Below are 974,452 nucleotides of genomic sequence, written 5' to 3' on the forward strand. Positions count from 1 at the left end.
GAACGCAATTGATTGAGTTGAAAACCATTGAAACATGTCAGTCCTAGTTGCAATTAGGAGTGGAAGTCCCTTTCACAGCTCTACCTAACTGCGATTCGGAGTGGGCGGGTAAACCTATTTCACGAATTAGAAATGCTTTCCCAACTCGCAAAATAGATTAAGTACTTATCAAAAGCAATTTTGCGGGCTTAAACCTGCAGATTTGCAAATCACCGGTTTACAACCACAAAGTGGCTTTGGTCCCCCGGCCTTCTCTTCTATCCCATGCGGCGGAACTGAAATGTTCCAGTTTGTGTGCAACACTTACATATCCTGAGATTCATTGTGATTCTCTAAAGTGACAGTTGACATAGGTTTCAAAATGTATTGAAAGAGAATGGACCTTGTAAGATTGTTCTTACAGGCAAGACTCCACTGCGGTCTCATCAGCGAGTTCTGGATGCAGGTGATAAAATAATTTCTTTCTAAAGGTCACAGATTCGCTTGATACCTGAATCTGCTTGCTGGCTGAATGTAAGTGGAAAGCATACTTTCTGCCACAGCTCAAAAAGGAACAGACTGGTATTCAGCAGAACCAACCAAATGCAGTGCACAGGCGTTCAAGCAGCTAATCTTCGAGTGTTCAGTTTGTTTATAATGTTAGTGTGTAAACTTATAGGCCTGTCTCACTAATGAGTATCATAAGCAATTAGCTGCTACAATCACCTGCATTACTTTTTCATCCACCATCTAATTGTGTTTGACCTTCATCAGAGTCTTGTGTTAAATCGGTGTTTTCTAGTTAGGAATGAAAAGCATTTTGTTTACATCGTTAAGCATTTTATAAGTGAGCTATCTATCATTGAACATATAACAGGACTTGCATACCCTTGATTCACATGAATAAGGCCATATCTGTGACCTATTGCAGACAGTTCACAGGAATTACATTATTCTTTTGAATGACATATTTCAGGGAATGTGAGGTATAGAAAGTGAGTTTCTGAGTCTGATGACCTTCTCACCAGTTGGTCTGCCTCCTTGTTCGGTAACTATGACAATCTCTCTTAATAGTCAAAACACACTTTCCAATCCAATCAATCCCATACCTTCACTGGCCTCGTACCCATGAAACATAAAGCAAACACACATGAGGTCACTGCCTGCTGAACCCATGGCGACGGCTGTCAGTAAAAGATTTCTGCCTTTGAGGCTCTACCATCGGAAACCATACATTTCCATGAGTCTAGTAGAGCAAGGGAACCAGGAGTTTGGCAAAAGGAGCATCTGCCTCTTTTTGGAAGAAGAACCACACCCCCACCTCTAAATTACCCCCACATTCTCAGCAACTAGCTGTCCATTGTTAGCTGAGCATTACAAAGAGGATGAGGTTAAACCACCACATAGGTACAGAAAACTCACATTAGAAACAGATATAAAAATGGAAGTCTTTGATATATCAGAACCTTTTTAGCAATCAAAATCAGTTACTTTTTTCATCATTTTACTACTGACAAGTAACTGGCATACTCTCGTACGTATTAAGTGTTAGAAAGGATAGTTATCTAAAAAGTAAATGTTGGGTTCTCTAAATTAGATAAATAAAATAACAAAGCACTGTACTAAATGCTTGACCCAGATAGCAACTTACCTGCACACTAGTGAATTTGTTCCAATTACTTTTTTTCGTTGTTTCTGAAAACTCTCACCGCCAGTTGCTCCCATTTTTTGCTTCAGCTTTCCATTTTCACAGATAAACAAAACACAGAGTCATGTCCTTTTAGCAACTTGCACCATTCCCTTCCCGAAACCTGCTAAACTCCTTGCTGCAAGAAAGTAATCTCTGTAAACCAGGAACCTTTTGAAAACAAAAACAACTCAACTCCCCCCGTAACAACTTTTCACTAAGTTATACCAGATTTTTGAATTCTTTTTTTTCTTACAGTTTATCAAATCAATTGCTTTTGGCCTTTATACAGTTCAATAAATATTTCCTTCATGACAAAAGCATGTCTGTCCTTTTACTAAACCATGAAATATAAAAATATAAATGACATATTCTTGTTGATTACGATTTACAATGCTAACCTAGAATCTGGTGACATTTACTGTCATCTATAATTCCGCACTAAATGCAAGGTCACCAAAACTATTATAGGTGCACAATTTGCACACCAGGCAAAATAGCACCCAAGTTTCTGAATTAGGCAACATTATTTGATACATTTCTGATTAGGCTCATAAATGTTCTGCACGTGAATGTAACTTTTTAAAATATATTATTTCATTAGATAAAATGCAACATATCAGTATCATGACAAAGTGAATAGGTCGTCTCAAAATTACATCAGTCGCAGATATGTAACATAACAGTATATAAACTCGAGATCAGCGATACTCTGAAGCTGATAGAGAGGGATCAACCAGTCCAAAGTTGTCCCATCATTTACCCCATATTTTTGAATTTTTGTGTGGGCAAACACAAGCAAGGTAGATCAGGTCCTTTACTTTTGCGCACCAATCCATGGCAGCTTTCTAGATCCAGATATTGAGGGCTGATCCGAGTTCCAGTTATGAGCTATTGGCCTGAATATGGGTATGGCGCAGCAGGGTTGGCACATGGCTACCTCCGCTGCGCCAAACGTGCACAAGGATCGCCAGCCGTATTACGGGTTGAACTCGTGTAACAATAGATCAACTCGTAATACGGTTGGCGGTCCTTTGCCTTTCCCATGGTGGTCGCTGGAAAACAGGCACCGCAATGTGAAAGGCAAAACATGTTTCAGCACCGCATAGACGGTGACATCCATGACGTGCTGGAACTTTGTGGGGATACGAACAGGGGGCACATGTTGTGCCTCCCTGAATGTATCCTCATGGCAGGGGGCACATGGCGTCCCTGTAGGGCCCACTTTGTTACTCCACCACCAGCCTTTTCATGGCAGGACACCCGCCATGAACTGCTAGCAGTGGACAAATTTGTAATATGCTGAGCAGGGCTGCGCCAGTCCCCGCTCAGCAGATTGTGCTGTGGAGCAGCTGCGCCACTGCCAGGGAACGACTATTACCTGGCGCTGCCGGCGGTCCACCACTGATACGACTTTGAAAGTCGTTATCAGCTAGAAGGTGGACCGCCACCCCTACTCCACTGTGAGTCTGGCGGTTTCAAGACCACCAGACATGTAATGAGGCCGTATGTCTATTTTGGCTAAGGGGGTTGCAAGGCCCACAAGAACTCGGTCTCCCAAAGGCACTTCTAATCCCTCTAGGGTACCCAGCAGGGTGAATCTTGGCCATAGCTCCACCAGTCACTTTAGCACTCAAGATAGTACAGACTTTTTGGAAGTCAAATATGTCTTGATTTCAGGGCACAGCCATACCAAGTGATATAAATCTGCTTGAGCCTCATGCAGCAGAAGCTATTTGGTGAGGCTCGTCTGTTAGCCTGCCACAATCTGCGAGGCGAGGTGTTAGAAATGCAAAATGCAGGATAAGTTTTAACCTGGATGAAATGGCAAGTGTGCCTGGGCACATTCGTGCATCTATCCAGTCTGCTTCGTCTAGTTGTCCCACCTAAGCATGGGCGAATTTTGCGAATCTCGCGTTCGCGAATTTTGCGGATTTGCGAACTCGCAATTCGCAAAATCCGCGAATTCTCGCGAATTTGCGGATTTTCTTTTTTTTTATGTTCGCGCGGGTTTCTGCCAGTTCGCGAGGGTTTTGTACAATTTCGCAAACGCGAACTTACCTGTCGGGTCGCAAGTTTTGCGAACTTGTTGTTTCTACGTGTCCAACCTGTTTGGGACACTCTGCTTCATCACTGCCACTCTCTGTCACCACTGCCACTCTCTCACTACTCATGCCACCCTCTGGCCCACCCATGCCACCCTCTGTTTCATCACAGCACCCTCTGGTTGTCCAGTCAGTGTACATTATTGTGGCAAAGCAAAGCACACCTTCCCTGCCTCAAGTGACCTGAATTAATTTGGGGCTGATTAATGTGTCACAGAATATTTTTTTAGCTGGCACCTGCTTCCTTAGTGCTTACTGATTAGTGATCTTTTGCACTTGCTAAGTGCTTTCATTGTTGCAAAATTAGTTACAACACCTGCCCTGCTCCAACTGACAATAATGAATTAGGGGCTGATTAATGGATTTGAACTTCCAGCCTGGCTCCTGCTTGTCTCCCTTAGCTGTAATTCAGGACCTTTGTGGCATATGTGTAACTATTCTGAGGTTCAGAGCAGGGTCACATAATAGTTGCAAGTAGGCAACTGAACTCTGGAGGGGCCCCTCAGGAAGCACTACAGGAAATGGCTACTAATGATGAGCCTGAACTTTTGAACCTGGTAAGTAGTTTCAGTTTTGCTAAGATCGTATTTCTGCAATTTAGCGCTTATTCGCGGGGCGCGAAGTTGTACTGGGAAGCCGCGAACTCACGCGAACAGTGCGAGCAAGCCATAAAATCCGCTGCTCGCGGATTTGCGGATTTTGCGGGAGATTCGCGAATCTCGCGGATTGCGAATTTACCGAAAATCCGCAAAATCCGCGAGCGAAACGGATTTTCCGCCCATACTTAGTCCCACCTATGTTTCCAATTTCTATTTAAGTGCTGTGAATCCGTCCAGCATGTTTATAACGAGGGATTTGTTAAGTTGAGAAATCCCTTTCTTACCCAAATCTCCCATGAGAAGTTTAGCTTCTAGGGGACTGAACTCCGGCAGCCTATCATTGATCACTAGGAGTTGCGATGCCCAGTAGTGCAACCTTATGTTAGCCATTCCCAAATCTCCATCATAGGTGTATTGGCAGCACTTGTTCAGGGCAATATGTGGGGAGGCGTCCTGCCCAGAGAAAAGTGCGTATCCTACCCATGAGTTCATGAAACCATGGCATCGGAATAGGCGATGGGCGGTGGGCGCCATTTTAGGTGTGGCTGGGGGGGCGCTCTAGTCGCGCCGGCCCCCCGCCCTCCTCACACTCCATATAATGTGCCTCCCGGCCAGACGGCGCAGCGGGCTGGCGCAGCGGGCGCGCCGGATGCGCGCCGAAGCCGCGCCTAAGCCAAGCCCGTCTGCGCCCGTCTGCGACCGGACACGGCCCAGGGCCCCAACCCCTGGCACTAATGGCAGAATCACCTGGAGTAGGAGTGATTTAGTAAGTTTCTCCTCTCATACATGTACTCCTTGCCACCATAGCATAAGGGTTGGGGAGAATGAAGGGTGAAAACACTGCCAATTCCGCTTCCGTACAGTGTTGGCAGATTCCAGGGCTAGTTCCCCTTCGATGTCCTGCGGCCTGATTAACGCAAGGTCGCTTAGCTGCCATAAGCACGATGTATACGACCTCCTCACTGATAAACATCCCGATTTGCTGTTTATCACTGAAACATGGTTGGAGGCAAACTCCGATCCCGATATTGTTCAGGCCTTACCAGACGACTACCAGATGGTGCGCCTGGACAGACCTGTAGGCAGAGGAGGAGGTATTGCGATTGCCTTTAAACAGCAATGGGCCTGTAAACTTGAACCAATCAATCTGGCAGGATGTGAGACGGGTGTTTTTACCATAAAGATTGATGGGAGCATGACTAAAAAGGGACTACTAGTCTACCGCCCACCAGGACCTATGTCCAGATTCAAAGGCAGTCTTTTAGAGTGTGTCACAGAAACTGCGATCAGGAGGGACAAGTTCCTGCTGCTAGGTGACTTAAATACACACCTGGAAGACTTATCAGATAAAGGAGCGGTGGAGTTCCGTGATGAACTTCACACCCTACAGTTAGAGCTGAAGGGGCAGCTTCCTACACATAATCATGGGCACTTGCTAGACCCAATATTTGCTAACTGGGAGGATGTCTTAGTTGCTCCCCCAGTGCCCCTGCCCTGGACAGATCACTTTTATGTTCCATTTATTATCTATTTGCCCAAATATAAAGCTATCGTCCCTACCCCACTCAACTACTCTCGACGCAGGTGGGCAAAATTCTCCCTGCAAGAGTTTAACAAGGCTCTTACTGTGGAAGGACCCCCTGGAGGCAATGAAGTGGCGACGGCAAATAAATTGCTCAATGACCGCATCACGGCTGCCCTCGATTGCACAGCCCCATTGGGTCGGCCAACAAAAGGTGTCCACAGACAAAGAACAGCTCCCTGGTTTAGTGAGGCGCTGCGCCAAAAGAGACTGCAAACGTGCAGAAAGACAGTGGAGAGTGGCGTATGATGTCCGGATGAAAGAGGCCTATCTCGCAAAGAGACGTACTTACCACAATAAGATCCGGACAGAGAAGGCCACATACTATGCCGACAGAATCCAAGAGGCAGAGAACTCCGCCAGGGAACTGTTTAGCATATATAAATCCCTGGCCACCCCAAAAACCTCCACTCAAGGCGAAGATCACTGAGTAGCAGCATGCAATCAAATTGCCAATTACTTTGGGGACAAAGTGTCGAAGATTTACTCTGCTTTTCCCAATATACCACCTGCAGCGGTAGTGCCAGCAGAGTCTTCAAGAGATGAAGCCGATCAAAATCTGTTACTCAATTTCACCACCCCCTCATCGGTGGACTTAGTTAAAATATGCAGATCTGTTAAATCTGGCTCTCCTCGAGATCCCGCCTCACCAAAAAGGTTGGGAGACAGTCTGGAAACACTCGAACCCTACATCAGACACCTGATGGATATCTCCTTCTGCTCCAGCTCCATACCTGGGGACTGGAAACAGGCTGTGGTGCTTCCCCTCCGTAAGAAGCCCAACATTAGTTGTGAGAAGCTAGACAACCTTCGCCCCATCTCCTTGCTGCCTTATTTCTCTAAGGTAGCGGAGAAGGTGGTAAATAAACAACTAATGAAATTTGTGGAAGAAAGCAACCTTCTTCATCCTACCCAATTCGGGTTCCGGCCCCGTCATTCCACGGAGTCTGCCCTTCTTAGGGCTACCGAAACACTTAGGCAAGGGGCTGATGAGGGACAAACAATGGCCTTAATCCTCTTAGACCTCAGCGCGGCGTTCAACACTGTAGCACACTCCATCTTGCTACAGTGTCTGAACAAAGGCGGGGTGAGAGGGGCAGCGCTGAAATGGATCTACTCATTTCTCACAGGCCGAAGTTTCCAAGTGAGGCAAGGTGATCATTATTCGGAGCGAATCTCTTTGGATCAGGGGGTGCCGCAGGGGTCGTCCCTGAGTCCGACACTTTTTAATCTTTATGTTGCCCCGATTGCCACCTTAGTAGAGAGTTACGGCCTCCGAATGGTGTCTTACGCCGACGACACGCAGTTGGTCATCTCCCTGTCGCGTGCGCCCGGTCCTTCGGCGGACATCTTCAGAGCTTGCATGCAAGATCTTGCTGCCTGGATGTACGCCAATTGCCTCAAGCTCAACGGAGGCAAGACCGAGGTGCTGGTAGTGGGGGGAGACCAATTGGCGTGGACGTCGGCATGGTGGCCGCCTTGCTTAGGTCCAACACCCATCCCTTGCCAGAAAGCAAAGAACTTGGGCATTTGGTTTGATTCTGACCTTACCTTTGCCCCCCAGATTATTCAGGTGGTTGGATCATGCTTCGGGACTCTCAAAAGTCTTAGGAAGGTATTGAAGTTCTTACCTATCAGAGCCCGTCAAACCCTGGTACATGCACTAGTCACGTCAAAAATGGACTACGGCAATCTTCTCTACTTAGGGACCCTGGAGAAGAATCTGAGTCGTCTACAGGTTCTACAGAATGCCGCGGCCCGACTAGTGCTCAGACTACCCAGAAGAGCTGCGTCCATAGCGGCCCTCTGGTCTTTGCACTGGCTCCCGATTAGAAGCAGGGTAGAATTCAAGGCACTATGTATGTGTCACCGGATTATCCATGGGAGGTCTCCTCTCCCGCTAAAAGGGCTGCTGACATCCTACGAGCCGTCCCGCTCCCTGAGATCTTCTGGCTCAGGACTCCTAGTCGTTACTAAGGTGTCCAGAGCTCGGATGGGCGGAAGATCCTTTAGGCACCTTGTAGCTGTTAGATGGAATAAGCTACCTACGGCGTTGCGATTGGAATCATCAGAACCACTCTTTAGAGCTAAGCTCAAAACGACATTATTCGCACAGTAAGGTGTTCCGCATGTGTAAGTTCCAGTAAATTCTGCTCCTCAGCGCGGGGACACGCCGCTGTGCGTCAACAAGCGCTTTATAAAACCCCCTAAATAGAAATAGAAATAGAAAGTTTTGCAAAGCATATAGAAATCTTGGGGCACAACCATCTTGAGTGCCACCCTTCCCAGCCCTTGTAGGGGGAGTTGGCTCCAGTTTTGAAAGTCTCGTTTCATTTGGACCACAAGGAGAGTAAGATTAAGACTGCAGGTAAAGCTGGATTCCAGGGCTGTGTGGATGCATACATTTTGGAAGCTCAACTTGCGTTTGTCAATTAGTTACCATTGCATCTCCACAAATTGTAATCAATGATTTTGTAAAGTTCACCTGGAAGCCTGACAGTTCCCCATATGGGTTACCCTTACTTGAGAATACTCACATGTTCTTGCTTGGACTCATTTACGCAAGTCATGGTAAATTGTACCCTCCTCTTGCTGCTCATAAGGACCCTTTACGCTGGTTATTTCATAAGTTGTTCAAATATGTTTTAATTTGTCTTGAATATTTCGGTCAATTTTGTATTTCCATGCCACACCACTTTTCTTTCATCTCTCTTTCCTTATTTTCATATATCCACGTACCCTTTTCTATCTGCCAGTTGTGTAAGCCACACTCACCCAAGATGGCCGCCATAATTGCCAACCATCCACAACACATGACGCAGCCACAACTAACGGCGCGCCCGATCACGTGAGCGCCCCTCCTTCCATAACTAACTCTCGCACTCTCCGCCGGCTCACCGCCGATCCTGGCAGTAGACCCTCCGCTCCCCAACCTGCCGATCCGGGCAGTAGCGATCCGACACCCATCTCACAGTAAGCACGCTGCACGTGTGCTCACAATACCTTCATCCTTGAGCCCGACATGCCCTTGATACAACCATTTGTATTTTAGATTCCCTCGGGCCGGCTCATCTCAACCCCCGACCCGTCCAACTCAATGGAATCCTATTTATCTTCAATCATTGTGTAGCGGTTCGGCACCCACCTCACGGTAAGCGTGCCGCACGTGTGCTCACGCTACCTTCATATTTGAGCCTGATATGCACTTGATACAACCATTTGTATTCTAGATTCCCTCGTGGCCGGCTCATCTTAACCCCCGACCCGTCCAACTCATGCAGTCATTACCAATTGGAATCACATTCATTGTGTAGTGACCGAGCATTTTCCTTATAGGTGAGAATGCGCATCCTTTAGGCTCATTATTGACACCGTTGTTCCATCTATATCTCTTCTTATGCCCAAGTTCCCTTCCATCCCCAGCAATTCCGCCTCAAACCCCTAAACCTTGGTGACATCAGCCCTCGCACTCGCCCTCGAGGTGAGTCTCCGTTAATTAGGCACCAAGGTACTTTTACATCTTGGATGCTTGTTTTAAAATCGGCGGCATGTACTTTTTAGAATTTTTGAGGCACCACAACTTCCATTGCATGACTCAATACGGCCATCTGGTTGACGTCTTATTTCACCACGTTAATACGAATGCTTCTTTTCATGACTGCAAGCCTTCCTGTCTTTCCTTATTCTCTCGAGCACCAGAGGTTAAGCTGCTTAGCAAGTGATGTCAATTATATAACTTGCCTTTGGATTAACGCAACAGCATTGTTCCCAGCCATGTTTCATATGTTTTTTATTCTTCTCATGGTTATTACTTGCCATTGGTTGAATGCGACAACATTGTTCCCAACCATGCTTCATATGTTTTTATTCTTCTCACGGGTACCACTTGCCATTGGTTGAATGCGACAGCATTGTTCCCAGTCATGTTTCATATGTTTTTAATTCTTCTCACGGTTATTATGCACTCGTGTCAGATATGTTTAAGAATTGCTCACCAAATCACTAGCACATTGTTTCCAGTTTTGGAGTTCTCATGTGTCAATCCTTGTTCTAATACCTGACATCTTACTTCCTACCTCCCTCCCCGTTCTTCTAATTTACAGGCATTGTTAATTTTCAGGCGTATGTAAATCTCCGTCCTGATGATGATCTATGTACCTCGTTATAGATCGAAACATCGTCGACTCCTTTAGACTGAGTGCATGTTAAACACATTTGTTAAAACTTGTACATTTTTGTCTACGTCTTTACAAAGCTTGCCCTCATGATTCATGTATTGGCGATAAGCACTTTTTTGTGCCTGAAAATGTTTTGTGTAAGTGTTATTTTCTCTTTGTTTTGAACCTTGAAGGATACAGGATTGTGTCCCACTCTATTACGCTCTTTCTCGAACTTTAGCACTGATTGTTTATATCTATTAAATCATACCATGAATGAACCAATATAGCACTGATTCTGGTCTATATTTATTGTTCGTTAGAATAATTCATTGAAGGACCCACTGTTCTCAATAATTAGTTCGCCATATAGAATCAGGATATGTATTTCTGTGTTCCTGACTCGTGGGGGTTCGATAAGTATAGTAGGACATCATCTGTGTATAAAGCAATGCTGTCCTAATCAAGTCTGCTCCAGGCCCAGCCTCTGATTTGCGTGTCACATCTGATTAGTCTAAACACACAAGATGATGGACGGAATGTTGCACAATGGCAAAACATTCACCCCCAGTCACAGATCTGGGTTTAATCCATTGTTATTTTGCTCACCCAGCCACCCCAATTCAGACATGGCCATATGCAAATCAGACTTGACCCTGTGCCTCATGGGAACAGTCCAGCCTGAACTGCCAAGCTATGTCTTTCCTGGACCGGAATCAAGCATTCTAGGACCAGTTTCTGGATATCAGCCATCTTCAGCCAGGATAGCTTGACTCCAGTGGTCTAGTGAGCACGGACTCATGTCTGGGCATACCCTTCCCACATAGGGTGAACAGAAAAACACACAAGATGATGGACAGAATGTTGCACAATGGCAAAATATTCACCCCCAGTCACAGATCTGGGTTTAATCCGTAGTCATTTTGCTCACCAAGCCACCCCAGTTCAGACATGTCCATATGCAAATCAGACTTGACCCTGTGCCTCATGGGAACAGTCCAGCCTGAACTGCCAAGCCATGTCTTTCCTGGACCGGAATCAAGCATTCTAGGACCAGTTTCTGGATATCAGCCATCTTCAGCCAGGATAGCTTGACTCCAGTGGCCTAGTGAGCACGGGACCCACGTCTGGGCATACCCTTCCCACATAGGGTGAACAGCAAAACACACAAGATGATGGACGGAATGTTGCACAATGGCAAAACATTCACCCCCAGTCACAGATCTGGGTTTAATCCATCACTATTTTGCTCACCAAGCCACCCCAGTTCAAACATGGCCATATGCAAATCAGACTTCTCCCTGTGCCTCATGGGAACAGTCCAGCCTGAACTGCCAAGCCATGTCTTTCCTGGACCGGAATCAAGCATCCTAGGACCGGTTTTTGGCTATCAGCCGTCTTCAGCCTGGATAGCTTGACTCCAGTGGCCTAGTGAGCACGGGACCCACGTCTGGGCATACCCTTCCCACATAGGGTGAACAGCAAAATACACAAGATGATTTTTTTTTTGTAAAGTAATTTTTATTGTAGGCATACAGCGCTCAGACCAGGAGATACATAGTCATGACATTTCTGCGACACGTTATCATCAAACATTCTTCATCATGAATCTATACCCACCTGTGGACCCACAACCCGGAGGTCGGTCGGCAGCAAATGGTCGATCTGAGTGTTGTCTGATTGCAAAGTTTAGGATCAGTTGTTTTCGCATGAAAGTGTGGATGTCTACTTTTCTGTCCTAACTTATCTAAACTATGGAACCCCTTCCTTACCCCGTCCCTATATAACTCCATTCCCCTCCCTCCCCCTCCCCCTCCACCATCCGCTCATAGGGTCTTGTGTTAGAATATCCTAGGGTGTGGCTTGAAACCTGCCATTATCTAATTTTGTGCTACGCTTGGTAATGCTTGGGTGCCATTCCCGTCTGCACTGAGGGTCTCCTCGTCTTCCGTGAGCATGGTATCTCTGAGGGCCTCCCAGGCTGTCGCCAAATCTAACGCTCTAGAGTCAGGGTTTCTACGCGCTAGCTGGTATCTGTGCGTGCTGTCGCAAGCTGCCCATTTGAGGAATTCGTTGTACCATTTCCTGTGCGTTGGGCCTGTTTTCGCCTTCCGCTGTCTGTTTATCTCCCTTTTGGCTATCATCAGTCCCATATCCACGAATTTACTGGAAGTTTTGTTTTTGGGCGCGTGAGGGAACCAATGCAGAAGGCAAGCCGCCGAGTCGAAGTCGATGGCTCTTTCCGTAACCTCGTTCAGGGTCTCTCCTGTGGCCTGCCAATACTCTCGGAGGGACGGGCAAGACCATAGCATATGTTCCAGCTCCGCCCCTTCCGTTGTGCAGCGAGGGCACACCGACTCAGCCACCCCAAAAATATTTCTTCATTCTGCCTGGGGTCATGTAGGCCTGTGCAGCACATAGTAATGTATGAGCTGAAATCTCGCGTTCCTCGTACTGTTGCGGGCTCGACGCACAAGCCGGGCCCAGGTCGTGTCAGGAATATCTTTTCCCAGATCAGTTTCCCATTTGGTCGTCAGCGTCGTGAGGGGCAACAGGTTTTCACGAAGCATTCTTGAGTACAGACATGTCACCGCCTTAACCGTCCCCGCTGCCATCATAGTATATTGGCAAACCAGTGACGTCTCGGGCTCCGTTAGGCCACCGCCCCAATGCGCCTGCATCGCCCCGACCACAGCCGAGTGCAGGAGGAATCCTCCTCGTGGTAGGTCAAAGCGTTCTAGAATGTCCTGATATGAGAGAAGCGTCCCATTCTCATAGAGGTCCCCCACAACTTGTACACCTGCTTCTTCCCATCGCTGCAGTTGCGACCAATCGCCCCTGTGGGGTAGCGCCGTCAGCATGCCCAGGGGAATTTCCGGGGCATATGGATGCCTTTTTCCAGCTCGACGTTGGAAGCGATTCCAGGCAAGCCGGAATGTCCGCTGCTCAAGTGTCAGGTCGCGGGTAGCGATCTTCTGCTGTAAGGCTATATAAGCCAAGACGTGTCTCGGCGTGCCTCTAGTCTCCTCACCTTCCGGGCCTCGGTACACTCTCGCCACCTCTTGCGTGAATGTCTGCATTTGGGCGGCCAGATAATAAAGTTCAAAGTCTGGTACCGCTAACCCACCCTCATCCTTGGGGCGGGTGAGCGTCGCCAGCACTACTCTGCACCTGCCTACCTCCCACAGGAACGAAGTCAGCTGGGATTTGAGTTGGCGGAAAAAGGAGCTGGGGATCCAGACCGGGAGTGTCCGAAAGTAATATAACAATCTTGGTAGAGCAACCATTTTTAATAGGGATATGCGGCCAGCCACAGAGAGCGGGAGCGTAGCCCAAAAGGCCATGTTGCCCCTCAGAGCTCGCATGCACCTACCGACGTTACCCTTGAACATGTCCGCGGCCGTGTGATATATGTGCACTCCTAAATATTTAAAACAAGTCGGTTCCCAGTTTAATGTGGGTCGATGGTCAGGACGATCGATGTCCCTCTGTAGTGGAAATACACACGTCTTTGCCCAGTTGACCTTTAGGCCTGATATTACACCAAATCGCCCCAGCAATCCTTCTGCTCCCTCAAGCGCGGTTGTCTCATTTTCCAGAAATAACAGCAAGTCGTCGGCATACAGTGATATGAACTGCTGCCCATCTCTGCTATCTATGCCCTCAAAATGTCTTCCCGTTCGGGCCTCAGCCGCTAATGGTTCAATCGCCAGTGCGAACAATAACAAGAAGCAGCCCTGACGGGTACCCCTCTCCACCGGGTATTGCTGCGAGACCAGAGGCCCTATCCACACCTTTGCCACTGCCGCCGAGTATAGGACCCGCGTCCACTTAATATACCCTTCTCCGAGTCCAAAGCAGTCCAACACTTGGACAAGTAGTCCCACTCTAGGCTATCGAAGGCCTTTTCGATGTCTACGGATAAGACTAGGGACACATGAGACCCAGCCTGTGGGCTCTCTAGCAAACGTGTTAGCCTCCTGATGTTAATCGTCGTGTTTCGGGCGGGGATGAATCCATTCTTGTCTGCGTGTACTATGCCGGGCATATGCTGAAGAAGTCTAGCTGCTAATATGGAGCTCAGTATCTTATAGTCAGTGGTTAGCATGGAGAGCGGCCTGTATGATGCAGGGTTACCACTGTCCCTTCCCGGCTTCAGGAGCGGTATCACTAGCGCCTCCCACATTGATTGGGGAGGTGGCCCAGTGCCATCGCCTCCTTGTATATTGTCTGGAGTCTTGGCTCTAAGATGTCTATATATTTACTGTAAAATTCAATGGGAAGCCCGTCTAACCCTGGCGTTTTGTTGCGGGTCATTTTTTTGATCGCTCCCCTGATCTCTCCCAGAGTGACGTCTTTCACCAAATCTTTCGCCTGTTCCTCATCTAGTTGGGGCAATTGAAGGCCGTCCAGGAAGACCTCGGTCTCATTCTCCCGGTCCTCCTGTTCGCTTTTGTACAGGGTCTCATAATATCTCTGGAAGCTATCCAGTATCTCCGTTTGGGAGTAACAGGTGCGGCCCACTTCATCCTCTATAGCTAGTATAGGGGAACTACGCTTCATGGGGTTCGCCAACCACGCTAGCAGCGTGCCGGCTTTGTCTCCCGCTACGTGGGTTCTAAGCATGTACGCTCGGTGGTCAAAGGCACGAAGTCATTCCACCTCCACCGCTACCGCCTCCCTAGCCGTGCAAACCTCCTCTTGGAGGTCAGGACGACCAGGCCACTTCTTCTCTGCCTCTCGCAACTTGGAGTCTGCCTTAGTGATATCTTCCAGCAGCACCTTCCTCGCACCCACGTATTTTGTTATACATTGGCCCCTCACTACCACTTTGAACGCGTCCCATTCTATCGCTCTGGTGGCTGTCGTCCCCTCATTATCAGTGAAATATTGGATTATACCCTCCTCCAGTGCCCGTGAAATACCGGGTCCTCGAGGGTCTCTGGTCTTAGTTTCCAGGTCGGCACTCGGGGCACCGCAGTCACCCAGGCCAAGTTAATGAGCAGTGGGTTGTGGTCCGAGATCGTCCTCGAGAGGTACTCCGACCAGGTTGCAAGGAGCAAGGAGTACGGGATGCCCTCTGTCCGGAGCTCCTTTTTGAGCGATAGGAAGGAGGCCCGCAATCGCTGCGTCTCAAAGGTGAAGTCAGGGTACAAGGTGACTCTGCTGTTCGCCATTTGAAACGGACCAGTGTCCCGAGCCCTCTGTAATAGGAGGTCCCTGTCCCTATAGTGCAGTAATTTAGCGATAATCGGTCTCGGTGGTAGGCCTGGTTTTGGCGGACCGGAAGGAACCCGGTGCGCACGTTCTGGAGTGAAGAAGGGCGACAGGCCCTTTGGTGCCACCACAGTCTTGAGCCAATTATCAAGGAACTCTACCATGTCCTCCCCTTCCTCCTTTTCCGGCACTCCTACGATGCGGACGTTGCTTCGCCGACTCCTATTTTCAGCGTCCTCTGCTCGCCTTTCAAGGACCTGGATCCAATCCATTAGTTTACTTTCCAAAGTCTTATGCGCAGGAGCCAGATCCTGTAGAGTGTCTTCAACCTCTTTGACCCGATCCTTGAGTTTGTCGTGGTCCGCTCGTAGGAGGCCTAGTCCCGAGACCACTTGCGCAATATCCTGTTGCAAAGTATCTTGCGTGGCAGCTATGGCTTCCAGGATGCGGTTCTGCAGCTGCTGTAGCTCAGAGGGTCCTGCAGGGTCACCTTCCGCCATATCTGAGGCCTCCGCTCCCTCGGTTTTCCCCTTCGGTTTCACCATGTTTCTCAGCCACCTTTTTCAAGTGCGTCCGCGGCCCCCGATCACGAATCAGATCATCTGTCGATCTCCTGACCTTGTCATGGGCGTTGGATCCTAGGTGTGGGACCTCCGTTTTCTCTGCCCCTCCCGTCTTTGGAGCGTCTCTGGATTATCCCCCAGCTCTCTAGACCGCTTTGGGTCTGTGGTTCGCTATAAAGCTCTGTGGGTCACCCGGGTCGGTGGAGCAGCCGCTCTCCTGGACGTCTCGTCCTCGGCAATCCGCACCACTACTCTGCTCTTCACTGGTTGTAGGTCCTCTGCTCTTCGCTGGTTGTAGATCCGCACGTCTTTGGCCTTCGTCCGTCTACATGACTCAGTAGCTCAAGTCAAACCGCCATCTTGTCTAGCCTTTGTTCTCGGAGTAGCCGGCTCGGTGGGCAAGTTACCCTTTCGACATTCGCTCGGGTTCATCCCCGGGCTACCAATTCTTGTTCGGCGACGGTATTTAGAGTCGGGGTTCCGGTTCTTTCAAGGGGAAAGGTGGATCCGTAGCCGGTCAGCTTTTATCACACCTCGGCCGCCATTTTGGGAGCGTCTTTGTTTCGTTTCGTTTTGAGACGGATCAGTGCTACAGCTTCAAATCTCCCTCAATCGGCTCCGTTGGTGGATCTCCGTGCTCCCTTTGAGTTCATCTACCAGAGCCCCCGTTTTTCCGGGGTCGTCGTGGGTTTTTTAGCCCCGATTTTCAGGATATTTGTGGGGATCGGGCGCGGAGCTCCGAGCTCACACCGCCATTCCCTCCGGCGTCCAAGCCACGCCCCCAAACACACAAGATGATGGACGGAATGTTGCACAATGGTAAAACATTCACCCCCAGTCACAGATCTGGGTTTAATCCATCGTTATTTTGCTCACCAAGCCACCCCAGTTCAGACATGGCCATATGCAAATCAGACTTGACCCTGTGCCTCATGGGAACAGTACAGCCTGAACTGCCAAGCCATGTCTTTCCTGGACCGGAATCAAGCATCCTAGGACCGGTTTCTGGCTATCAACCGTCTTCAGCCAGGATAGCTTGACTCCAGTGGCCTAGTGAGCACGGGACCCACGTCTGGGTGTTGTATCGGGTTCCCAAGGCCTACATGTTCCGAAGATAACCCACATACATTGGAAGAACTGTTGGCACGGAAACTGTAAAAGTCAAAGAACAAGTTTATTAAGACCCCATGGGGTGGTGGTACACTCATACAGCACCCTTCGGTAATGCAAGAGGTATCACACCGAACATCGGTGTGACCCCTTCTTTTATACAATTCTACAGGTAATAAAACGAACACGCGGCACAAAGTTACAGAACATTGTGTACATATAAGGGCATGTTTTGGAATACTGCCAGCTCATTGGAGGGTTTCAAACCCACTGGTCAGTTTGCGGCACATTCCTTAAGGAGTGACTGGTCAGTGTGAACTGCGCATGTGTGAGTTTGACCAATACTAAAAATAGCCTGTTGCTGGGCAGACTCGAGTGGTCAGTGGAACGGACAAAGGACTAAAGGGCACGCTGGCCACGAGGCCGCTCATGATATAAGATGGCCGCCACTACATACAAAATGGCGTTTCTACGTATAGCTAATTTAAGCGGGAAACGTGTAGCAAAGCTAAGCGCTAACCCAGCCATCGTCAAAATACGACAGACGACCCTTTTAGCGTTTAGCTGAAGCTACCTCATAGTGGACATAATCGGGGTGTTCATCTTCTATATCAATTAGCATTATTTGTGTTACTTCTTTATGAAGCATCATTTTGTCATGAGCAAGAGCTCGTCTCGATGGTACACAGACTGATAAACACATAGAACATAAAACTGGGCCACATTGGATACATAAGCAAATGAAGAACAGAATTCCCACAATGATACATAGAATCGTTAACAGTTTCCATCCCCAGGTGGTGAGTATTGACCAGAACCATCCTGACAGAGTCCAAGTACCATTATCTGGATGTATTTCAGCTGCTATCTTATGTAGTTTAGTGATAGCATCATATACAGACGGTGAATTATCAGGTATAAAGACACAACAGCTACTTCCGATAATTCTACATGCCCCCCCACGGTCAGCTAACACTACATCCAGAACCATCCGGTTCTGGAGCGCAACAATTCTAGAAATCTGTACTTCTTCAGTGATATTTCCAAGTGCAATTGCAGTATCATTAGCCACAGCCTCAACAACACGGGTTAGTCGTCGGATCTTTCGACTGTTCAGAGCTGCCCCAACGAAGGAGAACAGACCCAAATTAAAGTCCACATACTGCTGCAAAGTAGTGTCCGTTTGATCTATCTCATCCAAAACAACAGAGCGTTTGTCACGGTTTAAAACAAAGTCATGATATAGGATGTAATTATTGTGATACATTGGTGGGGCAATGAATACAGGCGGTAATACAAAAGACACGTAGCAAGTGCCTGACCATCCCAAAGGAAGCTGGTGATAACCCTTCGTTCCACAGATGAAGTAAGTATTTCGGGATGTCACAAACGATATGCCAGTAAGGCTATCAAACGTGAGTGTGGTGTTACAGTCACTTTTCCCAACAGAAATTACACCTTTATTACGTATACATAGGTCTGCTTTAGTAGCAATAACATTAATAACATGTGCATTCGATACATTGACATTTCGCTGGTTGCTGTAAATTCGTGAAGCAGACACATTATCAGGGCGGTATTCCTCATATTCAAATCGAGTACCCTCAGCTTGTGGATACCCATCCCGGTCATGATGACACAATTTATTCAAACGAAAAAGCACTCCCCCTTTTGTGGGCCATCTCAAAGTAAAGAGGAGAGTATAAAATGCATTGCAGGATCCATTATGCGAAAACGGGAGAGGAATGAGTGGAGTACCCCCTTTCTTCTGGTGCCCAGGCAACATCCCACACACCCAGCAATTTGAGGTATTTGTCATATTGTGTGTATGATGTAGGATCTGAATAAAGCTATTGTTCAGATAAGTCTGTCGGTGCTGTTCTTCGTGATAAGGCAGGGTGAAATGAAAATGTTCAGATGGAGCCGGGGTAGTCGGCAGCAAATGTTCGCATGCAGGCACCACAAGTTCAACTACCCAGGCTATTACAGCAATCACCACAATAGTCAGGACAAAGAGAATGGCACCCAAGAGTCTCTTATCTCGTGATGCTGATGATGCCATAGTTTTGAAAAGTTTTTGCAAAATCTCAAATAGTTCGAATTGGTCACAAAGTTTCACATACACATGCGTGTATACCTAAAAAAAGGAAAAATATGGTGCTGAACTCCGAGGTAGCCGTTGTTTTCTTCTCCGGGCCAAGACGGGTGTCGCTACACTGGCAGAACTGATCCCCCCCCCTTGGAATTCCCGGTTTCCGTTTCACAAACCTGGAGCGGTAACCAACCAGTCATAATAAAAAAACAAAAAGAACTCTTCTTATCGTGGCCGTAGATTATAACGCTCTCGTCCAGAAGCAGTGTGGTCCGGGAAGGCTCCCTCAACTTCGGCCGACGTCACAGCTGGGCTCTTCTCTTTTTCCAAAATCTTTTTGTAATCGGTGAAACACAACAGGATTTGCCAGATCAGGAGAAACACGACGGCAGTGGGTTGAATGTATCCACCGCTTCCTGTTGGTCACTCGTACAGCTGTCCGAGTGGCGAGAAGGACTTGCTCAGGGCCACGCCACCTCGGTTCCAAGCTATTCGTCCTCTCGAACGACCGAATCATCACGAAATCCCCAGGACGAAGATCATGGCCCTCTCCAGTAGAGTTGTCAGGGAGCGCTTCTCGAACCTGTTGATGAATAGAAAGCAAATCATTTGTTAATCGTGCCAAATAGTCGTTCATCATTACACAAGGCACATCATGTATCAATCGGCCTTCCGAACACCACTTCATATGGTGTGAGGCCCGTTCGAGAATGGGGTATTGATCTGAGGGAGAGTAATGCTAGCGGTAAGGCATCCGGCCATTTTAATGACGTGGACGCCACGATCTTAGCCAGTTTTAATTTCAACGTGGCATTGTACCGCTCAACCAGACCTGCCGACTGAGGGTGGAACACAGCATGGAACTTCTGCTGAATCCCTAACCCCTTCAACACATATTCCACAATTTTCCCGACAAAATGAGGCCCATTGTCGCTCCACAGATATTTGCATATTCCAAATCGAGGGAAGTACTCCTTGAAAAAAACCTTAGCTGTTGTCAAAGCAGTATTGTCTTTCGTGGGGAAAGCCTCAACCCATTTACTAAAAGCACATACCACCACTAAAACATACTTCAGGTTATTACAGCGCTCAAGCTGGATATAATCCATTTGGAGTACCTCGAATGGTGCGGAAGGTGGAACGAATCCTCCTTTCGGAGTATGGGTCCCCTTTCCAGGATTGTGCTGCAAGCATATCAGACAGGTCTGCACTACTCTCTTAGCAGTATTAGCAATCTCGGGATGCTCCCAAACTCGTGTCAACAGTCGAGTGATTGCAAGAGCCCCCACGTGTGCCAACCCATGTGCCATTTGGACCATCACCTGCAAGTAAGCTGCAGGCAATTTCCATTTCTCCATATCTTTGCTTCTCCAACACCCTTCATCATCTAGCACCCCATCTACTGCCCATGCCGCAAGTTCAGCTTCAGTAGCTGACTTTTGAATATCTAATATCTCAGCTCTAGCATCATTCCATCGTTCAGCTTGGGACTTTGTCACGTACATGGGGGAGTCAGTTCGAAACATAGCCGTTTGTCTTGCTATGCTATCCGCAAAGGCATTTCCCTGACCCACTTTATCAGTGATCTTCTTATGGGCACTACATTTTATGATCGCTACCTTCTTCGGACAAAGCAACGCGTTTAAGAGATCACGCACCAGTTCTCCGTGCATAATGTGTTCTCCATGAGAGGTCAGAAACCCACGTTCTCTCCAGAGTAGCCCAAAATCATGCGCTACTCCGAAGGCATACCGGCTGTCTGTGTATATGTTCACACATAAACCAGCGCTCAATTCGCAGGCTCTTGTTAAGGCTATCAGCTCTGCTGCCTGAGCCGATTTCTGTGGTATTCTAGCTGTTTCCACCACTGTCTTAAGTGTCGTGATCGCATAAGCTGCGGAAGTCGTGCCATCTGGCAGCCTTAAACACGATCCATCGACCCACAGTTCCCCATCCACATCTGGAAGTGGCATATCCTGTAAGTCGATACGACCCTTTGTCTGTTCCTCGGTCAGGAAAACACAGTCGTGATGTTTTTCTTCCTGACCCTCCTCGACCGGATAGGGCAAAAAAGTGGCAGGGTTCAAAGTAGCACATCTTTTCAGTGTAATATGTGGCGCCAACAGTGTAAGCTCATATCCTGTTAACCGTGCACTCGTGAGATATTGGGTTTTCGTTTGGTTTAACAGGGCATCTACTGCGTGAGGAACTAACACCAACAGTTTATGTGATAACACTATTCCCTCACTCTGTCGTATGGCTACTGCTGTAGCTGCTACCGCTCGGAAACACCCAGGCAATCCTCGTGCTACAGGATCAAGAATGGCAGAGAAATACGCACATGGTCTCTGCTTATCCCCGTGTAATTGCACTAACACTGACAACGCGCACCCATCATTCTCATGCACGTACAATGTAAAAAGTTTCGTGTAGTCTGGTGTGCCTAACACAGGTGCAGAACAAAGGGCCTGTCTCAACTGTTCAAAAGCATTCTGACATTCATCTGTCCATTCAAGGGGCATTGGTGTAGTTTTGGACAGTAACGCTAGCAAGGGCTTTATAATGTGCGAAAACCCCATGATCCATTGTCTACAAAAGGACGTCAACCCTATGAAGGCACGTACATCTCTCTGTGTGCGGGGGACTGGTGTGTCTAAAATTGCTTGGATTCGATCTGATGTCAATGCACGCCCCTCCTTAGACAAAAGATGACCGAGGTAGGTCACCTTGGGTCTACAATATTGAAGCTTTTTCTTGGAAACTTTATGATTGTTCTGTGCCAGAAAAGAAAGCAGCGCAATCGTACTTTCTTCACATTGTGCATAAGAGTCAGCGGCAAGCAGGAGGTCATCCACATATTGGATAAGGACAACCCCCGACTGCAACACAAAAGAACCAAGCTGTCTTTTCAAGGCCTGGCTGTAGATACTCGGACTCTCAGTGTACCCTTGAGGAACACGACAAAATCTATACGATTTATTATTGAACGTAAAGCCAAATAGGTATCTACTATCGGGATGGACAGGAATAGAAAAGAAGGCATTCTTCAAATCAATTACACTAAAGGTCGTAGCCGTTGGTGGTACCATCGTAAGCAAAGTCGTAATATCAGACACCACCGGGTATTGGGGAACGACAATTTTATTGATCTCTCTCAAGTCAATAATAAACCGATAAATTTTGTCGTCAGTATCTCTTTTCAGAATCGGCAGAATAGGACTATTACAAACATTGTAAGAAACCTCTTGTACCACCCCAGCCGCAATCAGATCTTGGACAATGTGTGTCAGGGCAATTTCTCCTTCCTTCGAAATCTTGTACTGTGGCACACGTGGCAAAGAAGCCCCTTCCTTAACAGTTATGTGAATAGGTGGAATACGCATCTCTCCCACATCCGTGTCTGAGGTCGCCCATAACGTGTGCGGGAGAGAGGCCAAAGCTGAAATATCTTGTATGGTATAGAGCCTATTTGGGTCAGGATAGTTGTCATTGAGAATGACACGCACTCCCTCCGGAGCGCACCGTATCGTTGCTCGAAAATATTTAAGCAAATCAATGCCCAAGATATTATCTGGGGTGTAGGGCGATAACAAAAATTGGCCAAAACTAAAAAATTTGTCAAGACAAAGCGCTAAGGGTTTTGACAATGGGCTAGGGGAGGGTGTGCCATGGAACCCTACACATGTAATCATTTCGCCAGACAGGGGAGCCCTCGGAACCAACCTTTTAGACAAAGCGCTACGGGTAGCTCCGGTGTCAACTAGGAATTGATCAGTAGAACCCAAAATACCCGCTGTTACATATGGACCCTCCTGATCTACAGGCACTTCAATTGGTTCCGCACCCCATCCTACGCAGTCCTATGCATGTACATAATCCTGGTGTTCCACATTCTCACTTTCCGATATCTGATATTGGTTTCGTCTATCGAAAGTATTTCGTTCATCCTGGCCACGGCCCCTGCCCTCAACCCTTCCACGATCACTTCCGCCACCTCTTGCTCCCGTATAACCTCCTCTCGACCTACCACTTCCTCGACCACGCTGACTACGCTGCTCACGAAGTACCGGACAATCATCAGCCCAATGCCCAAACTCCTTACAATAGGCACACTGATCCTCCGCTATATCCGTACGACCATACGACGTAGTACCTCCACCTCGCCTTCCTCTATCACTCCCTCTATACTGAGTCCCACGGACCTGTGCCAACATCACCTTCGTCTTCAATTCCTTCGCTTTCTTATCAACACTTTCTTTAGCCTCTATCTCCTGCCGCTCATAATACTGAGCCATCGTTAACAAAGACGCAGGGGTCACCGTGGCCCAGGAACTTTCACTCGATTTCAATCGTTTTGCAATCTCCGGTAGGAGATTAGCCACATACTTATCTACGAACAAATGCCGGCCCGTATCGTCTGTTAAAGATTGACCACTGTAATCATGGAATGCCTCCTCAAAGCGTGTAAAGAAATCTGAAACCGTTTCATCGGGCTTTTGTTTGCACGAAGTTAGCATAGTCCAATCGATCTTTTTAGAAGGAACAAGCGTTTTTAATTTAACCAAGATAGCCGCCGGAAGGTCTAAAATCAACTGACAAGGCTTACATGCCGGTTCCCTATCTAAATCGGCAGCATTTATTTCTTTCCATGTTCCCCCCAATATTGTTTCATCATTATTTTTACGAATTTGCCTCCACATATCAGGTGGAAGAATTAACCCAAAAAACAAGTCTATATCAACAAGAGTCATCACACAAGACGAGATAGCCCCTTCCACCCCTTCATAAAATGCCGCTGGATTTTTTCGAAGATCAGGTAGAGAATTTTTCAATGCCATAACATCTGCTCTATTCCAGGGCGTGTACACCCAATTGTATACAAAATACCCCTTCGCATCCTTAGACAATTTATCCTCATCTGTACCTTGCCCTTTAGGAGGGACATACAAAGGTGCGGCTTCACGCATAGGCATAACATGCAATGCAGAACTCTTATCTGAACCCCGGAGAAAACACTCCTTAATCTGCTTGCTATTCTTCGACTCGGACTCCTTTTGCCTCCTTTTTCGCTCCTCCCGCAATCTGGTTGTTTCATCCCGCAGCTGGATCAGTTGCTTGAAAAGGTCGTCAACATCTGAAAGAGCAAATAAACCTTTATCCAGATTCTCACGATGTACTGACACAGATTTAGGTTCTAACGTGTCTGAAAGGTCACGATACGCGGCAACAACTTCATCCGCCCAAGTAGACAAGAAATACATTAATTCAAGGTCCGACCACTTACTCCTCTCCGCAATCACCTCATCCTGAGAAACACATTTCTTATTCACTTTACGAGCCCAACTACGTAAATGTGCGGACCTCTCCGTAGTAAACCTGAGAGCAGATATACCCTTCTTTTCCGACTTATCCTGCCCATCATCACCCGAATCTTCAGCTGGAGCCGTCGGCGAAACATACGGAGGCGGTGACCGATCTAGCAATGAAAAATCATCAATTTCATTATTAAGGACAGGATAAAGCGGTCGACGAATAGGGAATTGACCCGTCGTTTGCAATTTACGTTCCCGTTCCTCCCTCTCTCTTTTCTCCTGAACCTCTTTTTCCTCAAGCTGTAAAGCCTTATCCCGAGCAGCCTTGCGCTGCTCTTTGTCCGCCAAGGCAACTTCACGTTTCATTCGCTCACGCACCGCTTTCTCCCACATTTGCACACAATCAAACATGTTTTGTCTAGACCTGCGTTGAAACAGACATTGCTCCACAAACTGTACTTTTTGCAAATCGAACGACCCATGTAGTGGCCATTGCAATTCAGGATCCGACTTGGTGTACTTGTGCCAGAGTTTACTGTACATTTTAGGGGGAAGGCCATGTTTAATGTACATTTCGCGATTTGGTGTTCCCTCTGGGGGAGCCGGCTGTGATTCTGCTAACCTAATTGTGGTACCATTTCCAAGACAGCACATCCCTCGAAGCGTGCTAAAAACAGGCATGTTCAAAGAGTATCACGAAAGCGTGACACCGTATAAAAAAGGCACTTACAGTACTTCACACAAATGTGCCGCTCAGAGGAAAAAACAAAGTTAGAGAAACATCTCTACATGCCTGCCTATGTGAAGTGCACTACACATATAGATTCAAAGTTCACAAATTCACAAATTCACAAGTTCACAAATGTTAGCTAACTCAAATCAAAGTCATAGGTCACAAAATTTCGGCAAGCGTCCGAGGACTACCTCACCGATCACAAATCATAGAACTCCAGTAAGCGTCTGCAGACTACCTTACCGATCAGAAATCTTACCCAAAATCTCAAAGGTCCAGATTCCAACTGCCAAGGTCTTTTAATCGAATCAGCCAAACGGCACTTTATCCAGCAACACAGACGATTGAAACTCAGTCGGAGACCGGCGCCACCTGGAAGGTCAGATCGAAAGGAAAGGAAAAAACACCGTGGGAGCCAAGACTCGGGTCACTTAGTGGCAGCGCGCGTCCATGGCGAGTGTCCAAACCTTCGTCACGACCTCTCCTTCGGGCATCCGAGTCGCCGATGAGTCCCTTCGTGGTCGCCAATTTGTTGTATCGGGTTCCCAAGGCCTACATGTTCCGAAGATAACCCACATACATTGGAAGAACTGTTGGCACGGAAACTGTAAAAGTCAAAGAACAAGTTTATTAAGACCCCATGGGGTGGTGGTACACTCATACAGCACCCTTCGGTAATGCAAGAGGTATCACACCGAACATCGGTGTGACCCCTTCTTTTATACAATTCTACAGGTAATAAAACGAACACGCGGCACAAAGTTACAGAACATTGTGTACATATAAGGGCATGTTTTGGAATACTGCCAGCTCATTGGAGGGTTTCAAACCCACTGGTCAGTTTGCGGCACATTCCTTAAGGAGTGACTGGTCAGTGTGAACTGCGCATGTGTGAGTTTGACCAATACTAAAAATAGCCTGTTGCTGGGCAGACTCGAGTGGTCAGTGGAACGGACAAAGGACTAAAGGGCACGCTGGCCACGAGGCCGCTCATGATCTAAGATGGCCGCCACTACATACAAAATGGCGTTTCTACGTATAGCTAATTTAAGCGGGAAACGTGTAGCAAAGCTAAGCGCTAACCCAGCCATCGTCAAAATACGACATGGGCATACCCTTCCCACATAGGGTGAACAGCAAAACACACAAGATGATGGACGGAATGTTGCACAATCGCAAAACATTCACCCCCAGTCACAGATCTGGGTTTAATCCATCATTATTTTGCTCACCAAGCCACCCCAGTTCAAACATGGCCATATGCAAATCACACTTGTCCCTGTGCCTCATGGGAACAGTCCAGCCTGAACTGTCAAGCCATGTCTTTCCTGGACCGGAATCAAGCATCCTAGGACAAGTTTCTGGCTATCAGCCGTCTTCAGCCAGGATAGCTTGACTCCAGTGGCCTAGTGAGCACGGGACCCACGTCTGGGCATAACCTTCTCACATAGGGTGAACAGCAAAACACACAAGATGATGGACGGAATGTTGCACAATGGCAAAACAGTCTTTCAAGGGGAAAGGTGGATCCGTAGCCGGTCAGCTTTTATCCCATTTTGGGAGCGTCTTTGTTTCGTTTCGTTTTGAGACGGATCAGTGCTACAGCTTCAAATCTCCCTCAATCGGCTCCGTTGGTGGATCTCCGTGCTCCCTTTGAGTTCATCTACCAGAGCCCCCGTTTTTCCGGGGTCGTCGTGGGTTTTTTAGCCCCGATTTTCAGGATATTTGTGGGGATCGGGCGCGGAGCTCCGAGCTCACACCGCCATTCCCTCCGGTGTCCAAGCCACGCCCCCAAACACACAAGATGATGGACGGAATGTTGCACAATGGCAAAACAGTCACCCCTAGTCACAGATCTGGGCTTAATCCATTGTTATTTTGCTTACCAAGCCACCCCAGTTCAGACATGGCCATATGCAAATCAGACTTGACCTTGTGCCTCATGGGAACAGTCCAGCCTGAACTGCCAAGCCATGTCTTTCCTGGACCGGATTCAAGCATCCTAGGGCTGGTTTCTGGCTATCAGCCATCTTTAGGCAGGATAGCTTGACTCCAGCGGCCTAGTGAGCAAGGGACTGATTAGTCTGGCAAACGGCTCAATGGCCAGGAAAAAGAGAAGGGGCAACAGAGGGCACCCCTGCCTTGTACATCTATGAATAGGGAAGTGGTTTGAAATTCACCATTAATGTTCACCTGGGCTGAGGGTCTCGTGTATAAGAGCTTAGCATATCAGAAAAATCAGGCCCTGAAGACCATGCATTCAAGAACTTTATCCAGAAAGTACCAGTCTATTGAATCAAAGGGCTTTATAAAATCCACCAGGAGGAGGGCCCGATAATCTTGAGTGCTCTGGGCACGAGCCAGTGCCACTTGGAGGTGTCGGATGTAAGGTCTTGTGGTTCGTCCTGGTATAAACCTGCATGTGTCTGGGTAAACCAGATCCAGAATGATTTTGGCTTATCTACGAGCCAGTATTTTTGTGAACATTGTCATTTCTAGATTGATCAGTTATATAGGTCCGATGGCATCCCTGTTTGTGGAGAACCACTATGGTGGCCCGATCCAGCTCAGCTGGGAAATTCCCGCCTCCTGAGCTTCTTTGTATAGAGCAAAGAGAGGGGTGGTGGTTAAGTGATGCCTGAATTTACAGTAATATTCAATGGCGAATCTGTCTGGGCCTGGAGTTTTCCCAGATTTCAGACCAGAAAGGGCTTCCCAGTTTCTTTGGCCTATAGGTGAACATCAAGGTCTCTTTGAGCTTTCTAGAGAGAGATGGCAGTGGAATATTATTAAGTATGGACCTATCCCATCAATATCTAGAAATGACTGGGAGGAGTAGAGGTCTCTATCTATAAGCAGCGAACAGTGTCACAATGTCTGTGGTGTTAGCATGCCTCACCCCTTGTTTATCCAGGATATAAGATGTGATCCTGGAAGTCTGATTCTGAGTGGCCAGTCAAACGAGCAATTTACAGAACGTATCTCTGTGGTCGTAAACTCTACTCTGCAATGCCCTTCAGCATTGATGAGCCTCCTCAAGGGAAGGTGACGCAGTGACTCTCCATCTAGGGTCAACTCCTGTTGAAGCATCACTGCTGGCATTACCTGGCATACTGTTTTTTGGCACCATTATCCAGATTTCCAACTCTGTCATATGGACTAGTTTCTTCTGCTCCCATTTGTGTATGAAGGCTTTGGCCTTCCCTCCAATCGTCGTCTTCCCGGCTGCCTACAACGTAGTTTTGGAGGAGCCCAAACCCTGATTAATGTCGAAGTAAACCTGGTGTTCTGTGGCTAAAAATTCGGTACATTGGTACTCTGTTAGATACCAGACTTTGAGATGCCAAATTGGCTGCAATGTCCCAGTTGGTGCCCCAGTTCGCAATAGGAGAGGGGAGTAGTTTGAGATTCCACATGGAAAGATCTCCACCACAGAAACTGTAGGGCATCTGTTGCTGGAAACTGGATTAGGTCAATATGTGATAGGGACTTGTGTGCTGCCGAGTTGGGAAAGTAAAAAACACAGTTGATGGACAGAATGTAGAACAATGTCATACATTCACCCCAGTACAAGGATCTGGGCCTAAATCAATCGTTTTTTTGCACTCCACACCACCCTGGGTTAGACACTGGCTATATGCAAATCAGCTCTGACCCTGTGCCCCATGGGAACAGTCCAGTCCGAACTACCAAGCCATGTCTTTCCCAGACCGGAATCAAGCATCCAAGGACCGGTTTCTGGCTATCAGCCTTCATTCAGCCTGGATAGCTTGACTCCAGTGGTGTGGAGAGCCTGGGACTCACGTCTGAGTATACCCAGCAGACTCGGGGTGAAAATTGCAAAAGACACAGTTGATGGACAGAATGTAGAACAATGTCATACATTCACCCCAGTACAAGGATCTGGGCCTAAATCCATCATTTTTTTGCACTCCACACCACCCTGGGTTAGACACTGGCTATATGCAAATCAGCTCTGACCCTGTGCCCCATGGGAACAGTCCAGTCCGAACTACCAAGCCATGTCTTTCCCAGACCGGAATCAAGCATCCAAGGACCGGTTTCTGGCTATCAGCCTTCATTCAGCCTGGATAGCTTGACTCCAGTGGTGTGGAGAGCCTGGGACTCACGTCTGAGTATGCCCAGCACACTCGGGTGAAAATTGCAAAAAACACAGTTTGTCTGAAGTGGGGTGGCAGAGTGGGCTAAAGAACGGTGATGTATTAAACCCAGATCTTTTGACTGGGTGTGAGTGTTTGATTGATTCAGATGCTCCGTCCATCACTACCCCTTTTTGTACCGCTTTTGGCTGCCATAAGTGTGGCAGGGTATGCTCAGACGTGAGTCCCTTGCGCACTTTGCCACTGGATTCAAGCAAGCCGGGCTGAAGACGGCTGGAATGCCAGAAACCGGTCCTCGGAAGCTTGTTTCCGGTCCAGGGAAGACATGGCTTGGCAGTTCGGGCTGGACTGTTCCCATGAGGCACAGGGTCAGACTGATTTGCATATAGCCATGTCTGAAGTGGGGTGGCACAGTGGGCTAAAGAACGGTGATGTATTAAACCCAGATCTTTTGACTGGGTGTGAGTGTTTGATTGATTCAGATGCTCCGTCCATCACCACCCCCTTTTGTACCGGAGTTGGGAAAGTATGCATTGATATGTGGGTCACAGATTCTCCAGGCATCACAAAGGCTCATGGATGACATCCATGATGACAGCACTTTTGCGTTGTTTAGTCTGGATATCATTGGGGTGGATGTTGTGTCTTTAGCTGGGTTTGGTACAGCATTAAAGTGAACCGCAATATATCAGGTGGGAGGTAAAGTAAGGCAGAACAAAATGCCTCTAATGTTTGTTTAATTACTTGGAGTGGGACGTATATGCTCATAAAGTTGAACTGTGTTTTATCCTGGGTCACCATGATCTCCATGTATCGAACCTGTGTATTTGACAGTAGTGGCTCCTCCATTGTGGCGGTGGAGCATTGCCTCACTGCTGGAGCCTGCAGATAAAACATGTAAAATAAAATAATAATAAAGAAATTCATAAAACTGATATATTAGCATTTAATTTTACAATATGAAGCTGGAGCCAAGGCTATAGGGCGGGGTCTGACAGAAGCAGGAGGAGTGATGAGAACAGGGCACAGCAAGTGCGCATGACAGTTTGGCTGGCTGACTTAGGACGGCCAAACCGACATACGCACTTAGCTATCTCCATGGTGTTGCATGGAGGGCTGTTACACATAGCACAATTAAATACTGAGAATGGAATCAAAAAGGGGAGGAAAAACCAGGGAAACAAATTGTTTAGTAACAAAGAATTGTATTTTAGTGAATATACACATTTGACATATTTAGCTTCATATAATTAAACATATGGAAGGCACTGCGTTACATTGAATGACATGTAACCTGTGAGATACTGTGCACAAGTGCTCGTGAAGGATTGTGACGGCGCAAGTGACACAGAAGAAAGTATGTACAGCGATAGGAGGGGGCGCAACAAAGAACAAGTGAAGGTAAAGTTTACATAGTTGGAACACCCAAACAATAAATAGTAATAAACATAAATGTAATCAAGTAGGGTGTCCTTGTTGGATGGCGCCGAGAATTCTGCTGTAAAAAGTCGATGACGTTTCAGCCTGTTGAGGTATTTAGGCCATCATCAGGACCAGGTTACTTATTTATAAGGCAGTGGCGAGCGGGTGCACTGTCAAGAATCCAGGTGGGATGTGGTAGAGTTCCAGGTGGGACCTGCGGAGGTTCCATTTAGGGGACGTAATTGGAAGTCCCAAGGCGGAAAGGGGGAAGCGCTCACAATCGCGATAACCTAAGGGCTGCAGTTCAAGTTATTTGGAAATGTCAGCATGGGGCACGGAGTGACGAATCACGGGGCCGGCAGAAGTCAGGCACGCGATTGTGAGCGTTCCCCCTTTTCCGCCTTGGAACTTCAAATTACGTCCTGCCAAATAGAACCTTCTACAACTATGCCAATGGCCCTTTAAGGGAGACCGACATGTGAGATCAGTTACCCACACAGTTCCACTAGCCAGTCTTTGCAACAGATTCTGGTAGGACATTTTCTTAGTTCGGAGGCAAATGTTTTCCTTTTTCGTGCAGATTGATTTTGTGTGTTCAACAATCACAAACTTCACATAATTGTTTTAGCTCCAGAACAGATGGCCTGAAGTCTATTCCTTATGCTAGCCTAAAAAAGCAAGGGCCTTACCAAGCTGGATCTTAAGGTGGGGTACCGTAACAGTTGAGAAGGAAGTATTTGATATTTTCCATCACTCCATGTTCACAGAAAACAAAATGGTGTAGAGTGCACAGCCATATGTCATACAGCCTCTTTAGCCTTTATAAATAATATATTTTGATGCAAGCCTGTCATCCAGCTTCTGGTGGATTACGATTTTAAAGATTGCTGATAGAGCTCTGATTTCCATGGTTTTTGATTTGAATAAATATAGGAAGAAGGAGTAAATTCTGAGCATGCAGTGTTCTATTCTTAGTTTTATCACCATTTGGGCCAGATGTAGGACGCCAAATAGCGATTGCAAACGTCGTAATTCACAGAATTTTGGCCTTTGCGATCACAATTTGGCTTTGAGCAATGTAGGTAAGATTAATCCTACTCGCAAAATAAAGAATCGCAAAAATTGAGATTCCCTATTTTGCGATTGCATTTAAGGAATCGCAAATTGTGAATTCTTAAATGCAATGAAGTAGCACAAAAGAAAGTGCACTTTAGCATTAAGGAATCGCTAATTACCACCAACTTCAAGTTGGTGGTAGTTAGCGATTTCCTTTAAAAAAGCACTTTTTAGCGTTTTTTAAAGTGCCATGTGGCACACATTCATGCCCTTAGGGCATGTATGTGCACCACATGTGCACACATGCACATTTCAGGGGTGCAACAGGGTGTCCTTTTGGAACCATTGCACCCTTAAAATTGCACCCGCAATTTGCGAGTGCCTCTTGGTTACTCGCAAATTGCGGGCGCAAATCCTATTCATTCCTATGTGCCTCTTGGCCCATAGGAATGAATGGGATGGAATTCCTTGTTTGCAAATCTCAATTTGCGATTCGCAATTAAGGAATATTAAGGAATCGCAAATATTTTTTTGATTCATACCTACATTCAATTTAGCGAGTACTTAATAGCGATTTGATAAAAATCGCTATTAAGGACTCGCTAAATTGAATTTACCTACATCTGGCCCATACTGGTTTCTTTGGGGTGAAGGCTTTAGTTCCTTGGCACCTTGCTATTAGAAACTGCACATGGTAGATTGCTCGACGCTGAATATATGGTGGATGCTCACCCGTCTAGTCAGAGTTAACCCTCTGTCCTCTATGAAGTGCAGTCATAAAAACCAAACTTTCTTTGGGGCTTACCTCTGTGAGGGATTAGGAAAACAGAAGACACAATAACTCAGGATCGAGGAAGCAGAAATAGACAGGGTAGCTACAGCAGAGCAATCACAGTGTGCAATATATTAAGAAGAAAATTACATCCTTACTTTGAGGTTCACCTATTGCTTCTGTGGGTTCACTGTAGGTGTAGATCTGAAATCTTTCCCTTCGAAGTAAACAAATCCTAAAAAGCTTGGCAGTGCATAGCTGTATGGTGACGAACGCGTGTCTCAATCCTTGCATATCTGGTGTCAGCAGCAGTTTTAACAACACAGTAAACCTGAGAGGGAGGAAGGGGAGTCACAGCAGCACTCGGATCGCTTCCTTCTGAAAGTAAGTAGCTCGTCTCCAGGGGAAGGGCGTCATTTCCAGCAACATTGTTTCTCTAATTTGGGGAGCATCTTTGTCTGTGATGTTAGTAATCATGGGTGCTGTCTTACAATGGGATTCATCCTGTTTCCAACATTTATACTACCTCTTTAATTGTGTTAATAATTTTGAGATGACCAGGCGGATTTCCCACCTTATAGGCCCCTTGAAGTGCCTGTGGAAACCACTTCATTGTGGTTCATGGAGTCTTTTCCGAAGGCACATTTCCCATCCTTGTGTGGCTGTACTCCCACGACCTCATTGCCTCCACATGGCTGCCAAATATCGTCATCCTTAATGTGCGCGTGGCCACCCTGTGTTGATAAAACACTCAAAACATGTGAGCTGTAGGAAGGCCATGGAGCAGAATCACTCAGACTGGTAAATTCCAAGACTATGGCCACCTTCTTTTTTTGTCTAAGTTTGTTGCATATAAATCCATATGTATTTCTTGGCTGACTGGCAGGCTTCTGTTTCTTGCTCCTTTGAGATATTTGGATCTAGAGCGTCATGTATCAAGATGCACGTTCATTGACATCCTTCCTACTTATAATTTTGTAGTGCACCATAGTACAGAGTCAGAGTGTCCAGGGATCATGTTTAAAAACATATTTTGTATTGGCCCAACATACAGTCTTCAAAGCTCTGCTAAGGCGGAGGAGCGTCGCCCCACTGCACTTTGAGCAGGAAAAATAAAATGGTAATAAAGCAGTTATTATCATTTTATTTTGTGCAGGTTTGGGGCTGGGTTAGGGGCGGGGCAGGAGGCACAGGAGGAGGAGTGGTTTGCATACTCCAAGTGCGTAGGACTGCTTGCCGGCTGTCTTGGCCCGGCCAAACAGTCATGCACACTTTGCATGTTCCCTACCAGGATGCATTACACAGTCTGGTGGGGAACATGCCCTGGGCCACAGTGCCATATCTGAGCGCTGATCTATGGCGCACAGACCAGTCACAACTCTCCATTCCAGCATTGTGATTGGCTTAGGAGAGCCAATGACAGCGATGCATTGCAGCATTGTGATTGACTATGGGGAGCTTGGGTGCTTCCTGGTTCCGGGACTTGTCTGAGAAGCGAAGGAGAGATGTAGCTGGCAGGAAGAGGTAATTGGTATTTTTTATATTTTATTTTGTCCCCCCTCATTCCCTGCCAGCCGCTACTGATTCTTCTCATGTTCTTCCTATGTTACAAAATAAAAGCTTTTTATCTCTCAGTGTCTGTAAGATAGTTTTGTAGATTCTTTAAGTTTAAATATATTTATTTATTTATATGGTGTACATACTGTCATTCTGATTGCCCATAGGCACCATGAGAACTGAGCATGACATAACGAAAACATTAAAATAAACTAGGGTGAACTTGACCCAAAAGGGAACCGTGTGAAAATCTCCTCTGCACACTAAGATCATGGCCAAACAGAAAGGTTTTTAAAGCTTTCCTGAAGAAAAGATGACTGGAGATCAATATAAAGATACCTGGTAATGTGGTCCACCATCTTGGACCCAGTGCAAGAAATCTTTCATTATCACTCCTGGAAAGGTTTTATTGTGTAACCCGAATAAGGCTGGCATGACCCGAGGTCAGTGAAATTATTGACACATAACTGTGAAGCTTGTCCTTATACAAAACAGGTGTTTCTCTATTGAGGCATTTACTGTTAAAGACATTCAACCTATAGTAGCACACGTTTTACCTGATGACCAGTATTATGTTATGTTATGTTATGTCATATTATGTTATGTTGATTTGCAGAAGCGCAAGTGTCTCCGAGCTCTTGAGCAAGAGTAAGACGAGTGGTCCCCACAAGGTTATTCAAATAGCTAGGTCTTCAGTTTCTTGTGGAATTCAGGAAGTGAGGAGAATGCTCTGATGTGCTGAGGGAGTTTGTTCCAAGTTGTAGATGCAATGTAGGGAAACTTGCCACCTCCTGCTACACGTTTGCAAATGTAAGATGTGTGTGCAAGTTAGAGTGAGGCTGAGCGTAGATGTCTGGTTGGATGGTGGAAGTGTATTTGGCTGTTCAGGTATGCTGGTCCGGTGTTGTGCAAAGCATTGTTTGTGTGTGTGAAGAGTTAGAACTGCCAGCATTTGTAAATGGGGAGCCTGTGGAGATCTCTGAGGTGAGATAAGATGTAGGGTGGCGGGGGAGCCTGAGGATGAGTCTTGCCACATTCTGGATGGTCTGGAGTCTGTTTGTGAGATGCTTGGAGATTCAGCATAGTGTGTGTTGGCTTAGTCATGTCTGAGTGATAATATGATGGTTTGTCTGGTGCCAGTGTAATTGTAAAATTCTTTGAGTGAAATTCTATCTTTAGAGTGTTAGCTCTAAAGATCAAAAAGGCTACAATGTGTTGGATCGCTTGATGCTAGGCTATTTGGTAGGCTGGCAGTACAACTGATACTATGTTGAAACCCAGTTAATTTTTGGATCAGTTACCAAATCTGGGCCTCCTTGGGAGTATTGATATATTGAAGCAGTGAGGAATTTCTAAAAAATTTTCAGAAATCTATCGAATGCCAGGCTTGGGAATACCAACACTACCTAGCCGTGCCTCATTTATCAACCACCATATACTCCATGCCCCTTTATTTCTCTAGTCTATGTTCTTCCCTTTTTCATTGCTTTGTCACTGTTTTCCTATATTTTTCTTCTTCTGTCTTTCTCCTTTTTCTGTCTTTCTGTCTCTGGGACAAAGAGTGAATATAAAAATGAGGTCCTTGTGCCCAAAAATGAGTGCCAGTGGGCCCCACCTGCAACCACCGGATTTGATTAAACACTGAATATGAGTACAATCTTGAGCTGCCAGGGAGAGCCTGGACTACAGCTCCGAAGTTGGTTTCAGAATCCCAAATGACCCCCAAATTACAAGACATTGCTGGTAAAAGTTGTATTAAATCCAAAGAGGACAGGCAGAGATAGCCACTGAACCAATCACGTGACGAAGTCCTATCAGAAGCACCAAGGGGCATATCAGCAAGAACCTCGTTAAAATTATCGCCGTTTTAGTGGCAGGAACCTGCCGCTAAAACGGCAATAATGGGCTTGCTAATATGCGTTATAGAATTCCAATAGAAGCCCAGGTTAGATGTGCAGGATTATTATCAGGGAGGGAAGTGTTCATAATATCTCTGAAGTGAAAAGTGTACCATGATGAACCAACAACACTTATTTTCAGTGTCTGAACAGAAAACACAGCAGCTGAGCTGACATACAGTATGGTTACAAAGGAATCAGTAGGGAAAGCAGCGGGGAGTGCTATTAATCACAAGAAGGCTTTTTTGTGAATAAAAACATATGTTTTTTAAAAATCTGTTTTTTGAGATTTTATCAAAAACATGGTAGAATTATAACAAATATTACTGACCATTACACTTCTGCATTCATCATCCATGTGTAATCAATGTACATTAAAAAGAGATTCTGCGTCCACACCTCGCAACCTGAAGGGGGGAGAACACTCAGACAATAAAAACATAAGTTAATCTTGTACGATATTCACAAATAACACATTTGTGTACATTTGTTCAGTGGTAAGATTCATTTCTGAAATGTGAAGCTGAACACAGGCCATTCTTTGAGATCTAGTTGTATTTTTTAAATTATTTGGTTTATTACACTTAGCTTGTTGCCTCTGGATCCTTAGTGATCTGGACCCCTACATTCTTATTTCAAAAGTTACATATGTATTAAGTGCTGCAACTAAACGCTTCATTTTTGGAAACAAATCCAAGTTTATAGTTTTGGAGAAAAAAAATCTCAATCGTGAAAATTAAATTAAGATAACCGAATTGGAAGTATAGTTTTGGGAGGATTAATATTGTTAAACTTTATCTAGCTACTGCCTACAATAAACAAAAAGTCACAGTCTTGAGAGAAAGTCAGTAATGGAATGTTGGTTACCTTCTGTCGTTGGTCACTACTGACTTCCTGTCAAAGCGCTTGCTTAAAGAAAGATACCTCATACCATATGTTAAGACACCGGCAGGGCACGAAAAGGATCTCTGATGTACCTTTTTGGGGTCTTTCTTTTATTCCATGAACCCTATACTACTGACTAGCACACATGCCTGTTGGTGAGCGGTGAGAAGGGGATCCTGAATGTTGTTATACAGAAAAGCATAAAGACTGAAATATAATTTTTTCTTTATTTCTTTTTATCGAAAATTAGCCACAAAGTGAATAGAATAAGCAACATTTAATCGGTACATGTTCACAGTTACGAATCTTACATATGGCAAGACAAACATCAGTTTTTAGTATTGCCACCTTTATTGATTGCATACCTGGTGCATCTCTGCCCTCATTGCTCCCCATATGGGGAAACTCCATCAAGCGGCATGCAGATCATCCCTCTGCTTTTGTTCAATCCCCCCAGATCTTTGACCACTTTTGGAACACCCTTTCAGCTTTCATCACCAATCCATATCGGCCTCCCAGTCTCGATACCTAGGCCCTGTCACCACCATCCATTTCCTCAGGCTATTGTGTTTCGCAACCATAAAACTTAGAGTGACCCAAGTTCTTTCTCTTACCGTAAGGTCAGTCTTCCCCCAAATGTTTAAGAGAGACCATTGGGGCGAGGCCACTTTTTACTTCCCACACAGTGTTAGCATCTGTGATATAATTTTGTCCCAGAATTTCTGAATTGCTGGGCAATCCCACCCTTGATGTTTTAAAGTTCCCACCTGTCACACATCCTGAGGCACAGTGGTGAGCCGGAGATGCCCATTTTAACTAGTGCAGTACTTGTTTAGTGTGTTCTATGCAAGATCTTTAATCTAAATCAGGAGTGTATGGCCACCTCCCGAGAGGACGCAAGTGCTTCCTGCCACTCATCATCACTCATGTCTCTGAGGTCATCCACCCATTAAGCATGTATTTTCCCCAGAATGTCTGGTGAATTATTTACTATTTTCCTATATGTTAGTGATATTGTTTTTTCTCTCTCTTAACTAGTCAGGTAAGAGCCTATCTTCTAGGGGGAGGAGGCCGAGAGCTCTGTGTCGCTAGGAATGGCACTTTGTAGTGCGCTCCGTATTTGGAGATATCGAAACATTTCACCTGAGTCAAGTTCATAGTCCCTCTGAAGGTCTATAAAGGGTATAATCTTCCCTCCCGCCCATAAGTCACCGACCTTAGAGAGACCGATGAGGTCCCACTTATCAAAACCAGGTTGCTTTGCTTACAGTCCAAGGTGTACTGAATCCCGACGTGGAGTAGCCATAGTGATTTTATCTTTCCACCCCATTGCCACTGATGCTGTGTGCCATAGCGCAATTGTTGTCGATGTTGGTGTGTGTCGTGGTGCACTCTTTTTTCTACCATAGAAAGCTCTGTGATGGTTCATAGGTTCCATATTATATCTGTCCATTCTAAAGGCTGGTTTCGTTTACGGCAAATGTACCCATTGATTTGTTACTGTGAGTTGAGCTGCCCAATAGTAATATTGTATTGCCAGGAGGGAGATTCCTCCGTCGTAACAGCTCTTTGAATGTTTAGTCAGTGCTATTTTGGGGATACTACTATCCCAGAAGAGTGTTTGTATCTCTGATTCTATAGCTGGTAAATACTTGAAGGGACTGGGTATGGCGTGTTCTGTAATAATTTTATATAGGGAGGCTTTACCCAATAATGACAGGGGAAGTGTCTACCAATGTTGCACTTCTTCTTGTAGTCAATGCAAGGGGGGAGCTAGATTGCATTCGTAAAAAACTACTGGGTTTGTTGGGACCTAAATTCACAAGTATTAAAACACTTTAGTTACTCTGACAGTGATGTCATTTAAGATATCATCAGTGATGTCATCAGGCATGTCACTGACCATGTCATGAATGATGTAATATGTGACATCATCATCAGTGGATTGCGGGCACACATGTTATAGTTGGTACAACCAACTATAACGGAGGAATTTCAATGTTTTTGTACAAGTGAAATGTCCAGCTAACTATAACACCCCTAAAACCTATGGTTTTTTCAGTGAATATATATATACTGGGAATGCACTGCTCGTTGCTAACTACCAAACGAAAACACCACACACCTCAATTCCACAATCATGCAACTCACAATTCTCGGGATGCACACATTACAAACTCACATACAACATGCCAAACAACATGCCCACCTACCAGACACAACAGCACAACTTACTATGCTAACCTGGACTAGCCATGTACATTAGCCATCAACGACATGGCACCTCAGCCACACAATAGCAGATTGTGGGGAGAGATGAGAACTAGGCATGTGCGAAGGAGGCAAGTGACTCATGAATGAGAATGTACACAATGCCAAGTGTGGCGTGGATGTTCTGGACAGACTGCAGTATGCAGACCTCAGACATGTCCATGTCGACATATACTGCTGGTGTTTGGAGTACAGTGGACAGTGGAAACAACCATGTTACCTCAGCCAGTGGGGAAGATCGCGGAAAAGTAACTTGTCATGTACCCCCTGAAAGCGTGAGCGGAGTGGGCTGGCCGGGCATACGCCAGGCTAGCGTAGGGGTGTGGATAAAAAGCACGTCGCTCTGGGCGTGGTTCTCTTCCGGAATGGCCAATGTGTCTGCCAGGGCGGCGCCTTTCACGATGCCGTGAGCGATGTTGCTTGTGCTCCTGTGCGCCTACTGCACCCTAGGCCTCTGGTCCCCAGACCAGTCTTGCCTGCCCCTGCACACCCAGGCCTCACTGCTCACTTACTGACAGTGGTGTGTGTCAAAGAGGGCCCACCACGTGCCGGTGCAAGCTCCAAGACCAAGGCCCGCAACCTTGGTGGCCTCTTCTGACCATCACGGCCTCCGTGACACAGGCCGGCAGTACTCCTTTCTCGTTGACGTACTCCACCTCTGCCTCCGGCCTACACTGGGGTCTAGTAGGTAACACATTTGGAACTGAGTCTTGATATCATTATGGCCGAGTTCATATGTCACTATACTCCCTTCGATGTGGTGACACCAACTCTGTGCATACCATTCAAACCAAACTGGTCTGTGGTCCCTTGCTGACCACTGCCTCCGGCCTACACTACGGCTAAGTAGGTCACACATTTGGAACTGAGTCTTGATTTCACAATGGCAGAGTACATTTCATTGTACGCAAGGAGAGGAGTAAGAGGAAGATGCAGTTCAGTCCGGAGTGAAAAAGGATCATCTTAACGGAGGGGATCGAACACTACCAACAACTGCTCTGGTGCCACTAACTCTGTGTTTTGCAAGTCGAAACGTGGCTGTGGACCCCTGCTGAGAGCTGCCTCCGGCCTACACAGTGGCCAAGTAGGTCACACATTTGGAACTGAGTCTTGATTTATTTATGGCAAAGTTCATATCATTGTACAGGCCTCGTCGCAGGTTGCATCTCCTTTCAACCCTGGTGCCACTGACTCTGTGCCCCGAAATTTATGGAGACTCTCTGGTTGAACTTTAGTGGCATCTAAATCTATGGCCTGGGGGTTGTCTTCATCATCATGTACCTGATACTGACTTGGTGGTAAAAATGAGCATGTATCATTATACTCCTCCATTTGCCTGTTTTTGCCAGCTTCTGCCCTCTGCATTATGCCCTGGAAGGACACCTTGCACTGTCCCCTGAAACACTCCGCGACATTCACCTTCGACATCAACGAGGACCCGCTCAGCTCGCGTGGCCGTACCTTAGTGCACCGCAAGTCACCGTCCCGTGGGGGTGTGCCTGTGCCGGCTGTAGTGCATCCAGGGCCACTAACTCTGTGCAGCTCAAGTATTGGACCCTGTCTGATTGAATATTGGATGGCCTTTTGATTGATGGCCTGGGGGTCATCAATGCCATGTGTCTGTGGCCCTGCGCTGTCCGATGCCTCCGACCTCAACTGCGGGCCACCAGGTCTGGCACATCAAATAGAGTCCTGACCTGCCTGGACATCGCATCACCGCAGGATGCACACTGCACTTCTGCCAGGACCATCTCCAACCAACAACTGCCAGAGTTGAAAGATTCTTACTATCAGTTTATCAGAGTTGCTCACCCCTGTCGTGGATGCCATTATCAGCTTGATACCCTGCTCAGCTCTTCAGGTGCCACTAACTCAGTACACCACAGCTCATGGACCATTTCTGATTGAGTTTTGTGCTGTGGACAGCTCACGCAGCAATGTCACCTTGTGTGGAAGACCTGAGATGATGATGAGGAAGATGATGCAGGTGTAACACACTCCACTGGAGCTGCAGCACAAATATCCCGAAGGGACACAATCTTAGACGATGAATTTATTCACATGAGTAGGCTCAACTCTGGTGCCCCAAATCAGTGCATTGCAGGTCACGGACCCTTCTGATTGCATATTGGGTGACCTCTGTACTTGCTTTGTCTACCACCATGATGTTTCGCAGTTATTTCTGTTATACTGGTGTTTTCTGTTTCTGCTTTAATAGTGATCACTGTTCAAGTCGTTGCAGCACCAACCACTCCATGAGGGCTGGCTTACACTCACCCCACACATCCAGCACAGGTGTCACTGTACATGTGACCCTAGCAATAAAGGGGCCGGGCGCACGTACCCGTAGCCAGTTCCACAAACTATCTGAGTGTGTCCCTATGTTCATAATGTATGCATGAGGGCCCCGGACCCTTCAACATTACATTGTGCTGTGCACACCGGATGCAACCATGCCACTGCAGGCAGCTGGTAAGACCTTGAACATGTTGCTTTGTCATCCCCCACTCAGTACGTAAGAGGAGTGGACTGGGCTGGCATATGCAAGTCCAGCATGGGTGTGAATGATTATACCGAGGCTCTGGGCGTGGTTCAGTACTGGAAATGTGCAAATGCATGTGTCTCTGTCGCAGTGTGGGTCTCCGTTGGGAATGTGAGTGGACTTTAACACCCATGTATGTGATCTAGTTGGGCTTCCATGAGGTCGAATCCCACCTACACCTGTTCGGCCACCACCTTCTGGCAGACTAACACCTGGCCTTGTAATGAGATGTGTGCTTCGGTGAGGTGCTGGGAGCCAGCCACAGTGGTGGGTGCTTCCTGCTGTATGGTCTGTGTAGGGGGTGGGGTCTCCTCCATGCAGCTGGGCTGCCCTGCTCCTGGAAGTGGGTTTCTTAGGATGTCCATGAGCTGTTGTCGGTGTCAAAGGTGAGGAGGTCCTCTTCAGCATCACTGATGAGTGGTCTGGTCTGCTCTGCTGGCGGTGTTGTTTGTCCCTCTGCAATGTGAACGGGAGATGCATTTTGACATTGTGTTGACTTATATGTTGATGCATTGTTCAAGTTTACATACAGACTGCATGACAATGTACATTGTGACTGTTTGGGAGGAGCTGACTATTTGATGCGGGACAGTGGACATTTGGAGTACATCATGTGAGGATGTGAGGTTGTACACGTATTTATTTATTTATTTATTATTTAATCTTATAAGGTGCACAGCTACTAAAAAGGTTTCCCGTCGCAGACAAAAAGGGAAAAAGGAACAAGTTTGAAGGTCAAACAGCCAGGTTATAATTGTTCACGAACAGTTTTTAACTGTTTACGAACATTACCGAAAACAGTTTCATTTCTAAGAGGTGGAGGGAGAGAGTTGCACAGAAGAGGACCCAGGTAAGAAATGGACTGACCACCCATTCGTGACAGTCTGATCCTAGGAACTGAGAATTTGGCCTGAGTAGAAGAGCGAAGAGAGCGTGATGTTATATAAAGATGGACGATGTATTTTAGGTACAGGATGTTGCCGTAATCCAGTCTGGATGTAATAGGAGCCTTGACCACAGTTCTTTGGGTGGAACTTGGCAACATCCAGAGGATTTTTCTGAGCCATTTAAGGATGGCGAAGCAGATAGATGCCACTTTCACTGCTTGCTGCTTCACTGATAGTTGGTCGTCAATGATAATACCCAGATTGCGAACTTGAGTGGTGGGTTGAGGGGGAATTCCCATTTCAGACGGTCAGTGCTGAGGACCCCAAATGTCCTTGTTATTTCCCAAAATCAGTTCCTCTGTTTTTTTGCCTTTAAGTTTTAGTGAATTGGCTTGCATCCATCCAGCAATTTTCTTCAGACCAGTCTGAAGAGATGATGTCTTAGATGCCCTGTCCGCAGATAAGGAAAAATTATTTGGGTATAGTCCTCATATGAAAGAATTGACAGCGTACATTTTCATCTACCAGTTTACTGCTATGTCAGATGTGATTGGCCAGTTCGTACGCACAAGCGGACCCAGTTATGTCATTTGTGCTCTTGGACGGTTTTTGTACTCTTGTGCATTGTTTGTCTGCAGATGTATTGTTGACGTCAGGGGGTGTTTGTGCATGTGGATGTGTCAGTGTGACCTGCTCCTTTCCGGATGTGGTCTACACTCAGCCACCTCATTGCCGTGCACAATGTAATGATGATTGTACTGCAGCCATGCTAATTGTCATGTAGTGTCACTTGCATTTTCTGTGTAGCTCACAAATACGCATCTTTGCTGGGTTTCGCATGTGTGCATGTGTTGGTTGTGAGATTGCTGATGTGTGAAGTGGTGGGACCCCTTTGGGCACATGGTCGACGGAGACCTACTTGGTCAATCAATCAGTGACACTTATAAAGCGCGCTACATACCCGTAGGGTCTCAAGGCGCTGGGGGGGGGGGGGGGGGGTGCCGCTACTGCTCGAACAGCCAGGTCTTCAGCTTCTTCCTGAAGGAGAGGTGGTCTTGGGTCAGGCGCAGGTCGGACGGGAGGGAGTTCCAGGTCTTGGCGGCCAGGTAGGAGAAGGACCTTCCTCCTGTAGTCGCTCTTCGGATGCGGGGGACGGCGGCGAGGGCGTGGTTGGCTGATCGGAGGTGGCGTTTGGGAGCGTAGAAGTTGACTCGGCTGTTGAGGTAGCTCGGGCCTTGGTCGTGTAGGGCTTTGTGTGCGTGGGTGAGGAGGCGGAAGGTGATTCTCTTGTTGATGGGGAGCCAGTGAAGGTCTCTGAGATGTCCGGAGATGTGGCTGGATCGTGGGATGTCGAGGATGAGTCTGGCTGAGGCGTTTTGGATCCGCTGGAGTCTCTTCTGGAGCTTGGCGGTGGTCCCGGCGTAGAGGGCGTTGCCGTAGTCCAGTCGGCTGGTGACGAGGGCCTGGGTGACGGTCTTCCTGGTCTCTGTGGGGATCCACCAGAAGATCTTCCGTAGCATGCGTAGGATGTTGAAGCACGCCGAGGAGACGCTGCTGACTTGCCTGGTCATGGAGAGGGAGGAGTCCAGGATGAAGCCCAGGTTTCGTGCATGGTCTGTCGGTTTGGGTGCGGTGCCCAGGGCGGGAGGCCACCAGGAGTCGTCCCAGGCGGAGGGAGAGGAGCCCAGGATGAGGACCTCCGTCTTGTCCGAGTTTAGTTTCAGGCGGCTGGTCGTCATCCACTCGGCTACCTCTTTCATCCCTTCGTGTAGGTTGGCTCTGGCGGCGGCGGGTTTGTTGGTCAGGGAGAGGATCAGCTGGGTGTCGTCGGCGTAGGAGATGATGCTGAGGTGGTGTTTGCGTACGATGGCCGCGAGGGGGCTCATGTAGACGTTGAAGAGGGTGGGGCTCAGGGATGATCCTTGGGGGACGCCGCAGATGACTTCGGAGGCCTCTGACTTGTACGGTGGTAGGCGGACTCGCTGTGTTCTTCCGTCGAGGAAGGAGATGATCCATTCCAGCGCCTTGTCCTGGATTCCGATGTTGCTGAGGCGCCGTATTAGGGTGCGGTGGCAGACTGTGTCGAATGCCGCGGAGAGGTCTAGGAGGATGAGGGCCGCTGTTTCTCCATTGTCCATCAGGGCTCGGATGTCATCGGTGGCGGCGATGAGGGCGGTCTCGGTGCTGTGTTTGGCTCGGAAGCCGGACTGTGAGGGGTCGAGGGATCCGTTCGTCTCGAGGAAGGCGGCCATCTGCTTGTTGACGGTCTTCTCGATGACTTTGGCTGGAAACGGGAGAAGCGAGATGGGGCGGTAATTCTTGAGGTCGGTGGGGTCCGCTGTTGGTTTCTTGAGTAGAGCGCTGATTTCGGCGTGTTTCCAGCTCTCGGGGAAGATGGCGGTGTCGAAGGATGTGTTGATGATGTCTCGCAGGTGGGGTGCGATGACAGCGTCGGCCTTGTTGAAGATGTGGTGAGGGCAGGGGTCGGTTGGTGATCCGGAGTGGATGGAGTTCATCGTGCGGATGGTGTCTTCTGTGCTGATCGGGGTCCAGGCGTGGAGGGTGGTGGTGGGGGGGGGTGGCTGGTCGGTCGTGGTGTGCGTTGGTTGGTTGTTGAAACTGCTGTGTATGTCTGTGATCTTGTTGTGGAAGTATGAGGCGAGGGAGTTGCAGAGGTCTTGCGATGGGGTGATGTCGTTGTTTCCTGCGTTGGGGTTGGAAAGCTCTTTCACGATGTTGAAGAGTTCCTTGCTGTTGTGTGCGTTGTTGTCCAACCGGTCCTTGAATGCTGTTCTCTTGGCGGCGCGGATCAACTTGGTGTTTGTATGTGTGCTGCAGTGTGCCACCGGGATCAGGGACATGATACTGGGTCATTGTGGGTGTACAGTGTGCTATGCATAATTGTGCATGTGTACCATTGTGCCGATCTCCCCCTGTCCCCCCAGTTCCTGGTCATTACTCACCCTGTTGATGTTGTGTCAGGTCATATCGAGCTGTGTCCGGACTCCCAACTCCTTGCACCATCTCCACATTGATGACTGTGGCCACCATTTCCTTCAGCTCCTCCTGTGGGGCAGGACTCCCACCTCCAGTCGCCGTTGCTGCCTTCCTGTTGGCAGCGGGTTTATGCTTGGTTTGGCTTTTCACATCATGCCAGCGCCTCTTGACCTTCTCCATTGACCTCCTCTGCACTCCGACAGCATTCACGTTGTTCATGATGGACTGCCATCTTTCCGTTTGTGTCGCCAATGTCACAGTGGAGATGACATACAGTTGTTAGTAGTGTTCTATCACCTCCGTGCCGATGATCCGGTTTTCTGTGGATTGCAACCCTGTCTTACTTTTCCTCTTCTCTTTTGCCTTCCACGACACTGAGTTTCCTTTCTGGTGATCTGTGGGGCTTGTGGGGTTCGCGTTAACCTCTGCACTCGGTCCGGGTGCATCCATGGTGCTACGCAGTTTATTTTTTTCCCTTTCCTTTTGCTTTTATTGTGCATTTTCCCGCATGACGCGTGGGAATTGCAGGCCTGTCGCTGGTTATCGCTGATTTTTGTATCGCGATTGGCCTCATCGCGACTTTTTTCACGTTCATGTTTTGCGTTTTTTTGGCATTGCGTTGATTATAACGCTGTCATTTGACACAGTATCGTGGGACTATCGCATGGTACCTCCCTGTTGAGAATACAATGTTAACATGGCATTATTTTTCTACGAAAGACCGCGATGGGAAGATTTGCTTTAAGCTAATTTTGTGATAATTATCACACGTTCTTGAGAATATCCCCCATTTTGTTCTGAAGATCTATTTAACTCTGGAGGTTATTCAACGAAAAAACAAATCTAACAGGGCACACTTTAGTTCCAAATATATGTGAACTGGATTCCGTATTGCCCCACTTGTACAGCACACTTTGCAGACACTGTCCCTTCTTATTAAGAAATCCCACATTTCACCTTCATTTCTAGATGTGATTTCTCACCATAAATCAGAGTGACTTAAAAAACACCAGCAAGTGTTTTCATATAGCAGTTGCTGCTGCAGCAATTTCCTAGCACTGCTAATGACATAATTCCACAGCTACATCTTTGTTGATCACGGAAGGATGAAAGGCTGAGCTGGTGTGAACATGATTTAAAGAGTAGATCTTCAACTAATGCCCACCTTTCTGTAGAGGGTGCATTACTTTTCTTGCTTTTTCTACCAGCTGGCAATGTAAACTTTAAGGGTCCGATTATGATGTTGGGCAGATCGCCACTGACAGGCCATAGGTGGCTGTCCAAAGGACATCAGAGGCTGCAGTCTGACCGCTGCATAATGATGCGGTTGGTTGAAGTGCATTGGGTGGGGGGGAATATATGATGGAATCCCGTAAGCAAAAATCCCTCAGACCATGACTCCGCATTTATTACAACGCGGAGCCATTACTCCGCAATACTATCACTCCTCAAACTTTTACCCCCCATATAACTTTACCACGCATGCCTTTACAACGCAAAGGCATGTGTGGTGAAGTTATATGCGGGGTAAACTTAGTAAATGTACTTACCACATATATATATATATATATATATATATATATATATATATATATATATATATATATATATATATATATTTTTTTTTTATTGTACCTAAATTGAAATAGATAACTGTTCCATGCACTGCAAAAAATGTGAACCATTCGTCAAAGCCTATAACGGGATCGTTGTGGGCTTTGCGAATCAATGGCACTGTCTAATTAGGCAACCGAGAACATAACCACTAAACACAAATGACCACGAATACTTGAATAATTGAATCAGATAACAGATTCCTAATATTATTTGAATTATGTAAATGATCATGTTGAATGAATAACATTATGGTACTGAGTGTTATCGAAATGATTGATGCAATGCTGCACCTAACCCATTATAAGATGGCCGCCACAAGTAATGATGTAATTACAAGCCTTGTGCCATTTTTTATGTTTATCTTTTTAGAACATGTGACAGGCAGTCACCATGGTTTTATTTAAATCACCAAACAAACAAGTACGAGTTTACACTGACGAAGGCGGCAACGCCGAAACGCGTCTGTAAGCTTGACTAACTGCTAAAAGTTTCTGCGATTAAACAACTTGGCAAAACCACCCTGTATTGCCTTTGAGTGCTCTTTATCTGAAAAACGAATCCCGAGGATTGTGGGGTTTGGCGTTGTCAATATATATATATATATATATATGTATATATATATATATATATATCCAATAACCACTCTCTACGTGATTGATATCCAACACCAAGAAGACGAGAGAGACGGACTCTTGAATTCAATAGCAGCCGATGTAACTTTATTTGTTTTTTCTTTCTTTCAAGTGCATTGCTGTGCCCTCCACCAAATGCGTTTCGGCGATATGTACATATCTATATACCTAATAATGCATATGTATATAAATATATATGTATATATATATATATATATATTTTACATTTATATATTTTTACAAATATTTTATATATATATATATACATATATTACCTACTGGCGGCCGCCAGTAGGTAGTTATAGTTAGGATTGTTTTCCATAGGAAATCCGCAACATTCTATTGGGAATAACTTTGGGACCGGTTGAGGAATCTGCCTGTAATTTTCCTTAAATTTGCCTTGCTGCGCTCCGCTCCTTCCCTGAAAGTTTAGGGGGGATTCATCAACCGGGGGCCGAGATAAAAGGGGGGTCCCAAAGCTTTTTTTCCCCATGTTAATTTCCATAGGGCGGTTGGACTCACTTTTAGCCCGAACGGCAAAATGGATTTCCACAAAACTTGGCAAAATTGTAGGGACTGGTAGCCCCATGTGCCTTTGCTATATCTCAAGATATGTGCTCCAGTGGATTTTGAGTAATTCAGGTTAAAAAAATATATATCTATAAGCGCTCCCCGGTACGCGCACCGGGGCACGCTCCAGCGCGCTATGCGAGTTCGCGAGCGGAAAGCTGATTGGCTCTCGGGTGTCTGTCAACATTTCAAACAGTCCAGAGCGGCCGCCATCTTGTGTCTCGGTAGGATCGAGACACAAGAGGTGGCAAAAACAAAGGGGGAAATGACCAAAAAGGGGCAGGGTAGAGCCACCCTGGCCCCTAGGTTTGATGTGGGGGCCATAAAAGGGCCCGCGGGGCAAAAAAATATATATTTTTTTTCGATTTGCGCGTGGGGAGCGCCCGGTACGCGCACCGCGGAGCGTACCGGGGAGCGTACCATGGGGAAAAAAGAATGACAGAGTTTTTAAAAAATGTAGCATTTTTTTATAAATTGGAGGTAGTTCTAAAAAGAACTGTTTTTTTATTTTTTTTGTTGTTTTATATTTTTTTATTGTTTTTTGGAACATTTTTTACTTTTTTGGGCTTTTATGAACAATTTTATATTTTTTTTGTAATTTTTATGGGGACAAACAAAAAACAGGGAATTGTAAACGGCTCAACTGGAGCAAAAAAAAACAGGAAAAAATGAAGGTTTGTTTTTGCACTTGTGGTTGTCTTCAGCACGGTTAATCAGTTTAATACATTGCTCTCCATAGCAAATTGTAGTCCCGCAAAATGTACAAACTATTTTAAAATCTCCAAACTGGGGTTGGATATTTGGGACCATCTCCCTTGTCTCTGGACCCGATGGAGTGGGTTGTTTACTTTGGGAGGTTCTGGGAGAAGATTGGGGAGGGTTTCTGGTCAGTTCTCTGACCTCTGCCGCAGCATAGTTGTTGGGTGCCGGCGTTGCATGTGGCGAATCATAGTGTTGTTGCCAAAAGAATACTTTTTGGCAGGTTTCCCCCTGGAAAGTCCGGTCCCACAGATCAGACAAGTAACTTTGGGAGCATTAACTTTCTTTAGGCCCCTTGGGATTTTAAAAAACTCCCAGACAGTGTGCTCCTTTGGCTTATAGGGGGTATTATCTTCAGGCAGGACCCGCCTCTCCTCCTCCTCCTCCTCCTCCTCCTCCTCCTCTTCTTCTTCTCCACCACTGTGGTGTTGTGGTGGTCCTTGTGGTGGTGGTGGTGGTTGAGATGCTCCTGCTGCTGCTGCTACTGTAGCCATTTCTCACAAACAGGTCTTCCTCAGTAAAAGAACAAAGTGAGAATGAGGAAAAAAGGTGGGGACTTTCATCATTTGGAAAAAAAATAATGTTCTGAACCAATGAAAAGTGTTATTTTCAGGTCACATGACCTGACGCGCTTACGCTACGCACCCCGGGGCGCTTACGTAGCGCGATTGTATGCGCACAAGTGCTTCCGGGTGCGCTTACGCCGTGCGTATCACGCGGACGCAGCTACGCGATATGTCACGATGATGTTTTCGTTCGCGGCAATAGCGCTAACAGGACGCTCACCGGTACGCGCACCGGGGCGTGCCGCAAGACTGCGCTTTATGGTGCGCACACCGGTACGTGCACCGGGAGCGCTCCAGGGCAAAAAAATAAAAAAATAAAAAACATGAACAATATACATAAAAAAATAGTATTACATAAATATACAATATAGGATTCATTATAAAAAATATTACATTTGACAGCTATAGAAATTTGCTATTAAAAAACCTTTGAAATTCACAGGAAAAAACATAGGTTTGAGGCCCTATATATAGTTAGGAATTAGCATTTACAAAACCTATGAAATTCACTGAAAAAACCATAGGTTTCACACCAGTTATAGTTAGGAATTAGCATTTGAAAAACCTATTAAATTCACTGAAAAAACAATAGATTTGACACCAGTTATAGTTAGCTGGAAATTTTACTGACATAAAACCATTGAAATTCCCACATTATAGTTAGTTGGACACACTATAACTTGCGCGCCTGCAATGCACTGCTGATGACGTCACATATTACATCACTCATGACATGGTCAGTGACATCACTCATGACATCACTGATGACACCATCCTTGTGACAGAGTGACAGACCTCCTTTCAGTGTAATGCAACCCTTGAAACACATATTCAAAAATAGAAACTAAAATGTTCAAAAAAATTGAGATACCCATACCAGTTACAACAACCAATTCAGTAATTCCACCATCTATATACACATCCACTCATTCACCAACAGTTCTATATATTCACTAATACATATACTCACTCATCATATGTAGTGATACGCCTATACAACCTGTTACACACCGACAGTCATCCAAAAGTTACTCACACACATACTCACACATGCAAATAAACTATTGAACATCCATTTATTTGCATCTACAGCTATACACACACTACCACCTTACTTCTAAGGAAACTTACACATACTTACTCTCTTAAACAATCACTTATAGAAACACATACTTATTTAAACAGGAACTCTTACAATCTCTCACTCTCACATATACTCACTTATATACATCAATACTCACATATACTAGATTATAACATATGTAGTTACTGATAAAGACACTAGTGAGACAGTCATTCACTCACTAACACACACATATACACACTCATCCACCCATACAGTCCTGCACATATGCTGTCTTCAAAACACATACAAACAGTGAGTCAGTCATTGATGCATCTATGTGCTAAGTAACATCCCCACCAAACCATACAGACACTCATGATACTTTAAAAAAATCTAATAACCCATATACACACACATGTAGCTACTCACCAACCCATGCAGCCACTTATATACAAATTGAAACACTGATACAAACATTTAAATATTTAAACAATACTCTCTACTATATGTATTCACTAAGATACACTTAATAAGCCAGTTAACCAATCAAAAAATGTTTTAAACATCCATTAAGACACTTATTAAAACATTTATTCTTCCATTGACCTTTACATATACATATATAAAACATATTTTTCAGAAAGACACACATTCACTGGATGGTGTCATCAGTGATGTCATGAGTGATGTCACTGACCATGTCATGAGTGATGTAATATGTGACGTCATCAGCAGTGCATTGCAGGCGCGCAAGTCATAGTGAGTCCAACTAACTATAACGTGGGAATTTCAATGGTTTTATGTCAGTAAAATTTCCAGCTAACTATAACTAGTGTCAAACCTATGTTTTTTTCAGTGAATTTAATAGGTTTTTTAAATGCTAATTCCTAACTATAACTGGTGTGAAACCTATGTTTTTTTCAGTTAATATATATATATATATATATATATATATATATATATATATATATATATATCCACACAAACACCCAGCGTTCGCTTTCAATGGTCTCCGAAAGTAAAGAACACAGGAGCCGTGGCCTCGATAAGTGATGCAGTTTTAATGCAGATACAACGTCCGACGCGTTTCGGAGTAAGCCTACTCCTTCATCACGGGCCATAGTAGGCTTACTCCGAAACGCGTCGGACGTTGTATCTGCATTAAAACTGCATCACTTATCGAGGCCACGGCTCCTGTGTTCTTTACTTTCGGAGACCATTGAAAGCGAACGCTGGGTGTTTGTGTGGATTTAAAGGGGGTGGCTACCCCTGCCGTGAGCCCGCCGACACAGAGGCAAAGGACCAGCCACAATCCTGTGTTTATATATATATATATATATATATATATATATATATATATATATATATATATATATATATATATATATAATATTTTTAAATTACTCTTTTCACCCTAAAAACTAATTCCACCCTGCTCCCTTAAAATACCCCAGCACCCCATAATCCTAACCCGCCCTTACTCCTTAAAATACCCCAGCACCCTAAACACTAACCCATCCTGACCCTAGAAATACCCCTGTACCCCAAAACCTAGCCCTGAACCCTAAAAATACGCCTAAACCCAAAACCCAAACCTAACCCTGAACCCTATAAATACCCCTGTACCCCAAAACCCAAACATACCCCTGAACCCTAAAAATACCCCTGTACCCCAAAACCCAAACCAAGCCCTGAACCCTAAAAATACCCCTGTACCCCAAAACCCAAACCTAGCTCTAAACCCTAAAATACCCCTGTACCGCAAAACTCAAACCCAGCCCTGAACCCTAAAAATACCCCTGTACCCCAAAACCCAAACCTACCCATAAACCCTAAATTACCCCTGCACCCCAAAACCCAAAACCTAGCCCTGAACCCGAAAATACCCTTGTACCCCAAAACTCAAACCTATCCTTCAACCCTAAAAATACCCCTGTACCCCAAAACCCAAACCTAGCCCTGAACCCTAAAAAGACCCCTGTACCACAAAACCCAAACCTACCCATAAACCCTAAATTACCCCTGTACCCCAAAACCCAAACCGATCCCTAAACTCTAAAAATGCCCCTGTACCCTAAAACCCAAACCTACCCCTGAACCCTAAAAATACCCCTGTACCCCAAAACCCAAACCTACCCATAAACCCTAAATTACCCCTGTACCCCAAACCCCAAACCTACCACTGAACCCTAAAAATGCCCCTGTGCCCCAAAACCCAAACCTAGCCCTGAACCCTAAAAATACCCCTGTACCCCAAAACCCAAACCTACTCATAAAGCCTAAATTATCCCTGTACCCCAACACCCAAAACCTAGCCCTGAATACTAAAATACCCCTGTACCCCAAAACCCAAACCCAAACCTATCCCTAAACCCTAAAAATACCCCTGAATCCCATAACCCAAAACCCACCCTGAACCCTAATAAAACCCCCTACTCCCCAAACCTTAAACGTACCCCCTTAATCCTAAAAAATACCCAAGCCCCCCCAAAACCAACCCTATAATCTAAAAACTAACATACACTAAAAATACACTGTGCACCCCATAAACCAAACCAACCCTTAAAATACCCCTGAACCCCTAAAACATATACCCCAACACCCCCAAACTAAAACCATATACTTACCTTAAACTTAAATATTAAAAAGATATACTTTTACCATTCATGCTTTTACAACGAATTTCGTTGTAAAAACATGCGTGGTAAAAGCATATAAAATGTAATGGTATGCGTTTTAAAAGTATCGCGGAGTAATGGTACTTGCGTTGTAATGGTATGAGGAGTAAATGCATACGGAGTGAAGGTGTTTTACCGGTGGAGGGACTGATCGACACCTCCGTCAGGCTCAAGAAGCCAGTAGGAGCGTCTGTTGGAGAGTAATACCTTACAATGGTGGGGGTGCCTGCGGAGGCACTGCCGCAGGGAATCCGATGGCCATTTTCTCTCTGCCTTTGGATGGCGGTCCGACCGCCATGCAAAAGCAGATGGAATGGGACGTTGGGGGCCCCTAGCAGGACACCCGTCCGCTGTGGGCCTCCCCAGTAGAGCTATTCTGTTTTCTCTGCTGCACAGGATCATTTGGTAGGTTGATGCCAATCAAAGATAATTAAATTCTGGAAACAGTGCACCATTCTGGGTGCTTTCATGGCTACCTGTTGATACACAACATGGCTACCGAGGTGGACACAATAAGAATCAAATAAGTTGATATGAGAAGTACTAAATGAAATTGTGTAACACTTTCATGTTCTGTGTGAGTAAGAATCAGTCTCTTATGATGGTACCACTCAACACATAAAGCAATTGCACCTCTTTATTGGTTTATTCCAACAAACGTGTACAGTGCAAGAGTATCTCTTGCCATTTTAGAACATTTTAAAGAAAATTAAAAGCAAGCATTGTAAACTTGCCTGCAAACTTGAATTTAGGACCCCTCTTGATTTGTGGTCTGCTGCTGAAACGTTTGATTCAGATTGTAGCCGGGTCTGGTACAGCAGGATCTTGCAGGTGCAATTATATGTTCTTCCTGGGCAGATCATTATAAAACTCTATTGAAATACAGAAGCTAGTGAGTGAGTAGGTGAGTGTAGTAGACACTCCACGAAGAAACTACCAGTCAAGACCATAGAAACACCAGCACTTTCAACATGTCATTACTTTTAAATTGCATTTCATTAGAACTAAACTCATGCGAAACGGCAGCGCACCAAAAGCAGGGTAGAATGTCATCTTTAAGCCTGATTCACAAAGGTAAACGTACACGTTTTTGTAAGTTTACAATAGTTTGCTATTCGCAAAGGTATTTTACAAGTAATATTTGTACGACTGCCGAGTCTCTGCACATTAAAAGATGGGATAGTCCTATCCTTTGAGACCCTGCATGCGTCTCTCAGTTAGCATTAGATGTTTTTGCAGCCCCCAATGCTAGTGGTTCATTGAACTTTGCAAGAGGTTCACATAAATAAAACCATCCTGGTGGGCATTTTTTTTCGTTCCCACAGCTTTTGCATAGGAGCCAGAACCATTCCAACCCACAAAAAAAAACTGTGTTGAAGTTTTCTTCCCACAGATAAATCCGAACCCTTGCCCATTGACTTCCACCGTCGGTTTCTCACCTGAAATCTGAAGGGTCTCTTTATGGGAGCATGAGAACCATGCCGAGCACTGGATTACTGGCCACGGCCCAAGCCCCCCAACTTCTCATACCCACCCGAGAAGCAATTGCATTATTGGATGTGACACTCTGAATGGTGTTTTCTTCAGGATATTCTTTACCTGTCTTGTTGCGTTAAAGTGGGGACACGCAAAGCAGCAGAGAAGTGGGCAGCGAGGGAGCCGGGGGGTGATGTGGGCCGCACACAATACCAGGGCTGGTCTCGCGGTCTGAGCGCGCGCACGCCCGCCGAGGCCGCGCGGATCCCTCTGACAAGAAAGAGTTGCGAAGAACAACTCTCAATTGTTCCCTGTCATCTTTAAATGAGTGTCAAAGTAGGCAGGGGGGCTTTGACCGTTAACCGAACAATTTAGCTCGTCCGTTGTCAAGTAGGCCCCGCCTCCCCCCAGCTTCTCGGCTTAGCCCAGGCCTGGGTCTCCCATAAATGGGCCAGCGCGCCTGCTTTGTGCTCCGACTGCCCAGTGTGAAATCCGCAGTGACGTTAAATGTTTTATAATGAATAATTACTCAAAAAGAAATTGGGAGTATATGTGTTGCGGATTGTAGTGCTTTATGGCTCTGCACTTTGCGCACTCAGATGTTGTCCTTCTCAAGCACCAGGATTGTCGCAGGGAGCCTTTGTGCAAATGCGATTCCACGGATTAGCCCGAATTTTTGCATTCCAAGCAGATATCAAAGGCCTGCTTTGGCATTGGCAAGGCTTTTTTTTCCACTACACCAAAATGGCATCCACGCAGCCCCTCGGAGTATTGAAAGTTTGGTCTCTAAAGGAATGTTTCAACGCCGAAGATTTTCTCACTTTCTTTCTCGCCCTTTTGATTTTTGAAAATGGGGTGCTTCGACTTGACCCCCTGATTTTCTCAAGGAATAAGTAGCCAGGTTTTAACAAGTTCATGAAAGCGACAGACAACAGGCCCCGAGACCCGTTCACATTTTCCCTCGACTGATGATTAACCTTAAGGCCACGGTTAAATTTCCCATCGATTATTTTGGGCTTTGAAAGATGTAGTGCTGGAATGTGCATGTCCAAAATGTTTGATATGGGGCTCTTTTTCTTTCATTGATTGTTGACATTTCCTAAAACTTTGCAAAGTTCTTGCACTGTGAATGCCTATTTACTTCCACCATGTTCGTTAAATGTATAGAACTCTTATCATTTTATTTTATCACTTAACTGTAATGCTTTATTTTGTGTTTTATTTTTCTTGTTTCTATTTTACTTTTTCATAATGAGGCTCTTGGTGTCTTAGATCTGCTAAAAGATGCTTATGTTGAAGGAAAATACACAGAAGTATCAGCATAAAGTTTGGGCTGAATGTAGGAAAATTGATGTGTGACTCGTACTTACAGGTAGAATTACTATGCCAAAAATAGTACAGTCGTGGCAGCTAAAACAACATGGATTCATGCTGTTGGGATAGTGATCATTGCATCAGAGTTGCAATGCGGTCCTCATTTACAGGATTTTGGCGTAAGGCAGCGCATCAAGGCACCTTGCTTTGCTGCCCCGCGCCAGAGTGAAAGAGCAGGAATGTAATGTTTTTATGCAATACAATGCATACCTGTCTTTCCCCCCTGCGCTGGTGCCGTTTCAGCAGCCTAGCGCCAACGTAGGCACCCTTGCATCACGGTGCAAGGTGCCTCCGTTGTGTGCATGATTGTTTTTGAGCATTTTTTTCCTGAACAAAAACATTCCTCAGAGGCATTTTCCTCCTAGGTGTGCTGCAGAATGGGGCACACATAGGAAAATATGAAGAAAAATAAAGATATTGGGGCATATTAATGAGTTCTGGCGCATCTCTGCAAATCACCATGGATGCGCCAGAACTGATGCGTCATGCAATTCCCTCCTTGCGGCACCACAGATGCGCCGCATTTACAATGCGGCGCACCATGATGCAAGGAAGGGCAGATGTGTGACGCATCTTGTGGTGTACGGGCGGCGCATTCCTGGAGTAGCGTCGCAAGTGCGACACAACTCCTGCAATGTACAGAGGCCACCCATACATAACGTGGTGAATCACTCCTTACGCCTGCTTCAAGCAGGCGTAAGGATTTGACGCAGCAGCGTCGTAAAACTGCCTCAGTGAAATCTTGTAGGTTTCACTGCGTCAGTTTTACGGGGCTTTCCTACGAGGGAATGCCCACCCTGCGACAGAACGCCCACATGAAACCTGACACAGGTTTCATGTGGCGCAGGGCTTTACAACGTGACGCATCTGCCTAGATGCGTCACGTTGTAAATAGGTTGCAGGGATGCCCAACATTTCCGCGCCGTTGCGTCACGCAAATGCAGCGTCAACGTGGCGCAAGTCCGACATAAATCTTCCCCATTGCTCCTCGTTATGCATCACCTTGGGAGGCATAAGGATTTGGCTCTTCTCCAGGTTTACAAGATTTTGTTACTCTGGGGCAGTGTCAAAATCCATGGGTGTTGCATGGGAAAACCCACCGCAATGTCCATTGAACACTTCCCCGGCATAGAGTAAGGTGAGGCAGTGATTTGTGCTGCGTTGCCTTACTCAAGATTTAGAAGGCCACTCAAAGCCATGCAGGGTGGCTTTGAGTGGCAGGGTATGCTCAGACGTGAGTCCCTTGCTCACTTTGCCACTGGATTCAAGCAAGCTGGGCCGAAGACGGCTGGAATGCCAGAAGCCGGTCCTCGGAAGCTTGTTTCCAGTCCAGGGAAGACATGGCTTGGCAGTTCGGGCTGGACTGTTCCCATGAGGCACAGGGTCAGACTGATTTGCATATAGCCATGTCTGAACTGGGGTGGCAGAGTGGGCTAAAGAACGGTGATGGATTAAACCCAGATCTTTTGACTGGGTGTGAGTGTTTGATTGATTCACCCTGACGAATTTATTATACCCTGACGTCTTTATCTATATTTCATAAGGTGATATCCTATTCCTTAATCAAGGTGATGGAAAGCGACCACAGCCAGCAAATTATCGACATCAACATAATATGTCCAAAATCTAAATCTTTCCTGACAATACCTGGAGAAATCTGTTCTGTTGATTATACAAAACGAACATGGAAACCTACAGACACGGACAAGATCACTGCAAGGGCAAAAAAGCTGGTGATGGAATGCATGGTCAGAAAAAGTTTAAATCCCATTGAACAATGGGAAAACTTTACACACAAAGTAGTCACTAATAACATACCATCTGTTATCACCCAAGAAAGGAAAAGTTCATATTGCAAAAAAGGGGAAGATGCAGTAAATATTATCTTTTTACCTTATGCTATGAGGAAACTTAGAAGTCAACGAAACAGACTGAGAAGACACCTAAAGTGGACTCCGTCTAACAAAGATATACGAGCCTCATTGGCGAATATCAATTGTAAACTAAGGAAACTGATATGGAATGAAAAAAACAAAGCAAAACAGGACCTATGGACAAAGATATTTCATGCAAGCTCAATGGCAAATTCAAGGGAGTTCTGGAGACTTATTAATGGCTTATCTAGACCAAAGAATCTGGGAATTGGATCAAGTTTATCCGAAGAAAAATGGGTAACTTTTCTACAAACTCATCTCAATCCAAACCAACAATCTTTGATACAACCTAAAGTCGAAAGTTCTCTAATAAAGAATTGCAAAGAAGGAGAGAAAGACGTGACTATAACACCTAGCCAAGTGGCAAGATTGATAAAAAAACAAAAAGATGGCGCCTCTGGGCCGAATGGCATTCCCTTTGCATTATTTAAAGAATCGCCCGACTTCTGGTCTGATCATCTTACAGCTGTTTTTAATGATGTGGTCCTGAGAGGGGAAATACCAACCTCGTGGAAAGGTTCGCTTATATATCCGATATTTAAAAAAGGCAACTGGCAACAGCCAGAAAATTACAGTCTAATTACCTTACAGGATTCAGACGCAAAGTTGTTTGCCAATATCCTTCTAATGAACTTAACGGAGTGGGGAAAAGAAGTGCAGGTAATACCCCCAAACCAAACAGGATTTGTCAAAGGCCTTGGTACAACAACAAATCTTTTAATCTTAGCAATATTAATTGAAAAGGCAATAATTGCAAATCTACCTTTATATTTGTGTTTTGTAGATTTTAAATCTGCCTTCGACTGTGTTGATCGCGAGCTTCTTTGGATCAAGCTTGCAAAACAAGGAATTCCAGTCAAGCTTTTAAAAATGATTAAACTTTTGCATTCTGATACCTGGGTTAGAGTGAGGAGGGTAATGGCTCAACAGTAACTAAAATTATTCCAACATCGAATGGGCTTAAACAGGGCTGTGTGTTAGCTCCCCTACTTTTTAACTTATTTTTATCCGACCTCACCTCTGACCTTAATGATATCAACGCCCACCCACCAAGGCTGGCTCAAACTCCAATATCAAACCTGCTATATGCGGATGATGTTGTTCTAATGAGTTATACAAAGGTGGGGATGCAACGACTGATCGACGGCATATCTAAATACTCCAAGGAAAACGGTATGCACATTAATGACGCAAAGACTAAAATGATGGTAATCACCAAAAATGTTCGATTAAAGCATGCGCATACCTGGTTTTTGGAAGGTAAAAAACTGGAACAAGTAAATGATTACAAATACTTGGGAGTATCTTACTGTGATAATGGAAAATTCGTCCATCAGAAAAGTGAAATTACAAGGAAAGCAAACTCCATTACCGCCGCATTTAGATCTATCCAGAAATCCATTGGAGATTTGTCTTATTGCCCCCTATTAAAATCAATATCAGCTAAACTCTTGCCTTCCCTAACATATGGGAGTGAGGTGCTCAATGGGAGCGATGCAGAGATTATAAATACTTCGGTAGCAAAAGCCTATCGTCATTTATTTTCACTCCCTAAGAATGCCTCACAATCACAAGTAAGGTTGGAATTTGGTCTGAACGACCAATCTTGTGCAAGAAAAGGAAACATAAGGAAGGTGTGGAACAGAATAAAAAATGATTATGACAATGAAATGTCCCGCCTTCTTTGGCAAGAAGTAAGAACCAACTGTTCCCTAACTATTTTTGCCTATTTAAAATCTGCAATCAAGGACTATGGTTTAGCTTCTATTTGGAACAACACGGTTACACAGGAGAGCTTCAAAAAGACCGTAAACAAAATCACGGACTATCTTTCTTTGATAAAGGACAAAAATAATTTCACTAAAAGACACCATGCGTGGCCAATAGTAAATGGTTTTAAGAAAAAGAAGATCCAAACCTATTTGGAAACATCATGGACCAAAAAAAATAAACAAATCTTTATGAATGCTAGGTTTGGTATCTTTCCAGGCTCATGTCATTTGGCACCATGGAAAAGACCTGAAGAATTCGGGGCGTGTACGCTTTGTAAATCGGGTCAAGAAAACATCATACACCTAATGTGCCTTTGCCCGAACCTGGAAGTCGAAAGAAAAGCTGTACTTAAGAAACTATTTAATGAACGTGGTATAAGGACCTGTAGACAGGCTTTCATGGCAAGCTTAGATCCCGAAGACCTAGCAATTAATTCAGCATTTGTGAAATTTCTTATATTGGCCAAGAATAAGTTGGACGCTTGTGCTTGAATTTTGTGTAACTACTCTCAAGATGATTAATGGAATAGTTTTAATGGGTCAGAGTACTTTTTATTGTTTTATGAGTATTTGAATATAAGCGATGCATCAATATTTAAGTATTGTAAAAAAACATTTTATATCTATTTTGTAAGATTTTAATTAATCAAACAAATAAATAAACATGAAACATGATTGATTCAGATGCTCCATCCATCACCACCACCTTTTGTCTCGCTTTTGGCCGCCATAAGTGTGGCAGGGTATGCTCAGACGTGAGTCCCTTGCTCACTTTGCCACTGGATTCAAGCAAGCCGGGCTGAAGACGGCTGGAATGCCAGAAACCAGTCCTCAGAAGCTTGTTTCCGGTCCAGGGAAGACATGGGTTGGCAGTTCGGGCTGGACTGTTCCCATGAGGCACAGGGTCAGACTGATTTGCATATAGCCCTGTCTGAACTGGGGTGGCAGAGTGGGCTAAAGAACGGTGATGGATTAAACCCATATCTTTTGACTGGGTGTGAGTGTTTGATTGATTCAGATGCTTCGTCCATCACCACCCCCTTTTGTACCGCTTTTGGCCGCCATAAGTGTGGCAGGGTATGCTCAGACGTGAGCCTCTTGCTCACTTTGCCACTGGATTCAAGCAAGTCGGGCTGAAGACGGCTGGAATGCCAGAAACCGGTCCTCGGAAGCTTGTTTCCCGTCAAGGGAAGACATGGCTTGGCAGTTCGGGCTGGACTGTTCCCATGAGGCACAGGGTCAGACTGATTTGCATATAGCCATGTCTGAACTGGGGTGGCAGAGTGGGCTAAAGAACGGTGATGGATTAAACCCAGATCTTTTGACTGGGTGTGAGTGTTTGATTGATTCAGATGCTCCGTCCATCACCACCCCCTTTTGTACCGCTGTTGGCCGCCTTAAGTGTGGCAGGGTATGCTCAGACGTGAGTCCCTTGCTCACTTTGCCACTGGATTCAAGCAAGCCGGGCTGAAGACGGCTGGAATGCCAGAAACCGGTCCTCGGAAGCTTGTTTCCGGTCCAGGGAAGACATGGCTTGGCAGTTCGGGCTGGACTGTTCCCATGAGGCACAGGGTCAGACTGATTTGCATATAGCCATGTCTGAACTGGGGTGGCAGAGTGGGCTAAAGAACGGTGATGGATTAAACCCAGATCTTTTGACTGGGTGTGAGTGTTTGATTGATTCAGATGCTTCGTCCATCACCACCCCCTTTTGTACCGCTTTTGGCCGCCATAAGTGTGGCAGGGTATGCTCAGACGTGAGACCCTTGCTCACTTTGCCACTGGATTCAAGCAAGCCGGGCTGAAGACGGCTGGAATGACAGAAACCGGTCCTCGGAAGCTTGATTCCGTTCCAGGGAAGACATGGCTTCGCAGTTTGGTCTGGACTGTTCCCATGAGACACAGGGTCAGACTGATTTGCATATAGCCATGTCTGAACTGGGGTGGCAGAGTGGGCTAAAGAACGGTGATGAATTAAACCCAGTTCTTTTGACTGGGTGTGAGTGTTTGATTGATTCAGATGCTCCGTCCATCACCACCCCCTTTTGTACCGCTTTTGGCCGCCATAAGTGTGGCAGGGTATGCTCAGATGTGAGTCCCTTGCTCACTTTGCCACTGGATTCAAGCAAGCCGGGCTGAAGACGGCTGGAATGCCAGAAACCGGTCCTCAGAAGCCTGTTTCCGGTCCAGGGAAGACATGGCTTGGCAGTTCGGGCTGGACTGTTCCCATGAGGCAAAGGGTCAGACTGATTTGCATATAGCCATGTCTGAACTGGGGTGGCAGAGTGGGCTAAAGAATGGTGATGGATTAAACCCAGATCTTTTGACTGGGTGTGATTGTTTGATTGATTCAGATGCTCCGTCCATCTCCACCACCTTTTGTACCGGAGATAATATTATGACACATTTTCCTTCATATGATGAACCTCTAGCTTACATAATTGAAAAGAGTGTTTACTGCAGATGCTGGTACATTTGCAAGTTTTTGAAGGTGAATATCAGTCCAGAATGTTGACGGAGATATTATTATAGCCTTATAGCCTGCCGAAGAGGATTTTAGCAGGCATTAAAGGCCCGCTCCAGCGTCAAAGGCCTGAGCCAAAAGCTAGGGCCTTTACCAAGGGAGCAGGCCTTTGAAGGCCAGTATAGCCCAGCTACGGTGGCTATAAGGCTTTTAGAACATTCCACCACTAGAGGGCGGAATGTTCCAACAAATAAAGCATAGACCTCATGGAGCCATAGGAGAATGCAATCCCGTCTGGCTCCGTGAGACATTTGTTTACACCGAAAGCTCCATTAGAAGCTCGGTGCACTCCATTGTTTTCAGTGGAGTTCCCAACATTCCAATGTTCTTATTTTTAAAAGAGACCTTGATGTGTATCATATTTCCTGCATATTACCTCAAGTGCCTTCCTGAAGAATGAGAGGATATTCAGAAGTGTAAGGTTACATATGTTTATATAATGAAGAGCGGTGATGAGTTTAATCATAATTAGTGCTCCCGGTTTTATGTTATTTCTCTTTTTGACATTTCCGTCTGTATTTATCCATATTTATTTTTTGCTAATTTTATCTGTATTTCTCCCTATTTATTTTGGGTTTTGTGGAAACGAAGCTGAAATTAGTATATTTCTACATTTATTTAACTTGTAAATATGCACTCATGCTTGAATGCCTGCCAGGTTTCAATGTTGTAAACCCCCACAGAAGATAAATCAATTCACTGCTAAGAAAATATGCATATTTCACTATCAACTTTGTGCATATCTATTGCTGTTAAAGCCTTTTTATTACAATTCCTTTCTTTTAACCCCCTTACCTATCAATCCACACAGCAATTGGCCTGGCAGTCATGGCAGACAGAATGTAGAATTACTCAAAAAGCAACCCAATTTCCGATTTTATCCACATTTAAAAATAAATACACACAAGAAAATGAATGTTTTCTCTCTGCATTTATCTGTAAAAATCTGTAAAAACTGAAAACAGGGAGCCCTTATCATAATTGGGATAAAGTGAATCATTAGAATTAAATAATAAGAATAATTTTACAGCGGGGGAAGTAGTATTGCTGTGATTCAGCAGTTTCAAGTTGGGGAGCAAAAGCCAGTGCTGTTTACCTGCAAGGACGCAGGGTGGCAGAGTGCAGAGTTTTAGGAAGTCCAATGAGCTGCTGATTAGTGTCTTGTATGGCAAAAAGATTGGAAGATGTAATATACAACACAGTAAACCACAAATAATTATTAAAGAGGATGAATATATTTAATTAAACACCCCAAAACTTACCATTCAAAATTGAATAGCAATTACAACACACCCATTCCTACAAATATCTCTGATAGTTTGAAGGTGTCAAAGACTTGGTCCAAAACCAAAGTTCCAGCCAGAGAGTGGGTCACTAGGCACTGATGTATGGGAGACCAGTTATTGCTCCAACTAGTATACAAAGTCAAATTGTTCTGGCTGACTGCTAGAAAAGAGCTAGCACTGAAAATAGATATCCGGAGTAAAGCAAACGTCAATGGTTCCATTCAAGCTAGTTGCGGGTATGGGTGGAAGCGGTACTTACATATCTTAAAACAACAATATCGCTGGAAATCTAAGGGCTGGAGACCTCATTCAAATGAACTTGAAACCAGAGCAATCAGCCTTAGCTAGAAGTATACTTGCAAGGACCTAGAATGAATGAAAAATAAATGTTTACGCCCCTATCAGGCTGTAAAACAGAGTGCACCAACTACATAAAGTAATAGAATGGTAAGGGTAAAGTCAGGGTAGTGCATTCTGACCACGCTTACTTTACTCAAGGACCTTCTGCAGGTCGCTGATATTTCCATAGGCAGTGGTCACCATGGTTCCTCTCCTGTTCACCACAACCATCGTACACGGCTGTAATGACATATACAACTTGCCTCCCTGGCGTATGTTTACGACAAGTATCAGACTCTTCAGATAGATATCATAGGTACAGACCTTTAACTTCTAGCTAGCTTGGACTCATCTACAGGACATGTTGAAAGGTATGGCCTATCCCATAGCATGACTGCAGGCAAGAGTTAATGTTCTGTCTTTATCACCTAGAATGGCAAATATCTTCTTCAGTTTCTGAGGGCTGCCTCTGTTGGTGAACATTTTCAATCTGGTTTATTGCACAATTTCACACAGCAAATCCTGCACTAGCATCCCACTGCTCTCCTCCATATGTATGATTGGTGAACTGAATCTTTTCCCAGTAGCCTTACATGCAGTGGTGGCTGGTGACTTTTCAAAGTGGTGGGGCATAAATATAAGGGGCAAGTTTGACTTAGTGAGAAAGCATAGTGAGGGAGGCTGATGGACATTAGGGAGATTTGGGGGGTCCTTGCTCATAAAACATTTGGAAGAAATTGGAGGAAATGGCGTTCTTCAAAGGTAGAATTCGGTGTGGCTGGTGACTTTTCAAAGTGGTGAGGCATAAATGTTAGGGGCAAGCCTGACCTAGTGAGTGACCATAGTGAACAAGGCTTAAAGACATTAGGGAGATTTGAGGGGTTCTCAGTCACAAAACATTTGAAAAAACTAGAGGAGGAAATAGCATTCCTCAGAGCTAGAATTGCCACATTTGCATCTCCGCTCTTGTATAAACTGGACCATCATCCCTAAAATTCCCATCTTGGTTGCACCATCAGATATTCACCAGACTATGACCCACAGAATGTCTCTTTGGTGCAGCCTCTCTGTTCTGGGCAAATACCCTAAAATGCCCTTTGGCATGCCATTTCGAGTCAACATTGGACAATCAAACATACAGCGGCCCTCCTGTGTGCCCTCTCTAGTCTGCATGGAATGCCTGTCTCGTGTGTGGCTTCCCAGGGCTCCACTGAACCATCTCCTCAGGGAGGCACTCAACCATCACCCACAGTAGGCCCGTTTCTGTGCACCCTCAGGTTTTCACTTGACCATCTCTTATTAAATCCCCCTCTGGTGTTCTCTCCAGTCCACAGTCCTCTATTGTCAGCAGAGATTAGATAAAGAAGGGCTTTATTTATGGAGACCCCTGAATCAGGCAAATGCAGAAATGTATACTCTTGTTTCTCTGTTTGGGGATGGAGTGAGGCTGGGTGACAGGGTTCAGCTATCGAAGCAGAGCAGGCATTTTATTGGTGAATCTGCATTTGTTTTGGAGCCTGGGGTTTTGACCGATAACCATCATCCGAGTAAAAATAAGGATGAATAATTATAAATAATAACAGTCTCTTTACATAATAAACACTGACTTACTTCTCTGAGGGCAAACCAGATGGTTTTCTGAATAAACCCAATGTTGTGAGCCAGCAGCAGCTCCCGCACAATTTGAAATTCATAAACTCTGAGAGTGCGAGCCCATTGTGAAGGCCGTGCAGGAGAAGTTAATCATCGGTAGTCCCGGTCATGATCCTTGTAAAACTGCAGACACAGACTCTGAAGCGAAGCAAGGAAGCTTACAGGAGCCTAATAATGCTAGGCCCCAGCATCATGGGCCTCATTTATGAGGCCGTGCGACACTTTTACGCCGCCGGTGCAACACTTTTTGTGACGCACCAGTGGCGTAAAAAATGCGCCTTGTTGCGCCATATTTACAAAGTGACGCATCTAGGTAGATGCGTCACTTTGTAAACCCCTGCGCCACATTATACCTGCACCAGATATAATGTATGCAAGGGGGGCGTATTGACGCAAGAAAGGGTCATGGAAGTGACGCAGTGAAATTTATGAGATTTCACTGCGCCACTTTTAGGACTCAAATGCGTCAAAATCTTATGCCTGCCTCACAGCAGGCATAAGACTAACGCAGGCGCTTTCACATGGGGATTGTCCCATGTGAAAGGACACTTTGCTGGAGTTGCGTCACTTTTGTGACACACTCTAGCAATGCGTCACTTTTGCGCTTACAGATACGTCAGAAATACTGATGTATCTGTAACTCCTTGCGACATGATGCGTCATGCTGTAAATATGACGCATCATTGGTGTCGCAAGGAGGGCGCAATGAAAAGTGACGCATCGCTGCTTTCACGCAGCGATGCATCACTTTACATAAATGAGGCCCCATGTCTTTATAATCACTGACACTTAACCATTACTTTGTATCTCGATTGGGTTTTCACACTGGGATGACAATTTAAAAGACAGTTTATCATGGGTATAATTTTCTGCTCGAAAATAAACAAATACTGGCAAAGCATATGAATATGTTTGACCATGGCAAGCAGTCGTGGCCGGGCCGGCATTAAGGGCGGGTGGAGGAGGGGGTGGAAATGGAATTGTCGCGGCAGAGGGGATGGGGGGGGGAGGTGGGATAAATAATAAAATTTACCTTGGCTTCCCACTTTTCTTAAGACCCGAGACTGCTGACTCCCGACTCCAGCTGTCCTGGATTTTGAATTTGTCTGGGCTCGTCGCGGTGGAGGGCTCCCCCTCCACCGCAGCAGCGCTGTGATTGGTGCGGCTGCTACCCCACCAGCGTCATTTTCTCTCTGGATGCTGCAGCATACAGAGAGAACAGGGAGAGTGGGCAGTGTTACTGGAGGGCAGGGGGGAGTGGCCTGTCCACTGTTGTTAATACTGTCTGTTTGGGCGGCCTCGGGCTGCCCAAACAGACAGTATTAACAACAGTGGGCAAGCCACTACCCCCTGCCCTCGAGTTACACCGCCCACTCTCAACCAGGAACTACTGCTTTCTCGCCGTCCGAGAAGGCAGAAACAAATGGTAGTTATTATGGTAATAACTACCATTTGTTTCTGCCTACTCGCACGGCGAGAAAGCAGGGGGGCGGCGCCTAAACGCCCCCATAAAGGAGCCGCCACTGCTTACAGGCTTTACAAACTAAGGGCCTGATTTCGAGTTTGACCCACGGATTTAGTATTGTCACCATGGTGGGGTACCTTACTCCTTCCATGGCTAGGATACTCCGCCTGCGGAATATAGAGATGTCATTCTGCCCGGTAGACATATCATGCATCTATAGGAACCGCTCTTATGGCGGTTCCGGTATATGCATTGAAAGTTTTCTTTTAGGAAAAAAAAATTACCTACCTCTCCATCGTAGATTCCTCCCATGGGCAGAAAGATATTTTGTAGTTTTCACTGCTGTCACCTCCAGGTTTTACCTGATGGTGATGGACAATGAAAACTGTTCATGTGTTTGGCCTCACTAAAGAGGGCGGGCAGACGCATGGTAAAACCTATAATGCCCCTTACTCTGTCAGGCCATCTGAGGTGTATAAACATGGCACGGCATGGGCTGAAGCACTTTGAGCCCTTTGAGCTCAATGTTGTTGCGCGCCTCATAGCTACCACGAAGTGATTAGTGAAAAAGAACCAGGTAGTATGTTTCCTAGATACTACCCATAAAATATGGACCAATAGCTTCTTTAATTCATCCTTGTTCTTTTCGCTGGATCTATGTTCTCTTCAGCTTCCATGCATCCCTCGTTTCCTGTAATTACTTGTTGAACATTAGGCTGAGGACAACCACATTAATCACTTTTCCGACCGACAAGAACGTACAATTAAGACCTTACAAAAATATTTAAAATGACAGGCCGTGTTTGTCAAACCGTTCCTGACTATTTAAGTGTAGTATTTTTTATTTTTTATGAACTCTCTTGCCTCCCTTTGTTGGAGCATAGATGGTGCTTTTAAGAATTTTAAAATTGTATTTGATTTTGTGTCCATTTAGACCAATATCACATAAATGAAATTCCAGAATCAGATCTCAACCGTAGACCTTAAGCACCTTACATGCACATAATTGATCCTTACCGAAAGGTGATCTACAAGAACGAACTTTGTTATTGAGTTAGATACACCTCAACAGGTATGAATGTGACATTTAGTCTAGCATATTTTTACTTGTCTTGCTTTGATTACTTCTGTAACCATGGCACACAAAATCCCAACAGAGACCAAATTTACATTTGACATCTTTATAAACACAGGGAAAGATTTATTAAGGTTTTGCCTCAACCTTGTACCACGTATGGGGAAGTGCGACGCAAAACCTAAGTGAGATTTATCAAGCCACGCAAAGTCACCTTGCCTGGCCCCGCATGGCTTGATAAATATAGAGTAGCACAAGGCAGTGCAAATCGCTGCCATGCGTTACTCTGCCCCATCTTTATTTCTCCTAATTTTGTCCTCTTTCTATGTGTGTTACAGCATACAAAGAAAGAGAAAAATGCTTCTCAGGATAGTTTTTGGGCAGGAAGGTGTCCCTTGCTACACAAAACAACCCAGCTTACATCACAGGCATCTTTGCACCATGGTGCAAGGGAGCCTGTGTTGACGGTAGGCAGCCAAAATTGCACCAGCATAAGGAAAGGACAGGAATGTGCCATATGATGTTAAATACGGAGCATTCCTGCCCTTTCTCTTTCATGTAGTGCAGCACTACAAGATGACTTTTTGCGTTTTGCTGTGTGAAAGTATGGTAATTATGCCCCACAATATCATACTTATATGGCATGGCCCTAAAGTGCTTTCAAATTAAGGATATACACACATCCCAGCTCCTCTTTGCAGGTAGTCTTGCTAAGTAATTTTACAATTAGTTCATTCAATGTTGTGGTTAACGAATATAATAGACTTTTAATAGCTAATCTATTTAAGAAAACAGCAGATTGGAATATTTTCCTAAATGAGTGAGAAGTAAAAGACCCCGAAGACTGCTTTGTACTGGGTGGTGATGATATTCTAGCAAGCACATACACCCCGGTTGCCATAGGAAGTATGTTCTATGATAATGTTTCAGCCAAAGTAGCTGAATGTGCAGACACACCAATGGCATTGGGGGTGGGACGGAACAATAAGGGAGCTTGTTGAAGACATTCTGAATATAGTTCGTACCCACCGCTTCCTATCTCGGTCACGAAGAGAGTGGCTAAAACCTAAACGAATGGTGAAAAACTGGAAGCTGGAGGACATATGGTGCACAGTAACCCCAGAGGCAAAGCATTCTTCTCCTCACATTCATTGACTTTATGCTTGTCTTTAACCATGTACAGCCCTCTGGTGCCTTTTGCCAGGTTCGCACTTTGGAATTACATGCTAACATATATACATTTTTCATATTATGCACACATGCACAAACTACATATTAGATTGATTAAATTCTACATCATTAAGGGAATGCTGCCTTTGGTCTCACACACTGAGGGCCTCATTTACAAGGCCCCTAGCAGCACTTTTGAGCTGCCAAAGCGTTAATTTTGTAAAGCTCTGGTGGTACAATGTGCCGCAAAATATTTACAAGGCCACGCAAAGCCACTTCACATGGCTTTCCATGACCTTGTAAATATGTGCCCCTTTCATGCAGTGAGAAAAGATAAATTCCCTTTGGGTAGATTAATGTAATCTAACCATCATTCAATTAATATACCACATATAAACCAGGTATTACACTCGTCCAACTCACTTGTCCACCATACAGAAGATTGAACCATATGAAACAAGGAATAACAATAAACACTAAAATTAAAAACTTATATATTCATTTATTAATCTTAAAAAGTTGTTGTTGTCAGAAAAAAGAACCACACAATCAATGTACATTATACCACATAAACACTGAAACAAAGTTTGTTTAAAAATTATTCTATAACACGCATTAAAAAGAGAGTAAAGAAAAACATAGACAAGTACAATATGTCTTTTGTTGTGATCTTATCTAGGACCCTAATTAAATATTCCCGATTTATGCCCTTATGTGGTTATAACAAATCATACCCTTATAAAGGCATAAGAATCAAATCCACATTTAGTAATAGCCAATGCAAACCAAATACGGCAAGGCTACTTCCTTAGACTCCTAGAGAACACAACGAGTTCTTTCAACAAACCAAACCTCCAGCAACATGGGAATTCCCCATGCTTTTGTTTTGATTTGTCCTAGAACTCCTGCGAGCACTGAAAGAACGGCCAGTTCTTAGTGACATCTTTTATTGACGTCTTATGTCCAACCTTAGGTCAAACACTGCACCTTCCAGGTATAAATATACCAGCGTTTGCCTTAAGCAACACACGGTGGTGTGGAGCAGAGCGGCTATCTACTTATCCGAAGCCCAGCTGATGCGAGTGCCGAAGGAAGCCGTCCCTCCCATTTGACGCACTGAGAAAGACGCTGTCTTTTTCTCCTGCAGAGAAAATCCAGCTCCAGTGTTTCCAGTCACCCTTGCGGGTTACTGGGAAATCGAGTCCTGAGAGCGAGATGCAAGACCTCCTCCATTCTAAAACCACGGTACGGAGCTGATTAGACCCTTAGAGAACTCTTGAGTCAGATTCTTGGCTAAAACTAACTTAACTTAAACTGCAGCTCATTTACTCTCTCCTGCGTACTAGGCTTAGGTTAGGTACACCGGGGTAGGCGTATTTAGAAGCACCAGTTGAGTACGTTTAGTCAAACTATTATCATTGTATGTAACTGTATATATTTTATACCTTTCAAGTATCAAATGGCTCAGAAACCATATCAATGCTTTTACAGTATTATTTCATAATACTCTTTTACTGTACGCACTTTACTTTATAACAAGTATTGCAATTGTGGCAATTCATTTCTCTTGCATGAGAAAGAATTCCCCACACTAATAGTGTGCGATTCCTATAACTGTGTCCAGTCTTACAATGAATATTTACAGAACTGGGTTCAAAACAACTACAAAGATGCAAAAGGTGGCAAAATCAAGCATAAAATGCTGTGGGAACAGGTAGTTCTTTTACAAAAAGAACTACAAAAGACTCACGTGATTCATACACTGAGTCATCAACGTGATGGCGTTCACATTGCAGGGAATTCATTGGCTGACGAGGTCGCGAAAGCAGCTGTACAAACGGCTTCCGTAGCTGCCATTACTCGGTCAAAAACAAAAATAGACAGCGAGATAATGCAAGCTGTCAGTGCTTCAGTAAAAGACAGAGGTAAGACACTCACGAAAGGCTTTCCAGTAAAGTACTCATACAAAACTGATGCGAACAACGTTCCGTTTGCTCAAATCCCTGGAGTGGGGGATAGAGCAATTCCAAACAATGAGCACAGGTTAGGACTAATTTTAGCGGCACAAGAAGGTCTCGCCTCTGCACACGCTGGTGTTTCCGCCACAGTATCATTATTAAAACAGAGAGATTGGTGGCCACGAATGAGAAAACAGACTAGGAACTATGTTCTAGAATGTGAAATATGTCAGAAAATGAAAGTGTCAACGGTGAAACGACCAGCGCAGACGCCCCTTCTAATCTCAGACAAACCATTAGCATGTGTTTACCTGGACCACTGTGGTCTCTTACAAAGGGACGGCAACTATAAATATATCATGGTCGCAGTGGAGTCCTGTACGAGATTCATTTGGATGTGGCCCCAGGGCTCGGCTGACGCCAGAACTGTTATAAAAGATTTGCGAGTCTTTATCAGCACATACGCAATTGGCATGCTACATTCTGACCAGGGTCCTGCGTTTAGCTCTCGGGCTTACAAGGAGGCCATGGCCAGCATGGGCATTGCATTGCAGTATTCTAGTCCATTCCATCCCGAGGGAAATGCGGTAGTGGAGAGATAAAAACGGGACATATAGCAATCTATTACAGCAAGGGTATTAGGTTCGGGTGATGGGTGGGTCAAACATCTAATAAGTGTCCAACGTAGTCTTAATAATATGCCAAGAAATTCTCTGGGAGGCATCAGTCCGTATGAACTTTTATTTGGTACCAGAATGATCATTCAGGACTTGGATTGTCAGACTTCAGTGGTGCAACAGAAAGCCTTTGATATCAAAGATCGTTTGGCTGTTTTACAGGACTTAAATGAAACAAGAAAAAGTCTGAGTAACGAAAAGCTAAAGCCAGCTACCACTGAAGAAAAACCACCTGTCCCAGCAAGACCTGTCTGTATTCTAAAGATTGGGGATCTGGTCAGAGAAAAGATTGCGGTGAAGAAGGAATTTGGGCCTTCTTACAGAAAAGCAGTACCTGTCTTAGCTGTCAGCGGAACAAGATCAGTTGTACTACCGCCCCTTGCTGGAAAAGAGGAGAACCGAGTTGTATCAATCGACCTGGTGAAACCACAATCATGTGGCCAATAATAAGTAGTAGGCCCAGTGGACTCCAAAGAAATAGTAGAAGACCAAATCTTGCTACAATCCAAGAGGTTCAAACTGAGAGACTAATCACATTTGACAAACCTGCAGTGATTAAAAAAGGACTATGCAACAAAGCCATGGAACTTGTGCCTCTTGAAACCCAAATTGCAACAGTTCAACAAGAAACACCAGTTTACAATGATGTAGCCTCGGACTATACAAATGTAACAAAAGAAAATGCAAAGATCAATGGAAATCCGTAAGCAATCCCACCAATTGACAGAACTGCATCTGGCTACTTTATCAACTTTGATGATTTTTCCGATGATCCAAGTGAACATGGACACAAGCCAGCAACAAAAACATTCAAAGAAAAACTCATAGAACTCTTTCATCAACTCAGAGAAACATATCTAAACTCACAATGGATTAAATTATGGATTGTGTTAGGAGTACTTTTCCTCCTTCTATGGCTCATCTTGGTTTTGTGTTTGGGTAGATTTATTGATGGAAAATATAGTACAATGGACACAGCAAGCCAGAACATCAACTTGGTCCTGAAACCACACAGATCATCACACATCGAAAAAAGAGAACTGTCATCAGTAAACATCACAGCCATCCCTATACCTGGTGGTATAGCATGGGACAAAACTGACTATGAAATTTATGGCCCGGTTGAGCTCTTGAAATATCCACACCAATTTAAGATTTCTTTAAGTGACTTTGTATCACCTAGTAGTTTCTCTGATGATTGGGATTTAGAAAATATTAATAATATGATGTCAGATTTAGAAATGTCAGCAAAATTTACAGCACATGAATATTTACAGGGTTCATCGAATTATGAGGAAATGTACTGTTTCAACCACTTTGGGCATCATTATCTGCATAAATCTGCAAATCTTAGAAATACTTTCAGTTATAATCAATTGGAACACTGTCCAACCCCGCCAAAAGGCAGCTCAAAAACATGTTTATGAGAAAATGTCTACATTTGTTGTTGAATTTTGTAAAAATAACATTGAGACAAAAACCATCTGGGGTACAAAAGATTGGCCGGTACAAGATGTAGAAGCATTGTTTAGAGCCTGCATGATCCCAGAACAAATAATGTTCCTGAATGACACAATTCAGCAAACAAGCTGTCTTGGTTTAGCCAAGAAAAAAGATTTAAACAACCCGTCTTTACCAAAGCCAATGCCTGATAGAAACACCACTACAGATGAGGGGTTAGACGTGGCCTATATTTTAAAACAAAACAGAACACTTCCTAACTGGAACAAATGGTTGATCTGGCCCACAGACACTAATAACTGTCATGATAGATTCCTGAACAAAATACAGGGGTTCAAACAGAACAGGCCAGACCCAAGATATTCCCAGAGACAACATCCAGGGATAGTTACAACATACAGGGTAGGAAAACTATGCCTTTCGTGGCTACAGAGATCCACACTTCCCGAAATTAAGCAACACTTAACTTTACTTAAAGAAGGTGCTGACTTGCGAGATTTCATACTGGGACCTCGCAAATAGCGTCAAAAACGTTTCATATACGCCGGTATATACGCAGCATACAATGAAGCTTGGAAATTAAATCCAATTGAAACTGCTGAAAAAATTTGGAAAAAACACTTTCTGTAGTGGACAATGGGTTAACGACTCTGTCCTCCAGAATCTATTCACTGGACAGCATTGTATCATCTCCTATTGATATAATAGAACAGGTTATGATAATGTTACAACATGGTCAGTCCCAATTGCGTTCTATTGTACAGCTAGGCTGGACGTTACAAAACCTGCGTTCAGGTCACGTGCCATGGCGTCTAATCAACATAACGTCATTATTTTCTATCTTTAACCTTACTGATAGACAAATCTTGTTGGCACAGAAAGGAGCAGACTATACGGTGCTAAGCATTGAAAAACTTGAGAGATTACCATTGACAATGTCAGAAAGACCTGTCATTGAATGGATAATACATGGCACCATTACAATCCCGATAACGACTTTTCAGTTTCAATACTGCCAAGAGTATATACCAGCAGGCCTGTATGAAAGGTTGGGTAAAGGATACATCAAATCAACCTGGAATTTACCTTTTACACATAGATGTTGGAGTGGGGGCAAGAAAGAGGTATTTCTTAGTGGTACTAATTGTAAAACATCACTGAGTGGTACACTCCTATGCAAAGGTATAAACTTGCATGGATCTTGCAAAGGTTCATCAAACAACCTTTCATGTCATCTGCACGGTACCCCGGCTACACAGATAGAGACATTTTTCAGACATCTTTCCAACGGTAGCTACGTTATATTAAGTGACCACAGCTGTTGTGGCATGATGCCAGGAAAACCCTATCTCGTAAGCGTTACTTCCAGGGTCATTTGTTGTATGCAAGTATTGTATCCAAACAGCAATCCAGACATGGAGGCGGCATTGTGGCCTTCTGTAAATATCTCTTCTATTCGAATTGATACTTTAAGCAGAATGAAGTCTATTCTTTTACAGACAACTGTGCCTTTAACCTCGTCCAAAGAGACGTATGACCTGCAGGCTGCAAGGACAGCAGCAGAGATACATACCCTATTATCAACAAACTGCCCCGTGCATTTCGTAGAAATGTTAAGCCAAATTTTAAACATGTCAGATACCAGTGGCATCGCACATGTATTTAAGACAATATTTTCAGGACTGTTAGCACCTTTTGAAACGGTTCTGGGCATCTTCCCGAATTTTGTGCACTCTCTTTTCGGTGGCCTGCCTCTTATTTTGGGACTCGTAGCAGGAATTTTATTTTTGTTCCTTCTGCTCCGATATGGCAAGCCAAGTCCCAGACAAAACTCAGGCTACGATGGAAGAAACGATCCTAGCAATACGATACCGAGACAGTATCACAAAGGTCCTCGGATTGGCCCGGCTAAGAGATCTGAATACAACCTGGTTTCTTTCATTCAGACCGATCTGGCAAAATTGCATCTTACCTGTGCTTCGATGTCTGCTATGCGGGGAAGAATGAGTGTTGGACGTCTGTCTTACACTACCATCAACAGTACCAATGGATGTCGACGCTTTGCTTTGTTCGGTAACGACTCACGCAATGTGTTGTCCCCAGCGGCTACCGATTCGGATGACGGAATTCGTAGAGACTTCACCATTACGATCAGGTGGCGGTGAAGTACGGAATGAAAGCGGCACCACACAGGTACAACCTTCTGTTGGCCCAACTTTCACCTACTGTGGTAAACGTGTTTTTTGCTGGTCTATCTGAGGTAATGTTTTCTCTTAACAACGAGAATAACAACTGAAATAGCGAGCACACAGCGTTCCCTAAACTTTGAATTTGGCCTTCAGTTTTTTTAAACAACACTGCTAAAAACACTTGGAACTATTTTTTTCCCCTTGAAAGAAAAATTATTTTTCCCAAATTCCAAAATATTTACCTTTTTTTGGCACAAGGTACTCTGCTTAAAGTAGAACTATTCTTAGAGAACAGAGCTTCTATTCCTAGAGACTCTAGAGACAATATTTTGAATCAACCTCTAGCACACTTACAATCTTGTATGAAAATGGGATGAAATAGTCTCGACCTTCTCTTCTGTATTAAGAGCCATTTCATAAATGTAATTTTCACAGTTCATTCAGCTGATATTTATATTTGCATTATCTGAATGATACCACTGCTTGAAGGCGTACAGTATAATACTCATTTTCGTGTATCTATACCATTTCAAATGCATTTGATGTATTTTGGGGTGGGGTGGAAAACACATGCATATCTATTTGTTTATATATTGCTTAATATTTAGTAATGATGGACATAATACGTGGAGTGGGCGTTGTGATCTTATCTAGGACCCTAATTAAATATTCCCGATTTATGCCCTCATGTGGTTATAAAAAAATCATACCCAAATAAAGGCATAAGAATTAAATCCATATTTAGTAATAGCCAATGCAAACCAAATACGGCAAGGCTACTTCCTTAGACTCCTAGAGAGCACAACAAGTTCTTTCAACAAACCAAACCTCCAGCAACCTGGGAATTCCCCATGCTTTTGTTTTGATTTGTCCTAGAACTCCTGTGAGCACTGAAAGAACGGCCAGTTTTTAGTGACATCTTTTATTGACGTCTTATGTCCAACCTTACGTCAAACATGGCACCTTCCAGGTATAAATATACCAGCATTTGCCCTAAGCAACACATGGTGGTGTGGAGCAGAGCGGCTATCTACTTATGCAAAGCCCAGCTGATGCGAGTGCCGAAGGAAGCTGTCCCTCCCATTTGACGCACTGAGAAAGACGCTGTCTTTTTCTCCTGCTGAGAAAATCCAGCTCCAGTGTTTCCAGTCACCCTTGCGGGTTACTGGGACATCGAGTCCTGAGAGCGAGATACAAAACCTCCTCCATTCTAAAATCAAGGTACGGAGCTGATTAGACCCGTAGAGAATTCTTGAGTCAGATTCTTGGCTAAAACTAACTTAACTTAAACTGCAGCTCATTTACTCCCTCCCACGTACTAGGCTTAGGTTAGGTACACCGGGGTAGGCGTATTTAGAAGCACCACTTGAGTACGTTTAGTCAAACTATTATCATTGTATGTAACTGTATATATTTTATACCTTTTAAGTATCATATGGCTCAGAAACCATATCAATACTTTTACAGTATTATTTCATAATACTCCTTTTACTGTATGCACTTTACTTTATAACAAGTATTGCAATTGTGGCAGTTCATTTCTTTTGCATGAGGAAGAAGACTGCTCAATAAATAACACCTTTTATTGAAAACGCCTGTCTCTCTATTTCTCTGCACTCTGGTGAAACTAAGTATGCACGATTGACTGAGTGAAATAGCTATCAATTGTTTTCACACGACTCTGGAGATATACTCCTTATTCTGGGGGAGAAAAGTTGTCATGTTTATGCGGTTGTCAGGAGCTGAATCCCTTTTTGTCTAAACAGGGAAGTTCACTCCTCCCTGTTCATTCGAGAAAGTTTCTAGTGACCTCTGAGCTAGCTGGCAAACCGAAATTAAGTCTAACATATTCAATAGAGACCTAGTCGACCTCAGTCCTACGTCTAAACTATCGTTTATGTTATTCCAATGCGCAGAGCCTATGGGAAAATAGGAACTACACTACACTTTGGGTATTACACATCCGTCGTATACCAATATCTGAAGCATGGAACTCAGTAGTTTGTAGTTGATTCTCTAAACCATGCTTGTGTTGACGGATTGTGTATTAAATTTAAGGGTTCGACGCGTTTTAACGGGTGAATTTATATTTCCATCTTTTTGAAGACAAATATTATAGACTCTCTGTGATTGTTAAAAATATTTGTAGGGTCACCTGTATAATGAAATACAACAATGATATTCCTAAACTAAAACAAAAATTCAACGCTAAAATTGCAATTGAAACATTAGTAAACAATTCAATTTAAACTTGCCAATTTGTCAATTTAGCTTTATTCGATTTTGTTTGTACAAATCATAAAAGCGTACAATTATAAAAAACATACAGTTAAAACAAACTTAACAAGGCCCACAAAAGCTTGTTCCTAAAATGTGCATACCTCATTCATAATGGAAACAGCTTTACACAATAATTGAACAGTTGTATATTCTCACTTTCTTGCCTTTACATTAGTATCGCCCTCCCCGAGGGCTGCTAATAGAAGTCACTGTAGCGTAGCATGTCAAGACGGTTAGGTGCAGGGGGGTTGCTATTGATCGTTCTCCAAACAGGTTTATCAATAGCATAGGTGTAGCCTGCCCCTGGTCCAGGGGTAATGAGGGTAAAAGTCATAAAGGTCCCTAGTATGTATCGGGCCATCTACATCTTGCCGGTACCAAGATTGGAGGTACGAAACAATGTTTCTGTTACAGAATTTTACTAAGACCAGATCCCCGACGATGTCCTTTCGGAGGGAACCTAACCAGCCCACCCTTCTAACAGCTAGTATTCTACCATTAAGTGCAGCAGGCAGGGGTCTATTCCTAGATAACCAGTGGGTAACTTTGTTCTGTAATTCCTGTTGGGTTTCAGTTTTCCCCTGGCTGATTGGTGGGACCCCTGATAGAACGTAAACAAACGGAGCAGCCTCTGGTGGTAAATGGATATGAGGTGCTATGTTTGACCCTGAACTGGCGATGTTGCACTGTGAGAATACACGATTTGATAGAGGATGGGGGACCTTTGGATCTTGTATATTGGGAACTGTGGCCTGAGTCTGGGCATTAATGCCAAGTACAGTTGGTTTAGGGGGTTCCAGAGGCAGCAGATGGAGGGGATTGTCTAGTATATACCTGATTTTTTATGGGGGCCAGGTTAGTGTTGATCGTGGTTTCTAATATCGTGAGTCTATCCCCCAGAAGGTCGATTTTAGCCATCAATGGTGAAATGGCGGAGTTAATTAGCCGTTCGATAAGGGTCAGTAAGGACGACTGTGAGGGCGATGCTAAAGGATCTAACCCTCCCACGGTTTCACCCGGATCAGGAGTTGGAGGGGAAGTAGTCGCAGACAGCAAGGAGTTAGAAGACAGTTTGGGATTTTTGGAGAGTTTCCCATTTTGATTAACTATCTTGCACTTCCTTTTACCAGACGGGGGTTGTGCAGTTGCTATGCTCCTAGCGTCTACAAGGTTAATTTGGGGACGTTCATACGAACTGTTATTCGGGTTTTGTGGACCAATTGGGGCGCTAATGTATTCAGGGCTACTTGCCGCTAAGGTGTACTTAGTACCACACAGACTGTTTAGTTTGTCTAGCCCTGTTAAGCTATTCCCATAATCAAAAGCAGATACGCATGAATTAATAGTGGTTATGCACTCGGGAGACTGTATAAGTTAGTTAGCTCGGGAAATGAGCGGGATTGCTGTGTGGGCTTAATTCCTAATGAGTCTTGTATCCCTTTTGGAGAGTCCCTATGTGGGATAGCTTTATTAAATGCCCCCTTTCGTGACATCGTGATTACCGGAGAATATAGAGTCAGTTGATAATATTAACTCAAACAGATGACAAACGACAAAAGGTACCTTGATTGGTATGATAAATAGTAGGTAAGAGTTGGCAGATAAGCGTTTTTGACCTCTTTCAGATGGAAGCAAGGGGGGTGGCCCATCCCGTCCTTATCGGTCCTCTGAGGGTCACAGAGCGCCCTCCCTTTGCCCGGCCTTACCCCGGCGCTGCCCGCGCGCTCCTGCGGCGTGGAGTATCACATTGAATTTAAAGCGCCTCCTGGCGTGTATTCCCCGGGAGCGGGGCTGCAAGGGCACTTGGGAAATGTCGTTTTGCCCCCTCGGCCCCCCACCCCTCTGCGGCCGAGGTCAGAGTGGAAAGGCTGCGGCGGCAGGGAGAGACCGGGTGCGGCGGTGGGCTGCCCAGCACAAGAACAGGTCACAGAAAGGATTTCCCCATCCGGGACACGATGCAGCAGGTAGGCAGAGTTGTAAGATACTGGATTAGTTCCCCGCTTTGCCGAGTATCACGTTGATTTTAAAGCGCCTCCTGGCGCGTATTCCCCAGGAGCGGGGCTGCAAGGGCACTTGGGAAATGTAGTTTTGCCCCCTCGGTCCCCCCCCCACTGCGGCTGCGCTCAGAGTGGAAAGGCTGCGGCGCCAGGGAGAGACCGGTGCGGCGGTGGGCTGCCCAGGACAAGAACAGGTCACAGAAAGGATTTCCCCAGCCGGGACACGATGCAGCAGGTAGGCAGAGTTGTAAGATACTGGATTAGTTCCCCCTTTTTTTAGGCTTCCTTCTATGTAGGAAAGCCCGGCACAAATTAGTTAGCAACTGGACTTCATTGCCACATTCGCTGCGAGTGAAGCCAGTGTCAATTCATTGACAAGACCGGAGGCTAACGGATTATGCATTTAAACTTAAATTTCCTTCATATATTAGACCTAAGACTTTCAGAATACAATTTTAATCAAGGCTCTGAATATTGATATCAACTGATCATCCACAACTTTATCTAGCACGACTGTAAGGTTAAAATGAACACCCCACAAAAACAAATCTTTGTAAAGTGCTCTGTCTTGTTCCCTCCCTTGGAAACAGCTGTCAAAACAGTACCCCATGTTCAATATGGCACCCCGCAAAACAAATCTTTGTTAAGAACTCCGGCTTGTTCCCTCCCTTGGAAACAGCTATCAAAACAGTACCCCATATTCAATATGGCACAATCTTCTCCCAACGTAAACCAATTCTCATTGGGAACTCACAACTCATTCCCCTCTACTCACATTCTTGTTGGACTACAACTAGCACTCTTCCAAACCCTTCAGAGAGTCCCAACGCGACACCTCACCTCTTTATCGTAGGAGAATGACACTTTCCATACTCTGATTCATCATTTGTTCGGAATGTCGGGGTAAACCTCGCACAATCGATATGAATATCACTGCAATAAAACTATGGGCAAATAAAGATAAGCTTTGTTACACTTATACTTGAATAATATAGCCCTCATCTCTGCACAATAATAAAGCATAATAAAGCAGGGCAGAATCAACCTCACCTTCGTATTATGCCTAAGGTCTTTAGCGAGGGTCCTGGTTAAAATGATAAGTCCAGAACTCCCAGGTTAGTGATGTTGCGCCCGCCACAGAGGAATACGGAGAACACTGCGTGAAAGGGGCTTTTCATGGGTGTTGCTGTGGGTGTTCTTACGTAACACATATGGAATTTAAAGCATTCCCAGACTTATGAGGATTTGTAAACCTGGGAATGCATCAGATTTTATCACCGCCCTAGGGGTGGCAATAGGGAGGTGCAACAAGGAAAAACATCCTTACCTCTCCTCGTTTTTTCCTCTTTCCATGTGTGCTACATTGCACACATGGAAAGAGGAAAACACCTCTCATGGAACAATCAACCCTACAATACAGACACCCAGGCCCCGTGGCACAAGGGTACTTGTGTTGAGTCCATTTTGAGCCAGCGCAGGGAAAAAGGACAGGAATGTATGCTATCTCATAGATATAGCGCATTTCTACCCTTTTCTTTTGACGCAGGGCAGCATAGCAAAATTCCTTGCGGCCCTGCCCTGCCCTGCGCCCAAACTTCGTAAATGAGGCCCTAAATTTGTAGGCAGGAAATATTCCAACCATAATCTGCTACTGTAAAGTGGGAAAAAAATAGGACAGTAAGCCCTTCTTGGAATCAGGCAACAAAGCTGAGTGACTTCTTGCCAGGCTGATTTAGACACAATGGAAAGCTATTCCCATTACTAAACTAAGCGATGACACAGGACGAGTAAAATCACCCAGAAACATAATAAACACATCTTCCATAACTACTATGCTACAATATGCTCAACAAATGAAGAAGCACAATAAAGGAAGTTGGAGAAATACCCAGAGGATACTCGACTGACATGCTTGACTCCTGAACAAAGACAAGATACTAACGGACTGGTAAGGCTGCAGGAATTATGAAAAGCTGTGACGAGTCTGGCACAGGGCAAGCACTGCGGTCAAATGCACTGCCAACTGAATTCTATAAAACGTATGTAGGAAATTGGGTTACTGGTTGGGGGGATGAAACTCTACTCTAGCACCAACCACAATTCTTGTCAGGGTGAAACAAATGCAAACCTCAAATTAACCTATGCTCAACTCTCTTATAACATACAACAGACAAAGACAATATGAAGTCAATTGAGTGACCGTACGTTACTACCACCCAGATAGGGATACAAGTTTAATGTGGATATGCTAATATTATGCCAATTAAATATATTGTCGACATGCTGCTATTGTATTACTAATATAAATGTGAATAGCTGGAGGGTAAACAACCCTTTATATCCGTGAATGAGACCTTGTGACGCCTATATTGCTCTTGTAGAATATTGGTGAAAAAAACTCAATACAATGGTAAAAACAAATTGGAATACTAAGCTCCTCTGCTCGAGAGACCAACACATGAGCCCGTATCAAAACATCCTCTATTTGAAGCCCCAGCCGGCCAACCATTTCAAACTTGTGAGGGGCGCATACTATTAACACCTTCGCTGCACCGCGAATTCCACAGCGGTGCTGGGACATTCCAATCTCAAGCGTGGCTCGGACGGCCCCTGTCCGTCGTGCGCACATGCCCTCCACAGCTCATGACGGTCGGGGGCCGTCATGAGCACGGAAGAGGTTAACAGACATTAACTAAGTGACATGTCTAGTGCCCCCAAAATATTACACAGTTCTGATACAATGTTATCCTTAGCATATTAATTGCCTCTTCAGTTGCACCCAGCAGGCATTGTGAATGCAATGTTATGTCCCTGTAGTATGGTGCATGTTGAGATGACAGATTTCTAGGTATGAGTTTGGATTATAGACCATAGATTGAACATCACTCATAAAGATGTTCCCAAATGTATCGTCCTCTATTTCATGGGCAATAACTACATCTGCAGAGATATGTGTGATTCATGTTTGACCTCTGCAAACCAAATCTTCATACTGGCAATCACAATAGAAAACTGTGCAGTGTGATGATCTCTGTGACACAAGGTCATAATGCACAATGTCAAAAGTTCCCTTGAGTCAAATAAAGAACAGGTTCACATAAACATAACTCAAAATGCAAACAGTACAATCATATATACCACCAAGAATATAACAGATTAAAAATCATTTATTATGAATACATTGTAAATAAAAACAATATAATTGGGCTAACTAATCTAATGCCCTAATCTAAAATACATAAAACAAAACAAGACAATCAATTATGACCTGCACAATTGAAGCTAAGGACAAAAGGAGTAAAACATGAAAATTGTTAAATACAGGTTGTACATATGGACTCCGTTATATTTTCCATCGATATTTTGCTACTGCAGCATCTGATGCTGATGTTTTACTCCTTCTGTTTTATGTATTTTAGATTAGGGCATCAGATTAGTTAGCCTAATTATATTGTTTTTATTTACAATGTATTCATAATAAATGATTTTTAATCTGTTATATTCTTGGTGGTATATATGATTGTACTGTTTGCATTTTGAGTTATGTTTTTGTGAAACTGTTCTTTATTTGACTCAAGGGAACTTTTGAAATTTTGGGTTGTAATAACCCCATTTCCCTTGACTAGCTTAAGGGGTACCTCTCTCTTTTCACACACAAGGTCATAATGACCAGGTAGAATGGAATTATTTTCAGTCAACCTCTGTTATCTGCTATGTAAAACCATTTCAATGATCAAGCTTATCATTAGCCCATTTTTCACTTTATTTTTCATTTTGTTTTGCTTATTGCACTCGTTCACCTGTAAACAATCACAAATACCTACACAATCAGCCTTTTTCTTCATTTGCATTACCCCAGTAAAAGCTGAATTATTAGCTGTGCCCGTCGTCTTCTAAGGTCCACTTCTATGCACTAGGTAGATATATGAGGAAATGCAGTAGAACTTTGAATTGTATTAAAGTCAGTTTTCTTCTTCCCACTTTAATCGATATGTTTTATTTGGGCTCGTAGTTGTTTGGCAGTGTCTACCGGCCACTTGGTGCAAGATGTCTGCTGTTTGTAAATGCAACACTTTGAAGTGGGAGAAAAATTAAATGATGAGTTTAATGGAATCCATATAAAAATAAGGTTAATGCTTCCATTTAATTTTCTCTCATTTCAAAGTGCCACATTTACAAACAGCAGGCATCTTGCTCCTAGTGGTTGGTAGACACAGTGTCATATTTATAACTAAAAAGTACAACCATTTGTTTAAGTGGGACACATTTAAAGTTCAGAAAAATGTATCCCATTATGAACATTTCTGTAGAACATTTTTCTGAACTCTAAATTTTTACCATTTAAAAAATGGTTATATATTTCTGTAATATATGTAATTGTGCCATATGACATGTTCTGTGCTACAAGTACATACAACACATGTGCTTATTCACTCATGCACATATATCCCATTTATACGCTTACAGGTTCACATATCCCCAAAGACAGCGCTCTCACTGACACACACATATGGCAGCCCTGTCACAGTGCCCCTAGTCAAAGTACTTTGTTCAAACCATGGTATTTGGCTCTATGGACATCAGGCTTAAAGTCAATGAAGCAGGGCATCGGGGTATATGGTAACACATCGGGAGTGGCTTGGCTTTCAGTAGCTGACAAGGACTTTCACTGATCAGAAGTAGCTCTCAGTACAGAAATGATCGTAGAACCCTGCTCTATACTGATGATTTTTACATTATTGTCACAAATGTGTGAGCGTGAAAGATTAGTAGAAACTGAGGGATAGGTCTACAGTCTGAACCTGTAAAATGTTTCTAAAGTGAAGGATAACTCTGCTGTCTTCGACTAGAAGCTATAAGATATGTTTGAGTTTATTGTCTCCTTTCTCCATTCCAAGTAGATTCATATTGATACTATATGACTATGAGAGATATGCATTTTTAAATTACAAGAGGACCTGTCCGATTACATAGCTAGATTATTTAAGCTGGCTGTAAAACCTTCTACTTCTAGGGATATTTACGTGTGAAATTATACCGAAGAATGTAGCCTTGAGCCTCAGTTTCTGCAATATGTTCTTGAGAGTGAAATCCCTAAACACTTCTGAGATATGTTGCGTTCACTTGGCAGGCCATAAGGCATTATACTAGTTCAAAACATATGACATTGTAGTCAATGACTTTGGAAAAATGTTCTGTAAAAGTTAGCATTATATAATTTTTTACTAAATGTTCTTGGGTCCATCCCTTCAACCCCGCCAATCCATCCATATGTTCAAGCCTTCTCGTTGTACACACTCAGTCTCATATTTATCAAGATTTTGTGCCACCCCTGGGCCACGCAAGGAGACTCAAGGGTGATGCAAAACCTAAATGAGATTTAGCAAGCCACACATGGCCACCTTATGTGGTTTGATCAATCTAGAGCAACACCAGGCAGCCCAGATTGCTGCCTTGCATTACTCTGCAGCATGGAGGCATGCCGTGGGTGGAGCATGGGTGTTTCTACACATCCCCCATGCATTCTGACACATACCCAGATTTACGAACGCTGGTAGTGATGTAAATATATAATTTACCGTCGTAATTTCTATGCAGGTAGGTACTTGATCAATAATAACTCAATCAGAAAGAAAGAAAACAGAGTCCGTGGTGTTAGAGTTCTTAGGGGTTTTATTCCTTAAAAAGGAATGGTCTAGACCAGGATATCATATTCTTCCCACCACAGGGGTGGAAGAAGGGATAGAGAGAGCGCGCTACATTTTATTGACAGTACATAGCTTATATACTTAATTCATGACATGGAAAACAGTACAGTAGGCGTAACAGCTGAGAGAAGACAAGATAACAGTAGCCACGTGTTACTAGTACGTAATCAGAAGGCGTGGACTAGGCGTGCGCTGGAAACGTCACAGATAGGTGTCACAAAAGGGGTGGCACTAAACAGAAATGTTGCAATGTCAGCAGAAATCGGAAAGCTTGGATGCGCGCGCAGCTGCATGACGTGTGATAAACGTGAAACTGGAGGGTGCAGGGGGCTTGACATTTGTACTGACGGAAAGAGACAGAAGTCTGGCATGTCAGATCAACTTGTGCTTCTATCATATCTGATATCTGGTGTTTAGGAACTGAGCTATCTGGGCGGAAAGGTCTCTGGGGCAGAAGTTATTCTATACTGACTGTGAGTGCGTGTATAAGCGCCTGAGTGTCTGTATGAGAAGCGTGGGGGCATGGGCCTTCCATGGGAGCATGGAAACAGAAGCTATGAATTACTTGCACTGAGACATGTTGGCCCTTTGGCCCTGTAGCTGAGGGGATGTTTACTGAAGCTAGCAGGCAGGAATGTATTTTCGAGGAGCAGAACAGATAACTCGAAGGTTATAGTCAATCTTGGCAGGCAGCAGGCTGAGCTGAACGCGTTGGGTCGCGCTAGAAGTAAGGCAGAGTTCACGGGTACGGGGGCAGCCTGGGCAGCCTGGCCTGAGGCTCCCAGAGTCAGAAGGGAGAAAAAGCTCGATGGCAGATATTCTGGGCCTACTTTGCCAGAGCTGAAAAACATGTAGAATACACTACAAAAAGACGTTGGCATAGTATACTTAGGAACGGGCTATCCAACCCATTCAGGGTGGGTCTGAAAGAGGACATGTTGACGTTGGACGCAAATGTATTTGCGTCTTCATAGCTGGTACAGGAGGGAAGTTACATGCACTTTAACTCGTACATGGAGACGGTGGGGTACACGCTAGGGAACACAACTTGACCAATATTTATATTTCCTCATTCCCTCCTTGTTCCCTACGGACCCTTCATGATATATCAATCATCATAAATTGATCAGTTTGTTCTTGTAACATAATTTGTTCGTCTCTCTTCCGTTGTCTATTTGAGAGAAAACTGGAATGTTCAATGCATGATGTGGCACACAGTCCACATATCGCCGGCCCACACTGTAGGCACAGGCAGCAGCTGAATACTATGACAAGGCCAAAACCTAGGAAGGATAGGATCTTCCATCCCCAAGCAGTTAACGTTGTCCAGAACCAACCGGACCAAGTCCAGGAGCCAGGATTCTGATGTATCTGATTTGCAATTTTATGCAGACGGGTAATAGCTTGATATACAGATGGCGCGTTTTGTGGAATGAAAACACAGCAACTTGACCCGATGACCTTACAGGCTCCACCTCTATCTGCCAAGATGACGTCAATAACAAGACGATTTTGAAGGACAACAACCCGCATAGCAGATTGCTCCTCTGTTAGGTTACCTAAGGCGGAGGCAGTTTCATGTACTACAGCTTCAAGTGTTCTAGTTAATCTACGTATTAATTTACTGTTTTGGACGGGGCCTAAAAAGAAAAAGAATCCCTTATTAAAATCGGTGTACTGTTCCCATGCCGTTTCTGTATAGTCGACAAGCGGAAAATCTCTTCGGAGTCTATTCTTTACTAGATTTGTGTTTCTGTGGTAATCAGGCGGAGCTAGAAAAACAGGTGGCAGAAGGAATGCAATATAACAAGTACCATCCCAATCTGGAGGCAGACGTATGTATGCGGTGTGACCACAAACAAAATAAGAGTGACTGATAGCTTTGAAGGACGATTTACCATGATCACTGAATTCGACCACAGTAGTGCATTTACTATGACCTAAGTGTACTGAACCTTTCTTTCTGACACATAGTTTACCAGTAACTGGTAATACTAGCATAGCGGGCAGGACTGGTGCAGCTTCGGATTCAACAGTAAGGATCATGAGGCTAATTGTGTAATTACCTAATCCATATACTTCATTTTCTAGATCAGTTCCTATTCGAGTGGGGAGTCCCTCCTTATCAGGGTAACAGACGTCGAGCAGGACTAAGTTCAAGTTTCCCCAAACCCAGCCCCCATCGAAAACAGCAATATCAGGATCTAAGGAATTAATTATTTTAAACCATGCCCCACAGGAGCCATTGTGAGTGAATGGGTACGGAAAGAGGGGCAGAGCTCCCTTGTAATTCTGGTAGGGAGGGAGTCGGCCGCATATCCAGCAGTCTGTAGCATTGTTAGTCTGATGGGAATGATGCAGCATACTGATGAATGTGTTGTTGCGCAGCGCAAGTCTGTAGGAGAGTTCGTGTGGAGGTAACTCGCTAAAAGAGTGTTCAGCAGAAACATTATAAGCATATTGTCCATTCTTGAAAATAGGGCAGTAGATAGGGAGAAGTACGCTTGCAACAATTATCAGAATACTTAGAAAAAACATGATTAATAATGTCACTATACAGTGACTACGTAGTGATTTGCAGTATGTACGTTTCTTGAACTCTCTCTCTCTCTCTCTATTTCGATCTAGGGGATACATGTCAGAAACTATTTAACCGATTCACCTAGGGGAGGACTTAAACAATTAAACTGTCTGACTTGCTAGATCGAAGCTTGAGTCTGTATTCCTCTTGAGCAGTTTTCTCTCGTTTGGAAACTTCAAAGTCACTGGGCTCGATACAGTCTTTGGAAGGGGTGGATGAGCCTGGGTCGGATTTCAGTTCATTACACAGCTTAACATGGCTCATGTGGACCCACCCCTTCCTGCCCTCAACCTTCACCGCTGTCCTCGTAGTAAGTAGAACGGTCTTCGGCGATTTCCAGCGGGGCTCCAACGGACTTTTCCGGTCGAAGTTCCTGATAAGGATCAGATCCCCTGGACGGACATCGTGTGGCTTTACATCGGTGTTGTCAGGGAAGGCAGCGGCAACCTGTGAACGACATGATTGGAGTGCAGACATCAAGGAGGCAAGGTAATCTGTCAACATATTGCAATCAACATCGGTAATTTTTTTAGGAATGGGCGTCCCCCACATATTCGGTGGTCTACCAAAGACCACTTCGTACGGGGATAGTCCTGATCTTGAATGGGCAACCATTCTCATGTAGAACAGTGCCACTGGCAGGGCGACTATCCAGTCGACCCCTTTCTCTTGACATATTTTAGCAAGACGTGTCTTTAGTGTCTGATTATGCCTTTCTACAAGGCCTGCGGCTTCGGGATGTCGGACACAATGGAATTTCCACTGATATCCTAGCAGCAAGGAAACCTGCTTCATTAATTCGGATGAGAATGGCTGACCGTTATCTGAGTACACGACACGAGGCATGCCGTACCGTGGGAAGAATTCACGAACCAGCTGCTTGGCAGTGGTCGGAGCAGTATAATCTGGGACTGGGTAGGCTTCGGTCCAACGGGACAGTGCACAAACAACTACGAGGACATATTTAAATCCTCGACATCGGTCCATCTGGATATAATCCATCTGGAGGACTTCAAAAGGATGATCGGGAGGATGAAATCCACCTTGCTCTACAGGGACGCTTTTACCTGGATTGAACTGACAACAGATCATGCAAGTACGCACTTTCTGTTTTGCTGCTGCTCGTAAGTGTTTATTGCTCCAGAGATTCTGTAAACTATCTAACATTGCTTTTTCTCCTAGATGTGCTGGGCTATGTGCTGTATTGATTATGACTTGAACCATAGAGTCAGGGAGAAACCATGTAGATTTTCCCTTCGTCATCCAACCTTGATCTGTCTGGATCCCTCCTAGTTCGATCCATTTCTTTATTTCATCTGGGGTAGCATGTGTCTGAATATCGATAACATCTAGTGCGGGATCCCTAACTGTCATGCAATTTGTTGGTCCTATTGTCTTTGTCATGTCAGTTGTCTGAGTGTGAGTCAATGCTGTATGTTTCGCTGTCTGATCTGCCAGGTCATTACCCTGGGAAACAAAATCTGTGACCTTAGTATGTGCTTTACACTTCATGACGGATATGCCTGAGGGCAGATGTATTGCTTCTAACAGTGCTTGAATGAGGGGACCGTGTTGTATCTTGGCACCATGAGAGGTCAGGAAACCTCGTTCTTGCCATAACATTCCGAAGTCGTGTACGACTCCGAACGCATAACGGGAATCAGTGTATATGTTAACATTTCTGTTCTTGGCTAGTCTACAAGCTCGGGTCAGAGCAATGAGCTCTGCTGCTTGAGCAGACAGTGTGTCAATACGATGTGTTTCTTTAACTTCAGTTTCAGTGGTCACTGCATACGCGGCCACTAATTCTCCTGTACTTGTTCTCATGCATGAACCGTCCACATAAAGTGTCAGGTCTGGATTTGTCAGTGGGACATCTGTTAAGTCTCGTCGTGGCTTTGTTACTGCATTAATGATTTCTATACAATCATGCGGGGCTGGATCTGTCATAATTGTAGGTAACAGTGTTGCGGGGTTCAGAATGCTGCAGCGTCTGATTTCTATGTGTGGCTGGAATAACGTTAATTCATAACCTGTCAGTCGTGCTATAGTCAAGTGCTGAGTCTGGGTTCTGTTTAAAAGAACCTCAACAGAATGTGGAACTTGTACGGTTAACTGATGGCCTAAAACAATTGAATCGCTCTGTCTGATTGCTAGTGCTGTTGCTGCTACTGACTTTAAGCACGCAGGGAGTGCCTGGGCTACTGAATCCAATGTACTTGAAAAATAAGCGCAAGGCTTATGTGAACCTGCTTGATCTTGGGTGAGGACAGACAACGCTGTACCATCACGTTCTGTAACAAAAAGTGTAAACGGTTTGCTGTAACATGGTGTTGCTAAAACTGGCGCTTGGCATAATGCTTTCTTTAATTCCTCAAAGGCTTGTGTATGTTCCTGAGTCCAAGGAAGGACAGTCGAGATTGCTGCCTCCTGCGTTGTTAACTGAATGAGTGGTTTAGCTAGAAATGCATACTGAGGAATCCATTGTCTGCAGTACGAGGTGAGGCCTATGAAGGCCCGCACTTCTTTTTGTGTCTGCGGTTGTGGCATATTTGCAATTAACTGAATGCGATCGGGAGTGAGCTGTCTCCCCACTTTGGACAGCAAGTGACCCAGGTACACAACTTGCTGAACACAGAATTGTAGCTTCGAAGGAGACACCTTGTGTCCCTTGTCTGCCAGAAAATGTAAAACTGTCAGTGATGCTTGTTCACATTCGGGTTCACTTCGTGCGGTGATCAGCAGATCATCGACGTATTGCAGTAATGCGGTGTTAACTGGCATTGTGATACAATCAAGTTGTCTTTTCAGTGCTTGGCTATAGATGCTGGGGCTTTCTGTGAATCCTTGAGGTGCGCGTGAAAATTTGAAACTGCGTCCATTTAAACTGAATCCGAAGAGATATTGGCTCTCTGGATCAATAGGCACGCTGAAGAAGGCGTTCTTGAGGTCAATTACAGTAAAGAACGTTGCTTCTGAATCAATAGCAGTCAATAAGGATGAGATATCGGGAACCACAGGGTACTGTGGAATAATGCATTTATTCAGTTCTCGAAGATCAATCACCAGCCGATATACTGGCGGTGCATTGGGATCAGTACGTTTAAGAATCGGAATAATGGGTGAATTACAGATATTGGAGTCGGTCTCTACGACCACTCCTTGTGCTATAAGCTCTTCAATGATTTCCAGTAAAGCCACTACAGCATCGGGTGGTAACTTGTATTGTCTGATTCGGGGTAGTACAACTCCTGTTTTGAGTGTAACACGGTATGGTGTGATATGCATACAACCTACATCAGTTGGGCCTTTTGCCCACAGGTGTTCTGGTACATTTTTCAATCTGACATCGAATTCTCGCAAAACATAATGACCCTTGAAATCCCGTAGAAAGAGTCTAACTCCCTCCGGGGAACAGCAGATTATAGCTCCTAGAGCCTTCAATGTTTTAATTCCTAACAGATTTTCTGGACATGATTTTGTAAGTAACAAGTCTGTAACAAGTGATAATGGACCCACAGCCAGGGGGACTGGTTCTGATACTTCATTTACAATGGGCTGTCCTGAAAAGCCAAGGGAAACATTCTGTGAGCCTGAGAGGGGTGCCCCTGGGACTTCATTATGACTTATTGTGGTGCGGCTTGCCCCTGTGTCAATTAAAAACTTTCTGTCTTTTCCCAATACTTGACTGTGTACATAAGGACCTTCTTGATCTACAGGAATTTCAATAAGAGGCAAGCCAAATTCCCTCTCTAGGCTGTTTCATGTATATCGTTGATAATCAGGGTAAGCGGACTGGGCATACTGGTACATCTGTTGTGAAACTTGCTGGGACGCGGCAATGGGCTGTGGCTGTGATACCGCTACTGTCTGTGCTGGAGGTGGAGAAGCATGCATAGGCTGTGTATTCTGTGTATTCTGTGAAGACTGATGCTGGTTATGGTCTTGTCTAGGCGGATGCGGCCTTTCCTTAGTTTTACCTGTTGCTATGTTATGTTTCAGAACGGGGCATTCATGTACGTAGTGACCTGGTTGCTTGCAGTAGTTGCATGTCCCTTTAACGGGAGCTGCGGCGTGACCTGTCTGGGTCGTACCTTTTCTATTCCCGTCGGTATGGACCGACTGGGCTACTAACATTTTCATTTTTGTGTCTTTCATACGTTTCTGTTCTTGATCCTGTTCTTCTCTAATTCTATTCTGATGGTATTGTAACATTTGTAACATCTGAGATGGCGTATTTGCTTGCCATTTACTCTCCACCTTGTATACACGATTCTTGACTGCTAACAGGGAATTCTCGACTAACTTTGATACAAAAAGATGCGGGTACGATTCGCTACTTGGTTTAAGACCACTATTAATAATAAAACATTTCTCGAATCTTGAATAAAAGTCACTAGTATCTTCGTCGGGCTTCTGTTTACATGCTGATATTGCATCCCAGTCTTCTTTTCTAGTTGCCAATAATCTTGGCAGAACCTGTACTATTAAACCTGGTAATGCTTTAGTTTTGTCCCCAAGGCCTACCCCTGGGACCCGTTTGTTCTCTTCATCTTCTATTTCTGCCCATGCAATCTTTGTGTCTCCCACCTCCCATTCTTTTTCCTTTAGTTTCTCGTAGATGCCCGTGGGCAGTAGTACTTTTAACATTTTCATGATATCATCATATGTGTAATCCCCCATCAGTAACATGTCTTTAAGCTCTCTGTGGAAACCTGCAGGGTCTTTATCATGGCTCGGGACTAGTTTCTTCATTTCTAACAGTTCTAACTTGGTCAATGGCGTGTGTACATATACACGCTTCAAGATATTGTCCGTACCCATAACTGGGTGTACTTCTCGTAAGGGGTTCTGACTTTCAATGCCACCCAGGCATTGCATGTGATACGTTTTTCTTTCTGGGGGCGGAGCAGGAACATATTCAGAGCTTATGAAAGTGTCATATCTGCGGCGTTGTTCTAGAATTATTTGAATTAATTTGGTACTTAGACCTCTCCATCTATCCATGAGTAGCGCTTCTAGTAATTCGGGTAAGGGACCTGGATCCGAATGCTGATGTCTATACTTTATGAGAAGGTGCTGAATCATGTATACACCTGCTAATTTCTGCTCGTCTGGGGAGAGGTTCAGAAATGTCTGCGCTACTGTGTCATCATTATATATGTCTGGATTTTCGGCCCATGATATGGCTGACCGGGCTAGTTCTTGTTCATCCATAGAATTCAGTACATGGTACCCTACTCGATCTCGAAGCCTTTTATCAGTTTCCTGGAATTGATGCTCAGCAGAATTCGGGTTGGTTAAGGCACAGAAAAGAACTCTCTTACTTTCTGGACGGATGCCTTTCCTAAGGTAATTTCCTTTACCTACATATGCTATAGTGTCTAGAGTTTCTTCTGGTTCTTCACATTCTTCTTCCCCCTCGGAGGAAGCCTTCTCTTTCTCTTTTTGGTGTATTTCTATCACTGCTTTTCTAATTTTCTTGTACATACTAGCTATGCAAGTCCCCTTATCGTGTTTTCCTTCAGATATATTCTGACCCCACTTGGTTAATGCATCTAATTCACTCTGGTCGGTCCCAGGCCTATCTCGTTCTCTTATTAGGCAATTTATGAAAAAACGTAGTATCTGTGCTTGAATGTCAACTTTCTGACGCTCCATGGCATCCTTAATACTGTCGGGGTCTTTCCCAGTCTGAATGAACTCATATATTTTATCTAGGCGCTCCTTCATTCCTGCATAACACAGCAGGGAATCAGTAGCAGATCTTAACCGTAATGATGCCATCACCATTGTATCGTCTTTGCCGGGTACTGGATCATATCTGCAAACTGAAATGGTTTCTTTAAACACGTCAAGACGGGGTGATTTGAACGAAAAAGGATTCCGCAAGTCCCCTAGCGGTAACCTGCGTGTCGGTGGCGGGGTGTGAAGACCCCCGGTAGCACCCCCTGAGGTGGAAGCTTGAGCATTAGTTCTTTGTGGAGTCTGTACCTGAACTTGGATGTGTCTTTTAGTGGGATCAGGTAGAAGTGGTTTCGGTGGATCAGTTTTAGGTACGGGAAGCGGTGGAGCTGGTGGAACAGGGGAAACCTGTCGTGATACTGGTAGAATATGGTTTTGGGGCGGGTTACCACCCCCACCCCCGTCGTTAGGCAGGGCGCGGACAGGCAGATTGGTGTAAGCGGGTGCTACATCCTCTAGATAGGAATTCAGGAATATGTCTTTAGTGGTCCTATGAGTTACTTTAGTTGGAACCAATGGGGGCGGTAGGTCTTTCGGTATTTCTGAAATGGCCTCAGGTGAACCCTCGGCCGCGAGATACATACCGTTTACGAGATTATTTCGTGCGCGGTCTATCTGTTCAGTTTTTACTCGGATCCCCTCGGTAACTAGTTCGTTTTCTTGGGCTTTCTCTGATTCTTTAAGTCTATCTTCTCTACGTAATGTTCTTTCAGCACGTTTATGTGATTCCTTACGCCAAAACTCTATGGCGTCCTTCTGAGATTGTCTGGCTTTCTTTTTCCATAATGCCTCCTCTACCTTCATGATGCACTCGGCATCCCATGTTCCGGTAACGGGCCATCTGTGTCTTTCGTCTAGATGCTTGGTATAGTCAGCCCATAAATCGAGGTATAATATGGCATCTATGCCATGCTTGTTGTACATAAAGTTACCTGGGGTGTCCCTAGGGGGGATAGGAATTTCTTCCTCTAGTATCCCTTTCCTAGTTCCTATCTGCTTTAACTTGTTGAAAAACGGCATCTTGTTTACTTGGTACTGAATGCTCGATCCTTGTTACTTAATACTGAATACGGCTAGTTATACAAGAAAACATAAATGCACATTAGGAAACAGTCACACTCATACCACGACATTAATCACATGAAAAGACATTTTGAAAACATATATGACTACACCCTATATCGGATGTACTGCTAAACAGCACAGATACACTGCTAAAGCGGTGCAGAACGGATGTACTGCTAAACAGTACAGATACACTGTCTAAAACAGTGCAGACCGGACTTGTGTACCCAAACCCGTCTAGATACGTCCCAGCGATGGTACTCACCGGGAAGCACGGAAACAGAAGGCCTCGGAAAACTCGACTGGACTCGATACTTCGGAAAACTTCGGAAAACCTCGGAAAACTTCGGAAAACTTCGGAAAACTGGTGGGCCTCTTGACACCTCGGACCTTACTTCTTTCGGCTGGGCTCTGGTCGGGATCCTCCGCACTCCTCACCGCCTCGTCTGGGTACTGATCGTAATCTTCGTCACCTCCGTGGGCCAGAGGGAGATACAGGAAATCCTGCCAGTACGCGTAGTTTCCTTCTAGCTGATGGCAGGGGACAGAGTTTACAACGCACCAACCGGCGCGTGAGGTGCGGGAGGGGTGCCTATTCGGGCGCCAAAATGATGTAAATATATAATTTACCGTCGTAATTTCTATGCAGGTAGGTACTTGATCAATAATAACTCAATCAGAAAGAAAGAAAACAGAGTCCGTGGTGTTAGAGTTCTTAGGGGTTTTATTCCTTAAAAAGGAATGGTCTAGACCAGGATATCATATTCTTCCCACCACAGGGGTGGAAGAAGGGATAGAGAGAGCGCGCTACATTTTATTGACAGTACATAGCTTATATACTTAATTCATGACATGGAAAACAGTACAGTAGGCGTAACAGCTGAGAGAAGACAAGATAACAGTAGCCACGTGTTACTAGTACGTAATCAGAAGGCGTGGACTAGGCGTGCGCTGGAAACGTCACAGATAGGTGTCACAAAAGGGGTGGCACTAAACAGAAATGTTGCAATGTCAGCAGAAATCGGAAAGCTTGGATGCGCGCGCAGCTGCATGACGTGTGATAAACGTGAAACTGGAGGGTGCAGGGGGCTTGACATTTGTACTGACGGAAAGAGACAGAAGTCTGGCATGTCAGATCAACTTGTGCTTCTATCATATCTGATATCTGGTGTTTAGGAACTGAGCTATCTGGGCGGAAAGGTCTCTGGGGCAGAAGTTATTCTATACTGACTGTGAGTGCGTGTATAAGCGCCTGAGTGTCTGTATGAGAAGCGTGGGGGCATGGGCCTTCCATGGGAGCATGGAAACAGAAGCTATGAATTACTTGCACTGAGACATGTTGGCCCTTTGGCCCTGTAGCTGAGGGGATGTTTACTGAAGCTAGCAGGCAGGAATGTATTTTCGAGGAGCAGAACAGATAACTCGAAGGTTATAGTCAATCTTGGCAGGCAGCAGGCTGAGCTGAACGCGTTGGGTCGCGCTAGAAGTAAGGCAGAGTTCACGGGTACGGGGGCAGCCTGGGCAGCCTGGCCTGAGGCTCCCAGAGTCAGAAGGGAGAAAAAGCTCGATGGCAGATATTCTGGGCCTACTTTGCCAGAGCTGAAAAACATGTAGAATACACTACAAAAAGACGTTGGCATAGTATACTTAGGAACGGGCTATCCAACCCATTCAGGGTGGGTCTGAAAGAGGACATGTTGACGTTGGACGCAAATGTATTTGCGTCTTCATAGCTGGTACAGGAGGGAAGTTACATGCACTTTAACTCGTACATGGAGACGGTGGGGTACACGCTAGGGAACACAACTTGACCAATATTTATATTTCCTCAGTAGACCTGGGAATCCGGCAGAATTGTATGCTTACCCACCATGGCACAAGGGTTCCTGCGCTGGCGCGAGGTAGCAGTTTGTGCACCGGCGCAGGCAGAGAACAGGAATGCGCTGGATAATGTTAAATACAGAGCATTCCTGCTCTTTCCCTTTCATTCAGCGCTGCGCAAGAAGGTGGCTTGCTGTGCTCTGTCGCGTGAAAAATTGATAAATTTGCCCCTTGGTGTAATTCGTCCAGGCTATTTACAGCCGCACTACTACGCCTGTCTCAAAGTTGTCCAGCCACCATAGCTTCTACTAACTAGTTCCTTCAAACACCACAGCTGGACTGCCAGCAGCACCCAGCCCTGGCAACCTGCTCTCCTGCCCAGGTAGCGGGGGAGGTCGGTGGGGGGAGAGCAGGGGTGGCCGTGCTAGTGACAAGCACTGCTCCCGCTTTTCTTAGAGGGGGACGATATTGCAGTACTGCTGCAAAACCTGCCCCCAGTAACAAAACAGGCCTCCACGGGTCCAAAACCTACCCCCAGTAACAAAACCGGCCTCCACGGGTCCAAAACCTGCCCCCAGTAACAAAACCGGACTCCACGGGTCCAAAAACCGCACCCAACCATTCAGGCCCAACTGGAAAACACCCAGTGGCCGCTATGGCCAGTCCGGCACTGCAAAGAACTATGAAGAGACAGGATTTTAACTTGTGGCGCTTTACAAAAACGCAGAAGAAATAAACAAATAAAAAGCCTACGTAAATCTTATCTCCCACATTCCCTCACTACCCAGCATCATATTGCGCACCCCCATTTCAATTGGTGCTCTCACATTGACAATTGTAGACGTCTTCACTCTGTGTATTCTGTAGTGAAGTAGAATTAATTCACTATACCATATGTTAATCTAAAATGCTGTCTGGCGACGTATTTGACCTTCACAACAGTGCTCATATTTTAAATCTAAATTATTTGTATTTTTGATGCATTAACCGAATACTGGAACAAGTTCGCGGTTAACCTACGTTTAAGCAGTTTCAAAACTTAACCTATGCTGCCCTCTAGCGGACAAAACATACAACAACTCTTCTAAATCTACTCATGAGTTTTCAAAATACTGCTCTGTCCTTGCTAAAGCGCACGTTGATATAGCTTTTCAATCAGTTTTGTACACTGAGGCCCAGATTTATGGGGTTTTGGCATAGGGCTGTGTCAGGCTGCATCACAAGGAAAGGGCCGGAATGCACCGTATCCATGCAATACAGCACATGCCTGTCCATTCCCACTGTGATAGCGCCGTTTTGACTGCATAGCGCAAACGCAGGCACCCTTGCACCACGGTGCAATGCTGTCTGCATTGCAGGCAGGATTGTTTTTGTGCAGGAAGGGGCACCTTTCTCCTCTTTCTATGTGTGCTGCTGCAGAATGCAGCACACGTAGAAAGGGGAAAAACAAGGAGAAATTAAGATATTTCTCCTCATTGCACCTCCTAAGGGGAGGGCTTTTGCACATCCTTAGGTTTACAGGCTTCTGCAAATCTGGTGATGCATCAAAATCCATGGGTGTTGCATGGGGACACCCACCGCAACGTCCATGGAACGCCTCTCTAACACTCAGTGAGGCAATGCAGTGATTCGCGCTGCTTGCCCTACTCCATATCCATGAGGCCATTCAAAGCCATGCAATGTGGCTGTGCATGGCCTCATAGATGTGGTTGAAAAGTTTGCGCTGCCGCTGTGTCACTAAAATTGATACCACATCGGTGCAAGCCTCTCACAAAAATGCCCCTGAAAGTGCACGTGGAAGTAGTAGTCTGTTCTACGCGCCCAAATAAGGCTATTGCTCCTGCATTTAAACATGGAAACCAGGGGACAAGTCCTAACAAATATTAGTGTGTGTGGGGAAATGAGCATAAATAACTCTTGATACCATATGTAATGTGCCATAATATTTCCGCTCTCTTAAAATGGAACTGACCTACTTTACAAAAACAAGTTACCATAGTCACTCAGAAGTTTGAAAAGACCAAATTTTTGGTTTGAGCCCATAAATTGTCTAAATTATACTATATTGAAACAGGGAAACTTGCTATCACATCTTTATGCTGCCTTAAAATCAAAACATCAAACAAATGTGCTAAATGTATTTTTTTGACCATATAAACCTGCTGTTGATACACATCTCTTTTCTGTTGGTGTTCGTTATCCAGCTCCATTGCACAAAAGCACTGCACACGTTTTGAACTTAAGGCAATAGAACTTTTAATGGAGTGACATTCCTTGACATTGAAAAATAAACCCCTGCGTGGCCTCACTCATAAATAATGTGGTTTCTACCAGCAGAAGGAAGGGTTTAAACACCTTTATGTGAGATTACACACATACAGACACTTATTTTCGAGGATTTGGTGTAGGACAGTGTAGCAAAAGTTGTGTGTAGGGAGCTACCCTTTCTGGCAGGAAAAAGATTGGGTCAACAATCTTATAAAAAACGGGGCTCCTTCTCCTGAGTTCAATACATCATAGGTGGTGTTCAGATCCCAAAGGGGGACGTTTGCATCAATGGGAGGGATTTAAATGTTGCACCGGTTACCAAATTTACAACTAAGTGTATGTGGGGTACCATGAAAAACATGAAACAATTTTTATAGAAACATTTTTCATTCATTTATTTAAAAACATTTTTTATAAAAACATAAAACAAGAAAAACATGAAAAACAGTGTAGCAAGCCACCTTGCTGTGCTGCCCTAGGCCAAAGTGAAAGGGCAGGAATTCACTGTATTTATGCTATGCAGTGCATGTCTGTCCTTTATCCCAGCACTGGTGCCATTTAGGCAACCTGCAAGAGTTCCTATGTTGTTGGCAGGATTGTTTTGTGCAGGAAGGGGCACATTTCTGCACAAAAACAATCCTAAGAGGTGTTTTCCTCTTGCTGTGTGTGCTGCAGACTTCAGGACACATAGAAAGAGCAAAGAAGGAGGAGGAATGAAGATATTCTCATTTGTTGCGCCTCAGCTCGGGAGGTTAAGGATTTGGTGCTTCCCCTGGTTTACATGATCTTCCAAGGGTGTTGCATGGGAAACCCACTGCATACGCTCACAGAACGCCTCTCGATTGCAGAATAAGGCAACACAGCAATTTGCGCTGCTTTCCTCACATCATACCTTTGAGGCCATCAAAAGCCACACATAGTGGCTTTGCGTGTCCTCATAGACATGATTTTGTAGTCTGCGCCGCCGGAGTGTCCCAAAATGTGACACTCCAGCAGCGCAGGGGGCTCGTAAAAAAACCTCACAGAGTTTGCAAATCCACGCAGCTTCAGTGTTGGGGCACAAGATGTCACTTCTGGGTCTCCTGTAGCCTTGGGTAGGAGGAACTGTGCCACTCTCTTTCAAATAGTGGGGGGACCCCAGGGCTGTCCTAATAGCATCATAGGCCCCGGGACAAAGCAGTGCACAGGGCCCTGCCTACGCAACCACTCACAGTAATAAAAACGTTTAACGGAAAATTAGTGTTAAATTCTGGTCTGCATGAGGCCCCTATGCTCATGGGAACTGCCCGGCATGCCCATGCGTTAAGACGGCACTGGGGACCATGTACATTCACTTCCACCCCGACTTGTGCCCTAATGCAAACAAATAACAGGCCAGTTGATGAATACATGGAACATGGCTGTTTAATTGGGACCCGAATTGTAATTTTCAAAGTGAATATTTATTTTTGCCTAATTAATGATCTGATGCTTCTGGTTTACTGGCTTTATAAACCTATGAACACATTTTTTTGTTTTATCAGACCAGTCTGTGTAAAACTTGCAGTGGCCTCGGAAGTAAGAATTGATGGTTTCAGCTCCTCTCTGCGGAGACTCTGTCTCACCAGCTCGTCCAACACCACAGCATTTCAAGGCTCCAGATGTTTAAATTTAGAAAAAAAGAGTCCAACTCCTGCTTTGATGGTAGAAAAAGGCAACACTTGAAACGCTTCATATAGAAAGGTAATATCAATTTTGTAATTCTAACACTTAAACAGTGAAGCACATATGTTGCTGTAAATGTACCTGTAATACACCTGTAATACATCTGCCCCGGGTGTCAAAGAGAGTGCCATGCTTCATCATACAGTGTTGTCTACAGTAGTTCCAAGAAATCACACTGCTAAATTCAATTGATGGAACTCAGGGACAGATTTTCAAAGAAGTCACGCAATGCAGCGCAGCAGCCAAAAATGCTGTGCTGCGTTGCATGACAGGGAGGGAGCAGGAGAGTGCCATATCTACAGAGATAGGGCTCGCCCCACTCCCTAGCACCATGCGCCAGGCTCACACCTTAGCACCATAGCGCTAAGGTGCGTGCCTGAGTCTATCATAGGTTTTATACAAGAAGAGTACCCTGCCTGTACAAAATACTATGCCTAGACAAGTACAAACACTTTTCCCACTATGTATGTGTGCTGCACAGGGCAGCATGCATGCAAAGTAGGAAAAGATAGGAGAAATTAAAACATTTCTCCTGTTAATGTCTCCTTTCATATGGGGGTAACGTTTGGCGCTAAACCTTGTCTACATTGTTTGTAGTTAGGGTTTTCCATCAAAAGGCCATGGGTGGTTGCATGGAACGCCCATGTACCAACCTTGTAATGCCCCCTTGGTGCTAAGTAACGCAAAGCAATGGTTCACTCTGCTTTGTGCTACTTGTAGGGTACTTTCCAATGCAAAACAAGATTTGCGCTGGAAAGTAAATGGGTAAAAACATTTTGTGCTGGTTAGCATCACTTTTGTGACGCTAACCCAGTGCAAAATGTAGGAAAATCTACCCTCAGAGTTAAAGACGTAGGGGAAGTCACTACTAGTCAGATGGTGGATTCAAGACCAAACCTGGTACCCAGCCATTGAGCATCGTTATGTGGATTAATGAACCTCCTGCTGAAATCAAGTAAGCAATCAGCTGGTCAAAAACTCAAATCCCAGGGTGTGGCAGTCAAGCCATGTTACCCTTTCATCATTGACAAAATGAGTTCCAGTGATCCGGCTCGCAGTAACACATGTTCTATACTGCGCTGCATGGTGCACGGATTAAGCAGAAAGCGCTATATGAAAATAAGGACCAGAAGAATGAAAAAACTAGCCACAAAAAGAGGGCGCCAACTTTTTGAAACCACTCTTTACTTTTTGGATGCTACCTATGTACTAATAGATTGCATCGTAAAATGTCCTGTTACGGTGGGCTGCAGGACCACCACCTAATGAATATTGGTTTGGTAGATAACTATTTCCGACCCCCGGTACTTGACTGTAAACACAGGGATGGTGGCCTGCAAGGAACAGTAGATCACTGCGTTTGCATTTTTAAATGGGATCTTTTTTTTTTGTTAAAGCACCCCATGTTCCTTAACGGAATCAGTGCTGCTTTAAAAAAAAAAAAACTTGAAAAAAAATGTTTCCATGTTAGCGAAATATCAGAGGGAATAGGTAGGTATCCCCTGGATCCACTGCTTGAAGGTGGGCAGGCTGAAGGTGATATGGGCCAATATTCAATACACGGAAGGTGTTATAGGTCTTACATGCAGTCCAGACACATTAGGGGAATCTCAGAAGTATTCCACAACCAAGGCTGGAGTAACAGGATAGATAGAGGGATACAAAAGATGTGAAAAGTACCCATCAGCCCACTCAGTAGTGGAGGCTCGTCATTTGGGATTTTCAAATGTAGAAAGTTGGTGTCCAACCAGCACTACCTTCAGTGAATACTGAGGCTAGCATAGGACCCAAAGGTTGAGCTTTCAACCTGAACAAATGACAGCACAAGTGGCTGAAAAAGGGGCTTAGTTGCAGTGCTCAAAGATGTGAAAAAAGGAAAATGATCCAAGTGATTATAAAAATACCTAACTTGACGTCAATAAGAAAACTTTATTGGGTGTGCCCGTCAAGATGGTATGGTTAAAAACAGAGTGATAATAGCAAGAAAGATGATTAGCTATTTACCCGAGATGTTATCTGGTCAACATGTTTCAGCCTGTAAAGGCTTTCGTCAGGACCTACGTATCACTACTGCAACACTTACTTTGTAATGTGTAAAAAAAGAAAGAATAATCTTTTCAAGGGTGGTGTATCCCCTCCTGTTAGAAAAAAGAAACATAAGACAATATTGCATAAAACAAAATGCAAAGCGTAACTGAAAACCCATACAGTGTCAATCACACACGTATGGAACATTCACACTATTCATATTGTAGTCACTTACCCAACTTTGTGGGATCAGGAGCCTCACCTCACCTGGCGACAGCTCAGGCTAAAGGAGGCCACGCACTGAAAATATATACAAGATAAAAGTAAAATTATGTTCATCATACAAGCAGTCTATTTACCAGAACACCATCAGACTAAGGTAGTTGTTGGCCATGACCATTCTCTAGTAGTAAGAATGTGTTAACCTAATACACATCTGAGAGTTTTCTTACACCCATTGGGATTATATGCAATCTAAATGGCGGTGTGTATCCTTGATGCTTATTCAAAGAACTGTTTTGTTTTTTGTAGGTGACATACATAGCCAAAGGTATCAAAATCTGTGTCGTCTGTCGCATAAACTAACTACTTAGCAAGCAGTCATGTATCTCACAAAAAGCTCAAGGTTAGTCCCAATTTGTTACAAAAATAATATGCAACTGAGCAAACCGTCACGTATCTCACCACAAGCTCATGATTATCCTCAATTGGTCCTATCTAGGGTAGAGAGTATGTAAATACCTATGTACAAAAATCTGGTATGCTTAGGGAGAGAGTGTACTCCTGGATCTTAGACTCCTTACCCACGAAGAAAGCATTCACTTGCTAAGCGTTTTACCAAAAAGCCACTGCAGCGCTTTAAACCCCTTAAGAAAGGAAGAAAATCACACCCATAGTAACCCTGTCTGTCCACCTACCTCTCCGTCGTTGCCTCTGGCTTGAACTGAGCCGAGGGGGAGGTGGTGTATCAGCAGAGCCTGCAAGCACATAAAGGTGCGTGGCGGACCAGAGAGGGACACGCTTGCTGTCTCCTTTCCTATTGGATCATTACCACATAAGAATTCGACCAATCAAATCAGGTCACCGCACCCGCCGGCTGCTACACCGTACGCGATGTAAAAACATGCTTTTTGTCAGAGCGGACCATGTAGAGAACTTACAGCCAAATCCGCCCATTGGTTCCTAGTCTGCCACATGAAACAGTCAATGGCAGTATATACGTTTCCTGCGCGCAGAAACACACCTCCAGACCCTAGGCCGACCCTGATTGGTCCAGGCCGATTTAACCGGATGTGTTTATAAATGTCGCTGTAAAAAGTTGACACAACTCCGCTAACTTGGCGGGCTGTTTCCTCACTGGATGGAGCATTCCGATTGGTTTCGTCCCACTTGTGTGGACAAATACAAACGCTGCCTAGGGCAGTGCACGCGCTGACTGGAAAATCAATGCGCTGCCTAGAAAAGAATACCAGAGGTCAAATACATCAGACCAACACATATAAGTACACAACCAGACATAAAAAAAATTGTTTGCATGTTTACCGACCATTCATAATGTTTATATGTAACCGAGTCTACTGAGGTGCCTATAGCGTGTGGACGTGAGTAACATCCTGTACTCTCCTCATGTCGATTTTACTTCAAATTAAGGCTACCTGCCCCGATTGGTTTCAGATCCTGTCAGTAATGGCAGAATATGTTTGCTGAAAATAATCATTCCGCATTTCACAGTATCTGTGTGGGCCTACAGCCAGAAGGCATGCCTAAAGTGACACACTTGTAGCGGTGACACAGTCAGGTGTGAATCATAAAACTGTGTTCACCCAGGTCTTGGTTCAAGAGGCTTTAACAGCTCATAACTTGCTTATTTTCAGCAAACATATTCTGCCATTACTGACAGGATCTGAAACCAATCGGGGCAGGTAGCCTTAATTTGAAGTAAAATCGACATGAGGAGAGTACAGGATGTTACTCACGTCCACACGCTATAGGCACCTCAGTAGACTCGGTTACATATAAACATTATGAATGGTCGGTAAACATGCAAACTATTTTTTTTATGTCTGGTTGTGTACTTATATGTGTTGGTCTGATGTATTTGACCTCTGGTATTCTTTTCTAGGCAGCGCATTGATTTTCCAGTCAGCGCGTGCACTGCCCTAGGCAGCGTTTGTATTTGTCCACACAAGTGGGACGAAACCAATCGGAATGCTCCATCCAGTGAGGAAACAGCCCGCCAAGTTAGCGGAGTTGTGTCAACTTTTTACAGCGACATTTATAAACACATCCGGTTAAATCGGCCTGGACCAATCAGGGTCGGCCTAGGGTCTGGAGGTGTGTTTCTGCGCGCAGGAAACGTATATACTGCCATTGACTGTTTCCTGTGGCAGACTAGGAACCAATGGGCGGATTTGGCTGTAAGTTCTCTACATGGTCCGCTCTGACAAAAAGCATGTTTTTACATCGCGTACGGTGTAGCAGCCGGCGGGTGTGGTGACCTGATTTGATTGGTCGAATTCTTATGTGGTAATGATCCAATAGGAAAGGAGACAGCAAGCGTGTCCCTCTCTGGTCCGCCACGCACCTTTATGTGCTTGCAGGCTCTGCTGATACACCACCTCCCCCTCGGCTCAGTTCAAGCCAGAGGCAACGACGGAGAGGTAGGTGGACAGACAGGGTTACTATGGGTGTGATTTTCTTCCTTTCTTAAGGGGTTTAAAGCGCTGCAGTGGCTTTTTGGTAAAACGCTTAGCAAGTGAATGCTTTCTTCGTGGGTAAGGAGTCTAAGATCCAGGAGTACACTCTCTCCCTAAGCATACCAGATTTTTGTACATAGGTATTTACATACTCTCTACCCTAGATAGGACCATTTGAGGATAATCATGAGCTTGTGGTGAGATACGTGACGGTTTGCTCAGTTGCATATTATTTTTGTAACAAATTGGGACTAACCTTGAGCTTTTTGTGAGATACATGACTGCTTGCTAAGTAGTTAGTTTATGCGACAGACGACACAGATTTTGATACCTTTGGCTATGTATGTCACCTACAAAAAACAAAACAGTTCTTTGAATAAGCATCAAGGATACACACCGCCATTTAGATTGCATATAATCCCAATGGGTGTAAGAAAACTCTCAGATGTGTATTAGGTTAACACATTCTTACTACTAGAGAATGGTCATGGCCAACAACTACCTTAGTCTGATGGTGTTCTGGTAAATAGACTGCTTGTATGATGAACATAATTTTACTTTTATCTTGTATATATTTTCAGTGCGTGGCCTCCTTTAGCCTGAGCTGTCGCCAGGTGAGGTGAGGCTCCTGATCCCACAAAGTTGGGTAAGTGACTACAATATGAATAGTGTGAATGTTCCATACGTGTGTGATTGACACTGTATGGGTTTTCAGTTACGCTTTGCATTTTGTTTTATGCAATATTGTCTTATGTTTCTTTTTTCTAACAGGAGGGGATACACCACCCTTGAAAAGATTATTCTTTCTTTTTTTACACATTACAAAGTAAGTGTTGCAGTAGTGATACGTAGGTCCTGACGAAAGCCTTTACAGGCTGAAACATGTTGACCAGATAACATCTCGGGTAAATAGCTAATCATCTTTCTTGCTATTATCACTCTGTTTTTAACCATACCATCTTGACGGGCACACCCAATAAAGTTTTCTTATTGACGTCAAGTTAGGTATTTTTATAATCACTTGGATCATTTTCCTTTTTTCACATCTTTGAGCACTGCAACTAAGCCCCTTTTTCAGCCACTTGTGCTGTCATTTGTTCAGGTTGAAAGCTCAACCTTTGGGTCCTATGCTAGCCTCAGTATTCACTGAAGGTAGTGCTGGTTGGACACCAACTTTCTACATTTGAAAATCCCAAATGACGAGCCTCCACTACTGAGTGGGCTGATGGGTACTTTTCACATCTTTTGTATCCCTCTATCTATCCTGTTACTCCAGCCTTGGTTGTGGAATACTTCTGAGATTCCCCTAATGTGTCTGGACTGCATGTAAGACCTATAACACCTTCCGTGTATTGAATATGTATAGTTGGGGGACAAGGTGCATGTAGGTCTATAACAATAATTCCCCTTGGGCCCTATTCTACTCTGTAGTTTTGTGTGATATGGGCCAATATCCATCTACAATATTTTTAAATCATGTCTAGGAATGGTATATATGTGTTAAATGTTGAACAGGGAAAGGTATCATATAAGCTCAATGTCACTTGCTGTTGCAGGAAAAAGTGGTGCAAGCAAACCACATGCCGCTGAACATGGAGGGGGCACTGACGGCCCGTGAGCTAGTTGGGGTTCAGGACTTTCTCCTCTTGGATTCCTTCACCAGTGATGAATCTTTTCTGGACAACCTACGCAAACGTTTCAAGGAGAACCTCATCTATGTAAGTCTGTCCTCTTCCTTAACATCTTTGAGGAATACTAACCTTTCTCCTAGAACCAAACCATGTTGATTCTGGACTTGCTGTAAACCTCCCAGTAGCTCTGAAGACAAAGAAACAGGACTTCATTAATTGGCTTTGAGATAACGGAGGGATCAGTGTTTAGGCCCTAAGTAAGAGATGGGAGTACATCTGTGCTGAGATTCTGGGTCACCAGAATGTTTACAAGTTAAACACCACAGAATGAGGAATAATTGTGTGGGTCCAGTGGTAAATGTGTGTGTGGGGGTAGTGGAATGCGAGATATTGGGCAGGGGTGGGAAAGGTGGTGTCAGGAAGGGGAGACGATTAGATGGTAAGGATTTTATCCTCCCTCTGTCCTTTGAAGGAGGTTATTCAGCACTCCCACAAAGCAATTTTTCAAGCCAGATTTTAAGGGCAGTAAATTCAGGTCAGTTGTTTTCTGTACCTAGCAAACCATCTGGGTGTGGGAAAAGTGACCCACTTAGGATTGAGTGCAGCGAACCACACAGGAGTTCTGCTGTGCTCCTCTCATAATTACTGAGACCTGATGCACAGAGTTGTACCCGAGTTCGCTGAGCCCAGGAGTGCTGTTGGAGAGTTGCTGGGACCCTCAGAAGGCAAGTTATCAACCCAGGAAGGATTGGCCTGTGACCACGACACCGGGTGACAGGATTTCACACAGACGGAGAGGACTAACTGTTTTTGAGGTCCTTGCTGGTTCCCCTGACTAGCACCCTGCCAGAGTTGATTGCCCCAGGTACTTCTAACCGACCGCATGGACACTTACCTAAGTTGTCCTTGAAAAAGTTTCTATAAGGTTAGAAGTACGAAAATAAGAACAATGATTACCTAGGGAATTCCTAATTATGATTTTTTTGTGAATTGCAATTAGGAAATCGATATTTCTAATATATAAAACTCTTTTGAGTTTCTTTCGCCATTCATAGTGGGTAGCAAACAGACCTACTATATATAAATGAGGCAGGTCGCAATTTGTGACCCACTGGAATTTGCTGCCATCATTTGGATGTTGGCCTGCTGACCACCATGTCTCTGATTGCTTTTAAATGGAGAAATATTTTTTTTTAAATGCAGCCCTTTTCCCTTGAAGGAAAACGGGATGCATTTACAAAAGCAAAATAAAGCTTTGAAGTTTCATTGGACCACTGTCTGCTCTTAAAAAATATTTTTTCAACCATTCTCAAAAGGGACGAGGCCACATGGGGACCCCTTCCCATTGGCAAATGGGTTACCACCAACTTTCAATTGGCAGTAAATTGTGATTGTTTCGCAACAGAATTTTGCTCGCAAAACATTAGTACATGCCATTCCAATTCGCTATTAATAGGGGACGCCCTCAACACACCGCTTCCAAATACAGAATCGCAAAACCCAAATTGTGATTCGGTAACTGGTAACTGAATCGTGCATAGGGCTATGGACATCACAAAAAGCATTTTGCATTTGCAAACAGTCTGATTAACCTAATTAGGCTGTTCAAATGCTTAAAACATGTTCCTCTGTGTAAGCCTCGCTGCTCAGTGCCACAGCTACCCAGAGTTGAGTTAGGGCTTTAAGGATGAAATGTACCAGACCTAAAAGGGTTGGTAGGTATATTACATGATGAGGCCACGCAACAACACCATATAATACACCACTTTTCCTCATGTTGTATATTTGGCTTGCAAGAAGTATCCTTTGTGTTTAACTCCATAAATATAGTGTAGTTTCTTTGCCACTAATCAATGTTTAATAAATGACTAATCAATTTTATCTGTCACAGCCCATGTCCTGTGAAATCAATCGTTAGAAAATGAATGAAGTATTTGACTTAAGAACATTCAAAATTGATTTTTATTTTTATGTTTCTCTCTCTAGACTTACATTGGAACTCTTTTAGTGTCCGTAAATCCATACAAGGATTTTGGCTTATACACACAAAATCAAATGGAGCTTTATCATGGGGTAAACTACTTTGAACTGCCGCCACACATGTAAGTATATAATTGAACCTATGTCCAGCTCATAGTAGTAAACTGATTAATATGTAACACTTCAATACAGCAAATCTTTCTAATTTGTGTGCCGCAAATGTATATTTTTATTGAAAAGCATCGGTATAAGTGATCATCCAAGTTAATCTTCACAAGGAAATTTGCATACACAAAATGTGGCTGCAGATTAAGGGCCTGATGTATGAAATTTCCCTTTGCAAAAAGGGTCGAAAATGGCACATTAACTTTTTGGAAATGGAAAAGGATTTTATGCCAATAGGTCAAGTAAGCAAAATTATGAATTGTAGTGAGTCGGAATCCAAACTACCTCAGCAATATTCAGCAGGAGGGTCGTAAATTGTGGCCCACTACATTTGAATGCCATCACAGGGATGGTGGACTGCTGGAGTCATTTCTGTGAACACATTTTAAATAAGTGCACCGTTTTATCTAACTGTAGATGGTTTCTGTTAAAGAAAAAGTGGCCGCATTTAAAATTAAAAGGTTATTTTTTGTTTATTTGAGAGTTGGAAGTGGTCTTGTGGACCACTGCCTACTCCCCAACAATCTTTATTTTTTAATAGTCACAAAGGGGAATTTGCAAAAGAATTGACACCTCTTTTGAGGTGTTGGTAAAATGTCAGTGCTTTGCGATTGGACTTTAGTCACAAAACATTGAGAGATACCTTAATAAATCTTTGGATGGGACAAAAATCAAAATAGGGCTAATAAAGCGCACAGATACTGCAAGGAGTGTCCCGTCAATGCAGGTATGTAGACCTCTGATCCTAAATGTATATGTGAGGGGACTCAAACAAAAAGGCTTCTTTAAAAAGCCAGATTTTCAGGCTTCGTTTAAAGGAGCCCGCATCCTTAATAGCACGCATATGCCGAAGGAGAGCATTCCAGCCAGCAGCGTTTAGCACAGACAAGGAGGATCCTCCACAATTCCTCCTCCTTGTCTTAGGCACCACAACCAGCAATGAGTCAGCCAAACATAGGGTTCTGGAGGGGAGATAGTGAAAAAAAACACTTAGATAAATATTTAGGACCTAGTCCATAAAAAGCTCTATTGGCAAGGACCGGTCCCTTAAACTTTCAGCCAATGTAACTACAGAAACGTTCCTCAGATGTAAGTAGGAGCCTAGCTGCAGTATTCTGCACCAACTGTAGTCCCTTGGGTGGATACAAAGGGAGGCCCCAGTAGAATGGATTGGCATAGTCCTGCAGAGAGGGTACAAGGGTATGGACTACCATCTTCTGACAAGAGGCCGGAAGAAGCAACAGAAACTTCCTCAGGAATTGCAGGAGGCCAAAACAAGTTCCAAGTGTAGTCTCCACTTGCTCTTTGAAGAAAAAATTACAATCAAATCTCACTCCGAGATTCTTCACTATCATAGTGGGGCATTGGAGGAAATAGAGAAAAAACTTGACACAATCTCACCACCCTACAAAGGGGGTGGGATATCCAAAGACCAGTACCTCTGTCCTGCTTGTATTGCACTCGAGGTTGCTGTGGCAAATCTACTGAAACACTGATGACAGACAAGCTTCAAATCTGCGTTGGGCGCTAGTGATGTTACCATCCCAAGTTACAATAATGTGTGTGTTGTCAGCATAAGAGATGACCTGACCTCCAAATGATTCCACCAGTGTTGCCAAAGTGATCAATGTCGGACTCAAGGCAGAGCCCTGGGGAACTCTGAACTCAATGGACTTAGAGTCGGATGCAAATGGTGGCATCAACACCAGCTAAGATGTGATAGATAGAAAAGAATGCATCCAGGCCGAGGCGGTCCCACCTATGCTGATGTCCTGCAAACGTTGCATCAGGATAGGATGGGAAACTGTATTAAATGCCGCCAAAAGGTCTAAAAGCAGCGTAGCCATTTATTACTGTTATCTAATGCCATTTTAATGGTATCCAAGAAACTTGACCCGAAAAGACTCAGTGTTGCAACCGGGGCAAAAGCCCATTGTGAGGGAGGTAACAACTGGTTGGCGTCGAGAGAGCTAGAAAGCTGGATATGAATCAATTTCTCAAGGATCTTAGAAAAGGCCAGTAGCAAATACATTGGCCTGTAATTAGCTAGGACAGGTCATTCTACCGAAGGGTTTTTGAGTAGTGGATTCAACCTGGGCGCCCTAAACACACAACATCCAAATAGGAATTCAGCATTGATTTCTAAACCTATTTTGTGATTCATATATAACAAAAAGCCATTTTGCAGATCCAAAACCTGTGATTTTGCGAATTGCAGGCTCTGCCACCGAAATTGTCTTTGTACTTCAAGCCCTAAAGATGCTAATTATAGTGTCTAGAAATGGGAACAACATTTCTCTTTCCCAACTAGTAGACTGCATAGGAATTCTCCAATCCTCATACTCCTAAAACAGCTAGCAGGCAACTTTTGTTCTGAGAAAATCCAGTAAGAAGCATTCACATCTAGCACCATGGCTTCAACCATAATATATTTTCATCATAATTGATGACAAAGTCACCTTTTTATGATGATCTCTTGATTCTGTAGAAAAGGAACTCCTAAGAAATTATCAATCAGCCTGTTTGATCCTCTAGTCAACAGTGACTGATCGATGCTATCAATTGGGAACACAGCATCCATACTCCAAGATGCGAAACTCTTAAAAGGAAGCAAAGTCACATTTTCTGCTCTGTCCATACATAGAAAAAATCTTTTCCAGATCATTTATTCACTTGTTTTCTTCGTAAATCTTAGAGCTCCAGAAAAACAGCCTCTTCCTACCTCAGATGATGAGGTAATCCCAAGGAATGATATATACAAAACTCAAAAAGGCTCTTTGTCTTCTAGGCCACTTTGGTGCAGTTGGTTCTGTGTCCAAGCAAACACCAGTCACATGGATAGTTCATGCATTTGTAGTATCCAAATGGTAACGGGCAATGTGTAGGAAGGTGTAGGCATTTATTGACAGTGGGCCATATGTATCAACATCCCGTTTTGCGATTTCTAAATAGCGATTTTTAAGGAATCGCTATTCAGAAATCGCAAAATGGTATGTCTGTAGAAATTCGCTTCTTTTTAGCGTTTCCTTAAAATTCCTTAATTGCGATTAGCAAATTGCTAATCGCAATTAAGGAATAATTTCCCATTAATTTCTATGGGCCAGGAGGCCCATAGGAATGAAGGGGAAATTTGCAATTCCTTAAATGCAATCGCAAGATAAGGAATCGCAAATTTTGCGATTCCTTATTTTTCAAGCAGATTCCCTTGATGCATACCATTAGTCCAAATTGCTTTCGCAAACGCCGAAATTCTGTGAATTTCGGCGTTTGCAAAGTCAATTTAGCTTGATACATATGGCCCAGTATCTCTGAAATCCTGAGTTGGACAGAAACAAGGGTGCCCGAATCGTGATTTTTAGGTGTGCTGTAAGGCTGCACCATCAGGGTCTTCAATTGACACATATTGATCAGATAAAACATGGCATTATATGTCAGTAAAAAACTGTTCGAAATTTGAATTTATATGTAGAATTTGGTGGGGAAACACTAAATTTCATGACAATTATGTATTCCTAAGGGGGACACACTGCAATAGTGATGACATTCTGTATCTCAGAGTTTTATAATGCTGCACAGTCCGTCATTTCGAGTGTAGAATTACTGATGTGGAATTCCCAGTTTATGAGAAAGGTTGTGTATGCAGAAAACTGCTGATACATCCCCTGGTGAGGCACTCCGGGTGTGCTCAATAATATGATTCACGTGTTTGAAGATTTAATTCATTTATTCTTCATTGATTTATCAATTATTTTTCATTTGATATTGATAGCATATCAAAAACAGCGTAAATTCGTATGGTTGCTAGATGAACTTCTCTTCAATGCATTTCGGGCAAAACTGCCCTTGGTCACGAAGCGCTGTGGAGGAAGGCAAAGGGAGGTAGGTGAGGGGGGTTCAGGGGATAACAAATCCAGTCTTACTTGTGCTATCAGTGAAAGAGTATCCAAGTGGGTTGGCTAGTGCTCGGTTGTTCAACGTGAAGGTCAGGGAAGTGCTAGGGATTTTTAACGCGTGAAGTTAAAAAGCGATGCGCTTGGTCGGTTGGCGTATAGCGTGGTCAAATGATAACAGGAACTTACTTCATCGTAGCGCGTAGCAAAGACTGCTGTTCTGGCTGCTGTAAAGACGCTGTTGGCAGTGTTTGTAGGTGGGGGCTAATAATGCCGTGCGTTGAGGCGGCGCGGGTTAGTGAACATAAACGAAGGACTAGGGAACTTAGGTGCGGCCATCTTGGAGTGTGTTGTGGATTACGCGCTGGGATCAAATGTGGGGGTTGTGAGGAGTCAACAACGAGCAAAGTAAACATTTACATTGTCATAAAGATACAGATAGTACAAATGTTAAAGATAACAGCTGTATTCAATGCGGTCGTTGAGGCCAAAAGGCTTCAAAGTCTGTAATCGGTAACTCCATTCACATTCTCTTTTTAGCAATAGTTTATGATTGTCAATGCCTTCACTTTTTGTTAGGATTTCCAGTACAATAAATTTCAATTGTGCAATGGTATGGGGTGATTCAGCAAAGTGCATTGCGATGTTGGATTTCTCAACTTTCAACCTAATGTTGGACTTATGTTGCACAATTGAAATTTATTGTACTGGAAATCCTAACAAAAAGTGAAGGCATTGACAATCATAAACTATTGCTAAAAAGAGAATGTGAATGGATTTACCGATTACAGACTTTGAAGCCTTTTGGCCTCAACGACCGCATTGAATACAGCTGTTATCTTTAACATTTGTACTATCTGTATCTTTATGACAATGTAACTGTTTACTTTGCTCGTTGTTGACTCCTCACAACCCCCACATTTGATCCCAGCACGTAATCCACAACACACTCCAAGATGGCCGCACCTAAGTTCCCTAGTCCTTCGTTTATTTTCACTAACCCGCGCCGCCTCAACGCACTACATTATTAGCCCCCACCTACAAACACTGCCAACAGCGTCTTTACAGCAGCCAGAACAGCAGTCTTTGCTACGTGCTACGATGAAGTAAGTTCCTGTTATCATTTGACCACGCTATACGCCAACCGACCAAGTGCATCGTTTTTTAACTTCACGCGTTAAAAATCCCTAGCACTTCCCTGACCTTCACGTTGAACAACCGAGCACTAGCCAACCCACTTGGATACTCTTTCACTGATAGCACAAGTAAGACTGGATTTGTTATCCCCTGAACCCCCCCTCACCTACCTCCCTTTGCCTTCCTCCACAGCGCTTCGTGACCAAGGGCAGTTTTGCCCGAAATGCATTGAAGAAAAGTTCATCTAGCAACCATACGAATTTACGCTGTTTTTGATATGCTATCAATATCAAATGAAAAATACTTGATAAATCAATGAAGAATAAATGAATTAAATCTTCAAACACGTTGTGAATCATATTATTGAGCACACCCGGAGTGCCTCACCAGGGGATGTATCAGCAGTTTTCTGCATACACAACCTTTCTCATGTTCCATTGGTGTTTGGACGGATAACACCACCCTTGAGTGCACCCAGAACCTTGTTGAAACTTGCTCATAAACTACTTTCAGCCTTAGCAGTGCACCACCTGTTCTTTCTTTTTGTCAATTTGAATTCCCAGTTTAGTCATCACTAGTATAGATACCTATAATAGAGAACTACAATTACAGAGAAGACGTTTCCATCTCTCTAACTAAGGAAATGCCACACCACAAAGTTCAGTAAAGTTTTTTGCTGAATGTAGTAGATCACATATCTGACCAATTCACAGTAACCCTAGTTTAACTCCAACATTAGCTAATAACCTTTTTGTGATTTGGCAAGTGTGTTTAAAATGCATGTGATCAAATCCATGTGATATCTGAGGATTTTGGGAGGTTTTAGAAGAAAGAAACTCAAATAAACACCACATCTCTAACCTTTATAAAAACTATCATTAAGCAACTGGCATGTCAGACGAGAACTTCTACTGAGAAAAGTCATGAGAGAAAGAAAGTAGCAGGACGGACATATTAGGATCACCTTATTTGGATACCAGAAGAGGATCATGCAACTGATAGCCTACATGCCTGAATCTTTCAAGCATGTTTGGTAACAGCTTTGAAAGATGTTGATGAAAATGTAAAAACAGGGCAAAATTATATACACGTTTGTTGAGAGTGCATTGATATTCAGATTTACTGACAAGAACTATCCGAAAGCAGATGGCAACACAAAAGTAATAATACGTGGAGATTATTAAGGTAATGGCGTAGCACCCACAAGCTACAATTAAATGCAAAAGAGTGCTACCTACAGGATATATCAGTGATTAACTAGTATTGACATAAGAATTTCCACCCATCACACATTTTTTGTACCAATGAGCATTTCAGAGTAAGAGGGCAGACCTAAAGCATGAAGCCTCAGCTTGTAGACCCAGTGATTTAGGCGACCCACAGAGAATACGGAAGAATAGTTTCCCAATGCCTGCTCCTTTGAACCTTCTCGACAATCTATTGGAAGGCAATCCTCCTACTTTTCTGGTTTGGATGCATCAAGGGACACTCACACCATTGCTTTCTTTCAATAGTTTCCCACATCTGCACCCATGCAGCCAAGGCCAAGCGGCAAAAAGTAGAGCTACACTTTGTTTTTGTAACCCATAAGAGATATATGATCCCAAGTTCTCCTTATGCCGTCATCGAGCAGCTCAAGGACTTCCCTAATCCCCGAATGCCTGTGGAATCATGTTGATGAGTTTACATTAGACAAGGATTTTGAAAACAAATCCACTTTTTATTTGTAGTGAATTTCTTACAATCACAAATATTTGATCGATCATTATTTTCCAATGAAGGGCAGGATTCAACTATAGACACTGAGGTCACCGCAACATGAGATGATGCTGTGCATTCCATAGTTTTTTATGTGCCTATGCCATATTCTGCATGGCTTAGACTAGTTATGTAATTGATGGAAATATAAAATGTAATATTTTGTCTCTGTATGTCGTTCCAACCTGTAGCTATGCCATAGCAGACAACGCCTACCGGGTGATGTGCACTGAACGCAACAACCATTTCTTCCTGATCTCCGGGGAGAGTGGAGCTGGAAAAACAGAGACATCGAAGAAGATCCTCCAGTACCTGGCAATGGTGTGTCCCACCACCCAGAAACTTCAAGTGGTCAGGGATCGGCTTCTTCTGTCCAATCCAGTGCTGGAGGTAATTGATGAGGACGAGACCTTATAATGCCTGAAGAACAGTTTCTATTGTTGAAATGCAGTACTTAATGTGAAGTGTCTTCAGGTTCTTTGCCTTTGGCTTCTTCAAGTTTATAACTACATCTAATATGTCCACAATTTACCATTTGTACTCTTTATTCATGTTTTTTAAGGTCCATCATTTGTAGGCCTAGATAATTATCCAATTAAAAATATAAGATTGCGTGTGAACTTTTGTAGTGAATATGTGCATGGAATGGCAGATTGTGTATTGCAAACCTCAGACACTTTAGACAGAGTTATATGTGACCACGCAAATTGTTATGTAAGTACAAAGGGATTGTAGGACTGCTGATTTCTTGATTTTTGGAGCCAGCATTATTTGGTATTGTGCATACCACTGGCTGCGGCGACACAGACGGTTCTTCATTTCATGGGTTTTCTTCTGCGTCCTGGCGCTCTTTCTCTCTCAGCTGGTCAGAGAGCAACAGGAGTGCAAGCTCCTCTGCTTGCTGTTTGATAAGCATTGGGTTGCTGGCAGGATGCATGTGCGAATACATTGCAGCTATGTATTGTCCAATGGCCCTCATCCGCTTTTTTCTCCCCCATAGTGTATGTTGGAACCTGCTTCTTTCAGACTCATTGATTTCCTACGGAGGCCTCCATACCTTTTTTCTCTAAAATGTTTTGCTATATCACGCTCCATTTTCTCTTCTTTCCCCAACTTAGATAATTTATGCAGCAACTCTGTGGTTTTAAGCCAGGTTTGGCTGCCACCTGCCATTTGCAATGGGTGAACCACATAATTCTTTGTTTCCTCCTTGGAGAGCAGTTATCTACCTCTGCTTTGTTTGCCACCATAGCTACGAGGTCATTTAACAGCGGTCTCCATTGCATGAATAATACTGGGACCCTATCTCTTAAGAGATGCCGTATTGCTTCATTTGGAAGAAATGGTTGGACGTCAATCTCATTGTCCCCGAGCAAGAAGTATGTATATGCTCCACTACTCAACCATTTCCCCCCTACTTCCTGATAACCTGTTTCAACCAGATTGATATAAATGTCCAGGGAAGGGACTTCAAGTGTCCAGCGGCAAATATATTTCTGGGAAACAAACATTCCAGAGAATCTATTGCACCATTATGTGATATTTGCTCTCTTGGGACTGATTTCCCAACATCCTGTTGGACCACCGGTTTAAGCCAGTCTACCTTTCTGGGCAAAATGCTGATGAATAACTGCACCCTGGACTAAAGTTGAGGGACCTCATGTCAGTCTTTCCTAGTGTCTCAGTTGGTTGCACAAGTGAGAAAAACCTAAGAACTTCTGTGGGTGCAATATGTTGCAGTCTCAGACAAATAAGGTGTGTTGTATTTATTTATTTATTAAGCAACTTGTATCGCGCAAACTAAACCCGAAGGTGTCAAGGCGCCTACCAAAACAGATCAAAAAGTTTTCAGAGCACCACTAAAGATATGCACGTGTAAAAAGGTGGGTCTTTAAAGCAGATCTAAAAGCTTGTAGAGTGGGGCGGGACCTTACTTCCAGAGGGAGAGCATTCCACCATTTAGGGGCCAGGTTAGAAAAGCCCTTGCCTCCCCATCTTGTTTTCCTAACACGAGGCACAGAAAGAAGAAGTTTATGAGTGGAACGAAGATTCCTGCCGGGGTTATACTGAGACAGGATCGATCCAATGCCTGTCGGGCTAGTTTTAGCTAAGGCTTTGTACACCATGCACATGGATTTAAAAAGGATACGGTCCCCAACGGGGAGCCAGTGGAGCTGCTTCCGGGCTTCGGTGGCAGAGGCACGTTTAGGTAGGTCAAGAACAAGTCTCGCTGCCGCATTCTGGACCACCTGCAAGCGCTGTAGCTGACTCTTATTCAGTCCTGCGTACAGCGCATTGCAATAGTCCAGCCGAGAGCCCAGAAGTGCGACGACAAGTTGCTTTCTTGCCTGGAGTGACAAATAGTGCCTGATTTTCCTTAGGATGTGGATAATCCCCCAACAGGTCGATACAGTCCTATTGACCTGTTGGCACATACTCAGGGTGGGGTCGATCATAACCCCCAGATTTTTTGCTGAGGAGGTAGGATCGGGACATACACCCAGCGAGTTCGGCCACCACTCAGCAGACCAGATCTTTTCCTTTCCTCCGAATACCATCACCTCCGTCTTCTCCCCATTCAGTTTTAGTGAATTGTGAATCATCCACTGGCCGACTGCCTCCATACAAGATCTAAAATTGGCGGCAGTCGACGAAACTGACTGGGAGAGAGAGACTAGGATCTGGGTGTCGTCCGCATAGGAAACTACCTCCATCCCAAAAGATCTAATAAGTCTGGCAAGGGGGGTCACATAGATATTAAAAAGGGTAGGACTAAGCGCTGACCCTTGAGGGACCCCACATTGCACAGACAGGGATGGAGATAGAAACGATCCCAGCATGACCCTTTGCCCTCTATGGTCGAGAAAAGAGGAAAGGAGTCCCAGAGCTGACCCGCGAACCCCAATCTCCCTCAGTCGAGATGTTAACACCGAGGGGGATAGGGTGTCGAAGGCAGCTGTGAGATCTAGAAGGATCAGGAGGGAGGTCTGTCCCTCATCAACCCTGGTGCGGATATTGTCCAGCACTATGGTGAGGGCTGACTCGGTGCTATGTTCCCTCCTGAATCCATGCTGGGAAAGATCCAAGCAGCCCGAGCTCTCCACGAATGCAGCCAGATGTTTGTTCAAATGGGCTTCTAGCATCTTCGCGGGAGCCGGGAGCAGTGAAATGGGGCGAAAGTTTTTTAATACCCCAGGGTCCAGAGAGGGCTTCTTGAGCAGAGGTTTTACTATAGCATTCTTCCACTGCTGGGGAAAAATGCCTTCCTTCATCACCCTGTTCATGATGTCAACCAGTGGGGGAAGGAGGGATTCTCTGCACTGCTTGAGGATCTTTAGCGGGCAGACATCTAGCGGAGAGCCAGATTTGGTTTTGTTGAGCAGGATCTCAAGATCCTGACAAGAGAGAGGAGGAAAGGATTCCAGATCCTGAGGTCGAGATAGTTCAACGTCATCAGGCTCAGAAAGAGCAGGCACCAGGGGCACGGCGGTAAAGGGTCTTTGAGCCTCCAGGGCAGTGTAAATGTCCGCGATCTTAGACTGGAAGAAGGCAGCTATCTTGTTGCACAATTCCTGTGAGGCAACCACAGGGTCAGGGGTCTGGAGGTAGGTAAGGGAGTCAACTATCCTAAAAAGTTCTCTAGGAGATGAAAGTGAGGAAGTGAGAGCCGTAAAATATTCTTGCTTGGTCTTAATCACTTCCAATTTGTAGTTTTTAAGCAGGACCTTATGAGCTTCTCTATCCTTAGGGACCCAGCTAGAATGCCATAAGCGTTCCTGCCTCCTTACTTCCTGTCTACGAAGCCTTAGTTGTTCTGAAAACCAGGGAGCTGAAGGTCTTTTCCTAGCAGAGTAACAAGACCTAGCTGGAGCCAGCTCCTCTAGGGCCTCCGAGATAGTGTTTTCAAATTTAGAGACCGCTGTGGAAGCGTCCATCTCCCGAGTAATGGACAGACTAGATGTCCACGGATGGAAAGAATCTTCCCTGATGTTTTTAAAGTTCATTCGCACTTCCATAGTGCTCGAGGCCCTTCTAGCAGAGTCCCGCGTCAGATAGGTCATATTGAAGGGAACGGCCAGATGGTCCGACCAGGAGAGATGGAAAGGGTTGGTAACTGTCAGCCTTTGATCATTAGAAAAGATTCCATCAAGCGTGTGCCCCGCTCGATGGGTTGGACCTTTCACCAGTTGGGTGAGTCCACAGGCTGACATTACTTCCAACAAGGAAACAGTGTCATGAGCCTCCAGTAACTCTAGGTGAAAAGTGAAGTCACCTAGAATAGTGAGATTTTGTCGGCCGAAGTAGGGTTCCAGAACCTGCATTAGTTTCAGCCCAAAACCTGCTCTTGGGCCGGGGGGGCGGTAGACCAAAATCCCATTAAATGCAGGGTTGGAGGAGTCAGATAGGGAAAAATATAAAACTTGAAACACATCCTTAGGGTCAGAGAGAGGTATAGTATGGCAGTGGAATCTGTCCTGATACAGAATAGCCAGGCCACCACCAACACAGCCTATTCTGTCATGTCGAGTTAAGCAGTAGCCCTCAGGGACCGCTTCGACAAGATCAGGGCCGGAAGAGTCTTTCGCTCAGGTCTCCGTGATAAACACCCAGGATGGTTTCTTGTCTAAAACAAGCTCCTTAAAAACAATGTTATTCTTAATGAGCGAGCGAGCATTAAGGAGAAGACAGGTTTCGCTCGGCCTTTTAAGTGCCGAGGAAAGGCAGGGCTCCGGAGGAGCAGGAGGGAAAGGGAACTTAGGGTCATCCGCATCTCTCTGAAAGCAAGCTCAGCCAGGACGTGTAGAGAAGTCTTCAGGTCTGTACCGATGAAAGCATGGGGCAGGTATGGGCTTAAGCCGCAGTACATCCTGTAAGGAATATTTCAATACATAGGCGCCTACCTTATCCTGACCAGCAGTCCAGCCATCCAGCCCGTCCTCAGCGCGGACGGGCGCAGACGGGCTGGACTCTGGCGTGACTCCGGCGTGGCTGCGGCGATCACGCTGCGCGCACACGCTGCGCGTCATCGCGCTCGGTTTAAGTAGAGCTCTAGCCAGTCCTCCTGACTGCTAGAGCGCGGGAGTGTCCTGCGTTTCCTGCGCCTACCCAATATGCGCTCCGAAAATCGTCAGCGCGAGGGACCGGGCCGCCAAAGTAGCGGTGAGGGGACCAATTTAGAATGCAAGTGTGAGCACAGGGAATTTAAAAACAAGGTAAAACGCTCCTAAATGCAATATTAAATTAAAGACAAAAACCGGAGTTTTTAAAATATCAGGTAGTCAGCACACGAGCATAACAAAGTAGCGCTCGCCAAACAGGAAGATCCTTCGCTCTACCTACTTTTAAACACTTCCCGGCATCAGTCTCTAGCCAGTCCTCCTGACTGCTAGCTCCTTGTTTATCGACCTTGGCCAATCCTAGATCCTGCTCAGTGAATGAGGTTGTTAAAAGAAAGAAGGCTCGACGTCAAAGAGCAAGATCATGACGTTTTGCTATCTCAGTGCATTGACCCTCCCTACATTCTGGAGCACATTAGTCAACGTTCTCCGAGTCAGCAGTCCTGACTGAGTCCTTCTCTCCAGTTGACTGCCAGGAAACCTCTTGGTGGAAGTGACCTCCAACAATGTAGCAGCATGCATCCACAGAGTACGTTACTGCATTTCCTTCACATCTGCACTAGATCTGGAAAGTAGTCCGTACCAGAATCTCTGCTGCAGTGTTATGGGTTTATTTATGAGCCCTTGCGTCACTTTTGCGCCGCCGGTGTGTCACTGTTTCTGACGCATCAGGGCTTAATAAATGAGCCTTGTTGCACCATATTTACAAAGTGACGTATCTACCTAGATGCGTCACTTTGTAAACCTCTGCGCCACATTATACCTGCGCCAGTTATAATGTATGCAGGGGGACGTTCCGATGCAAGAAAGGGTCATAGAAGTGACACAGTTAAATCTGTAGGGTTTCTCTGCGCCACTTCTAGGATGCAAATGCATCAAAATCTTACGCCTGCCTCTTGGCAGACATAAAACTGATGCAGGCACATTTCACATGGAACTTGCCCATGTGTAATTACCCATTGCTGGAGTTGCGTCACTTTTGTGACACACTCCAGCAATGCATCATTTTTGCACCTGCATATACGTCAGAAATACTGACAGATCTGGAACTCCTTGCGACATGATGCATCATACTGTAAATATGACGCATCATTGGTCTCGCAATGAGGGCACAACGAAAAGTGATGCATCGCTGTTTTCTCGTAGTGATTCGTCACTTTTCATAAATGAGGCCCTTAGTCTCTAGCCTAGACCCTTGAGGAGCACATTCGGGTCCCAGAGCTTCCTCTTCTCTGGACGCCAGTGCTTCTGCTTTGGGAAGATAGACACTGCTTAAGACAGTTTGACATTTCATTATAGCTAGATCTGACTCTATACTTACTGCATCCCTAAAACCCAAACTTGAGATTGGAAACCTGCTGTTAGACCACTTTAGTCCAGGCTTATTCATTGAGCCTTGGTTACCAGTACCACGTGAGAGATTGAGAGACAGTCCTATGTCTTTCTGAACTTCTTCCACGATCTTCTGGGATTCTCAGTACAACTCTCAAAAGGTCTTCCTAGCCAGAAGTTCAACCGCTATCACTCCCTGTGCACAGACTATGACCAGGATGAATGCAAATTCACATTCAACTTACGGAGCGAAGCGGCTGAACGGAAACTGCTGATATCTTGAAACCTCATTGCAAATGTGGCATGTCTAGGGTGCATGTAGATGTGGCCGACATTTTGGACCTGAAGCCTGAGGCCCAGGGGAAACTCATGGGATGAGCATCACTCATCCGCCACAACTTCTATTGGCTGTCCAAAAAATGATTGGCTGTGTTCAGTGAATCTTCCAGTTGTTGACGTTTATGTTTCTACTCTATGGAAACAGATACAAAATGTGCAATCTCAAGTGCTATGTCAGTAATAGTAATAGTCAGTGCTCTGATTCTCTCTTCCTGGTCTTAGTTCAAATAGCTCTCCTCCAGTCCAGAGGAGCTTCACCTTCGATCCTTGAGCGTGTATTATATTTCTAGATGAAGGATAGTGGTGAGCCATCTTTTGTGTCACCCCCATCTTTTAAGGGGGGGGGGCAGAACCTAGAGAAAAGTGGGCTTGAAGAACATTTTTGCATCCACAGCAGGGTGACTGTTGCTAGGGGTGGCATTACAACAGGGGCTGTTGATGGAGTTATCATTATGACAACATTACACATGGAGTTGATATTGCTGCATGTGATGATGCCATCAATAACCAAAAGAAGAGAGGATCAGAGAAATGAATACTAAAGACCATTCTCATGAAAATTATGACTGACTTTTTCACCAACCACAGTTTATTTCATCCAACTCTTTAAGGAGCGGATGCATGTTGCGATGTTTGATATGAAATAGATTTTTTTGTAGGTCTTTTGACTTACAGCTGGTGGTGGAGAAGGAAGTTTCAAATTAGTGAATAGAGAGGCAGACACTGTAATTCAAAATCAAAATCCGATCTCTAACAAGCACAGTGATTAGGAATATGAAACTGGCATCCTATCATTACATGACCATATCATGCAAGATGCCACTGTCACTCTAGCATTCACCAGATGCCAGATTGCACGTTTTATGCCCTGGAATTCATAATCACTTTAAGAGTTTAGTGGTTTCTCAAGCTTTCTTTAGTGAGTTTGCCTACATGATAGTATGTGTTTCATTATTTCTGACATCTTCATTGAAAGTTTGCAAACCTTTATTGAGCAGCAAAATACATATTGTACTCCTTGTATGAATGTATAACACTAGTCACCTGTCTTAATATGAATCAGAGAGACATTTGGCAATGCATTTTTTGAAACATCTTTACAGTGGTTGGTTTGATTTGTCAAAACAGAACACATGCTTCACATGTTGACATGTAAATACTTATAATTGAACATGTTTTCATACTATTTTGCAGAATCAAAAATGGAGTTTATCTCAGTGTGCCTGGTCTCTAGAATAGGGTGGAATAGGCTATAGGCGTATTTTTAGACTTCGTAAAAACTCGTGGAAGATGTAGGGAATTTTTGAATGGATATTAATAGGATATAACCACTTTTTTCCTAATAGGCTTTTGGCAATGCAAAAACTGTGCATAATGACAACTCCAGCAGATTTGGAAAATATATGGACATTCAGTTTGATTACAAGGTAAGCCAGTCATGATGATGGAGACTGTTAACAAAGCAATCAAGAATGTAAGTGATGTGTAAAGAAAACAACCTTTATCCTTCTGGCACTCAAAGTAACATCTGCCTTTGAAATGAGGATAAGCTTGAATTGTGCAGGGTTAGGTAAGAGCTTTTGATTGAGTGTATATGCGGCTTGATGGCTTTCTCTCTGACAGCGGCCTGTCCCAATGATAGTTAAAGTCCCCCACTACTAGGAGGTGTTTATATCTGGATCATAAATCAGACAAGATATGAAATGAAATGAAATGAAAAAGAAATTTCTAAAGCGCACTGCGGCCAAGCGGATTCCTGGCGCTGAGGAGCACATCAGAATCTACAGAGGAAACCCAAGGAGATTAGCCGGGGAAAGCCTGAAGGAAAAGAAAAGTTTTAAGAGCTTTACGAAAGTGAGAACAAATAGGGATAGAGCGAATGGAGAGAGGGAGATTGTTCCAAATCTGGGGGGCCAGCACAGAGAATCGGGTGCCCCCGGTGCGGGATTTGCGGAAACGGGGGACGTGAAGGAGAGAAAATGAAGAAGAGCGGAGGGTACGGCTGGGGGCGTGAGAAGAGATAAGTGAGTTGATGAAAAGCGGGGCAGAGCGAGCGTGCGCCCGAAAGGCCAAGCAAGCTAGTTTGAAATGAGACCTGAAATGAACCGGGAGCCAATGGAGGGTTTTGAGGGCAGGGGTGATGTGGGAGAATTTAGGGAGACGAAGGATAAGGCGGGCCGCCTGGTTTTGGATGGCCTGGAGACGGCGAGTTTCGTAGGCAGGAATATCTACGTACAAGCCATTTCCATAATCCAGGCGGGATGTAATGAGGGCTGTGATGATGGTTTTAAGAGCATCCACAGAAAAGAACCGGGAGATCTTACGGATTAAACGGAGGGAAGAAAAACAAGAAGACACGACGGAACTGATTTGGGCATGCATGGACAGATCATTGCTGATCTTGATGCCCAAAGTCCGGACAGAGGAAACAGGGGAGGGGGGAGGGCCAAAAGAAAGGGGCCAATGAGCTGAGGACCAGGGATTAGACGAACCACCAGTGAGGACGAGCTCTGTCTTATCGGGATTGAGCTTCAAGTGATTGAAGCTCATCCACTGGGAAATGAAAACAAGAGTGGAACAAAACTTAGGGAGAGAGTCAGCTGGGGATGAAAGATCAAAGACGAGCTGGAGGTCATCTGCGTAGTTGTACACAGAGACCCCCAGCTCGAGAAGAGAGGAAATGAGGGGGCGGATGTAAAGATTGAAGAGAAGTGGGGAAAGGGAAGAACCTTGAGGGACCCCACAGGTGACCGGAAGAGGGGGAGCAGAAAAGACAAGAGTTCCAGAAAGCCCTCATTAAAGTCTGGGGTAGATCTGGGGGGACGGTATACTACTGTTAGTAGAAAGCAGGACGATTAAATTAATATTAAAAATTAATTACTAAAATATACTTAAAAATACTTAAATTAACTTATAATATTTAAATAATTAATGAAAGTTATAAAAAAATAAATAAATCATATTTGTTAAAACATATATATATAGTAACATAATATAATTAAATAATATCTAATATTATTACCGTACAATAGCGGAAGTGTAAAAATTACTATTCCCACTCCAGTAGGTGCAACAGTAGGGAAAGCGTTGGATAGCGAAGGGGTAAAAATTACTATTCCCACTCCAGTGGGTGCAACAGTAGGGAAAGCGTTGGATAGCGTAGGGGTAAAAATTACTATTCCAACTCCAGTGAGTGCAACAGTAGGGAAAGCGTTGGATAGCGTAGAGGTAAAAATTACTATTCCCACTCCAGTGGGTGCAACAGTAGGGAAAGCATTGGATAACGTAGGGGTACAAATTACTATTCCCACTCCAGTGAGTGCAACAGTAGGGAAAGCGTTGGATAGCGTAGGGGTAAAAATTACTATTCCCACTCCAGTGATTGCAACAGTAGGGAACGTAAATACTTCATATATTATTTAAAAAAAAATATATATATATATATATCAGTACCAATCCCATTCTTGCAAGAAAAACGGGCCGACACATGCTCGGAGCTCTGGCAGCAGGCTTTTATTCAAAATTTAAGCGCACACAGAGTGTTCAGTGGAAACGCTTGGCAGACGCGTTTCAGCCTGTCGGCTTTCTTCAGTGCCCAGTTCCATCACGTACAAGTTGTTACTGCTGAGGGCTTGTTTAAGTAACATGGGTGATCCACACTGATTGGTCTGTTGATGTTAGCCCATCCTCCTCAGTTTTGTCGGGCGCTACTCCATGCCGGGATTTCTCGCATACCACCGAGAGTGGATCGTACAGTGAGGATCCAACTTCTACTAGCCCAGTGGCTTCCCAGTCATACCGGCAGAGGTATGCAGTGATATCCCGCATTACATGGATCCCAAACAAAAGTCACTCCTGTCACAGACTCCTAACGCAGCACACGACTGCGTCCTCCCTCCCCGCATGTCTTCTCGACTCAGGTGAGTGTCCTTTTCAATGCGGGGGGGCGCCGCCCTGTATTTTCATACGATACCAGGATATATATATATATATATATATATAAAAAATTAATCAAAGGTAATTACCAATTCAATATATTATAATAATTAATCTATTAAAATTACTAATTAACATTAATTATTACAATTATTTACCTATTAATACAAATTAATTACAATTGAACAATTAATTATTTAAACATTAAAAATTAATTAACAATTACTTCAAATTAAATAAATTTAATTATTTAATTAATTATAAATAAATTAATTCCCACCCTATTCCCCTATAAACCCACAATCCACTACAGAAAATAAATTAGTAAAATTAACATAATTAGCAATTAATCAATTAAATTAAATGAATTGGCAGTTAAAATTTTATTAAATACCCATAAAAACATACTTAACAATTAATTCTAAATAAATACCAATGGGGCGTGGCCAAGATGGCGGGCTGAGAGGTCGCACTTGCCGAGTGCTCCCGGGCCCCTGAAACCCTGCACCGCTCGTAACCGCTGATTCCCCCCCAGATCATGCGGTGATTGAGCCTGGAGACCCCGGTGGCGGTGCGGAGCGATCGTTGAGCCTTGATTGCCCCTCCGGAGGTGCGATTCAGACCGAAACAGCTTGGAGCGGAGTCCGCTGGGCGGCCTGTGTGTGAGCCGGGAGCCGCGAGACCTCCGGGCCTGGGATCCTGACGGTGTGCCCTGCCGCCTGTGAATGGCCCGCTGAAGTACCTGTGCCGTGGTGTCGGCGTAGGAGTCGAAGGGGACTTCGCGAGCGGAGCGGAGCTGACCGAAGGTGGTTGATGTGAGCGGAGCTGCACGGAGGAGTGAAACAGAGGCGGAGCCGGCATTGAGTTGCTACGCAGGTCCGAGGCTTGAGGGTGCTCGCCCCGTGAGGCCGCTACGGTCCGACACTGGTTGTGGAGGAGTGGTGTTGTGCCCCCAGGACAGATATTCCCCCATGATTGCCGGCCCCGGCGGCCTCTGCCCCGCGAGTTTGCCCTCCGGCTGTGTTTCTCGCCACTGGACTTGAGAAGAGGGTAGGCCTCACTCCTTGGGCGTTGGCCTATTGATAGTAACGGGCGGCCATTTTGTGGATTCCGGCCCGGCTGCTCGGCCCTGCTCGGGATCTCTGTGTGGTGGTGTTCCCTGACCGGTGTGTAGCTGCTATGGCCCTGTTGATCTCTTTTGCCGAGCGTCGTCCACCGGGGCCCCCTGTGCAGCCAAGATGTCGAACGCTAGGGGACAAAGGAGGGGTGATCGGACCTTGCCGGACATGTTTGGACGCGGTGCCCTGCGTAGCGTGTGGAATTTTAGTTTACGAGCTGAACATCATCTGCGCCAGCTTGTCACCCATGTACAACGTGCACGACAACCATTTTAGGTATCATGGTCTCCCTGTCCACGATCGATCGCCAGCGCGCCCCTCTGACCCGGCAGGCATCCTCCGCGCACCCTGGCTCCCCCACCCTCCCTCTCATGAGCATAACCCTTCTGCATGACTCTGTCCTTGGGAGTCACGCCTGCGCCTGACCAGCATCTCCTCTCCTCCCATGAATGCCCCTCTGTTGATAAACCTTCCCTCCACGCTCGATTGTCCACGCGGCATGAATACCACTCCTTTGATGACCCCTTCCCCCGTGTCCAGCTGTCCACACAGGTCCGAGGCCATCGCTTAAACCGGGAGGTATCATTTACTGCCCCTTATTGTATGAAGTCACTCTTCTTCAAAGGACCCTCTATTGATCAAGACCTCCCCACCCCCCGGGATATGATCAGGCGCACACATCCTAAGACTCGGCGGAATACACAGCTGCGTGATGACCCCCCTCCTCTTATCAGCAGGTTGAGGACCTCTATTGTGGAGGTATATGGGGGTGGGATTGACACGAGGATTACGGGGATGACATTTTCCTTACTTCACAATGTTCTGATTGTAATAAAGAAAGGTCACATGCCATAAACCAGTGTATAAGAGGCCAGGCCTCCGAGAGGCTGTTAGAGCACCTCGAGACGATACCTTGTTGTCTGATCTGATGTGTTCTGCTCCGTCGGAATAAAACTTCTGTTTCCTGCCTTCTGGTCTCCGGCGCCTGCCTCATTGCTTGGTAATTTAAATGGTACAAAGGCGGTTAGCGCCGGGCAAATCTTGAAAAAGGTCATAGCCCTACCCTTATTCAACAATTGGCGTCCCAAAGCGTGGGGCCCATCAGCGACACGTGGATCCAGTGGGAGAGGTCCCGACGACAGAGTGAACGACTGCAACGATCGGTAGAGCTCGTGTCCGATAGACCCTCGTCTGGCAGCCGATCATCCGACCTTCACTAGTTCCGAACAGACCTCTCTCGAGTGATCTACGGTCCTGACTGGGAACCATCAGGAGTGCCACGAACATCACGAAGAAGAGAGGATGATCGGGCGCTGGATTCGGAAGACAGGAAACCGTCCATGCGGTCCGGGTAAGGTCGTGTAAACACGACAAATTGAGAAATGATTGTTTGGTTTGGATAATACTAGTATTACGCTTTGTTGATCCCTCTGGAGATTCACCGTCTGCAAACGGAGAAACAACAGGCTCTCTCTTTGCAAACAGTGAAGGATAGGTAACGCAGACTATTGTCCCCATTGTAATCCGTCGTGCCTATCTTCCTCCCCCACTGTTTTCCCGAACTGTCGTTCGTGGATTGTTGTCTGGAGATTCTCTGTCTGCAAACAGGGAAGAACAAGGTCTCTCTTTGCAGGTAGAAAAAGAGTGGGTAACGCAAAACTTTTCGTACCCACTTATTCTCCCCACTGATTGTTTGATTGACCGAACATTGACTGTTCGGTATTGGTTCTTTTGAGGTATTCACGGCCTACAAACAACGTAGAATAGAAATATTCTGTCTAGTCTTTGTCTGCCGTGATAAGGTAGGTAGTGCAGACCTTTGTCCCCGTTGTAACCCGTCATGCCTATCTTCTCCCCACTGATTGGTAGCCTGTACAGCCCGGACCGCTTATTAGAGATGAACCATCCAGCTCCACTGGAGGGAACCCCTAATAAGGACATGTTCACTAAGCATGGACTAGTCGCTATAGCTTATACTAAGCTATGGCATAAATATACAAAGAAGAACCCCGAAAGTCAGTGGCCACTGATAGGTTCCTTTGATGAAAATAAAATAAAAACATTGGAAATAGCGCTCCAGAAAAATAAGACCACGCCCACTATGCTCGATAGTATTGGCATGTGGCGCAAAGAAACGGAACAACGACAGAAAAGAGAAGAAGCAAAAATAGGGAAAGAATTACGAAAGGCAGCCCACCTAGCCGCCAAGCAACTAGAAGAAGAAAGAAAAGAAAGAAAAGAAGCTGCACAAAACCAAGAATCAGGGTCGACAGGTCAATGTCCTGTTAGGACCCCCTCTACGCTCTACCCTGAATTGCCCTCCAAACAGCGGGCGAACGATGAGTTACTGCTAGGTCCCCCAATCATCTACATGCCCCCTCCATATGCTCCCTGCCAACAACACCTGCAGGCCCTGAGTACGAGTGAGAACGGCCTTAGCGCTAGTGCACCAGCCCTCACGGCCTCCGCACCAGCCACATTAGCAGCACCAACAGATGCCCCCGAGGCTAGCGAGCACCCACCAGCCAGATCAAATAGGTTGAGCAAAGATGAACGGGATGGGATTGACAAAATAGCAAAGACACTAGTGGAACGAAGGGAGAGCGAAGAGTACACAATGAACATGTATAACTCGCATGCCGATAACCACAGACGGCATTTCATTTTGCGATTCAGCTACCACACCCTGAACGCATATGAAGATAGGTATCAAAGTAAGGGCCCGCTAAACTGACCACACTGTATAGGAAGATTGATGTTGGAGATGGGACTGAATGTGAGGCGACGGAGCTCTTCATGCAGACGCTTGAGGTCTTCCGCCACCTCACAGAGCAAAAACCAGAAACCAAGGTTACAGTCCCTGAAACGACCTCAGTAGAAGTAGCCAATACTATGATGCCCATCAGAGAAGCGGCCCCTTACTGGATCCCGCCACGTGGCCAGGGAACAAGCGATGATATTAATCACGCAGATGCAAAAGGGAGGGTTGTGTACAATTGGGTTTACCAACCATGGGACCGACAAGATATCCTAACCTTTAAACAAACTCTGCCCGATTTAAGAAAGAACCCAACAGCATTCTATACCGAATTAGGCACAGCCTTGGGTTCGACAATAATGACTTTAGCGGACATTGACTTGTTTTTCGGGTTATGCCTGCCAGCTGACGTGTGGAAGCAAATCCGGAAGGCTGACCACACGGATCTGTTTGGACATACCTGGGACCAACTCAGTAAACTAGATAGACAGCGAGAGCCTGGAAGGAAACCAGTAAAGGACATATTAGAACTCCCAGACAAATTAGTTCAGAAGTTAAAGACACTGATCCCAGAGAAAAAGGTAGATTGGTCGATAGTCACGGCCTGTCGACAGAAACCCCAGGAAGATGTGTCCGAATATTTCTCCCGATTCGAGACAGTGTTCTCCGACTACAGTGGCCAAGACATGACCACCGCAACCGGACAGCACCTGTTTGTACAAAATTATGTAAAGGGCTATCACAAGAGGTCTCCCAAAAACTGCAGACGAGTGAGAGTAGTTGGGGGGCCTCCAAACCCGCAGCTATCCTTCAGATGGCTCAGTATTACGAGCACCAAAAGAATGAGAATGATAGGGCGTCCGAGAAAAAGAAGAAAGATTTAAAAGAAAGGGTAATGATAGCCCAGATACAAGGTATAGCGGTAGGACGGGAACACCAAAGGGGGAACTACCAATCGACCACCCCCAGAAATCTACCTCCTAAAGATCACACCCCAACACCACACACTGGACGTAGAGACATTAGCAATGACCAATGCGCCTTCTGCAAAGGATTCGGCCATTGGAAATCCGAGTGTCCGGTTCTGCTAGAGATGAATAGAAATAGGGACCCCAGGGATGTGGCAGGTGGTCAGAGAAACAGAGGACAAGGACGAGGGCACACAAACGACACCAACAATGACAGATCAGGGAGATCGAACACATTTGACCGCCCGACAGAACCAATATCAACTATCCGATGGTGAGAATGCCCCTGATTTTGCATAGGACTGCCAGGGGCAAGGGAGGGATCCAGTTGAGCTCTGTGTTGACCAGCAAGGTCCTTATGTCACCGCTAAGGTCCTGGGTACAGAGTCTCCATTCTTGGTAGACACTGGGGCGACACGTAGTGTGTTATCAAAACGACTGATTCCAAGGGCACCCTTGTCTGGCTCACACATTACGTCGATAGGTTTCGATGGAACGCCCTCCACTAATCCCCTGTCCGTGCCTATCACCTTTGACCTAGAAAACAACACCACTGACACGACATTTCTGCTCTCCTCCAACTCCCCTGAGGCCATTATGGGCATTGACTTACTGAAACATTTTCGAGCTACCATTAGGTGTTCCCCAGATGGAATCCGAGTCATCCTGTACGACAACCCAGACATACCCAAATCCTGCCCTGCACGGCACATGTGCTCCATAACTGATGCTGACCTATCCTTGCTCGATACCCTGCCTCCGTACCTATGGGCCAAAAATGACTCTGATGTGGGACGAATGATGATTGACCCCATTCATATAACTGTAAGACCGGACGCTATGCTCCCGAAACTCCCACAATATCGGATATCGCCCGAGGGCGAGAAGGCACTGGTAGCGATCATTCAGTCTCTGGTAGATACAGGAGTGGTTGAAGAGGTGGTTAGCAACGTCTGCAACAGCCCAATCCTACCTATTGTTAAGAAGCAAGGCGAAGGAGATAAGAAAGCATACCGCTTCATTATCGACCTGCGAGAAATTAACAAAGTGGTTGTACCCCAATACCCCGTAGTCTCCGATATCACCACCATTCTGACCCTCATCCCGTCCACTGCCACCACCTTCACTGTTATCGACCTTAAGAATGCGTTTTTCTCTATCCCCATCCATCCAGACAGCCGTTATCTCTTCGGCTTCACTTTAAAATCCCGCTCGTACCGATTTTGTAGAGCTCCCCAGGGGTACACTGAAAGCCCCAGCATTTACAGCCAGGCCCTCAAAAGACAGCTGGATGCTTTCCAGCTACCAGATGGAGTGGTGTTGATTCAATATGTCGATGATATCCTTTTGGCGGCCGACACCACCCCACTTGCAATCACAGCCACTGTCCAACTCCTACACTTTCTTGCGGAAAATGGCCATAAAGTTTCCAAAAAGAAATTGCAGTTCTGCCAGCCACAAGTGACATACCTAGGCCATCTCTTGTCCAAAGAAGGGAGGAAACTCACACCCGACCGAATCCAGACCATCCTAGACACCCCCATCCCAAAGACACAAAAACAAGTCCGCTCCCTGGTTGGCCTAACATCTTTCTGCAGACAATGGTTACCCAATTTCAGCCTCATTGTAAAACCCCTACTTGCCCTGTTGGCCCAAGATGCCCCCTTCCCGCTCCCTTGGACCCCTGAATGTCAAGCATCCTTTAAGGAATTACGAGATGCACTCTGTTCAGCACCCGTCCTAGGAACCCCGGATTACTCCAAACCCTTCTCCCTCTTCACCCACGAAAGGGAGGGGTGTGCATTGTCTGTCCTGACTCAATCAATTGGTCCTAAGCAGCGCCCTTGTGCCTACTTCTCCGCCACTCTTGATCCTGTAGCCAGAGCTTTGCCTGCCTGCCTTCGAGCGGTAGCTGCCGCTGCCGTCTCTATCCGTCAGAGCGAAGGGATCGTACTTTCAAACTCTCTGACCGTGTTAGTACCCCATGCTGTCGACACCCTTCTGAACCAAACCAAGACTCAACATCTGACTAGCGCACGACTGACAGGGTACGAATTGACGCTACTTGCACCCCACATCACACTAAAGAGATGCACGACTTTGAATCCGGCCACATTGTTGCCCCTACCTGAAAATGACCCCGACGTTCCCCCCATACACGACTGTGTGACCCTCACGGACGAACAAACTAGGAGTAGAGTTGACCTCCGAGATACTGCTTTCACTGACCCCGATGGAGAGCTATGGGTAGACGGCTCATGCATCAAACTCCCAGATGGCACCACTTCAGCTGCCTATGCAGTTACGACAGCCTGAACAGTAGTTGAGACAGCCTGCATCACACAACGATCTGCCCAGGCAGCAGAGCTGATAGCCCTCACACGAGCATGCCTCATAGCCACGGAGACCACCGCGAACGTATATACAGACAGCCAGTATGCCTTCGGGGTGGTTCACCATTTTGGGCTCCTGTGGAGGGAGAGGGGATTCCTGACGTCCCACGGCACCCCTATCCTCCACGGAGATCTAGTCTCCGCCCTGATTGAAGCAGTTCTCCTCCCCAAACGATTAGCTGTGATCAAATGTCAGGCACACAAAAGGGTGACAGACTTAGTCGGACAAGGGAATGCACTGGCTGACATCACTGCACGAACCACAGCTGAGAATATGACGGTGACACGCATGTATGTGACCAGGTCACAAGCAGAGAAATGGACTAACACAAGGGAAATGATCAGAGACATCCAGTCGGCCAGCACCCCTCACGAACTGACTAAGTGGGCCGGGGTGGGTTTGAAGGATGATGAGGGCTGCTGGCGAACAAAAGATGCAAACAAATGGTTGCTACCTGACTCATACCTGATCCCCATACTGACAATGGCTCATTCCCCCACACACATAGGATCTGCACCCATGATCGAACTCATTTCCAAAGTCTGGCACAACGACAAAATCCCCGACTCAGCCAGGCGCCTAGTCCAACAGTGCCTTATCTGTCTGCAACACAACCCCGGGAAAGGAACTGTGGTACCCCGGGGAGGGTTTGGGATCCCCAATCACCCCTTTGAGGTCCTTCAAATGGACTACATCCAGCTAGAGAGATGCCAAGGCTTGAAGTATGTACTAGTCATCGTATGTGCCTTCAGCAAATGGGTAGAGGCCTATCCCACCCGTGACAACACTGCCATGACTACTGCCAAAGTACTACTGAAAGAATTCTTCCCTCGCTATGGCCTTTGTCGAATTTTATGGAGCGACAATGGCCCCCACTTCATAGCAGAGGTTATCCAACTGATCCTAAAGGGATTGGGGGTGAAACAGAGATTTCACGCAGTCTTCCACCCCCAATCCGCCGGCCTGGTGGAACGCCATAATGCCACACTGAAGTTGAAATTGTCGAAAATAGTGGCCACCACTGGACTTAAATGGCCGGATGCCCTCCCACTGGCATTGCTATCGATGCGCTCCACTCCCACCAAACACCATTTGACCCCCTACGAGGTTGTATTTGGGCGACCGATGAACCTCTGGACTTCTCCCAAACCAACCTCTATTCATGAAGTCCCGGACGTCCTACTATCTGATTACTTGTGCAAGTTAACTAAAACATTGTCTGTCATTCATCAACAGGTGCAGCAGGCCATCCCCGATGCTTCCAGGGGCCCCGGCCACGACATCCAACCGGGAGATTTCGTTCTAATACGAAACTTCCAGCGGACCAAGAGTCTGGAACCCCGGTGGACGGGCCCCTGGCAAGTGCTTATCACCACCCGGACAGCGCTTCGAGTGGAGGGGAAGCGGCACTGGCTGCACGCACACCACTGCAGGAAGATCTCCTCGACCCTGGCCACGACAGACAACGTCAACACCCAAGAAGAGCTCCTGAACAAAGATCTACCAACATTGAACTGTTATCCCGATACTGAGGCACTTGAACTTGCAAAATTCTCTGACCCCACTGTGCCAACCAGAGAAGGGTATTTCCTGCGTCGAAAGGAGGGAGCTTCGGCTAAGTAGGCCACGGACTAAGTAAAATCTCAGAACGGTGACCTAAACGCAACCAAGGGTTACCGGGAGAGAAGCTAAACGAAGTCTGTGGTTCTGCCCGCTACCGAGCCCCTTGAAGATGATGGAAGCGCCAGATAAGAAGATGATGGAAGCGCCAGATAAGAAGATGATGGAAGCAACAGGAAATACCCACTATAGAAATCCAAAGACTGACAATTTGCACAAATCAAAGACAATCGCCATCTTTATTGTCTTCCTCTTCTGCCTCCTCCTCATGACCTCCTTATGGCTTCTGGAAGAAAGCACACCGGCTCATGAGGCATTGCTGCCCACTGCACAACCAACCCCTATGAAAGAGCATCACCTAATATCCCTGTCGCCTCAGCTCCGAGAAAGGCACAGGGAATTTTGGAACAATTCCTTCGTGCAACTGTTGCACCAACACAACCTTGCTGCAAATGCTACGAACTGCTGGATCTGCGGGTTGCTCCCGCATGCCACTGGACACTCCATCCCCTTCATCCCTTCTCCTTTCTCAGTTCACGGCTCCTGCCTCCCCTGGTTGATCCTCATGCAAGAGAGCCACAAGGACCACGCCACTTCCAGCCAGACAGTGTCGCACTTCTACTCTGGGTTCTGGCTGAACAAAACCGGAAAGACCTCTGCTCCCCTGTGTCCTGCGCTCACAGGCGCCACCTTCCTTAAAGACATTCCAGCCAAAGAACGTGTTGAATTACAGGTACTCCACAATCCAGCTAGATCCACCTTCTCTCATCTGCAAAAACAAACCACCGCCACTCTGACTGTGGCTCTGTCTGTTATCAATGTCACAGGTCTTGTGTGTCTCGAAGGCCAGGGAACACAGCTGGTGGGTCGCAGTTCCTGCCGGGTCATCAGAACATTGGACTCAGTCGACCCCCCTTCCTTTGTTGCTTCTCCGAACATGTACTTTGTGTGTGGCACCAAAGCTTACACCTGGCTCCCGAAAGGTTGGAAGGGTATCTGTTACATTGCCTTCGTTCTTCCCCCCACGTATGTAGCCCCTGCCAACCATCACCGGCAGAGGCGTGCAGGTGACATTGGACAAGCCGACTCCACTGGAGCACAGTTCCTAGATGCAGCAAAGGGACTTGTTCCCCTGTGGGGCCCAATGGCAAATAGCTGCGCTATCCGACACCTGACCCAGGCAGTAGAAACAACGATCAACATTACGGCTGGCATCCTCGCTAACAACACGGCTGAGCTTCAGGCGGTCCGCCTTGTGGCCCTTCAAAACCGCCTTGTTCTAGATGTTGTTCTAGCCGATCGAGGAGGAGCATGCCGCATCATCGGATCCAGCTGCTGCACCTACGTGCCAGACAACTCGCCTTCAGTCTACAAGGCAATTGAACACCTTCACAGACTTTCCTCGGAGGTTCACCAAGAACAAGAAGGATGGTCGCTTGGGAGCTGGTTTTGGGACACTTTGAAGGGCTGGGGTTGGAAGTTGTTTTCCTTCGTACTGATACCTGTTGTAATATTATGTGGGTGTTGTTTAGGTATTCAATGTCTGCCATCTTTGTGCAGCTTCGTTTCTAACTGTATGTGCCCAAAGACTTTGGACCTCCGAAATGAGCACATGAGTCCCCTCTATGAAGTAGAAATACGTGGCCTTATGGGGATAAATCCGAACTGACAAGTTGGCGAGACATGTTAAAAGGGAGGACTGTGGAATTTTAGTTTACGAGCTGAACATCATCTGCGCCAGCTTGTCACCCATGTACAACGTGCACGACAACCATTTTAGGTATCATGGTCTCCCTGTCCACGATCGATCGCCAGCGCGCCCCTCTGACCCGGCAGGCATCCTCCGCGCACCCTGGCTCCCCCACCCTCCCTCTCATGAGCATAACCCTTCTGCATGACCCTGTCCTTGGGAGTCACGCCTGCACCTGACCAGCATCTCCTCTCCTCCCATGAATGCCCCTCTGTTGATAAACCTTCCCTCCGCGCTCGATTGTCCACGCGGCATGAATACCACTCCTTTGATGACCCCTTCCCCCGTGTCCAGCTGTCCACACAGGTCCGAGGCCATCGCCTAAACCGGGAGGTATCATTTACTGCCCCTTATTGTATGAAGTCACTCTTCTTCAAAGGACCCTCTATTGATCAAGACCTCCCCACCCCCCGGGATATGATCAGGCGCACACATCCTAAGACTCGGCGGAATACACAGCTGCGTGATGACCCCCCTCCTCTTATAAGCAGGTTGAGGACCTCTATTGTGGAGGTATATGGGGGTGGGATTGACACGAGGATTACGGGGATGACATTTTCCTTACTTCACAATGTTCTGATTGTAATAAAGAAAGGCACATGCCATAAACCAGTGTATAAGAGGCCAGGCCTCCGAGAGGCTGTTAGAGCACCTTGAGACGATACCTTGTTGTCTGATCTGATGTGTTCTGCTCCGTCGGAATAAAACTTCTGTTTCCTGCCTTCTGGTCTCCGGCGCCTGCCTCATTGCTTGGTAATTTAAATGGTACAAAGGCGGTTAGCGCCGGGCAAATCTTGAAAAAGGTCATAGCCCTACCCTTATTCAACAAGCGGAAGGAATCAACCCGCCACAACCTCCCCGGCCCCGACCAGGGGCGCTGAAGGCGGAGAACCCCCGGTGACACGATCATTCCTTGAGTCGCTCTTCAGCTCCTTGCGGGAGGACTTTCAAACGATGAAGCAAGAGGTGGCCGGGGAGGTCCGCGAGGTACGGAGAGAGGTGGACTCCCTGGGGTAGCGGGTCAACACCGTGGAGGAGGCTGGTCACTCCAGAGACGAGGAGATCACCCATCTGCAGCAGGAGGTCCTGCGGCTGCGGGAACAACAGATTGAGCTGAAGGCCCACGCCGAGGACCTCGAAAATCGATCCAGGCGGAATAACATCAGGGTCCGTGGCGTTCCGTCCGGCGAGGAGGGTGAGAACGTGACGGCATACTTGGAGGGCCTCTTCCGTGCAATTTTGGGGGAGTCGGAAGACTTTCAGGTCCGCATCGACAGGGCGCACCGGGTGGGTCGCCCCCGCAGAGCCACAGCACCCCCCCCGGACATCCTGGCCTTCTTGCCGGACTTCCCCCTGAAGGAGCGGATCCTCCGCGAGGCGCGGAGACAGCAGCCTTTTCGATTCCGAGACCACCCGGTGGCCCTGTATCAGGATTTATCTACGGTCACGCTGCAGAAGAGAAAATCCTTCAAAATCGCCACGGACTTCCTCCGGGAGCAGGGGACGCAGTATTCTTGGGGTCACCCTTTCCGCCTGATTTTTAGGTGGAACGAGACACTGCACCAGCTCCGGTCCCTCCGGGACGTTTGCGCGGTGTTGGGCCTCACTGCATCTGATACGGACACCCCTGCGCCCCGCCGCAGGCGAAGCACTCGAGACGGCTGGCAGCAAGCAGGGGGAAGGCGCTCCCCAACGCCGGAGCGACCGGGATCGCCCACGATTCGAGCGGACATGGCGGCCGCCATCCAGGAGGCCTCCAGAGTGGCGGCGACTGGCGAAGTGGCCCTGACGGCCTGAATTTACTCCGGGGGGAGTCTGCACTAGCCTTTCTTATTGCAGGTGCGGGGGTAATGGGGGAGGGTGGGGCAGGATGGCGAGTGCAGGAGGTGGTGGCTGGACGTCCACTAGACTGACTTTCCACGGCCTTGTCCGATACGGACCGGACTGGGACAATGTCTTCTTTGCAAAGTTTGAGAAGCGGGGAGTGGGAACGGGAACGGCGGGGGGATGTTTTGAGTTTGGGGGCTAGTGAGGGGATTGGTAGTTGGGGGTGGTACAGATTCGAGCGTTTGGGGTTCCAAGGGGAGGGGGGGTTCTTCTAGTTGTGGGGGGTTGGGGTCGGGGGACTGTATTGTGCCATAGAGATATCCGTGGTTGTTGTGCGTTGAGGCTTCGTGAGATGGCCTCTATGTTTGCTTGCTGGGCTTTGCCTATCTGTGTGTGCTCCAATGATTCCCCTCCTTGATGGCTCTTAAAGTGGTCACTCTAAATGTGAAAGGGTTGAATAATCCGGTTAAGAGGCGGGCGGTAATGTCTCTGTTGGAGAACTCCCAGGCCGATGTTTGCCTGCTGCAAGAGACCCATCTGCTGGCTAAAGACTGTTCCAGAATGCGTACCCCCAAATTCCCTACGCAGCTTTTCTCCTCTAGCGCCTCTAAAACGGCAGGGGTGGCGCTCCTGTTCTCTAAAGGGTTCAGGGGGGAGATCTTACACAAAGTGGCGGAGCAGAAAGGGAGGCTTTTGGCATATAGGATCAGGGTGGGGGGTTTAGTACTGACTGTCGGCTCTATCTACGGCCCCAATGACCACCAGGATCAATTTTTGCACAGGGCACTGGAAGATGTAGCGTCCACCTCTGATACGCACTTAGTGCTGGGGGGAGATTTGAATCTAGTTTTCGACGCGGCTATGGACAGGTCTGTGCAGCGGCGCCACCAGTTGGGTGAGCTCTCGGGCTCAATTCGCACTCGACTTGAGGAGCTGGACATGCATGACATGTGGCGCCACCTCCACCCCACTACCCGCGCGTACTCCTACTTTTCACATGCACACAAGTCCTATCCGCGACTGGACCATCTACTTGTGTCGGGTCCGATGCTCGCTTTAGCCTCGAACGCTGATATGGGGGTCCTCTCTCTTTCCGACCACGCGCCGGTGGAGGGTACTTTCAATCTGCCCCCGGTGGCTCGGCCGAGAGGGGTCTGGCGGCTTCGGGACACGCTATTGCACAGACGGTCGACAGTGGACCAGATCCGCGCGGCCATTGTGGACTTCCAACGCGTGAACGATAATGACGATACCTCTCGCGCGACGCAGTGGGCAGCCCTGAAGGCTGTGCTCCGGGGCGAATTCATAGCTATTTCCTCGGCGGAGAACAAGGATCGACAGCTCAAGAGGGATGAGCTCACCCAGCAGGTGCGGGAGCTGGAGCAGGTTCATCATAGAACGGGGGCCCCCAGGGTCTGGAGACAGCTGAAAGCTGCCAGGAAACTCTTGGCGGCCCTGGACACGGACCGGGCGGAGTACGCGATGCTTCGTCTGAAGCACAAGTATTACACCGGCGGCGATATAGATGCGGGCGGCTCTTGGCCAATAAGCTTAGGGTGCAGCACCAACAGCACCGAGTGAAGGAGCTGGCTGACCCGACCGGAGGTTCTGTCACGGCAGATGAGCAAATAGCGGACGTCTTCCGTAGATTCTACGCAGACCTCTACACTGGTGAGGCCCCCTCCGCCCAAGCGGAGGCGGAATATCTAGAGTCGGTACCGCTCCCGTCGTTAACGCCGGATCAGGCTCAGTATCTGGAACGAGACATTCGTATCGAGGAGGTGGTCACGGCGATATCCCGGCTCAAACCGGGCAAGGCCCCGGGACCGGATGGCTTTATCCCTCTGTTTTATAAGACCTTCTGTCAGGAGCTGGCGCCTTTGCTGACCCGCCTTTTCAACACCTTCGCGGAGCCGGGTGCCATTCCCCCCAAATTTCTTCAGGCCACGGTCTCAGTGATCCCGAAACCGGGCAAGGACAGGACCGCCTGTGGATCCTACCGTCCTATCTCGTTGCTGAACACGGACTTGAAAGTGTTCACCAGTATATTAGCAGCACGCCTGGCACTTCATCTCCCGGGCATGGTTGACTCGGATCAAGCGGGCTTCGTGCCTGGCAGGCAAACAGTGGACAACACAAAGAGGGTGACTCATATTCTTGAGAAGGCCTCCAGGATACCCGGGGAAAGGATGCTCCTCTCCATAGACGCGGAGAAGGCCTTCGACAGGGTGCACTGGCCCTACCTAGAGAAGGTCTTGGGCAAGTTCGGGATAGGCGAGAAGTTCCGTCATCTGATTTTCAGCTGCTACCGGTTCCCGTCCGCGGTGGTCCGTGTGAACGGAGGTAGCTCCCGGCCCTTCGCCATAGAACGGGGTACGCGACAGGGGTGCCCACTGTCTCCTTTGCTCTTTGCCCTTTACATGGAGCCGTTTGCTCAAAGGGTTCGGCAGAACCCCGACATCGTTGGTGTCAAGATGGGCGAATTTCATCATGCGATTAGCCTGTACGCAGATGACGTCATTCTGACGCTCGATGACCCGCGGAGGTCACTGCCGGCTTGCATTGCAGAATTGGACCTCTTTGCCGAGGTGGCGGGCTTTAAGGTGAACCTCGGGAAATCAGCCGCCCTCAATATTTCGCTCGCTAGTGCCACCAGAGCGGAACTACAGAGACTTTACCCTCTGAGCTGGTCCAAGGACCGGATTCCGTATTTAGGGATCCTGTTGGCGCCCTCCCGCCCGGCGATGGTCACGGCCAATTATGCGGCTTTGAGCACGAAAATCAGAGAGGAACTGGGTCGGTGGGATAAGGGCACGTTGTCGTTGCTAGGTAGGGTGGCCGCAGTGAAGATGACCCTCCTGCCTCAGGTGCTATACCTGTTTAGGGCGTTGCCGCTCCAGCCCCCCACAGGGTGGCTTGCGGAGACCCAAGCAGCCATTGCACGGTTCGTGTGGCAGGGCCGTAGACCACGGATCAAGAGGAGCATCGCGACGCTGGCGCCCGAATCTGGGGGGCTGGGGATACCGGACTTACGGAAATATTTCCAGGCCGCCCAACTCCGCTATCTGGTGGAATGGAGCCGGTGGGAGTCAGACAAACACTGGCTGTTCCAGGATCAAGCGGTGGCGGGCAGGACATTACAGGAGGTCCCTTTCTTGAAGCGGGCTCATCGACCCCCTAACCTTTACGCATCTTTCGTGACGCGTGTCCCGCTTCGGGCGTGGGACTCAGTGGCTGTTGGGAATGAGCTTACTACTTATCCCTCTCCCTTTACGCCGCTCATTGGCAATCCGGACTTCGGTCCCGGCACGGAGCACGGTGCTTACGATCGCTGGCGGGCGGCCCGCTGCTGCACTTTGTATCATCTATACGGCCCGAGGGTTTGCCGAATGGGTTGATGTATCCCCTCAGGTCTAGGAGGGGCAGACAGATTGCGATTGCTCTGGGGTCAGCGGTGCAAAACATTCTCATACACTGGCGCTCCACCACACTCCCCACTGTTGTCGGCTGGCTGCATAGATTGTGACATGTCCTTGGCATGGAAAAGATGTCCTTAGTCGCCCTGGGGGATACTGATGCTTTTGAGGAACTGTGGGCGCCCTTCCATAGTCTGTTGTGTTCTGAGTTTCGGGAGATCACCTGTCCTAGATATCTTAGGTTGTTACGGCTGACACCGCCACCGGATCCGCCTGTCTGATTGGTCGGGGTTGGCATTGCATAGCAGGGATTACTGGAGGGTCGTTATGAGGGGAGAGCAGAAGGTTATGGCACAGTACAGGGGGTGGGTTGGGGTGTGGTAGTTTTGGGGTTTTTTTTTTTTTTTTTGTTTTTTTTTTTTTTAAAAACCTTTATTGGTAAAAAGCACAGTACACAGCGTCTGCCCACAACCCCTCAGGGCCGGCCGCTATGACATATAGGAAAAGGATAAAGCAGAATCAACGGAACAGAACGCCATTAGAGCAGTCTATGAGCAAAGCGTATTGTATGTAATATGGAACAATAGCATAAGGATATAAAAAGGTTTAATTTTATAATTTTGTCGAGTAAGATTCTAAAACTACAAAACAAAAACGAGTAGAAGCCAATCAGTGACCAGGATAGCTATTATCATTTGAGGAGCATCCGGAAGGAATCGTGTTAGAGAAAGGCATGCGACAGAAAAATAAATGACCACTATATGTGAACCAGGATCAATCGATATGTCACATGAAGAGAGGATACAATAAACTCCCCGATAAGACTGAACCCCGACCCCAAAGGAAGCGAAGAGAAATAGAGAAAGGAAACAGAAGAAGAGAAGAAAAAGAAAGAGGGCCATAGAAACAAAGAGAAAACATAAAACACGTCCCATCCCCCCACCCTGCATACCAGCGGAAGGCCACGGCCCACCCCCCCCCCATAGGCATGCCTGTCGCCCCAAGAAACCCCCAAGTGGGAAAGAGAGTATTGAGAGTGAGAAGAGCCATCCCACCCTCCAACTCTCAGAGAGGACAGGGAGGAGCTAGGTTCCACGTAATCTCGGTCACCACCGGTCCTATAACCATCCCTCACTTAAAATACCAACTGCATAAGAGTAGTAGCAAGCAAAAGTGCAGGTGGGGAGAAACATATCCAGTATACGAATAAATCAGACAAAGAACAGTCACATCATAGTCCCCACCCGTCGATGCATCCATTACCCTTAAGAAATCACCGAGGACCAGCAGAAATTCCCGAGACCACCATCATATATCTCCAGCCGCCCGATCCCGGGCCCCGCGACCAATACAGTACTCATATTCACTATCCCCGGCAGTCCATAAGTATCCCAGCAGTGCGAGCAAAGACAGACCGTGCATAACAGGAGACAACATCAGCCCTGACCCCTGCGATGTGAAGTTGCGGCATAGTCCAGCTTCATGGTAGACATCATGGAAAAGGCGAGCGAGCAAGGTGTAGTAGCATACATCAGTCCAACTATGCTAGTGTTCCGTCAGCCATAGCAGCATCCAACCATCCGGAAACCATAGAGACAATGTCAGCCTTGTCCCCGTCGATCTAGCCCAACAGTGAAGTCCGGGCGGGTAGCGGCCATCTTGAGCGAGGAGCGCAGATGTAAAGACCGCCACCGAGTCAAAAACCCCACAAAGAAATTTGTCCCACGTAGCGCCAAACAGTCAGAAGCTATCCAATAAGGATAGAACCCCAGCAACAGTACTTGAAGGCCGACCAGCCAGGGCCACTGCAACAATCCTCCGGCAGAACAGGGTGGCACCCCGGGGGGCCCCAAGGTGGGCACAAGGCAGGTCGACCCCCACAAAATCTCCAGCCCGAGGGCAGGGTCCACTGCCACACGCCCCAGCACATCCAGGGTGGGGGGCACGACAGCCGATTCAGCCGGGGGGTTCCACGTCGCTACATATGGCCGAGCGCTCGGGACATCACCACCAATCACCGGGTGCAGCTGGGCTAGCGAGGGGTAGCAGGCAGCGCTAACGTCCGAAGGCTCTCCAGGCGGTACAGCATCCAGACGGTCACTTAGGTCTCGTGCGCTCGCTCTAATGAGTGATCTCAGGTCGCATAGGGCATGTAAAACATCTGCAGGCAAAATGGGTTTCTCGGCAGCAGAGTCACGTCCCCGGAGGGCGCCGCCATGTTGCCGTCCGCTGGGGCGTCCGCCGGAGTCCATCCCGATGATGAAGCTAATGATGCTATGAGGTGGCGCAGTTAGGACGGGTCAACGCTACAGGGCAAACCCCAGCTGTCCAGATGCTGCCAAAAACTGCTCACATAATGGAAGCGACCCATGCAGGTCTCCAGAAGCCACGAGCCAGGATACAATGTCTCAAAGAAGATGGCGTCTACCGCAGCGCCAAGGATCAAGGACTCGCACAGCGCCGATCTCGAGCCGGGCAAAGGATACAATTTGGCGCTCGCTACAGTTTCAAAAGCGAACAAGGAGGCATAGAGGCGCGGAGGGTCGGTCGGCAAGGTGTATCGAGTATTGCAACAGTGTCTCGCCAGCCGCCGATCCCTCCCGCTGCAGGCTGTCTTTGTTAGTTTTGGGGGTTTTGATGGTTAAGTAGGTTTTTGGAGCGGGGATGATTCCCCAACCTTCCCCTTTTCCCCCCCCTTTCTTTCCCCCCCCTCTTTCTTTTTTCTTCCTCTCCCCTCCCCCTATTCCTCTTTCCATCCCCCCCTCCCCCCGTTATTTGTTTGTGACCACAGGCGCACAAGCTGTGTTCCTGAGTCGAATGGTGCCTATTGAAGAGATGTAACTGCTTTGCTGTATCTACTGTATTGTACGCATTGAATGTGCGGCTCCTGTGGTTTACCTTTTTCTTGCCCTGTTGTTTCCTACCTTACCCTGCTTCAATAAAATACTTTAAACCTAAATAAATACCAATAAATAATTGTACATATTTAATTAATTATAATTAAATTACTTCCCACCCAATTCCCCTATAAACCCACAACCCGCTACAGAAAATAAATTAGTAAAATTAACATAATTAGCAATTAATTAAAATTAATTGCCAATTACAATTTAATTAATTACCAACTATAAATTAACAATTAATTAAAAATTAATACCAATAAATACATTTACATATTTAATGAATTATAATTTAATTACTTCCTACCCTATTCCCCTATAAACCCACAACCCGCTACAGAATTAAATTACGCAAAAATTAAAAAACACAAAATTCATTCTTTTAAAATAAATTATAACATAAATACACACTTTTCACACATATAATAACATAAAAAACACTATAAAAAATTCGATATTATTAGAAATTCGATAATTTTATTAAACTATATTATATACTTCGATATTTTAAATTTCTATATTTTTACCATTCGATATTACATTACTTACCTTAAAAACGATATTTTTGTTGTCTATATTCTGTCCATTCGATATTTTGTCCATTCTATATTTTAAACTCGATATTATGTCCATTCGATATTTTGTACTCAATATTTTGACTGTTTGCCATATTTCACATATTGTGTTCTTGAAGTTCCAGGGCTTCTACTCACCTGTCCTTCCTCTACTATTCTTATTCTTTCTTTGGACCTTCTTCCCTCTGCAGGTAGGTTTGTCTCCTTGTTGTGTTTCTTTCCCCGATATGCCCTGTGTTTTTAAACACGGTAAGACAGGTGACAATCCTATCTGCAGGTAGTAGACCCCTTTGATCACTATCTGCCTCTGTGACTCTTGGCTTTCTTTTAGCTTTTGACCTTCCTACAGCTACAGGTAACCCTGAAGGTCTTTTCTCCACTGAGCAGCTTGTGGTTCTCCCTGCAATTCCAAACATCCCTGCAACCTGGGCCTTCAGATCACTTGGTAGTTCCTGGGCAGAGGACTTTCTGCAGTTCCTGTCCACAATGCATCTGTAGATACCATTATTACCTGTGCTGCCTCTTCTGAATGTAGCCTTCCAGCAGCTCGTCACCTTACTGCAGTCAGTCCTCCATCATCACTGGCTTGTACCTGCCACCCAGCAGTTTTGGACCTCTTTGCAGCTTCTGGGCTCATGCTCCCTTTAGCTCTAGACCACTGTGTTGCTCACGGTTCCACATATGCACCTGTACTGAGCCTGCAGTTGCTTTCTGCTTCTCAGCTCTAGGTCTCTCTGATGCTCTGACCCCTCCCAGCTGCCAGGTTGAGGGATCTCTGCTACTCCTCATCCACCCCCCACATCAGTTTTTCTGAGATTTCCTGTCAGTCTATATGAAGTGGAAATAACTACTGTTGCGTTTCATCATTATACATTCATGGCTACAAGCACCAGAAAGCAAAGTTAAAACCAGAAGTGGATGATCTATTGATTCATGACTAAGAGTACCTTGAGACTGCCAGTCTTATCCTGACATTTTTAGGTCTTGGCCCAACAGAAATTCCAAATCCAGTGATGCTATGTCCCTTCCAGTCATTGCTATGTGATTTGCAGCTGTGTAATTCTGTCAGTGAACCTGAGATCCACCCCCTGCGGCACTGATTTTACGTATCCGAGTGGTATTGGCGCTCACTTTTGTACTACTAATTCAGGGTCGAGCGGTGTGGCGCTATAGAGAGTTTGGAAGATTTGTGCTAAATCGAGCTGACTCCTACGTACACAAATAGACCAAGGCAGGCCAGACAGAGCACATGCCACTGTACCTGTTGGAAATCTTCCTTGGGTTTGAGCAGAGAAGATCCATCCCATGCCCACGGACTAGCTGCCAGCCTGACTGGCTCTCAGGTTCTCCAAGGCCTCTCCTGTGGCCCAGCAAGTCTTAGAGCTTCTCAATAGCTTCAGAAATGTGTGCTCTACCATTTACAACCCTCCGCAGCCAGTCGCTTGTTGAATAGTGGGAAGCATTCCCCAAGGAAGCTTTCATCTAATTGGCAGGCCACAACAAAGTTTACTGCAGCATGTCTTTGCGCCGGGCATTATGAGGTTAAACATGGAATTATGAGAAAGCTGAATGTTGACACTTCTCACCTGCAAGCCAGACCTTAATTCTTTTTGAGACCTAGCAGCCAAAGCCAAAAGAAAGATCAGTCATATTTTCGGCGCCCAGACTCATGAAGATTCCCCATTGAAGTATTTCTCACACCGCCCTCCACAAAAGCTTAAAAAAAGATGAAGAGCAAAAAGTTCAAGTCTTCTGACCAGGGCCCTCTCTTCTTTAACATTTCACTACCAGTTATGCTGCCTTACAAATAGTCTTAATTTGTTTGAGTGTTATTTTTCTCTTTTGATGCCTGCTTGAGCTGCTACCTTCACTCCCTGTACCATTTTGGGGCCCTTATAACTCAGATAAACTAGGTTGCTTTGTTTGCTCTCTGACTTTAAAACACTAAAGATCAAAGCAGAGCTCACCCCAACATGGTCGAGGATGGTTGAGTCCCTGGCTCTGCTCTGACTTTAATCCAGAGTAGGATCCCCATTCAGAAAAAAGACCCACCTTCAACGGGAAGAACCAAGCAAAGATTTGGTGAGGTATACCTGGGATGGCTAGGACTCTGCAGGAGTCAGACTTTGCAAAAGGAATGTATTAGGAGAAGATGCCTAAGCACTGCTAGTTCTGATCACCTAAGGACAACAAGAGAGCAGAGGAGCGGATGTATCCTAGATTTATATCCCAGACCTAAGACTACCAAGGTGACTTCTCGGTTCGCAGATTTATCTTTGCGGCTAGCAAAACAATTGCTGACAAGATACTGGAAATCCCTGCGGGTCCCATCAGTTGCTCGGTGGTGGGAGGAGGTTGCACTTTGGAGACTGATGGAGAGTGCTGCAATTTGTCGCAAGGAATATAGAGGACTATGTAAGAGGCCGATATCTCTGGAATGGGATACTCTATTGGAAACAGTTAAAGTGCAGGACAGCGAAGGGGACAGTGTACACTAGAGCCAAACAACATCCTAATACCTACATAATGGGTCTGCACTAGAAATGCCGCCCCCCCTCTAGTGAACTCTACCATACTTTACCTTCTCGTCCATCCATGGTTGTTCCTACCCATGTTCTGGGTGGGTATACCTACCTACCTTGATGCCATACATGTCTCATACACTTTAAGGGGCAGATTTACCAGCCCCATGCAACACTTTTGGGCTGCTGTTGTGTGCCCTTTTTTGTGATGCAGCTGCTGCGTAAAAAATGTGCCTTGTTGCGGCCCGTTTACAACGTGACGCATCTAGGGAGATGCGTCACCTTGAAAAGCCCTACGCCACATTATACCTGTGTCAGGTATAATGTATGCAGAGTGGGCGTTCCCACGCCGGAAAGCCTAGTAAAAGTGATGTAGTGAAATCTACACGATTTCACACTGCCACTTCTAGGACGCCACTGCGTCAAAACCCTACGCCTGCTTGGAGCAGGTGTAAGGGGTGATGCAGTGTATTGGGAATAAGCATCCCCATGCATTGCTGGAGTTGCTTTGTGCCTGCGACACGACTCCAGCAATGCGTGACGTTTGCTCCAAGAGATGCATCAGAATTTCTGACACATCTGTCAATCCTTGTGCCATGGTGTGTCCATTGTAAATACGACTCATCCATGGTGGCACAAGGGTTTCGCATGGAGGCACAGGTAAACTGACACATCTGTACAGATGCGTCAGTTTCTTGTAAATCTTCCCCTCAGTGTTTTGCATTGACCACAACCCCACAACAGCACATTAATGTTAGGAGGATGGCAGACAGTAGTTTGGAAGAGAGAAGAAGGATTTGGGTTATATTGGCAAGACATGTATGTCTTGATGGAATAGAGATACTTCTCAATCATATTACGTGTACTAAAATGCTCAAGTGATACGTCATCTATCTCAACCTCATGTATGTGGATATGGATTGTAGGTATAAAAACTGCAGTAAAGCGTGTGCGATAAAAAAGATGGACAACTAGGAGAAGTAGGAAGAGGCTTCAGATGAGGCTGAGGCAGGGAGAGAAGAAGTCCAGCTGGCTGCAAGAGGTGAGTCCCGGGGGGTGAGAGATTTGATAGACCGCCAACAGTGCACTGTGATCAGCGCATAGTAGATGGGAGGTCTTGGAGAGAGGCAACGCCCAATGAAGGTGACCCTTCAGAGCTTCAAATTAAAATGGAAATGAGGGGCGTAGAGTCAGTGAATTGAACAGAGTGGGCAAAATCAAGGCGGAGTAGACGATGATAGACCCATACGCGCACGTCTGCAATCCAAAAGCACCAATGCTGCAAGCAATGGAGAGGCTGGGGCAAGAAAACCGCAGGTACACAAACATGTAGAGTAACTTCAATAGAGGGACCGTAACTGACAGTGACAGGGCATTCATAGAAAAGAGTTCATTCAGGAATCTGGGTAAACGCCATTGGCAGAATTAAGAAGCAGGAGCCCAGATTCTTAGAACCCCCTTATTAAAGAAATTCAGCTGCAAGAGAAATTAACCAGTGTACTTAACCAAATAAAAGGAAATACAAAAGCGAAGGAGAGGAGTCTAAAGAGACAATGAAACTCGATTTGAATAGGTCGAATACATGAATAGCGAAGTGAACTAAAGAGATAAAGCAAAAGGCATAATAGATAAAGGGAATAAGGGGAAAAGGAGAATGCAAACAACATATGTGGAGTGGTTTTCGGTTGTCCCCGGCCTAGCAAGGAAAACGACAGATACAGTAACTGGGACCAAAAGCCACCGCACGATGGAAGCTGGGAGAAATAAGAGAGCTTTGACTATAAAAGACCTGCTGCAACAAGCCCAAGCCCAAGCTTCCAAAAAGTTGGAAACCGTCAGAAGGAGAAATAAAAGAAGTAACCGAGACAGTCAATAGCACTGTTGTGTAAGGAGAGCGACTCACAACAATTCTCCAGCTGGTTTGTTAGACTTGGCACGTGCTAACAATGGAGAAAAATGATAAACATCAACCAAATAGTTAAATAGTTCTCCAAACTATAGACACCTCTAACAAGACCCTTCAACATAAGGAATACAGTTGCTTCACACCACTCAGACTTGAAGTGCTGAACCTGTCAGAGGAAGATCAGTGAAGAAAGAAGGGTATTCAAGAGGGGATAAGGAGTGAGAACAATCCTGGAAAAGGTCAAAGGAGTGTATGCAGGAGAATTACAAGCCAGTCTTTAAGAAAAAGTAGAAAGGTCATAGACATTGAGCATAAAGTACATGAACACCGAGGTTCTGAGTGGCAGGGGAAGGGTATGATATTATGTCTTCAACAAAGCAAGTAATGTCTGAGTCCGGCATATGGATATAAGTGCAGCATTCCAGAAAGCATTGTATGTAATATATATCATTATACGAACAATGAATACAAAGAGTTTCATATAATAGATTTAAGATCATTCGAATTGCTATTTTGTGACTTTCTCTTCCAAAATATTAACTGAAGCACAAACTTGTGCCCCAGACAATGGAAGTGACCAACCATAATTATGGTGACTGTGCAGTGTATCAATGTCATTAATTATTTTTTAACTCATTCAGTTGGCGAGCACTTTTGCATGGTTGTTACTGTAAAAACAGGAAAGTATTTCGGTGTCTAGAGGGTGAATAGTCAACGTCGACATGTTTGTTGTTTACTGGAAATACGTGAAAACTTTATTTAATCTAAAAGATCCCTTGTTTCTTGCAGGATGCTCCGGCAGGTGGACACATCCTGAGTTATCTGATAGAGAAGTCCCGAGTTGTCCATCAGAACCAGGGAGAGCGGAATTTCCACATCTTCTACCAGCTGCTGGAGGGAGCAGACGACAAGCTGATGACTTGGCTGGGACTGGAGCGCAATTCCCAGAAGTACAGCTATCTTATACAGGTTGGAATCATTCATTTGATGATAACTGGTGGTGCTGGGAGTTAGGACCCACTTTGTGCTGCAGCAGGGCGTGTAAGAAAATGATGCCCAAGGCATTTTGAATCATCCTGCAGCTTTTGGGTATTTAGACTGCACTAATGTTGCTTGTATATTTTATTCAACAAAATACTCATAAGGCTAACTTTTAAGAAACCTGAAAAGCACAAGCGTTTCTCTTGTGGCCAATGAACTTTACATATTTTAACCTACAGTTTTATTCCATTTTATAGTTTGTAAGCATAGCAAAAATTTCGATTTGACTTTTAGGTCCCGATTTCAATGTCGGATGGACTGGAGTCCGTCCAACATCGCTCTGGAAATGGAACCGAATGACCTCCATTCGTCAGTTCCAGTCTAGCTGTTAGGATGCCACAATCCTATACTTTGCCATGGGAGCATGCATTCAGCAAGGAATGCATGCTCCCATAGCAAAAAGCAAAAAGCAGCATAGCAAAAAGCAGAGGTGCCGTTCATACCTGTACCCCGTGGCAGGCACCTAAACAGGTGTACTCTAGGCTGTCATTCGGCAGCCCTGCACCCATGGGGGCCCTGCTGGTGGCCTCCAAAGCTGTTTCCTAATGCCTTTCTGTGCCAGAAAGGCTGGCACAAAAAGGCAGTGGGAAACTGCCATCATAATCCCTCGGCCAGAAAGAGCCGGCCGGGGGATTACTGCAGGGTTTGTGGATGGCGGACGGGCTCTCTGAGCCCGTGGGAAGCCATTCGGAAATCTGACTCAGATTCCCTTCTGACCGAACCCATCTAAATGGCTCGGTCTGAAGGGAATCCGAACAACAGATTAGGATGCAGGCAGGAGGGCTCCGACCGACGGTTGGAACCCTTCCTGTCCGCATCTTTATCGGGTCCTTATAACAATGTGTGGATACAATTATTTCAATACTTTTACAACTGGTAATTAATTAAAAGTACTAAACTGAGCCTTTTCCCTTCACTCCCTCCTCTCTTACATTCATTCAATTGCAATATTGGCACATAATTGTCACTCTAATAAACTCGAAAATCTTGAGGCCTGATTTGCAGATCCTGTGAGGTACTGCCAGTATTTAAAATCTATCACCCCAGGGTTCAGGATTTATTGAGTAAGATACATTGCACCTATTCCACATTTTTTTTCCCTTTAATGGGGATTAACATGCAGATGTTGGTCACTGCGCCAAAACCAGCATGCTCTGGTAATTATCGGGCCTTTGTCAACGTTAAATTCCTGGAGGTTGACCTGCCTAATTTTGACGGGGTACAAACTTTATCAAAGCTGGTAATGCTGGGTTCAATAAACATAAAACTCTTAAATCCGACCCCTGCACAACCAAAGGTTTGTACAAGGGTCAATCAATCAATCAATCAATCAGCAGAATTTGTATAGTGCGCTACTCACCCGTAGGGTCTCAAGGCGCTGAGGGGGGGGGGGGGTCGCTACTGCTCGAACAGTCAGGTCTTGAGTTGCTTCCTGAAGGAGAGATGGTCCAGGGTCAGCCGTAGGTGAGTGGGGAGGGAGTTCCATGTCTTGGCTGCCAGGTAGGAGAAGGATCTTCCTCTGACGGTGGGTTTGCGGTAAGCATGAGCGAATTTTGCGGATCTCGCGTTCGCGAATTTTGCGGATTTGCGGATTCGCAATCCGCAAAATCCGCGAATTCCCGCGAATTTTTTTTTTTTTGTGTGTTCGCAATTGTTTCTGCCAGTTCGCGAGGATTTGGTACTAGTTCGCAATTGCGAACTTACTTGTCGGCTCGCAACGGTCGCGACTATGTTGTTTCTACGTCTGGTTCATCATCACAGCCTCCCAGCACCCTCTGTTTTACCACTGGCACCCTCTCTTTGACCCATGCCACCCTCTGTTACATCAATGCCACCCTCTGGTTCATCATCACTGTAGAAGATGGGGGGGAAAAGCAAGCCCACCTGCCCTGCTTGAACTGACATGAATTAATTTGGGGTTAGTTTATTAACAACACCTGCCCTGCCCCAACTGACAATAATGAATTAGGGGCTAATTAATGTGTCACTGAAAGAATTTAAAGTTCCAGCCTGGCACCTGCTTGTCTGCTCCTTTAGCTGTAAATCAGGACCTTTGTGGCATACAGTTAAGGTCAGAGCAGGGTCACACAAAATAGTTGCAAGCAGGCAACCGAATTCTGGAGGGCCCCCTCAGGAAGCACTACAAAGAATCGTTACAAATCATGAGGTTGACCTTTTGCACCTGCTCATTGCTTTTGCTTTTGCTGAAATCGTTTTTCGTTTTTTTTCGCGCTATTCGCGGGGCGCGGCGTCGTGCGAAACCAACCGCAGAAGCCGCCAATTCGTGCGAATGAGCATTTTATTTTTTTTGCGGCTTGTTGTTTCGCGAGTTTTTTTGCAGTATTCGCAAGCCGCTTGCAGCGCAACACGCGAATTTACCCCAAGGTCGAGTACGGGCGCGGCCATTTTGTTTGCGTGACGTATTTCCGTTTCCACCCGCTATGTATAATCTCGCGCAGTAAGCGCATTGCGAGTAGAGGTTCGCACGAGATCGCGCGGAAAATCTAGAGGTTCGCACGAGATCGCGAGGAAAATCTCGCGCGAACATACTTTCGCGCCTGTGAACGGGCGCCGGCCATCTTGTTTTTCATTCATTTCCTGTGTCTGGGCATGGTGTTTAATCCTCTTGGTATCTTTGCCATCCTTTGCTTGTTTTCAGTTTTTTTTTACGATTTTGCTTCTTATCTATCCCTCTCTTTTCCTAGCTGTATATTTTTGTCTTTTCTGCTATTTTTCTTTACTTTTAAACTACTTTTTAAAACTCTTTTCTTTTCTTCTTCCCTATCCTATTCTTTCTTAATTTTCTACTTCTTCCTACCTTACCTGCCCAGACCATGGTCAAGCCAGGCGCCGTGAAGCTGCCCAGGCACTTGAGGGCCGCAGCGGCGGCGGGGAGTAGTGCTGGACCCAGTGGCAGGACAGCATGCGGGAGATTGAGGGGGGAGCAGGTGACGCGACGGGAGATCTTCAGCCCGGAGGAAGTGGGCGCGCTGGTCTACTTCGTCCAGCGCCGCCTGCCCAGGACCATCGCGGGAGGCGGCAGGATCGCGGCCGGCGGCTACAACATGCGGGAGCGCCGGAAGCGGTGGGAGAAGGTGTGCTGGGCCATATCCCACCTCTACGGGGTCCAGCGCACCTACAGCCAGGTCACCCATCGCTGGACGGACCTCCTGGACCGCGAGCGCGACCTGCTGGACCAGCTCGGCTTGGAGATCCCCGGGCTTGGTGAGTAGTAGTAGCCATTTAATCACTCACTACTATGATGTTTTCTCCTGCTCTGTGTTGTTGTATTGCAAATATTTGTTTTTTACATGGAGCAAGCCAATAATGCCGCTGATGACGATTACATTGTAGTTAAATTATATTTCAAAATCTTCTGTGCATTTCAGGTGCACTGCTCTCCTTCTCAGTGGCGTTGCTACTATGCTTATTTGTTTTCTATTTTGTGGTCTCATTGGCCTGAGTAACAATTATGTATGAGTGTACTTTACAGAACTGCGTAATGCTAGACACTAGGGGGCAGATTACATTTACAAGCCCCTTGCGCCACGTTTACGTTGCCTTGCGTGACGCAACAGCGGCGTAAACGTGGCGCATCCCTGAGAGTCATTTACAGCGTGACGCATCTAGGGAGATGCGTCACGTTATAAAGCCATGGGCCTGCGCCACAATGGGTGCGTTCCTAGTATACAGGGTGGGCGGTCCTGCAGCTGTGCGCCTCGCAAAAGTGCCTGCGTGAAATCTACAAGATTTAACGCAGGCACTTCTGCGACGCTGCTACGTCAATTCAATTCCTTATGCCTGCTTGAAGCAGGCGTAAGGACTGACACAGCATGTTAAGTATTGGGTGGCCCTGAGCATTACTGGAGTTGCATTGCGTTGGCGACGTGACTCCAGCGATGCGCCGCTCTTACGTGACGAGATACGTAACGCAAGTGCCTACCCTTGCGCCAGGGCGCGCCGCATTGTAAATGAGGCGCATCTGCCGTGTCGCAAGGGTAGTTTTGCGTGACGCATTTGATCTGGCGCATCTCTGGAGATGCGCCAGAACACGTAAGTAAGTATGCCCCTAAGGGGCAGAATTGCAATTACCGTCGCATCCCTGCAAAGTAGCAGGGATGCGCCAGTAATTGTGCGGCCCGCTACCACCACCAAACATGGTGCGCCGTATTTGCAATGCGGCGCACCATGGGCCCAAAACGTCACCGAAGCTTTACTGCTGGAGTTGCGTCGCAACGATGGCGCAGCTCCATCAATGCTCTGGGGTACCCTATCTCCCCAATGCTGGGTCAAGCCGTACGTCTGCTTCAAGCAGGTGCAGGGTTTGTGTGACGCATCATTGTCCTAAAGGTGACTGATTGATATTTTGTAGATTTCCCTCAGCCACTATTAGGATGTGTTCCAGCGCAGGAATGCCCTCCCTTGCGCCGGAACGCCCCCTGATGGCGCAGGGCTTTATAACGGGATGCATCTCCCAAATGCGTCACGTTGTTATAATATTATACGCCGCACCATGGCGCCCTTTTTTGTTTAGCTGCTGCGTCACAAAAGTCACGCAAGAACGGCGCAAAAGAGCCGCAAGGGCTTAAATCTGCCCCTTCCTTTGTACCCCTGACAATAAGAAAAATAGTGGCGGTGGATTGATAGTTTGACTATTTAAATGACTGGTAATGTAGCAGGCAACTGTTAGTGTTGTCACTGATCTGACTGAAATCACAATGGAGTTTGTCTGTCACTTTGCGTCTTGCCTGCGGACTGCTGCCTGCCAGTCCTAGGTGAACGTTTCAGTACTTTGTTTAGTGAGTTACGTGACTTTCGAAGTCACAGGTCCGCAAATAAATGAAAAGTAACCATAATCAATATAATTTCGCGGAAATATTTTGTTATTGTTCTTTTGAAATGTTTGATTTGGTTGACATTGACAAGCAACAATCATCCATGTTTTCTGTTCTTTCTTTCATGTTGTACGTCAGCTCCCCCCAGGGGCGAGAGGAGGACACAGGAGCAGCAGGCGGCGGATGCTGTTCATCAACAGGGCCAGGATCGGGCAGGCGAGGGCTCCTCTGCTGGCCCCAGTAAGTTTTCATTTTAGACTAGTACCTATTTTTCCTAGCGTTCCTCATTTGACTTTTTTCAAAATTGTCTTTGCTCTTCTTGTAGACTGTATCTAAATTCTTATCCTGCCTCTACTATGACTCCCTGTGGTATTACTAGATTATTCTTATTAGTCTGTCTGTGTAGCTAACTAAGATTGCATAGTTGGCGAAACTCCCATGATTCTAGTCAGCAATAGCTCTATCAACTTAGTGCAGTCCTCTGGGATTGTCCATAATGTCTTTTGAAGTGTTCTATCTGGACTCATGCTTGCAAAAATTGCAAAACCTTTCGCTCAGTCACTCTAGTCTGGACCAAAAAACACAGATTGTATTTAAGTTTAAAAGCTTTATTAAAAGTAAACACATTTATTAAAATGAAGTCATAATAAAACTAAACGTTTAACTGATAATGGAAAAGTGGTTAGTGCTGACGATTAATTGAAGACATTTCTTGTGGTCGAGCCGAGCTCTCACCTGGTTTCAACTTGATCTTGTTGTTAGAAGTCCATCTTCTGTCTGTGTGGAGAAAAATGGTGCGTGTTAAAAAAACAGCCTTCATCAGTTGTGCCAAAAAGTGCAGCAAGACAACCTTCCCTGGAAAAAGGGACATTTTTTTTAACTTTAACGTAGACAGTCACAAATTACATTGTTTTCACATGTCTTCATTCCTAGACCAAATACTAGTGACTAGTGAGTGCTTTATTCTAACATTCTTAAATGTACTTTGTAGGTGGAACATCTGGTGGCGGGGCCAGTGTGGAGGTGGTGGTGCTCGACACGGAGGCGGAGGGCGATTCTTCAGGGGAGGAGGCGGCGGCTGTGAGAGTTGAGACGGTGGTGGTGGCGGCCAGAGGTAAGCTCTTATATATTCCTTACTTATTGAGATTGAAGACTAGCTGGGAAGGCAAGAATATGAGATGCATGGCTGGGTGAATGATGAAGCAATGATGGGTGGAAGGACAACAGCCTGGGTGGGTGACACAGAAACTGTATGTGTCCATATACCTGGATCATGCTACTATCTGACTCTTAGATAGCATATGTGTATCTAGAGCAGGGGTACTCCTAGTACGGCCCGCGGGCCGGTGGTGGCCCGGCAAGCCTTCCTTGGCGGTGCGCAGACCTTGCAGACAATCACTGCTCCCCCGGCCCCCACAGAGCAGAGGCTTTTTTGTATTTCACCTGTTAAAGGTAGAATTCTGTTAGAAAACAGTCACAGAACCTCCCTTAACAATCCGTTCAGGCAGTAATCAGCTGACCGCACGGGCGGCCGAAGAGTTTAGAGCGGCTTTACCTGAAGACGCGTGAAGTCCGTCTACCGCCAAGGACAGAACACGGAAGCGCTCCCCACTGAGCCTCAGGGGGGGGGGGGGGGGGGGGGGAAGGTGATAGTCCACAGGAGACACGATAGAAAAGCATGCAGAGCGTCCGCTCTCATGCCGGTGCAGAACAGAAACCAGAATAACGCGCAACAGGAAGCGCGTCTGTTCCCCAGATAAACTTCCTGCAAGTCTCCCGCCTACTCATGGGAAATGTAGTTTCATAGTACGGTAGGCGCTTAGGGGCTGCGTAACCTGACAGAAGGTATAGTAGATAGAAAAGGAGAAATTGATTTTTTTCTAGGTGTCCCCTCACTCACCAGGGTTGCCCCTTGGTGACATGCTTCATCATTGGGGCCATCCCAGTCCTCTACGGCCTGGGGCGTGCTGCGACTTGCGAATTACGTAGGAGCACTTACAAATGACTATGTGTGGTGCAGATGTGATAGTGGAGTGGACTAAGTGATGTGTTAAGGGATCAATTTAGAAGCCTAGAGAGAGCCAAGAAATGCAGTCACAGTCAGAGAAAAAGGCAAGGGATACTGTATGTATGTGGTTGTAGTGGTCCTGTTGGAAGTGGTAAGTAAGTTGCCTGCAGAAAAAAAATCCTCCTATTAGCGGCACTCCTCCATTGCAGCCGACGCTTCGTCCATCGATGTTGGTCACCAGAAGACACCCTGTAAAAAAAAGCACAGCATAGACAAACAATTGAACATAAACAATTCTTTGGGTACAAACCTATCCATCAATCTTTGAAAGTGCATGCACTACTGCATGCATGTCAGTGAAAAGTAAGTAGTACATTCGAAAACTGTGGAAGAAAGAATGCAACAGTAAAGGGCCTATGTGTAAATTATTGATAACGATATTCAACATAAGGTCTCTGTAGCCAGATACCCGAGAGCCTTGCTGGTCACTATAAATCCATTCACAACAACACTCAGTGGGGTTGGTCTGGAAGGTAGAGTAGATAGAAAAGGAGAAATTGCTTTTTTTCTAGGTGTCCCCTCACTCACCAGGGTTGCCCCTTGGTGACATGCTTCATCATTGGGGCCATCCCAGTCCTCTACGGCCTGGGGCGTGCTGCGACTTGCGAATTACGTAGGAGCACTTACAAATGACTATGTGTGGTGCAGATGTGATAGTGGAGTGGACTAAGTGATGTGTTAAGGGATCAATGTAGAAGCCGAGAGAGAGCCAAGAAATGCAGTCACAGTCAGAGAAAAAGGCAAGGGATACTGTATCTATGTGGTTGTAGTGGTCCTGTTGGAAGTGGTAAGTAAGTTGCCTGCAGAAAAAAAATCCTCCTATTAGCGGCACTCCTCCATTGCAGCCGACGCTTCGTCCATCGATGTTGGTCACCAGAAGACACCCTGTCCACTGCCTGCCTGATGCTGAATTGTGGCTCGCTACTGTGAAGCCTGACTCCATCCTTTTTTCCCCATTGCAGAGACTGAAACCCGGCCTGTAATTATTCAATGAAAAACAGGAAGTGATATAATATTACAACACCACTGATAAATAAATATAAGGTATGTAGGCTGTGGAGTGCAAAAAGTCACAATTTGTTTTTCCTAGTAGACAGTACAATATTTTTGAAAGTGCGTACTCTGAGTCACCTTTTGAAGGATAAATAAGTATGGGCAAATTAATGTAGCGGATCTTGCCCCTCAAGCTAGGTGTACTGTAAACTGTGTTTTAGAACAAAATTAGATCTTCCTAGCAGTGCTCCCACCCAGACCCTTACTAAAGCCAGTCGCAAAAATGTAGAAGACCCCCAATCAAATCTCAAAAAACGAGGCCTAGCAGAAAACTGGTGACAAAACTTACTTTGAAAGTAAAAGTAGGCCGAAGTACCCCCTTCCTAATTACCCATTACCCACCGTGGATTGCATTCAAACCACTTGCAAGCAACCAAGCAAAAGTAGCCATAGCCAGCATCGCTCCAAGACTCGAAATCCCCCCCACTCAAACACATGCAATAGAAATACTGCTAACCCTAACGAACCCTAAGTTAAGAATAGTGGCAAAGGCTTTCTTTAACTATGCCAAATCCCCCCTTTCCCACCATGGATTTTCTTCAAATGACTTGCAACCAAAATTACACATTCTCACGAGTGCTCTAAGACCCCAGAACTCAGTTGGAAAAATCTAGAACACCCCGAAACACATGCAATCCTGCTGCTAGGGCTAACCCTAACGAACCCTAAGTTACAAAAAGTGCCAAAACTAAAGGCTTTTCCGCGCGGATTTTGTCCCAACCACTTCTACCCGGTATTAGACCTTCCCAGGAATGCCCCAAGACCGGTATTAGAGCTTCCCAGCAATGGCCCCAGAGCCGTCAACCCAGGAGAAAACGAGTAGAAGACCCCCAAACAGCCAAAGAGCAAAAGTACAAAAATGGGGACTTAGTCAATTTTTCACAAATTTCCCAAATCACTCCGCGCGCGCTCTGCAGCTAGGCCCTAAGTCCCCTCTGCCACCATGGATTTGCTTCAAACCTCTAGCAAAGTAAAGTATATATAGCCAGCAGTGCTCCCAGACCACGAAACTCACCCACAAACACCAGGAAGCCCCCCAAACAGGCCCCCGAAAACGCTACATAGAGCAAAATGTCAGAAATAGCAAAAAAAAATATCGGCCTGGATTTTGTCCCAACCACTTCTACCCGGTATTAGACCTTCCCAGGAATGCCCCAAGACCCGTCAACCCACCCGCCAAGAAGCATAACACCCCCAAACAGGCCAAAAGCTAAATCTCATACTTGCAATATTTCTGGGCCTTCGGTCCAAACGCGCTGCGTAGCTAGGCCATAAGTCGGGGTTGGCACGACGGATTTCCTGAAAAGCAAATGCAATCAAGATTAGAGTGTCCCAGCAGTGCTCCCAGACCACGTAACTCACCCACAAACACCAGGAAGCCCCCCAAACAGGACCCCCGAAAACGCTACATAGAGCAAAATGTCAGAAATAGCAAAAAAAAATATTGGCCTGGATTTTGTCCCAACCACTTCTACCCGGTATTAGACCTTCCCAGGAATGCCCCAAGACCCGTCAACCCACCCGCCAAGAAGCATAACACCCCCAAACAGGCCAAAAGCAAAATCTCATACTTGCAATATTTCTGGGCCTTCGGTCCAAACGCACTGCGTAGCTAGGCCATAAGTCGGGGTTGCCACGACGGATTTCCTGAAAAGCAAATGCAATCAAGATTAGAGTGTCCCAGCAGTGCTCCCAGACCACGAAACTCACCCACAAACAGACGGAACCCCCCCTAAGAGCACCTCAAAGGCAAGCAAGTCATCAAAAACACACAAAAATTTCCGCCTCGGATTTGGTCCAAACCACTTTTAGTGCTTCCCAGCAATGGCCCCAGACCCGTCAACTCACCTGCAAAGAGGTAGAACAACACCCCCACAAGTGCTGAGTCTTTCTTCATTGGGCGTAAACCAGCCCTCTGCTTTGATGGAAATAGGAGTCTGGAGGAGGAGGATAGAGGAGCATGTTCTTCTGAACTTGTGAACCTGAGGAATGCAGACTGCGGCACCTTCAAATAAATTAGCAAACAAGTGAAGACAGTTCTGCTGATGGGCTTGTTTTTGTGATTATCTGATTAAAGTTTGAATTATATTAACTGTGCACAACAAAGAAAGACAGACACACAGGAATAAAAGTGAATAAGGATGAAAAAGAAAGTTATTGATTCGTTGTCTCATTTTCAGGGCTCGAAGTCGGTATCACGGTCCAGGAATAAGAATAAGGCTTCGTCATCATACTCTGCAAATTCAGACAGGGAGAGCTCAGTGTCACCTGACAGAGTAGAAATTCCCTCATCTATGTTGCTGGCCACCTCCTCTTCATCCGGCACGCTCTCTCGTACTCTGAAATCTGGTGGTATGAGGTGCTGATTCATCTTGATCATTGTTAACCTCTCCACATTTTTGGGCGAGAGGCGGCTCCGTTTGGGAGTTACAATCCCACCAGCCGCACTGAAAACCCGTTCAGAAGACACGCTTGCGAGTGGGCAAGACAAGTAGTTTAAAGCCAGGTTGGTGAGCTGTGGCCACAATTCTTTTTTCCCATGCCAATACGCCAATGGGTCAGAATTAACATAGACCTCTGTTGAGTCATTCAGATAGTCCTTCACCATCGACTCAAGGTCCTCATCCAAGGTTCCTCCACTTTGCTTAGCTCTTGCTGTGCCTCTGACCTTTTGAGAACCAAACCCACGCAGAGCTAGCCAATCCTCTTCAGCCTCCAATGTTTCTGTTGTCTTTCGTGCAGATGATCCGGTTGCCGGTGTCTTTAACGGCTGAGAGGTCACTTGTGCCACAGCCACAGGTGCAGAAGTGGATTGTTTTGACTGGGGATGGCCTGCTGATGTACTGCCATTTCCTTCAATTTCCAGCCGTTCTGTTTCAAACTTCTTGGCTGACAAGGCTAGCCAACGTTTGTACTTTAGAACATGTTCATCATCAAAAGGAAAGAATGCTTGGCCTGCCAGCGCCTTTTTGTAGCGTGGATCCAGAATAGTAGCACAAATGTAATGCTGTTCTGAGTGGATCTTTTTAAGACGTTCATCACCTTGTAGGAGCTCTAATAATTGCTCGGCCAGAAGCAAAGAGTCTTGGTTTTTATCTTTTCTAAACACAGAACACACCTCCTTCAGTTGGTCCTCCAGCATGTACAACAATGGGATAGCTTTTCCCAAATTAGAGTCCTCCTTGCTGACTGCACGCGTGAAGAACTCAAAAGGACGAAGCATGCGTGTCAGGCTTTCAACTATGTTCCATTGCGGCCCACCCATCCTCAGCTCCTCTGCACCCTCTTTAAAGAAATATTGATCGAGTTCCGTATACTGCTCATACAGACGCTCAAGCATGTAGAAGGTTGAGTTCCAACGTGTTACCACCTCCTGGATGAGTGCTTTCACTGGCATTTGATGTTGATATAGCAGGCTCCTCAGCTGCTTCCGGGCCTTAAAAGAATGGCTGAAATGCTTGCACATTTTTCGGCAGGTGTCCAATACACCGTACGCTGCACTGCCTTTATTACCCAAGAATTTTTGGACAACCAGGTTTATACAGTGCGCCAAACACGGCACTCTGAAATAGTAACCGTCCCTCATGGCCTTAACTATATTGGAGCCATTGTCCGTGGAAACATAACCAACCTTGCGTTTTAGTGGGGACAGCCAGTTAAGGACCTTTGTGTTAAAGACATCCAAAATGTTTTCTGCTGTGTGACGTTTCTCCAAACCAAACATGGATAGTGTTGCATGTTTCCGAGCACCTTTAAAAACAATGTTAGTGTCAACACCTGAGTTTAGCTTTGCTTTAGCCCCTGAAAAAGAGACCCAGTGTGCAGTGATGCACATGTAATCAGCGCCTGCGCCACTGGTCCACATGTCTGTTGTCAGATGTATAGTGTGAACAGCACTCTTCTGCAAAGCTGCCCCAATCAACTTCAGAACATCTTCATGTAGTGCTGGAACCGCAACTCGTGCAAAATAGAACCGGCTAGGAACCTTCCATTTAGGGCAGAGCGCTGTCACTAATTCTAGAAAACCAACCCCTTCTACAAAAGAAAAAGGGAGAAGGTCCAGAGCTAGCATTTTAGCCAGCTTAGTGTTATACAGACGGGTCATTGGGTGGTTGCGTTCATATTGCGCTTCTGTAAACAACATCTTTTTAATGTTGCCCTGGACCAAGGATTTACGGGATGATGATGATCTCTTCGACCCAGTTACGCTCGCTGATGAACTTTTCCGCATTGATGTCTCACTCTCTCCCACACTCTTAGTGTGGCTCCCATGGGGTGTGCTGCTGACAGGGGAACTGGGTTTAAGTGAAGTGTTTGAATCGTCTTCTACCTCCTCGTCATCACCAGATGAAAAAACAACGTTTTCATTGCGTGCAATTGCGGCTTCCTTGATCGTGTGTAGGTGCGCAAACCATTGGACATCGTGCGTTCTCCTAAGATGACCTCTCTGGCCTCCGGTACCATAGTTGGAACCCAACTTACCACGACTAACTCGAAGCTTACAAATGCTACAAATGGCTATGTTTTCATTTTTTGGGCAAACACTAAAGAAGTCCCAAACTGGAGACTTGAAATGTCTTCGGGGGGCGGAGGAGGCGGCGATACTGGTGGTGGTGGTCCTGTTGCTAATGCCAGATGAAGTGGAGGATGTGGATTGCCGAACTTCAGTACGTTTTGCACTTTCACCACCACGAATTGAGGTCGAGGACGAGGTGGGTACCTTCTTGCGAGGAAGAAATATGGAAGCGGTAGGTTTTGGTGTACTACTTAACTCCAAATCTTTTGATTCCATTTCCATTGCCTCCTCGCCGACATCATCATCACGCTCAGCAGCTTCTCGGGATAGGGTCAAAATGTCTCTTTGCTGCATGCCCGGTGGGGCTACAGTGACCTTTGTGATGACTGGCTCGTCGTCATCGTGAGAGGCTTCATCACCAGCAGTATCTGTCACTTCTTGTTGAGCCTCATCACACTCCATAGGTTTGAGTTTTTGGACGACCTTCCTTTTACGCTTAGGTACCGGTGTCAGATCATGGTGTGCCTCACTGTCAGACCGCAGTTGTGGTTCCCAAGACAGATCACTTGCATCAGAAGGAGGTGGGCTTGAAGAAGATGTAGACACCCCCCTTGATCTTTTCCTTGCTAGGGATGTGGAAGACAATGAATGATCATCAGGAGGAGTGGCTTCCAATGATACCTCGGCTTCATTGTCGATTTCCAAATGTGCCCCTACTTCGGGAGGAACAACTATTGTGGGCACTTGTGAACCTCCATGCACCTTTGCTTGCGCATCTCCTTTTGCTGCCTCTCCTTCCACATGTACTTGGGCGTGTACTTGCACATGGTGTTGTTGTTGCGGCTGTGGTTGTTCAACACTTGTCAGATGAGTTACAACAACCTGTGTTGATTCAGGGACATTGCTGCTACTTTCTTGCGATGAGCCAACATCACTGGTCGATGGTGATTGGAGAAGTACACTGACTGCCTCTGAAGCACTCAAGGGCTTTGACTTAAGTTGGCGTGGTGGTGGAGGCACTGAACCCAATGGAGCAGGGGTGCTGCTCCCAGCTTGGTCCCCAGCAGATCCTGCTGCTGCAGGCGTACTTTTTTTTTTGCTCCCAAAAAAAGTGGCGGGTGGCACACCAGCCTCCTTGGTAACTTGCTTCTTCTGCTCCTTACTAGCAACTTTCTTGCTAGAGGAGCTACGGAGAACTTTCTTTGGGGGCGGGGCCATCTTCTTCAGAGCAGGTCAGAAAGCAGGCCGCAGTTGCACGAATTGTAGAGTTGTCTGAGGCCAGACGTGACGTCGCGTGACGTTATGCTGCACACACACACCGCTGCAGGACTTCTTCCAGGCACTGGTGGTTCTCTTGAGTCTTGTGCACCTAAAAAAAATGGAAGACAGAGGAACATCAGTTCAGTTATAGAGCACCAAAAAATCGAAAAACACTGCAAAATCAGCACAATCCCAATCCATCCATGCCCTCCATAATGTTTAAATTCAAGACAACCCACAGAAAGACTAGGCCCATGCAAGACTCACTACCCCTGGGCATAAATAAAGGTTGAAAAGTAGGCAAAATGGTTGGAGGCCTAACAACAAAGCCTGCATTTAAAATGGCCACTTGCCTGCCAGCACATGGCCAGTGCCTGTAGCTGCACTCAAAATGGCCACCAGCCACATGGCATGTCCCTCCCCATGAACACCCCCAAAAATCGAAAAACACTGCAAAATCAGCACAATCCCATTCCATCCATGGCCTCCATGATGTTTAAATTCAAGACAGCCCACAGAAAGACTAGGCCCATGCTAGACTCAAATACCCCTGGTGAAAAGGCCACAAGTACAGGCCCAAAAAACGAAAATCACTGAAAAATCTGCACAATCCCATTCCATCCATGGCCTCCATGATGTTTAAATTCAAGACATCCCACAGAAAGACTAGGCCCATGCAAGACTCACTACCCCTGGGCATAAATAAAGGTTGAAAAGTAGGCAAAATGGTTGGAGGCCTAACAACAAAGCCTGCATTCAAAATGGCCACTTGCCTGCCAGCACATGGCCAGTGCCTGTAGCTGCACTCAAAATGGCCACCAGCCACATGGCATGTCCCTCCCCATGAACACCCCCAAAAATCGAAAAACACTGCAAAATCAGCACAATCCCATTCCATCCATGGCCTCCATGATGTTTAAATTCAAGACAGCCCACAGAAAGACTAGGCCCATGCTAGACTCAAATACCCCTGGTGAAAAGGCCACAAGTACAGGCCCAAAAAACGAAAATCACTGAAAAATCTGCACAATCCCATTCCATCCATGGCCTCCATGATGTTTAAATTCAAGACAACCCACAGAAATACTAGGCCCATGCAAGACTCACTACCCCTGGGCATAAATAAAGGTTGAAAAGTAGGCAAAATGGTTGGAGGCCTAACAACAAAGCCTGCATTCAAAATGGCCACTTGCCTGCCAGCACATGGCCAGTGCCTGTAGCTGCACTCAAAATGGCCACCAGCCACATGGCATGTCCCTCCCCATGAACACCCCCAAAAATCGAAAAACACTGCAAAATCAGCACAATCCCATTCCATCCATGGCCTCCATGATGTTTAAATTCAAGACAGCCCACAGAAAGACTAGGCCCATGCTAGACTCAAATACCCCTGGTGAAAAGGCCACAAGTACAGGCCCAAAAAACGAAAATCACTGAAAAATCTGCACAATCCCATTCCATCCATGCCCTCCATGATGTTTAAATTCAAGACAGCCCACAGAAAGACTAGGCCCATGCACCACTCACTACCCCTGGTCAAGGCCCCAACAACAGGTCAAAAATCGAAAAACACAAAATTTTACAAAAAAAAAAAATCAAAAAACACAGAAAAATCAGCACAATCCCAATTCATCTATGGCCTCCATGATGTTTAAGTTCAAGACAACCCACAGAAAGAATCAGTCCACCCACCACTGAGTACCCCTGGGCAAAAGGCCCCAAAACAGCCCAAAAATCGAAAATCCCAAAATTTTAGTTGCAGCAACTGTAATGCCCCAAACAAACTTACTTGTAAAATTTCTAATCCAACAGTGATCCAAAGAAAGTCAAAAAGGCCTCAAATCCAAAGATCCAGCAGCATCCACAAAAAGTAATCCTTCCAGGTCCACATCCAAATGAAAAGTGACCAGGAGATGGACAAAGCACTGGGAGGAGCCTGCTGAACAGGAACAGGAAGTTGAAGACTATGGGGCACTTCCTTCCTCCCACCCCCCTGCCCCCCTCCCCAAAATGGACTCCTCGCTAAAAAAGTGCAGGCAAATGTCAAACTAAGGAGTTATTCACATAAAAATCATCATTTCTAGAAGGTTTATGCTGCTTGCTGGTGGATTTCTTGTGCAGAATTGCAAATTTATATTTTCGCTCGCCGCATCTCAAATCTCGCAATTGCGAAGTACCGCGAGACGTGATCTCGCCGTACTCGCGTTGACAAACTATCGCTGGCAAGCCGCGATGACGTAATCGCGCTCGCCAATTCCCGCGGGATCACACAGCAAGAGCCAAAATGGCGCAGCACTCGCAAACTATCGAAAAAAACAACTCGGCAAACGATGATAAACGCCGCGCGCCGCAAAAATTGTATCACCAACGCCGCGCGCCGCCAAAAAAATCCGCTGCGTGCGAATTTGCGGATTTTGCGGGAAATCCGCAAATCTCGCGGATTGCGGATTTCCCGAAAATCCGCAAAATCCGCGAGCGTAACGGATTTTCCGCCCATGCTTAGTTTGCGGATTCATGGGACGGAGGCGAGGGCAAGGCTGGCAGATCGGAGCTGGCAGGTGGGTGTGTAGAATGTGATGCGGCTATTGAGGTACTTCGGGCCCGTGTCGTGGAGAGCCTTGTGTGCGTGGGTGAGGAGTCTGAACGTGATCTTCTTGTTGATGGGGAGTCAGTGCAGGTCTTTCAGGTGGGCAGAGATGTGGCTGTGGCGAGGGATGTCCAAGATGAGTCGTGCTGAGGCGTTCTGAATGCGCTGGAGTCTTTTCTGGAGTTTGGCTGTGGTTCCAGCGTAGAGGGTGTTCCCGTAGTCCAGACAGCTGGTGACGAGGGCCTGGGTGACCGTCTTCCTGGTTTCGGTGGAGATCCATCAGAAGATCTTTCGGAGCATGCGCAGGGTGTTGACGCAGGATGATGAGACGGCGTTGACTTGCTTGGTCATTGTGAGGGAGGAGTCCAGGATGAAGCCCAGGTTGCGTGCGTGGTCCGTTGGCTTGGGTGCGGTGCCCAGGGCAAGGGGCCACCAGGAGTCGTCCCAGGCGGAGGGAGATGGTCCCAGGATGAGGACATCCATCTGGTCTGATTCAGTTTCAGGCGGCTGATCTTCATCCATTCCGCGACGTCGTTCATTCCTTCCTGGAGGTTGGCTTTGGCGGTGGCGGGGTCGTTGGTGAGGGAGAGGATCAGCTGGTTGTTGTCGGCATAGGAGATGATGTTTAGGTTGTGTTGGCGTGCGATGGCTGCGAGAGGGCTCATGTAGACGTTGAAGAGGGTGGGGCTGAGTGAGGATCTTTGCGGAACGCCGCAGATGACTTCGGTGGCCCCGGATCGGAACGGGGGGAGGCGGACTCTCTGGGTTCTTCCATCGAGGAACTAGATGATCCACTCCAGGGCCGCTCCTTGGATTCCGGTGTTGCTGAGGCGCTGTATCAGGGTGCGGTGGCATATGGTGTCGAAGGCTGCTGAGAGGTCCAGGAGGATGAGGGGAGCAGTTTCCCCATTGTCGAGCAGGGACCTGATGTCGTCGGTGGCTGTGATGAGGGCAGTCTCGGTGCTGTGGTTTGCTCGGAAACCGGACTGTGAGGGGTCGAGGACCATTGGTCTCAAGGAAGGCGGAGAGTTGTCTGTTGACGGTCTTCTCGATGACTTTGGCTGGAAAGGAGAGGAGCGAGGTGGGGCCGAAGTTCTTCAGGTCCGTGGGGTCCGCGGTGGGCTTCTTCAGGAGGGCGCTCAGCTCGGCATGTTTCCAACTCTCTGGGAAGGTGGCGGATGCGAAGGAGCTGTTGATGATGTTCCGGAGTTGGGGTGCGATGATGGAGTCGGCTTTGTTGAAGATGTGGTGTGGGCATGGGTCGGTAGGGGAGCCGGAGTGGATGGTATTCATCAGGCGGGTGGTGTCTTCGGTGCTGACAGGGGTCCAGGTGCTAAGGGTGGTAGTGGGGGGCGCTGGTTTGGTGGTTGGGTGTGTGGTCAGCGCGCCAAAGCTGTTGTGTATGTCGGCGATCTTGCAGTGGAAGAACGAGGCAAGTGAGTCGCAGAGTTCTTGCGAGGGTGTGATGTCGTTGTTGCAGGCGCTGGGGTTGGAGAGCTCTTTTACGATGCTGAAGAGTTCCTTGCTGTTGTGGGTGTTGTTGTCCAGTCGTTCTTTGAATGCTGTCTTCTTGGTGGTGCGGATCAGCTGGCGGTCATGTGTTCTGATGTCTGGTCATGGCACCAGGCTTTCTCGAGGGTGGGGCAAGTTTTCTTGGAGTTTTTGAGGTCGTTGGAAAACCACAAGGCTTTCCTGCTGCCGGGTCTGCTGGGAGGATTCTTCAGTGGTGCGAGTTCGTCGGCGCAGTTGGTGAGCCACTGTGTGAGGTTGCGCGCTGCTTCGTTGGGGTCCGTTGTGTTGGTGGGAGGGTTCTGGCTGAGGGCGGTAGTGAGCTGGTCAGCGGTGATCTTGCTCCAGTTTCGGCGGGGAACCTGTTGCGGGTGGTGGTGGGTAGTGGTTCTCCTGAAGTTGAAGTGGACGCAGCTGTGGTCTGTCCAGTGTAGTCTGGTTGAGTGGCTGAAGGAGATGTGCTTGCTGGAGGAGAAGATGGGGTCGAGAGTGTGGCCGGCGTTGTGGGTGTTGGTGTTCACCAGTTGCTTGAGTCCGAGGTTGTCCAGCAGGGCGGTGATGTTGCAGTCCTTGTTGTTCTCCAGGTGGAAGTTGAGGTCCCCTAGGAGGATGTAGTCTGTGGAGGTGAGGGCGTGCGGACTGACGAAGTCTGCGATGGCTTCGCTGAATTGTGTGCGTGGTCCCGGGGGTCTGTAGATGAGGGTGCCTCTGAGGGTGGTCTTGGGGTCGGTGTGAATCTGGAAGTGAAGGTGCTCGGCGGCGGTGAGGGTGCCGTCGGAGTTGGTCGTGATGCGGATGGTGTTTCTGTGGACGATGGCGATGCCTCCTCCAGTTTGGTTGACGCGGTCCCTCCGGGTGATCTTGTAGCCATCCAGGATGGCTATGGCGATGTCGGGGGCTGAGGAGGCGTTCATCCAGGTTTCTGTGAGGCAGGCGACGTCTGGTGATGTTGTGTCGAGGAGGTTACAGAGTTCGACAGCGTGTCTTTGGACGGAGCGGGTGTTGAGCAGGATGCACTTGAGGTGGTTGTTGCTGGAGCTCGGCTTGGCGGGTGCGGTGCAGGTTCGGAGGCAGGTGAATTTGCAGGCTTGGCAGGTGAAGGGTACGTGGGTGCGTTTCGGGGTGGCTCGGTAGCAGGCGGGGTTCCGGCTGGCGTTGAGTGCATGGAGGGTGGCGCCGTCGTAAGTTCGACGGCTGCGTTGGCATCGTTGAGGGCCAGGGGTCCTGGCGCTGGGCGCGGTCCAGGCGCGGACGGGTGCAGACGGGCTTGCCTTTGGCGTGCCTTTGGCGCACAATCGGTGCGTCCGCTACGCTCGTCCGCTGTGCGGTCACTTCGTGGTCTCCATAAGTAAGGAGCCGGGAGGGAGGAGCAGCTGGGTGGCGGGAGCGGGGCGGCGAATGGGTTGGAGGGAGGCGGGGCCGCAGGGAGGCAGCGGTGGGAAAATCAGGCGGTGGGCGGCTCAGCAGCGGCTGGGTCGTCCAAGACGGCAGCGGCGGCGGGATCAGCTGGGCGAGGAGGCAGGCTGGGAGACAGCAGCACGTGGGGGCGACCTAGCCAAGAGGCAGGGTCAACGGTCGCTCCCTATGCCTGAACGCAGCCCGTATAAGTAAGGAGCCAGGAGGGAGGAGCAGCTGGGTGGCGGGAGCGGGCAGCGAATGGGCTGGAGGGGGCGGGCCGCAGGGAGGCAGCGGCGGGAAAATCAGGCGGTGGGCGGCTCACCGGTGGCTGGGTCGTCAAAGGCGGCAGCGGCGGCGGGATCAGCTGGGCGAGGAGGCAGGCTGGGAGACAGCAGCGCATGGGGGCGACCTAGCCTAGAGGCAGGGTTAACGGTCGCTCCCTCACGCAGCCCCCTTAAGTAAGGAGCCGGGAGGGAGGAGCAGCTGGGTGGCGGGAGCGGGGCGGCGAATGGGCTGGAGGGGGGCTGGCCGCAGGGAGGCAGCGGTGGGAAAATCAGGCGGTGGGCAGCTCAGCGGCGGCTGGGTCGTCCAAGGCGGCAGCGGCGGCGGGATCAGCTGGGCGAGGAGGCAAGCTGCGAGACAGCAGCACATGGGGGCGACCTAGCCTAGAGGTCAGGGTCAGAATTTTCCAGGGCACTTGTAATCAGGCCCTTCGTTTCTCATTCTTAACTATTGACTATGACATTTGACTAATAATAATACTAATACTGCTGGTAGTGTGATATCAAAGCGGTACAAAAGGGGGTGGTGATGGACGGAGCATCTGAACCAATCAAACACTCACACCCAGTCAACAGATCTGGGTTTAATCAATCACCGTTCTTTAGCCCACTCTGCCACCCCAGTTAAGACATGGCCATATGCAAATCAGTCTGACCCTGTGCCTCATGGGAACAGGCCAGACCGAACTGCCAAGCCATGCCTTCCCTGGACCGGAAACAAGCTTCCGAGGACCGGTTTCTGGCATTTCAGCCGTCTTCAGTCCGGCTTGCTTGTATCCAGTGGCAAAGTGAGCAAGGGACTCACGTCTGAGCATACCCTGCCAACTTATGGTGAACAAAGTGGTACAATAGGGGGAGGTGATGGACGGAGCATCTGAACCAGTGTGATATCAGCCATGAATCCAGGTAAAATGAGTACTGACAAGTCAATACTACCAAGTGTGGTTGAAGGGTCGAACTATTGTGTAGTCCAGATTTTCAGTTTCATGTAGGCAGTTAGTCACTGTTAGGTTTGAATTCTTAACCGTAATATGGGTCTTTTGCTGTCAGACGTATGGGCAACTGTTTCCAGATCCACAATGTCACCACACTTCTGAAATAATTGGTAGGCAAGGGCGCTCGAGAAGCTGCCACCTTCTCATGAGGAAAAAAGAACAAAGATGGGTGAAGGCTCCAAAGGCTTGAAAAAAACCAAGAATGCGGAATCCAATAGAATTAGTCAGGAGCGAGTAGTCAAGTTCAGCAAGTGGAGGGAGCAAGGAAACAAGTAAATGCAGGGCTGACTTTCGGGCAGTGCGACCGGTGTGGCCGCTCTGGGTGCTGACCTGTGGAGGTGGTGCCGACCTCAGTGGGTGGTACTGTGTTTAGCAATAACTTGTGATTTTAGAGATGAGGTCACTTTTGCCCGGTGACAGTGAGTGAATCCAAGGAGGCGGTCAACGGCTGTGGGGGTGCAAAAAATGATTGTCGCACCGGGCGCCATTAGTGCTAAAGCCAGATGTGAGTAAAGGTACACACTTTTATTGAGAAGTGCTCTACAACCAGACTGAAGCCATTATATAGTAAAAGAACAGGAAAAGGAAAGGACAACAAACACCTCATGATAGGAAACACAAAGGGTTGGGAAAACTAGAAGGAAGTCAAGGAAGAAACAGCCATGATAGAAAAGAAACAGGAATGAAAACTTGAACAGAACAATTCCTGAGCTTCTTAAAAAGGCCACAGCAAATCCTCAGGTAGGTGATTGCTATTTTCGATTTGGACGACCACGGGGCAGCACCTAGGTACCCAGGATCACATGGGAAGGTATCCCGTGGTGAATGAAACTCACAGCCCGCAACTACAGACTTTATGCAATGTTTTCTGATACCTAGAAACTACAGGACCACGCAAAATATTGTAGTTCTCAGGGGCCCAGGTGGCTGAGACGCTGTAATTGCAACAGTCACTTAAGTAAAAATATAGCCATGGTTAGAAACCTTGTTTGCAGTCCATATGGATAGGGTGATAATATATGGGGAGCGAATACTAAGCTATCCTACTTTTCTCTGTAGCATTGCTGAGACACAATAGAATATAATGCTGTAGATGGGTGTGTGTGTAATCCTGAAGTGCAAATGCCCAAAGTCTCCATTCCTCTGGTGCCACTAAGAAGTAATCCAGTGAGAGGGACCATGGCTCACCACCTACTGCCATGACAGACCAGAACACTTCATAAAGAGGTTATGCACTCAAGTTGCTATTCACAAACTGCATTTTGTAGTATGCTTGTAGTAGTACCATAGTACTACAAACATGCCACAAAATGCAAGGGCCTATTCACAAAGGCAACTTATACTTTTGAGTAATTTACTTGTGTAATATACTCTTCCTTTTTTAATTAACCTTACTATTTTTGGCTGTTCATAAAATCCAAGGGTAAAGTTACTCAAAAGTGTAAGACTAAATTAAATGTGTACATTTCTCAAAAGTGTGAGTTACCTATGTGAATATCCCATGTAAACTCTGGAGATCTATTCCGAGCATTCCACCTAAAGAGCACCAGATCATTTCATCTAGATTAGCTTGGCCAGACGCTCCATTCTCTACTGTTAAAAATGTTGGAGGTGAGAGCTCATAAACATCAAAAAACAAGTGCTTATATTACTGCTATTTTCAAGTTCATGGTAAAGATTCAAAGATGAAGTTCAGGCCAACTTTAAATGTCAAAATATCAAACAAATGAGTAAAAATGTGAGCATGCACAGTGTTGGTGTTATTCCAAAGTTGAAGCAAGGGGATTGGATGTGTGCTATACACTTGGGAGACAGCACTTTCGCATTGTAATTATACTGAAAAACAAGTTGCCTTCTTCTTCTTCTATAAAGATTTTTATTACAGCAGAGCATATGGTTCAAGATACATTATGTACTAAAAAACAGTCATCAATAATCAATAAGGCAGCTTTTTTAAATAAAGCAGCTAAGCTTATAGTCATCCACAAAACAAAGTGCAAAGTGCAAAGTGCAAATTCATCTTATTACATAGCAGCAATGAATGAAAAAAAGTTCCTAATACACTTAAAGTGCAAAATCGCCGTACAAAGTGGAAATGTGCAAATGTATCAAAATTTAAAGTGCAAAAATACAAACAAATTCCTAACATGCCTAAACTGCAATGTCAATAAAGTGCTCTTGCCTACTTATTTAATACTCCTAGACTGTAATTTGATGAAAATGCAAATGTCTCTTAATAAAAAGCTGCTACATTGGTCTACCACTTCCAGCATTATGAAGTCTCTTAATCTTCTCTAATTCTTTAAAAAACTTCCAATTTTTTTTCAAATGTTTTTGTCGCTCCTACCCTCATGGCGTAGGTTTCTTCAAATCTTTGAGTCCTTTTCATTTTATTAAACCATTGCAGGTGGGAAGGGGCTTACCTAGATCTCCAATTTTTAAAATTAGGGAGCAAGCTACCAAGCTCGAAATAAATATAAAAGCTTTTTCTGCTTCAGATATCATTATTTTCCCTTTACAAATTCCGAATAAAAGCGACTTCAGCCTCAATCTGAATTCTCCTTCCAATTGCTTGCTCAACATCTGAAAAGACTGTCTCCCAAAAAATCCTTAACCGTGGGCATGAAAAAAAGGTGTGGTGCCACCCACCTTCCCCATCTGTTTGACATCGAAAACACTTGTTTACAACTCCCGGTAATCTTTTACTTAAAGTAGCAAGTTAGGTAAGAAAGCCATCGTGATAGGAAGGCCATCCTTTTATAATTGGCAGCTCGCAATGCCTTTCTTCCTAAAAAACTGACCGACTCCCACTCCTTCCCTGACAGCCTACATCCTGTCTCCGGCGTTATTTTCTCCAGGTGATTGTTTATCACAGGGGCTTGTCCCAATATATGTAGCAATCTATACCAGTTTCCTATCCCTCTTATATTGGCCTCATAAAGGGCTACCACGAGATTGGGGGAATCCAGCATACCACTAGTGTTTTTTAACAAAGAAACAATTCGTAAATATTAAAGAAAGGTCGGGTTCCTATGGCTCTCCGTCCTTGCCAATACTTCCTGACAGGAAATCGGACTATTTTGTATTATAAAATGCCCTAGCTCAGACAGTCCAGAACCTTCCCAAATATTTATATGTTTTAGTTGTAGCTGGAGACAGAGACTAGCACATTCTCTAATTTTTAAATACTGGAGACCCGACGAGCTAATCCTTTTATAAAAGGACTGAAGTCTGGAAGAATTATCTTTTAAAATGTTATATTGTGTTTTTTTGGAAGTTTTGAAGTATTTAGAAATACTGGAGTTGTTGATCCAATTTCCTGTATCATTTTATCTAATAAAAAGCTGTCTCTGGTAAATTTGATCCTATCAAGCCAGATACTAAATCCAGAAATGCAGCCTCGTAGTATGTTCTTAAATGCGGCAATGCCAAACCACCTTGTTCTATTGGTAACTGTAACACATTTAGTTTGACCCTTGGAGCTTTCTTACCCCAAATAAATTGCCTGAATAAAGTTTCCATTTCCCTGAAATATGACTGATTTATTTTTATTGGGACATTAGAAAATAAAAAGATTAGTAGCGGAGGTATGGACATTTTAATCAGTGACACTCACTATGGATAAGGGGAGTAATGTCCATTGCTCTAATAGTTTCTTTATCTTACCCTTCATTCTCAAATAATTTAGTTCAAATAATTGCTGAAACTGTGACGATACATATATCCCGAGATACCTTATAGGATCAGTTTTCATCACTTGTGGTTTCAGACAAGGTGGAAAAGCATTCAGGGCAAAAACCTCTGTTTTATTTTGCATTCATTATGTACCCGCCTATTTTTTCGAACTCAGAAAACTCCCTCAAGACATTTTCAAAATTCACTCTATCTGGAGTTAAATACTAAATGATGTCGTTCGCAAATAATTTAAGTTTATCCATATTAAGAATCGGTGATTGGATAGCAGCATTATTCTGTATCTTTAAAACCAAAGGTTAAAAAAAGGGTAAAAAGTAAAGGTGAAAGTGGGCAGCCCTATCTGGTCCCGCGATTTATTTTGATGGTTCCTGCACAATTTGCATTTATGATAACCTTGTCAGTAGTCCCTGGTAGATATTACGCAACATATCCACCACTTGTGCGGGAAACCCAAACCGGCCAAGGGTAGCAAACAAAGTTCTCCAGCTCACAAGGTCAAAAGCTTTTTCTGCGTTGACAGTGCTCGCTGGGATGGAATTTGTGCTAATGTAATCCAGGGCATGTATTAAGAACTGTGTATTTGTTGCCATTGATCTGCCCGTTATAAATCCAGTTTGGTCTCTATGTATTACATCCTGTGAAGCTTTTAGAAAACGCTCTGCCCATACCTTCATCAAAAGTTTACAGTCAGAGTTCAAAAGGCTAATAGGCCTATATGAATTCATGTCTTCTGGATTTTTATCCTTTTTAACAAAATACACAATTATTGCTTCCTTAAACACAGCTGGAACCGAACCCCCCTCTCTAACAAAATTAAATAGATTTTCCAAAGGGATAGTAAGTTCCTTAGAAAAAACCTTATAAAACTCAATGGGGAAGCCATCCTGCCCACAACCTTTGGCCCCAGCTGTTGTTTTAATAGCGGCTAAAATTTCACTCATCTCCACTTCCCTTTCTAAATCGCCAGTCTGATTCTCTGAAAGCTATGGAACACTCATATTTTTAAAACATTCCTGGATTTCCTCGTTGTTAGACCTGGCACCTTGGCGTGAGTCTCCCTTCCACTTTTTCTGATGTGCCTCCGATGTTTTGCTGGTTTTCCAATACTCAGGGCACTGCGCCACGGCTGATCCGTGCCGCAGTGCAAGTGCTCCCTACTGTAAACTGTACATACGATTGGTATCCCTGATTGGTGCATTGGATTTACTGTTAGACCCTAGTAAAGCGCACGAGAGAGTGCCGGGGCTTGTAGATGCCAATACTGCTGGTGGGCCTGCAGCGCTGGTTGCGCCACCCACCAAAGCAGCCGTAAAGATGTGTCTGGGAACTGCGACCGCAGAACCCGCGTGCGGTCTCGTACTGTCACGCTAGCTGGGCAAGTGTCCCCACTTGCCAGCACCGACCCTTCCCTTGACTACATATTAGCCACCCCTATGGTAGGCCTGCGGGCAGGGTGCGTTGTAGGTGTAAGGTAGGACAAGCCCTGATGTGCGTGGCATGTCCTGGTAGTGACTTACCACGAAGACCGTATTTCACTACTGAAGGCTACCTGCTCCATTAGGCCAGACTGAGCTGCGAGGGTTATTACACCCTATAATCCCCGCAGGCTCAAGGAGCATGGTAGTGAGTCATGTTTAGTATGCCTGAACTCAGGATAATGAGATATTTCTTGTAGGCAAGTTTATTTCAGTATCCTGGGTTTGCAAATGCTACTTTTAGAAAGTTAGCATTTGCTTGCTTAACCATTTCAGTTGCCTCTGCCAGTATGTGTATCCGACTGTCTGGGATGTGTGAGTGACAGGGCTGGAGGGATGACAGGTGGTGAATGCGCAGATTACCCCTTAGTGGGAGGTAGGAGTGCCTCTTGACTCGAACTGTCACTGTGCGCGGCCACCACAATGCTGGCTCCACCCTCCTGGGGAGCGGCGGATGACTCTGCCGGCACCTGGCCCAGGAAGGGCGAAGCCCCATCAACAAGGTACTCTGGCCACCCCTGTCCGGACAATGCTGGCTCCACCTCCTGTGGGGCGTCTGATGTGCCTGCCCCTCACACTGAAAGCAGAGGCCGGAGTACACCCGCCGGGGTACTCCAGAACTGAGAGTGGCTATGCAAAGGCCCCCCTGGCCTGCGAGAACAAAAGAATTGGCCTATAAAAGAAGGAGCCCTGCTCCTTGAAAGTTAGATCCGGTTTGGGCCACAGAAGGACTCTGCCCTACGAGAAGGACCGTGAGAGACAAGGAAGGGTGCTGACTCTTGCCTGTGTCTGGTGCCTTGCTGCTGAAGGAGAGGAAGACAAAACGACTACGAAAAGACTTTTGTGCTACTTGTGCCAAACTCTGCTGAAGAGATCTCCAAGGGCTTGCAACTGAACTTGCCCCCTGACCAGCCTCCCAGGACCAGTGGACGCTACCCCCTCGGAAAGCGACTGCGGGTGCTGACCATCGCCGCAGCACCGACGGAGGAATCTCCTCTAAGGCATCCACACCCTCCCGACCACCGTGACCGGGGCCCAAAGCAACAGCGGAAGCAAAGTAAGGACCAGCAGCCGCTGGCCCGAACACCGTGACCCCAACTGCACCGGGAGCCCGAGAGCAAAGCAAAGGAGGACCCGTCCGGTCCGAGCTATCGAGGTGACTGCATAGCGAGCAGTCACTCACCTGCAAGGACGGACAGCTGCCCTACGAGAATCCGCAAGGTCGGTAGCCTGCCCGACAGCCCAGCTGTGAGCCCACAGCTGCACCGACATTTGGCTGGGTACGTCCTGCACTTGGGGACCGTACTGCCACTTGTCACCGCTGCACAGCCGCCGTCTCCGAGGTCGGAGCGGGCGACAAGGAGAGGACCGTGCCGCCACAGAGCACCGCTGCCCCGGACGACCAGTGACCTGCTCGGCCGAAGAGCCGCAACGATCAGCGACACCGGGAAGGCAACGCGACGTGGGACAGATCCCCTGGAAGCCGCCGGCTCCACAAAGAACTTTGGTTAACGCCGGCCTACGGACCTCAAAAGAACTACGATAAGAACTGTGGTAACCTGAATCTAATAACCTGCAACCGTCTTCATAAAGTTATTGACTGTATTCACAAGCCTGCTTAAAATCTATATAAAGATATATATTTTTACAAGAATACAGTCTGGTCTCGTTGTGTGGTGGGTTGGTTGTAAAAGTGTACTGTTGCAAGTGTTTAACCCTATGTGCCCCAAAGATTAGCCTACGACTGCTTAAGCCACACTACCTAGAGGGTAAGCAGAGGTTGTCTGGAAGGTAACCCTCAGCCCTGACGAGGAAGAGAGAGTCCCTGCTTGTCGCTAGTGTTGCACTGCGCCAACTAGAGCCTCCCCCTTCCTACATTGGACGCAGCGGTGAGGATTTCGAATTTACACTTGCGATAGTTATACCTGAGCTTCTGACCACTACACAAGGATTACGGTACAGTTACTAAACCACAGACTTTGCTTTTTGAAAGAAGATTCCGAGTGCAGAAGCCATGCCGGGCACAAAGAGCCTGGATGGAGCAGAGTCCACGACCTCCGAGGTGTTGGAGGTAGAGTGGGACCCCGCCAAAGTGGATAAATATTCCAAGGACGAACTGAAATTCTTTTGCAAGAAACTCAAAGTTCCGCACGCTGGCTGCAAAAACAAAACGCAGCTCTCCAAGGCCCTGAAAGCCTGGATAGAGTCCCGAAAGACCCCGGAAGAGCAAGACGTCCTCGCCGAGCAGAATGCAACGGAGGAGCAGAATGCGCTTGGGGATCTGATCGATCTCGAGCGGCAGGACAGCGAACACAGCTTTGGAAAAGGCCTGTCGCCAGAGGAGCTGGCGGACAGGAAGGAAACCCGGAATCACGAAAGAAAGTTGGCAGAATTGAAAATCCAGCTGGAGCTTGAAACAAAAAGAATGGCGCTGGAAGAGCGAAAGCACCAGATGGATTATGAGGTTAAAATGAGGGAGATAAGTCTCAAGGAGAGAGACTTGGATCGTCCTCCCTCTGGTGGCAGCACATCGCCAGTGCAGGTAGAGTCGAGAGTGCATATCCCGAAGGACGTAGTCAAGGAGTTCTTTAAGGGGGATGACATAGGACAATGGTTTAGGGCATATGAGGTAGCCATGTCCTCCCACCGGGTCCCTGACAAGGATTGGGGAGCGGGGTTGTGGGGAAGGTTCCTTAGCGAAGGGAGAGATACCTTGCTAGATTTGCCCGTTGAGAATCAGAGGTCCTATATCCACATGAAAGAAGCTTTGTTGAACAGGTACGGGCTTACCCCTGAAATGTATAGACAGAAGTTTAGGGGATGTACTAAGCGGCCTGGGAATACGTATGTGGAGTATGTGACTTACTTTTGCAGAGCGCTGGATGGTTGGGTGAAAGGTAACAAAGTTAATGATTTTCAAGGTCTCTTTGATTTAATTGCATGGGAGCACTTGTCTGATCACTGTTTTCCTGAGTTACGCCAACACCTGATCGATAGCAAGCTGTCCAACCCGAGGAAGCTTGCTGAGGAGGCGGACCGCTGGCTCAGCACCAGGGTCCACAAGGGTCCCGTGGGAGATTCCGCCAAGAGTGGGCAGGGTCCCCAGCAGAAGAGTGGGGGGACAAAGGGGGAAAACAAAAAGGGTTCCAAAAAGGCCCCCAAAGTAGTTCCCAAGGGAATCCGCAGCAGGGTTCTCAGCCTCCCCCACCCCCGAAGCAGAATGGGGCCCCGACAGGTAAACCTGTTCCAAAGGGGCCCTTCAATTGTTTCAAATGTGGCGAGCCTGGGCACATATCCAGTGACCCCAAGTGTCGCCTATTTGGAAAACCCGCACCCACTGGTGCTCCGCCCCGACAAGTGACTAGCGTTCACCTGGGAGAAGAAATGATGGTCCCGGGGGGTGGAGATCCCGTTCACATGACCCTGGTCTCGCTAGGAGACAGTGAGATGATCCCGACAAGCTACCTGCCCTCTAACACTAAGAAATATGGGCAGGTGGTGATCATCAATGGCAAGGAAGCTGAGGCTCTTAGAGACACAGGAGCCAGTGTGACTGCAGTGAGGCAGCACCTGGTGTCTCAAGAGCAGGTTGTACCCCATGCCTACTGTAGGGTTATCAACGCTGATAATTCTGAGAGTCAGTGTCCGATGGCTCAAGTTCCCTTCGAGTGGGGGGGGGTCTCTGGTACTCTGCAGGTCTGTGTGAGAAAAACCATGCCTGTTGACTGTTTGCTAGGGAACGACTTGGAGCACTCCCCTTGGGAAAAGGTGGAGAAAGCGACTCACCTGCGGATGGTGGGTCTGCCTGACTGGGCGTGCGTGACCACCCGGTCGATGGCAGCCAGTAAGGGTGATCGAGAGGTCCTGGGGCCTGATGGAGAGGCCCAGGAACCGGCCTTAGGGAGAAGGCGCAGGGGGCGCGGGAAACCGGCCCCGGAAGTTCCTACGGTCCAGGAGGAGGCAGACCTTGAGGGGGATGCCCTGGAGCCTACAGGGGAACAGATCGCCGAACTGGGGGACCTGCCTGAGCTGACCCATTGGCAGCAAGAAGGAGGACCCTCCAGGGAGGAATTCTGCAGGGAGCAGAAAGAATGCCCTTCTCTCGTGGGTATGCGGCAGCAGGCTGCAGACCAGGCCAATGGTGTTCAGGCCAAAACACATTACGTGTACTGGGAGAACGACCTCCTGTATTCGGAGCCTAAGGCTGCTGAACCTGGGTCAGCCCGTGTGCTGGTGGTACCCCAGAAGTTCAGAGCCTTCCTACTGGGTCTGGCTCATGATGTGCCTTTAGCAGGACATTTGGGGATGGACAAGACCTATGACAGGCTTGTCACCCACTTTTACTGGCCCCAAATGCATAAGAGTTCAGATGCTTATTGCAGAACCTGTCCGACTTGCCAGGCAAGTGGGAAGACGGGAGGGAAGAACAAGGCTCCCCTCCAACCCTTCCCTGTGGTCGGTACGCCATTCCAGCGAGTGGGTATTGACATCGTTGGGCCTCTGGACCCCAAGACAGCCATGGGCAACAGGTTCATCCTGGTCTTGGTGGACCATGCCACCCGGTACCCTGAAGCCATTCCTCTGAGGACAGTGACGGCTCCCGTGGTGGGGCGTGCACTGATGGGAATTTTCTCACGAGTAGGATTCCCTCTAGAGGTGGTGAGCGACAGCGGGACCAATTTCATATCGAAGTATATGAAGTCCCTTTGGCAGGAGTGTGGCGTAACGTACAAGTTCACTACACCCTACCATCCCCAAGGTAACGGGTTGGTTGAGAGATTCAACCGAACCCTCAAAGGCATGATCATGGGCCTAGAAGGTCCGATGAGGCGTAAGTGGGACGTCCTCTTACCGTGCCTGCTGTTTGCATATCGCGAGGTACCACAGAAGTCCCTAGGGTTCAGCCCCTTTGAACTGCTGTACGGCCACCCCGTGAGAGGACCCCTGAGTTTGGTAAAGGAAGGCTGGGAGCAATCTCCCAGGAAACCTCCCCAGAATGTATATAGCTACATGCTGGCCTTCAGAAACCAAACCAGACGCTTCAGACAACTTGCCGAGGCAAATCTGGAAGCGAGCCAGGAAGAAATGAAGCGGTGGTACGATCAGAATGCCACTCTGGTCGAGCTTCAGCCTGGACAGGAGGTGTATGTCCTGGCCCCAGTGGAGCCCTGTGCCCTTCAAGATAAGTGGACAGGACCATTTGAGGTTGTGGAGCGGAAGAGCCCCGTGACATACTTGGTGGACATGAAGACGCCCAGGAACCCTTTGCGGGTCCTACATGTCAACCGCCTCAAGCCCCACTTGCGAAGGTCCGAAGTGGGCATGTTGTTGGCAACCGATGACGGAATGGAGGAGGAGTCAGAGCCTCTTCCTGACCTCTTGGTGGCCTGTGAGAAGGATGGGTCAGTGGATGGAGTTAACCTCTCACCCTCCCTGACCGCCGAACAACAGGAGGACTGCCGCCAGTTGCTGGGACAGTTTCCAGACCTGTTCTCCCTGGTTCCGAGTGTCACAGATTGGTGCGTCCATGATGTGGACACTGGAGACAGCTTACCGGTGAAGCACAAGGCTTACCGGGTGACTGACAGGGTACGGGCCTGCATCAAGGAGGAGGTCTCCAAGATGCTTGCCCTCGGGGTGGTTGAGTCTTCCAGCAGTCCTTGGTCCAGCCCCGTGGTCTTGGTTCCGAAGGCTGCTGCGCCGGGAGCCACACCCGAACTCCGGTTCTGTGTGGACTACAGAGGACTCAATTCAGTCACGAAGACTGACGCGCACCCCATCCCCAGAGCTGACGAGCTCATTGATCGGCTAGGGGCTGCCCGGTTCCTCAGCACGTTTGATTTAACGTCTGGGTACTGGCAGATCGCCTTGACCGATGGGGCAAAGGAGAGGTCGGCATTCTCTACCCCAGATGGGCATTTCCAGTTCCGGGTTATGCCATTTGGAATGAAGAATGCCCCTGCCACCTTTCAGAGATTGGTCAACCAGGTGTTGGCTGGACTGGACGAGTTCAGTGCCGCCTACCTGGATGACATCGCGGTGTTCAGCTGCACCTGGCCCGAACACCTGCGACACCTCTGGGAAGTGTTGATGGCCCTGCGCAGAGCAGGCCTCACAATCAAGGCAAGCAAGTGCCAGATTGGGCAGGGTTCAGTGGTGTACTTGGGACACCAAGTTGGGAGTGGCAAGGTAGCCCCCTTGCAGCCCAAAATCGAAACCATCCTGGCTTGGGAACCCCCCAAGACCCAGACTGCAGTGAGAGCCTTCCTGGGGCTCACTGGGTATTACAGGAGGTTTGTCAAGGGCTATGGCACGATTGTGACCCCCTTGACAGAGCTGACTTCGAAAAAGCAGCCCAGGAATGTGATTTGGACTGACACCTGTCAGAAAGCTTTCGACACCCTGAAGACTGCCATGTGCACGGCGCCCGTGCTCCTGGCCCCCGATTTCTCCAAGGAGTTCATTGTGCAAACAGACGCTTCAGAGCATGGTGTAGGGGCTGTTCTTTCACAGATGACTGAGGAGGGCTTTGACCAACCCGTAGCCTTCATAAGTCGGAGGTTACTGCCACGGGAAAGTAGGTGGAGTGCAATAGAGCGTGAAGCATTTGCTGTGATCTGGGCGCTGAAGAAGCTAAGACCCTACTTGTTTGGGTCTCACTTCCGAGTTCAGACGGACCACAGGCCCCTCAGATGGTTGATGCAAATGAGGGGTGAGAACCCGAAACTGTTGAGGTGGTCCATTTCTCTACAGAGTATGGACTTTACGGTGGAACACCGCCCTGGCACCGATCACGCCAACGCTGACGGTCTGTCCAGATTTTTCTGCCTTAGTGATGTGGAACTCCCTGGGGAAGGGTAGTTCCCCCCACATTTCAGCTGGAGGGGACACATGTTAGACCTGGCACCTTGGCGTGAGTCTCCCTTCCACTTTTTGCTGATGTGCCTCCGATGTTTTGCTGGTTTTCCGATACTCAGGGCACTGCGCCACGGCTGATCCGTGCCGCAGTGCAAGTGCTCCCTACTGTAAACTGTACATACGATTGGTATCCCTGATTGGTGCATTGGATTTACTGTTAGACCCTAGTAAAGCGCACGAGAGAGTGCCGGGGCTTGTAGATGCCAATACTGCTGGTGGGCCTGCAGCGCTGGTTGCGCCACCCACCAAAGCAGCCGTAAAGATGTGTCTGGGAACTGCGACCGCAGAACCCGCGTGCGGTCTCGTACTGTCACGCTAGCTGGGCAAGTGTCCCCACTTGCCAGCACCGACCCTTCCCTTGACTACATATTAGCCACCCCTATGGTAGGCCTGCGGGCAGGGTGCGTTGTAGGTGTAAGGTAGGACAAGCCCTGATGTGCGTGGCATGTCCTGGTAGTGACTTACCACGAAGACCGTATTTCACTACTGAAGGCTACCTGCTCCATTAGGCCAGACTGAGCTGCGAGGGTTATTACACCCTATAATCCCCGCAGGCTCAAGGAGCATGGTAGTGAGTCATGTTTAGTATGCCTGAACTCAGGATAATGAGATATTTCTTGTAGGCAAGTTTATTTCAGTATCCTGGGTTTGCAAATGCTACTTTTAGAAAGTTAGCATTTGCTTGCTTAACCATTTCAGTTGCCTCTGCCAGTATGTGTATCCGACTGTCTGGGATGTGTGAGTGACAGGGCTGGAGGGATGACAGGTGGTGAATGCGCAGATTACCCCTTAGTGGGAGGTAGGAGTGCCTCTTGACTCGAACTGTCACTGTGCGCGGCCACCACAATGCTGGCTCCACCCTCCTGGGGAGCGGCGGATGACTCTGCCGGCACCTGGCCCAGGAAGGGCGAAGCCCCATCAACAAGGTACTCTGGCCACCCCTGTCCGGACAATGCTGGCTCCACCTCCTGTGGGGCGTCTGATGTGCCTGCCCCTCACACTGAAAGCAGAGGCCGGAGTACACCCGCCGGGGTACTCCAGAACTGAGAGTGGCTATGCAAAGGCCCCCCTGGCCTGCGAGAACAAAAGAATTGGCATATAAAAGAAGGAGCCCTGCTCCTTGAAAGTTAGATCCGGTTTGGGCCACAGAAGGACTCTGCCCTACGAGAAGGACTGTGAGAGACAAGGAAGGGTGCTGACTCTTGCCTGTGTCTGGTGCCTTGCTGCTGAAGGAGAGGAAGACAAAACGACTACGAAAAGACTTTTGTGCTACTTGTGCCAAACTCTGCTGAAGAGATCTCCAAGGGCTTGCAACTGAACTTGCCCCCTGACCAGCGTCCCAGGACCAGTGGACGCTACCCCCTCGGAAAGCGACTGCGGGTGCTGACCATCGCCGCAGCACCGACGGAGGAATCTCCTCTAAGGCATCCACACCCTCCCGACCACCGTGACCGGGGCCCAAAGCAACAGCGGAAGCAAAGTAAGGACCAGCAGCCGCTGGCCCGAACACCGTGACCCCAACTGCACCGGGAGCCCGAGAGCAAAGCAAAGGAGGACCCGTCCGGTCCGAGCTATCGAGGTGACTGCATAGCGAGCAGTCACTCACCTGCAAGGACGGACAGCTGCCCTACGAGAATCCGCAAGGTCGGTAGCCTGCCCGACAGCCCAGCTGTGAGCCCACAGCTGCACCGACATTTGGCTGGGTACGTCCTGCACTTGGGGACCGTACTGCCACTTGTCACCGCCGCACAGCCGCCGTCTCCGAGGTCGGAGCGGGCGACAAGGAGAGGACCGTGCCGCCACAGAGCACCGCTGCCCCGGACGACCAGTGACCTGCTCGGCCGAAGAGCCGCAACGATCAGCGACACCGGGAAGGCAACGCGACGTGGGACAGATCCCCTGGAAGCCGCCGGCTCCACAAAGAACTTTGGTTAACGCCGGCCTACGGGCCTCAAAAGAACTACGATAAGAACTGTGGTAACCTGAATCTAATAACCTGCAACCGTCTTCATAAAGTTATTGACTGTATTCACAAGCCTGCTTAAAATCTATATAAAGATATATATTTTTACAAGAATACAGTCTGGTCTCGTTGTGTGGTGGGTTGGTTGTAAAAGTGTACTGTTGCAAGTGTTTAACCCTATGTGCCCCAAAGATTAGCCTACGACTGCTTAAGCCACACTACCTAGAGGGTAAGCAGAGGTTGTCTGGAAGGTAACCCTCAGCCCTGACGAGGAAGAGAGAGTCCCTGCTTGTCGCTAGTGTTGCACTGCGCCAACTAGAGCCTCCCCCTTCCTACACTCGTCCTCCACTAAATGCTCAGTAGAATACAACCAACGAAAATGGTCCATGAAAGCTTGCGAGATATCGCTACTATCAACTATTTCTAAGCCAGTCAGAGGGACTAAAATTTTCGATAATATAGCTGATTCCTGCTTTTTTCGAGTAGAGTTTGCCAAGAGTTTTCCTATTAACTGGCTTTCCTCATAGTCCTTCTGTTGAAATATCTGTGAATTACACAGTTATTCTAAAATAAAAAACTCATTTAACGCTATTCTTGCCTGTTCGTATTTATTTGGAATCAATCAATCAATCATCGCATTTATATAGCGCACTACTCACCCAGAGGGTCTCAAGGCGCTGGGGGAGGGGGGTCCGCTACTGCTCGAACAGCCAGGTCTTGAGTTGCTTCCTGAAGGCGAGGTGGTCCTGGGTCAGGCGGAGGTGGGTGGGGAGGGAGTTCCATGTCTTGGCGGCGAGGTAGTAGAAGGACCGTCCCCCTGTGTTGGCTCTTCGGATGCGGGGGACGGCGGCGAGGGCGTGGCTGGTCGATCGAAGCTGGCGTTTGGGAGCGTAGAAGTTGAGGCGGCTGTTGAGGTATCCTGGGCCTTGGTTGTGTAGGGCTTTGTGTGCGTGGGTGAGGAGACGGAAGGTGATTTTATTGTTGACCGGGAGCCAGTGCAGGTCTCTCAGGTGTCCGGAGATGTGGCTGCGACGGGGGATGTCCAGGATGAGTCGTGCTGAGGCGTTCTGGATCCGCTGGAGTCTCTTCTGGAGTTTGGCGGTGGTTCCGGCGTAGAGGGAGTTGCCGTAGTCCAGACGGCTGGTGACGAGGGCCTGGGTGACCGTCTTCCTGGTCTCCGTGGGGATCCACCGGAAGATCTTACGTAGCATGCACAGGATGTTGAAGCACGACGAGGAGACGGCGTTGACTTGTCTGGTCATGGAGAGGGAGGAGTCCAGGATGAAGCCCAGGTTGCGTGCGTGGTCTGTTGGTTTGGGTGCGCTGCCTAGGGCAGGGGGCCACCAGAAGTCGTCCCAAGTGGCGGGTGAGGATCCCAGGATGAGGACTTCCGTCTTGTCCGAGTTCAGTTTCAAGCGGCTGTTCTTCATCCATTCGGCTACCTCTTTCATCCCTTCGTGAAGGTTGGCTCTGGCGGTGGCGGGGTCGTTGGTAAGGGAGAGGATCAGCTGGGTGTCATCGGCGTAGGAGATGAGGTTGAGGTTGTGCTGGCGTGCGATGTCTGCGAGGGGGCTCATGTAGACGTTGAAGAGGGTTGGACTGAGCGAGGAGCCTTGAGGAACGCCGCAGATGACTTCGGTGGCTTCAGATCTGAACGGAGGGAGGCGAACTCTCTGTGTCCTTCCGGCGAGGAAGGAGATGATCCACTCCAGTGCCTTCTCCTGGACTCCGACGTTGCTGAGGCGTTGTACTAGGGTACGGTGGCAGACAGTGTCGAAGGCCGCGGAGAGGTCGAGGAGGATGAGGGCCGCTGTTTCTCCGTTGTCGAGCAGCGCTCGGATGTCATCGTTGGCTGTGATCAGAGCGGTCTCGGTGCTGTGGTTGGCCCGGAAGCCAGACTGTGAGGGGTCGAGGGATCCGTTTGTCTCAAGGAAGGCAGCCAGCTGCTTGTTGACGGTCTTCTCGATGACTTTTGCAGGAAACGGGAGCAGCGAGATGGGGCGGTAGTTCTTGAGGTCGGTGGGGTCGGCCGATGGTTTCTTAAGTAGGGCGCTGAGTTCGGCGTGCTTCCAGCTCTCCGGGAAGGTAGCGGTGTCGAAGGAGTTGTTGATGATGTCCCGCAGGTGGGGTGCGATGACAGCGTCGGCCTTGTTGGAGACGTGGTGGGGACAGGGGTCGGTCGGAGATCCGGAGTGGATGGAGTTCATCATGCGGACTGTGTCTTCGGTGCTGATCGGAGTCCAGGCGCGGAGGGTGGTGGTGGGGGGCGGTGGTTCGGTCGTGGCGTTCGTCGGTTGAGTGCTGAAGCTGTTGTGTATGTCCGCAATCTTGTTGTGGAAGTAGGAGGCGAGGGAGTTGCAGAGGTCTTGCGAAGGGGTGATGTCGTTGTTTCCGGCGTTGGGGTTGGAGAGCTCTTTGACGATGTTGAAGAGTTCCTTGCTGTTATGTGCGTTGTTGTCCAGTCGTTCCTTGAATGCAGTTTTCTTGGTGGCGTGGATGAGTTAGTGGTGTTTTCGGGTGGCGAGCTTGAGGGCAGTCATGTTGTCCGGTGTTGGGTCTCTGCGCCATGTTCTCTCGAGGGCTCGGCAGTTCTTCTTGGAGCTCGAGTTCGTCGGTGAACCATGGGGCTTTCTTGCTACCGGGTCTGCTAGGCGGGGTCCTCAGGGGGGCGAGCTCGTCTGCGCAGTCGCTGATCCACTTCGTGCGGTTGGTGGCTGCCTGGCTAGGGTTCGTTGTGCTGGTGGGAGGGTTCATGCTCAGGGAGGTCGCGAGCTGGTCGGCTGTGATCTTGTTCCAGCTCCTGCGTGCAACCTGTTGCTGGTGGTGGTGGATCGTGGTCCTTCCGAAGCTGAAGTGGACGCAGCTGTGGTCCGTCCAGTGGAGTCCGGTGGCGTGGCTGAAGGCGATGTCCTTGCTGGAAGAGAAGACGGGGTCGAGTGTGTGTCCGGCGTAGTGGGTGGGGGTGGTCACCAGTTGCTTGAGTCCGAGGTTAGCGAGGTTGTCCAGCAGGGTCGTGGTGTTGCGGTCGTTGTTGTTCTCCAGGTGGAAGTTGAGGTCCCCTAGGAGGATGTAGTCAGCGGAGCAGAGGGCGTGCGGGCTGATGAAGTCGGCGATGTCTTCGCTGAATTGTGTGCGTTGTCCCTGGGGTCTGTAGATGAGGGGGCCTCTGAGGGTGGTCTTGGGGTTGATGTGGACCTGAAAGTGTAGGTGCTCGGCGGTTGCGAGGGTGTCGTCGGTGTGGGTCGTGATGCGGATGGTGTTCCTGTGGGTGATGGCGATGCCTCCTCTGGTGTGGTTGATGTGGTCCCTTCGGATGATCTTGCAGCCGTCTGGGATGGCGATGGCGATGTCGGGCGCTGAGGAGGCGTTCATCCAGGTTTCCGTGAAGAAGGCGACGTCTGGGGCTGTGGTGTCGAGTAGGTTCCAGATCTCGATGGCGTGCCTGTGGACGGAGCGGGTGTTGAGCAGGATGCATTTCAGGTGGCTGCTGCTGTTGCTCGTCTTGGTCTTGGTTGGTGCTGGAGTAGTGCAGGTCCGGAAGCAGGTGAACTTGCAGGAGTTGCAGCAGAAGGGTCCGTGGGTGCGTCTCGGGGTGGCTCGGTAGCAGCCCGGGACCCGGCCGGCGTTGAGGGCGTTGAGGGTGGCAGCGTCGTACGTACGGCGGGCGGGCTGGGGTCTGCGGGGACCAGGGGTCCTGGCACTGGGCGCGGTCCAGGCGCGGACGGGCGCAGACGGGCTTACCTGCACACTGCGCGTACGCGTGGACTCCGCCATAAAAGGCGTAGTGGGGGGGTGGAGCGAGGGAGGGGCCGCTGGGAGGCGGGAGCGGGGAGGTTAATCAGGGGCGAGCAGAGGGAAGAGGGGGCGGACCGCAGGGGGGCAGCGGCGCGGAGGGGGGATGTGAGCGGCGGAGGGGTGGGGGTAGGATCGGCGGGAAAAAAACAGCGGGAAAGCGGCGGAGCAGCGAGGGGGGAGGCCTGAGGGCTGACCCTAGCAGGCGGCGGGCAGGGGGCAGGGGCAGGGGTCGGGTCGGCAGTAGGGTGACCTTGCCCCCGGGGACCGTGCAATGGCAGGGTCGGGGGTCAGGCAGCCGGCAGCAGGGGGGCCAAGCACGCGGAACGTGCGAGGCTGGCCTGGGGCTGGAGGCAGGCAGCAGGGGGACCAGGCAGGTAGGCAGCGGGAGGCCCTGGCACACGGGGACCGTGCGGCAGGAGGAGCGACCAGAACTGCAGTTGAAGAGCATATTCCTGGTCCACTTCTGATTGTAGTTGAGCTATCTTACCCCTCTGTGTACTGGACTGGGCCACCATATAAGCTACTATCTGTCCACGGGCTGCTGTCTTAAACCCTCCCCAGACAGAAAATGGGGTGGCGGTATTCTCATTAACCTGGAAATATTCCAGGATACATTCTCTAAATCCTTTGACCCACCCCTCATTTTGTAAAAGGAGACGATCCAGCTGCCACCTGAGACGTTCCTTTCTATCTCCCCCAAGTATAATTTCCAGCCCCACATATGCATGATCTGAGAACGGACTACATCCTATACCGACGTCTTGAATCTGAAGGGATTTGGAAATAAGAAAAAAATCTAATTGAGACGCCATATGAAAACGGTGCGTTTAGCAAGTATAAAATTCCTTATCTACATTTGCTTCCCTACATGAATCCACTAATTGGTATTCTTGCATAATGGCTCCCAGTATTTTTTTGTGTTCGGCTTTAATTGTTTTTTATTTTTATTCAAGGTATCCTTTCTAATGTCTTGTATAAAATTAAAATCCCCACCAACTATTACCTGCCCTGAAACTCCTATCAATAAATCATAGATTTTTACCCGAGGTCCTGTGTCATCTGAAATAGGACCATAATAGTTTATAAAATGTAACGTCTTCCCCTGTAGCTTGGTTACCACCCATCTCCCATATCCACCTCCCATGTGTATCTTTATGAACTTCTAAAATTTCCCAGGGAAGTTTACTTGAGAAGTAAATTGCTACACCTCTGGCTGCAAGACCTGAAGATGCAAAAAACACTTTGGAGAAGACTTTAGGTACAAAAAGTTTAAGAGAATTGGACTTAAAATGCGTCTCCTGCAGAAACAGAACTTGGGGATTTAATGAAGATAGCCATCTAAAAAGAGCGCCGTATTTCTTCTTATTTAATATTCCATTTACATTCGCTGACAGGATCTTGCATTTAGTAGTTTCCATAATTAACTATTCCTAGCTTATTTTTTCAACCTTCATGAACCTCCTGCTCCTGCTCTTTTCTCTGCTGTGCAACCCCACCCAAAAAAGCAACAACCACCCCCTCAAAATGTGGAAAAACCCCTAACAGCCACGCTATCCACATTCCGACCCTCCTGTCTAGCCTAATGGGTGTCATGAAATTACACCACAAGTGACCCCACGGACCCTGGGACCCTCCCCAACAAAGCATCAACATATTCAATTCACTACCTAGCTAACTTGGATTTTGGGAACGAAAAGAGAAAAACAATTCCCCCAAATGTAGATTTAACCAACAACTCCTCACCATATTATGGGTCTAATTAATCAACAATATTATCTCCACCAGATTATATTCCCTCAGCAGTATCATGGAGCCCCTGTAAGAGGGCATCCAGCCTTGCATGGGAGAAAGAGATATTGCCATTAGCCCATCTATCCATTAATAATTCTACAAGAGCTAGACCCTCCTGACATCTCCTTTAGCAGGGCTTGCGCCTCTTCTACATCTGAAAACATGAAAAATGTCCCTTTCACTAAAACTTTGACTACCGACTGCTGAGCGATTGATGCTTGTGCACCCTGAGCTTTAAATAAATGAAGAACTTTAACAAATTATTTTCTCCTCCGTGCTGTTGCCTTCTTATGGAGTACCCATTCAATACCAACAGCACAGTCTATCTATTTAACATCACATCTTGCCCACAGGCATTTTTCAAATGTGTGGCAGAGAGTGCAGTGCACCTGAGATGACAGAAGAAATTTACACAACCACATTTTGATGAGCCATTGATCCATGCCAACTTACATCCAAAACTACTCCAAGACTTTTTGATGACAACCAACATTTTGCAAAATTTGTGACTCCAGACAAACATTCACAAATTGAGATCTATTCTGGTATGCATAATTTGATACCTGTGTACAATTCTAGAAACAATGGAACAAAATCACAAAAGGCATTGAGGAGTACGTAAGCTAGTGCTCCAGTTGTACCATTTCACACATTACCGAATGGAAAGCAAAAGAGTCTAAGGGAAAAATTGATGACTCTTCCAAAAAACTATTTATTGATTGTATTAGAAGCCAAAGCTGACCATGCCTTAAAATCAACCCTAAAGAGTATGGAGACCAGTCTAGCAATGTATGCTCCAAAATTTATGTCAACTGCCAAAGACCACCTTGCCTACAAAGCCTGGATTGAGCAACAATCAGTCTTGAAACATATTTTAATTCCATATCACACTGAAGGCATCTTAGTGAACTGATTAGGATTTTGCTGATGCACAGAGAGCTCTATAAAACTTAGAGTAAACTGCTAGTTTAAAGATTCTGAAATCCCAATAGTTGGCCCACAGCAAAGGAAAGTCAGAGTCTGACAAAAAACGCCTTTCATGCTTTGGATGGAGATTCATTTTTTCTGTGGACATCTATCCATACCCATATGTACAGACAGCGAACTCCCAACAAAGACGATTGTTTTCAATGGCAAGGGGCAACATGCGCCAGTGGCTAAGAACTTGGCAAGATAAAATGTGGCATCAGCAGAAACATGTATCTATCAACTAGATCACTCAACATTTCTACAACATCTGATACTGCTATGTCCATCATTTGAAGCGATTGCAGAAAAGAATATTATCTACAAGGTGACAGGAAAGGGTGTAAAAATCACACAAACTGCACTGCTGTTCTTTCTGTGTAGCCAATACCCATCTGTGAGAGGCATAGTGGGGCCATTTCTGAATGTAATTTGAAACCATTTTCAAGATTCCACAACAGCAAGTGATGTCATTTAGATATTGACACATACTCCAATGTGAAATACAGGGAACTATAAAATGTGGGCAATGTGATACGGTCATGAAATTCCAGGTCAGAATCTAGATTGGCTACTTTGAGAAACTGTCCCTAACAGACATTTGTATTGCCACTAATATGTGAACATTTTCTTTTTTGTATTATGTTGTTTTTAATAAGTTTTATATGCTCGATTTTGATACTTTTATTAATTTTAAAGCAACCATTAAATAAAATATCAAACATATAAAAATATTATAATGCCATTTGATTGTAAGCTCCCTCCTTCCTTGCTAAAATCATTTTATATTTCTACATAAGTCCGACTGTCATGTTATCCTCTTTGTTCTTAAACCCATCCTGTCAAGCTGAGCGGTCTCGTCATATATCAAATGTGAATAGAACTCTTGGGTATTAATTCCAAAGAAAAATGCATCACTTCAAATTTTCTTTTGGCTTTGCCTTTTTAAAGGCATTTTCTCTCGTAATTTTTTGACTTTAAAATCATCTCACATGAAAATTAAAAGTTAATTTAAAGAAGAAGCGGATTAGTTATTATTTAAGAATCTTATAATGAAGCCCATTGTGACTTAGCTCTTGCATTCATTTGTGCACTATATGGAATAAGCAGAACTTCCATATTTCAATTCAACTTTCTAAAAAACTGTTTTGAAATAGTGTACATGCTCCATTCACTCTGTTAAGGGTTTAATCTACCCTCTAAATACATTTGTGGAGGTCAGACATAATTGTTGTTCTTTTATTGTAGTCCTCCGAGCACTCAATATTATCAAAAAGAGTCTTTATATAGTTTTCACTATTTTATTGTCCAATCTTCATTCAAATCAAAATCCAAATTTCCATCAAACGATTGCTTGCAGCCAACGCGCGCTTCGTCAAGTCCGTATAGGACAATTTGACTTCTTCAGGGCTGCAACCCAAATATATACAATCAGTCTCATTCCTCCAAATTAAAAAACACATAGCAAAACAATTTATACATTGTCCGCATATTACAGTAAATCATTCAGAATAAGTGTTGATCTAACCTAAGTTTAGGTCCAGTATATAATTACTGTGTTAACACATTAATCTCACAAGAAGGAATATATTTACCAAAAACCTGATCTTAATATTAATCAGAAAAAAGCATATTTCTAACCATCAAATTACATACGAGTCATGTATACAAAGTAATAGGTTTAAGACTGTGGTTCCCGATAACGCCAATAGTTAACAGGTCACATGTAAATAACTCACCTAACTAATTGTAAGTGTCTACCCTTGGCCCATCCAGGCGTGGTTTCTTAGAAATAGATCAGTTTCCTTTAATACAAGTTCTTATGTATATGCCAGAACCTATAAAAAATATGTAGTCATATTGTCAATACTAAATGAGTAGCATTAGATAAGTTTTGCAAGATTGGCAACACATATTGGGTCCAACCTATTCAATTGTTTCCTAGTCAGTATATGCACTCACCATATAGTGGCGGAATTATGGTATATATCTCCAACGTATATACTTCTGTCCAAAGTCCTCACTTTTAGTCCAAATATCAATGTTTTATTCCAAACAAGTCCTAAAGTAGATTAATAGCTGTGTCAGTATTATCAGTAGGTATATATCAGTCTCTACAAATTATTTAGCCCAGTACATATATTCGCTGTGTGTGCCTCACCTTTCACTCCAGTATCTATGCATAGGCGTATATTTTATCATGTATCCTCTAATATCCTCTGTGTTTACAAGAATCTCCAACACGAGTCCGTGTCTAATAAAGAAAAACGAAGGAGTGCAACAATAAGTCCTGTGTCCACCCCAGTGTTTAGTCCTAAAGTTGTAACAGTATCACTACAATACGTCTGTTATGCTCACCGTTAGTCGATTCGAAGTGTTCTCAATCCGGCGTTCCGCGCGGACGCCATCTTTAAGTGGCAATTTATAGTAATGTTAACGGGCGACATCTTGTAGTGTCTAAGTATACTCGCAAGATCGGCAAATAAACTAATACGGTCATAGTCTCGCCATAGCCTAGATATTGCCTCAAGTCATTGTTTTATACTGATACTGATAGTCTAATATGTATTTAGAGAGTTCCAACTTCGGCGTTCGGTACGAGCGCCATCTCGTAATAACAAATGGATTTATCGAAGTGGGCACCATCTTGTAATGTCAAGGTGTACTTGTAAGAGTAGCTTTGGGCTAAACGAATCATAGTCCCTCCATATTAAAGTAGACACACATAACGACTATGTACCTTGAGTTATCAGTCATAATGAAATACTAATCATTTTGGCAAACTCCTACCCTGCATGGCAAGATGCATCTTAATGTTTCTTTCTTGTCCTGTGAACCGCTGGGGTCCTCAGGTTAACCACAATCTTTTCCCTTTGTTTATCAAAATTATGCATTGTCTAACATGTTTGCTTGTTCATAGCATGAGACATAACAGAGAGGCGGTGGGTTCAAAATTATTATTTTCAATCTCACTTGTATTCTACCCTTAGTGGAGTACTAAATTATGTACTCACTCATAATCTCTATCCTTTCTTTTTCAATAGAGTGTACAGTGTTTTGAGAGAAAGTAGTGTAAACTAGACATAGAACAGAGGCATAGGCACCAACATTGTTAACTACAGTTTTCACTCTACTGTTCATAATCTTACCTCAATTTCCAAGATAGAACTCATACTCATGATCTACATTGAGACCACATTCAACCGCTTTCAGTCTGATTAACCAGAGTACTTCTCGTTTCCTCAGTGTTAATACTCTGTTACCTCCTCGTGGGTCAGGTTTTATGTGGTCAATTCCATGGTAGGAAAAAGTATGTTGATCCTTAGTTTCAAAGTTCTGAATTATATGCGATGCAATCGGATATCGTGTGTCACCATTCTTCAATGCTCTATAATGTTCAGCAATTCTATCTCTGAGCCTTCTCTTGGTACTCCCTACATAGATTTTACCACATGTACAAGAAATCACATAAATCACATATGTTGTGTCACAATTAATGAACATGCCAATAGTATATTTACCAGAGTTATTGTATTCAAAGCATAGTACCTTTTTCATTGCCCATCTACAAGATATACATCTACCACATTTGTAGAAGCCCTTAAAACTGTTCAACCAGTCAGTTTTATTCTGTTTAGTCGGGTAGCTTGGACTTAGCATGTTCTTTAGAGTCGTTCCTCTCCTAAATGTCACACTAGGTCTGTCATAGATGTATAGTTTTAGATCGTCATCTATACAAAGCAGGTGCCAGTGTCTGTTCAGAATAGTAAATAATTTAGAGCTGTCAGTTCCATAGTTAGTTATTAGTCTTACTTTCTGGTCAGTTGTTCTACCATCTTTACTGTCTCTTACCAATGTAGTTTCTCTTCTCACCTTCTTCACTCTTGATACAGCTTTGGTAATCACGTTCTGTCTATATCCTCGATTAAGGAATCTAGATGTCATGTCTGCTATATTGTGCTCAAACTCTCTATCCGTTGAGCAATTACGTCGAGCTCTGATTAGTTCCCCATATGGTATGGCTCTTTTTTGATAATTAGGGTGACAGCTCTCGGCATGTAAGATTGAATTACAGCTTGTAGGTTTTCGATACATCCGACTATGAATCTTTGCTCCCTCCACATGTAGCTCCACATCCAAGAAAGTGATCCTCTGCCTATCATAAGAGGTTGTAAATCTCAAATTATATGTATTGTCATTCAAGTAGTCAAAGAAACCTTTAAGTTTCTCTACTGTGCCCGTCCATATCATCAGACAATCGTCAATAAAACGACCCCAGTAGTGTATGTATGGCGTCCATTCAGTTCCCTCAGGGCCCCAGATTCGCTCCGCCTCGAACCAACCCATAAACAGGTTGGCAAAAGACGGAGCAAATCTAGAACCCATCGCTGTCCCAAGTCGTTGTCTGTACCACTGGCCATCAAATAAAAACACATTATTTTCCAATACCAATTTAGTCATTCGTAAAAGCATTTGAGTGTGATCAAACATTTCAGCTGGTCTTGCGCTGAGAAAGTGATCCAAAGCACGTATACCCATATCGTGATCAATGATGGGATAAAGGGATACCACATCCAGTGTAACCAATAACATACCATCTTCCCAAGCAATATCTTCAAGTAGATTCAGTATATGCTTAGTGTCTTCAATGAAGGATGGTAAGTTATAGACATATTGTCTCAAGAAACAGTCAATAAATTCAGATAATCTCTCCGTCGGGCCACCAATGCCGGAGACAATGGGCCGCCCTGGCGGTTTGTCCCGGCATTTATGGACTTTAGGGAGAGTATATAAACACGGTGATCTAGGTGTGCTCAACATAAGGTAAAGGTATTCGTCATAATCTAACAGTGTTTGGTCATACCATAGTTTGATTTCACTGTTAATTTTAGCAATTATGTCCGGAATGGGGTTGATAGTCAACTTCTCATAGAACAAAGTGTCATTGAGTTGAGAGTGGACCTCGTCATTATAATCAGTAGTATTTAATACAACTATATTCCCACCCTTGTCTGCACTACGTATCGTTATAGCTTTATTGTTCATAAGCTCACGTAAGGCTTCTCTTTCTCCAATCGTAAGATTATCACGTAGTACCCTAGTATCACTACGTCTGGATACATCAGTTACTTTGTCTATATCTGTGCAGACCATCTTAAAGAATGTGTCAATGGTGTTCCCTGGAATCAGTTGTGGAGTCCATTTTGATTTCACTTTCAATCCACTCCCTTCCCTCTCAAATCTCGATATCTCAAGATCATCAATGAGTGTCTGCATTGTAACTGGATCATCTTCCCTTTCAGTAAGTGATAAAAGAAGCTGAGTATCCTTTAGTTCCTGTATCGTGATTTCACTGAGAACTTTATTAGAAGATTGCTTATCTTTTACAGGTACATTGGCAAAGTGTTTCTTAATTTTAAGGTTTCTAACAAATTTAAAGAGATCTATTTTGATCATACACCAGTCTAAATTTGTTGCTGGACAAAAACCCAAACCTTTTTTTAAAACAGTAACCATATTGTCAGATAATTCACAAGAAGATAGGTTGATCACTTCTATGTCACATGCAATGGGTTCATCATTCATTGTCATTCTTTCCATGATCTCAGGCTCCTTATTCTTGCGCCTGGATCTCCTACCCCCCCTACTGCCTCTCCTTGTCTTTTTGCTTGTGTATCTCGATTTCTCATCTCTAAGTCCCGATTCCCCTTCCTTAATCTCTGAACCTCCCCAAAAAAAGTAGTATTCTCTGTAGTCGGGACTACCTCTGGTGCATCTCCATTTTCACTGCTTGATAACACTGAAGATGCATCAGTATCACTTACAACAGGGGTGCCGCCACTCGTTGTATTTGAGGAAACCTTTTTTACCAGATAATCGAATCTTCTAGCAAAGGTGTAGACCCGTCCTGTACTATAATCTCTCTCATCTCTTTTAAGTTTATGTGCTTTCCTTTTCTTAATCTCCATCTGCAAATCGTTCAGTTTCTCATCCAGAACCAAATAATTCTTAACAGTAAGTTCTGGTAGGTTCATCTCTTTTATCTCATCCTCAATTTTACTTATTTCCACAAGTAGTTTCACTATCTTTCTTTCTGCATTATCAATAAGGATCTGTATAAGATTGCGTGAACTGTTGTTCAGTTCTTTCTCCCCTATATCATATAAATCTGGTTCCAAGTCCTCATATGTTGGTATTATATGTGATCTTAAGCCACGTGGAATCCTATTCAGTGTTAGATATTGTTTTAGGGTAGCAGCATCCCACCATTTATTTAGCTCAGTACGTTTTAATAATTCTAGTTTCACGAATTTGGCTCTTAGACCTTCTTTCTTTGTAGCTGCTGGGGGCCAATAGCTTTCTTGATGGTACCTCCCGCAGCCAAATTCCCAAACAGTGTCTCAGCCTCCTTATCTCTATTCATTATTAAACCTCAGCGGCAGCTCTCTCACCATAAATTATAGACAGAAATGGTAACGGCTAACAGGAGCGCACAGCACAAAGTCAATAATTGTTGTTCTTTCCTACCTTTTTTGTTATCTGTTCTCAAAGTCATATGTTGATTTTTTTTTTCAGAACAAGCTTTATTGTCATATCAGGAAAGATTGCACAAACATTTCACAGTACTCCGAACCCCGGAGGAGCAATGAGCAGAAAATCTAGGTATAGAGATTAGCAATCAATGCAGAATACAACGGAAATCAGTTTTGTCGAAGAACCCCCCAAACCCACCCCCCCACAGAAACAACCCTCCACCCGGGTCCCCCCTAACCCCAAACACGATGTCGGTCCATACTCGATAATACAGTCTATATACATATGGCAGTACCCTCCTACCCTCGCCCATCCAACAGTTGCTCACCGACAGCATCCTGTTGTGCCGGCGGCTCCAGCCACAGTCCCCTATATTCCGCCCACCTCTTCCAGATTTTGAAATGTTTCTTAGGGCAGCCTCGTGCCACGAACACCGGGCGTTCCAAACTTATATAGTAGTCCAATCCCTGTTTCCAAGCCTCTATCGGGGGGGCTCGAGTATTTTTCCAGGCACGGGCCACATCCCTTTTAGCCACCACCAGGCCTAGGAGTAACAAGTGTCTTTTATAGATGTTGCCTCCCACCTGCTCCAGAACATGCAAGAGACCTAGCTGTGACGTACGGGGGAGTGTCCAACCCAGCACCTCATCCAGACAATCCCAGATCCGCCTCCAAAACCCTGCTAATGCCCCGCTAGACCACACCGTATGCACAAATGTGCCCACCTCACGGCCACACCTCAAGCAGTCAGAGGAAGCAATCAGACCAGCACTATGCAGTTGCTCTCTTGTGTAGTAGGCCCTATGCAGGTATTTAAACTGAATAAAGCGTAATCGCACTGCAATAGCCGTCTCCCTTGGGGCTGCCAGGGCCTCTCTCCAGCTTTCCTCATCTAACCGGAGGCTACCATTATGCAAATACTTTTATTTGCTGCCCAAACATGCAGCCCTTTAAAGAATACTATTACATCACAATAAATAGAACTTTAACACATAACAACTAGGATGAGCAGGCTCCTATCTTCCTCTTTTGTTCGCTGCTCTGACACAGATAAGTACTACCTTCTAATATAGCATTTTAACTTATTTATGAATATTCTGATATAATACATGTATTTTATGAATTTCTATGATTACTAAATATCCTTTTACTTGATCAACATTTACCAAGAACACTACTTTAATATCGTTTATTTCCATATTAGATGTCCCAGTCCAATTTATGGTCGGGATTAGCCTTTCCTTAGGATTAGTCTTCTTTATATCACTTAACTAGAGATTAGTTTCATGGTAAGTATTAGTTTGTAGTTCTGTTACCACGTTATTGTTGAACTCTGTATGGTGAGTATTAGTAAATTGTAATAGTACATTGCTGCTTCATTGTTGAACTCTATATGCCACAATAAGGACCCCTAAATGTTTTTCATAGCGTAGACCTTGTCATAAAAAAAAAAAAAAAAAAAAAAAAAAAAAAAAAACGGATATCGCAAAGAAAATTTGGTATTTCTGTTGGGAGCACAAAATCACCCTCAGGGCAGATACATTCCCGGTTCGTTGAATCTGAGAGCAGACTGGAATTCACGTTTTCTTCACGATTCCAGCGATTGGATGCTGAATCCCAGATTCTTTCATCTAATTCAAGAAGTTTGGGGCCCAATCCTGTTAGATTTATTTGCCAGCCGGTTGACGAACCAAGTTCAGAAATACTTCAGCTGGAGGCCTGACCCAAACGCGTCGGGAGTAGATGCCTTTCTCCAACCTTGGGAAGGGACGAAGGGCTGCTACGCCTTTCCTCCTTTCTCAATGATTCAGAGATTGTTGTGGAAAGTGAGACTCGAATCATGCAACATAATTCTGGTGACTCCCTTTTGGAAATCCCAAGTATGGTTCCCCGGTGTAATGGAACTGGCGATAGACTTCCCATGGTTAATCCCTTCTTGCCCGGGTCTTCTAATAGGCCCAGACGGAGAAGAACATCCTTTAGTCTTGGAGGGCAAAATGAACCTTCTTGTTTGGAAGATATCAGGGATTCAGGGAGATATTCTGAACTTTCGGGAGAAGCTAAAAGCTTACTGGAAGAATCATGGGCCCCTGGGACCAGAAAGAGATACAGAGGAATTTGGAACAAATGGTCTGGTTGGTGCCTTGAAAGGGATTTGGATCCCGTTCAATGTCCTTTACAATACGTAGCTAATTACCTCGCTCATCTTTTTGAGTCAGGTCTTTCTTTTAGAACCATCAACTGTTACAGGTCAGCCATCTCTTCAGGTCATTGTTTGATTAATAACCTTGCTATCGGAAGTAATCCACTAATTAAAAGGGTCATGAAGGGTATTAGACTTAGGAGACCTCCTAGAGCTCGCTATGAATCCCTTTGGGATGTTAATCTTATTTTTAACCTTTTCATGTCCTGGCCTGTTAATCAGTTACTTTCCCTTAAAAGAATTTCTATGAAATTAGCAACCCTATTGTGTTTAATTTCCTTCAGGAGGGTGTCTGATATTAAAGCTCTTGATCTTTCCTACAGGTTTTATTCTTCTGAAGGTGTTCATTTCGATATTTGGAAAAGAACGAAAACAATGTCAGAGTCTGTCTTCTATCCCTTCTTTCATGAATGTGAAAAATTGTGTGTTGTTAATTGCATGAAGTGTTATGAAAATAAGATTTCAGTCTTTAGACCTCTTGGATGTGATCAACTACTTTTATCTTTTGTTAGACCTTTTAGGCCAGTGTCATCAGCAACTTTAGCAAGATGGATACGCCTGATTATGCATGAAGCAGGTGTAGATCTATCTAGGTTTGGTGCTCACTCTTCTAGAGGTGCAATGGCTAGCAAAGTCTTTTGGGCTGGAGGTTCTCTACCCGAAATACTTAAAGCCGCAGATTGGTCTAATGCAAGTACCTTCTCGAAGTTTTACTTGAGACCGATAGAACATGTTAGCGGTGCAGCTTTGTATGGCTTTAAACATGCATAATGGTAGCCTCCGGTCTTGTAATGAAATGTCGATTCTCCAATTAACATGAAGAGAGAATCTTGATTTCATTAAAGACATACGGAGGCTAACATTATCCCACCCTCCTCTCCCTGAGAGGTTTGGGTTGATTAATGTCAAATGTTTTTTTCGTATTATATCTGAAAACATGATATTTTTCTCTTACCTTTTTCACTATATGATATTTTTTTGTTCCTTCTCAGATAACAATCTTAAGGAATAATTGTTTCGATGAAATTTCTTCAGTGTACTCCTGTGTCATCGCAGCCCACGAGGAAGATAGGAGCCTGCTCATCCTAGTTGTTATGTGTTAAAGTTCTATTTATTGTGATGTAATAGTATTCTTTAAAGGGCTGCATGTTTGGGCAGCAAATAAAAGTATTTGCATAATGTTAGCCTCCGTATGTCTTTAATGAAATCAAGATTCTCTCTTCATGTTAATTGGAGAATCGACATTCCCCTACATCTCTTTCCCGGTGTGTATCACTTACAACGCAACTTTTACGTCGCATTCCGTTACAACGCAGATTTTACAACGCTGGATCCATTACATCGGATGCCATTACAACGCATGGCATTACATAGCAGATGCTATTACAAAGCATACCATTACATCATACCATTACATCGTAAGTATATAAATTTATTTTTATTTTATTTAATATTATATAATTGATTTAATTATTATTAATTATAAAAAAAATATTTATTTATGTTTTTAAATATTATAAATTAAATATATTAATTTAAGTAATTTTTTAAATAAGTATGAGAATAGGAGTATATGTTTTGGGGTACTGAGGTATATGTTTTGGGGTGTTTGGGTATTTTTAGGTTTTAGGTCAGGGTTTGGGTTTTGGGGTACAGGGGTGTTTTTAGGTTTTAGGTCAGGGTTTGGGTTTTGGGGTACAGGGGTGTTTTTAGGTTTTAGGGCAGGGTTTGGGTTTTGGGGTACAGGGGTGTTTTTAGGTTTTAGGGCAGGGTTTGGGTTTTGGGGTACAGGGGTGTTTTTAGGTTTTAGGGCAGGGTTTGGGTTTTGGGGTACAGGGGTGTTTTTAGGTTTTAGGGCAGGGTTTGGGTTTTGGGGTACAGGGGTGTTTTTAGGTTTTAGGGCAGGGTTTGGGTTTTTGGGGTACAGGGGTGTTTTTAGGTTTTAGGGCAGAGTTTGGGTTTTTGGGGTACAGGGGTGTTTTTAGGTTTTAGGGCAGGGTTTGGGTTTTGGGGTACAGGGGTGTTTTTAGGTTTTAGGGCAGGGTTTGGGTTTTGGGGTACAGGGGTGTTTTTAGGATTTAGGGCAGGGTTTGGGTTTTGGGGTACAGGGGTGTTTTTAGGTTTTAAGGCAGGGTTTGGGTTTTGGGGTACAGGGGTGTTTTTAGGTTTTAGGGCAGGGTTTGGGTTTTTGGGGTACAGGGGTGTTTTAGGGTTCAGGGGTAGGTTTGTGTTTAGGGATAATTAAATTATATTGACCATTTTTAAATTAATTAAAATATATTTAATAAATTAAATTAATTAAAATATATTTAATAAATTAAATTAATTATTTTACATTAATTACATTTTTAAATTAAATTAATTAAATTAAATAAATTATTAATATTAATTTAATTTAATTACAATTTTAAAAATATGTACATTAAACTAATTTCATTATTTTAATTTATTTAAATTAATTACAATTTTTATTAAAATTACATTTATTAAATAGATATTATTTTATTAAATTAAATTAATGACTATTTTAAAATGTATTTTAATTAAATTGTTTAAATAAAATTAATTAAATTAACTTAATAACATTTTTAAAAAAAGGTATACTTACCTATACTTACGATGTAATGCCATGCGTTGTAATACCATCTGCTATGTAATGCCATGCGTTGTAATGGCATCCGATGTAATGGATCCTGCGTTGTAAAATCTGCGTTGTAACGGAATGCGACGTAAAATAACGCGTTTTACTGACACCAATCCCTCTTTCCCATATAGATCTTAGTCTGTCCAGGGAGGAGGAGCAGTGGGTAACGAAGGATTGATAGATACGGGATTTTTTTTTATCTTCCAGTTCCCCCATGAACAACTTGGCTTCCAAGGGGCTCAATTCTGGTAAGGATTCCAGACCCTCCAGGGCAGGGGAGATGGTGTGTCTAAACTGCAGATATTGAAAGAATTGGGAGTGCGGCATATCATATTCATCCCTCAGAGCCTGGATTGACTTAAGAGTCGTCCCCCTCATAACATGTCCCAGCGTTGAGATCCCTATAGCGTCCCAGCCTCGGAATCCCCACAACGCCGCTAGAGCCGGCAAACGGCCATTGTGCCACAGGGGAGTCCCCCGCGTCAGTGTATTCCACCACCCCATACGGCCCAGCGCCCTCCGCCACACCTGAAACACCACCTGTGTGACCATCGGAAGGTTCTTTCTTTTGGCCGCCGAGTAGAGGAGCTCGTGCAGGGTATCAGGATCCATCAGGTACCGCTCCAGGGCATACGCCGGGTCGTTGCGGTCACCGTACCACCATTCGTTTATCACCAACAGGTGGGAAGCTTGGTAATAAGACAAAATATCTGACGATGCCAGGCCGCCACAATATGTGGACAAGAAGCAGGTGCGAAGTGCCACCCGGACTGCGCCCCCAGCCTAGAGAAAGCGACCAATCGCCGAGTTGACCTGACGGAACCATTGTGACGCAACAGGGTATGGATGATTTTGTAGTTGATATAGTAGGCGCGGAAGGGCTACCATCTTAAATATGGCGGAACGGCCATAGATATTGAGGGGCATGCGGGACCACGTCTTCATATCAGAACGAACTTTGTCCCACACCGGAACGATATTGCGTTCCCACGAGAGTCCTGGTATATCCGACAGGAATACCCCGAGATATTTAATGCCCCCGGCTGCCATCCGGAGGGCCGACGCCCAATCGAAAAGCGCCGCACCATCGCCTATAGTCCATAGTACAGATTTCTGAATATTAAGATAGAGCCCCGAAACCTCACCAAAGATCTTCATTATTTCAAGAACTCTTGGGCCCGACCTGTTAAGGTCAGTGAGAAAGAATAACACATTGTCCGCATAAAGAGCAATCCGGTCCGATGGCCCAGAGTCCCACTCGAACCCTTTCATCTGCGCATCCATGCGGACCCACGCCGCTAGGGGCTCCATGGCAAGAGCGAATAAATATGGCGAGAGACGGCAGCCCTGGCGGGTACCCCGTCCTATAGGGAATACCTCCGAGACAGCCCCCGCCACCCGAACCGACGCCGTCAAATCGGTATACAGTAACCGAACGTAGGAAAGAAAGTGAGGCCCAAGATTCAGCCGCGACAGGAGTGCCTGCAGGTAGACCCAGCTCAGGGAATCCAATGCTCGATCTATATACGCTAGCAGCAACGCTGCTTGGGCTCCGGTAGCTTTCATCATTTCGAGAGCAACTTGGGCTAGTCTGATATTGTGTCTAGTAGCCCTGTGGGGCATAAACCCAGCCTGGTCTGGGTGGACCAGGGTGGTGATTAGTGGGAGAAGGCGATTGCCCAGGGCCTTGGCGAGTATCTTGGCTTCCGTATTTAGTAAGGAGATAGGGCGATAGGATTCGTGGCGATCTGGGGGCCTCCCCGGCTTGCAAAAGACCACTATCTCGGCGTGCCTCCAATCTCCCGGTAGGCGGCCTGCCTCCCTTGCAGCCTCCAATGCCCTCTTATAGGGCGCCCCTAGCTGAGTATGATATTTTTGAAAGAACTCACACGGGAACCCGTTAGGCCCGGGGGCCTTCCCTGCATTCAACTCTCCTAAGGCCGTTCCCAGTTCCTCCGCCAATAGAGGAAGCTCAAGGCTAGCACGCTCAGCATTGGAGACTCCACGCGGCGGGAGATCTGCTAAAAATTTGTCAACCTCCGCCTCCGGAAAGGATTCCCTGGGGGAGTACTGATCCGCAAGATAGCGAGCAAAGCTGTCGGCAATCGCCTTAGGGTCTAAAAGGGAACCACCGGCTCCATCCCGTAGGGCTGGCAAAACCGGAGCCTGAAGCGCGTCCTGGCACAACCTGTATAGCATGGTGCCCGACTTGTCCCCCCACTGGTAAGTTCTGCTCTGTGTCGCAAGCCACACCTGGCGTGATTCCTCCAGTTGCAGGGAAGCAACATCCCGCTGCGCCTGCAATAGCCGCCGAACACCCTCGCCCTCTCCGGCTTCTGCACAGGAGCTCTCTAGGGCACGCACCTGGTCCGCAGCCCTCTCCAGCTCCGCGCTGCGCAACTTACGTGCCCTCGTACACCAGGCTATGTCCACTCCCCGGAGTGTGGGTTTCAAAGCTTCCCAGAGGGTCAAGTCGTCTACCCCCGATCCTGCATTATCAGACCAGTAGTGGGCTATCGCCTCCCGCATGTGGGATTGATACTCATCTTGCTGAAGGTGCCAGGTGGAGAGGCGCCATCGAAACGGCTGCCGTCTCCGATCTAGGCGGATATCCATAGTGATTGGGGAGTGGTCGGAGAGCCCACACGGCAATACGGCCGTTGATTCTATCCTTCCTATCATTAAGCAGGGAACAAACAGGTAATCCAGTCGTGAGAAGGAGCCATGCACCGCTGAGACATAGGTGTATTCCCTACTATATGGATGTTGATAGCGCCAGGCATCCATCCAACCCAAGCTCGGCACCATATCACACAACTTCGTAGACGCAGTCAGCAGCAACCCACCACCCGGTCGAAAGCGGTCCAACGCACCATCCATCACATCGTTCCAGTCCCCTTCAACCGCCGCCAGGGCATCCGGGATCTCAGACCACACAGCGAACAGTTTCTCCACCAGGGACCACTGCAGCGGGGGGGGGCATACACACTCCCAAAAACAACAGGCTCCCCATCAATCGTTCCCTGGACAAACACATATCTACCCTGGGCGTCTACCCACTGTGTTGAGTGTATATATGACACCATCCGATGTATCAATACCGCAACTCCCCGGGACCCTCGGACAAACCCTGCGTGGTACACCTGTTGATAGCCAAATCGTTGTAGACTAAGAGTCTTGGTTCCCAGGAGATGGGTTTCTTGTAGCAAGAGGACATCTGCTTTCTTCCTCTTCCCCTACATTAGCACAGCGCCCCTCTTATTTTATCGAGCATGCCCCGAACATTTCAGCTCATGACCCGTAGCGCCACCCTGGGGAGCTCCGGAACTGGGCCTCTATCCGCCATCAACCGAGCTCATGTATATTCGCCTGAGCATATGGAGGTGAGTCTGCCTACAATCTAGTAATCGAACCTGCTGGACCATCGTGTAGCAATAAACATTCCCCGAGTACCCCAAACACCCGCTGTCTCCCAAAGCCCCATCCCAAACCTGGGCCAAACTCAACTCCTCGAACCCCCACCACCCCCCCCATACCTCAGCAACATTGAAGTATCTGTTGCGGTGTGGGCGAGCCACCACCCCCAACCGGAGGTCAGTGGCCACCGGCTCCAATGGATACCCATAACCCAACCCCACAACCTCTAACTAGACCCTTAAGGGGTCGATTACCACCCGTAGAAACCCAGGCGACTAGTGACCTGAGGCAAATGTCCACCCTAAATTCCCCCCCCCCTTTCACCCAACATCACATATCAAAATCCATATCTTTGTTCAATGACGTCGGTGTGTTCCGGGGACACCTGTATTCCTGGCTGGGCGACTATGGGCCACCCGCCGATCTCACCCATTACATCAAGGAGTGGTGAGCCCCCATTCACGGATCCACAGTCTGATTGTCCGAAGAAGCGGTCCCTTCCGCAACAGTTTTCTTAGCGGGAGAGCGTTTGGTAGAGCGGGACCTCCAATTACTTCTACTCCAAGATCGTCTATGTGTATACTTCGGCGCCGTCGAAGAGGATGAGTCTGAATCCCGAGCCGGCGGAGTGTGCGGCCGACCCGAACCATCTCATCCGTCCAGTTGAACACTTCCTCCGGAGAATTGAAAAAGAGAGTGCGGGACTGATAGATCACCCGCAGTCGGGCTGGATATAGCAGGGCATACTGGATCTTGAGGCCTCTCAGGCGGGCCTTGGCATCCGCGAAGGATTGTCTTTGGCGCTGTACCAGCTTCATGTAGTCCGGGAATATTAGGATCCGTTGGTTCTCACACATGAGCGGTTCTTTCAATCGGGCTTGTTTCAGGATAGTGTCCCGGTCGTGATAGTTGAGTAACTTGGCAATCACCGCTCGCGGTCGCTCCCCGACTGGCGGTTTAGAGGTTAACGCCCTATGGGCTCTCTCGATAACGAAGCAGCGGGAGAGGGACTCCGATGGCAGCCAGCCCTCTAGCCAGCGTGTGAGAAAGGCCTCCATATCTCCTTTTTCGCAGTCTTCCGGGAAGCCAACAAAGCGGAGGTTATTGCGCCTAGCCCGCCCCTCTGCATCCTCCACTTGGAGCGCTAGGCCCTTCTGAATACCCTCCATGGCAGCTACCTTTTTTTTTAGAGTCACGACATCGTCCTCCACTCCGGTGATCCGCGTCTCAGCCTCCGTGATTCGGGCCACAGCATTGCGTAAGTCTTGGCGCAACAGAGTCACGTCCGCACCAACACCCCCAATCTTTGCGTCGAGAGTGTCCCTGGACTGGGTAATGGCCGCCAAGAGCGTTGCATTATCTGGCCCCTTGGGTGGGGGGCCCCCGGAGGCACCAGCCGCTCCTCCTGCACCAGTAAATTTGTCCAGAGTAGCCTGTTTTGAGACCCCGCTGCCGCTCCCGCCTCTGGTCATGGCTGACGAACGGCGGGGGCAAGATTACGAAGACACCGCCTCGTGGGCCCACCGCAACACTTCCTCCACTCAAGGGGGCCCCCTCCCCTCCAGTCGCCTCACCTAGGCCCCAGCCGCCAGGCCCCGGCGCACCAGGTTCATAAGCACAGGCAGGTCGTCCACGCAATCCAGTTGCACTTGGGCCCGTGCTGTCTCTCCACACCCCTAGGCGGGATCCGCGGCACACACCAGGCCGCGCAGACAAAAGACCAGAGTCTCCCCGCTTCCCCAGTACACCCTGCTCAGGGATAAGGGGGCGTTGCACCCGTTCCGCAGCACAGGCAGGGGGGGCTCCTCCCAGGCAAGCACGCTGTGGCCCGACCCGACCACCGAGGCCCTGTAGGGATCTGCCCGGGCAATGAGGGGGACCAGCCACCTGCGCCGCAGCGGCCCAATCCGCCGCGGCCCGACCTGACCGCCGAGCCCTCTGGACTAGCTTCACCACACCAATAGCACCAAAATGGGAGCAGGCTACCTTGTCTCGGGGCAATGTGTTGCGTGGGTCCTCCGCCCAGCCCCGGTCCAGCCGGGCCCGGCCTCCGGGCCTCGTCCTAGGCCCCAGGCGTTGTGTCAGGGTCGTCTGGGCCTGCCGCCAGTGCCAGCGAGTCTCCCGATATCCCGTAGGGAAAGGCAGGCCCCACCTTCACCCAGCCCAGCTGGCCGCCTGTGCTCGCCGCGTCCTCGGGGTGCCTCAAAAATCGAGGTCCCGTCTTCAGCGTGCGGAGTAGGCCTCACCACCTCCGGGGCTCGCCGCGCAGCCACACAACCTCCGATGCCGCCAGGACTGTCAGGGCGGCTGTCGGATGTCTTCCGCCACCTAGTCTATCGCTGGGGAGGGTCAGATAAGGGGGCAAGGCAGGATGATATGGCCAGGAGAGTTGCGGCAGGACGGAGCTCCACTAAGCCGCGTCCGCCATGCCGGCTGTCATAGCCACGCCCCCTCCATATGTTGATTTTTAATTATAAATGCATTGTGAGAAGTTGGCCTGATATATGATGCTCACTAGTTCTAGTGATCACCTTGTATCAGTCCAAACAACCCTTATGGTGATTGGTTGTAAGTCAACCTTATAGACCAGCTTTCCTAGTAGCGTGGACAAAAGCAGTCTTTAGGCTAAACTCTTTATGGCATGTGAAGCCAGCTGTTTTACCACATATAACCTTTGAATACCAAATGAAAAGGACACCACACAGGTTGTTATGAAAATAAACAGTTATTTATTAACTAACATACACCTCTGAATTCTTTATGAGGTCAGAGGGCTAGGCACATGACAAACTCTTAGGAAAAATACGTTTAAGTTGCACGATTTACAATGGTGCCCTAGGGGCAAGACCAACCATATACTAAATAAATGGAATGTGAAAGTCAATTAAAGGAATGGAGCTGTCCAGAGGTTGTAGGATCGCTGGGACCACGCTATACTAACTTGAGGTAAGTAATAGGAGGCCCACGGAGCGCGTGTGCAGAGTGTGAACTCACACGCGAAATGCGTACAAACGTCTATGGACATTACAGTTTAAAGAAAAGGTCAGTACGGACGTTCCTGACTAGATAGGACTGAAACAACAATGGGACTGGACACTAGGAGAGTCAAGCTACCCTTGAGCACCAAAATGCTCGTGTTACCTCACCCACAGGCTGCGGGTGCATAGGTGCGAAGTCGTGTCGGGTTTCCGCGTCGAAGTCTATGGAGCCTTGAAGAAAGATGCTGCAGGCGACCAGGAGGAAGATGTCCGGTGCAATCCAAGGGTGGATTGGTGAAGAGAGGAACCTGAAAGCAGAGGGGACAATGTTCAAAGTCACTAGCCAGTGACTGGAGTGGAACCAGGAGTGGAACCAGATGTCGTCGTCGCGATCAGGTGAAGGTGGACGCTTGTCTCTGCAGCCACGTGGACCAGGTGATGTCTTCGACGACCAGGATGGAGGCACGAGCTGTCCCACGCAGTCTCTCGCTGTCGGCAGTGTTGTCTCTGGATTCGGGTTCAACAGGCCTTGGCAAAGGCAACCCACGTGGTGAGTGGAAACGGCGTCTGGAGTGGACCAGGAGGGTCCGGGGTGCTCCTCTTTTGGAAGGGAGCAAGGGCCAGTCTGGAGCAACCAGACCAGCAGCAACGTTGTTGATGTTCGTCGTCTAGGAGGTCACTAGCCAGCCGGCAAGTGACCAGACAACGCGTCGAGCAGCAAACAGGCAGAAGGGCCCCACGCAAATCTTGTGGATGCTGGAGGGCTGATCTTCGATGCAGGAGCTGCTCGGGGTCGGGGCTTCTCAGTCCCCAAAGCACTTGGACGAGGATGCCTCGGAATTCGTGCTGGAGCGAAGTGCTGCTTCTTTCAAGATGGCCGGTCCCACGTGTCTCGTCGCACCCACTGGTCTCAGCTCTGCTGCAGATGTGGGTTGAGGTCGGAGAGGTCTGGGAATCCGGGTCTCATTGGGCTCTGAAGTCTGGATCCTTTGCAGGAAGACGACAAAGGGAAGTCACGGTATGCTGATGGTGCCTGCAAATGCAGGGTGAACACTCCTTGCCCACAAGGGAGATTCCTTCTGTCTTCTGTGGAGCAGAACGTCGAGGTCCAGAGTTTCTTCTTGTGAAGTTGATCTGGATAATCTAATTTGGAATGGGACCAGCTCCTACCTTTATTCAGCTAAAGGGGGCTGCACTACGACTAGGTCCCTCCTCTGGGTGGGACCAGGAAGGGGGGTGGTTACACCCCCTTTCCTTTGTCCGGTCTTGCGCCAGCTCTGGGGCTGGAGTGCCCCAGGAACTGGTTTGGACTGGCATATGCACAGGGACACCTTGTGTGCCCCAGGCATGTCTCATTCCTTTCAGCCCTGTCCTACCAAATACCCAAAATCCTGTCTGGGGTGGTGCTAGCACCTCCCAAGGCAGGAACCCCTTTGTCCGAGCCTCCCTCACTGAAAGGACTCCCAGCAGCAGGAGGTCAGACTTGTGTCTGTGGTGGCAGCATCCATTTTGTGATGCTGAGGCTCGAGTTAACTTTAACCGGGGTTCACAGTTACATACATGTCGTGTCCCTCTAGAAGAGTGGAATGCTACCCCCGTCGCCAGAATTGGCGAGGGGGTAGTATTCCAATTTGTATGACACCTTACTCGACATGTTTTGATAATGCTATACCAAAGTTAGCATTTGACCGCGAGGTTCATAATGCACTTAAGAGTATATGGTATGCGTTATCATGGAACAGCTATTAGGACTTGGTTCCGCAAGCTGCAAACGGGCTCAGCTCATGCCAGAGCACCATCTCACATAATTCCAAGCACTCTGCCTTCAGGATTGTTAAGGCCTGCCATAGGAGTGACTGATAGGAATATATGTGTCCATTTTAGGGTTAGACATAGAGATACTATATCTAAAGCAAAGGGTGATTACACCACCTTGCCCCAGCTGTCGTGCAGCCAGTTGTGTCAGATTTGGATGGCCAGCCAGGGGTGGCATAATACATGCTGCAGCCCCTGGTAGGCCCTGGGTACACCTATGCCCTGGATACCTAAGGTATACTATACAAGGACTGATAAGGTGGCCCAGTACCAATTGGTAAATGCACCTAAGGTACATGCTTGACAATTTAGAGAGAGAACAGCTAGGCTGTGGGTCTGATTAGCAGGCCCACAGCCAGGGAAAGTCGTAAACCAGTGAAGCAAAAAGCAAAAATCGGGGGTGACCATAGGATTGCAGACCCTACTCTCCTACATGCATCTCCTGTGCTCCAAAAGTGTAATGGAATGATAATGCTTTCATCTGCTCCTTTTAACATTCCTTACAGTCATTACCATCAAGACTGTGTTCCTTATAGCCATTTGTTCGGCAAGGAGTGTGAATAAGCTTTAGGCTCTTTGTGTCAATCCATCTTACACTTCCTTTTTTTCCAGACAAACTGGTTCTGCGAACATGGGCATTGTTCCTGCCAAAGGTGTGACACCATTCCATGTTGGTCAAACCATCACTCTGCTGGCGTCCTATGACCGGCCTGACCCCTTTAAGGAGGAGGAAAGACTTCATTACTTAGACCCCAAGAAAGCACTGAACTTTTTGTGGGGTTCTCTGGAGTGAAAAAAGGTAGAGCAGTGCCGAGGAAAGCAGCTCCCACTGGATCCTGATCTGCATGAAGATTTTGCTATGCACTGGCCAAAATGTAGCCTCAAGAAAAACTGTGTGCTTGTTCTGCCAGGGCCAAAACTGCTATTACGGTGTTAGCATACTAAGTCCCTGTCCTAGACATTTGCCAGGCTGCTACGTGGGCCTCCCTCCACATGTTCACACAACATTACCACCTGGAAAGTCAGGTTAACCGGGAGGGGCATTTTGTCTGCTCAGTCTTGTAAGACTTTATGTTTAAGTCCATTCACAAACCCACCTCTGAATGGGTATTACTTTAGTATTTAATCAAAAGGTGAGGAATCTGTGACTAGAAGTCTCTATCAGAAGAACAAGTTACTTACCTTAGGGAACGATCTTTCTGGTAGAGACTCTAGCCGTGGATTTATCACTAGCTCTTCCCGTTCTGTGATTGGACTCTATCAATTAATAAAATCCCAAGTCTAGGAATCTACACACTGTCTACCAGTACCAATTCGCTTTTGGGGCTCTGTGTCTGGTGGCACAGACCTTCTCAAAAAACAACTGATGTCAATGTGTGGGAGTGTTGCCTATATAGGCCCCACATATCATTTCTGGAACAGTGTAAGTGTGGAGCCACAAGGTGCCACTTTCTGGCATACAGAGGTACTGTGGAAAAGGTTCCAGATCCAGTCCAATCAAACTCTTAATAGGAGCTAAGAGGGAATAAGGAAAGGGTCGCCCTCCACTCAAAACCTGTAATTCAACAACAGACCCAGTCCAGCGGCGTCAAGGTATATCAGTGACTCTAAAGGAGGGTCAGTCAAAATATACTGCTACCACACGCTCTCTTATACACTTTGTAAGGAGGTGATGCACTATACTCCACCCACGTTAAAAGACACACCTGTTCTCCCCGACAGTACCACAGAACAATGAATATTGTGACCCAAAAGAGTTGGTCGCAAGAGTCCACACCATAGTGTTGGAATGAATTCTTAATAGAAAAAATGTGCGAGAAGCAAGTGACGCCTCACGGAAACACCACCAACGGGGTAACTGGTATGTAATTTCCAGACAAGCCCCTGTCTCATCATTGGTAGTCGCTTGCTTCTCAAAGAAAAATAAGAAGAAAGCAAGGAGTGTCCAAAACAAACAACAAAAAATGTGACAAACAGTGGAAAGCAGAAGTCTCTGCTGGTGACAAACACAAACATAAACACGTGCCTAAAAATACAGCACACAATTCCCTTAACCAACTTTATTCATAGGGAGGTGATTATATGCTGTTTGTATTAAAAAGGCTGGTAGCTGTTCATGCATACCATTACCTAATGCCAGTGCCGACATGTTTCACTGCTATAATACCTTAAGAAGTTTCATCAGGGCTGCACTCATATGCTGCCACTCCACTTTTGGACACTAGTTCTGTTATGCACCGGAGTCAGCCAAGTTAGTCATACCTGCCGCTCCAGTATCAGAAAGGTAACAGGGTACTCCAATAGTAAGTTTTCCCCTTCACTTAGTATTAAGTTTTCGTAATGACATCGGGAAGACGCTTTTTCGCCACCGTGCAGCAGCCTCCTTACAAAGTGTATAAGAGAGCGTGTGGTAGCAGTATATTTTGACTGCCCCTCCTTTAGAGTCACTGATATACCTTGGCTGGACTGGGTCTGTTGAATTCCAGATCCAGTCCGACACCTGGGGAATGTTCATAAGGTGAGGAATCTGCAGCTAGAAGTCTCTACTAGAAAGAGCATTAGGGAAGGTAGGTAACTTGTTATTTTTGTCCATTTTGGGGATTAGACCGCTGACAAAAATACTGATAAGCATTGATTTCAAAAGGTTTGGAAAACACTGAGAAAGTACCACTGAAATCCCTAAAATATAACCACTGAAAAGAATCTACATATACACTTTGTACAGCTCAAGACGATCTACAGAGGGGTGGTCTCTATCCTTCGAAGAGTTCTACAATCTTCAGTGCTGCTGCACACACACATCACAAAAGCAATGTTTTTTTGGAAGCAAACAGGGAGGTGGACAAAACAGCATAGCATTTCATGAAAACAGAATACCTGCCATCAGATCAGTGGAAGAATATGACAAGTGAAAGCTAATATAGACATGATCTTTCACAAGTTGGGAAGACCAGGTGTTGGACTTGACCGTGTTTGGTGTCTAAATAATTATAATTTAAAACCTTCTTTAATGGTAAAGTCACATTTTAAGAGACAATTCCTAAAATGCCACTTTTAGGAAGTAGGAGGCATTTTCTTGTCCCAACTATTTGGTGCCTGCAGCCTGTATCCTGGGTCACATGACTAAGTGTAGCTGGTAGTTGGTCTTTGTGTACTACTCTCAGATAGTGAGACAAAGAAGGACTTGGTGTTGGCAGGATGAGCCATCTCTGACTTGATAGGGGGGCATAGCTGTCACCTACCAGACTTGTACAGCATAAAGACTCTGCTTCAGTACACACACAAAGGATTTCCCTCTAGTCTATGGTGACCCCCAAAAAATCTGGGCCAGACCCCTGCCCACACCACGTGTTCAACAAAGCAGACACCACCATCTCACCCCAACTACGAAAGGTCATCAACATCTCCTTCAACTCAGCAACATTTCCGGAAAGCTGGAAGCACGCCAAAATCTATGCCCTCCTCAAGAAGCCCAAGGCGGACCCCAAGGACCTCAAGAACTTCCAGCCCATCTCCCTACTCCCCTGAAGGTCATTGAGAAAATCACCAACATACAGCTGACCCGCCACCTCGAGGACAACAACATCCTAGACCCGTCGCAATCCGGATTTAGATGGAACCACAGCATCGAGACAGCCCTCATTGCCGCCACAGACGACATCCGACACCAACTAGACAACGGCGAAACCTCAGCCCTCATCCTCCTGGACCTGTCAGCCGCCTTCGACACGGTCTGCCACCACACACTAAGAACACGCCTCCAAGAAGTCGGAATTCGGGAGAAAGCCCTGGACTGGACCACTTCCTTCCTCTCTGGCAGAACCCAGAGAGTCCGCCTCCCACCCTACTCATCCGAAGCAACCAACCTCATCTGCGGCGTACCTCAGGGCTCATCCCTCAGCCGATGCTGTTCAACATCTACATGGCCCCCCTCGCACAAGTGGCCCGCCAACACGACCTGAACATCATCTCCTACGCCAACGACACCCAGCTTATCCTCTCCCTTACCAAGGACCCGCATACCGCCAATACCAACCTCCACGAGGGTATGAAGGCCGTCGCCGAGTGGATGAGGAGCAGCCGCCTGAAGCTGAACTCGGACAAGATGGAAGTCCTCATCCTCAGCCCTACCCCGTCTGCCTGGGACGACTCCTGGTGGCCGACAACACTAGGAACAGCACCAACGCCCGCGGACCACGCACACAACTTGGGATTCATCCTCAACTCCTCCCTCTCCATGTCCAAGCAGGTCAGCCCCGTCTCCTCCTCGTGCTACAACAACCTCCGCATGCTTTGCAGTATCTACAAGTGGATCCTGATCGAAACCAGAAGAACGGTGAACCAAGTCCTAGTCAGCAGCCGGCTGGACTACGGCAACGCACTCTACGCAGGAATCCCGACCAAACACCTACAGGGACTACAACGCATCCAGAACGCCTTGGCCCGCCTGATCCTCAACCTCCCCTGATGCAGCCACATCACCCCCCCCCCCCCCACCGCAGAAACCTTCACTGGCTCCCCATCAACAAGAGGATCACCTTCAAGCTCCTCACCCACGCACACAAAGCACTCCACAACTCCGGACCAGCCTACCTGAACAACAGACTCAACTTCTACACCCCTGCCCGCCAGCTCCGCTCCGCCAGCCTCGCCCTTGATGCCGTCCCACGAATCCAGCGTACCACCTCCGGAGGCAGATCCTTCTCCTTCCTCGCTGCTAAGACCTGGAACACCCTCCTCACCCACCTGCGGCAGACCCAGGACCTGCTCAACTTCAGGAAGCTCCTCAAGACTTCGCTCTTCGAGCAGTAGCAGCAGCCACTCCCCCCGCCCCCTCAGCGCCTTGAGACCCTCACGGGTGAGTAGTGCGCTTTACAAGTTCTGTGATTGATTGATTGATAAGTTAAGCCTGACTGCTTATGTGTCAAGTTACAAGGGAGCTCCTGGTTAATTTGGAGTTCGCTTCTGTTTCACCCTGACAAGAAATGTGGTTGCTGCTTGAGTAGGTTTTCACCCCCTCAACCAGTAACTCAATAAACAACACCAGGTCTATCAATCAGGGATTTATAGAGCACCACAAATCACCTGTGAGGATCTCAAAGCACTGGGGTAGCTATCTGCTTTGTTGTCATTTGAAAAGCCAGGTCTTGAGTCCTTTCCAGAATTCCCTGAGCATTGGGGCTGGATTTTTGTGGCTGGGAAGGTCGTTCCAAGCTTTGGTCACCAGGTGTGAGAACGTGCGTCCTCCGATGTTGATTCTGAGGATCCACGGATCTTCTGGATCTGAGGAAGAGGGAGGCATAACATAGGTGTCTGGTCGGTTGGTTGAAGGTCATGCATTTCTTGATGTATGCTGGTCCTTTTGTGCATGGTTTTGTATGCATGATTCAACATGTTGCACTGCATCTCTTCTGGATTGAGAGCCAGTGGAGCTTCTTGTGGTGCGGTGGGATGTCGGTCCATCTGGGGAGGTCGAGGATGAGTCTTGCCGCTAAGTTTTGCATTATCGGCAGTCTCTTCAGGAGTGCAGTCTAGACCACTATGAAACCAAAACCAATAGAAAATGCCAATACTTTATCAGCAGACATTGGCAACCTTTGATGAGTGAGGATGCCTTTTCGATGACATGGTGTGGAATCTTTCCCTACACCTTTCTACTGTTTACCGTCATTGCAAGGACGATTGCCGAAAGGAAACAAGAACCAAGCGGCATGATATTTATTGCCCTGGCATTGCTGAGATTATTGCTACTCAAATCACTTCGATCTGCCAGAAGCCTGCTTATTCCTTTGAAAGGAATATGGTCCCTGAGCACAGTGGTGTAACGAAACTTGAGGGGCTTTTTAGACCATGGTACTGCTCTAAAGGGGGCCCCTGTGGCTCAGGAGTTACGCCGCACTGCAGGGGCTGCGGGTGGCCTTTATTACTCCACCGCGGAAAACAATAGGTTCCCCCATGTGAATAGTTTATGACTGTAAATTCGCGAGCGTTCGCAGATTGCGAATTTACCGAAAATCCGCAAAATCCGTGAGCGGAACGGATTTTCCGCCCATGCTTAGCCGTCACTCTTCAGATATAAAATGGTGCTTTTAGTTTTATATTGACAAGTTAAAATATCCAGCTGCGGCCCATGCAGATAAGAACGATGGGGCGGTGGAACCGGCTGTAAGATATTTCGATGGATGATAATGAGGGAAAAATAAATAAATAATGAATTTTCCCTCTTAATCGTCCGTCGAAATCCCACCCTACCCGGCCCCACTGCCCCACCAATCTTACCTGCAGGGACCACGGCTGAAAATTTCCAGACTGACAAAGCAGTCATTTGTTTCTATCAGTAATCCAGAAAAGTGTCATCCACTGTTCAAACAAGGCAGACAGCTGCAGCTATATCTTTCTGTCTCACTGAAGCTAATCAACCACTAAGGAGTAACGTTTTAGCACACTCAACATTTGTCATAGGAGCAATAGCAGCACTTTTTACAGATGCCTCTGACCAATATCTGCAGGGTGACCACCTTCAAGAACCACCATACATTCATACATTCATGAGGCGCTACTTGTCAAGCATGAAGAATGCAAGCGACTCAGCAGTGGAAAAAGCAGAGCTTTTAAATCTTTTCTGTTATGGTGAGCCTGCGTTCTCTTCTACTGCCTTGTGTTCTTTCTTTGTTTCCGCTTATTATTCTGAAGCAAGCATATGAATTCCTGAAAGATTCAATGCTGGAGTTACCTGTAACTTCACTTCCCCAGAGTTACTATCTTTTCGTAGATTCACACACAAATCCTCCCAACCCCTTTTCTCACTGTTGGCTGGTGGGGAACAGTGGCCTCGGAAAAAAATAATAATAAAAAAGACTTACTTGCTGGTCACCGGTCGCCAGCCACCACCTCCCCTCCGTCCCACGCAGGAAACAGGAAGCACCCAGGCTCCCAGACTCCCCTAGCCAATCATAACACTGCTGTCACCAGCATGACAGCAACATTGTGATTGGTCTAAACGCCATGGTTCGGCGCTCCAACAGGGGGTGGGAGGCTGGGCATGTGCTAAGTGCGCATTGAGGTTTGACCGGCCCAAGACGGCCGGCCAAACCGTCATGCGCACTTAAGGTGCAGCAACCACTCCTCCTCCCTCTGGCGTCACGGGAGCCCAACCCCGCCCTGCCTAGCCCTACCCTACCCTGGCTGTAAGCTCAATACTAAAAATAAAATGTTAACAGCATTCTTCAACCTTAGTGGAGGAGTCGCCTCTGTCTTTTCTGAAGCTCAATGTATTGAATTTATATTCACTTGTCCAAAAACTCTCAGGCACCAGAGCCTCTAGTGGGAGTTGAGTACTAAGCCCCTTCCCCTCATTTGCATGATTTTTTGTTTTTCGAAGTGGCTCAGCAGCTATTCCTATGGCAGATTAGTTTATTTACTACGAAATACTATTTAAGGACACCAGAGCTTCCTACCTTGACAACTGGGATCACTGAACGATGGAGAAATTAAGTTAAATGTAAGTAATTCGTTTATTACAAATTAAGCCATAGTGTTTGCTATAAGTGAAACTGCTTGAAATATGATTATAGGACTCACATGCAAAACAGTACAACCATGTACAGGATTACACATTATTGAATGTAGGATTTCAATATTAACTTCCTACTAGAACTGATATGAATGAAGAAACCTTTTGGATAGATTGTTTTTTCTTTTCTCTATTAGGGTCGATGTGCCAAAGTGAGTTCCATTGATGACAAGAATGACTGGAAGACCGTTCGCAAAGCCTTCTCAGTTATAGATTTTAGCGAAGCAGACGTTGAGGTATAAAATGAATGTAATTATAACTTTGGGAAGTGCTGCAAATATAAATGTGTACGTTGGCTCTGATGCCACAATGTTGTGTGCTATTGCTCATTAACTAATTCTCTTTTCTGAAGCCACAGCTGCAATGGATGTCGTTAAGGGTTCTATTTGCACTTATATATTTGGTTATTTGTATTTGAATTTGATTTTTTTTTGGAATTTTTAACAATTTGTAGAGCGCACATTCAATAGGCAGTTTCTTGGCGCTATAGGATTTCAGAACTGGGGAGGATGTCGGGGGCTATGGGTTAAAAGCTTGCTGGAACAGAAAGGTCTTAAGGAGTTTACGAAGCTCGGTGTAGGAGGGGGAGGATCTGACGGAGGGGGGAAGGGAGTTCCAGAAGGTGGGCGCAAGTACTGAAAATTTCTGGAAGCCAGATCGTTTTTTCTTGAACCGGGGTATAACTAACAGGAATTTGGTGGAGGAGCGTAAGTCTCTGGCAGGACTATAGTTGGTGATAGCAGAATGAATGAAGGCCGGGGCAGTGCCCGCCCGGGCTTGGAAAGTAAGACAGCCAAGTTTGAAGAGGGCTCTTTGTTTAATTGGCAGCCAGTGAAGGACCATGAGAAGGGGGGAAGAGTGATGATATTTCGATAGGCCATGCACCAGGCGGGCTGCCTGGTTCTGCACCAGTTGAAGACGTTGAAGTGCATAGGCGGGGGCACCGTTATAAATGATGTTCCCGTAGTCGATCTTGGATAAGACCATGGCCATTACAATCAATTTAAGTGCAGAGGTAGAGAAAAACCGGGATACTTTCCTAATAATACGTAAAGTAAAAAAGCAAGAAGAGACAACAGAACTGATGTGGGTGTGAAGTGTCAGGTGGTGATTGAGTGTAATGCCAAGGGTCTTAACTGAGTGAGAAGGGGTGGGAGGAAGACCAAAAGAGGAGGGCAAAAAGAAGGCGACCAGGGGTTGCCACTGCCTCCAGTCAGAATCAGCTCTGTTTTATCCGGGTTGAGTTTAAGATGGTTTGCGTTCATCCAACCCCGGATAAACAGCAAAACGGACCGGAAGCTAGTGGTACCTAGTGAAGAGGAGGAGAAATTAAAAATAAATTGGAGGTCATCAGCATAGTTTTAGACTGTGACCTCCATTTGTTGAAGAGCAAAAATAAGAGGAAGGATATAGAGGTTAAATAAAAGGGGGGAGAGAGAAGAGCCCTGGGGGACATTTCACCCTGCTAGGCGGGGCCGAAAATTCAGCAAGGTGGAAAGCCTGAGTACGGCCATCCAGGAAGGAACCTATCCAGGTTAGAACCTGCTCCCCTATGCCCGCCGCCTTGACACGGGACAGAAGAATGGAATGGTCTACCGTGTCAAAAGCGGCGGACAGATCCAGGAGGACCAGGGTCTGGGGGATGTTAGTATCGAGGCCCTCCCTGAGATGGTCCATGACTGAAATGACCACCTTATCAGAACAGAATGGCGGGGGCGGAAGCCCGCCTGGCAGGGAGCGAGGTAGTTGCTGTTCTCTATAAAGGAGCTGAGCACCTGGGTGACGTGGGACTCTGCTACCTTTCCCAGATAAGGGAGAAGGGATATAGGGCGGTAATTTGCCGGGGAAGAAGGGTCAGCCCCTGATTTTTTTAATATAGGAAGGATTATGGCGGTCTGAAAGGAGGCCGGAACGGTGCCAGAGATAAAGCAATTATTCAGGAGAGTGAGGACGGGGGATGGGCATGCAGAGAAAAACTGAAGGAGGATGCGTGCCGGGCCTATGTCTAGTGGGGAGCCTGACTTGACACGACTGAGTAGAAGGAGCAAGGATTCTCTAGTGAGAGGAGGAATGAGAGTGAGGGAGCGGTTATTATCAAGGGGTGGGGGGAGGGAAGGTGAGGGGAGGGGGGGGGGTGTTGGCTTTAATGAGGGCTATCTTTTCAATAAAAAACTTGCTAAGCGAGTCGCATACGGCCTGAGAAGGGGGAGTATTGGGTAGAGTTCTGTCCGATGATGCCAGCTCGTGGACGGTGGAAAAAATCTCACGAGGCTGGCTTTCTGCAGATCAAATGCGCCCAGAGAAGTATTCGGTCTTGGCTGTCAGAATAGCTACTTTGTATTCATTGAGTACGGTGATAAAGTGTTGTCTGCGGATGGGGCAGTATACTCTTCTCCAGGTTCGTTCGGACTGCCTTAGCTCTAATGTCTTGGCTTTGAGGCCAGGGTTGAACCACTTGTTGGCATTGTGGGTGCGGTTGATGGTGATCCGCTTCAAGGGAGCCACTGGGTCGCAGGCTTTGGTGAGCCAACTATCTAAGGTGCTAGCCTGGGAGTGAGGATCCGAGCCCGAAAGATCTGGGCAGGTGGCAATTAGCGAATTACAAAGAGAAGGGAGATCGACTTTATGCCAATTTCTAGCCCAGGTGTTTTTGGGGCGAGAAAGAGATGTTTTATGGCTCAAATCCAGGGAAAAAGCAAGCAAGGAATGATCCGACCAGGGACATGGCAAGATAGTAGGGGTGGAAATTGGAATGTTAAGAGTCCAGATCTGATCAAGAATATGGCCCCGGATGTGGGTGGGGCCTTGAACGTGCTGAGTAAAGTTAAGGCTGAGGAGCAATTGAGTGAAGTCTTTAGAGATAGTGTCCTTGGCGGGGTCAGTAGGCCAAAAGTTAAAGTCTCCCAGGACAAGGACAGAAGCACTATTGACTACCAGGGTGGCCAGTAAGTTCTGAAAAGCGGAAAGAAAGCCAGGGGATGGCTGAGGTGGTCGATATGTTAATGCACAAGTAATTGGGGTCTTTAGGGAGGTGGATCGTACTACAAGGCAGTCGGCTGCTGGAAGTGTGGGCCAGGGCAGTATCTGAAAATGAAAACCCTTGCGAGCAATCAGGGCTACCCCGCCTCCTGCTCTGTTCTCGGGTCGATCGGCACGGAGCATGGAGTAGTGTGGCGGGAGGGAGGCCAAGACGCTAGGCAGGGAGTCAGGTCTATACCAGGTTTCGGTTAAGAACAGAAAATCTGGCGAATTACAATCCAAAAGGTCAAATATTTCAGTTTGGTGCTTGACGGCTGATCTCGTGTTGAGAAGGAGGGCAGTAGTGGGAGGAGAGGGGGGGCGGACGTGATGGACATGGGAGAAGCAATACCAAGCTTTTGAGCATGGGACAATATAGCAGGGTTCAACGGCCAGTTCTTTTTGAAGGAGCACAGTTGTTCAGAGGTATAAGTTAGAAATCGCACATAGTGTTGTGCCCCGTGTCCCGGTCGGTCGCGGACGGGCGCAGATGGGCTTGCCTTAGGCGCGCAATCGGCGCGCCCGCTGCGGGACCGGAAAATGCACATTTTTATAGAGGAAAGAAGGTGGTGATGGGGGCGTGGCCTCCCGAAAAAGGGGCGTGGCCTGTGTGGGCGGCGGGAATGGCGGCAATAACAAGGTCCTGCGGCAGCGTTAAACTCCGCTGCGCGGTGTAATTAAGAGCGTGGGGGCGCCCAGGGCAAAGTAAAAAAGTAAACAGGTCATTTGTGACACCCAAAGTATTAAAATCATGCAGGCCTACTCCCGGCTTCCGCCTCAGGAGAAATCGCTATCAGCGTGGCGCTTGTAGTCAACGCCTTAAGTAGTGGTGATGGAGGGCGTGGCCTCTCGAACGGGGGGCGTGGCCTCTCGAAAAAGGGGCGTGGCCTGCGTGGGCGGCGGGAATGGCGGCAATAACAAGGTCCCACAGCAGCGTTAAACTCCGCTGCGCAGTGTAATTAAGAGCGTGGGGGCGCCCAGGGCAAAGTAAAAAAGTAAACAGGTAATTTGTGACCCTCAAAGTATTAAAATCATGCAGGCACGTGCCAGGTATTTTTTAATTCACTTTTTTTCACCTCACCTCACTCACATCTTGGTATATAACACACACCCCCACACATAGTTCACTTCAAGTGCTCCTGCGTATTCGCGAGTCGCAGCACGCCGCATCCCGTAGAGGGGTGCGAAGGCCCCGATGATGAAGCATGACACCAAGGGGCCTGTTGGTGTGTGAGGGGCATTTAAACAACACTGTGTGTTCCCCATCACTCTAGGGATCACTATCACTTGAGTGGATTCCACTTTGTTTATGTATATGACTTGGGAGACTGAATCCACTGACTCTCTCTCTCCCCCCTCCTGTTAAAATATGTCACTTCCAGCACCAGCACCAGTAGGAAAGAATCTGGCGGTGCTGATGAATAATGACTTCATTAGCATGCCTTTTTTGAACTAAAGGTTCACCTGCGATTTACCATTACTCTCTGGCAGTGCAGGACTTTTGTGGCTGTAGTTATGGGTAACACCAGCTGTGATTACTTGACTGAGCTTACGTAACAAGTGGAAAAATCTAAAGATTGAAAACGTGGCAATATGTTTAAATACAACTTTCTCAAAGGGAACAGCTTATTATTGTTGAAAAACAGCATTGGCTTTCAGTTCAAACATGGGTAAGGTTTAAGAGCCAAACTACAAACCTTTATCTATGAATATTTGTGTCTTACTCCTATATTAGTTACAAATTAGTCATGAATAGCCAGGCCTGCTTACAAGCATTTTCTGTGGTTAGTAGTGTCTTCGTCCAGACTTATGCATGAGTTACTCATAAATGTCAAGGATTAACCCAAGCTTACTCACAGGAAATTCAGTTTAAAATGGATGGGAAAACCACATGTAAGAAAGGACTAAAACTCAACCGTTCGTGGAAAGTATTCTGTGAATCAGGGCTGGATACTCAAAAATTGACATTTGAGGCAGGAGTTAAGCACAAGTACTCATGGAAAAAGCTTTCTGAATCCGGCCCAAAGATGCTACCACTGGCACAATGGCCTTTTATGAAATAGGATCCAGGTTTTTTAACAAATCAATTTCATTTTGTCCGAATGATGGCAACCACCAAGCAGGGCATCAAAATTGTGCATTTTAAGGAAGATATATCCAGGTCAGTCATAATTTTAGAGCATCTTTGCAGCTGCCTTCGACACAATCAGCCATGCTTTATTGGTGGATAGATTGAGGACATTGGCATTGAAGATCTTGTTTTGAAATGCGTCAACTCTTTTCCTCCTGATCGTTCATAGACCACTTTTCTGCAACCACTTTTCTCCCTCAATGCTCAGTTCTTTCCTCATTACTGCTTAATACCTATAAGCTCCCTTTGCCCTGTTTGTTATGCTTCAGAAAAGGAGACCACTCTTACCCAGTCCAAAGATCAGGGCTTGATCCATCACCGTTTTTTAGCTCACTGCACCATCCCAGCTCAGAATCTGGCTACATGCAAAGTAGTCTGTTCCTGCCCCAGTGCATGATGGGAACAGGGCAAACCAAACTACCAAGCCAATTCTTATACTGGGAAGGAAACAAGCTACCGGGGACCGGTTTCTGGCATTTCAGCCGTCGTCGGCCCGGCTTGCTTGAATCCTGATGGTGCAATGAGCAAGGGACTCACATCTGAGTATACCCTTCCACGCTTATGGTGGACAAAATGATTCAGAAAAGGGGGTGGTGATGAACAGAGTGTCTGAATTAAGCAGACCACTCTTACCCAGTCCAAAGATCAGGGCTTGATCCATCACCGTTTTTTAGCTCACTGCACCATCCCAGCTCAGAACCTGGCTACATGCAAATTAGTCTGTTCCTGTCCCAGTGCATGATGGGAATAGGGCACACCAAACTACCAAGCCAATTCTTATACCGGGAAGGAAACAAGCTACCGGGGACCGGTTTCTGGCATTTCAGCCGTCGTCGGCCCGGCTTGCTTGAATCCCGAGCTAAAAAACGGTGATGGATCAAGCCCTGATCTGTTGACTGGGTAGGAGTGTTCTGCTTAATTCAGATACTCTGTCCATCACCACCCCCCTTTTCTGAATCGTTTTGTCCACCATAAGCGTGGAAGGGTATGCTCAGACATGAGTCCCTTGCTCACTGCACCATCAGGATTCAAGCAAGCCGGGCCGAAGACGGCTGTAATGCCAGAAACCGGTCCCCGGAAGCTTGTTTCCTTTCCAGTATAAGAATTGGCTTGGTAGTTTGGTCTGCCCTGTTCCCATGATGCACTGGGCCAGGGACAGACTAATTTGCATGTAGCCAGGTTCTGAGCTGGGATGGTGCAGTGAGCTAAAAAACGGTGATGGATCAAGCCCTGATCTTTTGACTGGGTAGGAGTGTTCTGCTTTATTCAGATACTCTGTCCATCACCACCCCCCTTTTCTGAATCTGTTTGTTATGCTACTTGGGTGCAACGACATATACGCCAATCGCATGTTAATGTTATCAATACCTATAAAGCGCATTGTGACGCAACGGATATCCTGGCGCTAAGATACATATGCCCTACCATTGTAAGTGTAGTGGGAGAGACAATGTTCCAAGGAACTATTGGAAGACAATGAATTATATTCTGGGATAAAGCCAGGTCTTTATTTTCTTCCTAAACTGCAACAGGTCTTCCATTTGTCTCAAGTCAGTTGGAAGTTTATTCCAGAGTCGTGCCGCTGCAATAGTAAAGGCTCTTCCTCCCGATTTTGTTCTTCGGAACCTGGGAACTTTCACCAATTAAGCTGAGGAAGAGTGAAGACTGCGAATAGGGACATACCATTCAAATTTGTTCTGCAGCGGTTCAGGCCCCAGAGCGTGCAGAACTTTAAAAACAATACAGAGAGACTTAAATTGAATCCTCTGTGAAACTTGAAGCCAATGAAGCTCCATAGTGCCTGGGCGACTGATGAGCGTCGTGACCTCATTAAAGCTAATTTGGCCGCCATTATGTGGATTCTCTGGAGGCTACCAATCAAATACCTTGGGAACTCTAGCAGCAGTGCATTGCAATAATCTAGCCTACTCATGATGACACTCCTTACTATCAGTGCTCTAGCCTGAGTTGGTAACATTGGCAGAATATTCCAAAGCACTCTGATAAGGGTGAAGCAGCTCCCAACTGTCTTATTTATTTGAGCTTCTAGACTCAGCCTATCATTGAAACTGACTCCCAGATTACGCACCGTCTCAGAGGGTATCAGTGGTGTGACCGTGTTGATAGGCCAGAAGCCAGTTGGGAGTAAGAGTGGAACTTTCTCAACTGCACAGCATAGAATTTCTGTATTGTCACTGTTACATTGCAGGGAATTATTTTTAAGCTAGTGTGCAGTGTCCTGCATATAGTCATGAAAAATTTCCAATGATATCGATAGATTCCACTCCAGTGACAAGATACGTTGGGTGTCAACTGCATAGTTCACAAGATTGATGTTATGCGACTTAATGACAGCAATCAGAGGGCTCATGTAGACAGTAAATAATATCGGACTGATTGCACACCCCTGAGGAACTCCGTGCCGGACATCAGTAAAGTCTGATTGGTAAGGGCTACTGCCTGATGTCTGTTGGTCAGGTAAGATTGTAACCACTTCAGTGCCATGCCCTCCACCCCAAATCCCTCCAGCCTCTCCAAGAGGACCTCATGATTAACCATATCAAATGCGGCAGACAGGTCCAGCAGAATCAATATAGCTGACTGCCCCCTGTCTGCTCGCATTCAAAGGTACTATTCAACCTGACCAAATTATAAGCATCTGTATTGTAACCTGCTCATACCCATGACACTTTGGCTAGTACTCTAACCACTCTGCATCATTGATTGCACTGAGGGTTCTCAAACTAAATTCCAGCCGGGGCATTTACAAACTAGAATTCCATCACAAGGCCTGATCTTATGGGTTCCCTTCCACTCCCCTCAACTATCGCTCAAAATCTACCTATCTGCATTGACTCAAATCTCTCTACAGGATACCAGATTTACAAACTTGTAAAGTCTGGCATCTGGAAAATTAAGTCACTGAGTACAATTCTGCCATGCATTGACCTGGTAATGTTAGTAGCCCTGATCCAGTCCTTCCTCAACTGTGCAAATTCCATTTTCCTCGGTCTTCGCAACAAGTCATTTACGTAACTCTGGCTGGTACAGAATGCTGTAGCTCACTTCCCAGCTAGCACCAGACATAGAGACTGTATGACTCCTAAACTCTGAGGTCCTCACTGGTTGCCTTTTGTAAAGTGTGTGCTTGTCAAAGCCTTGGTAGAGGTACATTAGGTAATCCACAATTCCTCCATCTTTTTCCTGGCTCCCAAATTCCGGCTTATGGTCCCAGCGTGACCATTTTGTTCTATTGGGCAAATGGCTCCTTCAAGTCCCTGTGTCGTAAACAGCCTAATTTGGGGACTGGGCCTACACAATTGTGCCTTCCAAAGAATGGTACAAACACCCTGCGCTTCGACCCCTAAGCCTTCCCTTACGGTTTTGGTAAACCAAACAAAAAATTTAAATTTGATTTTTAACCAATGAAATGATGGAGTTGCTTTTCTTGTATTTTTGGATTTTTTTTTAACTATAAATCAACTGTAACTGTTTTTGCTCACAAGGCCTTTAGATATGTTGTGCCTGTCTTTAGTGCCATGAAGCTCCTGTATACATGCAGGTATGAGTAAATACTAAATACATAGCATAACACCAATAACAACAATTACCAGTGATTGTGCTTCTGGTTGGTTAGCTAAAGAAGATTAAGTGATCACACACAGTTGCAGACCGGAGACGTTTCAACTCATGGGCAAAGATGGTAATTGCCCAGCGCCCCCACTTTCCTAGGGGCTCCTGGCAAAGTGATGCTTCGCTCAGCTTAGCTCACCTCTTTACATTTCTTCTACTCAATCACTTTTTCCATGTCTGTCTACCTCTATCTATCCCTCACTCTTTCTCTCTCTACCTAGTGTCATCTTAAGGATTTTTGAAACACTGGGCAAGACATTCTTCGGATGTTTTTGTGTGTGACCTTATTTCTGAAAGTTTAAGTATATTTCAATATTGCTTCAATTAGCATAAAATGTGCAATGACGTTCAAGATTGTACCGAAGAGGTAGACCCTAAATGTGTCTAGCCCACGGCCCAAAAGCCTTTAAGATGACACTGTTGTAGGCTATTTTTGCTATATCTTCCATATCCATTTACTATTAAGCAAATCACTAAATAGTTCTGTCCTAAGCCATTGTAGCACAAAACGATCTTTATAACAACCTCATAAAAATTATACACCAACCTACTAAATAATAAGGCCTAATAGTCATCTGTGTTCTCTCCCAATGTCCCCTCCAAAGGAAAATCTGTACTCTGTTTGGGCAAAAAACATATTTTATCACTATTTGAGTTCAACTGATTTTAGGATCCCATTCTGTATGATAGTCTTTGATTTCAATAATTTCGAGAGTTCACATCTAGGAGTAATCCACCGTAACCATTGCTTTGGAGAACCTAAACTAAGAACTTAAACATCCTTAGATATGTTTTCACAATGTAAATACCTTATTTGAAGTTTTCTTTTGGGTTTTTCATAGTGTTTTAAACATTTTTAATGCCCATACAAAAAGAGTGGTGTATGAAATGTTTGGGCAAAATCTCACTTTTGTGTTTGAAGTATTTTTTTTTTAATAAAAATGCCCGCAGACATACTAAATAAAGAAATATTTTGGTTCTGTTTAATGCAAATAAATATTAAAAAATGTACATTCACATCTTACAAATGTATGAACTTAGCACAGTTGCTAGTTCACAAGTACTTGAGTTTGAACTTTTCAGTTCCAGGAAATGTCGTACACACTTGAACATTAAACTGTGCCATTAACACGTTCATTGATGTTCATTATGGGTTTAACCATAGTTGTGGGTTGTCTGTTTATCCTTTTTTGTGATTATGTGAATCTATATGTTTTCATGACTGCTTTTCTGTTGTCTGGCCACAGCATCTATTCGGAATAATTGCCAGTGTTTTGCACCTGGGTAACATTCAATTCAGTGAAGATAACCATGGGCGTGCCATCATCACCGACGGCAGCCAGATAAGATGGATATCTAAGGTATTTTCTGTCATACTTATTTTATTTATTTGCATAGCAGAATTCCTGTGTGGTATTCCTTCATTCAGTATACCTGCCATTGCTTGTTGGACACTAACTGGAACAGCTGTGCCTATAGTAGTTTTTAAAGAGAATGTAGGTAGGCTTGGGCTAGGTAGGAAAGCAATCCAGAGTATAGTGTGCTCTTCCTCCAGTGCCCTGATTTAAGGCCTAATTACGATGTTGGTGGGACCGCGAGCTACAAGGCCGTCGGTGGAGGTCCCACCGACATACAAGGCATCGGTCCAACAGCCACATTTGGATGCAGGCAGTCGGACCATATTGTCGGGGGAAAAGGCTGCTGCCTCCAACAGGATCCACAAATATTGTTTGAGGCCTACCATGCTTTTAATGAAGCATGCACTTCAAGCATTAGTACTTGAAAGAGGTGTTCTAAATTGCCACTGATTTCTATAACTTTTCTCACAAAAATGTGCTGTAAAAAAAAATGACGATACACTTGCATTGTGCTGCTAGGATTAGGTGCCACACTCAGTTATCAAGTTTCATAGGAAGGAAGAGTTCAAATGAAGGAACATTTTGTTTGAGTTTATTGCCCAGTTTTGAGAGCACTTCTATGTAGCAAGGATTAGTAAACTCAATAGATCCAGTATTTGCAACCAGCTTTTTGGCTGTGTCAATGCTTGTTTTGTTTTGTCATGGTTTTTCTATAACTATATTATTGAGGGCGCTGCCGGATCCTCCTCGGCAGCAAAAACTATTGTGCGAAAGCAAAAATAATGTTGGCAGTCCTTTGCACTAAAGGGAACAACTTTGTGACCGGATGTGGTCCTTGTGAAGTGACGTGAGTCACACTAAGGATAACCCATAGAAGGAGTGGGCTGACCCATTGCCCATCCTTGCTATGTGTATGATGTATATATATATATATATATATATATATATATATATATATATATATATATATATATATATATATATATATATATATATATTTTTTTTTTCTTTTGGAGAATGTGTTTCCATAAAGGTCCCTGCCCCTCCAAGAGTAGCGCGTGCCCAGGTGTGGATGATCCCGGTAACATCAACAACGATAATTTCCAGTGTCCATTGAACAAGGCAGACTGGTGTTGAAACGTGTAGAGCGCGCTGCTCATTAAACTACAATCTGCAATTTACCTGCCGGGAGTGTGTGTGCTTTTTCCTTTGGGAACTGGAATCAAAAGGGCTTCGCTTATAACTGAAAAGAAATAATGTGGTCTTATGTAGCGGAATTATATTTATGCAGCCATTTTAGCTACTATCTTAAGATGTTATATGGCAGCTTTTGTTAAAACTTCTTACCAGTGTTCACAACGAGGGTGTAATAGTTTCACAAGTCTGGACTAAAACTTCAGTGAGCACACTACTTTGGACACTTGCCTACTTGTCATAACTGCTGGCATGTGGGTCAAGGACATGTACCGGCCTGTAGCTTTTTGCTGCTCTGCATGTTTTTACTGCCAAGACAGCGGCAGTCTCCCCAGAATTTGAAATTTACTGCAAGGAGATAAATTAGTTTCTTAAATAAGTTTTTGAACTTTTTCATTAGACCTGATTTAGAAACTATACTTTGCACAGTGCAGTAATTTAACGGGCCGCTTCTCCTGCTCTTTCATGGTTCTTCATGCAAGCCCAGTAATAGGCTTGGACATTTACAGAATTGACTGATGGGAATTTTACATTGCAGACCGAAAGGATTTGATACGGTCACAAGCTCCCTGCCCTTTCATTGCATTTTTAATGGCAATGCATAAACGGTGTGTGTGTATGTGTGTGTCTGTGTGTGTGAATGGGTGCGTGTGTGTATAGATCTATATATCTAAATATCTATATACATATATATATATATATATATATATATATGTATATTTACATTTTTCATTTAAAATTCGCAAGTGTGTACTCAATCATATTATCACACAACCATACTTTGCAAGTACGTTTGAATTTTATTCCACAGGAAATATCTATCTATCTATCTATCTATCTATCTATCTATCTATCTATCTATCTATCTATCTATCTATCTATCTATCTATCTATCTATCTATCTATCTATCTATCTATCTATCTATCTATCTATCTATCTATCTATCGTTCAAAGATAAGATGGGGGTCCCAAAACTCGTTTAGGCACCAATGCTTGTTCCATAGACTTTGTACTCACAATTAGCTGCAAAACGCCCATTCGGTGTTTGATGAAATTTGGCAGGATGACACATTATAGGGTGAACATGATCCTTTTAGGTACGACACGTAAAATGATCCTTGGTGTGTACATGATCCTTTAGGTACTCTGTACAGTGATCCTTGGTAGGCACATGATCCTTTAGGTACTCGGTAAAATGTACAGAGTATCGCAGTACTCCTATTTAAAAATATTTTTTACAAATATAGGGGCATATTCTCAAGGAGTCATCGCAGAGTTAACAGCACTTTATCGCGGCCAAAGTGGCAATAATTTTATCACCCCATTCACAAGCTGGTGCTAACAGCCCATATCACCAGTTTACCTGCAATAGCAGCGGCAAAAAGCATTGCCACAGATGACCCCGTCAACTAACGCTAATGAGATGCAGAGTAAGCGTTCCCATACCAAAAGCCGCAACAACATTCTCAAAGACCAGACAGATAGGCGATAAGAACCCAAAAAATGCGATAAGGCACATTAGCAGCAGGAAATTAACACCTTCTCTGACCTGGTGTAAAGTCGGACGACTGCCTGCACCACAAAAGGGAGACCAGCCCAGAGCCACACTTGAAGAACAACATATGCCATGGAGCCAACGAACATGCAGCGCGGAGCCCCAAGAGGGCAACAACACCCACTGCCACCACCCCCAAGATCCACCCCCCGGACCAACACTGAGGCAGCACAGACAAAGACAGCGACCCTCAGAAAACGCAATAACCTCACAGACCCAACACCAGAGAATGTCACTGCCCACCACAGGCACAAAGGAACAACCAACCATCCTCCGCATCCTGACCAACATTGTTCACAGGCTGACGGTACCAACACAGCGGACAACCAACTGCCCACCTCAGACATAGCCGCTGGCCGTGCTGCACGTGTTGGCCTCTGGTACCCTCCAAACAACAACTGCCTGAGTCGGAGGAGTCACACAGCCACCCCAATCCAAGTCCCTCATAACGGTCATGGAATGCCCCATCAGCTCGGTATGCCACTCTCTATATTACCCCACACTGCGCAGGAACAGCTGGAGACCAAGCAAGGCGACTACACCACAGCTGGCTTCCCACACGTGTCAGGGGCAATTGACTGCAGCCATGTCCTACTTGTGCCCCCTGGCAACACTGCACACAATAACCTCAACAGAAAGCGCACGTATCCCATCAATGTGCAGGCAATAGTGGACCACCCGGGACTCTTCACCAACATCGACGCCAACCACCCAGGCAGTATGCATGATCCCTACATCTTCCAACAGTCCATTATCAACCAGCGCCACCAGGACGGCACCCAAGGAAATGCACTGTTCGTTGGCAAATACCACATGAACACACCACACACCACACACCTCAACTCCATAATCATGCAACTCACAAGATCAGGAATGCATACATCACAAGCTCACATACAACATGCCACACAATATGCACACCCACCAGAAACGACACCACAACTTACTGTGGGAACCTTGGCCAGCCATGTATATTAGCCATCAATGGCATGGCACCTCAGCCACACAATAGCAGAATGTGGGAAGAGTTGGGGACCAGGGATGTGCGAAGGAGGCAAGTGACCCATGAATGAGAATGTACACAATGCTAAGTGTGGCGTGGATGTGAGGGCCAGACTTCAGTATGCAGACCATACACATATCCATGTCGACACACACACAGCTGGTGTTTGGAGTCTAGTGGACAGTGGACACAACCATGTCACCCCAACCAGTGGGGAAGATCACGGCAATGTAGCTTGGTATGTTTGCTTGAATTCCCAATTTGTCTGCCAGGGCAGCGCCTCTCAAAACTGCCACGAGGCCGACGCCGTTGCCATGAGTGGTGTTGCCTGCGATCCTGTGCGCCTGCTGCACCCCAGGGTTCCGGTCCCCGAATCAGTCTTGCCCGACCCTCCGCCCCCAGGCCTCAATGCCCACCTGCAGACACCGGGGTTTGTCGAAGAGGGCCCACCATGTGCCGGTGCAAGCTCCAAACCCGAGGGCCGCAACCCAGGCAGCCTCCACAGACCATCACGGGCTCCGCAGCATAGGGCCGCAGTACTCCTTTCTCATCAACGTACTCCACCGGCATACCCAGCAGACAAGTATGTCACACATTTGGAACTGAGTCTTGATTACGCTATGGCAGAGAACATAATTCATGGCAGAGGTTATATAACTATAGTCCCGTAGATGTGGTGCGACCAAATCTGTGCATAGCATTACAACCACACGTGTCTGTAGGCACACGCGGAATACTGGCCTCGGCGTACGCTGCGCTCGAGTAGGTCCCACAATTGGAACTGGGTATCGATATTTCAATGGCAGAGTACATATCATTGCACGCAAGGAGAGGTGTTTGAGGATGACGCTTTGCAGTCAGGATGAAAAAAGGATCATCGTTACGTAGGTGAACAAACACTACCGACAACTGCCCTGGTGTCACTAACTCTGTGCATCGCGAGCCAATGACACATGGCTGTGGGCCACTGCTGACAACTGACTCCGGCCTACACTGCGGTCAAGTAGGTCACAGAGTCTTGATTTAGCAATGGCAGAGTTCATATCATTGTACCAACATCATCGCAGACTGCATCCCCTCTCAGCCCCAGTGCCACTAACGGCGGACTAACGGAGTTGCTCACTTCTGTCATGGATGCTATCATCTGCCTGATACCCTTCTCAGCTCTTTTGCCCCAACCTCAGTGCACTGCAACTCACGGACACTTATGTTTGCATTTTGGGTGACCTCTGTACTTGCTCCGGCTACCACCATGATGCTTCGCAGTTGTTTATGTTATGCTGGTGTTTTCTGTTTCCATTTTAATGGTGATCACTGTTCAAGTTGTTGACAGCACCAATCACTCCATGCAGGCTGGCTTACACTCACCCCACACACATCCAGCACAGATGTCACTGTACATGTGGCCCTGCCAATAAAGGGGCTGGGTGCACATGACCGCAGCCAGTTCCACATACTATCTGCATGTATCCCTGTGGTAATGTTGTATGCATGAGGGCCCTGGGCCCTACGACATTACATCGAGCTGTGTACAGTAGACGCAGACATGTCACCTCAGGCAGCGGGTTAGAGCTTGGACATGTAGCTTTGTCGTCACCCACTTAATACGCAAGAGGAGTGAACTGGGCCGTCTTGCACAGAGCCAACGTGGGTGTGTGACTAATAATTGTGTGCCCCTAGGCGTGGTTCTGTACTGGGAATGTGCACCTGCATGTGTCTCTGAGGCAGTGTAGGTATCATTTGTGGGTTGTAGGTGGGTCCTGAAGGATATTAGACACCCGCGTATGTGATCTGGTTCGTCTTCCATGGGTTCGGGCCTCACCCGCACCTGTTCGGCCACCTCCTTGTGGCATTCTGACACCTGGCATTGGGATGCCATGTGTGGTTCGGTGAAGTGTCGGGAACCAGCCGTGCTTGCAGGTGTTTCTTGCTGTGTTGTTCTGTTGCAGGGGCTGTGTCCTACTCTATGTAGCTTGGCTACCCTGGTCCTGGTGCTGGGTTGCGTGGGATGTCTATGGGCTGTTGTAGGGCGTTGGTGTGGAAGGTGTGGTGGTCATCTCCGGCATCACTGATGAGTCGTCTGCTGTGCTCTGCTGGAGCTGTTGTATGTCCCTCTGCAATGTGAAGGGGAGATGCATGTTGACATTGTGTTGACATGTATGTTGGCGCATTGTTCTTGTTTACATGCAGATGGTATGACAATGTACATTGTGACTGTTTTGAAGGTGCTGGATTTAGATGCGGGACAGTGGACATTTGGACTACATGACAGATGTGAGGTTGTATGCATACATTTCCATCTGACAGTTTCATGACAGGACATGATCAAGGTTAATTGTGGGTGTGCAGTGTGCTACATATCATTGTGCATGTGTGCCATTGTGCCCATCTCCCCCTGTCCCCCCTGTCCTTGGTTGTTACTCACCCTGTTAATGTTGTGTCAGGTCCTTCCGAGCTGTGTCCAGACTCCCGCCTCCTTGCACCATCTCCACACTGATGACTGTGGCCTCCGTTTCCTTTAGCTCCTCCTGTGGCGCAGGACTCCCACCTCCTGTCACCATTGCTGCCTTCCTGTTGGCAGCGGCTTTATGCCTGGTTTAGATTTTCATATCATGTCAGCCTCTCTTGGCCTCCTTGACACTCCGACTGCATTCACGGTAGTCTAATTGTGTGTCATTTGATGGTAGTGTTCTGTCATCTCCGAGAAGCTGATCTGCTTTTGCTGTGGACTGCACCCTGTCTTCCTAAATGTAAATTGATACTTGTATAGCGCACTACTCACCCGCAAGGGTCTCAAGGCGCTTGTACGAATACCGCTGTGGAACCCATCCTGGCTTTCCCTGTGAGGCGTCCACTCCTGGGCACCCCCAAGGTGGAGGCCAGGCATCCTTAGTGTTGTGGGGGCTGTTGTGGAGATTAAGCAAGCTATTGTCCAGAGTTGCAGAGTGGGACTCCATGATTGGAAAAGGCACAGAGGCGAGAATTATCAGGTCCGTGGAATTTTGAGCCCAAGACCCGCTGAGGCGGGGAATTGAACCCTGGTCCCGGGCTAGACCTCTGCATCAGGGTCTGCCGCTCTAACCATTGAGCCACACTTCTCCACTTCCTCTGCCTCTTCTCCTTGGCCTTCCCTGACCCAGTTGTTACTTGCTGGTGGTATGTGGGGCTTGTGGGGTTCTCGTTGGCACCAGCACTCAGGGTGCATCCATGTTGCTATGCACTTTGGTTTGTTTTTGGTGTGTTGTTTTTGTTGCTTTTATAGTGCATTTTCCATCCAGACGCGTGGGATTTGCAGGCCTGCCGCTGGTTTTAACTGCTTTTTGTATCGCAATTGGCCTCATCGCAAGTTTTCTTGCGTTCGTGTTTCGCATTTTTACGGCATCACGTTGACATTATCGCAAACAGGGGGCCTATTGCATGGTGCCTCGGTGTTGTGAATACTTAGTTAACACATCATAATTTTCCCATGATAGACTGCAATGTTGAATGTTGTGTTAAGTTACTTTTGCAATGGTTATCACATATTCTTGAGAATATGCCCCATAGTGTACTACCGTATATTTTCAATTATTTACATACTTAAATCTTCACAAAAACATCTACGTAGTACTGTGGTAATACATAAAAATTGCCTTGCTACTTAAATATTTTTTTTTTAAAGGAGCAGTTCTCCCTACACTCATGAAAAAATAAATGGACAGTTATGAATACATTTATCTAACTAGTATCACTTTTATCAAGTAGTCAGGGCCGGACTGGCCATAGAGGGCACTGTCATTTTCCCAGTGGGTCAGAAGGGTGAGGCCTGATTTTGGACCTGTGGGGGCCAGTTTTGTTACTGGGGGCCGGTTTTGCAGCAGTGCTGCGATATCGGCCCCCTGTAACAAAAACCGGGAGCAGTGCTTTTCACTAGCACCCACCCACCCCCACCCCCTCGCTCCTGGGCCTGTCGAGCACATTGCCAGGGCTTTTTTCTGCTGTTCCCAGTCCAGCTTTGAAAGTGGTAATAGGGAGAGAACAAATATAAAAATTAATACTTACCTATATATCAAGCCTTAACCCAGAACGCACCGAACATTTGCAGAAAACTACACTGCTGCCTTTTACGCTTTGTAAAGACAGTCATTAGCCGATCAGATACTGCCTTGATATCAGCATGTACTGTGGTATATAAGGCCAACATACGTCAGTACACCACAGTACAATATATTACTTGGGGCCTTATTGAGAGTACGGCAGTGCTGGAGCAGGACCGCCCGCACCGCCAAACCCATTTAAAACCGCCTTCAGATCAGGAGATTTTCCTGCCTGCCGGGGGGTTATTTGGTATTCCCAAGGGCAGTGCCTATGAATAGGCACCACAGAGGAATGTCAAAGGCAGTGCCTGCACGGCATGGACTGCTGCAGTCCATGGCGTACAGGTGCTGTTGTGCATGCACACAAGGGGCACATGATGTGCCCCCCTGTGTGCATCCCCATGGCGTGAGGCACACAGGGGACTCTGCAGGGCCCCCTTTGTTTCCTCACTGCCACCCTTTTCATGTCAGTCGCACCACCATGAAAACGTGGTGGTGAAGAAGCTCGTAATATGGTTGGTGGGGCTGCAGCAGCCGCATCAAGCCTATTGCGGGCTCAATACTGCTGCACCACCATCAGAGAACTCTTATCCCTAGTGATTGGGGTGGCCCCAGAGTGGCCCGATTTCCCTGGTCATAATGGGGCAGTCGGAAGACTGCCACCACTGTGCTCCCGCAAGTCCTGATAGACTCGTAATAAAGCCCTAAGTATTTTACACTTATAACTTTAACACTACTTTCACTGTTTACACCTACTATGACACATTAGCATTTATACCTTATAATCTCAATATCTGCCCCATTAGATCTATATCATTTCTCTTACTTTCATGATTCGTCTGTTTCAAGTACCACACTCCACTCTATTACACTCCACTCTGTGACACTCCACTGTACGCTACTCTTCTTTACGCTATTACACTCTAAGCCACTATACTACACTGCCGATATGTACAAAAAGAAATTGCATTACTCCTGGACCAATTCACATTGCATATTGTTAAGGAATGTACGATGGCCTGTACAAAGGCATATATGCGGTCGCAAATTAAGATTTATACCGAGTAGAAACCGCAATTTGCGATTACCAAAATAGGAAGTCACAAATAGGGATTTCCTATTTGCGATTTCCTAAGCACATGTACAAAGAATTTTCTAAAAACGAAATTTCATTTAGGAAATGCTATTACCATGGTAAACTATCCGATGGTAACCAGGTGCAATTTAAAACAAGCATTTGCTTTGCAGTAGGTCTCGCATTAGTTAAATTCAGAGCTGTTGGCTTTGCAAATGGAAAAATAATACGGCAGAAAAACAACTTTTTTTTAGGACTATTTATTTTTTATTCATTGACTTTTTATAATCCCCCACTTCTCGGGATCGAGGACAATGGCAAGAACAAACCACGGAAACAATTGTACTTCTATGTTCTTGTTTAATAATCACAAGTACACATAGAATAAAGAAAACAAAATAGAAAGAGCGATAAAAGTCTCGCAACCCAAGGTCTCTCATACGTTACCCATCAGCCGTTGGCTACTAGTTATTAGAGCCGGGATCCAACCGTCCTCTGCATGGACACCGGTCTCCTGTAGGTATCCGCACGTCGATCGAACACTTTCATGAATTCCTCATGAAACGCACCCCAATCGCATAGGATGGGGTCATCCCTGCTCACAAGAGGCACCGCCCATTGAGCCGCGTTTCCAGCGAGGTACGAAATGAGAAAGGCCACTCTGGCCTGACTCGTGGGAAATGCCTTGGGCTTGCAGGATAAATGTAATGCCACCTGAGTCATGAACACCTGAACAGTCTCGGGGTCTCCGCTGTACCGTTCCGGATTGGCTAGGGGAACAGTCACAGGCATCTCTACTACTACCGCAGGGGCGGTAGGCACGGTGGCGTTTCCTGCATCAAAGGGATTCCTCTGTGTTGCATCAAACCTGGCCTTTAGATCCGCATTCTCCTGCCTGGACGCCGCGAGCTCTACTTGGACGGCTGCCAAGGCTGCCACCACATCGTCCAATGTGGCCATGTCCTTTCTGCCTCAATCGGGAGACGATTGAAATGTTAAGGTCGAATATTATGTAATCCCCCACTTCTCGGGATCGAGGACAATGGCAAGAACAAACCACGGAAACAATTGTACTTCTATGTTCTTGTTTAATAATCGCAAGTACACATAGAATAAAGAAAACAAAATAGAAAGAGCGATAAAAGTCTCGCAACCCAAGGTCTCTCATACGTTACCCATCAGCCGTTGGCTACTAGTTATTAGAGCCGGGATCCAACCGTCCTCTGCATGGACACCGGTCCCGGTGTCCGGCCAACAGAGGACACTGTGCAGAGAAACGGCCGAAAATGCCGTTCGAAAACGACTGATGGGGGAGCACGCTGAGGAGTCCTCTGTAATCCTCAAGGCCTTGGGAACACCAGACCAGGTGCCCTACCGAAGGGTTCAGTAAATAACCGAACAACCCAAAACAGAGACGCAGCAACCACCTCCTTTGGTGGGCGTCTCTGTTCCAGTCCGTCTCGGGAGCGTAGAAACCAACGCTCGACCAAGACTCCACTGATGCAAAGTGAAACGAGCAGCCGCTCGTTTCCGGGAAACTATATCGTAGTTCCAAACTGCGATACTTACTCCAACGTCGAACTTAGACACAGCTCCTTGTTCCCGTGAACACAGAACAAGCGGGACACAACGGACAGCCGATCAGGAATCAAAATATTCGACAATGTCCCTTCGGCCCATGCGCCTTAAATACTCATTTCCGGGTGCGTGACGCACACGCTTGGCATGCCGGATCTTGCAGTTCCTGAGCCTTCCGGGCTGTGATCTGTCTTCTGTACTGAGGTAGAGTTCAGCGCTCACCCGCGCCACGTAGATCTTGACACTTTTGTAGTAATGGCGGTATGCCGTGCGGCGTGTCACCATTGTTACAAAAATAAATATATAGAAAACGAAAGTTGTTTGTTTATTGGAATGGGTAATTCTTATATTTTTACTTGACGTTTGTTGAAATCTTTTATGTGCCAAATCTTAGCTTAGCTCGTGTTTTGGCTTTAAAGCCAAGCTAAACTTGATACTGGCTCCCTCTCTGTATTCGCTGGCTTGCCCACCTAGGTCTTGGATATTGCAGCTCTGTGACGTAGTATTCGGGCTGGGAGACTGACACACAGAAATCCACCTCAGACTGAAATAGCACCTCTACCAAAACAAGGCAAGAAAAAAAAGCATTCTGGCTCCGTTAAATAAATAAATAAATAAATAAATAAAGTTGCATGACGAGCGCTGCTCTATGCTGTTTGAGAGGTGAGAGGGGTGTTCTTTGCAGGTAAGGCAAGAAAAAAGAAATCAAACGGGTGCTATTAATAAATAAATAAAGGTGCACAGCAAGCTCTCTGAATGCTGCGTTGGAGATGGGAGGGAGGTGCTTTTGAAGCAAGGCAAGATGGGCACTATATTAAATAAATAAAGGCCACAGCGATCACTGCTCCATGCTATTTGCTCTTTGAAGGTAAGCGAAGAAAAAAGTAAATCATATGGGCGCTGTTAATAAATACAGGTAGAAAAGAGCAAGATTTACAGCCCTGTTTACAACAGACCTTTGAAAACCACGAGCACTGGTAGAAAATAGTGCTCACAAACTGACACATGTAACAGGCGCAGTTCTTGAAAATGGGAGGAGCTTTCAAAGCCCATATCCTATATACAGCATGCCTCGCAGAGACAGTGCAAGCGCTGCCTAGGCGAGACCTAAAAAGCACCCCAAAATGCATTTATTAATGTGCCATAGAGGGCGCACTTGACAAGAGGGCATTGGAGCACTTTGTAGGATCCGCACTTACCTTTGCATGTAATTAAGGGGGGCTGAGGGCCAAAGGTACCAATAGTTTTGCATACCTTAAATCGTGATTTCCTACTAGGAAATCGCAAATTAGGAAATGCAAAACCATTCATACATACGGCCCTTATGCACATGGGTATGAATGGATTTGCATTTCCTAAATTGTGATATTCTGCTAAGAAATTGCAAATTAGAAATGCAAAACCATTCATTGGCCCTTAGGCTGATAGATATAAATGGTTTTGCATTTCCTAAATTGCGATTTCCTAACAGCGATTGCGACTCCATAGGAATCGTTATTAGGAAATTACAATTTTTTGTACATTTCAATTTGCATTTCTTAAATAGCGATTTCTTAGGATTCACTATTTAGGAACTGCAAATTGGAAGATTCATACATATGTTTCTAGGTCAGTAGACTATACCCTACTGCACTATTAGCTAAGCAACTGTATGCCACTCCACTGTACGCTAATCCATTGTACGCCACTCCACTCTACCACACTCCATTCTACACCACTACACTCTAAATCACTAAACTGTATGCTATTACACTGCATGCCACTCCATTCTATGACACTGCAGTGTTTGCCAGTTCACTGTAGGCCGCTCTACTATATGTACTCCACTCTACGCTATTTCACTCTACGCAACTCCACTCTATTCCAGTCTATGCTACTCCACTCTATGCCACTCCAGGGTACACCACTGAACTAAATGCTATTCCACTGTACCCTACTCCACTGTATGTCACTCCACCCTACACCACTTCAGTATATGCCACGTCACTCTACGACACTCCACTGTAAGGTATTACACTCAACGCCACTCCACTCTTTGCCGTCCTACTCTGTGCCACTCTAATGTATGTCACTCCACTGTGTGCTACTGCAGCCTATGCTATTCCACTGTACAACACTCCGCTCAATGTCAATACACTCCACGTTATTCCACTATATGGCACTTAACTGTACGCCACTCCACTGAATGCCAGTACACTGAACGTTATTCTATCTACACTACTCCACTGTACGCTACTTTACTGTATGCCACTCTACTCTACAGCACTTCACTCTACACTACTGCAGTATAAGCTATTCCGCTCTATGACTTTTCACTCTACTCTATGCTATTACAGTGTACGACCCTCCACTGTATGCTACTCCACTCTACGCTAATCCACTGTACACAACTCCACTCTACGACACCACACTAAACTATTCCACTCTATGACACTCCATTCTATGACACTCCACTCAACGTCACTCCACTCCACTGACCCCACTATACTGTATCTCAGTCCACTATAGGCCACTCCACTGTATGCCATTTGATGATAAACAACACTACTGTACGCTATTCCACACTATGCAACTCCACTCTATTTTACTCCCCTGTGTGCTAAACCACTGTCTGCCACTGCACTCTACCACACTCCACTTTAAGCCACTCCACTCTCAATCACTCCACTGTACTCCACTCTACTCTTCGTCAATCCACTATACACTCTCCACTGTACATATCTGCACTCTATGCCACTTCACTCTACGATATTCCACTGTATGCCACTCCACTCTACCAAACTCCACTATATGCCACTCCACTGTATATTTTTCCACTGCACGCTACTGCATTGTACACCACTACACTGTATGCCATTCTACTCTGTGCTATTCCACTCTACTGCATTCCACTCTACACCCCTTCACTCTACACTATTACACTCTAGGCCTTTCCACTCTACACTAATTCACTCTACACTATTTCACTGTAAGGCAATCCACTGTACACTACTAAACTCTATGACACTCCAGTTTACACCACTCCACACCATGCTATTTGACTCTACCACACTCCACAGTATGTTATTCCTCTGTATGCCACTCCACTCTACGCAATTATATTGTACGCATCTCCACTCTACGCTATTCTACTGTATGACAGTCCACTCTATGCCAATCCACTGTATGTTATTTCACTGTATGGTACTCCACTGTATGCTACTAATCTTTAGAACACTCCAGTTTACAATTCTTCACTCCACTCTACACTATTGTAATGTACTCCCCTCCACTGTATTCCACCAGACTATAAGCTATTCCACTCTATCCCACTCACTTTACACCACTCCAATGTATGCCACGCCCCAATATGCTATTCCATTGTACACCACTCCACTATCCAGCACTCCACTCTACGCATCTCCACTATACCCTATTCCACTGTATTCTATTTCAGTCTACACCACTCCGGTCTTCCCTATTACACTGCGCGCCATTTCACTCTACCCCACTCCATTGTATGACACTACAGTCAACACTATTCTACTCTACACTACTCTACTCTACGGTACTCCACTGTATGACACTTCAGTCTATGACACAGCACTCTATGCCACTCTCCTGTGCGCCTCTCCACTCTAAACTATTGCAATGTACCCCACTCCACTCTACGCTATTCCACTATACACTACTGCACTTTAAGCTATTACACGGTATGCCACTCCAGTTTACAACTCTCCACTCCACCCCATTACACTCTAGTATTGTACGTCACTCCACTGTATGCCACTAGACTCTACACTATTCTGCTGTACCCCATACCACTTTACACCACTCCAGTGTATAACACTCTACTATCTGCTATTCCAGCCTATGCCACTCCACTCGCCCATACTACCCTATGCATCACACCATTTTAAGCTGTTTCACTGTACGCCACTCGACTCTACACCACTACACTCTACCCTATTCCACTGTATGCCACTCCACTCTACACCACTCCACTCAATGCCACTCCACTCTACACCACTACATTCAGCACTACTCCACTCTACACCACTCCACTTTAAGCTACTCCACTGTATCCCAATGAAGTTTATGACACAGCACTCTACCACTCCACTGCATGCCACTCCACTCTAAACTATTAAACTATACACCACTACATTCTACCCAACTGAAGTGTACCCCACTCCCACTCCACTCTCCGCTACTCCACTATACGCTATTCCACTGTACGCATCTCCACTCCTTGCCACTCCACTCTGCACTGTTTTACTGTATGCCATACCACTCTACACCACTCTACTGTATGCTACTACACTGAACGCTAATCCACTCCACTCTACACTACTCTACTGTATGCCGCTTCACTCTATGGCACTCCACTGTACAACACTAAACTCTATGCTATTCCACTCTACGCCACTCCACTCTGCGCCACTCTACACTATTAGGCTGTAAGCAACTACACTCTACCCCACTCTACTGTAACCCACTCCACTCTACAACAGACCATTCTAAACTATTCCACTTTCTGCCAATGCAGTCTATGCCACTTTCATTTTCACCATTTTAGTCTGTTCCACTGCACTCTATTCTACGCCACTGTACGCTATTCCACTGTACTGAACTATTGTACGCACTCCACTCTACGTTAATCCATTTTAAGCCACTCCCATCTAAGCCACTCCATTATACGCCACTACAGGTCCCTATTCCACTGTACGCCACCCCACTATATGCTACTGCACTCTATGCCACTCCACTGTACGCTACTCCACTCTACACCATTAAACTCTATGCTATTACTCTCTACAGCACTCTGTTGTATGCCAATCCAGTCAATGCCACAACAATCTACTCTACTCCAATGTACGCTATTCTACTGTATAGAACTCCAGTGTATGCCACTTGACTCAAAACTATTACACTTTGCGCCACTCCACTCTATTGCACTCCAGTCTATCCTACCCCACTGGATACCACTCCACTGAACACCACTGCAATGTACGCCGCACCACTTTACAGAATTCCACCGTATGCCACTGCATTATACCACACTCCACTGAACACTACTCAACTCTACTGTATTCCACTGTACAACACTATACTTTACCACACTTTACTCTGTGATACTGTCCTCCACTGGACTCTGCCACACTGCACTTAACTGCACTCAAGTCAATGGCACTGTGTACTATGATTTGAAACACATTTATATTTAAAAAAATTTAAAATGACATTTAATAAAAAAAACAAAGGTAAAAGCTGAGATAAAGTTTGGAAAACGTTATTCTTTCTACACAACCCAATTTACACTGCACAAACGCTAGAATTTCTATAGCTATAGCTTAAGTTTCTAATTTGAGCATCGTCAGTTATAACTTACATTTATAATTTGGTATTTGGACAAAATATCGAACTATAAAAATATCGAGTTTTTATTATTGTGATACATAATGTTAAAGCACAGGACAAACAACAAATTAAATTAAAACGGGTGAAAAACAAGGAGACCATCCAGGATGCAAAAAACAAAATGGGAACTGGAAAGATGGGAAACCCTCAAACTAGCACTCTCCAATAAATATCTGAAGACCTTCTAGGCAATAGTTAGTTCAGTTGGCACTGAAGGGAAGCCAGCCATTGTGCTGAATATAGCCTCTGAAGCTAGGGAGAATCACTTCCTGTCCCTAAACACCGATAAGGAAGCTGCAACGGCAAATGTCAAACTCTGAATAACATCTATTGAGATTCCTCAGGAGGTGGGTACAGGGATCACTATGCCGGAAGTTTTAAATGCCATTAGTAAGCTTTCTTGAAACAAATCACTGGGTCTAGATAAATTACCTGGAGACCTATTTTGGGAGGAGCCCAAAATTTGGGGACCATATTTGGGGACCCTATTTAATTCCGTCATGAACGGCATGGATCCCCCTGTCACTTGGCTTGGGGCAGAAATAGTCCCAGTCCTTTAAAAAGGTTGTCCTCTTTTACCTACCAACTATAGGCCGATTAACCTAATCAATCTCACCCAGAAACTCTTTGATCGGGTATTCCTTGAACGTCTCCAGCGATAGATGGATGAAGAAGAGATCCCGAGTCCCTACCAAGCCGGCTTTAGGAAAAACACCTCTACTGTCGAACAAATATTCAGACTCCAACTTCTCTTCTGGAAAATGATGACAATAGAGGGTGGCAGTCTCTATTCAATATTTGTTGATCTGAAGTCAGCTTTCGATCTTGTACAGAGGGACAATCTCTTGGACGTACTCATAAAGTTGGGAATTCCATCTTTTCTCCTTTGTATCTTAGTGAGGCTTCAATTAGAAAACTTTGCCCAAGTGAGGTACGGGAAATTTGGCAATTGAACTCCCCGCTTTCCTGTTAAAAAAGGGGCACGTCAGGGTTGTGTCCTTGCACCCAGTTTATTCTGTCTATTCATCAATGGACTTATTGATCAACTTAGAAAGGTCAAGGACAACAATGCCTCTAGGCTTGCCTCTGGCAAGGTCCCAGCGATGATGTTCACTGATGACACCATTCTTCTATCGAAGACGCCCATGGGGATCCACTACATTCTTGATAGCTTTGATACCTTTTGCAAGAATAGGGGCTGGAGATCAATACAATAATGACCAAATATAAGGTCTTTAACCCTGACAGCAAGTCTCGCTCCAACCCATCTCTGAATAGCACCTTGCTTGAAAGAGTGCCCGTTTTTGATTACTTGGGCGTTAACCTGACAGAGCATTTTGAATTGGGGCAGCAGATTACTAAATCAAGCATTTAAACCAGTGGGGTCAATAGTTGAAATCTATATAACACAAGCAAGGGGTGCTACACTGTATGGGGCAGAATTGTGGGGGCACTGCTCTACTATCAGTTTGAACAAGGTAGAGAACAACTTTATGAGGCAGCTGTTAGTTTTCGCCCCCAGCACCTCCCTCACCCCTTTACATCTGGAGTTTGGCATTAGGCCCATCAGCGAAGAGATCGCACTTAGACCCTTAACTTTTTGGCAGCTATGGGTGACCCCAGAATTGGCCACCTATTGATCGTAGCTTAGAGACTTCCTGAGCTTCACAGGCACTACAAAAATATCCTGGCTTAAGCATATAAGGGACCTTTGTACCAAACTGGGTAAATTAGATCTATGGAGATCACCCGAGGAATCCTGTCCATTGATCACACGGTTGGGTGAGATCCTACCGAACATATAAACTTTCAGCCACCCAGGAAAGCTCGTCTTGCGGACGTTTGGCAGCCGATTACTTGCAAATTAAAGACGAGTATAGCCTGGAACCTTTCCTGGATGACACCCAACCAAATATGGCCAGGAAACTGGATGCGCAGTTTTGACTAGGGACCCTACCGCTCCACGCCTTTACAAACAAATGGTACAATACCCACTCAGTGGATGCCCTGCTTTTAATTGTAAGGAAGAGACAGAGCTACATTCTCTTTTCTTCTGTCCTGCCTATACACCACCTCAGCAGTGCAGGCTCATCCAAATATGTAGGAATCTAGGTTTTGTCCACTGCGCTGTGGCATTGAGAGTCTTAAAGTATGACACGCATGCCCCCATTGTTTTTGCCGTATCTCGTTTTTTAAATTTAATGTGGTATGCACTGCGGACCTTTCTAAGCTAATAATTATGATTGCAGCATTTTAATCCCATTTTTCTTTCATCCTACTCTGGTTTTATTGCCTCAATTTTAACAGTTTTTTGGCAATGCATTTTTGATCATGGTTTTTTAACAGATGAATGTACTGTACCTTAGTACCGGATCGGGACCAGGTCCAAGAAGAGTCAAAAATGCACTTTACTATGGTCAATACGTTTTTAAATGTACACCTTTTTTTATTTGGAACGTCATGTATTATCCATTATTCAATTGTACATATTTCTTGTATTTTTATGACAATGCAATTTTTATGGTCTTTTAGATCGAAATAAAGTTATTGAATGGAATGGATACATAAATATCATGATGCATAAATATTGTTTACAAAAATATCGATTTGCTAAGATAAGTAATATCACTGTGAAAAATATTGTTAATATCATTTACAAAAATATAGTTGTAAAGAATTTAGTTTTTTTAACAATTTTTATGTATTTTAGCTTATATTCTAATTCAATATGTTATTAATTGTTTGTGTAACTGTTGATAATGTTTTTTTAATAGTTTGTACTTTTTAGTTATATATAATGTTAATTTAATTGTTAATTGTACTTTATAGTATTGTAGTGGGTTGTGAGGTTTGGAGGGGGTACAGGGTGGGAAATGTATTAATTATAATTAAATAATAATTCATTTTGAATTAATATTAATTATTTAATTGAAAATTAATTATGTAAATAATACATTTTTTAAGTGAGGTTTTTTGGGTTTGTAGGGGTAAAGGGTGGGAAGTTAATTCAATATAATTGATTAATAATCAACCATTGATTTATTATTAAGTGCTTAATTGATAATTAATTATGTAAATTGTGCAACTATATTTTCAAAATATATTTTAGGTGTGGGTTGTTAAACTTATAGGGGCAAAGGTTGTGAAGTTCATTAATTATAATAAATTAATAATACAATTTTAATTAATTTTGTATTATTCAATTGATCATGAGTTATGTAAATTGTGTAATTATGATATTTTTCAAGTTATATGTTTACGTGCAGGTTGTTTAGTTTGGAGGGGAATAGGTTTGGAAGTTAAGTAATAATTAATTACTAAATAATTATCCATTGTAATTGAACTATTTAATGTATTTATAATTATGTAAATTATTTAATAATTATTGTTTTTCTGTTATAGATCCGGTGAGTTTTGTGTTTGAAGGGGAATAGGGTGTAACGTTATTTATGTAATAATACATACAAAATTAAGTATCATTTATTAAAAATGGTTTCATTTATTACTTATTATGTTAGTTGCATTATACTTTGTTTATTTCAATTATATTTTAATTGTTCGGTGTTATGTTTGTGGGAAAATAGTGTGGCATTTTAATTACATTAAAAATATTAATTTAATTGATAATAATTATTAGAAATTGTAATAATTATGTTTTTTGTTTAGTTTTTTGAATTTATATTTATCATTTTTATATTAAGAATGTTATATGTTATTTGTTTGAAGTGAAGTACTTTCTCTCTAGTGCAGCACAGAGTGGAGTGGGAATAGCAAATTTTACTCCTTCAGAGTCCAACTTTTTCCCTTCAGTTGTAGCTTGGAGTGGGAATTGTAAATGTAATCCCTCTGATGTCCAATGTTTTACCTACTGTTGCACAGACTGGAGTGGGAATAGTAAATTGTACCCCTCTGGTGTCCAACGCTTTTTCTACTGTGACACAGATTGGAGTGTGGATAATACATTTTAACCCTCCGGTGTCCAACTCTTTCCCTACTATTGAACAGACTGGAGTGGGAATAGTAAATTGTACCCCTCCAGAGTCCAACGTCTTTCCCTACTGCTGTCTGTATTGCAGTAGAAATAGTATATTAATTTTTCACTGTTTAAATATATGTGATATTATTATTTGTTTAATTTGATAGTATTTTATAATATTTGTATATACATATCTCTCTTTATATATTACTTTTTAAAAATATTTTTGGTAAATGTATTTTTTCTTTTATGTTTGCATATATATATATATATGTGTGTGTGTTTTATAGTAAAATGATCTTTTTTTAACAATAGTATTACGTTATATATATGTATATATAAACATATCTATTTATTTGTATATTTAGAATAAAATGTAATTACATTTATGTATTTCACATTATAGTAATGTGATACATAAAAATATTTAGTATTTTAACCTATATATTTGGTTTAAAAATCGATATTTTGGTCTTTTTATTGGAGTATTGAACAGTGGTGGAGAGTGGGGTAAAGTATTGTAATGTGGTATACAGTGAAGTGTAATTGATTGGAGTCACATAGGACAGGGTGCAATAAAGTGTCATTGAGTGGTGTGTTATGTTGTAGAGTAGAGTGGCATGGAGTGGAGTAGAGTGGCCTGGCTTAGCGCACAGTGGAGTAAAGTGTCATAGGGACCGATTACGATGGCGGGCGGACAAAGTCCGCCTGCCACAGTAGCGGAATGCGGGACCATCTGCAAAGGGTGCGGCGGTCCCGCACCTGCAATCAGGTTGCCACTGCCACCGTGGCGGTGGCATCCCCTATTCCCAGCACCGCCCGCCACAATGCTGGGAATGCACGATGTGCATTGGCATGCACAAAGTGACAGGCACCTCACAGTGCCTGCCACTTTGTCCATACCAATGCATGTGCACCCCAACACTCTGGGAGCCCGCTACAGGCCCCCAACAGCAAGGGCAGTGAGCTTTTCCATGGCTGCAATGTCGCCATGGAAAGGAGAGTGACCGCCTGCATAGTAATATGGATGGGGGAGTTCTGCAGACACCGCCACCATATTAACCTTGTTTTCTGGCGGAAAAACGGCAGACGGTCTTTCTGTCTGCCGTGGACCCCCCAGCCATCATAATATGGCGACGGGTCTTTGTTGTCTGGATGACGGGCGGATCGCCGGGCCGGCGGTGACCACCGGCAGGGGCGATCCATCCACCATTGTAATCGGCCCCTTAGAGTGGAGTGAACTGTTATACAGTGGAGAGGCATGGCATGTCATAGTGTCTTGGAAAGTGTCGTTGAGTGGAGTAGAGTGTTTTGCCACAGAGTGGATGGTAGTGTTGTAGGCTGGAGTGGCATGGAGTACTGCAGAGTGAGGTACTGTGTGGTAGAGGGGAGTTTTATTGAATGTCGTACGGTTGTGTGGCATAGAGTGGTGTGGTGTAGAGTAGACTAGAGTGCAGTAGTGTGTCATAGAGTTGTGTGCAGTAAAGTGGGTTGGAGTGGTATAGAGGGAACTGCATGGAGTGTCGTACAGTAGAATTGAGTGTTGTACTGTGGCATAGACTGAGCTAGAGCCCTCTACAATTGCATAGACTGGAGTACACTGTTGTACAGTGAAGTGCTATAGAATGGAGTATTGTGTGGTAGAGTGGAGGGGCATACAATGCTGCTGAGTGTTGTAGAACAGAGTAGAGAGGAGTGTAGTTAGGGAGAGTGAAGTAGTATACAGTTGAATAGCATGAAGTGGAGTGGCCTGTAGTGGAGTGGAGTAGAATGTAGTGGCACCCAGTCAAATACTGTTGAGTGGAGTGTGGTACGTGGAGTGACGTGTTGTACAGTGTTGTAGAGTGGAGTGGCACAGAGTGGAATAGCATACAGTGGAGTGGTGTGTCATAGAGTAGAGTGGTTTGTCGTAAAGTGGAGTGGCATGCAGTGTCTTATAGTGGAGTGAACTGTCATAGAGTGGATTTGCATGTCATGGAGTGGAGTGAATTTTCATAGAATGGATTGTTATGTTGCACAGTGCAGTGGAGTGGTGTGCCGTACAGTTGAGTGTTGTGACTTATAGTGGAGTATCATCTTGTACAGTGAAGTTTGAATTGATGTAGTGTGAAAATGGTTGAACAGATGAATTTAGCAGGAATGTAGAATTTGGTGTGCAGGGTAACGCAAGGCAGAGGCTTGAGCTGGCATTTCTCCTGATTTCCCAAGCAACGCAGAGCGACACATAATGGCCTTACTCTACTTGGTATACCGCATTGCCCTTGCCATACCATGCATGACGCATGGGTAATGCAATAAAATGATGAATATGTCCCTTAGTGATATTTTGTGCCATGTAATACTGCATTAACTTTGTGGTAAACCACAGTACATACCGATGACAAGGCAGTATATAATTTGGTTAATGTCTGCCTTTACAAAATTAAAAAATGTAAATATTATTTCTAATACACTTTAGTTGAGTTCTGGGTTAGGGCCTCAAATGTAGGTAAGTAGGTTTTATTAAAGTGATGATGCATAGGGAAGTGTATTTAAATGTTATCTATATATTTTTTGAGATAGTTTATGTAGTAGTGCTGTTTTTCCTAGCAAATACGTTTAAATAAAAAGTTTTTAAGTAGTGCAGTCATTTGTAGGAATTACCCCAGTACTGAATATACTTTTTGTATACTTTTTGTACAGCATTAAACAAACAAAACATTGAAAATACACTGTAGTAGATTATATTTGTAAAATATATTGGATTACAGTATTTTTCAATTATTTTACATATGTTTTTTTTTGAGTGTTTTAAGTACCACAGTACTTCCTAGGTAGTACGCTGGTACCCCAGAATATTTATAAAAACATAGAAACCTATCATTATTTTTCCCAAACAATTACTGCTTCAGTAAAGTGGTAATAGGTAGGGAAAAGTTATAAAACCTAATACTTGTCTACATCTAAACCTCTAACCTAGAACACAGTCAAAATGTGATTAAAGCAACATGGTTGCCTTTAACTTTTGTAAAGGCATCCATTAGTCAATGACTTGTCCTCCCATGTACTGGAAAATTACTGGAACAACAGATATCATTAGGTTTAAATGCTTTATAACATAAAAAATACTTACCCTACTTACCTGTAACAACTAAAAGGATCATCTGCAGACCATAATCTAATAATCCTGCCAAATTTCATGGATATCCGAGTCAGTGTTTGGCCGCAAGCTTTAGTACAAAGTCTGTAAATAAATGCATTCATGTGAAAACGAATTTTGGGACCCCCTTGACCAATCTCTATGAAACGGTGCATCGTCTGCCAATGTATAGAAAGAAATAGGTCTGCAAAATTTCGCAGAGGTTCGTCAAACAGCCACCACATTATTAGCAAGCAAAAATCTGAGGAATTCCTATCTCTGGCAACCCTAACTATAACTACAGAGTGGCTACCACCACTCTGTAATGTTTAGATATATAGATGTGTATATAGTAATTCTTAGTCATTCAATACTATAATCCAGCCTAAACTTGCAGATTATAACTAGCCGCAAATTGACTTTTCTAAATGTCTACACCAAAATAGGACGAGATGATCCTAACTGCATGCTTCTATCCTGTTAGTTGCTAGGTGTTCCACTGTCAATTCTACAAGAAGCCCTGACGCACAGAAAGATTGAAGCCCGGTCGGAAGAGGTAAGATGCAATTACAACTACTAAACTGTTGCATATCAGTCACACCTACAACATGTTATGTGTGGTCTTTGATGTCATAATGTATTAGAGCAAATGTGTAAAATGTGAAGCTTACATTACCAAAGAGGTTCTACCACCACAACCACTACTAACCGCTAGTAATGCATTGTTGAAGATTGTGTGCCACAATATAATATACAGAAATAACAATTGACGTAAATAAATTTAATTTACAAAACTATTGTCCCACTGAATGTAAATGTTCCTTTATTGACTCAAATTGAGCAATCTTTATTTATACTTAAACTTAAATTAGTTTCGCCAATTTTATGTCAGATGGTAGTCTGGTACCACGCCTGGTTGATAAAGTTAGACACCTTAGGGAAGGATGTGGTGCATGAGCAATTTGTTCCAGAATAAGGCTGTAGAATGCACACTGATTTCCCACCTTGTCGCTTATTTTTAAACCTTATCACTATTCATACCATGATATTTGTTAACTATTAACCATGCAGCTCCCTGAATGAATTATAAAGTCCTTCTCAGGGGCTCCTAGGACTTTACAAAAAGACATGTGTCTTGCTTGTGCCCATATTCTTGTATCTTACTCTGTAGCTGGGGGAGAATCAATTGCATTGTTTGATAGCTTTTCTATAGCCTTTTTCTCTAGCCCTTAACATGGTCCCAAAACTCTTTAAGTAGGGCAGTAGTTGATTTTCAGTTTGCAGTGTATTGATTATGCTCTTGACTAATAGTGGCATGTCTTGGTGTTATACATGCTACCCCAAGATGTTAACCTGTAAGGCAGGATGTCAATGGACGGTGAACAATAGTTTTGCCCGCTGTACATACAAACCAGAGTGACTTGCATTCTGTGAGGCTTTTGGGAATAGCAAGGTCTTGATTGCTTTTCTGATTTTTATATAGCTGTTGATTATTCTTATCGCCTTTGGGATCTTCAAGCAGTGCTTACGTTTGTACAGGAAAGGAGCTGCCAATGCATGCAGGAGAAGAGCAATATTTGAACTAAGCTTTCTACTTTGCTGTATAGTTTGAGCTTCAACGGAAGAAGGTAGAGCTCTACACCTTGATTGCTCAGTCTGTGATACAGAGCACTTGGAGGAGATTTTTTTCGCTCCTGTTTAAAGGTGTTGGGCTTTGCAGGCCGGATGATGTCTGTTTTCACCTGTTCAACTCTAGGACTTCTCTGGTAGCCTTTTTCCGGATTAGTTGTAGTTCATTAATTAGTTTTTCTGAAATTCCAATTTGAAGGCCATTTGCATCTTCAAGGCATGGGGGATAGAACAGCTATTGATGCCTAAATCTGTGCGGTTGGCCTAAATAGAGGTAGATACGTGATCTCCAGATAAAGAAAGTGTCTCTGGCTACATTGTTAACGATTGTGTGAAAGTTGGGAGTACAATGTCACACCAAGATTTTTTACCTACTTTGATGTGATGTGCCAATCCTAGTTGAGGTTGGTACTCTATTTGGGGGTCAAAGTGCCACCAAGTTGCATGGTTGAGAAGCTTTATTTGTCTGAACTAAGTTTAGGATGATTCTTTAACATCCATCGGACTACTCTTTAAAGCCTGTCACCTAGGCCGGAAGAACTACGGTCTACATTTTTTCAAGTTTTAAGGTGATATGGGTATCATTTGAATAGTTATAGCTGATGAGCTTGCAGATGTTGACAAGATCAATAAGTGGTGTTAGGCATACGCTAAAGAGTAGGGAAGCATTATCGAGTCCTGAAGCACTGGGCAGAAGTGTGTTAATATAACAATTTGAGCTATGCCATTTAGTTAGGATTTTATCCAGGTGAGGATGGTTCCTTCAATGTCTGTGTCTACTGGTCTTTGTAAGAATAGTGGATGGGCCACAGTTTAGGATATTGATGATGGGTACAGTGCTTTGCCTTCATTCTGATCTGCAGTGTTCTTGGGTTTGCCCAGGTGGAATGCTGATTCAATACTTTGTATTGGTCTGCATTCATTTAACCATCAGGCAGGAGTTTGTTTTGTTTATATGAGTGATTAGAAAATTCAGTATTTTCCATGGGCTTAGCTAGGGACAGACTATTGGATATTTGTTGGTAGCTAGAGAGGTTGGATTTATTGAGTCCCAGCTTCTTTAGTATGGGTTTAATTTAAGATGTTTTCAAGTTGCGTGGGAACTCTTCAGTTGATAGAGAGGTGTTGATGATTACTTAGTTTAACATAGAACAGTAGGTTTAGCATGAGATCATTCTGCTTTTATAGCATCTATTAAATTGTTGGTAGCGCTCATAATTAGCAGGTTGTAGGACTTCAATGTAGACTGTGATTTGAGGGTTGCATTATTTGGCAAGGTTTCATGATGAGGTCATTAAAATGGTCGTAATTTCTTAATCCTAAATAGGAGTACCTATGTACTTCCTCCAGCTCTTCCTCATTTAACCACTAATACCTGCAATACTTAACTCTGCCAAAAGTCATATGATATGATTTTGATTTATATTTAGGAAGTTGGTCAGACTACAAGCTTGTTGCTTGCTTAAGTACCATTGCAAAACTATGCATATCTGATCAAGCAGCTCAGTGTTGTGGGTAGTACACTGGGATTTTCCAGGGCTCAGTGCCCAGCATAAGTTGTTTAGCTTCACACTGACCCTTTATTTCCCTACAATTTGCATGCTTTCTTTTTTTAATCATACAAGTGCTCAGGTCTTTGTATATGGGTTTGGAGTCCTTGTATTGTTGCCTTGGATAGTGATCCTCTTTTCAGCCTAATTCAAGGAAGCATATGATTGATGGAAAGAAAGCCAGTTTTAAAAAAGACCAGTATATAGCAAGTCAATTTTTACAAATGGCCAGTTCTGTTAATTAGTGAGCAGCAAACAGTTTTGCATGGTGGACAAACCCAATCAAGGCCAAGATAATTATATTATTGACTTATATCCATTCCATTCAGATTCAGACAAGCCATTTGAGCTTGGTACCAGAATATCACACCCTAAATATTTTTTGACAAAAATAGCATGTCCTAAATATTATTTACAAACTTTTTGGCCAACTGAAGTTAATATTAGGAAATCTACACCAATGGAGCAGTATATGATAGTTAGGCCACAATACTTATGCCACACAATGTTTATAGTAGCAAACAGTTTAGTGAAAGGGTTTGCAAAACTATGAGCCTTTAATAATGTAAATACTCCATGACAATCTTCTTGTGGAGGGAACCAACACCGAGCCTCTCCATGCTTATGGCACTGCTCGTGTGTTGCAAACTACCTTGCACGTTGTCTGCAGAATAGATGTTCAAACTCTATATTATCGAGTTAGAGCTACACTGGCCCTACTATCCAGTTTGACCACTATAGAGATTTTAGGGGCCTATTTACTAGGAAACTGTTGGAGCGTGGCGTTAAGCCTAAGAAGGCTAATGACGCGCTCAGACAGTCTCCAAACACAGGGATGGCCATATTCATAAGAATAGGGTGCACCCCTGCCTTTCCATTAGCGCTTAGGGTCCCCCTTCCATCAAATAAACAATCAAGAATGGCGAATTGGAACTTCCATGTGTGCTGTATTATGCAGAACACATAGAAGTTGCAAATCGTCATTTGTTTGTGTATGTGCAGGAAGGGACAACTTAGCATTTCTCCTCCTTTTGGCAATGTTTCTGGGTCAAAATTTTGGTGCTGCCTCCTATTTACGCCCACCACAACACCCATTGCCCACTCTTTTCACGCAAAGTATATCGTGAAAGGGTGCCTTATTTACAAGGCGGGATTAGGCCACGGTAAGTGGCTTAACACTGCCTTGTAAATAATGCAAAGCCCCTATCGCCACAGAAACATCGATAAAAGTGACGTTCCTGTGGCGATAGGGGCTTGTAAATATGACAGTGAGTGCCTTTACTAGTGGTTCTAATTCAATAATAAAAAAGAGCCATAAATTCCGACTTTTTATTTCTTTAACAAGTGTAAGGAATTTTTGGGGATTGCAGCACTGGTTGTGACATCCTGTCTGGAACATGACTAACACAAGACTTCCAGCTGGCCATTTGCAGGCTCGAAGAGCAGTTTAACTACAGGCCTACCTTTTCCTTTTAAAACAACTGCAAGGTCTGACTTCCCCCTTATATAGGTATAAATCACCCCTATGGCAGGCCTATTAAGGCATAAGACAGGGTGCAACATTTTCCACAGGCAGAACATGTAACTTTAGATGTTTTAACAGTTAAAATACGGAACTGTCGTTTTTACTGTGAAAAAGCTTGGCTGACCAATTGGCTAGCACAAAGTTACATGCTGACCCCTCAGCTGTGCTAACTCTGGAACGGTGCAACCAAAGTGGGTCACCCAAGGTATCTAACATCTCATTACATCAAGCCCGGCTTGCTTCTTAGGTCAAAAGTATTGTAACCCGCTGCAGTGTGCAACTTTAGCAATGTTGCCACTTGGTTGCCTTCAGGCCCCTGTGCCCATACTGGCTGCAGTCGGGGTCCTGTAGCTGAGTCAGCTTTCTGCTCTCATGGACCCTCCTAGGGAGATGTGCTGGCCATTCCCAGGAATTGTACAATAGGGGCCTGTTCTAGAAAGAGGTGTAACCTCGCTTCTGCAGGAAGCCACAAAAGGTGTTGGCCAAAAAAGGTGAGCTTCAAACGAGAATCTCACATACATGAAGTTTGAACTAAAATACACATAAAAACGAGAGACAAAAACAAGTGACAACTTTAAATCATCATAGCCAAGTTAATTTGAATTAATCAATGTTATTGAAGTATGTGAATTCTTTTGTGATTAGACTTCACAGTTCCTCGAATTTAACAATAAAAAACAGAAGCATTGACTTGTTTCGGTGGGCAATATTCATTTAAACCACCTTCTTCAGGATTCTTAATCTTAATGTCTCTCTCAATTATACCTTAATTTAGTATATGCCTGTATTAAAAGAAAATATATACCACAATATTGTATCACTCACACCGTAAAACAAGAGGATACACATTACTTTCATGACAGCCTAAACATTTCTAAAAAGACTTTCAGTATCCATTATATACGGGGTATCAGCTACATGCATCAAGGTATTTAGGAGTCGCAAACGGTGCAAATCAGTAAATTCGGCCGTTTGCGACTCCTAAATATCTTTTGTGGATGCATCAAACATTTTTCGGAAAATCGCTATTTTTAGCGAATTCCAAAAATGCGATTGCTTTTAAGGAATCACAAATATGTGATTCCTTAAAAGCAATGCATGATTGCATTTTAAATTGCGAATTCGCAATTAGGGGGTGCAAATTACCACGAGGTTGAACCTCGTGGTAATTTGCGAAAAAGTTTAAAAATGCTTAAAATTGCATTTTAAACACTGTAATGTTACAGACACGCATGTCCTTAGGACATGTGTGTGTGAAACATGCACTTAAAAATGCATTTCAGGGGTGCAGGGGGGGGGTCATTTGGACAATTTTTACCGAATCGCAAGGATTATGCGAATTCTAAATTGCGATTTCGCAATTCCAATTGATTCCTATGGGCCAAAAGGCCCATAGGAATCAATGGGAAGGCATTGACATTCTGTGAATTTCTATTTGCGATTCGCAAAATGTTAATGTATTTCATAGGTGCAGGGGGGGGTCCAAATGACCTCCCCTGCACCCCTGAAATGCATTTTTAAGTGCATGTTTCACACACACATGTCCTAAGGACATGTGTGTCTGGTACGGGTAGAATAAGTAGTCTACGTTTCGACCCTGTGTTGGGTAGGGAAAGTTACCCTTACATAACGGGTCTTCCTCAGGACAGAAGGTTGGAGTGGGCAGATTGCCTCCAGGACCCCATTGTCGGGTTTCCCTGGAACCTCGTGTAAACTTGCTATTACAATCGTCTGTGCTCTAGGTTGGTGTCACGACTCAAGGTGTAGTTTGGTAGGTGGTAAAAATATCAGTGCTAAGGACGACTGTTCGTCTGAACAAAAACGGGAGACTCGGCAGATAGCTCAGAGTACCTCTGGACGGCAAATATTGCACAGGAATATTGCTCTAATTTGTGCCCTTGTTTTGTATCTCTTGCTCTGCTCCGTGCCTCTGCCACCTAGTTTTCTTTCTTTTTCTCCCCAGCAATCATTTCCCACTCTCTCACCTACCACACCCACTGCAACACTGCCCACCACCCCCTGTACTCCTCTCTGCTCCCAAGACCTATTTATTGGTGGCTGCAGGGCGGACCAGCCATTAGGCAAGTTCCGCCTTGCCCTAGGACTTACTTGTGAGACTCAGCTCCAGGGCTATGTCTCCCTCCAGGTCAAGCTCTCTCTCTCTCTCTCACTCCTCCTCAGGATTGCTCTGTGCTTTGTTCCTTACATCTGTGCTGTGATTTGCGCTATCTCTCTCTAGTACCCTCTGTTCTTATGACTTTCTTCTTCTCTAGCCCTGTGTTCTGCAGTCTCAACTGTTATTATGCATGTGTGCTTTTTTTGTGACATCTGTCTGTTTGCGACATTTGTCGTTTTGTGTCTCTTGCTACGTTTCTGAGCTTTTTTCTGCAGTTTTATGCCTCTTGTTTCATGCCTCATTGTGCCCTTTGTTTTATGCCTCCTCGCTCTGCTCCGTGCCTCTGCTGCCTAATTTCTTGCTCTTTTTTCTGCCTCAGCACTTCTTTTGCATATCTTCCACTATCCCTCTTCCTGTCCCCCTAGCAAAAGCCTTCCAACACCCTCAGTGCTCTTCCGGGACCAACCTATTGGCGACTGCAGTGCAGACGCACCACTGGAGTACAGAAGGCGTGATGAAGGGAAGCCCATCTGCACCCGTCCATGCCTGGTCTGCACACACCGCCAAGAAGTCTGGTCCTTCTCCCACCATCTCTTACTCTGCTGCAAACTCCTCTCCCTCAACTCCATCCGCACTCTACTTCTGCACCATACAACACTCAAGGGACATTCTCTCGAGCTTCCAGAAAACACTCATGCATCTCCTCACTCTCCCGACTCCTTCACTGACAACATCCATCACAGCCCTCTCTCAATCACACACAGACCACCTTCTCACTCACCAAAGACACCACAGAGATCTGGGCCCCACACGACCACAGCCAGGACCAGTTCATTCTCACAAAAATATGACTGCCCAGGGCCTTTACACCGTACATCACCACAGCCATTCCCACTGGCTACAAGATCCCCAGACACGACCATCGGCAGAGTCGCCATCACTTTCAAAGACACCATCAGCTGTACCACACACACACTCACCTGCTACTTGGAACAACTCACGTTCAAACTACACCTCACTGCACACTTCAGTCTACTCCGAACCCTAATTTCCAGACAACCAGGACCTTGCACCAACTTCGCCAGCAACATTATGGACTTGGTCACACCCCTAATCATAGACTTAAGCACCTTCATCCTCCTCCGAGAACTAAGATTTCACCCATAAGATCACACTGACCCAAACTCGACATCCCTTGTAGAATAATCAGCAACCTTGGCCTATTTTAGCACTTTACCTGACCCACTCATGCACTGGACATCTCCTAGACCCCAATTTTGACCTCCTCAGCAACATCACAGTCGGCAAGTCATTACTGAGGACTCGGACAGACCATGACCTACTCAGTTTCAGCATCACTGTCCCAAAATATCTCAGACCTAGTACCACCACCATGTCCTACAAGCTGGGCTGGTAAAAAAATCCCAGAAGAGAATTAGACTTCCGGCCTTTCCAAGCACCAGCCTGATAACACCAGCAGTCTGCCAAAAGCTGTCAGAAACTTCAGCAGCTAGAAATCTGTATGCGCCTACACCCTGGCTCCTCTCAAGCACAACACAACTGCAAGAACCTGCCCAAAAGCCAGTGGTATACAGAGGAACTCAGGCTGAGGAAACGTCACTGCAAGCATCTGGATCGCCGGTGGAGAATGAGCCAAGTCACCTCAGACAAAGACATCTTCAAATCCGTAATGAGATGTTACCACCAACAGATCCGGAACACCAAGTGCCCAACACTATGCCAGCACTAACAGCATGCCAGCACTAACAGCAGTAAGGAAATCTTTGCCATCATTTTCCCGTATCTGCAGCCATCTCCAACAATATCACCCCCTCACGAGACCTCTGCAACAAGCTCTTGAAATAATCCTTCTATAATAATATCACCTCCATATTCGACTCTCAACCTGACCTCCTCACTCTCACAACTCAGCGTCTTATCTTAGAAGTAAAATGGAGCCTGGCATAAGGGCCAGTCGTCACCACAAATTTGAGTTCTGCTACCATGAAGTCCATCTACTCGGGGCCCCAGCTCACCCATGCCAATACCACTCCTTCATCGAAAGACTCCTACCTATCAGTGAATCACTCACACTCATTCTTAACGACTCCTTTAACTCAGTCACATTCCCTGATGCCTGGAAACACGCCCTGTCAATCCCCGGCTCAAGAAAACCTCTGCTTAAACACCGCGCTTGCCAGCTACACACCGATATCCCTCCTACCATACCTGGCCGGGGTCTTAGATGAGCTTGTCAACAGATGCCTCATCGATCACATCAGAAAACACCAACTCCTCGACACCATGCAGACTGGCTTTTGCTCCAAACACCGTACAGAAACAGAACTGATCATCACCACTCATCACCACTGCAGATGAACTTCGCTTGATACTTGACAGAGGAGATATGGCGACAATCATCATTGTGACCTCTCTGCAGCATTTGGCACGGTCTCACACCCGATTCTCATCCGAAACAACATGAGTTTGGCCTCTAAGGACCCATGCGCCACTGCTCCATCCTGACAGATAGAACCTAGGCTGTCATCCTAGCGCCTTACTCTTTGGAAGCCTGCAAATGTATCTGTGGAGTGCCTCAGCGTATGTCCCTCAGCCCCACTGCATGATCCCTCTGGCCAATGTCATCCTCCCACATGATATCAACATTCTCTGCTACTTTGACAACACACATCACAAACTCTCACTCTTAGACATTACCCCAACCCAAGTAACAAGCTAATCTCCTGTATCACTGAAGTCGCCAATTGGGTAAAATTCAACTGTCAACACCCACAGAACAGAAGTAGTGATCTTTTGCAAGAACACCTTGCCATGGGGATCCAACTGGTGGCCAATGGAACTCGGCCCCACATCCATCCCGAGCACCCATGAGAAGTATCTGGGGATCATCAATGACAACAAACTGGACATGACCACACAGATCAACCCCGTCACAGTGTCTGCTTCCACACCCTAAAGTCACTTAGGAAGATCTTCCGATGGATCCCAAGCAAAATCATAGAAAGCGGTCACCAAAGCTGCTGTCACCAGCAAGCTGGATTACAGGAACACCCCCTACACCGGAAATAGCAGTCAACTCACCAAAAGACTACAAACCATCCAGAACGTGGAAGCAGACTTATCATCAACCTCCCAAGCAGAACTCACATCACACAGCACCTCAGAGAGCTCCACTGGCCCCGATACACAAACAAGCTCAGTTTGAACTCCTCACTCACACATTCAAGGCACTACACAATTTATGCCCACCTACCTGAACAGTTGCATTTCATTCCACCAACCGCCCAGAGATCTCCACTGTACAAGGATTTCTACTAGCACACATCCCATGAAAACACAGAAACAGGTCTGAAAGCCGAGCCATCTCGTACATCAATCCTAAAGCATGGAACAACCTTCCACAATGAATCAGAGCCACCTCCTCTCATTTTGGATTCTGCATGAAGCTGAAGCCCTGTCTTTTCAATTAACCTCCACTGCCACAGGCTGTGCTAGGCAAACACACCTACTCAACATCAGATTACCTTTGTGGGGGATTTTTCACTTTACAAATACACAAAATATAACATAACCAAAGGAAAATCATCCAGGTGTGTGATATTCACCTCCCTCTTATAACATATATATTTGTAGAATTTCTTTTATGACTTGGACCCATATCACCTCTTCAAATTATAGACATAATGTTCCCTCCTTAATGCAGTGAACATCAGATTTTCTTTTTTATTTGATAACATTCTTAAAGACCTGCCTACTTTAAATCTTCACTCACCAGTTCTCCCTGCTATTCGTATACCTATCCCGCCTCACCAGGCTGCCCTCATTTTCGTATTTCTACCACATGCTTTTTTACGTTGATTATCCTACTTAGGCCCTGTTTATGAGTTTGGTGGTCTGGCTGCCGGGCCGCCAAGCTGGCAGCATCTCGACTGTTGTATTAGGATACTACTGCTAGGCTGGGGGTGTGTCGTCGACGGCATGCTTTGGCTCATAAAGAGAGTCTGATGCACATGCCAACGCAGTGCAGCGCCACTTGCAAGTCGGGAACGCTGGTTTCATGCACCATGTAGTCAATGGCACACAGTGCGCGCACAACAGTGCTAACATAGGTGGCACAATATGTGCCCCCAGCCAAAATTCCCAATGGGCTAAAATGCCCTTGGGCCCTATTTTGCCCCTCGTCTTTCCCCCGACCTTTTCATGGCGGGGTCCTGCGCAATAAAAAGGTTGGCAGAAAGGCAGGTTGTGATCACCACGGTGGTACAGGCATTGGCACCGCCTCTATAGACTGCCACTTTCCACGCTGCTGCCACCACAGGATCCAAGATCGTGGAGGTGGTCTTGTGGCACACCGACCACACTCCCGGTAATCAGGCGGTCAGACTTCCGAGGGAGCAGCGGTCGAACCGGTAACAATGGTGCAGCAGTCCTAAGACTGCCGTACTCCTCATCATCAAAATAACTTTCATATTCAGGCCCTGAGTCTAATGAAACTGGTTTCAGACCGAACACACTCTCCCACTTGATTTCTTTCAACTTGATGGCATCCCCCTGAGTCAAAGACCCATACATTGGGGGAGATCACCATTCTCCACTTGATCATAAAAATGTGGCTAAATATGCCAAAGTTTTCGTCTTCGGTGAATTATACTTCAGAAGAAAATAATAATGATTTTCCAACAACCCAGAATTGGAGCTAGGAATTGTTTGGTCACAGAGAGATTCACCATACTGTAGAAGGAATGTGAGAAGCCACTAATTAAGGCCTTCCCACATACATCTATCAATTTGGTTTCAAAACTTACGTCGTGGTTATACTAGCCATTGTTATGTTTCATGATTTGTGGGATTTTCAGCAACTTATCGCAACATCTTGGTGCAGACATTTCCATTAAATATTACAACATTTTACCATATTGAATATTGAGATTGCCACTAAATACGACAACTTTAGCACATTAAGTGGGGTTCCATATTGGCCACTCCACTATTATGTCTATTCCTTGTGAGATAGAAACATTTACCCATATTTGCCTATTATACATTACTAGTATGTAATACCTGAGATAATATCCAACACTTTAGTTGTACCAACCAAGAGATCGCCCGTCGAACAACTAGTCTCACCTTGAATTGACCAGCCAAGTTTCTTTTACCAATGTTAGAGACCAATGTTAGCGGCATAATACATTTGTTTCTTGCACTAGCCCCACTAGCCACAACCATTTATCATGTCACTATTCAAATCAAACATTTGTCCACTATTTATTCAAAAGAGATTCCACAATAGTCAGGGCCTTGACTTGTAAGTTTGCAGAAAAAAGAACATTGTACAAGAGTTTACCCAGAAACACGAATGTAAGTAATAGGAGCCATGCGAGTTCACTGAACAGACCTTAAGTGTATTGAAGACGGGATTGAGACCCTGGGGAAGGTTTACCATGTGGAACCCATAACAAGAGACAGGTATTGACTTTAGTAGGATATGATGAAGACCTTCTTTTTTATGACTACAAAATATAACAATGTCTAAGCTTATTAGTGAGCTCAAGACATTGTAATTTGTATAATTTTAAAAGTGCAATACTTGTTTTATCTTTGATGTGAAATAAGCCTATGCATCTTTGCAGCTCAGCCTGTAGTTCTGGAAAAGGCCAGACGTCACCTTGACCTATGGTCCCTGTAGTGGGCACGGCAGCACATGCACCCTATCTTCTCCTATCATGCAGAGTTTCTCCAGTATCATGATTCAAGAAAGAGGCTTTCTAAGGTACTGATTTAAATATTCATTGGCAAAGCCAGTAGGTTTCTCTGTTAGGACTTGTTGGCTTTGCCAGAGCAGAGGTTTTAGTGATGCTGTGCATCATCCCCGATGCTGTGAAGCGTGACTAAAGAAGAATAAAGAAACTGATGTTAGCAACAGCTTTGAGGCGATAGCGAGTGGTTTGGGGCCCACTTTGCATGCCAGCGATATTTATCGCCAATGACATGCAAAGTGGGCGTACTCAAACTGTTAGCGACTGAAAACAGTTGCTAACATCGCTATCGCCTATTAGCAAGGCAGGCGTAGCGATGGAAATATTTGCGCTAAGCGCGAATAGCTCCAAAAACTAACCCCTGCTCAGACGAGTTCTTAGCCATTATATCCAATGGGAGGTGGATATAATGGCTAAGACCCTGTTAGCGATAATGCGTGAATATCGCTGTATTCTCAGCGATATTCACGGATTTCGCCGCTATCGCCGGGAATTTTATCGCTTTTGAGATAAATGTTGCTAATAGCAACGTTATCTCAGCGATAATATCCGGCGATGATTGGCAATAGAAAAATTGTCGCTAAGCCTATTTAGCAATAATTATCGCTAGTTGTTGGTAATATGCCCCCTAGTTTTTTTGCTTTCTTGAGTGAAAAGTAGAGACGCCATCTAGTTGCCTTCCGGTACACAGACTGCATCAAAAACAACAGAAGTCGAACAAAAAAATGGCTATGACCTTGAACCCCTGATGAATCAGTACATGAAGCTAGGGTGTTCCACTTTAAAATCATCGGATGAGCTTCACGCTGACTCCTGGCATTCATTATGTTTAAACTAAGTTGAAAAGCGGTCAAAAGAAAATAACTATTTCTCTAAATCAAAACATTCCTTAAATGCAATGTATCAAACAAAAAATATTCAAAAAATGCCATTAAGGATTCGCAAATTACCACCAACTTCTAGTTGGTGGTGATTTGCGAATTATTTTCAAAATGCAGTTTTTCCAAAAAACAAAAGGTGCCATATGACGCCCATACATGCCATTAGGGCATGTATGTGCGCCATATGCCCCCAAATGTCTTTTTCAGGGGTGCAGCAGGGTGTACTTGAGACACCCCTGCACCCTTGAAAAAATTCCTAATTTGCGATTAGTTAATTGCTAATCGCAAATTGCACCTTCATTCCTATGGGCCTCCTGACCCATGGAAATGAATGGGTAATTTGCGATTAGCAATTTGCTAATCGCAAATTAGGAATGGTAAAGAATCGCTATTTAATAGCGATTTTGTACATACATACCGTTTTGCGAATTCCAAATAGCGATTCCTTAAAATTCGCTATTTGGAATTCGCTAAACGGTAGTATGATACATATGGCCCCAGTTCTCTAAATCAAAACATATAAAACGCCCGTTAAATGATCGCCTTTAAAATCCTGTTTGGATGGTAAAGAATAAAGTTGTTTTAATCACTTTATGCTAGATCAACCTACATCCATTGGATTTCATCCTTGAAAATCTTGTATGTAAGCTTGAAGCTTGCTGTGAGAGTGACGTAACAATGAGAGAGGTTCATCACCATAGAAACGCACGCATTCTAAGCCCTGCTGTCTTATCAGCTGTCCGAGGCTCCCCATCTTCTACTATCTGCCCTGACCATTGAGCGGATCCCCTAGCAGGGGAAGAAAACGAGGACCCGAGCGGCACGGGTACGACATTAAGATGAAAGGCGTGGATCCCGAGAGGGTAAGGGCCAACCACTTCCCGGCCAGCTGCGGAACCCGTGCCAAGTTTCGAAGTCGACGTAGAGCGCTAGGGCCCCTGCTGTGGTACCCACTTCTCTCAGGATGTTTCACATCTGTTCAACTCGTGGACAAAATGCGAGGTATATTTACAATGTATGCTCGAGGGTGAGTGATCTCTCATCTCTATTGCTTTTGTCTCAGTTTTTCATAAAATAGAACAGACCTTAAATGTGCACCTGTTTAAAACGAAATGTACAATGATAAAAAGCCCGTGTTATTTGACATCGAGAGTGTGAAACTGACCTGCAATTAAGCAAGCAGACCAAAGATTTGAAGAGCATTGGCCTCAGCGACGGCCCGTGGAGGGAGTTACGGTGGGGCAGGAGGGTGGGGAGGGGGAGGGGCAGGGCGGAGGTTGCTAAAAACCGGCATATGGATAATTGCAGGTAAGTAAACAATTTAATTAATAAAACGAATTTCGTAGCTCGCACTGCATTGCATTTTGCGATGCAAGGCGCACTACGAAATTCGTTTTATTAATTAAATTGTTTACTTACCTTCAATTATCCATATGCCGGTTTTTAGCAACCTCCACCCTGCCCCTCCCCCTCCCCACCCTCCTGCCCCACCCTAACTCCCTCCACGAGCCGTCGCTGATTGGCCTGCTGATTAAGTAGGCTCTCCTCTGGTGCTATGTACGGCCACTGTGGGACACGTGCTCCAGTCAGCCTTGGGAAGGGCAGGTAAGAACAGCATCATTCCAAACAGGCCCGGCTCCAGGAATTTATGTTTGGGTGGGCCAAGGGCGCATTTGGGTGGGCCACTGCGGGCTCAATGTGTCGCTTCTGGAGGCAGCCTACAAATTAAAAAAACTGTACTCCTGCGTGTGATAGAAGGGGATAACAGGAGATTCAGGGCCCTCCATTATTTTCCAAATCTCTTTCTAATCGTTATCACTCTCAAAAAGTGTTTTGATCCCATGTAAGGTCCTTTTGATGGGCAGAGGAGGTTTCTGAGGTGGGAGTATCAGGCAAGTAACACTACTCAGCCTGCCTCGTTGCCAGCCTTCAGAGAGAATATCTCTTCATTATTACCTCCATCTGACCCCAGACTCTGCAGTACACTCCCTTCCAGGCCTGATCATCAATTTTCTACAATCTCTCTACCGTGCACCTTAACTCACAGCTAACCTTGGTCCCCAGCCCCATATCAGGCACCACCTGGTTTCATTCTCCATAATCCCACTAAAAAGATTTGTAAAATCACCTTCAAACTGAAAACCCTGAATATAAGAGTAAATATAATTAGCACACACTTTAAACTATGTTACACAGTGGCCCTAATGACCCAACTGCTAATTAAATAAGCAAAAACATTACAGGGTCTATTATAGCGCCGGTGCAAAAGTATTTATTGGTGTCCCACCACTGACCTCTTACTCGATAGACAACTTTACTACCACCCTCCAACAGTGCACTTCATCTCTCCTTAGCCCCTTTCATTCATGACCTCCTCATCAGACTCCCTCAATACCTGCCCCCCACCAGTGTCCCTCATCACTCCAAAGCCCCTCCCCATGACCACCTCCTCAGACTCCCACACAAATACCCTCCACCAGTGCCCCTCATCGCTCCATAACCCCTCCCCCATTGACCTCCTCCTGAGTCCCTCACTGCCACCCTCCACCAGTGTCCCTCATCGCTCCAAAGCACCTCCCCCATGACCTCATCGGATTCCCTCATTGCCACCCTCCTCCCAGACTCCCCCACTACCACCCTCCACCAGTGCCCCTCATCACTCCGTAGCTCCTCCCCATGACCTCCCCCTCCTCGGATTCCCTCATTGCCATCCTCCAACACTGGCCTTCATCTCTCCGTAGCCTCTTCCCCTCATGACCTCCTCCTCAGACTCCCTCCCTACCACCCTCCACCAGTGCCCCTCAGCGCTCCATAGCCCCTCCCCATTACCTCCTCCTCAGACTCCCTCTCTACCACCCTTCACCAGTGTCCCTCATCACTCCAAAGCTCCTCTGCCTCATGACCTCCTCCTAAGACTCCCTCCCTACCACCCTCCACCAGTGCCCCTCATCTCTCTGTAGCTCCTCCCCATGACCTCCCCCTCCTCGGACTCCCTCATTGCCATCCTCCAACACTGGCCTTCATCTCTCCGTAGCCTCTTCCCCTCATGACCTCCTCCTCAGACTCCCTACCTACCACCCTCCACCAGTGCCCATCACTCCAAAGCAATCCCCTCATGACCGCCTTCTCAGACTCCCTCCCTACCACCCTCCACCAGTGCCCCTCATGCCCTCCTCCTCAGACTCCCTCCCTACCACCCTCCGCCAGTGCCCATCCCTCAAAAGCAACCCCCCCTCATGACCGCCTCCTCAGAGTCCCTCCCTACCACCCTCCACCAGTGCCCATCATCACTCCAAGCAACACCCCCTCATGATCTCCTCCTCAGACTCCCTTCCTACCCCTTCACCAGTGCCCCTCATCACTCCAAAGCAACTCCCCCTTATGACCTCCTCCTCAGAATCCCTTCCTACCACCCTCCACCAGTGCCTCTCATCACTCCAAAGCCCCTCCCCCATGACCTCCTCTTCAGACTCCCTCCCAAACAACCTCCACCAGTGCCTTCCATCTCTCCGTATCTCCACCCCTCATGATGCCCCCTCGGATTCCCTCATTGCTACCCTCCAACAGAGCCCATCATCACTCCATAGCCCCTCTCTCATATGCATTTTATTTCTTGTATAGCGCTACTCGTAGTGTAGGGTATCACAGTACTGTACATCACACACACATTATGCAGACACAATGATTCATAAAAGTACCAAATCAGCCTATAGGGAATGTCACATAAGCTAATGAAGATTACCAGGTGTAGGAATCACATCCCATCCATGCTGCTGGTGGCAATATGTATTAAGAGGGTTGGGTCTGGAGAACCACAAACACAGGATTTAAAGCATACCCTAGTGGTTGGCTGTACTGATTAGAAATTGTATCTGCCCAAACTCTGTATTGCAACATTAGAATAATGAAATACTGGGAAAATTCGAAGTAACTAGCAATACAAAAAAAAATCTAATTATACCATTCTGGTTTGTATACACGTCTTTGATCACACTGTCCTATGTATCAAAGGATCTCTGTGACAAAGGCAGTAACCCACTGAGCTATCCACGTTAACTACAGTTCTATTGCATTTAAATACTACAAACCAAAAAAAAAGAACGCTCTCCAGCAAGATCAACAATCCCCAAGGTTATTTGGACATTTAGTTGTCGTGCATCCTTGCAGAACCACTCTTGAATGATACCAACGATTTAAACACACGATGTAAATGAAATATACAAGGCGTTCTAAGTATGTCTTTCTCACAGATTTAAAAAACATAATAGCCACACATTCTCTTACCTGCTCCTTATGAACTCTGTCACAGCCGGATCGGGTAAACAAACAGCTCAAGGGGTCAGGAAGGTCAGGAAAACGAAACGGCAAAACAAACTCCTCTTTACCAGCAGAAAAGAATTAATTATCCACAAATCCAGTTCCAACGAAAGGCTTTGTCCCCTTCGCAGTGCCCCTAATGTACCTGCCTGAGTCGGCGGGGACACAGCCCACCTGCCTAATAGGAGATGCGTGATTGGGGGTGCGAGCCCAGGCCCAATCACGCAACTCCTAAAGAAAGATAACGTTCGAAGGACGTTTTAACTTGCAGTGGCCATATTCTGCTGGCCTTGCTGACGTCACTGCCAGGGCCAAGGGTTATGTTTGGGTGGGCCAGGCCAAAGTTTGGGTGGGCCCGGCCCACCCGGCCCACCCTCTAGAACCGGGCCTGATTCCAAATAACTCAAATCATAGGGTAAGCAGCCGCGACCCGTGCAGGTAAGAATGGTGGGGCAGTGGGGCCAGGTGAGTGGCATTTGGACAGATGACGACAATGGGAAATTAATGATTTATTTAATTTTCCCTCGTGGTCGTCTGGCGAATCCCCCACCCAATCCGGCCCACCGCTCTTACGTGCACGGCCATGGCGAGGGTAAGCCACGTGTCTTCCCTCTTGTGTTCAGTCTATAAAGGATCCCAGGGGGATATTTACAAGGAGCTTGCGCCAACCGTGTCATTTTTTTAAAGCATTGGCAGTGCTGTCATTGCTCCTTATTTACACAATGAACCATTTAGGCTGATGCATCACTTTTTGTCGACCTGCGTCGTTTTTTTTTCTTTCTTCAGAATTTGCTGTGTCCTGTTAGTTTTAATATATACAAGGAAGGCATTCCCACCTAAAACCCCCCACCCGCAATACTGCAACAGCGGTATTTATGACTTTTCCCAGAGTGGCTGCTGGGCTTGAGATTCGTCAAAATTCCTACGCCGCTAGGGGCATATTTACAACAAAAAGACGCAACGCGGCACCGCAAGCCAGCTTGCCGCACTGCGCCGTAAGGAAAGTGTAGGATGCGTCGAATTTACAACAATACTGCGCATCCCTGTCCTTTCCTTTGGAACACCTTCCTGCACAAAAACAATCAATGGATGTTTTTCCCTCCTTCTATGTGTGCTGCAGATTGCAGCACACATAGAAGGAAGAAAAAGCAAGAAGATAGATATTACTCCTTATTACGCCTCCCCTGGCGTAGGCTTTTGACTCATTCCCAGGTTTACAAGTCCTTGTAAATCTGGAAATGCATCAAAATCCATGGGTGTTGCATGGAAACACCCACCGCAATCCCCATGGAACGCCTCTTTGACACAGAACAAAGCAACTTGCCCTGCTTTGCCGTATTCCATATCTACGAAGCCATGAAAAGCCATGTAAAGCAGCTTTGTGTGGCCTCATAAATATAAGTCTGCGCTCTGCTGCTGCGTCAAAAAAATTATGAAGGGGCATTGCAGGCTCCTTGTAAATATGACCCCCAAAACCCAGGCGTAGGAATGACGCATTGGCTATTTCAGAGGAATTTGACCAGCTGAAGTGGCTTGAAACAGGGTAATCTGCAATTGCGATTCTCATATTTACATGACTAGAGAATCTGGATTTCATTAAAGACTCGGAGGCTGACATTGTGCATACAACTTTAATGCAGATCCCAGCAGCCGCATCACAATAGAAAGTTCCAAATGGAACAAAGGCAACAGCTAAAAGCCATGAGCCAACAACACACAGCCTCTTTTAAATGAGGACAACAAGGAAGTTAAAGTTCAAAGATCAAATGTTGAAGTGGAGAATCTTCGGAATCTTCGGAAAACCGCAGAACTTGAAACTTGACTGAAGAAAGTCAAAAGGAAGAAGTCAGGAAGGACTTAGGCAGTGGCGTAACAAAACTTGAGGGGGCCTCCCTGCAAAGAATATGGAGGGGCCCCCCCATGCTCCGGATTTAGTCAGGAGCTCTCAGGTCAGGGGCCTGCTGCGCGTGCACCAGTGGCTGCCGGTGGAGCCCAAAAGTGGTAGAACGAAAAGCAGACATCCAAGCCGAAGGAGCAAGTGAGTACAGCAAGCACACCAAAGTAAAAGAGGAGTGCCCAGGGCTGTCCTTCCCAAGTCAGCCCCCCAACCACTCAAATCTCAGCTCCAAACAAATTCAGTCATTTGTCTCCAAAACATCAGCCCGTCGGCCCATGAAAGCAGACACGCCCTGCCACCAAACACTAGCTTTGCATTTTTGAAAAACAACCCAGATTCCCTAAATCAAGAAGTCATCTATTCTGTGAAAAAGTTCAACCACTGGCATGAACCACTGCAACACATGGATAGACTCTGCCCATAACATCTATGTGTCATAGCCGCATGTCATATGCGCCAATCCCATGTCAAGAACCACCACCATCAAGCCGAAGCTAGCACGAGGGCTGTGCACCACCTCGCAATCAGACAGGAACCACCACTATTATGCCAGGGCCCGCGTTCCACCCGGCCGGGGCACCACCATACCATGGGTGAGCACATTGGGCTGACATGTATTACCACCATGGCAGGGCCAACACTATGTCATGTCATTCCATCTATCAAGTACACAATCATGGAACATCGCTAGTGTTGAAATGGGGCAACTCTGCAGAATCTCACGAGCGGCCGCGACAAGCTCCCCTCTCTAGCCAGTGATAGCCCTTTCCACACAAAGGCATGTCGCAGGCACTATGGAAAAGAGAGAACAAGACATGAATGGCTTCCTTGTCTGTCTCTAACAGTCTACCCACTCCCGCACAGCCCCCCCACAGTACACAAGGACACCCACATGTCCCCTGTACCCCTCCACAGGTCAAATGCATATCAACCATCCTGGAATGGCTACCCACCTAGAAAAGTAAGGAAGACATCACAGAGAACAAAAACAGCTTGACCCATATGCGCGATGCAGGGTCTGCAATAGGCTATGGGGCACTGGCGCACAGCTCCCTGCAGGACAGCCGAGGGTCACGACTTCAGAGCCCACTGCGTTTACTCCCTGCCCGTGCCAATTCATGGTCTATGTCGTGCAACCCCATCTACGCCCTGAAGTATTTCATTGTCTCCCATTCACCACTGTCCACCCACTGTATTTACACCCTGTATTTCATTGTCTCTCATACACCGCTGCCCATCCACTGTATCCACACACCGCAGCATCTCACTGACTCTCATCCACCACTGTCCACCCACTGTACCTACACCTCACTGTCTCCTACACCGCCGTCCTCCCACTGTATTTACACCCTGCACTTCATTGTCTCTCACACACCGCTGTGCAGCCACTGCATCTATACCCTGTATCCCATTGTCTCCCATACTCCGCTGTCCACCCACTGCACCCACACCCTGCAGCACCCAATTGTCTCTAATACACGACTGTCCACTTCATGCACCCACACCCTGCATTTCATTGTCTCTCATACACAACTGTCCACCCGCTGCATCCACATCCTGCAGTGCCTCAATGTCTCTCATACACCACTGTCCACCCACTACATTTACACCCCTTCGTATTTCAATGATTTCTTCATGTCTCTCTTTTCTCAGCCTCCACTAGCCATCTTGGAACAACAAAGTCACAATAAACTACAGCAAAAGAAACATACTTTGGCACAGTCAATAGCTCTGCAACCAACGTCAGACCCATTGGCTTTGCCAACGCTTATTAGATATGACATCCCACATGGATCCTCCCCTTCCGACCCACAATGTCCTTCCCTTCCCATGTGTGTCCCACTCTCTCCCATATGACTCCGGCGACAGTTTGCTACACTCCAGGCCCATCCACTTCCCCGAATATATCTCTATCATTCTTGGCACACTGTTGCTGCTCTGTGGGCTCACTCCACGGCCCACTAGACTTTAACCACCAATCCATAACATGCTCTCTATTGGATTCCTCTACAAAAAACATTACCAATTTCAACACAAAGAAATAGAATTCATAGGAAAATAACACAAAACAAAAAATGCACAGCATGGGCGGAAACCGAGTACCCAAAATACATTCACAAAAAGAGAAAATGAAGGCTCTGTGCTGTGGAACCAGGGAACGACCCTCCCCAACTCCATAGCACTCCGGAGGCCCCCAAAATGTGAGCCTCTCAGCCAAGCTGGAGACAGTGGCGTAGCACGAGCCCCACGCGCCCTCATTTACGGAGGTGAAAATGGCCCCCTGGCTTCTGCCCGGTTAATGAGAGACAGCCACCGTCAGTGTGCCCCCTCCCATTTCCAGGCTCCGATGCCACAGCATTTGCTGCATCATTGGCATGCACGCCCATGGCCAGAGTTCAAAAGTAAACAAAGGGCTGATGACAAAGCGAGTCAACAACACTAGGCAGGTGCCTATGGTGACAGCACCAGACAGCGCCACATTGACACCAAAAGCATCAAACACCACCAATCTATTCCAAGGAGGGAGCAATAAACAAAAAATATAATTTTTCTGAAGGCCCCAGACAGTCCCGGACCTGGTCTCAAGCGTCGCTCAAAAGTGTGCAACAACCACAGACATGCTCTCCCCTCCTTTGCAACTGGGAAGACCACCGATACAAATGAAATGCGGCACAACAGCCAGAGATGCTGGTCCTGGAACTGGGGGGGGTCACACTTGAGTGTCAGCATTGGCCCAACATCCTGTGACACTGGGCAAACCACCCAATATCCCTGTGCTTAAAAAACAAGTGTTTCCTGTGTAATGTAACCGGCGCTCATGCAAAGCGCTCCAATACCCTGGGGGCGAGCCAGTGGCACATTAAACCACCAAAAAAACCACTGTCATTCTCTACACGCACATCCACCCCCAAACACTCTTGAGCCACTTTCCTTCAATATCTTCTGTGGAGACCTGGGAACGCCTCCATGTTCACCATCAGCATCGGGGGCACTGCTGGGCAGGCCGCTGAGAAATACTACGCGCCATCCAGGGAGACGCTCCAACTCAAACAAATGTGAGGCCAATTGTATTTCCAATGCCAGCCCCGCTCACAGCAGAAGGCAAGGCAGGGGCAGGGCAAGGCTAGCCAGCCATGGGCTGGTGGGGCCAGCAACAAATCAATTCAAATTATTTATGGCCAGTGACGTACCTCGGTCTTCGGACAGTACTGCGTAGTAGGAGCGTGGCTGGGTCCTGGGATGCCACACCTCAGTCTCCCTCACGCACACTTTAAAATGCGCCCGCGCTCAATGCGCATGTCATCATCATGGCCAATACAATCAGGGCATTGGTCACCTCACCAGCCCTGCCCGCCCCCACCCCGAACGCGCAGAAACACCCTGGCCTGACCCACCGTTTAATTATAAAAAGAGGCGACCCCGGCCGGGCCCGCACACCACCCAATCAAGAGACTCAGAGGCCGGGCTGGCCGGCGGGTACCCAGAAGTTGTTGCGCACCACCATCTAATTATTGAAGAGTGCGGGCCGGCTCGTCCGTCAGGATCATTCTACTCCAGCCCCCACGCCAAACTGAACCCAACAAAATAAAAAAAGCCTATGTAGCGCTGCAAGTCGCTTCATGGCACACCCCTGAAATATTGATAAATCAACTCCGGCAAGCTTCATAGCGATTTTAATCCATCTAGCAATAGAAGGGGAACTAATACCCTTTTGAGGTTTAACAAAAGAGATAAGCAGTTGACTAACACCAACTGGACGGAGTCCAGACATTCTAAGGTCATATTCTTTCATGCACTCGACAACACAGAGTTTAGGATGAAGATCGAATCGTGGGTAAAAAATGGAGTCAGACATGGTTTTAGTACGACTATGAATATCAAATTTAACGCCAAAAACATTGTAAGAACGATAGGAAATATCCAGAGAACGGATATCTGAGGATCTTCTGCAAGAAACTAGGCATAAAAGGGTAGCAAGTTTAATAGAAAGAAACTTCCTGTTGAGGAGAGAATTAGAAGGCCAATTAGTAAAGAGACGAAGAATCAAATTAATATCCCAAAGTATGTCATACTTGGGTCTAGGGGGTCTTTTGAGACGAATACTCTTCATGACCCTACAAATGATAACATTTTTTCCAATGGTTTTACCATTAACGAGGGTATGACTCGCAGAAATTGCCGACCTAAAGCAATTATTGGATCTATAACTTAGTCCCCTATCAAATTGTTCGACTAGAAAATTAGTCACGTCAACGATTGGAGCCTCCAAGGGATCCAGGTCCCTTTCCAGGCACCAACGAACCCAAATTTTCCAGATTCTATTGTATCTGTAATGTGTGCCTGGTGCCCAAGACTCCCTGAGGAGAACTGAAGCTGAGTCCGAAAGTCCTGAGATTTCGTTAGATCTCCTGACACCTTCCAAGCAAGAAGAGATAAAGTCTGATTGAGAATAAGGGGATGAATTCGACCGTCTGAATCTATGAGAAGATCCTCCAGAGACGGGATTACAAAATGAATGCTGCAAGTTAGTTCCAGAGTAGTTGGAAACCAGGCCTGGGAGGGCCAGAAGGGAGTTATCAAAGTGAGGAGACATTGTTCTTGTCTCACCTTCTGGAGCACTCTCTGAATCATCGCAAAAGGGGGAAAGGCATAACCCCGGACATCCCTCCAGGACTGGAGGAAGGAGTTGAATGCTCGAGCACCCGGGTCGGTCATCCAGCTGAAATAATCTGGAAGTTGGGAGGTGAGTCTGCTCGCAAAAAGATCCACTTCTAGAGGGCCCCAAATGCACATCCCCTCAACAGATAAGTGCACACATAAGATAGGCAGCACAGTCAATCACACAATACATACCATTAATGACTTATGTCACATATATGTAGGCATCGTGGTACACACAGCGGTCGCCACTATGCAGTTATAGTTCAGACCATGCTTCCATACGTAAAAGCAGAAAAGCATTTAAGCATGTTTTGTTTTCCTAATTACTTTGGCACGGTTAATGAATCTTCATGAAACATTCCCAAAACAAATGTTCTTTGTGTAGGAAGTCCAAAAATCCAATAAAAATGAAGAGGCGTAGACCGCGATTAGTAACCACGTGTTTTAATATAGCATACATGTCTGTTCGCCAATAAGTACAGGTAAAGAATCCCTAACCCCCCAACAATAACAATTGTTCCACCTTCCAAGCATTTTAAAAGCAAACACACTCCAGGTGACACGAGACAGCCACGAGCTATGACAGAATGTCACGCTCGTGTCCAGTCGTGTCACGATGCAATATTCCCAGCATTTTGCACTCATCTCCTAACTGGAAAGTTTCAGGGGGATCCATCAAGCAGAGGCCGAGAAAAACGGGGGGGTCCCAAAACGTGTTTTCCCCATTAATGTTTCCTTAGGAAATTAAACACAGCTACAGCCCAAACTGCTCAACAGATTTACACCAAATCTGGCGGATAGTTAGACCTTGGTCCAGAAAGAGTGCTTTTCTTGATTTGGTGTAAATTCTTTCAGTAGTTTTTGAACAATTAATGCTCAAAAACATTGTTTCGCCAAACTGCATGCTTTGCGTCTACTCCCTCTCATGCCACTCATTGCTCGTCCGGACCAGTCCGGCTTTATCCCTGGCCGCGCGACCGCCCATAATCTCCAGACCATCTTCTCAGTCCTCCATCAAATCAACCCAGCGCTCCCTGCTTGATGCCACCAAGGCCCTTTATACCCTGGAATGACCCTTCCTTTTTTTCCTTCTTCCCCGTCTCGGCTTCAGTCCAGTCTTTTTACGCAAAATTCTCCTCCTGTATACTCCTCCCACTGTCCGTCTGCCTAATATCTGACCCCATTCCCATCGGGCGTGGCACCCATCAGGGGTGCCCACTCTCACCCCTGCTATTCGTGATCGCGTTGAAGCTACTGGTGGCCAGACTCCGCCAACACCACATCCAGAAGGGCATTGGATTTGCGGCACAAGCCCTCTTGGTATCCATGTACGCGGACGATATCACTTTATATCTTCGCAACCCCCAAGAAAATCTCAGACCGCTGGTGCACGAGATCATACAGTTCGGAGGTTATTCGGGCGTACAGGTAAACTGGATTAAATCAGTCCTCTTCCCTCTCACTGATGCTACCATGCCATTTACACTGAACTACCCCTTCGTATGGGCGACGGGCCCCACTCGCTATTTAGGATTGTGACTGAATAGGGATGTGGACAAACTCTGGAGGGCTAACTTCGGTCGTGCAATGGACTGGCTCGAGTCCAAGAGTCCAATATAGAGCCGACTGCCAATTTGGGCTCGTGCGCAATGAAAAGGTTGGCAGAAAGGCAGGTTGTGATCACCACGGTGGTACAGGCATTGGCACCGCCTCTATAGACTGCCACTTTCCACACTGCTGCCACCACAGGATCCAAGATCATGGAGTCGGTCTTGTGGCACACCGACCACACTCCCGGTAATCAGGCGGTCAGACTTCCGAGGGAGCAGCGGTCGAACCGGTAACAATGGTGCAGCAGTCCTAAGACTGCCGTACTCCTCATCATCAAAATAACTTTCATAATCAGGCCCTGAGTCTGATGAAACTGGTTTCAGACCGAACACACTCTGCCACTTGATTTCTTTCAACTTGATGGCATCCCCCTGAGTCAAAGACCCATACATTGGGGGAGATCACCTTTCTCCACTTGATCATAAAAATGTGGCTAAATATGCCAAACTTTTCGTCTTCGGTGAATTATACTTCAGAAGAAAATAATAATGATTTTCCAACAACCCAGAATTGGAGCTAGGAATTGTTTGGTCACAGAGAGATTCACCATACTGTAGAAGGAATGTGAGAAGCCACTAATTAAGGCCTTCCCACATACATCTATCAATTTGGTTTCAAAACTTACGTCGTGGTTATACTAGCCATTGTTATGTTTCATGATTTGTGGGATTGTCAGCAACATATCGCAACATCTTGGTGCAGACATTTCCATTAAATATTACAACATTTTACCATATTGAATAGTGAGATTGCCACTAAATAAGACAACTTTAGCACATTAAGTGGGGTTCCATATTGGCCACTCCACTATTATGTCTACTCCTTGTGAGATAGAAACATTTACCAATATTTGCCTATTATACATTACTAGTATGTAATACCTGAGATAATATCCAACACTTTAGTTGTACCAACCAAGAGATCGCCCGTCGAACAACTAGTCTCACCTTGAATTGACCAGCCAAGTTTCTTTTACCAATGTTAGAGACCAATGTTAGCGGCATAATACATTTGTTTCTTGCACTAGCCCCACTAGCCACAACCATTTATCATGTCACTATTCAAATCAAACATTTGTCCACTATTTATTCAAAAGAGATTCCACAATAGTCAGGGCCTTGACTTGTAAGTTTGCAGAAAAAAGAACATTGTACAAGAATTTACCCAGAAACACGAATCTAAGTAATAGGAGCCATGCGAGTTCACTGAACAGACCTTAAGTGTATTGAAGACGGGATTGAGACCCTGGGGAAGGTTTACCATGTGGAACCCATAACAAGAGACAGGTATTGACTTTAGTAGGATATGATGAAGACCTTCTTTTTTATGACTACAAAATATAACAATGTCTAAGCTTATTAGTGAGCTCAAGACATTGTAATTTGTATCATTTTAAAAGTGCAATACTTGTTTTATCTTTGATGTGAAATAAGCCTATGCATCTTTGCAGCTCAGTCTGTAGTTCTGGAAAAGGCCAGACGTCACCTTGACCTATGGTCCCTGTAGTGGGCACGGCAGCACATGCACCCTATCTTCTCCTATCATGCAGAGTTTCTCCAGTATCATGATTCAAGAAAGAGGCTTTCTAAGGTACTGATTTAAATATTCATTGGCAAAGCCAGTAGGTTTCTCTGTTAGGTCCTGTTGGCTTTGCCAGAGCAGAAGTTTTAGTGATGCTGTGCATCATCCCCGATGGGATGTATGATGTTAGCACGCACACTTTTACCACGCATACCATTACCACGCATTTTTTACAACGCAATACCTTTACAACGCATAGTGCTTTGGGTGCTGGATAGTGAATAGTTTAATTTACTATTCCAACACCAGTCCCCGTGGGCACTAGGGAAGGTTATTGGATAGTAAATTAACCTATTCACTATCCATTCCCTATGTCAGATCGCCCCAAAGCGCTATGCGTTGTAATGGCATGCGTTGTAAAAGATGCGTGGTAATGGTAGTGCGTTGTAAAAAGTGCGTGCTAAAGGTTGTATACCTCCCCGATGCTGTGAAGCGTGACTAAAGAAGAATAAAGAAAAGCCCATGTCATGATTGTGTGCGTCATTTTGTAGGGGCTCTGACCACGCATGTGCGAGCCTACCCAATTATTTGTTTTCTTTTTTATGTACTGATCTGAGTTTTTTGAAAGCTCATGGAGGTAAGCGACACGGGGGATGGGAAAGCAACATAGTGGCATGAATGCAGGTAAGCAACATGGAAGGCACAAGTAGGGACAGAGAAAACAAATGGACAAGAGGGGGAAATGTGGAGCGTGGTAAGGGGAAGCATAAGAAGCATGTGGGTGGGCAAGAAAAACATGAGAAAGAGACAGAAACATGGAGTGCAGAGGGGGGAAGAGAAGCACACTAGGAAGACACCTGGAAAACGTATGCACTCTCGTGGAGTGCTTTAAACAGAAGACAAATGTAGCTTCCTAAAAGTGACCAGAGGAAGGACACAGGTACTTTCTAGTGCTTCAGTGGAGGCACAGATGCAAGATGGACAAGACAAGCCATTGAATAAAATTCAGGGAAATGAGAGCGACAGTAACGCCAACCTATTGTAATGCAATAGGAGGGCTACAAGTCCCTTTATGTTCTTGGCAAGCCAGCAATATGTCTTTGGCAACCAGACAGCTCCACTGACAGGTAGACTCAAGTTAAAAAAGAAGATGCAGTAGTGCAAAGGAAGCTTTCTCTTGATACACTTGTTACAGGAGGAGAAGGGAATCCAGAGACAGAGCCTCTTCTTCGATCAGGCTGGCATGACAGCAGCTCACCATTCACAAAATTAATCTCATGGAGGACATTCAAAGGGGGAAGGGTGACTTCAGGAGCAGCTGGTATCTGTTCTCATTGCCACTTGCTCCCCTGCTGGAATGAAGTGCATTGTTTAGACATGTTAATGCACCTAACACCTTTCCAAGCCCTTTCTCCTCTGGCTCCTCTCCTCTATTGTCAGTTGCTATATACTTGGTTAAAACAGTGGTATATGCATTAGCATGTCAATACACTGAATGTGAGATGCATTTGTGGGTCGAATTAAAATCCATCTCCCATTCAATGTTCTAGATTTTTCTTCTGTGAACTGTCCCTTCTCCTTATCATGAGTGTCAGCTTGGGGTCAATTATCTTACTCAGAATATCACCCCACTCATTTTCTCATTTCACAAACAAATGCAATCTGTTGATTCCACATTCCTGATGCCGTTCATCTCAACTAAATTGTTTGCCTCCTTCTTCTTCATATTGAGATCTTGCACGCATTGTAAATCAACTACGGTTTTCATATGAAAGTGATTGTTTCATGTTATTAATGCTCAGTACAGTGCTTAATTTGTAAAATATGAAGTCCAGATGCTCAAATGTTTGTCGGAGGCCACACCCACGTTTCCCTGGCTCCACCTACTTCCTCTACTGGCTCCACCCGCTTATTTTATAGGTACTGCTAAAAGTAAGATTTAATACCCGATCTGAATTGCAGCAAGGGAGCCTTCCTCATAGTAAGGTTTTGATAGGAGGTCCCAAACTTACACATTTGAAAAAGAAACTTCAATTTAATTACTTTTGGGAATAGGAATAGGAGGCCTAAAGTATTATAGAAAGGTTTTGTTGCAGGCCACTCTAGAGAAATATTTTTACTCCAGAGCAAAACAGAGTACATTTTCAGCATGACCTTGTCCTAAAAATTACAAATATAGCTCAAAGGTGTTGAACAATCACAGACATGTAATGCCCTGTTTGGGAGAATAATGTAGCGGTACTTTAATAAAGGGTGATGATTCAGCTCAAAACATATGATTCAGACATTCTTAATGTGCAAATGGGTGCAATACCTGATATTTATATGTTTCTCTCGTCGTCTTCATTGCTTGATTTTTCTCGTAAGACAGTGTCATTCAAAGTCCTTGTTATGACACTCATAATTACACTGAATAGACTGAAATTATGAAAATGGCACTCATAGGAATCTGAAACCTTGGCAGCTATGCGGCAGGAGTCAGTGTCACTGGGCGAAGGGTGCACTGCAAGGAGGACAGAAGGACTTCACAACCTGGCAAATGAAAATCTCCACCGTCAGCCCTGCTGCCAAGAGAAGAGCACTTCCTTCCAGGCCTGACTGTTCCCTATTTACTCATCCCCAACCTCTGCTGTGAGGCAACCATGCTGCTTCTGCCCCTTTCATTTGATCCCACACTGGTAGCGTGTGGCAAACATGTGGAAAGAAAAATGAAATCCATATTGTTGAATATACTTTTATAAATTAGGTATTGATGGGCTGAAGGGAGCAGCACTGTATGAGAACAATATGTGGAATATGAGATGTGTTTTTCTCTTGAGTCACTTGTTATACAGCATTAACTCACTGGGGTAGTCGGGTTGGAACTTGGAAGTCTGTTACAGACTCATGGCTGTGACTGACTTCATTTAGTATCGGTCCCCTCTCGAGCATTATTTTTCTGAAAGCATCACTACATCACACTGGTGTGTGCCACGCGGTGTGATTCACTTCTGTGCTTTTCACGTCCTTTCAGAGATGTCTGTCTGTGATTGTCCAAGTAAAGTTCAGTGGCCCAACGTTTAACCTATGTGATTATTATAAGCTTTTCCTTGAATTCAATTAAGCAAAAACATTCTGTTTTCATGGTTAAGAATTCGCATTCACCCAGACCCCACTTGTTCCTTGAATCAGGAGTTGGAAGGGCCAGAATTGTCTATGGATTTTTTTATATGAATGTGTTTTTGCAGATTTTAATTTATATCGATGATTTTTGAATTTTGTTTTCTCTGTCAGAGAGATTGCTAGGTATTAACAACCACAAGGCTTGGGGACGACGGTATCATAGAAATAAACTTTCAACTGGCGCATGCCACCATATTGCAATGCACAAGCACACACACAGTGATGAAACGCAATGAAAAACAGTACATTTTTATGAATAAGTATTAGGGGTTAGGTTAAAGGCCCTGCTCGTCCTGCCTTCTCCTGGCCAGGGGCATTGCAAGTGCTCACGGTGCCCGGCGCCGCAGATATGATTCCTAAGGGCAGGCTTTTCACTTAATACCAAGTAAGTCTGTTTATTACCAAGCAGCGTTGGTTTGTCTACTTACGGTTACTGGTAGGTGGTGCTGCCTTTCTTAATAAGCCTGCTGCAGCCTACCCTCAACGTCGACTGAACTTCTGGTGACTCGTGGGGTGCTTGTGTGCCCGGGCGTGGCATTTTGAAAAAGATCTACGCTCACTGCCTCATATCCCCAACCCCCGGAAGAACCGTGGGGCATATCAGCAACAAAGTGGCGAAGAGAGGTGTTAGCCGCCTTGGCTTGACGCCTCTCTTCCCCACTTCTGAAATGCTAGGCTGCACCATATTACCAAGGATATGGTGCAGCCTAGCGTTTCCCCTTGCGATGGCGATAAGTTTTATAACTTAACGCCAGCGCAGGCAGGGAAGGTTTGTTTATGTACAGGAAGGAGTTCCTTCCTGCACATAAACAAAGCTTAAAGGCCATTTTGTAACTTACATGTGTGCTGCTTTATGCAGCACACATGTAAGTTACAAATTGGCATTTTTAACCCCTTCCATGCTGATGACGGCTGGGAGCCGTCATGGCACACAGTGCTCGTGTGCTGACCCAAGTGGTTAATAAGAGGTTTGTTTATGTACAGGAAGGGATACCTTCCTGTACATAAACAAACCTTGTCATTTTGCTTTTTCCATGTGTGCTGCACAAGGCAGCACACATGGAAAAAGCAAAAACGAGGAGAAATGAAGCATTTCTCCTCGTTTCGCCACCTTAAGAACAGGTCTGACCTGTTCTTAAATTCGTTATCATTCTCATTGCCAAGCTTGATAATAGGTGGTAGCGTCGAAGTGAATGGGTGTTGCGGTGGAACGCCCACCGCAACACCCACTCCACGCCCCCTTTCACAATGAGTTTATCGTGAAAGGGGCCCTATTACCAAGGCAGCGTTAAGTCAAGTTAATTGACTTAACGCTGCCTTGATAATAGGGCGATGCAGATATCGCCGCGTTAGCGGCAGAAAAGCTGATAACGCTGGGTTAAGGGGCTTGTTAATATGCCCCCAAATCCCGCCCAATCAGTGTCCCGCCTACCGGTAACACGGAACTAAGGGCCTTAGGCAAATTTACATTTGGATATGGTTGAAACTTTATATTATTGGCTCTCACTGCTGCAACACTCTTCACAAGGAACTCTGGAGACGAACACCACTATTTGTGGTGAGTCAGTTAAGTAATTATATTTACTTTGGCACAATACTATTTGATGTGCAGACGCCAGGTTTAGACCCGGCCCCGAGAAATAAGTGCCAGTGCTAAGCACCGGAAAGCACTGGCCACATGGACCTTAAATAACACATTGCTTTTGATTGGCACTTCTATCCTTTAATCCTTTAATTCACTTTCCTACCCACACTGAAGCACCAATACCCCACCCTCCTTTTTCGATGGAACTATGGCTTAACAAGTCATCCCATCACAAGATTGCGGCAGCTATGCACTTGCGGTATTTTATTCGCCATCAACACAGTGAAAACAAGAATGGGAGAATGAACATCGTTTTTTGTAACTCAATTCAGTGCTCCACTTCCCGGTTAGGTAATCTTAGAGAGGCGGAGAGTGAGGCTTCAGGGATGCGGCCAGAGCGATCACCAGTGCTTGAGATTAGTTCAAGTATTTCATCCATTACTTTGCTTTTTGATTGCCCTAAGTGACAGCTCTGTCAAGACGGTGGTCCCGTGCTCACTGTGTCCCTGAAACCAAGCAATACCTGGCTGATGAGAACTAAATTGGGCAAACTGGCACTGGGTTGCTTGCGTTCCAGTTCATGGAGGACATGGCCTGGCAGTACACTCTAGACGGTTTTGATTGGAGCAGAGTCAAAATTGATTTGGAAATGGCTGGGTCCTGACTGAGGTGGAATGCTGTGCAAAATTCTAATGAATTGAGATGCGGCCCAAGTGATAACCGGCACCTGAGATTAATTTGAGCATTCCACCCATCACCTTTAGTATGCTTTAGTTTGTTGCCCTTAGTGGGATGGGTACGCCCAGACGTGGGTCCTGTGCACAGCACACTGTGTCAATGGAGCCAAACTACACCCTGGTTGATGAGTCTATAACTAGGGCACACTGGTCTTGGGTTGCTTGTGCTTCGGTTCAGGGAGGACCTGGCCTGGCAATTATGTCTGGACTGTTCCCATTAGAGCAGAGCCAAGGCTGATTTACATACGACTGGGTCCAAACTGAGATGGCAGGGTTTACAAAATAACGACGGATGGGTAAATATCAGTGACTGATAAGCATTCATTCATCACTTTCTGTATGCTTTAGGTTTAGGGTGAAAAATAGAGCAGTCGCTAAATCGAATAATTCCAGGGCACTAAGGGGCATATTACCAAGCTTGGCGATATAAGATTATCGCCGCTTTAGCGGCCGTTTTCGGCTGCTAAGCGGCGATAATTACATCGCCCTATTAGCAAGCTGTCGCTAACTGATGTTAGCGACAGCTTTGAGGCGATAGCGAGTGGTTTGGGGCCCACTTTGCATATCAGCGATATTTATCGCTAATGACATGCAAAGGGGGCGTACCCAAACTGTTAGCGACTGAAAACAGTTGCTAACATCGCTATCGCCTATTAGCAAGGCAGGCGTAGCGATGGAAATATTCGCGCTAAGCGCGAATATCTCCAAAAATGGGAGGTGGATATAATGGCTAAGACCCTGTTAGCGATAATGCGTGAATATCGCTGTATTCTCAGCGATATTCACGGATATCGCCGGGAATTTTATCGCTTTTGAGATAAATGTTGCTAATAGCAATGTTATCTCAGCGATAATATCCGGCGATGATTGGCAATAGAAAAATTGTCCCTAAGCCTATTTAGCGATAATTATCGCTAGTTGTTGGTAATATGCCCCCTAGTTTTTTGCTTTCTTGAGTGAAAAGTAGAGACAAAGTATAGCTAGGGGTCAAAACAAATGATGCATCCTGAGTGAAAACCTCCTGTAGTGTGAGTGAAAAAGGGATGAAACTAGGCTAGTCGTGTGTTGTGAACAATCACACAACTAGTCCCACAATGCTGTGAGAAAAGTTCCCATCAGTCACCACACGGATCCGCCCTTCATCATCTGGGATTCCCTACTCACAGGGATGATCGTGGGACCCGTTATGGATTGGCCAGATGTCTAAGCCTAATCCTATATATGGTACTCACTATGAGCGAAATACCAAATATGTATTGTAGTGACTGAAAAGCAGTGCTAAAAAGTGAGGTGCAAAGTGAATTGAGTGCAAACAGAGATATAAAATTAGGTAAAGAAGAGGGAACCACTTTATTCCAATCCTCTTCAGTCCTAAGAATAAGAGAGTGCGTAGTGGACTCAACAAATAACCACTATACTAGATGAAAGGTCACAGCATTGTGGGACTAGTTGTGTGATTGTTCACAACACACGACTAGCCTAGTTTCATCCCTTTTTTCACTCACACTACAGGAGGTTTTCACTCAGGATGCATCATTTGTTTTGACCCCTAGCTATACTTTGTTATGATACATGTTATTTGGGATAATAGCATAGGCTGGTCGTTAAATTAGTCCCTTAGACCCTCACCCCACATCTTTTTGTTCATGAAAAGTAGAGACGCCATCTAGTTGCCTTCCGGTACACAGACTGCATCAAAAACAAACAGAAGTCGAACAAAAAAATGGCTATGACCTTGAACCCCTGATGAATCAGTACATGAAGCTAGGGTGTTCCACTTTAAAATCATCGGATGAGCTTCACGCTGACTCCTGGCATTCATTATGTTTAAACTAAGTTGAAAAGCGGTCAAAAGAAAATAACTATTTCTCTAAATCAAAACATATAAAACGTCCGTTAAATGATCGCCTTTAAATTCCTGTTCGGGTGATGAAGAATAAAGTTGTTTTTTAATCACCTTATGCTAGATCAACCTACTTGTACGTAAGCTTGAAGCTTGCTGTGAGAGTGACGTAACAATGAGAGAGGTTCATCACCATAGAAACGCACGCATTCTAAGCCCTGCAGTCTTATCAGCTGTCCGAGGCTCCCCATCTTCTACTATCTGCCCTGACCATTGAGCGGATCCCCTAGCAGGGGAAGAAAACGAGGACCCGAGCGGCACGGGTACAACAGTAAGATGAAAGGCGTGGAGCCCGAGAGGGTAAGGGCCAACCACTTCCCGGCCAGCTGCGGAACCCGTGCCAAGTTTCCAAGCCGACTTAGAGCGCTAGGGCCCCTGCTGTGGTTCCCACTTCTCTCGGGATGTTTTACATCTGTACAACTCGTGGACAAAATGCGAGGTATATTTACAATGTATGCTCGAGGGTGAGTGATTTCGCATCTCTATTGCTTTTGTCTCAGTTTTCATAAAACAGAACATGTACACGTTTAAGGCGTGTACCTATTTAAAACGAAATGTAGAACGATCAAAAACGCCCGTGTTATTTGCCATCGAGAGTGTGAAACTGACCTGCAATTAAGCAAGCAGACCAAAGATTTGAAGAGCATTGGCACTGCTGATAAAGTAGGCTCTCGCTGGTGCTATGTCCCGCCACTGTGGGACACGTGCTACAGGCAGCCATGGGAAGGGCAGGTAAGAACGGCATCATTCCAAATAACTAAAATCATAGGGTAAGCAGCCGCGGCCCGTGCAGGTAAGAATGGTGAGGCAGTGGGGCCAGGTGGGGGGTATTTGGACAGACGACGAAGGGAAATTCATTATTTATTTAATTATCCCTCGTGGTCGTCTGGCGAATCCCCCCTCCCCCCAATCCGGCCCCACCACTCTTACCTGCACGGCCGAGGGTAAGCCACCTGTCTTCCCTTTTGTGTTTAGTCTATAAAGGATCCAGGGATATATGTACAAGGAGCTTGCGCCAACTGTGTCATTTTTTTTAAAGCATCGGCCGTGCTGTCATTGCTCCTTATTTACAAAATGAACCATTTAGACTGATGCATCACTTTTTGTCGGCCTACGTCGTTTTTTTTCTTTCTTCAGAATTTGCTGTGGCCTGTTAGTTTTCATACATACAAGGAAGGCATTCCCACCTAACCCCCCCCCCCCCGCAATACTGCAACAGCGGTATCTATGACTTTTCCCAGAGTGATGCATCTTCAGGAGGCAGGCTGCCGGGGTTGAGATTCGTCAAAATTCCTACGCCGCTAGGGGCATATTTACAACACAAAGACGCAACGCGGCACCGCAAGCCAGCTTGCCACACTGCGCCGTAAGGAAAATGTAGGATGCGTCAAATTTATAGCAATACTGCGCATCCCTGTCCTTTCCTTTGGAACACCTTCCTGCACAAAAACAATCAATGGAGGTTTTTTCCTCCTTCTATGTGTGCTGCCGATTGCAGCACACGTAGAAGGAAGAAAAGCGAGAAGATAGATATTACTCCTTATTACGCCTCCCCTGGCGTAGGCTTTTGAATCATTCCCAGGTTTACAAGTCCTTGTAAATCTGGAAATGCATCAAAATCCATGGGTTTTACATGGAAACACCCACCGCAATGGCCATGGAACGCCTCTTTGACACAGAATAAAGCAACTTGCCCTGCTTTGCCGTATTCCATATCTACGAAGCCATGAAAAGCCATGTAAAGTAGCTTTGTGTGGCCTCATAGATATGGGTCTGCGCGCTGCTGCTGCGTCAAAAAAATTATGCTGGGGCATTGCAGGCTCCTTGTAAATATGACCCCCAAAACCCAGGCGTAGGAATGACGCATTGGCTATTTCAGAGGAATTTGGCCAGCTGAAGTGGCTTGAAACAGTGTAATCTGCAATCAAGTCACATCCCCTCAACAGGTAAGTGTACACATACGATAGGTAGCACAGTCAATCACACAATACACACCATTATTGACTTATGTCACACATATGTAGGCATCGTGGTACACATAGCGGTCGCCACTATGCAGTTATAGTTCAGACCATGCTTCCATACGTAAAAGCAAAAAAGCATTTAAGCATGTTTTGTTTTCCTAATTACTTTGGCACGCTGATGAATCTTCATGAAACATTCCCAAAACAAATGTTCTTTGTGTAGGAAGTCCATTAATCCAATTAAAATGAAGAGGCGTAGACGGAGATTAGTAACAACGTGTTTTAAGATAGCATACACTTCTGCTCGCCAGTAAGTACAGGTAAAGAATCCCTAACCCCCCCCCCCCCAACAATAACAATCGTTCCACCTTCCAAGCATTTTAAAAGTAAACACACTCCAGGTGACACGAGACAGCCACGAGCTATGACAGAATGTCACGCTCGTGTCCAGTCGTGTCAGGATGCAATATTCCCAGCATTTTGCACTCATCTCCTAACTGGAAAGTTTCAGGGGGATCCATCAAGCAGGGGTCGAGAAAAACGGGGGATCCCAAAACGTGTTTTCCCCATTAATATTTCCTTAGGAAATTAAACACAGCTACAGCCCAAACCGCTCAACAGATTTACACCAAATCTGGCAGAAAGTTAGACCTAGGTCTAGAAAGAGTGCTTTTCTTGATTTGGTGTAAAACCTTTCAGTAGTTTTTGAACAATTAATGCTCAAAAACGTTATTTCGCCAAACTGCACGCCTAATGTCTACACCTTCTCATGCCACTGATTGCTAGTCCGGACCAGTCCGGCTTTATCCCTGGCCGCGCGACCTCCCATAATCTCTGGACCATCTTCTCAGTCCTCCGTCAAATCAACCCAGCGCTCCCTGCAGTGGCCCTTGATGCCACCAAGTCCTTTGATACCCTGGAATGGCCCTTCCTTTTTTTCCTTCTTCCCCGTCTCGGCTTCAGTCCAGTCTTTTTACGCAATATTATCCTCCTGTATACTCTTCCCATTGTCTGTCTCAGATTTAATGGCCTAATATCTGACCCCATTCCCATCGGGCGTGGCACCCGTCAGGGGTGCCCACTCTCACCCATGCTATTCGTGATCGCGATGGAGCTACTAGCGGTCAGACTCTGTCAACACCACACCCTGAGGGGCATTGGCTTTGTGGAACAAGCACTCTTGGTATCCATGTACACGGACAATATCACTTTATATCTTCGCAACCCCCAAGAAAATCTCAGACCGAAGGTGCACGAATCATACAGTTCAGAGGTTATTCTGGCATACAGGTAAACTGGATTAAATCAGTCCTCTTCCCTCTCACTGATGCCACCATGCCCTTTACACTGAACTACCCCTTCGTATGGGCGACGGGCCCCACTCGCTATTTAGGATTCTGGCTGAATAGGGATGTGGACTAACTCTGGAGGGCTAACTTCGGTCATGCAATGGACTGGCTCGAGTCCAAGATTCCCTTACAGAGCCAATTGCCATTGCCGCTAACCAGTCTTATAGCGATTGCAAAAATGGTAGTCCTCCCGTAATTTTTATATTTATTCTTGAACATACCGGTTCCCCTCACCGCCCTATTTTTTCCGCAGGGTCCGCTCGCTGATCATCTCTCTTATCTGGGCAGGCAAGCAGCCTAGGATTGCGTATGACATTCTAACTCTTCCGATGTCGTGGGGAGGCCTCAGCGTCCCTAACTTCAAACTCTATGCAATGTGCGCCCAGGCAAGCTTTCTGCATTTTTGTCTTCTTTCCAGTCCTTTCCAACCACACATGGTGGTCGAGGCGGATCTTGCTGCTCCGTGGCTGCTTACCACAGCCCTGTTCGCCCCGGTCAAACTCCCTCGCACAGAAATTGACACGGTCGAGACCCTACCCTGAGCTTGAGAGGGCCTTCGCCATTTCTCCGGTCTCCCCATGCTTTCGGCAAACATGATTCCAATTGTTCGACACCTGGTCTTTCCTCCTCTTCAGCCCTCTGGCATGGCTAAACACGCCACCTATCTGGGGTTGAATACAGTAGCAGATCTCTACCCCGGGAACACATTCTACTCTATCGCTGACAACTCTGGTCCCATGGACACCCTGCTCTTTTATCAGTTACAGGAAATTTTAAGTGAGCTACACACTAAGTTCCCTCTGGCCCCTCCCTCGATGGCCGCTCTAGACATTTTGTACTCATTTCCCCCACCTCGAAAGTTGGTAAATAAACTTTACGCGCTCATGCTGGCGGCCACCCCTATTTCCACTGACTGTGCTCGTATCGTGTGCGGCGAGGATCTCGGTGTCAACATATCCCAAGCTGACTCGCTGTACTGCTGTAACCAGACAAAGTGACTGTTCCCAAATTATCGCTTGCACCTTATACATTTTAAATACTTGCATAGGCTTTATTGCACTCCCATTCAGCTGTACAAGCTGGGTCTTATCCCCAATGACAGATGCCTGCTCTGTTCTGCTTCTGTGGCAGATTTCTCTCATCTTGCCTGGTTATGCACTAAAGTCTCCACTTACTGGTGTGAGGTCTGTACTGCCATTTCAGAGAACACCTCCTCACCGGTTCAGCCTGACCCCCGCTCTGCCTTTTAGGCTTTGTAACATTTTGCCCTGACACTTCTCGCCACCTGATTGCCATGCTGCTTGTCCTTGCGCGGCGTAGGGTCTCCATATGCTGAGGTTGCAAACCTGCACCTATGTTCGCTCATTGGCTCGAGGATGCATCGCGCTGCCAGACCAGCACCTCCCAAAGCCTGGCTACCTCTCCCCGCCGGCACTCCGCCCGCGGTGGGTGCCGGTGTAGGAGTTCACGGCCTCCCCCGTCTCTAATGCTCCTCAGTTGGTCCCGCTACCTCTCCCGTAGCCTGTGCGCCTCCTATCAATCACGGTTCACTGCCCTGTTGTGCCTATATAACATCTGCAATGTTATCGCCATCTGATGTTTGGTGCTATTGGTCTACCTCGTTATTTTCCATTGTGGCCATGTGCATGGTGCTCTGTCTTGGTGTAAATATGTAACTTGTCTATGCAATCTTGTTAATAAAGGTTTTTGGAAAAAAAATGCTCAAAAACGTTGTATATATATCACATTGCTGAGCTAACAGATCTCCTGCAGCTACCACACCAACAATGTGGCGGCAGCCAACTTAGGACTCGGGACTCTGTTCAAGGTCCAAAAACAAACACCCACAAAAAAGGCATATGGGGCAGGGTAGAGTTACCTGTGGTGGGGTAAAACATGCTTTCTTTTTTTTTAAATATTGCTGCGAATTTGCTGTGGATCCACAAACTTGTAACAATTAAAAAAAAAATCTCATGTCAAACCTGCTCCTCTCTGGAGGGCAGAGGCCGGGGGATCGGTGCAGTTTTAAATTAGGGGAGGGTCCCATGCCCCCTCCCCAAGCCTTAAAGAAGCCCCAGAGACCCCATCCCCTAAGGCTGCTTGTTGGACTTGGCCCTTTCGGCAGGTTCACCCCTAAAGATTTTGCCTTTTATGTGACCTGATATTAGTAGTTTTTGGCCTCTGCGCACTGTAGCACTGTGGCCCAGTGTGAAGTGCGTGCGCACTGTGAGTGCGTGTGGTGAGATTGGCCTGCCCTCCCATAGGAATGCATGGGGGATATGTGTGTCCCTGGTAATTCCTAGTATGAGAGGAGTGCAGGGGCGAGTTTAGTATGTGCAAACCTGTGAGAATAAGTGCTGCGCAATGGTGTGCGCAGATGTATGTTGACTGGTGGAGAAATGCCTCTTTTAGAAGTTGGCATTTCTGTGTGCGGTGTCTGCCTGCCTGATGTGCATTGCATGTCTGGCTTGTGATTGACAGGGGCTGGATGTTGTGGTTGGCTCCAGGAGCCAGGATGAGTCTGCCCAGTGGTAAATATGGGACATCTGCATGTAGATGGGAGGGAGGAGTTGCACCTGGGACTTGAATAGGGCTGTGCCTTCCCTCCACCTGACAAAGGAGAAAGGAGCTGAGCACAACAAAGTGCTCCAAAGCTCCTCTATACCAGTTCTAACTGGTATCCCATCCCTGTGCTGTGTCACAAAGGAAAAGGGTGTATAAAAGAAGGGGCTGTGACCCCATGAAAATGTTCTGTTGTGCTTGTTGTTAATTTGGGGGGAACTCTCTGCCAGGAGGAACCGCCGCAGCACCCAGCTGCTGTTTTCTGGGGGTCCCTACGTGCTTGGTTGCGCTGTGCTGTGGTCCCCCCACACCAAGGACTTTTTGTTCTGGCCTTTTTGGGGGCGCTGCTGGAGCTCTGGCTCCTGGCACCTTGTGAAGCACCGCATCTTGTTTCTCCCAGGACGGGGAGAGTGCTGGGGCCCTGCAGAGTGGTGCTGCCTTCCCAAGTGGGGATTCCCCCGTGCTGTTGGTCGCTTTGCGGGAGCCCAACCCACATATTTTCTGCTTTTCGGTTTGTTTTGTGGGCGGGAGCCCACCCCACGTACTTGATGTTTTTTAAAATACCCCTAGCGGGTGCCCACCCTGCAAGTGACTTTATTTAAAAATTGAGGAAAATGAAATTTTACATGGCCAATGTGTCCCCTGCGTGTACTCCAACGTTTAGTGTATGTACATGTCATCCATGCATTTTCCCTCTATGACCTACAATAATAATGCCTCTGCATTTACGTCCCACATTAGGATGTCAGTTACCAAGTCTTCCATGAAAGAAACGTTAATTCTGCACTGAGGCCCATGTTGCCCATGTGTTTGCATTTTGCACTTTTAATATAGAGATGAACCCATTTTGTGGCTCAGCCTGAGCCAGCCTCTGAATTAGGGTTTTCATGCATCCAGACACTCTGAGGGCTGCAGCTACGTATCCCTGACCTCTCACATACTTCTGGCTAAGCCGAGAGGGGCCCAGCCCGGGGTGCCAAGACAGTATTTTGCACAACAGTTATCTGCTTGCTCTACAGAATCACATTCCTGCCTGGTGAAGAAGGTAAACAGAACCCGTCTGCAGAGATAGGGCCTAGCCTTTTCTGTCTCCGTTCAAGTGATTTACAGAGCTCGCATCCATAGAAAGCCCAAGGCCCCCACGCAATGAACGAAGAAATATATGCCCACACTAGCTCTTAGTGATGAGCGACCTTTGCTTCAGATAATACATCCCCGGACATAAGATATCAGATAATACCAGACGTGCTGGTCGTCCTGACACTGAAGGCCTCCCTACTAGACTGAAAGTCAGCTCCCCCCAGCTTCCCCCAGTTACACGTCAATTGCACGTCATGACCAAGTGCGCACACAAGTAGGGTGAAGTTCAAGCTGGCCATGCGACCCCCCTTCAGGTATCCACCCACCTATGACTCACCTATGACTCCTCAAGTGTACGCCCACATGTACGCCCTCATGCACGCCCACATGCTCTTATCTCTCTCTTTCTCTTGCTCTGCCTGGAGCGCTCCTCCTTCTCTATGCAATTTAATGTATAAATATTGTACTCTGTGAATAAAGTTCAGAAGACCCTTCCTGAACCTTAGTGGTGATGGAACCGATTCTCCCCTAACTCGAGTTATTGAAATAAAGCCCTTTTGAATCGGACACCACGGACTCTGCCTCTCATTTAATGCATGACCCTTTGTTTATTTATAGAAATTATGACAGGGTAATACTTTATTTACCACATAAATCTGGCGCCCGAATAGGCACAAATCCCCTTCCCCACGCGCCGGTGATGTAGGTCCAGCCCTTGCCCCCTTCTACAGCCGTGACGGACTTCAAAGTGTACACGCCAGCGGGACTTCCCGCTTACTCCCTTAGGCCCGCGGAGGAGGACGGACTGCGACCAGGCATCCACACGAGGCGGTGAGGATCGCGGATCATCCCAACCAGAGCCCAAGCCGTGAGAGAGCAAGGTCCGAGGTTTCCGAAGGTCCACCTGTTCCGAGGCGCATGCGCAGTATCAAGTTTCCGAGGCCTTCAAGTTCTGCTTCCCGGTGAGTACCACTATGGGGAACGCATAAAGTTCAAGACGGGTCCACTTTCGTGGACACGGTAAAGACGTGTTTCGTTCACACGGACACGGTAAAGACGGGTTCACTAGCGTGAACTCGGTAAAGACGTGTCTCTTTACGAGACCGGTATGGTTGTACTGTATTCCAGTGCATAAAGTTAACTGTTTTCAAGTACATGTTTTTCAAGTCTATGTATCAGTTAAAATGTATTGTTTCGTGTTTTAGTGTTGTAGTGTGAATGATTGTTACAGTCAGACTATTTTGTTGTGTATTGTGTTTTCGTTAAGTTAGTTTCAACATGCCACTGTTTTCAAAGTTACGTCAGATAGGGACCAGAAAAGGGATACTAGAAGAGCCAGTTAACATCCCGCCTAGAGACACACCTGGTCATTACATGTATAATAAGCATGGGTTAGATGCCGTATTGTATTTAGACTTATGGGTAGATTACACCAAGGATTTAGAGGAAAAGTACAGATGGCCTGCCTCAGGAACGTGGGATTCTGAATGCATTATGAGAGTAGAGGAAGCGCTATGGAAAAAGAAATCAAGACCCTCTCAGAAAGATGCCATTGAGTTATGGCGCAAAGAGTCACATAGGAGAACAGAGAAAGAATTCCACCAAGCAGAGAGAACTAAACAAGCAGCGGAAAAAGCCAAAGAAAAAGAACTGCGGGAGGAGGGGGAACGGGTCAAGGCAGAACAGGCTGATAGAGAAAGAAATGCCGTCGTTGCTGGTATTTATCCCGTCCTCTCAGAAGAACTGGCTAGAGTGACCCCCTCAGAAACACCCCGTAGATTGCGTACGCCACCACCTGTACCCTTTAGAGTACGTAGAACAAAGCCAACAGCATCAGAGGCTTTTATTTCCTCCTATCTAGAAGAGCCCGCACCGGACTACGCAAACGCAGATTTCCCTCCGCCCCCATCAGCGGATCAGCTCCCACAGCTTCAGCTCCAGCAGGTCGTGAAAGGCGACATAGGGCCCGGGCCGTAGGGGGAGGGGGGCCACCACCAACGTCATCAACGCCATCAACGCCATAGAAGTTTACTGTAGATGTAACAATTTCACGTTGTATATACGATCCAGTACCAGGAAAGGGTTCAATGCTTGTGATTTCACTAAGATTAAGACAAGCCGTCGACTATTTGGTCACACTACCTGACATGAAAGAACACCTAGATAAAATATACCGTTTCATTAGAACGGGGGAGGGACCCGAGTGTATAGAACAGGCCATGGAACACAGAAAGGTAGGGGTTAAGAACTACATTCTCCGTTTTATGATTAACTGCCTGATCAGGGAACAAGACCAAGGAGAAGGGGATGTAGAGCATGGTTTGATAGAATGGAGTGATAACATAGTTGCCGGTCGGCATGATAAACAGGGACAGACAGATAGCATGTACAAGAAAATACGAAAGGAAATAATAGCAATACACAGAGCAGAGTCTGACGAGAAGTTTGAGTCATCAACGGAAGAGTTAGAAGTGGAAAACGAGGCAAAGGACAAAATACATTATGTAGGCAAAGCACGACAGTTTGACAGGCCCAAGTGCCTCGACTACCGTAAACAGGGCCAGGCTATAAAAGAAAGATATTCTCTTGAAAATCTATTCCAAGCTACTGAAAAGGCACTGAAACGACGGATAGAGAGCGAGCGATCTCACACCCCACACAAAATGGAGTTGGCCCGGTCAGCCACCCAGTGGTTGTCCAATTCTAATATATATAGCAATGATATAGTGGCCTAAACATTCTTGAGCCTTCCGCCGAACGAACAGCGTTTGGCCGGTATTTACATGGTCCAACATTTAATAACGTTGTATGAGCATCAATATTCCGATCCCGGTCACTTGTATAAATTACTGGACGACATCATTCTAGAAAGATGGACAGGCCTGGGTACTGATTTAATTAACGTCATCCTGGACCAACGACATAAGTACTTAAATTCCCTAACCACATGCATGCTTCCCGCCCCACACCACGACAGAAAGCACCTATACATAGACAGACAGAAGCCCCTACGAGAGGTACATCCCGTCAAAAATGCAAACAATGAGCTTCAACGGGTGTATGTTTACACCCCCTTGACGAAATTAGAAATATTGGAAATGAAAAAGATGCTGCCCTGCCATGATAAAGACCCGGGGGGGTTTCACCGAGAATTAAAAGACATTCTCCGCATCGGTGATTATACGTATACTGACATTCTGAAACTATTGAAAGTACTATTGCCTGCAGGTATTTATGAAAATCTTAAGGAAAAAGACTGGGAGGTGGGAGAGAAAAAGTTGAGTTGGACAGAATTGGAAACAGAGGATAAAGCCAGGCTTCCGGGGGTTGGTCTTGGTGACAAAGCTAGAGAACTACCTGAACTCCTAATACAGGTTTTGCCGAGACTATTGATTACTAAAAAGGAAGATTGGGATGCTATTTCAGCCTGTAAACAAAAACCAGACGAGGACACAAGATCTATTCTAGATTCGAGAAATGTTTTGCTATTAATAGTGGCCTTAAGCCCGGTAGCGAATCGTATCCACATCTTTTTGTGAGCAAATTGGTAGAGAATTCCTTACCCCAGATCAAGAACAGAGTACTGAAGGTTGAGAGTACTTGGCAAGCAAACAGCCCTTCACAAATGTTGCAAATGTTACAATATCACCAGAATAGGATTAGAGAAGAACAGGATCAGGAAAAGAGACGCCTGAAAGAGACAAAAATGAAGGTGCTGGTTGCCCAAACAGTACCGGGAAACACGAACAGAAATGGCACGACACCTGTTAAGGGGAACTGTAATTATTGCAAACAACCTGGTCACTTTGTAAAGGATTGTGCTGTCCTGAAACACAATATAGCTACAGGCAAGACAAAAGAACAACCACATCCTCCTAGGCAGAATAGCACCCCACAGAATACACAACAGACAGTAGCGAATTTTCCACCCCCACCACCGCCTGTTCATGCCGCACAACAAATGTATCAGTACACGCAGTCAGACTATCCAGAATACCAAGCATTCTCATGAAAAAGCCTTGAGAGGGAAAATGGCTTGCCCCTTATTGAGGTTCCTGTAGATCAAGAGGGTCCCTATGTACATAGTCGTGTATTGGGACAAGACAGAAAATTTCTGATTGACACAGGGGCGAGCAGAACTACCATCAGCCATGACGAGGTTCCAGGGGCACCTCTCTCGGGCTCACAGAATGTTTCCCTGGGATTTTCAGGAAAGCCTATTGTTAATGAAGTCTCGAACCCAGTCTCCCTCGGGGTTGCTCCACTGTCACGTACCACAGACTTGCTACTTACTAAATCATGCCCAGAAAACTTACTTGGTATAAAGACATTGAAAGAACTAGGAGCAGTTATTTGTTGTTCTCCGGAAGGAGTGCGATTGTTCTTACGTGATTTCAAGGGACATTATGTGTTGAAAGATTTTGATGACAGACTCCAGAATGTACCACAGCACCTATGGGCACAAGGTCCGACTGACGTAGGTTACATGAACATAACACCACACCGTGTCACTCTCAAAGCAGGAGTAGTACTACCACGAATACGACAATACAAGTTACCACCTGATGCGGAAGTGGCCTTATTGAAAATTATTGACAAACTCATTGCACATGGGGTGGTGGTGGAGACTGACTCGAATGTATGTAACTCACCTGTCATTCCTATCCTTAAACGATCAGACCCTAATGCACCACCAGTTTACAGACTAGTTGTTGACCTTCGAGAATTGAACAAATGCGTAGTCCCACAATACCCAGTGGTCCCAGACATTTCTTCATTACTGACTGCTATTGATTCTGAAGCATCGTTCTTTACAGTAATTGACCTGAAGATTGCCTTTTTCAGCGTTCCAATCCATCCAGATAGCCAGTATCTCTTCGGATTCAGCTTAAGTGGACGCAGTTTTAAATTTACGAGAGCTCCCCAAGGTTTTACAGAGAGTCCTAGCATTTACAGTCAAGCGTTGAAAAGACAACTGGACAGTATTAATATGCCTTCCAACACTGCACTGCTTCAGTACGTTGACGACATCCTGATTACAGCACGTTCAGAAACAGACTGCGAACATGCATCACTGACAGTTTTACACTTTCTGGCAGACAAGGGGCACAACGTGTCCCCTTCAAAGTTACAATTCTGTGCACAGCAAGTGGTGTACCTTGGACACTTGCTGTCCAAGAGGGGTAGACAGCTGACACAAGAACGTATTCAGTTAATTGCTAACCTTTCACAGCCCAAGACACAAAAGGAAGTACGGGCCTTCATTGGTCTCACTTCATACTGCAGGCAGTGGATTCCCCAGTATGCCTATCTAGCCAAACCACTCATACAGTTGACAACACAGGAGGCAGCGTCTTCGACTGTCCTCCCTTGGACACAGGAACACACCTTGGCATTTGAAGAATTAAAAAGAGCTTTATGTCAAGCGCCAGTTTTAGCGACTTCTTGTTACAGCAAACCTTTTATGCTTTTCGTAACTGAACGAGATGGAACAGCATTATCTGTCCTCACACAAGATCAAGCAGGAAAACACAAGCCTTGTGCTTATTTTTCTAGTACACTGGACCCAGTGGCCCAGGCTCTGCCTGCGTGCCTGAAATCAGTTGCAGCAACAGCCCTAGCTATAAGACAAAGTGACTCCATAGTGCTGGGACACCCCCTGACAGTACAGGTTCCGCATGCAGTGGAAGTTCTCTTGAACAGGACACAGACACAACACTTGACTGTAGCGAGACTGACAGGATATGAACTGACGTTATTCCAACCACACATAGAGATCAGACGATGTAATATTCTGAACCCTGCTACACTTTTGCCCTCAAGTACAGTAGACACCGCACCACATGACTGTGTGGAAGTAATGAACACAGTGACGAAACCAAGACAAGACCTGACAGATGTTGCACTGCCAGACCCTGGCCTGACACTCTATGTAGATGGTTCATGCATGAGAACGAGCACGGGACAATTAGTGGCAGCATATGCCATGACCACTGCTACTGAAGTCATAGAGACACAAAGAATAGACACACTGTCAGCACAAGCAGCAGAACTCATCGCTCTGACACAAGCCTGCATAAGAGCTAAGCACTTGAAAGTGAACATTTATACAGATTCACAGTATGCTTTTGGCGTAGTTCATGATTTCGGAGTTCTCTGGAGGGAAAGAGGTTTCTTGACCTCTCATGGTGCCAAAATTCAGCACGGCCCGCTTATTCAGGCCCTGTTAGAAGCAATACATTTACCTGCAGCCATAGCTATCCTGAAATGCAAAGCACACACCAAAGTTACAGACATCATTTCCCAGGGTAATGACCTGGCAGACCGAACTGCTAAACTTACAGCCCAGACACCAACAGACACGACAAAGACAGAGGTACCATTACTGACAAAAAGTATGACAGTCAGGGATCCTTCTCAGGATGTACTCGACATACAGACACATGCCACTTCAGATGAAATAAAGAAATGGACTGAACAAGGAGGGGTCCAGACTGACCAAGGTTGGATGACTAAGGGCAAAGCTACATGGTTTCTTCCAGATTCCATGGTACAAGTGATCATAAACACAGCACATAGTCCAGCACACTTGGGAGAGAAGGCAATGATAGACAGCTTACAGAATGTCTGGTTTAACAAGCACCTACGTGCAGCGGCGAAACAAAAAGTACGAACTTGTATGATCTGTTGCCAGTTCAATCCAGGTAAAGGCATTCCGGTGGAACAAGGCGGATTTCATCCTCCTGACCACCCTTTTGAGGTTCTCCAGATGGATTATATCCAAATGGACAGATGTAGAGGTTACAAGTATGTCCTGGTAGTTGTGTGTGCACTATCTAGATGGACAGAAGCGTATCCAGTCCCAGATTATACTGCTGTGACAACGGCCAGGCAATTGGTGCGTGAATTCTTCCCTAGATACGGATTTCCCCGTGTCGTGTACTCAGACAATGGTCAGCCTTTTTCTTCTGAATTAATGAAACAAGTGTCCCTTCTAATAATAATAATAATAATAATTCCTTTATTTAGATATAAAACATATCTTTAAAAGATTGCACAAATCACATTGTGTACAGTTTTAAAAATAAAAAATGATTGAAAGAGTAGAAAAAAATTCAGCTGGCTTGTTAAAATCCACCTAGCTCCCAGCTCTTTTCCCGCCAGCTCAACATCCAGTGTCTTTATTTGAAAGTTTTTCCCAAATCACATTATGTACAGTTTTGTGAGAAAAAAGATTTAAAGGGGAAACCAGTACAGACATAAATAGCATTAAAAAGAATTTAAAAAATAAATAAATAAATAAATAATAGATTAAATGAATAAGAATTTAAGCTGTTTTATAAAAGGTGACCTGGTGTGTCCCAAACATCTCCCATCGTATTCAATTGCAAAATCAAACCGTAGAGGGTACGTACGACAGAGTTTCGTTTGGTGTTATTAGCCCCCTGGTCAGTGGGAATTCTGTTACAGAACATTAATTAGTCAGAAGGACCAGTGGCAATGCCGTGGCAGTTTTCTTGATGTTGAGGTAGCGATACGCTTGTTGAATAAATTTGGCAATTTTTATATTTAAAACAGTATTGTCCGTGCACAAAGCGGCAATGATGGCATGCCTGCAGGTCCGGACCCCCAACCTGTTCCATTCTAACCTGAGCATGGACCTGCGTTGGGAATTAAAGGTGGGGCAGATACAGACCACGTGCATAATTGATTCTATCGCTAACCCACATCCTCTACAGGTTGTGTCCCCCTCTGTGCAGCGCCAGGTGGGTAGATTTTGAAGAAAGCGCCAGTCCCCCATTCTTAGGGCGATAAAGCAGCGTTTTAAATGGAGTGAAAAAGTGGTGGATAAATACTTAGCTGCGGATACTTGTTTGTAGGAGTTTACTACTGCCCAAGAATGGCTGCGTTTCGTGAGGAGGGCTTTATCTGTAGCGAGAGATATCGATCTCACACATTTTTTAATTGCATTTTTAAAGGCACACTGGCTGGGATTGAGGGCCCAGAGATCAGCGGCTGACATCTGGTGTATATAATCCTTCAGGAGACAGCCAAATGATCCTCCTGGGTTACTCTCATAAATTTCTTTCCAGACTAGAAATTCTAGTGTGCCAGATTTGGCCTGTCTTAGTTTGTGGCAGAGCTTGAGATATGTACCAAGGTTCTGGGAATCGTAATTTGTTAGCCCTAACTCTAATCTAATCTGTGCTGGGGATGCAGAGTTTGGCAGATGGAGTACTTTTTTGTAAATTTTTGTTGTGTATTTATTTAAGACAGTGTTCATTTTACCTTTGAAGGTCTCTATACCATATGATAATGTGGGGCCGATCTTTGCTCTTAGGACTTCTAATAGAGGGAAAAGGGTTGGGCCCGAGAGTTTCGCCGACAGCTTGGACAATGATACCATTAGTGCTGAGGCTTTGGCTGCAATCACGTTACTCTGCTTTACAAAATTACCTCTGGAGTCCAGGTGGACGCCTAGGTATTTGTATGATTGGCCAGTACTGAGGCTTGTTTTATTTAGAGACCAGCCGCCACCTCCATAACGTTTCTTGCCAAAGGGGACGATCAGGGTCTTTTTCATGTTGACTTCTAGTTGATTAATCGTCGTGTATTGCATCAGTGAGTCAAGGAGCCTTTGTAACCCTACCCTTGTGAGGCTGAACAAGGCCAGATCATCGGCATATAAAAGGTTACATAATGCCGTGCCTCCTACTTTGGGCGGGTGGCTGTTTACTTTATCTAGGGTGCTTGACAGGTCTGCTATGAAAAGATTGAAGAGAAGGGGGGCCAGCACGCATCCCTGCTTAACTCCTCTTGAGGTCATGATTTTTCGCGAGAGATGCGTGCCGGACCCTAGCTTCACTCGAACCCAGGTATTAGTGTGCAGTTGGATAATGGGATTTAGGATTTTGTCTGGAATTCCCCACCGCCTCAATTTTTCCCAGAGTAGCGCCCTGGGAACCCTGTCAAATGCAGCTTTAAAGTCGACGAAGCAGCAAAATAATGTCCTAGATGTTAAAAAGGCTTTGTCGATGATGGTAGAAACTGCTAATAGGTTTGTCATGGTTCCCGAGTTGGCAACAAACCCGGTTTGGTTCAGTGGAATCAGGTTGTGGTCCTTTACCCATTGCCCAAGGTCCTCCAGAATAAGCCCGGCATAGTGTTTCGCCTCTATGTCTAGCAGGGCAATTAGTCTGTAGTTTTTAGGGGCAGCGCGAGATCCAGTTTTGTGAATAGGGTGGATGATTGCGCCACGCCATGAGTCCGGGATTGTTGCTGTCCTCAGGGTGTAATTAAATAGGGCCGTTAGCTCCGAGGACCAGAAGGGAATGTCTGAATTAAACAGCCTCTGTGGGAGGCCGTTCGGGCCTGGTGCTCCGTCTTGTCTCCCTTTTGTCACTGCTTTGATGACTCTTTCTTCAGGTAATACATATTCCACAGTGGGCTCTTGTGCTGGGGCTGAAGGGGTGCTCGATGTTACACTAGCACAAGTGCCATATGCACTGAGTGGACCAGAGTGGCCCGAATGATCTTGAACCTGAAAGTGGACCGTTAGATATGTTGCCCATTCCCCTTCCTGAATATTTGCTGAGCCTGAGTTTGTCAGGTTTTGATTGGTGCGGTTCACGAGTGCCCAAAATTTCCTTGAGTTTTTTTTCTTGCTCTCCCACACCAATTCGACCCAGTATTGAGATTCCTGCGCCCTTTTTTCTTGGATAATTGCCCTCCTGAACGCTTTTTGGGCTTGTTGGTAGGTTATGTGGTAGACGCTGTTCCCTGGAAATTTTAAGTATAACCTTAGGGCGTTGTTTCTCGTTTTCTTTAGAGTCTTTGTGTCGGTGGAAACTGTGAGCTCGGCTGATGGAGTGCGGCTTAAGCCCTGCACTGTTGCTGGAAGACTCTTAATCAGATGTTAGCAGAGCAGCGACCATTTCACTGTTGGGTTGGCGTCTTCTTCAGATCTGCCTTTGATAAAGTCCTTGCTTATTGTTAGGATGTTCTTGCTGTTGTTCTCGCTCCATTTGAGACGCTTTAGATTTTCAGTATATATTCCCTTATAGGTTACGGGCGCCGTATTGTGAAATTCTATCTTTGTGTTAAAAGTGATGACCTGTGGCCTGTGGTCACTTTCTGACCGTGGGTGGATGCTGAAACAGTCCAGGTTAAATAATAGTTCTGAGTTGCTGATGGTGAAATCTAGATATGATTTTTTGCTTCCATTAGACCAGGTCCAATTTGGGGGGATGTCACCGGTTGACCTTCCGTTCATAACCAGGTAGCCTGCATTGTAAAATCTCATCACGGAAAGCTCACCCAATTTATTGGGAGCTTGATTCAAAGGTTTAGTTTGGGTCATGGCCTCGATGATGTTAGTCAGAGCAGGCCCTTCCATGTCTGCGGCTTTCCCCTGAAATAAGTTGGTATTGAAGTCCCCCGTCACAATGCGATCCGAGTTGGGATGTTCTGTGGCAAGATCGTTCATGATTTCACTTAGACGGGCCAGGTGGTCTTTTTTGGTTCGAGTACTGGGGTTGATGTAAACATTTATGAGGTAGAGTGGGCGCTGCTTCCTCCACAGGTTGATTTTGACCCCTAGTAGCCAGTCTTCTTTAAATGAAAGGTGATTGAGTGTGCCTTTTAGGTTGTTGGAAATATATGTAGACAGACCGCCTTTAGGGTGACCGTAATGGCTGTCCCTTAGTGCCGGCGTCCGAAATTCCATGTAGCCTGCGATGGGGCGGCCCTCTGTGGCCCAGGTTTCCTGTAGTGTGATTGCTTCGTGTTTACATAGGAAGGTCAGAGTGTCATTGTTAGAGGTTTTTTGATGGAGCCCACTGATGTTCCATGAGCACAGTGAAAATAGCGACGGCCCCTGTCTGTTGTCTTTTTTTACCTGTGATTCTGCTACTGGGTGTGGTTTTCCGGGGAGTTTGTATTTATCCTCCTGCTTCCCGGCCACGGATGGTCAGTTTGCGTTTTTTGAGGACAGGAGCGCTGGCAGCCACCCCCAGCCTTGGCTTGGGTCAACCTGGGTGCCTTCCTTTTTAAATGGTTTGAAGTGAGCTTCTGGTCCTGACGCGTTTTTTAGGATGGAGTAGGGCCTTGCTAGTACTGTTGGTTTGGAGGCGGTCGGTTGTCTGGGTGGCGTTAATCTGTTGAGCAGGGAGGTTGGGTACCCTGGCGTGAAATATAGGTACACTCTAATTCCCCAGTTTCGCAGGATGGACTTGTGTTCCAAAAAAGCTCCTACCCAACTGGCCGATTTAAAGGTCACCACAGTGGCCTCAGACGGTTGATTGCCTCTGGGAGGGAGGAATTTGATGGAATCTATGCTGTCCGTTGACAGCGCCGCAAGTCCTGGGATACCTTCCACGAGTTTTATCAGATTCGATCTGTTAAGAATGTCATGCCGACCCTTGGATTCATATTCAGGAACCAGTAAGATCTGGTGGCCCGGTGGGTCGTTTTTTCTCCCGTCCGATGCATTTGGAGGCAGATTGTCCAGTTTTTCGGGTAGTGCAACTGGTTTGGTTTCGCATATCTGTTGTGTCAGTCTTTGAGGGGCCATTTTCAACGATGGGCTGTAACTAGTCGGGGTTATTAGATTATTGCAAATGGTTTTAGAGAAGTTTGGTCTTGGGGTTATATTGTCCGAAGCGGATGAGATTGAAGCCATTTGAGCTTTGGGTTTCCCTGTTGTCATTATGGGCCCAGTTGCACTTGTGTTATCGGAGGTCGTCGTTATGCTTACTGTAGGTACGCCATGGTTGTCAGTTTCTGAGTCTGGATTTGCAATGCTTTGATCCTGGTGACTCCTCGCTTGTTGTTGGGTGGCTGTCACTGAGGGGTCTCCATTGTTATTTGTCGTGGGCGATAGTGCACTAGTTGTAGTGAGAGATTTTTTATTTTCTGTTTTTAGAAAAAGAGGGAAGAGTTTCTGGTGGACCACATTGGTGCTTTCCCTGAGTTTGTTTCTTTTTTTACGCTGGCGTTTGCGCTCTCTCTTACTGCATGCTGGGGGGAGCGGTGGGGGAACTTCCACTGTTTGAGCGGTCTGAGGCGCTGGACTAGCTTTTGGCTCGGTCACAGCTTGGTCTGGGCCAATTGTAGGCCCAATTAAGGTACATGACGGACCATTGTCGTCTGTCAATTTTGGTTGTAGTTGGCCGTGGTGGCTCTGGCCATCTCGGGTGAGGTGTTGTTGTTCTTGCTGTGAAGGTGAGGGAGGTGTAGTATTAACGTTTCCTCCCCTCATCAGCTTCACTTCCCTTATGACAGTAGACAGGCATTCTGGGAGCAGGGAGAGAGAGTCTATAATTGGGGAGCAGCAGCAGACTGGTTGGGAGAGTTTTGCGGATGCTTGTGCCCTTAAGATTAAATTGTTTAGTTTATCCAGTTTGCTGTCGATCCCGGACGTAAATAAAGCCAGGGTGTTTAATAAATCCACCTGCACCTCCAGTTTTACCGAATGGTAATTTAGTGCGTTAACAGTTTGTTGTAGAGTCTGGAGGAGTTGCGGCCAAGCGCTGGTTGCTATGTGTTCTTCGAGGTTAGACTTATCATTTGGGATGTGCCTGGGAGAGTTTTGATTAGTCTTGAAAAAAAGAGATAAGTCTGAGATGAACTGATCATTCGGTTCGGGCAGTTCTGGCTGATTTTGCAGTGAGACCTTTGTTAATCCAGGTGGCGAAAATATCATGTGCAGGGGGCTTAATACTGGTGACGCAATAGGAGTGATTGAGGTTGGTGATGCTGAGGGTGGTTGGCTACTATTGAGAGGCACAAAGTTGTCTTCCTTGTGTATTTGCGCCGTCGTTGTTTGTTGGTGCAAAACCAGTGAGGGCTCCATTGGGATCACCAGACGGATATTAGGAGGCTGTGTTGGAACTAAGCAGGCCCTTGTTGTGCACAGGGTACCTTCCGGCTGAGTTTGCGATAAGTGAGATGATCCTTTGTCCTCTGCTGGGGGTGAGGAAGAGTTGCCCTGGGTGAAATGAGTATGTTGAGAGTTTTTGCTGTTAGCAATAGAGGTTTCGTCTTTTTCCTGCTCCCTCGAGAGATTGTTATGGGTAGATCCAAAGACGTAGACTTCAGATGGTTCCGTCGCCTTTTTGGTTTCAAATGCCCAATATTGCAGGGAAGCCAATTGGGTCAGCCCAGATTGAGCCGGGGTTATAGGTGTGGATGTGGTCACCTCCAGAGTTTGAGGGTCTGATTGTGACAATGTGGCGTTCTTCTAAAGTAGTCCCGAAGGCTTAAGGGTTTTGGTCTATGGTTGGCCTCGTTTGATGCCTCGGTGGCTTCAGGGTGATTGGGTTTCTTTCGCTTGACTGGCGCCGTATATTTCCTGACTTTTCCGGACCTCATATTCCACGATGTAATTAGGGTGTGATCAGACTCCTCTGGGTACTCACGGCCCAGGGCACAAATGAACTGGGCCGGGCTTATGGTCGCTCACAGTAGGTTTTTCTTTTTTCAGCGTGGTTTTCTTATTAAAGTCTAGCCACCGTGCGTTATGTCTGTGCAGTCATAGCTATGTTTATGAATAGCTAGTGGCACCCCCCTGCTCACCTAATCCAGCCCACCCTAGGCCCCCCGACCCCACCCAGCCTTGACCCCACCAGCTGTCGCCTCACCCCTCCAGTTCAAGCTAAAGCCTGAGGAAAGCAGCGCAGTGTGATCTCAAAGCGCCGAGCACGCTTAGAGGGGGTAATTGCAGTGGAGCTGGCAGAGCCTGGCCGAGATGGTCGGGACCCGGGCGGGCTCCGGGGTAGAGAGCAGGGGGAGCAGCCCCAAGACTAGTGATCCCCTGCAGCTGTCCTGGGTGGTGAGCGAGGAGGTGGGGGATAGCTGAGACTAAGGGCGCGGGTGGTAAAGTCACGGGTGAGAGCCCTGTGGGAGCGCTAAGCCACAAGGAGTACAATAAACAGGAGAACTCGGGGGAGATCTGTGCGCGAGGGGCTCTTTGCGCCAAGCAACTTCGTGTGGTTGAGGGGGGGCGCGTGATAGAGAGCCGCCAGGCGCCTACACACCTTGTGTCCCTTCTGTTAGGATATAATTGGAAGTTTCATTGTGTACGACACCCTGAAGCAGCAGGCCTTGTTGAAAGACACAATCAGACAATTAAGACAAAACTTGCAAAGATCTGTGCAGACAAAGGCGTGGATTGGATGGTAGCCTTGCCGGTTGCCCTCTTTTACATGCGTATGGTAGCTCATTCCAGAACAGGCCTATCTCCATATGAAGTGGCTTTCGGTAGACCGCCGAACATGTGGGGTACGCCTATGCCTAAGAAAATAACTGATGTTGACAGTAATATGCTGACAGATTACCTGGCTTCCTTGATGTCTGCACTACTCTCTTGTCATTCACAGGTTGCCGCCGCCTTCCCTGACAACACCCAGGTCAAGGAGCACGCCATAGTCCCTGGTGATTTCGTGTTCGTCCGGAATTTTGATCGATCAAGCCCCCTTGAGCCGCGTTGGAAAACACCGAAATTAGTGTTACTGACGACGAGGACAGCCATCAAGGTCGAAGGAAGAAAAGGATGGCTCCATGCCCATCATTGCAAAAAGTACTTTGGAGACTCTGGAACTTTGGTAAAGAACAATGGCATTACAGACTTTGAGCCCCCTTTGCTAGAAAAGACTCCACAGCAAGAATACAGGTCCAAGGTACGATCTAGAAAGTCAGAGAGCGTTTAATTGTTTAAGTCCACTAGGTGGTGAATCGGTTAGGCAAGTTTCTGACATGTATAGGATCGCGGACCATAATAGTAAAAAGAGCAAAATGAAAGAGAAATACTGCAAGATATTACGTAGTAGATGTATAGTAACTCTGATTTTTATGTCTCTTCTCTGCATCACTATAATCTGTATCAGCTTAATACTACATGTTTTCTTTCCTCCTATCTCTTCACATATACACTCTTTCATTAATGACACCGTAGAGCATACATTTAGTGATCTGCCACCCCATGAACTGTCATATCGACTAGCACTGCGCAACAATACTTTCATTCGAATGTTGCACCGTTCTCATCAGACCAGCAATGCGACAGATTGCTGGGTATGTGGCCAACTCCCACCTTATCAGAAAACGAAGGGAGTTCTGCCCCTAGTCCCTTTTCCGTTCTCCCACAATGGTTCGTGCGGAGCATGGTTTGCCTTAATGTCATCAATAGACGGAAAGTCCACAGTTTACCAGGGTGACTGGATATGGGGAAACTTGAATAAAGTAATGAATGAGGTATGTTTTCCAGACGAAGACGGACTTCCCCAAAGGAAGGGATCCGATCTAGAAAATGAAGAGTACGAGCAAGGAAATGCTTCCCTCAGTTTTATAATGCTAAATGTCCAGCCCAAGCAAAATGCAGGTCCACCGTTTATTTCAGTCCTACCAGTAAAAGGCGATTTGTGCGTTAGAAAGAAAGGATCAGTACATATGGGACACAGTGAATGTAATACTGTAGTAGAGTTTACTGATAAAGGAAAGTCTTCTTTCAAAGCATCTCGCCATACCTATTTCATTTGCGGTCAGACAGCCTATGTACATCTGCCCTTAGATTGGGGTGGAACATGTTATATATCGTTCCTGCTGCCCCCCGTCTTTCTAGCCCCATCCAATTATCATGGAGATTCACGACTAGAGCATGTTAGACACAGGAGAGAGACCGATTCCTCCGTGATTGATCAGACAGAGACAGCCTGGGAGCAATATACAGATTTCAATAGAGGATTCTTTTTCTTCATAGGTCCCGTCCAAAACAGTAAACTCATACGCAGGTTAACAAGAACTCTGGAAGCAGTAGTGAATGAGAGTGCATCTGCTCTGGCTAACTTGACCCAGGAGAAGTCCGCCATGAGACTTGTTGTTCTTCAGAATCGCCTTGTTCTTGACGTCATCCTAGCAGATTGGGGAGGGGCTTGTAGAGTGATTGGCTCCAGTTGCTGCGTTTTCATTCCAAATAACGCGCCATCTGTGTACGCAGCAATAACAAGGCTCCACAAGATTGCTCACGAGATACATCAAGACCCAGGCACATAGACTTGGTCCAGTTGGCTCTGGAGTGTAATATCGGCATGGGGATTGAAAGTGTTGTCGTTCCTGGGAATGATACTGCTTATGATATTCGGCTGCTGTCTCTGTCTACAGTGTGGCCCGGCGATTTGCGGCCTGTGTGCCACTGCCTGTGTCCCACATCCACGTATACAAAGGATCAAAGATGAACAAATGATGCTGTATGATCAAATATACGGTCTCATGAAAATAGATGTGTCCTGAAGGGTACAGTAGGGGACAAGGAGGGAATGAGGAAAATGAAATTTTACATGGCCAATGTGTCCCCTGCGTGTACCCCAACGTTTAGTGTATGTACATGTCATCCATGCATTTTCCCTCTATGACCTACAATAATAATGCCTCTGCATTTACGTCCCACATTAGGATGTCAGTTACCAAGTCTTCCATGAAAGAAACGTTAATTCTGCACTGAGGCCCATGTTGCCCATGTATTTGCATTTTGCACTTTTAATATAGAGATGAACCCATTTTGTGGCTCAGCCTGAGCCAGCCTCTGAATTAGGGTTTTCATGCATCCAGACACTCTGAGGGCTGCAGCTACGTATCCCTGACCTCTCACATACTTCTGGCTAAGCCGAGAGGGGCCCAGCCCGGGGTGCCAAGACAGTATTTTGCACAACAGTTATCTGCTTGCTCTACAGAATCACATTCCTGCCTGGTGAAGAAGGTAAACAGAACCCGTCTGCAGAGATAGGGCCTAGCCTTTTCTGTCTCCGTTCAAGTGATTTACAGAGCTCGCATCCATAGAAAGCCCAAGGCCCCCACGCAATGAACGAAGAAATATATGCCCACACTGGCTCTTAGTGATGAGCGACCTTTGCTTCAGATAATACATCCCCGGACATAAGATATCAGATAATACCAGACGTGTTGGTTGTCCTGACACTGAAGGCCTCCCTACTAGACCGAAAGTCAGCTCCCCCCAGCTTCCCCCAGTTACACGTCAATTGCACGTCATGACCAAGTGCGCACACAAGTAGGGTGAAGTTCAAGCTGGCCATGCGACCCCACTTCAGGTATCCACCCACCTATGACTCACCTATGACTCCTCAAGTGTACGCCCACATGTACGCCCTCATGCACGCCCACATGCTCTTATCTCTCTCTTTCTCTTGCTCTGCCTGGAGCGCTCCTCCTTCTCTATGCAATTTAATGTATAAATATTGTACTCTGTGAATAAAGTTCAGAAGACCCTTCCTGAACCTTAGTGGTGATGGAACCGATTCTCCCCTAACTCGAGTTATTGAAATAAAGCCCTTTTGAATCGGACACCACGGACTCTGCCTCTCATTTAATGCATGACCCTTTGTTTATTTATAGAAATTATGACAGGGTAATACTTTATTTACCACATAAATAACCCCCTAGCCTGTGCCCACCCTGTAAGTGACTGTATTGTAAAATAACGGGAGCCTACCCCGTATAAAGGAGATCACCACTGCAGCCCGGGCCAACCAGGAAGTAAGGCAACCCTTGCTGAGACGTGGCCGGGCTTGACCAAGAAAAGCAGGAAGAGGACGGGAGCCTACCCCGTGCTCCTGGGACCAGAGAAGAAGAAGCAGGAAGCGGACGAGAGCCCACCCCGTGCTCCTGGGACCAGAGAAGAAGAAGCAGGAAGTGGACGGGAGCCCACCCTGTGCTCCTGGGACCAGATAAGAAGAGGCTGGGAGCAGACGGGAGCCCACCCCGCGCTCCGGTGCAGAGAAGAGGAAGCTGGGAGCGGGCGGGAGCCCACCCCGCGCTCCGGTGCCCGGAAGGAGTGAGAAGAGCATGGCGGGGTGAGCGTGACCTCCCCGTGTCAAAAGGGGAGAGCCCCACGTGTTGCTGAGCCCACCACAGAGTCCTGCCCAGAGCTGAGTTGCCAGCATGAGAGGGAGGAAGCCTGCAGAGCCCTGTGAGTGGGGACTGAAGGGGGAACTGTGTTAGCCCTCCCCAAGCACTGTGAGAGCCCGGTGAGTAGGGCTCAGTGGTGCAGTTGTTAGAGGGGGCGTTGGGGCACATTGTCGGTGCTGCCCTCCGTAGTCCCTCTAGAGGCACTGTGGTGCCTGTGCACATTTTTCCCTACAGCTGCCCCGCTGGACAGTGGGCAGCTGCAACGGTTGGCTAGTCTTGGGACTCTTCAAGGGCACAGTTAGTGCCATTGCCATCTTTCCTTAGGTAAAAGAGAAATGGGTAACCCAGTTGACCCTTGTAGGCTTGGGCAGTAAGCAATAAAGGTAAAGGATAGCTACAAGGAATTTTGTTTGTTTCTTAATTTTGTAGAATTCTTAGGTTAGTTGTCAAAGATCTAACCCCAATGTGTCCATAGGACAACACTCAAGCTCTTGTATGCTTAAAGCAATCAATACCAAGCAGGAAGATGGAAAAGAGAAAAACAAGGAACACACACACAGGAAAATGATTTTCAAAAAAGGTATTGTATTGAACAAGTCAATGGATTAATATACGGGGATAAGAAGAACAAATCAATGTTAGCAAAAATGTTATGGACAGACTTTTGCACAAATCAACATGTCAGTTCATAACAGATCATCAGCTCCCTTGATTGATGAAAGAAAACCAAGTCCAATGTTGTGCGATGGTTTGCTTTTGATGTAGATGAAATGCTTTGGAGTGATGATAGGGTCGACGTTTCGGTCTTGTTAGCTGAAGTCTATAAGACCATCATCAGGACAGAAATTGTTTTTGCAAAAGATGCCCCTATGCAGTTGTGTAGAAATTATTCAGAGAATGCGAGTCGCTTGCCTGGACCTCAACAATGGGCTCTGATCTCTAGTGATTCAGTGTTGGTACGGATCTTTTGTATCCGAGTTCAAGCCGCCAGAGTTAAACGCACTTCTTAGTTAGTCGGCATATTCTATCGCAGGATCCATAACCGCAGGCGGGTAAGGATGGACCCATACCCGCCTGCGGTTACCGATCCTGCGGCTTGAACTCGGATACAAAAGATCCTGATGATGGTCTTATAAACTTCAGCTAACAAGACCGAAACGTCGACCCTATCATCAACTCCAAAGCATTTCATCTGCATCAAAAGCAAACCATCGCACAACATTGGACTTGGTTTTCTTTCATCAATCAAGGGAGCTGTTATGAACTGACTGACATGTTGATTTGTGCAAACGTCTGTCCATAACATTTTTGCTAACATTGATTTGTTCTTCTTATCCCCGTATATTAATCCATTGATTTGTTCAATACAATACCTTTTTTGAAAATCATACAAAATTAAGAAACAAACAAAATCCCTTGTAGCTATCCTTTATCTTTCCTTAGGGGCAATTGGTGTGAAGAGCCCCAGAGTGGGCCGAGAGGCACTGTAGTGCCAGAGCTTGTTTTTACCCAGTTTTCAAGTTGCCCTGCGAGAGCGCAGGCAGCGGTAACGTTTGGGGACACATTTATTTTGATAGAGTCCCAGTGGGGGACAGATTGCGCCAGTGCCCATCTTTGTGATTACACAGCTGCCCAGAAATTAGTGGGCAGCTGCCACATTTAGGCTTGGGCATCGGCTCACTTTACTTTTGCTGCATGCGCATCCAGCCCGGACATTGGGCATTTGAGCCCCTGTGAGAGGCCGGGTGGGCTGGGGCCAGGTTCAGTGCATTGTGCCCCTGATTGGACACACTGTTTTTATGCCTTTATGACCTGATCGATGCCTCTAATGATGCTTATGAGGTTAGTGAGTAATATGGTTATGCTAATGGTTTTTAGGCCCTATATGTTTTATGCCTGAGGTGATAATGCTGAGGTCAGATCTTTACCAGTAGCTACTGGTTGTGTGCTATTTTTGTTTACTGGTTGTGCTCTACATCTATAATTTGTGACATCTCCATGACTTATGTTTAAAGGCTCACTGTTCAGAGTTCAATGTGTGAGAAATATCTATATCAAGGACAAGGATTTTAAATCTGTGCGGTAAGCTATCGGAGCAACTACCCTAGTTTCTTCTTAGGTGGCTTCAGAAAGGTTTTCAATTGCTTTTCTTAAGGTCCAGAGATCTCCATTCGAGTTGTCTTTCTGACTTGGAGGACCACATAGGTGTTCAGCCTTTCATCACCAGATTATTGAAGGCTTTTTGGTTGTTGAATCTTCCATTGAGAGTCCTAGTTAAACTGTGTAATTTATTGTCCTGTTTCATAAGTTGCTATCATCTCTAAACATTTCAAATGTGCTCGGCCCCAATCTACTGCTTTTAATATCAATCACATTTATGGAGCATTTACCGGGTGCCTGCAGTTTCATATCTGCAAAAGTCCTGGGATGCCTTTGTTGGAAGGTCTGGTCCTCCATTCTTGTGCAAAGCATTGTTATGGTTTCATCTGAAGCAATTGACAAGCACTCCCAACAGGTGAAGGGGGTGAATTTCTGGGACTGCATACTAGAAAGGCGTCTTGGAACATATGGAAAGTTCAGGGGAGAATTGTGAGTGTGACTCATTGTACATTTCTCAAATGGTTGAAGGGATCACAGTCTTTCAGTGGTCACTGGGACAAGTTGCTGGTCATAGAAGCATGCTATCCAGCAGGGATGGGTAGTCTCCATTTGTACTTGAAAGGTCACAATATGGGTGGCGGTATCACGGAGAGTGGCTCCTGGTGTACCCATGAAAGATGTTTGCTTGATTGATTGAATAAATTAAAAAAGATATGTAAAGCTTAACAACCTGAATGTCGTCAAGGCACTGATAACAGTTAGTCTTCAGAAGGGAGAGAGAATCAGAAGGAGCTAGCTGACTGCCCGTTACAGAGTAAAAAGCCAGGTCTTTAAAGTCTTGTGAAATAAGGCATGAGATTGAAGACTGGAAATCGAAAGCAGAAGTGAGTTCCACAGCTTGGATGCAGCAACTGAAAAAGCTCTACCTCCCCATCTCGATTTCCTATACCTAGGAATAATTAGGAGATGTTAGCCCGAGGATCGCTGCTGTCTGGAGGGAATGTAATGTTGAAATAGATTCCTGAGTTGTTTAGGGCCCATGTTGTCCAGGGCTTTGTGCTTGGCTGTAGCATCCACACTGCTGTCCCCGTGCCATTGAAGACAACATAGTGCTGCTACTAAGGTGGAATGCGCAGTGCTTCATGCCACTTTACAGAGTGTGTCTCTCGTGTCTTGTGTGCATGTGATGTTCTTATTTGTGATACTTGTTTAAAAATTGCTACAAAGGCCTCTTCTGATTTCGACTCGTAGAGTAGATACAAAGGACTCTTGATATCTACTCGTGAAGTAAGCTTTGTGACAGTAGTGATAGACGACAGAGTAATGTCTTGATTGCTCATTTTCCCTTTGTCTACACGTTTCTTATAAATGCCTACTAGTTCGGGTGTTGGACTAGAAGCAGATATAATATTCTATTAACTTCCTCTTTTTGGAGCCCATCATAAAGCAGATATGTGTAAGCTTGGCCCAGACGAGGAGTGAAACTCTGTAATAAGGCAATTCAGCACAATAAAAACATTGTTTTATGTATTTGGTGGCATGCTTGTCCAATTATTTAATACAGCTTCAGAAAGATTCAGAAATAAATAGAGTAAGCTAATTTGGGGGCGTATTGCCCTGAGAGGGAATGCAAACCTCTAAACATAACCCTAACTGGTGAAATAGTGCTTTATTCACTATTATTTTTAGGAGATGCCTGCATTATAAAGTTGTACATTATTGCACGTGAACTATTATATATAACGTTATTCGTGAAAGTTTTGTAAAGAAAGTGTAATACAAAATAATGTTCCCGACTGACTAGCATCAGTGTTAATTGGGTTAGCTTTTTTATTGGGGCTAAAAAATAGCTTTTTGTCCTGGAGGTCCTGGAGGTCGAGCCAGTCAATGATGCCGCGATCCGAAAGGTACAGAGTCCATTACTACAATCTCTGATGTTCTATGAAGATTTACGTGCTGGTCACAGTCCAGGTTGCAGCGGGAAGCTTTCTGCTTCAATAAATCTGATTTTACCATTGACGGTAATTGATTGTGGACCTGGGATCTGAACTTCTCTCATCCGATAGAGGTGACTCCTTACAAGAAGGGATAAGGTAGATGCAAAGGGTAGTGTCTGAAAGCTTATACTGATACTGCGTATGTATGTTTGATCATGCCAGACTAATGGGGTGTATTCAATTATCTTCAACACCCACATGCGTGCATTCATGTGTACACACGTTCATTCATGTGTGTGTGCGCCCGCATGCACTGAAGACGCCATGTGATTGTTGAAAACAAACAGGCACTTAAACTATTGGTTTTGAGGACGGGGCAGAGGAGGGAGGGTAAAGTCCTCGATATCGAGGGCCTCATTTATGAGGTTTTGACATAGGACAGGTCAACAAGGATTGCTGCGCTGCCCTATGTCAAACCAAAAGGGCAGGCAGTGGCAGAGCAAGGGGGCGGGCTGAGTTTTGGGGCGGAGGGCTCCCCCTCTTACCTGCGGCCGTCTGTCGGCAAACACAGGAACCACCAGCACCCTCGCTCTTACATTCGGCCACCATGGGTGGCAAAAGCAGGGACCGCCACGGGTGGCACAAGGCATAGCTATGCTACTGAGGACAGGAATGCACCATATCTTTGAGTTATGGTGCACAATGGGCTTCCATGTGCCAATGCTGGCATCCTTGCACCATGGTGCAAGGGTGCCCGCGTTGCGTGGCTAATTGATTTTGAGCGGGAAGGGACACCTTCCTGCAAAAAAACATCAATTCAGGCGATTTCCTCTTTCTCGTGTGCTGCAAAATGCAGAACACATAGAAAAAGGAAAAAACAAGAAGAATTGATAACGGTTTTCCTCGCTGTGCCTCCCTAATGCCACCCCTGGGGTGGCGTTAGAATCTGACCCATTCCCAGGTTTACGATTTCTCAAAAATCTGTGATTGCTTCAGATTCTATCCACAGCAACACCCTTGGAACGCCCCTGTCACGCAGTGTTCTGCTTGATAAGGGCACGTATTTAAAAGGCCATCAAAAGCCACTAAAAGTGGCTTTACGTGGCCTTGTAAATATGCCTGGGCACTTTGTGCCACCGGAACGTCAAAAAAGTGACATCCTGGCAGCGCAAAGTGCTCATAAATGAGGCCCAGAGTTTTTATGCACATGATGACCACATTATGAAGGCCAAACTATTGTTGTTAAATATCCATATTATGAACTGGCAATCAGTGATGTGGTTTATGGCCCTGAATAGGTATGCTGAAGAATATGTTTGCTGAAAGCACCCATTTAAAGGAAAGTATGAGGGATATGCTGATACTACGTCACATTTGAGAACTATCTATTTTTGGTTGTTCATTTGAAAAATACATTGAAAATGTATAGGAAAAAATAGACTCAAAAGTACTGCCAGAATATCAACATTAAATAATTATTCCATTCCAAAAGATTTTACTTCCATAAAATGTGTAAAACTAGCCAAATCTGCTTTGCACTTCTAGTTGGATTAGGATATGTTCCCATATTTCGACAATCCTACCATATTTGAAGGGCATGTTACCTTAAGGGCGAAACTGGAAACTTCTTACAAATATATTTTTTTATGAATAAACTTAAATGCATCCCGTTTTCCTTCAAGGAAAACTGTCTGCATTAAAAAAAAATCTGCTTTATTTAAAAGCGGTCCCAGACATGGACGTCTGCTGAGCCCAGCAGGCCACCATACCTGGGAGGGGGGCCAGCCATTCCCACCGGGGTCGCAAATTACAACAGCCTCATTAATATTCATGAGACATGCAATTTGCGACCCCCTTGGGAATCACAAACAGTGTCTCAGACACTGTTGTACATTGGTAATTGCGACTCGCAAATTGCGTCTCGGTATTTGTCGCAATTTGTAAGTCGCAATTATCAATGGTCGTACATCTGTCCCTTTGTTTGTAGCCTTCTAACTAACTTGAAAGTGAATGGCAATGGATTGCTGAGAACTTATTTTCAATTTGTGATTTGTATTAATTGACATAAGATACTGTCACATATCTTTTGGCTTGTAGTATTATATTTATGACATCATCATATGCACTTTTTGCTTCTAAAAAAATAAGAAAAACCTGTCCTCTTTTTAATCTGACAAATACAAAGAAAATGTTCTTCATGTGTTTGTTTGCTGCAGCTTCTTACACCTTTGGATGTAGAACTTTCGTATTATGCTCGGGATGCTGTAGCAAAAGCAATTTATGGAAGGACATTTAACTGGCTGGTCAACAAAATCAATGGATCTTTAGCCAACAAGGTGAGTGAATGAAGAATGCATAAAAGTTGGCATGTCAAGGAACCTGAGAATCTTTATCGAGGTAGTCAAGGAAAAATGAGGATAATTGTTATTTTACACTAAAGTTGTGATGGTAGTGTTACTTTTGACATTTTCTAATACATTTACTACTCAAGAAACGTAACAGCTGTGGGCACAAAATGAAATATTTTTAATATATAGTCATCCAAGTTTGTCAACACAACAGTACAAAAGGTAAAAACATTCAAAACATTTTCAAGTGCTTCATTGATCTGACTTTTACTTTCAGTAGAGCAACAGGATTCGTAATTTTTAAATGTGACAAGTTTTTGGCCAACCACTCAAAAATGGGGTTCGCTTCACTTTTTACAAATGCCATTCCTTCATCTTCTCGACGCTAAAACAAGTCTTAACCCTTTCTGTGCTGGTAACGGAACCACTCTGACACCAGCCATGTACGCGCTGTGCTGGTGACGGAGTGGTTCCGTCACGGCGCGGCCGCCCCGCCCACGATAGCGCGATTCCGCACCTGCGTGACGGTTTTATGGAGCGGGCGGGGCCGTGACGGAACCACTCCGTCACAAGCACAGTGCGCCCGTGGCTCGTGACAGAGCGGTTCTGTCACGAGCATGGCCGCGGCCAAGGGGTTAAACACTTCCTTAAAAATTCAAAAGATTCTCACTCCGAGGGACACTAAAATTACTCACGGTTCTGACGTTTGGCCTATTTCTAATTTTACTCCTGGCTCATGGCGATAACAGAATGCGTGTGTTTTTTTTTTAACAATACCATTGCTGTTTCATTCACTTTCACAGTGTGTTCAAATTGAACAGCTCATTTGCTTTTTATATGTAAATAATCTTTAGCAGATAAGCCATTATGTGCAACATTAAGGACCTAATTTAGATCTCTGCGGCCAGGTTATTCTGCAGCATAGTGACGGATATCCCATCTGCCGAAATATCAATACGATAATGGGATTTATATTTCGGCGGATGGGATATCCGTCACAGTTCTGAGGGAGTAACCTCTCTGTCAAGATCTAAACCAGGCCTTCAGTGGAGGATCTGAGGGTAACACATCTTAACAGTGATTTTTGCATGCTGGGTCTGAAAGAAATCCTCACATAGTGGGAACCAGATAACATTGCTGACAAATTGTGACTAAATCTATTGTATTCCCTTAACATGCCACCATGAGAGAATTTGCAAGGCTACAGTTAAACTTTCCACCTGGCAGACTAAAAATGTTCAGTTTCAGAGTGAATGTTCATATAGCCACAGCATTCAGTGATTTCCTGAAAGCCTCACTCGGTTTTTTGGTCTCACCTAGAGATTGCTTTAGCTGACTGTTATTGAAAGACCTTTTGTGAACAATGGCAATTCTTACAGGGAGCTTTCAGTCAGCCCATAGCTTACCATTGGTTGGTTTGCTTGTCAATCTAATTTGATCTATTCTTATTCCATGACTTTCCTTCCTCTTCTTGTATTTATACCTCCTCGGGTACATACTTTGCCTGCATTTTGAGTACAAGACTTCTTTCCTTACCCAGCTTACATTCAGGGAGTTAATTTTTAGGTCTCACTTAAGGAAAGCTTTAGCTGTCTACTGAGAGTCTCATGACATCACCAACACACATATACAAAATACGGGGCTTATTTACACGTCCCTTGCGCTGCGGGTACGTCACTTTTAATATGGGAAAAAGTGAAGCACCAGCGGCACAAGGGGCATGTAAATAAGACCTCACACACTTACACACAAACATACATACACTGAATGGGGTTTTTGGACAGAATCTTTCAGCCACTAGCTACTGATGACAAAATAAGCATTGACAAAGGCAACATTCTGCCAGCCAATAATAGACCTATTAGCGTTACCAATGATGGTTTCTTTTTCTTTCAGCTCTCCATGTGTTTTCTTATCCCCTCCAGTGTGTGCTGCTTCACTGGTCATAGTACCACTCCCATGGGAAATAACCTCTAGGTTTCTTTCTCCATCTAGTCTGTTGCTTCCCCCACCTCTCCCCTTATCGCTGTACTTTTTTTTCATTTCTCCCCTGAGGTCCTCCTTTGCTTTTCCACCACTACCTGCAGGCTGTTGATTCCCACCACTCGTTGGCATTCAGTTGCAGTCTCTCTCCTGTTGATCCTCTGTCCGTTCTTTTCTGTTTTTTCCCATTTTTTTTTTGGAGAAGGGCTGACACAATCAAGTCCGTTCACTGATTACTAGAAAACAGACATTTTCTCTCTTTTCCTGAATCCTCTCCTTCCTATTGTTGTTTTTGTCTTGTTTGTGTGGGTCGCAGGTTGTGCCCCACTTGGTAAATTACTGTCACTACAAATATTGTTCAAATAAACTCTGTCCGGCTGGACAAAGAACATATTGCCTTTTTAGCATATGTTGATTACGTCACCAGTATTCGTTTTCTAGGGACCCTTGTCTTTAGTAGCAATTTTCTACTAGGCCGCTGCTTTCTTGATATTGTGCTTTTGAGCAGTGCACTTTTTCATTAGTTTAATTCACCACTGTCAGATGTGTGTCTGCCATCTTAGAACATAGAATTAAAAGAAAAATTGATTGCCTCAATTATGATGCATATGTGTAAATGCGTGATGAAACATGAACATGTGCATCTTCATACTGGTACAAACAAAGTAAAAAAAATGGTCATCATGTGTGGTGTAGTGTGCGTACCGATACATGGTCATGTTTGAGCTGCCATTTTTGTGTGTTTGCTAATACAGTTGAGTACCAGCAACAACCTTTTTTTCCGACATTGAGCAGTGTTTGTCCAAGAAATTGACATTGCCAAAAGGTTGGCAAACACCTTTCTAAGGCGAGACCTTTTGTCTTTACTAATGCTTGTTTGCTGTATAATACAATTGTGTAATCTATTTCTGTAACCAACTGGTTAAAATTCTGAAAATATTGGCGTTATTTATGAAAGTGAAAAAACACTGGGGCATATTACCAAGGAATAGCGATAATTATCGCTATGCATGGTTAGCGGCTAAAAGTATATCGCCGCGCTCCGACAATTTTTATCGCTGAAATACCTTTATATTATCAAGGTTTATTTCAAAAGCGGTAAAAATCCTGCGAAATGCATGAATATCGCAGAAAAATCAGCGATATTCATGCATTATCGTGACAATGCTCTTAGCCATGTTATCCACCTTTATTGGATAACATGGCTAAGAACTGCTCCGGGCAGGCGTTAGCTTTTGGAGATATACGTGCTTAGCGTGAATATTTCCAAAAGTAAGGCTTTGTTGATAATTGGAGATAGCGATATTAGCGACTGTTTCCAGTCGCTAACATCTTGGCAAGCCCATTTTGCATCCAATTAGCGATAAATATCGCTGACATGCAAAATGGGCCCCAAGATGATCACTATCTCCTACTAGCTGTCGCTAACTGGTGTTAGCGTCAGCTAGGTAATAGGGCGATAAAATTATCGCCGATTTAGCAGGAAAAGGTCCCGCTAAGGTGGCGATAATGGCCCTTGGTAATATGCCCCACTGTTTTCCTAACGTTAGCCCTTTAAATAAATCAGCAGCTCATTTCGTTTTCTAACTAGTGGACAAATACAAAAATATTGAATAGTTACAGTGTAAATCAAAGCCCTATCTCACTCTAACCATTCTGAGAGTGAGAGGCTTCTGGTACTGTGCCCAATGTTCAACCTGCAGCGTGTTTTGTGTCAACCCTAACACCCCTCCTCCCACTTGGGCTTCAGACCGTTAGACTCCTTGCCTCACACACCAGTCCTAAGAGATGGACGCATGCTCTGTGCAACCAAGGAAGGTCAGAAGATAGGAAAACACTCTTATGAGAGTGACAAAGACCTACAACGAGTGAGATAGACAATTGGAGGTGTTTTTTTCTAGCACAACCAGTACAAGCCCAAGGCCCCCAAAGTCCTTACAAGAGCAGTGGCTGTTTGTGGAGTTAATGAGATGTGGTGGATGGTTTGCAGGTCTAGGTGTGATCCTGTGTACATCTGACACAGTCTAGTCACAAACCAAAATGAACATAGTATGGAAAACAACGTAATTTCTGTACGAACCTGATCTGTTTTTAAATAAATGAACTTTTTCAATGATTTTTGGACTACCACAAGGGGGTCTTTTTATGTCTTTGCCTTTCAATATGTGAGATATTTATAGAGTATTAGGTTTCTCCAAAGGTTAATACCCGACTAATCAGATCATTAGAGGTGGTGTTTGACTGTGTCTTGAGGAAAGCAAGACACCATCTTCAAATCAAGGCAAGGGTCTAGTTGTTATCAGCCTGAGAGACCATCACAATTTCAGGTTTAAAAGTTCCCATCACTCTGCCTGATGACATTCATAAAGAATTTGTAAAGGAAGTGGAAGAGGAGCTGACAATTATAGAGATCCCTTACGATTTATGTGGTCTAGACAATCCTATTCCTTTGAGCAAGGCGACCGAGGAGGAGCAAAAACAACCAATAATTTAATAGGAACTGCTGCATAAATTAAATCACATTATCCCCATTCATGAGACAATTTACCTTTCTCGTTGGACACATATGACAAGCAACAGTACTTAGGGCCTGATTTAAAGTTTGACAAACAGGAGTCGGACGATATTTTCGCTGGCCCCACTAGCTCTGCCACCAGGAACCTTATGCCCGTGAAGTTGGGCCTGTTGGTGTAAAGCACATCAGACCGTCCTACCTATTCGGAATGGATGGTCTGTTGTACTTGGTTTACTCTTCAGAATTGCCATTACAAGCATAATAGCCCTAAAGTGAAAAATTGAAAATTATCCCTACTGCCTAAGTGAATACTTTAGGAGTTTTCTTATATATAACAAAAAAGGTTGTTCAATGGCTGCATGAAGCATGGTTGCCACTGAGAAAGCATTCAGTTTCTTAAGAGGAGCTACCATGGGTAACTGCTCCTCTGAAGGCATATAGATTTCTGCCAGATCGGCAGAATATTCGAAACATTGCAGGCATTTGTCTTCCAGGGTAGCTGAGGTTGACATCTCCAATCCCCTGGCGAACAACTGACCATTGCCAATTTCTAAATTGGCCCTTTAGTACGAAGCACCGGCCTGAATCGATCTAGTTTCTCTGATTATTGCCCTTACTGTTCAGGTATTGTAACCACCTCTTCAGCATCATCTTTCTATTTAACCTATGCACACGCCCTTGCACAAGAGTGCAAGGGTGTGGGTGTGTGTGTGTGTGATTCCAAACACAAGTTTCATAATGACAGGGTACCCTTAAAATACAAAATACTATCCTTGTACATATTTCAAAATTGCCTTTAGGCACACATGCAAAGTTTGAAATATTTGGAAAGAAAAACCTTTTCTCCACATTAATCCTGCCTCCAGGAGGTATACATTTTTGGTGCAAAGCCCTGTTTATTTTTTTGTAATACAACTTTGCATCAAATTCAATGGTTGGTTGCATGGGAGTGCCCATATACCTCCAATGAACCCCCCCTCCCCCTTGCCGCAATGTAGAGCAAAGCCTTACTTTGCAAAACTTAGGGATATTTTCCAGTGTAAAACAAGTTTTGCTCTGGAAATGTATTACCAGTTCATCACTTTTCACCTGTTAGTGTGTTAGTAAAGTTGTCCACAGTGTTATTCAATTCACTTCCTGTTGCTGAAAAAGTCAGGAGAGTCATGTCCTATTCTATATTTCGGACACCTTCAAAAATATATCAGATATAAAAAGGTTTAAGATAATCACAGCAAAGGGTTTAGTAGGCCTCATGTTTCAAGGGAATTTCTTCTAAACTCAAGGCTTCAAAAATGTCTACTAAACCAAGGAGGATTCTGAGGTCCATGCTTCCAGTTCTGAGTGTTGCCTTGCAACCAACCACAAGAGTGCTTGCCAAGGTCCTGGCTGAGGTGTCCATCCAACTCAGTGAATTTGAATTTGAATTTAAAATATTTCTATAGCGCGGCGTTCACCAGACGGTTTCTTGGCGCTTTTGGGAACATGGACTGCAGAAGCAGAGGGATAAACAGAAATCGATTCAGAATTGAATTCACAGTGGAAAAGCTTGGCTGAACAAAAAAGTCTTCAAGCCCTTACGAAAGAAAGAATAATCTTTGGCCAGACGTAAATGGGCAGGAAGGGAGTTCCAAAAGGTGGGTGCCAGAAATGAGAATTTGGACCCACCCCATTTTTTTCTCTTAAAACGGGGAACCTGTAGGAGAGCTTGGGACGAGGACCGGAGCTCCCTAGTGGGAACATATTCCTTCAACAGGGCGGAGATAAAAACAGGGGCAGTTCCCTGGCGTGACTGAAAGACCATACAGCCCATCTTAAAAAGAGAGCGCTGCCGGACAGGCAGCCAGTGTAGAGCCTTTAGAAGTGGCGTGGAGTGATGAGAGCGGGAGAGGCAATAGACTAGCCGAGCCGCCTGATTCTGCACTAGCTGGAGTTTTCTTAGACTGTAGGCCGGGATGCCGTTGTATAGGGCATTGGCATAGTCCAACCGGGAGATCACAAGGGCAGACATGATTAGTTTTAGTGCCAGAGGGGAAAAGAAACGAGAGACAGTGCGGATAGTGCGGAGAGTGAAAAAACAAGAAGAGACGACAGAGCTAACTTGTGAATGAAGAGTGAGGAGGTTATTCATTCTTATGCCAAGGGTCTTGACGGTAGGGGAGGGAGTGGGAGAGGGACCAAAGGAAGAGGGCCAAAAGGAAGAAGTCCAGGGACTGGAGGAGCCACCCGTGAAAACCAGCTCGGTCTTATCTGGGTTCAACTTCAAATGGTTGTGGCTCATCCAATCCCTGATGAAAATCATAACAGTTTGAAAATTAGAAATAGAATGAGGAGAGGAAGAAAGATCAAAGACGAGCTGGAGGTCATCTGCATAATTATATACAGTGACCTCCAGCTGCTGGAGTGCAAAGATGAGAGGGTAGATATACAGATTAAACAAAAGAGGGGAAAGAGAGGAGCCCTGGGGAACACCGCAGGTGATCTTAAGGGGAGTTGATGTGAAATCCCCCAGCCGGACTGCCTGGGTGCGGTCCCGCAGGAAGGACGAAAGCCAGACCAGGGCTGAGCCCCCGATTCCCGCCGCTCTGATACGTGAAAGCAAGATGGAATGGTCCACCGTATCAAACGCGGCGGAAAGATCGAGGAGTACCAGAGCCTGGTGTTTGCCCTGGTCCAAGCCCTCCCTGAGTTCGTCCTGGACCGACACCACAACGGCTTCAGTCGAATGCCTGGGCCGAAATCCCGCTTGACAAGATGCCAAGCCGCCAGTTGCTTCCACGTGAGCACTGAGTACCGACGTGGTATATCGCTCAAGCACCTTGCCTAAATAGGGTAGCAAGGAGATGGGCCGATAGTTGGTTGGGGAGGATGGGTCAACACCAGGTTTTTTTAAAATCGGTACAATAGAGGCCGATTTTAGGGCGGGAATTACAACCCCTTGTGCAAGAGAGCTGTTAAGGAAGGTAATCGGGGGCTGAGTGCAGACTGAGTAGATCCGTTGAAGGATGTGGGCCGGACAAATGTCGGCCGGGGAGCCCGATTTTACCTTGGGAAGTAATCTCAAGAGAACTTCTTCCGTCAGAGGGGGAATCGAAAGTAAGCAGGATTGAACAGAGGGGGGAAGGGGATCAACATAGCTAGAGGAGGGGGGGGGATGTTAGTCTTGATCTTAGAGATTTTGTCCAAAAAGTAATGATTCAGAGAATCACACAGGGCTTGGGTAGGAGGGAGGTTGGGGCTGGTCCTATCCGAAAAGGCCAGCTCATTAACGATATTGAAAATTTCTTTCGATTTATTCTCAGACGCTAAGATTTTGGAAGAGAAGTGAGCAGATTTTGCTTCTAAGATGGATTTTTTATATTCCTGCAATAGTGCAAGGTAGCGCGTTTTCTGTACTGGGCAATACTTCCTTCTCCACAGTCTCTCAGCTCGCCGGAGGGACAGCTTTTTTTCCTTTAAATGTTCGTTAAACCACCGGTTTGCCTCCTTAGGTCTTTTGGTCGATATCCGGCGTAAAGGGGCTATTATGTCACATCCCTCCGTGAGCCAGGAGTCAATCGCGACAGCTTGTGAAGAGGATGGTAAGCCAGCCAGATCTGGGGAGGAATTTAACAAGGAGGATGATAGGGCGACAAGGTCGGCACGATTCCAACTTCGTGCCCAAATGTTTTTTTGTGGCAGAGTCTTAGTGACAAGATTAATGTGGAGGGAAAAAGAGATGATAGCAGTGTGCATGCTGTTGGCATCTTTCTTTACCTGGATGATTTTTCAATCCAAACGCCAAATGAGCTTTTGGCTGAAGAATATCTGCACAGTACAGGATAGAACACCAGTGACGTCTGCGTCTGTCTCCAGAAATGGAGTGCACTTGAGAAACTTTTAGTGAAAAACTACTGGTCAACAACTCAAAAAGTATCTGCAGATTAAATCTTCAGACCTTAGGATGGCCAGGAAAGTCCTACAATCATTCCTGTTTAGGACTAAGGGATTGAACATGCACAAGCTAGGTGAAGTACCCTTTGATCGCCTAGTCCAACAAATCTGAATATATTTTTTTTCCATCTCATTAATCACAGTTCTGTACTCACAGCTCAAGCGGACTGTGTGAAGCATTACTCTCCCTATACCAACATGGTCCAAAAAATGCAGATATCTGAATCTGCTACACACGTGATGGCAACGCTCCATCATGCCGACGGTTCAGGAAAATGTCTTGGCTAATTACCATGCTCTGATCATTCACCATGATCCAGCTAGTTAAATCACAGCACCTGAAATGGCACCTAAAATTCCAGAATATAGACATCTACACTTACCTAAGGAGTCTATTATGTTGTTATGTTAGTCCATGGTGGAATGTGCGGGGAGGACATATCTAAAAAGCAACATTTATTTTATTTTGAATGCTTCAAAATTATCATCAACTACTGGTAATTCATCTACATAAGATTATTGCTTATTTTCAACAGCTAGCACAGGTCCCTCTCCTACTGTCATTTACCAAGGTTCCCTTATCACCTATTTCAAACTACTGAAGAGGGAGTACAACATTGTCTTTGTTCTTAGGTTGCTAGTAGCCGAACGACATCCTTTAGGGATGAAATTGAAAGTATCCTCTTTAGAACTAACCTACGCTTTCCTGGAACATGAACTGTGTTTTGCCTCATTCAAAACATTTCACTATTGCAAATTTCAGTATCTCTCTTGAAAAAAGTCGTTCATGGTTGCCTTCGCATCAGCTAGATCTAAAGGACAAAGCAAAGGACTAAGTGTTAGTGACACTTTCACACCATTAACAGATAGAGTAAGGGTTTATTGTCATACAGCAATAAGGATCATGCTTGTCCTTCGCCAGCCGCAGAGTAACCAACTCGAGTGAAATCACACGTCCGCGACATTCTACATTGCGTTACTTGAAAAAAGGACCGTATAGCGCTGAATAGAACAGCACCATAAAGAAACCCAAGTATATCAGAGTCAAATATTCCTGCTCCAAGTGGCATCTCATATTATAGCCAACTAGGTGATATTCAAGTCAACTTGACTGTTTTTTTGCCCAGCTGGAAATCTTCTAGCGAGATATCTGTACACTTTGGGTGCCAAAACGGTTCTGAGATATTATATGCAGATAGAATTAATGACTGTCGATCTATAAATCAGTTGTTTGTAGCATATGGTTATTCCAATATGAGGAAGAAATTATAAAATCAAGGTATAGCTCGATGGATTACTTCCTGTATTAAGGAACTAGAGACGTTGGTTCCAACTACATCCCGCAAACAAACATCTTTTCAATAGATTTGCAGGGAAACGGCCATTACAACGAAGCCTTTGCAACGAAATCGTTAACCACGCAAGCAGTACAACGCATGCGTGGTTAACACGAAAGCCTTTACCACGCATACCTTTACTACGAGGTTTGTAGTAAAGGTATATGTCGTAAAGGTAAAAAGTAAAAAAAGGGGGGCTTGGGGGGGTCTCCCCCCCAAAAAAGAAACTCACCTGAAGTCACGTCGGGTATCAGCGTCGTTTAAGAGAAAACGGAAAATAAACTTCCGCTTTCTCTTAACGACGTATGACGTCACCATGCTAGTAATTGTGGTAAATGTTATGCGTGGTAAACGAATTCCGTTGTAACGCATGCGTGGTAAAGGCATGCGTTGCAACGGAATTCGTTGGAACGTCATATATTCAGATTTCCAATCAGCACCTTGGAAGACGCAGTACGCATTTGCAGAGCACAATTGCCTTGAAACAAATCCAAGAGCTGATACGCAGATAGGGTGCTCTGTGCTGAATACAACATTTTGTTACATGCTCACATTCCAATCTTCAGAGGTAAGCAATGCTTTGTATATCTAATCAAAACCTGCACATTCTTGAAAGATCCTGTACAGGAGAAGAAAAAAGTGTCTTACCTCTAACTACTGTCAGTTTTCAAAGGTATCTTTTAATCTTTGATACGGTCACATGTTATGTTAATTGTTATGTTAATTTAATTTGTAATGTGCCTGAATCACTCCAGATGAGGTATCTCTGCGCAATGAAACACATCGACCTGGCATTGTAAGCCGCTTAATGGGTAGAATTGTACACCACATGCTACTAGGCTTTCAGCACTTTGGAGAAAGTAACTGAAGCCCGTCCACATACTGACTGAAAGAAACAGCCACAACAATGTGGGTGAGCTCTAAATATGGGATATAAATATGGGAATTGTTTTATGTTTTTCTGAAACTAACGTGCACTTACGTACCAAGAATTACCAACCGGGAGACCAATACTATTCAAATCATGTGAGCCTAGAAAACATACCATCCTTGGAGCTCTGTAGTTATAAGTAAGCACATTTTGTTATCTGGGTTGATTTCCTATCTATTAATATTTCCTTTGACAATTAGGGTAGGGTTCTCTGTAAGATTTAAGATGCTTCTCACTGTGTAACCCTCTTAATATTGTATTTCACAGGACCCACCAAAAACGAATGTAATTGGACTGCTCGACATTTATGGATTTGAAGTTCTGGAAACAAACAGGTAAGTTTGTCATTAGTTATCAATTGATGTTCTCGTAAGCCCGTCTAGCAAGGATCTAGCTATCACATCTAGCATTCAATACGATGTCTTATCTGCAAACAAACGAAAAGCTCAAATTGATACCCTATGTTGTTTTTATCCATTGCAATGAAAGTTATTCAGGGTAATATTCAGCCATCTTTAAATTATTCTAAGCTAAGTGATTACCATGGAAAAAAGCATAGTATCTCACACTACTGTACAAGGCAGACTTTGAAATGGAGACAGTAGTTTGGAGGTTCCAGTGTTAACTTACAATGTAAAATGTTAGTCTTTGGCCTCCAGTCACTAGTGTAGGTGTGGATATGTAGGATGTGTTTACTCAGAGCTGATTGGGTCACTAGGCGCAGGTCCTCAATGTGGCCTCCTGTGACTACACAGAAATACTGTGCATGCTCTGCGTCTGAATATTTATTAGTTCTCCGACTGAGTTAAGGTGACTGAATGATGACTTGCTAGAGTCAGCAGGCTCTGCCTCCTCTGTGATACATGCCATTATTGTTGAATGTCATGTACACTTGCGTCACTGGATCTTCTTTGATAGTGCATACTCATTGATCCTCTGCATGAGCTAAGAGAAGGGATTGTAAATTGCTGGGACCCGCAGACTTTTTTTTCTCCATGCGCAAGGCTGAAATTGGTACAGTCGGCTCCAAAGGTCCCTTAGTACATATATTATGAGAGTTTCTAAAATTATACATATATATCTTTTTAAGAGGTAATACATATGAAGCGGCTGAATGACTAATAGACAAAAAGTGATGTTTACTACTTAATTTGTATATTCTTTAGTAAGAAAAACCTGACTTTGGTGGGAAGAGAAAGTGCACATAGTCCATGATTCATCTCTGAAAACCGACAAGTCCTTGCAGTATTTTACCAAATGAATATGTGGGTGCCTAGTAGTCAATTGTACTTTAGAATTTGTCAATTCCCCATCATGGGATTTCAACATGTAATAACCAGCAAAATAATTTAGTGAATCTTGAAACATATTATAGAAAAGTTTTTCAAAATACAATTATAATTTAATAACATAATAGCAACAATCAAACATTTGCATATTTTTTACATAGATTTGCAACTGAGACTGATCAGTTAGTTGAGTGCCTATCCCTTTAAGACCACTAGCCCTTCAGACCCATATTATATTGCATCAGTCACAGGTCTTTTAATCAGAGTTTGTGTCTAATCTGAACACCATGGTGTGGAAAATGGTGCACACTGTAAGGGGATTAAAATGAAAACTTTCATAGAGAGGCACGGAAGGAAAACATCTCCAAGATATTTGGACCATAGTTGCACTAGTCCATCTCTTTCACCTGCCAGCGTCTTGAGATCTGCATTCGATCAAAGAAAGAGATTGGAAGCTGAGCCTCATTTTCCTCCTACTGAAATAACGAATGCCAGGGCCGGACTGAGAACCAAAACCGCCCCTGGAAAAGTGCTTGGCCGCCTCCTCCCCTCCCCCCCGGGGGCATTGGGGGTGCCACTGCGCTCTTTGCCAGGGCCGGTTTTCGGACGATTTTGTTACAGGGCCGATTGCTGCAAAAACGGCCCTGTAACAAAAACGGCCCCACCCATGCGGCGCACCGGGGGATTGCCCGGTGCCCGCTACTGCTAGTCTGGCCCTGACGAATGTGTCAACTTTTCTCCTATTCTGACCTAAAACGGGTAGTAATTGTCCCAACTTCGGTTGTGACATGTACAGCGTCAAGGCCACCATCAACACTGATGCACCTTTTTACACTGGCTCTGGTCATCCTCAGCATTTCACTGATCCTTGAGTAAGCCTTAGAGATTGATAGAATCACGTTTAACCTCAATTCGTATTACCCTGTTGTTTTCATTGTGGATGCATTCTTCAAAATCGAGGCACTGGATTATAATGCTCTAATTGCAGAGGTACTATCCGTGTTACACCACCTGAGAAACTGAGTTTCAAAAATGTAACAGCAGAGGATATTATAGACTCTGCCCCTGCATTTCTAGCACCAAAGCTGCTAAATGTATCAGATGCAAAGGTCATCCTCCTCTTCTCCTATGATACATGGTAGGATTGAGTAGAGCATTTGTGTAGGTGTAAACACCCCACGCAGGAGAGACCAGCTCAGAATTACTTGTCCTCCTGAGCCAAGAGTTAATATGGGACTCGCAGTATCTACTGGTCCTCCTAACATCAGTGAAAGAATCATAAAACTATCCCTTTTTGATTAAACTTTGTATTTCAGGAGAATTTTCAGGACAGTGAAGAGCTCTTTGTTAGCTTTGTCTAATCTACACCAATTAGAACATCAGTGATCTTCGAATCTTTGGTGCACACTAAAAGTGAAAACTATCTTTAGCATCATTTGTTCTAAAGCAGGTGACAAACTATTCTTACCCCACCTTGCCCCAGCAGGGCATGCCTCAGAGACATGAAATACACTACACTGCTTCCTCTGATAATCCTCTATCTGTAATAGACCACATGGTCTATTACAAATAGAGGATTATCCAGTAATGGTGGTAGTTTTCAGCGATGAAGAAAAGATGAGCATTGGAGTCTTCCTCTCTTTCTTCAGCCCACCACACTTTCTTCTCTGGAAAAAGCAAACAGATTGGAAGTAGGTTAGTTCCAATGGCACATTGGCCCTCTGGGCAGTTAGTTCCAGTAATTTATACCTATGGAACAACATGGTTAATTATACTTAGCATGACCTTGATGAACGCAGACAAGAAGCCATTATGTTTTCACTGGCCAGTGGTTTCAAATCATATCATTAAAACATTTACCAATATAGTAGATCTTGCAGCAAAAAATATGGAACATGGATTTTCTTTTTGCAGTTTCACAATTCTATGTCAGGACCAGAGGCTTCAGATTATGCTTATATCTTCTTTGCTGATTTTATTCACAAACTCACAGCAGCCAAAAAGCAATAACATCAGCCGTACCACAAGGGTATGGGCGAAACAAAAGAACATGTCCATAAACTACAACTCCCATGAACACCATAAGGCAGTCCATAATGTAGTCCTTTCTTAGTATCCACTGCATCTAGGTAAGGCATCCCTCTCATGACCACTTCCTCTTTCTTCGCTGCTTCGCAGCCAGTTAAGTGGTTTTACATATTTCTCCTCAATTTAGATACGATTATTGTGCATAATTGAGGGTTTTCTTGATATTTTCTTGTATGGTTGGTATTGGGGGGTGTTTTATGGTGCTCCGTTTTCTTTTCAGAGCCTGTTCAAGCCGCGGGACATTCTTTGTCCTTACGCGACTTTGCCTTGTTCATCGGCCACTAGGGGGAGCCAGAGCGTCTCGTTCTCCTCGGCGTGCGTTTGTGGTCAGGGGACCGCACTGAGGAGAATGTTTGTGCCTGGCTTCCCCTGTCATCCCACCGGAACGCTCAGCCTTGAGTCTGTATAGCCCCCACTGCTTTGCAAACGTACGCCCCGGTTGGGGTCAGTATTGCGGCTTGACCGCGTTGCCGCCTGCGGGCGAAAAAAAGGCACTTTTGCGGTTTTCTGTTAGGAGGGCCTGCGCGCTAGTGGGTTGAGTGCCCCCCTTATTCCCGGTTCCACTGGGCATTAATAGTTAGCAGCCTCGCTCTGCTCCTTAGATCTTGGTCAGGCTATAGCCTGCTGCCCTGCTCCTCAGGCTGATTCTCTGTTTTTTTCCATTTGAGGTATTGTGGTCAGCGCTAGACCCCTGGTGGGATGGGGGATGAATACTATGAGGAGGAGGAGTCGCAGGGCTACCTCAATGATAATGAGTTTTACCAGGCTGTAGACAGCTCTATTTATAGGTGCGTCACTGAGATTGTTGAACCTATGGAGGATCGTCTCTCGGCACGCATAATACAAGAGTGCGAGAGGGTGACCCAGGCACACCTAGGGGCTCCTACTGTACCTGCTGCAGGGGGTGATCCACCAGCTCCTAAAAGACCTTGTAAAGAAGGGGTGTCGAGTGGGGTGCAGGGTGTGGACAGGGACGCCTTTGAGAGGTTGCGCGAAGCATTCCTGGCTAAGGCAACCGAACCCGCCCCTGTGCCCTCCCCGGCCCCAGGCCCTTCGGGATCCACAGGGATAGCTCCTTTGTCTTCTGGTCCGGCCTCTCCAGTGGACACTGACAATGACGATGGGTCGGTGCGTTCTTGGCGGCTTTCGGGCTCTGCCGCTGAACTTCCACAGGATAGTTCAGGTATGCTAGACCCGGATGAAATTATGCATCCGCAGTCAGCAGCCTGGACCCCTGGGGAGAAGGTGGCGAAGTTACGATAAGATAAGCTCTTGGACGCCATAGGCCCGATAACAAAAATTCTGGACATGGCTGAAGAGGCGAAAGTGTCTGGGGCAGCCATTTCCCCTGAGGTCCTCTCAAACTGGGCGCAGAGAGTGGTGGTTTTCTTGGGAAACGCGAACTGCGCGTTATCAACAGAGTGCAGGAGGTCCCTCCTGATCAAGTTAGACCCTAAGCTGGGGGATCTGGCATCTTCCGAGGCAGGGGCTGTGGCCCAGGGTGGTCTCTTTGGAGATCCATTTATAAGAGAACTGGGAAAATTTGTTAATACCTTCACGTCCTTAGATAGAGCCCAATCGAGTATTAAGAAGTTCTTCCAACAGCGTTTCTCCAGGGGGGCCGGTCCCAGAGGGGGCCGCGCGACCGGCTGTGGTGGTCAGCAGGCGACCAACAGATATCAAGGCTCCGGGCGAGGGCAGTATAACTCCTCCCAAAATTACAACACCTTCTATCCAACCAGAGGACAACGCTTCCGTGGCCGTGGTGGATTCAAGAACGCTGCCGGAAATTCCTCCAACGGTGAGTGTTATCTCGGCGGACCAGGTCCGTGTGGGGGGGCAGTTGGCCTTGTTCCCAGAGGCTTGCGCCGCTATCACGGCGGACGCCTGGGTCTTACAGACTATAAGGGGTTTCCACATGGAGTTTTACGACCAGCCCCGTCAAGTCAGGCCTCCTCCTCCTATCGTTTTCTCTTGCGCAGATGCACGACTGGTCGATGAAGAGGTTTCAGACCTGCTTCGCAAAGGCGCCATTTGTCTTTCGACTCGACATCCAGCGGGATTCTTGAGCAATTTGTTCCTGGTGGACAAGCAGATGGCGGAAAGCGTCCGGTAATCAACCTCAAGGAGTTCAACGGTTGGTTAGTCTTCCGCCGAACTTCCGGCTTCAAGGGGATCCATCTTTTGAGGGATGTGTTGTTGCCCGGCGATTGGATGATCCGTCTGGACCTCAAGGATGCGTACTTGGTGGTTCCCATTCACCCTCCACACCGGCGTTTTCTGCCGTTCCGGTGGAGAGGTCAGGTGTACGAGTTTACCGCCCTTCCTTTCGGGCTTTCTTCAGCCTCTTGGTGTTTCACCAAGCTCAACCGCCCTGCGGTGGAATTTTTGCGGAGCCAGGGTATCCGGATGATAGTCTATTTGGACGACATCTTGATCCTGGCACAGTGTCCCATGCAGTTGGATCTTCAGCTTCGCCGGGCGATTTCCTTGCTCCAGGGTCTTGGGTTTGTGATCAACAGCGGGAAGTCCGTTTTGGTTCTGTCCCAGTCAGTGGTGTTCCTCGTTTTTTCTGTGGATTTGGTGCCATGCACCCTGAGCCTTCCCTCCAGAAAATTAGGGAAGATCCGCCACATTCTCCGCCAGACAATCTCACGATCGCATACCTGTCTCCGTCAGATTGCCCGGGTGGTAGGTCTCCTGTCCTCCTCCATCCAGGCAATCTTTCCTGGGCCCCTGCATTACCGGGCCCTTCAATGCCTCAAGACGCACCATCTCCGGCGGTGTCTGACTTACGATCAGGTGGTTCCCCTCTCGGACGAGGTGAAGGAGGAGATGGCCTGGTGGCTTGCACATATGGAGGCTTCAGAGGCCGTTCAGCCACTCGAAAATCTGCGGGTCCAGCTTCCACTTACTGGAATTTTGCAGGTGCCGGGAATGCCAATCCACTACCTGATTGTCTTGACCCGGCAAGTATTCCGCCGTCACCGACACCTGGTGCGCAAGGCAGTAATTCCAAAAGTCTTTCTCCAAGTCTGAAAGAGCCTTAGAGCGAGTGCCATCCAAATGGTTGACATAGCGCACAGCGGAGATATTGTCCATGCGAAGCAAGACGCAGGAGCGAACTGTGTCCTTGGTCCAGCAGCGAACCGCGAAGGACCCGGCCAACAGTTCCAGACAATTGGTGTGGAGCTGCTGCTCCCCGGACGACAGGCGCCGCCTGTGGAAAACTCTCCACAGCGGGCGCCCCAGCCAGCCCGGCTGGCGTCGGACTCTATCACTAAGTCTGGGACAGGGCCGATGATCGCTTGGCAATTCCAGGTCCGTTCTCGGTGGACCTGTTTGCGTCCCGTCTGGATTGCGGAGGCCACGGACGCCTTCCTCCAAGACTGGAGTCGACAGACGTCCTATGCCTTTCCCCCATTCTCGATGGTACTGAGAACGGCCCAGCTTAACCGCCAACGGGTGGACTTGGTCATGGTGACTCCCTGGTGGAGGTCTCAAGTTTGGTTTCCGGTTCTTCTGGAACTTTCTTGGGATTCTCCAATCCTACTCCCCCGGTTTCCGCAACTTCTCTCAACGAAGACGGGGAGCTCCATCACCTGCTCACTCATCAGAGCTCTCTTCACCTCATGGGGTGGAGGCTTTCGGGCGACGTTGGTCGCTCCCGGGCCTTGTGAGACCAGCTGAGAGTTTTCTCTCCAAGGCCTGGGTCAGCAGCATGACTAAACGTTATTGCTCTGCCTGGAATAGGTGGTCACGTTGGTGTCTTTGACGGGACCTGGATCCCTTGGTCGCAGGCGTCGTTCCTACGTTGAATTATTTGGCAGAATCAGCTTCGGCTGGCTTGGCCTATCGTACTATCAATGCAATGCGATCAGCAATCTCGGCGGGCCATCAACCGGTGGCGGGGGTGCCGATTGGGGAACATCCTTTTGTTTGTCGACTCCTGCATGGAATTCGACTTTCTCTACCCCCGGAACCGCGTTACTCGATCCTTTGGGATGTTAACCTGGTCCTTAACCCGTTTTTGTCGTGGCCGCCGAACAAGTATCTGTCCTTGAAAGAGCTTTCGGCAAAGTTGGCAATGCTTTTGTGTCTGACTTCATGCAGACGAGTGTCGGATGTACGCGCCTTGGATATCTCGGCAACGGTTTTTTCCCCGGATGGGGTAGTCTTCACGTTGGGGCGTCGCACGAAGTGCGCTTCAAGGACGATTTCTTACCCATACTTCGTGGACGTTCCCAAACTGTGCGTGGTTCAGTGTTTGAAGGCTTATGAGGACTTGACCTTGGAACTTTGCCCTCCGGGCGAACGACAGCTGCTTATAGCGCTGCGGAAGCTGCACAAGGCTGTCTCTTCTCCCACCATTGCCAGATGGGTACGGTGGATCATGCAGGAAGCAGGCATTGACACAAGGCAGTTTGGTGCTCATTCGGCTCGAGGGGCCATGGCCTCCAAAGCATTCTCTTTAGGTGCCCGGTTGGAGGACCTGATGCGTGCTGCGGACTGGTCCTAGGATTCCACCTTTAAGCGGTTTTACTTCAAACCAGTCATCGATATTGCACATTTTGTGGTGAGTAAGCTTTAAACTAGCATAATCTGAAGCCTCCAGTCCTGACATATAATCGAAATTTGCCTAGCTTTGTAACGGTAAGTTTCAATTCTATTAAGGACACGGAGGCGAGGATTATCCCTCCCAGGCTACCTGCGGAGATATCCCGCCCGTATTGCAGTAAGTACCCAGGTTTTCCCGTCCTATGGTGATGAAACTTGAATGTTGTGCATTGTTTGATCTTTGAACGCTGGCAGTTTTTCCCTTTCACTGCTGACGCTGTGGTGTTTTTTGTTGGAAATGATGGCGTCAAGCAAGACCAGTAAGGAAATGGCGTGACTCACGTGAAGAAAGAGGAAGTGGTCATGAGAGGGATGCCTTACCTAGATGCAGTGGATACTAAGAAAGGACTACATTATGGACTGCCTTATGGTGTTTATGGGAGTTGTAGTTTATGGACATGTTCTTTTGTTTCGCCCATACCCTTTGTTCTGTGGTAGGGTTGATGTTATTGCTTTTTTGCTGCTGTGAGTTTGTGAATAAAATCAGCGAAGAAGATATAAGCATAATCCTCGCCTCCGTGTCCTTAATAGAATTGAAACTTACTGTTACAATGCTAGGCAAATTTCGATTCATCCACCTAAGAATGAAGTTCAGCAGAAGATTATAGACCTGCCTGGTAAACTTGTCTTTTTCAGAAAAATACCTTGTTTGAAGTACAAGCAGTTGGGGCTGTCCAAAAGAGAGCCTAGAATCAGACACACTTATAGCAGGAGACCTAGAAAGGACGAAGACTTAATTGAATCCTCTGTAGACAGAAGAAGCATAATTTTCAAAAACATCAAATTCCACTTTTTCAAAAGGAGCAAAGATATCAAAGACCAAGGTGTTTTGCAAGAAAAGGAAGCAACAGTGACTACTTCCTACATTTTCTACTACTCTGTGCTATGATGGGATGGGTGACTGTTAAGAAATCAATTTCGTCCAGTCTTGAACACTATGTGTTCTTAGTCACTATATATTATCCAGAACGGTTACATTCTACATTTCCTAGCTTTGCCGCTACAAACACATTCAGGACAGCGGTTATCTGAATTTCCACTTATTTCACCAACAGTAAAAGGACTATGCAAAGTACAACAGATAGGCAACAGAGAAAGTTCTAAGTTACCACCAAAAAGAAGAGATATTCTCAAGATATTTCCTGGTACAGCCACAAGATTGTGACTTCGCCTGGATCTGAAATGCAGCAATATAGTTATCAGTAAGGAGACTTATTGAATATTTGCTCCGGTGCAAATAGTTCCTTCTATCCCAAAAAGAGAATGGCTATTCGCAATAGATCTCTGTGAAGCCTATCCTACCTTCAGGGAACGCTATTTAGGAAATACTAGAGGTTCCAAGATGAGTTTTTGCTTTATTGTTGTAGGGCCTCATATTGCAATCTGAATTCTACCCTGAGATTCATCTCCAGTTACATGGCGTTGGTGGCACCATAACAAAAATTTCACTAGTTAACATATGTTAACTAAAGACACTGGTACCATACCTAACTGCCTTTTCTGCAATGACAACAAACTCTTCATACATACCTGGGAGGGAAAATGAACTAAGAGTTTATATTTACAACAATGAGGGAAATATGTGATAAAGTGGTGGTTTTCTGTCTCCAGTACATCTTCTACTTTAGCTGTTTGTCCGACGACTTTAAAAGTCATAGCTGGGACATCCCTATAGAAATCCACAGTCCTCCAAACTCTATTCCAGCCAAACAACATTTATATGGCAATAGTCTCAGAATTACTGCTTTATTGTCTTCTTGGCTTCTGCAGCTTCTGCTAAACACAACCCCAATCATTGACTTCAGTGCCAGGATGCCTGAACTACCATTTACATTCCGGAATACCTGTAGACAGTAGAATTCAAGCTATTAGTGCACCAATTAATCTAAAAAGATGGTCACAACATGGACCAAAGATCTGTTGTTGGCATTCAATTATGCTATTTTTGTATCCAAATATTAATGTGGTGTGATAATTTCCTGAAACGCCTCAAACCAACTTTGTTTGAAGAATATCATGCTTGACACTGGAACTGCAAAGTACGGTGTGACTTCTGTTGTTGCTTGTGCCTCAGCCACTCACAACATTTGAATCACTAAAGATGCAGAACAAAAGAAAATTAAAATCTGACACCAAACAAGAAATAACTTGTTCTCATTACCCTTGCTGTGTTTTGAAAAGTTTTCTAGATAGTTGAGACCTAGTGATGCAAATATGCCTTGCTGAAAAGTAAAAAAGTGTACATTTTTCGTTTGTATATTTAATGACAAGTAAAGCTCCTCAACCTTAAAAAACTAACAAATAAAGTACACAGTCACTAAAAAATGTTTACCATTCATTCAATGAGCCATTTGTTTTTTTGCACATCTATCTTTAAAATACCTGTCACTCTCATCTACATTTTGGAGTGGTCCAGATATCTGTCTCTCTGGCTGGTTGAATGTAGGACATTGGTTTACTGGTTGAGGTGGGTGAACCCCTACTCGAATAGCAACCACAATTCCTGTCAGGATGAAACACAAGCAAACCCCAAATTGACCTGTGCTTAAACCTCTGGTAGCTTGCCACAAAAGCAGTTACGCTTAACTTAGAGGCAATATGTTAAGTATTTATGCAGCACTTCAAACAGTATTCAAGTGAAAACACAACACAAGAAATATCTCACATCGATTTAGAAAAATAAAGTTTAATTTAATAAATTATTTGAGACCAAACAATATAAATCCAATCAATGGAACCGGAACTGATGTATACAGTTTTAAAGATTTAAGTGAAAATAGTGCTTAGAACCACAGAGGGCCAACTGTGGTTATCTGGTCGCGCCAAACCAGGACAAAATCATAAGTTCAGGCTGACCGTGATGCAGAAACAGAGACTAAGTTAGGCCAGCTGAACAAAGTACCTTAAATTCTGGTTGTGGAGAATTGCAAGATCCTGCATCAAAGATTTGTCGCGCAGCTGCAGTTCTGAGAAGCTGAGGGTTGCAATGTGTGATTAGAAATACATCCAATGAAGCCTTCAATGGGGCTTAGAATGCAATGCCCTGCGGCGTCGTCGAAGATGCTGTTGCGGAATGCTTGCAATGCAAAGTACGGTTTCAAGGGTGCATCGCACCGCTACGATTCCGATGCAGAGCTGCGAAGAGATGGGTCACGCTGTGTCGGTTCTGCCTAACAGATAACTGCTGGACTCGCAGAGCACCTTCAGGCCCATTACAAAAGTAAGGACTGGTGTTTCACCACTTGGGAGGGAAAGACTAAAAACAAACAGAATACAGGTGCCGAGGTGAAAGTGATTGGAGTTGTTTCTGTCCCTGAGGCTCTGATCATAGGACAAGCCAACTAGCCCTTGTAGTCATGCTGGCGGCCTTGGATTCAAGGTGCAGGTCCAGCGCTCCTCACTCAGACAGCAGGGCAGCAGAGTAGCAGGACATCAGAGTAGCAGTCCTTCTTGCAGCAGAGCAGCACAACAGTTCTTCTTCTGAGTCTTCCACAGGTCCAGATATGTACTAAAGAGTTGGGTCTGATGGTCCAATAATTATACTTGGTGCCAGCTTTAAAATAGGAGAAGGTTCTGGAGCTGTTCACCCCCAGAGATGCATGGAATGTCCTGCCTTCTTGTCCTGACTTCAGCTTGTCTGGGGGCACAAAAGACCATGTAAGTTAGTTTGTGATGTGTAAATGTAGAAGGTGACAGCTCCTCCACATATCAAGTCAGTAATGATTCACCCTGCCAACACATATTACCCTTTTATCTCACTGCCTGGGTGTAATACTCAAAGACCAACTGTCAGCTACACCTAGTCATTTGACCCAGGATACAGGCTGCAGGCACCAAATGGTTGGGACAATAAACTCCCAACTTTCTAAAAGTGTCATTTTATGAATTGTGACTTAAAATCCAACTTTAACACAAAAGAGGGTTTTCAATTACAATTCTTTATTTCCCAAACTCTATGTTCCTACATGCTCCCATTTGTAAGTTATCACTTATTAAAGGTAATAAGGAAATCCAATGTTATCCTTTGGAGCTTGGGGGTAGGCCTTTTTCAATACCAGGACATGTAAAACTTAAAACTAAAAGTGCATGTCCCAATGTTCAAATACACTGCACCCAGTCCTTTGGGCTGTTTAGGGCTGATGCTAAGGGTGATTTAAGTGTATGGGTTATTTATATGTATTAGAACGTTATGTTTAGTCCTGGCAAAAGGTTTATTTTGCCAGGCCCAAATGGCAGTTTAAAACTGCACACACAAGCTGCAATGGCACACCTTGGGCATGTGTAAAGGCCTACATGTGTGGGTGGCACATTAAGTGCTGCACATCCACTGGTAGCTTTTAATTTAGGGGCCCTGATGAAATATAGTACCACTTTATTATGGACCTTTAAGTAAATGAAATGTGCCAATGGGGTGTAAGCTAATGTGACATTGTTTTAGGGAGTGAGCATACGCACTTTAGCACTAGTTAGCAGTGGTAAAGTGCACAGAGTCCTAAGGCCAACAAAAACTAGATCAGCAAAAATAGAGACGTAAGGAAAAGTAAGGCTAAACGTTTAGGGGAAGACCACCCTAAGGTTGACTAGTCTAACACTGAAATTTCACAATAACTCTAATTACTTCAGGAAAGAACCTAGAACATAAAAATGAGATTGCAATCACTTTTCTTTTTCAATATGTGAATCGTGAAAAATGTTAAATCTTTACCTCAAGTCACAGAATAACTTAAAAGTACACCTGAATGGATTGTAGATTTACAGACAATATGCAAGTGTATCCTTTACTCTCTGTCCAGTAAAAAACACTCACTCCTACTCTTTACTGAAATAACTTTCCAGTGGGAGAAGTGACCTTCAAAAAGTCTGTGAATAATATTAAACTGACAGGTTTGCAGGTGTTCATTAACGTCTACAACAGTACTACCTCAGAACCCTCACCTACCTTACACCTTGTCACAAATGTGTTACAACAGAGAATTGTCTGCTGTAATAAGACCAGTCAGCAGGTGGAAACGTCTGCTGATCTGTGCAGAAAAATCACACGTTCATGCTCAAACACGGTGGTGTATTCTAAATGTGTTGAAAGATTCTCCCTCCAAAAGTGGGCCATGTTAAGCCTAGAAAACATAGAAACACAGAGATGAAACATGATATTTCGAATTTCTGTCAATTAAACCTTGCACAGTTGTTGCTCTAATCATAACTGCACAAAGGTACATGAATACCTCACATGTTTAATCCAAATAAAAAAGCTATCAATTAATGAATAAAATATCGTACACATGGAGTGACCAGAGACATTTTAAGTCATGGGCAATTGCCCAGGGGCCCCACGTGCAAGGGCTACCTGGGAAAGTGAACTCTCTCTCTGTTGGACTTGGCCCTTTTGGCAAATTCACCCCGAAACTTTTTGCATTTTCCTAGCCTGTTTCTGTAACCTGGTGTTGGTGATTTTAAGCCTGTGCACACTTTTTCACTGTGGTCCAGTGTAAAGTGCGTGCGCTCTCTGTGTATGTGTGGTAAGAGTGGCCTGCCCTCCCATAGGAATGCATGGGGATATGTGTGTCCTTGGTAGTTCCTGATGTGTGGGGAGTGCAAGGGCGAGTTTGGTATGTGCGGACTCATGAGATTAAATGCTGCGCGATGATGTGTGCAGATTTATTGTGTCTAGTGGAGAATTGCCACTTCTAGAAGTTGGCATGTCCGTGCAGTAAATGTGAATGGACTGTCTGGCTTGTGATTGGCTGGAGATGGCTGGTGTGCCTGGCTCCAGCAGTCAGGATGGGTCTGCCTGGTGGTGAATGGGGAGATCTGCATGTTGATGGCAGGGAGGAGTTGAACCTGGGAGCTCAATAGGGCTGTGCCTTTCCTCCACAATGCTGGCTCCACCCTCGGTGGTGCGTCTGATGTCCCTAGCCTGGCCAGTGAAAGGGAGAGAGGGGCTGAGCAAAACAAAGTGCTCAGGAGGTCCCCTGAACCAGTTGTAGCAGATTCACCCATTGCCTGCACCCTTTTAAACAAAGGAAATGTGTGTATAAAAAGGGGCTGTGACCCCATGTAAAATGTCCAGTTCTTGGTGTGCTGTTCCTGAATGAATGAAATAAAATGAAAAAGAATTTCTAAAGCGCATGGCTGCCCTTGAGCGTCCCAGCGCAACGTGTACACACAGACAGACCTCCTCTGAACCGCATCCAGAGATGTTAGTCATTCTGGGGGAAAAGGAACGTTTTCAGAGATTTTCGGAATCTGGTCAAGCTAGGTTCTTTCCTCATTGATGTTGGGAGGGAGTTCCATAGCTGACCCGCATTTATTGAAAAGCGGCGTCCTCCGGTCCTTGCTCTTTTTGTTCTCGGGATAGCTACCAGGTTTTCCTCGCCAGAGCGGAGCGTTCGTGATGATTTGTAACGGCGGATCAGATCTCTGAGGATCGGAGGGCCTGTGCCTTGGAGGACTCTGAACACTGTACAGAGCGCTTTGAATTTCACTCTCGCTCTTATGGGCAGCCAATGGAGCGCTTTCAAGGCCGGTTTCTCTGACGTTCTTCTGGGTGTATTCGTCAGCAGTCTTGCGGCTGCATTCTGTGCCCTCTGGAGCACGTTCAGGGTGTATTCCGGTGCAGCCAGGAAAAGGGCGTTGTTATAATCCAGTCTTGACAGAATAAGGCCCTGTACCAGCAATTTCCTGGAGTCTAGTGGGAGTAAGGGCATAACTTTCCATATTGAGCGTAGCCGCCCATAGCAACACCCTGCGGTTTTTTCCTGCGGGGCATGCTGCTGGTGGGGCCCAGGAGGGAGCGCCATGGGGGCTGCCTCCCTGCTGGAGGGCCCTGTGTGCTGGCCCCTGGGCCCTGCCTTGCCCCTTGATACCTAAAGGACTTACTTGGAGCTCCTAGCGTCTTGGAAGCTCTTTGCTTAATTTCTCTTTTAGGAAGGACTTTCCTCTTTGTAGCTGAGGAGGAGCATGGGCTTTGCCGTGCGATGCTGCTCTTTGCCGTGAAGAGAGGCTTCCACCTTGGGGATTCCCCTGGGATGCCGCCATCGGGCGGGTGCCCAACCCGCTGATTTGTTTGGAGTTTTGAGTGCAGGTGCACACCCTGCCTTATGTCCGCCTTTAAGTTAATTTAGCAGTTCTAGCGGGTGCCCACCCCGCGTCATGACTGCTATTCTGATTTATGTCTGAAGCGGGTGACCAGCCCGCTTCAAAGGAGATCACCGCCGTGGCCCTCGCACAAAACCAGAAGCCAGGCCCGTGTCTCCTGACTGTGGGCGGGGCCTGGAGTGTCCCAGTTCTGCTTCCCCCTGCCAGGGGGATGCTGTCCCACGCCGCTTTGGGCGCGAGGGGAAGAAGGGGGACGATTGTAGCACAGGGCTCCCAGAGGTGAAAGGAAGCCCCGTGCCACAGAAGAGGTGCTGCTGCGTTGCCCGGGTGAGGAGGAGACGGCCGGGGAGAAGCCGCACCGAGCCTCGCGGGCTCCGCTCTAAGCCCCGGTCTCAAGATGGTGGACCGGGTAAATCATCACACAGACGAGGAGGGGCTCCCATGAGTAGGGAGAGCCCCATGTGCCGCCACAACGAGAGGAGTCGAGACCGGAGCACACGAGGAGCCCAGCGAGTCTCCAGAGCCCAGTGAGTGAGGGCTTCTTTCTTTGTTGTGAAGAGGCCCCCGAAGCACCCTGTGGGTGCTTGCCTGTGCTAGGGGGGCATTTAGGGCGGCCCGGATGGCAGTGGACCGCCCCAATATTTGCGTTATCTCCCGAGCCCGAGGGCTCCAACGATGGCCCCATTTATCTAAAGGGCCCCGGTGGGGGTCCCGCGGGCCAGAGGAGCCCGTGTTGTTGCCCCTGAGGGCTCCAGTTCTAGGGGGAATGTGTATTTACAGAGCCTACGTGGCTCCAACGTTTGGGGCTATATCTGAGTATGTAAGGAGCCAGTGTGCTCCTGGGCACAGTTGATTTCAGAGCCAGAGGGCTCCAACGCTCCACAGTTTGGCGCCACTGTTCCAGAGCTAGATGGCTCCACCGTGAAGGGCAATTTAGGAGAGAGCCCCTGAGAGGGCCAGAGGTGGCACAGTGGTGCCAGTCCCTCCCCAGCTGCGCAGCACTTAGTGCCAGCTGCAATGTTTAATCCCTGTTGTTGTTTTCAGCTGCCCAGCAAGTAGTGGGCAGCTGCAACGTTTAGGTTTTGCGCAGTGGCGCACCCTTGACCTTCGCTGCATTGGCAGCACGCCATGACATTCTGGACACAGGGCATTTGAGCCCCTTCTTGGATGGCCAGTTGGCCAGGGGGGACTTGTAGAGGTATAGGCTCTAAATGTGGTGCTAGGAAATGTATTGTGTATAGTATGTTTTACGCACCCTGTGTTTGATACCTCTAGAGATGGTTTAGGCCTATGAGGTTGTTTTACCTATTTAGGTTTGTGTTAGTGAGACTGTACTTCACTGTGTGATTTACGCCCCTAAATGTGAGTTATACTAGTGAGGAGATGGCATAATGTGTTTATGCAGGTGAGGTTGGCGCAGGATGAAATTTGCGCCTGATGTGACTGTGCATACTGTAAAGTAATGTTACAGGTTGAGGTGGAGTACAGTGATTAACAGTGGCTACTGGTTCTAGGTTTATGATCTATTTTTACTTGTACCAAATTCTGCTAAGTGTTGATCCTGACAGTGGCCCATGTGGCCCTGTCCTGTGTAAATAATCCCTTGTGAATATTGCCCGTGCCAGTTGGCACAATGTATATTGTGTGATTACTATCTGATGTGTTTTGAGAATACAAAGGCTATTTTTATATAACCTTGTGTGGAGTTCCTTTTGTAGTGTAGCTGGGATGTTGTTGCTGTGTGCGTGCGCAAACGCTTTACACATTGCCTCCGGGATAAACCTGACTGCTCGTGCCAAGCTACCAAGGGGGTGAACAGGGGTTATCTTTGGCGTGTAACTCCCTTGCCCTGACTAGAGTGGTGGTTTCTGCCTGGCTTTGGCGCAAGCCTGAGCCAACCAGAAATCCCATTTCTAACACTCTCTATCTCACTTCTGTGTATTTCTGTTCCTTAATATACATAAAACACATATCTCAATAATGTTAGAAAAGATGAAGCTTGAATTAGCAGACAATGGGCAATAAAATACAAAGTTGTGCCAAACAGGGGCCACCAAAATATTTCTTGCTTAGGGCCCCCAAAATCCTTACACTGGCAGTCACTCCTGTCTGAAAGAGAATACACTTCAATACATCTAGGCTTGCAGCTTTTTCTCGCAACATAAGATCAGCTGCAGCAAGCTTGCACGCAGTGCTTTTATAGATCTGAATGTATGGTGAAATAGTACAATTTACAGCTGGGTAAATTAGCAGTTGAGCATTTTCTAAGATAAAGAAAAACGTACTTTTAAAAACCTACAGTCTATTTGATCGGAGGTAAAAAAAAAAGCCTCCTTTTCCAGAAGCATCTGAATTCTAATCTCTTCAGTGAACATTTGGTTAAAAAAAAGATAGTGCAGTGGATTGGATCCAAGTAGTAGATTAACTTTATTCTTCTTTTAGAGTTTTATGTTGGAATGAGTCAGGGATGGAGCAACCTCCCACTCCACACCAGATCCTCCTTCTCTCTTCTTAAAATGTGCAAGAAGCTGAAGACCTGGCTTTTCAATTAACCAACCTACCCCAGGCAGGGCTAGGCACACACACCTGATTGGCACCAGGTTACCCTCGTGGGTGACAATGCGCTTTAAAAATACACATCACATAACACTCACTTATTACTTACTGCCCAGGCACTTCTTTATTCAGTAAATCACTTATTCCATCAATAAGTGTCTCATTCATACTGGCTCACCCATTTCATCATGAAGTTGCTTGCACATTCGCCCCTTCACTATATTGTAAATATTTAATGTGATCGTTGTCGTTCTTAACATGGGCCAGAGCTGATGCCAAGTGCAAGTAATGAGTAAGAGCAATTGACACCCAGTGTTACAAATTTTCAGGATTCGTATCAGAACATGTGCGAGCAGAATGTTATAAAAAATATATAATTCACATCAGCCTTCCCCTCCCTTGCCCTGTGGCTCCCACTTGTAATGGAATGATTGTAGCAAGCAGAAGCTGTTGGTTGTGAAACCTCTATTTCCCTTGGCAAGATCTTGCCCTCCAAAGGAGCAGAAAAATGGGCTAAGGATTTTGGCAAGTGAGAAGGAGAGTCATAGGCTGAAATCATTTCCAGGACAGAATATTGGAATGCTCATGTCAAATCAATGGGGCTAACACCTTAGATTCATTCCTGTTCTCTCCTCAATAGTTTCAACAGACAGGGTCAGGTCAAGGTCCTTTTCATCTAGTAGTTATCTGTTCAGGGTCACCCTGCCAATTGGAAGGCTTATTTCTTGGGAAATAACTAGAAATATTCTACAACTCACAGAGCCTTCTTTAGCATCTTTTTACCTGTGGTTGTCTGCTTTTCATCTGCTTCTTGTCCGAATGCTTCTGATGTTTACTATTGAGCAAGATGCCGCCTTGCATGATACGACAACTGGTGCTCTTACTATGCGATGTGGGTTATCTAGTAAGAAGGACACACCAGCCACTTCTTGTGTCTTTGCCGACAAATGTGGGAAGGGAACCGATGGGTGAGGTTTTGCTCTGGAATAATAGGGTGTGAGGTTACACTGACAAGGTCTAACAGGAAGCGCTGAAGTCTTGGCATTTATGCGTGGAAAACTGGAAACAATGATTTTGCATGTGAGGTTTCAGTACAGCTTTGGAAGTACCAGAGGTGCCAGAGTGTATGGCCTACCAGGAACAGCAGAAGTGCATTGCCTTGCTGTGGAGACAGACTGGCTGCTGGTGCATGACTGCTGAAATCTATGTATTACAAATGACCTGTTTGTCACCTGGAGGCTACTGATAACCGTATTATTCTTAGTTGTGTGGCAGTAATTGATCACCTGCAGCATGGGACCACAAATGCAGGACCTAGTAATTAATAGCAATTATTCCCATAGCTGCAAGCAATAGCGCTTAATTATTTCCTTACTTGGAGGGCTGTTTAATTGGTTAATTTCCAGGTTTTGCCAAATTGAATTATCTTTTCTAGACTTTCTTTTTTTCACTGGTCATTATGTTGTCATAGCACTAATAAACACTCAGAAACCTATACATTGCTGTTGTGTTTTAAGTAATAATACCTTGGTGGGAACTTAATTTCCACATAGTATCTTCCTTCTTCATAATAACAAAACACATGATTGTTTTCAACGATTAACAATACTGTACATTTATTTTTTAAACTCCTCCTCACCAGCTTTGAACAATTCTGCATCAATTACTGCAATGAGAAACTTCAGCAACTGTTCATAGAAATGACTCTGAAGGCTGAGCAGGAGGAGTATGAGATGGAAGGAATAGAGGTGAGAGATGAATTCTTTAGTTTATCTGTAAGCTGTTACTATAAAGTGCACATTTACACTTCCACAGAGCCCATTTGCTGCCCACTTCCAGAATTCACTTGCAGCACCCAGTGCTTATTCACTTTACAGCTTCCCACTGATTTCCTTGACAATTCCAGTTCCTAGATAGCAATCACTGTTTACCAAAGTTGCCTCCATAGTTCCATCCCTATATTACCAACATTTTTCGGAGCTCCTTTTTCTACTGATCCACTCTTCATAAAGCTTTTCCTGTCCTCCCTCACATCATCACTGTCAGCTCCAGTGCAAGAAGGTAAATCAGAATTACGAAAACACTCAATTTTGGTGATTAAAAAATTAAGGAGTATATTTACAAGGGGATATCGCCACCAGAACGTCACTTTTAGCAACGTTCTGGTGGAGATATGCCCTTCTCCATATTTACAAAACGGCGTTAAGCCACTTTTTGTGGCTTAACACCGCCTTGTAAATAGGTTCACTTTAGGCGCATCACTTTTCGTGAAAGGGGCGTGCAATGGGTGCTGCTGAGGGCATTCCACTGCAACACTCATTGCCTTTGACGCTGCCCCAGATTTACAAGGATCTGTGCATCTGAGGCAGCGCCAAAAACTAACGCCATGCAAGAGCAGGAGTTAGAAAGGTGAAACAAGGAGCAATACTTTTATTTCTCCTTGTTTTTGCTTTTTCTATGTGCACACATAGAAAGAGCAAAATGCTAGTAATGATTGTTTAGGTGCAGGATGGTGTCTGCTTAGATCACTTTGTACCTACACAATGAAACAAATATGATACATACTTTCTCTTCCAAACCATACTTAAAGCAAGAGTCCCTCAAGGCTCAATCATCTCACCCATGCTTTCAACATCTATATGAAAGTATCACCAAATCTGATCAATAGTTGTGACTTCACCTGCTATATCTACGCAGATACTTCTGAAATAGTAAAACCCATAGGACATTATGACGCATCTTCCAGCACTTAGTATCCCCTTACAAGGTTCAAGCTACTATCTATGTTGTACTATCAACTGGATTACTCTAAGGGCCTGTATCATGGCTCACCTTTGTCAACTATGAGAAGATTACAGACAATTTAGAATGCTGCTGCAAGGCTATTTCTACATGTAAACCAACAAGCACATATCTCCCCTGCCTTGAGAATTCTACACTGGTTATCAGTTGCCATGAGATCCACCATCAAGCTGTTGGTATCACACATAAAGCAATAAATGACAAATGATCACTATTTATCAGGAAAGAATCAACAAATGCATACAACAAAGGAACTGCACTCAAGAATGACTTCCTGCCTCAAAGTTCCTACAAAGCGGTACAAAAGGGGATGGTGATGGAGGGAGCATCTGAACTAATTAAACACTCACACCCAGTCAACAGATCTGGGTTTAATCCATCACCGTTCTTTAGCCCACTCTGCCACCCCAGTTCAGACATGGCCATATGCAAATCAGTCTGACCCTGTGCCTCATGGGAACATTCCAGCCCGAACTGCTAAGCCATGCCTTCCCTGGACCGGAAACAAGCTTCCTAGGACCCGTTTCTGGCATTACAGCCATCTTCAGCCAGGTTTGCTTGAATCCAGTGGCAAAGTGAGCAAGGGACTCACGTCTGAGCACACCCTGCCAACTTATGGCAAACATAGAGGTACAAAAGGGGGTGGTGGTGGACGGAGCATCTGAACCAATCAAACACTTACACCCAGTCAACAGATCTGGATTTAATCCATCACCGTTCTTTAGCCCACTCAGCCACCGCAGTTCAGACATGACCATATGAAAATCAGTCTGACCCTGTGCCTCATGGGAACAGTTCAGCCCGAACTGCCAAGCCATGCCTTCCCTGGACCGGAACCAAGATTCCTAGGAACGGTTTCTGGCATTACAGCCGTCTTCAGCCAGGCTTGCTTGAATCCAGTGGCAAAGTGAGCAAGGGACTCACGTCTGAGCATACCCTGCCACCTTATGACGAACAAAGCGGTATAAAAGGGGGTGGTGATGGACGGAGCATCTGAACTAATCAAACACTCACACCTAGTCAACAGATCTGGGTTTAATCCATCACCGTTCTTTAGCCCACTCTGCCACCCCAGTTCAGACATGGCCATATGCAAATCAGTCTGACCCTGTGCCTCATGGGAACCGTCCAGCCCGAACTGCCAAGTTATGCCTTCCCTAGACTGGAAACAAGCTTCCTAGGACGGGTTTCTGGCATTACAGCCGTCTTCAGCCAGGTTTGCTTGAATCCAGTGGCAAAGTGAGCAAGGGACTCAAGTCTGAGCATACCCTGCCAACTTATGGCGAACAAAGTGGTACAAAAGGGGGTGGTGATGGACGGAGCATCTGAACCAATCAAACACTCACACCCAGTCAACAGATCTGGGTTTAATCCATCACCGTTCTTTAACCCACTCTGCCACCCCAGTTCAGAGATGGCCATATGCAAATCAGTCTGACCCAGTGCCTCATGGGAACAGTCCAGCCCGACATGCAAAGCCATGCCTTCCCTGGACCGAAAACAAGCTTCCTAGGACCCGTTTCTGGCATTACAGCCGTCTTCAGCCAGGCTTGCTTGAATCCAGTGGCAAAGTGAGCAAGGGACTCACGTCTGAGCATACCCTGCCAACATATGGCGAATAAAGAGGTACAAAAGGGGGTGGTGATGGATGGAGCATCTGAACCAATCAAACCCTCACACCCAGTCAACAGATCTGGGTTTAATCCATCACCGTTCTTTAGCCCACTTTGCCACCCCAGTTCAGACATGGCCATATGCAAATCAGTCTGACCCAGTGCCTCATGGGAACAGTCCAGCCTGAACTGCCAAGCCATGCCTTCCCTGGACCGGAAACAAGCTTCCTAGGACCGGTTTCTGGCATTACAGCCGTCTTCACCCAGGCTTGCTTGAATCCAGTGGCAAAGTGAGCAAGGGACTCACGTCTGAGCATACCCTGCCAACTTATGGCGAACAAAGTGGTACAAAAGGGGGTGGTGATGGACGGAGGATCTGAACCAATCAAACACTCACACCCAGTCAACAGATCTGGGTTTAATCCATCTCCGTTCTTTAGCCCACTCTGCCACCCCAGTTCAGAGATGGCCATATGCAAATCAGTCTCACCCAGTGACTCATGGGAACAGTCCAGCCCGAACTGCCAAGCCATGCCTGCCCTGGACCGGAAACAAGCTTCCTAGGACCGGTTTCCGGCATTACAGCCGTCTTCTGCCAGGCTTGCTTGAATCCAGTGGCAAAGTGAGCAAGGGACTCACGTCTGAGCATACCCTGCCTACTTATGGCGAACAAAGCGGTACAAAAGGGGGTGGTGATACACGGTGCATCTGGACCAATCAAACACTCACACCCAGTCAACAGATCTGGGTTTAATCCATCACCGTTCTTTAGCCCACTCTGCCACCCCAGTTCAGACATTGCCATATGCAAATCAGTCTGACCCTGTGCCTCATGGGAACAGTCCAGCCAAACTGCTAAGCCATTCCTTCCCTGGACCGGAAACAATCTTCCTAGGACCGGTTTCTGGCATTACAGCCGTCTTCAGCCAGGCTTGCTTGAATCCAGTGGCAAAGTGAGCAAGGGACTCACGTCTGAGCATACCCTGCCAACTTATGGCTAACAACGCGGTACAAAAGCGGGTGGTGATGGACGGAGCATCTGAACCAATCAAACACTCACACCCAGTCAACAGATCTGGGTTTAATCCATAACCGTTCTTTAGCCCACTCTGCTACCCCAGTTCAGCCATGGCCATATGCAAATCAGTCTGACCCTGTGCCTCATCGGAACAGTCCAGCCCGAACTGCCAAGCCATGCCTTCCCTAGACCGGAAACAAGCTTCCTAGGACCGGTTTCTGGCATTACAGCAGTCCTCAGCCAAACTTGCTTGAATCCAGTGGCAAAGTGAGCAAGGGACTCACGTTCAGCCATGGCCATATGCAAATCAGTCTGACCCTGTGCCTCCTGGGAACCGCTTGGCAGTTCGGGCTGGACTGTTCCCATGAGGCACAGGGTCAAGGCTGATTTGCATATGGCCATGTCTGAACTGGGGTGGTGGGGAGTGCAAAAAACGAAGGATTTAGGCCCAGATCTCTGTACTGGGGTGAATGTATGACATTGTTCTGCATTCTGTCCATCAACTGTTGTTTTTGCATTTGTCACCCCGAGTGGGATGGGTATGCTCAGACGTGAGTCCCATGCTCTCCACACCACTGGAGTCAAGCTATCCTGGCTGAAGACGGCTGATAGCCAGAAACCGGTCCTAAGATGCTTGATTCCGGTCCAGGAAAGACATGGCTTGGCAGTTCGGGCTGGACTGTTCCCATGAGGCACAGGGTCAAGGCTGATTTGCATATGGCCATGTCTGAACTGGGGTGGTGTGGAGTGCAAAAAAACGATGGATTTAGGCCCAGATCTCTGTACTGGGGTGAATGTATGACATTGTTCTGCATTCTGTCCATCAACTGTTGTTTTTGCATTTGTCACCCCGAGTGGGATGGGTATGCTCAGACGTGAGTCCCATGCTCTCCACACCACTGGAGTCAAGCTATCCTGGCTGAAGACGGCTGATAGCCAGAAACCGGTCCTATGATGCTTGATTCCGGTCCAGGAAAGACATGGCTTGGCAGTTCGGGCTGGACTGTTCCCATGAGACACAGGGTCAAGGCCGATTTGCATATGGCCATGTCTGAACTGGGGTGGTGTGGAGTGCAAATAAACGATGGATTTAGGGCCAGATCTCTGTACTGGGGTGAATGTATGACATTGTTCTGCATTCTGTCCATCAACTGTTGTTTTTTCAAAGTTCCTACAGGCAAGACAAAAACATAGGTGGAACATATTTCTCTGTTCAAGCGGTCAAACTATGAAATTTACTAACCTCACACATAAGAACCACGACAACCATCTTAGATTCAGAAGATTAGTTAAGAACTGGCTCTTCTCCAGACAACAATTATACGCAAAACACAGTAGTGCACCACAACAGTATTCTCAGACATGACCAACTCTGTTTCCCACAGTATAAAGATGAAGCTGTGGTTATACATGAGTCATTGTACACAACTATGCTTCCTGTTATAAACTGATGCAATTTTCACTCTAATTATTTTCTTTTGTGTACACCAATTATATGTTTGCAAGTACAATTTTCTGGGCTGTGAGGGATTTGAAACATCATAGACGTTGTGGGTGGGGAAGTTGTGAATAATTGGGTGCATTGTAATAATATGCCATGGGATTCAGGACTCTTTAGACTTCGCTCTTTTTGAAGGACCAAGTTACCCATGAGTGATGAACCTGTCAACTTAGCTGAACACAAGCCCATATTTCTGTGTACCTATGATGTGTTGCTAAGAACTTGTTTATTTTCTAAAAATATATATTTTTAAAACAACATTACTCAACTGTGTGCAAGACCAGGAATAGTGAAGATCCCCTAAGCAAATTATTGGGGTGATGGAAGCCCGCTACTGGCTAATGGAAGTAGCGGGCTGAAGAGGTCCATCTAAAATAATTTAAAAAAAAACAGTTAGTGAAAGAGAAGCACGTATATCGCATCACTCTGGGTGTCTCTTGGCCGGTTAGAGCAACTTATTATAATTGTTTTTCGCTGTTGTTCTCACTAAAATCACAGTGATCTCATCTGTCATCTGCAGAGTTGAGAAGGACTGAAACTGTCTAAACTGCTCTGATTTTCATTTGTTCCTTGGTTGAGTGTCCCTTTCTCCTTTAGTGGGGACGAATTTATGGTTAGAAAGGAGGGTTTGGGTAAGAAGTATCTCAGCATTTTACATCAGTTCTGCCCATTTTTCCGACCGCCCGTGGCACAGAGACTACATGGCCTTCAGTTGTACCCTTGCTTCAATGCGCCAGACCATATGCCAGGGTTCTGGTTTACACCTATTAATACATTTCCGTCTGCCTCCTTTTGTGAATCTGGCCTTTGTATTCATGGTCCTTTCTGTACAATATATTTTCCCCAATGGTACACTCAAACAAATGCACGTTTCTTGTGACCTCTCCCCCCCCATTTCTAAAATGATGGAAACTACCATCAAAGGGTTTTAAAGGGCTTTATTAGAATAATTTCTATATTGTTTTTTTTTTAGAAATGTACGAAATGATGTCACCGTCGCTGCTCGCTCAATCTTGTGTTATTACCAGGTGTCCAGGAATCTCATCTTAAAGTTTTGCTAATGCAGTAATTGTTTATAGAGCGAAGCAGTGTGCAGTGTAGCTGGGAGTGATTTGGCCTAGTGTGCGCCAAGAAAATACACAACCTAAAGCATCATCAGGGGATGGCATAAGGGCAGGATCAACGTGATCGTCGGCACAACCGCATAACTGAGCTCTGGCCCCTGACATCCTGCAACGCTCTCTTATCTATTTCTCTATTTCTTGACTTTTCTATCTTACTGGTGCCTCTATTTTAAGCAGTCTCTTTGCTCTAAATGTTTCAGTTTCCCTGGCTTTCCTATCTCTGCCTGCGTGCCTTTGATTTTTTCCCTCATTCTCTGGGCTTTTTTTGCCAATCTTTTTCTCCGTTTCCCTATTTCTTACTTTCTCCTTCTTTGCTCCTTTGTATGTTTCTCTGCCTCGTTCTTGTACAGACTGTCTGTTTTCTGTGCTTTGTCCACAACTGTGCTGACAATGGAAAGCCTGTACTTTGGCAACCCACACATGTATGTGGGCTTGTGTGATGGTTAGGGTGTGGGGCAGAACATGGATCAGTGAGGAAGGGTGTAGTCCTAAGTGGGAGTAAATATATGTCCATCTATTGTCCGCCAGTACATAATATGCATTATTTTACACAGTGTCCCAAATAATTGGGAAGGAAAACTAAGTGTAATCTGTTTTATTTGTTAGGTCACTAACAAATGTTCCGATTGCTCACTCGTGTTAGCCACTGTACCTGCCTTTGGGAATAGGTAAGGCTGAGTGAGCATTTCCTGGATATGAACTTGTTGACCTGCTGACCTCCACTTTCTCCCAGCAGTGAACGCTCAGCTCACTGAGCTATCCCGCCAGTTCACAGTTTGTAAACTGTGGTCACAGGTTTCTGTTCTGACACAGTAATTAACGGCCTGTTGAAGTGTTTGCATTCTGTGTGAGACAGCAAAGTGGATAAGTAATCACTTACTAAGATCGAAAAAATATGCTTGTTTCATCTGTTATATAAATCCTATTATTAGTGTAATTACACACATTGCCCACCAGACCTTACATATACACACAGTCTCTGTAATGATAGCATATACGAGTATTTATATAGCACTTTTCCCCTTTATGTATGCATCCATGTAGGGTAAACACGACCCGAAGGTACTGGAGTGCTTTACATGAGCATCGCTTACATTTCACAGGGATACTTAGTGAGCACTTCATGAGAATGCCTGTGCAGCCCTCTTCTCTGCGCCCAGGCATGTAAACACACCACCCCTGTCGTTGTATGGAAAGACCCCCTTCCAGGTTTAACCCTCCACGACCTCCCCCCTGCTTCCACGACCTCCTTCGTGAACCCCACCCCACCCCACCCTCCTCCCTTATATTTATTTATTTGTTTATGGCATTTGTAGAGCGCTCTGCAACCCTACGGGCATCCTGGCGCTAGGTACATATAGCTGAGAAACCTGTAGAACAGAAGAGGACAGTGGTCAAGGTGCTAATCAATTAGATTTTTGGGAAGAGCCATGTTTTAACCTTTTTCCGAAAGGCCATCAGTTCGTTTGTTTTCCTGATGTCAGTAGGGAGGTTGTTCCATAAATGAGCTGCAGCTATACTGAAGGCTCTTCCCCCACAGGTGGCTTTCTTGATCCTAGGAATGCTGATAAGGTTTAAAGATGAGGATCTAAGAGAACGGATGGGCTCATACCAGTTAAATTTATTTTGGAGTGGTCGGGGGCCTAGCCCATGAACTGCCCTGAAGACAATACATAAGGATTTGAAGCAGATCCTCTGGTGTATAGGCAGCCAGTGGAGGTCGGCCAAGGCAAGCGTGGTAGAAGATCTTCGTTCTCGAGAGAGTGCCAGTTTAGCTGCAGCCGCCTGGATACTTTGAAGTCTGGAAATGAGATAGGCAGGGGATTCCAGCAAAAGCGCGTTGCAGTAATCCAGGCGGCTGAGGATGGTGCTCCTGACTATGTTAGCTCTGGTCTGAGGGGGCAGGAGAGGTAGTAGCTTTGGCAGTCCTCGCAGTAAGGCAAGGCAGCTGCTGGCCTGCTTGTTGACGTTGGTCTCTAGGCTCAGGCTGTTGTTGATAGTGACTCCGAGATTCTTTACTGATTTCACTGGGGTAGGCGAGTCTCCTAACAACTGAGGCCAAAAGTCAGTAGGTAGACGTTTGGGGATTCTTCCTACCAGACAGTGCAGTGTTTCAGTTTTGTCACTATTAAGTTGTAGAGAGTTCTGGTTTAACCAGAGTGACATTTCTAGCATGCAAGTGTGGAAGGTCTCCAGTGAGTCCTTTTCATTTCCATTCACGGACTTTAATTTTTATTTTATAATTGTTGGGGTGTCTTTATGTAGTTATGTTATGTTAATTTTGCTTGTATAGCGCATGGCTACCCCAGCAACGGGGCGTCCCAGCGCTTATGGACATAACAAGAAATACAAGAACGCGGCCAGTGAGAGAAAGCTAGATAGAGGAGAACAGCCAAGTTTTAATCTGTTTTCTGAAGAGCATGTGATTCGTGGTAGCCCGAGCTTTTAGGGGGATCGAATTCCATAGCGTCGGGGCTAGGTATCTGAAAGAGCGGCCACCAGCTCTACTTCTCCGGATTTTGATTGTGCCAGCAAGAGATAGATCTGCTTAGCGGAGAGTGCGCGTGGGGGCATAAAGAGTGCAAAGTCCCTGCAGAGTTCGTGGACCGAAGCCATACAAGATTCTATGAGTAATGCATAATGTTTTAAATTGGATGCGCTGTTTTATAGGCAACCAGTGCAGGCGTCTAAGAATCGGGGAGAAATGGCAGGTTTTAGGCAAGGCAAACAGAGTACGGGCAGCCGCATTCTGAGCTCTCTGTAGTCTGTTAATCACTGTCAGGTTAGAGCCCAGCATAAGAACATTGCAGTAGTCTAGATGGGATAAGACTACCGCCTGGACTATGACCTGACGAGTGGAAGGCTCAAAGAAGCCAAGAATGGGTTTAAGAGCACGCAAACGGCCATAGCAGGTGCCCGCCACTTTTTTGGCATGTGACTCTAAGGAGAGCGAGCTGTCCAACATCACACCCAGATTTTTTACTCCCTCCTTAGGAATAGTTGGAGGTCCTAATATGGAGGGCCACCAATTATGGCTCCAACTCTGGGTTTCCTTGCCTATGACAAGTACCTCTGTTTTGGAGGAGTTTAACTGGAGACAGTTCTGGGACAGCCAGTTAGAAATGGCCAAGATGTCTTCCTGGAATTTGATTTGGTCTAACTCAATGTCCTTGGAGATAGTGAAAACAAGCTGAGTATCGTCAGCATACGATACCAGCCTAATTCCACGATCTCGAGCCAACACTGCCAAGAGGCGAACATACACATTAAACAATGTGGGGCTAAGCGCAGAGCCCTGCGGGACCCCACACTCCACAGAGTGCCTACTGGACGAGAACGGCGGGGCATGCACCTGAAAGGAACGGTCTGATAAAAAAGACGCGAACCAGTCCAAGACACTCCCTCTGACTCCGATCTCCCACAGTCGCTCTAACAAGATCCTGTGGGAGACCGTGTCAAAGGCCGCACTCAAGTCCAGCAGAATCACAAACGAGGTCCCGCCCTGGTCCTGCACCTCCCTTAGGAGTTCCGTGACCGACAATAAAGCCGATTCCGTACTGTGTTTAGCACGGAAACCATTCTGAGACTCGTCCAGAATTCCATTGGACTCCAGATGAGTGGTCAGAATGGAGTTCACATGAGCTTCCATAATCTTAGCAAGATATGAAAGTAGGCAAATTGGCCGGTATCTCTCCGGCCTAGCGGGGTCTAGCATTGGCTTCTTCAGGAGGGTAACTACCTTGGCATGTTTCCAGGATTTGGGGACAGCTGCTGACTGAAGGGAGTTATTAATCAGCATTAGCCCCTCCCACAGAATGGTCTCCTGGAGGGCTCTAAATAGATCAGGTTTTACCGGATCATCCGGGGAACCCGACTTAATCCTGGAGGCCAGAGATTCCATCTCTATCAATTCAATAGGTGGTAGGGTTTGAAGCGGGCACAAAGAAGAAATAGGACCTAAGGTGGGGCCAGGATCCGTAGTATGGCCGTCGGAGTGTAGAGAGTTATAAATCCCTTTTATTTTGTCCAGGAAGAAACAGGACAGCTCTTCGCACTGTGCATCAGATGCTATCAAATTACCTGGACCTTCCGGGGCCTTGGTCAGATCCTTCACTAATGCAAAGATAGTTTTGGAGCGGTTAGTAGTGGGGTTGATCAAGTCAGAGTAGTACTTTGCTTTGGATGCTTTAATGAGTTTGTGATATTCTTTAGTGGCAGATATAAAGTTGGATTTAGCCACATAATCATATGATCGTCTCCAAGTATGCTCCAATAGCTTACATTGCCTTTTTTGTCTGCAAGAGCCTCGGAGTACCAGTGATGGGATTGCACACGCTTAGGCCTTGATAATTTGATAGGGATGAAATGGTCAAGTGATTCATTTATCCATTCCCTATAGGCTATGTCGGCCTCGTCGATGTTATTAGGCCAGACTGGGCAGGATACTTTCAGTCTGGTTTCAAACAGGCCATTATCCAGCTTATTCCACGGGCGTCTCCACCGTAAAGGGGGAGGCGCATCCCTGCAGCCGACTGGGATGTCAATTGAAATAAAGACTGGAAAATGGTCGGTCCAGCTAAGGGGGCTAGGAGTAGTGATGTTAACTTCCTGGATGTTAGTGAATACTGGGTCCAGAAGATGACCTGCCTGATGTGATGGCCCATTGACCAGCTGAATCAGCTGGCATGCCTCCAGGTCACCTAGAAATTTTTGAATAGAGGGTGCGTCACGGTGCTCGAGGTGAAGGTTGAGGTCCCCCAACACAGTGAAGTTTGCTGATCGAAGAGCTAGCGCTGAGATGAGCGACACCAGTGAGTCCTGAAAGGCACTCACTGGCCCAGGAGGGCGATATACCAGCAAACCCGTAAGGGTAAAAGTGTCAGAAACCCTCACCTTAAACGTCGCACTCTCACAATTAGTTACACATGTGGGGTTGAGAGTACAATTATATATACTTTTAAAAATTATTGCAAACTCAACCCAAACATATTGGAGTGCTGTACATGAGTAACACTTGGGCACTGACCCACTGTGGTAACCACCATGACTGATCCAACTCTAGTAGTAAACAAGCATTGGCAAAGCTAATAGATTCCGCCTTTGGAAAATCTATTGTCTTTGTCACTGTTTTTTACATGGTCATAGCTGCCTGGTTTTTGAGGTCCATAAGGGATGTGCAACTCCAGTCCATTATTTATCTTTGAGTTCTGGAACTTGTAGTCCTGCTTTATAATGGAATATACATGACTACAAGTCCCAGAATTCAAATAAAAATCTGGACTGGAACCACACATCACACTTGGACCTGGGAAACTTAATAGCGCTGCATTTGAAAAGAAAGAGCTATGACGGGGCAGTAGTGACTGGGTCTCGGTGCTTTTTTCACAGTGCTTTTTTTACTTTCAGACATGACATGTCTAAAAAATATTGACAAAACCTATAGATTTTCCATAAGCGAACCTGTTGACTTTGCCAGTGCTTGTTTAGTCATGTCATTCAACTGACAGGCACACATGACCACTACTTACAAAGACAACGTATTACTCCCCTTTCAAATCCATTACCGTCATTCATTCCCTACTCTAAATTCTACTAAAGACACAAGAGCACAAACCTAACACAACAAATGCACAAAGAAAAGAAAAGAAAAATGTACTAATCTACTAACCTCTATCTTGAGATCCAAAATAGCATGCTTCTCACCGCAAAGTGCTTTTTTTGTATTTATTTTCAATATTTTTAGTATCTTCACTTTATTACATCAATGGTACATCAGAATGGTAGTGAAAAGAAAAGAAGAGTAATAATTAGTAAAAACTAATTAAAACAAAATATCACAAGGTAAATAAGCAAAGAGAGAATGAGCCTAGCCCCAAATCCAACTTGACACTTCTTGTTTGACCCCGAAACCAAAAACCAGCATCCATTAAAAGGGGTAAGGCCCCTGAACAACACTTCAACGCCTTGTCAGGACTAGTAAGTGCTGTATAAATGCAATTTACAATTAAAAAATGTTCAATAGCAATGAGATTTGGAAAGGTGTTCAGGGAGTGAAACTACCATTCTGCTAAAGTAACAGAAACAAATGCACCATGCTAGTAGGTGGCACCAATGAATCGCGCCCAAACGCAGCCAAACGCCGTACGAGATGACAGCAGAAAGGGCAATCTGTCAGAGTTGATATTCCCAAATGCTGAATTCCCATACTTGAAGTAAAGCTGCCTACCCAAAGATGTAGCAGAGCAGGACACCCCATTAGGGGCTTTAGTACGAGTACGGCTTCGGAACATCCACCCTGACTAGTGAGGATGGTCTGATATCCATTGATCAATGGCCCAATGAAAGTTGGCCCATCAGTCAAGGGTTTTGGCCAGCAGAACCATGTGTCTATGCAGTCGGACACATGTTGATTACCCTGGCTCTGAGTAGAGCGGTGGAGCAGGGAGTTCCATTATGTTTTTGGCAGAGTTTACTGTCCACCAAACTCTAAATAGGCACCCAAACCTTGGTCAGCCATTTAAAAGCTGTAGCATTCGAAGCTGTGAGTCAGTAGGGAGATGATACACTCTCAGGGAGATATTGGAAGCTGCCGGCTACAACTAACAATCCCTGGCAAAAATGCCTGCAAGTGATGCTCATATCGATTGAGCTATCACCATTCACCTTAAGATGTCACTAAGCGAAACTCAGAATGACTTAAAAATGTGCCTTGATGGTGCATCAATATAATGAATGTTTTTAAAAACCTTTGTTCAGTTCAGAGACATTTCTGGATTATAAATGGCATATTCTATGTTAGATCATAATTTAACTTAACTAGTATCATAATTGGGAACTTCTTGATTCAGAGCAGCATACTGGATCATTCACACATGCTTTAATATATCTCAGATTTGATCTCTGTATAGTGCAAGCCGTTGATTTACCTGTAGTTGAAGTTGAAAAAAATGCATATGTTTTCACTTTTGGAGAAAATACCTGAGAAATTCATGTTATGCATGACCCCCTCTTCTGTGTGATTACAGTGGGAACCAGTGCAGTTCTTCAACAACAAGATCATTTGTGACCTGGTGGAGCAGAAACACAAGGGGATCATCTCCATAATGGTAGGAACATGATAAACGTGACACGCTTTGTTATTTGACAGTATATTCAAATTGACAGTGTTAAAGTTTAGTTTAAAAACCTTATGTCTAGTGCTTCAGTGTTTGAGGAGGTAACACTATACCAGGTAATTTCTTAAACAGCTTTTATTTCTATTACTTTGCAAAGTCAAGTTCCACACTGCTGAATAGGGGATAATATAGTAATACCACATATGTGACTTTCATGAGCTCAAAAACACAGAATCTTGTGGGTTTCCTTACAAAAATCTTGTCACTAAGTAACTGCTCATCTTTCAAGATTTGTTAATGAAAAATCCCTGGGTGCAAAATTTGTGAACATCTTGTTATTCTGATTTGGGCACGGACCTATGTCCAAATTCGGATTGCTAGGGCTCTCAGAATGTGGATTCAAGACAATTATTGTGCAATGTAATTTGAAAACGATTCAAATCATACATAAGAATATATGGTCAACTTGCAAATATTTCCTGCATACATCCCACTCAATTAATGGGTGCATACTGATTGCTTAAACCTAAATATACATCTTGTCCACAAGCCCATAGCAACTAAACCTGGGCGGAGTTCGTGGAGTTCTGCTCCGTGAAGTGCAAAAAAAACACTGCCATGCTACGCAGAGCTCCGCAAGCAGCGGAGTTTCTTTAAATCAATGCAGTTCGCGGTGAATTACAGTGCGAAGTGCGTGTCCGCACTGTGCAGTCATCGCAAACGGTACCATGCACAGCGCAAGCGGGTGCTGCTTCCTTTCTGCCGAGTAGACTTTTACTCGAGAGGCAGCGTTCTCAACGTGATCGGGCGGTTTCTCAATGCGAGAGGTTGTGATCATACACGACATTTCACAATAAGAAATCTGACAGCCCACGTTGAGAAATCTCGCCAGGAGGTTAATTTTCCACGCTTGCTTTCACCAACTAGATGTTGATGATCGCAAACGGGGTAAAATCTCGCCAGGAGGTGGATTTTCCCTGCTCTCCAACTTGACGTTGATGAACGCAAGCAAGGGGAAAAAACTCTGCTATCCATAGCAGAGTTTTTGGGAACTCCATGAGCCCCGCGTAACGCGTAGTGCAGAAAGCTCTGCAAACTCCTCAAGCGGAGCAGAGTTCACTGCCCAGACTTAATAGTAACTTGATATGGCTGCCCTGTTTTCAGCAAATTGGTACAATTATATATATTTTTCTTCTAGGTATCCCCTTTTTAGATTACATGTGGTGTTAATTATTTTGGCGTAAGTGACAAATATAGAACGCATGCTTGTTTAATGTCACTTTTCATTGCAATGTGATAATCAAGTTTGCTTGAGTATATACACAGTATATAATCAGAGTTGCATTCTCTTTTCTAAAATAACTGTTAACAAGTTGCAAACAAAATGTCATGGAACCTGATAATTGAATTTCTTGTCTATTATTATTTATTGATAATTAAAGGAACACGGTTTCACAGAATGAAAATAAGCAAAAGGGCTTAGGCCTGTTTTCTGTTAAATGTTTATTGTGAAAGTTTCACCACTGATCAGATAATGGTATATAAGTTAGGAGCAGAGTTGGAAGTGCTAGAGAGAACTTCATGCCAGCGGACCGAGACAAGACACGCTATGCAGAATCACTTCACCTCCTTTTCCTGAAGACTAACAGGAGGCCCATTCACCCTTTACTTGCTGAGGATTTATAAGCCTTGTTCCCAGCTCAGATGAGACTAGAAGACTATGCTATTATATTGAACAGTGGCTTCATTGTTTGAGGCTGGTATGAGACTGTGAACAATCTTTGGATTAGGCTTTCCTTTGGACCTGAGTCTAGTTTAGCAAACCAATTATGGTATAGGGAATGTAAAATAAATAAATAGATGCAGCCACTTACCTTGCGCTCGCCGCATCGCTGAGTCAGCGATGCGGCGAGCCCACGGTAAATGGTTTTATTTATTTATTTGACATTCCCTATCCCGTCATTTGTCACTTTCATCTCCGACCCACCACTCTTACCTGCACGGGCCACTACTGCATATCCCTGGTTGATGGACCCTCAGTAGGTTTTGGAAGACATATGAGGTAGAAATAGCCATATGTAAGTAAGGCTCAACATGGAACTAGAAGGGTTACCTTCTTCCTGAAGAAGAAAACTTTACAAGCAGAGCATCAGTGGAATGAAAAACAGATTAATCCAGAGAGACAGCTTTTGAAGAAGAAGGGACTCAAGGACTCTGATAATAGCACATTAGTCCCTCCAGTTGAAGAGGATCCAAGCTTCCGAAGATGATCAGCAAAACTCTGCTGGCAGAACCTCCAGATTATCACTTTATCCTACTAGACAGGCATATGTCATTAGGAACTGGGGACCGTGGAAGAACTGACATTTCTTTAAACAGATTGTCTTTGTTTAACACCTTGGCTGCTAGAGGTTCGCCCCCCCCGTGCTGAACTATGAGTCATCCCCATTGTTCATGACGAGCTCAGCTCGTCATCAGCACAGCTCAACCGTGCCTCATGACAAGCTGAGCTCGTCATGAGCATCGAAGGGGTTAACCACCAAGCTAAAGAAGTCCAAATAGCCTGAGAAGCTCTGAGGTTAATGTTGTTGACCCGTGAATGGGCCTGGATGAAATGCTCTAGAACATTCAGATGGGATTAGACACATGGAACTAAGAAAGTCAGGGCCACCATGAAAGCTAGAAGCCATAGTCTGGACTGCCCTGGAGCCCCTAGGCTCCAGGGCAGTCCTGGGAATTAAGTGCACATTTCTGAAAAGAACACCTCCACCAGGAGCCTGATATGCCCTGAGGTTGATGGCATAGACCTGTGAGGCAAAAGCCTAATTGGCCAGGATGAAATGTTCTAGGACTTTCCTATGGAATTGGACCCATCCGGCCAAGATTATCATGGCCACCATGAGAGCCAGACGCCATGGCCAGGACTGCACTGGAGCCATTAGGAGATGAACAGCACACATTTCTGAAAAGAACGCCACCCCTGTTCAAAAGTGGGTGCCAATGAACATCAAAATCTGAGAGGGCAGTAGGTTTGACTTATTTGTGTTGATCAGAAATTGGAGAATCCGTAGAGGTTTTGTAAACTCTTACACGCCAGGTTGACATCTTTCTGAGCTTTGGAAAAACAATCAGCAATAATCTCCCTGTCATCTAAATATGGAAATACTCTGACAACCTATGAATCCAAAACAGCCATGCAATACTTGATAAAAACACGAGGAGCTGAAACCATAGCAAAGGGTATACTAAAAGATGATAGTGAAAATCTCCCACAGTGAACCTCGAGTACCACTGATGACTGGGATGGATGGAAATATGAAAGTAACATGAAAAGCAAAAGGTAATCCCCAGGACAGATAAGTGTCAGAATGGACTGTAATAGTGTCTTTTTGAAAGGCAGATGCAGGATGTACTTGTTGGGGTCCTTGAGGTTTAGAGTGGGCTAATAATCTTAATCTGGTATTTTTACCAAAACTAGAATCAAATACATTGAAATGCCACAGTGTATGCTGCTGTGCCACATCCTTTGAAGAAGTATAGAACTCCGGTATAGAATCCACTTTTCCTAAGAGCTTGTCGGAACCTGCTTTAGCGGTTGTAATCTTATGGGCAAAAATGAGCACCTACTTCATTTGACACAATTGAAAAAAAGTTTGCTGACAAGGCTGAAACCCTTCTGAATGTGGCTCGTCCCTCCGCATTCCTTGGAAGGTATGATAGACCCATATGTGATTCTTTATATAAAGATATGCTGGTGACTTCCCCTAAATAAGTGCCAAGACATCTAGGAGATTTTGCTTGAAGGTGTCCAGTGAATTGACTAGTGAAAAAACAGATGTTTCCAATCTAGTTGCTCGTGGTAATTCCCAAACTATTTCCCTGTGTCATACATCCTGCTTACTTTTGATGGGATTGAAACCTGATACCCAACAGAAGGTCATGAACCTTTACATTTCCCAGATATTTGAAGTTTGGAGATCGACTCATGGCAAAAACAATGCAGAAGGCTGAGGCAAATATCATAAAACAAGTCTGACTTAAGAAGTAAATTGTTCATAAAACACACTATGAATCATCTGAAAAAACATTCTCTTTTCCGATGGTTTTACCAATTTTCTGGTTGTAGCATCAACCAGAGCATGAAAAAGTCTTACCAGGCATGGCAGACCAAAGGAAGAAAAGGTCTCCAACCAATAGTTGAACCAGGTAAACCCATTCTCAGCGACAAACAACAACCCCTTCATTCATCCCTCTTTGAAAGTCCATGATGGGAAAATAATCTCTAAAAGAAAGATAAAGCCATGCAAGAACAAGTTTGTGCTAAATATTGTGCAAAAGGCCTAAACCTAGAAATCCATGCCACTTCCACCAGCTGTTACACCCAAAAACACACAAACAATACTTCGAAGAACATCTACTTAGTGAAGTTCACATCCTGTTACAGAAAAAGGAATAGAACCGATTCAATCAAGTGGAAATGGTTACTGGATATAGCCCATGTGAATTCCTGGTTGAGAGGGAAGGGCCAGTGTAGGAGTGCGACCCATTTAGGGCTTAACAATAGCAAACACGTAAGTCAAAAATAAGACATTTATGTAGTTGACCTTACACCCACCAGATCCTCCATTAGCTCCACAAATAGCCCTGTAAGCGTTCAATAGATCATTTCCAAATATCAGTGGCAGAGCAACATCATAAATTCATACGGTTAATGATAGGGATCAACAACTACCAATACAAAGTCCTGCTATTCATCTGAAATCAATGCTGCATTTATTCTTGTAACAGTGGTGGTGGCAGTGAGTCTAGAGAGAAGAAGATTTACATTTATCCTTATCTTAATAACTTTTTCAAAAAGCAATCTTCTCTATCAGTTGTGCAAAATCTGGGACTCCTGATTTACCTTATCAAGTCCCTTTCAACTTCAGTTTAGAACATTCATGATAAATAAACACAATATGACAGAGGAGAATAATGTTCTACCTGAAAGAAATGTCTTTCTCTCCAACCTAAGCACTTTTCTCTTTTTTTTGGTTTATTAAACCAATTGTGTACAAAATATTGAAAAATCCATGCATTGGTACAATTAAGCATCAAACTGTCAATTATATACATTTACATACATCAAGTGAGTAATCATCCACAGATACAAACTATAAAGTATACCATATTTTACATCTTGAAAAGTACATCTATATATGGGCACGTCTGTAAAATATTCAATCTGCCCTATAGAAACCAAACCTTTTCCCTGAAGTAATCAAAGAGCAAATTGTTACATACCAGCTAAATGTGCAATTTCTTGCCACCCATTTATAGTTTTCCAGACTTTCAAAACTAATGTGAGCACTTCCCAATAGAGATTCACATCTACTTCCTTCTGTACTCCCTTTGCAAGATAAATAGTAAGTTTTCCCCATGATTATATGAACCTGAGGCCGATCTAAAAATTTCCAGAGGACCAATTAAGCCAAAACCTGGGAAACTAGCAAGACAAACTGAGCCTGTCTCTGGTGGCCCCTCACGTGTTACATGGAAGTGCCAGCGCAAAATAGAGTAACGGGTTTTCCTTTCCATCATGAGTTTCCATATTAGATAATAATTATATACGTATCCTTGATGGGATAAGTAGCTAATATGGAACAGCTCCAGATGCAAGGAACCTGACCTTCAAAGAATCCTCATATCACATCAAACACTGCAAATTTAGCACAGTCTAACTTGGCCTTCATCAAGACTACAGTTGAAATTCTTTTTTCTTTGTCTTTTTCAGAACACCATTACTTTTGTCTGTTGTATATTGATTCTTAGATAGTTTGCTTTAAAGTAGTATTGACTAAATGTAACTAATGAATGTTGCAAACCAATAAGTGTGAGATCAAACAAGACAGTATGTTCACCATGATACAAAGTTTGAGGGAGCTCTTTGTGCAGTTGTAATGGAAAGCATCTCATATGCCCTAGTGGCTTGGGTGCATCAGAAGTGTAGATGGCAAATCATAGAGTTGCTAGAATACATTGTTGGCTCATCTTGTTGCGTGTCATAATTACTTGAGACAGTGTTCCATTCTCCGCAAGTTGGTTATGCTATTGTACTTTGCTGCTTCTTTGTAAAATGCTATGCATTATGATGTTTTATGTACAGCATGCTAGTACAGTGTAGTCTTGTGCAATGTAAGGAACTGCCTCTTTGCATGATCACCACCAAAGTTTTCTACTGATGCTGCTGTTTTTTTTACTCTGAGAGTACACTGAGGTCTGCTAACCCGACATCAGTGCCAGTGCTCTGACCCTAGCAAATGTATGTGTGATTGACCTACACCCATTTGGTATAATTTTACTTACTTATAAGTCCCTAGTATATGGTACCAGTGGTACCCAGGGCCTGAATGTTAGAGTGTCTCACCAAGGCTGCAGCATCTATTGCGCCACCCTGGCTGTGGCAATCTGAAAACATGTCTCCCAGCCTGCCACTGCAGACTGTCAGAGCAGTTTCAAACTGCTAATTTGACGTTGCCATTTAACCTAATGGCAAAGCCCAAACCTCCCTCTTTAATATATACAAGTTACCCCTACAGTAGGCCTATCGAGTCCTAAAGAAGGGTGCTGTATATTAAAGAGTAGTACATGTATTTTTATAATACGTAAATGTTAATTGCCCCATTGATGAGTGCAGAATTACACACTAGCTACCGAGCTGTGCTAGCTTCTGAATGGGACTACTAAAGTTGATACTTCAAGGTATCAAAATTATTATTACATGAAACCTGACTTGATGCCCAAGTCAAATTTAATGTAACTTTGCTGCAAGAAATGCAACTTTTAGAAAATTGTCACTCTGTTGCCCAAAGCTTCCTGTGACCAGTTGCAGATGTGGGCCACAAGACAGCCGCCTGCCCTCCTGGGGAGAAATGTGAATGACTTCTAGAAGTATGAACATTAGAGGCATGCCTTTAGTAGAGGTGTTACCTCTCCCTGGCAGGAACCCACACAGGGTGTAGGCCCAAAATATGATCTTCAAAGGGGAAGCCTACCTTGAAGGGCAGATGGTAAGGACACTACTCTAGGGTGGCCTTCCAGGCTCCACACACAGAGAGAGGGGTGCTGCCATCTTGGGAGTGGTAAAAATAGTGCACTCTGGGATAGTTAGATGCCACACATTGCAGAAAGTCGACACCTGGCGGGGAGGGCCCTAGAAGCCCATTGGCTAGTGACCACTACCTCCCCTGAGGCCACTTTCTGGGCTTACATATGGCACCCCTGACACCCAGACCTCAGAGCACATCTGGACTAGAGAGATGACTAAGAAGGACTGCCCTGCTGTTCCCTGGACCTGGCAAAGAGAGGCTGCACCGAAGACTGGACTGCACATGCTGATTCTTGGACTAGGAAAGAGGGACTGTGCTTGTGGTGTCTGACTCGTGGAAAATTCACCACAGAGCCCCAGACAGAAGAGGTGAATTCCAAGAGTCAGTTGACTAACTTCCTGTTAAAGCACTAGGGCCACAAAAGCTGAATAGGCCAGTTCAGGTCCGTCAGTACCCACAATTGCATGATCGCCACTAACCGCCGATGTACAGCTCAGAAGACCGAGTCCTAACACTCAAAAGTTGCACAACAGTCTGCCTGATCTTTGAGAGTCATTAGAGTGTAGTTTGGTTTCCCAAGATGGACATTGGCCTTCACAAAAAGAAAATGCTGGTTCTATGACTGGAGACCAGTAGTCCAGTGGCAACTGGTCATTTGCTGGACCAAAGAGGACTTCGAGGGACATTGATCTCTGTAACCAAAGTTGCCCCACCTGGACTGTGGACTGAGTAGTAGCTCCAGGGAGACCCTTGTCCACCACACAGCATCCTCAGGATCTTACTGCATCTTCATCATCCCCAATCCTTGCATCAGGACCTCTCAATTGAAGTCTATGGTGGCTGGCCCACAGCACCTGAAACTGGACTTGTGACCGCTTTGGTGCCAATGTAACTGTCCTACTACCCCTTATTGTCCCCCCTGACCTTTCCCTTGTTGCATTTTGTTGCCCAGAGTGAGCTGGAGTAGACAAACACAACTCTTTAAAAGTTTTGCAAAGTTTCCGAACTTTATGGTTACCAATCCTTCTTTGCACTTTTGAGTAAAAAGCTAAGATTGACGTTTTACTTACAAAAAGCTATATCTGGAACCCCAGGTGGATTTCGTTCATTTTGGTGTCTAAAATTCATAAAGTTTAACTAGTGTTATAAATTGGTGGTGGATTTCTTTCGCGATGCATGACTTTATTAGTATGTTTTTTGGTTCTAAATGATTTACACTTGTTCATTTGTTTAAGCCTGACTGCTTGAAGTCACAGATCTTAAAGGTGTAGCTAGGGTTTCGCAAACAAACCTGACTGGACCCAAGTTGGTGACGTTACTGCATTCCACAGTGAGGTCTCACAACCACACCATATAATACTTCCTCAAATGCATTATATAAGAATGCTGAATTAAAGAAATGAATTAATCATTCCAATTATTAGTCAAATAAATAGAACTGGAACAAGCCTTCATCAGACCCCATATGGTTTTCCTATTAAGTCAAATTCTTTTAATGTATGTATACAAGAGATATTGGGACCTTCTTTTAATTTGCATTTTTTCCACAAGCAATTTCAGAAGAACTAAAAAGAAGCGGTATGGTGAAGTATTTAAGGATTAAGATTTTACTAGTAGGTGAAAATAAACTAACTTTAAACTCAAATGATTTATACAACAGTGGATCTACTACCACCTTGAGGTGCAACTTTTAAAGAATGCTGCCCATTTAATTAATTTCCGCCATTTCACTGGATATGTGGTCTAAAATAGAAGGAAAAGGGTTGTGACAGGTCTTCCGTGTGTATATAGTTGTTTCATGATTCAAATTGCGTTTCTTTTAAGAAGTTTCTTTCCAAAAAGACATTATCATATTCAGGTCCTCCTGCCAGCTCCCCCTGAAACAGTTCTCCTGTCCAGCTTGCCTGCAGCCTGCTGCCCTCTGCTGTGTGTCTACCAGCTGCCTTCTCTTTTATGCCTCCTCTGCTCGTTTCTTGCTCTGTTTTGACTTTTCTGCTTATTTTTCTCCCACACGTTTTGCCTTTTCTGCCAATCTTCTGTCCTCTGTTTTACCCTTTTCTTCGTTGTTTTGCCTTTTCTACTCATTTTTCTGCCCTCTGTTCAGCCTTTTCTGAACTCTGTTTTGCCCTCTTCTGCTCTATTTTGCCTTTTCTGCTAGTTTTTCTGCCCTCTATTTTGCCTTGTTTGCTCGTTTGTTTTTCTGCCTTCTGTTTTACCTTTTTCTGCTTGTTTCTTCCCTCTTCCCCCCGTGTCCTCAAAACCCGTTGCAGGGGGAGCTGGCATGACGGAGATCACATACCCCAGCACCCAGATACCTGCAGGGGTCATGTGCCGCACTCACAAATGCTGATTGCTTGATTGATTGATTCACTTAAAGTGACCATTACACAGGCATGTGCAAGAAAGATATATTTGGCTGAAGAGAGATTTCTGTTTGTAGAAGTCGTCAAGATCCAACAACCGAGTGGGTAGCTTTATTATTTATGAATCCAATCAAGATCCTCATGGTGTAGGACTGGCTTACAAGCAACTAGTCTTCCTGACATACATTTGGTCATGTTGGTTCTGTTTGCATACTGGGTTCCATAGATACTATGTTCTCCATGGATGTTTTCAAAATGGATCTGTGACTGGTGTCTATTGTGCAATCCCTAATTTGTAAAATTATAAGTAACCAGGCTCGAAAGTTTTACTCAGAAACCTGCCATGCACTGCTGAATGTTGGTGTGCTGATAACTGAGGCTAACTAATCTTGATTTCACCTAATCCCTCCTTCATTCGCCACCATCCTCTCTCTGCCCTTTTATCACAATCTTGTAGTTTCTAATTCATCCCAACTTTCTCATTATCATGGTTATTCTGTGCTTACCTTCCTCCTTCCTTCTTCTTTGCTGCCTTTCTCTCTCTTGTTCTGGGTCAAAGACTGATGATGAAAAGTAAGTATCATTCCCACAACAAGCATTGGCAAAGCCAATAGGCCCAGCCCATTGAAGAGCTATTGACTTTGCCAATGTGTTTTAGCCACATTGTACACCAGAATGGCTGCTGTTCAGCTTTGCTATAAAGTTAGTGGCATAAAGGACAGTACATTGGAGTGGATTGGCATAGAGTGGAGTATAGAGTCATAGAGAGGAGTAGAGTGTTGTAGAGTAGAGTGGCATTGAGTGGAGTAGCGTAGAAAGGAGTGTCATGGAGTGGCATTGAGTGGAGTGGCATAAAGTGGAGTGGCATAAAGTGGAAGAGTGGAGTAGATTGTCAGACTGGAATGGATTAAAGTGTTGTAGAGTAGAATAGAGTGTTGTAGAGTGGAGTGGCGTAGAGTGGCGTGGAGTGGAGTGGCAAGAAGTGGAGAGGAGTGGTGTAATGAACAGTGGAGTGCTGTAGAGTGGCGTAGAGTGCAATGTTGTAGAGTAGAGTAGAGTGGCGTACAGTGGAGTTGTGTAGAGTGGAGTGGCGTAGTGTGGAGTAGACTGTCTAGGAGTGGCATAGAGTGTCACAGAGTTGAGTGGCGTAAAGTGGAATGGAGGTGAGTGGAGCAGAGTGTCGCAGAGTGGAGTGGTGAGGAGTAGAGTGTCACAGAGTGGAGTTAAGTGTCGTGGAGTGGAGTTCTGTGGAGTAGAATATTGTAGAGTAGAGTGTTTTTTTAAACAGCTTCCTTCCTTGTTTTCATTAAACAATCAATATTCTCTTACAGTTGTATCCAGGCTATCCAATGTATTACATCATTTATTACAGCATAACTATTTTTGTGATACGTGTTCAGGTCAACTTTTCACGCAGTGCTCCATAACTGTAGAGATCATGAATCCAAACTCCCAACTCCTCCCCTCCCCCCTTATAGCAGCTTTCTTTGTTCAGTGCTTTGTTAGGTACTTTAGGTGCCTTTTTGATAGTCATCATTCTCTTACGGCTCAGGCTCCTTCCCATTTTTTATTTTTGGTTTCTTACTGATTATCACTAACTTGTTCTTCTTGTCTTTGGGTGTTCCCTTATTTCCCGTTGCTCCCCCTCATTCACATCTTACTGTGTGGGTGGGGTTAGTCCCACTACCTCTTGAATCATCATCCACCAAGCTTGCAGCACCTCTGGCAGTTTCTCGCTTTGTCTAGTTTCCTCATGTGTTCCTCCTCTGCCATTGACCATTCCTTAAGGTCTGCCCTCCACTTATCTATAGCTGGGCCCTGTGGGGTTAGCCAGTGTATTGCTCTTCACCTCTTGGCTATCGTGAGCCCTAAATTCAGAAAACGTCTGCCAGTTTTACGTTTTGGATTTCTGTGTATCAGTCCCAAGAGACAGCTCCTTATTTCTAGTGTTACCTTCCACCTCATCACCCGTAAAGAGGAAGCAGAAGTTTCTTTCCGTTTCCTCTTATACGACGCAGATTGCCTGCACATCTCGACTTCAGGTTAGGGGTTTTTTTTGGGGGGGGGAGGAGCCTCCCCGACCCCCCTTTTTTTAATTGTACCTTTTAACACACATGCCTTTACTACGTGCCTTGTAGTAAACGTATGCGTGGTAAAGGCTTTCGTTGTAACCACGCATGCGTTGTAATGCATGCATGGTTAAGGTTTTCGTGGAAACGGCCGCATTGTAGTGGCCGTTTCCCATCGACACCTGGGACATCTTGGGTCTTGCGGTTTGTTTATAGTGCACAGTCATCTGGGGAAGAGGTACGTCATATGTACAATGTTGTATTGAATATGCTTAAATCTAGGACATAGTGAGACTTTACGGACTTCCTTGTGTATTCTTTCCAGTCTGCCTGCGTCAGTGGCTGTTCGTTGCCAGTTTTTCCACCACTCTTCTACCCTAAGGGGCTTGCTTTGTTTATCCTCCCTCAATGCTCTATATAAGTGGGTTACAAATGTATGCCCCCTGCCATTGAGATCATTATTATTAGGGTTTGTGTGTGTTCTGGGGCTTCTGGAAATGTCTTCCAGAGCTGACGGACCGTGGCTGCTATTTCTGGGTCCTGCAAGAATTGCCCTTTGCCTAGCGTGTTTCCATCGCATCTTGGTATGTTATGAACTTGCTTTTAGGATATAGGTCTGTCAACATTTGGCCGCCCCCTTCTTTCCATTTCTTGACCGTCATTTTCTGCTCTACCTAGGCAAACTTTGCTATGGTCCAGACATCTGCGTCTGATGGTAGGGCACTATCTTAATGACGTTCTTACCATCCTGTCCCATATCTTTGCCATCAGCCGTACCAGAGGGGGGAGGGCTTCCTGTATGTCCCTTCCTTTCATAAGCAGTGCCCCCAGTTGCTGCTTGCCATATGTGCTTGTGAGCAGGGTTCTCTCCCAGGAGAGGTTTGTGTCTAGCCATGGTATTGCATGCTGTAACTGTGATAATAAGTAACAGAGCTCCAGGTCCGGGATCTTTATACCCCCTCTATCCCACTGCCATTTCATTACCTCTAGTACTACTCTGCAGCGCTTCCCGTTCCACAACAGCAGTGTTACGAGCACATCCAATTCCGTTAACAGTTTTCACAGAATTTCGTAGAAAGAGCCCTGCATGACATAAAGGCATAGACAGAACTACCCTGTTGATCAGTGCTCCTTTGCCCATCAGGGACAATTTCAGTGTCTTCCAAAATTGTACCCTTCAGTGTAATCCGTTTACTATCCTTCCTATATTCAGTTCGTAAAAAATTATCTTCTTCTCTGGTGATGTGTATGCCCAGGTACCGGACAGTCTCTGTTGCCCAGAGGGGCTCTAACTGTGGGAGCTGAGATGTCGTAAGTCCCTCTGCTTGTCTTAACATGTTCAGCTGTGATTTAGACTTATTGATTCGCAGACCCAAGGCTTCTCTACATTTTTCCAGCGCTCGGATAAATATTGAGGTAGAGTGCGTCGAGTGACACTACATGCTCCATCTGGCCGATTTTTATGCTGTGTCCCTTGAGTACTGATCTTAGGTAACATGCCAGTGGCTCCATTGCAATGGCAAATATCAGTGGTGAAAGCGGACAGCCCTGACACATCCCTCTATGGAGCGTCATACTTTCAGACACATTTTTGTGTACAAGCCTTGGCCCTGGGTTTTGTATAAAATAGTTTTACCTGTTTGATAAATTGAGGGCCCAGGCCCGTTTTATGCAGTACTAGCCAAATATTTTCCCATCTAAGAGTTGAAAGCTTGTTCGATGTCGAGAAAGGCCAGAGCGCATTCTTCTGAATCCGCGTCTAAGGTCTGCATAACATGTACAAGCCTGCAGATGTTCCTTAGGGTATTTCTGCAGGGTATAAACCTGACTGGTCATTGTGTAAGAGTTGGTGAAGATATGGGAGGAGTCTGCTCACTAGAACATGGCTTATGAGCTTCAGATCCACATTCAGCATGGATATTGATCCATACACGTTTGGTAGTGTCGGGTCCTTCCCGGGCTTAGGTACTACCACTATGAGCACTTCCCGCATTGAGCTCGATAGCTCTTTCTTCTCCCATGCCTCTGCAATTACCTCTAGCAGTCTATCCGCTACCTGTTCCAGGTACTGCTTATAGAATTCTGCCGTGAGGCAGTCCATGCCTGGTGACTTTGCTGTTTTCATGTGTATGATCGCAGTTTTCAATTCTATCTTGGTCATTGGTGCACCGAAGGCTTTGTGGGCTTCTAGATCTAATCTGGGTGATACAATCCCTTCAAGGTAAGTTTGTATGTTCAGGGTGTGTTCGGCTTTTTGGGGTTTAGTATATACCTTGTTTAAGTGTGCTGCGAATACTGCGTTAACTTTGTGTCGCGTGTGCACAAGTTTCGTCTGTCTATCACAGTTGTAATCCCTTGCAATTATGAGTTCAATGTCAGGCGTACGGTGGGCCTGTCTAAGAGTCGGTCCCAGGAAATCCCTGTCATCCGTATTTGGAGCATATAGGTTGTGCAGGCACATGCTATGCCAATCTGGACTACCCTCTACCATGACATACCTCCCATTGGGGTCCTGGCAGGTCCTTTCCTTTTTAAAGGGGATTCCTGGAGTCACCCATATCAATGTACCCCTGACATATCCTGAGTAAGACGTTGCGAAGATCTGTCCTAACCAACTTCTTTGGACGTATTTAAGACTATCACCCCATTGATGCGTTTCCTGCAGGAATGCAATCAAGACCCCATATCTTTTTAGGTAAGCTGCTATTCGGTTGTGTTTGACAACATTATTTAGCCCTGGGATATTCCATGTTATAAACTTGTTGTTTTGTTCTTGTCCCTTCATGTCACTGAATCATCACTAGGTTTCCCTCTAATTCCACAGAAGGTTCTTGTCCAGAGCCGTGCCTACCTGTGACTTCCCTGTACCTTGTCCTCTGCGTAGCAGAACACACCTTATTTCTGCTGGTTTGTAGCTTTTCACCATAACTGTAACATCCCAACTCCCCTGTCCCATAGTCAGAAGTTCCACATTCCCATAGCTCAACAGATGGCCTAAGGACCGGTTACTCTGCCCCAAGCCTATCTTAGCCCTCCCCCTCCCTAAAATCTCACCCATGTCTTTTTCAGAACAAAGGATCGATCCAGTTCTAGTCCAATTAAGTAGTCTTTGCTATGTGACCAGACCACCAATCACCGTGCTACCCTGCAGGACCACTTGGGCTCAGCAAGGCCATACATGTGTACTGCAGCTGGTGGTGGAACCCAGCATTACCACTCCTTCTTATTTCCCTCTTTTCAAACCATCCCCCTCCTCTGGCTGAGATGCTGTCCGCACAGTCTCTGCATAATATGTTCCCCATTATTCTTGTCTACTCACAAGACATTGATGCAATCTCTTACCATTCCCAGACCCCAAATGCAGTGAATATGTGCTTGCGGGTCCCCCCTTACTCTTCTGGGGTTCCATCACTCTGAGTCTGGGTCTCTTGTGCCAAGCAGAGTGGAGAATACTGGGTTTGTAGTGGAATCATTGCCATTTCGTTCCCTAAAGTTCCATCCATGCCAACCAGAGTGAGCCCTGTATCTGGTACTTCTTGTGGAGTGGGTCTCCTATCTTCTGCATTTCGGCCCTGACCAAGTTGTCGTCTGTGTCTTTTCCACTGCTCACGCCATCCTTGGTTCTGGTCTGGTCCAGCCAGTCCTAGAGAGTCCATTCACTCTATTGCATCCTGAGGTGTTTCATGCAAGTAGACTCCACCATCACATTGCACTCGGAGCCACGCAGGGAATATATCAGGCTGTATTTTATATAATGTTCAGCAGGCGCCGTTTGACTCCCAGAAATCCATTTTGGAAATCTTGCTCTTTCCTGGTGTAATCAGGGTATATTTGAATAGCGTGATCTTTATCTTGCGGTGGGCCATTAACACGGATATGCTGTAGTATTATGTCTACCCTGGACTCAGTGGGGGCCAGAGGTCCCGGTTGCTTTTTCTATAGCAATAAATTTGGAGAGTGTGATATTGTCGAAGGCCGCGCTGATACAATTTTCCAAGAATAAGTCCCCAGCCGGCCGTTCTGCTTTTTTGGGAAAACAAATAAACCTAAGGTTGTTCCTCCTTGATAACCCTTCAGCATCTTCCACTCTGGACCTCTTCGCACAGTATCACCACCTCCTTTTCAGAATTCATGACCCTTTCCACTAGCTTTCGAAGATCTAGGCATAAGTGGTTTATGTCCATCACTATTGGATCCATCTTCGTCTCCAGTGCCACTCGGGAGTCTCTAATGGTCTCCAATATTTTCACCTGGTCCTGTGCTATAGCACCTTGGTTGGTCGTATCTTCCAGGTTACTTATCATCTGTTCTGTTGATCCAGGACCTGGGACTGTATATTGTACAATTTTGTTAGCCTACCCCCCTCTCGATGGCTTATCTTTAACCATTGTCTGTTAGGGTATGTTTGAGACTGAACGTTCCTAGGCATCATTGTAATCTTCGCTGTGTTTCTCTGCCCTATTTAGTGATCTATGTTGCTTTTGGCAATGGGAAAATAAGGGGGGTGGGACCCAGGCCCTCTTCATAGGCTCACGTTTTCTCTTTTGTGAAAATTCCATGTGGTCCACTCTGGACACTGCTGCACTGAGTCTTACTATTGTTGTTACGCTCTATGCAACTGTCACGGTGGGGGGCTTCTTAAGTGTTCAAATGTTGCCCACTGCATAGAGTCCATAAGTCCTGGTTGGAGACTATTTAGTAGGCCTCTGGGGGGTACAGTCCTCCTCAGCCTTCTTGTCCGCCCTCCCCAACTGCAACCGCTTCTTGTACCTTGCTGCGTTTACTGCCAATGTGATCTCTCATCGCTGCAGCTTTGTGCGTGCCGGTATTTAAACTTTCCTTCCGGTTGTTTTTTCTTCGGTCAGTTTTGTTTGATATATTCAGGCCCAACTTCTGTCCCAGCAATCGCTCCCGCCTCTGCTCCTCTGGGCGCTTCTGGAGCGTCTCTACTCACGGAGGGGATGCTTTGGGCCTTTGAAGGGCCGCACTTCTTCCCGGCATGTTGTTCTGTAGGCATGATGCATTCCACACCCAGGCAGGCCTGCTCGCGCTCAGGCCGCTCGCGTCCCACTTTGTAGTTGCATCCCATTGGGAGCTTCCACCAGTCTCACGACTGCGTCCACGGTGGCCAGGTTCTCTGTGCATGTTGTGGGTGCGGCAACTGTTCTAGCTCTTTTATGGGTTGTGGTGCAGGATTTCTCAGTCTCCACGGCCTTTGGCGGCGTTGGAGCCTGGTGGCGCCATAACAGCATCAGGCATGCCGCTTACCTCTCGCTTCCTATAAGGTTTTGTTTTTTGCTGTTTCTCGACAGCGGCCCTCTGTTTTTGTTGTTGCTGCATCTCGATGGCTTCTGACAGCTTTTTATGTGTTTTTATGCCGGTTCTGCCAGGATGTGTGCAGGATTCGGTATTTAGGGGCAAGAGCTCCGCTCAAGCACAACTACCCAGCGGTCTTGTCAGGCCACGCCCCCCTAGAATGAAGTGTTATAGAGTTGAGTAGAGTGATGTAGAGTGGAATAGCATAGAGTGGAGTATCATAATGTTGAGACGAGTACAGAATTGTAAAGTGGCATAGAGTGTCCTAGAGTGGAGTGGCGTGGAGTAGTGTTTGATAGAGTGGAGTAGAGTGCCATAAAGTGGAGTAAAGTAGAGTGTTGTAGAGTGGAGTGCCATAAAGTAGAGAGGTGTAGATTAGAGAGGCATAGAGTAGAGAGGCATAGAGTGGAGTGGTGTTGAGTGTCATGGAGTGTCATAGAGTGGAGTGGCGTAGAGTGGAGTAAAGTCGCATGGAATGAAGGGGCATAGAGTAGCATGGAGTAGAGTGTTATAGAGAGGAGTGTTGTAGATTGGAGTGCAGTGGCATAGAGTCAGTGGCATAGAGGGGAGTATAGTGTCCTAGAGTAGAGTGGAATAGGGTGAGATATAATGGAGTTGCAGAGATGAGTAGGGTGTATTGGCATAGAATGGAGTCGCATAGAGTGGAGTGTTACGGTGTGGTATAGAGTGGAGTGATGTAGAGAGGAGTGTCATGGAGTAGTGTAGAGTGGAGCAGAGTAGAGTGGCATAGAGTGGAGATGCATAGAGTTAAGTGTTGTAGAGTAGCATATCATAGAGTGGAAGGGCATGGAGTGGCAAAGAGTGGAGCAATATAAAGATATAAAGTGGAGTAGAGTGGAGAAGAGTAGAGTGGAGTGAGGTAGAGTGGTGTAGAGAGGTGTAGAGTGTCGTAATGTCGAGTGGATTATAGAGGAGTGGCATAGAGTGGAGTATGCATGGTATGGTAGCGAACTGCCATTACGGACAATACATTATCAATGGAAATCACCATTATATTTGCACGGACATACAGTTTTACTGATAATATTATACAGCGCACAAAAGATAATGAGTGGAAATCGGCGTCACCTAGTTTATTGATTTTTTTTATCATATTTAAATATTTGTCTACACCACACTTCAGAATTACCAGAAATTAGCTACATTTGCGCTTTCCTAATTCTGATATATTCTGAAATATGTGTACAGTTATTTTACTGGCATTTAAACTTTATTATGTGTTAAAAAAATAACATCCCACAACCTTCCTTTTTAACCCCCAGTACCCAGCAAGATTTTCACATAAATTCTCTCACTTTGCAGTCAGAGGACGAAAAGTAAACACCAACCACCTTTAGAAGACAGAGACTAACATTTGACCTCTGTCTTTGAATGCACAATAAATGTGACAAGATAAAAACAAATGGTAAAGGCCTGTTTCTTGCTCATTCACTTCTGAACTCCAGGATTGTTACTTTCGGGGTGCCTCAGGGGGAACATCCATTACCACGCGTTTTTTACACCGCATTACCATTACAACGCAGGCTTTACAACACAAGTCCTTACCACGACTTGCGCTGGAGGGCTCTCTAGGCTAAGGAATAGTAGATTTACTATTCCAACACCTTCCCTACTGTACATAGGCTGGTGTTGGAATAGTAAATCTTACTATTCCTAAGTCCAGCACCCGTGGTAATGACTTGCGTTGTAAAGCCCGCGTTGTAATGGCACCCGTGGTAAAAGCCTGCATTGTGTTGACATACAACCGTGCCTCAGCACCTTCAGCCTCCTACTTTATGTATTTATTTAGAATTTTATATTCCGCAACAGCTACCCGAAAGGGTCTCCCGGCGCATACCATGGAGCCATAACACGAGGGATCCTAGAAAAATTATTTATCGAACAGACAAGTTTTCATCTGTTTACGAAAACTGGAATAGCTTGTTTCATTCCTAAGTGAAATAGGAAGGGAATTCCAGTATGTTGGCCCTAGGTGTGTAAAGGATTTCCCTCCAATGCGAGCTAGCTTGTAATTTGGGAGCGCAAAGCGTCCTTGGGAGGCTGATCTGAGATTTCCTGATGGGATGTAGGGTGTGACCAGGGAGTGAAGGTATTTGATGACTGTCCCAACTTTGATTTTATGCATGTAAGTGAGTGCTTTAAACTTTACTCGATTTTCTATCGTTAGCCAGTGCAGTTTTCATCGAGATAGATTCTTTTTTAGGCACTTTGCATAAAAGTCTGACTGCTGCATTTTGGGCCATCTGTAGCCTATGCGTTATTTGTTTGTTTGAGCCCACGTATAGGATGTTTCTGTAGTCTAGTCGGGAGGTAATTAAGGCATTGACTATAGTTTTATTTGTTGTTTCTGGTAGCATCCAACTGATTTTTCTCAGCCATTTGATGATGGAGAAACAGGTGGCCGCGACTTTTACTGATTGGGCCTGCATGCACCAAGGTGTCATCCAGGAGTACGCCTAGGTTACGTACGTGAGGTGCGGGGGTAGGGAGAGTCCCCATTTTGTCTGGCCAATGTTGTGTGCTCCAGAGGTTTTTTTGTTTACCCAATATGAGCACCTCTGTTTTATCTCCGTTTAATTTAAGGAAGTTGGATTGCATCCAGGCTGCAATGTTGGTGAGTCCTGTCTTGAGTGTAGAGGTGTCATTTGGGTTTTGTGCAGATAATGAGAACATGATTTGGGAATCATCTGCATAAGAAAAGATTACCAGACCAGATTTCTCTGCCAGCGCTGCCATGGGTTTTACATAAAGGTTAAAAAGTAATGGGCTCAAGATGGAGCCTTGAGGTACTCCATGAGCGAAGGAATGTGTTTTGGAGCAGGCTTTTTGGGAGAAGACTTGAAAGGTTCTATTTGAGAGGAATGCCTGGATCCAATTGAGAGCTGCTCCACCTATACTGATTTTTCTCAGTGTGTTTAAGAGTACCGTGTGTGAGACGGTATCAAAAGCGGCGCTCAGATCAAGCAGAATGAGCGCCACTGTTTCTCTTTTATCCAAATTCTGGCGGATAGTCTCCGTGGCACCTAGGAAGGTGGTTTATGTCGAGAAGCCCGCCCTAAAACCTGACTGAGAGGGGTGAAGTAAGTGATGCGTGGCTACATATTGCGTCAGATGAATGTGTATGTGTTTTTCCAGGACTTTGGACAGAATCGGCAGCAGAGATATGGGACGATAATTTTTAATGTCATCGGGATCTGCATTAGGTATCTTTAGCAGTGGGTGAACCATGGCATGTTTCCATGTAGGGGCACACATGCCATGAGTCCAGTTTCAGCATCTAAGGCATGGGCGTGAAGTTAAGGAAGAGAATTGTTTAAGTTATACTTTTAGTAATGAGTACCGACCAAAATAAAGAAGCTCAGAGACAGGACTTTGTTCCTCTTAAGCATGCAAGATTGATTACTGCTAGTGGCAGAGATAAGGAGATTCAGTCAAGCAGAAAGATAGGAAGCAGGAAACCTTTTCTAGGAAATACATCACATTTACTGCTATGAACTAACATAAGGAAGACAAATGAAAACACATTTACTAACACAAAAATGAAAAAAAGAGTTCCCAGAAAGAGAGCAGTCGTAGAAAATCACAAATCGCAGTGAAAGTGATAGGAAACAGGCTATGCTCCACAGGGGGGGGGCAAGGACATGCTGGACAGCCTAAAACATATAAAGCCAGCAAACCTAAAGCAACCAAATGTGAGTTACAAAACTCAAAGCCAATGGTGCGCAATGGGCGAAATACATTCCCAAGGATTCTTTCGGCATGTCCCCGCTATGTCTTTGAAACCCGACAAGAAAAAAAGAGTTCCAAGAAAGAGAGCAGTCGTAGAAAATTACAAAGAGGCAGTGAAAGTGGTAGTAAACATGCTATGCTCCACTGGAGGACAAAGACACGCTATGTCTTTGAAACCAGACAACTGTGCTATCTGGAAGATTTGTGCTCAAAAGAGTCTTGATGAAGCAACTTTCTCAAATCAAGCACTGCCATTGTGTGCCTTCAGAAGAGGGTGAGTGGCCATTTTTGGCACCCTCCTCCCTTCACATTCCTATATTCTTCTCATTTCCTTTGTGACTGGAAATATCTGTCAATTGAGGGGCATAGGAATGGCTGCACCATTTACGCATCATGTTGTTGATAAAGGTTACAGACAGTGTCACTGTGATACTATGGGACTCAAGTAGCATTCTGCGCACTGTAACAGCATCAAAATAAGTTACAAGCTTTCCACTCAGGGAAGACAATTTCTGCGTTAAAAAATCTGTTGATAGAATACTGTACCTACCAGAACTAACATGACCAAAGGTGGATAACTTAAAAAGGATTAAATGGCACTATGTCTTAGCATGACAGAAATAAGTGAATAAAAAAATATGAGTACTCAACAGCATGCCCATGAGTATGAGCCTTTTCTTCACAATCTGCGTTTCAAAATGGAGAGCACTGTCTCTTTCGCAAATTTGCACTACTTCTCATAAAGCACATTCTTTACTGTCAGAATAATTTAACAAAAGATCCTTTCATCTTTGCTGTTTAAGGATGAAGAATGCCTACGGCCGGGAGAAGCTACAGATCTGAGTTTCCTGGCAAAGCTCGAGGAGAAAGTAGGAGACCATCCTCACTTCCTGACGTACGCATGTATACTTTGCAAATCTTACACAAAAAGTGCCCTGCAGTAGTGATACAACATAGTAGGTCTGCTCCATGTACCATGAAGTAACAGATTATTCAAATGGAAAAACCCTACTTTCTAGTGACTTTAGATTGTCAGTGCAAATGTGTTTCCTACGTACACACACATTGACACTCAACTTCCCTTTTGAGGCATGAGAACTGACCCCCGCCCACCACCCCTCCAGAAAAGTTGATCATTACAAAATAGACAATGAGATCTTTTACGAAAATGTTGCTTTAGAGACATTTACCTTGTAAAATAATTTATGGTGAATTTTTTTTGGTCTTGGTACATGATATGAGAGAGTTACAAACTAGTGTTTTCTATGTTTCCTAGTTCATTTGTTCAGCTCATCTGGGTAAAGACAACATTGACTAATTGAATGTAAAATGTTCGCCAACCGAAAGTAGTTTGAAACACAACGATATTCCAGCATGCTCTGCCAGTTTTTAATTTTAATAGGAAATATTGTAGTACTGAGGCAGAAACGATTAAAGCATCGATAAAGTTTATGATATTAGAGGGTAGTCTATATACTCTTATAAAACGAAACATCACAGTTAATTTAATTTGAATGTTCACCCTCTTTCTGCATTGCCGGTTAACTTGTATATCACAAAACATTCAGGGCATGTGATATTGTATTTTTTTTATTTGTTATTGAATGAGTAGATCTGTTCTTCATTTCGAGAGTGCTACGTATATGAAATAATAATTACCCGCAACAACATTAAATATTTACGTACTTTATCTGTCTCATAATGTTAAGCTGTGCATGCCAAAATGTTCAATATAAATTCATAGAATTTGAATGCCTAAAATAATAAATTTGCAACCTATGTCATTAACAATTCAGTTGCAGTTTTTTCAAGGGATAACATCCTTAAACTCTAATGGCGTGATGACAAAGATTCTCATACAGATATTTCCTTACCAATCCTTGGAATCCCTGGCTGACTAGATCTCTTTAGTCTGCAAAGAAGTGTAAAGGGAAGTTCTCTATGTTCATACTTTTAGAAATGTTTCCAAGGGCCATTCACATCTCAATCCAAAGGACCACTGACTACGAAATGCAGTTTAAAGATTTATTACAAAGCCAAAAATAACTGAACATACAAGCACCTCAGCAAGAGGTTTAAGAATAAAACCGGCACTAATACAAACCTAATCCTACGCAGAAGTCTCAGACGACTTAAAATAAAGACCAATGTAGGTTCCAAAAGCATTAGACAAGCAATAACAGGTCCCACTGGAAGTCTCGACTTCATCTGTTCCAAAGGGAAAGAAAGGATTAGTCTGTCCCTACACTAACTCTATGATGACATCCCTACATAACATACCTCCCAGGCAAGAGAAAAAGGTGTCAGCTGTGAAGGCTCCCTATGAAGCTCATTCACTTTTTCCAGGTAAGTAGCCCAAGCTACCGAGCTCGTTCTAAGATGCTCCTTAATTTCTCCTGCCTAGCTCCCACTGAGACCCCTATCTAACTGCATTTCCAATTGGACTACCTTAGACAGGACTCAGTCTAACTCCAACTGACTCTAGCCCTAACTCTGATTGCGACTGACTGTCCTCCCTTGGGGCGCTTTCCCTAATACAAAACCCCAAAACAGTAGGCACGCCCATGGCACACCTCCTTCAGGCAGGTGCAGCCCCTCCTACTTTTCCAGCACAGATTCGTCTTCTTCCAAAAACCGTTGCTGTGTCCTTGGGTCCCAGGCACCTTCTGCGCCAAATGTTGCATCTCTACATTCCAGTGGACTCCCATTCGTTCCTACTCCTACCAACCTAACTCCTAAAACAATGGATTATTCTACCTAACGAGCTACGTGGCCTTGCACCTGCAAAAGAAATCCATGAGAAACAATCTTACACACGCTCTAAGTTACATTTCGAATTCAACTGTGAAAAGGAGCCTTTTCCCAAGGGATAACATTCAAAACTGCATCTCCGGGTATGCTAAGAAAATTACTGTTAGGCCTCTGCTGGCAATCTCATGTATCAGGCCTTTATACTTTTTTTTTTGTAAACATTTGTATTATTTTCAGCATGAGAAAACAGGTACAGTACAAGCATGTCACTGTCAAGCAAAAGGCCTCGCACCCCCCCACACCTCCCCCCACATATTCTAAAACAATTCAGGTTCCCCTCAATAATAGACAAATACATTTGTATTGATATTCGATCACTACTTTCCTAATGTACATTCTCTTGAGCTCGAACGGCTCTTCCTTGTGTATGTATCGTAATTACAAACCGACGGCCTGTCTCATAATCTTCAGGCCTTTATACTTTTAAATGCATTTCTAAAACAACAACATAAGCAACACATTTAAAGCATTCTAAAGCAATATTTCATTACACTCTTAAACTTTATTCCTTCTCATGTTAACATCACGTATTTCTTTAATGGGCAACCTACACGTGCAACTCTAATATGGCACGTTCAAATCTAATGCAAGAATTTAAACATGAAGCAATAATTTCTACGTTATTTAAGACACATTCTCGAACATGGCACTACATTAATCTTTAGATGATATAAGCACACAACTACATATTGCACTGACCCCCGGCCTAATACTACATTATAAATCACACAATAATATGGTCCTCTAAATATGCGGGTGCTGACTACCAGTGATTATGATGCATCCCTACAATTTTAAAAATAACATGGCGCTCTATCAGTTGTGACTACGAGTTTGGCAGTCCTCCTGTCGGCCCGCCACACCCACACCGACAGGAGGACCGCCAAGCCTTTAGCGCATACGCCCGCCAGAATCCAAGTGTAATCCATGGTGGGCAGGCAGTACCGGGGCGGTCTCACTGCAGTGATATGTTACACTCATAGGAGAGCATATGAGTGTGACAGAATTCTGCCGTGAGAGCGCCGAGTGCACGTTCCTGCACAATGTGGCATGCACCACATTGTGTATGCCACACCATGCAGGAACAGGGGTGCAATTCCAGGGGGGGAAAGTTCACCCCCAGGCCCAGGAGAGGCAGGGGGCCCTTTTAGAGCCCCCTTGGTTCCCTCGCCACTATCCATTTCATGGCAGGCTCACCGCCATAAAATAGGTGGTGGACAGGCAACTTGTAATATGCTCAGCGATGCTGCAGCGGCACTGCCAGCATATTAGTGCCCCTGACTGCTGCGCCACTGCCGTGGGATCTGATTCCGACAGACACAGTGGTCCTGTGGCAGTCTGATCTCCACACTCAAAATACAGTGGTGGTGGTGGTCCTACCGCCGTACTCCTAATAAGGCCCTAACTATATCTGCCCATAGGCAAATTTCCCGAAACATTTTTTAAAATCCAGATTTCAACTCATAATATGCCTGAAAAAGTATTAGTATGCATCAGTGGCAGCATTTACTTCATTTTTTTTTTTAAATAGAAATTCAAAAGTTAGTTTTACCCCAAAACTCAATTTAATAATAATCAAAAATGGGTTTCAACATATAGCAGTTCAACTGCCATCTTTAACTTTCCCTTTAATGCAGAGAAAAAAGTGAAAATATAAACCTAGCGATGCAGCCATCTGCGTGAGGCTGTTATGTGGCCGATATGCACCTCTAAAGCCTGGGCTCAAAGTGAGGCCTTTGTATGGTGCAAAAAGCAGGGTTTGCTGTGCTATGGAGGTAGAGAATTGAATCGCGCCCCCTTTGTGTATGCATTCTCAGGCTGTAGCCTGGCTTCAGTTTCTTGGCACTGCCACCTCAAATGTGGTGGTGAAATTCTTCTTCTGTGTCTGATTTAGGTGGCTTGGAGAGATGGGCAACCATCCCTGTGATTGTGTCTCCCCCAACGACGTTTTTTTTTGTCTTGGTTCCAGGGCAGTCGTTGTTACTGGACAGTATCCACAGTGGGGTTTATATTTATGTTTTATAATGGTTATTAGCATTGATAATTTCCCACTCATGTCCTTTGATCTCACACTACTGCACTCTAATTGAATAGGCAAATGATTTTCTTTGTACAATTAACTCTGCGAAGATAGTAAGGCTGGGCAACCAAGTCCAGCTCAGGAGCCAGTAATTGGCTTGGAACACAGATACAGAATCATATAGTCATCATAGCACCTGGTTGCTTGTGACGTGAGCATTATATACTATTCAAGGGGGACCAGTAATGACACCGGGAAGACTGCATAATCAGTGTTTCATCAATGGGATTGGTGACGTTGGAACTGAACTTATCACCTACAGTAAGTAGCACAGGTTCTAAACTGTGGAGGCCCTTATCTGTTAAATAGCTGCCTACTGTGAACATTTGTTTATATGTATGAATGTATATGCTATTTCTCCTGCCTCCTGTCCATAATACATGGGTTCCATAGTCAGAATTGGACCTAGGTTATTCTGGACACAGAGGGAACACAGTCACCAAAGATATTGATTGGAAATGGGTTAAGACAGGGGTGTGTCTTGGCTCCGTTGCTTTTTTCCTTTTTTATAATGGATTTGCCAGCCATTCTGAGAACGGTGCGGGGTACAAGCCCAAAAATAGATGGGAAACATATTGCATGCATGCTTTATGCAGATGACTTGGTGATTGTGGATCAAACAGAGATAGGTCTTCAAAGAATGCTCAAAATGTTTGGTCAATACTGTAGTCGTAAGAAGTTAACAGTACACTTGGAAAAACTAACATTCTGTGCTTCAGCAAAAAGAGGAAGAATTTGAGCTGGTTCCTAGGCTCCATAAAACGGGAGATAGTTAAGGAGTACAAATACCTAGGAATCTGGTTTGAGAAATCTATGAAGTGAAATGTACACCTGGATGCACTAAGAATTCAGGCCCTATCTTCGGTTAGTGGCCTGAGGACATTTAATAGACCTATGGAGAAATGACAGATAGACCAGTTCTGAAAGCTTATGCGGCTATGGTACCTCCTCAGTTCTTATATGGTGCTGGATTGCTATTCTTAAATGTTAAAAGGAAGTGGGATGGTGAAGAAGGGAAATGCGTAAAATAATTGTCCCTACCCAGACCCTCCAGGATCTAGGCAATAATATTAGAAACTGGAATGGTTTCATGGGAGAAACCGGCAAGCATGGCACTAATAAGATTCTTGAAACGCCTGGGCTGTGAAGAGTAGCAAAAGGTTTCCGTTTGGTGAACATATAAGACCCTACAGAGTGAAATGAAGTGGGCAAAGGGGGTCAGAGAAACAGTTGCTATCGTGGGCCATGATAGGCAATACCTGGAAGGGATAAGATCTTTATGTTACATGATTAAATCCTGGCATAACGGTCAACAGTTCCCATATATGGATTTACTTCCCAATCATTGGTTTAGGAAAGAACTATTGAAAATAAGGATTGGGATTAATCCATGGTATGTGAATGATAGGATTCAGAGGACCATGACTGACCACAAATGGAAGTGTACCTGTAATCTAGGCACAAAATGCGATATTTCTCACATCTTTCTTTGATTGTCCAACTGTTCTTGAAGATTGAAAACTGTGGCTACGACCAATCTTCCCAAAGTAGGAGGTTAGGACTCGTGCACAGTGGATATAAAGATATTCAACTGTTTTAGATATTTGTAACAATTTTAATTAATCATACAATAAACTTGAACTTAAACTTGATTGTTGCACGGGCTTAAGACTTGTTAACTGAAATGCACTCACTAGATGTAGCATGTGCAATAGTGAGGTTTATGCTTGAAGTTAAAAAAGTTAAAAAAAATATGTAGAGTGGATGTTTTATCACTGGTATTGATTTGATGAAATGTACTCCAGTTTTTATAAATGATACTTGGAATTTGTATAATTGTTATATAGAATATACTTTTAGAAGATTTTTTAATGGATTTGGAGTTTTATACAGGTGTTATATAGTCTATAGCTTGAGATGATTTTTAAATGGAAGACTGCCAAGTTTAAGGATCTAAGGTCTAAATGAACAATCTTTTTGACAAAATTGCAATTTCTATAGCGTGAACCTAGCCAAATGGCAACATTTCAGTCAGAGAGGGCACCTTCAGCTAAAGAGCTCAGAGTTTGTGCCCTTCAGAGTAGTCTTTCCTGCTCTCTAAAAGTGAATTGCTAGGCCCAAATAGTACCAAAGCATCCATTCTTCATTGGAGGTGGACAGCATTGGTTGCGGTTCCTGGAACCACTCCAAGCAGAGGAGACATATAAAATCCTCAGGACTTGAGAAACCACTCCCCGCAGTCTAAAGTTCTGTCAGTTTGGGTCACCCAAGATGGAGCTGAACCTCCATCCTAATCTACTGGTGTGAAACAGAAGAGAGGCCTCAGGGCGAAGCCTAAACCCTTCTCTTCTGCCCTTTTCTTCGCACCTTAGAGCAACAGATTAACCGACTTCGTCTTTTTTATTTACAGCTCCAGATCAGTCGAAGAGCCAGGGCTTGAGTTGTTTATGATATTATTCAAGCCTGGTCAGACCGAAGCTTATGTCCTAAAATCTCAGACAATTACTGAATGCAATATGGAGAAAGCTAGACATTGGTGCATACTTGGTGGCTGGGGCCAGGCTATTCCAATTTTAGGACTGAGATGACAAGCCAATTGATGGATTTTACACTGGAGGGATACCCACCGCACTCTCTCATGACAATATAGGGAGGACCCCATAACGAAATAGAAACAGCCACTGAAAAAAGCTGTGTTTAATAAGAATGTGAGACAGACTAGGTAACTGCACAAGGAAGGAAGACAGGAGTGGGGGAAATTAGTTGATTGTCTCAGTTCCAGGGACGGGATACGGTTAATGACGAGGATAGTTTTGTTTTAGTTAACATATATGTTGTTTCCAGATACTGGTAACTGTTTTTCTTTCTAAGTAATATCTCAATGTGAAAAATAAAATGATGACTTTCCAGTCTTAAAACATTTTCTCCAAGATGCTCATACTTTCTCTTGTTTACTTTTGTCTAGCCGGAAACTTGCAGATCCAACAGCTCGAAAAACAATTGATTGGGTTGATTTTCGACTTATCCACTATGCAGGAGAGGTAACCTACTGCGCAGTAGGTGAGTGGAGTAATATATGTGAAGTGAGTTTAGAAGAGAAAAGTAATTCTGACAAAGTTCTTCGTAAAAGCGACCTGAATTTTGCATTTCTTGAGTTATCCAGTTTTCATAGTTAAGTTAGACAGTATTTAGCAAAATACATTTTAACAGGTTATTTTCAGAGCAGACAAACAAGAAGAGAACAATTTAGAATCTGAACAATTCACGTATAGTATGTACTAATAAAGAAGTATGTAAAAGAAGTATATAAGATTTATACTTCGGAAAAAAGAAATGCTCATTTGAATTATACCTTTATAAACTTAGTCATCATCATCATCAAAAATATATTTATTTAGCCTAGGCCATAAAAGCTAAACAACATCATCACAGTAAATACACAGATTTTCCAGGAGGATCATTGTTCGGCCATTAAAGCAAGGCAACATAGTCAAAATAAACACACAGATACGTATTCCAGGATGATTAACAAGCATAACGTTTCCTGATAATAATTGCCACTCTTATAAAATTTAGTAAAGCATGACAAATAGGTATTGAGTTTAAACACTGCAAAAACACAAGTGCTTCCTTATGGCGCAAGAAAGAATGCCGTGGTACTGAGTATAAAGGACAGAAGAGAATTATATGGCTCATGCTTTGCGTGAACCCATTATTACAGCAGCAGGGGGAAAGATCATGCTGCCAAACCCCGGAAAATGGGAAGGCAAATTTAAAATGCAACATACATAACCTTAAAAGAGTGAGATAGTAGCGCTGGCTAGGGTCTATAATCAATACCCCATAGGGTTCCAGACTCTTTGTGGTTGACACCGATGAATGATTTATTATTGTTTTTTTAGCATGGGCTTTCTCAATACGAGTATTCATAAAATAATCCCCAAAATACTTTTTATCAGTTGTTACGAGCTAATTATTACAAGGTGTTTGAATAGTTCTGGCAGCCCAATGTTCACAAAGAGGAAAGGCACGGAATATGATCCACCCCATCCTGTGACAGACAATCAGAAATACAAATTCTAGCAAGTCCTTCCTGCCTCTGGGGTCCCCAACATTTAATCCATATCAACAGGAGAGCAAGGCCAAATAAGTCCTCCAGAAAAGTCATGCCTAGTTCATCATGGCACATGAAAGTGGCGGACCACCTGGAACAATACATGTATGAAGCGATTTTGAGCTCTTTGGAGGATTCCCATATTAGGGTTGCCCCGTAAGCCAGTGCCATAGACCCTCACTTAAATGCATTTACTTTTATCTAAGGCCAGCATCTCAGGAACTGGTTTATGTATTAGGCTGCCAGCAAATCTAAATACGGACTCCTTTTCTGTTAAAATACTGTTTTCTAGAAATCGAATAGATGAAGAACAAGGAAGTATGGAGGGATGAATCTCAAATGTATTCCCGGTTAGGGCACAATTAATTACCCTACCGTTACTATTTAGTTTTACACAAAAAATTACAAATGATTTAGTTTCACACACATGCCATTGAACCAGTCTCTGACCCACAAATCATTTTAGCAATACATTGATCAAAAGACATACAACAATATATACAATGACCAACATAAAACATACAAATGTGTGTATATGTACACACAACACAGTTTCTCCAATACCCTAACAAGAAATTAGAAACACTAGTGTTCACCCATACTATCTGGGTGATACACTTAGCCTTCTAGCACACGAGGTACCACATCCTTTCAGAAATGTGCTTCTAAATAATTCAACACGTTTGCATTAGTGGTGACACACAAAAATACCTTTGACAGATGTGCTCTAAAGAATATCTAAATAGTTAAATGATTTTACCTTTGATAAAAGAGAATCCCACATAGCAAACTATTTAGATTTCATACTAGGGCTGCCAAGGGTCATTATATATGATTTTATGGAATTAACTTGCAAATCCAGGTCATTCATAAAATATAACAATCATTTGAAAAGAAGCTGTTAGCCATTTGCTGTACGATGACAAATGAAGCATCGTCAGCATAGAGCAGGATAGTGCTTAAGTTATGGCCCATTCGTGGGATGTCCTTTCCATTTTCCAAAACTCAGTAGCTTTTAAGCCCCTTTTCCACAACTGAAAAGGTGACGATTTATCTTCTTTATGAAAATAGACAGATAGAGGCATACCCTCATCTTTGTAGGTTGGTTGTTTCATAACCTGTGGACACAAAACAAGAAAGGTCAGTCTCTGTCTTATGTAGTTGGTTCTAAGCACTACTACCAGGGAAGCATAAGTTATGTGAAGAGTCCGTTAGTTCAGTTTTGTAGACTGCTTGGACTAGATAGCTCCCATTTCAAATTAAAGACAAACCACTTTGAAGCACTTACACTGAAAGCCAGCCAAGACCAGCAGTTACACTTTGAAGTAAAAATATTTCCTTCTTGGCTATCTCATCGTACATGGCATCTAACTATTCAAGCCCAAAAGCTACATGAACAGCATTTAAAACAGTATCCATCCACTTATATTTGGGGAGTTTTCCTTTTATCATTTAGTGATAAATTCCACCCCTGTATCTCAGTTTAGGATCTCTCCTAACACATTATGTTAGATAGACCTTGTTGTAATCATGAACTAAATTCAAATGTCTTAATATATGCTTAAAATAACTTTACTATTCTTTTGCTGCAGCTGTGCTGCACAAGACATTGAAAGACTGCTTAGCTACTGTCTAGGAGGAATCTTTCCCAAGTCCCCGACTTTGCGCTTGGCAAAAAATGTTCTTAACATCATGAAAGAGAAAAACAAGCAAAGTATTTCTAAAACATTAAAGAAATGCAACAAATGTAACATATATTTGCATTGCACACCTCTCACAGGGCAATCATTAACTAAAAAATATAATTTACAAATTAAGTGAGCAATATGATTAAGAACAAGTTTCTCCTCCTCTAACCCCTAAGTAAGATCTTTTACCTTCTGCAAACTTGCGAATTAACTACGCTGACCCTTGATGTGACCCTTTCACAAGTTGATTACTGCAATAGATGTTATCAGTCGTGGCCGTTGCAGGTAAGCATGGTGGAGCCAGAACAGGGTGAGGGGGTGAAGTCCGCCAATGACAGTTTTATTTATTTATTAATGTCCCCTATTTCGTCATCTGTCGACTTCTCCCTCCCTAACCCCGTCCCACCTCCACCCTGCCCAACCGTCCCACCATGCTTACCTGCACCAGCCGCGACTGGATGGTATGCAGAATGCTGAGAAGATTTAAATATATTAAACTGGCCTTGAATTGCCTCAAATGGTTTCCAGTCAAATACAGTGGTGAATGTATAAATCTTCGTTCTTTCAACAAGGCCTTTCATGGTTTTGCCCTAGGTTTGTGTGAAGTTACAAAGTACTGGAACCCGCAGCTTACTTTTTAAACTTCACCAGTTTTATGAACTGAGTAGTTTTTTAAGAATGTGCACCTTAAAAGGGACCCTTCCCTGCTCCATGAACATGCCACTATGACGCAAGGCTGCCAGTGCACCGATCAGCATCCTTTCACCATGGTTGCCGTGTGGTGAAAGTTTGAATGTGGGACATTCAGCAGTGGGGAAACAAGACGTGGCTGAACAGTGGCTTTTAAGATCCTTGGAGTGACAGCAGATAAAAACAATTCTCTGAAGCCGATGTTCCATCCATGTTGAACAGGACATCCAGCTGCAGGGCATCTAGCTTGGTTAGTGAAGTGAATGTAGGGGCCCGATTTAGATTTCAGTGAATGGGTTACTCCGTCACAAGGGGAACTTATATTCCATCCGATGATATTTAAATGCCATAATATCCTATAGGATTTAGATTTCGGCGGACAGGGAATCAGTTCCGGTTGTGAGGAGGAACCCCTCCGCTTTTACCTAAATCAGGCCCTAAGCCTTGAGTGAGCTCATGGAACCTAACCTTCCTCAGTGAAGTGCAGAATTTCCCCACTACCCCAATTTCCGAGACGTAAGTATTCACTTCACCCACCCCTTCTCTGTTAACAGGTTTCTAGCTAAATGGTTAGTCTGTAGTTTGAAGTTTATTGTGTAATTACTTAAAACCATTAGAATGCACAAATTAAAACATATAGCGCAGGATGTTGATCAATTAAAAATAAAAAGGCTATTAATGCAGTCTTTAAAATCATACTGATGGGAGGGTATATAAGCAACCGGCGCTGACTCTATGATTAAAAAATTAAACAATAAAAGTCAGTGCTGACAATTAGTGGTGTTGAATGTTCTAGAAAGAAATAGTCCTTGAGGGTAATGTAATTGTGTGTAGGGGCTCATCAGTATTTTAGTAGCTCTCTGCATGTTCCATTTTGCCTTTCAAGAGTATGCATGTTTGATGTATAAATTTGCCAAAGTTGGACATGTTCTTCACTATGTCCACGGTGTAGAGTTGGCAGATAGCATCCTTTGCTGTCAAAGTGCCCAGTTGGAGAGGTATGGGTCTAAGATGGATTCAACTGGCTTGTCGTAAAGCCGGACAGCATAACAGTATGTCTGCCAAGGACTCACTTTTGTAGTTGCATAAAGGACACTCTGTGATGTCTGAGACTGCTTTCCAAGTTGTATATAGTTCCTTTAAGGGAAGCAGATGTAATCGTGCAGCTAAGATCCAGGTCTTCTGCCAGCATTCCCGGAAATGCCTGTTGTGCATAGTTAAGTGATGGTAGTAGTTTGGCCTGCAGTACTCTTCCAATTGCTGTGGTTGTTGGACTATCTAAGGTGGCGTATAACTTGCAAAAGGCGTGCTTGACCATCTTTCCTTTCATCCACATTTTATGTACATGAATGAGGGGCGGCCAATCTTGTTTAGCCAGACACCTAGATATTTGTAACTTTGTACACATCCAGACTCAAAGTACCAAGACACCACTTAAAGTGCTTTTTTTGTGTGGCTACCGAAGATCACCATTTTAGATTTGCTTGCATTAGCTGCCAGCTTGTTCTTGATATTGTATTCTGACTGGGTATTGAGGGCTTTTTGGAGGCCTATTTTAGTGTGGTCCAAAAGAACTCTCTCCACCCACCAGTCATCACTCCACCACATCCTCCCCCTGTCATGGTCTCAACAATATTGCCTCCTGGATGCATGACAACAAGTTAAAATTAAACGGAGGGAAAACTGAACTTCTCCTATTTGGCAACAATCCTGCCTTATGGGGACCCTCTCACTGGCCTGTTCAAATGGGCACCCCACCTAACCCTTCGAAAACAGCCCGTACCCTGGGAATAATATTTGATGACCAGCTGTCCATGAGACAACATGCCGTGAGAGTCTCTTCCATTTGTATAACCATCCTCAAATGGTTGAGGAAAATCACCTGGATGCTTCCTTTGGACACCCAGAAAACCGTAGACCAGGCGTTAATAACATCTCGCCTGGACTATGGTAATGTTCTCTTTCTGGGAGCGGGCAAAGAGGTAATCCGTAAATTACAAACGGTCCAGAACATGGCAGTCCGTCTATTGTGTAAATTACCTTACACATCCTCCACATCCCTGCACCGTCGTAGCCTCCATTGCCTATGCATTGACAGTCGCTGTAAATTCAAGGCTCTCTGTCTTATACATAAAATTAACACTGGCAAGGCCCCTCAGTATTTGAGATCTCTAATTCTTCCGTACCAGTATTTGAGATCTCTAATTCTTCCGTACCTTCCCTCCCGCACTCTTCGTTCATCCAGTCAACATAAACTTCAGATCCCTAGGACGAAGAGAGCCAGAATGGGTGGTCGATCTTTTGCTTTTCTGGCACCATCCCTGTGGAACTCTCTCCCTTTGTCTATTCGGATTGAACCCAACTATCTAAAGTTCCGAAGAGATGTAAAGGCTTGGCTTTTCGATCAATAATCTATGCGACTGTACTCCTTCCTTGCTGGTTTAGCGCCGGGAAACCTCCGGGTAGCTGTGCGCTCTATAAAATTAAATATAAATAAATAAATAAATAAATAAACTAAATCAGCGGCGTACTGCATTAGTTGAATTTTGTTGTTTCCAATTTTTGGAGTGACGAGCAGGGCCGGTCTGGCTACCGGGTGTTTTGGCATTCGGCTGAGCTGGGGACTAATTTCGTTGATGGAGACCTACGTGTGCTTCAAAATAAACAAACAAATTTTGTTCAGCACACGCAGGTCCCCATCAACGAAATCAGCCCCCAGCTCGACAACATGCCAAAACGCCCGGTAGCCAGTCCGGCCCTGGTGGCGAGGGAGGCCCCCTGCAGTGCTGGCCGTTTACAGATTTAATAGTAACTGTGCCAATACACAGCCCTTCTTTAGCCCCCGATCTGTGGCAATATTTTCCATGGTAGAGTCCTTTGAGAGTTAGATCCTTGCTCAGGTTCTTGAGTACTGAGATCTGATGGCTCGCAGTTGTTTCGGGCAGATGTTCCACCCCACCAGTTTCCGTCTAAGGATGTTACAGACTACCCCGTCAAAGGCTGCAGAGTAGTCAATGAAGCAGGTGAAAATGGGAGGGGAGCGGCGGGCTACTGCTTTTTGGGCTAAATATGACAGGATTGTGATATTGTCTACAGTTGAACCCCCTGGTCTGAACCCGGTCTGGTAGAATGGAAAAAGACCTTCAGTGTGTACCTAATCCGATAGATCCTGCAAGAGCGTACTTGCATAGGCCTTCCCCTCGATGTGCAGCAGTACGATTATCCGATAGTTCTTTGGGTCAGTATTTCTGCCTTTTTTTTAAAAATCGGTTGCAGCAGTGAACCCCTCCAAGAATCTGGGACATCCTCCAAAAGTCTGCATTCCGCATACATTGAAAGGTTTGAAGACCAGAATGTTATGTCCTCCTTAAAGAGGGAGCCGGACAGACCATTAAGGCCTGGGGCCCCATTTTTCCGCATCATTTTTAGGACCATGCATACTGCTGCCTCTCTTGGAACTATGGGTTCCACAGGGGACCTGGGGAGCTCAGCTTTTGTGTTTTCTAATAGGCTCGGCGGGGCAGCTCCATTTGCATAGATGGTTTTCTGGTCGTTAATGTATAGTGACTTCATGTGCACTACCCAGGTCTCCGCTGGCACTGAGTTCCCTCTTTTGGAGGATCCATGGATTATGTTGTGTAGATATTGGCAAAATTGCTGTGACTTGTTTGGTGACAGAAGTTCAAAAATCTCTTTCCATTTATCCTTGGTTGCTTCCCGCTTTAGTTTCCAGACGAGATGCGGGTGTGTCTTTACTGCTGAATACAGCTGCTTTTTAGAGGCTTTAGTTTTGATTTTGTTTGTAGGCCCTTTGTTTAATTTTTAATTGCTGCGCACTTAGGGGCTTATTAGGATGACGGCACCCTAGCGATGCTGGGACCGGCCTCCAGCGGTGCGGCGGTCCTGCACCGTCAATTAGGATGCGACCGCCACCCTAGCTGTCACATTCCGCATCATTATCATTGGGGCGGGTGCTATTGTAAGCAGCACCCGTCCCAATGTCAATGAGGCATGATGTGCATTGCCGTGCACAACGTGACAGACACCACACGGTGCCTGCCACCATGTGAATGGCAATGAAGGGGGTACCATAGGTACCCCCCAAGTGCACGCCCCCACACCCTTGGGGGCCTGCAACAGGCCCCAAAAACAATTCCCGACAATCTTTTCATGGTGGTATTGCCGCCATGGAAAGGCCTTGTCTGCACGTAAACATAATATGGTTGGCGGTGGCTGGAAGGCATCGCCACCATGTTATGCCCCAGGTCCGGCCGGCCTGCAATTGTACCGATTGCCGACCGGCGGAAAAGCAGCGGACGGAGTTTCAGTCCGCCGTGGTACCCCCGCCATGCTAATGTGGTGGGGGGTAAATCATGTTGTGATGGTGGGTAGATTGTATTGTATTGTATTGTGGCATACTTATATAGCGCAACCTGTCACCACCAAGGGCATCCTGGCGCTTTGACCCGTACTCAATGAAAACAGTAGCTCAGCCTATCCTAGGAAAAAGATGAGTCTTTAAAGCCTTTCTAAAGGATAGGAGATCTCCAAGGCTTCTCAAGGATATAGGCAGAGAGTTCCAGAGTTTGGCTGCCGCTACTCTGAAAGAGCGGCCCCCCATCCTCACTCTCTGGAATCGTGGGACTACCAATAGCCTGGATGACGAAGAGCGTAAGGCTCTCGATGGACAGTACCAGGCAAACATTCGCCGCAAAGGAATGGGGCCCAGATCGTGAATAGCCCTGAACACAATACATGCTGCTTTGTAGCGCACCCGAAGATGAACTGGCAGCCAATGAAGTTCTCGCAGTGCTGCCGTAGAAGAACTATGGTAAGGGCGAGAAAGGGCGAGTTTAGCAGCGATGTTTTGCACCCTTTGCAACTTGCCCAAGAGTGTTACCGGGGCCTCCAGAAGTAGTGCGTTACAATAGTCAAGTCGACTTAGGATGGTACAACGCACTACTTCTGGTCTGGCTTGCACAGGGAGGAGAGGAAGGACCTTGCGCAGCATACGAATCAGCATCATACATGTTGACGAGATCTTATTCACATGTAGATCCAACTGCAGGTTAGGCCCAAAAGTGACGCCTAAATTGCGCGCTGATTGTGCCGCAGACACCGTCTCTGAGAAGGACGGAGGCCAGAAGTCCACTGGGAGGTCGCGAGGAATTTGATCAGTGGAGCAATGTAAAACCTCCGTCTTAGTTCCGTTGAACTGTAACGAGTTCAGCCGGAGCCATTCCGCTGTCGCCTGCATGCACCGATGAAAAGTCTCCAGTGTGACTGCGTCCTGTCCCTCCAGAGAGAAGACCAGCTGGGTATCATCTGCATAATTAAATGCAGAGATACCGAAGGTTTTAATGAGCTGGACCAGGGGGCGGAGGTAGACATTGAAGAGTATGGGGCTGATGGCCGAGCCCTGAGGTACTCCTTGTCCCACTCTCCGTTCCTCCGAACTGAAGGGGGGTAATGAAACCCGTTGCTGACGGCAGTCCAAGTAGGAGATTAACCAATCCCTGGCCTTGTCCCTGACCCCGCATTCCTCCAGCCTAGAAATCAGGGTGGGATGGCTGACCGTGTCGAACGCGGCCGACATGTCGAGCAGCACCAAGAATGCTGCCCGACCACTGTCGACTCGCGCCCGCAGGTTGTCTAACACGGTCACCAACGCGGATTCCGTCCCATGTGCTGGGCGGAAGCCGAATTGCGTCTCATCCAACCAGCTGTTCCCTTCTAGGAAACTGGACAGAGCACGGGTGACCAGCTTTTCCATAATTTTAACCGGAAAAGGGAGCAGGGAGATTGGCCGGTAGCTAGATCCGCCCGCCAATATAATTACTCCCTTAGTTTGATCTGGGGAACTGGTCCTAGGGTGTAGGTTGTCATGCTTGTTTTGCTGTGAAGGGTGCAGCCTCGGAGCAGCGTGCCCAGTTCTAGTGCAAGACTTTCCCATTCACCTAGGAAAGTCAGCATGTTATTCCCATTTGACCAGCCAGTCCATGTAGATTTCCATGAGTTGAATTTGTTGATGGTAGTCTTCATCCATTTTATTCTCCTCAGGAGTCTGTGTTGTTTCACTGCAGAGGGGCCTGATAGTGTAGTGTTTCCCGCTGTAATCTGTAGGCGCAGCAAAAGAGCTGCATGATTGCTTTCTCTCCGAGGGAGCATTTCATAGCTTAGCATGGCTTTGCCTAATTGCTGTCTCAATAGGATGTAATAAATAGTTGTCTGATTGTTGTAAGTGGGTGAATGGACTATTCCCGGCTCAGGCAATGTACATAAAAAGTTTGATGATTTCAAATTGTGTGTTTGAATGGAGGATGTTGAATCTCCCTTGGCTCCCAGTGGCGCTGCTGTCGGAATTCCATTCCCCTAGGTGGTGCATAATGAAATCCCCAAGGATAATAGTTTCCAAGGATGCATATTGTGTTATCAGGATTTCAATCTGCTTGATCAGCCAGGTAAGCTTATCATTGGATCCTTGGCCATGGGGATTATAGTATACATTGATTAATAGTAAGGGTAGTGGTCCTTCAACACACTTGAGCCCTTTCAAGAAGCGTTGGATTAATGGATTGGTAACGTGAGCACTCAGGCAATGCCCGAGGGGTAGGTGCCGAGTTCCAACAGTGGGTTGCTTTTTGGAGCAGCAAACTGGGGGCGGATTTGAGTGGTGTCGCTGTTGTTCGGATACAGCCAGCGGCCCAGTGAGTGTGTGAGTGGCCTTTCTGGAGACAGATGGGCGCTCATTACCTCACGTTTAGCAACAGGCAGAGGTGTCACTTTCTTTCTCTTGCAGGGCCGGCCCATTAATGTATGCATACCTAGCTGGGCAGGGTGGCCTGAGCAGAAGTGGCCTCACTTGTTTTCAGTCACCAGTGTAAACTAATCTGTGCATTATTTTTGTATCTATCCCAACCCCCTTTTATAAAATTTCACTCATGCAGTGTTTTTTAAGGAGAGGGAATCTGCAAATGTGGGCCACTTTTTTTTAGCGTGCCCGGGCAAGTCGGAAGTGCTTTCTATTTCTGTAAAAGACAACTTTAGAGAATGCTTGATATATATGGAGATGCCCCCAGAAGGTCTCCCGAATAGATTGGTTTTGAATGATTGCTGTTGATCCTTTATGCATTACTACACCATTCATCCGATCGCCATGAAACCTTGGGAAGTTGTTGAGTACACTCCCGATAAGGTTTCTGGCAAAAAAAAAAAAAAATTGTTAAACGTTGTTGAGTACACTCCTGCGAAGGTTTCTGGCAAAAAAAAAAAGAAAAATTTGTTAAATATCGGCCTCCCAGGGCCCTCATAATCTTTCCAATCCGGAACTTTTACAGTTTACGGTGCGACACGCTTTTTCAATGACCATCAACAAAACACAAGGACAATCGCTGCAAGTGTGTGGACTAGATTTGGAGAATCCGTGCTTCTCACATGGACAATTGTATGGGGCCAGCTCACGCGTCGGAAAACCTTCTGATTTATTCGTCTGAGCACCAGACGGAAAAAAACAAAACACAGTGTATCCACAAGCACTCGAATAAATAAACAGAATTAAAACAACACTTTAAAATGTTTTCCATATTAAAATGAATAAGTTTCAATAAAAATGACACAATGTAAATTGAATGTTATCACAACAAGTTTCCTTAAATGTCCTTTCTTCTGAGATCGCAGCAACGCGCGACGGGTAAGCTAGTTTACTATATAAACGAAGGCTCCTTCCTTCCGTCTGGTGAGGAGACGATGGAAATGAATATTCACCTCCCTCTGTGAGAGGTATGTCCCTTGAAGGTTTTCTTAGGAGTCATAAGAACACACTTTATAAGCCTCATTTGAGAGACAGGGAGACAAAAGTGTATTGTTCCCGGCTAAAAAGGAAAATTACGAAATGGATTATTCATCTTAAAATGCCACTCTGGATTTTCAGACAGCTTCTACCTGTCACTCTAGCCATAAAGCAAGAGTTTCGGAGGTGCCTAGATCACAAATAAAGCCGGTATGGAGGAACCTATGGCCTGGCCATTGCTAGCCAGTCTCCTCTGATACCAGTGCCAAAGCGTCTTCCTCCAACTATAACCTAGGCTTCTCTAAGGCCATTCAGATCATCCACTACCAAGATGTTGAGTCCAGTGACCTCAGCCTTATGATGCTTGGACATGGCGTTGACCCCTTGGAACTCACGACCCATAGTAAAGTCAAGTCAAGTCAAATAATTTATATAGCGCACTACATACCCAGAGGGTCTCAAGGCGCTTGATGGGGTGGGGAATTACTTGTCGAATATCCAGGTTTTCAGTTGCTTTCTGAATGCTAGATGGTTCTGAGTGAGGCGAAGGTGAGTGGGAAGTGAGTTCCAGGTTTTAGCTGCCAGGTAGGAGAAGGATCTTCCTCCCATATTAGTCTTGTTGATGCGAGGTACAGTGGCAAGGGCTTGGTTGGAGGAGGGTAGCTGGCGGGGGGGGGGGGTGTAGAAGGAAAGTCGAGTGTTGAGGCATTCGGGTCCAAGTTCGTAAAGTGCTTTGTGTGCGTGGGTTAGGAGGCGGAATGTTATCCTCTTATTGACGGGGAGCCAGTGGAGGTCTTTCAGGTGACCAGATATGTGGTCGTTACGCGGGATGTCTAGTATGAGTCTGGCTGATGCGTTCTGGATGCGTTGGAGTTTTTTCTGAAGTTTTGCGGTGGTGCCGGCGTACAGGGTGTTCCCGTAGTCTAGGCGACTCGTGACCAGTGCGTGGGTGACCGTTTTTCTGGTTTCGGTGGGGATCCAGCTAAATGTTTTTTTGAGCATGCGAAGAATGTTGAAGCAAGATGATGAAACAGCGTTGACTTGTCTGTTCATCGAGAGAGAGGAGTCCAGGATGACGCCTAGGTTCCGTGCGTGGTCTGTCGGGATGGGAGCTTTTCCAAGGGCCTCTGGCCACCAAGAGTCATCCCAGGCGGAGGGAGAGGTACCTAGGATAAAGACTCCTGTTTTGTCAGAGTTCAGTTTCAGACGGCTGTGCTTCATCCACTCGGCAACTTCCTTCATTCCTTCATGTAGGTTGGTTTTGGCGGTGGTCGGGTCTTTGGTGAGTGAGAGGATCAGTTGAGTGTCATCAGCGTAGGAGATGATGTTGAGGTTGTGTTGGCGTGCGATGGTTGCGAGGGGGCTCATGTATACGTTGAAGAGGGTGGGGCTGAGTGAGGATCCTTGTGGAACTCCGCAAGTGACTTCAGTGGCCTCTGACTTGAATGGTGGGAGGCGGACTCTTTAAGTTCTTCCGGCAAGGAACGAGGAGATCCATTCCAGTGCTTTTCCTTGGATTCCGATGTTTCTGAGGTGTTGTAGGAGGGTGCTATGACACACTGTGTCGAAGGCTGCGGAGAGGTCAAGGAGGATGAGGGCGACTGTGTCTCCATTGTCCAGTAGAGTACGAATGTCGTCTGTTGCTGCGATGAGGGCGGTCTCAGTGCTGTGTTTGGCTCGGAAGCCGGACTGTGAGGAGTCGAGGGATTTGTTGGTTTCGAGGAAGGCGGCGAGTGATGGAAGACTACAAGACATCTATTGCTTTAATTCCTTTCATAAAAGATGTTTTGAGACATCTGTATTTCAGCGATTTCTTTTCTAGCAAATAAAGACATTTTGGGGGAAAATACTTTTGGCGCCATTGCACAGTATTATTCTCCCACCCATTACACCAGCAAGATGCTACTTCACCTGAAATCTGTATAGAAATTAGCGAGAGACTTTGAGAGAAACTTTGCAAAGGTTTTGTCTTTTTTTATTCTAAATGAGGGACAGTACTGCATACATTGAACGTTAAAGAACTCCACACAATAATATTGACAGAACAAAAACATTTAGAATCTAAGTCAAAATTATTTTTCTGGCTTTTGGATGCACAGTTTAAGCACAGTAACTGTCAGAACAGCATTTTGACTTTCCACGTAGACACTACTTTATATTCTTATCACAGCATTTTAGATCCAGTGTTGTAGAAGAAAGTTACTTACCTGTGATTTTTTTATCATTGCTATCCTAGTCAGCCTGCGTATAACCCACTCGCAAGCCTGATGTAGTATAATATGGTAAGTGTGTACCACACTTCATTCACTGCTAGAAAGAAAATGGCTTCAGGAACGGGCCTTAAAGTCTTTACATTCAATTGGCTAAGAGATAAATGAGGCCACAAATGGATTGGATGTGCTGCATTGTTTAATGGTGTTTGTGTTTTTTCTCCTCAAACAATGTTAAGCGTTCATTTAGGATTACCCTTCTCATCAACGGGAATGTTCAAAGCATGTGACTCAATGAATTGTACCAAGCCAAGAGATCTTATGTTACAAGAAGTTAACTTTTTATGTTCCTGCAGATGGTCTTGGAATTGTGGATGGCTGCCAGAAAATTTTCCTGGCTGGTCCTAAAATTGTTATCTTTTAGAGATATTTACCTTTAGACAATTATATTCATTGGGTCAAGTGTTTGTTTAATTATATTAGGTAAATAGGGTTGGGGACAGCAGGAACTCTTGAGGAATCCTAAAGTCCACCTTGCATGAAGAAAATTCAAACACAACAGACACAGCCTTTCTTGATTTTGACTGAGAAACAAGTTAAACCCTTACAAGTGAGAACTATTAAGGACACTGACTGACAATATGCTATTGAATAAGATTTTTTGGTCTGGTGTGCCAGATGCAACATATATGCTGTCCTTGATCTACACACTTCAAAATCATTATTGGATACGTTGACAAAGGTGCTCTTGGTAACATGCTAAAGCTGTAACATTGATTAACATTAGAATCAAATGTTTCCTGTAGTTATTCACCTACTTTCCTCTAGGGAAGCATCTATGTGGATAGCATCTCAGCAGTAGATGTAAAACTGCTGTGAGTGCCAGGATCCAAATTAACCTCCTACAAAAGCTTGTAACTTTTTCTATTTTAAGGGTGTCTGGAATAGCATATAGCTTCAGGGAGGTATTGATGAATTCAGTATCCACTGTTTTAGTTTATCCTAAGGTTTCTAAACATCTATCCCTGGATGCGGTCAGGGGGTATGTTCTGTATGGGGGAGGGGCAAAGTGAAAAATCTGCAAACTCAACTTTCTGCAAGCTACTGACTGTTAGTCATGATGGACCTGTTGTAAATCAATTTACATTTATCACTCATGTCAATGCTATTGGTGACATAGAGTATTCAGTGATACTCTTCTCTGTCTGCTTACATGATGATTGTGTTCATATTGTTACAATTTTCTCCAATACGATCACATATTCAATAGAAATGTGATTCCCTGTTCAGCCATTCTGGAGCAAGCTAGGTGCAAGTGCCACATTTTAAGAAGTTTTACCCACAATATGCAAATGTATTGCACTATGCAATGTAGCTTTTTTTGCCCTGTAAACGTTTGTTTGCACTCAATGAGAGACCACCGTAAAATTAAGACTGTCAACACAGCAATAAAGAGTCTTTTGGCTGATATGAAGATTCTTAAAGGGGCCATCCAGTGCAGTTTAAAAAAAAGTTCTCTTTAACTGGTCCTGCTCCACTAACAATTGCAAACAATACCCATCCCAGAATGACTCTCATATCACTTCATTCACCACCCTATACTCACCCCCTTACTTGGACTCATTAAATTGCGTATCTGGATCAAAACATCTCCGCTAAAGAGCTCATAGTCCCGTCCGGTATTGCAGCGTTGGCCTGACGAGGCGCACCCAATGATGAAACATGACACCCCACCAGGTGTGTGAGGGCACTTTGATCTGACCACACGGATCCCCTTTGATCTGTATGGCCAGATTATCGACTTCACTTGAATAGGGTCAAATTGGCCCTTCCTTGAGGAACTACTACCCCCAATGCTTTTGCTTAGGTTTCAGACCTCTTCTGACATCATTCACTGGATGACCCCTTTAATATTCGTTATGTTTCAACAAATTTCAATTATACACTTATAGTAGAGCTGAGCCATTTGATCAGTTTAGATATATCACATTGCGTGTGGTACTATTAACATCATCTATCATTCGATTTCTAATTAGAAATTAGAATATTACACCCTTGATCATCATGTGAGACATGTATAGTTCTATGTTATGCTATTAGGCCATAGGATACTCATGTGCATGCACTAACAAACCTTCTGGCATCTAAATACTTGAACGTGTCTGTGTCAACACTTACAATGTCAACCTTTTTGCAGGATTTCTCGAAAAAAATAATGATCTCTTGTACAGAAACCTGAAGGAGGTAAGACTGATAAACATGCTGCTTCATTTGTATTGAGTAAGCTTGCTTTGCAACAATAATTTCAATGGCTTCATATTTGGTAGTTATTTTATTAATATATGGCTCAAGGGACCTCGCATTTATGGTATACCACATCCCATTGAGATCCAATCTTTAACACGATTTAGCACTGGAAAGGCACTTACAGGCCCCTGTCAATGCTACCCGTTGTTTCAGGTGTTTCCCCGGTGTGAGTTATTTAGTATGAGAACATGGTATGTATGCCTATAGTAAACACGATGAAAAAGAGAGAGAGATGGAAGTAACTGGGAATAACTGGAAACCTAAAGTTGAATTGTTTGATGACATTAAATGGCCATAATGCATGCAATCTGGCATGCATGTTTATACAGCATGAAAAATAGGCAAGGATTTATAGAATTCCTACCTTACTACTATTAATGAGACAGGAATGCTTATTTGAATCCTAGCGAATGGACGTGGATGGAAGCCTGGCGAACAGCACACCCCGTCTCTGTATAAATGATTGAATTCACACTACCAACATTTAATTATTGTTGCCTATGTTCCTTAAAGGGATACAGGGTAACTAAGTACATTTGTGGTATGATGCAGCAGTCCCATAGTCTGCTATTTTCCTCAGCCGATACCTGAAGCTGACAGCTGATACCTGAAGGTGACATTGACACAACAGAACCGGTGTCTAATGTATAGCTTACACTTTGTGAATGATGGTTTGAAAACAAGAGTTTGTGACTGCAGGGAAGGCCACAGAATGTCACAGACCATTGACACATTTCCTTGTTAGTCATATATACCACAAGATTTGTTTGAAATTTGCCAGAAAATGTTATGCAGACTTGTTTTTTGTACTCACAAAGCCTGCAATTTAGCCCATTTCAAGACATGCAAGTGCAAAATCATTTTGTTCATCTCCAGGGGCTTATCATGATCCTATTCTCTCCGCTGTGTGTACCCAAACGGAGTCTGAACATCTCTTTCTCCCATCTTCAGCACAACGCTAAAAACCTCTAAGTTTGTGCATGAGCTCGGAAACACAGGGCAGTAATGTGAAGGGAACTCACACAGAAAAGAACAATGAAGTACTAATGATAACAAGCTTACATCTCTATATGTATGAGTCTCATCACCTTTAAGTTGCCATGGATCATTTTAATTAGGATGTTATGGGGTGCTGAGGTGCCACCTCAATGAATGTGATCACACTACGTAACAATCATTTTATCAGGACTGCTGGATAAAAACAACAGTAACCATGTTTTCAGCTAACTTTTGAGGAGCATTAATTTTGAGGACCCTCTGGTTGTCTCGCCTTTGTGTTTGCCACATGAATGTTGTTGGAAGATGGTTTATTGGTGGGGGTAAGTATGCACCTACCATCAGTAATACGGCCACAGACAGAGGACCCTCTGGTTGTCTCGCCTTTGTGTTTGCCACATGAATGTTGTTGGAAGGTGGTTTATTGGTGGGGGTAAGTATGCACCTACCATCAGTAATACGGCCACAGACATGGTACTAGGTTCTGAAAAGGGTCTCAATAAATGAGTTCCTTGCTAAACACTTAGTAGCTGTAAGGAAAAGTTCCCAGTGCTGTAGTACCAGAATGTGCAGCAGGAGCAGTCATTCAAAATGCAAATCTGTATTCCAGCAGGGCAGTCTTCCTTCTTCTTGCAGTTTCTGGCAAAAGAACTGAGAGACTATGCAGCTCTAATATATTTATCCTCAGGTCCTGTGGATCAAGCAGAGGAGCCCCCCTGACCAGAGGGGCTCAGGGGGCCTCCAAGTCCCAGAAAGCACTGCTCTCCCAAAATACATGATGGCTGAAATTCCAGCAAACCAGTAAGCGCTAACTAAACCAACCCACAGTGTGGCTCATTGCTATACCTATCCTCCCCCTACCATCTGAAAATTTCATCCGTAAGCGTGTTATCTGTCTGGGGCACATGGGACAGGGTAAATAGGCCTGCATTCCTTGCCTGTCCTCTTCTCCTTTGAAACCTTGTGCTAATGACTCCTCCCCCCTGCTCTGTGATTCCTGTGTAGCAGTGGAGCTCTCTCTCCAGCAGATATTATCTCCATGTATAGCCATTTATCACCTAATCAAGGCAACCTGGCTAATCCTGTTAGAGCTGACCAATCAGGGAAGACTGCAGGAAGGCTAGATTTTGGCTTACAGACAAGAAAGTCTTACAACTCCTTTTCTGTGCACGTTTTGATAATTCAACAAGGGAAATCTGTTGGATTTATCAATCCCATTCTTGCAAGTCTTTGAATGATATTTAATTTCCTTCCTAGCAATAATTATGTGTTCATTATATTTTCCATAGTCTTAATATTTTAGGTCCAAAAAGTGGCTTTTTATATTTGTGATAGGTGAAAGGAGAAGGTGTACTGGCGAAAGAAAGTGGGTTCAGTTGCTTAAGTGAACAATCACTGGAATCAACTACCATAGTGCATGCAAGGAACTCCAAATGTATAGGTGCAACACCATCAACTCTACCTGGTTCTCTGATGTATTTTGTTATTGGATGTAACACCATCAGACTATGAATACTTGTTCAACTTTACTTAATCCCTTTGCACAAACCCAACATTATATGTAGTCAATTAGGGCCACATTATGTTCTTGCTGAGGCTCAACATTTTGTCCACTGTGCAATATGATGAATTTTTATATTACTGAGATTGGCCCTGGCAGTACTGGGATCTATACTGTTAATACCATGCATTTCCTGGTAATTATAACAGGTATCTCATAAGTGATTTCCTTCTGGAGAAAGGTTTTTGAATTCCTGGTAGAAACAGTGCTTGTGCCAGTTATTCTCAAAGTATTGGAGTAAGATCTATGTAGGGCAGAAAGAGCTGCAATTTATGCCACGGCTCAGTGTATGATGTGTAACTACTGATCTCCAGACAGCACAGAAAGGCCCTGAGGGTCACTTACACTGAATGGATCAACCACTCTATGTGAATTTCAGCTGGCCTATTTTTTAAGCAAACATTTGAAAAACATTCTCTTTGTCAAAGCGCATAGAATGAAATCATGATATGCACCTTCAAGCCCCCTTTAACCTCATCTGTCTACTTGCCACCAAATAGCTACTTTATTTACAATTACCTCCTCTTTGTTATCTCCATGGTTGTATGCAACCATTTGAAAAGGATGCTGCCACCTCAACTGCCCCTCACCTTACCCCTTTTAGCCTGACTCTATCCCCTGTCAGTAAGCACCACACAGTGAGGTAATGCTACCTCTGTGGTAGTTATGCTTTAGAAAATTTAATGTTTTGCAGTTCACATTTGTAACAGAACATTATTGAGTATGCAGCCGAGAGCTGAATTGCTCTAGTGGCACCTTCAAAAAGGTGCCACTAGAGCAATTCAGCTCTGATGCCTTTTTTGGCAGAGGAGGAGGGGTTATTGAGCAAAGCATTGAGATCCAAAATATCATTGAGAATTATCCTTTGCACAATCTTTACTGGATGATCAGATGGTTGTGTGTCCAGGAGCCACTGTTAACTGGGATCTTAGTTGTTCTTTCTTCTTTTTAGGTATTAATAAAGTCTAAGAACTACATAATAAGAGACTGTTTTCATTCATCAGAGTTGGACAACAGAAAAAGACCTGATACAGTGAGTAACTTTTGATAAGCTTTTAAATTTTTTTGTACATATTTTGTCCTAAGCCCATTACAACTACCGTAATACCTGGCAAGAAAATAAAACAATGCCCTTATTCAAAAGGGCCTTTCAAGATTTAGGACTACTGCTACAGTTTCTTCTGTAGGCAGTTCTGGGTGAAAAAAGGAATCCGGCCACTGTGGTGGGACCCAACATTGTCTAATGACGGTGATGTACTCCATGCCATCAACTGTAACTCCCATTAGGATTGCTTGATCAATGCCACCAATAAAAACATTATAACTTAAAAAAAATAGAAATGCTATTGTTATGCATCCCGTCTCTTTTAAAAAGTTAAATTCCCTATCTCTTTACGAGATATGTTCAGCCACAAAACTGAAATGATAATGTTATCTGCGGCAGAAGCAGGGAGTCTTGAAGACTGAGCATTTCTTGACAGGCCTCCAGTAGAGCTTGACTAAACAGACAGATATGCTGGTACTTCTATTAATTCTGAGGACAAGATGGGTGGAGGTCTGTTGATAAGAAGTAAAAGAAGTCGGGCGTAAATGGTGTCACATTACTCAAGTCAACTAATGATCAAAACATGCACAAGAGTGCCCTCGAGCATCCTAACTCCTTTAAGATCCTTAATCCTTACTCATATTCAGCATCAACAAATGGGTGATCATTAGCTAGTTGACATGGGCTTCAAAGGAGAGACCAGAGTCAAAGATGTTTCTGAGATTGCGAGTAGTGTCAGTCGGAGTGCAGCAGACACAAAGAGAGTCGGGCCACCAGTGAGAAGTCCAGATAGCAGCACTGATAAAATTGAGAAATTTAGTTTTATTGGTGTTCAGTTAAAGAGAGTTGTCATTAACCTATTAAATGACTTGACAGATACACTGTTAAAACTGAATCGGAAGGGAAGAAAAGTCATCTTGCAGGCTTAGGATGATTTGAGTGTTGAAAAAAATTGAAGATCTAGAAAGTTTTGAGTAGGGAGCTACCCTTTCTGACAGGAAAAGGATTGGGTCAACAATCATACACAATACAGAGCTCCTTCTCCTGAGTATAGTAAATCGTGAATTAAGTACATCCCTAGGGGGACGTTCTCATTAAGAAACAAGGGATTTGCAGTATTGTACGGGTTACCAAATTTACAACTACAACAATCTATTGGACCCACAAGTACTATAGAGACCTTATGCACACGGACAAAACTTTATGTAAAATGTCATTATTTTATTTTATAAAGGTTAAAAATTCATAGTAACACAACAAATACACTTTCAATTTTTGTAAAAATATACACTCAAATGTTTAAAAAAATAGTAACGAGATTAAAAAATGCTGTTATAGCACTAGATACATCAACATATTAAAACATCACATTTATTAGTCAAACAATGATAAAGGAACAAACTGTCGACGCGGCATTTCGGTGCCTTTTGTTTTATTCTTGCACCTTCTTCAGGACTCCCCCCGGTGTCCCACAAAAAGCAGGGACACCGGGGTGGAGTGTTGAAGGCCAATAATATAGAAGAAACAACGAGAGACGTACATATTAGAACTAAAGAATCCTGACCAAAACAGAGCGATAGAATCGCCGCGTTTACAGAAAGATCGATCGCCCAATTCAAAATGGCGACTGTGAACGAAGTCCATTTTGTAAAACCGGGCTTACCAAAACGGCTTGAGTAACAAAGTGGAGAGAAACCCTGAAGTAGCAATGGGAAAATTAACATTAAAAAACACTACAACAAAGGGAGAATTTAATTTAGAGAAATCCCATTCAAAACAAAAATGACATGCACGAGATGATAAACGATCATACATCCAGTCTCTATAAATAGAACCGAATGATTATAAATCATTGAAATAGTAAACCTTGGGTAGAAAACACGCCATATAAACTAAATAGGCTGGCTGGTAACACAAATATAAACAAGTAGACACATTACAAGATGGCTGCTCTAGATTTGAAAACAAACCAACTAACTAACAGCAAACAGACACCAGGTGGAAAGAATTAACCAATTAACAAAGGTATATAACCTAGAGACAGGATGAATGTTAACTAGTTCCAAAAAATCCGGAGAAGAGGAAGGTGCCACGCAGTTCAGCTACCAATATCAAGTGAGTAAGATAAAAAGAGGGGGCTCTACTTAGAAAGAGAATAGGCTACAATATAATTTTCCCTTTCTTATCTATTTGTGTTCCTAGAGTTGTCAGCTAAATTTTAAAAAAAGCTCCAACTAAGACACTGCAGAATCTAAAGAATTGGACAAATAAGAGAGTGAATTAATCAGAAAAGTAACTCCTTGTCTAACCAGAAAGGTAAGATCATTACTACAAATACAAAATAGAGCATCAAGGAATACTAGAATGACCTAAATTAAAAACAGGAACTGTCTCTTAGATAAAGCAGCCAGAAAGACAGAAGAAAAAGAAAAGGTAGCTCCCAGAGGCGTCCTTCCCACCACGTAAAGGGATATGGAAAGAGGACCGGTAAGAACTAAGAATATCAACATGTCTTACCGATACATGGAAAAGAGTAGTATTATAAAAATATGTCTCTTCCCAATTAGGATTGAAGTGGGTCTCATCCATATAAACAGAGTGATAACCCGAGAAAAAAGCAACATATAAGGTAAACAACCAGGACCATAGGTCTTATGAACAACCACATAAGATAGAATCAATAATTAAATGAAAAAGTTTCTCTTCCAGCACAAACAAAGAGACATTGTAAAGAGCGGATAGAAACAGGCTCATAGACAACAGATCCAGGATATTAAATCACCTGGGTAAGTTAATATGTGGAGGGGACTGCAGAGCTAATAAGGTAACATGGTAAACAGTCCTTTATGTTAATTAAACAAACATCCAACATGTATCTAGAGTATAAGTCCTTGATACATATCCTTGATATAAATCCTTGTGTAAATATGCAGCAACATGGGGCAGGGGACTGCAGAGCCAATAAGGTAAACAGTCTTTGATGTTAATTAAACAAACATCTAACATGTATCTAGAGCATAAGACCCTGATACATGTCCTTGCTATAAATCCATGAGTAAATGTGCAGCAAACTAGAGATGCATTTAGAACAATATAAATGAACTTTGCATTGTAATGTGTGAGGGTTACCAAATCTTAGGGCAAAACTGAATAGATGTAGCAATCTAAGTGCATTTGATGTCATAACGGAATGGGACCTAATGAAATGTACTGTGATCTTTGTAGATGTGACAATACAGGGAACGAGTCCTGAAGAAGGTGCAAGAATAAAACAAAAGGCACCGAAACGCCGTGTCAACAGTTTGTTCCTTTATCATTGTTTGACTAATAAATGTGATGTTTTAATATGTTGATGTATCTAGTGCTATAACAGCTTTTTTTAATCTCGTTACTATTTTTTTAAACATTTGAGTGTATATTTTTGCAAAAATTGAAAGTGTATTTGTTGTGTTACTATGAATTTTTAACCTTTATAAAATAAAATAATGACATTTTACATAAACTTTTGTCCGTGTGCAAAAGGTCTCTATAGTACTTGTGGGTCCAATAGATTGTTGTAGTTGTAAATTTGGTAACCCGTACAATACTGCAAATCCCTTGTTTCTTAATGAGAACGTCCCCCTAGGGATGTACTTAATTCACGATTTACTATACTCAGGAGAAGGAGCTCTGTATTGTGTAAGAAAAAAATTGAAGGCCATAGGCAGAATCAGGTCGGCAAGTGGAGCAACATACAGGTTGAAGTGCAAGGGGCTCAGGCAAGATCACTGAGGAACGCCACAATTGTTGGCGTTAAAGGAGAGGATCTGTCCCATAGAAAACACCTGCATCTGAGTTACAAGAAAAGAAGCAAACCCAATAAAGCACCGGGTCTTGGAGGCCAGCAGCAGCAAGATGGGTAAGGAGAATGTCATGCGAGACTGTGTCAAACGCCTCTGTCAAATCGAGGCAAATCAAGACCACAGTGCCCCCAGAATCCAGAGTCCTCCTCAGCAGAGGTAGTAAGCGCGGTTTCTGTGCTCTTACTAGAACAAAGACTCAATTGATGTTTGTGCAAAACAGAGTGGGCTTCAGTATATATAGAAAGGTGAACAAACATATTGTCCAAGGGCCCTAGCGAGAGTTTCTTCAGTAAGTTATTAACAAGGACAGGTTCCCTAGAAAAGGGAACTTCCTCTGTAGGGGGGATTAGTTACAGAATTATAGTAAACAGGAGCCATAGACAGCGTAACAAATGTAGTAATCATGGAAGGACGGGGAACAAAGGGGGAGCCAAATGAGATATCCTTGATTCTGAAGGTAATGCCATCCATTTTATCCAGGGTGACTAACAGAGGACACAAAGGGTAGACCAGAAGGTAGATTGAGGAGTAAAAGAGCTCAGAATCTGCTAAGCCTTAGTGTGAAAAAAGTCAGAGAGAGCTTAGCACAGCTGTTGAGACTTGATTCTCCTTTGTTTATTTTTAATGTACAAGGGGCCAGATGTAGGTAAATCCCATTTACCGATTTTGAAATACCGATTTTTACCGATTCGGTATTTCAAAATCGGTAAATGGGATGTAGGTACTAACATCTGGATTTTTTACCGATACCTTGAAATTCGGTATTTACCGATTCGGTAAATACCGAATCAGTATTTGCTATTGAATCCTATGGGCCTTGAAGCCCATAGGATTCAATTCAAATACCGATTCGGTATTTACCAAATCGGAAAATACCGAATTTGTCAAGGGTGCAGGGGGTGTCACTTTGACACCCTCTAGCACCCCTAAAACGGGCATGTGTGCAATGTGGCACACTGACATGCCCTAAGGGCACGTCTGTCTGTCACATGGCACATGTGTACATGCACAGATGTGCATGTACACAGGAATCGGTATTTTACCATGGATTTGTATTCCATGGTAAAATACCGATTCTGAAAGCCATGTGCCAATGGAAAATTGGCTACCCACATATCATTTTTGGTAATATGTGCACCTACATCTCCATAGCCCTTTACCGATCGGAAACGGCCGAAAATCGGTATTTTCGGCCGATTCCGATCGGTAAAGGGCTACCTACATCTGGCCCAAGATCCCTTAATCCACATTTGATCCAACAATGACCTTGTGGCAGCCCAGCCTCTTAACCAATGGCAGTGCCAAAACCTATGGAACTATACTGCTGGCTCCATGCGAGAGTAATTTGGAGAGAATATAGCCCTGCCTTAACCATCAGCACCTTTTTACTATGACAAAGATCGCAATGCCAACCTTCATCTCTACACTTGTCCCATTTTGTGCATTACTGCAAAGGGCTATATATATTGTAACCATGCTGTTCCACATGCTTAAAGTGAATTTGGATAAGGAGTAGATAAACTTCAATAGGTTGAGTACAACTTAATTCCTGATATGCATCCAATTGAGCACACATAGTGGATGCTTTTAAACTCAGCTAACCCCTGTACATGGACAATACTCAGATTTCACCTTGTGTGCTTCTATGAAAGGCTGCCATGATGAGAGTCATAGTACATTACCAACATTAAGTTTAGTCTCATTACCATGATTGGACCGCATCCTTCCCAAACCCAGCTTGCTGGGCATTTCACTTAATTAAGCATAGCCATGTATACTGGTGAAAAAGTCTGTCAGGGGAGAGAGTTATTGTCAGATTTCTGCTGAAATATTCTCCACCAATGGAGGCTATAGATCCTGTCGCTTTGTCAGAGAAACAATCACCAGCATGTTGGAGTGCTTTAGTTCCCCTCTGAAACCTAATAAATTGGTGTGAAATTACTTCATCTCCTTAATGGAGTTTGGGGACAAATGATATTATACAAAATAACGTACATATTATTTTAAGTGTTATTAAACAAATGTTCTTAATGTGTTTCATAGGTTACTACTCAGTTCAAGCACAGCCTGGCAAGTCTGATAGAAATATTGATGGCAAAGGAGCCTGCCTATATCCGGTGTATCAAGCCAAATTCTGCCAAACAGCCTGGTAAGAGATTCATCACTCAGTCAAATGCTACATGTGTTCTCCAGTTTCACCTATCACCTACTTGAAGCTGATATGTTCTACTCTTTCCGATCCTCTCACCTTGTCTCCAGTTCAGAACATCCAATTGTCTCACAGCCATCAAGCTTTGGATGACTCTGACCCCCCTGCTAAACTCCACAAAAACAGAGCTTACTTCCCTACCCACATATCCAATCATATTCTCAGCCCAACATTCCCCCTGTTAATGTAATGGCCAAATATTAATTCATCCCTTATGATGAAATCCTCAACTTTGCCACAACCACCCTAAACAACTTTCCTGAAGATCTCACACCTTCATATAAAGACTTTGCACCTAAGGGCCTATTCACAAAGGTGAATACACACATCTGGATTTGCTCACATGTATGTTTACTTGTAAACCTAGGTGAAAGTGTCAACTTTTTGATATTCTCCATTTCAAAGTGTAGATTTCCATTTAAGTGTGTACTTACATGTCTCTGAATTTCCTAGTGTAAAGTTACCCCCTGTAACTTTTCACAGGTGGTTGAGATTTGCCCCACTGTGGTGGAGATCTTAGTATAGGAAAGTATTGGGAAATAAGTTATTAATTAAAACATATATTTAACATATTTCAATGTAACATATCATTATACAATAAATTCAAATACACATTTAACCTAAAACTAATAAAACAAAAAATCACAGCCAATTAACTCTTCAAACAAATGTTCACGAAATATTTGAATCATTTAGATAAACTTTGTATTCTATTACCATTTATTTTAAAAAAAAAATCCCACCCTTACTAGCACTTTGTTAATTATTATTTAGTATGTTTAATAAAACTGTGTTTAATTAATTATAATTAATTTCCAATGTTTAAAAAAACTTTTTAATTAATTATTATCCAATGGTAGAATATAATGTAATGTTTTAGTGTGTATATATGTACACACATATATATTACCTACTGGCGGTCGCGAGTAGGTAGTTATAGTTAGGACCTAGCTTCCATAGGAAATCCGCAACATTCTATTGGGAATAACTTTGGCGCAGGTTGATGAATCTTCGCTAATTTCTCAAAGAAGATGGCCCGCTCCTTCCCTGAAAGTTTTGGAGGGATTCGTCAAGTGGGGGCTGAGAAAAGGGGGGGTCCCAAAACGTGTTTTCCCCATGTTATTTTCCATAGGACGATTAGACACCACTACAGCCCGTACGGCTGAACGGAATTACACCAAATTTGGCAGAGAGGTAGAGTTCGGTTCGCAGATTACCCTTTTGCTTAAATTGTGTAAATTCCTCCAGTAGTTCCTGAGAAAATTGAAAGAAAAAAAATATATATCTATAAGCGTGCACCGTACGCGCACGGGTCTACGTACTGTGTGCGCACCACACAAGTATGTACGCGGACCTTCGCGTGCGCGACCTGCATGCTGATTGGCTGCCAATGTCTGTCAACACTCCAAAACAGAAATTGTGGCAGCCATCTTGTGCCTCGGTAGACTGAGGCACAAGAAAGCAGAAAAACAAATGTGTAGAACTCAAAAAGGGGGCAGGGTAGAAGCACCCTGACCCCCTAGGCCTGCTCAGGGGGTCTCACAAGGACCCCCAAGGCAAAAAATAAATTAAAAAAAATTCGAAAAATAGCGGGGTGCGCGTACCGTGCGCTCACGGGTACGCGTACGTACGCATACGGTACACCTACAGTGCACGTACATTTCTGAGAAAGCTGCATGCTCATTGGCTGTCAACACTCCAAAGCAGGAAGTGTTGGCGCCATCTTGTGCTCAGTAAACCGAGGCACAAGAAAGCAGAAAAACAAACGTGTAGAACACAAAAAGGGGGCAGGGTAGAAACACCCTGACCCCCTAGGCCTGCCAAGGTGGTCCCACAAGGACCCCCAAGGCTCAAAAACCCAGTATGGTTTTTTAAAATTACCCCCCAGGGGGGCCAAATCGCGGGGGCATAGTGATAAAGAAGTGTGGGGGTGCCCAATCCCCCCCACACTGCCCTGGGGACCGCTGCCCTCCGGGGCAAAGCAACGCAGCCCCCTGGCGCATACTGGAGGCTCCTGGTGGGCTAGTTGGCCCCCAGGGACCCCCAGTAAGCAAGGGGGATTAGTTCTCTCTCTGCAAACGCGCCAGGGGGCTGCGTTGCAGAGAGGTGTAAAAGGGGCATAGCCTCATTACACCTCTCTGCAATGCAGCCCCCTGGCGCATACTGGAGGTTCCAGGTGAGCTAGTTGGCCCCCAGGAACCCCCAGTATGCAAGGGGAATTAGTTCCCCCTCTGCAAACACGCCCGGGGGCTGCGTTGCAGAGAGGTGTAAAACATTTTTTTTCAATTTATATTAAAGATATGTAATGTAATTTAACAAATAATATATCTAAAAATAAATAATTTATAATAATGTAGTAAATCAGTATAAAAAAATATAACAATTATTATATTTAACAATTATCATTTAAAAAACCATTAAAATTCACTGAATAAAACATAGGTTTCAGCCACGTTACAGTTAGGAATTACCATTTACAAAACCTTTGAAATTCACTGAAAAAACCATAGGTTTCAGCTACGTTATAGTTAGGAATTTGCATTTAAAAAACCTTGCAAATTCACTGAAAAAGACCATAGGTTTCACACACGTTATAGTTAGGAATTAGCATTTTAAAAACCTTTGAAATTCACTGAAAAAACCATAGGTTTCACACCAGTTATAGTTAGCTGGTCATTTTACTCATACAAAACCTTTGAAATTCCCCCATTATAGTTAGTTCAGCTAACTAGAACTCGCGCGCCCACAATGCACTGCTGATGACATCACATATTACATCACTCATGACATGGTCAGTGACATCATTCATGACATCTCAAATGACATCACTGATGACATTATCCTAGTGAAAGAGTGGTAGACCTCCTCTCACTCTAATATAATCTTTGATACACACATTCAAAAATAGAAGCAAACATTTTCAAGAAAATGGAGATGCCAATACCAGTTACAACAACCTATTCCAACATCTTCTTCCACTTCTACTCATTCACCAACAGTTCTATATAGTCACTCATACATGTACTCAATCATCATATGTACTCATACACCTATACATCCTGTTACACACCGATACTCATCCATAGAAATACTTACACATATACTCACACATGCAAATAAACTATCAAACATCCATTTACTTGCATATACAGCTATACATACAAACATACACATACTGACTCTCTTAAACTATCACTTATAGAAACATATACTTAGTTATACAGGAACTCTTCAAATCTCTAACTCACATATATACTCACTTATATACACCAATACTCACATATAGTAGTTTAACACATATGTACTTAGTCATAAAGACAGTATTGAGACAGTCATTCACTCACTAACACACCTATACGCACACTCATCCACCCATATAGTCCTGCACACATGCTGTCTTCAAAACACATATAAACAGTGAGTCACTCATTAATGCATCTATGTGCTAAGTAATATCCCCCACCAAACCATATAAACACTCAGACACTCGTAATGATACTCAAAAAACCAACTAATAACCTATATAGACACTCATGTAGCTACTCACAACCCATGCAGCCACTTATTCAAAAAATTTGTGAGACTAATACAGATATTTACATATTTAAACATTACTCACTAACGCTTGTATTCACTAAGATACAATTAATCAGTCAGTTATTCAATCAAATTTTTTTTTTAAAAAGTCATCTATTTAGACACTTACTTGCCCATTTATTCTTTCATCGACCTTTAGATATACATATATAAAAAATATTTATTTTTCAGAAAGACACACATCCACTGGATGATGTCATCAGTGATGTCATCAGTGATGTCATTTGAGATGTCATCAGTGATGTCATGAGTGATGTCACTGACCATGTCATGAGTGATGTAATATGTGACGTCATCAGCAGTGCATTGCGGGCATGCGAGTTATAGTTAGCTGAACTAACTATAACGGTGGAATTTCAAAACTTTTGTATGAGTAAAATGACCAGCTATCTATAACTGGTGTGAAACCTATGGTTTTATCAGTGAATATATATTACCTACTGGCAGTCGCCAGTAGGTAGTTATAGTTAGGTTTTTTTTCAATGTTAAATCTCAAAATTCTATTTGGAATAACTTTGGCGCCGGTTGACGAATCTGCCTGAAAATTTCCTCAAAGTGGCCTCGCGGCGCCCTGGTCCTTCCCTGAAAGTTTGGGGGGGATTTGTGAAGTGGGGGCTGAGATAAAAGGGGGGTCCCAAAACGTGTTTTCCCCATGTTAATTTCCATAGGGCGGTCGACCTCACTTTTAGCCCGAACGGCTGAATGGATTTCCACCAAACTTGGCAAAATTGTAGGGACTGGTAGCCCGATGTGCCTTTGCTATGTCTCAAGATATGTGCTTCAGTGGATTTTGAGTAATTTAGGTTAAAAAAATATATATATCTATGACAGCGCCCTGGTAAGCGCTCCGGGCGCGCCACGCGACTTGCGCGCAGTAAGCTGATTGGTTCTTGGGTGTCTGTAAACATTCGAAACAGTCCGGAGCGGCCGCCATCTTGTGTCTCGGTAGGATGGAGACACAAGAGGTAGCCAAAACAAAGGGGGAAATGACCATAAGGGGGCAGGGTAGACCCCCCCCGATCCCCTAGGTTTGATGTGGGGGCTATGAAAAGGCCTTGCGGGGCAACAAAAAAAAAGAATTCGATTGTCGCGGAGGGAGCGCCCGGTACGCGCACCAGGGAGCGCACCAGGAAGCGCACAACAGAGAAAAAAGAATGCCAGAGTTTAACATTTTTGCCAATATTTTATAAATGGGAGGTAGTTCTGAGAAGAACTTTTTTTTTAATTCTTTTTGTTGTTTTATATTTTTTTTATTATTTTTCTGAACATTTTTTTATTTTTTGTGTTTTTGAACAATTTTATATATTTTTGGGGTTTTTTAAGGGAACAAAAAAAAACAGGGAATTGAAAATGGCTCAACAGGAGCAAAAAAAAGAAAAGAATTACTGTTTTCTTTCCTTGCTGCATTGGTGGTTGTCTACAGCATTATTTATTAAGGTGACGCTAAGTTCACCATAGCATAATGTTTTGCCACAGAAAATGCAAAGAAATTTGAGCTTGCCAAATTTTGGCTGAATATTTGGCACCATTTGGCGTTCTTCAGGACCAGAAAGTGAGGGTACAGAAGAGGAAGTGCTGGCAACAGGGGGTAGGTTGTTCCGAAGTTCCTGGACTTCAGCCTGGGCCAAATTATTGGGATGCCACCTCTCCATGTGGCGGATCATGGTAAAATTACCAAAATAATATTTCTTAGAGGGATTGCCCCTGGAGAGAACTTTGTCACAAATAAGACAGGTGACTTTGGGGGCGTTCACCTTTTTTTTGGTCATCTGGAAAAGAAAAAAATTGCCAAATGAAGTGCACTTTGACGTGCCTTTGTCTTGGTTCTTCTGGGAGGAAGTGCCTTCGTTGTTGATCCTCCTCCTCTTCTTCCTCCTCTTCTTCTTGTCCTCCAAGAAACTGTGGTGGTGGACCTTCTTTTCTTGGTGGTGGGGGTGGTGGTGGGGGTGCACCAGCTGCAGCAACAAGTGATGCCATTGTTTCCTCCAAAATAGCTCTTGCTCTCTCAATGAAGAAAGTAAGAATGAGGAAAAAAGGAGGGGGCTTTCATTATTTGGAGAAAAAAAATGATGAGAACCAATGAAAAGTGTTATTTTCAAGTCACATGACCCGATGCGCTTATGTTACGCGCTCCGGCGCGCTTACGTTACGCGCTCCGGGCCGTGCCGCGGAGTGCTTCCGGGTGCGTTTACGCAGCGCGTCAAAAGACACATCACGCGGCTACGCAATACGCCATGCTTACGCGACGTGTCACGATGTTGTTTTCGATCGCGACATTGGCGCTAACGGGACGCTTCCCGGTTCGCGCACTGGGGCGCTTCAAAATACTACGCTTTCCGGGGCGCTCCCTGGGAGCGCTCCAAGACAAAAATTATTTTTTTTTAAAAATAAGAAAAAAAAAATTAAAAATTGAAAGGACTGGTAGCCCGATGTGCATTTGCTATGTCTCAAGATATATGCTCCAGTTGTTTTTAAGAAAATTAACTTTTAAAAAAATATATATTGGGCTACTTTGGGCTTTATATATGTTAGAGCCCAAATGTAGCCCAAATGTAGCCCAATGTAGCCCAAAGATGGCCACCAGAGACAAAAAAATACAAATGTAGCCCAAATATCAGCCAGATGTAGCGCAACTATAGCCCAATGATAGTATGTACCAGAGTGTTCTAAAGAACAACTAGAGCGGTAACAGTCTTACTTATAAAGTGAGACTTTTAGTTAGGAATTAGCATTAAAAAAAACTTTGATATTCACTGAAAAAACCATAGGTTTCACACCAGTTATAGTTAGGAATTAGCATTTAAAAAACCTATTAAATTCACTGAAAAAACCATAGGTTTCACACCAGTTATAGTTACCTGGAAATTTTACTGGCATAAAACCATTGAAATTCCCACGTTATAGTTAGTTGGACTTACTATAACTTGCGCGTGTAATGCACTGCTGATGACATCACATATTACATCACTCATGACATGGTCAGTGACATCACTCATGACATCACTGATGACCCCATCCTTGTGACAGAGAGACTGACCTCATTTCACTGTAAAGTAACCCTTGAAACAAATATTAAAAAATAGAAACTAACATTTTCAAAAAAGTGAAGATACCTATACCAGTTACAACAACTAATTCAGTAATTCTACCATTTACATACACATCCACTCATTCACCAACAGTTCTATATAGTCAGTCATACATATACTCACTCATCATATGTAGTGAGACACCTATACATCCGTTAACACACCGACAGTCTTCCATAAGTTGCTCACACACATATTCACACATGCAAATAAAATATTGAACATCCATTTTTTTGCACATACAGCTATACACACAATACCATCTTTCTTCTAAGGAAACTTAGACATACTTACTCTCTTAAACAATCACTTATAGAAACACATACTTATTTAAACAAGAACTCTTTCAATGTCTTACTCTCACATATATTCACTTATATACACCAATACTCACATATACTAGATTAAAACATATGTAGTTACTGATAAAGACACTAGTAAGACAGTCATTCACTTACTAACACATACATATACACACTCACTCACCCATACAGTCCGGCACATATGCTGTCTTCAAAACACATACAAACAGTGAGTCAGTCATTGATGCATCTGTGTGCTAAGTAACACCCCCACCAAATCATACAGACATTTATACTGATACTAAAAAAACCATCTACTAAGCCATAGAAACACACATGTAGCTACTCACCAACCCATGCACCCACTTATACACAAAGTGAAACACTGATACCAACATTTAAATATTGAAACAATACTCGCTAATATATGTATTCACTATGATACACTTAATAAGCCAGTTAACCAATCATTAAAAAAAAAAAACATCCATTAAGACACTTATTTAAACATTTATTCTTCCATTGACCTTTACATAGACATATATAAAACATGTTTATTTTTCAGAAAGGCACACATTCACTGGATGGTGCCATCAGTGATGTCATGAGTGATGTCACTGACCATGTCATGAGTGATGTAATATATGATGTCATCAGCAGTGCATTACACGCGCAAGTTATAGTGAGTCCAACTAACTATAACGTGGGAATTTCAATGGTTTTATGCCAGTAAAATTTCCAGGTAACTATAACTGGTGTGAAACCTATGGTTTTTTCAGTGAATATATATATATATATATATATATATATATATATATATATATACATATATATATATATATATATATATATATATATATATATATATATATATATATATATATATATATATATATATATATATATATAATCCAAGGATCGCCTCACGGCAACAAACATATGCGCACTCAGGAATCCATATTTAGCATCAAAGGTTTATTCACAGGTTAACACGCTACGCGTTTCGACACCAATGTGTCTTGAATGCACTCGTAGGTATGTCCTGAAAATTTCAAACGGTATATACAACCGTTTCAGGTGTTGTCATGCTAAGGATTCCCCCACTTCTATAAGTGGTTCCTGGGGCCGCTTATGAGTACCGGATAGGTATTTAATTATGTTGCTGGCAGACTCAAAAAACCACGTAGTGGATTGCGGTTTTAAACTGAAATGTACATAGTCTGCGAGGCTACAACCGCCCGTGTCCCAGCCCGTGCCTCGATCCCGTGCAGTTAAGGCTTCAGAGAACAGACAGTCGCGGCGTGCAACTGCTCTTCCCTTAACCCCCACCGGTGGGAGATCGAGGGCTTACCTTGCCGGTCGGGTCGGTTGTCTTCTATCCGGTTTTCAAGCAAAGTCACGTTCACTCCTTGCCAGACTGTAATCGTGCGGCCGGCACTGAATCCCTCAGTTTCAATCCAAAGAAGAAGCACTGGGTCCTGCTGGGATTCTTCTCCCGGGCCAGGTGGCGCAAAGAAATCGGCGGACCACAGAGAGCCGATATCATATAATCCAAGGATCGCCTCACGGCAACAAACATATGTGCACTCAGGAATCCATATTTAGCATCAAAGGTTTATTCACAGGTTAACACGCTACGCGTTTCGACACCAATGTGTCTTGGACATTGGTGTCGAAACGCGTAGCTCTCTGTGGTCCGCCGATTTCTTTGCGCCACCTGGCCCGGGAGAAGAATCCCAGCAGGACCCAGTGCTTCTTCTTTGGATATATATATATATATATATATATATATATATATATATATATATATATATATATAGCCACAGATTTCTTCTTTCCACGTTAGGTAGAGTAAAGACCACGGCACAGCAACAGATGGATTTCAGCGCTTTATTTACACACCAGTGCAAAAGATAACGTGCATCAAATGGACGGTCTACGCGTTTCGGCTCCTGCCTTCCACTGGACCATAGAGTCCCTGGGTCTAGACCTTACTTATATAGTGCAAATAGTGTAAGTACCCTCTACCATTTCCATGGTCATCTAGACCAACCCAACCCAGCATGGTGTATATACATGGCAAGTACATGTTAAAAGGCATATACACAAATATGTACAATCAACGTAAAGTACATTAGTCAAAATCTATGACCATATATAATAAAGTATTATAGCGTTTCATGGTCTGTTTTACATATCATTGCGCAAATAATTGTAAAGGTATATACATAACTATGTACAATTAACGTAAAGTACCACAAAGTTTTATGACCATACATTCAAAATAAAGTATTATCAGGTTTCATGGTCTATTATTACATGTCAATGCGCAAATTTAGTGTAAAGTACCCCTTTGTAAAGAACCGAAGATTTTTATGAAATAAAGTATGTACAAAAAATCATTATTTACATTTAGATCCATCCCCTGTAAGAGTGTTAATTTGGAGGATCACTTGAGTTAAAGATGGTTATAACTTGTGGAGAAACAGTCAGTTTCTAAAGTTTTGCGAGAAGAGAACTTAGGTCTTTAAGCTTAATAAGTTGTTGCAAAGTTCACAATAAAGTATCTACAGTATATCTACAGGAATGAATTCCAAAACAGTATAAAACGTCATTATCAAGGTACCACATTACCTGTCGTATATAGCTTAATATACCATCTCGACCAACCTTACTGTGCAAACAACCATAGTTCATGTGAAGTACTTATATTTCCAGCTTTTTCTCTTCTAAACATCCAACTATTATTGAACTATAAACCATCATTCCTTCCATTCATTATCTTCTCAGGAGGGGATGCTAGGATTCTAAATGATTTATCGGTTCAGAATCAATTAATCATAACATGTACACATTCCAGTATCAAGGGGACAACATTTTCCACATTATTAAGGGTTCCACAGGTTTGAAATCAAAGTGTCATTGAATTATCTTAAGATCAAAAGATCAAATCACAGATGTACATACAGTTCGGCATCCAAATTATGACCAAACGGTGCTTCAGTTCCCATACTGAGTATCATTCTCGATTCTAGGCGTCTTAATAGTTGTAACTGGTCACCACCTCGTTCTGGAAGTTTGCACAGTTTTATTCCAGAATATTTCAAGAGGGTGGTGTCACTCTGGTGGTGTTGTGCAAAGTGTGTGGCCATTGGGTAACACGGGTCCTTGTTTTTTATCGCCCTCAGATGTTGTAGTATTCTCAACTTGAGTTTATTTACAGTGCTCCCAATGTAGTATTTGCCACAGGGGCATTGAAGTCTGTAGATTACACACTTAGAATCACATGTGATATGGTCATAAATGGTTTCTTTTCTGCCATCTTGTAGTAGATAAGATTTGATGTTCACCCCATGTTCACAGGCTTTACATTTATGGCATTTCCAGAAGCCAGGTGTTGTAAGCCATCTCTGTTTTTTCTCCTCCCGCACTACTAGATGACTTTGTGTTAGGATGTCTCTCAAGGAGGAGGTTTTCCTGTATGTTATGCTGGGATGTTTCGTCAAACTCTCATTTAGGGTGTTATCCAAACGAAGAACTTGCCAATGTTTTTTGTAGGCTTTTCTCATTTGTGGACTTTGATTATCATAATCAACTATCAGTCTGGTTATCTCACTGCTCTGATCAGTTTCCTGTTCTTGGTTTCTTCTGAGTTTCTTATTTTTTGGGGACAATAGTTCTTCTCTTTTCTTCAGGTGCATCCGGCTTTTTGCAATGGTGATGACCTCCATTGGGTATCCTCTTTCAAGGAATCTGGAACCCATATTCTCTATTTCTGCATTCAAATCATTTTCCTCGGAGCAGTTTCTTTTTGCCCTTAGCATCTGACCATAAGGGATGCTCCACTTCAGTCTTGTCGGGTGTCCACTGTTAGCATGTAAAATGCTATTGCATGCTGTTGGTTTTCTGTGGATTTTCGAGCAGAGTTTATTATTCTTAACAAAAACTTCTACATCGAGGAATATTAGAGAATGAGAGTTGATCGTCGATGTGAACTTTAGACTGAATCGATTGTGGTTCAGAGATTCAGTAAATGCTTTCAATGAGTTCTCATCTCCGTCCCATATGACGAATAGGTCGTCTATGAAACGACACCAAAGTTTAATTTTTGGCCCATCCGGGTTCTCATCATCTCTCTTCAGCACCTCACTTTCCCATTGCCCCATCAGGATGTTCGCGTACGTGGGCGCAAAAGATGTCCCCATTGCTGTCCCCTGCTTCTGGAGATACGTCTCCCCCAGGAACAGAAATGCATTATGGGTCAGGCAGTATTTGAGCATCTCCAGTAACATTTGAGAGTGTTCTAGGAAATTTACAGATCGTGTCATTAAGGATTCTTTAACAGCCTCAATACCATCCTCATGACGTATTGAGGTGTAAAGTGAAGTGACATCGATGGTTGCCATTCGATAAGTTGATTTCCATACAACTGTGGATATTCTCTGCAAAAAATCCATGGTGTCCCTTAAAAAAGAAGGTAAGCTGGTCACATAGTTCATCAAGAATATATCTATAAATCTGGAGGTGGATTCCAAAAGGGACCCTATTGAGCTCACAATGGGTCTCCCTGGTGGATGGTCTAGTGACTTGTGAATTTTTGGGAGGAAGTATATGGTTGCCATTATTGGGTTGTTGGTCTTAAGGTAACTATATTCATCAAAATCCAGTAGACCCCTATCCTTCCAGGTTAGTAATATCAAATGATATTCATTAGTCCACTCCTCCATTGGATTAGTGCTCAATTTTTCATAATGTTCCTGGTTAAGGAGTTGTCGATTTGCCTCCTCAATGTAGTCCTTGACATTTTGGATAACGAGGTTGCCCCCCTTATCAGAAGATTTTATAATTATGGACACATCATTTTTTAAATCCATCATTGCCTTTTGTTCTTCCGAGGAGAGATTATGTTTTTTAGTTTGTCCGTTTTTTCTGGTTATGTTTGAGATTTTCATTATTTCCTCAACCATAAGCTCTTGGAACAAGTCGACTTTGTTGCCAGGTGGTAATTGTGGGCAAAATTTGGAATTCCTTTTTAGACCGCTGTTCCCACTCATGTTGGTCGGTAGACCAATGCCTTCACAAAAGTTAATTTCCATTTCCGGTGTAATAGTATTATCCTCTTGGCTACAGGAGGGGATTTCTTTGATCGATGTCAGGGTTATCATAGCAGTTAAATCCTTCTGTGTAACTGTTGATATAGTTTGTGTTTGAGATACACGGGCTTTCTTGATATTCCGATTTCTTTCAGCAAAGTGTTTCTTCAGTTTCACCTTTCTGCAGAATTTGTAGAGGTCAATGCGTGCGTTCGGTACGTTCATAGATTTTGTCGGGCAAAAGGAGAGACCTTTATTTAAAAGTTTTAGATGGGTGTCCGAGAGTTGTTTATTTGATAGATTTACCACTATGTTGGGTACGGACAGTTGTTTTTTGACTTTTATTTTGGTTTTCCTTTGCCTCGCTTTGCTTTTACTTCTTTTACCACCCCTTCTGGTTTTTGGTTTGTCGGGGGTTTTTTTGGTGGACGTTGTTCCCTCCCCCAGGCATTGGATCTTCCTCTTCCTCTTTGTCGCGTTATCATGTGTGCCAACTTGATCTCCCCCTGAAAATCCAATGGCGTTGTGCTCTGTTCTCCCTCAACTGAGCTTATATATATATTCACTGAAAAAACTATAGGTTTCACACCAGTTATAGTTAGCTGGTGTGAAACCTATGGTTTTTTCAGTGAATTTAATAGGTTTTTTAAATGCTAATTCCTAACTATAACTGGTGTGAAACCTATGTTTTTTTCAGTGAATTTCAAAGGTTTTTTAAATGCTAATTCCTAACTATAAGTCTCAGTTTAGATGTAAGACTGTTAGCGCTCTAGTTGTTCTTTAGAACACTCTGGGACATTCTGTCATTGGGCTATATTTGGGCTACATCTGGCTGATATTTGGGCTACATTTGTGTTTTTTTTTGTCTCTGATGGCCATCTTTGGGCTACATTGGGCTACATTTGGGCTCTAACATATATATATAGCCCAATGTAGGCCAATATATATTTTTTCAAAGTTAATTTTCGTAAAAACCACTTGAGCATATATCTTGAGACATAGCAAAGGCACATCAAGCTACCAGTCCCTACAATTTTGCCATTTTTTTTTCTGTATATTTATATATTTTTTGAAATTTTTTTTTGCCTTGGATGGCTCCCGGTGCGCCCCCGGTGAGCGCCCCGGAAAGCGTAGTTTTATGAAGCGCCCCGGGGCGCGCACGGGGAGTGTCCCGTAAGCGCCAATATCGCGAACGAAAACATAATCGTGACGTATCGTGTAGCCGCGTCCGCGTGATACGCATGGCGTAAGCGCACCCGGAAGCACTCGAGCGAATACGATCGCGCAACGTAGGTGTCCGACGCGCTTACGCAACGCGCCCCTGGGCGCGTAGCGTAAGCGCGTCGGGTCATGTGACCTGAAAATAACACTTTTCATTGGTTAATAACAGTTTTTTTTTCACAAGTAGGGAAACACCCCACCCATTTCCCTCACAACCTGTTGTCTGTTCCTGCAAAAAAATCTAATTCAACCATGTCTGGTTCCCAGAACCCTTCCCAGGACCAGTCCTCAGACTCTTCGGATGGATTCCTGCCTGAGGCCCCCCACAGAGAAAAGTGAAGGACCACTTCATATGGAAGTTTTTCTCTTTTCCAGAGGGGGAGAAAAAATGCAATGCAGCCAAAGTCACCTGTAAAATTTGTGACACTGTCCTATCACGTGGGGATCCCACCCAGAAGTATAGTTTCGGGAGTGCTACTTTAATCAGGCATGTTGAGAGGAGGCACCCGATTAATTATGCACAGGAGAGCACCAGGGCCCTGGCTCGCAATCCACCACCCGATGGCCCCTCCACTTCCACCGGAGCTTCAACATCATCGGTGAGAGGAAGACCAGCAGTGATGATCCCAAATATTCAGCCTGTTTTTGCAGATATTACAATTCGTTGTAAGCAGTGTGACCAACTGCTCTGTTATGGGGAGCAGAGCATTGAGCTGATTGTTAGAAAGAGAGAGGAACACCGCTGCGCCCCTCAGCCCTAATTTTTCCCCTTTTTTTTGCTCCTGTTGAGCAGTTTTGCATTCCCTAGTTTTGTTTTTGTTCTGAAAAAAATACCCAAAAAATTTAAAAGCGTTCGGAAAAAGTACAAAAAATGTAAAAACTAAAAAAGAAGAAAAAAACCAGTTCTTTTTAGAACTACCTCCAATTCTCCAAAAAGAGCTATATTCCTTACATATTGTGTTTTTTTCAATGAATGTGTACTGCATAACTGTTTGGATGAAATGACTGAATGAAAGGGAGAAAGAGACTGATGGAACAAATGACAGAAGGGGAGTGAGTAAAGGTGAGTTGATTACAGTGAGGAATGCAAGGTGAGTGAGGGTGAGTGAAGGGGGAGTGACAGAGTGAGAGGATAGAGGGAGTGAGGGTGAGACAGAAGGAATGAGGGAAGAGGAGTGAGAAAGTGAGAGGACAGAGGGAATGAGAGAAGGAGTGAATGAAGTGGAGTAAGGTGAGTGAGAGAAGAGGAATTACTGAGGGAGCGAATGAAGGGAAGAGAGGGGAGAGGGGAAGGGAAGTAAAGCAGGGGGACTGAAAGAAGGTGAGTGTGGGAGTGGAGTGAGAGGAAAACAACAATTTAAGGGGCAGATTTATAAGCCCCTTGCTCCACTTTTGCGTCACGTTTAACATGAGAAAAGTGACGCAAAAGAGGCGCAAGTGGCTTGTAAATCTGCCCCTAAGTCTCTACATGTAGGTACTTAATAAAAAAAAAACCAACAAAAAGATTTTTTTTAAAACAGCTACATTTTTTTAAACTGTAATTCTTTTTTCCCCATGGTATGCTCCCTGGTATGCTCCCCGGTGCGCTCCCCGGTGCGCGTACCGGGCGCTCCCCCCGCGAAAATCTAAATTATTTTTTTATTTTTTTGCCCTGCGGGGCCCTTTTATGGCCCCCACATCAAACCTAGGGGGTCAAGGGGGGGGGGTCTACCCCGCCCCATTATGTTCAATTCCCCCTTTTTTTTGCCACCTCTTATGTCTCGATTCTACTGAGACACCAAATGGTGGCCGCTCCGGAATGTTTGGAATGTTTACAGACACCCTAGAGCCAATCAGCTTTCCTCACGCAGGTCGCGTAGCGCACCTGGTACGCGCCCCGGTGCCGTACCGGGGCGCTGCCATAGATATATATATTTTTTTGAACCTAAATTACTCAAAAACCACTGAAGCACATATCTTGAGACATAGCAAAGGCACATCGGGCTACCAGTCCCTACAATTTTGCCAAGTTTGGTGGAAATCCATTCAGCTGTTCGGGCTAAAAGTGAGTTTGACCGCCCTATGGAAATTAACATGGGGAAACACGTTTTGGGACCCCCCTTTTATCTCGGCCCCCGCTTCACGAATGCCCCTCAAACTTTCAAGGAAGGGCCGGAGCTCTGCGAGGCAAATTTGAGGAAATTTTTAGGCACATTCGTCAACTGGCGCCAAAGTTATTCCAAATAGAATTTTGAGATTTTGCATTGAAAAAAATCCTAACTATAACTACCTACTCGTGACCGCCAGTAGGTAATATATATATAATATATATATATATATATATATATATATATATATATATATATATATATATATATATATATATATATATATATATATATATATATATATATATATGTATGTGTTCTGACCTCTGTTTTGAATCTTTCTGCTTTTTTCCGACTTTTATTCTGCCTCTTTTTGCTCATTTCTTATGCCGCAAGCAGGGAGCTGTGTTAAATAGCTGTTGCCTGCTTGCAGGAGCTGTGTTTGGATCTGATTCCCTGCACGCATACCTGTGCCTAATATGTTTTATTATCTTACCGCAGATTCGCAACCCCATTGTACATTCATGGCAGAACTAAAAAAATGTGTTTTTGCCCTGGCAGGGTCCCTCTGGGACTCCACCCCAAGAGGCCTCGGGGGTCAGGGTAGGCCTACCCTGCCCCTTTTCTTTATTTTTACTAAACCAAGTCCCAACTCTTCAAGCAGGAAGTGTTGGCAGCCAATCAGATTCAGCATGGGAAATATGATTCTTATAGATACATAGGATCCACATCCCTATATGTACAAATTTGAATTCCTTTTAATAACTCTGCAACTACTGAACGGATCTACTGCAATTCGGAAAAAAGTTCACTTTTTGAACCAACAGCTACCATTCTGCCAAATTTTGAGTAATTTTGTTGAGTGGTTCAGGCTGCAGTCGTATCTAAAATTCCTATTGGATACTTTTGTGATTTTGTGAAGATTCGTCAAACGGCGATATAGGTAAGTAAAAAAAAATGCTTTCCTATGGAAGCATGGTCCTAACTATAACTACCTACTGGCGATATATATCCTTCATGGAACTAGTTTCCATCCTGTCTCACTAAAGCAAAATGTACCGTATGGGGAATTTTTACGGATGAAACAAAACCGTTCAGAACCAACGGAAATAAAAAACAAATTTGAAGAAACCAAACAACGTTTCATCAAAAGAGGATATAGTTTAAAGACTATAAATTGTGGAGAACAAAGAGCCAGAAAAAAGACAAGAACAGACACTCTAATTGACAATAACATGGAAAAAGTAAAAAACGTAGAGGAAAAACCACGTCTCATCCTAACTTACTCCAAAGAAAGTGTACAAATCAGGAAAATTGTGACAAAATACTGGAGCGTGCTAAAGAAAGATCCGGCAAAATGATTGGCGACGCACCCTTGATCTCGTATAGGAAAGCCCCATCCCTTGGAGACACCCTAGTCAATAGCCACTTTATTGACAAAAAAGAGGAAACCTGGCTACAAAAAAGACAAAAAGGATTCACCAAATGCAAAGCATGCAAAGTTGGGAGAAATGTAAAATCTCTTCATGATCCAAAAGGACAAATATTTGAAATCAAAAACAAGATCACCTGTGAATCACACTATGTTGTCTATTTGTTAGAATGTGACTGTGGCAAACGCTACATAGGGTCTACCATTTGTGCTCTTAAATGTTAGAGGACATTAGAGCTATACAAAACAAAGATCAAACCTATGCTATAGCGAAACACAAGAACAAAACATGGCAAAATATGAAATACTCAGGGATTGCAATGGTGCCAGAACATGAGAGGGTAGGAAATCTACAAAAACTGAGACGCTTAGAATCGAAGCTTATAATCAGATTTAAGACCAAGGTCCCGAACGGATTGAACGGAGACGAGGAACTGTATGTACATTAGTAACAATTCACCAACATGCCCAACTATATCAGTAAAAACTGTGAATGATGTCCCCTTTTTTCCATTAATATGCCGAGGAGATTTAACAAAAACTGTGCAAAATCAAAACTGTTATGATACACAACATGCAACCGACATGACAATTCTATAACAAACAAATCCAATTCATAGTGATAGAAATAATATATGGATTTGAATAGCACAATAAGAACTTTAATATTACGAGAATAATTTTCTTTGCCAACACAATGTAGACTTGTAGGCCCACTTAGTACATTATTTTCAAAATGTATAAATATCTTGTGTCAGCATAATATTGAATTGAATGAAATATATGCTTGTCATAATAACCGCAATTATCTTGCATCATGAATGTCAGTATCGGAGTCCTAAATCCTAAACAAACCTATAAGCCATATAACAAAATTTCATCCATAGCACTTAGCTATAAATAAACAATAAAAACACAGGGTACATTTTATATGTACACCTCGTTCCTAAATACACGGTAATGGGGCACTCAAAGGCCGCAAAGGCCGGAGAGGAATTGACATAGGCGTTAACCTAATCGCCACTAAAAACATCAAACTTGGCCTCACGCTTGTTCAAGGACATCGATAAGGCTTTAACCAAGCCGAGTTGAAACTACCTCACCCACAATGCCTCTTAATTGTCAAAGTGGAGTGTTGGGTATAAATAATTGAAACTAAAGACGGACTTGTAACTACCGTGATCAAGAACAGTTTTGTTCGAAACGCGTAGGTGAAGGAAGTATTTTGAGCTGGAATAAATCGCTTTGAAATTTACCCGAGAAGAGTGCGGCGTCATTATTTTTGCTGCAAAATAAAACAGTCCTTGGCTCGTCGCCGGCACCAGCTGAAAAGTCGCTCCTCCTTGGTAAAGGACGTTTGCTGTCAAATATATATATATATATATATATACATATATACATATATATATATATATATATATACACACTACCGTACGGCCATTCTGATCGCTTTTCAGTTTACTCTGTGCCATAATTTGACCACACCACAGAGGATGCATAGGTGAAAACCCACGTTCTTTGACCCCAGTGATATTTTAGTGAGTAATAAAATGCAACAGGTATGCATTTTAAATCACTCTTTGGATAGCAAACACACAGCAGGTAAAATAGTAAAAATAATGACATGTTTTAAAATAATTAGTAGACTGTTAAAGAGAGGTTAAATAGCAGTCCCTAGGAGTCATGAGTAGTTCTTTAGGTCTAACTGCAGTTGCTACCCCAAACTAACTGTTGCACTCTTCTTGACCATTGTTGACTAAAAAACAATTTAGTCTTTTGTTATCATGAGTAATTGTGTAGTGGAATCCCAGGTATACTGTGAATTGGTGATGGCAATCACAATGTAGACATGACATGATATCATAAGGTAGACACATGTAACACATTTGCTTCTGCAAGGGGAAGGGAATGAACAGTTGTTGTGTAGTTCCTATATTACCTATACAGGATCTGCACGTTTGGATAACATGAATTGTGGGTTTGGTGGTGGACTGATTCTTTGTGCCCCCACCGGATACGTTGACCTGTCTGTATCAGCTAGCTCACAGTGCCACTGGAATCTCCTCTTAGCGGGGAGAGAATAGTTTCTGGCAACCCCAGAACATGACAACCCTGATCCCCCAGGATTGTGGAAACAATATACTACCTTTCGCTCAGTCAGTCACTCGTGCTCACCTATTTTGTCTCAGAGATACACAGAATAAACAGTCTGGGTGTTTCAATTAGTATTTATTGAACAGTTGTTATTTTAGTTTAGAGTAGATGAGCTGCAACAACCATTAGACAGTAGTAGAGATAAATGATTAGCAGTACTACGAAAGTAAAGGGATGGTACAGTTCTACCATTTTGCAATAATCATGACTACATACAAGTATATAAAACACATGATAAAAGGGCCTACTCCTACTATGTCTCCCTAACTAGATGTACCTAAATATACCTAAATGTACCTAGCATCTGTGTAGGTGTTATGCGAAGAATCCCTCCAGGATCCAGTCAACCCCATTACCTGAGAATGAGAGAATATGGGACCCCATCCTGGTCTCAAGTTGGACACCCCGTGAGGCATGTTAGACCATTGCGAGCTGGATTGTCTGCATGCAGGAACCTCAGCGCGTCTGGTCAGTGTGTCAGCCGAGAACGTAGGGTCTCCTCTGTCTTTCTAAGCAAGACATGATGTATGTATACCCATAGGTCTCCCCAGGGGTCCTAACTTGCTGTATTACTGTGTCGGCCTAAAGGATGACGTCGGGCCTGAACTTTATACAGGGATATTATACAGGAGATGGTAGTCCTGCTTTGCTTCCAAGAAACCTCATGCATAATGTATGAGATTCGAACTAGGGAAAAACCTGCATTCTGAATGCAGTGTTATATATAGGTAAAAGGTCAGTGCCTAAGAACCGTTATGTATGTAATGTAGAGAAGAATTTGGGTGAAAGGTTGCGATTTTACCTGCACCTATATAAGGTAGCTATATGGAATACAAAACAGTCAGTACCATTATTTGTTTGATGCTTTATAATGTCAAAATGGTTTGATATGAACAGTGAGACATTTTACTATAGCATAAAGGTTATTTATGTTGCTGTATCAATGAAGTAAGTTGCTTTTGACAGTACTCACCTTAATCCATTTGTAATAGCCTCCATTTCGTAATGGAAAGGCGCAGTCATTTTGTGACTCAGCCCAGCCGGTGCAATTTTGGGAACTTATTAAGGGTGTGTCGAGTTGATTCTCCATCAAAATGTGACAGATATCCTGTACACTATATTACAAGTGGCATAGGCTATCGAGTACTTGAAATACAGTCATACGGGTCATCTGCTACGTTTGTGATGGAGTATACCACCTGCAAAACTGTAAATAAGGTCTTTAGGTGAAAATGACAGGTGGAAGTGACCTGCTATCACATACCTAAAATAACCACATTCTTCATCTTTACCTTGGTTGCTGTGCTCTGTTATGCTATAATTTAGTAAAAGTGGTGTACGTGTATTTTAGTTTGTTTTTGTTGTTGCTTCTATGCATAAGAATATATTGTTATACTGTGTCAAAAGTTATTTCCCTCTATCTATTCTCAAACACTATATATTGTTGTGCCTGTTTGTAAAATGAGTGGGTGCAGTTGTCAGGTGGAACTTAGGCAGTCTAAAGTTTTTAGTTGAATTTCCTGTCTGTGGAATGGTGAAGTCAAAAACTGTGACTAGATGCTTCACTTCAATCAAAGACTTGTTGTCAATTGCTTTGTTTGCTTGACTACTGACTGTAGGTAAATTTGATGATATTCTGGTTCGACACCAGGTGAAGTATCTAGGACTCATGGAGCATTTGCGTGTGAGGCGAGCTGGATTTGCCTATCGTCGAAAGTATGAACTGTTCTTACAAAGGTAAGCTCTTGAGTTATCAACTTTTATGATGGGTTTTGCAAGAAATGGGGGAATTTGTGTTGGTCTTATAGACGTGCATACGGTTTCACAGTGAGTATAGGAATGTATGTCAGCCAAAGGGAATGTTTAGTGTGATTGTCCTAAAAGAATGGTTTAGAAGCCCAATCAATAATTGGCACATGGACCCAATTTGCATTTCTATTGCTGCATATTGTCATGAAATACATATGATGTTCAGCTACAACCGCGCTTAAATGAACAAGATTATTTCTGACGTCCATACTGAGATTTGTAACCTAATCATGCTCCAGCAGACCTGTTTTCTGATGGGAGGCAACAATAGCTCTATGATACTATGCCTCCACGGTGTTTGTACATATAATATGCATACGTATTTGGAAGCACTGTTACAACTTTGACTCTTATTCAGACAAAACATTCAGCTAGTGCAGTTCACTTACAATAGGTTGGATATGGTCTTAGAATAGACTGTGTTGTGTTCTTTATGTACAAATTGAATATATAAATAAGTTATTGTTTCTTTCTATTTCAAGTTCTGACACTGTTGGTTTGTATTGCAACCTAACAAGCCTTAAATACTAGGACTCCTTGGCAAAGAATACTTTCAGTATAACTGCTAATTGACGAATCAACCACCTTGAGTTTAAGAAAAATCCATCTAGATTAAAAATAAATTCTAAGATGTCCACTTCTACAAGTTTTGAATACATTTTTATACAAAGTAAAATGGTCCAATTTAGAAGAACATTATTTTCAATGACAATTCTTACGTATATATGAAGTTGTCTATTTAGCTTTCATAACTTTCTACTCATATATGTTTAACCAGCTATGAACATTGGAAGATAACTCAATTGTGTTTTCTTAAGTTGCAGTTAACTTCAAACTGTTTACAAATATTCCATCCCAATGAAGACAGATTCTGTTCATTTGAGTCTCTGAAATTATTTATGTGATACCAAATTTGTCAGATGTAGGTTTAGGTCCAGGGTAAGCACATGTAGAGTATGGTTATTGGTAAAGGTGGCATTTCGATGACCAAAGGCAGACATTGGAAAAGTGTGGGTTCCATGCATGTTGAGGGCACTGTACTTACCTCAAAGTTTGGGATGTCAATCACTGAGCCAAAGCCATCTGAAATGGTGGCCAATTAACCACTCTAGATTGGGCAGCTGATCTGCAACCTGCTTTCACCAGATGGCAATGCCTAGCTGATAAGGAATTATTTATTTATTTTTGACATTTTTAAAGCGCACTGTTACCCGAAGGTGTCCTGGCGCTGACCGATCGCTAGAGGGCGCGGGCGGGGGAGTTAGCGTGTAAAAAGCCATGTTTTAAGGGCCTCCCTAAAGTCGAGCAAATCGGGGATCTGTCTGAGGCTCAAAGGCAGCGCATTCCATGCCTTGGCTGCCCCCAGGGATAGACTTCTGCCTCCCCAGTGGACTTTCCTTACTCTGGGGACTACAGCCAGCCCCTGCTCGGCTGATCTTAACGCTCGCACTGGCATGTACCGCTAGAAGAGAGGGGTCATGCATTGGGGACCCAGGCCATGCAGCACCTTGAAAATCACGCAGAGTGACTTAAACACGATTCTTTTGCAAACTGGGAGCCAATGCAGCTTTACAAGTTCCTGAGAAACTGAGGCGAACTTGGGGGTGCCCGTAATCAGACGTGCTACTGCATTCTGCAGGATTTGAAGTTTATCTAAAAGTCCCTTCTGGGCATTCAGTAGCAGAGTGTTGCAGTAGTCCAACCGGGACATCACCAGTCCGGTCACTACTGTCTTCTTATGTTCCACCGGCAGAAATGGCAGGACTTTACGGATGGTTTTAAGCATGTAGTGGGTAGCCGAGGACACAGCACTGATTTGTGGCCTAAAGGTCAGAGAGTCGTCCATCAAAACACCCAGATTTTTTACCTTTGCCACCGGAGAGGGGGGAGACCCCATTTCCTCTGGCCACCAACGCGGGGACCAAAAATTGTCTCTTGACCCAAAGAGCAGCACTTCTGTTTTTGCAGAATTGAACTTAAGGCAGTTTCCTGCCATCCAGTTGCTCACCTCCTGCATGCAGCATCTGAACCGATCTGCTGTGCTGTCCAATTCTCCCGGACGCAGCGACACAACAATCTGCGTGTCGTCAGCGTGGGATGTAAGATTAAATCGGAAGGATCTAATCACTGGGGCCAGGGTGGAGACATAAACATTAAAAAGAGTCGTACTCAGGGATAAACCCTGTGGGACTCCGCAGGGAAGCACAAAAGGCTCAGATTCGAAGTCCCCCAAGGCCACCGACTGAGTCCTGCCGGATAGGAAGGCTTTCAAGATGTCAAGTGCCTTTCCCTGAATCCCACAGGCCCTCAATCGGTCCACCAGTAATTTATGGTGGACCGTATCGAAGTCCGCTGACAAGTCCAGCAGGATCAGGGCGGCTCTGCCCCCCGCATCCAGCACCCTTCGAATGTCTTCGGTTGATTTAATCAGCGCCGATTCTGTGCTATGTCCCACCCTGAATCCGTGTTGAGAAGAGTCCAGCATCTCTCCTGATCCCAGGAAGGTGCTAAGCTGTTTGTTTAGTATGCCCTCCATGATTGTAGCTGGGAGGGGTAGTCTGGCGATGGAACGAAAGTTGTTCAAGTCGGTTATGTCTAGGTTGTTTTTTTTTAGAAGGGGCAAGATGGAGGCTTGTTTCCAGCGCCGGGGAAATTCCCCCCTGTCCACCGTGACATTGAACAGGGGGGTGAGTCCTGAAGCGATGGTGGCGGGGGCTAGTTTAGCAATCGTGGCGGGGCAGGGGTCATGAGGGGAGCCTGATTTTATCCTCGTTAGCCGACTCGATACCTCCTCCTCGCTCATGGGTGAGAAGTTCTCTAGTATATCAAGTTTCCTGTTGGTCTCGGGTTGCATTTATGGGGTAAAGTCTGAGGCGTTGATCATGATTTGGCTGTCCAGGGGATGAAAGATCTTCTCTACCTTACTCAAAAAGAAATTAGCTAGGTCTTCACATTGTTGGCGACTAGGTGGTATCTCTACTGGTTTGGGGGCTGCCAAGGAGGAGATTGTGTTAAATTATTCCTTCGGAGAGTTATTTGCTTCTTTGATACGTTTCGAGAAGAACTCACATTTAGCCTGGCGGATCATTTCCTTGTAAGCTCTCAGCTCTGCATTGAGCAGTTTTTTATCCTCTTCCCTATAGTTTTTCCACCACAATCTTTCTCATTTTTAACAAAGAGTTTTGTGGTCGCTAATTTGTTCTGAGAACCACGGGGCGGAGGGGCTTGTGCGAGTGGAATGATGGATGGTTGGGGGCGCCAATTGCAAACAGGTGGCATCCAGCCAGCTCGTGTAGTCAGTGGCTGCTTCCTCCACATTTCTAGAGGTGGGCATTAAAGAGGATTTCAAAAGGCCCTCCAATTTCTTGCCTTCTATGTTTTTCCATTTCCTAATCCTTTTGGGGGGGATTTCGGCCTTGCTGGGTCTGGTAGGGGGGGATAAGGTAATGTTGAAATGGACTGCCGCATGGTCCGACCAAGAGACCGGCTGGACTGCCGAGACCTCTAGGTTAGGATGGTTTGAAAAGATACCATCCAGGGTGTGCCCTGCCTTATGGGTCGGGCCGCTGACTAATTGTTTTATCTCCACCCCATGTAACAAATCCAGGAGATCCTGAGTGTCTGGGTCTGAGCCATTCTCTAGGTGAAAATTAAAGTCCCCTAGTAGCGTGAAGGAGTTGGCACAGATAGCTTCTTCTAACAAGCTACTCAAAGCTGAGAGGAAAGGTGCTTTAGCCCCAGGCGGTCTGTAAAGTAGGCAGCCTCTAAGGGTTTGATGGTCAGAGAGGATGAAGTTGAAGACAAATGCTTCATCTAAATCAGTTATGCCAGGCTTCACTATCCCTCTGAGTGACTTATGGTGTATCATGGCCAGCCCTCCGCCTTTCTTCCGTTCTCTGTTCAGCGTGAGACAGACATAGTCCGGAGGAGTGGCAATGACAATATCTGGGCCTGATGCTGCATCTGTCCAGGACTCGGTTATAATAGCAATCTTAATCTTAGAGTCCTGAATGAGCTCAGCCAGTTCAGTGCTGTGTTTTACCAGGGATCTGGCGTTAAGTAACATGCATTTAACAATGACCGGCTTTTTTTCCTCTGTCGTAATATGCGAGGCCGTGGGGGGTGGTAAGGATTGCTAAAGTACCTTGAGAAGGGTCTGCTTACAGTTGTCACAATAATCAGGGAGGGACTGCGGGTCATGTTCCATTGAGATGTTAACGCAGCCTTTTGTATCAGTGTAACCGCCCATCGTCAGTAAGGTATTGCAGTTGTAGACCTGCCGCGGAATGGATTTTAGAACCATCTGACCAGGGGTTCCGGCCCTAGGCACGGGTCCGGCGCGGACGGGCGCAGACGGGCTTGCCTTTGGCACGCCTTCGGCACGCCGCCGGCGCGCCCGCTGCGCCCGCACGCTGCGCGGACGACTGATGATAGTCATATATAGTGGAGGGAGGGGGCGGGTCTTTCCAAACAACTAGACCGTTACCCCTGACTGGTCCACGTTTGGCGCCTAGGAAAGTAATCCCTTTCTAGCCAGGCAGGTGGGGAATGCATTGAGTAAACAGTTTCCCTGCCTGGTTATTTCCACCAAACTTTCCACAGGAGCATCATATGGAAATATTTGTGTCCAGGGGAAATGTGTTGTATTGTCAGTTGAAGGTTGCTTCTAGTGGGAAGAATCCCTTTCGGCCCTCTTGCCAGATGTAAATGTGGCTCATCAGAATCTTTCCATGCAATTGTGGGCTCTTTACCGAAGGCACGCCTAAGGCAAGCCTGTCTGCGCCGTCCGCGCCTGGGCCGCTCCCAGCGCCAGAACCCCTGGACCCCTTGAACGCCACAACGCCAGACTCCACTACAACGCCAGCAGCCTCCACGCCCTCAATGCCGGCCTAAACCACACCTGCTTCCAGGCCACCCCGAGACTGACCCACGGACCCTTCTCCTGCCACACCTGCAGCTTCACCTGCGGCAGAACCAACAAATCTCCAATGACTGGACCCAACCACCTCCGCTGCATACTCCTCAACACCCGCTCCGCACGCAAACACGCAGTCGAGCTCTGGGATCTGCTCGACACCTCCGCCTCAGACGTGGCCTTCCTGACCGAGACCTGGTGGAACGACTCCTTGGCGCCTGACATAGCCATAGCCATCCCGGACGGCTGCAAGATCACTCTCAGGAATAGCCTCGTCCACAAGTCTACCCTCAAGGTCGCCACCCACGCAGACTACCCCCTCAACACCACCGAACACATACACTTCCGGATCCACACCGACCCCAACACCACCCTCAGAGGGACACTCATCTACAGACCCCCCGGACCGTGGTCTCAGTTCAGCGACTCCATCACCGACCTCGCCAGCACCCACGCACTCACCTCCATGGACTACATCCTCCTCAGGGACCTGAACTTCCACCTCGATGCCAACTCCGCCACCCTGATCTACAACCTTGCCAAACTCGGCCTCAGACAACTCGTCACCGCACCCACCCATGCCGCCAGCCACACGCTGGACCCCATCTTTTCCACAAGCACCCACGTTGCTTTCGACCACACCACCGAACTCCACTGGACCGACCACCACTGCATCCATTTCACCTTCAAGAAACCAACCACGCACCACCGCACCTAACAGCTGCCTCGCAGCTGCTAGGGAAAAGTCACCGAAGTACAGCTGATCACCACCCTTGCCCAGAACCCACCCAGCGACCCCACCACCCCAGACACCGCAGCCCGCAACCTCAGACAGTGGATTGACGACTGCGCCAACACCCTCGCCCCACTCAAGAAACCCTCCAACAGCCACGCCAGCAAGAGAGCCACCTGGTTCACCGATGAACTCCAGACCTCCAAACGCGCATGCCCGAAACTGGAGAAAATATGGCTCCACGAATGCACACCGGACAAACACGCAGCCCACAAGGACGCCACCCGCAGACATCACCACCTCATCAGATTAGCCAAGAGATCCTCCTTCAAAAACCGCTTGGATAACAACGCACACAACAGCAAAGAGCTCTTCAGCGTCGTAAAGGAACTCTCCATCCCCAGCGCCAATGCCAACGACATCCCACCCTCACAAGAACTGTGCGACTCACTAACCATCTTCTTCCATCGCAAGATCGCTGACATCCACGACAGCTTCAACACCACGACCGCCCGACTACGCCAGACTCCACCTCCCCTGAGAACACCACCAGCGCTATCCGCCTGACCTCCGGGTCCTACGTCAAAGACAACGAAACACGCAAGGTCATGAACTCCATCCACTCAGGGTCTCTGTCAGACCCGTGTCCACACAACGTATTCAACAAAGCAGACGCAGCCATCGCACTCCAACTACAGAAGGTCATCAACATCTCCTTCAAAACAGCGACAATCCCGGAAAGGTGGAAGCAGGCCGAAATCAATGCCCTCCTCAAGAAGCCCAAGGCGGACCCCAAGGACCTCAAGAACTTCTGGCCCATCTCCCTGCTCCCGTTCCCAGCAAAGGTCATCGAAAAAAATCGTCAACAAGCAACTGACCCGCCACCTGTAAGACAACAACATCTTGAACCCATCTCAATCCGGATTAGGATGAAACCACAGCACTGAGACAGCCCTCATCACCCCCACAGACGACATCAGGTGCCAACTAGACAACGGCAAAACATCAGCTCTCATCCTCCTGGACCTGTCGGCCGCCTTCGACACGGTCTGCCATCGCACTCTAGAGACACGCCTCTTAGAAACCGGAATCCAAGAGAAGGCCCTTGACTGGGCCACGTCTTTCCTCTCCGCAGAACCCAGAGCGTCCGCCTCCCACCCTTCCAATCCGAAGCTACCGACATCATCTGCGGCATCCCCCAGGGCTCATCCCTCAGCCCGACACTGTTCAACATCTACATGGCCCCCCTCGAACAAGTGGCCCGCCATCACAACTTCAACATCATCTCCTACGCCGACGACACCCTCACCAAGGACCCACACACTGCCAAAACCAACCTTCACAAGGGAATGAAGGCCGTCGCCGACTGGATGAGGAGCAGCCCTCTTAAGCTGAACTCGGACAAGATGGGGGTCCTCATCCTCGGACCCACCCCCTCAGCCTGGGATGACTCCTGGTGACCAACCACACTGGGAACAGCACCAACACCCACCGACCATGCACGCAACCTCGGATTCATCCTCGACTCCTCACTTTCCATGTCTAAGCAGGTCAACGCTGTCTCCTCCTCCTGCTACAACACCCTCCACATGCTCCGCAGGATCTACAAGTGGATCCCGACCGTAACATGAAAAACTGTGACACAGGCCCTCATCAGCAGGAGACTGGACTAAAGCAATGCACTCTACGCAGGAATCCCAGCCAAACACCTTCGACGACTACACCGCATCCAAAACGCCTCCGCCTGACTGATCGTCAACGTCCCCCACAGCAGCCACATCACCCCCCACCTGAGAGACATACACTGGCTCCCTGTCGACAAGAGGATCACCTTCAAGCTCTTCACCCACGCACACAAAGCACTCCACAACGCCGGACCAGCCTACCTGAACAGCAGACTCAGCTTCTACAACCCCACCCGCCAGCTCTGCTCAGCCAGCCTCGCACTCGCCGCTGTCCCCCGCATCCAACAAACGACCTCCGACGGCTTTTCTTCAAGACAATTGGGTTCTTGTATGTTCTGCCTCCTCCATCCACAACACAAAAGTAATCTACATGAGTCCTGAATGCCGGTAATAACGCATGTGATGTTATGCTATGTTATATTATATGACTGAAGCTAGTGCCACGCTTTAGTCTTTGCCCAATTGTTAACAGGCTAAAGTTCATTTAAATGGTAGGTAGAGAGTGTGGCTGAAAGCTAATTTAAATGGGAAATGTTTAATGTTGTATGTTAGGATCCTAGAATTATTTTGTGTTGTGTACAAAGAAGGTGTATGATACTGTGCTTTTTGGTAGCTTGTGAGAGGAAATAGGACACATGACATACATACCTGGTGAATTATTTGTGCCTTGAGCCTGGTAAAGACCACTAATTATTTCATATGTCCAAGAAAGTGAGGATGGCAAATAAAGGACAAAGGGCCATATTATCAAGAAAGGGCGATACATTATCGCCGCTTTTATCGGCAGAAAACTGCTGCTAAAGCGGCGATAATGGGCTTGATAATAAGCCCTTGTGAATTCCCATAGAAGCCCAGGTAAACACCAGAACCTGGGCTTCTATGGGAATTTACAAGTGCATATTACCAAGCCCATTATCGCCGCTTTAGCGGTAGTTTCCTATCGATAAAAGCGGCGATAATGTATCGCCCTTGTTTGATAATATGGCCCATAGATCTGTCTATAGGGGAAAGATTCTGTTGTTGGGATGAAAGATTTTGATGGTAAGAACGAAATTGTATCATGAGGCAGAGGAGAGCTAATAATAGATACTGGTCTGTGGATGTGGAAAGCTTCTGTTATTGGCCAAAAGGTTCTGTAGTTAAGAATAAAAATGGTTCATTTGGGGAGGCATTCCTTTTCCAAGGTTTGGATCAGGACCATGATTACCAGAATCACCACAAAGGTAATTTCTCAAACGTGCTTTATGTTTCAGTTTTATGAGGAAGTCATTGTTGTTGTAGCCAGTGGCAGTAGTTTAAATCTGTTGCAATACCTCCTGAGAAATAGTCATTCAATCTGCTAAGCCAACTTCTAATCAGACAAGTAGGACTTTTAAGCGAATGAGCTTTGGGGAGTATAAAGAATATTATTTGAATGTGGTTGTCCTAATTAACCTTTGATTTTTTTCATTACATGAATTTGGTGATCGATCCAACGTAGTCTTCTAATCAGTGGTGGATTTTTAATGAGCTCCTGTTAGTAGTTTATACCTCTTTACATGTCTTTTCTTTATAACACTACAACTGTTTTTTTACTGTTTTTTTTTATGATGTCAGAGGTGGTAGGTTGGTATTTGGGCTTAGGTGTACTCTGAGACTAATCTTTATTTGCAGCCATTAACATATGGGTTAAGTTATGTGCCTCTTGAGGATTTTTATGAACTGTCATGTTGTGTAGTTCTTCCCTTGGCTGCTCGTAGACCCATGCATTTTCCAAAATGTGATCTTTCATATCTCAAATACTTGACTATTCTCCGTCGTCAGGCTGGGACTCTTCGGTAGACAAACTTAATACAGCAATGTTTCCGTACACTTACATACCATTGAAAATGCCATAGACTATAATGTAGTCCATGCACCTCAATGTGCTACCCAACTTTGGCCAATAAGGTGGAGAGACACAGAGCCACCAACTCCTCCCTGAGCTGCTCAGAATTTCTACCAAAGTCAAGATTATAATAAGAGAATTCCCATAACTTTGCAATTCACTTGATAGTGATGTTTTCCCTTTAACCTTTTCGCTGCTAATGGCGGAACGGTTCCGTCATGAGCATCGGTCAAGCTGTGCTCATGACGGAACCGTTCCGTCATGACCACACCCATTTGCATGGGGGCCCAGCACCAGAGGAAAATATCCATTGCAAGGATGAGGTTAATTTTTTGTTTTTCCATTCCAGCCCCTGGGACTTCACCTATCTCTGCTTAAAAGAAGAAAATGCTGTTTTAGTGCCTTTTGGGCGATTGCTTTAGCTCTTGAAGTCTTTCTTGTGGCTGACATTCCCTCCAAGATTAGAGCCTTATTTAAGCCTTGCCTATCCTATCAAGCCAGGCAGATCTAACAAGACAAGCTTTGCAAGAAATGCCTGCTGTGCCTTCAGTGTTCAACTCATGTGGCTGATGAATGAAAAGTTTGTGAGATCTTCAGCAATAACATCTCCAAAGCCTGAGACACAAGATCTCTTCATCTTCAGAAGAAAATATCTCTAAAGGCAGACTTCTTATGCAGGTATTCAGGCCACAGAAAAAGTAAAGAAATCGAAGACTATATCGATGTCTTTTCAATCTTCTGACTTCATAAACTTCTAACTTCAAAACTTTCAACCATTGACTTTGGCGACCTTTAGTAAGTCTACATATACAAAAAAACTATCCAAGGCCACTAATGCTTCTTTGATCAACCAACTGTCTACACCTGCCATCAAACATACCTGACGAGGGTACCTTCATCAATAAAACACTGATAGTTTGCACTGGCATGTCAATATAGGCACCACAATTGTCAGATTGAAGCTTAATAATTCAGAGATATGCATGACCCCATTGATAATCATTTCGTTGATGACAACTTCATTAATGACACCACAGGGGATGGCTGCATCGTGGCCAATTAGATTTCTTTGATGTCTCAGAGTCCTTTGGACTACAGCATGTTCATTTAGACCATTTCAACAAATCAAATGACATTGGTGTAGACCCCAAAGATCCTTGAAGAGCACTCTTCAAGTCCAGAGACATAGAAAATTAAGGCTTTTTATTGCCATGATTCAGATGGTTCACAGGATGATGCACAAGATGGGGAAGACCAACATCAAGATTCAGTTTACTCTCATGATTTGGATATTTATTTGATACCCAGTGATTCTAATGATGACTATTCCTATTACCGACCATTGTGTTACACTAATCAGTCAGGGTTTCCACCTCTTCCCTTAGTCATGGGCCCAGAAGAGTTATTGCACATTTTATAGCATATCCTGACGCCCCCGTCTTCTCAAGCCGCATATTCCCCTCTCCAAACATAACAGTAGGAGGAAAAGTACAGGGATTGTACCGTGGATAACATCCTGCATGGTCACGCAATAGAACTTTGTGCCAGGGCTCCTCGAACACTACTGAGAAAATAGCACCATCTACATATGAAGACCTTAAAGGTGATGAATTTAAATTATCTTCGGAAAACGGCTATTCAGCCTTTACCAAAAGCCCAGTGCAAACAGGGATTTTATTCATGTGTTTTTGTATGCAAAAACCCAGGAGAATGGCATTTAATTCTAGACTTCAGGATACTCATAAGGTTTATTAAGAAACAGTCCTTCAAGATAATTTCCCTCCTTGATTTTCTATATCACATCAACATGATCGACATCCTAGCATCTCTCTATTTGGTGGATGTCTATTTGTATGTACTGATCCATCGGAAACTCAAGAAGGTTCTTCAATTCAATGGTCATCCCCTGCAGTTCAGGCCAAAACTCAGTGTACTTTTGGTATCAAGAGTCTTCACCAAATTCATATCTCATGTGAAGCACACTCGTGGCAGCTGACTGTAAGGAAACTCCCTACCTGCATGGCTGACTTTTCATGGATCCGTTTTCCGGATGCACACACCAGGTAGTAAGCATCACCACACATCTGTCCAGAAGCTGGTTGCAAGTCAATCAATGATTGTCATAAGTCAACAGACTGTGATCCTGGGCTCTTGCATCTGCACAGCTGTCCTGAAAACTTATCAATCACAAGAAAGAGATGACAAACTAACATCACTTGTGCAGGTCCTCAACCTTTATTCTTTGGACCCTCAATTTCATCCTACCACAGGTGAATCTTTCTAAGGATTTGGAGCCCTGCTACATGATCTGTCCACCAGGGGGCTAAATTCTCCAGAGAAGACACAACTTCACTTCAATGTCCTAGAACTGAGGGTAGTAAGATTAGCACTGAAAGCCTTCCTACCCACCATTGCTAGTTAGAGGGTCTTCATCACGATGGATAAAATGAAACTCTCCACTACTTAGGAAAATAAGTCAGGACAAAATTCCAGCTGCTGTCACAAGAAGCTCATAAAACCTAGCATGGAGGCATTCAATGTCAAACTGTCAGTGGAGTATTTTCTGGGTCTGCAGACTGTACTGACATATGCTCTAAGTAGGCACAATTGGGATTCCTATAAGAAGGAAATTAATACGAGATAGCTGAAATTTATTTTTAACTAGTGGGGCACAGCCCTCCCATGTCTGTTTGTCACTCCCCAAAATGCAAAAAGCCCACTCTTCACAATCAGGTTGGTAAAACCCAGCAACACCGGGAGAATCTCTGTCAATTTCTTGGTCAGGAATCTTTGCATATGCGTTTCCTTCAGTCTTTCTCCTCCCACAACGTCTCCAAAAAATAAGAAAGAGAAGTTAAGTCTGATTCTGATAGCATAAGCTTGGGTCAGGCAGTTCCGGTACACAGATGTTTAGCATCTGTGCGTCGACATTCTGATTCAGTCCAGAACAAATCCTTGACTACAGACCAAGGATCATGGTAAGATTATGCTTCACAATTTGCAATCATTTCACCTGACTGCCTGGCTGCTAAAGACTTAGGGCTTGCAAATGTATTACAGGTGTCATAGCATATAAACATTAGTAATACAGGTTACAGGATATACGTCGTCACGTTTGTGATGGAGCGTCCAATACGCCAAGATCTAACTCAGACTGTTAGAGTATGGCTCTTTCAACATTCAACCTGATTACCAGACCATCCTGAAAGTAATTTGAACAACCTCTTCAAAAACTTGTTTCTTAAAACGGAAAAGATCTTGCTTTTGGGTGGCAGATCATAATCTGGACCCCTTGGACATGTCAACCAGATGATATAGTGATATATTTATTGCATCTTCTGAAATCTTTCCTGGTGTATGCATCAATTTGTGCTCATTGGCTGCTGTCTGAGGGAATCTGAAGACTCCATGAACTCTATTTCTTTTCTCTATCAGGGTAGTCTAGGCATTTATGAAAGGCATAGTTCAAGCTTTTCCCCCAGTAGCAACACAGCCATTGGTCTGGGGATCCATATTGTGCTAGGTGCTGTCATTTGCCTTTTTGCCAACCTTCTATTCAAATGTTGTCAAGGGAAACAGCCACTCTGGTGAGAATTACATCATCCAGGGGAAGTGGAGCACTCCAAACTTTATCTGTTCAGCCTCCATATCTGACATCTAGAGTCACTCTTTCAACAAACCCACACTTTATGTTTAAGGTTCCTTCACCCTTTCACCTAAATCAAAACAGCGACTTCAGTCTTTCTTTTCCTCAGCCTGCGACAACGCTGAAAGGGACCTATTCTTTAACATTGTCTAAAATGCTATACTGACAGAACTACGCCATTCAGGGAATTGGATTAATTGTTTGTTTCCTTTTACGATGTAAACAAAATACAGCTAACTGAGTGTCAGCATGCATTTTTTATGCCATAAACAATCTTAAGCCTTCTCAGGAGCAATGCTAGCGGTCACTTCAATAGAGGTGTGATGGTGACAGCTGCACTGTCTGCAGGAGTGCAGATTTATGAGATGTACAAGGCAGCGCCATGGGAATCCATGCAAACATTTCAGTACTGTTACTGCTTCAATTACCAGACTGCATAAGAAATTGCATTATTATGCGTATGCATGCAATGTCTGTCCTGCTATGGCAATCCTTATTGCAGCATGAGAATCTATGAAAATCTAATGTTGGTTATGAGGCATCTCATGAATATTTGACTAGCTAAGAAAATCTGAGCAGCTCAACCGATGCAGGGAGTTCGAGTTCTGTATGTATCCCTCCTACTCATTGGCCAAAGTTCAGGTCACACAATGGGGTGGATGGACTGCATATAGTCTATGGCCTTTTCAATTTTATTCAATCATATGGAAATGGTGCTGTATCAAAATTGACTAGTGAGGGTTCCCAGACGAATGACAGGAAATATTAAAGCATATTGCCCTATGCAATATACCAAAGCTAGAGAACTGTGGGTACTGGTAAGTACATGTTCCTACTTACTGTACTGTGTCTAATGATGTGTCTTTTTAGATACAAGGCTTTGTGTCCAGATACATGGCCCAACTGGCATGGCCCCCCAGAGGAGGGAGTGGAGAGACTTGTGAAGTATGTTGGCTACAAACCTGAAGACTACAAAATGGGAAGGTAAAGCTACAAGAAAGAGAGATAAAGGTCTTTAAGCTTAAGATAAATCATGACAACCCTGCTCACCACACTTCTGTCATAGGTGAAAAAGCTACACAATGTCAAATATTAGCTGGAAGACACCCGGGAAATCATGTTTATGAATGAGATGTTAACTCTAGCGCTTTAAAGTCACAAAGAAGCTAACCACACACTTATTAGATTTTTTTCAAGTGAAGGTTAACCATCATAACACACATTATGAAGAGCCAATCACATACTGATTGTCCAAAAGAGATTTTTACATTTAGCAGCCTGTAACTGAAGCAGCACATGCCCAGTCAGATCTATTTATACTAATTCACTATCTAAGATACCAAACCGGATATACTTTTTCAAGCTCTATTCCATTTTCCTGAAGCATTACTTTAACAGTTGATGCCTTTAAAATGGATATTAATCCCCATTTTAAAGGCACAAAACAGAGTGTCAGGTCCACAAAGGAACCTGATCTTCCCTTAGCATGATTGCAGAGGCAGAGGCAGTCTCCTGTGGCCTTCTGATAACTGACAAAACGATAGATTCCTGCCAGTAGGTCAGATAACCACATGCAAAGGTTTCAGGGAATATACAATAAACTAAAACAAAGACGGTAAAACAATATAGAGTAAATAACTAAGAAAGACACCTTGCGCATTCAACTACAGAAAAAATAAAAGTAGAAATCACTCACCTGACTCCCAATCTCTTGCAACATTGTTACATCAAGCTTTTTAGCCCTTAAATGGTTTTAGGGCCACATGCATCAAAGTCCGGTTTTGCCATTCCTTATTTGCGATTTTTAGGGAATCGCAAATAAGGAATCGCAAAACGGGATGCATGATTTAAATCGCATAAAATTTGCGATTCGGTAAAAATCGCAATTTTTACCAAATCGCAAATATTATGCGGATTCCAATTTGCGATTTCGCAATTCCCATTGATTCCTATGGGCCAAAAGGCCCATAGGAATCAATGGGAAGGCATTGACATTTTGCGAATTTCTATTTGCGATTCACAAAATGTTAATGCATTCCATGGGTGCAGGGGGGAGGGGGCCAAAGGACCCCCCCCTGCACCCCTGAAATGTATTTTGAAGTGCATGTTTCACACACACATGTCCTAAGGACATGTGTGTCTGTAACATGACAGTGTTTTAAAATGCAATTTTGTGCATTTTAATGCATTTTCGCAAATTACCACGAGGTTCACCCTTGTGGTAATTTGCACCCCCTATTTGCAAATTCGCAATTTTAAAAGTAATCATGCATTGCTTTTAAGGAATCGCAAAATTGCGATTCCTTAAAAGCAATCGCATTTTTGGAATTCGCTAAAAATAGCGATTTTGCCAAAAATGCTTGATGCATCCCAAAAACCTATTTAGGAATCGTAAACGGCCGAATTTACCGATTCGCACCGTTTGCACTTCCTAAATAGGTTGATGCATGTGGCCCTTTAAGAAATCGCTATTTTTATAGAGATTTCTTGATGCATTGCAGTTTGCAATTCCTTAATTGCGATTCCTTATTTTTCGCAATTAAGGAATCGCAAAATGCAAAATTGATGCATGTGCCCCTAGGTCACCACTAGAAATGGACCTACTTGCACACAAACGATAGTGCTAATACTCTGGGTTTCAACACCACTGTAGAGCCCCTTACCAAAACCTACATGATTTATCTCAGGTCCTGGTGTCCTGTGTCAAGTTCTGATGCCAAACGGAGCCTAATTCTAAAACGTAGGTATGCATTCCAGTTGAAGGAAGTCTGGATATAGAGTATTGCAACCACCAGCTTTTCTGGAACTGTTGTGAAGCATTGAGAAAGAGAAGTAGGAGGTATAAATACCCAGGATTCGAAGATACCAGCTGAAAAGTTTCTATTTTGCGAGAGTTCACTAAATGTCACAAAAGGATGATAACAGGCACCTGGAAGGAGCAGATAATTTACAACTCTTTTGGGGTGGCCTGGCCTAGAATGGAAAGTAAGGAAGGTGACTAGAAACAAATGAGTCCTTCTTTTGTTGAAGAATACTTTAACACATGAATGTACACAAATGGCATTGCATAAGGTCTTATGGACAGGGGGCCATGTGCTCAGAATAGCACAAGTGTGCTTATGATGATGCTACTCCAACCCTCTGACATCACATCCTGACACAGGGATAGTCCTATGACGTGCAGAAACGTGTGGCTATGCTTCATTGTACCTTATTTTTGTATATTTAATATAGATTATTTACCATGTGTGACCTAAAAGATTTGGAAGAATATTCACTGTTCCAGAGACACTCTCCCGTTCCCAAAACCATCACCTTTGTCACTTTCTGCTCTCTAATCCACAGACATCAGAATGTGCCAGTAGAAAAGGCAGTCCAGTGTAAGTATAATCTTAGGCACTTCCTGTGACCAGAACTACAGATCAATATATTTACCCATGATATGAATCGACACATTGTAATACTGAGGATCATTCTGTTGCTCTATAGTTCTACTGCATTGAATCCTTCACAGATTTGACATTGTTTGATAGCCACTTAATTTTCTGGACAGCTTAAATGAACTTTTTACCATCTTCATTTTATTGCTACTGGTGACAGCACTGCCGTTGACGAGAACACCATCAACAAAGACTCTGTCAATGACACATCTGTCAATGACAACGCTGTTGACAAGGACACTCTTGACAAGGACAAAATCATTGATGGTGAAGGCACCATCAATAACCATTCTGACAGCTACCCCACCTACAGGGTTGAAAAAACATGTATGTTTGGCTGAAATATGTATATATACAACAGCCCTATTTTTATTGCGTATTCTATCTCCACTATTAAAAATGTTATATACATTTTTTATAAATAATTATTTTTAGGTGAAATAAAAATATGTTACTGTAAAATGTAAATCCATGTTTGATTGTGAAATTCTCATTAAAAACCAATAAATTAACAATTGTATATCAAAACATGCTTCTAATTTCCAAACAATACCAAGAAAACCTATAAAACCTAAATAGTTACTTTAAAGATCCATAAAATGCTATCCTTATTTTTGATGTATTTTATAAATTATAATTAAATGCAATAAGAATTTAAATTACATTTTTGAAAATAAACATGTTGAAAATGTAATTATTAACAAATAAAGCAATACCTACCCATTTCTCAATAAATTATACAGTATACACATGAATTTCAAAACAAGCAATAAATGTAACTAAGTCATAAACCCTAATTATTTAGAAATAATACTTTGTTTCTTCAGTTTTGGCTTCTTGGAGATAAAGATACTGAGTACAAAGACTTCTCTTAAAGCAACACCAGAATCCAAAGAGAAAAAACAATTATGTATCATCTCAAGAGCTACAGACTTACAGAATCTGGACCAGTCAGGGCTCACCACGCTCATTATCCTGTCTTATAAAACAGATTTTATCTAAGAGTCCTAACGAGTTGATCCTGCAGACAATATAAACTGCATGTTCATGTTACTGCACTGAAAAACCTTTACAAATATATAGCAGGACTGTAGGTTCCGTGGTTATGAGTTGGGGTGGGCAGGAAATTCCGCTCCGCCAGTAGAGTTTGTGGACTTTTGCCCACTTTGAGTATCGCGGAGTTCCAGTGAGTGAGAATTTGCATCCCTTAGTGTGAATTTTGGGCACTAAAAAATCTAACCAGCAAGATTTTCTCAACGCCAGTAGTCATAGCATGTCGTGACCATTCACGTTGGGAAAGCTGCTGCTCGGGTAGGAAATCTACTTGAGAGGCAGAATTAAGTAGCATACTCTGGCATGCCAAATGCTGCTGTTCAAGCCAAATTTATAGTGCGGAACAAGCTCCCGGCGCTAAAGATCAGCATGAGCATTGCAAAGTGCCGAATTACACCTGCTTGCTTGTAACTCCGTGGAGTAAAATTCTGCGAACTCCACCCACCCCTAGTTATGAGAAGGGATTAGTTCTGCACTTGCTGTGGTTCTGTACTGAATTCAATTCTGAATTCCATATGCTTCTTAAACCTATGTTTATTTTTACAACAGGATTTTCACTTGCTCAGAGGCCCTTGTTGGTACTTAAATATTCAGCTAAGTTGTGGCTCAGTTCTACTTTCGCCTACACCTACCCCTCTGAATAAAAGGAATTAATGGCTTTGACCAACGGGAGTGGACAACCCCATTTAGCTACTTTGTGCAATAATATCCAGCAATAAATGCTGTCAAAGGCCTGTTAAAGTTAACACAACAGGGAGATGCCAAAAGGTAAGATGGAATTGTATTCCATGTAAGACAGCACTGCGATGTTGTCAATGGTGGAGCACCTCTATCTAAATCTGGGTTGATAGTAAGGTATGATTTTGTTGCTTTCAACCCAATTCTATAGTTCACCTAAAAGAATTCTTGCATAAACCTCTGCTTCAATATCCACTAAGGGAATTAGTCGCAATAGTTGGCTGGGTCCGATTGATCTCTTTTTTGTAGATAGGGTGTAGAATGGACCCAAGTCAGGACTAGGGAACTTGGGAATCCTGGAATGATTGGTGGAACAGATGAGCTAACCAGTGTGCCCAATACTCAGTGTCTACTCTGAAAAGGGAGCTTGGTAAGCCAATGGGACAATGGGTCACCATTTACTCTAAATGATTGTATAGCCCTCATGGTATTGATTTCGGTGCTCAGTTTAGCAGAATAGTCATATTTCTCAGGTTGGAGTGTTGGCTGGCTGGTGGAAGTCAATTGCCCCGTTTTGAGCGGATTAGAGTGATTTTATACAATCAATCCATTTTTATTTGTGGTACCCCATTTCCCCTTGAATCCAACTTTTTTTCTAGCCTAATAGTCTGTACAATGTCTGCCATTGTCCCTTTTAGAATGTATTTTTTTCTTCCACATAGTGAGACGGTAAAGCAGTGTTCATAATTTGGGGAGCTGCCCCTTTGTGAATTTGTATCTTAGTGCATATTTTCTGTGGATGTGTAAGGGTCGTTTTGAATCTCTTTACTTTGGTAGAGTACCAAGGATTGGGCTTGTAAGCCCTATTTTTCATGGTGATGAGATGACCAAGCCTGATTGTATTCTGAAGTTGATTGTATATAGAAGCTATGATTGTTTGCCAAGTACTAACAAAATATTTCTCATTTGTGAAGTAGATAAACAGTTTGCATTTGCCATCAACACTTGCTATGTTTTGAATTTGTCTGGTGAACCTTTGCTCCATTCTATCCTCATAGAGAGAGTGTCAGAGTCATGACAGTCAGGGTAGCCTATCAATTAAATATATGGCTGCGGTATATCCAGACTGAATGACGCGTCCTGGGGCAGTTTGTCACTTTTCTCTCATTGTAAAAAACTGAATATAGAACATGTAGAACTAAGCAACACTGAAGTAAAAATATAATTGTGTGGACACACCCCTTTTTGTGAAGGGGAGGTCCTCTCCAGGGAGATTGCACACCTGAAGAGTTTTTAACCAGGTAATGTTGTATGAGGCAAAACGATCAGCATCCTTTTGCCATAGTACGGAAGAACCATTTACAGAGGAGCCCTTAGAGCCCACTTTGGTAAGATTAAAGTCTCCTGTTACAATGATTTTGTGTGTTGCTGGATCGCGGATTAGTTCTGCTATAGTGTCACAAAGGTTCTCTGTTTTGTCAAATGGGAAGTTCAGGTAGACATTGATGATAAGAATTGAGGATAGAAAGGACAATTTTGTGTTATACTGTTGTTAGTCCACATGTTCAAATAACTAAATAATCACATATATTAGAAACTGTCAAATATATTTAAACACATATGTCACAATAGTAATACATTAGTTCACCAATGAATTATTATTAAATAATGTTAGTGTAGTGTAGTTCCTACATTCCCAATAGGCTCTGAGCATTGGAATAACAAACTATAGTTTAGACGTAGGACTAAAGTCGACTAGGTCTCTATTGAGTATATTAGACTCGGAGGTCACTAGAAACTTTCTCGAATACACAAGAAGGGATTAGTTTCTGACAACCATATAACATGACAACTTTGTTCCCCAAGAAAAAGGAATATATCTCCAGAGTCGCGGAAACAATAGATGTCTATTTCACTCAGTCAATCGTGCATGCTTCGTTTCACCAGAAGTGCAGAGAAATAGAGAGACAGGCGGTTTCAATAAAAAGGTTATTTATTGAGCAGTCTTCTTTCTCATGCAAGAGAAGTGAATTGCTACAATCATAATACTTGCTATGAAGTAAAGTGCGTACAGTAAAAAGAGTATTATGAAATAATACTGTAAAACAATTTATATGGTTTCTAAGCCATAAGATACATGAATAGATAAACTACATACAATGATAAATAATGACTAAAAGTACTCAACTGGTGCATCTAAAATACGCCTACCCCGCTGTACCTAACCTAAGTCTAGTACAAGGGAAGAAGTAAGTGAGGTGTATCTTGAGTTAAATAGTTTCTGCCAAGAATCTATCCAAGAATTCTCTAAGAGTGTAATCCGCTCCGTACCTTGGTGATAGAATGAAGGAGGTATTGTATCGCTCTCTCAGGACTCGATCTCCCAGTAACCCGCAAGGGTAGCAGGGAAACACTTGAACTGGATTTTTCGGCAGGAGAAAAGACAGCGTCTCTCTCAGTGCGTCAGGGGGAGGGTCGGCTTCCTTCGGCTCTCGCATACAGCAGGGCGTCGGGCAAGTAGTTGTCGATCTGCTCCAAAACCACCGTGTGTTTTGCTAGGGCAGATGAGGGCACATTTATACCTGGAAGGTGCCGAGTTTGACGTAAGGGTGGACATAATAACGTCACTAAGAACTCGAAGTTCTTTACACACTCCAGGAGTTCTGGGACAAATCAATACTGAAGCAGGGGGAATTCGCGTACTGCTGAAGGCTGGTTGTCTTCAAGAACTCGTTGTACTCTGGGAGCTTAGTGGTGTATTTGGACTGCATTGGCTGTGTCTAAATATGGTCATGATTCTTATGCCTATATAACGGTATGATAAGTTATACCTATATAAGGGCATGAATCGGGAAAATTACACTAGAGCCCTAGCTATACGTTACAACACCCACTCCACGTAGAATGTTCATCTTTACTAAATACTAAGCAGTTATAAAATTTCTAAGCATGTGTTTTACAATCCCACCCCAAAAATACATAAAAGGCATTTGAAATGGTTTGTACACGAAAATCGAGTATTGTACTGTACGTTTTCTAAGCAGTGGTATCATTCAAATAATGCATATAGTTTTTGCATGTGAAATGCTGGCTGAATGATTCACAAAAATTACATTTAATTACATTTATGAAATGGCTCTTAATGCAGAAGAGAAGGTCGAGACCATTTCATCACAGATTTATATAATACTGTACATGTACTAGAGGCTAAGTTTAAATATTGTCTCTAGGTATCAAAACATAGAAATCTTGTTCTCTAAGAATAGTTCTACATTAAGCAGATTACTCTGTGCCAAAAAAAAGTAAATATTTTGGTATTGAGAAAAAAGAATTTCTTTGTAGTAAAAAATAGTTCAACATTTTTAGAAGTTCTGTTTATCAAAACTGAAGGCCGAAATCAAAGTTTGGGGAACGCTGTGTGCTTGTTTCTTAAGAGTTATTCTCGTTGTTAGGGGAAAACATTAACTCAGATAGGCTGGCAAAGAATTCATCTACCACAGAAGGTGAAATTTGGGCCATTTCCGAAAAAGTAGAAATAGTGCATATGTGAGATGCCTTACCGTCAGCGTGATCTGGATCAGTAATGTTCACAGAAAGTTGTACCTGTGTGCCGCTTTCATCTCGTACCTTACCGCCACCTAGTCATAATGGTGAGGCCTCAACGAATGCCGTCATCAGAATTGGTAGCCGCTGGGGACAACACGTTGCATGAGCCGTTACTGAACCACGCAAAGTATCAACATACATAGGTACTGCTGATGGAAGTGAGAGACAGATGTCTAACACGCATTCTTCTCCGCATAGCAGGCATTGTAGAACAGGTAAGATGCAATCTTGCCAGATTGGTTTGAATGATAGAAACCATGTGGTATTCAGATCTCTTAGACGAGCCAAGCCGAGGACCTGTGTTATCCTATTTCGGTACCGCAGTGCCTGGATCGCTTGTTCCATGGTAACCTGGGTATCGCTGGTGGCTGGACTTGCCATATCTGAGCAGAAGGAACAAAAATAGAATTCCTGCTACGAGTCCCAAAATGAGAGGCAGGCCGCCGAACACGGAGTGCACGAAATTCGGTAAAATGCTCAGGACTGCTTCAAAGGGTGCTAATAGTCCCGAAAAAATTGTCTTAAAACATGTGCAATGCCTCTGGTATCTGACATGTTTAAAATTTGACCTAACATTTCTACGAAATGTACGGGGCAGTTTGTTGATAATAATGTATGTATCTCTGCTGAGGTCCTTGCAACTTACAGATCATACGTTTCTCTAGACGAGGTAAAAGGCACCGTTTTTTGTAAACGAATGGCTTTCATTCTGCTTAATGTATCAATTAGAATATAAGAGATGTTTAATGAAGGCCAAATCGTTGCCTCCTTGTCTGGCTTGCTGTTTGGATACAATACTTGCATACAACAAGTGACCCTGGATGTAACACTGATGATATAGGGCGTTCCTGGCAACATGCCACAACAGCTGTAGTCACTTAACATAACGTAGCTATCATTGGAAAGCTAACTGAAAACAGGTTCTATTTGTGTTGCTGGAGTGCCGTGCAAGTGGCAAGAAAGATCATTAGATGAACCCTCACAGCTCCATGTAAATTAATTTCTTGACACAGAAGTGTACCACTTAGTGATTTTTCACACTTTTTTCCACTAAGAAATACCTCTTTGTTACCCCCACTCCAACATCTATGTGTGTAAGGTAAATTCCAGGTCGACTTGATGTATCCTTTACCCAACCTTTCATACAGGCCTGCTGGTATATACTGTAGGCAGTATTGAAACTGGAATCTCGTTATTGGTATTGTTATGGTACCATGTATTATCCATTCAATGACAGGTTTCTCAGAAACTGTTAATGGTAATCTTTCTAGTTTTTCAACGCTCAGCACCGTTTAGTCTGCTCCTCTTTGTGCCAAAGAGATTTGTTTATCTGTAAGGTTAAAGATAGAAAATAATGACGTTGTGTTGATTAGACGCCAAGGCACATAGCCTGAATGCAGATTTTGTAACGTCCAGCCTAACTGTACAATAGAACGTAATTGGGACTGGGCATGTTGTAACATTAGCATATCCTGTTCTATTATATCAATAGCAGATGATACAATGCTGTCCAAAGAATAAATTCTCGAGAACAGAGTAGTTAACCCATTGTCCACTACAGACAGTGATTTTTCCAAATTAATACGATCAATTTCTCGTATTTTTTCAGCAGTTTCAATATGCGTTAATTTCCAAGCCTCGTTGTAAGCAGCATATATACCGGCGTATATGAAACGTTATTGACGCTGTTTGCGAGGTCCCAATAAGAAATGCCGCAAGTCAGCTCCTTCTTTAAGTAAAGTCAAGTGTTGCTTAATTTCTTGTAGTGTGGATTTCTGTAGCCATTCGAGGCATAGTTTTCCTACACTGTATGTTGTTATTATCCCTGGATGTTGTCTCTGGGAATATCTTACGTCTGGCCTGTTCTGTTTGAACCCCTGTGTTTTGTTCAGGAATCTATCTTGACAGTTATTAGTGTCTGTGGGCCAGATCAACCATTTTTTCCAATCAGGATTAGTTCTGTTTTGGTGTAAAATATGGGACACGTCTAACCCCTCATCTGTAGTGCTATTTCTATCAGGCATAGGCTTTGGTACAGATGGGTTGTTTAAATCTTTTATCTTAGCTAGGCCAAGACAGGTTGTTTGTTGAATGGTGTAATTCAGGGACATCATTTGTTCTGGGATCATGCAGGCTCTGAATAATGATTCTAATCCCTGTACTTGCCAATCTTTGGAACCCCAGATTGTTTTTGTTTCAATGTTATCTTTCCAGAATTCAAAACCAAATGTAGACAGTTTTTCATAAAATTTTGCAGAATATATCAGTTTAGTATTTGTCAACATATTTTTCATTCCTGTCTTATTCAAATTTTTTAAATAAAACGTTTCTGGATCTGTGACATTAAACCCTGAGAAGTATGGAAATTTCTCATAAAATGTTTTCGAGCTGCCTTTTGACGGTGTTGGACAATGTTCCCATTGATTATAAGTTAAAACATTTCTAGGTTTTGCAGATTTATGCAAATAGTGGTGCCCAAAATGATTAAAGCAATGCATTTCTTCATAATCAGATGAACCTTCTAAATAATCATGATTTGTAAACTTTGCTGACATTTCTAAATCAGACATCATATTATTAATAGTCTCAAAGTCCCAATCATCAGAGAAACTGCTCGGTGAGACAAAGTCACTTAATGAAACCTTGAACTGGTGTAGATACTTCAAGAGTTCAACCAGGCCATAGATGTCGTAATCAGTAGCGTCCCATGCTACACCACCAGGTATAGGAATGGCTGTGATGTTTGCTGATGACAGGTCTCTTTTTTCAACATGAGATGACTTGTGAGGCTTTAGGACCAAGTTGATGTTCTGACTTGCTGTGTCCATTGTACTGTATTTTCCATCAATCATTCTTCCCAAGCTTAAAACCAAAATGAGCCAGAGCAGGAGGAAAAGTACACCTAACACAATCCACAATTCAATCCATGGTGAAATCAGATATATTTCTCCTAGTTGATGAAAGAGTTCTGTTATTTTTTCTTTGAGTGTCTTGTTTGCTGGCTTTTCTTCATGTTCACTAGGATCTTCAGAAAAGTCATCGAAATTGATGAAATAGCCAGAGGCAGTTCTGTCAATTGTTGGAATTGCATCAGGATTGTTATTAATCTTTGTAGTTGCTTCTTCCTTTGTCATATTAGTATAGTCTGAGGCTACATCATTGTAGACAGATGTTTCTTGACGAACTGTTGCAATTTGGGTTTCAAGAGGCACAAGTTCCATGGCTTTGTTGCATAGTCCTTCTTTATTCACTGCAGGTTTATCAAATGTGATTAGTCTCTCAGTTTGAACCTCTTGAATTGTAGCAAGGTTTGGTCTTCTGATACATCTCGGGAGTCCACTGGGCCTACTACTTATTATTGGCCACATGGTTGTGGTTTTACCAGGTCGATTGATACAACTCTGTTCTCCTTTTTACCAGCAAGGGGCGGTAGTACTACTGATCTTGTTCCGTTGATTGCTAAGACAGGTACTGCTTTTCTGTAAGAAGGCCCAAATTCCTTCTTCACCGCAATCTTTTCTCTGACAAGATCCCCAATCTTTGGAATCCAGACAGGTCTTGCTGGGACAGGTGGTTTTTCTTCAGTGGCCGTTGGCTTTAGCTTTGTGCTACTCAGACTTCTTCTTGTTTCATTTAAGTCCTGTAAAACAGCCAAACGATCTTTGATATCAAAGGTTTGTTGTTCCACCACTAAAGTTTGACTATCGAGGTCTTCGATTATCATTCTAGTACCAAACAAAAGTTCATAAGGAGTGATTCCACCCAGAGAATTTCTTGGCAGATTATTTAGACTACGTTGGACACTTATTAGATGTTTCACCCACCCATCACCCGAACCTAATACTCTCGCTGTTATAGATTGCTTTATGTCACGGTTTTTTCTTTCCACTACCGCATTACCCTCAGGATGGAAGGGACTAGAGTACCGCAATGCAACGCCCAAGCTGGCCATGGCCTCCTTGTAAGCCTGAGAGCTAAACGCAGGACCCTGGTCAGAATGTAGAGTGCCGATTGCGTATGTGCCGATAAAGACTCGCAAATCTTTTATAACAGTTCTGGCGTCAGCCGAGCGCTGGGGCCACATCCAAATGAATCTTCTCTTTTTAGTTGTGGGGTCGCATTCGTCCGTAGGGACGCCTGCATGTAGACAGTCTAATGCTATCTAACAGAGGTGTCTGGGCTGAACTGACTGTGCTATTGTCAGTCTCCCGGTCCGGTTCATGACTGCGATCTCTGTTGCAGTTTTGACAATCCATTGCAAACTTATAAATTTGCATGCTCATTCCCGGCCACCAGTACTTCAGTTGTAATTCTATTAGGGAAGTTAAAATCCCTTGGTGCCTCAGACCCACTCCCATGTGTGCTTCTTGAATCAAGAAAACTCTCCGCTTCCTCTTTGGAATTACTCTGTCCCCCACTCCAGGGATTTGAGCAAAAGGAATGGAGTTTGCATCAAATATGTATGTATTTCCGAGTGGATAATTTAGAGATAACGCCGCATAATTGCCTTCCATTGAGACTTTTACTGCTAATAGCGTTTCACTGTCTATTCTTTTTTTAGAACGCTTAATTGTAGCTACGGAAGCCGTGTAGACGGCTGCCTTTTCGGCTTCATCAGCCAATGAAATCCCTGCAACATGAACGCCATCACGTTGATGACTCAGTGTATGGATCACGTGAGTCTTTCGTAGTTCTTTCTGTAAAAGAACTACTTGTTCCCAAAGCATTTTATGCTTGATTGTGCCACCTTTTGAATTGTTGAAACCCTTTTGAACCCAGTTCTGCAAGTATTCATTGTAATACTGGACGCAGTAATACGAATCGCACACTATGAGTGTGGGGAATTCGCGATCAGCATTTTCAACCGCCATCTTTAATGCCTGTAGTTCAGCTCTCTGAGCTGAACAGTTTCTGAGTGATTGAGTTTTAGTGACCATAGGTCGGAATTTACCTATGCGCCAGCGACCTTTTACAATCGCACATGCCGCATTGTATACTTGTTTTTCCGCAATCCAATGTTGCGCAGATCCGTCTGTGTAAATTACGCAGACATACTGTTTGAGAGGCAGAATTTTGGTCGGCAGAGGAAATTCGTGTTCATATTCTAGATATTCTAGTTCTTTCATATTGAGATCAAAAGCATGTTCAACATCTGTTGCAGCAAGAGAATTAACCCATTGTATCCATCTTGGATGTAAAGCTTTAGCATTTGGAATGCTCGCTCTTGTGTAACGACTGATATGCGTTTTCCCTGTGCGAGGGCTCTTTCTTTTGCTATAGCAGTTTGAACCGCTGTCAGAATTTTCTCAGTTGAAGTGAATTTTATTTCAGCTTGTGTGTACAAGTGTGATTTGTAAGGTATTGGTACCGTTTCACCTGCGTTATAGGTCAGGTACGTGAATCCGCATCTTCCTGGGATGACCCGTATTACAAGGTTGCGTACGTTTACGCGTGTTTGCAGTTTTGTTTTAGCTAACATGTCTGTTTGTATTGAACATAAAATTTCTGTGTGTTTATGAATCCAATTAGTTTGTTTGAAATCAGGTTTTATTAATTCGTAGAGAGGTTTAACCCTCTTTGCGTAATTCAGAACGTAAGTTCTTCCAAAATTCAGGAAACCTAGAATTGATTGTAAGTTTTTCAGCGTTTTTGGTGCTTGGAGCAGCGCACATTTCTCTAAGAAATTGTCTGCTAGGCTTTTCCCTTCACTTGATAAATCATATCCTAGAAATAGGACAGTGAGGTGGGCAATCCGTGATTTTTTAAAGTTGAATTTGTACCCTTCAATCAATCAATCAATCAATCATTGCATTTATATAGCGCACTACTTACCCAGAGGGTCTCAAGGTGCTGGGGGGGGGGGTCTGCTACTGCTCGAACAACCAGGTCTTGAGTTGGTTCCTGAAGGCGAGGTGGTCCTGGGTCAGGCGGAGGTGGGTGGGGAGGGAGTTCCATGTCTTGGCGGCGAGGTAGGAGAAGGACGTCCCCCTGTGGTGGCTCTACGGATGCGGGGGACGGCGGCGAGGGCGTGACTGGTCGATCGAAGCTGGCGTTTGGGAGCGTAGAAGTTGAGGCGGCTGTTGAGGTATCCTGGGCCTTGGCTGTGTAGGGCTTTGTGTGCGTGGGTGAGGAGACGGAAGGTGATTCTCTTGTTGACCGGGAGCCAATGCAGAACTCTCAGGTGTCCGGAGATGTGGCTGCGACGGGGGATGTCCAGGATGAGTCGTGCTGAGGCGTTCTGGATCCGCTGGAGTCTCTTCTGGAGTTTGGCGGTGGTTCCGGCGTAGAGGGTGTTGCCGTAGTCCAGACGGCTGGTGACGAGGGCCTGGGTGACCGTCTTCCTGGTCTCGGTGGGGATCCACCGGAAGATCTTACGTAGCATGCGCAGGATGTTGAAGCACGACGAGGAGACAGTGTTGACTTGTCTTGTCATGGAGAGGGAGGAGTCCAGGATGAAGCCCAGGTTGCGTGCGTGGTCTGTTGGTTTGGGTGCGCTGCCTAGGGCGGGGGGCCACCAGGAGTCGTCCCAAGCGGCGGGTGAGGATCCCAGGATGAGGACTTCCGTCTTATCTGAGTTCAGTTTCAGGCGGCTGTTCTTCATCCATTCGGCTACCTCTTTCATCCCTTCGTGAAGGTTGGCTCTGGCGGTGGCGGGGTCGTTGGTAAGGGAGAGGATCAGCTGGGTGTCGTCGGCGTAGGAGATGATGTTGAGGTTGTGCTGGCGTGCAATGTCTGCGAGGGGGCTCATGTAGATGTTGAAGAGGGTTGGACTGAGCGAGGAGCCTTGAGGGACCCCGTAGATGACTTCGGTGGCTTCAGATCTGAACGGAGGGAGGCGGACTCTCTGTGTCCTTCCGGCGAGGAAGGAGATGATCCACTCCAGTGCCTTCTCCTGGACTCCGACGTTGCTGAGGCGTTGTACTAAGGTACGATGGCAGACAGTGTCGAAGGCCGCGGAGAGGTCGAGGAGGATGAGGGCCGCTGTTTCTCCGTTGTCGAGCAGTGCTCGGATGTCATCGGTGACTGCGATCAGGGCGGTCTCGGTGCTGTGGTTGGCCCGGAAGCCAGACTGCGAGGGGTCGAGGCATCCGTTCGTCTCGAGGAAGGCGGCCAGCTGCTTGTTGACGGTCTTCTCGATGACTTTTGCAGGAAACGGGAGCAGCGAGATGGGGCGGTAGTTTTTGAGGTCGGTGGGGTCAGCCGATGGCTTTTTGAGTAGAGCGCTGAGTTCGGCGTGCTTCCAGCTCTCCGGGAAGGTAGCGGTGTCGAAGGAGGTGTTGATGATGTCCCGCAGGTGGGGTGCGATGATAGCGTCGGCCTTGTTGAAGACGTGGTGAGGGCAGGGGTCGGTCGGGGATCCGGAGTGGATGGAGTTCATCGTGCGGACGGTGTCTTCGGTGCTGATCGGAGTCCAGGTGCGGAGGGTGGTGGTAGGGGGCGGTGGTTCGGTCGTGGTGTTCGTCGGTTAAGTGCTGAAGCTGTTGTGTATGTCCGCGATCTTGTTGTGGAAGTAGGAGGCGAGGGAGTTGCAGAGGTCTTGCGAAGGGGTGATGTCGTTGTTTCCGGCGTTGGGGTTGGAGAGCTCTTTGACGATGTTGAAGAGTTCTTTGCTGTTGTGTGCTTTGTTGTCCAGTCGTTCCTTGAATGCAGTTTTCTTGGTGGCGCGGTGGCTTCAGATGCGAACCCAAGTATAATGGTGTTCACTCTTTTCAAGTGCCTGTCCAAATCATCGTCTGTTAGATAGATGTCATCGACATAAGATAATGCCTCATCATCATACATTTGTAGTAACTCTGTTACTCTGGTTGAAAATAATCCTGGGCTATTCTTGAATCCCTGGGGGAGACGGCAAAATTGCCTCTGGGCCCCCATTTTGAGAAAGCGGTCAAATGCCTGCTTTCTGGTGCAATGTGTTGACAGAAGAAACCATTTGAAATATCTAATGTCGTTTTATATTTTTTGCGCACGATGTTCTTCATCAGTGCTGCACTGTGTGAATTTTGTACTGCAAATGTTTTACAACAAGAGTTTAAGTGTCTGTAGTCCAATACTAGACGATATGAATTGTCTGGTTTGGAGACAGGAAACAAAGAATTGTTCATTTGTGAGGTGCATGTTTCAATCACCCCCTGGTACTCAAGTTGCTCTAAGATCTCCCTGACTTGTTTTTTAGCTTCTTGCTTAACAGGATACTGCCTTTGTGCAGTAGGTTGATTTTTTAACTGGATTTTATGGTGAGGGGATTCCTCATCCCATCCTACATGATTTTTATATAATGCAGGGGCTTGGGCCACTGCCCATTTTCTTGCATATGTGTATTTTTTATGTATTGGCATATGATTTGAGAAGGCAGGCATAATTATTTCTTCGCCATGTGGGCACGCCCTAACAAATTCAGGTGGCCAGTCCTTCTCTGCTATCATAGCCTTTAGATAGCTTCTCCCAAAAGAGAGTTCTTATTTTCCTAGTTATGTCCCCTTCTATATGCAATGTTATTTCATATAATTTATGGGGTACACTAACTCTGGTGTCTGCAGTTTCCACCTGAATGTACTCATTCGTGTCCACTGTCTCCAGAAGATTCAGCAGGAGCTATGGTTACTTCTGCTGCGCTGTCTAGCATTGTTTGGGCCCACTCGCGTTCTTGAGTTGTGTCCTCAGGATCCTCGGCATGTTTTATCTTTATGCTTGCTACCTTCTTTTTTGAAAATTGAGATTTTTTACTTTGGTGAGCGGGTTCCTTGTCTTTGGACTTGACGCGCTCTTCTTTTTGTTCTGACCGTCCTCTTCTTTCCGATTTCTGTGAGGAAGTCTGAAAAGATCGAGAGGGACGTGTATCAATATCTTGATATCTGTCAGGTTTTTCAAATTATCCCTATTTCTAAGGTTGTATCTTTTCTCAGAGGGCTCCCATTGTGGAGACCTACCCCCCCCCCCCCGGTTCTGGAGATCTATCTCTCCGTTGGGAAGACCTTCCTCTGGACTGAAACTGTTTCTCTTTAGAAAAAGTCTGTCTGATAGTTTTCCATTTCTTTTTAGGAGTAATTAAACTATTTTTAATAGAAGTTTTTTCAGGATTTTCTGTTAGTTGTGATTTTAGTGTTTTCCTACCCAAACTATCTCTACCTAATTCTTCATAGGATTTTTCAATTATTCTGGCAAGTTCAAAAGGCTGGTCTGCTATTTCTGTTTCTTTTCATTTTTGGCGGATCGCCACAGATGCTGCTTCTCCTTTTATGTTGGCTAGTAGTATAGCCGAGACTTGCTTAAAGTCTTTCAGTAATTTCATACCTAGATTTAAAGCAGGCTCTGGACCGTATTCATTTGGAATCTGTATTAATATGTCTGGTATAATCGCCATAGAAGGAACACCATGTGTTTTTGTGTAGATTGAAGCAAAGACTGTTCCCCAAGTGTCACAGTCCTCCACATGTGGTGCAATCCCCATTGGTAAACAGATTGTCAGAATTCTGTGTTTTTCATGAGGTGTCTAATCAGGGAATACTGCCTCTATTTGAGTAATCTTTTGAGCCAGCCAGAACGGAATTTGTTCCCGTTTTGCGGGTCATTTACCAATGACTGATTGTATAGTATGTGGTGTAATTTTGTTTGTGTTCCCCTAGTGAGGGTTGTGTTGTGGAATTTTTATAGCAGGTTGGACAGTTAAAGTCCGCATGACATATTGGACCAATTGTCTATGTATTTTAATTAATTGTTTTAATTGAATTAATAGTTCTCTGCCTGACATTTCTTCAATGTCAGGATGTGGTGTAAAGCTGGCTAGAACCGGCCATGTGGCTCCTGGTCTACCTAGTGGACCGAGCCTGGTAATGTGATTTTGATGTTTTAGGGCGCCATTAAACCAGAGCTGATGCTCCTGGTAAGTTAGTGGAATTTCAACCTCCTCGAAAGGAATGTATTCCGCTGGAGTTTCCCCTGCTTTGTAGTAGTGGAACTCGAGTGTCACAGCATTTGCTGCTGGAAAAGTTATCCACGAATAGAATACCTCTGTCTGCCGATATTCATGTGCCTCTACCACAAATATGACTGTACCACCTCTCGATAATACTCCACTATTTATTAGTTTGTAAGTTACACTCTTTCTTACATTTATCGGGATGATTATTGCATCCCGATCATTAAACCCTGTAACGTCTAAACCCGGTTGATTCGCATCTACTGCAGCTCCACCGGTTGCGTTGTTGTCGCCGTTAGTTGACATTGTTTAATGAAAGTTTGCAGAGCAAGTTTCAGGGAAACAAAGATTAGGTGCACAATATTTTGGAACACTGTATCCTTCAATGTTGAATAAACCAAAAACTAATGCATAGGATTCTCGTCCTATTTAGTTCTGGCGGATACTAACCTTTTACCCACTCCAGACGTCTATTGGAGTTTTTACGGAAAAAGGGGTCTGTGTGAAAAGCACGACTGAGTTACTCTAGTATCTAGCTTTAAATTATCGCCTTACCAAACGTTGGGCGCCATGTAGTGTAGTTCCTATATTCCCAATAGGCTCTGCGCATTGGAATAACATAAACGATAGTTTAGACGTAGGACTGAAGTCGACTAGGTCTCTATTGAGTATATTAGACTTAATTGTGAATGCCAGCTAGCTCAGAGGTCACTAGAAACTTTCTCAAATACACAAGAAGGGATTCGTTTCTGACAACCATATAACATGACAACTTTGTTCCCCAAGAATAAGGAATATATCTCCAGAGTCGCGGAAACAATAGATGTCTATTTCACTCAGTCAATCGTGCATGCTTCGTTTCACCAGAAGTGCAGAGAAATAGAGAGACAGGCGTTTTCAATAAAAAGGTTATTTATTGAGCAGTCTTCTTTCCCATGCAAGAGAAGTGAATTGCTACAATCGTAATACTTGCTATGAAGTAAAGTGCGTACAGTAAAAAGAGTATTATGAAATAATACTGTAAAAGTATTTATATGGTTTCTAAGCCATAAGATACATAAATAGATAAAATACATACAATGATAAATAATGACTAAAAGTACTCAACTGGTGCATCTAAAATACGCCTACCCCCGTGCACCTAACCTTAGTCTAGTACAAGGGAAGAAGTAAGTGAGGTGTAGCTTGAGTTAAATAGTTTCTGCCAAGAATCTATCCAAGAATTCTCTATGGGTCTAATCCGCTCCGTACCTTGGTTATAGAATGAAGGAGGTCTTGTATCTCTCTCTCAGGACTCGATCTCCCAGTAACCCGCAAGAGTAGCAGGGAAACACTTGAGCTGGATTTCTCGGCAGGCGAAAAGACAGCGTCTCTCTCAGTACGTCAGCGGGAGGGTCGGCTTCCTTCGACACTCGCATACAGCAGGGCGTCGGGCAAGTAGTTAGTCGATCTGCTCCAGAAACCACCGTGTGTTTTGCTAGGGCAGATGAGGACATATTTATACCTGGAAGGTGCCGAGTTTGACGTAATGGTGAACATAATAACGTCACTAAGAACTCGAAGTTCTTTACACACTCCAGGAGTTCTGGGACAAATCAATACTGAAGCAGGGGGAATTCTCGTACTGTTTAAACGTTTCCTCAAAACCTGTTCCCTCATTCTGTTCCATTTTCACCACTTTCCTCTTCTGACTATATTCTGTCAAATATCGTTTTTTTAATTGAAAATCCCCTAAACTCTCTTGCAACTCCCAACTGCCCGATCTCTGACTGAACCAAATAAATCCCTCTGTCACACAAAAGCATTGCATTCATCCCCAAAACATGGCTGCTCCCTTTTCCTTAGTTTAATATGCCTTTTCCATACTTCCTAAAATCACTGCTGTACGTCAGATTTGTTCGCCATAAGTTGGCAGGGTATGCTCAGACGTGAGTCCCTTGCTCACTTTGCCACTGGATTCAAGCAAGCCGGGCTGAAGACGGCTCAAATGCCAGAAACCGGTCCTCGGAAGCTTGTTTCCGGTCCAGGGAAGGCATGGCTTGGCAGTTCGGGCTGGAGTGTTCCCATGAGGCTAAGGGTCAGACTGATTTGCATATGGCCATGTCTGAACTGGGGTGGCACAGTGGGCTAAAGAACGGTGATGGATTAAACCCAGATCTGTTGACTGGGTGTGAGTGTTGGATTGGTTCAGATGCTCCGTCCATCACCATCCCCTTTTGTACAGGTACGTCAGATGTCAATCTACGGTGACTTTCCATTGTCAAAAACAAAATACCTTCTTCTCCCGAGGCTACCTCGAGTGCAGACGCGGACATTTTACCCTCTCAAGCCTAGCGCGCGTACTGCCCTGCCTGAGGCTCACATCCTTTGCCTCGTGCGGCAGACACACGCTGCCAACGGACTTCGTGTGCATCAAACAACTAACAGTAGGAGCCTCTTACCAGTAAGCCTAAACATTAACTTAGCTAAAAGTCCTTTGCACGCATAACGCCTTCTGCCTCATTAAAATGTTGCCATGAAACACACAATATCCCCTGCACATACAAGACTTACGTTCCTTGCCTTTTCATCATATTAAAACCTTCAGAAACATTAAAACTCAAAGACTCTTAACCCCAAACAACCACATACTCCAGTCCATTCATACCCTGGCTCATTTAATACTTAAATCCACAATATTAATCTCAAATCTCTCATATGCAAATTACGGACAAAAGAATGTACTTATCTGTGTATGAGCAGCAACAAAAGATGGAAGATGGCAACTTGTGTAGGATTTAATGCATGTTCTACGTTCTTAGAGTTTTAGAGTTTTTGATGTATTCTAATTCATTGTTGTTTATGGGAAGCAATAAAGGATTATGCATAATATTGGCCTCCGGACCTTGCCATGAAATGCTAAGCATTCCATGCTTTCCAACTGTAAAAGTGATCACAAAGCATTTGTGAATTCCCTGACAAACTTCAATTGGTGAGGTCCGCCCCTTAGCCATCTCCTTTCCATTGTGACTGGTAAGGCTTTGCAATGCTTGCATTCTTCTTCTTACTGCGCTTACGAATTGCACTTCACCTTTGTGTACTGCAAATTCAGACTTTACGTTCACAAAGTAATTGGTACTAGCGTCTTGATATAAATATAAACCAGTCTCATTATACTATTCATGTATAACCATCTTTCATCACCTGCAATGTAGTTCTAATGACACTTTCAGAGGTGCTCATTAAAGTTAGGTCCAAATCCAGTCTTCACGATAATCACATTCGATGATTTTGCAAACTGTGGAAACTCACTTACACAGCAAGTGATCAGTCTGAAAACTTGGCTTGCACCTGGTACTGGTTTCACATTTAAAGTCTTATGAATGGGATTTTTAAGGTAACTACTTACAATGCAATGTAGTTAAATGTAGGCACAATGCATGTACCTAATTTGAAAATTAAGAAAATCTGACATGGATCCATGCAACATGGACCTATACTGAACACCTGTGAACCTTTTGGGGCATATTTACAAGCCCCTTGTGCTGCCGGTGAATCACTTTTTTGATGCACCAGCGGCACATTGTGGTGCTCCATATTCACAAGGCCACATAAAGTTACCCTGCGTGGGTTTTCATGGCCTTGTAAATACAGCTCCTTTTTACACAGCACTTTGCGTGAAAGGGGCGTTCCAAGGGTGTTGCTGTGGGTATCTGCCATATTCCCAGATTTACAACATTTCATAAACCTGGGAATGCGTTAGAATCCCATGCCTCCCCAGGGGAGGTGTAAGGAGTCACAACGAGGAGAAATACTCATATTTCTCCTTGTTTTGTCCTCTTTCTATGCGTGCAGCATTCTGAAGCACAAATAGAAAAAGGAAAACACCTCACATGATTGTTTTTGTGCAGGAACGTGTCCCTTCCTGCACAAATAACATAGGGCCAGATGTAAGACCATGACAATTTGCGACTCGCAAATTGCTCTGAATTATGAATCACAATTTGCGTGTCGAAAAATGGCATCTACAACAGTGTCTGAGACACTTTGCAATTCCCAATGAGGTTGAAAATTGTATGCTCATCAATATTAATGAGGCACTCGTAATTTGCGACCCCATTGGGAATGGCTGGCCATCCCATTGATGGTGGCCGGCTGGGCTCAGCAGACCTCCATGTCTGGGACTGCTTTTCAATAAAGCAGTTTGTTTTTGTGAATGCATCACATTTTCCTTCAAGGAAACGGGATACATTTACCAAAAAAAATAAACATTTTCGTTCCAATTTTTAAGGGCAGCTAGTGGTCCCTGGGACCACTGCCCGCCCCATAAAAATATATTCCCCTGCATTTGCATAGGGGAAGGGGTCCCGGGGGACTCCTTACCATCTGGGAGTGCATGACCACCCTCATGAAGAGGGCAGTAAATTGCGAGTGTTTTGTGACCGCAATTGTAGTCACAAAGCATTCATAAATGGGGTAGATAGTCGCTATTAAGAAGGGACGCCCTTGAAACGCCCCTTCCTAATAGCGAGTAACGATTCCTATTTAGCGAGTCGCAAAAAAATTGGGACTCAGTAAATAGGAATTGTACATGGCCCTATTCAATTTTGCATGCGCAAACGGGTAGCTAACCCGTTGGCGCATGCAGTTTAGGGCTGTTCATCTGGCCCAATGTCCCCTAAAATGCAGACACCCTTGCATCATGGCACAAGGGCGCCTGCATTGGCACATGGCAGCCAATCGTGCGCTAGTACAGATGAATCCACAGGGATACGACATACTTTTGTAAATATGCAGCATCCCTGTGCTTTGAAAGTGACGCTGCGTGGCGCATACAAATGGCTGGCGGTACCACGCTGCGTCACTTTTTTGTAAATAAGACCCACTGTTTTTTAAGAATTTTAAGGTACCACGTTTCTTCTTCACACAAGGCACCATGTACAAAGCGCTACATAAAAAAAAGAAGTTATTATTATCATTATTTTTATTTCTGGGGACACGTGCAATGTATTGCCAGTGCTAAATGGTATACAACCTTTAGCACGCATTTTTTACAACGCACTACCATTACAACGCAGGCATTACCACGCATACCATTACAACGCATTGCGCTGCGGGGCGCTCTAGGATAGGGAATAAGTTTAATTTTCTATCCAACACCTTCCCTAGTGTCCACGGGGACTGGAGTTGGAATAGAAAATTATACTTACCACTATCCAGCACCTCTAAGCGCTATGCGTTGTAACGGTATTCGTTGTAAATACCGCGTTGTAAAGGTATGCGTGGTAAAAGTATGCGTGGTAACGTCATACATCCGTGCTAAATGTGAGCTAAATGATTGCCGGTGAAGCTCACCGGCACTCATTTTATGGGACCAACACTTATTTTTCTGCATTAGACATTTACAGTGAACTAGAGAGGGAAAAACACACAAACCGACAGTCGGAGGTGGAGTAAGACGGAAAAACCAGCAGGAACCAGCAGGAATGGGGTAAAGGGACTAGTACTAGATTCATGATGCATGAGATTAATTTAATACTACATAGCATTGGTAGGGCCGCTCCGAAATCTATTTGCACCGGCTGCGGGGTAGGGCACTGGCACTTATTCTTTACAAATCAAGCACTCCAGTTAGCAAATCATCTTGTACGCTAATGTGTTTTGTGGCAAATTGTTTTCACTCTGATTCACATAAGTGCGGTGTTGTCAATGAATAGATATGCATTTTTCTAATCAATTTGCTATGTTGTTTGTGTATTTGACTGTAGGACAAAGTTATTCATCCGCTTCCCTCGCACACTCTTTGCCACCGTGGATGCATTTGAAGTGAAAAAGCATCACCTAGGTACAATGTGCTTAATATTCTTCTGCAAATCAACATGAGATATTTCAAAACGATTTTTTTTTATTTTCACAGTGGCAGTTTGAGGTACTGATGGTTCTTGTCCAGCAGAAGAATCTGTCATTATTGTTACTGTGTTTGTTTTGGTCGCTCTCTTGACCAGTGTGATCGTTCTGTTGACCAATCTGAGACAATCTAAACCCAAGGAATGCACCTGACTTCTACTTTGTGCAGCTAAGCAAGTGGCGGCGTTCTTTTGTGAGAGTTTACAGAGCTGTTGAGTTGCAAACATTCTTAAATACTGATATTTGTAGTAACTCCTGTTCTGCACATATCTCTAGTAATACAATAAAAAGCGCATCCCTGCTAAAAAGCACATGTTTGGGAAAAATGGGCAGTAGATATCAGGACATGTAGATGTTGGTGCGGAATGACCAAAAAATCCTATTATTGGGGAAGATCTCATAACTTGGTGGAATTAAACACATCTGACAAATGTGCACCAATGACTGGCCAACTTTTAATGAGGGCCTTCATTGAGTGTGATGATATGTATTCACAAAAGGAGGCGCAGGGCTAGGAATTCTACTAAAGCTAGAGCTTTACAGCACAGTGTCCACAATAACATAGAATGAAATCTGGAAGGTGCTAATAGCATATGTTGTAGAATGTGTTAGATTTTCTACAATGCAAGTTTGCACAGATGTGAAGATGAGCATCTAGAAACTATGCAAGAAATATGTTTTTAAAACTTCTCTAGATCATTACTTGCAACACTGGAATCCTCTAAAAACATTAGTGGGGAAAAAGGGATCTTATGCTGCATTCGCACACTGGGGATTTCCTGTCACTTGAAGTTCTACCCTGGTTGGGGAGGCTTCCCACAACAGGGAATCACCTATGTGTAAATGAGGAGTAGCTACTCTTTACCCACTGCACTGCTGGTCTAACTAGAGCCCTGAGCTGTAGTGGAGAAAAAACCTCCGCAGACAGCCAATGTTCAATTTTCTGGCAGTGGAATTTTACACTCCTTCTGGATGTGACACCTCGCTGCAGGTACTCAGCGGTAGTGCTTAGCCTGTAAAGAGTGCTGGGATCCAAAGATTTTCTCAGGAGCTGCCATGACACTCCTGAATGCTTGGGTTACTGGGTTACTTGGGTTGTTGACATCCAAAGCTCCCTTGCATTAATTCTACCTAATGCTTCTTTCTTCCACCATCCTCCTTTCCTGGTCTCTTTATCTCACTCCTGCAGGATCTTTTAAAACCTTGCTTTATTTGCTTTCGCAAACTGAAAAATTTACCAATGTTATCCTTACCTAAGATGTCAGAGGCACTCATAAATTATCTTATTGGTTGTAAAACTTCTTTTATCCAGACCCTAACAGAATATGTTTTTCTGTGCTACCTGTATGATATTTAAATCTCTGTAGCGTCAAAACTCCAGGCTATTCACAAAGGTAAATTTACATGTGAGTAAATCTCCATCTGTAAAGTTATCTTACACTTATGAGTAATTTTACTACTAGTCACCATTTACTAAAGATATGTAACTCAAAATTGTAACCTTCAAGACCCTACCCTCTGAAATAGGGAGTAGCGTCAATAAAAATGGCAAATACAAATGTAAAGTTACATAATAGTAGTGACTTTACAACCGTATTTGACACTTGGCAGAGACCACTGCAATCAAGTCAGAAATCTCCCTGCGGTAAAATATAGGGAAATTAATAAAAGATTATTAAAGTTGAAAAATTTATGAAAAAAAATGTTTGTGTTAAATTTTAATAGTAAGTGATATATTTATGTATGTGTATATATATATATATATATATATATATATATATATATATATATATATACATACATATATGGATATAGATATATATATAGAATTTTGTAATGTTATATTTTAAACCACCCTAACGTAAAATCCTTATATTTATCATTTACTAAAAGTTACTAGAAGTTATGTATACAAATAATTTAATGTACTTTTTATAAAAATATAAAGATATATTTATTTTTAGAATGGATAAGGTGAATACATTATTTAACTTAAAATAATATGTATGTATAATTTATATTTCATTTTTTAACATTAAAATAATTGTATATATATTTTAAACAAACAATAACATTATTTAATGTACAAAAGACAGGGTGGTGGCTGGGGAAATCGGCGCACCCACAATACTGGTACAGAGTAATTTACTGAAATTATTGATATCTCAATGTCCATATATCTTGGTTCGTGCTCAGGAGGAGGGAGAGCCTCCCAATCTTCCTTGACTGGAAAAGAAAACTTATGATCAATACTTAATTAGAATCTCTGAGCACTCAATAAGTCAATAAATCGTTATACTTGAAGTAGCCACTGTCCTCTATTCGAACATCCAAACATTTCACATTGCTGTTTATCAGTTAAGATCCATGCAAAGACGTGTTTCGTCTGGATTTACTTTTAACAAGACTTTATCAGCGCGGAAACAAAAAGATAATGGCATCGTAAGGAATGGGGACAGATCATGTAGTATCAAATGGGGTGGGATATTAGATATATCCAGTCCCATCACCAGGGTACATCACCCTAATTGTGCCATAAACGTCCCTTTCAGAGTTTTGGCACAGATGTGAGTCTTGTAATATGAAGCTGATCAAAGAAGGTAAATTAGGCAAAAGGTAAGGAGATCAGTAAAATTATAGTGTTGAAAGTAGTCCAATTTGTGTGAGTTTGACTTTCAGTCACCGTTAGTACCATTAATTCCCAATTGTGTCATATATGACTCTAACCGCATGCTACTGAGTATTGATTGGCCCCAAAGGGAAGAGCGTACCATCAACGTAATCTCTATGTACCTATAAGATGTATCAGGTACTTTATCCTATAAGTGTCCAAATATCTGAAAATTAATAGAAATCCTAATCATATACTATTACGAGGTATGTATCTTTCGATCCAAATTATTTAGCATTAATGCTTCACTTGCCAAATGCAGCAAACAACTGTTTGAAAAGAATATATGGTGTGTTGTCAGTGCATCTTTATCTCTTAAATAAAAATAATGGCACTGTTTAAGTACGGGCCAGTCAAAGCCTTGTGTCCCTGACGTCTCCTGTAAAGTTAAAATAACCATAAGAGAACATAAATAAGCTTGTCCTTCTCCGAGATTAACTTGTTCTCAACTATATAACCTTTAAAATACTTCTACTACAATTATTCTAAGCTCTTACCGTGGGAAAAGGTCGTAGATCTAAGGTCCTTGCTTACAATTCTTTAGATGGAGCCATTATGTATGCCGAAGAATCCTAATACTAATTATGCCAGTGATCCCCCTAAGTGATAAGATAAATCCATGATTGAATCAAGAAAGAAAGAGACAGAAAGATGAGACATAGTAATTGAATAGTAGTGAATCTGCTCCATCCTAGATCTAGATGGACAGGTGTTACATTCAAATCAATAGGCATACAGATTACTACAGATTACATCCCTTATTTAGGGTATATACAGTAGTACAGTAGTATTGAGTCCCTTCTCAAACCAAATAGGCAAAGATTACAGTACATTGAGAACAATACATATGTACATAGTAATTAGGGAATAACCTCTATTTACCATATTTCCCATAGTCGTATATCGAAGTTGTGAGTCTCATGATCTAAGTCAAAACAACATTATTGCATACTAAATAATAACATTAACCAACACCACTGATACTCACATGAAATACATATTCAATATATCCGGAGAGTGGCTTCTAATGACCAACAATGATTTCAAACATGATCTGGAGCACAATACATGCAATATGTCATTTACTATGAATTTCAGTAAGCAAAAGATTCAGTTCCTTGATGTGCAACTCTACATACACAATCAACAACTCAAAAGCAGGATGTACAGGAAAGAGACTGCATGTAATGCAGTGTTACATGTGAGCAGTGCCCATCCAAGCCATCAAATAAAAGCAATACCATTTGGCGAGATGGTTAGGGGCAGGAGGAACTGCAGTTGCGATTTTGAATATCTAATGAATCTGGAGGAAATCAAAAGTAAATTTAAGAATAGAGGTTATGGCAAGAACGAAATCAATAGATCCTTTAATATAGCAATCATACTGGATAGGGTAGCCACGCTTTCAGACAACCCCAAAATGAAAAATAGGCACAAGGACCTTTATGTCCTATGGGAGTAACACAGGAGATCTAAGTAGAATATTGAAGAGACACTGGTGTCTAATGACTGGTGACAAGAACATTGCATCATATATTACAACAAAACCAAGTATAACATTTCGTAGAAGTATAACACTAGGCAGACTCATAAGCCTGAGTTACCCCTCACAGACAAAGAAAGATAACTTGCTAACAGCACGGACAAGAGGTTAGTATAAGTGCAGCAATTGCTCAATGTGCAGACTATCTAGGGGGAACTGTTGGAATTTGCATATAACCAAAGCTAAACGTTTGTGATCAAGACTAACATTAAGCAAGAACATAATGTTTGGATTAGGAGTTTGAATGATCTTATTAGTATATTTGTTATGTAAACCCGGTTACAATTGGATTATTGTTGGTTATTAGAAGCCACTCTCCAGATAAAATGAATATGTATTTCATGTGCCGATCAGTTGTGTTGGTTAATGTTAATATTTAGTATGCTCTAATGTCGTTGTGACTTAGATCATGAGTTTCACAACTTCAATATATGACTCTGGGAAATATGGTAAATAGAGGTTATTCCCTAGATACTATGTACATACGTATTGTTCTCTATGTATTGTAATCTTTCCCTATTTGTATTATCAAGGGACTCAAAACTACTGTACTACTGTATATACCATAAATAAGGGGTGGAATTTGTAGTCATGTGTATGCCTATTGATTCGTATATAATGCATGCCAATCTAGAGCTAGGATGGAGCGGATTCATTATTATTCAATTACTATGCCTCATCCTTCTGTCTCTCTTTATTTCTTAATTCAATCATGATTTTATCTTATCACTTGGGTGGATCACTGGCATAATCAGTTTTAGGATTCTACAGCATACATAATGACCACATCTAAAGAATTGTAAGCAAGGACATTAGATCAATGACCTTTTCCCACTGTGAGAGCTGAGAATAATTGTAGTAGAAGTCCTTTAAAGATGATATAGTTGAGAATGAATTAATCTTGGAGAAGGACAAGCTTATTTATGTTTTCTTATGGTTATTTTAACTTTACGGGAGACGTCAGGGACACGAGGGCTTTGACTGGCCCTTAGCTTACACAGTGGCATTATTTTTATTTCAGATATAAAGCTGCACTGACAACACACCATATATCCTTTTCAAACAGCTGTTTGATGTATTTGGTAAGTGAAGCATTAATGCTAAATAATTTGGATTGATAGATACATACCTCGTAAAAGTATATGATTATGTTTTTTAAAATTTTGAGATATTTGGTTACTTATAGGACAAAGTACCCAATACAGCTTATAGGTACACAGAGATTACATTGATGGTAAGCTCTTCCCTTTGTGGCCATAGAATACTCAGTAGCATGCAGTTAGAGTCATCTATGACACAATTGGGAATTAATGGAACTAATGGTGACTGGATGTCAAGCTCACACAAATCGGACTACTTTGGACACTATAATACTCCACATTTCTCATCTCCTTACCTTTTGCCTATCTTACTTTCTTTGATCAATTTCTTATTACAAGACTCACATCAGTCCCAAAACTCTTAAAGGGATGTTTGTGGCACAATTTGAGTGATGTACCCAGGTGATGGGACTGTCCCCATTCCTTATGATGCTGTTATCTTTATGTTTCAGCCCTGATGAAGTCTTTTTAAAATTAAAAACAGATGAAGCACATGTTGGCAAGGATCTTAACTGATAAACGGCAATGTGAAATATTCGGATGTTCGAATAAAGGACAGTGGATACTTCAAGTATAATGATTTCTTGACTTATTAAGTGCTTGGAGATTCCAATTAACATTATTTAATGTATTTTGAAAATTATTTCCTATGGGGTTTTACATAAATTATGTTCCATGGGGGAGTATTGCAGTACTTGTGAGTGGCCATGTGTGTCGCTGGACTCACTCTACATTTACATTTGCAACTGTTTTGTGTCTTTTCAGCTTTAGTAACTTTATAAGTGCAGGTTGTGAATAGGCAGGGACGTACACTTTTGTAGGTGGGTGAATGTCCCACAGTAAACTTTTTCCTAGCTCTTTCTTAACCCATCCTTACTCTTTCCAAAACCCCTACCCATTAGCTGTAAATCCTTCCAATTTTCCAGAAACTCCCCTGTCCCTCCAACATTTACTTCAAAAAAAGAGTACCTACGTTTGCAGAGACTCCAGACGCAGTTGGGTGGATTTTAATGCACATGAAAGAAAGTGAGGTGGAGAACTCCACATGCCAGTGTGTGAATAGCAGTTTGTAATATGTTAGTATACTCATGTAGTACTACAAAACATACTACAAAATGAAATATTTGAATAGGATGCAAAAAACATTGTATAGCATTTCAAATCCTACTAGTGTAGATATTTCCATGAAAATTTGCATAAGAAGCATTAATTTTGCAATGTTGTTTGGCGTTTACTACTTTGTCCACACATCTCTTCACTATACAGTTTTAGAGGTCTCAGGGAACCTAACCGTTGTGTACCCTGGCCCCTAGAGTGTTGTAATGTAATGTAATGTAAAAATTACTTTTAAAGCGCAGCTAACACCTAGCGGTTTCTTGGCGCTCGAGCAAACAGGGGGGAGACAGTTCACAACACATAGGCATTAGCAGAAAGCATTACGAAACAAATAGGTTTTAAGAAGAGATCTAAAACGTACATAGGGAAAAACGAGTCTGATGTTCAGAGGAAGTGAGTTCCAAAAGGAAGGGGCCAGAAAAGAGAATCTAGAACCTCCATGTTTCTTACGTTTAAAAACAGGGACCTTGAGTAGGGCAAGGTGGGAGGAACGAAGATTGCGGGCAGGAACATAGGGGTGCAATAGTGAAGAAATGAAAGAAGGGCTCAAACCAGCAAGGGACTTATAAATGATGCAGCCTAGCTTGAATTTGCACCGCTCAGACACGGGAAGCCAGTGAAGGGACTTTAACAAGGGGCTGACATGACGGTGTCTGGGCTGATGGTAAATGAGGCGTGCAGCTTGGTTCTGAATTAGCTGCAGCCTCTTCATCAAATAGGACGGAATGCCTACATAAAGTGAATTGGCATAGTCAAGTCTTGAAATGACTAACGCCAGCAGAACTAAAGTAAGTGCTTCAGTGGTCAAAAAACGGGCTATCTTCCGGATCTTACGGAGCTGAAAAAAACTAGAAGAGACTACAGCATTAATCTGGGGCTTCATCGTGAGATCGCTACTGATGATAACGCCCAGACTTTTTGCTGAGTCGACTGGATTAGGGGGAGAGCCCAGGCTCGCCGGCCAGAAGGTGGATTTCCATGGGTTGGCGGCACCCCCGACAAGGACCAATTCAGTCTTGTCGGGGTTGAGCTTCAGATGGTTAACCCCCATCCAATCGCTGATGTGGCAGAGGGTGGACTGAAAGGTGTGAATAGACTCCGCCGAACCATCGATGTTAAAAATCAGCTGAATGTCATCCGCGTAATTAAACGCGGTGACATGATTGCCTCGTAGAGACCGGATAAGAGGGGTCAGATAAAAATTAAAAAGAAGGGGGGTAAAGAGGAACCCTGCGTGACTCCACAAGTTAAACCTACCCTGTAAGCGATAAACTGGGAGAGCCGAACCGCCTGCCGCCGATTGGACAAGAAGGAGCGAACCCAGTCCAGAGCGGTGCCCCGGATGCCCGCCTCCTCGACACGGTCGACCAAGATATTATGGTCGACCGTGTCAAAGGCGGCCGACAGATCCAGGAGCACCAAAACCTGGCTGGTGTTAGAGTCCGCTCCTCTCCGCAGTTCTTCCATAACTGAGAGTATAACTGACTCCGTAGAATGGGCGGGTCTAAAACCGACCTGTTGGGAGTCAAGATATTGGGAGTGCTCAATGAAGGAGCTCAAGGTGTTGGTAACATGAGACTCCAGCACTTTACTAAGGTAGGGGAGGAGGGAGATGGGGCGAAAATTACTCATAATTGTCGGGTCTGCCGTGGGTTTTTTTAAAATGGGCACGACCTCGGCCACCTTGAAGGAACTGGGAACCGAACCAGAAGACAGGGACGAATTTAAAAGTCTCAAGGGGGGGGGGGCGGGCAGGCTGTAAAAGCCTCACGCAGAATCAAAGGATGACAGCAGTCAGTCGGGGACCCAGAGGTGACCTTACTTAACAAGATTGAAAGCTCATCCTCTGAGATAGGGGGAATCTGAGTAAGTTGCTGCGAATTAGGAAGGGACAGAGAAAGAACGGACCCAATGGAAAGAGGGGGGCTGGCGAGAGAGATGCTCTTTTTAATGTTAGCAATTTTATCCACAAAATACTGATTAAGGGAGTCGCAGAGCGCTTGGGAGGGGAGAGGTTTGATGGTAATCCTGTCCGGATTTGATAACTCCTCCACTATGGAGAAGATGTCTTTCGTTTTATTCGCGGAGTTAACAATTTTTTGTGAAAAATAGGAGGTTTTAGCAGATAAAATCACAATTTTATATTCTTTGAGCAGGGACCTATACCGCAACTTCGTGTCAGCAGCGTAACCTCGCCGCCATTGATGCTCAGCCTGCCTAAGCTCAAACTTTAGAGCTTTAAGGTCTTCAGTGAACCACTTTTGTGCATCATGTGGACGTTTAAGCTTGATGTGTTTGAGCGGGGCCACCACATTACTGGCTGATACAAGCCAGTACGTAAGAGCTGAGGCTTGGGTGTCGATAGAGTCAATAGAGTTGGCTGCGGGGGGGGGGGAGAAATTTTAAGTAGATCAACAAATTCACCAAGATCGGCCCTATTCCAATTCCGGGCTTGAAAGTTGCTCTGCAGAATACTGCTGTGACAGGGGGTAACTGTGAGGGAAAAAGAAATTATAAAATGATCTGACCATAAGCAGGGGGAAATAAGGGGAGCCGAGATCTCCACATTAGAAGTCCAGACCTGCTCCAAGACATGACCTTTAATGTGAGTCGCGGTATTTATATGTTGGCAGCAGTTCATACCAGATAAAAGATCCGAAAACATAATGGAACAGGCACTCTCCTTTTCATCAAAAGGCCAATAATTAAAATCTCCTAAAATTAGGATATTAGAGTTATTAATGATAAGTTCGGAGAGCATCTCACCAAACAGCGTTAAAAAGTTAGGCATAGGTTGAGGGGGGCGGTATGCTAATACACAAATCAGGGGAGTGGCTGAGGATTCCAGTCTCAGCACGAGATAATCAACCAAAGGAATACAAACCGTAGTTAGTGAGGAGAATCTGATAGAGGATGTAATAATCGCTGCTACTCCTCCACCGGGCCTATCAGAGGCTCGGTCTGCTTGCAAAATATAGTAGCCAGGAGGGATAGCCGCAAGAATATCTGGGGTGGAATCAGCATTGAGCCAGGTCTCAGTCAACAACAATATGTCGGGTTTGTTGTGGGCACACCAAGGCTAAAGGAATAAAACACTTTGCAGACCAGCAACTCAATCTATGCATTGGGCTTCTTCTATTATTTGTGAATGACATCCTTCTGTAGAGCAGCATCAGTGGTACATTAAGACTATTGTAGACCGCTGAATTAAGGTACCATCACAAATGAACAAACGAGGGCTTCAAATTCCAACTAAATGATTATGGGCCTAATTATGATGTCAGGCGGACTTGCATCCACCTGACACCGTATTGGCCTGGAACTGCCCGACTGTAGATCAGCGGTTCTGACCTCACAATTTGGATTGGTTGGAAACATCCATTTTGCTATGGCAGCTTGTGCCGCAGAAGGAAAAGGCCTGCAGCACAAAGTGCCATAGCAAAATGGATGTTTGGAAACATCCCTGCTCCGAGTGGCAGGCACCACATGGTGCCTGTCACACAGTGCAGGGAAAAGCCCCCAGTCTCCTTAGCAGAGGGCCAGGGGAAAGAGGGCCCTGCTAGGAGGCCCCAAAGTCTCTTTCCACTTGCCTTTTCATCATGGAAGGATGGCCATAAAAGGGCAGACAGAAAGTGCCATCATATTCCCGACAGCAGAGCCGAGCATGGTTCTGCATTAATTAGGGGATTATGGTGCCTTCCAACACACCGACACGATCCTTGAGCTCGTCAGAAGTGTGTTGGAATCTCCCCGCAGGTTTCACTCCGACTGCCATCATCCTCATATGGCGGTTGGACTGAAACCCACGATGTCTGGCGGAAAGCCTCTAACAGCTGGTGTGAGGCATTCCGCTCGACATCGTAATTAGGCCCCTAGTTGCTGAGGGAAAAGAGCACCCAAAAGCGAAAACATAATTTGCCCTGTGACACCTCAATTCCCTGCACGGAAGGTATGTGGAGCAGAGGAAATGTGTGGTGTGCAGACGTTTATGGAAAATTATCCTTTTTGACAGTATAGTGTTTGCTGTATTACCCATATTATTGAGCTTATATGACCTTTGAAAGTGATACAAGCTAGAGATGCCAGCATGAGAGGAATCCTTTCTGTGGCCTGTCTTGAAAGAGTGCTCTGCACAGTAAAGGGTAAAGATCACTCCAGCTCACCAAAACATTCCAGACCTTTTTTTACCAATTCTGTGAGCTCTGGTCTGAGTTTAGTTGAGAAAGTTCATTTAACACACATGAAGATAATGATTTGTTAAAGGAGAGCCCAGGGTATAGGCTGCCTCCTGTCACAAAAGCAACATACTCAAAGCCAAAGCTGAATCTGACTGCTGCAAAGTCGCCAACTAAGTAGTGATTGTTTCTGTTTTGTGCACATTTGTGAGCGCACGTGTGTGCTTGTGCAAATCAATCCGTTTGACTGAGATCAAAGATGCAACACTGTTCTTTCAAATCCGAGTGAATGCCTACATAAAACAGTCTATTTTTGTTTGTAGTTTCCAAGATCCAGGCCAGATACAAAGGATGTCTAGGTCTCCGAGCATTTCGGAAGCAGAAAAAAGCAGGTATGCCTCAAAAGCTTCTGTATATTTCTACATGTATTTGAAGCATTTGCAAGGAGCTATCAGCTGATCTTCCATTTAATTTCTTCTTTAAAATATTGCTGGCTGTCCTGTTGCCAGTTTTTTTTTTTATTTACATGGTTATAACCCATATTGCCATGCATTAATCTAAGTATGTTGGAAATGGTTGACTGTTGTTTTTACCTCTCTTCTTAGAACATTTGTGCCAAAGACAATTAATCTAATCACCCAGAGGGGAGCGGGCACAACAGTGATGGGCCAGGGTTTCTGTACATGTCCCACAAGTGCCAAATATGAGAAACCTTTCATAGACCCTTTCAGCATGTGCTGTTTTTCGCTCTTGCTTGAAAGCTCCGTTGTCCACAAGTCCAATATATACAGAGTGACCTTTGACTCACTTGTCTTTTAGCCAACTTCGAATATTTCTCTCTCACTTCATGCTTATGGCTGTTTAGTTTATCATTTCTCTTCTTATGGAGAGCTTTCATTGCTATGCATGGAGGATTATTTCACCTTTCCAAAATACACAAAATAATCACACATTACTCTTTGATGTGTTGTATGCAGAAAGCAATTATTTTTGTTTTGTTTTGCACTGCAGCAGACTTTAAAAAATGTTAGCGAGTACTGCAATATAAGCCAGACCTATTTGCTTTGCCAATACTTGTTGTACACTGTTCTTGAAATATGTTATTTATTTGTCTAGTACAGAGTTTCATGCAGCACAACTCGTTAACATTTGATCACTAGAATGGGCTAGGATAAACAGTTGAAGTAGGGCTGCCCAAGAGCGGGACGGTGGTAAGATGGATGTGATGCATAGTTTAGAACAAGTGCTCCTTGATCTCTGCCCTTCTAGTCACAAGTCTACCATTGAACGCCAGCTTTGAATTGGAAATGATAAGGTTAGCTTCTCACATTGGGTTTAGGATATAAGGCACAAATTGGCTAATCATTCTAATAGGTACCAGTTGAGTGCTTTCACAGTCAGGTCAGGTCTTTCCAAAGATTGAAGAGTAGTTTATCTATCTGTTGCTTTGGCCTGTACAAACTCCCTATGACCTTTATTAAAGCCTTGTGTAGATAACGGTACAGTAGTTCCGCTACCCCATCACTAACTACTTAATGCTAAAACTGTTTCAGCAGTACGCCCTGAATGGCCATTTGAAGAATTCTTGCTTCTACTATTGTAGCCAACCTCTTACCATCTGTGTATTTGTTTTGATTTTTTTTTTACAAAGGTTTGCTCCTACATCCTCATTTACGAGATGAAATTGTGAGGGATCAGCTGAATAATCGTGCTAGTAATTTAGAAATTCAAGAAAATTGTTAATTGTTGGTGAACCAACATTACATAAAGCTATTACCATTGCAAAGAAAATGGAAAACTCCACCCTCCATCACTGATTTGGAGGTTTTGAACCATGATAGGAAAAAATAAACTCTTTCAAAGATGGAAAGTAACCCATTTAAACCACAAGAGATAAATGGAATTGGAAACAAGAATGCTTTGTATAAGGAAAAAATAACTTGAAAGATCTGAAGAAAAAATTCAAGGTGAACATTTCAGGTGTGGTAGTTGTAAACATTTTGCTACGTCAAATATTTGTCCTGCTTTTAAGGTTAGATGCTATTGATTTTAAAAAGTCAGTCATTTTTCAAGAGTAGGTAAACCTGTTACAGATGAGAATTTTTTTTATTTGGTAAGACATTTAACACTGAACAGATGATTGAGGAGAATTCTTCAGAGGATGATGAAGTGATGGTAGACAGTGAATCTAAACTTAGTGAAACTAATTCAAGAGTTGATATTATTCATGAATGTATTTTACACATTGATCAGTTTTATAACCCCTCTTTATGTAAAGTAACAATCAAACAGGAATGGATGTTGCCGTGTAGGCAGACTCTTGTTCACTGTACACATATCAATTGATAAATGTCTGTACATAAGATTGTCTGGTATGAAATTTGAGTGCACAAAAGGTACTTCAGTGGGTTACTGTGGAGAAAAAACTACCTATATTGGGGTGTTCAGATGCTTCCATTGAATTTAAAAGCAATTCAACTGTAGGAAAAATATATGTGGTGGAAAATGGAATATTGTTTGGTAACAGAAAAGATTCAACATTATCTTGGATCCTAATCACCCAGACACAATTGTAGTTGTGAGCATAGCAGAAAATGACAAGTGGAGACTTGAATTTCCAAATGTATTTCAAAACAAATTAGGGAATGTGAAGGGATCTTCTCCTCTGATTATTTTTAAAGAAGGAACTATACCCAAGGTTCAAAGTAGGAATGGTTCCTTTAGCTATAAGAGAAGCATTGAACGCTGAGCTGAATAAGCGTTGTGATGATGGTATCATTGAACCCTTAGAATCATCAGAATGGCTTAGTCTGATCAGTATCAGGGTCTCGACTAGCACCGCCGACGCGCTCAGCACCGCCGAACACATGCACTACCTGATCACACAGACCCTAACCCCACCCTCAGAGGCACCCTCGTCTACCGACCACCGGATCCCGTCCTCAGTTCAGCGACTTCATCGCCGACTTCATCAGCACGCACTCCCTGACCTCCACCAACTACATCCTCCTCGGAGACCTGAACTTTCATCTTGAGAACAACAACGACAACAACTCCACAACCCTGATCGATAACCTCGCCAACCTCAGACTGAAGCAACTCGTCACAACGCCCACCCACACCTCCGGCCACACGCTAGACCCCATCTTCTCCTCAAGCCCACACGTCTCCATCAGCCACACCACCGAACTCCTCTGAACCGACCACCGCTGCATCCACTTCGCCTTCCAGAAACACACCACACACCACCGCACCCAACAGATCCCCCCCGCTGCTGCTGGAGCAAAATCACTGAAGATCAACTACATGCAAACCTCGCTCTCAGCCCACCCACCGAACCCTCCAACACCGACGATGCTGCCCACAGCCTTAGACGCTGGATCGAGGACTGCGCCAACACCCTCGCCCCGCTGAAGAAACCCCCCACAGAGACACCAGCAAGAAGGCCAGCTGGTTCACCCAGAACTCCTTGCCTCCAAGTAAGCCTGCCGGAAACTATAGAAGGAATGGCACAGTGAACAAACTCCGGACAGCCATGCAGCACACAAGGACGCCATCCACAGCCACCACCACCTCATCAGGGCGGCCACGAGGACCTCCTTCAAAGACCGCCTCGACAACAACGCACACAATAGCAAGGAGCTCTTCAACATCGTGCAGGAACTCTCCAACACCAACGACATCCCGCCATCGCAAGCCCTGTGCGAATCCCTCACCACCTTCATCCACCGCAAGATTGCAGACATCCATGACAGCTTCAACACCCAGACAGCCTCAACAGACAAGTACATAACAGACCCTCCGCACACCATCGACCACGACCCTCTGGTAAGCTGAGCCAGCGTGAGCGTCGATGACACCATCAAGACCATGAGCACAATCCACTCCGGCTCTCCCTCAGACCCATTTCCACACCACGTCTTCATCAAAGCAAGCAGCTCCATCGCACCCCACCTGCACAACGTCATCAATCTTTCCCTCGAGACCGCGACCTTCCCAGAGAGCTGGAAACATGCCAAGATCAACGCCCTACTCAAAAAATCTAAGGCAGACCAAAGAGACCTTAAGAACTTCTGACCCATCTCTCTGCTCCCCTTCCTGGCCAAGGTCATCGAGAAAATCATCAAAATACAGCTAACCCGATACTTCGAAGAAAACAGAATCCGGGACCTTCCCAGTCAGGGTTCCACAGCAACCACAGCCCTCATTGCCCCCATCGACGACATCAGGACCCTGCTGGACAACGGTGAGACCGCACCACTCATCCTCCTAGACCTTTCCGCCGCCTTCGACAACATCTGCCACTGCACTCTACGCACACGCCTCCACGCCGCAGGGATCCGAGACAAGGGTCTGGAATGGACCACCTCCTACCTCTCCGGCAGAACCCAGAGCGTCCGCCTCCCCATTCCATTCCAAAACCTCAGAGATCATCTGCAGCGTACCCCAGGGATCCTCCCTCAGCCCGACACTGTTCAACATTTACATGGCTCTGCTCTCACACGTTGCCCAACAGCACGACCTCAACATAATCTCCTACGCCGACGACACTCAACTGATCCTCTCCCTCACCAAGGACCCCATTACTGCCAAAGCCAACCTCCACGAAGGAATGAAGGCCGTCACCGACTGGATGAAGATCAGCCATCTGAAGCTGAACTTGCACTAGACAGAGGTCCTCAGCCTCGGCTCCAACCCTTCAGCCTGGGACGACTTCTGGTGGCCGACGGCACTGGGGGCAGCCCCGACACCCACCGACCACACAAGCAACCTGGGAATCATCCTCGACTCATCGCTCTCAATGACCAAGCAAGTCAACTCTGTCTCCTTCTCCTGCTTCAACACCCTCCGCAGGCTCCGCAAGATCTACAGATGGATCCTGACAGATACAAGAAAGACAGTCACCCAGGCCCTCGTCAGCAGCAGACTCGACTATGGAAACGCCCTCTACGCGGGAGCCCCGACTAAGCTCATCAAACGACTACAACGCATCCAAAATTCCTAAGCATGACTGATCCTCGACGTACCAAGACACAGCCACATCACCCCCCACTTGAGAAACCTGTCAACAAGAGGATATTCTATAAGCTCCTCGTTCATGCACACAAAGCACTCCACAAGACCGGAACAGCCTACCTCAACAGACGGCTCTCCTTCTACATCCCCAACCGCCAGCTATGCTCCGCCGACCTCTCACTCGCCGACCTCTCACTCGCCACCAACCCGCGCATCTGAAGAACAACCACCGGCGGGAGATCCTTCTCCCACCTCGCCGCCAAGACATGGAACACCCTCCCACTGAGCCTACGACAGACCCAAGACCTGCGGACCTTCAGGAGGATACTCAAGACCTGGCTGTTCGATCAGTAGCGCCCCTCCTCCTCTCCAGCGCCTTGAGACCCTCGCAGGTATGCAGTGCGCTTTACAAATGATTGATTGATTGATTGTTCTTGCACGCAGAGAACATGGAGTTGTACGTATGTGTGTCGATTATGTGATTTAAACAATAGCATTTGGGTGTACCTGCATACATTACCAAACATAAACCACATGTTAAATACTCTTATGGAAGGCAAATGTTTTACAACATTAGATTTGTCAAAGGCACACCACCAAATTGTACTGCAACCAGATAGTATACATCTAACGTCATTTGTAACACCACAAGGAGCCAATACATTTTGAGGATACCTTTTGGTTGGAATAAGCCTCTGCAGTTTTTCAGAGGGTGATGCAGAAAATTGTAAGCTGGTATACAGTTGTTACAGTGTTTCATGACAACATGCTGATTTATGGCAAGGATACATTGGATCATGATATGATCATGATATGATTCTGATGCTAGTTCTTGAAAGACTGCAAAATGTTGGTTTAATGATTGGAATGGAAACATTTAAATTTGCTGAGGTTGTGTATTTGGGCCACATAATAGGAGCAGAGGGGATCAATCCTATACTTTAATTAATATAGGCTATTGAATGTGCTCCCAGTCCAATTAGTAAAGAATAATTGAAGTAATTTTGAATTGGCAGAGTAATGTGGAAAGTTTGTAAGTCATTTTGCTGCCATTACAACTCTGTTAGAACTGGGGTTTCTTGTTGGTAGAGATGTGCACCCTCTCCAAGCAGGAACCACCACTCTAGTCAGGGTAAGCTGGATACACACTAAGAGAGAATCTGTGCTCACCCACCGGTAGCTGGAACCGAGCAGTCAGGCTCATCTAAAAAGGCAATATGTAAAGTATGTGTGCAACACACACAGTAATACAATGAAAACACCCAAAAAAATACTCCACATAGGATTAGAAAAATAGATTATATTTTTCTGAGTAAGACCAAAATAACAAAACTCCAATAGGAACTTTTTAAAAATTAAAACAAAAAGTAGCGCTTAGACGAAACTAGCGCTTAGGGGTTACTTGAGGTCATGCCGGGACTGGGGTAAATCCAAAGTCCAGGCTGACCGCAAAGGAGAGCTGGCTGTGTACAGGACTTATACAGGTCTTGCTGTAAAAGTACCTGAGATGGAGGGAGCATCGACTTCGAACACTCCGTGCATTAGTTCCGATCCACGCAGAAGATGAAGGCTTCGTCAATGAACCCCTTTACGATGCAGGCACTGCATCGTCATTGAGCTGCACTGTCCGTCATCATCAAGCTGTGCAATCCATCAAAGTGATGTCCTCGATCAGCTCCTGCGTTGGCATCGAAAGACAATGCATGAGTTCCAATTGTTGTAAAGTCATCACTGTGTCAATTGTGGCACCACTTGGCAGGGCAGGATTCACAGATGTCAAAGTCCATGTGCTGTTGCAGAGTTTAAGGAAGTCTTTGATGGCCCTGGGACTTCAGACCAGGAGGCAAACCAGCAAGCCCTTGGAGTCACTCTGGATTCAAGTTAAACAGATCCAGTCCTTGTCTTCAGCAGGGCAGAGATCAGCAGGTAGCAGAGAAGCAGTTCTTCCAGAGCAGCAGCCAAGAAGAGTGGTAATCCTTGGAGCACAGCAGTCGGTACTCCTGGCAGAGTTCTTCACATGTCCAGTAGTGTACGGTCTTTGTAGGGTCAGGGCCCCAGTACTTGTACCCAGTTGGGATGACTTAAAAGCAAGCCCTTGAAGTGCATGGGCCCCCTTTTGTTCCCAGCCTGGCTCCAGACTATCAGTAGGGGGTAACCAGCCCTTTGTGGGGAAACAAAACACTGTCTATTTAGGTGTAAATGTCAGCTCCCGTCCTCTCTTCCTGCCCAAGAAGAGCTATGGGAATGCAGATTAATGCAGATACATTCTCTGTCACAGCCACCCTTCCTGTGTTTGTGGTTGTATAGAGGGAAGTGTAGCTGTCACCCACCAACAGACATGTATTGGAGGCAGGCTGCAATGTACACAAAGCAGTAAGAGCATAGAAATATCCACTTTCTAAAAGTGCCATTTCTAAAATGGTAATATTAAATCCAACTTTACTATTAAAGAGGATGTATCATTATTATTTCAGAGATATGAAACATGATACAGCCACTCCTTTCTAATCCATAATTACAGCTTAAAGGTGTATTAAGGAATTCCCAATGCTATCCTATGACAGTAAGCCTCACAGTAGTGAAAAATGATTTTAGCTGTTTGGCACTACCAGGACAAGTAAAATTTAAAAGCAAACGTCCTACCTTTTAGCTACACAGCACCCTGCCCCTAGGGCTACCTTAGGGGTGACGTGTGTGTGATAAATGGGGAGTTTAAGGCTTAGCAAGTGGTTTTAAATGCCAAGGCGAAGTGGCAGTAAACTGCATACAGAGGTCTTGCAATGGCAGGCCTGAGGCGGGTTTGAAAGGCTACTTGTGTGGGTATCATAACCAGTACTGCAGACCCAATAGCAGCATTTAGATTGCAGGCCCTGGGTACATGGTATACCACTTTACAAGGGAAGTATGAGTAAACTAAATATGCTAATAGATGCCACCATGTTCAGGGGAGACGCACATTTAGAATATATGTCGATACTTCTCAAACTAAAACAATGCATACTTTTACAACGTTGTTTTTAGTTTGCAAGTGCCATTCCAATGCATTTTTCTATAACGCATGCCATTACTTCGAAAGTGCTTAATTTGTTTTTTAAATAACCTCAACACTATGTTAATTTCGACATCCATATACACTACCCTACATAACACATACTCTACAACACTACCCGAATCCCTCAAACATTACCCCCAGCACGACCCGCCCCTTCCCCCAATCCGGTCCCTACATGCAAACACTACCCTACACGACCCCCCAACACTACCCTAAACCCTAAACCACTACCCCAAGCATGACCCTACCCCAGTCCACTTCCTACACTGAAACACTACCCTGCACGACCCCCTGACACTACCCTAAACCCTAAAACACTACCCTACACTACACAAACACCACTCCACAACAGTACCCTAAACCACTACCCTTGTAAGACCCTCCCCCTTCTTCCATTCCAGTCCCTACACTCAAACACTACACTGCACGACACCCCTGACACTACCCTGAACCCTAAAACACTACCCTACACTACACAAACACCACAACACTACCCTAAAACCTAAAACACTACCCCCTGCACAACCCTACACTCAAACACTACCCTGTACGACCCCCTACACTACCCTGAACCCTAAAACACTACCTTATAATGCACAAACACCACACACTATCCTAAACCCTATAACACTACCCCCTGCCCGACCCTATCCCTTCCCCTAGTCCGCTCCCTACACTCCAACACTACCCAGCACAACACCCCTGACACTACCCTACACTACACAAACACCACAACACTACCCTAACCCCTAAAACACTAACCCCTGCACGACCCTCCCCCTTCCCCCAATCCTGTCCCTACACACAAACACTTCCCTAAATGACCCATGACACTACCCTTAACCCAAAAACACTACTCTTCAAACACAAACCCTTTAAAAATACACAGCCCCTCTTACCTGTCTCTCCTCGGTGCACATCCCTTGTCCTTGGCTGCAAGCGTTCTCAATCAAAGGTGGTGAGGACAGCAGAAGTGCCCAAACAGCCCCACGCCAGCGCTTAGGCGCCTACAGATCCGCCCCAGGCACCTGCGCCTGTCTCCTACTTGCTCCAGCCACGCCACTCAAGGCCTCACCGCTCACCGGTTATCCAGGTGCATGGGATTTGCATGCATGTAAAATGTGCGTAAAAGTAGCGAAGAAATCAGGGAGCACTGATGCAAAACCCCCAGACAAAATGGCACACACAAGCTGCTGAATAACTGAGGAATAGAAATAGAAGATTGCATGGCTCCAGGACAGGTTTTGGATATTGCCAACGGGAAAACACAGGCCGCAGGGGATATTCAGAGGCCGCCTCCGCCCCACTGCCGTCATCGCTGCCTTGCTGCCTCCTCGGGTGCTCTGCCCTCTGGGCGCCAGGCTTTGGTTAATGCCTCTATCCAATGGACTAGGCCGGAGGGGTCGTCACTCCAATTCCGGGCGCAGCCAACCAAGAGTATACATGCATTACAACGCTTGCGTTGTAACAGCGCATACGATATAATAACATGCGTAGTAAAGGCTATGCATGTTACAGCAAATGCGTTGTTACACTTGCGTTGTAATGGTATGTGAAGTATAAGTCGCGTGCTAATGGCTGTTTACAGCACATTTACTTTAGCACTGGTTAACAATGGTAAAGTACTTAGAGTCCTAAAGGCCAACAAAAAGGTACAGCAAAAAGTGAAGGTAAGCAGGCAAAACATTTTGGGGAAGACCACCCTAAGGATGACAGGTTTCACACGTTTCCCCCAGCTGAAAGTGGGAAGATCTATCCGACCTCTAGGGAGTTCTCATCACTTAGGTGGAAGAACATGGATATACCACCAGCATTGGTGTGGTCTACCCCTGGTCTGTGTCCCACCCTGAAGTCTATAATATATAGGAAAATGGACCACTTCAACAGTTTTGGATTCTCACCCCTCATTTGCATGAGCCACCTGAGGGGCTTGTGGTCAGTCTGAAGCAGGTGAGTGCAAAGCAGGTATTGCATCAACGTCTTCAGTGTCCAGACCATAGCAAAGGCTTCTTTTCCTATAGCACTCGATGTTTGTTCCTGGGGAGAAACCTTCTGGAGATGAAGGCTGCAGGGTGGTCTGGGCCCTCTTCATTTAGCTGGGATAACACTGCCCCTATGCATTGTTCGGAGGCATCTGTCTGAACTATAGAATCGTGTGAGAAGTCAGGGACTGTGTGCACAGGGGCTGTGTACATGGCCTGTTTCAGGAGTTCAAATGTTTTTAGGCATGTCTCTGTCCAAATCACATTCCTGGGCTGCTACTTGGCAGTCTGGCAACAATGGTACCATATTCCTTGACAAAATATTTGCAGTATCTAGTGAGGTCCAAAGAATTCTCTGACCTCAGTCTGGGATTTGGAGGGCTCTCAGGCCATGAAAGTCTCTATCTTGGCCTGGAGAGGCAACACCTTACCTCTGCCCACCAGGTATCCCAAGTATTTCACAGACCTCTGCCCTATCTGGCCCTTGCTGGCCTTGACAGTCAGGCCTGCCAGTTGCAGATCCTAAAGCACTTCCTGGTGATGGAAAGGAGGTCCTTCCAGCTGCTACTGAAGACAACTATGTCAACCAGGTAGGCAGCTGAGAAGGCCTCCATACCAGCAAGGACCTGGTTCAGCAACCTCTGGAAGTTGGTAGGGGCATTCTTGAGTCCAAAGGGCATCACATAAAATTGGTAGTGGCCCTCTGGAGTGTAGAAGGCTGAGCTCTTCTTTGCAGCTTCTATTAGGGCGGTCTCCCAGTACCTTGATGTAACATCAGAGTTCCTTAAGTACTTATCAGCCCCTAACCTGTCAAAAAGTTCACCAGCCCAGCCCCTTCCTCTCAATCACCTCAAAAGGCCCAGTGGGTTATGGAACCAGTGGAACCATGGACCCTCCAGGAGAGTTGGTTCCTGGAGGGCCCATGGTTCCACTGGTTCCATAACCCACACTTTTCTGCCCCGACTGCAATTCCACAGTGGTATAATTTTGGTATTAGCACTTTTTCATCACTGCCTGGCTGGTTTCTAAGTTGCCTGAAGCTTGCTTCCAAAATGCAGCCATTTGGCTCCTGAAGACCAAGATGTAGCTCACTGCATCCTGGGAAATCTTCCTGGGAGTTTGTCACCATCCTTCCCTGACCAAACTCAGGGGTTCTTTGGCAGGGTTCCCATACAGAATCTCAAAGGGCCTGACGCCCACTCCCTTCTGTGGTACCTCCCTGTAGGCAAACAACAGGGATGGCAAGAGTATTTCCCACTTATTCTTCAGGGCCTCAGATAGGCCTCTAATCATGCTCTTCAGGGTCTTGTTGATTCTCTCAACAAGCCCATTTATTTGTGGATGGTAAGGAGTGGAGAACTTGTAGGTTACCCCACAATACTTCCACATTGAATGCATGTCTACAGATGTGAAGTGTGTGCCCCTGTCAAACACAACTTCCTTGGGGAAACCCACTCAAGTACAAATTCCGACCAGGGCCTTTGCCACAGCAGTTGCCGTCATGGTCCTCAGAGGGATTGCCTCTGGGTACCTAGTGGCATGATCTACCAGAACCAGGATAAAGCTTTTGCAGTCTGGAAATCCATAGGTTCAACAATGTTGATGCCCACCTGCTTGGATGACAGGCAAGGGATTAAATGGGGCTGTATTCCTCTGTCCTGCCTTCCCACTGGCATGGCAGGTCACACAAGTCCTACAGAATGCATCTGAGGAATTTTTGATCTTAGGCCAATAAACGTGGGGGGTAAGCCTTGCTAAGCTGGCGGGAGCAATCTTTTTGCACAACAAACTCTGGCTTTGCCAGGGGCGCATTGATCTGGGTCTGCCCATGGGTCACTTTTCAACCGCTGAGGTCAGAGATGGATCTTGAAGGGTGCTATGTTCTGGTGGAGGATCAATTGGTTGGCAGGGAGATTCTTTTGGGAAGTACATATGCCCCCAAGGAGATGTCAGACCATGCCCCTTTGTACACCGTAGACCACATCAAGCATTTATGCACATTACCGTCACTACTATCAGAAACCCCTGATGCCCCAGCAACTGTAGTGTCCAGTTTACCTGAGCAATTAGAAAAGCTAAAGAAAAAACAGGTTAGATTACAATTGATGGTACTTATGCTAACGGATTATCTTAAATCCGGAGTGATCCCACTTGGCTTACAGGTGCGTAACATCCCTGGCATATTTACAGATAATCCCAAGTATATCACAAACTTCAGTCATATCGGGACCACTTGTTCAAGACAGTGGCTAGCACTTGGCATTGATATTGCTACAGAGACATTAAAAGCATTAGAGACAGAAATTGCTGATCTACTTAAACAAATTAATGACTCCGACCCCACAGCTGAATGCAAAAAGTTGCTAGAACAAGTAGACAAAACAGTAGCTGACTACTATCGCATTGAACAGAATAAAAATCAAATAAAATCAAAAAGGATATTAAAAATTACAGTGCCGAGTCCACTTACCCATATCTGAACAAAGATTTCTACACCAACAGACCCTACTTCAATCCCCAGAATAGACCCTGGGGTCGCTTTAATAAACGACAAAATATAGTGGGGTTTTCAGACACCTCAGAGGACTCATCTGATAATTCAGATCCAGGTGAGGGAGGAAGTAACCCTAGAAGAGGGCGCGGAGGAGCACAAGGCAATAATAATTTTTTATCCAGAGGTCAGCCAGGCACCCCACAGAGAGGGAAGGCCAAGAAAACCAGGAAGTGGTTCAACGCTCCTGGAGAGCGGAGGACCCGCAACAACTTTTATCAGTGGTAGCATCCACACCACATAATATGACTGAAACACTACCAATTTTTAACCTATCTAACCACATCTTACAGCATTCAGAATTGGAACTCCTGAAGAAAGGGCTCTCTTTTGTCCCTACGGTGCGCCCTAACTATATGGAATTGCAAACGGAGCTTCTCCGTTTCTTCAGACTGGTTCGGCTAAAAGCATTTTTTCAATTACATCCTACGCCTGAACCAAATCGTAACACCCCATTCTGCCCCCCTTCCACCTTCCTACCAACGGCGAGTATGATTCCGCCAGAGGTCATCACGTTCGAAAAACTAATCCTTAAAGAACTCGAGATATTGGAAAAGAAGAAATTGTTCATTCCTTTCAATATTCCCAAAATTGAAAAGGAGGCAATAGACTCACTTAGATCTAACACCGACTTAATCATCAAAAGCGCGGACAAGGGTGGGGGCATTGTCTTGCAAAATATTGACACATATAAAGATGAGATCAACCGCCAGTTGAGTAACAGGGAACACTACCTGAGACTGGGCAGCAATCCAACGGCTGAATTTCCGCCCCTATTTAAGAAAATTACCACAGATGCCAGAGAAGAGGGTTTTCTCAGCAAAAAGGAATATAACTTCCTTAATGTGAAGTATCCACGGCTCCCTGTTATCTACACCCTCCCTAAAGTTCATAAGAGTCTTGAGAATCCACCGGGCCGACCAATAGTATCGGCCTGTGGCTCAATTTTGGAACCGTTAGGGTCCTATGTGGATTTTTTCATCAAGGACTTTGTGCCTTCCACATGTTGTTACGTCCGTGACAGCATGGAAATGATTCATCTTGTCGAACATCAGCCTTTTGACCCCAACAATCAAACGCTCTGTACCCTTGATGTAGAGTCGCTCTACACCAATATACCCCAGGGAGCGGCTCTACGGGTCATTGAGAGAACACTGGACTCTAGACCACGTCCACACAGAGTACCGACAATATTCATACTTCAATTACTAGAAATATGTCTTACAAAAAATTTCTTTGTCTTTGACGGGGCATTCTTCCAACAGATAAAAGGCACCTCGATGGGAGCGATTTTTTCCTCCCCATCTGGCAATTCTGTATATGGATGCATTAGAAACGGGCACAATCCTAGCTGACACCAACCCATTCAGAACCAGCATTGGGATCTGGCGTCGCTATATAGACGACATTTTCCTAATTTGGAATTCGGACAAGGAAATTCTGAATTCATTCCTACATTGGTTGAACAACAACTGTGACAATCTGCAGTTCACTCTCTCACACCATAACACTGAGATACCATTTTTAGATCTCACAATTTATGATGAGGAAGGCGAGTTATTAACTCGCCTTTACAGGAAACCAACAGAACGGAATACTTTACTGAGATACGACAGTAACCACCCCAAAGCTCTAAAAGACTCACTTCCCTACTCGCAATTCCTCCGGATCAGACGAAATTGTTCATCAAAAGCTGATTATTTCAGGGAGGCAAATGTCCTGTGTTTGAAACTTAAAGCAAGAGGTTACCCTAGCAGAATAGTGAGAAATGCCTCAAAACGAGCATGGTACTGTCCGAGAGAGACCCTGCTCCAACCAAAAACTAGGACAAGTTCTGAAAGAATAGCCTGTGTCACAACTTTCTCTCCAATCTCAAATAGAATCCGTAAAACCATTCTGCGACATTGGCCAACCCTAAACTCGGGTCAACTAACGTTTGACAAACCCTTGTTTGCATTCAAAAAAAGTAAAAACATAAAAGACCATCTTGTCCGAGCAGCCCTACCTGCACCACCCCCAAACAATACAATTGAGTCAAACTGGGGCTTGCCACCACTTAGAGGTCATGCTAAATGTGGTCAATGTATTGTGTGTGATTTGACACTGGAGGGGCGCACTTTTAGTCACAATAACATCACAATCCACATGAAAGATTTCACGAACTGCAATAGTTACAATGTAATTTATGCGATTTTATGCCCTTGCCCTCGTATGTATGTAGGGCAAACAACACAAAAAATAAAAACAAGGATAAGCCAGCATCGGAGTCGTATAAGATGTGGAACCCTAAACGCCCCTTTGGTTGAACATTTTGCCAACATGAATCACACAGCAGATGACCTGAAGTGGACCATCCTGAAGTCCGTCAAACTACCACAGAGAGGTGGTAATCTGCAGCAACTGCTTAACCGGGAGGAATTGAAATCCATCATACAATTCAATACCATTCATACAGGTCTCAATCGGAGTGAGGATTGGACTACACTACTGTGATTGGACTAATGAACTGTGGTAACACTTTCACGTAACTAAGAGAGAGTAAGCTTCAAAAAACTGTACTGTTCAAAGATGAAACCCATCAAATGGGCACAACGTTTAACAGGAATGCAGGACATGATATATAAAACAAGAACAGATTTGGGCATAGACTATTTTAATGCTGTTTTATTTTTGTCACTGATCACTCTTGTTGTCACAATGTCACTGTCACCCTTGATATGCCCGCGCACTCCCACACTCCCATGTTCGGTTCGCTCAGCCGTCTATTCCAAGATGGCGGCCACCGACGACACTAGCCTTTCCAAGATGGCAACCGCCGTAATAGTCACGTGACCTATGAGGGAGTATACAACACGCTCCCTAGCACTGGCCACAGCATGGAAACCGGCATTGACCGAGTATCCCGGGCAGAGGCGAGTCTCCATCCAGACTGAGTAAGTACACCAGTATGCGTTCTCCCCTTTCAAACCGTGGCCCGCTCTGGAGCTGCGTTCTGATAAGACCTCCCTTCCTTATTTCAGCGCCTGAACGCCAAATCGGTGGCGCCCCATGTATGGACAATGCTGCCTACACTTTAAAAAGCCCACATCCCGCTCTCATCAAGAGTAAAAGGTAGGTCCCCCTGCACCTTTTCCACTATAGTCCGGAGCATCCTGGCCCCGTATTTTGAAAGTCTGGATAAAACCTTACTCCCGCTTATATTTTCAGCTTAACCAATAAAAGACGCAACCAAAACAGGTTACGAGTGGCAATTCGTAGAATCCACTAATGCGATTGGACCTTACCAAGGACCACTACGACAGATAACCCCCTGGTACGTTCTGAATAGGTTTAACTTTTTTCACTGCTTGTTAAACAGGCGGACCCGTAACCTAATTCCAACTTAAATCTTGCCCCCAGCCTTGTGTGACATTTACCACAACAACTTGGGAATCGTAGGAAACCTCCCATGTGAGGCTCCTCACCTCGAACAACAGAGGTATGAACTTATTTTACCAGTGGGCACACTGAGTGATCCCATTCCACATATTCACCCCTAGTCACATAAATAGTGAAATCGACTCAATATTTGCACTATCACGGCACAATGAGAATTCCATCTCCCCGTTGGAACAACCACTATCACCACACAGTCCTTTGGCGCAGGAACTCACGCATGCCACTGCGATTCCGAGTATTGTGAAAACTGTTTTGTAATGCTCCAGTACCAGGCACAAACACCCTGCACCGGTTCACGCACTGCGAATCCGAGTGTGATACAAAGTTGGCAGACATGTGTAAACTACTCCTTAAGTTTTTTTTAAAAACATTCTCTTCTCTCGTTTCTCCTAACAGGCTTTATTTTCATTCAGGCATGCTTTGTTTATTGTTAAAGTCCTGATGATGATCCCATGTATCTAGTTGAGCATTAGGGATCGAAACGTCGACACCCATGAGTGGGTTCACACTCACAGCATTGTTAAATGAGATTGTGTACACTCCACTCCAGGCGACACTGCTATTGATCCTCGATTCATTTACAGTGCCCTGTCCTTGCTCTTTTTTCCTTTGCCTGAAAAAACACCCTTTCACCTTACTTCTATTTTTCTCTTTTCCTCTTTTGGTACGGCACAGGCTTGTGTCATGTTATCCTAAATGTATTGAATATTTTTTGACATTGTTCTTTGAGAATAAACTCCTTTCCCGGCTGGGTTAGGAAACCTAAAATCGTATAGTACTCCATTGTGTTCCTATACTGTATTGCATTTATGTTTGAATAAGCTAAGCACCTTTGTTTCATATAACCCAATGTAGTGCAATCATCATTCCTCTCTCGTCTCTCCATTACATTTATGAATTGGGCCCATATACTGTGGATTCTTGGTGGTGATTTTACCTGCGTTTTAGACCTGAGTTTGGACTACTCATACCCGCCTCTTCCAACATCCCCCGTGGTTACCTCAGTAGTCCAACTCACACAATGGCTTCAACACTGGTCTTTATTGGATTGTTGGATATCACTCCATAAGGTTACTAGGAACTATTCCTACTACTTTGGGAAGACCTTTTCCAACCATAATCCCTTGCAGATGCAATTAGCATGGGGTGCGGTGCGGCCGCTGGTCCTTTTCTGGAGACTGCAGCCTGCTCTTTTGGAGGACCAGGTCTTCCGTGATGCCACAGACTAGACCATATCCCAATACCTGGTTGAAAACCGGGGTATATAAAAAAAAAACAAAGGGATGATAAACGGAGTGTTGAACATTGCAAGCACTCACCTGCAGTCAACTGATCGGGGTTTAATCCATCATCATTCTTTAGCTCACTCCGCCACCCCCGTTCAGACATGGCCATATGCAAATAAGTCTGACCTTGTGCCTCATGAGAACAGTCCAGCCCGAACTGCCAAGCCATTTCTTCCCTGGACCGGAAACAAGCATCCTGGGACCGGTTTCTGGCTAATCAGCCGTCATCAGCCAGGCTAGCTTGAATCCAGTGGCAAAGTGAGTGAGGGACCCATGTCTGGGCATACCCTGCAAACTTAGGGTGAACAAAGAAAAACCAGAGGGATGATGGACGGAGTGTTGAACATTGCAAGCACTCACCCCCATTCAACAGTACATCCAGTACATCTTCTTCCAAATGCATTGATCGGGAGGCAATGAAGGTGGTTAAAGGGCCTTTGCATTCACACTGTAGGGCTGTCTTACACAGAGAGCTCTTACATGTTTTGCCCTCACTGACTCTTCTAGAAAATGATGCTTGCTCAGAACTCACAAAGCAGAGGGCTTAAATGGAGGCTCTGGGTGAGCATCCCCGACTTCTTGGGCAATTGCTCCATCTTGATTTTTATGCATATCAGGCCATGATGCATGATGATGGAAACAAATATACCGCCTATTGGCTCGGGTTATTGCGCAGGGCCAACCTGACATTGGCCATCATAGTGGTCAGGACCCATCAGGGGACACTGGCCTTGGATCAGGTGAACATCCATGAGGCATTCACAGCACATTATCAAGCCCTATATGACCCTCCAAATGTGGACTGGCTTGGTGCCATGCGCTTTTTTGGACTTGCCGACCCTAACAGAACTCTCTCCATTAGACAGGCATGAGCTCAATTTTCTTCTCACTCTGCAGGAGTTTAGGGGGACCATCAGGGAAACAGCGACTAACAAAACCCTCGGACTTGATGGTCTCCCAATCTAATTTTATAAGACATACAAACACCACTTGCTGCTACATTAGTGGAATAATTTCAGGACGCCCAGGAACGTTGCTTTCTCCCACCCACACTGTGTGAATCGTTGATAGTATCCCTCCCTAAACCAGACAACGACCTGTTAGATCTCATCTCTTATCAGCCATTATCCATGCTGGGCATGTACTATAAGATCGTAAGCGAATCCGGATCACAATTGTTTTGTGCCTTGGAGATCCACTACCTTAAACATTCATTGGTTCCACTAAGTGAAGGCAGTCTCCAATATCCACTGGCCATATGCTGCATGCATTGTGCTGGAATTGGAGAAAGCCTTAGATACAGTCAACTGGGGGTATCTTACTTGGAACTAGCAGCCTTTGGCATCACAAACCAGCTACATGGCCTAATCCGGCTTTTATATACCAAGCCCACGGCATGAGGTGGCAAATACATTTCTCCTTCCTTCCAAATGAGCAGGGGGGTGTAGCAGGCATGCCCGCTGTCCTCCATGCTCTTTGCTCTGGCAATGGAACACTTGGCTCAGAGGCTTCGGCACCAGGGCCTGGCCTGGAGCATTCCTCTGCAAGATAAGATGCATGTTGTTTCACTATATGTGGATGAAGTCCTCATTTACATCCGTGTCATCCGGGAGGGAATTGTTGACATCCATGCCATATTTCAAGAATTCCCCATTGCCGCTGGGTTAGGTGTTCTGTCTGTTTCCCTTACACCCTGATGGCCCTCAACAAGATCTGCTAGTGGACTTACCATGACTGCGCCGGGAATCTCGCACTTTTCGCTATCTGGGAAGTAATATCTATCATGCAGCCCAAGACCTAATAAATGGTAACCTAACCCAAGCCAGGGCCTCGTTGCACCCCGGATGACATTCTGGAGCACCTTTCCGCTCACAGTGCAAGTTAGGATCTCACTATCGAAATTGGTAATGCTCCGCCGGCTACTTTATTATTTTCATAACCTCCCAGTCCACATCCCAAAATCTAAATTCCGTTCATTACACTCTGCACTGGGTAGCTTCATTTGGAATGAGTGAAGGCAGCGAGTTGCAGTCTGCAAATTACAACTACTAGTCGAGAAGGGAGGGCTAGGGGCTTCACATTTTTAACATTACTTGGCAGCGCAACTGCAGTGGCCAGCTGGCTCGCTGGCGGACCTCCTCACAGAGGAGCTCAGCTTTCCCACACTTGATTGACCGCATAGTTTGATTCACAGGCTTGTTCTATCCCAAGCCAAACTCCCACACAGTGCCAATGGGTTACCAAAGATAGCACATAACAGCCTTCAACTCGTACTGCCCCGGTATTCTCCGGAATTCCAATAAATTCTATAACCCAGTTTGCTGAACAGTTAAGCAGAGTGGGGATGGAGGCCTGGGAGACAGCCAGTGTCACTACACTTGGGGGCATATGTACAAGCCCCTATCTCCACCATAACATCACCTATAGTGACATGGTCGCGACAGGCGTTGCGCCTTATGTACAGGGCAGCCTTAAGCCACTTAACGTGGCTTAATGCTGCCTTGTACATAAAGCCCCCTTTCACGCTATGGTTAGCTTGAATGGGGCGTGCAGTGAGTGTTGTGGTGGGCGTTCCACCACAACACCCATTGTATTTGACACTGCCCCCTATGTACAAGGGTGGGGTACATAGGAGGCAGTGCCAAAATTAAGACCAGGAAAACTCTGGTCTTAACTTGGTAAAATGAGGAGAAATGCATTATTTCTCCCCGTTTTTGCTTTTTCCAGGTGTTGTGCCTTGTGCAGCACACATGGAAAAAGCAAAATGCCAGGGTTTGTTTATGCACAGGAAGGTGTCCCTTCCTGTACATAAACAAACCTTTAGAAAAAAAGTTGTCACTTTCATGTGTGCTGCATGAAGCAGCAGACATGAACCTGACAGAATGGCATTTGAGATTGTGTATGTGCAGGAAGGGACACCTTCCTACACATAAACAATCCTCCCCTGCATGCAGACACCCTTGCACTCTGGCTAAACTTAGCTCCATCGCAGGGGGAAACACAAGGCTGCCCCATATCCTTGTAAATATGGTGCAGCCTTGCATTTCAGAAGTGGCAGAGAATGTCGTTAAGCCAAGGAGGCTAACGGCATGCTCCGCCACTTCCTTGTACATATCACCCTTGGTGCGTTATTCCAGGACAGAGTGCTCATGCCCTATGATCGCTTGCATGAGGGCTGGCCATTTTCAAGCCTATGTTAGCCTATTGGCTGGACTGGAAAACTTGTGGGGCATAACAGATATGGTACCTGACCAACATCCATTATTGCACACGCTATATATAATGGGCAGCAGGCGTAAACTCATAACATGGTTCGTACAGGCCCTTACATATACTACACATGACCCACATACACAGACCCGCAGATGTTGGGAAGGTGTTGTAGGTAGAGCCCTGACACGCAAGGAATAGGAAAGAGGGCTCCATTAACCCAGGAAAGTCCCAATATATTCAACATAACATTCTTCGCAGAGCGTTCCTTACCTCAGTGTCCCTCCAGCTAATGTTCGGGAGCTCTTTCACATGACCGCACTTACAACAGCAGAGGGGTGATATAGGACACATGTTCTGGAAATGCCAGGCTGCCAGTATGCTATGGGATGCAGTTTCTGATGCAAACAGCCAGGTCTTGAGTAGCCTCCTGAAGGTCAGCAGGTCTTGGGTCTGTCGTAGGCTCAGTGGGAGGGTGTTTCAGGTCTTGGCGGCGAGGTGGGAGAAGGATGCCTGCCGGTGGTAGTTCTTCGGATGTGAGAGACGCTGGCGAGTGCAAGGTCGGCGGAGCGCAGCTGGTGGTTGGGGATGTAGAAGGAAAGTTGTCTGTTGAGGTAGGCTGGGCCGGTCTTGTGGAGTGCCTTGTGTGCGTGGATGAGGAGCTTGAAGGATATCCTCTTGTTGACGGGGAACCAGTGCAGGTTTCTCAGGTGGGGGGCGATGTACCTGTGGCGTGGTACATCGAGAATCAGTCGTGCAGAGGCGTTTTGGATGCGTTGCAGTCGTTTGATGAGCTTGGTCGGGGCTCCCGCGTAGAGGGCGTTTCCGTAATAGTGTCTGCTGCTGACAAGGGCCTGGGTGACTGTTCTTCTTGTATCTGTTGGGATCCACCTGTAGATCTGGCAGAGCATGCGGAGGGTGTTGAAGCAGGAGGAGGAGACGGCGTTGACTTGCTCGGTCATGGAGAGCGTTGAGTCGAGGATGATTCCCAGGTTCTGTGCGTGGTCGGTGGGTGTCGGGGCTGCCCCCAGTGCCGTCGGCCACCAGGAGTAGTCCAAGGCTGAAGGGTTGGAGCCGAGGATGAGGACCTCCGTCTTGTCCGTGTTCAGCCTCGGGCGGCTGATCTTCATCCAGTCGGCGACAACCTTCATTCCTTCGTGGAGGTTGGATTTGGCAGTGATGTTGTCCTTGGTGAGGGAGAGGATCAGTTGAGTGTTGTCGGCGTGGGAGATTATGTTGAGGTCTTGCTGTCGGGCGAGGCCATGTAGATGTTGAACAGTGTCGGGCTGAAGGAAAATCCCTGGGGTACGCCGCAGATGATCTTGGAGGCTTCGGATCGGAATGGGGGAGGTGGAGATGATGAGTACAGGCCTCAGCAAGGCCTGCGAGTGCGAAAGGGTTCGCCCATCGGTACACAGAGTCCTCAGACTACACAAGAAATTGGCACGGAAACTGGAAATACAAAAACATAGTTTAATAAACCTTTAAAGGTGGTACTACAGCCCACACAACACTCTACAGTATTGTACAAGGTAGCACAAAGAACTCAGACATGCGGTCCTCTTTTATACACAAAGAAGGGGCTCATAAGTGGGTGGTTACAGCTCAAAGCATGATTTACAACCATATATGGACATTTCTCGAACATTATCGATACATGGGTGGAGTTAACGGTTCTTGAGACCCGCCGAATGCACATTCCAATCTTCGCTAATCAGAAACAGTTGTGACTCCTACTGGGCATGCGCTAGAAACGCAAAGAACTATTTATAGCCTGTTGCTGGGCAAACTTCAGGGGTGACAATCAGTGAGGTAGGACTTGTCTCGTGGCGAGCACATGGCAATGTATAGCATACAAGATGGACGCCAGAAAACAAAATGGAGTCTGGCCATATTTCAAGTACGAGCGGTAAAACTAGAACAAAGACATGATAGCATGTCTTCAGCAAATGCTTAATACTATCGCTGTTTTATTTACAACAGACAACCCTTTCAGCATTTGCTGAAAACATTCGGTTTCCTTGGATAATCTAAATACTCATCATTTATATCGATGCTCATCACATCAGCTATCTCTCTAGTTATAGTTTTCTTATGGGTAGCTTCTGCAACAGATTGTTTATTAGGCACACAAAATGAGACACATAAAGAGCATATCATTGGACTACATTGAATACATACACAACATGTGAATAATATGGCAACAATTATGCATAGTCCAGTGAGAACCTTCCAACCCCATGTAGAAATCAAGGTCCAAAACCACCCAGAAAAGGTCCAAGATCCATTTTCAACATGTATATCAGCTGCAATCTTATGTAATTTGTTAATGGCTTTATACACAGAAGGAGTATGATCGGGGATAAAGACACAGCAGCTGCTTCCGATAATTCTACAAGCTCCACCTCTATCTGCTAACATCACATCCAGAACCATCCGGTATTGCAGTGCAACAATCCTGGTAATTTGCAACTCAGTAAGATTCCCAAGAGCCGCAGCGGTTTGATTGGTAACAGCTTCCACTACTCTCGTTAATTGTCGTATCGTTATCATCGTATTTTTCTGCTGTTCAGAGCAGCTCCCACAAAGAAAAACAGTCCTAAATTGAAATCTATATACTGTTGCAGACTAGTGTCTGTTTGATCAATGTCATCTACAGATAAAGTTCGTTTGAATCTATTTACAATCACATTATTCAATAATTTCCAGTCTTTGTGATATGAGGCAGGTGCCAGGAATACAGGTGTCAATAAAAACGATACATAACATACTCCAGACCATCCGGCTGGTAATCGATAATAGCCTTTGTTCCCGCATACAAAATAGGTGTTATGAGAGGCTAGGAAAGTACTATTATTAAGGTCATCAATATTCAATACAACAATACAATCACTAACACCTACAGGAATATGGCCTACACTCTGTACACATAAATCTGCTTGTGCTTGGGCCACTGAGATCACAAACTCCTCTTGTCCAACAGTGGCTCTAGTGTTCGTGAAAATATAAGGTGTCGATTTATTGTCCGGTCAATACTCTTCCCACTCCCATATAGTTCCGTTGGCTTGTGGATAACCTTCTTTATTTTGATGACATTCTTTATTCAGTCTGAAAAGCAATCTTCCTACTGTAGGCTTTCTCGAAGCAAAAAGCAAAGTGTACCATGCTCTACAAGAGCCATTATGAGAGGAAGGAAGAGGTATGAAGGTGTTCCCCCTTTCTTTTGATGCGCGGGCATCATCCCACATATCCAACAATCTGTAGCATTTGTAGCAATGTGGGTATGATGCAACATCTGGATGAAAGTGTTATTCAAATATGACCGCAGATGTTTCAACTCTTGATATGGAAGTGTATAGAAAAAGTGCTCATCAGGGACTGGAGTGGAAACAACATATAGCTCACGGGCAGGAGCTTTATCCTCGACAAACCACATGACTGTAGCGATGACTGCTATGATGATAATGAACCCTACAGAACCAAAAATCTTCTTCTTATCCATTCGAACAAAAGTACACAGTATCTTCCTGAAACTAAAGTGTTGTCAGAACTCTTACCCCATAGGTAGCCGTTGTTTTCTTCACCAGCAGGCCAAGACGGGTGTCACTACACTAATGCATGGCTGATCCCCCCCTTGTCTCATTGGCTCTCCGTTTCACTGACCTAGGGACCGTTCTGACAACTTCTCACACAATTGCAGATTCTTTTCTTGGTCGTAGATTGTATATTCTTGATGCAGGGATCGGCTGGTCCGGGAAGAACTCCTCAGATTCGTTTGGTACCACAGCACGGCCTCTTTCCGTAGTCAGGATATCTCGATGGTCGGTCAATACCGCAGGCTCCACCAGGTCAGGTTGTACTTTTCGGCAATGAACGGAATGAATCCAATTTCTTCGATTGGTCACCCGCACTGCCGTTCTTGTCGCAAGAAGGACCTGTTCAGTACCGCACCATCTCGGCTCCAGACTGCTCGACCTCTCGAAGGACTTCACCAGAACGAAGTTACCAGGTCGGAGGTGATGGCCTTCTCCTGTGGACCGGTCAGGGAGTGCTTCTCGAACCTGTTGATGAATGGAAACCAAGCTATCAGTTAATTGTGCCAAATAGTCATTCATTAAAACACAAGGTACATCGTACACTGAGCTTGGTTTGGGCACCCCCCATATGTTAATAGGGCACCCAAAAACGATCTCATAGGGCGTTAGGCTCGTCAGAGAATGCGGTACTGATCTGATAGATAATAATGCCAAAGGCAAAGCATCTGCCAAGTCAGAGAAGTAGAAGCCTGTATTTTCGCTATCTTTAACTTCAGCGTGCCATTGTACTTTTCCACCAAGCCTGCTGATTGCGGGTGTAACACTGCATGAAATTTTTGCACAATGCCTAGTCCCTTCAGGACATACTTAATAACGTCCGCCACAAAATGGGGCCCATTATCACTCCACAACAATCTGCAAACACCGAAATGAGGAAAGAATTCCTTCAACAGCACCTTAGCAGTAGTCATTGCAGTATTATCCTTCGTAGGGTATGCTTCAATCCATTTGCTGAATGCACAAACTACAACCAGGACATACTTCAGATTATTGCAGCGTTCCAGCTGAATACAATCCATTTGCAATACTTCAAACGGTGCAGTGGGTGTTGCAAATCCTCCTGCTGGAGTTCGTGCCCCTTTTCCTGGATTGTATTTAAGGCAAATCATGCAGGTCTGTACTACTCTCTTAGCCGTGCTAGCAATTTCTGGATGCTCCCAAACTTGCGTAAGCAATTGTACAATTGCCGAAGCTCCAACATGTGCTAGCCCATGTGCTATCTGAACCATAGGTTGTACGAAGGCTGTAGGTAACTTCCACCTATCCATCTGCTTATTCTTCCAGCAGCCTTCATCGTCCAATTCTCCATCTTTGGACCATTGCTCTTGTTCTTTCTCAGTAGCAGTCTTTTGCATCTCTAACACCTTTTCCCTAGCATCATGCCACCGCTCAGCTTTTGAATTTACAACATACATTGAAGTGGAGCCAGGCTGCATCGCAGTTTCACGTGCTACTCGATCTACAAAAGCGTTTCCGTGTCCCACTTTGTCACTTTCTTGTGTGCACTACATTTCACTATAGCTATCCTTTTAGGATAGGTCAGTGCAGTCAAAAGATTTTGTACCAATTCTCCATACATTATCTGCGCTCCATGTGATGTCAAAAAGACCCTTTCCTTCCAAAGCAGGCCAAAATCGTGCGCTACTCCGAAAGCATAGCGGCTGTCCGTATAAATATTCACACATAATTCTGCACTAAACTCACATGCTCGTGTCAACGCTATCAGTTCTGCTGCCTGAGCTGATTTCTGCGGTATGCGTGCTGTCTCCACTATTGTGTGTAGCGTAGTAATTGCATATGCTGCGGAAGTAGTCCCATCTGGTAACTTCAAGCAAGACCCATCCACCCACAGCTCTCCATCCACATTTGTAAAGGGCGTATCTTGCAAATCAATACGACCCTTTGTCTGTTCCTCAGTCACAAAGACACAGTCATGTGTCTCTTGCGCCTCAGGCTGAGTCGCTGGGAAAGGCAACAACGTTGCTGGATACAGTGTTGCACATCTCTTCAATGTAATATGAGGAGCCAACAGAGTTAGCTCGTATCCTGTCAGACGAGCAATAGTTAAATGCTGCGTCTTTGTCTGATTCAAAAGGGCATCCACAGCATGGGGGACCAACACCAACAGCTTATGAGATAACACAATCCCTTCACTCTGGCGTATTGACATAGCTGTTGCTGCAACTGAGCGAAGACAACCAGGCAGTGCTCGAGCAACAGGATCAAGCATCGCCGAGAAGTATGCACAAGGGCGCTGCACTAACACTGATAACGCGCATACATCTCTCTCATGCACATACAAAGTAAAGGGCTTGGTGTAATCAGGGGTGCCTAACACTGGTGCTGAACAAAGGGCCTGACGTAATTGTTGAAAAGCATTCTCACATTCATCTGTCCAGGGAAGGGGGACTGGAGTATCTTTTGTCAAAAGGGCTAACAGTGGTTTAACTATGTACGAAAACCCTAATATCCATTGCCTGCAAAAGGAGGTGAGACCCAGAAAAGCTTGAACATCTTTCTGCGTGGAGGGTGCTGGTGTGTCTAAAATAGCTTGAATACGATCTGGTGTAAGTGCACGCCCCTCCTTAGACAAAAGGTGACCTAAGTAGGTTACCTTTGGTCTACAATATTGCAGTTCTTTTTCGATACTTGTGATTGTGCGATGCCAAGAAGGCAAGTAAAGACAATGTACACTCCTCACATTGTTCGGGGGTGTCGGCTGCCAACAAGATGTCATCGACATATTGCATAAGCGCCACACCTTCAGGTAAAACAAAAGAATCCAACTGTCTCTTCAGCGCTTGACTATAAATGCTGGCACTCTCAGTATAGCCTTGAGGAACTCTACAAAATCTGTACGATCTATTCAAAGTGAATCCGAAAAGAAATCGGCTATCAGGAAGAATAGGGATCAAAAAGAAAGCGTTCTTCAAGTCTATAACTGAGAACGTTGTTGCAGTTGGCGGGACCAGAGTAAGAAGTGTCGTATTGTCAGAAACCACTGGGTATTGGGGTATCAAATCGATAATAAATCGATAAATCCTAGTATCAGTGTCTTTCACCAAAATCGGTAGTATAGGGCTGTTACACACATTGTATGGGACTTCTTCAACAGCCCCTACTTTAATCAGATCCTGCACTATCTGTATTAGCGCCTCCTCCCCCTCCTGTGAGATTCGATACTGAGTCAGGCGCGGCAACATCGCTCCCTCCTTTACACTAATGTGCACCGGAGGAATGATCATCCATCCCACATCAGTATCCGAAGTGGCCCACAAGGTATGAGGTAAAGAGGCAAGTGCAGCATCTTCTTTAATCATATACACCCTCTCCATTGTCGGATAATTGTCATTTAAGATGACACGTACTCCCTCAGGGGAGCATCGTATCGTAGCCCAAAAATGCTTGAGCATATCCAGGCCCACAATGTTATCAGGCGTGTTCGGGGAAAGCAAAAATGGACATGGTGCAGCAAATTGATCTACATAAAGTGCAAGAGGTTGTGATAGTGGGCTAACAGAAGGCGTTCCATCGAACCCTATTGACGTAATTGTTAAGCCAGACAGGGGAGTGCTCTGAACCAATTTTTTAGACAAAGCGCTACGAGTAGCCCCTGTTTTTACCATGAACCATTCAGTAGAACCCAAAACATGTGCTGTAACATAAGGACCCCTCTGATCTACTGGCACTTCAACTGATTTCTTACCCCATCCTACGCAATCCTATGCATACTGTGCATCATGCTGTTCAGGAGGTACATAATCAGACATTTGATATTGATTTTGTCGATCAAAAACATTGGACCCATCTCGTGGTCGCATATTAGATTCAAACCTAGCTCGATCATTCGTGTTGCCCCTAGGGCCTGAAAAACCCCCTCTACCCCTCATGGATCCCTGCCCACGCTCTTGCCGCTGTGCACGCAACAATGGACACTCATTCGCCCAATGGCCTTTCTGCCTGCAATATGCACATTGATCCCGGGCCAAGTCAGTACGGCCCGAAAAAGAACCAGGGAAATTCCGACCGCACCTTTCATTACCTCTACGAGGCGGCCCGTACACTTGCGCTAACATAACCTTCGTTTTTAAATCTTCAGATTTCTTTTCCTCACTACCCTTCACATCTAATTCCTGACGCTCATAATACTGAGCCATCATCAAGAGGGATGCTGGCGTCGAAGTCGTCCAGGAGCTTTCGCTCGCTTTTAATCGAGCTGCTACTCCCGGTAATAAATTCGAAACATATTTATCAACAAAAAGATGTGGACCCGTGTCGTCCGTAAGCGACTGGCCGCTAAAATCATGGAAAGTTTCCTCAAATCGTGTAAAGAAATCTGAGACTGATTCAACTACTTTCTGTTTACATGACGCTAACATAGTCCAATCAACCTTTTTAGGGGGGGATAAGCGTTTTTATTTTAGTTAAAATAGCAGCGGGCAGATCTAAAATCGACTGGGGTGGTTTCTGGGCAGGTTTCCTCTCCCTATCCTCATCCTCAAGATCCGCCCATTTAACTTTAAATGTCTGAAGATCATCTACCTTTTGTATAGATCTCCACATATCTGGGGGTAATATAAGCCCGAAAAACAAGTCAATATCGGTCAGAGTCATAGTACAGGAATTTAAAGCCCCCTCAACTTCCTCATAAAAGGCGGCGAATTCTTTCGTGGATCAGGTAATGCAGCTTTTAACGCCATAACATCTGCTCTATTCCAAGGAGTATAAACCCAGTTATAGATGAAATACCCTTGAGCATCTGCTGACCCCCTATCCGTACTAGTACCCGCTCCTTTTGGAGGGACATACAAAGGTACTGCCTCCCGCATCGGTTTAACATGCACTGCATCAATCTTATCTGAATAAAAGATGGATGACTGCTTCCCGCCGCCACTCGGATTCATGTTCTCGTCGCCGGCTTTCCTTTTCCGCGCTTCATCCCGTAGCCGGAACATCTCATCCCGCAACGCAAATGTCCGTCGAATCGCATCAGGCACCTGAGAAGGAAGAAGAAGACCTTTACGTAATTCTTTAGAATCAGCTATCACATCATCTGGTTCAAGAACATCGGAATATTTCCGAAAAGCTGTTACTACTTCATTAGAAACAAAGTCAGTGAAATACAATTTCTCCCTATTTTTCCCATGTTGCAAGTTCTTTCAATAATTCTTAAAGGGAGACAGCATCTTTGTTGACCCGATAAGCAATCTTACGGAGATCAGCCATACGATCGTCCGACAACATGGACCGCGTATCCACTTTCTGTCCGGCGGTCTATAATCCTGATCTCCTCCTCCCGGAGCAGACGGGCCGGCGTACGGAGGTGGGGATCGATCTAGTAACGAACAATCATCGTCAGATTTATTCAGGACAGGATAACGAGGCTGTCGAACAGGATACTGGCCAGATATTTGCAACCGACGTTCTTTCTCTTGTTTCTCTTCTAATTCCTTTGCTTCGCGCTTTTTCGCCTTGTGCGCTCTCTCACGCTCACTCTTACACTGCTCTTTCTCAATCAGTGCCTGTTCACGCTTCTCACGCTCTCGTACCTCTTTTACCCACATACGTATACACTCAAACATATCTTGTCTCACTTGCCCCTTACACATACACTGCTCCACATACTCAATTTTCCGCAGATCAAACGATCCATACATAGGCCATCGCAACTCAGGATCCTTTTTGGTATATTTCCTCCATAATGTGCTGTACATTTTGGGGGAAAGACCAAATTTCACATACATGTCCCTATTCAGCGTCCCTTCCGGGGGAGCCGGCTGTGATTCTTCAAGTATCAACCGGTCACTTCCAAAACAGCAGCACCACTTACGAAATGCGCTAAAAACAGGCATGTCTAAAAATAGTCCAAACTATGCAATATTATAATTAAAATGGCACTTAACGTTGTGCCGCTCAAATCCAAAGATCAGGAGAAATATCTCCACATTGCCTGCCTATATGAGTTGCAACACATATATGAATATCACCAAACCAAACAATATGACTAGTCACCTCAAACAAACAAACAAATTAGTCGGGGCAAGCGTATCCTAAAACTGCCTTGCCAATCAAGACTGCCAAAGGCTCGCAGCAAGTACCGTACAACAATTCTAAGAGCGTCCAGATTCCAACTACAAAGTTCCGATTTCGCCCAAACGGCCACTATGCGGCAAACCGACATAAGAGGTCTCAGTCGATGACCGGCGCCACCCAGATGGTCAGATCGGAAGGGAAGGAATAATACCTCCGGATGCCAGGACTAAAGGCGCCGCTGGCAGTGATCATGTCCCCAGCAAGGTTCCAATCCTTCGTCACGACCAATCCTTCGAGCATCCGAGTCGCCGATGAGCCCCACGTGACGGGTACCAATTAATGAGTACAAGCCTCAGCAAGGCCTGCGAGTGCGAAAGGGTTCGCCCATCGGTACACAGAGTCCTCAGACTACACAAGAAATTGGCACGGAAACTGGAAATACAAAAACATAGTTTAATAAACCTTTAAAGGTGGTACTACAGCCCACACAACACTCTACAGTATTGTACAAGGTAGCACAAAGAACTCAGACATGCGGTCCTCTTTTATACACAAAGAAGGAGCTCATAAGTGGGCGGTTACAGCTCAAAGCATGATTTACAACCATATATAGACATTTCTCGAACATGATCGATACATGGGTGGAGTTAACGGTTCTTGAGACCCGCCGAATGCACATTCCAATCTTCGCTAATCAGAAACAGATGTGACTCCTACTGGGCATGCGCTAGAAACGCAAAGAACTATTTATAGCCTGTTGCTGGGCAAACTTCAGGGGTGACAACAAGTGAGGTAGGACTTGCCTCGTGGCGAGCACATGGCAATGTATAGCATACAAGATGGACGCCAGAAAACAAAATGGAGTCTGGCCATATTTCAAGTACGAGCGGGAAAACTAGAACAAAGACATGATAGCATGTCTTCAGCGAATGCTTAATGCTATCGCTGTTTTATTTACAACAGACGCTCTGGGTTCTGCCGGAGAGGAAGGAGGTAGTCCTTTCTAGAACCTTGTCTCGGATCCCTACGGCATGGAGGCGTGCGCATAGTGTGCAGTGGCAGACGGTGTCGGAGGCGGCGGAGAGGTCCAAGAGGAGGAGGGCTGCGGTCTCACCGTTGTCCAACAGGGTCCTGATGTCGTCGGTGTGGGCAATGAGGGCAGTCTCGGTGCTGTGGTTGCTGCGGAACCCTGACTGGGATGGGTCCAGGATTCTGTTTTCTTCGAGGTATTGGGTTAGCTGTCTGTTGACGATCTTCTCGATGAACTTGGCCAGGAACAGAAGCAGAGAGATGGGCCGGAAGTTCTTGAGGTCTCTTGGGTCTGCCTTAGGTTTTTTGAGTAGGGCGTTGATCTCGGCATGTTTCCAGCTCTCTGGGAAGGTCGCGGTCTCGAGGGAGAGATTGCTGACGTTGCGCAGATGGGTTGCGATGGAGCTGCTGGCTTTGTTGAAGATGTGGTGCGGGAATGGGTCTGAAGGGGAGCAGGAGTGGATTGTGCTGGTCTTGATGGTGTCATCAATGCTCACGTTGGCCCAGGCTAGCAGGGGGTCGTGGCCAATGGTGTGCGGAGAGTCTGTTGTGTTGATGTCTGTTGGGGCTGACTGGGTGTTGAAGCTGTTGTGGATGTCTGCTATCTTGCGGTGGAAAAAAGTGGCGAGGGAGTCACACAGGGCTTGCGACGGCGGGATGTCGTTAGTGTTGGAGCTGGGGTTGGAGAGTTGCTTCAGGATGTTGCTATTGTGTGCGTTGTTGTTGAGGCGGTCTTTGAAGGAGGTCCTCTTGGCAGTCCTGATGAGGTGATGGTGGTTGTGGATGGCGTCCTTGTGGGCTGCGTGGCTGTCCGGAGTCTGTTCACTGTGCCATTTCTTCTTTAGTGTCTGGCACGCTCGCTTGGAGGCTAGGACTTCTGGGGTGAACCAACTGGCCCTCTTGCTGGTGTCTCTGTAGGAGGGTTTCTTCAGCGGGGCGAGGGTGTTGGCTCAGTCGTCAATCCAGCGTCTGAGGCTGTGGGCAGCATCGTCGGTGTTGGAGGGTTCGGTGGGTGGGCTGAGAGCGAGGTTTGTGTGTAGTTGGTTTTCCGTGATTTTGCTTCAGCAGTGGCGGTGGATCTGTTGGGTGCGGTGGTGTGTGGTCGGTTTATGGAAGGTGAAGTGGATGCAGTGGTGGTCGGTCCAGAGGAGTTTGGTGGTGTGGCTGAAGGAGACGTGTGAGCTTGAGGAGAAGACGGGGTCAAGCGTGTGGCCGACAGAGTGGGTAGGCGTTGTAATGAGTTGCCTCAGTCCGAGGTTGGCGAAGTTATCGATCAGGGTGGTGGAGTTGCTGTTGTTGTTCTCAAGGTGAAAGTTTAGGTCTCTGAGGGGAATGGAGTGGCTGAACTGGGGTCGGGTCTGGGGCGCTGTAGACGAGGGTGCCTCTGAGGGTGGGTTTGGGGTCTGTGTGGATCTGGAAGTGCATGTGTTCGTCAGTGCTGAGAGTATCGTCGGTGCTGGTTGAGACCCTGATTCTGTTCTTGTGGACGATGACGATTCCTCCTCTGACTCCGTTGGTGCGGTCTCTGCGGGTGATCTTGTAGCGTCTGGGATGGCAATGGGGATGTCGGGTGCGGAGGAGTTGTTCATCCAGGTCTCTGTCAGGAAGGCGACGTCCGGGGATGAAGTGTCGAGCAGGTCCCAGAGCTCGATGGCATGTTTGTGTGCGGAGAGGGTGCTCAGTAGGATGCATTGGAGGTGATTGTGGCCTTTCTTGGTGGCAGGTTTGGCGACTGAGGCTGGTGTAGCTGCAGTTCCAGCAGGTGAAGGGGCCCTGTGTGTGTTTTGGGGTGGCTTTGAAGCAGGTGTGGGTCCATCCGTTGAGAGCGTTGAGTGTGCTGACATCGTAGCGGCGACGGTCATCGTGGGGACCAGGGGTTCTGGCGCCGGGTGTGGTCCAGGTGCTGACGGGCGCAGATGGGCTTGCCTTTGGCTCACCAGCGGCGCGGCCGCCATATATGGGAGGCGGGAGGGAGGAGCAGCTGGGAGGCAGGGCAGGGGCAGCGAATGGGCGGTCAGGGGGGTGGGGCCGCAGGGGATGCAGTGGCTGGAGCGAAAGCGGTGAGGGGCGACGAAGGGAATAGAAGGCAGAAGGGCACCAAATTATGGGGGCAACAAGGGAACAGAAGGCAAAAACGGGCACAGAATTACGGGGGCAACAAGGTAACAGAAGGCAAAAACGGGCACAGAATTACAGGGGCAACAAGGGAACAGAAGGCAAAAACGGGCAGAGAACACAAGGGCAACAAAGGGAACAGAAGGCAAAAACAGGCAGAGAAACATGGGGGCAACGAAGTGAACAGAAGGCAAAAACGGGCAGAGAACACGGGGCAACAAAGGGAACAGAAGGCAAAAATGGGCAGAGAAACACAGAGGCAATGAAGGGAACAGAAGGAAGAGAGGGCACAGACCAAATACAGGCACCGGGGGAAAACAAACAACTGCAGTCACAGACACCAAAATAACAATAAGGCAATAAAATAAAGATACAGATGATGATACAAACCTACACCCAACCACTGGCCACCAGGGATGAGGCGCAGGTGGTAGCCTGCGGTTGGAGGAGGGCCTCGAACTTCCTCAGCAGCGGCGGCTGGGGCAAGGACACACAGGCGGTGCTGTGCGGATGGGGAGCGACCTACCTAGCAGGGACAAGGATTTCAAAAATGTGTGTGTTTGGGTGGAGTAGGTCCTAGGTGCGTAGTTCACCAGGCCGAGTCCTTAGGTCCCCGGGCTGAGTCCCACAGCAAGGCGTCCTTTCAAAGATCACTACTTCGATCTTGTCCTTGTTGAGTTTGAGTCAGTTGTGCTTCTGTCATGCATGATCTGAAGTTTTTCCTGGTGTTGGGCGTTTTTTCCATGAGAAATAATATCAGGTTTGTGTTGTCGATGTAGCTGTGTTCATGAAGTTTGTGCGGATGGAGCTGCCAGCGACGTTATGCAGATATTGAAGGGGGCTGTACTCAGTGAGGAGAGGATTTTGGGAGCTTCTAAGGAGTAAGGAGACATTTTGACTGTGTGTGTATTTCTGGTAAGAAAAGTGCACACCCATTGTAAAGTTGTATGATCATGATGGGATGGGAGACTGTGTCAAAGGCTGCAGAGAGGTCTAGGTCTAGTAGAATGAGGACTGTAGTTTATTCTCAATCGAGGATCATTTGGATGTCATCTGTTGCTGCTATGATGGCTCTCTCTTTAGTGTGTTCTGTACTGGGCTGGTGGTTGGCGAGGTATCTTTTGATTGCTTTCTCTAGAACCTTGGCTGGGTATAGAAGGAGGGAGATCGGTCGGCAGTTTGCAAGTTTGGTTGAGTTTGCTGAGGGCTTTTTCAGGAGTGTGTTGACAACTACCTACTTCCAGGAAGATGGCTGTGTTGATGGAGGTGTTGAAGATTAGGGTAAGCATTTTGCTGATAAAGATTGAGTCTTTGCATGGTGGGGGCAGGGGGCAGACGGGGACCTGGAGTCGATGGCCTTCATGATTATTGTGGTTTTCTCTGTGGTGATAGGGTTCCATCTTGTCTCTGTGTTTTTGTCTTTTACTGAGAGACCTTTTCTGAGGATGAAGGAGTCCAGTTGTAGGGCGAAGATGGCTGTGATTTTGTTGCATAAGTTTGACAGCTCATTGCACAGTTCTTGGGTTGGTGTGATATTGCTGGTAGTTGATGCAGGTGTGGTGACGTCCTTGATGATGGAAAATGTATTTTACTGTTGTTGATGCACTCAGCTAGGGCTTTCCTTTTGGTGTCCCAGATTTACTGATGGTAATGTCTTTGGGCAGATTTTAATATTGCCTTGCCTGATTCTTCTTGGCTTATTCTTCATCAATCAATCAATCAATCAATCAATCAATCAATCATCCATTTGTATAGCGCACTACTCAACCGTGAGAGTCTCAAGGCGCTGAAGGGGGGAGAGGGGGTAACAGCTACAGCCAGGTCTTGAGATGTCTCTTGGAGGTCAGCAGGTCCTGGGTCTGATGCAGATGGGTGGGGAGGGTGTTCCATGTCTTGGCGGCGAGGTAGGAGAAGGATCTGTCGCCAGTGGTGGTTCTGTGTATGCCTGGGACAGTGGCAAGGACGAGGTTGGCGGAGCAAAGCTGGCAATTCGGGCTGTAGAATGTGAGACGCTTGTTGAGGTCTGCTGGTCCGGCGTTGTGGAGTGCTTTGTGAGCATGGGTGAGGAGCTTGAAAGTGATCCTCTTGTTGATGTGGAGCCAGTGCAGGTCATTCAGGTGGGCAGTGATGTGGGAGTGGCTGGGGTGACGAGGCGTGCAGAGGCGTTCTGTATACTTTGAAGTTTTTTCTGGAGTTTGGCCGTGGGTCCAGCGTAGAGGGCATTGCTGTGGTCCAGTCTGCTGCTGAGGTCGGCGTGGGTGACCGTCTTTCTGGTTCCGGTTGGGATCCATCTGTAGATCTTGTGAAGCATGCGGATGGTGTTGAAGCAGGAAGCCGAGACGGCATTGACTTATTGGGTCATTGCGAGTGAAGAGTCCAGGATGAACCCCAGGTTGCGTGCGTGTTCGGTGGGCATCGGCCCGTCTCCCAGCGCGGCCGGCCACCAGGAGTTGCCCCAGGCGGAGGGGGAGGAGCCGAGGATGAGGACCTCCGTCTTGTCTGAGTTCAGTTTCAGGCGACTGTTCTCCTTCCAGTTGGCGACGGCCTTCAGTCCTTCGTGGAGGTTCGTTTTGGGGGTGGCGGGGTCCTTGGTGAGTGAGAGGATCAGTTGGGTGTCGTCGGGGTAGGAGATGATGTCGAGGTTGTGCGAGCGGGCGATGTTGGCGAGTGGAGCCATGTAGACATTGAAAAGGGAAGGGCTAAGGGATGGCCTCGGGGCACGCCTATAGATGATCTTGGTGGCTTCAGAGCGGAAAGGGGGAGGCGGACCCTCTGGGTTTTGTCATTGAGGAAGGAGGTCATCCAGTCCAGGGCTTTGTCGCTGATTCCTGCATCGTGGAGGCATGTGTGGAGGGCCTGGTGGCAGACGGTGTCGAAGGCGGCCGAGAGGTCCAGGAGGATGAGGGCCGCGGTTTCACCGTTGTCCAGCATGGTCCTGATGTCATCGGTGGCAGCGATGAGGGCAATTTTGGTGCTATGCTTGCTGTGGAATTCCGATTGGGACGGGTCCAGGATGTTGTTCTCTTCGAGGAAGTGGGACAGTTGCTTGTTGACAATCTTTTCGATGACTTTCACCGGAAAGGGAAGAAGGGAAATTGGTCAGAAATTCTTGAGGTCCTTTGGGTCCGCTGTGGGTTTCTTGAGTAGGGCATTGATCTCAGCGTGCTTCCAGCTTTCCAGGAAGGTGGCGGTCTCAACGGAGCTGTTGATGATCTTCTGGAGTTGGGGTGCGATGATGCGATTTGCTTTGTTGAAGATGTATTGAGGGCAGGGGTCGGATGGCGAGCCAGAGTGGATGGTGTTCATGGTCTTGATCGTGTCGTCGTTGCTGACATGGGCACAGGAGAGCCGGTGGTTGCTGGGGCCGGGGGGTTCGTGCGTCTGCAGTGTCGGTGGCTGTGGGGTAGGTCTGGGTGTTGAAGCTGTCGTGGATGTCTGTGATCTTGCGGTGAAAGAAGTTGGTTAGGGAGTTGCATAGGTCTTGCGACGGCAGAATGTTGTTGGAACTGGAGCTGGGGTTGGAGAGCTCCTTCACGATGTTGAAGAGCTGTTTGCTGTTATGAGAGTTGTTGTCGATGCGTTCCTTGTAAGAGGTCCTATTGGTGGCTCGGATGAGTTGGTGGTGCTTGCAGCTGGTGTTCTTTAGGGCTGTGTGGTTGTCCGGTGTCTTTTCATGGTGCCACTTTTTCTCGAGTCATCTCGGCTCTAGTTGCTTGCAGTGCTATTAGGTCATCCTGAGTCAGTTTGTGTACTAGCTGACTTTCTCGCTTCTTTGCTTTTTTTCCGGGTGACCAGGCTGTTGTCACAAGCAGTGATCAGTTGTTGAATTTGTTGATTTCGCTTGATAGGTGGCGTGTGTTTTTTGGTTCGGTTTTGTGGAGGGCGAAAACCCATCCATCTCTGATAGTTTGCTCCAGTGTCAGCAATCAGGGCCACTCACTGAGTTTCTTGTGTATTGGAATGTTGATTAAGAAGCTGAATATGAAATGGTCCATGGTATGATCAATCAACTATCATAGTTGGCAGGCTCTGATAATATTATGTTAGTGGGTGTAATTATGATGAGGGCAATGGAAACTGAGCAGTTTCCCTTGACACTGTGGGTGTGTCATGCACGGGTACGGAGTAAAATGTTGGTGTCAATGGAGCCCCCAGTGCTCCTTAAGCAGTGGTGAGATGTGCTTTTGGAAAGAGAAAAATAATCTGATTTTGAAAGCGCGGACTTGACTCCAGGAAAATCCCTACGAGAGATATCATAGATTGATGTACCCAGGGTTAACTTAAAGGCAGTTGGTGGTCGCTCCTTTTGGTGGTAGTAGCTATGAAGAATTATTTGGCCCATTTCCTTTGTCAAGAGCCGTATCTGTCTAATTTTCATAAACATAGCTATTCCTAATATATCATTGTTGTAGTGGGCTTTTGTTTTTGTTTTCCTAGCCCTAGCATGTTGGCAGGATGGGCTAAGGTTTTTGTGTTGTACCATTAGGATACCATTGTAGGGAGAACGTGTGTGCTAAATAAATTCATACCCTTACAGAATCTAACCTAACCTAGATGATAGCTATAGATTTGTTTTAGAATTGTTTCAGATTAGACACAGTGAAATTATCATGACTCAAGAGTTCGAATCGTACTTTTCTGTCATCTGCACCAAATTCTGTTGCTGGCTGGAACTGTGGCATGGCTGTGTTTGCAGTAAACAGAGGCTTTTGGCCGGTATGTGCAAAGAAGTTGAAAGTGGCACACACGATCAGTGCATCATCCAAGTCAAGTCACATGCAAACTCATTTTCTCAAACTTGGTTAAAATTCCATTGTCTATCAGCCATGATAAAACTTTTAGGCCTTGCCTATAAAAGCTTTCAGTTGTCTGTTTGCAAAGACCTCTTATCTGCCAATAGCATGCTATTGTGACTTTACTGTTACTCTCATGTGCTTGCTTTTTAGTTGATAGGTTTGCTTTCTCCTCTTGTGTTTGGCCCTTCCTTGTAGTGTGTCCTCTTTACCACCCTCTTGATTAGATGTATTCTTCCATTGCTTGTATTCAAGGAACTACGTTTTTCTTTTCTTTCAGCACTGCATGAGACTGCATGCATTTTGTGGCTCTCTTCCTTATTTGGTGCTCTCCCCAAGCACTTGCCTCCCCATGCGCTCAGTGTTGCTCGATCACCCCCACCAAGGTGCCCTGGTTGTCCATTACAGTTCCCTCCCTTGCTTCCCTTTCTTCCCTTTTTTTCTTTTTATTTGCCTTCCCGTCCCTGCCTAGCCTCAATCTCCTCCATTGTTAATTTGCACCATGCCTACTCCTTGTTGCTTCACCCCACCCACTCCTCCATTGTTCGCCCTTATTTATTGGTATTTAAATACCTTCTTTTTTTGGGGAGGCCCAGCAACTGCCATTTGTTGTTGTACCGGTCTGCATTACCAAAGCAATGTTGCACAAGCAAAGTTTAATTTTCTTATTTAGCAAGCCAACTCAGTCTAAAAAAAATATTTGCACACACAGCCATGGCTGTGACATTACACCTTTTTCTTTCTGTTTTGTTTTTTCCAATGCTGTGCATCAAATCAAATAGGTCAAAAAAGGTGTGACCTATTGACTTGCAAGTACTTGTTTAAAGTAATGACACCTTAAATCATGAACTTCCCTGTAGGAATATTTACTGCTTTGACCTATTCAATTATTACATTATTTCTACTTGCAATTTAGGACAATTTGAAGATGTTATGTTTTTTACAAACTGGAAATATTTTTTTCAATTGGCTATAGAAATAACCTTTTTTTATATTTTGTTATTAAAATTGTATTGTTGGACGTGTTTTCATTTTTTAGATTCTAGTTATTTTTTCATGACTACATTAGAGCAAATAAAATATACTTACCTATTGTCTAAAAGAGACAACATATTTACCAAATATAACCATTTTTGTTTCTGCCCTTTTATAGCTATAAAATTAGAAGCCTGCTGGAGAGGAGTATTGGCACGGAGGGAGGCCAGGAAGAGGGCATGGGCCGTGGAGACAATCAAAAAGTAAGTTTGGGCATTTGAAAAGGGGTAGTTTAATGTTTGGCATTATAATTAGAATTGGTGTGGGACACTGAGTGGTAGGAATTTTGCAGCTCCCTGCAGATTTCAGAAATTTCCCATACAGATATAGTGAGGAAAATGCATGCATTTAGCTTAAGTTTGATGCTTGCAGGACTTTCTGAATAAGAAAACCTGGTAGGATTATTGCAAGCTTCAACACTTTGGATTAGTCAGGGTCTCTTGCTTTCAGAAATGCCCAGATTCGTAGTGTTCCCTGGTAGCCGAATGAACAAATGATAGATTTATAGAGCATATGACTACTCAACAGAGTGTCTTGGTGCTGGAATGCCCAAAATCTGACCACAACAGCTGCCTGTAGCTAAGGCAAAAAGATGGGTTTTAATGTCGTCCTAAACCAGGAGAGCAGCTGGGTGTTGTCCGCATAAGAGATTGTGACCATTAATAGGATTCAATGAGATTAGCTAGAGCGGCCACATAGATCTTAAATTATGTTGGCTAAAAGAATAGCTCTCTGGCACCCCAAATACTAAGCTGTTTTCTAAGTAAGCATATGAAACCAGCTAAATGTCCTGCTCTCTCAATTGTCCCGAATAGTGCAGCCATTCATGATGGCAAGTCAGTGGAAATTCAAATTATTCCCTCTCTTCTGGCCCATAGGTCAGAATTATGTCCAATATAGTCCAAATATCCTTTTGCTTGCCATGGGGATGCTCTAGACCCTAGGATGGCAGGAAGACTGTTGGGGCTGTAGGAATGAGTGTGCAGCATGATGTAAGGATGGGTTGGACCCCATCCAATTCAAAAGAAATAACCCTTTCCTCCTTCTTTGAGACAAATTGGGGGTAAATTATCCGAATTTCCCTCCAGCTGGGCAGAAAGACTATTGACTCATTATCGGGTGGGAATATGGCCTGATGCTGGCTTGCTCCATCCTATTCATTTAAAAATACCTTATGTGGCATAGTGGGTTTTCTATGCCCCATCCCCCAGGGGAGGAGTGGGGCAAATTGGGGGTAACATTCTCCACTGTACACACTGATTATCACAGTGGCATTAACCAAGAACTCTTGATGAAGGGGAAACTCTACCCTCATATTATGAATTAATTTCTGTAAAAGAAAATCCTTCCGGTCCTTGAAGGTGAGCATTCTTCAGCCACTAGTTGCTCTGAGCCAGCCCCTTTCAGACATTACTTTGACAGAATGTATAGATCCACCCAGAGGAGCATTTCTCTCTCAGTGTTATGTTGGTAGCTATTAGATGTATTATCCCACTTCCTCAGTTGTGTTTCCATTGCAGTGCAAGAGGATCAGCTGCAATCAGCAGGGAATAGGTGCTTCAGTGCAGAAGCCATTTGAAAATAGTTTCACCTTAACAGAAAAGTAATTGAGTTGTTAACCAAGGCTCCTTGTAATCTCAGTATGATGTTACTCCACATTTTAACAGTGATTTCATGGCTCATTAAAGATGACAATAAGATATGTCCTATCGCCGGGTGACACAACAGCACTGGTGTATTTTCTAAGATACAGTCCTTACTAACTGATATGTTTCCTCTTAAACCTATAAGATAAAGCAGTGGGTTCACACTACAGAAATCTGGGTGAAATCTGCTGATCACAGTTTTAGTAACTGTCTAATATTATATATATATATATATATATATATATATATATATATATATATATATATATATATATATATATATATATATATATATATATATATATACATACATATGTATATACATATGTATAACACACACTGGCGAAGGCAGCACGCCGAAACGCGACTGTGTGAGCCCCTTCCGCAAAATAAATCTAGCGTGACTGATATGTACCCTTCGAGTGCTGTATTATCTTCTTTGTAAATGAGGAGGAATTGGAGCGCTGAGCCTGTGCTTGGCTGGAACTTTACAAGGCTGGAAAGGACGAAGGTGAACAAACAATGCAGACCGTCACTGAGAGCTTACCACCGCGGAAATCGAGGCGGCTTCGGAACAGACAGCGGGGGCTAAGAAAGCCCTCCTCATCCCATACAGCAGCAGAGCGGCGTGATGTGTTGGCAGCGGTGTCCACGCTATCGATTACACAGCAGTCTCCATCGGTGGACGACATGTAATCGGAGAAGGATAACGCCCGGTCCGACTCTGGACACTCTGAAATGGACAGCGTGCACTTACCGAAGGACACCCCAGAGACGGCTGAGGGGATGCTGGATTAAGGGTGGACGGACCCGCAAAGCCGATTAAATTGTGGACTCAGAGCTGTGATGGACTTCCTGAGATGACTTGCCAAGGGAAGTTGGTTGTATGCATGACGATGGGGGCGGGAGGGGAGAGCTTCGGAGGGCACTATTTAATTGGGCTCAGGGAGTCGGAGAGGACTATCAGAGTAGGCGACCACCAGTTGGCTGCCAGTTCCCCCTCATCGCCCTTAAGGCATGCCCGCAGTATCTGCTGGAGGGCTTTGAGTTGTGTTGAAAGTTGTCTTAGTTTGGATGGGAACTAGATGGTAGTTGCTAGGTCCTGTTCTTAGGGGGGGGGGGGGACAGGGGACATATGGGTTGAAATTTGGGAGGGATTGTAATTGATGCAGATGCAGAGAAGATTTTCAGGGAGGAGATGGGAGAGATGCACAGGATATTGTGGGAGAATGGGTGATTCGGCTACCTTGCGATGTATAACCTGGATTGTGAGGGGACTTAACACCATGACACGACGACATAAGTTCCACGCCTATCTGGTTAGGAGAGGGATACACATTGCACTGCTCCAGGAAACACACTTGACAAAGGCTGAAGGGGTGGCGCTACAGCGTAGGTGGAGAGGCCAAGTGTATAACACCACATACTCTGTGTATGCCAGAGGAGCACTGATTTGGATTAGGGCAGGGGTCCCTTTTCAGGTGACTAAGCAGACGATAGATCCTGAGGGCAGGTTTGTGGCCATTGAAGGGAAACTAAGAGGGAGAGACGCTGCCTTCTGTAGTGTATATGCACCTAACATTGACCAGCTGAGCTTTTTGGCGAGAATGTCTGGGTCTCTGGCGCGCTATTTTGCAGGTCTACTAGTGATGGATGGCGATTTTAATTCCATAACGGACATGTCCCTGGATAGATCGCATCCGCCCCTGGTGGAATCCCTGGTACACCGCTTAACCAAAGGGAGGCTAGACTGGCAGACGCGATGGGGGTTGGCGGACGCCTGGCATGCACAGCACTCGCAGGACCGAGACTACTTCTATTTTTCGGGCATACATGAACTGCACGTAAAACTAGACGTTGTTCTGTGCTCCCCAGTAGTGATGCCGGCCATAGCGCTGTCTAAATATCTGACCAGAACTATATCAGATCATAACCCTTTACTGATCACCTTGCAATGGAAGCCTGGAATTTCGTGCGTCCCTACCTGGAAATTGCGCCCTGAAATGCTAGACGACCCCTTTTTCATACCGCATTACAGGAGGGGATTACTCAGTATTTTGCGGAGAATGCTAGAACGACCGCGTCAAGAGCAACTGAATGGGATGGCTTCACGGTGGTTGTTAGGGGGCTCTGCATAGGAAAAAACATGCAGGAGTACGGAAAGTACTCCTAATCGATTTGGACAAAGCTGACAATGCACTACGAGAGGTAGAGCTGTTACGGCCTGGCCGCCCAGAGCTACAAGAAAAAGTTAGCGCGGCGAAGAGAGCAGGCGCAGCAGAAGTGGAACGCTTGCGTAGTTTTGACCATAGAGCCTACAAGGTGAGGGCCCACGCAGAAGGTGAAAGAGCGGGGACCCTGCTGGTTTGGTTGGCCAACCCTGCAAAAAGAAGTTCCCCCATAGTAGCCTTAGACAGAGCGGAAGGAGAAGAGATCCACACCCAGAATGAGATTCTGCAGCGCTTTACACACTACTATGAAGCTCTTTACAAAAGCAGGGTAGATGTCTTCGTCAAAGACCTACACTTACCAGAGCTAGACCAAGAACAGGCGAAAGATTTGGGAAAGGACATAGAACTAGGAGAATTTCGAGGTGCAATTAAGCGTATGGCCCACAACAAAACCCCAGGATTGGATGGGCTGCCCATTGAATTTTATGTGAAGTATGTTGACCTATTAGCACCGAGACTCCAAGAAGTCTACAAAGAGGCGAAGGAATCAGGACAGCTACTGCAATCTATGCGGGAAGCATTAGTAATACCGCTGTTGAAACCAAGGAGAGAGAGCAGGGATACAGCCTCTTATAGATCGCTATCGATGTTAACCACCGACTACAAAATATTGAGCAGCATCTTGGCGACCCGATTGTTACAACACATGACCACGCTAGTCCATAAAGACCAAGCTGGTTTCATACCAATGCGAAACACGACCACGAACATCCGGCGATTGGTGCGCCTGTTGGGGGAAGACCACCTGGAGGCGCAACAACCAGTGATACTATCGGTAGATATTGAGAAAGCTTTTGATAGCTTAGAATGGGAGTATTTATATAAAGTGTTAGGACGATTTGGCCTGGGAGACGATTATTTACAATGGACGAAAGTATTGTATATGTCGACGATGGCCAGAGTGAGAGTAGGAATGTTGATATCCTCGCAATACCCGGTGGAAAGAGGGACGAGACAGGGGTACTCGCTATCCACATTGCTCTTTGCCTTGGCAGTGGAACCCTTCGTGGTCACGATCCAAACGGGAAACCACTACAGAGGATTGAGGAGTAGAGATGGTCATCACTACATCTCACTATACGCAGATGACCTGCTGCTCTTCCTTGAAGATGCTGACAGTGCAATGACAGGAGCTGAAAGCTTGCTTTCGGACTTTGGGGAAATCTCAGGATTGAGAGTGAACTGGTCCAAGACATGTTTGTTCCCGGCACGACAGGGGGAAACCCAACCCAACATGATGCGAGCAGTGCGATGGGAACCCACCTATCTGAAATACTTAGGAGTGCACATCTATCACGAAGGGGCAGACCTGCTCGAAGGGAATGTAGGCCACAGTGTGAGGGCCCTGAAGGGCAGCATGGCCTTTTGGGCCACCCTCCCACTGTCAGTGACGGGCCGCATAGCACTATTAAAAATGATAGCGCTACCTAGGTTTTATATTATTTTAGAACGCTACCAGTGTGGATACCTAGCTCTACTTTTAAATCACTGAAATCGCTGACAGTGTCTTTCCTCTGGGGCACGGGACGGCGCAGAGTAGGGCAAGCAACGCTCATAAGACCTAAGGCTGAGGGAGGGCTAGCGGTCCCAGACTTCGAGTTGTATTATTTAGCAGCCCAACTGCAGATATTCACACAAGAAATAGCGCGAGAATTTAGAGGACCAGAACACAAGAGAGATGGTGGTATCCCTCGCCACGTACTCTCGTTCATAGCGTTACAGCAGAAACTAGACCTTAGAGGTCTGACACTGGAAGAGAAAACACGCAGACCGGGCTGGAACCGCCCCCAACGCAGGCCGGGAGTATTACACCCGTATGCACCCGAGCTCCCCCTTGGGATGGTGACAGCGTTACCACACGGAGGCGACTGGTCGCAATTGCAGATTTGGGAGGAGGCGGGAGTCCAAATGCTTGGGAGACCTATACGAGGGTGGAATGATGTTACCCTACCAGACACTCCAAGACAGGTTTGATCTACAGAGAAGGGATTTCCTGCTACATGCAGCATTAACAAGAGCGATACAAGCACACTGGCGGGAAGGGTTGATGGAACCTAAGACAGCGATGGCCTGCCAATATGCTATGATGGCGGCAGGGACCTTCAAGGCGGTCATGTGTCTATATTCCAGAATGCTCAATGAAAGATTACCACTTCTAGACACTCTGAAAGAAAAATGGGAGGTAGATTTAGGGAAAGAGATCCTGAGGCGGCATGGGAGAAGATAGTGCGAAGAGCCTGGAAAAGCACGAGAAACGCAAGATTCCAGCTAGTGCATTTCAATATTCGTCACAGAGCATATTTGATGCCAGAGAAAATCAAGAAATACTTTAAAGTAGAAGATGCAGCGTGCCCCAGATGCATGAGAGCTGGGGTGGAATTAGAACATATGGTATGGTCCTGTCCAGCGATAGATCTCTATTGGAAGGAGGTGGGGGATACCCTAAATGCGATAACAGAACGATGGCTAGAATTTGATACGGCCATTAGTATTTTACACTGGTTCCCTCACACATCCAAGAATAAGATCACAAGTAAGTTTGTGGACATGGGGCTTATACTGGTGAAGCGAGAAATCATGAAGCACTGGAAGGCAACAGCGGGTCCCAGCAGAAATAGGTGGAAGAGCGAGTTCCTCAAGTGGGCCAGTAGCGAAAGCGCGTTACGTTACCAGATGGCGCATAGGCAACACAATGAAAAAGCTCTAGAATCAGCGATGGCATGGGAAACCTTAGTGCAGGCTCTACGGGAATATGAGACACAAGATGATGGAGTGGAGTAGATCACTGACTGAGAAATGGCCCCGGGACATGAAAGGCGCATCGAAGTAGAATAATACACGTTCACTCCTGTGCACACATATTAGGAAGACCAGACATAATTGCGCGCATCAATGACGGATTTGGGGAGGAGCGAGGGGGAGCAGGGTTTTGATAGAAGTAAGTAGAGTTTTTTTTTAAAAACTTTGTTTAAATTGGTACATTGATTGTAAGAGTTAATGCATTTCCATGACACGTCACTATGGCTGAGACAGCAAGTGTCATGTAACAGTCTATGTATGTCTTGTGCAGAAAACCAATAAACCACGTTTAAAAGAAAAAATAATCAGTGATGTCACTGACCATGTCATGAGTGATGTCATATGTGACGTCATCATCAGTGCATTGCGGGGACGCGAGTTATAGTTAGCTGAACTAACTATAACGGGGGAATTTCTCTGGTTTTGCACGAGTGAAATGTCCAACAAACTTTAACTTTCCCTAAGACCTATGTTTTTTTCAGTGAATATATATATATATATATATATATATATATATAGGTGTCATGTGATTAAGGCCCCACGAGGGCTGAAACGCGTAATGGCGGCGGTGCAGGGCACAGAATAAAGAATACAGTACTGATATTTGGGTTTGCATCGTCTTTTCGGCGATAAGAAGTTTGAGACGAGTTTCAAAGAGATATATATATACCAACAACAAAAAAACAAAAGCAAAATGGAGAAAGAACAAAAAGGAGTAATAGACAACACTGTGATCAATTTATCTAATGTTACTCTATCCAAAGCAGAAGAGCAATTACTGGCTTTGGGTCTCAACTTTTGCCCAGGTGACAGTTTTAATTATGCCAGAACACGCATTGATGTTTACTGTTTCATCAGGAAATTAAAACTAAAGAAATTCTTTGCACTCAAGACATCTAAAGACATTGAAGATGATAACGTAGCTGAAGGAAATGAAAGTGTACCTGCTATTAATTTAGCAGCATCGGATATTCACCAACTACTTTTGGTACATGATTTGGCAGATGGTTCGGACAGTTCTGAAGAAAATGAACAAGATCAAGCAACCCAGGCACGACTGCGCAGAATAGACCACGTCCAAGAGGGGGCTGGGCTCAGCCCCTTCAAACCTAAGTCTAGTTTTGTTCCAATTATGCCGAAGGACAGCATTGATGTGTTCCATGATTTAATCATTAATGATCTCAAAAAATTAAATCATACTGTCCTCAAAAACAGATGTGAAAGGAATTTGTTTTTTAGAAGAAAGGCATACTTTGATTTGGTCAAAAAATTGGAAAACAATCAAGAGGTGGTGGTCAAAAAGTCTGATAAAGGCGGGAACCTAGTTTTGTGGCCTAGGAAAGAATATGTAGCCGAAGCATCTCGCCAATTGAATGACGTGAATTGTTACGCCAAGTCTAATATGAAGGAATATGAAAAGGCTAAATCTGTTTTACACAAAATGTTAGCATCTTGGAAAAGACAAGGTTTAATTTCCACAGAAGAATATAAATATATGCTAATAGAGTTCCCTGTGATACCCGTGTTGTACCTAATTCCCAAGATTCATAAAAACGTGGTCCCTATTCCTGGAAGGCATATAATATCGGCCATCAATAGTATAGGAGAATATGTAGGCCAGTATATCGATTTCTTCCTACAGGGCTTGGTGATGTCATTACCTAGCTATGTCAAGGATACTGGCGATTTTCTGCAGAAAATCAAGAAGCTCCCATGGTCTAATAATTTACTTCTTATCACCTTAGATATAGAAGCTTTATACACGTCCATAGACCACACGCAGGGGCTCTCTTCAGTTAAATATTTCTTGGAGACACGGTCCAGCACATTATATGAGCACAACAAAATCTTACTGCAGCTTATCAATTGGTGTCTGAACAATAATTATTTCTTGTTCGACAAAGATCTGTACAAACAAATGGGAGGAGTGGCGATGGGGGCCTGCTTCTCCCCCAGCTATGCATGCTTGCATGTTGGCTGGTGGGAGGAGCAGGTCCTTAAGACCGCCTTTCTAGAGGAATACAACACCCACATCAGATCTTACCTGCGGTATATAGATGATGTGTTCATTCTGTGGGAGGGTACAGAAGAGGAAGCTACATTGTTTGTGAATGAGATCAACAAAAATGATTTAAATCTAAGATTTACTTCCCACATAGAGAGAAAAGAAATCGAATTTCTCGATGTCAAGATCTTTGTACACAATAATAACCTTGAGAGTACACTCTATAGGAAGGCGACTTCCGGTAATATCACTTTGCACGCCACCAGTTCGCATCCCAAGCACCTCATTGCTAGTATCCCATATGGAGAAATCCTAAGGATAAAAAGGATTTGTAGCAATGAGGAGCAATTTGAAAAGTGCAAATCTGATTTGATAATCAGATTAAAAGATAGAGGATACTCTACCAAAATAATTAGGGAGGCAGAGGAGAAGGCCAAAACTAGATCTAGAAGTAGCCTTTTCACAGAGGAGCAATGCCCTAATACTGCCTGTGCTGATAGCCTAGTTCAGACAACTGATACTCCTAGGTTGATCACTACATTCAACAGAGAGGAACGTCAGATCAGGTCTATTATAAACAAACATTGGCCTGTAGTACTGACAGACAACATCCTACAAAATAGGATAGCTGCCAAACCTGTGATCACCTTTAGAAGAAGCAGCACTATGGGCAGTAGATTGGATAGAGTATCCCCTGAAATTAAGAAAGTCACTACCTGGATGCCAACTAAGAAAGGTTTCACCAAATGTTCTACGTGTAGAGCGTGCAAATTTGGATGCAACATGACCTCATATCATACTCCCTTTAAGATCACTTCCAACCCAATAACAGGCAATTACAATTGCAAGACTGAATATGCTGTATATGTCCTGACGTGCACCTGTGGGCTACGCTACGTGGGTAGCACGAAGCTACAGGTGCACGTCAGGATTTTGCAGCATATTAGGGCCATCCTACACAGCGACGCAACATACCCCGTTGCCAGACATTTTAAGAAAGTGCATGCTAACAACATTAACTGCCTTTCTTACTATGTAATTGACGCTGTCAACAAAAAGAGGAGAGGGTGCAATAGAGAACGCCAACTCCGGCAATTAGAGACCAAGTATATCTTGGACTTAGATTGCAAATGGCCCAATGGTTTGAACACGACGGAAGACATGCGGAGTTTTCTGTAATACTAGCTAGATACAGCATGGTCTTAACACGTTGGTTCTAACACCTCAGTCTTGTAAATATATGAATTTGTCCTTGTAAATAGAACATATGTATATAGCATGTACATATATAACTTTCCCTCATTAAGAATTTCTCTTTTTTATAAACAATGAAATTTAATTAATTGTTTTTTATAATCAAATGTTTTGGGGATTTTTAAGACATTACTAATACCTGTATTATCCAGGAATCAATCAACATTTATTCTTGTGGTTAACGGTAGATTAGACCCTTCAATCAAATTTGATTATTTTGAGAAATTTGCACCATTTTTTGCACTAGCACTTTACTACTTTGTATGGGATGCACTAATAAGCACTTTTTGAAACCTCTCCAAACTTATAGACTATGTAATGTGTATAAACTAAAGAAACTGTTCTATAGTCTAATCACATCGTATAACAGTTTAGCTTTTACAGGGTATTTTGATAAAACGGATTTAACCGGTTATTTATTTTTCCCTGAATTACTGCTTGTAAATATGGCGATAGATAAAGGTCTTTTGCCTTTTTGTAAGAAGATATTTTAATTGACATGAACTATAACTATATTTATTTTTTATAAGTTCTGTGGCATATTTTAACAAATGAAATCCAAGTTACAGATTACTTGTATAAATGTGTTAAATATGTCAAAAGTAATATGCCTTTCTACTAGCGGTAACATAGATATAAAAGAAGAAAGCTACAATATACAGTATTTTTTCTATGTTTTTACACATGTGGTCTGTGATGCAAACAGTGGGAGGGGTGCTTTTTGCACTTTAAATTAAAATCATGGTGTATGCAACTTTGTGACACGTGATCAAGGGCTTACGGGCTTGAAACGCGTTGTGTTGGGTCACTGAATAAAATACTGCCCACTTGAAAAACTCCGGAGGTCTGCGTCTCTTTCCTCGCCTGACTGCCGCTGGGAGAACTCAGGAAGTGGTTTGAGGGTTTCCAGATATATATATATGTATATATATATATATATATATATATATATATTCACTGAAAAAACCATAGGTTATAGACCATATATAGTTAGGGATTTGCATTTACAAAACCTTATTTTACTCGCATAAAACCATTGAAATTCCATATATAGTTAGTTGCGCTAACTATATATCGCGCACCCGCAATCCACTGCTGATGATGTCACATATTACATCATTCATGACATGGTCAGTGACATCACTGATGACATCACTGATGACATCTCAAATGACATCACTGATGACATCTCAAATGACATCACTGATGACATCACTGATGACATCTCATTTGACATTACTGATCACATCACTGATGATATCATTCATGTGATAATACGATGAACCTCTTCAGACTCTAATATAACCTTAGATACAATCAGTGTAAACAGACACTCACAGACTGTCACTCATCCATGGAGTTACTCACACACCTAGTCAGTCATGCAAAGAATCAATCACACCTCCATTTCCTCAACTATACAGTTATACAAACTTTACTTATTCAAACATATACTAACACATATTTACTCTCTTATACAATCCCTGATACAAGTTCACAATGATCCATACAGCCACTCACACATTCACTGGCTCTTATGCACAGTTATTTATATATGTCAACTCTCACATGTACTGTGTTTTACATATGTACTTACTTTGACATGTAGCACTGAGATATCCATTCACTCACCAATACACTCATGCACACAGTCAACCGCCCATACAGCTGTTTCCACATGCACTTTTGAACCCATACATCTAGTGAATCCACTGCTCACACATCTATGCACAGAGTCATACACCTCCCAGCCACCCACACACACACTCAGTCTCCCATACAAATACTTGGGCAACCAATCAATAACCCATATAGTTACTCATATAGCTACTTATCAACACATGCAACAGTTTACAGAACAACAGACATAAGGATGCACAAATTAAGACAGTTTAGTCACTAACCCATGCACTCAGTGAGACACATTTAATCACTCACTCATACAGTCAGTCATGCACCTACTAAATCCTTCATCCAGACACTTATACATCCACTCATTCTTCAATATGTAAGACATATTTACACTTTACAGAAACATACAGTCACTGGATGTTGTCATCAGTGATGTCATCAGTGATGTCACTGACCATGTCATGAATGATGTAATATGTGACATCATCAGCAGTGGATTGCGGGTGCGCGATATATAGTTAGCGCAACTAACTATATATGGAATTTCAATGGTTTTATGCGAGTAAAATAAGGTTTTGTAAATGCAAATCCCTAACTATATATGGTCTATAACCTATGGTTTTTTCAGTGAATTTTCAAGGTTTTGTAAATGCAAATTCCTAACTATATATGGTCTATAACCTATGGTTTTTTCTGTGAATTTCATTGGTTTTTTAAAAGCTAACATCTGTAGCTGTAAAATGTATTCTTCTTTAAATCTTAAAATATATTTTAGATGTTTATTAATCTTTTTTTTTTTAATATTTTTTTTCTTCGCTTCTAGTTCGCGAACCGGGAAGCTTTCCGTTAGCTCATCTTGATGCCGCGACCTAGTCCGCGAACCGGTCAACGTTACGTTAGCGGAACTGTGACGCGTCGCGGAAGCGCGACGTATCACGTTGTCGCGTAATGCGTCTAATGACGCGCCGCGTTAGCGCTCCCGGAAGTGCTCCGGACCGCGAACCGGAAGCGATCCGGGACGCGGCGCGCACCGCGTAACGTAAGCGGAACAGGTCATGTGACTTGTTTATCAAACTTTTCATTGGTTCATTTCACTTTTGGTTTCCAAATGATGTATGACTAGGTCATGTGACCTAAAAATAACACTTTTCATTGGTTCTGAACTTTTGCTTTTCCCAAATCATGTAAACCCCTCCTTATTTCCTCACTCTGACTTTCATCTTGGTGAGAGAAAGACCATTTACCTATAATTGAGCAATGGCTTCTGTACTTGCTGCAGCTGGTGGACCCCCACCACCACCTCAACCTCCTCATAAGAAGAGAGGACCACCAAGTCAATTTATCTCCAACAGAGAGGAGGAAGAGGAGGAAGAAGAAGAAGAGGATAGAGATCAACCACAATTTATCCCGGAGTTGCCACGTGTTTCTAAGAGAAAAACAAGTTTCATCTGGCAGTTTTTTTCCATCCCTCCAGGGGAGAAGAAGGTGAATGCGAAATATGCCACCTGCCTCATCTGTGATTACAGATTGTCTAGAGGCACAGAGAAGAAATATAGTATGGGCAACTATACTATGCATCGACATATGACCAGGTGGCATCCCTTAAACTACAGCCGGGCTGAGTTAAGGGACCTACAAGACAATCCCCCGACAACTCCTGTGGCCAGATCTACCTCAACAATGTCTTTGACAGGAAGAGAGGCACAGGAAACTGTGCCAAACATTCAACCAAATTTTAAACATATGAGGTTAACTTGTATATATTGTGGTGCTATGCTGTCGTATGGGAACATGAGCATCAACTTGATTAATATGGTGTTCGAAAACCATAAGTGCCCTAATGCACCCAAGCAGTAATTTTTTTTTTGCTCCTGTTGAGCCGTTTTCAATGCCTGTTTTTTTGTTGTTTCCCCTCCATAAAAAACACAAAAAAAACATAAAACTGTTCTAAAAATACAAAAAAATCAAAAAATGTTCAGAAAAAACAAAAAATATATATAAAACAACAAAAACAAAAAAAAAAGTTCTTTTCAGAACTACCTCCCCTTTCAAATAAAATTGCTAGAATGTTTATCACTCTGGCAAGCTCTATTTCTTTTGGTTCGCTTCAAGTTCGCTGACCGGTTCGCGAACTGTAAGCGAACTAAAAAAATATTTTTTTTAAAAAAAGAAGAGTTAGTATAAGGGAAGTAAACAGAGAATAATGTAAAAAGAAAGACAGCTATAGAGAGTAAATGAGAGATAGTGTCAGTGACATCATCAGCAGTGCATTGCGGGTAAAAAGAGTAGAAAACATTTACCTTATAATTCTTGTTACCTTTTTAAAATATTTTTTCATACTTTCAATCTGTAAAACAGAGAACAAACATTTCCAAAAATATTAAAACATGTATTTAAAAATTAGAAAAGACAAGGGAAAAGGTTCAAGAACAAACAGTTTTTCAACAACTTTGACATTTACAGAAGTCTCTGCTTCTCTACGTCCCCTACACAATCCTAAATATATATATTTAAAAAAAACTGTATCTTGATGTTGATGAACTGAGGCCTATTTTGGAACATGGTGCTTTTTTTGCACTGCTAATGTCTCACAATAGTGATGCAATTGCAGCGCAAAAAAGATGTAAAGCCATCATAAAATTGTGTCTAACATTTTAAATGATTGTTTCAGGATGCAAATAAGATGTGTGCTTTCAACAGCTTTCTTTGAGGTGAGGCCTATTCATTTTTTTTTTAAAAAAAACAGTACCCAGAAGTACAGCACTGTAAGGATTAAAATTGACACTTACAGAAGACTCAGTTTCTCCATATCTACTTCACATGTCTAAATGTATATCATAAGTACAAAAAGCAAAACATTAATTATACATGTTAAATGGTTTATTTTTGCTGTTCTCAGAATGTATCAAATTTCACTTAAATCAGTGACTTGAAGGTATTCATCATGTAACAGCGGGAAAAAAAAACACAATCAAAATGATTGTGTTTAAAAAACCCATTCAAAATAAGAAATCTGAATTCAAAACTCCTTAAAATTAACTTACTTTCAATGACGTCGAAGGATGTCCTATGAACAGCGTCCACTGTGTTGTGCTATAAATATTGTCAGCCCGCCACTTTCTGAAAGAAAACCTCCAACGATTCGAAAAATATGCTACATACAAGAAAAGACTTCTCACATTCTACCACATGTTTCCACTTGGCCAAATCATGTTGCAGCTATTCACAAGTCTTGTAATTCTTCCAATCAAATCCCGTCATTTTGTTATTTGTCATGAAGAAATGACTAAAAATGTCCTTGAGACACATGAAAGTGTTTTCTGGAATGCCCTAGCACCATTTTTGGGACACTATTAACATGGCTAGGTAACTCCCATAATCAAAATCTAAATTTGCCAAGCGCAAGTGGGAGCGTATTTACAAGACACTTGCCCCAAGAGGAACACTTTACATTTTAAAAGGAAAACATAACATCTTAGACACTCAAATACCTTATAAATATGGCTCAAAACAACCTATGAAGCTCTAGCAGTACATATCCAGAAATGTAATTGATTTCTTAAATCGTTTTTAAAAGCAACATATCTGTTTCACCTTACATAACAGACCATGGAATGGGCTCCATGTACCACAATAACTTGTGTTACTGCATGCCAGAATGTTACACCAAATATGCAATTACAATTTCTCTATGAAACTAATTCTATTACTATATCACTAGAGACAAAACCACATTTTAAAAACACAGCTTTCTTCATCATTTTCTCCTTAAATCATACTATTCTCTATCTAAATTAAATAAATCTTTTCTCACCTTAGCAAATATTTTTTGAGTTTTGAAAACAGTCTAAGAAATACACCAAATTGTCTTCAGCAGAAGAAAAAGGATGCACTCCAAAGGCTGCAGCTATTGAAAGCACAGAAATACAGATATTCATTTCACATATCTCTCATATTAGCCAATCATACCTCTTCCCTCACTTTTTTCAAATCAAAACCCTTCCCCCCTCTGCCCTGTCTGCCTTGTTTCCATAGCAACCACCTCCTGGAAGACCTCTCATGTTTGCAAATTCACACAACAATGTTTCAATTGAACTCTGAACTCTCAGTGCACCTGCGTATCCAGTGCAATCTTTCATTAAATGTTTCTTCCTTGACCATTCAAATTACATGTTTCAAAGAACACATCCATGCACCCTAACTTTCTGTTTTCAGAAATGGAAATGCACCAATCACTGCTAATGAATCATTAGCATTGTAAATCCACAGTTTTTTTTCTTTAGAAACTCCTACTGTTTCAACTGCCCTTTCATTACCACACTTCATCTGACTGCAGAACAACCTTCTCCCACCATGTTTAAGGTCTGGATTGTTGGACATAGTTACATCCACTGGGCTCAAAGGTATGCTGAGAACAGAAATTTACCTAACCTCAATTTACAAGATGTGGAAATTAAGTGGTTGGGCCAAAGAGGATTAAAATGTCACCAATTGATACCATTGGTGAAAACCTTTATGCATTTGCCAAAACCTGACCTGTTAATTGTGCACTGTGGAGGTAATGATTTGGGCACTTTGACAGGGGTAGGTCTAGAAATGCTTTTAAAGGACACCTTTGAGCAATTAATGGCACTTTTTCCTCAAACTGCCTTGGTATATTCCAATATATGCCAAAGACAGAAATGGAAGTGGTCCAACCAATTTTGTCCACAAATTGAGAAAGCGAGGAAGCATGTAAACAAATCTGTTTCAGCTTTCATGAGAGACCATGGAATGGGCTCTCTGTACAACAATAACTTGCGTTACTACATGCAAGATATCTACAGAGGAGATGGAGTTCACTTCTCAGATGAGGGCAACAGAATTTTCATTCTGAATTTAAGACTGTGCATTGGTACCTACTTATAAGTACCTAAATGTACCATAAACCCAAAAGCTCTTCTCAGAGCTACCCTTCATCTGATCACTCACAATTATTATTTTTTTCTAACTTTTTTCATTAATTTTCCACAAAATTCGCTCCCCGGGGCGCTACCCGGTTCGCGAACCGAAAGCTAACCTCGCGGAATTTTTTAAAAAAATGTTTTTTTCCGCACATATAAGCCTCCTCAGCCACCCTCAGAAAACCTAGAGGGTCAAGATAAGTCTACCATGACCCCTTCTACCCATTCTAAACATTATTTGCCCTCCATCTTGTATCTTAATGCGACCGAAACACAAAATGGTGGACTCCCGTGACGCTTAAGGTTCGCGAACCGGGCCGCTTCCCGGAAAGCGGTCCAAAAAAAAGGTGGGAAAGTAATTTACAGAAAAACGACTAGAGACACTCTCACCAAATATAGATTAGCTCATACTACATAACAATCCCTTCCATTCTCACAAATTTCATTGAAATTTCATTTAGCCATTTAGCCTGTAGACCTCTCCAAGTACCGTGAGGTAAATTACTTCACAAAACACATCTGAATTGTTGGAATTGACAACCAATGAAAATGTTACTTTCATTTTCTACTTTTATTACCTGACATTTGATTGGTTATATACCTGTATATATATAAAGGGAGAGAAGGAAACACAGCCATTTTGACTACTACTTCTTGTTGTACCTCCTATTTCAATAGCTTCAAAAAACTTCAACTTCTTTGTGAAGGTAAGTTATAATTTAATATATTGTGCACTATAACTTAATATAGTAGGCTTTTTCTGCTAGATATACACTATCCCTCTGTAGTAGTAATGTATTTAGATAGACTTCTCTGTTATAGTTATGAATGGAGTAAGGCTTGTCTTGGTTAAATCACATACACTTTTTTATAGTCCTATTTCCACTCTCATACTATACACTGCCAAAAGATAACTTCACTGATAAAAACTGCCTATCTAAAATTAATCCCAACAGTGCCCTATCTCTACTAATATATATTTTTTTAATCCAAATTTCAGGCAAAATGGAAGGCGAGCAGCAAGTTTCTTTTGAGATGGACCTGCAAGAGAGCAGCCAGGAATTAATTGAACAAATTGACATGGAATTTATGGATGAAAGCTTGGATAATGAACTGCTGCAATGTGTCCAAGCAGTAGATGTCCTCCTTGCAAATGAGGACATTTTGCAACCTCACAGATTGCAAACAATATTTCAAGAAAATAATGACATTTCAGACACTGAAATGTTAGAAAGTTTAATAAATTATGAAAAAGAATCAAAATAAAAAAAACACTTTAAAAAAAAGAAAACAAAAAAAACAAGAAAAACAACAAACAATTAACATACAGTATTAGAAAAGTCTTTCATTCTTTTATCCATAAAGTTCGCTGCCCAGAACGCTTTCCGGTTCGCGAACTTGGCGCTTACCACGCAAAAAAAATTTTTTTTTTTTTTTTTTTGGACCCTCCTAGGCCCTTTTAAAACCTCCACATAAAACCTAGGGGATCAACGAGGATCTACTATGCCCCCTTATGGTAATTTCCCTCTTTGTTTTGGCCTCCTCTTGTCTCTCGATCCTACCGAGAGACAAGATGGCGGCCGCTCCGGACTGTTTAGAATGTTGACAGACACCGGAGGGCCAATCAGCTTCGCATCGCAAAGTTCCGATACGCGAAAGGTTCGCTAACCGGATCGCTGCCCGGAGCGCTGTTACAGATATATATCTTGATTTAAACGTTAATTTCTCAAAATCCACTGAAGCACATATATTGAGACCTAGCAAAGGCACATCGGGCTAACAGTCCCTACAATTTTGCCAAGTTTCGTGAAAATCCATTCAGCCGTTCGGGCTAAAAGTGAGTCCAACCGCCCTATGGAAATTAACATGGGAAAAAGGCGTTTTGGGACCCCCCTTTTTTCTCGGCCCCCCCTCCACAAAACCCCCCCAAATTTTCAAGGGCTGCTCAGAAACAAAATGTGCCATTTTCCTGAAAATTTCAGCCAATTCCGTCCACAAACGCAAAAGTTATTAGGCATAGAATTTTCAGAAATCCCATAGGGAAAAAATCCTAACTATATATACCTACTGGCGACCGCCAGTAGGTAATATATATATATATATATATATACAGATAGATAGATAGATAGATATAAATATATACAGATATAGATATATATAGCTAAATATAATAATTTTCTGTCTCACCAGAATCAGTTTTCCTGCAGATCGGTAGGCAGCCTTTTCAGATATACTTTTTTACAAAAAACATGAGTTCTAAATAAATAAAAAACTTGGAGAAAGAAAATGAAAATACAAAAGCCTAAACACAAAGACAAACCTCACACATACTCCTACACTTATTTCTATGTGTTCCCATTCTTACTGGTATTAATGCTTTTTTGTACTTCTACTTATGCCAGCTCTCACTCCTACTGTTACTAGTAATTTCTCTTACTTAGTCCTACTATTGATGACATTCCAATCATTAACTCCTTTTGAACAATACACGACAATACACTAAAGAACAACAAAAGCTGCAGCATATTTTCCTCCGAAAAGACTTTTTATGCAGCAGGGGAATCCAAAGATGTAGGTACATTTGATCTCACTACAAGCCCTACTCAGGTTCATGTTAAATATCAATTTGAAAATGAGGAAGAACACCAGTATGGAAATAACCAAGAGGACCATGGCAGAGATTATGAAGGTGAAAAGGAGGATACTCACTCAGGTTATGATTAGCCCAATAATGACTGTACATCTCTCACAAACATTATGGGGAACCATAGTAGTGTGTTTAGCCGACAGTGAGAGTCCTGTGAATCTTGTAGACAAACTTCGACAGACAAATTTCATTATTGATGTCATTTAAACAATATTTCCACGTTCCTCTGATTCTGTAAGACACTACCAGAAAAGACAACCCATCAACATCTATTGTTGCACTAAAAGCAGAGTCTGTCTATGATTGACAGGGAGAGGTTGGATACTATCCCCAAATCCATTCAGAATTTTACTCTAGGCTTTTTCTTGTACAGAAAATATCTGGAGTGGTGACTCAATTTGCACCTGAGGCAGCTCGACAAGTATTGACAAAAACAATCATTCAGGATGTTTATGCTGCGAGAAGCCTTCTTGCTACCCAAAAGTGGCAAGCACATACATTTGATGGATTAGGAGGATACCTACATGTGTATTCCAATTAATCCAAAATACTGCAAATACTTGCAGTTGGAAGTAGCCAGAAGCCTTTATCATTTAAGGGTGCTGTCCTTTAGCCTCAAGTCAGCTCCAAAGATTTTTACTAGCTACAAGGGCCCTCTAGCACCATTTCTAAACTAAAAAAAAGGCGCCACATCTTTCACTACTTGGACATTTGGCATGTGATACTCATCATAAATTGCAGAGTCTTCAAATGATGCATGCCTGAATCTTTTTCTAAGTCAGAGCCTTTCACTCAACCTGGTCAGTGTTACCTTGAACTTTCCAAATGCAATATGTTCCTGGAAATGATCCTGGACATAAGAGGGAATCCAATAGTTTCTGTACCTGCCTTCAGGAATCCAGGGTGCTGAAAAGAGTGATAGTGCAGACTTTTAGGCCCCTCCTAGGAATGATGTCCTATGTCTGTTGATTGCTAATAGCAGGCTCAAAATGATTGCTCACAGTAGGTTTAAAATGCGGCCTCTGCATGAGGAATTGCTTTAGGCATTCCTATCGTTTGAAAATAGAATCTCAACCAAAATCAGAAATGTGTCCAAATGGAGAAAAAATGGCATCAAACATGACCATGTGATTACATTTTCAGCCAGATGCAGCTCATTTCGTAATGACAACTGATGCATCTCTATAAGGATGGAGCATTCACTTGTAGACTCTGGAATCCTTAGGCCTTTGGTCAGAAACAGAAGTGCAACTTTACATAATCATGCAGGGGCTCAAAGGTCTCTGACAAGACCTCCTTTTTTTGTCCCAAGCTTGAGCAATTCTTTTTTTTATTTGTGAGAATACGCAGGACAACTACTATATTTAAAGAAATGTATCAGTGGTGTCATCGGGATCTTAATCTATTCAGAGCACACTACAACAGAAATCGGTGGCACCCAGGTTTGAGGGGAGAATTTCTTTTCACTTAATAGTTGAAGATCTTCTCATATAGTTTTCCACCATTTTACCTCCTTACAAGAACTTTCGGGAAGATGAAATAGGATCAATGCTGATTCTCATTGCTCCGGCATTATACACCAGTATTGGTTTAGTTCTCCTCCATTAGTCAGAAGCCCCAAGAATTCACCAGGACAGTCAACATGATCAGATGTTGAGAGAAAAAAGAAGGTGCATGGTGTGGCATGCATGCCACACCATGCAGAACAGTGCAGTTGATGCTAACACAGCAGCGGTCTGCATGTTAGGCTCTCCCATGAGCCTCACATGCAGACCACCACTGTACCGTCCACCCTCCATGGATTACAATCATAATCTGGTCGGCAGGCACACCAGGGCCTTGGTGGTGCTCCAGCGGACGGTGCGGTGGCGACACCGCTGGGGGACTGCCAAAGTCGTAATAAGGCCCTTGGAGTTTTTATGATCAGATATGTCTTCACAGGGCTGAGCTGAATTAAATCAAGCTACGGCACTTTCAGCAATTACAGTTTACCAAGAAGCGGTTTTGAGTCAGGTGCCATTCCAAAGGTTTGCATCCTGTAACTTTGGAATAATTTCAGGTACTTCCATACCTAATGGAATTAGCCAAATCTGACCTCAAGCAAGCCTCTGTTCATTTAGTTGTAACAGCAAGATTTCACTGTTCTTCGGATTTAACCTATTTATGAGCTCTAGAATCATCAAACAATTCATAAAAGGACATTTCACAGCATTTTTTACCAACACGTCGCGTCTACAGCATGAGGCTTGATCAGAATTCTTGCTCAATTAATTATAACCACCCATTAAGTCAGTCCATAGAAGAAACATTTAAATTGTAACATGGAAAGCAGTCGCTTATTGGCCATGACATTAGTAAGACTACTAAGTGAGCTCCAGGATTTTGCTGTTGAAGAATCTTTCTACAATTTCAAAAAAACAAACAAAGGTGTACTGCATGCTAATACAAAATTCATTCCAAAAGTGGCAACAGATGCCCAAATAAACAATTTCTGTGAATGTCTGCGTTTTTGTAGTTCAAAACGTTAATGTTGTCACTGATATATTCACCTAACTATAACGTTACTTTAACCTTTGGTTTTTTAGTGAATACATATATATATCTTATCTTATATAAATAAAAATGTAAATGTTCGTTTGTTCAAATTTGCAAATCTTCGAAAGTTCTTTACCGATTGCTTTGAAATTTTGACACAACGTTGGATTCGCATAGGGACTTGTTTTTATATACACAACGTTGGATTCCAATATGCACGTGTTTTTAATCGAAAGCCCAAACAGACACATAAAATGTTTGTTCGTTCAAAATGTTAAATATCCAAAAGTTCTTCACCGATTGATTTAAAATTTTGACACAAAGTTAGAGTCGATTAAGCACGTGTTTATATATACAAAACATGGGATTAGAATATGCGCGTGTCCAATATGCGGGTGTTTTTAATCGAAAAGCAACCAGACCCTATCGATTTCGTTGCTGCGCAATAACTACAAGGGATGCATAGAGACAATAGTCTACATATATTAGGATGGACAGTTGGTGTCAGGATGGCAGACCGGGAAGTGGGTGGAGTGAGGGGGGAGGAGTTGGTTCACCTTGTAACATTAAGAAAGGACGAATAGAGACAATAGTCTACATATATTAGGATGATAGGCCGAACAGACCCTATCGATTTCGTTGCTGCGCAACAACTACAAGAGACGCATAGAGACAATAATCTACATATATTAAGATGGACAGTTGGTGTCAGGATCGCAGACCGGAAAGTGGATGGAGGGAGGGGGGAGAATTTGGTTCACTTTGCAACATTAAGAATGGACGCATAGAGACAATAGTCTACATATATTAGGATGAACAGTTGGTGTCAGGATGGCAGACCGGGAAGTGGGCGGAGGGAATGGGGAGGAGTTGGTTCACTTTGCAACATTAGCGCGTGTTTATATATACACAACGTGACAATAATCACAAAAACATATTGTGTGCCCACAAGCATTGTGAAAAAATTAAACATATTAGAAGCGTGCGCTTACTCTTTTCTTTCTCTTCCATTTAACCAGACTGAGCCACAGCAACACGTGGCAGGGTACAGCTAGTATATATATGTATATATATATATATATATTATTGTCAATTACTTTCTTGTCAATGTCTCCGCACTCAGCAAAGCGGGTGGTTCGGCTAAAACACCACCAACACTCCAAATTGCTCACCTCATATGTCAGTTTTTCTAGCAGAACATTTGAGCATAGGATTACCACAGTGCTACCCATGTTTATTAGATCTTATTTACAGAATCCTACAACATTTGCTGAATAAACTCTACACTTCAACAATGTTTGAAATTGAGTTTGGATCGAACAAAGATCAGAGCAGATTAGACCAACTGTTTGTGGCTTTCGACCCCCCCCCCCCCCCCCCCCAAAAAAAAGACTGATTATCTACACACATGTCATAGCTAGAATTATAGCTTCTACAATTAAATTCAGTCATTCCAAAACGGGTTGTCTGTCTTTGTGTCAGTTCATTCCACAAGAAGTGTACCTATATATTTTGGCATCCCAATAGCCGATATCTGCAGAGTTGCGACATGGTGACACTATCTAAATAGATAGGCGTCTAGGGCTTCAGCTGTGTGGCAGGTAGTCCTTCAAAATCTATTTCACTTCTTTACTAGGATATGCTAAATTAATGTTTCAACTGGCATTTGAATATGATGAAATTTGATACTGCTGGATATTCTGATTCAAGCAAAGATCCAGTGCAAGAGAAAAATGGTACTTAACTGCAACTAAAGGTCTCCCAACAGCGGTATCTTTCATAGGTTCACATATAACTTGCTCTCCTTCCCAGTCAGAGGGTGCCCATACTTCCTCCTTTAATCCCTGTGCTATATGACATTTTAAATATGGTAGCTTTGGGGAAATGGAGATCAGTCTGCCTGCACCTCATTGGCTGGACTTTAGGACTTTTCTAAGTAGGTAAATGGGACATTAAAGCAAATTATTATGTCTGTGCAAAATATATATTACTGTTAATGTATATATTGTTATGTGACTCCCAGCTCAACAACGGGGAATGAAAGATCAATAAAGAAATAGCAATGCTAGTGAGCTCTGTAATTACTGGTTATTAACTTTTTTCTTACGCCTACATTTTCTTTTGCCTATTCGTACACTTACTCTTATTTAGTTCTACTCACCCATAATTATTCGTAGTTATTGCCACTCTTTTAAGATGTTCTTATAGTCTCCTGGCAGATTTAAATATCTGTGTTTCAAGAGTTTAGGAGTCAGGTTGCTAATCTCAGTGATCGAAGATCAGGATGCAGGATTTGAACCACAAACTTGAAAGGGTGATCGATCTGAATGGCAGTCTCTTGTGTGGACTCTTGATAAGTGTAGAAGGTTGGTGCACCACCACTGCTGTAGCCACTTTGGAGCTATGATAATTCTTGTTTTATCAATTAGTTTGATGATTACTAACTTGATCAACAGAATAGCAGCTAATATATGAACAAAGTTTTTTCTTTGACCAGTAGATCAAAAGAGAATTCCCCAGAAATCCTGTATGGTAATAGCTGAATGCATAATATGGGCATTTCATTTTGTCTGCATTTGCAAAAAAACTGCTGTCTGGAAAATCCCAATTATTTGATACAGAATCATAATTATCATCAGTTAGGCTAGTAGATAATTTTTTGCACATGAGGAAATCTGGTAGGCGAACTGCTATGATGTACAGGGTCCTTGCAATCAACCATCTCCAAATTGTCTATGTTTCGAGAGACAGAATTCTGGATCTTGTGCCTTCCCTTTTGTAGAGGTAATGCATTGTTGTAGTGTTGTCTGACTGAATAAGGTGGGAAGCTGGGTAGCAACGAATTCAGGATCAAATGAATCACCCTCAACTCCAGGAGGTTCATGTGGTAGTTTTTTTTCTTTCTACGACCACACACCTTGAATCTGAAGATCATCTATGTGCACTCCACATCCCAGGATAGAATGATCTGTCACAGTGGTTCCAGATGCCACTTCTGGCTGAAAAGGGACACCCTTCAGGCTGAATTATCATCACCACCACAGGAGGGCATATACTGTAGTCACTTGTCCACTCAACTGCCTTAGAGTTGACACAACTGGTTCTCCAGGCACCGTTGCAATGGCGTTGTCTGCAGATGATGATTTTGGACCAGAAAAAGGAGAAAGCCATTGAACCCAGGATCAATGAAATATGACGAGTTATCAGACTCTAACACTTAGGAAATACAGAACAAAGTCTCTGAATTAAAGGATACACTCATGATGTTTTTGTGTCTATGCATACTCCTAGGTAATTGATGGACTGTACTGGAGATACGGTAGCAGTTGCTGACTTTTAACAAAAGCCAGTTTAGATGATATTGAGAATATTTATTTAAATGATAGACAAGGATTTTGAATTAAACCTCAGACAATAGTAATTGTCCACAACAGCATTTGATATTTTAACCTTTTGACTTCTTTGAACCCACACTGAATCATTACTGGAACCTGGGGATCCCCAGTGACCATTAATGGACGCCTTGGTACTCGGCCAAACTAATTCTACTATTTGACCTCAAAATACTACACAAAAAATACAGATACAAGTATACATTAAACAAATTCACACATAATTAAAAGGCGAAGCGACATGCTAGGCTCTAATATATCACTTTATTTTTTTTGCTCCTTATACATGTTCTCTTTTTGTTTGGGTATTAATTGAGCAGCCACCAAGCCATATTATATTCAGTTTGATGTATTTTAGCAGCTGCCATGAATCAAGAATGCCAACTTATTTTTTAGTCTCCAATTTCAAATTCATACACATTTCTAGAACATTCAAATATTTTAGTTTTACATTTTCTTCTTTGTTTATTACCCTCTATTAATTTGCTGATATTATTTAATTTTCTAAACAGTCTCAGACCACCTGAGTAACATCGGAGACTCTCAGGTCTCCATGGTCCTTAGTTTAAGAACTGTTGCTCTACAATATTCAGTGCTATTCTGTCTATTGTAATCTTTTCCCACTCTACCAGAGGATTATTGCTACTTCCCTCTATCATAGTAGCGAATGGAAGAAGCGGAAGATGAGAGTAACTGTTAGGATTGTTTTCCCACAGTCACTGATGAATGCTGGCTGCCTTCCCTTTCATAGCTTTTCACGGTTAAAACGTTTTCTGATGTTGTTGTTGATGGCACTATTGGGGCAACTGAGGGACTTGAACCCTCTGATGATGGACCTGTCTGTCATAAGTCTTAAAGATATGCCTTTCATAATCCTTACACTTCTCGAAGCCAGCTGCTTTTAGTGTTTTCAACTCTGCTTTTTCTGCTGCATTTTTTGCATGACCTCCACACAAAGTTGTTCCAGAGAAAGGAAGATTTAAAATCTTTTGTTGAGCCTCCAGACTTAAGCCTATGGGACAAGCCACAAAGGTAGGCAGCAAGCCATACTATAGCAAAAGCCATAGGCGTCTGGGTCGATACCATCAGCATTCACACTAATGACTTGGTTAGATACTTTCTTGACCTCTTGGAGTACTTCTGCGAAGTCCTGCCTGTCCTCTAAAGGTATTTGAAACAAAGAAGAAGTGACCCCACTATCCAAAAGATGGGGTACCAAATACAGTATGTTTACAAAGTACAGATTCTCTTGTATTCCAACTCATAAAAGGTCAGTTTTATCACATTCAACCATACAGAGTGCATTCACATCAACTCACAAGCCATAAACCAATTATAACCAAACAAAAAGCTTTTTATAAGTATCACAAAAGTTAATTTATTAAAACCAAAATTAATATTATAAAACACAATAATCTGAACCAATTGTTTCTAAAAAGGTTAAAAATATATTCCAACAGATTTATGCATATGACAATTGAATTTCACTATACATGGGAAACAAAAACAGGTGGCACATTAAAAATCATCATAAACTTGTTAATTCGATTGAATCAGTTCCTTTGGTGTCTATTAATCCTTTTATAATTAGGCTCAAACGTTCCTCAAATTTAGCAAAATTAATAAAAAGGCGTTGACTTGTATCAGTGGGCTGTGTGCTTCTAAGCCACCTTCTTCAGGACTATAAATCTTATTGTCTCTCTAGCACAATATCATGTATACCTTACAATGGTGCTATTAAATCATGAAGAGATAAATTCTCAATTGCATTTCATACTTTATGTGTAGGGTCTTCTTGTTCCTTAAAAATGTTGATTCTAGGACTTTGAAGTTCACTGGAGTATCCAGCAATATACAGCTAATGGTCCTGTATTTCTGTACACATATCAATAAATCAGGAAACAGGCCAGTATGGATCGAGGTCACCAGTGTATGATAGCCCTCTAGTGATGATGCTCTTCTCCCCAGAGGCTAATCAGTCCTCCGTCTAATTTAAAAAGATTTCAAATTTCCCTTAGTTATCGAATTATTCTCCCAGAGTTTTCCACGGGGTTCTTGTGGGAAATGAATCCTCAGCATAAAAAAAACTTATGGCACCGCTCCGCAATAGGAAGAGGTTATAATTTGTTTATGGGTTCTGAGATGATGTGAATGCCCTCTGTATGGTTAAATGTGGTAAAACTGATCTTTTATGAGTTGGAATCCAAGAGAATCTTTACTTTTTACACATAATGTCCTCTTAAGGTATTCTGTCTTGAAATTGTGAAGAGCCTCCCACAGAAAGATATCATTTTGTCCAAGAGCAACAATGGCACTGGCTGTTTCCATAGCATCAACACTACCTCAGAATCCATCATTCTTACTCTCCTTCTCAGGAGGCACTCATGATGTGGGATGGTGTTTTCTTGTTAATTTCACTATGACAGAATCAGGACGAGGAACTGTATGCAGAAAAAGGTGGTCCTACTCCAGAGGATTGTACTGCTTTTGAGCCATGAAGGTGTAAACTTAGCTGAAGCTGGAGTTAGGAACAGCTCCATTGCAGATTCAAGATGTCATGGAACCAATGGCAGCAAAGGGAGAGCAGAACATCGAGGATGTAGTATCGCAAAGATCACTGAAGATACATTACATCATCGTAACTGGAAGATTAAGTTTGTTGGCCCCTCTCACCAAAATCTCATGAAAGGTGCAGATGTCATCAACAGGCAGCCAATCCATAAGAGTTGGAGAGTAGTAACAAACTGAGGAACATATAGTAAAGTAAGTGCAATGAGAGGATCTCAACAGTCATGAGATCTGTGCTGATTCATTGACCTTGAGCAATGAGTAGATCTAGAATGATGCCTAGACCGATGATGTGAAGGAGTCTGACAACCAGAATGGTGATGTTTATGTGTGCGTATACATATATATTTCCCTGAAAAAAACACTACGGTTTTAAAACCAAAAGGGTTTTGATATTTCCCTGTTTTACATAACTGACATAACTATAACATGCACGGTCATAGATTTATTGCAATATCAGTACTGTAACATATGAGTTCATAAGCAATGTATCATAACAGTGCAAGCGATAGTTATGTCAATTATGTATGACTGGCAAATAACAATGCTTTTTTTGTTTGAAAACGCTAATGTTTTTTCAGTGAATTTCTATGCTTTTTTAGCATAGTTTAAAATCTTAGAACCAGTCAATCAATCAATATGTTAATTTTGGGGTTATACTCCACAAAACAAACAAATAGACAAATACATTTAAAAATACATTCATGAATGCAAATATTTTAAAACCATCATTATGACTTGATTCGCAAGTTCAGAAAAAGTGGTGGAATCCACCTTCTCCTAGTGTGATTATAGGATGAACAAAATACAAATTATAGGCCAAAGAAAAACAAAATATGATATTTTCCAATTCATATTACAAGTCAAAGATTTGTCAGTAGAATCACTGTGACCTTCCCATTAAAAGCTATTAGTTAACCAGTTCCATATCTGAACTTAACATAAAGGGCCTTATTATGACTTTGGCGGTCTTGGAGCGGGGCTACCACAACACTGAACCGCTCTAAGACTGCCACTGCCCAAAAAAACAGCCACTGGATTACACATTTTTTTGTCTCTGGTGGGTGGTTCTTTGGCGGTCCCACTGCGGTACCTATGAAAAAGGCACCACAATAAGAGAGTCAAAGGCAGTTCCTGCAGGGCATGGACTGTCAAGTCCAATCCCTGCAGGATCTGGGGGTGCATGCATACAGGGGCACTCCATCTGCCCCCCTGCATGCATTACCTGGTGCAGAGGCAACACCATGAAAAGGGTGGCAGTGATGAAACTCCTAATATGCTTGGAGGTGCTGCAGCGGCACTGCCAGCATATTAAGGGCCTCAGACTGCTGCAAGTCCACCAGCGGTCCGTGATGGCTGGCGGCAGCAGCGGTGCCATGGCAGTCAAACCGCCCTACTTGAAATAGGGAGGTAGGAACCCCACCATGGGTTTGGCAGTCTATCGGACCGCCAAACTCATAATAAGGCCCAACCTATGTTGCCCTGCTGGGAGGGATAAGTTCCATAAAACATGGGGTTAGCTTATGAGCTAAAAACTTGTCCATTAGGCTACTGCTCCTCACAGAACGATGACAGTGGTGATTTACGTGATTCCAGAAAGCATCAACTGCTGTCTCCCACTCCCCTCTCCAATCCTCTGGTAATCAACAAAGGATCATGACGGACAGTTTCTAATGCCATGTTTATCAGCCAGGATTTTCCATGGGCAAGTCATCGCAACTTATGATCTTTACATACAATCAAAATAATTTCAACACTTTTCCTGTAAGAACAAAGCTCTGGTGTGGACCATTTTCGAATACAGAAGATAAGGGGTCTAAGAGCTATCAAATCCCCAATCCTCTTTAGCCCAAGATCAAAATACAATGGAATAGATGGAGTACCTTGGTGTAAATTCAGCAGGGATCAGTCTCACATCAGGACAGATCAGAAGTGTTGATTGTTCACCTTATTTCTGTGCCAAACAGTACAGATGTTTGTGCATTGGCTCCTTATACCTCAAAAGCCGGCGATAAAGACCAAGAGGTTGTTGCTCTGTACATTTCCCTAATGGATGATGCTCTGTGTAGCAGTAGTGCTTTGTTCTTTTGCACGTGGACTTTCCACAAATGTGAATTATAAATCCTGATCCCCAGATATTCAATCTTATCTGTCCTATACAACAAAGGTCCACTCGTCCTCACTCCCCTTCTGAAAGATATCTGCGCCCCTAAAGTCATACATTTTAAGTTTTGGCTACATTAACATCCAAACCCCTAAGGTCACAAAATCTATGAATTTATCAAGTGAATTCTACAAGCCCATAGGGTACGAGACATATGAAGGGAGCCATCTGCAACTAGAAGTGCATGGACAGGGTTGCCATACAATACAGGAGCATCATGAACACTGTTGTTTAAGAAGTCTATGGCATCATTTATGCAGAAAGACTACAAGGTTGAGGCTTAAACACAGCCCTGTCTTACAACGTATTACAGAGGGATATGGTCAGTTATCTCTGAATGCTTATCCCACTTCTCTTGGGACTATTAATCTTCATGGAGCCAAATTATAACATCTAGAATATTTAAAGATAAGCCCATTGAATTGAGGGTGTCCTAAAGTTAGTTCCTAGGGACAAGATCGAAAACAGCCCCCATGTCATCCAAATACAAATGTTCCTTTATTAAATTAAAAACTTGATTGGTAGTACTGGTTGGTTCTGCTCCTAAAACCCACTTGATAAAACCTGTGTCTCTTTCATCCACTCTGATATCTTGGCAAATATTTTCTGTAAATGATCTTTCAGGCTAATTGATGTACAGTTCACTGGTGCGCTCATTTCACTTTTCTTAAAAATAGGTATAGTTTCTTCCCCACAGCAATACTCAGAAATGGTAGCTCCATAAAATATGTTATTAGACAACATATGTATGTATGTGCCCATTAGTTCCAGCTCTGAGCTAAAAAGATCCCCCAGAATTTAGGCTGGGCCCAGAGTGTTTCCTCTTTTTACAGTTTCTATTGCTTTACAAGTATCAGACAGTGAAAATCAAGGAATATTGATTCCTAGAATCAGAACTAGAAGACGGGACACTAATTCTAAATGGCTTCACTCATGCCATTGGAATAAAGGTTTACAAAATAGTTTTCCCAGATTTGAGACTGTACATGATGATGTGTGGCGCTACTGCGATTCCTTCTCCCATGTGCAACAATGTGCCAAAAGTCTGTGTTATCATTACTTTTAGCAGCTTCAAGAAGATTTGTCTAATTGTCTTCATCCCAATTCCTCTTACTGACATCTAGGACACCTCTGTAATTGGCTCTTTTTTCTTTAATAACATAAGGCGTGGATGAGTTTATTGCCGACACAAGAGCTGTTTTAGCCTTTCAACAATCACTGGTACACCATGGGTATGACCTCCATGGTGAAGGAAGGGAAGTTCTAGTCATTTTTGTACATAACTCTTTTAAAATGGCAACTAAGGGAGGAGGCCAAGATGGCGGACTGAATAGACGTCTACCTGAGTGGCTACCCATCTTAGTCCCCTTTAGCACCCCTTTTGCAGCTGAATACACCCCACAGGCACCTCAAGCCCTGGCTGCTCTCGTGGGGCATCTCACGGCCGTTCCGGTGTGACCGGGCACTTAGCTGCAGCCACTCCGGGACCTCCCCTGGCTGAGAGTGCAGCGCCTGGACCGCGGAGAGGGGAAATGGCGCCGAGCCCGCCAAGTGATTGCGGCTGTGCCTCTCCCTGGTAGCGGACCAGGATCCACCAAATACCAGAACCGCCCGCGATCCCTACCCGCTGGCCTGGAAGCGGGAACAAGAAAGGGCGGCTGGCGACGTCCGCTGCCGGCGGTGCGGAACTAACAGCGGAGAGGGGCGGAGCCAGCCGGGAGGAGCAGAAATTGAGGCCCCGGCTCCGTGCCTGCAAGGGAGCTGGCTGGCAGTCCATCTGGTGTCTCTGAGGACAGAGTGACGCAGAGACCGTACCTGGGGGGCACGGAAGGAGAGCCAGCCGATCCACAGCCCTGAGGGCCCCCATAAAGGTGAGGAGAGCCGCGTGGGGCCGGTGGAAGCTGAGGGCTCGGGTGGCACAATCGAGCCCCCGGCGTTGGGCCTAGCAAGGCCTTGCTCGCGCAGAGCAGCAGTGCACAGGTCGCGGAGTGACACGGAGCGGGGGAGGCCCGGGGGCCAGAGCGCCGGAGCCCACGCGCCCAACCACTGGAGCTGCAATGTGGCGCCCCCGGGGGCTGCAAGTTGAGAGGCCTTGGTAGAGTGGCCAGCAAACAGCCGCCGTGACGGGGCGGAAGACGCCATTTTGAGGAGTCTGCCTGCGGGACGGTGGTCCCTGGTGGGCGTGCAGCAGCACACAGAGACCACCACAGCAGGGAGCCGGGGGCCTTGCTCCTGTCAGAGCCCCGGCGGAGAAGCGGACTAACTGCGAGACACCCATCCTCTGGACCTGTCCTGGCCAAGCCCTTCCCCAGCTAAGAGATTGATGCAGGGGTAAGGCGGAGATAGGCGGCGCCCCAAGACGACGGACACCACGCAACAGAACCGTCCCTCGGTGGCCGCTGGGATCAACTATACAGGCGCTGGACACCCAAGCAGCGCAGCGGAGCGACACACAACCAGGGAGGACCGCACCAGAGCCGACGCCGGCACACACCGGAGCCCCAGGGGCCTGAGCAGCCCACACGCAGAACCAGAGGTGGCGCAGTGGACATCATGGCGAGTCTCAGAAAGAAAGGGGACCGCACGCTCCCGGAGATGCTCGCGAAGAACCAGGCCAGGCCTGACAAAGGGCCGCTCTCCCCCGAGGTCCCGAAATCACAACCAGCTCCCTCTGAAGAAAATAAAATGAAAATGGTTTTTGTAGAGTGCACATAGCTGCCCTGAGGCGTCCAAGCGCTGAGACTGATAGAGAGTACGGATTTAATTGAGATAGTGAGGACCCAGGGGAAATTCTACTTATTGACCAGGAATGTTTTTAGTTGCTTACGAAAAGAGGTCAGTTCCGAGTTGGATCTTAAGTATTGTGGAAGGGCATTCCACAGTTTGAAAGAAATTAAAAGAGAAGGAGCGGCCTCCAGCTCTTGTTCTCTTTATTTTGGGCACTGTGGCCAGAGTGGCATGGGTTGAGCGCAGCTGTCTGGTTGGGTGATAAGGGGTGATTAGGGAGAGATTGATTGCTGGGCCAGTAGCCCAGAATTCCTGATGAGCGAGACAGAGAGATTTGAAACTGATTCTCTCCCTAATGGGGAGCCAATGTAGGCTTTTTAGTCCGGATTTAACAGATAACCTGCGTGGAATTTGCAATAATGTCCGCGCATCACAGTTTTGAATTGTTTGCAATTTACGCAAGGTAAAATCGGGTGCTCCTAGATACAGGACATTCCCAAAGTCCAGATGGGATTGGATCAGGCCCTGTATCACGTTCTGTTTTGCTTCGAAAGGTAGCAAGGGAAGGATCTTTCTAATAATTCTGAGGAGACCAAAGCAGGTGGCAGATAGTCTGGTTGCTTAGTATTCAAATGACAAAGATCTATCTAACCAGATTCCGAGGCTCTTGATAGTATCCTTGGGTGCCGGTGGTGGGCCCAGACAGGCTAGCCAGATCGAATCGATGGAGGCTGGAGCGAGCCGACCTAGCAACATGAGCTCAGTCTTGTCTCCATTGAGTTTGAGACAAGACTTGGTCATCCAGCTTTTGACCCTCTCCAGACAACCCGCTAAATCCACCCTGGCCGAGGGGCTGTTCTCTTGGGCCAGAGAGACCACCAGCTGAGTATTGTCCGCGTAGGTAATGATCTTAATCCCATATGGACGGACGATCTCAGCCAGCGGTCTCATGTAGACGTTAAATAAGGTCGGGCTCAGCGATGAGCCCTGAGGGACACCGCAGCCCAGGGGTTGGCTGGAGGAAATGGCATTCTCTTCATATACCTGGAAGGTTCTGTTTCTCAAATAAGATTTAAACCATTCCAGAGCTCGGCCAGATATTCCTATATCCAGAAGACGTTGCAATAAGGTACTGTGATTAACAGTGTCAAATGCAGCGCTCAGATCGAGGAGGATGACTGCCACCGATCCTCCTCGATCTAAGATTTTTCTGGATTCCTCCGTGACCGCCAGCAGAGCGGTCTCCGTCCCATGTTTGGGGCGGAAACCCGTCTGTGAGGGGTCCAGCAGCTGGTTGTTCTCAAGAAAGGATGTTAGTAGGCCATTTACATATTTTTTTAAGATTTTGCCAGCCCAAGGAAGCAAAGAAATCGGGCGATAATTGTTGAAATTATTGGTGTCCAGATTAGGTTTTTTAACAAGAGCCCGCACCATGGCCTGTTTCCACGCCAATGGAACGATACTTGAAGAAATTGATGTGCTGAGTACTTTCAACATAGTAGGAAGAATGGTACGGGTAAAAGCGACCAGGGTACGGGGAGGAGCAGGATCACTGGGTGAGCCTGATTTCACCTGCGTCATTAGAGTGGCAAGTAGTTCCGAACTCAACGGGGGAAATTCGTCTAATAAAGGCGGTTGATAAGCATGGGCGAATTTTGCGAATTCGCTATCCGCGAATTTGCGGATTTGCGAATTCGCGATCCGCAAAATTCGCGAATTTGTGCGAATTTGCAGATTTTTGTTTTATTGCGTGTTCGTGGGATTTTTGCGTGTTCGCTGGGTTTTTTGCGTGTTCGCGGGGCTTTTTGCGTCTTCGCGAGCCGCTTGCATAGCGAAGTTACCCATGCAGTCGTTTATGGGAGAGGGAGGGAGAGAGAGATAGATAGATAGATAGATAGATAGATAGATAGATAGATAGATAGATAGATAGATAGATAGATAGATAGATAGATAGAAAGAGAGAGAGAGAAAGAGAGGGAAAGAGAGAGGGAGAGAGAGAACGAGAGAAAGAAAGAGAGGCCGGATCTCTGAAGGGCCAGATTCCTGAGTTGCCCCTACAGAACATACAGCTTTTTATTTTTAGCAAAATGCATATGAAAATTGTGCTGTAAAGGTCTCTTTTAGTTTAACCCCTCCTGACAACTCAAAATGGGTGTATTTGCCATCCTCTCCCTTCTTCCTGTTTTTTATATCTGTAAGTGCTTCCTGATGAGGTTTAATTCCTTGGACAGGTGCCTTGTTGCCTACTTGTAACTATTCTCTGACCCTGCTTCAAGGGTCAGAGCAGGGTCAGAGAACAGTTGCACGTAGGCAACGAGGCGCCAGGAAGCAATTAGCAGCAGGTGTCCAAGTTGAAGTTAATTTGTTTGTAACCCTTTTGTAAAAGGTTACAAAGAAATTAGGTTCAACTTTTGCACCTGCTGCTGTAACCCTTGCTTGGCTGAAAATTCGTCCCCGCTGATTTGCGGATTTTACCGCGATTTCGCGAGATTCGTGGATCGCGAAATCGCGTAAAATCCGCAAATTCGCCCGTGAAACAGATTTTACGCCCACCCTTAGCGGTCGATTGCAAGTAGCTTCCTGTGAGGAAGAGAAAGATAGGTCCTCAGGAATGATCATCAGATCCGTGGTCGAAAATTAGGAGTATATGAGATCGATTTTACAGAAAAAAAATTCCGCCAGATCCTCACACCGGGATTGGGGGTTGTAGTCAATTAGTGGCGGTGGTGGAAGTTTAGTGAGGCATTTCACGATCTGATAGATCTCTTTAGAGTTGGAACAGGCTTCAGAGATTTTGTGTGTGTAATATATCGATTGGGCAGTCTTTATATCACTTTTATAGGCTCTGATAGCCTCTTTGTAAATGGTTTTGACCAACTCAGCATACCCCAAACGCCATTTCCTTTCAAGTCTTTTGCATTGACACTTTTTCTCCCGGAGCTCAGCCGAGCACCAGGGGGCGGTGATCCTAGGTCGTTTTAGGGCAGTTTTCCTAATAGGGAGGGTGGCATTGAGAGAGTTCTTTATCTATTTATTAAATGTGTCATTAGCTATCAGCGGGTCCTAATTGATTGATGGAGTTGACATTTCTAACTCGTGTGTCCATTGGTCCAGCTGCAGTTTTGACCAGTTGCGTGCTTCCCGCACTCCAGGTGTTAAAGCCGGAATTTTGTGAGTCTCCCACACGAGGGGAATCAGCAAATGATCTGTCCAAGGAAGGGCAATCGGGGGATATGCCTTCAGATTAGGACAGTTGCTGAACACCGGAACTAACAGGTGTCCTTTCGTGTGTGTAGGGGATAAAACAAGCTGGGTCATCTGTAGAGCGGAAAAGACTCCGATTAACTCTCTGGCAATGTTGTCAGTTAAGTCATCAAAATGAATATTCAGATCGCCTAGTAGCGTATAGTTGGCTGGGGAGGAGGCAAGATCTGCGACCGTTGGAGACAGTGAGGCATAAAACTGTTTTGCAGGGCCTGGTGGACGATAGATGAGTGCCCCTGTGAAACTCATGTTGGGAGAAAACTCAAGACAGAAAGACATGCTTTCACAATCCGTGAAGGGGTTAGGAAGGTATCAGCAGGCATAGTGATCCTTAAATATGACTGCTAAGCCGCCTCCCTTCTCGTTGGGTCGATCATGCCTCACTATTTGATAACCTTGCCCCAAGGATTGAACTAACTCAGGTTCCGAATACAGAGATAACCATGTTTCGGTAAGAAAGACTACGTCCAGTTTAAGTTCATCGAGTAGCAAAGATATTTCTATACAGTGCTTAGGTAGGGACCTACAATTTAGAAGGTACATTTTAAATATTTGTTGTTTATCCAAAGTGGGCACAGGTTTGAGCTGGGCGTTACAATGCAAGCACTGCATAGGCATATTTGAGGGATAGTAAAGATGTTGACAAATCGCTTTAGCCTGTGTTCTTAACCTTCTCAATTCAATAGAAGTGTAGCTCTTAACAGTCCCAGTAAAAGATACAGGGGTTGTGGCCCTGGCCCCGTCCGGACGCGGACGGGCGCAGACGGGCTTGCCTTTGGCGCGCCGCCGGCGCGCCCGCTGCGCCTCCGAAATGGGGGTACCATTTTATAGTGACGAGGGCGGGAGTGGCCAAGCACTGGTCTGCTCGCCGTGCTCCTCACTCAAGATGGCGGCCGTTGGGCAATTTTTAAAATCAATCGCAATGTTCTGCTCACGGTCCCGGCTTCCGCCTCAAAACCACACAATTCTCACACACATGCACACTGTCAATCGGAGTACGTGGGATTTCTGGGTATTTTTATAGTGACGAGGGCCGGATTGGCCGAGCACTGGTCTGCTCGCCGTGCTCCTCACTCAAGATGGCGGCCGTTGGGCAATTCTGCCGGCTCGAGTTGGTCAGGCACCGCAGGTAAAGGAGGTAGCCCAATATTTGGTCAGAGTGTCGAAGGGATAGCCAAAGGTTAATTAGAAACAAGAAAGTGCAATTTTTAAAATAAATCGCAACGTTCTGCTCACGGTCCGCCTCAAGACCACACAATTCTCACACACGTACACACTGTCAATGCCCATCACCAAATCCTTTTTGGAGTTGTCATTTAACTCCCTCAGGGAAGATTTCAAATCACTGAAACAGGACGTAGCCGGTGAGGTCAGGGAGCTCAGCCGGGACGTAGAAGGCCTTGGGGAGCACGTGGTCGCTATTGAAGACGCCGACCGGGCCCGGAGTGAGGAGGTCGAGCAGTTACAAAAGGAAGTCCTACGGATCAAAGACCAACACCTGGACCTACAGGCCCACGCGGAGGACTTAGAAAACTGGTCCCGTCGAAACAACATTCGGGTCCGGGGGGGTCCCTCTTCAGACAGAGGGGGCAGACATCACCGGCTACCTACAAGACCTTGTCAGGGACTTACTGGGAGAATCCCCAGTCTTTGGCATCAGGATAGACAGAGCACACAGAGTGGGCCCCCCCGGCATTCATCTGGCCCGCCTCCGGACATTCTGGCCTTTCTCCCTGACTTCCCACTCAAAGAAACAATCCTCTGCGAAGCCCGGCAGAAACAACTGCTTCATTTCCGCGGCCATCCCATTGCTCTGTACCAAGACATTTCAGCGATCACTTTGCAGAAACGGAAGGCATTCAAGGTAGCCACGGACTTCCTTCGTAAACACGAGATTCCGTATTCCTGGGGCCACCCGTTCTGACTTATTTTCAAATGGAATGGAGCCCGGCAGCAGCTGCGCTCGCTCAAGGACACATGCACGTTGCTGGGCATAGAGGTAGCGGAGGAGTCTTCACCATCGAGGCCTGCACTGGGACAAAATCTGAGACGGCTGGCACACGGTCGGCCGCAGACGTTCCTCGAAGTCACGCTTGAAGCCTGAAGCCCACATCATCTCGCAGGAGAGAGCTACGGCCATCCTAGAGGTAGCCAAAGAAACAGCGACCTCTGATTGATTCTGTCCCTGTGTTGATCTGACAGGACTGGGACTCTGGACACACACAGTTGGGGGGTTGGGGACCGGGTGGTGGGTGGCAGGACGGGGCTTTGAGGTCTAGGGGTGGGGTTAGGGGAGGGGGGAGGTGGGGCAGGGCAGTTGACAGGGGGGTTTGTTTTTTGGGAGGGAGGGGTCCTCCTTGTCCACCTATTTTTGAGTTCCCCTTTTCTTTCCCGCGCCTTGTTCAGAGCCATGCAGGTCCTGCTGATTACACATGATATCCCTCCAACTAAAAATACTCTCTCTTAATGTGAGGGGACTTAACAACCCTATCAAGCGTTGGGCAATACTCTCCCTCTTAGAGCACTTCACAGCAGATATCTGCCTCCTACAAGAGATGCATTTGCTGCCGAAGGATCACCATCGACTTAAGTCGCGAGGCTTCCCCATGCAGTTTTTCTCGTCCTTACCTAAGAAGGTGGCGGGAGTAGCGATTTTAGTGTCCAAGGGCCCGATGTAGGTGGCCAATACCGGTAGGAAACAGCCGAATTCGGCCGTTTCCGACCGGTATTTGCCTTTTGAGATGTAGGGGACCTTTTTTTCACCGATTCAGTATTTTACTGATTCGGTAAAATTACTGAATCGGAAAAATACCGAATCGGTAAGTTTACCGAGTTTAAAAAATCGGGATGTAGGTGGGACTACTTTCAGTCCCACAGGCCCTTCAGATTCGGTATTTTAACACCCAATCCAATTGGGTGTTAAAATACCGAATCCAGGTGTGCATGCACATGTGTGCATGCACACCTATGCCATGTGACAGACAGACATGCCCTTAGGGCATGTCTGTGTGCCACATGGCACACAAGCCAGTATTGGGGGTGCTAGAGGGTGTCAAAGTGACACCCCCTGCACCCTTGCAGAAATCGGTAATTACCGAATCGGTAAATACCGATTCGGTAATGCACATTGATTCCTATGGGCTTCAAGGCCCATAGGAATCAATGGGGGATACCGATTCGGTATTTACAGAATCGGTAAATACCGAATCTTACAGATTCGGTATTTACAGATTCTGAAATACCCACATCTCCCCCCCTCCAATTTACCACTTCTTAGATACCGAATCGGTATGATTCGGTATTTAAGAAGTGGTAAATTGGAGTTTACCTACATCGGGCCCTAAATCCTTTATCGGTCAAGTTTTGCATAGGGAGGTAGAGATCAAGGGCAGGTAGTTGGTACATCGCTTTCTGATTGCCGGACACACAATTTTAGTGGGCTCCATATACTCACCTAACGAGGGTCAGGAAAAATTCCTACACACGGCCTTGGTGGCAGCCACAGCTAACACCCACCCACATTTACTACTAGGGGCGACCTCAACTTGGTATCCCATAACACGGCGGATCGCTCCTGCCAACGCTAGGGCAGGTGGGATCCCTCTCCAGTGCGGGGAATGCACACCTTTCAGACTTAGGTCACGTCGACCTGTGGAGGCACTCCCACCCACACTCCACGGCATACACCTATTACTCAGCGGCTCACAAATCCTACGCTAGGCTTGATTACCTCCTGTGCTCCTCACAACTGGTGCTCTGAGTGAAGGATGTTGACATCCTCCCGGCCTCCCTGTCGGATCACTCCCCGGTAATAGCCACCCTCCTCTTTCCAGCCGCGCCTGCCCCGCCTCGGCATTGACGCCTTCGGGATGCCTTGCTCCAGGACCCTACCATAGTAGAGTGGTAAAGCCGCCATCACCCAGTTTTTAACTTACAATGCCAACGTCGATACCCCTGAGGCTACACAGTGGGCTGCGCTCAAGGCGGACCTGCGCGGAGAATTCGTCTCCATCGCCACAGCCAACAACAGAGAACGCGCTCAGAAGAGAGCTGAAATAGCCCAACGCATAGCGGAGCTGGAACAGATGCACCAACGCACGAGGGCAGCTCGGGCATGGCGGCAACTTTGCATGGAGAGAAAGATGTTGGCCGCCCTAGATCAGGACACTGCGGAATATGCAGCCCTCCGCCTCCAGCATGCATATTATAGTGGGGGTGACCGCTGTGGGAAACTATTGGCGAGCAAGTTGAGAGAACAGCGCCAAAGGCAGGGCATAAGGTCCATACAGACCTGACGGGGAGACCTCGCAGTCGACGGGGCTGACATAGCCGCAGCCTTTGGAGAATTTTACGAAACTCTATATGCAGGTGTGGCGGGGTAGGCGGGACACGGGGAGGAGCAAGAGGAACTGACACCGAGCCCTTAAGGGTGCTTTTAAGAGATGGCTTTATTTTCATAAATACTCTTCTCTGGCGGCTTGTAAGTCTCTCTCTCGTGAACGCCGCTTGATCCGTTTTGGTGTTCTTTAATGGTTCCAGTCTGTGACCGTTTTGGACACGTTAAGCCCCAGGTATAAGTTCTCCGGAGTGGTAGGATACTCTCACAGCGGATGGTGCCAGGGAACAGAGAAGAGAAAAACAAAAGGAACAAAACACAAGTATTAGGACGGTCGTCCTGGTTTCGAGACTCGAAAGGGGCCGGGAGTGAAGGAAACCGAGTGTTCTGGTATCTTTCCTTTACAGAGGCAGTGCGATACATGCTCGTGAGGGGAGGGGGTTTGCAGGCTCTTTAGGGCTATGTACAACTATGTACAAAGTAGTTATTCCAGACAGGTGTGCTTAGGAAGCAGGAGTGGTACATTGTCCCACCCAACCCGCTAACTTGCCCCGTACCTGTTGAAGACACGCTCCTCCTGTGGGAACGTGGCAGGGCGACGCTTGGGGTCGTTGGCCTCCTGTCTTGATGTTACTGCCACTGTTGTCCAGGCCGCCCGCTAACTCTGCTTCGTCCTCCGCTCTCTCTTGACTCGCTCTCCTCTCTTCTCGCTCGTACTCCTCGTACTCCGCCTCCAGGGAACCGCCGTCCGTCTTCTTCCTGATTCCGTCCTCTTTTGACGGGTCCTGCGTGACGTCAGCGAAACTGGGAGGAGTCTCGTCCGGCTGATATCCCCAATTAAAGGTGCCAGTGTCTTTTCCTTCTTCCCAACTCCATACCGCTTGATCGTCCGGAATCCATTCAGCATCTCGGGGAGGGTCAGACTGTTGAGAGGGGACAGAAGTGGCTGAGAGGGGAACGGCGGACCACCATTCCTTTACCATGTCCGGTCCCTCTGGTGTATGGCCTGCCCCGTCACATACCCCCCATTGGTTTCTCCCAATCGGGGAGAGGAAAGACTCGGGAGAGGGAATCAGCGTTTTGTGATGTACAGTAAAGGCATAGGGCTGTAGGGATAAGAACCATCTAAGAACCCCTGGATTGTGACCCTGGTTGTTATACATCCACTTCAAGGGAGCATGGTCAGTATACAGGATGAATGGCATCCCCTCTAAATAGTACTGTAACTTCTCAATGGCCCATTTAATTGCAAGGCACTCCCGCTCAATTGTGGGGTACTTGCATTCTTGTGGGAACAATTTGCGACTAGTGTAAAGCACTGGGTGTTCTAGTCCATCCTTCCCTATCTGTGACAATACCGCCCCAATGCCCACATCCGATGCGTCGGTCGCTAGGAGGAATGTTTTGCTGAAGTCCGGGGATATTAAGACAGGTTGGGTAGTGATCGTCCGCTTCAGGTTCTCAAAAGCGGCCGGAGCCCCCTGGGATGGGTGCAGGAGTTCTTTGGGTCTGACGTCCTTTCGAAGAAAATTTGTTAGGGGGCAACCAGCTCCGCGAATCTGGGTATGAATCGAAGGTAGTAACCAATCAGGCCGAGAAAGGCTCTCAGGTCTCTTTTATTGTGTGGAAAGGGTGTTCCTTCGATGGCTTTTACATTCTTGGTCTGTGGTGCGATTCTCCCGTATCCCAACATATACCCCAGATACTACACTCAGTGAAAAACGGCTCTGGACTTTTTCGCGTTTACATGTAGTCCGGCCTGTTTCAGGGCTGTTAGGATGATGGTCAGATGGCGTAGGTGGTATTCCCATGTCGGGCTATAGACAGCTATGTCGTCCAAGTATGCTGAGCTGAACGACAGGTATGGTTTTAATATGGTGTTCATGAGGCGCTGGAAGGTGGCAGGTGCTGCATGAAGTCCGAAAGGAAGTACCGTGAACTCGAATAGTCCCTCGTCGGTTATGAAGGCGGTTTTCTTCCTGTCTTCTTCACGGAGGGGCATCTGCCAATATCCCTTTGTGAGATCCAGAGTGGTGATATATACCGCATCCCCTAGCTTCTCGATTAAATCATCGACCCTCGGGATGGGGTACGCGTCAAAGGTAGATATAGCGTTAAGAGCTGTGATATCCATGCAGAAACGCTTGGATCCATCAGGCTTTGGGACCATGACTATTGGGGAGGCCCAACTGCTGTTTGAGGGACGGATAACCCCAAGGTTTAACATATCCCGTACTTCTCTTTTCACCGCCTCTCTTCTGGCCGCTGGTATTCTATACGGCTTTTGCTTCATCATTTTACCGGGGAGGGTTTCAATGTTGTGTTCTACCAGAGTTGTTTTCCCAGGTAAATCTGAAAATATGTTGGAAAAAGGTAATAGGGTCTTCTTCAGGTCGTTCTTCTTCTGAATGGACAGTTCTTCGTTTACAGCCATACTGTCTATGGTGGAAGATGCGTCAGGTCGAGTGGGTATCAAGAGGTTCAGACCTTTGGGAAGAGGTCCAATCCATTGCTTTAATAGGTTAATGTGGTAACATTGTTTTTTTGTAGGCATCAGTTGTAGTCTGTATGTTGTGTCACCTATCGTATCCGTTAACTTGTAGGGTCCTGTCCATTCATTCTTGCCTTTGCTGGAGCTAGAGGGCAAGAGGAGCAGCGCCCAGTCTCCCCCCTTCAGTCTTCTTAGTTTCTTTCCTCAGTCGTAATTTTTCTTTTGTTTGTTCCTTTGTTGTTCCAGGTTGGAAAAGGCAAGATTTCTTAATTTACCTACTTACCATTGACGCCGAAAAGGCCTTTGATAGGGTGCACTGGCCCTACCTGGAACAGGTGCAACATTTCGGCGTGGGAGAAGTTCTCCGCAACCGTATACTGAATTGCTCTGGCCGGCCCAATGCCACGGTCCGTGTCAAAGGGCACACTTCCCTGCGCTTTCCGATTGGCAGGGGAACCAGGCAGTGGTGCCCACTCTCCCCTATCCTTTTTGCCCTATACATGGCGCCATTAGCGCAACGGGTCAGGCGACATACCCTTATCAAGGGCATCCCCTTTGGCGGCGACGTGCACATGATCAGCCTCTATGCGGATGATATATTACTCTCCCTCACTGAGCCGATGCAATCGCTTCGAGCGCTTTGTACCGAACTCCATACCTTTGCGTTGGCTTCCGTGTTCAAAATTAACATTGAGAAATTGGAGGCCCTCAATATCTCCCTATCGCCGGAGACAGTCATCGAGGTACAAGGCGAATTTGATATGCATTGGTCAAGTACCACAATCCCCTATTTAGGAGTTCTGCTGGGCCCAACCATCCCGGCCACTGCCGAAGCGAACTATGCCAGGCTCCGCTCGCGCCTCCGTGACGAACTCCGGAGATGGAAGCACCACTCTCTCTCCTGGCTGGGGAGGATAGCAGCCACCAAGATGACTCTGCTACCCCAAATCCTTTATGTGTTCCAGACTCTTCCTCTGCGCCCACCAGCAGGTTGGCTTCAACGAACACAGTCCGACTTGGCGCGCTTTATCTGGAATGGTCGCCGTCCACGCTTCAAACATGCGATCGCGGTTCTCCCGCCCGCTCAAGATGGAGATGGGGTCCCCGACCTCCTCTTATACTATCAAGCGACACAACTTCGCACCCTAGTAGAATGGCACCAGTTGGAATCGGGCAAGAACTGGCTTGTTCAAGATCAAGCCATTGCGGGCATGCCTCTTCAGGGGGTTCCCTTTCTCCCCAGGTGCCACCGTCCCCCCAACCTCTACGCATCGCAGGTTACGAGCACCGTCTTGGATGTGTGGGACCGAGTGGCTGTCCAACACGAGCTCACGTCGTTTCCCTCCCCGATGACTCCGCTTTTTGCTAATCCCGACTTTTCCCCGGGCTTGGACTCCAAGGCATTTGCAGCCTGGAGACGTTCTCCCTGCAGAGCCCTGGGGCATTTGTTCAACCGAAATGGTATCCTCTCCTTTCAACAGGTGAGGGAGGACTATGGTATACTGGAGTCCGATCGCCTACCCTATTTGTAGGTCCACCACTGGGCACTGCAGCCGGAGGTCAGACCAGGTGCACAGCGTTTCCTCACCCCGTATGAAAAGTGGCTGGTAACCCGCTCCTCCGATAAGAAACTGATCTCTGACCTGTACCAACATTTCCTCCTCACAACCACCTATACATACAATGCGGGTAGGACCAAGTGGGATCGGGACTTCGGGAGATCACTCACACACAAAGAATGGGGCGGCATATATCATAGGGCCAGACACTCTGCGTACCACACAGTCCTCACTGAAACTTTGACCAAAGTGGCCACCTACTGGTACCATACACCTGAATGCCTACATCACTGGGACCCCCGCATCAGTGACCGCTGCTGGAGAGGGTGTGAGGAGCTTGGCACACTGGAGCACTTACTTTGGAGCTGTGACCGTTTGCAATCCTATTGGGGTACGATTTTGGTTGACATAGACTCACATCTTGATACCCAACTTCCTAAATTCCCCGCTTACATTCTGCTAGGACTCCCTAATGCTTTGATGTACCCTTTGAAATCTTGGAGGGGGAGGCTCATAGCGATTGCTCTAGGGGCAGCCATGCAGAACATCCTGGCACATTAGAGGACCACGCAACCTCCCCCGCACACAGGTTGGCTCCATAGGCTATGGATGGTACTGGGTATGGAGAAGTTGTCCTTGGCAAAGGCGGGGAGGGGAGAGGGGTTTGCAAAACTTTGGTGGCCCTTTTTAACTTTGCTTAAAGGGGAGTTCAGGGAACTAAGCTGCCCTCGCTACTTGCGTCTGCTGCGCCTAGCAGATTCCACGATCGAGGCACAGAAGGCTCCGAAGCGCAAGGGCAATGTGCAGAGCTGATGATCGGCTTACTGCCTTTCCCTCATTGGCTTGGTGGATCCCTTTTCCTTTTTCTTTTGCTTTGTGGACAAGGGGGGGGGGGTGGACAATGCTTCCCCTTCACAGGGGCTCTACAAGTCTTGCATTGTCGTTATTCTCACTACTGCACGCTTTCGTTTGTGTTAAACATGAAGAGTTCGGCATTGTTTCACCTGATGGGGAAGCGTGGTCTGTATGTTTTTTTCCTGTTTTGAAAACTCAATAAAAGATTTAAACCATAAAATGGCAACTAAAGATTTGTGAATCTCATTGTTCAGTACAGCAGTAATCTTGCAGGACCAACCAATAAGATGCATGCTTTGATGCTTTTTCCTGCGGGACACCCACAGCACCAAATATTTATAACATATTAACCCAAGAATTTCCTCATTTGTCTGCAAAAAAATAAGCAACTTGTGCAGTATGTGATGCTGCTTTACATGTTTTTCTATTGATATTAGGCATAAGTGATAAAATCGCCTGGAGATCACACCCACCAGTGCATTTCAATGAACATTAGTTATAAATTATTCAAATATTGTACCATTTGATTGTCTTCTTGTTTAGATTTATAAAGGGATTCATCAACCGAAAGAACCCGGCCGGACCCGACAATGCAGGCTTCATAAGTTTCATGCAATACACCTATCTGTCGAAACTGAAGGATAATCTGCCAAAGAACGTACTTGATAAAAGATGGCTGGCGCCTCCCGTGGCCATGGAAAAGGTGAGTCCTGCTACATGGCACCTAAAAGCTCCCTCATATTTGTTTTCTCTTACTCATCATTGAGCACCAGTGATGTAACAAGGATGCCATGAACTTCAATGCAATCAAGAAAAATGGCCCTCTGCATGTCTGAACCTGTTCTTCTGGCAACATGTTAAAATAACATATGGGAATCTTGCACATTTTAGAACATAATTTATTTTAAGACTTAACAAGCTGCTCTGAAGAAACTCTAATGAAATATTTTAATATTTATAATTTTCAGAGTGAGCCTTACTCTCCACCTGGTAGTTTATATACTAGGGTGTGTTATAAAATGTAGTTTCTAGGTTTTACTGGCAGATCCAATAATCTTGGCACGTAGCTTAACGTGGTTTCATTTTTAAAAGTGTATAAAAGCACATTTCTACAGTTGTATGCCCTGCTTCTTTCAATTTTTCTCCCTCCACCCTCAATCAAAGCTAAATGGGAAAATTAAAATGTACACATATTTCACAATCTTGCACCTCAAACCATAGACTTATCTGTAATGTTACACTGATTTTGTAGGGTCAGCAGCTTATATCTAGTGATTTTATATTTATGAAAACATACCACTAAAGATCCTGCAGTGTCCTCACATAAGCCATTAAACAAGTACCATAGCAGCAAGTCAGTGTCTTCTGGCACTGAGGAAATGCTGCCATAACGTAGAGTAATACATTCTCTCATTTGTTCCCAAAACTAAGCTTGCTGTATTTAACAAAAGTTAAAATTGTCCACAAACATAAGCCTGCCATTTTATGAAAATTCAATCTGCGGGTTCCAGAATAACAGCTGTTCCTTGTTTTCCAGACATACACATATTTCTTCTCCTGACTATCCAAAACGTTTGCCCAAAAATACCAGATCTTCCACAAATTCTATCTTATCTTCTTAATCAAGTGGCCAAATGCACCATTAGCTGACTTGGAAATATACTGTTTTCCAATGCACCCCCATTATTTGTGAAGGTTAAACTTCACATTCACATTAAGGCTGTACCTATCATGGGTTACAGTCATTTGTCAAAGGTGATGATAGTATGCCATAGATGATAAGGAAATGTCAAGGATTGGCACTAGATGAAACAGACACAGAAAGAACCACAACAAGCCAGGGAGAGGCACCCAATTACAGTTAGGTGCCCCATGCAAGTAAGGGTCATGTATGCCAGAAGGGGAACCAGAAGGCATATGCCTGTGCTACTCCTCATATGCAGGGATAACCAACATATGTACTGGCATTGCCACCCCGCAGGGTCAAACACAGAAGAGGTTACACAGCGACGACATCAGCGAGACCAGGATCCCACCCTGTCTTGCGTGTGAGTGAAGAAAGCGGCGCGGGAGCCCACCCCGACCGCCGCAGAAGAAAGAAAAAAAGCATCTGAAGATCACTGGTAAGCCGACTGAATGAGCCGAGTGAGCGCGAACATCGAGCAATTTGAGCGCGAACTCTCGCAAGATTCCCGGCAGCCATTTGCCAGGGCCAATCAGCGCGAGGGAAGATCGGGCCGCCATTTTGAAGTCAGGCAACACTCCGATTGGTACCGAAGTCTCGCGAGAACACCGGTGGCCATCTTGAAGTCAGGCAAATGAACCAATAAGGGAGCAGAAATGAGCGGCGGCCCTTTTGAAGTCAGGCAAGAAAGGAAAAAAGACATGAGAGTGCCGAAAAGAGCACCAAAAGAAGAAGAAAAAGCCACAAGGCAATGCAAGTGAATAAATAAGAACAAAAAGAAGACAAAGAGGGAAAAAAAGCAGATGCAAACAAAGAAACATTGAAATAAAAGAAGGAACAGAGAAGAATAGGGAAACAACAGAGAAACAAGTGCCACCAAGAGCACAAAATGAAGCAAGATGACAGAGCAAAGAAGTGAAAGGCAGAGCGCCCAATATCGCAGACCTCTCCCATTCAACCTGTCAGAGCCGCAAGTGGGTATAAGATGGGAGAGATGGGTCAGGAGGTTCGAGAGGTACATGGAGGCCACAGATGTGACAGAGACCAAACAACTGGGCCTGTTCCTCAACCTAGTGGGTGATGAAGTAGAGGACCTATTAGTGACCCTACCACAAGAAGAGACATCGACGTACAAGGGACTTTTAAAGTGCCTAACAAACAAATTTGATTCGCAGAGGAACATTGATTTTGAGCGATAGAACTTCACAATAGCGTTTCAGCACACGGACGAATCGGAAGTTAGTAACTCACTGCGACAAGTACGACAACGAACAAGCAATTCGCCTGCGCATCATTGAGGGATGCTGTGACACGGACTTCCGTGCGAGAATCCTGAAGGAACCGACCTCACTGGAAAAGATCCTGTCACTAGCAAGGGCCGAAGCAAGAGCTACAGCGCACGCAAAGCAAATGGAGCGAGGAAAAGAAAGGCGAGTTGAACAAGCACACCGCATGACAGAAAACAGCCACGCAAGCAGCTGGAAAAAAGGGCAAAATGAACAGGTGACAAGGAAGCAACGCGAATCGACCTGCTACAGATGTGGACTTGAGTTTCCACACAGAGGCACGTGCCCGGCATTTGGCAAAACATGCAGGAAGTGCAACAACAGAAGCAACCATTTTGCCAGTGTATGCCAGGGACTGCAATTCAGAAGTGAAAGAGGAAGAACGGGAAGCCCGTGAATGACGCGAGCAGACATGTCAACATGTCTAAACAGCATACAGAAGCTCCTCACTAAGAGTCAGGAGAAGAAGTGGAAGAAGAAAAAGTAGAACGACTCTACCTCATGTCCAACGCTGCTGCCATGTCCACAGATGAAGGCCGAAATCAAGAAAGCATCTGCCTTGTGGACAAGAACACGATAAAGAAGACAGAGTCTGTGACCATAGACGTAGGACCACACAAAGCAAGGTTTGTCCTAGACAGCGGCGCAACATGTAACATCATGTGTGTGTCGGAATATGAGATGATGGAGGTGAAGCCAACGTTGAAACCGTCCAGAGTTGAGGTATTCACATGGAGTTCAAGAAAGCCAGTGACAAACATGGGAAATTCACAGAGAACCTGACATACAAAGGTAAAACGATAAAAGAAGAGATTCACGTGCTGAAGGGTGACATTCCAGCACTGTGTCTACTGAGCAACATCACAGCCCAGGTGATGGGCCTCGTCAAAATGACATAAAACATGTCAGAGAAGGAAAGCATCTTGAAAGAATATCCAAAACTCCTACAGGGGCTAGGGAAGTTAAAAAGGCGCCAAATAACACTGCACATCGATGAATCAGTCAAACCAGTAGCTCAACACCACCGGCGAGTGCCAATACACCTGCAACCGCAGGTAGAAGAAGAGATTGAAGCGCTGCTCAAGCAAGACATCACGTTTTCCACACACCTGGGTCTGTTCCGATATAAACGGTTGAGTTTCGGAATATCGTCTGCTGCTGAGATTTTTCAGGAAACAATAAGACAAGTAATAAGGCCAGTGAAAAATAGCCTAAATTACAGTGACAACATTCTGGTGTTCGGCAAGTCAGACGAGGAGCGTGACAAGGCATTGCGAGATGTGTGTTCCCAACTAGAACAGGCGGGGTTGACGCTGTGTGAAGTGTGAACTAGGGCGAGACAAACTGGTATTCTGTGGCCACATCTTCTCCAAAAAAGAAATGCGGCCAGATCGCAGCAAAGTGGACACGCTGGACAGAGCGAAACAGCCAGGCGACGTTGCAGAGGTGAGGTCATTTCTTGGCCTTGCCAGCTACTGTGCAAGGTACATAAAAGATTTTGCCACAGTAAGTGCCCCCCTGCGAAAACTGACAAAGCAGGGCCAGAGTTTCACATGGACAGAAGAATGCAGCAAAGCATTTGAAGAGATCAGGCACGCCGTGACAGCAGTAGATCACCTGGCATAGTAGCTGCCAGCCCAGTGGGCTTGGGGGCAATACTGGCACAACACAGACCAGGCAAAGACTCACCAAGGTGTGTAGTGGCCTACGGAAGCAAGAGCTTATCAGACGTCGAAAACACATACTCTCAACCGGAGAAAGAGAGTCTGGCAGTAGTGTGGGCATGTGAACACTACCACATGATCATCTATGGGAAACCCTTCACAATATTCACGGATAACAATCTATGGAAATCCAAATGCAAAAATACCACACCGGATAGAGAGGTGGGGAATATGGCTAATGGACTACAATTTCAAAATAATACACAAACCAGGAAAGGAAAACAACCCGGCTGACTACATGTCAATGCATCCCCTGCTACACGCATCTGAGGCAACCACAATGGCAGAGGAATACCTAAATTTTGTACTGAAACACAACACACCGGCGTCAATAACAATGGAAAAACTGGAACGGGAAACGAAACAAGACCCTACCATGCAAGCAGTACAGAAAGTGACAAGACAACAAAGGTGGAGGCATGTCAATAACAACAGCATCCTGGAAGAAGGAGTAATACAAGAAGAACTTTTGGCGTTCAAAAAGATTCATGAAGAGCTCTCTGAAACCGAAAATGGAATAATGATGAGAGGAACGAGAATAGTGATGCCCTGAACGCTGCGGAGACAGACGATAGAGCTAGTGCATGAATCACACAGAGGAATAGTAGCAACCAAGAAAATGCTACGGGAAAAGGTGTGGTTCCCGGGACTTGACAGCTTGGTTGAAGCAACTGTCATTCACTGCCACATTTGCCAAGTGACGGGGCCGCCATCCAAGTCGGAGCCACTTCAGATGTCTGAACTCCCCAAAGCAGTATGGACAGTATTGGCGGCTGACTTCTATGGGCCCCTGGAGACAGGAAATTACCTGTTGTTGATAATAGACAAATTCTCCAGGTTTCCAATTGTAAGACAAGTAGCGACAACCTCGGCAAATGCAACACTACCAGTCATGGACGATGTTTTTGCAGCATGGGGCTCACCGCAGACACTAAAGACTGACAATGGCCCGCAATTCTCAGGAGAAGAGTTCAGAAAAGTCATGGAATTCTTAGGTATCCGTCTTTGGAAAATAATGCCTCTCTGGCCACAAGCGAATGGGATGGCCGAAAGATTAATGGGAACGATCAAGAAGGCGATACAGCGAGCAAAGATAACACAGATATCGATAGGGCAGGCCCTATGCCAGATACTGAGGGACTACCGGAACACTCCTCACAGCTCACAGGACGGTGCCCCGCAGAACTGGTGCTGGGGCGCTTGAGAAGGACAAGGCTACCACAAATGGAAGCGATGATAAGCGTGGAGCGAAGCAACATAGCTGCCAGAGACGAAGAAGCGAAAGCCAAAATGAAGGCATACGCTGATCGCAGGAGGCACGCCACTAACACAAAAATAAAAGAAGGAGACACAGTGGGAGTGCGGCAAAGACAGCTGCGGAAATCAGATAGCGCGTTCTCAAAGGATCCACTGACGGTGATGGAAGTGAGAGGACCTATGATAACAGCATCAGCAGGGCGATATCACATCACAAGAAACAGATCACATTTCAAAGAATTAAAGGCAAAAGAAGAAGAACAGCAGGCACCAGCACTGGAGGAAGTCAAATAGGAGGAAGGAGCACAAGTGGACAACAGAGAGACACAGCCGAGAAGGGAGTGCAAGAAACCACAGAGACTGATTGAAGATATGTGAAGGGACGGAGGCCTGTGAGGATCTCTCTCTCTCTCTCTCTCTCTCTCTCTCTCTCTCTCTCTTTCTCTCTCTCTCCTCTCTCTATCTCTCTCTATCATTACTTCTCTATTAGTGACCACAGGCAGCGTCACAGGAAACATTGTTTTGCAACAAGGGGGAGATGTCGTGCCCAGACAGTGGGCGCTAGGACCCTGGGTCTGGGGCAAAGGGAAGGAGACACCAGACACCACTTCCGGTCAGGGAGGAGGGCGGGGACGGAAGATGACCAGCAGGGCAAGGGGCAAGACGTGCATAGATACTGTACCCAGAGAAACAATAAAGGTACCTTAATACCAGCCACCGCGTCCTGTGATCCTTGGGGCTCTAGGATACGACACACACCAGACAGACAGCCACAAACTCACAAACATGTTGGTACACACACACATATATACTCTTCCAAACAGCCAGACACATTCACACGCTCTATCAGACAGCCAAACTCAGAGACATACACACACACTCATGTTCACAGACACACACTTACCACACAGCCAGACATTTAAACACACACACACAATTTACCTGCTACCCAGCCAAACACACAAGTGCTAGCACATATGAGCAGAGCATGATTATTACCTCTGACACCAATTATATATATTTTATTGTTAACTATTAAAATATTTCTCCTCAGCATTTGGTGCAAGTGCATTTAATATAGCACAATACATTTGTAGAATATATAAATCGCTGGTAAAGAGCAATTGTTAAATACAAAGATGATTGCCTTCATGTGCAAAGTACTAAAGGTTCAAATAAATGTGTTTTAAAAGTAACACAGGGTGTTACAATACAAAGGTAACACTGGCGGTACATACAAGGGTTACTACTGATCACAGATATTGGCAAACTTGGCCCAAGGGCATTAGAGCCCCTAACTTGAGCTGCAGATTACATTGCACATTCTTGTTTTCTAGTCACATTCAGATTAGGTGATTTGCCCAGAATCATAGAATGTTGCGGTGAATGTTGCGGCGAATCCTCACCACAAACCTAGTTCTCTCACCCAAAGTTGCCAGCTCTGGCCATTGGGCCATACCTCCTACTAGGAACATGAAAGGAGTTGGTAGTCAGGAAATACCTCAGTAGTATTCATTACTTTGTGTTCAGGTCTTCCTCAACACAATCCCTACTCAGTGAGATCTCCATTTCTCTGCCAGAAATAGTTCATACCATAGCTTAATTTAGAAATAAATCAAATATAGCTGATTTTCTCTTCCTGTAACTAAAATCTCTACATATTGTTGCCACCCCAACAGCTTTTCCAATATCAATAAAATATTAACAATACAATATATCCTTTCTGGTTGCCTCTCTGAGCAAAGCAGGACTGTGACAAGGAAGAGCTGAACTTGGAGTAATGATGATTATCGGTAGGTATCCGTGATACTACCTCCTCGTCCATCTTCTCATCCCAGTCCTTTCTGGATTAGATAGTACCCAAGCAAAACCAAGAGGCCAACTGAAAATACCAATTTAAACTTACATGATGGTAGATATACAACATTTATTTTCATCTCAGATCAGTTCACTCAAGCATTGTGATGGACTGCCGCAAAAACTTTATCACCAAAGATAACTGAAACCCGTATGCCCCACCTGTAAATGATAATAGTACATAAATGGGAGGCCCAAGTAGCTGCCATGTCAATATGCTTCAGGAAACTCCCTCTAATATAGCCTAAGAAGCCAACTTGCCACTTGACACCCTCCTCTGGACTGGACCTGGTAAGAACATATCAGAACTCAAATTGGCCAGGATAATGGTTTGCTTTAGCCATGTGCTTAGTGCTAATGAAGGCTGCAAACCCTGGCCAGACAATCTAAATATGACAAATAGAGGCTACACTTTCCTGAAAGATGCTGGCTTGTGACATATACAGACAATGCTCTATGCAAATCAAGATTGTGTAACCTCTTTTTTTGGGGGGAGCGGAAGGATTAGGAAAATAAAGCAGAAGAACCAAGTCTTGAGGTACATTGAAGTCTGATGAAACTACTTGCACAAAAGAAGGCTTCTGTCTGAAGATAACCTTATCTGCAAAGCAATAAAGAAAAGGATCAAAACAAATCAAAGCTCCTAAATCTGCGATTCCTTGACCTGGACAAATAACAACCAGTATAAGCACTTTATAGGAGAGAAACCTGAGGTCTACTGAACCAATTACTCAGTCAGTGGAATTTGTAAAGTTCCTAAAACCAATGGAAGGTCTGAAAAAGAAATGGGACCGTAAATCACTCGGAGCTTAAGCAAACAACCTCTTGGTGGCCTGGAAACCAAAGGATATGATTTCTAAATGCATGGTTTCCTAAAGGCTCAAATGACTGCCCATTGACTATGCAGTATTGAAACTGCAAGCCTCAAACCAATCAAATCCTGCATGAAGTCGAGTCCTTTTCAGGAAACATTCACAAGGGGATAGGAGGTTTGACAAAGCCTCATGTAGAAAGTGATCCCCAATGCCTAGCATAAACGTTTGAGATAGTAGAGAGTCTTTGTCTATTGAATCGTGATGACCAGATACTCACAACATACTAACGCATGAAGGTTTAACTTCTCAAGCTCTAAACCGCCAGGTGAAGTCTCTCCAGAGAAGGTTTGGTGCTAATAGAGGTGATGGCTACGTAGAAAGAAACCAACAGGAAATGACTGATAATTGCGAAAGAAAAGGAAACCAATTTCTCCAGGGCCAAAAAGGGGCCACTAGTAAAATTTTAAACCAATCTAATATTACTTTCTGAATCACCTTGGGAATCAGAGGCACTTCTGAAGCTGGAAAAAGGCTACAGCAACCAGGTACCTGGCAATTCTACTTGGTGGCAAAGAGGTCCAGCCAAGGGGTCATAAACTTCTGTGATAAATGCTAGAAGACATTTGGATGCAGATCCTTTGTAAGCGATGATGGAACAAATTGGCTCAGATGGTCTGCAAGCAAGTTCTCTCTTTAGGGATGATATACTTGTTTTGGAGAAAGAGGTTGATGCTCCCCCAAAGACAAATGACCTGGGTCAACTGAGATAGGGCTGAAGCACCTGTTCCCTCCTGGCACTGGAGATAGCTCTTGACCACCTGATGGTGTGTGTGAATCAACTCGGAGTGATTGACAATCATTGGAACAGAATGAAGCAATGTTAAATACACCACCTTTAACTGTGGGAGTGCGGAGAAGAACGGATAATCTCCTGCTTAATGACTCTTCCTGGAGCCACCATTACAGGTTAATTGTTCCCTTTGCCAGTATGAGAACATGAAGCAAGTAATCCTGAGACATCAGAGGACAGAACCACAACAGAAGACAAACCAGAGGGTAAATATGGAGACAAGACAAAGGAAAGATCAATACTATAAGAACTATGCCCCCCTGAACCACCAGCTATTCCCTGGGTGGGGAAAGAACACATGGTTTGAATTTGGAAGGGATTGAGGAAGCAACGGGTGGGAGTAGGGTAAAACAAAGGGGCAACACAGGAAGAGCAGAGTCTCATCACATCATCTGTGTAAGGATACAACACATCCAATGTAAAAAGCATTGGTGAGAGAGGTATGCATCATACACTTCATTGACAATACTCCATTACCATGTATACATCAACACAATGAGCATTATATGTCAGCATCCTAACAATAATAGGCCAAAACACCCACCTTTATGCATCCAGAAGCCATCATATGACATCGGGCTCTCATTCACCCACTATCTTATGGGACTGTGTCCCCATCATATTATGTCTTCAAAACCACTAGTATACACCCATACACCTCAATCGGACAAGCAGACCCACCAACATACCTCCATACACTCACCACCAAATGCCTACACAACCACCATTATACACCTACAAAGGTGCCATTATTTTCCAACACACCTACCTTTTCATATTCAAATATGCACCATCGTACCTGTGCACATTAACCGTCATACTCCCACACACCCACCATATGTGAAAACACACCGGCCATCATGCATCCACAGAGCCACCAATTGCCAATGTTCTACAGTGTCACTCCAAGAACATAGTCATTATGTGATACAACCTTCTACACAGTTAAACATTATCAATAATGATCTCAAATACATTTCATTTGAAGCTTTCTCAATTAATGGGATGGGTGGGAGTCAACTTAGTATGGTCAAGTTGGGAATCAAAGTGAAGGTAACAGTGGTGACTTCTCAGCTAAGCGAGAGAAGCATCGCCCCACTGCTTGTTGAGCAGTTCAAATTAATATAAAATGCTAATAACAAGAAGTTATTATCATTTTATTTCTCCACTGGGCTGTGTTGCACAGCCCGGTGGAGAACATGCTCTGACTCCCAGGTACTGCCTGAGCAGCCAATCTGGCCGCTCAGACCAATTACAACGCTGTTTATGCAGCGTTGTGATTGGCTGGGAGAGTCCAGGAGCCTGGGTGCTTCTGGTGCTGCAGAGGGAGGGTGGAGGAGAAACATGCGGAAAAGAAGGTATGTTTCTTTTTTATTTTTTTCATCCCTCCCACCAGCCCCACCTCCCCCATTCCGAGGCAGCGGCCATTGGGTAAACACTTATGAATTTCGTGGCTTTTTCGTTTTTGAGGTGAAGGGACTGAAAACAGGTTCACATTATTTACATACATAGTAGTCAACACCTTTACTTGAGATATATATTCATAGCAAGATGGCAGGCAGCAACTGACAACCAAAACGCAGAGACGTTTCATTTCTTGAAATAAACTGTTTGGAGACTATATATATATATATATCTATCGTAAAGACTCTCCATGAAGCCTGGTTCTGTCCACCAGACAGGGAAGGTGCAAGGAGTGGGTGCAAGTCCCACTTTTACATCCAATGAGCAGTGTTTCTATGTATATAAATATATATAAATATATATATATATATATATATATATATATATATATATATATATATATATATTATATATATATATATATATATATATATATATATATATATATATATATATATACATATATATATAACAGAATTCAAGACTTGTAAATAAACTGAGCACCGCAATACTTGTAGTCCGTGCCCTCTTCTTTTTAGAAGATTGTTGCATTCACAGCGCGATAAGCAAGTCCATCCAATCAAGAGATGAGTAAAAATACATTTTTATTTCCAGCAAGCAGCCTAATGTAGCAGCATCACGCATTTCAACCTTCACAGGGACTTGATCATATGCAAATTTGAGGATCAGTTGTACTTGATTTTAAATACACTTAGATCATAGTCACGGAGGAAGGACACTGTAAGCAAATGGTAAACTCGAAAAAGAGATTCGAAAAAGAGGTTCGATTTTCTTGTTCTTATTCACAGTTTCGGACCAAGAAACACCTCTTTCAACTGGTACTCTTATTCTATTCATTGCTGTTGCATTTATTTAAAGAAATGTTCGAGTTCGCAAAGTCTCAGTCCCAGTAACTCTCATATAAGGACTACCATGTCCATAATGCATAGCTACTGTACTCCAAAAATGCGGCATATCGTCCTTCTAATTTACACTCATTACAGATTTCTGCCAGAGTAGATAAACTTAAAAACAAAATTCCCACCTTCTCTTGCCTCAGATACGTAGCAATGTAGCAGCATAACGCGTTTCGCCTATTGGGATGCCTGCTGGAAATACTTATTTTTACTCACCTCTCGATTGGATGGGCTAGCTTATCGCGCTGCGAAGACAGTGTGATTTACATATGCTATATATATATATTGAACCTACGGAGGCGGCGCAGCACAGGCGATCTCACAGGCGTACCTGCACAAGGCGACTCACTCCACTTCTTGCTGCACCCGCTCCGCGGGTGCTGCTTCGCCCAGGAGTGTGTGGGGTATCACTACTACACTACAAGGAGGAGGACCAGCAAGGCAGTCAGGGCGAGAAGCTCGGCGGGGCTGCGAGCGTGCGGGGACTCCATCAACCAGGAGTCCCTGCGAGACCAGGGATACCAGCATCCGGTCCGCTCTCCCTGCCGGCCCGCCCCCTGCCCATCACGGCCCTATAATATAGCCTCTAACTCCCGCAGCGCGGGACGCAGCTCGGGGCGAAGACCGGGCTAAGAGCGGGCCGTTTGAGGCCGTTCGAGGACGGAGAGGACTGGACTGGGCCTTCCTCTTTCGTCCTTTTCCTGATATTCCTTTGTCTGACTCCTCATCGGCAAACCACTCTACCACCTTATCTCCACTGTTAAGCTAGGGGGTTGCCCTGGTGGTTGTAATTAAGTCATGTGCACCAGGTTAACACGGAGTAAGGCCGCCAAGGATCGCCCGCCAATCAATGGTCCCATGGATGATTTTATTACCCGTACTAACTTAGCCATAGACCAAGAAATTTCTAAGCTTCAGACTTGTGTCTCCCTGGAATTGGCAGCTGCTAGAAGATTGTCCCAGGTAATCGAACTGTCTAAAAAATCCTCCCTGGGCCACATAGCCACTGCGGTTACCCCGGAGCGTCCAGCCATCCCCCATTGTGTAGTCACACAGGTTGATGTTCACCACACCCCGATTCTTCCCCCTCTTTCCCCTGCTTTAGAACCACCGACCCAGAAAGGCGAAGTGAACCCACCTAACGTTTCTCTTAAACAGGATGCTTGTTTCAATTCCCCCACCCCTGTAATGCCTTCACCTGGGTGTATTACAACCAAGGACAAACAACCTAAAAGGAAACGCAATTCTGGGTCTGCTTACTCTCGTAAGAAGGCTAAAATTGCGGTAGCACAACAGTTGAAATTGATCAACGTTCCGGTATCCAATGCTATAGGAGGGTGTGTTTCTAGGGAACAGCCACAACGTGAGGGAGCCAAAGAAGGGGCAGATACTGCTTCTTCTCCCATCATGACAGATGACGCAGGCTTACATGTTGAGGGTCTGGAAAGGAATGATGGGGAATTCATAGGTTTAGTTTGGGAAACTCTTAAGAAACTACTTTCCCCCCTCGATCTTAGACTGTCACGCATTGAGAATAACTTGCTTGAGATGGAAAAGAGCATCTCTCGGCCTGAGAAGTCTAGAAAACCAAGGCCTTCCTGTAGTTGTCCCATCACCTCAAGTCCCAATATCACAAGCCCCGCAACCTCACCCTCCAGTACCAGCTCTTGTACGGCCGGTTCCCAAACCGCGGACCGTGGGTGTGGATCACATTACCACCGCCCCTAAACCCAAGGCTCCCAAGCGCCCCATTCCTCACCCATCAGTTAATCCCAATGCAGCCGTCCCATTTAGACCCCCTCCCAGAGACGTGGCTCAACAACCAACTCAGGGCCCTCCTGTTAAGAACAATTTTAGAGGGGGCTATATCGATCTCCCTCCAGAGGCCAATGATTATGTGGTTGTGTTGACGGGCGTCCCCCAGATTGGAAATGGTCAACACGAGAACCACTGGTCTCTGAAGAATAAGATAATGCATTGGCTTAATGTGAATAGACCAATTCCCAATGGTCGAAGAAGCAGAGTTCTGATGGTACGTAGAATTCCCTGGGTGGGTCCAACAAGGAAAACCAGTTCCCGGGACTGCATAGTGGTGACCTTTGAGGACCCACATACGGCACACCACATTTGCGCTTGGCCCATCGGTGAAGGTTCTCTTGTTATACCTAGGCCATTGTCCTTTTTTTATCCTCCACGCCTAAACATTCACGGGAAGATGATTGGTCACTAGTACATCACCATATATGGAGGAGTCACCCAAATATCCATCAAGATTTCCCCTTAAACTGGAATGGTCTCCCTACCTCAAATAGGTTTGGTGGTCTTGAGGAGGTCGATTGACGTCCAAGGCAATCTGCCTTCCAAGCAGCGGAAAAAGCACCATCACCGCAGGTCCTAGGGCACACAGAATCCCTTTCTGTGTTGATTGAACCTACTGCTGCTAGTCCCCTAGGTCCAGGAAGAATGCTATATGCCTTGCCCATAGAGGGGGGATTGAACACTTCACGCACTTTATATTCCCAAGTCGTTGTGGAAAGACTGGATTCACCTCGTATGATTTCCTTGTCACCCATCCAGAATGTCCCAATAGTTACGAAGTTGACTGGCGTAGCAATGCCTCTCAACCATCATCAGATCGAGCCACCGCAAAGGTTAAATAGAGCAGCTGCGGGGGTGGCAGGCCCTGTGTCCAATCTGGCTATACCTGTCAACCCTTCAAGGCGGATTACCCCAGCCAAACCCTTGATAAAGATTATAAGCTGGAATGTGGCAGGGCTTGCCCGCAACCTTGATATCCCCGAATGGAACGCCTTTTTGGACCCTTATGACATCTGCCTCTTGCAGGAAACCTGGTGCCTAGAACCCAGGCACAGAGTAGGCTTCACAACCTACTTTGTCCCTGCTTTCCAACAACACGGACGCAAAGGTCGCCCGTCTGGAGGCCTTCTTATATGGGTCAATATCGCGCTAGGTTTAAGTGTAAGCCAAAAGACCACTCAATCTCCTGACCTTCAGAGGATAACCATATCATGCCCAGGGGGAAGGAAGTTAGAAATTTTTAACCTTTATTTAAGTGGGGCCAGGGGTGGGGTATCATCTTTACCCTCTACAGGATTAAACAGTGATATAGCCGCCTGCAGTATCGATTCTTATGTTCTCCTTGCAGGCGACTTCAACTGCTGCTTCGAACCATTGGCTAGGGAGGACATTCTGGACACTTGGGATGAGGATACAAGGAGAGGTATCCCCACCCTGACCCTAGATCCGATCCTCAAATGGACGCAGAGTGCGATAGACATCAATGCACTCTGCATGGAACACGACCTGAGATCAACTAATGGGCGATCCAACTCGGATTCTATGGGTGCGCATACCTACAACAGGATGGGATACACCTCCAGAATAGATTACATCATGCTGAACTACAATCTGTGGTCATTCCACCATGACATGGAGGTTGTAGCGTCTTGTGATAGTGATCACAATCCTCTCTCGTTAACCCTCACCCCGCCTTGTCAGGCTGGGAACCGAACCAAGTTTGCCCACAAGTGGAAAACCTCCCATGAACTTGTACCCTCAAACTGTGGTAGGCGCCTAAAGTGGGCTAAAGCAGCAGCGGATGAGGAAAGGATGGCTCAAGCAGGGACCATTATGACAGCAGTAGGGTCGCACCTCGAAGCCTTAGGTGCCACCAGCCAAGTTGTTTTACCGATATTTACAGGAACTATTGCGGCACTAAGTGATCTGTTTACTATACCCCAATCCAGTGCAAGGGTTGTAGTGAAAGGTGCTTCTAGGGCAAGAGATAAGTGGTATTCCTCCAAATGTCGGGTTGCTAAGGGGGAACTCATTTCTGCAGTGAAAAGCAAGGATCCAGGCAATATCAGACTTGCGAGGAAACTCTATAAAAAAATTGTAGCTGAAGCTAAGGAGGCTCATGAATACAGTTTCTGGTGGGAGCTAGTGGAGGCAAGCACTAGGAAAGATTCCAAGGGGTTTTGGGATCTGTTGAGAGCCAGGGACAAGTCTCTTGATCTTCAGCTCACCTGTAATATCCCTGGTGATTTCTGGTTTGCCCACTTTTCCAAGCTATACTCTGTTCCATGGGGGGCACCTCAACCAAGCATGGATTTTCTGGCCAGTTTCCCAGCCGATACTTCATTTAATGACTGCCCCTTCAGCACAGAGGAAGTTGAAAGGGCAATCAGCTGCATTGTAACCAATAAGGCTGCAGGCCCTGATGGAATTCCGGGTGATCTGTTGAAGAAATATCCATCATTATGGAGCAGATTAATTGCCTCACTCTTGAATGAGGCCTTGCTGGGAGGTTCTCTCCCTGACTCATGGAGGGGCGCAGAGGTCGTCCCCATTTTTAAGAAAGGCTGCCGGGACGACCCAGCTAACTATCGCCCTATCAGTCTGCTTGACTCAACACAAAAGGTTGCGGGTAAAGTGGTACTAGGTAGAATCATGCAGTGGGCTGAAGAAAATCAGGTTTTGTCAGATGTCCACGCAGGTTTTAGAACAGGGACAGGCACCATTGAGCAGACATTTCGTCTCCTAATGATATATTGGAAAGTGGTTATGCTGGGTGTGGGCAGTTTGTATTTAGTCTTTATAGACTTGCGAACTGCCTTCGACCTGGTCCCACGAGCCCAATTGTGGAATGTCCTCAACGGGTTGGGTATACCCCCTTATTTGTTGGCTTTGCTCATAAAGTTTCACGATATCAACTTCGCTCAGATCAGATGGGGTACCCAGGGGGAAAAAACATCTCGTATCCCTGTAGATAGGGGCGTCCGCCAGGGGTGTGTGCTTGCCCCCACTCTGTTTTCTCTTTATGTTAACGGAGTGGTGGAGCATCTGCTTCAACATCTGTCAGATGCACCATCCTTGGCTGGCAGGAAAGTTCCGACGCTCCTATTTGCGGATGACACCCTCCTAATTTCAAAATCACCAGCAGGTATCAAAAAGTTGCTCTCTAGTTTTAAGGCCTTCTGCGACAACAAGGGCCTGTCTATAAATATAAGCAAGACCAAATTCCTTGTCCTTAACCCCCCCAGGAAATCTGTTGTCCCTCCTGCTTTAGACTCTGTCCCACTCGAAAGAGTCAAAGAAGTTGACTACCTGGGCATTCGACTCTGTGACACTATGAGTTGGAAGGCACACCATCAGAAGGTGTTTCTGACCCATAAGAGGGTCGCAGGGGCCCTGCTCAAAGAACAACGTGCCTCATCTTTAAAACCTATTGGGGCACTATTAGACATCTATAGAGCAAGGGTGGTGAGCGCAGCATTGTACGGTGCGGAACTGTGGGGTGTACAGAGAGTTGACACCTTATCCCACCTCGAAAACAACTTCCATAAAGATCTTATGAAGTTACCCCACAGCACCCCTACAATCCCCCTCTTGCTAGATGCAGGCACACGCCCAATTTGCGAGCAAGCCATGTTACGCCCCCTCTTATTATGGGCCAGGATTTGGAACGTCCCTGAACTGTATAGCTATGCAGATGCCCTAAGTGAACTACTATCTCTATCAGGTTGGCACAAGGTAACCTGGCTCAGGGAGGTTAAGCGGCTTCTCTATGAGCTGGGTTTAGGAGATGCCTGGGTCAACAGAACAGCACCCTCAAAACAAATGCTAAAGAAGGCTTACTGGTTATGGGTGGATAACGAGAGATTGTGCAACCCCAAAAATTGTAAATCTGTTGCTCAGTTCCTGCTAGTTAAGGAGCTCCCTTTTAGAGAACCTTATCTGGACTTAATCCACAACTCGGGCGACAGATCATTGTACTTTAAATTTAGGGTGGGAGTACTTCCCTTAGGGTTGCTAACTTCCACCTGGAAACCACCATTCCAAACCATACCTTATTGCCCCTTCTGTGACTCAAGGGTTGAGTCTATTGCTCATTTGTTGTTTGAGTGCCATGCGTATACGGTGCCCAGGCTGAGATGGTTGAAGCCTTTATGTAGGACCCTGGGCACTAGATCACATTTGGAAGCCCTACGCATATTGCGCTCAGATGCCCGTCCCTTCTTTGCCTGCTGTATGGCTACATTTCTGGGCTGGGCTTGGCGGATAAGAACTGCAAAGAAACAGTTGTTACAGTAATGTGCTTTTGCCTGTACCGGCTCTTAAAATTCTTAGTTAATAATTTACTCTTTTTAAATGCCACTGTTGATTTGTAGGCTTTTTTACATTGTGCAATTGTTGAATTGTGATTTTATTGATGTAATGCATTGCTTTTATGATATGTTTTTATATAAAAATAAAGCTTACTACTACTACTACTAAAATATATATATATATATATATATATATATATATATATATATATATATATATATATATATATATTTATAACTTGTCGCACAGAGTTTGCTGTCTGTGTATTAGAGTGTTCATGCAAACTCAGATACGTAGGCAGTACCAAATTGCAAGCTTTTAATCCCATATTTCAACATTTGAGAGCCATAGTGAAATCGGATCACAGTTACCCAGTGGCTAGACACTTCAAACATGTAAACAACAATGACCTAAAAGAACTGAGTTATTTTTGACATTGATACAGTGCCTAGATCACTCAGGGGAGGTAACACAGAGAAGAAGCTCAGACAGTTGGAGTCTCACTATATACTAATACTTGATACAAAAATGCATAATGGTCTTAACACTGGGGAGGAACTGCGCTACTTTTTATAAGTGTATTATTTACTAACTGTGAGCTGTATCTGTATTTTACCCATTTTTTTCGCTCCATATTAATCCGAGGTTTTTAGCCGAGTTTTTAGATGAGGTTTTACTATTGGTTTTATCTGGAGAAATCCGGTTTTAACCTCTGGGTTTACCAGTCTTTGATATGGCCGAGGCCGGGACTTTTTATGGTCGATTTTGGAGAGGTGTTCCATAATGTTTTCACAGGGTTTCTAATATCAGTCATAAACATGTCTCTCTCTGGTTTTAATACTGTCAATTATGTTTTCTTATATGATTGTACTTATAAAATGTTTTGCACTGGCTAAATACGAGGGGCAACTGATGACAATATTAATGATGAGGACTATCCATGGCTTTATGATATCTGTTAGTTCTTACATGTATATAAAGCATCTCAAGTCCTTCTCTGCAAGATTATTAACAGATATGCTGTTTTAATAACTGGTGATTAATCAGGATTGAATTTTATTATTTTTGCGCTAACACTTTATTATTCACTTTATTTATTTGCATTCTTGCACAATGTAATGCCCAACAAAACAATCAATACGAGTTGCATGTTATGTTATGTTATGTTACATAAATTTGTAATGCGCACTGCTGCCCCAGCTAAGGGGCGTCCAGGCGCACGGCAGGTAAAAATGCAACACCACAGGAAACAGGACAGAAGGGAGAAAGGTAAATTAATTAAAACAAAACGGTTTTCAGGGCTTTACGAAAAACCAGCAGATCGTCTAACAGTCGCAACTCTACAGGAAGAGAGTTCCAGAGCTCGGCTGCTCTGACCCGGAAGGAACGGCCACCAACCCGGCACAGCCTGTACCGGGGAACCACAGTAAGTGCCTGACCCAAAGATCTCAAGGGCCGAGTAGGCACATACCATGACAGAAGGTCCGCAAGACTGGGGGGACCTGCTCCCTTCAAAATCTTAAATGCCATACACAGCACTTTAAACTGAATTCTGGCCTTGATAGGCAACCAGTGCAGTGATCTCAAAGTGCTGGAGGCAGAGCAAGTACGGGGAAGGCCAACAATAGCTCTCGCCCCAGCGTTCTGGACGCGTTGGAGGCGGGTGACCTCAGCCACGTTGGACCCAACCAGAAGAGAGCTGGCATAGTCCAGGCGAGATAACACTGTAGCCTGGACTATCAGCTGCCTGGTACGATGGTCAAAAAATTTCAAAACCGGGCGAAGCGATCGTATGATACCAAAGCAGCAGGCTGCAATTTTCTTCGTATGGCCAACATAGCTGAGGGAGGGATCCATCCATACTCCTAGGTTCTTTAATTCCGTGACCGGGAGGGGGGCCGGCCCCATCTCCGAAGGCCACCATCTGTCCCCCCAAAGCTCCGATCTCTTACCTACGATCATGATCTCTGTTTTCTTAGCGTTGAGCTGGAGACAGTTGTTCTTCATCCAGCTCGCCACCGCCCTAAGCCCGCTCTGAAACCTGGGGGCATCCCGGTCCGCATCCCCGCTGATCGTAACCGCTAGCTGAGTGTCGTCAGCATATGAGACCATAGTCATGCCCCATTGCTTGACGACCTCAGCCAGCGGTCTCACGTAGATATTAAACAACGTGGGACTCAGCGAGGATCCTTGCGGCACCCCCTGTTTCAAAGGATGGAATTGGGACTGGAACGGTGGGACAGCAACGCTAAAGAAACGATCGTCTAGAAAAGACCGGAACCACTGGAGGGCAGATCCACCCAGCCCAATCTCCTCCAGGCGATGCAACAGGATAGGATGCGAGACAGTATCAAACGCAGCGCTCAAGTCCAATAAGACGAGCGCTGCTGTCTGGCCCGCATCCATCACCGTGCGCAGATGTTCAGCCATGGAGAGGAGGGCGGTCTCCGTGCTGTGTCCAGCACGGAACCCATTCTGTGTGGGATCCAAGATGTTAGCATGGATAAGGTGAGCCGAAAGAGCTTTGTTGACATGGGCCTCCAACACTTTGGTCGGCCACGGAAGTAAGGAGATGGGCCGATAATTTTCAGGCTTGTCTGGATCCAGAGACGGCTTCTTCAAAATAGGAGAGACCACTGCCCGCTTCCAGCTAGCAGGTACCGTGCCTGATTCCAAAGAGATGTTAATCAGGGAGTGGACCACGGCCCGTCCCACAAACGACGGCTCCCTAAAGAGAGTCGCAGTAAGTGGATCAGCGGGGGACCCTGATTTGACCTGCAGAGCCAGAAGGTTAAACCCCTCAGGTGTCAGCGGGGGCAGCACGTGCAGGGTGGGATCACCATAGATGTTAATCGGGGTCTCAATTGGAGGCTCTGTACAAGGGAACGTCCGATAGATGTTTTGGACCTTTTCCAAAAAGAAACAAGCAAGAGCCTCACAGTGAGTGGTGGAGCCAGTCGTAGTAGTACAGGCACGCTTTGCCAGGAGATCCTTCATCACTTTAAAGATGGTTTTAGAGGGGTTAGAGCTGTTGCCGAATTCAGCAGCATAATAAGCAGCTCGAGTTTGGCAAACAGCCCGATGGTAAGCTTTGACGGAGGCGAGATAGATAACCTTTTTACCGGTATCGTACGCCTTCCGCCAAGCCCTCTCTGCTCGCCTACAACTACCCTTGAGTGAACGAAGGGCGCCATCGTACCACGGGCTGGAATCCCTAGAGCTGACTTTACAGGCGGTAAGAGGAATAAGGGCGTCAAGCGCTTTGGAGATCCAGGAGCAGAACTTCTCGTAACCTGAATCCACCGACAGCGGAAGATGTAAAGGCTCCTCGGCGAGGACCCGGTGTAAGTCCTCCAGCCGTAATTTACTCCATTGCCGCCTAACAACCAGCTTAGCCGGAGGAACAACAATTATTTCCGGCAAAGGGGTACGAATGGAGACCAGAGAGTGGTCCGTCCAGCCAAGAGGAGTGATGGCGGAGACAGCAGCGTCTGCCAAATTAGTGAAAAAAGGATCTAAAGTATGGCCGCCTATATGAGTAGGCTGTCGGACCAATTGCACCAGTTGAAGGGCCTCCAGGTCAGCGAGAATACCGCCAACCGAGGGGGAGGTGAGGTTCTCAAAGTGTAAGTTGAGGTCTCCCAAGATCGAAAAATTAGGGCAGCCTACTGCCAAGGAGCTAACCATGTCGGGGAGGGCCGCTCTAAACGCCACATCACTCCCAGGGGGGCGATAAACCACCATCCCCGAGAGTGTGAACTGAGGGGTGACCGAGATTTTAAACACCGCACTTTCACATCCCGCAATGGTCAGACCAGACCAGCTACCAGTAAGGCCAGGTCGCAAAGCCAACGCAATACCCCCTCCCCTGGTAAGTCGATTAAGGGTAAAAACCGAAAAATCAGAGGGAAAAGCCAAGTTGATAATGGCCACATCGTCATCCTTCAACCACGTCTCGGTGATGGCTACGATGTCCGGGGCCTCTTCCTGTATCAGGTCATACACGGCCTGATAATGCAGCACCAGAGACCTGGCGTTCAGGCTGAAGATGCGAAGGGAGTGCACGGCGGGGTTTCCACTAAGAGAAACCACCGGATTTTCGTGTGAGCTCAGGGTAGGGGGATCCAAAGACCACCTTCCACACGCACAGTGAAAGGGGCCCGCTAGTGGGTGTATTGGGGGAAGGGTACAACTCACAATTGAGCGTCCTATACCCCGCAGAGTGTCGCCAGAATACACCAGCATGGTAACAAGAGCCAAGACTAACTCTCCTGGATCCCAACTGCCCGCCGCGCCCAGCGCGTCCAGGCGCGGACGGGCGCAGACGGGCAGGACTCAGGCACGACTCCGGCATGCGACGGCGTCCCAGCTGCGCGTTCCCGCTGCGCGGGAAAGAGCAACTTTAAATAGGCGCCGGAATGGAGGGAGGAGCGCGTGGACGCTCCAAGATGGCGCCCGCCGAGGAAGCGAGTTCCCAAGCCAAGATGGCGCTGGTCGCCGATCCACTCACAGTCCCCGGACCACCCACAGAACCCGGGCCCACCGAAAACGGTGGTGAAGATTCCTAAATTAAGTGCAGGTAAGAGGGGGGGGGAGAGCCCAAGCGGAACACAGTTAAAAAACAGACAAAATGCGAGCAAAGCAAAAACGCGCTAAAAGCGTCAAAATAATGAAGATAAAAGTATCAGCGCTTAAAACCGCAGCGCGGTAAATTGCCACCTAGCATATTGTATAAAGTTGAATTGTTAGAAGTGTTTCTTCTAGCTCAATGCTTTAAGAAAAGACGGGCAAAGTGTATGCTTTTTTTTCACCATTTGCACCTATATTTATTGCTGATTGGCCCTGGGCACGTCATGTGATCAAGACAGTGTTTTACTGTCGAAACGCATAATGCTGGGCACTTTCTTTCAAAAAATGCTGGGCACTTTCTTTCAAAAAATACTGCTGAAATCAATGCAATAAACGTCACTGAAAAAAAATCAACATGCTGTGGTCCGTACCTGCTTCTTGGAGGATCCCGGGCAGAACAGGATTGTGGAAATATATATTTATGGTAAGAACAAAGGTCAGAAACTTCCAGAGGAACCAAGATGGCGGATTGAAGCCGTATCACGAAGGAGGCAGCAGGTGGAGGCTCCCGTAAACCCAAGCCATGAGAGTCAGCTTTGAGTTATGAGAGCAGAGCGTTTTTTGTTCGGCGCTATAAATTGAAGTCGGTTAGCTCTCAGCTACGGAAAACGGAGAAAAGCAAAAAAAATGTTTTTTTTGTTTTTTTTTAAAGTTGCAAACTTTTCTGGGGCTGGCTCTGTGAAAAACATTTACCGACGAATGCTCTGGATCCCTGAGAGATGCCACCTGCGGTGGCTGGAAACCTGGAAAGCAGCGAGCCTCCGACCACATCTTTCCTGTTGGTTCAAGGAGGCGGGCTTCGCCCAGATCACAGCTGCTCTACATCGGAGCCGAGAGTCAAGCGGGAGTGCACCGCGGCCGGAGCTTCCAGGGCACGGGTGGACGCAGAGTCTTGGGATGGCTCCTAAATTAAATACTAGAACCACTCGGGCAGAGAAAGCAGCCAAAGTGGACTCACCAGCGCTGATACCAAGGGGAATGCCGGGTGATTTGGCCACAACTGCTGAAGTGATTAAAGGAACTGGAAACGCTACGGCTGCGGGTAAGCAATTGATAAGACCCCCGCTGTTTGTAACCAGCCCTGTACTTCAGTTAAATGCTGGTCTAAATGCCACATCACAACTTAAGCAAGCGGCTAGCAATACTGCCTCCAATGAAGCGAGCGTCACCAAAGTGCACATTTGGCAAACGGACAGATAACTGGTAATAAAAATGTAATCAACCAAGGCAGTCTGAATAAAACACACTTATCAGACGATATGGCAGATATGTTAGATACTCAGACTCATGGCTCAACTAAAGTACTGGATTTGATCGTCAGCAATGAACTTATGCCTGTCTCTGTACTAGCAACAGCTGCTAATATACACACACTGGCTCAAGAGATTTGTGAGGCGGAGAAACTCGAGTCTGACAATCAAAATGGCTCCGTCCCTGAAGATATCATTGAGGATGAGATAGCCCTGGTCACCAACTTGGCAGAACAAGACCTAATGCCCTCTGTGGATGGAACTGAAGGAAATCCAGAGGCTTTAAAAACTGCTGCTTCCCTGGTGATTATAAATAATTATGGGAAGGAGGATCAGACCATAGATGCTACAGACATTATTAATGCTTCGGATAATGGAGCACTACTTTCAGAAGGGGCGGCTGAGATTGAAGAAAACTCAAGCACTGAGTATGAAGAGGTACTTGATGACGAGGAAGAGCTGCATACTGTAAAGACTGGATTGGGAGCAGCTAAAGTCCTGGGCCTTAAAAAAGGAAAGTCTAAAAACAAAACAAACTTAAAAAGGGCTCTAGTAAGATCGTATCCCCGGCTAATACCTTCAAAAAGAACAATAGGGATGAAAGCCCCCTAAGAAAATGGATTCAAGCTAAGGGGGAGGTTAAGACAATGGCCCTGAGGCTGTCGGGGGCTAACCCGGTAGATGATGTATGTTTAAGAAAGGGGGGGCTCCTTCCTCTAGTTTAGAGAGCCCGACTTCCTCAGCTCTTATCACGGACAAAGAGGAGCAGAGGGTAGAACCTGGATATTATACAATGGATGTTACTCAAAATTTAGCGGTAGAGATTGGGTCACCAATGCCCAGTGACACGGATCCTGCTTCCATTAATGCTATAAATTGTCTTGCTGACGCCCGATCAGCCTCTGATATAATACAAGAACCAGCTTGCCAAACTTCCTCTGTAGATTTAATATTGAAAACACTTATGGATCAGAGACAAGAGGGCCAACTCCATTTTTTACAGTTGAGAGAAGATAATACCAAGATGCAGAACTTGTTGGTAGAGCTATCTAGTAAACTTGGAGGTGTCACTCAAGAAATCGAAGAATTGAAGCAGAGTAGTGGATGTAGAAGAAGGGGCTACTCACACCAAATCCCTAACTCATCAACATACGGAACGCATAAACACTCTTGAGATAAAACTGGAGGATATGGAGAACTGCTCAAGAAGGCAGAATCTACGATTATTCGGAATTCCGAAAGGGGTGGAAGGTGCTGACCCTAGGGCATACGTCGTCAAGCTGTTCCAGAAGGCTTTTTTGGATTTGGCAGATTGGGATTGGGACTCTCAATTGCAACGAGGACATAGACTGCCTTTAGTACAACGGAATAAAGATAGTAAATTCCCACGCCGCTTGTTGATCTACTTTATTTACAACAAGGGGTGGTGAGGGACAGAGTCTCTGAATAAAGCAGAAAACTCTCACCCAGTCAAGAGATCAGGGCTAGATCCAACACCGTTTTTAGCTCACTGCACCATCCCAGTTTCAGAACCTGGCTGTATGCAAATTAGTCTGTTCCTGTCCCAGTGCATGATGGGAACAGGGCAAACCAAACTACAAAAGCCAATTCTTACACTGGGAAGGAAACAAGCTCCCGGGGACCGGTTTCTGGCATTACAGCCGTCTTCGGCCCGGTTTGCTTGAATCCTGATGGTGCAATGAGCAAGGGACTCATGTCTGAGTATACCCTTCCACGCTTAGGGTGGACAAAAATATTTACAACAAGGGGTGGTGAGGGACAGAGTCTCTGAATAAAGCAGAAAACTCTCACCCAGTCAAGAGATCAGGGCTAGATCCAACACCGTTTTTTAGCTCACTGCACCATCCCAGTTTCAGAACCTGGCTGTATGCAAATTAGTCTGTTCCTGTCCCAGTGCATGATGGGAACAGGGCAAACCAAACTACAAAAGCCAATTCTTACACTGGGAAGGAAACAAGCTCCCGGGGACCGGTTTCTGGCATTACAGCCGTCTTCGGCCCAGTTTGCTTGAATCCTGATGGTGCAATGAGCAAGGGACTCATGTCTGAGTATACCCTTCCACGCTTAGGGTGGACAAAAATATTTACAACAAGGGGTGGTGAGGGACAGAGTCTCTGAATAAAGCAGAAAACTCTCACCCAGTCAAGAGATCAGGGCTAGATCCAACACCGTTTTTTAGCTCACTGCACCATCCCAGTTTCAGAACCTGGCTGTATGCAAATTAGTCTGTTCCTGTCCCAGTGCATGATGGGAACAGGGCAAACCAAACGACAAAAGCCAATTCTTACACTGGGAAGGAAACAAGCTCCCGGGGACCGGTTTCTGGCATTACAGCCGTCTTCGGCCCGGTTTGCTTGAATCCTGATGGTGCAATGAGCAAGGGACTCATGTCTGAGTATACCCTTCCCCGCTTAGGGTGGACAAAAATATTTACAACAAGGGGTGGTGAGGGACAGAGTCTCTGAATAAAGCAGAAAACTCTCACCCAGTCAAGAGATCAGGGCTAGATCCAACACCGTTTTTTAGCTCACTGCACCATCCCAGTTTCAGAACCTGGCTGTATGCAAATTAGTCTGTTCCTGTCCCAGTGCATGATGGGAACAGGGCAAACCAAACTACAAAAGCCAATTCTTACACTGGGAAGGAAACAAGCTCCCGGGGACCGGTTTCTGGCATTACAGCCGTCTTCGGCCCGGTTTGCTTGAATCCTGATGGTGCAATGAGCAAGGGACTCATGTCTGAGTATACCCTTCCACGCTTAGGGTGGACAAAAATATTTACAACAAGGGGTGGTGAGGGACAGAGTCTCTGAATAAAGCAGAAAACTCTCACCCAGTCAAGAGATCAGGGCTAGATCCAACACCGTTTTTTAGCTCACTGCACCATCCCAGTTTCAGAACCTGGCTGTATGCAAATTAGTCTGTTCCTGTCCCAGTGCATGATGGGAACAGGGCAAACCAAACTACAAAAGCCAATTCTTACACTGGGAAGGAAACAAGCTCCCGGGGACCGGTTTCTGGCATTACAGCCGTCTTCGGCCCGGTTTGCTTGAATCCTGATGGTGCAATGAGCAAGGGACTCATGTCTGAGTATACCCTTCCACGCTTAGGGTGGACAAAAATATTTACAACAAGGGGTGGTGAGGGACAGAGTCTCTGAATAAAGCAGAAAACTCTCACCCAGTCAAGAGATCAGGGCTAGATCCAACACCGTTTTTTAGCTCACTGCACCATCCCAGTTTCAGAACCTGGCTGTATGCAAATTAGTCTGTTCCTGTCCCAGTGCATGATGTAGTGCTTGATATAGTTAGCATGTCCAGCTAACTATAACATGTGTGAAACCTATGGTTTTTTCAGTGAATTTCTAAGGGTTTTTAAAATGCTAATTCATAACTATAACGTGGCTGAAACCTATGGTTTTTTCAGTGGATTTCTAAGGTTTTTTAAATGCTAATTCCTAACTATAACGTGGCTAAAACCTATGGTTTTTTCAGTGAATTTCAAAGGTTTTGTAAATGATATTTTTAAATGTATTAATTGTTATTTTTTTATACTAATTTACTACATTGTTTTGAAGTATTTATTTTTAGGTATTTTATTTTTTAAATTACATTACATATTTTTGATATAAATTGAAAAAAAAATGTTTTTAAAGTACTGAAATTGTAATATTTTTATTTTTTATATTTTTTCAATTTATATATATTTTATATAGCAGGCAATGATATCCTATGCAAGGAAATTCAAGTTACTGGTAGGTACAGTTACATTTACTTTTAAGGAACTGTAGTGATCTGAAAGATGCAGCACTGAGGTCTCTCCAGATAACAGGTGAGTAAATCTGAATTCGTAGTTCGGCTGATTTTTGAGGAATTTTTTAAACTTCCAAAACTCCACACTCAGAAGAATGCCATGCCCCTTTTTACAACTCGCTGCAACACAGCCCCCTGGCGCATTTGCAGAGGGGCAACTAATTCCCCTTGCATACTGGGGGTCCCTGGAGGCCAACTACCCCACCAGCAACCTCCAGTATGCACCAGGGGGCTGCGTTGCAGAGAGGTGCAACTAATTCCCCTTGCATACTGGGGGTCCCTGGGGGACAACTAGCCAACCAGGAACCTCAAGTATGCGCCAGGGGGCTGCGTTGCAGAGAGGTGTAATGAGGCCACACCACTTTTTACACCTTCTAACGAGGCACAAGATGGCTGGCAACAATTCCTGATTTGGAGTGTTGACAGCCATTTAGCATAACGCTCGTGCTCGGGAAGGTACAGAGTACAGTACAGAGTACGGTACTTCATCTCTAGATATATCTATGGTTTTACTTTTCTCAGGAACTACTGAACGGATTTACACCATTTAACAAAAAGCGTAATCTGCAAACCAAACTCTATCTTTTTGCCAAATTTTGTGTAATTCCGTTCAGCAGTTCAGGCTTTATTCGCGTCTATAGGTCCCAATGTAAAATTGCATGGGGAAAACACATTTTGGGACCCCCCTTTTTTCTCAGCCCCTGCTTCACGAATCACCCCGAAACTTTCAGGGAAGGAGTGGAGCGGAGCAGGCTATTTTCTTGGAGAATTTCGTGAAGATTCGTCGACCGGTGCCAAAGTTTTTACCAAATAGAATGTTGCGGATTTCCTATGGAAACTATGTCCTAACTATAAATACCTACTGGCGACTGCCAGTAGGTTATATATATATATATATATATATATATATATATATATATATATATATATATATATATATATATATATATATATATATATATATATATATTACCTACTGGCGGTCGCCAGTAGGTATATATAGTTAGGATTTTTTCTCTATGGGATTTTTGAAAATTCTATGTCTAATAACTTTGGCGTTTGTGGAGGGAATTGGCTGAAATTTTCAGGAAAATGGAACATTTTGTTTCTGAGCAGCCCCTGGCAATTTGGGGGGGTTTCACCAAGGGGGGGCCGAGAAAAAAAGGGGGTCCCAAAACGCGTTTTTCCCATGTTAATTTCCATAGGGCGGTTGGCCTCACTTTTAGCTCGAACGGCTGAATGGATTTGCATGAAACTTGGCAAAATTGTAGGGACTGTTAGCCCGATGTGCCTTTGCTAGGTCTCAATATATGTGCTCCAGTGGATTTTGAGTAATTTAGGTTCAAAAAAAGATATATATCTGGGCGGAGCCTAACCACACATCTGATCTGATTGGCTGTCAGCACTTCATCCAAGAAGTGTTGGCAGCCATCTTGGGACCAATATACATGATAGCACCTCATTAAAAAGCATTGTAGTTAATAGAGGGTTTTAGGACTTTAGTTACATTATAAATCATTTGTTGATGGTACCATACTCGTTTTAGGAATTGTGGTGGGTTCTAAGGTGATTTTACCATGTGAAAAAACCTTCTGCTGTGATATCATGAATATTGTTTGAAAGAAAACTAATATCTCATGATTTTCCCACAGTGGTTTGGAAGGGGATCTATAAGCTAAACTGAAAGCATATTTTCTGTAAATTCACATTATCTTTCTCAGTCATGTGAAAATGAAGTCTGACATTCTCAGTAAAACATGTACATCCAACAAGGACAGAGACTGTCAGTTGATTCCTTTGTGTTCTACTTCAGCCTCCTAGAGTGTTCTAAAGAACAACTAGAGCGCTAACAGTCCTACTTATTACAAAGGTATGGCACACCTGAAGCCATCTTGATTGGAATAAAGTGGTAACTCTTAAAACATTTAATTTAAAAAGAAACAACATGAGGGGGTATATTTTGCCATAGAAAGTATGATTCGTGCTGCAGAATGAAAAATTAGGGCACATTTTGAGTGACTTCTCAAATCCTTTTCTATTTCATTAAAACATTCTGACATGCAGTCTCCCAAAATGGCCACCAGAGACAAAAGAGCCCAAATGTAGCCCAAATATCACCCAGATGTAGCCCAAGTATAGCCCAATAACAGAATGTCCCAGAGTGTTCTAAAGAACAACTAGAGCGCTAACAGTCCTACTTATTACAAAGGTATGGCACACCTGAAGCCATCTTGATTGGAATAAAGTGGTAACTCTTAAAACATTTAATTTAAAAAGAAACAACATGAGGGGGTATATTTTGCCATAGAAAGTATGATTAGTGCTGCAGAATGAAAAATTAGGGCACATTTTGAGTGACTTCTCAAATCCTTTTCTATTTCATTAAAACATTCTGACATGCAGTCTCCCAAAATGGCCACCAGAGACAAAAGAGCCCAAATGTAGCCCAAATATCACCCAGATGTAGCCCAAGTATAGCCCAATGACAGAATGTCCCAGAGTGTTCTAAAGAACAACTAGAGCACTAACAGTCCTACTTATTACAAAGGTATAGCACACCTGGAGCCATCGTGATGGGAATAAAGTGGTAACTCTTAAAACATTTAATTTAAAAAGGAACAAAATGAGGGGGTATATTATGCAATAGAAGGTATTATTAGTGCTGCAGAAAGAAAAATTAGGGCACATTTTGAGTTACTTTTCAAATCCTTTTCTATTTCATTAAAAAATTCTGACAGGCAGTCTCCCAAAATGGCCACCAGAGACAAAAGAGCCCAAATGTAGCCCAAATATCACCCAGATGTAGCCCAAGTATAGCCCAATGACAGAATGTCCCAGAGTGTTCTAAAGAACAACTAGAGCTCTAACAGTCCTACTTATTACAAAGGTATGGCACACCTGAAGCCATCTTGATTGGAATAAAGTGGTAACTCTTAAAACATTTAATTTAAAAAGGAACAAAATGAGGGGGTATATTTTGCTATATGAATTATGATTAGTGCTGCAGAAAGAAAAATTAGGGCACATTTTGAGTGACTTCTCAAACCCTCTTCAATTTCATTAAAAAATTCTGACATACAGTCTCCCAAGATGGCCACCAGAGACAAAAGAGCCTAAATGTAGCCCAAATATCACCCAGATGTACCCCAAGTATAGCCCAATGACAGAATGTCCCAGAGTGTTCTAAAGAACAACTAGAGCGCTAACAGTCTTACTTATGACAAAAGTATGGCACACCAGAAGCCATCTTGATTGGAATGAAGTGGTAAGTCTGAAAACACTCAATTTAAAAAGGAACAACATGAGGGGGTTAATTTTGCCATAGAAAGTATGATTAGTGCTTCAGAAAGAAAAATTAGGGATCATTTTGAGTGACTTCCCAAATCCTCTTCTATTTCATTAAAAAAATTCTGACATGCAGACTGAAACATGCACTTTGAATACCAGCAGCAGACGTCCCTGGTGAGCAGTAGCTTTACTACAGTGATCTAATGTGCAACTAGAGTGCTAACATTCAGAATTTATGGCAAATGTGTGACACATCTGAATGCCTTCTTGATGGAACCAAAGTAAACAAGCATTGAAAATGCAATAGATCTCGCCCTCGTTTAAGTTAAAGCCATTCTGTTTGTAATGAGGTGGCTTTTTAGCTTTGCTTTTATTAGTGTTTTTTCAACTTTCATGTAAATAACATGCATCTGTATGCATATAAGTATATGTATGCATGCATTTATGTTTGTATTTATATAGATATACAGATGATATATGTTTATATATGTATGTATATATATATATTCACTGAAAGAACCATAGGCTATAGACCATATATAGTTAGGAATTAGCATTTACAAAACCTTGAAAATTCACTGAAAAAACCATAGGTTATAGACCATATATAGTTAGGAATTAGCATTTACAAAACCTTGAAAATTCACTGAAAAAACCATAGGTCATAGACCATATATAGTTAGGAATTCGCATTTACAAAAACTTATTTTACTCACACAAAACCATTGAAATTCCATATATAGTTAGTTGCACTAACTATATATCGCGCACCCGCAATCCACTGCTGATGATGTCACATATTACATCATTCATGACATGGTCAGTGACATCACTGATGACATCACTGATGACATCTCAAATGACATCACTGATGACAACATCCAGTGACTGTATGTTTCTGTAAAGTTAAAATATGTCTTACATATTGAAGAATGAGTGGATGTATAAGTGTCTGGATGAAGGATTTAGTAGGTGCACGACTGACTCTATGAGTGGGTGATTAAATGTGTCTCACTGAGTGCATGGGTTAGTGACTAAACTGTCTTAATTTGTGCATCATTATGTCTGTTGTTCTGTAAACTGTTGCATGTGTTGATAAGTAGCTATATGAGTAACTATATGGGTTATTGATTGGTTGCCCAAGTATTTGTATGGGAGACTGAGTGTGTGTGTGGGTGGCTGGGAGGTGTATGACTCTGTGCATAGATGTGTGAGCAGTTGATTCACTAGATGTATGGTTTCAAAAGTGCATGTGGAAACAGCTGTATGGGCGGTTGACTGTGTGCATGAGTGTATTGGTGAGTGAATGGATATCTCAGTGCTACATGTCAAAGTAAGTACATATGTAAAACACAGTACATGTGAGAGTTGACATATATAAATAACTGTGCATAAGAGCCAGTGAATGTGTGAGTGGCTGTATGGATCATTGTGAACTTGTATCAGGAATTGTATAAGAGAGTAAATATGTGTTAGTATATGTTTGAATAAGTAAAGTTTGTATAACTGTATAGTTGAGGAAATGGAGGTGTGATTGATTCTTTGCATGACTGACTAGGTGTGTGAGTAACTCCATGGATGAGTGACAGTCTGTGAGTGTCTGTTTACACTGATTGTATCTAAGGTTATATTAGAGTCTGAAGAGGTTCATCGTATTATCACATGAATGATATCATCAGTGATGTGATCAGTAATGTCAAATGAGATGTCATCAGTGATGTCATCAGTGATGTCATTTGAGATGTCATCAGTGATGTCATTTGAGATGTCATCAGTGATGTCATCAGTGATGTCACTGACCATGTCATGAATGATGTAATATGTGACATCATCAGCAGTGGATTGCGGGTGCGCGATATATAGTTAGTGCAACTAACTATATATGGAATTTCAATGGTTTTGTGTGAGTAAAATAAGGTTTTGTAAATGCGAATTCCTAACTATATATGGTCTATAACCTATGGTTTTTTCAGTGAATTTTCAAGGTTTTGTAAATGCTAATTCCTAACTATATATGGTCTATAACCTATGGTTTTTTCAGTGAATATATATATATATATATATATATCCGGTCATTGGCAGCAAGGTGTTAAATAGACCACTCGTCACTTTTAGGAGATCAGTATCCATGGCCAGATCCCTAGTTAAAAACACTTTGGAACCTCAGATGTCTAACACCTGGAAGGCCCTGGGTAGGGGTTTCAAAAAATGCTCGCAGTGCAAAGCATGCAAGCATGGGATCAACAAGACCAAATATACTGTCCCTTTTTCAGAAACCCCCAGAGAGATTTCAAAGCGCCTCAACTGCAAAACAGACGATGCAGTCTATGTGCTGGAGTGCAGTTGCGGGCTCCGGTATGTGGGTAGCACCCGCCTGCCGGTCCATCAACGTGTGCTTCAGCACATTAGAGCCATCAAGAACAAAGATCAGGCCTATCCGGTGGCTAGGCATTTTGAATCAGATCACAATTCTAATCCAGTTCATCTCACATATTTTGCAGTAGATACAGTTTGCCCATGAAAAGAGGTGGCAATCGAGATGCGAGGCTTCGTTTACTCGAAACCAGATATATTCTGGAAATGAATAGTAAGCAACCGCATGGGTTAAACGCAACTGAAGATTTGTATACGTGTCTGTAAATGATTAGGACCACTTTATATCTTTGTGCATATGCTTCTAACTTGAAGGAGGAGACTTGATAATAAGACTCAGTCGCAGTGTTAAAATTACAACCCGGTTTAGGATAGCATATAGCTCTGCTATCTAGAGGCATATTAAAAGTAATGTCATAGATAGTGTGGTTACAGATAATTTGAAGTAGGGATTTTTCATACATGGAATGTACATATATATATATATATTTTTTCGTTTGTGCTAACTGCTCTGTCTGCGACAAATTCATTCTAAAGTAACATGTGTTTCAGTAATATATACTGCCTTTTCTTTCTGTATGTATTTTGAGAGCAACATCAATCAAAAAGTCTAAGGCAGCCTATTATGCAGGACAAATTTTAGGGGCGAAGAATTCGGCCAAAGAACTCTTCGGTATCTATAAGTCCCTGACCACTGTAAATTCACCTGCAGATCCGGAGAGTTGCTCAACGGAGTCTTATGACCGTATTGCCAAATATTTCTCTACTAAAGTCGAGAAGATCTACTCGACTTTCCCTAATCCCCCGACAGGGGCTGAATTTGAGGTAGCATTGGAGGGCATGGAGATGGCAGGGCATCTTACAAACTTCCGCACCCCCTCTTCTGAGGATTTAGTTGTGGTGTGTCGCTCTGTTAAATCAGGGTCCCCGTGGGACCCGGTGTCCCCCAAACGCTTGGCGGACAGCCTGGAAGTACTGGAGCCCTATATAAGGCACTTCCCGGACACCTCCTTCCGATTGGGAAAGTTGCCTGAGGGGTGGAAACAGGCGGTGGTGCTCCCGCTCCGGAAGAAACCCCACATAGGCTTCGAGGTATTAGAAAATCTGAGGCCCATCTCACTCCTGCCTTTTCTGTCCAAAGTGGCGGAAAAGGTGGTTAATACCCAAATTATGAAGCATGTGGAAGAGACGGGATTGCTCCACACGACGCAGTTTGGCTTTAGGCCACGCCATTCTACCGAGTCCGCCCTTCTTATGGCTACGGAACATCTGAGAGAGGGTGTGGATGCAGGCCAAACTATGGCCTAGATCCTGCTAGACCTCAGCGCGGCGTTCGACACTGTAGCACACAACATCTTGCTACAGTGTCTGAACAGAGGCGGCATTTCCGGTACTGCGCTGACATGGATCCAGGATTTCCTCAAGGGGAGAAGCTTTCGAGTAAGGCAAGGAGACTGCTATTCAAAGGGGGTTCCTCTGGGTCAAGGCGTGCCTCAGGGCTCGTCATTGAGCCCAACCCTTTTTAATATGTATGTCGCGCCTGTTGCCTCGATTGTGGAGAGCCATGGTCTCCAACTGGTTGGTACCACTGACAAAGGCAGTAGCCGAAACGCGTCTGGTGCTCTGAGGGTCTAAATAAAACCTTTGATCCTCCTTCCGTGAGTGCTGTCTCTTCTTTGGGGAAGACGATAAGAAAGTAGCCACGATAATAGCGGGGCACGTCCCTCGCAAACAAGCACCCGTGCTAGAGTGCATAGCCCGGCGGAACAGAGAAGCAACAATATATATATATATATATATATATATATATATATATATATATATATATATATATATATATATATATATATATATATATATATATATATATATATATATATATATATATATATATATATATATCCAGCTCAGTGGGGTGTCCAACAGATTAGCCGGCACACAGACGCAAGGAGCTTTTCCCAGAGGGTGATTGAAGGACAAAGCGCAGTGATACCGCACCTTCCCAGCCAACATGAATTCTTATACAAAGTTGTCCAATCAGGACTCACAATAGCATTTAAATGCCTGGGAAGGTACGGTATCACTGCGCTTTGTCCTTCAATCACCCTCTGAGGAAGAATAAATTCGAAATGCATCAGGGTGCGGGACGATGCTTTTAATGACTGGCTTCACATGACTGTTGTACTGAATAAAGCTTTTGGGGAAAAGCTCCTTACATCTGTGTGCCGCCTAATCTGTTGGACACCCCACTGAGGTGGATGTATTTGCGGCCGTCCTGCCTGCACGATGAGCACCACCCCCGAAGAAACGGGGGCCACGAGGCTCCTAATCTTGAGGGACTTCGCATATGGGACGTCAGGGCATGGATTTAGCAGTCATGTTCGCCGGGGCTCATTCTGAGTCTCAAATTGCAGAATATTGTTAGCGCAACCATCGGAGAATTTAATCACGTACTACACCTCCCAGAAGCCAACATGAATTGTTATACAAAGTTGTCCAATCAGGACTCGCGATAGCATTTAAATGCCTGGGAAGGTGCGGTATCACTGTGCTTTGTCCTTCAATCACCCTCTGAGGAAGAATAAATTCGAAATGCATCAGAGTGCGGAACGCTGCTTTTACTGACTGGCTTCACATGACTTTTGTACTGAATAAAGCTTTATATATATATATATATATATATATATATATATATATATATATATATATATATATATATATATATATATATATATATATATATTACCTACTAGCTATCGCCAGTAGGTATATATAGTTAGGATTAATTCCCTATGGCATTTCTGAAAATTCTATGTCTAATAACTTTGGCGTTTGTGGACGGAATCGGCTGAAATTTTCAGGAAAATGGCACATTTTGTTTCTGAGCAGCCCCTGAAAATTTGGTGGGGTTTCGTCAAGGGGGGGGCCGAGAAAAAAGGGGGGTCCCAAAACGCGTTTTTCCCATTCATTTTTCCATAGGGCGGTTGGACTCACTTTTAGCTCGAACGGCTGAATGGATTTGCACGAAACTTGGCAAAATTGTAGGGACTGTTAGCCCGATGTGCCTTTGCTAGGTCTCAATATATGTGCTTCAGTGGATTTTGAGAAATTAACGTTTAAATCAAGATATATATCTGTAACAGCGCTCCGGGCAGCGATCCGGTCCGCTTACTTTTCGCGTTTCGGAACTTTGCGCGCAGAAAGCTGATTGGCTCTCCGGTGTCTGTCAACATTCTAAACAGTCCAGAGCGGCCGCCATCTTGTCTCTCGGTAGGATCGAGAGAGAAGAAGAGGTGAAAAACGAAGGGGGAATTTAATGAAAGGGGGCAAGGTATCCCCCTCTTGACCCCCTAGGAATGTTGTTGGGGTTATTAAAGGGTCCCGTGGGGAAAAGAAAAAAAAATGATTTTTCACGGTAGAAGCGCTTCACGGGCCGCGAACTGGGCCGCAAACTGGTAGCGAAACGGGAATTCGCCATTTTGTGCTTCGTTAATTAAATTACTAGGTATAAGGGGGTGCGGGAGACGTATCCTAATCCCCTATGTTTCCTGAGGGTGGCTGAGGAGGCTGATATATGTTGATACATCTCTTCCAGCGGCTGTGCGTGAGCTTTTTTTTTTTTTGCTGCGTGACAGTCCGGAGCGGCCGCCATCTTGTCTCTCGGTAGGATCGAGAGAGAAGAAGAGGTGAAAAACGAAGGGGGAATTTAATGAAAGGGGGCAAGGTATCACCCTCTTGACCCCCTAGGAATGTTGTTGGGGTTATTAAAGGGTCCCGTGGGGAAAATAAAAAAAAAAATGATTTTTCACGGTAGAAGCGCTTCACGGGCCGCAAACTGGTAGCGAAACGGGAATTCGCCATTTTGTGCTTCGTTAATTAAATTACTAGGTATAAGGGGGTGCGGGAGACGTATCCTAATCCCCTATGTTTCCTGAGGGTGGCTGAGGAGGCTGATATATGTTGATACATCTCTTCCAGCAGCTGCGCCATCTTGCCTTTTTTCCAATGCCACAATTTTGTCGTGCACGGCAGCCATTTTAGATGCCAGGCTGGTCCCAGGCTATCACCTACCCCTGCGGATGTAGTTTATGGCCCCAGCTGTAGAGAATTCAGACATGCCAACCCTCCCGATTCAGGCGTGTGACTACTGATTTCAGTGCTAGTCTCCCGCCTCCCGATTTCTGCAAGCAAAAACCCGGGGGCATATTACGAACAACTAGCGATAATTTTTGTCTCTAACTTGTTTAGAGACAAAAATTATCGCCGCACATCGGCGATTTTTATCGCAGATAAACCTTGCTATTATCGCAGAAAAGTCAGCGATATTCATGTATTATCGAGCAAATGCTCTTAGCCATGTTATCCACCTCCCATTGGATAACATGGCTAAGAACTGCTCAGGGCAGGTGTTAGATTTTGGAGATATTCGCGCTTAGCGCGAATATCTCCAAAAGTTGGTAATAGGAGATAGCGATGTTAGGGACTGTTTCCAGTCGCTAACATCTTGGCACGCCACTTTGCATGTCATTAGTGATAAGTATCACTGACATGCAAAGCGGGGCCCAAGATGGTCGCTATCTCCTTTTAGCTGTCACTAACTGGTGTTAGCGACAGCTTGGTAATAGGGAGATAATTTTATCTCCGCTTTCATGGCTTTTAAAGCCAAAAAATCGGAGATAAACCCCCTTGATAATATGCCCCACGATTCCTTGGGGGTTTCAGCTGACAGGGCTTGGTATTGTGTTACATGGTAATTTTTCCAGGAAACGTCAGAGGGTCGATGCAGGGGTTCTAGAAGAGGTGATAAACCATTTAAGCCTCATGAACAAGCGCATGGTCTTTTAAAGATTTGTGAAGTACTCGGGGCGGCGGTGTGTGTGTGCCCTCTTTCAGGAGCGGGCGGGGGGGCACTGCCAGCAACTTGCCAGGTCAGGTAGTGTTCAACACGTGCATCACCCTTTCTCTGCCTGCTATTGCGCTCCATGCTTCGGAAAGGTAAGAAAAAGAACGTGCATTTGAGTTTGAAATATCCGATCCTGCAGCAGCACACTTCCAAAGCCCACACATGACAATAACCCGATTCAAGGCCCTATTCACCCGTTTTAAAAAAAATAGATAACACTCCAACAAAGTAAGATTATAAAACTTTATTAACTTTTAACTATAATGAACGGAACAAAAACTAAAAACATTTAAACATTTTTCAACTCAAAAAGCAACAATGGTTAGAAGCTGTCTTTTGTGCGAATAGTCCCAAGGCAGCACAACGTGCAGAGTTCTGGACGGCACCCAGGTGATGTTGCCTGGGTGCCGCACTGGTTTTGGGATCCTACAATGCAGCACAGAAAAACAGCGTGGGGCGTCCCGGGTGGTGCGGGGGGAGGCCTCGTCAGTAGCGGTCTGTTGTGCGAATAGTCCCAAGGCAGCAGAACGCGTTGAGATGTTGATGGGACTGTGTCCAGTGTCCCATGGCTGACACAACATGTACGACAGGCACCCAGGTGATGTCCAGTAAACTGCCGCACTGGTTTTGGTATCCTACAATGCTGCTCCGAAAATTGGCGTGCGGCGGCCCGGGGGGGGGGGCGTGGGGGAGGCGGCGTGAACGGGCCTCCCCAGGTGGCGGCCATCTAGCTGAGTTGCGCCCGCTCTTGCGGCTACAGCGTCTCGCTCACCATGTTGTTGAGTTGCTCCCACTCTTGCAGTGCAGCGATAGGCGGCTGCCACATGGCTCTTAAAATGGCGGACGGCTCCTCGGTTTTGGGCCTGGTCCACTGAAATGGCCCTGGGACACCTTGGAACTCGGACGCTTGCCTGTTAGGGCTTGGGCTCCATTCTCGAAAAGCGTCCCCTCAGCCGTGAAGATTCTACAACAGTCTTGGGGGCCCCCGACTCCCGCAGGCTTCCGGTGGGGAGCGGCTGCCATGATTGCTCGCGGAATGACCACGACGGAGCCACGAGATGGTGGTGCTCTCATGCTGACGCCAGCTTCAGTCTGAATGATCCAGAAACAAGGTGGGGCTTTCATCGTTTGGGAAAAAAAAATGTTCTAAACCAATGAAAAGTGTTATTTTTAGGTCATATGACCAAGACTTCCATCTTTAGGAAACCAAAAGTAAAATGAACCAATGAAAAGTTTTATAAACAAGTCACATGACCTGTTATGCGGCATAGGGCTACAAAAAGCGTAGAAAATCCGTTGCCACGTGAGGCGGCGTCAGTAGCGGACCGATGTGCGAATAGGCCGAAGGCAGCACAACGGGCCGAGATCCGGATGGCACCGAGGTGGTGTCCAGCAAATTGCCGCACTGGTGTGGCCATCCTACAATGCTGCGCCGAAAGACGGCGTGTCCAGCTGAGTTGCGGTCACTGTTGCGGTACAGTGACTCGAACGCGCCGAGATCCGGATGGCACCGAGGTGGTGTCCAGCAAATTGCCGCACTGGTGTGGCCATCCTACAATGCTGCGCCGAAAGACGGCGTGTCCAGCTGAGTTGCGGTCACTGTTGCGGTACAGTGACTCGAACGCGCCGAGATCCGGATGGCACCGAGGTGGTGTCCAGCAAATTGCCGCACTGGTGTGGCCATCCTACAATGCTGCGCCGAAAGATGGCGTGTCCAGCTGAGTTGCGGTCACTCTTGCGGTACAGTGAGTCGAACGCGCCGAGATCTGGATGGCCCCGATGTTGTGTCCAGCAAGTTGCCGCACTGGTGTGGCCATCCTACAATGCTGCGCCGAAAGTCGGCGTGGGGTGCCCCGTTGGCTTATGAGGTGATGTCAGTAGTGGACCGATGCGTGAATAGGTTGGAACCAGCACAAGGCGCCAAGATCCGAATGGCAAGTTCTGGATGTTGAGTGCCATAGTTGAGAGTTCTGAGCAGTGCTTGTAAGACTATCTGAAGTTTATTATAAGAATCAGAGTAAGTTGAAGACTGTCTGAAGCTTATTTGCACCTTTTGCAGCTTCACTATTGCCCAAGGTGGTGTCCAGCAAATTGCTGCACTGGTGTGGCCATCCTACAATGCTGCGCCGAAAGACGGCGTGTTCAGCTGAGTTCCGGTCACTCTTGCGGTACAGTGACTCGAACGCGCCGAGATCCGGATGGCACCGAGGTCGTGTCCAGCAAGTTGCCGCACTGGTTTGGCCATCCTACAATGCTGCGCCGAAAGTCAGTGTAGGGTGCCCCGTTGGCTTATGAGGTGATGTCAGTAGTGGACCGATGTGTGAATAGGTCGGAACCAGCACAAGGCGCCAAGATCCGAATGGCAAGTCCTGGATGTTGAGTGCCTCAGTTGAGAGTTCTGAGCAGTGCTTGCAAGACTGTCTGAAGCTTATTTGCACCTGCTGCAGCTTCACTATTGCCCTGGTGTGGCCAAAGGTCGCACATGACATAGGCGGCCGGCTCCCGAGGTCCGGCGGAACTTTTTTCCTTTTCCTTTCTGCTTCTTTTCCTACAATCCGTTTCATCTGAAGACACGACCAGGTCCCTGAATGTGTGTAGGGGGACGCTATTGATTGAATGAAAATGGCGGCTTGACACAAAGCTGACTCAAGCGTTACTGTTGATGCTATACAGACAAAAATTGGTTTTCAGTTTGTACATTCTTCATGTTTTTTTTTTCCATCCAAGTCTGATTGAGAGTTTGTAGAAAAATGGCTTCAGATTTTCCACATACTACTCTTCAACATTCTTCCTAAATGTAACAATGTGAAACTCACTAGGAGAACGGCTGTTTCTGTTTCCTTTCAAAATGCTGCCAACAATATTTTCTGAATGGAAGACACCATCTTGTAGCATAAAGGGCCGAAAGGGGTTCTGGTCTGGCCGATGGTTGGTGGAGACATTTTGACTATATCTTGGACCTGCCCGGCCTCGCCCAAAATGGCGCAGGTATAAATGGGACTCGTAACTCCTTGCCCGCAAATGTTTATCTAGAAAATGTTATTGTAAGTGGCCCTGTCGTATTTTAATTACAAAATGTACGTCCACCGATTCCGCAACTGTTAGACACCTTTGTTCTTGCAACCTAATGGCCCGCTCGTTACGTTCTTCTACAGTGTAAATGTCTCCTCATCATATACGATTTCAGTTTGCTCCGTGGCCGGCCCACGTGGTTATAGGCCCGTATTTGTATACTGACATTTTCACAATAAAGGTTTTTAAAACAAAACACGGTAGTAGTATTTACATTGGTAAAGTTTTTACTTTTAGTCACTGTTTTCGAATCAGTAAAAGGCAAGTGAAATAAAGCAGTCCAATTACATGACGGATAAAAGGTATAATATGTAGGAACGCAGTAAAGATAAATGGTCAAGGGCAGTTGTGTTTTTCATGTCTGCAACATAAAGTGATCGATAAGAATCTGATAATCAGGCGTATCGGCGACTAAGACAGCAGGCCGAATCTCTTTTACTCAACGGCTCCGTCATGGAAGGAAGAAACGCCCTTTTTCTCGAAAAAGAAATATATTTTACTTGCAAGACAGTTGTAAATTTTCCGGGAAAGTACATTAGCCTGGAATATTATAACATATGTTTGAAAAAAAAATATTGTTCGAAAACAATAAAAAGCGTAATTTTTAGGTCATATGATCAAGCTTTTCATCATTAAATTAACAAAAGTAAAATGAACCAATGAAAAGTTTTATTAACAAGTCACATGACCTGTTATGCTTACGTTACGCGCTGCGCGCCGCGCCTCGGATCACTTCCGGGTGCGCTAACGCGGCGTGTCATATAACGCATTACGCGACAACGTAGGTCAAGAATATAGTCAAAATGTCTCCACCAACCAGCGTTCGGAACACAACCCCTTTCAGCAGTCCAAAAAGTTCTGTTAAATGACAACAGAGGGGACAGGCAACAAGAACCATCAGTCAAAGAGGGGAGGGCAAGTTCTTCTCTTCCGGGTCATGTTGGGGCGCTACCGGAACTAATCGAATTGGTAGTCTACAGTGTTTCCGGATGTTTCAGACTAAAGCTGGCGTCAGCATGAGACCACTACCATCTCGTAGCTCCGTCGTGGCCATTCCACGAGCAATCATGGCAGCCGCTCCCCACCAGAAGCCTGCGGGAGTCGGAGGCCCCCAAGACTTTTGTAGAATCTTCACGGCTGAGGGGACGCTTTTCGAGAATGGGACCCAAGCCCTATCAGGGAAGCGTCCGAGTTCAAAGGTGTCCCAGGGCCATTTTAGTGGACCAGGCCCAAAACCGAAGAGCCGGCCGCCATTTTGAGAGTCCTGTGGCAGCCGCCTATCGCTGCACCGCAAGAGCGGGAGCAACTCAACTACATGATGAGCGAGACGCTGTAGTCGCAAGAGCGGGCGGTAAACAGCTGAATGGCGGAAGAGGCACAGTGTAGCAAAAGCGGGCGGAATGGCAACTGAAACGGTAAAGGGGCGCCCCACTACAGCGTGTCTTCAGGTCAAACGGATTGTGGGACAAGGTTCAGAATTGAAGAGTCATCAAAAGGCAAAAAGTTCTGCCGGACCCCGGGAGCCGGCCGCCTATGTCGGGGGCGATCTCAGGCTACACCAGTGCTATAAGACTTGGGGAGGGTGTCGGAGCCAAGCGTCTTCTCCGAGTCCATGGCCATCACACCGCCCCTAAGGGGCCTCCGTCAAGCTGTTTAGGAAGGTAACATATCACATTGTTTTCTAATGCAGTCAGGTCCACAAACGACACTCACTTACTTTGAGAATAGTGAAGCTGCAGTAGGTGGAAATAAGCTTCAGACAGTGTTACAAGCACTGCTCAGAACTCTTAACTATGGCACCCAACATCCAGAACTTATGCCATTTGAGAATGGCAGTGACATCGAAGCAACTCAGGGACCAAAACCATTAACGTACTTTCACGTATGAAAATCTTACTTGGGGAGGGGGCAGGAGCGAAGCGCCCCCTCCCAGTCAGCGCCACCACACCGTATGTTGAAAATTTGAAGCCATCGTTCTACAAAGTCAACCAAACTTGGATTGAAAAATCTAGAAAAATGTACAAACTGAAAACCAGTTTTGGTCTGCATAGCATCAGTAGCAACGCTTGAGTCAGCTTTGTGTCAAGCCGCCATTTTGATTCAACAAAGCACAGGCATTGAAAAAGGCTCAAACTCAGAACTCTGAACTATGGCACCCAACATCCAGGAGGTTGCCATCCGGATCTTGGAGCCTTGTGCTGCTTTCGACCTATTCACACATCGGTCCACTACTGACATCATCTTATAAACCAACGTTATGTAAATAGTTTTTTAATAAAATGTTTTACCCTGTTTCTTTGCTGGTGTGTTGTCTATATTTTTAATATTTGCATAGGGTTTGTCGTTATTTTGTGCGGGATGGGTGATGGAGCCGAGCTGTCTTGCAGCCCTCATGGTGTGGAGCTCAGTTCATCTCACTATTTTCGTATTTCTCATGAAGGGTTGTTCCTAATATTTCTATTTTAGCGAGGTCAAAAAGAGATCCAATTAGTGGCCTACTGATTTTGCTCGATTACTTTTATTTTTTTACACGATTTTTCACTATCTGCAAAGACTAAACAGAGTATTGCGACTTTGTGCTTGTTTGTAAATAGAGAATGATCTAAAGAGAACCAATTCTAAAACAGTAAATGCTTGGACAACAATCAATCAAATGGAGAGACAAGCAGGCACGACGGATTACAACGGGGGTAAAGGCCTGCGTTAACTACCCTTCAGTATCTGCAAAGAGAGAGTACTACTAAGACAAAAGAGGGGAGGGGGGGGGGGGGGGGGTGCAGCGTTCAAAGCACATCAGCGTGCATAAATACGAAAATGTTTTTATCTATCACGTACTTGACATTTTAAAGCTTTTCATATTTGCTATTAAAAAACCAATGAAATTCACAGAAAAAAACATAGGTTATAGTGGATATATAGTTAGGAATTTGCATTTACAAAACCTTGAAAATTCAATGAAAAAACCATTGGTTTTAGGCCATATATAGTTAGGGATTTGCATTTACAAAACCTTATTTTACTCGCATAAAACCATTGAAATTCCATATATAGTTATAAGCGCTAACTATATATCGCGCACCCGCAATCCACTGCTGATGATGTCACATATTACATCATTCATGACATGGTTAGTGACATCACTGATGACATCAATGATGACATCTCAAATGACATCACTGATGACATCACTAAAAACATCTCATTTGACATGACTGATAACATCGCTGATGATATCATTCATGTGATAATACGATGAACCTCTTCAGACTCTAATATAACCTTAGATACAATCAGTGTAAACAGACACTCACAGACTGTCACTCATCCATGGAGTTACTCACACACCTAGTCAGTCATGCAAAGAATCAATCACACCTCCATTTCCTCAACTATACAGTTATACAAACTTTACTTATTCAAACATATACTAACACATATTTACTCTATTATACAATCCCTGATACAAGTTCACAATGATCCATACAGCCACTCACACATTCACTGGCTCTTATGCACAGTTATTTATATATGTCAACTCTCACATGTACTGTGTTTTACATATGTACTTACTTTGACATGTAGCACTGAGATATCCATTCACTCACCAATACACTCATGCACACAGTCAACCGCCCATACAGCTGTTTCCACATGCACTTTTGAAACCATACATCTAGTGAATCAACTGCTCACACATCTATGCACAGAGTCACACACCTCCCAGCCACCCACACACACACTCAGTATCCCATACAAATACTTGGGCAACCAATCAATAACCCATATAGTTACTCATATAGCTACTTATCAACACATGCAACAGTTTACAGAACAACAGACATAATGATGCACAAATTAAGACAGTTTAGTCACTAACCCATGCACTCAGTGAGACACATTTAATCACTCACTCATACAGTCAGTCATGCACCTACTAAATCCTTCATCCAGACACTTATATATCCACTCATTCTTCAATATGTAAGAGATATTTTAACTTTACAGAAACATACAGTCACTGGATGTTGTCATCAGTGATGTCATCAGTGATGTCATTTGAGATGTCATCAGTGATGTCATCAGTGATGTCACTAACCATGTCATGAATGATGTAATATGTGACATCATCAGCAGTGGATTGCGGGTGCGCGATATATAGTTAGCGCTTATAACTATATATGGAATTTCAATGGTTTTATGCGAGTAAAATAAGGTTTTGTAAATGCAAATCCCTAACTATATATGGCCTAAAACCAATGGTTTTTTCATTGAATTTTCAAGGTTTTGTAAATGCAAATTCCTAACTATATATCCACTATAACCTATGTTTTTTTCTGTGAATATATATATATATGTATATATATCCCAACACTCAGTAACTCCTGAAGATCCTCAACCAGAGAGGCGTAGAGCATGCTGCTAGAGGATCACGCCAGTAAAATGCAATAGCCAATGTCCACAAATAAAAACGCTCTCTCAAGACCAGTTGAAATGTGCTAAAGTTTCCTTATTTGAGCAGCATCTCCTGACATGTTTTCGTCTTACTGAGGCCTTGATATATTAACTGCACAATGGTGGTCATCATAGTGAAGTTATAGTGGGATCAGAGTTTCCATAAGAAGAATGTTTTTCTTTTGCTAATAACTTTAGTGCCATGTGACGAATCTTCATGAAACGTTCCCACAAAAAGGTCATCCACCTCAGCTCCTTCCTGGAAAGTTTTGGGGTGATCCATTAAGCAGGGGCCAAGAATAAGGAGTGCTTCCAAACGTCATTTTTCCATGTTAATTCCCATTGTTAAATGGAGTCCCGATGTACCATAAGTGTAAAAAACACAGAGGTCTGTGATTGGCCAAGTGGACTTTTTCTTCGTCATCCTTTACAGTTCTGTAGGACCGATACCAGTACCAGTCTTGTAATAACAAGCCACAACTTCAAGAAAAATTTTGCAGCTGCCATTACAAGACACAAGAACTCAGTCCCTTTGTTCTTAAGTATTTTTTTTAAAAAGATATAAGGGGGCATGGTAGGAATACCCTGATCCTGTGGCACTTGAGGGGGCTCAGATGGACCCCGTATCCCATCCCCTACAGGGCAAACAAAACAATTCATGTCTCGGGTGCCATAGTACTCCCATGAGAGCCAACGTGGCCCTCCAGTGATGTACCATGGGACTCACAAGCTGCACCCCCATGATATTACAGGGCCATGCAAGCTTCTGTAAGTGGAGCTTGTACATTCCTGTGGTACCTTGTAGGTGACGCTTGTGCTGCCGTACCACGTGACTGTCTCAGTACTGTGAAAAAAAAGAAATATGCTGGGTGGGGGTCTATTGAGGTTTCTTTGCAGGTTGTTTAGCCATCCCTACACCATGCACAGTTGAAGGCCATGCGTGACAGTGGATTGGGAAACCACAGGGTATTGTGGCAAAACCCATGCTGTGCAATTTTGAACGTCCTGCATGGAAGGGGGTTAGACATTAGTGGGTAGTTGGGCACAGGGTCTGGCTATAGGCCATGCCCTTCTGCCAGTCTCTCACTGCACACAGTCAAAGGCCACTGTGCATAGCGGGAGGTGGCCTCTGTGGCAATACTATGCACTCCCAAAGGCTCTGCATGGAACGGGGTGGGCACCTCTGGGAGGTTGAGTACAGGAATTGCCTGTAGATCAGGTCTTCCATCGAACCCCCCACTGTGAATGGCCAAAGACATGTTGGGAGTTGACCTCTGCAGCCAGGCCCTGCAGCCAACCCCACGCCATGCACGACCAAAAATTATGCACAGCGAGCACTTGGGGGTCCACTGCGTGTTTGGTGCAAACAGCTATATGTGCACAGCATTGGAGAGTCTCCAGAGGGGTGTTGTTGGCAGGGCCTGGCCAGAGGCCCGGCACCCTCAGCCTGTCTCAAGCTACACATAGGCTGGTCAGGCCCTTCTGGCACCCCTTACTGTGCACGGCCAAAATCCATGGGCCACAGGGGGTTGAGCCCCGCTGAGGGTTTGCCACAGACCAGTCCCTGTCACCAACTTCCTGCTTAGCAAGGCCAACTCCATGTGCGTGGGAGGCAGGGCTACAGCTGTGCAGCCAGGTCCCTCTGTGAGGCTAACCCACTACTGTACATGGTAAAGGTCATGCAAAGTGAGTGAAGTCCTTTAGACAATCCTATGTTTCGCATTGCCAGAAGAGGTTGTACCAGGCCCGAGGCAAACCCTATGCTGCATAAGGGCTAATGTATACAAAAAAACAAATAGTTCTAGCAGGATACATGTAAAGATACAATTTGCAAGGAGAACAATTGGCTGTCAGCACTTCATCCAAGAAGTGTTGGCAGCCATCTTGGGACCAATATACATGATAGCACCTCATTAAAAAGCATTGTAGTTAATAGAGGGTTTTAGGACTTTAGTTACATTATAAATCATTTGTTGATGGTACCATACTCGTTTTAGGAATTGTGGTGGGTTCTAAGGTGATTTTACCATGTGAAAAAACCTTCTGCTGTGATATCATGAATATTGTTTGAAAGAAAACTAATATCTCATGATTTTCCCACAGTGGTTTGGAAGGGGATCTATAAGCTAAACTGAAAGCATATTTTCTGTAAATTCACATTATCTTTCTCAGTCATGTGAAAATGAAGTCTGACATTCTCAGTAAAACATGTACATCCAACAAGGACAGAGACTGTCAGTTGATTCCTTTGTGTTCTACTTCAGCCTCCTAGAGTGTTCTAAAGAACAACTAGAGCGCTAACAGTCCTACTTATTACAAAGGTATGGCACACCTGAAGCCATCTTGATTGGAATAAAGTGGTAACTCTTAAAACATTTAATTTAAAAAGAAACAACATGAGGGGGTATATTTTGCCATAGAAAGTATGATTCGTGCTGCAGAATGAAAAATTAGGGCACATTTTGAGTGACTTCTCAAATCCTTTTCTATTTCATTAAAACATTCTGACATGCAGTCTCCCAAAATGGCCACCAGAGACAAAAGAGCCCAAATGTAGCCCAAATATCACCCAGATGTAGCCCAAGTATAGCCCAATGACAGAATGTCCCAGAGTGTTCTAAAGAACAACTAGAGCGCTAACAGTCCTACTTATTACAAAGGTATGGCACACCTGAAGCCATCTTGATTGGAATAAAGTGGTAACTCTTAAAACATTTAATTTAAAAAGAAACAACATGAGGGGGTATATTTTGCCATAGAAAGTATGATTAGTGCTGCAGAATGAAAAATTAGGGCACATTTTGAGTGACTTCTCAAATCCTTTTCTATTTCATTAAAACATTCTGACATGCAGTCTCCCAAAATGGCCACCAGAGACAAAAGAGCCCAAATGTAGCCCAAATATCACCCAGATGTAGCCCAAGTATAGCCCAATGACAGAATGTCCCAGAGTGTTCTAAAGAACAACTAGAGCACTAACAGTCCTACTTATTACAAAGGTATAGCACACCTGGAGCCATCGTGATGGGAATAAAGTGGTAACTCTTAAAACATTTAATTTAAAAAGGAACAAAATGAGGGGGTATATTATGCAATAGAAGGTATTATTAGTGCTGCAGAAAGAAAAATGAGGGCACATTTTGAGTTACTTTTCAAATCCTTTTCTATTTCATTAAAAAATTCTGACAGGCAGTCTCCCAAAATGGCCACCAGAGACAAAAGAGCCCAAATGTAGCCCAAATATCACCCAGATGTAGCCCAAGTATAGCCCAATGACAGAATGTCCCAGAGTGTTCTAAAGAACAACTAGAGCGCTAACAGTCCTACTTATTACAAAGGTATGGCACACCTGAAGCCATCTTGATTGGAATAAAGTGGTAACTCTTAAAACATTTAATTTAAAAAGGAACAAAATGAGGGGGTATATTTTGCTATATGAATTATGATTAGTGCTGCAGAAAGAAAAATTAGGACACCTCCTTCCGATTGGGAAAGTTGCCTGAGGGGTGGAAACAGGCGGTGGTGCTCCCGCTCCGGAAGAAACCCCACATAGGCTTCGAGGTATTAGAAAATCTGAGGCCCATCTCACTCCTGCCTTTTCTGTCCAAAGTGGCGGAAAAGGTGGTTAATACCCAAATTATGAAGCATGTGGAAGAGACGGGATTGCTCCACACGACGCAGTTTGGCTTTAGGCCACGCCATTCTACCGAGTCCGCCCTTCTTATGGCTACGGAACATCTGAGAGAGGGTGTGGATGCAGGCCAAACTATGGCCTAGATCCTGCTAGACCTCAGCGCGGCGTTCGACACTGTAGCACACAACATCTTGCTACAGTGTCTGAACAGAGGCGGCATTTCCGGTACTGCGCTGACATGGATCCAGGATTTCCTCAAGGGGAGAAGCTTTCGAGTAAGGCAAGGAGACTGCTATTCAAAGGGGGTTCCTCTGGGTCAAGGCGTGCCTCAGGGCTCGTCATTGAGCCCGACCCTTTTTAATATGTATGTCGCGCCTGTTGCCTCGATTGTGGAGAGCCATGGTCTCCAACTGGTTGGTACCACTGACAAAGGCAGTAGCCGAAACGCGTCTGGTGCTCTGAGGGTCTAAATAAAACCTTTGATCCTCCTCCCGTGAGTGCTGTCTCTTCTTTGGGGAAGACGAGAAGAAAGTAGCCACGATAATAGCGGGGCACGTCCCTCGCAAACAAGCACCCGTGCTAGAGTGCATAGCCCGGCGGAACAGGGAAGCAACAATATATATATATATATATATATATAGATATATATATATATATATATATCCAGCTCAGTGGGGTGTCCAACAGATTAGGCGGCACACAGACGCAAGGAGCTTTTCCCAGAGGGTGATTGAAGGACAAAGCGCAGTGATACCGCACCTTCCCAGCCAACATGAATTCTTATACAAAGTTGTCCAATCAGGACTCACAATAGCATTTAAATGCCTGGGAAGGTACGGTATCACTGCGCTTTGTCCTTCAATCACCCTCTGAGGAAGAATAAATTCGAAATGCATCAGGGTGCGGGACGATGCTTTTAATGACTGGCTTCACATGACTGTTGTACTGAATAAAGCTTTTGGGGAAAAGCTCCTTACATCTGTGTGCCGCCTAATCTGTTGGACACCCCACTGAGGTGGATGTATTTGCGGCCGTCCTGCCTGCACGATGAGCACCACCCCCGAAGAAACGGGGGCCACGAGGCTCCTAATCTTGAGGGGCTTCGCATATGGGACGTCAGGGCATGGATTTAGCAGTCATGTTCGCCGGGGCTCATTCTGAGTCTCAAATTGCAGAATATTGTTAGCGCAACCATCGGAGAATTTAATCACGTACTACACCTCCCAGAAGCCAACATGAATTGTTATACAAAGTTGTCCAATCAGGACTCGCGATAGCATTTAAATGCCTGGGAAGGTGCGGTATCACTGTGCTTTGTCCTTCAATCACCCTCTGAGGAAGAATAAATTCGAAATGCATCAGAGTGCGGAACGCTGCTTTTACTGACTGGCTTCACATGACTTTTGTACTGAATAAAGCTTTATATATATATATATATATATATGCTGCAAAAGCTCGCCTCCGTCTCCACACTTGAGACCAACAGCCACACACCAGCAAAGACGAGGTAGACCCAAATTTTCGTGCTTCTTCTTTTATTTTAGCTTAAAAGTGCAACCATGTCCGCCACGACGCGTTTCGGCAGATCCCTGCCTTGATCACATGACAACAGTGTCGTGGGATACACCTCCTTTTAAAGTGCAAGTGCGTATAAATGGACATAGAAAAAATACTAATTTACAGCTTTTTTCATCATTTTCATAGTGTGGTACGTAAAATACAGAAAATATTTGTAAAATACATTTGCTGAGGTTTCAGCCTTAGAAAGTGTTATTGGTATAATACAATAGGGTAATGTTTGCTGTATTCCAAATGTCCATTCACTAAATACTATAGTGCATCACCGTGAATCTAGAGAAATTAAAACTAAAACATTTTTCAAAAACGTGATAGAAAGAAAAACTCTTTGTTCGATAAACAAAATTGATAACCTATGTGCATAACGAAAAAAAAAAAATTTTAAGATTTTATATATACATACAGGTACCTTTCCAAAAAGCAGTTCGAAAAAATGTTATTTCTAATCTTATTTTAGACAATTACAAGGAAAATATCATGTACACATCTCTCACTCTCAAAGGGTTTTAACCAAATAAATAAATGCAACTCAATACAAATATCCAAATGAGTGTTTCCCACAATTGATCAACCTTCACCAAATTTCATAGACATTAGTGCTTGATCAATCCACTCATGATTTCATTAAAATTGCATAAATAATTAAAATCCCTTCTGGAGTATCAAAAATATATACATACATATCTACTTTTATCGCCGTGTAAAATCCATTATTTACAATACAAAGTCAATTCATTAGATATTTACAATCAGGAACAAATGAGAATTCAAACTATTACGTCCTAATATGATAAACTGATGAAGACTGTGCAAATTGAGCGCTATTTCTTGTAAGCAAATACTATCCAATACTCATTCTAAAAATGTGTACAGATCTTCCGTCATGTTGAGACCTTTTGGCTGCTTAGAATCTAAAGTCAGGATATAATGTGTCTCAAGCCTACGAAGCATGCCTTCCCTATCCCCTCCTCTTCTCTGCACGGGGACTGTGTCTATGATGTAATATCTTAGGTCTTTCAGATTTCCACCATGGACTTCATGGAAGTGTCTTGCCACGGGATAATTAGGGTCGTTGTTGGTGATCGCCCTAATGTGTTGTAAAATCCTCTTGTGGCTTGGAAGCTTGGTACTGCCTACATGTTTTAAATTGCAAGTGCACTCTAGTACGTATACCACAAATTCAGTTTTACATGTCAAGTGAAACTTGATGTTTTGTGGTTTAGAGCTGAAAGCTGTTAAGTAGGAAGTTTTGTTCACCCCAAAAGAACATGCTTTGCAGCTGGAGCACTTGTAGAACCCTTTACGTGCCAGGGACAGACCTGTGCTGTCCTTGTATTCTGGACTGCTTCTTACCAGCACATCCCCCATCGATGTTGCTTTTCTGTATGTGATAGAGGGGTATTCAGGAAGAGAGTCTCCTATGACTGGATCCTCTTTTACAAGATGCCAGTTGCGTTGGATGATTTTTCGCAGTTCCCTATGCTGGCGGTTGTAGCTCATAATTAATCTGGGTGCCTCATTAGACATAGTTGTGCTACTGGTGTCCTCTACCGTCTGGATTTCTGCGTTTTGTAGGAGTTCCTCTCTGGATTTTAATCTTGATTTGGCCATTGCCGCATCAATTGCTTTAGCACTATAGCCTCTCTCCAGGAACCTACACTTACTCTCCTGTTGATGCCTCCTGAGTTCCCCTTCATCGCTGCATATTCTACGTAACCGCAGCATTTCCCCGTAGGGAATGCTGTGGATTAGATGGCTGGGATGTGCACTACTGGCATGTAACAGGGTGTTCCCTGCAGTTTGCTTTCTGTACAGGGTGGTCTTTATCTTGCCTTCATCAGTTTTAACTAGGACATCCAGGAAGGAAACTTGCCTATCACTTATGTCAGATGTAAAGCATAAGTTGAGGTCATTAACATTGATGTTATCTATGAAGGTCTGCGCCTCCTGTTTACTGCCCTTCCACACAATGATCAAGTCATCAATGTACCGTAGGTAAGATATTATATTCTTGGTGCAGATGTCATGATATTTCTCCCCGAGGACCAACTCCTCCCACCAGCCCATGAACAGACAGGCATAACTGGGGGAGAAGCTGGCCCCCATGGCGACACCCTGAACCTGACGGTACATTTGCTTATTGAAGAGGAAAAAGTTGTGTTCCAAACAAAACAAAAGCATATCAATTAACATTTTGTTGTGCATTGTAAATTCAATAGATCTTTTGGATAAAAAGTATTGTACAGCCTTCACCCCATCTCTATTACGGATACAAGTGTATAGTGAGGAAACATCCAGGGTTATTAAATGATATCCTGTTTCCCATTTAACCTTGGCTATTTTTGATAGGAAGTCCCCCGTGTCTTTCACATATGACTTTAGCTTATGCACGTGTTCTTGTAAAAAAAAGTCTATATACTGTGAAAGATTTTCAAGGGGTCCGTCACATGCCGCAATAATTGGTCTTCCTGGGGGTGTTTCCTTATTCTTGTGTATTTTGGCTATGAAATAAATTACTGGCGTACGTGGGTATTCTTTCTTTAGGAATTTGAACTCCTCCATGTTCAAAAGTCCCAAACTTTTCCATGCCAGTAGTTTACTAGCCAATTCATCTTGCATCTGTTTGTATTTGATGGGTGAGCTGTGGTGGTAACATTGGACGTCGCTGAGCTGTTTGTTTGCTTCAGTGAGGTATTGTGAAAGAGGCCACAGCACAATGTTTCCTCCCTTATCCGAGTTTCTTATTACCACTTGATTTTCATTCTTTAGTTTTTCCATTAGATTATCATATTGAATCTGTTCCTTTGTCCTTCTTTTCTTGGTCATTTGAATCTTAGTGTGTAGTTTCTTGACTTGCGCGACCACTGTATCATTGAAAACATCAATTGAGTCTTTAGTTGTAATCGGTACAAACTTAGATTTTCTTTTGAAAGGTGTATCCGGTTTCTTGTTTGCCAGACTCCTTGTTTGTTGTGAACTGAGAACTGGAAAATCCTGGGAGCTTTCCGCATTTTGTGACTCCATGTTGTTTTGGGAAACATTACGGGTATTTATTATTCCTTGTACAGATGTTAGCAGCTCATAATCTTCCGCTGCCAAGTTTATATTGTCTGCCGCTGGATCTTCTTGTATACACTTGTTTTTTGATTTGTTTGTAGGTTATGTCTTATGAAATTTTCGAAGTTTTAATTTACGTATGAATTTGAACACATCGGCCCTGGTTTTTGTATAATGAAAATTGCTTTCAGGGCAATACGATAGACCCAATGACAGCAGCTGTTTCTCCGCCGCAGTCAAATCAAAGTTCGCTAGGTTTATTATCGTATTGGAATCTGTGTTCATTTCTTGTACTTCTACGTTTTTGTCCCCCGTTTGTTGTTCCAAGCACCCCTGCCCCGCCCCCCTCGCTTTGTTGCGTTTCCTCTGGGCGGCCCTCCGCTCCCGCCTGCTCCTTGTCCGTTTTTTGCCGGTTGTTGTTTGCCTGCTGAGCGTAAAGTATCCCGCCTTGTCTTGCTGATGTACTCTAGCTCCTCACCCATTGTTAGTGTTGTGGCATCTTCATCCTCATATTCGGATCCGCTTTCAGTGTATACACTAGAGCCTGATGCCGAAGATATTTCTGTTTGAGATTCTCTCTCCGGTTGTGCAGAGCTGGAGGGCTGCGGATTTTGGCACGTTTTCTCAGTGTTTGGTTTTCCTGATTTGTTTTTTCTCATGGAGTCATATTTCCTTGAAAATGTGAAAATCCTTCCATTTTCATAGTCCTCTTTGTCCCTTCTAAATTTGTATGATTTACGGTTTTTTATTTTGTCTTCTTCCTTTTTCAGTTTGCGTTCCATTTCCTCCTCGAATTTCACTTTGGAGGCTTGTGGGTCACTCATTGTTTGGATCTCGCTGCGCAGTGCATCTATTTTCAGAAGGATTTCCCCTCTATCAATTTCTGCATGTTTCACTAATAACTCGACTAGTTTCCTCGAAGAGTCTAGGTTGCATTGCGCCCATTCCGCCATTAATACCGGATTCGGAGTGTCATACGTGGGTGCTATCATTATTCTTAACCCTCTGGGAATTCTGTTTACCTCTAAGTATCGGCTGAGGGATTTCGCTTCCCACCATTTGACCATTTCGGTGCGCATCAGTTTTTCGAGTGCCTTGTATTTGTCTTTCAAATCTGTACCCTCGGGCACGGTTTTGTCTGCGCCTGGGGTCTTGCTTTTTGGTCTTGTTGTTTCATTTGAGAACAGCTCCTTTGCAGCGTTCTCACGATCCTTTACTGTTGCCGCTGACATGGTTGCACTGACAATCCGCTTGTTTGTTAATTTTCACCCGCCGCGTGATGGATGGCTTTAGAAAGGCTCGCTAATTATCAGCTCCCCCCTCGCTCTCCAACTGCTTGTGCGGGTTACTTGTTTAGCACGTACCTCCCACCTTCCGAACCATGTCGGGTTGCCCGGTACCTGATGAGGTTCGTTGTCCGCCTCCGCCGTCCTACACTCGCTCCTCCGAGCTGCGCCAGACTGCTTCACGCGGACGCCTTCCTCTCCTCGGACCTCGGCAAATGCTTCCACCTCAGAAGGGGGTTGGGCAGGTTTCCGTTTCCGGTGCTTTCCGAAAGGACGCCTTGCTCCACGGGACTTCGCAGACACTCGGCTACCGCTGCTTCTCCTCTTTCCGCTCAACCACTTGTTGGGAGGGGGTCCACGTCGCTGGGAAAAGCAAACCAGCGAAATATGCTGCAAAAGCTCGCCTCCGTCTCCACACTTGAGACCAACAGCCACACACCAGCAAAGACGAGGTAGACCCAAATTTTCGTGCTTCTTCTTTTATTTTAGCTTAAAAGTGCAACCATGTCCGCCACGACGCGTTTCGGCAGATCCCTGCCTTGATCACATGACAACAGTGTCGTGGGATACACCTCCTTTTAAAGTGCAAGTGCGTATAAATGGACATAGAAAAAATACTAATTTACAGCTTTTTTCATCATTTTCATAGTGTGGTACGTAAAATACAGAAAATATTTGTAAAATACATTTGCTGAGGTTTCAGCCTTAGAAAGTGTTATTTATATGTATATATATCCCAACACTCAGTAACTCCTGAAGATCCTCAACCAGAGAGGCGTAGAGCATGCTGCTAGAGGAGCACGCCAGTAAAATGCAATAGCCAATGTCCACAAATAAAAACGCTCTCTCAAGACCAGTTGAAATGTGCTAAAGTTTCCTTATTTGAGCAGCATCTCCTGACATGTTTTCGTCTTACTGAGGCCTTGATATATTAACTGCACAATGGTGGTCATCATAGTGAAGTTATAGTGGGATCAGAGTTTCCATAAGAAGAATGTTTTTCTTTTGCTAATAACTTTAGTGCCATGTGACGAATCTTCATGAAACGTTCCCACAAAAAGGTCATCCACCTCAGCTCCTTCCTGGAAAGTTTTGGGGTGATCCATTAAGCAGGGGCCAAGAATAAGGAGTGCTTCCAAACGTCATTTTTCCATGTTAATTCCCATTGTTAAATGGAGTCCCGATGTACCATAAGTGTAAAAAACACAGAGGTCTGTGATTGGCCAAGTGGACTTTTTCTTCGTCATCCTTTACAGTTCTGTAGGACCGATACCAGTACCAGTCTTGTAATACCAAGCCACAACTTCAAGAAAAATTTTGCAGCTGCCATTACAAGACACAAGAACTCTGTCCCTTTGTTCTTAAGTATTTTTTTAAAAAAGATATAAGGGGGCATGGTAGGAATACCCTGATCCTGTGGCACTTGAGGGGGCTCAGATGGACCCCGTATCCCATCCCCTACAGGGCAAACAAAACAATTCATGTCTCGGGGGCCATAGTACTCCCATGAGAGCCAACGTGGCCCTCCAGTGATGTACCATGGGACTCACAAGCTGCACCCCCATGATATTACAGGGCCATGCAAGCTTCTGTAAGTGGAGCTTGTACATTCCTGTGGTACCTTGTAGGTGACGCTTGTGCTGCCGTACCACGTGACTGTCTCAGTACTGTGAAAAAAAAGAAATATGCTGGGTGGGGGTCTATTGAGGTTTCTTTGCAGGTTGTTTAGCCATCCCTACACCATGCACAGTTGAAGGCCATGCGTGACAGTGGATTGGGAAACCACAGGGTATTGTGGCAAAACCCATGCTGTGCAATTTTGAACGTCCTGCATGGAAGGGGGTTAGACATTAGTGGGTAGTTGGGCACAGGGTCTGGCTATAGGCCATGCCCTTCTGCCAGTCTCTCACTGCACACAGTCAAAGGCCACTGTGCATAGCGGGAGGTGGCCTCTGTGGCAATACTATGCACTCCCAAAGGCTCTGCATGGAACGGGGTGGGCACCTCTGGGAGGTTGAGTACAGGAATTGCCTGTAGATCAGGTCTTCCATCGAACCCCCCACTGTGAATGGCCAAAGACATGTTGAGAGTTGACCTCTGCAGCCAGGCCCTGCAGCCAACCCCACGCCATGCACGACCAAAAATTATGCACAGCGAGCACTTGGGGGTCCACTGCGTGTTTGGTGCAAACAGCTATATGTGCACAGCATTGGAGAGTCTCCAGAGGGGTGTTGTTGGCAGGGCCTGGCCAGAGGCCAGGCACCCTCAGCCTGTCTCAAGCTACACATAGGCTGGTCAGGCCCTTCTGGCACCCCTTACTGTGCACGGCCAAAATCCATGGGCCACAGGGGGTTGAGCCCCGCTGAGGGTTTGCCACAGACCAGTCCCTGTCACCAACTTCCTGCTTAGCAAGGCCAACTCCATGTGCGTGGGAGGCAGGGCTACAGCTGTGCAGCCAGGTCCCTCTGTGAGGCTAACCCACTACTGTACATGGTAAAGGTCATGCAAAGTGAGTGAAGTCCTTTAGACAATCCTATGTTTCGCATTGCCAGAAGAGGTTGTACCAGGCCCGAGGCAAACACTATGCTGCATAAGGGCTAATGTATACAAAAAAACAAATAGTTCTAGCAGGATACATGTAAAGATACAATTTGCAAGGAGAACACTCCACTTTACAGTGAGGGAATCTCTCCATCCTTGATGCCAGACCTATAAGCTGACTGCGTTTTGTTCCCACGAGATGGCTGGCATAGATTTGAGGACAGTGGACGTGACCCAAGCAGTTTTGCTAAGCTGAGCAAGGGGCCATGGTCCCCGGAACCTGTAGAATCACCTGCAATGGCCGGACTTCAGGCGCCTGAGAGCACTTCCTGTAGAATAGGTCTGTTTGTTTCATACCTCCATTATAGCGAATGCGTTTGTACACACCCTTGCCCAGTCCTGAAGAGGTCTAGAACAAACAAGTCAAAATGCGTTGGCCACAACTTAAGGAGCCTACCAGACAGACCACTAAAAAAGCTACAATTCAATTTAGTAACATTGATCTAAATATTCAGAGGAATTTATAAACAACTCTTTGAGCTGGTCTTTTTTGCTTTGGGTGGTCTACCTGCTAACTGTACCAAACCTCTAAATATAATCCATTTAGCAAGCATTGTGCACTATTTTTAATACTATGATTTTGCTGTAAAATTGTCTTTATTTGCACAAAAACCTTTATCTTTTCTTTACCATTTGACTTTTTCTGTTTAGGCTTAAGGTAAAATGAAAAAACTTTGCTTCATGAATGTGTGTTGTCTCATTCTGTAGAATACAACATCCTGGCCAATATATAAAATATTATTTTGTTTGAAAGTATTTAAGTAAAAATCTAAAAAAAACTTTAGCAATAACAAATGAATAAGTTCTTTTTGGTCAAATTGTATCTTTAAATGTATCCTGCTAGAGCTATTTGTTTTCTTGTATACTGTTGATGTGCAGCCTAGGCTCTAGAACGTGATATGGGCTCAGTCCTAATTTATTTCAGTGTATACCCCTAAAGGCCATGTGTTGCAATGGGTTGGGGCCTGCAGCCAACCCAATGCCATGCTTGTCCGAAGGCCATGTGCAGCAGGAGGTTGGGCACCCATGGGGAGTGCGGCACAGCCAACCCAAAGCCATACATGGCCGAAGTCTATGCATTGCGGGGGTTGGGCACCTGCAAGGTGTTGACAGCAGGGTGTGGCCACAGGCCATGTTGCTAACTCCAAATAATGCATGGCTGAGGGCCATGTGCAGTGGTGGGTTGGCCATCCGTGGGGGTTGAGGTGCAGAACCAGGCCCTGCAGCCCATCTCGCATTCGTATTCGTATTGCCAAAGTGGTAGGGAGTTAGTCTCCCGCAGGGGGTTGATCGCAGAGTCTATCCACCTGCTAGCCATGCACAGCTGGGGGTTGGGGACCTTTGGGGGTGAGGGGTATGGCCTGGCCACACCCTGGCCATGCACAGTGGGATGTTGAGGGCCAGTGGGGACTTCGCCACTAGATTTGGCTGCTGGTCAAGCCGCGCGGCCAACCCCATACTGCTCATGGCCCAAGTCTAAGTGTGGCAGGGGTTAGGGGCCTGCAGAGCAGTAGGCAAAGGGCACAGCCTCAAGCCAGAATCTACAGCCAACCCCATGCTGCTCATGGGCAAAGGCTATGTGTGGCAGGCGTTAGAGGCCTGCAGGGGGTAGGTGCATTGCCAGTGCCCAAGCCAGGCCCTGTGGTCCGCTCCAAGCCACTCATGGCCAAAGGCCATCTGCGCTAGGTAGTTAGCTGCCCACAGGAGGTTAGGTTATAGTGCTTAGCCAGAGGACAGGTCTCAAGGCCAACTGCCCACTTGGCATGGCCAACATTTGGGTGCAGTAGGAGTGGCCTCCCACAGTGGGCTGACTGCAGGGTCTGGCTGTATGCTCGCCATCAGTGGTAGCGTTTCCGGGCTTGAAGGGAGTTTGGGGCACGGCCAGCCCCGCTGCATATGGTGAAAGACTGTGCGTCAAACCCCACACCGCACCAGGCCAAAGGCAATGGGGGTTGGGTATCTGTGGGTAGTTGGGCACAGGACTTGACCTGTGTCAAGGCTATGAGGCCAACCCGAAGCTGCACATGGCCGAAGTCCATTCGTGATAAGGGATTGGGTACCCGCAGGAATTGGGCACAGGGCCAGCCTAGGTATTACGACGAAATCAAAACTGTACATAGCAAAGCTGATTGTGATTAGAAAGACAAATTACAGGCAAAGCTAAAGCTGTTGAGAAAGGAAAAAAAGTTGAAGCAGATCGGAAAGGAAAAAAAGTGAAGGTCCAAGCTGAAGCCGGGAGCATCAGCGGGCAAGCAAGAAACAGTGGGGGACCATTCAGTGGAAAAAAAGAGTGTGCCAAGCACGATAAACAAAGCCAAAAGTAAGGGGACATGTAACAGGAGAAGTCCCAATGAAAATCAACACACCCAAAGGCGGGATAATGAGCAGTGTTTCACGAATGAAAATAAAAAGCAATTTTGACAGGCACAGGATGGAACAAATGGAAAGCGGTGGGCATGGTCTATGCCTTCAAACTGGATACAGCATGCCCAGCAGAGCAGCTGATGCACACTGCTAGACTCGATCTAAAAAGGATTATGAAGAGTGTTTGGTTGGAGAATCCTCCTAAAGCAAAGTATATTTATTTATGGGATGTGTCCAAGGTGTTGAAGGAAGTTGAAAGAAGAGGAGGTAATGTGTGTTTGATGTGATGTATCAGAGAGTATGAGAGAAGGACCGTGAGGTTGAGATGTTCTCAGTTGCTGATTTTCTTTTCGACAACCTTTTAAAGCGGTGTTTGCACCTCCTTAGGTTAGGTGGATTTAACAAGTAATGAAGATGGCATGGATTGATGTGAGTGTTTTTGGGGCACATCCGGGAATGGGAGCTATGGCAAGTAAAGCTTTTTTGTCAGGAAGAAGTTTAAGTAGCATAATGAAACCAATAGATTTAAAAGTTCTTATTCTAAAGCTGTAGTAAATGCTGTACAAATAGTAATAGATGAGCCTTAAACACTCATAATATTAGCCTCTGAGCCTTGCCATAAAATGCGGACTGTCCTCAGTTTTATTGTTTAAAGACATGCAGGCTAATATCCCTCACAAATGTTATTCCTATCCCTATTGATGTGTTTTCCAGGACAAAGTTAAGAAGATGGGTTCAGGGAAGAATATTGGCTATATGAGAAACATATGCAGGATTAAAACATTTGCAGTTTTTATAGTTTTTTCTTGAGTTTGGACTATAAATAATTTGCAGCACGAAAAGAAGGGATATGACTGCGGGTTCTGTGGTTATATGCTTGTTCTAAAGAGTTCTAGAAGGTTTACAGAAGTTCTATTACAGTTCTACTTTCTTTGTTGCTGGTGTGTATGAGGGTTATATAGTAGATAGCACATAATATTACCCTCTGTGTCTTTAATAAAACCATGATTTTCTTCCCATTAAAATTGTGGAAAATCTGCATATTTGATGAAATGTCCAAATTGTGTGGCAAGTGTGTTCAATCCATGATTTTGTAGAATCAGAATAGTACAATTCCTCTGGCCCTCTCCATTTTCAGTTGATTATTCATTAATCTATTTATTCATGAACTGTAAACAAAACCTGAATATTCTAATTCTATTTCCTACCCATTGCTAGCTGCATCTTCAATAGAACAGTTTCAACAATCTCTCCCTCACACAGAAACTGTTTTTAACAACACAAAGTGTTTTCTAAAATTCTACAATCTCAAGTACAGAATTACCTATTGCTTACTTTTTGTATTGCATTCAAACAGTATAGCTGAGTATTCCACTTATTTTTTAATACAATTCATCTGTTTGGGAAAAAACATTTTTTTCAAGATAACTATCTCCAAATAAACAGGCAATATATAAAATGCATGGATTGTGGTGACATTTACACACTGCTTGGCCTTCGGTCTCATGGTTTATCATGTCACTGGAGCTTTTGAGTTGCATTATTTGGCCATATTACACATTTGTCCATTATATATATATATATATATATATATATATATATATATATATATATATATATATATAAAACAAAAAACAGTTCACTCTCCAACTTCCATCCGGTGAATAGAGAGACACAAACCACAGGAAGGTATGGCTTGATTTAGTTTTTATTCCTCAAGAATGACACGTTTCGGACAACACTAGTCCTTGCTCACATACAGGGAGATGAAATTCGCCATGTTTTAAATATGCTTAGTTAGTCACCACGTGACAAATGAATATAGAAAAAATACTTAAACTATATTTTGCAGCTCACATTTCATAGTCTGTTTTCCAATGTTGACTTGTCAGTAACTCATGTTGGTTTAGCACAATTACAATCATGGTATATTAATGCTTGAATATTGTGATAATTATCTACATAGTATTACACACATAGAGAGAAAAGAGGGCAAAACCATGTAAAAGCATTTGGCTAAAGACCTGGTTAAAATAATGCCTTCTAAAAGCGATAAAAAGCATATTAAAAGCCTCCAAGAGTAAAAACAGAAGCTATCTAACAGTGCTTGATACCAATTGCAGCTGCCTCATTTGCAAATATCGCAACAAATCATGTAAACCATCGACCTGTGCAAAATGTTACTCAATATTTGGGACCCTAGTTGGAACATCTTTCCTGTATAATACTTTGTACACAAATTGATCACTATTTTAAGTGTTTCCAATAGGTCAATCTGAGTTTCATTTAAATTATGTCTGCATAAAATGCTAATACTCAAATTCCCACTGTTTCCATAACAAAAGGGAAATAGAAAGAAGATCGTTTAGTCTGAACATACAGATGTTTAAAAATTTGCAAATGAGGCGATAAATAAAGTGCAATATGCTGAAAAAAATTGCTTCTATAACTTTACTGGACCAAATAAAGTGCAAGTGCTACCTAAAAATTGGAAAAAACTCTGTACACATGGTAAAATGGAATATCATAATAAGACTTTGATTGGGAAGCGTAAAGCACAAATAATTCTATGCATAATGCATAGAGTTGCCTAAGTAGTAGAGAAAAGATAATGTCTGGTGGGTCATAATCTTAAGAAGAAGAGGAGATCATTCTTCAGAAAAGTAAGGCTATAATAAAGTAATAGCCCCAATCATGAGTTAAATGGCTCTATAAGAAGTAATGTAAGTATTGTTTAACCCGTTGGGAGCCTTACTGTCCAATTCCAGAATGGTTCTTGATTCCAGTTGTCGCAGCTTTCTTTCCCTGTCACCATCCCTGCGCAGTTTGGGTACAGCTTTGATGACATAATATTGTAAACACTTAAGATCATTGTTGTGTTCAGATTTAAAATGTTGTTCGACAGGGTACATAGGATCATTATTTACAATTGCACGTAGGTGTTGCAATATTCTGACATGCACCTGCAGCTTGGTACTCCCAACATATCGCAAGTCATAGGTGAATGTCAAAACGTAGACTGCAAATTCCTTTCTGCAATTAAAATTGCCCTTGATGGCAATCGCAGTGGGGCTGAATGGGGTAGAGTAATGGGTAGTATTAACCCCAAATTTGCAGGCTCTGCAGGACGGGCATCTAAAAAACCCTTGTCTAGTAGAAAGCCACATATTGGAAGTAGTAAGTTCTGGACTGCTTTTCACAACTTGTGACCGCATGGATGGACCCTTCCTAAATGTGATGGTAGTTTGGTCAGGGAGTCTTGGAGCTAATACTCCATCTGTCAGTATTATAGGCCAATTATGTTTCATTATAGACCTAATTTTCCTCTCTTGCTTATTGTCTGTAGTAATAAGCTGAGGTGCATCATCTTCCAATATTGACTCACTGTCTTCTCTTGGTTTAGGCACGAGAGATTCTCTTGATCTAATATTAACCTTTCTCACTGCCTCCTGCAGACATTTTTCATGGTATCCTCTCATTCGGAATCTGTTCAGTACCTCTTGGGTACATATATCCAAGTCCTCCTGATTGCTACAGATTCTCTTGAGTCTTAGAAGTTCCCCATAAGGGATGTTATTGATTAGGTGTTTGGGATGTGCACTGCTTTTTTATGTAAAGTAGTTGCTATTTTTCAATCTTTTACAAACACCCTAACTAACATCTGAGAAGTCAATACTTTCTTTGTTGAACTGAGAGGTAAACCTTAGATTGGCCGTATTTTGGTTTATATTGTCAATGAAATCAGTGGCACTTTTGACATCACCCCGCCACACAATAAAAATGTCATCAATGTATCTTAGCCAGTGTAGTACAAGATTGTCATATTCCAATGAGTGTGTGCGCCTGAGGACCTGCTCCTCCCACCAACCAACGTGAAGATACGCATAACTGGGAGAGAATCAGGCCCCCATCGCCACTTCTCTTCTATGAATGTATACATCGTTCTCAAATACAAAGAAATTATTATTTAGACACCATGTGACTAACTCAATCAACAATTTGTTATGATTGTAACACTCCGCTGGTCTGGTGTCAAGAAAGTATTTGACTGCGTTTAGACCAGTACCATGTTCAATCTATTTTATACTAATATAATAAAGAAAGAGCCCAAACCTTTGAGGCGGGTAATCTCAGGAACCACAGCACCAATCACAACACCCAATACAGCGTTGGAAAGGGCAGTTGCAGCAGAAGGACATAGGGTAAGCAGACGCCCACCATATACATTTAAAAGGTAAAAGAACTGTGCCAGCAAAGTAGTCCCTTGTGGGCGTGTCTGCATTGTGCTGTGGGCGTGTGCTGGGGGCATGACAAACGCTGGGGTCGTGTGGTACATTCCGCCCTTCATGCCATGTCTCATATCGTGTGCTGTGGGTGTGTGCTGGGGGCGTGGGCGTATGCGGGCGCAGGATTACGGAAAAAAAAAGTGAGCGCTGTGCCCAATATTTCATTGTTTTTTCTTCCCAGGTTCTGTACATTCCAGCTCCGGGTGTCCACCCTGCTCCTTTTAAATACCCCTGCACCCCATAATCATAACCCACCCTTACTACTTAAAATACCCCAACACCCTTAACCACTAACCTATCTTAACCATATAAATATACCCTGTACCCCAAAACCCAAACCTATCCCTAAACCCTAAAAATACCCCTGTACCCGAAAACCCAAAGCTTGCCCTGAACCCAGTAAATACCACTGTACCTCAAAAACAAAACCTACCCCTGAACCCTAAAAATACCCCTGTACCCCAAAACCCAAACGTACCCCTGAACCCTAAAATAACCCTGTACCCCAAAACCCAAATCTACCCCTGAACCCTAAAAATACCCCTGTACCCCAAAACCCAAACCTACCCATGAACCATAAACATAACCCTGTACCCCAAAACCCAAACCTACCCGTGAACCCTAAAATACCCCTGTACCCCAAAACCCAAACCAACCCCTGAACCCTACAAATACCCCTATACCCCAAAATCCAACCTTAGCCCTGAACCCTAAAAATACCCCTGTACCCCAAAACCCATATCTATCCCTAAACCCTAAAACTACCCCTGTACCCCATAACTCAAAACTTGCCCTGAACCCTAAAAATACCCCTGTACCCCAAAACCCAAACCTATCCCTAAACCCTAAAAATACCCCTGTACCCGAAAACCCCAAGCTTGCCCTGAACCCAGTAAATACCACTGTACCTCAAAAACAAAACCTACCCCTGAACCCTAAAAATACCCCTGTACCCCAAAACCCAAACGTACCCCTGAACCCTAAAATAACCCTGTACCCCAAAACCCAAATCTACCCCTGAACCCTAAAAATACCCCTGTACCCCAAAACCCAAACCTACCCATGAACCATAAACATAACCCTGTACCCCAAAACCCAAACCTACCCGTGAACCCTAAAATACCCCTGTACCCCAAAACCCAAACCAACCCCTGAACCCTAAAAATACCCCTATACCCCAAAATCCAACCTTAGCCCTGAACCCTAAAAATACCCCTGTACCCCAAAACCCATATCTATCCCTAAACCCTAAAACTACCCCTGTACCCCATAACTCAAAACTATATCTAAACCCTTAAAATACTCAAACACCCCAAAACATATACCTCAGTACCCCAAAACATATACCCCTATACCCATACTCACCTAATCCAAACATTAAAAAAAAAGTTTTTACCATTCATGCATTTACAACGAATTTCGTTGTAAATGTATGCGTGGTAAAAGCATATAAAATGTAATGCCATGCGTTATAATGGCATTGCGGAGTCATGGTACTTTCGTAATGAAAGTAGGCGGAGTGATGGTATGCGGAAAGAAAGTTGCGGAGTAATGGGTTTTTACCCTTCCCCGGTAAGTACACTGGTGGCACGGCGGCCCATATCTCCAGCAACATACTCATATTTTTTCACCACCGATTTGAAAAATGCACAGGTCTCTCTCATTGATGGAGCACCGACATACACTTTTTGACACTTCTAGAATTGCGAACTTTAGAGCTGGGGAGCTACGTTCGAATCTCGGCATCAGCTCAACATCCTGTGATTCCAGACAAATCGCTTTGTCACCCCGTGCCTACCACAAATGAATGTGTTCTTCTGTAATGTAAATTGTGCTCTTGCCATGTTGTCGAGTTCGCGCTATATAATTTTGCAAGGAAAAATAAAGTAGGGATACTCGAGTTCACACACTACTGAACGCGCACTCTTAAGTGCATCAGCAGTGCACTGTGAATCGGAGCGTTTCACAGGCCTGTCACAGATAGGAAATGGTATCAAAACGAAATCCCACAAAACAATATACTACTGGCCGGCAGCAATTCATACCCGGACAACGTCGGGCCGGGCTGCTAGTGCTTGTATAAAGCGATTCAATATCGAGAGTGATAAAAATCAGATCTTCTGCCCATATGATATTTTAACATTACATAAGAAAATCTCCGGTATTCTTCACATATGTGGGGAGTTTTTTTACTAAGTTTTGTAAAAAGAAGTCCACATATTCCGTCGCATGCTCGCCAATACTGCATATCGCTGATATAATAGGTCTGCCAGGTATAGGTGAACAGTTCTCGTTAATAGATAGATATATTCTCAGTCTGTGTAGTCCCAGACTGCTGCCCATCTCTTGAAACTAATTTCGCTGTGTGATATGCTCACCCTCCTGAGTGGTCACAGACGTTTGCCAGGTGAAGGCAAATGTGATGCTTCAGCACCAAGTTTCCTATAATTCATAAAAAGCTGAAGAAAACCCTATTCAAAGAAAACTGCCACTGGCTTAAGAGTCCAACCTTGACCACCCCCTGATGTATGTGCACAAGGGACATACCCTTAGTTTGGTGCTCTGGTGTTCTCACACTCAGATCACATTCTGCAAATACCTACAGATGCATAGATTCATGTGAATAAGATTCAGCTTTCTCACTTGATTTCTGCATCACCATAGTGTCGGCTGCCCAGTCCGTGCTTTGGTGTTTGCTGATGATAATGCTTTCGACTTCATGTCTCATGTGTTTTCCGTCTTGATTTTCTAGAAGTCTACACTGAACATCTGTTCCACCTCTTCATGGGTATCAAAAGTATGCTGTCTTTCTCCAATGGTGGAATTGTTTATCATCAGGCATAGCACTCCATCTCAGCTCTGGACCCTTGTATGAAACTAAGTGTGTCAGAATTTGTTAATTCCTAACATCACACAACCTCTCAGAACTCCTTTGCAGAGACCTCACTATGATAAGCAGAGTGTGGTCAATCGTAGATCGGCCCACGTTTACACTGCAACTCCTCAGAGTGACTGTTCGATGACTTTCTATTGGCAGTTGTAGATCCTCTTAAGTACATGCTTAAAAAAGTCAGGCAATCATCATGTTTTCTCCTTCAGGAACCCTAAAAACAAGCACATTTGTAGCTCTCAGTTTATTTTCCAATCACTCTAGTCCTTGTATGCCAAATCTTCACTCAACACGTGAAGCTTCTCCAGTCCTTGCAGTGCTTGCTGAGTTAAATTTTTTCAATGCTTAGTTTGCCCCCTGTGAGTAATTTTCCTTCCAGCTTCGTCTTTCATTTTTAATATATTTTTATGCATGGAATCTGCAGTCTTTGCACTAACGTAATTTTGTCTCCCAAGGATCGTGAATGCGAATGCCCTCGCCCTCAGTTCCCCTTTGCAATAAGTTGATTTCTAATCAGGAGCAGCTCCTCTGCTAAGGCGGTGGAACATCGTCCCATTGCTCTTTGAGCAGGAAAAATAAAATGATAATAACATAGTTATTATTATTTTATTTTTCTCAGGCTTGGGCTGGGTCAGGGCGGTGTCGGGGTTTCGAGGCACAGGGGGAGGAGTGGTCTGCACACTCCAAGTGGGTATGACTGCTTGGCCAGCCGTCCTGGCCCGGCTAAGTCATGTGCACTTTGCATGATCCCCACCAGGCTACATTACACAGTCCGGTGGGGAACACGCCCAGGCCCCCAGTCCACATCTGACCGCTAATCCACGGTGCTCAGACCAATCACAACGCTGCATTGCAGCATTTTGATTGGCTTAGAAGAGCCAATCACTATGCTGCATTGCAGTGTTGTGATGCAGCATTGTGATTGGCTAGGGTGGCCTGGGTGTTTCCTAGTTCCGGAGAAGCCGAGGACAGACGTGGCCGGTAAACAAGGTAAGTGGTTTATTTTTTTTAAATATTTTGATGCCACCTCCCCCCCCTCGGCCCTCCACCCTCATTTCCTGCCAGCCACTACTGTTTCTAATATCAGTGTACCTCCTCAAGGAGAAAAAATACTAAATTCTCCTAAGCATGACTGTCTTTCTCAGTACAGCCTTGACATCAATGAATGCGAGGCATGCCAACCTGTGCCATGGAGGATCTCCCGCCACTCAGCTTCCTCAACACCTCCTATATTGTACCAGTATCACCTGCTGACCTCATTTCAGAAAGTGATCAGCCTTCAGTCAAAATGCTGTCTTTGACTGTGAGGATCTCTTACTCCATACCCTTTGTGCAGCTAATTTGAAATTCTATTTTTTTATGTATTGTTTATAATGTTCATCTGTTCCAAGATAAAGAATGTTGCGTTTACACATAAAATTAAGGAACCTGAAATCCACCTTGAAACAATATAAATATATAAAAAATACAAAAAGATTGATTTCCAAGATGGACACCTGGCAGCATTGGCAAAGCCAGTACATGTAGTAGTGAAGCGTTGCCAATGCTTTTTTTCTGTATTTGTTTCATGGATCTCTGGCACCTCACCCTTTTCTTATTTGGAAGATATCCATGAGCCCTTTTAAGCATGCTTTTGGTGAGAGTGAGGCCGCTTTGCTTGTTTCATGTAAGTGTATCTATAAGCCAGTGAGTCGCTAGTGCATAGTTTACTAATTATGTTCTTTTGGTTCTTGATTCCAGTTATTGGTTTTGGGGTGCATGGTCAAGCACATGTGGTATTGTGGAACTTGGTCTCCTTGGAGTTTTGGTGAAAGTTATGGCCGATTTCGTTGCTGTGTACATAGCTTTCAGTTGCTAAATACAGATATTTGTATCCCTATGTGTAACATAGTGGCTCCATCTTCACTATTTTCGGCAATTTAGCCTTTGTTCCATGAGGCCAATAATGTAAACGAGGCCTACATCTTTATGAATTCAATAACATACCCACGATGGAATACTATGATTACAAGTGAGTAACATGTTGTTAATCATAGTCTAAATTCAACGAGAATTTGAATACCCAAACTTATTTTATAGATATTTGTCACAAATGATTGCATTTTGTCCTTCTTTCATCGTGCAATTAACCATTGAGACCTGTAATTTCTAGGATATTCCTTCTGAAGTCTTCTCTTTTCACTTTATGTAGACATCCGAAATACTACACAAGCTTTGCATTAGAACCCTGGTGCGAAAATACTGTCGAGGAATTACACCACAGAAAGTACTTCAGGTATGTTTTTTGCAACACGTAGGTCATTTTTCTGAGTAAAAGCTTTTAAAATATATATGTTTTATTTAGTTTTTGTAGGGTTTTTAATTGCACTTTAATCACATTTTTCCAGCTGCCAAAAATGTACTGTTTAAGTATCCATAGTGGCGCTAACTGAGAACTGGTGATCTGAGTAGAATTTACACTATATATTAACATTGCAAATGGAGGAGGCTAAAGTAAACAGACTTAGAGATGGTTTAAAAACGACATAACCAAAATCTAAATAAAATATACATAGACTCTTCAGGACAGAACTGCAGAAAGAGTGTTTAGCATACAAACCTCTCATAAAGTAAGAGCACTGTTAAAAAACAAAAAGTACCTACTCAAAGGGCAATTACATAATGAATGTGAAGGAAACTGAGAATGTAAAATATGTTTACCTTATGATACCTTGTTTTTCTTTTAACTTTCTAGATGCAGCAGAAAACAGTGACAAGCAATATATTCAAAGGGAAGAAAGATGGCTACAAACAGAGCTTAAATAAGCCATTTTTAGACACCAGGCTCAGTAAGCATTCAACGTAACCGAGCATTATTTTGCGTGGTGAAAGGGTGTTTTCGAAGAATTGACACTGAACCATTTCTGCATATTTCATATTTCCATGTTATATTGGTGGCTATGTACTCTATGCCTTTCTTTCCTTAGCTTGTCAGTAAATTGGAGGCTGTCAGCCAAAATGTAAAGGGACGAGAAAGGTATGGATCATCAGACAACGTACTGGCAAAAATGTTATCCATACCATAGGTAGTTAGAAATTAATATTCTTTGAGTGTTTTTTTTCGACATGAGCAACTGCTCATCAGATATGTGGAATTACTGCTCTCACTACTGCCGCTAGTGACAGTCTGAGAGTAGCAAAGATGCAGACCCTGATATCAAAGTCTTTCCTCGCTTTTTCTCTCATCTCCATTTTATGTTGTGGTTTGTGTTGAGATTCATGCTCCACTGTTTATAGTTGAAGTCAGTCTTCTAGGCCTTTAGATGTCCTTGAGTGATTCCACAAAGGAACAAGCAAAGATTCTGAGCAACCAAACCTTGGCCATTTACAAACTTTCCTCTGATCCTTTTCAAGCTTGGAAATTATCGAAATTACTAAATTGAGCAAGAAATTGGAACACCCATAAATTAGCTGGCGGTATTAGAGAAGGGGTTTCAATATTATGAAAAATATTTTCCTCATGGATATTTGTTTTTGAGGGCAAGATGGCTGCCGAGACGCTGTAGGGGGAAGTCGCACCCTACCTTGCTCCTGATTGTGGCTCAATGAAGTGAAAGAATGCTCATCCAGTACTTTACATTGCTTAAGGTTTCAGGCGGCACTATATTCTATGCATAGCGCTGCATTTCGAAGCTCCAGTTGATGAGATGTTTGTAACTCTGATAGACTGGCCCACGACATTTAAAGATTTGGCTTACGTTAAAAATCTGAGAAAAGGAAGAAATCTTTTCGAGTCCTTCACATCTTTAATCTCAAGGACATTTCAGGCGGGTCGCCTCTATTATTCTACAGCGATGGCGCCCAAGATCTACCGTACTAACAACAAAAGTAAGGACTTAGCCCCCACCGACGAGGAATGGTCTGAAGATGGTCCTGGATCCTCGGCTACCAACTTGAGAGCAAAGTCGAGGAGTAAAGCCCAGCTGAGGCGGGAGGCGGCGAAAGAGGCAAAGGAGGCTAAAGCACGAAAGCTGAAAGAAAGAGAGCTGACCAAAGCAAGCAAAACGGAAGGCACCCGACCCGGTAAGGGTCTCTGCAAGGGAGTCACAGACCCGAAGTTGCTGGAAGCGATGGGAAAAGAACCTGCTCTACGGCAGACCACAATAGTGGAATCGTTCCTACCTGCACCTGGAGTGGTGGTGGAAGTATCGGCGGATATACCAGTGGGGCAGCAGGCATCTCTCGTTCCTACGCTGGCGGTTCTGTGTGGGGACAAGCTGGGCCGTGTGCAGTTGCAAAGTTCTGCGGCGGCTGGCGCCAATGAAGGTGTCAGTGAGGATGCGGTGCGCGCTGAGATTGCTGGCAGCCTGGCGACGCCTCCTACGGGAAGTGAGGTTACAGAAGCAGAGGGAGCGGATGTCCTTTCAGCGGCTGCAGCAGGGGGCGGGCCTACGATTTTAAAGGGCCAGGAGCCTGAAGGTGAGACAACAACAAAAAAGGTAGGAAATAAAGATGCAGCGCCACCCCCAGTTCTATACATAACTAGAGATTCTGGTCCTAGAGCAGAGGGCAGTTTCATGAGCGAGGGTGTGACTGCGGCCCCCTGTGGGAACAATGGAGGAATGCAGGATACGCAGGATGTGGGAAGGCAGACACAAGCTCAAGCACATGAGGTATTGGATCCTTTAAAATCATATAGTTATATCTTAGTGGATACAAGTATGACCAGTGGCAACGTGAAACATATGCAAAGTATTCCAGATCCATCTTTGGCATCTCCTGGTGAAGATATCTTTTTCACTGGGAATGTTGAAGCAGATAATGAAGAAGATGAGGAGGAACTAGATGGAAGCGAGACAAGCACTGCGGAATCTTCTATTTTAGATTCAGAATTGGGCATTTCAGATTCTGTGGTAGGCTCAGGTTCAGAAACTGACATATCCGGACTCGGGAATGTTTCGACCATCTCGGACAGCGATACTGACTCAGTGGCACATGAGACAGTACAAAGAGTGGTAAGACCAAAAATTAAAAAAAGTTTAAGAGAGGAGCACAGGAAGTCAAAAGATAACGACTCTGCATATACGGGTAAAACCGGTAACCCAAGCTGCAGGAATGAACCTAAAGCACCTCGCAGAAGACAAGTGAAACCAGTTGCAAAAAAATTAATTTGGGATAACACAGCAGAGCATGGAATAACTCAGACTGGAGTATCTGTGAACACGGAAACAAGGGTTCAGGAGTTTACCTCTCATGGAGCTGAGGGGGACTCTGAAAGGGGCACCTCAAATTTTGAACTCTTGTTTTCAACCTTAAAGCAAATCCAATCTGAGGCACGTGCTGAGAGTCAGAGATCAAGCAGGAGGGCCAGGCATGCAAATAGAAAGATACAATCCTCTCTGCAGAAGGTCAACAAAATGTACGAGGATATGGTTGGGAGGGTATCTGAGCTTGAGGTCAGAACAAGCAAACTGGAAGATGATTTCGTTAAGATGAAAGATGCTGGTGATGATAAGGATAAGACAACTGCTGATATGCTCTGGAAGTTAGAGGACTTTGAAAACAGACAAAGGCGAAATAATATCAGATTAATTGGAATTGAAGAGGGGAAAGAGGCGGGGGATGTTAGAGCTTTTGTTATTGATTTGTTGAAAGGCGCATTCCCTGAGTTGGCCTCATGGGATTGGGAACATGAGATTCAAAGAGCGCACCGATTTCCGCTGACACGAAAGGATCTGCAGGGCAAGCCCCGGGCAATATTGCTTTACGTTGGTAACTTTCTTCTGCGCGAAGAATTAATCAATAAGGCAAAACCACAGGCTAAACGTTCTTATAAGGGAATCGAGTTTTTTGCCCGCCCCGATTTCTGCCACGCCACCGTGGAAAGAAGGTGGCGGATGAGACAGCTCATTACCCCATTTCAAAATATAGGCTATGAGGCTTATCTTTTATTTCCGGCACGTTTGAAAGTTGGATTGGAGGGTAGCTTCAGAGTTTTTCATTCTGAAATCATGGCGCAAGAATATCTCACTTACTTGAGAGAGAATAGGGGACGTCAAAAGCCTTCACGTGGTTCTTTGGAGGTCCAAGACATACAAGCTGGACCTGTCAAAAATATACCCCGTAAAAAGTAGCATACTCTGTTAGAAACAAGAATGAAAAGAAAAGCAAGGCAGCAGGAGCAGTCTGATCTCTAAACCCCCCATAGTAGTGTAGTTAACTACTAACTCCCTTATATATATTATTTTCTGCAATATATTTATTCACAAGAGTTCTTTTTTCTGCTCCTCAAATTGGTGATATGCCTTTTAAAAGTGTAAAATCTTTAACCAATTGGGTAGAAACTACTGCTAAAAACTATGAACCATGGAAAAAAATGACTGGCTTTGTTTCTATGTTAGTGAGCATTCTGAACAATGTATATAGTTAAGGAAAAATCAGGGAGGGGAGGGTGAGACAACCCGGTGGCAAACGTCAGCCAGACATAGGTCTTATGGACCTATTTGCCTGTAGGGGGGGAGGGACCACGAGGGTGGGACGTCTGGGGTGGGGGAGGGAGAATTCAGGGACAGGGCACAAGGGTATTGTAATTTGTAAAGGTAATGATGGGCATATGATGGAAAAAGTGTTTCAGTGGCAGGATGTCAAGGAAGGGAGTATTGAAATTAAGTTCCACGCATCGAATGTATTAGCTGTACTGAAGATAAATTTTGTTAAAATAATGACATGTGAGCAGGCGGTCAAAGGTTTTGGGAAAATTAGCAATGACACTTAGGTTTGTAACATGGAATGTGTGCGGCTTAAATGATGTCCAAAAGAGGTATAAGATAGGCGCTCGATTACGCCAGATGAATGTAGACTTTATTTTTCTGCAAGAAACGCATATAATGAGTACCCAAGAGTTTTGTTTGAATCAGATGGGATATCAACTCATAGTTAGTTCTAAACAAGGTGCTAAAAATAGAGGAGTTGCTATTTTGTCAAGGAGTAAAAACTTGATAATAGGGAGAAAATTAGAGGACAAATGGGGAAGATGGGCCATGGTAGAGATAGAGATAGATGGGGTCTGGACGACGATGGTGTCAATTTATGGATCTACACAGGACGATCCGGAGGTGTTACAGTTTATAGACTCTGAGCTAGCTGCTTGGCCTCCTCAGATTATTATAGGAGGGGATCTCAATATTAACGGGGCTGATGGGTTAGGAGCTGGTCAAAATAGAAGTTATAAAGGCCGTAAGAAAAGAGTTCATAAGGCTCTTGTTGATCTCCTGTGTAGTAATAATCTGAATGATGTTTGGGGCACCACTAGACCACAACAGAAAGGATATACTTACTACTCTGCACCACACCAAGTCTGTGTTAGGCTCCACTACTTTTTGATTTCTAGCAATCTAATGTCAAGGGTCAATATTGATAGATTTCCAAGAATTTTAAGTGATCACAACCCATTAATTTTGGAACTAAAGTTAGAAGGAGGAAAAAGACCTAATCGGGTATGGACTTTTGAAAGAAGACTTCTTTTAGAAGAGGATTATGTATTACATATGTCGAAATGGATCACTGATTTTTTTCACTATAATAAAGGAACGGCATCGGAGGGAGTTATATGGGATGCTTTTAAGGCAGGTGTCCGTGGAGAAACATGTAGTTACAGTTTTCATAAACGCAAATTGGAAGGGGTACTACAAAGGGAGTTAGAGAGAGCCGTTTCAGAAGCTGAAGAACAAGTCGATAACTGTCTTATCAGAGGGGACCCAGTTGAACAATATCTGATAGATTTACTAAAAGTTAAAAGTGAGGCGGAAGGGGATCTGGCAAAAAAAGCGGCAGTACACTATACAATTCGTAGGGAGAGATGTTATGAATACAATGAAAAAGTTGGGCATGTGCTGGCCATGCGTACTAGGCAGATAGCGGCAGCAGGTACGGTCAGGCAAATTAGAGATGAAAATGGCAATATACAAACTGGTCCCGAAGAAATTAGGGAAGTATTCAGGAAATTTTATCAGACCCTTTATGATCACCAATACCCCTGTAGTAGTGAAGAGATTAGTGATTATTTGGAGAATATACCAAATGAGAGGGTATCAGATGAAGATGCAGATAGATTAGAAACTCAATTAGAAATGGAAGAGGTTAAGGAAGCCATGGGTAAACTCCCATAAGGTAAGGCTGCCGGCCCCGACCAGATACCTCTAGAATTTTATAAAACTTTCTGGGGAGTGCTTGCACAAGAGTTAACTAGAGTGATTCAATCTGCACAGCTTGGGCAGTCTATACCAAAGTCATGGGGGGGTGCAGACATTGTCCTGATCCTTAAAAAGGGTAAGCCGGAGGAGGAGCCTGGGTCTTATCGTCCCATCACATTAATGAATAACGATACTAAAATATATTCCAAAATATTGGCAATGAGATTCGCAGAAGTAATAAACTCACTAGTCTATTACACCCAACATGGCTTTATTCCTGGTAGAGGAACGACCCATCATACTAGGAAAGTAATAACATTATTGGATGCCACCGAAGTCACAGGGGACCCGATGGCAGTTATGCTGTTGGACGCTGAAAAAGCGTTTGACCGGGTCTCCTGGGACTATTTGTGGTATACTCTGGCTAGAGTCGGTCTTAGGGGTGGGTTTATAAAAGCACTGCAAACCCTATATAAAGAACCGGTTGCGGCCTTAAGAGTCAACGGGGGGACCACTGGCCAATTTTCTATTAAAAGGGGTACACGGCAGGGGTGCCCATGCTCCCCATTACTCTTTGCCATGTATATGGACCCACTGATCCGCAAACTAGAGCTCTGTCCAGAGATAATTCCACTGCCGACATTACTGGGACCATGTAAGATCTTGGCTTATGCTGATGACGTGGCGGTGATAACACCAAACCCCACAGAGGCAACTGTTTACATAGAAGAAGAGGCCCGCAGATTCGGACGGATATCCGGGTTTGCCCTAAATGCCTCTAAGACCCAGATAATTAAAAACTCAGTGACTCCGTGCGATGATAACCGTGTGGTCCAGGCGGGGACCTACCTTGGAATAAAAATATCAGCTGATCTAAATAACTTGGTGGAAAATAACATCGTCCCAATAATAAGCAAAACAAAGAAGGATTTGGATCGGTACGAAAATCTACACTTATCACTAGTGGGCCGGGTCAATATTATTAAAATGATGATATTGCCAACATTTTTGTATATATTTAGGGCCATCCCACTCTTATTCGAAAACAAGTGGTTCAAAATATGTGAACAAATGATCAACCGCTTCGTATGGGCTAAGGGAAAAACCCGCAGAGCATTGAGATATATGTCTCTACCACGGGAACGTGGTGGCTGGTCCTTACCAGACCTAAAAGTGTATTATTGGGCCGCCGCATTCCAAAACATGTTGGGATTGGTAGGGGGGGCTGATATAGATGACTGGGACAAAGCAGGATCACTTGCAATTTATGGTTTGGTTTTAGGCAAAAACGCGGAAAATATATTTTTAAGATTTACGGAGGAAAGTTATTATAAAAGAACACGGTTCAAGATTCTAATGGCTGCCCATAATGTTTGGAAGGGAATATCAAAAAAGGTAGGATTTGGGAAATATAATTTTTACACTAGACTCAAAAACAACCCCTCACTCCCTAGTATGGTTTTTTCGGGAGCTGTATTCCAAGACTGGGAGTCGCGGGGGATAAGAAAGATTGGAGATATTCAGGGCCCCCAAGGTATTTTACAATTTTTTTGAGCTACAGGATAGATATACCCTAGATACAAAACACTTTTTTAAATACCTTCAAATAAGGAGTTGTCTAATAAACAGGAAAGGAGGGCCCTTGGGGTTTGACAGAAATATATTGATGGATATTATAGAAACAGGCTCGGATTGTACCATAAAGAGGTTCTATTGTGAGATGACAGTGTTAAAGAAAGATGATATGGAGAAATGGATTAACAGATGGTCTGTAGATTTGGACATAAATAGGGATATATTCTCAGATTCATTAGAGATGGGAAGAAAATTGTTGTGTTCATCATCATTACAGGCCCAACACTATAAGACTCTATTTCATCTCTACTACACGCCTGGAAAAATTGCTCAATGGGGGGGCACTACGGGAACCACCTGCTTCAGATGTGGGAGTCTGGGGGCGGACCTAATACATATTTTCTCACTCTGTCCACATTTGAACAGTATAAAACGGGATATTGAGCAATTTTTACAGAATGTATTACCAACAACAATAGAACTAAGCCCAGCTGTTATGTTATTAGGAGTCAACCCTGAGACATATGTGGGTAATGAAAAGTTTCTATTCGTAGCATTGGCCATCCTCAGACTATTAGTCGCCTCGGCATGGCTGGACCCTAACCCTCCAACCTATCATCAATGGTTGGGGAAGATGCTATCTATTCAAAAGCTAGAATCAGCTATCTATGCGAGGAGGGGGAGAAATGGCAAGAAACTAGGTCTACAAATATGGGAGCCTCTCGTTCATTGGAAACAAGGTCCCGATTATTGATCACTGGGGGGGGTATGAAATTGTGAACGTAGTATATAGAAGTCTGTGTATATTTGGATTATATGATTTGTTTTGAGAAAACTATGTATGAATCGATATTATTTTATGATCATAACGCTCTGTATAATTCCCATTTTTATTCATGATTTTGTATTGTAATGAATGTTATTGTGCCCTGTCCTTATCTCAGGGGGGGAAAAAAGAGGAAAAATTTCAATAAAAATGTTTAAAAAAAAAAAAATGGATATTTGTTTTTAAAGTGAAGTTGCACAAATATAATGTAATTTCCATACACTGTTTTACAACTGCATACACAAAATGCCTCTGCAGAGTTGCTCATCCTAATTCACAAATATTTTCCATGATTACACCCCGGAACTTGCAACATTCATAGTTGTCCTGTTGTTACCTGGGAATATTTTGTGAATTCCAAAAGTCAGAAACCTGCAAGCATGTAAAGTCCGAAAGTTGTGTAAAGATTTTCAAAAAACTTTGGGTAATCAAGCCAATCTAAGACTTTCTGCTTTGCGACTTATGTGGTTCTAGGGACTGATGGTGATAGACTGAATAGAGGTTTGGACGCCAAAGCTAGTACTCTCATTTGGGATGAAAAATAATAGTTTGGAAGACCTAAGACTGTTCAGTCAGCTTTGCTTAATACAAATGTTCAAACGAAGGTTTCATGAAAGTGCCATGGATGGAAAGTAAGCATGGATTCATTATGGTGTGGAATTTCAGGCAGCAACGCTTGTGGAGTATAGTAATCAGGAGAGGGCCAAGTCACTGTTGAAGTCTAAAAAAGCTGCGCATTAAAGATGCCAGAAGAGATAATGGAATGGTCATTACAAGAGAGAAAATTGATAATTTTAGTTTTGAATGAGATTAACATAAAGTGTGTCAATGGTAGATCATAATTCATTTTTAAAGTTGGAAAATGGTGAATTGGAAGACAAAGAATTTGGAGTTAACCGTAATAGGGTGTTGGAAAAAAAGACAAAAGAGTGATTATGTCATGGAAGGGGTTATGATAACAAAGAAGAGGGCTGCAATGAACAAGCTTTTGGGGCGGGACATGGCATTGTTTTGCTATCAACTCGGCTGCGCCACAAGACAAAGAATATGACTGATCATTTAGTGTATTGCTTTGCCCACTTGCGTAATCTGAACTTACGCACACCACTTACTCACAGAGAAACCCCAACACTCCACTGGAGGTAAAAATGAGCTTTATTAATATTGTAGGCAAAGGCAATAAGTCACTGAAACTAATAAAGTCTTAGGCACCGAGTGAAAGGCAATAAGCAATACATTTTGGCGTAGTCGGCAGGATTCGTAAATTACGCGGGGAGAAACATGTTTAAAAAGGCAAAAAGTGGTTTTAGTTCTTTGGCACCGAGTGAAATCCCTTTAGCCCCCATGCAAATTCCTGGATGGGAGGCGACGCCGTACTCCGCGCTGGCGCGTGAGTATGCTAAAAGCTCAGGATTAAGTGAGAGCTGGTTTGACAGTCTGGGCGAAGCAACGCCAGAAGATGTTTTACATTGTTTACAGAAGGTTCCGGTGGAGAAAGGAAAGGAATAATACACAGTGGGGTGCAGAGGTTGGGCTCTCTTACATGCCTACCGTCAAGTTTTTGACAAATGTTTAACTCTGCAGCGAGAACAGTTGAGCTTAGAAAAACAACTTATTGAAGCCAAGAATCTTTCTACGATGCTTTCATGTCAGAATAAGTTATTACAGGATAAGTTAGAAACATATCAGACGATAGCAGAGCGGGCTGCAGTCCATGTTGCTGAATACAGATATAAGAAGAGGAGAGGCCGAGTGATTAAACGGAAGGGTCATTTAGCGAATGCCAAAGCAGGCTTAGATTTCGACACGTCAACTTGGGACTCCAACATCTGGGAATCATCAGAATTCTCCTCAGAAGGAGAGCTGCCCTTGCAAGAGGAGGGAAAAGACGAGCAAGGAAAAAATGCTAAGAGAGTGGAAGCACAGCCCATTCTAAGACGTAAACTTCAGATTGCTCCAGGGAACCCGGATGGAGTCCTGTTAAATAGTTTGGAGGATTTTACACAGCAAGAGATAAGTGATCTTTTAGCGAGGTTTAGACAGAAGCCTGGTGAGACGCTCTTAGCTTGGATGGTGTGCCTTTATGATCACGGCGCTTCTGGGGTCATGTTAGATGAGGGGGATGCTGCCAAATTTTGTACTCTCAGTACTGATCCCACTGTGCAGGGATACTTTCGGACTTTTCAGGGTGATGATCAAACAACTCTGTTGCAGTTATCTGCCTGGGGTGTGGCCATAGGTACCCCACAGATTCAGATTGGCCTGGGAATGAAAAACCATGGTTCACTCTAAGAGATGCATCACAAAGAATTAAGGAGGAGGGGATGAAGTTAGCTGTTTTGGTAGGTGAGGCGCATAATTTGATGTGTCAGTTGATGACTGTGTCAATGCGGAACAAAATCATTCGTTTGGCGCCCCCTGCATACAAAGCAGTGATAATGACTTTGTTAATTAATCAAACTGGCAACACCATAGGCGAAGTAGTCGAGGCAGTCCAGAGCTGGGAGAGCTTGGGGAATGGGCCAAGCCAGACAGAGCTTCACGCTCAGAGTCCCGTACTGATAACAACCGAGTGACCAGACGTGATATGTTTCTGGCGCTGTTAAAGGATGGGGTGTCAAGAAGTGAGATTGATGGTATTGAGACCAAAAGCATGTGGGAGATGTACCGTAAGTGAGGACTGGATAGGAAGGAGGGGAGTAGGCATGTGAATAGAAAAGATAACAAGAAAGTGAGTCGCAGGGAATCAGAGCCTGAGGAGAAGCCTGAAAAAGCAGGTCAAGAGAGAGAGAGAGAGAGAGAGGGAATCTCAGGTGAGAGTAACAAAAGAGAAAGGTTGGGTCAGAGAAGGCACAGATTCAGATGGGGACCGGGATGAGGAGGAATTGTTCCCTGAGGGTTACCCTACATTGTATTCAGATTTGCGCTGGGACCTGAGCCGGGCAGATGCAGAGCTGCGCAGGTGAAAATTAGATTAGGAAATTGGCCAAGCTCCGGTACAGGGATGGGCTCGCAAAGATAATAGACCACATGTGAGGGTTGAGATCTATTGGAAAAATAGGAATGTTCAGGAGGTGCGGGCTTTGGTTGATACGGGAGCGGAGGCCACATTGATACATGGCAATCCACGGAGATTTAGAGGAACTCAGTCTTGGAGTGGTCGCACTCGCGGGACAACTTTGGTGCCCGAAGATAGTACTCCCTGAGCCCCGGTCTGCAGGGTTCCCGACTTGGTGTTCAGTGCTTGGCCCAGGGGTGTTGAAGTCTCCAGTGCTGCAAATGAATCTGGTGAGGTGCTTTGTACATTAACTGTTTATGTACCTGTATGCACAGTTTCATATTTATGTATATAGTGTGGTGTATTCATTGCTTATTGCCTTTCACTCAGTGCCTAAGACTTTATTAGTTTCAGTGACTTATTGCCTTTGCCTACAATATTAATAAAGCTCATTTTTACCTCCAGTGGAGTGTTGGAGTTTCTCTGTGAGTAAGTGGTGTACGTAAGTTCAGATTACGCAAGTGGGCAAAGCAATACATTTAGATAGCACAAAAAGAACAGTAATGTGTCCATGATTCCTAAGCTGTTTAAGGGGAATAGCATGTATGTCATGACAACTATGTCAAAGAAGATAGATACATTCAAGAGGATAACAATGAAGGTAAGATAATTGTGTTAGGCTTTGATACTACCTTTGGAAATAAGAGGGAGGGGGGGTGGTTCCAGTGAAAGGCTTTTTGCGTGACCCCCCTTTGTTTGGGATTGTTGGGATGCTTGGAGGTGAGGTACGAAGTGATCCTATTGACGACTAGTCTCTTGAAGCTTGTAGAAAAACATAAGGTAAGGTGATAGAGGATTTATTAGACGTGGGCATTGAGGAGATTTATTAGTGTGAATCCTGCAAATCTAATGCCAATGAGTGGGGAGAAGTCGAGATCTGATAGGTGTTAGAGTTCTAGAGAAAATAATGTGTTGATAGTTTGGGGTGAAGGTTTCCGAGGAGTACGAGAGTAGCTATTCTGATATTTGTATAAGATCAAGGTTTTTTTTGTCAGTGATAGTGGAGAGGAAGAGATTACTGAGCATGGCATGATCAGATGACAGTGTAGAAAGCAGGCGACCCACCCCGAGTGTGGACATAAAGATAGTACTCGTAAATGCCATTTTTGAATTCCCCAAATCATAAATTGAGATGTTTGGTCTAAGTTTAGACCAAACATCTAAGTTTAGCTTTGTGACTTGGGCCCTGAAAGTTTATCTATAGGACAAGAGCCTTCCAGAATAAGTGCCTAATTTATAGTATGGTACCATAATTAGAGATCGCAATCTGCTTGACAGGGACACTATGCCTTTAATGCAGACACCGTTGTGGCAGATGAACTGAAGGCAGAGCTGAATGCTGAGCAGTCACCAGGTTTTTTTCCCCTGCTCTGAAACGAACTTTCAAAGGAAGTGATGCTGGGACAATTTTCAGACCGGGGGGTGCTTTCATCAATTATATTCTAAAAAATCCAAGCATCACACGAAAAGCAGGTGTCACACATAGGCAATGCCAATTCAGCGAGAGAGTGGTAGCAGTGGGAAACAACCATAACAATGCAGTCATTACAACGCACTACCTTTACAACGCAACATCCTTTACATCGCATGCCATTACAGCACAGCCATTACAATGCATGTCACTACAACGCAGGCCATTACAACGCATGCCACTACAGCGCATGCCATTACAACGCATTATAAGGTAAGTAATGGGAAACAGTAATTTTTACCCCAACACTATCCAGCACTTACCCTACTGTCACACTCACTAGAGTGGGAATAGTAATTTTTACCCCTACACTATTCAACACTTACACTACTGTTGCCCTAAAAGTGTTATGCATTATAATGGTATGCATTGTAGTGGTATGCGTTGTAATGGAATGCATTGTAAGTGTAGTTTCTAAAAATGTGTTGTGATGGCATGCGTTGTAAAATCATGCGTTGTAATGAATGTTGCGATGTAAAAAACGAGTTATAAAGGTATGCGCTGTAAAAGTTTGCGTTGTAATGTGTTCTATTCGGTAGCGATATAGTATGTAGCTGGCGTTGCATTTGGGGGCAGACAGTCAAAAATATATTACTTAAGCATGGTGAGGTAGTACACTGTCATTTACAGACAGCTTCTATTGAATTGACCACTAGATTTGCACCCACTTACCATTTTACTGATAAAACTGCATAGCACGGAAACAATAATGTCTGCAAATTCGGTTTTAGTGAATATTTGCCGTTTGTTCATCGCCAAGAAAAATTTCTTGATTTGTTTTGATCCTAGTAAATCGCTATATGCATCACAATTCAGAACCAGACAAAAGGTGTTTCATTTGTGCTTCCCTGACTGTTCATTTATTTTTAAATATCTGTGCAGTTTATTTACAGGGATTTAAGGTGTGTTGTGTGTTGGACGAACGAACACAAATTCCACAGCCTTCCCTTTCACACCAGCAAGATTATCACATCGTTTTCAATTTATAGTAAAAAAAGAACAGTAAACACCAATCACCCTGATAAAAAAAGACCAGCAATTTGTAAGAAGTCTAACTGAAATGTGTCTCTTAATGCAGAGCAAATGTAACAAGTTAACACAATGTAAAGTCACTTTTAATGAACGTCAGTCACCTTTGGAACTCCAGCCTGGTTATTTTCGGAATGCTGCCCCATCTACTTCCTGCTCCTTTGTCCAAAGTAGGAGTGTATGTTGTGTAAAACAAAAAGTACTTGATCCTAACAAGCAGGGAGTTATCTCCCGGCGCCTGGGGACCACTGCAAGCATTCTATGCTTCTCATGGTAGGCTTGAGCACAGAATACCAGGGATGGTCACTCTGCCCTAAATTTAGCAGGAGGGTCCTTTCTGAAACCTGGCAGGCCAGGGGCCGAAGAGCCATCCGGTAAAGGGTTTTTGACAGAGGTTATCTTGAGGTCAAGCTTCTTTTAAAGCAGAGAGGTGTACATTACATCATTTGTTTGTGTTAAGGACGGTTGTCTGCTTTGTAAAAGAAAGATAGCAAAAACTGCATAGTTCCAGAATCCACACTGATAAACGATACCCATTATAATATATTTGCACCTACTGTAAATTCTTGCTTTAAAAAAAATCTTGTTTAGGACGACAGTCATATCCAATTTCAAATCTTTATTTCGATCAGGTGATCGAAAAAGATATACAAAATAGCACATCATTTAAAATTCCGAAGTATCAATATATCATTAGTATTAAATACATAAGTTAGAAAATGTTAAAACAGGGGTGACAGTGAATCAAGCTAAAGGAATTTTCAAGGGTCTCCTGCCATCTTGATGTAACGGGTTCGGGCATGCCACATTGCGGTTAAAAATTTAGCTAGGGCAAACACAGTTGGCGGAGATAAATCTGTCTTTAGAACTCTGAATGCAGGTAGGAATGTTCTAAATCCCAGGTTTTTAAGGAGGCAGACGAGCCAAAATTTCCTGCTTTTTTGGTAAGCTCGACAGAAAAAAATAACATGTACTTCGTTCTCCTTAGTATGGGCACGTGCGGGGCACGTCTCTGTGGGGGACCGACCAGACCATGCTTTAATGAAAGACATTAGAGGGAGGGTCCCATACCTCCATTGCAGGAATAATTTTCTTGTTAGAACAGGAGTCATGCCGTCCAAAACACTTTCAAGGTTGTATGAGTCTTAGGTTGTAGTAAAACGATGTGTCAGAGATCCCTCTCGTGCACTGTCCAGGGCTCGGAGAAGCATTTTGTCATAGTATGCTCTGGAGAGCGCTTTCCTTGGGATCCTGGTACTTGTGCTTTCTGGGTGTGACCACAGTTCTGGCAGTCCAAGGGTCTCACAAGTTCTCTTGATGTAATTTAACCAAGGGGTCTTGGTGGCATTAGGTAAAGATTGAAATTCCTATAACTCAGTTCTATTGGGGGTGAGATCTTGGATGCTCCAGATGCGACGCCAGAATGTTAAAGGTTTGAGCCCTAGTTCCTCCGTGATGGGCCTCAAACCCAGGTCCAGTCTCAGGGGCAGGAGTGGGGTACTTGGCGGGAGAGCGGTCAGCTGCCTTAAAAATTTATTTTCTGTGGTCAGCAAGTTGGAGGATGAAGTATGGCCCCACATCTCTCCCCCGTAGGTTACTCCCCCCGCGCCTGGGCTTTATATATTTGGATAGCGGGGCTCAGAGGGCGGTATGTTGACTTAGTCGCAATTCTCATAATACCACCCACCTTCTGGGCCAACTTCATGTTCACTTTAATCTGGTGAGCCCCCCACATAAGGTTTTGGTTTAAGGTTATCCCCAGATACTCTATTGTATGAACCCTTTCCAAGCGCACTGAGCCAAGCAGGGGATTCGGGCGCTTGAAGGACGTGGGATTTAAGATCATGAATTTTGTTTTCTGCGGATTCATTTCCAGACCCCTTTCTGTGCAGAACTCCAGGAAGCCATCAAGCACCCTCTGTATGCCCATTGGGGATTTAGACAGCAGCAGGGTGTCATCCGCAAACATGATTGCGGGCACCCTGCTGCCAGTCAATTTTGGGGCATCAGTGTTGGCAATCCCAGTCAGGTGTGCGATTACCCCGTTCACAAAGAGGCAGAACAAGGTCGGTGCAAGCACACAACCCTGTCTCACCCCTCGGCGAACGGGGAATCTTTCAGTTAGATTGCCGCTTCTCCCGCACCTGACCCTTGCGAAGTTGTTATGATGTAGTTTCATCAAGATTGCAAGGATGTCTTTCGGGACGCCTAACTCTCCCATTACCTCCCACAGTTTTGATCTTGGCACTAAATCAAAGGCGGCACGTAGGTCCACGAAAACCGTGTACAAGGTGCCGCCCTCGATAAGTGCAGTCCTCCAGTACATGAGGTTTAATCTGAATATTTGGTCGATTGTAGAGACCCCCCTCCTAAATCCTGCCTGATAAGGGCTAAGAGTGTCTGTTTCCTCCAACCAGTTCTGTAACCGATCCAATATTAGCCTACCGAAAAGCTTGTGTGAAACATCGATGAGGCTTATTGGACGGTAGTTGGCTGGGAGCAGAGGGGATCCCTTTTTAAATATTGGGACCACCTCTGCGCCCAGCCAAGTGTCGGGGACCTCCATACCCTTGAGAACCGCATTAAATATCAGCAGGAGATACGGGGCCCATATCCCTGGCTCCTGCTTGAAAAGATCTCCTGGGACCCCGTCAAACCCTGGTGCTTTTCCTCCTGCCAACCCCGCAATTGCAGCACGAACTTCTTTTTCCGTGAAGGGTTCACCCTCCTGGTTGCTCGGAATAGTGCAATGGGGGGTACTCTGGGATGCATCCTCCATTGCATATAAGGACTGATAGTGCTCTTGCCATGTGCCAGGGGCAATGTTGGGTTCGATTGCCAAGGGGAGATCTTCTGACCCGTGGTTGACTAGCCGCCAAAATTTACGAGAATCTTTAGTGGCTAGTGCACCGGAGAGTTCCTCCCAGTGTTTTTGGTCCCATTCGGCCTTAGCATTTGCCAACAATATCTTATAGGCCCGTCTTTTGGCTTGTATCGCCTCCCGGCGTCCACAACGCCTTTATTGCGAGTAGGAGTTCTCGTTTTGAGTCCCGGCATGTGGCATTATACCAGGACGTTTTATGTGTCCCATTAGTTTTACCTGCTCCTTTGACAAATAGATCTAACTCCAGGGTGTTTATTAGGTCTTCGTGGGTTCGCCATAATTGCTCTCTATTTTCCCCGTTGTCTAATACATTAGCAAGAGCGAATGCCTTTTCCAGCACTGGGGTAATTCTGGCATAGAGCCTAGGTAACTTAACTCCACTTGTGGCCAGTTTCCCCCACCTAACTCTCCTCCTATTATTCTCCAGGAGTAATCCTGTAATTGCATTTTCTTTGTCCAGTCCCATGTCCTCGATGCCTGGCATGGCATATACGAGTTCGAGGGCGTTGTGGTCACTATCCTCTCTCTCCAGTACCCTGAAGTCAATAATTCGTGACCAACATGACAATTGAACTAGGACGTAGTCAAGTCTGGATTCACTTCCTAATTTATTGAAAGTGCATTTGCTTGGGTTGTCTGAGACCGTGGTTAAGGGTCAGTGCGGTTATCTGAAGTGCAAGGGGAGTCCAAGCTCTTGGTGGGGGTGCCACCGTGGCGGGTATCAGCCATCTTGAGCCCTCCTCTAGGGAGGGTCCATTAAGAAGGCCAGGGAGTGGCTCGTAGTGCGAGTTCAGGTCCCCTGCGACCACGTGGGGGAGGTCCCTTGGGATTTCGCTCAGGAAAACCGAGAGTTCTTCAATGGTATTCGATTTGCATGATATAGCAGCGGGTCTTGAATAGACATTTATAACTATCAGTTTAGCAAAATTTGGCCATTCTAACAGGACAGGTAGTATATCCTCGGAGTCAACAGCCAAACACCTAGCCTTGCAGCCTAGTTGGCGGGCAACCAAAGTAACCAACCCTCCTGACGGTCGTCCCCTTCCCCCCCATTTAGCTTTTTTAGAAAACACTGCGAACCCCGGGCATGTGTACTCCTCTCTTGCCCAGGTTTCCTGGAAGAGGCAGATACTTTTTGAGCTAATGAACGACAGCCACTCCGGGCAGTCCATTTTGTTACCAAGGCCAGCTACATTCCACGAAATCATGTTAAATGCTGGAAGTCTTGGAGATGGTGGCTCAGTATTGGAGTGGTTGTTCTCTTTAGCGACAGGATTTACCATTGTGTTTTGTGGTGATTCCCCCTGTGTAGCCCATAAGTTGCTACCATTACCCACTGCACCTGCTAAAGGGTTACAGGGGTCTTGTGAGTGGCTGGGTTCGTTGGGAACAGTTGTTAGTTCTATTAGAGGCTGGGTTTGTTCACAGGGGTGAATCTGTCCTCGCTGTGATCTGTTAGATGAGATTGGTCCTCAGCCCTAACTTTGGAGTCGAGCAGTCAGTCAACCATTTCGAGGCTGCTGTACCTGTTAGAAGTTGGGAGGTAGGCTGGGTGGTGCATTCTATGTGGCCCTGGGACTCCTCTCAATCTTCCACCGCATCCACCCCTCCTCCTAGTGCTATACTCCCACCCCTCTTCATCACCTTACGTTGGTAAATATTCAGGCTCCATGCTCCTGTGGTAATGAGGCTCCCTCCTTCCCGCACTATTACTCTACCAATCTCACAGCAATTCCTGATGATACCCCCATCTTGGATCTTCTGTTATATACATGCTTGATGGGTAAAAGGATGAGAGAGGGAGAGACTGGATGAGGTTCCCTTGATCGTCGGGGGCCCAGCTGCAGATGTAGGAGGCTGTCCTTGGTTCTCTAAAACTAACCACAAAGCAGTCACCTCTAATTGTCTTTCTCAGATTGCCCACCCAGGCGACACGTCTCACCATAAGAACATCGCTGGTTGTGCCTTGCGGGAGAGGTCTATATATAGACAACCAGTTAATAACGTTGTTCTTGAGTGAGGCAGTCGTCTCTATGGCAGTGGGTGATAGTTCAGGTACTCCCGCCAGGATCACTGTGTAGGGGGACGCCTCAGGTGGTAGGTTCACAGGTTTAATTTTACGAGAATTATTTTGCATGTTGTATGGAGGTTTTGTATCACTTTGTGTTTTATCAAAGGGATTAACATTATCTTTAGGTTTTGTAGATGTATTTAAGGATGGGAGTACCGGTGCCTGAATTTGTGTGGGTGTTGTGATTTTGTTTGCAGTAGCCAGGGGTTGCGGGATCTTATTTTGATTAGGTTTGTGTTGTGTATGTTGAGAAGTGGTTGGGCCAGTTTTCTTCGTTAGAGTAATGGGGTCGGCACTCTTTTTAAGCTTTTGATCTAACCCCCCTTTGGCTCCCTTGGTTTCTGTTTTAAGACTATCTGCCAGCTGGACTGTGGATTTTTTTCGATGTTAACCAACCTGGCTTCGATCTTTATCAGCCGGGCTTCGAGGGGGCTTAGGAGTGACCTGAGCAGTGTACCTATGTCTGCGAGTGTAATGTCCTCGCTGGAAGATTCTATAGAGATGTTAATAGAGTGAGAAGTTGTGTCTGTAGGTACAATGACAATTGGTTGGGCCACCGCACCAATCTTGGGTGATTGACCGGAGGTATTACCGCCAGAGCTAGCAGCATCCTTAGCAGGGTTGGACTTAGACGTTTTTAGCTTACCACCTCCTTTGGTTTGCCCCCCTTTCTTCCTTTTTTGAATGGCTCCCTCCCTTACTCCAGTCATATCATATGCATCAACCGACCTATTACGAGCGTTTATTTCATAATATGAAAAGAAATTCTATAAAGCTTAAAGATTTGATCTGATAAAATAAATATTTTATGGCAGGTGTTTTGACCTGTGCATGCATTGTTGTACTGTACTGATTTTTACACATTTTTCTTTCTCAGATGAACAGGACATCAGCCCCAAAGTATTACAATTAATTAGCAGTGAGAGGATTAAGGTAAGAATAATATGTAGCTAAACAACTCCCAGTGGTGGTGTACAATAGGACGTGCGTGTTGCACGAAAATGTATTGCACATGTTACAGGTGTATTATCTTTAGCACATAAACATTTGAAAACAGCATTCAAACCTTTAAACGTACATTTATGCATGTGCAAATACAGTAAGAGAAGACAAAAATGTATAAAGTGAAATATATATGAATACACAAAACCTACAGAGAAAGCCATTACCCATACAAACGCACATCCAATCTGCTGTCAAATAGGAGTTGTTAGATTTGGGGCTCTCTAGTTGGCATAGGTAGGTACCTGTGACAAATAGGGACCCTCGCATCTAGTCAGGGTAAGGGGTACACTTCTAAAATAACCCCTGCTCACCCCCTTGGTAGCTTGGCACGAGCAGACAGGCTTATTTCAGAGGCAGTGTGTCAAGCATTTGTGAACACATACAGTAATCCAGTGACAACACTACAGATGGACACCACACAGTTGTATTTTAAAAATTAGTATTCTTTATATAGGTGTAACACAAGACCATAAACAACAGAAATCCACAATACTGTACTTAAAATGGTAGAATTAGCTTAGTTATAATAGTTCTTAAAATACGACACTTTGAGTCAATGTACCTTGAGATGCGTTGAAAATTTGGTGCAAAGAAACAAAGATGGTGCTTTTCTTCTTGATGCAACATGCTTCCCGGTGATGCGGCGGCGTCTGCTGCAACGTTGATCCTCTTCTCGGCGATGCGAGATGCTTTACATGATGCGAGCCGTGACAGGCCCTGCGACACGCATCCCAGTGATGCAGCGACGTCTGCTGTGACGTCCGCGACAGGCCCTGCGACACTCTTTCCGGTGATGCGGCGGCGTCTGCTGCAACGTCGATTATCTTCTCCAGCGTTGAGCGGCGGCAGACCCTACAACACACTTCCCGGAGATGCGGCGGCGTCTGATGCGACGTCGATCCTCTTCTCCCGCGATGCGAGGCACGTTGTGTTGTGAAGTGACACACTTCCACTTCAAAAGAACTCCCCAAGAGTTCTTTTGAAGTGCTTGCAGTTGTGCTGGACATTTGTGATGCGCAAGTCCTCCAAAATGTCCAGTACAACTGCAGGCACTTCAAAACAACTCTTGGGGAGCTGGTGGGTGAAGTCTGTTAACCCTGAGACTACAGCAGGAGTCAAGCTCTGTTCTCAAGCCATTGGAGAGCCTTACAAGTTGATGAAAGTACACAAAGTTCCTCTCTCCTTTCTTTGGTCAGGCAACCACTGCAGGCCAATCCCCCAAGCAGCACTTCAGCTTAGGGATAGTCTCTCCTCAGTCTATCTTGTTTCACTCCTCAGGAAAGGTTTCTTCTTGTTGCCCCCTCTTTTATACACAGTTTTTCTTTGTTCTCTGAAGGCAGAGAGGCCTTTGCCTAGTCCAAACCAGTTCTGGTCAGTCCTGGAGCACTCTGTTGACATGACTCCTTCTTTCCTTTCACAGTGCATGGCAGAGACATCAGACACACCACAGGAGGTTGAGTCAGCATTGTGGAGGGAAGGCACAGCCCTATTCAGGTCCCAGGTGCAACTCCTCCCTCCCATCTAGATGCAGATCTCTCTATTCACCACTGGGCTGACTCACCCTGTCTCCTGGAATCCCCTAGCCCTTTTCACTCAAACTCCAGACAAGGAATACACAACCTAGCAGAGGCAGGCTTGGATAGTTAGACAAGAAAATACCTACTTTCTAAAAGTGGTATTTTCAAACACAGAATGTTAACACCAACTTCACTAAAAGATGTATTTTATCATTCTGAGTACAGGCATACTAAACTCGAATTTCTACCTAGTTCCCTGAGTCAGTTAGGATTATAAGATGTAATAATCAGACTGCCCATTCTCGCCTACAGGGAATAGGTAGCCTTGCAATAGTAAAAAACGAAAATGGCTGTAATTCACTATTAGGACATGCCACACACATCAGGACGTGTCCTACCTTATACTTACAATGCGCCCTGCCCAAGGGCCTACCATAGGGGTGTCTGATATGAAGAAAAGGGAAGGTTTAGGGACTGGCAAGTGGGTGCACTTGCCCAGTCAGCATAGCAGTACCGGACAGCACACAGGCTCTGTGATGGCAGACCTGAGACATACTTTTACAGGCTGCTTCTGTGGGTGGCACAACCAGTGCTGCAAGCTCACCAGCCGCATTTGGTTTACAAGCCCTGGGCACACTCAGTTCACTGTACTAGGGTCTGACGAGTAAACCAAACCAGCCAATCATGGAATCACTAATCCATACATCAATTTACAATAGGGAAAGCATATGCCTTTTAGCACTGCTCAGCAGTGGTAAAGTGCCCAGAGTTATAAAACCAACAAAACCAGGTCAGACAAAATACAGGAGGAAGGCAAAAGGTTCAGGGATGACCCTGTAAAAAGGGCCAAGTCCAACAGGAGTGCATTATGGCATATATCAAAACAACCCCTGTGTGGACTAGGCAACCTGCCCTAGTCCACAAATTAAATAAATAACCTAAAAAAATGTCTGGGCTGTAACATCACCTTTCAAGGGAGATCGGTGGATTTGGAGAAGTTGTGTTGCACCATTAGTCAGTTTCCCAACTCGTGGAATAAAAGAAACAATATAGGGGCATATTCACAAGTAGTTATCGCAGCGTTAGCGGCAGCTGTCTCCCGCTAATGCGGCAATAATTTTATTGCGCTATTACCAAGCTGTCGCTAACAGCCGTTAACAACAGTTTTTAGGCGAAAAAGTCAGTTGGAAAGATCGCCACTTCTGTTAGCGATAAGTATATGCAGGAGAGGCGATCCCGTGCAAAAACTGCCACAAACCCCACTTCTGCATATTCACAAGGGGATCCTTGAAGTTCTGAAGAGCAAAGAAACTGTCTCTAACTGCAGTTAGAGCCGGTTACTTAAGACTAGAAAATAGCTGGTCTGAAAAATGGGGATAACACTTGGGGCCTCATCTCAGCAGGTTTTGATGCTGGACAGCGTTGCAAGCAATGTTGCAGCGCTGCCCTGCGACAAAACTACAGTGCATGAATGCGTACCATCAGTAAGATAGTGCGCATTCCTGGGCCCCAGTCATGAAAAGTGTTGCAGCGCTGCAACAAGACAGCGTTGCAACAATTCACACTACCCCCTTCTTGCGACAGCATGGATGCGCTGTATTTACTGGACAGCGCTCCACGACGCAAGTAATGACAGATACGTCATGAATCCTGACGTATCTGTCTGCGCTAAAGTCATGCATTGCTGCAGTCGTGTTACAACCATGACGCAACTCCATCAATGCATGGGGCCAGCCTATCCCTGTGGCACTGGATCACCCTCACGCCTGCCATCAGGCAGGCAGAAGGTACTGATGCTGTGCATGGGCGCACAGCGCCCGCCATTGAGAAGTGCTGGGGGGGCTGGACAGCTGTTGCATGACTGCCCATCTCATATGCAGAATGCATGGGGTGCATAGGGGGGCAGGTCATGTGCATTGTTAGGTGGCTGTTGGAGTGCCTAGGCATTGCACAAGGGATTACATAATTGCATGCAATGGACGGACTGCATGGCTGCCTTGACAATGAGAGGGGCACTCTGTATCCAGAAGCAGAAAAGCAGCAGAGGGGACACTCTGTTCAATCATGTCTGCACACGTGCTTCACATAGTACAGCCTGCATGTTGTGCACATGCTGACAAACATCCGCGTGCTGAAGGGAGGGCAGAGAACAGGAAACGAAGACATTTTATACACAAAACTGAGGAAGGCGCGGGCTTTGTACAAAGCTAGCACAACCGATTTCACAAGCCGTTCTCCCAGGCCTTCCCTTATCAATGATTTCTGTCTCTCCCACTCATGGTGGCACACCCCCTTCATGGATGGGCGACCCAACACTGGAGGATACTCGCCGGCACCTGTCCCCCATCACCCAGACTAACCTCCGAGTCACCCAATGCCCTACCACCTGGCTGCCTGCACAGCATGCATACCTCTTGTGTGCCAAAGGCGCATACATAGTTGCGATGCATGCCATAACATCACATTCCATTCCACTGCAGACTAATACTAGGCACATTGCAACAGTGGAGTAAGTGTTGCATAGCGGAGACATAAATATCACTATTCCCACTTCAGTGAGTGCAACCCAAAATTAACCTTTGCACCTGATCCAGCGCTCCTACTAAAATTCTGCATAAATTATGTCACTATCTACCACCAAACTTACCAATCAATACCAGGCCCATAAAATAACAGAGCAGCTGAATCATGAGGCGAATGGATCTGATATGTTGTTTAAACTATCTACAATAAACAAGACCAGCTTGTCATTTTAAAAGTTTATTCAAACATATTCAGGAAAACTTAGGTTTTGGAACTTTATTAAGCAAGCATTTTTTGTTAAAAAAGTCATAAGAGGGGAGGAGCTTCGCGGGCAACCAAGATGGCCGCGTAAGCTCGGAGCTCCGCGAACCCTCCGATCCTCCTCATATATCCTGCTCGAAATCCTGATCCCCGTTGGTGGATCCTGCTTGCTGACGGATCACTGAAGCGGGCGCTGCTTTCCGCCTCCAAATTGGTGGTTCCTACGCTGAGCTACGTCGAGTGCAACTCCGTGCCAGGAATGCGCCATTGTCTCCCCGATCTCTGCCACTCCGTACGATTGGAATGCGTAGTGACTGCTTGAGGTCTCCACTGGCGGAGTGTTTGTAACTACGCTGCTCGCTTCTACTGGCCTGGCCTGAATAACTGGCTTTGCCCCTCTCCTTGGTTCGCTTGGCTCTGGCTTGGGTGGCGTGCCCCTTTGTTCCCGTCGGACCCATCATGGCGGGCAGAGGAGACCCAGACAAGACGTCGAACAAAGGCGTTCGCGGAAAGTCTCAAACTCAACTGAACAGGATTGAGCGATATGTGCAGCCGAGGACGCCACCTGCTGCGGCGACCTCCACTAAAGAACTTCCATCGGCGGGCTCGCCCGATGGCTCCGAGCCTACCCTCAGTGACATTATGGGGGCCATCACAGGCATACGAGCCGAAATGCAGAAGCAACATGAGGTCTTGACCCACAAGGTGGACACTTTGGCAGTTGATCTCACCCTCATCAGAGCCGACCTGGGTAAGACCAATGACCGTGTGAAGTCATTGGACATTAAAACTTCCAGCCTAACCACCGACGTCTCAGACCTGCAGACTGAGGTCCGGAACCTGCGGATGACTACGGACCACTTCTCCAGGAGGCTGGAGGATTTTGAGGGACGTGCCAGGCGGCAGAATGTCCGCATCATTGGAGTTCCGGAAGGCTCGGAGGAAGCGGCGGCGGACCTCTTTGTGGAGGAACTGGTGCAGACCCATCTAGCGCCTTCTGGTCTTAGTAACTTTTACTCAGTGGAGCGTGCCCACCGGGTGCCGGGAGGCCCGCCGAAGTCGGGCATGGCGCCTAGACCCATTGTTCCACGGCTCCTTAATTTCCGTGACCGGGACACAATCCTACAGGCGTCCAGAAGACATGGGCCGCTTAAGTTCCAGAATTCGGAAGTACATTTCTATCCTGACTTTACCAGGGCAGTACAGAGACAGCGACAGAGTTATGTGGGAGTGAAACGGCGACTGAGGGACATGGGCTTCAAGTACTCGATGTTGTTCCCTGCCAAGCTTCGTATTGAACATGAGGGCCATGCCCTGTTCTTTGATGTCCCCGAAAATGTGAGTGAATGGCTGGACACTCTGCCTCAACGCCGGGATGATCAAGATGGACATGCTGGGGGCGCGACTGGTGGTTCGGATCAATGAGACTTGGCTCTACTGGACAGACTTTGGCGGTTGGTGGCCCTGCTATATGTGACTGTCGATGCTATTCTTTAATTGACTTTGCCGATTCTCCTGTCGTTTACAAGGAGGGTGGCGGGAGGTGTTCGTAGAGATTCCTTACTCCTCTGGGGGCTTTTCGTAGATTAGTTAATGGGGCGACAGGCACACTGCTGGTTGGGGGGGCTCTTTAGTCTGATGCAGGGGTGCAGGGTGGGGGGGGTGGGTTTGGGGAAGTTTATCTGTTTGTTCGTTTTTTCTTTCCTCTCTCTCTTAGGCAATGGGTCCTGTACGCTGTCGAGTTTTACTTGCTGTTGAGCATTGTTGGGGCTGGGTGGGGAGGGCGGCTGGATGATGGGGGGTAGGAAACTAAGAGTAATCAGTTGGAATGTTAATGGGCTGGGTGACCGTATCAAGAGAGGGGTGGTGGTTCAACTGCTCAAACGTCATATACCTGATGTTGTCCTCCTGCAGGAGACACACTTGGTTGGTAACTCGTGCAAGGCACTCAACCGCAAAGGGTACAAGATGGTGGCCCACTCTGGGTTCTCTTCGGGCTCTCGGGGGGCGGGTGTCCTTGTGCGTACGTCCCTGCCGTTTGAGATAGACGTCACCAAGATTGATGAGAGAGGGCGCTTCGCCGCAGTGGCGGGGAGATGGGAAGGGCGTGCCCTTACGTTACTTTCGGTTTACGTTCCCCCGGGCCTGCAGTCTAGTACTTTCCAAGACCTTGGTGGCGCCAATATGTCTTTGCCTGCTGGTTTGCTGGTAGTGGGCGGTGACTTCAACTCAGTCTGCTCTGGCTCCCTGGACCGACATCCGCCTAGAGACCTCCGGAGTTCCCAACTATGGCTGCCTTCCTTCCTCGAGTCCATGGGCTTGGTGGACAGTTGGCGGCTTCTACACCCCACGCTCTGCCACTTCTCCTTCCTATCGGGTGCCCATGGTAGCCTTTCTCGTATAGACTACATCCTCACCCTAGCAGCACACGCGCCTGCCGTGTCTGAGGCCCGGTTTTTGGCGCGGGGCATTTCCGACCACTCCCCGTTGTGGGTTTCATTCGACTTCGACATTGTTCTGTCGGACCGGCCAGTGGCGGTTAACCCGTGGTATTTCTGTAATCCTACCACTCGCACCCTCCTGGCCAAGGCCATCGACCTTTTTTTCTCTGAAAATGAGGGATCGGTTGACTCGGCCGCAACCCTGTGGGAGGCATTTAAGGCTGTTTTGAGGGGTGAGGCTTTCGTTCTCATAGCGGAGGCCCGGAGAGTCAGAGATGCCGACTTGTTACGCATCGAGGAGGAGGTCATGAACCTTGACTCCCAGTTGGGACCCGAACCCGGCCCCGCTCTTTTACATGCCCTTGCCCTCAAACAGTCGGAATATCGTGCTCTTGCCACAAATGCTGCCCTGGCCCTGGCTAAGGAACAGCAAGGTCGTATTTATGACGTTGGTGACAAGGCTGGGAAGCTGCTGGCGTGGTTGGACAGGAGAGAGATGGCTAGTCGAGTCGTGCCCGAGATTTTGGGCGACGACGGGGCTGCGGTCACTGACCCGAGTGCCATTGCCGAGTCCTTTGCTGATTACTTCCGGGGTGTCTACACCTCTACCTCGGAGTGCTCTGAGGCTGACTCGATGGCGCTTCTCTCGACAGTTGACCTTCCCTGTCTCTCTGAGGATGACCGGGCCGATTTAGATAGAGACATATCCACTGACGAAATCGCCCTTGCGATTCGTTCGTTGAGATCGGGTAAGGCATCTGGGCCCAATGGCATCCCGGTCGAGTTATACAAAATTCGACCGGACGTGGTCTCCCCCCGCCTGCGTGATATGTTTTTAGAAGCGCTGGGCGATGGCCTTCTTCCCCCAGACCAGAGGTTGGCCACCATTGTGGTCATCCATAAGGAAGGGAAGCCGAGAGACATGTGTCGGTCGTATCGTCCCATTTCTCTCTTGAATGTCGAGCCTAAGATCCTTGCCAAGCTACTCGCAAATCGACTGATTGGAGTTATTGGTGACTTAGTGCATCCGGACCAGTCGGGCTTTATTCCACACCGCAACACTGCCCTCAATTTGCGTCGACTCCACGGCGTCCTGGCCAAGAGAGCAATAGTGCAAGAGCATTCACAACAGAGCATTGAAGGTTGTTTTTATATTTTATATAGAAGAGAACTGAAACCAAAGGAAGAAACGCCAAAAGGCGCAAAAGAGTGGCAATGGAATTGAGAAAGCTGTCAGGGTATTGGTAGCGGGCAGTGGTATTTTCAAACACAGAATGTTAACACCAACTTCACTAAAAGATGTATTTTATCATTCTGAGTACAGGCATACTAAACTCGAATTTCTACCTAGTTCCCTGAGTCAGTTAGGATTATAAGATGTAATAATCAGACTGCCCATTCTGGCCTACAGGGAATAGGTAGCCTTGCAATAGTAAAAAACGAAAATGGCTGTAATTCACTATTAGGACATGCCACACACATCAGGACGTGTCCTACCTTATACTTACAATGCGCCCTGCCCAAGGGCCTACCATAGGGGTGTCTGATATGAAGAAAAGTGAAGGTTTAGGGACTGGCAAGTGGGTGCACTTGCCCAGTCAACATAGCAGTACCGGACAGCACACAGGCTCTGTGATGGCAGACCTGAGACATACTTTTACAGGCTGCTTCTGTGGGTGGCACAACCAGTGCTGCAAGCTCACCAGCCGCATTTGGTTTACAAGCCCTGGGCACACTCAGTTCACTGTACTAGGGTCTGACGAGTAAACCAAACCAGCCAATCATGGAATCACTAATACATACATCAATTTACAATAGGGAAAGCATATGCACTTTAGCACTGCTCAGCAGTGGTAAAGTGCCCAGAGTAATAAAACCAACAAAACCAGGTCAGACAAAATACAGGAGGAAGGCAAAAGGTTCAGGGATGACCCTGTAAAAAGGGCCAAGTCCAACAGGAGTGCATTATGGCATATATCAAACCAACCCCTGTGTGGACTAGGCAACCTGCCCTAGTCCACAAATTAAATAAATAACCTAAAAAAATGTCTGAGCTGTAACATCACCTTTCAAGGGAGATCGGTGGATTTGGAGAAGTTGTGTTGCACCATTAGTCAGTTTCCCAACTCGTGGAATAAAAGAAACAATATAGGGGCATATTCACAAGTAGTTATCGCAGCGTTAGCGGCAGCTGTCTCCCGCTAATGCAGCAATAATTTTATTGCGCTATTACCAAGCTGTCGCTAACAGCCGTTAACAACAGTTTTTAGGCGAAAAAGTCAGTTGGAAAGATCGCCACTTCTGTTAGCGATAATTATATGCAGGAGAGGCGATCCCGTGCAAAAACTGCCACAAACCCCACTTCTGCATATTCACAAGGGGATCCTTGAAGTTCTGAAGAGCAAAGAAACTGTCTCTAACTGCAGTTAGAGCCGGTTACTTAAGACTAGAAAATAGCTGGTCTGAAAAATGGGGATAACACTTGGGGCCTCATCTCAGCAGGTTGTGATGCTGGACAGCGTTGCAAGCAATGTTGCAGCGCTGCCCTGCGACAAAACTACAGTGCATGAATGCGTACCATCAGTAAGATAGTGCGCATTCCTGGGCCCCAGTCATGAAAAGTGTTGCAGCGCTGCAACAAGACAGCGTTGCAACAATTCACACTACCCCCTTCTTGCGACAGCATGGATGCGCTGTATTTACTGGACAGCGCTCCACGACGCAAGTAATGACAGATACGTCATGAATCCTGACGTATCTGTCTGCGCTAAAGTCATGCATTGCTGCAGTCGTGTTACAACCATGACGCAACTCCATCAATGCATGGGGCCAGCCTATCCCTGTGGCACTGGATCACCCTCACGCCTGCCATCAGGCAGGCAGAAGGTACTGATGCTGTGCATGGGCGCACAGCGCCCGCCATTGAGAAGTGCTGGGGGGGATGGACAGCTGTTGCATGACTGCCCATCTCATATGCAGAATGCATGGGGTGCATAGGGGGGCAGGTCATGTGCATTGTTAGGTGGCTGTTGGAGTGCCTAGGCATTGCACAAGGGATTACATAATTGCATGCAATGGACGGACTGCATGGCTGCCTTGACAATGAGAGGGGCACTCTGTATCCAGAAGCAGAAAAGCAGCAGAGGGGACACTCTGTTCAATCATGTCTGCACACGTGCTTCACATAGTACAGCCTGCATGTTGTGCACATGCTGACAAACATCCGCGTGCTGGAGGGAGGGCAGAGAACAGGAAACGAAGACATTTTATACACAAAACTGAGGAAGGCGCGGGCTTTGTACAAAGCTAGCACAACCGATTTCACAAGCCGTTCTCCCAGGCCTTCCCTTATCAATGATTTCTGTCTCTCCCACTCATGGTGGCACACCCCCTTCATGGATGGGCGACCCAACACTGGAGGATACTCGCCGGTACCTGTCCCCCATCACCCAGACTAACCTCCGAGTCACCCAATGCCCTACCACCTGGCTGCCTGCACAGCATGCATACCTCTTGTGTGCCAAAGGCACATACATAGTTGCGATGCATGCCATAACATCACATTCCATTCCACTGCAGACTAATACTAGGCACATTGCAACAGTGGAGTAAGTGTTGCATAGCGGAGACATAAATATCACTATTCCCACTTCAGTGAGTGCAACCCAAAATTAACCTTTGCACCTGATCCAGCGCTCCTACTAAAATTCTGCATAAATGATGTCACTATCTACCACCAAACTTACCAATCAATACCAGGCCCATAAAATAACAGAGCAGCTGAATCATGAGGCGAATGGATCTGATATGTTGTTTAAACTATCTACAATAAACAAGACCAGCTTGTCGTTTTAAAAGTTTATTCAAACATATTCAGGAAAACTTAGGTTTTGGAACTTTATTAAGCAAGCATTTTTTGTTAAAAAAGTCATAAGAGGGGAGGAGCTTCGTGGGCAACCAAGATGGCCGCTTAAGCTCGGAGCTCCGCGAACCCTCCGATCCTCCTCATATATCCTGCTCGAAATCCTGATCCCCGTTGGTGGATCCTGCTTGCTGACGGATCACTGAAGCGGGCGCTGCTTTCCGCCTCCAAATTGGTGGTTCCTACGCTGAGCTACGTCGATTGCAACTCCGTGCCAGGGATGCGCCATTGTCTCCCCGATCTCTGCCACTCCGTACGATTGGAATGCGTAGTGACTGCTTGAGGTCTCCACTGGCGGAGTGTTTGTAACTACGCTGCTCGCTTCTACTGGCCTGGCCTGAATAACTGGCTTTGCCCCTCTCCTTGGTTCGCTTGGCTCTGGCTTGGGTGGCGTGCCCCTTTGTTCCCGTCGGACCCATCATGGCGGGCAGAGGAGACCCCGACAAGACGTTGAACAAAGGCGTTCGCGGAAAGTCTCAAACTCAACTGAACAGTATTGAGCGATATGTGCAGCCGAGGACGCCACCTGCTGCGGCGACCTCCACTAAAGAACTTCCATCGGCGGGCTCGCCCGATGGCTCCGAGCCTACCCTCAGTGTGGGACTTGTGGGACACCCCCGCGCCGCACGGCCACCAGCTGCTGCGTGTGCCCCTTGCCGCCCTCTGCCTCGCTGCTGCCTCGTTTGCCGGCTGCCGCCGCTGCGAGTGGTTTTCCTTGTTTTGACGGTTCTTTGTGCTTGTTTGGGCTAAACTTGCTTTTTCCCTGTTTTAGCGTTCATTTTTGCCTGTTTGTACTGTATTTTAATTTTTGTTCCGTGTTGCCCTCCTTCCTTGTTGTCCGCCTACCTCGACGCCCCCCGCCCTCCCTTCCCGCCACCGCCGCTTGTCCCCGCCCCTTTTTGCCTTCTGTAACCCTCCCCGCTCCCGCCTCCCAGCTGCTCCGCCCACCCGCGCACTTCGCCTTAAATGGCGACCGTGCGAACGCGCAGCGGTCACGCGCAGCGGGCGCGCCGATTGTGCGCCGAAGGCGCGCCAAAGGTAAGCCCGTCTGCGCCCGTCCGCGACCGGACCGCGCCCAGCGCCAGGACCCCTGGACCTCGAAGACCTCGACCTACCCGCCTGACGTACTCAGCCGCCACCCTCATCGCTCTCAACACCGGCCGACTCCCAGAATGCCACCAAGCCACTCCAAGACGCACCCACGGACCTTTCAGCTGCCACACCTGCAAGTTCTCCTGCATCCAGACCAGCCCCGCACCGGCGCCCGCCAAGTCGAACTCCAGCAGCACCCACCTCAAGTGCATCCTGCTCAACACCCGCTCCATCCACAGACACGCCATCGAACTCTGGAACCTCCTAGACGCCACAGCCCCTGACGTTGCCTTCCTCACGGAGACCTGGATGAACGCCTCTTCAGCTCCCGACATCGCCATCGCTATCCCAGAGGGCTACAAGATCGTCCGGAGGGACCGAAACGCCAACCAGATGGGAGGAGGCATCGCCATCATCCACAGGAACACCATCCGTCTCACGACCAGCACCGACAACACCCTGACCAGCGCCGAACACCTGCATTTCCAGATCCACACCAACCCGAACACCACCCTCAGAGGCACCCTGATCTACCGACCCCCTGGACCACGCACGCAATTCAGCGAGGACATCGCCGACTTCGTCAGCCCGCATGCCCTCCCCTCCGCTGACTACATCCTCCTGGGAGACCTCAACTTCCATCTGGAGAACAACAACGACCACAACACCAGCACCCTGCTCGACAACCTCGCCAACCTGGGACTCAAGCAACTGGTGTCCACCCCCACCCACCTCGCCGGACACACACTCGACGCAGTCTTCTCATCCAGCACAGACATCGACTTCAGCCACGCCACAGAGCTTCAATGGACGGACCACAGCTGCGTCCACTTCACCTTCAAGAGAACGACGACCCACCAACACCAGCAACAGACCGCCCGCAGAAGCTGGAACAAGATCACAGCAGACCAGCTCGCCACCTCCCTGAGCCAACACCCTCCTGCCAGCTCAGCGAACCCCAGCCAGGCCGCCGACAACCTCACGAAGTGGATCAGCAACTGCGCGGACGAACTCGCCCCGCTGAGGACCCCACCTAGCAGACCCGGCAGCAAGAAGGCCCCATGGTTCACCGACGAACTCAAGAGCTCCAAGAAGAACTGCCGAGCCCTCGAGAAAGTCTGGAAAAGGGAACCGACACCGGACAACAGGACCTCCTACAAACTTGCCACCCGGAAACACCACCAGCTGATCCGCACCGCCAAGAAAACAGCATTCAAGGACCGGTTGGACAACAACGCACACAACTGCAAGGAACTCTTCAACATCGTGAAAGAGCTTTCCAACCCCAGCGCAGGAAACAACGACATCACCCCATCGCAAGACCTCTGCAACTCCCTTGCCTCATACTTCCACAACAAGATCACGGACATACACAGCAGTTTCAACAACCAACCAACGCACACCACGACCGACCAGCCACCCCCCCCCACCACCACCCTCCACGCCTGGACCCCGATCAGCACCGAAGACACCATCCGCACGATGAACTCCATCCACTCCGGATCACCGACCGACCCCTGCCCTCACCACGTCTTCAACAAGGCCGACGCTGTCATCGCACCCCACCTGCGAGACATCATCAACACCTCCTTCGACACCGCCATCTTCCCTGAAAGCTGGAAACACGCCGAACTCAGCGCTCTACTCAAGAAACCAACAGCGGACCCCACCGACCTCAAGAATTACCGCCCCATCTCGCTTCTCCCGTTTCCAGCCAAAGTCATCGAGAAGACCGTCAACAAGCAGATGGCCGCCTTCCTCGAGACGAACGGATCCCTCGACCCCTCACAGTCCGGCTTCCGAGCCAAACACAGCACCGAGACCGCCCTCATCGCCGCCACCGATGACATCCGAGCCCTGATGGACAATGGAGAAACAGCGGCCCTCATCCTCCTAGACCTCTCCGCGGCATTCGACGCGGTCTGCCACCGCACCCTAGTACGGCGCCTCAGCAACATCGGAATCCAGGACAAGGCGCTGGAATGGATCATCTCCTTCCTCGACGGAAGAACACAGAGAGTCCGCCTACCACCGTACAAGTCAGAGGCCTCCGAAGTCATCTGCGGCGTCCCCCAAGGATCATCCCTGAGCCCCACCCTCTTCAACGTCTACATGAGCCCCCTCGTGGCCATCGTACGCAAACACCACCTCAGCATAATCTCCTACGCCGACGACACCCAGCTGATCCTCTCCCTGACCAACGACCCCGCCGCCGCCAGAGCCAACCTGCACGAAGGGATAAAAGAGGTAGCCGAGTGGATGACGACCAGCCGCCTGAAACTGAACTCGGACAAGACGGAGGTCCTCATCCTGGGCTCCTCACCCTCCGCCTGGGACGACTCCTGGTGGCCTCCCGCCCTGGGCACCGCACCCAAACCGACAGACCATGCACGAAACCTGGGCTTCATCCTGGACTCCTCCCTCTCCATGACCAGGCAAGTCAACAGCGTCTCCTCGGCGTGCTTCAACATCCTACGCATGCTACGGAAGATCTTCTGGTGGATCCCCACAGAGACCAGGAAGACTGTCACCCAGGCCCTCGTCACCAGCCGACTGGACTACGGCAACGCCCTCTACGCCGGGACCACCGTCAAGCTCCAGAAGAGACTCCAGCGGATCCAAAACGCCTCAGCCAGACTCATCCTCGACATCCCACGATCCAGCCACATCTCCGGACATCTGAGAGACCTTCACTGGCTCCCCGTCAACAAGAGAATCACCTTCCGCCTCCTCACCCACGCACACAAAGCCCTACACGACCAAGGCCCGAGCTACCTCAACAGCCGAGTCAACTTCTACGCTCCCAAACGCCACCTCCGATCAGCCAACCACGCCCTCGCCGCCGTCCCCCGCATCCGAAGAACGACTACAGGAGGAAGGTCCTTCTCCTACCTGGCCGCCAAGACCTGGAACTCCCTCCCGTCCGACCTGCGCCTGACCCAAGACCACCTCTCCTTCAGGAAGAAGCTGAAGACCTGGCTGTTCGAGCAGTAGCGGCACCCCCCCCCCCCCCCAGCGCCTTGAGACCCTACGGGTATGTAGCGCGCTTTATAAGTGTCACTGATTGATTGATTGATTATGGGGGCCATCACAGGCATACGAGCCGAAATGCAGAAGCAACATGAGGTCTTGACCCACAAGGTGGACACTTTGGCAGTTGATCTCACCCTCATCAGAGCCGACCTGGGTAAGACCAATGACCGTGTGAAGTCATTGGACATTAAAACTTCCAGCCTAACCACCAACGTCTCGGACCTGCAGACTGAGGTCCGGAACCTGCGGATGACTACGGACCACTTCTCCAGGAGGCTGGAGGATTTTGAGGGACGTGCCAGGCGGCAGAATGTCCGCATCATTGGAGTTCCAGAAGGCTCGGAGGAAGCGGCGGCGGATCTCTTTGTGGAGGAACTGGTGCAGACCCATCTAGCGCCTTCTGGTCTTAGTAACTTTTTCTCAGTGGAGCATGCCCACCGGGTGCCGGGAGGCCCGCCGAAGTCGGGCATGGCGCCTAGACCCATTGTTGCACGGCTCCTTAATTTCCGTGACCGGGACGCGATCCTACAGGCGTCCAGAAGACATGGGCCGCTTAAGTTCCAGAATTCGGAAGTACATTTCTATCCTGACTTTACCAGGGCAGTACAGAGACAGCGACAGAGTTATGTGGGAGTGAAACGGCGACTGAGGGACATGGGCTTCAAGTACTCGATGTTGTTCCCTGCCAAGCTTCGTATTGAACATGAGGGCCATGCCCTGTTCTTTGATGTCCCCGAAAATGTGAGTGAATGGCTGGACACTCTGCCTCAACGCCGGGATGATCAAGATGGACATGCTGGGGGCGCGACTGGTGGTTCGGATCAATGAGACTTGGCTCTACTGGACAGACTTTGGCGGTTGGTGGCCCTGCTATATGTGACTGTCGATGCTATTCTTTAATTGACTTTGCCGATTCTCCTGTCGTTTACAAGGAGGGTGGCGGGAGGTGTTCGTAGAGATTCCTTACTCCTCTGGGGGCTTTTCGTAGATTAGTTAATGGGGCCACAGGCACAATGCTGGTTGGGGGGGCTCTTTAGTCTGATGCAGGGGTGCAGGGTGGGGGGTGGGTTTGGGGAAGTTTATCTGTTTGTTCGTTTTTTCTTTCCTCTCTCTCTTAGGCAATGGGTCCTGTACGCTGTCGAGTTTTACTTGCTGTTGAGGATTGTTGGGGCTGGGTGGGGAGGGCGGCTGGATGATGGGGGGTAGGAAACTAAGAGTAATCAGTTGGAATGTTAATGGGCTGGGTGACCGTATCAAGAGAGGGGTGGTGGTTCAACTGCTCAAACGTCATATGCCTGATGTTGTCCTCCTGCAGGAGACACACTTGGTTGGTAACTCGTGCAAGGCACTCAACCGCAAAGGGTACAAGATGGTGGCCCACTCTGGGTTCTCTTCGGGCTCTCGGGGGGCGGGTGTCCTTGTGCGTACGTCCCTGCCGTTTGAGATAGACTTCACCAAGATTGATGAGAGAGGGCGCTTCACCGCAGTGGCGGGGAGATGGGAAGGGCGTGCCCTTACGTTACTTTCGGTTTACATTCCCCCGGGCCTGCAGTCTAGTACTTTCCAAGACCTTGGTGGCGCCATTTTGTCTTTGCCTGCTGGTTTGCTGGTAGTGGGCGGTGACTTCAACTCAGTCTGCTCTGGCTCCCTGGACCGACATCCGCCTAGAGACCTCCGGAGTTCCCAACTATGGCTGCCTTCCTTCCTCGAGTCCATGGGCTTGGTGGACAGTTGGCGGCTTCTACACCCCACGCTCTGCCACTTCTCCTTCCTATCGGGTGCCCATGGTAGCCTTTCTCATATAGACTACATCCTCACCCTAGCAGCATACGCGCCTGCCGTGTCTGAGGCCCGGTTTTTGGCGCGGGGCATTTCCGACCACTCCCCGTTGTGGGTTTCATTCGACTTCGACATTGTTCTGTCGGACCGGCCAGTGGCGGTTAACCCGTGGTATTTCCGTAATCCTACCACTCGCACCCTCCTGGCCAAGGCCATCGACCTTTATTTCTCTGAAAATGAGGGATCGGTTGACTCGGCCGCGACCCTGTGGGAGGCATTTAGGGCTATTTTGAGGGGTGAGGCTTTCGCTCTCATAGCGGAGGCCCGGAGAGTCAGAGATGCCGACTTGTTACGCATCGAGGAGGAGGTCATGAACCTTGACTCCCAGTTGGGACCGGAACCCGGCCCCGCTCTTTTACATGCCCTTGCCCTCAAACAGTCGGAATATCGTGCTCTTGCCACAAATGCTGCCCTGGCCCTGGCTAAGGAACAGCAAGGTCGTATTTATGACGTTGGTGACAAGGCTGGGAAGCTGCTGGCGTGGTTGGACAGGAGAGAGATGGCTAGTCGAGTCGTGCCCGAGATTTTGGGCGACGACGGGGCTGCGGTCACTGACCCGAGTGCCATTGCCGAGTCCTTTGCTGATTACTTCCGGGGTGTCTACACCTCTACCTCGGAGTGCTCTGAGGCTGACTCGATGGCGCTTCTCTCGACAGTTGACCTTCCCTGTCTCTCTGAGGATGACCGGGCCGATTTAGATAGAGACATATCCGCTGACGAAATCGCCCTTGCGATTCGTTCGTTGAGATCGGGTAAGGCATCTGGGCCCAATGGCATCCCGGTCGAGTTATACAAAATTCGACCGGACGTGGTCTCCCCCCGCCTGCGTGATATGTTTTTAGAAGCGCTGGACGATGGCCTTCTTCCCCCAGACCAGAGGTTGGCCACCATTGTGGTCATCCATAAGGAAGGGAAGCCGAGAGACATGTGTCGGTCGTATCGTCCCATTTCTCTCTTGAATGTCGAGCCTAAGATCCTTGCCAAGCTACTCGCAAATCGACTGATTGGAGTTATTGGTGACTTAGTGCATCCGGACCAGTCGGGCTTTATTCCACACCGCAACACTGCCCTCAATTTGCGTCGACTCCACGGCGCCCTGGCCAGGGCCCATACCCTCGAGGAGCCGGCAGTCCTTGCTTCTCTTGACGCCACAATGGCCTTTGACTCTCTTGAGTGGAGTTACCTATGGGCGGTGTTGACGAAGCTCGGTTTTGGTCCGGTGTTCGTGGGCTGGGTGAAACTCCTCTACGCCAGTCCGTTGGCTAATGTCACGGTTAATGGCCGTCTATCGGCGCCATTTGCCCTTCATCGTGGCACCAGACAGGGTTGCCCCTTGTCGCCCTTGCTGTTCGCCCTAGCCCTGGAGCCGCTTGCGGCTATGCTGCGGACGCACCCGGACCTACACGGCATAACCTGGGCCCCTGGCTTTGAAGACAGAGTCTCCCTGTATGCCGACGATATTCTGCTATATTTAACCTCCCCCTGCAAGTCACTCATCGTGGCCTGCGACGTACTCAGACTATTCGGACGGTACTCTGGCCTAGTTATCAACTGGGCCAAGTCCTCCTTATACGTCCTGAAAGGGGATACGCCGCGCCTCCCCAGAGGCTGCGACATCCAGGTGACCAGAAATGGTTTCAAGTACTTGGGGATCTACATCTCCGGGAGTTCTAGGGCGCGTTACGACCACAACTTGCTCCCTCCTCTCCAGCGTCTCCGGCGCGACGTGGACAGTTGGCGCAAGCTTCCGCTCTCCCTGCTTGGCCGTGCAGCATTATTCAAGATGATGTCGTTACCCAGGTTCTTGTATGCCTTGCAAAACACCCAGGATCCAGTTCCGGCCCGCTACTTCCGTGAGATTGAGAGTCTTCAACAGGCCTTGCTCTGGGATGGTCGGCCCGCGTCGCTGTCACGAAGCTCACGCTTCCGTGGTACGACGGGGGCATAGCACTTCCGGATGTGCGTCGGTATTACTGGTCCTCCCAGCTCGCGGCTCTCAATCACGGTTTTTATGGTCCTGTGAACAGTCCCGGATACGCCATGGACAGGTGGCTTTTGGGCGGTGGTATTATTACCGGGCCCTGTATTCGATGTCGGGTCCAACGAAGACAGCGGTTCACATTTGGCGGGCGATCACCAAGGCGCAGGGCTGGCGGGGCAGACTGACCAGATTCACCCCGCTGTATGACTCCGATATTTTGGGTAGGCTATGGCACACCAAGGGCTTCGATAAGTGGGACCTCATAGGCATCTCCAGGGTGGACGACATGATTTCTTAGGGTGACGTCAAGACCTTTCCTCAGTTGCAGGCCGAATACCAGTTGGGTGACTCAGAGTTCTTCCGCTACGCCCAGCTGCGGCACGCGCTGCTCTCTGCCAAACCACCGGAGGGAGATATTCCAGAGAGCTCTCCCTTGGAAGACAGAGTGTTGGATGGCCATATGCCCGATAGTGCTATTTCCCTGTCATATAAAAAACTAATTAACGTCCGCACTGACCTTCTCCTTGGCGTGCGTGATCAATGGGTGGGAGATGGCCTAGAGATTGACGATGAGGATTGGCAGAGTGCAGTATCCTCCCCTAAAGAGGTCGCTATCTCCTCTCGCCTTCGGCTAGTGCAATTCAAGATCCTGCACAGAGTGTATGTGACCGACCCCAGGCTTGTGCATATGGGATACTCGCCCGACGGACTTTGCCGTCGGGGCTGTGGTGCCCTCGCTACTTTCCTACACATTCTATGGGAATGCCCCGTCATTGCCTCCTACTGGAGGAGGGTGCACCGTATAATGAGTGAAGTGACTGGGGTGGTGTCTAATGCAGAGGCTCGAAGGTGCCTCCTCAACATCTGGGAACCATCCGATCATAACACGGCGCAGACTCGTTGGGTAACCCTGGGTAACATGGTGGCCAAGCGGGACATCGCTCAAAAGTGGGGCGCTGCCACAGCTCCCCTTGTGGTGCAATGGAAAGCCAACATGGATTGGTGTATGTTCAGGGAAAAGACGGTCTATGTTGCCAGGGGGAGGCCTCAGAAATGGAATAAAGTTTGGGGAGCCTGGAATGCCTACAGGGGAGATGTGTGCCTGCCGCCGGAACCTGTTTCCCTGGATGAGCGTATGTCACCATAGCCTATGACACCAACTGAGACATGCTGAACTGATTGATCCTGTTTTTCCTCCTCCCTTCTGCCATCCTGTTTTACTCTCCTGAATTTGTGATTCTCTGCCTGCTCTCCACTACCCGCTACCAATACCCTGACAGCTTTCTCAATTCCATTGCCACTCTTTTGCGCCTTTTGGCGTTTCTTCCTTTGGTTTCAGTTCTCTTCTATATAAAATATAAAAACAACCTTCAATGCTCTGTTGTGAATGCTCTTGCACTATTGCTCTCCTGATTCACCATGCTGCCTTGCCTCCGGGATGTTAGGCTGAATAGCTGTGTGCTCTTTCATAATAAAGGTTTTAAAAATTAAAAAAAAAAAAAAAGTCATAAGAAAGTTTATTCAGCATTTATAAAGAGAGCTTAATTCAAGAAGATATTATTCATTAGCAGAAATAAGTGAAAAAGAGCATTTCCAAATCCTAACTAATTCTCTGTCTCTACCCTCATCGCCTGAAAACAAAGTCTTTTAAAAGCCACCTTTCCCTTACGTGTAATCGTCGGACAGCAGAACACGACCCACTGGAATCAAGAAGCGTAAGCCAAAAATCTGCTCCTAGAGCCTATTCTTATACCCTAAAACTATGGCTAAACTAACTAATTTCACATACCATCAGCTGAATTCTGACTCCCCATTGGCTGAACCACCTCACGCCACAGTAAATTGTGACATCTTCCACCTCAAGTCCAGGCTTTTACACAAAGCCATTGTTCATGCACAGAGTCCTGGCAGCACTTCCTTAGGCTGCTACATTTTGTAGCAAAGATTGCTCATGTAGTGCACAAAAATGCCGCGACTCACATCCTGGCCTTGAGCCTGTCCGTTCTGAGCTTCTCGTGGCACATTAGCAAACCTCTCCACAGAGTGTCTTTTGCAGTTCTTTTCAAAAACTTTTCGTAATAAAAGTTCATAGGCTTCTCATCCTTTTCAAAATAGGTTTTTCTCATGTGGCTTTTCATCAGCAGGCCTCTTTTCAGAAAGCATCAATTTTCTGCGCCACTTTTGCTTGCATCACTGCGCCACTTTTAGCTTGTGTTACTTTTTCAGAAAACTATTATTTAAACAAACACAAAACAATAATTAATTCAGGTAATGAAAGTCATTCTGTTTCCAACCTTCATAGCTAATGTTAACCCATTAGTATAAGTCACCTAGCAGAAGCACACAGAAAAGCAACACATTTAAAATCTACCATTCTTCATAATGTCCGGCAGGATTCTTCATATATCTGAAAGAGTAAAAAGATAGACAAACAAAACATGGATAAACAGACACAACATAGACAAACACATAAGCGCACATAATAAAAGCACATGCCATTAATTAATCAGCCGCATTAATATTGACAAAGACAATAGGACAGACAAAACAACATTAGTTATGAATTATTAAACAAACTTGCAAATGCAACATAAAGCACATTGGTCCCATGTAATGATGAGGAATTTTACTCTAAATTGGTTTAATACAACAAACCATGCAATAACTCATTAATATGTTAATTCAAGTTATGAGAGTTTTATATCACGAGCCAGAATAAAATCATTTCTGAAGCTCGCTCCATCACACCCCAAACCCGACTGTGAACCGTGGACATGGCGATAGTTTTCAGGGTTAGATGGTGATAAAAAACGACTGCTAACTGGTGTTTGCAATAGGTATCACTGGTCCTTGTGAATATGCCCCATAGTGCGGAGTTTGAGATTTGTACAGGCATTGCGATTCCTCAGCTTAGCTTCCACTTTTAGCGAGCATCAAAGTGATTGAATTAACCACTGTAACTACTTTTAAGTCAATTGTAAATAAAAGTTTGTTTTTTACTAACAATTGCTTTGGTACTTAGTCAGAATGAAGCTTGACACAAGCTGCTCGCCTGTGACCCTCTTAAAGCATCATGATAACATTTTGCTTTTGTTTGATGCCTACAGACAACACAATGTTTAAAAATGCAATGTACTTTTAATTATATAATAGAATTTTAGATTGATATGTGTAGACAAATCTGAAACAATCTAGATGGGCAGTATTTATGTGCTTATTTGTTAATATAACTAAAAACAAACGCAGATCAAGGAAAAATGCTGTGTTTAATGATGATTAAGTAAACTGTATTGCTTAAACTATATTTTTTTCTATTCAACCTGTAGCCCATTTTAATTTGTGCTACAAAGAGAAGCAAAGTGAGTCTAATGTAGGTTTCCACTCTGAACCTTTTTTCTAGTATGGCACACCAGTGATTAAATATGACAGAAATGGTTTCAAGCCACGGCCACGTCAGCTCCTTATCACGCAGTCTGCAGTGTACGTAGTGGAATTGGCCAAGATCAAGCAGAAAATCGAATTTGCCTCCCTCAAAGGTAACCAATTGTGTATTCCAAATATGTCATTGAAATGCCAGAGGCAGGAAAATATGTTGAGCACTTAAAATGGAGTGAAGCTTGTTGTATATGAGGGACAGCTTCCTGCATGTTTCGGCTTATTAGAAATTGAACAGGCTTCATCTGATTAGAAACAGTGCCAACCTTTACTGTCAATCCTTATGGAACTTACCTATGAAAACAATTTTCAAAGGTAGGATAATTTGTTCATACTTCTTTATTTTTTATTAAAGATCAGCAGAGCTGAAAATGGCAGACTGTCATTGTTCAATTACTCAACTTTCAAATTACATATCAACCTCCTAAGATCAGACCAGCTAACTACTACTCAGTTTTATAAGACCAGTTTGGCCTCATAAGGTCAGAGGAACATTAGCGTTGTGCAACAGCGACTCATGAGGGGAAGACGAAATCCTAGAGACAAAATGTTCTGTTAGTTACCACAGAACTACCATCCCTCAGAACCCACCTCCCCAAAGAAAAGCTGCAAAATAGTCATGTCCCAGAACAACAGCCCCCACTCCAGACAGATCATACTTTATTTTGTTACCAAATGCCTGTTCAGTAGATCACGAGGAGTCGTTATCGCGCATTAAATGCTTGTTTCGCATCTCACTTTACCTACAGTTCAACCTACAACTAGGCAGATGAGTCAGCTTTCAGATTACCTTTGGCACCTTTGCTCTAACCTAAATAAAGCTCAAGAAATGTTTTACATTTAAGACAGACACTAGAACATTCTCTGCACAACTCTTATTGTCATCCACAAATAATGTGTCCTTGCGAACAGTGTCCTGAAAGTTAATCTATGTTTTCTTGGTGTGTAAACAACAGTTTAGAATTGTTCTATTTATATGACAGAAAGTGGTAGGTGCTGGGAAATCATACTTAGGAACCTACCAATGATATTCATGCTGTACAGCTGGGAAGGGCTTTTCATCTTGGGCATCTTAAGAATCCTGATCATAGAAGTACACCTATAGAAGCCTTCACATACTTCACAGAGTTGAATATGAACCTAGATGGTGTTTGGATGCTGGCATGCCGGGGTGATTCCACGGACACACATGGAAAAGCAGCCATGTTGCCTTTTAGGCCGGTGCAATCCCCGTGGGATTCAACCGACTCTAAAATGATCCAATGGAAAAAATCCAAATGTGGCAAGTTGATTAGGGATATCATTGTTTTCTACCCTGTGAATAGGCAATAAGGAAAGCGCTAAGGGTCGTTCCAGTAACTCAGATAGTGAAATTAGCTAGAAGTCAGGAGCACTGCTGTTTTTAACTTTTTGTCTGTACTTTGTATCACTGGTTACTTATTGTGTATGCCCGTAATGTATTGTCAGGAATAGCCGTGATTTCATACTTTGCACACCAGTGATGATCAGTACATATTCCAAAGAAATGTAAGTCCTGCTCAGTATGAGTGATTCAGTGTCAACCTATTGGTGAGCCTAGGCCAACGTTTTCTTTATGCCGCTTTTAGGAAATACTGGGATATATTTTGTGTAACGTGAAGATTAGTCCTTCATGTTTCCTTGCAAGTCATTGCAGTATTGGCTCCTTGTTGATACACTTGTTTGTGGTGGGTATGTCATGCCAAGTTCCCAATCACAGGCTTTATTTCTGCTATAGACATGAGCATAAATGTATTTTCTTGGAGTCTAACTGGTTCTTGTGCAATAATGACCAGAGAATTAGTAAGACCTTGGAAATTCAGACCTGTGTTTTATGGTATATGAAATAAAGAAGCAACAATGATTACATATCTCTAGAAGCTGTTAAACATCATGGGTCTGATTTAAGATTTGATGGTGGGTACTCTTTCATCAAGGTCACGGAGGACATTACTTCCACCATCCTGACGGACTAAGGTCGTATAGTTTAGAAATGACCGCCAGCCCAGCGGTCATCTCTGTATGTTGAAAGAAAGCAGCATCATGGCAATTTCTTTCAATATACAAAATGTTTCGCAGACGGCGGCCATCCGTTTTGATGGCTGTTTACCAAGCTTTTCAAATATGTTTGTTTTTTTAAAACAAATTCACGAAATGGATTCAGAAACCCAAAACCCTAAGACCCCCATATGGTAAGAGTTTTCTACCAGGGTATGGAGGACATTATATATTTTTGCCTCTCACCACCAAGTTTTTCCTGGTGGAGAAAGACAGTCAAAAATAGACTTTTTACCATCCACAGTAGTTAGAGCGGATAGTGTAATGTCCTTCCTCCAATAGCCCCAACTCAGTTGGGCCATCAGAGGAAGCTTTCCGTCAACTGAGCCCACAGCAGCTCAGTCGATGGGAAACTTAAAATCTGAACGTCTCTAAATTAGGCAGCAGGACTAAGGGTTTAGCTGTACTCCGTTGTGATCGTGTCGAGTACCCTGTCTAAAGTTATAGTCATGTTAGGATGGAAGTGGTCATTACATAGATCAATATTTTTTTAAGTACTCTTCATTATACATTTATCTTCTAGGTATATCTGTCAGTAACCTGAGTGACGGGATCTTTATCATTCATGTGCCTGCTGAAGACAATAAACAAAAGGTGGGAGTTCACTTTAATTGTTAAGCAGTTCCTAGTTGATCATAGTTTTGTTCATCTAGGTCAATTATTTAAGATGCCATGAAGTATAAAAGAAAAGCACTATCTGATGTTGAACTATGTCATGTTGTCCATGCATATTTGTACTATCTACACATAATTCAATAAATACCTACGGAAATATTTAAGGATGTCCATACCTTCATTTTAATATCATATGGCCAGACAGTGTATATAAATGTAAAATCAACGATTAACATAAACAACACAAAATAATCATGTGTTTAGTTGACAACAAAGCAAAGAGCGTGAGAGCCTGGTAAGGAGAACTTATTTGTGCTTTTTACCTGTGTGGGTGTTTTTTCCTCCCTTTTCGGCATAAAATCAAAAGGCAAAAGAAGCCCAAAACGTTTTTGCATACATCTAAATGTATAGTGTACTGCAAAGGTTTCTGCTAGATAATTCTGTGGGCAGAGTGCTTTATATGAATTTAGAGCCTCATTACAATGCTGGTCGGAACGCCACCTGTGGCCTCATCGGCGTCGGTCGGACCGCCACCGTCTTGTCGGAAGCAGCCAAACCGACTGCTGAATTATGATGCGTGATGGATGCAATCCAACCGACCCCTTGAAGACAGTTGACTCTAACAGCTTTTCTCAGACCACTGACTGCATTTCTGACAAGACGTCTATGGTGGCCCAACCAGCAGCCTTGATTCTTCTTAAACTAAGGATTTGGGGTGCATAGTCAACCAAACCTGCTTTTCCTCGACCATCTCCGGCATTGATACCTTTCACCAGGTGCACCCTACACCAGGGTCAAGTCAAGTCAAGTCAAGTCAGAAATTTATATAGCGCGCTACATACCCAGAGGGTCTCAAGGCGCTTGAGGAAGGGATGGGAATTACTTGTCGAATATCCAGGTTTTAAGTTGCTTTCTGAATGTTAGGTGGTTCTGAGTGAGGCGTAGGTGAGTGGGGAGTGAGTTCCAGGTTTTAGCTGCGAGGTAGGAGAAGGATCTACCTCCCATGGTGGTTTTATTGATGCGAGGAATGGTAGCAAGGGCTTGGTTGGAAGATCGTAGCTGGCGAGGGGGGGTGTAGAAGGAAAGTCGTTTGTTGAGGCATTGGGTCCAAGTTCGTAGAGTGCTTTGTGAGCGTGGGTTAGGAGGCGGAAAGTAATCCTCTTGTTGACGGGGAGCCAGTGGAGGTTTTTCACGTGGTTGGAGATATGGTCTTTGCGCGGGATGTCTAGTATGAGTCTGGCTGATGCGTTCTGGATGCGTTGGAGTTTTTTCTGGAGTTTTGCGGTGATACCGGCGTATAGGGTGTTTCCGTAGTCCAGGCGACTTGTGACCAGTGCATGGGTAACTGTTTTTCTGGTTTCGGTGGGGATCCAGCGAAATGTTTTTTTGAGCATGCGGAGGATGTTGAAACATGAAGATGAGACTGCGTTGACTTGTCTGTTCATAGAGAGTGATGAGTCCAGGATGATGCCCAGGTTCCGTGCGTGGTCCGTCGGGATGGGTGCTTTTCCAAGGGCCTCTGGCCCGAAGACTACGATGCTATGGACGCCGCAATGCAGGTAAGTCCATAGGTAGTGTAGATCCATATTGACTGGACTGTGCACAGATTGCAATGTGGTGCATGCAGCACAAGGCATTTCCCCACATATGCAATGCATGTGTGTACAAATCACATGGGTCCTGTGAGCTGCTTGTACGCACTTGCAGCGACATATCTGGAAATATATGCACCGCTGTAGATAAAAGCTTCGCAGTAGCAGTGATTGCATTGTAATATGGCGGGGGAAGTTTTCCCAGATTCTGCGGTCGGAATTGGATCATGGCCGTGGCGGTCAGACAGGTGGGTCTGACTGTCATCGTAATATGGCCCTTAGTACTAGCCATGTATGACTTTGTTTGCTACATTTTAATCTGACTGATGCAATGAATTTTCATTTTGCAAGGTTGTTCAAGATTGTCTTAAAAGAGGTATATAAAGATCCTTTTCCTATTGAGATTAATGTGGTCTTGAAATAATTCAAACATAGATTCTTTGCGATGGCAGATCTTGCTTGCATTTTCTTCTTTACATTGGGCCCGATTCACAAATATAATCTGAGACAAAATCCTAACTTGACGATTTTCGGTATTCACAAAGGGCATTTAGGAGTAGTACTATCTTTACTAACCCTAAATGCCCTTTGTTCATACCAAAAGTCATAAAGTTAGGATTGTGTCTCAGTTTAGGCGTAGTAAAGTTAGGAATCCTAACTTTACTTCTCTTAAATGGCTTTTGTGAATACCGAAAGTCATAAAGTTAGGATTTTGTCTCAGATTACTTTTGTGAATCGGGCCATGGTGTCTGTGAGTAAAGTTGTGGGCATGTTTCAATGTATAAGCGTTCTAATAGCTTATAACAGGGAACAAGTGCAGCTGTCTTCGAGGATGTGTTTTAGAATGTTCACAAAGCTCATGTTTTAATTGCTTTTAGCAAGGAACAGGTGCAGATAATTCATTTGATGAGTCTGTCTTCCAGATTGTGTTTTAGAATGATCACAAAGGCCACGTTCTAATCGCTTATAGCAAGGAACAGGTGCAGGGGATTAATTTGATGCAGGTTGTCTTCACAAAGGTTCACGTTGAGGTCATCTTTGTCAGTTCCTCAATACATATCCTTCTGGATTTTCTGTATGTTTCCGTGGCACCTGAAAACTGACGGCGCATATCCATGGTAAAACATCTGTAAAAGCTATTAAGCCTTTTCAAACAAAGCGGGGAACACCGGCTGCAGCTAGCTATTACCAACAGTATGTAGTATGGTCAGACTCCGTACAAAACGTTTGTTCATTATTAGGTGTTGAGAGGAATTATATGAGTCATACTAGTATATTATAACAATCAAGAGAGGTGAGCTGTGGCAGGAATCCTGCTAGTCGTGTTGAAGTAAAGAATCCTTCAGATGTAGAAATGTTTCCATCTTGAAATGACTGTACACCACAAGATGATTGAAAAGTTTGAGATTGATGATGGGTTTCATCATTTTGTTTTTCTTTTGTACTGGAAAAGAGAACTGAAAAACCCTGACGGATCTGGAATGGATAGTTGTATTGCATGCTTTTGTAATAGGGACAGAATTTCTATTGAGATCATGGTGGACATTTCTGAGGAGAACTTTGTAGGAAGGAGGAAACACTAAAAGAAAAGGCTTTGCATAGAGTTCTATAACATAATCTTGACTGTATTTAGAACCGAAGGGTCTTATGTTACCATTTGCCACTTTGTTCTGTAATAAATAAGACAAACTCCTACCAGAGGTTGGCCAGAACAAAGACTGACCTTGCTGTGTGTTAACTCTGAAGCTTTTTGTCGCTGACCTCGATATCCTCTGCCTCTTTGGGGCTAGAACTGAGGCTTGTAGTACTGGGAAGGGGAGTAGTAGTCACTTTTGTTGTTGTAGTGCGAGTACATCCCTAGTGGTGGTAGTTAAGGCCAGTAAAGCGGCTCCTGCCTCAACTGACCCTCACAAAAACCTGTTGTGAAAAAACCTTTTTAAGAGATTGCTGAGCCTTGTCAATAGAAGTAAATGCAGTAACATATTTACTGAGCTCTTTGACAAAAGAATCTCTAAAACAAGAGCCCTCTGCCTTGATACCTGGGTCTAAAGTAGCTAAACTTGCCAACTTAGGATCCAACTAGAGAAGAAGACCCTTCATCCGTTTGTGGGTGATGGTGGGGTTTCCATTGTCTAAAAGACAAAAGGCCCTCTGAATATATAACAACAGTTTTTAAGGCCAACTGTATTCTTTCCGATCTAGCTACTTTGCCATATCAAATATGTGAGCCAAGCGACCAACAATATTATGCAGTATATTCTAGCATGTGAACCAGCCTTTGTCCACACCTTTGAGGGGATCGTTGCCAAACTTAAAAAAGAAAGTGAGTAATGTAGAAGCAATAGTTGAGGTGGGGGTAATAATGGAGAACAACTAGGTCTAGGGCATTTAGATTTCTATTTGGCTCTGGTTTGTTTTTCTAAGGACAAGCGAAGTCTTGAGGTAATATAGTAAAATAATTCCCCACATGTTCAGCTGGAAACCATTCCATAGAAGTAGGATGATGTATAAGGCCAAGGTCGAACATAGGTATCCCCTTGGCATCAAGGACGGTTTTTGCCATGAAGGGATCAGTAGACAAGAACAGAAATGTGGACTTTTTATCAGGAGAGGAAGAAAAAAGATCAAAGGACCCATCGTTATCCTTATCACCATCCATATCTTTATCACCCATGTCGTCATCTGTCTGTTTCAAATATCTGTGATATAACAATGTTTGACCTCTTCTCCTGTGTATTTTTAGACTTTTTTTGCACTTCTAAGGTGTTTTATAATTCTCCTCCTTGTTTGGAGGCCTGGGAGGAACCACGTCCTCATCCATACGTCAGGGAACTTCACTAGTCAGAAGTGTGACTTTAGGGAAAGTGGGAGCTGATTGCACTTTCTTTGACAGTGCATGTAAAGAAGAAGTGGCTTTTAAATTTATGCTTTCCCCCACAAAATGGCCATAAATGTCTTTGCCACAATATTCACCACAGACATTTCAATGTTCTTTGACATTTATTTATGCAGGTGCATCAGCCTGTTCTACAGAAGAATAAATACATTCATTCAAATAATTTTTTAACTGTTCTTTATCATTACCTTGCGACATGGGAGAACTTGCTAACTCCATAGTAAAATGAGTAACGAAAGCCACAAATATGCCAAAGTAGAAGGAAAAAGTTTCATTTTTTAATGGCCGTGCAGATAGAGCCTGACTCTCCTAGGGGGCGTGTGAAAAACTGAATAAAATAGAACAGGGGACCTTCGGAAGGCGGGGAGACGCCTGCGCGCCCAGGGAGTGGCTTACTGACAGAAATACAAAGACCTTGGACCAAAGCAGAGGCAGATCTGAGGCTCCGGAGGAAATGGCACTGCAAGCAGAGGCACAGTTGAAGAAAATGCCAGCAAAACGAAGCATCACCAGGAGAAGGTGGTTGGCGTCACAAGAGAATGCGCAACAAATATGGTGAACGCGGTCCATTTGCAGTGAGAAACACTGTCGCGGGTGCGCTAGGCAGCTGAAAAACACGAACACAGCAAGGCAAACAAATATTAATATTCCAAATGCACAGTAGAATATACATTTCTTCAATAAGGAGCATTGTAAAAGAATCTGATTTTTTTTGTATCCCATTGGCTAGCTTTCTCCAAGCCTTATGGGAGAAGTCGTGTTGTTAAGGAATTCACTGCTGCTGTTAAGAAAACGCAAAATTAGAGAAGCATCATAGGAGCCTCTGGTCTGCAATAAAATTTGGAGATGCAGAGAGAGAGGTGGAAAGAGATAAAAGACACAGATGGGCAGGAAGGAAATGGGCACAGAAAGGAAAGAAAAGGGAAAGTAATTATCTCTCTTCATTGGGGAGAGGGCAGAGCAACAAGGAGGAAAACCAGAGCAGGACAACAAGTGAGGAGGCATGGAGCAGAAGGAACACAAGGTGTCAGAAATGAGTAGACCCCACAGAGAAAAGCACCTGAGGATAACCACTATCGGAAAGATGACTGCCCTGGACAGATGTAACCCGAAAGGAGCCTGGACAACAGAGACTCCAGAGAAACATGGAAGCGAAGGGTCGGAGGCGAAGGAAGCCACCAAAGATATTGATGAGAAGGAGGATAGCTGGTCAGAAGAATGGTGGATGCCGCCAGAAGTCAGTAAGCAGCCAGTCATAGTACAGGAGAGTTGTGGCTAATCCGGTATAGGGAAGGTCAATTGGGCCTGAAGATTTTCTTTTTCTTTCTTTCTTTGCTAATAATTTCCTTGCTTACTGTTTCTGCTTTTGTTTATTAACGATGGGGAGATAATTAGTTCAAGTTCAAGTTCAAAATAACTTTGTTCGGCTTCAAAGACCATAAATGTTTGACAGGCATACATTACACTTTAAAATGTTCATAGCATATTTGTGCGACAGCATAAATCAAGTCAATAAGAAAAAGCCTTTCAAAGCATTCAAGCAGTTAAAAGAGGGGCATAAATCGTAGTGCCATATACTCAGTGTGACAGACTACGTCATCAATCCTAAAGTTTCATTGATAAATAAAAATTGTTATTTAAAATGTTGCAACGTTCACAATCTTCTATGGTGATTCATAAGGTTTTCTAATCGCCATTGCAACTTTAATAAAACTAGCCACAGCAGTGCAAATATCAAGGGTAGCCAAAGAGTGCAAGAAATTAAAACCTTCAATATAAGTACAAGGTCGGGTTTCCCTCAAAAGTGGGGCTAAACATTTTCCCTTCTGCTCTTTATAAAGGGGGCAAAACAACATAAAGTGCAGGGCGCTCTGAACTGCCAAATTATCACACGGGCAAGGTGTGAGTTTAACGACCCAACCTAATTGTTTTAGGAATGCCATTAAAAAGTGCAAAATGCGTAAACGTAATCAGGTTAAAACAAATCGGGTCTGGGCATTGGTGGTAAAAGTTAGATAAAATTGCTTTTGTCCAGTGAACAGATGTGAGAGACCGAATACCTCCCTGTGCGAGCGAAGCTCAGTTACCCTAAAATAGTATTCCTCCTTTACAATGACTTTCACATTTGTGTTGATACGAGCAGGATTGTCATAGTAGTGCCACAAACCTATCTCATGGGGTTTATCTCTCACAAATCGGAGCCAGGGGATCAACAAAGCATTATCTAGATAAATATAATCCTTAATGATGTCCCTTGTAAACATTGCACTAAATACTAACACCAGTCTCTTATGCCCGCACATATTGGATACATTGAAACAGGAAAGATTGCTGAAAGCCACCTTCTAACAAGACTAATTTGAAGAGGGAACTTCGTAAAGTAACCTCACAGAGCATTGCTCTACTTAATACACATTCCCTCCAAAAACATAATCTGGAAGTGTTCTCTGGCTCCAAGAAGATAACTTAGATGTCGTGGGGGTCACGGAAACCTGGTTAGAAGACTCGTCCATGCCTGACTTGGTAGCAGCACTACCCCACAATTTCAGTGCCACTACTCACAACAGGAAAGATGGTAGAAAGGGGGGGGGGTCGCCCTTCTATATAAAAAATCTTTAAAATCCGAGATCATCTGTACAGAAAGTCTGGAAGGTGCGGATATTCTGGGAGTCAAGCTCTGCTCCACCACCAACTGCTTGGTGATACTCCTCGTTTACCACCCCCCAAGGACTTCCCCAGCTTTCATGGAACCTTTTCTGGGTCTGGTTCATGACCTACGAACTAGGTATGAGGGTCTCATGATTATGGGAGACTTCAACCTCCACTGGGAGGAATCCCCCAAAGACACTATGTCAAAACAGCTAAATGAAGCATTGACTTCGTTAGACCTAATCCAGAGGGTGACTGGTCCTACTCATGAGAAAGGTCATACAGTAGACCTGATCTGGACGTCAGTCCCGATGTTAGGCCCCATTACTATATCTCCCTGCATATGGTCGGATCATCACCTGCTGCAGGGTAGAATAGTATTTCCAGGACAAAGCGCACCACACACCGCTGAGTGGCAGGTCGTGAGAAGGTGGAACACAATCAACACTGACACACTTATCTCCACTCTTGAGAGACTACCACCTCACCTTAATAGACAACCAGAGGATGACACTGAGACAGCCAGTCTCAAACTATCACGAAAACTGGAAAGCGTCATAGAGGTGGTGGCACCTGCACGAAGGGTTAAAATTGGAGATAAGGAGAAAAGTGCACCATGGTTCAATGAGGCACTAAGGCAATTGAAACGCTCCCTGCGTCGGTCAGAGAGAGCCTGGCGCAAGGGGTATGATTCTGACAGTCAAACCTTATATGCCAAAGAGTTAATTACATATAAACAAGCTATTAGGGCTAGGAAAGCTGAGTTTTATGAAGACAGAATTGCAACCTCTCCTAATCCCCAGAAAGAAATCTTTAAGGTTCTGTCTGAATTTAGGAAAAAAGAAGGAACAGCCCCCCTCCTTCTCACGAGAAGACTGCCAAAAATTTCAGTCTTTCTTTACCACTAAGATTGTTGATCTTCTGTCCGAAATTAAGATGACCCCCAGATTGGACTGTCCTGATACTCCGACCAAAACGACCCCAACAGTCACCCAGCCCCTTACCTCAATACCCTTACTCACTAAGGAAACTATTAGAACAGTGATGGGCCGAGTTAAATCAGGTTCACCGGCGGACCCGTGTCCCCCAAGGGTCTTTAAACAAGCATGGTTAGGGCTCGTGGACGACATACTATCACTCCTGAATAGCTCGCTCATAACTGGACAGGTTCCATCCAACTTCAAGGAGGCTCGCCTGATTCCCCTCCTGAAAAAGGCAGGGGCGATACCAAGATCCTGAAAAATTACAGGCCCATTTCACAGCTACCGTTCCTAGCAAAAATCCTGGAACAACACGTATTGCCCACTCTCTCTCAACATCTAGAAAATAACTCTCTACTAGAGCCCAACCAGGCTGGTTTCAGGGCCCACCATAGCACGGAATTGGTCATGCTTTCCGTGCTGGACGACCTGAGACTTAAAGCGGACAGGAAAAACCCATGTGCCCTGGTGCTGCTAGACCTCTCTGCGGCATTCGATACGGTCAAGCATGACCTATTGTTGTCGCGGATGTGGGACCTCGGTATTCAGGGCACATGCCTGGCTGACATCCTTCCTGGAGTCACGGGTCCAGAGAGTGCAATTGGCTAACCTGGTATCGGAGGCAGTAGGTATCACATGCGGAGTCCCTCAGGGCTCGGCATTATCACCTTTATTGTTCAATGCCTACCTGCAACCTCTCATCTCAACATTAAATCAGATGGACTGCAGTATATACAACTATGCCGACGATACGCAGATTATTATTCAAATTGACAACTGTCCAATGGCATACCAGAGAATGCAGAACATTCTAAAATTCACCGTGAACTGGATGACGACCAACTCATTAAAAATAAATCCCGATAAGACCGAGGTGTTGGCGATCACAACGGCATCTAGCCCCTGGAACGACCTCCTCTGGCCTACCGAATTAGGGCCATCCCCAATACCAGCTGAAGCAGTAAAAAGCTTGGGCCTGATGATCGATGTAAACCTCACCATGTCTGCCCAAGTCTCAGCCGTAGTGGGTACTTGTGTGGGGCTAATGAGGCAATTGCGCAAACTATCCCCAATCCTGACGGTAGACACGCTTAGAAGAGCAGTATCAGCACTGATCCTGGCACGCCTGGATTACGGCAACGTTCTGTATGACAATATCCCTCAAAACTTGTCGAGCAGACTGCAGATAGTCATGAACGACGCCGCCAGACTGATCTTCAACAAACCGAGAAGGACTCAGGCTAACGCATAAAGCACTGTACGGACAAGCCCCAAAATATATCAAGAAACGTTTAGTTCCATACGCCCCAAGCAGGAATTTACGATCAGCAGACGCTGCTCTACTGATTTGTCCGCGTTTTAAGCTATCCTCCTTTGGAGGGCGCACGTTTTCCCATACAATTCCCATTGCATGGAACAAACTGCCAGAGAGCCTGCGCAAAGAAACAAACCTTTTATCTTTCAGAAAAAAGCTAAAAACGGTGCTGTTTCAGGAGGCCTGGGGTAATGCCTAACTCTCTCCCCTCTAGTATGGTGCTCACTCTCTGCAAAGCGCTTAGAGACCCCTGGGTGATAAGGCGCTATAGAAATTGAATATACAATACAATACAATACAATACAATACATTAATTCCTAGGACAGCCACATTTTTGCCCATTAAAACAGAGGGGCAATATCTAGTCGATCCTCTAAAAATTCCAGCCCCAGCTCATGATGGCAGAAGAGTGAGGGGGCACGGTTTGGGTCATCAATCGCCTTTTAATTAATTTGCTTTCCATGACCTGTAGCTGGCAGCTTTTGTGGTAATCCCAAACTCCTTCCCCATAGGATGCAACAGATAGGCATTTAGCTTTGTATAGGGTAACCAGCTCTGTCACCGGCTTGTGACCTAGCTTACAGGCAAAGCGGAATAACCCCCCCACAACCCAGCTAGTATGTTGCCCCCTAGCAGTGACGAGAGGACCTCAATTCATAATGTTATTAAAAATGTTCCGTCAAGTATGTAAAATTGGTCAGCTTGTCGATTTGGGGCTACGCACCATAATATACAATTTGATTAAATTGATTCTTAAATCAAGGGCCAACATAAAATCTGTAAAGCGTTGAGTGACTTTTGGAGGCTGTTTGCTGTCAGAGCCATCAGGCCAGTGTTATCTGTGCACGATTGCCACCAATTCAGGGAAAGTCAATTTCCATGTCTATTAAAAATGCCTCTAGGCCATTAGTGTAGATTAAAAAAAAGGAAAGGAGCTAAAATGCACCCCTGCCGTACACCTTCTGTGGAAACAATACGCCTAGTTTTTGCCCCCTGGGGGCCGTATCTTACGGCAACAGTTGTAGAGGCATGTAGCCTATGCAAAAGGGAAATAAAAGCTTCCTCAACACCCTTTGTCCCCATTAGTGCCCACAATTACTCCTGATTAACGGTATCAAAAGCGGCGAACAAGTCCATGAAGGTCAGGTGGATAGAACCGCCCCCCTGGCCCTCATGTACTTGTCCATAATAAGGGACAGGTTGAAGCCTTGTTCTGTAGTGCCCAACTCCCTCCTGAAGCCATATTGCATTTTTGACACTGGGTTGGTCGCCCAGGTTTCAAGTCGTGCAAGGACGACCCTCCCTAAGACCCTAGCCATAGCATCAATAAGGAAGATTGGCCAGTAGCAGGCAGGATCACTCCTGTTGCCCCTTTTTAATTACAGGAACCACAAAGGCCTCCTTCCACTGCTTTAAAAACATTGGTCAGCAGGGGTGGCCGGAGATTGGGTTTACTTTTAAACAGATCTAATGGGACCCCACCGGCCTGGGGCTTTCATAGAGAGTTCCTTTGCTAAAGCCTCCTCAACCTCAACTACTGAGAGGGTGCGTTTAATTGGGAGGCCGAGGTTAGGTCTGAGGATGGGTCCTCACTTTTCTCCTCTAATTGGACAGAGTTTGGGTTAAATATGGCGGGGGATATGGGATTCCCAAGCGTCCCCCAAGATCAGAATGTCCATATGCCCAACCTTGTCCGTAAAAAAGGAGTGATTAATAATGTTCCAAAAGCTTTTAGTGTTTTTGAAGCACTGGCTCTCACCATCTCCTCCCAATCTAATCTCCTCAGCTCTTCTTTCCTTTGATTAATACCTCTTTTATATACCTGTATTGCGCTTTTAATGTGGGTTCTATCACAAGGATTAGCATGAAGGGCCATTTTAAGATTCGTTTGGGCTCTGGAGCACTCAGTGTTAACTCACCGCCTCTCTTGGGGTTCCCTTATCTGTACAGGTCTAGTAAGTCTTTCGGCTACATCTGCACAAACCAGTTCAAAATCATAAACGACCTCATCTGGTGGAGCATCGTGTTGAAGACATCTCATAATAGAGTCCACATCTGCTGGAACAATTTTTCCATCAAATTTGGTGGGTTTATTTTACCCCAGTTTAATCTTACCCCTTTGTTGCGGTTATATTGAATGAGGCGACCATCACCTTTCCCTGCATGGGCTATTATACTGAGGGAAATGGTGAGGGGATTCAGGTCGCTGGCATTGTTTGGTTCCACCTCAAAATCGCCCACAAGCGGCAAGTACTTTCTCGAGATGAACATAAAAACAATAGAACTCCCCTTGCCTCCTCCAACATAAGTGGGGCACTGTGTTACAAGGCTAGTGGCCGAATTATTGATAAGGCCCAGGTCATTTTCAAGAATAATGGAATTTAAGGCCTCGCCCTGTGGCGTATGGATAAAATGCTGCTGAGGCTGGCCCTCTATGTCCAGCAGCCCACATAATCGTTTGGTGCTATACCTACAGGTAGTACAGTTGAAGTCCCCCGCCCAGAGGATACATAATGGCTGCCACTTCCCATAGATAGTATTCATTTCTGCATGTAGGGCTTCAATAACATGGAAGATACATGGCAAAGAAATTATAATACCAATTCACCACCAGTAACTCGACCCGGATCAGGTTGGAAATCAAGATTAGTTGAATTAAGCGCAAGGGCTTGTAAGGACCCATATTTAACTGAAATTAGCCACACCAGCCCTCCTTTAGCCCTCCCTGCAGGTGACGGTGTTGCATGGATGGTGAAGTGGAGAAGTGTGGCTCACTGGTTAGATGAGGCAGACCTGGAAGCAGAGGTCAGCCCGGGACCAGGGTTCAATTCCCGGCTCGGCGGGGTCTTGAGTCCTAAAAAATGTCCATGGACTCGACAATTCTCGCTCCGGTGCCTACTCGATTCACGGGTTCACACTCTGTGACTCTGGGCAATAGCTTGCTTAATCTCCACAACGGCCCATCGCGGCGGGATGCCTGGCTTTCACCTTGCGGATACCCTGCCGGGGTTATCTCACAGGGGAATACCAGGACGGGTTCCCTAAGCAAGCGCTTAGAAACCCCTCGGTGATTTGCACTATATAAATTCCTGTACGTTTACATTTTACATTTACAAGGAACGATAACCGTCCAATTCAATGTCGTCCTTATGCAACGTTTCCTGGAGACAGATGATGTCAAAACCCCTAATATACTCTAGCCACACCTCATTGGACAATTTCAGACGAATACCAGCGATGTTCCAGGAAAGAATTTTAAATGGGAGTGTGGTGTGTCCCTGATTCGCCGTACCACAGATGTAAAGTTAATGGCAGGCATAGTGACAGGAGTTGCCAGGCCAGGCCTCTCTCCTCAGGGATTGAAGTGGGAGGCAGGGAGAGCTTTTAAGATTGAACTATATTCTTGCTAGTGCTAATAGAGTTGTGCAAAATGAACTGATGGATCTGGGGGTAGCTTGCCACCAGTATCAACAGTATCTGAGTCTCTCTCTAGATTTATGTGTTGTAAACTAGGTCTTATCGTTTCGACTGAACTACCCGAACACGGACGGTCAGTCAATTTCACTCAAAGCAGAGAAGGCATCAAAACTGTTAGGATGGGTAAATAAAAACGAATGGGAGGGGGGGGAATCAATTCTGGTGTAGCAATAGGGGCTGTTGTCTCATGATAGTCTCCTGGTTGGGAGGATAGAAAAAGCCTAGTGGGCGATCCTTTACCAAATTCATTAGGTGAATCTCGGAGATGTGTCAAAGCAAGATGCGCTTACCTAGCATTGCTAAAGTTAAGCACAATACAATCCCCATCCACACATTTGGCCGTGTGACCCAACCAGCTCACCTGCCTTGCCATGATGATATGTTCAGGCCAGTTTGTCTGAAATAAGATTTTCCTAGAGCACCAATGCACCAGATTTGCCGATTGCCGATAAGGCTTTGACAGCTTTCTTGTTGGCCAGGGGGGAGATGGGGGACCACTGTCAGGATCAATGTGTACGGTATGCAATCAGGACCATGCACTGGGCCATTTTTATTTGGGAATTCTTGTGGCGGTCCGCCCCCCCCCAACTCGGACCGCCAGAGCTAGCTCGATTTAGGACCCCTTGTCCCAACTTTCGGTTATCCCCAAGGAAATTCCTTTCCCACCCAGATTCCCAAAGAGTCTGGCGTACTGTTGGCGTTAATGAGCGGGAGCTCTTGGGAGGAGGTCTGTTTGCTTATAATAGGAGGGCCGCTTATAGTGGCTGACCCAGTCAGAGAGGCACTAAGGGGAACATTATCTACCTTCTTATCAATGCTTCTTGGTTTTGGTCTAAGTCAGGTGTCTACTCCTTCAATGAGGACGGGGCAGAAATTGACGTAACTATTAATGGGACTGCCCCCACCTGGTATCCAACCACGTTCAGATATCTGGGTGTTTATATATAAAGGTCCCCATCGGACGTACTGGATGGTAATCTGATAGGGGCCATCTCTTCTGTTAAGGTACAAATACACTTTTGGAAGACCCTCCCTCTAAATGTAATGAGCCGCATAACGCTTGTCAAAATGATAGTATTGCTGAGATTGCTGTACTATTTAGCGAATCTCCCAGTATACGCCCCAGTCAGTTTGTTTTGGGAACTGGAGGGCCTGACACGCGAACTGGTTTGGAACAATGGAAGGCCCAGAGTAGCACTGCAAAAGCTATATGCGCCTGTAGAAGGAGGTGGCCTGGCGGTTCCACATCTGGAACTCCACTACTTGGCGGTTCAATTGCAGTGGCCACAAAATGGATGAGCAGTAATAACTTGATGGACACGGCAACAATGATGACCCCGTGGACGCAGTCTCAACTACCGAAACGTCCCCTCCCACAGCAGATTCAGATAGAGCTCGCTCACCGAAGCTACTGGAGGAGCTTGCAATTCACCAAAGACGTGGTCTCCTATGCCCCGATATGGCCACTCACCGGAACGCGTAGAGGTGCACTGACAGATACATTGTTGGCACCCTGTCACGATGCAGGCATAGACACGATTGGGGACCTGTATGTGAAAGGCACTCTCTCCTCATTTGAAAACTTGGCGCCTGACAGCAGTTTTCCAATAGCCCAGTTCCTCCTACACAGGCCTATAACAAGGACTGTGACACAGGCATGGGGGACATGACAAGCGAGCCACCAACACACCTGGTGATACAGTTTATGCATGTTATGGGGGAGGGATTGCATGTAATCCACTGGTTAGTAGAGGCACTGCTCACACATGTACTGAAACCACTGACGAGTCTTCGTGCACGCTGGGCTGAGGACCGAGGCCGACCCTGGACAGATACGGAATGGAAACACATATTAGCTAGCTCCACTCACATTCCACGCAGCTCCAAATTCAAGCTGATACAAACATACATAACACACAGAGCCTATCTCTCGCCAGATAAACTAAATAAATATTTCAACAGTAATACTTCCGTTTGACCGCGGTGCCAGCTTAATAATGCCTCCTTCCTACATATGTTGTGGTCTTGTCCCTCACTCCTTAATAATTAGTTAAAGGGTCCTCAGTACACCAAAGTACCAATATTTACGCAGGTTGTCTCCCCCCCCCTCATTATTTAAGGTGACATTTTCTAGTAGAGCGGGGAAATTGACACTCTCCTAACCTATGAAGGAAATTAATGGGTGTAAAACTGGGAAGAAATGATACTGTCCTAGTTTATTCAAAGGCACAGTTTTTCAAGCACAGTCACAGGATGGTGATGGGGCAATAAATCAAGAGCAAAGAAAGAGAAATATTTAAAAATAAAGTTTATTGAGAAAAAACTGTGCCTCGACAATGAAAGAATAATAAAAAGAATACATATAAAGCATAGGAGGCCAAAATATAAAAAAAATATCCATATACCATCATACAAAAGTTAATAATTACAAAACAGTAATATAAAAAAACTATGAATAAACAGAGACAGCAATAATTATTGGCAATAACAATGAGATAAAGAAAATTAATGGAGGTTTAGGGACTTCTTCAACCTGAGGATTAGGGAAACATGATCTTCGAGCAGAACAATTTAAAAAATGTTGTTATAGGAAGCCATAGGAGATCCCTTTTAAAAGCAAGAGTAATTAGATGGATATATGCTCTGTCTAACCTGTGACCAGAAACAATTCCTACAAAGAGGTTGATAAAATTAAATAGGATGTGTGTGTGAAAAATAGTATTGATTTGTTGCCAAATGTGTAACCAAAATTGATAAATATGAGGGCACTCATATAGCGTATGTTCAAATCTGCTGGGGTAGCATAGCATAACCAGAATGTCGGTAGAATAGTAGAGTCTATCCTATGTAGTGCAGCAGGAGTGATTACAAGCCTATTTTAGATGAAAAAATAGGGTTTGGGTAGAATTAGCTGCTCTAGAGGATTTCCTTATTTAATTCGAAATCTTGTTCCAGATTGAGATTGAAAATGTAGTTTGTAAGTTAATTTCCCAAGAGGGTTCCACCTCTGTTTTATCCCTAATATCTGGGAGAGCAGTCAAATGCTAATATAGTTGAGATACGAAAGGGGATGAATATAACAATTTATTGACACTGAATATTAGGAGAGAAGAATTCGAAATATGAGGAAGTTTATTATATGAAGATTGATTGGTAGAAATTAAAGATGTTTATTTAGTTTGATAGGAAAGTGGAAAAGAAAAGCGAAATTAAGCTACAGCAAAAGGGATACAGATATCACTTTGGAAAAGTTGAAAGATCCATTTCAAGCCTTTACCATACCAATCTTTCCAAAAAATGGTTTTATTGTTCAACTTAACAAACACATTATGCCAAATTGGTGATTGTAAAACATTTTTGTTAGGATTTCTATAAGAGATAAGAATAGGATGAAGTACTTTACAAGTATAAAAAAAAAATTATCGGAAGAGATAATGATGAAGGTCTGGACATAAAAGATAAAGTTTCCATTAGCGCGAAAAGGTGAAAATGTTTTTTCAAGATCACTTCATAAAGGAGATAGTAAAGAATCATCTTCTTGTAACAGGAGGGAAGTTTGTTTAAGGAAAAAGGCTAAATGATATGTGTGAAAATCCAGAAAGTTAACCCCGCCCCAAATGTTTGGGTCTTTTACGTTTTTGAAGAGACATCCAATATTTTTTGTTATACTATAAAAATTTGGACAGGATAGAGTATATTTTTTATAATGAAAAGGGGAACTATTTACGGCATATTAGAGAGATAAAATAGAATTATAGGTACTAACATCAATTTTATAGTGTCCAAACGACCCCACCAAGATAAACATAAAGGATTTAATCGAGAGGAGAGTGAAGTTTATATGGTAAGAAGAGATTTAACATTTAAAGAGACTATATCTTTGATGGAGTCAGTAAACCATAATCCAAGATATTAAATTTTATCGGGATGCCAGTGAAAAGAAGAGGAAGCAAAATCTGTATGGAAACATAGTCTACTTAAGGGAAGGATTTCACATTTATCAGTATTTAACTTATAACCTGAGACAGATGCAAAGTTGGTCACTTCTAAAAGAAAAGAAATTTGTGGTTAAGAAATAAAAAGTTAAATATCATCTGTGTAGACAGAAAGTTTGAGCTGTTTATCACCATAACATTAAAAAGAAAACATTATATCTATATTGGAACACATTTTTATAAAAAATGGTTCTAAAGCAAGAATAAATAGTAGAGGTGAAAGTGTGCAACCTTGTTGAACACCTCTAGAAGGAGGAAAGAATGGAGACATAAGACCATTAGCTAGAAAAGAGGATTTGGGGGAAGCATACAACAAAGATACATGACTAATATATTTAGAACCAAACTAGGAAAGTGCAGAAAAAATGAAAGGCCAACTGATTCGATCAAATCCTTTTTCCGCAACTAAATGTATCGCTGCTAAAGAAGATTTATATTATTTAGACTTGTGTTGTCCCAAAGATGCCGACCTTTAATGAAGCCACACTGCTCCTTCCCACTTAGATGAGGTAAGATAGGATCTAAGCATGAAGCAAGAATTTTTGCTAATATCCTATAATGTATATTTATTAAAGATATTGGGTGATAACTTTTACATAATGTATGATATTTATTGTCCTTAGGAAGGAGACATATTAAGGCTTTTCGAAATGAATCACCCAATGTCTGTTTAGATAAGAGTCGGGTTACATAACCTCCAAGCATCAATAAGAGCTCTCTGACCTGCCGGGGGAGGAGCTTCGCGGGCGACCAAGATGGCCGCGTAAGCTCGGAGCTCCGTGGACCGTCCGATCCACCGCAACTATCCTGCCTGAAATCCTGACCCACGTTGGTGGCACTGTAATGCTGACGGCCTACTGAGGCGGGGACTGCAATCGGCTTCCAAATCGGTGGCTCCTAAGCAAAGTTACGTCGAGCTGAACTCTGCTCCGTGACGGTGCCATTGTCCCTCCGGACTTCGTCACTTCGTCACTTCGCCTGCTCGAACTGCGCGGTGCCCGCCTGCCGCCTCCTTGGTGAAGACACTGCGCTCTTGCCTGGCCCTCGTCAGCCTGTCGAGACTTCTTGATCCGTCTTCCTCTCGGCTGTGGACCCAGACCTGCTGCTGCCTTGCCTTTGTTCTCACGTACCCATCATGGCGGGCAGAGGTGATCCGGACAGGGCATCGAATAAAGGTGGTCGGGGCAAATCGCAAACACAGAACAACCGCATGGAGCGGTATGTAAACCTCAAGTCGCCACCTACATCTGGGGCCGTCTCTAAAGGGACCCCATCGACTAGCCCGCCGGACGGCTCAGATCCTACCCTCATGGACATCATGGGTGCCATCGCTAGCCTCCGTGCCGACGTACAGCAGCAGCACGAGACTCTGTCTCATAAAGTGGACTCCATGGCTATTGACATTACCCTCATCAGGGCCAACTTGGGCAAGACTAATGAGCGTGTGAAAACTCTCGATATCAAGACCGCCAGTCTGACCTCGGATGTCTCCGAACTGCAGACTGAGGTCCGTAACCTGCGATCGACTACTGATCTCTTCTCAAAGCGGCTGGAGGACTTTGAGGGGCGAGCCAGGCGGCAGAACGTCCGTATAGTAGGGGTACCGGAAGGGTCCGAGAATGGCGCAGCGGACCTGTTTGTGGAGGACCTGGTTAAGACTCATTTGGCGCCCTCTGGACTGAGTAATTTTTTCTCAGTGGAACGTGCCCACCGTGTGCCAGGGGGACCACCTAAAACGGGAGCGACGCCGCGACCGATTGTGGCGCGCCTCCTCAATTTCAGAGACCGAGATACGATCCTCCAGGCATCCAGATCGCACGGACCACTTCACTACCAAAATGCGGAGGTGCACTTCTACCCGGACTTCACCAGGCTGGTACAACGTCAGCGACTGAGCTACGCGGGGGTGAAGAGACGCCTCAGAGACATGGGTCTCAAGTACTCCATGCAGTTCCCTGCGAAGCTCCGTGTGGAACACAAGGGACGTGCCCTCTTTTTTGACTATCCTGAGAACGTCAGCGAGTGGCTGGACACTGTTTCGCCAGCGCGTGATGAGCAAGAAGATGATGTTGGAGGCGCCTCGGGCGGAGCGGAGCGGCAAGAATGAACTGGGAGCTGAGGCTACCCCTGCCTCGAATGACCGCCGGGCTGGTGTTTTTGGTGCTTACTATTCTCTCCTTTATTTACATGGTGGGTGGCGGGACGATTTCACGGGGATTCCTCACTCCTCTGGGTCTTTTGTAGAGTAGTTAATGGGGCGACAGGCACACTGCTGGTTGGGGGGGCTTTTTAGTCTAATGCAGGGGTGCAGGGTGGGGGGTTTGTTGGGCACAGTTACGGTTTGTGTTGTTTTCCTTTTTCCTGCACTGTTTCTGATGCGGGTGTCTTTGGGCTTTGGGTGGGGCGGGCAGTGGAGGGAATAGGGGTAGGATGTTAAGAATTCTCAGTTGGAATGTTAACGGGTTGGGTGATCGAATCAAGAGAGGGGTGGTGATACAACTGATTAAACGGCATATGCCAGATATTGTCCTTCTTCAGGAGACACACTTGGTGGGTAACGCTTGTAAAGCTCTGAATCGCAAGGGTTATAAAATGGTGGCGCATTCGGGGTTCTCTTCCGGCTCCCGGGGGGCGGGCATACTCGTGCGCGCGTCCCTTCCCCTGGAGATAGAGACCACTTTGATTGATGATAGGGGGCGGTATGCCGCCGTAGCTGGTAGATGGGAAGGGCGTTCCCTCACGTTGTTTACTGTGTACGTCCCCCCAGGGCTCCAGTCTAGTACTTTTCAAGACCTTGGTGGTGCCATCTTGTCTATGCCGGCTGGTCGTTTGATTGTGGGGGGTGACTTTAATTCAGTTTGCTCCGGTCTGCTTGATCGCCAACCGCCCCGCGACTTACGTGGCCCGCAGATGTGGCTGCCGTCCTTCCTTGAGTCTACTGGGCTGGTGGACGGGTGGCGACTTTTGCATCCCACGCTCCGCCAATTTTCCTTCCTATCAGGTGCGCACGGGAGTCTTTCGCGCATCGATTATGTTCTCACATTGGCTTCGGACGCACTTGCCGTTTCCGAGGCCCGCTTTCTTGCGCGGGGCATTTCCGATCACTCCCCGTTATGGGTCTCCTTTGACTTTGGAGTGACTCTGTCGGAACGCCCGGCAGCGGTCAATCCGTGGTATTTCCGTGATTTCAAGACCCGCTGCCTCCTAGCCAAAGCTATTGATCTTTACTTCTCCAAGAACGTGGGCTCGGTGAGATCGGCCGTTACACTCTGGGAAGCCTTTAAGACGGTGCTCCGTGGCGAGGCCCAGGCGCTTATCGCTGAGACCCGTCATACTAGAGACTCTGACATGCTGGCTATCGAGCAGGAAGTGCTGCGCCTCGAGGCCCAATTGGGACCCGAACCGGACCCCTCTGTCCTCCATACTCTCTCGCTGAAACAAGCGGAATACCACGCCCTGGCCACTAATGCCGCTCTTGTCCTGGCCAAGGAACAGCGAGGCCGTATTTATGATGTGGGCGATAAGGCCGGGAAGTTGTTGGCTTGGCTTGACAGAAGGGAGATGGCCAGCCGTGTGGTGCCCGAGCTCGTCGGAGACGACGGTGTGGTCCTTACGGACCCTAGCGCCATTGTTGATTCATTCGCTGGCTACTTTCAGGGGGTCTACGAGTCTGCCTCTGACTTCTCGGAGGCGGACTCGTCGGCCTTCCTCTCCGATATTGACCTGCCCAGCCTCTCCGAGGAGGAGAGAGAGGACTTAGATAGGGACATCACTGCTGAAGAGATTGACCTTGCGATCCGTTCACTAAGGACCGGAAAGGCCTCCGGGCCTAACGGCATACCGGTGGAATTGTACAAAATCCGATCGGACGCGGTTTCCCCGCACCTCCGTAGGATGTTCTTGGAGTCCTTTGAGAGAGGCTCTCTCCCCCTGGACCAACGACTGGCTACCATCGTGGTCATCCACAAGGAGGGTAAACCACGGGACGTCTGTCGCTCGTACCGTCCTATTTCCCTCCTTAACGTGGAGCCCAAGGTCCTCGCCAAGTTGCTGGCTAATCGCTTGATTGGAGTCATTGGCGATCTCGTGCATCCCGACCAGTCGGGATTCATCCCCCACCGAAACACTGCCCTTAACTTGCGCCGCCTCCATGGTGTCATGGCCAGGGCCCACACTCTTCAAGAGCCGGCTGTTCTGGCGTCTCTGGATGCCACTATGGCCTTCGACTCGCTCGAATGGCCGTACCTGTGGGCAGTGCTGACCAAACTCGGGTTTGGGCCTGTCTTTGTGAGCTGGGTGAAGCTCTTGTATGCGGACCCGATGGCCAATGTCACGGTCAATGGTCGCCTCTCGGCGCCATTTCCCCTACGTCGAGGTACCAGACAGGGATGCCCCCTGTCCCCCCTCTTGTTTGCCTTGGCCCTCGAACCACTTGCAGCATTATTGCGTTCACATCCTGACTTGAGAGGCATTACGTGGGCCCCTGGCTTTGAAGACAGGGTCTCCCTGTACGCCGACGATATACTCCTTTACCTGACTTCCCCCTGCAGATCCCTTATCGTGGCCTGTGATGTCATCAGACTTTTTGGGCGGTACTCTGGCCTTATTATCAACTGGGCCAAGTCCTCCCTATATGTCCTCAAGGGAGATACTCCGCGTCTCCCTAGAGGCTGCGGTATTCAGATTGCCACTGGTAATCCTAAGTTAAGGCATGACAACAACCTGCTTCCTCCTCTTCAGCGGTTGCGGCGTGACGTGGACAATTGGCGTAATCTGCCACTCTCCCTCCTTGGCCGTGCCGCTCTTTTCAAGATGATGGCCCTGCCCAGGTTCCTGTACGCACTCCAAAACGCTCAAGACCCTGTCCCAGCCCGCTACTTTCGTGACCTCGAAGGCCTTCTCCGCACCCTCCTCTGGGAGGGTCGCCCCCGCGTTGCCTTTCACAAACTCACGCTCCCCTGGTATGATGGGGGCATCGCCCTCCCAGACGTGCGCCGCTACTACTGGTCTTCGCAGCTAGCAGCCCTAAACCATGGCTTCTATGGCCCAGTGGTGAGCCCCGGCTATGCCATGGATAGGTGGCTGATGGGCGATGGTAATTACTATCGGGCCCTATACTCCAAGTCTTTTGACCGGAAGTTGACGGGCCCCACCCGCACGGCTGTCCGCACCTGGCGAGCGGTTAATAAGACACAGGGGTGGCAGGGCAGACTCACGAGATTCACTCCCCTCTTTGATTCCGACATCCTGGGTAGACTATGGCACACCAAGGGATTTGATAAGTGGGACCTTATCGGCATCAGCAGGGTTGATGACATGCTCTCCAAGGGCTTGATTAAGACCTTCCCCCAGTTACAAGCTGAGTACCAGCTGGGCGCGACGGAGTTTTTTCGCTACGCTCAGCTGCGACATGCGCTACTTTCGGCCTCTCCGCCGGACGGCGTCATTCCCGAAAGCTCCCCACTGGAAGACAGGATCCTAGATGGGCATATGCCGGACAGCGCAATCTCACTCTCATATAAGAAGTTGATCAATGCACGCACGGACCTCCTCCTTAGTTTGAGAGACCAGTGGGTAGCAGATGGCCTTGAATTGGACGACGAGGATTGGCAGAGCGCGGTTTCCTCTCCTAAGGAGGTTGCCATTTCTTCCCGTCTTCGCCTCGTACAGTTTAAGGTCTTGCACCGGGTGTATATGACAGGGCCCCGGTTGATGCGCATGGGTTTCTCGCCTGACGGTCTCTGCCGCAGGGGCTGTGGAGCTCCTGCCACTTTTCTACACATCCTCTGGGACTGCCCGGTGATCGCCTCCTACTGGAGGAGGGTACACCGCGTTATGGAGGAGGTTACTGGCGTGGCTGCCCATGCGGAGGCCCGTCGATGCCTCTTGAATGTATGGGAGCCTTCCGATCACAACGTTGCACAGACTAGGTGGGTTACCCTTGGGAACATGGTAGCTAAGAGGGACATAGCCCAGAGATGGGGTGCGGCCGAGGCCCCCCTACTGGTACAGTGGAAGGCTAACATGGACTGGTGCATGTTTAGGGAGAAGACAGTCTATGTGGCCAGAGGGAGACCTCGAACTTGGACTAAAATCTGGGGAGCATGGAATGAATATAGGGGGGATGTGTGCTTACCGCCTGAGCCAATCAGTCAACATGATGATGCTTCTCCCTAACCTGTGACGCCAACTGAGCTCTAGTATATTATATTCTCCTGATACCTTCCCCCTCCCGCCTCTTTCCCATTCTGTAATTTATCCTTGCTACGTGTTTCCCTGCCTCATTCCCTACCCATCCCTGACACCCAGCGTCACATTTTACATACTGCCACTTTCGCGCCCGCGGGCGCCTGTTGTTGTATTTATATTATATAAAATTAACCTTCGATGATTATGTCTCAATTGTTTGACACTATTTTTCTCTTTTATTCTTGCTGCCTTGCCTCCGGGATGTCAGGCTGAATAGCTGTGTGTTCTGGTATCAATAAAGGTTTTCAAAAAATTTAAAAAAAAAAAAAAAAGAGCTCTCTGACCTATAGTAGATGTAAACTGAGAATGGATGTGTGAAGGAACATAGCAAGCTTTTAATCGTGTATCTAGAATAGGATCATAAACTATATTAAAATCACCAACTACTACTAAATAATCATCCTTATAAGTCATCAATTGAGACAGCATTTGGGGCCATAATGATTTATCAGGATTGGTTGGTGCATATAGGTTAACAATGGTTAAACAAATGTTATCAACAAGTAAAGAAACTGAAACACATCTACCTTCATCATCTGAATTATGAGTGATGACTTGTATGTCAAGGCATTTATGACACAATATAGCAACTCCATTACGCTTCCCTGAACTAGGCGATGCAAGAATATGACCTATTCATTGTCTTTTAAGTTTAGTAATTTCTTTATCTGAAATATGAATTTCTTGTAATGAAACTATGTCACATTTTAAACTAGAAATATGTGCTCAAACCCTTTGACGTTTTATAGGGGAACCTAAACCTTTAACATTACATGAAATAAACCTTAAAGCCATCTAAAACATATTAATATGATTAAGATATTAAGGGCCATGTATCAACATCCTGATTTGCAATTCTCAAATAGCGTTTTTTTAGAAATCGCTATTTGAGAATTGCAAATAGGGATGTATGTAAGAAAATCGCTATTTTTTAGCGATTTCTTAATATTCCTTAATTTCGATTCGCAAATTGCGAATCGCAATTAAGGAATACTTTCCCATTCATTTTTATGGGCCAGGAGGCCCATAAGAATGAACGGGAAGTTATTCTCAATTTGCAATTCGCAATTTGAGAATTGCAAATTGAGAATTATTTCAAGGGTGCAAGGGTGTCATAAGGACACCCTGATGCACCCCTGAAATTTACATGTGTGCCCATATGGCACACATGCATGCCCTAAGGGCATGTATGTGCGCCACATGGCACCTTTACAAATGCCAAAAAGTGAATTTGTGAAAGAAATCGCAAATTACCACCAACTTCAAGTTGGTGGTAATTTGCGATTCCTTAAGGCCAAATTGCACTTTTTTGGTGCTTCTTACATTGCATTGAGGAATCGCAAAATTTGAGATTCCTTAAATGCAATCGCAAAATAAGGAATCGCAAATTTTGTGATTCCTTACTTTGCCTTAATACATACCATTTGGCAAAATTGCATTTGCAAACGCCGAAATTCTGCGAATTCTGGCGTTTGCAAATGCAATTTTACTTGATACATATGGCCCTAAAACAGGTAAGAGAAAGTATCAAAATGTACAAACAATATAAGAATATCAAGTTTTGGTCATGAAACTCGAAAAGCATAGAAAAACAAAGTATACGAGATTGAAATTGAAAGAGTCAAGAAAGAAGAAAAAACGAAAGTAATAATAAAAGGAAATAGATGAAAAAGAATGGGAAAAAAGTGTACAATTGTATAGAAAACGGAGAGAAAAAGTACATTTGCTAAGAAATATTTGGTAAAAAATTGGACAAGAAAACTGAAATAAGAAAGATAAAGAAGTTGAGGCAAGAAAAAGACAAACACAATATAGAAAAAGATAATAGAGAAACAAACTAACCAGAAAACATGCACAAAAACATACACAAAAATCTAGGGTGGTGAGGCCACATAAGGGAACGACACAACCAACTGGAGATTCCAGGGCGCAAATGGAAGGGAGGAAGCCCGCCATCTAGACGGACTTGAAATCACATTGAAGAAAAGTTTGAAAAACAGCACTTAACAAAAGAAAACACATGTTATATAAAATACAAAACAATACAGCACATTACAAGCAACTAGGAATAAGCTTAAAATAAGATATTATACAGTCAAGCAGTAGAATGTGAAGGAACAGCACCTGACAAAAGACATAATCTGTAAAATGCAACACAACAGCAAAAAACACATTTAACATAACAAGGAATTAAACTTAAAATGAGATAATATATATTTAAACTGTGGGTTTAGTGACTTCCATGTCCTCCTGTTTTCAATTCTCCACAAAGCGTTGTAGTATAGTGGGGTGTCCTTAGGTTGTAGTGTTATTCTTATAGGTAACTTTGAAAATACACAGATGTATAAGACACCATGAAGTGCTGGTCTCAAAAACAATATCCTTCTGTCCACCGTCGATTTAGCGTAATCCTGAGAATGGCAGAGTTTGGAACCTTGCCAAGAAATTCTTCCTTTGCCTTTGATTGCCTGCAGTACTTTCAACAAATCTGTGCATTCCAAAAAGTACAGAATAACACCTCCTGTCTTAGGAATTGAAAATTTAATTTGTGGACTATGGCCTAAACGGTGAGCCCATTGAATATTTAAAGCTGGTGTATTAAGAAGGCCAAGAATCGTTGGAAGAAAAGATTGAAAGAAGGTGATTAGATTAGAGCCTTCAAAGCCTTCTCCTAGACCATAAATTAGCAAGATTTTTAATCTGCTTCTGAAGTTGTGAGACTTGCAGTTGTGTAGAAGGAACTTGATTCACAACAAACTGGAAAGAGTCAACTCTAGTCTCTATTTGAACAACTTTGCTCTCCATAGAAGACCACTTCTCATCCAAATTCTGAAGAAGTGTATTGGTTTCTTTCATGTATGGCTTAAGGGCTCTTATTTCTTCAAGAATTAGCTTCATGGATATTGGAGGGGAGATACAGCCGGCGAGGGAGGGTCTTTTTGAACCCTTTCCTGATTAAAGTGTCGAAGTGGCGGCTAACTTTGCAGTTATATTACAAGAGAGAATGGGGATATTTGAAGAGCTGGTGTTTAAAGGAGACACCATATCTTGCTCAGACTGCCATAGTCTCTTGAAGGGCGCTGAACAGGTTTTAATCCGCCGTAGATGGAGGAGCAACAGAAGTGTTACCAGCCCGATGGGCAGACTTTGTTTTCCCCATACACAAAGGAGCTAAAGAAATAATAAGCTCTCTATCTTTGAAAGATGTGCCTTAAAAACTGGTATTATAAATAAAACAATAGTTAATCACTGGTTTCAATAAAATGTTGTTCAGAGAAACAAAGAGCAGGACTTCAGGGAACTTTGACAAGAACAAAGTGAGAATAAACATTCAATGTGAGAAGGAACATAGCTGTGAGCAGAGAATAATGAGGAGATTAGTGAGAAATCACCTCCACTGTTCAGTGTAAGGAAATCATCCTCGCGGTGAAAAACAAAATGGTGGGCGTGAGTCCTGAAATGAAACGTGCCATCTGAAAAAGGAAGTAAAACCGCTCACCACAGTGTCTAGGAAAAATCCAGCAGCCGCAGAGCAGTAGCGGAACACTTCATGCCTTAATGACGCCAGGTGGAGCGGCACCGAATGAAGACGTCCGGTAAGGAGGGGCTCTACTCTCCCAGTCCGCTGCGGAACTCTACCAAGAGGCAGCCATCCCCGTCGGCACAATGCTATGCCCCGAGACATTACAGTCATAACTTACAGATAATCTTACCTGGGTGTTCTGGTATCTTTTTCCAAGGGTGCTGGTGGCATAATCCCAGAAGACCTGAAATCAAGATAAGAACCCTTTTTAGTACAAAGGAAGGACAGTATCCTGACACACCCTTGTGTTATAACAAGCACAATTACTTTTTCTCGATGTGGGAGTTCCAATTATATTTGTGTTTGCTTCTTTTTGATAAAAAGCCATCATTCTGAAATTAGAAAAACCTCCAAAGGTGTATTTCCATCCATTCATCCACAGTGCATATAAGGAGTTAATGATCCTTTCAGGTAAAGGAAAGTTAATACAGACACTTATCAAAAAATCTTCAGAGAGTGTATAAAGTATAAAGGGTGGTGCCATTACGTGGTACTGTACTGCTTTCTTCAGGGATCAGCACATTAGCCTTCTTTCTTCAGAATCTACAGGATGCCGCTCACAAACATTTCTGAACATTTCTAAGTGGGGTAAAATGTACGTGTTAATCACACCAAAATATACATCCATGTGTAAAAGTGTTCTGGGCAGTACTAGTAGTAGTAGGAATTTATAGAGCGCATATATCACCCTTAGGTCTAATAGCGCTTAGCCAAAACACAGAAAACTAGGAAGAGACAAGAACAGGGATTAAAATAGCCATGTTTTAAGAGTTTTATTGAACATTTAGTGGTCAACTTCCAGGCGCAGCTGTAGCGGCAGTGTGTTTCATAGCTCAGGAAAAGTTTTGGAAAAGGACCTGTCACCATTTTTTACGGTGTGTACCTTGGGGATCATTAAGAGATGCTTGCTGGACGATCAGATGGTACGCACTGGCTGATGTTTAGTCAGTTTCTTTACTAAATAGGCAGGTCCCCTGTTGTTCAGGGTTTTGTGTACCAAGCAACAAGTGTGGGACTCAAAATAGATCGAGTCTTAGAGTGCCTGTCAGTGCCTATGATAGAGAATTTGCTATGTCTTTATGCCTGCAAGAATGAGTCATTCTTAAGACTGGGCAACCCATATTCAATTATTTTCCAATGATCTCCTTGCAAATTTCCACATCAGCAACTTCTAGAAGCATCCATCATTTGAGTTGTATTCTTGATGCCAACATATCAATGGGTTTGCATGCTTAGAATGTCACAAACAACACAACCTTCATTCTTCACTCTCCTCGAACAGGACTTACCCTGTTGTTACTACATCAAAACCTAGCTTAAATGCTTGCCCTACTGGTCTTCAAAGTTAACTATTGCAATGGAATATAGAGGACTGCCCTGCAATGACTACGTCTCTTCAGAAGGTGCAAAGCTATGCAATCCCCTCATCTTTGAACTCAATCACACAGAAAACATAACCCCTGAACAGTTGTCTCTTTGTTGGATCCTGATAAAAAAACATTGATTTGAAGACCCTGTGGCTGGTGCACAGGACTCTCCAGTGTCAATCACTCTTCTTCTGCACCATTTTGCTGCTACTAATTCAGCAGACCGGACCACTGTCCAAAATCTACTCTCCTTACATCCAGCGAAGTGCAAATGTTTTAGTGAGCGATTTTTCCTTTCTCCACACTCCCCCCTTTAGCACAGACTTCCTCTACAAACCCCCACATCTTCATCAGGGAAGACATAATCAATCTTTTAAGGTGTTTCTGAAGATACATCTCTTCTGATAACCGTTTGGCCTGCATCCCAGCTGACAATTTTGGCCCCAGAGACTAGAAAAAGTGATGACTTTAAATCTATTTTCCATATCAACTGTATTAACTTAAATGTTCCTTGTTCTTTTAAAAAATGTTAACATTCAAAGAAACGTATGGTAGGCATGCTAACTGGTGTACTACTGAAGGTGCATGGATGGGTAATGGTAGAAGCAGACTGTCATAACATAGATTCACTCTGAATGAGTTTTCCCTGAATCTGCTCTTGGGAAAATGCAGCTGTTGCATCTTCACACATGTGCTCCTGGAACATTTCATTTTGTGGCACTGCAAACATTTTTAATTCTTCTCCAAACAAAGCCATATGCCTCCAAGAGCAGATCTAAATGTTTTGTACATTTGAGTGTACTGGCATTCTCGGATGCTGAAAACGCTTTTGTCCAGTTGGCTTGGTCATTTTGCAAGTCGTAAATTCCAGCGGCCTAAGACCAGTGTTTAGAAAGTGACTGCTAGCTTGTATATGAAGCCCTGAGCAAGAATCAACCTGACTAGCTAAAGATCTGAAAAAAATAATTTGTGTAGAACTAGACTATATATTCGCTTTCTCCTCTACTCTTTGTGATACCCATCAAACCATTCCCCCAATATATTACACTTAAAAACTTGAGCAATTGGCGTTGAGGTTGGTAGAGAGTTGCCCACACTTACTCACGTTGCAGAATACATCCTGCTACCACTGGGCATGCCATCACAAGTGATCTTAGCCCTTCTAGAATACCTAGAAGAATATAAACAGGTGTCTACCTTCAAAATGAACAAGTTGAAAATGCAACCGTTTAATTCTAATTGCAGGTATGGTGGCTACACTGAGGTGGGATTCCCTAATCCATTCCTGGTTAGAATCTATTAAGGAAAATATTTTTCACAAGGTTTTACATGTGTTCCACTCCTCCCAGTTGATGTTGACACAAATTTTCTTTACTCAAAACCTTAACTAGTGAACACGTTTGTATAGTGCAGGAAGAAGGTGCTGGTTCTGCCCATTATGGTTCAAATGTTCATAACCTTGTTATGGTGCCAGCACGCCTCGTTGTCAAGTCAAGTCAAGTCAAGTCAAGTCAGAGAATTTATATAGCGCACTACATACCCAGAGGGTCCCAAGGCGCTTAGAGAGGGGAGGAAGATTACTTGTCAAATATCCACGTTTTAAGCTGCTTTCTGAATGCTAGGTGGTTCTGGGTAAGGCGAAGGTAAGCGGGGAGTGAGTTCCATGTTTTAGCAGCCAGGTATGAGAAGGATCTGCCGCCCATGGTGGTCTTGTTGATGCGAGGTACAGTGGCGAGGGCTTGGCTGGAAGAACGTAGTTGGCGGGGGGGTGTAGAAGGACAGTCGTGAGTTGAGGCATTCTGGTCCGATGTCGTAGAGTGATTTGTGTGCGTGGGTTAGCAGTCGGAAAGTGATCCTCTTATTGACGGGTAGCCAGTGGAGGTCTTTAAGGTGATCGGAGATGTGTTTGTTGCGTGGGATGTCTAATATGATCCTGGCTGAGGCGTTTTGGATTCGTTGGAGTTTCTTCTGGAGTTTAGCGGTAATGCCTGCGTAGAGGGTGTTTCCGTAGTCCAGTCGGCTCGTGACCAGAGCATGGGTGACTGTTTTCCTTGTTTCGGTGGGGATCCAGCGAAATGTTTTTCTCAGCATGCGAAGAATGTTGAAGCAGGAAGAGGATACGGCGCTGACTTGTCTATTCATTGAGAGTGAAGAGTCCAGTATGATGCCTAAGTTCCGTGCGTGGTCTGTCGGGATGGGTGCCTTTCCGAGGGCTTCCGGCCACCAGGAGTCGTCCCATGCAGAGGGGGATGTACCTAAGATGAGGACTTCTGTTTTGTCTGAGTTCAGTTTCAGACGGCTTTGTTTCATCCATTCGGCAACTTCTTTCATTCCTTCGTGTAGGTTAGTTTTGGCGGTGCTGGGGTCATTGGTGAGAGAAAGGATTAGTTGAGTGTCATCCGCATAGGAGATGATGTTGAGGTTGTGTTGGCGGGCGATGGTCGCGAGGGGGCTCATGTATACGTTGAAGAGGGTGGGGCTGAGTGAGGATCCTTGTGGTACGCCACAGATGACTTCAGTGGCCTCGGACTTGAATGGTGGGAGGCGGACTTTCTGAGTTCTTCCGGTGAGGAACGAGGTGATCCATTCAAGTGCTTTTCCTTGGATTCCGATGTTATTGAGGCGTTGTAAAAGGGTGCTGTGGCATACTGTGTCGAAGGCTGCAGAGAGGTCGAGGAGGATGAGGGCGACTGTGTCTCCATTGTCCAGTAGAGTTCGAATGTCGTCTGTTGCTGCGATGAGGGCGGTCTCAGTGCTGTGTTTTGCTCGGAAGCCAGATTGTGAGGAGTCGAGGGATTTGTTGGCTTCGAGGAAGGCGGCGAGTTGGTTGTTGACAGCTTTCTCGATGACTTTGGCCGGGAATGGAAGGAGCGAGATGGGGCGGTAATTTTTGAGTTCGGTGGGGTCCGCTGTGGGTTTCTTCAGAAGGGCGGTGAGTTCAGCGTGTTTCCAGTCTTCCGGGAAGGTGGCGGAGTTGAGGGAGCTGTTGATGACGTCTCGGAGGTGCGGTGCTATGACGGAGTCTGCTTTGTTGAAGATGTGGTGAGGACATGGGTCTGTGGGGGATCCTGAGTGGATGGAATTCATCAGGCGGATTGTGTCCTCAGTGGAGATTGGGTTCCAGTCGTTAAGGGTGTTCACGGGGGGAGAATGTTCAGCACAAGGTAGGGTGGGTTGGTTTCCGGGTTGGTTGTCGAAGCTGTTGTGGATGTCAGCAATCTTGTTGTGGAAGAAAGAGGCTAGGGAGTCGCAGAGGGCTTGAGAGGGGGTGATGTCGTTAGAGTTGGCCGAGGGATTGGAAAATTCCTTGACGATGTTGAAAAGTTCCTTGCTGTTGTGGGCGTTGTTGTCTAGTCGATCCTTGAATGCTGTTTTCTTGGCCTTTCGGATTAGTTGGTGGTGAGTGCGGGTGGCGTTTTTGAAGGCGTCCTTGGTGCTAGTAGTTGGGTCTTTTTTCCAGGCCTTTTCGAGGGAGCGGCAGAGTTTCTTGGACTTCTTAAGATCATCGTTAAACCATGAGGCCTTTTTGCTGGCAGGTTTGTTTTGACGTTTCTTCAGTGGTGCTAAGGTGTCGGCGGTGTTGGATAACCATAGGGTGAGGTTGGCGGCGGCTTCGTTTGCGTTAGAAGAGTGGGCTGGGGTGTTTAGAAGGAGCGATGCGGAGATCTGGTCTGTGGTGATTTTGTTCCAGTTTCTTTGCAGAGTTGGTTGGAGGTGGTTGGTGGGTTTTGGTTTGTTGTAGGTGAAGTGAACGCAGCTGTGGTCAGTCCAGAGGAGCTCCGTAGTGTGGCTGAAGGAGACATGATTGCTGGAGGTGAAGATGGGGTCGAGTGTGTGACCTGCGATGTGGGTGGGGGATGTGACCAGTTGTTTAAGTCCGAGGTTGGCGAGATTGTCCAAGAGGGTGGTGGTGTTGCGGTCGTTGATCTTTTCAAGGTGAAAGTTGAGGTCTCCCAGAAGGATGTAGTCTTTGGAGGGAAGCGCGTGTGGAGTGATGAAGTCCGTGATGTCTTCACTGAATTTTGCGCGGGGTCCTGGTGGTCTGTAGAGGAGGGTGCCTCTAAGTGTGGTCTTGGGGTCGATGAGGATCTGGAAGTGAAGGTGTTCAGAGTTGGTGAGATTGGCGTCAGAGCTGGTTGAGATGCGGATTGACTTCTTATGGACGATAGCGATTCCTCCTCCTGTGTGGCCGGTGCGGTCCTTACGAATGATCTTATAATCTTCAGGGATGGCAATGGTGATGTCTGGGGCGGAGGAAGCGTTCATCCAAGTTTCTGTTAGGAAGGCGACGTCTGGAGAGATGGTGTCTAGTAGATTCCATAGGTCAATGGCGTGCCTGTGGACTGATCGGGTGTTGAGAAGGATGCACTGTAGGTGGTTGGGGTCAGGGGTCTGTGTTGTGGTCGTAGCGGAGATGTTGTTGGTACCGATGAATTTGCAGGAGTGGCAGGAGAAAGGTCCATGGGTGTGTCCAGGAGCGGCTTGGACGCAGTTGGGGGAACGGCCGGGGTTAAGGGCTAGGAGGTTGGTTGCATCGTAGGTAATGCGGGAGGGCTGGGCGGCGCGAGAGGCAGAGGGTCTGGCGCTGGGCGCGGTCCAGGCGCGGACGGGCGTAGACGGGCTTACCTTTGGCGCACCTTCGGCGTGTCCGAAGCGCGTGGACGCTGCGCGTGGGGGCATTGGCCATAAATGGATGCTTCCCTTGAAATGCTAGCCTTCCTCATGTGGTGTCATGGTCTTTCTTGTTGCACCAGTCCTAGCCATCCTGCAACTTGTGATACATAAGGTTTGATCCGAAGTCTCAGACATCTTTCCTGAAGCAGGACGAAGCATGGTTTTGGAATTTGTGGGGCACAGGGATCACCATGAGTCTCACAAGCTCCCCATCATGTCTGAGTGGCGGTCATCTTTGGTGCAAATCCAGTTAGTTTTCCAACTCTTGTGGTATCAGCAGATATCTTAGGTAGGGAGCTATACATGCTGTGCCCACTTGGAAAATGCAACTTGCCTTTAAGGATTCTGATGTGGTCACACCTCATCTCTCTCATTCAGCTCCCTTGCCTTTAAGGATCTGAGGAGCACCCAAGATCTCACCATTAAGGACATCTAATTTCCTGCCACCCTGGACATCACAATTTCCACTGATGGTCATTCTATGGAAGAAATAAAGGCCAAGATATACGAAGCCCTTGCATTGCTATTGCGTGAAAATGCAAATAGCAACACAAAGACTTCAGTGAGATTTCATAAGCCACACAAAGCCATCTTGCATGGCTCTCCTTGGCTTAGTAAATTTAGAGCCTCTGCCTTGTGTTACTCTGTCCTCGGAAGGCGTTCCATAGGTGAAGAGTGGGTATTCCCTTGCATCCACCTATGGATTTTGGTGCATTCCCAGATTTCTTAACACTAGTAAACCTGGGAATGTGTCAAAATGCTATGCCTTCCCAGTTGATGTGTAGCAAGAAGAAATATGTGTATTTCTCCCCGTTCATTCCTCCTTCTATGTGTGCTGCATTCCACATGTCTAATGTGGTGATGGCCTCAGGTTGGTGAGAGCAAGGAGGGTGCAAATCCTTTCTGTCTGCCAGATCCAGCCAAAGGACAGCAGCTAAACTCTGTCTTCATGAGAAAAAGCCAAAGCGGGAGGAAGGAAATGCTATACCTGAATGTACAATTTACTAGAGAGTGTTTAACTAATGGTGGCTGTATAGCTGTAAGACATTGCCAGGCATGTTCTGCAGAGGCCCCTTGGATATTGCAAAAAGAACTATTACGTGCAGGAATTCTGCAGCACACGTAGAAAAAGGAAAAAGCTTAGAGGATTGTTTTTGTTCAAGAAGGTGCCTCTTCTTGCACCAAAATATTCCTCGCTGTAACACAGGCACTATTGCACCATTGACAAGTGTGCCTGCATTGGCACTAGGCTGCAATTAGTGCTCCAGCGCAGGGAGAGAGCAGGAATTTGACATATAATATTATACAATATGCATTTGTGCCCTGTCACGCAGCACAGCACAACTGTTGTCTTGCTACGTTGTGTTGCATAACTTGTTAGTAAATCTTCACTAAAATAAACAGCCTACTAATCAAAAAACGTTAATAACACCAAAAGCAATTAATTGAAATGCATGATGTCAATGCATGAAAAGACAGTAAAACAGATTGTCCCCATAGTGTCACAGTGCCAGATTATAAGGCTGCCAAGGTAACTGGGAGAATCAGACCCAGAGGTTGAGGTACCTAGGTTCTACCAGAGTGCTTAGTGCCTGTTATTACCCTGTCACTCTTGCATGACAGTCAAACATCATTGTGACTGTTCCTTAAGGCATGTTTTTTCTCTCCTCTCATTACCTGCTCATATGCAGCTTTAATCTCATGTCCAATGTGGTGATGGGCTCAGACGGTAGAGAGCAAGAAGGATCCACATCGTTTCTGTCTGTGACACTGCATGTTAAAACACTGTCTGACACTGAACCACTGAACTCTACTCCCTTCTATTCAACTCTAGGACACTCTGCTCCCCTCTATGACACTTTGATCCAACAAATTCAGTTTAAATCACTCTTCTCCCCCCACTCCACTCTAGGACACTCCACGCCACTAACTTTTAGCAATGCTAAACAGCAGCCACAGTGGTGTACAACATGGCAAAAACACATCAGCAAAGTCAATAGTTTTTCTATTGGTGAGATCTATTGGCTTTGTCAATGCTTGTGTTTTTTGTGGGTTGCTCTTAACATGTACCTCAGTACTTCAGCTCCTTGTAAAGGTGTTGTGCTCCTCTTTTTGGTGCACACCCTTGGCTAAGTGCCTACTCCCATTATCCTCTCAATCTTTCTATTATTTCTCTAAGGCTATCACACAGAACAAACAACTTCCGGCGCCTAAATACTAGAATGGAATTAAAAATTAAGTCCGGAGCAAGACCTTTGACCTCCTGGCCAGGGAAACTGCTCTCTCCTCATGCAGCTCCGTCGTTGCGCCTCTACCCCAGCACCTTCTGCTCCCCAGATCAGGTGTTCGAGGCACTTCTCCACGTGCATGCTCCTGCCAGCGCCTTATCCCTGGTGGTCCAGTGGGAGAGCCTTGCTCTTCTGCTGGTCCACTTTTCCATCCTTTCTGGTGGTTTTCCCTGCCTTTGTCTGCCTGAGCCTTGGTGTCTTTGTGTGCCTTGTGGACTGTTTAAGCCTTTTTGTCTCTTTATGCCTTTTTTGCCTGTTTACACTGTTGCCTTGTAGCCGTTTTGCGCCCCCTCCTCCCTGCATGTTCCCGCTCCTGCCTCCCAGCTGCTCTCGCTCCCCCCAACCCCTACTAAAAGGCAGCCGCTGCGCGATAGGGTAAGCAAGACCTATGACCTCCTGGTCAGGGAAACTGCTCTCTCCTCGACAAGCTCCGTCATTGCGGCTCTGCCCCCAGTGCCTTGTGGTCCCCAGGTAAGGTGTTCGAGGCCCTCCTCCACCCACAGGCTCCTGCCTGCGCCTCATCCCTGGTGGTCCAGTAGGAGAGCCTTGCTCTTTTGCTGGTCTACTTTTCCATCCTTTCTGTTTGGTTTTCCCTGTTTTTGTCTGTCTGTGCCTTGGTGTTGGTCTGTGCCTTGTGGACTGTTTGTGCAGTTTGTGCCTTTTTGTCTCTTTGTTCCTTTTTTGCCTGTTTTCACTGTTGCCTTGTTACCGTTTTGCTCCCTTTCCCGCCACTGCTGCCCACGTGGCCCCTCCCCCTGTGTGTTCCCGCTCCCGCATCCCAGCTGCTCTTCTTACCCCTCCCCCTTCTAAATGGCGGCCGCTGCACGACAGGGTGCGCAAGACCTCTGACCTCCTGTTCAGGGAAACTGCTCTCCTATTGTGCAGCTCCGTTGTTGTGCCTTCTGGTCCCCAGGTAAGGTGTTTGAGGCCCTCCTCCACCCACAGGCTCCTGCCTGCACCTCATCTCTGGTGTCCAGTGGGAGAGCCCTGCTCTTCTGCTGGTCCGTTTTTCTGTTTCTTTTCCCTGCCTTTGTCTGTCTGTGCCTTGATGTATGTCTGTGCCTTTTTTGCCTGTTTTCATTGTTGCCTTGTTACCGTTTCGCTCCCTTTCCTGCTGCAGCTGCCCATGCGCCCCTCCCCCCACGTGTTCACGCACCCGTACCAAACTGCTCTCCCTCACCTCGACCCCAACTTAATGGCAGCCAATGTGCAGCCGTGGAGCGGACGCATGCAGCGGGCGTGCCACTGGTGCGCCAAAGGTAAGCCTGTCTGCACCCATCCACGACCCGACCGCGACCTGCGCCAGGGACCCAGATCCTCCAAAACCCCCACCTTTATGAATCAGCAAACTTCCACGCACTGAACCCCGGACAAAACAACAACTGCCAGCTGTCTACTCCAAACACCACCCGAGGCCAGTTCTCCTGCCGACACTCCCGCCCAAACCCCAAACCCCTGTGCTGCATCTTCCTCAACATACGCTCCTGGCACAGACATGCAGTAGAAACCTGTAACCTCCTCAACACCCTCTTGCCTGAAGTCGCCTTCCTCACAGAGACCTGGACCAATGCCAGCTCTGCACCCGACATTGTAACCGCCATACCCAACGGATACAAAATCCAGAGGAAAGACCGCCCCAACCACCGGCGAGGTGGCCTCGGCATCATACAGAAAAGCTCCCTCCGACTCACCACCACGATCTCGAATGACTCCTTGCCCCCTATGGAACTCATCCATTTTCAGATCCAGATCAACCCCAGAACAACTCTATGTGGAACTCTTGCCTACACAGCTCCTGGACCTTATGCCCCGTTCACTAATCGCAGACCTGATCGCGCCCCAAGCCCTCACCTTCCCCGACAAGGCACTGTTCAGAGACCTGAATTTCCACCTCGACAACCTCAGCGACCCCAACTCCATCACCCTCCTGAACAACCTCACCAACATCGGACTGAGGCAGCTTGTCACCACCTCCACCCACAAAGCAGTACACACCCTCGACCCCATATCGAGGAAACAACATTTGCTTCAGTCACACCACACAACCCCTCTGGACGGACCACCTCTGCATCTACTTCTTCTTCTCGAAACCCACTGCACACAGGCCTACACCACGCCCGCAAGCAGAAACTGGAACAAGATCACCGAAGAACACCTCAACTCTACCCTCAGCAGCACTCCTCCACCCACCACAACAGATGCCAACTCTGCAGCCAACGAACTCCACAGATGGATCACAGACTGCTCAAACACGCTCGCACCCCTCCAGAACTCCAACAGACAATGCACCACTAAAGCCACTTGGTTCACCACGGACCTCCAAGAATCCAAGCACAGGTGCCAACAACCAGAGAAAGTATGGAGGAACAGCAAAACCTTGGAAGCACGCTCTCCCTACAGGGCAACCCACAACTCCAAGGAACTCTTCAACATCATACAAGAAATCACCAAACCCCCCCAGTGAAACTTCTGACGTCCCTCCCTCCCAGGACCTTTGTTATGTTATGTTAGGCTCCATTTATAACTAAGCATGGGCGGAAAATCCATTCCGCTCGCGGATTTTGCAGATTTTCGGTAAATTCGCAATCCGCGAACGCTCGCGAATTTACCGAAAATCCGCGAATTCGCACGCAGCGGATTTTTTTTTTCTTGGTGATACAATTTTGCGGCGTGCGGCGTTCACTTACCGTCATTCAGCGTTTGCCGAGTTGTTTTTCTCGATATTTTGCGAGTGCTGCGCCATTTAGGATCTTGCTGCGGGATCCCGCGGGAGTTTGGCGACGCATCGCGAGAGTTACATGTAGGTGCGGCGGGCAGCAATAATCTCGCACTCGTGAAATTACAAAATTTGCAATTCTGCACAAGAAATCCCCTAGCAAGCAGCATAGACCTTCTGAAAATGATGATTTTTATCAGAATAATTCCTCAGGTTGACATTTGCCTGCACTTTTTTGGATTTGAGGCCTTTTGACTTTCTTTGGATCACTTTTGGATTAGAAATCAACTTTCACAAGTACGTTTGTTTGGGGCATTACAGTTGATGTTCTGCAGAAAAACGAGTTTTGCAAAACTGAAAGCACTCAGCAGGTGCAAAAGTTCACTCATCATTAGTAACCATTCCCTGTAGTACTTCCTGAGGGGCCCCTCCAGAGTTCAGTTGCCTATGTTTGTTTGGGGCATTACAGTTGCTGTTCTGCAGAAAAACGAGTTTTGCTAAACTGAAAGCACTCAGCAGGTGCAAAAGTTCAAACTCATCATTAGTAATAGTAACCATTCCCTGTAGTGCTTCCTGACTGGGGCCCCTCCAGAGTTCAGTTGCTAGTTGCAACAATTCTATGACCCTGCTCTGACCCTCACAGCAGGCTCATAGAATAGCTACAAGTAGGCCACAAAGGTCCTGGGAAAAAAATTGCACTGCAACAGAAAGCAAATTACAGATAAGGAAGCAGGTGCCAGACTGGAATTTTAAAACAGTGACACATTAATAAATCAACCCCAAATTAATTCATGTCAGTTGAAGCAGGGCAGGTGTGCTTGCTTTCCCCCCCATAATCTAAAGTGATGATGAACCAGAGGGTGGCATTGATATACCAGAGGGTGGCATGGGTGAAACAGAGGGTGGCAGTGGTGAAACAGAGGGTGCTGGGAACCTGTGATGATGAACCAGACGTAGAAACAACATAGTTGCGACCGTTGCGAGCGACAAGTAAGTTCGCAATTGCGAACTGGTACAAAACCCTCGCGAACTGGCAGAAATCCTTGCTAACACAAAAAAAAATCTGCCAATTCGCGAGAATTCGCGGATTTTGCGGATTGCGAGTTCGCAAATACGCAAATTCGCGAACGCCAGATTCGCAAAATTCGCCCATGCTTATTTATAACACTCCCAGCAGCTACTTGGAAGTGTCCCGGCATGGATGCCAGATGGAGAAGAAGTAGAGGAAGGATGGCCTAATGAATGATTACTTAAATAGCAGAGTTTTTAACTGCTTTTTAAACAGCCTAAGGCTCTCAGTAGTCCAAAAGGCAAGGCATTCCAAGCCATGGCTGCTTTTACCAACAGGGAGCTGCCACCTAATCTAATCAGGCAGTACCTAGGAACAACAGCAAGGCATTGGCCTGTAGATCGCAGCTGTCGAGGTAGAACGTAGAATGAAAAAGGTCTCCTAAGATAGTGAGGCCCTGCCTTATAGAGGGCACCATGAACAAGTGTGAGAGCCTTAAACAAAACCTGTTGCTCAACCGGGAGCCAATGTAGATCACAAAGGTTCTGACTAGCGCTAGATCTGACAGGCACACCCAGCAACGCTCTCGCCATCACGTTCTGCACAAACTTGTCTCCTTTTTCCATCACAAGATCAGGACAACTTCGACGAACAGAACCAAGGCACCGACCCAACACCGGTCACCTGCAAAGCCACCCAGCCAACCATCACTGCCTGGACCCCTGTCACCACAGAAGACACTGCAAAGACGATGAGGAGCATACACTCCGGAGCTCCCATCGACCCCTGCCCGCCGCACATCTTCCACAGGGCCGCCTCTACCAGAGCACTGGAACTATGACACACAATCAACTGCACCCTCGAAACAGGCACATTACCTGACGACTGGAAATGCGCAGAAGTCAAACCCCCCTCAAGAAGCCCTTCGCAGACCCAACGGATCTCAAGAACTACAGACCCATCTCTCTCCTCCCCTTCACCACCAAAATCATCAAGAAGATCGTCAAAAACCAGCTCACAATCTTGATAGAATCCAATGTGATCCTTAACACTTCTCAATCCGGATCCTGCAGCAACCACAGCACCGAGACCGCCCTCCTAGATGCCACAAATGACATCCGCACACTCCTCGACCAAGGCCACACCGCAGCCCTCATTCTATTAGACAGCTCAGCAGCATTCAACACCATCTCCCACCGTACACTAGCCGCCAGTCTCCCTTGATGCCAGCATACAGGGAACTGCCCTAGACTGGATCTGCTCCTTCCTCGCCGGCCAAACTCAAAGAATCCGACTCCCACCCTTCCTCTCCAAACCAACAGAGATCATATGTGGAGTACCCCAAGGATCCTCCCTCAGCCCCATGCTCTTCATCATCTACATCGCCCCCTTTGCAACCATTGTTAGAAAACACGGAACTCAGCATAGTATCCTATGCCGACGACACCCGGCTCATGCTCTCTTTCACCAAGGACCCCAACATCACCAGACACAGTTTCCAGGAAGGAATGAAGGACATCGTATCCTGGATGAGTAGTAGCTGCCTGAAGCTCAACTCAGGGAATATAAAAGTCCTCATCTTCGGATCCACCCCATTCTGTGTGGGACAACACCTGGTAGCCCCCTGGCCTTGGTAACCCTCCCTCACCCACGGACCACGCCCGCATCTTCAGCATCATACTTGACTCCTCCCTCACCATGAACTGACAGATCAACGCTGCATCCTCCATGTGCTTCAACACCTTCCACATACTCTGTACAACCTACAATTGGATCCCAACGGAATCCAGAAAGAAAGTCACCCACGCACTCATGACCAGCAGACTGGACTACGGTAACGCCCTCTAAGCAGGAATCAACAAATCTCAACTCCACAAACCCCTCCTCATAAAGCCCTCCACAGACCCAACGGACCTCAAGAACTATAGACCCATCTCACTCCTCCCCTTCGCCACCAAAGTCACTGAGAAGATCATCAACAACCAGCTAACAATCTTCATAGAATCCAGCCCGATCCTCAACACTTCTCAATCCGGATTCCGCAGCAACCACAGCACCGAGATCGCTCTCTTAGCACCATGGACGACATCCGCACACTTATTATTATTATTGTTATCAAAACTTGTAAAGTGCAGTTAACACCCTAGGGGTACCCTGGTGATGTGATACGAATTCAAACATCAATTGAGGAGAATGGGTCACTTGAAACTACGTATCCAGGGTTTCTTTATGGTGCTCGATGTCTTTCATAAAAAACCCTCATACACGCACGTAGATGGTAGGGCGGTATATCTTTGTTTTCCGCCCGTATACGTTGCATTAGTGTCTCATCATAGGGTTTTTTGTTGTATGCTAACCTCCACCCGGAGGTAACCATTGGATACGTAGTAGTGAACAGATAAATGAGGAGCCCAAAAAAAATATGTGAATTTAAAGTTCTTTGAATCTACTCAGAAAAATATGTATTAGAAAAAAGTGATTCAAGAAGTTCAAAACTTGCTGTGTAGGTATAGATCTAGTAACTGGATCCACTATACAAAATAGGTCGACATGTTTCAGCTCCACTGCGCCCAGCCGGCTCTATGGGGCTTTCTTCAGGACCAAAATAAAAGAAATAGTACTCACACAACTTGTGTAGCACCTGGAGGTGGCACTGTGCTCCACTCTCATTAAGCTGAGGCCAATAATACCTCAGAGTTTGTGATTGCTTTACTTCCTCGGGGGACCAGAGAAAGTTTCTCGGTCTCCAGCAGCTTGGAAGTTCCTTGCTTGTGCTTGCTCTGCCCCCGGAATACGATACGAATGTCTAGCTTAGCGTAGATACAGAAGGAGCACAGTTACCAGAAAAGTTAAGAGATTAAAAGGATGGCAAAGGACATACTCAAGGATAGAGCGAAGTCATTATCCTTTTTCTAAACTGCAAGAGATCATCAACACTCCTCAACCAAGGTCAGATGGCATCCCTCCTTCTACCAGACCTCTCAGCAGCATTCAACACTGTCTCCCACCGCACACTAGCCACCAGAGTCCACAACGCCAGCATAAAGGGAACTGCCCTAGACTGGATCCACTCTTTCCTCACCAGCCGAACTCAAAGAATCAGACTCCAGCCATTCCTCTCCGAACCCACAGAGATCAGATGCGGAGTACCCCAAGGATCCTCTCTCAGCCCCACGCTCTTCAACATCTACACAGTTCCCTCACAACCATTGTCAGAAAAAAAGGACTCAGCATAGTATTCTACACCGACGACACCCAGCTCATCCTCTCTCTCGTCAAAGAACCCAACATCACCAGACACAGTATCCAGGAAGGAATGAAGGACGTTGCATCCTGGATGAGCAGCAGCTGCCTTAAGCTCAACACAGAGGAAATATCCTCGGATCCACCCCATTCCGTGTGGGACAACCCCTGGTGCCCCCCCCCCCCCCCACCGTAACCCTCCCACACCCACGGACCACGTCTGCAACCTCTGCATCATACTCAACTTCTACCTCACCGTGAACTGACAGATGAATGCCATATCCTCCACGTACTTCAACACCCACTGCATACTCCGCAAGACCTTCAAATTGATCTCCCTCCCCCGCCCTGAATACAGAAAGACAGTAACATAACCAGCAAATTGGACTACGGGAATGCCCTCTACACCGGAATTAACAAATCTCCACTCCACAAACTCCAGACTGTCTAGAGCGCTGCAGCCAAACTCGTCCTCAGCATCCCATGACAAGACCACATCACGCAGCACTTACGTGACCTCGACTGGCTCCCCATCAAAAAAGAGTGACCTTCAAGCAGCTCACACACTCTTATAAATCCCTTCACAGCACAGGACCCCAATACCTCAATAAACAAATCTCCTTCTACACCCCCAAGAGAAACCTCCGCTCTGCCGACCTGGCCCTGGCCGAAATCCCCTGCATCCACAGAGCAAGAACGGGAGAAAGATCCTTCTCCTACATCGCAGCCAAGACCTGGAACGACTTCCCGCTCAACATCTTACGAATCCCCACACTGCAAGCATTCAGGAAGATCATCAAGACCTGGATCTTCGGAGGAACAGGAGCTGCCCAAAATCCCCCTCCCCCCAGCGTCCTTGGACCCTGGGTGAGTAGTGCACTTACAAATCTCTGACTGATTGATTGATGTTCTTTCTGGTAATATAGAGTCTAGAGTCTAGATGCAATTGAACATGACGCTGTCACTTTCCCTATCATTAAGTCTCAACCTCCTCTACATTTAAACCTTAGGGCACATTGCTGTTGCAATTACTTGTTGATCTACCACCAAGTACCCCCAATACCACCTTTCCAAAAATGCCTTATAGTTGTTCACAAGTTAGTGTACTACTTAATCTTTTTACGTTAACGCATTTTAGAAATGTTTAAAATACTTTTTGATTACATCATGGTAGCACAGGTAAACACATTATGCTTTTAATAAACTCTAGTTAATGAATCTAACTATTTATATTGATGATTGCTATGAAGTCACAATAAGAATCATGTATTATGATGTAAGACTATTTGTTTCTTTTTTCCTTCTCCCAGGGAGATGCAATCTTACAATGTGACCAGATATTTGAAACCATCACCAAACTGTGTATGCTGACCAAGAAAGAAAACAGTGTAAATGTTGTCCAGGGAAGGTATGAAGCTGTGCATGCATACATGTGCATTCATGTTTGATCATTAGATAATAAAGGTCTGAATATATTTAACAAGCAATTAATAGAATGGCATTTTTGTGAAAGGTCATCTATTCTACATGTTGTCGAGAGGTTAAAGGTGTGAGAAGTTGAAATTAAAATGTCTAAAGAAAAATAATCTCTTATCAGGATACAGAATCTTAAGGTCAATATATGGGAAATCACTAATTGTAAGGGGTGTTTTACAGCTAGAGTAAATGTTTATTCTGTAACACAAATGGTACAATAAAGTAGATAATATCTTGTTGTTAGTCTTCTTGCCTCCAAACAAACCCACTTAGTTAGTTTGTTGTATTAGTGCTAGGTAGAGGATCTACCACAACAACGATTCCATAAGGTGAAGTGAAGCAGTCTTAGAACTGGGCCATGGTGCCTATCAGATCTCATTTGGCGGGAGCACAAGGCAGAAAGGGGCTATTGGACCCCAATCATGATGGTTGAGCTCAGTTGGCCTTTGGTCCATCCTACTGTAATTCTGCAAAATGGAACACGTTTGCAAACCTTTCTTCAGTGAATTCTCAGAGTAGCAAGGACAAACAGTCACAGGCTTACGATGGAAATAGGGTTTTGGGCAATAGCTCAGAACTCAGCTGTTGACCAATAGAGACATTAACTTCATGTCCAGAATAGTGCTTGTGTTTTTGTAAAATCAAGTACTTTAATCACACAGCAAAACTAAATACATTAGCAAATACAGGGTTGTAGCTCTGTTTATGGTTTCAATATTCCCTGTACACCTTCGCCCAATTACAGCATTCTCTCTGCACCAGCTGACCCTAGAAGCTACAGTCCCCAATATTCTATGGCAGAGGCATGAATTAGGAACAGATGCAGATTATGTCACTGTTACCTCAATAGACTAATGTGCACAGCTCAATTTAGTAGGAAAGAATCAGGTCCTCTCTCTCAATTTCCTCAGAGATCATCTCAGTCCTTTGCTCTGGTCGCAAGTAAAGCCCTGTGGTGCCACATATCAGATGATGTGATGGGTGGAACCTGCGCCTTCCATTTTCAGAGCAGCTTCTCCTCAGCACCAGACTGATGGATGATTACTGCATGGTGGAGCCATATGTCATAATTTAGCTTCTTCAGAGGGTGTGTCCTCCCTGGCCAACCGGGCTCCTCTCAGCAGCAACATGTACCACCACACTGAACTTTCAATATCAACCTGCACATATAATGACTTCACAATATCCATCTACACTATAACATCAAAGTTATTAGATGTGAAATTAGAGTAGTAAATCTATGCTTCCCTGTGTATTCTTAGCTTGACAATATAGTGGTAGTCGATATTAAGGAGTCAATATATGTGCAGGATGGTATTTTTTGGCTTCAATATTTTGAAATACAGCCATACAATTTTGCAAAAATGGGCCAGGTAATACATTTTAGAGGACAATTTGAAGCAAAATAAGACCCAAAGAATGCAAATGTCGGTCGCAGCAGTAGAGCTTTCTATTTGGGTTGACATTAAGGGCCCTGGTGAACACTCGTGCTAGTGAAGTATAACCGAGATGGTCTGTATATACCAGGTACAAATTGCACTTACCTGCAACCGAATCTTGGGAGCCACAATTGATCCAGAAGGTTCTCACCCCCAATTAAAATTTTATAAAAGATAGGGTACATTTTTTATTTGAGGGCATAGGAGGTCCTTTAATTGGCTAAAAATAAATAGATTCTAACTTCTAACTGGACACCTACAATTGTCCAATACTTTATTTGTGAGCCACTTTATCTTGGCCCAGACTGATGGTGTGAGGTTCACTTCTCAAGAAAACTTTAGAGAAGCAAATTGATTAAAAAGTAATGGGTTAATTTTTAAAATGTATAAAGCATCTACTTAAATTCACACATTCCACTTCCTTCCGTGTTCCACCTGCCCATTCAGAGTAGAAGGGAAAGGGTAGTGTTATATTCTCACTTCTTGGAATTTCCCTTTTAATCCTTCCCTGTATATATTTCCCTTTTAATAGAACCTTTGTCCCATGTTGCACATGCACACCATTCAGGTAGTTCCATGTAGAATTGTTATGATCTAAAATGTTATACTGAATCTGGGAGTTTGGAAGATTGGAAGTACTGTGCTGCAGCTGAATAAATCCTGGACTTTCAATATACCATTTGGATTCTGCTTAATTTGTTACAAATTGGCGACGAGGGTGACCAGTACCTACTACTTCTATATTAGCAGCACAGGAGTGTTACAAAACTGGAAATTGGGAAGTTGGTGGAGTATTTGCTGTGGTTTACCCATTTCCAGAAGCTTTGGATTGTGGATTTACTTTTCAAAGTACTTGGATTTGCCTTCAAAAGCTATCGTTTTGGAGTGTGACCTGTGTCTACAAGGATACAAGGAAAGATCCGTTTCTACACCTATTTCACTGGAACTACGTAAGGTTTTATGAACTTTAAACAAACCTGAATGACAACCGCTATCACCGTTTTTCTGTCATTGCATTACGTGAAAACTACGATCTTTGTAAGTGTTTCCATGAATTTTTACAGCTTTTAAACAAATACGTCGCGTCGCGTTTACCTTTGAAAACGGCACGCGAGTAAGTATTCTGTTTTCCCTTCCGTGCGCTGCTTAGCGTGCTGTACCCATGGAAACGAAGAAACAAAACGCATAACGTAATGCGTGCTGTACCCATGGAAACGAAGAAACAAAACGCATGACGTAATGCGCAACGTCTACGCGGCGGCCATATTTGTTTACAATTTGAAGTTCACAGACGCTGCGACGAAGCTGAGCGCGTCTGCCTGAGAGAATTTGCAACACATTTGGGAAGTCATTCATTCACCGCGCGTCTCACTAAACGTATTTGTGCCACGTATTACAACCTTTGAACAACGAAGGCACTACGATTGAAGGTACTTTTTGACTGATTTCGAGGAGATTACTGCACATTGAAATATTACTCTGATGCAGACTTCATTGGATATGCGCTGATGTACACAGCTGGTGTACTCATTGACTAACTTATATCTTATATAACAGTTAGTGTTTTATTTTATTGTGTTTCATTTGTTTAGACTATTTACATTTAATACTTAATATGCAGTTTGATCCTCCTTCAAAATTCTTACAAAGCAAAGGCGATCCTCCCATCCCGTGGAACAGATGGAAGGAGGAGTTTATGACTTACCTAAAAGCTATTGATGGGGAAAGGATGGGGAATGAAAGGAAGAAAAATATTTTCTTACATTGCCTGGGATCTGAAGGGCAGGCCATTTTCAGAAATTTACCACCCATTCCTGGTGATAATGGGGTTTTTGATGAGGCCATGCTTCGTGTTGAAACACGTTTTAAACCCACCACTAGTCTAGCTTTAAATCGATATAAGTTTTATACCAGAACGCAAAAAGAAAATGAATCTTTTGATGATTTTCTAACAGGTTTGAGAGCTTTAGTCATGCCATGTAATTTTGGTAATATGACAGATGAAATGCTTAGAGATAATATAATTGTGAATGTTAAATGCAAGAAAACACAAGAACAGTTGTGGATTGTAGGAAATCCAACGCTGTTGGAGTGTATTTCTACTGCTAAAGCTTTTGTGCAGTCTAACAAATGGATGAAAACGATAGAGGAAACAAGCAGTAAGAGTGGTAAGAGTGACAAGCTAACTGAAGAAGTATGTGCTATGAACAATTTTGGAAGAAGTCCCCAAAATCATAAGTTTGGACCACGTAACCGCATCGTTTGTTTTAGATGTGGGAGTTACAATCATGTTGCTACGTTCAAATTTTGCCCTGCTTTAGGCAAGGAGTGCAACAAGTGTGGAAAAATAGGTCATTTTTCCAATTCTTGTAGAGAAGACAAAAAGAAGGGTGGGGATAAAGGAAATTATTTCAAGAAAAAGGAAGTTTCTTGTGTGAGAGATGAAACAGACTATGATTCAAGTCTGGTTAGATATGAACATGCTGTGTCTGATGAATCAAACAGAGTAAGTGGGATGATTGTGTCTATTATTAGTATAAGTTTACTTGAGGAGGATTATTTGGAGTCCCCAAAATGTGTTGTTAGGTTTAAAGGAGTAGAGTTAGAGTTGATGGCTGATTCTGGGTCTCCTTGGACTATCATAACTGAAAAGTATTTTGATGAGAAGTACAGGAACATAATTTCTAAAAGCGAATTGTGTTCTCCTGACATTATGGCAAAAGGTTTCAATGAATCAAGTATTGATTTTATAGGATATATTGCCTCCATGATTTATTTTAAAGATCAATCTGCATATATTAAACTGTATGTGGCTGTGAAGGGAGTGAATGTTTTGGGGTGGCGGGATCAATTCAGACTTCACATTACGTTGAATCCACGCAACAAAGATCCTGTCATGGTGTCATATGATGGTGATATGTCAGAGGATAAAGTCAGATCTGTTGAAGAGAGTAATGTTTGGAAGACTCTTTCTGATGAGTTTCCTAGTGTGTTTTCGGACAAATTGGGTAAATTAAGTGGGTTCACTCATGTTATTAAGCTTAAACAACGAGCCATACCGGTGGTACAAAAACTTAGGCCTGTACCACTTAATGTCAGAGAAGAATTAAGTGATGCACTGAATGACATGTTAAAAAATGATGTCATAGAAGAAATAGAGTCATCCGAATGGGTTTCGCCAATGGTTTTGGCACGCAAACCTGATAAATCTTTGAGGTTGTGCATAGATTTGAGGGCACTCAATGCCAACATAGTGGTAGACTGTCATCCTTTGCCAAATATCAACGAGGTCGTGAGTATGCTGGGAGGTGGTATGATATTTTCCACGTTAGATTTGAGATCGGCGTATCATCAGGTGGTGTTAGCTGAGGAGTCACGCCATCTCACAGCTTTTATCACACCTCAGGGTTTGTTCCAGTTCAAACGGATGCCGTTCGGTTTGGCATCAGCAGCCTCCGTTTTTCAGAGGTCTATGTACCATATATTTAAGGACATGAGTGAGTACGTGAAGTGTTTCCAAGACGATATCTTGGTTTTCTCCAAAGATGACGAAATACACATGGAGCATTTGAGGAATGTGTGCAAGATGCTAGATAAGTTTGGACTTACCATTAAGAGTAAGAAGTGTAAGTTGTTTCAAAAAACTATAGAATATTTGGGACACACTATTTCTGGTAAGGGTGTTGCTCCTAAAAGATCCTTAGTGGATGCTATCTTAAAGGCTCCTGCACCAGATTGTAAGGATAAGTTGTTGTCGTTCCTAGGACTGTGCGAATATTACAGTAAGTTTATTGCAAATTTTGCTACAAAGATGGAACCGTTAAGGGAGTTGACAAGGAAGGAGGTGGAATTTTTGTGGGGATCGAAACAGCAGGATGCTTTCGAAAGTGTCAAACTCGATATGGTGTCAGCACCAACTTTAAGGCCATTTTGTTGAATAAAATTTGCATTTTGACAGTGGATGCCAGTCTTTATGGTTTAGGTTGTGTACTTTCTCAACGTTCTGGAAAGGAAGATTGGAATGTTGCGTTTGCGTCCAGATCATTGAATCAAACTGAAAGACGGTATGCGGTCATAGAGAAAGAATTGTTGGGATGTGTATGGGGTGTTGAGCATTTCCGTAATTACATCTGGGGTGCAAGGTTCCTCATACGCACTGATCACAAGCCATTGGTGAGCATTTTATCACCTGGTGGAGGATTGAATGCCACAGCTCGCATTGCAAGATTGATGTCACGTTTGCAAGAATATAGTTTCGACATTGAATATGTGCCGGGGAAGTTAAATGTTACTGCAGACTGTTTGTCTAGGTTGCCCTGTACTAGTTCTGGGATTGATGAAGATACAGAAGTAGTAACCAGCATTTCTGAAATGTTTCCAGAAAAATACAAAGTTATATCGGAGGATATGTGGAAGAGAGGTATGGATGAGGATGATTTGCTGTGTAAGGTCAGAGACTATGTGAGGTTGGGATGGCCTTCCAAAGAACGTGTTCCTGCTGAGATCACGCCTTTCTACAACGTTGCTGATGAGTTGGCCATTGAGGGAGATCTTTTGTTCAGAGCTGGTAAATGTATTCCACCGGTGGCTATAAGAAGTGTGATTTTACAAATGAGTCATGAGTGCCATATGGGAATGTCTTCTATGAAAAGACTTATTAGGTCCAATTTCTGGTGGCCAGGGGTTGATAGAGTAGTGGATAAATTTGTCAGGGAATGTCCCGAGTGCATTGAAAGTGATAAGTCGTGTAAGTGTGATCCAGCACCTTTAGTTCCTGTAAAGTGGCCAGATCATCCGTGGCAAAAGTTAGGAATTGATATAGCTGGCCCTTTCAATTTCTTACCACAAGAATGTAGATTTGCCATTGTTGCTGTAGATTATCACTCAAAGTGGCCTGAGGTCAAACTAGTGCCTCATCCAAATACTGAAAGTGTTATTCTATTTTTAAAGGAGATCTTTTCCAGAGAAGGTTCTCCGGAGTGTATTGTATCCGATAATGGGGTACAGTTCAAGTCCTCTCTCATGTTGGAGTTCTTGAGCACGTATGGCATCAAGCACTGTACTACAGCCCTCTATGAACCACAAGGTAATGGTCTAGTGGAGAGGTATAATAGAGTCCTCAAGGAAGATCTGGTTTGGGCTCGCAAATCAGGAGGTCTGTGGAAAGATAAGTTGAGAGAAAAATTATGGTTATACCGTATTACGCCTCATGCCACTACTGAAGTCTCTCCTTTCCGTTTACTAAAAGGTAGAGACCCTGTTTCAGGATTATGTCCTTGGTGGTTTAAGAAAAGTAGTAGTCAACAAATGACTGATGTGAACATTAAGGATGTGGCTAAAAAAGTGGAGCTCAAACAAGACAAGTACAAATGTAATTATGATTCTAGGATGAAGGTTAGACAACCAGCATTCATGGTTGGTGATGTTGTCAGGATTCGAAAACCAGGGTTTGTTGCCAAAGGAGAGAACAAATTTGGTAAGCCAATGAAAGTTATGCGTGTCTATCATAATAGTGTTGTTACTCAGGATGGAAAAAGATGGAATGTCAGAAGAGTTTCGAAATGTGTACCATAGTTTATATTGGTTGATTCTTTACATATGCTTCTTTATGTTTGAATGCATTTCTTTTCTTTAAGGGGGGAAATGTGTTATATTCTCACTTCTTGGAATTTCCCTTTTAATCCTTCCCTGTATATATTTCCCTTTTAATAGAACCTTTGTCCCATGTTGCACATGCACACCATTCAGGTAGTTCCATTTAGAATTGTTATGATCTAAAATGTTATACTGAATCTGGGAGTTTGGAAGATTGGAAGTACTGTGCTGCAGCTGAATAAATCCTGGACTTTCAATATACCATTTGGATTCTGCTTAATTTGTTACAGGTAGGCTCTCTCCTTTGAGAGCTGGGTCAGTTGCATATATATGGCTCTGATAATTTCTACATGGAAACAGTTCTGTAGAGAAAGAAATTATCTAGAAGTAATCAATAATGTTTAACAATTTTGCTTTAGGGACTAGAGTATCTGTTGAAGAGCTGTTAAAACAGTCACAAAAAAGGTTATGCAATTCATAAACTGAAATTAATAGGGTCCAATCAGACTTAGGATATAACTTGAATTACCACCATTCTGTACAAATGCCAAATAGGAAAAATAACGTTTTCATTTCTCTGAGTTCTGCATTCTAAGTTTCATTCATTTGAGTAATAATAACACAGTTTATTTCCTGCACTAAATAACAACACTAACAGTCGTCTATCAGCACCAAGCAGAGCCTTTTATGAGTTCAGGTAGTCTTGAAGACAGTGTGCAAATTCGGGAGGGCAGTGTGAGTTCAATGAGACCTGGGCTGAATATGGCAGTAGGAGACTGGAACTTCGTGTCAACCAGGGACTTGTGTGAGTTCAGGAGACTTGAGTTATCTGTAATATTCAGGGTGAAGCATGTGAGTTCAGGGAAACCTAACCTGTTTCCCAATTAGGGACATGTGTCTGAATTCAGGGAGATTTGATCTATGTAGATGCCCTGCCATTGTTACCTCGTTTTAAAAAAAAAATTACTTCACTTGTGTAAACGCTACGTTTTTAAAATCTTGTTTGCTTGACCTATTTTAAAATTGTCACAGTCACATAATTGCAACTTACCACATCTAGCGCACTATTACTAGGTCCACCGCCGAATTTTCGGATTGCGTGGAGGGACCAGAATGTGCCACCGGAAGTGATTACTACTTCCACTTCTTTCCTCCAATCAGATGTTCCCAGCTGATCGCCCGCACTGCCTAAATACCGGTGCCTCGCGTTCAGTGCAGTAGACACGCTGCACAAGAGACAGAGGCTGGCAGTTTGTTGGAGGAGCGCTGGCAAAGGGCTCCTGCCATTTTTAGGTTTTGACTGGAGATGCGCACGTAGTGCGCATGCGCCAAAAACGTTATGATTTCTGTGTGGGGTCGGGTATCCGCCCCCTCCTCCCATTGGCTAGCTCCATAAATGGAGGCTAGCCATTGGGAGAGGGCTCTGTCCGTCAATCTCGGACCAGATTCGGGGGCGTTACCGAGAATTTTTGCCTTTTGGCTACGTCAGCCGAAAGCCTCTTCTCGTCAACGCCCCCGAATCTGGTCCGGGTCTGCAGCCGATGGATCCCCTCCCCTCCTGAGAATGTTAACTGGCAACTGGCTGCTCTGCCGTTTGTGAAGCGGCAGGGTGAGCGCGAGGAGGCAGGAGAGACGTTATGTCACTAAATAGGGTGTTTTGTATGTGTAGGATCGCGATCCCGGCAGGGAGACTCTAAGTAACGTCACAAGAGAGTACGTGCACTAACCCAGGGAGGTGTTGGAATCTTTTATGCACAGGACTGTCCCGTCTAACCCGCCGGAAGTACTTGCCAGCGGCACAGGTTACCCGAGCGTTACTTTTTGAAGCGGACTGCTTGCTCTGCAGCTGAGCGAAGGTAAGTGTAGATGTGAGTTAGGTGATGGGGCTTTCATCTGCACAGGGTCATTGGGGAAGGTACGCCGGCAGCTGGCAACACTCGTGTAGCGCGATGTCTTTCGGAGGGTCTATTGATGTCACTCGCTCAATTTACAAACGTTAGCGGAGGCAGGCAAAAGAGCAATTGTTACCACTACGATTCACCTGCTCAACAAGATACCTGCGGTTTCAGTGGCTGCGGTGACCCTTTGTACAGCAGAAATTCCCTGCCTCACCACTGACCGGCCACTCAGACACCATGCACCCCGTGGCTCCTAATGAGGGGTTGAAGTGGGAGTATTTATTTGTTTTTAATGTAAACACAGTTGTGAGGTGAGTGTTTTTAAAGGGGCGGGGGGAGTGAGCATGAAATAAACATTTCATTTTTAAAAGACAGTTTATATACAAGCTTTTTGTAGTTTTAAATTTGGAAAAATGAAAGATGTTATAAGTTACTTTTTGAGGCAGGCAACAACCACAGTAGATTGAGAACTTTCCTACGGCCATTACGAATGTTGGCATTGATTTTATATAGTGTGGATATGGCCTGGAGGCATCAGAGCACTTTACAAGAAAACCAAGCTGCAGGGAGGTATCGCCGGCAGCCCGTCATCCGAGGAGATGGTTGGCTGCAGGGAAAGTAGGAGGCAGGCGGACGAGAGCCTGGGGCAGCGCTGCGTGGTATCGGCCAGGCGCCTGTAGGACGGCAGCACGGGGCTGCGGCCGACGCCTTGGCGTTCAGCTTTCACTCTGCAAGATGGTGAATGCTGTGGCCCTACAGGGAGCCCAGAGTGAGGGACCTCTGCCCCCGCCCATCAGCCCTCCCCTACAACTAAAGACGATTCTAACTCGGAACACTTCAATGAGCTGGTGATGAATCAGACCCCTCCCCCCCCCCCCCCTCAGAGGGCCTTCCTCCATTTTTGTTTTGATCCCCGAACAGCCCCCAACAAAGATGATACTCGGGCTTCCTCTGCTGTCCTGATCACCAACCGCACCAAAAGGCTAATCCTGAAGTTGTCATGATCCGCCAGTTATTTCACTCCTCAAGATGGCAATCGCCAGTGTCTCTCCAGTGAGGCCTGGGTTTGCAAGTTTCCGGACAGGCTTCAGACACAGAGAATTGCCTCTGGTTTCAGGGATCCAAGCACTGCTTCCCTGGTCTTATAGGGACTGGTTACAGTTATGAAGTACGGGCGTTGGTTTCAAGGATCCCTGTGCTGTTTTCCCAGGCCAGCTGTTTGCTGCCCGCTCCCAGCCTGCCCTCTCCCAGCCTGCCCTCTCCCAGCCTGCCCTCTCCCAGCCTGTCCTCTCCCAGCCTCTCCTCTGGCAGCCTGTCCTCTCGCAGCCTGTCCTCTCGCAGCCTGTCCTCTCCCGGCCTGCCCACTCCCAGCCTGTTCTCTCCCAGCCTGTCCCCTCCCTGCCCTTTCCCAGCCTGTCCTTTCCCAGCCTGCCCTTTCCCAGCCTGTCCTCTCCCAGCCTGTCTACTTCCAGCCTGCCCTCTCCCAACCTGCCCTCTCCCAGCCTGTCCTCTCGCAGCCTGTCCTCTCGCAGCCTGTCCTCTCGCAGCCTGTCCTCTCGCAGCCTGTCCTCTCCCGGCCTGCCCACTCCCAGCCTGTTCTCTCCCAACCTGTCCCCTCCCTGCCCTTTCCCAGCCTGTCCTTTCCCAGCCTGTCCACTTCCAGCCTGCCCTTTCCCAGCCTGTCCTCTCCCAGCCTGTCCACTTCCAGCCTGCCCTCTCCCAACCTGCCCTCTCCCAGCCTGTCCCCTCCCTGCCCTCTCCCAGCCTGCCCTCTCCTAGCTTGTCCCCTCCCTCTCCCAGCCTGCCCTCTCCCAGCCTGTCTCCTCCCTGCCCTCTCCCAGCCTGTCCTCTCCCTGCCTGTTGTCGTGTCCCGGCGGCAGCAGGCAGGAGCGTGCACTGCGTCCCCGAAGTAACAGCCCTAAAGCAAGCAAGAAGTACGCCCCCCCTTCCACCAATCCCTGTTAGGTAGTGGAAACTGTCCAAACTGGGGTGCAGACAGCCCCTCTCACCTTTCGGCCTGGTACCACAGTAACAGCCGCACTACTTCTATACTGACCGTTCTCCACTTCAGCCCCGTCTAAATTACAATTCATGCTTGTGACCCTTTTGCCTGCTTGTGCTTGTTTTCATGACCCTGTTGCCTGCTTGTGCCTCCGTGTGCCCATGTTGCCTGCTTGTGCCTCTGTGTGCCCCTGTTGCCTGCTTGTGCCTCCGTGTGCCCCTGTTGCCTGCTTGTGCCTCCGTGTGCCCCCGTTGCCTGCTTGTGCCTACGTGAGCCCCTGTTGCCTGCTTGTGCCTCCGTGTGCCCCTGTTGCCTACTGGTGCCTCCTTGTGCCCCTGTCGCCTGCTTGTGCCTCAGTTTTCGTGCCCCTGTTGCCTGCTTGTGCCTGTTTTCGTGCCCCTGTTGCCTGCTTGTGCCTCCGTGTGCCCCTGTTGCCTGCTTGTGCCTCCGTGTGCCCCTATTGCCGGCTTGTGCCTCCGTGTGCCCCTGTTGCCTGCTTGTGCCTCCGTGTGCCCCTGTTGCCTGCTTGTGCCTCCGTTTTCGTGCCCCTGTTGCCTGCTTGTGCCTCCGTTTTCGTGCCCCTGTTGCCTGCTTGTACCTCCGTTTTCGTGCCCCTGTTGCGTGTGCCCCTGTTGCCTGCTTGTGCCTCCGTGTGCCCCTGTTGCCTGCTTGTGCCTCCGTGTGCCCCTGTTGCCTGCTTGTGCCTCTGTGTGCCCCTGTTGTCTGCTTGTGCCTCTGTGTGCCCCTGTTGCCTGCTTGTGCCTCCGTGTGCCCCTGTTGCCTGCTTGTGCTGTGTGGGTGTGTGTGGAGGGCTCTGTGTGGCTGTGTGTGTAGGAAGCTTTGTGTGGCTGTGTGTGGGAAGCTTTGTGTGGCTGTGTGTGTGGGGGGGCTCTGTGTGGCTGTGTGTGTGGGGGGCTCTGTGTGGCTGTGTGTGTGGGGGGCTCTGTGTGGCTGTGTGTGTTGGGGCTCTGTGTGGCTGTGTGTGGGGGGCTCTGTGTGGGGGTGTGTGTGGGGGGCTCTGTGTGTGTTTGTGTGTGTCATTTGCGAGAGATAAAGCTAGTGGCATTGTAAATGACAATGCCATTTATTTACGTTAAAAAAAATAAAATTAAAATAATGTCAAGAGCAATGCCAATAGCTCTAACTTTAACAAAGGCAAAACCATTGCATTGTAAATGCTTGTTACCTATTTTTTTCAAAAATGTACTCCACTTGTGTAAACGCTACATTTTTAAAATCTTGTTTGCTTGACCTTTTTTTAAAGCTGTCACAGTCACATAATTGCCACTTCTGCAATTCTCACGCACTAGGTCCCCGGTCCACTGCTGAATTTTCGGAATGCGTGGAGGGACCGGAACGTGCCACCAGAAATAATTACTACTTCTGCTTCTTTCCTCCAATCAGCTGCTCCCAGCTGATCGCTCGCACTGCCTAAATACCGGTGCCTCGAGTTCCGCGCAGTAGACACGCTGGACAAGAGACAGAGGCAGACAGTTTGTTGGAGGAGTGCCTGGCAAGGGGATCCTGCCATTGTTACCTCGTTTAAAAAAAAATGTACTTCACTTGTGTAAACGCTACGTTTTTAAAATCTTATTTGCTTCACCTATTTTAAAACTGTCACAGTCACATAATTCACATAATTGCCACTCACCACATCTCGCGCACTAGGTCCCCGGTCCACCGCCGATTTTTCAGTGATTACTACTTCCGCTTCTTTCCTCCAATCAGCTGCTCCCAGCTGATCGCAGGCACCGCCTAAATACCAATGCCTCTCATTCCCCGGTGCGTCAAAGGCAAGCCCGTCTGCGCCCATGCACGGCTGGCCGGGGCCAGGGGCCAAGACCCCTGCTCGTGTTTCCACCCAAGTCAGGAACTACAGCCCTAACTTACTACTTAAATTAAGATGAAAGGTCTCAGCCCCTTGTCTCTCCACTTGGAACCCAGCAGAGCAAGGCACAATCTGCCCACACTGCAGATTTCAGCCGCTCCCCGACCTCATTGTCAAAAACACACAGCGCAGTATGTATCTCCTGAACTGCTGATCCCTCTCCAAACACACCACAGAGATCTCCCTGCTTTTAGATGAATTAAACCCAGATGTGCTGTTTCTGACAGAAACCTGGCTCCATTCGGAATCTGAACCTGATGTCATCCAGGCGCTACCTGGAGGATACCAAATCTTATGCAAAGACCGCCAAACAGGAAGAGGAGGTGTCCTAGCAGTCATTTACAAAGACTGCTTTGGTTGCCGCAGCTCCCCCAACCCAATACCCAACTGTGAAAGCCTCTCATTCTTCATAGACTTTTCCCCCACTTGCACCTTCTCGGATATGCTTATATATCGCCCACCAGGGACCCTAGAATTTCTCAACTCTCTGCCTTGCATTATAGCCAACCTAGCATGCAGCTCATCAAATTTCACACTTCTAGGGGATTTTAATATCCATTTTGACAACCCCACAGACCACACTGCCCTAGAAATAACCACTAGCCTCGCCGCGTTACAATTTCAGCAACTAGTGCTGAAACTAACCCACTCTAAGGGTCATCTTCTTGATCCCATTTTCAGCAACTGTGCAGACCTCCTAGTGGGAAACTGCTCCCCTTCCTTGGACAGACCACCTCCTAATCCCGGTTTCCTGGGCCACCACACTTACCCACCCCTCTTCCACCACAGTCAATCGGAGGGAACGTAACTGGTCAAAACTCTCCCGGTTGAATGGGCAGCGACTCTTGAAACGTCTAGACCACCATGCAACCCTGACCCCATCCTAGCCAACGAAAACTATAATAGATGGATCTCTAACTCACTAGACCTTGTACTTCCCATAAAACGTACTGAATCCAAGGGCAGCACCAAGACGCCCCCCTGGTACTCCCAAGAAAAGAAACGCCAATGCAAAAAACTGCAGAGGAAGTGGCGTCTGGACTACTCACCCCTCGAAAAATTCATATATAACGCCACAATAAAAACCTACAAAAATGAAATTAAAATCACCCAAGTGGCCTTTTTCGAAAATAAGATCAATGCAGCTGCTTTAGGCCCAAGGAAATGTATCAAATTGCAAAAACCCTTCTTAAACTCCCAGAAAAACCTCAAAATCCCCTTAACGCCCAACCCTGCTGTAATGACCTAGCAGAGTTCTTTTACAATAAGATACAAACCATATATTTCTCCTTTTCCCACACTCAGATTCCCACTTCACCCATCAAAATCTCCTGAGCTAGGCCCCTACCCCCCTGCAACACTCGAAGATCTACCCCCTCTTGACCCTACCACGTTACAATCCAGTATGCTTCAGGTGAAATCCGGTTCCTCTAACGACCCAGCACCCCCGCACACTTTGCTGACAGTCTCCACACACATCCTATCCACCATTCTCAATCTGGTCAATGCCTCTCTTGCCACTGGGACCGTCCCGCCCGACTGGAAACGAGCCATGGTCAAAGCCCTCCTTAAAAAACCCAACTTAGATCCAAACAACCCAGGGAACTACTGACCAATCTCCCTACTACCCTGGCTAAGCAAGATCGCTGAGAAACACATCAATAAGACACTGACGGAGTTCCTAGAGAGAAACCACCTGCTCGACCCCTCCCAGACAGGATTCCGACCCATGCATGGGACTGAGACTGCCCTCGTTGCTCTGACAGAGGAGGCAAGGTACCTCATGGATCAAGAAGGTACCGCAGCTATCATCCTCCTTGACCTAAGTGCCGCCTTCGACACCATAACTCATAACATCTTACTACACAGACTTACCAATCTAGGAATCTCAATGAAAGCAGTCACATGGTTTGAGTCCTTCTGGTCGGATCGCTCCTTCCAAGTCTTTCAGGGCGAAATCACCTCCCCCAGCAAACCTCTTGGCTGCGGTGTGCCGCAGGGCTCCTCTTTGAGCCCTACACTCTTTAATATTTACATGTGCCAACTAGCTGAGATTGTCTGCCCCTTCGGGATATAAATCATCACTTACGCGGACGATACTCAGCTAGTGATGGCCCTAAATCAACCTCACACTGAGCCCAACAATCTGATGACCTGCCTAGAATCAGTGACCTCATGGATGACATCGTCTTGTCTCAAACTAAACAGAGACAAGACCAAGCTGATGCTCTTAGGGAACCCCCCCAGTCACCCTATTGACTCCTTGTGGCCTTCATGTCTTGGACACGCCCCCATACCCAAGGACACAATTAAGAGCCTGGGCATCTGGCTGGATAAGTCTTTTAATTTTTTAACTACCAAGGATCTAAACTCTCCGTGACCTGCTTCGGTATACTCAGGCTTATCCGGAAAATCCTTCCTTTACTACCCTGCAAGGCCAGGCAGATTATGATTCAGGGCCTCATTCTGTCTCGCTTGGACTTTGGGAATGTTCTTTACCTAGGGGCCCCCCAAGCTACCCTAAACAAGCTCCAGGTCACCCAGAACTGTGCAGCACAAACCCTCCTGCAAATCCCCCATCGCCTTCCTGTCGAAACCGAACTTTAGAATCTTCATTGGCTCCCAGTTAGGGAAAGAATTAAATTCAAGGGCTTGTGTATCGCCCACCGAGCCATCTGGAAAACAGGTGCTACCATCAATCACCCCCTGATTACCCCCTACCACCCTGACGGACAGCTCAGATCAGCTTCCTCCTTCCTTGTCACAGTACCCAGGATCAAGAGAGCCAGATGTGGGGGCCACTCATTCTCCTATAACTCGGCCAAACTCTGGAACTCCCTTCCCCTCCACCTGCAATCTGAAATTAATTTACTGCCTTTCCGCAAAAAGCTAAAAACCCTGTTGTTCACCAACTCAGACTATGCCCCTACCTCTCCTCCACATGCGCTTGTCCGCAGCGCTGGGATGCCTCAGGGTAGCTATCGCGCTATACAAATGATCTTTTCATTTCATTTCATGTGTGTCATTTGGAGAGACCTAAGCCGTCTGAGCCAACCAGGAAGATGTGTAGGAATTCAGGGAGACCAGGATAGTCCATGCTAATAGGGAAGACTCTTACAAGTTCAGGGAGTCCTAAGTAGCCTTTGACAATTGAGGAGAATTGTGTCTGTCAGTTCCTAAAGCCCGAAGCTGAGGCAATCTGGCTAACTATTTTGAGTATAGGGTGACCTCAGCTATCTGGGCTAGTCAGGGAGACAGACAAGCTCAGGGGAACCTCTTTATGCTATTCAGGAAGGCTTGTGTGATTTCTGGAAGATCTCTGCTGTCTGGGACGTCGTTTGGAGTCTTTGCAAGATGGCAGCTCCCGTTTCTGCTCTAGTGAGCCCGCTGCACCAGTTCGAATTTTACTGCAACCACAGCAGTCTAAATGTGACCCCATCACAAATTCGACAGGCTGTAAAGTCCTGCCACAAGAACACTACACTACGAGGGGTCAATCCTGCTGTGTTAGGTGGTTTTCTAGCTTCGATTGCTGATAGAGCGTTGGGCAAGATGGCAGCGCCTGCTCCGTTTATTCAGTGACTGCCACTGCAGTCACGGACACATCCAACCGATAATTCATGCAGTTCTTTGTGGACTATTTGGCTACTCTTTTTTGTATGGTACCACCAGCAAGAAGGTTTGATACACCACACTGCTTCAATCTGCTTTACTCTAGCTCCACCCACAAGTTTCCTGCCTCATTGAATGCGAATTCTCAGGCCTTACATCTGATTGTTTAATGATATTTCTAGACATTTTCATTGTAATACCTTGACTCCCATAGTACTGGAGCAGCAGCTACAAGTGAATCCGTAGTTCAATGGATAACATGAACTCTCCCCTCCTATCAGTCATAATCTATAATTGCTAATCCTGCGATCTCCATCTTCCAACACTACGATACCTGCCTGGTACTCTAAATAGCCCCTGCCTCTACCTGAGCAATGTACGCACACTATAGCTCAGTGTCACATTGCCACAATTTCATCATGATTTGCCCTTTGGAGTGAGGCTCATGGAGTGTCTACGGTGGAGGCAACATTGAGACAAGATTCTGAGGCAGCATTCAGTTTCTGGTGGCATGTCACTTCTGAACACTTGCCATTCTGATTATTTTCTCTGTCTGACTTTCTCAAATCTTAAGACTCCCCACAGCACTGGATCTCCTCATAGCTGAAGTAGTGGCACCCACAATTATTAAGCATCCCTCATTTGCCTGGCCAATTCGACTATGGTCTGAACTTTTTGGAGAGTCTTCATAAGCGCAACATGGCACACTCTAAGGACCACAAAGAAAATGGAAGTGAAGGGAACCTAAAGAGGCATTAGGACATATATGGATTTATTGCAGGTGGATTTGGTATCAGGTAGGACCTCAAAGACCTGAACATCATTAACACGAATGCAGAGAGCTTGTTAAGTGCCGTTGCAGACAAACACATTGTCCACTTCAAACAATTCTTTGAATCTGCATCTTTAACAGCCACCCTCCAATGTGACATCACAGAACTAGAAGATCACAAAAGAAGTATCTTTGGTCTTACATATTAAGTTAAGGATGCCGCACCACTGATGATAGGATTTCTAGAAGGTTAGATCCCTGCAACATTAAATCTCCTTCACTAAGGATTTTGAACTTGAATGTGCTCATCAGATTCCTACATTCGAACCCAAGAACTCCTCTTCACTGAGCCCAGTAATCTTTAAACCTCTGTGTCACCAACATTCTGAAATCCTCTTGCTCACATGACGAAGGCCAAATCAATCTCAAGGCATGATGCCAAAATATCCATCTCAGAGGACTTTGGCACAGACACAGTGACAATGGGAAAAGTTTTCTTTAGCCCTCAAGAGGTTTTCTTATGGAAAGATCAATCCAACATTCATTGGTCCTTCTATTTTTTTTAATCAGACATATTACAGTAGAATATTTGTTCAAGGTAAAAAGTGAAACAAAACATAAAGGCATCAGACAGAGACAGAGAAAAAAACGACAAAAAAAACAAAATATAAAAAAAAATACACAGAAGCAAATAAAGCATATTAGACCATTGAAGCTCATCCTAGTCAATCATATATCTTAATATTAAATCTGCACTAGAGCAAACTTTGCTCTTTCTTTTCTCTAGGACTTTGAACAAAATGTCATCAATTTATTTCAATATCGTTAATTAGCAACACATAGTGAACTATTCCATTTAGACAACACCTTGCTTATTTTGTTGCTCCATCCAGACAATAAGCGGCTTCCACACATTCATACCTTTTTTCATAGTTTTTAACCCTTTACACTTATAAAGGGCAATTTCCTGCTGTCCAATGAATATTAGTCTATACAACCACTGATGAAATGTAGGCGGTTTCTGATCCTTTCATACAGTGGCAAACAAAAGACGTGCTATTAATATCATTAAAAACACAAAATCCCTCTGTATAGCGTCAAGCTGCAGCCTACAATCATAGCTCAATAATATCAGTGTGGAGGAGCTCTTTATATTTCTCCCCAATGTCTGTAGCATAAAAGATTCAATCCCTTCTTTTAAGCTTTGCACATGAATAAAACAAATGTACCATATCAGCTGGTCCGGTTTGGCATCTAGGGCAATCATCAGATTCACTTTTCCCCACTTAAAAAGTTTTGATGGTGTATAGTAAAGACTGTACACCGTTTTATATTGGTGGACCTTTAAATTGGATGAGATAAAAAAAAAAATCCCAACTCCAACACCTTGTCTATATCAACCTCCCCATCCCTTAATTTACTCGTCCAGTTTAATTCTATTTTTTCAACATCGTCAGGTATGGACTTTAGAAGCACTTGATAAAAATATTTGATTCTATTCCTAGAATTACCCATAAGCTGCAGGATTGGTATTGGCCCTGAATTAATGCTCTCTTTAGAGATTCCTCTTATACAATTACGGATTTGCAAATTTATAAAACACGAGTCCCGCTGTAGGCCAAACCTTTGTACTAGTTCAATAGTTCAATAAACGCCACAAATTCCTGATTCGAATAAAAATCTGTCAAAGTAACAATCCCCATTTGTTCCCATTTTCTGGCCATACCGTCATAGATATTCGAACGTAAAAGATCAGAGTGCCAAAGTGATAAGTATTTAGTAAACCTATTTATATTACAGATTTTCTCTATCTTTTTCCATATTTTCACAACGCATTCTATACATTTATAGCCTTTCTTTTGATACTTTTTCATATAGTCTTGGCGTTGAAATATTCCTCCTGCAGCTTCCCCTATCGCCAACTGATAGATAGTTGGCATTTTGAGCATATCATTTTGCACAATCTCATAGTAATAGAGAGTACCTAATTGCTGAACAGCAGTAGCCCAATAATATAGCTGAATATTGGGAGCATTCCATCCCCCCCTCCCCGGTCGACTGGATGAGTCAAATATTCATAAGCGCAACAAATTTTATGATTTGGAGCTATCATAAAATTTCATTGGCCCTTCTAAATTTAAAATCATCTTTAAAGAAAAAACATTGATCTTTACCGAACCACCAGAACTTAGGGGCAGATTTACAAGCCCCTTGCGCCTCATTTACGCAGCTGTTGCGTCATCTTTGTGACGCAGCGTTGGCGCAAAAGATGCGCCATGGTGTGGGGTACTTACAACGTGATGCATCTGGGAGATGCGTCACGTTGTAAATCCCTGCGCCACATGTAGGCGTTCCTGCGCAGGGGGGGGGGGGTCCCAGCGCAGGAACGCCTCCTAAAAGTGGCTGAGTGAAATCTACAAGATTTCACTCAGTCACTTTTAGGCCCATGCTGCGTCAAAACCATACGCCTGCCTGAAGCAGGCGTAAGGATTGACGCAGCATTAACTAGATAGGGCCCCCAGAGCATTTCTGGAGCTTTGTCACGCTTGCGATGCAACTCCAGCAATGCGCCGCCTTTACGGCACAGATGCGTCATGCATCTGTGCTGTTTTTGCCCCATGATGCGCCGCACTGTAAATGCGGTGCATCCATGATGGCGGAGCGGTGGCGTACAATTACTGGCGCATCCCTGCAAATCAGCAGGGATGCGCCAGTTATTGTAAATATGCCCCTTAGTACTTTTTAGGAAAACACATGTGAAACACAGATGGACGAGAAAACTACCTCTTCTAGAATAGCTATGTTAATCCCTACTTGAAGATCTTGTTGGACACAATGTGATCTTGCTCGAAATCCTAACAGCCTTGTGCTCTGCCAATCATTTGACGCTGTACTGATGCCGTTGTTCTCCTCACCTGCCCGCAGGATGGTCTTTGGATCTTTTTTGTTGTACTAGTGGTTGTTCACTTTATTTTACTCATTTCTTCCACATGTTTCTTGTATGTCCAAGGTTGTCACATAAATGCGAAATGTTGCCTCATCTTACTCACTATATTGTCTTTGTTGATATCTTAGCTGGTCATTTGTCTAACCATTTTAAAATCCTTCTTTGGTGCTTTCAGCTGATGTTGCTAACTAAAGATATTGCTCAACCGGCTAGGTTGTTCTTTTCATTTTTATGAATATTGTTGATGCTCTGACTATACCAGATTTATCTAGGTTGCTTTCAGTCTACATGAATTCTAGGTGCAGGGGTTCCCCTCATGTGGATATCTCCATAGCTCCTTTGTTTGATAGTTTATATCTTCGGATCTTCCTCTCCTCCTATGTGGAGGTTTTAGTGGATGACTCTTTGTTTTACTATCACTTCCCCCTTTCTTCTCTCATCTCCTCCCTTCTATGAGACACTCAACTGGTTTACTGCACATACTTGATATACAGCTCAAGATTCATATCCTTAGCTCACCATTTCACTCATCATGTTTATCCAAAGCCCCTCCTTGGCCACCTTGAAAGTGGTATCTCTTAGCACTAAAGGTCTCAATCACCTGGCTAAACCCAAAAAGATCGCTCAATATTTTGAAAGTTTCAAAGGCGATGTAATATTCCTTCAAGTACCTACAATTGTCCATGTGCCAATCTCCAAAAATGTTGTTTTCCTAATTGTTGCGGAGCCGGATAATGTTGTCAGATTGCGAATTACTATTACAGTGTGGGAATATGGAGCTCTATGCCATTACCATCTATGCACCTAACAATGGTGATCCTTAATTCTGATCATCAATGAATGCCAAAATGGTGTATAATGCCAAATTGGCTTGCTTACCCCAGACAGCCTGTATTATTTTCGGAGGTGACTTTAATCTGCCAATAGATGTTATCTTAGATAGACACTCAGGCCATGTTTATGACAGCAGTTGCATCACTCTTGCACCACGCAACGTGGTGCAAGAGTGATGCAACTAAAAAATAAGACTTATGAGGCCATGCAAGGCCACCTTGCATGGCCCTGAGTAGCTTCATAAATCTCAAGTAAAGCACACAGCATAAATCTCTGTATGGCCTTACTCTGTGCTAGGTGTCGCATGGTGGGTGGTTATTGTTCCCACGCAACTGCCATGGTCTAAGACGCATTCCCACATTTAGAAGAACTGGTAAACCTGAGAATATGCCAAAAAGATGCACCTTCCCAAGAGAGGCATAATGAGGAGAAAAATCTGTATTTCTCCTCATTGCTTTCTCTTTGTATGTGGCTGCATTCTGCAGCATATAACACAAGAAGGTAGGGGGAGGGTCCAAGGGGTGAAAATATTTAAAGACCACTCATATCCTAAACCCCCAGTTTAGACAGTTCAATAAGAAAAAGGCTTAATGGGGTCTCTACAGAAGACTGATCTCAACAAGTAGAAAAGAGGAATGCATGAGAGTTTAGAAAAGAGTGTGCAAGACAGTAGAAATGAATCCCATCGGCCCACCCATGTGGCGGAGTCTCGTCATCTGGGATTGGTGTTGGGGTCCCGGTTCAGATGAGGAGACACACCTGATGGATTGTGTGTTTATTCTCCACTCATCCAGGACCGCCCAGGCGGATCCGACCTCCAGTGTCCAGTGGGTAAGATGGTGTGAGGGCTCAAAGAAAAAATAATTTGCAGTGTAAGAGATATGAGAAAAATAGTGAAGTAAAATTGACTACCATGTTCGGTACCTCTAGCCTCGTCCTGAGGCTTTGGGGGAGGGAGCCTCAGGACGAGGCTAGAGGTACCGACGGACAGAGCGGTGCCTCCCATCCCTGAGCAGGTGCCAGGAGAGGTGAGGCGTACTCCCTAGATTACTGGGGAAAGAATCCCTTGACAACATCTGGCACAACTGGACTGTGAGTACTTTTTGCCTGCAGAACTTATGCCAGATTAAACATTGGGTAATATTTGGTACCTAATAGATTATGTTTCATTTTTTAATTACTTTAAGTAATCATGTTTTCATTTTGCAGTAGTGTAAAAACTAAGATTTGGTCCTGATGAAAGCTAAGCAGGGGAGTTGCCCCTGATTACAGCAGAAACATGTCGACCACTTTATCACCTTCTTAGGGCAGTTATTATATTGCACTGCCGTACACTGTAGTTTTAATCTTGACCCCATGGTTCAATTCCCAATAAAGTTTCCCTAGAACATGGTAGTCAATTTTACTTCACTATTTTTCTCATATCTCTTACACTGCAAATTATTTGATGCGTGAAAGGGATCAAAAGCCACAAAGACGGAGGGTAGGAAGGAGAGAGGCAAAGGCAACATGAACAGAGGGAAAGGGTGTGGGAGGGAGTGTGCAAAGCCAAAACGAATAGATATGCCTGTCGTACAACAAAAACAACATTCAGAAAAATCTCATGAACACGCACAGTAACAATGAAAACAGCCCTTTTGTCTTGCGCCCCGGATGGACACCACACAAGGAGGAAATAAAACCAGCATGCGCTAATCACAAAAGCATGGAAATAAGAAATAAGAGTGATGATGAAGCCAACAAATTGTTAGCAATTGATGGGCTCTAGATCACCTTTAAGCTAACAAAATGTCTTGCAAGCGACAGCACATGCTCTGCTCAGGCGAGACCTGCAAAGAGGAGAATAAAAAAAAAACAAAGCAAATGGAGGACAGGCCAACTACCCATTTTTAAAGCATAATGCCGGAAAGTATGGGGAGGTTGACATCCTATTCAGTTCCATGCCTCAACATTAAAAGAGCAAATGGAAGAAAAAGGTGCATGGAGGAACCGAGTATTGAGGGGAAACACAAAGCATAGAGGACTTGAAAATGGGCCAGATAAAAGTGAAGTTGAATGAAAAGCAGCAAGGTAGGAGAAAGAAAACGGCGGCAGAGGATCTTTACAATAAAGTGTGAGAGACATAAGTTCTGAAGGAAAGATGAGCAGGACTGAATAGGGTTTTATTTTAAGAGTCAATATCAGCCACCACTAGCAGATTTTAAGTACATGCCCCGTAGAAATCAAGTATAGTTAAAATACAAGTTGCTGAACTGCTCTGTGCATTACTGCTCACTCTATCGAAGAGAGTACTATAGACTGACAACATTGAAGCATATGCTTAACCTGTTGCATACTTGATGTCAATACAGCTACATATACTGTAGGTAGCAAGGACCCCCTGATAAGGATAAATATCCTGGGACAGGGTAAACAGTATGTGAAAAAACAATCCCAGGCATACACTGAGGAAAATACACAATAGATTAAACAAACAAACTAGTTCAGTTAGAAAAATTATTCATAGTTTAATTTGATAAAAAGGGGATAATAAAAATTTAACACATTAATCACAGTTGATAAAAAAATGATACATATGTATTCACAAAACAGATAAAAAGGGTTAAATGGTATCCAGTCAACGCGTTTCGACATATACAATATGTCTTCATCAGGACATTAACCATCAACAAGCTCTATGTGGCAGCAAAATATGGGGACATGTGTTGAATCTCTTCTTTATTTGTCCAAAGATTGGAACAGGGTCAAGAGATCCCTAAGAGCAGAGTTTATGAGTCCCACAAAGATGATTCCGTTCTTTAAGTTGGAAGATAAGATAGTTAATTACAATGCTGTATTGGCTACCCAATGGAAAAGGTGAAGTCGTTTATGGGTAGGGACAAATGTTACTAATAGCCGCTGCACGCGAAGATAAATATAAAGCTGTATCATAGGAGGCGGGGAGACTCCTCTCAGGACGCTATATACTCATGATCGTCAAAGAAGATACATGTGTATTGAAGCCGGATGTAGAACCGACTTACTGCAAAGCGGATTAAACTTGCAAAGCGTTCGTAGGCACTTTAACACATAAGCGTGCCCGTAAGCGCCGAGAGAAAAACGCCGCTTTAGAGTTTGGTTGCAATTAAATTTACACGTACGTGGTGATTCCTCCTAAGTACAAATAGTTCCGAGAGCGCCAAAGATAGCCAGCTGCATCCGGGGTTCTGCCAACGGGTCAGTTTCCAAAAATAGAGCGAGTCGCTCTATTTTTGGAAACTGACCCGTTGGCAGAACCCCGGATGCAGCTGGCTATCTTTGGCGCTCTCGGAACTATTTGTACTTAGGAGGAATCACCACGTACGTGTAAATTTAATTGCAACCAAACTCTAAAGCGGCGTTTTTCTCTCGGCGCTTACGGGCACGCTTATGTGTTAAAGTGCCTACGAACGCTTTGCAAGTTTAATCCGCTTTGCAGTAAGTCGGTTCTACATCCGGCTTCAATACACATGTATCTTCTTTGACGATCATGAGTATATAGCGTCCTGAGAGGAGTCTCCCCGCCTCCTATGATACAGCTTTATATTTATCTTCGCGTGCAGCGGCTATTAGTAACATTTGTCCCTACCCATAAACGACTTCACCTTTTCCATTGGGTAGCCAATACAGCATTGTAATTAACTATCTTATCTTCCAACTTAAAGAACGGAATCATCTTTGTGGGACTCATAAACTCTGCTCTTAGGGATCTCTTGACCCTGTTCCAATCTTTGGACAAATAAAGAAGAGATTCAACACATGTCCCCATATTTTGCTGCCACATAGAGCTTGTTGATGGTTAATGTCCTGATGAAGACATATTGTATATGTCGAAACGCGTTGACTGGATACCATTTAACCCTTTTTATCTGTTTTGTGAATACATATGTATCATTTTTTTATCAACTGTGATTAATGTGTTAAATTTTTATTATCCCCTTTTTATCAAATTAAACTATGAATAATTTTTCTAACTGAACTAGTTTGTTTGTTTAATCTATTGTGTATTTTCCTCAGTGTATGCCTGGGATTGTTTTTTCACATAATACAGCTACATATGACAGTTAAATGTGTTTATTCCCATAGCTATTATATCTAGGACGTTTTTATCTCACTAAACCCTCATGCCGAATATATGCTTGCTTCTTTTATTAGTGGCTGGTGCTCATGACGGGTGCGATAGAAACAGAGCGGCTAGATTCTCTCAAGAGCCGGGAGCCCATTGGTTTTCTCAAAGCCATCACCCCTCTGGCGTCGGCTTGATAAAATCCAATTCCAACCCATGTGTTACTGTGTGTTTCAGGGAACAATGAGTCGGTTAGGGTGTGTTAAAGTCCGATTCCGTATGCAAAGTACAAACACGGTTACGCATTACGCAACTGTGCCAAGCCTTCTGCCTTGACTGAAAGAAGCCCTGAGTAACGAAGGACCTCTTCTCTGGGGCACTTGGTTGAGAAGGGAAAGCTACACAAGTGGGTGATGGGAGGAGAGTGGAGGCTGTAAGGAGCTGCATGCTCGGTCACTCGAAGAACCTGTCCATTGTCAGGCAACCAGGCTACAACAAGGCGCAGCCGGTGCCCGACACCAAAGACAGACACAGCCCACTGAACGGGACAAAAGCAACTCCACGCAGACACTGGAGCCTTAACACCGCGCGCCACTCCCAGAGGGCTCTGTGCAAGAATGTGCTATGTAAGGGCAGTCTACTATTAGAAAGCAAGCCTGCTTTGAGCGCGTTGGCTGTGGCAGTTCAAAACAAAAAAACACAGGGAAAGCCAGAGAGAAAATAAGTGCCCCACATAGCATATATTGATAAGGAATAACAAGTGACACCACGGTCAGTTCAAGGCGAGATCTAAATTCAGAAATGAAACCTTGGAAAGACAATGCCACAGACCATAGGAGAATGCCTGGTGCCGGTTCATGAGAGGGTTAGGTTGGTTCAGGTGCAACAGAAACCATCGCAATATATAAGAAACAGATAGAAAATAAATAGAGCACAGTGTTGCAGCTGAGAGAGAAGTTAACTAAAGTGAGACTGGTCTGCTGCCTTAATGCCTTCTTGTATACTGATGCCAATATCCAAGTTTCGTTGTAGTTGGAATAGATGCCCGGAAAGGGAAGGGCGGGACGGGAAGCGGAAGGCGGCCATTTTGGGTTGTTGGCGCCGACCGCGAAAGAGAGCAGAAGTGGTTCCCGGCACTCCGGGCAATAAATACAAGCTTTACACCAACGAGGCTTCTGTGTGGTAAATTGGGGGCTTCCATAATGGCGACGAGGATTGGGATGTGAAAACCGCACCCACACCCACCGTCGGAAAAGTAAACAAACCTGAACGGAGCCTACTGCACACCCGGAGTGTGGCAGTGGACACTAGGCAGTCCCGATCTAAGGCAACAGCACGCCCCAGGCTGGACAGGGGGTCTACACAGCTACAGAGGTACGCCTAACCGGAAAGTACTACCACGGGGGGCACTGCCGTCGAGAGGCTAGAGCAGGACAGCAGGAAAGGGGCACTGATACACCAGGGAGCCCAGCCCACGACGCAGCATACTAACCTCTAAGCAGAGGCCCGGCTCAGCACGCTGAAGGCGCTGCATCGACGCGGGGAAGGGTCAAGCGCTGCGGACACAGAGCAAAGGGACAGTCAGCAAGCACTCCCAATCATTGAGGGAGCGGCGAAGAGCAGAGCAACAGACAGTGAGCACAGTGACAAGGACACGGACGCGCAACCGCCACCAGGGAGCCCACCTGGCAAGCGCATACCTGATCAAGCGGGCCCCAGAGGCAGCAACAAGATGGCCACTCAGTCCACCTCTCTCACTCAAATGGTGCCATTTCTTTCGAAGAGTGGTGAGCCAGAAATGCAGTGGGAAGACTGGAAACAATATTTCCTCAACTACTTGGAAGCCTTGGAGGAAGAGGGCGAAGCACCATTCTCGAGCCCTAGGAGAAAGAAGATACTACTGCACAATTTGGGTCCAGAGGGGATTAGAGTGTACGATACCATCGTCAAGGGCACGAGAGACGCAGCAGACACAGATGTGTTCAGTCATGCCATCGCAGACCTCGATGCGCACTACAGGCCAGTAGTATGCGTAGCGATCGACAGACACAACTTCTTCCAGAGGAAGCAGAAGAGTGGAGAGTCGGTGGACGAATATGTGGTGGCACTACAGAAGTTAGCCTTGACGTGTAAGTTTGGCACGCTACATGATGACTTAATAAGAGACCAGATCATTATGCACACGTCCAGCACCCATGTCCAGGAGAAACTGTGGGTCAATTGAGATGCCCCGCTAAAGGAAGTCTGGGCCTTAGTGAAGAAGGTGGAGATGTCAAAGCGGTGCGCGCAAGCTGCCAGAAAGGAGGCAGGAGGAACACAGACTGTCTGCAAGATCATGACGCCGGTGAAAGGCGAAAGAGCGAAGCAGAGAGACCAACAAAGGGGCCAAGACAATAAACGGACCTCCCAAACCAGCCACACAGACCAAAGGACAGTTAGAGGTGGACGCCCGAGCTGTTACAGGTGTGGAAGCATGTCGCATTTAGGTAACGACAAGGCGTGCCCGGCATTCAGGGCGAAATGCTCATTCTGCAGTGTGTTTGGGCACTATGAAAAAGTGTGCCGCGAAAACCCAAGGGGACCATGGTCAGATACGTAGACCAAGAACAACGAGAAGAAGCAGGGAGCAATGAGGAGGAAGAGGACTTGGAGGAGATCCTCTACATCGACGTACAGGTATTGGAAATGGAAGGCGCAGAGTCAGAAAAGCCCAAGCTGGACATGCACATAGGAGGTGTGCCCATAGAGATGATAGCAGACAGTGGAGCGCCTATTACCATAATTCAGAGAAAGGTATGGGAAGAGAAATTTGGGTCAAAAAGGGAAGATGAATTGCGCCCGATGGACTTACGACCGGTTACGTACACGGGACAAAGGATTCCAATGTTAGGATACTGCCCCTTGCTGTTTGAATTCAGAGGCCGTCAAGCAAATTGCAAATTGTACATTGCCGAAAAGGGCCCGTCAGTGCTCAGCTGGAAGGACCAAGGGGCGCTAGGAATACAGTTGAATCCAGGTGGCATAGAGAAAATCTTGCTTATGGGCATAGAGGAAAAAGACAACGGTGAAGCCTGGCACAAAGCATACCCCAAGGTGTTTTGTGGACAAATAGGAGAACTGACCAAGTACAAACACCTCATCAAACTGAAGGAGGGAGCAAAACCAGTCGTCCACAAAGTAAGGAACATCCCCTTCCGGTGCAGGGAAGCGGTGCAAGTAGAACTCGGTAGACTGGAAGGAGAAGGGGTGATAAGGGCAATCGAGTGCGCGGAGTGGCTTTCGCCCTTAGTGGTAGCACAGAAGCCGAATGGGAGGGTGAGGCTGTGTGTCGATCTCAGAGAACTTAAGAAAAGCATCCTGGTCGACAAGTTTCCCCTACCCCGCATCAGTGAGATGCTGGCAAAAACTAAAGGCATACAGTGGTTCTCCACGATAGACTTGTCGTCTGCCTCCCACCAAGTCAAGTTACAACCATCGTGCAGTCACCTCACGTCGTTTATCACACCTTTTGGCTGTTACCAGTTCGTAAGGATGCCGTTTGGCCTGGCTTCAGCGGCGGCGGTATTACAGAAGCTTATGCACAGACTCTTCCGGAAAGTAGAAGGAGTTAGGTTCTTCCAGGACGACATCCTGGTAATGGGAGAGACCAAACAAGAACACAAAGAGAAGCTGCACACAGTACTACGCACGTTGCAGGAAAATGGATTGACAGCAGAGTGGTCAAAATGCAGATTTGGGGTGCAGTCCGTCACGTATCTTTGACATGAGGTGAGCGGAAAAGGTATCAAGCCAAAAAGAGCCAACATGCAAGCCATCCTGGATGTGCCTACCCCAGGCAAGAAGGAAGACGTCAGATCATTCCTGGGGATGGCTAAATTTTATAGCAAATTTATTCCCCACTTTGCCACCAAGACGCATTACTTACGCCAACTTTTGAAGGAAAAGAATGGCTTTCAGTGGAACCAAGAGGAACAAGAAGAATTCGACACTTTGAAACGAGAGATGAGCGAGACCATACCCCTGAAGGGGTTTGACCCGGACGCGGAGTCCATTCTAACAACTGATGCGAGTGACCGTGGCCTGGGAGCAGTGCTAATGCAGCGGTCGGAGAAGGGAGAGATATCGACGGTTAGCTTTGCTTCGAGGTCCCTGGCGCCCAACGAAGAAAAGTTTAGCGTCATAGCAAAGGAGATGCTGGCTGTGGTATGGGCGATGGAGAGGTTCAGGCAGTATCTATGGGGCGCAAAATTCTTCGTGAGAACAGACCACAAGCCTCTAGTCAAGGTGCTGACGTCTAGTGGCCATGTGCATGCTACACCGAGGATCGCCAAAATGACACTGCGTTTATTGGACTTCGTGTACGATGTCGAGCACATACCAGGGCCGCAGAACAAAGTAGCCGATTTTTTGAGTCGAGCGGCAGCCATGGAGGAGGCAGACAAGCAAGAGCGCCCAAGGTGGGAAGGATATGTAGTGGCTACCATTCAGGACATGGAAAGGGTGATCAGCGCACAAGAATGGGAAGAAGCCTTCAAAGCAGACGAAGACATGGAAGCGATTAAAGGATATGTAGTCCATGGGTGGCCAGAAAAGAGGCACCTCAAGGAAGCACTAAGACGGTACTGGGAGGTGAGAGACGAACTGTCACTGGCAGAGAATCCTATATTCCTCCTAAGAGGCGACAAAGTGATTCCACCGCAAGGCATAATCGATCACTTGATGTTCCTGCTACACGAAGGGCACCAGGGAATCCCAAAAACCAAGGCTCTGGCCCGGCAAGCGTACTGGTGGGCGGCCATCGACGCCCAAGTAGAACGACATGTGAGATTATGTGAGTCATGTGCCAAGGCGGACAAATCCCAGAGCATGTTGAGACCACCTTTGGGAAAGTTCCCAGTACCCGATGGACCGTGGGAAATGGTGTCAGTCGACATAATGGGACCCATTCTCAACAAGGAAGGAATACAAAAGTATGCCCTCGTCCTGATTGACAAGTATTCCAAATGGCCCGAGGTGGAAGTAAAGGAGAACGTGGATACCGACGCAGTGGTGAACCTCTTGCGCACCATATTTGTCAGGGAAGGAATTCCAAAAATCATCACGTGCGACAATGGGCCGCAGTTCACTTCAGCGAAATGGGAGGCGTTTACATCCAGGAATGGGATAGAGGTTAAACACCCCCCCATATATCACCAATCTGGAAACGCACAAGTTGAACGCTTCAACCGAGTGATAATGTGCACCATTCAAGCTGCCATTAATGATGGACTGGACTGGGAGAAAGAGTTACTGAAGATGATATGGGCCTACCGGATCACCCCGGGCAGCACGGGGTACAGTGCCTTCAAGGTACTGAGGGGAAGAGATGCTTTTTCAAAGGACAACATGGCGTGGAGGAAAATGGTGTTGCAGAGTAAATGGTCACCTGCTGTGGTCAGGAGGAACCTGGAGAAAGCACAGGAGGTGTACACCGAACACTTTAATAAGAGGCATAGTGTACAAGGAGTGAAACTGGAGAAGGGCGACTGGGTAAGGGTGAAGTTTACAATCCTTAAAAGGAAGGGGGAGAGCAAGTTTTCACCACCCCTACGAGTATTAGAGCCTTATGCCCGGTCGGCCCTGCTCAGTGATGGAAAGGTGTGGTCACAGGATAGAATGGCGAAATGCAGCAAGATCCTGAAGTGGGGAGAAGAGACAGAGGAAAGAACAGAGTATGTAGAAGATGGAGAAGAAGGAAGTAGCGGAATGAACAGGGAGAAAGTAGAAGAAGGTACGCAGCAAGTGGAAGAGAGGAACGTTGAAGGGAACGGAGGAGACGTAGTGGAAGAGAGAGCGAGAGTCTGGTGCAAGGAAGGATTGGATAAGGACATGATGAGAAGTGACACAGAAGGTACAGGAATGAGGAGTGACAGAATGGAACAGAGGGGTGAAGGAGGAGATGGAGTGGCGAAGACAAGAGCCGGGAGAATTGTAAATGTACTGGGGAAGTTCAAGGACTTTGATATGAACTGCAAGTAAGGACTAGAATTTCTGTTTCTGTCATTGCATAAATGGGGGAGATATGTGGTGACGGTCTAGCGTCCCGTCGCCCGAAAACGTAAGGGCGGGACGGGAAGCGGAAGGTTGCCATTTTGGGTTGTTGGCGCCGACCGCGAAAGAGAGCAGAAGTGGTTCCCGGTGCTCCGGGCAATAAATACAAGCTTTACACCAACGAGGCTTCCGTGTTGTAAATTGGGGGCTTCCATAATTGGGTAAGGGAAATTGAGGAGTGGGGAGTGCAGAGGAGAATCAGTGGAAGACCTGGAGGGTTCATAGTCTGGCAGATAATCTAGCTCACTAACAATTATACATACGAGTTCTACTGTACCCCCAGATCTGCTCCCTCCCTATGCCTGTTCCTGATACTACTATTGCTCAAGGATGGAAAGTAAATGCACATGTGTGAGCTGTACATTCACAGACATGACACATTGGCAGAGACTTGTTGTGGCCTGTGTCCCAATCCTTCCCTGTAGGGAACGGGCATCCTATAGATTTATGTGACCCATTTTCGCTGGAAGAACCTGCATACTACTGCCACATTACGTGACTAACATGATTGGCTGCTCTGGTCTTTTTACCTAAGGTCTTTGTAAGATATTGGATGTTAGTAAAGAAGAATGGAAGCTCCATTTAGGCAACAACCACAGTCCTTTTCAGGGTGAAACACAAAGGTCACTAAATTAACCTTCGCTTACCCCTCTGGTAGCATGGCACAAAAGCAGTCCGGCCTAACTTAGTGGAAATGTGTAAAGTATGTATGAAACACTCAAACAGTAATAAAGTGAAAACACAACAGAAGAAAAATCCCAATTTATAAAATAGAGAGATTTTGTTTGTTTGTTTTTATTGAAACAATAAGCAAGTGGCATTATATATCATGGCATCGCTTATACATGTTCCCAGCACAATAAAATCATTTCATACATTTACAGCCATCTATGGTAACTGTGTCGTTAGCGTATAAGCCTTTACCCTTCCTCCTCCCCCTCATCTGAACTTTCACCTTTATCCTCTGGCAGTGGGTTGCAAATTTCTCCCCGGTAAGTGTTCCACATTGTCCAAATTTTATTCCACTTCCGTGGGCTGCCCCTGTTAGCATATATTTTTGGTTCAGTGATCATTGTCAAGTCCATGTTTCTGCACCATTCTGACAGTGTTGGGGCCTCCGCTGCCCCCCACTTCTGCGCAATATCCCGCTTAGCAGTCGTGATTCCCAATGTGACCCAAATCTGCAGGTGGCGAGAAAAGTCGTTGGGTTCCCACACATTTAGTAAACACCTCCTCCGGTCTGGTAATAGTGACACTTTTGTTGTTTGAGATTTGGTGCGCAGAACTTATTGCCAATAGCCTGTCAGAACCGGACAATCCCAGACAGTGTGGAAAAAGGTTCCCTCCTCCCCACAGCCCCTGAGACAGAATGGGTGTGTCGCTCTCTGCATTTTGTGTAAAGTGGTCCTCGTGTAGTATATGCGGTGAAGGACTTTAAGTTGTACTAGCCGGAGTCTACTAGAGATTCCCACCTCCTTAGGGGACGCTAGCGCTTCCTGCCATTCCTGATCATCAAATTCACCCAAGTCTGTCGCTCATTTGGTTCTAAGTGTAGCAGTGGGATCTGGCAAGTAAAAATAGAGAGATTTGTATTAAATAAACAAAACTGATCAAAATCCCATCAGTTAAACCAGAGCTATGAGCTTTTAAAGTTTCTAGAGAAAATAGTGGCGAAAAGCACAAAGCATCAACTGTGGTTATCTAGGCCCACTGGACTGGGACAAAGTCAGAAGTTCAGGCTGACTGCGATGGAGTGTGGGCCAGGTACACGGCAGAGTGCGGCCTACTAGGAGTTGCACCTTTGTGTTCTTGGGGATGTGGTGAAAGGACCTGCGTCCATCTGCACTGTGCTGCATCGGTTATAGTGAGCCGCTGACCAGGAGCTGTGAGGGGCTGCAATGCATCAGCCTGCACCATTTTGCATCGGGTCCAATGAAGCCGCCAGTCAGGAGAAGTGAGATGCTGCAATGTGCGGTCCTGCATCAGGCTGCTTCGTATTGCGTCACTTCTGGTGAAACCTTCAGTCACTCCAGAAAGAGGTCCAGGATCTGGGAAGGCACCTCTTGGGAAGCATGACTCACTGCAGCAGAGGCCAGTGGCATGGCTCAGACAGGTCCAGTTGGTGCTGGCCAGCTGGGCAGTTCCATTACAGACCTCTGGTAGACTTTTGTGTCTCTGTACCACAAAGATGAGGCAACACAACTGACCCTTGAAGTCACTCTGGGTAGCCTGAGATCAAGCAAGCAGGTCCAGTCTTCTTTCTTCAGAAAGCAAGGCAGTTCTTCAAGCAGCAGGGCAGTCCTTTCAGGAATTTATCTGAAATTACCACAGGATTAGGAGGTGTCTCATTAGTGATTCTGAAGGTCCTATTTTTAAGCTTGTTGCCAGCCTTAATGTGGGGGCATTCCCTGGCCTGCAAAAACTGGCTGTGGTCAGGACTTCCCTTTCCTCTGGTCCTATCTCCAAACTGTCTAGGGTGACAAAGGCATTAGTAGGCCTGGTGTTTGGTTTCTATGTGTGTGCTGTGGGCAAGATCCTTTTCAATGTAGTCAGGGCAAAGTATAGCTCCTCTTCCGCCATCCTGCAAGGAGACCCTCTCCCACCTACACCCAGTTCCATTGTTCACTGTCTGGACTTAACACATATTCTTGAAGGGGGAACCATTAAGAGGCCCATGCAGTTGGAAACTCCTAGAAAGGCCTCGGAAACCTTTCGTAGGAATGTGACAGCTTTCTAAAAGTAGCATTTTCAAAATTATAATCTAAAATCCAATTTTACCATTAAAAAAGATTTTAAATTACAATTATTTTGAGTGTAAATAGTATTTCTCTATCTACTCCCATTCTGATGTTAGTACTTATTGATTGAAATAAGGTAACCCAGTGTTTGCCTATGGGAGAGATACGCCTTACAACAGTGAGAACTTTCAGGACATGTAAAACTTAAGTCTACATGTCTTGCTTTTTAAATACCATGCACCCCATCATGTAAACCTTTAGGGACTATCATAGAGGTGACTTGCAAGTATTAATAAGAAAGGTTAAGTCCTGACAAAAGTTTTATTTTGCCAGGTCGAAATGGCAATTTAAACTGCACTACAGGCTGTGGTGGCAGACCTGAGAAATTTTATCAGAGCTACTTTAGTGGGTGGCAGCATGAGTGCTGCGGCCCACTAGTAGCATTTAATTTGCAGGCAGCAGGTACAGGCAAACCATTTACTAGGGACTTCCACGTAAATTAAATGTGCCAATTAAACGTATACCTATTTTACCACATTTTAAGGAGAGACAACAAGCACTTCAGTGCTGGTTAGTAGGGGTAAGGTGCTTATAGTACTAATGCCAACAAGAACAGGTTCAGCAAAAATCAGGAAGTGAAGGCAAAAGGTTTAGGAGAATATCACGCCAAGAAGGTCAGGTCTAACATTCTTATTTGTGGATGAATATTTTATGAATCTATGAACAATATATTGTAGAAAAAAGGTTAAGTGGGGGCCTCATATACAAGGTTGTCAGATTCGGGACCTTTTAGTACTGTGGGTACTTATGAGTCTTGGATTGTAGGGTCACCCTTCATTTATATGTTATTGCTCCTGGCTAGACCCAAATCTAACAGTAGTACAGTTTAGAAAACTGCTTACAGATAGAGATAGCGGGGTCATATTAAAGTTTGGTTGATGGTGACATTACGAATGGTTGGCGGTATACAATACCGGACCTACATTTAACGTATTCACATTGTGGAATCAGTGTGGTCTGGTTTAGAAGTAAATTGTCCGGTTAATCTCTGACCTGCAAGATGTACCCACACAACGCAGGATTCATAGCTGCAGGATTAAGCGCAGAAAAGCTGGAACGAAATAGATCATTAACCCCTGATGAAGAACTTTGGGAATAGTCCGAAATGCATTGGGGTTTGGGATGATACATTTATGCACAGACCCACTGATGTTTGCATTCATTTCCGGAGCTAGAGAGGTGTTGGTTTCATGATGTTGAAAAGTAAATGTTGTGTGTTGCACATTCATGCCTCTGCCTGAGCATTTTTCTCTTTCCCATTTCCTTCCCCTTCCACACTTTTTCCACACCTCTTGAGGCTTTGGGGGTAGACTTATTAATCAGAGAGGATAGTTTTGTTAGTGTGCTTACTTGAAAGAATTTCCAAAAAAAAGAAATTAAACACCTATCATCCCAATCAGCCTCTAATCTTTATAATGCAGCGCACAAACGCTATTAAAGTTTACGTTTGTAAACAGCGTCACAAGATTCGAATGTTTTTAATGCTAACTTGTGGCAAGCTAAATTTTTCAAATAATTTTTTTAGTTTTCAACTTTTTTTTTACTATTTGCTAAAAACTGTAAAATAAAAACAAACATTATCATCGCCAAATGACTTTTCAAAATAACATCGAAATGGATCTGTGTTTTCCAGCGTTAAATTTAATTTTATGGGGAAAGAAGGGACTGTTGTCTTCACAAGTGGACAGGAGCCACAAGTCTACAAAGCCAAGACCGGGCATCTAACAGTGGTGAGTCTACTTTTGTTGACCTGAAATGTGACTAAAGGTCCACCATTCTTCTAATGATTTAGACATACTTGTAAAAATGTATTGTAATTAATACAACCAACATGCATGCTTTACAGGTTTTCCGTAGGCGTATTTCCAAACTGGAACTGAAGCAGAAAACATGGGGATATAAAGATAATGGCCCACATGCATCAAGCATTTTTGGAGTCGCAAACGGTGCAATTCCTTAAAATCGGCCGTTTGCGATTCCAAAAGTGCTGTTTGGAATGCATCATGCTATTTTAGAAATCGCAACTTTTTTGCGATTTCTAAAATTGCGATAGCATATACGAAATCGCAATTTTGCGATTTCTTAAATGCTATGCATCATTTTCAAAAAATGTGCGATTTTTCAAATTGGAAGTGCAAATTACCACGAAGTTCAACCTCGTGGTAATTTGCGAAATTGTTTACAAATGCACAAAAATGCATTTTTTAAACTGTTAAGTTACAGACACACATGTCCTTAGGACATGTGTGTATGTAACTTCTACTGAAAAGTACATTTCATGGGTGCAGGGAGGGGGTCATTTAGACCCCCCTCTCCACCCTTGAAATGGATTGATGAATTGCGATATCAAATTGCGAATTTGCAATTCCCATTCATTCCTATGGGCATTTTGGCCCATAGGAATGAATGGGAATTGTGAATTCGCAATTTGAAATTCGAATTTTTTATGCGATTCGGTAAAAATAGCGATTTTTACCGAATTGCATAAAAAATGAAAAAATAATCATGCATAGGCTTTTGCGATTTCTAAATTGCGAATCGCTATTTTTCGCAATTTAGAAATCGCAAAAGCCGATATTGATGCATGTGGGCCAATGAGACTTATCTCTGTAGCAGGTACAAAATAAGAATGCAAACTAATTTATGCTATCAACACTGAACAGCCTTCCAAAGAAGATAGCCTGCACGTAAATGCTGACCTCATAACAAAACTAAGGGTCTGATGTAGCAAAGGACCGAGAAGAGAATCTGTCTACAACAGATTTTACATTTTGGTGCCTGGTGGCTTAGCTGTCCAACTTAGAGGTCAGTGCACGCGAGCATGCCACCAGCTCATACATATACAGCTGGGCCATTCGGTGCCAACTCTTCCAAAGATGGTAGCAGCTTAACCCCTTAAGTGCTGCTGACGGCCAATGGTCGTCAGCAGCGCTACCTCCCCAGTGCTGCGCACGACCATTGAACGTCCATTCAGCACTAGTTCTAATGGACAGCGCAGCACTGGGGAGAAATGTTTACACGCAGCTAAGGTGTTAACTACTCTATATGCAGTGAGCCATCATGGCTGGTGGAGATAGCACTTTAAAAGACCACCGTTGAACAGGGTATGGACTTTCACGTAACCTTGTGTCCTTAACATGCTGGGAAACAGCCCCCATCAAGTCAAGAAATTAAAATATCTATGTCAAGGTTATGATTAGGAGGGGGTATTAAAAAATCCTACACTAGCATTGACAACGTCCGAGAACAATTTATGGTTTTATTGGAACCAAATTAAACTAGTTTGATGATAAGATGATTAATGAATCAGGATGTTGAGCCAAGGTGAAAGAGAACAGGGAGCGTTACTAGGTCATAACCTGGATCTTTGCTTGTGGATAACAACAGAAGGATCTCCCTTGCAATCTCAGGAGGTAGAACGATCAACCCTTGATGGGCTCTGAGCTGCTTCATAATTTATGGACTATCTTGTGGATCAGAGAAGGGATTGTCCTGTAACCATATCAGCTAACCTGGTGGTAATGTGTGTTATGAAGAAGACAAATCAATGACCATTACTGAGGTGAACATAAAACTTTATTGCCCCTTGATGCATAGAGATTTCATTATATTTGCCTCAATGATAAAACAGCAGGTTCATTATTTTTCTGTGTCATGAGTATATATGAGAAGCATATTCAGTTAGGCTCATCTGGTCTTCTGGGCACACAAGATTCCTGCTTCATAAGTGATCCATAAGGAAAACGTCTCCAGTTCCATAGCCACATGTGCACCACAAGCCTGCATTTCTTGGAAAGTGAGAAATACTGCTTGTAGGCATAAAACATTCTCTGTTGGGGGATCAGTGCAGACCCCCATCTTTTTGCTCTGGAAGGATTTCATGGCCTAGATTCGAAAATGTCTGAATATGACCAGTCCCAATGAGGCATTGAAACTATACATAGCTACATCTAATGTTGTAGATACTTTCACACCTGGGTAAAGGAAGGGAAAACCTATCAAGTGGTTCTCCACTTATACCTAAACTTTGCGATCGGCATTACGTATTGAGAGATGGTATTTTATTTTATTGAAACTGTCTGAACTGTTCATGAGGAATTTTGACTCATGAGCAAGATACCTCTAAAACACATAAAGCTATGACTCCTAGGTCCCCTAGCCAACACAATTAACAGTAATGAGCACTGAAATTGTTCCTCACTGTATGATTCCTGTAGTGCCTTTTAAAAAAATGGGTAGGGATCAGTGATACTTTGGTTGATAGGACTACAAGGACCGTCAGTATAACTGAGATGTCCAGAGACCCACAGACTTCTGGAAAAAAAGGGATGTTCCATTGGTTAGAATACGGTCACCACTACCCAACGGAGGCTCCTCTGCTAAGGCGGATTAGCGTCCCCAGCAGCTCTGTGAGCAGTTCAAAAAGGAAAAATTAAATGATAATAACGCAATGTTATTACCATTTTATTTTTCTGTCCTGGTTCAGCTGGTTTACATTTTAATTGTGGAGCGGGCGGGACTTCGCTGTCACAGGAGCAGTGGGGGAGAGGTGGGCACGCTATTAAGTGCGCATGACTGTTTGGCCGGCCATCTTGAGCCGGCCAAACAGGTATAGGTATACACCCTTATCATGTTCTCCACCTGGCTGTATTGCACAGCCTGGGTGGATAAAATGTATAGGCTCCCATTCCCTGCCAGAGTGGCAAACCAAGGCGCTCAGACCAATGAGGACGCTGCTGTCATGCTAATGACAGCAATGTTGTGATTGGCTTGGGGAGTCGGGGAGTCTGTGAGCTTCCTACTATTGGAGTAGACTGAAGAAAACCGAGAGGCTTCGGCTGGTCTTCAGGTAAGTGATTTCTTTTTTATTGTTTATCCCCCCTCCACCCTGCCACTGCCATCCTCGTTAAGTAGCAGCCGCCACATGGCCTTGGTAAGCAAGGGTGGGCAGAGTTCACTTTAGATGGGGTAAATTATACTGCCACACATTCATTTGGCTCTAAACTGTCAGCCATGTTCCTAATGTGGCTACACACATGGGCACATGGCAGATCCCTGGGTGATCTTCTCAAAAGGATTTTTTTTTTTATAGTTGCAAGTTCTAGGACCTCTTCTTCATCTGTCAGCAATTCTGGTGATATTAATGATCTGATTACGAAATTTTGGTGGAGCGGTGGTGCAAACTGCTGTGACACCCCGAGTGGGACGGGAGTCCCGCGGTCTCCATGCCACTGGAGTCAAACTATCATGGCCGAAGACGGCTGATAGCCAGAAAACGGTCCTAGGATGCTTGATTCCAGTCCAGGGAAGACATGGCTTGACAGTTCGGGCTGGACTGTTCCCATGAGGCACAGGGTCAAGGCTGATTTGCAAATGGCCATTTCTAAACTGGGGTGGTGTGGTGAGCAAAATAACGATGGATTTAGGCCCAGATCTCTGTACTGGGGTGAATGTATGACATTGTTCTGCATTCTGTTCATCAACTGTTGTTTTTACAATGATGGGATGAACATCCTGGCTGTAGGTATTAGGACAGTGGTACAAGGCTTGCTATTTGTGGTCTGAGGCATTTCAATAACATTCAACAACATTTTCAGCTGTTTGAAATTTGAGTCAATATACTCACATGAGAGTGGTCTCATTAATCTGTCCATGTTACTTCTGACATGGAAAACTGGCTGGGGCGTTTAGCCATACTGCTAAGAAGAACTGAGTTAGATAGGCATGGGCCTCCAAGGATCAGCACCTCAACCAGGAACAACGTTAAGCTACGTAAACACTTCTACGCTACAGCCAGTATTAGGTTATTCTGGTGCCTTAGGATCTCTACCACTGGTATGGCACAAGGGCACCATAGGATATTTTCATGGCAGTGCCTTTGTGTGCCTCTATACAATTCCAAGCACTCTGCCTTCAGGATTGATAAGGCTGCCATAGGAGTGACTGATAGGAATATATGTGTCCATTTTAGGGTTAGATATAGGAATACTATATCTAAAGCAAAGGGTGATTACACCACCTTGCCCCAGCTGTCGTGCAGCCAGTTGTGTCAGATTTGGATGGCCAGCCAGGGGAGGCATAATACATGCTGCAGCCCCTGGTAGGCCCTGGGTACACCTATGCCCTGGGTACCTAAGGTACACTGTACAGGGACTAATAAGGTGACTCAGTATCCAATTAGATATGTACCTAAGGTACATGGAATCCATTTTACAGAGAGAGCAGTAGGCCTGGGGCCCTGAATAGCAGGGTCCCAGGTCAACTAAGTCGAAAAACCAGCAAAACACCAGGCAAAAAGTTGGGGGTAACCATAGTCAGATATCCACCTTCCTACACCTATGTCTTTGTATTTAGGACCTAAGAATTCCATGGTGAGCAAGCTGGTAAGAGGTGTAAATCTTTTCAAGGGTCCACCCAAAATTTAGGCCGAGCACCAAATGGACAAGAGATTTAAGTCATCATTCGAGAATGGGATCCTACAATATTTGAATCAGGTAACCTACAGCAATGCTGAAATGCTGGAAGGCAAAAGGAATCCAGCAGACAGGAGACCATGCTGACTGCAAATTCTGAAAACGATAATTCTAGAGAAAAAAGAAATTGTACACAATCTGGACAATTCCGAGATTATGTATTTAAGTCAAGTCTTTTCACGCTGAAAAAAATTTGTCTGAGAGGAAGGTAAGTAGGTGTTTGTGTTCGGAAGGATATTCGTGGGCAGAACACGTACCCAGTATTACTGCCAAATTTTACTGGGGTATACTTTATATGCTGTGCACTCGTCTCAGGTGCCCTTTCACAGCTGAGAGAGCATCCTAGGCGTGATGAGTGAGGCATGGAAAACAATCAGGGTTAGTCCATGGGAGCAGCAACTATTACCTCTGACTTGCTCTTTGGCAAGTTTAGCACTTCCCTTGCTACTACTAGTTTCAGGGGTCATGAAGTGAGCAGTAGGATCAAAAAGTAAACAGGGCTTTTCAGCCCAGTTTACCTTCCGACGTCTTCATTTCTTGCCCTTCACTGACTTTTCTCTTAGCCCGTACCCTGACATTGCTCTTAGCCCCTTAGAAGCAGATAGGCGTGCAGAGGGGGTCTATGGGTGAGTCGAATGGCCACGTGTGAGATCATAGAAAAGCAAATTGTGTGTGTTGTCTCTTCCACTACCTCCAGCATTTTGGTGAATTGACTTCCATAGACAACAGAGTGGTCGAGAAGCATTGCGGTAAGGTAATGGCAATGATTACAGTTGGCAATTTGGACTCTGTAGTAATGGTTCATTCACACTTTACATTGAAAATTAGTGTTTATGAAGGATGCTTCTGCCTGCAGATTTCTCACCTATGCAACTATCCTAGGCCGTAGAGGGGAGCTGAAAAAATTACAAAGCTCTCAAGTCACTGGTTGAGGGTGTCGGACTGGTCAACGCGGGAAGTGACATCAGGCAGTGACATCGAGGTCACAAAGTACTCACCCCAGTGCAGCAACATCAGTTCTCTGTGGATTGGGAGCTTCACTCTCTGTGAAGAGTTTTCTCACATTAAAATTATTTTGAAGCAAACCTATGCCGCCTCCCAAGAAATCAGGGTTCAAACCCTGCAGGGACTGCGAAGGGCACATGTCCATTATGAACACCACACAGTTTGTCTTTCGTGTCTAGGGTCAGACCATGAGTCCCAGGCCTGCTCTTCTTTCCTGTGGCTCACCATGCACCCTAAAGCAACAAAATATTGGGAGGGTAAGCTTTTTACAGCCAGGGCAAGGGAAGACCATCATCTCCGTAATGGTCAAGGCGTCATACTCCTCTTCACCTGGAAAGAAAAAGAAGCAGCAGAGGAAATTGAAGTAACACTCCAAATGTATGAGATAGTTGATTTGACTATGGGGGCTCCTCCTCTGTGCAGTACAGGCTCAGCTCTTGATCAACCTCCATACTTTCCGGAGCTCTTGGTGACAGTGCCTGTAAGGTTCTGACTTTGGCGCCTTCTTCCCCAGAGTTCCCGAGCCCGGATCGGAACTAGTGGTGTTCCTTAACACCATGTGTATATTTTCAAAGGCTTTGATGCCCTTGGGACTGGCAGACCCCTACCAGCTTCCAATGTTCATGTCAAATCCTATAGGAATGCCCAACGACTTATGGAGGTTTACAAAACTGCCTGCATGATAGTTTTGGAATGGACTCTGATCCTATTGATTTCAAACCCTATGGAGATTTTGGGCCTGACACATATGCATTTCAAGGACTATACTCCACCAGTGGCATTGAGTGTTACTCAGAGTTAGCTATGGGCTTGCCCACTGTTCCACCAATGCCTGAAGTAGTCTCCCTGCATAAGGTGAAGCTGAAGACTGCCAAAGTCTTGGATTTACAACTGCCCACCATAGAAACCAAGACCAATGTTCTCACTGAGGCCCTTAAGCCTTCTTCTTCAATGGTGAAACCCCTTCCTCCCTTTCATGGGGCTATTTTAGAGCCAATTTTAAAGGCATGGGAGAAACCTTCTTCCACTCCGGCAGTCAACCGGCTTGTAGGTCGTCGGTATCGCCTAGCTCCAGATGACCCAGTGTTTCTGTCAACCCATCCCTCACCAGGGATCACTTGTAATTCAAGCCTCCTGTTTCCTGGGCCAATCAAAACACCTCGAGGTTTGGGCCTAAAAGGCACTTTCCACAGGAAATATGGTCCTGAAGTCACTTAATGCTAACTGCCTTCTATTTAGGTATAGTCATTGCTTGTGGAAAATGGCCCAGATGATCTTGCCACATGTTCCAGATGACATAAAAGACCGTTTACAGGAGCTCATTCTAGATGGTTAGAATGCCTAATGTTATAAAATCAGGACTTGACACTGCCAATTCTATGGTCGTTCCATTGGCCCTTCCATCACCATTCGTCATCATGCTTGCCTCAGCACATCCAACTTTTCTGTAGATGTCCAACCAAATCTTATGAACATTCCATTTGAATGTGGTGCAGCTTTTTGGTGATAAAGGTAATTCAGCTTTGGAGCTTTAAAAAATCAGCAAGGCACTGCACACTCACTTGGCCTGCAGCTCCTGCCTCCGACCAAAAAACAGCAAGCTTAGTCACTTTTGCAGTTACTCAAAAGGGTCTTTATTTCATCTAAGACAATATCAGACACAGCTCCCACAATAGCATATTCCCCTTGCCAGGCAGTGCAGAGGTTGAAGCCGGGGAAAGGGCAGCAGTTCTGCCTGGCAACCCTCTTCTTCTTCTTCCTCCTCATCTTCTTTACCGCCAAACAAGCAGGTTAGCTTACCCAAGTCCACACAGAGCCTGTGGGAGGGCGGGCACCTCATTTTCTTTGACCTCGAAAGCCATTACTTCGGCCCACTTGGCCATTCAAATCATAGAAAATGGCTACACCCTTCCCTTTCTTCAGGCCCTGCCCCCCATCTCAGGCCCTCCCTCTTCACGGCCTTCAGACCATCTACCCATTCCCCAACAGGAGGTTGCAGGTCTTCTCTTGAAAGGAGCAGTGGAGTTAATAGCAGCGCAGGAGAGGAGCCAAGGATGTTATGCACTTCCTCATGCCCAAGAAGAACAGAGGTCTTCATCCCATCCTGGACCTCAGGAACCTTCACTTCTTTCTCAAAAACAAAAGTTCAAGATGCTGACCCTAGCTACAGGCCTTTTGAGCTTGGAGCGTGGGTGGTGTCACTCGAACTGCAGGATACATATTTCCACAGCCCTAGCCTTTGGTCACACAGAAAGTACTTGTGATTTATGGTGGGTTCTATGCATTACAAGTTTGAAATACTTTCCTTTGGCCTAACTTCAGCACCTCGAGTCGTAACAAAGGCAATGGCAGTGGTTTGCTGCCCATCTCAGAAGGTTTTCCGTATCACGATGACAGGCCAATCATAGCCTGTTCACTGGAGCTGGTGTCACGCCATCTGCAGTTGACAGCATCTCTGCTATCTGACCTGGGTTTTTCCATCAATGACCCAAATCTCACCTAGGGCTGTCCCAACGACTCCATATCATAGGGTGAGTACTGGAAACCACCCTTCTCTGTGCCTTTCCTCCAACTCAGAGGATACGGTCATGGTGGAAATGGTCTTATTCTTTCACCAAAGTGTGAGAAGCCCAGTACTGAAAGTCAGCAGATTCCTAGGTCTGCTGACTTCCTGCATTCTCCAAGTCATGCATGCACATTGGCACATGAGGGCCCTGCAGTGGTGCCTCCATAAACTGAGGCTTCATTATGGTGGAGACCTGTCAGTTTCCACCATAATCTCCCCCAGCACTGCGCAGAAGTGGCATGGTGGGGGAACAAGATGAACGGGAGCTGCGGGATAGCCTTCTTTCCCCCTCTGACAGTGACTAAAGTAGTGACGGTTGCCTCCACCCTAAAATGGGGAGCTCATCTGGAGATCAGGGACCTCTAGTATCAAGAAGAACATTTTCTTCACATCAACCAGCTGGTACGTTTCAGCTGGCGCTCAATGCCTTCCTCTCCTCCCATCCATGTTCAATTCATCCAGATCTTGATGGACAGCATGACAGCAATGTGGTACGTGAACAAACTGTGTGGGGTAGGGTCTCACTTACTTTGTCTGGAAGCTTTGAGGCTGTGGTCTTTGGCATAGCATCAAGTGATCAACCTCCCCCCCAAACACCTAGTGGGGTTTCTGAATTTCAAAGCCAGCAGCCTGAGCTGGCATTATTTTGCCGATCACAGGTGGCGTCTTATACTAGAGGTAGTCCAGGACATCTTTGCCCAGTGGGGCACTCCTAAGGTTGACTTGCTCACCCTTTCAGAAAAGGCTCAATGTTAGCTGTTCAGCACCCTCCAAAATTCATTGAGCGGACCCTTGGAGGATGCTTTTCAGTTGAGGTGGAACTTTCAGCTGCATTACACATTTCCCCCTATTTCTCATGATTGCTTGAGTTCTCAGGAAGATTCACTAAGACTGGGCTCAAGTCATTCTCATTGCCGTAGGTTGGTCTAGAAGGTAGTGGAATGTGGACCTTCTGCACAAGTACCCTGCTTTGCTTCCCATTCAGACCGGACCTTCTTTTCCTGTCAGGGGTAATGGTTCTGTAGCCTAATCTCTGAGACCTCCACCTACATGCTTGAAAATTGAGAGGGAACAACTGAGTTCCTATTCAGTTGCCATCAGTGGTGGTCTATGTAGTCTTGTCAATAAGTTGCCCCTCCACTAATACTTCTTATTCCATCAAATTGGCCAACTTTTTTTTGCATGGTGTGCAGACAATAATGTGGATCCCTTGCAGGCAAGCTGTTACAGGTTCTGAAATATGCACATTCCCTAGCTCAGAGTGGATGCACTGTATTTGACTGCTTTGTCTGCATTCCTCTGTCAGTCAGACCAGCCAGGCCAGCCATACCTTTTGAAGTCTCCTATTGTCTTTCCTCCAAGGGTTAACAAACATATATCCTTCTCATCCTTTTGTGGATGTTCAGTTGGAGTTGAACCTGGTTATAACCTTTTTGATGGGGACTCTGTTTGAGCCCCTTCATAGTTGCACTATCTGAAATCTTTTTTCTGTAGATCGTTTACACAAAGAAGAGCTGAGGAGCACTAAAATTGGAAAAAAACGCATACTGTGAGTAGTAAATTTGCGAATTCAAAGACATTTAGGAGCATGCCGTTTTGTGTTTTGAAAGATGCTCCATTTCTCGACCGCCCGAATTTCTGTACATTCGTAAGTTTCGTGAAGAGCAAACAGAAGTGAATACTCATATTAGGCAACACTGTTAGCACAACTGGAAGACAGAGAGTGAGGGCATTGTATTGTATTGTAATTGCATTTACATAGCGCTTACTACCCCTGACGAGGCGTCAAAGCGCTTTTTCGGCGAGTAGCACGCTACTCTGGGACCCATAGAGGATTATTGTTGAATTAGTATAGTGAAACATAAAAGTAACTTTTAAGAGATGGATGGGTTAGTCAGTTATTGTATTATATGGTTGGACAGGTCGCAAGGGTTGGACACACTGGCAATGGCCCTACATCAGTTGCTAACTTTTTTTTTTTAAATAATCATAAATTCAATAAAAAAAACACGTTTAAAATGTTATGATTTAGCTACTGCACAGTGGCGTAGCTTGAACTTTGGCTGCCCGTGGCGGTCCCTGCCTTAGCCGCCCGGCGGCGGCCGCATGTAAGAACAGGGGAGTAGGGAGGTGCAGTGGCGTCACTAGGGTTGGTATCACCCAGTGCGGGTAACTCATGGTATCACCCCCTCACGACTTACCGCATGGACCTCCTCCGCTCCCAGTCCGCCAGTGGACACAGTTGGGAATATAACGGGACCATACAGAATCCTTAGCCTTTACCACATGATACACCAATTTCCCAAATTGGAGTGCTATTTTAACTGGTGACGCCATGTGTGACGTCATCATCATTTCTTACCTTCTAGCTAACAAAGCTTTGCCTACGAGGAAATATAGGACAATAGTTGCTATTGGAAGAACAAGCGTACACCTCCCAGACTACAAAGCGGTACTGGTTAACCAATTATGTAGTTTGTGCCGTTGTAAAAACAGGACTACAAGTCCCAGAATGCAACGTAAATGTTCAGAACTAGGTTAGTTATTCACGATTGGAGTTGGGAAACTTGAGGCGCTGGCAGGTAGAACACACTAACTGGCACCAAACATCAACTTTGCATGCTGGGACGTGTAGTTGTGATTTATTTCCATCCTAGTTGGACTACACTGTCAGTTTACAATCCTTTGAAAAACTAAAAAACGTTGCTGGAAACATTATTTTCATTTAACGACACATCAGATGCCCAGAGAATAGGCCTTGCCTTGTGTTTTTGGATTAATGGGTGTTTATAACGGCCTCCATCCGGAGTCTGTCTGGAAAGCACGCGTTTCACATTGACAAAGGTCAGAATGCTTCGACAGCGGCTGCGTACGACACAGCGTCGGGCAGTAGGCCAGTTCATTAATGCTGCGTGGAACGGAGACAGAAAGAAAGACGCATGCACGGGCGCCCTATCTCACAGACCGAAAAAAAACATTCAAATGATGCTGCAAATGGCGTCCCATCATTAGCGTGAGGCAAGGTACACATGTGATCAGCACACAGCCCCGTGATGTGTATATTTCTCACAGTCACAGTGACATCTTACCTTTTCTTTAGACTCCACTGTGGTGGTGGCTGGGCCCCTACCGTAAGGGTTCTGCAAATCGCCCAGCAACACTCCCCTGCTGAGACTGTCTCCACTCAATCTAAGCGCGTGGTGGTGGCACGCATCAGAGGAGCACAGCGCGGGGACTGGCCCAGGGCCGTCATTGGTAGCACTATAAGATTGACAGCCCAGGGACCCACAAACTGGGTACACCGCAGCGCATCGCACCATCACCACTATGCTAGTAGGTGGTGCGTGCGTGGCGTGCACTGCCGTATTTGTTGGAAGCAGGTGCGCTTGCACAGTGCACTAACATAACCATAGCTGCCAAGGTTTTGGATTGCTATGTGTGACATTTCCATTATTTCAGTGTAGTTATGAGTGACATTTCAGCAACTATGAGTGACACTTTATCCTGAGCAAAATTAAGCAATGAAGACGAGGGAAAGTGTCTCTTTCCACCCAGCTCTCTTCCATCACCCTTTGTCTCTTGTATTACTCTTCTCTTAGTGTCTACTGATTTCGCATTCTTCCTTTTGTCCGTACTTCCTCCTGTTGCACCACTTTCACCCTCGTCTCTTTCTATCTCTCTCCTCCACTCTCCCAAGTCTTGATGACTCCTGTTCATATTGAGCGCTACTGCCTCTTTTAGTATGAAGGACTATTTAATGTGTACTTGCTAAATAGCTCTTTATCCTGTGAAACACCGTATTATACTTCTAACTTATTAACCTACATGATGTTACATTTTGAGACTTTTGATACTACTTGCTAAAAATATGAAAAGACGACACAGCCACTTAGCAGCTACGACAACTGAAATAGCTCAGCTGGTTTGTATGAGAGGTAGGCTGACCACTTACCCATAAGGTGCATCTGTGGCAAAACATGTGTCACAGGAGCACACAGAGGCCTGTTCTCTATACATCTTGGCAAGACTGGTTTACAGTGCAGCTTGTCTAAGCCTTTGCAGTGAGAGCTTCCAATAAACTAATAGTTTACTTAAGGGTAATTCTGTTCTTCAGTAGTGGTTATTGCACCACACAACACTCCATGTTCTCATTAATATTGCACTGTCACTGAGCGACGGCCTCAGGACCTCCAGCTGTTCAAACGAAAGCCCCTCTTGCCACTCCGCCACCATGACCTGGCCCTTGTAGGCATTCTTACCGGCAGCCAGAGACTGCTCCAGTGCTGATCTGGGCCTGAGACACTGCACCGGTGCACTGACCTGCCCGAACAGCACAGAGGCCTTCTGGGATGGCAAAGCAAGCAACATATGCACACAAAAGATACACAGTGTAGGCAGCACAGCAAATGTGACAGAGGGGGAGAAATCTTCATTCCCAATCCCATAAATTTGACAGAACAGGTAGCAGCAGTGAATCTTCACAAAGAGGCCCTGCAAAGGAAACTGCACTGCAGGCCACATTCTCATACAGAGCTACGGAAAATCCATTAGCAGTCTTAAGTGTCTCAAGAATGCAGATTCATTACACGTCATGAAAAGGGCCGATAAAACTCTTCTCACCTGCCACCATCCATAGAGCCTTGGAAAAACCCCAAACAGTTGCTGTTAGGCGATATCAGCGTCTTGCGGCCAAAACACCCTTGCTAGGATTCTGATGCTCTTTTGTCTAGCGCTGTATACTCAGTCCAGTGGGTCACACTTAAGCAGGGCACAAGTCCTAAATAAAGAAGTGGGGGGGACGCTCACTGACAGGAAGTGACGTCACGACCGGAAGTGACATCACAAAAGGGAAAAAACCTAGAGGTGGGGGGACGCTCAGATACGTGAAGTGACGGCACGACCGGAAGTGACGTCACGAGAAGGGGAAAAAAAAGAAGTGGGGGGACGCTCAAATACGTGATCGCGCTCACAGGACAGGCGCACTTGTCGAGCCATCACTGTGCATCTGGCACTTGGTGGGTACAAGACAGGCAGCGCCTGGGTTTTGAGGGTTAGTCACCAGTGTGCGCAGTGCAGGCATCTTGGCGCTATGCTGATGTCCTATCATTGGTAGCTTTTAGAATGCACTAGAGCAGCAGCATACTGCACAGATTAATTAATGCATGCTCTCCTACAGCATACCAGCTTTTGCGCAGGGGGGACGGCGTCCACCCGGTAAGACCCCTTAAAATAAGTGGGGGGACGCCGTCCACCCGCGTGGTACCCCGACTCGAGCCCTGCACTTAAGTGACTGCCAAACTTCCCTTACCACCACACACACTTCTGGCCGAGCAGTGGTAAATCATGTGGTGCACAACAGGCTGTACACAGCACGTGCGTAAGCGAGTGACCAATCACTGCGCTCACAAATAAAACGCCGTCCAACCAGGGTGAATCAGCCAGCCTCATCATAACTTGCAAGAGAACACTAATTGGCTGCTGAGTTCCCTTGACCTACGTGTGTATAGGCAGCGGAAACTATAGATCTCAAAACGAGGTAACATGCTCAACTTTTATAATTAGCTGATGTACAGTGACAATATTTTTGCTTGCGGTAATGTAAATAGGCTTAAAATGCATTCGTAGTAAAACGTGAGATGTGTGACACTTGATAGGGCTGCATAACTGCATATAATGTGCACTCTGCCACCGCCAGAGCTGTATTACACAGCGTAACTAGATTGGTGTCACCCCATGAGGTGGTGTCACCCGGTGCGGTCCGCACCCCCCGCACCCCCCTAGTGACTGATGCCGCTGGGGAGGTGCTGGCTTTCCCTGCTTTTGTCGCCCATAACTGCCGCAGGTAAGAGTGGGGGAGGCCGTCACCCCTAAAATTTGCGCCGCCCAGTGTGGACCGCCCCTTGCTACACCACTGCTACTGCAAACTCTAACATTCAAAGGTGAAAAAAAAAATTTTAATCACTGAAAACAACACAGTTAAAATGACCTTTTGTCAGTTTAATTCACGTAAATAGTAGCAAAGCTGCACCTGTAGATATACAATTAGGTATAGGTGCTCCTTCACTACTTTTCGGAATTCACAATCATTCCTAGAAGTATACCTGGCAAGGTGGCCCAGGGGCAGGTTTCCAGGCGCATTCTCAGAATCTCATGTGGCTAGGGGGAAACAGCCTTTTCAACGAGGTAAATACATTGTATGCATTTGCCTCGCATTTTTTAGCACGCATTTATTTACCGTGATTATGTATTTACATCGCATACGATTACCACGCATTTAAGGTAAGTTGGTGGAGGTGGCGGGTCTACCCCTACAAATTTATTGTTTTTAAATATAAAAACCATGTGTGGTATTGGCATGCGAAGTAAATGCATAATCGCAGTAAAAACATGCAGGCTAAAAAATTTGAGTCAAAGGCATGCAATGCATTTACCAGCGTTGTACCGTGGTACAACAGTGGCTAGGCCCAAGAGGTCCTAATTCTCCCGGTACAGAGTTCTTCATAGCTAAGAAGCCTGCACAATGCGAGTGGAGCAAACATTTTCTTTTTTTTCTCTGCGAGGAAAACAGTTTCCTCTGTGAAGAAAGCTGTTTCCACTACACCCTACTGAATGTGGGATAATCCGTTCCCCTTCCTACCCTGGAACGGGAGTTACTCCAGATTTGCCCATTTTCAGGAAGGAAAGGGGGTCATCGCTGTTTGGGAATGCCCACAAATGTCCATGTTTTTAGCCCTACAAAACGTCCAAGGCAGGTCATGCCTGGGAACCCTGTCTTTCCCCCCCTTGAGTGAGATTCACAAGGGCGGATTTACCTTCACTGTGGCACACTGCTGAATACATTTTTGACTGTCAGGAATCCTTTTCTGGATTCCTGGCAAGTTTGAATCATATACATTTGTTCATAAATTTATGTTTACAGCTGAATTTATCCTAGAGAATCTGGCCCATGATTTTCATGACAGGTGTGTGAGCTGTGGTATGTGAAGTGGCTCCTGATAGGTGGATTTCAGGAGCCTTTAGGTAATTTGTTGAACGATGATGATAACTTTTATCACTGAATTTCTTAGGTCTTTTTCACATGTGATCATTAGAGTGTTTGAAGTAGCCAAACCATAATTTTTATTTTCAGTAAATATATTGATATATGCTTTGTGTCGTAGCAATGTGGCCTAGCTCCATAAATATCCTGGCCCAGTTTTACTAAGCCCTTGTATTGTAATTTCTGACTTCCTGTAGGCTTATTATTATTTGCCCACTGACAGCTGGTGTACCAGTGCTTGGCCTTCATGAGGTATAAAAACCTCTCCCAGGCCTGGATGTGCAGAAGTGTTTTTCTTCCCATTTCAGGAAGACCAGTTAAGGTGGACCCAGGAACTTCAATAACTTGGAAAGGGGCATGCCTTTTCACAAGTAAATGGAAAGTGCGATCTGGAAAAGGCAACACTGTGTCCTTCCGGCTAAGCTGGCACCAAAATCAGTAGGAGGGGAGCAACACCAATAACTGGTTTAGAGTGGACACATGGGAGGGGCTTTTTTTCCCTAGCCATACCTACACCTCTGAGTGAAAACAAAAACTTTGCAAAAGGGAGAAAGGGTGCTTCCCCATCTTGGATTTTAGGAGTGAAAAGCACTGAGGGATGGTTTGAAATAGGTCAAACAGGAACTGCTGAAGAAGTGGGGATGGCTGCCCTCAGAAACATTTACCCCATTGGTTAGGGAGGAGCCAGGAGGAGCCCCCACCCTCTGGTTAGTACCAACCATAAATGTGTTACCTCAAGGAACCCTTCTCAAAACATCTTCTGGACCCCCAAAAGATCAGATGAGGTGAGATGCTCTAACCTGAGAGGAGCCTGAAAGGCTGGATCTGCTCCCTCTTGTACTCAGGACAAAGAAGTTCATAGGACCCGTACCCTCCAGATATTCCCCCGCCGCCCAACATCCCTAGACATGCAAGATCCCCACATTTTGAAATCACCAAGAGATTCAAGTGGGGTTAAAAAGGCCATGTTTATTCACAACATTGTATAAACATGACAAGCAATAACATGCATATCTAATATTTACAAGTTATATTCATAACTACATTTATGAGCATATCATGCTCCATCACCTTCCCAACCCTAAGGGAGGAACACCATCTGGTTCGCATCTCGCAACTGGGTACCCTACGCCAAGTGCCGTGCACCTGCCCCTTAGAATGGTGGGTCCCGCCCTTCGATCCTTGTCCGCCATTACCGGGGCCCACCTCTCCACCACCAGGCTGCCCAGGGTCGCCCGGGAGGCTCGAAATCTGTTGCCCTAGCCTCCCCAGCCGGTGGTCACTTCCTCTCAGTGGAGAGCTTGCCATATCCCCCCTCAGAGCTGGCCTATGGAGCCCGGCAGGCGGGCTCCCATCCATTTTGTTTAGCCACTAGTTACTGATCGCAGGTCTCTTCTCCACAGAACGCCCCTCAAACCATTTATCTAAGGGACGGGTGGGTGGGAGTTTCGGAAAGCCGGCCTGGATCACGAGAATGGCCAGGTGCCGGCGTGAGCAGTCAGGTACCCAGGAGTGATAGCGGGAACAGAGACCCCAGTCACAGGGAGTTGACCCTAAATAGGCCCATGAGTCTCCACCCCCTGACCCCCAGGTCACGCGATATCGCCGGACCGGAAATGGGTCGGCCGGACGCCGATTGGGCCGTCCGCCCGATCAACCACCAGAGACCAGGGGCGGGCGGGGTCCGGAGAGGCCTGGTCCTAAGTGCGCGTGGCGTGATTCTCCGCGCTTGTCATAGGACCCGTACCCTCCAGATATTCCCCCACCGCCCAACATCCCTAGACATGCAAGATCCCCACATTTTGAAATCACCTAGAGATTCAAGTGGGGTTAAAAAGGCCATGTTTATTCACAACATTGTATAAACATGACAAGCAAAAACATGCATATCTAATATTTACAAGTTATATTCATAACTACATTTATGAGCATATCATGCTCCATCACCTTCCCAACCCTAAGGGAGGAACACCATCTGGTTCGCATCTTGCAACTGGGTACCCTACGCCAAGTGCCGTGCACCTGCCCCTTAGAGTGGTGGGTCCCGCCCTTCGATCCTTGTCCGCCATTACCGGGGCCCACCTCTCGACCACCAGGCTGCCCAGGGTCGCCCGGGAGGGTCGAAATCTGTCGCCTGTCGCCCTAGCCTCCCCAGCCGGTGGTCACTTCCTCCCAGTGGAGAGCTTGCCATATCCCCCCTCAGAGCTGGCCTATGGAGCCCGGCAGGCGGGCTCCCATCCATTTTGTTTAGCCACTAGTTACTGATCGCAGGTCTCTTCTCTGCCACAAGGGTGGCCAAGGCCCACAGGTCTGACACCCTCCCCACCTGCGTTCAGAATAAATGACCAAAGTTCTCGGATAAAAGTATCAGTTCCAAAGTCCGACAAATGTATCCCATCCTGGTGGTACATCACTTCCCCGGAAATCATCCGGTCCTGGAGGTAGCGCAAGCGGCCCTTTACTGAGCACAACCTTGCTCGTTCGCCGTTCAATCACCTCACCGAGACGTTCAAAGACCTAGGACGCACTCCTGGGCCCCATGCCCTGCGTGATATCGTGCCTGACCAGACAATTTTCGTTGATGGGAACTCAGGCCACAACCAGGCAAAATCTGCCAGTAGGGCCTCCTTGACAGCCAAGCGCCCTCTGTCGACCATGTCGTTGCCTCCCAAATGCAAGAAAATCCAATCAGGCAATTTGTGCTCTCTTGCCCTGAGCTCCTCGACGATCCACCTCAAGTGTCGGATACGCATCCCTCCAACGCCATGCCATACGAATTCGGTCTCGCCCAATGCGGCCGGTTTCACCACCTCTCTTCGCTGCAAGCGCACCGCCGCGCGACGCACGAAAGAGTGCCCGAGTACCCATACCACGGAAGCGGGCATACTAATCAGAAAGGAGAGAGATGGAACCGTTAGACACTGCACACATATGTTTTCACAACAATTCAGGCCTTACATATCGCTTATAGCAGTCAGAGGTCCAGCGACCTACGCCCTTCACAGTGTTGGGGGCGAGACCGGCCCCTGCCGCCAAAGTTGCGGCGCCAATCCTAAAGGAATGGGAGGAGTAACCCACTGCACCCAGACCCAGATTCCCCAGAGCCAACCCGAATACTGCCTTAAACGGCACAAGGGTGGCCAAGGCCCGCAGGTCTGACACCCTCCCCACCTGCGTTCAGAATAAATTACCAAAGTTCTCGGATAAAAGTATCAGTTCCAAAGTCCGACAAATGTATACATCACTTCCCCGGAAATCATCCGGTCCTGGAGGTAGCGCAAGCGGCCCTTTACTGAGCACAACCTTGCTAGTTCGCCGTTCAATCGCCTCACCGAGACGTTCAAAGACCTAGGACGCACTCCTGGGCCCCATGCCCTGCGTGATATCGTGCCTGACCAGACAATTTTCGTTAATGGGAACTCAGGCCACAACCAGGCAAAATCTGCCAGTAGGGCCTCCTTGACAGCCAAGCGCCCTCTGTCGACCATGTCGTTGCCTCCCAAATGCAAGATAATCCAATCAGGCAATTTGTGCTCTCGTGCCCTGAGCTCCTCGACGATCCGCCTCAAGTGTCGGATACGCATCCCTCCAACGCCATGCCATACGAATTCGGTCTCGCCCAATGCGGCCGGTTTCACCACCTCTCTTCGCTGCAAGCGCACCGCCGCGCGACGCACGAAAGAGTGCCCGAGTACCCATACCACGGAAGCGGGCATACTAATCAGAAAGGAGAGAGATGGAACCGTTTGACACTGCACACATATGTTTTCACAACAATTCAGGCCTTACATATCGCTTATAGCAGTCAGAGGTCCAGCGACCTACGCCCTTCACAGTGTTGGGGGTGAGACCGGCCCCTGCCGCCAAAGTTGCGGCGCCAATCCTAAAGGAATGGGAGGAGTAACCCACTGCACCCAGACCCAGATTCCCCAGAGCCAACCCGAATACTGCCTTAAACTGGTATTGGGACAGGCAATCCCGTTTTCATGGACGAAAAGAGCCGACCCCCCCCAGCTGGGCGTCGGGCCAGGTACGCCTGCATACGGGATACGGGGCAGGCAGCTATCCCAGGGGCTGGCAGCAAATGGATGGTGACCCCCTTTCCTGTTTGGTTGGTCTTGGACCGTCTCAACCGCAATACTAAGCCCCCCGGGGAAAGTGAGATATCCTTGTACTGCAAGCCCCCCCCATGATCTACTCTGGAGGCCCCAACTATCTCACCCAGGCGAAAGGCCCCATAGAAGGCCAGGCAGAAGGCCGCCCCAAGCATGGTTCCCTCGAACGGTGACTGGCAAATAACAGGCAGTACTCCCAAAATATCAATCAAGGTCGGGAGATCCAAAGGCCTACGACAGTCCCGCCGTGGCCCCTCTAATCGGGCCCATCCCCCTAAGGCCTTCCTGATCAAGAATGAAGCCCCAGGGTCCCGCTCCCCTGCTAGTTTAGCAAAGAAGCCTATCGCTGCAAGGGAGGCCCTAGCATATGACACTGTTTTGCCCTGATCCCGCAGAGCCTGTAAAAAAGGGGTACATCGCTTTAGTAGAAAAGATTTCCTGTCTGCTCCACAAATGATCTGTAAACATTAAACTGTGACTGATAGGAACGTTTGGTGCGATCACTCAGAGCGGCACCTACCAGCCCCGCTAAAGCGGGGCTCCAATTTTCCACGGGACGTAGGGAACGTCGTCATGCGCTCTTCGGCCTGCGGGTGGAACCTCCTGAAGTCCTGCAACTTGGAACGAGACAAAGCGTCAGCAGCATGGTTATCAACACCAGGTATATGCGCAGCCTCAAAAGTCAAATTCAATTTTAAGCATGCCAACACCAACAGCTTCAACAACCTCAGCACATGTGGGCAAGTCGCCCCTTGCCGATTGATAACCTGAACCACTGCCATGTTATCCGACCAGAAGGTCACTGCCCTGTCCCTGAAGCGCTCCGCCCACACCGTAACTGCCACCCAAATGGAAAAAAGCTCTAAGAAAGCTAAATTATTTGTCAAGCCTGCTAAGTGCCACTCCGTTGGCCAGACCGCCCGCACCAGGAAGGGCCCAAAATCGCCCCAAAACTAACGCTCCCGGCTGAATCGGTGTATAGGCCTAGCTCAACACTGGACACCGGCGGCGCGGGCCGAACTACCCGCCCGTTGAAGTCTGTCAGGAAGTCACGCCACACCTTGAGGTCCTCCTTAACCCCTGCTTTTAATCGCACCCGATGATGCTTCTGGGTAAGACCTACCATCGCTCTGGCTATAGACCTCGAGAAAGGGCGCCCCATGGGAATGATGCGCAAAGCAAAATTTAGCTGACCCACAAGAACCTGTAACTGTTGCAACGTCACCTTCGGGCACGCCAAGGCTACCTCAATGGCTAGGGAAAAAGCTCTTACTTTATCCATTGGCAATCTACATTCCCCCGCTACTGTGTCAATTTCGATGCCCAGGAAGGACATGCACGTGTCACGGCCGACTGTCTTGCTCGGTGCCAGTGGCACTCCAAATTCCTTCAACATAGCCACCAGCTGACTCAGGGCCAAAGCGCAGGCATCTGAAGACGCGGGGCCCATCACCATGAAGTCGTCTAAGTAATGCACCACATCTGTACATCCTGACTTTTGTGAAAACACCCACTGCAGCATGGAGCTAAAGGTCTCAAAGTACTTGCAGGAGACCGCACAACCCATAGGCATACATCTGTCGTACTAAAATTGCTGTTGGACCTGAAAACCTAGCAAGTGGTAATCCTCGGGGTGCACCGGCAACAAGCGGAATGCTGACTCAATATCTGTTTTCGCTAGCAACGCACCCCGGCCTAGATCCCTCACTTTCTGAACCGCGGCATCAAAGGACGAGTACGTCACTGAGCATACTGCTGGGTCGATGGCATCATTTACCGATGCACCCTTTGGTGCAGATAAGTTATGAATCATCCTGAATTGTCCCGGCTCCTTCTTGGGCACTACTCCCAGAGGGGAGCACACATAGTTCTCCCAGGGAGGAGCCGGGAAAGGGCCTGCTACTCGGCTAAGGCCCGCTCTTTTTCCACCTTTGTGGCCACTACCGAGGGATGGGTTCTCGCTGAAACTTGGTTCCTACACTGGCTAATAGGGGGGACATGAGACGCTGGGATACGAAATCCCCTGGAAAAACCCTCAAACAACATCTTAGCAGCTGCCCTGTCTGGGTACCTGTTCAACCAAAAAATCATCTTTTCAATATCCACTGGAGTAGGCAGATTAGACTTGGGGGGGCTTGATATCCTTAGGGGCTGTACCCCCCCGTTCCTTGGATTTCTTGTTGCACTTGGATTCGGGATGGGACGGGTGACCGCAGTAGGCACATGCGTGCTTAAACTTGCACTGCCCGGGGGGTCATGTGCACCCTTTGCCATTGAATGCCCAGGATGTACCTTTCTTCTCGCCCGGCCTTCCCTGGGAAGTCCGAAAAGGCTGCCTAGCCGGGTGTTCCCTATTGCTCACGCTCTCTAACCAGGCATTGACCTCAACCTGATCCCAACAAATGGAGGGGTTTTCTTCCTTCGCCCAGCGAAACTCCCTATCATATGTCAGCCAGGCTGAACCCCCATGAGTGGAGTGGGCCTTCACGATCTTATTGGAGTAAAACACCAACGGGATAGCCAACTCTGGCCTTTTTTCCAACAACACTGTCACATAAACGTGAAAGCCCAACAGCCAATTGGTTATTGTTTCCTCAATCCTAGGTCTCCGATCTCGGAAGGAGTGCTCTTTCCCCTCCCTGTCCTTGTAATCTTCCTCTCTTCTCTTCGGTCTGATAAGGGAGAATATATCTACGTAGGCACCCTTCCAAATCTTCTCTCGCATTTCCATACTCACATGCGTAGCTAACATCCCTGACTGAGACAACACGTTCCCCTGACTAGCCCCCACCTCGCTGCTCCTTGCTGTAGCGTCACCAGGCTTACCTCCTGTAGGTGGTACAGCTATCGCTGTCGCGGGGGGATGGGCTCCAATCGCTACGCTGGGCAACGCCATGCGCGACTCGACTAAGAGCGCCAACTGCCTCTGAATGTCCTGCATCGCGCCCTGTTCTGTGGCCTGAGGGGGCACCCACGGTGCCGCCGCTCCAGCGCTCACTCTCTCTAATACTTTTTCCGGAGCTGATATTTGGCCCACTAATATGGAAACTGACGCCAGCAAGCTATCTAACGGATCACACGCGGCTGCCACTGCGGCCAACGGCTGCGGTGGGAGTGGGGCCGGAGGGACCGTAACCTTTGGTACCGCGCCCCCCGGGGCCAAACCTTCAGCGCTTCCCTAATCTCGGACAAAACTGAACCCACTGGGTCTACTGGCGCGGGCACATTCGGAGTGGGAACAGAAGGGTAAACCTGCTCTGCATCTAACGGAGGCGTGGGGACGGGACCTACTGATCCCTCGTCCCGTTTCCCCCTGGCAGGGCTAGGCCTACTCTTCCCCTGCCTGGCTCCCCCTTTTCCTTTAGGCTGTGCCTTGGCTTTCTGTCTGTATCGCACTTCGCACTACCTTACTATAGCACCTAACGCGCCCCGATTTCCCTGCTCCCGCACCCCTAAGCACCGTTCACGCCGCCCGGCAGGAGCCCGTACCACAAGGACCCCCGCAGACAGCCGTAAGCCCCGTAAGGCAGCGACAATCCTATCCCTTTCCAGCACCCACCGTGACTCACGGCTGCCCACGAGGCCCCCCGAGGCACTCGACCCCTTACCTGGCTACACGAACGATGCTGGATCAAGAGAATGGCCAGGTGCCGGCGTGAGCAGTCAGGTATCCAGGAGTGAAAGCGGGAACAGAGACCCCAGTCACAGGGAGTTGACCCTAAATAGGCCCAGAGTCTCCACCCCCTGACCCCCATGTCACGCGATATCGCCGGACCGGAAATGGGTCGGCCGGACGCCGATTGGGCCGTCCGCCCGACCAACCACCAGAGACCAGGGGCGGGCGGGGTCCAGAGAGGCCGGGTCCTAAGTGCGCGCAGCGTGATTCTCTGCGCTTGTCAGTTGACAGACATCCTGTGTGGCTACAGCAGGCTTCTCCAAATAGTATCTCTTCAGTGTACATCCGTTGGAGGGTTTGCCCTCAGTGATGGTTTAGCCGTTGGAGTCCATGGATCGGCTCAGTTCACTGTCGCCCGGCACTGCTTTGGCACAGGTCCACAGTTCTTCTGGACCTCGACTTACGATGCCGGTCTTCAATCAGCCTATACCGACACTGACTTCAGTGGCATTGGTCGAAGTTGCCTCTCCTCCTCCGTGAGGGTGTCATACGACATTGGATGTGCAGTCGACTATTCAGACTGAAGGGATTATGCAGTTTTTGATTCCTTCTCAGGAAGAGGTTGTGGAAAGACTGTCTGTGTTGATTGAGACAGGGCCCTTTCAGACCATTTCTGACATTAATGTGCCATAATGGAGGAGAGCTGGCAGTCTGCTAGTGGACTGGATTCATCACCAGCTTCAGTGTTGCTTTCTCCCTATGACCTTGCTAAGATAAGTGGCTACAGTTTTAAACTTGTTACTTCCTACAGTACAAAGGTCCAGAGACCCTTTGATTGAAGTCCTTTTTCAGGGACAGACAGGGGAAGAAACTGTTCTTCTGTTTAGGGAGGCCCTTTTTAGATATTTTTTTTGGTACTTGGACCCCACCTGAGTCAGGGTCCTCCGTGGACCGGGATACTGCACGTAGACACCTACCTGCACAGGGACACCCAGTTTGTCTTCATAGACACCCTTCCACCTGTAGCTTGGTGGCTCAGGTTGCTACTTCTTCATGGGATGTAGATTATGTATCTAAAACTCCGGTGGGTAAGGAGTCTAGGAGTTGTGATGCATGTGTTAAGCACATCTCTGCTTCGGCAAGCTCAGCCTTGAGATCCATAAATATATATTGTGTGCTGGGACGATAATACCATGCCTTATGGGATTCACTACAGAATGTGTTACTATCTCTTCCTGATAACGTCCCCTCGGAGATTGGTGATTTGATTAAAGATGGTCAGCAGGCGGCTAGGCTTACCATAGGGCGTGGTATGGACACAATGGACTCTGTGCGTCAAGCGATGGCATTGGCAGTGGCATTAAGTCATCATGCTTGGTTGGCAAGTTCGGGTTTCTTGGAGGCTGTCCAGTCAACTCTGGTTGACATGCCATTTGATGGTGCTCACCTTTTTTTGAGTCAAGCTGATGCAGCGTTAAGACGCTTCCATGACAGAGGTCTTCACAATCATAGCTTTTCTTTGTTTGTTACTGGGTAACTTGTCTTTATACTTAAGATGCAGCCTATTTCTTTATAAGCGAGTACGTTTTGTTAGGGCATTTTATATGTACGTTGTTAGTTTGCTCCCTTAAAATCCTGTAAGAGCAAGTGTTTCATTTTCAGTACCTTAGGATTGGGCTAGATAACCGAGGGAGATTTCCCTATGTCACTTGGCCTCTAAGGATAAGCTTTGTGCTCAACAGGTTATTATCAAGAGACGTGTCTTCTGATTTTCTGACACAAGCTTCTTTGAAGCGGTTCAGTATGCTAAAATGTGCATGGTTTCGACTTTTTGTGGTCTCTCATAGGCACATGCTGGTACGGTAAGTCTATTTTATAGGGACGTTCTGGTCCTTATTCATTCTCAGTGTAGTATGTCCTCACTACTTTTGTGGTGTGCATTTTTATTACAGCGCTGATGGATTCAGAGCCTAAACTTTGTATTCTTCATTACAGTCCTTTTGGACTATGTGTCCTATGGTGCAGGTTGTTTTCTCCTTCTGCGGACTGCATATCTACATTTTATTGTAGGTGCTTCCCTTTTTGGAAAATCGTGTGAGTAAACTTAGAGTTTATGGTATATTCTTTGGAAGACTCAAGTTAATTACCTTCTTCTCTGTGGAAGGGATAGGCGATTCATTTATTCATTCCTAGAACATAATGGGTGAACTCTGTATCTTATGCTATGTGATAGCATGTGATTTACGAGCCCATTTTGTTTATCGACATCTATGGGACATCACATAGGCAGAGATCAACGGTTTCTGCGCCCTTGGAAAAAGTTAACTCCTCAGGCATTTGAGGAAGTGTTCTCAGTACCCTTAATAACAGAAGAAAGAGATATATCCAAAGCCCTGTCGACCTTTACTAAGTAGTTGGGAAGAATTTTGGACACAATCATCCCAGCAAAAATGAAATCTAGACCCCTGCTGAACCGTCGTTCAGCACAATGGTACACTTCCGAACTAAAATTGGAAAAATCTGCCTGCAAACAATTGGAGAGACTTTGGCGCCGAAGCAAATCCCCCCAGTCGAAAGCACTTTTTAAATCTTCACAGAAAATCTATCACCTTAACTTGAGGGCAGCAAGAAGCACGTTTATAGCGAATCAAATTGCGAACGCTAACAATTCGCCTAAAGTGCTATTTGACATTGTTAGAACCGGCTGTCTCTAGTTGGCAGAGGTATACACTTCTCACAAATAGGGACACTCCTTTTCTAGTCAGGGCAAGGGGATCACACACCCTTTGATAACCCCTGCTCACCCCCTTGGTAGGTTGGCAGAGCAGACAGGCTTATCTCAGAGGCTGTGTGTTAAGCATTTATGACCACATACAGTAATAAAGTGAATACACTACAAATGGACACAACACAGTAGTATTATAAAAATAAGTATTTTTATATAAGGCTTAGCACAAGACCAAATAACGACAAAAATATACGCAATCTTAATAAATACTCTTGGACGGGAAACTATAGTTCAAATGTAGTTTCTTCTTTAGCACAAAGTCTTTTCGTATCAAAATCAACTCTTCTTCCTGGAAACACAGTTCTTGGCAACAAGGTCACCCACACGGGAGCTATACGACGTCGAGGCAAAGTTAATCCAAAGGTTCGGCGTCGACCGCGAGGAGCGCTACGTCGAGTCCGGAGTCGCACGGACCCCCAACAACACAGTACCTTGGAAAATGAAGCACACGATGATCAGCGGCGTCGAGCAATCCGGCGTCGTGTCTTCGGTGTCGATCAGGCCTCAGCAGTCGTCGATGTCGATGATTCTGTTGCAAGTGTGAGCAGCGCTCACGGCGTCGAGAGGGCACGAGGGCGATGCGATCAGCAGCGGTGCAGACACGAGGTCCCTTGGAGCTGGAGCCGAACTCACTACTCACTGGCATTGCTGCTGGCGTTGATCAGGCCCGGCGGCCGGCGTCGAGGAAGCGGGACACTGGAGCCGTTACTCACTATGTCGAGCTGGATTCGGCGACGTCCGTCGGCGTCAAGATTGCTGGGTCTTTCAGAGGTGCTGGATTCACAGGTTCCAGCAAATGGCACTTTAGCCCTGTGACTTTAGCAGGAGACTGGCACTCTTCCAGTCCTTGGAGATTTTCTTAGCAAGCGTGAGAGTACACACACAGTTCCTCTCTCCTGGTTCCTTGGCAAAAATAAAGAAGCACTGCAGGATTCCCCCAGCAAACAGCACACTGGCAGAAGGGGTAGGCAAGTCCTTAGATCAGCAGGCCTCTTGTCCTTGGTTACAGGGTTCCTTGTCAGAAGTGATCTGATTTCTTGGTTCAGGGGTCCTTCTCTTATACCCCTTTTCAGCTTTGATCCCTTTGTCCATGCAGGGGAATTTCCCAACATCCTGGGTCTGTTGTGGGTGGAGCCAGGCAGAGGCACCTGGCCTATTCATTGAGCAGGGCTGGGTCCTCAGACGCCCAACAGGAGGTGGAGCCAGCATTGTCCCTGGCAGGAGCAGAGCTATCGGCCTCCTGGTAGGAGGTGGGGCTAGGATCGTCCATGGCAGGCACAGAGCCATCAGCCGCTTGGCAGGAGGTGGAGCCAGCATTGTATCCGGCAGGGCAGGCTATCAGCAACTACTCTCCCCCTACTCTCAACGCAAATGTCCCATCATCCCACACTGACTCATCCAGACCTCTGGAGCCACCCCGCTCCTGTCACACACAAACCAAACCAGCAGAAACCAGAAATAGTTAGACAAGAAAATAGCCACTTTCTAAAAGTGCTATTTTCAAACCCAGAGTCCAAAAACCATCCACACAACTGGATGCGTAATTAAACCCCGAGTTCAGGGATACCAAACTCGACATTGCACCATGCTCCCCGAGCCAGCTAGGATCATAGCATTAATAATCCCGGCGGCCCATTCTAACTAATGGAGAGCAGGCTACCTCGCAATAGTGAAGAACGAAGATGGCTGTTGTTCACTATCAGGACATGCCAACTTGGTCAGGCGTGTCCTACTTTATATTTACAACGCACCCTGCCCGTGGGCCTACCATAGGGGTGACTAACATGAAGTTAAGGGAAGGTTGGAGGGACTGGCAAGTAGGTATACTTGCGCAGCCCGCGTGACAGTACCAGACTGCACGTGGGTCTCGCAATGACCGACCCGTAGACATTCTTTTACGAGGCCGCTCTTGTGGGTGGCACAACACGTGCTGCAAGCCCACGAGCGGCATTTGTATTTACAAGCCCCGGCACTCCTGGTGCACTAGACTAGGGAATGACAGTAAACCAAATAAGCCAAACATGGAATACAATCGATACATCAATTTAACATAGGGAGCACTTGCGCTGTGGCACTGATCAGCAGTGGCACGGCGCCCAAAGCATTATCCAGCAAAACATCGTAAAACAGTGGAGGCAAACAGAAAAAATGGAGGAGAGACTCAAGGCAATGATGTTAGGTCTAACAGACATTGTGAATGAGTTTGTGTCCTCAGCGGCATGCAAGCACCAATCCATAGAATCTCAGGACCTATGCGATTCACTAGCTAGGTTTTTCCATGATAAAATCGAAAGTATCTATTCTAAATTTCCCCCTTCTGCCTCCTCTCCTCCTCATTTGGGCAACCAATTTGTACGGATGGTTTGCTCTCTTGCAAGTTTCAGGCTAATTACTACTGCTGAAACTCATAAAGCTCTTGAGTACGCAAAGTCAGGCTCTCAGGCGAACCTTTGCCCCCCAAGAGTCGTGGCACTCCCGTCCCACTCACTGGCGCCCACGATTGAGAAACTCTTCAACTTATCAATTTCAGAGGGTGAAATTCCGGTCCTCTGGAAAGAAGCTTTTGTCCATCCGATACTAAAAAAAACTGTGGATAATCCATTAGAGCTGAGTAACTACCGGTCTATATCGTTGCTTCCTCTTCTAGGTAAAGCACTCGAGAGCATGATGAACCAACAATTGAACCTTTACCTGGAATCAAATTGTAGTTACAACGCCTCGCAGTCCGGCTTCCATAGGGGTTTCAGTACTGAAACAGCACTTCTAGCTGTAACTGACTCCCTGCAGATGACGGTAGATGCTGGAGGATCGGCAATCTTGATTCTTCTTGACCTCTCCACGGCCTTTGATACCATCTCACATGTTAGGCTGCTGGAGAGGTTAAGTGCTATCCAGGGGCTAGCCCTCAAGTGGCTACAAAATGTCCTGAGAGATAGATCCCAGACGGTCATCATGGGTCCCTATCAGGCAGAGAAAATGCCGTTGGACAAAGGCGTTCCCCAGGGTTCCTGCCTTAGCCCTACCCTTTTTAACATCTATATGACACCTCTGGCTGGGGTAGTGGAATCCCTGGGGTTCGAAACTATTTCATACGCCGACGACACACAACTGTTGTTTAACATCAGCCCCAATCTGGAGGCAGACAGACTCTGCTTCTCAACTGGGATCCTAGAAACCTCCAACTGGATGACCAACAACTTCCTCCAGTTGAACCCAGGAAAGACGGAAGTCATGCGGCTGGGTAAGGCGGCGACTGTCTGGTCCAAGGATTGGTAGCCCTCACAGTTGGGTACCCCTCCTATACCGAAAGAATGTGTTAATAACTTAGGTATCAAAATTGACCACTCTCTCTAAATGCAGGACCATGTCGCGGCCGTTGCTGGATCCTTTTATTTCAGGTTAAGATTGCTCAGGAAGATCCTTCCTTTCATTCCATCAGAACATCGTAGAACCCTGACACAAGCCATGGTTATTAGCCGCTTGGATTACGGCAATGCCCTCTTAGCAGAAGTAGGGATGACCTCCCTTAAGAAATTACAAGTGATCCAAAATACAGCGGCCAGGCTGGTTTTGAATATGCCTGCTAGATCTTCTTCACTACCATTACTGAGAAAACTACACTGGCTACCCGTAAAGCAAAGATCTATTTTTAAAATCTGTTGTTTGACATATAATGCCCTACAGGGTCAGGGCCCTAGATACCTGCAACTTAAATTGACAAAATACATCCCGAGCCGAACTCTTACACCTAGCTCGCAATTATTATTACACATCCCCTGAATAAGACATCAGTGGTCTGGGGGGCTGGCTTTTTCTTACCTAGCACCTGTCTACTGGAACAGTCTTCCCTTCTCCTTGCGAGAAATTCCATCCTATCAAATTTTCAGGAAACATTTAAAAGCCTTCCTTTATTAAGGCCTCCCCTTTTTTAGTTTTCTCCTAGGGCTGTGTACTTAGTAAGCGCCGAGATGCCTCACGGTGATTCGTTGCGCTATAAAAGAAAGTATAACATAACATAACATAGGTAGTGTCGGAACAAAAACTGATGGAGACTTCTACCTGCAGTTTCCTTACCTGTTTTTGGTTATACAATTTATGTTTGAAGCTCTTCTTGTTATTCTCCCACAATGCTTTTTGCATCTGTTTGGAGGATATATATTACCTGTTTTTTTGGGTATGTACCTATTTTCTCTGTGTTTTGCAAGTCCTTGGGAAATCATGGCTGTTACTTCTTGAGGTGTTCTTTTAATCAAACTGCGTTTCTTAACACATTGTTGCATGGGCTTGTTGCTAACAAGGATTCAGTTTATGTATTATTTCCTTTTAATGTTTTGTTTTTTCCTTATTTAACCTCTTGGCTGCTTGAGTTCTTTTTCTGTTGTGCTGGACCACAATAGAAACGGGTGTGGTCATGATGAGCTCAGCTCATCATAAGCACACGAGCACTGTGCTGCATGACGAGCTGAGCTCATCATGAGCATGGATGGGGTTAATATTTTGATACTGCACTAAAATGTGCATTCCATTTTCTTTTTTCACTTGCCTTGGTATTTTGAGCGTGCCCAGTCATGTTCAGACTTTCGGGCCATGACAATAAAGACCATGCAGGCGCAGGCTGTGTAGATACCTGTGGTCCTGCAGTAAATATGGGCCCTTTGTGTTGTCGGGCCACTCAGAGTCTATTGTGACATAGTTTTATGTATATTATACATATGTCTAGGCGATACACATTTATGGCATAATCTATGAATATCAATATTGAATTCAAACCTATTGGTGTCATTTTAGTCATTTACAGTGCATTATGTAGTCTTTGAGTGGTCATTTGGTTCTAACAAAATTCTCTATACCTTTTGGTGCTCATTCATCTCGGTATAATTGAACGAGTTCTGGGAGTCCTTCTTTTGGACTTTTATCAGGGTAGTTCTTTATCTGATATTTCTTTATTGTTGTGATTAATGCAGATTACACAAATGTTGTCTTGCACTTGGCCTTTTGGACAACGAGTTCTCTTTCCCCTTTGGAGATAGAGGATAATGTCTGTTAACTGACAGAGGGTTCTTTAGGTGTTTTGTCCCCTCCCCCTTTTCCTTCAAGGGCCAATTCTCTCTGACTTGTAAGTTCGTGGTGGTTAGTAGGTGGGGTTTGTTTTTCTCTTTCACAGTGGATTTCACATCAGTGGACCGTATTGGTTTAATTGTTTTTTCTTTGAAAGTCTTTGTTTAGTATCATCATACTTTGTATTGGCACTACCAATATGTCACATAATGGTGGGATTCAACAAACAGATTGGTGTTGTTTTTATAGGTTTAGTTAGCTATTACCATGTCATTCATTACCATTGATGAACAGTCTACAGAGTGTAAGGTTCATCAGGGTGCAGGATTTCATGAAGCCCTGTGCTTGGTCGATTTGTTTGAGGTTTTTCTTTAAAATCCATGTATGGTGTTACCATACCATTTGTTGTTTATTTTTTATTAATGTTTCAAAGATTTTTGACCTTTTTGGCACACTGTTTTTGCAACCAGTTTCTATAGTGGATTCGCGTACTGGCACAGAAGGTTTCACTGAAGAAACTCATGTCTGTGCACCGGAGAGGACTTATATGGCTCCACTGAAGCCATGACTGGAGTCAACATCATTGCTGAGCCATATGACACCGTCCCCGGCATTCAGAGGTACTGCTGAAAACATTTCCAGATCCAGACTGGCGCCTGGCGATAATTCAAAAGTTAATTCATCTGCGGCTAGACTGTGTCTCTATGAGATATTACATTACCAAAGGTAAGTAACTACACATAGAAAGTCCAGAAAATGAAAATATTTTGCTGTGGTGTAACAGAAGGTTAGGGCCATGAACCTAAAGTACATACTCCAGGGTCCAGCTAAACTGTGGATGATTCAAGGATGAACACTCCACTTTTTTGTGTGCCCAGATGTGGTTTGGAAATAATTTCAGGTTGTCAACAGATCCAGTACAGATCCAGTATAGGATCATTGACATGTAGAGCTGGTTGGAAACAGAATATTATTTGGCGAACAACAGGGCCCACTTTTGGAGGGAAGTAGTCTCGGAGATCCTTGCAGATTGACTTCAGAATACTAGTTCACCATGTCAGCAAATTGAGACTGGAACAGCAACTTGAAACCTGGCAGAACACACCTCTGAGAATAACCCTGAGAGGGGTGCAGAGAGCTTATCCAGATTGAATGAATAATGCAAGTACTTGGTCAGGCTACATCCTACGTACTGATCGACCTGCAGTCAACCACGACTGGGGACGGTGAACATTGGTAATTGGAATTGGGGGTTTGCTTGATGACACAGTGAACCATGGTAAGGGAATTTGGGGGACTACCTGATGACACAGCAGGGAATGATGACTAACCAGAAAAGCAGAACAACCCAAAGTCACACAAGACATAAATGAACAACTAGTGCTAGCGAACCTATATACAAATTACAGTGAAGAATGAGTAAACACATAAGAATGATTACCTGGAGATCAAGGGGCACAATGTGTTTTGGAAAAACAGAGAGTGCACACATTCCAAATGTCACTCCATTCAATTTCCATTCTTTCAGGAGACAAAACTCACAGATGAGGAAGGGCAAAACCTGGAGAGAAAAAATGAAGATATCGGCTGTTCTCTTGCACATATTCAGCATTTGCAGGAACAGTGTCTGTCTGGGTGGTACCAGTTTTAAAGTTTGTTTTTTGCATTTTCTATTACACTTTTCTGGAATCATGCCTTCACTTTTTGTGAAGTACCCTTATAGGATTAAAGGCCAGCTATTGATACTCAAGTGTGCGGGGTCTGTCTTCCAGTTCTCGGGGAGGTTAAAAGCTGTTGGTTTAGAAGAGGGGGAAGTTTTCAATTCCCAGTTCTAAAAAGATGTTCACTGCTGCTTCAAACATCAGAGGGTTAAATCCCCTTGATTGTGGTATCAGTCCCAGCAACAGTAGAAGATTCAAACACCCATACCATCAAAGGTGAGGCTCCAAGAGCAAACATTCTTAATCAAAGTTCACTAACTCATCAGTGTGACTTCCCTCTAACTCCAGACAATGACTTCAACTCACAGCATCACATTTCTGAACTGCACAATGAGCCAGCCTCTATAAAGAAACAACCAATAGAACCAGTGCCTCCCCATCACAGTGGGAATTGCATTTATTCAAAATACTTACTTATTCAAAAGAAATTTCCCAAGATGGAGTTCAGACTTACCCTAGATGTACTTCTTACACCAAACAAAACAGAAGCAAAAGGTTCTGCATTCTATCCCTTCATCGGATATTCTTTCAACTGAAAAAAGAGCTGGATGAGTGTTGTAGATTATCGGAATGGATATTTCCAAAATCTAGTAGGAAATTCCTACAGTCTGTGGTGGGAAAATTACACTTCAAATACGTAAATGCTCCCCTTCAGGTTGGAGTTTGATCCTCAGACCTTTTTTCTAATTCTTTCATTAGTTATTAAAGAATCTTTACCTACTCATATTTGATTGGATCGCTCATCACAGCTCACACGCCAAAGTAAAGCAGCATCTCCAAACCACATTCTCCCTCCCATAAGATATGGGTCTACAAATCAACTTTCAAGCACCACTTCATGTTCCTTCATCCCTAATAGGAAATCTAAACCACAAACAAGCAAAAGTGTTTCCTTTAGACGAGGGAGTGTGATCAATTTGAATAAAATGTAAAATGTGAATAAAGTGTAAAATGTTCATGATGATTTAGAAACTGCAGGCACAATACATTTAAACTCTACTGGAGTCGATGAACTTGTGCATTTTCATTGTCCCAAATTCAATAAGACATGAGTCCTCTGAAACAATGTATTGAGGATCAAATGTCCCCGGAGAAGGAAAGTTGAAATTACTCCATAGTGGCCACACAGTACCTTTCGCAGTGGACTTAATCTTTACCAGAGGATTCCTTTTCTTCAGAAGCTTCCTGTTCAAACAGTTGTCACTGACACCCCACTTGTGGGTGTCAGAAACGATCTTGGCAGCTTGGTGGTCAAGGAAGAAAAGGCTGAATCACATCTCTTTCTGTAACTCACAGCAGTTCACCTAGATCTAAAGGTGTTCATACTGTCTATGACGATGAACAGTTTTCATTTAGACAGACACTCACCACTATGCACTATCTGAAGAAAATAAAAAGGGGGCACAAGGTCCAGGATGTGGAAACCAGGCTCTATTGCAATTTCCATTTGAAGATGTGATCTAGGATCTTTCTTTAAACATTTCCTTCAATTCCACTGATAACACTAATCCTGTGAAATACCATAATCATCTATGGTGATTTCAAAGCAGCCAACAAGACCCTCAACAAGTGCTTGTTTCTTATATTTTCAAATGGAAAAGGTACTGCTTATGGTGTCAGCGATAGGGTCGGAACACCTGCCAAAAAGATGTCATATTGAGGTTCTTGCTCCCCATTGCTTCAATTAAGGTGCAGTTCTGTTTGAGAAAATTTCACCTTGCAACTATAACAGTGCATGCAAAGGAATCTCAACAAATACTGTTTGTCCAGAATCCAGTGATCAACAACGTCTTGAAGGAATTCATCCAGGCAGCATGGTGGTTCAGGGTTTGTGGTCAAGGAAGGAAAGGCTGAAGCAATCCATATAGTACAAACGAAAGGACACAGTAGCCAGGCAAAAACTGTAGCGCCACCATACGGATCCGGGGAAGGTAAAGGAATTTAACAAATAATAGGTGCTACCAAACAACCCCAAATATAACCCAAAGCCCATGGTTAAAGTAATACAAGACAATTGTCACGAGAACTCAGAGTTCCACAAGAAATTAAACATCCAATTTTGGAGTCGTAAGGTATCTGTAGTCTTTAGTTCGGACCACCAATTCTTTCTTTCACACTTTTGTTTTCGTACATCAATCTGTATGTCATGTTATGTTATGTTATTAACATTTATATCGCACACGGCTACTTAAAAGGGTCCCGACGCGGAAGCCAAATGAAAACGATGTATACACAAATAATGCACTTTGCACAGCCCACAAGCATTATATCATATGGCTATTAAGCCTCTGACACCATCAGGGATGAATTGTAGTAAATAGTTTTTCTGTTTCCTTATGTTGCGTTAATCAGGTATAGTAACATGTAAATATCATAGTAAATTATGACACCAGCGTATACGAATCGCGGAGAGTACTCCTTTCTCATGAGTATACACGGGGACCAAATTAAAGACTACAGATACCTTACAACTCCAAGATTGGACATTTAGGGGTATGTTTACAAGCCCCTACCGCCATCACAACATCACTTTTTTTGATGTTGTGGTGGCAATGAAGGATTTGCTTTATTTACAAGGCAGCATTAAGCCATTTAATGTGGCTTAATGCTGCCTTGTAAATAAGGCACCCTTTCACGCTATTCTTAGTGTCAAAGGGTTGGGCAACGCGGGGTTGCAGTGGTCGTTGCCCTGCAACACCCATTGATTTTGAGGCTGCCCCATATTTACAAAAGTGGCGTAAATATGGGGCAGTGCCAAAGTTAAGCCCTGGTCTTAACAGGGCACAACGAGGCAAAATGCTTTACTTCTCTTTGTTTTTATGCATGCTGCATTGTGCAGCACACATAAAAACAGCAAAACGCCATGCATGATTGTTTATGTACAGGAAAATGTCCCTTGCTGCACACAAACAATCATCTTAAAAATGATGAGTTGCAACTGTGCTGCACAAAGCAGCGTACATAGAAGTTACAAATCACCATTTAAGATTGTTTATGTGCAGGAAGGCACACTTTCCTGCACATAAGCAATCATTCCCCACAACGTAGGCACCCTTGGACTATTGTGCAAGGGTGCCTGCATTGGGGCTAGGCAGTTGAAATTAGCATCAGCACAGGGGGAAACTCATGGCTGCCCCATATTGTAAATACGATGCAGCCCTGCATTTCAGAAGTGGAAGAGAGCGGCATAAGCCAAGAAGGCTAACTCCACGTTCCGTCACTTCATTGTAAATATGCCCCTAAATTTCTTGCGGAACTCTGAGTGCTCCGGACAATTGTCTTGCAATCTATGTATCTCCAAAGGCTTTCCTACTGTCTATAACTACAGACAGAGTTTTAAATCAGACAGACAGTCAGAACTATGCACTATCTGAAAAAAACGAAGCAGAACAAGGTCCATACCCCTACCTCTGGAGTAACAGAAGATTAGGGCCTGTGTTCTTGCCAGGAACCTGTTGATAAAAGCAGTCTATCTCTCGGGGGTGGAAAATTGTCAAGCAGATATTTTCAGTAGGATCATTTTGGAAAATCACAATTGGGTCTTAGATGACAATGTTCTTTTAGAAGACTTCATAGAGTGGTGTTTTCCACAAATAGACAAGTTCACCACATTTTAGAACACCAAATGCCCAAACGTTATGTCCAGGCTATGGAAACCAGGCTCTCTGGCAAGTCCCTTTTGATGATCTGATCTGGGAAATTTCTTTACACTTTTTCCTCACAATTCCACTGATACCATCAGTCCTGTTGACGCTTCCTGAGGAACAATGATCCTCATTGCTCTCCTGTTGCCAATTAAGTGGTAGTTTCTGGGCCTTTTTTTCAAATGTTGCTAAAATCACAAATGAAGCTTCCATGAAAACTGAACCTGTCAACCAGACGCTATGGCTAGCTGTTCCACCCCGATGTCCTTGAATTTGGCATCATGGTTCTTGAGTTCAGACAATAGCTAGAGCTAAGATGCAGTTTGTTTTGATAAAATGAAACCTTGCAATTATAACAGTGTATCGAAAGGGACCTCACCTATTCAAGACAACATTTATCATGGTCCCAGTAATTAAAGACTTCTTGGAGGGCACATAGAAATTATTTCCTATCAGGACACCTTCACTCACACAGAAATTAAAATTGGTACTCTTCAATTTGATGTCTCCTTCAGTGAGCACATACACATGGCTTTATTGCATCATCTTTTGTGGAAGAAAGCCATTTTAGTTGCTACCATAGTAGCATGTAGAACTAATGATCTGCAGGCCTTTTCAGCTACTGAACCCAATACAGTTTTCTACACAAAGGGTATTGATCTGAAATTGCCCTACTTTTTGCCTAAGGTGGTTTCACAATGTTATATCAATCTGTCCATTACTGTACCAGTCTTCTTCAGAAGCACTGCCACTCCTATCTGCTTGTTTTCAGTCATGTTTTCCTTTCCTTGTGTCCACATAGCAGTTGACAGGTGATGCAATGTAGTGTTGTAAAGGGTATTTGCTTCTTCTGAAAAATGTGGTACATTCACAAAAGTTCTGAAAACTGCCTTTGTAGGGGTGCTTAGGTACACTAGACTTTTCACACTCTTATTTATCTATGGATTTCAAGTATTCTAGGGGCCCAACACACACAATAGGACATTATTCTAATTTTAATGACTTCAATGAAGATTTCTACAACAGGACCAGGACTGTACGTAACCATTTCTTATTTTTCACACTGACAAATCTCATACATTGTGAAAGGAAACATGTACCATGCACAACTTGTCAAAAATAATGAAGACCATTAACATTTTAAACATTGTGATTTAATTGTCTATTCTTTGTTGAAGGTATCAGTCAAAATAAAGTCGTGACAGAGACTAGAAGATCTTATGAGGTGGGAATGCATCTGCTCAACAAACGACCAGGAATATCATCTGAAGCACAAAGCATACACATTGTTTGATATTGTCCAATCCAAGGAATATCAAAGACATGCTTCCTCTCAAGTCATTTTGCCAGAATACCCAGAGGATTGGTATACAAATAAGAAGGTCTTCCGATCATTGTTAATGAAATACAGCCAGCAGGTTAAGACTACTTCGTGGGACCAACAACAGCTCACAGTTTTTTTTATGAATCTTAAGTAAATGTCATCTTTAGAAAAATATCCTTGGTCATTTTGCAATGATTAGATCTGCTAAAAGTAATCTGTAAATAAAACACATGTCAAAACTAAATAACAAGCATAGTGAGGAAGTGTGACATTTAAACTTTCATCCCATGCAGGCACAGTTTTGGGTTTCCTGATGCAAACTCTCGGCTACAGTTATTAGCATGCAAGTCATGTTCATTACAGTACTCTGCTTGGTTATACACTGTGAAGACCAGTTATTTGTTGAGGTCGTTATTTTTTGCTACAGTTTGCTGCAGCAAGCTTCTTCTATGCAAACCCCAGAATTACAAAGTGATTGTATGTGTGCTTTCCATCTGTCCATGACAAAAAAAGGTGTGGGCACATTATGTTTCCCAAGTCCATGAATGCCAATAAGCTCTAACAGTCCCAAAAATACGCCTATTTTTATGTGAATGCAAAAGTAGAAACTGTTGTCTATTGAGGCACTAAATATTTTTTCAGTTGTAGATTGTTAATGGTGATGTATTAAATAAAAGTCACAACGCCATAGTATATGACACACTGTAGGTCGGATGCCGCAGAGGATAATCCACAAGGGGCCGGGGCTTTGCCTTGCTACATTTGGCACACAAAGCCACAGTTTTATGTTGTTCTTTCGTTGTGTTTGAAATACGTTTGTCAAAGTATGCCGCAGGGTACTTCTGGCAAAGTACCAGAGGTTTGGCATTAGCTTCCCCAGTGCAGCCGATAGAATATTGACTACATGCATGTTGTACTGCTAAGTACTGTAGCGGAAAACCATAATATTGACAAGGGAAGCACCTATAGGTAAGATGTACTATTCTTAACTCCCTGAAGATGTAGATATCAGCAAGAATGAGACACAATGCTATGACCAAGTATAACAGGAAGCCCCATACATCCTTTGACACTGGCGCAGAATTTAGCAGTTCCATTGGATAGCACCCTCTCCCAGGAAGCCCAGTCTATGAATGTGGTGTACGTTCTAAAAAAGATTCCCCACTTCAATATGTTCTCTTTGCATGTCAATAAGTGACACTATCATTCTATCATGTCTTGAGTGCACTAATTCCATCTATCTTGAATCTCCAAACGTATTCTTACATCAACTGCTACTTGCTCAAAATGCTGCCCCACAAGTGCTTCCTAAAACAGGAGATCACATATGTTGCATGTACTATGATCTCTATTCTATCTACCAATTCGATCTTGGTAACCTTTAAGACGTTATCAATTGTTCACGAAGTCCTACACCTCAGATCACCCTCCTTCCTTCTCTATACATGTTCCGTCTAGCAACGATCAAGCTCTCAGATTGGCAAAGCACTTTTTGCTTACAACCATCAGGACCAGTACAGTCACTTGTGAAGATCGTGCCATTTCTACAGCAGCTCCCAATCTGGGGAACTCTCTCCCTTTGAGTCTATGGGCAGAAACAAATTTACTGCTTTAGATAGCTTCTTCAAACACAGCTTTTTATTAATAGTGTATCTTCTGGGCTTTTTCCCCAGAGTCCTGTTAGGCTTTAATGTTGAGGCATCTGTGTACAAGCGCTCTACAAATAATTTATCAAAATTGCATATTATGTACTTAGTGTTAAGTATGGTAAACCTATACCTAACAATATGTGTTTAACAGTGAATCTTTTTGCCTTCTCTTTTTTTGCTACAATATTTTTGTAGCACAGTATTTAGGTATTGATATCCTGGTACTATAGCCCCGTTGCTGAAAGCCATATCAAGTTTTTTTGTTGTTTTTTTTTTGCAGAGTTTTATATAGCGCGAACTAGACCCGAACCGAATCAGGTATCAGAGCGCTTTACATATCACCAGTTACGTTACATGAGGACACATTCATTTTAGGCACGGGGAGATTAAGTGATTTGCCCAGAATCACAGGAGGTTTTGGCGTCGTTACCGAGACTCGAACCCCGATCCCCAGGTCCGAGGTCGAGCGCCCTAGCCGGCCAAAGATGCAGGCCAAAAATACTAGTGATGACTCTAATCGCCCCTCCCAAAACTCACGCAGAGTTTGGATTGCAACAGTAATGACTTTTGAGTTGTCCGCTTGTTTTGCTATCCTCAAAATTGCAAGCTTGCCAGAGATTCTCGGCAAGGCTAAGAATTTTCCACCCATCTGTAGTGTAAATGTTGGGTTGTTTGAAGATAGTTGTGACATTATACCTATTGCCTTTAAAATAGTTGAAGTAGGTTGTGTGAGAAAGAACACTACTAAATCACATTTTTGGTCTACATAGAGGTAACATTTCATAGCCAGTACAAGGTCAGCGGGTATGTAACTGTTACTATTACCTAGGGGTTATTTCATGACATTCCTGATATGGAATGCATGTGTGAAAATTCAAATCCAAAAGACAGCCACAGCAGCTGATGGTTTGTACTTTAAAATGTATGTGGAAGTAATAAAATGTTTCCATTATGTTAAAATTATTTATAGAGCACACCTACACTAGGCGGTTTCTTGGCGCTGGAAACAGGAAGGAGCTTGCAACTCATCAACTCATTCATATGCATGAGAGAACAGCCAGGTTTTCAAGAGTCGTCTGAATCTAAGATCGTACGATGATGATGATCTGATCTTAGGTAGTAGTGAGTTCCAGAAACGAGGGGCCAGTACAGAAAATCTGGCTCCACCTCGCCTCTTCTTTTTAAAGGGAGGTATGACAAAGAAGTCGAGGTGTTAGGGCCTCAGGTTACAAGCAAGGGTATATCTGTTAATGCGTGAAGAGATAAATTCAGGGCAGGTGCCATACAAGGATTTGAAGATAATGCACCAGATCTTAAAAGCAGTGCGCTGTTTCACTGGTAACCAGTGGAGTTTCCTCATCAGGGGAATGAAGGGCCACCTTCTTCGATGTTGGTAGATCAGCCTGGCTGCCTGGTTTTGTATTAGCTGTAGTCTCTTTATTAGGTATTCTGGAAGAGCGAAATAAAGCAAGTTTGCACAGCTGATATGAGACTAGTGCGAGGACAACCTGAACGAGAGCTTCAATGGTGAAGAATCTACCAATTTATTTGAATCTTCCGAAGCTGGGAGAAGCAGGAGGAAACTATGGACCATATCGGAGGCTTAATTGAAAGATTATTATCAATAAGGACCCCCAGGCTCATCACTGAGTTAGAGGGCGGGGGGGGGGGGGGGATTGCCCAGCAGACCAAACGTTAGAATTCCATGGCTTTTGTGAGCCTCCAGCCAGAACAAGTTCTTTCTTGTCTGGGTTTAATTTTAAATGAATGATGTTCATCCAGTTCCAGATGAACAGCATGTTTTTTTTGGAAATTCGAAGTTGAGTCCAGAGTATTGTTGATTGCAAAAATAAGTTACATGTCATCAGCATAGTTAAAGGTGAACACGTTCATTTTCCTCAAGTACTGTACCAGCAGAAGAATATACATGTTAAACAGGTGGGGGTACAGGGATGATCCCATTGGTTAAGGAACATTCTTCTAAATGTACTGAATTTGGGAACTCCTTTTGTTTAGAAAAACGAACTCAAAATTAAAAAAATGTACAGAACTATGAGACAATGGCCTTGTACACGCGAGGTGAGGTCAGGGAAGAGTCAGGTATACAGACAGTCAAACTTTGTATGGCTTAGAGTTAACTATATGTTTGGGCTAATTTTCAAAAGGCAGAGTTGATCTCATTTGCAAATGATGTCCTGGCAGAAAGGTCTAACTTGGAAGCTGCAAATAAAAAAAAATCCATTGTGGGACTTGCATGGCTGGGCAGTTATAATTAGGCGAAAGTTTCTTTCATTCCCACCAGCTGAAGGCGAGGTTAAGCGTTGAACTAACTTGCTTGAGTTCAGAAATTGATAATACATTATTAACATCCTAAAAGGACCTGCACTTTGTGGTGAACATTACTTTGGGTTGGAGGGTGCTGCTTTCTTCAGGGAGCAATCCACAGTTTATATAACTATTGGAGAAACAGGTAATTAATTGAATAAAGATGTGATATAGAGATTGATTAAAAAAACAAATATTTGGCACTTGTAAGGCATCCTCTTCACCCTGCGCTCTTTCCTATGCCACTTTGTGATTCATGAGACAGTAAAATTGCCCATATTCTAAATGCAAGGAGAAGCAAGATCATCCTTGCAGTCTCAACCTTTTAAAGGACAATATTGCCATCTGTATAAAATGTAATCTCTATATGATCTAGGCATGCCTATTTGTGAATTTGTAAGTGGTAAGGACTTTCCCAGGTCTTTTAACGATAATTCTATTATTTTCCTGGCCTTTTAATGATAGTGTTATTATGGCATTTTACCACCTGGTTGTTAATGATTAGGACCGTATTCATAATGTTTTCTTTTTTCACATTTATAAAGGCTTTGATAGCCAAATACAATAAAAGACTGAATTAAGGAGTGTTCAGATATCCATGGAATTGTACCAGTTTTATTTTATATTTGCACTTTTTTTGTCAACATCTAATACCTAATTTGTTTATGCATCACAAGCTCTGCTGCTTTCTCCCTTGGATTCTACAGATTTATAGACGAATAACTGTATTGGATGGGTGGTAGTCAGTATGGAATCCCCTTGGGATAAAGGATGCACATTTGAAGTTATGTTAAAAAAAGGTATATCAAATATTCAGTTTACATGAAGTCTGTGCTCTACAACTGTTTAATTATTGTGAACATGTAATATGGTGAACATAACATATCAAAAACATTTGGAGATTATTTTCATTGAAGCTTTGCATTTGGTTTTGCAGATTAAAGATATGTATTCTGAAACTGCCTTCGAACTACATTATTTTTACAGTTGAATAGATCTTGTGTGTCTCTTTAGAATCAGTAGACCAGACACAAACAGACTTGAGGATGTTTTTTGCCGTTATACATTGAATTTGATAGTGATGGTAATTCTAACTCCTCTCCTGGTTCTTCCAAGCAAGTCAATAACTCCTAGAGTTGTGTTCCTATCTCACTTCATTTGAAGTGGGTCACCTTGATTTTTTTGTCAAATGTAGACTGTATTTCATAGATCAAAATGAACTAACTCCTTGTAGCATTCACCGCACCAAGGAATATTGCATTATCTATCTATATATATATATATATATACATTCGATTCTCTAGGTGTTGTTAAACCTATTTTGATTATTCTCAAATCATCAAGAACATGCATGACAGAATATACCTGATGCTATATTTAAAACTTTAAAACTCCAGTAAGTGCCAATTGTGTAAATGCATGATTCCAAATGCAACATGCCTATTCACTACATATTTTGGCAAATAGTGCCTTTGCAGGATTTTGCTACTCTTTACTATCTGTAAGGCAGGGTTAATAAATGTGTCCATTTCTTTTTAACCCTTATTACTGGGAAATATGAGTAGTAAGCACACTAAAGGTTTCAGACATACCTTCTTGCAAATAATGTTTTTGCATGTATTTATTGCGCTTAGCTTCAAATACATCACCTTTGTGCTTAAGGTTAGGAAAAGAAGACAAGGTCCCATGTGCAGAAGGATTATGTTGCATGTGTTTCCACTTAAATTTAGCTTGCTGCTTTTGTGGGCGTTCAGTTTTAATTCAACACCCGCACCCTGCTCTGTGTTGGTACTAGTAATCTTGAGACGCTAAAATCCTAGAATCCAGGGTAATAATCCTTTATGCAAAGGTTAACACTACCAACCCCAAATTTTCATCAAAAATCTTTTCGTGTACACATTTTATCACCCACTTAATTCATTTTAATTTATACAGCCAATGTTTCACAATAAATTCAATAAATTTAATATTGATTAACTATCGTTGTTTGAATGTCAATATTCAGTAGGTTCACATCAAAGGGAATGTTTCAAGAGAACCCATCTCCTTTCATAAGGTTATGTTTTCCACACAGAGAACACCCATTTTGAAGCCAACTTACCTTTTTACTTCTTGTTAGGAAAATGGTTTCTAGCTAGTGTTTCACATTTTAGCCCCTGCTATTTGTATCCGTAGTTTTCTTACAATCAATAAAGGTACTGTCCTACACTCTCCTAGGACATTTCACCTGAATTCAAACTAAATCCCCATACTTTAAAACACCAATATAGTTCCAATTCAGTCCATATTTATATATGGGATGAAGAAACCCTATTGTATATATTAAGGATATTGCAAGTCACTGACAAGTTACATTACCATACAGAGGAACGAGGTCGAAGGCAGAGTTTCTTAATAAGGTCATGTAACTCCTGAGGTAAATCTGACAGAAATCTTAGTTGATTTGGCATTCCACCAAAACCCGTGGATGTTTGTGGAAATCTGATCCTGTAACATCCTGTTGGTGCAATGCAGCACAAAGTGGATTTGGGTCCGTGAAGAGGGCACCTTCCCAATGCAAAAAACCTTTTGCATTGGAAAGTAAATTGCTGCTGAGTTGCATCACACTAGCACAAAGTCTTAGTAAATCTGGGTCTTTGTCTTTCCGGATGATGCAACGCAACAAATACCATATTCTCTACACTTAGGGACCTCAGCATAAACCTTATCACCATGCCAGAGTTATTCTTGCTTCTCAGTTTAAAAATGGGGAAGAGATTTGAATGTGTCTATGATTGATGCACTTGTTGATAACAATTTATTATATACAGTCCCTGGGGAATTAAAAGCAGTGCGCATGTGGAACCTAAAAAGAAATTATCACTAGTTATTTGCCAAAAGGTTTTTAATTACAGTCACAAACAAGATGGAGTCTAAGTATTGTAAGATCCAAGTCACAACATATAGGGTAATAAGCTTTGTCAGATATGGTTCTATGGTCATTCTTTGGCCTCAGCTGCACAATACATTGACTCTTTTAATGAATGCTCAGATGCCAACTTGAATGCTTTGCTTAAGGATTCACAAGGTTCAACTAGTTCTGTATTGATTGACAATAAATTGATGTGGAAAATACCAATGGTTCTCTTAGAATTTTAGATAATAATCTTTCTATGATAACTGAAAGTGTGCATTTTTTCCTGCAGTCACAGCCTCACCACTAAAATAATAAAATCTACCGTAGAATCTTACAAGGGTGAACAGAGGCAATACAGGCCAATTTTTGCTTTGCAATCTTGCATAATGGTGATAAGGACACGGTGTGCTCCCTGGAATCCTCTTAATGACACAAAGCAATGCATTAACGGATTGCATTAATATTGGGATGTCTCCACCTTTACCCTAACAAAAGTGCAGTATGTCATGGGTGATGTACAGTATGATTTCATTGCCTGCAAGTATATGAACATTTGTAGGTTGCTAGAAAGTGATCGCCATTCTACTTTGGAATGTGACTTTATTTCATTGATAGAAAAAGCCATGTAATTTTTTTTTTTTGATGAATACACCTACCTGCAGATTCCTCACTTTAAAAAATAATAAACCCTTGCACCCACATTCCACTGAAACTTTCTCAATAGCTCTTCCACATCGACAGGGGCATTGGTATGTACATGGCTCAGCATGCTTCACTGTGTGACGTTACTGGAGCCGTAAGAAGCCCCTGTTGGCGTACTGACACCAGTTCCCTTTTTTCCATGCCTTCGAAGCGTAATGGTTTTCGTTTACTCTGCTTAAGGAAATATTGAGTTCTTTGATATTTTTCTAATTTCGCCTGTGTTTTTTCAGAAAAATGTCTCCACCTCGAAAATCAGGATTTAAGCCCTGCAAGAACAGTGAAGGTCAGATGTCTATCACTGATCCTCATGACATCTGCCTTTGGTGCTTAGGATCAGATCATGATGTCAACACTTGTTCTTGTTATCAACACATGAATCTGAAGGCCCAGAAAGAAAGAGAAGTGAAGCTGTTCATGGCCAGAGCAAGACATGAAAAAAGGGGTCATCACAAGTCTCATACTAGGTCAAAGTCTCTTTCTCCTCATACTTAAAATGAGGTGGCTTTATAGATCTCGACTCCGGTCTTTGGGGTATGAGTCATCGAGGTCGGTGTCTCCCCAACCGACTTCGGAGAAGGGTAGACAGGGTTAGACTACTTTGCCTTTGACTCCTGCACCACAGTTGACTTCCCCTCAGGACATGTTGCTGATCTCAAATCCGGTTGTTTATCCTCAGCAGGAGTACCCAGCCTTCCCAGTTCCAGGTGTAAACCCTAGTGACTTTTTGAATGCTATGTTTAGCATCTTTCATAGGGCAATGACTCCATCTATTGCGCCTGTGGACCCCTTGGATCCTTTGGCTTATTATCTGGGAGGCTTTTCAACACCTTACCAGCAAGCTCCTTTAATGGCCTTCATGCTGATGGCCCAGGTTTTCTGGCCCACTCTGGTGGACATTTCTAGAACAAGGACTCCTCCTCTGATCCACCTGGTGCGGTGTTGCCTATGCCGCAAGTGACTTCCCTGGCTCTGTGCCGACATCGCAAGCTTCTACTCTGGTGCCTCTTCTTACCTCTCTGGTATCACTGATACAAGACATATAAATGACCACTGCAGCTGACAGCTATGTTTCATTCGTAGGAGGAAGTGATTTGATTTGGATGTTATAGTGTGTCAAGACAAACCCTAGGAACCTAGACAATCAATATACTAGCTAGAAAATAGTACATATAGAAACAAATTCTGAAAGCTTATGATTGAGGGTGGGCTAAAATGTCCTTTCCTACAGATATTTCAAATTACCAAATTGCTTACCTTCGGTATTCCACTGATCTGCTAAACAGCTCACCAGGCCACAAAAGTATTACATCAACAGGCATGTATAGATTAGGCGGATAGGCACCTGGCTGTCACGATGATGTCTACAACTTCAGGAGGAAGGCCAAAGGCACCCAACTGGTGCCGCACACCTCCAAGCATGGCAATGTAGGATGTGCAGGTTCAGGTGCAGGACACTACCCTGTTGCTGTGACAAGAATGTCTCCCAAAAGGGCAGCCTAATCGGTGGACAGATGCTCATGCCTAGGAGTTCAGGAAACCATACTTCAAATGCCAATCTGGATCCACTAGGATGACTTGGGCTCAGTCGTCCCTAATCTTCAGAATTTGGTGCAGGAGTGCTAGTGGCAGAAAGGGGTATGGAGTCCTGAGTTTTCACTTGAGCAGAATCCTCCTCCAAGTGAGAGCTGCTTTGCAAACTCCCAACAAGCAGAAATGCTGCCATTCTCGTTCTCAGTAAAATAAATAATGGGACAATCCAGAAATCCTGGGAACACGGGTAAGTATATAATAAGATACTAATAATGGTTCCCTCAAGAGAAGTGGAAATTAATGGAAGATAGTGAGCAGTAGGGCCCAGACACCTCATAGGAAACTATAATCATGTAAGCATGAGCACGTTCTCCATTAGGAGTGACTGACGGCTGTGGCGCATCCTCGTTTTCTATACAGATATCTTTAGTGAGCAATATTGGATACATTGCATTTATGACAACGGATCCGAATTTACTTCCCATACATGAGTGATGCTTACATGATTATAATTACTTATAAGGTGTCTACATTTTTGTGTCCTAATGATGACTCTGCAACAAAGGAATGCTTAGGGGTCGAAACGTCGACGTACATGTGTTAGTTATTAAATGAACACTTGCTAGAATAACCCATTGGAGACCAGGGTTTTCTGTTGTAAAACTCAAGCAGTTTTAAAGTCAACTTTTTACACTACTCACTTTAACACTGTGCCGTTCACAAGGAGTACGTACAGTCATTTTGTTGAAGTCTGTATGCACAACTTCTCTATTGGTATGTTTATGCAATGCATGAACCAGCAGCTTGCACAGGCTTGTGCATCTAAATACACAGGTACTTGTTTAAACCACTGAAAGTATTGCGAGTTCTGTTTTTGTTCACACTTTTTTTGCCTTAAAAGTAAAGGCTTTCTACTTCTCCTGAGGGACCATTATTCTTTTCTTATGACATTCTCATTCTCGACAGTGGTGAACAGACCGAGCCAAGGTTCTCGCCATTCTCTGAAGGGACCATGCACCAACTCCAGTGCAAACGCCATTCTTAATCCACTAGGTGTCAATGGCTGAGTTTGTTCGCTCTGGGGTTAAAAGATCCCACCAGGTGATGCACCAGTAGATTCTTCTAGTGTTCTAGCCATGTGCAGAGGCACAGAGCCCCCTGATAAATAGCCCACAACCCCACTGAGCCCTCTTATTACAGTACCACATGGCTGTTGTCTGTGAACAACTGCACCAGCTTCCCTTTGATGGTTGGCAGTGGAGGGGGGATGAATAGGTGCTACTAAAACATTATCGTGCTGACGAATGTGTGAAAACGAAGGTGACGCCCCTCACATATAGCCATGACGCCTGCAGAATACTTGAACTCGGTGGTAGAATAGATACAAGGGACTGGTAGGATGTACATTCCTCTCCCTATTATCTTTTTTTTCACTCGGTATGTTAATAGACCACATTTGAGGGTTTTTTTTATCCTGGAGAAGACCTGAGACCAGCTTTAGCCTATTTGAAAACGTCGAAACATGTTGGTAATTATGTTCCCTAATGTCAAGTGTTTCATTGATTACACATAATGACCAATATTTGAATATTTTAAACATATCTGTGGTACTCTATAATAAACTAATGATTGAGTAAACCCCTAGATATTTTTAACTTCGATTGCCCTTCTTGTCTACATAACAGGACGCAAGACATTGTCCTGACAGCAGATTTCTAAGCACTCCCAGGGTTCAGACTAGATTCCCTCGGTTGAGTCCCCTGGAGTGGCATTGTTCCTACCCCAGTGTGAGAGGCCATTAAATGATGAAGCATGCCTTGATAAGTTAAGGGTGAGAAGACCTCTCAAAAATCTTTTGATGATCCCCTCATTTGGAAAGTTAGGACTGTGAGATACCAGTTCATACCTTTCAACCCTCATATAGTTTTGTGTTATGTACGAAGGGTTTCAACTCCACGTGTATGGCTCTCAACTCCAACATGTTGATGTTGCTCCGAGCCTTTGCCAGATGCCAGAGGGCTCGGATCTCCACCTCTCCCAAATGGCTACCCCAACCCAAAGCAATGCATTGGTCACCACTGTTAGCTCTGGGTTGGACCGGGTGTCAGAACCTCAAAAGCAAACCACACTGTTTCCGTGATTAAGTGGAAATCACGGAGTTTTGGTCAGAGTAATTGCCCAAAGAGCAATAGATGGGCATTACTGCAGCAGCAATGGAGGATCAAACTGGCCGCTATTCCAGAGTGCGGGTTAGCAGTCTAGTTGCTTTGGCTGCTTCCAGGTGTCAGGCTATCTATTGATGGTCACATAGAAACAATTCAATTTAACTTAATTGATGCCCCACAGTTTCAGCTTATCTTGGGATTGCCTTGGCTGACTGAACACAACCCCACCATCGATTGGAGTGCAAGGACCATAACAATGGATTCGATATATTGCCAAGAAAATTGTTTAGGGGATTGTGGGATAAGTTGTAAAACTAAGCCTGTTCTCTTTATGCATGGCAGAGGTTTCAGTCTGTGTTATAAATTCTCAAGATATACCTTTGCAATATCAGGATTTTCTGGATGTCTTCGATGAAAAAGAAGCTGAGCAATTACCCCTGCATCGTGTTTACGATTGCAAAATTGATTTTGAAGCTGGAGCTAATCTACCATGCAGCAGGGTTTATGCGTTGACAGAAAAGGAGCACCAACATTTGAAGGAATATTTGGATAAATACTTCGCGAATTGTTTTATACGTCCATCCCAATCACCCGTTTCGTCGCCTTTGTTTTTCATTCCGAAGAAGGAAGGGGATCTGAGAACGTGCATCGACTACCATTTAGTCAGGATGAAAGAAGGAGACGAATGGAAAACCGCTTTCAGAACAAGATTTGGGCTTTTTGTGTATCAAGTTATGCCGTATGGGCTGTGCAATGCTCCTGCAGCTTTCCAGCACTTTATAAACGATGTTCTGAGAGAATACATTGATTAATGTGTTATAGTATATATTGATGACATCTTTATCTACTCCAATAACAAAGATGACCACCCAGAACAAGTCAGAGGAGTGTTACAAAAGCTTTGAGAGAATAGGTTATTTGTAAATCTGGAAAAATGTGCCTTCCATGTATCGGAAGTTGAATTTTTGGGTTTCATATTGTCACCTACAGGCATGAAAATGGATGAACGTAAGATAAAAGCAGTGGTGGAATGGAAATCTCCAGCAAGTGTAAAAGAAGTCCAGAGTTTTAATGGATTTGCAAATTTCTACAGACGCTTTATTGGGGAAATCTCACAAAAGATCCTGCCCCTTACTAAGTTATTGAGGAAAGGAGTTCGATTTGAATGGACCACAGAAGCTGAAGATGCCTTTAAATTGTTAAAGAAAAGTTTCACCACAGCTCCAGTGTTTTAACATGCAGACCGAGCTGAGCCGTTCTATGTGGAAACTGATGCTTCGGATCAGGCGCTTGGAGAAGTACTGAACAAAGAACAAAGGACGTACCCCGCCAATTGATGTGGTGGTCCCGAAGCTGGGATCCCAATATATGTGGGGTGATAAGCCTAGGAGTTGGCACTGCACGTGACAAAATTAACTCAATTCAAGTATATGCAAACGAGGGTTTTTAGCAAATATATATGTATTTTTATTTTGGTGTAGAAAATATTTATATACATAAATAACACATGATTATCCTAAGAATATTGCACAGCATACATAAGAAATAGAGCAAAGATAAAAGCGACAAAGATGCATTCTACTTAGAAGCCTACCCAGTAACACTTCACACTTCAGTCATACTTTCATTCTTTCAGCTTTTCAAAAACTAATCCTACCTAAAGTTCTATCATTCCACTTACATTCTTCCATACATTCCCATCGTTCTGGTGTATGCCACACATGGATGGTAAATATGTGGCATAGAACAGAATATTATTCCAGACAATTAATCTTAATATGGCCCCTAATTAGTGCCACATAGTATGCCGTATTTCTGGAACCACGAGCCGACGCGTGTTTCGGTGACAGGCCGGGTGGGCCACACCTTCGTCAGGGCTGGGAGTTGTTGACTGGGAGGGGAGGAGATAATGATCTATTGTAAGTTTCTGGTTGAAAACGATATAGAAGCTCAAACCCGGATGTCTTGTATCTCTGGTAAGGTATTTTCTAATATTCCTTCAAAACTGGTGCTACCATACAGGACCTGAAATGGTATACAGAGGGTTCCCCAGAGCGAAAGGCGCATTAATTGTATTTTCAGGGAAACAGGGATCTGAATCTTTGGATTTGTATGCCAAAAATTAGGCTCCACTATGCAGGGGTTTACAGGTGAAGGATGAAAAGAGGACCGCTATACTTCGGAGATTTTGGCAATATCAAGCAGGCCTCCCATGAATGATAAACCACTTAAGGGCGGTGAATCTGGAAGATCTAGGTCAACCAAAACTGCTGGTATATGCCGAACAACAGATCTTTTGAAGAGGTACCGTTAGATGTAGAAGTTAATGCCCGCTATGTTTCTCCGGATCAGGGAAGGCGTGTTGCTGCCGAGGGAGCAGCTTGGCATAATGGACACGCAGTCCATAGATGGGGTCCCGTCGATTGGCCGGATCGACCTTTCCTCACAGGGGGCTTGGAGAAGTACTGTCCCAACGACATAAGCAAACAGGACAATTACACCCAGTCGCATTTCGATCTAGAAAGCTCACTCCAGCAGAGGCGAATTATACTATCACAGAAAAAGAGTTACTGGCAATAAAAGACGCCTTTAAAGAATGGCGTCATTATCTCATGGGAGCACAACATCAAGTGACTGTTTTCACGGATCATCGGAATTTAAAATTTCTAAAATCAGCTAAAACCTTAACGCCCAGACAGCTTAGGTGGTCCTTGTATTTCTCTGCCTATAATTTTGTGATAACTTATAGACCTGGAGCTCAGAATGGAAAGGTGGATGCCTTGTCTAGAATTGGAACAGATCTGCAGAAGCCTTTGGAAGAGATTCAAACGATCATACCAGAGTCCAAGATAATAGGAGCCATTGTGCCTAATGATGTAAATCGACAAATCATACAGGCTTTAAGTCCCGAAGAAATGCAAGAATGGGTGAAAGAAGATCCAGTTAGAGAGATTTGTAATCAACTACCTTATCACAAGGGAGCTTTGTACTTACCTACTAAGGAATTGCCGTCTCAGATCCTGATTTAATGCCATGATAACCCCCTTGCAGGTCATAAAGGAGAAGCTAAGATGGGGGAACTAGTTAATCGGCATTATTGGTGGCCGCGGATGACTACAGACATCGAGAACTATATTAAAACTTGCGAAATCTGTGCTCAGGGAAAATCGGAGAGACAGGCACCGAAGGGTTTTTTACAACCACTCGCCACTCCTCCAGGCCCTTGGCATACTATCACTTTAGATCTAATAGTGGATCTACCTTACCAGCCAAGGGTACACTGCAATTTTAGTGATAGTAGACACATTTTCCAAAATGGCTCATTTTTTTATCCTTAAAAGGGGTCCCAACTGCTAAACAGATTGCTCTTCAATTCAGCACACACATAGTTAAGATTCATGGAGTTCCAAAGGTGGTTATCTCGGATAGAGGTTCCCAGTTCCTGTCTTGTTTTTGGAAGGCCTTTTTGGCGGGGTTAGGAATTGAGGCTAGATATTCCACTAGCTATCATCCAGAGACAGGTGGTCAAACTGAAAGGGTGAACCAAGAGCTAGAGCAATATCTAAGATTATTTTTTTTTTAAACAGGAAGGGAACTGGTAAGACCTTTTATGGGCAGCTGAGTTTGCTCATAACAATGCTAAGAATGTGTCTACAGGTTTCACCCCCTTCTATTTAAATTATGGGAGACATCCAAATGCTACAGTACATTAACGCTGAAATTACAGTTCCAGCAGTTAAAGATTTAGTCATTCATTTAAAAGAAGTCCATCAAGAAGCAATTCACAATTTAAATCAGGCTAAGTAAAAATATAAGATCTATCTAGGGGGGCGTGGCCAACTGCCGAGCATGGCGGCAGCTTGAATCGGGAGCTCCACAAGGCTGACCGGCCCGCGCAATCATCCGTAAGATTATCCGCACATTGACCTGCCCGAAGGAGTGAAGTCGGCTCGGGGAAGCAAGCGGCACACTTTGAACCGCCCCCGGCGAAAATCCGACAACTGGAAGTGTCCCGATCGGCGAAGGCGTAGTGAGGCCTCCGTCTGCCCAGCAGCGCCGACCTGGAGTGCCTGGCGAACCCGACCGGAAGTCCACCCTGCTCGGCTGGGGAGCGTTGACTCTGTCCGGCGCCCGCATCCCGCCGACAGAAGAAAAGCACCAGCACGTGTTGTAAACAGCGCGGTAGCCAGCGGACACCGAAACGGCTGCCGCATCAGGGGCTAGAAGAGCATTTCCCCCGCTTGCGGAGTGGGCGCCCTCGCGGGCTGGGACATCCCTGTCCTTTGGCGGCGCCATCTTTGGACTGCACGGACGGCCAGGCATCCCGCACGCACGGCACGGTAGGGAGAATTGCACCAAAAAACACAGAACCCTCCCGCAGCCCGGTGAGTCGGACTCTAGCCTGAGACTGCGTAGGGGGAGGACGGTGCTCTCCGCCTGGTAGTAACTGCGATTAAGGCATCCATAGCGACACGGAGGGAGACAGTGCATGCAGGGGAAGGTCTGACCTGGCGGCTCTGTCACACAGACATTACAACCGATTGGAGGGGGTAAAACCAAAAACAACCGCTACCTACGAGGTGCACACAGCCCAGACGCCGCCGGCGGCGCACCACAGCACCACACCAAGGCATACTGCGACAGTCACGGAGGGACGGACCACACACGTGGTGGGCCACTGAGACTGACCCCCTAGCAGACAGAGACCAAGGCCGGAAACCGAGGGGCTACAGTGCACTGCAATTCGGGCTCCTGCACTCGGCGACAGCAGCGCCTGGCCGGAGAATAGCGAGGCCAGTGGGAGGCTGGTCATAGTACCACTGAAAAGACCGGACAGTACAGAGCCAAACGCAGCGCTATGGCGGGCAAAAACACGAGGAGTACGACGACGCAAGCGAGGCTTGATAAATTTGCCTATACTCAGGGTGGCCACTCACAGGGGCCTGGGCGTCACTCCACTGGTGCAACTACAGACACGAACGGGGCTGGGAAGGTTACCCTGGAAGACATTATGAAAACCCTCACTGAGGTCCAGGCGACAGTGGGCACCATTTCCTCCGAAGTAAACCTGCTCAGAGCGGACTTTAAGAAGATGTCAGAAAGGGTATCCCAAGTGGAGGTGGTCACAAAGTCGCTCATTGAGGACACCTCGGATCTACAGGTAGCGATGGAACGAATGGAAAAGGCCACTAAGCAACTACAGGAAAAGCTGGATGACCAGGAGGGGCGCTCACGAAGAAACAACGTCCGCATCCTAGGCCTTCCGGAATCGGAAGGGAAAGGCGCCACGGACCTATACATCGAGGATCTTATCAAAACCAAACTGCAGCCTAAAGGCCTGTCCAACTTCTTCTCTGTCGAGAGGGCACACCGGGTCCCTGGAGGTGCGGCCAAACCGGGAGCCACGCCGCAGCCGGTGCTGGCTAGACTATTCAACTTTAGGGACAGGGACGCCATTCTGCAAGCGGCAAGGGTTGCACCACCTGTGAAAGTTCAAAACTCGACTCTGGCCTTCTTTCCAGACTATACGGCTGAGGTGGCTAGACGCCGGAAGCCCTTCACTGAAGTGAAAAAGACGCTACGTGACAGGGGCCTGCCCTATTCGATGCTTTTCCCCGCCAAATTACGGATTGTGGCCGAGGGGAAGACGTGGTTTTTCGACACGCCTGAGGTGGCAAGAGAATGGTTGGATGGCTGGAGACCGGTGAGCAAACCCCAACGCCCACACAGGGACCGCCAGGACCACCGCAACGAGAGGACGACGGAACACCAGGCAACCAACTCGGCAACTGAACAGGGCGCCGCCGCGGGATTGGACTCTGATCTTGAGAGGGACCCATTTGATTCCGGGCAACCTAGCAGGGGTTGACTGGCGGAGCTCTATACAAGATGACACGTACACAGCCCTTGGGACTCCGAGCCGACGGAACTGAGTAGGGCGGGCACTGGCCTGTGCCTGTAGGGGACTCACCAACCCCACGAGCAAGTAAGAATAGATAGGGAGGGAACTAAGCACTCTGCCAAGTTGGGGATGCGGGCGGGACTTCGTCCGTGGAACAGGGGAGCAGGGAGGGGGCGGGGGGGGGAAGTTGTACTGTTACAGTTCTGGTTCTTGGTCATCACTGGGTTCATACGAGGCACAGTTGCATTGCTAGCCGTCAGCACCAGATACCCCTGCGCACAGCTCATCATACTGGCTCCACCACATTACTGCATGTTGGCGTCATGGGTCATAAAGCCGAATGGCACAACAAGAACACGCAGCACCCACTGAGGGCGCCCCTTTAATGACAATGGTTCCCCCACTGAAATTGCTCACATGGAACGTCAGAGGGCTGGGGGATAAAATTAAGCGAGGTTTGGTACTGCAAACCATCAAACGCCATAGATCTGATCTGGTACTACTTCAAGAAACTCATTTGGCGGGGACTACTTGCAAAGCACTCAATAGGCGTGGCTACACCATGGCAGTACACTCTGAATTCACTACAGGCTCCAGAGGCACTGGGATACTCCTTAAGAAAAACTCATCCTTTTTGGTTGATAGCCGCAAGACGGACGACCAGGGGCGTTTTGCGGCACTCTCTGGCCAGTGGGAGGGGAGGACCCTCAATGTGGTATCGGTGTACATCCCCCCGGCGCTTCACTCTACAGCACTGCCGGCACTTGGGCAGTTTCTCATTGACCTCCCGGAGGGTGATATGATCATTGGGGGGGACTTCAATGCTATAATAGACCCCTTGCTAGACACCTTTCCCATACGAGATCGCCTGAGAGGGACTGCCACGCTTCCTGGTTTCCTGAATGCCCTGGGCCTCACTGATGTGTGGCGTCAATTGAACCCCACGGCGACGCAATACACGCACTACTCCGCCCCCCATGACAGCCTTTCACGCATTGATTTCTTCTTCTTTCTAGGGGTGAGATTGGGTTCCATAGACAAGCTGGAAATTCTACCGAGAGGCATTTCTGACCACTCCCCAATATCCCTTCACCTTACTACCAAAGAACGGAAGCGCGCTAGAGTGTACCCGATATATCCCAATTATCTGCAGATCCCTGGTGTCAGGAAAAAACTTAAACTGACTACAACACACTACTTTAACGAAAACGTGGGTACGGTCACCGCACCTTCGGTGCTCTGGGAGGCGTACAAAACGGTCCTACGCGGGGCATCCATATCGGCAATCACGGGGCATAAAAGAGAATCCAGAGCTGAACTTGCGAATTTGGAATTGGTGCTGCACACAGCAAACATTGCCCACATGACGGACCCCACCCCTAACACCGCGCATGCGTTACAACTCCGACAGCAGCAGCACCAAGCGCACCTCACCACGGTCACTAAAGGACACCTGGCAAACACTGCACACCGAATATATGATGTGGGAGATAAGGCAGGGAAAATGCTGGCGTGGTTAGACAAACGGGGCGGCAGTAACAAGGGGATACAACGACTATATGATGCTGAGGGCCAGCTGCAGACTTACCCGGAACGAATAGTACGCACCCTAGCACACCACTTTCAGGGGATATGCACACCGACACGGTTGGTCACGGAGCAGGAGGCCATGGCGTCTCTCGGAAACATTACCATTCCTGTGCTTTCTCCCGAAGCACAGCAGGAACTAGACACGGGCCTGACAGAGGAAGAGATCCAATTAGCGATACAAGCATTGCAATCCGGCAAGGCACTGGGCCCCAACGGGATACCGGTGGAATGGTATAAGGCGACAGCCTCGGTGCTGGCCAAACCTCTCTTGGACATGTACAATGAAAGTGTAGAGAGGGCGATGCTCCCACTAGACCAGCGCACGGCCACGATCGTAGCCATTCCCAAACCAGCCAAACCACCGACTGACTGCGCCTCGTACCGGCCCATTTCTTTGCTCAATACTGAAGCGAAGATCTTGGCGAAACTCCTGGCCAGTCGTCTGACCCAGCATCTGCACACCCTGATACACCCCGATCAATCGGGCTTCATGCCTCACAGGAGCACAACCCTGAACCTACGGAGGGTGCATGGAGTGCTGGCACGGGCACATCTTCTTACAGACCAAGCGGTGATACTATCCCTAGACGCCAAAATGGCGTTTGACCTGGTGGAGTGGGAGTACCTGTTTGCTGTCCTGACCCGAATGGGATTCGGCCCAAAATATCTTGCATGGGTGCGGCTGCTTTATACATCGCCGGTTGCGCAGGTGGTTGCGAATGGTCACATATCGCCAACCTTCCCACTGGGACGAGGAACTAGACAAGGATGCCCGCTGTCACCCCTTCTATTTGCATTAGTGCTGGAACCGTTGGCAATCATGCTCAGAGCGACACCACTGTTCCGAGGCATCACCATGAGCCAGTGTATAGTGCTGTCCCAGACGCCGCCGAATTGTAGGTTCTACTCGGATATTCAGCTTTTACTATAAACTACTGTTGGCTGCACGAAACAGAGATGTTGGCGCCCTGAAGTGTAATATTTCCGTGACCTGCCCCTCGCGTTCAAAACGCATGTGATTTGTCATTACGACTAGCGCCGTTCCGAACGTTCCTCACCGAAAGGGTCCTTCTGAATAATGGCTAATAAATCGCCTTTTTAAAAACAGATACACCCTTTTTTCTTCGGACGAATCCCGCAAGTGAATACGCCTGGTGACAGCACGCACAGCTTCCTCTACTAGAACTCTATTAGGTTTACTTTCGCTAAATTGTGTCAACTGATCCCTACACTGAGACTATTCCATCTTAATAGAGAAGATTCTGAAACACTCCATACTAGAAAGTTGAGGCCCCCACGCCCTTTGCATTTTTGCCTAGTGAGAATACCAAAGGCCCTGAAGAGAATCCCTATAAGTCAAAGGGATTCGAAACGCGTAGGCCCCAGCCATATTACAGTCTGCCATAGTGATAAGCGTTAATGTCATGATTATTGTTGCTTATCACTAACTTGTGTACATTATCCTTTTCTAATGATTTATAAAGTAATTTTGACACTTGACCATAGGAATGTACGTTATATTTGACTAAACAACAAATGAAAATATAGTTTAAGTGTCTTGCAGACATTGGCTTTTCTTGTCTCATGTTTGGTATTATATTGTAAATAACGCATTTTTTGGTAACTTTTGTAGCTCTCTTATCTAGTGTATCCCCTTCTCCCCATGAATGGTTGCATGTTGTATGGTTGTGATATGTTTGATACGATGAATGACTCCCTCTTTGACTTTTTGTCAAATATGTTTTATATGTTTGCTTTTTGAATATGTAAAAAAGTTTTCCTTGATGATAAAATCATAACTAAGAATAAAAGCTATTGACTAGCCCCCAGTCTTGAATGTTTTCTCAAGTACTGTGTCTGAATTCATATTACTTCTGTGTTATCAGTACTGGCAATCCCCTTTTGTTATTTACAACGCTGCATACGGCAACGCTATGGCACACAGCACAATCACGTCTGGGATGGAAGGGAAGAATCACCAGGTTAACTCTGTTGTGGGACACTAAAACACTAGGAAACTTGCGGACCTGTAAGGGGTTCGCAAGATGGGACACAATAGGAATCTCGGTGGTTGGAGACCTTTGGGACAAGGGCACGGTTATTCCTTTCCCACAGCTCCAACAGCAATACGGCCTGGGCCCCTCTGAAACATACCGGTATGTGCAGATCTGGCACGCCCTGCTACAGGCAATCCCACCTGACACCACACTTCCAGAATCGTCACCACTGGAAGACAGGTTACTAACCGAATTCATGGAACAGAAGGCAACCTCACTCACGTACAAAAAACTGATTAACAACCTGCCAGACCCTACACAGAAACTTAAAGAGAAGTGGGTGGGGGAATTGGGTGAGATGGATGATACAGAGTGGAACGAGGCGCTTGCTTCACCGCGAGAGGTAGGCATCTCGGCCAGATTCCGCCTAGTGCAGCTCAAAATTTTACATCGCACCTACTACACCCGTACACTACTTCACAGAATGCAAAGGGCACCACACCCATACTGCCTCAGGGGATGCGGGGAGGAGGGTACTCTGCTCCACACGCTATGGGAATGTCCTCAGATCCGGGAAGTATGGAGGCAGATTATGCTAACAGTCTCTCAGGCCATCAAAGTGTCTGTCCTGCCTGAACCCCGTAAGTGCCTGTTGAACATTTGGGACCCTACAGACCTAAACAGGTATGGACAACTATGGGTCACGCTGGCGGTGACAGTGGCCAAAAGAGACATTGCACAGAGGTGGGGTGCTCCGGAGTTGCCAACGGTAGCGGGGTGGATAAGGAATATGGACCTCCTTATGGTAAAAGAAAGAGCAGTTTATGTGTTAAGGGCATGCCCCCGCAAGTGGAATAAGGTATGGACGCCATGGAACGAATATAGGGGAGAACCATGTGAGCCCCTGCCGGAGGGCGAGGACTCAGACTCAGAGGAAGATGAGGACTAGCCGGAAAGGGTCAGCTAGCAAAATGATGGGGGGAGCTGGGAGGGTGCGGGAACGCAACACTACCTTGGGCGCAATGCTGAACAATGTACCGGCAGAAGTCTGTCGGTGGACGTATACACTCAATTGCACAGTGATGACCATAGTTGGGTTTTAATGGTTTTACTTTTTCTAAAAATTCACTTTGTTAATCTCGGATGCATATACCAGGAATGTATTGACAGGGAATGACTTATGGACAAGAAGCGGAATTCTATGTCAGGACAGGAGGCTCCGATTATGCTTTCTCATTTCTTTAATGAAATGCTCAGCAGCCAATAAAAATAACCAAAAAACTACAGTTCCCATGAACACCAGGGAGTAACCATAGAGTGTAGTGTATAAAAGGTCCCAACATTAGTCTGTCTTCCTCTTTCTTTGCTGCTCCGCAGCCAGTTAAGTGCATTATATTTACTCTCTTGGCATATTACTACTGCTTATTTGCTTTGTGCATTGTTGCTTACTGTTAGCTTTGTGCTTTGCCTTTGCGCATTGTGGTCGCGCGTCTGGGGCTCTGTCTCCGTTGTATCTTCGCGCGTGTTGGCCGCTGCTGGCGTGCTGTTTACTTTGTTGTCGGAGCGTGTGCCTCACCTCCGTTTTTCTTTGCCGAGCGCTTCCTAGCTGCTCGCGCGCTATTAGTGGAGCGGGAGCAGGGGTTCCGTTTTGTTTTGGAGCGCGAGCGCTCTTACAGCGGTCTTCAGTGGCAGGCGACAGTCGCGCATGCGCGCTGTCCCATTTCCGGTTGGTTTTTCCTCAGCTGGTTGAGTGACGGCGTTTTGACGTCTTGCCCACAGCCTGTCACCGGAATTAACCCCGTCAGACACCGAGGTCTTTTGAGGGCTTTGGTTGTATTTTCCTGGCATAGGCTCTGCCTAGAGTGTTCTATTTTGTGCAGGCTTTGGCTCCCTCCACGCTTTATTCTTTGGCAAGTCAGGTTTGTTCCTGCTTCTAAGCCTGCTTTGGGGTCTCAACACTCCCCCTTGACTTGTGTTTTTTCAACACTCCATATTATTCTAGTCGTCTTGTGGGCAATTTATCTCTACCTTGGTGTAGAATGGCTGACTATTATGATGACGCTGAAGACGACTATTATTATGCTGATGAGGAGGAAGGCTCCTTGGAACAGGATTTGGTTGAACAGTTAGATAAGGGTGTTCAACAGTCCGTTAACAAAGCACTAGTACGTGCTATTAATCCCTTGAAGCGTCACTTGAATCTCTATGCGCAGCAGCAGGGCTGGTTGCCTGCTTCCAAGAAAACAGCGAAATCACCTGTTAACCCTCACAAGACTGACTTTCAACGTCTGGCAAAGAGTTTGGCGACTGCGCCATCCACAACTACTTTTATTCACGATGCTGATTCGGACAACGCACAGTCTTCCGCTTCTTCAGACCATGTTTCTCCTCCCCCTAAAAAACGGGTCTGTAAGGAACATTTCGTGGACGCTCCGGAGCGTCCTCCGGTGCTCAATTTCGAGCCTGCAGACATCGTTCATCCGAACTCTTCCTCATGGATGCCTTCACCGGCTGTGGCTTCCTACATTGAGGCGCATATTCGCCAACCTTTTGAAGCTTCAGTTCGGGCCCGGTTGCGCTCAGAGTGCCCGAGGCCTGATTTGTCTGCCCATTTGGCCGAGACACCAGAGGTTGACCCCATGATGGTCACATATTTGAAAAAATATGCCAAGGACCCGAAGAAGGGCCTTGATAGATCTTGGCGGTCTTGTCAAGATAAGATGTTAGACCTGCTTGGACCTCTCACTAAGATTTTAGATCTAGGTTATAGAGCGCAGGAGGCCTCTGCCCTTGTGAATCCAAAAGAGATGATTGAGTGGGCACAACGGGCGATCTGCCAATTGGGAAATGCCAATTGTGCAATGTCTGCAGAACGTCGAAGGTCCATCCTGTTGAAGCTTGACCCTAGGCTCTCTGAATTGGCCACTTCGGAATCTGGCCCTGAGGCGGACGGCCTCTTGTTTGGTCAGCCATTTCTTAAAGAGCTCACGCGGTTTGTCTCCACCTTCAGTGGTATAGACAAGGCGCAGGCCTCATTGCGGCGAGCCATGCGTCCGGTTTTTGCAAAGGCCGGACGAGGTAGGGGACGCTCGTTCGGCCGTGGTTCTGCCAATCAGTCCCAAAGAGGCAATTCCTCTCAGCACAGAGGATCTTACGACGCCGGTTATTCAACCAGAGCCAACTTTTACCCTTCAAGAAAAGGAAAAGGCCAGTACAGCAAAGGACGTTCAGGTGGTCAGCAGGGACACTACCAAGATACCCACTCTACAGGATAGCCTGATTCATGCATGCGATGTGATGTTGGGGGGTCGCATTCAGTTTTTCCTGCAGAATTGGCGCATGCTCTCCAGCGATGCATGGGTGTTACAAACTGTTCAAGGGTTCAGAATAGAATACTATCACCCGATGCATCAGACCCGTCCTCCTTCTTGTTTACATTTTTCTCTTCAGGATCAGGTTTGTCTCTCCGAAGAGATAGACACTCTCCTCAAAAAAGGGGCGATTCTTCCAACCACCCGTCATCCGAAGGGATTTGCCAGCTCAGTCTTTCTGGTCGAGAAAAAAGGGGGCGGCTCTCCCCTAGTTCTCAACCTGAAAGACTTCAACGGAGGGGTGGTCTATCGACATTTCAAGATGGAGGGTATCCATCTCTTGCGGGATCTCCTTCGAGAAGGGGATTGGATGGTCCGTCTGGATCTCAAGGATGCGTACCTCTCGGTTCCAATTTACAAACCGCATCGTCGTTTTCTCCAGTTTCTCTGGCAGGGAGTCTGGTACGAGTATCAGGTTCTCCCGTTCGGTCTTTCGTCGGCACCATGGTGCTTCACGAAGCTGTTGAGACCGGTTGTGAAACATCTTCGGTCTCAGGGTGTCAGGTTGATTATTTATCTGGACGATATTCTCCTTATGGCGGATTGTCCACTCAAACTTCTTCAACATCTGGAATTGTCCATCACTCTTTTACAGTCTCTGGGTTTTCTGATCAATGTTCAGAAATCGGTTTTGGTTCCAGCCCAGTGTATGGATTTCCTGGGCTTCCAGATCGACTCGGTGGCTTGTCAACTTCTCTTGCCCAACCAAAAGATGCGTTATATCAAGAGAGAGTTGACATCTGTTATTTCCAGACCGACTGTGTCATTGAGGTCGTTGGCACGAGTAGTAGGTCTGCTGGCGTCGTCCATTCAGGCGATATTTCCGGGTCCTCTGCATTACAGGGCAATGCAACAACTGAAAATTCTTCATCTCCGGAAGGGCCTCGGATATTCCGATCAGATTCCTCTTACGGAGGAGGTCCGTTGGGAAATGCAGTGGTGGTTGGACCACATGGAGGCCTGGAATGGTCGAGCCCTTTTCGGTGTGTCCCTGGATCTAGTGATAGAATCTGATGCCAGTCGGTGGGGTTGGGGAGCCCGCTGCGGCTCGGTCTCGACCGGGGGTCGTTGGTCCTCTCAGGAATTGACTCTACATATCAACTGTCTGGAACTCCTAGCGGGTTCCTTTGCGATCAAATGTTTTTCCCCCCTGCAACCAAGTTGTTGTGTCCTTCTCCGGTTGGACAATATATCAGCGGTCCGCTATGTGAACAAACTGGGCGGGACCAGGTTCAAAGTCTTGGCGGAGATCGCCAAGGATTTCTGGCACTTCTGTCTGCAGAAGAAGATCACTGTTATTGCGGAGTACCTTCCGGGATGCCACAATCAGATAGCGGACTGGCACTCCAGACATCTCCGGGATTACAGCGATTGGAGGCTGCACCCTCGGGTCTTCCGTGCTCTCCATCGGCGTTGGGGTCCTTGTCAGCTAGATCTATTTGCCTCTCACCTCAATGCGCAACTTCCGCGCTTTTACAGTTGGAGGCCGGACCCTCAAGCTCTGGCCACGGATGCTTTTCTCCAACAGTGGCCATCGACTCTTTGCTATGCCTTCCCACCATTTCTAATGATTCCCAGAGTGTTGGCTTACTCCAAACGGTTTCAGACGGATCTGATTCTGATTGCCCCTCTCTGGAGGGCTCAAGCGTGGTTTCCGGTGCTTCTAGAAATGTGTTCGGCTCCGCCGTTTCTCCTTCCCCCATTGTGGAATCTCCTATTGGATCCTCTCGGAGGTCCTCATCCCCTGATCCTCTCAGGCTCCCTGCACCTGCTCGCGTGGAGGATCTCGGGGATCGCTGGTCGCTCCCGGGCCTTTCAAGCGACGCTTCCAAGTTCCTTAGTGAGGCATGGGCTCCCAATACTCACAAACGGTATAAAGGGTCTTGGAAGCGTTGGTGCGATTGGTGTGCACAACAACAAGTTGATCCCGTTTCAGCAGATGTCAGTGTGATTGTTAATTTCGTGGCCTCTTTAGCCACCTCTGGTCTTGCTTATTCGACTGTCAATGGTTTCCGTTCGGCTATCTCAGCGGGTCATGCCCACATCGATGGGAAACCCGCGGGTGAACATCCTTTTGTTTCCAGGTTACTTAAAGGAGTTCGTTTTGCAAAACCTCCCACTCCTAAGTATGTTAGCTTATGGGATGTTTCAGTTGTCCTCAGATTCTTGGAGGCCTGGCCTTCAAATTCTTTATTGTCTCGCAAGCAATTATCGGCGAAACTGACGATGTTGCTATGTTTGGTCTCATGTAAGCGCGTGTCAGACGTACACGCTTTAGATCTTGCGGGTCGCAGTTTTACTCCTGAAGGGGTTTCTTTTCGTCTTTCCAGACGTACAAAATCTAATACTCCTTCTATTTCTTATCCTTCTTTTCCTTCTCACCCCAACCTTTGTGTGGTTCAATGCCTAAAGGATTACGAGGTGAGTACCGCTTCTTTGCGCTCAGACATGCAGGGCCAACTGCTGATTGCTTTACAAAAGCCTTTTCGCCCTGTCTCTCCAGCTACCTTGGCGCGCTGGGTGCGGTGGCTTATGTCTGAAGCAGGAATTGATGTTTCTGTGTTTGGCGAGCATTCTGCACGTGGAGAGATGGCGTCCAAAGCTTATTCCATGGGTGTTACTCTGTTTGATATCATGAAGGCTGCAGATTGGTCATCTGCTTCTGTATTTAAAACGTTTTATTTTAAACCAATTGATAGTGTTGCTTCTGTGGTGGTGGATCAGCTTTAAAAAAGCATAATCGGAGCCTCCTGTCCTGACATAGAATTCAAAATTTGCAAACATTTGTAACAAGAATTTTCAATTCTATTAAGGACTAGGAGGCGAGGATTATCCCACCCGTGTTTCATATTTGTATGCTAATGTATTATGACTGTATACATGCAGTTACAAATATTTCATTCCTTGTTCTCCCTCCCTGACTTGCTGTACAGTATTATTACTTTGGATATTATGGCTCTGTATCTTTTTCCAGGTTCAGACCAGAAGTGATGTCGTTTGTTCCTTGGCGGAATCTGTTTCTCCTCCTGGTTTCTGGACCCATGGTTCTTCGGCTGCCTACTTCAGGATCCTCTGGATGACAGCGGCCTGTTTGGAATTGTTGTTCCTGTTGTATTTGGGATTTTACTTTAACTTGGACATATTTCCACAAAGAAAGAGGAAGACAGACTAATGTTGGGACCTTTTATACACTATACTCTATGGTTACTCCCTGGTGTTCATGGGAAATGTAGTTTTTTGGTTATTTTTATTGGCTGCTGAGCATTTCATTAAAGAAATGAGAAAGCATAATCCTCGCCTCCTAGTCCTTAATAGAATTGAAAATTCTTGTCACGAATGTTTGCAAATTTTGAATTATGCCACGATCCGAATATGCTGGTTACTCCTAACTGCTCCGTGCAATGAACGTGGCAGGAATTGGTAATTAAGGAAACACAATATGTTTTGTTCATTTCTCCTACTTACACATGCTAATGATATGCAAATGCGACTTACAGATGTAATTATGAATATCTCTTCTGCATTCCTGACAATAAAGAATTTTCAAAAAAAAAATATAAGATCTATGCTGACAGAAAGAGAAGAGTTGAACCTAGTCTACAGATAGGAGAGCGAGTATGGCTGAGCACAAAGAATTTAAGGTTAAAAGGTAACAGAAAGTTCCTGCAAAGATATATAGGTTCCTATCCAATTGAGAAACAAATTGATCAAGTGGCTTACAAGTTGCAATTGCCTGCAAAGATGAAAATCCATCCAGTCTTTCATATTTCCTTGCTTAAGAAAACTTCACCCAATTTATGAACTGAATTACCTCCTAAACCAATTCAACTCGAATCTGGATTAGAGTATGAAGTAAAAGCCATCTTAGATTCAAAGAGACTCAAGGGACAATTGTATTATTTAGTGTACTGGAAAGGTTATGGCCTAGAAGAACGATCTTTGGAATGTAGCTCAGATGTACACGCTCCTAGATTAGTGAAGGCTTTTCAGAAAAAGTTTCCATCCAAACCCAGATTGGAAGAACCCGCCTTGTTGGGGGGTACTGTCAGAACCTCAAAAGCAAACCACACTGTTTCCGTGATTAAGTGGAAATCACTGAGTTTTGGTCAGAGTAATAGCCCAAAGAGCAATAGATGGGCATTACTGCAGCAGCAATGGAGATCAAACTGGCCGCTATTCCCGAGTGCGGGTTAGCAGTCTAGTTGATTTGGCTGTTTCTAGGTGTCAGGCTAATGTGGAGCGCGCTGTTCTGAAGAACTGCGCACTTCACTGAGAAACGTTCCAGAGCCAGTCGAGTGTTTCTCAGCTTGAGAAATTTAAGGTGAATTCTTGCCAGAGCGTTTATTTCTAGTAACAAGAAAAGACGAGAATACAAGCAAGTGAAAACTTTCAGATGTGTGATTAATGTTCACACAAGAAATCCAAGTTTGAGCAGTCTACAAGTTCCGTTTGACAGCTGCACAGTCTACGTGGGAGCAGTGGTATCCTGAGAGCAGTGACCTTGAGAGAGAGAGAGATTACGAGCGCAAGATACAGGACATTAAATAATAAGAACTGCACAGAGTTACAAGACGACTTGTGAGGAGAAAATATTTATCTGAACTGTGACAGCAAGAAGTCAAAGGTTACGGAGTAAATAAATACTGGAAGTTCATTTTGCAAAGAAATTCGATTGCAATTAGAAGAGAGAATATTTGGCAGACAACAAGCAATTTAAATTACACAGTAGCTAGAGTTATAGAGTTATAGGGGTTATAGGCTAATATTAGTTTAGATTATTGACAGGTACATATAATATTCCAGAACTGTCAAGATTAATCTTCAATCAGCAAGAAATTATTAAAAATCAACTCTTAAAAAATATGAGGTAAGGAAAATATTAGTTACTAAAATAAGAACTTAGATTTATGCATAGAGATAAGTTAGGCTAATTACTGCTAGTGTGTTTATACAGGGTTCTTCATATTAAAAAGGAGAGAGAGAGAGAAAGAATCACACAACCGAAGGCATGAAGAGGAGCGATAGTCTCTGGACAAATTGGTAAATAGGGAGTCTATTTTTTAGGTTAGCAAGTAAAGACAAGAGTAGGGATATAATAATCATTATACTGTGCTTTAGGTATACTCCCTCTTCCCCCTTGGAGGTCTTGGGGAGTCAAGTTATATAACGGGCTCTGCAGGGTCTTTGAGAGGGAGTTGGGAACAGTCAGATTATCGTCAGCTTCTGCTCCTGCGCAAGACTAAAGCGGTAAGATTTAATAGCACCTTGACACCGGGAGAGAGGTCTGCCACTGACCAAATTGCAGCCCCAAAGCCATCAGTGCAGATCTTTTTCAGTCTCCTCCGAAATCTGGACTTGAATGGAGCTGTCACCTTGGTTCTATGCCGCTGGGGCTTCAGAACGCAACACAGAGCTTGCATATGCCACTTGTTGTGCTTGACCAGCAAGATGCAGGAGGTCATCAGTCATCCTCACTGAGATCCAGGAAAGAGGTTAAAACATCGGGCTCGTAGGCCACATGTCCTGTACTCCCTGCTGGGGAGGATAGGTGTGAAACTGCACCGTGTTCTGAATGGCTGAGATAAAGGAAGCACCAGTGAAGGAGTCCAGTGTGAATTCGGCACATTTATGGTGAACCCCAACGGTGTGAGGAGATTCACCATAGTCTGGAGCTGGGTGACAACTGCCTAGGACAAGCCCACCTTCAGCAGCCAGTCATCGTAGTAGGAGAAGCCTGAAACCACCCCTCTCCAAAGATGTGTTGCAACCACCGCCATAACTTTCATTAACATCCAAGGGGCGCGGGTGAGGCTAAAGGAGAGCACAGTGAATTGAAAATGTAGGTAGTACCTGTGGACCTGCAAAACGGGGATATGGATATAAGCATTGCAGATCCAATGAAATGATCCAGTTTCCAGGGACAAGGGCAGACAAGAACAGGGTCAGAGTGAGAATCTTGAATTTGACCTTCTGTGGTAAGACATTGAGAGGGCAAAGATCCAAGATGGGACGAAGGTTGCCATCATTTTATCAGCACCAGGAAGCAGCAGGTAAAACAGCCACATCACACTTTCGGCATCAGCACTCTATGGCTCCTTTGGCCAAACGAGTCTGCACTTCATGCTGCAAAAAGGATAGGTTGTCCTCTGTCAGCCATTCACCGTATGATGGAAGATCCAGCAAGGAGTGTTAGGCAGTATGCCCGCAACACAATTTGCAGGACTCACTTCTCCGAAGTTATCGTCTTGTCAGATACTGCCTCCGACAGGGTGGCTGTATGTTGACATGTGTACGCTAAAAAAGTTTCGGCGTGCAACCGGATGGAGAAACTGGAGACTGAGCTTCCTGCTGCCTTTGTTGTCCATGTGGCTGGCGAGTGCTGTGGCCACGAAAAGAATGAGGGGAATGCTGCACCAGATGTAATTGCTGGCAATACTGAAAGCCCATACCGTGTACATGGAGGGGGTGAAACTGATGTTTCGGCTGTTGTGGGAGAGCAGAAAGGCCCAGGAAGCATGCCGTCACCCTGTTGTCTTTGAAGCACTCTGGGGCCGAATCTACTTTGTCCCCATGCAGCTAATTGTTGATTGGCCGCATCACTGCTGTCCTGCATAGTCTGTGAAAGGATAGCATGGGCTTCCACTGGGACCATGGGTAGAATCTTGGTGACTGAGTCGTATAAAGCATGAGAGTAGCAGCCAAGGTGAGAGTTGATGTTTACAGAATGAAGAGCCAACCTCGTGGAATAAAATAGTATTTTCCTTCTTTTCGTTTCAATTCCCTGTCAGTGAGAGTTATGAAGAACACATTTGATTGGATTTTAGCAGCCGGGGCCTGTACCACAAGGCTCTCAGGAGTAGGGTGCCGAGTGTGTAAATTCAGATCATCTGGACCAAGAGCAGGATCCTAGTGCCTGGCAACCAGCCAATTGACAAGGAACCCTGAACAGGGTTTGGCCAAAAGAGGTGGTCTTTACAGAGATAAGGTGGGCTCAGATTTTGTGTGGCCTGACTGAAGTGGAAGAGGTGTGGTGTAGTGGCCAGGGTGCCTGACTCCGGACCACGGGGTTCATGGTTCGATCCCCGGCACCAGTGGCAGGTTAGCCCAGCTCCATGTGACTCAGGGCAATAACTCGCTTAATCTTCCCGATGGCCCCCAACACCTGGACACCCTCGGGTAATTGTGTGCTTTACAAATACTGGAAGTACCTCCATTAAAACGGAGATCTTCAGCTTCTTAACCAGGATTTGAACTTTCATCCCTGGTAAAATACTGGAACAACACAGAGGGCCCAGTTGGCGAAGGAATTCCAGTTGGGAGGCCTTGGGATGCGCAGGTGCACCAGAGGTAGTCGGTAACGTGCCAAAGAGTCTAAGCTTGTCTTCATGGGATGTTTAGATCTACTGAGGTGTCGAAATTGACTTCGAAGTGACTGGCTTCGGGACCAAAACTGCGAGCCACAATGATCCTCTTGCACCTTCTCAATATTGAGAATAGTGGAAGGAGCCGAGTCCTGTTTGGACAGCATGCGTTTTTTCTTGGACTTGCCAGACAATTTAGATCGTGGCGACAATCTGTTGCGGGTCCCTTGCACACTGAAAGCTTTAGAAAGTCGCAATATTAGCCTCTAAAGAGGTGAGGGGCAGCTCCAGATCAACATTGTTTGTGTGGAAAAAAGGAACTGATGTCAAAGCGTATTTACATATACATGCCCGCAAATGGCATATCCGGCATCGAACAACATAAATACAGAACCATTGGCGCCGCCTACTGGTGCGCAGGGGTACTGCTAAGGTTTTATGGGTCCAGTTTTGCACCAGGTGGGATATTCAAAAGCGTGAGGAATCTGCGTGTAGAAGTCTCTTTCAGAAAATGGCAGCACCCTCTGTATTGATGTCAACTACAACTAGTAAATAGATTTAAAGATAATGTTAGTAATCCAGTAGAGACCATAACATTCTCAAGAGGAGAACATCTCTCCTTTCTTTTTTCATGGGAAATAGTGCTGCACTACATGCTACATCTACATTCAACAGGACTCGGGGGAGGGGGGGGCATAAAACATTAAAGAGACATTGTTATTGCATGGAAAGCCAGTAATGTCAGTTGAAGGATGGCAACTGATCATTGACAGGAGTGTCCTACTCTGGCTAGATGAGGCACAACAATGCTGGATTGCTATGCAGAGTAGGCTATCTGAATGGGAGGGGGAGGAACAAGTCCAGTAAACTGTTATACTGGCTAACCACGCGCAGTGCTGCGGCAAGGGTAACCCCATTGATGTCTGACCAAAGCGGATGATAGAGAGTGGAAGCACAGCAGATAGCGAATGCCCTTGCTGATTATTTCTTTTTCTTTTTTTTAAAACGGCTTTTTATTGATTTGCATCATACAGTTTGCACGGGTCATACATTCGTTATCAAGTTACAGATACAGTAGTTTAAGAATCAGTAGGTATCAATCCAGCATCTATTGTTTCTCTTCATGTTATAGCCTGCACTTCTCAGACTCAGGGCCTCAGTTCAGAATATACACTATGTTAGTCAACGTGAATGCCTATCTAAAACAGCTATTGCCCTTGAGAGAGCGCAAATTTGAATAAAAATTATGTATAGGCCATATTTACAAGCATATCGTGTAACGTAGGAATGAAATGTATATCGAACATAAACTTGACGTCTATAGCGTAAAAGTCAACGGAAAGTGACAACATGGTATAGGAAATGTATAACTGTATTCACTTTAGGATGTATTAGAATTAGAAAGCTCGTATACGTAATGGGCTAATGTAGAAATGTGTAGAAATGCTTACGAACAGAAGAACGTGCAAAATGAAATTCATGTACGTGTGTAGCTTTAAAAGCAGAAACGGCGAGAAATGTAACATGGAGAAATGTGCAAGAAGCATACACACAACGATAACCAATGAGAATAATTTATATTCTATGTATTAAGGTTTATATTCTATGTGATTGTATTCTATGTAAGATGTATTCACACATGAGCAAAGTATTTGCTAAATGCGATTATATATATAAATGTATGTTAAAGGTTATACTGTGTAGAAGAAGTTTGTAGGAATGCTGGAAGAGTTAGGTCATTTGTGATTATAACCTGACTGACCAAGGGTTCGCAGGAGCATAGCCCAATGTATGTAATTTAGTGGGCTCACAGGAGTCGTGAATAGTCTTCACATGAAGGTGCGAGCCGAAGAGTCTAGCATTTGTTAGATTTAAGGTGACAAATGTCGAACGAAGTTTATTGCCTAAACAGGAGAGGAGGCGATTGGAATTTGAGCTTTGTTTTGAATGACCATTCACAGGATCTAGTAAGGTCAAGAAATAGTTGTAAGTTAAAGTCTTGTTTAAGTTCATTTGACTTTTGATCTGGAAAGTGTCAATTAAAGTCGCCAACAAGAAGATGAAGATGACATCTAAAGAGAAGGGTCAACCTAACGGACGACGCAAAGAGATGAAGCAATGGAAAGAGCCAGAAACTGACATCATCGGGGAAAGTCCGTGGTGGGCGTCAAGGGGCGTTCCACCCACACTGTGATTGTGTATTTTAGGGACAGCACCCCGGGGAGAAGATAGCGAAGGCGAAAGCAAGAGCTCAGAGAGAACAGCGAGAGGCAAGTTAGAAGGGTAGAGGCCTTGAGCAGATGCGCTGAGAGAGATCAGAGCGCAAGGGAGCAGTAGGCCGAGGACCCTTAGAAGAGCGGATGGGTAGGCAGACAGGGTACTGCTTCTGAAACTTAAGATTCCTTTAGAGGCTAAGAGAGTTTGAACTTCTTTGGAAGTCAAACTGCTGACACCTTTTTAGGGAAGAAGCTTGCGAAATAGGGAAGTCACCTAGTATAGAGTAGGGACAGATTTAACTTGATTATTTTCTCTTTCTGTAGATGACGCAAAGGAACCACTTCACATCGAAGCTTTAAATTGCGGATTTTGGAATTGATTTTGTATTCTTTGTATACTTTGAGATTTATCCTGAGAGGATTGTATTTGCATTTAAATTTGACTTTTATATAAAACTTCTAAACTTTATCAGTTGTAAGTGGTTCTTCAGAGTGGCGTCAGTTAATGGGGTTTATCTAAACCTATGTGGGGGTTATCTTTTACTCAATGACAGATACTATCGGTCCAAAATTGACGAATGAGATAAATTATTAAATTGATCATAATTGATACCAAAATCTCATTCCCCGCAGTTGGTAGCAGAGGATGGTTATCTTCTTGAGGAAGACGACCTAGGCCAGGTTTAGTTTACCCCAAGGTCCCTAGTCATCGACGACCAGAAGAAGAATCCCTGCCGAAGAAAGTGCTGACGGTGCGTCGAGAGAAAAGCAGCAGAATCGGTCGAGAGTGAGTATAAGGGTCATGCGTTGTAAGATTGCGGTGTTTTATGTTGTACCTGTGTTGTAATGTCAAGCGGAGTTGAATGCCTGTAGTGTGATTGAGGGAAGGTTGTGAGCGCGCGCAACCGGATAAAATCTTATGTCCAGAGGGCTTAAGTGGTTCGGGTGTATCGAACACCCAGAGTAATTTGTCTACCATAAAGGGGGTCATGAGGTACCATTGATCGCCCGCAGACCGATGATAGGGGGAGCGTTTGAGTGAGTGTATGAGTAAACGCATGCTGGTCGTACGTTTACTGTGTGTAAGTAACCTATCAGTTGAGGCAAGCGTCCGACCGTAAGAGGAAAGACGTCTCGCCAGTTGAGGTGACAATTACAGTTAGACTGTGGCCGTACAGTCAGAGAAAAGTGATCGCTTGGACGGAAGTAGTAATTTTTCGGCGTATGAATGAAACGCATGTGAGACCGCGAGACGAGTTGAGAAACGAAGGAAACTGCTGAAGAGGGAACGAGTGACGTCAGCGTAGAATCGCGCTGAGATTGGTCGGTTGGCGTAGAACAGCGTTGGGATAGGCTGACTAGCGAGAGTTGCACAGGGATTGGTGGTTGTCATCAGGACGTAAATAAGGAAGAGAATTAACAAGAGAAAATAGTAGATTATCAAAATGAAGTGCTTTAAGGGTTTAAGAAAAATCTTTAGGAGAAATAGAAGAAACTTATATGCTGGAGAAGAAGCTCCACCAGAAGGTACACCAGCTTATCATATGGCAGTAAATGTCGGCTTACACTCGATAATGTGGATTTCCGAGTGGAATAGGCTAACTGAAGGAGAAAAGGAACTGACGTTTCCGAGATTCGGAACGTTTAAACTAGACGTGTTGAACCAACTGAAAGCGGTAATGCTTGCAACAAGACCTCTACCGAGGCCAACACAATTCGAAGCTCTTAGTGCATGGTTTAGAGCAGCGCACGAGAAGAGTTTAAAGAGACGTCAGGAAAGAGTGAGATGATCAGTAAAGGCAGTACAGGATGCCAAATGGGATGAGGAAGCTAAGAAGTGGAGAGTGCAAAAGATAGAAGCAGACAAACTGTTCACCATGATAGAAGCCACGGGAGAAAAGAAACCTCTAGAAGAAGAAGATGAGGAAAGCGAGACGGAGGAGGATCTAATAGATAGGCTGTTAACAGATAGACCACCTCCATATAGCGGTGAATCCGCAAGTCCCATATTACAGCAAGGGGACGGAGCTAGATGGGGAGAATATAAATCGATCCCAGTAACAGAGTGGGACGCTAACAAGAGTGAGGAAATACCCCAAACTAGTTCCGAACAGAGAGTAGTGGGAAGATTCGTGGTCCAGAAGGTGCCAGAGACGCAGTGTGCAAGGTCGTACCAAATGCCAGACGCTTTACAAGTACCTGTTACCATAGGCCCTATAGTGTCAATCTACAACCCAGAGGGGGTCCAGCAGGAGGAACAGGCACGATGGGACAGGGAAAGGGCAGAGATGGAGAATAGGAATAACACGATGAATCCTCAAAGACAGAGATTAGCACCAGTGAGTCGGAGTACCCCATTAGATTCCGCAACGGGTCCCTGGATAGAACAAGGGGGTCAAAGAGGATCAATGGATTTGAGGGGACCAAAACCGAAATCCTATAAGGAATTAAGGGAATATCTGAAAGAATGGGATACTGCTGAAGAGGCTCGGAATAAAAGTTTAGAAACAGGAGCTGAATGGAGAGATCAAGATAACAAGGTCCTCTCTCATTGTGGAGCTGGCGAAAGCAGCCCAGAGTGGGAGAGAGGGAGTCAAGGAAGCAGAAGAGATACGTGCCCTATCACTAGTGGCAATAGACAAATGTGCGATGATAGGAGTGCAGGGTGTGGCGAAGTGCCTCGCGTCACTTTCAGTGAGGGAGAACGAAGGACGCAGGAATACCGAAAAACTTTCAGATGTACACACCATGCTCCGGATGAAAATGTGCAACATTGGAATCACGGGAACATGGAGAGTCGCGAAGGGTCTCGCCATGCGTCCGGTGATCTAGAACGAAGTCACGAGAATACAGGTAGTCGCGAAATGTCTCGCCATACATCCGGTGATCACGAACGAGATCGCGGGAGCATGGAGAGCCATGAAGGACCTTATCGTCTGTTAAGTGATACCAGACAGCAAGCGAGTTACAGTGGTTTAGAACAGCACGGAGGATCTTATCTTGTATCTGGAGAAACCGAATCGAAAAGACGGAATGTAGGGTTGAAGGATGGAGCATTGTTCCACCACACCCCAAGGGAAGATGGAAAGGCTTGGGATTTAGAGAGGTGGGAACAAAGAGATGGAAGAAAAATTCCTCATAACTCACCTGTGCTCAGGCGTAGGGCGCATAGTGGAGGAGAGAGGGATATGAGAGAACAACCTAGGACTGACGTACTGAAAGCTGAAATAAAAGCAAGACGCATAGATGTAATGAGTTTAAAATCAGACTTAGACGAAATAATTGACGGCACAGTGGCAATCGAGAGGTTAGAGCTGTACGCACCAGATGAGATACTGTTCTTATCTAAAGACGTTACACGAAAAGCGAGAGCAGCTCATGAGAAGTTGTCTGAATTGGCAGAAAAGTACATGATAGATATATCACGAACGAAGGCTTTACAGGCCAACCATAGGCTGAATTGCACGGATCAAGATTTAGATGAGCGCAGAACGATTGGACTAAGAGTACACATAAGGGAATTGGTCATGTGTATTAGAATATGGAGAGATCTGGATAGATGGGAGGAAAGATGGTCCAAGAAGGGATCTGTCAGACGGAGTACACTTGTGAAATCTCAGGATACAGACCTAATGCGAATGGAAGCTTTTCCTTTGCGAGAAATCGCGAACGGAAACTACGTGCATGTACCATGGAGTAGGGGGGATTTAGCGGCATTCACTAATTCCTTCCCAAAGCTTAGAGAAAATCCCGTAGAGTGGTACAAGCAGGTAGAGAGATTCGTGAAGATCTCTAAGGTGCTGTGGATCGATTTGAACACATTGTTCGATATCGTGGTACCCGGAGATTTGTGGACGGCATGCAAACTTAGTATTGAATGGCCCACTTGTGAGCCTCAGAGAGATACCCAGACAGGTGGTCCATCAGACAGAGTCATGGAAAAATACGAAAGGGTAATAACATGGCTAAAAGAGAAAGTGCCGGTGCAAGATATAGACTGGGTTAAGATAGACCGAACAACTCAGGAGCCTAAAGAGACAGTTCACGAGTTCTATGAGAGATTACTGAAAGCATTCAAGCAGTACAGTGGGCTAGACGTAATGGATCCTAAGGACATAGGACAGTTTGTGTCGAAGTTTGTTCTCGGACTGAGACCAGACATAAGCCTGATGATTCAACAGCATTTAATTTGCTGGCAGAACAAACCTTTAGATGAGATTCTGAGGTATGCTAGATACTGTAGCGATGAGATAGACTCGAAGGCAAAGAAGCTTAAGGAAAAGCTGATGTTAGTACAGATGCAAGCAGCTGGAAAGGGTGGACAGCGACAACAGGGAACAGGAACGCAAGCAAAGAAACAGAATAATCAGAGTAGAGATGAGGAAGAAAGACCGAGACCGAGAATGGATATCGCAACACTGAAAAGGACAACCAGGTGCCATCAGTGTAACGAGGTAGGACATTGGAGACGCGAGTGTCCTTACAATGTTGAGACAGGGGAATTAGAACAAGAAGAGGAGGAGGTTCAGAACAACGTGGTTAAGGGAGCAACAGTCCCGAAGGGAAAGTTTATCAAAGGGGGGACTCAGACTCCTCGAGCCCCGTTTCCTCAACCACCTCGCATTACGAATGGAGGGAAAACCTATAGACAAATGCCATTATTCGTAGGAGGAGAAGAATGCTACTACGTCGATCCTCTTACAGGGCAACGAGTGAATAGGGAAGAAGACTGTACGTTAGGAGCAGCCCTGGAAGTAGATCAGAGAGGACCATACGTAGAGGCTGAAGTAGCTGGATGTCCTACGACCTTTTTGGTGGATACGGGAGCCACTAGATCCACGTTGAGATCAGCGGTAGTCCCAGGTCTGCCAATATCAGGAGAAATGATTCAGGTGGTAGGAGTCGCAAACAAGAGGATGACGAATCCTCTGACAGAACCAGTGTCAGTGAAAATAGGGAATTACAGTGACGAACATCAGTTTGTGATCTGTGATTCTAGCCCGGTGTGTTTGTTAGGAAGAGATCTGTTGTGTAAACTGAATTGCACAATACATTGCACACCTGAAGGAGTAGAAGTGCAGACCAACGATGAAGATGCCGATTTCAAAGTTGTAAAATCGCAAGAATGCGTGGAACTATATCCTACCTTAACAGTGGAGGAGCTTCCACAGGACTTGAGGGAGAAAGTGTCAGCTGAGGTGTGGGATTTTACTGGAGAAGAAATAGGACTGATCAAGGGGGTAGAACCAGTAAAGATCATGGTAAGACCCAATGCCGAGTATCCAAGAACACCACAATACAAGTTGACACCGGAGACGATTGCAGGAATAAAGCCTGTGATCGAATCAATGATCAAACAGGGAATACTGAAGGAGATCGTGGGTAGTCCATGTAACTCACCGATTATGGGTTTGCAGAAGCCTAGTGGAAAATACAGAATAGTGCAGGATCTTCGGAAGATTAATAATATTGTTGTCTCATGTTGTCCAGTGGTACCGAATCCATCAGTGATATTATTTCAGATACCATTCCAAGCTGAATGGTTCACCGTGATAGATTTGTGCCAGGCTTTCTTTTCGATTCCTTTAGATGAAGAGAGCCAGTATCTTTTCGCTTTTAAGCTGGAAGATCGCGTTTTAACATGGTGCCGTATCCCTCAGGGGTATACAGAAAGCCCATCGATTTTTAACCAGCTTTTAAAGAGAAATCTTGAAAGTCTAGTGCTGCCCAAGAACTCAGTTCTAGTCCAGTACATAGACGACCTCCTAGTTGCGTCAGAGACAGAGGAAGCTTGCAGAGAAGACACCATCACCTTGTTAAATCACTTGGCCGAGAACGGGCACAAGGTGTCTCCAAGTAAATTGCAGTATTGTAAGACTGAAGTGCAATACTTGGGCCACAGGATTGAAAAGGGGAAACGGAAGGTGTCTCCAGACAGAATAGAGGCGATTATGAAAATGAACGCGCCTACAACACAAAGAGAGGTCAGGATGTTTCTAGGCATGGTTGGTTATTGTCGGCAGTGGATAGCTAATTTTTCACTGAAGGCAAAACCTTTATTACAACTGACGCACAAAGGAGTGAGTGATCCGGTACCATGGGACAAAGACTGTTTGATGGCGTTTTTGCAGCTGAGGGAGGACTTATGTCGCGCCCCGGCTTTAGGAATACCTGATTACACAAAACCATTTTTGCTTTACTGCTGCGAAAGAGAGGGATGCGCTTTAGCGGTTTTAGCCCAGATCCATGGAGATGCGCGTAGGCCAGTGGCGTACTTTTCGGCTACATTAGATCCAGTAGCCGCAGCGTTGCCCGGATGTCTCAAATCCGTAGCTGCAACGGGTGTCAGTATTGAAAGATCGGAAAGTGTGGTGATGGGACATCAGTTAGTGGTGTACGTACCGCATTCTGTGGAATTGTTAATGACCAGGACTAAGACTCAGCATCTGACAAATAGCAGGCTCCCACGCTACGAGCAAGTCATACTGGCTGCCGAGAATGTGACCCTAAAAAGATGCTCCGTCTTGAATCCTGCAACTTTGATGCCACTTCCAAATGAGGTGGATGATGAAAATTGTACAGATCATGACTGCCTTGATGTGACTGAACTATGCACCAAACCGAGACCCGATATCGTAGATGAGCCATTGACTGACCCTGATGAAATTTTCTTTGTTGATGGTTCATGCGTAAGAGACGATATTGGTCAGCTGAGAGCAGCTTATGCAGTTTGTACAATTACCAGAGTTGTAGAAGCCGCTTGCCTGGAAGGAGTACACTCCGCTCAGGTAGCTGAAATTATTGCTTTGACGCGTGCTTGTCTAGCAGGTAACAAAATTCGAGTCACCATATACACCGATAGCCAGTATGGTTTCCGGGTAGTTCACGATTACGGGCAGTTATGGTCTCAAAGAGGTTACATGACCTCCTCGGGTTCTCCTATTAGGAATGGAGAATTCGTGAGACTTTTGTTAGAGGCATTGCAAGGACCGACAGCTATTGCAGTGGTCAAATGCGCAGCGCATACAAAAGATGCAGATTTTGTGTCACAAGGTAACCGCTATGCGGATGAAGTAGCGCGTTATTGCGCAGAGCAAGGATATTCTCACACTGATGTGAAAGTGGGGGGAATTCAAGAAAGAACTGAATTGACAATGTTGTTAGACACTGTGGATACGTGGGATGAGCTAAGGAGTGTTCAGGAGAATGCACCAAATGAAGAGAAAAAGGGCTGGGAAACAGCTGGGTGTGTAAAAAGCGAGATGAATTTTTGGGTCTCCGCCGATGGGAGAGCAGTTTTACCAAATGAACTTGTTAGTCCAATGGCAAGGAAATTGCATGGATCAGCACACATAGGAAGAGATGCCATGGTGAGAGTATTCAGACAAACGTGGTTTAATCCTAAATTTAGAGTAGCGGCAGAAGCAGTATGTCAGCGATGTGCGATTTGTCAGCAACTAAACGTGGGAAAGAGAACACCAGTTACATTGAGTCACATAGGAAGGTCTGGGGGGCCTTTCAATAGAATGCAGCTTGATTTTATAGAAATGCCTCCATGCAACAGACTCAGATACGTTTTAGTGATTGTCTGTATATTTTCTAGATGGGTTGAGGCTTACCCTACACGTAGGTGCGATACACTTACAGTAGCGAAATTGTTACTTAGAGAGTTAATACCGAGGTTTGGGGTGCCATCCTCTTTGGAATCGGACAGAGGAACTCAATTTAACAGCGAAATAGTGAAAATGCTATGTTCAGCTTTGAATATTGATCAGAAGTTACACTGCAGCTATCGACCAGAAGCTTCAGGGATTGTAGAGCAAATCAACAGTACAATCAAGTCCAGATTGGCTAAAGTTTGTTCATCGACATCCCTGAGTTGGCCAGACGCACTTCCAGCGGTTCTTATGAGCATACGTAGCACACCAGATAGGAAAACAGGCCTCTCTCCACATGAAGTGCTAATGGGGAGAGCTATGAGATTGCCATCGGTTCCGACTGCAGCGTTATTGAACATCACAGACGACTTGATCTTGGACTACTGCAAGGGACTATCTGATGCCATTAATTCTGTGTCCCTCCAGGTCCAGGCTGCAGAGGTTCCATCAGCACAAGATTTGTGCCATGACCTGAGTCCGGGGGACTGGGTCCCGGTGAAGAAGCATGTCAGGAAGAACTGCTTAGACGTGCGTTGGCGAGGACCGTTTCAAGTCATACTTGTCACGAACACTGCGGTGAAGTGTGGAGGCCTGCCAAACTGGATACATGCCTCACACACCCGAAGAGTGCCAACACCTCTAGAAGAAACAGCTCCTCTCTCGGATGAGAATCCGGCGGGAAGCGGAGAAGCCATAGAGGGGGAAAGCCAAGCTGTGGAGGTGATCGAAGAAACTGAAACTGAGTTGGAACAAGACGACGAAGGTCAGGACACTAGCGAGACCGAAGTCGCCTCGGGAGAAGAAAGTAACTGGGAGACTGAATCGGATACTGAACAAGCTGAGAGCGACCAAGAGACTGGTCCAAGAACAAGGAGCAGAAGAACAAGGAGTGACGAAGCCAGTTGGCCGGAGAGAAAGAAAAGGCCAAGCTCGGAAGAAAAGCAAGAAAGAACTCTTGTCCCGATCGCTGAAGAATCGGATCAGGAGGAAGAAACGACAGACTCAGGAACTGAGAGTCCACGAAGGTCGAGAAGGGTACGTGTGCCCTGCAGAAGGTACGCCACCCCAGAGTGGACTTATCTAGCAGAAGTCTTGGGGACAGAAATCTGGGAGAGTGAAGAGCGTGAAAGTAATCGATCTCGATCCATTTGTGGCAGTGGAGATATGGATGTTGACGCCTGGACTCGAGACTGAGGGGTTACTGACTTTCACACTTCCCATACCCCCATACTTGAGTCGGATCAAGGATTTAGTGTTGAACAGATTACAATTTCCAACATTTGGTCATCAAATATCAGAGGAAGAAGACAAAGTCATTCGTTTTGAGTTGTTGGAACTAGTTGCAAGAGCTGCAGGTACGAGAATAATTGTTGATACATAAAGACTTTTGTATATAAGCTATAAAGAAGAAGATAACCTAGCGCCGAGTGGAAAGAAGAATAAAATGAGGGATTACATTTAGAGGACGGAGAAGGGTTAGGGTTGTCTGTTGTTAAAAATAAAGAGACACGGTTGCGAAAAAGAGACTTTGTTGATAAAGGAGCACTTTACAAACTGAGAAGAAAACAAAGCAAACAAAGGACTGAACTGATAAACTTTTTCGCAAAAGAAAGAGTCACGCTGTTTTTGACAACATGGAGAACGGCAACCCAAACAGAAAAGCTAGATGTATAATAGGTACACTTATAGCTGTAGTAATATTTCTCATAATTACAGTAGTGACAATATCATACATAATAGGACGTGAAAACGATGAAGAAATAGTAGATGTAAAACTTGTAACGACTTTGAAACCTGCTCTTGAGGGAAAGAAGGAGGAGAGCAATGTTATACGTGAAAAGACGTTACTAGTAGATGAAGCTCGTAGATTACATGTAGACGAGTCACAGGGAAACTTTAGGTCAAACGCATATGCTAACTGTTATACGAATATATCGATGCCATGGAGGCCAAAGATTGCTACGTTTGTATGCAATTGCCGGCTTCTGTAGATGAGGGCATCCGATATCATCATCTCCCATTGACTTATGGGATAACATGTAGTTTACTGCTAAGTATATTTTATGGTAGAGAAGGATTTGAGTACTACTTTTCAAATTATGATTCGGTACTGCCAGAAGTTCCGAATTATAAGCAAATGAATAAGTGGGACTATTACAAAAAGGAGGATAGACTAGCCAAATTCTTTCTTCCTTGGGATACATTAGATACATCATACGCACGCAGAAATAATCTGACTTGCAAAGTGTCAGAGATTGAGAAAAAGTTCATAGCACAAGTAGATGACCGATACAGAAGACAGAAGATTCTAAAAATGTCAGGACAGTGGAAAACTGACTGGACCGAAGAAGAGAAGGCACATAAAAAGAAAGGGAGCAATGGTCCAATAGCATTGGATAGAACGCAGAAAGGAAAGTTATGTTTAACTCGAAGCAAGACATATTATGAGAGTGAATTCGTAGGTGAAGTTAATTGTGAGCATGCTTTTAAATTAGAGTACTATACGAAAGATTTTATGAAAGGGATGCAGGCTATTCCTAATGTATATTTTGTATGTGGGAGAAGTGCCTATGTAAAACTGCCTGACAATTGGTATGGTTCGTGTTACTTGGCAATTGTCTTCCCCAAAATATATCATGCAAAGGATTTAGCGATAATAGAAAGAAAGGCTTCGGCAAGAATGAAAAGAGAAGTAGGAGATGCAGAAGTAGTAGGAGACGTATTTGGAGCGATGTTTCCTATGTTAGGTTTAATACTTAACGATGTTAAGATCAGGAGACTAGCTACAGTCGTAGATAGATTATCTGCGAGTACTGCAAGGTCATTAATGCTAATAGAAGGTGAGATGCAATCGATTAGAGCAATGGTTCTTCAGAATCGACTTGCTCTTGATGTGATATTAGCAAAAGAAGGCGGAGTTTGCAAGGCTTTGAAGGTTCAGGAATGTTGTACTTATATTCCTGATAATTCAAAACCACTTGAGAAGGTCATAAGAAACATTACACAGATTCATAAAGAAATCGAAGATATGACAAAAATAAATGTTTGGGAAAAAGTAGGTAATGGAGTAGGAAAGGTTGGAAGTTGGTTTGCTAACCTTGGCAAAAGTATAGTGTGGTACATATTAAAACCTGTATTAATAGTATTAATTTGCATAATTACATTGTTAGGATTTGTGAAACTATATAAATGGTATAAGACGAACCGGTTACAAAGATCTATGAGAGAACAAGAAAGGAGATTAGCTGCTTTACAAGATCAACAGTATAAAAGCTTGAGAGCACTTGAAATGATGAAAAGAGGGAATGATATGACTAGTTCTGTTTAAAGGTGTTATTCAAATTGCTTTTAGTGATGACTCCTAAAAGTCATCAAAGGGGGGACTGAGAGAGCGCAAATTTGAATAAAAATTATGTATAGGCCATATTTACAAGCATATCGTGTAACGTAGGAATGAAATGTATATCGAACATAAACTTGACGTCTATAGCGTAAAAGTCAACGGAAAGTGACAACATGGTATAGGAAATGTATAACTGTATTCACTTTAGGATGTATTAGAATTAGAAAGCTCGTATACGTAATGGGCTAATGTAGAAATGTGTAGAAATGCTTACGAACAGAAGAACGTGCAAAATGAAATTCATGTACGTGTGTAGCTTTAAAAGCAGAAACGGCGAGAAATGTAACATGGAGAAATGTGCAAGAAGCATACACACAACGATAACCAATGAGAATAATTTATATTCTATGTATTAAGGTTTATATTCTATGTGATTGTATTCTATGTAAGATGTATTCACACATGAGCAAAGTATTTGCTAAATGCGATTATATATATAAATGTATGTTAAAGGTTATACTGTGTAGAAGAAGTTTGTAGGAATGCTGGAAGAGTTAGGTCATTTGTGATTATAACCTGACTGACCAAGGGTTCGCAGGAGCATAGCCCAATTTATGTAATTTAGTGGGCTCACAGGAGTCGTGAATAGTCTTCACATGAAGGTGCGAGCCGAAGAGTCTAGCATTTGTTAGATTTAAGGTGACAAATGTCGAACGAAGTTTATTGCCTAAACAGGAGAGGAGGCGATTGGAATTTGAGCTTTGTTTTGAATGACCATTCACAGGATCTAGTAAGGTCAAGAAATAGTTGTAAGTTAAAGTCTTGTTTAAGTTCATTTGACTTTTGATCTGGAAAGTGTCAATTAAAGTCGCCAACAAGAAGATGAAGATGACATCTAAAGAGAAGGGTCAACCTAACGGACGACGCAAAGAGATGAAGCAATGGAAAGAGCCAGAAACTGACATCATCGGGGAAAGTCCGTGGTGGGCGTCAAGGGGCGTTCCACCCACACTGTGATTGTGTATTTTAGGGACAGCACCCCGGGGAGAAGATAGCGAAGGCGAAAGCAAGAGCTCAGAGAGAACAGCGAGAGGCAAGTTAGAAGGGTAGATGCCTTGAGCAGATGCGCTGAGAGAGATCAGAGCGCAAGGGAGCAGTAGGCCGAGGACCCTTAGAAGAGCGGATGGGTAGGCAGACAGGGTACTGCTTCTGAAACTTAAGATTCCTTTAGAGGCTAAGAGAGTTTGAACTTCTTTGGAAGTCAAACTGCTGACACCTTTTTAGGGAAGAAGCTTGCGAAATAGGGAAGTCACCTAGTATAGAGTAGGGACAGATTTAACTTGATTATTTTCTCTTTCTGTAGATGACGCAAAGGAACCACTTCACATCGAAGCTTTAAATTGCGGATTTTGGAATTGATTTTGTATTCTTTGTATACTTTGAGATTTATCCTGAGAGGATTGTATTTGCATTTAAATTTGACTTTTATATAAAACTTCTAAACTTTATCAGTTGTAAGTGGTTCTTCAGAGTGGCGTCAGTTAATGGGGTTTATCTAAACCTATGTGGGGGTTATCTTTTACTCAATGACAGATACTATCGGTCCAAAATTGACGAATGAGATAAATTATTAAATTGATCATAATTGATACCAAAATCTCATTCCCCGCACCCTTCACCCCTCTAAATTCCCTCCAAGGTCACCACACCTTTTCCCACTTTTTAGTGCACCCTCACCCTTTGTACACCACTTGTTCTGCATTTTGACACCAGTCTATGTCTGACATCCATTCCCTTAATAACGGAGGTTCTGACATGCCCTATGCGCCTTGCAACGTTTCACTTTGCCACCCCCAAGGCTAAGGTGACTCATATACAATGGAACCTGGGTCTAGGTTGTTCCCTGGATATGTTCAGTAGTATTTATTTGGCACTCATTAGGACCGCCTCAGATAAGACTTGGGCCAGCACCCTCTGATTTGTTCCAAAAATTACAGGATAAGGAGACACGCCCATAGTATATAGAAAAATATTGCTTCCTGGCCACATCCCCGTTGGGACGTCGGTGACAGTGTTTTCCCAATCCTGAGAAAGGGGCCAGGAGTAGTAGGATCAATGTAAGTTCTGTAATTGGATCAAGCAAAACCTAGTTCTAATGGCAATTTCCCTTGGGCTTTGCAACGCCTCGACCCATTCCTCATCCTCTATGTCCCCTAGATCATCTGTCCCTTTCTGACGCAGTGGCATCATCACATCTGAGGAGTTGTTTAGTAATTTCTTATAGGTTAGTGATATACCCTTGCTAGACATGGGGTCAGCTATAAATCTGTCCTCTAAGGGAGAGATCTAGCAACGATTCCCCCTCCCGTATGTAGCGACTCAGTGCATGCCACAACTGTATGTATCTGCAGCGTTTCGCTTCCAACATATACACTGTTGAAGATCAGCAAACAATATCATAGCCTGCCCTCTCCAGATGTCTCCTAGGTGCTCTATCTAGAGTGTTTCCAGCGCTTAAAACCCTTCAGTCCTATCACCTCTCCCAGCACATCGGTTCGCCACAGTGGGGTCTCCTATGTCGGTCTGTTATGCCAACTCAGGTAGCATGTTGCCTCCCGCCAAACTCTGGCCACCGAAGGGGTGTGCTCAGGAACAGAAATTTTCTTCCTCCTCTGATAAAGAGTAGTTTTGAGGTTTCTGTTTCCCATTGCATATCTGTCTACTCTATACGCAGGCTCCTGTTGATCTGCGAACACCCAGTCATTGACCACCGTCAGTTGTGCTGCCCAATAGAAGAACCGGGAGTCCGGGACTCCCAGGCCAACCCCGTATATAACCCTCTGCTGCTGGCGCAGAGCTATTCGAGGGGCTGACCCCTGCCACAGCAAGGACCGCACCTCCTGGTCCAGCCTTTGAAATATCTTCGCCGGGAGGCAAAATGGCCTGTTTTGCCACGCATTAGAGAAGATGTGGGAGGGTCGTCATTTTATATAGCGCGGCCCTCCCCGACAGTGTGAGGGGTAGAGTGCACCAGTGGGCCATGTCATTGTGTAATTGGTCTAATTGATGATATATATTGTCAGAGAAACGCCTGAATGTTCCTGGTGATATGGATGCCCAGATATTGGAACCTGTCATCCACAACTGGAGCCTCACAGTCCAATGGCAATCGGGGCAGCCCTCCCCCCTCAAGTGGGAAGATCAGTGATTTAAACCAGTTAATCTGGTATCCAGAATGGTCACCAAACTCTGCAAATATCTAGAGCATCCTGCTCATTGATCTGTATGGGCCTGTGATGTAAAGGAGGACATCGTCCGCAGAAATAGTTATGCTCTCCTCCCAGCTGCCAGGCATTAGTACTCCCTTGGGATCTCTGCGTATCCATGTCACAAGTAGCTCTAGTACCAATGTGAAGATTATTAGTCACAGGGGGTAGCCTTGGCGAGTCCATCTACCGAAGGAGAACACCTGAGATGTTACTCCATTAACTCTTACCTGGGCTAGGGGTCCCTCTACCCAAGGAGAACACCAGAGATGTTACTCCATTAACCCTTACCTGGGCTAGGGGTTCCTGATATATTAGCATAATCCGATAACAGAAGTTTGGTCCTAAGCCTATCCTAGGCAATAGAGCAAATATGTAGTTCCAATGTTTGACATTGTTCTGCATTCTGTCCATGAATTGTTCTTTTTGCATTTGTCATCCCGAGTGGGACGGGTATGCCCAGGCGTGGGTCCCGTGCTTTCCATGCCACTGGAGTCAAGCTATCCCGGCTGATGAGGGCTGAAAGCCCGAAACCGGTCCTAGGCTGCTTGTTTACAGTCCAGGGAGGACCTGGCCTGGCAGTTTGGGCTGGACTGTTCCCATTGGGGCCAGGGTCAAGACTGATTTGCATGTGGCTGGGTCCAAACTGGAATGGCATGGTGGGCAAAAAACGATGGATTTAAGCCCAGATCTCTGTACTACAGTGAATGTGTGACTTTGTTCTGCATTCTGTCCATCAATTGTTCTTTTTGCACTTCTCTGAGATGGGAGGCTCAGTTTGACTTAGGACCTCAAAGAGGCGTCTAAGGTTTGGCTGGGTACTACGATGGGCGATGAAGCCAGATCGGTACGGGTGTATATGGTTGTGATAATCCCCCTCAGTCTTGTAGCCAGCACCTTGGCTAGCACTTTAGCCTCCACATTGAGGAGGGAAATCGGCCTATATGAACTACATTGAGAGGGGGGGTTGCCCGCTTTGTTGATAGCTACTATTGTAGTGGCAAGCTGGTCTCTTGGCAGACCACCCTCCTCTCTGGCTTTTTGAAACATGGCCAGCATTGATTTAACCACCTCAGTCGCACAAATCTTGAGTAATTCAATTGGCAGGCAGTGGGTACCCATTGCTTGCACAGACTATAGCCCTCTTATGGCCCCCACCACTTACTCTTCCATCAGGTTCATCTCTAATCCCTCTCTGTCTTCTTGCGTCAATGTCTGTATGTCAAGGGACCGCAAAAGCTCTGCGCTGTCAAGTTCCGATTCGAAATCTGGGGGGAGCATATAGAGCCTCCTAATAGGTGGCAAATGCCTTTGCTATCTCCACATTTATCTTCTGCATCGTCCAGCCCGGCATCCCTAACCTCCAGCAACCAGGTTCTGTCTCAGTCCCGGTGATCCAACCAGGCCAGGAGTTTACCTGCCTTGTCAAAGACATCATATAGATGACACTGCGTCACTAGGGCATATGTTCGTGCTCTGTTTTCCACAAAAGCACGAAGGGCATCTTGCTTCAAGCGCAACTGCTGAGGTAATGTCTCTGTTCCGTTTGACACAGCCTGTCTTTCTAGCACCAGGACCTACTTTTGAAGGGCCACAAATTCCAGACGACCCTCCTTTTCCCCCTATGAGAGCAAGGACGCATGGGGAGCTCACTGTCTCTTGATTCTCTTTGAAATATTGGGTGGTACCTTTTATTAATTTTTTCTTTCGCTTCCCTCTCTTGAAGGTACCACATATCTATTTTAGGGAATACTGGTCTGCTCGTTTTGTAGAAATCAAAAATCCACTTCTCAGGGGTTCCACTGATACGTAGTCCTTTTAAACTCACAAAGAACTTGACACAGAAGCTGGAATATAAAAGTAAATTTTTATTAACCTGAAATGAGTGAGACTACGTCACACAGAAGCCTTAGCAACTGAATGAGGCAGTCTGTTAGAATGGTCTTACTTCACATGTTATATACTCTTTATCCTGCCCCAGGCATGTAAGGGAGTTGTACCAATTACATTCCTAAACAAATGGAAAATCTGGAGGGTCTGCAGGTGAGTAGCCTTTGGGGTTTTAGCAGGATATGGGCAAAACATTATAATTACATAGTTCACAAAGGTTAATCTGATTTAGATGGCACTGCAGGGCATGGCATGATTACATGTGCAGTATCCCAACCCAAAAGTTAATCATTAAAACGTCCCAAACTCAACCTCCAAAAGCCGGACAAACCTATAATTGAAAGCATAACCCATGTAATGAAGAAACATAAAAAGAAACAGTAACAGATGATGAAAAAGATAAGGCATGTGCAAGGAAACTAAAAGTTAACGATGTCCTGAACATTCATTGGCAATCTCAGACAAAGATCGATCAGGGAAATTGGCTTTGCGAGGTCAGTTTTAGGTGAAGAGGTCAGTTTCTTACAGTTCATTTCAGAGTCAAAAAGAAACCTTAGTTAATTTATAAATGGACTAAGAAGGCCAGGCCACTTTGTTCGCCAGGCTACCTTCACAGGCCTACGTGAGGGCAACACAAAATGGTGGCACAATATAAAATGGAGTCAGTCTCAAGAACTGCAGAACCTCAAACCCTCCTTTTGCCATTACGTAGCCAATAACCTAAGACTCATGTTAATCTGAATCTAGGTCTATATCGATATTCCTTAGGTCGTCAAGGTGTTGCTGTAACATCATCTTATTATTCTCTACTTCTCTCGGGACAGGTCTCTGAACACACATAGTAGCACAAAGACTCACTTCTGGTGGACCATTTTTGGATGCTAGAGACGGAGCCACTTCCTCTTCCATGGCAATTCAGTCAAATGAGAACTTAATTAACATTTACTCTATACAATTGCAATAGAATTGCTTGTGCAACTGTGCCCAAAGTCTGTTCAAAGCCTCTCTGGCAGGCTTCTATCGTCCATCAAATCTGCTTCCATTGTCTTCTTCCGCATTGGGACTCTCGATTCAGGACTTCCATGAAAATAGTTCTTCTCAGTATCCGTTGGAGTGCCCTCCTGGCAAACACTCACAGCTCACTTGAAAGTCTCAATGTCGCAAGGCAGTGCACCAGTGTCTCTCCTCTGCGGCAGACACTACAAATAATGTGCTCTTTATTGGTCATGGGCACAGATCATCTCATGCAGACCCGGGTCTACATTCTCAGGCTCCAACACTCATTATTCAGTGTCAGAGGACGCTCAGGCTGCTCTTTCATGGGCACCATAATGTAGTGCCTTTTGTCAATCTTGGATCCTCCGGTGCACTGCCCTTCCGTTGGAGCAAAGGAAAAAGGGGAAGTGTATGGCCAAAACTCAGGCCAAGGGGCTCAAGGGACTGCACACTGTCAGAGGTTACCAGCACATGACAGGTAGCTTTTGCTCTTTTGCACTGAAACTCTGGTTCTGTGGCAAAACCAGATCCTCCTTCGTCTCTGATGTTCAACGCCTTCTGATGAAGCAAGCACAATGCTCTGGAGATGCAGTTGATGAAGCACTTTCTGGGTGTTGGGACTGCAGGGCCAAGGTATGTAGCCCTCATCCGTAGCTGACACTGCTGAGAATTAGGATTCGTCTTGATCACTGTTCTGCAGGGTATCATTCTTCCTTTGACTCTGGAAGATCCCGCAGAACCTAATGATGTAGGAAATGTGACACAGTTGTTAGTTTCCTTCAATTTAGTACAAAAACAGTTCAATGTATTTAACAAGGGGACTGCAAGCAGGTGGCCTGCAATCTTCAAAGGAGTGGCCATACGCCATGGGACTGTTGTGATCTAAAATACACTGTCATTCTCATAGAATACAAAGACAAAGGCAGTAGGCAAAACAGTGACTCTAGCCTCTTCAATTGGGTTTCCATATGAGAGCATATCCTCTACCATCTAAGGGTAGATAACTACATGAGAATTCTATATGAATGGATGTCCTCACACATAGTGACATCGTCTAATGGGGTTAAAAAATTTTCTCAACGATTAAGTCTAAGTGTTCCTAAATTCCTTATCTAGAACTCCTCAAAAGCGAAATCACATAATACAGATTATCAGGGACATGTAGATACCTCCCTTTTAATAATTGTGCATCAAGTGTACTATGCAATACAAGGGCTAATGATCAAAATGTGGAAACAAAAAGACAAGAACTAGAGGGTCCTGGTGTTTCCATTATTAAAACACATCTGGTCTATCAAAAATTAAAGCAGCAGAAAAAAAGAGAAACTGAAAACCAAATTAGAATAGGCATTGAATTTGTCATATTCAAAAAATAATAAACATAAGGTATCTCCTAGTGAGATGGAAAACTTGTCTTACTATAATATTAAGTCAGTTAACCAGTCTACCACTACCATGACAGTCAGACTGGAAAACATCGAAGTAGGCCTAAAGAAAACTCTTGAAAACCAGTCTGGTCATACAAAAGAGAATTATACATAATATGAGGGTCCCTGGTACATCGCTGCAGTCTGGAAGTGTGAACCTGAACAATACACCAATTATAATAAATGAGCTGACTGGTGAAAGGAATACGGAAAAGAGAAAATAGGAGTAGGACACAGCTAAAATCCCCAATAACTAGGCACAATGCAACATCAGTCAGGGGAGAAGCGGCAAAAGAAAATTGTATAGGAAGAACAAGAAATTACTCGAGTGATAGTCAAGTTTGTGACATAATACCAAGAGTATGGGTGATACACAAAAGTCACAGTGGTACACAAATTTTAACTCTACCGCTGGCCCCTACACCATATACGGTAATCTCAGCTAATGGTCCAGTTCTTTCTTCAAGTGAAAAAAATGAAAAGTTTCGGTCACCTTTAGCAAGTGCCACAAATCTATAATTTCATCCTTAGGTCCAATCAAGGAAACATAAATCTAGGGCTGCCTGTTCCTTAAGGGAAAGGGCAGTAACATGACTAACTGCAGGTGACACAATTTGATCCTGTATATCTCTTTTATTTTTCTTCAATATTATATAGCCAAATTTGACATACACTGGTGAAGTGTTGTCTGTCTTGTTCACAGCATGAAAAATCATATCTGTGAAATTTAATATCAGCTCAAATTTACCCAACTGTTGTGCAGCGTTATGCATCGTCATGAAAAATCCCTTCACAACACAGGGGAACTTGTAATAGTATCAAAAGCAGCAACATAAAACAAAACATGCATAAGATAAAAAAACACACACATGCCAAGCCATCAGATATACGCGCTGCATATCAAGCACAAAAAGCATAGACTAAGTACAATAGCATAAGTAAATAAGCGGTGACACACAACACCATTGCATGCACTTTATGCACTGTGAACCTGCAGCCCAAAACCCAATATTCTGGCCTGCTTAATTTGTCAGGCTTAAAATCAAAATTACACCAAAATTACTTTCTTTTACTTTCCTCACTTTTGACAGCAGATCACCAGTCAGTGGAGATCAGCTGTCAAATACAACTTACTGTGTCGCTTCTGACACACAGGACCAGCAGGAACAATTCATAAAAGGATAAAATGCAAAATCATGAAAAAATGCACAAACATTTCATTTCAAAGAAGTCATAATGAAAAACACATCTTATTTTCAACATACTGCTGACACTGCACATAACACACAAAATATCAACTGTAACCAACCATCTTTTGTAAACATGCTAAACCACCTTAATTTTGACTGTCCAAAAATTTAACTCTTTCACAGACACTCTGCGTGTACCATGCGCCAACCCCCTTTAAGGCCCTGCTATTTTTGCAAGGCTGGTCAGAAATGCACTTCTCAGAGACAAAGCCCTAATGTAATAGGCTGCAGATCTCGACATGAAAGCCTCGCAATGTGCAAGCTTTAATTTCTGTTTGTCAGAGAAGCTTTTCCAAGCAGTGCTTTCTCCATCTGTTTTCACTTACTTCTTAACCCCCATCTCACTGACCTTAAGGTCAAAATCTGCCTCACGCGCTCCGCGCTCCTCAGCCCCCCTCTCTTTTCCCTCACTTTCAAGCTGACAAAGACAAAAAGCCTTCCTAACTCTTTCTAACCTGCAATAATCAACCCTATTGAAAAACACATGTTATATAAATGACTTCTTTTAGGGGCTAACATTTATTTATTCTTAGATTATTAAAACATTTACTGTGAATAATTTGCAGAACATAATAACATAACATACCAGCTTTAGAACAAATGTTTGCTACCACCCTCTGCAATGGTACTCATTTCATCAACCTTAAATGGATGAACGGCTCAGTAGGTCCAGCTAAAGTTAGAACCTTCAACCCTGATATTAAACACAAACCTCTGCACCGGGCACATTGGCTCCCTGAGCTATGAAAAGCAACCTCAAATGGTAACAACCTGCAAATTTGTATTATACACAAATGTATGCATTTACTGAAGCCTGAGACACTTTAAAGCTATTGTAAATGGCAAGAATGCTGTTTAAAAGTCGATTTAACTCAATTTCGACTTTGATATCTGGGGCACTTAAAAATAAAGATCTTACAATTAGCTTCCTTATTAATCATCCTCAGAATGTTCTTTACAGTTTGCAAAGATTGGACATTAGACATATCTCATGTAATTCCTTAGAAAAATGAGTTTCTACGCCTGCGCCAAGTGAAAATCAACATGCAAATGTCCTGATTATGCAGTAAAACACAACTTAAATTAAATTTTAATGCTAGGTGGTCATAGTATGAGTATTAAGCTTTATAAATATTAAACAACGAATTTAGAAGCACTTATTTTTAATAATTATTTTTCATAATTAATAATTATTTTTACTAAACCCAATCATTTTTGATAATTCCACATATAAAAGCAAACTGCATCTCTTGCCTATCATTTTTAGACGCATTCATTTATGAGCCTAAGCACAGAAGCCTAACTTAAAACATGACAGATTTTCGCGCCACTTTTTTAAAAGGACAATTATCATTTAGCAACAGAACCAAGAATATGCTTACAAAAATGTTTAAAGAGGGGAAAACCGCAATTGAAATGTCTTCCTGTGATACAAAATAATGAACCTTATTTTTGTAACCCTGTAAAACACTATTCTGAAATGCAAAGTTCAAACCGTGATTAACTAACGGCTAAGTCCTGGCTAAATAAACATTCCGATGTTATTCGTAGCCTTCAAAAAAACAACATCTGCTTCCTTAACGGCAGTAGGAGCCCTTCACAGTGTTGAAACCTGAGCACGGTGGCAGTCTTACTTAAAACAGACATTTCAAGTTTTAAAATGCGTGTGCAATAATATGCATTTGAATTTAGCAAAAATTCCCTTTAGCTGAAGTGTTTGCCTGTTTACATGTAATACAATGTATGTAAGTAAAAAAATGTTATAAGTTCGTTTTTCTACAAAACACACAATTTGTTTTTAAGGCCTTTTATATTCCTAGTGAATGTGAATTTTAATTTTAGCTTCTTTTAAGCATTTAACAGTTTGTACATATGCGTTTTTACTTAGTCTATAAATTAAATTGCAACATATAGCTATTTTAGCATATCACATGGTAAATTGCTAGATTTTTATTTAATTTCTACTTATTAATAATTAATCTGACATTTTACTTAACAGACTGAAAACATCAAAAAACCCACAAACACACATTGAGCTCATTTCAGGCATAAACAGAAAGGGTTCAAACACTCAGGACACACAATACAGCGCTTTAGCCATTTGTTTCATAAATTGCGCCATCGTAATTCACTTACAGAAGTGACACTAATGGGAAAAAACACATATACATTTGAACACACATTTAACCCACAGATCAACATATGGGACTGAAACAAAGGACAGCCCACAGACTGTACTTAAACCAAACCATTTGTAAATACTAATTGTAAGTCATATTTACAAGAAACGCTTCTCAATAGTGTTCCAAAAGACTGCAAAAAAAACAGTCCAACAGACTGCTGTATGTCCAAGAAGCCAAAATACACTCAATTCACTAGTTTTGGCTGACAGAGCACTAGAAATCGCTCTGCATATCTCCATTCATAAAATTGCACAGAACAAAGGATCCTTATATGTATTATGTCCATATTTTAATTCCCTGGGGATACAAAATCACCAAGGAAGAAATATGTTTTTATACCCAAACCTATTTAAGTATTCCCTCTAGGGGAGCTAGCTAATTTTAATTCACATCTCACTATGGTACCTTCCAAAAAGCAACACATTCTTTGATGTGCGCTTGAAAACAGGCATGCCAAAAATATTGCAGAATATACAATATTATACCCAAAGTAGTGCTTAAAGTACTCGTCGTACGTGCACCGTTCAACAACATCAGATAGAGAAAAAATCTCCTCATTACCTGCCTACACAAATTGCAATTCGCATATACAAACCTATACAAATCCAAAGTTGGCCAAGACAAATTCCAAAATTCCAAAGCTATTCCAAACAAATGGTTGTCCAAATTCTAACTGGCAAGTTCTAAATGACCTAACGGTCTTTTTTTTTTTAAATACTCACGCCAAAAAGGTTCTCAGTCAGGAGTGACATCATGTGGAGGATCAAAATCAGGAAGCTCAGAAATATACTGAGCTGCAGAGACAAAGAATCCCCAGAACCTCTGTGCACAGAGTACCTCCTTAGTAGAGTCCTGTCCTGTCCTCCTCAGTAGATTTCTGTCTTCTGTCAAGATCACTCCCTCAGATAGCCACTTCTCTGATGAGGCCCGCGTTGGCCGCGCCATTTGTTGAAATCAAAAAATCCACTTCTCAGGGGTTCCACTGATACTTAGTCCTTTTAAACTCACAAAGAACTTGACACAGAAGTTGGAATATAAAAGTAAATTTTTATTAACCTCAAATGAGTGAGACTACATCACACAGAAGCCTTAGCAACTGAATGAAGCAGTCTGTTAGAATGGTCTTAATTCACGTGTTATATACTCTTTATCCTGCCCCAGGCATGTAAGGGAGTTGTACCAATTACATTCCTAAACAAATGGAAAATCTGGAGGGTCAGCAGGTGAGTAGCCTTTGGGGTTTTAGCAGGATATGGGCAAAACATTATAATTACATAGTTCACAAAGGTTATTCTGATTTAGATGGCACTGCAGGGCATGGCATGATTACATGTACAGTATCTCAACCCAAAAGTTAATCATTAAGAATGTCCCAAATTCAACCTCCAAAAGCCGGACAAATCTATAATTGAAAGCATAACCCATGTAATGAAGAAACATAAAAAGAAACAGTAACAGATGATGAACAAGATAAGGCATGTGCAAGGAAACTAAAAGTTAACGATGTCCTGAACATTGATTGGCAATCTCAGACAAAGATCGATCAGGGAAATTGGCTTTGCAAGGTCAGTTTCAGGTGAAGAGGTCAGTTTCTTACAGTTCATTTCAGAGTCAAAAAGAAACCTTAGTTAATGTATACATGGACTAAGAAGGCCAGGCCACTTTGTTCGCCAGGCTATCTTCACAGGCCTACACAAAATGGTGGCACAATATAAAATGTCAGTCTCGAGAATTACAGAACCTCAGTTTGGAGCATTTGTATGTGCACTCCTATAGGAGAGTGATCCGAGATGCCTTTTGCGTGAATGGTTGCATCCCGGAACCGCCCAGCCGATGTAGTATGTGTCAGGAAATAGTGTAACCGGGTGTAGCAGGTGTGTGCTGAGAAGTGTGTAAACCGCCTGACAGCGGGATTGTGTTGTCTCCACAGATCTACCGCAGGGCTCAACAAATCCGAAAAATAGTACTAGTCCTGCTGGTCTAGTACCATGGAAAATCCCCTCGACCTGACTGCAACCCACTTGACCTCCGTCTCTGAAAACGGAGCAAAAGTGACAAGATAACAAGATTTAAAGGCATCTTTATTGCTCATTCCCTTTATGAGCAATAAAAATGCATTTAAATCATGTTATCTTGTCACTTTTGCTCTGTTTTCAAAGACAGAGGACAAAAGTTAGTTTGACTTCCTACTCGCCAGAAAGGGCGAGTAGGACCTAAAAATAGCTCGTCCTCATCCATTCTCCCTCGCAAATGCGAGCGGGCGAGTGGATTTGTGGAGCCCTGTACCAAACCCGTGGCTTTTACAAATGAAGGGAGCACCCTCTTTCCCCAGCCTGTCCCACCCCACTCATTTTGTCTAGGGCGACATCTATTATGTCATTGACATCCCCTGGCCCCAACATAATGTTCCAACCAGTAGAGCTAATAATACTGCACCTACTTTTGGCATGGTTCCCACATGCAGGCGCGGTGGGATATATAGGGAGCACAGATTTATTGCCTCCCCTCCCATGTACCTGTCACCACCACAAATCTACCCTGCGAGTCGTTCCAGGTGCGGTACACTGTAAACAGGATTGTTTTCTCAAGCAATATTCCCACTCACCTTGAATCCATTGTGTAGCTGGAATGAGCAATCAGTGTGTACCCAAACCTGTCAAGAGCCCTACAGCTTGTGCCCTTAAGATGTGTCTCTTGGAGAATTATAATGTTCGGAGCTTGTCTTTGTAGGTGTTGGAGGACCAAAGTACGCTTAATCTTGTGGCCCAGCCCACAGCCCACAGCCTTGTGGCACAGCACTTTGCACAATCTCCCTGGCGGAAGCCGGGGGTTCTCCATACTATCCCTCCTCATTGTATGTTTATGCTGGTAATACGTGTTTTTAGAAACTGTAAATATTTTAAAAGTCATTTTTATTTACCAAGCACTCTTGATTCTTCTGTGCGAGATTCACGTCGCACAGAGGCTCACCACACTTGAGTCCTCTTTCACGGTGCAACCGAGTAAGGTGCTGATGCCGTGACTCGGACCATTACGGCCGCCATATTGCGAGGAGGAAAAGGTTGCGGTCCAGCTGCTGGACGCCTCCCGCCCTCCTCCACTCTGTATATAAGGACCATGTTCTCCCGTCCGCGCAGCGGGCGGCCGCAGCGGGAGCGCGGCGGCGCGCCAAAGGCAAGCCCGTCTGCGCCCATCCGCGCCGGGACCGGGCCCAGGGCCGTAACCCCTGGCTCAATCAGTACTGCCCCCATCCTTCAATGCTCGAACACCATGTTGCATAAACTGTGTTTATCAGATACCAGTAACTACTGTAGGTTCGACCCGGCTCTCTCTCCACTGTCATCATCGTACTTTTGCTCCCATTGTAAAGCCGTCATTCCTCTGGTAAACAAAGTACCCACTCACAGGAACAATAACGGCCCAAAGACTATCCTGATTGCACTCACTAATGTACGATCAGTCGGGAAACATAGACAAGATATTGCCGACCTGGTAAAGGATAGAAACATAGATATTCTGTTTCTGACCGAGACCTGGATGGACAATACATCAGACCCAGACCTAGTGGTTGCCGTCCCCAGTGGCTTCAAGGTCTATAGACAAGACCGGCAGTGGAAAAAAGGGGGCGGGCTAGCTATTATTGCCCGAGACACTTACCCTGTCAGGATCTCTCAGATCTCCTCTTCCACCTGCGAAGCCATGCAATTTGGCATTAAAATCTCCCCCTCTGATAACTTCAAAGGAATTCTTATATACAGACCACCGGGACCACGGTCAGAATTCTTTCCAGATCTTAGTGCTATTCTAGAACCCCTAGCCATTGAAACATCCCTAACAGTACTGGGCGACTTCAATTTCCATCTAGAGAAATCAGAAGATAGGGATACCTTCATCCTTTTATCTGGCATGAACACCTTAGGGCTTTCACAATTGGTAATTCCCTTACGCACGACGACGGTCATACTCTGGACAGCATCTTCTCTAACCTTGAGGGTCTTCATATAACGGATAGCCTACCACTCACATGGTCCGACCACCATGCTATCCTGGGCACTATAACCGTCAATGAAGCCACAGCAGCCAACGCACCCAAGTCCAGTCGCGAACCTTTCAAAGTCTGGAAGGATATAGACAGCTCTATCTTAAAATCCTGCCTTTCCACCTCTCAGCCTATACTATCTACCGACCCCAACATAGCCGCCAAGCAATTTCAGGACTGGCTGGGTCTCGCTACTAATTCACCTGTACCCCTTAAACAGGTAACAAGAAACAGATTGATCCCCTCTGCTCCCTGGTTTACTGACAAGCTAAGGGCTCAGAAACAATTTTGTAGGAACAGGGAGAGGCACTGGCGAAAGTCGTATAATGAAGAAAACAAAATCCGTTATAAAGAGATGCTCGCCAAATATAAAGTTATGATCACTGAGGCCAAGAGGAAGTATTTTTGCGAACATATAGAGCAAGCCAAGAACTCTACAAATCAGCTCTACGACACCACCAAGCATTTAGCTGGATACTCCTCTGACTTACATCCTCCCCCTCTCAATCCCTCTGTGATGCATTCGGCACCTTCTTCTTCACTAAAGTTAACGATATTTACACTGCATTCTCCGCTAAAAATAACCCTAACAAATCTTCAACAACCACTTATTCCACACCTCCTGCTGTCTTATTCACACAATTTAAAGATATCACTGAGCTCTAAACAACGGATATCATCTCCTCGATCAAAACTGGATCAGCCTTAGATCCATGCCCTTTAAATATTCTCCCACTCAGTAATGGATGTCTTATTACCTGCCATCACTCAAATCTGCAATCACATGTTTAGATCTGGGATTTATCCAGAAATTTTGAAAAAAACCCTCCTTAAACCACTCCTAAAAAAGCCAGGCGGACCTGAAAAATTATCGACCGATAGCCAGTCTTCCATTCTTGGCAAAAGTAGCAGAAAAAGCGATGAATTCACAGCTGTCCGAATTCATCGAGGAACACCAATTATTGGATAATACCCAATTTGGGTTCCGTAAGTTTCATGGTACCGAAACCGCACTGATCAAAGCGGCGGACGACATTAGAGTCATCCGAGATGAGGGTGGAACAGCAGTACTGGTGCTACTTGACTTATCTGCTGCCTTCGACACGGTCGACCACTCCATCTTGGTCGACCGTGTCGAAAAAATGGGCATCCAACAAGTAGCTAAAGATCTACTGGCCTCCTTTCTCTCAGGCAGGAGTCAGGCTGTCACCCTGGGATCTATCCACTCAACTAACCTGTCTCTGTCATGTGGGGTACCACAAGGCTCATCCATGAGTCCGACACTTTTTAACATCTACGTGTCGGACCTAGCCAACATCATTCAAGCACATGGGATGAGCCTTACCTCATATGCAGACGACACTCAGTTAGTCCTGTCCATTAAAAACAACGAACATAAGACGGCCGAGAGTTTTAAAGAATGTATGTTGGCAACTGGAGACTGGATGGCCTCCAATTGCTTAAAGCTCAATTCGGATAAGATGGAGGTGGTCATCTTTGGACAACTCACACCAAGCTGGTCACTCGATTGGTGGCCTGCATCCTTTGGAACTCTGCCTAAGCCCACTCCCAAGGTAAGGAATCTGGGAGTTGTTTTTGACGAACAACTCAACTTTGTCGCCCACGCCAACCAAGTAGCTTCCTCGGCGTTTCACAAACTACGCTTAATAAGGAAAATAACCCCTTTCCTAGCTGAAACTGCAGTGAAAACTTTGGTAAGCTCCCTAGTGCTGTCCACCATGGACTATTGTAATGGACTAGGGTATTTGATAAAATGCAAATAATACAAAATGCGGCAGGAAGACTAATTGCTAGAATCCCCAAACACATGTCCGTCACAGACACCATCAGGAAACTACACTGGCTTCCAATCAGAAGCAGGGTCAAGTTTAAAACGCTTTGTATTGTATATAAAGCTCTGCATGGACAAGTGAAGGACTGGGTTATTCTAAGACCCAGCGGTGCCAGGGGACAACACCTGAAACCTTCGTGGGTAACCTGTTCCGGCGTACAAATGACAGAGACACGGGACACTTCCTTCGGCGTCAAAGATTCGAGGTTTATTACTGCAGGGAACACAGAAGTCACAAGAAGTACAGTGTGTGTAGGTTCGAGGAGACTGCTTCAAATTGTTACTGTAGGTCGCTCCTTTTATACACATTTCTCTCATAGGTTAACATTGTACACAAAGGTTTACAACTCGGTTCCCATCGTAATCTCCAAGAGGGGTTGCTTTGATGCATTCAGGGCCCGGAACATACGTACGGAAACATTTGTTGGTTCCTAACTGTAAAACCCATCTTCCCACCATTAGTACATTCCAATTGGCAGTAAACAGATCGAAGAAGGAACAGAAAACAGGTGCAGAGGAAGACAGAAACAGTGGGGAGATTGGAAAGGGTGTAAAAGGGGTGGTATCGGGAAACACGAGCTACAGGCATCAAAGGGACGTGCCTAATGAGATGCACGGCTGAGACAATAGAGCGACACGGCAAGATGAGCCTCGAGCGGGGCCATCTGCCTTACAGTGTCATCCCCCTCATCATAAAGACACTTTCAAAGGAAACGTGTCTTCCGCAAGAGTTTTGGGAATCCCAGGGTCGCGAAGCGGACAGCGTCCGTTCGCTGGCTACTTGAGGGCAAGAAACAAAATGGATGCCGTATCTAAGATGGAACCCGTGGGCTCGGATGTAGAAACCCACGAAACAAACGAACGGTTTAGGCTAGCACAGCGAAAACGCGTACACCCACTAAACTCGTCATTTGCGGTTCATAGATACCAGACTCAACCATATTCGTGCGAGTCAGAAACACCACTTACGATCGTCACGGAACCTCAGACGCTCCTTTTGCCCTCATGTAGGCAAGCACTAGTCGGAATCATATTCGATATTCATCAGACCATCTAGATGTTGCTGCAACATAACTCTGTCCATCTGAGCTCCTTTGGTGACAGGCGGCTGTCTCATACACGTTGTAGCACAGAGGCCACATAAGGCAGGACCACACTGCACACAAAGGCAACACGTGAACAGGAATGCTGCGACAACTCCGATAATCATCAGAATTTTCCAACCCCAGGTCGACATCAAGCCCCAAAACCACCCAAGTAGCGTCCAATCCCCTACGTCCACGTGTATGGACTCAGAGATCTTATGCAACTTTGAGATGGCTTGATAGACAGTCGGAGCGTCATCTGGAATGAAAATACAGCAGCTCGAATGGATCACTTTACATACTCCACCTCGATCTGCTAAAACAACGTCTAAAACCATACGGTTTTGTAGCGTCATAAGCCTGTCCGCCTGAAGTTCTGCAGTGATATTACCAAGGGCACTGGCAGTGATATTAGCGGTCGATTCCACCACTCGAGTCAACTGTCTCAGGTTCCTACTATTGACCATAGGCCCCCAAAACGGAAAGAAACCCTTGAAAAAGTCTCCTGCCTCTTGACCGGCAGTGTCCTCTTCGCTAATCACGCCCCTCACAACTCTAGTCTTGTGGTAGTCTGCATCAACGGTAAACGTCGGAGGCAACAAATTTGCAATATAACATGTGCCCGCAAAGTCGGAGGGCAACCACGTATACGCACGATCATGACAGACAAAGTACGTACCCTTGGCAGTCAGAAACACAGGGGTAGAGAGCATCAGCAAAACATACGTCTCGGAGCAAGCACTCTCTCCAAGATATGCTCTCGATCTTCGGCCACGACCTTTTAGACAGAAATTACCAAGGTGGGGTACGATCCATATTGGAGACGAGCTTCTAAGCTGTCTTTCACCCACGAGCGCACTATACTCAGCCTCACTCAGATCCCTATAGGCTCGCACCTCTTCCTCTGGAATGAGCGACGGCTCATAGATATCCCTATCTAGATCAGCGATCGCTATAGCCAAAGGCTTGTGGTACGGACCAGGACCAAAGTGCGGAGGACGTGGCTCTCGATTGGGGTAGGAATCTAGTGCACTGCGAAACATTGTTTGTAATGCTCGAGCTGAACCCTGGGAGCTATAAGGAAGGACCAGATATGGAATTCCTTTATCCGTGGTATGTGGCATTAACCCACACACCCAACAATTGGTAGTATTAACCACCAACTGATGCTGATGAAGGAGCTGAATGAAGGAATTATTTCTGAATTCCGCACGTCTAGCCTGTTCGTGTTGGGGTAAGATATGGAAGGAATGAGGGGACACAGTGGAGGTAGTTTGAGGTTCAGAAGTAGGAGTAGGTATGGCAGAAAGTAGGAAGTACTGTATCATATAATACACCCCACTCGCCAATAACGAGGAAACAATTAGAAACAGAAGGAACACCTGAAACATAAAGCATTTGGTACGAGTAATCTGTTGCAGTTTGAATCTTTGCCCCTGAGCTTTTTCCAAGTCCATCAGCTTTGAAAACTCCATCCCCTAAAACCGTCCGCAACGTTTCTTGACGCACTTCGTTCTGTGTAGCAGTAGTCAATCCCCAGGAGTTCCCAGGAACCGACGGTCTCTGACCTAGTGTCTAGACCTACTAACCAGAAGGAAGTACACGCGCGGCCCTACGGCTCACCTGGATGTAAGGTATTCTAATTCACAAATATATACAAAGTCTCTCAGCTGTGGAAGCAAAAACACATGTGGAAAAACTCAATATTTACAAAAATCACAGTTGTACGTGTGTTTAGACTGATCGTGGCAAAAGGGGTAACGTAGATGTCGAGGGACAGAAACGAAAATTTATTTGTCCTTGGTATTAGATCGCAAAGAGTAGCGGCTTCTCCCAGGACGTGTCTGTTCGTCAAACAATGGATCTGATGAAGGAACAGAGTTCTGTTGATCAGTCAATTGTTCAGATCTTGAATCTCGTGATGGCAAATGTTCAACAATGTCTTTCTGCTGCACTGAGGATTCTCCGACAGGCTGAGCGTCGCTGAAAGGTACGAAGGTTTGCGATGCTTCAGTTTCAGATGAGGCAATGCCCTTCCTCACCCACGAGTCCGCTGGTAAAGGTATTGGAACCTTTTTAGTATGGGTGGCATGCACCCAGTGCTTTCGGCCTTCCAAACGAACAGCAGTTCTCGTGGCAAGGAGGACTTGGTAGGGTCCAGTAAAGCGAGGTTCGAGATTGCGTTTCCTTCCAAAGTTCCTCGTCACCACCCAGTCTCCGGGCTGGAGCTGGTGGCCTGGACCCTCCGTCTGCGTCGGCAATGCTTCAAAGACCTGTTGGTGAATTAACCTCAGTTTAGCAGTCAGATCATGAAGATAATCGATCAACATTAGATATTCGAGATCTGAAAACACACTCGGTCTAGGGACCCCCCAAACATTCGCAGGACGGCCGAACACTATTTCGTAGGAACTGAGCCCTACTCGGGAGTGTACAGTCGCCCTTGTTGACAACAGAGCCAGAGGCAAAGCGTCAGGCCACGAGAGACCAGTCGTAGCCTGAATCTTCGCTAGTTTTAGTTTACGGGTGCCATTATACCCTTCGACCAAACCTGCTGACTGGGGATGATTGGCGCTATGGAATTTTTGAGTAATTCCAAGGCCCTTACACACATTCTTCATCACACTCCCCACAAACCCACTTCCGTTATCAGACTATACAATCCGGGGCATTCCATACCGAGGAAAGTATTCCTTCAGTAGGATTTTTGCAGTGGACAGAGCAGTATTGTCTTTGAGAGGGTAGGCTTCAATCCATCGGGAGAATGCGCAAACCACCACTAAAACGTACTTCAGGTTATTGCATCGCTCCATATGGATGAAGTCTAGCTGAATTACTTCAAAGGGACATGAAGGGGGAGCAAAATGACCAGGAGGTGTAGGGGTTCCCTTACCAGGATTGTACAACATACATATCATGCAATTCTTAACCAATCTCTCAGCACATTTAATAATACCGTCATTCTTCCACACAGGGAACAACAACTTGCAGATACCTTTCGCACTGATATGCGCTAACCCATGTGCCATTGTCACAACAGCTAGCACATACGCATCTGGCAACATCCATCTCTTATGCTCTGACAAATCAACCCAACAACCATTCGCATCCAACTTTCCCGTACTCTCTTTCCACTTCGTCTTTTCAGTCTCAGTGGCCTCATTCTGTATCGCTTTCACACTCTCGATGGTATCCTCACACAAACCAGTCTCTGTAGGCCACCTAACCGAACTCGTCACATACATTCTCGTGCTAAGGTTCCGGGCAGTCTCCTTAGCAATCTCATCCGCAAACGCATTCCCACGGCCAACATCATCCGTCACCTTACGATGCGCACTACATTTAACAATCGCTACCTGCTTAGGCAATGTAAGTGCATCCAAAAGATCATTCACAAGCTGTCCATGCTGTATCTTAGTACCATGCGGCGTCATAAAACCTCTCTCTCTCCACAATCGTCCAAAGCTATGAGCGACGCCAAAAGCATATTGGCTATCGGTAAACACATTCACACGTTTCCCTTTCGACAACACACACGCTCTAGTCAAAGCGATCAGCTCTGCAGCTTGGGCAGAATTCTGATTCAATCTCGCAATCTCCACAACAGTATTCAAAGTTACCACAGCATATGCAGTCGTCACATCACCATTCGGCAATTTGAAACATGAACCATCCACATACAAGGTCCCATCGGGATCTTGCAAAGGAGTGTTTTTAAGGTCCACACGACCTTTTGTTTCCTCCTCAGTCCGCAAGTAGCAGTCATGAGGTGTTACTTCATCTGATTCCATACTAATTGGCAACAAAGTCGCCGGGTTCAGGACATTACAACGTTTATTTGAATATGACTTGCCAAAAGCGTCAACTCATACCCAGACAACCTTGCACTCGTCAAGTGCTGAATTTTCGTACGATTCAAAAGAGTGTCAACTGCATGCGGAACCATCACCGTAAGCATATTATCCATGACCAACCCTGCAGATTGCCGGATGGACACCGCAGCTGCCGCTGTTGCCCTCAGACAACTCGGCAATGCTCTTGCTACTGGGTCCAAGGTCGAGGAAAAATATGCACATGGACGCTGCTTACCACCGAAAGGTTGCGTCAACTCAACGCACAACCTTCCCTCTCGTGCACGTATAATGTAAACGGCTTGCTGTAGTCAGGAGTGCCTAACACAGGAGCCGAACACAACGCGTCACGCAATTCAGAAAAACTTTTCTGACATTCTTCCGTCCATGGCAAAGGAGTTGGAACGTCCTTGCATGTAAGAGCTACCAATGGTTTCGCTAGTAATGAAAAATTTGGAATCCACTGCCTGCAGTATGACGTGATACCTAAAAAGGCACGCACATCTCTCTGAGTTGTTGGCACAGTCATTCGCGCAATCGCTGCAATTCTCTCTGGGGTCAACCTTCTTCCCTCCTTTGACAATAAGTGACCTAGATAGGTTACTTCTTGACAACAATATTGTAGTTTAGAAGGTGACACCTTGTGATGTAAGTCACAGAGATGTTGCAACAACGATACCGTTGCAATTTTGCAAATGTCCTGAGTGTCTGCGGCCACCAATAGGTCGTCGACGTATTGGATCAAGGCTGCACCAGCCGGCAACACAAATGCATCAAGTTGGCCCTTCAGGGCTTGACTGTATATCGATGGACTCTCACAGTAGCCCTGAGGAGCACGTTTAAACCGGAAGCTGCGGCCTCCAAGAGAGAAACCGAAAAGGTCTCTACTCTCTTCAGCAATCGGTATGCTGAAGAACGCATTCTTCAGATCGATCACTGAAAACCAAGATGCAGAAGCTGGAATCAGAGTCAGTAGAGCCGTAATGTCAGGCACCACAGGGAACTGAGGAATCACAATTTTATTTACCTCCCGTAAATCGATAACAAAACGATAAACAGGTGGTTTCGAAGGGTCAGTACGTTTCAAAATGGGCAGTACAGGGCTGTTGCACACGTTTCCCCGTGTCTCCTCGATAACGTCTTTCTCAATCAAATCGTAGATGATGGCTAACAGTGCTCGTTCACCATCAAGGGAGAAACGATACTGGGGAATACGTGGCAGTCGCACGTTAGATTTCAAGTGAACAACATAAGGGGAGATGTCAAGCAGGCCCACGTCATTGGGACCTGTAGCCCACAAAGATGCAGGAAGCGAGCTCAATTCCGGTGGAAGCTTATCGAGAGACAAGTACATTGGAGAGATAACTCTCTCACCCAAAGTAAGCTTTACTCCCGCAGGAGAACAATACAAAGTCGCATACAGACGTTTCAGCAAATCCAGACCCAAAAGATTTTCACCACAACCAGTGGTCAAAATCAACGGAGCTTGCAGCTCACGAGGCCCAATGGTAAGAGGCAAAGTGCGTGGAACTGGATTGCTAACGGGGGCGCCAGAGAATCCAACGGAAACATTTGTTAAGCCAGACAAAGGTGCGCCAGGGAGTTTCGAATGCATGATGGAACTTTTCGCTGCACCAGTGTCCAACAGAAAAGGCTCAACGACGCCCGAGGTGGCAACTGCGACGTAAGGCCCTCTCTGATCAACCGGAACTGATACTACTCCCTCTCCTTGTCTATGGCTGTCCTAGTAATTACCGTCGTTAGTTTCCTGATCGACGTAATAATCATCTACATTGTACTGCGCAGATCTACCTTGCGATGATCCACGTTGATCAAAACAATTGTTTGAATCTGTCGAATTATCTGAACGATCATTTTGAGTACCCCTACCCCTACCACGTGATGCCTGTTGCGGACCACTACAACCTCCTCTAGATGCACTGCCACTATTTCGATCACGTAAGACTGGACAATCGAATTTCAAATGACCCTCCTGTCTACAATAAGCACACTGATTGTACCCCAACGAAGATCTCTGCGTAGAGGAGTCATTTCGAGATTGCGGTCTATTAGACTGAGACTGCGATCGATTACGCTGTTGCGAATCATTCTGATTCGAACGCGGAGGATACGCCTGCTGCAACAACACTTTAGTTTTGAGTTCTTTCGTCTTCTTATCAGCGCGATCATTCTCTTCTTTCTCCCTATTCTCATAATACTGCGCCGTAGCCAATATTTGAGCAGAAGTGGAAACAGCCCAAGCACTTTCTGAATTACGCAATTTGTTGCTTAAGTCAGGCAGCAAGTTAGAGACAAATTTGTCCACGAACAACCTCTGACCACCCTCGGTACCCATGTCCTGACCACTATGATCGATGAATGCCTCCTCAAATCTCGTAAAGAAATCAGAGACACTCTCGTCCTTCTTCTGTTTGCAAGCAGACAACTTATCCCAATTCACTTTCATAGCTGGCATAAGCGTTTTCATTAGGGTAATGATTCTCTGAGGGAGAGCGGTAATAAGCTGTTCAGGTTTAGCCCCACCAATTTGTCGTGTATCTGCCGCAATAAGAGCAGCCCAATCACCACCTAATTCTGCCGCATGGTTTTCTGGCCGGATCTTTGCCCATACCGGTTGCGGAACGATATTGCCAAACAGCATGTCGATATCGGCAAGATTCATTATCGTAGCATCTACGAGCTGCGATAATTCTTTATAATACCCTGCAGGATTTTTGCGAGGGTCAGGCAAAGATTGCTTTACCTGCAAAACTTCTGATCGTTTCCAAGGAAGATGGATCCACACTCTCTGAAAATGTGGCAAAATCGGTGGAACTTGAGCATTATCACCTGGCATCCACACTGGTGGAACTTCACGCATGGGATATTGACCAGGTGCTTCTAACGGCCCCTCAATGTCTTCTACGAACAATGCTCGGGGCATTAGAGAGGGACGAAAAGATAACAGCTGCTCGACAGCGCGTCGGACATTAGAACCTACTATCATTCCGCTCGAAAACTGAAGCTGTAGATTAGTCAAAGCAGTCATTACATCGTCGGATGCATCAGCCGATATTTGGTCACGTAAAACCTTGCACATTTCTTCAAAAACATATCTTTGTGTCGGTATATTGAATTGACCAAACGTATTCAATACCGAACGTGGAGGATTCCTAATGGGGTATTGCATCCAAGCCATCGCCATATTATACAGCGCGGCTCGTTCCCTATTACCGGGAAGCTGACTACGTCTTTGAGGACCGTCCGAACCAGCGGACTCAGAAATAGGTCCAAGGGAATTGGAAAAGTTAGCAGCAACTAAAGGAGTACGACGTCGGATAGATGGAGAAGTATAGCATAAGGGATTAACAAGAGAGGAGTCAGAAACAGAAGGAACGGTAGGAGTAAGTAAAACAGGAGTAGCAGCGGGAGCAGGAGTATGAGGAAGTACAAGCGGAGGAGCAGTAGGAACAGAAGTAGGCAAGGGAGCAGGAACAGTCGGGAGAACAGGAACAGGTTGAGGAACAGGTTGAGGAACAGGTACAGGAACAGGTACAGGAGGAACCACAGGAGTTGTGGTACCCGGTGCGTACGGAGGTGGTGACTTCAGAAGATAGGACAGTAAAGGATCCTCAACTGATTCCTCTTTCTTATCCGACTCCGTCGGCAAAGCAGGATAACATTTATCTACAGACATGCGCTGAAGTCTATCGAAAACTTCCTTTTTCTTTTCCTCCTTATCTCACTGAAATTGCTCCGCTTTTCTTACCGTGGTAGCAACTCCATCTCTCTGATTACGTTTGAACAGTCTGATTTCTCTCTGTTTGGCTTCTTTACGCCATAACCGAAAAGCATCAAACATGGCCGGCCTTGATTTTTTCTTAAACAATTTAGCCTCAAGGTTATCTAATATCGGGGTCTCGAAGCTACCATGAGGTAGCCAACTAAGGACACCATCCTTTTTAGTATAGCGAATCCAATATTCATTAAAGGTAATCGGACCTAACCCGTGCTTACTATAGAGCTCATAAGTTGGAGTTCCAACCGGAGGTATCGGACACGAGTCCTCCAGTCGGGAATCCGTACCACAACGTCTAAAACAACTGAACAAAGTACTGCGACCAGGCATCTTGCACACTAGCCGAGTTTCACAAACTTCAAGGGTTACGGGATTTACCAAGTCCCTGCAAAGAGCAAAAAAACCCTCGGTTTTTGGCGGCTGCAGACGTCAAATATCACAACAAAGAACCAAGTACTAAGAACCACAAATGCAATGGAACCATGCAACAACTAAGCAACCACAACTAAGGACTCTGGGAGCGACCCACAAATACTTTACTCAAAGATCGATGGCGTCACCAGGAAGGCCCGTCAATCGTCTCGCTGTACTAAGGTCTACGCCAGGTGCCAAAACAGGTCTACAGTCAGGGCAGCAGTCCGTCGCAGCCGTCAGGAGGCGGGAATCTTCGCGGGAAAAGTCGTCGGGCCACTTATTTCGACAACAGGATCGATGAAGCGGGGTGCACCTTCCCTCGGAGATTTCACACGAAGTTCCTCACGATCGTCGGGCTTGGACCGGTACCACTGATGCAGCCCTACGTTGGGCGCCAACTGAAGGAATGGGTTATTCTAAGACCCAGCGGTGCCAGGGGACAACACCTGAAACCTTCGTGGGTAACCTGTTCCGGCGTACAAATGACAGAGACACGGGACACTTCCTTCGGCGTCAAAGATTCGAGGTTTATTACTGCAGGGAACACAGAAGTCACAAGAAGTACAGCGTGTGTAGGTTCGAGGAGACTGCTTCAAATTGTTACTGTAGGTCGCTCCTTTTATACACATTTCTCTCATAGGTTAACATTGTACACAAAGGTTTACAACTCGGTTCCCATCGTAATCTCCAAGAGGGGTTGCTTTGATGCATTCAGGGCCCGGAACATACGTACGGAAACATTTGTTGGTTCCCAACTGTAAAACCCATCTTCCCACCATTAGTACATTCCAATTGGCAGTAAACAGATCGAAGAAGGAAGAGAAAACAGGTGCAGAGGAAGACAGAAACAGTGGGGAGATTGGAAAGGGTGTAAAAGGGGTGGTATCGGGAAACACGAGCTACAGGCATCAAAGGGACGTGCCTAATGAGATGCACGGCTGAGACAATAGAGCGACACGGCAAGATGAGCCTCGAGCGGGCCATCTGCCTTACAGTGTCATCCCCCTCATCATAAAGACACTTTCAAAGGAAACGTGTCTTCCGCAAGAGTTTTGGGAATCCCAGGGTCGCGAAGCGGACAGCGTCCGTTCGCTGGCTACTTGAGGGCAAGAAACAAAATGGATGCCGTATCTAAGATGGAACCCGTGGGCTCGGATGTAGAAACCCACGAAACAAACGAACGGTTTAGGCTAGCACAGCGAAAACGCGTACACCCACTAAACTCGTCATTTGCGGTTCATAGATACCAGACTCGACCATATTCGTGCGAGTCAGAAACACCACTTACGATCGTCACGGAACCTCAGAAGGACCTCAATTCCTCAAAGATCAACTGGCCCCTTACTGTCCCTCGAGGGCACGTCGATCTTCTACTCTCAATGTAGTGGTGCCTCGTACCAAGACAGTCTCCTGGGGAGACCGTCGGTTCCTGGCCTCGGCCCCAAAACTATGGAATACCCTTCCTCAGTCAATTCGAACCTGCACCACTCTTTGGTCCTTTCGTAAACAGCTAAAACCTGGCTGTTTAACCATTAATTTCATCTCCTTTATCATACATACTCAGTGGAGAATCTGATGCAGAAGTTGTAGCGCCGAGATGCCTACGGGCATTTGTTCACGCTTTATCAAATTTCATAAATAAATAAATAAATAAATTGACGTTCCGCGACCAAATATGTAGGTCTCTGCTTGGTTAATTAATCATTTTATTAAGTGGAACGTCATAATGGGATCACTACCAAGTGGGGCACCTCTGCCCCAGCTCCTATTATCTCTGGATCTCTCTGATGTCCTCCATCAGACCTGTCAAAGCAATTCTGCAATGATGCCTCAACACTCAAAACAAAACCACCCTCAAGGAAAACGTGCCCTGAAACCTCCCAAACCTCCCCCCTCACCGCTACCCTGCCTAGTAAGCTAAAACTGGCCCATCCTCCCAACTTACAGAGTGCCTTTCGCTAAGTATAGAACAAAACAAAACCAAGTTTAGGGGCGGGTAGCACGCGCCAGCCCAAGATTCAATTGCATGAACAAGCAAATATGAGTATCTCCTCTAATCAGGATCTCGTTGCAGTAGCCCACATTCAACTTCTTATGTTGGGAAATCTTACAACAACCATGATCCCCTGCTTCCCTAACCCGGCCCCCCAGGAAACATGTTGGCAATTAGAGACCATTAAATTTACAAAGCAGGAGGATCTGAATATACAGGTCAGCTAGTAAATGCTAATATGATTTCCTCATGGATCTGCAGTCTGGTCCTGGAGTCAATGGCCTTTAGGTGAGTCAGTGCGCTGGCGGGTGGTCACCTCCTTCGGCCTTCAGATCTCTTTGTTCTGAGTTCCTTTTTGATGTGCCGGTCGCCATCCGTCCACCCACTCCCATGCCTCCTCAGGGGTGTCAAAGTGCCACGTCTTGCCATCGCGAATGATCCTCAGCCTGGCCAGATAAAGCATCATGTACTTAATGTCTTTTCCCCCGGAGAGCTCACTTCACTGCCTCAAAGCTCCTTCTTTGCCTCTAAACTTGTAGGGTGAAGTCCAGGAAGAATCAAAACGTTGCATTTTCTATGTACAGACCTTGCTGATTATTATGCAGCCCTTTATTAAAATAATATTTTTAAAAGGAGCAGCATCTCTGTCCTCACTCATTGTGGACCTGCCGCTGCAGCGCCTGTCAGACTTAGACAGGAGCGTCCTGATCGGCCCCTATCAGCTGAGGAGCCTATCAAGGCCCTCTCGAACATTCAGACAGGCAAGACTGGGTGTTGACAGCGTCACTGTAGAGTATTATCAGAAACCAAGGATGTCCCTGCATCCAATCCTCCACGACACGTTCAATGAAGCTTTTGAAAAGGGGAAACTGCCCCCAGAGCTGGATCTGGCAACCATAGCTGTATTGCACAAAGAAGGGAGGCCCCCCGAAGAGTGTGCATCCTGTCGCCCAATCTCACTCATCAATGGGAAACTCAAAATCTATGCAAAAATGCTGGCCAACAGGCTGCGTTGAGTTATCTCTTCTCTGGTGCATGCTGATCAATGTGCCTTCATGCCGCATCACAGCACCAGGCATCGTAGCTGCAGGGTACACATACAAGGACATAATGCACTTCTCCTCAGACTTTGAAAAAGCATTCGATACCCTGGATTGGGACCTTTCGTAGGAGGTACTCCACTGTATGGGATTTGGGCCCCGATGCATCTCATTTGTGAGGATTCTATCCAGGAGCCCCAGATCACAGGTGTGGGAAAATAGTGCAGTATCATACAGCTTTCCCACCCCTGTTACTTGCCCTTGCCATGGAACCGCTGGCAAATTATGTCAGGTGTGACGCAAAAATAATTGGAACAGTGTGGCAGAGGATCACATAGCCCTGTGAACATAAGATGTACGGCTCTCCGAGCTAGAGTCTTTGGGTCCACGTATATTCCGGATGCTTGATTCATAAGAACAGGCCACAAGCCTGAATGTAAATTGGGCAAAATTTCTTTTGGTGCCAGTGACTGGAGCAGCAGACCCAGACACCGGTGTGTAGACTGAGTTTTAAATACCTCGGGGTTCATATCACGCTGCTTCCAGTGATGGCATGACACCTGAATCTCAATCTGATCACAAAATGCAGGCTGATCTCAATAAGTGGGCGAGGTTCTCCTTGAATATTCTTGGCAGAGCAGCACTCTTTAAGATGTTAGTATTGCCTCGTTTTTTTATACACACCACAAAACTTTCCCTAGAAAATCACTCAAGGGCTCTAGCAAAATAAGAGCCTTTCTCTGGGCTAACAATGTCTCACATATCACATTCGGAAAATAAACTAAATCCACATATGACAGAGGCATGGCAGGTGTGGAAATACAGCTCTACTATTGGGTGTCCCCGCTGGTGGTGCTGAATCACTGGGTGCATGGTGGGTATAACAACCGAGCTTTCTGAACTGAGTTGGCATAAGTGGGAGTGGATAATGTACTAAATATTCCTTAAGGAGTGCAACTCCTGGCCTCCTACCGCACGAGGTTTGTCGAGAAGTTCACATGGTGTAGTCATGCCTTTGTCATTACAAGATATTGGGAATCCATCTTTCGAGTCCTGACGCGGGTGCTGGAGTGCCCTTCAGGGGTGTAGGCATGCATGCCGCTCTGGGTCCTGTTGGAGTACGTTAGGGGTAATAGAGGGGAGCGAGCGCTGGTGCGTATAGACACTGTGAAAGCTAAGAGGGCCATCCCCCAAGTATGGAACTCAAGCACTCCGCCGATGATTGCGGCATGGTGCCGGATGATGAACTGGTACGGCAAAACAGGGGAACCTGTGTACAAGGCAAGGAGGGGGGAGTCCAGGAACAAATACATTTGGGGTAAATTAATTAATTTTGTGACTGTTTAAATTGTATTCAACAAAAACAGATTGTTCCATGTCTGCAGGATAAATTCAAGTGGAAATCATTGGCTACTTTGGGAGCAGACAGGGATTGCCACTCCCTGAGTGTATTGAAAAGTAAGCCCAGGACTGAAACCATGATGCAATGTGTGCTACAAATGAAGGGATCTGGCAACTCTATCCCTAACACCATGCAATACAGGCAAAGTTGTGGCTCGGCCGATCAATTGCAGCATCCTCACCTAACTGGCTCAACTGTACCTGCATATAGCGCGGGGATGTGGGTGGGGTAAGGAAAAGAGTAAATCAGACTCCTGTAGAGGCAAAGTAAGCTTAACATAGACTGCCACTTTTCATCTCACTTTGCCATCTTGCAAGATAACTGTGGTGGTATGTATCATTTTAGGACCCTATTGTAAGTTTCCCGATTCATGCCCTTATATAGGTATAAATCACCATGGGCCAGATGTAGGAGCCCTAATACAGGTCGGCAATGGCCGAATTCGGCCATTAGCGACTGGTATTAGGGTTTTCAGATGTAGGGGGCCTATATTTTACCGATTCTGTAAATTTACAGAATCGGTAAATTTACAGAATCGGTAAAATACCGAATCAGTATATTTGCCGATTCTGTAAATCCACATGTAGGTGGCCCTCCTAAGAGTGCCACAGGCCCTTAAGAGGCGGTAATTTACCACACAATCCTATTGTGTGGTAAAATACCGAATTCAGGTGTGCATGCACATCTGTGCATGCACACCTGTGCAATGTGACACACATGTGTGCGAGAAGGTTCAGTTCTATTTTTTATTCAATGTGACACACAGACATGCCCTTAGGGCATGTCTGTGTGCCACATGGCACACAAGTCCGGAATTGGGGTGCTAGAGGGTGTCAAAGTGACACCCCCTGCACCCTTGCAGGATTCGGTATTTAGCGATTCGGTAAATACCGAATCGGTATTGCCCATTGATTCCTATGGGCTTCAAGGCCCATAGGAATCAATGCCGAATCGGTAAATACCGAATCCTACCGATTCGGTAATTCTTAAATTCGAATTACCTACATCTCCCCCCTTCCTATTTACCGACTCTTGAATACCGAATCAGTAAAATTTGGTATTTAAGAGACGGTAAATAGGAATTACCTACATCTGGCCCCATATCCTTATATAGGCATAGAAATCATAACCATATTTAGGCATAGCTCATGCAGTCCAAATACGGCAGGGCTACTTCCACTAGTTCTGAAAATCTACAACGATTTCTTGGAAAACTCAGCTTCAGCAGCCGGGGACTTCCTCTTGCTTGAATATTGATTTGTCCAAGAACTCATGGAGTTTTCAAAGAACTGAGACTCTTTGATGACGTTATTATGTCCAACTATACGTCGAACTCAGCACCTTCAACGTATAAATATGCCCACACTCGCCCAAGCAAACACACAGTGGTTTGGAGCAGTTTGACTATCTACTTGCCCGACGCGCCCTGCTACAGCAAGTGCAGAAGGAAGCCGACCCTCCAGCAGACGCACTGAGAGGGATGCTGTCTTTTCTCCTGCAGAGAAATCCAGCTCCAGTGTTTCAAAGCTACCCTTGCTGGTTGTTGGGAAATCGAGTCCTGAGCCTGACTTTCTCCATTCTAAACTAAGGTTCGCAGCTGATTAGACCTTTAGAGAAATCTTGAGCAGATTCTTGGCAAAAGAATACTACTTTTATGCTACACCTCACTTACTTCCTCCTTCATACTAAGCTTAGGTTAGGTACACCCGGGTAGGAGTATTTTAGAAGCACCAGTTGAGTACTTTTAGCCTCTGTTATTTATGTATGTATTTATATATGGTTTAGAAACCATACAATGCTCTTACAGTATTATTTTGTTCTACTATTTATACTGTACGCATTATATTTTACAAACATTTTACTATTGTAGCAGTTAATTTCTTATGCTTGAGAAAGAAGACTGTTCAATAAATTATTTAATTGAAAACACCCGTCTTTCTACTTTCTCTGCACCTCTAGTGAAACGAAGCATGCACGATTGACTGAGTGAAATATTTATCTATTGTTTCCACTACTCTGAAGATACGTTTTATCTTGGGGAAACAAAGTTGTCATGTTTATGCGGTTGTCCGAGACTAATCCCTTCTTGTGAATTCAACAAAGTTTCTAGTGACCTCTGAGCTAGCAGGCACACACAATTAAGTCTAGTATATTCGATAGAGACCTAGTCGACCTCAGTTCTACGTCTACACACTCCTTACCACATTTTCGTGTTGACCGCTGCAGGAGCAGCAGGAGCAGGAGCAGGAGCAGGAGGACACGCCAGACGCCGAAAAATTTTGCTTGCTCCTTCGGACCCGGCACCCGGCCCTGGCTTCGGCTCCCCACTGACCTCCCCCCGCTCTGGGGGTCGAACAGTGAGAGGCCAGGGAGACGGGCAGCTGGCAGGTCAGGAAGCAAGGCAGCGGGGTGAGGCTGCGGGGTGCGGACTGCAGTTCGGAGAAGGCGCCTTAGCATCTCAGCAGCCCATAGCGGATTGCTCAGCTGTGGGCTACAGTTGACTCTTGATCACTCAAGGCGAGTGGGCGTTGGTACTGGTTGCCGCTCAGTACCCTGCGCCCTCAGTATTTGTAACGCCGCTGGAACTGTGGGAGCCCCATCGCACCCTGCGGGCAATGTCCCGGCTGTCACGACCTGACTGACAACCGACAGCGGGCGGGTGCAAGCAGAGCGGTGGGCGTAAGCAGCGCAGTGCCCTGGCCTCCCCTACCTGATCATCTTGCACTCCATACCCCAACCTTGATTTTGAGCGCTGAAGTTTGAGCGTTAAAGCCAAAGCCAAGCTAAGACTGTCAAAGACTGACTGCCAAACACTTTACCAGAGAAACCAGGCCAGGTTTTGCGGATGGCACAGAACACAGAGCACAGCCGAGCACGGTGCTGCCGCCGCCGCCATCGCTCCCGCTCCTGTTCCACAACTGCTATTGCTATCACTGAAAACAGCCTGCCTTTCTCAGTCTGCCCTGCCTGGTGCATCCCGCACGGCTTCGGAGTGGGCGGCTGTGCACTCTGTACAGCTTCAGAGCTTTAGAGTAGGCGGCCGGCTAGAGCGCGGCGCAGCTTTTGTGGCACGCGAAAAAACGAATTCTTGGCTTGGCCCTGCTTGGTCCTGCAGACAGGCACAGAGCAGAGGAGCGCAGAGGGGACAGCGGAGCGAGGTGAGGCGGAGGTGGAGGCGGAGGCGGAGGTGAAAGGCAAGACAACGACGAAAACAACAGCAGCACACACCGTGAGTCTTTTTGCCAATCCCAATTCCCTTCAGCTGATCTGCACTGCTGTTCCGCTGTTCTGATGTTCTGCTTTTCCAACAGCACACAAGAGGAACATTAGAGGAAATGGCCACAGGACAGAGGGGGTGAGACTGTTAGACTGCGAGGGTGTTCCTCGAGATCCTGACCCGGTGAGGGGGGGTGCATTTTACTGTGAGCACCGAGGCCGGCTAGCTATCTCAGACTAGGAAAACTCAGCTGGCCCCCATCGAGATCCTAAGACAGTCCCAACACAGCCCCACTTTTCGACCAGAACTGTCTGACGGCTGGATCATCACCAGATCAGACTCCTGAGCTGCTGAGTTGCTGAGCCTGGTCGGGTGCTGAAACTAAGGAGGGCAAATTAAAGATAACCAACCATAGCTTTTAGAGCACAGATCCACGCAGCTTCATTGCTTCCAGGCCTTCAAGCCTTTTTGCCACATGATCCAAGGAGGAGGATAGGCCCAAGCACCAGCTTCTAACTGGCAACCTGCTGTGAAGTTGGCTGGCTGGTTGTCTCTCTCCTTCCTGGATCACTGATCTTTCTGAATCCTAATACAATCTGACCATCAGTTAGCCACTAACCATCGTTTAACGTTTAACTGTGCCACAATAGCTTGGACTTCCCAAGACTTCCCAAGTCTCCGAGGCCCAGAAGTCTCCAAGGCTCCAAGGCTTTACTGCCCCAAGTTGCGTACATTAGTAAGGTTCGCAGTCCCCAAACCCTACAGGGGTCTGCGACACCGGGTACTGCAAAGGGCCCTGGGTGAAGCCCGACTGATCCACCATCCTAATAACATCTCCTTAGCTTCTCAAGCCACCGCTAAGCATGAGGTCAGGCAAGAAAAGGGCCCAGCCCGAGACTAAGTCTAAATCCAAGTCGGTCCACGACAACGGCCAAACAAAAGGAGAACAAAAAACAAGTCAGTGGGACAGTGGACTCATCTCTAGACGAAGTCGGGGTATCCAGCGACCCAGCCCTCCAGGCTGTGATTCGTCACCCCAACCTTCACCAACCAAAATCACATCAAAATTCCAATTTTTAAAGGACCCACTTTCCACCATCTTTTCGTCCAGTGGAAAAATTCTGGGCCTGCAGGACTCCTTACTCCCACTATCCCCTCTGGAATCGCAAAAAGATCAACCCTCGGGCTAAACCCCAGAAATCATTAACACTCCTTTCTTAACAGATGGCTCATCTGCACAGGGGCCACCTGCTCATGATAAAAAAGTGCCAGTGGGAGAAGGGGAGTTCATGAACAGGGCTATTAGCAGCCCACTCACTCCACACTCAGGCAATAGGGGGGCTAGGCCGGCCCTATGCTCACCCCCCTCTCCCAAGCATACTAACTCCTCACCTACTCCAACTACTTCACCTTCAACTAGTCAGAAGGCAAGGCATTCCTTGCGCAACCTCACGACCTGCAGTGGTAAGGACTCTGAACCAATGGCAAGAATACCTCAGCAGGTTTAATCCAAATAAAGTAATAGTCGAAGAACAGAGTTCCGAAGAATTCCGGAAGGAGGCCGTGGAAAACACACAAAACACCGGGTGTGACGGCCCTGTTAATCTAACTTATTTGGGATCACAGGAGTGGGCCGATCTGGTTGCTTCCTACATCCCAGCTATCCCGGTTAAACTACCTCTGTCCACAGACAAAACATCCAACAAAAACCAGTCGACTAAACAGGCTTACAATCAGGAGGCTATACTCTCGAATTCAATAATTTCACAAAATCTTTCTCTTTCCTCAACACCCAACAAATCCTCAAATCAAAAGAGGCTCAAAACTAGGACTCAAGCATCAACTGTGTCAAACACCTGGGACATTCTCTTAAACACCATGCAACGAACCGTAGACACTCTCCACATTCAATCTGACAAAATGGACTTACAGTTGACTCTACTTCATACTTTGGGGGTCTATGTGGGGCGAATTGATGAGAAACTCGGCCAATTAAATTCTTTAATCCGCAGAGCCCAGCAGGAAGTTAAGTTGTCGTGCAGCTGCGGTCCGATAATCGACAAATTAGCAGCACTTCCAGAAATAGTATCTACTTTGATAGAAGGCCTGCCAAAAGGGACCAGTACATCAATCCCCGCGAAACAGCCAATCTCGAACCCCCAAAAGGAAAGGTCATCACAGTTAACAACACAGACAAAACAGTACTGGCACCTCCAGCAGGTCATTTGTCAATACGCTCCCCTTCACTTCCCAAGGACCATGTACCAACCCAGAACGCCAAGGGTCGCCGCCAGCAAAGAAGGAAAGGTCGTAACAAACGAACAATTTCAAGTACGCCAGAAGTCTACCCACTCTTTAGGTCTGGCATCAGACAGGAGCCGCAAGATCTGGGCCCTACCACAGCAAATAACGCAAGCATAGAACAAACTTTCACTGCACTCAGCGCCTCCTCAAAAGGGGAGCACGTAGTAGCAATCTTAGAGGCACCTACACAGGAGGCAGGTAGGGCCCCACCCAGCTGTGAAACCGGTAATTCAAACATCAAAGTAAATCATGGTCCCGGAAAAGGGAAGGACGCTAGCCCCCCCATACTACTACTGACATCCGCATCAAGGGGGGGCCCTCCAAATCACCGCCCCAATTCAGCACGAGAAGCTATTACCTTCGCTCGGTGTGAAAGACCCCCGGCTCAAAAACTGAAGAATGCAGGACCCCCATGTACCCAAATCCATCTATACTCCTCTATAGTGGGCGACCTAACAGCTCCCTCTGATTCTGAATCCTGTAAACTCTCCTCTGGTTATACCATCACAGAAACTTTACCACAGTTCAACACTAACAACAGAGGAATCCAAGTGCATGTCAATCCCCTAACAGCCCAGTCGGATGATCAAAATAGGAATTCTACTACTATCCTCTTTACCCCAGAATACGAATCAAAGGGTCCATTCGATATTCTGAATAGAGGTAATCTACTCCGTCTCCTTAGCACTATACCATCTTTAAATGGCTTATGCTCAGCTGACCTTTTATCAGTAGAATTCATAAAAATGGACAGAACACAGGATAAGGAAGCTACAAAAGCGACCTGGACTACGTCCGATTTGTAAATAAGATCCTAGATGAGCAAAAAAATGTCAAAACCTGGGGGATCAAATCTGCCCTACATCATAACATAGGATATCCGCTCCCCCTGCTCGAGAGACCTCAGTACGGTCCATCTACAAAAAACTCTAAGACTACGTCAGTGCTTAGGTGTGCACTGGGTCGATCACCCACAAAAACATAGGGAACATTCACCCAAAAGAGCTCAATGGATTCCAATTCGGACAATCTAGATGATCTCCGGCTATTTAGAATAAGGAACACTCTAAGTCACCCACAATGACAGGGGAACTCAAGAGAGGCGGGCTTGCATTTGGCCTAAGTATGGGCGAATTTTGCGAATCTCCCGTTCACGAATTTTGCGGATTTGCGAACTCGCAATCCGCAAAATCCGCGAATTCCCGCGAATTTGCGGATTTTTTTTTTTATGTTCGCACGGGTTTCTGCAAGTTCGCGAGGGTTTTGTACAATTTCGCAAATTGCGAAATTGTACAAAACGCGTGCGAACTTGCAGAAACCCGTGCGAACACAATGTGCCCAGTAGGGTATGTGCCTCTTGTGTGAATAAAAGGTCAGAGAAAGATCAGTTCAGCAGATGAAGAGAAAGAAGCTCCTGGTCACAGGAACAGCATGGGCATTGCGCTCGTGAAAGTCACGGATGCAAAGCCTATCCAGCATCACAGCTGATTTTCCACGGTAGATTTGGGAAGAAGGCACACCTGTCCAGCCTCAACGACGCTCACGATTGTTTTTGGGCTACTGAATGAGTCACTCAATTTGAGCATCAACTAGTTCGAGCGACCATGTGTGTGTTACTATGCAATCGCCCCGAAGGGCGCAGGGGTCCCTTGAGTGTGCTGCAGACCTGTGCCCAGCCATGCAACTATTTTACAATGGCGCCAGCAAGCTGCCAGCGCCGTTGTAAAATAGTTACAAAGTTAGCTTGCACAGGAAGCACTTAGATAAAATAAAGCAGCACCTGCTTCGTTTTATCTAGTGGTTCCTGTGCAAGCTAACTTTGTAACTATTTTGCAACGGCGCTGGCAGCTTGCTGGCGCCATTGTAAAATAGTTGCATAAGTGGGGGTTCAACTTTTGAACCCGTTACGTTCGCGGATTTTTTTATGCGGATTTTGCGGGAAATCCGCAAAATCCGCGAGCGTAACGGATTTCCCGCTCACACTTAATTTGGCCACACCACTTCTGAAATTATGCTCGTGGAACCTAAATGGGCTTAACAACAAGGCAGCAGACACCGAATTCTTACAATATCTGAAATCATTTGATATAATCCTCCTTCGGGAAAAATGGCTGGAGGATCCTGCACACATAGAAGGCTACACCTGTTACCACTCCCCAGCCACAAGAAAAAGTAAATTCGGTTGGCTGGTGGGTGGCTTAGCAACCTACATCAAAATCTCATACGTCGGCAGTGGCCAGGAATTTACCACCAACTCTCCTGCCATAAACACAGTTCAGATTAAATTAAATTTTAGGGGGAAAAAGAAGAGGTGCTGCTGATCAACACTTACATCAATCCAAAAAAGAAGAAACAAGAGTCAAAACTTCTAATGGACCACTTACACCACGTAATGACTTCATACACTTCTCCCAATTTAATTCATTCTGGAGACTTCAACCAATACATCTTGGGCTCATCCTCAAATAATGACATTCAGGCTCAGTCCTACTATTGGAATATTCCAACTCAATCCTTTAGAAGACAAGGTAAAAGCTCCAAGTCGGCAAAGGAGCTGCTGGAAGATCTGGAGCACATCGGCCTGAGGGTTCTAAATGGAAGATTCGCGGAGGACTCTCCATCTGTGGCTTCGTTCAACTCAGGCAACGCAACCTCTACGATAGACTACACGCTAGTCTCCCTCCCACTTTTTCATCATATACTGGGTTTTATCCTAGGAGACAAGGGAGACAGCGACCTCCGCCCCCATGAAGTCTCTTTTCTTGCCTTTCCGGACTCAATTCTCGCCAATCCAATAGGACCTCATGCCTGTCATTCCATAAATCTTAAACGAATCAAAACCTTGGTCGCAAACACAGTAGGTACTTCAAGTAGCAAAACTACAATGAAACAGTTTAAACTATCCTATGGGTAATCCAGTAACTTTATGGGAAACCTTTACGGACGAATTTGCAAACATATATTCAACAACAGTACGGCACTTTCCATCTTTTGGCCCCACGGTCACAGGGAAGATTTCAAGCACCCAGAAACTAGCCTTAAAAAAACACAAAAAAGCGATCAACAAATCCCTAAGATCATTAAGAACAAGCCTGGGCGAGGGGATCTTCTCGAACAGCTTCGCAAGCAACGGGCAGACCTCAAAAAACTTAAATGGGAGGTCAAAAGATCTAATGAAGACGATTTCTGGGCTAAACTTCACTATGACTCCAAGGGAAGTAACAGCGCCCGATTTTGGTCCACACTAAATACATTTTTAAATCCAAAACATGGTGGAATAACATCATATTTAACCAAAAGCTCCTGGGAATCCTTCTTAGACACCCATTTCAACCAACAGGCAGCTGTAACAAACATGCCCCAGGTTGCCCAGGAGGGCCATCTTTTACAAACAACAAAATTATACGAAAAAGCTCGAATTGAAATTAATGCTGTTACACTCAGGAAACTAATTTCCAAAGGAAGGAGGGATGGTGCACCGGGGCCAAATGGAATTCCTCCAGCTCTCTTCACACTTGAACCGGACTACTGGGCGAAATCCCTGACCCCCCTCTACATGTCTGTCAGCTACTCTGGGCGTCTCCCCGCCTCTTGGAAGGGTTCAGTTATCTCACCGATATTTAAGGCGGGGGACAGAATGTTACCAAAGAGCTATCGCCTGATAGCCCATCAGAACATTGAGGCAAAATACTTTGCAGGGCTTTTACTGACTCAGTTTGGCGAATGGGCAACTAAGTGCAACATAATTCCATCTAGTCAAACTGGATTTTGTAGAGATATGGGAACTACAACAAACTTACTTATTGACAAAGCAAAACTGACTAAAAAAACTCTTCACTTTTGCTTTTTGGACTTCAAGGTGGCTTTCGACAATTTCAACAGAGCCAATCTTTGGAGAAAACTAGCCACCTGGGGGATCCCTGCTCCTCTCTTAAACCTTTTGATCGAACTGCACTCTAATACATGGGTTCAGGTGAAGCTTGGGAATGGTACCCACCTCTCCAGGCGTATTCCAACGACAAAAGGCCTCAAGCAGGGGTGCGTCTTAGCGCCTACCCTATTTAATCTATTTACTGCCGATCTGCCACCTGCTATGGAAGCCTGCAATGCGCATGCACCCCAACTGGGGGGTAACGCCCTGCCCAGCATTTCCTACGCAGATGACGTGGTCCTGGTTAGTCATACCAAAGTAGGACTCCAGAATCTCATTAACACGCTGCATGGATACGCCGAAGAGAACTTACTTGAAGTAAATATTGACAAAACCAAAGTACTGTCAATATCTTGGGTCCTTGGAACACAGGTAGTTACAAACTGCTCTGAATATAAATACCTGGGAATCATAGTTGATAAAGGAGGTAGCTTCACAAACCAACTTGAGGCCATAAAGAGAAAAGGTATGCTGATCGCGACAACACTCAAACAGCTAAAAACTAAGCTGACTGGCCCTCCTCTTCTACCATTGTTTCGCGTCGCCCAAGTAAAAATACAGTCATCCATTACTTATGGCAGCGAGGCATTAAGAGGCACAGATGCGAAACTGCTGGATACAATCATTTCAAAAGCATACAGACTTCTCTTAAATTTGCCATCTTATACCTCACAAGCCCAGATCCGGCTAGAATTTAGACTAACGAGACAAACGCTTGCAAGGAGAGGATCATATATCAAGTGCTGGCATAAAATAAAGAACTCACCAGAGAATACACTGAACCATCAGCTCTGGCAAGATCTGTGCAGCTACTCCAAAATGCCAGGAGAAAAATACTTGGAGGAGTCCTTGATTGTTAATGGACTGAAAGAACTATGGGAAATATAAAGAGACTCTCGCTTGTAGAGGACAAAGCCACCTTTTCCCATAGGCGTCACGCTTGGATGACTCTGTGTACATATAAATCACCCGGGTTACAACCGTATTTCGGACTGGGGTACTGCAGGAAAACAAAAGAAGCCTTTTTAAAACATAGGCTAGGAATCCTACCAGTTATACCACACTTACAACCATGGTTGAGAAGGAACTGTGGGATAAAATGTAGGTTATGTGGTGCAGGGAATGAAGATATTGAACATTTGCCATGTACCTGCTTGAGGCTGAATGAGGAAAGAGCTGCTCTGCTAAAAATGTCTTTTAATGAACACAGAATATGCACACGCAGACAAGCAGTTCTTCCATGTTTCGCTCCAGGATTTCCGTCACTAAATGGGAAGTTGGTGAAATTCCTGAAGCTAGCGGAGCTGAAATTAACAAGCCATGATGTCGGCCCAGACAAGATATAACGAACTATGGTCACTTTTAAACCCCACTGTTTTTATTAATACAAATATTAATAATGACGATCTCTCTTTTTAAGACTTTTACAGTCCTACATCTAATCTATAGGATACACTATTGCGCAGAGCCTATTGGGAATATAGGAACTACACTACATGGTGCCCAACGTTTGGTAAGGCACTAATTTAACGCTAGATACTAGAGTAACTCAGTCGTGCTTTTCACAGAGACCCCTTTACCCCGTAAAAACTCCAATAGACGTCTGGAGTGGGTTAAAGGATAAAATATCCGCCTTAAACTGAGTAGGACGAAAAATCATATGATTCGTTTTTGGTTTTGTTCAACGTTGAAGGATACAGCGTTCCAAAATATTGTGCACCTTATCTTTATTTCCTTGAAACTTACTCTGCAAAACTTCTTAACAAAATGTCCGACGAGGATAATCCCGGGGGCAGGGGAGCTGCAAAAACTGCAGCCCAACCGGGTTTAGATGAGACAGGTCTCCAACAAAATGACGCGGATGCTATAATCATCCCGAAAACGTGAGAAAAGCCATAGCTATAAGGCTTATAGAAAATGGCCTATCACCGAGAGGTGATCCCGTTATATTTGTCATAGAGTCACATGGATATCAGCAGACAGAGGTATTCGATTCATGGATTGTCTTTCCACAGGCAAATCCAACAACACATGTGTTCCACTTCTACAAAATGGAAGAACATCCAGCGGATACGTTCCTTTCGAGGACGTTGAAATTCCACTAACTGACCAAGAGCATCAGCTCTGATTTAAATGCGCCCTACAATATCAAAATCACATTACCAGGCTCGGTCCACTGGGTAGACCAGGAGCTACATGGCCGGTACTAGCCAGCTATACACCACATCCTAACATTGAAAGAATGTCAGCTGTAGCACTGTTAGCTCAGCTAAAACAATTAATTAAAATACATAGACAATTGGTCTAATATGTCATGCCAACCTTAACAGTCCAACCTGCTATAAGAATTCCACAGCACACCCCTCATCAGGGGAACACAAACAAAATAACACCACAGACTATACAGTCAGTAATCGGTAAGTTACCCGCAAAAAGGGAACAAATTCCATTCTGGTTAGCCCAGAAAATTACTCAAATAGAGGCAGTATTTCCCGATAGTACACCTCATGAGAAACACAGGATTCTAACAATCTGTTTACCAATGGGGATTGTACCACACGTGGAGGACTGTGACACTTGGGGTACAGTCTTTGCTTCAATCTACACAAAAACACATGGTGTCCCGTCTATGGCGGTAATACCAGACGTTCTGAGACAGATTCAAAATGAATACTGTCCAGAACCGGCCTTGAATCCAGGTTTGAAATTACTGAAAGATTTCAAACAGGTCTCAGCTATCTTATTAGCTAACATTAAAGGTGAAGCAACATCAGTGGCAATCCGCCCAAAATTAAAAGAACTTGATATTACTGAGCAACGGTATGAACTTGCCAGAATTATTGAAAAATCCTATTAAGAGCTAGGAAGAGATAGTTTGGGAGGGAAACCTGTAAAACCTGAACTAAGAGAAAATCCTGAAAAAGTTTTTATAAAAAACAATCTAACTACTCCTAAAAAGAAATAGGAAAATAGTAGACAGTCACTTCCGAAAGAGAAGCGCTCTCAGTCCAGAGGTAGATCTCCTCAAAAGGAGCACTCTGAAAAAAGATATAACCTTAGAAATAGGGATAATATAAGAAAACCTGATAAATATCAAGATACTTATACACGATCCTCTCGTACCTTTCAGACTTCCTCCCAGAAATCCGAAAGGAGAGGACGATCAGAACAAAAAGAGGAACGCGTGAAGTCCAAAGACGACCAACATGTTCCAAAAAATAAGAAAACTCAATTCTCCAAAAAGAAGGTAGCAAGTATTAAAATGAGACATGCCGAGGATCTTGAGGATGAACTCAAGAACGGGAAGTGGGCCCAGACAATGCTGGACATCGCAGCAGAAGTCACCATAGCTCACAGGATCCTGAAAGATCATCTGGAGACAGTGGATCTAAATGAATGCATTCAGGTTGAAACTGCTGACACCAGGGTTAGTGTACCCTATAAGTTATATAAAGTAACACTCCGAATAGAGGGGGATTTAACTAGGAAGATAAAAGCACTATTTTGGGAAAAATTATCTAAAGGTTATGACATCCTTCTAGCTGAAAAAGACTGGCCATCTGAATTTGTCAGGGAGTGTCCACATGGCAAAGAGATCATTATGCCCACCTTCTCTAATCATATTCTTATTCATAAAAAATACGCCTATGCCAGAAAATGGGCTGTGGCCCAGGCTCCAGCATTATATAAAAATCATATGGGATGGGATGAGGATTCTCCTCACCATAAAATACAGTTCAAAAATCAACCTACTGCTCACAGGCAGTATCCAGTAAAGCAGGAAGCTAAAAAACGAGTCAGAGAGATCTTAGATCAGCTTGAATACCAAGGGGTGATTGAAACATGCACCTCGTCAATGAACAATCCTTTGTTTCCTGTCTCCAAACCAGACTAAACATATCGTCTAGTTTTGGATTACAGACATTTAAACTCTAGTTGCAAAACTTTTGCAGTACAAAATTGACACAGTGCACCACTGATGAATAATATAGTTCGGAAGAAATATAAAACTACTTTAGATATTTTAAAAGGTTTCTTCTGTCAAAACATTGCACCAGGAAGCAGGTACCTGACCGCTTTCTCTATAATGGGGACACAACGACTTCTGTTGTCTTCCCCAAGGATTCAAGAACAGTTCTGGATTATTTTCAGTTAGAGTAACAGAGTTACTACAAAGGTATGATGATGAGGCATTATCTTATGTCGATGACATCTACCTTACAGATGATGATTTGGACAGGCACTTGAACAGGGTGAACACCATAATACTTGGGTTCGCCTCAGAAGTGTATAAATTCAACTTTAAAAAAATCAAGAATTACCCACCTTAATGTCCTATTCTTAGGATATGAACTTTCGAGTGAAGGCAAAAGCCTAGCAGCAAACTTTTTAGAAAAACGTGCGTTGCTCCAAACTCCAAAAACGCTGAAAAACTTACAGTCTTTTCTAGGATTCCTAAACTTCGGAAGAACTTACATTGTGAATTACGCAGAAAGGGTTAAACCTCTCTATGAAGTAATCAAACCTGATTTCAAATCAACTAATTGGACTCAAAAACACACAGAAATTTTGCGTTCAGTACAAACAGACATGTTGGCAACAACACACTTACAAACACGCGACAATGTATGCAACCTTGTTATCCGAATCATCCCAGGGAGATGAAGATTCACGTACCTAAACTTTAATGAAGGTGAAAAGGTACCAATAGCATACAAATCACACTTGTACACACAAGCTGAAATGAAATTCACTTCAATAGAAAAAATTCAGACAGCGGTTCAGACTGCTGTAGCAAAGGCGAGAGCCCTCGCACAAGGTAAACGCATAAAAGTCATTACACCTGTACCTGCCTTAGAGGCAGTGACAAAGGCAAGCATTCCAAATGCAAAAGCTCTACATCCGAGATGGATACAATGGGTTAATTCTCTTGCTGCAACAGACGTTGAATACGTTTTTGACCCTTACTTGAAGACACAAGAATTTCTCCAATACAAACAAGAATGTCCTCTGCCTACTGAAATTCTACCTCTAGAACATTACGGCTGTATAATATATACAGACGGATCAGCACAGCCCACGATAGGGGGTAAACAAGCTTACAGTGCTGCGTGCGCAATTGTTAAAGGTTGCTGGCACGATGGTAAATTTAGACCTATGGTAACAAAAACTCAATCACTAGGAGATTGTACAGCTCAGCGAGCTGAACTCCAAGCATTCAAGATGGCGCTGGAAAATACCGATCATGAATTCCCCACACTCATAGTGTGCGATTCGTATAACCTTTTACAATGTAAACCCTCCTTTTACCTTCTTCATTTTCCTTTTCTTATTTATTTCCTTGCTAATATTTTAAGAATTCTGTTTTAAATGCTGTAGCATGTCACAAATTGTAATGGTTTTAATTAACCGAACAATAAAGAAATTTACTTACTTAACTGCGTCCGGAATTACAATGAATATCTGCAGACCTGGGTTCAGAATGGTTTTAAAAACACAAAAGGTGGCACAATCAAGCATAATCTGCTTTGGGAACAAGTAGTTCTTTTACAGAAAGAACTACAAAAGACTCACGTGATCCATACACTGAGTCATCAGCGTGATGGCGTTCACATTGAAGGGAATTTATTGGCTGATGAAGCTGCAAAGGCAGCTGTGCAAACGGCTTCCGTAGCTACAATCAATCGTTCAAAAACAACGATAGACAGTGTAACTATGCTCGCTGTCAATGCCACGAGCAAAAGCAGGGGAGCCACGTTACCTCTAAATTATCCACTCAAATATAAATACATAATTGATGCAAACTCTGTTCCTTTTGCTTGAATCCCTGGAGTGGGGGATAGGGTAATTCCAAACAGGCACAGGAGAAATGCGCTAATTTTTGAAGCACATATGGGAGAGGGTCTTAGACAGCATAAGGCTTTCTACACGCAGACGTCACCATGGACGAATGCGGTCCCACAAATATTAAGACGAGATTCATTTGGATGTGGCCTCAGCGCTCAGCTGATGCCCGAACTGTTATAAAAGATTTGCGAGTCTTTATTGGCACATACGCAATCAGCATGCTACATTCTGACCAGGGTCCTGCGTTTAGCTCTAGGGCTTACAAGGAGGCCATGGTCAGTTTGGGCGTTGCATTGCGATTTTCGAGTCCATTCCATCCTGAGGGAAATTCGGTTGTGGAGAGAAAAAAACGTGACATAAAGCAATCTATAACAGCTAGGGTATTAGGTTCGGGTGATGGGTGGGTCAAACCTCTAATAAATGTCCAACGTAGTCTTAATAACCTGCCAAAAAAATCTCTGGGTAGAATCACTCCATATGAAATCCTTTTTGATACTAGAATGTTGGTTGAAGACCTCGATCGTCACACTTCAGTGGTGGAACAAAAACCCTTTGATATCAAAGATCGTTTGGCTGTTTTACAGGACTTAAATGAAACAAGAAGAAGTCTAAGCAATACCAGCGAAAAGCCAACAACCACTGAAGATAAGCCACCTGCCCCAGCAAGACCTGTCTGGATTCAAAAGATTGGGGATCTGGTCAGGGAGAAAATAGCGGACAAGAAGGAATTTGGGCCTTCTTACAGAAAACCAGTACCTGTACTAGCAATCCACGGATCAAGAACAGTACTGCTGCCGCCCCTTGCTGGAAAAAAGGAGAACCGGTCTGTGTCAATTGACCTGGTAAAACCACATCATGTGGCCGATAATAAGTAGTAGGCCCAGTGGACTCCCAAAATGTAGCAGACGACCAAATCTTGCTACTATTCAAGAGGTTCAAACTGAAAGACTTATCACCTGTGATAAACCTGCATGAGATAAAGAAAGACTTTGCAATAAAGCCATGGAACTTGTGCCTCTTGAAACCCAAATAACAGTTCGTCAAGAAACTCCCGTCTACAATGATGTAGCATCTGACTATACAAACATGTCAAGGGAACAAGCAACTCCAGCGATTTCAAAGAATACAGATGCCTCTGGCTATTTTATCAACTTCGATAACTTTTCTGAGGATCCCAGTGAACCTGAAACTACGCCAGCAAAATAATCTTTCAAGGAAAAAGTAAAGGAACTTGGTCAAGAGCTTACAAATACATATCTGGTTTCACCGTGGGTTGAACTTTGGATTGTGTTAGGTGTACTTTATCTCCTGCTATGGCTCATTCTTGTGTTAAGTTTGGGAACGCTAATAGATGGAAAACACATTAAAATGGACACAGCAAGTAAGAACATCAACTTGCTCCTGAAGCCACACAAATCATCTCATCGTGAACAACGAGACCTGTCATCAGTGAACATCACAGCGGTCCCACTACCAGGTGGAATAGCATGGGATACAACTGACTATGACATTTATGGCCCTGCTGTGCTAAAGATTCCTCATCAATTTAAAGTTTCCTTGAGTGATTTCGTTTCACCCAGCACATTTTCTGATGATTGGGACTTTGAGACTGTTAATAACATGATGGTAGACTTAGAAATGTCAGCAAAATTTACAAAACATGAATACTTAGAAGGTTCATGAAATTATGAAGAAATGTATTGTTTTAATCATTTTGGCCATCATTACTTACATGAATCTGCAAACCCTAGAAATGTTTTAAATTATAATCAATGGGAACATTGTCCAACACCTCCAAAAGGTTCTAGAACGCTTCTTAGAAAATTTCCATATTTCACAGGTTTTAATGTTACAAACCCAGAAAGTTTTTACTTTAAAAATATAAATGAGACAGGCATGAAAAGTATGTTGACAAACACTAAACACATTTATTCTGCAACCTTTTATGCTCAATTGACCACCTTACGCTTTGACTTTTGGAAAAAACAACATTGAGACAAAAACTGTTTGGGGCACAAAAGACTGGCAGGTACAAGGTTTAGAAGCATTGTTCAGAGCCTGCATCATCCCAGAACAAATGATGTTTTTAAATTACACTGTTCAACAGACATCCTGTCTTTGCATTGCTAAGATAAAAGATTTAAACAAACCGTCCATACCTAAGCCCACACCTGATAGTAATTTAACTTCAGATGAGGAGGTAGACGTAAATTATATTTTACAACAGAACAGAACAAATCCTGAATGGAAAAAATAGTTCATCTGGCCCACAGACACGAATACCTGTCAAGATAGAATCCTGAACACGACACAAGGGTTCACAGTAACTCGGCCAGATCCAAGATATATCCAAAGATAACATCCAGGGATGATAACAAATTATAGTGTAGGAAAACTATGCCTTGAGTGGCTACAAAGATCCATACTTCCAGAAATAAAACAACACTTATCTTTGCTTAAAGATGGCCTTGATTTACGAGGATTCTTGATGGGACCTCGTAAACCATGCCATAATCGTTTCATATTCGCCGGTATATATGCTGCTTTCAATGAAGCTTGGAAAGTCACGCAAATGGAAACAGCTGAAAGAATACGAGAAATTGATCATATTCATTTACAGAAATCCCTCTCTGTAGTTCACAATGGATTAACAACTCTGTCATCCAGAATATATTCTTTGGACAGCATTGTATCATCTGCCATAGACATAATGGAACAGGACTTGCTGATGCTACAACATGGCCAGTCTCAATTACGTTCTATAATGCTATTAGGCTGGACGTTGCAAAACCTTTGTTCTGGCTATATGCCTTGGCGTTTAATCAACACTACGTCATTGTTTACTGTGTTTAACCTTACAGATAAACTAATCTCATTGGCACAGAAGGGAGCAGACTGCTGAGCATTGAAAAACTGGAGAGATTACCATTGACCGTTTCTGAGAAACCATCAGTTGAATGGATAATACATGGCACCATCACGATACCAGTGACGACTTTCCAGTTTCAGTATTGCTTAAAACACATACCAGCAGGCCTGCACGAAAGGTTGGGTAAAGAATACATTAAGTCGACCTGGGATTTACCATAAACACACAAATGCTGGAGTGGGGGACAGGAAGTATTTCTTAGTGGTAAAAATTGTGAAATCTCACTAAGCGGTACACTAGTGTGTCAAGGTAATAATTTACACGGAGCCTGCGAAGGTTCTTCCAATACCCTTTCTTGCCACCTGCAGGGTTCGCCCACAGCGGTGATAGATCTAATTTTCCGGCAGCTTTCCAATGGTAGCTACATTATGTTAAATGATCACAGCTGTTGTGGAATGATGCCAGGAATAAGCTATCTCGTTACTGTGTCAGCCAGGGTCACTTGTTGTATGCAAGTATTGTTTCCTAAAACCAAGACAGACGGGGAGTCGCCGCTATGGCCTTCACTGAACATCTCTTCTATACGAATTGATACTTTAAGCAGAATGAAAGCCATTCTTTTACAAAAAAATGTGCCACTGACCTCGTCCAAAGAGACGTATGATCTGCAAGTTGCAAGGACTTCTGCAGATATACATGCATTATTATCAACAAACTGCCCAATACATTTCTCAGAAATTTTAGGTCGTATCTTTAACATGTCTGATACCAGCGGTATTGCACATGTATTTAAGAAGATTTTTTCGGGACTGTTAGCACCCTTTGAAGCAGTCCTGGGCATTTTTCCTAACTTTGTCCACTTTGTGTTCGGCGGCCTGCCTCTCATTTTGGGACTCGTAGCAGGGATCTTATTTTTATTCCTCCTGCTCCGTTATGGCACATCCGGCCACCAGCGATACCCAAGTCAGCATGGAAAATGCACTCCAGGCCATGAGGTATTGTGAGAGAATAACACAGATCCTTGGCTTGGCTCGTTTGAGAGATCGGAATACCACATGGTTCCTGTCATTCAGACCGATCTGGCAAGATTGCATCTTACCTGTTCTACAATGCCTGCTTTGTGAAGAGGAATGCTTGTTAGATGTCTGTATAACACTACCATCAGTTATGCCAACGGATGCTGACGCATTACTGGGTCCGGTAACGGCTCATGTGTTGTGTTGCCCCCAGCGGCTACCAATCCTGAGATCTCATCGGCAAATCCAACTGGAGGTGAGATACGCAGATCAACAGGCACACAGGTACCATCTGATATGAACATTGCTAACGCGGCTGACGGCAATGCTTCGCATCTGTGCACAATTGACCTTCTTAATGAAGTAGTCGAACTTTCATCTACTGTAGTAGACAATTTCTTTGCCAGCCTTGATGACTTAATGTTTTCTCCTGACACTGAGAATAACTTTTGAAATTAGCACACAGCCTTCTTTCGAACTCTGAAATTTGACCTTCATTTTTTTCAACACAAAAACTACCAAGTGTGGAACAGATTTATTAGACTTTTTCCAAAAAACAAAACAAACTTTGGCACAAAAAAGTAATCTTAAAGCAGAACTATTCTTAGAGAACCAGAATTCCTTGAATACTTCCTAGAAACAATATTAGCCTAATCAACAAACCAAAACAGTTTGTATATTTTGCTATGGGATGGTCTCGACCTTTTTCTTCTGTAACTAAGATCCATTTCATGAATGTAATTTTCGTGATTCATTCAGTTAGCATTGCTAATATCCTATCATATGCTTAGGATGAAGTCATTTCCCTTAAATGTGTACAATACAAAATGCTCATTTTTTGTGTACAACCATTTCAAGATGCATTTTATATGATTTTTTGGGGGTTGTAAACACATGTTCTAGATTATATGTTTTAGTGCTGGAACTTAGATGAACATGATAACGTGGAGTCGGTGTTATGTATCATTTTAGGACCCTATTGTAAGTTTCCCGATTCATGCCCTTATATAGGTATAAATCACCATATCTTTATATAGGCATAGAAATCATAACCATATTTAGGCATAGCTCATGCAGTCCAAATACGGCAGGGCTACTTCCACTAGTTCCGAAAATCCACAACGATTTCTTGGAAAACTCAGCTTCAGCAGCCGGGACTTCGCCTTGCTTGAATATTGATTTGTCCAAGAACCCATGGTTTTTTCAAAGAACTGAGACTCCCTGATGACGTTATTATGTCCAACTGTACGTCAAACACGGCACCTTCAAGGTATAAATATGCCCACACTCTCCCAAGCAAACACACAGTGGTTTGGAGCAGTTCGACTGTCTACTTGCCCGACATGCCCTGCTACAGCAAGTGCAGAAGGAAGCCGACCCTCCAGTAGATGCACAGAGAGAGACACTGTCTTTTCTCCTGCAGAGAAATCCAGCTCCAGTGTTTCCAAGCTACCCTTGCAGGTTGTTGGGAAATCGAGCCCTGAGCCTGACCTTCTCCATTCTAAACTAAGGTACGGAGCTGATTAGACCCTTAGAGAAATCTTGAGCAGATTCTTGGCAAAAGAATATTACCTTTATGCTACACCTCACTTACTTCCTCCCTCGTACTAAGCTTAGGTTAGGTACACCGGGGTAGGAGTATTTTGGAAGCACCAGTTGAGTACGTTTAGCCTCTGTTATTTATGTATCTTTTTATATATGATTTAGAAACCATACAATGCTCTTACAGTATTATTTTGTTCTACTATTTATACTGTACGTATTATATTTTACAAACGGTTTTACTATTGTAGCAGTTCATTTCTTATGCTTGAGAAAGAAGACTGTTCAATAAATACTTTTATTGAAAACGCCCGTCTTTCTACTTTCTCTGCACCTCTAGTGAAACGAAGCATGCACGATTGACTAAGTGAAATATCCATCTATTGTTTCCACGACTCTGAAGATACGTTTTATCTTGGGGAAACAAAGTTGTCATGTTTATGCGGTTGTCAGAGACTAATCCCTTCTTGTGAATTCGAGAACGTTTCTAGTGACCTCTGAGCTAGCTGGCACACACAATTAAGTCTAGTATATTCGATAGAGACCTAGTCGACCTCAGTCCTACGTTTAATCTATAGGATATACTATTCCAATGCACAGAGCCTATTGCGAATATAGGAACTACATTACAGTGGGAAATATGTATTAATTGAATAATAGAACTGTGTAAGGTACTATCTATACTTCAAGTTATACTATTTATCGCTTCATAATATAATAAGCAAAGTGTGGTCAATTAATAAATGTGTGATTTGCTAAACTGTGTGTTTGAGCACCTATTGGCAACAAGCACCTTATTCCTGGCACTCTACCGATATAGAACTCAAGCTCTCTAAAAATAGATTTGAATGATCAGTAATCAACTTTTAGCCAGTAGTTGAAAATAAAGTAATAGTAAAATAGTACTGTGATATAACACCCTGCTGCGAACACTGAATAAGATAACCAACAAAGGGAAAATCTAATTAAAGCCTGATGTGAAAAATAACGTAAAAGTTAAAAGAAGCATAATGGTGCTCATCTATACCCTGTTCCACATATAGAGGAAACGCCAGATACAAATGAGGCATGACTCGTAGTAACGCAAGTATAGAGTAAACGTTTATTTTATCTGTGCACTCCACCCCAACATTCTGGTGGTGGGAATGTGGCACAGTTTTTGCTGGCTGTGATGCATCAGAAAAACACAATAAAACTGCATCACAATCGAGCTTACGGTTACATTTATAAGGCGTGCAAACAATAATAACTGCTGAAATGGGTTTTATTACTTATTTATGTTCGCACTGAACTAAGTAAGTGCCAACGTGCAAGATAAGGTGCATGTGACCCAATAATACGTTATCTACTGTTTTTGGGTGTGCTATTGTTGATTTGAATATTTTTTATTCTTGTCTCTGAATATTTTAAACCATTTCTCAAATGTAAAGACTTCAATCTCTGTAAGGCCTTGTAATGTAAAGGACCTGGGAAAATAGCCTGAATTGTAGATGGTGAAAGCCCAACAATGCATGCCAACATTCTTAAAGAGATACAGTTCAACTTGAGTGTATTCCTTAACTCCTTTCAAATGATTTTTAACTTCTCTTTGGGTAACTTCAGAACACCCTCCAACGTATCTATTACAAAACCTCAAAATGGAGTTTGCTGATTCGGAACACATTGAGACTTTTTCCTGTTTACCACAACACCCAGCGACTCCAGCTAGTCTACTGCTAACCTTGTATGAGAAAGAAGAGTCTTTCTGTCTTTATCCATTATCAGAATGTCGTCCAAATAGATTATTAAACGTACACCCCTCTCTCTCAGATAAGATGCCACTGGTCTTAAAACCTTTGTGAAATACCAGGGTGCGGACAACAGGCCGAATAGCAAACAAACAAACTTCCATGTTTGATCTTTACACACAAACCTCAGAAATCTCTGATGATCTTTGCAAATTGGAATCGTAAGGTAAGCATCCTTCAAATCCAATCGGGTCATCCAATCCCCATTCAACAACACATTTTTCAGCAAATGTACCCTCTCCATTTTGAAGTGATAATAAATCACCCAATCGTACAATTCTCGCAAGTTTATCACTGGATGCATACCACCTTTGTCTTTCTTTTCAACCAAAATAATTTTGCTGACAAAACCTTCTACATGATCTCTCTCTCTCTTATTATAGCTCCTTTCTTTAATAGATACTGAACCTCCAAATCTATCAATTTCATTAGATCCTTCGGGAACTTTAATCTTCTTGGTAAAACCCTCTGAATTGGATGAGCAATAAACTCTATTCGTAATCCTTGTACAGTCTCTAAAACCCAAGGGTCCCTTGCGATCGCTAACTATGCATGACAAAATTAGGCAAGTCTGCCGCCCATTTTCAAGGGGTTAAAAAAAGGGTCTAGACTTACCAGACGATCCTCTGCTCTGCCTGTCTCCACGGTTGTATCTTCCCCTCGCTCGTTTTCTTTGGGGGTAAAATCTGCCACTGCGAAAATATTGTTGAACTTGAAAACCTCTGTATCCACTAGAAAAGGAGCCTCTAGTGATGCCCTGGCCTCGGCCGGGGAACCGACTCCACGTTCTCCCGACCGAACCAAAGACACGATTGTTAAAAACCTTTTAATCTCTCTCTGTGACTTTTGAAGTGAGCTAAAAGCTCCTACATACCTAGACAGGTCCTTTATAAAAGCTTCTCCAAAAAGAAGACCTTTAGCCAAAGGCCCTTAGATGCCAAATCAGCTAATTTCGGATCTATTTTAAGCAAAATACTTTTTCTCCATTCAATGGAGAGTGCTGTATTAGCGTTACCTAATAAGCAAAAAACTCTCTGAATCCATTGATGCAGTTCCTCAACATCAACATTGTTCTTAAAGACATATGCTTCCTCAGCCATATCGAAAATCTTAGATATTTGACCCACAAAATCCAACAACCTGTCCTGGCAGGACTTCACACCTTGATCAACGCCCTTTCTAGGGTCACAACCCCCTTTTGCAATAAAGGCTATGATCTTAGAATCAAGCTCTCGGGTCACCACCACTTTATTTTCAATAGTTGGACGAGGGCACTCAGATCTCAGTCTAACGCGTATCTCTTTAGGTATCTCCCTTCTGATCCAGTGCTGAATATATTCAGCCACATGTTCAGAAGGAGTCCATTCAGGTGAGAGAGGATGCTTTATTAATAAAGGATCAAACATGCTTTCACCCAGCGGGTCTATTAGAGTACCACCCTCTTTCTCTAAAGTGTCTTCCTGCCTCATACATTTAATGTGAGACAAATCATCTTCTGAATCAAAATCAGAAGAGCATCTGAGTTCTACCTCCGCACTACCAGAGGATTCATCACAAACCACTGATTTGTGCTTGCGCGCTCTCTTAGCCACATCATCTAACGGGCCTTTAACTTGCCCATCCTTGATGCCTGAAGCATCCTTCTCTTGCCTGTCGACACAGCAGACATGCTCTACCAAGGGAGACCTCTTCTTCTTTCCCAGTTGAACACTGGTAGACATATGGTCCGGGACGCCCGCCAACCCTTCCACCACCAATCCCAATGGTAGGAGACAGACACAGTTTGAACTTTTGGAAGGCAGGGGGGCCTCACGACCCCCCCGGCCAGATTTATTAAAATATGAAACAAAATTTAAAACTTTAAATTATAAACGTTTCATGTATCATGTACAAAATTCAACTTTCATTACATTTGATGAAGACAGGTATCCAGGCTAACCTTAACAAATCTCTAATACAAAGATTTTCCTAACCGAGTCTAACATCATGACATAATGCATTGCATATGAATTTTGTACATCCTATCGTTAGGGGCCAACGGCAAGGTCTTAACCGGTGTCAGATCCCTATCACCAAATTTTCGCCCTCACGTGTGAGTGGCGCATGCGCAGAGGGCTTTACCCTCGTAGCCAACTGTAACTTCCCTTGTCATGGGAGCCCCCTTTCACTCTGCACCATCTTAAGGTCGTCCGAGTTTCCGTGAGGGGTATCCGTAAGAAGGACAGCGTGGACTCCCCCCCTTTCCCCACACTCTCTTCTGCCGGAGCGGATATCCGGCCCCTGGGAAAATCGTGGGAGGGGCCGCCCCCGTGGGAGGGGCCAATGGCCGTCTCCCCCCGGGCGCTGCCATCCATAATGGGTGGCACCCCCACTAGGGACCTTGAAATCACTGCTCACAGATCATGACCTTACCGCCCGACCGAAGACTAAATAAATACGACAGTTGTTACCTACTAGTGGGAAAAAACCTATGCTTAATCTTAAATTACAGCTAGGTATATCCAATGAACTATAAACATTGCTACAAAGGAGAAAAAGGTCCTCTAACAGAGAATGTTTTTATTGCATACAGTTCATTACATTTCTACAAAGGAAAAAAGGCCTATAGGCAAGTATTCAGTTGCATGCACACTCTTGGCATCAATCTAAGATGAGAGCAACGGTTCCAACAAGACGTTTATCCATTACAATCAAATTGCGAATTAGAACTTTGTTTACTCCCAAACTTCTGCACCGGGGGCTGGTGGGTGGGTCAAAAACTGCAGCTTGTTCCCTTGAGGGCTCATGAGAGACAAGTGGTGTAGCCTTCAGAGCGCAGGAACAAGAGGATGCTTGCCTGGATTCCCGCGCCTTTTATCTTGCAGCGGGAAGGCGGGGCAGCGTCCCCATCCCGCCCAGAGGTGCACGGACTTCCGGGCGGGTGTTAGGACAGCCCTTTTAGGCGGCAGGGGCGTGCTCCAACCACGCCACTATGGGCATACCGGCCGGGTCACGCCCCCCGCCCGCAAAGGTTTCCCGGGGGATCGGGGCACCCACCCATACGTTCGGGGTGACCGAGAGGTCTCCCCTTTCCATATGGTCCGGGATGCCCGCACCCCTTCCACCACCAATCCCAATGGTAGGAGACAGACACAGTTTGAACTTTTGGAAGGCAGGGGGGCCTCACGACCCCCCCGGCCGTATTTAATAAAATAAGAAACAAACTTTAAATTAAAAACGTTTCAGGTATCATGTACAAAATTCAACTTTCATTACATTTGATGAAGACAGGTATCCAGGCTAACCTTAACAAATCTCTAATACAAAGATTTTCCTAACCGAGTCTAACATCATGATATAATGCATTGCATACGAATTTTGTACATCCTATTGTTAGGGGCCAACGGCAAGGTCTTAACCGGTGTCAGATCCCTATCACCAAATTTTCACCCTCACGTGTGAGTGGTGCATGCGCAGAGGGCTTTACCCTCGTAGCCAACTGTAACTTCCCTTGTCATGGGGGCCCCATTTCACTCGGCGCCATCTTAAGGTCGTCCGAGTTCCCGTGCGTGATATCCGTAAGAAGGACAGCGTGGACTCCCCCCCTTTCCCTGCACTCTCTTCCGCTGGAGCGGATATCCGGCCCCCGGGAAATTCGTGGGAGGGGCATATAGCAGTCTCCCCCTGGGAGGGGCCTATGGCCGTCTCCCCCTGGGCGATCCCATCCGTAATGGGTGCCGCCCCCCCATGGGAGGGACCATTGGCCGCCTCCCCCAGGCGCTCCCATCGATAATGGGTGGCCCCCCACTAGGGGCCTTACCGCCACAGGCCAGATAGTTGACCGACTATCTGGCCCCCCCACACCTCCTATAGGTCATGTCTCCTCAATCCCACTAGCCGAGCTATCAAGTCTCCTATCAATAAGTCATTCCCCACCCTGGACAGGTGTACCCCATCATCTGAATAACAGTGGTCCCCCCAGATGCACCCATGAGGTATGCTTTGAAGATGAGCCGAGCGAAACAATTTCTCCATTTTATTGTTGACCCTCTTTACCGAATGGTTCAACGCTGTTGTGGACAATCCACCCCTCCATACCCTCCTCGGAATCATGTGTGACCAAGCTATTGTGCACCCCGGGAGCGTCTTTGCTAACCAACTAACTGCTGAAAGTATGTGCTCGATTAAAGCTCGTCTGCCCCACCTTACCAAGTCATTGCCCCCAATGTGCACTATGACTACTGACTGCGGTGACCTGTGCCGCCCTAACAATTCTTCCACAAAACTTTGCAGTCGGTCAATACATGGGCCGCCCTTCCCATGGAAGGACACCCTGAAACCATATTCCTCAGATGTGTGGATCGCATCACCTGCCTTGAATATGTCTGCGGCACGCCTCACGTATGAGTGGCCCACGACCCAGAGCACGCGTCTTCCATTCCTTGCTCCTGACATGGTGGTTAACTGATGCTGGGCCGCTCCCAATTTCCACCCTGCGTCACAGGCTCGTGAAACTGTAATCCAAACAAAAGACAACAAGCGTGAGTGCACTCCTTCAGTAACTTACAACATGTGCAGCCGCACGTACCGTTTGAAACAATTCGAAGACCAGCGGCCTAATTGTTTAACATTGCCTGCAGACCCCCAACCGTTGCTTCTGTAGCGGCCCCTATCCTGAATGAATGAGTCCCAAAATCACTCTGGTTCAAGCCCGCAGCTGCAAACGTGATTGCAAGCACCCTTTGGAACTGAAACTTTGTTAACGGGGTGCCGTCAGCATGTCGCAGCAAGGCCCCCCCCCCCACATCGTCAACCTTTGTTTTAGGTAGGCCTCAACATGCCTCACTGTACAACCGGGACTACCCGGAGCGAGCTGCAACACAATGCTATTCCCCTGGGCCTCCTGGTCTGTCTTTGACCTGGCTATTGTGATCAGCAGGGAATCCCCCCCTCACTTGCGTGTGGTCCCTGCGTAGACCCCCCTCAGTATCCCTTTTGTTGGCAGCCACTAGTTCGCTTACCTGCAGGGCCCCATAGAATGCCAACGCAAATGCTGCCCGGAATAGGACGACCTCACTAGGTGAGGAGCATGTCTCCTCCAGTTTAGCCAACAAGGAGGTCAATCTGTCAAATCTTATCGGATGCCTGGTATCCTTTTTTGCGACCCTGTAGGCACCGCCAGCCGCGCAGCGACTTTCTGACTATAAAGGAACCCGTCGGATCACTAATCCCCTGGAGCTGAGCCATAAACGATATGGCGGCCTTATACCGACTGGCGGTTGCCACCGACCGGCCCTCCTCATGAAGTGCCACTAAAAATTGGGTAAAGGACCCCTCCTGACCCCATTAATGCTCCCATGCAGGGCCCAATAAGACGCAGTACGAGCGGAACGCCCCTTCATAAGCTTTTCTTGTCCTGGGCACTAAACTGGCTGCCACGAGGTTTTGTAGTCCAGGGCGCCGATTTGCCATAATGCTTCGGGAAATGGCGCTGCCACTAGCTCCACTGAGAGTAAATAATCCCTGAAGCCTGCATTTTTAAACGAGAGAGCGCATCAGCTGCATTATTCAGTACTCCCGGCACATGTTTTGCCCTGAATTGTACATTTAGTCCCAAGCATTTCAACACAATTTCTTTCAATAATCGCAATATCCACTTGCAGCGTGCTGCCTGCTGGTTAAGGCACTCGACCACGGACATGTTATCAGACCAAAATATCACCGAGCGGTTTCGGAACTCTTCTGGCCAGGCCGACAGCGCTACCCAGATGGGGAATAGCTCTAGAAAACCAATGTTGCTCGTCAAACCACTTGTTTCCCACCATGCTGGCCATTTCTGGGCCGACCAACGGTTACCAAGGATCGCACCAAACCCCACACTGCCCGCAGAGTCGGTCCATAAACCTAATTCTGCTGACGAGGCCGGGGCTTTGCTCCAGACTACTCGGTCGTTGAAATCCGCCAAGAATACCAGCCAAATGAGCATGTCCTGGCGAACCTCTGCCGACAGCCTCGTACGATGGTGCCCTTCCTTTAGGCCAACCATGGCCTGGGCAATCGATCGGGAGAAAGGGCGAGCCGTCGGTATAACCCTCAATGCAAAGTTAAGCTGTCCCATTGTTTGCTGGAGTTGGTGCAGTGTCACTTTGTCGTTCCGGAGACATTGCAACAAGGAGGCCCTGAATTTGGCGATCTTCTCCGCCGGCAAACGGAAGCAACCCTCCACGGAGTCTAGTTCGATACCCAGAAACTCCAGGGAGGTAGTTGGACCCACCGTCTTACCTGGCGCCAACGGTACCCCGAAACCCCGCATGAGCACGCAGAAATCCTGCAATGCCCATGCACAGTCCAGAGAGCCCGCTGGGCCGAGAAACAGGAAATCATCGAGATAATGCATCACATGTTGGTGCCCTGAGGCCTTCGAGAATACCCACTCCAGAAATGAGCTAAACATTTCAAAATAGGCACACGAAATTGAACAACCCATCGGCATACACATATCCATGTAGTACTTCCCCTGAAATGCAAAACCCAACAAGTGCTGATCCTGGGGTTGCACCGGAAGCAACCTAAATGCAGATTCAATATCCGATTTTGCTAACAATGCACCGGGGCCTAGGCGATTCAACATTACCACTGCGTCATCGAATGATGCATACCTCACACTGCAAATATCTGCCTCATTAACGGAAGCCCCCCTTGGTGCAGATAAATTATGAATGAGCATGAATTCTCCCGGCTCCTTCTTGGGAACTACCCCTAATGGGGAACACACAAAATTGGCCGTTGGTGGTTCACCGAACGGTCCTGCAACTCGCCCCAAGCGAACCTCTTTTGCGATTTTTGTGGCGGCCACCGCCGGGTTGTGCTTAACGGACAGTTGGTTTTTGCATGAGGGGACCCCCCGAAAATCACCCGCCGGGATCCAGAAGCCATTCGAGAAGCCATCTCGCAGGATCCCAGTGGACACATGATCAGGGTATTTGTTCAGCCAGGGAGTCAAAGCCAGAATATCCACGGGCGATTGTTTGGACCTCCAGGGCACCGTGTCAATCCTGCTTGGTACCCCCTTTTCCTCCAGTACTATTGCCTCTGGATCGGCAGCTAGTTTCGGGGTGGGAGGTGTTACCACAACCTGCGCAGGCATGCCTGAACCTGCATGTTCCCTGCGGCCTGCTACACATTCCCTTGTTAAAACCCCAACATACTCCTCGCTTATTCCCATTCCCGCCCGATCTAGACAGAGTATCTCCCCCGTAGGTTGGTCAAAAGGGGTGTGGATGTTTCTCCTGAAAGGCCCTGGAGCCGTTTGCACTCGACCCTGATCCACCCGCCGCGCCCGGCAGGAACTGCGCATGCCAAGATACAGTATCCAAACAATTCCAAGTCAGTGTTTCATTAAACTCTTTCGCTTTTCTAAATGCCACGTCATACCCTTTCCATTCTTCTCCTCCATACTTCTCATGGAAGCCCGTGATCCTGCTCTGGTAGCAAGTAAGGTCTCCCAACAGTTCTGGTGTTCGCTCACCCATAATTGCTACAAAAACAGAAAAAGCCCTGATCCAGTTCATCATAGACTCTTACACCCTGAATTCTGCCATCTTTGCCCTCCATGCACTGGGGTGCCATAAATCCTTCTGAGTCTTGGCATATTCTAACTCACGATTGTCTGTCAACAATGAAAATATATTTATATATTTATTTGCCCACATCATCTCTTTTGTTGCCATAGGAACATGTTGCGCCAAGCATTCCCGCCTTGAGGGTACAGCGCCCTCCCCCATTATTGGGAGCGATCTCTTACCGGCTTCTGTTGTACCTCCGGTCGTGTCGGTCGACTTATTCCGATTTTCGACCGCGGCCAGGTTCGCCACCGGCGGAGAAATAGAAGGCACGATTGCTGCCCCAGCGCCCCTTGTCTGCCTGAGCTGCTCGATAATCTGCCTAGCTTCTTCGGCTGGGTCTTCCACAGCCGTGGATCCCCCGCTCCCTTCTTCAACCAGGGTAGCACAGCCGCCAACTGAATCGCTAGTTCGGGAGGCATTTGGTCGTTATCCAGCAGTGTGATAACCACAGGGATTGGCAATCCCCCATCCAGTGTGGGTACCAGGCTGGACGCTGGTGCTACTGGGACCAGCGGGACCTCCATCGGGACAGGGGCCTTGCTAGGACCCGCTTTCCCCTTCTTCTTTTTACCCTTATCCCCCCCTGGGGTAATGTTTGGCAAAGCAGGCCCCACGATCCTCTTAGGTCGCCCTGAGGGCCCCGCTTGGGCCTCCACTTGTTTACGGAGGGCCGCTAAGCCGCAACCCAGCTGGTCTACTTTACCGAATTTCCTGTCCATCGCAGACACTTGGTTCACCAGTGTGCGCAGCATTCGTTCCATCTCGGAGCTCTTTCCACTCTTCTTACCAGGCATATCTGCGTTCTGTTTCATCTCTGCCTGTTCTCCAGTAGCGACTCGGACTCCAGCTACGCCTTGACGACTGAAACAGAAAAAACAACGATTACACGTTCAAAAACTGCAGCTTGTTCCCTTGAGGGGTCACGTGCGACGAGTGGTGCAGCCTTCAGAGCGCAGGAACAAGAGGACGCTTGCCTGGATTCCCGCGCCTTTTATCTTGCAGCGGGAAGGCGGGTCAGCGTCCCCATCCCGCCCAGAGGTGCACGGACTTCCGGGCGGGTGTTAGGACAACCCTTTTATGCAGCAGGGGCGTGCTCCAACCACGCCACTATGGGCATACCGTCCGGGACACGCCCCCCACCTGCAAAGGTTTCCTGGGGGATCGGGGCACCCAGCCATACGTTCGGGGTGACCGAGAGGTCTCCCCTTTCCCCTGCCTCCTCTTACGCGAAGCCTTTTTATTTGAACCATGAGCAACGTCAGTTTCAGGAGCAGACCAAAATCTCTCCTCATTAGGCCTAGCTGATTTAGAAGCTAGCAATTCCAACTTCCTCTCCATACGAATTGGCACCTCAGTTGTAATCTTTTCAATAGCTTTATGAAGCTTATCCTCAAGAGAACCCTCTCCTTGTTCCATTGTGCACAATCAAAATAATGACATACTATAAAAGGTTTAAATGCTATTCAAAATAAAACTCTGCTTCATAAGTACACTTCAAAACCTACACGTGTAATAGTGTATGAAATTTCACCTCATATAAACCTATTACAACACAAATAACCTTGTCCTTATAAATATTATAATAATATTAAATCCCCATCCCTGAAGTCACACAGTCTTAAAGCACAACTAACCAACCCTCCAATCGTCGAAGAAACTGATGTGAGCAGATATAAATGTTTCTCTCAAGGAAAATCGTTCCTGTCAAAGTGCCGCCGCTATGGCAATAAACGTTGACCAAAAATCAAAATGTTAACAGCGTCTCGAGCTGTACGTAAGCAGAACTTGACCAAAAATAGAAAAGCTTTTGAACGTCTCGTGCGCGCATGATTCTAACAAAGAGAAATCACACGGCTGCATGCAGATACAGGAGCTCGTCACAACGCTTACTAAATACGCACAAAGTAAGAACTATGCGCTTGTGTTGCAGCAACCATAGCAACGGCCTCGCTTTCGCATACCGACACATTTTTCAGTTAAGCCAAAGCTTCAAAAATCCATATTTCCTCACCACAAAACAAACAAGACAAACTATATTATTAAAAAATTACTGATACCTTAAAGATTTAAATAGACCAAATCCAACCAAAATAGACCAAATCCAACCAAAATCAGTCTGAAACATTTCCAAAACCGAAATCAATAAAGAAGAAAGAACCTACATCTATGCTTTACAAAGGCAAACAAATCACATTGCGTTTGTAATGAAATTTAATCGGAGTTCAACAGCTAAGCTCCTCAAAAAGAAAGTAAATGGAAAAGATAATAAAATAAGTTAATCGCACGCCAACACAACCTCAACATCATCTCCTACGCCGACAACACTCAGCTGATCCTCTCCTTCACCAACGACCCCGCCACCGCTAGAGCCAACCTACACGAAGGGATGACAGACGTAGCCGAGTGGATGATGACCAGCCGCCTGAAACTGAACTCAGACAAGACGGAACTTCTCATCCTGGGCTCCTCACCCTCCGCCTGGGACGACTCATGGTGGCCGCCCGCCCTGGGCAGCGCACCCAAACCGACAGACCACGCACGCAACCTGGGCTTCATCCTGGACTCCTCCCTCTCCATGACCAGACAAGTCAACGCCGTCTCCTCGTCCTGCTTCAATATCCTGCGCATGCTATGTAAGATCTTCCGGTGGATCCCCACCGAGACCAGGAAGACGGTCACCCAGGCCCTCGTCACCAGCCGACTGGACTACGGCAACGCCCTCTACGCCGGAACCACCGCCAAGCTCCAGAAGAGACTTCAGCAGATCCAGAACGCATCAGCAAGACTCATCCTCGACATCCCCCAACACAGCCACATCTCCGGACACCTTAGAGACCTGCACTGGCTCCCGGTCAACAAGTGAATCACCTTCCGTCTCCTCACCCACGCACACAAAGCCCTACACAACCAAGGCCCAAGATACCTCAACAGCCGCCTCAACTTCTACACTCCTACCCGCCAGCTTCGATCGACCAGCCACGTCCTTGCCGCCGTCCTCCCATCCGAAGAGCCACAGCAGGAGGAAGGTCCTTCTCCTACCTGGCCGCCAAGACTTGGAACTCCCTCCCGATCCACCTCCGCCTGACCCAAGACCACCTCGCCTTCAGGAAGCAGCTATATAAATGTTTTGATTGATTGATTGAATAAAATAGATGCAACCACGTACTCCCCACAGATAGCATACATATCTTTCATCCAATTGACACATAAAGAGTAATGTAATTTATAAATGATAAATTTGGTATAAAAGTACATATCTCTTAGAGCAGCAGCAATTAAAGAAGGAAGAGGACTGGTTGCTGGGGTTTTTAATTGAATTGGAATGTTGTTCAAAGTTCTTTATTCTGTGTTCTAAGAAGCTTTTAACATGCTGCTGAGTGATGGCAATAAAGAATTTATAGCATAATATTGGCCTGGGTGTCTTGCCATAAAATTGAAATAAGATAAATAAAGCTGACAATAATCTGTCACGAAGTAAAAATGAATGTGCCATTGTTTGCTTAGAAGATTAAGAGGCCACATGTAATATTGAAATGAAATGAAATGAAAAATAGTATTTAAAAAGCGTTGACTGCCACTCCGAAAGGAGAATCCTGGCGCTGGTGTGAAGGTGAGCGACTTCATAGAGGATCTTTAAATAAGTGAGAAGCAGAGTTCATCTGGAGCTCTGAAAATCCATGTTTTTAGTGCTTTCCTACATTGTGTTTCAGACTTGTGCATTCTCAGATGCATTGACAGTAGGTTCCAAGCTCTGGTGCCAAATACAGCCATTGTTTTACCTCCCCTTGTTTTCCATCTAAACCTAGGACTAAGTAGGTTAGCTGACGATGACCTGGGCGTTGTGGTTGTGATGTAAGGGTTGAAATTTGATGCAAGGTATTTTGGCCCTAGATTGAGTGCGGTTCTGAAGGTGATAAGGAGAATCTTGAAGAGTATTCTCTTATGTAGAGGGAGCCAATGAAGTAGAGATATTAATATTGTAGAGAAGCGGTTGCATATAGAAACACAGAACGGAGCAAAGGCAGTCGAGTAACAAGACAAAGCATTAGGATTGAGGGTGCAATGAATGAATGAATGAATATAGGCTTTATAAAGTGTACCAAGCCCGGGGGCATCAAGGCGCTGCAGAGAGGGATCAGGATCGCAGATGTCCCTAGGGAAAAGGGTTAACAGATTCAAGCAGATTAAGAGCCAGGTCTTCAAGGTCTTACGGAACAGGGAATGGGTTTCCCGAGTAGAAATTGAGAGAGGAAGGAAATTCCACAGATTGGTGCAACCAGCGAAAAGGCCCCCCCCCATCTGGATTTCCTAAACCTGGGAACTGTCACCAGATTCTTGCTGGCAGATCTTAACTGCTTCCCGGTACATATCTCCGAAACAGTTTTTTAATGCCTTCTGACCCCATATTGTAAAAGGCCTTGGGCACCAAGCACAGGACTTTAAACACAATTGTCCGCCCCAAAGGAAGCCAATGCAGGCTTCTGATGGTAGCTGATAGAGAGTGGAATTTAGGAAGGCCCATCACCAGCCTGGTGGCACCATTCTGCACAAGTTGAAGTCGATATAGGAGCCCCTTATTTATCCCTACATAAAGGGCATTGCAGTAATCCAATCTAGACAGCACAAGGGCCACCACTGCCTGTTTCCGCGAGGGGCGGGAGAGTAATTGAAGGATCTTCTTGAGAGTCCTTATCATCCCGAAGCAGGTAGAAACTGTTCTATTTATTTGGGGGCCCAGGGAGAGGGAGGTGTCCACTATGATGCCTACATTTTTGGCATTGGAGCCAGGGCGAGGGCAGGATCCAAGCGTGTCAGGCCACCATGCCTCAGACCAAATATCCGTTTTGTGTCCGAAAATTAAGATCTCAGTTTTATCCCCATTGAGTCTTAGATAGTTCTCTACCATCCATGAAGCCAACGCCTGCATGCTTTTTTTAAAGTTTGCTGCCGACGCTTCGACACTCTCAGTGATGGTAATCATGATTTGAGTGTCGTCAGCGTAGGATAACACTTCTAGGCCGAAAGATCTTCCCACGTGGCAAGCGGGGCTACATAAATATCAAAAAGGGTGGGACTCAATGAGGATCAGTAGGGGAACTCCACAGAACAACTGTTTAGGAGCAGAGAAGAATTGGCCCATCTTGACTCTTTGTGACCGTTCCATAAGGATGTAAGCAGATTAAGGGCAAAGCCCTCAATCCCTATTTCCCAGAGACCCCCAGCGTCAACCTGTTGTCAAATGTTGTTGAAAACAACAGTTAACGCTGCCTCGGTACTGTGCTCACTTTTGAACCCATGCTGCGAGCATCAAGCAACTGATGTTCCTCCAAATAAGTACTAAGATGGAGGTTCAGATGTTTCTCCAAGATTTTGGCTGGGACAGGCAACAGGGAAATTGGACGGTAGTTCTTTAGTTCCGCAGGGTCCAGGGAGGGCTTCTTTAAGAGAGGTTTAACTACCGCAGTTTTCCATGCGGTGGGATATTGGCCAGAGGTAATGACAGCATTAAGGATTGAAGTCAAAGGTGGGGCAATAGCCTCACATCTTTGTTCACAATCAACACACTTTTCATACCATTATCAAACTGTAAAGCACTTACAAAGAAGATCACAATTATATATTAATATGTCACAAACATTTATTTATCATTAAAAACAATGTCCCTGGGGGAGGAGCCTAGCCTACATCCGAGATGGCCGCCTGATCCCTCGGCTCCGCCGATCCTTCCACTTTTCTCCCGGTCCACGACTTCTCCTGCTGCCAATCCTGATTTTACACTACATCCTCGGGACCGGGAGACGATTCGGCATCCAGCGGTGTGCTTCCCTGAACGCTCTGTGAAGTACAAGTGCAGGGACGCCCTTGTCTCCTCCTCGGCGCTGGCTGCAGCGGGACGGTTCTTTGTCCTCGACATGGCCGGCCATGTTTGTACTCTTCTCGGATCCTGAAGCGGAGAAGATCTGACCGGCGGGGAGTAGTCGCTGCGCTGTGTTTATCGCTGCGGGGCTCAGCTCAGCCTTGATCATCCTCGCGCTTCGGGACTACTGAGTCTGGTAGTGCAACATTGTATCTGCGCCTTGGTCCATGCTCGGCGCTGCTGGCTCGCTTGTCTCCGCCGGCGAAGAGGTGGAAGCCATATTGCTGGCTGTGCTCCCTGCTCCTGCGATCCCTCCGGGCTGCTGCCAGTGAGAGGTCCGGTTGTTTCTGCCGCATCGGCGCCGTGCATGGTGTCAGAATGGCTTGTGTTGCTTCTGTGCTCCCCGCTAATACATATCCTGCGGTACCCGGACTGGGCGCCCATCTAGGTGGGAGAGATAATGGCGACCAGCCTCGAGGATTGCAACCCTATTGCGAGCCCTGCGTGCAGAGACCTGCTGCCCCGTACACTTCTGCGGCACCATTGAAAGTTGGAGACATCATGCGTGCATTGAGCGCCTTAAGATCTGAAATGCAAGATAATGCCTGGGATTTAAATGATCGCCTGGTTACTACTTCCCCCTATGTGCCTCCGATGGGACATGGTAGCGCCCGACTGCAGGACACTACACCACATCCTGTCCCCGATCACAGTGGGGAGCCTACCCAGTTGTGTCCAGAGAAATTGGAAGTGAGAGAGCCTGGTGGCGTTCCGGCGTGGATTGACATGACGGAGCAGCGGCCTGAGGACGGGGGTTTTGAGATATGGCTGGTGAGCCGTCCTTGGACGCCATGTTTGGCTCTTCCTTTGTGTCCTGCTGGTGTCGATTGCAACTTTCTCCTGAAGCAGATGGCTTTGTTTTGGCAGACTGACATGAGTGGACTGAAACAACATGAAGTCCCCCTTTCTATCATTGTTGCTCGCATGACTTTGGTGTGGACAGGCTCTGCTGGGCGGCGTTGTACCCTGCCAGGATCGCTTCGTTTACCTCTCCAGTTCAATATGGCCACTGTGCAACTGGACCACGTCGGTGCCCCAGATCGCAGGGGCCAGGGCTGAGGATACTCTTTCTATCCTTACTTGCGGTAGAGTGTACTGTCGGGGCTGCAGGGAATAAACTGTGGAGTTGAATATTTGTTTTCTACGGGTCGGGGATCCGGGGATGGGTGGCCGAGGATTCACAAGCTGGTTGGTTTCTTTTGTTGATCCTTGTTGATGGGGTGGAAGTTCGGTGCGGGCTGGGGAGTTCGGGATTAAGTGGTTCTGGCCCTCCTCCGGTCTTATGTGTTCTATGGGAGTTTTAGATTAGGATAATCTTTTCTTACTCTCTATATTTCAGGTATTACTGTAATTCTTCTTCTTTTTCTCTTCTTTCTTTCCTTGTTCTATATTTCGGGTTTATTGGGCGACAGACACACTGCTGGGGGGGGGGGGTGTAGGCCGTAGCATCTGCATGTGTGTAGGGTGGGGGGTTGGGGGATGGGTTTTTAGTTTCCTGGTTTCAGTTTCTATGGTGCCTTGTTTTTTCTTCGTTTAGTTTTTTCTTCTTTATTCTATCTTGGGTCCGTGTTTGGGAATGCTAGCGGGCGGGTGGCGGTGGATATTGGCTAGGATGTTGGGTCTGATACCCCTGCTGCACACACTTTGAGCCGCCATGCCGCCTGGGGGGACTTGACTTTTGGCTTGTTGGACTATGTGGTGAATTTGTCGCTAATGTCATGTTACGCCTGCACGGACTCTGCTTTCTTAGTCTATAGTTTATATTTTAAAATTAAACAACGGAAAAGTCGGACTCTAATAGCTGCAACAAAAACATTTAAAATTAACCTTCACTGCTCCTGAGACATGGTATCACGATGATCTACAGTGTAACTTTTAAATGCTTGCTTATGGTAATAATGTGTTACTGTGTCGCCGTATTGCATGCGCTGGTGCTTTAACAGTATCCGTGGCCGGCCTGATGGTTGTGGGCCCGTATTTGTCCTTTTAATGATGCACAATAAAGGTTTTCAAAAATTAAAAATTTTTTAAAAAAACAATGTCCCTATTACAAAATTTCATCCAAATTGCTAGCACAAATAATTAAGAACGACTTCTTTGGCTTTTACATAAAACTACACTAAAGGGAAAACTTATTTTTTACTTTACGGTATCTGGGTGCTCCATTCCCTTTGGTTCAAAGAGCCCCTCTTCTTATTTTTAAGACATACTGGATGAAACATAGATGTAGGTCTCGGATGCTATTATTTCGTCCTGTATTTGAGCCATGGTGCCCACACCTTTTCCCACTTCTTGACACACACCCTGCTTTTATACACTGTCTCCTCTGCTCGCTGACACCAATAAAGATCATTCTCCCACTCAGTCACTGAAGGGGCTATATCTCGCTTTGCAACACCTGCCGCCAGTGCCAGCCTTATACTAACATATCTGGGTCGGTCTGTCTCCCCCATGATCATTAGAAGGAGCCATCTGGCGTCCATTAGGACCTCTGTTCCGGACACTTTGGACATTATTGCCATAACTGGGTGACCCTAACGCAGTCCCAAAGGATATGAAAAAGGAGCCCTCCCACTGACAGCCTGTTACAAAGCGCTGTTTGTGCCCTGCCCCGTTTATGTAGGAGTGCGATTTCCCTGTGGCTTTGCAGTGCTTCTAGCCATTCCTCATCTTCTATGTTGCCTTGGCAGCCCAGATGGCCACTAGGGGGTCTGGTATATACTTTATGCGTTTGCGATATATTGTTGAAGTCGCCTTTTCAGGAATGGGATCTATCAGCAACCTATCCTCCAACCGGGAGTGACCGGAACTGGACGTGCCCCGCTGTATGTGTCTCTGCAGGGCCTGCATGAGTTTTAGATAAGGAAATGTTTGTGTCGGGGTCAGACGATATTCCTGTTGTAGGTCCTCGAAGGGAGTAGGACTATTGCTCCTCCACACGTCACCTAGGTATTCAATGCCTATTGCCTGCTAGCCTCTAAAGCCCTCCAGCAAGGCCACCTCTCGCAGTCAATCTCCGACCCAAAGGGGCGTCTTGCTGGTTAGTTTACCATGCCACCTCAGGTGAGGCCAAAGTTGATACTCCAAGGTATCAAACAACCCGTTACATTAAGCACGACTTGATTCTCAAATTCAATTGAATATAACAAGTTACTGTGTCCAACTTTTACGAAGTTGCCTCTTTGTTGCCTTCAGTCTCCTGTGCCCTTAATGTTTGCACATGGAGCTTGAACCCAAGACAGCTTTCTGCCCTCCTAGGGAGACAAGCTAACAACTCCCTGGAAAGGAGACAATAGGGGCCTGCATTGGAGAGAAGTGTTACCTTTCTCTTGCAGGAAGCCACATTGGTATGTCTTTGAAGAACAAACAGAACACTTGGGAGAGGTGCAGCTAGATTGCTTATGCAGACTAGCTGGCACCTGGGAAGGAGAGAGGAAACTTGTTGCCACACTGATTTCTCAGGGTTGTGTAGCCTTATTAGTAGCCACACCTCTGGCTTGGTCTACAGAGCTCTAGACACCAATAGAGGGGTTGTGCAATGTTGAGAGTGGGCAGAATGATGCATCTTGGGATAGCCAGATGCCACACTTCTTAGGAAGTGGTCATCTGGAAGGAGGGATCCTAATAGCCCATTTGCTACTGGCCTTTTTCACCCTGAGGGCACTTTGTGAACAATAATAGGGCAGGCTCTGCCACCCAGAACTCAGATCTCATCTGGACTGGAAGAATGACCGATTAAGGACTGCCCTGCTGCACAGTGGAACCAGCAAAGAGAGGCTACACCAGTGTGGACTGAAACTGCTGAACCTGGTGGCTAGCAAAGGAGAGGAACTATGTCTGCTGTGTCCTGCTCCTGGAGAAGTCGTCTCGAGAGCCCAGCCAAACCAAAGAGACTCCGAGGGTCAGTCCGCTGGTCTCCTGTTCACAGCAGAGGGTCACAGCAGCTGAGAAGCCTGCTGGGGCAAGTTAGAAAGCAGTCTTCAGACCGCTGCCAACTGCCACAGTACAGCTCGAGAGATTAGGACCTGTGGTCTGTTTAGAACATAACGTCCGTCTTCACCAGCTCAAGCTGACTCGGACGCTCGAGGAGGTCCCTCAATCTTTTACTTCAATTAATTGATCGCTTTGGCGGCTCCCTAATAATTATTTCCACCGGCTGGTGAAGACGGAAGTTATGTTCTAAACAGACCAAAATTCCCGTATGTGAGTCGGAGGTGTCGACTGACACCTCCCTGGAAATTGATGCAAGTTGAATGCCCATATACTAGGACCAAAAGTTATTGGCTGTAATTGTTCTCCCCCCCCTGTCCTGATGAAAACCTGCCTCTGATGCATAATCCATTGCACAATTTTCAACGGTCGAAACGTCGATGTTACTGTCTCAATTAGTCCAAGCAATTTCCCTGACTTGAACAACAAAATCATAACTACTGCTGGGATTTATGCATTTCAGTCTGGACTTGCAAACAAAAACATCTGTTTTTGTTATCCATGTTATTTATGCCACTTTTGTACAGCACTTTGTCACATATCACCACCAGTCACTAATTGTACACTATAAACAGTGGTTCTTTCGCCGGATGTGTTTGATGTCACAGACAGCCATTTTATTGATTTCACATCTATACTAATATAAAGTAAATCCTTCAAAAAAGAAGCAAAATCTTTTCTGTTGACTACGTTTTTACCCTACAACAACATCCCTATGCTTTTTGAAATGTAACTATACTAAATATTCTTTATTCTGTTTGACCATCTTATTGCTGACTATAATTGGAGCTCAAGCTTATTACTCATTGCTGTGTTTATCAATCATACGTGTTTATTTTACCGGTCCAACGGATACCCTACTTCTCTTCATGTAAAGTGCTCTGATACCCACTAGAGTCATGTTTGCGCTATACAAAACCTTATAAATCATAAAACAAAATAGTAAGGCAGGCTTGCAGGTAACAAAACCAGACCTTCTTGATAATGAGATTGGAAATCCTTTTGTATATACAACATAACATTTAAAGAAAAGGGTAAAGTGCAGTAAAGTTTGGGTACATTGCTCATCGCATGGGCAGAGCATGATAGATGACCTGTCAAACTGGCCTAAGGGTAAGCATAAATAACTTCGAATTATACCAAATCTCAACTTTGTTAGTATATGACCCCAGGTGTTATCCACCATGTCAATATATCGTTCAGTCGCCATAGTTGTACAAATCATGAGGTGCTTAAAATTAGAACTTTTAGCTAGGTCAAAAGCTTCCCTGGCTTCTCTCCTTTGGCTATATAGTTTTCTTTTTATTTATTTTTTATTTGGAATAAATTAAGGACCTGCCTAACTTATTACAATTAAGTTAAATATAAGAAAGCCATGAAATCCGGGCCCCTAATTCACAAGACAGGCAATCCTCAATAACTTGTTGAAGGTGGCCTGGGGGTTACACCAAATCAAACAGCATAGCAGAATTTCGCATGTGGAAGATTGAATCTTCCACATGCTAAAGGCTCAACTCATGAATCACAAACTTAGGGCAGCTAGCTGATAGACCCAGGATGTGTCTACAGACCTTGTTCTCCTTTATCAGCAAGTATCTTACATTCGAATAGCCACACATTCCCGTGCCGTAGGTTAACAATGAGTAACACTTACATTTGTAAACCTCTAGAAGTGAACTAATTAGTTGAAGCCAAGTTATATAGGAACCCAACGGCGTAAGAGAATCTCAGTATCCGTTAGGATAGGCAGGGAGCCCCTTATCCTTGTGAATCAAAGGTTACACCTAAATACGGAAATTCGTGAATTCTAGTTATGAATCTGCCCTGTATAATCAAACTACGAGACTTGAGATTCTTGTGTCCACATGTCATAACAAAGGCTTTGGTGAAATTGGTTTTGAGATTTAAATTATCCACAAAATCAACTTTCGCATCCAATAAAAGTCTGAGCCCATTAGAAGTTCTTGCCATCAAAACAGCATCATATGCATACACTAATACGTGGGCAGCTTTAATCTTGACCCTTGGTATGTTGGCTTTCACCTTGTGAAGAGCCACTTCAAGTCCGTTGATAAACAGCAGGAATAAAAAACAGAGAGGAGCAAGCAGACACCCGCCTCACCTCCTGAGATAGGCTGATGGGGACAGTAAATTTGCCATGCAGGCCATATCTGACAGATGCTTCAAGCTCGGTGTGGAAAGCATGTAAAAAACATAACAATGCCCTTATCAACCCCTAAGATCTCCAAGATTTCCCACAGGTTAGATTTCACTGTCGAAAGGACAGGAAAGGCCCATGAATGCTAGGTAGATGGGACTGCACTTAGCAGGGGTGTATTTTCTAAAAGATGAAGATTGAGACACTGTTTCATCATATCTAGTCCCACACAGAACCAATACCACACCCTGGATTAGACAGGATTATGTCATCCAGGTAGTTATATGGTTAAGGAACAGCCTGCCTATGACCTTTACAACAGACACCAGCAATGGAAAAGGATGGTAACAGCTAGGGCTAGCACGATTACCCTTCATGAAAATAGATACAATTGCACAGAGCTGGGAATAAGGACATCCAGAGGCACGGCCAGTATTGACAAAATTAGTGAGTAAGGGTGACCATAATTCTAAGTTGGCCATATAAAGATCTATTTGGACCCCATCCGGGCCTGGGACCTTATTAACAGGGCTGCTGCATATGGCCTCACTGACATCACACAAGGAAAAAAACTACATAGATGGGATAGAGGGTGGCAGGAATGTCAGCCACCGTTGTTACACCGTTAGTTGGATTCTATATTTTATGAAAAAGATCCACAAACAGATGCTAAGTTATGTTGGCACAAATGGTGAATGTTACTTACCCAGTAAGCATCTGCTTGAGGCATGTAGTGCTGTAGATTCATATGCTTAGCCTACATCCGCCATCTAGTGATGGAACACCTTCACTTCAAGATACTGGCCAGCCCCACTGCCGCCCTCCGAGGAACCCTCATCTACCGACCCCTGGACCCTGCGGACCCTTCGCCAACTCCATCACGGACATTATCTCCCCGCAGGCCATCGCATCCACCAACTACACCCTGCTGGGAGACCTCAACTTCCACCTCGACAATCAACTAGACCCCAACACCACATGCCTCCTGGACAACTTCCACAACATTGGACTCTGCCAGATCGTGACCGAGCCCACGCACTCAGCAGGACACACCCTCGACGCCCTCTTCACTACAGGAAACTCCATCACCTTCAGCCACACCACCGAACTCCCATGGACCGACCATCGTTGCGTCCACTTCACCTTCAGAACACCCACCATCCACAGACACCAGCTCCTGCTTCCACAAAGAAACTGGACCAAAATCACCGACGGCCAGCTCATCTCCTCACTCAACAACTCCACCCCAACCATCGCGGAAAACGACGACCCCAACACCGCAGCCCGAACCCTGCATAGATGGATATCATACAGCACCAAAACCATAGCCCCCCTCAAGAAAAACAACAATACCCGTGCCAAGAAAGCCAGATGGTTTACCACCGAACTTCGAGAGTCCAGGCGCAGATGCCGCCGCCTCGAAAAGGCCTGGAGAAACACCAAATCCACAGAAGCCCACAACAACTTCAGAGCCGCCACCAACGCTCACCATCAACTCATCAGAGAAACGAGGAAAAAAGCGATTGAAGACAGAATCTCCACCCACGCACACAACAGCTTCGAACTCTTCAGCATCATCAAGGAGTTCGCCCAACCCACCAGCGAGTCTACCGACATCCCTCCCTCACAAGACCTCTGTGACAAACTCAGCACCTTCTTCCACCACAAAATCAAGAGCATCTACGACAACTTCGACGAAGACAACCAACACACTGAACCCTCACCAACCACCCCCGACACCCGGAAACCAGCGATTGATGACTGGACAGCCCTCACCACCAAAGACACACTGAAGACAATGAAGTCAATCCACTCAGGCGCCCCCACGGACCCCTGCCCCCACCACATCTTCAACAGAGCCGCTGACACCATCGCACCCATGCTCTGCCACACCATCAACCGCTCCCTTACAACCGCCTCATTCCCCGACGACTGGAAACACGCCGAGGTCAACCCCCTCCTGAAGAAACCCTCAGCGGACCCGACCGACCTCAAAAACTACAGACCCATCTCCCTGCTCCCTTTCCCAGCGAAAGTCATCGAGAAAGCCATCAACAGCCAACTCGCCACATTCATTGAAGAACACAACATCCTCGACTCCTCCCAATCCGGCTTCAGAAAAAACCACAGTACGGAAACCGCCCTCCTCGCCGCAACAGACGACATCCGCACCCTACTGGACAAAGGAGAAACAGTAGCCCTCATCCTCCTAGACCTATCAGCGGTGTTCGACACAATCTCCCACCGCACCCTAATACGCAGACTCTACGACGCAGGAATCCAGGACAAGGACCTCGACTGGATCTGCTCCTTCCTCTCCGGCAGGACGCAACGGGTCAGACTCCCCCCTTTCCTCTCAGACCCCACACCTACCACCTTCAACGTCTACATGGCTCCACTTGCCCCCCATCGTCAGAACCTACGGACTCAACATCGTGTCATACGCAGACGACACCCAGCTCATCCTCTCCCTATCCAACGAGCCCAACACCGCCAGACGCAACTTTCGAGAAGGCATGAAAGCCATCGCCAAATGGATGAAAAACAGCTGCCTACAACTAAACACCAACAAAACAGAAGTACTCATCATGGGCCCAAACCCCGACGCCTGGAGCGACACCTGGTGGCCCACCGCCCTCGGAAACCCGCCAACCCCCACAGACCACGCACGCAACCTGGGATTCATCCTGGACTCCGAGCTCAAAATGGACCGCCAGATCAACTCTGTCTCATCTTCCTGCTTCCACACCCTCCGCCTCCTTCGTAAGACCTTCAAATGGATCCCCCTCGAACACCGAAAGACAGTCACTCACGCCCTGGTCACCAACAGACTCGACTACGGCAACGCACTCTACGCCGTAATAAACAAAAACCTCATCCGCAAGCTACAGAACATCCAGAACGCCTCCGCAAGACTGGTTCTCAACCTGCCAAAACACTGCCACATCTCCCAGCACCTGCACACACTCCACTGGCTCCCCGTTGAGGCGAGAATCACCTGTAAGATGCTCACCCACGCACACAAGGCCCTCCACGGCACCGGACCAGCATACCTGAACAGCCGGCTCAAATTCCACGCACCCCAAAGGACCCTACGATCAGCCCAGCTCTCCTACACCGAGGTCCCCCGCACCAGAAAGACCAGATCGGGAGGCCGCTCCTTCTCCTTCCTCGCGGCCAAAGCATGGAACGCCCTTCCGCTCCACCTCAGACAGACAACATCGCTCCCCATCTTCGCAAGAAACCTCAAAACCTGGCTCTTCGACAGACCCCCTCCTTGATGGAATGGAACCTGCACCCCCCCACCCCCCACCCCTAGCGCCTTGAGACCCTTACGGGTGAGTAGTTGCGCTTTAACAAACTCCTGATTGAGTGTTGGGTTCGGAAGTGTGCAAGTTGTTTTTCTTGAAAGAAGTTCTGTGAGTCACGAGTTACAGTGACTCCTCCTCTTGCTTGCATTGCTCATGGCCATCGACTCCATTGTTAAATTGTTTTCCATTTGGCGGGTGAGAATGGAGTGAAAGGATAGCGTATGCTATAGAGATGACCATGTATTGAATGTATGATATATGTATATAAATGCAAAGAGCACAGGTCACAGGGGAAGAGGGTGGGTGCATGTGAATCTACAGCACTACATGCCACAAACAGATGCTTACTGGGTAAGTAACATTTACCGTTTGATGGCATGTGTGGCTGTAGATACACATGCTTAGCATAGACTAAAAGCAATTCTCCCTGTAAGTGGTAATTAACTTGTGCTTGGTGAATTTGTAGGTACGTAATACTGCTTGAACCACATTTGCTTGTTGTCTTGCCATACCATCTACACAATGTTTTGTAAATGTGTGTGGAGTAGTCCATGTAGCCGATTTACATATGTCAGCTATGGGACTATTCACTATAAATGCCATAGAAGCCCCCTTTTTAAAGTAGAATGGGCTTTTAGTGGAATAGGTAGTGTTCTCTTGGCTTTAGCATAACATGTTTGGATACATTTAACTATCCAACTTGTAATACCTGATTTAGAAATTGCTTTACCTTTATGTGGTTTTGAAAATGACACAATCAGTTGTGTTTTACGAAAAGATTGTGTTCTATCTATATAGAACATTAATGCTCTTTTGACATCTACTGTAAGTAATGTTCTTTCAGGTACTGAATCTGGTTGAAGGAAGAATGCAGGTAACTCTATGGATTGTGCCATGTGAAAATGCAATACTACTTTAGGTAAGAATTTGGGGTTAGTTCTTAAAACTACTTTGTCTCTATGTACTTGAAAGAATGGTTCCTCTAAAGTTAATGATTGGATTTCCCCAACTCTTCTGTGTGAGGTAATTGCAATTAGAAATGCGAGTTTCCATTGTAGAAACTGCAATTGGCATGTATGCAATGGTTTAAATGGTGGACCCATTAACCTTCATAGCACACATTTAATTTCCACATTGGTGTAGGTGGTGCTCGAGGTGGAATAAATCGTAAAAAGGCTTCAATTTCAGGAATTCTAAATAGAGAAGTTTGTTCTCTATTCTGAAGATATGCAGCTACCGCAGTAAGATGTATTTTAATAGAGGAGAAAGCCAAACCTGCATTTTGTAAATGAAGCATGTAACCTAGAATTTTTTGAGGTGACGCTTGTATAGGATTAATGTATTTTTAATGACAGTAATAAACAAAATATTTCTACTTTGCTGCATAGCATGCTCTTATTGTGGGTCTTCTTGACTCTTTTAGGATATCCATACATTCTTTTGGTAAGTTTAGGTATCCAAATTCAAAGACTTCGGGAGCCAAATCACTAGATTGAGAGATCGAGGATTTGAGTGCAGTATTGCTCCTTTGGGCTGCGTCAGAAGATCTTGTCGATTGGGTAACATTTGATGGGGTACTTCCGACATCTCCAGCAGTTTTGTGTACCATGGTTGTCTGACACATGTTTGAGCAATTGGTATCAGTGTGAGGGATGTATGTTTTAGTTTGCTAATAACAAATGGAAGCAGGGGGAGAGGTGGAAAAGGGTAAGTAAATATATCCTTGACCAATTGATCCATAGTCCATTGCCTTTGGATTGTGGATGTTCGAATCTGAAGCCGAAGTCTTGGCATTTTGCGTTTTGTGGTGTTGCAAACAGATCTATGTCTGGTTTTACCCACTGTTTGAAGAATGGGTGTAGGACTTGTACATTCATTTGCCACACATGGACGTGTTGGTGTGTTCTGCCGAGAAGATCCGCAAGAGAATGGTCTACTCCTGGTATGCATTTTGCAAGCAACTGAATGTTGAGTTGTAGAGCAAACTTCCGGATCTTTTGTGCTAGCAGAGACAGTTATGGTGATTTTGACTCTCCTATTTTTTTGCAGATAATACATGGTTGTCATGTTGTCTGTTTTGATTAAAACCTTTTAGGTGAGGTAGGAATGGTTTCATTGCCAGATGAACTGCTAAGAGTTCTACTTGACTGATATGTAGAAGAGACTGACAGTGTGTCCAGTGCCCTTGCACAGGTATGTCCTGTAAATGTGCTCCCCAACCTATCATTGATGCGTCCATTGTAATGTTGTTTGCAAAATTGGGTCTATAAAAGGCTTTCCCTATACTAGTTTGTTAGAGTTCCACCATTGCAGAGATTGGCAAACCTGACGGCTGATCAACACTAGGTTCTCCAAATGACCCTCCGCTTGAGACCATTGTTGCACCAGGCATTGTTGTAGAGTACGCATTTTTAGTCTGGCATGAGGTACTATGGCAATGCATGAGACCATAGTTCCTAGGAGACGCATAACTGTTCTCACAGATAATTGTTTTTGAGGCTGAAAGAGTGGCATCAGATTTTTTAAAGTCAGAATTCTGGCTGCATTTGGGTAAGCTATTCCTGTCTGATAATTTAGAATTGCTCCCAAGTGAGGCTGTACTTGCAGTGGTTGTAAGTGTGACAGGGGCAAAATAAAAGGAGTTGGTGGAAACATATGTCGAAGCCTTTTCAAGAACCTATGTACAATAGTAGATTTAGACAGAGGTGTCTGGTCTGGTAACTGCAGAAAAGCAGACTTCTCAGAAACATAACCTTGCAAAGGGCTCACATCAAAGCCCTTCTTGGCAAGGGAAACTTGAGAAAGAGGTGCAGACAGAGAATCAACATGTTGGTCTGTACACCATGCCAAGAACATGCTCCAATGGCAGGCATATACCATCTTGAGGAAGGACAACTAGCTGCTAAATTAACATTGTAGACTTCAGGTGGAAGATCGAAAGCGGTCAACTGTTTATGCTCAATCTTCACGCATGAAGGTGAAAAGCTTTCAGATTCAGAACTTTGCCCTATTGCTGCAACATAAGATCCTCCCAAAGAGGCAGCTTGATTGGAGGACCGAACCTCATGCTCAACAGCTCGGGATGCCAGGCTCTCTGTGCCCAATCTGGAGCTACATGAATGCCTTGGGCCCGGTTGTTCCTGATCTTCTTGAAAACTCTAGGCAATAGTGGTGTCGGCAAAAAGACATACAGGAGGCAGGAGCTCCAATCGAGATAAAATGCTTCTCTGAGCGAGAGGTGGCTTGGAAACTCCAGCAAAGAAAACTGCTGACATTGAGCAATCTCGAGGTAGCAACAGATCTAACCAAGGCTCTTGAAAGAGGCCCTCATGTCACCTCGGATGGAGACGCTGTTCGTGATTCACTATGCATCGACAACGGAGTTCATTTGTCCTGGCGTTCAGGGTCTGCCAGGTGTTGAAGCACTATGGATATGCCCTGGTGTTCCAGCCAAGTCCAGAGGTGCGGTGCCTCTTGAGAAAGAGAAACTGAAAGTGCTCCTGGCCCATCGTAAACCAAAGGTAACATCTGTGGGCAGGCAGGACGGGCATGTGGAAATATGTGTCCTGCAAGTACCATGCTACCATCTAGTATCCAGGGCCCAGGGTAATTTGGACAAGCATTTTTAATTTGTCCTTTTTTTTCACGACAGATTTTATTGAGTGAATTAGGCAGAATAAAAGATGTGGCTCCCCACAGTCAGGAGAGTGCCGCCAAGCATCTTGGTACAGTTTACATCACAAGACCAATGTCCAATCAAGAATAAAAGAGAAAACAAAGAAGAGGAACTACCCACCCCCGCCCCTACCCCCGCCAACCCCCATTACCCAACCAACCCGCTACCCACCCCTTATCCCTCCCTAACCCTGTGCACGTGTGTATAGAAAGCATTCTGTACTCGGCCGTGGTGTGGTAGGCATGACGCAGTTCACAGGCCCGTCTGGCATCTTTCACCTAGATATCTTCCTCTTGCTCTGCCGGGGGATCTAATGTCAACCCCCTATAATCCGCCCACCTCTTCCATATCTTAAAGTGCTTACGGGGGCATCCTCGCGCTTCAAACACTGGTCGTTCGAGAGCCATACAAAAGTCCAACCCGGCCCTCCATGCACTCAGTGGGGGGGGCTCTCTCATCCTTCCATGCTCGGGCCAGATCTCTTTTGGCAACCACCAGCCCCAACAACAATAAATGGCGTTTATATATGTTCCCACCAACTCCCTCAAGGATGTGGAGCAACCCTAAACGATGAGTACGTGGAAGGTCCCATCCCAGAACTTCAGACAGGCAGCCCCATACACCCCTCCAGAAACCAATTAGTCTAGGGCACGACCATACCGTATGTAGCAGCGTACCCATTGCAGCCCCACAGCGCAGACATTCCGGTGACCCAATCAGTCCTGCCTTCCACAGCCACTCTCGGGTGTAATAGGCCCTGTGGAGATATTTAAATTGGATTACCCTAAGCCGCATTGCAATGGCAGTCCCCCGCAGGGATTCCAGGGCTTCCCTCCAATCGTCTTCATCTAGAGGACCGATATCGGCCTCCCAGGCCGCCCTCAGAGGAAGCAGGGTGGAGGAGCAGTGATTGACCATCGTTTGGTAAATACGGGAGACCTTCTTATCGTCGAGGTCACCCATGAAGACCTTTGCTTCAACTGGACTAAATTCAGGGAGCGAGTCTAGATTGGCAATGCTGGGTGTCAGTGCGTGCCGGAACTGCAGATAACAAAAGAACTGGGTCTGGGGCATATGAAACTCAGTGCTAAGCTCTTGGAACGATTTTAGAGTAACCCCGGACATTACATGTCCCAACAACGAAATCCCGATTACATCCCAGCCATCGAACCCCGGCAGCGTGGACAGTTCAGGGAGTCGTCCATTGTGCCACAGCGGCGTTTCCGCAGTCAGTCTACCCCACCAGCCCATGCGACGTAGCGCCTGTCGCCACACAGCAAAAACAATTCTTGTGACACTTGGCAATGTCCGCCGCAGCTGGGCTGAGTAAAGGATCGTATGCAGCGTATTGTCCCCCATCAGTGCGCGCTCCAGGGCATATGCTGGGTCTCCACTGTCGCCGTACCACCATTCATTCAGAATTAGTAGTTGGGAGGCTTGATAATAGGACAGCAGGTCCGAGGTGGCCAGGCCCCCACAATACGTGGATAAGAAGCATGTACGCAGCGCCACCCTGGCAGCCCCCCCAGCCCACAGGAAGCGGCCCAAGACAGAGTTGACCTGCCGAAACCACTTGGGTGTGATGGGGTGGGGATAATTCTGCAATTGGTATAAAAGGCGCGGGAGCGCTACCATTTTGAAAATTGCGGACCTGCCGAAGATAGTGAGGGGCATCCGAGACCACATTTTAATATCTGCTTGAACCCTCTCCCAAACAGGCACTATGTTGCGTTCCCAGGCAACGCTCACCGATTCCGACAGAAACACTCCCAGATATTTCAATCCTCCGGTCGCCACCTGCAGTCCTGATGCCCAGGGATCTGTCACAGCTCCGCCCCCAAGTACCCACAGAGTGGACTTGCGTAGATTCAGGGAAAGGCCCGATACCTCACCAAAGATTTGCATAATCTCTAACACCCGTGGCCCCGAACGTCGCAGATCGGTAAGGAAAAAGAGAACATCATCCGCATACAATGCGATTCTATCTGAAAGGTTCTTGGTCCACACAAAGCCCCGCAACTGTGCGTCTATACGCACCCAAGCGGCCAAAGGCTCCATGGCTAAGGCGAATAAGTAGGGGGACAGTGGACACCCCTGTCGGGTCCCCCGTCCAATGTGAAACGTTTCTGATATCGCCCCGGCAACCCGCACCGAAGCCGTGATGTCCGTGTATAGTAGTTTGATATATGACAGAAATACCGGGCCCAGATTGAGACGGGGCAGGAGCGCAAAGAGGTACGTCCAGCTAACTGAGTCAAAGGCTTTGTTTATATCAGCTAGCAGCAAAGCTGCCTCTTCCCCGGTGGCCCCCATGGTATCCACCGGAGCCTGTGCGCGCCGGATGTTATGTTGCGTTGCCCTATGAGGCATGAAGCCTGCCTGATCCGGGTGAACCAGGTCCGTGACATAAGGGAGTAAACGGTTCGCCAGAGCCTTTGCTAGTATTTTAGCCTCTATATTGAGCAAGGAGATGGGGCGATACGAGTCATGTCTGTCGGGGGGTCTACCCGGTTTCTGAAAAACCACACCTTAGGCATGGCGCCAGTCAGAAGGTAACTTGCCCCGCGCACGCGCCGTCTCAAGTGCACATCGGTAATGGGACCCTAGTTGAAGGTGGAATTTCCTAAAGAACTCACATGGGTAGCCGCTCGGCCCGGGGGCCTTCCCTGCATTGAGTTGTCCCAGTGCTTCCCCCAGTTTATCAGCTGTAAGGGGAACGTCGAGTGCCTTCCTGGTCTCATCTGACACCGCCTTAGGCGGCAAGTCGTCTATGAATTTAGCCACCTCGTCTTCTGATAGACAGTCGCGCGGAGCATATTGTGTCTTGAAGTAGCTAGCAAAGCTCACTGCTAACTCGGTCGGGTCCGTAATTGCCACTCCGTTCTTGGCAGTAAGGCCTGGCAGCGTGAGAGGTTGAAGACTGCGCTGACAAAGTCTATGGAGCATTGTACATTACTTATCCCCCCACTGGTATACTCTACTCTGTGTGGCCAGCCACGCCTGCTATGCCTCATCCATTAATATAGACGCATAGGACTGCTGTGCCTGGAGAAGTAGCCGTATCGCAACGCCATCTCCCCCTCCCCGGCTTCGCTGTTCCAAGGTTTCCACCAGCGCGGCTGCTTCAGTGATCGTCTCCCGACGTCTTCGACGGGCCGCAGTACACCACGCGATGTCCACCCCCGTATAGTGGGCTTCATTGCCTCCCACACCACCACCGCGTCAATGTCGTCTACCAGGTTTTCCCACCAATAATGGTCAATCGCTTCCCGCAGATGTTGGACATAGCCAGGTTGCTGGAGATGCCACGAGGACATCCTTCATCGGAATGGTTGTCGTTTTTTAAGGAGTTCCACCCTGACCGACACTGGGGAATGATCGGACAGTCCCCTCGGCAATATATCCGCCTCCCTCACCCTGCTCAGGCAGACACTGGGCAAAAACACATAATCCAATCTTGAGAAGGAGCCATGCACAGCGGATACATACGTGTACTCGCGCACTGTAGGGTGCATATGTCGCCACACATCCACCCAACCCATTCCTTCAGTCATAGCATGCAGCCTGGTAGGGCCGCAAGCATCTCCCGCCGCCTCTGACGGTCCATATATACGTCCATCACCTCGTTCCAATCACCCCCAACCACAGCCAGGGACTCTGGGATATCTTCCCACACTGTAAACAACTTCTCGGACAGGGCCCACTGCAGAGGAGGGGGGGCGTAGACACTTCCAAAGACCACCGGCTCAGTGCCCACCATTCCTTTAACAAAGATATAGCGACCCTGTGGGTCTGCCCACTGCTTCTCATGGACGTAGGCCACTCTGCGATGAATTAAGATAGCCACCCCTCTGGACCCCCTAGAAAACCCGGCGTGAAAGACCTGTTGGTAGCCAAACCTCTGCAGACTAAGCACCTTTGATCCCATCATGTGAGTTTCTTGGAGCAAGAGCACGTCCGCGACCTCTCTCTTCCCCCAGCGCAAAACCGCCCCACTTTTAATCTTGTCAAGCATCCCCCTGACATTCCATGTGATCACTCGCAGGGACTCCTCAGGGAGTCTGAGTCATTTCAGCCATAGTCAAGTGGAACCCACCAAGTAGGCCCTCTGCGCCAATTCCACCCACTCCGCATTTTCTCCAGTACATCTTTAAACAGCACGTGCAATCCCCCCCACCTACCCCAGGACCCCCAAACAGCAACAATGAGAGCAACTCCTGCTCTCCCCCACTCCCCCCCAAACCCCCCCACAACAATAGCCTCCCTACCCACACATACCTTGGCCCCGTCTAGCCCCAACTCAACCCCCCCCTCCCCGGCTACCTTCACCCCACACCCCCCCCCCTATACCTCATGGAACTCTGAAGTACCTGTCGCGGCATGGGCAGCCCCGATCCCAAAACGGAGGACCCAGGACCAACCATGCCAATGGATCCCAACCCCCCGGAAAACAGTGAACTCATCTCCCCCCCCCTATCGACTCCCACATTAGTAGGAGAGTGGCAGCCCCTAATAGGCAGCCCCCGAAACCCACCCCACAATCCCACTCAAGTTCAATAAATCAGTCTCGATCAGTCACAGAGGCAGTGATTATGCATCCAGACTATAAGACCCCAGCCACATCATTCCTAATAGCAGGAACTTAAATAAACAACTGAGGAGCATAGATTTCCCCGAGGCCTTCAATGATCCTTCCCAGATTGGTCTGAGTCCTCCGTCCTGCCACTATCTTGCGTCCCATTGACAGAAGCTGACCGCTTCCGTGATTTGGACCTCCGATTCCTCCTGCTCTTGACCGTCTGATCTCCTCGTTCCTGCGACGACCCCCTCGAAGAGCCCGGGTTCAGTCCCGGCTGGGCATTCGGCCTGATCCTCACTGTTTCGTTGGTCCATTTAAACACGTCCTCTGGAGTGTCAAAGAATAGCGTTTGCGACTGGAAGATCACCCTCAGGCAGGCCGGATACAGCAGAGAGTACTGGAGTTTCAGGCCTCGCAGCTTCGCCTTGGCGGCCATGAAGGAGTGGCGCTGCTGCTGCACGAGCCTAGTATAGTCAGGAAAGATCATGATCTTTCGGTTCTTGAAGAGAATAGAATCCCTGGTTCTCGCTTCCTTTAAAATGGCGTCCCGATCGTGATAATTCAAGAGTCTAGCTATCACTGCTCTGGGCTGTTCACCCTCCGGCGGTCTCTGTGTCAGAGCTCGATGGGCACGTTCAATGACAAAGCAGTTGGATAGAACCCACGGGGGCAGCCAGCCCTCCAGCCACTGTGTGAGAAACTGTTCCATGTTCCCCTTCTCACATTGCTCCGGAAAGCCAATGAAACGGAGGTTGTTTCTGCGTGCGCGCCCCTCGGCATCCTCCACACGGAGCGCCAGGCCCCTTTGAGCAGTCTCCATCGCCGCCATTTTCTTCTTCAGGGAACCTACGTCGTCTTCTACCACCGAGACTCTAGATTCTGTCGCCGCAATCCGTGCCACTGCATTCCGTAAATCCTGGCGCAACAAGGTGACATCTGCGCCCACCGCACCTATCTTGGCATCGAGCATGTCCCTGGACTGGGTGATTGCTGCCATAAGCGCTGCATTGTCCGGCCCCACTCCTGGTCCTCCTCCCGAGGGTCCGGGACCCCCACTGGGCCCTGTAAATTTATCGATGGTCCCCTGCTTGGTGGGGCCCCCGCCTCCTCTGGTCATGGCAGCATACCGCTTGTGGGGCACTAATGATAAAGGCAGGTGTGGCAGCGCAGGGTCTTTTATCCCGTTTGCAATGTTCAATAGGGGCCCACTCAGCAGTTCTCCCCCACCGCGGGGTTCAGGCACTCTTACACTTGATCCGGCACTGCTCCCCGGCCAGGCCAAAGCGGGCCCCGGGATCCACACCCCAGTCTTCGGTGACCCGCGGCCCGCCGCCGCGTGGCCTACACCCTCTAGGCCAATCTGTTCCGCACCGCCGTGTGCCGTGGACCTTGTTTACGTCAGCCCCCTGCCTCCCAGAACCAGCCACCAATATGTCCAATGTCAGGGTCCCAGGCACTTACAGTTCGTGGTCTGTCGCAGGGCAGCACCTGTACCGGCCCGACCTACATGGGTCCGCCCAGCCCCACTCCGGTCCGCCGCCTGTCGAGGTCCAGCAGTGGAAGTCCAGTCTTCCAGGCGGGGTCCCCTACCAAGGGTCTGCAGCTTCCCAGGCTCCGCTGTGTTCCAGCCGTGGTCAGAGGCCGACGTCAATCTCTGTGGGCGGGGACCACAAAACTCGAGGCCCCGTCTGCACTGGACCCACAAGGCCGCAGCCTCCTGCAGGGCGAGCCCCCGGCACCAAGGATCCCTGCACCCTCCAGCGGGGCTCTTGGGGGAACGCCAGCCACCCTTCAGCCCTCAGGGAAGTCTAGGCTCCGGACGACCGGCAGGCCAGCCGACCCCGCAGACGCCCTCCGGCCGGGAGGCGCCAAAATCGAGGCCCCGGCTTCTCCGCCTCGCACTAGGCCGCACGCCACTCTCTGCGACCCAGCCTCGCCAGACAGTCCGGGAGCTCCTCCGATTACACCGGAGGATCCCCGACACCTTCAGCAGCACTTGCCCCACACGTGGTATGGAGTTTGGGCTCGGGCCAGGATAATCGGCCGGATTAATATCGGGCCGGCGGGAGCTCTAGCAAGCTGCAACCGCCATCGTCGCCCGTGAAGCCACGCCCCCTTAATTTGTCCTTTTTAAAGAAGAGATTGAGAAACAGCAGGTCTAGGATAGGACAAAGGCCCCTGTTCCTTTTGGGCACCAGAAAGTAGCAGAAATAGCAACCAGGACCTACTTCTGATGTTGGCACCCTCTTTAGGGGTCCCTTGGCCAAGAGAGCCAGCACTTTCTGACAGAGCAAGGAGAGGTGGTCCACAGTCAGTCGTAAGTGAGTGGCATGGGTGGTCACAAATGGGTGGGGGTAACCCGTTTGAACAAGCTGTAAAACCCAACGGTCTGACATTATTGACCTTCATTGGTGCAGGTGATGGTGCATCCTGCTCCACACTGGATGCCCAGGGTGGTCGGAGGGCAAACTAAAGGTGTTTGGAGCCTGTGGCTCCCGGGGTAGGGGAGTGGGGGACTAGTCCGACTTCTGGCTACCTTTCCCACATGGTCTGTGGGAACCAAGTTCTTGATTTGATTTTGATTTGATTTGTAGTTTTATAAAGCGCGCATATGCCCGTGGGCGTCTTAGCGCTAATCAGAGAACACGTGAGCAGTGCTGAAGAAGCAGGAATTATTATAGGTTAAAAAGCCAGGTTTTTGTCAGTTTTCTGAAGGACAACAAGGAGGTACAGCTTTTAATGATCTGGGGGAGTTGATTCCAATTCTTAGCAGTGAGCTAAAAAATGGTGATGGATCAAGCCCTGATCTGTTGACTGGGTATGAGTGTTCTGTTTAATTCAGATACTCTGTCCATCACCACCCCCTTTTCTGAATCGTTTTGTCCACCATAAGCGTGGAAGGGTATACTCAGATGTGAGTCCCTTGCTCATTGCACCATCAGGATTCAAGCAAGCCGGGCCGAAGACGGCTGTAATGCCAGAAACCGGTCCCCGGAAGCTTGTTTCCTTCCCAGTATAAGAATTGGCTTGGTAGTTTGGTCTGCCCTGTTCCCATGATGCACTGGGCCAGGGACAGACTAATTTGCATATAGCCAGGTTCTGAGCTGGGATGGTGCAGTGAGCTAAAAAACGGTGATGGATCAAGCCCTGATCTGTTGACTGGGTATGAGTGTTCTGTTTAATTCAGATACTCTGTCCATCACCATCCCCTTTTCTGAATCCAATTCTTAGCAGCATGCAGTAAGAAGCTTCTGCCACCCCATCTCACGTGTTTGAAGCGGGGGACCTGAATTAGTATGGCTTGGGATGAACGCAATTCTCTTATTGGAATATACGGTTTCAGGTGTGTTCTGAGAAAGAGAGATCCAGAGCCTTGTAGCGCCTTATATGTTAGGCACAATGATTTAAATTTTACCCTTTTCGCTATGGGAAGCCAATGTAAAGATTTCAGATGATGGGATATGCGTTCGGATCTGGAGATATTTAATAGCAGCCTAGCTGCTGAATTTTGCAGGTGTTGCAGTTTTGCCAAATGCTGGGTCTGCATACCGGCAAACAAGGCATTCCCATAATCAAGTCTCGATAAGGCTAATGTGGTGACCACTGTTTTCCTAGAATCCAATGGGATATAGGGTATTAGTTTCCTAATCCTTTTCAGTGTATACCACAGCGTTGCCGACAATTTATTGACTTGGGCTTCGAAAGTCAGTTTATTGTCTATCAACATCCCCAGATTTTTTACTTTCTTGACTTGCGAGGGCCAGTTACTAAGGTTGGAGGGCCACCAATTTGGAGACCAAATTTCAGTGTTACTCCCTAGTATCATGACTTCACTTAGACAGTTTCTTTCCATCCAGAGGCTAACCTGCTTCATACAGTTTCTGAACCTATCAGCCGTGCCTAAAGTGTCTTTAGAAATCGTGACCACGATTTGCGTGTCATCAGCGTATGAAATTGGAAGGAAACCACATTCCCTAATAGCTTCAGCTAATGGTGAGACATATAGGTTAAATAATGTCGGGCTTAGTGAGGACCCCTGCGGTACCCCACACGGGGACTTGAAAGGTTTAGATTTAGCATTCCCCGTCTCCACCGTGAAAAACCGGTCTCTAAGAAATGACGCCAACAAAGTTCTTGCCTCTTTATGGACCCCCACTGCTGTTAGCCGGTCTAGGAGTGTGTCATGGTTTACCGTGTCGAAGGCCGCCGAAAGATCCAACAGGATCAAGGCGGCCTTCCCTCCGGCATCCAGCACACTCCTAAGTTCTTCCACCGCCATCAGCAGTGCGGTCTCGGTACCATGTCCCTCTCGGAACCCGTACTGAGATGGGTCCAGGATGTCTGCCTCCTTAACAAACTGCGCCAGTTGTTTATTCAGCAGTTTTTCAAGAACCTTTGCGCCAAAGGGGATCCTGGCTATAGGTCTATACCTTCTTGGCCAAAAAGATTGGGAAACTTGCTGACCATGGAGGCTGGGACGGTAGAGGCAAGGTTGAAAGTCCTTCCATGGCTGAAGAGGCCCAATGACCTGGCATCAGCCCTGCATCAGCCCTGCTGCCCTTAAAGCATCCCAGCCTCAGACTTCTCTCCAAACAGACAAGAACTATCAAAGGCAATGTCTTTGAGAGAGGCCTGGAAATCCTCCAAAGCGTCAGAGGTTCTCAACCAGATGCTGTGCCTCAGGGCCACCAACAAAGAAATTGCTCTTCTCAGTGAGTCTATAGTGTCCAACCCACATTGCATGGCGAACTTGGATGCATTTCTCCCATTAGCAACTGGTTGAGAGTCTGGCTCAGGCCTCCTCAGATACCAAAGGCAGCACTTGAGCAACTAAGTCTCAGATAGTATTAGAGTATCGGCCCAAGAGGCACACTTTGTTCACTGTACAAAATGCTAGGATGGCAGAAGAGAATATTCTCTTCCCGAATGTATCCAGCCTGTTGGAGTCTTTATCAGTTGGAGTGGTAGGGAGCGCAAGAGAGTTGAATTAGCAGGTGGAATACCTGAACTACCAAGCTCTCCTGGGAGGGGTGTTGGGTAAGGAAACAAAGGTCCCCTGGGGCGGGTCTTTGGCAGCGGGCATTTGTCCAGTGCCCAGGAGCCCCTGTACTGGGCTTGGAGCATGCCACTAGCAGAATATTAATGAGGGCTTCACTGAAGAGGAGAAGTGGTTCAGAAGGCAAGCCTGCCGCTGCAAAACCAGTAGGGGCCCTTTCCAGACTCATTGGGCCTGAGGGCGCTCAAGAGGGTTTGTGCCCCCGAAATATGAAGTACATAACATACAAAAAAAATATTTTAGCTGGTCAGGGGTTACTTGCTTTCAGAAACTCAGGGAGGCGCAGAGACGGCCCAAGAGCAGGCTCCACCACAGAGCTAGGCCTCGAGAGCTGAAGGCCCCACAACTCGTCCAAAGACTTGCGTGGCGAAGTCGAAGACCTCTTTAATAACTTCTTTTTCTTGTGGGACTTACTTGATTTTACCGATGACTTGGAGTGGGGCGACGATTGCCAGGTGCAGCTCTGTGAACAATCTCTGGACATTCCTCACGGCCAGGATCAGGAAAAGCATAGAGTTTGGTAGGAAGAAGCATGAGAGACCACCCCCCTCAGCGTCTTTGGGTGCATAGTGCAGCAATCCTTGCATGGCTTGGCATTGTGCTCCAAGCACCAAAGGCAAACCAACTACGTTTGTCACCAACCTCTGGTGGTAACAGGCTCCACATGGTTTGAAACCTGCCTTTTTGGTGGACATGCTCACAGCAGGAGACACACTTTTGAAAAAATATCTGACAAAAGGTCAAAAAAAGGGTCAGTCCGAGAGTCTAACATTCTCTGGACCTGCTCGGACTGGTGTGGAAAGAAAAGAACTGACATTAGTATGTTAGGGTGACGCCTATTTAGGCACCACAGGCAATTTCGGTGCGGATGACGCAGTCGATGCTAAGTGGAGCAGAACAACGCCACCTACTGGCTCATCAATGATTTCTGGATCCAGTCTGACACCAGGAGAGAATTCTAGGGTAAGGAATCTGCAACTAGAAGTCTCTATTATTTTGATCCAAGGCATTGGTGAGGAGCGCCTGGTCGTTGTGTGCACCAAAAGAAGAAGTGAGTCTCAGACAAGCAGCGTGCGTGTCGTGGTGCAGGCTGGGCGTTAGTGAAGAGCACCTGGACATCGTGTGCACCGAAAGAAGAAGTGAGTCTCGGACGCGCAGAGTGCTTGTCGTGGTGCAGCCAGGGCATGGGTGAGGAGTGCCTGGCAGGGCCGGACTGAGAACAGAAACCGGCCATGGCAAACTGCTCAGCTGCCCCCCCCTGGGGTCAGGGGGAGTGCAGGTGAGCAGTTTGCGACGTCCGGTTTCGGCCGATTTTGTTACCGGGGGCCGACATTGCCAACCCACGGTAACAAAAACGGCCCCCCAGGGGCCCAAAACCGGCCCCCAACCTAGCGGCCTACCGGGGAAACGCCCGGTGCCCGCTATGCCTGTCCGGCCCTGTTGCCTGGGTTCGGTGTGCACCAAATTTGAAGTAAGGTCTCCACAGTGCTACGGGTGGGTCTCAGTGTTCCCTGAGACCGCCGGAAGGATGGCCAAGTCATTGGGCCCTCGGAGGAAAAACAGCAGCAGCCTGGACCAGCAGCCCCGGAGAAGCTGAGAAACCGGCCTCGGCTCGGCCGCACCCCATGACGGAATTCTGGATCAAGGCCCAAGTCGCTGACGTCTGAGAGGAGAATGGGGTCGTGCCCCCCCAGGTAACATGGATCACCACCTGGGGTGGGGTGTGGGCCCGGAGGGACACTCTCTCGGCCTCTCGCTTCTGTCAGCTGTGCGAGCCTGTTGTTTCGGCTTGGATCTCAGCCTGTGCTGACCCAAGGAGGGCCAGTACTGGGGGCCAGAGTGGGAAGAAGTACTTTTGTGTCATCCTTGATCCATATTGGGGGCACCGTAACGGAGCACCTAAACTGTTGTATTACACTTTGCATTATTGCTGCTAACAAACTATTGTGTGACACCTGACCTCAATTGTGCCTGACGAACTACATGCTTGGTGCGCTATGCACTGCATTATTTTTCCCTTGCAGATTACCTGATTGTAACGTGGCGCATTGCATTAATTGTTCATTCACAGTATCTGATTGTAACGTGGCGCTTTGCATTATTTCTTTATTGCACAGCACAGGATTGTAGCGCAACACATTGCTTTGTTTCTTCCTGGTACAGGGCATGCTGGTAGTGATACACAATGCATTATTCCTTCTATTGCAACGTACCTGACTGTGGCGCTATGTATGGCATTGTTTCTCTGTTGCACAGTACAAGAGAATGCAGTTTTCTTTGGCAAAGTGTGTGATTCTAGCAATACAACTGGCCTAACCTTTTGAAAATGGTTAGAAGTGATCTTAACTGTTGGTTAGAAGCGGTGGTTGGGGTTAGAACCTACCAACCCACCAGAAAGAATACTACCCATTCTTGTATGTTGATTTTGTATCGTGTGTTCATATAGTATAACCTCTTATTTATAGTTTATACTCATGTTATAAAAACTCAGGTGGAGTCTTTTTGTGGTGACACCATTGGGTTAATGTGAGCGTGGTTGCACATACTGTACACTCGTACCATGGAGATAAGCCTGGCTGCTCGTGCCAAGCTACTAAGGGGGTGAGCAGGGCTATTTCAGACGGTGTCTTTACTTAGCCATACGTTGAAGTGAGGGGTCGGGACTCCAGCCTCCAGCATTTGGTGGCAGCGATAAGGACCCCCACTTCCAACACCATTTCAATTCAAAAGTACAAAAAAGCACTTTATTTGTGCTTTTGTTATCTGCTTATTCATTTCAAAATATTTGTAGAGCCCATTTACATGTATTTAAATTGTGTAGTGGTAGAAAAAACAACATCCTTTAGTCTTTCCTTTCACACTCCCTGTACTCTGACAAGAATATCATTGTTCACTTTAAAAGTTCCTCTCACTTTGTTGTCAGAGAATGAAAAGTAGACAACAATCTCCATGTTAAAGGAATAAGCAGTGATTTAGCAGTCAACACAGCCTTACATTTGACCCCTTAAAATGTAACGGCATCTTTATCAATTAATTAGGATTCTTTATCAGGAGACGGGGCCTCGCCTGTGGTTTGTGAATTAGCTCTCTTACGAGCATTAGAAACTACAAGAGAGGGCAACTGGCTGTTTGTACTTTTTCTCTACCCTGAGAGTGATGAATCTTACTCTTACAGGGTCTTTAAAGATGTCATCAGCATGTTTAAGCATAACCTTTAGCATTGGTAATGTTTGGGTAACTCTCTGAGAAGAACGTAGAGTTTCAAATAAAAAGTCTTCCTCTAAAGCCTCTTTATGTAGCTCTACCCCATGATACTGTGCAGCTCTGTTAATCAGGAGGAGAAGGTCTGGATAGATAAAAGTCGGGGTCATTATCTGGTTGAGGGTCACAGTCATAATGATCCCATGGGCCAGTATCTTGTAGTGCATAGTCATCCTCATCCTTATCCTCATCCCCATCCCCATCCCAATACCCTGTATCCTGTGAGTCAGGTAATGGTGAATGTGTGGGTGTGTTGAGCAAATTTGGATCAATGGGTGAAGAAAGTGGAATAGAAGGTGGAGATGGGTTAGTACCCACATTTTTCCTTTTAAGAGGAATGTAGTAATCTTGTAAACCCATTTTCCTTTTCTCAGGTAGTTTGGCAAGAATACATCCAGTTTGTGGATTAATCACAATTTCCTTTTGTTTTGGATCTGAAGTTGGAACATCGGTCCGAGGTTCTTTTGTTTAACTGCTTTCTTCAGATGCCTGTTTCGGCGTCAAAAGTTTCAGCTCCGAACATTTAGACTTAGTTAACGCTGGCACTGACACCAGAACGTGGTTCGATTTCGACTCTGAAGGTTTCAGGTCGGCACCGGCGTGTGGATGGATAAGTCTCTGCGCCGAGCCCGAAGGCGGGGTGCTCAAAACTTTTTCTTGGTGCCGACCTTGGCCCGAAGGCAGAGGAGGGACCGGAGCCTTTTTATAGAGTTGATGGTAGGGGAAGGAAGTCTTTGTACTCACGATCCGTTGGCCCGGTGTGAGGTCTACGGCATCGGATCGGCATCAGACACGGAGATGTGCTCCTCCTAGCATTCGGCTTCCTGTGTGTGGGATTCTTCATGTTCGGAGTCATCTCCGACTAGATCCGGTGCGGACCCGCTTTGTTGGTGCATTTCATGACGTCGAGCCTGACGGTCATGGAGCGTCATCTTTGATCGAAATGACAGACACATGTCGCAGTCTTTCTCGTTGTGTTCCAGGGATAGGCAAAGGTTGCATACTTCGGGCAAGTCAGTGTACAGAAACTTAGCGCTACTCCCAGGAAAGAACTTGCATGGAATTCGTTCCATCGACTGCGGGTAGGCTCAATGGCCTTCCACGATTATTCCAATCGAAGGCTTTCGAGTGTAGACGATACGCGGAGAAAGGGACGCGCAATCTATAAAAAATACCGTCGAGGGTAATGGATTGCGCGTCGAAGGGGGCCTGAAGAACAGTGCCGAACCGGAGCGTAACAATTCACATCCGAACCCAATGGTGGAAAAAAACAATCCAACAAGTCAATGCCCATGCGCACTATCACCGAAAGGAGGAGTCACCTGCCTTGTGACTGGAAAGACTTACTCGGAAAAAAACAAAGTGCAAACATCTGGAACAAACACTAGATGGCGATCTATGCACAGAATATGATCTACAGTTCATATGCCTGGAACATATATGTAAGAAGAAGACTGGTAGATCAATAGTAAGTATGGGCGGAAAATCCGTTACGCTCGTGGATTTTGCGGATTTTCGGTAAATTCGCAATCCGCGAGATTTGCGAATTTCCCGCAAAATCCGCAAATTCGCACGCAGCGGATTTTTTTTCTTGGTGATACAATTTTGCGGCGCGCGGTGTTGGTGATACAATTTTGCGGCGCGCGGTGTTTATCATCGTTTGCCGAGTTGTTTTTCTCGATATTTTGCGAGTGCCATTTTGGATCTTGCTGCGGAATCCCGCGGGAATTTGGCGAGCGCGATTACGTCATCGCGGCTTGCCAACTTGCACAGCGAGAGTTTGTCAACGCGAGTACGGCGAGATCACGTCTCGCGGTACTTCGCAATTGCGAGATTTGAGATGCGGCGAGCAGCAACAATCTCGCACAAGCGAAAATATAAAATTTGCAATTCTGCACAAGAAATCCACCAGCAAGCAGCATAAACCTTCTTGAAATGATGATTTTTATCTGAATAACTCCTTAGGTTGACATTTGCCTGCACTTTTTTAGCGAGGAGTCCATTTTGGGGAGGGGGGGAGGGGGGTGGGAGGAAGGAAGTGCCCCACAGTCTTCAACTTCCTGTTCCTGTCCAGCAGGCTCCTCCCAGTGCTTTGTCCATCTCCTGGTCACTTTTCATTTGGATCTGGAGCTGGAAGGATTTCTTTTTGTGGATGCTGCTGGATATTTGGATTTGAGGCCTTTTTGACTTTCTTTGGATCACTGTTGGATTAGAAATTTTACAAGTAAGTTTGTCTGGGGCATTACAGTTGCTGCAACTACAATTTTGGAATTTTCGATTTTTGGGCTGTTTTGGGGCCTTTTGCCCAGTGGTACTCAGTGGTGGGTGGACTGAGTCTTTCTGTGGGGTGTCTTGAACTTAAACATCATGGAGGGCATGGATGGATTGGGATTGTGCTGATTTTTCAGTGATTTTCGTTTTTTGGGGCTGTACTTGTGGCCTTTTCACCAGGGGTATTTGAGTCTAGCATGGGCCTAGTCTTTCTGTGGGGTGTCTTGAACTTAAACATCATGAAGGGCATGGATGGAATGGGATTGTGCTGATTTTTCAGTTATTTTCGTTTTTTGTGGCTGTACTTGTGGCCTTTTCACCAGGGGTATTTGAGTCTAGCATGGGCCTAGTCTTTTTGTGGGGTGTCTTGAACTTAAACATCATGGAGGGCATGGATGGAATGGGATTGTGCTGATTTTTCAGTGTTTTTCGATTTTTGGGGGTGTTCATGGGGAGGGACAGGCCATGTGGCTGGGGGCCATTTTGAGTGCTGCTACAGGCCCTGGCCATGTGCTGGGAGGCAAGTGGCCATTTTTAATGCAGGCATTGTTGTTAGGCCTGCAACCATTTTGCCTACTTTTCAACCTTTATGCCCAGGGGTAGTGAGACTTGCATGGGCCTAGTCTTTCTGTGGGGTGTCTTGAATTTAAACATCATGGAGGGCATGGATGGTATGGGATTGTCTAGATTTTTCAGTGATTTTCGTTTTTGGGGGCTGTACTTGTGGCCTTTTCACTAGGGGTATTTGAGTCTAGCATGGGCCTAGTCTTTCTGTGGGGTGTCTTGAACTTAAACATCAAGGAGGGCATGGATGGAATGGGATTGTGCTGATTTTTCAGTGATTTTCGTTTTTTGGGGCTGTACTTGTGGCCTTTTCACCAGGGGTATTGAGTCTTGCATGGGTCTAGTGAGTCTTTCTGTGGGGTGTCTTGAACTTAAACATCATGGAGGGCATGGATGGAATGGGATTGTGCTGATTTTTCAGTGATTTTCGATTTTTGGGGGTGTTCATGGGGAGGGACAGGCCATGTGGCTGGGGGCCATTTTGAGTGCTGCTACAGGCCCTGGCCATGTGCTGGGAGGCAAGTGGCCATTTTGAATGCAGGCATTGTTGTTAGGCCTGCAACCATTTTGCCTACTTTTCAACCTTTATGCCCAGGGGTAGTGAGTCTTGCATGGGCCTAGTCTTTCTGTGGGGTGTCTTGAATTTAAACATCATGGAGGGCATGGATGGAATAGGATTGTGTAGATTTTTCAGTGATTTTCGTTTTTGGGGGCTGTACTTGTGGCCTTTTCACTAGGGGTATTTGAGTCTAGCATGGGCCTAGTCTTTCTGTGGGGTGTCTTGAACTTAAACATCATGGAATGCATGGATGAAATGGGATTGTGCAGATTTTTCAGTGATTTTCGTTTTTTGGGGCTGTACTTGTGGCCTTTTCACCAGGGGTATTGAGTCTTGCATGGGCCTAGTCTTTCTGTGGGGTGTCTTGAACTTAAACATTATGGAGGGCATGGATGGAATGGGATTGTGCTGATTTTTCAGTGATTTTCGATTTTTGGGGGTGTTCATGGGGAGGGACAGGCCATGTGGCTGGGGGCCATTTTGAGTGCTGCTACAGGGCCTGGCCATGTGCTGGGAGGCAAGTGGCCATTTTGAATGCAGGCATTGTTGTTAGGCCTGCAACCATTTTGCCTACTTTTCAACCTTTATGCCCAGGGGTAGTGAGTCTTGCATGGGCCTAGTCTTTCTGTGGGGTGTCTTGATTTTAAACATCATGGAGGGCATGGATGGAATGGGATTGTGCAGATTTTTCAGTGATTTTCGTTTTTGGGGGCTGTACTTGTGGCCTTTTCACTAGGGGTATTTGAGTCTAGCATGGGCCTAGTCTTTCTGTGGGTTGTCTTGAATTTAAACATCATGGAGGGCATGGATGGAATGGGATTGTGCTGATTTTTCAGTGATTTTCGTTTTTGGGGGCTGTACTTGTGGCCTTTTCACTAGGGGTATTTGAGTCTAGCATGGGCCTAGTCTTTCTGTGGGTGTCTTGAACTTAAACATCATGGAGGGCATGGATGGAATGGGATTGTGCTGATTTTTCTGGGTTTTTTTCCGATTTTTTTGGGGTGTATAACTGAACTGATGTTCCTCTGTCTTCCATTGTTTTTAGGTGCACAAGACTCAAGAGAACCACCAGTGCCAGGAAGAAGTCCTGCAGCGGTGTGTGTGTGCAGCATAACGTCACGCGACGTCACGTCTGGCCTCAGACAACTCTACAATTCGTGCAACTGCGGCCTGCTGTCTGACCTGCTCTGAAGAAGATGGCCCCAAAAAAAGGTCTCCGTAGCCCCTCTAGCAAGAAAGTTGCTAGTAAGGAGCAGAAGAAGCAAGTTACAAAGGAGGCTGGTGTGCCAACCGCCACGTTTTTTGGGAGCAAAAAAAAAAGTACGCCTGCAGCAGCAGGATCTGCTGGGGACCAAGCTGGGAGCAGCACCCCCGCTCCATTGGGTTCAGTGCCTCCACCACCACGCCAACTTAAGTCAAAGCCCTTGAGTGCTTCAGAGGCAGTCAGTGTACTTCTCCAATCACCATCGACCAGTGATGTTGGCTCATCGCAAGAAAGTAGCAGCAATGTCCCTGAATCAACACAGGTTGTTGTAACTCATCTGACAAGTGTTGAACAACCACAGCCGCAACAACATGTGCAAGTAGTACAAGCCCAAGTACATGTGGAAGGAGAGGCAGCGCAAGGAGATTCGCAAGCAGAGGTGTATGGTGGGTCACAAGTGCCCACAATAGTTGTTCCTCCCGAAGTAGGGGCACATCAGGAAATTGACAATCAGACCGAGGTATCATTTGAGGAAGCCACTCCTCCTGATGATCATTCATTGTCTTCCACATCCCTAGCAAGGAAAAGATCAAGGGGGGTGTCTACAGCTTCTTCAAGCTCACCTCCTACTGATGATCTGGATGACGAATGGGTACCACCACGGCAGCCTGAGAGTGAGGCACACCATGATCTGACAAAGATACCTAAGCGTAAAAGGAAGGTCGTCGAAAAACTCATAGCTATGGAGTGTGATGAGGCTCAACAAGAAGTGACGCATACTGCTGCTGATGTAGCCTCTCACGACGACGAGCCAGTCATCATAAAGGTCACTGCAGCCCCAGCGGGCATGCAGCAAAGAGACATTTTGACCCTATCCCGAGAAGCTGCTGAGCGTGATGATGATGTCGACGAGGAGTCAATGGAAACAAAACAATCATTGGATTTGGAGTTAACTAGTACACCAACACCTACCGCTTCCATATTTCTTCCTCGCAAGAAGGGACTTCCATCTACCTCGACCTCAATTAGTGGTGGTGAAAGTACAAAACGTACTGAGGTTCGGCAATCCACATCCTCCACTTCATCTGGCATTAGCAGCAGGACCACCACCACCAGTATCGCCGCCTCCTCCGGCCCCCAAAGACATTTCAAGTCTCCAGTTTGGGACTTCTTTAGTGTTTGCCCAAGAATGGAAAACATAGCCATTTGTAGCATGTGTAAGTTTCGAGTTAGTCGTGGTAAGTTTGGTACCAACTATGGTACCGGAGGCCAGAGAGGTTATCTTAGGAGAGCGCACCCTGTCCAATGGTTTGCGCACCTAGAGGCGGTCAAGGAAGCTCGAATTGCACGTAATGAAAACGTTGATTTTTCATCTGATGATGACGAGGAGGAAGAAGACGATTCAAACACTTCACTTACACCCAGTACCCCTGTCAGCAGCACACCCCATGTGAGCCACACTAAGAGTGTCGGAGAGAGTGAGACATCAAGGCGGAAAAGTTCATCAGCGAGCGTAACTGGGTCGAAGATATCATCATCATCCCGTGAATCCTTGGTCCAGGGCAACATTAAAAAGATGTTGTTTACAGAAGCGCAATATGAACGCAACCACCCACTGACGCGTCTGTATAACACTAAGCTGGCTAAAATGCTAGCTCTGGACCTTCTCCCTTTTTCTTTTGTAGAAGGGGTTGGTTTTCTAGAATTAGTGGCAGCACTCTGCCCTAAATGGAAGGTTCCTAGCCGGTTCTATTTTGCCCGAGTTGCGGTTCCAGCACTACATGAAGATGTTCTGGAGGTGATTGGGGCAGCTTTGCAGAAGAGTGCTGTTCACACTATACATCTGACAACAGACATGTGGACCAGTGGCACAGGCGCTGATTACATGTGCATCACTGCACACTGGGTCTCTTTTTCAGGGGCTAAAGCAAAGCTAAACACAGGTGTTGACCCGGACATTGTTTTTAAAGCTGCACGGAAACTTGCAACACTAGCCATGTTTGGTTTGGAGAAACGTCACACAGCAGAAAACATTTTGGATGTCTTTAACACAAAGGTCCTTAACTGGCTGTCCCCAAAAAAACGCCAGGTTGGTTATGTTTCCACGGACAATGGCGCCAATATAGTTAAGGCCATGAAGCTGGGTCACTATTTCAGAGTGCCGTGTTTGGCGCACTGTATAAACCTGGTTGTCCAAAAATTCTTGGGTAATAAAGGCAGTGCAGCGTACAGAGTATTGGACACCTGCCGAAAAATGTGCAACCATTTCAGCCATTCTTTTAAGGCCCGGAAGCATCTGAGGAGCCTGCTATATCAACGTCAAATGCCAGTGAAAGCACTCATCCAGGAGGTGGTAACACGTTGGAACTCAACCTTCTACATGCTTGAGCGTCTGTATGAGCAGTATACGGTACTCGATCAATATTTCTTAACAGAGGGTACAGCTCAGGAGGACCTGAGGATGGGTGCGGCGCAATGGAACATAGTTCAAAGCCTGACACGCATGCTTCGTCCTTTTGAGTTCTTCACGAGTGCAGTCAGCAAGGAGGACTGTAATTTGGGAAAAGCTATCCCATTGTTGTACATGCTGGAGCACCAACTGAAGGAGGTGTGTTCTGTGTTTGAAAAAGATGTAAAAAACCAAGACTCTTTTGTTCTGGCTGAGAAATTATTAGAGCTCCTACAAGGTGATGAACGTCTTAAAATGATCCACTCAGAAGAGCATTACATTTGTGCTACTATTCTGGATCCACGCTACAAAAAGGCGCTGGCAGGCCAAGCATTCTTTCCTTTTGATGATGAACATGTTCCAAAGTACAAACGTTGGCTAGACTTGTCAGCCAAGAGGTTTGAAAGAGAACGGCAGAAAATTGAAGGAAATGGCAGTACATCAGCAGGCCATCCCCAGTCAAAACAATCCACTTCTGCACCTGTGGCTGTGGCACAAGTGACCTCTCAGCCGTTAAAGACACCGGCAACCGGATCATCTGCACCATACACAACAGAAACATTAGAGGCTGAAGAGGATTGGCTAGCTCTGCGTGGGTTTGGTTCTCAAAAGGTCAGAGGCACAGCAACAGCTAAGCAAAGTGGAGGAACCTTGGATGAGGACCTTGAGTCGATGGTGAAGGACTATCTGAATGACTCAACAGAGGTCTATGTTAATTCTGACCCATTGGCGTATTGGCATGGGAAAAAAGAATTGTGGCCACAGCTCACCAAACTGGCTTTAAACTACTTGTCTTGCCCACTTGCAAGCGTGTCTTCTGAACGTGTTTTCAGTGCTGCTGGTGGCATTGTAACTCCCAAACGGAGCCGCCTCTCGCCCAAAAATGTGGAGAGGTTAACAATGATCAAGATGAATCAGCACCTCATACCACCAGATTTCAGAGTACGAGAAAGCGCGCCGGATGAAGACGAGGCGGCCAGCAACATAGATGAGGGAATTTCTACTCTGTCAGGTGACACTGAGCTCACCCTGCCTGAATTCGCAGAGTATGATGACGAAGCCTTATTCTCATTCCTGGACCGTGATACCGAGCCCTGAAAATGAGACAACGAATCAATAACTTTCTTTTTCGTCCTTATTCACTTTTATTCCTGTGTGTCTGTCTTTCTTTGTTGTGCACAGTTAATATATTTCAAACTTTAATCAGATAATCACAAAAACAAGCCCATCAGCAGAACTGTCTTCACTGGTTTGCTAATTGATTTGAAGTTGCCGCAGTCTGCATTCCTCAGGTTCACAAGTTCAGAAGAACATGCTCCTCTATCCTCCTCCTCCAGACTCCTATTTCCATCAAACCAGAGGGCTGGTTTACGCCCAATGAAAAAAGACTCAGCACTTGTGGGGGTGTTGTTCTACCTCTTTGCAGGTGAGTTGACGGCTCTGGGACCATTGTTGGGAAGCTCTAATACCGGATAAAAGTGGTTTGGACCAAATCCGAGGCGCACATTTTTTAGTGTTTTTGCTGACTTGCTTGCCTTTGAGGTGCTCTTAGGGGGGTTCCGTCTGTTTGTGGGTGAGTTTCGGGGTCTGGGAGCACTGCTGGGACACTCTAATCTTGATTGCATTTGCTTTTCAGGAAATCCGTGGTGGCAACCCCGACTTATGGCCTAGCTACGCAGCGCGTTTGGACCGAAGGCCGAGAAATATTGCAAGTATGAGATTTTGCTTTTGGCCTGTTTGGGGGTGTTATGCTTCTTGGCGGGTGGGTTGGCGGGTCTTGGGGCATTCCTGGGAAGGTCTAATACTGGGTAGAAGTGGTTGGGACAAAATCCAGGCCGATTTTTTTTTGTGCTATTTCTGACATTTTGCTCAATGTAGCGTGTTCGGGGGCCTGTTTGGGGGGCTTCCTGGTGTTTGTGGGTGGGTTTCGGGGTCTGGGCGAACTGCTGGCTATATATACTTTACTTTGCAAGAGGTTTGAAGCAAATCCATGGTGGCAGAGGGGAGTTAGGGCCTAGCTGCAGAGCGCGCGCGGAGTGATTTGGGAAATTTGGAAAAAAATTACAGTCCCCATTTTTGTACTTTTGCTCTTTGGCTGTTTGGGGGTCTTCTACTCGTTTTCTCCTGGGTTGACGGCTCTGGGGCCATTGCTGGGAATCTCTAATACCGGATAAAAGTGGTTGGGACAAAATCCACGTCGATTTTTTTGTTGCTATTTCTGACATTTTGCTCAATGTAGCGTTTTCGGGGGCCTGTTTGGGGGGCTTCCTGGTGTTTGTGGGTGAGTTTCGGGGTCTGGGAGCACTGCTGGGACACTCTAATCTTGATTGCATTTGCTTTTCAGGAAATCCGTGGTGGCAACCCCGACTTATGGCCTAGCTACGCAGCGCGTTTGGACCGAAGGCCGAGAAATATTGCAAGTATGAGATTTCGCTTTTGGCCTGTTTGGGGGTGTTATGCTTCTTGGCGGGTGGGTTGGCGGGTCTTGGGGCATTCCTGGGAAGGTCTAATACCGGGTAGAAGTGGTTGGGACAAAATCCAGGCCGATTTTTTTGTGCTATTTCTGACATTTTGCTCAATGTAGCGTTTTCGGGGGCCTGTTTGGGGGGCTTCCTGGTGTTTGTGGGTGAGTTTCGGGGTCTGGGAGCACTGCTGGGACACTCTAATCTTGATTGCATTTGCTTTTTAGGACATCCGTGGTGGCAACCCCGACTTATGGCCTAGCTTACCAGCGCGTTTGGACCGAAGGCCGAGAAATATTGCAAGTATGAGATTTTGCTTTTGGCCTGTTTGGGGGTGTTATGCTTCTTGGCGGGTGGGTTGGCGGGTCTTGGGGCATTCCTGGGAAGGTCTAATACCGGGTAGAAGTGGTTGGGACAAAATCCTCGCGGAAAAGCCTTTTGGCACTTTTTGTAACTTAGGGTTCGTTAGGGTTAGCCCTAGCAGCAGGATTGCAAGTGTTTCGGGGTGTTCTAGATTTTTGCAACTGAGTTCTGGGGTCTTAGAGCACTCGTGAGAATGTGTAATTTTGGTTGCAAGTCATTTGAAGAAAATCCATGGTGGGAAAGGGGGGATTTGGCATAGTTAAAGAAAGCCTTTGCCACTATTCTTAACTTAGGGTTCGTTAGGGTTAGCAGTATTTCTATTGCATGTGTTTAGGTGGGGGGGTTTTCGAGTCTTGGAGCGATGCTGGCTATGGATACTTTTGCTTGGTTGCTTGCAAGTGGTTTGAATGCAATCCACGGTGGGTACTTGGGCCTACTTTTACTTTCAAAGTACGTTTTGTCACCAGTTTTCTGCTAGGCCTCGTTTTTTGAGATTTGATTGGGGGTCTTCTACATTTTTGCGACTGGCTTTAGTAAGGGTCTGGGTGGGAGCACTGCTGGGAATCTCTAATTTTGTTCTAAAACACAGTTTACAGGACACCTAGCTTGAGGGGAAAGATCCGCTACATTAATGTGCCCATACTTATTTATCCTTCAAAAGGTGACTCTGACAGAGTACACACTTTCAAAAATATTGTACTGTCTACTAGGAAAATCAAAGTGTGACTTTTTGCACTCCACAGCCTACATACCTTATATTTATTTATCAGGGGTGTTGTAATATTATATCACTTCCTGTTTTTCGTTGAATAATTACAGGCCGGGTTTCAGTCTGTGCAATGGGGAAAAAAGGATGGAGTCAGGCTTCACATTAGCGAGCCACAATTCAGCATCAGGCAGGCAGGGGACAGGGTGTCTTCTGGTCACCAACATCGATGGACGAAGCGTCAGCTGCAATGGAGGAGTGCCGCTAATAAGAGGATTTGTTTTCTGCAGGCAACTTACTTACCAAATTCAACAGGACAACTACAACAACATACAGATACAGTATCCTTTGTCTTTTTCTCTGACTGTGACTGCATTTCTTGGATCTCTCTCTGCTTCTAAATTGATCCCTTAACACATCACTTAATTCGCAAGTTGCAGCATGCCCCAGCCCGTAGAGGACTGGGATGGCCCCAATGATGAAGCATGTCACCAAGGGGCAACCCTGGTGAGTGAGGGGACACCTAGAAAAAGAGCAATTTCTCCTTTTCTATCTACTATACCTTCCAGACCAACCCCATTGAGTGTTGTGAATGGATTTATAGTGACCAGCAAGGCTCTCAGGTATCTGGCAACAGAGACCTTATGTTGAATATAGTTATCAATAATTCCACACACGCCCTGTACTGTCGCATTCTTTCTTCCACAGTTGTCGAAAGTACTACTTACTTTTCACTGACATGCATGCAGTAGTGCATGCACTTTCAAAGATTGATGGATAGGTTTGTACCCAAAGATTTGTTTATGTTCAATTGTTTGTCCATGCTGTGCTTTTTTTACAGGGTGTCTTCTGGTGACCAACATCGATGGACGAAGCGTCGGCTGCAATGGAGGAGTGCCGCTAATAAGAGGATTTTTTTTCTGCAGGCAACTTACTTACCAAATTCAACAGGACAACTACAACAACATACAGATACAGTATCCTTTGTCTTTTTCTCTGACTGTGACTGCATTTCTTGGATCTCTCTCTGCTTCTAAATTGATCCCTTAACACATCACTTAGTCCACTCCACTATCACATCTGCACCACACATAGTCATTTGTAAGTGCTCCTACGTAATTCGCAAGTCGCAGCACGCCCCAGCCCGTAGAGGACTGGGATGGCCCCAATGATGAAGCATGTCACCAAGGGGCAACCCTGGTGAGTGAGGGGACACCTAGAAAAAGAGCAATTTCTCCTTTTCTATCTACTATACCTTCCAGACCAACCCCATTGAGTGTTGTGAATGGATTTATAGTGACCAGCAAGGCTCTCAGGTATCTGGCAACAGAGACCTTATGTTGAATATAGTTATCAATAATTCCACACACGCCCTGTACTGTCGCATTCTTTCTTCCACAGTTGTCGAAAGTACTACTTACTTTTCACTGACATGCATGCAGTAGTGCATGCACTTTCAAAGATTGATGGATAGGTTTGTACCCAAAGATTTGTTTATGTTCAATTGTTTGTCCATGCTGTGCTTTTTTTACAGGGTGTCTTCTGGTGACCAACATCGATGGACGAAGAGTCGGCTGCAATGGAGGAGTGCCGCTAATAAGAGGATTTTTTTTCTGCAGGCAACTTACTTACCAAATTCAACAGGACAACTACAACAACATACAGATACAGTATCCTTTGTCTTTTTCTCTGACTGTGACTGCATTTCTTGGATCTCTCTCTGCTTCTAAATTGATCCCTTAACACATCACTTAGTCCACTCCACTATCACATCTGCACCACACATAGTCATTTGTAAGTGCTCCTACGTAATTCGCAAGTTGCAGCATGCCCCAGCCCGTAGAGGACTGGGATGGCCCCAATGATGAAGCATGTCACCAAGGGGCAACCCTGGTGAGTGAGGGGACACCTAGAAAAAGAGCAATTTCTCCTTTTCTATCTACTATACCTTCCAGACCAACCCCATTGAGTGTTGTGAATGGATTTATAGTGACCAGCAAGGCTCTCAGGTATCTGGCAACAGAGACCTTATGTTGAATATAGTTATCAATAATTCCACACACGCCCTGTACTGTCGCATTCTTTCTTCCACAGTTGTCGAAAGTACTACTTACTTTTCACTGACATGCATGCAGTAGTGCATGCACTTTCAAAGATTGATGGATAGGTTTGTACCCAAAGATTTGTTTATGTTCACAATTGTTTGTCCATGCTGTGCTATTTTTTCTTGTCTCCCAAAACCATTCCCAAAAACCCCCGTACCCATCCATTTTTCAAACCCTAACCCTCTTCCCCCGGGCTGTGTGGTTTTCATTGATGTGTGACTAAATTACAGCAATAAATCCACACACTTGCTGGGGAGGATAAGGTGATAGCAAAAGGCTGGTGAAGAAATCCGAGGATATATTCTTACTCTGCTTGAGAAAGACCCATGGCTAATGTCAAAGAACTTCAACCGAATTAGTTATACTTTAACATTTGTTAGGCTACAATGTGGCACTGTTCTAGTGTACTTCTGTCACCTGCTATATTCTCTATTGTACCGTTGTATTGCTCAGGAGGACAAACCAGATTTCATTTTCTTTTTTTTCATAGGCATGCAACTGCCACTGTGTCACACCACTAGTACCACCGCTATGAGGAAATTTTATCCGCCCAGGATTGCCAACCTTATCTGCTGTTTCCCGTGGAGCCAGCCCTGGGCCTAGCCCTACTTGCAAACAGAAATTACAGGTAAGATAGGCGATTGGTTGGAGGTAGTATAATGGAGTATTAGGAGAGACGAGAGATTGGATTGACGGTAGTACTACTAAAGTCCTAGGACTATTCAGGAAAACAAACTTACTGTTAAACCCCCACCCACCAGACTCAAAAGCAGTAAAAAACTGGTATGGTCAGATATAGTTTCAAAAAGTATATTTTTATAGCCCTAACAAAAGAATCTCCCGCAAGACCCTCCCTAACCCTAACGATTGTCCTTCAAAAGTCCCCAAAAATCCCAACTCCCAATTCCCACCCCCCAAAAGTCTCTAAAAAAGGGGCAAGGGACACTATGGCAGGGTGCTGTTGGAATTAGCAGCCAGGGCATCATGCTCCTTGCGGAGGGTGGCATGTTCGAAGCGGAGGCCCTCCACCAAGTTCTTATAGTTATGGACCTCCTGCTCCAGGTAGGACAGTCTGAGGGATAAGCGGCGCCGGTGTGCCTTGCAAATCCTGTGAGGGGCAGCTGCTTTCTTTGCTGCTGGGCGGTGGCGTTTGGCTTTGGTAGCCCGGCTCCGTACCGCTGGAGCACTGCGCTGGCTGGCAGCCCGCACGGAGGAGGATGCAGCTGTCCCAGTGGACGTTGTTGTTGTACCAGACTGAGTCTCCTCCTCCTCCAGGGCCACCAGCCGCCGATATTCAGCGACAGTGGCATCCAGCCTCCGTTGCCGGGCCATTCGAGCCAGCTCCTTCCTCCTTGATGGTGTCTTGGATTTGGAAGGAGCAACTACATGAAAAAAGAAAGACATAGTCTGTAACCAATGCTCCTTAAGATTAACACAAAATGATTGAGCAGAAAGTTGTCACAGTACAAGAATCAAATTGAAAGCACAGTACATAACTATTGAGGACAGTATCTATGTAACCTCCGACTTCTTCATCCTTGCTCTAACATTAGTGGGAGTTTCAGGAACAAATTCTACGAGCACTATGGACTTCCATTACAGTCGACTATGACAGTACACCACTCTTATTCTTCTTCTTCTCTCTTGTTTAGGAAAATTGGTACGTTATCTTATGCAAGCCGGCATAATGCCAGCGCAGTGAACTTGCACCTGAGAAAAACAGACGCACACCATGGTGAGTGAGACAGACTTGCGTTACTGTACCGGTCCAGTACATGCAGGTGGTGAAGCTCTTACTTTTCTATTACGGGTGGCACTGAGAATACTCTGTTAAAAGGGCTACTGCTTAATTAATTTAGCTTTCACCCTACAGTGCAAATGAGTATTAGAAAAGGAAAATGAAGAAGCTAAATTATCTGATTATCTATCACTTCACATGGGATGTATTTGATGACATATGGGATGACTTTAGGTGCTTTGCTTATTATTGAGTGAACAGTGATACCCCCACACATGAATGACGTACTACTACTAAACTAAAGTTATTAAGAGAGGTAGGGAATGTCCACCGTAATAACCGGATATATGCTGTGCTTGCAGTTGCAATACAAACTACTGCTACTATTCATGGTAGTATTTGGACAACGTTACAACTTCTTTTCCTTGCCTTTCCTACACTGGAACGGACGTGCGGGTGCGGTGTTACATGCTCTTCAAAGTAACACTTAGTTCATCCAGTGACCGTCTACTCTCTCTAGATACACATATGCTATCTAAGAGTCAGATAGTACCATGAATGATCCAGGCATCCATCCATTCAAAGTATATGCACACATACAGTTTCTGTCTCACCCACCCAGGCTGTTCTCCTTCCACCCATCCTTGCTTCATCATTCACCCAGCCATGCACCATACCATTTTCTTTCATTCCCAGCCACCTCGGGGACCAAGCAAACACATATCATTCTTCTTTGCCAGTCATCATTACATTTCTCGTGCTTCCACACTTACACCCTTCTTTCGCTTTTCGTTCATCCCATCCATCAAGTTCATCTCAGATCTGATTGGGATTCTTCTCGCCAAAAACTTCACAGCTAAGTCGAAGTACATTTAGAGGAGGCTACTACCTGGTTTATTTATAATACACCCGTGCAGAAAGCACACTCTGCAGTCTTCAATCTCAATGACTAAGGAATGTATAGCTTACCTCTGCCCGCCACCACTGTGTGAACCCTCACAGGTATGTCCTTGTCCGGCACTTGCACCGCCTCCTCCCCAGAGTTGTCCTCCTCGTCCAATGCCACCACCACCTCCGCGCTGGCCCCGTCTCCAGATGGTCCACCTACAAAGTACATTTAATAATGTTAGAATACACCACTCACTACTATATAATATTTGGTCTAGGAGGAAGAAAGAAATGTGAAAAAAACAGTATACAATTTAATATTTTATGACTGTGTACTCTAGAGTAAAAATGTCCCTTTTTCCAGGGAAGGCTGTTGTCTTGCTGCACTTTTTGGCACAACTGATGAATGTTTGCTTTTTACTTTTTAACACGCACCACTTTTTCTCCTAACAGACAGAAGCTTGACTTCTAAGAACACGAGCAGGATCAAGTTCAAACCAGATGAGAGCTCGGCTCGACCACAAGAAATGTGTCCAATTAATCGTCAGCACTAAGCACTTTTCCATTTTCAGTTACACATTCACTTTTATGACAAACTTGATTTTAATAAATGTGTTTACTTTTAATAAAGCTTTTAAACTTAAATAGACTCTGTGGTTTTTGGTCCTCCAGACTAGAGTGGATGAGCTAAAGGTTTTGGAATTTTTGCAAGCATGAGTCCGTGCCTCTGCCATTGGTGACTTTGGGAGCTAAATGACTCTGCCACACTATCTAGTCAGTAAGGAGATTGGGGGTTCAACTACAAAGTCTGTTATCACTGAGGTATGTGGAAAGTCTAACAGCACCTATTATAATTGATAAGCTAAGCAATGCATTATTTAGTGTCCATAGTTCTGTTTGTGCAGATTTGTCCCTGCAACAGTAGTAGAATGGATTGTCCTCCTATCCAAACCAAAAGTTAAGTAGTATCTTATTCTTTCTTGGTGGTCATTCACCTTTTTATTGTTGGCAATGGTCAAAGCATAAACATTTAGAATACTTGAAAAGACATTATGGACAATCCCAGAGGACTGCACGCAGTGCATAGAGCTATTGCTGACTAGAATGGGAGTCCAATGGAAATGCCAAATGTGCAATCTTAGTTAGCTACACAGACAGACTAATAAGAATAATCTAGTAATACCACACGGAGTCATAGTCGAGGCAGGATAAGAATTTAGATCCTGTCTACAAGAAGATCAAAGACGATTTAGAAAAAATCGAATGAGGAACGCTAGGAAAAAATAAGTACTCTATATTAAAATTAAAACTTACTGGGGCCAGCAAAGGAGCCCTCGCCTGCCCGGTCCTGGCCTGCATCATCAACAGCACCCTCCTCCTCCTCCTCCTGTGTCCTCCTCTTGCCCCTGGGGGAAGCTGATGTACAACATGAAAGAAAGAAAAACAGAAAACATGGATGATATTTCTCAACCAAATCAAACATTTCAAAAGAACTAACAAAATATTTTTGCGAAATAGCAAATAGGGAACAACTCCACGGGATATATTATTGACCAATCTCATGTGGTCGACTACGTCATTACTTTAGTATTGCTTGATTTGCGGACCGTCGAATTGGAAACTACCCTATGTAACTCACTAAACAAAGGTTTGCCTAGGATTGGCAGGCAGCAGTCCGCAGCACGCAAAGTGACAGCCAAAGTCCATCGTGATTGAAGATCAGCGACAACACTAAAGTTTCCTACTACATTAACCAGTCATTAAAATACTCAAACTATTAATCCACCACCACTATTTCTTCTTATCGCCATGTGTACAAAGGAAGGACTGGACTTGAGTCTGTAGGGGCTGATTTAGAAGCCCCTTGCGGCTCTTTTGCTCCATTGTTGCGTGACTTTTGTGACGCAGCGACAGTACAAAAGAGGCGCAATGGTGCGGCGTATATTAACAACGTGACGCATATGGGAGATGCATCACGTTGTAAAGCCCTGCGCCAATAGGGGGCGTTCCGGCGCAAGGGAGGGCGTTCCTGCGCAGGAACGCATCCTAAAAGTGGCTGAGGGAAATCTACAAGATTTCAATCAGTCACTTTGAGGACAATGATGCGTGACTCAAACCCTGCGCCTGCTTGAAGCACAAGTACGGCTTGACGCAGCATTGGGGAGATAGGGCACCCCAGAGCATTGATGAAGCTGCATCATCGTTGCGACGCAACTCCAGCAATGCGCCGCCTTTACGGCACAGATGCGTAACGCTTTGGTGACGTTTTGGGCCCATGGTGCGCCGCATTGTAAATACGGCGCACCATGGGTGATGGTGGCGTGACGCACAATTACTGGCGCATCCCTGCTACTTTGCAGGGATGCGCCGGTAATTAAAAATCGGAACCTTAGTGTGTAGCATTACGCAGTTCTTTAAACTACACTCATACATAATTTCACAGGCCAATGAAATTAACACAAAATCTAAAACAAATAAGCATAGTAGCAACACTACTGAGAAGAAGGAGAGCAGTGTACCTGAAATGCACAGAAGATTTTGAAATATAATTTACCTACAATGTAATGAGCAGCATTATTGCTCTTGGTAAAAAACAAAAATTTGCAATATAATAACACAGCAGGAGAAAACATAGTAGTAAAGAAATAGCTACTACTACTCACCAAGCCCGAGGATCTCAAGGCCAAGGAGGTCGAGCAGATCTCGCTCACGGGTCAGGACATCCGTCCAGCGGTGGGTGGCCTGGTTGTAGGTGCGCCAGACCCGAGAGTGGTGGTAAATGGCCTGGCACACCTTCTCCCACCGCTTCCGGCGTTCCCGGGCCCCGTACCCGGCACTGATCTTGCCGCCTCCCATGATGGTCCTGGGGAGGCGGCGCTGAACATAAAAAACGAGTTGGCCCACCTCCTCCGGGGTAAAGATCTCCCGTGGCATCACTAGCTCCCCCCTCAAACACCCGCACGGGAACCGGACACGGGGTGCGGGACCCTTCCCCTTCTCGGGATGCTTCACCATGGTCTGGGCGGAAAGGAATAATGAAAATAGAATAGGGAAGAGAAGAAAAGAAAAGAGTTTACAAAAGTAGTTTAAAATTAACCAAAAGTAGCAGTAAACACAAAAATATAGGGCTAGAAAAATAGAGGGATATATAATAAGTAAAATAGATCAAAAAAAACTTCAAAGAAGCAAAGGATGGCAGAGATTGACAGAGGATACAAAGACCATGCCCAGAACCATAGCAATGAATGAGAAACAAGATGGCCGCGCCCGTTCATGACCGCGCGGGTAAGTTCGCGCGATATTTTCCTTGCGAACACGCGCGAAACTGTACTGGCAAGCCGCAGACTTTGCGAGATTACACTCCGCGCCCGGAAACGGAAATACGTCAGGCAGGGTAACTTCGCGCCTTGCGCTACGAGCGGCTCGCAAAAACGCACAAAACCTTGCCAACTAACACGCCGCAAAAAAAACAAATTGCATATTCGCACAAATTTGCGGCTTCCGAATCCGATCTCGCGCGTGTTCGCGCCCCGCGAACCCCGCGAAATTGCAGAAAAACGAGTTTTTCAAAACTGAAAGCACTCGGCAGGGGAAAAAGTTCAAACTCATCATTAGTAACAATTCCCTGTAGTGCTTCCTGACTGGGGCCCCTCCAGAATTCAGTTGCTAGTTGCAACAATTGTATGACCCTGCTCTGACCCTCACAGCAGGCTCATAGAATAGCTACAAGTAGGCCACAAAGGTCCTGGGGAAAAAAATGCACTGCAACAGAAAGCAAAATTACAGATAAGGAAGCAGGTGCCAGACTGGAATTTTAAAACAGTGACACATTAATAAACTAACCCCAAATTAATTCATCTCAGTTGAAGCAGGGCTGGTGTGCTTGCTTTTCCCCCCCATAATCTACAGTAATGATGAACCAGAGGGTGGCATTGATGTAACAGAGGGTTGCAGTGGTGAAACAGAGGGTGCTGGGAACCTGTGATGATGAACCAGACGTAGAAACAACATAATCGCGACCGTTGCGCGCCGAAATGTAAGTTCGCAATTGCGAACTGGTACGAAACCCTCGCGAACTGGCAGAAATCCTGCGAACACAAAAAAAAAAATCCGCAAATTCGCAAGAATTCGCGGATTTTGCGGATTGCGAGTTCGCAAATCCCCAAAATTCGCGAACGCGAGATTCGCAAAATTCGCCCATGGTTAATCAATAGTCCGTTTGAAGTAAAAAGGTGAAATGACTTTAGGAAGAAACCTAAGGTGTGTCCCAAGTCATACATTATCAAGTAAAACCAAAGGAAATAACTTACTTACCTGTAACTGTAGTTCTCCAGTACTGGAATCTTTCATAGATTTAGATGCTTGTATCATTCCCAGTCGTCGAGAAGGGAGCCCCCGGTATTATTAAAAGTAATGTCCTATTAGACATAGAGCATAAGGCTCTAGGCCTTAAAACTTTTGTAACATATCCCTATCCTTTTGTAAAAATGGACTAAAATGTAGACCCAACCCAAGATCAATAGACACCACCCTGGGTGAGAAGCTGAGAGAAGCTCCAGTTCCTCAGATTTTCCAAGCACAAGTGCACACACATAGAAAAAAACTGAGATACCTAAGTGAGCCTTCTCCAGGGTAGGTGGGCGGGACCCATATGAATTTATGAAAGATTCCAATACTGGAGAACTACAGTTACAGGTAAGTAACTTATTTCTTACTCCAGTATTGGAACTTTCTTAGATTCACATGCTTCAATCGGAGTAGCGAGCTGTGAATAACACATTTTCGTGTCATATACCAACTACATATATAGTCACCGGAAACAGTATTGCCTGCACATATATTGTTAGACCTGGCACCATTGGTGTGGGTCTCCCATGCATTTTTTGCTTTTGCCTCCTGTGTTTTTGCTGTGTATTGGAATCCGTTTTGCTGGTCTAAATGCTTTGGGCACTTTTGCACTGCTGTTCAGTGCCAAATTGCAAGTACTACCTTTGTAAATTACTGTTCTGATTTGTTGTTTCCATGATTGGCTTTTAATTTACTAGTCAGTCCCTAGAGCAAGTGCAGTGTGTGTGCCCAGGACCTGTAAACCAAATGCTGCTAGTGGACTTGCAGCACTGATTCTGCCACCCACAGAAGCAGCCTGTAAATTAAACTCTGGCCTGCAATTGAAGAGCCTGTGAGCAGTCTGGTGCTGCCAAGTGGATTTGGCCGGTGTACCCACTTGCTAGGTCCTAACCTTCCCTTTTCTTAAATATTAGTCACCCCTAAGGTAGGCCCAAGGTACCCCTGTGGGCAGGGTGCATTGTATGTGAAAGGATGGACATGTCCTGATGCCTGTGGCATGTCCTGATAGTGAAATACTGCCAGTTTCGTTTACCACTATTGCAAGGCTACCTGTTCCTATAGGACAGAATGGGCGTTCGCTTATAACATCTTATAAACATAACTACCCCTGGGAACAAGGTAGTAAAATATATTTTAGTATACCTGAACTCAGAATGTTAAAATGCATCTTTTAGTGAGGGTAATTTTTACATTCTGTGTTTGAAAATACCACTTTTAGAAACTAGGTATCGTCTTGCTTAGCCATCCAGTATGCCTCTGCCTGGTTTGCGTATTGCATGTCTGGCTTTTGGATGACAGGGGCTGGAGAGGGGTAGTGGCTCCAGAGAGCCTGATGAGTCAGGGCTGGGCTGAATAGACCTGGGCTTCATTTATATTAGGGGGAGTAGATGTCCTTTCACCTGAATGGGCTTGGTCTGCCAAGGACAATGCTGTCTCCACCTCCTGCCAGGTAGCTGCAAAAGAGAGGACAGAACCCGTTTTGACCAAGCACAGGGCTTCTCTGCCACCAGACAAAAAAGGATTTTGGGATATAAATATTGAGGCCCAGATTGCAGACTTTTAGAACACTTCTGGGAAATCAAGAGGAACCTTTGCCAAGGGGAAGAGGAGGAATACTGCCCCTGTGCTTTTTGCTGCCTGGGGTTGGCGTGCAGTGGCTACTTGCTGCCAAGGAAAGGAAAAGAGGACTTTACTGCTTGCTTTGTCCCCTGCTTGAAGAAAAGATCTCCAATGGCTTGAACTGAGCTTGCCCCCTGTTCTCGAGGTCTCAGGAACATCAAAGACCTCACGTGTTTGTGGGTACCGTCTCTGTCATCGAGTCCGTCGCAGGATTCTGTGTCCTGAAAGCACCTCTGAGAGCAACGCTTAGCTTTGCTTCATAACGCAACCCTGGTCTCACCGACTGCGTCAACGAGCTGCTGCTTGCACCGCGTACTGTGGGCACTGCACTCTGCAACGCTTCGCGACACCATGCAAGGACGACACCGACTCCATCGCTGCCCAACCCGAACATCGACCACCTCCCGTTGACGCAACCGTGACCTGCCAGCACAGCAGCGAGCATCATCTCACCCTTCAACGCAAGCCCTAGTCTCACCGACTTCGTCAACGAGCCGCTGCCTGCATCCAATCATGAGGACATGGTCCCCGCAATGCTCAGTTTCACAACGCAACTGCTGCGTTTGCTCTGACCAACTTGCACCGATATGTTGGTCGCAACGATAAAGGTACTGTGTCCGGGGAGGAGCTTCGCACCCAACCAAGATGGCCACGTGAGCACAGGTCTCCCGAGACCCTCACCGCCTCCCGCATCTATCCTGAATTTTATCCTGACTATGATGACGGGTTATTGAAAACGCAACCCAGCTGATATAATAGCTGCTTTCAGAAATCGATTTGGACCCCGGGAACCAGAACTACGATGCTTTGAACTTTTGTGGCCTGCTCCATGGAACTGCCCGGGGCTCGAGTCACTGTGGTGCCCAGGTGGTAGTTGAACAACAACGGCCTGCGGGGTCCTGCTCAAGACCTTGGAGTTAACTTTCGGTTTTGTTTTTGGTTCTTCTGCTTCTTCCTATCTCAACACCGCTCCGGGAGCCGGACTCCTCAACTTCGCCGTGTGCCAGCTTCCAAGTGTTCCTGGTCGTGTGATATCCTGCTGAGACTCACACTTGGAGATCCCCGTGGGTGAATCGTGAGGAGTAATTTTTACTAGGTCTCAAAGGCCCCTCAGGGGCGCAACATCCAATATGGCGGGCAAACCCGATAGCGAGAAACGGAAGACCAAGACCATTCACCGAGGGGTACTACTCAATCGAACATTATGGATCGCTATACCCATCCTAAAGGGTCCCCCGGTGGTGCGAGTAGGTCTCTGGAAGATGCGAGTGACGGCTCAGCCGCAGTGGATGATTTGACCCTGCGTGATGTCATGGGCGCCATTGCTAGCATGATGACCTCCATTGGCCAACAATATGAGGCACTTGCTCTAAAGCTTGACACTGTGGCAATCGATGTTAACTTGATCAGGGCAGACCTATCAAAGACTAACGAAAAGGTCAAATCCCTAGATTTGAAGACCTCCAGCCTTACGACCGATGTGTCCGATTTACAGACGGAGGTTAGCAACCTACGATCCTCCAATGATCTCTTTGCTCGCCGGCTGGAGGATTTTGAAAGTCAGGCAAGACGCAATAACGTACGTATCATTGGGGTCACTGAAAAATCAGAAGAGTTAATCGCGGATCTCCTTGTGCAAGACATCATCTTAAACCATCTTGCCCCCAAAGGCCTGAGCAACTTTTTCGCGGTGGAACGTGCACATAGAGTGCCGGGTGGGAAGCCAAAGCCGGGTGCCCCTCCACAGCCTATAATCGACAGAATTTTCAACTTCAGAGATAGAGACGCTATACTGCAGGCATCTCGAGTGGGTGGTCCCACGAAGTTTGAAAACACAACGGTGAGCTTCCACCCTGATTTCACCCAGTTCGTTCAGAAACAAAGGATGGGGTTCCAGGGGTTGAAGCGGCGACTGAGAGACATGGGTATGAAATACGCGATGCTTTTTCCAACTCGGCTACGTGTTGAACACAATGATCGGACGTTCTTCTTTGACCGCCCCGAGAGAGTGAGTGACTGGCTGGATACGTTGTCTACACACCGTGATCACTCAGAACTTTCTGGAGGTGCTGAAGGTGGCCCGTTGGAACAAGAATGAGAAGTAATTGCTGGTTTCCGGACAGTGTACAGAACTGGCAGCTGTGGTTTGATGACTTTTGTATTTGCGATACTTTTGGTGTTATACCCAGAGGTGGCGAGGGGGGTGGGACTCTCCCTCCTCCGGGTTTCTTTTTGTAGACTAGTTTAATGTTAGGGCGACAGGCACACTGCAAGTTGGGGTGGCTTTTGAGTCTAACGCAGGGGTGCAGGGTGGAGGGGTGTGTTTCGGGTATTTGTTGGGGGGTGGGGGGGGTGTTTGGGTGTGTTTCATTTCGTTTCAAGGCAACGCATTACCTTGCATTTTGATCTGGGTGCTGTGTTCGCTGTGGGGTGGATTCTGCACTTACTTCCGGGATGGGGGGGGGAGGGGGTTGAAGGTATTGTGTCGGAATGTTAACGGGTTGGGGGATAGGATAAAACGTGGAGTAGTGTTGCAGCTATTGAGACGCCTCTCCCCTGACGTAGTGTTATTGCAAGAGACACATCTGATCGGAAACGCATGCCATGCTATGAATCGGCGAGGATATCGTTTAATTGCACACTCTGGATTTACTACTGAATCTAGAGGGGTGGGTATCCGAGTTAGGAGCTCCCCCCCCCTGGAGTTGGATGACATAATTCTTGACGATAGGGGACGCTATGCTGCGCTCACTAGCAGGTGGGAGGGGAAAACTATCTCACTGCTTTCTGTGTATTTCCACCTGGTCTGCAGACTACGACCTTTGCTGATTTGGGGAGAGTAGTGTTGTAGCTCCCTGAGGGCATTCTGGTGATGGGGGAGATTTCAATTCTGTCGTCTCCGATAGGGAGGACCGCAGCCCCCCCGAGGGACCCCACGAGATCAAAGTCTTGGTTGAGTGACTTTATGGAGACGCTGGGACTGGTAGATTGTTGGAGGCTGCTGCATCTGGGACAGGCACAATACACCTTTCACTCTGGTGCTCACGGTAGTCTCTCTAGGCTTGACTATGTCTTGATGCCAGCAGCACAGGCCTCTTCGGTTAGAGAAGTCAGACATCTGGCCAGGGGTATTTCGGATCACTCCCCACTGTGGCTCTTGATGGACACGAAGATGGGTTCTGAGGGTCGAGTGGCTCCGATCAATCCTTGGCATCTCCGTAACCCCAAAACCCGGACAGAGTTGGTTAAGTCTTTGGATAACTATTTTGCTGAAAATGTAGGGTCTGTGTCCTCTTCTGTTTCGCTGTGGGAGGCTTTCAAGACGGTTATCCGTGGTCAGGCGCTATCGTTAATCGCTGGCGCCAAGAAAAGCAAAAATGAGGCGGTGGTCCACCTTGAGACCGAAATAGCTGAGCTGGAAGGGGATTTGGAGTTGGGTATCACTCATGATAAAGTGCATGTTCTCAGTCTCAAACAACTAGATTATAGGGCCCTGGTAACGGACGCTGCTAGAGCTATGAGTAGAGAGCAGCAGGGACGGCTGTATGATGTGGGAGATAAGGCTGGGAAGCTGATTGCTTGGTTGGACAGAAAGGAAAGGGCGAGTCGTGTGGTTCCTGTGGTTGAGAGAGCTGATGGAGTGCGTGTGACTGACCCGGTTGAGATTGTGGAGTGTTTCGCTGAACATTTTCGAAATGTATATTCCCCAATCTGGGACAGACCAGAGGAAGACTCACATCTGCTGTTAAGGGACATTGCGTCGCCTCGCCTATCGGACCCAGATAGGGATCTGATGGACGCAGCATTTTCTGACGATGAGGTGGCAATTGCTATTCGTTCCGTCCGCTCCGGAAAAGCTATGGGCCCTAATGGTCTCCCCATCGAGCTTTATAAGCTGCGTCCTGATAAAATGGCGCTGTATCTTCGTGATATGTTCTTGGAATCGCGAGACATTGGCTCCCTTCCCCATGATCAGCGACTTGCGACCATCATGGTGATTCACAAGAAGGGGAAACCGCAGGATCGCTGCACATCCTATAGGCCTATATCACTCCTGAATGCAGAGCCCAAGATCCTCGCAAAATTGTTGACAAACCGATTGATAAAGGTGATCGGTGATCTGATCCATCCGGATCAATCTGGTTTCATTCCACATCGTAATACAGCATTGAACTTGCGGCGCTTGCATGGCGTCCTGGCGAAAGAGGCGTCGCTGCGTGAACCGGCCATTTTGGTTTCCTTGGATGCTACAATGGCCTTTGATACAGTGGAATGGCCATATCTCTGGGCTGTTCTTGCAAAGTTTGGTTTCGGTCCTGGTTTCATCGGCTGGGTAAAACTCCTGTATGAGGAACCACTGGCTCAGATTGTGGTTAATGGTCGGGTTTCTAAGTCCTTTGTTCTGGGGAGGGGCACGCGACAGGGGTGCCCGTTGTCCCCACTTCTTTTCGCCCTCGCCTTGGAACCCCTGGCGGCTTGGCTGCGATGGGAACCATCGCTTAAGGGTATTCAGTGGACCCCTGATTTTGAGGATCGAATATCACTCTATGCAGATGACATCCTCCTGTATCTCACGTCGCCTCAGAAGTCGTTGATAGTATTGTTTCATGTGCTGAACTCGTACGGGAGGAACTCCGGCCTCGTGATTAATTGGACAAAGTCCCGTGTCTATGTACTCTCGGGGGATACTCCCCCTTTGCCACGCGTCTGCCCCATACAGGTGACGCAGATGGGATTTAAATATTTGGGGGTCTTTATTTCATTAGACCCCGTTGTCCGTTACGAGCGCAATTTGCTTCCTCCGCTCCAGCGGTTAAAATCTGACGTTGCGGCCTGGTGTGGTCTGCCATTGTCCTCCCCTTGGGCGTGCAGCTCTTTTCAAAATGATGTTTTTACCACGGTTTTTGTACGCGCATCCGCTTCAGAACACGTTTGATGTCATTCGGCGAGTTACTTCCGGGAGGTGGAGAGTCTGCAGAGGCGGTTGATATGGGGTGGACGTCCGCGTATCGCCCTCGAAACTGACGCTTCCCTGGTATGACGGCGGTATTGTTCTTCCAGATATCAAGCAATACTACTGGGCCTCCCAGCTGGGAGCGATTAATCATGCAATGTACAGCCCCGCTTTAAACCCTGTGTTTGAGATGGATAAGTGGCAGCTACGGGGTGGAGATTATAATAGGGCGCTTTACTCCAAATAAGTTGGAGGAAAACACTCGGGACCCACTAAGATAGCAGTGCGAGTGTTGCAGTGTGCGAATGCGGCAATGGGGTGGACGGACCGGTTGACCCGGGCGACTCCGCTTTATGTGTCTGAAAGACTGGGCAGCTTGTGGAAGACGAAAGGCTTTGAGAAGTGGGATATGATCGGTATTTGTAAGGTTAGGGATCTCTGGACCAAGGACAGGATTAAGACCTTTGAGGAGTTGAAGGTAGAATATGAACCTAATGACAAGGAGTTCTTCCGCTATGTACAGATCCGCCAAGCGTTGAGTTCGGTTTTTCCCGCCGGTGTTGCTATCCCGGAATCATCCCCACTCGAAGATCGGGTGCTTGACGGATACGTTCCAGACAGCACTATCTCTCTGATATATAAGAAATTGATTAACGATCGTGCAGACCTGTTGGTGCACCTCAGAGAGGTTTGGACCAGCGACGGTTTAGAGCTGGATGATGAGGACTGGCAATCTGCGATATCCTCTCCCAAGGAGGTCGCGATTCCAGCCCGTCTCCGACTTGTGCAACTTAAGATCTTGCATCGGATTTACGTGACTGGCCCTCGCCTGATTAGTATGGGTTATTCTGTGGATGGGTTGTGTAAGCGTGGATGCGGCTCAACCGGTACTTTTCTCCACATAATTTGGGAGTGCCCGGAGGTGGTATTGTTTTGGAATCGAGTGCATGCAGTGATGGAGGAAGTCACGGGTGTTCCACTGCTGCCCGAAGCCAGGCGTTGTTTGCTGAACGTTTGGGAACCGACTGATTATGATGTGGTGCAGACTCGGTGGGCGACCCTTGGGAATATGATCGCCAAGAGAGATATAGCACAGTTGTGGGGGTCCCAGAGGCCGCTCACTATCTTGGCATGGAAGGAGAATATGGATTGGTGTATGTTTAGGGAGAAAACGGTGTATGTGGCGCACGGCAGACCGAGGAAGTGGGGTAAAATTTGGAGCCAGTGGAACTCGTACCGGGGTGAAGTTTTCACACCTTCCTTCACCGATATTCCGGATGTAACACATTCCCCCTGACCGGACATTCCTAGTGTTGTCTAGTCCTAATGTGTTATGACGCTGTTTCCCCCCTGCCCCCCCCCCTCTTTTTGCACGGGTGATTTGTATTAAATTGTAATGCACTCCTTTCCCCCCCTTGAACACGTATCCAGCTGTATTGCCTACTATTGCCTTGTTTGTTTATGTTTTGTTTTTATTATTAATAAAAAGAGTTACAAAAAAAAAAAAAGGTACTGTGTCCAAATCTGTTGACACTTTAGCTGGCCCATATCGACACGGTTGGCTGGAATTGTTAGACTCTTTCGTGTTCAGTATCGTGGTAGCGTCAGGAGGAACTACTGAGTCAGAGGAACTGTGTTTTATTGATTTTCCTGCAATTTAAAGGTTATTTTGCACACGTGCTATTTTTCAAAAGTATTGTATGTTGGATTTTTATCGTATTTGGTCTAGCTGGTTTAGATAAAGATTTACTATTTTTCTAAACTGGGATTGTGTCCATTTGTAGTGTTTTCACTGTATTACTGTTTATGTTGACAAATGCTTTACACACTGCTACCAAGGGGGTAAGCGGGGGATATTTTAGAAGTGTATCCCCATTAACCTGACTAGGAAGAAGAGTCCCTACTTAGACAAAGGTAACTACCTCTGCCAACTAGAAACCCCATTTCTAAAATATATATTCATCTACAAATACCAATACAGGTACAACATCATTATGTACATACAAACATAAGTATATAAATTCATTTAATATATACAGACAGACCAGAAATCATTGAAAATGTGTGAGAGTAAAGGATGGAGGGAGGGAAGGAACAAAAGAAAGGCTCACCTTATTGAAAAAGAGATCCACTTGTCCCACTGCAGCATCTCGCTTAACCTCAGAGTCCAAGCAGTAGTGCTGGGTAAATGTGTGCGGCGTCCTCCAAGTTGTTCTGCAGATATCTGAAGGAGACACACCTGCAAACATCGCCGTAGACGTGGATACTGCTCTGGTAGAGTGAGCACAGACTTTTGACGTCAGACGTTGGGCCACTTGCTGATGACAGAAAACAATGGCACTCGATTTCCATCTTGAAATGCTCTGTTTAGATAGAGGGAAACCTTTCCTCGGTGCACTGTACGCTATAAAATGTTGATTTGAGTTTCAAAATGATTTTGTCCTGTTCAGGTAAACCTTTAGGCACCATTTAACATCCAGAGAGTGCAGACACTCTCCGCTGAAGTTGGTGGAGTTGGAGAGAATGATTTCAAAACGATTGGCTCATTAAGGTGAAAATCCAAAGGGACTTTGGGAATGAACTTGGGGTTTGTTCATAGAATAACTTTGTCATGTTTGAATTGTAAGAAGGTTCTTGGGTAGTAAACGCCTGGAGTTTACTAACTCTTCTCGCTGAAGTAAGAGCTAGGAGAAGAGCGACCTTCCAGGATAGGAACTTTATATCCGCTCCGTGAATAGGTAGGTTTGAACGGATGTTTCATTAATTGATAACACAGTATTTAGCTGCCATGCAGGAGGAGATGACCTTACTCGAGGAAACATCCTGAACAGGCCTTTGAGAAACTGTTTGGCCAGCCTGCTGGACCAAAGATATGGAACATTAGCTGATCTACAAAAACTGGAAATGGCAGCTGAATTAAAAAATTAGTTACTTACCTGTAAACTATAGTTCTCCTTTTTTTTTTTTTTATTTGACAAGCAAGTCAGGGGGTGTAACATTTTTCATATACATACAAAAAATAAAAAGATTACAGTTAATACAGGCACAGATCGGTATTCCAAAAAAAATAAGAGAAAAAGAAAATGGAAAAAAAGAAAGAAGAAAAATACAAGCAGATCAAGAATAAAACTTCTTGGCCAAATCAATAGTATCAGCTAAGGCACATAAATTCCATTAACCAAATCCATATACGATTTACACAAAGTTGTCCCAGATATTTTTGAACTTAACCATTGCTTTTGAGCTTCTGCTCTTAGCCAGTGCCCTTTCCATAGTGGAAATTTCTTGTAAAAGATTCCACCACTCGATCGTGTGAGGGGGGTTCTGCGAGATCCAAGCCCTAGCAACCTCCAATCTGGCGCAGGACAGAGCTATACTCAACCAACTCCTGTTTATGATGCCCGTTGGGTATATAGATAGTAGTACCAGGGGTGCAGTAATTGGAGTGTTAATCAACTGTTTTTTAAATAAAAGATTTTCGATTTCTAACCAATATTTAGTTAATAATGGGCATGAATAGATCATATGTATGAGGTCTGCTGCCACCAGACCGCATTTAGGGCATTTTGTACGATCACTACTTGAAATGTTTTGTGACCATTTAGATATTTTTAATGGAGTATGATAAAGTTGGCTAACAGTCCTATATAGTTGTAGTTTCAGGCTAGAAGAGTGGACTACTTTTTTAATATTATCTAGCGCAGCTGAAACGTTCTGGGATGTCACTTTAAATCCCAAATCAGCAGTCCATTTTGACGCCAATCTAGGGCAGTCGTCCAATTTGTTTTGGCCGAGACTTTTGTATCCCATACTAATAAGTGATTTCTTTTTCGTAGAGTAAAAGCAACTCCAAATACCTGAGCTACTTATTTGTTTCAGATTCATCTTGCGTATCAGATAGTCCTTAATTTGAAAGTATTTGTATATCATTACTTCGGGCAATTTGTACAAAGTTTGCAGTGTTGCAAATTGTATAAAACCATCTGAGCCATATAAGTCTCCTAGCGTCTTAATTCCAAACTTGGCCCAGTCCCGCCCAGTTTTATCCCTGAAGATATCAGGGAGCCCTGGGTTATCCCATAGTGGTAGCTCAGTATGAAAAACAGAAGTGTCGCAGTGCCTCAAGATCATGTTCCAGATACGTACTGCATCCCTCGCAGTCTTAAATTTTACACGTTTAAAATAATTTGGATCTTGCAATTTTGCCAAGAATTGTTTTGAGTTAGTGCCGAGCATGAACTGATAAAAAAAAAGTATTGATCATTTACTATAAACAAAACTACGAAGCCGGCCTAAAAAGGATGCAAAAAAGTAAACTTTAAAGTCCGGGAAATCCAAACCCCCTTTTTCAAGTGATAATTTTAATATAGACATAGACCTTCTAGCCTTCTTATAACCCCAGATAAAACTGCTAAAGACTCCATCTAATTTTTTTAACGAATAAGTTGTTAACCCGAAAAGGAATGGAACGGAAAAAATATAAGAATTTCGGCAAAATGTTCATCTTAATCAGATTGATTCGGCCAAGTAGATGGAGCGGGATCTTATGCGATTTTTTGAGCAGCATGGTCACCTCTTTAAGTTGAAGGACTGGGTTTTTCTAAGACCCAGCGGTGCCAGGGATAACACCTAAAACCTTCGTGGGTAACCTGTTCCGGCGTACAAATGACAGAGACACGGGACACTTCCTTCGGCGTCAAAGATTCGAGGTTTATTACTGCAGGGAACACCGAAGTCACAAGAAGTACAACACGTGTAGGTTCGAGGAGACTGCTTCGAATTGTATCTGTGGATCGCTCTTTTTATGCAGTTTTTAGTCATAGGATAACATGATGGACAAAAGATTACAACCCGGTTCCCACAGTAAATGTCATAGGGGGTCGCTTTCATGTATTCAGAGCCCGGAACATAATTACAGTAGCATTTGGCAGTTCGCAACTGTAAAAGTATATCTTCCCACCATTAGTACATTCCGTTCGGCTGTAAACGAATCAAGGAAGAGACAGAAACAGGTGCAGAGGAAGACGAGGATAGCGAAGAGATCGGAGAGAGTGTAAAAGGGGTGGTATCAGGAAACACGATTTGCAGGGATCAAAGGAGACGTGCCTAATGAATGCACAACTGAGACAATAGACCGGCACGGCAAGATGAGCCTCGAGCGGGGCCATCTGCCTTACAGTGTCATCCCCCTCATCATAAAGACACCCTCAAAGGAACACATGTCTTCCGCAAGAGTTTGGGAATCCCAGGGTCACGAAGCGGACAGCGTCCGTTCGCTGGCTACTTGAGGGCAAGAAACAAAATGGATGCCGTATCTAAAATGGAACCCGTGGGTTCAGATGAAGAAACCCACGAAAGAAACGAACGGTTTAGGCTAGCACAGCGAAAACGCGTACACCCACTAAACTCATCATTTGCGGTTCATAGATACCAGACTCGACCATATTCGGGCGAGTCGAAAACACCACTTACGATTGTCACGGAACCTCAAAGTAAGGGATCATAATTTAACGTGTTTATTTCAGTGGTCTTAGAAGAAATTGTTACCCCTATGTAGACTGCATATTTACAAAGTCCTAGCACTACCGAGTTAGCTTGATAATTCATGATACCTTGTGTTTTATTGATGTTTAATTTATAACCGGAGATAGCTCCAAAGTTTTTAGCTTCCTCTGTTATTCCTAGTAGTGCTTCCACCACATTAGTGATGTAGATAGCTAAGTCGTCCGCATATGCAGTTATTTTAAGGGTTCTGTCTTCATGCTGCATCGGTATGATCTTAACTTGAGTTTGCAAGGCATTGATGAAAGGTACCATAGAGAGAGCAAAAAGCAGGGTGATAACGGGCACCCCTGCCGAGTCCCCCTTAAGATTGCAAAGGTTGAAGAAAGTAACCCAGCATAGCTGATTTTAGCTTTAGGGTCCCTGTATAGAGCCTGTATGCTTCTGAGGAACTGCCCTTTGATGCCAAATTGCTTCATGACCATCCACAAATAATCCCAACCCACTCGGCCGAACGCCTTTTCTGCATCTAGAAGTATCATACCAAGTGGGGTGAGATTAGTTGCAGCCACATCGAAGGCAGTGATAGCCGTGTTGACATGGGTGGTAGCATCCCTCCCTACCACAAAGCCATGCTGTTGACCATTTACCAAATATGGCATAAGGGGTGCCATTCGCATTGCTAACAGTTTGGAGTAGGCCTTGACGTCGGAATTTATCAAAGAAATAGGTCTGTAAGACCCGCATTCCGTAAGTGGTTTATTTTATTTTTTTTAAAACATAATTTTAGCGGTTTTCCAAGAGTCCGGGGCCATTCCTGTAGCACCAATTGAATTAACTACTAGACAAAAAAGAGGCAGAATTTCATCTGCACAAATTTTGTATAGTTCTATCGGAAGTGTGTATTCACCTGCCGCCTTGTTAGATGAGAGAGAGAAAACCGCCAGACGTAATTCTTCTATTGTGTATTTCTCTTCCAGTTGGTCGGTGCTTTCCAGATCTAAATATTCTTTTGACGGTAAATTCTCGTTTATGTAAGATTGGACCTGATCTTCCGTGCTCCTACTCTCAGGGGTGTATACGTTTTCGTAATAGGAAGCAAACCGTCCCATAATTTGTGAAGGTTGGGAGTATAGAATATTGTTGGTACCCCTTATAGATTTAATTAAGGTTGTTGCCCGATCATCAGCAACTTTGTAGGCCAAGAGCTTCCCTACTCTATCCCCACATTCATATTGGGAGAGTTTATATTTAAGTATTTTACGACTGTTTTTCTCCCTGAGGAAACTTTTAGTAATTGACCGAAATGTCATACGTTTATTTTCCAATTGAGCAATGTCTTGGTTGCTTAGCCCACCAGCCCTAAGATTGTCAGCTAATTGATTTTCAACCAGTAAAATGTTGGCAGTTGCTGCCTTAGTTTCTTTCCTACGCAATGCATTTTGTTTAAATACAAATTGTTGTGCAAGCCCCCTAATTGAGGCCTTACAAGCATCCCACACTGATAAAAGAGTGGCAGTATTAATATTGTTTTCGATAAATTCTTTTATATGTTCCTTAAGGGCTGCTACAAGAACTACATCTGTTAATAAATATCTTGGGAACATAAAGGGTCGCAGTTCTAATGACCTTTGGGCTAAGTGGAATGTAAAAAGAATAGGATTCTGATCAGAAGATATTCTTGGGATAATTTCCATATGTCCTGAATCAATTAGTTCGTCTGAAGCCCACGCCAGATCTATTCGAGAGCATAGTTTATGGGGGGAGGAATAGTAGGTGTATCCAGGTGTACCCGGATGTAGATTACGCCATATATCTTTTATATTGTGTATCCTTGCTAATTCCAGAATTGCGGCCCTGGTTTTATGCATGAGTGGAGCTATCCCTCTCTTCGTCACATCCTGTTCATAATTTAGCACACAATTAAAGTCCCCCATCAAAATAAGTTCGCCCTCCCAAGATAGTAATTCTACATTCAGCCAATCAAAAATGCGTGGTTCGTCCTTATTTGGCCCATAAATGGCACAGAAGACATAATTACGGTTTTCTATTCGCATTTGCACTATTGACCATCGGCCCCCATTATCGGCAGCAGTTTTGATCACTTGTCCCCGCCCTGGTCTCTTCCTCAGAATTGCCACTCCCCGAATAGGAGCATTTAAAGTAGTGCATACAACCATCTCATATTCCATTTGGGCCAGAAGTTTTTTGTCCTTAAAACAAATATGAGTTTCTGTTACCATAACCAAATGTGCATCATACATTTTCAGTTCCTCATAGACCAAGCTTCTTTTAGTCTTATTATTCAAGCCTGACACATTCCATGCTAAACAGCTAAAATGCGACATTTTGAATATCAATTAAATCATAGTGATCTGTCCCTTTCCTAAAGTTCCTACTCTTTTCTAATCTGATAACTGCCAGGTTACACTCCCTTAGACTTGTCATGTATTTTTTTGTTTTTTTCCCCTCCTCACCACCCCCCCTTACCCTACCCTCCACCTCCCGTACAATGAGGAAAAAAAACCCTTACGCACCTGCTGCCACTGGATGGGCAAGCATCTGTAGGTGCAGCTATCTATAGAACCCTCAACCTCACCCTAAAATGTATCAATCAAAACCCCCAAGTATAGTATCAATCGATCGTCACCTTGTCAGCCACTGTTGTAATTCAGAACGTTTAAGTGTCTTAACACCTTATACATTAGTAATTTTTGCTAAAACCATCTCCGCTTCCTTAACCTGATTAAGGTAATACGTATGACCTGCTTTGATGACTTTTAAGCAGGCCGGTTCCTGGAGAAAGACCTGAGCCCCTGTTGCTTTAAAAGAATCAATTAGTTGTCTTAGATTCCAACGCCTCTCCATTTTAGTCTTACATAGATCTGATCTAACAAAAAAAGTTACATCTTCTGTTACTATTGGGGTGTTAGGTCTTACTTTCAAAGAAACCACCTGTCTAAGTAAGAAGTTCCTAAAGAAAATCAGGAAGGGACGGGGAAATTTACTTCCCTTGTTTCTATTTACTAGCGGTAGTCTATGAATTCTCTGTAATTGAGAGTCCCAGTCCCAGTCCGCCAGATCGGGAAAGGCACGTTGAAAGAGTTTGACGATGTAGGCACGAGGGTCTGAGCCTTCCGATCCCTCTGGAATTCCAAAGAGTCTAAGGTTCTGCCTTCGCTGTCTATTTCCCATATCCTCAATTTTGTATTGTAGGGCACAAATCTCTTCATCATGACGGGTGGTCTTTTGCTCAGTACCTGCTGACTGTTCTTCTACTTGTACCACCCTCTGCTGTAATTCTTCTACCTCTTGAGTGATACCACTCATTTTGCTATTAAACTCAAGTAAATAATTTTGCGCCTTATCTTCTTTCAACTGTAAGAAATATTGTTGAGCTTCGTGGCGCTGTTCGGTCAGAGTGTGGAGGATTAGAGCTAGGAAGGGGTTGTCAGACTGTGGTATGCCAGGCAGGATATCCATACAGGAGACTGTCTCAGAAGATAGTTTTTTTTTTTGTAAACAGATTTTATTGTTGTCCATATTCGAAAAAAAATATGCAAGGCACAAACCGCCAACATGCCCACGCAGGGGCCCATAAGACAAGGAGCATTGCATTCAAAGCTTAGCCAGGTTAAGGGGTCAACAATTAACCACGGCTCAAGACACCCCTGGACCATGCACAGTAAGTCTATAACAGTCAGCGCTCGGACTGCCAGGGTCGAGTCTCAGCAGAGTCCAGAAGGAAGAGTCCCCCAGTGCCATGACACATCACAATACTCCTGTGGAGAACCGGCCCTCCCAACCACAACGCTCCGGCCATACTAGTGAGAGCCTTTGCCCTTCTCGCGTTCTCAGAGCGCCAGGACCTCTGAAGGTGGACATTTTACCTATAACACATGAACCCCAGAACCCTCAACTACCCTCCCCCCCTCCCCCAAACGCCCTCTCCCACCCCCCCAGTGGTGAAAGTGCCCTACAGTGTCGCGTCATCCCTCGAGGCCTGTGTACTGTATCTAAAACTGGAACAAGTGTAAGGCCCTGATTGTAGAGGGACATACCGCAGATGGGAGGCCCTTAGAGAGGAACAAGACCAGTGGCCCCCAGCGAAACTTGAAGTTCTTGAAGTCCTCACGGGAAATGTCAGACATGCGTTCCAGGCTGAGCAGTTGCCACAGGAGGGAGTGCCATAGTGACAGCGCTGGCGCCTCCTTCTGTTTCCAAGCTTTTGCAATGGCTAGCTTAGCTGCCCCCAAGCACAACCACATAATCCTTGTATCTGCCCTGGTTTGGTGCTCTAACTGGGGGTCCCTAAGGCCCAGAAGTGCTTCTGCCATCGTGGTCTGGATCGGATACCCTAAAATGGATTTTACCTGAGCAAGGATTTCCTCCCAGAACGGCCTAATGGAGGGGCAGTCCCACCATATGTGTTGGAAGTCGCCCAGTAGTCCGCACCCCCTCCAACACCTATCGGATGTCCCTGGGTAGATCTTAGCCAGTCTAGTCGGGTACAGGTACCAGTCTGCCATTACCTTTATGTGTGCCTCCCTCAGTTTCGTGGAGCGATTAAAGCGAAAGATATCTGCCCATAGGTGCTTCCAATCCTCCTCCCCAATGTCCCGCTGCGCCATACCCTCCCACCACGACATATAGCGCGGCCGTGGTGCAGTCTCGGTAGAGAGTAGGA

The 974,452-nt window shown here is 45.4% G+C and overlaps 1 protein-coding gene across 1 annotated transcript; it reads left to right on the forward strand.

Annotated features, from left to right (window-relative positions):
- The first annotated feature begins 107,255 nt into the window (after nt 1–107,255).
- On the forward strand, nt 107,256–763,181 carry MYO1H (myosin IH). The gene is made up of 30 exons (XM_086943103.1): nt 107,256–107,396; nt 109,296–109,411; nt 116,431–116,629; nt 124,374–124,454; nt 151,507–151,686; nt 220,166–220,264; nt 230,058–230,171; nt 253,629–253,700; nt 319,145–319,264; nt 330,240–330,307; nt 349,260–349,365; nt 362,701–362,781; nt 384,180–384,271; nt 391,233–391,327; nt 406,956–407,002; nt 410,575–410,655; nt 416,553–416,658; nt 437,313–437,430; nt 451,219–451,332; nt 474,789–474,865; nt 485,856–485,924; nt 524,787–524,871; nt 570,260–570,419; nt 639,326–639,409; nt 639,869–639,962; nt 659,097–659,152; nt 681,234–681,369; nt 683,868–683,938; nt 727,303–727,400; nt 763,061–763,181. The coding sequence occupies exons 1-30, from the start codon at nt 107,259–107,261 to the stop codon at nt 763,179–763,181; spliced, it is 3,078 nt and encodes a 1,025-aa protein (XP_086799229.1). The 5' UTR covers nt 107,256–107,258.
- Nucleotides 763,182–974,452: the final 211,271 nt, after the last annotated feature.

This window comes from Lissotriton vulgaris, chromosome 11 (genome assembly GCF_964263255.1).
Source record: "Lissotriton vulgaris chromosome 11, aLisVul1.2, whole genome shotgun sequence".
NCBI lineage: Eukaryota > Metazoa > Chordata > Amphibia > Caudata > Salamandridae > Lissotriton > Lissotriton vulgaris.

What these genes read in the sequence shown, in the direction of transcription:
- MYO1H (XM_086943103.1), top strand. Translation starts at nt 107,259, where the DNA reads ATGCCGCTGAACATGGAGGGGGCACTGACGGCCCGTGAGCTAGTTGGG. An exon ending in AGTGAAAAAGCATCACCTAG is followed by an intron (nt 474,866 to 485,855) that starts GTACAATGTGCT and finishes TTTTGTTTGTAG; the next exon opens with TTTCCAAGATCCAGGCCAGA. An exon ending in ATTTTTAGACACCAGGCTCA is followed by an intron (nt 639,963 to 659,096) that starts GTAAGCATTCAA and finishes TTTCTTTCTCAG; the next exon opens with ATGAACAGGACATCAGCCCC.